The sequence below is a fragment of the Vulpes vulpes genome, chromosome 2, assembly GCF_048418805.1.
Source record: "Vulpes vulpes isolate BD-2025 chromosome 2, VulVul3, whole genome shotgun sequence".
Classification (NCBI taxonomy): domain Eukaryota; kingdom Metazoa; phylum Chordata; class Mammalia; order Carnivora; family Canidae; genus Vulpes; species Vulpes vulpes.
This window is the reverse complement of record NC_132781.1, coordinates 146666074-147650943: the sequence shown is the minus strand read 5'-3', so window position 1 is coordinate 147650943 and position 984870 is coordinate 146666074. Positions and strand designations below refer to the sequence as shown.

Below are 984870 nucleotides of genomic sequence, written 5' to 3'. Positions count from 1 at the left end.
GCACCTCCTCACAATTCCAGGTATACCGAGCGGCGGAGAAAAGATCCTCTTGCAAACTTTGTGCCGTGCTTTAGTGCTCCTTTACAATGACCTTTGAGGTTTAGTAGGCAGACAGGCATGCCCGTATTGCGGATGAGAAGAAATGAGGCTCAGAGAGGTGCAAGACCTGCCTCAGGTCAAACAGCTTTTAAAAGCTAGTATTTGGGATCTCTGGGTGGCGCAGCGGTTTGGCGCCTGCCTTTGGCCCAGGGCGCGATCCTGGAGACCCGAGATCGAATCCCACGTCGGGTTCCCGGTGCATGGAGCCTGCTTCTCCCTCTGCCTTTGTCTCTCCCTCTCTCTCTGTATGACTATCATAAATAAAGAAAAATTAAAAAAATATATTAAAAAAATAAACAAATAAAAGCTAGTACTTAAGTACTATGACTTATACTCAATACTTTACAAACTTTTTCATTCAGTCTTCTCAAAAGTGGTGTTGCTATGACCATTTTACAGATGTAAAAAACTGAGGCTTTCAGAAATTAAGCAAATTTCCAAGGGCTACATAGCTAGTAAGTAACAGATTTAGGTTCAAATCTAGATTTATCACCTCCAAAGCTAGACTCATGAAATCTCTTTGTACCAGGTTCATTTAATTTAGGCTTGGACTTGGACATCTGTAACAGAACTTTCCCGCCTCCCTTCTTAAAATGTGACTATGCTCTTAGTCCAGCAAAAAACATCATGTGACAGGTGGTATGTGTTAAGGTCACAGAGGCTAAATAGTAAAAGAATAGAGTCACCTCTGTAGGTGGGTAAGACCTCTCTACAATTTTCTGCCTCTTGATTCTTACCCCTAGTGATTTGATAATTTGCCTAAAAAGCAGAGTAGTTTAAAAGTGTAAACATCTGCATATGGGCTTACCTTCTGCTCCTTCCTTTAAGTTAGCTCAGTGGTTTTCTGATTACTGGACAAGGCCATATGCCTCAGATTAAATATGCTAAACTTTATGGACATTTTAAGGGATTATCAAAGGTAATTTTGAATGTATTGTACATTTCACTTTATTGGGCTGATTTAAAAGCCAATTTCCTCCTAAATTGTGACTGGGGTTCAAAAACCCAACTGTGCCAGGGCACCTGGGTGGCTCAGTCGGTTAAGTGTCTGCCTTCAGCTCAGGTCACGATCCCAGGCTCCTGGGATGAAGCCCCACATCAGGCTCCCTGCTCAGTGGAGAGCCTGCTTCTCCCTCTCTCTCTGCTGCTCGCCCTGCTTGTGTGCTCACTCTCTCTGTCAAATAAACAAATATAATCTTAAAAAGGCCCAACTGTGAAGGCAGACTTTTTTGGGATAAAAGCTACTCACTAATGTGTGACTTTGGGTAAGTTGCTTAACCTCCCTGTGCCTCAATTTCCTCATTTGTAAAATAGGATGGGAACAGCCATGAGAATTAAACGAATTAACATATAAAAAGCATTTAGTACAAGTCCTGGCTCAGGATAAAACTTCCATAATTGTTAGCTGTTATTGCCTCAGGAGCTTTCCTAGGAACAGACAACCCACGTGTACAGAATCTCTCAAGGTTTCCAAGCTGGCTTTGGAATTTTGAAGCTGCTCCCCATCCCTTGTGGCATATTAAACAGCCTGTTGTGCTGCTGAACCCTTGTTATCTCTCCAATGACATTCCCTCTTCTTAGGATCATAAATAATTCCCAGACTCAAAGGAGCTGGTTTCCCCTGCACATCTCCTAGCACCAAATTACCAGAGTGGCTCCTTGCAGAAGGGGATCTTGACAAACAGCGGAGCCATAAGTCAGGCTCCTTTGAAACACTTTTATGAGCGCCTTAATGAGGGAGATGAGCTGTCATCAGGAACTTGCCTGTCCTTCCTGGCCACAGGAAATGAGCTCTTTGTGCTCAAAGGATTTCCAAAGCTGAGGAGCAAAGAGTTTTCAGGAAGTGGGGCAGGGATGAAAAGCTGTTGACTCAAGAGAAATCCAGGGCTAAACAGCCCCCATCCTGCCATTCACCTTATAGGGTCAAATGACTCCCGATCTTATTGCAGCAATAGCACCAAAGGGTGGCTTGTGTGGAGGGTGTTAATTCCCCTTTTCCCCCCTCCACCCCCCCCACCAAAGTACATGCTCAGACAGCTAAACTACCGCCAGCCCAAAAGATAAGGCAGTATGGAACAGTGGTTAAGAGCAAGGTTTCTTGGAGCTAAAGAAGCAAGTGTGAATCCTGCTTCCATTACCTTGGAATGGTTGCTTAACCTCTCCGTGTCTGGAAATAATACAGTGCCCACCTTCTAGGCTCCTGTGAAGATAAACGAGTTACTAACATAAAGCACACCCTATAGGAAGCACTAGAGGCGTATTTGTAATTAAGCGGAATAAACTTGTAAGTCCAATACAGGCCCTCTCCATCTCCCTCAACCATATGCTGCCCCACCCACTCCCATCCTGACTTGCAAATGAAGGTTGCCCAGGAATAAGAATATGAGCTTGGGAACTCTAGTTGGAATCCTGACTCGGCCACTTTCCTTGTTCTGTGAACTTGACTAAGTGTTTACATCCCTAAACCACAGTTATTTGTAAATTGAGACTAACTTCCTCCCAGAGCTACTCTGAGCATTTGATCAGATAGTGTCAAGCAAGAGGTGATGGGTTATTGTTTGATCATAATCATCTTGCTCTTGTACTGAGCTGTTTCTGGTGAACATCTTTGCTCTCCTATGATGAAAATAACATTTACTGAGGACTTAACTCTGGCCTTATTCTATAAACATCATCTTATCTAATACTTACACTAAGACAAAGGCCCAGAGGGATTAAGTAATTCAACCAAGATCACAATGGAAGTCGGTGGGAGGCCAGTATTCAAGCAGGACTGTCTGATTCCCAAGTCCATTCTGGCAACCCACCATGACCTGGTCTCCCACTCCAGTATGGCTCATATAACTCACGGAATGTGTGCTCTATTTCAGTAGCATTCCTCCCCCATCCACACGCACATGTTTTCCACCCAGCAGCACCCGGCACCATAAGTGCTCCACCCAATACTTACTGAGGGAGCGAAAGTAAATGACTGTGACATTTAATAGTGAAGATAGTCCCCTTTTTTGGGCTGCCCCAGTGGGGAAGAAAAGCAGCTGGCAACCCCCCACCCCTCCAGCATCCTCTTCCTGCTAATCGCGTGGAAAGCCTCCTTCCTTCCCCCATGGGGGACTCAGGCTTCTTGGTTTCAGAGATCCACAATAGGCCCAGTGATGACTCATCTGCAATGAACATTTGGAGAGCTGTCAGGGCCACTGGTGCTTTTTAGGGCTCTGTTAACATGCATCAGTGGGGTGATTTCCAGTTAATGGCCTTGGATCTGTATATTTGTTTCCTAGGGCTGCCATAACAAAATGCCACAATCTAGGTGGCTTAAAACAACACAAACTTATTCTCTCACCTTTCAGGAGCCAGAAATCCAAAATCAAGGCGTCAGCATGGTTGGTTTCTTCTCTGAGGGATTCAAAAAGAAAATATATTAAATGCCTCTCTCATGGCTTCTGGTGGCTGCTGGCAATCTTTGGCATTCCTTGGCTTATAGATGCATTCGGTACTCCCATCTCTGCCCTCATCCTCACGTGACACTTTCCCTGGGTGTCTGTGTCCCTATTCCCCTCTTCTTGTAAGGACACCAGTTCTATTGGAGTAGAGCTCACTCTAATCCAATGTAAACTCATCCTAATTTGATTACATCTACAGAACCTATTTCCTTTTTTTTTTTTTAAGATTTTATTTATTTATTCATGAGAGACACAGAGAAAGAGGCAGAAGCATAGGTAGAGGGAGAAGCAGGCTCCCTGTGGGGGATCCCAGTGTGGGACTTGATCCCAGGACCCCAGGATCATGACCTGAGCCGAAAGCAGATGCTTAACCACTAAGCCACCCTGGTGCCCCTACAGATCTTATTTCCAAAAAAAGGTCACATTCATCAGTACCGGGGGTTAGGATTTGAACATATCTTTTCACCTTTTCTGGGGTGTACAATTCAACCCGCTACAATAAGTACAGAGGAGATGGAAAATGAAGGAAAGGGATGGAGAGAAAGGAGCGGTTGTCTATAAGGAGCAGATCATACTTACATAAGGGAGTGTGACCCAAGGTCCCTTAGGAATAAGACTAAACTTTTTCCTCTTGGCCAATTTCATTCTTTCCTTTTTTTTTTTTTTTTTCTTTCCTTTTTTTAAAGTAATCTCTACACCCAATGTGGGGCTTGAACTCACGACCCTGAGATCAAGAGTCATGTGCTCCACTGACTGAGCCGGCTTGGCGCCCCTAAGATTCTTTCTTAAAGATGTCTCCAGCTCATAGACTCATAGTATCAGAGCTAGCAGGGACCTCAGAGGTTCATTCATTCATTCAACAAACATTTATCAAATAGTCTTTGAAGGGCAGGGCATTCAAACAGAAAAGAAATGGTCTGACGGAACTGAGGCCCAGGGAGGGAGTGTGAATTGTCTAGGATTACAACAAAGTAGAGTATAGCCAAGAACAGAATGGGGGAGCCCAAGGCTTAATCCTGAGCCCTTCTGATGCCTATCAAGAAGGCTACCTGCCCCCTGGGCTTAAACCTCTGGTGCACAGACAGATATCAGTTTGTTTTTTTGTTTTCATTTTTTTAAAGATTCTATTATATTTTATTTGACAGAGAGAGACAGAGAGAGCAGGGGAAGCAGCAGAAGAGGGAGAAGCAGGCTCCTAGCTGAGGGGGGAGCCTGACTCAGGGCTCAATCCCAGGACCCCAAGATCATGACCTGAGCTGAAGGCAGACACTTAACCGACTGAGCCACCTGAGCGCACCCAGATCTTGATTTTTAAAGCTGTTTGTGTTCTGAGGCTCATTATTCGCTCCCCCAAAACTTCCACAGGCAGTTCCTGTCATTGAGGGACTTTGCAGCCTTGGACAAAGCTAGAAACCATCCCTTATGTGAAAGTGCAATCCTGCAGGCTTTTCTTCTTTTAAGACCAAGTCTTTGGCTAATCTTTGAGGCATCATCTTTTCTGGATGCCACAGCAGAATCAGGCATACAGAAACTCCTCGATGGCAGAGACGATGTCTGGTTCATCTTTTTGGTCCCCAGTGCTGACACAGAAACCGTCCTGGAATCAGCTCCCAACAGCCATATGCTCAGTGAATAAAAGAACATTGCTCCAGTGAAGATCAAGGGCAGCTCACTTCTCACTATTTCAACATCCCACGCTCAGTGATGGTTGCAGAGTTGGTGAAAGATACCCGAATTCCGCTCTGAAAGTCACAGTTCTCCTGACATGAAGATTCCATTTGTCACTACATCATTAGAAGACACGGCATCTTGCTCCCATTACTGGTGGCCGATACGAATGTTGTACTGCCCCGAGCTGTCATCCTGTGGGCTGTCAGCCTGGGGCAGTGAGCCTGAAAACTGGGGCGGGCTGGGGTCAGAGGTGGGGTCAACCCAGCAGGAGTCCTCAGATCAGAGCAGGGGTGAGAAGGAGGTCAGACTGGAGATTAAAGTCCAGGAACTAGGCAGGTACAGGGTTAGTCCCGGCTCTTCTGAGGACGGTGGCCAGTGCCCGGAGACCCTGCGGAGAAGTGTCTCGAAGGCAGGTCTCCCGAGTTGGCCTTCTACTCACAGGTCTCCAGAGAGGTCTTTGTGATTGATCTGGGTTTGGGTTCCCCTCACAGGGGCCTCTCCTCTCCTTGGCTGGCCTCATGTTCACAGGATCAAACTCAAAAATCCTGGCAGCAGCCTTATTTGTTCTGGTCACGTGGCCCCAGGCTTGAGGCCGCTTGTTAGAGCCACCGTGTTAGGTCTGACTCTGGCTGTGCATTAGAATCACCTGTGAAACTCAGTCAAATGCAGATTCCTAGGTCTCACCCTCATAGAGTTTGATTCTCTGGGTCAGGGGCAGGCTGCTGACATCTTGAGAGGCTCAGGAGCCAGGCTGCTTAGATTTGTAACGGTTCTGCTACTAACCCAGTGAACTTGGGGTGAAATTCTTCACCTTTTTGTGCCCCAATATCTTGTCTCTAAAAGGTGACAATAATATTCAGCTCATTGATTTGACATGAAGATTATTTAATACATGCCAAGTCTCAAAATTGCTAGCTGCTCATTAAGTGTTGCTCACTATGGTAATCTTTCTTTTTACCAAACTACGAGTGATTTAGGAGCACAGTCCTCCCCTCCGTCCCTTCTTTCCTTCTTTGCTCCCTTTATTAATTACTGAGTACACCTACCTGCCAAGACTCTTGCTAGACACACACAGTCCTCCCCAGTTTACATGCCAACAGGGAAGCCAGGACTGGGAAGCACTGTTCTACTTACTGCCTTCCAAACCCTCACTGGAGTCTGCAGCTCTGGGCTCCCTCCTTGAAACAGAGCAAAATGGAAAGAACATAGAAGTCATTTGGAACTGGTGTGTCATTTTCGAGCTAAGTGACATCAGACAAATTACATGTAGAAGGTACCTGTGTCTACTGCTTGCTTGGTATTCCTGTTCTAGGAAGAGTCTGCCTCTCCTGTAACCACACGGCTGGGAAAAGAGCAGCTAAATACACCTATGATTCCGCCCCTCACCTTAGGCCACAAGATTATTGGTCAGGGCAGGCGACAGACCCAAGCTGAACCAATCACATTCCACCTCCAAAACCCTGGAATGGAGCTGAAGCCTGGCTGCTTGCCTTTGGCTGCTCTCTTGAATGGAGGTGACATTAGGAGCTGCTGGCAGTGAACATTTTCCACCATGCGTATTAGGAAAAAGAACCAATCAGTCTGCAGCAAGAAAAAAGAGCAACAGTGATGGTTGGAGTTTTCAGGATGCTGAGATTCCTGATTGCTTCCCTATGCTGCCCCAGCCTTGGATTCTGTGACACATCTCCTGTCCTTAGAGCAAATTCTTCTTTTGTGTTGAAGTCAGATCTCTCATCTTCACCTGGTGCCTGGTGGGCAGGCTGCACCCCCCAGCAACTGGGTCTTCCATGTTCAAGCAGGCAGGCTGTACCCCCCAGCATCTGGGTCTTCCATGTTCCCTTCTCAAGGGCTACTCAGGGGGAGAAGAAAATTCAAGACTGGAGTCTCCGGACCAAATGGACTCTGCTCCTACTTTGAATGAGTTTTTAGGGCAGAGAACTTTAGGAGCACAGGGCTTAGGGTTTTGAACGCTAGAGGGGGGCCTGGCCAGGCCTTTCCAGGGGGAGAGAGACCCCTATTTCTAACTCTCTTTAGTTAAGGAGGGTTCTCCTGAGAGCCACAGTCTCTCCTGCCACCTGGTCCTGTTCTGTTCTTTTATATTTGCAATTCCCAGACACTGACACCTTTTCCAGATTGAGGTGGATTTCCCCCACACCTGGAACTGGTTATTAGGGCTTGTCTATCTCTCTTAGGGATGGGGGTTGGGGCGAGAGCCAGAAGGTGAAGTGCAGCCATTCCTGTTCTAATGTGTTCTAAGCTTCTAGTGTTTTCTTTATGTTAGGCCTGCTTCTCCTAGTGTGTCACAGGGCTGATTGATGTTACCTTCCCCAGCACCCCTTTCGATCAGCTGGGTATCAGTCCCTCCATTTTATAGCCAGGGATGACATTTAGCTGGTTTGCACCAGTACAGCCTCAAATGCTTGCTAATTTAGTAAAATATTTTTTTATCAGTTTTTGCTCCAAGTCCCCTTGCTTGCCCAAGGTCACCAAGCGACTGGGCCAGGTTCTGGGTTCCGACTCTGAAGGCTGCATTCTTTCTTTCCTACCACATTGCCTTGCTGGAGAGATACTCATCTAGCCACCTTTCCTAGGTCCTTGGATGTGGATCTCAGGTCTCCTGCAAATCACTGCCGTCCTGTCTATACCCCAAATTGCTGCCCTTGTGGCCTAGGGCACAGCTATGCCTCCCTGCCATCTCAGCAAGGGCCTCTTTCACCAAACCGGGCCATCTAATCACAGAGGTACAAAAGGAATATCAGAGATGTGGAGATGCATGATAATGTTCCACAGCATTGCAAACGTATTTGCTATCACTACACAATACACTTAAAAATGGCTTAAGAAAGTAAATTTTATGTTATGTGTATTTTACCACAATAAAAAGGAATATTCGATGAACTACACAAGGATGGTCTCCTACAACTTAAACTTTGTGGTAAGGACAGGGAAAGAACTTTCCCTCCTCAGCTGCACACAGTGTCTGCCTCTGGGGTCAGTTCTGCCCACAACTCCTCGGAAGACAGCTTTGGGCATGATGCCCATCCAGCCCTTCTACCCCTGGACATAGCTGAGGAGCCCCAGTGTCGGCATCTGGCCCAGAGCAGTCAATCTACAGCAAGAAAGAGGTAAGAAAGATGAGCTGCACTCACAAATTTGAACCAAGGAGGACTTCTTGTGGAGCAGAAGGTGAGGAAGCTGCTCAGGAGGGAGAGAATACAATAGAGACACCAAGAAAAAGTAGCTCAACTGTGGCTGAGGGTGCTAATTGTCTATCAGGACCTGCTACCCTCTGTGCTGGCAAAGGTCTAACAGCAGGCTCTCTGGCAGACTGGAGTGGTGAAAGGGAAGTCCAGATTTGTAGTGTTTGCCAATTCCTGTGGTATAATTATTCCCACTAAGGCCAATTTCAAGTCATGCCAACCAACATGGAATTGGGGGGGCAATACATGTGATTGGCTCTCATGAGCTTATGTAAGCTAGCTCCAAACACCACTATATTGTACCCCCCCCCCACTTTTTTTTTTTTACTAATAGAAAGTCCCCTTTGTGCTTCATTAAGGCTCATGGTCACCTGGTCAGAAACTGGCTGTGAAATACAGCTGCACCCTATGTTACACAGCTATGGCCATATAAAGAAGGTCTGGTCAGTGGCCTGTGAGCAGAAGTGCTGTGGGCAGTTTCTCTGTACACCCTTAAAAGGGGCCCTGGTCGTCCCTGCTCTCTCCCTCCTCCTTGCTGCAGGTGGGAATGTGGATGGTGCAGATGAGGAGAGCACCCTGGAAGGTAGCAGGGACAGCAGGTTGGAAGGAGCCTGGATCTTTGGGCAGCCTAACAGAGCTGAGCTGCCTAACCACCCTGGACCAGCCACTTACATCTTCTGTTTCAAAAGAGAAGTAAATGTGTACCTTATTAAGACTTTTGTCTTGGAGTCTCTCACTACAGCAGCTCATCTGACTACTAATACTGGCTCCGGAACTACCTGGGATTTGGTGCATTCTGTGGTTATCATTACCACAAAGCCTATCTGTTTTAAGATGTCCCAAATGAGTCTGTCTCTATTAGAAGCGAAAGGTTATTAGTCAGCATTTGCTAGGCTACACAGCAGAAACCACCCCGTGATCTCAACGGCTGACAATAACAAAAGTTTATTTCTTATTTATGCTACATGACAGCTGCAGGTCATTTGAGGTTCTGTTCTATACGTGTTCACATTCTGTGTCTCAGACTGAAGGAGCGGCCCCTATATCAGTCCAGAGACAGAAGGAAAAATGCCATAGCTGAATCTTGCAATGACTCTTAAAGCTTCTGCTGGGATGTGGCCTCTGTCCCACCTATTCATGTTCCATTGGCCAAAAGAAGCAAATGGCCTAGGCTGACACCCGGGGGGCCGTGAGGTATAGTTCCCCCCACAGAGAAGCACCGCAAGTCTCATTGGTATGGGCAGAGATGGATAATCTTCTTACTGAGAGTGCAGCAAATAGTTGGGAATAATAATACAATCTACTGCAAGAGCCTAAAGTGAAAAACATACATTATACCAGGACAGATGCCATTCTTATTCCCATTTTGCAGGTAAGGAAACTGAGGCTCAGTGAAGATAAGGGCCACACTGTCATATAGTCTTAGCCTCAGAACTGCGACTTCTGAGAAGCTCATTTCAATTTTTCTGCTATAGATCATGTTGTTGTTAATAAAACCTTGTAGGTAGTCTGGAAGACCTGAGCTTGATCTCACGACCCTGAGGTCAGGACCTGAGCAGAAACCAAGAGTCAGATGCTTAACCAACTGCACCATCCAGGCACCCCAAGACCCTTGCCTTCTATAGTGCATTTCTGGAAGCCAAGCTCTGGAGTTTGTGAAGAGCTCACTTAAGCTCAGCATGCAGAAAGAAAGGAAGAAGCTGCAGACAGTAGAGGCAGGAGGTTTGGGGGCTGGTTCAGGGGTTTTGTCACTAAATCGCTGTTCACCTTCGGGAAGTTAACTTCTCTGGGTCTCTGTCATTTGTACATGGAAGAGCTCCGAGTATAGCTCAGAGTATGCAATTAATAAGGTTAATCTGGCTCGAAGATGCTAATATCTAACTTCACTCTTCCCGGTGGAACTTTGGGGTTCCTCTTAAAAAGTCTTGTTCTTTATTTGAAAACTGTCTTGAAAGATACCCTTCTATGCTCCTTCATTCAGCCATCCATCTACCTATCCATCCATTTCCTCCTTCAGTCATCAAAAGTTTGTGGCTTGTTCTCTGATCAGCCTCTATGCTAGGTCCTGGGGGTGCAGAGATGAATGAGATGTGGTCTCTTGCCACTAGGACTTCACAGTCTATTGGAGGGGACAGAGTGAAACATAATGGTGACGCCTGCAATAAGTTGTTCTCATCACAAAATGGCGGTCAGAGCTATAAAGAAGTCTGTACAAAGATGCTACACCAGACCAGGAAATAAGCAGCCTCCTTGGCCCAGGTGTGGTGCCATCCAGGAGAGAAGAGTCAGCAGAGAGGTGAACACAATGAGTTCAGAGCAGGGCCTGTGGACGTCCAAGAAGAGGTATTCAGTGGGCCACTGACATCTGAGTCTGAAGCTGCGGGGAGCTGCAGGTTCAGGATGTGGATTGAGCATATTTCACTGGAGATGGTCATGGAAGCCATGAAAGTATATAAGACTGTGATTTCCCTTCTATACACTGTCCCTGAACTCCCAGTGGCCTGGCCGCACAGCGTGGCCACACACACCAACCTTTCCTAGGGAGGGCCCTGCAGAGGATTGACCTAAGGTGGGTGCAACAGCGTACAAGTCAGACCTGATAGGAACAAACGCGCAACACCAATTCCGTTTTATGGCCTTGTCTGATGCTAGAACACGTAGAGAGGTCACCAGGTCATCCTCGGTGCAGCAGGGACATAAATCAGGCAGCGCCCTGCTTCCTGAGGCCCCAACTGAGGAGGACAGGGCCTGTCCACCTCTAACTGGGATCAATTACAGTCCATTCCTCTGTGGCCCAAGCTTCCTTCCACAGATCCATGCAGGCCTGGCCCCAGGAGGCCCAGCAAAGAAGCAGCTCTTAGGCTGTGTCTGTGACAAGACGCAGAGCTCTAACCTGGACAGGGCTAAGGAGAGAGCTACTTGTCTCGGTGAAGATGGTAATAATGATGATAAGGAAATGGTATCTGCCTTCACCGAATGCTCTGGGCCAGGCATGACTCCAAGTGCCTTACACGCATTCTTTCATTTTAATGTTGCAGTAACTTTCTGAGGTAGGTTCTGTTGCCAACCTCATTTTCCAGATGAGGAAAACTGAGGCTCAGTGAGATTGAGTGACTTGCTCAAGGCCAACCACTCAGAAAGCAGCAGAACCCTGAATCCAAACCCAAGCCTGTCTGCCTCCAGAAGCTGAGCTCGAAAGAGTGGCAAAGAGATGACTGCTGGCCTAGACAGCGTATCCTTTGGAGTCAAAAAGACTCGGATTCAAATGTTGGCTCTGCCCCTTCTTAAATGATCTGAAGCAAGTAACTAAGCTCCTGAAGCCTCAGTTTCCACATCTGTAAAATGAGGAAAACAGAATGTACATCATGATGAAGGTTAAGAAGGATATATATAAAGTACATACAAGTGCTCGGGTGGTAGTATTATTTTATCCTCGTCACCATCCTTATCCTCGCCTCATGTCTTTGCTTACCACACTCAGGTACATGGAAGAATATGTGCAAAAACTTGCATGTATGAGAGTGCTGGCACCCTGGGGGACCTGATCTGGTGGCAGTGGAGGGACAGGTAAAGTAACAGAATGGAGATTCAAATGATAGACAGAGGCTGTTTCACGTAAGGATGCCTGTAAAACCACAAGGACTGAGGGCTTTATTCTGAAGACAATTAGAAACCATTGAAGAGGGGATCCCTGGGTGGCGCAGCGGTTTGACGCCTGCCTTTGGCCCAGGGCACGATCCTGGAGACCCGGGATCGAATCCCACGTCGGGCTCCCGGTGCATGGAGCCTGCTTCTCCCTCTGCCTATGTCTTTGCCCCTCCCTCTCTCTCTCTCTCTCTCTCTGTGTGACTATCATAAATAAATAAAAATAAATAAATAAATAAATCTATATTTAAAAAAAAAAAGAAAGAAACCATTGAAGAATTAAAAGCAGGTAGAGGACGGTAGTTGACTTTGCTTCTCAGAGAGATGTTTTAGGCAGCCCACCTTGTTCTCCCTAAGTACTCAAGTGCATAACAGCAGTGCCTAGAACATAGTAGGTGTTCAAAAATATTTGTTAAATAAATTTGGCCAAAGTTACTGCTTTATACAGGCCTGTTTGATTCTGAGAAACAAGTGTGCACTCTTTTTAGCCCAGGGAAAGAGTATATTTTAGGGGTAATTGTAGATGCTTTCTGTGAAGACCAAGAACAGAGACTGGAACTGGGACATAATCCTGAATCCAGGTGGCTGCAGATCCTCAGCAGACATGATGCACAGGTCATCATGAGCACAGTCTGCCTGCACCTCATGTACCTGCTTCTTTATTACCTGCCTGTCACTCTCATTCCTAGCTTTGGTTTGCACATGATCCACTACAACCCCACTGGCTCCCTCTACACTGTGAATTTTCCATCTTAGACCCTTTTGATAAGTGGCTTATTATTTATTTCTAACTTCAAAATCTAGGAGAGACAATCTATGGGCTTACACTCATCTTTTCATGGAGCAGGAATTAGAATGAGGAAGCTATGAATTCCTAAATCACATCAGGATTCTGTGAGATAAAAGGAGGGAGGGTAGATACTGTGGGGGAAGCAGTCAATAGTGAACACTACATTACCCAAATAATTATTTAATTGCAAGTTGTGATACGTGCTTTGAAGGTAAGTACAGGATGCTACAAGAAAGTGTAAGAGGATCTAAATTAGGTTGGGGTTGAGGTAGGGTTTAAAAGGCCTACAGATTGACTGCTCTTGAGTCAACACTATATTACTTCGGGTACAGGTTAAGCTACTATAATAACACCCCAAAGTACAATAACTTAAATGATATGTATTTATTTTTCTCATGTAAGAAGTCCAGATGGGAATAGTCCATGGCTGGCAGGTCCAGCTCTGTTCCAAAGAGTCATCTGGGACCGAGGTTGGTGGCTTAAGGCTATTATCCTTTAAATGCAGCTCCCATTTCTGGGTCCACAGCACCAAGGGTAAGGCCAGGAGATTGCCACATCACTTCTGCTTACCTCCTTACAGGGTGACAACAAGTCATAGTGGCATGCTTAGCTGCAGGAAATCTGGGAAATGTAGATTTGAGCAGGACAGCTGTGTTCTCTGTTACAAGGAGGGGGGGTGGGGCAGGGTGTGAAAAAAAAGAAGAGGGAAAGAAACCCGTGTCTAGAAGTTCAAAGTCTCTGCTACGAGGACCCCGCCTTTGGTGGGGGTGGGGGGAAATGGAAGACTCTGGGGTCCATATAGTTAAATGCAGTGGGGGAAATCCTATAAGATGAGGATGAAAGGTATCCATTGGGCTTGACATCTAAGAAGTTCCTTGGCTACAGAAGGGCAGGAGTGAAACTGCAGTGGGTCGATGATGAGAAATGAGGATATGGAGTTAGAAGTGTGAGGTAGCTCTTTTGGGTAACTTGGAGAAGAGAAGGAGAGGCAGAAATAGCCAACTCTAGAACAAAAGAGGGTGTTGCCTCCCCCTCTTCCTCCTCCTCCTTCTTCCTCTTCTTCACACTGAGAAAACATTGAGAACAGTTGCAGGCAAACCAGAGTATTTCTATAGAGGAGAGTTCAAAGATGTAGAAAGAGGAATTAGCTCCCTGTGCTAGATAGATAGAGACAGCTGTCAGAGCAGACAGGAGGGCGTGGGGCCAAGAGCAAAAATGTAGGGATGAGCCTTGAACAGAAAGAGAAACACGTCTTCTGAGATGAGGAAGGTGGTGAAGATGAATGGTGAAGTGGTTATACTTACGGATGTGGGATGGGGTTGTGCCCCCCTCCCCCACAATTCCTGCCCAACGGCTCCATTTTCTCAGTAAACCAGCTCTTGGCACAGGAGAGGTTTTGGCAAATAGTTGATCAGGAAAGAAGGTATGCATGCACATGTCTATATTAAGTCAGATTTAGAGTCACATGGCTTTGACTTGCATATCCACAGCCTACCCAAACCACCTCAATGTGGCTTAGAGAAAAGTACTGAGGTCTCAGGAAGAGCCTGGATCCCAACAGAATTAGAAACTCCATTCTGTCCATAAAGGGCCTAGGACCATAGCATGAGCAGAGGAGGCATGGAGGGAATGTAAGGAGTGACCAGTTGTGAGCAATCCCTGGGGACTCAAGAATTCAAGGAGGTTATAAGGGAACTGAATTTGTTCAGTGACTAGGTGTGGAGTTACTGAGCTGCCAACACTCAGATCTAAATTATATCACAAGATCATTCATTGAGGCCCGGGAAGCTTGGCAGACGTCTGAGTTACATTTTGGAGAACGTAACAGTCAGAATCCCATCAGAAAATAGTCGACACTCTCAATTTGGATAATTTGAGAAAAGTTTAATGAAGGGTCTGTACAAAGGGTGGACAGAGTTTGAGGAACCCACAAGAGATTGTGTGAAATCTGGGGCTATCTCTACAGCCTGGATGCCTGTGGGGAAAGAACAGTTGCCTGAACCCACAGCGGCCAACAGGAGCTGAGGCCTTCAGGGAAGAATATAGCAGTCCTGGGCCACCCCACAGGAAGGCAGTCAGGGGAAGGCAAACCCTGCCCACACTCTTCTCCACCCTCTCATCTCTGGCTGGAGTTCCCATTGGCTGAACCGGACAGGAATCCAGAAGACAAGAGTGCTCACTGATGTGGTTTGTGGAGGTCAATCACCTGGTATAGAGAACAGGGTGGAGGTGAGTGGAGAGTGGCCTGGACAGGCAAGCGGAAGTGATAGGAAATTCACCCAGGATTATATGTGGATAGATGCATGTGTACCATGGACTCAATAGTCTCACCGGAAAACACACACACACACACACACACACACACACACACGTACACATACATACACACACACACACACACACACAAATAGTCTCACCGGAATATCTGAGTTCTCTCTGTGACACTAACAGGAGAGCCAGAGGCCTTAACCTCTAAGGATGGAATGGGCTCCCCAGGAAGGGGAAATCTATCTATTCTGATTTACAGGGGGGCTGAAGAGGAAGCTCTTGAGAAAAGAACTTGGACTTGGCTCACAATTAGGGTTCAGGTATGAACAAGGGTGTTTGGCAAACTGGGAGGGGAAAGGTGAGTGCTAGAGGATAAATTACAGGAAAGGAGTATGCATCCATCAAATAGACTCCATTCAACTGGATACTCAGTGTGATAGGCAGAATGACATCTCCCCATGTTTTTAATCCCCCAAATCTCAGAATATATTGCCTTTCTTATGTGGCAAAAGGCACTTTGCAGATGTGATTCAGCTGATTTAGAGATGGGGGAGGTTATTCTGGATTATCCAGGCAGAGCCAATGTGATCATAAGGATCCCTGTAAGAGGAAGCCAGGAGGGTCAGAGTCAGGGAAGGAGACGTGATGAGAGAAGCAGAGGTTGGAATGATATAGGGCCACGAGCCAAAGAACATGGGTGGCCTCTAAGAGCTGGAAAAGGCATGGAAATGGATTCTCCCTCATGGCCTCCAGACGGGTCTGCATACCTATTGCAGTCTTCTGACCTCCAATACTGTGAATGTGTGTATGTTGTGTTAAACCACTAAGACTGCAGTAATCTGTAGAACAGCAGTACAAAATTAATATGCCAAGTTATTGCCATAAATTAAACACAGGCCCTTGGTAGCTAGTAGCTGAATGCACAAAGGAAACTGAAATGAAGAATGAGCCTCAACTCAGAGTCTGAATGACATGGATAGGTCATGGCTCTGGCTCCAGCATCTGTGTATCCATAGATGTAAACAAAACAAAACAACAGTCTAAATAAAAGTGCCACCTTGGGACTTAGCTGTGATTCCTGGCTAAGGGAGTGGCATGATGGAAGGAGACTCGTTTCTCTATCATCCTAGGAGTGAAAAGGCAAGAGTAGTATGAGGGGAACAGGCACTGACCAGCAGTCCAGCAGAATCTTAAGAGGCATTCAGAGGTAAGCCCTGCCAGGCGAGCATCTGCCTGAGTGATGTCAAGGGTAGAGCGGAGGAGGCAGCATGAGCAGCATGTGGAAGCATGCACGAGACAACTCTGGGACTCCCACAGATGCCAAGGGCAGAGTGAGCTCGTGATGATTCTGAGCCCAGCCGTTACCTGGGTTAGGATGGTGCAGTACTGAGCTAGCAACATGTTTGTCCCAAGTGATATCAAGGCCTCTTTCATCCCTGCAGGCTGACAAAGTCTGTGAGTACCCAAGTTATCCCTGTAACACAAAGGGAAGGAGCCTCCTGCTACTACACATCACCTAGGGGGGTCAGAGTGCTACTGGGCCTGGGAGGTTATGGGGAGGAAGATCCAGGCACCAGATCAAAATCTAGGAAGACTTTCACGAAGTACAGTTGTAGTTTTTACTTATTCTCCCAACAAATGATCCCCTACTGTGTGTGCTGTGCCTAGCAATGAAGCAGGGGCAGTGCCATTGCCCAGGCCCTCTGGCAGCATGGCTGCAGGCATGGCCCACACCAGCTGTGCCCGGCAGGAGCGGCTATGGAAATCAGGCTCTGAAGGATGGGTCAGCTCAGCAGGAGTGTGTAGAGGGCTGAGGGTCAGCAAAATGGCTGGGCTGCTGTGGGAAAGGACTTGTCCTTGAACATAAGTGAGGTGTGCTTGGGAACCAATAAAAGTTGGTGGGTATACTTTACAGGGAGCTGGAGACCATCTGATCACTCAAAATCACAGCCCCAAACTCACACAGATTATTCCAATTTCTCTCCTCTCTTCCCTCTCCATTGGCGGGTGGTGGTGGCTCCCTTCCACCTCATTCCTCCATCCACTGCTGAGAGGCATTGGGCATTGGGTCCTGCATATTTTTAGCAAGCAATTCTCAGATCTCAATAGAGAAATGGGAAAAAGTTCTCTCCCACAGGAAGGTTTGGTGTCCTGCCTTGGATAAGATTGATTGAAGTAAGTCCCTGCGGCCCCAGGAGAAAAAGGTTTTTCAGCCAGAAAAAAAAGTATGAGAAAAAGCACAGAGACATAGCTGGATAATGTATGTGGAAGGAGTTCTGTGGGGAGGTAGCAAAGGGGGCGCCTGATAGAGGGGGAGGGTGCTTGAGAGTTGAGAGGAGGCCTGGAACCAGATTATGGTTGTGAGGTGTCACAGGTAACGCTACCTGCTGCTGCAAGGAGTCAGAGCCTGGCCTGAGATGACAGCCAGCTCAGAAAAACTTGTAGCTGGAGTCATGAGATGAGCTCAGGATGTCTATCGACTAACGATCCATTTCTGTAGATGGCTTTCCGGTGTACAAAATGCTTTCACAACTTCCTACTGCTTTAGCTCTCTATCACTGCATAACACACCAACCCCAAACAACCACATTCATTTTGCTGGCAGACCTGCCACGTGGGCAACACTTGGCAGGAACAGCTCATCTCTGCTCCACTCGGCATCAGCAAGGACAGCTGGACTCATCTGAAGGCCCTGTCACTCACACGTCTGGCACTGGATGCTGGGACATTAGAAGAGGCTGTGACTTGGAATACCTATGGCCTCTACTCGTAGCCTGGGCTTTTTCACAGCAGAGTGGCTAGGTTCCAAGGGTGAGTGTCTGCGGAGTGAGAACAAGGCAAAAGCTTTTCTAACTTAGCCTTGGAAGTTAGAAATACATTGCAACACTAGGGCATTTGCTCTTTCTTTTGTCTTGAGTGCTCTTCTCCAGAGACCAGTGTGGATCTCTCTCTCATTCTTCAGGCTTCAGTTCAAATGTCACCTCATTAGAGGTGGTCTTCCTGAACCATGCTATTTAAAATTGCAACCCCAACCCTCCCCTGGTTCTCTCCCCAACTCCCTTGATTACTTTATCTTTCTCCATAGAACTCATTATTACAAAACATATTGTATATTTACTTCAAATTGTCTTTTCTCATCCATTAGAAGTGAGCTCCACAGCTCAGAGGTGTCATATATTTTGTTCACTGCTTATTCCCTACCACTCAGGACAGTGCCTGGAACATAGCAGTCTACCATTTGCAGGGCAAATAATTGAAAATTACAATTTTGCTTCTATTAACTTCTCCTTATCTTTCTAAAAGCCATGGTTTATATGTTTTGTTACTCTAGTAATATAGCTTTTATTATTTCAATATGATCCTTTTTAATCTCACATAATGATTTGGTCTTAGTCTATTTCTTCTTCCTCCTCCAGCTGCTGCTGTGGCTTCTGCTTCTTCTTCTTCTTCTTCTTCTTCTTCTTCTTCTTCTTCTTCTTCTTATTCCCAAATTATGGCTTCTTTTTTATTATTATTGGAAAGACTTCAAAGTGTTTTGCTCTGTTTTGCTCAAAGGCATGTGATCTGCTAAGAAAATATGACGGGAGAACAGAACCTCCTAATGGCCTAGGAGAATTGTTTTGTCTCAGGCAGAAAATTCCAAAAGTGGTAAAGCATATGCAAAGCCATTCGTTTTGTAGGATTAACTCATGATTAGTAAGAAGACACACATGCACGCACACACGGGCTCTCAAAGGCGAGGTAGAGCTCACCAGACAAAGAGAGTGGCTTTTGCAAAGATCCTTTGGTGGAGGTAGGCCTGGTCCTTCTGATGAACAGAGAGAAGATGAAGTGTGGCTGTAAGAGAGAAGGGGAGAACAAGAGAGAGGGGAGACTTGGAGAGCAGGAGCTGTTTGGACAGTATTCAGTGGTGGCAGAGAGGCAGGCAGGAGGCCATTGTCATCAGAGCAAGAAACTGAGTTTTTATTCTAAATGTAATGAGAAGGGTGCCTGGGTGGCTCAGTCAGTTAAGTGTCTGACTCTTTTTTTTTTTCTTTTTATTTATTTATTTATTTATTTATTTATTTATTTATTTATTTATTTATGATAGTCACACACAGAGAGAGAGAGAGGCAGAGACACAGGCAGAGGGAGAAGCAGGCTCCATGCAGGGAGCCCGATGTAGGATTCGATCCCGGGTCTCCAGGATCGCGCCCTGGGCCAAATGCAGGCGCAAAACCGCTGTGCCACCCAGGGATCCCAGGTGTCTGACTCTTGATTTTGGCTTAGGTCCTGATCTCAGGGACCTGAGATCAAGCCCCACATTGGAGTCCACACTGGCATGGAGCCTGCTTAAGATTCTCTCTCCCTCTCCCTCTTCCCCTCCCCTGTTCTCTCTCCCCATCTCTATAAAAATGTGATGAGAAGCCATTTAAGGATTTTTTTTTCATTGAAGGATTTTTTTAAAAGATTTTATTTATTCATGAGAGACACAGAAAGAGAGGCAGAGACACAGGCAGAGGGAGGAGAAGCAGGCTCCATGCAAGGAGCCCGATGTGGGACTTGATCCCAGGACCCAGGGATCACGTCCTGAGCCAAAGGCAGACGCTCAACCACTGAGCCACCCACTCATCCCACCATTGAAGGACTTAATCAGGAGAGTGATATGATATGGTTTATGATTTTAGAAGCTTACTCTGGATGCTGTGTGGAAGATGTGTTGCAGAGGGCAGGAGTGAAAGCAGAGGGAGTCGGGATACCATTGCCATCATTTAGACGAGAGATGGAAAAAAGTGGGCAGATGCAGAATAGGTTCTGAGGTGGCATCAACAGAGTTAGCTGCTGGGAGTCAGCAAAGGGAAGAATGAGGAATGACTTTCAGATTTGTAGGTCCAGCAACTAAGTGGATGGTGTCACACTATGTACTGAGATGTCCCTGAAATGGAGACACTTGGAGGGGACCAAGTTGGGGCAGGCATGGCAGGTCAGGAAATTTGGAATTTGTGCTGTTTAAATTGAGTTCCAATTGGCTAGTTGACTTCCAAGTAAAGGTGACAAATAGATAGTTGTATGTAAGAGTCTGGAGCTCAGGGGAAAAGTCACTGGTGGTGATAACAGATTTGTAAAGTCATTGGCAAATATGACAGATGGTATTTAAAAGCCATGGGACCGGATGAGATCACCCAGGGAGAGACAGCAGAGGTGATGAGGGAGCTTGGAGTTTCCCTGAGAATAGTCCCATGTTAGGCAAAGTTGTATGGGAAGTTGGGGCCTGAGGAGGGAGCCTGCCCTGCCAGTGTTCAGACACAGGGTCCAGTGACAAGTGACAATCACAATGAATAAGTGGAATATGTGAGAATTCTCAGAGATCCTTGGAAAAGGGAACCTAGAAGAGACCAGATTTCCTAAAGTCTTTGCAGATTGAGAGCTCGAATTGTTGCTGCTTACTCATTAAAAGGAAGTGTGGACTGAAAACAGGAGAAACAAGAGAACATCTGGGTCACTCCTTTTTTCATGGATTTGTTACCTCCATGAGCCTCTCAAGGGCAGAAACTCTGCCCCCTTGGCCTCTGTACCCATGCCTGGCTTACAATAGGTGTGAACATAAGTGGGAAATTCGGTGACTGTCTAACAATGCTTGCACACTTCGTCAACAAAGAAGACTGTCTAAATAATGAAATCTGCAGGCTCAAAGGAAAGAGAACATTGAAAAACCAGAACCCAATGGCCCTTTACAGCCCAAACTGTAAGCTCTCTTTGGGAATGGAACAATGGTTTGCTTTGCTGCTCTCCTGAGCAAGGAAATGTTTGCTTCTCTTCCCAGAGCTGTGTAGAAAGCCATTCATCCCCAAGCAGAGCATCCCAACAAGCTCACAACACAGACTGGGAGCCATATGGAGAGGGATTTCTCGGTGGTCTCCAAGGAAGGAGAATGCTGGCTTCTCTTCTCTCAGGGCTCTCGCAGTAGATCTGGTGGGAGGAGTAGGGCAAGTGGGCTCAGGGAGAAGGTATCAAAATCAGTAGCTGGGAGGCCTCAGGCAGACAGGGTGGGTGGTGGAAATGTTTGGGATGGGTAAACATGACTGGAGCAAGGAGGGATGGGGCTTCTGCACCCTCCAAAGCTGGCCTTGGGTTTAGCTCAGCCTGGTGGTCCTTTGGGATGGGTTGGCCATTGTCAGCCATGAAAGCACCGAAGCAGAGATGGCTGTTCAGGAGAGAATGGAAAGTTGAAGCAGAGATGGGAGAGAAACTACTGGAAGGTGCCTGACTGCCCCACTCCCTGGCTTCAGTCCTTTCCCAGGTGTGGCTGATTTAGGATTCCATGAGATACCTCCACATCTTCCAAAAAATTGTGCCTGGGAAAGTCTGACTTGATTTCTGTTCCTGAACACCAAAGGAGCCTCAACTAAGACAAAAGAGTAGCCCAGGCTGCTCTGGGGTGGCCTCCTTCCCCTCCCTACAGGGGCTATCACTGCTGTGGGCCCATGGGGAGCTCTTCCTCTCAGGTTCTCCCCAGCTACTCTGGCTGGGTTCCCATTTGTTCTATGTATCAACGCATCTATCTTCCCTCTGTAGCCCTTGTTTTGACCCCTCTGTCTGTCCTTGTGATGTCTGAAATAACAGGAAACAAGGCCATTCTTCCCCAGGGCTGCTGGGAATTACACCTGAAAACACGAAAGCCACAAAGATAGTGACAACAAAGGAACTCACAGTCAAACCCCAACGGTCCATGAAAACCCAAATGGGAAGTAGTAACTGGGACATTCTCATCTCTCTCTTTTTTTAAATTATTGCCACATTTTTAAAAATATTTTATTTCTTTATTCATGAGAGACACACACATACACACAGAGGCAGAGACACAGGCAGAGGGAGAAGCAGGCTCCATGCAGGGAGCCTGACGTGGGACTCGATCCTGGGACTCCAGGATCACTCCCTGAGCCAAAGGCAGGCGTTCAACTGCTAAGCCACCCAGGCATCCCCATTGCCACATTTTTAAAAAGATTTTATTTATTCATGAGAGACACGGAGAGAGAGGCAGAGACATAGTCAGAGGGAGAGGCAGGCTCCCCCCAGGTTGCTTGATGCAGGACTCCATCCCAGGATCCTGGGATCATGACCTGAGCCAAAGGCAGACACTCAACCACTGAGCCACTTAAAAAAAAAAAAAAAAGATTTTATTTATTTATTTGAGAGGACAAGAGAGAGACAGCTTAAGTGTGAATGGGGGAGGGGCAAGGAGAGAGAAAGAAGAGAGGGGGAGGGAGGAGGTAAGGGACGGGGAGAGAAGCAGACTCTCCTCGGAGCAGGGACCCTGATGTGGACCTCCATCCCAGGACCCTAGGATCATGACCTGAGTCGAAGGCTGACTGAGCCACCCAACCACCCCCACATTCTTACCTTTATCCAGAGGAGGAAACTAACCATGTCAGGATAGGCCTTGGATAGGCCACTGCAGTTCCTTGGACCATATTTCTTCACCTAGAGAATGTGAGTGAAAAGTATACACAAACTGGGTCATGAGAGCATCGTGTTTGGCACAGTACATTCTCAACAAATGTTGGTTATTTTTATTATCAAAAGGGATTCTAGGTAGCCCAAAAAAGGGGCGATTCTGGGAAATAAAATATTTCTGGGCTGATATTGTTTAATGTGCCTCTCAGGATGCCTGGCACATAGGAAAGTGTAAGAATTGTGGTTATGGGAAAAGTATTTAAAGCTGGGACAGGAACCGAAGTGAACTCATGCAAGTAAAAGCCATTTGATCTGGTGATGGCAGAGCTGTCTATCATACGACTTTTCTTTTTATTTAGAATTTCAATGATGTTACCTGAATTGCTTATGCAGTGAAATCACTAAGAACTGGTTATGATTCGAAATTATATTGGTTGCCAAGTTAACAGCTCAGAGAAGACCGTCACTTGGGTGCCTCAGAAGTCTGTCCTCTGAGGGGACAGGAGCGCCTAGGCAGGGTTGTGGGGTTGGCCGGGAGGAGGAGGTAGAGACAGGGGATGGACAGAAAGTAGGGGGGAAAGGATGTACTGGGCATGGAGGCGAGAAAGATAGATGGACGGAGAGAGAAAGCACCACCAGAAAGTGACCCCTGCCCAAAGCAAAGGCATCTGTTTCTTTTTATTTTATATATTTTGTTATTCCACTTCATTTCTTTTCCAACCTGGTATCTCCATTCCCCTTCTTCCCAGAGCAGTTCTCTGGACAACTCTGGCAGGACCACAACATGAGAACTGGTCTGACTTCAGCATCCTTCCATAAACTCCTCACATCACATCCCAAGGAGGAGATGGTGAGACCTCTGTTTTCTGAATGTGTGTGGGGTACAGTGGGCCAGGAGGATGGTGGGAGGGGTCATCTGGGCTCTGAGAGTCTCATTTCATTTCCCATGTTCAGGAGTGGAGGCCTCTTGCTGCCACCAATACTCCCTCTGTCCCATCACCTTCCCCTGACCTGATCATGATTCTGGGTTCTGATCCCAGCTCTATCACCTGCTCTTTGCTTGATCCTCATGAACCCAGAGTGCCTTTCCAGCTCAGGCAAGTCTCAAGTAAGTCTCTTGAGATCCCTGAACGACTGAGGAAGGAAAGGATTCCAGAGTTTTCCATCAAATGCTGGCCCCCTCAGCTCCTAGGTGGGGAATTAGTCTAAAGCAAATCAATCTCCTGGTAACCATAACAAAGGGAAACTAAGTCAGAATCCCTTTTTGGTAATGGGGCAGAAGGGACAGCAGCTCCAGCATCTAACTTCTGAGGGATCAACAGGGCAAGGTAGCCCCAGCAGCAGCAAGTGGGACCAAGAGCAGTGAAACCTCAACTTTAAATCTTAGGACTCTGATAGATCAGACATGCAATGGTGAAGCAGTCAATTGAATGAAAAGTTTCAGTCACCTGGAATGAAGTGTCTATTGAAAGCAAAGCTCTAGAGGCTGAGCAGCCATGCCATAGAGCAGTATGAGGGGCACAGAGACTTCAAGCTCCTATCCTAACTACTCAGCTCAATTGTCCACCTAAAAGCTAAGAGTGTTTTATGACTGTGATTGAAGAATCTCAAATTTCTTACAGAGGCAGGAAGAAGGGGAAGAGGTAGTATTACTGGAACCCGGGTCCCAGAGTCAACCAGTGGAAGCTGGAACTATGGCAGGCCTGCCCTGCCCTGCAGCTGGAACTATGGCCGTTTCTGCCCATGCAGGAACTATGCATATGCACAGGCCTTCCAACCGGTGGAAGTTGGGACTATGGAAGAAGAATCATAACTGATGTTGAAGATGCCACCAACAGAGAAGGAGGAGAAAACATCTCTACCTCTTCTCCTGCCCTCCAACCTCTTACTGCCAGAGAGTCAGAAAATATACCTTGCAGGCGTTGGCTTGCCAGTGATGTGGAGCAGAGGGGGGGAAGGAGAGGAATGGATCTGAGAAGCAGGCCTGGAATGCAACATGATTTTAGATTATACTGAATGTATTGCTATGGATGCATTTATCAGAGGTTTTTTTTTTTTTTTTTTTTTTTTTTTTTTATCAGAGGTTTTTATTTCAATAGACTAGTTTGAGTAACCAGAAGTGTTGTAATTTGTTCACTTTGTTGGTTGACTGGATCTTGGACTAACCAGTGATCTAATAAACAAGGTTAAGATGCCTTGAATTCCTTGGTATACAATAGAAGAGGGGAGGTTGAATTACTGAGTACATTGCCATATGCACTATGTGCCCCACTCACTAACTGTATCCCCAGAATGGGCTCAGAAGACAATCCCTCTCTGAAAGCATTAAGAAATGCATTAGTGAGCATTAATACTGTCATCTTTGAAAAACTCTACTGTGATTGTTCTTTGTAAGACTGGGAATAGTTGTAGGAAGCTGCAGTTGACATGGACACCTGATTTCAGTAATGCTTTCAGGATCCTAGAGCAGTAGATCCCAATCAGTAGCATTTAACCACTAGAGGCAAGGTGGACATGGTTACTTACAGGCATAAAGGAAGGGAATTTGGATGCTAAATGAATAACAAACGCTCACTCTGTCTACCTCTTGGCTTGCCCATTGACATAACCCCTTTACCCAATACTTACACTTCAAAATAAAGCTTCCAAAAACTATACTACAACCAATCATCTTTTGAACAATTGATAATATATTTTCTCATCCCCAAGGAATCAACCTAAATCTTGGAGTAATTATATCCAGCTGCCAGTCCATGTGCTGTGGGATAGGGTGCCTCCTCTGATGACTACTATCTTATTTCAAAATTCTACAATCTGAGCAATACATTGTAAAATTCACCACCACCAATACACTATTAAAAAATAAATGGTGGAGAGGAAAGAAGAGAAAAATTAGTTTAAAACAGTTAAATTACTGCATTTGATTGACTCTAAGAATCAGTTGTAGAACAAACCATTATTTTACATACCATTAAGGAAAATGATCCAGTTACATGATGACACAATGATTTCTCATCACTTATAACTTAGAGCTATTTTGTACGTATTTAGACATAGATTTTTACCTTGCATAACTTTTGCACACACAAAAAATTAAAATATAAGAAATTGATTGATTATGGTATTCCTCAAACGCCTTCATATTTATAGTCCTCCTCTGAGTTCCTCTCATGTTACTTCTCCAACAGAGAATATGCGCCCCTTTTGCTCTCTTTCCATGCTCTTCTTGCACATACAATAACATTTCATTTCAATGTGGAATTACAGTGTAATATTTTAGACATTGTAAAGCACAATCAAATAAAAATGGGTAGTATCAACAATATCCATAACTCAGCTGAAGTGCTAATAATATGAACAGCTATGACCAAGTATGCATATACACAGGCAACAGTGATCATATTATGAATGCTGCCTGGTTACCAGCAATAGCAAGGTGTCATTAATTGTAGGACACAGCTCTGTCTCAAAGGTGTTAAAAAATATGGGGAAAAAATGAGCATCTTAGATCTGATGAAATGCAATCACCTTCAGTTCTAGGCATGAGGACAGCTCCTGTGTTTGCCAGTTCCGGGTCCCTTGTGGTACCCATAAGCCCCGCTTGTGATTAGTCTCTTTACACACAAACCCTTAGAAAAAATGTGATTTGAATGTGCTGTTTTCTGTTGAGACTCTCAGTGGTGCACTGGTGTATAAGAAAGGTTTTTGTAGTTATTGTTTTTATTTAAGGATCTAGTATCCAGCACCTTTGCTAAACATTCTTTAGTTTTAAGTTTGTTTCTAGAAGTTCTTGGAATGCCTATGTAGGCAGTCACAGCATCTTATAAATGATGACCCTTCTGTTTTTTAAAATACTTATAATTTTGGGCAGCCCCAGTGGCGCAGCGGTTTGGTGCCGCCTACAGCCTGGGGTGTGATCCTGGAGACCTGGGATCGAGTCCCACGTCGGCCTCCCTGTATGGAGCCTGCTTCTCCCTCTCCGACTCTGCCTGTGTCTCTGCCTCTCTCTCTCTCTGTGTCTATGAATGAATGAATAAATAAATAAAATATTTTTTAAAAAAACACTAAAAAATACTTATAATTTTAATTTCTGTTCTTTTTCTTATTCTCTTGGCTAAGGCCTGCATCCCTCGTTCCTGGCTTTAAATTGAATGCAATAGATGGTTCGCCATTGAGAATTATATGTATTGTAGGGACACCTGGGTGGCTTGGTGGTTGAGCATCTACCTTTCTACCTCCAACAGCTTCGGCTCAGAGACCCGGGATCGAGTCCTGCGTCGGGCTCCCTGCATGGAGCCTGCTTCTCCCTCTGCCTGTGTCTCTGCCTCTCTCTCTCTGTCTCTCATGAATAGTAAATAAAATCTTTTAAAAAAAATTTATATGTATTGTAAACTTGGGGTAAAGTCAGGCATCTTTCTTCTCTCTGAGTTTATTATTTTTTAAAAATCATGATCAGATTGAATTCTATTGAATAGTTTATTGCATTGTTTGAGATCATCATAAAGCATCACTTTTTCTTTCTGCTTTCCCCTGGAGTCCTGACTCCATCCTGGTAGGGCATGTCAAGATCAAAGCCTAGAAGACCCTTCTTCCTAGCCCCAGATTGGAAGGGCAGGAACGGACCCCTATAGTCTTCTTGGATAAATCTTGGGTTTTTTTGGAATCTTCTACGTGGAGCATTACAAGATGTTCATGAAGGCATCATTTTGATGTATTACCTTGCTTATAAAATATCTGCATTTTAAAAACCCTGACTTACTCAAGACTTTCTACTAAAGAAAGGAGAGGAAGTAGCATAAGGGAATGTTGAGGAGAGAAACTCTGTCCTGCACCCATAAGTCATTTACAGCAAATCCTGTGAAGCAGGTAACAGTACACTTGGGGTGAGGAGGAAACTAAAGCTTGCGGAGCTACGTGCCCTGCACTGAAGGACAATGGTGGAGTGAGATTCTGGACCTTGAGCCCCAAATCCTGTGCTCAGAAACACTGCTTGCTTGTTCACAGCAGAGCGAGAGCTGGGTCTCTCCTCCCACTAGTGGACTTCTGCCTCTCCCTGCCCCTTGGATCCTGGGCTCCAAGCATCTCCGAAGCTAGTCCCACCCTTCCAGTGATTGTACAGTTTGGAAGCGTTGTGGCCCTCTGGCCCTCCTTCCAGAGCCTCATGGGTACCCTGGGGGCTGTGCACCCTGTCAGGACTGTGACTACTGAATGAGTATGTATGGAGGGAGGGGATGGGGTCTGGGATCCCCCTCTGGTAAAGGGAAGAGGGCAGAGAGTGAGGTCCTGATTCTGCCTCTGTGTCGACCAGGCTTGGTGCTGAGATGGGTGAGCACTCCTATCTCTTCCTCTGAGTGCAGGCTGGGCTGCTCCTAGCCGCCCCTCCTTGCAGCGGCCTCCTCGGTGACCAACCTGATGCAGGCCTTGGAGGCTGTACAACAGAGTGTGGAGGGGCTCTGTCTCAATGGTTCCACTTCTGTCCTGTCCCCGATGCCTTCTGCTACTTTGCTGCTACTTTGCTGCTACTTTGCTGAAGGTCCTAGGGCTGAGTCTGCATCTCACCCAGCTTCAGCCAGGAGCTTTCAGGGGCTTGGGCTTGCTAGCAGTGTCTTCACTGGCTCCTGAGCCTATTACCTCTTTCCACCCCCAACAGCTTGGGCAACCTGAGCTTCCTCAGTACATTGCTTTCCTAGGCCTCTGCCTAGATGGGAGCTGGGATGTTCAGTTTTCTTCCAGTCATGCAGCTGGCTGCCAGGTATAGTTGCTTTCAGAATGTGGGGGAGCTGGCCAACATCGTCCTAGACCTGGTGCTTGGCCACTTCTCTGGTGATGCCTGGACGCTGGGCATGTTGGACCTATCATTCACCACCTGGCTGAAGGTGGCCAGTTCTGGGGTCCTTCAGGGCCTCCAGCTGGGGACTCCATGTCTGGATCACGAGGGAGGCAGCCTGTGGTGGTAGGGCTGGGACTGCAGAGACTGGACACCCTGACTGTGATAAACACCAACATGGCTGGGGTACTTGCCCATTTTGAGCTGTAGGAACTGAATTTAGGATCCACTCCAAGGGGCACATAGCTCTGGAGGCCCTAGTTTCCTGCTACAGCCTGAAGAGTTGGGTCTTAACAGTGGTTTAACCAGGTTTAACAGGGTCTGACCAGGTTCTTGGCTGCCACATCCAGGCTTCAGAGACTGTACCTGAGTGGCAACAGACTGTGGAGTGCCGTGCTGTGCACAAATGGAACAGGGGCTGTGTCAGGACTGCAGGCCCTGGATCTGTACAATAAAAGGGTGAGTACCTGGCCCCTAGCCGCTTTCTCTCGGGGAGCTGTTGCTTCAGGGAAACCAGCTGATTTGTCTGGGGGGCCAGATATTCCAGGGTCTAAAGGGCTGGAGATGTCAGAGTTGGCAGGAATCCACTGGCAGCCCCAGGCCAGGGCTGGTTGGCTCCTCTGCTCACACTGATCACCGTAAACCTGCTGGGTACTCACATGGTGCTCAGCCTGGCCTTGAACTTCTATGGCTCAGAGAATCTGCATACCTTGAGACTGCAGTTCCCCTCTGGTTCTTCCGGGTAGAATTGTCCCTGCTGACCAGCTTGGAGCTTTCTGCAGTCTCAGATAGGGAGTTTTGGAAGCTGACTTCTCTCGCCTTTTCAGTCTTGCAAACCCTGACTGCCAAAGGCGAGGCACTGCAGCTGGAGACGCGGAATGTCGCCAAGATCTTCCTCACCCTTTGCCAACTCTCCCTGCTTGGCAATACTTAGAGGCTCTATGCTCCCAGGGTGCCTCTAGTTTCTTCCTCTGGCAGCTCTCCAGGCCCCAGTAGCTGCGGTATGGGCGGGCAGACGTAGCCTAGGGCCCACTGCATCTCGGGGCTGCCCAGCCTACGGGAGCTGAAGCTGTGGGCACTGTGGTCCTGAGCCTGGCCCTGCCCAGGGTGGCTTGAGGAGCTGTCAGTGAGCTGCCCAGCCTTGAGGTGCTGTATCTGGTCACAGTGGGGCTGGAGACACTGCCTGCTGCTGCTTCCAGGGCCCAGGCAGTCTCCAGGTCTTGGTGCTAGGTTGGGAGACAGGCCTCATGCTTCATGGCAGCCTCCAGGAGCACAGTCCCCAGATAACCCAGTATGTGTATATTCTGGGTGCTTCCTTGGCCTGCCAGTGTGCCAGTGCCTGGGTGGAGCCCTGGCTTGAGAGGTTCCCCCAAAACATACAAGCACATAGTATCACACCAGCTGTGCTTGGCCAGAAGCTGGGGGCCTCTCCAAGAATCCTACTTTTCTCCTTTCTCTGGCACCACTGTCCCAAAACTTTGGGGGTTGGAACTCTTTTGGGGTCACTCTGCCTGAACCTTCTGCTAATCTGGCCACCTTCCTCTGGCTGGCTGCTCCCCCATCCCCCAGTGTTGCTGCTGGTCTTCCTGGAGCCTGTCTCCCACCACCACCTCCCTGGCTACTGTGGACTGGCCTGGCTACTCTGCAGAGGGGACTTTTCCTTGTGACCCAGGGAAGATGAAAGAAAGGATGGCTTCTGGGCTTGGCTGGGGAGCAGGTTAGGGCAGCCTGGGTTTAGCTGGAGTGGGTGCATGCATGTTGGAGTTGGGGATAGGAAAAGCAAACCAGCCTGGCAGGGAGATAGTGGGTAAATGTGGGCGCATGAGACTGAACCCAGATTCTGGTGGGAGGTGGGGGTGCTGCATGTGTTGGAAGGATCAGCTGGTGATTTTGGGAACACAGGCTTTGGGAAAGCTCTGGATGAGCCTCTGAATGAGAAAATTGGGAGATGGCAGGTGGCTGTGTGGTATGTGATGTGATCTCAAGATCTCCAAATCCTTAGTAAATTTACTAAATCCATGAAACGCTTGGCTTAATTGGACTTTTTGTTTTAGATGGAAGTCCACATGAGGCAGGAGGCGTAGGGGTTGAGGTCACAGAAGCTGTAGCTCTGAGGAAATAAAGTTGGAAATTCATAGAGGGCATGGGGAAGGAGAGAGGGCTGTGACAACTGTGGAATGGGGTCCAGGCCAATTCAATCAGATCTTCAAGGGGGCAGAGAGGCCCCTTTTGCCATCTGGGTTATAGAGGAATTGGCAGCTGAGAACCAAAAAGCTGGGATGCTGCCCAGGAGTCAGCAGACTGATTGCTTGTTCCCTCAGCAAAAACACAAAGGCGTGGCCATACCTATGGTCTTATTTGAGCCTCATAACAACACTGGGAGGAGAGATCCACCCCCTGGGCACTCTGTGTCTAGCTATCCTAAACTACTTAGCGCTCCCGGAACACCATACACTCTTGACCCTGGGCCTTTGCACGCACTGCTCCTTCACCCAGAAACACTTTCCCCCAATTTCTTTCCTCCAGGGGAACTACTACATATCTTTTAAGATTTAGCTTAGCTATCACTTTCTCCAGAAGCCCTCCCTGACCTCCCAGGCTAGATAAGCTGCTGCCTCTGGGTTCCATAGCCTCCTGCACTTCCCTTTCTCAAAGTACTGGTCACATTGTACTGGCCCACACAGGTCTGGGGGCTCCTCAAGCACTGGCCTTCAAAGAGGTGCGCACAAGATGACTCCTGGGGGTTTAGGAAAAATGTTAAAACTTATATTTCTATTTTTCAATTTCATTTTATTCTGAAGCTAGACTGCCTGCTTTTTAACCATATGGTTTTATGTTACTTAACCTCTGTACCTTTAGTTTCCTCTTTTGTGATATGGGATAGTATTAGACTCTTGCTCAGAGGGTTTTGTGAGGGTTAAGTGAATAAATATGCATAGAGCACGGAGAGAAGGACCTAGTAGTAGTGCATTTTAAGTGCTCAATAAAAGTTAGTTTTTTATGTAATTACATATGTACTACATATATGTATAGCATTTATAGGTAAATAGATACACATATGTTGGAAGTATGGGTTTAAGAATATTTTACTAATAGGAAGCATTACTAATTTACTAAAAGGAAATTCGCTCTGGAAAAATTGGAGATCAGGTCCTGGGGACAGGGACCAGTTTGATTCACCTGTGCATCCTTAGATGCCTAGTGTTGGCCCAGCACAGAGGGGGTCTTGCAGACAACTGTGCACAGAAAAAAGCTTGGTGGATGGTGAAGCAGCGAAATGGGAGCTGGTCCAGGCTCTGTTGATTATTTCTATATAACATTGGGCAGGGCACTTGGCCTCTTAGGGCCTTAATTTTCCTCTTCCCTAAAATGCCAGGCTTTAATTAGAAAAAAAGCAAAGGGAAACCGTCAAACAATATCAGGCTGGATTTAGGGTGTGGGGCGCCCTCTTGTGTCCTAATGGTGTTTATCTCACCACAGTCTTCCGGCAGATATCCTGAAGCTGCCATCCTTCGCCTGGCAAATCTTCCTTTCCAGCTTCAGACCCTGACACTCTTTCAAATGTCTGGCACACTGTCTCTCTCTCTCTACTCAACCCCCACTCTACTCCAACCGTGACCTTTTCCCTATGCACTATGGGAACCAGAAGAAGCCTTTGGAATCACCGCCAGCAGTTTAAATTCCAGCTTGACGCTTACCATGTGATCTTAAGCAGGTCACTTCATCTGTGTAAGTCCCCATTTCCTCCTTGGAAGTTGGAGGTAATAATGCCAGCCTCATGGGGCTGTTGTAGGACTTCAATAGCAAGGAGTGGTATACAGGTCACTATTATGATCACTGAGCACAATCACTTGAGTTGTCAACAATGAATAAATTGGAACATGTTTCACTTTGAATGTGAGGAGGAACTGGGCCTTTAAAACTAAAATATAGGGATCCCTGGGTGGCTCAGCGGTTTAGCGCCTGCCTTCAGCCCAGGGCGTGATCCTGGAGTTCCAGGATGGAGTCCCACGTCAGGCTTCCTGCATGGAGCCTGCTTCTCCCTCTGCCTATGTCTCTGCCTCTCTCTCTCTCTCTTTCTCTCTCTCTCTCTCCCCCTATCTCTCTCTCTCATGAATAAATAAAATCTAAAACAAAAAACAAAAAACAAAAAAACCCCTAAAATATAGAATTCCCCAAATTTCTAACAAGAGCCAACATATATTGATCACTTGCCATATGCTGAGTACTATTACTTTCCCTAAAGTCTCATACCTACTAGTAAAAATAATAATAGCGAATGATTATTAACCTCCTGCCAGGCATGGGCCAAGTCCTTTACAAACTTTCCTAGGCATTCCTCACACAAATGCTATTAGATAGATGCCATTATGAAAATTCCCATTTTACAGATAAGGAAACTGAAGCACAAAGAGGTTAAGTGATTTGCCAGAGGTTTAACAACTAGTGAGAGGCAAACCCTACATCCTGCATTTGAAAGACATTTCAGACACAGGCAGCTTGATTCCAGAGATCATGCTTTACCCGAGTTACCTCATTTCATCTCCACAACATCCTGTGATGTGAGTTCTATTACATCACCTGCATTTTACAGACGCGAAAACCTAACACAAAAGAGATGCGGTAATACATTTGAGGCCACACAGCTAGAGGAGTAGTTGGGCTGGGATCTGGATCCATGCCTGACTGCAAACCCCACATGTTCAACCCCATATGAGATTGCTCATATCCCGAAGTATTCATAATGGTACAAAGCAACTGCATTTATATTGAAATTATTCTGATTATTATTATTATTCAAATAATGATGAACATTTTTCCAACACCCACGAAATGCCAAGCTCTGTACTAACTGATTTACATAATAATGGCTAACAGTTGCTGTGTATTATTAGGACGGCGGCCCTGATTTAATCGTTTTAGGTGTATTTTCTCATTGAAGCCTCACAAAACCCCGGGGAACGGATGCTGTTATTATCCTCACTTGACAGGTGAAGAATGCGAGGTTCACCATCGATCCAAAATCACGTAGCTTAACAGTGAGCTGGAAATCGAACCTACAATTGCCCAACTCTCTCCTCTCCAGCAGTCCCCCTCTCTTTATTTCTCCCTATTTCTGCTGTGACGTCTCCCCGGCCCACCTCTCCCGCCTCTTTCCTGAAGCCGGCCCCGCCCCCTTCAGCCTGAGTGCCCGCCCACTGGGCGGTGCCATAATCTCGGAGCCTGTGGAAAGGACCGGGGTCGCGATAGGCTCCGCCCCCAAGAATAGATCCTGTTCCGACTTGTTCCGGTGCCCAAGACCGGGAGAAGATGACACACCTATTGGCTGACGGCATCTGACTGGCAGCAAACGGAGGGAGCCGCCCACTGGTTCTCGCGCAGTTCCTTCTGGGAGTTGTAGTCTCAGACGCTCTCGTCCCGGGGTGGCACGGTTCGGACTGCGCGTCCCAGCATTCCCTGCGCGAACCCCGGAGCACTTCCGCCCTGTCGTGAAGTGGGTGTCTCGGTGGGTGAGTCTGGGTGGCGGGGCGGGGGCAGCTGAGACTCTAGGCTCTGGGCTGGAGGCTTAGGAGGTGGTGGTGTCCCAGGGGGCCAGGGAAGGTGAGAGGGGAGAACGAAGCTTTTCTGCGGGGGCGGGGGTGAGGGGCGGCCAGGGGATGAAGCGTCCGGAGATGGGAAGGGTCATAGAGGGGTCGGGGATGAGCGGGGAGATAGAAGGCCCTGAGAGTGAGGAGGGTCGTGGAGAGGTCAGTAGGTGAGGAGACTGCGAGAGGTCCTGGAGGTGGGAGAGTCCTGGGAGGCTCTGGAGACCACAGAGGGAAGGCTAGAGGGTTCTCGGTGTCTGGCAAGAAGTGAAGAGAAAAGGGCCTGAGCTGGAAGCCCGACCTTAAAAATAGTGTTCCAGCCGCTACCTGCTCGCCTTGAGGAACACAGCTGATTTGATCCCCCTTACACTTCCTCTAGTGGTTGTGACCTCTGGAACCAAGTAGGTGGGACTGGCTTGTGGCCCCAAACAGCGCCCCTCTTCTTCTGCCTGATGGAGGAGAATGGCACCAACATCCACTTTAGCCAGACCCTCTGATTCCTCTTGCCCTCTCCTGCATCCAGGATCTTCAGGTTGTTCTGTTTCCTTAATGTGTCCTGAATCTGCCCCTTTCTGGTCAGGGTTTTTGCTGAAGTCTCCCACCTTTTCGCTTCCCCAGCTCGGACAGACACATCGTCATCTATTTAACCACACAGATCTTACTGTTCCCTCTGCTTAAAAACCATCTTGGCTCCCATCACCTGTAGAATGAAGTCCAAACACCTTAGCCTGATTGTCAGGACCCTTCATAAACTCCCTCTGCAGCCTAAGGCTGTTTGGTTTTCCACTGTTCTGTATGCTGTTCTCTTAGCTTGAGTACACTTTCTTGCCCCATGGCCAGCCAAGCAAACGATTTTCCCAAGAATCAACTCAAATGTTACCTTGTTCAGTTCCCTTAAGCAGATTAGGCCATGTCCCAACCCCAGTTCCCACAGACCTCTTTTACTGCATTTACCACCTTTGACCATAAATATCTGTGACTTTTGGAGGTGGGGCAGTCTCTTCCGCTAGACTGTAAGCGTCTCTGGGACAAGGACAGTTTCTGAGTCCCTTCCACTTCCTCATTGCCCAGCCCTGGGTAGTAAATACTTGATGTAAATCAAGTAAATCGGTCAATACTTGATGCATGTGTGAATGATGACAGTCCAGGGTAAACTTTGCTTTTTCAGTCTTGAAGACTATTACTTCCAGTGGATTTCTAGGGGCATGAGATGTCAGGGCTATCCTTGTTGGGTGCTGATTTATTACCTATGAGAGTTTAATCCAGGGGAGGCAAATACATAGGATGTGTGCTGCCACTTCTCCTCCCTGTGTCTGGTGGTCATAACTAATTAGTGACAACACATACTGACATGGGGTTCCAAGTCCTTAGTGCAGTTGACTGAAGTTGATGCTTTACGTGAAGCCCATTTGCTCTCTGTGGTTTAAGCCCTTAAATGGGAGGTCAAGTTACTTTAAGCAGTAGCCTGGACCATCAGCCCAGTAAGCTTAACAGCCTTTGGGGACTCCTGGTTTCTTCTTTGGAGGTCACAGACCAGTTTTGGCCTTTCCCATGGGATTGGGGCAGAGCTCTTACCACCCCACTGTTAAGTGGGTGGGCTCCTTATGTTCACATCCATGCTGAAAACCCTAGGAGCCAGCATGCCCCTCAGCTGCCCTGTATTTGTAAAGGGATCCTGACCCCAGTCAACACCAATCCCTCATTGCTTAGGAGATTTGTATTTGTACCCTTTCTGCTCTTCCTAGATACTGGAAGAGACCTTTGAGATCAATTAGCTGAAAGATGGTCAAGTGATGACAGCCCATGCTGAAAGAAGCCTATCATTATCCTCTATTTAGTCCTGGTGTTTGAAACAATTTCGAGTTGGTTGCCAATATTTAAAAATCCAGAATTAGCTTCTCTTGGAAAAAATAGAAGGCCTGGGAACTGGGCCAGTGTTCTCTGTAGTGCTCTATAGTTAGCCACAGCCCCCAGTCCACTCATGTACCCATTTACATTGCCTGGCCCCTATAGCCATTTAAATGTGTAGCCACTGATTCTAGGCTTCCTTCTCCTTTGCTCTGCTCCCATCATATTAGTTGGGGAATCTGGGGCAAGCATTGAGTAGGGTCAAGCTGTAAGGTGCAGAGGCCACATGACTTGTCATCCAGGGTCCAACAGCTGATAATGGCAGGAGTGGAACTGGAACCCTGGTTTGCTCCCTCCTGCCTTAATGTTCTTTCCACTCTTGTACCATCTTCTCAAGGAGTTTGAATGATTGGCAGACCTAGAGGAAGCTGAATACTGTGATTAAGAAAAATGACTAGATAGAACAAATCTTGACTGAGTCTCAACTCTGCTGCTTGCTAGTTCTGTGAACTTAAGCAAGTCTGCTTCATAGAAGTTCAATTCCCTGTATGTAAATTGAGGATATGGACTCATGCTTTACAGGATAATTCTATTCTAGTCAGCACAGAAGGTGGAAATCACATTTAGCCAAAAATCACAGTCCTCTTGAAAATCCTTTGGCAAGGATCCACTTAGAAACCAACACATTGTCTTTCAATAAGCTAACCAGCACAGCTGGGTTTTCTTGTTTGAATGTCAGATGAAAGAGTTGGCCTGTGTTTAGGGACCCTGATGGATGAAAGATACACACACTGGAAAGGAAGGCTTGAGATACTTAGATCAACCTGGAGACCAGGAAAGTCATGCTTGTTCTGGAATAGACACATAGTGAATGGAACTGACTGCACCATTTAAATTATGTCTTTCTTATGCTTTCTGGTGTTTCATGCAGTTTAATATGTATAAGTTACAGATCAGTGTAGTGCACCTCCATGCTAATGACAGTGGGGTGGTCAGAGATCTGCCCCTAATGCCTGCCTGGAGGATACAATGAAATTATGAATGTAGGACACTTAGTGTCAGGCCTAGCTCCTCATGGGCACTCAGTAGGTGGGTACTCTTTGAGATTGCTGATCCTGGTGTGGCCTGGATACTCCTGGGTGTCTAGGACTGAGCTATTTTTTCTGTCAGCTCTGTGTAGAGTCACCTTGCTATCTGCCGACTGTATTGACCTCTGTCTGTGAATAGGCAGCTTTTCATATCTAAGAGAGTAACAGAAAAAGCTTTCAGATTTCTATTTGAAACTAATCTTTGGGACTTTCAAGTCTTCCCAGAAGAAAATACCTATTACCTGAGACTCTGGGCTTTGGGCCTTGCAGAACTACTAGTTGCCTGTTTTGTTGTAGTGTTGTTCTCTCTCTGCAGGAGCACTTCTTTGCTTGCTTATTGACTGTCTTTCTCATGAGAGTGTAACTTTCGTGAAGGTCCTAGGTACTGTTGGCTCACCAGCTACCAGTACAGGGCAGGTACATGGTAGGAGTCTGTAAATGACTGGTGGTGAATTAGTCTTTGTGTGAGAGAGTGACACAAACATTTTTTGGACTAGTGCATGATTCAGGCTGTGGCTAAAAAAATTCATGAAAAGTGAGTTCTTTAGTTTAATATAAATGATGGACCTCCCATAGCGCATTAGGCTTTTGATATACCAGACCTGCCATTTTAATAAAAAGCAACAAAAAACAAAAAATAAGAGGCAGTGGCCCTGGTATTTATCAGGCACTGTGGATACAGAAATGAGTAACAGAGTCCTGGCCCTGATAATCCAATTCAATGGGGCTGTCAGAGGTAGGAACAGATAATTACAGTGTTGTAGGATAACACCTATGTTGGAGGTATGTGCCAACTGCTTTGGGAACTTAGGAGGGAGGAGGCAATTCTGGGAGAGCAGGGATGGGGGCAGGGCACAACAAGGGCATGTTAAGGAACTCTTGACAGGTGGGGTGACATTGACATGGTAGCCGAAGGACAGACAGGAAGTCGCCAGGTGCTTACAAGTTGTGTACCTAGCCTCCTTGTGTATGTGGCGGTCTTCAGGCAGGATAAGGCTTTATTTTACATCACCCTGGCCTTGTTTCTGGACAGTCCAGATGGCCTAAAATCTGAATACCACGCCCCTCCATTCTCATTTGAGCTCTGTCATTCCTGCTTGGAGGCAGCTGATAGCTGCCTTTGAGTGGGGTTTTTTATGTCATCCAAATGTGCTGGGAATGACACAAAGAGCTCGTTTTTCCAGATAAGCCAGCATAAGTGTTGTCAGAGTCTTCATTGTGTAAAAGAAGCAACCCCCGATGTCCATTCAACAAGCATTTACTGAGAGCCTCCTGTGCGTGGTGCGCCGTGTTTATTGGGGCGGAGGAGGGAAGGGGTAAGCTATATTCCTTGTCCTTAGGCTGTAATCTCTCTGGGGCTGCACATTCAGACAACGCTGTAATACAACAGAGAATGTGGCATGTGTGACATAGATGGAAGTGGAGAAAAGCATTCCTTCTGGCATGAGCAAGAAGGTCATTTAAAAAAAAGCTAGTGTGTGCAGAAGGGGATTAATTATAACCCTTGTTGTATGACACATCACCATCGTGAGCTGACCATTGTCTCACTGTTTATTAAGTGCTTCCTGCGTGTGCTGAGCATGGTGCTGGTAAGCTTATGATCTAGTGGGTTAGATAACTCCACTAGAGCATAATCAGGGTGATGACAGAGAAAATGTAGGTGGCGTGGAAGTTTGTGCCATAGGAAGGACTGAATCTCGTTTCAGGGCACAGGAAGGGTCTCTTGGAAAAAGTACAGTTGAAGCTGAGACTTAGCTGGGTGAAGAAAGGGAGGACCCTTCCTAAAGGAGACTGCCTGCTGCCTGTGGGAGGGTTCAGAGGGCAGCAAACTATGCAGCTGGAACTTCCTGACCAGCGGAAGTGGGCAAAGAGATAAGATGGGCCCGTGGGCAAGATTCACACTTGATCCTGAGGGTCGTAGGAAGTCACTCGAAGGTGTTTAGCAAGAAGTGACCTGGTCAGGCTTGGAGCTAGTCTGGTTGTGGTGTGAAGAACCCTGGTTGGGGTGAGGGGAGAGCAGCCAAGGACATGAGTTAGGAGGCTGATCCAGTGATAAGCATGGCTACTCCCTGACTCAAGGTGATGGCATTGAGGTGTAGATGCCTAGAAGTCCAGGAGGGCACAGCTTGGTTATGAATTGGATGTTGGGGATGTTGGAGAGAGATGATAACCAGGTTTCTGGCATGGGTAACTTGATAGAAGGTGGTGCCTGGGTGGCTCAGTCAGTTAAGTGTCTGTCTTCAGCTCAGGCCATGATCCTAGGGTCCTGGAATCCAGCCTGCATCAGACTCCCTGCTGAGTTTCTCTCTCTCCCTCTGCTCCTCCCCTCAGCTTATGCACTTACTCTCTCTCACTTTCTTTGTCTCAAAATCTGAGGGGAAAAAAGGGTGGTGGTGGCTTGGCTGGGTGGAAAGCTCCAGCCAAAGGACAAGTTTGCAGGAGAAAATAACAAATTAAGTTTGTGGCCCACTGAGTTTGAGGCGCCTCATAGACAAAGTGGAACCATCCTGTAGATGGTTGGATTTGGGGTCTGGAGGTCTGGAGGCAGGTCCTGGTGGAAGTTTTGAGAGTCATCAGTTTCGAGATGGAAAATAACAAATTAAGTTTGTGGCCCACTGAGTTTGAGGCGCCTCATAGACAAAGTGGAACCATCCTGTAGATGGTTGGATTTGGGGTCTGGAGGCCTGGAGGTCTGGAGGCAGGTCCTGGTGGAAGTTTTGAGAGTCATCAGTTTCGAGATGGTAAAAAATGCCAAATGGATGGGTTGGCCAAGAGGGAGTGAAGGGATTTTTGTAAGGAGAGCACCGTTAGAAGAAAGCTGAAGGTCTGGGGGGAAAAGGCCTGATAGAGCGAGGGGGTAACATTTGGAACCCACTTGGAGGAAAGATCAGACTTGGGCATGTGTAGAGGAAGGAAGGCATGTTGGATCGTGAAGGCCTTGATGCCAGAAGGTAGCGTTCAGGCACATCCCAGAGGATTTCATACTGTGCTGCCCTCCAAGGTGTGCTGGTTTGGGTGCCAGGTTGTGGTTTGTCTTCCCACTTATACCTATTCCTCTCTTCACACCCCCACCCCATGAGAAGGCAGTGGAAGATACGGGGGTCCTCTTACACTGTTCCTTGTCTCTCTGCCTCAGAGCCTTGGGGAGCATTGCCTCTCCTAGGAGCCCCTTGAAGGACACGCCTTAGATGCAGGACAACGTTGAACAACGACAGCCCAGCTGAAGCGAGGTGTCCAGGACCAACTATGGCTGTAGCCCTGGAACCCCAGGCCCAGGCCTCTCCTCGACCAGAACCTGAAGATCTCCTGATTGTGAAACGGGAGGGGGACTCGTGGAGATCAGAATCCAAACTCCGAGAGGAGGACCATCACCCTGTCCCTGGCCCCGAGGCCTCCCGCCAGCGCTTCAGGCAGTTCCAGTACAGGGATGCAGCTGGACCCCACGAGGCCTTCAGCCAGCTCTGGGCACTCTGCTGTCACTGGCTGCGGCCAGAGATCCGCCTCAAAGAGCAGATCCTGGAGCTGCTGGTCCTGGAGCAGTTCCTGACTATCTTACCCAGGGAGATCCAGGCCTGGGTGCAAGCGCACCACCCTGAGAGTGGTGAGGAGGCAGTGGCCCTGGTGGAAGATTGGCACCGAGAGGTCCGGGCTACAGGACAGAGGGTGAGGCAAACAATCTGTTCTCCAAGGAGCAGGTCAGACAAGGTGGTGGGGCTGTGAATAGGTTAATAATTGCCCAAAACCACAGTGGTAATAATAATTATTGTTATTGACCAACTGACATTTATTGAGCACTGCTGTGTACCACTGTTCTCAGTGCTTTGCATGTATTAGCTCATCTAGTCCTGTCAAAGTTTAATGAGATAAGTACTGTTAACCCTGATTTTACCAATGAGGAAACTGAGGCAAAGGGAAGATAGGTGGTTGGCTCGAGGTCACACAGCCCCAGACAACAGAGCCAGGATGTGTGTCTGGGCAGCCTGACACAGAAACCCATGTTTAGAACCACCCAGACGGCCTCCTGGGTCCGTATTCATAGTGTGGGTAATTTGTATTATGTTTCACATGTGATGAAATCTTTGGGTGCTTATAGCAGAAATTTGGGTGGACAGATGTAGCATTACCATCCTCATTATTTAGCTTAAACTAAGGCCCTAGAAGTCAGGTGGCTTGCAAAGCTCTGCCAGTAGGAAACCAGAGCTTAAACCTAGATCCTCAGGTTCCAAGTTTACTGTCATTTCTATGACATGACAGATGCCTCATCTGCAAACCGTGGGAACTAAAATATCTCTGAGGCATGAGACTCAAAGGAGATAGTAACTGACATGAGCGCTCACTGTGTGTCAGACACTCTTCTCGGCTCTATTTGTATTGCTCATCTAATCAACACAGCAGCCCAATAAGGTAGGTGCTGTCGTGCCACCATTTTGCAGATGTGGAAACAGACTCAGAGATGTAAGTAACTTGTCTAGATTTGGATAACTCAGTGGTAGAGCCGAGGTAAAGGAAGTGAAAGCACTGTGGATTTAACATGCACAGTTTCAATAGTTTGCAAGAGACCGAAGGCCCATGGTATCATTTCTGATTTTTCTGTGGCACACTCTTTTTGAATCCTGTTTTTGGAGCTGGCATGTGTACAACAAAGTCCTTGAGCTGGCTGCAGCCTGAGCCAGCCACCCAGAACCTTCATCTCAGCATAAGCCAGTTGCTTCCCCTTCCATAGTCAGTAGTTTTTGTGATGTTCTAGTTAATCACACTTTGTTGGGGGAAGCTATAGGTTTGAGAACATCCCTTGCAAATGGCTGGGGTTTTCTGTATGTCATAAGGGGTAAAGCTCTGGACAGGTGTGAGATTAGGGGAAGGAAGGTTTATGGTCTGTGGCTTGGCTTTTTTTATTCTTTTACAAACTGAAGACACAGAAAGCTACTATTTGAAGTTATAGAACAAAGTGTGAGAGAGTGTACCTTATTTTAATATACCACACTGCCTTCCCAGATTATTTCTTTTAAAGAAACCAGCTATTCATCTTAAGTGGCAGTGAAAAAAACGAATGGAAGTCTTAGGACTTCAGAGCTGAAAGATAACTTGAGATGAGAATCAATCGATTTAAATCAAGGTCTTCATAACTCTTTATGTGTAAAATGAGAGGGTTGGGCTAGGCCAAAAGTTCTCAAATTATATCCCTGTGAACTGAGCAGAGGTTGAACTGCTTCTAAAATTGGGGGGGGAAAAAGTAAGGTAATTGAATGTTCTCTATGATGTATTACTTTCCTATGAGTATTGTTTTTATTTTTTAACTTTCTCCCTCCTCCTTAGTGCTCCCAAATGTCAAAACAAATGGGTAGGGGGCAGCCCCAGTGGCGCAGCGGTTTAGCGCCGCCTGCAGCCCAGGGCATGATCCTGGAGACCCTGGATTGAGTCCCACATCGGGCTCTTTGCATGGAGCCTGCTTCTCCCTCTGCCTGTGTCTCTGCTTCTCTCTCTCTCTCTCTGTCTCTATGAATAAATAAATAAAATCTTTAAAAACAAATAAACAAACAAACAAACAAAAAAACACACACACACACACAAAACAAATGGGTAGGTAGTAGAGGAGCTTCCCTGCCCTCACATATGTTATAGCTTGTGATCTTCCATTGCAGGGGACCTGACTCAGTTATAGTTTTTGGCAAGTGAAATTTTTCCAGGTCTTAATAGCTAACTAGGGTCCTTAAGAGAGAACCACTTGGAAAAGGTGGCACTTTTGGGCTTAATAATCCTCCAAGATATTTTCCTTAAAGAGACCTTTCAGCTCTGCTATTGGGTGGGTTTTGGTTTGTTGATTCTTTTATCATCTCTTCCAGAACCCCTCTTCCCATCAGGTGCATAGGCATTAAAAAAAACCAACAATACGGGCAGCCCGGGTGCCTCATCGGTTTAGCGCCGCCTTCAGCCCAAGGCGTGATCCTGGAGACCCAGGATCGAATCCCACGTCGGGCTCCCTGCATGGAGTCTGCTTCTCCTTCTGCCTGTGTCTCTGCCTCTGTGTGTGTGTGTGTGTCTCTCATGAATAAATACATAAAATCTTAAAAAAAAAAAAAAAGATTAAAACAACAACGACACTATTTTTTAGAGCAGTTTTAAGTTTACAGCCAAACTAAACAGAAAAGGGGCACCTGGGTGGCTCAGTTGGTTAAGCATCTGCCTTTAGCTTAGGTCTTGATCCCAGGGGTGTGCCCTACCTCTCCTCCTGCCCTGCCTCCACATTTGTACTTTCCCTGTCTGTCTCAAATAAGTAAATAAAATCTTTAAAAAAACAAACCAAAAATACCAAACTGAGCAGAAAGTACGGAGATTTCTTATATGCCTCCTGCCTCCCAACCCCATGAACATCATTCCCCACCAGTGCGGTGCACCTGTCATCATTGGACACATCATTATCATCCAAAATCCAGAGTTTATATAGGATCTCACTCTTGGTGTTGTGCATTCTGTGGATTTTGACAAATGTGTAACGACATGCATCCACCATTACGGTATCATACAAGGTAGTTTCACTGCCCTAAAATTCCTCTGTGCTCTGCATACTTACCCTTCCTATCTCCAAACCCCTAGCAACTACTGATCTTTTTACTGTCTTCATAGTTTGGCCTTTCCCAATGTGTCACATAGTTGGAATCATACAGGATGTATGATTGGCTTCAGATTGGCTTCTTTCACTTAGTAGTATTCATTAAAGTTCCTTCATGCATAGGCATTTTTGATGGATTCTTTATTTATCCCTACCCCAGCCAGTTGTCTATTTTTTCCCCCTTTTTGTCACTTGAATCCCTCCTCTGTGTCTACAATTGTCATCCATGGCATCAGTGTCTTTACTTAGGCATGGCAGTAGTTGGAGGCACTTGGGCTGGAAGTGAGGATTGTTATGGAGTCTAATCACATAGTTACTCTGTAGATTGTAAGATTATAGCTATAACAAAGAGAAGTTCATTTGTTTTTTCCTTAAACAACCATGGGAAAAGGTTGTAAGCAGATGTTTTCTCCCTGTAAACCACACAGGACATTGCGGATGGCCTCTTTTGGAATGGCTTTTTATGCTCATGGCCCACTCCATATATCTTAAGGATAAACATCCCTGTCTTTGAGAGAGGACTGGAGTTTTTAGATCAGCCAAAAGATTTTTGGAGTTATATATTTCACAAACCCATTAAGTCGATGAAGGTGAGGATATTACTATTGTGAATAAAAAAATAAGGTTCAGAGCAATGTATATAATTGCTATGTTTTGTACAAAAATAGGGAAGTCTGTATTCATAGATGCTTGTATATAAAGAAACAAAAGGGTGCAGAACAGTGGTTTCCTGTGGGGAAGAATGGGGTAAAGGAATACACTGGGCAGATGGGATGGGCACAGGGGAAGGGATAGGGTATTTTCACTAACTAAACCCTTATAGTTTCTATTTTTGAACCACCTGAGTATTGAAAATACTTATTGAAAACATTGAAACATATTTCTTAAAGTCTCTACAAGGCAATGAGATTATTACGTCGTTAGGGTTTTAGAGCCAGGAGATAATCTCTCTGCCTCCATCTCTGAATTTGGAACCAACTAACAGATAAGAAATGAGCTTTATGATTGATAATGCTGAATTTGGTACTGTCCTCTCTTAATTGATTATTCTCCTGTGTTTTATATATTTGCTCTTTGTCTCTGAATGCTTTTCTGCCTGAACTTCTGCATTGAAATCGAATTGCCACTTCTGTTTTCCTTTTGAGTTACAGTGCCTTGTCTCTGCTTCTCCTTCTGTTTTGAGAGTAGATGGACCTCTCTAAAACAGCACACACTTTCATTCCATTTTAAAATTCCATCTGTAATTGTTTGCCTATCCTTTCTCTTATATTTATTTTTGAATTTTCTTTGCCTTGCAGCAGGAATATTTAGAGCAATTATATTTAGAATTATTGTTATATCTGTTATATCTGTTTTTATCTTCTGACATATACCCAGTCAACTTTTATCTTTTTTTGATAACTTAAAAATGAAACCACCTATTTTTGATATTTAGAGATTATGTTTCAATCATAAAATCATGTTTTATGATTCAAAAATGTTTGAAACAGTAGTGACCTCACTGAGACACTTGCATAGCCTCCCTGTGTCAAACAAAACAGTAGTCATTTGGTGGTATCAGTGCTGGTCTGTTTACTAATGTCAGTCTCATGGTTTTGTTGTTACACTTTGAGGCATCTTTGAATCTTAAAAAGAGCTTGTTAACCCTTGGACCACAGCTGTACTCAAAAGAACACTCCCTGCCCTAGCAAAATTGGTCCTATTGAACTGACAATTGGGAATTTTGACTGTGTGTGTGTGTAGGAACTGGGCTTGTGTGCAGAAGAGACCAGGTCCTTAAAGGCAATGCAGGAATCTCAGCCTTGCCAGCTGCAGCCAGCAAATCACTGGGCTGAGGCCCAGTGCCAGAAGCAGTGGGTGAAGAATTCATGCCCTGACCTTCCAAAACATCTAGACACCAAGATGGTGCCACAGCCCTTGAAAGAGAGTGGTGAGTATCAAGAATCAGAGAACATGAGGGAAGAGAGGAGAGGGTTAGAGGGGATAAGGAAGGAAGCACAGGGAGGAGGGATGTGAAGAATTCAAGGAAGGGGTAGAAATAGTGTCTGATGGACATGCCGAGAAGGAAGGCGAGTGAGTAAGCATTGTACAAGAAGATGAAGCTCCCAGCGATGTTGGTAACCCCACTGAGCTTAGTGCCGCAGCATGTTCAGATAAGGTTGGGGGCCAGGTGGTGATCATAGGAGTTTGAGTTGGCATCTTATACACAGCGCATCTCTCAGCTTCAGAGCCACACTCCAGAAGGAAAGTAAAAGGGGAAATCTGCCGTGGCTATCAGGACAGTCTCCACTTGAGGCAAGCATGGCACTTGGAAAGCTGGACTTGGGAGGGCGTGGTTTTTTGGGAACCAGAGCTTGGGTTTTAGAGACTTTTCTTCTCCTCAGCTGTTCTCACTCCCCGAGTCCCTACTCTCCCAAAGATGGGGAGTGTTGGAGATTGGGAGGTGACAGCGGAGTCCCAGGTAAGCTGCGGTTTGTCCATTCTTTCCTGTCCTGATTTCTGGGCTCTTACCCCCATGCCCCTCTCCTCTCTCTGTAACCTGCCCTCAGCAGAAGGGCATATGTCACAGGGCATCAGCCTCTGGCCCTGGTTCCCAATCTACTGGGCCTTTTCCGTCATGTTGCTTCTTATGACACTGGCCTCACACATGGTATCCCTGTGTCCGTTACCTTTCCTGGGGCCTGGCAGAGTTCCCAGGCTGTTTTCAGTTGTGGTCCTTGTCTTGTACATCTCACAGGAAGCCCTGGGACCTGGCAAACATGCTGAGAAGGAATTCTGCAAGGATCCCCCAGGAGATGGGTGTGGGAACGGCATGCCCCTAGGTAAGGAAACAGTGCCCTCTCAGGAATATTGTCTGGTTTCTGTTATACTCAGTTCCCAAAGAATTGTTTTGTCACTCCCTTAAGACTCGTGGCTCTGGAAGTCTGGAACTTGAGACACAAGAAGACAAGAAGATGACATGCTCTTTATGGCCAGCACTGGTGGCAGAAATGGAGTGTAGGATGTGGGGTCTGCCTGGATATAGGGTGGTGGCTTCTGAAAGCCTGCCCTCTTGGGACTCGCTTCCTCAAGACATTCATCATGGCTGTCCTAGGCTATCTCAGAAATCCAGTCCTTTCAGCATCAAACAGGGTCCATCTCTCAGGGACAGACTCCAGTGAGCTGAGCCCCTGAGACTGATGTACTAAACACAGTAGAAGTAAACGTCACAGGGCTCAAAGCACTTGAAGCTCACATCGCCCACACTAACTCCTGTCTCTATAGTTGCATCTCCACAGGAGCCAAACAAAAATGAACTATTTCCCTGTGGAGCCTGGGGTTAGTGTGAGGGATTAGACATGAGGGGAATAAAGTGGCAGACAGTGATAGGTGTGCCTCCTAAGGGGAGGTAAGAGGAGACATGAGAAGTCTTGTTGGCACCTTTCTTGACAGTAGAACTCTTTTTATTTTATTTATTTTTTACCTCAACCATGATATCTGGGGGAGATAGTGTTCACAGGAGCAAACTTTGGTAGGCCTAAAGTTTTTTAGTTCTCAGTTCTTTCTGATCTGGTTTTCTTCAAATTTTTATTTTAATTAAAGGCTTCCTGTTTTGTGAGGGCTGGGAGCTGTTGGGACAGCAGTCCTTTACACAGAGCTGCTAAGTGTTTTAAAAAATAAGGAAATGTATTTTCTCACATTTTTGGAAGTCGAGAGGAGGACATGCTCCAGCCACAGTATAAAGTGGCTCAGCGAGGTCACAGCGGACTTAGGTTCTTTTTCTCTGCTCTGCCATCCTCACTGTCAGCTTCCCACCAGCACTGTCATGTGTCATAATCAAAAGATAGATGACAGTTGGGCTCACAAGTTTCCTAGCAAAACACTTGTGTGTGGGTGTGCACATGCACACACACGTGCGCGCGCGTGCACACACACACACACACACACACACACACACACACAGTGAATGAGTGAGAGAGGGAAATCTTTTCTCCAGCCATTAAATTCGTCCTGATTGGGCCAGTTCAGGCCACATTCCCATCAGTAACAGTTACTCTTTGTGTGATATATTTCATAAGTGCAACAAAGGAAGCAAGTGAACAAAGAAAACAGGTCAGTTAAGGTGGGGAATCAGCATAGGAATTTCTCATTGACCTCACACAGGGAAATCATCTGTGTCAGGGCATTTTGGATAAATGCTATGCTCAGTGTATCATTTCTACTTAATCATTCCTCTTCTTTCTTTTGTTTAGGAGTTCCAGTTTCAAAACCAAGTATCAACTGCCAGCCAGAGCAAGGACCAGAATTTTGGCATCCAAACTTCATAAACTCTGGAAAAAGGAACACTGTAGATTACAACCTGGGTAATGAGCAAATGAGACCAGCTCAGGCATCGGCCTGGAGAGACTCCAAGGCCTGGGAGGAACAATGTCAGTGGGACACAGAGGACATGAAGGTGTCAGGTGTGCACTGGGGCTACGAGGAGACCAAGACTTTTCTAGCAATTCTGAGTGAGTCTCCTTTCTCTGAAAAGCTCCGGACTTGTCATCAGAACCGCCAGGTGTACCGGGCCATTGCAGAGCGGCTGAGGGCCCGGGGCTTCCTGCGGACACTGGAGCAGTGTCGCTACAGGGTCAAAAATCTCCTACGGAATTACCGGAAAGCCAAGAGCAGCCACCCACCAGGAACGTGCCCCTTCTACGAGGAGCTGGAGGCCCTGGTGAGGGCTCGGACGGCCAACAGAGCCACAGAGGGCCCAGGAGAGGCCATGGCACTCCCCAGGCTGGGGGATAGCGATGCAGAGATGGATGAGCAGGAAGAAGGGGTCTGGGAGCCTGAAGAAGTAGCAGAAGACTGTAATGGTGATGAGCTGGCCACTGACGAGTCCGTCCAGGAGCCCAGAATTCCAGAGGGCCCAACTCTCTTCCAGAGTCGTATCGGTAAGAACGAGGGGGTATCATGGATCCAGATTCTAGCTCTCCAGCCCATGAGACTTCTGCTTGCTGCATTCAGGACATAGACTGGATTGCCAGTCTAGATTTTTTTTTTTAAGATTTATTTATTTAGTCATGAGAGACACAGAGAGAGGCAGAGACATAGGCAGAGGGAGATGCAGGCTCTTAGCAGGGAGCCCGATGTGGGACTCGATTCCGGATCCCGGGATCACGACCTGAGCTGAAGGCAGCTGCCCAGCCACTGAGCCACCCACATGTCCCACAAGTTTAGATTGATGCCACTGGAGTAAGGTGTTCAGTTCCTTAGGTTATCCTCAACCTTTCTTTTCCTCTATGATTAGTTTCCTAGAGTGAATTTTCTTAGTTATAGAAGCAAACTTTCAAAGCCTTAAATAACTTTAGAGAGCTAATTCAGTATCAGTTGACCCTTGAACAATGCAAGAGTTAACGTACTGATCCTCTGCTCAGTCAAAAATACATGTATAGCTCTTTGACTCCCCCCAAGTTTAACTATTAGTGGCGTACTGTGGGCCACACGCCTTACCAGTACTATAAATAACTTACGTGTATTTTATATTTTTTATATGTATTATATACTGTATTCTTACAATAAAGTAAACTAGGAAAAATGTCACTGAAATCATAAGGAAGAGAAAATATATTTACAGTACTATATATTTAAAAAAATAAATCTGTATATTAGTGGATCTGCAGTTCGAACCTGTGTTGTTCAAATTCCACCTATATTTGCCAAAGTGTGTCACTAGAAGTATGGGGATGGTTATAGTGTTACATGAGTGAACTTTTAATTTTACTGTGGATGAGCATATCAACCTGTAATTTCACAGACAGTAAATTTAGGTAAAGAAAGATACTGAGTGAAATATTTAACATATAACAGAAATCATGATGGTGTATGTTTGAACACATGACGTTTGGAGAAACATCAGTCATTGTATAAGTGGAAACACTGAAGCCCAAGAGATGTCTTATCTAAATATAGACAGTGAGGTAGGGGCAGAGTCAAAGTCAGAGCCCAGAGCTTCTGCCTCCAGTTTTGTGTGGTTTTCCTCTCCACAATCCTGCCTCCCTGGGCTGCATCATTTACCTGCAGAGGACCTGAGAACAGACTGCCTCCTTTCATTCCTCCACAAAAGAGGAAAGCGCTTCCTCAGTTGGATGCTATTGTAAAGTTATTTGAAGTCCACTTATGTTTAGAGATTCTCAATTCCCACATTTGTTAAGAGGAAAGTTCATAAAATAAATAGAGGATATGTATGGAATAGATAAAGAGAAAGTCTCTCGGATCCAACTACAGGTCTTTCCCCACACTAGTCAATGGAAACCAGGGGAGTAGGATCACCTAGTATAACGTGGCCACCTGAGTCCTCTTTTTTTTTTTTTTTTTTTAATTTTTATTTATACCTGAGTCCTCTTCAGCTAAGACTCAAGAGCTAGTGGAGACTCTTAGAAGGGGGCGGGAGGCTCTGGCGCACTCCTGAGAGGCAAGGGAGTAGTCTTTCCTGGGGCCCCAGGTGCCTGGAAGATTTTGAGGTGCCTGTGTTCTAGGCATTTGGTGGGTTGGGGGACCCTGATCCCTGATGACTTAGGCAAGTCTCATTATACCTCACAGTTCTGAACTCTTCACTCCTGACAGCAGGTGTGCACTGGGGCTACGAGGAGACCAAGGCCTTCCTGACCATTCTCAGTGAATCCCCGTTCTCTGAAAAGCTTCGCACCTGTCACCAGAACAGCCAGGTGTACCGTGCCATTGCAGAGCGGCTGTGCGCACAGGGCTTCCTGCGGACGCTGGAGCAGTGTCGCTACAGATTCAAAAACCTCCTTCGAAGCTACCGGAAAGCCAAGAGCAGCCACCCACCAGGGACGTGCCCCTTCTATGAGGAGCTGGACTCACTGATGAGGGCACGGACTGCGGTCAGAGCCATGGGAACCCTCAGGGAGGCAGCAGGTCTTCCAAGGCCTGGGCAGAGCAGTACTGAGGCTGATGACCAGCAGGCTTGGGATGAGATGGCAGATGAAGATGCTATCAAATCTCCAGCCCCATGTCCTCAAACCCCAGACACTGGTAAGCCCAGAGTAATTCGATGCCCACAAAATCCAGGAGCATGCAGAGAGAGCAAGGGGCCAACTCATTATTGTTTGTCTCTGAGCTACAAGAGAGAATGGACATGAATAGGAAAAGCATTGGTGATTTGCTCAGATGATTCAGTCTCTAGCTTTGTGTAATCCCCCAAATGAGATAAGCAGCCAAGTCTCAGTTTTACTGGGTTTTATCTGGGAAATTGTAGAGTTTATTCAATTTCACACAGCACAGGCTATTTGGAATATGCCAGAAGAAGGAGGTGTTTATTATTGAGTAGGGCAATAGGGAAATTGACCAAAGAGACTGACTAGCTGGCCACGTGGCCTCGGCCTCATGACTCTGTTGGTGAGGTCACCATGTTCCAGGCTCTGTTCTCTGCTTTGCAGCTCAGAAATTTACATATGTACCAAAACTTGACCAATTTCATGTTAGTCACATTATAAGATATGAATAGAAAATATATGATACAAATTCACATTAGTTAAATTCACAAGACACAAGATCTGTAAAATAGATGTTAACTAATGAATGAAGAAAAACTGCATTTCTATTTCAGGGTTTGAGATGAGGCATAAGGGTGAAGACCAGATTTCAGAGCAGGACATCTTTGAGGATTTGCCTGGAGCCTTATCAAAATGTACTAGAGAGGATGTTTGCCACCCTTCTGACTGGGGGCAAGACAGTGATGGTGAAGGTGAAGGGCAGTGGGGAAACTGCCCCCAGGAGCAGTGGGAAGAATGTTCTTCTGAGGAGGACTTAGAAAAACTTATCGACCATCAGGGCCTGTACTTGGCAGAGAAACCCTACAAGTGTGATACATGTGTGAAAAGCTTCAGTAGGAGCTCCCACTTCATCGCCCACCAGCGGATTCACACAGGTGAGAAGCCCTACAAATGCCTCGAATGTGGAAAAAGCTTTAGTGACCGCTCTAATCTTAATACCCATCAGAGAATCCACACTGGAGAGAAGCCCTACAAATGCCTTGAATGCGGGAAAAGCTTTAGTGATCACTCCAATCTTGTCACCCACCAGAGAATCCACACAGGGGAAAAACCCTACAAATGTGGGGAATGTTGGAAAAGTTTCAACCAGAGCTCAAACTTGCTGAAACATCAGAGAGTCCACTTGGGAGGCAATCCTGACCATTGTAGTGAGCCTGGGGCAAACTTTGGTCCAAGCCCATCCTTTAGTGCTCACTGGAGGAACTCTACAGAAGAGGCATCTCTTGAACAACCTCATAGTGCCAGTAGGAACTTGAATTCTGGCCCACACAGTACCAACTCAGGGGAAAAGCTTTATCAGTGTTCTGAATGTGGAAGGACCTTTTCTAAGAGCTCTGCCCTCATTAGTCACCAAAGAATCCATACAGGAGAGAAACCATACGAATGTGCTGAATGTGGGAAAAGCTTCAGTAAGAGCTCCACACTGGCTAACCACCAACGAACCCACACGGGGGAGAAACCGTACAAGTGTGTGGACTGTGGGAAGTGCTTCAGTGAGCGCTCTAAGCTCATCACACACCAGAGAGTGCACACAGGAGAGAAGCCCTACAAATGCCTTGAGTGTGGAAAGTTCTTTCGTGATCGTTCCAACCTCATTACTCACCAGAGGATTCATACGGGAGAGAAGCCTTATAAGTGCAGAGAATGTGGGAAATGTTTTAACCAGAGCTCTAGTCTTATTATTCACCAGAGAATCCACACTGGGGAGAAACCCTACAAGTGCATGGAGTGTGGGAGAGACTTCAACAATAGTTCCCACTTCAGCGCCCACCGGAGAACGCATGCAGGGGGGAAGGCAGCGTAGGAGACACCCTTCCCCCAGCAAAAGAGATAAATGTATATTTAAATCTCCTGAGATCATAAGATGTGTGCTAGAAACTTACCTAATGTTTAGGCTTGGTATATACCCAGGGAAGTTAGCTTGGTATAATCCAGATTAATTGGAAGTGAATTACAAATGCTAAGGAGCCAGATTTGAAGGCACTTTTCTTTTTTTCTTTTTTTTTAATTTAATTTTTTTAATTTTTAATTTAAATTCAGTTTAGTTAACATATACCATATTATTTGCTTCAGGGGTGGAATTCAGTGATTGTTGTAAATAACACCTAGTGCTCATTACATCACATGCCCTCCTTAATGCCCATCACCCAGTTACCCCATCCCCCCCCTCCAGAAACCCTCAGTTTGTTTCCTATGGTTAAGGGTCCCTTATAGTTATGGTTTGAAGGCACTTTTCTTAAATGTAATTTGTTTTTCTCCTATAAAAATCCCAGTCCTTGGGCTCTCTTTACATTTGCTGCCATGTGAGGACTTTATCTGTTTGAGCCAGACTGATAACATAGGTGGTTTAGGGGTAAATCAGTGGTCCTGAGCAGTGATTCCAGACCTCACAGGGCCTTTACACTGTCCATAGGTATACATGGTCCGTTGGCACATATCAGCAAATTATCATACATGGTGGGTTTCAGGTGGGGTGTATCCATACTGAAGAATTTTGAGACTGGTTAGAGAGGGCATAATTGGGAATCAGTGGCCGGAAGCAGACCACCATGACCTTAGCAAAGAGGAGGAACATCAGCGATGTCATTACTAAATAATTATTAGGGCAGCCCGGGTGGCTCAGCGGTTTAGCACCGCCTTCAGCCCAGGGCATGATCCTGGAGACCCAGGATCGAGTCCCACGTCGGGCTCCCTGCATGGAGCCTGCTTCTCCCTCTGCCTGTGTCTCTGCCTCTCTCTCTCTCTCTCTCTCTCTGTGTTTTCATGAGTAAATAAATAAAATCTTTAAAAAAAAAACCTAATAATTATTAATTATAGCAAAAATAGCCATTATTTATTGAGCATTTGCTCTTTGGCAGGCTCTGTGCTAAGCACTTTGTAAACATCCTCTGATTCCCCATGGCAGCCAGACGGTCCTAATCTATCCATTTCCCAGAGGAGAAAACTGAGGCTAAGTGACATGTTTGGGTGGCATGTCTGCAGGTGGCAGAGGCAGAGGCAGGCTTTAACGAGATCTGTCTCTGGAGCCTGAGGTGTTCCTAACTGTTGTACTGAATCCCCTTCCACAGTAGAGCAGGTAACTCAGGTGCAAGGATCTCAAAGCACTTTGTGGGCCATGTCTCCTACTAAAATTCTCTTATGAATTCTCCTTTTAGCAAATACAGAAACTGAGAATCCCTAAAGAGGAAAAGGTCTGGGTTGGGCAGAACTGCCAATGCTTAGAGCAAGGCTGAGCTAGTATTAAAGTACTTGGTGTGGACTTCCTTCTCTGCAACAGTATGTGTGAGAGATATAGTGGGGGGCAGGGGGTTTGAGACTGGGGAGGACATGCAGCCACGGCATACCTCTTCCCATGGGATACCACTTCTACACAGGAAATGGGGTTTAAGAATGTCCCCTTTCCCAAGGAGTCAGTCCTCGAGTTAGATGTGTCTGAATGGGGTATTAGGCCTCACGGGAACCCAGGCCTGCATTTTTTGCATCCCCCACCCCTTTCCCCTTGGTGGAAGCCTTATTCCTGATGGCCATGCCACAGCTGAGCAGGGGGGAGGCAGGGGGGAGGCAGGGGGGAGTCGGTGTGTGCCTGCTGAGAGGACTTTGAACGCTGTCCTGCGTCCCAGATGTGTGGCACAATTTTATCCCGAACCTGCTCGTCCCTGGCTTGTCACAGGCAGAGATGTCAGAATTTCAAGGAAAAATCCTCTGGTCGATATTTTTAAACCCTCCTAAGGAGAAACTCTGAAGACCAAGGTACCGCAAATTAGCAAGCCATCCTGTGTGAGCCAGTCCAATTTGGCCTGTGTAGGAGGGTCAACATTTAGGAAGCATTTAGGAACCTTCACCGTGGAAGCCAGCTGAGCCTTCTTCCCCTTTAGGTGTCCCCGGCACCCCTGCTCTTGGAGGTGTGCTAGTGTCTCACGCTCCCAGTGAATGATATCCATTACCCCCTTGATCCTTTGTCCCAACTTGTAACGGCAGGTTCAGCCTGAGAGCACAGGCGGCATTGGCCAGGAGGGAAGACAGGGCCCAGGTGGACCCTCCTCTGCATACTCGACCCTTCCTTTGGAGGAAGTTCTCATTCAGGTGGCTTCTGTGTTTGGGTCCTGCCCCATTGCTTTGCTGGGGCACCCAGACCTCCTCCAGCAGGGCTTTGCTGCTCCAATAAACAGACATTTGGGTCTGCACATCCTGAGCTTTGTTAACGTGAGGCTGCCCTTGGGAAGCAGATTCTGCAGCCTGGGCCTCAGCCTGTGTGCCCACAGGTCAGACTCTGGTGATGGGAAACCGAGGCAGCGAATGCGACGCTGGAAGGGTGCTGCACGTGAGCTGCACCCCTTACTTGACTTCTGTAGCCTCTCCCAAGAAGGGCATCCGCTCCTCGGAGGTAACTTGAAGACACCGAGGGGACTCTCCATGTACTTCTCAGGAGGCAGTATACCAGATGGTGAGGGCAGGGACCAGGGGCTGAGGCTGCCGTTAGGGACCCACTTTCTTGTAGGCCTTGGCACCGGCAGTGATTTCCCAGTCATGGCAGCCTCAGCCTCACTGTACCCCATAGCCTCCTTCGAGAAGTGTATAACATAGCTTGGGTTCTGACTGACCTCTGAGGGTCCTGAGTCCTCCCTGCCTCATCCTGCTCTGGGGCCCCCAGTGAGGGATAGCTCTCTGCCTCCAAGCTGCAAATAGGAGCTTATGTTTAGTCACTTTGTGGAGAAGGGGAACACCCTTTGGGGAGGAGGGTATGGAAGCTTTGTGGTCGAGGCTGCATTCCCCAGGCTTGCTGGTGCACTGGCTCCCCTCACTGTTCCATTTGCATTTTTTTTTGGCTGTGTGTGAGCCCAGGACTTCCAGGTCTGGCTCCTGCCCTGGGCTCCCCTCTTAGCAGCCCAGTCTACCGCGTGCCGGCCCCACCTGAGTGGCTCCTGGACTCCCCCAAATCCCCCCCACTCAGGTCTCCCTACAGGGCCCACCCATTGGGCATGCACAGTGTATATATATACACTTTGGCCCACGGACAAGCCTCCTTCACACACCTCCAGCGAGGCGTGCACTTTCAGACTCCTATAGACTTAGTCCCCCAGACACATCCTCCCTCCTAAGAGCATTATTGTCCAGAGGGCTGCAGTTCCCCGGCTGCTTGGGGAGCCTTCTGAATGGAGCCAGTGCCCACAGTCAGAATTATTCACGGGAAGCATCCCTTATCCCAGTTTTGACCCCACCTCTCCTTTTGATCCTCCCCTTAGTGCCCCCTCTGTTTAGCAGCAGACACCAATGTCAGGCCCTGCCCCAGCTGCTCCTAGAGGTTGGTGCTACATGTAGTGGGAGGTCAGGGAAGGCCTGCAGGAGAGTGGGTTCAAGTTGTGCCGTTGAGTCCGGGGTGGCAGCCACTTCCCACAGCTCTTGGCTGGTGTCTCCCAACATCAGTACTAATGCTACCCTGTCTTTAGCATCGTTTTTTCCCTTCCTTTGACTGTAGGCAAGTCTGGAATCACCTCTTGATGTAGTGGCCTTCACTATATTTCCACGCCCCATGCTGGGGGCCTCATTGCCCTCTGACACACCTCTCACTTGGTCCCTGTCAGGAACCCTAGAAGGAGCCTGTGCCCAGTGACCCTGCCCTCTTCTCAGTGTGGGTCTGTTCACCCACATCTCAAGGCTGAGAGCTGCTTTGGTTGAAAAGCCACTAGTTAAGTCAAGAGAATCAGAATGGTCAAGGGTAGGATCCAGTTGAACAATTTTGCCTAAACACTACAGATAGAATAAGGATGCATACAGACATCAATTTTCGTATCAGGGCATCTAATCTCTTTGTATGTGCAGGTGATTTTGATCCTGTCTGCCATTACATGATACTTCCTGAAATCACATTCGATTTTCACTTTTTTGTTGCTGGAAAATACCCTATAATCATGCCACCTACAGGATGAGGGCCACAGGAAGAAAGAGTAAGAAAACACATGTACCTGTAAGGGTGGTTCTGGATTGGCATTACAGGTTCATGTGAGCCCAAGCAGGAGAGGAGCCATGGGCAGCAGCTGACAGGGCCACTGTCACTAGAATCTCTGGAGAGTCATTGACTCCACTCGTGCCAGGTGACAAATATGACACCCAGGTGAAAAGACTCCTTCCTTCCATGTAGAAGATGGCTTAGCTTCAGTACTTCAGGGAATTCACAGGGCACAGAATAGCTGCTACACATTTAGAGGCAGTGGAGATGAGCATAAGGGGCAAGGGTGGGCCCTGGTGGTGATGGTGGTGGTGGTGATGGTGATAATGGTGGTGGTGGTGGTGGTGGTGATGGTGGTGTGGTGGTGGTGGTGGTGGCAAGCCGCTTCTTTGAAACCCTCACTGCAAACTTCACCGAGAAGGGGGGTGGGCAAGACAGGAAAATGCCCTCACAGACAGCACCCGGTAAGGAACAACTTGTTCATGACTATGTATGCGGCCCCTAACCCAACCCTACTCCTGAAGTTGCGCAGAAATAGATGGAGGAGGTGAGGCTGTCTAGACAGGCTGGAAGTCATGCTAAACTGTTCTGGCATATTCTGGGCATGTTATCTCCAGGGAATTTCTTTTAGCAACTAATTTCTTACAAAAACCCAACATTTGTGATTGATCTTAGTGACTCTGAAATGAAAATAGGATGAATTTTGGCCACCGAGAGGCTCAGAGATTCAAGATCCAATTCTAAAACCGAACAGGCCCTTTTTGGTTAGCAATTTGTGCATCAGTTCCTGACTTCGTTTTGTCTGGTTTTGTTTTTACTTCTTTATCTTTTATTATTTTCATTTTTCATTTAATTTCATTATTTTCATACTTTGGCTAGTGTTTCAGTTTTTGGCTAGTTAAACCCTACTTTGGGATGAAGTGACCTGATAAATAAATAAATTATATCAATTAAACTGAAAGAGAAAAAAAAACTTGTTTTGGGCTCTTCTGGCATCTCTCTCATTACCCTCAAAGCGTGGAGGAAAGGGCAACAGGGAATCAGGAATGTCCAGTGAGGCTGTATGATCTCATGCCCTTTGTGCTGGCCTGACCTCTTTCTTTCACTGTTCTCCATGGTTCTTCACACGTGGGTGGATGTACAAACTCATGAGTCATCGCCTTTGGTCCCTAACAGGTGGCTCCTTGGGCTGCTGGCCTTCTCCAGATATCTGCTTTGATTTTCCCCTGGGATCTCTGTGCTAGAAATCCGAGGTATCTGGGCCCAAATAACACAAGGATGATTATGGATAAAAAGAAAGGAAGGTTTCCCAGAGGCTGAATTTTACCTGGCTCTTCTGATTTGCCTCCCTGTTCAGGAACAGAGCTGACACACTTTGTACTCAAGGAGAGGAGAGCTCTCTGGAGGGTCTTTATGGGGATTCTTTCTTTCCTTCTCCCACTCACCTCTTTGGTAATGTCCAGGAGTCTGTGGCTCAAGAATGAAATTTCCTTTTTTTATTTTTTTAAAAAGATTTTATTTATTCATGAGAGACACAGAGGGGGGGAGGAGGAGAGAGAAAGAGAGAGAGAGAGAGGCAGACATAGGCAGAGGGAGAAGCAGGCTCCATGCACCAGGAGCCTGATGTGGGATTCAATCCCGGGTCTCCAGGATCGCGCCCTGGGCCAAAGGCAGGCGCCAAACCGCTGTGCCACCCAGGGATCCCAAAGAATGAAATTTCCTAATCAACTTTCACTCTTTATTTTTGCTGAGTGGGGCATTGGCAACTTTTTTGCCTTTTCAACTGCTGTCCTTCAATGCTGGTTGTAAACTGGTAGAGGGGAAGAGAGAGAGATTTCAGGCATTGAGATGGCTTTAATCAGAATCCATTGGAAACCGTTTCTTCCTGTAGGAGTCAGAATCTCAAGTGTTAGGTTGTAGTAGTGGTTGGTATGCACTAATGTTCTGCACATCTTGGGACAAAGGTGAGATCTGGGAGAAAATTAGTCATTGTCTCCCTGGAAGAGACGTTCCAGGTCTTGTTGACATGTTTTCATGTGACTTTTTTCTTGCAAGTGCTCTGACAGTGACCAGATCCACAGGGCTTGCCTTCCTAGAAGACAGGACAGTGCCACAGACATCTCATTGCCATGCTCTTGCTATTAGCAGGGCCCAGAGATCTGTTACAAATGTTGAGATCCACTAAAGCTGACTGGCCAACCCAGGCAGGAACAAGAATTATGCTATCAGTCTAGATAGTCATTGCTGGACATGACTAGTATGACTAGTACACCTGAGAAAGCAATCCTAACTGCGGGAGATGCCTCCTGGATTGGGGCTGGCCTAGGGCTGGCTCTCTGTTGGCCATGTCAATAGGCTGCTGGGTGTTCATGTTGCCACAAGTTCTGGGCTGAACCAGGAATCTAGGTGAGATCGGGGCTCCTTGGGGTTGAGGTCTGAAGAGGAGGTGTGAGGGACTCCATGGTTCCAGGGCTCAGGCAGCCTGAGGAAGGAGGCAGATCAAGACCAAAGGAAGGATTGAGAGAAGAAAGAGTGGCAAGTCAGAAAAGATGGTGGGTGGATGGGGAGTGCAAGAAACAGGTAAGGGAAGAGAAGGAGCAAAGGGACAGACAGGGAGAAAGCAATGGACGTTGAGAGACGGGAAGAGTAAGAGGTAGAAACACAGACAACCCGGGTGGCTCAGCGGTTTAGTGCCACCGTCAGCCCAGGGTGTGATCTGGGAGACCCAGATTCGAGTGCTGCGTTAGGCTCCCTGCGTGGAGCCTGCTTCTCCCTCTGCCTCTGCCTCTCCTCTGTCTCTGCCTCTCTCTCTCTCTCTCTTTCTCTCTCTCTCTGTATGTCTCTCATGAATTTAAAAAAAAAAAAAGAAGAAGAAGAAGTAGAAACAGGGGTCAGCTGTCCTGGGTCCAGGACATGTCCAGGGCATGAGGAAAGCAGTCAGCCAGGAGAGGTGGGTTTGGGGCAGGCAGAGCTGAATGGGGAGAGCAGGGATTGGAGCAGGTGGAGGGGAAAGAGAAGCCTAGAAACAGTAGGCAGCTTCTTCACTGTTGCTTGGGTCAACGCTCTATATCCTTCCCCGTTCCACCCACACTCCATCACAGCCATGATCAAGAACGATGTCCAAGACTTTACTGCCAATGTTTTCTTCTAGGAGTTTTATGGCTAAAGAGGATTAAAAGCAAGGCCACTGACCACAGGTGGGCATCTTTCCCACTCTCCTGGCAAAGGAAGAGAAAGGGACAGAAAGCCTTCTTTCTGGTCAGGACTTTCTGATGTTGATTCACTGTTGGTCTGTGAGGGATTCTAGGGTCTGGAAGGTGAATTTCATTTCCGGCCACAGACACACAGACAGGAGCTCTTCCTCCTCTCTGATCTGTGTACCAAGTCAGGGCCAAGTCCACCAGCACCGCCCGTCCCAGTGTGCTGAGTGGCCTGACTCGGTTCTCTTGGCCTTTGCCCATTGCTTGTGTGTGTTTCTGCAGGAAGGTGATGCTCTACGCCCTCTTCTGGGCCTTCCCTTGCTGTCCAGAGATAAAGCCCACAGCTGAACTCCTTCTCAGTGTCAGGACGACCTCACATGTCAATGTTAATGACCAGCCCTCAGTGCCCTGGCCTGCTGTTTCCTTGAGCCAGCCTCTTTGAAACCCTCTTGTTCCTCTCCAGGCCTGTCCAATGCCCCTGAGAAGTCCTGCTGCACACTGACCAGCCTCTAGTGCCTCCCTCTCTTTGCCTAACCTGTGCAGTATCATCCGGTCCTGCTGGAGTCTGCTTTTATCCTAATGACCATGACCCCCAGCAGTTCCCTTAGACGAGCTGCTCACCTGCTCCCCATCTAGGTTCCTCCTAGGGGAGGCAGGGTTGCTGTCTTTCTCATATCTTGCTGCTGTCTCCAGATCATTCCTTTCTTTCCTCCCTTATTTCTGTGACCAATGATTGGGAGCTAATAGCTGTCAAGGCTCCCATGTATGAAGGACCTGAGGGCCAGGCGCTCTGCTAAGGACCACGGATGACATTGTTTTAGTCTCACCTCAACTGTCTATGAAGGCATGTTTTTATCAGCCCTGGTGGGAGGCACAGAGGCTCAGGTTCATGATTCATCCCAGATCCATGGGAAAGCCTAGATTCCAGTCCAGCAGTTTGGCTCCAGGGCTTGCACTCTTGACCATGCTCCACCAGTAGGTCCTTTGAAACCCTGCCCCTATGGTTCACCTGTATCATCTCATAGCCCTTCCCTGCCTGCTTCAGTCCCCACCTCCTGGACTTGCCCCTACAATCACTGAAGACCTCCTCCCCTGGCTTGAAGTCTTGTCATCACCCAGGGTGGCCCAGACAATAACAGGATAGCCATGCAGTCTTTGACCACGCCAGCTCAGCCACGTTTGTCCTTGAACCCCTCACCTCTGGCATCACTAGTGCTGCTAGTCCTGCTGCTAATCTCTCTCCTGAGCTCAGATTTGTACAACTAGTTACTTGGCATCTCCTCTGGGAGTCGGCAGGTCCACAATGATTCCCCTGAGCTTCCTCCTAGCCCACCAATCTCTTCTTTTTTTCATTTCAGTAAAGATAGCATCATCCATCCAAGTTGCTCAAGTCAGACATTAGAGTCACCTCTGAATCTTCTCCCTCTTGCCTCTACAACCAATCACCAGATGATGTGGAATAAATCTCCAAAAGATGTCTTGAACCCACTCATTGCTCTCCATTCCCATGGCTACTGCCTTTGTCCTAGCTACCATCACCCTACCTGGTCAACTGCAGCCACCTCCTTTTTTTTTTTTTATTTTTTTTATTTATGATAGTCGCACACAGAGAGAGAGAGAGGCAGAGACACAGGCAGAGGGAGAAGCAGGCTCCATGCACCGGGAGCCCGATGTGGGATTCGATCCCGGGTCTCCAGGATCGCGCCCTGGGCCAAAGGCAGGCGCCAAACTGCTGCACCACCCAGGGATCCCCTGCAGTTACCTCCTAACTAGCATTCCTACTTCTACTTTTGGCCTTCTTCAACCTGAGCTCCAGAAGTTGCACATTATTTTCATACAACATATATCAGGTCATGTCACTCAGCTTCCCACCCTAGCTTTGTGATTTCGCACTTGCCTTCTGTCACACACTGTTCCCCTACTTTACCACACTTCAGTCATGGCAACCCCCTTTCTGTGAGCTCTTCCCAACCTCTGCACAGGCAGTTCCAACTTCATGGATTCTTCTTCCCTGCATTCATCCCCTGGCTAATGCCCACTCATCTTTCAGGTCTCAATTTATTTGAGATTTTTCTTGCTCCTTGTGGTAGGCCTGTATTGCTCTAACTTCCCTCTTAGAGCCACTTTTGCTACATCCTAAAGATTTGAAGCCATTGTGTTTTCATTTTCATTTGTCTTGATGTATTTTTTATTTCCTCTTTGATTTCTTTGTCGACCCATTCATTGTTTAGCAGCATGTTATTTAACCTCCATGTATTTGTGTTCATTCTAGATGTCTTCTTGTGGTCAATTTCCTAGTTTCACAGCATCATGGTGGGAAAATATGCATGATATGACTTCAATGTTTTTGAATTTGTTGAGACTTGTTTTGTAGCCAATAGGTGATCTATTTTGGAGAATGTTCCATGAGCACTTGAAAAGAATGTGTATTCTGCTGTTTTAGGATGGAATATTCTGAATATATCTGTTAGAGCCACCTGGTCCAATGTGTCATTCAAAGCCACTGTTTCCTTATTGATTTTCTGTTTGGATGATCTATCCATTGATGTAAGTGGGATGCTAAAGTCCAAGTCCCCTACTATTATTGTATTAGTCTCAGTTACCTCCTCTGTGTTTGTTATCAGCTGCTTTATGTATTTGGGTGCTTCTATGTTGGGGGCATAAATATATATAATTGTTATAGAACTTATTAGATTGTTCCATTTATAATTATATAGTGTCCTTCTTTGTCTCTTGTTACAGTCTTTGTTTTAAAGCCTATTTTGTCCAATATAAGAATTGCTACCCTGGCTTTCTTTTCACTTCCATTTGCATGATAAATACTTTTCTGTCTCTCTCACTGTCCATCTGCATGTGTCTTTAGGTATGAAATGAGTCTCTTGTAGGCAGCATATAAATGGGTCTTGCTTTTTATCTGTTCTGTCACCCTATGTCTTTTAATTGGAGCATTTAGTCCATTTACAAAGTAATTATATGTATGTATTTACTGCTATTTTATTTCTTGTTTTATGGTTGTTTATAATTCTTTACTTTTTCTTCTTTTGCTCTCTTTTCCAGTTTGCTGGCTTTCTTAGTGAGATACTTGGATTTCTTGCTCTTTATTTTTTGTGTATCTATTACTGGTTTTTGATTTGTGGTTACCTTTAGGTTTGCATATAACATCTTATGCATATAGTGGTCGATATTATGTTGATGGTTACTTAAGTTTGAACCCATTCTTTACTCCTCTTCCCCCTATGTTTTAGGTAAATACATCCTTTTATTTTGTGAATCCTTTGATTGATTTTTATAAAGATACTTAATTTTACTGGTTTTGTGCTTTCTACTTTTCTTACTCCTACTTATGGTTTTTCCTTTCCACTTAGAGAGTCCCCTTTAATATTTCTTGTAGGGCTGGTTTAGTGATCATGAATTCCTTTAAATTTTATCTGGGAAACTCTTTATGTCTCCTATTCTGAATGATAGTCTTGACAGAGACAGTATTTATGGCTTCAGGTTTTTATCTTTCAGTATTTTGAATATATCATGCCACTTTCTTCTGGCCTACAAAGTTTCTGCTGAAAAAAATCAGCTGATGGCCTTTTGGGTTTCCTTTGTATGTAACTCTTATCTTTTCTCTTGCTGCTTTTAAGATTCTCTCGTTATCACTTTTTTTTTTTTTTTTTTTTTGCCATTTTAATTACTGTGTGTCTTGGTGTGGACCTCTGTTGGTTGATTTTGTCTGGGGCTCTCTGCACCTCCTTAATCTAGACATCTGTTTCCTTTCCCAGATTAGGGACGTTTTCAGATATTACTTCTTCATATAAATTTTCTGCCCCCTTTTCTCTCTCTTCTCCTTCTGGTATTCATATAAGGTGAATGTTATTAGACTTGATGGTATCACTGAGTTCTCGATTTTCATTTATTATTATTATTTTTATCCCTTTTGTTCAGCTTGATTGCTGCTTCTATGCTGTATCTCCATGGGCTCTTTGCTGTATAGTCTCTTTAAGGGGTGGGACTCAGTTTCCTCTCACCCTCCTGGCTTTCCCAGAGATTTTTAAAGTTACAGATGTTAAGTCCTGCTGATTGTAAGAACTTGTGAAATTTGGCTCCTCTGGTTTTCAAAGCCCAATGTTATGGGGATTCAGTTTCCCTGTGTGGTCTCCCCAGTGTGACTGTCTGGTCCTTTCTCCTCTCCATGCCTTCAGGTCCCTCCTGAAGGACTGTCCCTTGGACAGTCCTGGGTCCATTTAGCTTCTTAGTGCATATCTACCTCTCCTACCCTCTTTGATATGGCCTCTTCTCTACATTTAGCTGTAAAGAGTCTGTTCTGTCAGTCTTTGTGTCATTTTCTGGGTTATTTACTAGTGATGTGTTTTCTAGCTGTACCCATGGGCCAGGATCCCCTACTCCAACCATCTTCTCTGGAAGTCCTCTCTCAGGTCTCAATTTAAAAGCTACAAACTCCTACCGCACTTCTCATAACATTTATCCCAGTCTGTTATTACATATTTATTTCTTAGTGTCTGTGGTGGACACTGATGGTTGCTTCCCTCCTTCTTAAGAGTACTAGAATTTTTGTTTAAGTAAATTATCTTTCTATGAAGCCCACATGCCTCAGGGCTTCCCCTACTCTAGGTTCCAGACAGGGCCTGCTTTGTCTGAGGATAATCCCATTCTCCTTGGCCTGTTCTTCATCTAGAAACACAACTAGCTATGCAGTGATAACATTCCCATGATGATAAGAAGTGGATGATCAGAAATGGGTGACCCAATTTGTGCCAGTGAAATAGCAGGTAGAGAAGTGGTACTAGAAAATTAGTTTCTGAACTTCACTGCTTTGAGAAGGCCTGCCTGGAACCACAAGCACACAGCCTAGGGAATTCCAGAGAAATGGAGCTGTAGATACTAGCTGAGCCAAAACCCACTCAGCTGCTGGACTTTGTCACATGAGCCAATGCATTTTTTTTTTTTTTTGTTAAGTTAGTTTGAGCTGGGTTCCCTCTTTCTGAGGTGAAGAGAAATGCATCTAAGGATCTTCAGTCTCTAGGCCCCCCTCTTGTCTCTGTCACCTCCTTCCTGTCTTGATATTCCTTCCTATCCAGTTTAGGTGCCATATTCAGAATTTCAAACACTCTTACCAATAACTTTGCACTCTTACTGCTGTCTTCTGTTACGTCTGCCTGGCATAATGTCAATCATTTAAAAATACAAAATGCAACCTATTACCTGCATTCATACTATTAACTTTTACTGTAAGAAAGTAAAAGAATCATCAGAAAGATTGGTGCCACAATAAATTCATGGTCAATCAGGACCTAAATAATGTCCAACAATCATCCTATGAGGTTGTTCATGGTAGCAGTATAATGACAAAACCTTTTATAATCAAAATATCCAATAAAGGATTATATGGCATAAATTATAAACCAGCAGGCCACAGAAAACTAAGGAGTCATTTAAAATGTGACAAAAAATACACATACACAACTGCATATAAAAATGCCCACAAAGAACTATTAGTAACAAGTGTAATATTACAAAAGTGGGTATAGGCACAAAAACACTCTGAAAAGATCTATTAGCAAAGTGTCACCATGGTAATCTCAGGGTGCTGGAATTATAGACTTTTATGGTCTTCTTTTGTGATTTTTATGCAATGTTCAGTATTAATTTACCATGAAGTTTTACGTCATTTACACTGCCATGAGATAAATGCAAAGGCAAGAGGGACGCCTGGGTGGCTCAGCAGGTGAGTGTCTGCCTTTGGCTCAAGGCATGATTCTGAAGTCCCAGGATCGAGTCCTACATCAGGCTCTCTACATGGAGCCTGCTTCTCCTCCCTCTTCCTATGTCTCTGCCTCTCTTTCTGTGTTTCTCATGAATAAGTAAATAAATTCTTAAAAAAAAAAAAGGAAGGGCCAGAGAAGTCTAGGGAATTTGTCAGGCTTCTAAATTCCATCCCTCCCCAATTTTGTTCTTAGGATAGATTTCACCAGAGATGTACAGACAGGGTACTGTGTGACAGTAATTTGAAATAATTATTTACCAGTTTTTATATATCATTAAATTCATTTATTTCATTTGGCTTCCAGTGTTGAGGATTTCTTTATTTTTATCATACTTAAGGGTTTGAGAGAGTTTCCTTCTTCTCCTGTTTTTTGGAATAATTTGTTTAAGGCGGGACTATATATTCTTTGAAGGTTTGTTGAAATTCTTCTGTAAAATAGCACCTGATTTTTTCCTTCCAACTTTTTATTCTGAAAGCTTTCTAACAGTTGACATATGGGTTTGAGCATGATATCATCTAATAATTGATCTACAGTCTTTGAGTACTAAGGAAGAAAAAAAAAAAACAACGAAAGAAAGAAAAGAAACCAAGAGCTAGGCGTTTAGTGTGCTCATTGCTGCTACTGAGTTGTTATTGCTTCTGGACACTTTCAAGGGACAGAATTAGGAAATATATATGTATTTTAAATTTCATTAATTCCTGTTAATATTCTAATTTAATATTACATGATTTTTATTCAGCCATTTTGCTGCTTATATCTCCTTTACAAGATTACAGCGTGGTGCTAATTAACAGTAATGCATTATTTAATTAATCACATATGTTCATAAAATTATTTCAAAATTGTGATATCCATATCACTATTAACAATAAACTAAGTCATGCTGAAGATTTCTCTGCAATCCTTCCTATCCTTAGAGTAAATATCAGTAAGACAGAGTTCTGTGTTCAAAAATGATTTAAAATAATTATTTTCTCCCTGTGACTATGATACCAATTTTATTTTATGTTGTTTGTCTCTGTTTCAATTGTAAAATAATTGAATATGTAAATTTGCTTGGTATAAAATTTGAAAACTATCGAGATATACTCAAGAGTTTTTTTCTCCGTTGCTAGATTTTCATCCCATTCCCATCCATCCTGTGTAGGTAATGATGGTTAGTTAATTTGTCCTGCATTTTTTGGCAAGAAAAGCAAACTATATACATATACTGTATTGTAGATAGTATATAGTATATATATAGTGTATATAGTATATGTATATATGTATATATTATTATATATAATATATATTACTATATTATATACATGACATATAGTATACATAGACAAATTATTACTTGCTCTTCTTTATTTTTCTAAAAAAGACATTTTATTATAGAAAAATTATAAACATCTACAAAAGTAGAAAGCATAATGAATGTCCAGCTTCAATAATTATCCACTCAGGCTATTCTTGTTTTATGTATGTTGTCACCCTTTCCCTCCAAAGATTACTTGGAAGCAAATCCCAGATGTTGTATCATTCCATCCATAAATAATTTGAGTATGTATCTCCAGAAGATAATGATGGCTTTAATAACAAACGTATGCATAAAATCCTCATTACACCTAAAAGTTAAAAACTACTTATTAATATAATAAAATTATTCATTTAGTGTTCACATTTTATGGATTGTCCCACAAATTTTAAGAAGAGCTTGTTTGAATCAAGATTCAGATAAGGTTATACCTTACAACTCAATTTAGAGTTAGGTCATTTTTGCTGAGTTTTCCAGACTCTGCATATTGTCAGTTGTATCCTTATTGTATCATTAAACTTGTTTCTTGTCTTCTACATAATCTGTAAACTAGTTCTTAGACCTAGATACTTGATCAAATTTAGATTTGACTTTAAACTTTTCCCTAAGAATTCTTTTTTTTTTTAATATTTTATTTCTAAGTAATCTCTACCCAGGTGTCCCCAGGATTTATTTTCATAGGGGCTTCAAAATGTGATATTTCAATTCTATCCTTCTTCATTTATTAGCTAGAATACTTTTCTAAAGAGAAACTTTATATCATGTTTCCCCTCCTTAACTATTGGGTTTTCCTGAAATACATTTCATACAAGAAAAGCAGGCTAAATGCTTGCTTTTTTCCCCTTGCATTTACGGTTATCAAAATAATAAGTTGGTTCCTTGGCATTTTTCATAAGGTAACTAAATGAACTTAAAAAGTTGTTATGGGGACGCTTGGGTAGCTCAGCGGTTGAGCGTCTGCCTTCAGCTCAGGGTGTGATCCCGGGGTCTGGGGATTGAGTTCCACATCGGGTTCCCTGCAAGGAGCCTGCTTCTCCTTCTGCCTGTGTCTCTGCCTCTCTGTGATTCTCATGAATAAATAACTAAAATATATTTAAAAAATTTTTAAGTTATTATGAATTCTTAGATTAACACATATTTACTATGTTTCCATCCATTGCTATTACTATTAGTGGTAGTAATGCTCAAATTGTCTGTATTTGTGGAGTGCGAGCCTTTTGAAGCTGGCTTTTGAGTCCCCTTGACATGACATGAGTTGGTCTTTGGTAGCTTTCATTTTCTGGGATGACAAGATTTTCCACGTTTATCTTGTAAATTTCCTGCTCTGGGCCTGGAATCAGCTCTTTCTCCAAAGAGCCCTCCTGGTTCATTTTATTGGAAAGTAATATTTAGAGACCACACCCTGGGGGTTAAGCATGCACATTCCAAATAGATTGTTCATTGTCTTTAGGCCTTTTCGGCAGACAGAGCTAGAAAATACATACATACACATATACATTTTAATGATAAAGTAAGATCTTGGTGATATTTCCAATCAAATTCAGGACTGCTGGGTTTTACTTAACTTCCTTTATCTAACATGAATTTCCTTTCTTCCCAGAGAAAAAACCTGTTCTCAATTACACCAACAAAATTATTCATTTGTTTTTTCCCATAACACACAAACAGTATCCAAATAAAATACCAACACTATTACCACCATGACTTTTGAAAATAGTTCATTTTCTTGCAGTTCTTTTTTCATACAATTCATGAAACTTCCTTACAATTATTTTAAGTCTTCTGCAATCTTCCTCTTTTTGGTTACCCCAATCTATGGTGGACTCAGGGTAGTGATTAAAGCTCCTATTATTGGTATGTTTCTATTTCTCTTTGCATCTCTTTGTTTCTGCTTTAAGGAAGTGGCTGTTTCTTACGCAGTGAATAGTTAACATATATTACATCTTCCTTGTGAGTTGTGCCCTTTAGCATGGTAAAATGTCCTTCTTTGTCTTGTTTGATGCCTTTGGGCCTGAATTCTGACTTGTCTGATGCCAAAATAATCCCTGGGTTCTTGTTTGCATATGTCTGCAGTTCCTTTGCTCATTCATTTGTTGTTTTTCCTGATTCTCCCTTTAAAACACTAACAGTAAAAACTGTAGCAACTGTGTTTCTTTACTTTAGCTCCAAGTCGTGGATCCATGTGCTCTAGGACCTCCAGCATACCCATATCTGACACCCCCATGTGGCTGTAAGAACTCATTCCCCATCCCTGCTCTACTAAAAGTCCAGCTTATGGAATGTATAATTGTCTTGAATCATGCAGAAGACCTTTGGTTTTAGCTGTTTTGATTTATTTTATTTTAGGTATACCTCTTGTTACAGCACAGAGTTGAGTTCTACCTTGTGAACCAATCTGAAACCTTTTAACAAGTGAAGTAGACCTAATTACTTTTAGTGATACAACGTGTTTGTTTTCAGATCTGTCATAATATTTTATATTGTGTTTGCTTTGTGTATTTGTCATATCTACTGGTTCTTTCACAATGTGATATTTTGGGTCCTTTTAAGATGTGTATTAATATTTAGCAAAATTTGTACTTTTTATTCTAATGATTTCCTTTATACTAATGGGTTTATATATGACCTTAGTTCTCCCTTTCACTACTTAGGTTCTTCTTATTTTATTAGCTTTATATTTGTGGTTCTCAATGGAGGGAGGGTGTGTGTGTGTGTGTGTGATCAGTTTTGTTTCCCAGAAGACATGTGGCAATATCTGGAAATATTTTTGGTTGTCACTACTGGAGGAGGAGGGCTACTGGCATCCAGTGGGTAGAAGCCAGGGATGCTTCTAAACATTCTACAATGCACAGCACAGCCAAGTGGTACAGCAAAAAATATCCAGCCCTAAATGTCAATGGTACTGAGTTAGAGAAATCTTTCTTCAGGTGATCTTTTGACTCCCACTCATTCTCTCTGTGGCTCCCATTTATTCTTTATGTGGCCATAATGGGTTCATTTTACTTCTCCGTTTCCTCTCATTTCTCTTCCCATTAAAAAATTATTTCCTCTTTGTCCCTCTTTGTCAGACACATGACATTTACATACTATTCTTTCATCTTTGTCTTCATCTTCAAGAGGCATTCTTTTCATTCAACAAATATTTATTTAGATTCCACTATGTGCCAGTGTTGTATGTATTAGGACTTTAACTTTGTAGTCTGTGCTTTGTATACAAATGCACAAATTTATTTATGAAGTTATTATCCATCTGATTGTTTGTAATAAGAAATAATTGGAACCAATCCAAGTATCTATTGTGAAAATTAATGAAGGGAAACTTCATTGAGAGTGGAGTCTGGGAAGGATACCTGGCTGGCTCAGTTGAAAGATCAAGCACCTCTTGATCTCAGGATTGTGAGTTCAAGCCCCATGGTGGGTATAGAGGTTACTTAAAAGTAAGTAAACAAACCTAAAAAAAAAAAAAAAAAACAGAATGGAGTTGGGAAACCCTGAAGGGAGAGCTCTCACACACAAGCTTCTGTCACAGCTTACTTTACATTCCTGAACAAGTTCACTTTACTACCTCAGCAAGAGGGAGGAAGATTTTCTCCCTGCCCAGCAACAGCCCAACTAGTGAGAGACTGTCCCAACTCAGCCAATGATTATCATCACCACCCTGAACTCTTGCTTTTCTCCAATACTTTCTTTCAAAGCAACCCCTCCTGGCTTCCTCATTTTTCTCTATAAAGCAAAATTTCTCTCCTTTATTCTCCAGACTTGCCTGTGGTTTGCCATAACTTACATGTCCTGAATTGCAGTTCCTCTACTATTTCCCAGATAAGCTTAATTTGTTGGTAAAATAACTGCCCATTTTATTTTTAAGGTCAATCTTACCAATAGAAGATTGGATGAAGGTTCATCCAAATATCAGACCTGTAAGATCATTAAAAAGAAGACATCATTAAAAAGAGACATCTCTCCTCTCTCTCTCTCATAAATAAATAAATAAAATCTTTAAAAAAATGTTTTATTTATTTATTCATGAGACACAGAGAGAGGCAGAGACATAGGCAGAGAGAGAAGCAGGCTCCCTATGGGGAGCGCAATGTGGGACTCGATCCCAGGACCCCAGATTACGACCTGAGCCAAAGGCAGATGCTCAACTGCTGAGCCACCCAGGTGTCCCTAGGGAGGCTTGGTTCTATATGCATTAAAAAAAATCTTGAATAAAGACCAATCTGTTTGTACTGATAGTCTCATTAGTATGGGATTTGAGGAGAAGTGGATTATTCATTTCTTTCAAATCTCATTTTTTTTCAAAAGATTTTATTTATCTATTCGCGAGAGACACAGAGAGAAAGAGAGAGGCAGAGACACAGGCAGAGGGAGAAGCAGGCTCCATGCAGGGAGCCTGACACGGGACTCCATCCCGGGTCTCCAGGATCACACCCTGGGCTGAAGGCGGTGCTAAACCGCTGAGCCACCAGGGCTGCCCTCAAATCTCATTTTTTAATGATCATGTGATGCCTTCCTAACAGAAAATAATTTATAGATCACAAGAGGATGATTAGTTGTTCACACATAGACTGGTAAAATATCATTAATGAAAGTCCTCAACCTGCCACAGTGAAAGAGCTTCTTCAGGTTCTTTTCTTTAGCCTGACATTCAGTGGTACTGGCAATTGTTTCATTCTGACCAGTGATATAACTGAACTTTCAGAAATTAAAAACAAGAATTACACTAAATATTCTGTAGAAGTCTGCGCTAGACTATGTGGGCTTCAGAATTTTATCAAATCCCTTGTAACTGGGGATGAATTAATCATAAGACTCTTGGAATAATTATTAGATTACATCCATCTCTTTATAATCAAACCCCAGCTATTTATATTAATATAAAATGTGTTTACTTGACACTGGAAGAACATAAGACTTGCAAAATAGAGAGTCAAAAAAGGAAGTCTCGGTTTATGGATCTAACTTACTCTGTGTGGCATAAGTAAATGGATTGGCAAGAAAATGAGTCAGTATAATTAGTACTTTCAGCCAAATAGGTAAGACCTAACTGATACCATTGTTAACAGTAACTTCACGTGGGCTTCCCAAGTAAAAGTTACCAGGTAGGATCCACAATGTCCTTCCTATGCCCCAGAACCATCCTCAGTGTTACACATTTTAGTTAAAATTCTTTATGTCACACCAAAAGCACAAGTAAACAAAAGAAAAAAAATAAGTTGGACTTAAAGATTAAGAATCTTTGTGCTAAAAAAAAAAAAAAGAATCTTTGTGCTTCAAAGGACACCATCTTTGTGCTTCAAAGGACACCATCTTTGTGCTTCAAAGGACACCATGAAGAAAGTGAAGAGAACCCACGAGGTGGCAAAAAAATTTTGCAAATGGAATATCTTGATAAAAGATAAATAGCGGCACATCATACAATAGAATCTTAGTCAGCAACGAGAAGAAATGAGTTACCAAGCTATGAAAAGATATAGATGAATCTTAAATGCATATTGCTAGGTGAAAGCCAGTCTGAAAAGGCTGTATACTAACTGTATCACTCTAATTATATGCAATTCTAGAAAAGTGAGAAAGTGTAAGAAGTTGCCATGGGTTCAGGAGTGGGGAGAGGGGAGTTGAACGGGTGAAGCACAGGGTTTCCTTAGGGTGTGACACTGTAACAGTAGATACATGACACAATGCATTTGTCAAAACACAGTGAACTGGGATCCCTGGGTGGCACAGCGGTTTGGCGCCTGCCTTTGGCCCAGGGCGCGATCCTGGAGACCCAGGATCGAATCCCACGTCGGGCTCCCGGTGCATGGAGCCTGCTTCTCCCTCTGCCTGTGTCTCTGCCTCTCTCTCTCTCTGTGACTATCATAAATAAATAAAAATTAAAAAAAATAATAAAGATGGTCTTTAAAAAAAGAAAAAAAAAAACACAGTGAACTTTATAGCACGGTGACCCTCAATGTATGCAGATTTAAAAACACCACTTAGGAGGTGGTGGGGGTTGTTCCTAGAATGAAATGCAGAACACAAAAACACAATCTAACTATATTACAACATATTAAACAATCTCCCTGGAGTGAGGTTGCTGACCCGTCACTCTGGAAATCTGTAAAAGAAACTATTCTTAGCGTTGTACACTAGTTGGTAAACTTGTTTCCCATGTGGGCAAAGGTTTACAATTCTGCTAGGTCACTGTACATGCAGAGTGGAACCCAACAACTAAGCAAATGGTAGGCAGATGGCAGGGCAAGCTTTCTCGATTCAGTGAAATAACAGTCTAGACTGATGAGTGCAAGGAGGCTGTTTGAAACCTGTGTTATACGTGTGCCTTGACAGAGCTTTAATGTGCAGCAGTGTGTGCTGAGGGGTTTCACTGAGATAACACTGTTTCTTAGCAGACTAAGAAATACACGTTTGGTCTCTATTCCTGGTTCCCAGAACAGAACTCTTTAAAACCCTTAGCACTCCCTGTAGCGGTGGGAGGAGTCTTTTTTAATCAAAACAAGACCCTTTCAACCAAACGTGAGTTTATGCTAATGAGATGACTCTAGAAGGATGGAAGCTGGTTACCAGAGGAACCAACCATATGACTAGAGGGTTGGAACTTTCAGCCCTACCCCAGACCTCCCTCCAGCAGGGGGAGAGAGGCTGAGATTAAGTTCAATCAAAAATGGCCAATGACACCAATTGTTCTGAGACTGGCCATTCTACCACTGATTAAGACTGCGGTGGCAGGTATTGGGCATAATATATATTTTTAAAGATTTTATTTATTTATTCATGAGACACAGAGAGGCAGAGAGAGAAGCAGGCTCCATGCAGGGAGCCCGACGTGGGACTCGATCTGGGGCCACCAGGATTGGGTCCTGGGCTGAAGGCAGTACTAAACTGCTGAGCCACCTGGGCTGCCCAGTTTTTTTGAGTTCTGTGAGCCATTCTAGTAAATTATTGAACCTGAGGAGGGGGCTGTAGGCACCGCTGATTAGCAGTTGGTCAGAAGTGTAGGCAACCACCTGGGACTTGTGATTGACCCTTGAAGTCAGGGCAGGCTTGTGTGACTGAGCCCTTAACCTGGGGGGTCTGCGCTAACTCCAGGTAGTGTCAGAAGTGTTATGAGCAGAGTAAACAGGTTTTTCAACATTATACTAGATTCATTCCTGCAACCAGTGCGGTGAGAAACAACTTTACACATATAATCAAGGGACGTTCTGCAAAATAGCTGACCGGTATTCCTCAAAATTGTGTAGGTCATCAAAAAGCAAGTCTGAGGAGTGTCATAGGAAAGAGGAGCCTATGCAGGTATGACTAAATATAACAGGACGTTCTGGAACAGAAGATAAAAACTAAGAAAATCTGAATAAAGTATGAGGGGAAAGAAGGATTTGAATACAATTCTCCAAAGATATACAAAATAGCCAGTAAACACATGAAAAGATGCCTAACATTAGACATTTGGCAAATGCAAATAAACCACTTCCTTACCCACTAGGATGACAGGTATTAACAAACGTTGGCAGTTAATGCGGAAAAATTGAAATCTCATACATTGCTGGTAGGACTGTAAAATGGTGCACTTTCTGAAGAAGTTTGGCAGTTTTTCAAAAGATTAAACACTATGTGACCCAGCAATTCCACTCTTAGGTATAGATCTAAAATTATAAATATGTCTACACAATTTTTTTTTTAAATTTTTTAAGATTTATTTATGATAGAGAGAGAGAGAGAGAGGCAGAGACACAGGCAGACGGAGAAGCAGGCTCCATGCTCCGGGAGGCCGATGTGGGACTCCATCCCGGGTCTCCAGGATCATGCCCTGGGCTGAAGGCAGGCGCCAAACCGCTGCGCTACCCAGGGATCCCTACACAAAAATTTATACATGTGTTCATAGCATTATTCAAATGGAAAAAAACCCAAATGTCCATCAAGTGATGGATGGGTAAACAAACGCCATTGGTGTATTGCTAGCTACATAATAGGTTACTTGGCAATAAAAACGAAGTACTGATGCATTCTATGACAGGGATAAATCTTGAAAACATACAGCTTAAAGAAATGATCAGCTTAAAAAAGGCCAAATGTTGTTGACTCCCATGTATTCAAAATTAAACTAAGTTAGTGACTGTACACCAGGGGCTGGTGAATGGAAAGGGGAGTGAATGCTAATGGGTTTGGGGTTTTTCTTCTGGGGTGATGAAAATGTTCTGGAATTAGTGGTGATGGTTGCAAACTTAATATACTGGAGACCACTGACTTTCCACCTTTTATTAAAAGGTAGATTTAATGGCATAGGAGTTATTGTTTCAATAAAGTTGTTAAAAAAGATTCTTTGTGCTGTTGATACTATATATGCTTATTCTGTATACAGGTGAAATAACAGATCTTAACAAGGTTTTATCCTCTTTCCTTATGGTTTTGCTATGGCCAAAAAGTCTGGGTAGAAGAATTAAAACAAAGACTACACTGAACAACTCTAATGTTTTATAAACCTTTATTGGAAAGGCTACAAACTTTATATTGCCACTTCATTTCTTACCCTTAAAGTGGTTGTGGGGAAGTAACCTTGGATACAAAACTACTATGCTGTTGAATCTTGCCCAGGCTGGTTGTAAAATATTTCTTGTACAATGGAGGTAGAGCGGATAGGGCAATAATTTAAACCTCACAGGCCTTGATTAAAGCCAGGACACTTCCCCCCGCCCCCCATTCAGGTTCTGGTAGACCCAGAAAGAAACTACAAGTACTGTGTTTAGGCTCAGGGATGGCATAATACATTTTTAGTTCTCAGTTTCCCCCATTTGTTCTTTTACAAATGTAAAATGTACAACTGATGTCTTTTCCCTAAAATTAAAGTGTGTTCTAAAAATATCTACTCTGGGAATGAAAAGGTAATAGAAGATGGAAAGAAGAGTGACACATCCTCTTCATAGTAGTTTTACCTGATTTTTCTCATACCAGCCTACTAGTCTTACTTTTCTAAAAAAACATTAGTAATCAATGCTTCCCCCAATCTCAAATATTCAACTTAATGGAGACAGAGAATCTTTAACTTAACATTTAATGAAAACAGAGCATTTTAACAGGTTCTATGCAGACATGGTTCTAATATTGATTTGCTGTTACCTTATTTTTAAAAGGGGATAGTGGTGGGGAGATACAGAGGCTAGGTTAACCTGGCCCCAACACTCAGGATCATAACTTATGAGTTACAGAACTCAGATGTCCTTGACTGTACAAGCATCAATTGAAGCCAATAAAGCCTGTTTCTACCAACATATCAAACTTTCTTTATGCCTTTTAAGACTATAAAATGGGCACATACCTGAGGCATAAGCTTCAGGCCAATGGGTTTTTAAGGGCTGCTTAAGAACCAGAATGAAGGATACATTCTCCAGTTTAAGGATACATTTTACAGTTCAAAGTATGTTCTTCCTTCTAAAAATGTGACACAAAGAATAATTTATACCAACTGCTTTTTATTATCGAGTTTCAGAAACCTTTCACAAGATGGTAAAAAAAAAGGGGGGGGGGGGACTTTACAACCACAGCTAATGTTATATTTTTTTTCCATTGTTCCCAGTCAGCTCCAAACCCATTGTGTGCAAAGCCCATTTTTCCATGCATCTAAATGATAGATACAGGCTATGAAATTCTTTATTCTATTTGTAGCAGCTTACGCAGGTGCAGCCAAACACAAAGCTTCAGGACAAATTGTACACAAACTTTACAATGTGGGATTTGGATTTAAAATATGAAACATAAAATCTACACAAAACTGATAAAAATCAAGCACAGATACCAGGACTGAAACTTATAACCCATGTGTGAAAGGGAGTCTTGTTTCCTTTCAAGTGCTTTATTCTGCTACAGAACAGTCAAAATGAAGATGTAAAGCTTTGTGGTTAGTTTAAATTATACACTCTGTAGATACTATACCAATTTTAAAAGTTACACATAGACCAACAAATGTCCATCAGTTCTTCTGGATTGACCAGACACTCCAGCTGGATCGCTGAAAGCAAACCGGGCAAATGTGGAAAAGAAAATCCACCTGTGCAATTTGTTTGCAGAGTTTACTGATGGGCACATTGCACTCCTGGTCCATGATGGCTGCTGCTTTCTTCATCAGAACTATCATTATAGGCTTCACGCCTCTGACCACCTCCCGAGCCCCGAGTGCTATCAAATTCTTGAAGCTCTACCTCTTCTGTGTCTCCAATTATGTTTGGAACTTCTGGTCTAGATGGCAGAAGATCTTCTAGTTCCTTTATTAAAATCAAAACAAAACAAAAAAGTGAGTTTGTGAGCTATCTTCAATGTTCCTTTGGATACAATCCACGGTATATACTTCTTTGAGAGGTAAAATAGGTTAAGTCTAGTGCACTTTAAGCCAGAGATCACAAATTGATGACCCACAGGTCAAATCTGCAGATAATCTTTTGCACAACCCAACTATTGCTTAGAAAACAAAGAAACAATTGCTTTACATCCAGTCTGATTTAATTATTTATGTATTTCCTGCTTGGCACCATGAACATTTACACCAGCAACACTTGTATTTCTTTTTTTAAGAGATAAAGAGTGTGGGGGTGGAGGAGAGGGAGAGGGATACTCTTTTTTTTAATTCAATTTTTAAAAAAAGATTTTACTATTATGGGGGGGGTAGGGAAGAGAGAGAGAGAGAGGGGCAGAGACACAGCCAGAGGGAGAAGCAGGCTCCATGTAGGGAGCCTGATGTGGGACTCAATCCTGGGACTCCAGGATCATGCCCTGGCCTGAAGGTGGCACCAAACTGCTGAGCCACCTGGGCTGCACACCCCACCGCACCCCACCGCCCACCCCCCGCTTTTTGTTTTTGTTTTTTTTTTTTTTTTTTAAAGAGAGAGGGAAAAAAAAAATAAGAGAGGGAGACTCTTAAGCAGGCTTTGGAGCCTCACATAGGACTTGTCTCACCACTTTGAGATCAAGACCTGAGATGAAATAAGAGTTGGATGCTTAACTGACTCAGTCACTCAAGCGACCCAAGCCTCGCCTTTAATAATCACCAGCATGGGGCAGTCCAGGCGGCTCAGTAGTTTAGCACTGCCTTCAGCCCAGGGTGTAATCCTGGAGTCCCAGGATCAAGTCCCACATCGGACGCCCTGCATGGAGCCTGCTTCTTGCTCTGCCTGTGTCTCTGCCTCTCTGTCTCTCTCGTGAATAAATAAAATTAAAAAAAAAAAAAAAATCACCAGCATGGCCCAACTAATGGTAAAAAAGCAAAATTTTCTAAATTACATGTTCAAATCTAAGTACCAAAAATAAATCAAAAGTGACCAAGAAACATTACTATTATTGAACTTTGCTTATACTTAGAACACTTACAGAAAGCTTGTCTGGGTTGATCCAGTTGTTTTCAGGAAACTGCACATCAAACTTTATGTAAAGATCACCTTTTTCAAAGGGATTACGATACTGTGGCATTCCTTCACCTCGAACTACACGGACACATCCTATTATTTGAGTAAGTAAAAAGAAACTATTAAGAATGTTACCAAAGAAGAAAGGTATTCAGTAGTTCTTTTGAATCATCTACTATAAAAAATTACAAATTGTAAACAAACAAACAAACAAAAAAAAACAACAACAACAAAAAACAAAACCACATGGAACCCTGGATCAGACAGAAATCAAGATTTACCTGGTTCAATTACTTTTCCGGGGGGGTATTTCACCACAATCTGACGTCCATCAAGGTGCTTAAATGTGAACTGAAATCCACATAGAGCTTCAACAAGTCCTATCTTATATGTCATGTGCAAATCATTCCCATCTCTCTGGAACACCTACAAATAAAGCACACACACACACACACACACACACACACACAAATTAAAAAATTATGGAGCCATACCCTATTGTGCTGTGTTCCTCAAAATGATTTCAAAGCCTTAATTTTACCATTCGTTATAAAAGCCAAACTGTCATCATCTGTAATTCCCTAAATTTATAAAAGGAAACTTAGCTATTCTCACTAATATGCTAGAAATTTCTATCAGAAAAGCATTAGAACTGAGAAAACAATGGTTCATAAGGCATAGTTATGGCTCAAAAAAATAGAACCAGATATATTCTCCAATTGGGGCTCATTTCCTGACCCTGCCCCTGAGCAAAAAAAGGTGTAGACTGTCCAGCAGGATTCTGTAGATCAGGTTCAACTTGGGGAGTACTCCTCAGACATGATCCTAACAGGGGAAGGGGAGAGCCCAAGTTCATCTTTTATGTTGAATATTTCTCAACCAGTAATGCTCGGCCACAAAAAGGGCTCAGTATCATACTTTACACATTTATGAGTTTTATCTCACCTAAAATTCAAATTTTGAATTTAAATGAATATAAATCAAGATAGCAAATGCTAACAGTAACTAATTAGCTTATGGACTAGATAATGCAAAGATTATTCAATAATGTTTCTGAGCTGATTTTTTTTTTTTTAATTTATGATAGGCACACAGTGAGAGAGAGAGAGAGAGGCAGAGACACAGGCAGAGGGAGAAGCAGGCTCCATGCACCCGGAGCCCGACGTGGGATTCGATCCCGGGTCTCCAGGATCGCGCCCTGGGCCAAAGGCAGGCGCCATACCGCTGCACCACCCAGGGATCCCCCTGAGCTGATTTCAATGTGCAGGAAAAATACATCCAATTTCACACACACCTGACTTAAAGATGGAAACAGAGAGAGACAAATCACAAGAGACTCAACAATACAGAACAAATTGAGGATTGCTGGAGGGGAGGTGGGTGGAGTAAAGCGATAAATGGGGGATGGGCATTAAGCAGGGCACTTGATGGAATGAGCACTGGGTTCTATATGCATCTGATGAATCACTAAAATCTACCCTTGAAACTAATAATACAGTATATGGTAACTACATTGAATCTAAATTAAAAAATGTTTAAATCCTGGCCAGTTCAGTTAGGTAAAACTGAAAATCTGAATTTCACTTGAATTTCCTAAATTTACCAATAAAGGAAAGTTAATCTCAAACCATTATCTTGATCAGTGGTCCTGGACCAACAGCCTCAGCAGCACCAGGAAACTTGTTAGGAATGCACATTCTTGGGCCACACCCCATACCTACTGCATCAGAAACCAAGGAGGTGGGGCCCAGCAACCTGTAGTGATCCTGATTTTAACCCCAGTGATTTTAATGTAAGCTAAAGTTGGGAACCACTGAATGTATTACCTCTGTGTATTTACTCAAGTGTTTCTCACAGTGGGTGGAAAAATTAAATTCAGTAAGAATTCTTTAACACAAGATGTTTTAAATTTTTTTAAATTAATTTATTTATTCATGAGAGACACAGAGAGGCAAAGACACAGGCTGAGGGAGAAGCAGGCTCCTCAGAAGGAGCCTGATGCAGGACCCAATCCCAGGAACATGCCCTGAGCCGAAGGCAGACACCCAACCACTGAGCCACCCAGGCATCCCTATTTTAATGTTTTTATAACTGTAAAATGCTAGTGTTTCTGAACATCTTCATAATATTATTGTTCTAAGAACCATCTATAACCAAATATCCTTTGGTTAACGCTACATCAGAAGTAGAGAACAAGACACCATGTTCTTGGAAGGGAGTTCAACTTAAAGCGATTCCATTTAAAGATGGTATCAGGATTGTTTCGGGGTACGGGGAACTAACTGGTGGAAGGGTGAGTACACTGGAAAATTTGTTTTTTGTTTTTTTTTTTTTACACTGGAAAATTTGATGCGAAAATTCGAACAGAGAATAAACAAGCAAGGACATTCAGGGAATCTGAAAAATCAGATTAATAAAGAGGGACCAACCTAAGAACTAGATAGTGAAAGACTTAAAGATATAATAATTTCTGGAAAACAAAGTATAGAACATTAGAGAAGAGACTAATATCACCAGATATAGTGGTTCTTTGCTGGGCAAATGCACAATGGTGGCTATTATCACCAAAACAGACACACACCTGTACTGAAAGACAAATACCCATTATATATAGCACTCTCAAAATTGAATTTTTTTTTTTATCAGATTTATACTGTTTCAGCTACAGCACCCACCCTGACCTCATGGCCTGACAATTCCTTCAGCACAAGAGTTGGGAGTGAAAAAAAAAAAAAGCCCCAAACAAAATAGCTACAAGCTTTTTCACGAACTAGTTGAGATTAGCCAAATTTTCTTAGAAGATGAACATTTTCAGGGCACTTGGGTGGCTCAGTCAGTTGAGCATCCAACTCTTAGTTTCGTTCTCAGGTCAGATCATGATCCCAAGGTCATGGGATTGGCTTGCGTTGGGCTCTGTGCTCAACATGGAGTCTGCTTGAGATTCTCTCTCTCCTTTTCTCCCTCCTGCCCCCACCCCCAAAGCAAGTAAATTCTTAAAAAAACAAAAAGATTAATATTTTCAGTGGTATTAATTAAGTAAGATGCCTAAATCTCATCTTGGGCTCCAATTTACTTTACTGGTCATAAAAAAACATGAAGTAACCACTTTTGACCTCTCACTAGTTGAACTTCCACTCTAACCTCTACCAGCTCCTATTTTCTACCTCAGACAGTTACCTCTATCTGTTGGAAATTCCATGCAACTCCACCAGTTCCAACAAGAGATGGACCTTCTTCCAAAAGCCTCTCCACAACCCCAAGAAAGAAAAGGAGCTTACTCATGATCTCATCTGATTCTACAATATCCTACCTTTGTATTTAGAAAGCAAAGCCAAGCCCAGGGAGCCCAAAACTAGTAGTTAATAGGGAGTCAGAATTTAAGTCCTTGTCTCCAAATCCAGTAATCCGTATTTTAAAAACCCTAATTTAATCATGTAGCAACACTAAAGGCTGAAAATAGGGATAGAAAAAGGTTTCACGGGATCCCTGGGTGGCGCAGCGGTTTGGCGCCTGCCTTTGGCCCAGGGCACGATCCTGGAGACCCGGGATCGAATCCCACATCAGGCTCCCGGTGCATGGAGCCTGCTTCTCCCTCCGCCTGTGTCTCTGCCTCTCTCTCTCTCTCTGTGACTATCATAAATAAATTTAAAAAAAAAAATTAAAAAAAAAAAAAAAAAAGATTTGAAAAAGGTTTCACCAGTCTGACAAACCAAAAACTCTCCTCCAAATAACCATTACTTCTTAACTTCTCCGTTACCCTCCTGCTGCTGCATTGCCCAACATCATTTGGTAACTGGCCTCAAACTATTCCAATGATAGATCAACAAAAATACCCACGTTATCTGTACCATCTCACAATACAGTTTATACTCAAATATACGGTAAACGTCTCAATTACTTGGCTATCTTTCTGCCTTTATGCCTTGCTATGGTGTTGCGCAAGAAAGGCATGATTGCACAAATGAGGAAATGGCTACAATACCAGTTAACAGAGAACCTTTTAGAAGAGTTACAAATACTTCACCTAAAAGATCCTAAGGCAGAATTCTAAGAATTACTATTTTTTAGCAAGCAAGAAGCCCTTGCTAGTTGTAGGTTTGGCAATATCCTAAAAGGGCCTAGATATATATATATAGTAATTTACAGCTTTGTTGAGGTAAGAAATTTACCGAGAAACACTTGTGTAAGAAAGCAAGCCACATTCTAGTGAGGGAATTAATCTAATCAAATTCCCATAATCTGCATCTCAATAATAGCTTTATTCTCTATTGGATTTTTTAAAAGATTTTATTTATTTATTCATGATAGACATAGACAGAGAGAGGCAGAGACACAGACAGAGGGAGAAGCTGGCTCCATGCTGGGCCAGGGTGCGATCCTCAGGATCGCACCCTGGGCCAAAGGCAGGCGCTAAACCTCTGAGCCACCCAGGGATCCCCTCTCTATTAGATTCTTTACATGATTTTCAAAATTTACTTTATTTGTAAAAATCACTATCAAATGGGAGAAAATTTTATTACAAACTAAAAAGATGATTTGACTTATGATGTAAAGGCCTTTAGAGAAACTCAAGTCGGGCAGCCCAGTGCTCAGCAGTTTAGCGCTGCCTTCAGCCCAGGGTGTGATCCTAGAGACCCGGATCGAGTCCCACATCAGGCTCCCTGCCTGGAGCCTGCTTCTTCCTCTGCCTGTGTCTCTGCCTCTCTCTCTGTGTCTCTCATGAATAAAGAAAACCTTTAAAAAAAAAGAAAGAAAGGAAAGAAAAGAAAGAAGAAAAAGAAAGAAAGAAAGAAAGAAAGAAAGAAAGAAAGGAAGGAAGAAAGAAAGAAAAAGGAAAAGAAAGGAAAAGAAAGGAAAAGAAAGGAAAAGAAAGGAAAAGAAAGGAAAAGAAAGGAAAAGAAAGGAAAAGAAAGGAAAAGAAAGGAAAAGAAAGGAAAAGAAAGGAAAAGAAAGGAAAAGAAAGGAAAAGAAAAGAAAAGAAAAGAAAAGAAAAGAAAAGAAAAGAAAACTCAAGTCAATGTGATCAAGTATGATGCCAGAACCCTGTCAAAGGCTTCTGTACTCAAGGATCTGGGTGATCACTAAAGGGGTTTCCTGAATAGCTCCAGATATAGTCTTCAAGAATAAAGGTCCACAGTATATTCTATAGCACTTTAAAAAATATATGTACAGGGATGCCTGGGTGGCTCAGCGGTTGAGCTTCTGCCTTTGGCTCAGGATGTGATCCCATAGTCCTGGGATCATGTCCTACATCGGATTCTCTGCATGAAGCCTGTTTCTCCCTCTACCTAGGTCTCTGCCTCTCTGTGTCTCTCATGAATAAATCAATAAAATCTTAAAAAAAACAAAACAAAACGTGCAATGGTATAATTAAAATATACACTAGACCACATCGTTGGACCAGTTAATTATGCCTTGTACATGACATACAATATATATCCAAAATTATTTATTTAAAAAAAGATTTTATTTATTTGAGAGAACGTGCAGGTGCACCTATGAGCACACGCAGAGGGGAGGGGCAGTGGGAGAAGCAGACTCCCAATTGAGCAGGTAATCTGATGGGGGCCTTGATCCCAGGATCCCAAGATCATAACCTGAACCACCCAGGCGCCCCCAAGATGATTTTTTTAAGCTGCAGAACCTTTTCTTTCAAGAAAAGCTTACCTGGTTAACCCAATATGTAAAACAAATCAGGAGACCAGCACTGAGGACTGAAGCCCTATCCACCCACCATTCACCACCCTTCAAAGGAGTTTCACAATGAAAAATAAGCTGCCTTAGATCATCTGGTCCAATACCCTTATTTTCATAAACAAGGAAACGGGTACAGAGACAACAGGATTATTTAAGATTATGGTGCTAGTCAATGGCTGAGCTGGAACCAAAACTGACTCCTTTTCAGTGCTTTGACTACACCTGCCTTGTTCACCTACTAAACAAGTTAGTTCTTAGGAACTCAGCCCAACCACTTAACAATTTATGTTCAATGTTGTTCTACGAATCCAAAAAGATCTAACCTGTATCTTGACCACAAGACCCATTTCTGAATAAAAAGAAAATCAAACAAGCAAAAAGGAAATTACCTCATGTTCCTTCTCTTGTAGCAAAAGAACAATGTCTCCTGGTTCCACTCCTGGGGCTTGATCTGCTTCCCCAGTAAATGTAATTCTCTGTCCATGTTTCATGCCTTTGTCTACGTGGACTTCAAGAATCTTGACTTCTTTAATCACCTTCTTCCCTTCACATTTTTTACAGCGGTCCTTTTCATTAATTACCTCTCCTAGAAAGAAAGAGTATTCAAACTTCCAGCAAGTATATTATACTGCATTCTTAAATATGTCTTGATAGTCTTTTTATTCATTAAATAAATGTTCTGGACTTAACTGCTATCTAAAGTTTTATTTAATGTTATCATTCCTAATAACAGAGATTCACATCTTACTTTGGGCTACCTGAAAGACTCAACTACCTGGTTCCCACCATTTTAGAGAAGAAACATATGAAAAATGCAATACATCTTAAACAACACTTTCTTGGCTCCTGACTCTACTTCCTAAAGTTAAAACAAAGACTAAGGATCAAGGAAACAAAATGGGTGGTTTGATGCTAAAACTTCTAGAAGCACTACTTCATTTTTTGTTTTCTTAGTTTCATGTAAGTTTAACCCTGCTGACAGAGACCACCCAAATAAAAATTTAAAAATCCTTTATGGCTCGTTACTACATTGTATAGTTGGTACAGAATCTTATTTATTTCCGAGACTAACCCCTGCTCAGGTGTCCTATTATAGATCTTCCTTTATTTAGGTATACTATTACTGAGAAATTTCCAAAACCAATTAAGAAATGGCTAAATTTTAGCTGACACTGAGTATCTCCACATCATGTTTAAGACAACATGGCTTCTTCTCTCTTTGTATTCTTCTGAAACATTTAATTAATGGTATAATAAAGTAAAACTAAAGCTCTACATAGTATATTGTGAAAAAATAGCATTGACTTCTACTGGCTGATTACTGGCATACTTTAATGCTTAGGTAACATGTATAATTAATGACTTTAGGGACTATTTCTAGAATGCTGCTTTCAAAAAGTATGTACTGCAAAATACCAATTCCTCATAATGGTAATGGTACAGGGGACAAGATTTCACTAAACTTTGGTTTTCTGATAGCAGGAACTATTAGAAGCCTTAATAAGGTATAGTGCACTGAGACTTTCCAGGAGGGGAATATAATATGCCGTTTCTCCATTATCTCATCACTTCCTGGAGAAATTTGGAAAAAGATGCTCTAGAATTTTGCTGTCCAATATGGTAGCCACCAGCCATCTGTAACTATTTAAAGTTTAAATTAATTAAAATTAAAAATTCAGTTCTTTAGGTACATTAGGTACACTTCAAGTACCGAATAGTGACAGGTGACTAGTGGTTACCATACTTGACACTGCATATACATAACATTTCCATCACTGCAGAAAAATTTTATTAGATAGCACTGCTTTAGAATAAAATCTGGCAAACTAAAACCCATAGGCCAAATAGGGTATGTCCTTGTTTTTCTAAAAAATGTTTAACTGGAAGTTAGTCATGCCCATTTGGTTATATATTGTCTACGGCTATAAAAGTACTACAAGGACAGAGTTGAGGAGTAGTTTCAGAAATCATTCTGAGCCTAAGTATTTCAAAGGTATCCACAGCCTAAAGTATTTACTTCTGTGAGAAATGCTTGAATCCCCATATCTAATTAATCTGGGATCCCTGGGTGGCGCAACGGTTTGGCGCCTGCCTTTGGCCCAGGGCGCGATCCTGGAGACCCGGGATCGAATCCCACGTCGGGCTCCCGGTGCATGGAGCCTGCTTCTCCCTCTGCCTATGTCTCTGCCTCTCTCTCTCTCTCTCTCTCTCCTCTCTCTGTGTGTGACTATCATAAATGAATAAAAAAATTAGAAACCAATCCCCGTATCTATCCTTAAAAGTTAGCTAAAACTTACAGTAAAATCCTCCACTTATCAGAATGATAACTAAACAATTTGCTGTCTCCCTCTTTATCGAATATAATCTAAAAGGACAAAAAATATAAAGGGACAAAAAACTTTACCTATCCTTTCATTTCAATGAAAGGGAATGTAATACAAATGTAATACAAATTTACTGCTTGTGTTCTAAGCATAATGGAATAATTATTTTCACATTTTTCTTTTAAAACTCTATCTTAAAAAAAATAATAAAACTCTGTATCTTTTCTTTAATAAGATGAATACAACACGTATTAGAGAAAAACTGTAAGCGTCTCCAACTCCTTCATTCCCAATCCATTTCCACATAAAAGCAGAAGTAATGGCATGCATACCTTCTCCATTACAGTCAGAACACACAGACTGCATCTGTTGTACCATTCCTGGAGCCAGCTGTCTGATCATGATGCGTACACCTCGACCCCGACAAGCACTACATTTCTGAACAGCTCCAGACTTTCCACCTTGGCTAAAGCAAGCAAAAATATAAATCAGATTTTTTGCTCACAGACCATTCCAATAGGCCATGACAAATAGGAAATGTGCTTTTCACCTTTATCTTTAACCCCCAATGACTAGTATTTAAACTGACTTTCATAGGTATCAGAAAATGTTCTGTATTGGGTGGTTTAAATCATGAACAACTTTTACCTGGTATAGACTAAACATGCCACTGAAAGAACAGATGAAAATTTATCTCATAAACCAGAACACACTTACCCACTGCATGCACTACAGAGTACATTCTTGCTAAGTTGTAGTTTGGTTGTCTTGCCATTATACAGATCTTCTAAAGACACTCTGGGGAGAAAAGCATTAGGTTTAATCAAATTTTGCCCAAGTTCTTCTAAATATAATATATAAATAACAGCTGATACAGCAAATTCCACTATAACCTTTTAAAGAATTAAAAATCACCTACATTAAGTCAAACGATGGAAGTTTTATTTTTGACTCAAATTAGCAGAATTTTATGACTATGGACAGTCTATGTGGTGCTCAAAGCCACAACCTACAGGATCAGGCCAACAATTTGCTATGCTGCATTTTCTGATAAAGCTGGTAACTACATAAACTCAAGCATCATAACCTTCCTCTGGACTCAGTCAGGAGCCCTCCAGCTAACCCAATCCTGTGAATGAGGTTAAATTATTATCCTCCTCTTAAAAGACAAAACTGAGCATGGAAAGGTTAACTTGCCTTACTGGATTACATAGGCAGCTTGACTCCAGAACCCATGCTCTACTAAAGGTGCTGCTCCCCTCAAAGGACAATTTTTAGAAAGGTGACAAAGTTATATGACAACTTATGGGAGTTATATGCAACTGCACTGCATATGTCCCAAAAACAAAACAAAGAAAGGGACCTTATCAGTAGTGTGACAGAGCAGAGGAAAAGAACAGGTTTTCAATACAGAGCCCAGAATTTTAGGCTTCTTAAGGAGGTCTTAAGGACCCACGGACTTATAAACAAAATTATATATTTGAACAACTTTTACCAAATTTCCAAAAGGGTTTATAATTAAAAAAAAAAAAAAAGAGTTTAAAAGCTCATGAAGAATATATAACTGATAAAAGCCAATTCATCTTTATATAGCATATTTGAATGACAGGACCATTCATTTCCAAACGAACTCAAAATCTATGTATATCAAGTCTCAAAAATACTATTCATTTAGGATCTGAAAACAATGCTTTTAATGTGGTTTTACCCTTCTCATGGTCTTTTCAAGTCTCCTTTAGCAGTGAAGCTTTACTTTAAAACAGAATAACAGGGGCGGTTTAGCGCCGCCTTCAGCCCAGGGCATGATCCTGGAGACCCAGGATCGAGTCCCACATGGGGCTCCTGCGTTGAGCCTGCTTCTCCCTCTGCCTGTGTCTCTGCCTCTCTCGCTCTGTGTCTCTCATGAATAAATAAATAAAATCTTTAAAAAAAATAAAATAAAATAGAACAATAGTTAAGAGTATTTTGAAAAGCACCTATACTATTTATTTCGTGGTATTCAAACTTTCTCAAAATCATTACTTCGAGCTAAAACTGTTATACATTCTAGGCGGTATAAGAATAAAAACGCTTATGGAACATTACCAACACTTCCAAATAATGACATAGCCACAGCTTAATCAGACAAAAGCAATTGGCTGCATCTGTCTTTTATACTCATAACAATCTTTAACCAAATCATCTAAAAAAACAAACAGGCAGGTCTTTTCCTCCTTATACATTAAATTACATTTAGTATGCAAAACCACTACCCAAGAGACCAGAAAAATATGCACTTGAACAAACATGGCCAATGAAGGAAAAATGTGGGTAATGGTCTGGGCTAAGCTGGCACTCTCCACCAATGGTGTTAAACTGGTACAATCTTTTTACAAGGCAATTTAGTTGTATTTATCAGCCTCAAAACACTGATGCCTGCCTGGGAATCTCTGCCAAGAAAAGACAAAGCTGTATAATAAAGATACTCAAAAACTGCTATTTATTACAGCAAAAAATTGGCAACATCCTCTACAAAAGGTGAATGATTAAATAAATCATGGGATGGAATATTATAAAGCCACCCAAAATTAAATGTTTAACAACAGATAAATTTTAAATAATGTTAAAAAGAAAACAGCAGTTACGGTATACAATGAAAAAAATTTCAGGTGAATATTAAGAATTTATTAAGGTACAGTAAGTACTCTCTTGATCCTATTTACTTCTTAAATCACTTCTATATCAAAGAAAAAAGAACTAACCCACACTGTACAACTATTACTCTTGAAATAATATCCAAATGATAATTTATTTGAGGATAAATTCTTTCAAAATACAAAAAGTTAAAGAATGACATTCAAATAATGTAGTTTATATTTCCTCTAATCTACTCAAAAGTATAAATTAGGTAATATGAAATATTTTAAATAAACACTTGAAACTCAGTCTCCAGCATTTGCTAGTAAAACCATTATTAGTTCACGAAAAAGAAGATAAAATACCTCACAAACTTTGCAAAGTAAAATAGCTATTTTCATACTGTAGAGGGCTCATGGATTCAGTCTAAGACCAAGGTCAGACACCATTCATATGTTGGCAGGTTAAAGTCAGGCTAGAAGCCAACGAGCTCCATGGAAACCAATTTAGGAGAGTTCACACTGAGGATCAAGTAATGAGTGACTGTAACATGTAAACAAACTAGTCAGCCACTTACTTTGTAAGTTTTTGAATAAAAAGTAACTTGGAAAATTTAAATACTTAAAAGAAAATAATCTTCAAAATTGAAATTTTAAATCATATAGTAACAAGTGGCTTCAGATCAGTATTAACAAAACCAGCTGCCTACTCAGTAGAAATATCAACCACCCTTTAAGATCTGTAGCAAAATACAAACACCCAGGTTATCAAATTCAATTTAGTCATCCAATGAGAACAGTAAGGAAATGAAGATTTTTTTTTCTGACAACGGATGGAACATTTTTGATGCCTTTCTCATTACTAAGCATTACTACTTGAAAAAATTGTACTTAATTTAAAAAAAGAGAAAAAAAGATATTCACTTAAGTGGATGCATCATGTCTTCTCCTCTTCTTCTGCCATTTCGACTTCTACTCTGATTGCCCATGAAGCCGAACAATCCTCCACCAAAAATGTGAGAGAAAATATCATCCATGCCACCACCTCCACCGCTACCTTCCCGAAGACCTTGTTCTCCATATCTGTCATATAATTCACGCTTCTCAGGATTTGACAGTACTTCATATGCAAAACTGATTTCTTTGAACTATAAAAAAAAAAAAAAAGTAACAAGGAAAACAATTGGGTTTTCAAGTAGAGGAGTGGGGGAAAGGCTACAGGAATCTGGAATTTAGTTATTCTAACAAAAGCTATAAATTACCTTTGGTTTGATTCTGGTCCTACCTCCCACCCACCACTGCCTGGAATGTTAGCATTCCCATTACAAAACCAAAATACTCTTTATGTAAAAATTTGGCTGTATGGGAACAGATGGGACTTTTCTTTACAAAACATTCCTCTTTTTTCCAAGGAGGGCAATTTAAAACTGAAACCTCATTGGGGGGGAGGGGGGGTCCTCAAATAACTTACTTTGTCACCAGCATTTGGATTCTTATCAGGATGGTATTCCTTGGCTAACTTTCTGTATGCCTTCAATAAAAAATAAAAAACAAACAAAAAAGGTTACATACAAAATCTAATTTAAAGATTTAGGAGTACTAAATATCCCATTTTTTTCTGAGAGGCAATGTTTTAAAACCATAACTTTCCAAAAACATCTTTTATTCACTGAGATTGACAATCTGAATTCGTAAGCTGAAAAAAATAGCTCGATACTGTTTACTAATTCATCCACCTCAATACTGTTTACTCGCTAACTTGATCCAGAAAAGCTGAAACTATACTAGAACAATGTCAGAGAAAAACAAAATATTGGAAAATTCCCTATTTTCACTATTGTCAAATGCCTTTGAAGGTTAGTAACCAGACGAAGAAGAGGAGTCCAATGTACGCTAAAGGAATGATCCTTAAGTTTGTTAAAACTACAAAATCAAGCCAAAGTAAGAACCTCTGGTCAGGATGGCTCCCGCCTTCCCTGTAATTGAAACATTAGGACAAAGTCAAGAGAGGCTCCTTTTAGCTTTCCATACGGTGGATTAATTAGGGTCTTACTTAATTGGAGGGAGCTCGGTCCTCGCGAAGTCGCATACATTTAGGTGGCCAGGACGTGCAGCACTTAACTCTTCATTCACAGACACACCAATTATATAATACAGACTAGCATTTCCGGTAAGGTAACAGGAAGTCCATTTTACTCTCAACTCTACCCCGTCCCAGTGCCTAAGGAGCATTCTCATTTTCTCAGCTTACGAATCTGTGCGCTCTCAGCTCCGTGAAGACGGCGTAGCGCTTAATCAAATGCCGCAGGAGCTTTGAAATCCCGAGATCAAAGATTCGCAGCACTGCAGACAGCAATAATAAGACCTTATGTTTATTTTTAGTCGGTGTACACTCAGGTGTTTGGCTGGGACCCACGGCTTGCTTATTCCTGAAGCGGGTACAGAACAGCTAGGTTACCTGCCCACAGAACAATACACCCAAACAGAGAGCCGGGGGTCAGTGGGAGGAGGCGGCGGACAGGGAGCTGCTGCTGCTGCGGCACCCACGAAACATTCCCCAACTGCCCGGAGGCCTCGGCGGAGGCGGCCGCGACCCTCCCGCCAGGCCCTAACCCCAGCCGGGACTCGGCTCCGAAGCCCACGACCGCGGCGTGGGCAACTTCTCTCCCCAGCGGCCGGGGATGCGCTGCGCGCCACTGTCCAACCTGTTTTTCCAGGGTGATGACCTCCGCGCGGGGAGGGCCGCGCAGGCTGCAGCCTCCCGGGAGCGCCCGGCCTCCGGCGCCCGCCGCCCGCCGGGGGAGGGAGGAAGGAAGCGTTCCCGTCGTGTTTGCGCAGGGGTGGGTTTTATTTGCTGCATTTGCAGGCGGGCGGGGCCGGCGGCCCAAGGTCAGCCGAGGCCGGTCCCGCTGCCGCTGCCGCCGCCGCCCCCCAGCCTGCGCCCGCCGCGGCCGGCGCCGGCTCGTGGGCAGCCCCGTAGCGCGGCCTGGCCGCCTCAGCCGAGCAGGCCCGTGCCCCTCACACCCTGCCCGGCCGTCCCGCTCCCCACTACCTTCTTCAGCTCGTTCTCGCTGGCGCCGGGAGGGACGCCGAGAATGTCGTACAGCTTGGTGTCGGCCACGTTCGCCATGGCGGCCGGCCGGGCAGCGCTCAGGGGGGAAGGCGACCGAGCGGACGGAGCGCAGCCAGGCCCACAGCGGCGTCGGCGGCAGCGCAGGCCGAGGAAGACAGCGAGGGGGAAGAGGGGCGGGGCTGAACTTTGACCCGACGCACGGCGCGCCGTGACGTCGCTGCGCGGAGCCCGCCCCCGAGCCCCGGGCCGCGGCCGTTGGGGGTCGCGGTGGTGAAGCGATCGGGGCTGGGCTCGCTTCTCCTCAGGGTCCTGCCGGTGGGGCGAGGTCCGGCGTAGAAACTGAGGGAACTGTGACGCGCGCTTTCCAAGAATTCGGCTCTCTGCGAAAGGAGTTTATGGAGGGTGCGGAGGGGATGAGGAGGCCGCCCCCTCGGCCAGCTTCGGCCCGGCGGGCGAGAAAACCGGGCCGGGTCCCCGCCGTGCTCCGAATCCGAGATGCCGCCGGTGGACCCTCTGCGTCTGGTTCCCTCCGGGCCTAAGATGAAAACAGCACCCGGGTGTGTGTCTGTCTGTCGTGTGTGTCTTGTATTAAGGAATTTTTAAACATTCACCGAAAGCAGTGTGTTGCACCGACGAGAACAGCTAACTGCTGCTAGCTGTGTTTTTCCGGTTTTGTCTCATTTATCTCCTCCCGCCCATACCCCCTAATCTCGGGTGTTTTAAGAGAAACCGTCTTATTCATAAGTATAAGGTATATACCTAACCTGACTTTTTAAGGCCAAATCAACATTCAATGAAATTAAATCCGTCATCTAATTCCTAAGGCCACGTTCGGATTCTCACAGTTGCCTTAACGACCTTTCACAGTAGGTTTGTGGCCTCCGAATCCTAATTAAGGCCGAGGGGGTTGCGTTTGGATCACGTGTCGATAGCTTTAAAATTAGCCAACACCGGAGCTCTTGAGGGTGTAAGGCAGCCGGGCTGGACACACGGTCACCTGCTGATTGATCCCCGCTGATTTACGTTCGTTTCAGAAGATGTTTGCAGGGCGCCTACCACGTGCTGTGATGTGCAGACACTGGGACTGGGGGAGGGGAGTGTTACAAGAGAATAAGCCCAAGGGCCTGCCCTCAACCCTCAACTCCCTGACGGGGGTGGGGGTGGGGGGATGCGGTGTTCTGATCCTTTGGAACCTGAACTGGTAGTAAAGACTGCAGCATAATCATCTCACTCAGAATAGGTCTTCCTTGGCGGCCCTTCCAGCCTAGTTGTGGAGGGCCTTGAGTACCGTGCCAAGATGCGTATCCTGAAACCCTGGGAAGTAATCCATGGGAAGTCCTGGTACTCCCGCCACCCAACTCTTCCCTCTCCTTCAAACCCTATCCAAAATGCTGTTTCTTTCAGTAATGTCTTTTTTGATTCCATAACCTGGTGGAAACCATTTTCTCAACTGAGTTTCCACTACCCTTTGGGTTGTGCCTCTTCTAGATGTGTCTGACGTTCAATCTGAATAGTAAGTATTATCGGTGTGAGTCTGAACTCCATTAATAGGCTGTAGATTACTCAGAGGGAAATTCATTCTTTTGTATCCCTCAAGATCTGCGTTTGAATGCAGTAAAGGCCTCAGTAATTTTCAATTTCCCCACTTCCTTTTCACACTTTGAGACATTCATAAAAATCAGTATAAAGTCGTGGTGGACTTAGATCATGGGGGTTGGTAGCCTGCATCTGCCACTCATTAACATGTGACCTTGAACAAGTTACTTAATTTTTAAAGGCTATTTTCTCACGCGTAAAGTTAGATTTAATAGTATTTATGTCGTTGGCTTCTTTAGAGAACTAAACGAGTTCCTAACATACTTAGGACAGGAGCTAAAGCCGAGTATTAGCACTTGGGTTTTGCCCATGAGTTGCCTATAGGTTGTTTCTATATGTCTGTTCATTGTCTTTATTCATTTAAATACCTGGTTTCCTGAGCGGGATTCCCCAGCTTCCTCCATTGTCTATGTGGAATGCCCCTCAGTCCTTTTTCATGATCTCACCTCTCCACATCTCCCTGCTTGCCAGTTACCATATTTTCTTCTTCATTCATTAGTTACTGCTCCACCTGAGAATGTGAACTGAAAACTGTCTTTATGGCAGCCTTTTTGTAGTTTATTTTCATCTTTCTTTCTGCTCATAAAGAGTCCAAAAGAGCTGGACTTTTCGGTTTCTTTCGGTTTTACTCAACTTTTTTTTTTTTTTAACAAGAGGAAAAAAATTCTCACTTGTTCAATTTTAGCTTCCGATAGTCCATTGAAGAATAGTAGGATAAATTCCCTCCTTAGCTGTAAGTTATTTTTTACCTGTCTCTAAACCAGCACCATAGTTCATATTTTAATTTTGTTTTCATTTATGTATATTTTCTCCCTTTCTGAGTGTTAGTTGCAATCCATATTATTTGCTAGTTTTATAGGTCAATGGGTTATTTTAGAACAGTTCTGTGTGTTTCAGTTGACATATACTCTCTTCCCTGTCATCACATATTGAGTCAAACCTGTGTCAGTATGAGCACTGTAACACTTCAGCCACTGACTTTTGTTTTTAAGGTAGCTCTTTCATTTTAGCTCCATATTTAGCTAATGCCATGAAGGGAACAAGACCTTTATCTCATTTCATGTCTCAGGCACCATAAAATGCTGAGTCACAGTCATCTGAGGGCTGTTCTCAACAGGCAAATGATTTAAAGTTTGAGCCTGGAGTGATTTCAGATTTCTGCCAGACTTATATTGTTGTTCAATTCCTTTAAAAAATTTTTTTTAAATTTGGTGCACTGATGGAATTGTGAGGGATTAAGGTGGGGAGAAGGTGGATAAGGACTAGGAAGGAGATATATGAACTGTAATAGTTTTAAGGCCTTTTATACTGTTCACAACCAACATAGTATAAACAATGTAATCCATTACTTTATAGACAGCCTTGTATATATGGTTTAGTCAGTTCAGACAGTTTTGTTTTTAGCCTTTTAAAAAAGTATTTAAGTGAGAGAGTGTGGATGTGCAGGTGTGCATATGTAAGTGGGAGTGGGGTTAGGAGGAGCAGAGGGGGAGGGAGAGGAAAAGAATCTCAAGCAGACTCGGTGCTGATCACGAATCCTGTGGCAGGGCTAGATCTCATGACCCTGAGATCATGATCTGAGCTGACACCAAGAATTTGATGCTTAACTGACTAAGCCACCAAGGTGCCTCTTTCAGCCTTTTATCTAATTAGTTTTGAATGTATAGGGCAGATGATCCCAGTTAAAGTATTTTTCAGGGGATACACAAGAAGGTACTCTGGCTCTTGTCATGAAGATATTCGGACTTCAGAATTGATGATGCTACTCTGGGAAGAAAAAATTGTGAGGGTTAGATCACTAAATTCCTTGCGGTTCCCAAACTAGATTGTTTAGTGATGGGGCAACTTGGTGGTATATGATGTATACATATATACATACATATATACACATATGTGTATATGATTATATAGGGTGTATAGCCCCACTGCTAACTTGTCAAACCCTATCTTGTCAGACCTTTCCATGTCAGCACATTGTAAAAAGTCCAGGTTGCTTATAAATTAAAAGTGGATGTTTAGAGGCACCTGGGTGGCTCAGTCAGTTAAGGGTCTGACTCTTGATTTTGGCTCAGGGTGTGAAATTGAGCCCCACATTGGGCTACACACTGGGTGCAGTGCCTGCTTAAGATATCTCTCCCTCTCTCTCTGCCCCTCCCTGCCATTCATCATCAAATATGTATTATGGACCCATTGTATAACAAACACTATTCAGGGTTAGGAATACGGCTATAAATAAAATCTCTGGGGATGCCTGGGTGGCTCAGTGGTTGAGCGTCTGCCTTTGCCTCAGGGCCTGCTCCCGGGATCCGGGATCGAGTCCCACATCCGGCTCCCTGCATGGAGCCTGCTTCTCCCTCTGCCTATGTCTCTCCCTCTCTCTCTCTGTATGTATCTCATGAATAAATAAATCTTTAAAAACAAAACAAAATCCCTGCCCTCACAGAACTTACATCTAGTAGGGAAGATAGACAATAACCAGGTATATAGTAGATTAGATGGTAATATATATTCTGGAGAAAAGGAAAGGGATAAAGAATATAAAAAGTATTGGGATTAGGTACTATTTTTATTTAGGATATTTGGGGAAGATGTAATTGATAAGATGACATTTGAATTTCAGTCCAAAAGAAGTGAGGATAATTGAGAAAACTTTCCAGGCAGTGGGCCTGCAAAGCCCTGACTTATTAGAGGAAGGCCAATATGGCTGGGTACAGCAATTTATGAAGATAGTAGAAGGAGAGGTTGTGAAATCACAGAAGTTGTGGGAGACCCAGTCAGGTCCATTATGACTTTGGCTTTTATTCTGTATCCTTAAAAGGTTTTGAGCAGAGGAAAGCCTAAACTAAGTTGCATTTTAAATGTATCATTCTGATAGCTGTGTTGAAAAGCTTATAATAAAACCCAGGCTGAGAGATGACTTGGAGAAGGGGGGTTGGTGAGGATTGGTTGGATTCTGGATATATTTTGAACGTTGAGCTGATAGAATTAAAAGTTGGATGGAATGAAAGTGTAAAAATAAAAGTTCATGTTAAATTAGAGGTGCTTATTAGACATTCAAGGAGCAATGTAAAACAAGTAGTTTTTTTTTTTTTTTTTTTAAGAGTTTGTTTATTCATGAGAGACAGAGAAAGAGGCAGAGAGACACAGGCAGAGGGAGAAGCAGGCTCCATGCAGGGAGCCCAACCTGGGACTTGATCCCGGGACTCCAAGATCACACACTGGACCAAAGGCAGGTGCTAAGCCACTGAGCCACCCAGGGATCACCAGCAGTTGGGTTTTTAAGAGTGGAGTTAGAATAGGTGATCGTCCAGGCTAAAGATGTAAATTTGGAACTCTTTCAACATATTGAGGGTGTATAGAAAGATAAGACTAAGTAAATTCACCTAGGATAGTTTGCTTGTAACTGCATATTAGAACCCCTGGAGAAGATTTGCAAAAATGGCAGTCGTTGAGTCTCTCCTCCCATATCAGAAAGAAGGCAGGGTGTTGTACCATTTTATTTATTTATTTATTTTTGGAGAGAGTGGAGGGTATGGAGGTAGAGGGAGAAAGAGAATCTTAAGTAGGCTCCATGTCCAGCATGAGTGCAAGACAGGGCTCCATCTCATGACCCCGAGATCATGACCTGAGACGAAATTAGGAGTCAGAAGCAGAAGCTTAACTGAGCCACCCAGGTGCCCCAAGGGCACTGTATTTTTTTTTTTTTTTTAAGATTTTTTATTTACTTGAGCAAGGGGAAGAGCAGAGGGAGAGGGAGAAGCACACTCCATGCTGAACAAGGAGCCTGCCATGGGGCTTGATCCCAGGACCCTGGAATCATGACCTGAGCCAAAGGCAGATGCTTAACTGACTGAGCCAGGCACCCCGAGGACACTTGTATTTTTAAAAATAGTCTAACATGATTCTATTTTTTTTACATGATTCTATTTTTTTTTTTTAAAGATTTTTTATTTATTTATGACAGAGACAACAGACACAAAGAGAAAGAGAGAGGCAGAGGGAGAAGCAGGCTCCATGCAGGGAGCCTGACATGGAACTCGATCCCCGGTCTCCAGGATCACACCCTGGGCTGAAGGCAGCACTAAACCACTAGGCCACCAGGGCTGCCCTGATTGTATTTTTGAACACAGATATTATTTACACTTTTTTTTTTAAAACAATGTAAACAGTAAATCCTGGAGGTAAGATGGATGATCCTCATAGCTGTTTCCAGATATTTCTGTTTCCTGAATTCTTAAAAACATAAGGCTTTTACTCTCTTATTAGACCATATTACCTACTACCCCATATTGCATTGACAATTTATTGGCCCCTAGAGTCACTCCCCTTATATCTTAAAATTTTTACCTCACCCAACTCTACTATCTTAACTCTTGGCTTGAGGGACACCTGAGTGGCTCAGCGGTTGAGCATCTCCCTTCGGCTCAAGGTGTGATTCTGGAGTCCTGGGAACAAGTTCCCCATTGGGCTTCTGCTTCTTCCCTCTGCCTATGTCTCTCTGCCTCTCTCTCTCTCATGAATAAATAAAAAATAAAATCTAAAAAAAAAAAATTATTGGCTTGAAATTTACATGTAAATGATCCAACACCTTGGCCTTTCAGTTACTTGAACTCACATCCAATGATCTTGTCCTCCACTCCTTTGGAACTACTCATTCCCATAGTTTTATAATTTTGTCATTGCTAAACTTTTCTTAATTCCATTCACTGACTGTCATTCCATTCCTTCTATTACTCTGACTCCAATTATCTTTTAACCACACCAGGATTGGATTTAGCAAAGTGGAGACCATAAGTGAGAATGGAACAAGGACTTTGAGAGTATGCTCAGGGAGAGATAATAAATTTTGACAGTGAGATTTTAGCAAGAATGTAGTACTATCAATGGATTATGGATGCTGGCCCTATAGGACTTGCTGAAGGTTTTGATGTGGATATTGAAAAGACAAGATGACTTCTAGATTTTTGACTTGAGGCTAAGCTGGGGGTAGAGTCATTTACAGAGACGAAAAAGACTAAGGGGAGAAGCAGATGTGGTTATGTGAATCAAATATTCTATTTTGGCATAGCTAAATTTGAAATTCTAATTTAACTAGAGATGTAGGCTAAGGAATTACTTGGAACTTGGAAGAAGTCAAAGCTGGGATACTTTTAAGACAGAGAAAGGCAGAGACAGGCAAAGGGAAGAGAAGCAGTCTCCATGCAGGAGCCTGATGCGGGACTCGATCCTGGAACTCCAGGATCATATCCTGAGCCAAAGCCAGACACTCAACTGCTGAGCCACCCAGGTATCCCTAGAGCTGGGATACTTTTGCCACAGTTGTCCTCTGGCAGCATTCAAAGTCTAGGGACCAAGGGGTAAGGAGGAGAAAACAGCCACAGTTAGAGTGGCCTGTAGGTTTTTATTTGAACAGGAAGGCAAAGTAAGTTCAGAGAATGGGATGAACTTATGGGAACTTTGATAGTGAATTCCAGAAGAAGAATTCCAACCTTATGATAATTTTGGACCTAATCCACAGGAATTTAAACTTCTAGTACCAGCCAATATTACTTTGAAACCATTTCAAATCTGGTGTGATATGCTTCATAAACCCTAGGATGATTTATTATAGAACTTTAATTATATTAAAAGATATCAGACATTTTTCCAATTCTAGCCTAATCAAGAGTCCTAATGTTTTCTTTTTGTTTTGTTTTGTTTTTTTTTTTAAGATTTTTATTTATTTATCCATGAGAGACACACACACAGAGAGAGACAGAGATACAGGCAGAGGGAGAGGGAGAAGCAGGCTCCATGCAGGGAGCCTAACGTGGGAAGAGTCCTAATGTTTTGAGTTTCTGGATCTGAGGGATTAACTGATTTCTCAAATGAAAAAGGAGAAAACTCAATCTAGCAAAAAAATTTCATTAAGTGACTTTCAGAATCAGCTATTTTTCATTTTTATCTCAACTTGAATATTTTTTAGACATAATGAGTTCATGAAGGTAGATATCTTGCTAACAAGGAAATTAAGATTATTTATTTATTTATTTATTTATTTATTTATTTATTTATTTATTTATTTATAAAGATTTTATTCATGAGAGACACACACACACAGAGAGGCAGAGACATAGGCAGAGGGAGAAGCAGGCTCCATGCAAGGGAGCCCAGTGTAGGACTTGATCCTGAGATTCCAGGATCACGCCCTAAGCTAAAGGCAGGTATTCAACTGCTGAGCCACCCAGGCATCCCAGAAATTAAGATTTAAAATTTTAATACCTTTATGTAATTCTAAAGTCTAAACTATATAAAAATTATACAAAAAGAAATCTTGCTTCCATTCCTGTCCTTTCTATCCCATTTCTCTCACTCTGCATTGCCTGAAATTCTTTTCTTTTCGTTGCCTGTAATTCTTAACTTAGCCTTCCATCATGTCTTGATACAAGTCAAATACAAATTTATATTCTATCTCCTTTAACTTGAAAAGTAGAATACTATACGCACTGCTCTGCATTGGCTTTGATCACCTAATGAATCCTGAAAATTCTTCTATGTCAGTACATACAGATTTCATTTTTTTCTCATATTTTTGTAGGAACATACATCGTGAAGGCTGTACCATGATTCATTTAATTCTTTGTTAATGGGCACTTGCCTTATTATCTGGTAATTAAGATATGTGTATGTACCACAGATGAAAGTGCCTTAGAAGTTATTCTTTATTTCCCAACTTTTAGAAAAAAAGATCCGATTCTTCAGGGGCATTCTATAAGACTCAATCACGTTTTGAATTTATTTTTGATAGTTTAATTTTTAAAGGAAGTTGCTTTAATCAAAAGATTTTCAAATTTTCTTTAGAACAGAAAGCATTAATTTCAAATATAGTGGAATTAAAGAGCTCCCAGGGGACTATATAAAGCCATCAGCATCAGCTTTTGCCATTTGAGCTTGAAGTCATTAGCTTTCTCCTATGATTCAGGGAAAGATACCTTGAAATTGAAAGAGCACTAGCTTTGAATTACAGTTTCTAGGTCAACGTAATGGAGACTACTTGAGCTGTGGTTTAGCTGTGAACCTGGCTAGCAGATTTTCCCTACTAAAGAAATAAGCTACTCAGGTCAAACTGGAAAATACGTAGAAGAAATCTAGAGGAAATTGGTCTTGGCAATGGAAGCCCTCTTTTCCTCTAAAAGAAACTATGCTAAAATACTTTTTCCTTGGAAAGAAGAACCCATTCTGAATTTTTATTTCAGCAAACCAAAGATAAGCTATTTAAATGTTTTTTACCAGGCAGCCTGGTGGTTTTAGCTTTGCCTTCAGTCTAGGGCCTGATCCCGGGGACCCAGAATCAAGTCCCACATCAGGCTCCCTGCATGGAGCCTGCTTCTCCCTCTGCCTCTCTCTGTGTGTCTCTCATGAATAAATAAATTTTAAAAATCTAAAAAAAAAAAAAAAAAAAATGTTTTTTACCTACCAGATTAGTGAACTAGCAGACTAAGAAGGGTCATGACTGAATAGCCCACCTTATCTAGAAAGCCATCATTTCAATGGTGACCTGGAGTGGAGTGTCACACCCTAACTCCTGCAAGAAATTTCTTAAGAATTCTTTTGTCTCTTTTCTCAGCAAGATTAATGAAGCTCTAAATGTTAGTTGTAACCACTCCCCTAAAAGTTGCTCTGGAAATCACTATAAGTTATGGCTGCTCTCCTTTGCTGAGATGGTCATCAGTAATGACAACTAACATTTATTGAATACTCACTCTTGCCAGGTGCTGTTGAATGGGCATAGCCTCTTTTCTCAAAGACCATGCCCTATGAAGCTTCAACGCTGCCTGTTCTCCAGCAATTGGATTCCTGAATTGGACGGACATTGAGAAGTGAATGTGGTTTACCCATTGATATGAAGGATTCCATTGCTTTTTGCAGATGGGAGATAAGCAATCATTGTTAGGTTCCAGAATGCTCTATAAGGATAAGGGAAATGCCATCTGTAGATATCTGCAGACCAAAGACCATAGTTCTTCTGTTGTGCAATAAATGTTGTTACAAGATTTCTTTTCCTTTAGTGCCCGTGGTTCTTGGTCACACCACTTTGAAGAATGAAGAGGTAGACCAGTTGAAGAGTGGTGGGCAGCAAAGCAAAATTTATTGAGCAATAGTACAAAGCTCCTAAAAAGGAAGGGGACCCTAGAGGGTTGCCACTGGAGTTTCTAAGTCTAGGGCTTTTCATGGGCTTGTTGGCTGGCTGTCTTAATCTGATTAACCCCTCAGATTAGCCTGTCATCCAATCAGGTTTTTGTCATTTACCTATCACATGGGAAAGGGTGGTGGGCTCCTTTCAGGGCAGTTTAGAACTCTTTTTAAGGGTGGTTTCCTCTCAGGGCAGGGCCCCTTGTCCCTGCTTGCCTTTCTTTTAACTATTCTCCATTATTCTGAGTGTGAAAGTAATTTAACGATTCCTTCCCATTTTTCTTTAAGTTTCATGGGAGCAAGAATTGTATCTCTCTTGCTTGTCAGCGCTTGATAAGGAAGACTTTTATTTAGGGTGGAGGAAGGGGACTATTGTGTGTAATAGGTGTAGGGACCACTGAGCTAGAATTTTGCCACGTGAGAGATTAGGTTCAACTCTGAATAGAGCATGAACAAGTAGGAATTTATAGTCAAGGAGCAGGGTGGGGTCAGTGGAATGAAAATTACTAAGAGGATGCATCTGAGGTCAGGGAAGATTCTGGCTAAACTGATCTAACAGGATTCTTGCTGAAGGCAGGCCAGGATGATCAGACATCATCTGGGGTTTAGTGGAGGATGAGGAACCTGATTACATGTTGAGGGTGATCACATATGGAAGATGGGGGATTCTGGTTAACCAATTTATCAGGATTCTTGTTTAAATTGGACAAAACAGATGAATTAGAAGTAAAAAGGCCTCATTGAAAAAGAGTTCAGGAGAGACCGAGTTTGCATTGAAATACCATTCACATGTGTATAAAGCAAAAATATAAAACTCCCCGAAGAAAGGTAATGCATGCCCTAATTTAACATTAGTGTGTGTGCATGCTAGCATTTACTGGATTATGTGCAACTTATGTCTAACTAGTAGGCTTTAGGCTCTCAATGAGTAGAGTTTGTGTTTTTTGTCTTTTTCTATTTCCTAGCAAAATACCTGGCCTAGAGACTGAATACATGTTTACAGAGTGACTGTGTTTTTCTGAATGTATTATGTTCCCAAGCGTTTTCCATAAAGTTTTTGTTTTGTTTTGAAAGAGAGAGCAAGCAAGCGCGTGCACAGGAGTTTGGGGGGGGGGGGGGGCGGCGGGAGGTGAGAAGGGGTCCCGCAACCCTGAAATCATGACCTGAGTTGAAATCAAGAGTTAGACATTAAACACAAAGTTTTTTACGTGTTAAAAAATAAACACATTACAAATGGGACTGGGGCTCTGCACAGAAGCATCTATCTACTCTTGTGCTTTTTCTGTGTATGTTACAATTCAATAAAAATTTCTCTAGATTCCTAGTGACTTTGTATTATGAATATGTTCCCTATCAGTTATAAGTTGTGCACTTGAGGATTTACTTTATAATTTTGATTTCTCTTGACAAAGAGCTTTCATGTTCTATTTGTTTTAAGAAGTGTGTAAAGCATAAAAATGGCCCTGAACACACTCAGCTCTCTACCTCCTTATTGCCCCAGTACTTCCCAGTACCTCATACCTATAAGACCCTCATCCTTCCAGTTGCTCCCATCACAAACAACTCGATTATTTCACCCTGAACTCCAGCTTTCCATTTCCATCCACTCATGTTATCTAATGCCTCTGACTCTTAACCCAGCAGATGAAGTGGCTTCTATTCTACTTTTCAGATCTAACTTGGTGACTGGTTATCAGAGATACCAATTTTTTTTTTTTTTTTAAGATACCAATTTTGAAGGAAAATAAAATTCAATCTTTCTGGACCTCTTTCATTTCCCACCTCTCCTACAATACCTGATAATGGAAAGGCAAAGGAAAACTTTCCCTCACTGTCCATCCCCAGCAATTATTCAAATTCTCCTACTGAAAGTACTAAACTCTACCTAGCAGATATTTTTCTTTCTAAATATTTCTAATCTTTTGAACTATTTGTCACCTCAGGAAATAAGTGGAATATTTAAAAAACAGGTTATTCTGAGGAGACATTTAACATTTTACATATATTAATTTTTACAATATCAGTCATGCTGTAAAGAATATCAACCACTTTATTTTAAAAGGCTAATAAGAGGGGGACCTGGGTGACTCAGTTGCTTAAGCGTCTGCCTTCAGCTTGGGTCATGATCCCAGGGTTCTGGCTTGAGCCCCACATTGGGCACCCTGCTCAGCTGGGAGCCTGCTTCTCCCTCTGTGACTCCCCCTGCTTGCTCTCTCTGTGTCAGATAAATAATTTTTTTTAAAGATTTTATTTATTCATGAGAGACACAGAGAGAGAGGCAGAAACACAGGCAGAGGGAGAAGAAGCAGGCTCAATGCAGGGAGCCTGATGTGGGACTCAATCTCCGGTCTCCAGGAGCACACCCTGGGCTGAAAGCGGTGCTAAACCGCTGAGCCAGGGATCCCTGGGTGGCACAGCGGTTTGGCGCCTGCCTTTGGCCCAGGGCGCGATCCTGGAGACCCGGGATCGAATCCCACGTCGGGCTCCCGGTGCATGGAGCCTGCTTCTCCCTCTGCCTGTGTCTCTGCCTCTCTCTCTCTGTGTGACTATCATAAATAAATAAAAAATAAAAAAATAAACCGCTGAGCCACCGGGCTGCCCTAAATAAAATCTTTAAAAAAAGGAAAAAAAGGCTAAATAAAATACATGCCCCAAATCACTCAACACGTAGAAGATTCAAATTTGGGCTAAGACCAGAGTTTTTGAGACATTAACTTCTCATACCTGTAGACATGGTTGGTGTATATAAGGGTAAAAGCAATGCCTGCCAAGCATAGTATCCCTCCTAATGTACAGCCACTTGATTTGCCTATGTAAGTATCATCTATATAGCACAAGGATTTATCTCAGATGCGTAGGAAGGAGTATGTATGGAGATTTTCTGGCAATTTTGTACAACCCATTTGTGTATCCTTTCAACATCCACAAATTTTTGTTGAGCACTTAGTCTGTGTTAGCCACTGCTGGAATCTAGAGATGCATTTTGTGCTTTCATGAATAAAACAGCAAATTCTTTGCTCTCATAGAGCTTGTATTTCAGTTAGGACTGGGGAAAGAAATACAAAAAACATAGAATATCTAATAGTGTCAAATGCTAAGGAAAAGGCACACTTGGGTGGCTTAGTGGATTAAGCATCTGCCTTTGGCTCAGGTCATGATCCCAGGGTCCTGGAATTGAGCCCCACATTGGGCTCCCTGCTGAGCAGGGAGTCCGCTTCTCACTTTCTCTCTACCCCTCCACCGTGATTTTAGTTAGGGCTCTTTGCGTGGCAAGGAACACTTTGAGTGGCAAAGGTCCCTTTGAGGTTACTCAAATAAAGTCTTATTATAAGGACTTACAAGTTTTGACCCCTGGGATTAGGAACCACTACCAGGAACCACATGTGCAATTAAGGGAGCTGCATGCCCTCATTTCTGGTGTCCTGCTCTGCCTTGCTCTCCTTGCTCACTAGCTTCCTTTACTTATTCTCTAATAAATAGCGGTAACTTACCAATGGCTTTGACTTTTTATTTTGGCTAATTGCTGATTTTGCTTTAATTATTTTTTTTAAAGATTTTATTTGAGAGCACACCTGAGCGGTGGCGGGGAGGGGCAGAGGGAGAGAAAGAAGCAGACTCCCCACTGAGCAGAGAGAGCCTACGCTAGGCTCCATCCTAGGACCTTGAAATCATGACCTGGGCTGAAGGCAGGTACTTAACCAAATGGGCCACCTAGGCACTCCAATGTTGCTTTTAAAATTAAAGTAATACATTTGGGGCGCCTGAGTAGTTCAGTCATTTGAGTGTCCAACTCTTGATTTTGGCTCAGGTCACCAGATCAGGGTCATGAGATCAAGCCCCAAATCGGGCTCCGTGCTCAGTGTAGAGTCTGCTTAAGATTACCTCTCTCTTTCCCTCTGCCCCTCCCCCCACTCATGCTCATGCTCTTTTTCTCAAATAAAATCTTTAAAATTTTTAAAAATTAAAGTAATACATTCATAAGTAAAGAATTCTTTCTTTCTCACCCCAGACCCTTAGCCTTCTCACCCAGGAGGCAATTTCTGTTAACAGCCTTTTATGTATCATCTCAGATATTTCCTATGTACAGATAAGTACATATATCCTTATTTTATATATAAATAAAGGTTTAGAATGCAGTTTCCCATTTTTACCAAATTTTAATGAAAATTACACCCAAATTTTAGCAAAAATTACTAATATAATTTGCTTGGATAAAACAAAGTTCAGGGATGCCTGGGTGGCTCAGAGGTTTGGCACCTACCTTCAGCCCAGGGCGTGATTCTAGAGTCCCAGGATTGAGTCCCGCTTCGGGCTCCCTGCATGGAGCCTGCTTCTCTCTCTGCCTCTCTCTGTGTCTCTCATGAATAAATAAATAAATACAACTTTTAAAAAATAAAAAATAAATAAAACAAAGTTCATGTTAGAAAAAATTCAGTGAAACAGTTTCTGCTTTCTCTGTATTCTTACTCATTCTTCAATTTTGCTTCTTATGTTTCCAAATCAGGTGACCTCCCCACCCAGGATCACATATTAAAGCGTTTAAATTTTAGATCATAAAATAAATCATTCATTCCCAATAAGCAGTACAACACCATGTATCATTATTAATTTCAGACACTTTGACCACAGCTGTGTGTGGCCAGGAATGTCTTAAGATTTCAGCTTCATAGTGCTATAGGCTTTGGCAAAAACCATATCAATTTCCATTTGGTACTGGGCACACAATTGAGGTGTGCAAGAAAAAGAACTTTTTCTTGGTCCTTAGATGATTCAGTTGATTAAGCATCCCACTCTTGGTTTCAGCTCAGGTCATGATCTCAGGGTTGTGAGATTGAGCCCCCATCTGGTTCCATGCTCAGCTGGTAGTCTCCTTGAGATTCTTTCCCTCTGCTCCTCCTCCTGCTTGCATGCTTTCTATCTCAAATAAACGAATCTTTAAAAGGAAAAAAAAAAAAAAACCCAACAACTAACTTTTTCTGTTGTTCAGTAACTCATTTCTACCAAGACCTCTATTTGACTCAGGTTATGGAAATGTGCAGTTCCTGTGGTTGTGTCTAGGCTCTTAGGGGCTTTTGTCATACCAGGAAGTTGAAGTGTGTTGCCTACCAGGTGTCCATGGAGCCATCCTTCCCCCGCATCTGCCTGGTCCTGTTGGTGGTATAATGCAGTCCACACTATTAGTGAATAGTATCAGGGCCATTCTGCTGCTATCCACTGCTGTGCTTGGGCTTAGGAAGTAACTGTGTCTCTCCACAGCCACATCCTCTCAGATGGCTGCTTTACAAGCTTAAATAGCATATAAAAAAAACTCCATTAGAAAGGCTCCACTTGGTCTGCGTTATTCTCTAAAGGGCTCAATTTACTAAAGTTTGGTGATCTTTTTTTCTATCTCACTTCATAGGGTTAAAAAGGGCAGGGTACTTTGTAAGCCTGAACCAGAGGGCAGTAGAGTCTGTTCTTAGGCAGGAGGCTGAGTTGCTAGGCCCAGAAAGTGGCCTCGATCAAGTCTTTGATACCAGGAAATGAACGAATTTGGGGCGGGGAGGTGGTGTGGGCTGTGGAGGGGTGGTGTCTACCTATGTCTCCCCAGGTCATACTGGTCCTCTTTACTTTCTGGACAATTGACTTTTGTGATTTCCTGCCTTCAAACCAACTTTCCAGATACATCTCCACCAACTCCTGCTGACTTTAGACAGAGGGATATAAAAAATCATGAGTCTAATACATAGTGTATATGACTCTTGATTCAGGGCTCTAAGATGTGGTGGATAATTTTAGAAATACTTAAGACAAAATGAATTTTATTATAAGTAGAGAAAAAGCAGAATATACATCCTATTAGTCCAAAAACAATCAGTTCCTTTTTTGTTGTTGTATAGTATTGTTATAGATTAAGCTTTCAGAAAAATGTGAAAAAACACACATCATGACTAGTGTCCAAAGGTGCCTGGGTGGCTCAATTAAGCGCCTGACTCTTGATTTTGGTTCAAGTCATGATATGATTTCAGAGTTGTGAGATGTCTCTCCCTTTGCCCCTCCTCCCCTCTCTCCCTACCCCTCTAAAAAAAAGAAAAGGTCAATGTCCACCATAGTCTTAAGAAATTGGGATGAGAATATGCCTGTCTGTTGGTGCTGTTCTGCTTGGGCAGTCTCTGTCTTCTTAGCAGCAAAGTCTCACATCTAACTATGCTGTCACTATGGTGAAGGATGTAGAAAAGTCTTTTTTCCTCTTTCAGTGCTATTGATCATGCTACATCATCTGAAAACTGAGAACTGATATGTTCCAGTCACAATTACACTTCAAAATTAGGAAGACAGCTCAGCTTGTAATCTGAAGTCACTAGAACTGCCTAGTATCCCATGGCAACCGCAAAGGTAGGTGCTGATTAGTAAGTGGCCTTACTTCTTGCCATGAGTACCAAGAAACCCCCCCTTTTGGTTGGCAGCTTCAAGATTATTATTCCAAAGGTAGCATACTTACTCCAAAATGATATTAATTTCTGTGTAGAGTGACAACTTTAAGCTGGTTTTACAGAAGGTTTGCACAAGGTTCATTTTGCTTCATAGCTTAGTTATTTTCTCTTATTGACACTTCAAAGAAAATCATTTAGACCAAGAGAGTATTTGATATTCTAGATCAGGACTTGGAAATTCAATTAGCTGCAGAGAAATATGAATGCGGTAAAGTGAATATATTACAATTCGGATTGTGGCGTTCTGGAGGACCTGTATGTCAACTAGATGAGGAAGCCCCTTTTCAGGTTAGGTTAATTGTAGCCAGATGGAAATGTGAATCCTGGGAATCCCTGGGTGGCTCAGCGGTTTGGTGCCTGCCTTTGGCCCAGGGCATGATCCTGGAGACCTGGGATCGAGTCCCACATCAGGCTCCCTGCATAGAGCCTGCTTCTCCCTCTGCCTGTGTCTCTGCCTCTTTCTCTCTGTGTCTCTCATGAATAAATAAATAAAATCTTAAAAAAAAAAAAAAAAGGAAATGTGAATCCCGTATTGTCAGAAGTGCTGTTTTAAGAGAATATGAAAATCTAGATTTTCATGTGAAAAAAATTGTTAAGTTATATGGGACCTATCAAAACAAATCTGTGTGGAACATTTTGTCTGTGGGTCACCAGGTTGCAACTTCTATTTTAGACTTCTGGTTTGCACTCCTTTTGTTATAAAAACAAAACCATGAGACTCTCTAGGCAAGTTTCAGTAGCATATATCAAATCAATACAGACAGCAAAGGAATCATTTTTAATCCAGGAAAGAGTGAGAAAATTCCTTCCAAGGGCACATGAGTGTCTCAGTCTTTTGGGTGTCTACCTTAGGCGGAGGTCCTGATCTTGGAGTCCTGGGATTGAGCCTCATGGCTCCCTGCTCAGCAAGGAGTCTGTTTCTCCCTGTCCCTCTGCCCCTCCCTCTGCTTTCTCTCTCTTTCTCAAATAAATAAGTTAATTAAATAAATTTTAAACTTCCAAATGGTGGCAATATTGACACTTTTCTTCAGAGAATAAGAATAGAGGAAAAATTTTCATTAAAAAAAAACCTGCAAAAAAAAAAAAAAAACCTGCACATCTTTTAGAAATGGACATGACAAAAGCTGCTTAAGGTACTCCTGGAAAATCTGAATGCATTTTAGCTGCTAAATGCAGAGGAAATGTGTTTGAGGATACTAATGGGATTTAAAAATTATTTTTATAATTTCCATTTAACTAAAAAAATCCACTCCAAATCTTAGCAAATTAGCAAATGTAGTATTGATTTATTATTAGTCTTTCCATCAGACCTCAGACTTAGAGTTGCTTTGCATTTCCAGTGTTCTTCAAGAACTGATAAATGAGGGATTATGAGGGATTATGGATTCCACTTTCTGTTTTTTACAAATTAAATAATAAATCAAGTGCCAAAGTCTAGAAGACAATGGGATCATGAATAACCAATATTAGAACTATATGGCCTCAAACCACTTGAGAACAATGATACAGTTTTTTCCATTAGAATTACAAAATATACGTATGAAGGAAAAAGGTATTTGTACCCAAGCACATAATAGATGTTTCAGTTATTTTATGAATTATTTTAATATAACTTGGATAAAAATACAGGGATTGAAAAATGTCTCTAAGAGCATAAGGGCATAAATGGAAAGACACTGATAAATGACAAGTAATGGGAGTTCTTGATCCTGATCAATCCTACCATAGTGTTTGTTAAAGACCTAAATGCTCAAATAAGGAATAGACCATGCTGAGTCTCTAATTGAGCAGAGACCCAGAAGGAAACAAATATTTGGCCATCCTTTTTGGAGGGAAGGTGGGGTTAATAAACTTATTTTAGAATAATTTTAGATTTAGAGAAAAGTTGCAAAGGTAGCACAGAGTTTCCATAAACCCCTCACCCAGTCTTTTTTTTTTTTTTTTTTTAAGATTTTATCTGTGTCTCATGAGAGACACAGAGAGAGAGACAGAAACACAGGCAGAGGGAGAAGCAGGCTCCATGTAGGGAGCCTGATGCAGGATGTGATCCCTGGGCCCTGGGATCACGCCCTGAGCTGAAGACAGATGCTCAACCACTGAGCCACCCAGGCATCCCTACCCAGTCTTCCCTAAGATCTTACATTGCCATGGTATATCTGTCAGTTAAGAAACCAACTTGGTACATTACTATTTACTAACCTCCAGATTTTATTCTGCTTTTACTTATTTTTCTACTAATGTCCTTTTTCTGTTCCAAAGTAACACCCAGAATATCACATTACATTTAGTCGTCTGACTTCCTTACTCTCCTTTGGTCTATGACAGTTTCTCAATCTTTCCTTGTTTTTCCTAACTGTGACAGTTTTGAGAATTACTGATTATGTATTTTGTAGATTGCCCCTCAATTTGGATTTGTCTGATGTTTTTCTGAGACACAGAATCATGTGTTTTTAGGAAGAACATCACAGAAGTGAAATACCCTTTTCATCACATTCTATCAGGGTACATGCTATCAACATGACTTCTCATTGGTGATGTTAACCTTGATTACCTGGTTCAAGTAGTGTTTGCCAGGTTTCTTCACTGTAAAGTTACTCTCCTGTGCCCCCATATTCTATTCTTTGGAAGAAAATCACTAAATGCAGCCCATTCTGGGGGCTCTTAACCCCATGGGGTTTCAGAATATGACATAGTGAAAAAAAATGTGAACTTCCCTCTTGATGTAAACAGTAGATTAAAATATTTTTTAAAAAAGTTCAAATCCAAAGCCAAGCTAAAAATAATTTCCCCAAGTGCCAATGATGAAGGAAAACTCCTACAAGAGTAGTGCCCATGCAAGTTGGTGCCATGATGGCCCAGGAGACAATGGATCTGGATATTAGCCCAAACACTATATTGGCTACATTGGGTAGGAGACAAGTCCTCCAGTCACAAGTGGTGAGGCATTGAACCTGACCCCTGGATAAAACCCGAGGTCTGGAATGACTGCATATCTGTGACTAGGGAACCAAAAACATTGCCCACCTACCCAAGCATGGGAGTTTATCTTGTCAGGACTCTGGGTGACAAAAAAAAAGACCAACTTGAGAAGTTCAGCCCTCAAATTCCAACATACGGAACCCAAATTTATTCCTGCTTGTTGTAGTAATAGAGTGATACATTAATAAAAAAAACTAATCACCAACAGTTGAAATATTTGGGTATTCAGCAGACACAAACTCGGCCCTGCTCAGGGGCGGGGTTTGTTTTCACATGTCAGAGCTTATAGGACACATGCCTATTCACATACACACACACACAGACACACACACACACACACACACACACACCTGGAAACTATGAGCTCACAGGGAATTGATACACCTTTAGAGACTATCAGCAGACACAGCATTCAAAGAATGAGTGCTTTGGAGAACTTGAGATAGTTAAGCAATGTTGAGAAATGACTCTGAGGAAAAATAATGGACTTGATGAAATACAATTCCCCAGGTTGAAGAAGGACCCTGGATGCTGAGCAGGATGAACAAACCTGATGCACCCTTGAGGTGTATACTTTGTCAGCTCAGGTTTTCATAAGTTGAGTGTTCTTAGGGTAAAGCCCACCATACACAGAGTGCCATCTGGAAGGATTTGGGAATGCCTTTGGGCAGCCCTGGAAGAAGAAGCCACCCCTTTCTAGATGCCTAGACAAAGGCTCATACCACAGAAACTCTTATCACCTGGAGGAATCCTCCATAACACCCGTCCCCCCAGGGCTTGGCAGACCCCTGGCTGCCTGCACAGGACACTGGATTTAACGGTTGTGGGTTGACATAGGAGGAAATGTGAAAAGAACTAAAAATGAGTACTGGGTGCAGTGACATAGCTGAGCTGACCAGACGGCTGCCCACTTAGTCCTGTGCTACATGGAGCAGTCCACTGGGTTAGCAAAGGCAGTCTCAGAAACTGAGGACAGGAAGTTAAGGATGTGTTCTTGTAGCATTTTCCTCAAGATGTTTGTAAGGAGAGAAGACTCAACATTACACGAGCTCTGTTATATATAATGTAGTGACTGTGTATCAGCTGGTTAATCTGGTCTCTGAGACAGTATGATCTGCCACTTGTTTTCCATTTATTTATTTATTTATTTATTTATTTATTTATTTATTTATTTATTCATGAGAGATACACAGAGAGGCAGAGACACAGGCAGAGGGAGAAGCAGGCTCCATGCAGGGACTCAATCTCGGGACACCAGGATCACACTCTGGGCTGAAGGGAGGCACTAAATGGCTGAGCGACCCAGGTGTCCCTGCCACTTGTTTTCTTATTCATCCTCCAAGACATGGCTGCAAAGTCCCCTCTTGGAGAACCTCTCTGTGCCCCCATCCCAGGTTTGGTTGTGCCCCCTCTTTCATGTGCCTTTGGTTCATGTCCATATAGCGTCTGTAGTAACCCTAACAAGAGGTATGCAGTGGCTAAATCCTTGGGCAGTGACTTGGCATGACTTTGGCTCATGGGTTCAAGCAATAGGATGTCCAGACAAGCAAGGATCCCATGCTCCACACATTATTCACTTGGTGCCATACAGGCAGGGGTTAAGTCAGTTGGGCTAATAGAAGTTGATACACATACAGTCCACGCCAATCAGGCAAATTGAATCAATTAAGAAAAATCAAAGTTGGTGGGAAGAGATCAAACAAGTTTCTTACCATGGTAAGAAACAATAACAATAGTTAATCAACGAAGTTCTCTTCATTAACATGTTTTGGCATCACTTAAACTGTTGTAATCATTTTATCTGCCGTTCCCAGCAGGGTTTTTTTTTTTAAGTTGGTTCTGTGGGACATTTTTGTTTCTTTTCTGGCCAGCTCTGAAGAAAAAAGACAAATCAGGAGAGCCGGCAATTTATTTTTAATGTTTGTATACAGCTATGGTATTATTATTTTTAATACAGGATTTAAACATTTATTTTAGCTATTAAGTTAGTTATTGTTCCTAAAGGCTTTCTGTGGATGTTGGTGGAACACAAGAGGGTTATGCTCTTTGAATAGAGATGAATACAGTCTGTATGAAATAAACCACTACTTAAATAGATTTTTTGACTTATTAAAAGTGGTTCTTATTATAAGCCCAAGTTTTGAATTGGGAAAGCCATTTGTTAGAAGCATAATCTGGCATGCTCCAGTGCTGAAATCAGAAGCAGGGCAAGAAATTCATAAAAAATCCATTTATAAGCTCAGTGACTTTCCTCTTCATAAGCAGCAGCTTCTCTCCCGAATTGGTTTAGACTCACAGCTCTTAACTGCAGAGATGGTTCTGCTCTAGAAAGTGCCAACAAGATTCCAGTCTATTAATGCCTTGGGGGGCATAGAACTGTATCTCTAATGCTGCTCTTGGTCTCATCTTCCTGCCAGAAAGAAGCCTACAATTCTGCACGAGCCAAAGTGGTTGCTGTAAAATTGGAGGACAAGGCCATCTTTCCCTAACAAGCCACATGTGCGGGGCTGAGGCACATGTTAAGTGTCTCTCTGTGCAGATGAGATGATACATGCTCAATTTCTAGTTCTGGGAGGTGATGATATGAGAGGGAGCACAGGGTTAGAGAGGTCTACAGTGCATGTAGTCACAGAATAAATGCTGTCTTGAGGCAGAGATTTAGTCAATAAACAAAGGACTTTCTAGATTGAGAAGGTAAAAGGTTTAATTTGAAATAAGACAGTCATGGTCTAAAACTCATTTGTTTAAAAGCAAGCAGTGAAATTGGACCAAAGACTCAAACTGAGGCTTTGGGGGCCATTTTTTATTTTGGATTTGGGGGAATACAGTGTCTCTTGTACATGATTCTCAAACCTAGCTGATCTTCAGTCACTCAGGAAACTTTTAAAATACATATTCTTAGACATGTGCCTAGATTTACTGAATTAAGAGTGGGAGAATGGGGCCCAGGAATCTTGAATTTGGGACACACTGGACCTTGGAGAAAGAATTCAAGCTTAGGACTAGGCCGATTTCTGATCTGGATTTGAATCTTGCCTGTGTGACCTTGAGCACATTTTGAGTCTTCTAAAGCCTCAGAACCTCTAAAAAGAGCAACTTTGGGGTGAATCCATGAGATGCCAAAGATCTCAGGGGGTTGGCACAGAGGCTGGACTTTATTGGGTATTTTGTAACCGTCAGTCCATTTGGGCCGCCATAACAAAAATACCGTAGACTTAAACAACAAACATTTACTTCTCACAGTTCCAGAGGCTGGGAAGTCCAAGGTCAAGGTGCGGGCAGATTCCTGGTTCATAGATAGCAATCTTCTTGCTGCATCCTCACATTAGCCAAAGCGGCAAGGGAGCTCTCTCTGCAGCCTCTTTTATAAGGGCACTAATCCTGGATGCCTGGGTGGCTCAGCAGCGTCTGCCTTTGGCTCAGGATGTGATCTCGTGGTCCCAGTGTCGAGTCCCACATCCGGCTCCCTTCATGGAGCCTGCTTCTCCCTCTGCCTATGTCTCTACCTCTCTCTCTTTGTCTCTCATGAATAGATGAATAAAATCTTTAAAAAATGAGGGCTCCACCTTTATGACCTAACCACCTCCCAAAGGCCCTGTTTTCTTATACCATCACTTTGGGTCTTAGTATCTCAGCGTATGAATTTTGTGGGGACACATTTAGTCTATAACAGTAACCATGGGCTGCCTTCTTCCTAACTCCAGCACATGACGGCCTTTGGGATTTTCATGGACATGATGATACTCAAAGTGTAATTAGATGACAATATAGTAGGTCAAGAAGCTGGTTGAATCACAAAGAGGAAATGTTTGACATCCCAGTGAGTTATGATAACCTCAGGGTGAACCTGCTTAAATATGTGGCCACCCAGCCAGCTGAGCAGGCTGGCATAAGCCTCAAGGCTTCTGATTCACTGAGGGACATCTGTTGTCTTGGGTTCCCCAAGCATTTGCTGATTGTTCTTCATGCTTATAGACCCTCAATATCACCAAGGTTCACTTGATTCTCACCATAATTGGGTGGAGGGTGGCCTGCAGCTACTGTCCCCTCCCACAGCACCTTGCTGGCCAAGGATTTTCTTCAGAGTGTAGAAACTGAAGGAACTTATCTGTAGCCACAGAATAAACATGGCCTCATGCATTGTAAATTTTATTAAAATTCTAGAGAAAGCAGCATTATGTTTATGTTAATAATAGCTGGTGTTTATTGAGTGTTTGCTTTGTGCCAGGCACTTTTGTCCTAATAACAATTTATGAGGAAACCCTGTGTGGGTTATCATTTTCGTTTTAAAGATAAGGAAAAACTGCAAAACAGGTTAAACAGGTTAATAACCAGGCAAAGAAGTATTGAAGTGGAGTGAGGAATATGAAGAGAAAAGGCATTCCTGGCAAAGGGTACTGTATGTGCAAAGGCCCTGAGGCAAAAAAGAAACAGTGCATCTGAGGAAAAGAAAGGCCAGGATAGCTGATGTGCAGAGAACAAGAAAACAAAAGTTGCTGGCTCTGCAGGGCCTTGTAGACCACAGTGATTTTGTTTATCATCATAAAAGCAATGGGAAGCAATTGAGATTTGTTTTTAATTTAACTTTTAATGTGGAAATTTAAAAATATAAACAGAAGCAGAAGGAAATAACAGATCCTTAGTGCATCACCTAGCTTCAACAATTAGCCATTTAAATGTTTCAAGTAGGGAAGTGACATAATTAGCCAGCTTTATGTTCAGACCAACCAATGAACCAACCCTCTGGCTACTGTGGAGAAAAAATTGGAGGGAGCAAAATGGACATAGAGAGAATGGTTGGGAGGCTGCCACGGTGGTCCATGCAACAGGGAGGGTTGTGGCAAGGTGAGGATAAACATGGGGCAGCAGACTCAGGAGATATAGGAATGTGAGGGTCATGGGTTGGCTTCCCCCAGAAGCAAATTCTGTTACAAGAATTTGGGTTCATTAAAAAAAAAAAAAAGAATTTGAGTTCAAGTAGAGTCTTTGAGGGGGTCAGGAAATACAGGGAAGTAGTGAAGAGAGATAGGGAAGGAAGGAAGGCAGCCAGCCAGTGCCTTCTCAAGCCAGCTAACCCCTGCACAGGACTAGTGCAACATGAAAATGTGAGGCCTGTTGCTCATAAATCATTAAGAATTTTAAAATGATGGCAGCAGAATATTTGGCCAAGCACAAGCCCTTTTAGCATCAGTGCCCTAGGCGGCTGTACGTGTTGCATACCCATGAAAGCCCACATTCTACCTTTGGGCGTAATTTCACCAGGAAACTGGTGAAATGATATAAAACATACATCTCAGAGAGATGAGGGAGCCATCGGCCATTGCTTGAAGGATACTCCTGGAGAGGTCTAACTTCCTGGCACTTCCAGCCTGCCTTGCCTAGGAAGGGTGGCTTTCCCTGGCTGCTTCATGTAGATCCTGGCAGTTGGAAGATGAGTGCCATAGCCACTGAACAGAGGTAGTGAGTCCTAGGGGACACGGGCCAGACACCAACAGCATCTGCTCTGGGGGCTGAGGTTGAAAGGGGTGCCTCTAAAGAGACATGAGGTGACTTCTAGGTTTCCAGCTTCTGCATTGGAAGGTCAGAGGGTCCTTCACTGAAACAGGGAGCACCAGAAGGGAAGCAGGTGGGGAAAGGTCAGGGAAGCAACTGAATTTGGTTTGAATGTGGTGAGCTTGACTCATTCACATGGAGCTGTCATGAAGGCAGTTGGAGTTCTGGCTGTTAAACTCAGAGGCAATGCTGGCTGTGGGTGTGGACAAAAGTGCTGTGGAGATGCTTGGTATCCGCAGTCCACAGGCCAGCACTGGGGGCACTTAGTTAACTAAAACCAAAATTTACTCCCTCAGCCCCTGCTCCTCGGGCTGACCTCTGGGCCCAGGCAGTGATGTGGACACCTGCAGTGATGGCCCTCCAGGTCTATGCCACCTCTCCAGGGAGCAGCTGGGGCCACTGCCCTCCCCAGGCTCCTGAAGTAACCTCTTGTCCCAGCCGTGGTAGAAAGAGAAAGCAGATCCTCTAAAACCATCAATGTCAGGCTGACCTTTTGCTGCCCCCCCTTCCCCATACGCACTTCCCAAACCAGGCCAAGGGCGGATGGAGAGGGAGAAGGAAGTTCTAAAATCACCTGTACAAACACTGAGATTGTTCTCCATCCTTATCTCCAGTTTCATGGGTTTTCTCTCCATCCTTATCTCCAGTTTCATGGGTTTTCTCTGTGCAAATAAAACCCTAAGTTTACCAGTGGATATTAAAACAATTTTTCTCCCCAAATGGTGACATTGCACTGGCTGGAGTTTTACATAATCTAATTATCAGGAGCAGTTAACTATTCAAAACTTAGTGCGTGGGCGTCCAGAGATGACATAGGTATTCTTGGGTATTTCAGTGTCTATTTAAAGAAAGGGTGCCCAGGCTCCATTTGTGTCAAGAGAAGCTCCTGGAAGTCACTTTATCTCTCACCATTAAAATCAGTCTGGGGCAGCCCGGGTGGCTCAGCGGTTTAGCACTGCCTTCAGCCCAGGGCCTGATCCTGGAGACCCGGGATGGAGTCCCATGTCTGACTCCCTGCATGGAGCCTGCTTCTCCCTCTGCCTGTGTCTCTGCCCCCCCCCCCCCCCCGCCCCGTCTGAATGAATAAATAAATAAAATCTTAAAAAAATAAATAAATAAAATAAAATCAATCTGAGTTTCCAAATAAAGAGGAGGATAAATGAATTGGACCTGCCAGGCCCAGGTAGCCCTGGGCTCCTGGGCCCAGTAATTGCTTCCTTATTGTTCTTTGTCATTAAAACAAAGGTCAAATCACATCACCCAGTGTTCTCCCTTCAAGGGAAAGAAATCTCTCCAGGGGGTCCTGGGGGTGGTGAGGGATCCAAGGAGACTGCCTGGGGGCCAGCTCAGGAATAGGCTGGGGCCTCAATCTTGCATGCTTCTCTGGTCTTCCTGGTCACAATCTACTTTTCTTGTGCTTCAAAGACTACAAATAGGAACCTACCTCCTAGGGTTTGGTGTGGGCCAGTTGAAGTGATTTGAAAAAGAGCCAGAGTGCACATCTACATTGAAACATTAAGATAGAAAGCGCCAAAAATGCAGATGAGTGTATTCTAGTGTTATTGTAGAAAATTAAGCATCTAACTGTTCATGAACTTTTTACTTTTTAATCCAGCTATTTTGGCGTGGCAAAAACACAGCCCAAGAGATTCTTCTTTATTATAATTTCATGCCTGTTTTATTCAGGGGTGATATTCAAATCTTGAGCATCAGGTCCAGCATGGAGGCCAGCCCATAATTGCCAGTATATGGTGTTGGTGTGTGCTGGTCCACAGCAGTCCCGGGGTCCTGGGTGTGGACAAAAGTGGAAGGTGAGGGTAAAGGAAGTAAAGGGTGAAGAAAGGACATCAAGGCAGGACTTTAGGTGGCATTCCCATTTGTCCTGCTATCTTCTTGTAAACCAGAGGTGGCTTGATGCTGGGGAAAAGACTGAGCATCCCCTGGGAACTCAACTCCCGGAGGCTGGTGTTTGCCTGGCTGCCCGCTCCCAGGGCAGACCTGCCACCTCTGTCTGTCCTCCTGATACCAGAGCAGGAGAACACAGATACCAAGGACTCGGAATCTGAAGATGAATAATCTGTGATATCAAAAATGACACTTTAAATTGGTTCCAAATACAAGGATGTTTCGTAATGGTGCTGGCGCTCATTGTCTCCTGCAGCTTCACGCTTCAAATGTTTTTCAGCCAAATAGAGAGGCCTAATAGCCATCAAACTCTTGTCCAGTCTAATTACCATAAATCATTATAAATGGGATCTAATATTGCTAGAAACATTGATGTGCAGCCGTGGTCACGGGGAAATGGGGCCAGGAGATTGTTTCGCTGAGGGAGTATGATACCACATGGTGTTCACTGGGACTAGCCTAAACCCTTGCTCAGGAAGTGAAGGAAATCTCCCCACAGTGTTTCGTGGTTGTTAACAGGTGCCATTGAATGTGAGAAAGAACTAGAATGCAGTACCATTCCAGGAGAAAAATCAGTGCTAGTAACTTTTCAGTAGGTAGTCTTCCAGCAGTAGTCATAAAGGTAAGAGCTAATATTTCTCGAGCACTGGCTTTGTTGCCAGGCCCCATTCTAGGAACTTTAAATCAGTTAACTAATAAGTAGGCATGGCTATTATTCCCATATTAGCAGTGAAGGAATAGCTGGCACATGGCACAAGTAGGCACTACTGGGTTACAACTTTCTTTAATCCATTTCACAGATATTGACACCTAGATGCCTTGGGGCAAACACAGTACGAGACCCAACTTCAGCCCTTAGGGATGTCCTGTCTGTGTCCTGCAGACACAAGTTTGAAGGCAATGGATGTAGGGCCCCAGGGAAGACTGGGGACTGAGGATATTTGATCAGAGCCTTGAGAACAGGTAAAGCTATCCTTGTTTTCAACCCCTCATATCCCCATGATGTGGATGTAAATTCAGGTAAAAGTGTGAAGTTTGCATTACTATATTCTCTCTGGATGCAAACTGGATTTCCACCAGCTTTTCTGGGACTTGCTTGCCAGGCCTTCCTCACCCCACCCCCTGCCTTGCCCAGATGGGCTCCTTCCGGCCTTTACTAGAGAGTCAATAGTGTTGCCAGACTTAGCAAATAAAAATACAGGACATTGGTTAAACTCCAGACAAATTTTAGTTCAATTATGTACCCTGCAATATTTGGGACATACTTATACTAAAAGAAATTTCCATTTGCTGTTTATCTGACATTCCAGTTGAACTGGGCTGTCCAGTGTTTTCATCTGAGAACCTAATGTCCAGCCTCTGGGAGATCACCCTCAGCACCCTCAGGCCTTGAACTCAGACCCTCCCAGGGACCCCTTCTCTGTCTACCTCAAACTCATTCATCCATTTTTCAGAAACGGCCTGAGCACCCGCCCTGGAGAGAGCCCCATGCCAGCAGTTTGGGGGTGAGCTGAGCTGGCAGGGTCAGTGGGAGAGAGGGGACACAGCCATTTGCAACATGGTTCCAGGTTGGGAAGTACCAAGTACAGGGACTGGATTGTGGGCTGTGGGACTGGGGATATGGACGCTTCTGGGAGAAAGTGGTCTTGGACGGGGGGCTCTGAGGGAGGGGCTGCATCTGGAGGTCAGAAAGAGTGAGGGCCGGATTCAGGCGCCTTACCACAGCCTGGGGAGCACATTCCAGGGCACAGTCTCTGCAGGGAAGCTTTTGGGAGTAGAAATAAACACAGTTGGTCCCCAGCTCTGGCCACCAGAGGGCGGGCTGGCTTATGAAATGATTTTCCTCCACCTTTGGGAGGACCACTGATGGAGCTTCGCTGGGCAGAGCTTCCCTTTTTCTTTGCTCTGAAACCACGTCAAAGAGGAGAGAAAACCAAGGGTGCAGCCCCTTTTCCTTGACATGGAAGCAAGGACTGCACCTTCTCAGGTCAGAGGAGAATCCCAGCACCTAGTACAAGGCCTGCCAATTCGAGGGTGCTCAGGAAATGTGGGAGGAGAGGGAGGAGGAAAGGGAAATAGAGGAAGGGAGGGAGGGAGGGAAGGGAGGGAGAGGGAGAGAGAAGAAGGAGGAAGAGGTGAGGAAGAAGGGGAGGGGAGGAACAGAAGGAGGGAGGGAGGGAAGGGAGAAGGATGGGGGGGGGGGGATGGAGGAAGACTTCCCTGCTGGGCCAGGGGAACAATCTCAGGTGATTTAAGTGTCTCCAGCCCAGGACTCATAAACATAAAGGACACATAAAGGACTCTTGATGAAACTGTGTTTGAAAAAGAGAATGAATGGCCCCTAAGAAGGGAAATACTCAGCACCATTTCCTTCCAAACATTCAGGTATCAGGTGTGGTCAGGAGTGAAACCTGGGAAGAAGTGGAGGGGACAAGAAGGAAGAGGCTGGGTGGTGGAAGAGGGGACAGAATGGTGCTGTGTGGCTTTGCAGAGACTATGTAACTTATTTTAGGCCACAGTTTCCACATCTGTATAACGGTTATACTTCCCACCTGGAGCCATGGTGCAAATAGCTATGTCCCCTCTCTTCCACTGACCCTGCCAGCTCAGCTCACCCCCAAATTACTGGCATGGGACTCTCTTCAGGGCGGGTGCTCGGGCCATTTCTGAAGAATGGATGAATGAGTTTGAGGTGGACCAGAGAAGGGGTCCCTGGGAGGACCTGGGTGAGGGGCAGGGGCCAAAGGAGGTCTCCCAGAGGCTGCATATTAGGCTGTCGGATGAAACACATGATGGCCCAGTTCAGTTAGAATTTAAAGGGTCAAGTGAGAAAATAGATGTGATCATGGGCCAGTGCTTTGTAAACTGTGAAGTGTGTACAAAAATGAGCTGTTGTCAGTGTCACTGTAACTCTCTCTCTTCCCCCTAAGAAATTAGGAACAGAGTCTGTGTCGAATATAAGAGGAAGGAAGGATGGAAGGAAGGAAGGAAGGAAGCAAGCAAGGAAGAAAAGGAGGACAGACAGAAGGAGGGAGGAAGGAAAGAGATGAGAAGACAAGAGAGGACACACTTGGCGTCATTCCTCTTCCCTCCTCTTCCCTTGTTAAACATTCTAAAAACCCTCAGGCCTTAATTTTCTTATTTTCAGGAGGGAAGTTTCATTCATTATTCAGCAAGCATTTCCTGAGCCTATGGTCTCTGCCATCCCAGGAGGAATATTCTAGTAAGGCCACAGCATGTACGCCACAGGATTCCCTCCGGAGTCTCTATAGGGCTTCAGAGTTTATAAAGCATTTTAATGGGAACTTTCTTATTTGTCCCCTAGGCAACCGAGGGCAGGTGCAGAGACAGGATTAATTTTTTTCTGACTTAGAAACAGGAAGCAAGGTCAGAGATCCCACATGCTGCCCAAGGTGAATCAGTAGTGAGTGTATCCATTTGGCCTCTTTTTCTTTTTTTAAAGATTTTATTTATTTATTTATTTATTTATTTATTTATTTATTTATAGAGACAGAGAGAGAGAGCAGGCACCATGCAGGGAGCCTGATGTGGGACTCGATCCAGGGTCGACAGGATCACGCCCTTAAGCTGTAGGCGGCGCTAAACCGGTGCGCCACCGGGGCTGCCCATTTGGGCTCTTTTTCAAACAAATACTTCAAATGTAGTGCTTTGAAAAAAAACACGAGGAGAAAGTGATCATGTCTGTGGACTAAATGAATGAATGGAGGAAGAGCTGGAAACAAGCTGATGTTGGCTGGGGTGAAGATGCTCGCCACCTCTGGACCACAGAAGGCTGTAGCACTGTTCTCATGGCTTTGTTGGGTTTTGAGATCATCGTAGTGGCTTCCATAATTTGGGGCCCTCGGAGTGCTGGGCACTCTGCCAGACATTAATCCTCACGCAGCATTAGGGGGCAGAACTCAGGGAGATCCCTGACCCTCCCAGGTCTTGCAGCCTGGCAGTGGTGAGTTCCTGTGACTCGGAGCCCTGCCTTCTCTTGGTCACCACGATGTGTTCGAGGATGTTTGTAGGAAGGCTGATGGGTCCTTACCCTGCCTCGTCATCTTACGCTGACTTGTTGAGTGAGCGAGTAAAAGAAGGAAGTTACAGAACACCGCAGACTGGTGTTTTGAAAACCCAAATTTCACATGGGCTTATATTTCTGCCTGTGTGAAGAATAACTCCGAGGACACTGACTGAGCTATTTTCAGTGGTCACCTCTGCATCGAGGGGAATTGGAGCGGAGGCCGGAGAAGGATGAATGTCGGACATTGTTCTACAATCTTGGCTACTGTCTGGGTTTCTTATACTATAAAGACTTTGGAAATGTATTGTCTGTCTTTTTTTTTTTTAAGATTTATTTATTTATTCATGATAGAGAGAGAGAGAGAGAGAGAGGCAGAGACACAGGCAGAGGGAGAAGCAGGCTCCATGCCGGGAGCCTGATGCGGGACTCGATCCTGCGACTCCAGGATCACACCCTGGGCCAAAGGCAGGCACCAAACTGCTGAGCCACCCAGGGATCCCCTGTCTGTCTTTTTTTTTTTTTTTTTTTTTTTAAGGATTTTATGTATTTATTTGTGATAGCCAGAGAGCATGAGCAGGACTGGGGGACAGGGAGAAGCAGGCTCCCCACTGAGCAGGGAGCCTGAAGCAGCACTTGATCCCAGGACCCTGGGATCATGACCTGAGCTGAAAGCAGATGGCCAACTGACTGAGCCACCCAGGCACCCCACATTGTCTGTATTATGAGAGTTTGTAAACACCTAAATATCTCCCACCAACCCCATGGGTCCTCCCAGTTCATCTGGTCAGGCTGCCCTTCCAGCTCAGTATGGGGTGGGATTGAAGGTTGAGGCACATCCGAGGATGGGAATCCATCCAGATTCCAGGTAAAGGAAAGACAATTTGTGCATGTGGCAGTGCCCCCACAGTGGCTGCTGGGAGTGGCACTGGAAGTCTGGGTGAGTGCATGCACACACATATACACCTACACAAACACACACACACACACACACACACACACACACAGCCTTTAATCTGAACTCTGCTCCATAATCCAGAGACTTCTCTGTGCCTGAAGGCTATGCCTCCTCCTGGAAGCCTGCTCAGAGCTGGGGATGCACATGTGTTCTCTGCCATGGGCCCAGTCCCTGAGGACTCTCACAACTAAGCTCTCCTCTGACAGCAGTGGGTTAGCAAAGGGGCCCCAGGATCATCTGGTGTCCTAGAAGATTAAGGCCCATGGCAGCCAGCAATGATCCCAGGTTGGCTCTTGTTCCCTTTCTCAAGGGGGAGAGAAACTCTTTCTCCTCTGGATTCTCCACAGGCCTTCCCTTCTCTGGAGTTATCTGTGAGCATCATCTACATAGGATTCCAGCTTATTGGGAAGGATGTAGATATACATGCACATATGTGTAGAGAAAACTCTGGGGGGTGTTGCCCAGATGTTCACTGTGGTTATCTCTGGGTGGGGGATTGTGGATGAGCCTCGCTCCTTTCCTTCTTCACTTTTATGGCTCGTATTTGTTTAATTTGTTTTTAAAACTTTGCTTACAGTCCCAGAAATAAAAATCATCAAGAGAGGAAGAAATAAAGTAGGAGAGATACACAAAAACCAAGAAGAAGCAATGAAAGGAGGATAAAATAAAATGAGAGAGGAGTACAGAAGAGTAAAGAATAAGATTGGGGAGGCAAAGAGCAGAGGACAGTGGTTGGTAGGTGGTCCTCTGGTGCTTTGGGTGCCCAGGGTCTCTGCTGATGACGGAGGCAGCAGATGCTGGGAGGGGCAGAGCAGCTGAGCATAAGGACACAATCCACCATGGGCCTCTAAAATTTCTGCACATCTCCTGGGCAAGGCACTGACTGCCTTTGTTCTAGACCATCTTTCATAGGATGTTTGTGCAGGTAAACCTTGTTTTTTGTGCTTCACTTTATTGCACTTTGTAGATACTGTGTTTTTTTTTACAAATTGAAGATTTGCGGCAACCTTCGTCAAGCAAGTCTATTGGTACCATTTTTCCAATAGCATTTGCTCACTTCATGTCTCTGTGTCACATTTTGGTAATTCTTGTAATATTTCAAGCTTTTTCATTATTATTATATTTATTATGGTGATTTGTGATCTGTGATCTTTGATGTTACAACTATAATTGTTTTGGGGCACCACCGACCGCTCGCATGTAAGACAGCAAATTTCATCGATAAATGTGTATATTCTGACTGCTTCACTGACCAGCCATTCCTCCCATCTCTCTCCCTAGTCCTGAGACACAATTATATTGAAATTAGGCCAATTAATAGCCTACAATGGCCTCTAAGTGTTCAAGAGTGGTTGTGATTTGCATTTCCCTGATGTTGATATCGAGCATCTTTTATGTGTCTGTTAGTCATCTGTGTGTCTTCTTTAGAAAAATGTCTTTTCCGTTCTCTGCATATTTTAATTGGATTGTTTGTGTTTTGTTTATATTGAGTTATATGAGTTTTTATATATTTTGGATATTAACCACTTATTGGATATATCATTTGCGAATATCTTCTCACAGTAGATTGCCTTTTCATTTTGTTGACGGTTTTCTTTGCTATGCAAAAGCTTTTAGTTTGATGAAGAGACATCTCATTTGTTTATTTTTGCTTCTGTTGTCTAAAGATCAGTGTGAAAGATCTTACTGCCTATGTTTTTTTTCTAGGAGTTTTATAGTTTCAGGTCTTACAATTAGATCTTTAATCCATTTGGAGTTTGTTTTTATGTACGATGTAAGAAACTGGTCCAGTTTCATTCTTTTACATGTAGCTGTCCAGTTTTCCCAGCACCATTTATGGAGGATACTGTCCTTCCCCTTTGTATATTCTTGACTCCTTTGTCATAGATTAATTGGCCATATAAGTGTAGGTACACCTCTGGATTCTATTCTGTTACCTTATCTGTTTTTGTGCCAGTACCATACTCTTTTGGTCACTATTGCTTTGTATTATGATTTGAAATTGGGATATGATACCTGCAGCTGTGTTCCTTCTCTAGATTTCTTTGGCTATTTGAGGCCTTTTGTAGATTCATACAAACCTAGGATTATTTGTTCTATTTCTGTGAAAAGTGCCTTTGCTATTTTGATTGGGATTGTGTTGAATCTGTAGATTGTTTGGTTAGTATGGAATTTTAACAATGTTACTTCTTCCAATCCATGAGTATATTATATTTTTCCTTTATTTGTGTTGTCTTCAATTTTTTCATCAATGTTTTAGAGTTTTCAGAATACATGTCTTTCACCTCCTTGGTTAAATTTATTCCTGGGCATTTTATCCTTTTTGATGCAACCGGAAATGGGATGGTTTTCTTAATTTTTCTTTCTGATATTTGGTTATTAGTGTATAGAAACCAACAGATTTTTGCATATTGATTTTGCATGCTTCGGCTTTACTGAATTCATTTATTAGTTCAGCAGTTTTGGATGGAGTCTTTAGGATTTTCTCTGTATAATATCATGTCATCTATAAATAGTGTTAGTTTTACTTAATCCTTGCCAATTGAGATGCCTTTTGTTTCTTTTTTCTTGCCTAATTGCTGTGTCTAGGACTTCTAATACTATGTTGAAAAAAAAAGTGGTGGATTGCCTGGGTGGCTCAGTAGTTGAGCTTCTGCCTTGGGCTCAGGTTGTGATCCCAGAGTCCTGGGATCAAGGCCTGCATTGGGGTCCCCGCAGGGAACCTGCTTCTCCCTCTGCCTATGTCTCTGCCTCTCTCTCTGTGTCTCTCATAAATAAATAAATAAATAAATAAATAAATAAATAAATAAATAAAATCTTTTAAAAAAAGTGGTGAGAGTGGTATTCTTGTCTTGTTCTTGATCTTAAAGGAAAGCTTTCAGCTTTTCACCACTGAATTTGTAGTTAGCTGTGGGAGAAGATTCTTTTATAAAATGGTTTGGAGGTAGAAGGTAATATCCTGTTTTAGAAGGTGACAATGAAGCAAAGAGATCATTCATTGCTCTATATAAGAAATTCCAGGAGATTTTGGGTGGGGGTGGGGTAGTGTAGAGAAGAAAGGAGGTACTGTGGGCAATATGGGACAAAATGGCAGGAAGGTCATTTCTTGGTAATAACCAGTAACCCTTACACACACTTACAACCTTACACACTCTTACTCTGTACTGGTCACCATCCTAAATTCTCTCACAAGTGCACACACACCCCTTAGAAACTATTTAATCCACATATGGTTATTGTGATGGGCACTGTAACCCTCCTTTTCCCCCACCTCCATTTCAGTAGAGATTGCCTGGTGGGAGTGTTTGTGGAGGGGCTGAGTTCCATTTTGGGGTCAGCACTTAGCAGAGACAACACAAACAGACCTGGGAGCAAGGCATGAGTTTCACTCGAACTGCAGATGCCAGGAGGGGAAGGAGGCGGCCTTGTGTGCAATCATCTATCTCCAAGGAGTCACAGATTGTGGGAGTAAATATCAGAGTTCTCATTGACAAGAGATCTGAGGCCCCCACAAACAATTTAAATTTCAAAGAATAGCATGGCCTCAACTGGCATCTGGGTTATAGGAAGGCTTTGTGATCCCTATTTTACAGAACAAATTAACCCAGAGAGATTAAGAAACTTGTCCAAGGTCACACAGTGAGTACCATGGGATTTGAACTATTAGGCCTAAAAAACACCTGGAGAAGATTGGTGCCCTAAGAATACAGTGTTTGTCACCTGGATCCCCAGGTTGTTCCAAAGGAAAAGGTTTTAGCCCTTTATCTATAAGCTGCCTAGATCTTTTGGGTAAATTACCTTCTTTGGCCTGGAAAAGCCAAAGTTAGCTTGCCATGAGGTACTATAAGTAACAGATGGCTATGGGCCCTGCCCTGTGCCCAGGCGTGGCCTGGCCTAGGACATGCAGCCCTAGCCCCTGTCCTGGGGGAGCTCATAGTCAGGAGGGGAAGAAGCAGCTGTCCTCAGAAGGAAGCTAATGAGAGGGTGTGGGCACGTGAGCTCCAGTGCCCAAAGCCTCACCGAGCTTCCCCAATGACTGTCATCCTCCAGGAGCTGGGGCAGGAGCAGTGAGGATGGGGGAGGAGGCAAGTGTCCCTCATTTGCAATGATGGGATTTGGATCTATAAATAGTCATCAGAAATAGAGCAGAGAGAAGTCATTTGCAAGCTTACATTAATTCAATAGTGGCCTTTTTCTTCCTTATGAGACAAGCTATTTGATTATATCCAAACCAAAAATAAATCTATTCTGCCCCCCTTGATGCCTCTCAGCGTGGGGAGTCACATCTTCCGAGGCCCTTGTCCAGGGGGCGTGTGCAGGCCTACGGCTGAAGGGTGTGGAGGAGGGACCATGAACACCAGGGCTCCTTCCCTCCTTCTCCCTCCAACAAGGCACCAGAAAAAACTAATCAGCATCAGCAGCCAGAGGGGAGAAATTCATTAGCAGATCTGGTTTTGCATAATTTAGTAGTTGGCATTAGCAAATTAAGCCCGCTTGGCTTTCCTCGTTGTAACGGTCATTAGAGAAAACGTGAAGAAAACACAGGCTCATAATCCCAGCAGTTTTCTAGAGATGATAATTAATAACAACAATAATAAACTGCTAATAAGACTTTGCAATTTCCCTTCCACTCACATCCTGCTTGTTCCCCACAGCTGCTGCAGAGGAGAGCGAGTCCGGGTTATTGTCCTGTTTGATGGACGGTGAGACTGAGGCCGGGAGGTGTGTGCAGCTAGGGGGGGGCCTCCTTGCCTGCCTCGGGCTTGTCCAGGGGCGTGAAGTCAGGGCCAGGGCGTGGGCTCAGGAGACCCAGGACCAACAGCCTTCTCAGGGGGAGGAACCTCAGTTCTCCCTTGGCCACAGCTAATCCTATTAACAGCAACAGCAGCAATCATAAAGCTGACATTTGTTGAGTACTTCCAGGCGCCCAACACTTTACATACATACTATCTCAACAATAACTCACAGCCACCCACTAGGCGCTGACATCAGCCTCATTCAGGCTGGGGAAAATTGAGGAAATTGTCTCAGAGAGGTGTGACAGGCTTCCTGGTTCCTAGCGAATCTCCTTCTCCGGGAATGATCTAGACACACAGGTGGCCAGTGGCTCTGCCTTTGTCATGTGGCCCTTGGCAAACCCAAGTGGGCCAGGAGTGGGCAACTGGCCTGAGCTTGGCCAATCAAAGCCACGCTCTCTGGGACTTGTCAGACTGGAACAAAGGCAGGGGAAAGGTCCCCCTCTGGTGATGGCTGGCACCATGGTGGCCCCATTCTTCTTCCTGGAAGAAGTCAGGAAGGCAGAGGCAGGGATGGGACAGGGGTAGCGTGGGGCAGGCAGTACTCTGTGGTTCATTCTAACTTTCCCTGAGGCACATGGGTGATAAGGAGCTCCCATGTCCTCCCAGAAGAACCCCTTTTCTTTGAGCTGGCTGGATTTGGGTTTCTGTCTCTTGAAACCACAAGACCTAAGTTAGGACCTTGCCTGGGGTCCCCCAGGAAGTATGTGGTATGGTAGAGATTGCAGTCTTGTTCCCTCTTCACTATGGTGTCTAGGGGCTCCTGGGCCTCCCCTTTGTAGCCATGTCTGGGAGGATGGGGGACAGCAGGGCAGACCTCTCATTTGATGGCCCCTGGCAGTGGGGCTCTGTAGGTCCCATGTCCTGCTGAGGAACCATAGTGAAGGGAAAGTGCATTGTAGTCGAATCTTCAGCTGAACCCCCAATCAGTGCGCTAGTGTGCGTGGGGCTCAGTTGTGCTACCCCTGTGCTCTGGACAGGGTTGGCAGAAATGGCCATTGGAACTTTGAATTTTTGAGAAAGAGGAAGCCATGGCCATCTTGGATTTGGAGGGAAGGGGAAAGTGAAGGTGTCCATGAAGCTGCCCCTGGCCTTTGCTCTAGACCCCAGCCTGAGGCCCTGCCTCTGGGGGCTCTGATTCCATGAATCCCCATGGACAGACTGCCCTGCCTTCTCCCCCTACTCCCAGGCCTCCCTGAATGTCGGGAGTCTAGCAGATGCTCTTCAGGATCTCTCTCCTCCCCACTTCCCAAGTCCTTTGTGAAAAGCTGCTCCCAGACTCCTGCTGGGCCACAGAATCCCCCAGTCCAGCCTCCTGAGTGAGCAGCCCCAGGCGGGTACGCAGGGGGTTGGTCCACAGGGGCTGCCGTTAGGCTGCTGAGGCTCAAACTGTGGCTCTGCCATTGCTTGTCTCGTGATCTGTAGGTACAGTCTTCGACCCCTCCATGCCTTGGGTTTCCAAATCCAACAGAAAAAGGGCCAGTAATAGGAAGTACCTACCTTACAGAAGGAGTGTTAGGACTCAAAAACCTATTACAGAAAAACCAAAAAACCCATTATAAGTCAAGCTCGGCACTCAGCGGATTCAGTCTGTTGGTTAGTAAAAATGGAGAAACTGAGGTAAAAACAGAGAAAGCGATTCCTCCAAGGTCACATTCAGGTCACAGTCAGGTCAGGGCCGGTGCCAAAAGCCAGTCCCCACCACCAGTTAGCCAACTCCTAGAAAGCTCCAGAGAATGCTGCACTCACCTCCACCCTCCATACCCACCCTGCTCTGTCAGATGCTCTCACTGGGGTTTTCTATTTAGCGACTGTCATGGGGAGGCATGACGTTAGGTAGGGAGTTGTGTTTCTTGGGTTTGGAGTTCATGAAGTGACTGGGTCCATCCTGGTGAATCAGGCAGAGATTTGTGATTTATTGACATTTCAGAAAAGGCCGTCGAGCCACCCCGGTCAGCTCCTTTGCTCAGAGGCCCAGCAGCCAGGAGCCCCCAACCCACCTCAATGGCCAGGTGGGAAAACACAGGCAACAGCCCCAGGCGCCCAGCAAGTGAGTTCAGACTCATCTTGGGGCCCACAGATGACCAAGGGAGGGTCTGCCGTTCCATGTTGACTTGTGTGCACTCTGTGTGTTCACTGAGGGGTGTGCGCAAGCTGATTTCTGTGAGCACAACACGGTGGGGGCATGAAGCCAGGAGCTGGCTTGTGGGAGGGTGAGACTGAGGGGCTTCGGGAAGAGAGACCTCTCCCTTTTGTCTTCTGCATCAGAGCTGTTTGAATTTTCTTTAACCAGTTAAAAAAAATTTTTTAACAATGATTTTAAACAATCAATAAAAAAAATTTAACAACAACCTGAGAAGAGGTCTTAAAGGAGAAATAAAAGGATTGGGGGGGGGGGTCCCAAAGCCCTGCCAAGTTGGATGTGGCCACAGGGTGTGGCCTCAGAGAGCCTTGAGGGAGCGCCTCCTCACATGGCCAAAGTCTCTCTAGTTCACAAAGTACTGTCAGGCCACGTGTGTCACCGACTCACACCTGCCAGGTAGAACAAATGTCACTATTAGCCTTATTTTACAGCAGAGAAAACCAAGGCTCTGAGAAGTTGCCATGACTTTCCCGAGCTCAACAGCTGAGGAACAGCAGGGCCTTGACTGGGTCTCCTATTAGCCCTCACAGAACCTTTGGGTGAATTCAGTCCTGGAGGCACCCAGCTGGAAACAGAACCCCACCGGTCAAGTGTTTTGGGGAACAGGGCACACAACCAGGCCCAGCAGCCCTGGCTGGACTTGAGCCATGGTCTCTGACTCCAAAGGCCCTCCCATCCCTGCCACACTGTGCAAAGCAGCCTAGAAACAGTGACCGGGCAGTGGGAAGGGTCGGGACACTATGATGGGATGTCCTTTGAGTCCTGTGGTACCAGGATCACGTGTTGTCCCAAGTAGTGCAGGGCCCCATTGCTTTTGTGGGGAGGCTGAGAAAAATTAAGGCCATCCCACCTAAAGTTTAGCATTAGCACAAGTACAGCCATCTTAGGCCCCTGTGAATAAGAGCTGAACTTTATGGGAAAAACTGCAGAATGTCCTCAATGTCCTCGGCAGGTAATCCCATATCAGAAAGACAACAGAGCCCACGCCCCTGGTAGAAAGTCCCATCTTAGAATTCTTCCATCCCTTCTGGAAATCCCCTAGACCAGCCTATAAAAAACCCAGCTGTAACCCACTTCGGGGTCCAAGTCCCTGCTCCGCTGTGTTTGGGCACCCTTGGACCCAAGCTCGAAGTTGCTAATAAACCCTCGTGCCCTTCTTGCACCGGTGTCAGCTCCTTGGTGGTTTCTCGGATTCGCAATCTTGGGCACAACATTTGTACCCTAACTCCATCTATACTCAGCCTGGAATGTTTTAGGGATGGAAAAGGGGGTTACTGTGTGCATTTTAGGAGGCTTTTTTTTTATTTTATAGATTTTGTATTTATTCATGAGAGACACATAGAGAGAGGCAGAGACACAGGCAGAGGGAGAAGCAGGCTCCATGCAGGGGGCCTGATGCTGGACTCGATCCCAGGACCCTGAGATCACACCCTGAGCTGAAGGCAGGCGCTCAACCACTGAGCCATCCAGGCGTCCCAAGAGGCTGCTTTTGATGAGTTTGGTCTTAAGTGAAGCAATGAGTCCTAATAGTGGAGTTTCAGGCACAAGTGGGCACACTTAGCCCTTCTTAGAGCTTCCGAAATCTCAACAGGATGTAGACCTTCTCTCTCAATGGTGGGACCTGGGGCAGACCATTAACCATTTACCCCATCTGAGCTTCAGTTCCTTTGTCTGTAAGAGGGAATGGTAAACACCAGAACCTACCTGACAGGGTGGTTGTGAGGGCTACATGAGGTGACACGCTTGTAAGCCAGGACTCAAGAGACATCAGCTCTTCTTATTATGATGGCGTGGCCTGAGTTGACTGGGTAAGGGACATCTCTCTTTGCTTCTCTGGCCCTCTGGCTGCCCCTCTATCATTCATTCTTCCCCCTCCTGAACCCTGGCCCATTCCTCAGAAAGTGCGGCACTCCAGAAGGGAAGTGGCCACAGAGGGTTTGGGAATCTCACTTTCTGGGGCGTTGAGGTCAACTCGGGTAGTGACACCCCAGCCCAGAGAAGGCCCCACGTTCTTCTTTTAATTAACTGCAATCTCTGCCTCCTGATGCATTCTTGTCAAGAAAATTGCTCTTAGGGCAGCCCAGGTGGCTCAGCGGTTTAGTGCCACTTTTGGCTCAGGGCATGATCCTAGAGACCCAGGATCGAGTCCCACGTCGGGCTCCCTGCATGGAGCCTGCTTCTCCCTCTGCCTGTGTCTCTGCCTCTCTCTCTCTCTCTCTCTCTATCTGTCTCTCGTGGATAAATAAAATCTTTTTTAAAAATTGCTCTTAATCACTTATGGTTATTTTCCTTTCCAAAGAATGTCTAATTCCTGAAATGCTGCTCTAATTGTATTGTGGCCACTGAGGCAGTGATGATGGGCTGGTATGAGGGAGTGTGTGTGTGTATGTGTGTGTGTGTGTGTGTGTGTTTGCTGGAGGCGGTTCTGGAACCAGGAGTGGGTAACTCCTGTTGACTCCTTCTGGGCAGTGCACAGGGTAGAAGCAGGCCCTTCCTGCCCCCTCCATCCCCCTTAGCCTCTGTGCCATGTCTGACGTGGTGCCTGAGAGACCTGGCCGCTCTCTTTGAGCTGCATAAGCTGATGTGAGACATGGGCTAGGAAATAGGCCCGGGGGCCAGGTCACCAGGTGTGGCCAGGAATGAGGTAGAGGTGGACTTGAAGAAGAGGTCTTGTTTTCATCAAGTGCCCAGGGAAGGTAGAGTTAGGGATGCTCTACCCCTGGGCTCATGCCCAGAAGAGCCACAGGGGCACATCTGGGTTCCACAGAGCATTTTCCTTTCTAGTATCCTGGCCTTTACTCAGCCCTCACAGCCAACTATTGTGGTCTAACCTGAAACAGTGTCTGTAAAACCATGTACTTGAAGAACTAGTTGTATATATGTATATATAAATATAAATTTTTTAAAAATATTTTATTTATTTATTTATTTATTTATTTACTTACTTACTTACTTACTTATTTAAGAGAAGAGAACTTGAAAAAAGAGAACAAAAGCAATGGGGAGCAGCCGAGGTGGAGGGAGAAGACTCCCTGCTGAGCGGGGCACCTGATGTGGGGCTGATCCCAGGACCTTGAGATCATGACCTGAGTTGAAGGCAGACACTTAACCAGGTGAGCCACCCAGGCACCCCAGCTGTATTTTTATATTAAATTCATAACTATTGCAACAAAATAGTTCATGTTGCCTTTTACCTAAAATCATCCCATGTCCCACCCATGGTAGCTGCCACTCTTTGAAAAAATCTTAGCTTGAGTTTCAGGTGAGAGAAAAGGGGCAAGAGTTGATGCCACGTGCACTTGCTGAAATCCCCCCTTGCCAGGCTGGGAGCAGGGTGAGGACAGATGCTGTGTCTAGTCCTCTGCTCAGTACATAGGAAGTGCTCATGGGTGTGGGTACAGGAAAGAACACAGCTTTGCATTCGAATTTGGGTTCAAAAACTAGCTTGTGCTGTATTTTCTATCCAGGTCATGGTAAGCTAATTTATTTTGATTTTCCAGCCTGTGCAATGGGGAGAACCTCTGTCTTAGGGTGGTGTTGGCAAGGCCAACTGGGATCAGATATCCAGTATTCATAGGGAAAACACTTAACAGATGCTAATTTCCTTCCTCTCTCTCTTCTGATGTTTGATTACTCAGTTTGTACCAAGCTGTTAGTGAGGTAATGTACTTCCTCCTTTCCCAAGGAGTTTGCATTTACCCTCAAGGACAGACCTCTGGCAGTGGGACCACAGGCAGCAGGAGAGCGGACACCAGGATCTCAGTTCTCACACTCAGGCCACAGCTCCTGTGTGCCTGGGAGGCAAGAGTTAAAATGGACAGCACTGGGGTTGCAATGCCTCTGGGGTTGCAATCACAAGTCCTTCAGGGACTGGGCAGGTCCCACGTACAGCTGGCAGGTGGTAAAGCTGAGCATGGGACCACACTGGAGAAAGCCTAAGGGCAACAATACTTTACTGGCCCAATGAAACAGGTTTGACAAAACAAACACAGAAACAAAAGCAGAAACAGACCCATAAATGCAGAGAACAAGCTGATGGCCCCCAGAGGGAATGGGCAAATAGGAGTGAAGGGGAGTGGGACATACAGGCTTCCAGATATGGAATAAGACAAAAAATTAACAAGCAAACAAAAAACCCAGGGGGCTAGTTTACAACCTCTCCAAGGGCTAGTCCAGGCAGGAATAATAATCACCATACTTAACCACCAGAAGGCCTGGTTATGAGACACAAGCAGCTCCCCATTTCAAGCCTGTCCATCCCTACAGCCCTGGGTAGAGGGAGGAATGAACTTCCCTCAAGGCCTGAGCTGCAGTCTCCTGTCAGTCATTTTACACCCAGTCTATAAAGAGTCACTGTCCGCCCGGGCTCTGGCTGGGCTCCTTTCTGGGCCTCCTCGCCTGGGGGCAGAGCGGCTTGGCACTGGTTGCTTCCAGGCTGTGTGGGATCCTAGGCATGTGTAGGCTGCTCCAGCTGACCCTGGGGGGGCGGGCGGGGGGCTTCCATCCCAAGATAGCCTGGCCTGACTGCAAATCCAGCCCACTCTGCCAGTGGCAATTAGTAGCTGAGTTTCTGGAGCTCAGCGCTGGGGGATCTGAAGCCTCTTTCTTCTTGCCTTCCGGGCTTGTACCTCTTACTGAAGGAACATTGAGTTGGGCAGGTGTGGCTGGTTTATGAGACTTCTCTGAGACTTGGCTTCCCATATCCCAGGGGTGGACTGGATAAGACTCGATCTGCTTTAGACAGTGAAAATCATGAAGGTCAGGTACAGGGGTGTATGTGTGGCTTATAGATCCCCTGACCTGGCTGTTGCTGGTCAATAATGCCCTGTGACTGGTGACTGCCCCAGGTCCAATGACCACATCATGGCAGTTATCTGGTCCCCGTCTGACCCTCCTGGTGTGAAGAGTCCCTCACACCTTATGTGCTCCAGTTTGCAAAGCACTTCTACATCTACACTCCACGAGAGCCTGTTCATTGTCACCAATCTAGGCAGGGCAGGGAACATTATATTTGTGGTTTTGGTATGAGAGGAGAGGTCGGGGGCTAACCTAAAGCAATATAGAAAATCAAGGCTGGAGTCAGGATAAGAGCACAGGTCTGCCTTCAGAGGCTTTCTTCACTATCATTTATCCCTCTTTCCATGTCTGATGCCCCCTGGATATGGGGTTTGAATGGACACATTCCCCTCTTTTTTTGGAGGGGTAGGGGCAGAGGGAGAAGAGAGAGAATCTTACGCAGGCTCCATTTGATCTCACAACCCCAAGATCATGACCTGATCCAAAATCAAGAGTTGGACACAACCGATTGAGCCGCCCTGGCGCTCCAAATGTAATTTAAAGAAGATGCACAAGCTAGTCCAACCATGATCCTTGATTAGATCCAGATTTTAAAGGAAAAAAAAAAAATAAAAGAAAGGAAGCCTAGCTCTGGAAGATATGGATGTATGCCACCCAGACCTCCCCTCAAGACTTGCTGCTCAGCTGCTGAGAGAGTAGCTGGCACACTCCTTTGGACCTGCTTCAGCTGGAGAGCTACTCTGGCCCAGATCATGCCCTTCCAGGGTGGTCCTAGGAAGTGACTGATCCAGCAGGGACCATAAAGCCCATTCCGGCTCCACAGAGGACCACCCCACGAGCAATACTTGGTCCAGAGCATCTCCACTGGGTAGACTGAGGCTTCATCAGGTCTTGTGTGGCAGTTCAATTCTTCCTCTACCCAATCCTGTTTCCTCCTGCTTCCTTACACAGGCATAGATCCTTAATAAACATCTTGCACCCCAAACTCTATCTCAGTGTGTGCATCCAAAGAACCCAACCTGTAACACCAACTATTAAGGACAACATTGGGCAATTGGAAATTTTGACTGAGGGCTGTATGTTAGTTAATAGCATTGTTACTGGGGGCGCCTGGGTGGTACAGTCAGTTAAGTGTCCCACTCTTGGTTTGGGCTCAGGTCATGATCTTAGGGTCATAGGATTGAGACCCGAGTTGGGCTCTGAGCTCAGTGTGGAGTCTGCTTGAGCTTCTCTCTCCCTCTTCCTCTGACCCTCCTGCTCATGTTATCCCCCCACCCCTACCCTGCCTCTCTCTTTCAAATAAATATATCTTTAAAAAAGTAGTATTGTTTCCTGCTAACATTGTTGAGTATGGCGGTTGTTTGGTGGTAGTGTAAGGTGACTGTCCTTGTTCTTAGGAAATGGCTTATTTAGTGGGGAAAGGCCAACTCACTCTCAAATGGTATTTATCTATGTATCTGTGTTGATGTAGTATCTATACAGTACCTGGATATCGACACAAAGATCTTTACATCTGGCTATAGATGCTTACATATCCCTATAGAAACCCACACATACTGACGATGGAGAGAGACAGGGACAAAACAAGTGTGGCAAAATGGTACCAGTTCGTGAATCTAGGTGAAGTGTTTCGAGATGCTCCTTGTACTAGTTCTTCAACTTACTGTAGGCTTGAAATTTTTCAAAATAAGAGTTGAGAGGAAAAAAAAATCAATTGCTGTAGTATGACTTCGTTTTGGTAAAAACAGTACCTGTTGGCGTTGACACTCAGAACAGATCAGGAAGGATGTACGTAAGGAGCCTCCGTCATCATCTCTGAGTGCTTGGAAATGTGTTCTTTTCATCTCACTTGCCAGCATTTTCTCATTTTCTGCAATTCCAGGTAATGAACGATTATCAGAATAATTCACCGAGGCCAACAGCAGAGGAAAAGTCGGGCCTCCCTGTGGCCCAGGAGGGCAGTGGTCTGGAAAAGGGGGGCAGCTCCTTTACTCCCTGGCCTCCAGCGCGTGAGGTGAAAACCCCAGTAATGCCACCTCCTCTACTGGCTGTTCCAGCCTTGGGCTGATGTAGCGCTGCCTTGAGAAAATGAAGTCATGGTGCAGGAGATGACGGGTGAGCGATGGGGCTGGCCCACTGGTGGGGTGCGGGCTGCTCGCTGCTAGGGCGCCCAGAGCTCTCTCTAGGGCCACCAGCCGCCCGCTATGTTTGTTTCCCAGCTGTGTTGTGTGAGAAAACTCAAAGTATTCTTCGAGTTATTCTAAAATTGAATTTTTTTAGCCTTCTGGAGTGTCATTTTCTGCAACTATCAGTTCTGACTCTTTTTTGAGAGAGAGGGACAGAGCACAAGCAACGTGTGGGGGGGAGGGGAAGAGGGAGGGGGAGAGATTCCTAAGCCCACCCCCAGGGCTCCCCAGGGAGCTTGATCTCATGATCCTGACATCATGCCTGAGCCGAAACCCAGTCAGACGCTTAACCGACTGCACCCCCCAGGTGCCCCTAATCAGTTCTGATATTTTCGTAACCTTGTTAAAATAAACCTTTTCCCCTTCACTACCTTGCTTTCCGTCTAGACAAGTTTTATCAGTGATATGAGTCTAAAGGGGAGATAATATTTAAATGCTCCAGTGAGAGACTTAGCACTGCTGAGGCCCCCCTGGTTGGGGCCCCAGTCCCCCCCCCCCCCCCCCCCCGCCCTGGGCGGGGGAGGCTCAGGGGAGCATAGAGGCAGCACCACCCCCAGGGAAGGAAGGACTCAGCTTGGGTTTAGGGCTGGGTCTTTCTTCTAGGGAGCCAGGACCATGGGGGACACATCAGCCTCCTCCTCAGAGGAGAAAAGGCTGTGCCCTGAGGGAGGGGGGTGGAAAGAAGCAGAGCAAATTGGCCGCTTGAGAGCGAAAACCAGGCCCCAGGCCGGGGAAGGGCTGGAGGCAGCGAATGTCTGAGCAGATTTCCCCGCCAGGGTTTCCCAGCTTCTGCCCTCACTCGGGCTTCTCACCCTTTCTGTGGCCCCGGGCGGCCTTGGGCTCTCCATCCTGTGTAAAGCCTGCCTCTGTTAAGATACCTTCTGATTTGGGGGGATCCCTGGGTGACTCAGCGGTTTAGCACCGCTTTCAGCCCAGGGCGTGATCCTGGGGTCCTGGGATCAAGTCCTGCCTGCATCAGGCTCCCTGCATGGAGCCTGCGTCTCCCTCTGTCTGTGTCTCTGCCTCTCTCTCTCTCTCATGAATAAATAGATAAAATCTTAAAAAAAAAAAAAAAAAAGATACCTTCTGATTTTGTGGTCCAGCCCTGAGAACAAGCATCAATCAGCAAATATTTACCACTCCTTTTTTATTTGTGAGGTGCTGGAGGAAGCTTTGACCCCCACTCCGACCTTTCTCTGATACCGGGCCCCACACGCACCGCCAAGCCTAGCAAGCCTTTACTGGCCTTTGATAAGGGGCTTCTGTTCAGCGGAGGCCACTGTCATGTCTTTAGCCGGCCTGGGGCATCCAGGATGACAAACTTGTATGTGTCTGTTTCAGGTTCAAGGTGAACTTAATGCGGATGGGGCCCTCAGGTCTGTGTGGCTGGGATCCTGGGCCCTGGGCTGGGTCTGGGTGGGAGAAGCCCACACAACCCGAAGTGCAGGGCAGTCGCCTGGATGTCTCCGAGGTCCTGCAAACTCACAATGTGCTGCCTTGAAGTCATCATATGTTCAAATCACTTCTGTGCACGGAGGCCTTTCCCAAGCTCTCGACTAGGCTTAGGGCCTGGCCTGGGCTCCTTCTGGTCCTTCTAATTCCTCTTCATCACTCATCACATTTTAAAAAATTGCTTGTTTAACATCAGCCTTCTCTAAGAGCTTCTATGTTCACGAGGACAGGGACCTTGTCTGTCTAATTTATGCCTGGCACTTGGCAACTCGATATTTGTTGAATGATGGCAGAATGAAAATTCGAGTCACTGGTGGAGAGGAAGCCAGAAGGCCACCCAGGAAAAGCAGCAGCCTCAAGCACAGGTATGAGATCAAAAGCTAAACAGAAAATGAGGGACAAGGAGCCACAGTCAGATACAGGATGGGAGGTGGTCCCAGAAAACTATGGTTTGGGCCCTAAACTGTGGTCCAGCCAGGATGCTGGGATGTGACCATAGCAGGGACAAGGTAAGCTGACCCTTAGTCTGGGACTCTTGCTGGATTGGGTGTTAGCTTCCCTGTTGTCAGGCACCCCGTCGGACACCCAGGAGCTACTCGATACTGGATCCCAGGTCTGACTCTGCACCTACGGATATTCTCTCTTGATATGTATGGAAGGACTCAGCACAGATCTTGGCACTTAGTGGGACTCAGTAAATGATTATCGACCCTAAAATTGGCAAAGTTAAATCATCCACACAAAGAGAGACAGCTGCATCTATTAGAGTTCTCTGGCCACGAGCAAGGGAAAGTGACCTTGGCTGACTTACACAAACACTTAACTGGAGGGGAAGTGGAAGAAGCAGTCTTTGGGCCTGACAGGAACTGATACAGCTTTGGGAACGTGATGTCAGAAACAGTGAGGTGTCCTGGTAAGGATTTGCTTCATTCGTCCTCAGTTCTCCTAACACTCGGCCCAGGAGAGATGGGCTCCTGGACAGTCCCATCAAGTCTGTGTGCAGTGGGAAGGGGGTTCCCCAAATGAAAGGGGTGTCTGTGTTCACACTCTCAGCCTCTGTATTGACTCCTTGGGCGTCTCTCCAGGCACTGGCTGAGTTATCTTGCCTGGCCTCTTGTCACCTCATCCTTCACATTGGGTTGTTGCCCTTTCCCCATGCATTGGACTATATACCTGAAACTTTTTGGCTTCCTGAGCTCCCCGGACCTGATTTTCCCTTGTTTTACATTTTGTATCCATGGGTCCAGCCTTCCAACCCTGAGTTCCAGAGACTGATCCCCTCCCTTGCCTGGAAGGGGAGGTCAGACAAATTCCCAGCAACCATAGATGGGACCTGATAGTTGGGGGCCTTCGGGTGGGGGGGGGGGGAATAAATGCTGTCAGTGTCGATGAATGACTTTAGGGAAGATTCACAGCCATGGCCTAGGCTTCTCTGTTTCCCGGACAATACATTTTTGTTTTTAATTATAGAAGTAACATATGTTCATGAAAGAAAATCTAGAAAGTATGTGAAAGTGAAAAGTACCCACCCCAATACACCCACCCGTTTATATTTTAGATCCAAGCCTTTCGCCATCTAGCTTAGCTGGGGAGGCAATGCAGCCAACTGTTTGAGAGAACGGGCTCTGGGGCTGCAGCCCTGCCAGCTGCGAGCTCTGTGACCTTTCAACATCAATCAGCCTCCCTAAACGTCACCTAGTGTGAAGAAAAGGCAGAGTGATGTTTGTTATATAGTAAGTACTTAATAAATCTTGGTAAGTGCTCAATAAACCTTTAATTTTATTAACATTTTATGCCACGTCTGTGCTGCCATGCTGCCTGGCCCAATTATTTCCCTGAATTCCTTAGGCAACTCAGTCTCAATCCTGGCCTTCCAGGGTACCATCCATTTGTCTTGGGGAATAATTTTTTTTTTAAAGCCACTCCATGGCCTAAAAGCAAAGCTAGCACCCAGGAGATCATATGGAGCTATTTGGTCAGGAAGTGTGGGGAAGATAAAGGCCAAGTGCATGGAAGAGCCAACTGAGCGTTATGTTGGCCCACAGCAGCTCTCCCTTTCTTACCCCTCCCCCCTCCCGTTCCTTCAGGGAAGTCTTCTCCCATTCTAGGTGCTCTGAAGGGAGCTGGATCACGTTTTCTGGTCTCACCTCTCCCAACCCATAGGGTTGGCAAAGGATCCAGGCCCGGTCAAACAGAGGATTCCAATCCACTGCCTTCAGGAAGTGCTTCAGTAATTGTCAAGTGATCTCAGGCCCATTAGATTCTTCTTGGGACTTTGTCTTTGGAATCAAGGTGCTAGAAGGATATAAACATGCTCTTGCCAAGTGAAGGGAGCCTGCTTGCAGGGAGAGAGAATGGGATCAATACCAAGAAATGTCGATGCATAGATGAAATTCAGGTTCCAGTCCCTGAATCCCTGGTTCTTATAGAACTTTGGAATTATGGGAGTTTTCCCAGGATTCTTCTCAGCCATGTGAGCCATGTAAATTCCACCTCCCCCTTTTTTTTCCCTTAACTGAATTTTTTTTGCTTAACTGACTTGTATTAGGCTGTTGTTATTTCCAAGTCAAAGACTCCTGACTGATACAAATGCTTTGTTTGTAAAGGTGGGAAAGGGATTGTGTAATCATTTGTAATTTTGTCCACTGCCTCCAGTGAGAAGAAACATTCTCCCCAAGTGAGTAGTACTCCCAGCACACTGACCAAGATCAAGAGAACCCCAATCTTTTGGGACTAGGGCTTGTTGATTACTTATTCAAGGCTCTCTGGAGTTGCACTATGTCTTATTGATTGCTGATGGGCTCTGCAGCATTCACTCCATCAAGCGGAATTTGAGTCTCTCAAGTCTTTGGAGTTATTTGAAGAAACTGTGATCCTTTCATCTCTTCTGGTTTCCTTGGAGCTTGTTCTATTCCCTTTCATCTCCAGCTCAGCATTATGAAAAGGTGTAATGGTGAGATCCTGAAGTCTGGATGTGAATGAAAGCATATAGGCATATTCTGAGCAATCAGAATTAATAATGTGGCATCCATATCTTACTTGCTTTATCATCACAGGCTTCTTCTTCTTCTTTTTTTTTTAAAGCATGCCTGGGTGAATGAGACACCCCAGGGGAGGCTTGTGTAGTCCTCCCTGTCTGGTGGAGGTGCAGGAGCAGGGCTAGTCATATGTAATCAGGGACACAACGGGCTCCCAGTTTATTGCCAGTTTGAGGATTCCCCTGCAGTCTGAGTCTGTCTTCTCATTGTCTGGGAAGTCTGCCCACCTTCTCATCAGGTTGTTCCTCTTCTTCAGGAAAGTGTTCAGAACACTTCAGAAAGCCGTCTGGCTTAATTCCTTTCAGCGCCAGTAAATCCAGCATTTGTTGTTTTTTACGTGTGCTTTTTAATTTCTTTGAGTCTTCGATATATTACTCAGGGACAAGAACAGTGTATCCTTAGATTTCTTTTAAGAACATCATAGAAAAAACAAGGGATAAGGGACTTAAGGCCAGTTTAATGGGTTCTGGGGTATGTCTAGATTCCACCATCGAGCTGAGGATATAGGACTGGAAGGAATATACTAAGTGCTGTTGTATTTTCTGGGATAGAAATCCTGAGAGAGCTGTGACCAATTTAGGGTTTTAAGTTTCATAAAATTCATAAGAATAAAAAGGATGTTGTTCCCACTCTCTATTGCATTTATCTCTGCTTTAACCTTTATTATTTTCTTTTTGCTAACTTTGGGTTTAGTTTGTTCTTTTCCTAGTTCCTTGAAATGTGAAGTTAGGTACTTGATTTAAGATCTTTCCTTTTTAAAAAAATTTAAAAAAAAAGATTTTATTTATGTACTCATGAGAGGCACAGAGAGAGGCAGAGACATAGGCAGAGAGAGAAGCAGGCTCCATGCAGGGAGCCTGATGTGGGACTACATTCTGGGACTCCAGGATTATGACGTGGGCTGAAAGCAGATGCCCAACCGCTGAGCCACCCAGGCATCCCTGAAATCTTCTTCTTTATTTTTTATTTTATTTTTTAAATTATTTTTTTAGATATTCTTTTTTTAATGTAAGCATTTATAGCTATAAACTTTTCTCTTTGCACTGCTTTCACTGAAGTCTGTAAGTTTTGGTGAGTTGTGTTGTCATTTCCATTTTACAATTTCCTTTGTGAGTTCTTCTTTGACCCATAGTTGTTTGTATGTTGTTTAATTTCCACATTTCTCTGGATTTTCTAGTTTTCCTGCCGCTATTCATTTTAGCTTCATTCTGTTGTGGTTGAAAAAGATTGTGTGATTTCAGTCTTCTTAAATTTGTCAGGAACTGTTTTATGGCTAACACGTGGCCTATCCTGGGGAGTGCTTCATTGCACTTGAGGAGAGGTATGTTCTGTTGCTCTGGGTGACAGTCTATCTTCTCAACTAATCTGTAGTCGGGTTCCTCTCAGGTTGCTAGGCCTTAACCTTAGTGGTTGTCCTCCCTGGGTCTGCCTCACCCAGTTGTAGCAATAATCTTGTGAAGCCAGTTTAGAGAGAATCTCCCCACACTTGACATCTGATCACCTTCAATCTGATCGACTCCTTCCTCCCCTTCATCACCCGCAGGGGAGGTCTGATCACCTTGGCTGGCCTTCACTACGAGTCCTGTTTCAGTCTGTTTACTGGACTCTCTCCTTCCTTCTGATGTGTTGTCTTAGTAGTTTTCCATCCTCTGACCTCTGCCCTGCTCCTTGGCTGTAGATTTTCACTTGCCTATGCTGTATTTGGAGTCAAACCCCGTTCAATACTGAAGTCTCTTCTTGATCTCAACGGTACATGAGTAAAATTTGTTTTTACTTCTTTAGCCATTGGTAGGCTTTGTTTTCCTTTAACATTGGGAAGGGGATTTTTTGAATATTCACAATATAAATGTGCAAGTGACATTTTGGCTTGATTTGTCAGCATTTGCAAATATAAACTTCACTGTGATAACTTCATTGCAACCAGTCAACCAGTCATTTCTGAACAAAAAAGCAACTACAACTTCCAACCAATGCTCTACTGGGGCTCTCTAGAGTTCTAAGAGGTCAGCAGAAGTTGTGGATGCCACCAGGATGCAGTGATAAAGTGATAAAGAGAAAATCTTAAAAGCAGTCAGAAAAAGAGGCTCATTATATATAGAAACAACAAATGGCCATAGACTTCCTGCCAGAAATGATGCAAGCCAGAAGACAATAATAATCCATCTTTAAAATGCTGAAAGACAAGAAAAATCTGTCACCTTAGAATTATATAACCAGCAAATATATTTTCCAAAAATACTTTTCAGACAAACCCCATGAGACCTATACTACAACTTATACAGGAAGTTCTTCAGACAGAAAGAAAATGATACCACATAGACACTTGAAACTTCACAAAGAAAGAGTGCAGGAAATAGTAAATATGTGGGTAAAAGTAAGAAATCTCCTTTCATTAATATTTTAAAAAAGATAATTAAATACCTAAAGCAAGTAGTAACAATATATTGTGGGCTTTTAGCCTAAGTAGAAGTAATATGTGTAACGAGAGTGGAAAGGGTGGAAGGGAGAAAAGGAATGTTACGGTATAAGGTTCATATATTACATGTGAAGGGAAATAAAATTATTTGAAGGTAGATGGTATAAGTTAAAAATGTGTATTAAGGGCAGCCCGGGTGGCCCAGCAGTTTGGCACCGCCTTCGGCCCGGGGTGTGATCCTGGAGAGCCGGATCGAGCCCTACATCAGGCTCCCTGCGTGGAGCCTGCTTCTCTCTCTGCCTCTCTCTCTCTGTCTGTCATGAATAAATAAATAAAAAATAAATATTTTATTTATTTATTCATGAGAGACACAGAGAGAGAGAGAGAGAGAGAGAGGCAGACACACAGGCAGAGGGAGGAGCAGGCTCCACGCAGGGAGCCTGACGTGGGACTCATCCTGGGTCTCCAGGATCACGCCCTGGGCTGAAGGCAGGCGCCAAACTGCTGAGCCACCCGGGCATCCCCAATAAAAGCTTAAAAAAAAATTTTTTTTTAAAAAATATGTATTGAAAACCTTAGAACTACCACTTAAAAAAAGAAGAAAACTGTAATAACTAATAAGCCCTTAAGTGAAAATAAAATGGAAAAATGAAAAAAAAGTCTAATACAAAAGAAGGCAGAAAAAGAAAAAAGAATAAAGAGCAGATGGGACAAATGGGATACATAGAAAATGGATAGGAAGATTGTAAATTAAAACCTAACCATATCAACAATTACATTAAATGTAAATGGCCTGAATTATGTGCAGGTCTATAATCATTACATTGTCAAGGATAAAATGGATAATTTCATAATGATAAAGGGGTCAATTCAAGAACAAGGTAATCTTATATGAGTTATGCATATAAAAAAACTTCAAAATACATGAAATAGAAACTGACAGAAGTGAAAGAAAAAACAGGCAAATGTACAGTTATAGGTTGAGATTTCAAAACACTTCCTTAATAATTGACTAAAAAGCAATAGCTATAAGAGCACCTGGGTGGCTTGGTTGGTTAAATGACTGACTCTGGATTTTGATCTCAGGGTCATGATCTCAGGGTCATGAAATTGAGCCCAGCATTGGGCTCCATGCTCAACAGGAAGTTTGTTCCAGATTCTCTCTCCCTTTGCCCCTCCCCCCACCTCAAATAAATAAACAAATCTTTTTTAAAAAAGCAATAGATATATAGAAAATTGAAATAATGCAATGAAGACTATCAATCTACTATACTAAATGATATTTATGGAACACTACACTCAATAACTACAGAACACGCATTCTTTTTTTTTTTTTTTTTTTTAGAGATTTTATTTATTTATTCATTAGAGACACACACAGAGAGAGGCAGAGACATAGGCAGAGGGAGAAGCAAGCTCCATGCAGGGAGCTCGATGTGAGACTCGATCCCTGGACTCCAGGATCACGCCCTGGGCCAAAGGCAGGCACTCAACTGCTGAGTCACCCGGACATCCTGAACACACATTCTTTTAAATTTCAAATGAAATGTTTACCAAGAGAGACCATATGCTGGGCTATAAAATGCATTTTATTTTTATTTTTATTTTATTGATTTATTTTATTTGTTTATTATTTTTAAAAGATTTTATTTATTTATTCATTAGAGACACACAGAGAGAGAGAGAGAGGTAGAGACACAGGCAGAGGGAGAAGCAGGCTCCATGCAGGGAGCTGGACGTGGGACTTGATCCCAGAAATCCAGAATCATGCCCTGGGCTGAAGGCAGCAGTAAACCACTGAGCCACCCAGGGATCCCTATAAAATGCACTTTAATAAGTTAAAATGACAGAGATCATACAAAGTATGTTTTTTAACACACAAGAATTAACCTAGAAATCAGTAATGGAAACATTGCTAATAACAGAAAAGTCTAAAGCCAATGATCAAAGCTTCCACCCTAAGAAACTAGAACAATAAGAAATTAAACTGAAATCAAGAAGAAATAAGAGGGACACCAGGGTGGCTCTGTGGTTGGATGTCTGTCTTTTTGTGTCATGATTCCAGGGTCCTGGGATTGGGTCCCACATCAGGCTCCCACAGGGATATTGCTTCTTGCTCTGCCTAGGTCTTTGCCTCTCTCTGCGTCTCTCATGAGTAAATAAAATCTTTAAAAAGAAGAAAGAAGAAAAAACTATAGGAGTGAAAATCAAGACATAGAAAATAGACAATAGAGAAAATCAAATCAAAGGCTGGACGTTGGTTAAAAATCAATAAAGTTGCAATCTAGCTGGACTGATAAAGAAAAAAGGCGAGAAGATACAAATTGCTAATATCAAGAACAAAGGAGGAATCAACAAAATTAAAGATTTTTTTTTTTTTTTTTTATTCATTCATGAGACAGAGAGAGAGGCAGAGACACAGGCAGAGGGAGAAGCAGGCCCCATGCAAGGAGCCCAGCGGGGACCCAATCCCAGGACCCAAGGATCATGCCCTGGGCAGAAGGCAGGCGCCAAGCCGCTGCCACGCGGGGATCCCCCAGGAATCAACAAAATTAAAAGGCAAAATATACTGAATTGGAGAATATATTTGCAAATGGCATACCTGATAAAGGGTTAGTTTCCAAAATATATAAAGAACTGACTGATACAACTCAGTACTCAAAAAACAAATAATCCTTGGGAAGGCTGGGTGCTCAGCAGTTGAGCGTTTTGGCCCAGGGCGTGATCCTGGAGACCCGATATTGAGTCCCGCATCCAGCTTCCTGCCTGGAGCCTGCTTCTCTCTCTGCTTCTCTCTCTCTGTATCTCTCATGAATAAATAAATAAAATCTTAAAAACAAAAACAAAAACAAAAACAGGGCAGCCGTGGTGGTTTAGCGGTTTAACGCTGCCTTCAGCCCAGGGCGTGATCCTGGAGACCTGGGATCGGGTCCCACGTCGGGCTCCCTGCATGGAGCCTGCTTGTGTCTCTGCCTCTCTCTCTCTCTCTCTCTCTGTGTGTGTGTGTCTCCATGAATAAATAAATAAAATCTTAAAAAAACAAAGAAACAAATAATCCAATTTAAAAATGGGCAGAAGACAAGATCAGACATTTCTCTAAAGAAAACATCTAGATAGCCAACAGATACATGAAAAGATGCTCAATATCACTTCCATCAGGGACATGCAAATCAAAACTACAATGAGATGTCACCTCACATCTGTCAGAATGGTCAAAATTAAAAAAAAAAAAAAGAAACAAGTGTTGATGAGGATGTGGAGAAAAAGGGCCCTCTTTCACTGTTAGTGGGAATGCAAACTGGTGCAGCCACTGTGGAAAACAGTATTGAGTTTCCTCAAAAAATGAAAACCAGAACTACTCTATGGGTATCTACCCCAAAATAGAAAAACATGAATTCAAAGGGCTACATGCCCCCCTATATTTATAGCAGCAATATTTACAATAGCCAAATTATAGGAGCAGCTCAGTGTCCATCAATAGATGAATGGATAAAGAAGGTGTGGTGTATATACACAACGTAATATTATTCGGCCATTAAAAAGAATGAAATCTTGCCATTCCTACATGAATGTAGCAAGAGAGTAGAATGCAAAGCAAAATAAGTCTGTGAGGAAAGACAAATACCATATGATTGGAGTCATATGTGGCATTTAAGAAACAAAACAAATGAGCAAAAGAAAATAGAGAGACAAACCAAGAAACAGATTCTTGACTATAGAGAACAAACTAACAGTTACCAGAGAGGAGATGGTGCAGGAATGGGTGAAATAGGTGATGGGGATTACGGAGAGCCCTTGTCGTGATGAACGCTGGGTAATGTATAGAATTGTTGAGTCACTATATTGTACACCTGAAAGTAGCATAACACTGTATGTTAACTTTACTGATATTAAAAAAAAAAAGAACAAAGGAAGAGTGCTTGCTTTGGCAGCGCATTACACTAAGAACAAAAGAGAGCTACAGAAATCTAAAGGGTAAAAAAGAGATATTATGACTAACTTCATGCCAATAAAATAAAAAAACTTAAATGAAATGCCCAAATTTTTTGAATTCCAGAACAAACTCAGAAAGAAAGAAACAAACAAACAAAAAAGAATTTCCTATTAAAAGTCTTTGAATAGGTTTAGTCATGGCTTCACTGGTGAATTTTATCAAATATTTAAGGATGAAATAATACCAATTCTACACAAAATCAGAAAATGCAGGAGGAAGTAAAATACTTCCCAACTCATTTCATGAGGCTAGCATCTCCCTTACATCAAAAATCAAAGACATCACAAAAAAACTTATAATCCAATATTCCTCATCAACATAGATGCAAAAAAAAAATCCTTAACAAAATATTAGAAGTCAAATCTAGCAGTATATACAAAATATAATACACTATGACAAATGAATTCATCCCAGGAATGCAAGTTTGGTTTAACATTTGAAAAATCAATCTATGTAATTTACTATATAAAACAGGAAAACCATATGATCATCTCAATAGATGCCAGGAAAGCACTGGATGAAATTCAACACCTCCGTGTAATAAAATATCTTAGTAAACTAGGAATAGAAAGGAACTTCCTCAACCTGATAGAAAGCATCATGAAAAATGTATATCGAAATACTACTAAATGGTGAAAGACTGAATGCTTTCCCTCCAAGATCATTAAAAGGATATGCACTCTCACCGTTTCTAATCAAATCTTACTGAGAGTCCTAGCCAGTGTAAAAGGCAAGAAAAAGAGATAAAATGCATATATAATATAAAACTGCTTTTACTAACAGATGTTATGTTGTATATATAGAAAATCTAAAGGAATCTATAAAATGCTACTAGAATAAGCGAGTTTAGCAAGCTTGTGTATCAAGTCAGTATATAAAAATCAAGTGCATTTCTATGTATCAGCAACAAAGAATTGGAAATTCAGATGACGAATTGTTGAACATAGAATGTGATTATATTTCAATGCTTAGGGATGCCTGGGTGGAGCATGCCAGCAGTGGAGCACCTGCCTTTGGCTCAGGGTGTGATCCCGCAGTCCCAGGATCGAGTCCCACATTGGGCCTCTCGTGGGGAGTCTGCTTCTCCCTCTGCCTGTGTGTCTGCCTCTCTCTCTGTGTCTCTCATGAGACACAATATTTATTTAGTCATGAGAGACACAGAGAAAGGCAGACACACAGGCAGAGAGAGAAGCAGGCTCCTCGAGGCAGCCTGATGTGGGACCCAATCCCAGGACCCTGGGACCATGCCCTGAGCTGAAGGCAGACGCTCTGCCGCTGAGCCACCCAGGCATCCCTGAATAAATAAATAAAATCTTTAAAAAAATGTTTAAAGAACAAAAAGAGAATAAAAACCAGGAGGAAAAGCTCACAATGTATATATCTAAGATTTGTATTCAGTATACGTATATTATTGCACCATAATAAGAACACAACCCAATCTAAAAAAAATTGGCAAAATATTTATATAAAAGCCTGACCAAAGAAGATATATAAATACATGTAAAGAAGTGCAACATCACTAGTCATTGGAGAAACACAAATTAAAACAACGTGGTGTCATACTCATTAGCATGGTTAAAATAAAAAGACTAATCATACTAAGTATCCTTGTGCAGTAGAACAATTAGAATTCTCATAATTGCTGATGGAGTTGTAAAATGGTACAACAACTTTGGGAATTTCTTAAAATGTTCAACATGTACTTATACATGATCTAGCAATCCTACTCTCTGATATTGATATGAGATACAAACATATATAAGTCCACAGAAAGACTTGTATGTGAATATATATGGAAACATTCTTCATAATAGGCAAAAATTGAAAACATACCATATGTTCAACAAAAGAATAAATTGGAGCATACTCAACTATGGAATACTATGCAATCAAAAGTTACACACTCTTGATACACTCAATAACATAGATTAATGGGAACATTATCTTGAGTGAAAAAGCCAGACACAAAAGAGTACATAGCATACAATTCTATTTACATAAAACTCTTGGAAATAAGAATCTATACTATGGTGACAGAAAGCAAATAAGTGGTGCTAGGAGTTAGGGGGTTAGGTGCTCAAGGGAATCTTTTGTGGGTGATGAAAAGGTTTTATATTTTGATTGGTATAGTGCCTAGATGTACATATAATTATCAAACCTCATCCCACTAGACCCTTAAATTACATGTATTTATTTTATCTAATTTCAATTATAACTTTAATAACATTAATATAGAATTTCATAATACTTGTGGTATTTTAAAATCCCAATATGAGAAATTAATCTAAAGTTATCCTGGGTTGAAAATACCCTGGAGGCATCACACAGAAGCAAATAACAAATCCTTTGGGGAGGGAGTATACTCACACCAGGCATCATCAGATTCCCACAGATATAAAGCCTTTTCACAGATGCATTCACAATAACAAGAAAGTTAGTAGACAAGCCACCCACGAAAACCAACTACCATGTGTGTAAATCAACAGAAAGAAAAAATAACTACAACCCTCAAGAAATTTTGGTAATGAAATTATGGAGTACAGAATATAAAACATGTGTAAAACTGTTTAAAACAGAATAAAAACACAAGACAATAAAAAGATATGTAGAAAGAAGATCAGGGATCCCTGGGTGGCTCAGCGGTTTAGCGCCTGCCTTCGGCCCAGGGCACGATCCTGGAGTCCCCAGATCGAGTCCCTCGTCGGGCTCCTGTGTGGAGCCTGCTTCTCCCTCTGCCTGTGTCTCTGCCTCTCTCTCTCTCTCTCTCTCTCTCTATCATGAATAAATAAATAAAATCTTAAAAAAAAAAGTCTTTAGGTAAAGTAAAAAAAAAAAAAAAAAAAGAGGAAGATCAGATAGATTTGGAAAAGAACTAAATAGAATTTCCAGAAATAGCCAATATAATCGTTCAAGATAAGTACTCATTGGAATCCAAGAAAATCAACTACCATGAGATAAACAGAAGTTAGATATAGCTAAAGAGAGTATGTAGCACATGGAAAATATGAAGAGATGGAAATACTGAGAGATTAAGAGATATAAAAGAATTTTCTACAATTGAAGCATATGGAACCATAAGGATAATATAAAATATATCCATATGTAGACATATTATAGTGAAATGACACAATAGCAAAGAATATTGTATAGTCATTAAAGGAGAAAAGAGATTCTAAATAAAGGAATTTAGATTTACTTTTATTTTTTTTAAAGATTTTATTTATTTATTCATGAGAGACACACAGAGAGGCAGAGATACAGGCAGAGGGAGAAGCAGGCTCCCTGTGGGGAGCCCAGTGTGGGACTTGATCCCAAGACCCCAGGATCATGACCTGAGCCAAAGGCATGCATTCAACCACTGAGCCACTCAGGCACCCAGGAATTTAGATTTATAAAAGAAGTCAGATCATCTTGAAACAAACACTGAGAGAAAATAACTGTCAATATGACTTTTATAACCCAGATAACCTATCATGCAATAATGAGGAAGAAATAAAGTTTCAGAAAAGCAAGAATTGGACAGATCACTAGGCAGAGTGTCCATAAATAGCCTCCAAACAAAGGGAGAAGGAAAGTGAGCCAGATGTAAGGTCTGGGAGTCAAGAATATATGAAGAGCAAATGAACTGAAAAACAGAGAAAAGTCTAAATATTCACCATATTGACCATTTGCTGGATATATATATGTATACAACAAATTAGAACTAAAGTAATATGTTAGATGGAAGGGGGTGACTGGAAATAAGGCCTTATATGATTCTTGTTCTGTTCAGAAAGAAAGCATATTAATTTTAGACTTGATGCATGCATGAGAAAACATGAAGATCAGCCACAAAAGTAAGAAGTAGATATATAACTTCTAACCAATATAGACATAGGAATGATGAAAACCAAATTTGGGACCTCTGAGGAGTGAGGCTGGAAGGATGGGGATGAAATTGGGAGATCTGGGTATGTGGGTGCTCACTCTTCTTTATACCTTTCCAGAAGTCTGAAGTATTTCTTTGAAATAGAATTCAACAGCTTCTGGTTATTATTTGTTAAATCCTTTAAACTCTCTACAGCGGTGGTTCTCAGCCAAAGTTGATTTGAGCCCTCCACACGTGGCTATATCTGGAGGCATTTTTGGTTTTCACAAATGGGGGTATGCTCCTGGGAGCCAGTGGGCAGAGGCCAGGAATGCTAGTCAACATCCGATAGTGCACAGAACATTCCCCCTCATAACCAATAATTATTTGGCCCCAAATGTTAATGCTGCCAGGTTTAAGAACTACCATTGTTGGGCACCTGGGTGGCTCAGTGGTTGAGTGTCTGCCTTCGGCTCAGATCATGATCCCAGGGTCCTGGGATCGAGTACCACATCAGGCTTCTTACAGGAAGCCTGCTTTTCCCTCTACCTATGTCTCTGCCTCTCTCTGTGTGTCTCTCATGAATAAATAATACAATCTTAAAAAAAAAAAAAAGAAGAAATACCATTCTTTTAGGATAAGAAATTTTCTCCCTCTCCCTTCTATTTAAAAGGAAATGAAGCTCCATTTTGAAAATCATACAAAGCAGATATAAGATGGTGACTCCATTCACAATACATTTCATGTACATAATTATTTTCAGAGAGTAAAAATGTTTGATAAAGTCTTCAGGAAAAACATGAACTTTGTAACTAGGCAGTGTTAAAAACATTTTTTTTTTGGCAGTGTTAAAAATTAATTTACCTTTGGTTGATTGATAAAGTGCCACGACCACAGCAGTAACTACTATGGGTTGCTTTTGACTGGAATTTATGAGATTTTTTAAAAAAGATTTTATTTATTTATTCATGAGAGACACACACACACACACACACACACACAGAGGTAGAGACACAGGCAGGGGGAAAAGCAGGTTCCATGCAGGGAGCCCGACGTGGGACTCGATCCAAGGTCTCTGGGATCACACCTTGGGCCAAAGGCAGCGCTAAACCTTTGAGCCACCCAGGCTGCCTTAAGATGGGATTTCTATGAAATAGTTAATTGCTTTCATTTTCTCCATCACCAAGAAAGGGACAAAAAAGGTAACTGAGAAAAAGCTGTTCTTTTGTTTTCTTGTTAGTGGCACATTAGTATTCGACAGTGGTACTGTACTAAATTCTGGGGCTGCTACTGAAATGTCGTCATTAAATTCTGACTTTACACATCTGGCATGCTGCCTAAATGCAGCTCAGTGTGTTAAAGTGTAGATTACAGTCCAACAAATCAATGCTCTTGAATTGTGGGTTTATGTAAACCTACAATTAAAAACAGTGTGCAATCACTTTCTTTGCCTACCTGATGAGGGGAAGAGAAGCAAGCTATTTTTCCAGGGTGAAGAGGTGAGAATGCCAGCTTAAAATAGAAGCATTCTCTTGCACATCCTTTAAGACATGGTTTTTGATAGAGGCAGTTTCTCTGTATACTTAGTCTACTACTACCCATACCATACTGTTTAGGGAAGTTCCTTTCTTTTCACTGACAGACTTGGGAGTTTCTTTAGAGAACCTGGTTTGGTGTGTTAGTATTTCCTTAAAAAAATCTGTGTGCATTTGTGGGTAACAAAACAAGAGCTGTGAGGCTCCTAGTAGAAAGGTAGGTACTTCAAATCCCACAGAAAATGAAAAGCTTCAAGCATCGTAGTCCCTAGCTACCATCTAGCAATTAAAAATGGCAGGATGGGGATCACCAAGATTCATCCGATGCCTCTTTTGCAGAGATCAGAGTACAAGGAACAGGTACTATCCTATTTCTAGAGGCTAAGGTTTCATGGATTCATATTAGAAAAGGATTTAGGACACAATTATACCCACAGGGCAAAACAATGTCAGTAATAGCTGGCTTCAAATTCAAACAAAAAATTTATACACAGATACAATGAAAGATACAGTTTTATCTTTATAGCAGGTAGTGGTGGCTGACAGCCAGCTATTGAAAACAATTTCAGAAAGAAAAACTTTCTAGGGTTGGTTTTTCAATCATTTTTTTTTTTTTTTGGTTTTTCAATCATTTTGACTAAAACAAAGGAAAAAAAAAGATCATTCTTCTAGGAAATCTTTTTTACACAGGAAAATCTCTATATAAAAATGTTTTTGCCACATTTCATATTTTGGGAGTAGGGAGGTTCGGGACGTGAAAGGCTTGTACTTCTTTTCTCAGTGACCGTTCCCTCCACCTTTTTTTGGAGGGGCGGGGGTTCCATTCCTTTCTAAATCAGTTGTCCCAAGAATCACCTTTTCATGTAATGATAGAGTTGTAATCAGCCCTGCTGTCTAGAAACTGTTAATGTGATTGGAAATGTGAAAGATGTTGACTAAATTATGGGAATACCATATAGAATCTGAATAGAATTTTATCCTTTATTCATTTTTAGATAATTTCATTTTACTCAAAGGAGACTTGATGAGTCAGGGGCACTATTGAAGAGTTAGCATTTAATTTGATTTTCGTTTCAAATATAGAATCAAATTTTGGTATTTTGCCATATTTGGGAGAGATGGGTCAAAGATAGGTGTTTTTATCTGTGGCTAGGGAAACTAGTTGGCTGATAGGTATTCATGTTGGAGGAAGACGCTCTCTCCTTATTTCCTTCTGCTAGATTTAAGACGATATGACCATTGCTTTGAGGTTTTTGTTTTTCAAACCAAAACATCATGTTAAATTTCATCAATGACTTCCCCCCCCTCCAAGGGGTTAAGTTGGGATATGCCATTGTCCTTTTCTAGCTTTGCATTAGTTAGTTATCAATGGTTGTGTAACATATTATCCCCAAATCCAGCAACTTGAAATAGCACATATCTTGGATTTCTGCCATCAGTGATCTCAGTGGTACTCAAGGTCTTTCCCAAGATGCAATCCAGGTGTTGTGTGTGGTCATCTCAAGGCTCTAGCATGGGGGGGATCCTCTTCTAGGCATGTTGCTGGCAGGACTCAGTTCTTTGCTGGAGGTTGTCTTGATGGCCTCTATGCTGTGTTAACTGTTGGCTCAAAACCCCCATTTCCTGTCACGTGGGCCTCTCCATAGAGCATCTCAGCACATGGCACTTAGCTTCCATCTGAACAGGAAATCACAAAACTAATGGGTGAGCAAGACAGAAGCCAGCCTGTCACCAAATCTCAGAAGTGACAAGGCATTATTGGCATGTTCACTGGAAGCAGGTCCCCAGGTCCAACTCACATTCAAGAGCAGGGAATGATACAAGATTGTGAACAGCAGGAGGCAGGGATCACTGGGAGTCGTCCTAGAAGCCTCCTATCACAAGCTTTATTCGTTTTTTTATTACAAATAAATGACCAAGGAAGTATGATTGCCTTTAGACTATGCATGTAAGAAACAGAGGCAGTTGCAGCAAGTTCACTACTGTTACTTGTGCACATTTTCAGAGCTGAACTGTCTTCTCAGGGTCTAGCAAGAAGTTCCCTACAATTCATGCAGCTATTTTTTGGTTCAAAAGTTGTGAATACTTCTCTGAAACACTGCTTAATACAATAGGACAAAGTCATCAGTGGAAGAAAAGAGCATTTGAAAAGCATGGTTCAATACCTAGACTTCTGATGAAAATTCCTTTAGCAATCAGCAGTTACTCATAATGTTTCAATAAAGTATGTACCGGCTCAGTGGCCCGCTGGCACCAGATGTTACAGAGTATGACAAAACTTGGCAGGTAAGAGCACTTTCAGATAAAAGCTGTTTCTTGATCCTAAATAACACAGAAAATAAAATTTCTCTGTGACTATTGGCAGAGACAGACCAGTGGTAACTACCTTTCTTTCGTCTTTCTTCACTCCTTGATCTAGGTCTGTATGATTGTAAAGCTGTTTTTGCCTTTCTTTGCTTTCTCTTCATCGTGCGCCTTTTGTGAAATCTACTCATACATCCTTGCTAAGCTGTGGCTGTGACTGATGCATTCTGTGCCTCAAAAGGACAGCGTGCTCTGACAACCCACTCTGAAAGTCCTCACTTTAGTGACTGGATGTCGCACACTGGATCTGCAGGCAATCTAACACTAAATTCACCTTTAAACATTTGTTTGGTTAACTTTACTTGAAGATTAATTTGAAAACTCATGGTGTAATAGCTTGAGCTTTTTTTCTTTCTTTTTATCCTAAGATTATTTTACTTTGGAAGCTATTGGGTAGGAAATGCCAACTTCGTCCTGCAAAGACGTAAGTATTCTTTGCCCCTTCTGGAGACGTGGCCATTGAGACAGGCAAGGAAATTAACACACAAGTTTTATTTCCAGTTCAAGGATCATATTCCTTACTGTGAAGTGTCAATCAGGATTAAACATATCAGACTTCTTGTGTGGTCTGGACATTCATCTCTAAAAAGTCATTGGTTTAAAAAAAACATTTACTCAAGGGGTGCCTTGGTGGCTCAGTTGGTTAAGCATCTGACTCTTGGTTTTGGCTCAGGCCATGATCTCAGGGTGTGAGATCAAGCCCTGCGTTGGGCACCACGCTCCGCATGGAGTCTGCTTGAGATTTTCCCTCTCCCTTTCACTCAGACCTTCCCCTCTCTGAAATAAAATCTTAAAAAAAAATGTACTCAAGACAGTACCCACTAAACATGCACCCCAGTCATGAGCTTCTTGGGCTTTTGTAGTCATTAAACCAATCACAGAAATATATGAAAGAATTACTAAAAGAAGCAAATTCAGAATTTTTAATTTGTTGAGGCATATAAAACATGGAAAATTGATTTTGTAGGGACCTAAAAAAGATATCTGAGGTCAACTTGTCATCATGGCTCAGAACTCAAATCATTCTCCAAACTCAAGAGATATAGCACACAAATCTTTAATTTCTAGAGTATACATTGTTTCCGTTAGATTTTAAAAAGATCACAAAACCAAAACACCAAAGCTCTTTTTATCTAATGCCAAGCCTATAAATTGTTAACATTGTTTATTAAGAATTCACAGTAATTGTCTTGCCGTTTGCAGATGCCAAGAAGTCATGGCAATAAAATTGTAGAATAGCGTTACATAGATTAAAAAAAAAGAGGTAAAGTGCTTTGAAAAAAATTTATAGAATAAATTACACTTTAAATCAGAATGACTGACGAGCTTACATGGAACATCTGGGCTTCTGTTTAGAACTGCTTGACCTTTAAAACTTCTAGCCAGCGAAGGCAGGGAAAAAACAGCCAAGAGCATGGGACTGGTTCTGAGATGCGAGTACTCACTCCTTTTCTCTGGGCCTCAGAATTCTCATTAATGAATTTAGAACAGATCATCTTTCTTGGATCTTAAAAAGCCCCCAACTCATGGTCCCTTCTAATCATGAACAACACAGCCGACACCATTTTGTGAGAGGGCATAACCCCCTTTGAAATTACTCCTGGAATCACGAGGCCTTCCTTCTGTCTTGTCTCATCAAGAGACGAGGTGACACACCTCTGAAACCAGAAAGCGCACTGCTCATCAGATAATAGCAGAACTATAAAAATGTTCAGAAGCAGACATTTAGGAGGTTCTTTTAATGCCTAATAATTACATGAAACATGACAAAGACAGACATAAAAGCTGTTAACAAGTCAAAGGAGACTTTTAAATCTTTTGTGATGTGAAATGTGGAAAATCTTTTGCTTTTTGTCAAAACTTTAGGTTGAACATTTCCCCCCATAAAAGGTACATCACACTTTATATGTACATACTTTAGATGTTGGGATTCATAGGTTTCCTGCAATCCGTGGGCACTTGAGTGTTGATAACTTGTGGCTGAACTTGGGCTCGCAGGTGAGAGGTCACGACAGTATTGCAGAGATGTCCTAGGCGCTGCTCCTGACTTGCAGATACTCTTACCTCCACATTTGCATTTTCTACTCTATGTTTAACAACTGGCTTCAACATTCTCTGTGAAGGGTGTAATAGCTTCCACAAGATGGCTAAAGTTCATCTTCCATTACTAAAATTTATTATGGCTTTTACTTTAGTAAACAATTTGTAAAGTTTCCCACTAAGCTCAAAGATGAAAGACTCTACCTACAGCAATTAGCATTTTGACGGTAATAATGCCTGAAAAATAGTTCCATCCTCTTCCCATAGTGTACTGCCAAATAAGTATTTGACTAAAAAACAAATGAGGCCTAATACCCATCTATACTTCAGTGAAGGCATACAGTATATGGCAGTTGAAGGCTGGCTTAACTAATACTGATCATCTGACTCTTTAGTTCTACCCCTGCAGAGACTGATCAAAAACCAATGATCCTAGACCATACTGAGACGTGCCTTCACTAGATAAAGATTTACCATTCTGACTTTTCTCTGCATTTTGCAACTTTTTTAAATTCTGAGGAAATGTTGTTCTATATAAAGATCCTCTTTCTTTAGTTGAAGAGAAAACTAGCCTCTGCAGATAAGTTTGGGTTCTCGACTGTGAAAAACAAAAACTATTTCATTCGTTTTAGCAGCCTGAACATTTAGAACCAAATTTGTTGTCCAAGCTTCACTTGCTATGTGGAGTTGCCTGAAGCTACGTAGTTCTGTGCTGTTTTAATGTTAAACGTCTTCTCTAAAGGCTCTATTTTGTAGGCCTCTTCATGCCCTTTTAAAAGAATATAGAATACAAATTTCAAAAACAAAAATATAGTTACAAGTGATTATAGTTAATGTAGTTAAGCATACTGTATTAGTTTCTACTATAATGTAGGTGTTAAAGATGGATTTAATAGCTGTTTTTATAACGGATATAATTTTACATAGAAAATATGCTATTTTCGTTCACCATCATGAAGAATGAGATCACAGTTATTATATTAAATATTTACTACGCTGTTCAAGTGTTGGCTGGCTACTAACTACTAGAAAGCCTATTCAACATAGCTACTGAAAGAATGTCTATCTAATCTGGCTCTGATTCTTTAGTTCAATGAATACTACATTCATTAAGTCTTTCTACCTTCCAAATTGTATTTTTAAAATAGGAAATTATGCTGACTTTAAAAAAATTAAATCATGAATATACTATCTACAGGTTTACATATCTCCTGGATATTATTATATACTTTAAAAAAATAAAAAATGTGATATAAGAAACATTTTGAAGGGGTAATTTTATAAGTATCATATTTAAAGGTCTCAGTTTTCACTAACCTGAGAAAACCCATAGATGTGAGATCTTAAAAAAAAATCAATGAAATTCAGTGAAACTTCAATTTCTCATTTCATGAGAATTTACTACAAAAAATCAGAATGAGAATTTATCTTTTTTTAAATGGCATGTCTGTATTAGTTTTAATTTGTTAAACAGATTCCTTTCCATATATATCTTAAGTTCCAAAAGCTCAGTGCAATAACATGATTGAAGAATCATGTAACAATGTATATTTTAATATAAGACTTGTGTAGTGATTTAGAACAATAAATAACACATAGTGAAAAATTCATCATAAACTAAATGCAACAACAAAAGGAAACAAAAGCTTAAGTACACATTACCAAGGTCTTTACAATAAGTTATAATGCGTAGTTCCATCACAGCATATTTGTATACAAAGCCACTAAGGTGAACACTGAAAGAAATCTGTCATGTAGGTCTTTAATTTTGATTTAATAAAGTTTGTACAGTATCAAATAATATCAAAAGTCTAAAAAAACACAATGAGTTTTCATATCATGTTTATAAATTATTGTTTATATACCATAAAAAAAACATAAGGTCAAAAGTGCAGTTTAAAAAAAAGTGGAAGTTGTTATTCTTGGTAAGAACTAGAAAAATGTATTGTCCCAAGTAAGAAGCAATCTGAGGGCTTTTACAGTTTCTTAGGAATTCTTCTTTAACTCTCATACAACCTTGGCTACCATATTCCATAACATAAACCAATACAAAGGGAGCAAAATCATCTTCTTATAAAAATAACAGGAAACACAAATCTGGTGATGAGAAATGCTGTAACGAAACAGGCCTCCCCCAAAGTGAATGAATGGGCTACCACTGCATCTGACCAAATTTGGGAAATTTCAAAGGATTTCTAGAAGTTCTAATATTTTTCAAGTTTTTAGTCATAACTGGCAAGGGTGCATACATCCTAGGATTATGAAATCTTCTAGTATAAGACAAAATATGACTTAAAGGTGATAAATCATATCATCCACTGTTCACAAAAAATAAAGACTAAGGATCCAGTAATTAAAAGGCAGCATATAGAAATTAGTCAAGAAGAAACAGATGGGTGAAACAGAACTCTGGGTCTTCACTGGCACGTACCACAGTAATGAGTTATATTTTGACAAATTCTAGAACAAACGCCTGTATTGAAATATGTGTGGTACATTAACCATTTATATTTATGTAAGAAACCAAAATGGTAAAATCATGGACTTATAAAACAAATTAAATTTAGAGAAAAGAAAAACAAAAGGAATGCAGAGACAAATCTTATTTTTAAACTTGTGGGATCAAAATGTTGACAAGCTGTATGAATCCAGAGCAGTATTCGTTGCTAAGCCTAACAGGCAGCCTGCGCCTGGCTCAGCACCAGCACACCCCTCTTCAAATGCTCTTTCACTGGAACTCTGTGTGTGTGACACCAAGCAATAAGTGACTATCATTTTGTTCGTGAACTGGAGTAGGTCCCTTGGTTGGTTTAACATACAGGCTGCCTGAGACAATAAAAGCGTCACCATTACAGAGGGTTAGTGGGAATGAAGGTCTTCCTGGTTCTGACAGAAGAGTATGGGTGCTCTGTAGGCTGCGTACGTACACACTTAGTAATTCATGTCCCCTCTAGTAGAAGATTAAAAATCGATGGATATGGATGCTTGTGCAGAATCCTCTCGCCCCCTGACGTAAATTTCACAAGGAATCTCCTCCATTACTCTGTCTTCGAGGGCCTGTTCGGGGCACTCGTGTGCCTGTTTGAAAGTGTAGCTACTCTTTTTGAAGGTGCTGTTAAACGTTTTCATTGGCTGTGGTTGTGCAAAGTCATTTCGGAAAGGCAGTTCCATGGAACTCAGGTTGGTCCTGCTCTGTTTGACACTGGATGCTTGCGACCCACAGTGATGGTCGTGAATGCACCGGGAGGCAGTGGAAGAGCGCCGCATCTTCTGGTAGCTGTCCAGTTCTTCTGACAAGTCGGCTAGGTCTGCAGAAATCTCTTTGTCCCTTAGTGAGAACAGTTCATAATGAGGAGGATCAAACACTTCCTGAAATCCAGTTTTATTAAACGCAGTTTTGCAAGCCATGACCTTTTTTCGAGGCTGTTTCACTTGTACTAAAATAGAAATAATGAGGAGGACCAAGACAATCCCTGATGTGATGCCAATAATTGTTCCATGGGTTTTAGTGACTTGTTCAAACAGTCCTGCTTTTTTCTTTTCTGCAGAAAGAGAAACAACAAGGCTTTCAAAATTCATTAATGAGTCCTGTCATGAATTGGTAAGGGATTTTTAGGTAAAGCAGGACATGTGGGTCAAATACACTACAGATGATACCATTAAAATGTGTTTTTTTTTTTTTAAAGATTTTATTTATTTATTCATGAGAGACACAGACAGAGACATAGGCAGAGGGAGAAGCAGGCTCCCTGCAGGGAGCTCGACACAGGACTTGATCCCAGGACCCCGGAATCATGACCCGAGCCAAAGGCAGATGCTCAACCAATGAGCCACCCAGGTGTCCCAAAAATTCGGTTTTTATTATTTATTTATTTATTTATTTTTAAAGATTTTTATTTATTTATTAATGAGAGACAGAGAGAGAGAGAGAGAGAGAGAGAGAGAGAGAGAGGGGCAGAGATACAGGCAGAGGGAGAGGCAGGCTGCATGCAGGGAGCCCGATGTGGGACTCGATCCTGGGACTCCAGGATCAGGCCCTGGGCTGAAGGCGATGCTAAACCACTGAGCCACCCAGGCTGCCCAAAAATTCAGTTTTTAAACAAATAAAACAATCTTATGATGATTTCCAGTTTAACTAACCAATCACAATATAGTTAGATTACATAAAAGAAAAAAGACTTGGTTCTTTACTCAGAAGGTACATGAAGGCCTACAATTTGCAAACCAAACTAAAAACACGAATCTAGGGGTGCCTGGGTGGCTCAATCAGTTAAGCGTCTGCCTTCAGCTCAGGTCATGACCTCAGGGTCCTGGGATGGAGCCCAAGGTCGGGCTCCCTGCTCAGTGGGGAGTCTGCTTGTTCCCCTCCTTTTGACCCTCCACTCACTCATGCTTACTCATTCTTTCAAATAGGCAAAATCTTATAAAAAATAAAAACAAAATAAAAACATGAATGTAAAGAAAATGCTGAAAGAAACACTTTTGTTCTAACAAGTTAGCTTTCTGCTCTGTGGTATGTTTGGCCACCTTTAAGTACATCCACGGTATTTCTATTGATGGCCGTCAGCAAGAGGGGACTAATGTAATCAGGCTAACCCATCGAGGTATTCATCGCAACCTACCATTTGAATGATTACCTGAAAATACTTCATGTCAAGTACTTAAGACAGTTCTATCAGATCACATTAATTTTTCATAGTAAGATATTTACTCAACTCTCAGGGAATAGAAGGCAGGTAAACTGTAGGATTGAGACAGTGATTTGATAATGTCTGTAGATATTCAACTATTACCACAAGTCATATTTACCTTAGACAGACACTGGAAATAAAGTAGAGGAAATTTTATAAAATTAAACAAAGCAGTTCTTTTTTTTTTTTTTTAAGATTTTATTTATGTATTCATGAGAGACACAGAGAGAGGTAGACACAGGCAGAGGGAGAGGCAGGCTCCCTATGGGGAGCCCAATGTGGGACTCGATCCTGGGACTCCAGGATCACGCCCTGAGCCACCTAGGCATCCCAGCAGTTCTTTTAAGTCTGCTTTTACTGCTTTTTAAGATTGAATCCATCAATGTTTATTAAATATTATTTCTATATAATTTTTAAAATACTACTACTCTAGGTTAATTTTTTTTTTGTTTTTTTTTTTAAAGGTGACCAGAGCTTCTATTTATTTATTTATTAATTTATTTATGATAGTCACAGAAAGAGAGAGAGAGGCAGAGACACAGGCAGAGGGAGAAGCAGGCTCCATGCACCGGGAGCCTGATGTGGGATTTGATCCTGGGTCTCCAGGATCACGCCCTGGGCCAAAGGCAGGCACCAAACCGCTGCGCCACCCAGGGATCCCTCTAGGTTAATTTCTAAATTATTCTGAGAATAAAATATCTTTACAATATGAATAAGAAAATAATGCAGGAAATACTATGGCAGACTTCTGAACAATTTAAGATAAAAAACATAGTTTGTAAAAAAAAAAAAAGAATGCTTTCATTGAGAATAAGTATTTTTCCTTGCATTCACCACATTCTAGAAGTCTATGATCCATTTAAAAGAACATTTATATTATGTGTTTCCATTTCTGCTGAAGCAGCTATGCTGAGCACAGTTACAGAAAAGGATATTTTAAGTCTTTCTTAATGAAGGGCAATGGCCACTCTTCTCTCAGAAAGGTTGGACTTTGCCAGCGCACTTACCTTTACAGTGATTTTCATCCCAAGGGTACGCACAGTTCTGAACACCATTACAGACTAAAGAATTATTGATGCACATGTTGCTGTGGCAAAAGAAAGTGCTACCTGTGCAGGGAGCTGCAGGAAAGAAGAAAAGTTTGTCACTAAGAACTCATTCCAGTGCATTTATGTTTAAACTTGTTCCACAAATACACCCCATACTGTAGAAATAGTAAGACAAAGGCCAAAGCTGTCTGATATGGTCTCATGTGAAAACTTTTTTTTTTTATCATGTAAAAACTTGACTTAAGCGGGGTGCCAAATGTCATTTCTAATATAATGAGAATATGAATATAGTTACCATGGTGCTTATGGAGCTAGTACATAGCCTGGTAAATTTTTTTCAACATGTTAAAAGAGAATGTTGGGGAGGGTGAGGAGACACTGGGACCCTTGGTGCACTGCTGGGGGAAATGTCAAATGAATGGTACAGCTGCTCTGGTAAACAGTACAGAGTTTCCTCAGAAATGCACACAGATTACCATATGTTTCAGCACTTCCCCTTCTAGGTTCATACCCAAACAACTGGAAGCAGGAACTCAAACACTTAGCACACCAATGTTCATGGCAGCATTATTCAGAGCTCACAGCAGTATTATTCCACCAAAAGGTGGAGACAACCTAAATAAATGTCGTTGATGGATGAATGGATAACCTTTGATATGTATATACCTCACTGTGGTATATACATATCAAATGGAATATTATTCAGGGTTAAAATTCAGAAGGAAATTCTGACAAATGCTACAACAAGGAAGAATCTTGAAGACAGTATGCTTGAAAGCAGCCAGACACAAAAGAACAAATATTCTATGATTTCAGGCATATGAGGTACCTGAAGCAGTCAAATCATTGAGAGAAAAAAGAGAACATTAACTACCAGGGCCCTGTGGGAGAGGGGATTGGGGGTGTCTAATGGGACAGAGTTTCAGTCAGGGATGATAAAAAAGTTCTGGAGTTGGATAGTGGTGATGGTTGCACAAAGATATGAATGTACACAATGCCACTGAACTATGCACTTAAAATTGGTTAAAATGGCAAATTTCATGTTATGTAGATTTTTACCAGAAAAAAAAAATCACTTCCTAGGATTTCAAAATTAAAAGTTTTTAAAACAATAAAGATATATGGAATGTATACTATGTAACTTTGTATTTTGTATAAACTGTTCTTTCAGCCTGAAATGTCTCTTCCTTTCCCTTCCCCGGTCAACATTTGGTCATCTTTCAAGATCATCCAAAATGCGGCCCTCTGACTCCTGTGTTCCTGTCATACTCTAGATGTGCTTCTTTGTAACACTTCTCCTTGTATATGTAAATATTTGTTACACTAGATTATGACTTGGTATGTTTACTTCTGTTAAGAAGTAAAGTCCTAGACTGGATATAAAAGTACCAACATACTAATAATACGTATTTCGTGGTAAAGATACACACACAAGAATCTGAAAGTCAAGAAGCATGACAGCTTTTCTCTCTCATTGACAGAAGCACCTAAAAAAATCAACTAATCATGTGACTTCCAAAAATATAATCGAGCAAAATGTACTTCCTGTCTAAAATATTCTACATTTAAGATACATGTCTCATCAAGGAAGGAAAACTGAGTGCCACTCTCTACTATACTAACAGACCTCAAATATTTTTTATATTTTCTTTTTAAAAGTTTCTTTTCAAGATGAAAAGAAAAATATAAAATTTTACAGGACTAATAACTGGATTTTCTCTTCTAAATATTATCTTTAAAAAATAAACATACAATGAATCTTATCAAATCAATTAATTTAGTATTTTTTTTCCCTCTAAAGAGAAAGCTCTCTCTTGAGGTTACAATCACAGGAAGCTTTAGAATACCTAACCACACTGTCCAATTGCATTATCAGTAATAAAACTGACAGTTTGGTCAACAAACAGTTTAGTATCCACTTGTTTGACCCCCTTTGTCTATTTCTCAATTTGGCTCTGAAAATGGGCTGTAAAAATAGGTGTTTACTGGGACCCCAGGAAACCCTAAAACACAATGTGATATTTATCAAATATTTATTAGTCTTATAATATAGGTCAATGGACAACATGCACAATACCATTGGTCATCAGGGAAATGCAAATCAAAATCACAATGAGGTATCACTTTACCTGTCAGAATGGCTATTATCAAAAGGACAAGAAATAAGTGTCCGTGGAGACACGGAAAAAAGAGAACCCTTGTGCACTGTTGGCGGGAATGCAAACTGGTGCAGCTACTGTGGAAATATTATGGAGGTTCCTTAAAAAGTTAAAAATAGAATTACCATATAATTCAGCAATTTCACTCTTTACCTGAAGAAAATGAAAACACTAATTAAAAAGATATACACACCCCTCTGTTCATTACAGCATTATTTACAATAGCCAAGATAAGGTAGCAGCCTAAGTGTTCGTCTGTGGATGAATGGATAAAGATGTGGCACATATGTAAAATGGAATATTACTGAGCCACAAAAATGAATGAAATCTTGCCATTTGCGACAACATGGATGGACCTAAGGTGTGCTGTTAGGTGAAATAAGGTAGAGAAAGACAAATATGTATGATTTCACTTATATATGGAATCTAAAAACAAAACAAATGTACAAACAAAACAGAAAGACTCACAGATACAGAGAATAAACTGATGGTTGCCAGAGGGAAAGGGGTGGGGGGGAGACTGGACAAAGTAGGGGAAGGGGAGTAAGAGGAACAGTCTTCCAGTTATAAAATAGATAAGTCCTCGGGATGTAGTGTACAGCACAGGGAATATAGTCGACAATACTGTAACAACTCTGGATAGTGACAGATAGAACCTAGACTTTCTGCGGTGGTCATTTCATAATATACGTAAATATCAAATCACTAAAACTAATACCATACTGAGTATCAATTATTCTTCAATTACAACAAAATAAAAAAAAAATCCAAGATTGCTTTGCAATGAGAGAGCAAACGTAATCTTTCCTTAAGGCGGAATACCCAAAAAGCAATATTCACCTGAGTTCCAGTTCAGTAGGCTAATAACCTGTGGTCAATCACTATGAACTAGGATTTGTCCATCCCTTCTTCCTCCCCACTGTAAACTGAGTTCAGGCATGAGTTTTTTTCTATATACAATTAAATATTCTCTTGCACAAAACTTGTAGGCTTGCTAATTTGCTGATTACTTAACCCACTCCAGTTCAAGTATAATAACCCCTAGGTGGCTCTCATGACTCAAGAATCTAAAATAAAATAGCTAAGAACTGTAACTTGGGAAATAGTGCTATGAAGCAGAGAGAAGAAAAAAAAAAGGACTATAATTAATAAAAATTGTTTCTGTTATTAGTTAACCTTCTACTTTAAGGTTTTAACTAACTTCCTGGGTCTCTACTTCCTCTTTTTAAACGAATGGGATGGACTACAGGGTACTTCAGACTTCTAAAACCAATGAGACTATGAAATTAGTGGTCTCAATCATGTTGATGCTTCTATTCTCAGAAGAATCAAGTATATAACCAGTAAGGAATTTACCCAGAGACTGAGCCCCTTATGTGGTATCATTTAAACCATTAAGTATTTCATGGTTCTTAAGAAATGCTTGATGGTTTCAAAGCTTATTGTAAGGATGAAAGGTATCAGTTACATAAAGAAGCCGTCAGATTGAGGACAGAAAAGCCAATGAAAAGGTATGGTGGTATCTTATTTAAGTACAAAATTAGCTAGTGTATCCACCTCAGTTTTGTCATACAGATCATAAAATTCTATCACCCCCCTGTGTGCACTATAATAGAACCAATGGCCTAGAGAACACACAGCATTCTTTAATTCTTCACTTTGAAAACTGGAGTTTCCTCTTTGGTTTCCATATTACAGCATGGTTCTATCATATCCTCTATCACATTACCTGTTGGCCTCTAATTTGAGCAGTCCTATCCAGTTCACAGATGAGGAGACAGGGAACAGAAGCTATTTTCACGGCAGGCTGGGTGAAGTTTTAAGCAGCACTGTGGCTTCTAGGTATTCGGATTTTGAGTCGAACTATCATTAGCTCTTAAGTTTATCTACAGAACATTGTGTGACCACATTCTGATGTCTCTTTATGGCTTCAAAGGGGCAAAAAAGACAGGTTTTTCTGGCAAGTTTTTCACTGATTGAACAGTGAATAGAAAGCAGCCTCAGTTTTTATTACAGAATTCTTTACAACTGCTCACCACATTGTTTAAGGCAATCAGAAAGCAGCACTGAGGGATCCCTGGGTGGCTCAGTGGTTTGGCGCCTGCCTTTGGCCCAGGGTGTAATCCTGGAGTTCCGGGATTGAGTCCCACGTCAGGCTCCCTGCATGGAGCCTGCTTCTCCCTCTGCCTGTGTCTTTGCCTCTCTCTCTCTGTGTCTCTCATGAATAAATAAATAAAATCTTAAAAAAAAAAAAAGAAAGCAACACTGACGACAAAGTCAGATACTGTTTTGTAGAAATGTATGATATTCATAATTACAGTTGTATTAAGCTCTATGGATTTTCAGTGGATAAGCACAGCTGTTTATAAAGAGAATCCAAGTATCAGTTACTGACATGGGATATTAACGACATACTTCAGTTAAAAACTATAAAAATGGCTGAATTATAGGAATTTATGAGTAAAGGACAAAGAGTATTGCAAAGATAGTGCCAGTTATGAACTGTTTTCTACTTAAAGCCTGAGGATTTTCTACTTTCCCCCTTTCCTCCCTACTGGGTCATAGCATGAGAAAGAAGAAGGGTTAGGATTTCAGTTTCCCTCCCCTTCTCATGAGATATGGCAATGATGCTGAAAGATGGCCTATTCTTCAACGAGGCCTGCAGGGGCCCCGTAGGCAGTGTGTCACTGAGAATCACATTATGGATTTATTCTAACAAAAATAACTTCTGCTGCTTTCACAGCTGTAGTCCTAGAAATTATTTTCCTAAAACCATATCCTGTCTTAAAGAGTGAGACATATACTAGTACTCAGTGCTTGGGAAGAAGTCAAACAAACTGACTGCTATTCTAGATCATTCATTTTAGCCAACTTACGTTATTTTAGTTCTGGCATCTATGATGGGTAGGTATTGAGTGTCTCATGCAGAATTAGTCCACCTTTATAAGTCTTTTCTAAAATGTTGATTGTTTTCATGAATGGATCATAACAGTTACAAATCATTAATACCTTAGAGAAAAACAAAAGAGTTTCAATAGTTTGATTTAATGATGAGCATGTAAAAATGTACTGTTTAGAGCTCTCTAATGTGCCTATTATAAGGAGACTTCCAAACTGGGACTTTTGTTTCATAAAAACTTACAAAATCCTTTATTTTGATCATATACATGTGTATATATGTATATATATGTATACACACATAGATATATGACTTTTTATTTGGAAGGATGGTTTTCTTGTTCTTCGTGGATAATAAAGCCAAATTAAGGATATGGAGCTAAGTCTACTGCAACTTTTAACTCAGCCTTGTATTTAGTGATTATTGTAAAGACATCACTTGAGGGAGGCTTTTCATCTGTTTACTTCTCATATCTGTACTGATGGAGAAATCATTAATGTATATAGAGAAATACCTTAACTAAGACACATTAGAGAAGAATTTTGCATTTAAGGTTTAGATCAGTGCTGCCCAAAATAAATATAATGTGAGCCAAAATGTGAGGAAGTAGCTGCATTAAAAAGCAACAGGAGGAATTAATTTTACTAATAGCTTATTTAACCCAATATATCTGTGCAGAGAAGTGTTACTATAGCAGGACTGAGGTCGCTCCCTTTAGAAGGGTCTGTGTGCAAGGTCTGCCCTTAGCTTTGGCAACTGGGAACTTGGCTTTCCTCCATTCCCAGATGATAAGGTTCACAGGGCCTAGAGTTGCGTGAACAATGTCATTTATGTCAAATACCTTCTTTCCTGCTATGAGTCTACAATTTTGGTACAGGCAAGGCTGAGAGTGCCTATGGGACCGGCTCCCAATAAAAATCTTGGGTGCTGAGCTCTAACGGGCTTCTCTCCACAAAACACTGTGCATGCTTCTGCATTTTTTCGTTGTTGGAGAAATGCACATGCATAGTGTGCCCTTCATGGGAGGGAGTGAGTGTTAAGGAAGCCCAAGCGAGGATTTCTCCAGAATCAGACAGTAATTCTCCTTTGTTGATCCCATATCCTTTCAGTCTCAAAAATCTTAGCATAAGTATTCAAATACATGCTGATTCCTGTGACTCTTTCTAACAAATCACCTAACATTAGGGTGCTGTTCAGGAGCCTTGAAACAATACCCAAAATATTCTCATTTAACACATATGAAATATTATTCATGAGATATTTTACATTATTTCATTCCACTTCTTTCAAACCCAGGATCTATCTTTATAATTATCGCACATGTCAGTTGAGATGGGCCACATTATGAGTGTTCAGCAGCTACCCGTGGGTGATGCGCACTCCTGGAAAGCACAGATGTAAGATGCTGGGAAGAAGTAAACCAAGGAGAAAGGAAGACCGCTGAAACGCTTTCTTGCTAACCGAAACTCTATCTTTGTATCAAGCACTGCTTTGTAGTCATTTGAAATAGTGAAGCAGCCTTACATAGCTGTTTTAAGTGTGAAAAGTTGATAAAATCTTTTTTGAAACTGCTTAGATTCATAGGGCAACAAGAAGCAGCAACACAGTTTACTCACGGTAAATATCACTGCTGAGCTCTTGACATTTCCAGCTACTTGAGAAACTCACTAAATCCAAAATAACTGGATTAAAAATCCAAATTACTTTTCCCTCTTATCTCTCCAATTTTCATTTTCCAAGTCAGACGGCAGCTATAGGTATCTTTGACCCATTCTGTTACTTTTGTCTGCTCAGTCACCAAATCCTGTTGATGCTACGTCCACAAGTCTCTCTTCTGTCACTGCTTGGGTTCAGACTGTCCTGGTCCCCCCATACCCCCAGGGCTCCCCACTATGGAAGTCAGCCTCTCTCCTACAAAGCCTCTACACCACAACCGAAGCATGGCTCTGATTGTCATTCTGTAGTATGAAACCCTTCAAAACTCCCCAATGCCTTTAATATGAACTCTAATTTTAGCCTTTAATTTAAAGGCCTTCTAACTCTAGTTTTAATCTCTCTTTCTTGACTCATTTTTCTCTCTTCTTTCTTCTACTACTTCTTGTGATCCAGATAAGCCTGGGCTCTATGCATTTTATTCACTCTGTAGCCTCTGTTTGGAATAATAACTTCAATTATTCAACATTTCTACCTTCTAAAACCTACCTGTCCTCAAGAATAAACCCAAGTCCCTACCTTAACTACTTGCTCCATAATCAATGCTGCCTGCTAGAAGTAACCTGCATATTTAATCAGGAAGCACTTCATTTTCTGTCTCATTCTTTGTCATAGTCATTCCTGCAACTGCCTCATTTGCATATAAGTTACCTCACCTAAGTGACTATAATAAGATCTTTTAGAGCAGGGACTGTTTCATCCATTTTTGTGTCTTCATAGCAAATACAGCATCTTGTAAGATAAATGTTAAATAAATGAATGGAAGGAAGGTAGGAAGGGTGGTTGGCTAAATAGGTTTCATAACCCAGCTAGTCATTTAGCAATTCATCAAGTCTTTTAAAATTATAGATAGAAGAGTTCAGCTATAGCAAAAGCTTGTATAGGTCACATACCATTCATGAATTTAACATAGAATCCATGGAATAGTAATATAATATCTTGAAATTATAAGTAAAGGGAAAAATTACTAATTCCTAAATTTCTTTTTAAATTTAATTTAATTTTTTTTAAAGATTTTATTTTTTATTTATTCATGAGAGACAGAGAGAGAGAGAGAGAGAGAGAGAGAGAGAGGCAGAGACACAGGCAGAGGGAGAAGCAGGCCCCATGCAAGGAGCCCAATGTGGGACTCAATCCTGGGTCTCCAGGATCACACCCCGGCCTGCAGGCGGCACTAAACCGCTGCGCCACCAGGGCTGCCCCTAAATTTATTTTTTTTTTTAAATATTTATTTATTCATGAGAGATACAGAGAGACACAGGCAGAGGGAGAAACAGGCTCCATGCAGGGAGCACAATGTGCTCCCGGGTCTCCAGGATCACACCCTAGGCTGAAGGTAGTGCTAAACCGCTGAGCCACCTGGGCTGCCCCTAAGTCCTAAATTTCTTAAGAAAATATCTGATAGTATCTTACTCTTACACCTTTATATTTACAGATTTTGATTTGCAAAAATCATAGTTTACCATGTTACTGTATTCATTAGTCAGTATATAAAAGTGAAAATATTTCCTTATGAGGATAATATAGAAGATCTACCATTTATTTTTAAAATATATGTGATGTGAACATATACCTTCAACTACACTGGGGCAGTTTGGATGAGTCTTTAAATGGTAATTTTCTTTGAACAGAAGTGGCCATGAGGAAAGGGACTAGTTGAGAGAGACTAATCATTCAGCACTATCCAAATGCAGATTAAAATTAAATCAAGCCAAAAACATGATGGTATTTTTGAAGGTCATTTTTAAAAAAAATCAAAGCTAATGTAATATGATTTGCACTTATGACAAATAAAATCAACAAAACAGTCATTTGGACTTTTATAGGAGATGGGCAATAGAACCAATTTTTTCCTAGAATTTGTTCATGTGAATTATCAGAAGTTTAAGGGAAGGATCCTAAAATCTGTCCTCAAGAGTGTCTCCACTTTTAAGCTAGGTCAGGATCTATACATGAGCTACCCCATTCTTTAATATGAAAAGGTTCTCACATGCCCACAAAATAGTAAAAATGACTTTTATTTTTTTAATTTTAATTTTTTAAAGATTTTATTTATTCACAAGAGACAGAGAGAGAGAGAGAGAGAGAGAGAGAGGCAGAGACACAGGCAGAGGGAGAAGTAGGCTCCATGGAGGGAGCCCAATGTGGAACTCGATCCTGGGACTCCGGCGGAAGGGAGGTGCTCAGCCACTAAGCCACCCAGGCATCCTGTAAAGATGACTTTTTTTTTTTTTTTTTTAATTTTTTATTTATTTATGATAGTCACAGAGAGAGAGAGAGAGGCAGAGACACAGGCGGAGGGAGAAGCAGGCCCCATGCACCGGGAGCCCGACATGGGATTCGATCCCGGGTCTCCAGGATCGCGCCCTGGGCCAAAGGCAGGCGCCAAACCACTGCGCCACCCAGGGATCCCTAAAGATGACTTTTAAAGACATAACTAACTCATAAAAAGACAAAACCCCATTATAACTACAAAGAAAATATCTAAAGAATATACACAAATGGAAATTCAAATGTGTTGCCACAAAAAAATCGATTAACCACAAAAGAAAGTAATAATGAAGGAAATGAGGGACAAAAAGCTTTAAGACATTTAGAAAACAAACAGCCAAAGGGCAGAAGTCCTTCCTTCTTACTAATTACTAAAAATCTAAATGAGTTAAACCCTCTATTCAAAAAGCAGAGATTGACAGAATAGATAATAAAACCCTCCTACAAGGTCCAATTATACACTGTTCTACAAAAGACTCACTTTAGATCTAAAGATAAAAATTGGTTGAACATGAATAAATGGAGAAAGATGTTCCATGCAAATAGTTACCAAAAAGACAGCTGGGGTGGCCATACAAATACTGACAAAAGTAGACTTTAAATCAAAACTGCTGCAAATGACAATGAGGGACACTGTTATTGGTAAAAGAGATTCATCAAGAAGATAGAACAATTATAAAAAAATATAAACCAAAAATCAGAGTCCTAAAGTATAGGAAGCAAACACTATTAGAATTTAAGGGAGAAATTAGATATTCTACAAAAATGGTTGGAGACTTCAATATTCCACTTTCGATAATGGGTAAAACAGCCATACAGAAGATAAATAAGCAAATAAAAGACTAATACTATAAACCAACTGGACCTAATAGATACATACATAAAGTTCCACCCAACAACAGAGAAATACACATTTTTCTCACGTGTATATAGAACTTTCTCCAGGATGGACCAAATGTTCTGCCACAGACACATAAAAATCTTAAAAGACTGACATCATACAAAGTATCTTTTGTATCTTTTTCAAATAAACTGGAAAATTCATAAATATGTGGAAATTAGGGATGCCTGGGTGGCTCAGCGGTTTAGTGCCTGCCTTCAGCCCAGGGTGTGATCCTGGAGTCCTCGGATTGAATCGGACATCAGGCTCCCTGCATGGAGCCTGCTTCTCCCTCTGCCTGTGTCTCTGCCTCTCTCTCATTCTCTCTCTCTCTCTGTCTCATGAATAAATAAAATCTTAAAAAAAAAAAAAAAGAAAATTTGAATAGATCTCTAACTAGTAAGAAGACTGAATCAGTAATCAAACTATCTCCCAACAAAGAAAGGCCCTAAACTGGATGGTTTCACTGGTGAATTCTATCAAATGTTTATAGAATGTCAACTCTCAAGCTCTTCCAAAAAGTTGAAGAGAAGGGGTCACTTCTTACTCATTCTAAAGACCAGCATAACCATCTACTAAAACCAGAAAGATACTATTAGAAAACTACAGACCAATACTCCTCATGCATATTGATGCAAAAATCCTCAACAAAATACTAGCACTGAATTCAGCAACATATTAAAAGGATTATACATCATGACAAAGTGGGACTTATTCCTGGAACATAAAAATGGTTCTACACACAAAAATCAATGTAATATACATTAACAGAATGAAAGGGGGAAAAATGACATGATCATTTCCATTGAATCAGAATTTGACAAAATTCAACATCCTTTCATGATGAAAACACTCAATAAACTAGGACCAGATGAAAACTTCCTCAACGTGATAAAAGCCATATATGAAAACCCCACAGCTAACACCTATTCAAGAGTGAAAGGCTGAAAGCTTTTCTCCGAAGATCAGACACAAGACATGGGTGTCCCTTTTCATTTCTATTCAGTATAGTACTAGAAGTTCTAGCAAGAACAATGAGACAAGAAAAGGAAATGAAAAATAAAATAGCATCCAGGAAAAGTACCTGTTCGCAGACAACATAATCTTATATGTAGAAAACGCTAACAAGATTACACACTAATAAACTAATTCAGCAATGCTGCAGGATACAAACGGCAAACAAAAATCAGGTGCATTTCTACACACTAACAATGTAGATTTGTATACAGAACAAAACATTTTTTTTAAAAGATTCTATTTATTCATGAGAGATACACAGAGAGAGGCAGAGACATAGACAGCCGTCTCTGGGGACCCCGATATGGGACTCTATCCTGGAACTCCAGGATCACGCCCTGAGCCAAAGGCAGACGCTCAACTGCTGAGCCACTCAGGCGTCTCCAGAATAAAACATTCTTGAAAAAATTTAAAAACAACAAACAAACTGGGAGACATTTTGGGTTCATACACTGGAAGATTTAATATTAAGATGACTCTACTATTCAAAAGCAATCTATGGATTCATTATGATTCCTATAAAAAAAACCCTGTAAGCATTTTTAGCAGTGTTTTCTGAGGAGAAGAAAAGGGCTTCTTGGAAATGTGGTTGGTTCTAGGGCTGGGCCGGGGAAAACACAATCAAGCCTGGGCTATCTTGTGGTGATAGAAAGAAAGTGATTTAAACACCCCCCCCCCCCCCCGCCCCCGCCAAAACAACAAAAAACAAAGGATAAAAGAGACAAGTTGAAGGAGCTCCCAATGGCCAAAGCTGGGACTTTGAGCAACAAAATAATGTTAGTATTATACTAATTGTATGTTATATTGTTATATAATTTTATATGTATAATAATAATGGCATAAAATAAAAATCCATAAACTCATACTGATATAAATCACCAAAAGATAAATGAGGGAAAAAACAGTTCTTCCTCACAAAAGAATTACAATTAATAAGTGTAGAAGGAATAATGGAGACAGTAAACTACCATTAGGTAAACACTATGGTATCACCTATTACAGATGAAAACCATTAACAGACACTATAATTATGAGCAAAGGGATATCTGCATAGTCTCAAAGAGCATTATTAACTAGAAATGAAAAAATTAGTAACATTATAGTGGAGAATCTTGACAGCTCCCCAAGGAAGTGAGGGAAGTTAACGAGGGACAAATCTGCATTGCACACACCCACCTCACCGGTGTGATGTGCGGGAAAGGTGTAATGTTCTCTCTGTGATACTGACAGAAATATATAACCTCAAATGAATCCATGAGAAAACATCAGAGAAACTCAAATGGACAACATTCTACCAAATAAATGGCCAGTGCTCTTCAAATGTATCAAGGACACCAAAGACTGAGGCACCATCACAGATTGAGGAGACTAAAGGAGAGATGACAAGTAGATAGATGCAACGTGGATCCTGCATCAGAAAAAGACATTAATGGGAAAACCAGTGATGTGTGGATATGGTCTATGTATCAGTCAATAATACTGTATTATTACTCATTTTCAGTGTTCATTTTCAGTTTTACTACACTATTAGGGGAATCTGAGTAAAGGACATATGAAAATTCTGTCCTATTTAAAAAATTTTAGATCAGCTTAAAATTATTTAAAAAGAAAAAACAGCCTACCTAAATTTTGATGAGCATGGTTTGGCAGGCTCATAATGATTCACCAAGCTGAATTAATACTACTTTTTTTTTTAAATTAATACTACTGATAATTATTTTTAAATCTGAAAATCTTGAAGTTTCCATTCTGCATTTCCTGTCATATGTTTACACCTTTGTAATAAGGCAGTGTTGCAATGTATGTATTAATGTGGTTTTTCACCTAGAACAGATAATTCTTTGAGAACAGGGACTAAAACTTAGTTATTTCTGCCTTCTCTTTGACTTGCAGTCTTTGTCAAGAGGAAATGCGCCATAACTGAATTCTGAATGAATGAAAATTGTGTAAAAAGATCTCAGTGTTGTAGTATTTACTTACGCTCCACAAAGGAAGTAAAGAGCATTCTGAATCTGCTCAGCCGACTGCCCTCATCGGCCCACATTCGGATCACTCCAACTCCTGTTTTCAGCATTACGTCATTGGCCACGGTGCTGCAAAACTTGGCCTTCAGATTTTCAATAGAACTGCTTCCATCATAAACTGCAACAAAGTTTCTCTTGCATTCATTTGAGTGCTCCATTTGATAATCTAGGAACCTCAAATAAATCTGTAACATTAAAACAAAGAAAAATCCTGCTTTTGAAAAGATACATTTGAATGTTGTAGTTTCACTATTTTGTCAACATGGTAGATATGACAGCTGACAGAAACCCAACAGCTAGAAGGCTGGCATCGAAGGAGTTAAAAGAACTAAGGCTGCCGGTCTCCTTTAGTTCTTAGTGGAACTAAGCATTAAGAAACTGAAAGTTATTGTTTTGTCTATAAAGAAACCTTTTGCTCCATGAGGCTCACTGGCTCTGTTACGTGATTTTTTTTTTTTTTTTTTTTTTATGATGGCACCAACCAATTGGGAAAATGAAAGAATCATTCAGCAACTGTTGGGATTTTTTTTTTCCCAGTTTTTTAAGTTTAAACCCAAGTTTAATTGTAATATATATATATATATATAATATCCTGTAACACATCAAAACCATTTTTATCTTATCTATACTCTTCATAACCATACACGTCCCCCATGATCTCCTGTCATTTACCCCCTATTCTATATTGCACATTTACGTAGTTTTAAGGCTTCACCCCATAAATAACAATTTCTACATTTTCAATCAGGAAGATATAAATTGCAGTATCAAAATAAGCACTATCTATTTTGTTTAGCATTCTCTTTCTTGAAATTTTATAGGCAGCTTGCTACCTGGCACTAAGTTCTTAAAATACAGTTGGCCCACTTTTGTTTGAAGATTTCCTTTAGATCATAGGCTTAGAAAGACTGGGAGCATTCATGTTCAGGTTGTGGGCTTAGAAACACATCTGCATAGCTCTAAAGAAGTGAATGCAGTAGCTATTATTCCTTACAGGCAGGGAGAAAATTAAGGTTCAGATGATTAAGAATTTGCCCAAGGTTACTCAGAGTGATGTGACCTAGGTTGGCCTGGCTCCAACACTTGTGTTCTCTCCACTCCCTGGGATGTCTTTTATGCTCACACACACGCACACAGTTCACTTTTTGCTCTAGTTGCCCCTATGTGACTCTATAATTAAAATTTTAGTGAGCAGAGAATAAAGATTTCCTTTGTCATTAAACACATATAATAAGTATTCATTCTGGTTTCTATCTCTGAGGTAGCAGTATGATGCCACCTCCATCTATTTATTTAAAGATTTTATTTTTAAGTAATCTCTATGCACAGCATGAGCTTGAATGCACAACCATAAGATCAGGAGTCACCTGCTCTACTGATTGAGCCAGCCAGTCACATCCCGCCTCTTAATTTAAAAGACTTTATATAAAAACAATGTAATGTCAGGTATCTCTTCCTGCTAAAATACCTTGATGGCACAAACTAAGAGCAAAAAATTAAAAAATACACCTCAAAGGGATATATATGGACCAAGTAATTTTCATTTGGAATGATCATTTATTTGAAATGATCATTGGTTACTTACTTCCCTGAAAATGGTAGAGAAACAGAATTAAATAGGATTACCATTTCAAAACTTCACAAAATCTTCACAATTACATAGAAACAATAGGTTTCCTTAAATATAACACTAGTTCTCAATTTCTCCATTGTTTACATAATCGAAACATTCTGTCCATGGTTCTGTGGTAGTGAGCAAGTATCACCAATACCGTAATTCTCTTCTCTAGTATACTGTGAGGCCTTCCAATGAGAACCATGTGCTAATTATATCTAGTGTAATTTTTGCTCATAGCAAGTAATGAATACATGACTAGGTTTATAAAACTATGAACTGGTAGATCTCAGAAAAATCATCAAGAAGTCTGAAGTACTTACTCTCTGCTTTTTTTTTTTTAATCCAAAGAAACATGGTACTGTACAGGCCATAGTTAATGCTCCTTAAAGATATATTTTTTAAGTCCTATGATCATGACATTCTTTTCTGTTGTGAATGCAGCTAAATATTGAAATGGTTTAGTGCAACTAATTTTCAGGAAATATTTCTAACAAAGGGTGCGTGGGTGGCTCAGCTAGTTAGGCATCTGACTTTGACCTAGGTCATGACCTCAGGGGTCCTGTGATCCAGCCTTACCTCCCTGTCCAGCTCCCCTCTCAGTGGGGAGTCTGTTTCTTCGCCTTTTGTCCCTTCCCCCGCTCATCTTCAATCTAATACACAAATCATCTTAAAAAAAAAATTCTAACAATAAAAACCTGACAAATTGAAATGGCGGGGATGGGGGTGCGGGCACTAACTACTTCTCTTTCTCCCAGGCTGTATGACAGGTCTGCCAATGCTCCTGGTCTCTTTTTCCACTCCTACACCCTCCTCAGGGAAGTGGAGTGAGTTACCTTGAGGATGTGGAGTCTGGTCTCTTTTTCCTTCCTTCTTTCCCTGGACTGGTGAGTAGGAAGCAGTGACCTGAATAAGTGGGTTTTCTCTGCAGATGCAAACTTTCCTGGGGCTGGACTGGTCTAGGCTAGACTTAGGTGGGTGGTAGAACTGATGGGTAGAGAATTAGCAAGTCTAATACAACTCTCTCACTAAGCTGCTTCCTCTAGCCTTTGCTGTAATAAAGGAGCTATTTTGAATCTCCATATTCTCAATGTGAAGGGAAAAAGGAATGCTGTCTATTGGTGCCTCAGAAGACAGCCCCCACCAATGCAATGAAATCTTCTATGGACAATGAAAGGAACTATGGACATTATCATGGAGGTACTGGGTGTTTCCTTCCAGACAAGGAAGGGAATACTGCAATATATAGTGAGTCAAATTAAGTTTTTGGTTTCCCAATGCATAAAACAGTTAGCTTGTACTGTGGTCTGTTAAGCATGCAATAGCATTGTCTACAAAATGTACATTCCTTAATTCAAAAATTCTTATTGCTAAAAAAAAAATGCTGACCAGCATCTAAGTTTTCAGCAAATCAATCCTTCTGCTGGTGGATGGTCTTGCCTCAATGTGGATGGCTGCTGACTGATCAAGGTGGTGGCTGTTGAAGGCTGTGACAATTTCTTAAAAAATGAAGTTTGCTGCACTGATTTGACTCTTCTTTCACAAATAACTTCTCTGCAGATTGTGATGCTGTTTAGTAGCATTTTAACCACAGAATTCATTTTAAAATGGAATCAATCCTCTTAAGCCCTACAGCTGTTTTATCAACTAAACTCATGTAATATTCTGAATCCTCTGTTGTCATTTCAACAGTCTTCACCAGGAGCAGATTCCATCTGAAGAAATCACTTCGTGCTTATCAAAAAGAGCAACTCTCATATGATGTAATGAGCATTGGGTATTATATAAGACTGATGAATCACTGAACTCTACCTCTGAAACTAATAATATATTATGTTAATTGAATTTAAATAAAAAAATAAACATCCATTCTAACTCCAAATAAAAAAAAGGAGCAACTCCTCATCAGTTCACATTTGATCATGAGATTGCAGTGATTCAGTCACATCTCCGGGCTCCAGTTCTAATTCTAGTTCTCTTGATGTTTCATCACATCTGCAGAAGTGAAGTCTTGAATCTTTAATTTGTAAAACATGCAGTATTTGTGAAGCACAGAAAAAGGAGGAATGCTTGTATAGCATTCCAGATCAAAAGGAGACACACAATAATTGGCACTGCAACCGACTACTGACATTAGATCCCTGTCTTACAGGACAGAAAATCAATTCTTAAATGTAAAAACTAATGCATACACATAAAATATAGAAGTATAGTTCTATAACCTTTGGTTAGGAAAGTTTATTAAAAACAAACACAGAAGACACAAGATATAAAGACAAAACTAATCAATTTTATTATGTAAAATAAACTTAACTTCCAGAACCAGCCAAGATTAAATACAGTATGACTTACTTCTCCTATTACAACTAAAAACCGAGGATAAAATATGAAAAGCAACTACATGAGAATTCTGGAAAGTAAAAGATGGGTGTAGGTGGGAAGTCAAACTTGAATGACCCATAAAGAGGGTGAGGTTCAGTTTTTTCTTCTTTGTCTCCTGAGCTGATTCAAGAACTCACGGCAAAAACAGATGCCAGGGACTCCGGGAACTTAGAGAGAGCCCCAGCCAGAAGACTGGCAAGAGGGCCCCCTTTCCAAGCTGAAGAGTGGGGTGAAGCAGGGATATCTGGTTTGTTCTTTCCACTCTATCAGCTCTGCCCTGGGTCAGCACCAGTTGTAAAGATCTGTGTGCAGCAGCTATAGCAGCACCTAAACCCCCAAGAGAAATCCCATCTCTCTAACTAGCAGGATTGAGAAAAGGATATGATGTTGGGGGAGTATGGAGGGAATTCCTATTATTTTTTCCCCTTCTCTCTTAGATACTCAAAACTCACAACAGGTTAGGAGGCAGAAATTGAAGAAAACAACTTTCTGGCCACTAGAGGAAACGGGAAAAGGAAACCATGCTATCTGGAGAATGTGAAGGAGGTCTTGGACAAGAACACGGAGCTAAAGAAAAAGCACTAATTCTGGTTTACCACCCCGCACCCCCAGCTGTGTATTCATCAAACAGAACTAAAGAAATATGACAAAGGTGTTGAGAATGAAACTATAGTACAAGCCACTGTCCAAATCCCTGAGTGGCACATGCCCTGGGCAAGACCACAAAGACCCAACCACCATTGGAACCATCACCCACATAAAGTGACATGGTACATGCAATCTGAATCTAACTGGGTAGATTGCCTGACAAAAATAAAATGAGTAACAAAAATCAACATTTTCCAGGTATTTCTAACAGGGTTCACAGTGTCATATACTCAAACTGTCCAGGACATAATAAAAAATTACTCACATATAAAGAACCAGGAAATGTGAATTTTGAAATGAAAAAAAGAGTCAAGAGATCCCAGTCCTAATGAGACCCAGATATTGGAATTGCCAAAGACTTTAAAGACTTTTTGTTTTGTTTCTTAAGAAAGAGAGAGAGAGTGCACACATGAAAGAGGCAAAGGAAGACAGAGACTTTTAAGCATTTTTCATGACCAGTGATGAGCCTGACATGGAACTCGATCCCATGACCCTGAGATCATGACCTGAACTGAAGTCAAGAGTTGGATGCTTAACAGACTGAGTTACCCAGTTGCCTCAGAACTGTCAGAGACTCTGAAGCAACAATATAAACATACTCCATAAGGTAAAGGCAAACATTGAGGGAGTAGGAAAATCACAGTAGAGAAATATAAATTATGAAAAAGAACCAAATGGAAACTTTAGAACTGAAAATGAAAAATACCTGAAACAAAAAATTTGCTGTATGGGCCCAAGAATGGGGAGGATAGAGGAAAGTCAACCAACTAGAAGATGACTCAGGAGAAACTATCTAATATGAGATACTGAGAAAAAAGGATTGAGAACAAATGAATAAAGCCTCAGGGACCTGTGGGACAATTTCAAAAGGCTTAACACATCACTTAAGTTTCAGAAGGAGAAGAGACTCCTACAAAAAAAATATATATATATATTTGAAGAAATAATTGTTAAAAATGTCCCAAGTTTGGTGAAAGGCAAAAATTTAGATTCAAAAAGTTCAGCAAACACCAAACAGGATAGGAACAAACAGAAACAAAGGCCACACACTTCAAAATTGAACTACTTGAAATTGAAGATTTAAAGTCTTGAGATCTGAAAGAGAAAAATGATGTATTCTGTAGAAGCAAACTACCTAAGTGACTGTGGATTGCTCTTCAGAAATCATCAAAGCCAAAGACAGTGCATCAAAAATTTTAAGCCCTGAAAAAGAGAACTTGGGAACATTAGAATTTTATATCCAGCAAACATATTCTTTCAGGAATGAGGGCAACATAAATAAAAACCTTGGTAAAGACTTAAGAGACTTAGAGTTTGTTGTATACAGATCTGCTATGAAAGAAATGCCTAAACAAGTTCTTTAGATAAAAGAGAAAGGATACTGGGGCACCTGGGTGGCTTAGTGGTTGAGGGACAGGTCATGATCCCAGGGTACTGGGATTGAGTCCTGTGTGGGGCTCCCCATAGGGAGCCTGTTTTTCCTTCTGCCAATGTCTCTGCCTCTTTCTGTGTGTCCCTCATCAATAAACAAATAAAATCGTAAAAAAAAGGGGGGGAGAGAAAGGACATTAGAATGAATCTTGGAACTTCATAAATGAAACAGAAATGATAAATATCTGAATAAATATAAACCATCAAGAATAAAAAAGGAGGGCATCACTACAGAACTTACATTAAGAATAAAAAAGGGGCATTTGGCTGGCTCGGTCAGTGGGATGTACGATTCTTGATCTTGGGGTTGTAAATTGAGCTCCATGTTGGGTGTAGAGACTACTTAAAAATAAACTCTTAAAACAAGAAGAATAAAAAAAATACAGTGAACAGCTCTATGACCCCAAATCAGATGACTCAGATGAAATGGACAAATTCCTTAAAAGGAACAAATTGCCCAAACACTTCTAACAAGAAATATGAGGCATTTTTTGGAAATCCCTTAAAAATATGGGCTGGTTACTAGGGGAAACAACTATGAGTTGAAGGTTTAAACTTTCAGTTCCACCACAATTTCTGGGGAGGGGCAGGGGTGTGGCTGAAGGTTAAATCAAGCACCAATGGTCAATGATTTAATCAACCATGCTACAGAAAAAAGCTTCCATAAAAACTCAAAAGGTTTGAAAGCTTCCACCTTGGTGAAACAGAATTTTTCCATTCTGCCATTGTGCTAGGCCCCACACTCCATGGGGATAGGAGTTTCTTTGTTCAGGACCTCCTCACCTATGTCTTTTCATCTAGCTGTTGATTAAAAAAAAATTTTTATTTATTTATTCATGGGGGTGGGGCAGAGACATAGGCAGAGGGAGAAGCAGTCTCCATGAAGGGAGCCCGATGTGGGACTCAATCCGGGATCCCGGGATCACACCCTGAGTCGAAGGCAGACACTCAACCACTGAGCCACCCAGGCACCCCTGATTTTTATCCTTTAATATGCTCTTACTTAAAATTTAAGTAAGTAAATTGGCTTCCTGAGTTCTCTAAGCCTCTCTAGCAAATTAATCAAACTCAAGGAGGGGCTCATAGAAACCTGATTTATAGCCAATTGGTCAAAAGCACAGGTGACAACCTGGACATGAGACTGGCATCTTAAGTGGAGGCCAGACTTGTGAGACTGAGCCCCCAATTCTTGGAATCTGATGCCATCTCCAGGTAGATCAGAACTGAGCTGAATTGTAGGACACCCAGCTAGTGTCTGAGAACTGCTTGGTCTTAAAAAACAAAAACAAAAACAAAAACAAAATAACAAACAAAAACAAAAACAAAAGAAAAACAAAAAAACTCTACAAATTGGAAATGGTATCAGAATCATCACCCCAGGGCAGCCCGGCTGGCTCAGTGGTTTAGTGCCGCCTTCAGCCCAGGGCCTGATCCTGGAGACCTGGGACTGAGTTCCAAATCAGGCTCCCTGCATGGAGCCTGCTTCTCCCTCTGCCTGTGTCTCTGCCTCTCTCTCTCTCTTTTTTAAATAAAATCTTAAAAAAAAAAAAAAATCATTACCCCAGAAAATAGATGCAAAAATCCTCAACAAAATATCAGCCAATCTAATCTAGCAACATATGTAAAAAGTATAATACTTTCATATAATCACAACTAAATGTGGTTTATCTGAGGAATGCAAGGCTGGTTTAAATTTTGAAGAGTAAATGTAAGCCACTATTATAAATAGACTAAAAAAGAAAAGCTACATGATCGATTTGTTAAACAATCAACATCCATTTAATGAAAATCTCAGAGAAACAGATCAGAACTTCTGTTACCTGGTAAACGGCATCTATAAAAACCCAGAGCTGACACCATACTTAATGGTGAAAATCTGAATGCTTTCCCCCTCAAAATCAGTAACAAGGTAATTCCTATTCAGCACCACACTGGAAGCTGTAGAGTGCACAAGTGTAGACTTTAAAGCTCCAATAAACAAGACAATGTGGCACTGACAAAAGGACAGACATCCACAAAACAGAACCGAGCCCAGAAATAGATTCTTACAAATAAAGCTATTCTTATTATTTTTAACAGAGATACAAAGGCAATTCAATGGAGAAAGAAGTCTTCAACAAATGGTGCTAGAAAAATCAGACATCCATAGCCAAAAATAAAAAGAGACAAAGAAAATAAGAATCTTGAGCTATACCTAATACCTTATACAAAAATTAACTCAAAATGGGTCATAAACCTAAGTATAAAATTGTAAAAGTTTCAGAAGGAAATGTAGGAACAAATTCTTAGGACTTTGGGTCAAAGAGCTCTTAGATACATCATAGGAAAATTCATTTAAAAATTCATAATTTGCATGAAAATTAAACTTTTTCTCTGTGAAAGACACTGTTGAATGAAAAGCCACCAACTGGGAGAAAATGTTTGCAAATCACTTGCCAAAAGGCTTAATTCAGAACTCGAAACTGAACAGTAAGAAAACTATCTAATCTTAAAATGGCCATAGCAGACACTTCATCAAAGATTTAGACATTATAAACCTGCAAGTTAAAACTTACAGCATATACCTTCATCAGAGTAACTATAATTAAAAAAAGAACTGATAATACCAAGTGCTGAGAACTATGTAGAGCAATTGAAAATTTGGTAACACTCCTTGTTCCAATGCCAAACAATATAAGCACTTTGGAAAACAGCTTGGTGGTTTCTTATAAAGCTATCATGTGAATCAGTAGTCTCAGGGATGGATATCCAGAAAAATTAAAAACATGTTTACACAAAACAACCTGTACAGAAATGTAACAGTTTTATCCATAATAACCAAAAATTGGAAACAGTCCAAATGTTGTTCAGCTGGTAAGAGTAAACTACAGTAAGCATATCTATATAATAAAATCTGTTCAGCAATAAAACAGATAAAACTACTGGTACATGCACTAACAAGAATCTCAAATGCATCATACTAAATGAAAGAATTCAGACTCAAACTGTGATTCTATTTATATGAAGTTTTGGAAACTGCAAAACTATAGAACAGCAAAAGATCATTAGTTGCCAAGAGTCAAGATTGAAGATTGGTTTTGACTGTAGAGGAACAGCATGAGATAATTTCTTGGGGGTGATGGATTTTTTTTTATAAAGATTTTATTTATTAATGAGAGAGAGAGAGAGAGAGAGAGAGAGAGAGAGAGAGAGAGAGGCAGAGACACGGGCAGAGGGAGAAGCAGGCTCCATGCAGGGAGACTGATGTGGAACTCGATCCTGGGTCTCCAGGATCAGGCCCTGGGCTGAAGGTGGCTCTAAACTGCTGAGCCACCCGGGCCACCCAGAACTGTTCTGGATTATGGCAGCTGTCATAGGGCCATGCCTGGCAAAAAATTTTTACTATATATTACTTGACATGACCAAGTATCCTGACACAACCAAGTGCCAGCAAGGATTGAATAATGAAAATGCTTTTAACTTGCTTTAAAAGAATAAACTGCCACAAACACTTTGTAAAGCCTTTGGCATGCTCTGGTAAAGCTGAAAATGGTCATGTCCTACAATACAAAAACTACACTTCCGGATATATTACTAAACAAAATCATCACACATAGGCATAATAAAAATACAAAAATGTTTAGAGCAGCATTATATTTAATATATTAAAATGTGAAAGCAGTGGCTCCTGGGAGTCTCAGTCGGTTGAGCGACTTGATTTCGGCACAGGTCATGATCTCAGTGTTGTGAGCTCAAGCCTCACAGTGGGCTCTGCACTTAAGGAGTCTGCTTGAGATTCTTTCTCTCCCTCTCTCCTTGCCTTAAATAAATAAATAAATAAAAAAAGCGGAAGCAAATTAAATATCTAAAAGAATGGATAGTGATTTCCACAATTGATACAAATTTTAAAAATATACAGAATAGTATATATTTGCATAGTACATAAATATGAAGATACAAAACTGTATATAGGAATTATAAAACTCAAACTCAGGGTATGTAGAAAAGATAATGGGAACATGGATTTCCTCTATACCTATAATATTAATAGTTTTTCCTTTCTTATTTGATAATATTTACTTATCTAAGTGTTTACGAAATTATTCTTAGTTCTTGCTCTTTCTGAAATACTTCTTGGAGAAATTTTTTTTCATAAATTTTTAGAAATGTTGTTTGTAACACTGGAAAATATAACTTTAATCACTAAATTTTAAAAATTAAAAACCCAAAATATTATACACAATTGACATGGGAATTGGATCAAATTTTTAAAACTGTGTTTAACTAAATGGGCAAACAGATTTAAGAAATTCAAAGGAGGGACGCCTGGGTGGCTCAGTGGTTGACTGTCTGCCTTTGGCTCAGGGCATGATCCTGGGGTCCAGAGATCAAGTCCCACATTGGGCTCCTTGCGTAGAGCCTGCTTCTGCCTCTCTCTCTCTATCTCTCATGAACAAATAAATAACATCTTTAAAAAAAAAAAAGAAATTCAAAGGAAAAAATGTGAAAGATTAAACACTCTAACCAGTTAATATTCAAAATGGAATAAAGCAGTTAATGGGTGATGTTTCAGAAAAATCTACTTATGTATAAAAAAGAAGTCACTGGTGTTTGAGTATGCAAGTAGTTTTCCAGTCCATTGTTCTCAGTGGCCCTTCTGTAAAAATACAAGCATACCTTGTTTTTTGTGCTTCTCAGATACTGCGTTTTTTACATATTGAAAGTCTGTGGCAACACTGTATCCAGCAAATCTATCAGAGCCAGTTTTCCAATAGAATTTGCTCATTTTGTGTCTCTGGGTCACATTTGGTAATTTTCTCAATATTTCAAACTGAAATTACTAGATTTGAATTGCAACAATCTCATGATAAAACTTTAACAGAAGAGGACTTTCTCATGGGTGAGCAAAGAAAGTGATTCTTCAGATGGAAGGTACTCCTGGTGAAGATGGTGTGAAGACTGCTGAAATGACAACAGAGAATTCAGGATATCACACGAACTCAGTTGATAAAGCAGCCACAGGGTTTAAGAGGATTGACTCCATTTTAAAAGTTGTTCTGTGGGTAAAATGCTACCAAACAGTATCATACGGCGCAGAGAAATCATTTGTGAAAGAAGAGTCCATTGATGAGGCAAACTTGATTATTCTCTTATTTTAAGAAATTGTCACAGCCACCCCAGCCTTCAGCAGCCACCACCCTGATTGACAGCAGACATTCATATTGAGGCAGCAAAAAGATTACAGGACTTGCTAAAAGCTCAGATGCTGGTTAGCATTTTTTTTTTTTTTTAGCAATAAAGCATTTTTGAATTAAAGGTATGTACATTATTTTTTAGACATAATGCTATTGCACCCTTAACAGACTACGGTACAGTATAAACATAACTGTTATTATATGCGCTACAAAACAAAAAAATTCATTTGACTCCCTTTATTGCCGTATTCACTTTGTTGTGGTCTGGAACTGAACTGGTAGCATTTCCAAGGTATACCTGTACATTTGTCATATACCAAGTTTCCATACATGTGTAGTTTTCTTTTTACTTTTAAAAAGTTGCAATATAGTTCACATAGTGTTATATTAATTTCAGGAGTACAACACAGTGATCCAACAATCCTACACATTACTCAGTGCTCACCATGTTAAGTGTAGTCACCAAACAACATTATTACAGTATTATTGACTAAATTCCCCATGCTATACTTTTCATGCCTGTGGCTTATTTATTTTATAACTGGAAGTCTATACCTCTTAATTCCCCTTATCTACTTCACCTATCCCCTCACCCACCTGCCCTTTGGCAACCACCATACATGTGTAGTTTTAGATACTTTATTCAATTTTATTAGTTTACATATCCTGCTGACAACTGCATTCTATCCAATGACCACAACTTTATCTTGAAGGGTTGTTTTTACTCAAAATTGTTATGGTTCTTCTGAACATTTTCCTCTTCTGTGTGAATTAGCCTGCCAACTTCCCTGGAAAGCTCTCCTGGGATCTGGACTGGAATTACTTTAAATTGATAAATTAGAGAACAATGAACATTTCTGTGATACTGAATCTTCCCATCCATGAAAATGATCTCTCTCTCCCATTTCTATAGGCTTTCTTTTATGCATTTCCATATAACTTTAACATTTGCTTCCTGGTACTTTCTGATTTGTTCTTAATGTAAACGGTGCTTTAAAAAGTTTTATTTTCCAACTGACTTTGGCTCTAATAAAGAAAAGCAGCTAAAAAAAAAAAAAAAGAAAAAAAAAAGAAAAGCAGCTGATTTCTACAACTGATGAACTGTTCTTTCTTTTCCTCATTCTGTTGCACTGACCAGGATTTCAAAATATTACCAAATAAAACACTGACAACAGACATTCTTGACTTGTCCTGAGCTTACAGGAAATGCTTTTAAGGTTTAACCATTAGTTACGTTTGAATTAGGATTTTAGTAGATACTCTTCATCATGGTTAAGATGCATTCTCCTGTGATGGAATTTCTAATTTTCATCAAGTTTCACTGAGTATTGTTTCTGCATCTACTGATATATCTGGATTTTTTCCTATAATCTGTTTTTTTTTTTTCCTATAATCTGTTAATATGGAAAACTATATCATTCGATTTTCTAATATTAAACTGTCCAAGAATTTCTAGGTCATGATTTCTAAAAATTTTTTATTAGGTTTAGTTATTGCTTAGTTTTTTTGGTCTCCCTCCCCCCTCCTATAAATGATCCTGGTTTATATATAACTCTCACTCATGCTGTTTAGTTTTGATAGAATTGGCTAGGGAATGTTTTTTTCCTTCAATTTTCTGAAACTTTATATAACCTGTTCCCTGAGTACTTGGTAAAATCCAGTCTGATCAACTTTTCTATTTACATAGTTAAGTACAAAATCAATTTTGTTAATTTGGTAAGATTTATTCAGGTTTTCTATTTCTGATTTAGTTTTTGTAAACTTTATGTATATGTATGCAAATATGTACACACATACATCATATATTTCAGGAAATGTCCATTTAGAGCAAATATGTATGTACACACATACATTGTATATTTCCGGAAATGTCCATTTAGACTGTTTACAAATTTATCAGCAAAGAATTACTGTTAGTATTTACTCTAATAGTTGAAATAGTTTGGTTACGGAAAATTTCAAATGTGCAAAAGGAGACAAAGTAATATCCTGAACATCCTGTTCCCATCCTAGCCTTACCAGTTATCAACATCCCTCCCACATCTGCCTCTCACATACTGACACAGATCCCAGAGACTTCACATGTCAACAGTTTTATGTGTATTGCCAAAGAATGCTTAAAAAATTATCTCATACTATTATCAAACTAATCTCTTATCAAATACCAGTGTTCAGACTCTGGTCTTGTAATGTTTCCTACTTTTATAGTTTGAATCCACAAGTTCATTTCATTTTTGTTTTAATCTACAAATGTCGCTTTTTCCCCCTTTGTCATTTATTTATTGAAGGAACCCCCAGGTTTTTTCTTTTGTTCAACAGGTTTTCTTCAGTTTTGAGACTTTTAAAATCTCTGCTATAGTTGATTCATGACCTTTTCCATTTCTTTTTTAAGATCTGAGAGAGCATGCCCCTAAGAGGACAAACAAGGGGAAAGGCAGGGGGAAAAGGAGAGGCCGACACTGCTGAGCAGGGAGCCCAACACAGGGCTGGATCCCAGGACCCAGGGACCCGGAGATCACGACCCCAGCCCAAGGCAGCCGCTTAACCAACTGAGTCACCTAGGTAACCGTATGACCTTTTCCAATTTTAAGTATTATTTAGGTCTTTTATGCTAAATCAACCATGGCAGAAGTAGGCCTATTTTACAAAGGGCCAGCTTTTGGTTTTGCTGATTCTTTTTAAAATATCATTTATTTCTGCTTTCATTATTACTCTTTCTTTGGATTTCTTTGGTTATTCTTTTAACTTCTTCAGTTGAAACTTAGTTCATTAAATCTTTTTCTTCCACTAAAAGAAACATATTAAAACTCCCTTGTAGTACTTTTAGCTGCATCCTACATATTTTGAGGTATAGTATTTTCAATATCATTAAGTATGTTCAAATTTCTATCATGAGTTCTTCTGTGACTTTTAATTGCTGAGTGGTATATACTAAATTACCAAACATACAGATTTTAAAGTTATCTTTTGGTTGTTCGTTCCTGATTTAATTGTATTTTTGTCAGAGGATGTTCTACATAATACTAAGCATATTTGACTTGTTTTTAGTCTACAGTATGGATCAGATTTTATAAATGTTTCGTGCATGCTTGTAGAGAATGCATATCTTCTGGATATTGGGAGTAAGATACCATGTTTCATCAGGCATAATGTGTTGTTTAAATCTTCTGAGCCTTACTATTTTTTTTGGTATGCTTAATTACTGAGAGGTGAAATTAATTACCCACTGTAACTGTGGGTTTGTCAATATTCCTCAGCAACTGTCAATTCATATTTTGTACATTTTGAGACTATATTAACACATAAAACTTGAAACTTTGAATTAACACATAAAACTCATGAATTTGTGACATTTTTATTTCAATAGCTATATTAGATCTCTTTTGGTATTTGTTATATCCTTCCTGTTTTATTTTCAAATTTTCCCATAGTTATCTTAAAACAGAATATACCTGGATTTTAAATGTAGCACTTGGTCCATTTATTATCTTTTCCCAGAAAGATCTTAATTTTGCCCACATTCTAAAATGACAGTTGAGTGCTGATTTTTAGATTGGCAGTTATTTTTTTTTCTCAGCACTTTGAAGACATTATTCTATTGTCTTCTGGCTCCAATTTTATTATTAATGATTCTCATAGCTTTTTTCTCTAGTTGCTTTAAAGATTTCCTCATTGCCTGTCATGGCCAATGTAGCAAGATGTCAATTAGAACTTTTTTCTTGCTTTGGAAGTCACTTTGTGTCAATGCTTTTTGTCAGCTTGAATGTTTTGATTAACTGTCAATACCTACCCCACCACCACCACTTCCCTGAGCTACATTGTGGGTTATTTTCTCATATCTATCCTTTAATAACTATACCTCTTACCTGAGGAAGTTCTACTTGGTTATTTTTAAAGGGTACCTGGTCATTTCTTGTTTGTCTTTTTGATTCCTTCCTGTAAGATATCTAAAACACTTAATTTCTTAGGGATCTAACTTCTTGCTGTTTTGTCTGCTAATTCACTCCTGGTGGGTTGTTTGCTTAAATGTTTTCTAATTTGAGTTGTGAGCTTACCTTCAGCAGGGTTTTACTGATGGCAATCCTGCAGCCTCCGTGGTTATTTTGTATTTATTTCTGCCAGGTGTCTAAAAAATTTTTTTGAGGCCAGGACCATTTTGTTAATTGTAAACAAAAATTAAGTGTTTCCTGGATTGGGCATGGCGTGTAAATTACATACATCCTAAACTCTAATAAAAACAGGTCTCTAGATTAAAGTTTTAGGGGAAACACCAGAGGCTTAGACTGAGCCCAGAAAGATAAGCTTCTTCATTATTAACCTGTATTAGTAGAAGATGCGTCTAATCTACCATTTCACAGCAATTTTATCTCCCTTTGAGGGTTCCAGTTTTCTATGAGGGATCTCACAAAGGTCATGTGAGCCCCAAGCCTTTTCCATCTCACTGTGGATATTAACACCAAGTTGCTGGTAGGTCTGTTGGTAAGTAGTGGGGGGTGGGAGTGGGGAGATTAAATTGGCAAGAGGCACTTTTACCATCAATTTCAGTTTTCAGTTTATTGCTCTGGTTTATAGTTCTCTCTTCATTTCTAGCCCATAAGAATTACCTTTTTTTTTTTTTTTTTTAAGATTTTATTTATTTATTCATGAGAGACACAGGGAGAGAGAGGCAGAGACACAAGCAGAGGGTGAAGTAGGCTCCATGCAGGGAGCCTGATGTGGGGTTCAAACCCGGGACTCCAGGATCACACCCTGGGCCGAAGGCAGACGCCCAACCTCTGAGCCACCCAGGCGTCCCAAGAATTAGCTTCTTTTTAAAAGAAAATCTTACCTATGCTTTTAAAAGGGTATCTGTTATCTTTTACCCAATGTTTCCAGGTGTTTTGTAACAGTCAGATTTTCATGTTATCTAATCCATCCTATTACCATAACTCTAAATTTGATTTTCATAATTCTTTAAAGGTTTGTTCTCTTATCCTCACTTTCTCTTTTCACATATATCCACATTAAATATATTTTTCACTGTGAATATTCCTAGAAGTATAAATTAAAAGCAAAAAGCAAAAGTAGTTAGCAACCAATCTCAATCTGTCAGAGTTATTTAAAAACATCCTTCCCTGTGGTACTTTCCAATAAAAGCTCTACATCGTTAGCAGAGGACAGCGTGGAAAGAACACAGAACCAAGGCTCACTAGATTAATGTTTTGTTTTAGATTTCTAAGTTTTGGTTTTGACACTGCCATGACCAACCTAGAGAACTCTGACAAGACACTTCAATCTCCTGTAGTCTATTTTTCCTTCTCATAGTTTTTTTATGAATTGATGATATGGATCAATACTTGCACTCTCGATTCAGGAATACACATATTTTAAGAGTCTCCACGTTTGTATGCTATTCCTGAAACTACACTGTAGTTAACTATAACAATGCTGAGATCTTAGGTGCCCAATCTGATTGAAATAAAATTTTTAAAAAGTTGTAACAGCTGTTTGTATAACACTATTAAAATAATACATTATGCTCATCACTGTCTTATGTTCTTCTCTAAAGTGACTCAATACATAATAATACCTTGGCTTTTGGAGTAGCTTTAATTGTCCATATACAATCAACTGCTTGGCCAGGTTTTGTTTTTTCTTCTTGTTCTACCTGACTAGAACGCACTATTCCATCAGCTCCCGAGAGCTCAAACTGGCAATCTAGAAAGAATAGATGAATGATGTTCAAAGGAAAATAAGATTGATCAAAATGCCATGAGGAAAAAGAGGTGATATACTAAACCTGGGATGGGATTTAAAATACCTCCTAGGTAAGTAAAGTCTGGATCTGTAATAGAAAAAAGAAGAAAGTAATTGGCATTGAGATAGTTAAGAGTTCATGTCTTAAGTTATGTCTAATGCTTCATTTAACAGCAAAGCAAAAGAAAGATTTCATTGCTGTAGACTACACATCACTTTTTTTTTTCCTGGGCATGAAAATAGTTTATAGGTTCTTGTTTACAGGAACAATGTTTTTTTAAAATGGTAATGTTCATACTTTTGATCCCATCATGAGTAACTTATTTATGCCACCTGGATACATGTAGCCTTCTGTCAATAGCAATTGATGGATGAATAAAGAAAATGTAGTATACATAACACAATGAAATACTATTCAGCCTAACAAAGAAAATTCAGTTACATGGTACAACATAGATAAAGCCTGAAACATAACACTAAGTGAAATAAAGTCAGACACTTAAGGACAAATATTAATATTGTACAATTCCATTTACTGAGGTTCCTAGGTTGATCAAATTCATAGACAGTACCAGAAGCTGCAGGAAAGGGGGGAATGGGTAGTTTGTGTTTAGTGGACACAGGTTTTAGCTTGTGTTAACACAAAAGTTCTGGGAATGAATAGTGGTAATGATTGTGCAACACTGTAAAAAGGTACTTCACAAGTACCTGTACACTTAAAAAGGATTAAAATGGTGAATTTTATGTTGTTTGTAATTCACTACACACATACAAGGTAGTAGCTAGTGAGGAGTGTTTTCAAAATGGCAGGGAAAAAATGATGAGGCGATATACAGAATGCTCTGCTCTGTGAAGTAGTTTATAGAAGATTAAGAACCAACAGCACATATCACAATAACGGATTTCAGTAAATTGATTTGATTTTTATGAACTAAATCAATTAACTGAAATAATGACACTTTAGTATTAAAAAGATTTAAAAAAATCTTATATATGAATCAGCTTAGACTACTTATAGACATCAAAAACAATGCTCTTAATTAAATACTGTTTTTAAGTATTAAAAATCAGGCTTTTTAATACATAAAAAGTCTTACTTGAAGAAAAGGAGCTCTTTTTCTATTAGTTTATGTATCATAAGAGCAACTTTATATGGATTATAGTTAAAATATAGACAAATTATAATAAAACACTTGGGATTTCTAAACTACGTTACATTTCCATTTTATAGTACTTGAGAGTCTCTACATACATCATGCTAATGACAGCAATACCAGGAAAACTATGTAATATCCCATTTTGTAGATGAGGAAACTGAATGAGAGATTATGATTTTCTTAGACTATATTTATAATGGCAAAACTAAGGCTGAACTGCAATTCTCCAGGCAATTTTTCTTACCCTACCATATTGCCTTTATAATGTGGGTGAAGATTCCATAGTTTTACCACTGAAAGAAAAAAATATCAAAATAAGTAGGTAATGCATAATTAGCTAATTATGACTGTGTTTAGTTATTTCAAGTCATATTTACAAACTTGTCTAGGGATCAGTAAATCTAGAAGACTTACTACTACTGAGAAATTAGTGTATTTTAAAGATTTTATTTATATATCTACCTATTTGTGAGAGACAGTGTGTACATGCCCAAGGGAGGAGGCAGAGAGTTAGAGAATCTTAAGCAGACTCCATGCTGAGCATGCAGCCCAATGTGGGGTTCGATCTCAGGATCGAGATCATGACCTGAGCCAAAATCAAGAGTTGGACACTTAGCTGAGACACCTAGGCACCCCAAGAAATTAGTCTATTTTAAATGAAATTCTCTAAGTTATTGGTGGTATCTATTAAGGATAGAGGACTCTTAAAGGACTGCTACTTCCTGGAAGTAATGGATAATTTTGGAAATTTTAGTGCAAGAGGGACAACATCCTAGAATTATTGCCTACACATGAAGAAATTCTGATTCATTTGGCAGGTAGCTCCTATGACTTTTTACTCCATTGCTGTTTATTTATTTTTTAAAGATTTTATTTATTTATTCATGAGAGACACAGAGAGAGAGAGAGAGAGAGGCAGAGGGAGAAGCAGGCTCCATGCAGGAGCCTGATGTGGGACTCAATCCCAGGACTCCAGGATCACACCCTGGGCTGAAGGCAGTGCTAAACCGCTGGGCCACTGGGGCTGCCCTCCATTGCGTTTAATTAAACTTGTCTTTGACATTTCTCCACAAAAGAACTGAAATGTTGTTATCCCCTTTCAGCAAAGTTGGATTTGGTTTATTAGGTTAAAAAAGGAAGTCTCTGAGATGTATTTTCAATTAAGCTAAAAATCCCCCCCCCCCTTTTTAAATAGAACTATGCAGAAAGTATCTGGAATTAAAAAGAGTTTTAACAAGAATTGAGCAGAAAGTTAAATACAATAAACTGTGTATTGAAATAGGTTTTGCAGGCTATTTAAAGATACTGAAATATTTTAAATTAGCAATTTTTTCATTCTGGCAATTTGGTGTATATAAGTCCTATTTGAACTTTCACATTGTTTTGATAATTTGGTAATTAAAAAATTGTATTGTAATAAAAAAATATAACGTACATATACAACCACTATTCACTTAAGCAAAAATTAAAAACAAATTATTCTATGATTCAGCAATTGTGTTCCTTGGTATTTATCCAAATTAGTTACAAACCTGGCAAGAAAAATTCTGCATATAGATGATTATAACAAGTTTATTTGTAATTGCTAAAACTTGGAAGCAACCAAGATACCCTTCAATAGAAGGGATATACTATTGTACATACGAAAATGAAATATTATTCAACACTAAAGAAATGAGTTTCAAACCATGAAAAAACACAGAGGAAACTTAAGTATATATTACTATGTAAAAGAAGCCAGTCTGAAAAGGTTACATACTGTATGATTCCAACTATGTAACATGGAAAGAGCAAAACTACAGAGACGGCAATATCAGTGCTTGCCAAGAATTAGGGGAGAGATGAATAGGTGGAGTCCAGAGGATTTTTAGGGCAGTGGAAATACTTGGTATGATACTGTAGTGGACACATGTCATCATACGTTTGCCCAAATACACAGAACACACAACACCAACAATGAACCCTCAGGTAAACTACGGGGATGGGGACTTTGGGTGATGATGTGTCAGTGCAGGTTCATTCACTTTAACAAATGTACCACACTCTGGAGCAGGAGGCTGATTCTGGAAGGCAGCTATGTTTGGAGATCTATGGTGGTAACTCTCTTTTTTTCTGCTTAGTTTTATTGGAAACCTAAAACTGTTCTAAAAAATAAAGTCTATTAGATAAACTTTACTTCCTAAGATGTTATCCTTTGGCATTGACAACATAAATACTGAAACAATACCTAAAAATTCCCACGTTTAGTGACAAGAAAAAAATGTTGATTATCTTGTTTAGGCAAATAGCAGGTAATATACGTGTACACTGTCAGTTACATAAAACTAATAGACACAGAAAAACATCTGAAGGGATACACACCAAACTGTTAACAGTGGTTTTTTATATGTAGAATGGTAAGATTATGGATATTTTCTTTTCATTTAGATATATATTTTTTAAATTAACAAACTTCTTACATGAAAACAAGTATATGCAAAGAGATGAAATAATTGGTATACCGAGTTACTTTTTCACCTCGTTAGTCTTTAAGTTGTTTGAAGACAGCGGCAATAACTTGTGTATCTTTGTGTTTCTGAGTTACGGATATGCATGGTTTTATACCAGAGAGGCTTTGCGGTTCTCCAACTGTTTGCACATACCACAGGGTAGGGTAAAATAGGTAGAGGGGGCTGAATGAAGACCCTAATCCTAATCCTCAGAACCTGTATTACTTTATATGGTACAAAAGAGTGAATATTACAACACAAGATGGTATGAAGGGCAGGATTTGGAGAAGAAAGAGCAATGTGAAGATGGAGGCAGGGATGGGAGTGATGTGGCCACAGATCCAGGAATGCTGGGCTAGAAGCCATGAGCAATATGGATCCTTCCCTAGAGTTCCCAGAAAAAAATGTGGCCCTGCTGGGTTTTCTGCCCTCAAAAACTCTGAGAGAATTTGTGTTGTTTTCAGCTGCTAAATTTGTAGTTAGCTAATTAAGGCAGCTTCAGCAAAATAATACATCAGGCATTCCCATTTTACCAATAGCAACCCTCAGGTTCTACTGCGCTGAGTAATCTCATAGCTGTCAGGGAGCAGGGAAAGGATTCAAACCCAAATCTTTTGCCTCCAAATGCAGAGCAGTATTTTTTCTATTGCTCAATATTTTCTAGAGATTACTTATTCTTTTTTTTTTGAGATTACTTATTCAAATGAGTAGTTAATTGTCATTCCAATGGAAAAACCTGACAAAATTTTTTATTAAGGATTATGAAAAGATAATTTGCTGAATTATCTTTTAAAATATATTTATCTTGATGTTTCTAGCCTTGATATACATTATAAAACAAAGAAATCTAAGAAAAATGTGATACCATCGATGAAATGCTTCAAAACTCAAGTGATAAAGTTCTATTTCCAATTTTTGGTTTTATTTATTTTCCTTTTGGCCCTGCTCATTTCTTTAACATTTTGATTTGTATAACTTGACTAAATTCTCTCTTTTTCTAGACATAAGATTCTAAAACCATAGTGAGACTCACTGAAAAAAACAACTTCATTACCTGGAATAAATGAATATTTTGCTCGAAATCCCAGTCCTTCAAGTTCTTCATCAGAACTAAACTTAATCCACATGAATCTCCCTGTTGATCTAATTAGTGGAGGGCTTTTCACACCACAGTAACGATCTATAAGTGGAGAGAAACCAAATGGCCCATCTCGAACCTCCAAGTGGTCAAACCGACATTCAAATGATGGTTCTATATAATAATGTTCATCAAAGGTCAACTCTATTCTTTGACGTGGCGCCGCTAGAAAATAAGAGCAAATCAGGGCAACACAAACAAAGGAAAGTATAAACATCCTACACAAGTGGGAAAAGCAAAACAACTGCTGTTATTGTTGCACATAAGACAATCAGAATGAGGACTGTTATATATATATATAAAACTCATAATTAATGTTGCACTATATATCACTAATAACAATGCTGCTTTGGAGAACTATAGTGATCTTCCCCTTTGGAATATGCTATTTATTAAATTAGTTAAATGTACTTAATTAAAATTAGAGTAGAAAAGCTAACAGTTCATGAGATACAATGAATAGAAAAACAAAAGATGACAAGAACTAATGTAACTTTGGACATAAATTTGCATAAAGCATAAGAGATGCTAATAAGTTTGAGTTTCTCTCTTTTTTTTAAAAGGTTCTTACTAGAGAAGTTTCTCATATATACGGATATATTTAGCTGAATTATATTTTAGGGGATTCAAAATTCCTATAAAATTTCAACTATTATTTTGTTAATGTGTTCAATATTCAGAAATATTTATAATTACTAGGGTTTAATTCAAATACATGCTTACATTTTGTTCAAACTGGCTTAAACTGGGCATCTTACCAATGTACTTAGTTTTACAATAAAGTTAAAATTCATCCATTAAAAGAAAATGGTCAAATACCTTCCAAAATGTAGATACACTCCTTGTTTGGCGGATAAGAGTCAGGATAATTTGGTGAAGCAAAATGACCTCCATTGCTAGTTCGAACCCAAATGCCACACTGGGTTGCAGGAATATGCTTGATTCCAATATTTTGTCCATCTTAGGGAAAAATGGCATTAAAATACAAATTATAGCAAAAGAGAATAGCATTCTGCTCTTTTCCCCACAATTTAGCCAAACAATTGCCCACTCTATGTTACACATATAGTGTATATAATTTTGCAAGAGCCACTGCCAAGTTTAGCACAACAAATTGAATACAGCAGAAATGAGAGAAAGGTAAAATTGTATGCTGTGCTGGTGGGAAGAACTTGCTGCCAGAGGACAAGTTTGCCCTGTAGGAGAGTGGGGTAATAAAATGCTTAGATTTTACAAGGGCAAAATCATGTGGAAGAATCTGATAAATCGGTGCAACTCTATAAAATTCAGTTGTGACATAAAAATAAAAGGATCCCAGGGGTTTATCTCTGATGTGGTACCTCTATAATTAGTTTCACACAAAAAAACCAAATAGGATCCAAATATTATAAAGAGATTTTAGTTAAAGACTGTAGATTGAACACATGCATTTAGTTCTCTTTCCTTAAACTTTGGTAACAGTACCGGAAGTTTTTAAGGGCATAAACAAACTCTTAGGCACAACGAGGTAGGTACAATCACAAAAACTGGTAGTACTTGGTGTACTATCCTGCAAGCAGGATAAGGCATGACAGGTGGTGGTGAAACTGTGCTTCCTAAAAACATGAGGCCTGGCTAAAAGTCTATTTAGAATCAATCTGATTTCTAATACCCTCTCCTACTCTACAAATCTAGGTACCTGCTGTTCTGTCATCCTACTAGAAAATGAGATTATTCCTCTGCAGAAGAAGATAAAGCAGGGCTACTAGACTAGGAGACACCAGGCACAGCTGAGGGTGACAGTACCAACCCGCAAACAAGGAGACCAGTGAATGGCATTTCTGGCTTCTTCCCCCACCCAACTTCTTTCAAGGCTCTCGGTGAGATGCAGAACCTCTAAGCAGAATATGGAAAGCTTAAAAAAAAAAAAAAAAAAAAAAAAAAAAAGAATATGGAAAGCTTCCTCTCTGGGGACTCTAAACAGTCCAAAGAAAAAGACCCACCACTGTAGGTTCAGGGATTCCCCACTGTGGGTCACTCACCAATGTAAGCCACAGTAAACAAATCCCTTCTACACTTGGAGACAGCTAATTATCAGATTTTAGTGCTCCTCTCATAAATAAGAGTAGAATTCAAGGGTCACCAGATATTTGAGGAAAGCTTCTAATATGAACAATGAATAAAAACAAGAAGAAAGCAAATCTGAGGAAACAAAGATGATGTAAAAAAAAAAAATCACACACACACACACAAAACAAACAAAAAACAACCTAAACAAAACTGTCATTTAATCTCCTTAGAGAAAATGAGAGTATATCTATAAAATAAGAACAAGGGAAAAAAAAAAAAAGAACAAAGATACTTTAAGAATATTCAGAAAATAAAAATTTTCTAAAAATAGAAGAAATGAAAAATTAGTAGAAAGTTTACAATTGCAGCCCTGGGCCAAATCTGGCCTGTGGCCTGTTACTGTAAATATAAAGTTTACAATGGAACACATCCATGTTCATTCATGTGCCCGCGGTCCACAGCTGGTTTCATACCACAATAGCAAAAGTGAGTAGTTGCTCCTGAAACTGTAAGGCCTGCAAAAATCTTAAATATTTACTGTCTGGCCCTTTACAGAAAAAGTTTTCCAATTCTTGGTAAAATTGGGGAAGTCTCAATAAAGACTGAGAATAAAACAGTAAAAGACAGTTGGAAAATAGAAAAAAACCAATAAAATACCCCATACCCAAATAAAAGTTTCTTAAAGATAGGAACAGAAATAGAGAAAGGGGAATTTAAAAAATTAAGCAAAGAAAAAAGGAAATAAAAATTTCATAAACTGAAAGACAAAATTTTCATGTGGAAAAAGCTCTATGAGTGACTTAATGTAAATTCTGAATACAGATGTGATCAGAATTATGACAGAACTATACTGAAACAGGTGGTATAGAGGGAAAGTACCAATATATAGTCAGGGATGGGAAGTGGGTGCAGGAAAGGGCTAAATGCTCATCTTCCATGGTGGGAAATCATTCTCTAATACAGTAAAGCCCGAAACAATTAAGAAGGAACAGTATAACATATTATTTAGAAATAGGAAGGGAAATACCAAAAGATTCAGCTAAAATTCTGGTTACCTCCATGGGGAAGGGAGTCATGGGGGGTGGAAAACTGCTTTTTCATAATTAACTTTTTAGAATGCTTTGATTTTTGTCATTTGTATGTAGAACTCAGATGAAAATAAAAAGTGAATCGGGAAATGTACTAAGCTCTGACATGAAAATCTCGTTCAAAAAGCAAACTAGTTTATCTTCTTTCATAAACAAGGACAATCAGAACAGGTCCACGGGGCTCTGAATAAGATAATGATGGAAATATTTCATTTGTCTACATTGAAAAAAGGGATTTTTATTTTTGCTGAATGATAAAGCACGAATCTCATTTAATTTTTGGACATAATCCATAGTGTGCTAGGAGCTACTAGTGATGCCAATTTAAAGAATTTATCAGGGCAAGACTTTATGTTGACAATTTACTCCAGTTAACTGCAGTGGAACCCAGTAAAATTGAGGCTGATAGGTTGACAGAAAGCCTTAGGTCACTGCAACACCCCAGAGGGATTATGGAAATAGTATTCAAAAGCTGCAATCCTTTCCAATAAGGCATCCCACTGTCCTGAATATGCGGTAAGTTATCACTGGAAGTACTTTACCTTGGGTCTTTTGGGCCACAGCAATCCCTTCGACTACAAGTACTGTTATTAACAACACTAGAGAAATAATAGAAAAGAAAAGTTAAAAAAATCGAATCTATATTACATTTTACTAAATCTATAAGGAAAATCAGATGATAAAAGATTAATTAAAGCTATTTCTTACTAATGTTCACTCTCAAGATTTTTAAGGGTTAAATGTTATGTTCTGCTTTACCATTTGGCACTTAAGACAACCCAAGAAAAAAATACAATTGATGCTGTACAAGCACTAATAGCATGTGGCATATAAAATATTTTTCAATTTATGATATATTAAAAACACACAGTTTTTTTGCAACAAACTTAGTTGACCTCAGTTATCCTATATCTACTGTACTCCATCTCAAAGAGTTTACATGCATTATTTGGGTAGCTCTACAAGGTATTATGCCAGTAAAAGTTCAATTAGATTATCTGACTTGTGAGAGCATTTATAATAAAGACAGAAGTAAGGGGGCAGCAGTCTCCCAGAAATAAATTCAAGACGTTTTATAGTTGTGCAGTACTATGTGGTGTCCTGCATTACAAAAGCCAGCATGTTTAGAAAATGAAGCTTTTCCCCCAAGTTGAAAATTTCGGAGACCCAGTCAACAACATATTGAATTGTTTTGTGTATGTATTTTGATGATTCTTTTAAACATTTTATTTTTATGAATGGTGCACTGATATCTTTCACTCTCCCTTTCAATGGAAATCACAGTGCCTCAAAGTCCTGTGTGAACTGGAGTTTTTATTATTCATTCAGTCAATAAGCACTTACAGAGTGCCTACTGTACCAAGGGATAGTAGGCACCAAGGATACACAGATGTTTTGGGGTGGGGGGATACAGCAAAATAGTTAAGATTATGGACTTTATGAGTTAGGTGGATCCAAGTTGGGGTTCGAGTTTTGCTGTGTACCAGCTGTGAGGCCTTTTTAACTCAGTTTACTTATTTATAAAATGAAGACATTGCCCTAGTAGCACCAACCTCATAAGGCTGTAGAGAAGATTAAATGAGATGATGCACATAGCAAGGGTTATAAGCTAGGCATTCTGTGAAATAAAGGATGGGAAACTACCATCCTTAAGGAGTCAATCTATTATTGTCAAAGAGAATTTACAATACAAGGTGAAAACAAGTTTAATAGGAGTTATACAGAAAGCATAATGGAAGCAGAGACAGGAACCATTCATTCTGCTGGGGCTTAAGAGGAACAGAGTGAAGATAATTTCAGAAATAAAAGGTATATTCTCTTTGGATATTACAGGCTTCAACCCAGGATACAGAGAAAGAAACAGCTTGGACAAAAACACGGAGGAGCACTGATCTATGGAGGGTCAGCATAAGGAGGGGAATAGAGATATACCAGGTGAGACAGAATGAGGCCTGATCATAAAAAGCTGTCACACTAAAGAGTTTGGACTTTTGACCCTAATGAGAAGTCATTTTGTATTTTTATTTCCAAAAATTTTAATTATTTATCTATTAAGAAGGGGGAGGGGCAGAGGGAGAGAGAATCTTAAGCAGGCTCTTAAAACCCCTAAGATTGTGACCTGAGCCCAAGAGTAGGACACTTAACCGACTGAGCCACCCAGGTGCCTCTCATTTTGAGTTTTTTAAACTAGAGAATGACATATTACATCTGTCTTTTAGACCAATAATCTGATGGTTTCATGGAGTCTAAACTGTTAAGAGAGAGAAGACCATTCAGGAAACAAAAATGGTAAGGTCTTGAAGCAGGGCAGTGGTACTGGAAATTGAAAGGAGAGATTTATAACATGATTCAGATGTAGAGTAACTGCAGATGATTTACAGGATGAAAGCAGTGAGAGAGATGAGGGTAGCTGAGGTTGTGAGAGAGTTGAGGCAGTGAGAGATGAGGCTGAAGAGGTTGCTAGTTAAGTGACTGCTGGATGGTCATACCATTGTTCATGCAATAGCAAGTACTGAGTATCTACTACCCAAATCACCAAAGTAAAAAGTAAATTCTTGCCAGTTGTTTACCTTTTATAATCTAGTCATTGACATCTTCATCTTTAGTTTCCTGTATCCTTGCTGACCTTTGTCTCCTCTGTTTCTCTCAACACCTTTCACTTCCCCTTCCCTTTCTCTGGTTGCTAGTAGTCCTGAAGACCTCATTGTCATACAAGAACAATTCTCCCTTCAAAATCTTCACAACTTTGCACTGGATCAGAGTTTGAGGAATGGAGAACTGAAACATTTTTTTATTTTTTAAAGATTTTCTCTATTCATGAGACAGAGACAGAGAGAGAGAGAGAGAGAGAGAGAGAGAGAGAGACAGACAGACAGAGAGAGAGACAGGCAGAGGGAGAAGCAGGCTTCATGTAGAAGCCTGATGTGAGACTTGATTCCAGGACTCGTGGATCACACCCTGGGCTGAAGGCAGGTGCTCAACCGTTGAGCCACCCAGGGTCCCCATTTTTTTTTTTAAACAGAGTATTTTTGATAAAAAAAAAAAACAAACCTAGAGTAATATTAGGTATCTGGCAATTCAGCAAATAATACATCCGTTCGTATCAATTTATCTTGTTAGAGGACACTATTTCCCAAGGAATATCATTTGGATGATACACAACTGATCAAAATTTTGTGCTCAGTATACTTATCATCCTGAATCACAGGCATAACAATTTACTAGTTTTCACATTTATAATTCACAGTATAGAAGTTAACACAAAGACCGACAGGGCAAGTAACAAATCAACAAACTGAAACCAGGAAAGCAATGGCAGAACTATGGCAAAAGGGTGAACCGTGCCAATAGAATTACATAATGATCAATAAAATCTGACTATGTAAAATATCTGACTTATGAAATTTACAGAGTGTGACTGTGGTAGATCATTTTATTTTATTTTTTAATATTGTATTTATTTCTTCATGGGGGGGGGGGGGGCAGAGACACAGGCAGAGGGAGAAGCAGGCCCCACGCAGGGAGCCCGAAGTGGGATTCGATCTTGGGTCTCCAGGATCACGCCCTGGACTGAAGGTGGCGCCAAACCGCTAAGCCACCGGGGCTGCCCTGGTAAATCATTTTAAAAGTAAAACTGTAAGCCCAAATAAACCTATTATTCTTTTCTACTTTACTTAGAGGGTTGCTCACAATTTTCTTTTTCCCCAAATGTTAAAAAAACTATTCACAACTAAATCAACCAAATGAGCAGTGCTACTGAATATAAAAATGTTATATAAAGAATGGGGTGAATCTGCATGACAATCAGGGATACAAATATTTAGTGATACAGGTGTGACTATTAATCATTCTAAATTCTATATCATAATAAACATAGTTTCCTCCTAGTTGAATAAAATAGGATCTTTGCAAACTGCTTGCTGTAACCAGACTGGGATAATAAAACAAATTCCATTAATGCCAAACACTGGAATTCTTCTGTGTTTAGTTCCAACCACATGTCACTATTCCCTTCTTCCTCTTACCAAAAGGACCAATAATTACTCAAATCCAGAAATACCATACATTTCAAATTCAAAGATAATGTATCCAAGAAGGCCCTTCTTCTTTTCTTTTAAGATTTTCTTCATTTCTTCGTGAGGAACACAGAGAGAGAGGCAGAGACATAGGCAGAAGCACATTTCCTGCGGGAAGCCCAATATGGGACTTGATCACAGGACCCCATTGATCATGACCCGAGTCATAGGCTCAACACTGAGCCACCCGGGTATCCCATGAAGGCACTAATTCTGCAAGGTAGAAATCCATGACAAAATAAAAATTCTAAACTCTGTAAACATACCACTTAGTTATATAGAGAACTGCTTGTGATTTGATGCTTAAAGTGGGAGTGCCCACCATTTCTGCTCATACACCTGCTTCTGGAGTTTAGTCCAGGCCTCGTAATAATGTGTATAGCTGGGTGGCTCAGTCAGTTAAAAGTCAACTCCTATCAGCTCAGGTCATGAACTCAGGGTCAGGAGACTGAATCTGACCATGAGCCCCATGTCAAGCTCCACATTGAGCTTCACCCTGGACTCTCTCTCCTGCTCCCTCTGTCTTCCCTCCACCCCTTCCCCTCTCTTAAAAATTTTTTTTAATGAAGACTTACATGATAAAGAGAGACTCTGTGGAAGGTGCTATATACAGATCCTCAATGCTGCTACTTTTACCTTAAATCACTGTCATATTAGCTTCTCCCCAGGCCTTCTAGTTTAAAGGCCTTACCTTCCACTGGAAAAGTCAAGATCAAGTTTATTCTTTCTATTGTTACTTAATAATGGAAACTGGCCAATGTAGTAAATACTGGACAAGAGATAAATTATTATTTATAGATAATGTTACTCAATGCCTAGAAGTCCCAAGAGAATTACTTGGAAAATTATTACCCTTAGTAAGAGAAGAGAATAAGACTAAAATAAATTAAGTAAACAAGTCAATAAATTTAATACAATGGAGAAACAGTAGGTTTTGGATAATAAAACAATGTAAAGGTAACAATTCTTCCAAGTCATGTATTTAAATATATTTGAATCAAAATCTTAGTTTTCTGGGGACTAAAAACGTTGCTGACGCTCATCTTGAAGACTTTTTTATATTGGCCAAGGAACATTAGAAATAAAGACATAAAATACTTAAAAATAATATATACTTATCATAAAGCTGTAGTAATTCAAAATGTAGCAACAGTATAGAAAGAAATAAATGATTTGTCAACAAACATATCTAGCCCCCACTGTCTGACAAGCCAGTCCTTGAGGCTAAAGCAATGAACCAAGCAGCCTTGGTCCTTATTCTCAAGGAGCTTAAAGACGGGAAAAAAAAAGAAAAAGTTTAAGCAACAGACACATATATTTCAAATTTTATTTTATGTATGGTATTTGAAACTCTCAGTAAAAGGATAGGTTTAATAAATGATTCTCAGATAACTTAATAATTATTTGAAAAAAAAGAAAGCAGATCCTACTTCTAAGCTAAACAGAAAAATAAATACCAATACCAGATTGAAAAAACAAAAAGGTGAATTATGTATGTATCCTTTTGCGTGGAGAACATCTTCATTTACTCAAGACAAAAACTACAAATAACTGAAAAAAAAAAAAAAAAGATTATGCCACTAGGAAAATGTGCCAATAATCGAAACAATACATATATTTAAACTAATATTTAAATAAAGATACCCTGTTGGTCAAGATATAGGAAGCTGACATACATTGTCACTGGACTGCAAAGTGACATAACTTTTTTGGAGGTTAACTGGTAATATATACTGGTGTTCAAAAGTGTACAAATCCCGCTTGGCAAAGTCTACATGCAGGTGGGAGAACTGGATCAATCATTGGGACAGTAGTGTGCACCACAATTACTCAGAGAGCTTACTAAAATACAGATTTTGGTGGACGGGGGTTACTTCCCAAGATTTTGACCTAGTAGGTTTGGGGTAGGGCTTGAGAACTTGCATTTCCCTAGTGATGCTAAAGCTGCTGGGGGGGCCACTTCACAGGCCAACTGCTACAATAAAAGAATGAAAATATACTGCAAGAAATGCAAAGAGGCTGCCCCTTGTCTCCACTGGTGATGGCAGGGGCAAGTTTGGGCCTAGATGGATGGGGCAGGGTAGAGGGCAAGCAGATGAGTTGGTTTTGGAAATATTGGTGAATGCTCTGCTCTGGTACCTAATCTCATAATGTTTCTACAAATATTTCTTATTTCTGAACATCTGTACTTGCCGTGGATCTCCCTTTGCTTCCACCAAATTACCTCGGCACTGTCTAAAACCTGCCTTTTCTAGGCACTTTCAAAATTAATTTTATTTGATAGCATTCAGATTTTTCACTTCTATGACTATTAATGGTTCTGTATGGGTTGTTTTTTACTTTTGCCTTTTCTTTTATGCAGTTTATATCAAATAGAATATATTTGTGTCAAATATATTCTTACTGTGGAAAGAAGTAGTCAAGAGCTAGAGTGAAGGCTATCATTCCTAGGAACCTAAACTTCTTACTGTTCAGCTGTATACGACTTTCCTTCTAAGTTCATCTTAATGGTCCAACATGGATCTACCATGCCTGTGTTAGCGTCAGCAAGAATGAAGAAATGATAGAGGACATTCTTCCTTTAAAAACATTTGCCCTGCCCGGCTGGCTCAGTGGTTTAGCACCGACTTCAGCCCAGGGCCTGATCCTGGAGACCCAGGATCGAGTCCCATGTCAGGCTCCCTGCATGGAGGCTGCTTCTCCCACCTCCTGTGTCTCTGCCTCTCTCTCTCTCTGATGAATAAATAAAATCTTAAAAAAATAAATAAAAAAAATAAAAACATTTGCCCAGAATCCATAATGATCTCAAAATAAAAATTTTAACTGAAAAAACACTACCACTTTCCCAAAGTTGCACACACATCTAATTAGCTAGACTCAGTCACATGATCACACCTAATCCTAAGGAAAGCTGGAAAATCTACTCTTTCTGTTGGGTGGTCATGGGCTTAATTAAAATTCAGAGAATTACTGAAGTGTAAAATGGATGTTGGGAGACAACTGGGTATTTCTGCCATAGTCCCCTACAGTCTATTCTGTACTCAGTAGTCAGTGATCCTTTCAAGACATAAACCAGATCATATCACACAGCCTTTCATAAAATCTTCTAATACAGTCCCATTACATTTAGAGTAAATCCATACCCCTTACTCGGACTTCAGAGGTCCTTAGTGATTTAGCATCTAACCACTTCTCTCACCTCCCAGTTGCTACCTATTGCTACACGGGCCTTCTTCCCATTACTTCAATATACCAAGCTAATTCTTGCCTTAGGGACTAGCTTATTCTTTTTGCCTAGAATCTTTCTGCATGGCTGGTTCCTCCTGTCATTCAGGTCTTGTGAGGCCTTTCTGACTTCTAAAAAAGCTCTACATTTTCTCCTTCATCCTTCTTTATTATATAAATACTGTAATTATTATTTATATCGCTCGATATTTTCTTGCTCATTATTTGTCAATACCTACCAGAAAGAGGAGCCTTGTCTGATTCACTGATGCATCTCTAGAGACTAGAAGACTGCCTGGCCCACAATATCATTCAATAAAAGTTAGATGAATAAGCATGACTAAGCATGACCGTGATTAGGTCTTTTTTGTAACTACAACATACAGTGCAGAGTCCATCCTGCATTAACAAATTAAGAAGCACGCATCTTGGTTAACAGTAGTCACACAGATGATCCCGCTTCTTTTATCTAAGCATAAATCAAGGGATAAATCAAAGAATTGATTTTTATTTTTCTTTTCAGATATCTAGCCACTCCTCTTACTTTTCTCAAGCTGGCTCAATTTACCTCTGTTAGTAATTAAATGCGCCTCTTTCTAATAAGCCTTCCTGTTTTAAGCACCAAACCACTAAATGTAAAGTTTGTAGAATCTATCACGAGGTGCCAGGGTGCAACCACCGCCTAACTGGTCTCCAGCTCTCCACTCTTTGGTATAATGAAAGCAGACTGGAGTTCCATCAGAGTCCCTGTACTACTTGAGGTAGTAGTAACTTGTTTTCAGTAAACTATGTTCCACAGAACAGAGTACTCAAATTTAATCAAATTCAATTTTACTTATTGGTTAAGAAAGAAGATGGACTTGGCAAACTTTGGGATCATTCCAGCCTACATATGCTAATCAGACTGCCAACCATTTTAAGAAAGAGTAACCATAGCAGAAGCATTTTCCTTCCTGCAGAATGTGACAATCTCCTTGCTGGCCAAATGCTCTTAAGAGGGCAATTTTGGATGTTCTCACTTTACAGGAGTCTTCTTTAGACATCGACATCCACAGGAACAAATTTAAAGTGACCAGGTCACATTTTAAAGAGTGTGCGGTATCTTCTCACCCACTAGTGCTGTAATTTCCAACATATTTCTCTAGGCATATTTAAACCAACATGCTTTAATGTCATTTTGCCTAGGAAGAATTGAACTTTCAGATTAGTACACTGCAATTTTGTGAGGGATATAACACACATGTTCAAAAATATCAGTTTTTTGGGGAGGGCTGCTCTGATGAGCCTTTGAGAGGGTGAGATTGCTCACCAACTAGAACCACCTTGCTCTTATCATCTTGATTTAGTTTTTGAGTACCCCCTGAGAAGGGTTCCTTTTGAGGAAGTTCTACTGTTAAGGAAAATTTGGAAACCAATAGACCAGATAACATCTTAGGGTTCCCCTTTCCAACTCAGAGAACATAATAACTGGAATCCCATAGTGACTCAGGGAGACAGACATTTTTTTAATCATCAACAGTTACCCTGCAGGAGCATAAATTTAAAAATGAGACTGAAAAAAAAAAAAAAAAACTACGGGAGACTGTACTAAATGGATAGTAACCAAGAACAGAATTTGAGATTATTTTAAAACTTTAGATATGATTTTTATTTATAGTTTATCTTTTTTTATTTCAAAAATGAAAGTGATTTGACCACACGTGTATTACAGGGCTGCATGTTTTTTCTAACAGGTGAACTTGGTTTCAAAACACAGATGAACTAGATTCTAGTTTAAGGATTTAGTATAATAAAACCAGTGTTTAGCCAGACTTCAGTTTTCAGCATTAAAACATTTCCTCCAAATTCTGGGGGAAAAAGCCAGAAAGTTAATTTTTAACAAGACTGTGCTTAAGAACTTCACTATTAAAGAGGTAGCTTTCTAGTACTGTACTTATTTTTGTATAGTTTACTGATTTTTGAATGAGGTGTGAGAATGAAAGACAGGAGTTAATTTTTGTCAGTCTCGCATAAGATTTTAAAAATATAGTGCTGAGGGATATTCGCGCTTACACAATAAATTTAACAGCAGTTTATACAGATTTAAATATAACTGAGTCTAATGTGATTCTCCTAAAATGTGCAGATGAATAAAACAGTAAAAAATGGGCTCATAATACTGATGCAGTATTTTCGTGTGACTATGATGCTTACTTAACTTTGACAGAAAGTTAAATTTTATAAGACCTGGAGGGATCGTAAACAGTTAAAAGTAAATTTTTCCATTTTAACAACGTATGAAAGATTTAAAAACCTAGTAGAATTATCCTTTTGTTCTCACTGCTGAGTAAAACAAAAAGAATCAATGGCATCTCTTTTTTTTTGTTTGTGAATCGATGGCATCTTAAAGAAAATTACCTATTACTTAAAATCTCACACATTCATTATGGATGATTTGTTTTAGTAGAAACTAACCATAATACTGCAAACAAGGCTTTTGGTAGGTAATATCCATAATTATGCAAATATTAAATAACTGCTTCTGATAAGAACCTCTTCAGTGTTGAAGCAATTCACCTCACAGGACACTTAAGGGCTGTTTTTCATGCCTTGACGCACACAATGAATGGAAACACTAGGAAAATCCAGTGTTTTTCCAAAAGATAATTTTTAAAATTAAAAATAACAATTTTTGTATAGGTAACACGCACATTTGGTCAAAAAAAAAAAAAAAAATCAAGTGCTACAAATGAGGGTGCAGTGAAAGAGAAGTCTTCCCTTCGCTCTGTCCTCTCCCAGATTCCCTTCTCAGAATCAAGTTTTGTTAATTTATTGAATCTCCCCAGACCAATTCCCCATATTGACAAGCACACACACAAACTTTAGAAGACTTAAGAATAGTCTTTCATCTCTAGCTAGCCTACAACTGTAACTTAGCTTGACCCTTAGAATACTCTAGCATGTAAAACTACTGTAAGATTTACTGTACATTAAAAAGAAAAGGCAGATACTACACTGTTTTCACTGTTGGCTCTGCCATCAGCACAGAATCTTTTCCTGAAAGGTGCAACAGCTCAGTGCTTTACCACAGTGGCCAGAGAGGGCAGTGTGCACCAACGACCGAGGCAGAGGCAGAGAAGCTGCAAAACCCCCCTTCATTCAGGAGGATCAGGGAATCTGTCCTACCCAGCTCAGTTGCCTGAAGTTGGGCAGGTAGGGCTCTAGAACAGGGCTGCTTCTCAGGGGCTGCCCGGATGGACTGTCATGATGTTGATGACCTTAAAGCGATCAGGACAACGAGGCACATTCGGATAATGGAGCATCATCAGAAAAAAACTACTGTGCATACACGATTTATTTTGAGAGAATAAAACAACCTTAATTTCCAAGGAATGGCTATATAAATCAGATTTATATATAGGAAAACTAAATGAAATTAACATCCGAGTTTTAAATTTTAATGTAATGAAGGAACCACTAGGAATTCACGGATGAGTGTAGTATGCACTAGGTAACTAGGTTACCTGGATACAAACTGTATCTGTTAAGTGTCCAGTGGGTAGTTAAACATTTTAAGTCGAACTGCTAAAAGCTCAATTAGGAATTCAGGAAAATCTGGAAAGCAGGTAATTTGTCCAGTTAAAATCAAAAGCAAAATTACACTGAATTTTCTAACGAATCTGAGAAAGAAAAAAAAAAAAAAGTGTTAATCTGGAATGGGGGAAAAAAAAAACCCAACATTTGTCACTGTGCAAATACCGGGCTACAAGAAGCTCTATGTAACGCTGCTAATACAGTGCCTTAGCTCCTGACCCAATACCAAAGAACACATTTCGCAGCATGAGCAGCGGAGCTATTCAGTTTTCAATTTCCACCAGCGGGGGGAAAAGGGGAAGCCCCGTTTGGGTGGTGGTTTTCCTCTGACGACCGAGCAAAGGATTTATGCCACCCGAGTTTCGGGAGCAACTTTGTATCACCGTCTTCATTATCTACGTCCAGACATTTCCATCTAAAATAACACCTCCAGGGAGACGCGAGGCCGGTGAGCCGCTGTGTTAATTCCCGGTACGCGGAGCAGAGCGAGCCGGCAGGCGGCCGCGGCGCGGCGCTCCGAGGTCCCGGGAGGAGGCGGCGGCGGGCCGGGCCGGGCCGGGCCGGGTCGCGGCGCCCGCAGTGGTGCCGCAGCCTCCGCGGCCGCAGCAGGTGGGACCCGGCCCGGCGCACAGGCCCTTCGGCCGCCCGCCGCCCGCCGCCCGCCGGCGCGGGGCTTGTCGAGAGCTGCTCCGCGACGCCTCGGCGGGGGCTTTTATTGTCCGCGGGGCAAGACTTTCGGTCATCAAAGGCCGAAGGAGAACGGCCTCGGCCCCACTTACACGAGCCCCACAACTTTGCAAAGCCATGAGCGGAATTGCAAGGAAGGGGCGCGAACGGCTCGGAGGGCCCCGCCGCCGCCGCTCCCCGGCCCCCCGGCCCCCCGGCCCCCCGCGCGCGCCCCGGAGCGCCCCGGAGCCCGCCGGCCCGCAGGAGGCTGGGGCAGCCGCGCCGGGCGGGCAGGTGCACCCGGCGACCCGCGCGGACCAGACAAAGAGGCGCGCGGGCGCCCGGGAGGGACGCGGGGACGCCGGCCTCCGCCCGCAGGGGGCGCCGTCCGGGCCCCGCGCTTACCTTTGAGGACCGCGCACAGCTGCTCCAGGGCCATGTTCCCGGGCGGCCCGGCGCCTCGCGAGGGGCCCAGGCGGCGGCCAGCGGCGGCGGCGGAGGCGGCGGCGGCGCTCACGGCCCGGCCCCCATCGCCGGCCCGCAGGCTGCCTCCCGCGGGGCAGGGCTCAGGTCCGGCCGCCCGCCATGCCCGAGCCCCGCGGCGGGCTCCCGCGCTGCCCGAGCCCCCCGACGGGCGCCGCCTCCAGCTCCGCGGGGCTCCGTCCCATCGGCCGCCCGGGAGCCCAGGCGCGCTGGCGCGAGGGGCAGCGCCCGCACGGGCAGCTCCGAAGTGGCGGGCGCGGGCAGCCCAGGCTCATTTAAGCCGGGAGCGCGAGCGCCGCGTGCCGGCCGCGCCGCCTGCGCGCATGTGCCCGCCCCCGCCCCGCCCGCCCGCCCGCCCGCGTGCCCCCCGCGCCCTCCCGGCCAATCGCCAGGAGGGCCCGCCCGCCCCTCGCGCCCCCGGGGGGCTGCGCGCCCGCGCCCGTTGGGCCGGGGGCGGGGCCGCGAGGGGCGGGGCGGGGGCGGGGGCGGGGGGCGCTGCTCCGAGCCGCGGGCGGGCCGAGCCGGCCCCTCCCCCGCCGGGGGCGCCCGGGGCGCGGGCCGAGCCCTCGAGGCCCCCCGCCAGCCCGTCTCCCCTGCGCCCGCCGGCGGACGGGGACCTGACCCCTCAGCCCCAGGGACCCCAGGTCAAGGTCAAAGCTCGGCCCCGCTTGCCCCTGCTCCCAGCCTGCCGCGGGGGAGGGGCGGGCGGCCCGGGGACCCCGGCGTCGGAGGTCCGCGCCTCCCGCGGCGCCAGGTGAGTTGACGCGAGCCGCGGGGATCCTGCTGCTTCGCTCGGCGGCCGCACAGCTCCAAGTACTTTGCGCGTCGACTCCCGCTAATCCTCACACCCACCCCGTGCGGTAGGTACTGTTAGAGGATGGGGGTGACAGGCCGGAAAGGTCAAGCAGTCGGTCCAGAGACGCCGGCCAGGGAGGAGGCCGCGTGGTGAGTCCGGGAAATCTGCCCCCAGAGACTGGCATCTTGTCCACTAAGCCGCGCTCATGGGGTCGCTTGACTCTGCTGATTAAAAAACGACCAAAAGCCCCAATGAGCCCAAACTGGCAAACTGCATAACGTTAATTACCCCGTCTTATTTTTCTCACAGTAATGATCGTGCTCTGAAATCATCTGGCTCACCTTTGTTCGTCACCTATATCCCATTTACCCCTACACCGCTAAAATAAGAGCTGCCTGACAGCAGGAGGCTACATTCATACAGTCACTCAACACGTACTGAGTGTGAACTATGTGCAGAAAACAGTAATAGGTGCTGGTGATTAAGGCTCTACCATAATGGAACGTTTGTGCCTGTATCTGACCCGTAATAGGAACTCCATAAATACTCGTTAACGAGTTACATAGTTAAGGACAATGTTGGGCAACTGAACAGATTCTAGGGATGTCAACCTCTTCCCTCTTTCCTTCTGTCCCTCTAAGAAAGGCACAAAAGTATTCACAACGTTTGAAAGTGAAAACACACTTAACAGCAATTAAATAGCAAGATAGTTAGCCCTTCATCATGTGCTATGGGCGGTGTAAAAGACGTGTACGTGCTGGTTCCCAAGACAAATCACCTACAAATCACAAGTCGCTTGTGAGATTGCACACAAAAACCAGCTGCTAAATAAAACATTTAAGATCCTTTCCCACAGATATAAAGTGACATATGGGAAGAGTAGGACAGTAGTAAGAGTGTTAAATGTAAGTCACAGGTAATGTGGACAGAAAGAATTAGGAGGAAGGAGCCCTCTCAACTTCTGGAACGGAATAGATTCTTAATGCATAATTGTTGACTGAAGAATCAGAGTGTGATGTCATCAGGGAATGCTTCATGAAGGAGGAGACAGAATGAAAAGTCTGTGGATGGCGAATGTAGAGGAGAGGAGGAAGGAGAACTTTCAAGTCAGGCAAGGAGCAAGGGTTGGCATTGCATTTGGGGCAAGTGTTGTGTCTGGTGGTAAAGATAAAATAGAATATGGTGGGCTTTGATTGTGGAGATCCTTGTTCAAATGCTAAGCAGAGGGGTTTGGGCTTGATTCAGGAGGCCAGAGGCATAGATTTTAATAGTGGAGTAATGCAGCTCTGGGAAGACCAATCTGGCAGTTCAGTTGAGGATACAGTGAAGGGGGTGCGGGTGTTTAGGGCAATTCATTTAAAAAGTACATACACAGGACTCTCATTTGGCCTAGTAGCTCTTATTGGTAGAACCATTTTGATGAAGCCTAAAAAGCTTTTTTTCCTCTAGGGTCTTGGCTGAGATGTAGATTCCCAAGGAGTAGATTGGGAATGCTCAGTTTTTGCTTCCTTTTAAGACACCTGTCTTTTGGCCGCGCTAGTGTAATTGTCTGTAGTGGATTTTTTCAAGGAACGTGATAAAGCACAGATCATAGCTGGGACTACTGTGTGGCCATATGTTAACTAAATCAAAATGAAAGCACTTTGCATATCTCTCAGTTGGAGAGTTCTGTATTTGAATTATTATTTCCCTGGAAGACCACCCAGTAGTGCTCAAGTCTGTTCCCAGATTACCTTCCAGTTCCCAGGTGATTGGGAACTCTGCTTTCATTGCATCCCTCCTGAGCTTCAAGGCATAGGAATAGCCTCTCCACCTCCTCACAGAATCATAGTTTAAACTTGCTTTTCTCCGACTAAAATCCCTTCTAGCACTTGAATGGTATGTAGCATTTACTTACTATGAAATGAGTCATTTAAAACATATAGCATTTTATCTCAATGCTTATATACAGCTTTTTGTTGTCTCTCTTTTCCACTAGAGTTTGGGAGCTCTAACATTTTATTAAATGATAGCCTAGGAAGGCAGGTTGTTATGTTTAGAGATTTTTATGAACTGGATGTTTGTTTCCCTTAGAATTCATGCATTGAAATCCTAACCTCCAATGACTGTTTGGAGATGGGACCTCTAAGGTTAAAGGAGGGTGGGGCACTGATCTAATGGGATTAGTGTCCTTATAAAAAGAGATACCAGAGAGAGCTCCCCTCTCCTTGACACTCCAGCACAAAGGAAATGCCCTGGGTGGACATAGTCAGAAGGTAGCAATCTGTAAGCCAGGAAGAGTTCTCACCCGAAGCTGGAGCCTTGATGTGGGACTTCCAGCCTTCAGAACCGTGACAAAAGAAATGTTGCTTAAGCCACACAGTCTATGGCATTTTGTTATGGAAGCCTGAGCAGACTAATGCAAAGCTATAATGATTAAAGAAGACAGAGGAATTTACATAACCTAGCTGATGTACAGAAAAATCTATTTTTACTGTTATGACAGGGGGGTCTCACACCACTTTTCTTACAGTGTATGGATATGGGAAGGGTGATGGCAAAATATGGTGAAAAGTGATACATTGTTATTATATATCTGTAGGGCTTTTTTAGGGAAAGAAAAGAGGAAAAGAAACATTTTTTTAAAGATTTTATTTATTAGAGAGAGAGAGAGAGAGAGAGAGAGAGAGAAACACACAGGCAGAGGGAGAAGCAGGCTTCATGAGGGAGCCTGACGTGGGACTTGATCCCGGGTCTCCAGGATCAGGCCCTGGGCTGAAGGTGGCGCTAAACCACTGAGCCACCCGGGCTGCCCAGGAAAAAAATTTTAAGTCATAGTATTCTGCTTGGGCTACCATAACAAAATACTACAGACTTAGTGGCTTAAACAATAGAAATGATATTTTCTCACAGTTTTGGAGGCTGGAAGTCCAAGATCAAGGTGCACGTGGGCTTAGTTTCTGGTGAGACTTCTCTTCCTGGCCTGCAGACTGCAGACTTCTTGCTTTCTCTTACATGGCCCTTCCTTTGTGCACTGCCAACTCTTCATTTCTATTCCTGTAATAAGGACACCACTCAGATTGCATTAAGGTCCTACCCTTATGACCTCATTTGACCTTAATTATATGCTCAGAAGCCCAGTCTCCACATTCACTCACACTGAGGATTAGAGCTTCAATATATGAATGTAGGGCATGGGGGACACAATTTAGTCCATATATTCATACAGTCATGAACCAAAACTATTCGTGTTGATGACTTTGAAGAGCTGCTTCCAGGGAGTCAACACGAGTTCTTTCAGTAACACTGTCACCTCTACTTGTTTCCAAATTTCTGCTTAGTGTAATTGCAAAGCAAGAAGTTTTTATTTTTATTTTTAAGGTTTTATTTATTTATTGAGACACAGAGAGAGAGGCAGAGACACAGGCAGAGGGAGAAGCAGGCTCCACGCTGGGAGCCCGACGTGGGACCCGATCCCGGGTCTCCAGGATCACACCCCTGGCTGCAGGTGGTGCTAAACTGCTGCGCCACCGGGGCTGCCCCGTATCTCAGCTTTGTCAAGAGAATTTCTGATCAGGTACTTTCATTTGATTGTGAAAAACCAAGAAAGATCCTAATGATATTTCTTAGAACAATATTGCTAACATATATGGTATCATTTTCTTTTTCTTTTTCTTTTTGAAGGGGAGGGTGGAGAGAGAGAGAGAGAGAGAGAGAGAGAGAATGTATATGTGTCTTAAGCAGGCTACACACCCAGCACGCAGCCCAACTCAGGGCTTTGATCTCATGACCCTGACTGAGATCATGACCTGAACTGCAATCAAGAGTCAGCACTTAACCAACTGAGCCACCCAGGCACCCCTGGTGTCATTTTCTTAAAAGCCAAAATCCCATTTTGAAATATCTGTTTACTTTATGCTTAAACCTGGTTACTGCAAACTGAAATGAATGCTTTTTTTATTCATAAAACATGAAACCATAATATTAAAGTGTAAAATTCTTCATATAGTTATTTGGTAATGTTTCCTAAATAGAGTAACTCTCATATGTTCAACTTAAGGCCTTGATGCACTGAATATTTGTGCTGCTTGCTATGTACTCCTATGCTATTAATGCTAGTGTGATTAGAATGCAAATATATTCAACTATATATTGGTGTTATTCAATTTTCATTTTTAAAGGAAGTTGTGTCTAAATTATTGCAATTATTAGCAGCAAATCTCTATTTTTTATGATATATATAAGGTTTATAATGAAACCCTTTCTAGAGATGTGATCTATGAAAGATTCTTTGGGAAACTTTTGTAAGATTTTTAAAAAATTGTGGAATACAATACATGGAAAAGTATCTAAAACAAACATGTATGTATAGTTTAATTATAAAGCTAAGTGCCATGTAAACAACACCCAGATCAAGAAATAAAACTTCAGGATGCCTGGGTGGCTCAGCAGTTCAGTTGAGCGTCTGCCTTCTGCTCAGGGCGTGGCCCTGGGTCCGGGGATCGAGTCCCACATCAGGCTCCCTAGGAGGAGCCTGCTTCTCTCTCTGCCTGTGTCTCTGTGTGTGTCTCTCTCTAATGAATAAATAAATCTTAAAACACACACACACACACACACACACACACACACACACACACAAAAGAAATAAAACTTCACTTATACCCTGAAGCTCCCCATGTGCTTGTGCCTGATTATAATCTTCTCCCAATTTCTTAGTTTATCACTATTATCATTTCCTTCCTTTAGTTTTCTTTTTGTTCTTCCTCAAGGAACATAACTGTTTTTCTCTTTTTGAAAAATGAAGTATAGTTGACATACAATCTTCTATTCATTACAGGTGTACAACATAATGATTTGGCAACTGTACGCATTACAAAATGTTTACCACGGTAAATGTAGTTACCCTCTGTTGCCGTATGAAGTTTACACTCTTACTATATTCCCTCTGCTGTACTTTTCATCTTGTGACATATTTATTGTGGAACCGAAATTTGGTACTTCTTAATCCCCTTTACCTATTTTGCCCATCCCTTCACTCCTCTCTGGGAACCACCAATTTGTTCTCTATATTTATGAGTCTGTATCTGATGATTTGTTTACTTAATTTCCATTTCCCAAACTTGAACACCTTTTTACATGTTTCTTGGCTACTTGTTTCCTTTTCTTAGTGAATGACCTTTTCAAAACTTTTGTGCAATTTTTTACTGGGCTGTCTTTTCAAATAATTTTGTAGCCTTTCTCTATTTTGGATAATTAATCAGTTATATGTGTTGAAATATTTCCTTTCATTTTATGGCTTGTCTTCATCCTTTTAATAGTGTCTGTGATGAATAGAAGTTGTTAATTTTAATGTGTTCCTGTACATAGAGAATTTGCCATATAGTGTTTTTATTGACTTGAATAAGAAACCCATCCCTACCTCAGGATCATGAAGTTATTTATGTGTTTTTAGTTATTAAATACTATAAGCTGGTAAATTTGCATTCATGCTTATTTTTTTATTTTTTAAAAGATTTTATTTATTTATTCATAGAGACACAGAGAGAGAGAGAGAGGCGGAGACACAGGCAGAGGGAGAAGCAGGCTCCATGCAGGGAGCCCGACGTGGGACTCGATCCTGCGTCTCCAGGATCACACCCCGGGCTGCAGGTGGCGCTAAACTGCTGCGCCACAGGGACTGCCCTGCATTCATGTTTAGGTCTGGAATCCATCTGTCTCTTCACTAATACTATACTGTATTAATCATTATAACTTTATAATAAGTTTAGATATCTGACGGATCAAGTTCTTTGTTATTTTTCAGGATTCTCTGGGCTATTTTTGGCCCTTTGTATTTCTACATGCATTTTAGAAACAGCTTGTCAAGTTTAGCAGCAGCAACAATAACAACAATGCATTGGGTTCTTGACTAGAGTTTGGGATGATTTGACATCTTTATGATACTTTGTCTTCCTGTCTATGAACATGGTATAGGTGTACTTTTATTGAAGACTCCTTTAATGTTTCTGAAGAAAGTTTTATCATTAACCCCATAGAGATGTGATACATCTTGTGTTATTGATTCATGGATAGTTGACTTTGATGCTTTTGTAAATGTTACCTGTTTTAAAATCCATTTTGTATCTGATTTGCTCATATATAAAAGTGCAGTTGACTTTAGAAACCATCTCAAAAAAAAAAACAAAAAAACCAAAAAACAAAACCCATCTCCAGAGAGTGCTGTATTCTGATCAGGAATATGAGAATTCTAGTTGATACAGTTGTTCCTCATCCATGTCAGCACTTAGAATTCCAATATTTTTTTTGTTTTAGCTGTTATGTGTGTAATGGTATCTTTTCATGATTTTATTTATTTATTTATTTAAATTTTTATTTACTTATGATAGTCACACAGAGAGAGAGAGAGAGAGAGAGGCAGAGACACAGGCAGAGGGAGAAGCAGGCTCCATGCACCGGGAGCCTGATGTGGGATTCGATTCCGGGTCTCCAGGATCGCGCCCTGGGCCAAAGGCAGGTGCCAAACCACTGCGCCACCCAGGGATCCCTCTTTTCATGATTTTAATATTCATTTACCTAGCAGCTAATGATGTGGGGTATCCTATCATGTGATTAGTTGCCAATTGTGTACCTTTTTTTAGTGACATATTCAAGTTCTTGCCCACTTTTAAATTGGATTATGTATTGTTGACTTTTAAGGGTTCTGGATACATTCTGCATATAAGCCCATTGTTGGATATGTGATTTGCAAAAATTTTCTTCCCATGTGCAGCTTGTCTATTCATAGTCTTTTTAAAAAAGATTTTATGATTTATTTGAGAGAGGGCACAAACTGGGGGTAGAGGCAAAGGGAGAAGCAGACTCTGCTGAGCAACAAGCCCCTGTGGGGCTTAATCCCAGGACCCTGGGATCATGGCCTGAGCTGAAGGCAGATGCTTAAACCACTGAGCCACCCAACACCCCAATCATCTATTCATAGTCTTGAAGCTGGTTTTGGCAAAGAAAATGTCTTTAATTTAAAAGTCAAATTTATCAATATTTTCTTTTATGGATCATACTTTTGGTGTCATTTTTAAGGACTTTTTGCCTAACTCCAGTTTGTGAAGATATTCTATGTTTTCTTCTAAAAGCCTATAGTTTTATGTTTTACATTTATGATCCATTTTTAAGATTGATTGATTGATTGTGAGAGTGAGAGAGCTTGGGGAGGAGGGACAGAGGAAGAAGGAGAGAGTCTTAAGCTCCACATTTTCATGACTCTGAGATCATGACCTGAGCCAAAACCAAGGGTTGGATGCTTAACTGACCTCACCACTCAGGTGCTGCAGTTTATGAACCATTCTGAGTTAATTATCATAGAAGGTGTGAGGTTTAGGTTAAGTTCTTTTTTCTTTGCTGTTGTTTGACCAACTGTTCTAACACTATCTGTTGAAAAGACTGCCTTCCATTGAATCACTTTTACACTCTTGTCAAAAATCAAATAGCTCTATTTGTGTAAGTTTCTTTCTGGACCCTTTGTTTTGTTCCATTGCTCTGTGTGTCCATCTTTTTGTCAATACCACACTCTCTCAGTTACTATAACTTTATTACAAGATTTTTAAAAAAGATTTTATTTATTCATGAGTGACACACACACACACACACACACACACAGAGGCAGAGAAATAGGCAGGGGGAGAAGCAGGCTCCATGAAGGGAGCCCGATGTGGGACTCGATCCTGGGACTCTAGGACCACACCTTGGGCTGAAGGCAGGCGCTAAACCGCTGAGCCATCCAGGGATCCCCTATTATAAGATTTAACGGAAGTCTTAAAATCAGATAGTTTGATTCCTCCATTTTTGCCTTCTTTTTCAAAATTATTTTAAGCTGTTCTAGTTCCTTCATTCTTTTATATAAAGTTTATAATGTATAGCTACAAAAAATACTGCTAGGATTTTGATAAGGATAGTATTAAATCTATAGATCACTTTGGGGAGTGTTCATTCGCATCTTTAGTAGGTTGAATCTTCCAATCCATGAACAGTGTCTACTTTTAAATCTTCCTTGATTTCTTTCATTAGCATTTTGTAGTTTTCTGCATACAAATCCCATGAATACTTTGTTATAGGTCTACATAAGAATTTCAGAGGCACCTGGGTGGCTCAGCTGGTTAAAAATCCAACTTTTGATTTTGGCTCAGGTCATGGATCTCAGGGTTTTGGGATTGAACCCAGCATTGGGCTCCCTGCTCAGCAGGGAGTCTGCTGGTATCCCATTCCTTCTGCTCATGTGCTCTAAGTAAATACATCTTTTAAAAAGAATTTCATTATTGTATCTGTTTTAAATAGTACTTAAAAAATGTCAACTTTCAATTGCTCATTGTGTTCACATATAAATGATTGATTGTGTTGACCTTGTGTCCTGCTGAAATTGCTAAATTCACTTAGTTCTAGGAGGTTTTGTGTATGTGTGTGCGTGTGTGTGTATAGATTCCTGGGAATATTCTGGATACTCATGTCATCTACTAATAGGAATATTTTTATTTCTTCCTTTCCAATCTGTATGCCTTTTATTTCCTTTTCTTTATTACTTTCATTAAGATTTCTAGTACTATGTGGAAAAGTATCAATGGGAGAGGACATCCTTGCCTTGTACCTAATCATTGGCAGAAGGCATTCAATCTCACCATGAAGTAGACTGTTAGCTGCATATTTTAAAAAAAAAGCCCTTTAAATTTAAGGAAGTTCTTTCTATTCATAGTTTGCCTAGATTAAAGAAAATCAGGAATGGATGTTAGATTTGTTAAGTTTTCTCTGATTTCTAATTTATTTATTTATTTATTTTAAAAATTTTATTTCTAATTTATTTTTCTCTGATTTTTCTAATTTATTAATATGGTGAGTTATACTGCTTCCCCCCACCTCAAATAGTGAAATTAGTTTTTCATTTTGGATGTAATCCACTTGGTCATTATATATGTACTCGGTTTTGGCATTAAAGAAATATTGACCTTATTAAAGGAGTTTTGAAGTATTCCTTCCTCTTTTCTTTTTTTCTCTTTAACATTTTCTTTGCTTATAACATACTCCTCATAGATCCTGACTCCAAGTGAGTTTTAAAACTCATGCGGTATCAATTGAGAGATACTTAGCTCAATAGTCTTTAGGAGAGTGTGGAATTGTGCCTCGCAGTATTGTTGTCGAGTACTGTAGTCAGGTGATTCCTGTCTTGCATGAACTCACAAGGAGGCAATGGGTGAGTCACTTTACCTCTGTCTTACGGTCCAGATAAATGATTTAGACTTTATACTTAAAAAATACTTACAAACTCATCAAAATACTTTGTTTCAATACACAGTATTTATTAAGGAGACACATTAACATGCTTAGATACACAAAGTAAACCACTTGTACACATGCCATTGTCAATGAACTGTAAAGAAAAAAATAACATGAAGAACAAAATTATTGTTTTTAGATAGGTTTTTGTGTTTTATAGCCATCACATGTCCACTGTGTATTAGAAAATTAATAGCACTGATATATAAACTTTTCCCAGTCTTAGGTGTACGTCTTAAAGTAATATTTTGGTGAAGTGAAGTTCATAAAAATTTGCATTGAAGTCTGAATGTAAATTAGAGATTCCAATATGCTTTTGAGAATAAAAATGTGGTTGAAGATTTGCATTCTTAGATGCTATCTACAGCAGTTCCTTTCAAGAAATCAGACATTCCTCATTATCACATGATAAGGATCAGTGTTGAAATGAAAATTTTTAGTGCACATTAATTCTCGGAGGGTACTATAATTTTTAGTTCATATGAGCAAATAATAAATTGTTATGTGATGCCAACCACTAAGAATTTAGGTCTTCCAAAGAATATGATTTTCTCATGCCTGAAAATAACATTCTATTGAGTCTAAATATTTTGATAATTAGTTGTAGCAATCTGTAAAAAAAAAAACAAAACAAAACCTAAAAATAATAATCATGACAACTACCACTTATTGAGCAGTTAACTAATTTTGTGCTAGGCACCAAGCTAAGCACTCCACATACATCATCCCATCTAATGTTTATAAACCCAAGTGAGTAGTATTACTAGCCCCATTTGTAAACAAGAAAACAAGGCTCACAGAGGTTAACAATTAGCCAAATTCAAACAGCTTGTAAGTGGTGGAACCAGGAATTTAAGGCAAGTCTGTTGGACTGCAATTCCAAAGCCAGAGTACCCTAGCTGTATCCTGTGTGCTATCACCTGCTACAACTTTATCTGTGATACATTCGCAAAGGTATAATTCGTATTGTTAGAATAAGAAGCAAGACCCATTCAAGTGGAACACAAAATCTGCTCATTTTTTTAATTTATACATGTCTTTTTCCATCATCATTATTCTAGTAAGATTATAAATACATAAACACCTGAGTACATGCAACACATTCCACAAAGGAACAAAAATGTACAGCACATTTAAATAGCCCAAATTATTGTATACAAAGTGCTTTAAAAAAAGAGCTTGTGACATGTTCAGACCATATTTATTTGAATACTTTTCAATAATTACCAAAGGATACATCATTTATAAATAATATTCAAAGTCCCTTAATTTCTTCTATCAGCCAAATTTAGTATTCCAGTTAATCAAGTGAGTAGCCGTTCCATTATGTAATATTAAAGGCAAGTCACATAGCATCAAAATGAAACCGATGGGCTTCTTGTCGTTTTTCTCTATCATCTGCTTTCTGAAAAAGAATTTTAGACTAGTTTATAAATGATAGGAAAAGGTCAAGAGAAGACTTATTTCTGAAATAAAAAGTAATGAAAAAAACAAATCTTTAAGCAAATAGATAAAAGATACGATTTTATTATGTAATCATCTTATAAAACTTTTTTTTTTTAATTTTTATTTATTTATGATAGTCACAGAGAGAGAGAGAGGCAGAGACACAGGCGGAGGGAGAAGCAAGCTCCATGCACCGGGAGCCCAATATGGGACTCGATCCCGGGTCTCCAGGATCGCGCCCTGGGCCAAAGGCAGGCGCCAAACCGCTGCGCCACCCAGGGATCCCTTATAAAACTTTTATAGTTTACAGTAGCTATTTTATAATTAATAACCCACTAATTGAATTTAAAAACAATAAGAAATGTTCCTAAAATATTAGTTTGTTATCATTTCTTATTTATTTGAAAGTAGTAGTAAATATTAGAATCTACAATGGTGGAATGACCTATTATACTTTTCCCATTCTTAATACTGATGTTAATAAATGAATCTAAGTAACTTAATTATTTTGGCATTAACCTATTGATTTAGCATATATTCATTGACCTCCACTCCCAGCAAAGTACTGTGCTTGGTATTTTGAGGGATTAAAAAAAATTCTGAGTTTTGTATCATGTTCTCAAGAAACTTAAAGAAAAAAGTGAAACATATTGAATAACTATTTCAGGGAAAAAATATCACTAATATTCTGGGAGAGAGATTACTTGTAGGTTGGAATGAGGAAAGGGAAAGCTTTGGAAAGAAAATATTTATGGAAAATAGAGGAGAAGAGGCATTCCTTCCAAGCTTGGAGTAGAATAGGTGCGCTCACGGGAACTTGGGCAGGAGCAGGGAATATGTGAAACAAACATGGTTGGAAAGGTATATGATGGAGTCACAGGGAAGTTCTATGAAGGCTAGGTTAAGGAGTTGACACATTTTAGGCAGGGATTTTTGAGCCGAGGAGTGATATCATTAAGGCTAAACTTGATGAGTTATAAAGACAGCAGTGTGATCAATGGAGTGAAAAGGGAGAGAATAGATTCAGGGAGACTAGGCAGGACTGAACAGAACAAAGCCCTGAGAGTAAGAATGTAGAAGTGGAGTCAGCTACAGAGATTGTTATGGAAGCAGAATCAGTAGGGCAACTGATCAAATCTTATAAGTAGGTAGGAAAGAAGAGAGACAAAGCTTTAAAGTATTTGTTTTAAGTGGTCTAGGTAGAGATGTCATGAATACAGCTGGAAATGGCTAAGAGAACTTTAGGAACAGATGAGTGTTAGGGATATTTGAGGTGATAGTTTGAGCTATGGTTTTGGATAAAATTGGCAGGAAAAGTGTAGAAAGAAGATGGCTTAGGGCAGACACTGTGTTTAGGAATGGGTAGAAAAGGAGCACCCAGCTAGGTGAAAGAGAAGTGGTCAAAGAGGTAGAGATGAAGCACAGTACCGTAGGAGAGTATACATGGTCAAATCTACATCTGTATTTAAAACTTCAATTTTTTGCCACTGGATCATTATTACTATGTTTATAGTGTAATCAGGTGATCGGAGAAATTAATGAAATTATTTTTCTTCCTTTTATAGGTCTAGAGCTATGTTCTTCAGACTATGTTCTGACACTTCTGGACAAAAGTATGTAGAATTACCCTTTATTTTATGTCTTCAGTTGCAATCTTAAAAGTAAATGAATGTATAAGTTTCTGTTATCCTTTTTAAAGTGTAATGGAGTAATTTTTTAGGAAGAGACAAACCTATGAACATTTATCAGAACAATTAAGATCTCTTCTCCCTAACTTCCCAACAGCTAAAGCACATGGTAAATTTAGTTTACAAAAAATGATTATGATAGGCATGACATTCAAAACAGAGAAGGTACAAAAAAAGTAAACACTTTTATGACAAGAAGAAGCCTTTTTTGGGAAACAATGTAGGAACCTGCTAGTTACATACTTTAACATATATTCATATTAATTCATGTATAATTCATATTCACATTTTCATAGAAATTAGCTTTTTCAATTTATATCTAAACTGCTAGTAAATTTATGTGATAGTCTCCTTTTTCCTCCTCATAAACACTGTATACAAAAATCTACACTTTTTAAAAAAAGATTTTATTTATTTACTCATGAGAGACAGAGAGAGAGAGAGAGAGAGAGAGGCAGAGACATAGGCAGAGGGGGAAGCAGGCTCCATGCAGAGAGCCCGACATGGGACTCCATCCTGGGTCTCCAGGATCAGGCCCTGGGCTGAAGGCAGCGCTAAACCGCTGAGCCACCCAGGCTGCCCAAGACTGTTGTTTTTAAATATTATTTAACCATTATTCTAAAGAATAGGAAAACGTTTAGTTTAGTGCAAAGAATACTTTATAGATGGAAAAGACGTTTATCACTTTAGTTGTTACTTCACACCCATACCTGAGAAAATCATTTAACCTCTCTGTGTTCTAATTCTTTATATAGGCATAGCCATTATTCCTGGAAAAAAGTGTTCATGGCTCTAACAGTAGATAATAAACACAGGCCAGTTAAAAAATGATTATTATTTTTTGGGCTTTTATGACATTACTTCTAATTAAGTTTTTCTATATACCTGGGAATTGTGGGGTGATCATTTTATTACTATTGTATAGCACTGAAGTTTTAAAATAATTTCCTGTGATTTGTATGAGTTGCTAAGAGACACCAGTAACTTAAGGGGATGAAAGAAATTATAATAAAAAAGAAGACATTATGGATAGAATGTGAAAAATCACAAAATCTTAGTCTTTTGAAAAAAGTCTATACTATTTAGTATTTTTAGAGAGCAATATATTACTATTATAAATTAACAAGAGTTAATGTTTCACTTAAATGAACAAACCTTTTCCTGCCAATGTAAAATGCCAATTATTGCCAAGATGAAAACACAGACACCGATGAGAGCTATAGCAGTAAGTAGAACAATGTTACTTGGTGTAAGATACAGTTTGGCACTCCAGCTGCAGATAAAACAGAATCATTAAAATTACACATTTTACTGAAAAATAACAAAATTCTACTGAGTCCCAAAAGCAAATAGCTATTAATTAATGAATCAGATGATTCATCCATTAATTCATTCTCCCATATATCCATTCACTATACATAAAACAACAGCAATAAATTTAGATAGGGTTAAGAATATTGATGATCCTACAGAATTCAGATTTTACTCAGAGAACTGGAAAAGAACAGAATTTCTGATGAGATGCTTCATTATTTTTCTTTGATCCTATGAGAATTATTCTTACGTAAACTTATTAAGGGTACTTAGAACAATTGGAGACTTTTTTTTACATCTCGATTTACTTGCTGAATCTGAAACCTAATTTTGATAAGATCTTGTATCACCTTATTTTTTTATCTCTGTTCACATATGTACCATGGGCAACTAAACCAGCCATATATCTAAGTGGGTGAGAATAGATGGCTTGTGTAAAAACACTTGTATCATTTCTGTAACATGTTGGAGGGTTTATATTACTATAATGATGTTGAGACTTCTTAGAAAATCACTTTTAGTCCCTTAGTGTTAATGGCAATATGTAGACCATAGTATAAATAGAACTAGTTCTTTCTTCTAAAACAGTCCACATAATACAGTACTTGCAAACCCTGAAAAGCTTAAAACTGAGGTCTATATTATCAACATTGTAGGTGGTTATGTACAAAGAATTTTGTTGTCTTTGAAAATAGGTAATGCATAAATTTCATTTTAAAGTCACTATTATTGTATTACTGTCAGTTTCTTCCTTTAGGTCTGTTAATAGTTGTTTTATATATGTAGGTGATCCTGTGTTGGGCACCTAAATATTTCCAATTGTTACACCCTGTTGTTGGATTGACTCCTATATTATTTTATAATGCCCTTCTTTGTCTTTTTTCAGTCTTTGTTTTAAAGTCTGTTTTGTCTGACATAAGTATAGCTACGCAGCTTCTTTTGGTTCCCACTTGTGTGAAACATCTTTCCTCTCCTTTCACCTTCAGTCTGTGTCTTTATGTCTGAGGTGAATCTCCTGTAGGTAGCATAGAGATGGGGCTTGTTTTCTAATCCATTCAGCCTATTTTCATTTTAAAAGTTTAATGAAAGTAAGATCATTCTGATGAATAGCAAGTACGATTGACTTATTTTGAGATAATTAAAATTTATTGATCTGTAAGTTAGCCTCTAGTCAATAAATCTCAAAATACACCTCAAACTAAAATCAATTTAGTTTTTATTATGTACATAAATTTGAAAAGAACAGTTCTTCAGAAAGAGCAAGGGAAACATGAAAAATGTTGAGATTATAAAAGAAAACTATAAAAGAATTTTCCAGAAACTCAAAAGTAAGAAAACTAGGAAAACGATTATTGTTAGTTGAGGTTAGCTATTTTCAGTACCTTACCTCATACTTAAAAAAAGAAAAAGTTCTTTCATGAGACTTTTTTTGGGTAGTTCTTAAGCAGACTTAAAACTGTGAAAATAGGAATCTTGGTAAAAAATTGGACAAAAGGCTAGTCCTTAATTTCTTACTCAGAAGCAGTCATTCTTAACAGTTTTTTGCATATCCTTCCAGAGATATTCTATACAGATAAAGACATATATGCACAGATTCCTTTTTCACATCACAAATGGTTGATTACATACTCTAAATGCATTTTTCTTTTATTGTCTTTTGCTTACCACTCTATTTTAAGAAACTGTTCTATGTGATGATATTATACCACATAGAAATATCAAGACCTTTTCCTACTCATGGTACAGATTTTTTAGTTTTGTTATAAATTTCACGTATAGAAAAATAACAAACACATAATACAGATTCATTAAAAAATATCTGAATGCAGATTAGAACTGTTTCTAGTGATACTATTTTTTTTTAAGATTTTATTTACTTATTCATGAGAGACACAGAAAGAGAGGCAGAGATGTAGGCAGAGGGAGAAGCAGGCTCCATGCAGGAAGCCCAATGTGGGACTCGATCCCGGGACCACGGGATCACACCCTGAGCCAAAGGCAGGCGCTCGCTCAACCGCTGAGTCACCCAGGCGTCCCATCTTTTTTATTTGTTAAGATTTTATTTTTAAGTAATCTCTATATCCTACATGGGGCCCGAACCCATAACCCTGAAATCAAGAGTCATGTGCTCCACTGTCTGAGCCAGTCAGGTGCCCTTCTAGTGATGTTATCTTATTTCAAGCATAATGTTGTAATAAAGTTATTTTCTTAAGTAGTTTGGTTCTAAAGCCCTTTAACCCACATAAGATACATCCTGTGGTATGCTGGTAAATGGGCTCTCTGGGATGGGGAAAAAGCCCTGATTGGCAGTTGTCAATTTTCATGTTGTAAATACTCCCATCATAGCTGACATGTGACCTCACTGAACAGGGTGGGAAAAAGATGCATATAATCAGTTCATGGGGTGGCATGAACTGGTTCTAGCAAACCACTGAATATACTCCACCTAAAAATTTAATAAAGAACAATATACACTCCATTTCGAGAAGGAATGTAACAAAGCCAGACCTTGTTGGTTACATATTCATAGATACATTACACCCTTCCTCCTTGGTTATTTTTTTTCTTTTCTTTTTTAAAGATTTTTATTTACTTATTCATAAGAGACACAGAGAGAGGCAGAGACAGGAGAAGCAGGCTCCATGCAAGGAGCCTGATATGGGACTCGATCCCCGAACTCCAGATCACACCCTGGGCCGAAAGCAGATGCTCAACTGCTGAGCCACCCAGGCATCCCTGGTTATTTTTCTTCCTAGTGAAATTTAAGTGTTAGTGAATATCTTTATCATCTACTTTTAAAAAACAGGGGGGTTTAGATTTAAATGCTATTCCTATATAAGGAATATATTCTTTTTTTTTTTAAGGAATATATTCTGCTAATAAGATAAAAATACCTTTCACTGAAAACTTAATCTATGCTGGGCACTATCTGAAACATATTTTGTCTGCATCCTTTTATGGTAGAAAAAGGTGCAGAAATTGACCCTCAGCAGTGGATCTTAGTTTCCAGCCTAGGTCTGTTTGACTCTAAAACTTGTGCCTAACCACTGTGGGATATATACCACTTCCCAAGCATTTATTAGAAAGATCAGTGCTTGTTATAAAAAAATTCAGCATTCTGGGATGCCTGGGTGGCTCAGTGGTTGGGCGCTTGCTCAGGTCATGATCCTGGGATCTGGGATCGAGTCCCACATCAGGCTCTTCACAGGGAGCCTGCTTCTCTCTCTGACTGTGTCTCTGCCTTTCTCTCTCTCTCTCTCTGTCTGTGTCTCTCATGAATAAATAAATAAATCATTAAAAAAAAATTCAGCATTCTGAAATTTTAGGATTTACAGCTAGTAAACTGAAGATCAGTTTATTCAAGCAGCATATGTATAAATCCCTAATTAGTTAACTGGCTGTTTTTCTAATAAGGCTTAATTTGTTCTTTATAAAAAAAGTCAGAGACTTTTTGTGTAGGAATGTTTAGTCATTTAAGGTTTGCTGTAAGCAAATTAAATGATGGCACTCATGGGAACACAGTAGAACAGAGAGAGTTTTTACAAGATGTAACTGTACCTATGATTCTGAGTTGACAGTATTTTTACCAAAATCAGTTCAAGCAAGGACATTACCTTCGAGGAACATTGTGAGGATATGGAATGACAATTAGCTGGGAATTTGGAATGATGGCAGTCCACTCTTGTTTTCGTATAGACTGGAAAAAGAATTTAAGAACATTTAACATCTAGTATACTTTAAAAACAGAATTATTATTAAATAAGTAAGGAAAAAGCTCAAGTGCTCCTTAATTAATTGAAATTCTAGGTATGGAGTAAGCTAAATATATATATATATATATATATATATATATATATATATATATATATATATATATATTATTCCCCAAACAAGGCTCTGGTGCCCTTTTGGCCAATTTTTTAGATCTTTTCAGGGAAGGATTTTCTTTCTGTCTCATGGATTCATTAATTTACTTGAACAGTGTAGCAGACACTGTTCAAAGTGCTATGTACAAGTGCTGCTTGAAGCTAAAATTCGAGTGGAGGCGAAGTATGACAAGAAACAAAATAAAATATTATGTTAGATATTGAAGATGAAGTTAAAAGCAGGAAAGAGGGAAAGGAGGTCATGAGGTTTATGAGCAGTGGTAGAAACAATATCTTTAAGTTATGATGTGTTCTATGTAAGATAAGCTTAGATGGGTCACTTTCTTTTCCTACATTCTTTTTAAAAAGTTTCAATTATTCGAATTCAAATTCGATTAAATTCAAATTGTTAAATTCAGATATTTGAATAGTGTATATTATGACACAGATTAATTGTAAGCAAAATAAATTTTTACTCACCTTCTCTCCAGATGGACGGGGAATGCCAACATAAAGATGATCAAGGAAATTTGCACTTCGACCTAAACCAAGTACATTGTATGGTAGTTGGAGGGCTAAATGTGCTGATTGGCTGAGTTGTCCAGCTAAATTTATTAAAAAAAAAAAAGGCATCTTTGTAAACACTGCTTTCATCAAATATTAAAATGATAAAATGTTAACAATTCAGGTGCCAAAACTTAATTCTTTATGGATAAAAATGTTAAATGAAATGTCTGGTTCATTACCATCAATGATTCACTTTTCAAAGAAAGTAGCTTTATTGAGATACAATTCACATACCATAGGCATCACCCATTTAAAATGTACAATTAGTGGTTTTGAGTATATTAAAAAAGTTTTTGAGCCATAACCATGGTCAAATTTTAGAATGTTTTCATCACCCAAAAAAAGAAACCCCATTCTCATTAGTAGTTATTCTATTTCTAACCCCTACTCTTTCAGCTATGGGCAACCACAAATCTACTTTATAGAGTTGCTTCTTCTGGAGATTCATATAATCATACAATGTGTGGTCTTTTTATGAAAAATGCTGCTGTGCACATTCACATACAAGTATTTGTGTCAACTTATGTTTTCTAAAATGGTTGCACCATTCTGTATTCCCACCATTATGTATGAAGGTTCTAAGTTTTCCACGTCTTTGCTAACACTTTATCTGTTGTGGTTGTTGTTTTGTTTTTTATCATAGCCATTCCAGTAGTTGTGAAGTGGTATCTCATTGTGGCTTTTTTTGCATTTCCCTAATGACTTATGATGCTGAGTGCCTTTTCAAATGTTATTGGCTATATGTATGTGTAGTTACCTTTTTATTTCTGTGAAGGGTGATAGTAGCATCTTCTTTTATTTTGAATTTTAGTAATATGAGTCTTTTCTTTTTGCTTGTTTTGGTTTTAGTTTGCTAGTTTAGTTGGCTATCTTTTAAGGTGGTTATCAATTTGAGATTGTTCCTATTCCTTAATATAGGCACTTAAAGTACTAAATTTCCTTCCAAAAACCACTTTAGATGCATGCTATATATTGTGTTTTTGCTTTCTTGCATCTCAAATATTTTCTAGTTTCCCTTGTGATTTCTTATTTGACCCATAAGTTTTTTAGGAGTGTGTTAATTACCATATATTTGTGAATGTTCAAATATTAATGATTTTTAATATCATCCCATTATAGTTGGGGAATGTACTTGGGATGATTTCAATCATTTTCCATTATTGAGGCTTGTTTTGTGACCTAGTATATGATCTACTTTGGAGAACTTTCCAGTTGTGCTTGAGAAGAATGCATACCCTGCTCCGGTTGGGTGGAGTGTTCTATAAATGTCAGGTTTTGTTGGTTTACAGTGTCATTTTCTCTTTCTTTTTAGATATTATGCCTCATTTGATCCACTGCTAGAAGTACAGTATTAAAGTCTCCAATAATTTATTTTTGAATTATTGATTTCTCACCTCAATTCTTCGTGTATTTGAGATGCTCTGTTATTAGGTGCCAATATCTTTATAGTTTCCTTATGGACTGCCCTTTTTATTATCATTATGAAGTGTCCTTCTTTGTCTCTAGTAACATTTTTTTATCTTAAAGTCTAGTTTAATCTGATATTAGAATGGCAATTCCAGCTTTCTTTTGGTTACTCTTTGCATGGCATAATTTTCCCTATCTTTTTAATTTCAACTTATTTATATCTTTTTAAAAAAGATTTTATTTTTTTAAAGTAACCTCTATACCCAATGTAGGGCTTGAATTTACAATTCTTAGGTGAAGAGTCACATGCTCCATTGAATGAGCCAGCCAGGCACCCCTCAATTTTTTTGTATCTTTGCGCTTAAAGCGTCTCAAAGATACATAATTGTAGATGGCACATAATTGGGTCATATTATAATTATCAATTGTACCAATCTCTGTCTTTTGATAGGAGTGTTTATTCCAATTACATTTGATGTAATTACTGATAAGGTAGGATTTATGTCTCCCATTTTCTTCTGGTTTTGTACAGGTCTTATGTCATTTATTTATTTATTATTTATTATTTATTTATTTATTTATTTATTTATTTATTTATTTATTTATGATAGACATAGAGAGAGAGAGAGAGAGAGGCAGAGACACAGGAGGAGGGAGAAGCAGGCTCCATGCTGGGAGCCCTACGTGGGACTCGATCCCGGGACTCCAGGATCGTGCCCTGGGCCAAAGGCAGGCGCTAAACCGCTAAGCCACCCCGGGATCCCCGTCTTATGTCTTTTAAATTCTATTTCTTCATTGATGCTTTGTTAAATGTTTTCTAGTATACCATTTTAATTCTCTACTTTCTTTTCTCTTTTTTGAATTATGGTTTTCGTGGTTGCCATGGGGATTACAATTAGCATATTAACTAAAAAATCAACTTTAATTCCTAGTGCATATAACAACTTTGCTCCAAAATGGCTATTGTCTTCCTCTCTCCTTGCTCTTATTATACAAATTATATTTTTATGCATTAATAACCCATCAACACAGATTTATTTATTTATTAATTAATTAAAAGATTTTATTTATTTATTCATGAAAGACACAGAGAGAGAGAGAGAGAGGCAGAGACACAGGCAGAGGGAGAAGCAGGCTCCATGCAGAGAGCCCGGTGCGGGACTTGATCCCACGTCTCCAGGATCACGCCATGGGCTGAAGGCAGGTGCTAAACTGATGAGCCACCCAGGGATCCCCTCAACACAGATTTATAATGATCATTTTATGCAGTTGTCTTTTAAGACAACTTAGGAAATGAGGCATTACCATATTTTATGTTTATCTATAGTCTTATTGGTGTTTTTAACTTAATTGTGTGGATTTGAGTTACTGTCCAGTTGTCCTCTCAGTTTAGCATTTCTTGTAGGGTTGGTCTATTGGAGGTGAATTATCTGTTTTGTTTACCTAAGAATATCTGAATGTCTAAATTTCTTCATTTTTGAAGGATAGCATTGCCACATGCAGAACTCCTTTTTTTTTTTTTTTTTTAAAGATTTTATTTATTTATTCATGAGAGAGAGAGAGAGAGAGAGAGAGGTAGAGACACAGGCAGAGGGAGAAGCAGGCTCCATGCAGGGAGCTTGTCGTGGGACTCAATCCCGGGTCTCCAGGATCATGCCCTGGGCTGAAGGCGGCACTAAGCCACTGAGCCACCCAGGCTGCCCATACATGCAGAATTCCTGATTGAAAGATTGTTTCTTCCTCTCTTTTAGCACTTTGAGTATACTATCCCCTTCTGGCTTCTGTGGTTTTTGGTGAGAAGTCAGCTGTTAATCTTTTTTTTTTTTTTAAGATTTTATTTATTTTTTATTCATGAGAATACACAGAGAGGAGAGAGAGAGAGAGGCAGAGACACAGGCAGAGGGAGAAGCAGGCTCCATGTGGGACTCGATCCTGGGACTCCAGGATCACGCCCTGGGCTGTAGGTGGCGCTAAACCGCTGAGCCACAGGGGTTGCCCCTTAGCTGTTAATCTTATTGAGGCTTTCTTGTATGTAATAAGTAGCAGCTCTCTTTGTTTTTTGACAGTTTGACTATGTGTGGATCTCTTTGAATTTATTCTCCTTGGAATTTGCTGAGGTTCTTAGATATGCTGATTAATGTTCTTCATCAAATTTCTCCCATTATTGCTTCATATATTTATTTTGCCCCCTTTCCTTTTTTCCTTCTAAGAATTCCCTTCTACATATGATAGTGTGCTTGATGGAAGATACATAGGTCTCTGAGGTTTTATGTTTTTAAAAAATATTTATTTTTTATTTTACAAAGAGAGAGAGAGCAAGGGGAGGGGCTCAACCTCACAACCCTGAAATCATGACCTGAGCTGAAACCAAGAGTTGGTCACTTATCTGACTGAACCAACCAGGCACCTCTCTCAGGTTTTTCCTGTAACACAGGCTGTATACTTTCTCTATACAGAGATTTGTATTCAAGTTTGTTTATTCTTTTGTCAACTCAAATCTGTTGTTGAGCCTCTACTGAATTTTTCATTTCAGTTACTATGTTTTCCACCTACAGAATTTCTATTTAATTTTTAAAAATGATCTTTATCTCTTTATTTCCATTTTCTATTTAATAAGACATAGTTGTCATACTTAACCCTAATTCTTCCATCCTGGCTTCTTTTAGTTCTTTGAACATATTTATAATAGCTGATTTATAGTTCCTGTCAACTAAGTCCAGTATCTTTGGGCACATTTTCTGTTGTTTGCTTTTATTTTTTTAAAATGTATTTGTGGCACACATTCCTGTTTCTTTGCATATCTTATAATTTGTTGTTGCAAGTGGACTTCTTAGATACTATAACAACTATAGTATCAACCATCTCCCTTCAGGGCTTTGTCGGTTTTTCTTTGTTGTTGTTGGTGCTCATTTGTTTAATGACTTTCCTGGATGAATTCTATTGATTCTGCATTCCCCGCCACAAAGTTATTTATTTTCTTATTTTTAAAGTGTTTGTCTTAAGCCTGGCTTTCTAGGGGGCATACTTGAGTCATTATAACCAATGACTGGTACACAGGACTTCCTTAAAAATCTTGTCTATATGTGTTCCACACCTTGGGGGAAGTATGTGTGGAAGCATGCCTTCAAACTTCAGGCATTTACAGGACAGCTTTAGCTTTCATTTCTTGCTTGAGCAGGGCCTCAAGGTAGTATACTCAAGCTGACTTTTTTTTTTTTTTAAGATTTAAAAAATTTATTTATGAGAGACACAGAGAGAGAGGCAGAGACACAGGCAGAGGGAGAAGCAGGCAGGGAGCCCAACGTGGGACTCGATCCCAGGTCTCCAGGATCACACCCCAGGCTGAAGGCGGCACTAAACCACTGAGCCAGGGCTGTCCTCAAGCTGACTTTTGAATGAAGGAGTTTCCTTTCTAGGCATCTTCACAGCCTTCTAGATCCCCATGAATATATTGCAAAGTTGTCTACGGTCACCTCATTCCTCAGGACTTCCTTTTATACTTTGGCCAGGCTCTTGTTTCACTACCCCTGAAATCATAGGCTTAGGTTGCTTAGATTTTGCAAACAGAGGATTGTTGTTTTTGGTAATGCCCTGGGGGATAGGGCTTTTTTTTTTAAATTTTATTTTTTTACTGTTGGGCTGAACTCGAACTCAGATCAAATAGCCCCAACATCCTGAGAATGGGGATTTTTCCAGGGAGTTGCTAGTTTAGATATAATTTTGACAATGCTATGGGGATGGGAATTTTAATTCAGTCAGTCCTGTCTACTGTGAGCTACTGGCTTTTCACAGTGCTGCACTGCTACACCACTCAGTACTTGAGAAGGGAGCTTGGGTGGTAATAGCCCCAAATTAAAGCGCTATAGACCCTGCTATCTTATTGAGGGTTAGTAGTTCCTCTTGGATAGACAAATAGTCCATTCTTTGGCTTTGGTTAATTTCTAGAGTTCTGAAATGGTTGATATTAGTTGTTTGGCCAGTATTTTTTTTTCCTTTTTGGGGAGAGTAGGTTCATGTAGTCCTCACACTGGCATTCTAAAAGTCAATCTCTCCCTATGCGTGTATTTGTTAGGTATTTGCTACATAATTAAACTGAATGTTTAAAGAATAAGACTAATTAATATCTAAATATTTTAATATTCATTGGTACTCTGCTAACATCACCAGAGAGACGAAATCATTTGAAAGTATACATGGTTTTTTAATATAGTTCTTATGTTAGAAATAGGTATATATAATGGAAAGAAACAGTGAACTTAGGGGTAGGTATTTAAACAATGTAGTAAAATTATAAAGCAATACCGTGAATTGCAAATTAGTAGAATTAGTCTGCCTTATGGAGTTATGCTGATTGAATGATAATGCTTAAACTCGAGTATCTTGTCCCGCACAGTAAATAATAAGTGTTAGCTGTATTTGTTATCATAAAATTTATTAATACATAGTGAAGTAAAAATAAAATATATACTGATTACATTACACTACCAGCAAAGACTGACTTGAGACATTAAACTAGACATACAAATTATTTTCCTATGATTACCTGACTGTAAAGAACCAAAATAAGAACATTTATCAGTAATACTGTATTAAGACCATACAATATAAATTTCAAATTAAAATAGTATGTTGAATAAGAAAACTTAAAAACTATTAAAAATAAGGAAAATAAAATTATCCAAAATTTCAAAATGAAGACACAAGTATTATATTTTAGCATACTTTTTTTTTTTTTTTTTTCCCGACCCCTATATTTTAGCATACTTTTAATCATGTAAGTGTTTCCCTAGGCATGTGCAGGCACAAACACATTAGCATAGTTTAGTTTTATTGCTTCTCAATTAGTATTATGAGTATTTCTCATGTTATTAAATTCTTTAAAAACAGGTAGGCAGAGAGAAAGATTATTGCAACACTGAAATCCCATTAAGAGAAAACCAAAATAACAGTTAAAAGACATTTATGATTACATACGCCTTTAAAAATTATTTTTCTAAAATCTACACAGACATTATCAAAAACAATTTTATTGCCTACATTAATCCTCTTATATCATCATCAAAAAAATCTATTGTTGGAGGTGATGGATTTCTTCCTATTTTTCACTATTATATTAAACTGATAAGAACAGATACTATACTTAGCCAAAAGGCCAAGAAGTGATAAATCTTTCACCATTTTAAATAATCCTTTGGTGAACATCTCTGCCCATCAATATTTGTCTGTATCCAGATTAGTTTTTTACATTCCTAGATATGGAATACTAGGTTATGAAGTAGGACATTCGCTGGATAAAAAAATAAAGTCTCTTAAACAAATTGTGCTGGAACACTGGATAATGATATAGAAAAGAAAACCTGATTTCTAAAAAGAGGTTGTACTACTTTACATTTCTACTAGTTTTCAATGAAAGCACCTATTACATTCCATTTCCTTATTTTTTTTTAGGTGTGAAATTCACATAATGTACAGTTAACTATTTTAAAGTATAAAAATTAGGTGGCCTTTAAGTGTATTCAGAATGTTGTGCAACCAGTAGCTCTCTCTAGTTTCCAAATATTTCATCACCCCATAAATATACCCATTAAGTAATTACTCCCCCTTCCCTTCTCCCCGGTAACCTCTAACTTGCTCTTAGTTTCTATGAATTTATCTATTCTACATTTATTCTACATGTAAAAGGAATCATACAAACATGTGACCACTTGTGTCTGGATTCTTTCACTTAGTATAACATTTTCAAGGTCTATATAAATTATTGCAGTTATCGTAAGTACTTCACTCCTTTAATGCTGAATAATATTCATTTTATGTATATACTTTGATTGTTTAGCCATTCATTCATTTATAGACATTGGGGCTGATTCCACCTTTTGGCTTTTATGAGTAATGTTGCTGGATGTACAGATATCACTTTGAGACTCTGCTTTCAATTCTTTTGGGTGATATACCCAGAAATAGAACTCATCTCAGTTATGCAACTCAATCTTTCTACTTGCTTGGGCCAGTAACCTTGTAGTTATAGTACTTTCCCCTCCTCATGCCCTATACACAGTCTGCCAAGAGATGAAAGATATGTCCACAATCCAAACACATTTCTACCTTCACTGCTATCATCTTGATCCAAGCCACCATTATCTCTAGCTGAATTATTTTAATGGGTTTCCCTGCTTCAACTGTTGTTCTTCCTATTGTCTGTTGCTTCACTAGGAATAAAAATTTGTCCTACTTAGTTTATATTCCTCAACCCTCATTGAACTCAGTTTCATTTTTAACTCCTTAATTTCCCTTTTGTCTTCTCTAAGACACTGGCTCTTCACTCTTTCTTGAAAATTACACAAATTCTGATACCTTCCAGCCTTGGCAGTGGCTTTCTCCTTTGCCAAGAATATTCTTCAAAAGATAACCATGTGTCCAATTCTCTTACTTCCTTCAAATCTTTATTCAAATGACACTTTCTCACGAAGACCTGCTTTGAACACTCTACAGAAAATTGATGACTATCCACCTGCCCCACAGTTCTTAGCACTTGCTGACAACAAAATAGTATTAAATAATTATGTTTATTGCCTCTTTCCCCCCTACTAGAACGTTATCTCTATAAGGGCTAAGATTTAGGTTAGTTTTATTTACTTCTATATTATAAGAGCCTAGAACAGGCCTGGCATATATTAGGCATTCAGTACATATTTGCTAAACAAATGCATGAATAAAGAAATTTTACCCTCCAAATGAATAAAACCTGAGTCTTGTAACATATTACCAACTTAAAAATACTGTATCAATTTATACTACATAGATGGCAATATAGAAAGATAGTCTACCTAAAGATAAATACATAAAAGGCATTTGTGATACCCCAATTACCAGATTCAAATGCCTGTATGTTCTTTTATGACTGTCATAATCTGATTTTCCAATATAGTTCAAATACACATTTATGTAATTAAAAAAATTACATTTTAAAAAGTTGATTCATTCTTATTCTCCAGGAGAATGTTACACTGACATATAATTCTAACTACTTAAAGCCATTGTAAAATAGGTTATGCTGTAATTTAAAAGTCTAAGTTAATGAAGAAGGCAGGACAGGAGATAAATCCCACTTAAATAATTCCTGTGCCCTCTATTTTGAGGTAAGATATGGAAGTCAACTTTATTAAGAATATTGGATATGAATTTTATCATAACTGTAGCTCTGATATCTATTTGTCAAAAATAAAACTTAAATAATGTATATATGCTGACGTAAGAGGAGGAAGAGTGGAAAGGAAAAATCACTAATTAATTAAAGGGAAAACACTGAAATTTTATCTTCCTTGGTACGTTAATATGTGTGTGCGTGTGTGTTATTTTGAGTCAAAAGGACATTGAAATTTATCTCCCTGCAAGGGTTTAATCGACTGGGAATTTGCATCTAACAGTAATGTCTGTAAGTCCTCTGGCACTGCCCTGGCTTGAGGAAAAATAGCATCTCTATAAAAATGAGATAAAAGAACACATTCAAACAACCAATATTTTATGCAACTTTAGAGAAAAACATGCCTCTTCTTGGGAGAGAAAACTGTTCTGAGAAGTATTCATTATTCCAAAATGGACAGCTCTGAAACAAGAGTACATTGACATCAATTAAAGTGGAGATGAAGAACAGCAAGAGAGGACAAAGTATAAAAATTAAAGAAAATACCCCCTGTAAGCAATATGAATTAACAGCTATTAAATGTGTATGATATGCCAAAAACTACGGCAAGTGCTTCTTGTGTCTTAGTTCAGTTGTTAGTAATAATTACACGTGTCTAGGTACTATTACTATCTCCACTTGATTATGGGGAAAGTAAGAGGTTAAGCAATTTGACGAAAAACCTACAGCTAATAAATATTGGAGCTGGGGCTTTAATTTGGCAGCCTAATTCCAAATCCCACACCCTTCATCATCACCTGTGATCTTACTCTGAATTGAAAAAGAAGTGTGATGTTTGTCTTACCGTTCTATAAAAAGGACTTCTAATGACATTGAATAACCCCATTCAATGGCATTTTATCTTCTACTGTTTGGATCTGTATAGTATTTGTGGTGTCCGAGGATATGATCTGGGAATAACATTTTATATGCAGCCATTCCAGTTAACATGGCTTTTCTTAATTTTTGTAAATCCAGGCTGTAGCTCCTGGGCTTTGTAATATCCTCTTCTATACCTAAAGCCTAGGCTATTTAAGCAGTTCTGGGAGATGAGACTGGTATACGTTGTTGATCTTCTACAACAGGCACCAACTTGCTGAGGAAGAGTTTAATCCAATTTATCCACACAGGATTTGATTATGAAAAAGACAGTGTACTCTGGATATGGACTAGTCTTTGATCTACACTAGAATAGGCTCAGGTTCTCTGGCTCATTCAAGATAGTTAAAAGAGCAGGGTGAAAATTTTGGGACTATTTTCACTGCCCATAGGGGGATTAAAAAAAAAAAGATTTTATTTACTTATTCATGAGAGATACACACACACACACACACACACACACACAGAGGCAGAGGCACAGGCAGAGGGAGAAGCAGGCTCCATGCAGGAAGCCTGATGTGGGACTTGATCCGGTACTCTGGGATCATGCCTTGAGCCAAAGGCAGACACTCAACTGCTAAGCCACCCAGGCATCCCACTAGTGTATTTTAATTGCTGTGTAAGAGCAGGTTTTTGATACAGCTAATACAATCTTTGTAGCTGTAACAATTATCATGTCCCTTGTACCTAAATGCCAACCTGAGGTAATAATTTGTATTATTTCATCTAATAAGTTTCATTGTAAATATTTACCAAATCAGATATCCCAGCCAGAAAATCTAGCAGTTAAACTGGATTTTCTGGTGTATTCTGATAATATAATCCTTTCTCTCATATTTTAAAATGATTTTTAAAAAGCGTTCCAAGTTTCAAACAGCTGACATGCAAAGTTTATAGAAAATGAGTATGATAGATGCTTCATATACCTATTTTAATTATGTGGAAATCAATAAAAAAAATCTAAGGTGGCATTGGTGGCTTCTTATCAAAATATTTGATCTAAGACCCCAATGTCCTGAATATTCTGGATAATACAGAATATTATCCAGCTATTTTAGTAGGATGATTTCTGGTAACATATAACCACTTTTTAAAGAAATTATCAACTAAGAATAATAGCCAAAGACAGCAAGTGATAAAATGGATTAACACACTGATGATTTTTTAATTACTTCTTTGAATCTTTTATTCTTTTTTTAAAAGTTCCAGTATAATTATTTTAGTTTCAGGTTTACAATATAATGATCCAACACTTCCATATAACATCCTGTGCATCATGATAACTGTACTTTTAGTCCTCATCACCTATTTGACTCATCTCCCTATCCACTGCCCTATGGATATGTCCTCTATAATTAAGAGTCAAAACAGTGATGATTTTTAACATTTAAATTTGTTGCTGAAGTGTTTAGCCAGCTACCAGGGGTGGGGAAGAAAGACAGCTAATTCCTAAATATAGAATACAGTTAGTTACAAAAAGGTTACTTGTCAACAGGCTACATTCACCTGTATTTCTTAATACCATATTATAATCTGACACCAGAATTCAAAGTGGTAAAAGAAGAAGACATAATAGATTTGGAAGGTGAGAAGAAATTTTGGAAAGAATTTTGACTGAGAATAATAAAGTATTGATACTTCATTTTAAAATTTGGATACAGGGCAGCCCCCGTGGCCCAGCGGTTTAGCGCTGCCTTCGGCCTGGGGTGTGCTCCTGGAGACCTGGGATTGAGTCCCACGTCGGGCTCCCTGCATGGAGCCTGCTTTTCCCTCTGTCTGCATCTCTGCCTCTCTCTCTGTGTCTCTCAAGAATAAATAACTAAAATTAAAATAAAATAAAATTTGGATACAGCTTAGCCTATTCAAAAAATTTACTAAATTGGAGCTTCCTCTTATTTTGTTTTAAATTTCACTTGATTTTAATGAAATGAAGGAGTTGTTCTTTTCTTGATGGCAAAATCTACTGGCTTATATGAGTAAAGCACATTATTTTACTTGGACTTTGGGAAAATCTAGTTTCCAGTGTAAGTGGATTCTCACTAATCACTAAATATGAGATTAATAAGTTTGTTTGTTCTACAGATGTGAAGCACCTGCTATATATCAGGCACTGTTGACTGGAGGAGCATCTTAATCAATCTATGATCAAATTACAAATGTAAGACGTGTTAATTTAATGTCACTGTATGAATACTCTTGTTTTTTAATAGTCCTTAGTAATCAGGTCAAGAGCAAGAAATAGCCCATCTTCATAGGAAGGCATAAATCCAAGCAGAGAAAGTTGTTAATAACCTTTTAAGAGTATGTGATGTTACTAGTAGCTCTAGAATGTGGATCCAGAAGAGAGATCCTGCATTATCCTAAGAGAACAGTATATGAAGAATTTGTGAGGTTACATGCTCAAATGCTAAATTCCTGAGTTTCAGAATTTTGAAGTATAGCTATTTATGGAAAATTTCTTAAAACAATTGTTGGCCTCTTTTTCTGGTAGTTGATGAGTGACTTACAGTGGAGAGTGAAGGAATCCACTCAGATTTGACTGTCATTCCTTTACAGTATTTTGAGTCATATCTGAACTTTGCTTGTAGATAACTGACAAGGATAAAGTGATAAAATATGTGGGAGAACCTCCTACAATTAGATTGAAAATAGCTCCATGAAAGGAGGGCTTAGGTGCTTCCAGTCCAGTGATATATTCCTTTTTATGACCTATTTCTAGGGTATAGCACAGTGGCTGATACCTAATGGGCACTTGGTAAATATTTGATATATCAACCACAAGATTGGTAGTAAGTAACAAAGTCTAATTTGTGTAATTGTTTAACTTTAGTTTTTCCTGAGGTCTTATATATATAATTTGCCATATCAATAATTACTGTGGAAGACATCTGTTTTATGCCATATCAATAATTACCGTTGAAGACATCCATTTTAATAATAACTTGACATCAACTTAGACTGGAACTTGAACAAATGTATTCCCTAACACAGGAGACTTTTGATGTGGTATTATGGAAAGCACACAGGATACGAATGCCAAAGACGGTATTTTAACACTGCTTTGTTTGATTTTTAGAAAGTCCCTTGTCTTCCCTAAGCCTTAATTTGTCTATTTATTCACTTAAACATATATTTAATGTGTATTATATATGCCTTTTACACAGAGATGAAAAAGAGACAAACTGACTTGGAAATGCTTAAAGAAATAACAGAAAAATAGAACATGAAAGTTTCCTCATCCTTAAAAATAGAACTACAGTACTACTTACTGCATGGATTTTGTGAGGCAATTCCACACTGGTATTTAATTTTCAATGGTATATAGAAGTGTTTTTTTTTTTTTTTAAAGATTTTATTTATTTATTCATGAGAGAGAGAGAAAGAGCGAGAGGGGCAGAGACACAGCCAGAGGGAGAAGCAGGCTGCAGGGAGCCTGATGTGGACCTTGATCCTGGGACTCCGGAATCTGGCCCGGGGCTGAAGGCTACTCTAAAAAGCTGAGCCACTGGGGCTGCCCTATAGAAGTGCTTTGAAAACTGCGAAGCATTATACAAATGTTAGTTAGTTTGATTGTTATATAATCATTCTTCATATTTTCTGAGTTTTTTTTTAGGTTGAATTTCAACTTCATATTCTTGAAAAATAGTGTTAACACCAATTTTTCATGGAAATTTTTCTTTCTCTTTTGTAATAAATCAGGAAGCTTGGAACTCTGGTTCAACTTCATCTGTCACCCTGCTTCCCATTTATAAATTTGGAACATAGTTTTAAATTTCATTTTTGTTGATATAATTCACATGCCACCATGTCTACCATTTGAAGGTATAGCATTTGGTGGTTCTCAGTATAATCAGAAGGTTGTGTAACTGTCACCTTTAATTCTAGAACATTTTCACCAAGCCAACAAAGGAACCCTGTAACTATTAGCAGTCATTTCCTATTTCTTCCTTCTGCCAGTCTCTGGTAACCCTCAGTCCCTTTCTATCTCTAATATTTGCCTACTCTAGACATTTTATATAAATGGAATTGTATAATATGCAGTGTTTTGTGATTGACTTCTTAGAATGTTTTACAAGGTTCATCAATGTTATAGTATGTTTTATGCTTTTATGGCTGGATAATGTTCCACTATATTGATATGCCACATTTTGTTTATCCATTTATGGATAAACATGGGCAGTTAGTTCATTTATACTTTTTAGCTATGATGAATAATGCTGCTATGAATATTCATATATAAGTTTCATGTGACATGTTTTCAATTCTCTTGGGAATATTATCCCTAGGAGTGGAATTAATGGTTCATATGGTAACTCTATATTTAACTGTTTTTGGAACTGAGTAGTTTGATTTTGATAACTGGTTTTCCTTTTTCAAAGATTTTGTTTATTTATTTTGAGAGAGTGAGAGAGCAAGAGAACACATGTGGTGGGAGGGGCAGAGGGAGGAGGAGGGAGAGAATCTCATGCAGACTCCATGGTGAACATGGAGCCCAAAAGGGAGCTCGATCTCACGACCATGAGATCATGACCTGAGCTGAAATCAACGGTCAGATGCTTAACCGAATGAGCCATCCAGGTGCCCTTGATAATTGTTTTTCTACAGCTTAATGGTCAAAGCATCTAATGGAATGATAAAAACCACCGCCAATGCATGTAAAAAATAATGTGAAGGGAAACAATAAAATAAATCCACAACTCTCATAAAGCCAAATTGCACTGGGCATTCATTACTGACTGTGAATATCTGTTTAATTTAATGGTCAATGTTCCTTTACAGAGTTGCATTAGGGAGGTAAACTTTTCTGAGGTTGTGTATAATTATGTTTCAGCTGTCATTCTCTGGATTAGCAAGATAAACTCTGGTTTCCAAAGTGGACACTGTGATATAAATGAGCTAAATGGGAAAGCATGGCTTATGCTTTAGTGCACTTTATTTTTCATGTTGGAGACCTCTGAGAGGCAAACCATTTAGTGATGGCATTTCAGTCAAAACTGTGCTTTTTTTATAGCGACAAAAAGCACATGTGAGTAAAACTGCTTAGTTCTAAAATAGAGATAAAAGATACATAGCTTCTTAATAAACCAAAGGTGAGAAGTTGTTAGTCCCACATTGCAATATAAGGTTTCACTAAAACTAATGTGATTTAAAAATGTTCATTAGACTAGGTAGCTATTATATGTTAGTCAACTGGAGAGACTTAGAGACATTACTTGGCTCTGATACACATACACACAAAAATACCTTATATTTTTTCCTTTACCAAAGTCATTTCTTTTCACATGCACCTTCTTCCTGGAGAACATGATTAAAGTTGTGACTGTCAAGAAACATATTCTCTTAAACTCTTCTAAGTTTTCACCTTCTGCTTCTGTTTATTTCTTTCCCTTTCCTGTCGACTAAACTCCGCACTTCCCAAACACACCTTTTTATTAAAGTTGACAGATCCATCTCTATAAATGTTCACATATGGCTCTTTAGGAAAGCAGAATACACTTCTTTTTTGCAATTATTTATTGTTCTATAATGAACCAACCCGAAGTTTAGTGGCTTATAGCTATAACCATTTTCTCATGACTGTGTAGGTTGGCTGGGCAGTTTCTGCTGGTTTTAACTGGGCTCACTCTTGTGGCTGCAATTCAGCTGGAAGGTCAGCTGGGATGGCTGAATAGGCCTCTCTTCTTTTAGACTTTCATTCTCAAGGAGACTGGACTGGGCTTCTTTACATGCAGTCTCAGGACAGCATCCCAAGAGGGCAAGCGTCAAGTATAAGATCTCAAGGTTCTAGTTGTGTCATATTTGCTGATGTCCCCTTGGTTAAGCACAGTCAATAGGGGAAGGGATGTATTATGAGTTATTGGGGGCCATTGGTGTAGCAGATTACACCTCAATGGTCATTAAGCTAAACTCTATTTTTTCTTTTTCTCTTTGATTTTTAGTTTGGGAAGTTTCTTTTTCTTTTTAAATATTTATTTATTTATTCTATATATATATATATATATATATATATATATATAGAGAGAGAGAGAGAGAGAGAGAGAGAGAGAGAGGGGCAGAGACACAGGAGGAGGGAGAAGCAGGCTCCATGCAGGGAGCCCAATGCGGGACTCGATCCTGGGGTCCAGGATCACGCCCTGGGCCAAAGGCAGGTGCCAAACCGCTGAGCCACCCAGGGATCCCAGTTTGGGAAGTTTCTATTGACATCTTCAAACTTACTGATTCTTTCCTTAGCCATGTCCAAGCTGTTGATGAGCCCATCAAAGGCATTCTTCATTCCTATTATGGTGCTTTTGGTTTCTAGCATTTCCTTTTTTCTGTTTTAGCCCTCAGAATATTAATCATAGTTATTTTAAATTCCCAGTCTTACAATTTCAAATTCTCTGTCATAACTGATTCTGATGCTTGCTTTGTCTATTCATATTGCCTTTTTGCATGCCTTGTAATTTTTTGTTGAAAGCTGGTATGGTATGAGGCTTTAGGTTTTACCTGACTGGGAATTAGGCTGCATTTATTGATTGCTGTAGCTGTGTCAGAGGCTAAAATTTTCCTTAGTGTCCTTTTGTTATCTCCTTAGAGATTCCTTTTTAAAAGGGCTTAGTCCTTGCTCACCTGTAATCCCCTGTTATGCAGGAGACTGATTAATATAGTGGTAAGATGTTGGTAGAAGGGTTAAGTATTCTATAGTTCTACAATTAGGTGTCATTTTTTAGTGAGTCTGTGACCCTGGGCTGTGACCTTTACATGTGCTTCTCAGGTCCTTTCTCCTCAATCCTCATCCATTCCTGATGGTGAGACAGGAAGACTAGAGGGGACTAGAGTTGGATATTTCACTTCCCTCAAATCAGTTAAGCTCTAAAACCGAAGTTGGTTAGGCTGTTGTAAAATAATTTCCCTTGAGATCAGGCCTTTGTTAAAGTGAACAGTAGCTCTGGGAGTCTTTTAAAATGTTCAGTTTTCCCTTCCTCCAACAGGAAGCACAACAGGATTTTTTTCAGATCTCGACTCTGAGAACCTGATGTGGCTCCTACATGTGAAACTCATAAAACTGCAGGGTCTCCTAAGTCTGGGCCTCCAGGAGGTTTTAAATCTCTTAAACTAGTCTCAAACTCAGTCTCCAGCAATTAGTCAGTTACCCTTTAAGTGTTCTTGCTGGCCCCACTGTGATTTCTGCTCTGTTACGCTGTGATTCTATGTATTTGCCTCTTTTTCAGTTTTGGGGGTAGTGGTTTGCCTTGTGCACTCAATTCTCTGATGGGTCTAAGAGGAGTTGTCCACCTTTTCGGGGGGTGAGGATAGGAGTATGAATTCTAAGCCAAGCTCTTTACCTGTTGAACTGGAAACAAAGTCCTAAAGACTGAACTTGGTAAAAGGAGATTTTTCATTCATTTTATTTTAAAATTCATTTCAAGAACTAGGCAACCAGGCCTATTTTAAGATTGTTTATTGATTAAAAAAAACGACAACATAAAATCTTGAAATAAATTAAGTAGAACTGATATTCCCAATTATTACTTATTGTGACTGTGCATAATTAAGTAACATGTATCATAATGGTTAGTAAACTCTCTAAATTAAACTTAGAGCTAACAAATATTTTGTGTAAAGAACAATAACTGTTCTAAATTCCAGGCCACTTACCAAGTTATGCAAAGATACTAGAGCAACTAAATGAAATCAACTGGAACATTTATCCAGAATACTAGAGATTTTCCTCAATGTACTTAAGAAAGTAAAAAGAAAATATTCATAGGTATTCCAACTTTTGTGTGTATATAGATTTTAAAACCAGAACAAGATTTTATTGATTGTCAAATTATTTCCTTTTTGTGTTGCTCCTAATAAAGTCACATTTCTCATATTTTGATTGTTTTTAAAAAAGATTTTATTTATTCAGGAGAGACACAGAGATACAGGCAGAGCTAGAAGCAGGCTCCCTGCAGGGAGCCTGATGTGGCAGTTGATCCCAGGACCCCAGGATCATGCCCTGAGCCAAAGGCAGATGCTCAACCACTGAGCTACCCAAGCGTCCCTCTCATAGTTTGATTTTGATAATGCAGCCTATACCTTTTTTCTTGTTCATTTTTTTCTGATACATACTGTACCAATTCTTCAAATGAAGACTTCCTTCACAAAGTGTTACCTGTCAATCACTCCACAACAGTCTCCTTTCAACTGTTATAGCATTTACTGTTGCCACTAATTTGACACTTACTTATTGCTTTGTAATTATTATTTATGAAGATATTTAAAATATATATATTTAACTTTATATTTCATATAAAGTTCCTCATGGCAGCAACTGCATCTTAATATTTTTACACATTTATAGCACCTGGCAAACTGTCCTGCTCAGTTATCCAGACAAATAAGGCCAAGGGCATCAAATTTCTAGTAAGTCATAAGTAATGATATGAATCCTAGTCTTTCTTAGGACTTTACTCTAGATACCTAAATCTCATAGAAGAAGTGATCAGCTTCCAGAAAGTTACTAGTTTTCTTTTCTTTCTTTCTTTCTTTTTTTTATTTATGATAGTCACACAGAGAGAGAGAGAGAGAGGCAGAGACATAGGTAGAGGGAGAAGCAGGCTCCATGCACTGGGAGCCCGACGTGGGACTTGATCCTGGGTCTCCAGGATCACGCCCTGGGCCAAAGGCAGGTGCCAAACCGCTGCGCCACCCAGGGATCCAAGTTATTAGTTTTCTGATAAATCCTTCATTGGTGGCTTGTTATGTTAGAGCAGCATAATCAACAATAGCCAAATTACAGAAAGACCCCAATGTCCATTGACTGATGAGTGGATAAAGAAGATGTGGTATGTTACTCAGTCATTAAAAAAGGATGAAATCTCTTGCCATTTGCAATGACAGGGATGGAGCTAAAAGAATATTATGCTAAGCAAAATATGTCAGAGAAAGGCAAACACCATATGATTTAATTCATATGTGGAATTTAAGAAACAGAATGAATGATCATAGGGGAAACAGAGAGGAAAACCAGGAAAATGACTCTTGACTATAGAGAACAAATTGATCGGTTAGCAGAGGGAAGGTGGATGGGGGGATAGGTAGAATGGGTGATGGGGATTAAGTAGGGCACTTGTGATGAGTACTGAGTGCTCTGTATGTAACTGCTGAACCACTAAATTGTACACCTGAAACTAATATTACACTGTATGTTAACTGCAATTTAAATAAAAACTAAAAAAAAATCATGTTTTTTTTCTTGTTATCTCTCTAGATAAACTGTAGATTTTTTGAGGATAATGAATTTATTTAATATTTTTCTAAAGATTTTATTTCTTTAATCTCTACACCCCACATGGGATTTGAACTTAGAATCCTGAGATCAAGAGTCACATGCTTTATGTACTGAGCCAGCCAGGCACTCCTATTTCATACTTCTTAAAGTACCTAGGATTATACCTTTACTTAGGTGTTCAATAAGCATTTTTTGAATAATAATAAAATAAATCTTCACAGAGCAAACTATCATTGTGTAGTTTACTATCTAAATGTACAGTCCCAACTCTGAGACAACTCTCATGTTAGAAATCATTGTCAGCTCTTGAACTTTTTACTTGTTAATTTTCAGTTACTCTCTTAGCAGTTTCTATTCTCTTGCTTTTTTCCTTTTTCTTGCTCATACTTATTTTACAGATTTGTCCTTCTGCATGTCCTTCTGATTTACTGTTCCTTACCTTTTATTAACTTCATGACTCAAACATAATTTTGGGGGGAGGGTGTTACAAAGTCACTCATCTTTTTAATTTTTTATTGTTTTAAAGATTTTATTTATTTATTCATGAGAAACAGAGAGAGGCAGAGGTACAGGCAGAGGGAGAAGCAGGCTCCATGCAGGGAGCCTGATGTGGGATTTGATCCCGGGTCTCCAGGATCACGCCCTGGGCTGAAGGCAGCGCTAAACCGCTGAGCCACCCAGGCTGCCCCGTCACTCATCTTTAAAGAAACAGTATATTTAAATTTTATAGCCTACTGTTGTTTCACTGAAAGATTATCGCACAAAGTTAGTGATAAGGAAGGGCTCCTGATTGCCATTTCCAGGAAAGGGCCAATTTGAATAAACAACAGAGTATTCCCAATTCCTCCCACCCATTTCTTATGGTATTGCTGTCATTGGTATTGGTTATCTATATGCTATAATCACCCAGTACATTGTTACTATTATTACTTTAAAAAGTTAATTTTTTAGATCAGCTGAGAAAAATAGGTCTTATTTTATCTTCATTTATTGCTCCTCTGATATTATTCCTTTCTCGGGCAGATATGACTTTATGACCTATCATATTCCTTTTCCTTGAAGAATTTTTTTTTAACATATCTTGTGGGAGAGATCAGCTGCTGGTGATGAATTCCCTCAGTTTTTGTTTGTCTGATAAAGTGTTTATTTCTTCTTCATATTTAAAGGATAATTTTGCTGGATATAGAATTCTAGGTTGGTAGTTTTTTCTTTCAACATTTCAACACTTTAAATATTTTGCTCTCTTCTTGCTTGTATTGCTTTCTAAATTTTTTTTTAATTTTATTTATTTATGATAGTCATACAGAGAGAAAGAGAGAGGCAGAGACACAGGCGGAGGGAGAAGCAGGCTCCATGCGCCGGGAGCCTGATGTGGGATTCGATCCCAGGTCTCCAGGATCGCGCCCTGGGCCAAAGGCAGGCGCCAAACCGCTGCGCCACCCAGGGATCCCGCTTGTATTGCTTTCTGAAAAGAAGTTGGCTGTAATTCTTTATGCTGCTATAGGGAAGGTAAAGTATTTTTTCCCTCTGGCTTATTTCAAGATCTTCTCTTTGTCTTTTGGATTTCTGCAATTTGATTATGATATGCCTAGGTATAGATTTCATATTTATCCTGCATTGTGTTCTCTGAGCTTCCTGGATCTGTGGTTTGGTGTGTCATTAAACTTGGAAATTCCTGGCCATTATTATTTCATTATTTCTTCAGTTCTGTTCTTCTGATATTCCAACTGTACACATATTTCACACTCTGAAATTGTCCTACCGTTCTGGGATGCTTTGTTGTGTTTTTCTTCTCTATTCTTATTTTGTCTTTGCATTTCAATTTGGGGAATTACTACTGACATGTCTTTAGGCTGAGTCTTTCCTTGTCCATGTCCATTCTCATCAAAATCTGTCATGTTTCTGGGCCTGGTTCTGATGTTTGCTTTGTCTACTGAGACTGTATTTTCTTGCCAAGTAATTTTTCACTGGGTGCCAGATATGATATACTTGATATGGGATGTTATAGACCTGAGATCTTTAGTGTAATACGGGAAGGTTGGAGGGACTGGTGTCAAGTAAATGCCATTCCCTCATGAGGTCTTTTTCCTTGAAGAGTAGGAAAAAGACTTTTCCTCAGAGAGTAGGAAAAAGAACATTCTCTTTTGTTACAGAGAATGCTCTTGGGCTGAGGGGTCATTTTTGGCTCTTCATCATGAGAACCTAGTGAAATTCCTGAAAACCCAGGAAGATGTGGGGCCAGTTTTAATAAATACTTAAAATTATTTTCTCTGATTTTACTACAGTATATTTGCTCCATTGATTTTCTACTTTGAGTTAGGGAAAGTCAAGATGTAATAAACTCTGTAGTATAATTTTTTCTTGAAAAACTTTGAGATTATATTTTGGAAGGTAGTAGAATCAGAATGTTGTTACTGATTTAACTTTAAGAAAACATAAAATATTGGTTGTCATATGAATCAAGTCTTTATAAAGAAAATAGCAAAGTTTTTCAGTCATTAACCATAAAACTGTCTCATGTTTTCTATACATTTACTTGAAATAGTTACAGGATGAGTAACTTTGAGCTAAAATACCTGTTTTTCAAATTTATCAGTGCATTAGAATGCCACACTGAATTACTTAAAAGTTTTACATTTACTGTACAAAAAAATTTAAGTGGTATTTCAACCTCAGAGGGGCCATGCTAATTATTCACTTGCATATTTCTACACAATAGAGATTACAAATTAGAAACAAGTAATCTAGGGTTTTTCTCTAGGAAAATGCCTTAAACAGATACAAGAATGATGATGATAATTGTTAGTAACAATGTAAATTTATTTCCTATGTTGTCTTCTTAAATGTCATTACACTTGATATAAAAACTCCCAATTGTGGGGATATGAAGAAGCTGAACGAGTTATTATAGACCATTTAGGTCCCTCAATACCTACTAAATAAACATCCTACCAGAGAAAAAGAGAAAATACAAATTTACACATCAATCTTTGGGAATATTCTCAATTGTAAAATCTCTTATTAATAGTTCTTGGAATGTAGTCCTTGGATACTGGGTCACCAACTGGGGACCTGTTAGACATATGAATTCTCTGGTCCTATGACAGTTCAGTAGAACTGAATTGAAACTTCAGTGGTGGAGCTTAGCAATTTGTGATTTATTTTTTTATTTAGTTATTTATTTTTTAGAGAATGTGAGCATGTGCACAAGTGGAGGGGAAAAGGAGAATCTTAAGCAGGCACCATGCTGTGTGTGGAGCCTAATGTGGGGCTCAATTTCAGGACCTTGAGAACATGACCTGAGCCAAAATCAAGAGTTGGATGCTTAACATACTGAGCAATCCAGGTGCCCCTTAATTAGTTTTCTAGATAACTTGATGTATGAGAACCATTGCTCTAATTAAAGCCAAACACATATAAAAGTGCAATATATACATTAAAAATAAAACATCTATTGAATATGTGACTAATTTATTAAATTCTTTGCTCATATCCCCTATAATATGCTTTAAAAGCCCTATGAGATAGTAGTAATGGACACTGAGATTTTTAAGAGAAGCAAAGTTTGGGAACTGCTGCAATAGGGAGACTATTTTTTCTATTTTTAATGACATCTGTACAAGATACTGGATAGTGGGGCTCCAAGACTTATTTTCAAAATAAATATATCATCTTTCCTAAATTTAATAAAATTTTATGAGAATAGAACTCACATTTCAGAATAAATTTCCATTTGCATACTACTTAAATCTAGGAATATTCTTACTGAATTTATCTTTGTATCAAATCCTTACTCTCACAGTTTATTGATGGTAAAACAACATGAATACAGAGCCAAACCCAGCATGGTGGAATAAGCTGAGGACCTGTGAAATACTCTATCAGTCAAGCTATAAATCAGAAAAAAAAAAAATCCTCTGCATTTATTTCACAGGGGTGCTCAATATATTTTTAAAGTAATCTACACCCAAAGTGGGGCTCAGACCCACAACCCTAAGATCAAGAGTTGCATGCTCTACCACATGAGCCAGCCAGGTGCCTCAAGGGTGCTCAATATATTTTAATTCGTCTTATAAGTGATTGTGTTATTATCTTTTCTGACATGATCATTAGCTCTTCTGTTGTTTACTTTTGCATCTTCATCAAGGGGCTTGGCACAATACTTTGAATGCAATTTTAGTAAATAAAAATATATACAAAACTGAGAAATCAACCTGAAGACTGACAGAACAAACTTCACAACTAAAGGGAGAAAAGAGGCCACATCAAAGAAGGTAGAAAGTGTGGAGATATTTTTTTTTTTAGATTTTATTTATTTATTCATGAGACACACACAGAAAGAGAGGCAGAGACAGGCAGAGAGAGAAGCAGGCTCCATGCAGGGAGCCCAACGTGGGACTTGATTACACCCTTGATCTTGGGACTCTAGGATTACACCCTGGGTTGAAGGCAAATGCTTAACCGCTGACCCACCCAGGCATCCCTTCTACCCATTTTTAAATTGGATTATTATTATTATTCTTTGCAAGTTCAGTTGTGTAAGGTTTTTACGTATTTTGGACACTCTATTGGAGTGGTCATTTGCAAATATCTTCTCCCATTCAGTAGGTTGTCTTTCAGTTTTATTGATTGTTTCCTTTGCTGTGCAGCTTTTTATTTTGATATAGTCCCAACAGTTTATTTTTGCTTTTGTTTCCTTTGCCTCAAGGGAGAGAGCCAGACCAGCTGTCTGCCCCCAGCCCACTGCTGGGGCTGTAGTTGGACTGGTGTGTGTGGTTATCTTTCTTCCCAGGGGTAGGAGTCACTTTAAGATTTATTTATTTATGTTAGAGAGAGAGAGAGAGAGACAGAGAGAGAGAGAGTACATGAGCAGGGGGAGGGACAGAGGAAATGTATCTCAAGCAGATTTTGTAGTAAGTGCATAGCTCCATGTGGGGCTTAATCCCATAACCCTGAGATCATGACTTGAGCCGAAACCAAGAGTCAAATGTCAACCAACTGAACCACCCAGGCATCCACTTCCTTTTTAAGATTTACTTAGTTATTTTGGGATGCCTGGGTGGCTTAGTGGTTGAGTGCCTGCCTTTGGCTCGGGGCGTGATCCTGGAGTTCTGGGATCGAGTCCCACACTGGGACCCTCACATGGAGCCTGCTTCTCCCTCTGCCCATGTCTCTGCCTCTCTCTTTGTGTCTCTCATGAATAAATAAATAAAATCTTTTAAAAAATTTACTTATTTATTTTAGAGAGGAATATAAGGTGTAGGAGCCACTTTAGAGTGGTGCTGGCTCCTGTTGTGGCTGCTTGCACACTGCCAGACTTGCGGCATCACTTTGGATGGATTCTGTGCAAGGGTGTATTGGAGGGGGTGGGTCCACAGGAGAACTTTGGGATGGGGCATGCTTTTAACAATCTAAGTGCAGTATGTTGGTACTTCGCTGTTTGCATGGATGTCCATGTATCTAGGCTGGGGAAATGGTGTCCACCAGCTCTTCTGTCCCTAGAGGAGTCTCCCATCTCCCAATGACCCCTGCCCCTCCAGCTCAAGCTCTGAGATTAGTAAACCTCCCCGCCATTTACCCAAACTTTCTTCTATGATATATGTCATTGGAGTGTTTGTACTCTCTCTTCAAGGGAGACTCAATTTCCCATCACCCTTCTGGCTCTCCTACAGCTGAACTGGCTGATTTTTAAATTTCCAGATGTTAAGTCCTACTGACTATAAGAATTTGTGAAATTATGCCCTTCTGGTTTTCAAAGCCTTATGTTATGGGGATTACTCTTCCCTGTGTGGGTTCACCATGCCTGGGGCGCTCAGTTTGAGGGTCTCTTTCCTTACTGTCTCCAACAGACAGTCTTGCAGTTCTGCTCAGCTCCTGACCATATCTCTGTCCTTCCTGCCCTCTTCAATGTGACTTCTTCTTTACATTTATCTGTGGAGAGTCTGTTCTGCCTGTCTTAGGTTGTCTTTTGGGTTATTTGCTCTGATGTGGGGGTTATCTAGTTGTATCCTTAGGAGGTGTAGAGCCTAGGATCCCCTTTTTCTGCCATCTTCCTCAGAATTCTCCTTCTCTGTGAATGGACACTTGGGTCCTGCTACCTTTTGGCTACTGTGAACATGGATTTAGAAATATATTTTGGAGACCTTACCTTAAATTCTTTTGGGTATATACTGAGAAGTGAGACTGCCGGATCACATAGTAAATTCTATTTAATTTTATGAGAACTGTCTTCTGCATCACATAGTGGCTGTACCATTTACATAACTGCTGTGTATTAGTCTGCTCAGACTGCTATAACAAAACACCATAGGCTGGGTAGCCCATAAACAACAGGAATTTATTTCTTACCATTCTGGAGGCAAGGAAGCCCCAGATTAAGAAGTTTTTTTTAATATTGTAAAGAAAGGGTTTTATCACAGTATTTAATGCAGATGTGCAGCAATGTTAATGCAAAATTCTTTCTCAAGCCCATTGACAGACCTTAAGCCCATTTTCCCCCTTCAAGTTCAGGAAGACACAAGTAAAACATTTTTGAAGGCACAAAAGACAAGAAGTTTCTTGTGAGGGTTATTAGTAGCCCTGGAATCTGCAGCACCCCTTTGGAGGTCATATGACTAAGGCACCAGGCAAGGAGGAGGGACCACACTTCCACAGTTTCATTACTCCATGGAGAAGGTGACCAAGAATTTATCATGCAAATCACGACATGGTTGAGAGTGAGAGGTTGTGTTCTGGTGAGAGACTGCTTCCTGGTTTAGGCCAGAGCTTTCTTGCTGTGTCCTCACATAGAGGGAAGGGGGGGGGGGGGACTCTCCAGGGCCTTTTTTATAAAGGGCACAAATCCCATTCATGAAGACTCTGCCCTTACGAGTTAATCATGTTCCAGAGGCTCCACCTTCTAATACGTTGGACATCAGGAATTCAATTTAGGAGTTTGGGGGGAATATAAATGTTCAGCCTATAGCACATCAGTAGTATACAGGGTTCTAATTTCTCTGTATCCTTGAAAACACTTGTTATTATTATTATTTTTTTTAGTTAGTAGCCATCCCACTAAGTGTGAGTTAGAATCTCATTGTGGTTTTTATTTTTTTTCTGTAGTGATTAGTGATACTGAATATTTTTTCATGTATTTTTAAAAAAATATTTATCTGAGACAGAGTGCGTGTTTGAATCGGGGGGTGGGGAAACAGAGGGAAAGAAAGAGAGAATCTCAAGCAGACTCTGCACTGAGCAGGAAGGCCTGATGTGGGGCTCAATCTCATGACCTGAGCTGAAACCAAGAGTTGTATGCTTAACCGACTGAGCTACTCAGGTGCTCCTTTTTCATGTATTATACTAATCATTGGTATATCTTTTTTTGAGAATTATCTATACTAGTTTTAGTCCACTTTTGAATTGTTTTTGTTTCTGTTGTTGAGTACTGCCACATGATTTAAGATTTCTGCCTGGGGCAATACCTGTATCTAAGTGCTTTCCTATTATATTTCATTTAATAGTTGCAACTGCATAGCAGCCTTTGAAATAATTACCCATTCACAGGGTAGAGTGTGAGAAGAATTAATGCTTGAAGAACATTAAAGAATATCAATTAGCTTGTGAAGCAATACCAGACATTACAAAAAAATCATTACAATGTTTGAATCTGTATCCTTTTTTGTTCTTAATATTTCATTCTTGAATCTGAGAACTAAGCCTGAATCTGCCAATGTTATGGAATAATTTTCTTTCTGTTTTCAATTCTAAAAAGTCCTTAAGACCACAAGCGTCTCCTTCCTGAAAGTACTTGAGTGTATTAAATGATACCTTCTGAAGTGAAAAAGATAATTTAACCTTTAATAATGAACACCCATTCCATCTCATCTATTAAATTATTCAGGTGCCACAAAAAGAAATTCTAAACTATTTATTGATTAAAGAATAAGCACTTCCCCTTACCTACTTTATTATAAAGGAATAACAATAGCCACATAAAAACATTTGGCAGGGCATACTATTTGGTTCTTAGTGTTCAGCCCATGAGTGAGTGTTATGTTTCTAAAGTTCGAATATAACTAAACTGTTATTTCTATTTTGAACAATAAAACTGCCCTTACTATGTATTACTGGAAAACTTTTAAAAGTATTTCTGCTTAAATGGAAAAGATTTAAGAATACCAGGATGGTTGGATGGCTTAGCGGTTGCGTGTGTGCCTTCGGCCCAGGGCGTGATTCTGGGGTCCCAGGATTGAGTCCCACACTGGGCTCCCTGCATGGAGCCTGCTTTTCCTCTGCCTATGTTTCTGCCTCTCTCTCTCTCTTTCTGTATCTCTCATGAATAAATGAAATCTTAAAAAGAAATATTTAAGGATACCAAAAGTAATATAGTCAAAATGATACATTTAATAAAATAATCTGTTCATACATTTTAATTATTTAATTAAAATACTTCAATTTAATTGTAGTCTTAACTGTTCAAAATGTAATTTCTTTGGTCTTAAATGAAGAATGTTAGACTAGAAGTTTTAGGGTATATCTATTATATTCTTCTGAATATATCAGGAAAATGGAAATCTATGTTCATTAAATCATAGAAAAAAAGAAATGCAAGAGTAGAATACCAGGATCATAACTTTTCCTTGCTTTACTAAGAAATTTCCTCTGCTTTATGTATCATTATATGTACTATTATAATAGTAGAGTGCTTTTTAAATTCTCATGTATTTAAATTTCAAAAACTTTATGCAATATGTACAGCTGACAGGAAATTTTACACCTAATACTATAAATGAGGACATCCATGTACATACAATACTCTGCACAGTGCCTGACCAGAGTAAGTACTGATCACTGTTGGCTATTATTATTACTTAGGAGTACCCTCAAGTCCTAAGGACAAAAAAAGAGAATGACGATGTCCCTCAGGAACAAATATCGTGTGTTAGAACCACTGGGTCAGTAGAATCTTTTCTTTCAAAGATTTTATTTATTCATGATAGTCACACAGAGAGAGACAGAGAGGCAGAGACACAGGCAGAGGGAGAAGCAGGCTCCACGCAGGGAGCCCGACGTGGGATTTGATCCCGGGTCTCCAGGATCACGCCCCGGGCCAAAGGCAGGCGCCAAACCGCTGCGCCACCCAGGGATCCCAGTAGAATCTTTTCCTATCACTCAACTAGAGAATAAAGAAAGGGGATCAGCAACCTCCCAGAAAGCTAAGGGTTGTACCCATTATCCAAATGCTGTTTTTGAAATCACTACCAAAAAAAAAAAAAAAATCATTAAGTACAAAAGTCTTAAACCTAAAGGAATAAAAAAGAAACAGAAAAATTTTAAAACAACAATTTGTTAAGTTTAGTCATCATTTCACTTTACACAGGTACCATGTTTTAAATAGAAATGAAACAAGAATTGTTAGGAATAATTTCCTCTTTTTAGGTACCCTAAGCTTTTTACAAGATGACATTTAAACATAGGGTAGTACTATTAAGAATGTATAGGGATCCCTGGGTGGCGCAGCGGTTTAGCGCCTGCCTTTGGCCCAGGGCGCGATCCTGGAGACCTGGGATCGAATCCCACATCAGGCTCCCGATGCATGGAGCCTGCTTCTCCCTCTGCCTATGTCTCTGCCTCTCTCTCTTTCTCTCTCTGTGACTATCATAAATAAATAAAAATTAAAAAAAAAAAAAAAAGAATGTATAGGTTTTAGGGGTGCCTGGCTGGCTCAGTTGGAATAGCACAAAGGCTCTTGATCTTAGGGTTTTGAGTTTTTTGAGTTTGAGCCTCATGTTGGTATAGAGATTATATAAATAAACTTAAAAAAATGTGTAGGTTTTGTAGTTAGAGAGTGTTCTTGAGTTTAAGTTCAGGTCTACAGTTAATAGCTGAATGACATAGCTAAATTACTTGAGCTTTCAGAGCCTTAGTATCTTCTGGTGTAGAATAAGAGCTGCCATTCAAGGGTATTGTGAAATTCAATGAGATAACATGCAGTGAGTCTACAAAAGTGCCCAGCACAAAGCAGGGGCTTTATAATAATAAACATCCACAGACTTATTATTTTTAATTCAGTTATTATGAAGTTTATACTACTTTATATTAGATTAAGAAATCTGTTTACAACCAGTTATGAACTGTCACCATGATCTACTTTTGGTTAGGCTTTTTTGTCTTGTTTCTTTTTTTCTTTTTTTTTTTTTAAAGAAATAGAAATCCTTATTATTGGTCTTAGTAATCATTTCAATCAACACTTGGGTGTCCTAGGATGGACAAAGTACATAAAGACAAAAACTAGATAAAGAACCGGTCTTCAATGAGTCTGTTTTTTCAAGGAGATAAAACAAGAGATATAACTATTGCTACAAGGTAGAGTGTGGTAGGTATCATAAGAGAGGTATATAGGGATCCCTGGGTGGCGCAGCGGTTTGGCGCCTGCCTTTGGCCCAGGGCGCGACCCTAGAGACTGGGGATCGAATCCCACGTCGGGCTCCCGGTGCATGGAGCCTGCTCCTCCCTCTGCCTGTGTCTTTGCCCTCTCTCTCTCTCTCTCTCTCTGTGACTATCATAAAATAAATAAATGATATATTAAAAAAAAAAAGAGAGGTATACAATAAAGTTCTACTGACATTTGGTGGGAAGAAAGTTTATTTCCAGTTTTTGAAGTAGGGTTAGTGAAAGTCTGATGGGACAGTGTCTAAAATATGGAGAAGAGGTGAAGATCGAAAGAGTGAACAAAGGCATTGATATTAGAAGTGGAAAAAGCTATATACTGGACACCAAGCTGAATATGTGTAGGATACATAAAGGGGATAGGGGAAAGAGAAGGCTGGTAGGTAATTTAAGGTTCAGTTATGGAAGTCCTTGATTCTCAGGCAGTAGGAAGGTATTTAGGAATATAAAAAGACTTCTGCTTTAGAAAGATGAATTTCTATAAGATTTCTTAAGAGATTTCAACATTCTATAGAAGTTAATCTCTGATGTTATTGAGAACAAACTGTTGAGATAAGTGTAATCTAAATTTGCAGTGAGTAATGTCAGAGATTATGGAAAGATGAGAAAATATGAATCCATGACTTAGGTCTTTGTGGGAGTAGTATGGGGAGCTATGAGGTATTATGTTAAGTAGGTACAATCTAATTATTGTTCTTTATCACATATTTGTTTTTTTGTAGCCTCTAGTTCTCCTATTGTTTTCATGGTCTAGAAAGTCCAGGTTAATAACAGAAAAAGCACACGACAGAATAACAATTTAGAATTTGTGTCAGATGGAGCTAGTGTAAGGAAGCAAATACCTATGAGTAAATTGCTCTATTTGTATTAAGTCAGTTCATCTCGTCTTTAAGTTCCCTTAATTGATTTTACCTGATACCGTATTTCTAATGAATTTAAGAAATGGTGAAAAATTAAGGAGATGCAAAATCTAGTGTTTTTCAAATAGTACTGTATTATAATTTTAGACTCAACTTATAGTAAATAATGCCTTGCATTGGCAATGTTTTATTTAAGCATGCATAGAAAATCATGTCAAGAATTTTGTTTCATTGAGTTTAATGTGTACTGTTGCCTATATTATGGGCATTGTGTATATAATATATTTGTGAATTTGAACCTTTATTGCAGTACATAGCAGCTTTCTGTGGTTTATGCTATGCACAACTGAGGTGGAGGAAAACATGGATAATGAAAATGGTCAAGTCCTTAAGTAAGACTGAGGCAATGAGGGGCATCTGGGTGGCTCAGTGGTTGAGTGTCTGGCTTTGGCTTAGGGTGTGATCCCAGGGTCCTGGGATTGAGTCCTGCATTGGGCTACCCACAGGGAGCCTGCTTCTACCTCTGCCTATGTTTCTGCCTCTTTCTCTGTGTCTCTCATGAGTAAATAAAATTAAAAAAAAAAATAGGTGAGGCAACGAGAAAGGAATACATCAATGGTATTACTGAGTAATGAATGAGATTTTTTTTTTAAAGATTTATTTATTTATTCATTCAGAGAGAGCGAGAGAGATGCAGAGACACAGGCAGAGGGAGAAGCAGGCTCCATGCAGGAAGCCCGATGTGGGACGCGATCCCGGGTCTCCAGATCACTCCCTGGGCTGCAGGCGGGGAAACCGCTGCGCCACAGGGGCTGTCCATGAATGAGATTTTAATCAAATTCCTTTACAACAACTTGTTGAATGGCAAAACATTTGCTAGCAAAGACCACAGAAGAGACGAATTATATTCCTTCTCCCACTTTCTGTTTCTAAAACTATTATGTGTTTTTTCCCTTGGTATTAGAATCTGTATTGACTGTAATACTGTACTAGAAATCAGTTTGAGAATAGAATTTCAGGAGGCAAATCTTTTGTTTTTGTTGACCCTACAATTTGTGGTTTTCTTTCTTTGGATTCTTGTAGTATATGACTCTGACTCATTTACATTTGCACAGATAGGATTTCTAATAGTTGAACAGCTGAATAATTTGCAAACTTTTTTTTTTTAAGATTTTATTTATTTATTCATGAGAAAGAAAGAGAGGCAGAGACACAGGCAGAGGGAGAAGCAGGCTCCGTGCAGGGAGCCCAATGTGGGACTCGATCCCAGGACTCTGGGATCACGCCCTGAGCCAAAGGCAGAGGCTCAACCGCTGAGCCACCCAGGTGTCCCAAATGTTAACAATTTGATGAACATCCTTCTAGCTTTTTTCCCATGGATTAAGAATTATTTAAATACATAAAAATATATGTATAAAGATCTTTACTGTTATATTGTTATATTGAAAAAAAAAAAAACCCAGCAGCATGTCTAGAGTAATTATTATGTCAATATACAAAGCGATCCCCAAATAAATTACCTATATAAACTGACATGGAAAAATTTGCACAATATATCATTGTATGAAAAAAAGAGAGGAAGATGGGTCTTTAAAAATTTTTGACCTATTGTTATGATAATGAAGAGATTTCCCCCATTTTATTTTATTTTATTTTATTTTTCCCCCATTTTAAACCATCAGTATATTCTGAGATAATCACATATTTGATGCTAAGTAAGCAATTCTTTCAAAATACAGATGAATTAAAATTGTTAATATTTTAATTTAATTTTTTTAAATAAGATTTGATTTATTTGTCAGAGAGAGAGAGCGAGCGAGCACAAACAGAGGGAGCAACAGAGGGAGCTCCCAAGCAGGGAGCCCGATGCAGGACTTGATCCCAGGACCCTGGGATCATGCCCTAGCCAAAGTTAGATGCTTAATCATCTGAGCCACCCACATGCCCAAAATTATTAGTATTTTAGATAGCATTTTTCATTAATAATTGACCAGTGAGCTAAGCTTTTGGTTTTAGGTATGCTGGCCTTGCCTAAGTTATGCTTACTTCATTAAATAAGTAACTTCATCTTTCTTCTCCTGTCTGGAACACCTTACCTAGCACTGAAATTATCTATATCTAAAATTCAAAAGTAATTAATTGATACAAGATAAAACCAGCCAGTCCCAGAACTTTTTTGTAGTTTGATATGTATATGAATTAAAACATAAATAAATAAATTGTTCAAATTGTCTATATATCCTTATTTAAGTTTCTTTGACTAACAATGGTATATTAAAGTATTTGATTTTAGTTGTGTTTGTCAATTTCTCCTTGAATTTAATTAAACTGCTTTTGTTTTATGGAATGTTTCTGTGCTGAAGCAGTATTATGATTGAGTCTTACATGTGTACAAATAGCTAAAAAGGAAACTCACTGTGGCATATTTGATTTATGTAAGGTATTATATAAAACAAGAATGGCCTATAATGAATTCTTTCTTTTTTAGCTTTCTTATGTGCATAAAAATGGAGGAGTAACAGCAATTTTGCTTATATTTCTTCATGGTTAGGACTCTAGGAGTCTCACAGTAGCCTATTAATATGTTAGGGTTCGTTTTCTTACTTAAAGAGTTGAAAGTAGAACAGTTGTATTTACTGTGACTTGGACCGCATTTCAGTCAGCTATCATCTATCAAAAGCAGGCATCCTTTGTTTAGTTTTATTTCTTTTTTGTTTTTATTGCATTTCCTTTTATTATTTATTCAAGTATATAAGAACTACAAGTTTTTCTTTATAATCATTTATTAAAAAACCTCTATGTAACATTTAAGCTACTGTTTCATGTATGAAAAAACTAGAATTTGTCTAGGTTGTAGATTGGATTCCTAATTTTTACTTCTTCTAAGAGTAGCTTTGTTAACTACTTTACCACTTCGCACTTTGCTCAAGATAACTCTGGTAATTTCTCCCAAGCTTTCTGTTACTTCAACTGAAACACAGGATAATGATTTGGCTCCATCACAATAGGGATATATGAGGAATGAATGTTAATATATTTGCCATGAGGACCTTTTTGTAATCTACTAATATGCAAAAGACTATAACAGAAAAAGTGAAGATTTTATAAAGCATGTGAAAACATGATAATTTTTGTCATCCATGACAATATATTGATTAAAGGTGCTTTTGTGCACTACGGATATTTTATCTAGTCTTACCTGAACCATTTTTCAGATATCCATTTGCATCCACAGTTGTATACATGATGTAAGGTCCAGGCTGATTTACTCCAAAGGGCTGCAATGAAAAAGGAATAGTTAAGCCTAGGAATGTAAGCGAATTATTTGAAATTTTAGGCAAATCTATTACAAATAAAGTAAAACATTCTTATATATAATTGTTAATAGATGGCAGTTACTAGAGAACATTTCCATAAATAGAATAACCTGTTAACTATTCAAGAGAAAACCTCTGTTAGTAGAAACACTTTAAATGTATACAATTAGCTTTAAATGGTAAACATTTTAAATGACTTGATAGTTGCATTTATATAGTTCATTAATCTTATATTTCTAAGATCTATTAATCTTCTTTATTATATAAATATTTTAAGCACAATTTTTCTTTACTACTTTTGGTTCTACCCAAAATGGAACTAGAGTTTTATTTATGACATTTCTGTTGATTCTAGCATTGCTTTTCCCTTCTGGGATGGATAGGCATAGTTTATATTTTCCCTGTAAATATCAAAATGAATAAAATCTACCCATAACAATTATAATAGAATGAAAAATATCAATGAGTAGCTCCACCACATTTATTCTCTTGCCCTAGACTTAGAGAGTACATTATTTTCCAGGCAAGGAAAACAGAGTCTAGTTACAATGGTGAAGTTTGTCTCCAATTTATATATTCCTATTTCTGGAACATTCCTCACACCTTGATGCAATGACTTATTCTCTTTAGATATCAAGACTAATTGAATAGGGTATAAAGACCATTGTCTGCAATGGGTATCATAACAAGTAACAAGTAACATATCATAAAAAGATCAAAAAATTCTTTGAACACTTCACAGAATTAAAAATTCTACTGTTCTCCCCGGTGAAGTAGGGAAAAGTTACAAAGACATGTAGATAGTCTAATGATGTGCTAGAAATGATTTTCCTCCAGGATGAAAGGCAAGAAATTAAATTAATTTCATTGATATAATAATTACTTGATTGATATTTTAAGAACATTAGAAGTCCATTGGCTTTGAGTGACCATGATAAGACATATTGTTCTTTTTTTTTTTAAGATTTTATTTATTTATTCATGAGAGACACAGAAAGAGAGAGAGAGAGAGAGAGAGAGAGAGAGACAGGCAGAGGGAAAAGCAGGCTCCATGTAGGGAGCCTGACATGGGACTTGATCCTGGCGCTAAACCGCTGAGCCACCCAGGCTTGCCCTGTTTTTTTTTTTTTTTTTAAGGTTTTATATATTTATTCATGAGAGACACACAGAGAGAGGCAGAGACATAGGCAGAGAGAGAAGCAGGCTCTTCGCAGGAACCCGATGTGGGACTTGGTCCCAGATTCTGGGATCACACCCTGAGTCAAAGGCAGACGCTCAACTGCTGAACCACCCAGGCGTCCCAAAACATATTGTTCTAAGAATGGAATTACTCAAGATATAACTGAATAAAGATTCATGAAGAATATCACACAAATTTATAACAAAAATTTATCAATGAAGTATTTTTATGTAGAAAAAAGATTATTATATTTTGTACAACATACTACTTCAGTGAAAGAATTACCAAGGTTCTTTATCTATATCCCTATTTTGTAGATGGGCAAGAGAGAATATTGATCTTTTTTTTTTTTTTTTATTTTTTTTTTTTGAGAATATTGATCTTTAGATATGCATAGTTTTAAAGGAAACCACAGATAAATTACATAGGAGTTATGATGTGGAATTATCTTCTTCATAAAATTATTCCTTTTTTCCTTTATTGTTTTGTCATTTATGCAAATATGTTAAAACATATTTGGTAATGCCTATTTTAACTTTTATGTAAATGAAACCATACTGTATGTATCTTTCTATGACTTGCTTTTTTTTTTTCAAAGATTTTATTTATTTATTCATGAGAGAGAGAGAGAGAGAGAGGGAGAGAAAGGCAGAGGCACAGAAGGGAGAAGCACAGAGGGAGAAGCAGGCTCCATGCAGGGAGCCTGATGTGGGACTTGATCCTGGGTCTCCAGGATCACGCCCTGGGCTGGAGGTGGTGCTAAACTGCTGACCCACCCAGGCTGCCCTATGACTTGCTTTTTAAAATAGATTTTTTTGAGACACATCCATGATTAAGTATGAAGCTGTATAATTGATTTTCTTTTTTTTAATTTTTTAAATATTATTTATTTATTTATTTATTCATAGAGATGCAGAGAGAGAGAGAGAGACAGAGACACAGGCAGAGGAAGAAGCAGGCTCCATGCAGAGAGCCCGATGTGGGACTCGATCCAGGGTCTCCAGGATCACGCCCTGGGCTGCAGGCGGTGCTAAATCACTGCGCCACCAGGGCTGCCCTGTATAGTTGATTTTCATTGCTACAGAGTATGCTATTGTATGATTATAGCATAAATATTTTTCATTCTTTTGACTGACACAAAAAAAATACATTTTTTTTGCCACGATAAACATGGCATCCTAATGCACAAGTGCTAATGTTTATTAGCATTAATAAGCATCCTCTGGGAGTTACGTACCCAGAGGTAGAACTATAGTCAAAGGGTATATTCATGCATCTTTAAGTGTACTACATAGTGTCAATTTTTAAAAAGTTTTTATTTAAATTCCAGTTAGTTAACATATAGTGTAGAATTAGTTTTCAGTGTACAATATAGTAACTCAACACTTCCATACATCACCTAGTGCTTATCACAAGTATACTCCTGGGATCCCTGGGTGGCGCAGCGGTTTGGCGCCTGCCTTTGGCCCGGGGCGCGATCCTGGAGACCCGGGATCGAATCCCACATCGGGCTCCCGGTGCATGGGGCCTGCTTCTCCCTCTGCCTGTGTCTCTGCCTCTCTCTCTCTCTCTGTGACTATCATAAATAAATAAAAAAAAAAAAAAAAGGAAAAAAAAAAAAATTTGAAAAAAAAAAAAAAAAAAAAAAAAAACAAGTATACTCCTTAATTCCCCATCACCTATTTCACCCATCCCTTGATCCACCTCCCGTCTGGCCACCATCAGTTTGTTCTCTGCAGTTAAGAGTCTGATTCTTGGGATCCCTGGGTGGCGCAGCAGTTTGGCGCCTGCCTTTGGCCCAGGCCTCGATCCTGGAGACCCGGGATCGAGTCCCACGTCGGGCTCCCTGCATGGAGCCTGTCTCTGCCTCTCTCTCTCTCTCTCTCTCTGTGACTATCATAAATAAAAAATAAAAAAAAAAAGTTTAAAAAAAAAGAGTCTGATTCTTGGTTTGCCTTTCTCATTCTCTTCCCCACCCTCTGCTCCTTTGTTTTATTTTTAAGTTCCACATATGAAATCATGGTATTTGTCTTTTTCTGACTCACTTATTTCTCTTACCATAATACTCTCTAGCTCTATCCATGTCATTGCAAATGGCAAGATTATGATTTTTTAATGGCAGAGTAACATTCCCTATAATACACACACACACACACACACACCCCATACCAACTCCCCTCCACCTACAATATAGGGTTAGAGTTAGGGCCAGGGTTAGGGTATGTTCCTGATGTCTTGCAGTTCAGAGACTTCCACATAGGGCTAGGTTTAGGGGTTAGGGGTTAGGTATTAGGGTTAGGACTTGCATGAGGCTAGGTCCCTGGTTCTGTAGTTCAGCTACCTTTCCAGGGAATAAAACCCCAGACTTCTGCTGGGGTGAGAATCGACATGGGAGTCATCTACCCAGCTGAGGCAACCAGGGGATCTGAGGCTCTAAATACTCTTTTTAAAAAAAAAAAAAGATTTTATTTATTTATGCATGAGAGACAGAGAGAGAGAGAGAGAGAGAGAGGCAGAGGGAGAAGCAGGCTCCATGCAGTGAGCCTGATGTGGGAGTCGATCCCGGGACTCCAGGATCACGCCCTGGACCAATGGCAGGCGCTAAACCATTGAGCCACCCAGAGATCCCCTAAATACTCTTTAAAAATATATTCAGTTGTTCCTTTTTTTTTCTTTTCCCCCATGTTGAAAGGTAGCAATTTCATTATTATTATTAAGTTTAATTTAAATTCCAGTTAACATGCCATGTATAACGTACATTGTTCCATACAACACCAGGTGCTCACACAAGTAGTGCTAATTTTTTTCTTAAGTGGTAATACCAGTTTATACTCCTACTAGCTAAATGTTGCTTCATATGCTTAGCAACAAACATTGCTAATGTGGTATACAGTTCTTAATATAAATTATTTCATCTCTCCTAGGTTTGTTTCTTTGGAATAGGGTATGACCTTTAATACTTTAAACTTGTTTGATTCCAGTGACGCTTGAAGTAATATTTATGAGGCTACATTTATCACTGTGTTACAACCTCAAATTTACTTTATTATCCACAATCTAGTCTATGTACTAGATGATTGGTATCGTGAACTATAAGCAGTGTTTTCAGTGAACTTTCCCAAATGTATTCTTGACTATTTTTTTGTATTTCACACTTGAAGAATTTCATACTATTGTCCACTTTTTCTTATTTTACAGATTTATTTAGGCAAGTTTTTCTCTCTTGCCCTATATTCATTTAAAAAATAAGTTGCCAGCCTGTCTTGATTATGAGTCTTAAAGCTAAAGTTCACTTCTCACCATGGACCAGTCACTTGGATATTTAAAGACAATGTCTATAAATCCAGATTTGATTCTTCCACACAGTAGTTCTCAAGAGTGTGGTGCAAGGACCCTTGGGGGTCCCAAAATACTACTGTAAAAAGCATGGGTAGTCAGCAGTGGCACTAAAACTATGGTTATTCAGACTTGGCTATTTCAATTTAGCCAACATTTTCTTGAAAATAAAGTGGTTTTATCACTTTTAGGAAAATGATTGATAGTATTTGTGGCTAATGATAAAATTTCAGCTTCTAAATGAAAATTGGAACTTTAGAAGACTTGTAAGACTGTGAGCCTGACAAACTAAAAACTTAAAAACTTTTTTGGTGATATTAACAAGTATGATTAAAAAAACCTGTATAATGAAGTTTGTTAATATTGGGAAGATCTGCATAATCCGGTAAACCAGTATTTTCCAGATGATCAATGCATGTTACTAAACCATGCATGAATAAAAGAACATTCAAAGTATAGGATAGACCATTGGATTTTAAAGTAATAGAGTAGGGAAGAATCATTTCTAGATTAGAAATGATACAGTTAGATGGTACAGTAAGGACCTCAAAAATCTCCTTCATAAAAATCAGACAATACTGGCAAAAATCTTGTCAAAATAAACTTTTTCAGGACTCTGGAAATCAACCAAAGGCAAGAATCTGAGAGTATCTCTTCAAGAAAAGAACTGAATATCAGTAAGAATAATGTACTTTGCTGTGTTTTAATTTGCCCTATTCCTATAATCCTTTCCCTAGCCTTGAAATAGTCTTGACAACCAAGAGCTGTGCAAGTAGGTTAGCTGTGAAAATGTAAAGCCTAGCAGCTAGTGGATGGGCTGGCAGAACAGGTTGGGAGCTCCCCAAAGCCTCATCCCCAGAGAACTGTCACTATTTGATGTGTTTGGCAGCTTCCTGACAAGCTCTATTCTCCGTATTTATCTTTATTTGGCAAGACTGAGAGCTTATTCTGTATGGACAGCCTTATCAAACTGGAACATTTGTTAAAAACAATCATTAGCAATTCTTTATATCAGTTTGGGCTAGTGAGAAGTTGAACAAATTTTAAAAGGAAAAATGTGAACGAGATGTTCAAAGATGAGCTTTGAAAAACTCTGACACATTCCTGGAGATTTGGAAGGCCATACACATGTGAAACACTGTTTCCAGACCAAAGACCCGAAAAGACCCTAATCTCTAATGTCTCATTAAGGAAACATCTATGCAATCACATCTGACCATAAGGCTAACTTGAGTAGGGACTTCAATGGCTACGCACAATAGAGAATAGAGACTTTAGAGTATTAATCCAGGAAAATCACTGAAAAAACAGCATTAACAACACAACAACAAACAGCAACAACAAGCCTAGAGGAGAGAATTCCAAGATTAACACATTATTATTATAAAATGTCTTTTTTTAAATGAAAAATTATGATACAAACAGGAATGTTTGGTTCATAAATAGGGAAAAAAAAAAAGAAGCAGGCAAAAGAAATTGTCCCCAAGGAAGCCTAGATATTTGACTTACTAGGCAGAGATTTTAAATCAGCTCTTATAAATACATTCAAAGAACTAAGGAAGTCATGTCTAAAGAGCTAAACAGAGCTATGAAAACAGTGTTTTGCCAAAAGAGTATCAATAAAGAGATAGAAATCACACAAATTCTAGAGTACAGTAACTGAAATGAAAAATCACTAGGGAGGCTCAATAACAGACTTAAATTGGCAGAAAAAAGAATCAAACTTGAAGCTATGTCAATTCAGATTATCCAGTCTGAGGGAGAAAAAGAAAAATGAGGAAGGAACATTAAAAAAAAAAAAAAAAAGGAACAGAACCCTCAGTGACATATTGAATATTGAAGCACCACCAAGAATACCAACAATAATAGGGGTTCCAAACTAGAGGAGAGAGAGAAACTGGCAAAAAAGAATGTGTTGCATGAAACTGCCTAAATTAAACACACTAACCTGCACATCCAAAAGCTCAACAAATTCCAAATAGGATGAACTTGAAGAGATCTACACTAGGATGCATCCTAGTCAAACTGATAAAAGTCAAAGAATTTTAAATTCAGCAAGAGATAACCCATCATATACAAGGGAATCTCAATAAAATAACAGCTGATTTTTCATGAGAAACCAAGGAGGCAAGAAGACAGTAGGATGATATATTCCAAATGTGAAAGAAAAAAGACTGTCAGCCAAGAAGTTTAAAATTCAGCAAAAAATATCCTTCAAGAATGAAAGGGAAATTAACACATTGCGAGGTAAAAACTGAGAGAATTAGTTATTAACACACCTAACAGGAAATACTAAAGGGAGTTTTTCTGGCTGAACTGAAAGTCCATTAGACAGAAACTCAAATCCACACAAGAAGTACTAGTAAAGGTAACTCCAAGTAAATATACTAGATGGCATAAATATATTTTTGTGTGTGGCTTTTTTCCTTCTATCTAATCGTATATAATTGCATAAATCAATTAAGAGAACATGTTGTCAGGATCATAATGCATGAAGATGTAATTTGTATGACAATAGAAATGCAAAAGGGGGGTATAAACTGAGGGAGGAATATTGGAGTAAAGTTTTTTTATGCTATTGACATTAAGTTGGTATTAATGTGAACTAGATTGTTTCTAAAATAGAAAGTAATTCTGAGGGATCCCTGGGTGGCGCAGCGGTTTGGCGTCTGCCTTTGGCCCAAGGCGTGATCCTGGAGACCCGGGATTGAATCCCATGTTAGGCTCCTGGTGCATGGAGCCTGCTTCTCCTTCTGCCTATGTCTCTGCCTCTCTCTCTCTCTCTCTCTCTCTCTCTCTGTGTGACTATCATAAATAAATAAAAAAATAAATAAAAAAAAAGAAAGTAATTCTGAGAGAAACCTCTAAGAAAATAATTTTTTAAAAAAAGATTTTATTTATTCATTCATGAGAGACACAGAAAGAGAGGGAGGCAGAGACACAACACAGGAAGAGGGAGAAGCAGGCTCCATACAGAGAACCCAATGTGGGACTCGATCCCGGGTCTCCAGGATCACGCCGGCTGAAGGTGGCGCTAAACCGCTGAGCTACCTGGGCTGCCCAGAAAGTAACTTTTAAAAAGAGTGTAAGAAACAAAGGAATTGAAATCATATCCTAGAAAACATGTAACATAAAAGAAAGCAGTAATGGTGCAACAGAGGAAAGAGAAAAGACATAAGACATACAGAAAAAAATAACAGATATAAATCATCCTTTATCAAGTTATATTAAATGTAAATGGATTAAAACCCTGCTATCACAAGGCAGAAATTAGCAGAATGGATAGAACAATATGATTCAACCAAATGCTATCTACAAAAGACATGCTTTAAATTCAAAGACAACAAATAGGTTGAAAGTAAAAGCATGGAAAAGATATACCATTAAAATAGTAACCTAATAAGAGCTGGAGTGGCCATACTAACATCAGACAAAAATTGTTACATTAACTTTAAGACAAAAATTGTTACTAGAGACAAAAAGGACATTTTGTAATGTTAAAAGTGTCAATCCATCAAGAAACTGCAACAATTATAAATGCACCTAAAAACAGAGTTCTACAATACATGAAGAATTGATGGAAGAAAGAAATAACAACAATGGTTGGATACTGTTATAATTATTATATACCAGTTTCATTAACGTATAGAACAATGAGGCAGAAGATCAACAAGGAAATAGATGACAATGCTATAAATCAATTAGACCTACCAGATATGTTTAGAACACTGCACCCACCTCTGGCAGAATGCATATACTTGTCAAGCGCACATCAAACATTCTCCAGGGAGACCCATATAATAGACCATAAAGCAAGCCCGAATAAATCTAAGTTCACAAATGTGTGGAAGTTAAACAACAGACTTCTAAATAACCAGGGGGCAATGTAACAGTAGGAAAAATTCATTGATATGGTTTCAAATTCCACATTACAAGTAACCTTTAAATAACTGCCACTTGTTCAGTTTTGGTATAGCATTATTATCTGAACAGGAAATGAAGCATTCCTGTTTTCTACTATATATCTGTGAGAGGTTAAATTTTTTTTCATGTATTTCAACCAAAACAAAAAACTGAATGCAAAAAGAGAATCTTCTATCTTCTATTATTCCAGATACTAGAGATCTGAATTAAATGTAAAACAGTGCCACTCTTCACTAATTTTTTAATTTGGAAAGTATAGTTATTTTTCATAAAATACAGGTTATATTAACATATAATAGGTTTTTATTTTTAAATGAATTAATTAGAAACATTAACAATTATTTGTCTTAATTTCAAATAGAGTAATATTGATAGACATAAAGAAAAAAACTCTTTGGGCCTCAGACCAAGAAGTTTAAGAGCCACTGCTCTATACTATACACATAACGAGTATATATTTTCAAATCCTACTTTGCCTTCCTCAATTGAAATGATATGACTGATACCAACGCCTATAAGTCTTCTTGGTGTCTTACTCCATGTCATACCATTACATGTTTCAGAATTTTTTTCCTCAAGATAGTGCCATTTAGCATTTGTATGAATGTTCATAACAAAATGTACTAAAAATGACCATGCTTACACTGACTGCCAAGACAGCTGGAATAACTTTTAACCTGTGTTTCTTCTAATACAATAGAGGTGCTAGGATTATTGCTATATCTTTAATATCTTTTACATACCTGGTTTATATTAATGCTGGTCCAAAGAAAAATTTCAATTTTTATAAATTTATAATTTGGGGAGTGCTTATTTGTATTATAAAGGAATTTTCAATTTAAGAGGATTAAGAATTTCTGAAATAATGCCAGTTCACAAAAGTATTTATGCACATATTGTAAATTCCTTTATGTGAGATCTGAAAAGCTAATATGCCAGGAGTCCAAACTATGGGAATATTAACCAGCAATGATGACGATAACACAGCTGTGAGTTTCCTATTAATTTCTTTCTCACACTTCCTCTGAAATAGATTTTTGCTGTGTTATGGACTGTTTGTCCACCCAAAATCTGTACGTAGAAGGACCAACCCCTAATCTGATGATATCTGGAAAGTAATTAGGGTTAGAGAGGTCATGAGTATGGAACCTTTGAGACACCACAGAGCTGATATCTCACTCTCTCCATGTGCTTGAACCTAGGAAAGGCCATCTGAGAACAAGGCAAGAACGTGACCCTTGACAAGCCAGGAAAAGAGCCTTCATCGGAACCTGACCATACTGGTGAGTAAAATTATTTTGGTTAAAACCAAAAATATTTATCAAGTTTGCCTTCTGGTATTCTTTACTGCATTGTAGGATTCTAAAACTATATGAATAGTTCATTTGCAAGCATATAAATGTTTGGAATGAAATTCCACTTTTGAATATATGTATGTAATTGTTGTGTGAGACAAAGTTGGCCTTTAGTAAATCCCTTTTCTAAAAGTCCAGTGCTGTGGTTCTCCAGCTTTAGAAAGTATTGGAATAATTTGCATTGAAAATACAGATTCATTGGCTGCATCCCCACATGTTCTTATTTCATATATATGGGTGAGGCCTGGGGATGTACATTTCTTAAAATTCCCAGAGATGCTGATGCCAGGAGGTTAGGGACCTCTTACTAAGACCCTACATTTTATATACTTTATATAAATTGGCAGCTAATGAGAGTATGTTGTGTAACCTAAACCTTTGTTTAATGATTGCATTTGATTGAATACGAGAGAATAAAACCATTGATTCAGCTGGATGCACAAAAAACAATGTTAGAAACACGTCTTATTCCTTTCAATAGCTTGTAGTGGTGCAGAAAATTGTTTTCTTTAGTAGCAATGCACCTTTCTTAACCAATACAAGTTTTGCAAAGGAGTAAAATGAGGGTTCACAGAATGGAAATTTCACAGACTTGAAAGGCGGTTGGAGAGGCTCAAGTTGGGAATCATTAAACTTTCTGAATTTGTGATACAATCTGCAATATTTAGATTTACGTTAAGTTATTTAGCTCTAAGAAGTATCACCTGAAAGTAAAATAGCATGACCTTTTCCTTTTAAAGGCAAACTTAAGGCTGTCTATCAGATAGGTATATAAGTGAAGTGTAGGATCCTGTTGGAATACCTGTGGGAGTAGAATTCCCTTGACAAGCAAAGAAGCAAGTGGAATATGTCAGCAAATATGGATATTTTAGCATTAAATAACCTTTATTAAATTTGCAAATTTTATTTTGCAAATGATTTAAATTCAGAGAAAGAGAATAATCATGAAGAGGGGAGTACTTTTACCTTGAGCAATAAATACAGAGTATTTCAAATGAGAAAAGTCTGTAGTTTATGTCGTGTTACAGAAGACAGTTTAAAATGATTTGGAGGGAACATCTCTGAAAAGGCAAATATTTGATCAAATGGATATTTAGGGTGCTAGCTTAAAAAGTTTAGGTGTATTGGTCAGAACATTTAGCAAATCAGAGAAAGAAGTATCTTTTACTTTCTATTGTTGTTATTCTAGCTTAGGGGTCCACAAACTTTTCAATTACATTGAACATAATTTTTGTTCAATTCTAATGTTTAGAATGTTTTTCTTTCTTTTTTTTTTTTTAAATATATATATATTTTTAATTTTTTTATTTATTTATGATAGTCACAGAGAGAGAGAGAGAGAGAGGCAGAGACACAGGCAGAGGGAGAAGCAGGCTCCATGCACCGGGAGCCTGATGTGGGATTCGATCCCGGGTCTCCAGGATCGCGCCCTGGGCCAAAGGCAGGCGCCAAACCGCTGCGCCACCCAGGGATCCCTAGAATGTTTTTCATATACATATGATAAGAAAAAGGTACTTACTATTAATGGGAATATGTTTAGTAATGTATGAAGTAAGCAGTCTCTTTAAAATTCCTATATTAAATGAATAATTATGGAGTTCTTCACCATTTCATGAGAGTTTCTTCCTTTTCATAGTGAAACATCTAAGCTCTTGAGTCAAACAGAAAAGGGTATAGGTTTTTGTGGGGTTTTTTTCCCCTGGTTTCGAAGTGGTGGAAGCAGGCTGAGTCAGGATCTAGGAATGGATCTGCTGATGCTTTTGTAGGTCCTTGGTTTCATTTGAATTTTCCAGGTACACTTTTAAGGATGTAACCTGAGGTAGGTGGTACAGTAATCTTAGTTGTCTAAGTGCAAAGAGTTCTTGCTTAATGAAATAAATGCATACTAGAGATTCTATGAAATGAACTGTTTCTCTGATTTTTTTCCCCCACAGAATGTACACTGAAGTCAACGATCCCCATGACACATTCCCAGGGAGACCCAATATCCAGGATTAGCAAGAATACAGTGTATTAAATGTCTTTTTTTTGGGGATCCCTGGGTGGTGCAGCGGTTTGGTGCCTGCCTTTGGCCCAGGGTGCGATCCTGGAGACCCGGGATCGAATCCCACATCGGGCTCCCGGTGCATGGAGCCTGCTTCTCCCTCTGCCTATGTCTCTGCCTCTCTCTCTCTCACTGTTTGCCTATCATAAATAAATTAAAAAAAAAATTAAAAAAAAAATGTCTTTTTTTGAGTTGCCTACTTTCTTCAAAGATGCTCCTGATTTGTTTTTGCTATAGATATTTGATTTCCTAAATAATTCAAATCCATTCTCCTCTCTCATTTACTCTATCAGTCTCTCTCCCATCCCCACAGTTTTTAATTATTTGAAGTAGGCATGTTCTCCTAGTTATAAGGGCTCCTAACATTGGGTACTTTAATTTTGAAGTGCTCATCATTCTTGTAATTATTCATATGTCCTTGGATTGTGAATTCCATGAAGTTGGGCACAATTTCTGATTTGTTCACTGCTACATGCCCCTGTGTTACAGCAGAACCTGGATCATGAAGGAGTGATGTGGTTTTATAATGCAAGTCACAAGAACTTACCTCTTAGCAGCCCCAGGGTCTAGAGTCATGTCAACAGTAGGCATTAAATAAATGATGGTTGATACCTTTGCACATACTATTTTCCTCTATTTGGACTGCCCTCTTTCTGTTTCTGTACCTACTAAAATCCTAGTACTTCAAGACTCAAGTCATGGTCACCATGGCAGATTCTACAGGTTGTCCATTTTACCACTCCAGGGGTGCCACTGACATAGACTGTGATGTGAATGGTAGCCTCTAGAGTTGTGCAATATAAAGGCCCCTCCCAGCTCAAATGTCTCCTCCTAGTAGGCTTTGCTGAATATAGACTGTGATCTCCATGAGGGCAGTGATTTTTGTCTCATCTAGCCCCTAGAGCAGAAAGTGAATATTTACTCAATACATGGATATCTCCTCAGTCGTAAAGAATTATTTGTCCTCTATGTCCTTCTCCTTGCTTCCAGTTTGGCAACTTTTTTGTGTGGAGTGCCTCATGATATGACCTAGTTCCAGTGATTCTGAACCTTCTGTTTTATACTGGAATGTGAGGGTTTTAGACAGCCTGTAATTCTAAGACTGAAGGTATTATGCCACATCCACACATAGGCAGATCAGTTCTCTGTATAAATTTCTGGAAATTGGGGTGCCTGGGTGGCTCAGCTGGTTAAGCATCTGATTCTTGATTTTGGCTCAGGTCATGATCTCAGGGTTGGGCTGAGCTCTGTGCTGAGTGTGGAGCCTGTGTAAGATTCTCTTTCCATCTCCTTCTGCTCCTTTCTCTCCTTCCTCTCTAATAAAAAAAAATTCTGGAAATTGTGCATAACCATGTTTTAATATGGCCTGAAAGTTTCACTTTAGGGTGTGGTACATGCAGTTTTGGTCACAAACCATAGTTTGAGTACTTTTTTGAAAGTAAAGGCTCTGGAAACATGGATAGGAAAGAAGCCCTAATGGAGGACAGTTATACTCAGAGGCTGCCAGCTCAGCCCCAAACATAAGGTACACCATGAAGCATTGATGGCTTGAATTGTATGAAAGGGTGGTGCCCCAGGTTCTGAAGATTTGGGTGAAGGAAAGGACTAGGCCATATGCTTGTGTGACCAAACTTTGTGTTTTCAGTAGAGGTATACGGGAATGTGATTTTATGTTCTGTGTATTTTGGGGTGTCAGTTCATACAGGAGCATTTGTTCTCTTACGTTCACTGCAAAGCCCAAGGATCTACCCATACTTTCCTAGACACACCTCACTTAATAGGAAATTTATACAATGATGTTCTGTGTTGGGGTGAAAAAGTGGTCAAGCAATCATCCAGTGTAGAACCCAGGGTAAGCATCGCCAAAAGATGGTCCCTGTAGCCAATATGGCCTGCATCCTGTTTATATAGTTTTACTAGAACACAGCTATATTCATTGTTTACATATTATCTATGGCTGCTCTCACTCTAGAGCTGAGTAGATGAGATAAGGACCATGTGACCCAAAGAGATGAAACTATTTACTCTGACCTTTTACAGTTTGCCATCTTCTAACTTAGGAGATGAAGCCTCCCTCTCATTAGAAGTCATGTTGTATCTGCCTGTTTTTGTGTTTAAATTTAAGTATATTTAACATACAATTTTACAATAGTTTCAGTTTTAGTTTTTATTTTTAAGGCAGAAATATTTTTGTGGAAAACACTTCATAAATTAATTTCATAAATTTTGGTAAGAATAAATTAAGACATTAGCTATTCCTATGGAATGCCGAGTTCTGTACTCCATCATCTAGTAGATCTAGAGTTCACTCTCTGTGAGAAAATCTTAGTACAAATCTCTCACATTGCCCCACTTTTCCTTTTAAATGTCATGTCTCATATTTGAAAGAATTCAGAGGAGTTAATTTAAAAAATATTAGTGATCTTTTAATTTTTCCATACTATATATATAGCTAAGGACTATATTTGGGTCATTTTTCTTGTTCTATAATGTGTCTTATCGATGCAGTGCAGTTTAGGTGTTGTATTATACAGTACCTTATGCCTTGTCGACTTACATAAAATCAGGTTTCAAATACACCATTTTTCTTTGTAGATTATCTTTTTCAGTAGCCTAGACAAACCTTGGGTTTTTATGTCAGTGTTAAGTACCTGATTATCTAAGGATTTGTTTCAAGGTCTTGGTTCCTACAATGGAGACCTAGTATATTCTACATCATTGGCTCTGGATAGTAAAACTGGAAGAAGTTATAAAACATATTATGTTACATGAAAATCAATATTTGGCTTATGCAATAAAATTTATGATTCTAAAATATTAGAAAAGGGGCTGACTTACAGTATGAACTTTATTTTTTCTCAAAGGCAATTGTTTACCTTGTTTGTGTTCTTTACAAACATGGATTTTTTTCCTTATCTTCATTAGTATTAACTGTATTGCCCAATTTAGTCAATATTGAATTTTTATATTGTTTCTTATTCATTTCTTCATATTAAATTCAATAAATTATTTTCTTTGTTTATTTTCCTGTTAAAACTGCAAGGTATTTTCCCTTTGTAAAGGACCATAAAGGGACATTAAATGCAGAAAATGTTTATGTCATTTTTTTTCTGTCTTTGGTACCAGAACATGATATCACCAATGTCAAGTGTAATAAGAAAAAGGTGAATACTTAGAATTAAGGGTAGAATAATATTTTAACGATATTAAATAAATAAATCTGTTGTGATACCTAATATTCATTGTAGCAAAGGCTAGATAGGTAAAATAGTACCAAGTCAGGTAAGTTGCTTAATCAAAATAAAGGCAAAAGAGAAACTTACTTGCCTTATACCTTCTCAGACTATTCCTATACAGAACAAAGAAAAGCCTGAGAATATTTCTGATTGAAAAGATGAAAAAAATGTTAAAGACATCTTGTTCTGCTACATATATTATAAATCTGTTTGTAGTAACAATTGGAACATCTGTGTCTCATAATGAGGTATCTCTGAGAACATAAATAAGAGATGTTTTCCCTTTATATCAGGCCTTTGCAGAATGCATTTCTCTTGTGAATAGCTTGTAATTTATTCTGCAAATGTTCAAACTTAACAATGAATATGTGATTGTGGTTAAGAGGTGGTATGGTAGATTTATCAATGAAGGACCATTAAAAAAAGGAAACCAAATTTTGGAAAAGCTCATTTACTCATACATAAATATTTATTGTGCTACTATGTGCAGGCTACCGTGTGTGTTAGGGAGTAAGGACAGAATAATAAATAAGATCCAGTGTCTCTTCTTCAAGAACTGAACACAGAATTCACTAGCTTCTAAGTAGCAGGACAATGATGCTTAGAGGAAATGCTGTCTGGAAGCTGATCTAGGGTCACGTTAAGGACTTTAGGAGATGGTGGAGACGAGGGGACAGCACGGCAGAGCACTGCAATTCTGTGTGGCTGACAGAGTTGGGAGCGGGTGTGAGGGGAATGGCAAGGAATAAGGCTGAAGAAGTAAACAAGAGCTCTGTTCCAACAAACTGGGTATGGACCATTTTTCAAGGACAAAGAAAAGCCACTGAAGGTTTGTATTTTAAAAAGATCACTGTGGTACCTTTTTGAAGGATGGCTCAGATCCTCCAGCTGTCAGGCAAGAAAGGATGGTGGCCTGGATTAAATAATGGTGGGATAGAGAAAAGGGACAGTTAAGGGTTGAGAACAATAATCTAGTAGATCTGGGGGTAAGAGAAAAGAAAAAGTAACCAAGATAGGAAACATGGGAGGTGGAATGAGGTTTTGTAAGACACTTAGATATAAAAGTCGGAAGCTCAGGAGAGTATCCAAATGGCAAAAAGCCGCACAAAACAAAACACACCAAACAGGGGAGAAGTTGAGGAAACTTAGAGTATAATGTAGAGGGAGAAGAAAACTTAGAATGAAAGCCTGAGAAGCACCAACATTTAAAAAGTGGGCAAAGGAAATGTCCAAAAGGGAACTGAGAGAATGGCCAAAGAGGTGGAAGAGGAGCTAGGAAGGGTGAATGTAAAGGAGGCTGAGGAAAGGGGAGTATCAGGAGATCAAATGCAGGTCAAATGCTAGATTAAAACAGTGGGTTAAGGATATGGAAGTAAGTGATTGGAAAGAGCCAATGGTGCACAATTTATGTTTGGCTGGGAAGAGAAAACAGAGATTGGGCAGTAGCTGGAGAGGATGTAGGGTTTTAGAAGGAATGCATATATGCTCTTATGGATAAGAGATTTGGACACTCCTTAAATGCTGAAGAGAAGGCAGCAACAGAGAGGCAGAGGTTGAATACACAGGCCAAGCAGAATAAACAATGGAATGAAGTCCCTAAGAAGGATGTGGGACCCACAGCATAAATGGTACATTGATTAGTAAAAAGAAATAGCAAAAGGGATGGGTGTGGATAAAGATATTACATTTAGTGCTATAGAAGACAACTGACATTGTTAAGCACAAGGCCCTCTGCTATGTTCTAGGACATACTGGCAGGCAAAACAGATCCTGTTGCCCTCATGGAGCTACTTAAAAGGAATATGCATAGAGGATTAAAGGACTATTTCCAAACCCTTTGTTCAGGGAGAAGAGTATTCATACGCCTGCTTATAGACTCATAATCTATAAAGTGGAAAAGTCACCACCAGGCTTTGGGTAAAAGAATTACCAGGTGACAGAGAAAGAAGCCATCTAATCTCCACTAACACAGAATATATTATACTAAGGTTTAAAGACTAAAAAAAAATTAGTTTGGTATTTTAAGAGAAAAAGCAGGAAGTAATATAAATATTCTTTTGATTTGCAGATGCTTATAGTAGCTTTTACTAAAAATATTGATCTCTTTCATAACCACAGTTCATAAATTTGTGATATATGATACGAAAAAGTCAAAAAGTCAAGTAGACCACTAGTCTTGAAGGCAAATAGAACACCAGCATTTCTTAAATATTTAGAATTCACTATCCTTACTAATACAGGGACATTACAGAGGCAGAGAAATAACCATTACCATTGACAAATAGCGGATATATTTTTTTGAGTACTTATTGTGTATTAGACCTCTATTATGATTTGCCTACATTAATTCTTCTATTAAAAACCTTACGAGGGAATGTGGCAGGCAGAATAATGGTCCCCTATGATGGTCACATCCTAATTCCCAAAACCCACTGATAATCTTATATAGCAAAAGGGAATTTGCAGATGTGATTAAGGGATTTTTTTTTTTTCTCTCTCTTAAGAATGTGGAATGCTTCACGAATTTGCATGTCATCCTTGCCCAGGAGCCATGCTAATCTTCTCTATATCATTCCAACTTTAATATATATGCTGCTAAAGTTAGCACATGTGAGCAAGCTCTTGAGATGGAGAGATTATATTGGATTACCTAAATGGGCCCAATGTAATCACTTAGGGTCCTTATTAAGTGAAAGTGGAAGGCAAGATGGGTAGGGGTCAGTGATTTGAAGAAACTACATGGCTGGATTAGGAGATGGATAGACCAATAGCCAAGGAATGTAGCTGGCCTTGAGAAGTGAAAGGCAAGGGAATGGATTCTCCTTAAAGCTTCCAGAGGGAGTCCTACTTAGTGAAGCATATTTGGGCTTTTGACCTCCAGAACTGTAAAAGAATATATTTGCATTGTTTTAAGCCACTAAATTATGATAATTTGTTATAGCAGCAATAGGAAGCTAACATAAATGGGTATAATTAGTTTCCCCTTTATAGAGATGTGGAGAATGAAGCTTAACAAGAGTTATATAACTTTCCCAAAGTTACTTAAGGTAGTTGAAGAGATTCTGATTTTATATTCTTTTTCTCTTTGAAGTGAGAAGCAAGGTCAATTGCTGAGAACTAGAAGTTGGGGATGGATGTAAGAGGAGACTAGAAAAGGATATAAAATAGTTCTTATGAAAAATGGGAGTTTCTAATATGTACAAAGTCCTTATTTTAGAGATACACATGAAAGTATTTACGGAATATAGGATTTAATGGATTTGCCTTAAAATAACCTAAGGGGTGCTGTGAATGGAATTAGTAGGTGGGGATATATGATGATAGTGTTGAAACTGGGTAGTAGTATGGGCACAAGGAGTTTTATTATATTAATCTATACTTTTATAGATGTTTAAAATTTTTCCAAAAAATGTAAAAAAAAAAAGTCAAAGTAAAGAGTAATAAATGACACAGAGAAAGATATATTGATTAAAAACCAGGAAGTAAAATGGGCAAGAACAACTTTTACAATAAAGCAACAGAGAACCTATCAGTGGTGACTGAGAAAAAGTGGGATAGGGAAGGAGGGTCAGAAGAGAAGGATAGCCAAAGGGCACAAAAATTATCCATATATGTTTCATTATATATATATATCCATTTAAATAGTGTACGTATATACAATATATACATAACATTGAATATATTCATTATGTACAGTTTATTGCATGTCAATTACACTGCAATAAAGCTGTGAGAAATAAAGATAAGGCAATACTGATAAATGATGCTGATAAAAATGCAAGGAGAGTTTCTGGCCTGATATGTAAAGAGCTTTGGAAGTTGTGGCTCCTAGTCCTCACAAAAGCAACAAAAAAAGCTGAAGAAAGTAAAAACCAACTCTCCTTAGATCCAGAGAACTGAGATCACAGGGCAAACTGCTACTCTGAAAACTGGAGAGAGGGGTGGGTACAGAGAATCAATCATAGCTGACTGGGAGCAGAGACCTTAGAAGCAGGAGACTGAAAGGAGCCAGTCCCACAGACATTTAAATTTTAACCGAGAAACTGCTGGAAGCCCAATATGATCTAGTTTGAGAATGTAAAACTCTGGGGGAGGAAGGAAAACAAAAGTTTTATCTCTAGAGTCCCAGTAGATTCTCGGGGTAAGACTGGAACACTAAAACAACTCTCAGGGAGGGGAAGTAGAGCATTCTGAAATATGCCCAGACCTCTTTTGTTCTTAACATTTTGCCCTCAAGGGAAAACTATTTTATCAGAGCTTAAGTGACTTGGATTCTACTAAAACCTTTCCAACCTTGGGGAAAGGAACCGAACTTTAGCCCTCTCTCGCCTTCCTGTCTTGTCTAAGGGGAAGGGGGAGCTAAGAAGCACTTGTGAAAGTCACATCCCAGGGATACAGGCTCATTAAAAGTCTGAGACCTAATCACTGGATTATAGGATGCATTTTCTCCATCTGTTCTTTATCACCACATCAATGGGCTCCTGTCTAATAATGGGATTACAGCTAAAAGCACTGCAAGACTCCGACCCTCTTTAAATATAAGTCTGTATAGGGAAACAAAAAGACAACAGGGGAGACAAAAAGGCAATACAGAAAAATGCTACATAGAGTTGTTAGTTATCCTAGCCATATAGACATAAAGATCTGCCTCAGTTCTGGCTTTCAACAAAAGATTTCAAGGCATGCTAAAAGGCAGAAAACAAAGTTTGACTAGATGAAGCAAGCATCAGTACCAGACTCAGAATATGGCAGGAATGTTGGAATTATCAAACCTGAACTTTAAAATAACTATGACTAATATGTTAAGAGCTCTCCTGGAAAAAGTAGACAACATGCAAACATAGATTAATATAAGCAGAGAGATGGAAACTCTTAAGGATCAAATAGAAATGGTAGAAATAAAATACTAAAATAGAAATGAATGCCTGAACACAGCTGAACAAAGAATCAGTGAGCTTGAGGATCAAAAGAAATTTCTAAAACTGAAACACAGAGAAAAACTAATGAAAAAGATGGAACAGAATATCCAACAACTGCGTGACAGTTACCAAAGGTGTAACATATGTGTCAGGGGATTACTGGAAGGAAAAAGAGAGAAAGGGACAGAAGAAATCTTTGAAATAATAACATGAGAATTTTCCAAAATTAGTGACAGACACCAAACCAGATATCCAGGAAGCTTAAGAATACCAAACAGGAAAAATAACTAAAAATCTATACCTATGCATATCATATTCAATCAGCAGAAAGCCAAAGACAAAGAAAAAATCCTGAAAGTAATCAGAGAAAAAGAATGGGAGAAAAGAGGACGAGGAATCCATATAAGACTGATACAATTAAGAATGCTCATTTCAGGTTGAAGACTATGAACCAGTTGTGGTACCAATATGCAAGGCTGTTTATTTTTCTTCAGAAATGCCCAGGAGCCTAGGTCTAGTACTGAACAGACAGCTGGACTAACCTGGGGCTGTAATTCTGCTAGGCAGGTACAGTAGAAGGAGAGTGCTTTATAGGAGTTAAAAGTAATGGCAGGAGTGAGTTTGTGTGTGGCAGCTAAAGGAGGAAGGTAAAGGCAAGAGATTGGGAAACTAATGGTCTTAAAGATGAAGAGGAATAGTAATGGGAGAGGGCTGGAAAAATAGACTGTGGTCAGATTGCTGAATGGATGGCATTAAAATTTCAAAAGTAAAATAGTTCTGAGAGATAAGGTCTCCAGTATTGCCTGGGGTTTCCAAAATGGAGATAAAGGAATTTGAGTGGGATTGGTTTCTGATTTGGATAATTCTTTCCTCTCTCATGTATCAGATAGGTTGCCAGTATCAGGTGGGAGCACAGTGGCAGCAGAAGAGCTATTCAACTCATAAATTAACTCAAGTGGTAAAGAATATCAGATGGTAGATGCATCTTTCTTCTTAGGCTTACACAGGGTCATACCTAATATAACACTTTCTCCTATGATCAAGTGGATCTAATGTCAAAGCATTAGGAAAAAGGCCCACTTTTTCATGAAATAATAATTTTACAAGTGGGTACACATTTGATATATGGAAAACTGGAGAAGTATAGTGTGCATTTATTTCTTTCAGGTTGTCATAAAATTGTGATCTATGATATCAGTGGAGAAGGAAATGATCTATGGGAAGGCAGTTCAACAGGATCTGAATTTCAAAGAAAGTAATAAATGGACAAATAGGAGGCAGAAAAGCCCAAAGGCTCTGGACTTAGTGTTATCATTGTAAGAACAGCTCTGCATGCTGAATTTTACTTACATAGCTTTCGAATGATTCTGTCCTCCCTACAATTAAAGTTGCTTTTATTTCAAGACAAAGAGAATGGGAGCATTTTTGCACCCTGCCTTAATCATGCAGCCTTTTCCTATCACCTTTTCTGCCAGAACTTGTGGGTAAAATAAGTGGGTTCCATTTCGATGTTTTCAAGTTCTTTGACCATGTAATGAATATGGTCAATGAGAGAAAGGAAGAGGAACAAAGGCTCTGAACATTTCACAGCCTGGGTAGACAATACCTGAATAACCAAACTAATCTTTAGCCTCTGATTAATTACATCTACACTTAAATTTTTTTTAAAAAACAGACTACTCTTTAGAGAAGTTTTAGATTCACAGCAAATTAAGTTGGAAAGTACAGAGATTTCCCCTACATGTCCTGCATTCCCTATCCCATAGCCTCTCCCACTATACATCTACATTGTTATAATGATATGAAAACAGATGAATTTGACCAGGCACTCACATACATTTATAATGGATGTGGTGATGCATTGTCCAGATGTTCTCTTCAGGCTGGAGACGCTAATTCTCTGAGCTGCTCCTAGTGTTGGCTGCTGATAGCTCACAGTGGGGTTCCTACCTGGAAACAGTTTTCCAGCCAAACGGAGCTGGCTCCTACCAATTAGAAGCCTTTCTGGGGGACTACATGTACACAGTATCTGATTGATATAGGGATACAAAGGCCTGGCTCCTCTGCCTCTCCTTGGGCCATCTGAGGGGCCATCCTAGCTTCACAGCTCCCCATGCATCACAGACCAATTTCTTCTGCCAATCCTCCTTTCCTTACTACTTCATAGCTGTTGCTCTTGAGTCTAAATTAAATCTCTGCATGCAAATCTCTGGGTCAGGGTGTGTTTCCATATGTCTTAAATATGTAATTTCCCAACCATACACAAAATGTTGGTCATGTAGTACTTAAGTGGTAGTAAAAGTATGAGGCTATTATCAGAACATGTAGCTTTATGTTCTAGTTCCACTACTTAATAGCTCTATGACTTTGGGCAAATTAGTTTCTCTGAGCCTCAGGTTCCTCAGCTTTACATGGAAGTAATTCCTTATGAAACAAGGGTTACAATGAGGACCCAAGTAGGCATATACCAACACACACACACACACACACACACCCCACATATAATGTTATATATATATATATTTAAAGATTTTATTTATTTATTCATGAGATACACAGAGGGAGAGAGAGGCAGAGACACAGGCAGAGGGAGAAGCAGGCTCCATGCAGGAAGCCCGATGTGGGACTTGATCCTGGGACTCCAGGATCACGCCCTGGGCCAAAGGCAGATGTTCAACTGCTGAGCCACCCAGGCGTCCCATAATGTTATATTTTTATGATTGACATGAACTGGCAATTTAAAAAAGTAAGCCTAATTATTTTTAAACTTAGTTATTTCATTGAAACATTCCATTAGACAGCAAAAGTCAATATTAAGACTATACAAAAAAAATTTAATATTGTCTACTATATGCTTGACCCTGTGCTATGTACTATGTATACAAAGATGAGAGCTTTCTTGACCTCCAGGGATTCCAGACTAGTGTAGAGAGACATTTAAAACAAACAGAGAAGGGAGTTCAAGTATTATATATGCCAAAATGGCAGTAGTACGCCCAGAAAGAATGGGAGGGGTGCTTATTTTTCCAAGGTATCAGAAAAGGCTTCATTAAGGAGTGAACTTTGAGGTGAGAATTTTTTAGGCAAATAATCTTATTCCCAGTAAAGTTTTTTTGAGCACTGAGCTTAAAGGATACTTTAAGCACTTCTAAATAATAACAATTTTAGTGTAGCCTATTATAACAACTATTTTGTGTATATCTATTATGCAGAGAATTTTCACAGAAAATTTTACAACTGAGAATTAAGTTTACTTACTGTTATCTTACGAGGACAGTCATTAGAACAGAGACCACTAAGAACTGTGGAAAAATAAGAAGAGGCCATTATTACTGATATAACCTAAGCTCATATTTAAAATGAACTCTAATTTTCCCCCTATAATCTATTAATATGCTCTACTGAGTCATAATCACAAGCAGAAACCAATTCAATTCCTTTTGGATTTGAGTAAATCAAGTTTCTGTTGTTCACTTTCTACCGATATTTTAAAAGCCTTTATTAAGCAGTTAAGATGCTGTTTTGTGAAATATATAGTGAGATAATTAATTATAGTTATATCATACCATACTTGACTCTATTTTCCAAGCTGTTAGCTAAATTCCAAGGATGACTTAGAATCTGATATAGAAGTGCCAAATGCAAACCAATTAAATTGTTTATGGAGAAAAACACATTTAGCATTTTATATCTCAAATTAGATTTTTTCCACTTATCTAGTCAAAGTTTCTGGGTCAAAGATTTTGGGCACTCTTGATTACTATTATGGAGAGAATACAACTATAGAAGAATTGATGAGTCTACAACAAATATCCAAAAGTAATTTAATGACATGTTTATTCTATAATCACCAAGAAAGAAAAGGTTAGAATGTCTGAATATTCTTTGTATAAGTAACATGAGTTTTGAAACATAATTATATTACCACCCCTTCATGTGAAGTGACATCTTTGTAAGAAAGTGGACATTAAAATAAATAAATAAATAAATAAATAAAAGAGCTCACAAAAAATGATACGGGGGTAAACGTCCTTTTATTTTTTATTTTTATTTATTTTATTATTATTTTTAATAATAAATTTATTTTTTATTGGTGTTCAATTTGCCAACATACAGAGTAACACCCAGTGCTCATCCCGTCAAGTGCCCCCCTTAGTGTCTGTCACCCATTCACCCCCACCCTTACCCCTCCCCTTCCACCACCCCTAGTTCGTTTCCCAGAGTTAGGAGTCTTCCATGTTCTATCTCCCTCTCTGATATTTCCTACCCATTTCTTCTCCCTTCCCTTCTATTCCCTTTCACTATTATTTATATTCCCCAAATGAATGAGAACATATAGTGTAAACGTCATTTTAAACATACATTACAAAGCCATACCATTGGTCATATACAAAGACCTTCTAGGTATGTGTTCAAAGATGATGATCCAATAGAAAACAAAGGATATCAAGAAGCAATATCCAGAAGAGAAGATGTAAATAATCAAAGCCATAAACGAAAACACTCAACCTCACCAGTCAGGGGAAAAAAAAGTCATTTTATACCTAACAGGCAAAAAATAAAAGACCAAGTAAAATATCTGTAGGAAAAACAATAAAATCAAAGATAAATGACAAACTAGGAAAAATATTTACAACACATATAACAAAGGATTAACTTCCCTAATATATACTACAGTGCATTTATAAGTAAGATAATGAAAAAGGACAAGGACGGTTTGTAAAAATAAAAATACAAATGACTCTTAGACCTATGAAAAGATACCGAATTTATTTAGTATAAAAAAAATGCAAAATAACATAGACAATAAATTCCTTTCACTTATGTCACTGGCAAAAATCAAAGAGTTTAATAACGCATTGGTTGGTGAGGGTGTTAGGAAATACATATTCTTATATACTGTAGATGAAAGTGTAAATTGATACAATTTCTATGAAGGGACATCTGTTAAAATAAAAACTTATAAAGTTCAAAACTAGGCAGAATTAATTTGTGGTGCTGGAAATTAAATAGTAGTTACTTTAAAAAAAATAGTAGTTACTTTTAGGCAAAGTGGGTTAGTAACTAATAGAGCAGCATGAGGAAGCTTCTGGTTGCTGGTTATATGTTTCTTGATCTGGGTATAATTACATGGGTATGTTTTATTTTGTGAAAATTTACAGGCCTGTGTACTTAGATATACTTTTCTGTATGTATTTTCAATAATTATTTATTTAAAACATTCACTTTTTTAAAAAAGATTTTTTTATTTACTTGACAGAGAGAGCACAAGTAAGGGAAGTAACAGGCAGAAGAAGAGGGAGAAGCAGACTCCCCACTGAGCAAAGAGCCTGATGTGGAACTCGATCCTAGGATCATGATTTGAGCTGAAGGCAAATGCTTAACTGACTGGGCCACCAAGGCACCCCTCACATATTGTTTTTTTAATAATTCCATTTTTGGAAATTTATCCTATAGGATGTTCTCTGTGCATTATTTACAATAATAAGGGACTGAGATAGCCTGATTTCTATTTTAAAATAACTCATTAAATTATGTTGTATCCATACTATGTGATACTATTCAGTAGTTAAAATATTGAGGCAGCTCTATATTATATTGCTGTGGTATAGTCTCTAAGATATCTTGTTAAGTGGAGAAAGCAAAGCCTAGAACAACCATTTATGTAAAATAGAAGTATATACATAAACTATCTTGGAGAGACACAAAGCTGTCTTTGGGAAAGGAATTGCACCACTGGGAGACAGGTGAAAGGGAGATGACTATTCACCATATACTCTTATACTTTTTTTTTTCTTCATATTTGCATCTATTACTTACCTTAAAAAACCAAATTTATTACCGAAATAAAAATTTAGACCTCTCAGATGAATATATGCTAAATTGGATAGTGTCATATGCTGGTGGGTATGTAAATGCCTGTATCTTTTGGGAATGGTAATTTGGTATTACCTATTAACATTAGAAGCACAGCCCTTCAACTTACTGATTTCATGTCTGTGAAATAATGGAAACCACCTACATATCCACTGAGAGAAAATACTGGGTAAATTTTGGAACATGTACAGTATTATGGAATGACATGGAGTTATTAAAGAATGAAGGACATCTGGACTCTTTCCATATCCTGGCTATTGTGGACATTGTTGCTATAAACATTAGGATGCATGTGCTCCTTTGAATCACTATGTTTGTATCCTTTGGATAAAAAAAAAAAAAAAGAATGACATCTTGCCATTTGCAATGACATGGATGGAACTAGAAGGTATTATGCTAAGTGAAGTAAGTCAGAGAAAGAAAAACACCATATGATTTCATTCATATGTGGAATTTAAGATACAAAACATGAACATAGGGGAAGGGAAGGAAAAATTAAAAAAAGATAATTATCAGAGAGGGAGACAAACTATAAGAGACTCTTAACTCTAGGAAACAAACTGAGGGTTGCTGGGGGAGGATGGTGGAGGGATGGGGTAATTGGGTGATGGGCATTAAGGAGGGCATTTGATACAATGAGCACTGGGTGTTATAAGCAACTGATGAATCACTAAATTCTACCTCTGAAACAACAACTACTACTACTACTACTACTACTACTACTACTTACTAAAACAGCTGCTCCTTCATTCTCCCCAAACTCTACTACTACTCCTACTCCTACTACTACTACTACTTACTAAAACAGCTGCTCCTTCATTCTCCCCAAACTCTACTACTACTACTACTACTACTACTACTACTACTACTACTACTTACTAAAACAGCTGCTCCTTCATTCTCCCCAAACTCCCAATTAAGAATGAAGGAGACCTATACGTGCTGACTTGAAAGAGTGTTTATACTCTTTTGCTGAGAAAAAAAAAAAAAAAAGAAAAACAAGATGCAGGTAAACATGTTTAGTAAGATTCTATTTACAAATTATGTGTTGGATGAATCTCACAGACATAATGCTGAGTGAAGAAACCAGAGGCAGGGCACCTGGGTGCCTCAGTGGTTGAGCATTTGCCTTTGGCCCAGTAGTGATCCTGGGGTCCTGGGATCGCGTTTCACATCAGGCTCCTCACAGGGAACCTGCTCTTCCCTCTGCCTCTCTCTCTCTGTGTCTCTCATGCATAAATAAATAAAATCTTAAAAAAAAAAAAAAAAAAAGAGAAAAAGAAACCAGAGGCAAAGACTACAGTTCTGTATACTTGCTTTTATATGACATTCAAAAAAGGGAAAATGAATCTGTGGTGACTGAGATCAGAACAGTGGATGCACTTTTGCGGGGAGTACTGCCTAGGTTGGGAGACCTCCTGTGGTACCGCAAATATTTTATCTTGATCTGAGTGGGCTATAAGAGGGTATACCTATGTAAAATTTCACTAAGCTGTAGACTTTTACCATTTTTCTTAACCCCATTTCTCCCACAAGCTTACAACAGTGTATTATTTTATTTTTTAAAGATTATATATAAAATATATATAAAGATTACATAATCGCTTATATAAACTAACTTCTCTCTCTCTTCTCTCTCATCTATTGGTTTTGTGTCTCTGGAGAATCCAGACTAATAATACAATAAGTTTCTGTTTTTAGTGGTCATTGACAATCTCTTCTCTTTGCCATATCTGTCCACTCATCAATGGATACTATCAATATTCTCCCTGAAGGTGATTTAATTTCTACTTCTTACTATCTGCTCAATCTCTATTCCTATCAACATGGCCTTCTACCTGAAATGCTGTGCCACTATCCATTTTGATTGTTCCACCTTTTTGGAACTTCTTGCCTATCATTTTCACAGAAACCTTCTTTGATCTTAATAATCTTATAGAACATATAATTCAAATATAAAGCAGTTTTCACTGGTTTTTAGTTATAGTACATGCATAAATCTTCCTCTTTCAAGTAGACAGATTCCTGTTAGCAATAAATACTAGTTACATAAATGGATAGATCTTTACTGAATAAAACTGAGTAGTAGTAAAAAGCCAAGACAATAATGCACTTTGTGGAAGAACATACTATGTATGGTGACTCAAAGTGCTAATAAACAGATTTATTTCTAAAACCACCTTCAAACACACACACACATGTTTGAGATATAATTCACATTTTGAGATAGCTTTCACTTATTTATAGTGTTCTATTCAGTAGTTTTTAGTGTATTCCCAGAGCTGTACAATCATTACCACAATCACTCTTCATCACTTCTAAAAAGAAACCCTGTATCCTTTAGCTATCATGCTCCAGTCCTCCTATTCTCACCCTCAGTCCAAAGCAACCACCATAATCTTCTGTGTCTACATACTTTTCTGAATGTTTTGAGAATATTATAGAAGAAATTCAAAAATGTAGAGAAGAAAATAAAAGTCACTTGTGATCCAACCATCCAGATATCGTTACCAATTTGTTGTAAGATATCACACTGTCATAGACTAAATGTGTCTCCACAAAGTCCTTATGTTGAAGTTCTAATGTTTGGTGCTGCCATATTTGGAGATGGAGCCTCTATGGAAAAAATGTTAAATGAGTTTATAAGGCGGCATCTGAGTGGTTCAGACGGGTAAGCACCACCTGCCTTTGCTCAGGTCATAATCCCAGGTCCTGGAATTGAGCCCCACATTGGACTCTCTGCTCAGAGGAAAGCCGGCTTCTCCCTCCCCCTCTGCCTGCTGCTGTCCCTGCTTGTACTCTTTCCCTCTGTGTGTGTGTGTGTGTGTGTGTGTGTGTGTATGTGTCACATAAATAAAAGTCTTTTTAAAAAATAAAAGAGTTCATAAGGGTGAAGTACGAATCTGATGGATTAGTGTTCTTATAAGAAGAGACATGAGAGAGCTTACTCTCTCTCACTCACTGCACGTACAAAGTGGAGATCATGTGAGCACCCAAGGAGATGGAGGCCACCTATAAACCAAGAGGCCTCACAATGAAACCTACTTTGCTGGCACCTTTATCTTGGAATTCCCAGTCTCTAGACTACGAGAACCAAATTTCTGTTGTTTAAGCTGCCCAGCCCGTATATGACACTTTGTTATGGCAGCCTGAGATTAACATGCAAATAAAAAAATTTACATATGTGAAATCATGCTTCACATAATTTTGTAATCTTTTTGGTTAACATAATCCAGTCTTTTCCTACATTATTAAATATGTTTCTATCACATAACTTCAGTATTCCACTGCATGTATGGATAAATATATGCATAAAAATACATACCCATTCTTATTAGTACATTTAGGTTCTCCACTCTATAATCCATCTTTTTCTCCTCTTATCAATACCACCGGAAAGATCATCTTTACAGACATGGTACATTATACACAAATCTCTGGCAAATCTCTGATAATTTTCTTGGGATAACTGATAACCCAAAATTCTTTCTGGGTTTAATCTTAAAGTTTTTGGTGTGTATACTGAAATCATCCTACAGAAAGGTTATCAAGCATCTTTTTAGTAAACATTCATTGATCTTCTGGTAAGTGCCAAACTCTGAACAGGAATTTGCTTTCATATATGCTCTTGCTCACAGAAAGATTATGAGTTACCTTTCGTTGCTCCCCCGCCCCCAAGTTTCTTTTTTTAGAAAAGGAAACTGAAGCTTGGGCTAGTATATCCACTCAAGGTCACAAAACAAATGGAGCTCTTATGAAAGAACATGTGGCCACTAGTCACTAACTCATTTAAAAAACACATTATCCTACTTTTACAGGAGATGGAAAAATCGATGAACCAGTAGATTATTTTATTTTCTGTATAGGATAAATTGTCTGTGTCTTGGTTAGCATAGTTGAGAGTATTTACTCAAAATTATATAATACTATGTTTCATTTTGTATAGAGCAAGCCAAAACCTACCTGGGTTCCTGTATCTATTTTTGTTTTTTACAAGATCTCTCTGTCAAACTTGAAGTTTGATACTATAGCAATAGGATCAAGATACATATCACACATATATATTATACATACAGATGTCTTTTAAAAGGAGATGTCTACATAATACAGATAGAATATGCATTTCCTTGTTTTACAGGCATAATGTAAGAAGAAGAAATGGTAATAATCCTTGAGCCTAATCAATACTCTGGTTGATAATATTATTTAGTTAGGAATTCAGGACTCCTAAACACTGTTTTAAAGGCTAACCTATTCTTAGCCTGAAATTATTACTTCATCTACAGAACAACTTGACTTTTTTCCAGTGACATCGACCTAATAACTGCAGCAGGTATGGCAGACTTAGACTGTATGGTTTCTGGGCTCTACTAGCTCTATATATGTGACACGAAGCAGAAAAAAAAATGTCTTTAGCTAGTTTCAGTAATTATACTGCTTTCTCAAAGTAGAATTTTACTTTTAGCTTTGGCTTTACCACTAAATCCTTTGTTTTCCCTTTAGATTTCCAATCAGAAAAAAGGGACATGCCTACTCACATACACACTTTTATCTTCTCCTCTTGAGTTAATAAAATAATAGTTTAAAAAAGTCTGAAAAGCATTAAGTTTCTTCAAATGTGCAGGCTGAATTAGGAAAAATTTTATTTTTATTTCTCTACTATATTTTTCTGTATAAAATGTGACAGACTCATCAATTCAGTTTAAACTATAGCTTATTAAAATTACACACAACTGCAAAAAGAAAGGGAGAACTGAATTGAATGGTGCTGAGAAACACAATATAGCATATACTTTATGCTTGTGTTAGTAGTTCATCTTATTAATAAGGGTTTGTTTTTTTAGTATATCAGATTAATTATACCAAGTTTACAGGTCATGAACGTCAAGAATAAATCTGAAAGCGACTATTTGATACTAAGACTGGCTAAAATCCATAATATCAGCTCCTTTCAGGTACCCTATTCATACAGGACAATAAATTGCATCAAGTGTGAGCCAGGGTAAAATGTGGGTATGGGCAAAATACTTCACTTCTCTGTTTCACAGTTTTAGAAAAATCTTTAAAATAATATGGTTGGATAAAATCATTTATAAGGTTTATAAAAACTCCCATATCCTATGATTCCAAACTGGGTTTTATCTTGCTAGTAGATAGTTTCAGGTGCTGACCACTCTGCCCCAGCACAGAAGAAGTGGTCTGGTTTTAAAGAGTGCTTTAAGTTTGTTCACGTATGTCAGAAATGCAGAGCAAAACCAGGAATATAACTTATTTTATAATCTAATTTTCTGCCTTCTCTTTCCCTAATATGCAAGATTATAGTATTTTAAAAAGTTATACATTCTAATGTGTTTTTACTAAAAGTGATCATATGTAGGTACTATTATATGAGACAATCCATGTAAAACACTTGGTGGAGGGCCTGGTACATGATAAACAACAAATATTAGCTACTGTAGCTTTTTTTTTTTTTTAAATGAATCGATTCTGTGATTCTGGATTATAGTATTTAGAAGTATCAGTTTTTACTGCCACAGCTTCTTTCGGTATGCCTGAAACTTTGGTAACCACCAGAAGCTAGCAGAGAATGCTCAGGGCTCATAGTATTTATATCTAATAAGTGGCAAAGGGCATAACTTTTTAAAAATACCTTTCCAGATTTTCCAAATGTTTTATAATTGGCTGCCTTATTTGTAATCAGAAAATAAGCGTTAAGTCAAAACTTTACCACTAAAAAAAGGATAATGCCTTAAAATTCTCTTGCATACTCAAGGAAATAAAAGGGAGGACTCTGATGGTGTTTTTACAAATGTCACCCAGAAATTATAATTTTAAGACTCCATAATGTCAAGCTTAAGAACAAGTAAAAAGTACCAGTAACCTATTAATCCAATGTAAGAATGTAATTTCCCCAGGGACATCAGAATAAAAACTCCATCTACTGTGCTTTAGTCAGGGGGAAAAAAAACCCCCAACAAACCAAAAATCTACTCCTAAATGCTTCAAGGCATCATTTATTATCATTTCAGCAAAAGCTCACTTCCTAGAAGGGAGACAGTTATACTGTTTATATAAAACTATACTGTTTTAAGTAAAGCATTGTTCTTAAGCAACTGTAACAATTGGAAAGGTGTGCTAAAATAAAGAGCCCCTATGAAAAATGAAATTTCACAGGGCAGATACTGGTATACAATTCCAGCCTTCCACTATTTGTGTTTTTCACTACTGTGAGCCTGTTGAAGTATCTGTGTTGCTCATTTTAAGTGTCAATAAATGGTTTCCTACTAACTAGCTGATCTTTGCTAAACCACAGTCTAATTTTTAGAAGTTTAAGAATTTTGTCCATTTCATAAACTTTTGTAAATTACTAGTATGTATTTCTGACCATATTATAAAATCCTATATAGATTTATTGTAACATTTTATAATACCTTTTTATTTATTATTTTTTTATAATACCTTTTTAAATAAACTGTTTTAAAAAGTAATTTATAATACCCTTAGACTTTTAAAACTATAGTTGTTATAAAAAGATTAATGGAGTTTGGAAGATAGCCTATTCACAGAATTAAATGAAAACCTGTAATTAAAATACTTAATGAGCTATTTGAAATACTGGATACTAGTAGATTAGTTTAAAACATGACTAATGGGATGTAGAATTCCTAAATTTTCTTTAAAATGACAATGCCTAGGGTCTTTCTTCTTCTTCTTCTTTTTTTTTTTTTTTTTTTAAAGATTTTTAAAAGTATCCTCTCCACCTATTGTGGGGCTTCAACTCACAACCCCAAAACCAAGAGTTGCATGCTCAACAGACTAAGCTAGCTAGGTGCCCTGACAATGCTTAGGATCTTAAGATTTCATGTTAAAACACATTATATGTTATAGCTCATGTATTCTTAAAGATATTTAAAGTATAGCTTTGTGATTCAGTTTATATTAGCTACTTCACACAAATGTCAAAAACAAAAAATAGCAATAATCATGCATAAGTACTGTAACACTAAACCATGGTGTAGGTTGGGAGAAGGATGAGTAGAATAAAGTCAAAGCTATAAAGGTCAGTATTGTATAATGGTTTCAGTAGCATTTAAAATGAAAAATCCAGTGCTGTGAGGCTCTCCTCTGGGGAGGGTAGCAAGTCCAGTCTTGCTGGGTCCTTTAAGATTTGGACTTTTAAATCCCAGCCATATGCCAGAGATAAAACACAGGAGAACTGTGTTGCTAAGTATACCCATGCCCTGGCACAGACCGGTTGAGGGCGGGGGGATCTGTAAGAGGCCTGGGCCACAGGAGGGGAGATTGCTCGCTTTTCTGTGGGGGCTTCCTGAGCAGAGGCAGCTGAGAGTTCCCCTCTCTGGGGACGAGAGGGTTAGATGATACCATCTTCCATGCCCCCTGCTCTGCCCCGCCCACCAGCATGGTGGGACTTCAGTGAGCAATACAGAGCCCCTAGTGGGTGCTGGAGCCAGTCACACCAAACCCAGGTCTCCTGTTGCCCTGCAGAAGCATCACTACTAGGGCAAGTCTGACTGAGCCAACGTGGCAGGCCGCATCTCCTTTAGAGGATCAATACAGCACCCCTGTACTCCCCATATGTGTCAAAGATACATGATCATAGAGTGCTCCTAAGGGTCAGCTTCAGCTCTAGGGGAACAGGACCAGGCTTCCCCCCATTTTTTTCTTTGGAATCAGGCTTATAGTTTCTCATTTTTTGGATCAGGCTTTCTTTCTTTCTTTCTTTCTTTCTTTCTTTCTTTCTTTCTTTCTTCTTTCTTTCTTTCTTTCTTTCTTTCTTTCTTTCTTTTCTTTTCTTTTCTTTCTTTTCCTTCTCAATCAGGTTATAATTTTTTATCTGTTTGCTTTTTTTGGGGGTCCCTTTTCCTTTTCTCTTTTTTTGGACCAGGTTTGTGTCCAGGTTTCTATTTTAATCAGGCTTATCTGAACAAACAGATCAGAACACACCTACTTAAAGGCCAAAACACTCCCCACTGCAAGCAAAGAGGAACCCTGTAGAGGACTGATGTGGGAAAGAACAGCCATAACACAGCAGCAGAATGCACACAGCATATACCAGAAACACTTCCTGAAGTTCCTGGGCAGTGCCTTCTTTTTAATACAGCATTACTCTCAGGAGCAGGAAATGTAACAAGCTTTCATAATATTCAAAAGACAGAAATTTAGCCAAGATGACAAGATAGAGGAATTCTCCCCCTCCAAAAAAGATCAAGAAGAAAACATAGACATGGACTTGCTCAAAACAGATATAAGCAATATATCTAAACAAGAATTTAGAACAATAGTTGTAAGAATACTAGCTGGGTTTTGAAAAAATGTAGAAGACACCAGAAACTCTTGCTGCAGAGATAAAAGACCTAAAAACTTGTGAGGCTGAAATAAAAAATTCTGTAACTGAGATGCATAACCCATAGGATATAATTACAACAAGATGGGAGAAGCAGAGGAATGAATAGGTGACATGAAGATAAAATTATGGAAAATAATGAACCAGAAAGGAGAGGAAAAGAAAACTATTAAATCACAAATATAGATTTAGGGAAGTCAGCAATTCCATAAAGTGAAATAATACCTATATCATAGAAGTCCCACAAGAAGAGTAAGAAAAAGGGGCAGAAGATTTATTTGAACAAAATATAGCTGCGACCTTCCCTAATATGGGGAAGGAAACAAGCATCCAAATTCAAGATGCACAGAGAACTCCCCTTAAAATGAACAAAAAGACGCAAACACCAATATATATCACAGTGAAACTTGTAAGACACTAAGATAAAGAGAGAATTCTGAAAGCAGTTAGGGATTAAAGATCCTTAACCAAAAAAGGTAGACACATAGGTTTAGCAGTAGACCTACCCACAGAAACTTGGCAGGCCAGAAGAAAGTGGCAATGTGCTAAATGGAAAAAATATGCAACTAAGGCTGTCATTCATAACAGAAGGAGATAAAGAGCTTCTAAGACAAGCAAAAACTAAGGGAGTTCATGAACACTAAATTAGCTCTGCAAGAAATATTAAACTGAACTCTTTGAGCAGGAGAGAGAGACCCAAAGCAACAAAGACTAGAAAGGAACAGAGACAATATACGGTAACAGTGACTTTACAGGTAATACAATGCCACTACATTCATATCTATCAATAATCACTCAGAATGTAAATGGACTCAATGCTCCAATCAAAACACAGAGGGTATCAGAATGGATTAAAAAAAACAAGACCATATGCTTGCTGCTTATAAGAGACTCATTTTAGATCCAAAGATACCTCCAGATTGAAAGTGAGGGGTGGAGAACAATCTATCATGCTAAGGGACATCAAAAGAAAGCTGGAGTAGCCCTCCTTGTATCAGACAAACCAGATTTTAAACCAAAGACTGTAATAAGAGATGAAGAAAGGTATCTTATAATAAAGAGGTGTATCCAATAAGAAGATCTAACAATTGTAAATATTTATGCTCCCAATTTGGGAGCAGCCAAATATACGAATCAATTAATAACAAACTTAAAGAAACTCATTGATAATAACCCAATAATAGTAGGAGATTTTAACACTCCACTTGAAACAACAGACATACTATCTAAGCAGCAAACCAGTAAGGAAACAATGGCTTTGAATGATACATTGGACCAGATGCACTTAACAGATATATTCAGAGCATTTCATCCTAAAGCAGCAGAATATACATTCTTTTTGAGTGCACACAGAACACTCTCCAGAATAGATCACATACTGGATCACAAATCAGACCTCAACCGGTACAAAAAGATCGAGATCATACCATGCATATTTTTAGACCACAATGTATCTAGAAGTCAATCACAAGAAAAAATTTGGAAAGACCACAAATACATGGAGGTTAAACATCCTACTAAGACTGAATGGGGGTCAGCCAGGAAATTAAGGAAGAAATAAAAAAAAATACATAGAAGCAAATGAAAGTGAAAACATAACTGGTCCAAAACCTTTGGGATGCAGCAAAGGCAGTCCTAAGAGGCAAGTATATTGCAATACAGGCCTTCTTCAAGAAGCAAGAAAAGTTTCAAATTCACAATCTAACCTTACAACTAACAGAACTGGAAAAAGAACAGTCAATAAGGCCCAAACTGAGGAGGAGGAGGAGGAGGAGGAGGAGGAGAAAGAGGAAGAGGAGGAGGAAGAAGAATAATAAAGGAGGGAAATAATAAATATTAGAGCAGAAATCAATAGCATAGAAATAAAAAAATAAAAACCCAACAGAAGAACAGATCAATGAAACTAGGACCTGGTATACTGAAAGAATTAACAAAATTGATAAACCCCTGGCCAGACTTATTTTTTTAAAAAAATATTTTATTTATTTATTTGAGACATGGAGAGAGAGGCAGAGACACAAGCAGGCTCCTCACAGGAAGCCCTATGCGGGACTCGATCCCGAGACCCCGGGATCATGTCCTGAGCCAAAGGCAGATGCTCAACCTCCTGAGCCAGCCAGGCACCCCTAGCCACACTTATCAAAAAGAGAAAGGACCCAAATAAATAAGCCCATGAATGAAAGAGGTGAGATCACAACCAACACTGCAAAAATACAAACAATTCTAAGAGAATATCGTGAGCAATTATATGCCAACAAATTGGGCAATATGGAGGAAATGGATAAAATCCTAGAAATATATAAACTACCAAAATTAAAACAGGAAAAAATAGAAAATCTGAACAGACTCATAACCAGCAAAGAAACTGAATCAGTAATAAAAATCTCCCAGCAAACAAGAGTCCAGGGCAAGATGGCTTCCCAGGGGAATTCTACTAAACAATTAAAGAATTAATACCTATTCTTCTCAAATTGTTCCAAAAAATAGAAATGGAAGGAAATCTTCCAAACTCATTCTATGAGCCAGCATTACCTTGATTCCAAAAACAAAGACCCCACCAAAAGGAGAATTATAGACGAATGTCCTGATGCAACCATCTCAACAAGATATAAGCTAATCCAATCCAACAATACATTAAAAGGATTATTCACTACCACCTAGTGGGATTTATTCCTGGGCTGCAGGGGTGGTTCATTATCTGCAAATCAATGTGATACACCACATTAATAAAAGATGGATAAGAACCATATGATCCTCTAATAGATTCAGAAAAAGCATTTCACAAAGTACAACATCTTTTCTTGATAAAAACCCTCCACAAGGAGGGCACATGATGAGATGAACACTGGGTGTTATACTACATGTTGGCGAATTGAACTTAAATTAAAAAAAAAAAAAAAACCCTCCACAAGGTAGGGATAGAGGAAACATTTGAAAACATCAAAAGGCCATGTATGAAAGACCCACAGGTAATACAATGCTCAATGGGGAAAAACTGAGAGCTTTTCCCCTAAGATCTGGAACATAACAGGAACGCTCATTCTTAGCACTGCTGTTCAATATAGTACCAGAAGTCCTAGTCTCAGCAATCAGACAACAAAAAGAATTAAAAGGTATTGAAATCATCAAGAAAGAAGTCAAACTCTCATTTTTCGCAGATGATATGATACTCTTTAGAAAACCTGAAAGACTCCACCAAAAAACTGCTATAACTGATAAATGAATTTAGCAGAGTCTCATGATATATAATCAACATACATAAGTCTGTTGCATTTCTATACACCAGTAATGAAGTAACAGAAAGAGAAATCAAAGAATCAATCCTTTTTACGATTGTAGCAAACCCCATAAAATATCTTGGAATCAACCTAACCAAAGAGGTAGAAGATCTGAAAACTATACAATACTTATGAAAGAAATGAAGACCCAAAGAAATGGAAAATTATTCCATGCTCATGGATTGGAAGGAAAAATATTCTTAAAATGTCTGTACTAACCAAGGCAATCTACACATTCAATGCAAGCCCTATTAAAATAATACTAGCATTTCTCAGAGTTAGAACAAATAATTCTCAAATTTGTAGGGAATGAGAAACACCCCAAATAGCCAAAGCAAATTAAAAGAAAACCAAGCCTGGATGTATCATAATTCTGGTTTTCAAGCTGTATTACAAAGCTGTAATTACCTAGACAGTATGGTACTGGCATAAAAACAGACACATAGATCAATGAAACTGAAGAGACAACCCAGAAATGGACCCATAGCTATATGGTCAACCACTCTTCAACAAAACAGGAATGAATATCCAATGGAAAGAAGAGTCTCTCCAACAATGGGTGTTGGGAAAATTGGACAGTGACATGCAGAATGAAACTGGACATTTTCTTACACCATACATAAAAATAGACTCAAAATGGATGAAAAATCTAAATTTGAGACAGGAATCCATCAAAATCGTATTGGAGAACATAGGCAGCAATTTCTTTGACCTTGGCTGTAGAAACTTCTTACTAGACATATCTTAGGGGGCAAGGGAAACAACAACATAAGTGAACTATTGGAACTTCACTGAGATAAAAAAAACTTCTGCACAGCAAAGGACAAAAATCAACAAAACTGAAAGGCAATGTAAGGAATGGGAGAAGATATATGCACATGACATCAGATAAAGGGCTAGTATCCAAAACCTATAAAAAATTTATTAAACTCAATATTCAAAAAATAAATCCAGTTAAGAAATGGGCAGAAAACATGAACAGATATTTCTTGAAAGAAGACATACACATGGGTGTAACAGACATTTGAAAAACTGCTCAACATCACTCATCAGGGAAATACAAATCAAAACTACAATGAGATACCATCTTATACCTGTCAGAATGGCTAAAAGTCAGTCAGAGAAAGACAAATACCATGTGATTTCACCCATATGTGGGATTTAAGAAACAAAAATAGATTGGATATGGGGAAAGGGAAGGAAAAATAAAATGAGATAAAGACAGAGATGGAAGCAAACCACAAGAGACTCTTAACTATAGAGAAGAAACTGAGGGTCAATGGAGGGACGTGGGTGGGGGGTGGGGGATGGCTAAAATGGGTGATGCGCATTAAGGAGTGCAGTTGTGGTGTGCAGTGGGTGTTGTATTTAAGTAACGAATCACTAAATTCCACTCCTGAAACTAACAGTACATTAAATGTTAAAGAATTTAAATAAAATCTTGGAAGAAGAAAAATGAAAGATCCTTGTCTGAATTATAGGTGTCTCCTTGTATTCATTCTCTGAAAATGTCTTTTGTTTTGGTTTAAGACATGTGAATATAAGGCAAATACCATAATCAAATATCATATGGGAAATAAAAGCCCCTGTCCCATCTATTCCTGCCATTCAGACATTATTTAGACACTTTGTGGAAACCTTTTTATGTCTGTTGATTACCTATCTTTAATTACTTTAATTAAAAAAAATACACTCATCAAAAAGAACTTAGACACAGAAACTTATAAAGAGTCATCTTTCATGTAATTTTTAAAAAAGATTATTTATTTATTTATTCATGAGAGACACACACAGAGAGAGAGGCAGAGACCCAGGCAGAGGGAGAAGCAGGCTCCATGCAGGGAGCCTGACGTGGGACTCGATCCTGGATCTCCAGGATCACACCCTGGGCTGAAGGTGGCGCTAAACCGCTGAGCCACTTGGGCTGCCCTCTTTCACATAATTTTGATCCTGTTCTCTACCTGTGCAAACTAATATTAAATGTGGTAGGCATATGTTTTATACACATATACGTTTTTATACACATATGTACATTTTTATACACCATGTAAAGTTGTTAAAATTTATTCTAAATTCAGAGATGTCTTACCTCTAAAAGCATATTTGATTCTAGGTAAATGTTTAAAAAACTTTTAGCAAATAATTTAAAATGCAAAACATATATTTATCTTCCTTAATCCCTAAATATTACTACAATGATTAAAGAAATCTGAAAATAAGTGTGTGATTAATGGCAGCTATTTGAGGAATTTCTAATGGGTATTAAATAGGTAAATAATATTGAGAAAATAGCCAATTAATGCTGACAAGGTCAGAGAATCAATGGGGCAATGTGGATGGACCCCCTAGGAGACCAGTGAGAAACCCTGAATCTCAAGGTGACGGCTAAGAACAAGGGCAAGCCTGATGGGGCCAAGGGAGCAAGGAGGACATGAAGGACTCCTGGAACTGTGTGAAAGATCACACAGGGAACAGATGTATTTGTCAGTTGGAGGTCCCAGCTAGCTAAGTAAAATGGGGGACTTGCTGGTGCTCCTAGACAGTGTTCTAAATAACTTTAGAGTGTTGCCAAAAACCAACACTCTGAATCCACATGGTGAAATAACACAAAAAGGCCCAGCAAAGCAGTGAGATCGTGTAATAAGTTGTATCTCCCTGTGATGCCCCTTCTCTTCTTCCCATTGGAAAGCACAACTCTGTTCAGACTTAAGAGAGTCTGATGATTCCTCCACGTTGAGGCCAGAGGAGTAAGTCAGAGACTCCTGTAGGGTCCCTTGCTAGTGATTCTCACAGAGGTGGGTACAGTTCACCACCAAGGCATCACTTGAGCAGTGTTATCTGAGAACCCTGAAAGCCACCGTCTTGTTCAAATACTTCTTCCACCTCTGGTCAGTTCCCAGCTTTCGAGCCCCAGTGGTTCCCACCGTGACTTAGGCTAGGAAGTCACAGGCTACAGATTCTCAAGAGACTCGTATGTTTTTAAACTTCTTACATGGAATTTTTCCAATTATACAAAATTAGAGATAGAAAGCGCCCCCCTCACACTTCACATAATTTCAGTTGTCAACAACACATGGCCAATCTTGTTACACCTACATTCCATTTCCTACTTCCCTGGATTACTTTAAAGAAACACCTTGAACATGTCATTTCATTTTCACATAGTCTGTTGTCTTCATTATTTAATTCTTTAAATAAGTTTACTTTTTCCTGAGGAGGACCATTATGTATTTATGTATTCTGTTACCATAGTTATAATTTGTGGTCTATTGTAAGGACAAAAACTGCAATAATCTTAGTAGGACTAATTGTTTTGTCATTCAGTAGATATTAATCAAAGACCTGCTAAATACCAGACTTTAGTATCAATGGACAGAAGTTACTCAATATGCATATTTGACTTCATACAAAATAAATGTTCTAAAAGCTAAATTGACTCATAAAAGAAGCGTGTGTTGCTTTATGAGGAGATGAGTTTTATTGCAAGGCATTTAAGCAGAAGCTGGCTGAGATGCTGCATTAGGGTGCACTTGGGCAAGATGCCTTCTGAGGCCTTTCCCATCTCTAAATTCCCTGATCTTTCTGTAATTTGTAAAAATGTAAATGAATAAAATACCAAGGAAGGATTGAGGATTCTAAATTATATGTAAACATTTTCCACATGGACAATTTCCAAATGACCAATATAAAAAAAATGTGAGACTGGCTTCTGCTTCATACTGAGAAATTGTCTTTTCTCTTTAGCATTATTATTATTATTATTATTACTATTATTGCAACTGAGGATCTGAGTTCCATATCAGTGCAGGAAAATTTTATGCCCTGATTTACTTCTATTTCACATGACTGACAACCTTTGCTCTAGGGGAGTCTACAGGTGCACACATGGGAAATAACAGCATCACACACATTCATATTAACTAACAAATTTGGGAGTGTAATACAAAAGCTCAATTATGTTTTTTAAGAGCACAAAACAAATAATTTTAAGTGTAAAAGCAGTTTTAAGGCTTGAATAAAAGAGCTTGTTGAGTGCAGGGTGAACTTGATTTGTCCTAACTGTATACAACTTATCTCTTTCACTGGAACTTTTCCTTACTACTCAATGAGTAACATCTATACTAGAAAGCATTAATTTTCAATTTATACAGCCATACACATAAACACTTCAAATTCAGATGAACTAAACAAGAAGTCTGGTTTTCAGAAAGCTTTAAACTTGAGAAAATAGTTTCTTTGAAGTATACGGGCAAAACTCAAATCAAGGACACAAATCCTATACCTATCTCATTAAACTGAAAAAAAAAAGTATTTTGAAAGAGAAGTATTAATTTGAGTTTCAATATAAATTTTTGAAACAAATAATATTTATTCTAGGTTGGAACAAAAAGGTTATTTTTCACAGCATCCTATAAGGTCATGAGAGATAGCTCCTCTCTTACGTCATGATATTTTTTCTGTACATTTTTGGCTTATAAGACTGGGAAATTAAGTTAGTTTTTTTTTCTTAAAGATCTTATTTATTTCAGTGAGAGAGAGAAAAAGAGAGAGTAAGAGTGCATGCACAAGAAGGCAGAGAAGGGCAGAGGGAGATGGAGAAACCAGCTCCCCATTGAGCAGGGAGCCTGATGTGGGGCTCAATCCCAGGACCCTGGGATCATGACCTGAACCAAAGGCAGATGCTTAACTGCCTGAGCCACCCAGGTGCCCCAAGTAAGTTACTTTCTAGTCATAGAGAATCCTAAAGATAGGTGGACTTGAGAACTTAAGCAGGCAGGTAACTCACTCACTAAGGCTCAATCTTCTTTTTTCAAGAAATGAACTACTGACTAACCATAGCTCTGAGATCAGAAAACAGCTAATGGTGGGAATATGTCCTTGATTTGGATTTTCGTATTTTGGTGGAATGCTTCCTAGAAACAGAAAATGGGGTCTGAAGCATCAAATGTTGCCTGGGTACTAGAGGTAATACTTTTAAATTGAGATAGCCAATCCATGCCTTGGAAAGTACCTGGCCATTTGTTTAACATAAATTTCCCGAATGCCTCCTATATGTCAGGCCCTGTGTTAGGCACTGGGGAATCAAAGACAAATAAGACACAGACATTTCTCTCAAGTTGCTTAGACTACCACTGTATACTATAGGAGAAAGATGTTAAGCAAGTGGTCTAAGTAAGTCAGTCTATATTTCAGAGTGCTTCTCAAATATCCTGGAATGGATGGAGTTAGGGGTAAAGAGGAGATTATGTGTTACATATTAAAATCAACGGGGACTAGGAGTGTGCTGTCATTCACAAAGGATGATTCTAATGATCCAAGGGAATAGAATAGATATTTTGAGATGTATGCATTTGTTGAATCTCCCCTTGGCAACCAAAGTTTGCATTAGTCAATGGGTATACTAGACTTATTTACCTGTAGGTGACCAAATTCCAAACTCTTACTTCAACAGTGCTTGTTTCAATTCAGTGAATTGAACCAGGTTATTCTAATTACACATACATTTAGGATTAACAAAAATTTTAAGGATTCTTTGTCTTTCAGATAAAAAGAGGATTAAAGTTGAAAGAAAACTACTTGGAAAAAAATACACTTTAAAGTAGGTATACAGCAAATATACAGCAAAATTTAAATTTTTTTTAAAGCTCTAAATTAGCCAAATCATACCTCCTTCAAAATGGGAAAGGAGAACATACAATCATATGCATAAAAAGTGTAGAAATGCAGGAGGCCCAGGTGGCTCAGTGGTTTAGCACCGCCGTCAGCCCAGGGCCTGATCCTGGAGACCCAGGATCAAGTCCCACATCAGGCTCCCTGCACATGGAGCCTACTTCTCTCTCCGCCCGTGTTTCTGCCTCTCTCTCTCTCTGTTTCTCATGAATAGATAAATAAAATCTTAAAAAAAAAAAGTGTAGAAATGGGTAAACTCATAATATCCATATTCTTAGACTAGAACAGTAATGAAGATGGGAGTTACCTTTAGTTTACAGTTTTAATATGCTGGTTAGAAAAGACAATTACATTTTCTGTCATTTATAAATATGTGCCATTTCGTTAACAAATGAACTGTCTTGATGGCTGTCTTGGTGTCAAGTGTACTAATAGTAATACACAAACACAGTTACCTTCCAAGAACAGTTCATGATAAAATTCAGCAAATTAGAGATAGGGTAAACTTACTTAACACAATACAGAGGGTAAACTTACTTAACACAATACAGAGCATCTACAAAAACCCACAGCTAATAATATCATACTGAAGGGTGAGAGATGGAATACTTCCCCCAAGATCAGAAACAAGGCAAGGATGTCCCTTGGCATCAATCTTATTCAACATGGTAATGGAAATTTTAGGCAGAACAAGAAGAAAAGAGGTATAGATTGGAAAGAAGAAATAAAACTGTCTTTTTGAAGATAACATAATTGTCTATACAGAAAATCCTATTGAATCTTAAAAGACCCTCAGGAATCAATAAGTAAGTTGAGCAAGGTTGCAGTATACAAGATTAACACGCAAAAATCAATTGTATTTCTATTTACTAAAAACAAATGCATGGAAACCAAACTTAAAAACACAACATTTGTAATAACTTCAAAGAAAATAAAATATCTAGCCATATACTTAACAAAAAATGTACAGGATCTCGATGTGAACATGGGTGTCAGGTGGAGGAGACAGCATGATTGGGAAGAGGTAACAATGAGCAAACTGAAGCCTATCTACTGAGGAAAGTGAGACCTGAGTTTCTCACTGCTAAAGATCTCTATAGACAGAAAGGATTAGAAAGAACCCTTGAAATGCTGTGTTGGATTAGAAAAGGGGGTAATGGCATAAATTCATGGTTTTAGAGTAAGTAAATATCTGTATACATATATACAAACATAGAGTTAGATGGGTATATTTGTATGTTGTGTATATAAAGCCATTTCTATATTTCCTAGCTCTGCCTATTGAGGGAAACCAGAGGAGATGACAACTCAGTAACAATCAAGCACACCGGGAATCTAGAACTTGGTTTTTAAATACCACCCACTACAAAAGGAAAATAGAAACAAGGCTCCTTGGAGAGAGGTCAGATTCAAAAATTAGGGCAAGGGAGGTATAAGATGAACCTGGAATATCTTTCTATCTCAGATAACGTGTTAAAAAGATACAGGAGCCAGCCTGAAGGAGCTCCTACCTGGTTCTACTGGGACTACCTTGAGCATTAAGAGATATTATTTTATTTATTGAATGTAATATGAATACATCCATCTACACTAATAAGTGAATACATAAATACATGGGAGAGAAGCAAAAGATCTTCCTTATAGTAGAATGCCAACTAATAAATGTAGAAGGAATGTTGAGAATAGAGAATCACTCTTTGACAACTATCTTAGAGATGGCGATTACAAAGAGGGAAACAATGAACTTAAGATGGACAGACCTGGTGGTCAATAAGATGACCAGAAGGTGAAGATGAACATTATGGTGGTGAGACAGGTCAACACCATGTGCTTCCTGATATAACAACTGAGAAGTGAAGAGCATCAGTTCTGCCATTCCATGCAGTGAAATTTCTACAGAGAATGTATGATCTGAGTGGAAAAAGAAGAAACAGGGTTATACTACAGAATGAAGCCTGTATTTTAAAAAATTGATAAAGACTTGAAAAAGGAATTCTAGACTGAATAAGTTTGCAAAGATGTGACCACTAAATGCAGTAGCAATTCCTGGATAGAATCCTGGAACAGGAAAAAAAAAAAAAAAAAAAGAATCCTGGAACAGAAAAAAATCATTATTGGGACAGCTGAAAAATTTGAACAGGGTCTATGTAGAAGATGGCAGTGTTGCAACAAAGTTGATTTCCTGATTTGGAGAGTTATATATAGGTTATGTAGGAGTGTCTCTTTATTCTTTGGAATATTTGCATTGATAGAATACAAAAATTAAATGTTAATAATTGATAATAAAACATATAAAATAAATACTCACCAATGACTTTAACAAAATAAGCATCTGCTTCAAAATTATTTTTTAGTGTATGGATGGCAAAATCATTCTTTGTATATCCTTTACTTAGTACTACAATGTCCAAGATTCCCTGGAAAAAAAAACATACACAAAAGTTCTAAGAACAAATCAGTAACTGAAAAAATAACGAAAATACCTGCATGTTTATCATATAAATATAAACCTTACTCAACTTGATGTTTAAAATAAAAATACTATTAAAAATATAAAACCTTAAAAGAGAGAGAGAGAGAGGCAAATCAAGAAATAGATTCTTTTCTCTAGAGAACAAACTGATGAGTTACCAGAGCGGAAGTGGGAGGGGTGGGGGAAAGATATGATAGGGATAAAGAGTGCATTTGTCACAAGTATCAAGTGTTGTAAGGAATTGTTGAATTACTAAATTGTACACCTGAAACTAATATTAAGCTGGAATTTACATAAAAACTTAAAAAAAACCTCACAAAACCCTAAACCCTCAGAATAGTAAACAATAAACAAAATGAAAAACAAAACAAAACAAAATCTGTAATTTTAATCTCTGGAGGTAACTGTTATATATTTTCTTTCAGTCATAATTGCAAGAATTTTTACTTTACTTAATTTTATTTATTTTTTTAAAAAGCTTTACTTATTTATTTTAGAGAAAGGGAGAGTGTGCCAGTAAGGGGAGGGGCGTAAGGAGAAGGGGAATCTGAGGCCGACTCCCCACTGAGCTCAGACTCCCACAACCCTCAGGTCATGACCTGAGCCAAAATCAAGAGTTGGAAGCTTGACCAAGTGAGCCACCCAGGAGCTCCTGCGTGAATTTTTTAAGGCCTATGAAATGGACCACTAAACTGTCTTCAACCATTAGAGAAACAGAGCACCTTTTTATCTGTCCTGATAACCATAGCATATTAACATTATTTTTCCCTAAAAAAGAGGGAAGTTTTGTTGATTTTATTGGGGAAAAAAGGTATGATCATTTAAATTTCCATTTTGTTGATTACTTTATTTACTTATAAAATTGTTTTGAATATACTTGACATATAATACGACATTAGTTTCAGGGCTACAACACAGTGACTCAACTGTATACCTTGTGCTATGCTCACCACAAGGGTAATCCATTCCACTGATTCTTAATGGTATGGATCATTTACCATATTTTTTTAATATACTGGCCACATGTGTTTTTTCTGTAAATTGATTATGTTCTGTTTTTTCCAGTGGGACTTTCTGGTGACTTATGTTAGTTTGTATAAACTCTCTTTTTATATTAAAGATACTATTTGGTTCTTTCATATTAAGTTTATTTTCCAGAATATAAATTTCACTTGACTATGTACAGAAATTAAAAACTTTGTAGGGGTTCCTAGGTGGCTCAGGTGGTTAAGCCTCCAACTCTTGATTTTGGCTCAGGTTATGATCTCAGGGTTGTGAGATCTAGCCCCACGTTGGGCTCTGCACCGGCTGTGGAATCTTGCATAGGATTATCTCTCTCCCTGTCCCTTTGCCCCTCTTCAGTCCTCTTGACTTTTCCCTTATGGTATTTTTGCTAATTACTTTTATGCTTGTTAACTGTTAATAAAAAGTGAAATAACGTTGAGATTTGGTAGCAGAAAGAAGAAAACAAGAACCTGGACAGTGCATATAATTGAGAATCAGCCTGTTAAAAAAAAACAAAACAAAACCAAAAATGGGATTAGGAGGAGACATAAATATCCTGATGGACTTTGAATTTTTTAAAATAATCAGGTTATTTTACAAGGATATATTGTGATATATTAACTCTAGAATTTAACACATTTTTATCACAATGTATTATTTTTCTGAGTGGTAAACTGGCTTTTCACATTAGAACGGAGGAAACCAGAGCCCTGAGGGCCTTTCCTTGTCACCTGGCAACTGAAGACAGAGTCACAGGAATCTCTGGCAATAGATGCTACTTCTAGTTCACAGATTTAAAAGGGAGTACTGCATTCATTCTTCTATGATCTTGTACAGATTAAGAATCTGTTGGCTATGCTTTTGTCTACTGATGCACATGCACACTTGCCAGCTTCAGAGCATGAATCTCTAGGGGTTTAATCTAAATAGCACAAAATGAGATAAAGGCGTTTTCATATTTCACTGTACTGATCAGCTAGTAGTGTCAATAAATTTGTTCCCTGTGCCATTTAACATTAAAAGGGGCTTTCTTTAATTAACTCATTTGCTTTCATTATCTCATCTACATTTTCTGGTTAAACAGGGTGAAGCGAAAGCGAGACGAAGTGGATGGCAATTAGACTCCAAATACAGAGGAGAGCTCTGAACTCACATCTTCATAAATGTCAAAGAAGGTGGCAACCATGGCATCTCTGATTTGATTTAGGTCCATGAGCTCCCAGTAGACTCTAAACATACGATGTGCCCCCTCACAGCTTGCATTATTACAAGGAACATTCTCCAGTAAAAAGGCCTGCTGATTGCTGTAAGATAAAGGAAAGGCATTTAGTTAATATAACACATCAGTGCTGTATAGTATCAGCTGTGCTGTATTTCCTAGAATCAAAGAGATGATAAATAGTATATAGTGAACTGATATGAAAAAACCCTCACATTTTATTGATAATTGTACTGTGTCATAAAAAAATTAAATTGTTGGCTATCCTCTGTGAGCCTTTGGCAAAAATTCTCAGGGGCTACCTTGTTGCTGGCCTCTCTCCTCTTATGTGGAGTTGCCAGGTCCATCCCTTCTTCCTCCCTTGGTTCTAGTACACAGATTTTTCTGCAACTTATTTCTTTACATCAATAAGACAGCATTCATGGGGGAAAGGGATATCACCTGAATAAGGACTTTTGATATCTATTCTGAAAAGTTCCCTCAGAGAAGTTGTGGTTTATATCTCCTAGGAGCAGCCCATCATATTGCTGGTTTCTCCATATGTGCATTTTTTTCAGGGGGTACTCCACAATATGGCTAAGCCATCACTTGTTTCAACACCCTGCTGTTGATAGGTAGTCTTCAATTGTTCTCCATTATAGCATATCACATTTTCACACTCATATAAATGTTATTTTCCCTTGGGAGTTTGTACTAAGATTTACAAACTCAGTTATCTGGTCTAAGAATATGCATATTTTTAAAAAAGATTTTATTTATTTATTTATTTATTTATGAGAGACACACAGAGAGAGAGACAAAGGCAGAGGGAGAAGCAGGCTCCACACAGGGAGCCTGACGTGGGACTCAATCCCTAGTCTCCAGGATCATGCCCTGGACTGAAGGCAGTGCTAAACCGCTGAGCCACCGAGGCTGCCCAGAATATGCATATTTTAAATGTCCCTTGCTAAAGCCAAATGTACCAAGGTACCAATTAGTACTTCTAGTAGTATATGAGTATATCCTTCTCCGTATCTTGCCAATATTAGCCTCACTGCTTTTTATGTTTGCCAATTGGGTAGCTTAAAAAACGTACCAATTTGTACTTCTAAAATGTACCAATTTGTACTTCTAGTAGTATATGAGTATATCCTTCTTCATATCTTGCCAATATTAGCCTCACTGCTTTTTATGTTTGCCAATTGGGTAGCTTAAAAAATGTACCAATTTGTACTTCTAAAATGTACCAATTTGTACTTCTAGTAGTATATGAGTATATCCTTTTTCATATCTTGCCAATATTAGCCTCACTGCTTTTTATGTTTGCCAATTGGGTAGCTTAAAATCTTATTCTCCTGAGTGTAAGAGCAGCTAAATCATTGCTTTAAATTTTTTTTTTTTAAAAAGGATTTTATTTCTTTATTAGAGAGAGAGAGAGTGTGTGTGTAAGTGGGAGGAGGGGCAGAGGGGGAGGGAGAAGAAGAGGGAAAGAATCCCAAGCAGACTCCAAGCACAGGGCTTGATCTCACAGCCCTGAGATCACAACCTAAGCTGAAACCAAGAATACGATGCTTAAACGAGCCACCTAGGAGCCCCTGAGGATTATTTTTGTATTTATCAACTATTTGTGTTTCTTCTGGGAATTGGCACTTAGTATATTTTTAAATTATTAATTTTTAGGACATCTCGGATTGTTAGGGCATTAACACCTTACCTGTTACTTTGATACCATTATTTGTAACATAAGGGCAAAAATAGTATGTTAATTCAAATGGCTGTTGAAAGGATTAAATGAGAAAGTACACAGTAAAGAGTTCTGTAAAGTGCCTGAGACACTGCACAGCACACATTCAATATATGCTGTTATTATTATTATATATGGCTATTGTTATTGATATGTTGCAAACATTTTGCTCCAGCCTTTTATTTTGTTTTAAAAATTTATGATGTTCTTCACGGAAAAGTTTATAATATCATATAGTCATTTATATCAATATTTTTCTTCATGGAAATGTGAGAAATGTTAAAGCGAGTCCATCATGTTGATGGAAAATGAAACCAAATGAAAACTACACTTACACAAAGGAATGAAGAACAGTGAAAATGTTAAATATGTGGGCAAATAAAAAATATTTTTTCTTATTATTGAAGTCTCTTTAAAGATAATTGATAATTAAATAAGTGTGATGTGAACGACATAAGGAGACATAGAACATGTCAAATAGGAGCACTATGGCCAGGAGGGAAAATGAAAATGTGTCTTCAGTTGTAAATGAAGTGGTACAATATTGTTGGAAGACAGACTGGAGTAAGTTAAGATGCATCCACTAAAATGACAAGATTTATAGTTTATAATTTAACAACAAAAAAGACAAAATGGAATCATAAAAAATGCTCACCTAATTTAAATAAAGGCAGAAAAGGGAAAAGACAACACTGCTGTTGGGAGTATACACAGGTATAGCAACCATAGCAAGGAATATGGAGGCACCTCAGAAAAATTAAGCACAGAGCTATTATGATACAGCAATTCCATGTTTTGGGTATATATTGAAAGGAACTGAAATCAGGATTTCAAAGATATATTTGAAGTCCCATATTCACTGCAGTTATATTTACAATAGCTAAAATAAGGAAACAATCTAAATGTCCGTCAACTGATGAATGGAGAATGGGGCATGCACAGGCATGTATGCTGGATTATTATTCAGCCTTAAATAAGAAAGACATTTAAACAATATGGATGAATCTGGAGAATATTATGCTAAATGAAATAAGCCAGACACAGAAAGACAAATACTGTATAATCTTATATGTATAATCTAAAAACACTGAGCTTATAGAAACAGAGTAGCACAGTGGTTGCCAGGGGTAGGGGAAATGGGAGATGTTGGTTAAAGAATGCAAATTTTCACTTGTAAAATGATTATATTCAGAGGCTAATGTACAACATGGTGACTAGAGTTAACAATACTGTATGTATGTTGAAAGCTGTTATGAGAATAAAGCTTTAATGTTCTTCCTATAACAACATGAATAAGAAAATGGTCATTACGTGAAATGAAGAATATTAACTAACCTTAATGCAGGAAACATTTTGCAATATACGTGCATGATGATATGTTTATCATCACACTGTACATCTTAAATTTATACAATGTTATATATAAGTTATATCTCATAAGGCTGGGAAAATAGAAAAAAGATTAGTAACAGTGACATCCAAAAATATCTCCAATATAATTGGATATTAAATGAAGTGCTACTACTAAAAATCTATGAGTAAAAGAAGGAATCAAAAAGGAAATTACAAAGTACTTGATGAAAATGAAGATACAACATATTAAGAATTTATACTATGTCACTAAAATAGTATTTAGAGGCAAATTTATAGCTTTATTACTACTTTATTAGAAAAGGAGAAAAGTCTCAAAACACTCACCACAGTCAGTTTCTTTCCTAAGAAAGTAGAAATAGAACAGCAAATGAAATAGGAAATATGCAGAAGAAAGGAAACACAGAGGAAATCAACGAAGTAGAAAACAAAAACAATATAAAGAAAATCAATGAAACAAAAAAATGGTTTTGGGAAGAAAATTTTAAAACTGATAAACTTCCAACTGAAATGGGGGAAGACACAAAGTACAGCTATTGTGAATGAGAGAGGTAATACCACTACAGAGTTTACCAGTATTAAAAGATAATAAAGGAATGTACCAAACAAAAACTTTGTACCAATATAATTGACAAATTGGATGAAATGAACAAATTCCTTGGAACTCACAAGTTACCAAAAGTGCACTGAAGATGAAATGGATAAAGAAATTGAAATTATAGTTTTATATCTTCTAAAAAAATCTGAAAAAGTCCAAGTCCAGGATGGCTTCACTTATGAATTATACTGATTATTTATTTATTTGTTTATTTATTTATTTATTTATTTATGATAGACATGGACAGAGAGAGAGAGAGAGAGAGAGAGAGGCAGAGACACAGGAGGAGGGAGAAGCAGGCTCCATGCCGGGAGCCCGATGTGGCACTTGATCCCGGGACTCCAGGATCACGCCCTGGGCCAAAGGCAGGCACTAAACTGCTGAGCCACTCAGGGATCCCCTATACTGCATATTTAAATATAATACCAATTCTACACAAACTCCTAAAGAAACAATGGAGACATGCTTCCCAACTCATTCTCTGATACTGAATTTTATATGAAAATTAGACAGATATCACAAGAAAACTATAGACTAATATTACAAATGAACACAGTCACAAGTATTTTAACAAAATTAAATAAAATCTAACAGTACATTCAGATTTGCTTTATACAGTACAATGTTCACGGATACTTGTGCATTTTGGAACCATGTCTCTGCTTCATGATTTACCAGAGAACCATGCAAAGAGAGGATATGGTTCTGATATGGACATGTTTCAGAGAACAAGTGACATGAAAACTGTGGATACATAAAAAAGATAAAAATTATGACCAATTAAGGGTTTGTTGCAGGAATGCAAAGTTGGTTAAATATTTTAAAATGAATCAGTGATTCGGTAGATTAGTAGCAGGAAATCCACACAATCATTTCAATAAGAACAGAAAAAATATTTGACAAAACCCAATATCCATTTCAGATCTAAACTCTGCAAACTAGGAATGGAAGGAACTTTCTCAACATGACAAAGGGTATCTACAGATAACTTATAACAAACAGCATACTAATTTTGAAAGACTGTCCTTCTAAGATCCTTATTTCTACAAGGCAAGGATGTCTGCCTTCACCACTTCCATTCAACAGTGTACTATAAGTTCTAGCCATTGTAAATGACAAGAAAAACAATAAAAGGCATCAAGATTAGTAAGAAGTGAAACTGTCTTTATTTATAAATTATCTGACCACCTATTTAGAAAACCCTATCATATCTAGAAGAAAACCTAGTATAGAACTAATAAGTTGAGCTAGGTAGCAGAACACAAAATTAATATACAAAAGTCAACTGTATTTCTATATATTAGCAAACAACAATTAGGAATTGAAATAAAAAAGCACCAGTGATAAAATCACAAAAATGAAACATGTAGGTATCTGACAAAAGAAGTACAAAGAAAGCTATAACGTGGTAAAAAGACAAATTGACACAAAGACACAAACACACAGAGTTCATGGGTTCAGAAACTCAATTTTGTTAAGATATCAACTATTTTCACATTGATTTACAGAGTCAATGTACAGGAGTAGCCCCTTATCAACAGTTTCACTTTTAATGGTTTTGGTTACTCCCAATCAACTGTGGTCCAGAAGGAGACAACCCTACTTCTGACATATATTAAAAGGTCCAATTGTAGCCTAATACTACATAACAATGTCTACATCATTCACTTCACTTCAACTTATCATGCAGGGATTTTATTATCTTACATTATCACAAGAAAGGTGAGTACAGTACAATAAAACATTTTGTGAGACAAAGATCACATTCACTTAACTTTTATTATAGTATATTATAATTCTATTTTATTATCAATTATTGTTAATCTACTATGCTTACTTTAGAAATTAAACTTTATCAGTTATGTATTATAATTCTTTTTATTATTAATCTACTATGCTTAATTTAGAAATTAAACTTTATCATAGTTATGTATTATAATTCTATTTTGTTATTATGTTAATGTAATATGCTTAATTTAGAAATTAAACTTCATCATAGTTATGTATTATATAATTCTATTTTGTTATTAATTATTGTTAATCTACTATGCTTAATTCAGAAATTATACTTCATCATAGTTATGTATATATAGGAAAAAAATATGGTTCAGTACATCTGCAGTTTCAGGTATCCACTGGTAGTCTTGGAACATACTCCCCATGGATAAAGGGAGAGGGTTACTATAATACCAATCCAAATCTCTGCAGACTTAAAAATATTTTTTTTTGCAAAAATTACAAATAGCCTAAAATTCATAGAAAATACCAAATATGTAAAATAGCCAAAATAGCTCTGAAAAAGAATAAAGCTGGAGGACTTACACTATCTGAATTTACTACTCATTATAAGTAAACAACTGTCAAACCATTGTAGTATTTCTGCAAAGATGAACAACAGATCATTGGAACAGAATAAAGTGAAGAAATATACCTACTGACACACATATGGCCAACTGATTTTCATCAAAGTTCAAAAGCAATTGAATAGAAAAAAGGAATTACCTTCTTTTTTCCCCCCATATCTTGTACCATATAGAAAGATTAACTTAAAATGGATCATAGACCTAAATGTAAAATGAAGGACTTTAAAAAAATTCTAGAAGGCATAACTCATTGTGACTGAGTTAGGTAAAGATTTCTTAGATATAACACTAAAAATCAAAATCCATAAAAGAAAAATTTATAGACTTTTAAAAAATTAAGCACTTATTGCCCTGTGGAAGACAGTGTTCAGAGTACAAAGAGTTAAGCCAGAGATGAAAAAAAAAATTGCAAATAATAGTAATAAAGGATTTGTATATGAAAAACTTACAAAACTCAATTAAGAAAACAAATATCCTAAATAAAATATGGGCAAAAGATTTGGACACGTCATCAAAGATCTATGAAAAGCAAATAATTATATGAAAAAATCTTAAAAAATCATCAGTTATTAGAGGAACTGAAATTAACACTACGAAGAGCTACACTACAAATAAAATAGCCAAAATTAAAAAGACTGATCATACCAATGTTGAAAAGGTGAACCAACTGAACTGTTTGGCATTTTCTCAAAAAGTTAAACACACATCTTCCCAAAGGCCAGATATTCCATTCCTTGGTATTTGCCCAAGACAAATAAAAGCTTACATCTATACAATGACTTTTACAAGAATGATCATGGCAGATTATTTGTAATAACCTGATAAAAACCTAATGTCCAGCAACATGTAAATGGATATAATAAGCAAACTGTGATATATCTGTACAATGGAATACTCTTCTGCCATAAGCAACCATGAACTAAGATATGTTTAACAGTATAGATGAATCTCAGTATTATAATGGTGAGTGAAAGAACCCAGGCATAAAGAACATAAAGCCCATGACTTCATTAATATAAAATAAGAGAAAATGCAATCTAATTTACAGTGACAAAAGGAAAACTAGTGGTTGCCTGTGGGATGAAGGAAGGGTTAAAGGGGTAGAAGGAGTGGAAGGGTAGATTGCCAAGGGGTAAAAAGAAACTTTTGTGAGTTCTGTATATGCTCTTTAATTGATTGTAGTGATATTTGCATAGGTGGTATATGCAAAAACTTATCAATGTAAATACTTTAAAGATGTGTACTTTACTTTGTGTCAATTAAACCTCAATAAAGCTTTTAAACCTCAATAAAGCTTTTAAAATGTTACTCCTTCATGAGAAAAACCAAAAACACAAGCAACAAAAGAAAAACTAAACTTGACATCATCAAATGAAAAACATTTATGCTTCAAATGACACCAAGAAAGTGAAAAGATGACTCAGCATGAGAGATGACTTTTGCAAATCATGTATCTGACAAGGGACTTGTATGTAGAATATATAAAGACTTCTTGTATCTCAATAATACAAAAGCAAATAACTCAATTTTAAATGTGGGCAAAGGATCTAAATGAACAATCATGGAAGAAAGATACACAGTGGCCAATAAGCACATGAGAAGCTCAAAATCATTAGTCCTTTAGGAAACAGCAAAACAGAATGAGATAACATTTCATATTCATTAGGATGGCTACAATAAGAAAGATAAATGCTGGTGAGGATGTGGGAAAACTGGAACCCTCATACACAGCTGGTGAGAAAGAAAATGGCACAGCTGCTTTAGAAAGCAGCCTGGTAGTTCCTCAAATGGCTCCGTTCTTAAGTATATTCCACTCCTAGGTATATATCAGAGAAATGAAACCACATCTCCAAAAAAGCTTTTATATGAATGTTCATAGTAGTATTATTCATAATAGCCCAAAAGTAGAAACAACCCACATATCATGTTCATTCACATGATGAATGAATAAAATGTGGTATATCCATACTACGGAATATATTCAACAGCAGAAAGAAATGAGGTACTGGTACATGCTACCAAATGGATGAACCCTGAAAACATTACGCTAAGTCAAACAAGTTAGTCTAGAATATCATGCATTGTTTGATTGTATTTACATAAAATGTCCAGAATAGGCAAAACTAGAGAGACTTATGTGTGATTTCCTAGGGCTGGTGAGATTGGAGACTGATGACTAAGGCAAGTGGGATTTCTTTCCAGTGTAATGAAAATGTTCTAATACTGACTGTGGTGATGGAGGCACAACTATATGAATATACTAAAAGCCACTGAATAGTATATAGTGAATGGGTGAATTGTATGGTGTGTACATTCTATCTCAATAAAGCTGTTAATAAAAAAAGATAATTGCAGAAAATGTGAACCCATTAAAAACCCCAGGGGGAATATTTAAAAGACATAACATGTAAAATGCACATATCAAATGCCTCTTCTCTGAACAGGCTGGTATTTATACATTTAAGCATGCAGCCTTTTGAGGCTCGTTTTAATTTCTCTTTCAAGATTATAAAGTTACTGTTGTTTCTTGATACCATTGACAAAGCTTGGTTTATCCTAGGTTGTTAATATACTGTGTGCATCTGTCTTATTTCTCATTAAGAAAGGTAGCTGATGGATCATTTAACTTGAAGTTTGATTTTCTCCCTGGCTGCTCTTAGAGCTTGTGTGTCCACTTTAGTCATTTCTATCTCCAGTGAGTTCTGCTCTTCTAGACTGTCCTTAACTCTTCCTTTGAATTCCCCAATTTCATTATCAGCCTACGCTCATATGCAAGGAAACGAACTTCAATTTGAGGATATGCCTATCTTTCCATATAAGCCTTAAGAAAGACAGCTCTACACACACAGAAGAAAAACAAATTAAGAAGAAACCCAAATACGTCCATTAGGAATCTTCTGAAAATAAAACAATTTTTCTATTTTTAAATTGCTGCTCTGAAACTATGCTGCCAGCTATTGGTAAATGTAGAATCCTCAGCTAAGCTAATATAACAAAGTAAAACTTTCCTTTGAAATACTAAAAATTATTGAAGTATTTCTGTAACACAGACTGACAATTGGAGATGTTCAAAAGGGGTGATAAATTTGGTATCCAGAATAAAGTTCACTTGAGCTCTGGGTAAAAGCAATACATTTATTCGCCAAACAGCATCCAGGATGTAAGATTCAGTGGGCAGGTAGTAAAGCTTCTTGAATGAAAGGAGGAAACAAGCATGTTTTGTAGAGCAAGGCCAAGTGAAAGGCAAAGCTTAATAGGATGTAAGACTGACTGCTACAAGTTCTTGTTAAGTAAGTGGTTAGAAAAAATGTTGTCATGTTCTAATATGTCTTTATTCAAAGATGTCCTGCATATTGGCAAATTTGGTAGCCACTACATCTTCTTCCAGGTATTACGATATTTGTGTTTTTTATTATGAAAAATGGAATATAATGCTAATTTTATTTGTTAGCTGGGCAAAGGTATAAACAGGATATTCAGATTCAAGAGCAAGAAATTCATGGACATGCCACAACTTATAAAGTACACATGCAAAAGGAACAAAAAGATGGTTAGGAAATTATAGTTCTGGTTTAGTTGTTGATACTGTAGGATGCAGTGATGAGTTGGATAAGGGGAGAGGGGAAATGAGGAAAGAGACAGGGAAATGAAGGACAACCTTCACCTTTCTGACTTGAATAATGGAGTAAGCCATCACCTGAGATAAACAATACACTAAGAACAGGTTTAGGGGAGAAAGGATACTTTCAGTTTGGGGTGCCATAGGTAGAGCATTCAGGGGAATATCCAACAGGCACAAACAAACACAAGTATAAGGTTGAAATAAAAGGATTTAGAAGTCCTAAGCTTCTAAGTATTAAAATGACCAAAGTAGATAATGAACATACAGAAAAGAACAAAGGGCTGAGAACGAAACCCTAAAAAACACCAATACTTAACGTGGCTAAGATGGGGAGTTCTCAGAAGAGATGGTATAGGAAGTTATAGAGAGAACCAGCAGAGCTTTAAGAGTAAATCATCAACAACCAAATGTAGGCAAGAATCTGGTGACTTAGGGACTGTGAAGTGTCCACTGGATTTGTCAACTAGAAGTCACTGAGGCTAAATGAAAAGTTTAGTATAGTGGAGTGGGCTGAAGCTAAAATGACAGGTTATGGGTAAATTTGAGGTAACAGAGCAGGTGATAAATTTGTCCTGAGTCACAAATCTTTAATTTTTTTTTTTTTAAGTTTGGAGAGACTTGCACCTATTTATGTAAAATATGGGGAAAAAGAAGGTAGAATGAAAAGACTTTGAAAGCAAAGGAGAGGGGATACTTATGCATCAGAGGATGCAGATGGAATTGAAATGGAGAGGGTAGCCCATAGGGACAGAGAAATCACTGAGGAAACTTACAATAAATCAGGGTAAGGAGAAAGTGACTTGATCTAAGGAGGTGGCAGTGATGATGAAAAGAAACAAAGCCTGAAATCACATTGTCAAAGAGGACTATACCTTCTTGGAGGGCATTCAGAGGTAATTTAACCTTTATAGGCTAAAATGATTGGGGCCATGATAGAATCTTTGCAGTAAACAGAGAATTATGAGGAAGGGTTGGACGTAAAGAGAAGGGGAGGTATGATTATGGTTGGATATCCATAGGATAGAGAAAACAAAGTGTGAGGTACTCATCTGGGAGTTACTCACCTAGAAGTTAAGATGACTTGTGCTATATATCTGAATGAAGTAGCCCAGTAGAGAAATGTAGGAAGTATCAATAGCTGAAGATTCCAACTTGTGGAATGTCCTCGGGGCAGGTAAGAGAGTAAAACAAAAAAACCCAACAATCTAGTGACGGAGAGAAACTTGTCATTCAACATTAGAAATGACTTTTCTAGGATGCCTGGGTGGCTCATTGATTAAGCATCTGCCTTCGGCTCTGGTCATGATCCCGGGGTCCTGGGATCGAGTTCCTTCCTGTAGGGAGCCTGCTTCTCCCTCTGCCTATGTCTCTGCTTCTCTCTCTGTGTCTCTCATGAATAAATGAATGATATCTTTTTAAAATAATGACTTTTCTGAATACATGAACTTTAGCTAAATATGACAAAGCATGTGGTTATTTTTAAGTTATGCTATAAGACAGTGCAAGCATTCAATAACTATAAGTTGGTTAAATTAACATAATGGAATATTTTACAGTTATTAAAATATTATAAAAGTAGTAATTTTTGCCATAAAATTGTGCATTATATGTAAAGGGAGAAAAGCATGTCACAAGACAGTAAATGATATGATCTTGTTTTGTAATACAAACAAAACATCATGTACATACTCATACACATACTCATGAGCACAAAGAGGCTAGAGCAGGTTTTGGAAGGATGTATACCCAAGACTAATGGTGGCTGTCTCTTAGTAGGCAGGGTTTTAGGTATGTTTTACTTTATTTCTTTTGATGTGAAAATGTTTATTTTTGTAATAAGCAGAAAATGTTTTCCTATAGTCACCACTCACTCTCTCACATTACATACTTTATTTTAACTCACTGCATAATCTTAGCACTACCTTACATTTTCCTATTTTTGATTTGCTTGTTTATTGCCTACCTTTTCCAAATTTATCTCTTATTCGCACTATATTTCAACATTCAAGGTTTGCCTCAATAGGCACTCCATAAATACTAAAGTAAAATTTAATAAGTAACACTTTTGTAATAAACACTAAAAGCTTAATTTATTGTTAAGCACTGATTCTCCTAAGTTCTTCTATTTTAGAAGTGATCAAATAAGTTGTAAGGAAAATGGTGGAGATAAAGTCTGCTTAATAGGGACTTTATCTCCAATAATACTGTGAATCTGAGGACAAATACTTCTCTGGGCTGCCTAGTGAGATACCTCACAAGGCCCTGAGTAGTCCTGGACTGTTGCAGAAGAAAAGACTGGGCCTGACAAGTTGACAGAACTCATCTTTATAAAAGAATAATCTCAGAACACATACAAATCTTGCATCCTCCATGTAAGCTAACTTGTGATGCTTTATACTAATTTCAATGTCATTGCTTACAGTGTTTTTGTGATTCCTCTTTGGGGGACGCCTTTAAACATTGTAGAGTTTTCTGTCATTCTCAGTTATGGTAAATCTTTAATGTGAGCAGTAAATGTGAACTTAAGTGCTATAGTTAAGGTCAGTAAATAGGTTGGTTAATATGTATACAAAATCAAAGCATGTAATGAAGCAGTGAGACTTATAGAAGTCTGACTCTTTAATGGGCTTATTTTTATTGTGATATATACAACTCACATACCATAAAGTTCACCATTTTAAAGTGTTCAATTTAGCCATTTTTGGTATATTCACAAGGTTATGCAACCATTGCTACTATCAAATTCCAGATTATTTTCATCACCCTCATAAAATCCCATACCATTGGAAGTCAATCCCTATACAAGTAATTCTTATAGAAGAATTTCTGAAGTGTTTTAAACATTATTAAAGAAATGTCTATTCTACTAAGGTGACTTCTATGGGCAACTGATTCATCTGTATCTATTGTTTTTAGATAAATCCCAGTCATATTCATTTATATTTGGGGATATCAATAAAATTCAGTCAAGGAAAACAAACTGTTCTGTCACCAGCCATATTTTCTTTTTACACCATGTTCTAAAACCAATTTCTCTGAAATATCCATTAGTTTGTGAAAGGTAAGAAATCTATTGTATTTTACCTATGAGACAAAAGAACTAACTACATTTAAGTTCAATTTTATCTTCTTGGGAAAGCTTGATAACATGCTGAGTTAAGATAATTATATATCTTTAAAAAAAGAGCATTGTCCTATCAATGAGAATGCATTAAAATAAGATTAAATCAGGAATGTATACATAATCACCTATTAAACCCTTTATTAAGCAGAGGACAAAACATTTAGATAATTAGCTAAAGCTCTGAAAGAAAAAGCAAATGTAACACAATTAGTGCTTCTACAAAACTGAAAACTTTCTAGTCAGGTCTTTCTTGGCCTTGAGTGATCCTAAGTGACGCAACTTAAGACTTAGGCTCATCATCCTAAATTACTTTTTACCATTACTCAAAGGTAAGAGAAAATCCTCTGTTCTTGGGATAATAGTGGCTTTAAAACTGCCAAGTAATGACATACTTGTGATAATGAAAATTTATAGAAACTATACTAAATAAACTATGACTCCTGTGTTAGGACTGGTGGTAACAAATAATAAACTGTTGAAAACGAAGTATCTGGCACTACTGTGGGAATGACCATGAGTTCACCATATGTTCTATGGGAAAAAACCTAAGTAAATGTGTTTAAATACCCTACTTATGATGCAACATAAGCCTAAATTCCTTCAGTCCATGATTTCTCCTTTGCTCTTTAGAAACTACAGCATATGAAAAATAATAATTAGGTACCATTCTCACTTTGACAACCTACTTGGTTTCTGATGTTCACTTATTCAGAAAGGAGGGAAGGAGTTTCTAATACCTCTGAACATTTTAAAAAGCATTTTAAAAGCTTGGTTAACATGGGTTTTATATACCAGATTTCTGTTATTCCAATAGTTTCCCTTACCTGGATTCATGTTCCTAAAATCTTTTGATATATTTCCCACATGCACTCGTGCATGTACTAATATGTTATTCTCCTCTGTTTAGTTGACATCAGTTGTCCACCTCCTGAAAAGACTAAGACTGAATAATGTATTTTCTTGGAAAGTGAGAATCCCAGGCCTCTACTTTGCTATTAAATTTCTTCAGTCTAGCTGTTTTTGTATTAAAAAGGGCACCATTTCTGAAATGCTAATCATGAGCCTAAACCAAAATACTAGCAAGTAAATATACTAGAATAGATATTTATAAAATATGGTACATTTTATATGATGGAGTTGTACCTTACACAAGCATAGGTGCTCAACTCAGTGAAGTGAATATCATATTGGAGTTGATCCACATACATTTAATGTCCTGAATTCTGCTTTATGTGTAATGCTTGGCAGACTGAGAGAATTATATATAATCTGTTGTTCAAGAATTCCAGAAATACAGTAAAAAGGCTCGAGAAATGTATTTTCACATGTATTTTCTATTTCATCTTATAAGTATACATTATGTGTAGGGAGGATTACACAAATTCATATGTAAATACACACATACATAAATATTCATGGGTGATTTAATGAATTTTTAAGAGTAATTTTGCCATTTTTAGATTGATTTCAAAGCCTAAATTATGACTCTGCTATATACCAAAATGCAAATAGTGATCATCTGCGGATGATGATTATGGGTGATTTTAATTTATTTTTTTATTTGTACTTTCTAAATTTCTATAATTTGAATATGTAAAATAAAAATACTATACTATATTTATATTTAATTGTTAAATCATGCCAGTTTCTGTTACATATTAAAAAATAAACTACTCTTTTGAATAGAAACATAATGTATGGTCATGAACAAATAAATGGTGCCAGAAAATACCATTACCATTCAACATTGTAATGAAAGTCCTGGCCAGTACAATAAGACCAGAAAAAGAAATGACAGTTATAACAATTCTATAGCAAGAGAACTAACACCCTTATTTTCAAACGAAACGTCTATATAAATGGAAAATCCAACAGGATATATAAACTATTGGAATAAAAGAATAAGGAAAGATTGGTGAATAATAAGATTCATATATCAAAATCAGTATTTTCACATACCAATAATAATCATTAAAAAATTAATAGAAAAATCTCATTCATAGTAACAACAAAATCTTTAAGCTATCAAGGGGCAGTTTAATGAAAGATGTGTGGGAGTCTTATGAAAATATCTTCAAAACATTACTACAGAATAATCAAAGAAAATATGAGTATTATGAATCAAAAGATTCCAAATCACAAATATGCCAACAAATTGATCAGCAAATATAATGTAATCAAATCAATAAAGGGCCCAATATAAGTTTTCTTTGGTCAAATAAAAAATAATTAAAAAATTTATGTGGGATGAACAAACAGACAAGAATAATAAAGATAATTCTGAAGAAAAAAATTACACAGGAATATTCTCTATCACATATCAAAACGCATTTCATAAAAGATTTTATTTATTTATTTAAAGATTATTTATTTATTTATTTGAGATAGAGCAAGAAACAGAGCATAAGTGGTAGGGGCAGAGGGAGAGGAAGAAGCAGACTCCCCACTAAGCAGGTAGCCCAACACGAGGCTCAATCCCAGGATCCTGGGATCATGACTTTAGCTGAAGGTAGATGCTTCATTGACTGAGCCCCCCAGGTACCCCTATTATTTATTTTAGAGAGAGAGCACAAATGAGTGGGGGGAAGAGGCAGAGGGAGAGGGAGAGAGAATCTCAAGCAGACTCCTTCCTGACCATAGAGCCAGACCAGGGCTTGATTCCTCAACCATGAGACCATGACCTGAGCCAAAAACCAAGAGTCAGACACCTAACTAAGCCACCCAGGCACCCCTCAAAACTTATTTTAGAGCTGCAATAATTAACACAATGTGGAATCCATACAGAGATTGACAAACAAGACAAGGCACCAGTACAGAAGGCACAGAAATAGAACCATGTATATAGAGAAACTTGATATACAACAAAAGTGTCATTAAAATCAGTGGGGGTAAAAGAGATTGCTCAGTAAATATGGGAACAATTAGTTATCCAAGAGGAGAAGAATATAATTAGATCCCTTTAATGCATGCAATACACAAAAATACATTTTTGGTAGATTAAAAGCCTTTATGTGAAAAAGGAAAAATGTTAAAGTATTATGATAAAATACCAGAATATACCTTTATGGCCATAGGATATATCAGTACTACTGAATTAGATCAAGTAAGCTTAGACTGCATATAAAATAACCTAGATTTATTCTACATAAACATTTCTAATATTACACAGGATTTAATTACCCTGTTCCCTGTAATTTCCTGTCATGTAAGAAGAGGCTATTGAGTGCTACTGGTTATCATTAATATTGTGATAACTTACACATAACAATATATAAAAAATATTTTGATTATATATTCAATTGAACTACATAGGTCATAAGGGATAATAAAATATATTAAAACCAGTTTGCTTATTTATTAGAAATATAATCTATGCATTTTTATTTCTCAATTATAAAAATTGAATATAAAAATACAGTTACAATGAGCATAATACCTGAAAATTTAAAAAGGAAATTAGGTATGGCCATTTTAATATGCAATTTTCAGTGGCAATAACAAATGAAATTTGGCTTATAATTACATATTTGTAACTACAAATTTGAATTTTCGGGCTGTTAAGAACGAAATGACTTAGTCCAAAACTGTGCTACCTCATATGGCAGCCAGGAGGCCACCAATGGTTACAGAGCAACTGAATTGTGGCTAGACTAAATTCTACAATGTAAAATACACAGTGGATTTGGAAGAATTAGTACACACGTGTAAAATACAAACTACAATAACAAAGCCTGTGTTTTAAAGTGTATGTAATTTGCATTTCTTAATCTGTAAAGAGATGACTATGTGTGATGTCCAAGCATATTTATTTTAGCTCTAAGATTTGGGAGGAAGCTTATGTTTCCAGTTCAGGTTCGGAATTGTCTATAATCAATAAGAGTAACCTAGACAAAAGGGTCATTTTAAAGTTTACCACGAAATTATATATATATAATAACTAAGGCAGAAGAAATTTGTTTCAACTTTCTATCAAATATTTATTCAAATACCTTCTTTTCCCTGTTTCCTGATCCTCCCACTGTCTAAAGAGACTGAAAGTTTATATCCATTCATTTCTGGGTCCTGAGTATTGTTTCTAGGTTTGTTTAAAGCAAACAATATTTAGAGAAATTACCCTTTCACCTACAACACATTTCACTATTTTTTTTATATCATCCATATGAATGAAACTATATAATGTTTGTCCTTCTCTGATTGACTTACTTCACTCAGCATAATACCCTCCAGGTCTATTCATGTTAAAGCAAATGGTGGGTATTCGTCTTTTCTGATGGCTGAGTAATATTCCATTGTATATATATGCACTACAATCTTCTTTATCTGTTCATCCTTTGATGCACACCGAGGCTCCTTCCAGTTTGGCTATTGTGGACATTGCTGCTATAAACATTGGGGTGCAGGTGTCCTGGCATTTCCCTGCATCTGTATCTTTGGGGTAAATCCCCAGTAGCGCAATTGTTGGGTTGTAGGGTAGCTCCATTTTTAGCACTTTGAGGAACCTCCACACAGTTTTCCAGAGGGGCTGCACCAGTTCACATTTCCACCAACAGTGCAAGAGGGTGTCCCTTTCTCCACATCCTCTCCAACATTTGTTGTTTCCTGTCCTGTTTATTTTCACCATCCTCACTGGTGTGAGGTGGTATCTCATTGTGGTTTTGGTTTGCCCTGATAGCAAGTAACACGGAGCATTTTCTTATGTGCTTGTTGGCCAGGTGTATGTCTTCTTTGGTGAAATTTCTGTCCATGTCTTTTGCCCATTTCATGATTGGATTGCTTGTTTCTTGGGTGTTAAGTTTAATAAGTTATTTATAGATCTTGGATACTAGCCCTTTATTTGATATATCATTTGGAAATATCTTCCATTTTGTAGGTTGTCTTTTAGTTTTATTGACTGTTTCTTTTGCTGTGTATCTTGAATAAGCCCCAATAGTTCATTTTTTGCTTTTGTTTCCTTTGCCTTCATAGATGTATCTTGCAAGAAGTTGCTGTGGCTAAGTGCAAAAAGGGTGTTGCCTGTGTTCTCCTCTAGGATTTTGATGGATTTTGTCTCATATTTAGATCTTTCATCCATTTTGAGTTTATTTTTGTGTATGGTGAAAGAGAATGGTCTAGTTTCATTCTTCTGCACATGGTTGTCCAATTTTCCCAGCACCATTTATTGAAGAGACTGTCCTTTTTCCAGTGGATAGTCTTTCCTGCTTTGTCGAATATTAGTTGACCATAGAGTTGAGGGCCCATTTCTGGGTTCTCTATTATGTTCCATTGATCTATGTGCCTGTTTTTGTGCCAGTAACACACTGTCTTGATGATCACAGCTTTGTAGTACAACTTAATTCCGGCATTGTGATGCCCCTGGCTCTGGTATTCTTTTTCAATATTCCCCTGGCTCTTCGGGGTCTTTTCTGATTCCACACAAATCTGAAGATTACTTGCTCCAACTCTCTGAAGGAAGTCCATGGTATTTTGATAGGGATTGCACTGAATGTGTAAATTGCCCTGGGTAGAATAGACATTTTCACAATATTAATTCTTCCAGTCCATGAGCATGGAAGATTTTTCCATCTCTTTGCCTCTTCCTCAATTTCTTTCAGAAGTTTTCTGTAGTTTTTAGGGTATAGATCCTTTCTCTCTTTGGTTAGGTTTATTCCTACGTATCTTATGCTTCTGGGTTCAACTGTAAATGGGATTGACTCCTTAATTTCTCTTTCTTCAGTCTCATTGTTAGTGTATAGAAATGTCATTGATTTCTGGGCATTGATTTTATATCCTGCCATTGTTAGTGTATAGAAATGCCACTGATTTCTGGGCATTGATTTTGTATCCTGCCAATTTCTGGTGTCAGAAATTTCACCAAAGAAGACATACACCTGCCATACTGCTGAATTGCTGTATGAGTTCTAGCAATCCTGGGGTGGAGTCTTTTGGGTTTTCTATGCACAGTATCATGTCATCTGCAAAGAGGGAGGGTTTGACTCCTTCTTTGCCAATTTGAATGCCTTTTATTTCTTTTTGTTGTCTGATTGCTGAGGCTAGGACTTCTGGTACTATGTTGAATAGCAGTGGTGAGAGTGGGCATCCCTGTTGTGTTCCCTTATCTTAGAGGAAAGGCTCTCAGCATTTCCCCATTGAGAATGTTACTTGCTGTGGGCTTTTTTCATAGATGGCTTTTAAGATGCTGAGGACTGTTCCCTCTATCCCTACACTCTGAAGAGTTTTCATCAGGAATGGATGCTGTATTTTGTCAAATGCTTTTTCTGCATCTATTGAGAGGATCATATGGTTCTTGTTTTTTTCTCTTGTTGATGTGATCTGTTACGTTGATTCTTTTATGAGTGTTGAACCAACCTTGCATCCCGGGGATAAATCCCACTTGGTCTTGGTGAATAATCTTCTTAGTGTAATGTTGGATCTTACTGGCTAGTATCTTGTTGAAAATTTTTGCATCTGTGTTCATCAGGGATATTGGTCTATAATTCTCCTTTTTGGTGGGGTCTTTGTCTGGTTTTGGAATTAAGGTGATGCTGGCTTCAAAATGAGTTTGGAAGTATTTGGTCCCTTTATATCCTTCAGAACAGCTTTTAATAGAATAGGTATTGTTTTTTCTTTAAATGTTTGATAGAATTCCCCTGGGAAGCCATCTGGCCATGGACTTTTGTGACCTGGGAGCTTTTTGGTGACTGCTTCAGTTTCCTTGCTGGTTATTGGTCTGTTCAGGTTTTCTATTTCTTCCTATCCCAGTTTTGGTAGTTTGTGGTTTTCCAGAAATGCATCCATTTCTTCTAGATTGCCTAATTTATTGGCATATAGCTGCTTATAATACGTTTTTAGAATCGTTTGTATTTCCTTGGTATTGGTTGTGACCTCTCCTTTTTCATTCATGATTTTATTAATTTCAGTCATTTTTCTTTTCAGTAAGGCTGGCTAATGGTTTATCTATCTTATTAATTCTCTCAAAGAACCAACTCCTGGTTTGTTGATCTGTTCTACAGTTCTTCTGGTCTCTATTTCATTGAGTTCTGCTTGAATCTTTATTAACTCTCTTCTTCTGCTGGGTGTAGGTTTTATTGCTGTTCTGTCTCCAGTTCCTTTAGGTGCAAGGTAGCTTATGTATTTGAGTTTTTTCCAATTTTTTGAGGGAGGTTTGTATTGTGATGTATTTCCCTCTTAGGACTGCTTCTGCTGTATCACAAAGATTTTGAATGGTTGTATCTTCATTTTCATTAATTTCCAGGAAGCTTTTTAATTCTTCTCTAATTTCCTGGTTGACCCATTCATCTTTTTTTTTTTTTTTTTTTAAGATTTTATTTATTTATTCGAGAGAGAGAGAGAGAGAGAGAGAGAGAGAGACACACACACAGGCAGAGGGAGAAGCAGGCTCTATGCAGGGAGCCCGATGTGGGACTTGATCCCAGGACTCCAGGATCTCCCCCTGAGCCAAAGGCAGGTGCTCAACCGCTGAGTCACCCAGGCATCCCAACCCATTCATCTTTTAGCAGGATGTTCTTTAACCTCCATGTGTTTGAGTTTCTTCCAAATTTCTTCTTGTGATTGACTTCAAGTTTCAAAGCATTGTGGTCTGAAAATATTCAGGGGACAATCCCAATCTTTTGGTATTGGTTGAGACCTGATTTGTGACCCAGTATGTGGTCTATTCTGGAGAAAGTTCCATGTGCATTTGAGAAGAATGTGTATTCAGTTGCATTCAGATGCAAAGTTCTGTATATATCTGTGAACTCCATTTGGCCCAGTGTATCATTTAAAGCTCTTTCTTTGGTGATGCTGTGCTTAGAAAATCTGTCATTTGCAGAAAGTGCCATGTTGAAGTCTCCTACTATTAGTATATTATTATCTAAGTATATCTTTACTTTGGTTATTAATTGATATACTTGGCAGCTCCTACATTAGGGGCATAAATATCCATGATTGTTAGGTCCTCTTGTTGGATAGATCCTTAAGTATGATACAGTGTCCCTCTTTATCTCTCACTACAGTCTTTGGGATAAACTTAAATTTATCTGATATGATGATTGCTACCCCAGCTTTCTTTTGAGGAACAATTGAATGGTAAATGGTTCTCCACCCTTTCATTTTCAGGCTGTAGGTTTCCTTAGGTCTAAAATGAGTCTCTTGTAGACAGCAAATAGATGGGTCTTGCTTTTTTTTTTTTTTTTTTTTTTATGTAGTCTGAAACCCTGCATCTTTTGATGGGATTATTTAGCCCATTCATGTTCAGAGTAACTACTGAAAGATATGAATTCAGTGTCATTGTAATACCTATTCAGTCTCTGTGTTTGTGGATTATTTCTTTGGGCTTCCTCTTTCTTTTATAGGGTCCCCATTAATATTTCTTACAGAGCTGGTTTGGTGGTCACATATTCTTTCAGTTTCTGCCTATCTTGGAAGCTCTTTATCTCTCCTTCTATCCTGAATGATAGCCTTGCTGGATATAGTATTCTTGGCTGCAGGTTCTTCTAATTTAGTACCCTGAATATATCCTGCCAGCCGTTCCTGGCCTGCCAGGTCTCTGTGGAGAGGTCTGCTGTTAATCTAATATTTCTCCCCATATAAATTAGGAATCTCTGGTCTCTTGCTGCTTTAAGGATTTTCTATTTATCTTTGGAATTTGCAAGTTCACTATTAAATGCTGAGCTGTTGAATGGTTTTTATTGATTTTGGTGAGGGACCTCCCTATCTCCTGATCTGAATGCCTGTTTCCTTCCCCAAATTAGGGAAGTTTTCAGCTATGATTTGTTCAAATATGCTTTCTGGCCCTCTGTCTCTTTTGGCACTCTCTGGAACCCCAATTATATGTAGATTTTTCCTTCTGAGACTATCATTTATTTCCTTTAACCTTTCCTCATGGTCTTTTGTTTTGCTTTTTTCCTCAGCTTCCTTCCTTGCCATCAACTGGTCTTTTATGTTGCTCACCCTTTCTTCCACCTCATCAACCCTCGACGTTAGAACCTCCAGTTAGGATTGCATCTCATTTAATTGCTTTTTAATTTTTGCCTGATTAGATCTAAATTGTGCAGTCATGAAGTGTCTTGAATCCTTTATGGTTTCTTCCAGAGCCACCAGCAGCTTTATAATTGTGCTTCTGAATTGGCTTTCTGACATCGAATTGTAATCCAAATTCTGTAACTCTGTGGCAGAGAGTAGTGTTTCTGAGTCTTTCTTTTGAGGTGAGTTCTTCCTTCTAGTCATTTTGCTCAGTGCAGAGTGGCTGTATGAGCTGGCTGAGTGAAGAATATCAACCACCACCTAAGTAAAATTTCACCCTAGATGATTCTGACAAGGTCAGAGACCAGGTATTGAAAACAAAGATCAGAATGAAATAAAACAAAAGCATCACTAAAGCGAAAAACAAATTTTAAAACAAAGTAGTAAAAAATAAAAGGCCCAGAATCCCAAAGAAGAAAAAAAAGGGAAAAAAAAAAGAAAAAAAGCAAAAGAGGAAAAAAATGAAAAAAGAAAAAAAAAAAAGGAGAAGAAAAATGGGGGGGGGGGTACTGGGAGATGGCGGTTGTGATGAAGTTGTAGTGGAGGGAGAATGTAGTTTACCTGACGGGTCCTAGAGGGTGATCCTCTTGGTTCTGAGTATATTAAGTTCTGTATGTTAGAAGATGCTCAGTCCCAAATTTATATAAACCAGAAATACTTGTAGAGATGATTTAGGTATTCTAGTTCTTTTGTCTTTTCACATAAATTGTCTTTTTTATTGGACTTTGGCTTACGTACCTCTTCTATAGCTATTCGTTTCTATGTGGAAACTAATAGTAAATTTAACAATTGAATGAGTTCTGTGAGTGGTTCTAACAAATTATCAATCCTGGAAGTCATGGATGTTGAAGAAATCCTTAATTTGTAGCCAAGTTAGATAGAAGTGCCTAGAGACTGGGAGTTGAAGCTGGCATCAAAGTGAGGGTATTCCTTTGAGACTGAACCTTTAAGCCTGTGGAGTCTGACACTAAACTCTGGCAGTTAAGTGTCAGAATAGGATTGAATAGTTGGGGACACTCAACTGGTACTGGAGAATCAAAGAGATTTAATTTGCTAATATGTTGCTGGGCAGTTTTGTATTTCTGTTCATGAAGGAAATTAATCTATAGTTTTCTTTTTATTGGATTCTGTGACTTGATTTCAAGGTAATATAGGTCTCTTAAAATGAGTTGACTCTGTTAGTGAAACCACCTGGATATGAAGGTTTCTTTTTCAAGAGGAATCTACCAAAAAAAAAAAAAAAAAAAAAAAAAGATAAAAAAAATCGTTATACAACAGTTTATAACATTTAACTTTGGGTGAGTTTTAGTAGTTTGCAGTCTTCAAAGAATTGATCCATTATGTTAAGGTTAATTTGTGCATGTAGAGTTGTTAACAGTAGTCCCTTATTATTCTTTAAAAGTCTGTGAGGTCTGTAGTGATAGCCTCTTTTCCATTTGTTATTGGTACTTTCTATTTCTTTTCTTCTTTATGCAATCAGTTTTGCTTGGGGTTTAAATGTTAGTGATCTTTTGAAAGAATCAGCTTTTGATTTGACTATGTCTACAGTTTTTCTCTTTTAAATTTTATTGAATTCTTCTCTTAGCTGTATTGTTTCCTTCTTTCTGACTCCTTTGAGTTCATTTTGCTTTTTTTCTAGTTTCTTTTTCTAGATTGTTGACTTAATACAGCTGTTCTTTTTTAATGTATTTAGTGCTTTAAATTTTCTCATAAGACCAGCTTTATTTGTACAGATTTTTGACATTTTGTACTTTCATTTTCATTTACTTCAGTATCTTTAAATTTTTTTCCTTCAGACTTCCTCCTTTACCAACATACTATTTAGAAGTGTGTTGTTGAATTTCTAAGTGTTTACAGGCTTTCCTGTTATCTTTAATTAACTTTTAGTTTAATTCCGTCCTGGTCATACAATACAGGTAAATTTGCAAGGTTTGTTTTATCTCAGCAAGTGCTCCATGTGTTTACATGAAAAGATTGTGCATTTTCCCACGTTTGTATGGAGTCCACTGTAATTGGGAATTAGATCTTAATACATTGTTTAGTCCTTTTTATATCTTGCTGACTTTGTGTTTGGTGGTTCTACTGATTGAGAGTACTGTTTTTCTACTATATTTGTTGATTTGTCTGTTTCTCTTCTCAATCCTATTAGTTTTTGATTCATGTATTTGCAGCTCTGTTCCTTGGAGTATACACATTTAGGATGTCAGTTTCTTCTTGGTGAATTAACACTTTTATAATCATGTAATATTCTGTCCCTGCTAAATTTTTTTGGTCTGAAGTCTACTGATCCTAAAATAGCTACTTGAGTTTTCATTTAATTATTGTTGGCATGGTAGTCTTTTCCCATATCTTTATATTTGAAGTGCATTTCTTACAGACAGTATATTATTTGCTCATGATTTTTTATCTATTCTGTCAGTCTCTGTCTTTTAATTAGTATGTTTCAACCATTTACCTCTAATGTAAGTATTGGCTATATTATTAATTTCTGTTTTTCATTCTTATCATCTTTTTTGCCTCCCAGTGGTTATTTGAATATTTTAAAAATATTACATTTTATTTATTGTTTTTGAGTATATGTACCTATAGTTTTTTGTTTTGTTTTTCCTTTGCTGGTTGCTCTAGTGATCACATTCATATACAACACACTGAGAGCCCTTTCAGGAAAATGATACATTATTTGCATTCAACCATCAAACATAGTTTAAATAATAATCTATTATGTTTACCCAGATAGTTACCCTTTCTTTCCTCATTATTGATATTCTGGGTTTCCTTTCAATATTACTTTTATTATTATTTTTAAAGATTTTGTTTATTTATTGGTAGAGCAAGAAGTGGGTTCTTGCAGGGAGCCTGATGTGGGGCTTGATCCTAGGACCCCAGGATCACAACCTGAGTCAAAGGCAGATGCTCAACCACTGAGCCACTCAGGTGCCCTCCTTTTAATATTATTATAGCAAGTTTTATGACTACAAATTTTCAGGCTTTCTTCCATTGAGAATATATCTTTTATTGAGGATATAAATTTAATTTTCATTCCTGATAATTTTGCTAGGCTCATAATTATTCAGGGCTTATAATTCTTTTTCAGCCCTTGAAAAATGTTGTGTCAGTGCTACTGGTCTCCATGGTCCCTGATAGAAATATGTAGTCATTTGGATCAATGTTCTCTTAAAGGCAATGCTTCCTTTTTTTTGGATTACTTTAAAGATTTTTTTCATCTTTGTTTTCACAAATTTGATTATGATTTGTGGATTTCTTCTCCCTCTTCTCATTCTCTTCCTTCTCTTTCAGAGACGGAGGGCAGGGGCAGCAGGAGAGTGAGAGAAAGAATCTTAAGAGGCTCTGCATTGGACATGGGCTCAATATCACAACCCTGAGATCATGACCTGAGCGGAGACTGTGTTGGAGGGTTAACTGACTGAGCCCACCCCTGGATTTCTTCTGAATCTGTTTGCTCAAAAAAAAAAAAAAAAAAAAATCTCTTTGGCATTCTTTATTCTGTAGGTTTTCATCTTACACTAAATTTGGGATGTTTTCTTCCATTATTTCTTCAAATGTTTTTCAGCCCTGCATTGCTTAACTTGTTGGTTTCCAGAGAAATGAATACTAGATTTTTTTTTGAATACTAGATTTTTTATTACTGTATCACAAAATCCTAAATTCTGTTCATTTTGTCCTCCATCTATATATTCTCTAATATGAGGCTGGATAATTTCTATTAATCAAAGATAAAGTTCAATGAGTCTCTCTTTTGTGATCTCTATTTTGCTTCTGAGACATTCTGTGAGTTTTAAATTTTAGTTATTGTAATTTTCAGTTTTAAAATTTCCATTTTGGTATACTTTATTTTGGGGGGCATTTTTCTGTTTATTTCACTAGGGTGAAATTGCTGTTGGAGCATTTTTATGGTAGCGGTTTAAACTTTTTGGACAATTCCAATATCTGTGTTATCTTGTTGCAGGCACCTGCCAATTGTCTTTTCTCATTTGAGTTTCTGATTTTCCTTGTTCTTTGTATGACTAACTGTGGATTGTATCTTTGACATTTTCTAACACCCTAGTTCTCTGGACTCTTCTATTTTAGAGGAGTCAATCAGAATGCATCTCCCAATTTACTTTTGGGGACTTCAAGTTGAAGTCCCCAAGTGGCATAGGCCACCTAGGGGCATACCTAGGATTTCAAAAAGGTTTAAGCATCTCTTTCTCCAGCTCCCTCCTCTCCTTAATCTTCTCTGCACAGTCTTGTTGGTAGGTGGCAGAGCATGCGCTCTTTGCTAATATTTGGTTACATTAGGGTGGGATGGTCAAGAGTGTCCCATTCCCATAGTCTGCAAACCACAGTGAGAGACAGGGTAGATGGTCAATTGACCATTATGGTCAATGGTCAATAGGGTTTTTCTTCAGTCTCTTAACCAGGTGAGAAGGGGAAGAATGCTGCTTTTGCCTGTAAATGCACAGTGCTATATTCCACAAGGCTCCACTCTGTCTTCATGGCACCCCATGAAGAGGTTGTGGAGTCTGTCTGGTACTCATTTGGTGTAGAGTAGGTGCCATGTGCTGAATCATGTCCCCTCAAAATTCATAGGTTGAACCCCCTAACCTCCAATGTGACTGTATTTGAAGATAGGGCCTTTAGGATAATTAGGGTTAAATGAGTGGGGTGCTAATCTGATAGAAGACTGGTTTCTTTATAAAAAGAGGAAGAGATATCAGAGACAGAGGAAAGGCCATGTAAGAACACAGTGAGCAAATGGCTGTCTATAAGCAATGAAGAAAGGTATCACTAGAAGCCAACTTTGATGGCACATTGATCCTGGACTTCCAGCCTCCCAAACTGTGAGAAATAACAGCAGGTTTGCCAAAAGGATTTCTATTGTACAATACTTCTCCATTTCCCCAATCCTTTGGCTTGAGAATCTTTTCTTGGGCCTTTTTGTTGTGTCTTTGCCCACTGTCATTTCTGAGCTGCAAGCTACTCTAGTAAGCAGGTCAGGGTACATGAGAAGCAACAAACAAAACCCTCAACTAAATACGAAAATAATACAACACCCAAACTAGGGGACTCATTACTGGGTTGCTCCTGTAGTCCTGGAGGATCCTAGCCAGTCTACCTCCCCTGCCTCACTTTTCAGAGTCTTATTATAATTCTTTTATGTATTTTTAGTAATAATCAGAAGGGATAAGGTGCATTTTTATTATTCTTCTCTGAAACTGGAAGCTCCCATTTACTTTTGAATCTACTCCACTGGACTTCAATCCTTTGAAAACAATTTTGTTCAAGTTACCAAGAGCTTTTCATTGCTAAATCTAATGGTGAATTCTCAGACTTTCAGTTTATCCAGACTCAGCAACATTTAACACAGCTGATTACTTCCTACTCTTTGAAACTCTTTCTTCTGGAAATCAGACTATGATGATTTTCCTCACTGGCCAGACCTCCTCAGTCTCATTTGCTAGTTATTTCTTGTTCCCAACTTGTAAATATCAGAGAGTCCCATAGCTCAGTTATGAGACTACTTCTCTATCAATACCAATTCTCTATCTCATTCAATCTTAAATTTTAAATATTATATATAGGCTGATAATGCCCCTCTTTTTTTTTTCTTTTTAATTCAGCCTTATATTATCTTCCCTGAGCTTCGTGTTTATATATCTACTGTTCTATATAACTCTTCTGGGGTGGCTAATGAGTATCTCAACCAAAATATATCCAAAACAGATCTACATAATCCTTTCTCTAGTGCTCAAAGTGCTTCTCCCTTAGTGCTCCCCATCTCAGGAAATAGCACCCCCATCTATCCACCCAGCTAGTCAGGGCAAAAACTATGGATTCATCTTTCACTCCTCACATTCTCTTAGACTTCATATCCAATTCATAAGAAAAGTGTTGGTTCTTCCTTCAAATATATTAGCAAAACATATCACTTTCTCACACCTTCCCTGTTATCAACTTAAGTCACTATTATCTCTTGCCTACAGTTGTGCAGTAGCCTCCTAATTGGCCTCCCTTAGTCAAATCTTGCTCAGTCTCTACCCAAACCCATTCTCCAAACAGCAGCAAGAATAATTATAAATAATTTTAAAAATTTAAATCCTGCATCTGTTCACATCTATGTTCTGTGATACTTCAAGTAAAATCCAAAGTCTGACTATTGCCCATAAAGCTGTAAATCATCTGGCCCCTTGCTACTTCTCTAGCCTCATTTCCAACTATTTTCTGGATCACTCACTCTAGCCACACTCATTTTCCTGGAATATTCTAACATATTTCGGGACCTTTTTCCTCTGCTTAGAATGTTCTTTAACTAGAGAGTCCCATGACTTCTTGCTCATTAAATTCAGGTTTCTCCTAAAAAGTTACTTCTACAAAAAGACTTCACCTGATTTCTAGCCCCAAATTATCTACCATCTCTTTGCTGCCTACTCCCACTCTGTCACATATTACCTTGCTTAATTTTGTCTTTCTTGGCATTTTTTTTTTACATTTTATATTTACATATATTTGTTTGCAAACTGTTCTTCCAATTATAAGGTCAATCTTAGGAAATTAGGGACTTTATTCATTCCATGTTATTATTTTCCAAGTATAGAAGAGAGCCAGGAACATGGTACATCCTCAACAAAATTTGTTTAATGTGTAAATTTCTAATCAAGTTTTACAATGCAGTAGTTCTTATGTGACTATGACTATATCCTCATAATTTTAGCTTAATCTCAAACATTATTACTTTGGCATTTGGCAATTCCATATTTGACAAGTATGAGTTAAAAGTAAACATCCTGGCCTCAGCCCCAACCACTAGAATGTAAAACTGAATGATAAACAAGGGCTTTGTCTTTTCTTGTTCCTGCTCTAAGACCTGAAAAAAATGCGCAGCACTATTTGTTTTCTAGGTGAATGAAAACACAAACAAGTATAATCTGCATAAGAGAAAAGATACCTTCACAAACCAAAATAACACAAAGTTAAAACAGAAGAGAAAGAAAACATATATATCAGTTTAGTTGATTAAAAGTATGTTTTAGGTGTTTTCGAGGTTATTATGTAAGGAAATACTAAGTTGTTTCTTTCCCCCTCTCTCTTAGATAACATATAATGCCTCCATTTTTGCAGACGTAGACAAACTCCCTTAATATTCTTTATGTTGAGGAAAATATACGTAATTTATCACTTTAACAGTTTTAATGTACACAGTTCAGTTGCATTATGTACGTCCATAGTCTTGTGCAATCATCACCACTAACCTACTCCAGCACTTTTTTAATCTTCAAAAACTGAAATCCTCTGCTCATTAAGCATTGTTCCCTCATTCCCTTCTTCCTTCAGCTCCTGGTAATCACCATTCTACTTTCTGTTTCTATGAATCTGACTACTCTGGTATTTGTCCTTTTGTGACTGGTGTTTCACTTAGCATAATGTCTTCAGGGCTCATGCATATTGTAACATGTGTCAGAATTTCCTTCCTTTTTAAGTCTGATAATATTCCATTTTGTCCACCACATTTGTTATCTATTCATTTGTTGACAATCACATGGATTTCTTTCTCCTTGGCTATTGTGCATAGTGCTGCTGTGAATGTGGCATACAAATATTTATTGGAGTCCAGTTCTTTTGGATATATACCCAGAAGAATTGCTGGATCATATGGTAATTCTATCTTTAATTTTCTGAGGAACCACCATATTGTTTTCCATAGTAGCTGCAGCAATTTACATTCTCACCAGAAATGTACAAGTGTTCCAATTTCTCCACCTCCTCAACAAAATTTGTCCTGTTCTAGTAAAATAATAGTCACCCTAACTCATGTGAAGTGGTATCTTATATTATAATGGTTTTGATTCACAGTTCCCTAGTATTCATGTGCTTTATCTTTGCATGTGCTTTTTGGCCATCTGTATATTTTCCTTGGAGAAATGTTTATCCAAGTCCTTTGTCTGTTTTATGTTTTTGTTATTGTGTTGATGATATGTTGGGAGGTCTTTTTATATTACAGATGCTAACCTGTTATTTGATTTATGAGTTATAAATATTTTTTCATATTTTATGGGTTGCCTTTTTACTCTGTTGATAGTGTCCTTCAACATACAAAAGTCTGTAATTTTGATGTAGCTCCATTAGTCTGTTTTTGCTTTTGTTGCCTGTGCTTTTGGTGTCATATCCAAGAAGTTATTGCCAAATTGAAAGTTGTGAAGATTTTCTCCTATATTTTCATCTAGTTTATAGTTTTAGCTCTTATCTTTAGGTTTTGATTAATTTTGAGTTAGCTTTTGAATACAGTACAAGGTAAGGGGCCAATTTCTTTCTTTCTTTGCATGTGGTTACTGTTTTCCCAACAGTATGTATTAAAAAAAACTGGTCCTTTCCCTTGAATGATCTTGGCATCTTTGTTAAAAATTGTTTGACCATATATGTGAAGGTTTATTTCTAGACTTTCTCTTCTACCCTGTTGTCTGTCATTATGCCACAGTACCACACTGTTCTGATTGCTATGGTTTCTACGTTTTGAAATCAGAAGTCTTAGACCTCCAACTTTGTTCTTCTTTTTCAAGATTGTTTTGGCTATTCCACTTGGTTTTAAAAATTTAGTATTTTATTTTACTTTATTATTTTTAAAAATATTTTTAAAATTTATTATAAAGACAGAGTGAGAGCATGGTGGGGGAGGGTTGGAGGGAGTCTCAAGAAGACCCCGCACTGAACATGGAGCCCAAGGTGAGATCTCAATCTCACGACCTCCAGATCATGACCTGAACCAAAACCAAGAGTCTGATGCTCAACTGAGTGTGCCACTCAGGCAACCCAAAATCTAGTATTTTTTTTAAAGATTTTATTTATTTATTTATGAGAGACACAGATTGAGAGTGAGGCAGAGACACAGGCAGAGGGAGAAGCAGGCTCCATGCAGGGAGCCTGACGTGGGACTCAATCCCGGGTCTCCAGGATCACACCCTGGGCCGAAGGTGGTGCTAAACCGCTGAGCCACCTGGGCTGCCCCCAAAATCTAGTATTTTAAATACTATCCACCATCTCATATATGCTGTCATTTGTGTTCAGTTCATTTTATGGTAATCTCAGTTTGCTCATCTATAAAATGGGGTAATAATGAGTAGCTTACCGGGATAGTAGTGAAGATTAAATGAAATACCGTATTTAAATCTCTTATCAGAGCACTTAGGACACATCATCAATGCTCAGTAAAATTAACAAATATGAGAAAAATTACCAATATACAACTTGTGGCAGACAGAATTCTGGCCACCCAAAAATGCCCACATTGTAATCCCCAGGATTTCTAAATCTGTCAGCTTATACAGCAAAAACAAAAAAAACAAAAACAAAAACAAAAACAAAAAAACAAAAAACCTTTCAGAGGGATCAAGTTAAGGATCTTGAGGTGTGAAAATTATTCTGTCTTATCTGGGTGGGCCCAGTGTAATCACAAGGGTCCTCATAAGAGGGAGGAAAGAGATCTGAGTTAGAGCTAGAAGGCCATGTGAGATCAGAAGCAGAGAGGAAGAAGGTGGTATGATGTGGGAGGTGGTATGATATGGGAGCAGTAGAACTGGTAATGTGGGCCTTGATAGAATGAGAATAGTTTCTAGAAGCTGAAGTGCATGCAAAGGTTGAATTCTCCCCTTGAGAATCCAGAAGACACCAGCTCTTTTAACAGCAGGTTTTAGCTTTAAAAGACTCATACAGAAATTCTGACCTCCAGAATTGGTGTAGAATAAATTTGGGTTGTTTTAGGCTACTAAGTTTGCGGTAATTTGCCAATAAATTAGTAGCAATAAGAGACTAATACATATTTTGATACCAGAAGTAGGGTGGTACTGTAACAAATATCTAAAAATGTGAAAAGTGGGGATCCCTGGGTGGCGCAGCGGTTTGGCGCCTGCCTTTGGCCGAGGGCACGATCCTGGAGACTCGGGATCGAATCCCACGTCAGGCTCCCGGTCCATGGAGCCTGCTTCTCCCTCTGGCTGTGTCTCTGCCTCTCTCTCTCTCTCACTGTGTGCCTATCATAAATAAATAAAATAAATTAAAAAAAAAATAAAAATGTGAAAAGTGGGGCACCTGGGTGGCTCAGTAGGTTGAGTGTTTGCCTTTGGCTCAGGTTCTGATACTGGAGTCCCAGGATGGAGCCCTGTGTCAGGCTCCCTACTCAGCAGGGAGTCTGCTTCTCTCTGCCCCTCATCCTGCTTGTGCTCTCTCTCAAATAAATAAGTAAAATAATTTAAAAAAATGTGAAAGTGGCTTTAAAATTGGTAACTTGTAGAGGCTGGAACATGATAAAAAAGGCCTACTTTGCCTTGAACAGTCTGCTATTTGTAAAAATATGGATTTTAAAGACTGATGGTGAAGGCTGAGAATGATGTGAGGAATATAATAAAGAAAATCTGTATCTTTGTTGAAAATACCTAATCTTCATGAACAGACTTTTGGTAGGAATATGGACATTACAAGCTCTGTTGATAAGGGCTCAGAAAGAAGTAAGGAGCATATTATTAGAAAATGGAGGGAAGCTTAGCTGAGTTGTGTCCTACTATTACATGAAAAGCAGAATAGCAACTGATGAATGTGGACATTTAACTGAGAAGATTCTGAAGAAAAATTTTGAAGGTAAAACCTGGTATTAGTGCTTAATAGTAAACTGTGAGAGGAAAGAGATAAAGTGAGGGAAGAACTGTTAAATCTCAGAACTTGATGATTCGGGAAATTTTCAGTCTAGGCAGGTTACAAAAGACACATAAATTAAGATTTACTGTTAGGAAAAGATACTCTGGAGAGAATGTCAAAAAGGTGTCTGAATAACAACAACAACAACAACAAAATAAAAAAAATAAAGTGACAGTGACAGAACAATATATTGTTAGTCTCTGGAAGGAGCAAAAGAGCCCTATTTAGTCACAAATCAGGCTCTCTGAAGAGATTAGGGGTGTGACTTGTTTCTTCAGCCATCTTAGAAGCCAAAAATAGTGATGAGCTTGTCCAAGAAAGATTAATGGCCCCCTCAAAGACAGTAACATTCCTTATAAAAGGTAAGAAGGAGGGTGGGAGTGTGGGGGAGAAGATACGTAAACAGAAGTATAGGTTAGAAAGGAAAGAAGCTCGTGATAGTTAAATTTTAGATATCAACATGACTAAGAGAAGGTGTGCCCAGATATTTGGTTAAAGATTATTCTGGGTGTGTCAGTGAGAATCTTTCTAGCTGAGATTAACATTCATTTCGGCAGAATGCATAAGTAGATTGCCCTCTCTAATGTATGTGGGTCTTATCCTAACATTTGAAGAACCTGAATAAGAAAGGCTGAGAAAGAGGGAACTCCTCCTAAGACAGTGGTCTTTTCTGGCTTTTGGATATGGACTGAAACATTGGCTCTTCTTGGGTCTTGAGCATGCAATTTTTTTTTTTTTTTACGATTTTATTTTTAAGTATCTCTAAACCCAATGTGGGGCTTGAACTGAGCACTTCAAGAGTTGAGCACACTGGAATTTGAACTGGAACTTACACTGACCTTCCTAGTACTCAGGCCTTCAAACTAGGCCTGAAAAACTATGCAAAGCTCTCTGGGTCTTGAGCTTGTTTAACTGCCAGTCTTAGTACTTGTTAGCCTCCATTATCATGTGAGCCAATTATTTACAATTAATCTCTGTCTCATCATCTATATATCTATATATACCCTATTGGTTCCATTTGTCTGGAGAACCCTGACTAATACAAAGATACTACTCTGTTGGCTCAGACAACGGAGGAAGGAGCCATGACCCAAGGAATGTTGGCAACCTTGAGAATTTGGAGAAGGTAAGGATCAGATTTTTCCCTAGAGCCTCCAGATAGAACTAGCATTGCTAATTCTCTGATTTTAGATTTCTTTTCCTTTTTTATTTTTAAGATTTTATTTATTTATTTGACAGAGAGAAAGACAAAGAAGCAGGATCCATTCGATGTAGGGCTCCACCCCAGGACCCTGGGATCATGACCTGAGATGAAGGCAGCTGCTTAACTGACTGAGCCACCCAGGTGCCCCTGATTTTAGATTTCTGATCTCCAGAACTGTAACAGAATAAATGTGTTTTTATAAGATACTTTATTTGTGGTATTACACTAATACATAATACAATGTCATTCTTGGTATCCTTCTAGAATATTGTGTCAGCCAGCACTTGAAGCTTGGATAAATAAAATGTGGTATATCTCTATGCTGTGGAAAATTATTTGGCGATAAAAAGAAAGAAGTACTGATACATGCTACAACATGGGTAAACCTTGAGAAAACTATGGCAAGTGAAAGCAGCCAGAAAGAAGCATATATTGTATAAATCCATTTATGTCAAATGCCCAGAACAGGCAAACCAATAGAGACAGAACGTACATTTGTGGTTGCCTGCTGTTCCCTTGGATTGGGGCTTGGGGAGTGGTAATGGCTTAGAGGCACTGGGGTTTCTCTGTGGGGAAATAAAAATGCTCTCAAGTTGACTGTGGTGATGGATACACAACTCTGTGGTTTATCTAAAGCCATTAAACTATACTTTAAAAGGGTCAATTTTACAGTATGTGTATTAATAAGAGTAGGAAACAATTATACATTTATAAAAAATGATGTATTATAGAAGTATCCTAAAATCCTAGCAAAAAACAGAGTACCTATAAAATATACATTTTTCTAGTCACAGAATATGCAACTTATTTAAACAGACACTGTGTTATTACATAGTAGCTTTAGAAAACATTATTCTTTTCTCACACAATGGTTCAATGCTGATAGAAGTAACAAAATTTTAATTTCTCTGATACTTTTTCAGCTGCAATGTACAATGTAGCCATGATCTAAACAAATGATAAACATTTTCATAATAATTATTTCTTCTTGGGGTACCTGGGTGGCTCAGATGGTTAAACATTTGCCTTTGGCTCAGGTCATGATCCCAGGGTTCTGGGATGGAGCTCCTTTTCAGGCTCCCTGCTCAGTGGGGAGTTTGTTTCTCCCCCACCCTCTCCCCTGCTCATTCTTCTCATATAAATAAAATCTTTAAAAAAATAACTTTTTCTTCAAACAAATAAAAACCCAATACCTATTTTAAATCTTTTTAAAAAATGTTTTATTTATTTATGATAGTCACACACAGAGAGAGAGAGAGAGAGAGGCAGAGACATAGGCAGAGGGAGAAGCAGGCTCCATGTACCGGGAGTCCGACGTGGGATTTGATCCCGGGTCTCCAGGATCGCGCCCTGGGCCAAAGGCAGGCGCTAAACCGCTGCGCCACCCAGGGATCCCCAATACCTATTTTATTATATTCTTTAACCACTTGTCAGATCATTTCATAAGGGGGCAGATAAACTATGCCCACTTTCTCTATGGCCACTCTAATTAGAATTATTCTCCTTGTTCCTTAGCGAACAAGAGAAATGTATATTTTTTGACACATATCTTTGAAAAAAATTTATATGAATGGCATAATCCATGGATGTAACTCACATATATAAAATTTGCCATTTTAAATATATAATTAAGTGGTTTTAAGTATAGTCAGTCTGGTGTACAATTATCACCACTATCTAATTCCAGAATATATCCATTACCCCAAAAAAGAAACCCCACCCTATTAGCATTCAGCCTCAATTCCTGTCTGCCCCCATCTCCTGATAACTACTAATCTTTTTTCTGTATCACAGATTTGTCTATTCTAGAAATTTTAAATAAATTGAAAGATAACTTAGCATGTTTTTAAGATCACCCACACAGTAGTATGTATCAGTACTTCTTTCCTGTTTTTGAAAGTGCAGTATTTCACTGTATATTTATCCATTCATCTGGTGATGGACATTTGGGTTATTTCTACTTTTCATTCTTGTGAATAACTTCTGAATATTCACATGCACATTTTGCATAAGCATGTTTTCAATTCTGTTGCATACATATCTAGGATTAGGCCCGCTGGATTCCATGGTAATTCCTAATTCCTCAAAATGCTCACTTTTTGAGGAATTGCTAGTGTTTTCCAAATCAGCTGCATCATTTTACATTTCCACCAGTACTGTATCAGAGTCTCAATTTATCCACATCCTTGCCACCTTTGTTACCAAGTTTTGATTTTAGCTGTGTTAGTGGGTATCAAGTAGTATTTCATTATGGTTTTGATTTATATTTTATTAACGACAGATGATGTTTAGCATCTTTTCAAGTGTTTTTTGGCCATTTGTATAAGATTCACAGTTCATTGTTAAGATGAAAAGTAAGCATTAACTTCTGTTACAACTCATGGATAGGGTAAATGTCTCAACCTAACTTCTATCTTATACAGTGCCATATATACATAACAACAACTATTGACATCACATTGAATCCTTCTAGAAGTCTTCACATTGAATCCTTCTAGAATAGAAGAAATGGCCCTGTGGTACATTTTCATTATTTCTTGCCCTATTCAATCACAGCACTTAACTTTTTTTTTTTTTATTTAAGATTTTGTTTATTAGAGAGAGAGAGAGAGAGAGAGAGAGAGAGAGAGAGAGAGAAAGAGTGCACCAGCAGGGGTGGGGGTGTGGGAGAGGGAGTAGCAGACTCCCTGCTGGGCAGTGAGCCTAGGGCTTGATTTTAGGACCCTGGGATCATAACTTGATCCACAGGCAGATGTTTAACTGACTGAGATACCCAGGGGCACCAGTAAGTACTCAACTTTTGAAAAGAATTGTGCAGTTAGCCAGATTGAAACATCATGAGAATAAGGATATGTGTATGTCTTGCTCAGTTCTGTATCATCAGATCCTAGCATAAATGCTCCTTTCCAAATGTAGGAAAGATCCCAGTTCAAATATTAATAGGTCTCATTTTATTGGCTGACCAGAATCAGCTAGATTTTATCATCAGATTACAGCATTTGACAAGCTCAGAACTGCCCTCTCAAATCACTCCATTATGTATTTTTATCTGGATGAAAGGTACTGAGGAGGGAGCCAACCATATGAATGTGATCACATCTAGTTTCCCCAAGTGTTTTTTTCAAAATGAAAATAGGTGCCCCTCTAGTAGTTCATTTAAGAATAAAATTTAAATATACATACTAAACATTTAAGTGTAACCACTAAAACAGAAATAAAATTTATAATGTACAAACTGTGCTAGGAACTACAGAAGAAATATTTGAATGATCCAACAGAAGAGAGAAAAGAAGGGGAAAAAACAAGAAAAAAACCATAATGAATACAAAACATAAATGGCAGGAATAAATCAAAACATATGTGACCACATATTATTAAATAATTAAAACAATAGCAGATACACATAGAACTTACATTGTGCCATGCAGTGTTTAAGTCCTTTACATATATTAATTCATTTGATCCTCAGAATAATCTTAGGTAGATACCATTATTATTCTCAGTAACAGATATTAAAACTAAGACACAGGTTGGTAGTTGCTATGATCACACAGCTAAAAAAATTGTAGAGCCAGAATTTGAATCTGGATTTTTAACTACTAAATTATATTGCTTTAAATGGATTAAATTCTTAGCATAATACACTCTAGCTCTAACCATGTCATTGCAAATAGCAATATTTCATTCTTTTTGAAGGCTGAGTAATACTCCATTGGTATATATATGGTTTACATATCAGATCTTCTTTATCCATCAATCAGTCAATGGGCATTTGGGTTCTTTCCATAATTTGGCTATTGTTGATATGCTGCTATAAACACTGGGGGGCATGTGTCCCTTCGAATCAGTAGCTTTGTATCCTTTGGGTAAATACCTAGTAGTACAATGTTAAACGAACAAGTCAGAGAAATATAAATCCCATATGATTTCACTCATATGCAGAATTTAAGAAACAAAAGCACCTGAATATAAGGGAAGGGGGAAGAAAAAAGAGAGGGAGGCAAACTATAAGAGACTCTTAACTACAGAGAACAAAATGAGGGGTTGATGGAGGGGAGCTGGGTGAGGAAAGGGACAGATGGGTGATGGGTATTAAGGAGGACACTTGTGATGAGCACTGGGTGTTGTATGTAAGTGATGAACCACTAAATTCTACACCCGAAACCAATATTATACTATTTATTAACTACCTAGAATTTAAATAAAAACTTGAAACAAAAATAAATGAAAAAATATGAGTGTTTCAGTTGTTCTATATTCTTCCAACATTTGGTATTACCAGTAGTTTTAATGGCAACTACTCTAACTAGTGTGAAAAATATATCATGATGGCTTTAATTTTATTTCCCTAATTACCAGTGATGTTGAACACCTTTTCATATACTTATTGGCCATTCATATATGTTCCTCAATGAACTGCCTAGGCATCTATGTAAAAAAAAATGAGTTGATCATAATATGTATAGCACTATTTCTGGACTCTCTGTTCTGTTGCACTGATCTCTATCAGCATACTTATGTAAATACACAAGGTCTTGAATACTGCAGTTTCACAGCAAGTCTTAAAGTTGTAGGAGTCTTCCATCTTTGTTGTTGCCTTCAAGATAATTTTGGCTAGGGGCGCCTAGGTGGCATAGTTAGCAAAGTGTCCAACTCTTTGTTTTGGCTCAGGTCGTGAGATTAAGCTTTATGCTCAGCACACAGTCTGCTTGAGACTCTCTCCCTCTCCCTCTGTGCCTCCCCTTACCCTCACACTCAGTCTTTAAAATAAATAAATAAATCATAAAAAAGATAATTTTGGCTAATCTGGCTTTTAGTTTTAATTTTCAAATCCAACTAATCTTTTTTTCCCCACACAACTATTAGAATGAGCATATACATTTCTACAAAATACTATATGGGAATTTGATTGGAACTGCATTCAATCTATAGATCAAGGCAGAAAGACCTGACTTTGTAGCAATACTGAGTATTCTGATGCACAAATATTTTCTCTCTCCACTTTTTCTTAGGTTGTCTTTAATTACTCTCTACAGTATTCTGGGGCTCAAGAATGGGGAAAGCCAACCTACATTTTTAAAAATCAAAACACTGGTTACTTATGAGGCTGGGATTAACCAGAAGGGAAGCATGAGAGAATTTTCTGGGGTGATGAAAGTTTTATATCTTGGATGGAGTACTAGTTTTACATGTTATCAAAACTTATCTAGTTATACTTTTAAGGGCTAGAGATACATGCCTGGTAAATGCTAAGGAAAAATAGCATAGAAATTTGATATTACAAAAAAGAATTCAAAGTAAAAACAATTAAATGGAAAAACAGGATATTTAATGATTAATAAAAGTGAAGAAGACAGAATAGTCATAAAGCCTTACACACCTAATAATTGACAATTGTATGTATTCCTAGTGAAGGATTAACATACTTTTAAAAGGACATAAAATATGTAAGGATATATAGAAGACTTTAGTAATGCAATTAACATGAATGATATTTCAAATAATCATTCACTGGGCTATCCAACTACCAGAAAAATCTCAGAAAGTTACAGAAAGTATCACTTAAGACAAATTTGTTTGCATTGCAACACTTTTAAGAATAAACAATAAAAATATAGGGATCCCTGGGTGGCGCAGCGGTTTAGCTCCTGCCTTTGGGCCAGGGCGCAATCCTGGAGACCCGGGATCGAATCCCATGTCAGGCTCCCTGCATGGAGCCTGCTTCTCCCTCTGCCTGTGTCTCTGCCCCCCGCCCCCCCTCTCTCTATCATGAATAAATAAATAAAATCTTAAAAAAAAAAAACAATAAAAATATAGATTCAAACCTCAATGCCTATGTCTCTGCCTCTGTGTCTCTCATGAATAAATAAATAAATAAATAAATTCCTGAATTTTGTCCAGGACCATGTCCATCACCCTGCTTGAAAACATCATTGTATGCCCTTATTTAAAATACAGACAGGATGCAGAACTCAACTTTATAAAGTCATAGATAGTCTCTTGAACGAGCCTGTAAAATATTAACTTTATCTAATATGTTTGAGATCAGTATTCCAAAGACCAAAGAATAGAATTCAGAAGTCACATATGCACACTTATTGGAATTCTGAAATTAGCTTCTCATTTTAGCAGCACCTAATTGTGCTTTTTTCTCCCCTTTCATCTCTATCCCATTTACTCAGCATGGCTGCATAAAGCTAAAAGGTCCCCTAGAGATGGGGACCTGATTGTTTTCAATGTCTGGTAATACAGAGATGTGTTACCTGTCCTTAATTCTGTGTGAAACATGCACAAACCATCCATACTTATAACCATTTATAACCACATTATTTTATTTCCATCCTCTACTCTACTGAATTGGAGGAAACAGTCAGTTGGATCCCGGGTATCATCAACTCTAGTGAGAGCAAGGGCAGGCTCCTTTCATCAATGAGGTTTCTTTAGAATCAACACATCAAAAAACTTATGAATAATAAAATATGAGTTAATTTGAATAATAAAAAATAAATAAAATAACGCTTAGATTAATAGAAACTTACAATTAAAGAACAATAAAGGTACCAATTATCAAAATATGTAGTCTAAAATCAAATACACAGGAAATATTTAGTTTTAAAAATACTTATTAGGAAATGAGGGTAAAAATCTATTAAAAATATTCAATGAAATAAACTTTATTTTTAAAAATTTTTTTTGAAATAAACTTTAAAAAGCAAAAAAGAAAAATAAACCTAAAGAAAGCAAAACAAACTAAATATAAAAACAAAATATTTATGGAAAAATTTCATCTTATTGAAAATAAAAGTGATTCTTTGGATAACTACACCAATAATAAAAACAGAGACATGAATAAAGTAATAAAATAGACAAGACAATTAAAAAAATAAAATAAAATAGACAAGACTTTATCAAGTCTGATTAATGAAATAAAGAAGGCAAATAACATTAGAAACACGAAAGGGGCTATTCCTATGGAGAAAGAAATACTTGAGACCTCTCCTCTCTCTCTCAGTGAATCTAGGTGAGATTTATCAATTTTTTCTCTTTTCAAAGAACGAGCTCTCAATTTCATTAATCCTTTCTATTATCTTTTTAGTTTGTTATATTTACTTCTACTCTATTTTTCACTATTTCCTTCCTCAAACTAACCTTGGAATTTGTTTATTCTTCTTTTTGTAGTTCCTTTAGGTACAAAGTTAGATTACTGAATTGAGATTTTTCCTTGTTTTTTTAAAAAATATTTTATTTATTTATTCATGAGAAACACAGAGATTGAGAGAGAGAGAGAGAGAGGGAGGCAGAGACACAGGCAGAGGGAGAAGCAGGCTCCATGCAGGGAGCCGGACGTGGGACTCGATCCTGGGTCTCCAGGATCAGGCCCTGGACCGAAGTCGGCGTTAAACCGCTGAGCCACCCAGGCTGCCCTTGTTTTGTTTTTGAAGTAGTCTTACCTACTACAAACTTCTCTTTTAGAAGAACATCTTAAAGCTGATATTTCCATATTGATTTTCTGTCTGGCTGCTCTATGCACTGATGTTACTGGGATATTAGAGTCCCCTGCTATAATTGTATTGCTGCTGGTTTCTACCTTTAGGACTATTAGTATTTACTTTATATATTTAGTAGCTCCTATGTTGGGTGCATAAATGTCTACAAATGGTGCATCTTCTTCTTGGATTGACTCACTCATCTTGTCATGCCCATACTGTCCTTTCTCACAGTCTTTGCTTTGAAGCCTATTTTGTTTGCTATATGTGTAGCTGCCTCTGGTTTTCTTGGTTTCCATTTGCATGAAACATCTTTTGCCTTCCCTTTACTTTCAATCCATGTGTATCCTTACATCTGAGGTGAGTCTCTTATATATCGTATATGAAGGGGTATTTTTAAATCTATTCAGCCATTCTGTGTCTTTTGATTGGAGAATTTACTGCATTTATGTTTAAAGCAATTATAGGTAGATATGTACTTACTGCCATTTTGTTGTTTTCCAGCTGTTTTGTACTGTGTACTTTTCTTCTTCTCTTGCTTTCTCCTATTGTGTTTTGATGACTACAGTAATATGTTTAGATTCCTTTCTCATTATCTTGTGTATGTACTCAAGGTTTTGCTTTTTGTTTAACATGTGGCTGACATATATTAGCTTATATATATACCACTCTGTTTTCAGTTGACAGCAAGTTTGAATTCTGAAATATATTTTTTATTTAATATCTTCTATGCTCTGTTTTTGATGTCACATTTTACATGTTTTTGTATATCCCTTAATTGATTGTTGTAATTATTTTTACTTTTGTCTTACCTTCATGTTAGTTTTAAAACTGATTAATCCACTACCTTTACTATGTCTTTTCAGTGAGATCTTTTCTTTCATATGTTTTCTTATTACTAATTAGTGCCCTCTTTTTTTCAGCTTAAAGAAGTCCCTTTAACATTTCTGATAAGGCCGATTTAATGGTGGTTAACTCCTTTAGTTTTTGCTTGTCTGGAAAACTCTTTATTCCTTCTACTTGAAGTATAACTTTGCCAGATAGAGTATCCTTGCTTGGAAACTTTTTGCCCTCAACATTTTAAAAAAATTAATGAATTATTAAAATATTTTATTTATTTATTCATGAGAGACACAAAAAATGAGGCAGAGACACAGGCAGAGGGAGGGGACACAGGCTCCATGCAAGGAGCTCGATGTGGGACTTGATCCCAGGAATCCGGGATCAGGTGCTGAGCCAAAGACAACTCTAAACTGCTAAGCCACCCAGGTGTCCCAACACGTTTTTTTTTTAAAGATTTTATTTATTCATGAGGGACACAGAATGAGAGGCAAACACATAGGCAGAGGGAGAAGCAGGCTCCCTACAAAAGCCTGATATGAGACTCAATCCCAGGACGCTGGGATCACACCCTGAGCTGAAAGCAGATGCTCAACCACTGGGCCCAGGCTTTCTAACTTCAGCACTTGGAATATATCATGCCATTCTCTCTGGCCTGCAAAGTTTCTGCTGAAAAATCTGCTCATAGTCTTATGGAGGTTCCCCTGTATGTAATGATGTTTTTCTCTTGCTGCTTTTAAGTTAAATATTTGATGGTTTAAAAGAGTAAATATTGATAAAAACTTTGTGACAATACATACTCAGTGGAATATTATTCAGCCATAAAAAAGAATGAAATCTTGCCATTTACAATGTTATGTATGGAGCTAGAGAGTATAATGTTAAGTGAAGTAAGAGAAAGACAAATACCGTATAATTTCACTCATATGTGGCATTTAAGAAACAAAACAAATAAGCTAAGAAAATGAGGGAGAGAGACAGAGAGACAGAGAGAGAGAATATGGCCAAGAAAAAGACTCTTAATTACAGAGAACAAACTGATGGTTATCAGAGAGGAGGCAGGTGGGAGGATGGGTGAAATAGGTGATGGGGGTTAAGGAGGGTACCTATGATGAGCATCAGATGATGTATGGAATTACTGAATCACTATATTGTGATATAGTGAAACGAATATAACACTGTATGTCAACTATAGCGGGACTTAAAATTTTAAAAAACAATAACAAAAAGTAACTCACTAGTTTAAAAATAAAAAAAAAAAAAACAAAAAACCCTTATGACTAAAACATTAAATTGTTTGGCTAGTCTTCTAAGGATGAGTAATCATAGACCTGAATGAGTCTGAGATGCAATTTCTTACTCTTTTGAATAGAATTAATGTCCAGAATAAAGCAATTTTACATTTCTTTGTTGTTATATGCCACTATATCTTTTCTTTTCTTTTCTTTTTTTTTTTTAAAGATTTTGTTTATCCATGAGAGACACACAGAGAGAGAGGCAGAGATGCAGACAGGGAGAAGCAGGCTTCATGCAGGGAGCCTGACATGGGACTTGATCCCGGGACTCCATGATCATGGCTTGGGCTGGAGGCAGGCGCTAAACTGCTGAGTTACCCAGGGATCCCTATTCCATTATAGTCCTTTAAAAGGAATAATAATCACTGTCAGTTCAGAGACTTTTTTACATTAAATTGCTTCACACACATAGGTTCTGAGTGTATGTACTTTGTATTATGAAGCATGATGATCATGTCCACAAAAAGCTTTGTAAACATAACTTAAAGCAATTGTAATTTCAAATCAAATCCTAAGAAAAGTTTAAGTACAAACTGTCTATAATTTTCTACAAATATTTAGGAATACTCATTAATAATATATCTTTCTCTAAAAATCAGATTTCTAGATTTTATTGTTTAGTGTTAAAAACAATAAATGTGATTTTTTTTTTTTTTTATCAGGGAAGTTGTTTTGCATCATGAGCCTGGTAGGAAATGTGAAGCTGAATTATCACTAATTCCAGAGTCAACAAATGAATTGATGAACAGAGGAAAAATTGTGGATAGATATGATGCAGGAGGTGATAAAGAATAAGGGCCAAGAAATACAATTAATTGCAATAGGAAGAAAACAAAAGGTATTAAAATTAAGGAAGAGTCATATTCATGGAATCTGCAAAGATTTAGGCTAATTACAAATTTAACTATATTGGTTTATCTACTGGTTCCTCTACTTTCAGGAGAAAAAAAGGAGCTGCAGTACTAAAGATCACTGGTAATGTAATAAATATACATTTTATGTGTACAAATAAGACAAATAATTATGTCTGAATTTTCAATGCAATTGTAAACAAGCAATAGTAAGGCAATATTCACTGAAAGTCTGGATGTGCTAGGTACTTACTAATTGCTTCACTTATTTTTACCTCGTTTAATCTTCCCTACAACTGCATGACACAGATACAATTGTTATTCTTGTCTTACAGATGAATTTAGGTAATCTGCCTAATGTCACACAGGTGGTAATTGGCTGGACTGAAATTGAAGCCTAGGTTCAGCTCTTAACCACGATGCTTTTTGGTCTCAAAATGTAACTGGGTCATTTGTTTTTAAAAATTTTGGCCTTAGGGGTGAAAGGGAGTGAGAGATATGAGGCTTCCTTTCATGGAAAGAATAAGTCACAGAATTAAAGGCACTGTATTAAGTAATACTGGTCAATGGTATTGTAATAGTGTTGTATGGTGACAGATGGTAGTTACACTAAACTTGTCAAATCGCTAGGTGTACATCTAAAACTAATGTAACATTGTGTGTCAACTATACTCAAATACAGAAATTAAACCAAGAAGGAAATAAAATTTCAAGTATTTCTAGGAAAAAGCCCACCAAAAATAAGGAGGAAAGCACTCTGTCCTCTGTATCTGCCTCTATTATGGAATGTAATATACCATATTGCAGTTATTTGCTTTCCAGCCTATCTCTGTCTCCAGAAAGAAAGCATTCTGCCTATAGGGCTCATGTGTAATTGTACAAAAAAAAGGCTCAGTTAATATTTATCATATTGAATTGATTCAATTACACTCATTAAAAAGAAACAAATTTGGCCTTTTAAAAATAAAGTTTTGTTGAATGAAAAATGAGCTTTGTATTTTAGATTAGATGTTTATTTCTATTCTATAGAAAATAAATCGGGAAAGAATTAGGTATTCTAGGCCACTGGAAGTTCAAGTACAGTGTAAAGAAATAGGAATTATAAGCTCATCATTTCCTTATTTAAGGTACTCTACCATATTTAGTTGCTATTCAGTTAACAAAGTATCAAAACAAAGATATTTTTAGAAATATTTCTCACTTGACTTAATTTCCATACCTTCCAGATGTATTCTTCAGTATGGCAAGAGCGTCTGGATAGCCATCCATGTTGTAGTCTCCAATATGAAGAGTAATTGGAAGTGGTATTTCAGTTGGCCGTTGTTCATGCACAAATGGCACAAAGCCCCAGAGTGTGCCCTTGTTGCTGAACTCCTGGAGAACTGGAATCCACTATGGAATAAGAGGAAGAAGAGGAGATTTTATAGTTACTTTAGGAAAAAGAATTTCACCATTTACAAAACAAATGATCTATTAAAAGTCCTCAGGAGGGTAGCCTTGGTGGTGCAGCGGTTTAGTGCCGCCTGCAGCCCGGGGTGTGATCCTGGAGACCCGGGATCGAGTCCCACATCGGGCTTCCTGCATGGAGCCTGCTTGTGTCTCTGCCTGTGTCTCTGCCTCTCTCTCGCTCTCTCTGAATGAATAAATAAATAAATCTTAAAAAAAAAAAAAAGTTCTCAGGGTAAGCCTCATCTCACTTAAACTTCTTTATCTCTACAATATACAAAGGGTATTACAATTTACTTTGACTAACAGATAACTGACACTCTGGAAAAAATAAAGTCCCCTTTAGATTTCATCACTAGTCATTTTTCCTTGGACTGGCACATAGAGCCTTTGAAGTTTTTCACAAAATCACAAATATTAGCTTTGAATTGATGTTGCTTCCTATAGTTGAATCCCCCATTTTAAACCTGTGTTGAGTGGAAATGTAATTTCAAGTGACTAGTTTTTAAAGATTCACTTATTTATTTTAGACAAGGAGTGAGAGAGCAAGCAAGAGGGAGGGGAAGAGGGAAAAGAGAGAATCTCAATTAGACTCCCTCTGAAAATGGAGCCCAACTGGAAGCTCTACCTCACAACCCTGAGATCATGACCTGAGCCAAAACCCACAGTTGGATGCTTAACTGACTGAGCCACCTTGGCACTCTGCAAATGAGTATTTTAAGTTAGAGCAAATTGTAATATCATCTAATACTGATGTCCTTTCAGGAGGATCAGCTTAGGAAGAAAGAAGATGACAGAGTCTTCCTTGTTCCCCTGCTTTTTGCCTTTTATACATGATGATGACTTTAGTTATCATCTTCAGAGCCAAGAGTTTTGAGGCTTTCCTAACAACATGGGCCCTGAAAAAGCTCTGCCTGTCCAGGGGGATGAACTTTGTCATCAACATAGCTGTAATCTACTTTTAGTAAATTCTTTGTTTTTATATTGATTATAATGAAGAGAACAGAGAGAATAAGTTGATTTCAAGAAGAGCTTTGGAAATCCATTCCTCTTTTTAATGCCTTAACCTTTACTTCTAAAAACCTAATGCAAACTAAAAATCTGAGGAGTGGAAACCATACCACTAAAATTATAAATATGCCCATAATTAGTTAAGAGTATGGATACTGGAACACTCCTTAGAGATGTTCACACAGGTACAGCTGTCTGGAAATGGCAGCAGGCCAAATGTGCCTATATATGTTTATTTTCTTTTACGCAGGTGACACCTTATATGGCTCCAAGTCAAATTTCATTAAAAATGGCTTCTTAAAAAGGGTTTAGTACAAAGGATATCCCAAACATTTTCTAGGTTTTCCAAAGAAAGCATAATTTGCCAAGGCAAAAGAGAAAAAATAGCTAATGATAAGGACACATTTATAGTAAATAAGCTATTATAAAAAAACTTGTTTACATCTTAGATCAATTTTTCAATCTTTCTTAAAGCAAAAAGAATTATATATTATCAAAATGATTTACCCGACTTTGAAAAAAATAGTTGGTTTTGTTTTGGAAGAAGATGGGAAGTTTCGCAAAATGTTATCACAAACTTCTGAAAAGCTTGACAGTTTATTAATGAGGATAAAGTATTCTTATTAATGTAAATGTATTAAGGTCTAAAAAGTAAAAAGATTTTATATTCATATGACATCCTTAACAGTCACCAAAGAACTGTGACATTTATTTTTCCAGAGAGATGAGGATAATTTGAAAATATTCTTAGAGTAGTCTGTCACTTAAGCCAGGCTATAATTACTATGTTTACTTATATCCATGAAACAATGATTAGGTGTTACTTGACCTCATGTTTTCAGTGATTCCATACTTAAAAAGGCTTAAGTTAATAAAATTTATGAGTATAGAAGTTAAATGTTTTTAGACTGTTGATTGGAAGTTTTTAGACTGTTGATATGGAAGTTTTTCTTTAGTGTCTGAGTATAAATGTGGTTTTTCCTTATATAAGGGCAATAAAAGTCAGTATGTTATTTTCTCATTTCTTACCCTAAGATAGAAAACAGAACTGATTAATTCTAGTACTATAATACTGGCTTTCTCTGTCTGGTGCTATCAATATGGAAAAATTCTCAGTGTTACAACCTATCATTGCCACATAATCTGCTTTGACTATTGGATTCTAAATTGTTTACCTACAAGCTACAGGCAAAACATCGGCATAAGTGAATGAAACAGATATAGATAGCACAAATAAAGAAAGATTAGCTTCGACAATTGTTGTGTTCTTCTCCATAACCTTTTATTATAGTTAGTGTGCATTTTACCTTATTCCTAGAATATAAAATGCTAATGGATCATTTAATTACGGGACCAAGAATTGGTCTTCTTCACCAGAAATGATTATAACAGTGCCTTCCCCTCAAAAAACAAACATGAAAAGATTTAAATGCATTTCATTAAAACGAGGAAGTCAATAATTTATATAGGGTTTCTCTGTGTTCTGCTTTAGATGCTTTTACTAATCTCTGAAGATTTTCTTCAAGAAGGTAACTCTATTGACATTAAAAAACAAGCTGATATACCTGCTTTGTTCCAGATCTTGCTAAGTAAATGATGCTTTTCTGGCAGTTTTTATCTTCACAGCCTGGCAATAAGTGATCCATGTGTCCATCTCCATCTGCCAAAAGAAACTTCAAGAGTCCATTAAGAGCTACAAAATAAAGTGTTCCTGTATGGCAGATTACATTTCTTATTTGTTCAAAGTCTGCATCAATCTGGAGAAATGCAAGAAATTGACGTAGGACTTTGTGATAAATGCGATTCAATTAAAACAATTATTCTGGCCCTTGCCACCTATTACCTGGATTGTGTCTTATTTTAAATTGCTCACTTTTTGTAGTTAAATATTTACCCAATATTGGGAGAAAAAACCCATTTCAGGCTTTAATGATAAAATCATCAATTTTTAAACAATGTGGCTTTTGACTTACTTACACAATTATCATTGCTGCCACAGGAGAAAAAGAAGCCTGTCAATAGCAATTATTTTATCTTACTTTAAATGTGTCTTTACAAATAATTTATTTAAACACATGCTCTTAAGTATCTTCTATATAGTATGAGATTTAATTCAGGAAGGAGTTCTAAAGCTCTCAGCATCCTGGCTTCTAAGCACCAATAATTTTTTATCAGTAAAAAGGCATATGAAAAGAATGCAGATGTCCTTTCCAGCTGACTGCTTTTAAAAAGCTGCACAATGGGGGTACCTGGGTGGCTCGGTTAAATATCTGATTTCAGCTCTGGTCATGATCTCAGAGTCTTGGGATGGAGTCCTGAGTCTGGCTCTGCCATCAATGTGGAGTCTGCTTTGTCCCTCTGCCTTCCCTTCCCCACCCATGTGCCCACACATGCTCACACATTCTTTTTCTCTCTCAAATAAATAAATACAAACTTTTAAAGAAAAGCTGCACAATGCTTTGCAAAGACCTTCAGAAGTGAGGTTACTGAGGAACGTGGAATCTGTTCCTCTAGTGGTCTCTCCTACCCACTGCCTCTTATCTGATGGGGTTTATGGATTTTGATGTCCTAGAGTTAAATCTCTACAGTGACATGCACAGTGGAATAGTCATTTAGATTTTACATTCTGTGCTGCTTTAGTCACTGATTTATTTGCTATGGTTTAATATATAATGTGTGTCTGAGGTAAGTGCCTTCACAGTTTGAAGGAAATAATAAGGATTAGCAATAAATAAATATTCTTCCATGTGCAGGCTTACATATTAAGAAAATACAGAATTCTAACAAACCTATCAAGTCTTCAGTAATATATTCGAAAGGGAAAAAATAATTTTAAGTGGGCTGAAAACATAGCCAATGGAAGCTGACCTCAGCAAGGAAAAATAAAAGGCACAGCATAGTGAAAAATAAATTTCTTTCATTTAATTTCATGGTTTAATTACTTATGTTCCTTATGATTAATATCATTTGTGATTATAAACCCTTAAGTAGAGGAGTAAAACATTAAATAAAATAGTTGAATTAATAATGGAAAGTATGGAGAACATCTGTATTTGACAGTATATATACATTTGGATTACTGAGAGAGAAGTTGAGAGAAACATGCAACTCTAGGCAGGAATACTTGGAAAGGAAAAGGGTTTCCAAGGACATAAACATATATCATGGTTAAAGATAAATAAAAAAGAGCTAGCCAAGTAAGAATGAATTAAATGCAAAATGTGATTTATAAGCAGGCTCTAGGAATATTATAGACCTCATTAAAAGCCAAACCATTTTATTGCAAATTAATGGAGGACCAATTAGAAGACCATTACTAAGTCTCTGCCCTTCATTTTTACCCAATGGCAAAATACTCAGATTAGATTCTGATTTACACTTTTATTTTCTTCTAGTTTTTCTTCCCAGTAGCTTCCTATTTCCTACGAGTATTTCAACTATGACTTAGCAAATAACCATCTAATAAACATACAACAAACTCATGTGATAATTTATAATCATGCCTTTTAGTATAAATTATCAGCAGTATTTTACGGATATAGTCATAGAAATGGAGAACTTTATCAGAGAATGTCTTCCTTGTGCCCCTTCTAAGTGCTATTTTTTGATATTTAGAGGAAGCAAGAGAAAAGCTTTCTGAGAGTCCAACTTCATGCCCAAAGGAAATTTTCTTTCTTAAAGGCAACTAACATTTAAATCTCACAGATTTCACTTTTCTGCAGGTTTTTTAAAAAAAATTATTTGAAAATAACTTAAACTTAAATGTTCAATAAAAGTAGTACATAGAATGTCTGTAAACACCATTTAACCAGATGTGCCTATTGTTAACATTTTACCCCATTTGTTTTATCATTTGTGTGCTCTATGAAATCAAGTTTTTGCTGAACCATGTACATAATTATATAGATCATGGCCCCTTACCCTTGAATTCTTGAGTATGTGTTTCCTAGGAATAGGGATATTCTTTTACTTAACCATAGTTGTCATCAGTTCAGCAATTCAGACAAATACTTCTATCTAATGTACTATTTAAATTCCAAATTTATCCATTGACCTAACAATATTCTTCATAGCATTTTTGCCTCTCTAACACAGAATCCAATCTAGGGTTAGGAATTGCATGTTTAGCATCCTTGAATCTAGCATATTTTCATAGCCTCTGTCTTTTATAATATCTGTATCTTTTTTTTTAAAGACTGCATGAATCTTCTACTTCTGAAAAATACTTCAATAATACTTAAACTTTTATGCCTAGAAAAAAATAATTTCAGAAAAGTAAATTTCACATGAACCAAAGGCCCAAGGCTAGAACTAATATTCATTTAAGCATATTCTATAAGAAATAATGTGACTTTGAGCAGACTATGAAGAAGTCATGCTGACAGAGGTACCAGTCTTTGAACTTGGACACATTCCTTAAAGAAGTCCCAGGAATTAATAACTTTGTATCTTCTTCTCCTTAGGATTTCAGGGCACTATATATCTCAAGTTTTCTTGAAGGCTAACATAACTTCTCAAAGACTCAACAGAAAACGTAACAGAAGGAATGGTATTCTAATTATTTTAGAAATTGCAGTGTAAAAATTGACCTTTGGAATGGCTGATCACTACAATGCACACTGAACACATGCTAATTTTCATCTGATGTTGACTTTACAATTTTCTGATGAAACTCTTCCCTAAAAACATATAAAGAACTTATTGAAATACATTTAATGATTTAAACAAATTTTCTGAAAAATTTTAATCTTAATACCAAGAAGGCACCGAAATTAAGTTACTGTTTTCATAAAAATGGATAATCAATTTTTATATAATGGTTTTTGTTTTTAATTAAGCAGGGGCAAAAAAGAAGCTACACATATAACAAAGGATCACATAGGAGTGGTTGGGTGGCTCAGCCAGTTAAGCAACCAACTCTTGATTTCAGCTCAGGTTGTGATATCAGGGTCCTGGGATCAAGCCCCAATTCAGGCTTAGTGGAGAGCCTGCCTATGGACTCTCTTTCTTCCCTTTTCTCTCCCCCTCCCCCCATTCATGCATGCATTCTCTCTCTAAAATAAAAAAATAAGTCTTAAAAAAAAAGGAGTCACATAAATATTACTTATCCTCTTAAACATACATGATTTCGTGAAATTAACTGACCTTTAGTATCATTTAAACAAATTACAACTCTGTTCTGGCCCCAGATTACATATTACCTATCCAACTTCCTACAACAATTTCTCTAATGCAGGGATTCTCAAATTGTGGTCCCAGTCCACAGCCTAAGCATCACCTTGGGAACTTAAGCCCCTGTCGAGATCTAATGAAAGAGAACAACTGAGAGTAGGGCCCAGCAATCTGTATCTGGCTGGATGCATGGTAAGGTACAGGAACCACTGACCTAAGGTATTTATACTGGTCTTCCAGGAACATCAGGGGTATATATAGGGATCCTTACTCCTGTCCTGATCATGATTCTCCATTTAGAATAAACTTCTCTTGCTAATCAAATTCCATTACCGATTTAGGACTAAGTCTGTATCCTTTCCTTAGGAGCTATGTTCCATTCAGCCTGACTCCAGGTCATCTTGTATAAATTAGGTCTCTTGGGCAGTCAACTCATTATGGCAACAAAACAATTACTACTCCATAAAACAATTGTTTTCTGTGAATGTCTTGCCACTCCATGAGAGTGTGTGGAGATTTTAGCATAATGGAAAGCAGGTAGAACAAGGATCAGACATATTTGGGTTTTTAACCTGATTTAACTCTGAATAAAGTAATTAGTCATATAATTTTGAGAAAGAAACTGAAAAATAATTTTAAAAATATTATGACTTTTTGGGAACAAGTGCAGCATTTTTTTAAGTATTTTTTATAACTGCTCAAGATGTATTCAGTTTTTTTTTTTTAAATTCCTAATGAATTTTTTATTTATTTATGATAGTCACACAGAGAGAGAGAGGCAGAGACACAAGCAGAGGAAGAAGCAGGCTCCATGCACCGGGAGCCCGACGTGGGATTCGATCCCGGGTCTCCAGGATCGCGCCCTGGGCCAAAGGCAGGCGCTAAACCGCTGCGCCACCCAGGGATCCCCGTATTCAGTTTTTTAGAAATGTCTTCGTCCTACTCTTGTTGCTAGCTCCCCTCCAGAGTAGCAGCCACTAGCAGTTTCTTATATATCGTTCAACACATAATCTATGCATATACATAAACTATATATAATTGTGCACAAATGTTAATATGGTTACATCATTTTGGCACCTTGAAATTTTCATTTAATATATTTTTGAGATCACTGCACATCAGTTGATTTGTATATGCCTCATATGTAACACAGCATTACAAAGATATATCTCAATATAATCAATCCTCTATTGATGTGCAAATACCAGGGTTGTTTCATCTCTTATAATTCAAGAAATCCAACAATGAGTAACTTTGTACAGGTATTATGTCATCTTTTGAGATGATATCTGTAGTATAAATTGTTAAAATGGAAATTATTGTTTTGATGGTTATAATGAACTTAAAGCTTTTATTTTAATCTCCACAGAGTAGTTATCAAACGTTTTAGTCTCAAAAGTCCTTTATAGTTTTTTTTTTAAAAAGATTTAAAAATTTTTAAGTAATCACTATGCCCAACATGGAGCTCGAACTTACAACCCTGAGATCTAGAGTCACATGCTCTACTGAGCCAGCCAGGGGTTCTAGTCTTAAAAACTGAGGATCTCAACAAGCTTTGTTTATGTGGGTTATACGGATAGGTATTTATATCAGAAATTAAGACTGAGAAATATTTAGTAAGTCAAAAATATAATCATAAATTTATATACAGTACAAATCACATTTTCATGAAAAATAACTATTTTCCAAAGCAAAAATGTTTTGCAAGAAGAGTGGCATTATCTGGCTGAACAGAAAAAAGTTGGATTTTCATGCTGCTTTTGTACTCAATCTGTTGTTTTGGATGACAAATGTGAAAATATATAGTTGCAGGAAGTATTTTAATAGTTTCTTCAGATAACTCTGGAACTTCTTTCATACTACCACAGTAACTCAGAAAGTGATAATTTCTTAAAGATTAGTCCAATGAAGAATACAGAGCCAAGCAGTGAAGTTTTCTTACTGTTAAATAAAATCTAGTAGTCTATTTTGCATTTTGAATGGATTTTACTATTGCATGACTTTGTAAAACCACATGTCAAACATTTAGAAGATAGTGGTTATGTGGTTATGAAACTGAGTTATGTAGATATTCCAAGTGTTGAAATAATTCATTATACAATATCAAAAACTCCCATGTGTTAATATCAACACCTATCTTATTTCAAAAAGGTTTTTAAGCATTGGGAAGCTGTCAGTTCATGGTAGCAGGTTATGGTTTTCTAAAATCCCAATTTTTGCTCGAGACATTAAATTTTATCATTGGCACCTTCCCATTAGTTGTTATCTCGAAGGGACAAGTTAGTTTTGTTCATTTTAGAGAAGAAGTCTACCAAACCCCAAGTGAGAATGACTGTTTTCTGTTTGTCAGTTGTTCTTTCAAGTAAAAAAATGGTGCTACACTAAAAAAAAAAAAAAGTGGTTAGTTCAGATTACAACGTAATCGCCCTAGAGCTTTTCATCAAGACAACCATGATGCTCAGTTTTATGCACATATTTCCTGACATAGAGTATTAAAAGGGTGTGTACTTGAGTCAAGATCTAATAAAATTATTTTTCACTGCTTCATTGAAAACATTCTTGAGTCAAACTGTTTTTCTTATTTCTCCTTTAACACTGTGAATGTATAATGGTGAAGAATGCATGGTAATGCATTGCATGCTAATAATAAGTGGTGCTACTGCTTTGGTTTGTGCTAAATGGCAAGCAGCTTTACTCACTATTGCTTTTACATTATCAGAGCTAATGTCAACACTATGAAAAAGGCCAATTGCATCTTAATACTACTATGCAGATAGTTTTGGCCTTATGGACACCCTGAAAGAGTTGCGGGAAGCCTCCCTCCACTCCTAATCCCAGGTCTATACTTTAGACTATACTTTGAGCATCTTCACTAGAGAGGTTGCACTCTCTAGTGATTCCAATAAGTGATTCACCAAATACTCTGTTGCCACGCTGATAAGTGAAAATGGTATTTCACTGTAGTCTTAATTTTTAGTTTTCTTATTAAAATGTTGGTCTTTTTCCTGTTAATTTACAAGAGTGTATTCTACATTAAGAATATTGGTCTTTTGTCTGTGATTTATTAATGCTTTTCTTTGTAGCATCTAGGTTTTCCTTTTAAGTTATAAGGCCTTTGAAATTCACAGTACTTGGGGACATTATTGTTGCTTTTAGGTCTTTGATTCATCTAGAGTTTATTCTGACTTAAGCTGTGAGTTATGATCCTACTGCACTTTTACAGAGATGGATATATCCAGTTGTCCCATACCACTTACTGAATGATCTAGTTTTCGGGAAACTCATTATCTCTGAATTATGTCTTTATCTCTAAAATGATCAAAAGGAACATAATTTGGCTACTGCAAAGGATCATTATGAAGATTGAATGGGGAAAGAATTTGGGAAATACTATAAAAGAGTAAACAACTATAACAGAATACATTATTTCTATATATCCCCCTTATCACAATGTGCACTTAGGACAGTGGTATACTGTGCTTAGTAGGTGGACAAGAGAGTAAAAAAAAAATGTGTAACTCCTAAAAGAACAGACTGGTTTTTTGCACAGGACCCACTTAATGCTTATAGTAGTAAACACTGAAACATTTGGTCATGAAAAATTAAAGTAACAATTTAGGATTTGATGAATGTCACTCCATAGATGGAAAAAAAAATTAAGTAAAATGGCTGAATATTTAGATCTATAACCTGGAACTCTTGAGTTCAATAACAAAAATAAATCAGTAATTTCTGAATTACAGAGTAGAACAAGTTATGACAGCTCAAACGGGGAATAAGTCAAAATGATTCCTTCCACCATCTGGAAAATTTACTCATGGATGGCTATAGCATACGCAAGATATAAATACCACAAGTCACACAACTAATTAATGTTAGAAGGTTCTATCTAAATAGAATTCAAGGCTTTAACTTTTAACATGGGCAACACAAGGCTGAAAGATTTCTGTACTGGACTTTTAAAATGGAATTTCTTGCTAAAATAGACCCAGAATATAAGTAGAAGTAACAGCTTTCCCATCACATTTGTCAAGAGGCATGTGAGACATATGACAGATAATGTATTCATATATTAAACTACATTTTTTGGTGATTATTAATATAAAGCTAGAAATACACATGCTAAAATAAAAAACCATTTACCAAAAATCCATTTCCTTATTTCCATTTTAAGATATGAAGTATATCACTTTATATTTTTCAGAATATGGAAATAAGCGAGATTACTGACGCAGAAATAAGTTGAATCTGATACAAAAACTATTAAAATAGCCAAATTAGACCTTTAAAGAAAATAAAACTCATATTTTTAAAATGATAAACTATATAAAAAAGAGAGCATGAATGAAACTATTAAATTTCTTTAGCTTTTTAAAAAATGCTCATAAACCTAACTATGAGAAATAGTTGCTATATTACTTTTAAAAAGAGAAAAAAGAATAATGTATTATCACATTATCATGTGAAAGTCAATTTTTTTCAAAATATTCATTTTTAAATGACATAAATGACAGAATTATGAATATGTACATCAGTTTACTTAATTTTGTTTCAGATGTTGAATAGCATATAGGTTGATTTTTAATTATGCTCATATAAGCATAGTATTAATGTATGTATGTGACTGAAGACAAGTCTACAAAGTACCAGGGTCTTAACAATTTCACTGAGAGAAACACATATTGTCAAAGAATATGAATGTGATCAAGATAGAGAAATTATAATTCTTTAAGATGCTGCTTGTTACTATCAGACATGGTAATGCTGGAAAGCATTAGGCAGGACGAAGAATATACAAAATGACCAAATTTGCTTTAACATATGTTCAGGCTTTGTGAGTAGATAGTCATGAAATAGGACTTTCATAATGACTGAGATTTCTCTGGTCAATTCTATTATTTCTTCTTCTTGAAATGATAAAATATTTTTCCTTGTCATTTGAATACCTAAATATCCATTAGGCTTTAATGTCTCCTGATACTTATCTGCTGATGATTCTCTCTGTTTTGCTGAATAAGCTGATTCTTTGACCACGATGTCTTAGTAATTTTCTTTCCTTATTAGGAATTTTAGAAAAGTCATGGCATATTTCACTTTTTGTTCTGCATTTTCCTTGCTCTATTATCTGAACAACGGTAAAAATTACTTGTTTTAGTGAGAAGGAAGTAACAGGGTAAAGAGGCCTAATTCCAGCCTAGTCATCAGCAGGTACATGATAGTGGAAATGTCTCCTACTAAACATTCTGCATGGCGATGGCCTTGTTTATTTTACATCTGAAACTGGGAGGTGGGTGAATGGAGGAAGGCTTAAACAGATTATTCTTAAGATTCTTATGATTAAATCTGTAACTCTGTACCTATTATTTTATATTAGTTATCAAATATGCTGTGCCACTATAATTCTTACCTTGTTACCAAAAATGAACACAGTATGTTTATTTAACTATGTACAGTGAAATTCTTCCATAATGTTCATGTATCATATAAAATGAAGACAAATATTCATATGAATAATGCTTTAAATATCTTGAATATATCTTTACATAGCAACCAAATATAATTCAAAACCAATTTGATAACACAGAAAAAAATCTATTCTACTTGTTATGTAATTGATTAGCATACTTTAACATCCTCCTTATTTTCCACTATGTTGAGTAATATTTAAAGAGTATTACTTTATTTGTTTACTTCAGAGTGCTCTCAACATAACATGAAATGATTTAAACATAAAAACCCACACTTGCAAAAACGGCAGCAAAATGACTCAAACTCTTGTTTTGATAAGGAAGCAAACAATGACAGTATAAGTAAAATTAGTTTATTTAATAAAATCTTTAAACTCAAGAGCTTTAAATAAATCTAACAATCTAGTATTTACATTTGGGGAGAGATCAGAATCAAAATATGTATGATGTTGTCCCAGATAATTCTTGGGATACAGACATGTTTGGGTGTAGTAGAAACGACAATGAAATATTGTAGAAATATTTTGCTTTTAAGTCTGTTTAGTTAGGGGATCCCTGGGTGGCACAGCGGTTTGGCGCCTGCCTTTGGCTCAGGGCGCGATCCTGGAGACCCTGGATCGAATCCCACGTCAGGCTCCTGGTGCATGGAGCCTGCTTCTCCCTTTGCCTATGTCTCTGCCTCTCTCTCTCTCTCTGTGACTATCATAAATAAATAAAAATTTAAAAAAAAAGTCTGTTTAGTTAGTAAGATGCTTGGCTAATTCAGTTTTTTCATCCATAATATGAAAAGGCTAGATTCCGTGACATTCTAAAATGCTATCCATAGAAGTTAAGATGGTGGAGAAGCAGGAGGACCCTGATCTTTCCTCGTCTCTTGAACACAGCTGCATTGAGGTCAGATCACTTGGAACACCCAGGAAATTGATCTGAGAAGGAAGAAGGATCACCATGGTTGGAGGGAGATAATGTGGCAGGTGTGAGGTGTGTGGAAGTGAATTGAGGGAGAGAAAAACTGCATGTGGCAGAGGGGAATGAACTCTTTCCTGGGAAGAAAAAGAAAGAGGGTTTGACAGAGTGTGGCATTGGTTCACACAAGAAGAAAACCTCTCTGGCCATAGACTGGGGAGCCAGAGGAACTGAGTGTTGCCGGATTTTTTTTTTTTTTTTTTTTTTTTGCAAACAGTGTGTATGGAACTCAATCTCTGAGGTTTTAGAAGTGTGCAACTTTTACTGGAGCTTTGGTTCACACTTCTGAGGAGAAAGGAGGGCTCTGGTCTGGGAGTACACATGAAATGGTGTAGGGATCTCCGGGAGTTGCACTGGGAGGGATTGTTCCCCTTCCTGGAGTACACTTGGAAAAGGGTATATTGCTCCTGTAAGTACAAAAGACCCTGCAGGCACCAGTATATGGGTTTTCATTGGCAGGGGGCAAAAGCATGCAAGAAGGTGGGTAATCAGGATACTGCTTTTCCTGGTGCTACACCATAGATTCTGGGCATTGAGGAGGCGTGGGACTGTTTTTCTGGGACAAAGGTCACTAATCACAGCAAAGCAAGGCTCTAATCCTGAGGAGGAAGCAGATCCTATCTGTGCCAACTCCATTAAGATCTGGAGTTTTGAATCCCAGTTGTGTCAAAGATAGAACCCAGGAGACTTGTGGCATCGAAGAGCCGTCACTTTTCTGTGAGGGTTTCCTGAACAATGGGGCAGGTGTGAGATCCTCTCACCCCTTTCCTGGGATAAGAGGGTGGTATGTTGCCATTTTACCCTCACTACCAACAAGGTGGGACATTGGAGAGCAACACAGAGGCCATCAGTGGAAGCCACTTACATCAAACACTGCACTTCCTATGCTTGGCAAATGCATTTTTACTAGGACAGGACTGACTCTGGGCCAGCACAGCAGGCCTCTTCCTCAGAAGATCAGCAAATCTACTGATCATACAGTGCTTCAAAATGTCCCCTTCAATTCTGGTGGAAATAGGACCAGGCTGTACTTCTCCCCCCATTCCTTTTTTTTCCCTTTGGAATCAGGCTTACAGTGTTTTGTTAGCATGTTTTTAGTTTTCTTTTCTCTGTCTCTCTTTTTGATCAAGCTTCTGTTTTTCTTTTTTCTTTCTTTTTTTTTTTTTGGAATCAGGCTTACAGTTTTTTGATTGTCTGTTTTTTTTGTTTGTACCTTTCCCTTTACTCTCTTTTTTTTGGGGGAGGGACCAGGCTTTCCTCCCTCACCTCGCAGGCCTGTTTTCACAAACAGATCAAAGCACACCTAGATAAAGGTCCAAACACTTCCCACTGCCAGCAAGGAGGAACTCTGTAGAGGACTGACATGTGGGAAAGAGCAGCCAAAATACAACAGCACCACAAACACTTTCTGAAGTTCCAGGCTGTGGAGAGTGTATGACTTCTTTTAAATATAGGTGCAGGAAACATAACAGGCTTCCACAACACATGAAAGACAGAAACTTAGCCAAAATGACAAGACAGAGGAATCCTTCTCAAAAGAAAGGTCAGGAGGATATCAAAGCCAGGGACTTGTGCAAAACAATAGAAGCAATATATCTGAAGAAGAATTTATAACAACAGTCATAAGAATATTAGCTGGACCTGAAAAAAAGCACAGAAGACACCAGAGAAGCCCTTACTGCAGAGATAAAAGACCTAAAAAATAGCCAAAGTAAAAAATGCTACAACTGAGATGAAAAACAGATTGGATATAATCACAATGAGGACCGAAGAAGCAGAAGAGAGAATAGGCAGTAAAGAAGATAAAATTATGGAAAATAATGAACCAGAAAAGAAGATGGAAAGGAAACTGTTAGATCACAAATACAGATGTAGGGCACTCAGCAATTCATTAAAGTGGATCATATCATATCACAGGAGTCCCAGAAGAAGAGCGAGAAAAACGGGCAGAAGGTTTATTTGAACAAATTATAGCTGAGAACTTCCCTAATCTGGAGAAGGAAAACAGGAATTCAAGTCCAAGAGACAGAAAGAATTTTTTTCCAAAAAAAAAAAAGTCAATGCCTATTGGCATATCAGAGTGAAACCTGCAAAATACAAAGATAAAGAGAGAATTCTTAAAGCAGCTAGGGGAAAAGGTCCTTAGCCTACAAAGGAGAACACATAAAGTTAAGAGCACACCTGTCCACAAAAACTTGGCAGGCCAAAAGAAAGTGGCATGATATATTCAACATACTAAATGGGAAAAATATGAAGCCAAGAATACTCTATCCAGCAAGGCTGCCATTCAGAATAGAAGGAAAAAGAGCTTCTAAGACAAGCAAAAACTAACAGAGTTCATGAACACTAACCCAGCTCTGCAAGAAATATTAAAGGAGACCCTTTGAGCAGGAGAGACCAAAAGTAAAGAAGACTAGAAAGGAACAGAAAAACATACAGCAACAGCGACTTTACAGGTAAATAATGCCGCTAAATTCACATCTTTCAATAATTACTCTGAATGTAAATGGACTCCGTGCTTCAATCAAAAGACACAGGGTATCAGAATGGATATGTAGCTCACAAGAAATTCATTTTAGACACAAAGACACCTCCAGATTGAAAACGAGGGGGTAGAGAATCATTTATCATGCTAATGGAATCAAACGGAAGGTGGAGTAGCAATATTTATATTAGACAAACTAGATTTTAAACCAAAGACTGTAATGAGATAAAGAAGGACACTATATCATGATAGAAGTCTATCTGTCAAGAAGATCTAACACTTGTAAATATTTATACCACTAATGTGGGAGTAGCCAAACATATTCATCAAAGAAACTAAAAGGAACTCATTGATAACAATACAATAATAGTAGGGGACTTTAAGACCCGACTCACAGCAATGGACAGATGATGCAAGAAGAAGATGGATTTAACAGATATATTCAGAGCCTTTCAGCCTAAAGTAACAGAATATACATTTTTTTTTCAAATGCACTTGGTATATTCTCCTGGTAGATTACATACTGGGTCACAAATAATGACTCAACCAGTACAAAAAGACTGAGATCATACCATGCATATTTTCAGAACAAAATTATATGAAACTTCAAGATAAGGACAAGAGAAACTTGGAAGAACCACAAGTAGGAGGAGGGGCAAGATGGTGGAAGAGTAGGGTCCCCAAATCACCTGTCCCCACCAAATTACCTAGATAACCTTCAAATCATCCTGAAAATCTACGAATTCGGCCTGAGATTTAAAGAGAGAACAGCTGGAACTACAGTGAGAAGAGTTCGCGCTTCTATCGTGGTAGGAAGACGGGGAAAAAGAAAAAAGAAACAAAAGGCCTCCAAGGGGGAGGGGCCCCACGAGGAGCCAGGCTGAGGCCGGGGCGAGTGTCCCCAGGACAGGAGAGCCCCGTCCCGGAGAAGCAGGAGCTGCACCAACCTTCCCGGGCAGAAAGGGGCTCCCCGGGAATTGGAGCAGGATCCCCAGAAAGGCGGGGATGCCCTCGGGCTCCCTGGGACAGTAACAGAGGAACTGCGCCCCGGGGAGATGCGCCGAGCTCCCTAAGGGCTGCAGCGCGCACAGCGGGACCCGGAGCAGCTCGGAGGGGCTCGGGCGGCGGCTCCGCGGAGGGGGCTGTGGGGCGGGAGCGCGAATCCAACAGTGCAGGCACCGGAGCACAGGGCGCCGGGACACAGCCCAGGATCCGGCCTCCCCCGGGACAGACAGAGGCCGGGAGGGCGCAGGACAGCAAGGACGCTCCTGCTCCGAGCTGAACAGATAAGCGGCTGCGCCCCCTGAGCATCCAGGCCCTGCGGACGGAGAGCTCCGTAGTTCCTGCGGGGGCTGAAGCCAGGGCTCCAGAGCTGGCTCCACCACTGCGGTTTTTCCTCCTGGGGCCTCACGGGGAAACAACCCCCACTGAGCCCTGCACCAGGCAGGGGGCAGAGCAGCTCCCCCAAGTGCTAACACCTGAAAATCAGCACAACGGGCCCCACCCCCAGAAGACCAGCTAGACGGACAAGTTCCAAGGGAAGCCATGGGACTTAAAGTATACAGAATCAGAAGATACTCCCCCGTGTTTTTTTTTTTTTTGCTTTTTGCTTTTTGCTTTGTTTGCTTCCCCCACCCTTTTTTGCCTCTTTCTTTTTCTTTCCCTTTTTCTTCTCTTTTTTCTTTTTTTATTCCTTTTTTCTTTTTCTCTTTTCTTTCCTTCTTTCTCTCCTCTCTTTTTCTCCTTTTCCCAATACAACTTGTTTTTGGCCACTCTGCACTGAGCAAAATGACTAGAAGGAAAACCTCACTTCAAAAGAAAGAATCAGAAATAGTCCTCTCTCCCACAGAGTTACAAAATCTGGATTACAATTCAATGTCAGAAAGCCAATTCAGAAGCACTATTATACAGCTACTGGTGGCTCTAGAAAAAACCATAAAGGACTCAAGAGACTTCATGACTGCAGAATTTAGATCTAATCAGGGAGAAATTAAAAATCAATTGAATGAGATGCAATCCAAACTAGAAGTCCTAATGACGAGGGTTAACGAGGTGGAAGAATGAGTGAGTGACATAGAAGACAAGTTGATGGCAAAGAGGGAAACTGAGGAAAAAAGAGACAGACAATTAAAAGACCATGAAGACAGATTAAGGGAAATAAACGACAGCCTGAGGAAGAAAAACCTACGTTTAATTGGGGTTCCTGAGGGCGCCGAAAGGGCCAGAGGGCCAGAATATGTATTTGAACAAATCATAGTTAAAACTTTCCTAATCTGGGAAGGGAAACAGGCATTCAGATCCAGAAAATAGAGAGATCCCCCCCTAAAATCAATAAAAACTGTTCAACACCTCGACAACTAATAGTTAAGCTTGCAAATTCCAAAGATAAAGAGAAGATCCTTAAAGCAGCAAGAGACAAGAAATCCCTGACTTTTATGGGGAGGAGTATTAGGGTAACAGCAGACCTCTCCACAGAGACCTGGCAGGCCAGAAAGGGCTGGCAGGATATATTCAGGGTCCTAAATGAGAAGAACATGCAACCAAGAATACGTTATCCAGCAAGGCTCTCATTCAAAATGGAAGGAGAGATAAAGAGCTTCCAAGACAGGCAGCAACTGAAAGAATATGTGACCTCCAAACCAGCTGCAAGAAATTTTAAGGGGGACTCTTAAAATTTCCCTTTAAGAAGAAGTTCAGTGGAACAATCCACAAAAACAAGAACTGAATAGATATCATGATGACACTAAACTCATATCTTTTAGTAGTAACTCTGAACGTGAACGGGCTTAATGACCCCATCAAAAGGCGCAGTGTTTCAGAATGAATAAAAAAGCAGGACCCATCTATTTGCTGTCTACAAGAGACTCATTTTAGGCAGAAGGACACCACAGCCTGAAAATAAAAGGTTGAAGAACCATTTACCATTCAAATGGTCCTCAAAAGAAAGCAGGGGTAGCCATCCTTATATCAGATAAACTAAAATTTACCCCGAAGACTGTAGTGAGAGATGAAGTGGGACACTATATCATACTTAAAGGATCTGTCCAACAAGAGGACTTAACAGTCCTCAATATATATGCCCTGAATGTGGGAGCTCCCAAATATTTAAATCAATTAATAACCAAAGTGAAGAAATACTTAGATAATAATACACTTATACTTGGTGACTTCAATCTAGCTCTTTTTATACTAGATAGGTCTTCTAAGCACAACATATCCAAAGAAACGAGAGCTTTAAATGATACACTGGACCAGATGGATTGCACAGATATCTACAGAACTTTACATCCAAACTCAACTGAATACACATTCTTCTCAAGTGCACATGGAACTTTCTCCAGAATAGACCACATACTGGGTCACAAATCGGGTCTGAACCGATACCAAAAGATTGGGATGGTCCCCTGCATATTCTCACACCATAATACCTTGAAATTAGAACTAAGTCACAACAAGAAGTTTGGAAGGACCTCAAACATGTGGAGGTTAAGGACCATCCTGCTAAAAGATGAAAGGGTAAACCAGGAAATTAAGGAAGAATTAAAAAGATTCATGGAAACTAATGAGAATGAAGATACAACCTTTCAAAATCTTTGGGATGCAGCAAAAGCAGTCCTAAGGGGGAAATACATCGCAATACAAGCATCCATTCAAAAACTGGAAAGAACTCAAATACAAAAGCTCACCTTACACATAAAGAAGCTAGAGAAAAAACAGCAAATAGATCCTACACCCAGCAGAAGAAGAGAGTTAATTAAGATTCGAGCAGAACTCAACGAAATCGAGACCAGAAGAACTGTGGAACATATCAACAAAACCAGGAGATGGTTCTTTGAAAGAATTAATAAGATAGATAAACCATTAGCCAACCATATTAAAAAGAAGAGAGAGAAGACTCAAATTAATATAATCATGAATGAGAAAGGAGAGATCACTACCAACACCAAGGAAATACAAACGATTTTAAAAACATATTTTGAACAGCTCTACGCCAATAAATTAGGCAATCTAGAAAAAATGGACGCATTCCTGGAAAGCCACAAACTACCAAAACTGGAACAGGAAGAAACAGAAAACCTGAACAGGCCAATAACCAGGGAGGAAATTGAAGCAGTCATCAAAAACCTCCCAAGACACAAAAGTCCAGGGCCAGATGGCTTCCCAGGGGAATTCTATCAAACGTTTAAAGAAGAAACCATACCTATTCTACTAAAGCTGTTTGGAAAGATAGAAAGAGATGGAGTACTTCCAAATTCATTCTATGAGGCCAGCATCACCTTAATTCCAAAACCAGACAAAGACCCCACCAAAAAGGAGAATTACAGACCAATATGAATTACATCCTGATGAACATGGATCCAAAAATTCCCAACAAGATACTAGCCAATAGGATCCAACAGTACATTAAGAAAATTATTCACCATGACCAAGTACGATTTATCCCCGGGACACAAGGCTGGTTCAACACTCTTAAAACAATCAATGTGATTCATCATATCAGCAAGAGAAAAACCAAGAACCATATGATCCTCTCATTAGATGCAGAAAAAGCATTTGACAAAATACAGCATCCATTCCTGATAAAAACTCTTCAGGGTGTAGGGATAGAGGGAACATTCCTCAACATCTTAAAAGCTATCTACGAAAAGCCCACAGCAAATATCATTCTCAATGGGGAAGCACTGGGAGCCTTTCCCCTAAGATCAGGAACAAGACAGGGATGTCCACTCTCACCACTGCTGTTCAACATAGTATTGGAAGTCCTCGCCTCAGCAATCAGACAACAAAAAGACATTAAAGGCATTCAAATTGGCAAAGAAGAAGTCAAACTCTCCCTCTTCGCCGATGAAATGATACTCTGCATAAAAAACCCAAAAGCCTCCACCCCAAGATTGCTAGAACTCATACAGCAATTTGGTAGCGTGGCAGGATACAAAATCAATGCCCAGAAATCAATGGCATTTCTATACACTAACAATGAGACTGTAGAAAGAGAAATTAAGGAGTCAATCCCATTTACAATTGCACCCAAAAGCATAAGATACCTAGAAATAAACCTAACCAAAGAGGTTAAGGATCTATACCCTAAAAACTATTGAACACTTCTGAAAGAAATTGAGGAAGACACAAAGAGATGGAAAAATATTCCATGCTCATGGATTGGCAGAATTAATATTGTGAAAGTGTCAATGTTACCCAGGGCAATTTACACGTTTAATGCAATCCCTATCAAAATACCATGGACTTTCTTCAGAGAATTGGAACAAATTATTTTAAGATTTGTGTGGAATCAGAAATGACCCCGAAGAGCCAGGGGAATTTTAAAAAAGAAAACCATAGCTGGGGGCATCACAATGCCAGATTTCAGTTGTACTACAAAGCTGTGGTCATCAAGACAGTGTGGTACTGGCACAAAAACAGACACATAGATCAATGGAACAGAATAGAGAACCCAGAAGTGGACCCTCAACTTTCTGGTCAACTAATATTCGATAAAGGAGGAAAGACTATCCACTGGAAGAAAGACAGTCTCTTCAATAAATGGTGCTGGGAAAATTGGACATCCACATGCAGAAGAATGAAACTGGACCACTCTCTTTCACCATACACAAAGATAAACTCAAAATGGATGAAAGATCTAAATGTGAGACAAGATTCCATCAAAATCCTAGAGGAGAACACAGGCAACACCCTTTTTGAACTTGGCCACAGTAACTTCTTGCAAGATACATCCACAAAGGCAAAAGAAACAAAAGCAAAAATGAACTACTGGGACTTCATCAAGATAAGAAGCTCTTGCACAGCAAAGGATACAGTCAACAAAACTAAAAGACAACCTACAGAATGGGAGAAGATATTTGCAAATGACATATCAGATAAAGGGCTAGTTTCCAAGATCTATAAAGAACTTATTAAACTCAACACCAAAGAAACAAACAATCCAATCATGAAATGGGCAAAAGACATGAAGAGAAATCTCACAGAGGAAGACATGGACATGGCCAACATGCACATGAGAAAATGCTCTGCATCACTTGCCATCAGGGAAATACAAATCAAAACCACAATGAAATACCACCTCACACCAGTCAGAATGGGGAAAATTAACAAGGCAGGAAACAACAAATGTTGGAGAGGATGCGGAGAAAAGGGAACCCTCTTACACTGTTGGTGGGAATGTGAACTGGTGCAGCCACTCTGGAAAACTGTGTGGAGGTTCCTCAAAGAGTTAAAAATAGACCTGCCCTACGACCCAGCAATTGCACTGTTGGGGATTTACCCCAAAGATTCAGAGGCAATGAAACGCCGGGACACCTGCAGCCCGATGTTTATAGCAGCAATGTCCACAATAGCCAAACTGTGGAAGGAGCCTCGGTGTCCATCGAAAGATGAATGGATAAAGAAGATGTGGTTTATGTATACAATGGAATATTACTCAGCCATTAGAAACGACAAATACCCACCATTTGCTTCAATGTGGATGGAACTGGAAGGTATTATGCTGAATGAAATAAGTCAATCGGAGAAGGACAAACATTGTATGTTCTCATTCATTTGGGGACTATAAATAATAGTGAAAGGAAATATAAGGGAAGGGAGAAGAAATGTTGGGAAATATCAGAAAGGGAGACAGAACATAAAGACTCCTAACTCTGGGAAATGAACTAGGGGTGATGGAAGGGGAGGAGGGCGGGGGGTGGGGGTGAATGGGTGACAGGCACTGAGGGGGGCACTTGACAGGATGGGCACTGGGTGTTATGCTGTATGTTGGTAAATTGAACATCAATAAAAAATAAATTTGTTATATAAAAAAAAAGAACCACAAGTAAATGGAACTTAAAGAACATCCTACTGAATAATTAATGGGTTAACCAGGAGATTAAAGAAGGTTTTAAAAAATACATGGAAGCAAATGAAAATGGAAACACATTCCAAAACCTCTGGAATGCAGCAAAGGCAGTCATAAGAGAGACGTATATAGCAATACAGGCCTTCCTCAAGAAGCAAGAAAAGTCTCAAATACTCAACCTAACCTTACATATAAAGGAGCTGGAAAAAGAACAGCCAATAAAGCCTAAAACCAGTCGAAGAAGGAAAATAACAAAGATTAAAGCAGAAATTAATGATATAGAAATAAAAAACATGGTAGAAGAGAACAATGAAAGTAGGAGCAGATTCTTTCAAAGAATTAAAGATTGGTACATCCCTGGACAGAATTACCAATCATGAATGAAAAAGGTGAGATCACAACAAACACCACAGAAATACAATTATAATTACATTTTATTACAATTATGCCAACAAATTGGGCAATTTGGAGGAAATGGATAAATTCCTAGAAACATAAAAACTACCAAAACTGAAACAGGAAGAAATAGAAAATCTAAATAGACTCATAACCAGCTAAAGCACTGAATTAGTAATAAAAAAAATCTCCAAGCAAACAAGAGCCCAGGGCCAGATGGCTTCCCAGGGGAATTCTGCCAAACATTTAAAGAAGAATTAATACCTATTCTTCTCAAATTGTTCCAAAAAATAGAAATGGAAGGAAATCTTCCAAACACATTCTATGAGCCAGCATTACCTTGATTCCAAAACCAGACAAGGACCCCACCAAAAAGGAGAATCACAGACCAATATCCCTAATGAACATGGATGCAACTATTGTCAACAAGATACAAGTTAATCCAATCCAACAGTACGTTAAAAGGATTATTCACTATCATCAAGTGGAATTTATTCCAGGGCTGCAAAGGCAGTTCAATATCTGCAAATCAATCAACATGATACACCATGTTAAGGATAAGGAAAGGATTAAGAACCAAATGATCCTCTTAATAGATTCAGAAAAAGCATTTGACAAAGTATAGCATTCTTTCTTGAGAAAAACCCTCCACAAGGTAGGGATAGAGGGAACATATGAAAACATCATAAAGGCATGTATGAAAGACCTACAGCTAACACAATGCTCAGTGAAGAAAAACTGACAGCTTTTAACCTAAGGTCAAGAACACAAGAGGGATGCCCACTCTCAGCACTGTTGTGAAATACAGTGCTGGAAGTCCTAGCCTCAGCAATCAGACAATAAAAAGAAGTAAAAGGCACTGAAACCACTAAGGAAGAAGTCAAACTTTCATTCCTCACAGATGATGTAGAGAACCTGAAAGACTCCATTAAAAAATTGCTACAACTAATACATAAAATCAGCAGAGTCTCAGGATATAAAATCATTATACGTAAGTCTGTTGCATTTCTATACACCAATAATGAAGCAAAAGAAAGAGAAATCAAGGAATCAATCCTATTTATGATTGTACCAAAACCCATAAAATATCTCGGAATCAACCTAACTAAAGAGGTAGAAGATCTGAAAACTATACAACACTTATTTTTTAAAAAAGATTTTATTTATTCATGAGAGAAATAGAGAGTGAGAGGCAGAGACAGAGGCAGAGGGAGAAGCAGGTTCCATGCAGGAAGCCTGATGTGGGACTCGATCCTGGGACTCTGGGATCATTCCCTGGGCCAAAGGTAGACGCTCAACCATTGAGCCACCTTGGGATCCCCAGACCAGATTTTAAACACATCCTGAAGCCATAGGAATCTAAGTGGTGTGGAACAGATGAGTGGCACGGGAAAGAGCAGAAAGGGATGTGAAATAGAGCCTGAAATTCAGTGTATGAGAGAGGTGTTACTGCACGTCCATGGAGGACCGATGGATCACTCAGTAACTGGAGTTGGGGTGATGTGGTAACCATCCTGGAGAAAGGAAATTGGATCCCTGTCCTCCTAAAGCCAGGTGTCCCCATATAGCATTTAAGAAAGAAATGGAAGAAAACTCAATGAAATGGAGAAGAACAAATATTGTTAAATATCTATACTACCTAAAGCAATCTACACATTCATTGTAAACCCTATCAATATAACACCAGCATTTTCAGAGGTCTAAAGTAAACAATCCTAAGAACTGTATAGAACCACAGAAGACCCCAAATAGCTAAAGTGCTATTTTGGAGGCAGCACAATTCCAGATTCCAAGCTGTATTACAAAGCTGTAATCACCAAGATAGTATGGTAATGGTACAAAAATAAGACACATAGGAATAAACAAAATCTTTTTAAAAAAAAAAATAAGACACATAGATCAACAGAACTGAATAGAGGACCCAAAAATGGACCCTCAACTCTATGGTTGTTAATCTTCAACAAAACAGGAAAGAATATTCAATATAAAAAAGACAGTTTCAGGCAGCCTGGGTGGCTCAGCGGTTTAGCGCCGCCTTCAGTCCAGGGTGTGATCCTGTAGACCTGGGACTGAGTCCCACATCAGGCTCCCTGCATGGAGCCTGCTTCTCCCTCTGCCTGTGTCTCTGCCTCTCTGTCTCTCTCTATGTCTCTCATGAATAAATAAATAAAATTAAAAAACAGTTGCTTCAACAAATGGTGCTGCGAAAATTGGACCAGAACATGCTGAAGAATGAAACCAGACCACTTTTCTAGATCATACACAAAAGTAAACTCAAAATGGATGAAAAAGACTGAAATCCATCAAATTCTTAGAGGAGTCAATAGGCAACAACCTCTGTGACCTTGGCCATAGCAACTTCTTACTAGACGCATCTCCTTAGGCAAAAGAAACAAAAGCAAAAATGATCTACTGGGACTTCATCAAGATAAAACGGTTCTGCACAGGAAAGATAATAATCAATAAAACTAAAAGGTAACCTAGAGAATGGGAGAAGATATTTGCAAATGACATATCAAATAAAGTGCTAATAAACAAAATCGATAATGAACTTATCAAACTCAACACAGAAAAAACAAAAAATCCAGTCAAGAAATAGGCAGAAGTCATGAACAGACATTTGTTTGAAGAAGACATACAAATAGCTAATAGGCACATGAAAAAATGCTCAACATCTTCAGCATCAGGGAAATACAAATTGAAACCACAATGACTTACCACTTCACACCATCAGAATGGCTAAAATTAACAAGTCAACAGACTTCATGAGGATCTAGAGAAAGTGGAACCCTTACACTGTGGTGGGAATGTAAACTGGTACAGCCACTGTGGAACACAGTATGGCTGGTTCTTTAAAAAATGAAATATAAAACTACCCTACAACCCAGTAATCGCACTCCTAGGTATTTATCCAAAGGATACAAAAATATTGATTTGAAGGAGCCACATACACCACTGTTTATAGCAGCAATGTCCACAAAAATCCAAAATAAGCCGAGATGTCTATGAATGAAGATGTGAATATGCACACACACACACACACACACACAGGAATGTTACTTGGTCATTTAAAATCGTGCCGTTTGCAAGGATGTGGATGGAACTACAGGGTATCATGTTAAGTGAAATAAATCAGTCAGAGAATGACAAATATTGCATGATTTTACTCACGTGGAATTTAAGAAACAAAACAGATGAACATAGGGAAAAGAAAAGAAAAATAAAATAAGATAAAGACAGAGAAGGAGGAAAACATAAGAGACTTTTAAATAAAGGGAACAAACTGAGAGTTGCTGTAAGGAAGGTGGGTGGGGGAATGGGACAATTGGGGGATGGGCATTAATGAAGGCACTTGATGTAATAAGCACTGGGTGTTATGCCTAACTGGTGAATCACTAAATTCTACTGCTGAAAGTAATAATATGCTCTATGTTAACTAAAATAAATTTAAGTAAATCTAAAATAAAGAAAGATGCTTTCTACACAATGTTGTTTCACAGAAACAAAAAATTAAAATAAAATGCCATCTACAGTGCACTTTCACTGAGGTCACAGTATAGTTTAACAGCATAGACTCAAGCGTCACAGAGACCTGGGTTCAAAATTAGTTATCACTTAGTAGCAGTGCGACAGTGGGCAAGTTACTCACCATTCTTAGCCTTAATTTATTTGTTTTGGTTTGTTAAAAAATATTTTAATATTTATTTATTCATGTGAGACACACAGAGAGAGGCAGAGACACAGGCAGAGGGAGAAGCAGGCTCCATGCAGGGAACCCGACATCGGACTTGACCCTGGGACCCCGGGATCAGGTCCTGAGCCGAAGGCAGACGCTCAACCGCTGAGTCATGTAGGCATCCCTACTTCCTTTATTTGTAAAATGCATATTTCCTGAACCTTTCCTTGTAATATTAAATGATGAAAATCATGACATCAGTTATAAATTTTATACATATATTATTTCCATTAATGTTCATTACAAATCCTATTGTGGTGCTATCCTATACTGTTACTTTCATTTAAGAGAAGAAACAAAGGTATCAAGATTAAGTAACTTGCCCATAAACAATGAGGTAATAAGAGCCAAAGTTAAACTGAGTCTAGAACCCCTATTTCTAGTTACTGACCTTTGCAAAATGGTTAGCACACAGAAGCTTAATACGAGATAGTTATTGTCAGTATAATGAATAGTCAAAGGGGTAAAATGTTGATACTAAAATGTCAAAACTATTGCTTTTATATAAACCAAGAATCCCCAATCTCCAAAAACAGGGAAGGACTATGGCTATATAATTTCTTCTGGAGAGCATGAACGAGGGTGTTACCTTCACAGTACCTTCTGAAGTCTCCTGTCTAAATGGTTGTTGATAATAACCACTAATTAAGGTTATCTTACAGCTTCTGGCTAGACTTATCTTTCTTTGAAATATGTATCTTTGGGAGATTCACATTTGAGATCCTTTTATAACTGGCAATATCTTAAATAAACATGAATAGTTTAGAAGTATTAATGAAGGATAAATTTCAGAAATATATAAATTCATATAATTTATATGAATTTAAATTTTTTTTAAATTTCAGATGTTTTTAGATTCATATTCTTTTGAAAAACTAGTCATGCTAACTTTGAAATTTTCATAAAAAAAGTATTTTAGAGGATTTTTGTCATTTGGTTGTATAATCAATGAGCTAATTAGCACTTTTCTCAGAAGATAAACATCTTTAATTCTCTTCATAACTATGGAGGAGTTCTAATTTCCATTGAGGACCAGAATTTATTTAGGACAGCTATTAAACAACCACGTACACATCTTTATTAATACCAAAGAAGTTATTTATTAGGACATCAAGCTTTCAAGTCTTGACTCCCTATCTTTGAGAAGTTCCTTTTCCTACCTTATAATATTTTTTATAGTTTTATTTATTTTATTTTTAAAAGATTTTATTTATTTATTCATGAGAGACAATAGACACAGAGAGGCAGAGACACAGACAGAGGGAGAATCAGGCTCCATGAAGGAAGTCCAATGTGGGACTCGATTCTGGGACTCCAGGATCACGCCCTGAGCTGATGGCAGATGCTTAACCGCTGAGCCACCGAGGCATCCCCCACCTTATAATGTTAATAAAAGATTCTTCAGTATAGAACGCCTTAAACATTGCTGTTTTTTTCTCGTTTTGGTTGAATTTTGTTTCACTGGTTGGCTGTGAACTTCTTGTCAGAAGGATGGGGATAGATGAAATAAACATTGATAACAGTGATAATACCATTACTCTCACAAAATACTCATTTTTGAGATTAAAATCTTTATTATCCATCCTTTTCAAAGGAGGAATAGTAAAACAAACTTTATGAAGTTGGTAAGTTCATAAGTGAACTGAACAATGACGTCTATAGTAATTGTGATCTCTAATTATTTCCTGTGCATTAATTAAAATATTCTACCTAATAAGAGGTATAAAGTTAGCTCTCATAACACTGTTTTTTTGCACATATTTTCCAAATTATTGATTCCTTTATTTTAAATAATCAGTCAATAGAATGTATCAGCTTGAGTAGATTAATTTCTCACTGATTTAAAATGATATAATGTTAGAAATACAAAGGGCAATAAAAATTATACTCTTTACCTCTATCATTTACAGATGGGAAAATGAAGTATCAGAAAGATTAAATTATTTTTCCAGTATTACATGGAAAGGAAGAGTCAAGACCTGACTCCAGTCACATGTTCCTTCAACCATGCAGGAAATAGAGCCAGCTAATTACACAACTTGTTAGGCATAACTCACTGTACAACATCAGAATATTGATGTCATCTTTCCAACTATATTCTCCATTAGAACAGCCTTTGTTTAAAGGTGCCAGAGTTATCTGAAGAGTTATTTACCTGTGAAACAGCTGAATCATCATTTACTATATCATTTATAAATACAGTTATTTTAATTATGTTCATAAACACTGAAAAAAATAAAAACTAAGCCAAAAGCTGTAGTTCTCAACTTTTTTTCCCACTCTGTTACAAAGGAAGGGTATTCTCTGGGATGGATGGGGAAAGAGAACAAATAATTCCTTAATATCTCTTAAGTCCCAGTAGAGGTTGTTTTTATAATATACTATCACATTTAATTCTAAAAAAACAAAAAAAGATTAAAAAAAAAACCCCAATATTATCCTCATTTTACGGTTGAGGACAATGATCCTTGGTGATATTAACCACCCAGGCAAAAAGCCAGTGAGTAGCAGGTAAACTTGGGATTTGAAATTAAGTCTAAGTTCATTACTCAAGACTGTCTCCTTCCCTTCCTGAAACTGACATTTTCAAAGGTTCAACCTCAGAAACAGCTGAGGAACACTGTTTTTCTCTGGATTTTAAGGGAGTGGACCATAATGAATACATTCTCAAATATGATTTTATCTTATTCTGAGTTCATCAGTTCAGGTGTAAGAAATATGAACATGTGTTCTAAAATATTTCACTTAGCAAAGCATATTAACAGTGCATTTATTAAGCACAATATAAAGTGGTTAAGTATCTTTCCTAAGTTTATATAGTTACAGGTGGAGCAGAGATTCATACCAAAAACTGTCTGACTTTAGGCCCAAAGGCAAATTACTTTAGTTCTTATAACTCAATATTCTGATCCACAAAACAAGCTGAGTGGACATGAGAGCTCCTTAATACTTTAAGGGACTGGGCCTCTTTATCTTGCACCTAGAACAGGAAAATAAATGTATTCTTCATCACTGACTGGGTATTTACTAAGCAATATTAACCCTTAAAAACCCCAATGGCTCAAATTTAGAGTTTAAAAGTCATCAATTATAAAACACACATCTGCATTATTTCACTGCAAACAGTATCTTATTAGATATTCCTAGTAGTATTTAAGACCTAGTATTCACAGCAATTTGGTAGTGTGGCAGGATACAAAATCAATGCCCAGAAATCAATGGCATTTCTATACACTAACAATGAGACTGAAGAAAGAGAAATTAAGGAGTCAATCCCATTTACAATTGCACCCAAAAGCATAAGATACCTAGAAATAAACCTAACCAAAGAGGTAAAAGATCTATACTCTAAAAACTATAGAACACTTCTGAAAGAAATTGAGGAAGACACAAAGAGATGGAAAAATATTCCATGCTCATGGATTGGCAGAATTAATATTGTAAAAATGTCAATGTTACCCAGGGCAATTTATACGTTTAATGCAATCCCTATTAAAATACCATGGACTTTCTTCAGAGAGTTAGAACAAATTATTTTAAGATTTGTGTGGAATCAGAAAAGACCCCGAATAGCCAGGGGAATTTTAAAAAAGAAAACCATAGCTGGGGGCATCACAATGCCAGATTTCAGGTTGTACTACAAAGCTGTGGTCATCAAGACAGTGTGGTACTGGCACAAAAACAGACACATAGATCAATGGAACAGAATAGAGAACCCAGAAGTGGACCCTGAACTTTATGGTCATCTAATATTCGATAAAGGAGGAAAGACTATCCATTGGAAGAAAGACAGTATCTTCAATAAATGGTGCTGGGAAAATTGGACATCCACATGCAGAAGAATGAAACTGGACCACTCTCTTTCACCATACACAAAGATAAACTCAAAATGGATGAGAGATCTAAATGTTGAGACAAGAGTCCATCAAAATCATAGAAGAGAACACAGGCAACACCCTTTTTGAACTTGGCCACAGTAACTTCTTGCAAGATACATCCACAAAGGCAAAAGAAACAAAAGCAAAAATGAACTATTGGGATTTCATCAAGATAAGAAGCTTTTGCACAGCAAAGGATACAGTCAACAAAACTAAAAGACAACCTACAGAATGGGAGAAGATATCTGCAAATGACATATCAGATAAAGGGCTAGTTTCCAAAATCTATAAAGAACTTATTAAACTCAACACCAAAGAAACAAACAATCCAATCATGAAATGGGCAAAAGACATGAAGAGAAATCTCACAGAGGAAGACATGGACATGGCCAACATGCACATGAGAAAATGCTCTGCATCACTTGCCATCAGGGAAATACAAATCAAAACCACAATGAAATACCACCTCACACCAGTCAGAATGGGGAAAATTAACAAGGCAGGAAACAACAAATGTTGGAGAGGATGCGGAGAAAAGGGAACCCTCTTACACTGTTGGTGGGAATGTGAACTGGTGCAGCCACTCTGGAAAACTGTGTGGAGGTTCCTCAAAGAGTTAAAAATAGACCTGCCCTACGACCCAGCAATTGCACTGTTGGGGATTTACCCCAAAGATTCAGAGGCAATGAAACGCCGGGACACCTGCAGCCCGATGTTTATAGCAGCAATGTCCACAATAGCCAAACTGTGGAAGGAGCCTCGGTGTCCATCGAAAGATGAATGGATAAAGAAGATGTGGTTTATGTATACAATGGAATATTACTCAGCCATTAGAAACGACAAATACCCACCATTTGCTTCAATGTGGATGGAACTGGAGGGTATTATGCTGAGTGAAATAAGTCAATCGGAGAAGGACAAACAGTGTATGTTCTCATTCATTTGGGGAATATGAATAATAGTGAAAGGGAATATAAAGGAAGGGAAAAGAAATGTTGGGAAAGATCAGGAAGGGAGACAGAACCTAAAGACTCCTAACTCGGGGAAACGAACTAGGGGTGGTGGAAGGGGAGGAGGGCGGGTGTTGGAGGGGAATGGGTGACGGGCACTGAGGTGGACACTTGACGGGATGAGCACTGGGTGTTTTTCTGTATGTTGATAAATTGAACACCAATAAAAATTGATTAAAAAAAAAAAAAAGACCTAGTATTCACCATATTGTTAAGTTGTCCCACCAGCAGGTACTGTGAAAGAACAGTGTTAGTATATGAAGAGGATTTCAATTGTGTTTCACTTAATTTGGTGAATTATTGGTTTTGCTAAGACAATGAAACCTACTAATGCTACTCCCATCCAAAGACCCTCTCTTAACAGAGGAGTGTATTTTTTCTTAGTTTCTTGATAAATGATGTTATTTCCCTGATGAGGAGTTATGGTTACAGGATATACACTTTATTCTATATTAAATAAACGACTGAGTCTAGGGGCAATGAATTTAAAAAAAAAAAACAGACCAAGTAATTTCAGAAACTTAAACTAAATTTTTTAGTATAGGATTCATTTCTTGAAAACATGTTTCCAGCCAAATTATCTATCTTTAATATGGGTGAAGAACTGTCAGGTAGATTATAATGCTGACACTTGGGTCTATACAATTTCAACTCTGACAACCAAGAACTTTGCAGCTTCTTCTTCACCCTGAACTATAACAAATAATCATCAGTCAATATTACTATTGTCTCTCAAACAGGTTAAATTTTATACTACTCTCTTTACACACAAATATTATGATTAGAAAAATATTCTAAATAATCCACTGTTCTGAGATGAGAGAAAAAACATACTGATTACATATAACACTCAGGAACTTATTCAAAATTAACTTGAAATGAATCATAGTCCTACATGCAACAGGTAAAATTAGAAAATTTACAGAAAACAGGAGAAAATATTTTTGTCCTTGGTTTAGGCAAAGATTTCTTAGATATGGCACTAAAAGCATGATGAGTAAAAGGAAAATCTGATACACTGGACTTCAGAATATTTTAAAACTTTTGCTCTTCAAAGGAATCTATAAGAAAATGAAAAGATAAGCCACAGACTGAGAGAAAAGTTTTTCAAATCATGCATCTGAAATAAGATTCATATTGATAATATACGAAGTCCTACAACTGAATAAAACAACCAGGTTTTAAAAAAATGGACAAAGAATTGGAATAGATATTCCACTAGAGAAAATACTCATACGGCATAAACACACAAAAAAATGCTCAGCATCTTTAATCATATTGGAAATGCAAATAAAAGGCAAAATAATATACTACTATACACTCAACAGAATGATTATAACAGAAAAAACCCACAATATTAAATGCTGACAAGGATGTGGAGAAATTGGAACCCCCATATACTGTTGGTAATAACTTAAAAAGATATAGCCACTTTGGAGAGCAGTTTGGCAACTTCATAAAAGCTAAGCATAAAAAAAAAAAAAAGCTAAGCATATATTTACCATACAGACCTAGTAATTTTACTCCTGGTAATAGTAATGGAAAACCGAACTCATATGTCTATACAGTCTTTTAACCAAATTTTCATAGCAGGATTATTCATAATAGCTCCAAACTAAAACCATTCTAAAATGTTCATCAATGGGTGACAAAGGATAGTATACTCAATGGAATCCCACTAAGTAATAAAAAGGATCAAGTTACTGATACATACTACACCATGAACAAACTTCAGAAACATGATGCTAACTGTAAAAAGCCAGAAATACTTTATGATTCCATTTACATACAATTTCTAAAATAGGCAAAACTATTTAGACAAAGTAGATAAGTGACATGAGCAAGATGGCAGGCTAGGCACCTCCAGGCTTTTATTCCCTCAAAGACATACTTAAAAAACAAACAAAAAACTCCAACCAACCAACCAACCAAACAAAATAACCACAAGCAGAAACTTACAGAAACAACTCTGACAGAAGTCTGAAAACAGTCAAAGGTGACAGCAACCAGAAGTCTGACTTTATTTATTATTTTAGAGAGATGGGGAGGGGGTGAAATAGAGAATCCCAAGCAGGCTTCATGCCCAGGGTGGAGCCCAGCTTCGGATCCAATCTCATGATCCTGAGATCATGACCTAAGCCAAAATCAAGAGTCAGATGCTTAAACAGCTGAACCACCAAAGTGCCTTGCAAATTCTGATTTAAAAAAAAAGACAAGTTGAAAATGGTAGGAAAAGTTTGTGGTACTTCTACTTGTCCATGACCTACCCCTCTCAGTGTGACAGAAGTGCTGAAACAGTGATGGTTTTAATTCCCAGTGTGAGATCCTGAATCCAGAGTCAGGAACCGATCTTATTTGCAAATTATTGTATATATCTATTTTAACCTGTCTAGGGGTTCCCTGAAAGACAGATGAAAGAAAGGTCCTTGTGGGTTTTTGTTTAAAATGAAACTCAGGTCAGAAAAGCAGTGGGCACTGCTCAAAAACACTGCAAGGCCCACAGATGTGTTGGGCAAGACACAATTGGCTGCTTAAGTCCTGGAACAAAAATCTGAAGGACATTCTTTGTAAAATTTAAAAGTATCTGAGGTAAGGGATGGGAAAAGTGATTGATTTAGAAAGCCGCATACCTTAGAAAGATCTGAAATAATCCAAAGTTTTCACCTTGGGCTGTTCCATAGACTAAGTAGAAGCCTGGCTATGTTTTATGTTTTGAAGGAAAGACCAGCATAGGGCCAATATGCAAAGAGCTTGTTGTTTTTATTTAAAAAAATTTTTTTTAAAGCTCCTGGTATTCAAGGACATGTCTGTCAAACATTAGAAGAACGTGAGCTAAAGATATAGAGACTTCATTGAGTGTACAAGACAAGGAATACAGTATTTGTGAAAAGTTTGGGAAAGTACCTAAATAAATGGGAGTCCTTCAGACTAGAACTTTGGGATAGGGTAAGAATCTGATTTCCAGTTACCACATTATAATATTTAAATATCCAGCTTACAGCCAAAAAATCACAAGGTATACAAAGAATTAGGAAAGGACAGCCCATTCCAAGAAACAAAAGTACTGGATGGAAACCATTCTGAAGGAAGCTCAGACAGACTCAGTAGACAAACACTTTAAATGTCTTAAATATGCTCAAAGGGCTAAAAAACAAAACCAAAAATGGAAAAAAAAAACCAACAAAAGACTAAAAGAAAGCAGAAAAATGACATAAAAATAAGTTGAGAATATCAATAAAAAGATTACAGAAAGGAACCAAATAGGCATTTTGGAACTGAAAAGGAAAATAACTGAAAAGTTCACTAGAGGAACTCAACATTAGGTGCAATAAGGAAGAAGAGTATTTTATTAAAAAGGTTTTATTTATTTATTCATGAGAGACACACAGAGAGAGGCAGAGATGTTGGTAGAGGGAGAAGCAGGTTCCCCATGGGGAGCCCAGTATGGGACTCAACCCCCAGACCCAGGATCACACTCTGAGCCAAAGACAGATGCTCAACTACTGAGTCACCCAGGCATTCCAATGAAGAAATAGTTAACTTCAAGACAGAAAAAGTGACATCAAAGTCCAAGAAACAGAAAAATAAAAGATGAGAAAAAGTGAACAGAGCTGAAGGCACAAGAGGGAAATCATCTGTGGATTATATTGGTATTATGGAAGTGTCAGGAGAGAGAGATAGGGAAGAACAGAAGGAAATATTTGAAGAAATAATGGCTAAATACTTCCCAAATTTGAGGAAAGATATGAATCTGAAAATTAAAGAGCCTAGTTTTAAACAACCAATAGGTCAAAGGAGAATCACTAGGGAAATTAGAAAATACTTAAGATATGAATGAAAATGAAAACACAACAAAACCAAACCTATAGGATACAGTGAAGGCAGTGTGCAGAGGTAATTTATATCCATAAGTAAAATGTCTACCTTAAAAACAAAGATCTCAAATCAATAGCTTAAGTATATGCTTTGAGGAATAAGAAAAAAAGAAAACTATCCCCAAATTAAGAAAAACAAAGAAAATAACTAAAGGCTATTTTGTAGATAAAGAAACTAGAGGTCAGAAAATAAAATCAAAACTAAAAGTTGCTTTTTAAAAGGATAAAAGAATAGAGAAAACTTTAGTGAGACAAAAAAAGAAAGGAAGATGTAAATCACTAAAATCAGATATGAAAGTGAGTGCATTACTTCTGCCTTCAGAGAAATAAAAAGGAGGTATAAGAGAACAGTTTGAACTTTTGGCAAAAAATCTGATAATCTAGATGAAATGAACAAATTCTGAGAAATACACAAATCACCTAAACTGACTCAAGAACAAACAGACCATATCATTAAACCTATAATAAGTATAGTGATTGTATCATTAATCAAATACTTTACAACTAAAAAGAGTCAAAGCAGATGGCTTGTAAATTTTACTAATATTTACAGAGTTAACACCAAATTCTAAAACTCATCAAAACAATAAAAGAAGAGGGAACACTTTATAGCTCAGGCCAGAATTACCCTCATATCAAAGTCAGATAAAGAAATCAAAGGAACATTACAGATCAGTATTCCTTATGATTTTTTGTGTAAAATTCCTCAACAAAACACCAAGAAACAAAATCCAACAGCATATTAAAATGATTATACAACACGAATAAGTGGGCATTATGGCAGGAATGCAAGGGAGACACAACACAAGAAAATCAATTAAGGTTAAATACATCATAGTGACAAAACAAAGAAAAAAAGACCCACATGATCATCTCATGTGACACAGAAAAGGCACTTCATAAAATCCAACACTCTTTATAAAATATTTCAAAAACTTATGAATAAAAGGGAACTTTCTTGATAAAGGGCATCTAAGAAAACCCAGAGCTAACATAACGGTGAAAACTATCCCCCCCCCAAGTTCAAGAACAAGATACCCACTTTCATCACTGTTATTCAACACTGTACAGAAGTTCTAGCCAGAGCAATTAGATAAGAAAAGAAATTAATGGCATTCAAATTCAAAAGGAAGAAATTAAACGATCTCTATTCTAGATACGAAGTTATAATGGAGGATACCCCAAAGGATTCTCAAGAAAGCTACTGGATGTAATAATGAATGAATTTAAGGGAGTTGCAAGGCACAAGATTGACTCAGAAAAACTGGTTGTGTTTCTATATACTAACAATCAATAATAATCAGAATAATAATTTTGACACCAAAAGCAAAGGCAAAAAAAAAATTAGAAATAAGCAGGGAGGATACATCAAATTAAGAAGCTTCTGTGCAGCAAAGGAACAATCATCAAAATGAAACCATAGCAGATAGAAAAAAACATTTTTAAGTCATTGTAACCACAATTAACAAAATAGATTATGGCTGTCTGTGGCTAGGGGTATGGATACAGACTGCTGCCTACGGGCATGAGGAAACTTTTTGGGTTAGTGGAAGTATTCCAAAATTAGGATTGTGGTCATGACTGCACAACAGTATCATACTTTATTAAAACTCACTGAACTCTACACTTTTAAAAAAAGATTTTATCTATTTATTCATGAGAGACACAGATAGAGAGGCAGAGGGAGAAGCAGGCTCCTCCCCAAGGAGCCCAATGTGGGACTCGATCCTGGACTCCGGGATCATGCCCTGAGCCAAAGGCAGACATTCAACTGCTGAGCCACCCAGGCGTCCCTGAACTCTACACATTTAATTAAAATGGAAACTTTCATGTCATGCAAGTTATATTGCAATAAAATTGTTAAAAATTTAAAAGACTTTATATAAGCAGACTCCTCTCAAAGGAATTCTTCATTAAACATTTACTAAGTGTTTACTGTGTGGCAACCACTATCCTAAACACTGAAGTATAAATATGAAAAGTTATTCTGGGTAAAGTGGGGGAAACAACTCAATAAATAATTGCAAGGGTACAGCAGGTGCTAAAACAGAGAAGGTATAGCAGGAACAACCCGGAATTGGCAAGTCACTCTAACTTGAAACTCCATCTGATATAATCACCGCCTCAATCAAATATAAATAAGTACCTTATTTATCCATCCAGCAAACACTTTCAGAGAGTCTATTATGTGTCAGGTACGGTGATTAGTTTGTTAAGAATAACTATTAAGACCTGAAAAGTGAGTAGGGTATTAGGAGGGCAAAAGAGGAGGAAGGTGATGCCAGGCAAAGGAATGTCCACAAGGCTTGGAAATGAAATAGGAAAAGGAGTATGATATATTTGGGCAATTGTACACAGATTAGTGTGTATGTAAAGTTTTTGTGTAGTTAAGAGAAACTAGACCTAAAAGAACCTGCTGTGCCAGTGAACACTGGACCTTATCCTAAGGGCACGGGGAACTTTTTAAGAATTTTAGTCTTACTTATTTATTTTGGGGCACCTGCTAGCTCAGTCAGTTAAGCATCTGACTCGATTTTGGCTCAGGTCATGATCTCATGGTTGTGAGATCGCCTGCATCAGGCTCCTGTTTGAGAGTCTCTTCCTCTCTCTCTGACCCCTTGCCTCCCTGCTTGCACATGTTCTCTCTTCAATAAATAAATACATATTTAATTTTGTGTAGAAGTAGCATTACAAAGTGGAGAATGGTTTGGAGAGGCACAAGAATAGGGTTGAAAGATCAGTAATCTTTTAGTAAGCTAGGAGAAAGAAGAGATAAAGAAGTGTATCTGTTTAAAAGGACAGTTTAAAGAAATATGAAGGAAGTAAGATCCATGTATTTTGGTGGTTTGAAGACTATGGGACAGTGAAAAGAAAGTAAAATATTAGGAAGATATTCTAGGAGGAGAGGAGAAAAGAGAAAGGCTGTATTTATTTATTTTAAAGATTTTATTTATTTATTCATTCATAAGAGACAGAGAGAGAGAGAGAGAGAGAGAGGCAGAGACACAGGCAGAGGGAGAAGCAGGCTCCACGCAGGGAGCCCGACGTGTGACTCGATCCCGGGACTCCAGGATCATGCCTGGGCCGAAGGCAGGTGCTAAACTGCTGAGCCACCCAGGGATCCCCAAGAGAAAGGCTTTAAAGAATGAATTTGTATTAGGAACTCCTCTCTTATATCTTTTGGAGAATATATTGAATAAAGAGAATATTAAACTATAAGTAAATGATCTAAAATATTATTATTGCAGCTCACATTTATTCAGCCTGAACCATGTGCAAGGCACTAAAGCAACTAAAATATCATTTTATTTTATGTTTCTCACAAATGTAGTTAAAATCCCATATTATACGTGAGACAATAGTTGGTTAAAGGGTTTGAGTAACTTACCCAGAACTGAAGTTTGAATCTAGATCCATTTGAATCTAAAGCCTAAGACAAATCTTTAATAGCAAAATAATACTGTTATAAGTGATTTGTAATAGAATTAAGATAAAATACAAATTATACTTTATAAGTCCTCAATTACTTTTAATAGGATTTTGATTGATTTCCAAGTGTCTTACATACAATGCACTATGTTCCTATTTTCTGTTGCTCCCACTAATCATAAAATATACCAGTTTTAGAACTTGCAGCTTATATTGCCTATAATAGATTCACTTCAGTCCTAAAGACATATGGACTGAAAGTAAAGGGATAGAAAAAATTTTCCACACAAATGGTATGAAAAAAAAAAAAAAAAAGCCAGGGTAATAATACTTATATCAGACAAAACAGACTTGAAAACAAAGACAGTAGCAAGAGATAAAGGGCCCTACATAATGATAAAGGGAACAATCCAACAGCAGGATAGAACATTATAAGTATTATGTACCCAAAAGTGGAGCACCTAAATACATAAAGCAAATACTAACAGAGCTAATGGGAGAAACTGACAGTAATATAATAGAAACAGGGGACTTTAATAACTTACTTACATCAATGGATAGATTAACCAGACAGAAAATCAACAAGGAAAGAGTGTCTTTGAATGAATGACACATAAGGCTAGATGAACCTAAAGCTATATATAGAACAGTGCATCCAAAACCAGCATAATACACATTTTTAAAAAGTGTGCATGGAACAATCTCTAGGATAGATCAGACTATATTAGAACACAAAACAAGTCTCAATAAATTTAAGAATGAAATCAAAACAAGCATCTTTTCTGACCACGACAATATGAAAACTAGAAATCAATCACAAGAAAAAAATCTAAAAAAACACAAACACATGGAGGCTAAATAACATGCTACTAAACAATGTATGGGTCAAAGATAAAATAAAAAAGGAATAAAAAAATTCATAGAGACAAATCAAAATAAAAATACAATGGTCCAAAGTCTTTGAGACTAGGCAAAAGTAGTTCTACGAGGGATGTTTATAGCCAATAAAGGGTTTCCTCAAGAAACAAAAATCTCAAACTATCTAAACCTTATACCTAAAGGAGCTAGAAAAAGAACATTAAAGCTAAAGCTAGGGCAAGCCCAGGTGGCTCAGTGGTTTACACTGCCTTCAGCCCAGGGCGTGATCCTGGAGACCTGGGATCAAGTCCCACGTCAGGCTCCCTGCATGGAGCCTGCTTCTCCTCTGCCTCTCTCTCTCTCTCTGTCTCTCATGAATAAATATATAAAATCTTAAAAAAAAAAAAAAGCCAAAGCTAGTTAGAAGGGAGAAAATAATGAAAATTAGAGCAGAAATAAATGAAATAGAGACTAAAAAAGCAATAGAAAAGATCAGTGAGACCAAGAAAAGGCTTTTTGAAAAGATAAAATTGAGAAACCTTTAGTCAGATTCATTAAGAAAAGAGAGGACTCAAATAAATAAGAAATGAAGGAGAAGAAAGAAGAACCAACACTACAGAAATATAAAGAATTATAAAAGAAAATTATGAAAAATTATATGCCAACAAATTGGACAACAAAGAACTAAATTTCTAGAAACATAGCTTTCCAAAATTGAATCAGGAAGAAAAAGAAAATTGTTAAGATAGATTACTAGTAATGAAATTGAATCACTAATCACAAAACTCCCAACAAAGAAAAGTCCAGGTGAATTATACCAAACATTGAAAGAAAAATTATACTTTTTTCTCAAACGACTGCAAAAAATAGAAAAGGAAGGAAAACTTATGAGTCCAGCATTGCCTTGATACCAAAACCAGACAAAGACACTAGAAAAGGAAAGAAGTATAGGCCAGGATCTCTGATGAACATAGATACAAAAATTTTCAACAAAATATTAGCAACTGAATTCCGTAATACATTAAAAAAAAATCATGCAGCACAATCAATTGGGATTTATTCCAGGGATGTAAGAGTGGCTCAATATTTGCAAATCATTGAATGTGATATATTACATTAACAAGAGCAAAAATAAAAACCATATGATTAAGTCAATAGATGCATAAAATGCATGTGACAAAATATAAAACACATTTATGATAAAAACCCTCAACAAAGTGGGTTTAGAGGGAACGTTCCTCAACACAGTAAAGGCCATGTATAAAAATGCCACAGCTAACATCATATTCAATGGTGAAAAACTGAAGGCTTTTCCTCTAAGATTAGGAAAAAGATAAGGATGTGCATTCTCACCACTTTTACTCAACATAGTGCTGGAAGTCCTAGCTGCAGCAATCAGACAAGATATAAAAGGCATCTGAATTGATAAAGAAGAAGGAAAACTGTCACTATTTGCAAATGACATTATACTATGCATCGAAAATCCTAAAGACCTCACCAATAAACTATTAGAACTGATAATTCAGCAAAGTTGCAGAATAAAAATTAAAATATAGAAACATGTTATATTTCTATATACTAATAATAAAGTAGCAAAAGCAGCTATTAAGAAATTAATCCCATTTACAAATGCAGTGAAAGAATAAAATATCTAGGAACAAAGTTAAACCAAAGAAGTGAATGATCTATACTGTGAAAACTATAAGACCCTGATGAAAGAAATTGAAGACGACAGAAATAATTGGAAAGATACTCCATACCCATGGATTTGAAAAATTAGTGTCATTAAAATGTTAACACTACCCAAAGAAACTTACAGATTCAATGCAATCCCTATCAAAATACAAACAACATTTTTCACAGAACTAGAACAAACAATCCTAAAATTTGTAAGGAACCCCAAGACTCCAAATAGCCAAAGCAATCTTGAGAAAGAAGAACAAACCGGGAGTCACCATAATCTCAGATTTCAAGATATAATAGAAAGCACAATCTCAGATTTCAAGATATATTACTCAAAACAGTATGGTAATGGCACAAAAACAGACACAAATCAATGGAACAGGATTAAGAATCCAGAAATTAACCCACATCTATGTGATCAATTAATCTATGACAAAAGAGGCAAGAATATGTAATGGAAAAAAGACAGTCTTTTCAATAAATGGTATTGGGAAAATCTGATGGCTACATACAAGTAAATGAAAATAACCATTTTCTTGCAACATACATACGCAAAAAGAATAAACTCAAAATGGATCAAAGACCTAAATGTGAAACTTGAAACCATAAATCTAAAAGAAAACATTGGCAGTAATCTCTTTGGACATTGTGTAGATATGTCCCCACAGGAACATAGGGAACAAAGGCAAACATAAACTATTGGGACTATATCAAAATAAAAAGCTTTTGCACAACAATGGAAACCATCAGTAAAACAAAAGGGCAACCACTTTAAAGGGAGAAGATATTTGCAAATGATAAATCCGATAAGGGATCAGTATCCAAAATATATAAGTAACTTATGCAACTCAACATCATATAATAATCCAGTTAAAAATGGGTAGAGGACCTGAAAGGACATTTTCCAAAAAAGATATCCAGATGGCCAAGAGACACATGAAAAGAGGCTCAACATCACTATCAGGCAAATCAAAACAACAATAAGATATCACCTTATACCAGTCAGAAAGGCTAGTATTAAAAGAACAAGAAATAACAAGTATTGACAAGGATGCGGAGAAAAAGGAACCCTTGTTGGTGGTAATGTAAATTGGTGCAACCATGTGGAAAATAGTATGGGGATTCCTCAAAAAATTAAAAATAGAAATACTATATGATCCATTAATTCCAGTACTGGTTATACACCCAAAGGAAATAAAAACAATATTTTAAAAAGATATGTACACCCTTATGTTTATTACAGTATATTTACAGTAGCCAATATGTGGAAGTAACCCAGGTGTCCAAGAGATGTGGTGTACATACACATACTACACATACAAAGCAATATTACTCATCCATAAAGAAGAGTGAGATCTTACCATATGTGTATAGACGGACCTCGAGAGTATGGTGCTAAGGGAAGTCAGATAAAGACAAACAGTGTAGGATTTCACTGATATGTAGAATCTAATGAACAAACCAATAGAAAAACCCAGACTCTTTAATATAGAGAATAGGGGTGCATGGATGGCTTAGTAGGTTTAAGTGTCTGACTCTTGATATCATCTCATGTCTTGATCTTAGGGGGTCATAAGTTAAAGCCCCACATTGGGCTCCATGCTGAGCATGGAGCCCACTTAAAAAAAATAAAACGAAAAACATTATGGGGGGAAGGGGTGGGACAGGGAGGAGGAAGAGAGAATAAATTGGCTCCCAGAAGGGAGGTGAGTGGGAGTATGGTGAAATAGATAAAAGGGATTAAGAGGTACAAACTCCCAGTTACAATGTAAATAAATCACAGAGATGAAAAGTACAGCACAGGGAATACAGTCAATAATACTGTAATAATGTACAATGACAGATGGCGTCTATACTTATCATGGCAAGTATTCAATAATATATAGAATTTTTGAATCTATGTTGTATACCTGAAGCTAATATAACATTGTATGTCAATTATGCTTCAATAAAAACAAAAGCAACATATTCCCTCTAATGGGGACCTGCAACTGTAAAAATAATTAATTAAAATAATAAATAATGAATTTAGTTTTTAAAAGCGGCAGCTTATTTTGAAAAGATTATATGAGATGTAGAGTTAATAAAGATTTTTAAAAAGATTTTATTTATTTATTCATGAGAGACACAGAGAGAGAGAGGCAGAGACATAGGCAGAGGGAGAAGCAGGCTCCACGTAGGAAGCCTGATGTGGGACTCGATCCTGGGACTCCAGGATCATGCCCTGAGCTGAAGGCAGATGCTTAACCACTGAGCCACCCAGGCGTCCCGTTAATAAACATTCTTAATGCAGGACACATATAAGCCAATGATTCAAATGAAGACTACCAAATCAAAGGAGAACAGAAAAAGAAATCATTTGTATGATATGAAGCAAAAAATTCTTGATTTAAAAAATATGAACTAGGGGTGCCTAAGTAGCTCAGTTGGTTAAGTGTCTGCCTTCAGTTCAGGTCATGATCCTGATGTCCCGGGATCGAGCCCCACATCAGGCCCTCTGCTCACTGGGGAATCTGCTTCTCCCTCTCCCTCTGCCCCTGCTCTCTTCCCCCTCCTTCATGTGTGCTCTCTCTCTCTGATAAATAAAAAAAATCTTAAAAAATATGAAGAGAGAACATAAAGAATTTATATAAGAAGAATGTGTTTGAATAAACTTAGAGAAATCTTGCTATCAAAGGATGAGTCACAATTTAGAAGTGAGTCAGTTTCAAACACTAAGTAATATGGACATGTGGCTGAAAATCATAAACAAGTAAGGGGGAACAATCAAATCAAAGGGAGAGCAAGGAACTTATTTCTAGGAAATGATCTCCCACAAGTACTCAGAAAATTAATATTGAAATGACTTTATATCACTAATAACTAGAAATTTATTATACTTGATAAAGATATCTGAAAAGCTGTGTTATTTCAGGAGATATTAATATATGGTGAGGGTTGTTTGTTTGTTTATTTATTTATTTTTAGATTTTATTTATTTATTCATGAGACACACAGAGAGAGGCAGAGACACAGGCAGAGGGAGAAGCAGGCTCCCCACAGGGAGCCTGATGCAGGACTTGATCCCAGGACCCCAGGATCACGGCCTGAGCTGAAGGCAGACACTCAACTGCTGAGCCACCCAGGCTTCCCTATGGTGAGTTTTTAAATCAAAACCACCAATCTTTATGTTGATTTTTTTCTGGAATCCGTAAGCATCATATATTGTAGAATCACTGATTATGTGTGTGTGTGTGTGTGTGTGTGTGTGTGTGTGTTGGGTTCTGCACTGGGTGTGGAGCCTACTTAAGATTTTCCCTCTCCTTCTTCCTTTCCCCCCACCCCTCCCTCAAAAAAACACAAAACAACAACAATAAAAAAAACAGCTTGTGAGACAGAGCCAAGGACTGTGTGTCCCAGCTTGGCCATTTACTAGTGCTGTGCCCTTGGGCAAGTTTTTTTAACATCTCTGAACCGCTGTTACTACATCTGTATAAAGAAGATAAATAAAACTGTTCACCTCAGTAGGGTTGGGGAGAATTGTTGTCAATGTAAAAGAGTTCCTGCCAAATAATAAGTACTTTTAAGTACTATGAAAAAGTAAACAAACATTTGGAAAATACTAAACTCTTAAATCCTTAGATGTTGCTGAGTAACAAAAATTTGAAACTTTCCTATGATTAAATTAAGAATACATTAGTTATATGAGGTAATATGATGATAGGCAGGGGCAGGTTAAGTACACATAATGTCCATTCATCTCTGCATGTAACAGGGAATGAAAAAGAACTGACTTGCTATTTTGTTCCACAGGAAGAGAACAAGAAAATGGGATTGCATTTTGAGAGCCACTATGGGAATGGATTGCTTCAGACAAAGGATAACTAGCAAAAGGCACTTTCATCCATCCACTACCCATCCACCATCTACCTAACTATCAATCCATTCGTCCAATCCATAAGTCAACTCTTTAGTGCGTAAGAGTTAATTAAGCAAAGGAGAGCGGTCTGTGTACCTACCTACATCCAAAAAGTACATGTTTGCTTGTATCAGCAGATAGGGCATTTAAACAGAATGAAAAGGCAGTATTGCAGATGGAAGAAAATGGGGTTGAAATGAAAACCTAAGTTGTTTGAAAATGGAATAGGACATTTAGAAAAGGGGTGGCACTGGGACCTTCATAATTTATTCTCATGCTTCTTTATTGCTCTGATAGTAGGGGATTCCCCTCAAGTATAATATACCAAAGAGGAATAAATTTCAATGTCTTTCCTCTTTTCTAGGCTGTATTTATCTAGAAGCCCTAAGAACAGGCAAGATCCTGCAATAATCACTTTCCTTGTGCTATGGCAATCAAATAAGGAAGACAGAAATGCCTGGTGAACATCACAGGGCAGTTATATGGGTTGCTCCACTTATCACTAGGGCAAGATTAGAGAGACAAGTGCTCCAATTAAGTTGTGGGTTATGTTAGATAAAGTAATAAGAATATTGCTTGTTAAATTACAAAATAGCAATGTAATAATGTAAAAATAATTATCCTACAGAATTTTTAAGTACTTTAAATTTAATATCCAAAGAGTCAATTATACATTCTAATACCTTGAGTCATTAAAAAAAAAAAAAAAAAAAAGGAACAGTGTAGTTTTGAGAATATAGAACATCATCAGAGGTATAGCTTTACTAAAAAACAACAACAACAACAAAATCAGAACGAAACAGAACTCTTACCTAGAAAGGCAAGAATCTAATATATATACAAACTTGTACATAAAGGCTCCAGGAATTTAGGGTCCTAATTTTTCCTCATGCTTGTATATCTTAAAAGAAATGAATACATTTAGTGCTGCTTTAAATGCTGAGTATGTATAAAATCAGGACTCTGAAGCAACAATTTTATAATTTGTGTATAAATTACCATTTCCAATCAAAAAGCATTCAAAATATTTTATCAGAATCACATCTGGCATCCATGACTCACCAAGATAGATGCCTCAGTCTTTGCTAGAAAGTAGAAACTCAGAGAGTAATCGCTTTTGCTATGGCAACCACTGCAGTGCAATTGCCACAGTGACATGGAATGGAACAAACTGGACTCAGAATATTCTAAGAACATCTAATTACTTTATGTTCCACATGGCAATGTGTGCATATATTTCAGTTTTACCAAAAATTTATAACAATATTGTCTTTAGTGGGGTAGGGGCAGGTCAAGCGGAGGGAAACAAAGGTCTAGCAGGTTAGAGAGAAAACTGTTTAAATTAGCTGCTTTTACTTTGACCATGTCCGAATAAATTGGCACTAGAAAGACCCCCAAAATATTGAGAAGCTATACAAATACTGTAGTTTGTTCCAATGTTAAATAAAATAAATACTACAGATAATATATATTGTCAGAATTCAGGAATTAGAAAAACAGACATATGAGGATTAAGAATAAAAATTTATAAGGACCCAGAATGTATCCTAGAATCAGCACCCATCTATTTTAGAGATTCAGAACACATTTTAGTTGAAGCACTTAACTTTAATCAAAATGAGCAAAAGTAAGTTAGATCAGTCCTCATCATGTAAGTGACACTTAGAAGTTCTGTTTAGTAGGATTATGGTTAAAGATACTTAAGGCCTTGCTGAAATTTGGGTTCAATTCTTAAAAAGCAATTAGTTAAATAAATTAGAATATATTTTCATTTAATTAAATTATTGATTATTCACAATGCGACTGGCACTGCTCCAGGCACGAAATATAGTAGTGAACAAAACACATCACTGGACTATATTCTAGTGAGAGTATATGAGTAAAATGCACAGTATGTCAGATAGTGATAAATGCCATGGAGTAAAATAAAGAGGGAAAGAAGATAAGCGTGCTGCAGGGGAGGGGGTAGAACTTACATGGAGTGATCAGGGAAGGTCTCCTGGATAGGGCGATATTTTAACAAGACTAGAAGATTATTAGGGAATGACTCATGAGAAATAGTTGGAGGAAGAGCATTTTACAGAAAGGAATGAACAAAGGCAGGAGCAGCCCTCAGAGGAAACTATGCCGGGCCTGTTTGAGAAACACAGAGGCCAGTGTGGTTAGAATATAGTTCTATCTCAGTGAACGGTGTCATCATCCAGACAGTTATTCAAGTCCCAAACCCAGAAGTCATCCTTTCTTCTTCTCTTCCTTCCAACATCCAATCCATTAGCAAGTCCTATCAACTTTGTCTCCCATATCTAAATATGACCGCTTCTCTTATCTTCTATGATTGCTTTGGTTATTCTTTTGCCTGGTTAACTGCATATCCTCTTAACAAGTCACCTTGAAGTTTTCAATTACATCTAGAATTAAATCTAAACTCTTTACATATCTAGGTCCTCAAGGCTCCAAAGACCTAGTCAAGTGCCAGTCTTCTTTTTGTTCCTTTCAACATTCACTTAGGTGTTATCTTTACATGGAACACTTTCCAAAGACCTCTTGTGACTTCATTCAAGTCTTGGGTTAAATATGATCTCCAATCAGCTATGGAAAATAGCCCTTCTTACCCCCATTACAGTACTTTATTTTCATAAAGCTCTTACTACTTTCTAAAAATGGCTTAGTAATTTAATTATCTTTTCCCCCCTCAATTGAATTTAAACATCAGAGCAGGGTTCGTGTATCCTTCACTTGTGTATATGCCAGGCAGCTAGGATAGAGCAGTCCAAATAGTAGGCACTCAAAAAAATATTTTTTGAATAGATTAACATCTTGTACATCTTTCAGCATAAAAGAGGAAGAAAATTGAATGGAAAAACTAATTACCATACAATTTTAAAGAATAAACTATTTGAACTAAAATGTCTATACCATAAAATTCAAAGACATACAAGTATTATATATTTCAAATTCCTTGAATCCAGGAATTATATCTAATTTGTCCATACTCCATATATTAAAGTATTCTGTATTTGTATCTACTTAATAATTTTCACTGGTGATGAAGGGGCTATGGTAGTATATTTAAGAGAGAGTTTCTGAAACCTGAAGCATTTCTCTGAATTCAATTGTCAGTGTCACCTTCTTGATGAAAATACAAATAAAGCTACTTAAAAGAGCAGCCAATTTCCAAGTATAAGAAACAAATAAACTCTACTATTAAGTCTTTGGAACAAAAGATAGCTTTAAATGACTCATAATGAGACCAAGCCCAGAAAACATAACACTCAGAACTTTTCCCTATCCAGTCTCTCTTGTAATAATAATTGTCATCTATTTGAAGGCATTTGATTTCCAAATTTTTTTATAAAAGGTAATATGAAAATTCAATTCTCCATTAGCATTCAGGCTAAATATGAAATTCAAATTTCTAAACATGGCTCATCTGATTTACTTTTATTATAAGAGAAAGCACTAACAAGAAACTTTTAATTTGACAGACTGTTATTGAGTATACCTAATTGTGAAACAAGAGAAAGTATAAATACCATGTTATCTTGAACTAAGCATTTCAGTTCTACCATGGTAGAATTTAATTTGGAATTAAAATCTAAATTTTTTCCAAGTAGCATATAGACTTCATAAAATAATTTGATTTGGTGGTTTCCCCTTTTTTCTCCTTCACTTTAAAAGACATCATTGATTATTTACTGGGTTAGGCAATGGGGATACTCAATTGAACATGATGGGGTCTCAACCATCAGTGACACCATCTATGTTAATAACTTTGAAGGCTGATCAAATTTTATATTTTCATCAGCCTCCTTCTTTTTTTTTTTTTTAGCCTCTTTATTTCTTATAAAATTATTTAGATGACCTGACTGACAATTCCCAGGCTTCACTAACATGCTAGGCATTTTTCCTTCGCTTCAAGAATAAATGTCATCTCCTTATGATAATCTGATATATATGAAATAGCATCAGGTTTAGATACATAAATTTATCTATTATGAGATTTAAAATGATTCAATCTATAGAAAATGCTAACACTCTATTAAAGCTTTCAATTTAACTTTTAGTTTTGTGGCTCTTTATTGATTTCTACTACATCTGTTATTGCATACAAAATTAATGTTTTAATGTTTTTTCTTTAAGTCTGGTTATAATACTTTTTGATAGATAAAAAGTACCTTATTTTTCTTGACTTTTTGTCTTATGTAATTTAATAGAGAGACACCACTTTATCTGTAGAAATTCTAGAATATGGTATTTTGACCTAAAATACAGTTTAAAAGAACTATACAGTAGAAGACACAAAATGTGTTTTCCAGAAGAGGACTGCTTAACCACTGGAGGCATCTATGGGTTGGAGATCTAAGCACCTCATCTGACAGTAACCAGTAGCAGCCACTATTTATGAGCTGATTTCTAAGGCTCAGAGATTGCTAAAGAGTTCTGCAAGTTACATCTTTTGGGTCACTAGTGCCCTTTTAACCTGTAAATGCAAACACTTTTTCTTGTCATAATATTGTCAGTGGCTTTGAACCACCTTTTGGCCCTTTTTATCTTATTTTTCTATCAAGCTATTTATATTCTCTTCCTTGGAGGTCTCATTTGGGTCTTGACATCTTAGCTTTTGGAGGATTTTTAAGCTTGTTTTGTTTTATTCCTGAAGCTAGGCTTCCTAAATGTTTCAGGAATGTTCCAGCTTTGTTGTCTTACTAGTATAATTAATGTGATGACTCTAAAGTATCTCTAAAGTATTCAAACAAGCTTTCTCTTCTAATTACCTATCTCTATGAAGCATGGTAGAGAAAATAATTCTTTTAGTCACTCAGAGGCTTTTTTTAAACCTCTCTAATGTCAAATCAATGACTAAATTTACTGATTCTTTCTTTGCAATGTTTCTCACACTCGTCCCTCCCATTTATTGATGTAGTTAGTACATGCTTTTACCTCTTCATGACCTGCCCTATCTCCTGACTAGTTTCTATCTCTAGAAAATCCAGTACTTTTTAAAACTTTAAATCTGCTCCTCTTTTGATATAAAAATCTCAGGCGTATCAGAGATTCTAATAATTTTCCTCTGAATTCCTATTCCATGTCCAAGAAGCAATATCTTCTGCATATCCTACCAGACCAGAAGATTTTTACTTTCTGAAGTTAATTTAAGAAGGTATTAACAAAAAGATGTTCAAAATTGTTCTGTCTTCCCATTGCTTTCAGAGAATAAAATTAACATCTGCTCATCTGCTATCATTTGGTAATCCAGTGTGTTCCAGCCGATTTTTGTATGTTTTTATATTTTTACAGAAACTCTATTCAAGCCTTAAGTGGTTTATTCACTAGTCACAAATTACACCCTGTTTTCATACCTCTACATATTTTTTTTAAAAGATTTTATTTATTTATTCATGAGAGAGAGAGAGGCAGAGACACAGGCACAGGCTCCATGCAGGGAGCCTAACGTGGGACTCGATCCCAGGTCTCCAGGATCACACCCTGGGCTAAAGGCAGCGCTAAACCACTGAGCCACCGGGGCTGCCCACCCTGTTTTCATACCTCTACATATTTTTTTTAAAAAGATTTTATTTATTTATTCATGAGAGAGAGAGAGGCAGAGACACAGGCACAGGCTCCATGCAGGGAGCCTAACGTGGGACTCGATCCCAGGTCTCCAGGATCACACCCTGGGCTAAAGGCAGCGCTCAACCGCTGAGCCACCGGGGCTGCCCACCTCTACATATTTTTAACCAAACCTCAGAGTTGTTTCAAAGTCTAGTCCAATACTCACCTCTTCTGTGAGCCTTCCTACCCTTTCGCGGCCTAAAGTGATTCAACTTGGCACAATACTTTGCATCATGTCTATGGCATTAGTTCCATAACTAATAGTGAAATACAGCCTAGTTTCTCTTATATTGTGGCAGTTGTTTCTTTATTCTTGTGTTTTTTTTTTTTTTTTTTTTTTTTTTACAAATTTTGCGCTTTTGTTTTCCCCATTAGACCATACAATTCTTAAAGGGAAGGATCTTACCTTAAAAATCTGTGCTTTCTTACATGGCATTCAGTACAATACTTAAAACATGGCAGGTCTAACTTTTGTATTTTATCTGTAGGAGTTAAAGATCTTCTTAAAGTACATTATGTTCTCTAAAGAAGTTCACCCAACTCAGAGGATAGGTTCAATTATATACGAAGTTAGAAGTACTATGCCAAAAAAATCTAATGACACTTTAGGTACATACTTTTGTTTCTTTCTTGCTCACTATTATGCTTCCATAATTTACTATTTCATTATTAAATCAATATATTAATCTAACCACATAACAGAAAATCTGAAGAACATGGAATAATATGATAACCTGCTTTCACATAACCATCATTATCAGTTTCATCTATTTTTTTCTAATCTGTTTTTTTTAGATGATTACATTGTGTAACATATTGTTTTTTAGATGTTACATTGTGTAACATATTGTTCTGCTCTTTTCTTCTAATAGAATCTTTACAACTATCACTTTCATGGGCTGTATAATATTCCATGGAGTTTTATTTAGCTGATTTCTCAAAGAGTATTTCTTTGTCTTATTAAAGAAATAAGTAACATAATTATATTTAGCTTGGATAATTATTCTGCTGCTTTTTTGGTAAAGGCTCCTGATATGTGAGATTTTCAACCATCCTACCTACCTCCCTTTGGCTATAACTAGAATAGCCTAAATTTGAAGTAGATTTTTAAAAATCTTTAGTAAAATATTTTATGTTAGCAGCTAAATATTTCATCATAGCTGTAAAGCAGCTTCTGTTCCTAGGCAATTTAAGTGAGCTGGGGGCCATTTAAACCCTCCTTCCTGGTACAAGATTGTTCCCGTAAGTTCTATTATTTATTCAAGCATGTGCTTTTTTTTTTTTTTAAACCCAATTTTACCCATTTGGTAAATAGCGAATTTCTGAAATCATGCTGCCTTCCTGGCTGTCAGTCCCTTCCCCTGACTTGGTTCTAACAGTGTGTGTGTGTGCATGTGTGTAGGGAAGGGGAGTTGAGGGTGAAGGATAGGATGCAATTCACAGATGTATTCAAATGTATAGAAACATAATGAGTTACCACCTCACACCAGTGAGAATGGGGAAAATTAACAAGGCAGGAAACCACAAATGTTGGAGAGGATGTGGAGAAAGGGGAACCCTCCTGCACTGCTGGTCGGAATGTGAACTGGTGCAGCCACTCTGGAAAACTGTGTGGAGGTTCCTCAAAGACTTAAAAATAGATCTGCCCTACGACCCAGCAATTGCACTCCTGGGGATTTACCCCAAAGATACAGATGCTATGAAACGCCGGGACACCTGTACCCCAATGTTTATAGCAGCAATGTCCACAATAGCTAAACTGTGGAAGGGGCCTCGGTGTCCATCAAAAGATGAATGGATAAAGAAGATGTGGTTTATGTATACAATGGAATATTACTCAGCCATTAGAAACGACAAATACCCACCATTTGCTTCAACGTGGATGGAACTGGAGAGTATTATGCTGAGTGAAATAAGTCAATTGGAGGACAAACATTATATGGTCTCATTCATTTGGGGAATATAAAAAATAGTGACAGGGAATAAAGGGGAAAGGAGAAAAAATGAGTGGGAAGTATCAGAAAGGGAGATAGAACATGAGAGACTCCTAACTCTGGGAAATGAACTGGGGGGGGAGGGGAGGTGGGCAGGGGGGTGACTGGGTGATGGGGACTGAGGGGGGCACTTGATGGGATGAGCACTGGGTGTTATTCTATATGTTGGCAAATTGAACACCAATAAAAAATAAATTTACAAAAAAAAACCAAATGTATAGAAAATGTGCATTTTGTATATATTAATATTCATAACCTTATTAAATGTCATCTGCTTTTTTGGACTCATTAGCAGTCTTGTTTTTTGATAATACCCAACTAAAAATACATGGACTTTAACAATTTTGTTAAAAACAAGGCACTTTATCATACAAAACCACAATTATAAGACAAGTAACTTCAATTTCAAGGTTCTTAACCAGAGGTTAGGGGAGGTATATGTGCCCTCTGAGAATTACATAATGCATATATACTTTTTTTTCTAGAGAGAGACTTATAAAAGGATTTGTCATTAATCCAGCTAATTATGTCAGTCAGCAAATTAAAAGAAATATTTTCATATATTCTATACTTATTTATTTATTAAAGACACCAGAAATCTGCTCAAAATCAAAGTAACATTCAACATAATGAAACTAAAATACAGTACAACACAGAGATGTGTGTGGATGTTTCCATCAAATAACACTATTAAACCTGCTTTAGATGCCTTAGGATTTATTTTATCTCTATGACACTGAATGATGGGTTGATTTTGATTTAATCAACTGAGCAAAGAGCAGTAACAACAATAAAGCCAGGTAAGTCTGATGAAAAGATTCATATTTCTTGTGATCTTACTCTGTGCCCAACACTGTGCTCTACTCACATTCTGTCATTCACTGTAGTCTTGTGAGGTGCATATGATCATCACTGTCATTTTATGGATGAGGAAACAGGCCTCTGGACATGGTGACATGTCATCTGAATTCTGTGGAACAGGCTGAGGTGTTTATTGGCAGAATGAAGGAAAAGTAGGAGGGGAGTGAACTTTAAACTCTTCAGTGTTGGTCATCTAGACTACCTTCCCATCTAATACCAAAATCCTTTTTAATAATAATTGACAAATGGTGAAAGAGCCATACATGTTTTGGAAGTTCCTAACCAATGTGAACTTATAGTATGGAATTTTATGGCAAACAGATTCCTGTGTCCTCATGTGGCAAATTCCTTGATGTTACTTTACTGCTCTTTGGGATTAAGAGGTAAATAAAAAAATGTTCTTAGTATTGAAGTTTCAAGAGGTCAGGTTAACTCCAATTTTTCTTTTTGGTTCCATAATCTAGATGTATATGAAAACTTCACAACTACTTGGTATTCTCTAGAAAAGCCTCATTAGACTTCCTTGTTTTGCATGTTACTCCTGCAAACAGGAATCTTTTAGGTTCTAATTATACTTTAAACATAAATGTCATAAATTGCTCCTGGTATTAAGGAACTGACCACCTACCACATATAATATTAGGAAAGGCATCTTTTAAATCTTTAATAGTTCTGAAGATAATAAAATTATATTCAAGTAGAGGAAATTAAGATGACTAGGTTAGAGACAGGGGTAGAATTTGAAAGATGAAAAGAATCTTACCAAAATCTGCAAATGCTGACTGTCCAACCACCATCATATTTTGAGGTTTTTCAAATATAGTACTGACAGAGAAATTTCCATCCTGTTAATGGCAGAAAATTTTGGGTTAGACTATCATAAACCATTCATTTGTCAAGTGTGCAAGAAAGCATTTAAACTGAAGCAGGGAAATAAATAATTTAAGGCTTTTGTTTTACTGCACAAAAATTATTCCACTTTCTTATAATACCTTTATCACGAAAAAAAAAGAAGCTCTAAGCTCTAAGTTGATAAAGATTGCCTGGAGTGCTTTCCTTGGTGTCCCTTCTAGTTTTATATTATTTACTAAATCTTCATTACAATTTCAGGCATAATGAGTGTCTTCTACTTTCAAGTACCATGAAAATGGTAGTATATTTGGTATATTCTTTATATTTGGAAATATAAATAAGTATAAAAAGATCATTCCTACCTTGAGGGAGCTTATAGTCCAGTTGGGACATAAGATATGTCAGGAAAACAGAATTTCTGAACGTAATATATATAAATGGTACAAGTAAGTGGCAAAGATACTATATCTTACAGATTTCAAAGAAAGAAGACCTCTGTTGGGCATAATTAAGAAAAAAATTAAGATTCAAATGAGATAAGAATTCCACTCTTCCTTAAAGAGCCAATTTCTTAGGAACTCAAGTTGAAGTATCATTGAGAAAAGGGAGCAAAGAAGACAACTGGCAGGTATTAATGAGAGGTGGCTAAGCTAAATAAGAAAAAAAATCCACTAGAGATCCTTGATTTCAATTACTCTTTTCAAAATGGAGAGGTACACATCTTACTTATAAAAATATGCATTTCTTTAAATTATTATTTCCTTTCTATAATTTTAGACCATGACACCAGAAAAATCAACCAACACATTGAATTTGGGATTTGGAGCACTTAGTTCTATACAGAGCTCTCTTCTTATCACTGACATCTCTATTCACTATTTGACGTACTGACCCTGATTATGACATACTTTATACAGATATCTATCTATATGTTGAAAAATATTTTTAAAATTAATTTTTTCCCCTAAGGATATTCAGATTTGCATGTTAATTTAATTTCATGTGAACAAATCCCTTCTGATATTTACATAGAAAGGCACTGCTGCCTTGAAAACATGAAGACCAAATGCTTGGAAAATGAGTAAGTGGGTAAGATTTGTTTTGTGATGGGCAATTTTCCAAACATTTTAACACTCCATTATCTACATTCAGAAACATGTTTCCCCTATAATTATTAAAGTATCTGATATGCTTTTTGAATGATCTTTCTATAGAAATCTTATTTACATAGTATCTTAAACCTTATGAATCCCCTCCAGTGTGAGTACCTGAAATTACATTACAGATATATCAAAGGTGCCAAATTTCTGACTAAAGTGTCAAGTGTTTTTGCATTTTAGAAAGATCATAGCATTGGGTGTACAGTGGACATAATGGTTCTAGAATGAATGGAAAAAAAATCTCTTCTAAAATACATCAGCTTTATGTACTAAAGTGGAGTATCAACCCATTATACTGATTCATGTGAACAAATTACCCCAATGAAGTTCTGTTAAACTTAATATTTCTAGATATAACCTCATGATGTATCTCCATCAAGAAACACTGAGTACTTTCCAGGTGATGGCCTCCCATGTCTAAGATGTCATATAAATTCTGAACCCCAATAGAAGGAAATCAATACTTCCTTCCAACCACTGGAGAAAGAGAATATATTTTTGCTATGGTGAGAATATGCAGAATACATTCTACAAACAACATAATGGGGGAAAGACAATACCTTATCAAATTTAACTTCCCTTTATTATTATTATTATTTGTTCTCTACTCCCATTTGGTAGTAAAACACTATATATAATTCAATCTCCATTCAAATTAGTGTCATTTACATATGTAATAAAAATGATTCAACAAACTTCATCAATATGTTTATGAGGTAACACATTTTAACATGATATATAAGTACACTTATTTTCAAACATGAAACTTTTATGTACTTGTTTAATGTAGAAAATACAAGTACAGCATCAAGACTTTTAATACTGAGAGAGTAGAATAGTCTGGTAGAAAGCACTAGACATAGAATTAGATGACAGGGATTCTAGTCTTGCTTTCATTGGCAAGTTGTACTGCTTTGGAACATCGACTTACTGTTCTGAGTCCTAGTTCTTAACTGTTAGTAAGGGATAAATGTACTGCCTACTTGAGGGTTCTAGAAAGGATCGACGCAATGATAGATTAGAAAGTATTCTTCAAAATGTGAAGTTATCAGGCACTTACATGGTATATTTATAATGGCAGTCCTGAGCTCATGAGCTGCAAGTACTTTCTTCATGGGCTATTTGACACTAATACAAGGCATTCTGTCCCATTCTTTACCATGCTGTTCTTACTGGCTTTCACTGTATCCCTGCAAACCAAAGCTGGGCTAAGTTACTAGTGGTTCTGCTGCAGTTATGTCTTTTGTCTTTCCTTTTGCCTATCTGGTTTCTGAAATGATTGTACAATGAATGACTTAAAGGTAGAAATTTTAGAGACAGATTTCCTAGTTCAACTTTTAGCTCCATTGTTTACTGGTGTTCAGATCTGTATGTTAGTTCTTTCCCATCTTTATTTTTTATTATTTTTAAAGATTTTATTTACTCACAAGAGACACAGAGAGAGAGAGAGAGAGAGAGAGAGAGAGAGAGAGGCAGAGACACAGGCAGAGGGAGAAGCAGGCTCCATGCAAGGATCCTGACGTGTGACTTGATCCTGGGACTCCAGGATCACACCTGGGCCAAAGGCAGGTGCTAAACCGCTGAGCCACCAAGGGATCCCCTGAATATGTTAGTTCTAATCTAAGCATCTGTTTACTTATCTTGAAAATGTATTTTTACAAAATTTCTGTGAGGATTAGTGAAATAATCCATATAAAGTGGTTAGTAGAATATATGTACATAGTATCACTTAGTTAACATTAACTATTATTGCTAGTAGGAACACTAATAGTAATATCAGTATTTCTGTCACCAAAACTACCACCTACCACTGAAATAGCTAACCCACTGCCATTGACAGAGGAAAAAAACCTGCCATTTTCTGCTTTAATTTCAACCACAAATGCAATGTTTTAACAAGTACCTCTCTGTAGATGACTACCTATACTTTGGCCTGCACATTTTTTTTGGCTGTTATTTTTTTTAGAGAGAGAGAGAGAGAGCGTGAGTGCACCAAAGGGGAGGGTAGAGGGAGAGAAAATCTTAAGAAGGCTCCATGCCCAGTGTGGAGCCTAATGTGGGGCTCAATCTCACAATCCTGAGACTGTGACCTGAGCTGAAATCAAGAGTTGGATGCTTAACCAACTGAGCCAGGTGTCCCCAGTCTGCATGTTTTAATATTTAATGTTAAAACTGTCAAATTTACAATGTTTGAAAAAAATGATAAAGAAGCAATAGCTGATAGCTGTTTTGTGTCTACATCTTTATTCATATAAAGCAATGATTCTCAACAGGGGTGATTTTGTTCTCCAGGGGATATGGAACAATGACTGGAGACCTATATGATTGTCACAATTGAGTCAGGCACTAGCATCTAAGTGAGTAAAAGTCAGAGATACTGATCAACAACCTATAGGACACAGGACAGAACTCTACAATAAAGAATTATCTGGACCCAAATGGTAATAGTGCCAAGATGAAAAATTTCTGACATAAAGGGTGGTAGGTAAAGTCCAATGACTTTGCCATTCTTGTCCTAGTTGTTCCCCTTTGTGACACTTACCTAGTCTCTTCTCTGAGTTCTAGCATTACATTTCTTCCTTTTTTATTCTTTTTCAAACTTTTTTTAAAAGATTTTATTTATTTATTTATTCATTCATTCATTCATTCATTCATTCATTCATTCATTCATGAGAGACACAGAAAGAAAGAGAGGCAGAGACACAGGCAGAGAGAGAAGCAGGCTCCATGCGGGGAACCCAATGTGGGACTCGATCTCGGGACTCCAGGACCACACCCCGAGCTAAAGGCAGATGCCTAACCGCTAAGCCACCCAGGCGTCCCATTTTTAAAGATTTTATTTATTTGAGAGAGAGAGAGAGACAGAGACAGAGACAGAGAACGCATATGAGCGGAGAAGGGGCAGAGGGAGACGTGGACTCTGGAATCATGACCTAAGCCAAAGGCAGCTGCTTAACCGACTGAGCCACCCAGTTGCCCCTAAGTCTTATATTTCTAACCATCTCCTTGATATGTTTCTTAGCTGAAATAAGTTTTTTCCTGTCTAAAATTAGATATTTCATTTGTCTTTTCTCTTACTGGTCATTAGTAGAAAACACAAGTTAAACTTGCAATAATGGTCTTTCTCTCTTGCCACATTTGTCCCTTCTAGGCCTTTCCCAAATTAATCATTCACCTCTTTACCAGGTTATAGTAAATTCCACCTAAGTGATCTCCCCATCTCCAGATCTTCCATGCAAACTTATCTGATAGCAAGATAACTGCAATAATGAAAGCTCTTATTCATCTTACCTTCAGTCCTAAATTGTTTTAAAGCTTCTCAATAAATATTTAAAAGATCAAATTAGTTTAGAAGTGAAAGCTTTTGCTGATCTTATCTGAACTAATTCTTAAAATCTTACCTTCTAGTATCTTCTCATGTTCTGGCCCAAACCAGCCACATTTTACACACTGAATATGTCCTGGGTTTCCTGTGCCCTCCCTTGCCCATCTCTCTCTTTTTTGTCACTTCCTATCACTAGGTAGGAACCTCCTACCACTTGTACAAGTGAACATCCTGCTCACTTGTACTGGCCGTTTTAAATACCATATTTTTCTTAAAGTCTTCCCTGATGATCGTGGATGGATCAAATGGAAGCAACTACTCTGTCTTTGAGCTACCTGCAGCATGAGGTTTGTATATCTCATCAAACCAGCCAGAGTTGCCCATACTCACATCTTACCCCTTTTGACTTATAAGCTCCTTTAAATTTCATGCTTCCTAGAGCACCTATCTGGGACTTTGTGCACACTGACATTCTAACAAGATTTGCTGAAGTTCTAGTTCTTCTATGTAATATGATTTCAAGGTTTTTTTTTTTTTTTTTTTTTTTTTTGGCCAATAGTGAATACTACAAATTGCCTAATCTCTAACTGAAAATACTCATCCATTTTACAAAACCTACACTTTGATGTTTTATAAAACCTAAACTAATTGATATTGAGTCTACATTTCCCTTAATTTGTACCAGTGATTTATTAATTGTTAACATGGGGACCTTACTCATTCAGTGTTTTACAGCAAGAACAACCACTAGTCTCCATTGTCCAACAGTCAATTTATTAACTTTCTTTAAAGACAACAATAATGAAAATGATAAAATCAAAGTCTAGTCTCTTCTTGACAATTTTTCTACTACATTGCTTTACTAGGTTATATTCAGCAGGCTGCCACTCCTGAAAGATCAAAAGACATACCCAACTTTCCTAATATATAACATAGAGTTATACAAACTGAGAAAACAGAGGAATATTTTTCAAATGAAAGAACAAAACAAAACCACAGCAAAATAATTAAATGAAATAGAGATAAGGAAAATAATTAAATGAAATAGAGATAAGCAGTATGTATGAAGAATTCAAAGTAATGACCACAAAGATACTATTGGACTTGAGAAAAGAGAGTAGAATCTCAGTGAGATAAGAGATTGAAAATATAAAAAGACACCTATAAGAAAGGAAGAACTCAATAACAAATTTAAAAAACCCTAAAGGGAATCAGTAGATTAGAAGAGGGAGAAGAACAGACTAGCAACCTGGAAGACAGATAATAGAAGCAACCAAATTGTACAGCAAAGAGGAAAAAAATAAGAAAAATTAGAATAGACTTAGGGAAGTCAGTGACATCATCAAGCATAATAACATTTGCATTATAGGGATCCCAGAAGGAGGAGAGACAAAGAGGCAGAAAATTTATTTGAAAAAATAACAGCTGACAACATCCTTAATTCAGGGAAGAAAACAGACATCCAGATTCAGCAGGCCCAGAGAATCCCAAACAAAATCAACCCAAGGAGGTCCACACCAAGACACATAATTAAAATGGCAAAAAGTAATGATAAAGAGAGAATTTTAAAAGCAGCGAGAGAGATTAAAAACAAACAAAAACAACAGTTACATTCAAGGAAAACCACATAAGGCTATCAGCTGATTTTTCAGCAGAAAGTTTGCAGGTCAGAAGGGGGCAGAATAATATATTCAAAGTACTGAAACGAAAAACTGCAACAACAAAGTTATTATTCAGAAGGCAAGGAGAGATTAAAAGTTTCTCACAAACAAGTTAAAGGGAGTTTATGATCACTAATCCAGTCTTTCAATAAATGTTAAAAGGGAATTCTATGAGTGGAGAGAAAAGGCAGTAATTAGGAGTAAGAACATTATGAGAGTAAAAGATTTCACAGGTAAACACAAACATAATAAAAGCAGTAGATTAATCACTTATAACACCAGTTCAAAGGATAAAGGAAAAAAACCCACTAAAATCAATTATATCTATAAAAATCAGTCAAGGGATTCATAAAATAAAAGGATATAATATGACATCATATACAGAAAACATGTCAGGGGGGCAGAGTAAAAATTTAATGTTTTTAGAATGGGTTCAAACTTAAGAGACCATCAACTTAATGCAGATTACTGCATGCATAGGATGTTATATATGAATTTAATGGTAGCCATGTCATCAAAAATTTGTAACATACAGAAAAAATAAAGAGGAATTAATCTAAGCATATCACTAAAAGAAAAAAAAACCCCATCAAACCAAAAGGGATGACAACAAAAGAAGAAAACAGAGAAGAAAAAGAACCATAAAACAAGTAACTTAATGATAATAAGTACATATCTATCAATAATTACACTGAATGTAATTGTAAATGGACCAACTAAATACTCCAGCTAAAAGACAAAAGGTGACAGAATGGATAGAAAGGGAAGATGCATCTATTATATGTTGCCTACAGGATTCATTTCAGACCTAAAAACACGTGTAGACGGAAAGCGAAGGGACAGAAAAACATTTACCATGCAAATTCAAATGAAAAGTTGAGGTAGCAATCAATATTTATATCCAATAAAAGACATTAAAACAAAGACAGTAACAAGAGACAAAGAATAATACCACATAATGATAAAAGAAACAATCCAACAAGAGGATCCAACAATTGTAAATATTTATACAACTAATATGGTAGCATCTAAATATGTAAAGCAAATATTAACAGACATAAAGGAAAAATCAATAGGAATACAATAATAGAAAGCTTTAATACTCCACTTCCATCAATGGATAGATCATTCAGACAGAAAATCAACAAAGAAATAATAGCTTTGAATGACATATTGAACCAGATATACTCAGAACAATTTACCCAAAAGCAGTGGAATACTCATTCTTTTCAAGAGCACATGGAACACTGTATAGATTAGATCACATATTGTGTCATTAAACAAGTCTCAATAAATTCAAATTGACTGAAGTCATATCATGTATCTCTTCTGACCACAGTATGAAACTAGAAATAAATCATAGGAAAGAATCTAGAAAGGACACAAATACATGGAGGCTAAATAACATGTCATTAAACAATGAATGGGTCAAGGAAGAAAACAAAGTGAAAAGAAAAAATACGTGTAGACAAATGAACGTGAAAAAAAATTATCCAGACTCTTTGGGATGTTTGCAAAAGCAGTTTTAAGAGGGCAGTTTATTGCAAGAGAAGCCTCAAGGAACAAGACAAAAATCTCAAACAATCTAACCTTATACCTCAAGGAACTAGAAAAGAACAACTAGAGCTCAAAACTAGTAGAAAGAAAAAAAACCCCAACAGATTAGAACAGAAATATCAGAAATAGAGTAAAAAACAAAAGAACAGATTAAAGACTCAAAAGCCGGATCTTTGAAAAGATCAATAAAAAGTGATAAACCCTTATCCAGACTCATCCAAAAAGCAAAACCAGAAAAAAAAAAAGAGCGAGAAGACTCAAACAAAAACAAAATCAGAAACGAAAGAGGGGAAATAACAACCAATACCACAAAATACAAAGGGTTATAAGAGAATATTGTGAAAAATTATATGCTAATAAATTGGACAACCTAGAACAAATGGAAAAATTCCTAGAAACCTGTAACATCCAAAACTGAATTGGGAATAGAAAAATTGACTAGATTGATTACTAGTAGTAAAATTTAATCAGTATTTAAAAAACTCCCAACAAATAAAAGTCCAGGATCAGATGGCTTTACAAGTGAATTCTACCAAACATTAAAAGAAGAGTTAATATCTATTCTTCTCAAACTATTCTAAAAATAGAAGAGTAAAGAAAGCCACTCAATTCATTCTATGAAGACAGCATTATCCTGATACCAAAACCAGACAAAGACACTACAAAAAATGAAAATTACAGGACAATAACTCTGATGAACACAGATGGAAAATCCTCCACAAAATATTAGCAAACTGAATCCAATAACACATAAAAAGAAATCATCCACCATGACTGCAGGGATTTATTCCAGGGATACAAGGGTGGTTCAATATTTGCAAATCAATCAGTATGATAATATGACATTAACAAGAGAAAGGATAAAAACCATGTGATCCTATCAGCAAATGCCTAAAGAGCATTTAAGAATATACACACATCATCTGTTCATGATAAAAACTCTCAACAAAGTAGTTTTAGAGGGAACATAATAAAGGCCATATATAAAAAAACCCACAGCTAATATCACATGCAATGGTGAAACACTGAGCTTTTTTTCTAAGATCAGGAATAAGGCAAGAGTGTCCACTCACCACTTTTATTAACATAGTATTGGAAATCCTAGCCATAGTAATAAAATAAGAAAAATAAATAAAAGGCATCCACTGTTAAGAAAGAAGAAAAACTTTCAATTTGCAGATGACATTATACTATGTATAGAAAGAAAAAACTACTAAAAACATATCAAAAAACTACTAGAACTGATAAATGAAAGTCACAGGACACAAAAGAAGTATATAGAAATCTGTTGCATTTCTATATTCTAAAATGAAGTAGCAGCAGGAGAAGTTAAGAAAATAATCCCAATTACAACTGCACCAAAAATAATAAAATGCCTAGGAATATACTTACCCAAGGAGGTAAGTGACTCATACTCCAAAAACTATAAAATGCTGATGAAAATATCTGATGGTGACACAAACAAATGGTAAGATATTCTGTGCTCATGGACCAGAAGAGTCAATATTGTCATTATGTCCATTCTACTCAAAGAAATCTAACAATGTAATGAAATGTCTATCAAAATACAAACATCATTTTTCACAGAACTAGAACAATCCTAAAATTCATATGGAACCACAAAAGACCCCAAATAGCCAAAGCAATCTTGAGAAAGAAAAAAGAAGCTGGAGGTATCATAACTGCATATTTCAAGATATAGTACAAAGCTACAGCAATCAAAACAGTAAGATACTGGTACAAAAATAGTCATATAGATCATTGGGACAGAATACAGTCCAGAAATAAACCCACACTTACATGGTCAATTAATCTTTGAAAAAGGAGGCAAGAATATACAAGGGGATAAAGTTTCCTCAACAAATGGTATTGTATAAACTGGACAGCTACATGCAAAAGAGTGAAACTGAACCACTTTCTAATACAGAAGAATAAACTCAAAATAGATTAAAGACCTAAATGTGAGATCAGAAACCATAAAGCTCCTGAAAAGAAAATAGGCAGTAATTGCTTTGACATTGGCTGTAGCAACATTTTTTAAATATGTCTAAAGAAAAAGCAAGAGAAAGACAAGAGAGACAAAAGCAAAATTAAACTGTTGAGACTCTCCCAAAGTAAAAAGTTTTGCACTGTAAAGGAAACCATCAGCAAAACAAAATGCAACCTACAGAATGGGAGAAGTTATTGGCAAATTATATCCAATAAAGGGTTAATATCCAAAATATATAAATAATTTATATAACTCAACACCAAAAGAACAAATAATTTGACTGAGAAATAGGCAGAGGGACTGAATGAACATTTTTCCAAAGAAGACATAGATGGCCAACAGACACTTGGTGAGATGTTCAACATTACTAACCATCAAAGAAATTAAAACTATTAGATACCACTATATACCTGTCAGAATGGCTAAAATAAAAAACATAAAAAATAACAAGTGGCAAGGATGTGGAATAAAAGGAATCCTCTGTGTTGATTATAATGCCAACTGGTGCAGCCTCTGTGGAAAACAGTACGGAAGTTGCTCAAATTATTAAAAATAGAATCACCATATCAACCCAAAGAAAACAAAACTATTAACTTGAAAAGATATAGGAAACCCTATGTTTATTGCAACGTTATTTAAACAGTCAAGATATGGAAGCAAACCAAGTGTCCATTCATAAAGATGCGTGGTGTATATATACATAATGGAAGTACTCAGCCATAAAAATGAATGAGATATTACCATTTGCAATGACATGGATGACTCTAGAAGGTATAATGCTAAGTGAAATAAGCCAGAGAAAGACAAATGTCATATGATTTTACTCATATGTGGAATTTAAGAAACAAAATGAACAAATACACAAAGAGAATTGAGACAAATAAGATATAGCCTCTTCAATATAGAGAAGAAACTAATATTTGCCAGAAGGGAGATGGTGAGGGGATGGGCGAAATAGATAAAGGGGCTTAAGAGTACAAGGATCCTGATGAGTACTTAGAAGTGCACAAAGCTGCTGATTCATTATATTATATACCTGAATTTAACATAACACTTTGCTAGTTATACTTTAATGAAAAGAATAATAATTTAATGTAGGGAAAAAGAAAATCAGGCTAAGAAGACATCATACACTAAAAAGTACTTAATAATTTTATATACACCTTATATTTATGTGTAATAGGCTTTTTATCCTCCAGATGGATAGTTTAATCAAAATGACTGATTTCCTCATTTCTAATACCTCAAGATTCGCTTTAGGTATGTTTCCAAGGCCACCTAAAAACAAATGCCCCCCAGCATTGGGAGATATAATTTACAGTAATCATTATGTATATAACAATTATATTTCTATCATCAGTAAAACAAATATAATTATATTTTTAAAAAAGTAAACAAAAATAAATTTTTCTGGTTTCACAGCCTTTCTCCCTTTTCTCATGGTAAAAAAAAAATGATAAAATTGCTTACTGTAGAAGTCCCATATAGAAGCTCTGGTCTTGTCTACACATAGCTTCTCCATTCATCCTAGTTTCTTTCTATGAAAAAATCTGAGTCATGATCAACACCACTGACCATGCCTTAAGACATGGCTGATTATGAATTTCCTTCCACAAACTTGTATGGTACAGTTTTTAAGATCTGCTTATTTCTCATCTGTATTTTAATAAAAATATAAAAATGTTATAGGTTTAATTTGGATTGAATAAAATATAATCATTAGTAAATAGGAAATCAAGAGATCTAAAATTAAAATTTGTTAAGTGTCTACTGTGTGCTTGGCACTTTACACACATTATTTCATTCAATCTTCACTAACATTATATGAAGCACTCTTATTCCTGTTTTGCATATGAGGAAAGTAAAATTTAAAACCTGACTATTGCTTGATGGATGCCACTCAGTTGGCCAATTTGGCCTATCCTCAAATCCTATCCTCTATTATGTAGCCTGAAATTCAACTTTAAGATTTGGAGTGGTCTAATTCTTCATTAATTAATATTTCATATAATCTATATCAGGCTAAAAGTAAAATAAAATCATGACATCAATTTTGGAATCTTCAACTTGCAATTAAAAAAATACATATATTGAGATGCCTGGGTAGCTCAGCAGGTTTGGCGCCTGCCTTCAGCCCGGGGTGTGATCCTGGAGACCCGGGATCGAGTCCCATATCAGGCTCCCTGCATGAAGCCTGCTTCTCCCTCTGCCTGTGTCTCTGCCTCTCTTCTCTCTCTCATGAATAAATAAGTAAAATCTTAAAAAAAAAATAAAATAAATAAAAAATATAAAAAATACATATATTGGGAAAGACTCCTTAATCTTGGTCAAGTTGGCAATAAGTTTAGTGTGTGTTGTTCTTACTTTTTTTATATAAGCCTGAAGGCAATGAGGAAAAAATTAGTTTTTTAAAAAGGGGTTTCTTCAGTAAACCATCATGCTGACAAATTAAATGACAGTAACCTCTCTCAACAGCTGACAGCCTAGCAGGGGCCCTGTTAACATTCGCATTAGGGCAGACTGATTGGTTTAATTGGCAGTCATGCCTAAAAACCTGCAGTGGAATTGATGCTGAATGAATCATTTCCTTCAGCAATATTCAGCAGTTTGAATGCAGCAATGCAACCAAAGGCTCTTAAAGTTGTTCTATTTATTGTTGAAACCAACCGACCAAGTGATTACTTTCATTTTATTTTCTAAAATTGTGTGCTTTTACTGAAAGCCATCATTTAAAAATGCTTCAAAGAAGAGATTTCTTACCACATTTTCCCATATCTCAAACTGGAAGGTACTAGAGGCAGACAATGTCGTGAGGAACAAATCTAGAAGGAAAATAAGAGAATTGTAAGTTTTGTTACTAATGTGTACATTTAAAACAAGAAATGCATTATGTAAGAATAGTTATTAACAGAGTTGTAACTTAAACATAATTTAAATTATATTTTCAGAAGCTTGATCCCAACCAAGAAAAGAAAACAGATGATCATGTACTAGTACAATTAATAAAAATGTATTTAAAGGGAGCATCTGGTATAAGTCCTTCAAGAGCATTCTTTATTTTTAAGAACAGTTATGTGTACTAACTAACCTTTTTATCTTACACATTTTTATTTTAAGGCAGACTCACAAAATATCTGAATCAGAATCACATTGTGCTTTTTCACCTAAAAGCTACGCTTCACTATATATCATAGTTGGGTTTAAGAATTATTTTAAATCATATAATTATAGCATCCAAAGTCTTTAGTACTCATGTTAAGTGAAGAATAAATTGTATTTTAAAATTTGTTGTTGTTTTTTAAAGATTTTATTTATTTATTCATGAGAGACACACACAGAGAGAGAGGCACAGACACAGGCAGACGGAGAAGCAGGCTTCATGCAAGGAGCCCAATGTGGGACATCTCGGGTCTCCAGGATCACACCCTGGGTCGAAGGCGGCGCTAAACCGCTTAGCCGCCTGGGATGCCCTGTATTTCAAATTTTGAATAGAACAATTGTCTTCATATAGTCCAACTAAACAAAGTCTGTTTTACTGAAAAGTACAAGATTTTTAATAAAATTTGTTGAAAAATAATAGGTTGACAGTCAAATCTAACATCTTATTAATGCAAAGGCCAGGTGAACTGCAAATCTATTCTAGTAGCAGTATTTATTATGTTTGCATAATGGCAATTTTACTTAGTGAATATATAAAATTTCAAAATGATGAGTTGACTCATAAGAATATTAAAATAACATTATTCTTTTGTGCTTTAAAAAATGGGACTTACTCAGAGTGATATGCAGACCATCTCTATTTTAAAGAAAAGCCTTTTTTTTTGCCCCATGAAATATGTTTAGGAAAACTATCCTTCGCATTTTAATGTGTTTTCTGTAGAGCTTTCATATGAGGTTAAATGATGCTGATTTATGTAATAATTATAACAATAATTTTCATGGAATCTCCAGAAAGCTAAGTAATTTCTTCACTGTTATAATTAATAATACTCAAACTCCTGATTCCAAGCAAGTGGAACTATTCTTTCTGTCAATGTATCAAATATCTCTGCATTTATTTTTACCACACTAAGGATGCTTTGCCTGTGGATATACAAATGTAGTCTTTTATGAAGGTAATTTCTTTACTTGGTCAAAATACACTCCCAATGAAGTGTTTACTTCCATACTCATCTAGGAAAACTCCCTAACAATACCTGAGATTTGTGAGATGATGTATCTACAGCCAACATCCTCTCCTTCTAACATTGCCAGCAGCATGATGAAAAAACATAAGTGCATATTTCATCTCATTCCTTCCCTTCCAGGATCTCTTTTTCCCGTGTGAAGGAGGTATACTTACCTAAGTTTCCATGCTCATTTCCTGCTACTTCCTCATAAGAAACTAACTCTCTGGAGTATCCTTTTATGTCACAGCCATCTGGTGTCCTCACTGTTCCTGAGGCCCTTCCTCTCCCTATGCATAGCTTTCCCTCCATTGCTATTTGACTATTATATCTCAATGGGTATGGTTATTACAAAATTCCATTATATTCCAGTTTCACATGTCTTGCCTGAGCTGCTTCTTTTTCTATTTTTAAGATTTTATTCAGGAATGCCTGGGTGGCTCAGTGGTTGAGCATCTGCCTTTGACTCAGGTTGTGATCCTGGGGTCCTGGGATTGAGTTCCGCATGGGCTCTCCGGAGAGAGCCTGCTTCTCCCTCTGCCTATGTCTCTGCCCCCGCCCCCTCTCTCTCTGTGTCTCATGAATAAATAAATAAAATCTTAAAAAAAAAGTGTCTTGGGAAGAGAAGGGTTTTATGTTAAAGCATTTCATTAAAAATAAGTATGACTGACTACAGTGACTCCTGTCTTAGGAATGCTTAAAAGCTGTTTTTATCTGAAAATGTGGGTAATCAGTGTAAGAACGTGATTAGGGATTAATAGCCACAGAGATCTCTAAGAACCACTTATAGCCATGTCAGTGCATGCTCTGAGCTATTTGAAAGAAGACAGACAATTACACTATTATTATATAAAACAGGTGAATTTGTTCAAACTGAAAACATTACACTGTTGAAACTCTGGACGCATTTGAGAAGAAATGAGGAGGCATCTTTCCAATAAGGGATCACAGGCTTGTTGCCCTGATTAGCCAATTAGCTTTGTAGGATTGGAAGAGCTATTTTGTTACCACGAATGACCAAGCAGGGATAGTGAGAAGAGAGGGGTAGCTGGTTACCAGCAATCTATCACCATTCCTGGAAAAATGACACAAAATGTTTTTTTCTGTTGGTGTTGCTCTAGTCTCAGTACATTTGTGTAAAAGGTGATAAATTATGAGTTTTCAGCTCTCCCATTCATAATTAGAAAATTTAACAACTATAACTAAAATGACTGTTGATTCTATTTTCATAGCTTCATGAGTTGTTTATTAAAATTTTGAAATATAGTAAAGTGAGAAAAGGCATTGGAAGTACCTTGTAAAACATTAAAAAATTCATTTCACTATTCAATTATACAAAAAGGTTAGAGAAAAAAAATAAATGATTCATTATGTGGAGAAATAGAGATAATTAATAATTAACAATTCAAGATGAAATCAAGCCTCTTACTTTCAATGAAATGATAGCTAGAAAAAAAATTAGTCAATAAAGCAACCAAGTTCTCACCCTCCTACATGGGTAAAAAGTAATTCACACAATCTCATGAAAAGAAATGTACCAATGAAACTGTAACAGATGCTGTAACATGCCACCCAGATCCCCTCTGCATGAAAGACTTATTCCTTCAGCCTCTGGAAATGCTGCTGGCAGACAACCCTATGCAGTTGCCCTTTCTGGAACAGCTTTGGGTGAAAAGCTGCTACCCTGCCAAAAGCTGCATCCCTTTCTGCACTAGCCTACATTCAGTAACTGGTCAGATCAGAGAAATAAAGGCTACATCCCACCACCATCACTCAGGACAACTCTGCAGGGCCACAGCACATTCAGAAGCCCAAGGTCAGATGAGGCTTTTATTGGCACTAAATCATAGCCCAGCTCTGCTTCCTTCCCATTTCCTCCAGCAGTACTGACTATAAGAGCACTCCCTAAAATTAAACGTCTTGCACACTAGTTTTCATTTCAGAGTCTCCTTCCCAGGAAACGCCATCTACAACCGTTGATACCAAAAGTGATCTGAGAAAGCAAATACTAAGTACGATTTTAGAGTTGGATCACCTAAAAAGCTATGCTAATAAGGATTCTTTCAGTGGCACAGATAGCCATACTATCTTTTACTGGGATGGTATTCTGGTAGAAGGCAATGCACTAGTCAGTGTGGTACTTCAGGCTTTTTGGGAAGTGTGGGGGTAAACACTAACTATAAGGATAGTGAAATTAGATGGCTATTGCCAAGCTTACTTGAGGAAATAGTGGAGAGACACAAAGGCTAAGCATGATTGATGAGAAAATAAAAGCTATGTGTGAAAGCCAGAGGGCCTCTTAGGTAGCATCTAAAAAGGTTCTCATTTCCTGCAGTAGGAGGGCAAAAACTAAGACCAGAATTTAATGGTAAGAGTAGAAGATCTCCCAAGAAGGTTGAATTCTCAACCCAAGCCAGTCTGCTATGGTAAGGTTTGGGTCCTAGCTGGGAAAGAATGATACTAGACTCATGAATTAGGATCATCTGGGTGATGAACCTGAAAGTCTTTAACCCTCGGATTCACTTGAGCCTACAAAGCTAGCATAAAGTGATTGAATCTTCACTGTTCAAAGCCGGTATTTGCTCCTGTTTGAATAATGATGTTCTCCCTAAAGGCTAATGTTCTTTCTTGTTTAAAGATGATGAAGACGATTCTGCTCCCACTGGGGAAACTCCCAATTTCTTACAGTTTGTCTCATCCTCTCTCCTGGCCACTAGGCCACAAAGTGGGATTAACCCTGACCAGGAATGTGATGTACATGTAAGGGAAAAAGGAACTATAGCCTGAATTAAGTCCATGACTTATCTAATGTGTAGTGGCAGGAGCCAGGAGAGTATGTATGAGACTATATTCTGAGAGTGCTCGACCAAGGTAGGGGTAAGGGGTGGAGAAAGGAAGATGAGGTGTGGGATGCAGTAGAATAAAAATTTGGGGTTGGCGCAAGATGATTACACTGGATCCTTTCCATCCTAGAGAAGGCAGCAACTTACTTTACAGGAATAGACCACATTCTGGATGATTTTTCCTGTCTTGGAAACTAATTTCTAAAGTGCTAATAAAAACAGTATGATGATAGCTGACATCACTGGCATTCACTTGAAGAAATAATCCTTAACAAAAGATCACATCATGAATTAGTGAAAAATTCAGGATATAAGCCCCAAACTCAGTTAAATCCTCTTTCATTAGAATCTTGTATCAAGTAAAATAGTGAAACTATTCAACACACATGCACTTTCTTCCCCAGAAAATACAGACACATAGTTGAGTAAGTGTATATTAACATTAAATGGTATTGCTTCAATTATCTCCATTCATAGCTTGAAAGGATTAAGCTACTGCAGTTTTAAATGCTGCCAAATGCTGCACAGCCTTCCCTTCAAATGAAAAGCCTTGTTAAAGTTGGCATCAAAAGGAAGCCCACTTAGGAGTTTTAAAAACTAAAATTGGAAGTTTGACTATGTAAACTAAACCACGTTAGGAAAAATCCAAACAAAGCTTTATGATTGTGACCAAAGTTTAAAGTTAGATGGTAGTGGGCACCTAACACCCTTTAGATATACTATAGTAGGAAAGAAGAGGTTAAAGATTGTAATTTCCAGCACTGTATCCTTTCAGTGTGAAATCTTCATGTTTTAAATGTTGTGATGGTAATTTTGTTTTGTAAAGATATTGAGAGACAGAGTGAGTGAGAGAGAGAGTGAGAGAGCGCACAAGCCAAGGGCAGAGGCAGAGGGGGACAGGGAGGGAGAGGAGAAAGCAGACTCCCCACTGAGCAGGGAACCAGTGCAGGGCTTGATCCCAGGACCCTGGGATCATACAATGAACAGAAGGCAGACAATCGCTTGAGCCACCCAGCTGCCCCTTGATGGAGATTTTAAAATATCATTTAGAGTTCCTGAAGAAATTCTCCCTGAATGATGAAAGTCACTATATTTCCAAGGGAGTAAATATTATGGTTCATTTGGAAAAAAAAAAAACAGTTAATAAAACATTTTTAGTATTTTCTGGAAGCTTCAGGTATTTCCACAAAGAATGGTTCAAAGCAGGATCACAGTTTGCACTGTTTCAATGCTTGAGCCAGGAGGACATGCCAAGTTCCTGTTTACATCTGTTTGATAGTATCTGGTTGTATTAGGGAAGATAAGCATAAGTGTGTAGAATAAAAATATCTTTCTCCTGCTTCCCTTGTTCATAGAAAAGCACACTGAAGTCCACATGACAGCTGAAATACTAAAGACAAATGAGCTCTTCCTCCTTCCAGCATCAGTTTAACTGAACTGTGGTTCAGAGGTCATCAACTCACATGTTATAAGGCATAAGCCCCCAATGTAAGTGAGTTAATAGGTCCTGGTACAACCAAGATGATCAGACAGTAAAAAGTCACAGAGCACAAAGAGCTGACTACGATCTCAGGATGGATGCGACAGTGGGAAGTAGTGGACTTAGAGGAAGCAACAAGAACCAATCAATGCCCAAAGGTGACACCAACTAATTAGCTCCAGGCAATGACGGTTATGGAAATATGATTTTTTAAATATGAGAAATTTTATTTTAAAAACATTGAAATCTAATTCAAAATATGTTAAGCAGTAAGGGCAAGAAACCAAAAACATTTCTGCAGGCTCCAGGTTTGATTGGAACCTTTGATACATTACTGCTTTGCTTACGTATCTTAGGGCATAGAACCAGCCCTACCTCCTATATTCCTATGTCAAATATTACTGCCAAATCATATTCTGTACAGATGCACTACATTTAATAAGATGATATGAGGAACCTGTTTAAATGGATCTCCACTCACAAAACAATGTTTAAAGAAGAAGTATAAGTTTCTAGGAATCATTTTTCAATTTCATTTTTAAAAATATTTTACTTATTTGGGAGAGAGAGAGAGCATGTGTGTACATGAGAGAGCACAGCAGGGGGAGGAGTAGAGGGAGAAGGATAAGCAGACTCTATGCTGAGTGTATCAAGCTCAACACAGAGCTTGATCCCATGACCCTGAGATCATGACATGAGCTGAAATCAAGAGTCAGACACTCAACAAACTGGGTCACCCAGGTGCCCCTCAATTTCATTTTTTAAGTTCATAACCTTCTATCTAGAATTCACTTCCCTATCTTTTTCTTATCCTGAAGTACTGGGCCCCAAATGAAGATTCACTATACTTAGCAGAGAGCTCTAACTACCTCCAACTTAAGTAAATGTGCACAAGACGCAGAGAGACTTAGACACCATACTCTGGAACACAGGCACACATTACAAGCCCTCAACCCTGGGCAAACAATGAACAGCCCCTCCCTCTTCCCTCATTAGTCAAATCATTTTTAGAAGTTCTTTTGTTGTAAGAAAATAAAAAGACTGGATTTATTTCTTTCAGATTGTGCAGGAACATGAGAGTATCAGGTGAAAACAAGACACTCTAATAGGCTGCTGGCAGCACATGATGAGGGGGCCCAATAAGCACCCTAAAATAAAATGATTAAGGGGGTTTTAATTTCCATTTGATGAGGATTATTGACAAATGAAGAGTGGATATATATTATCTATATTTTTACTATAGGAAATTTATTTTTCAGAACTTGAATGTTGAATTTTTTAAGAGAATTGTAATCAAGATAGTTATAAGTTAATGATCTTCAAAGTCTTAGCAATATTTTTAATTCTAGTGTTTTATATATCTATCTTTTTTTTTTTTTTATATATCTATCTTTTAATTGAAGTCACATATTTCCTCTACTCAGAGGTCAGAGTATTAAGGAACCAGGAGGATTTTTCAGTTTTAATGTTCTTAATCTTGTGATGTTTCTATTATGATTATGATTCAAAATTCCAATATGAGAAGACACTTCATCTTCTAGAAGAATCCTCTGTGTTCTGAAGGTAAAAAGTTCATTAGAGATGATAATACTTAATGATGGAAAGAACTGGAGAACTTGGCATTAATTACCACTAAGATTTTCATATTTTCCATCAACTCTCAGTAAAGTAAATTTACTTGAATGAGGTTTTATAAGACAAATTTTAGAACTGCATTTGGCCTGCTGTTTTTTCTCAGGGCAGTGAAGTCAGTCTGTATCCATTTGGCTTATCTAATAAGGCTACCTATCCATTAGTTTTCCTTTCATTCCAAAATTATGATCCTTTAATATCATGTTCACTTATGTCTTATTTACAAATTTATAAAAACAGCATATTGCCAACTGTTCAACAGCTGCCTACACAGCACTAACATGGCATCTTGGATTTGAGTACTTATTGCCTCTGGATAAAAAGACTGTGGAAACAACAGGTGTTGGCAAGGATTCAGAGAAAGGGGAACCCTCTTATACCTGGTGGGAATGCAAGCTGATGCAACCACTCTGAAAACAGTATGGAAGGTCCTCAGAAAGTTAAAAATAGAACGACCCTACCATCCAGCAATTGCACTACCAGGTATTTACTCAAAGGATACAAAAATACTGATTCAAAGGGGCACATGCACCCTGATATTTATAGCAGTATTATCAACAATAGCCAAAATATGGAGTGAGCTTACATGTCCATTGTCTAATGAATGGATAATGAAATTATGGTGTACACACACACACACACACGGGAATATTATTCATCCATAAAAAAGAATGAAATCTTGCCATTTGCAATGATGTGGATGGAGCTAGAATATATTGTGCTAAGCAAAATAAGTCAGTCAGAAAAATACCATATAATTTCACTCATCTGTGGAATTTAAGAAACAAAACAGATGAACATAGGAGGAAAAAAAAAAGAGGCAAACCAGGAAACAGGCTCTTAACTATAGAGAATAAATTGAGGATTACTGGAGGAAGGTGGGTGGGGAATGGGCTAGATGGGTGATGGGGATTAATGAGGGCACTTGTGATGAGCACTGGGTGTTGTATGTAAGTAACGAATCACTAAATTCTGCTCCTGAAACCAATATTACGCTGTACATTAACTAAGTGTAATTTAAATAAAAACTTAAAAAAAATCCCAACCTTATATGTAGATTTATACGTAAAAGCATAAATAAAGATTGTGTGTCACTCTATACTGATGTTAAAGGACTGTTAAGGGGCCTCAACTGTATCTTTTACTCATTTCTGTCTCCTGAGTTGTTTAATTTTTAACACAAGTCTTAATTTTCATTACATGATGGCTCCTACTCAGGGGGTTTGCAAGAAACCTCAATTTTGCTCACAAAAATAGTGGCTAGACATTTAGAGTCGAATTCAACCTGAAAGTAATTTATTTCTCAAGTGGCATGATTCAATCAAGGTGATGAATGCTCTAAAATTTATGAGTAGAAGCTGTTGGTCTCTCTGACAATGCCTATGTCAGACTGAAATACAAAATGCAATACATATGGTTGGAAAAGTTTAGCAGATTATTCCTCTTGTAAATCCAGGGGCAGGACAGTTTACCATACAAAATAAGTTATTTAAAATGACTTAAACTCACAGTCACTCAAAAGCAAACTTCTAATAGGATAGTATTCTAATAGTACTTCTAATTATATGGTTTCTATGCTTCGCATTTCTGGAACATAATGGAAGGGCAATCTTGAGCAATGCAGTAACAAAATGCTTCAAATGTAAATAAATTCCAGTAAGCTGGAAAAAGTAAAGCACAGCATTCACCTCTCCGGGCTTCATTTCCTTGCCTATAAAATGATGTGGTTAAACTAAATGATCTTTAAGATTTCTTTCATATCATATCCACCTATTTGCTCAACATCTTTTGAACACTTCCTATGTTCCTGTTTTTGGCACTTAATTAGGTATTAGAGAAACACAAATGAGGCATGCTCCTTAGATTTGAGGAACTTTGTGAGCAAGACAGATGTGGAGATGGACAAATACCATGTGGCACAAAGGTCTGCTAGAATTATGAATGTGTGCAATGGGAACTGAGTTGACAGAGATACTCACTGCTTAGATGAATTTGGGGAGGGCTTCAACAAAAAGGTGACGTTTGTGTGGTCAGAAATGTAACGGGTAATTACTTTCAGAAGTTATTATACTCTTATCAGGGACTTGCTAATACTACCAATACATGATATTTTGTAGCATATAAAACTCCACCTATACAGAATAAGTTAAAGCCAAACAATCAGATCATTAGGAAACTTCAAATTAAAGCAACTCACTCAAAAAAATGAAACACATTCATGGCTTCTCCCTTATTCAGAAACAAGTATTAGGTAAAGCTTATCTTACTAATGTAATATATACACCAAGTACACTTGACAATTATAAAAACTGCTCATATACCCATTCCTGCTATACAAAATCTGAAGTTAATGATAATTCTGTAGAAGGAAATAATTTCCTCAATAAGGAATTGATTAAAATAATCCCCAAATATCACGTGATATTATAAATGTATTTCTCATGAAGCAAAACAAGTCCAGTATGATTAAACATAAAAGTTAAATGTATATTAGATGCATTAAAGCTTTCAAGTAGTTACATGAAATAATTTTAAAAAATCTAATGTTAACTCCAAAAATACAGCTTTAATGATATGGAAAGTGGACAGCTGTAATGCAAATAGTAAACCTTATAGTGTCTATTAAACCTCTAATTAACCTTCTTTTAAATCTGTCTTCTTTGCCTGTTATAATAGCAAAATGTTATTTATAGGTCATGTTAAGAGTGCTCACATCAATGAGAAGAGATTTAACCTTTCTTTTTTAATGTCAAAGGGCCTTGTATGAGAATCAGAACTTCATCATTTAAAATTGAAAACCTAATTAAAACACTGTGTCAAAAATAAGAAAAGGAAAGGCTTGTTAAGCCAGATGCAGAAGTTCTAATGATGCTTTGTAAATCTGCCATATTTACTTACAGAATAATTTCTAACATGCCAGAATAAGCCCATATAGCATCCATTATAAATCTTCATCCTGGGATGCCTGCGTGGCTCAGCAGTTGAGTGTCTGCTTTTGGCTCAGGGCATAATCCTGGAGTCTCAGGATCAGGTCCCATATCGGGCTTCCTGCATGGAGCCTGCTTCTCTCTCTCTGTCTATGTCTCTGCCTCTCTCTGTGTGTGTCTCTCATGAATAAATAAATAAATCTTTAAAAAAAACCCAAAAACTTCAGCCTAAAAAGCTCCACCAGAAAAAGTGAACAACTAAATTCAAGCCCGTCGGCTCAAAGAAGAATCACAATTTGGCATTAGGATGGACTCCTCTTAAGTTGGTAAATACCTACTAAGAGGTGGATGTTCCATCTCTGGATGGCAGCATGAGAAGCTCGTGCCACAGACCTGCTCCCTAGCAAAACAAGCATAACTGTGAAAAATCATTTAAGAAAACCCATTTTAAGTCTCTAGACATTGTTGTAAAAGCCTATAGCAGATGGAGAAACATCTCTTCAAAACAAAACAAAACAAAACAAAACAAAACAAAACAAAACAAAACTCAGTATTCTTACTGAGTGAGAATCTGTGGCATATGAACCACAACCAGCTCTCTTCCTTTCCCTCCTAGCTCAGTGTGATAGAATCTCTGCCCTAGGCAGGTACAGCCAAAACAGAGGGTTCCCTTCTCCCCAGCTACCCATCAAACTATTTTTTGATACCAATCTATTCTTCTAGGGTAACAAAGGATTATGGCATGTTCTTAGGAGGGGCAGGTGCCAGGATTTTACATCTCTCACAGCAATGTGTGAGAGTAGCTGAGATATCAGGGAAATCTCTTCTTCAACTCAGTCCCCATTATAGGATGGAGGATCTTCCTTAGGCATGGCATATTTAAAATAGTGGTGTTCTGATCATCTGCATCCCAGCTCACTTGTAGGCTGTTGGTTCTGTGTTAGAGAGGTAAGCCAAGAAGATCAGAAGTTACCACTCTCAATCTGTGCTCTCCTAAAGCAGGTGTGTCACTCAAAGAAGTATATCACTGTCCTGGCTCCCAGATTTACAGCTATGGCTCAAGAATTTTACCCAAGAGGAGAGGCAGGCTGTATACAGACTTGACTCTTGTCAAAAGAACTGACTCTATTTGAAACAGAAAGTTGGGAAGCTCAAGCTTAAGGGCAAACTCAAAACCAATGAAAACAAGCAATTAGAGGAGGCTGTCAGCCTCATGAAAGAAACTTCCTAAGCCACATACTGGATAGCTTAGCAGAGAGAACTAAGGAAAGAAGAAATATGGACCTGCCTGAGTTCCTAAACGCTAACCTAAAACACTGACCTAAAAAACTAACCTGCAAAGGAGTCCAAATTTATTATATCAGACTATGGAGCAATTTATGCCCAAGGTATTGTTGAAAATAATAAGAGTGATCAACTGTAGTCTAATAGTTGAGTGTGATTAGTGAAAGAGACAAAGAAAGCCCTACGAAAACTACTGTCATACCAAGGTGACTGTGCACACATCCAAAGCTGCAGCCTTTGAGGAACATCAGTTGACCAGCAGATGAAAGTGAAACAAAACAATATATATAGAGAAGCAGAGCTATAAAAGTAGTGGAACTGTCATTTTAGGAAAACTGGAGCTTAGGTAATCAGGAAGTAATACGGAAGTTCACCTAGTCCCCAGAACTTCCCGGATTTCTAACAACAGCCAAGGACACATCCGCCTAATGTATTTACTCCTTTTCTTTTTAAGATTCTATTTATTTATTCATGAGAGACAGAGAGACAGAGAGAGAGAGAGAGAGAGGCAGAGACACAGGCAGAGGGAGAAGCAGGCTCCATGCAGGGAGACCGATGTAGGACTTGATCCCGGGACTCCAGGATCATGCCCTGAGCTGAAGGCAGATGCTTAACCACTGAGCTACCCAGGCATCCCTGTATCTGCTCCTTTTCTGACTATGTCATACTTCAGATTGAGCCTTTTATTCTTCTAGCAAATTAGATAATCAGTAGTATAATGATATGTAGCACACACAATACACTATCCAAAAGGCTGTGCTCATGTTGAAATGTTCTGAGAGTTCAAGAGAAGGTCCTTGGTAGATTGGAGAGATCCTGCAAGAATAAGTGGTACAGAGGAAACAGGCAAGTTTTATTTATTATAATGCACACAGGAATGATCTTTTCAAGTTTATTCACAGTTAAGAGTGACTATAGATGAGAAGATTCTGGGAAGATGGTGGAGTAGAAAGCTCCAAGAATCTGTCTTCCCACCAAGATAACAATTGCATTGGCAGAATCTGTCTCGTACTTATTTTGGAATTCTGTAGCCTATCAAAGCTTGCAATTTCCAGGGAAACGCATGGATGGTAAACTACAGTTAATTTTGGTCTATTTCAGCTCCTAGCCCAGTATCAGCCACCTACCCGTCATTCCCAGCTTCATGGCAGGCAGTGTGTACCTGTTACTGAAGCAATATCAACACAGTGTGCAGAAGCTAGGGTGGGCAAAGAAGACTTTGCCCTCCAAATACTGAGGATCTGTCCTCTGATCACTGACTGCTGTGTCTGATTGGCAGAGGTGCAGGCAAAGAGGAGGATGGCCATTGTTGTTGCACCCCCTGCTCCCTTACTTCCAGCTGATGTGACTTCCAAGGGATTTTAAGGGCTGGTCCTCTAATTGCCATTTTTCTCTTTTTCTCAATTTAGGAATTAGACATTAAAGACTAGGATATTAAAGAGCAACTGAATATATGTGAAAAATTAGAAAGTGACCACACATGCTCAGGGAAAGGCACAGTCCCACAAAAGACCTAAGAAGATCTTAAGTTTAAACCTCAGGTTGATTTTTGGCACTGAGAGAGCCTACAATAATAAAAAAAAAAAATAAACAACAAAACCTAGTAAGCTATGGGGAAGGGAGAGATCTGATTTCCAGATTAAAACATTATTAGATTCAAATGTTCTGTGTTCAATAAGAAATCACAATGCATACAACGAAAAAATGAAGTGCAGCCCATTCAAAGAAAATAAAATCAACAACAACTGTCCCTGAAAAAAAACCTGGTGGTAGATCTAGTACATAAGAACTTTAAAACAATCATCTTAAAGATGATCAAAGAACTATATTGGAAGTTGTGCATAAAGTCAATAAAACAATGTTTGAACAAAATGGATATTATCAACAAAGAGAAAACCTGAAAAGAAAACACAATGAAATTTTAGAGCTAAAAAGTGCAGTAATGAATGAAACATCTACCAGAGGAAATTAAAGGCAGATTTGAGCAGGCAGAAGGGGGGTGGGGGTGGGGGAAGCAGTGAACTTAGAAGGACACTGGAAATTACTGAGTGAGGAACAGAGAGATAAAAGGTTGAAGAAAAAGGCACAGTCCCTAAGGGGCCTGTGGGACACAGTGGGAATCTCAAAAGGAGAGGGAAGAGAGGGATAGAGACAAAATCTGAAGAACTAATGGCTGAAAACTCCCTTAATTAAACAAGATACATGGATATAAACATCCAAGAAGTTCAACAAACTCCAAAAAAAGATGAATTCAAAAAGCGCCACACCAAAACACTATAATCAAAACTTTCAAGACAGAGTCAAAGAGTGAATCTTGAAAGCAATTAATCACATACAAAGGATCATAAATAAAATTAAGAGCTTTTAATCAGAAACACTGGAGTCCAGAAGGCAGTGCACAGATAAATTCAAAATGCTAGAAGAAAAAAAAAACCTGTCAATCAAGAATCCTATATCCAGCAAAATTGTCCTTCAATGATCAGGTAGGATTTAAGACATTCAGATAAACAGAAGCTGAGGAGATTCATGACCACTACATCTGCTCTGAAAAACTGCTCAATAGAGTCCTGGGGGGCAGGGGGGTGGTGGGGATGAAAGGACACTAGAAAGTGACCTGAAGTCATATACTGAAATAAAGATATTAGTAAAACAAATACACAAGTAATTATATACAAGTGAGTATTTAATTTTTTAACATTTTAAAATTATTTTTTATAGGCTAATGTTTTTTATTTTTTTATTTTTATTTTATTTTTTAAAGATTTTATTTATTTATTCATGAGTGACAGAGAGAGAGAGAGAGAGAGAGGCAGAGACAAAGGCAGAGGGAGAAGCAGGCTCCATGAAGGGAGCCTGACGTGGGACTCGACCCCAGGTCTTCAGGATCAGGCCCTGGGCAGAAGGTGTCGCTAAACCACTGAGCCACCCGGGCTGCCCTAGGCTAATGTTATTTTATTATTTTATTTTATTTTATTTTATTTTATTTTATTTTATTTTATTTTATTTTACTTATTTTATATTTTATTTTATTTCATTTTTTATTTATTTTTTAGGCTAATGTTTTAAACAATGGTTTCTAACTCCACTTTTTTGTCTTCTACATGATATAAAAGAATACATTGTTAAAAAATCAACTAAGAGCTAGTATCATCATAACTCTGGTTTATATCAATATATTTTGTTTTCTCTATAATTTTAGAGACTAACGCATTTACAAGAATTATTCATTTATTTTTTTGGTCACATAATAAATAACAATGCAATTTTGTGACATCAACAACATAAAGGCATGAGAAGAGAGCAGTAAAGGAGCAGGGTTTTCTATGTTTTTGAAGTTAAACTGATATAAATTCAAATTAGAGGATTATAATTTAGGATGTTAAATGTAATCATTTTGGTAACCACAACAAAACAGATACAAACTATATACAAAAAGAAATGAATTTAAATATTCCATAACAGAATAAAAACTGAACACAAAAGATAGTAATTTAGGATATGAGAGGCAAAAAACACCGTAACTCATGTAGAAAACAAAAAGAAAAATGATGGAAGTAACAAGCTCCTTTTTATCAGCAATTACTTTAAATGTCAATATATTAAACTCTCCAATAAAAAAGGCAGAAATTCATAGAACAAATAAAAACACATGCACATTTATATATTGTACAAGAGACTCACTTTAGCTCTAACATCACAAAAGGACTAAAAGTAAAAAGACAGAAAAACATATTCAACACAAATAATCAAAACTGAGCAGGGGTGGTTATATTAATATTAGACAAAATAGACTTAAATCAAAAAAGGTTTGAGAAGATAAAAATGGACATTATCTATCATTAAAATGTGCAATACAGCACAAAGATACAGCAGTAACATTTACACATCTCATTTACATGGACCAGTAAAATGTGAAATGAAGTATGAAGTATACCATATTTCAAAACACGAAGTAAAAACTGACAGAACTGAAGAGAGAAATAGATAGTTCTAGCAGAGTAGTTGGAGACTTCAATAACATATTCCTGGATTGGAAAATAATAATGAGAATAATATTGACAACAACAACAAAATAATAGACATATTGGACTTTGTAAAAATTTTAAAAACATTTTTGCTTCTGACGGTATCAACAGAGTATAAAGGCATCCCACAGAATGGGAGAAAATGTTTGCAAATCAGGTATTGGTGAGGGAGAATATCTCAAACATATAAAAAAAACTCTTAAAACTCAATAATAGCAACAAGAAAAACAACCTGATTAAACCAGGGCAAAGGAATTGAAGGGATGTTTCTCCAAAGAAAATATGCAAATCACCAATAAGTACATAAAAAGATGCTTAACATCAATAAACATTAGGGAAATACAAATCAAAACTACAGTGAGATATCTTTACACCCATTAGATGGCTATCATGGGGAAAAACAGAAAATAACAAATGTCAGCAAGCATGTGGAGAAACTGGAACCCTTGTGCACTACTGGTGGGAATGTAAAATGGTAAAGCTGCTGTGATGGCAGTTCCTCAAAAAATTAAAAATAGAATTACCACAGAATCCAGCAATTCCACTTCTAGGTATATACCTAAAAGAATTAAAAACAAGATCTCCAAGAGATGTTTGTACACTCATGTTCATAAATAGCATTTTTCATTATAACTAAAACACTGAAGCAACCCAAGCATCATCTATCAACAGATAAATGTGTTATATACAGACAATGGAATAGTCAACCTGAAAAAGAAAGGAATTTCTTTGATAATATGAATGAAAAGTGCAATTAAACTTAAATGGTAAATTTTAGTTATATGTATAAATAAAAACAAAGATTTAAAAACTCTCATAAAAAAGTGACTTCATGTTCCAATAAATATAAAGTTAGTTATTAAATACAAGACTGTGAACAAAAAAAAAAAACAAGACTGTGGAATTATAACAAACTTCATCAAACATTTGGCTATTCTATGTTTGAGGGATTAATAAAACCATAGGCAACCATAATACATTAACAGTTCAGTGTCATTTAATATATATAGCTTTTAATTTAAATCTCTTTAGGTAAACAGTTCTCAATTATCAAAATGGATTAGGATTCATCCTTTGGGATATTAAACATTTTATATAGTTTAGTATAAATGCTGGAAATTAGCATCTATTCTAGTACTAATAGTAGAAATGCTTCTGTGAGCAATAGGAAAGAATTTACTCAGCAGCAGGCTTTAAGAACTCATTATTTTATGTTAGTTCATACACTAAATGTTTTTTGTAAAAGAACCCATTATTTCTTTCATCTGCATTATATTTTTAGTGATCACAAAAAATTAACATTGGCTTTAGAGGACAGAAATGTTTAAATGTTAGATCTAACCGAGCTGTTTTACAGATGTATTTTTAAGGAAACAAAGTGTGTGTGTGTTTGGCATACTGATCATTTTTTTTTTTTTTTAAAGATTTATTTTAGAGAGAGTGATGTGCAAGCTGGGGAAAGGGCAGAGGCAGAGGGAGAGAGGATCATCAAATAGACTCCCCACTGAGTGTGGAGCCTGATGGGAGTCTTGATCCCAGAACCCTGAGATCATGACCTGAGGCAAATCAAGAGCCAGCACTTAACCAACTGAGTCACCCAGGGGCCCCATACTGATCATCATTTTAAATTGACTGTAAATACTATATACTTTAAAGTCAGCTGATAGCTTGCAACTCTCAGGAGTCAAAAGTACCTCTATCTCAGCTTGCTCTGCCTTCCTGATAGCTTTGTTTTAAATCTGTCATGACTCATTGACATAGACTAATTCTAAAGTTGATTTCAGAAATAAAAGTTCTATTTTACCTTAGATAAAGGTCATAGGAGGGGGGAAAAATCCCCACATATAACAGTGTCTGACAAATTTGACAGGATGCCATGTCCCAGGCACAATGTGTTTTCCTACAGTTGAAGAGTTAACGTCCTATTGTTTGCCAGAAGCATTACAGTGAAAATTCTTTCAAAAATTAAAAGTCTCTTACTTTGTAAAAAGTCATTCTACATATTTTTAGCTCATTTTACTGCACATTTTAGTTACTTTATGTTTCTAAATATAGATACTGAAAGCATTCTCAAATATTCTCAAAAAACCCCAATGGCATGACTGATAACCGAGATCCTTGGTGCTAAAAGACTGCAATGGATTCTTTAGCCAGTAAAAAATATAGTTTCTTATTACTCCTGTAATTTCAGCCAGCCTTCCAAAAAACAATGCAAAACTGGTTCTTTCGATTTTGTGGGAAAGGCAGGCATGGTCCATCTAAGTATTTCTTTTCAGATGTTTTTGCTTTGCATGATAATATACAATATGAAGAGCCTATTATGATTATAGATCATTTCTACCAATATACGTCTTGGTCAAAACATTTTTATATGACTTAATTTCAATGTTAATCTTATAACTTATTTATTTATTTATTTAATCTTATAATTTAAAAAGAATTCTTTAAATAATTTTCCTGGGATCTCTGGGTGGCGCAGCGGTTTGGCGCCTGCCTTTGGCCCAGGGCGCGATCCTGGAGACCCGGGATCGAATCCCACATCGGGCTCCCGGTGCATGGAGCCTGCTTCTCCCTCTGCCTGTGTCTCTGCCTCTCTCTCTCTCTCTCTCTCTCTGTGACTATCATAAATAAAAATTTAAAAAATAAAAAAAAAAAAATAAATAATTTTCCTTACTGTACCAATGTAACAGTTTCAAGGTCCAGTCCATATTACCATATAGCCCTATGAAAAGTTAACTAGTTAAGAGTTAAAATGTCAGCACGATTCTGTTAATAACTGACAAAACTAAAAGAAATCTTCAGGTGATTAAGAATCATTGTTTAGGGTACCTAAATACATGGAAAACATGTATAATGGAAGCAAAACACATAATTTTATTTTCATTAGTGTATAGTCTTAAGAGTTGAGTATCTAAGGTTACCAAATACTGCTTTAGAAATTTCTGAAGTTCTATTAATAACAAAATGCCCAGTTTAATAATTTTGTCAAAAAAGCTGAGTTACATTTATGTAGATAATACAATATTATTGCCTTGTGTCTATCGTCAGCAGTATGTGATCCTGGATATCAGATTAAGAACACATCTATATTCAGAAAGCAAGTCTGAAGAAATATCAAACCATGCAACATAATCTGCTACTAAATGTCATATCAGTATCTTGGTAAAAAACTGCCTAATGTTTTAGATATCTGATGACCCAATTATGTCTATGCAGTTATCCACAGGATATTTTGTTACTTTAGTCTGCTCGATAGTGGTAGAGAACATTCAACTGCCCTTTTTATTTTCTTAAGAATATGCGTGAGGGGGAGGTCATTTGTCTCTGAAGCCATTCGGAGCAAACAGATTCCTACATGCCAAAATGGAACACGTAGAGCTGTTAGTGGTTGTTGAAATGCACACATGGCTTTCTCCCCTAGGGGTAGTTGGAGGTAGGGAGGAGGGAGAGGAAGGGAACAGGAGAGACCACCTGATATACATCAGAATGAGAAAAGACTTCAATTTCTAACTACTGTGACAAAGGGAACAAAAAGTTTAGAAAATATGAGAGAATAAAATGAGGCCTTGACTTGAGAACATTGACTGAGATCAGGAAAACTCCCAACTCAATGATTTTATTAATGTTTTTCTTGGAGTTTAGCTAGGTTTAGAGTGTCAGCTAGAACTGGGTTTAGCTAGGGTTAGAGTGTCAGAGTGTTGGAGAATGAGAGAAGTTAAAAGTGTTCGCAAGAAACTGTTTTTATTGATGCACCGTGGCCAGGGAGGGTTAGTGAAGGTGGGAGGGGGATGGGTAGACATAAAGCAGTAGGGTCAGTCAGTGGACTGGAGGTTTCAGTAAGGTCCAAGAAATGTCGCAGGGAAGGCACTTAAGGCAGACAGCCTAGAAAGACAGGAGGTAGTAAGTAGCAGGAGAGTGCGACATCTGATTAGTGATTTTTGAGACAGAGTGTTTTCTGGAACCTACAAGGTACACAGAATTAACTGAAGCAGCTGAGGTGGGAAGGTTATGATGCTGGGTTGGGGTCATCTCTGTGGACAATGAAATCATCTAAAATGATGGCAGCAGTTAGACAGTCATCTGGGAGGCATTTTATCTCTAGTAAACTGACCAACTGGTAGGTGTTAGTAATGAAAAATGGAAGACAGCTGGTATAGCTGGGTGGCAGAAGCCCCAAAGGAGTAGATGTGCAGAAACTTAGGGCAGAAATAATCTGTAAGTGTAATTTGCTTCACAGGGGATACATGGTGATGTCTGGAGACCTTTTTGGTTACTACTGGTATTCAGAGGTTAGAGGCCAAGAATACTGATAAACCTCCTACAATGCACAGGACAGCTCCTCACAACAAAGAATTATTCAGCTCAATATGTCAATGATGCTATGCTTGAGAAACCGTGAGATAGAGCAAAGAGCATAAGCAAAGGCATAGCAACAAGGAAAACTAGGGCATGCTCGGTTCTGTACTGCTGAAGTGCAGCATACCAGGCAGCAAATTCTGGAATGAAAGGCGGGAAAGGAGGCTAGGGCCACAAAATGTGCAGGACTAGGAACCAGCATACTCTAACTTAGAGTATAAAGAGGAGCTACTGCAGGTCTCTGAGAAAAGAAATTACACAACATCTCTGATTTGGGAAGCTTTACATATGATTGGAACCTTATCAGAAACTCTTTTCAGTCTACAAGCACTTAAAAAAAAAAAAAAAAAAAAGTAGGCCCCACGTACTCAACGTGGGGTGGGGTCAGATCAAGACCTGAGCTGAAAACAAAAGACCTGAGCAGAGCTCAAGAGTCTGACGCTTAACCCACTGAGTCACCCAGGGGCCTCTGTTTGCAAGCATGCCTTTAATCTTTAACACTTCCCTGTGGTCTCCTCTCTAAGACAGAAGAGTAGGCCCTGGAGGAGAGACATGGTGTCCCACAGGTGATCTGGCACACAGTAGGCTAGCCTGAAGTTTAGACTTTAAGCTACACTGCTTTTAACAGCACTGCCATGTACCCCCTTCAATTACTCAACAGAGAAAACATGATAAACCTTTATTTATTTATTCTCTCTTCATTTCCAGTGTTTATTTAGAGGTGGTGAGGAACAAAGAAATGGCAGGAAGCATGATGCAGGAAAAGAAAAAAAGGCCTGAATTAGTACAAAAAGTATGGAAATACTTCTTGAAAAATCGACTCAAATTGTACTGCTCGATTTTAGAAATACTCATGAAAGCTAAAACACGGGTCACTAGATTTCTTCATTTTAACTCCTCCTCTTCAAGAAGAAAATCTTTTTTTTTTTTTTTTAAGAAGAAAATCTTTAACTCAAGCTTCCAAATTTGTAGCATTTTTTTAAGCTGTTCTGTAAATTTGTTTTGCTCACTTCAGTTAACATTTATTTTTTCTATAATGATAGGAATTTATAAAAGGCTGAATATAACTGAGGCAATCTGTTTCCAAGAAGAAAATATTACCTTGATACAGGTTGCCTTTTCTATTCCTCTCCCTGAAAATAAGTTAGATACCAAACAAGGTCATCGAGGCAATAATGCCCACAAATAAATCAGATCCTTCCTGACAGGTAAAGAATTTAATCCACGGGCAGGCATTCTTTTCAGAATGATAACCACAACGCCAAAGTGTCACTTATTTCTACTTCAGGGTACCAATGGAGCCTTAGTGACACTAAAGAGCTAATATGATTTCAATGGTGCTCTTTCCGTACTTGTTCACCAGACAATGTTTTAGTGAACATTAATCAGAGATAGAAGTGCAATTCTTCAAAACACATGTGTGGATCAGACTAGATAAAACCCACAATGGAAAGAACTTTCTATGTCAGGAAGAAGAGAACCGCTCTCCATGTACTTCTAATCAGCTCAGGCAAGTGGTTCCCTCTCTGCACAGATGACATTTTGAGGGCTAGGGCTACTCTGACAGATGGCAGGGAGCATAAGACATGTTACCAAGGTGCAAGTAAATGAATTTGTTTCAAATAATAAGTTCAGTGAACATGAAATAAAAGGTAAATGGAATAATACTAGTAAGTGGATTTTAACAGAGAGCCACAATTGACTTTTTGTCTTTAAGAAAAAAACATTTTAAGAGATATTCCTTAGTAGACAGTAGTTTCCATGAGAAAAAGTTTAGAAACCTCACCTTCTTTCCACCTTTTACTAGATACGATAAAGTTTCCCTTCTGTTTCATGCAGCACACTGTTATAAAGGACATTTTTAATATACTGTAATTACTGCTCACATTTCCCTATAACAAGTAAAGATTTTGTTTTACTTATATTATAATTAAACTTTTTTCTAATATTTTCAGGACTTGAAGACCACATATAACAGTATGTCTCATGTCTCTCGATATTAATTAAGTAATTTCTGTCAGTGGGGTCATGTAGTTCCCTAGGTATGTGTGCTTTTATCAACAAAAACACGATAGTGATAATCAGATGGCTTTTTAGTTCAATCTGTTCATATATCAGAATGCAATGAAAGAACACTTGTTCTTTCACTTGTTATGCCACAGGTACTGTGCTAGATTCTCCATGTGTATTCTCTGATTTTATCCCTTGCCCTGGAACACTAGAACTAATAACATCATCATTTTTACAGATGGGGAGTTTGAAGCTTAGGTGAAATAATGTTCAGCTAGTCAGTGGTGGACTCCCCTTTAGAATCCTGGACTCCAAAGCCTGTATTATTAACCACAATGGTACAATTCCTTTGCAACTAGCATTCTTTCCTTTGTCACTCAAATAGTATGGCTAGGCACCAGCACTGTCAGGAGCTCAAGCTAAAACTATGAACAGAGCAGACAACTCTCTTTAAGAGCTGACAAACTCCTAGAGGAAAAAGACAAGTAAACAAGCAATTACAACAGTATAGTAGCCATTACACCAGGGATCAGAGAAAGTTTCCCAGAAAAAAAGACAGAACTCAGCTGAGAGCTGAAGGATATGTAAAAGTCAGCCAGTTGAAAGGTAGGAGCACATAAGTTCCATTTGGCAAGAGTACAAAGAGGTGGGGTTTAGAGAAAGGAAGGGCTTTAGATGCTGTGATAAGGAGTGTAAAATTCTTCCCATTGGCTATGAAGTGCCACTAAGATTTTAATAAGGGTTTGATAAGATTAAATCTCTACTTTAGACTTTAGGATGTCACCTGGACACGAGACTTGAAGAGAAGAACACTAGTGGCTATGAGACCAGTCAGGAGACTGTTAAGTACAGTAAAGTAAGATACAAGGTGGTCTAAACCTGAGTAGTGAAATAGTGGTTTCCAAAGGTTGTTATGAGGCAAAATCATGAAGATTTGGTAACTTCATGAGTGAGAAAGAGAGGAATATGAATGACTCTTATAAATGGCTTGATGGCTGGGGAGATGATGTTGCCACCCAACAAAACAGAAAGCAAACGATAAAGTTTCGTTGTTAAGATAATATGTTCTGTTTTGGCCATGTTGAGTTTAAGATGCCTGTGGATTGCAGGAATGGTAAATTTGTAAGAGAGATCTGGATAGAAGATATAAATTTGAGAGGTGATGGCATAGCTAATGCAACTGATTTAGGCCACGGAAGTGAACAAAGAAATCAATAAAGTGCCCAGGAAGAGTAGTGTAAAAAGGGAAGAGGGGTTGAGGACAAAATCTTGAGATTTACCTCTCTTCATGAGTCAAAGGGACAAAGAGAGAGTTCTAAAAAGAAAGAAAATCAGGTTTCAAAGTGGGTAAAAAAAGTAAGGGTTATCAGGACACAAAAATTGTGTCAGATACTGCCTAGAGGTTAAATTAGACACGACTCCTATGGGATTGTCATAGGAGTTCTGGGATAAGCACTGGTATGACCAGGGAACTGGTGCCTGAATGAGCTGGAGGTGTTGGCCCGTGGGGATGATTATTAAAACAGACTGTTAAAGATTAAAATCATTTGGGAAAGTGTTTTGTGTATTATTATGTGGTTAATTACAATAGGATCATTTACAAAAAATCAGTGACCTCAGGAGACACGGTTGAAAGCACAATTTTCCAACTTGTCAAGACAAGTTTCAAAAGCCCCACTGAAGCTTTCTCTCATTCTTGCTCTACTTCTTTCATCCTTTCCCTCTGCAGCCTCCCATGCCCAATATGAGGCAGATCCTTTCTAGTATTCTCTCACATGCCCATGCGAACACCTTGCCCAGGTGTTTCTTTGTGGCTTAGTTGACAATTCACAATGACACATTTTCTTATATATTTTTTTCTCTTCCCCAAGGGGATACAAATAAGAAAAGGCTAGGGACTGCTAGTTCTGTTCGCGGGTACATGATAGTTGCTCAATAAACATTTGCTAATCGAATGACCAGAGGAGTAGAATCATTTTGGTAGTAGAATCTGAAACTAATTGAATCATTATACAGTGTTTCCAACCAAGGGCCACTACCTTTTTATTGGGTCATGAAATCAATTTCATCAACATTTTAATATAAAGTGTACCAGACACTGAGTAAGCCTTGTTATATAAAAATGTTAATGTTTATATAGGTATAGACCTATAAATATGCATAGTATAACTATGTATGTATAGGTTATGGTGCAAAATATTTTATTTCTCTCAGTCAGAAATGCTCTAAAGACACTTCATCAAGCTATGCGATACCATCTCTGTTTTATCAAATGAGAATACAGTCTCAAAAAACAAAAAAGACTTGATCAAAACCCAAACGTGAGGGGAAGAACTCAAAGACCAACCTTGTTGGGTGTCACAGTCACAGTTCCCTACAGAACCTTTACTCTGGCCCACAGAGCCAGTATGCATGGTGTTAAAAAATGTTCATTTAACCTTCTGTGAGTATAAGTATCTGGAATATATTTCTATTTGGTACCAAATGGCCAAGTGACTTCAACTATGTTGTCTAATCTTAACAGTTTATAATTTATAGGCTAAATTTACTGGTAAGTGATTTTATTTACTTATTTATTTATTTTAAGATATTTTATTTATTCATTCATGAGAGACACAGGGAGTGAGAGAGGCAGAGAGAGACAGGCAGAGGGAGAAGCAGGCTCCATGCAGGGAGCCCAAGGTGGGACTCGATCCCGGGTCTCCAGGGTCACACCCTGAGCCAAAGGCAGGTGCTAAACTGCTGAGCCACCCTGGCTGCCTCTGGTAAGTGATTTAAATGAACAAATTGATCATACATATAAAGAGATTATGTTTTTAATTTTAGAACCACAAAATATGAGGGTCAAATACATTTATATAGAATCAAAGAAAACATATCTCACATATTGAAATACAGCTGTATTTAATGGAGGGGAAAAATCATACTCCATGCAATAAATACCAAAAACCATTCGAATCAAAGAAAAAATTTCTATGTTGCTATTTCTATACAATAAATAACACACTGCACTAACATAATAAGAAAAAAAGGAACTTAAAAGTGTTTGATTTTTTTTTTTTAAATTGCAAAGAGACTTTATACACTGCTTATGGCCAACACATTGCTCCCTCTGTGGAAATACAATGAATATAATAAACACTCATTATATTTGATCCTCGTCCTCTTTTTTTTTTTTTAAATCACATTTGTGCTATTTGTAGCATTTGCCCCTTTCCCTTCTTCATAATGAAAAGAAAAAAAAAGTTCATCTTTGTCAAAACACCCTGAGCCAACAACACTGAGCTTACTGGATTACCTTCCATTTTTTCACTGTAAGAAGTTGGTGTCCAAAAGTTAAATACCATGTGGAAACAACCAGGTAAATTCAGAATGTGGGGCATTCTATATTTCAAGTGTCTTAGACTCTTTAAAAAGTTAGTATCATTAAAAAAAAAAAGGCAAGGTGATTACTAGATTAAGAGAGATTAGAGAAATAACTATATAGATGAGCTTTGACTGGGTTCTAAACAGGAAAGAAAGGTAGTTATGAAGGGTATTTTGGGAACAATTTTAAAATGTGAATACAAACGGATTATTAAATGATATAATGGATGAACTACTAATTATCTTAGATCTAATAACAGTATTATGGTTGTGTAAGAGAACATCACTTTCAAATAGTTCAGGAAAAATCTTCATGTACATATGTGTGCACAGATGTATATATGTGAAAATATAGCAAAATGTTAAAAATTGTTCAATGTAGGTTAAGGGTATTTTAATTCTAATAGTCTTTTAAATACGTGTGAGTACTTGAAAATTTTCAGACTAAAAAACTGGGAAAAGAAAAATGAGAAGTCAGTGCTAAATGTAGAACGCTATGTTAAGTAAGCTAAAAGCAGATTTAGTGCTACATATAACAGCACACTGGCATTACAGCATGTGTTTACTTAAAGTTTAAATAAACTTTAACAAAATTTATTTTATTTTTTAAAAAGATTATTTATTTATTTATTCATGAGAGACACAGAGAGAGAGAGAGAGAGAGAGAGAAAGAAAGAGAGGCAGAGACGCAGGCAGAGGGGGAAGCAGGCTCCCAACAGGGACCCTAGCTGAAGGCAAATGCTCAACCACTGAGCCACCCAGGTGTCCCTAAACCAACAAAATTTAAATTTTAAATCAACAAAGTAAAAGCCTTAAATCCACTGGACGATAGTGGTATCTTATAGATAATATGCAAAATCCACGTGAACGCAGAGAATGTCTTCACAAGCCAGAACATGGTAAGTAGCATTTATTACTGGGGTACTTCCCAAACTGTGTTTAGTGGCAAGACTTAATATGTTAAAAGAGATACATATTCACTTAAAAATAATTCAGCTATGATATAGATGAAGTAGAACTAAAATACCAGAATAGAAGTGTTTCTAAGAAATTAAGTGAAGAAAGGAAGTGTCAAAATAGTATATACCCTCATTTCTCGCAATCATTTTTAAAATTGTGAAATAACTCATACAAACAAAATCTATCAAAGATATAGAGAATAATAAACACTCAAGTATACTCTGCTTCCTTAAATAGATCTCCTCTTTGTCACTCAAATCCAGAGACTCTCTGCTGAATCTTTTTATCTTCCTCCTCCATTAGGTTACTTTCTGATTATTTCTCCACTCTTCTTTATAGTTTTATTATACACACCCATATATATGCAATGTGTATTATTTAGTTCTGCCTATTTTTGAACTCTACCTAAAATCACTTCTGTGACTTTTATTTTTTGTTCAACATTGTTTCTGAGATTCATTCACGTTAATATGTATAATAGTTTTTTCACTGTGTAGAAGTCTCAATAATTTTTGCAGATCAGATGACTGTAAAATGTTACCTTGTGGATTTCACTTAATTTCTCTGATTTCTTTCTTTCTTTCTTTTTTTAAAAAGTGAATGAGCAAGTGAATGAGCAAGGGACATCACAGAGGGAGAGGGAGAAGCAGACTTGCCGTCACACAGGGAGCCTGATGTGGGGCTCGATCCTAGGATCCTGAGATCATAATGTGAGGCAGAGATGCTTAAACTGACTGAGCCACCGAGGTGTCCCTCTTCGATTTCTTATAGATATAGGTTAACTGGCTGTTCTTTTGTGATATGCCTGTCCATATTTTTTGTCCATTTTTTTAGTAAGCTGTTTTTTCCCTTGATTTATGTGTTCATTAGTTAGTTTGGAATTCAATTCATGCTTGGTTATATACTTGCAAATATCTTCTCCCAATCTGTGGCTTTTCTTCTTGTTTTATTTTAATGATATTTTCTGATGAATAGAGGTCTTACTTTCAAAATCATTAAAAAAGCAAAACACAAAACAAATCACATATGTTTTCTTTTGTGCAGAGAATATGCTTAGAAAACAATCTGATGAACATAGACCAAAGCAATAACAATGTTAATATCTAGGGTTTCAGGTAATGTGGGACTTATTTTTTTGTATCAATTGTCTGTAATGTTTGAGTATTTAAAAATGAGCTGTATTGAAATGCCTGGGTAGCTCAGTGGCTGAGCAGCTCAGGGCATGATCCCGGGATTCCGAGATCGAGTCTTGAATCAGGTTCCCCACGAGGAACCTGCTTCTCTCTCTGCCTCTCTCTGTGTCTCTCAGCCTCTCATGAATAAATAAATGAAATCTTAAAAAAAAAAAAAAAAAAAGAGAGAGAGAGAGAGAGAGCTGTATTATTTCATTCTTCACTGGGGGGACCTTCTAGAGAGTTTATATATAGGTTTCAGGGTGTTCGTGAATAAAATATTTTATTTTTATGGGTAACATTTTTCTTTAGAGAGGTTCCATAGTTTTCGCCAGATTCTCAAAAGGATTTAGTATCACAACAATGTTAAGAATACAGCTCTATACAGTTATATAAATGTGTAATAAACTGAAAATTTAGAGGCAGAGGATCTCTTCCTCAGGTCCTATGGTGCGACTTTGGGTAAGTTACTTAACCTTTCTATGTTGGTTTCACAATATAGAAATGAGTTTAATAATAGAGTTTGTTCTATAAGGTTGTCGTGAGGATCAAATAATTAAATACTTACTAAATAAATTATAATTAAACTGCTTGTAATAGGGTCAGGCTCACGTAAGTGCTCAATAAATGGTAGTGATTCTTATTAATTCCTGACTCTACTTCAGGTAAAAACTAAAATACATATATATATATATATATATATATATATATATATATATAGCAGATTCAATACTTTAATAGACGTTTTTGGGGGGGAAGGGTTGAGGAAAGGATAGACATCCCTTTATTAAGCCTACCTACTAATAATTGGTACTAACAGTTATGAAATAAACAAGTGTAACAGTGCTACTACAGACTAATATTTCTGTAAAGTCTCTCTCAGAAGTATTTAAGAATGAACTGTGTAAGTACCAGAGAAGTTACAGGATGCTTACAAAAAAACATATCCTATTACTTTGTCTCCCTAGCGCCCTATCCTTATCAGAGACCAAAACGATAACATCAGAAACAACTGCAATTTTTAGTAAACAGGTCTCTTCATCTTTGCTGATAAATATCAACTATTGTTTAGAACAGAATTTGAATCAGTTCAAACTGAATGCATTTAGAAGGGACTTACATGATAACCTTATGGTATCTTAAGGGTTGAAATGGCTTAATTTGTATTTTTTTTTTTTAATGGACAGAACTCTTGACAAATGTCTCCATTATTTTCTACATCTGCTTAGATAAAACTTCCACAGCTAAAGTTCCTAAGCTTTGTATATAGTTCTGAGAAAACTCCTGTGGAGTTTTAAAAGAGAACCCCTCTAATAATATATTTGAACTGTAAACAAATACCATTTTCGTCAAGAGCTTTCTTTCTTTCTTTTTTTTTTTAAACATTATTTATTTATTTATTCATAGAGACACACACACACAGAGAGGCAGAGACACAGGCAGAGGGAGAAGCAGGCTCCATGCAGGGAGCCCGACGTGGGACTCGATCCTGGGTTTCCGGGATCACGCCCTGGGCTGGAGGTGGCGCTAAACCCACTGAGTCACCAGGGCTGCCCCAAGAGCTTTCTTTGTTAGCTGTTAAATCTTTAGCTGAGAGGCCTACCAATTAGGACAGTTCAAGCACTTAAAAATATGCTAGCTGTTTGAAGGTTCTGTTCTGCTGCCAAACTTGGGACTGTTTATTCAACAGATATTCTTAAGTCCCTTTGGTGCTAGGCACTGTTCTAGGTACCAGAGAAATGACCGTGAACAGAACAAAAAATAATCCCCGCCCTCATGGAGTTTATGTTATAGTAGGAGAAGACATAAAAAAAAAAAAAAAAGAAGTATAGAATATTTTAGCAAGGGAAAGGGATTTGGAGAAAAACTAAAGCAGAGCAAAAGCAAAGGGGAGTGCTTGTGAGTTGCAATTCTGAATCCAGCAGGACTCAATGAGAAATAAGATGACATCTGAATGAATGTGTGAAGGAAATGAAGTACATTTGGAGAAATAACTTCAAAGAGGTGATACAGGTATCTGGAAGGATAATATTCTAGGCAGAGATAATAGCTACTTGACCCAAGCCCTGCAATTGGACCTTGCTTTGTAGTGTTTAAGGAACATCAAGGAAGTTAGTGTGGCTGGTGCAATGCATCAAAGGGAAAAGAAAATAGAAGCCTAGAAAGGAGATAGTGGGTAAAATTATGGGGGGCCCAGTTGGCCATTTTAAAGGCATTGGCTGGACCTCTAAACCTAATGAAGAAGCCACTGGGAAACTTTTGAGAGCAGTGACATGACCTGAGTTATATTTTTAAAGATCACAACAACTCATGTGTTAAACACAGATGACAGAGGGACAAAACCAGAAGCAGAAGCAGGGGAATAGTAACTGGAATAATTCAGGTGAGAAATGATATCTTGTATCAGGGTAGCTACAGTGAAGGTCTTGAGAAGTGGTCAGGTTGTGGATATATTTAGAAAGCAGAATGAACAGTACCTGTTCATTACTTGACAGATCTGATGTTGGGGATGACAGAAAGAAGTGGCAAGGATGACTCCTAACATTTTGACAGAGTACCTGGAAAAATGGGGATAACCATTAAGATGGAAGATTTTGGGGTGAGGAGGTCTGAAAGGAAAGATCAGGGATACAGTTTTGGAAATATTGTCTGAAATATCCAATCAGACAGAGATTTGGATGTAGAGATGGCTGGCAGGCAGCTGGATATGTGACTTTGGAGCTCAGAGGGAGATCCAGCCTGGAGATACATAAACTTGGCAGTCATTACATGTACATGATGCTGGAAACCATGAGATCACCAAGGTTGTGCAAGGAAAGAAAGGTAAAAGGAATCTTGTGTAGCTCCACCAAATGTACTATAAACAATTGCTCTTCAGCATTAACATGCACCTGGTTCTGAAATTCTGCTGCATTTTAAAACATTTAAGATGTAAATCAGTCAGTGTATTTAAAACTCAAATTTAAACTTCTGAATCCAACATGAATAAAGGGATATCTTGCTATTATAACATCCTTAAGGTTCGTGCTAAGATAGCATTTTAGTCTAGCGATCTTGCTTTTCATCTTTAAAGCTTTGGTTTCCAGCATAATGCCTCACAGAGAAGAAAGTCCAGTAACTTTTTAAAAAAGATTTTATTTATTTGAGAGATAGCGGGAGAGAGAACACGAGCAGGGGGGCGGAATAGTGGGAAAAGAAGGAGCAGACTCTCCACTGAGCAGGGAGTCCAATTTGAGCTCTATCCCAGGACCCTGAAATCATGACCTGACCCAGAGGTAGATGCTTAACCGACTGAGCCACCTAGGTGCCTGAAAATCAGTAATTATTGAGACTGAGAAATGAGTGAAAATGTATTTATGATAGCAAAGAAATTTTTAGGTCATGTTGAAATGCAAATCAACACCATGCGTTATCACCTCATGCCTATTAGAAAGGCTATTATCAAAAAGACAAGAGATAAATGCTAGAATGGATGCGGAGAGAAGAGAATCTTTATGTACTGTTGGTAGGACTGTAAATTGGTACAGCCACTATGGAAATGATCTGGAGATTCCTCAAAAAAGTTAAAACTAGAGTTAGTATACATGATCCAGCAAGTCTATTCCTGGGAATACATCTGAAGGAAACGAAAACTCTGTGCTGAAGAGATATCTGTGTCTCCATGTTCATTGCAGCATTATTTACAATAGCTAATAAATGGAAACAATCTATGTGTCCACTCCTGGATGAAATTATATGTATATAATTATACACACACACACACACACACACAATGAAGTATTATTCAGCCATAAAAAATGATGAAATCCTAACATTTGCAACAATATGGATAGAACCTTGAGGGCATAATTCCAAGTGAAACAGGACAGACAGAGTAAGACAAATTTCATTTATATGTGAAACCTAAAACAACAAGAGAATAAACCAAACTTGGAAAGAAAGATCAGATCTGTGGTTATCAGAGGTGGCCAGAAGGGGCAGCGGGAATTGTAGTAAGGTTATAAATAAACACTAGGATGTATTATACAACATGATGACTATAGATAACACTGCTGTATGATATATAGGAAAGTTATTAGAGTAATCCTAAGAGCTCTCATCAGAAGGAAAAAGACATTTTGCACGTGTGCTTTTTTTTTTATTTGCTTAGTTTTTATATCTCTATAGATGATAACTGTTAACTAAACTTATTGCGGTAATCACTTCACAATGTATGTAAATCAAATCATTATACTGTAAACCCTAAACTTATATAGTGCTATATGTCAATAGATCTCAATAAAATAGGGGAAAGACAAAGAAATATTCAGGTCATGATTCCCAATAATACAACACTTGCCCCTTTAAATGCCTAGCAGGCCCCATCCACCCTGCTCAAGGAAATAACTAGGGAGGTATTCTAACTGTGAACTTTCAAGTTCTAAAAGTAAACACATGGCTAGCGGCCATGTAATGGGATATCTTTCCAGTTTTGTAATAAGCAGACAAATGACCTAACAAAGAAAATGGTAGGGTCCCTGGGGCCAACAGTTGCATATTTTATATTGCTCACCAAAAGACCAGCCTCTAAGTTCCTTCATTTGGTTCCCTTTCAGGGCTAGATGACAGAACCATGGCAACTATTTGGCAGGAACAAGGTGGTGGTTGGTGGGGGGAGGGTTGCTTAGAGAGACTGTTATAATCTATCTGACTTTTCACAGCCAAGGTCTTATCTTTGGTTGATAAATATATTACATGACTCTTTTTCATTACTTTGTACAGTGACCCCAGTCAGTCAGAGACATCCATTTGCCTAGGGCAGCAGTTCTCAAGCTTTTTGGTTTCAGGATCTCTTCGCACTCTTATTGAGGATCCCTGAGAGCTTTTGTTTATGCGAGCTGTATCTATCATAATAGATATAATATTGCTATAACCTATCAAATTAAAAATGAAAGCAGATACTTTTTTTTAGAAGGAAGTCTTAATTAAAATAATTAGCATTTAAAAAATAGGATTACAAAAAAAATAGGATTACTAAAGTTACAATTATGTGAAAAGCATATTTTATATGGTCAAGAGTCCAGGGCAGACTCTGTCAAATTTATGTTGGAGATTTACTCAACAAGCATTTACTGAACTTGGGTATTTGGCCACACACCATTAAAGTAGACATTTTAAAAACACAAGAATACATAAGCACACAAACACAAGTGTCAGAGCAATGAACACACTATATGTTTTAACGTTTCTGGGAAACTCCACTGTGTAGTTGAGAGAATGAGAGCAAAGAGAATGACAGTGAAAAGAATGTGAGAGAATGAGGGTGAAAAAGGCAAGTAATGTCTTATGGTTTTTATAAAAATTACTTTGAGGGGATCCCTGGGTGGCGCAGCGGTTTGGCGCCTGCCTTTGGCCCAGGGCGCGATCCTGGAGACCCGGGATCGAATCCCACATCGGGCTCCCGGTGCATGGAGCCTGCTTCTCCCTCTGCCTATGTCTCTGCCTCTCTCTCTCTCTCTCTCTGTGACTATCATAAATAAATAAATAAAAATTTAAAAAAAAATTACTTTGACCTCAAGGACCCTACCCCCCAAAGGGTTTTTGCCATCCTCAGGGATACCCACACCACACTTTAAGAACTGTTTGGTCTAGGGGAAAGTTAAGGTTACCACAGCAGAAATCACAAAATGAGTCAATTATTTAGCTTTTGATCTCCAAAATAGCATTTTTTGAGTCTCCAGCCAGAAAAAAGTACCGAAAGTCAGGATCTGTTGAGAATGAAAAAAGATTCTTAAATCCCTGTAATTCTATTTACATATTAAAAGCAAAACCTGGGGATCTGAACAAATTTTATTTAAATCACAGGTAGAAAAAAAACTGAAGTCTGAATGTGAGGAAGCAAGAAGGCAGCTGGGGGCAAAGAGGAGTCAGAGATTAGAGAAAGAGGAGATTCAAGGCCTGTTTCCTTGACTGCCTTTCCTGGCCTCAGCGTCAAGGTTCAACCTGGAGGAGGAAAACACTGAGAATACAGAAAGTGATGAAGCTGAAGGGAAAGCAGAGTACAGAACTGCACACTGCTTCCTGTTGGAACTCAGGGAGAAGCCTGGTTTGTGAAATGACAGCTATGCACAGGGGTTTATCCTTAGTGACATAAAAGACAGCACAGAATGTCTAACCTAGCATTCTCATACTTCCCTTGACTTTCATTTGTAGAGAAAGACTTAAGATCAAAAAGGTAGACAGTTGAGGGTCAAAGGACCTGCAAGGGTTAATACGGTACAAGTCAAATGAATCCCATGGTAGAGGACAGATTCAGTCAGAGGGCTGAATAGAAGAGGTGGAGCTTCAGAGGAATCCATTAAAACAGCGAGATTCAAGGTAGAATTAAGTTAGGGCAGACTACGAAGCTCTTATTGAGTCAGAAAAGATCAGTAGGTCCCCAGCTGCCTACTTCAGCAGCAAATGCCAGCAGGGTATCTAGTGTACAAGGGCCATCAGTGTGGTGGTACAAGGACCTCAAAGCAGATATAAAGATCTCTCCTTCCAATTCTTTGAGGACTTATGAGCCTATGTTTAGGCTCACCCAGTTGTCATTCATGCTAGAAGGAAAAATGGGGTAGGGTCTAAAAAAACTGAAAATTTAACCAACAAATTAAAATCCTAAGGAGATCATTTTAATTGAGAAACTTAAATTCCCTTTCTCCCATACCTACCCAAGGCATAGGGCCTTGATTTTAGAAAATAAATAGGCTGTTCACTGTGTATACCTATGTTGTAATGTTATAATTTTAATGGCACTATTAATGATATTCCTTTTAAAGTGAATATGCTCTATAAGGGAGGACACAGATAAACAGTTAAGTACAGGAATTAATTCCTCAGTAGCAAGGAAGCCTGTGTTGCTGAAGAAGGAATCCTCAGGGGCCACAGATACAGAAAGATGTGAATCTAAAGATATAATAAAAATATCAACAAAATATGCAACTCAATCAAAGATTTAAACGCAATATAAAAGCACCAAAAATATTTTTAAAATTTGTTTAAAAAAATCTTACATACAAATGGTATTATCCAAGCATGACATAAAACTTAAAAACCATGAAAGAAAAATTTCATTCGTAAACATTTAACAATTCTATATTGTCCAAAAAATGCTAAATATAAAGTAGGAAATTATACAGCAAGCTGGAGATATATATAGCATGTATCACAAAGTAAGAATAATTTCCTTAAGGTAGAAGATCTTTTTATGTAGATGAACTAGAGGATATTATGCTAAGTGAAACAAGTCAGTCAGAGAAAGACAAATACTATATGATTTCATTCATATGTAGAATTTAAAAAATACAGATGAAGACAGGGGAAGGGAAGGAAAATAAAATAAGACGAAAACACAAAGGGAGGCAAATCATAGAGATGCTGAACTCTAGAAAACAAACTGAGGGTTAATTCAGGTGAGGTGGGTAGGAGGGGGGGTAATTAGGTGAAGGGCATTTAGGAGGACATTATATACAATCCATGTACACTAAATTCTACCTCACTAATAATACAGTATGTAACTAAATTGAATTTACATAAAGAATTAGAAAAAGATATCAGAAAAGGAATAACTTTTATAAATTTTAAAGAACTGCAAATGGGTAATAATTATATGAAAAGCTGTTTAACATTAATAACATTTCAAGGGATGCAAATCAAAATAAGGTGTGATTTTGTATCTGTTAGATTAGCAAAAAATGTGAACATTTAAAGTAACAAATGTTATATTTACTTTTTCTTTTTTAAAAAATATTATTTATTTATTTATTCATGAAAGACACAGGTAGAGAGAGAAGAAGAGACACAGGTAGAGGGAGAAGTAGGCTCCAATCAGGGAGCTGGATGTGGGACTTGATCCCAGGTCTCCAGGATCACGCCCTGGGCTGAAGGCAGCGCTACACCGCTGAGCCACATGGGCTGCCCATATTTACTTTTTCTGTATGCCTGAAATAATCCATAATTAATATATACACATTTAGGAAAATAAAAGAAAATATCCGACATTGGCTAGAATGAGCACTTTCATATACTTTTTGTGGGAGTGCAAATCAGTATAGTCTCTGAATAGAAACTGCAATATGTATGAGAATCAAAAATAAAAGTTTTCTGTGTTCATTCTAGTTTATCCTTTGTTCTCCTCAGTATTTAAAATATTCTAAGATAAAAGCTATTTAAGGGAAAGTAAAGCACATGCACAATCTTAATTAAAGTGCTGGGAATATGAGATATTCCTATGTTTGCACATGAATACAAAGATGTATGAACAAAAAGGTTTAATGGAGTACTGTTGCAAACAAAAAGGAAAAGGATACAAATGTCCATCAAGAGATGGATATTTAGTCAAATTAGAGTATTTGTCTATAAAGGAAAAACCATTAATTCGTTAAAAAAACCAGGTAGATCTATATGTGCTGGTATGTTAATATATACGAATTAAGAGAGATTCACAATTACATACAAAATTTACTTTGGTAAAAAAGGAAAGTGTGAATCTGTGCAAAACAATTCAGAAAGAGCACGGAGGAAACTGAAAATAGTGGTTGCCTCTCTTTACACACTTTTGAATTGTTTGAGTTTTTTTTACCATAATCACGTTACTTTTAAATAATTTTTAAGATATATAAATACTCACATGAATAACTGATCAAACAAAAACCAAATGTAAGGGCGCCTGGGTGGGTAAGGGGTTGAGCCTTTGGCTCAGGGCATTATCCGTTGGTCCTGAAATCAAATCTTGTGTTGGGTTCCCTGGAGGGACCCTGCTTCTGTTTCTTTGTCTCTAGTGTTGCTCATGAATAGATAAATAAAATCTTAAAAAAAACAAAACAAAACAAAAAAAACCCAAATACCGAATTCATAGCCCTCTGTTCTTAGAACTCTAATCTCACTTTTTCAGGGCTCTGCCGCTTCCACAGCTTTGACAACGTAGAACACCCAAATTAAAGTTCTCACCTTGCACTCATGCTCTCAAGTTCTAGGGTAAAACTGACAATGGCTGCTTGCATGTAGGTGTCCCCCACCCACCTCGGCCTCAAATACCTTTTGTCTAAACTCAAATTCTCCCATATCAAATGTGCTTCCTAAATTCTCCACTCTGGATTAAAATTCTGTTATTCTATCAACCAAGGAACTTCTACAACCACTGGCAACTGACTCACTTGGGCTACCATTTTCTAAATAGTCTTCAAGTTTTCCAGTTCTTTACTACCCCAAAACATTCTGTATTTCTTAACATGTTCTTCTAATCATCTCATTTTTTCCAATAATCCACCTTAAGAAAAAAATCTTAGTGTCTTAGCCCACCTTTCTATACACAGCAGAAATTATTGCACATCACCTAGAGTAGACTCTGTTGCATTCCTTTATTCCTACAGAAGAAAAACCATTTTATCATCAATTTACCCCATTTGGTAACTAAGGAAAACATACTTGTCTTCAAAAATAAAAACATATACTAGAACCCAGGTATTGTTATAAAATAGAACTTGTATCAAAAGTCCAATTGAGAAAGAAGATATTTACAGGTGAATGACTTGGGACATGTGGACCATTTCACCTCTTCTAACAATCCAAGAACTGGTTCTTGGTATGGACATATCATATTTTTTTTTCATCTATCAAAATAGTAGTAAATTTTAAAAAAGTAATATCAAATTTTGGCAAAGGTAGGAGAAATAAGCACTTTCATTGTTTTCTGGAGGGCAGTGTAGCAATGTCTTACCTTAAAAATCTTTATACTTATTTAACTAGGTATTTTACTTCCAGGACCTGTCTTTGAGGAACTTTTGAGAGATATACACAAAATAAGGTACCAGAGGTCTAATTAGGATAAAAAACAAAACAAAAAACTAGAAACTACTGTTCAAGAAAAAAAAAAGGAAAAAGGATTAGTTACCATACAATGGATAAAAGTCATTAAAAGCCACAGTTTTGGTAATTACAAAAAAAAAATCTAATAAACAATGTTTAAAAAAATATGCTATGGCCAACTCAATTACTACATTACATATCTTTTTCTCATAGAAGTTCCATCTATGACAATAATTTCTTCTAGAACTAATCATTCAGAAAAGCTTTAGATTTTCTAAAGAATGAGCATAGAGCATATGATGGATAATGAGAAACATATAACTCACTTTTTCATCTGGCCAATTCTTAGCTCAATTGCATCAGGACTCCAGTCCCAAGAACAGCAGGGGTATCTCTCTTCCTACTACCTCTGTTGTTATTGTAAAGCAGTTTGTAATTAATATGTGCTTATTTTATTCTGCTACATAACATAGCTAGACTTGTAAGCCTCTTCTACACTAAATTCTCTTTGATGACTGCAAATATTTCTTGTCATCTTTGTATTTCACATAACAAAAGAGCAGAGGGCTTTGCATGCAGCAAGTATTCAATAACTTTGCTGAAATTATTTTATTTAATTTTTTTAAAAAAAGATTTTATTTATTTATTCATGAAAGACATGGGGGGGGGGGGGCGCGCAGAGACACAGGCAGAGGGAGAAGCAGGCTCTATGCAGGGAGCCTAATGTGGGACGTGATCCCGGGTCTCCAGGATTATGCCCTGGGCTGAAGGTGGTGCTAAACCGCTGAGCCCCTGTGCTGCCCTGCTGAAATGATTTTAAAGGCAGAAATAAGGTTTTGAAAAACATCACACTAACAATGATAATTTTTAATATTTCCCCATGTTTTTAAGTTAACTTTAGAAAGATTACTCAAAGAGAATCTCTTTACTGGTAAAAATGGAATGAAGAGGAAAAAGAAATACAAAGTAAACAATTAGAAAAGAGGGAAGCAAAATGATCTCTGCTTATAGACAATATGAATTAATTTGTAGACAACCCTAAAGATTCCACAAAAAAGTGTCAGAACTAGTAAGTGAAGTCAGCAAAATAGCAGGATGCAAAATTAACACACAAAAATTGGGTGCATTTCTACATATTAACAATGAAAAATCTAAAAAGGAACTTAAGAAAACAACTTTATTAACAACAGAATCAAAAGAATTAAAATAGGAATTAACCAAGGAGGTGAATGATTTGTATAGTGAGAACTATAAACACTGTTGATATAAATCATTAAATCATTAAAACATTTAAATAAATGGAAACATGTTTCATGTTCGATTGCCAGACAATATTGTTATGACGTCAGTATCGCCCAAAATGATCTACAGATTCAGGAAAATCCTTATCAAAACCCCAACATTTTTGGAAGAAACAGAAAAATCCATCCTTAAATTCATGGAATCTCAAAGGACCCCAAATAGCCAAAACAATTTTGAAAAAGAACAAAGTTGAAGAACTCACACTTTCTGATTTCAAAATTTACTGAAGAGCTATCATAATAAAAACAGTGTGGTATTAGCATAAAGGCAAATGTATAGGTCAGTAGAACAGATAAAGAGCCCAGAAATAAATCCTCCTATATACTGTCAAATGACTTTTGACAAGGGTGCCAAGATTATTTAGTGAGGAAATGATAAGTCTTTTCAACAAATGGTGCTGGGAAAATTGGTCCATGCAAAAGAATGAGGCTGGACTCTTATCTAACACTGAATACAAAAGTTAACACAAAATAGATTAAAGCCCAGAAGTAAGGGATAAAAGTATAAAACTCTTATGAGAAAATATGGGGCAAAAGCTTCACAATACTGGACTTGGCAATGATTTCTTGGATAGACACCAAAGGCACAGGTAACAAAGAAACAACAGACAAAATGGACTTAATGAAAATTAAAAACATCGCTGCATCCAAAAACACTATCAACAGAGCAAAAAAGCATCCCCAAAGTGAGAGAAAATATTTTCCAATCATATAACTGATGAGGAAGTAATATTCTGGATAGAGAATAACTCAAACTCAACAACACCAAAAAAAAAATCCAATTAAAAAATGGGCAAAGACTTGAATAAACATTCTTACTAAGGAAATATGCAAATGGCCAAAAACCACACAAAAAGATGTTTGACATTATTTCTTTTCTTTAAGATTTATTTGAAAGAGAGAGAATCCTTGAGCAGACTCCCTGCTGAGTGGGGAGCCCAATGCAAGGTTCCATTCCAGGACTCTAAGACCAAAAGTCAGATGCTTAACTGCCTGACATACTCAGGTGCCCCAAGATGTTCAACATTATTAATCATTAGGGAAATGCAAATCAAAAGTATGAGATACCACCTTACACACATTAGGAGGACTACTATGAAAAAACCAAAAAAACCAAAAACAGAAAATAACAAATGTTGCCAAGTATGTGGAGAAATTGGAACCCTTGTGAACTGTTGGTGGGAATGGAAAATGGTGTAGCTGCCGTGATGGCGGTTCCTTAACATATATATAAAAGAATTACCATATGATCCAGAAATCCCACTTCCAAGGCAATTGAAAGCAGGATTTCTGAGATGTTTGTGCATCCATGTTCATAGCAATATTATTCACAACAGCTAAAAATCAGAAGTAAACTAAATGTTCATGAACAGATGAATGGATAAGCAAAATGTGGGACATGTACAATGAAGTATTATTTAGCTTAAAAGAGGAAGGAGGGATGCCTGGGTGGCTCAGCGGTTTGGCACCTGCCTTTGGTCCAGGGTGTGATCCTGGAAACTTGGGATCAACTCCCACATTGGGCTCCCTGCCATGGAGCCTGTTTCTCTCTGCCTGTGTCTCTGCCTTTCTCTCTGTATCTATCTCTCATGAATAAATAAATAAAATCTTAAAAAAAAAAAGAGGAAGAGAGATTGATATATGTAATATGTATGAACCTTGAGGACATTATGCTAAGTGAAGTCAGTCACAAAATAACAAATACTGTCAGGATGTTGTTTATTTGAAGTACTTAAAGTAGTCAAAAGCAGAGCTGGAACATAGAATAGAAGTTGCTAGAGGCTGGAGAAAGGGAATGAGGAGTTACTGTTTAAGGGTGTACAGTTTCAGGTTTATAAAATGAAAGAGTTACACGGTGGGACAACATTATGAGTGTCTTTAATACAACTGTACTATATACTTAAAAATGGTTAAGATGGCAACTTTTATGAGTATTTGACCACATTAAAAATAACTGGAAAAAAACATAGGAGGAAGCAAACATCCAGCACTTAACCTGCCTCTCTCAACTGTAGTTTATAAACAGATAGCAGTATCTAGGAGGTATTCTTGACCAAAAACCCCCCAAAGTCTTATTCTGATCAAGGCTTCAAATTTAACTACTGATTAGGAAGAAATACAGGGGATAGATTCACATGCTAAGACTGTGGAGACAGAATTGGCAAAACCCAGTTTGAAACATTTTATAATATAGATAATGTTTTCTTAATACATGTATGTACCCAGTTTAGCTCCTGATTTGATAAAAATACTTAGGACATAACTGGGGCATTTTCAATAGTGAATAAATATTTGATGATATTAAAAAACCACTGTTAAATTTTTTTTTAGCTATCAAAATGATCTTATGGTTGTTAAAAATAAAAAAGTCCTTATCATTTAGAAATATAGATTAAAATATTGACAAATGGGGGCCTCTGGGTGGCTCAGTGGTTGAGCATCTATCTGCCTTTGGCTCAGCGTGTGATCCTGGGGTCCTGGGATTGAGTCCCACATTGGGCTCCCTGCAGGTAGCCTGCTTTTCTCTCTGCCTATGTCTTTGTCTCTCTCTGTGTGTGTCTCTCATAAATCAATCAATCAATCAATCAAATCTTAGAGAGAGAAATATTTACAAATTAAATGATACAATATTTGGGATTTCAAATTATTTGGGGCAGGAGGGATTGTGAATGGTTGTACCAATGAAATAAGATTGACCATATACTGATCATTGTTGAAGCTAACTGATAATTTAAAAGTGCTTATATCATCCTATTCTACTTTTCTATGTTTAGGATTTTTCATTATAAAAAGTTGTAAAAAGTCTTTGAAAATTTTAAATTATAAGCTAAGTATTTTTCTTATAATTAAATTTACAGCATTTATTAGTCGCAATAATTTTTAAACGAAAAGGGAAAGAAACATCAGGCAACAGGTGTCTCAATTATCTAAGTTCACGTTAAGTGGAGAATACAAATGCTGATGTGGTTAACAAACAACAAAAGCAACAACTAAAGGTTTATTTATTACATCCAGTACTTTTTGTAAAAAAAGATTTAATTAGTTGAGTGAAAGAAAGAGAGTGAGCATGAACAGAGGTGAGTGTAGAGGAAGAAGTAGGCTCCCTGCTAAGCAGGGAGCCAGAGTTTGGGCTCTATTCCAGGACCCTGGGATCATGACCTGAGTTGAAGATAGTTAACCAGCTGAGCTACTCAGGTGCCCCAATATCCAGTATTTTTAGTATCTATCTAATATCACTGACTTCCTTATAACCTTTTAAAATTTTGGTTTTAACATTCAACTCAGTAAGAATAATTACTAAGATAAGAATAAGTAAAACATTATAATTCTTTGGCAGTTTGAAAGAAATATTTTATATTTACGTGCAACTTACCTGCTGTAAAATCTGCAGTGAGATCAATAAATGCGTGAGAATGTGGAATTCGCATTTTACTTTTAGTGGTCAATGCAGGATGCCATGATAAATTCCTAAAAAATAAAAATTAAAAAAAAAATAATTTTCTTAAGGGAAATATCAAATAAGCATTGTTTTCAAACAGAAAAATCCCTGCCTGCAAGATATTTTAAAAATTTATTGATTTTTGTTGAGATATTTCTCATACCATAAAATTCACTCTTTTAGAGTATATAATTTAATGATTTTAGTATAGTCACAGTTTGTAAACATCACCATCACGGACTTGGAAAAAATTTTCTTTACCTCAAAAAGAAACCCTGTATCCATTAGTTACTTCTCTTCTCCCCTTCCTATAGCCCTTAGCAAATACTAATTTGCTTTTTATAACTATGATTTTCCCTGCTCTGGACATTACTTATAAATGGAATCTGGTTTTTCCATATAGAATAATAATTTTAGGTTCATTCATGTAGCATATGTCAGTACTTCAGTCCTTTTAATGAATGGCTGAATGATATTTCACTGTATAGTTGTATTTTTTGTTTATTCATTTATCTGTTGATAGACATTTGGCTTGTTTTCACTCTTGGCTATTATAAATAATGGTACTATGAATATTCATGTGAAAATTTTTATAAAATCCAAGTTCATCTAGATTTACTCCTATGCTTTCTCCTGAGAATTTTTTTTTCTCCTGAGAATTTTATAGTTTTAGCTCTCATATTTGTCTTTGATTCTTTTTTTAAGAAAAAATGATTTAATGATTTAATATTATCATAGATGTTTTTTCTAAGACAATAAAGAATGATGATGATTATCTCTTATGAATATTAATTCCAACATTTTGAGCTAAGGAAAAGAATAAATTTAGACCCTTACCTTAGACCATATATCAAAAAGTAACTAAAAATGGATCAAAGGGTTAAAACTATAAATCTTTTGAATGAAAACATATGGGAAAATCTTCATGACTTTGGATTTAGAAATGGATTTTCAGGTATAACACCAAAAGAAGAAGCAACAAAAGAAAAAAATAGATGAATTAGGTTCATTAAAATTAGAAACTTGTACATTACAGGATACTATCAAGGAAGTAAAAAGACAATTTCATAGAATGGGAAGAAAATACTTGCAAATATCTCTGATAAAGGCCTAGTATCTAGAGTACATACAAAACTTTTATAACTCAACAATAAAAACAATCTGATTTAAAAATGGGCAAAGGACTAGATATTTCTCCTAAGAATATCACAAATGGCTACTAAGCACATCAAAAGATGGTCACATTTTAGTCATAAAGGAATTTTTATTTTTATTTATTTTTATTTATTTTTAGTCATGAAGGAATTGTAATAGAAGACCATGATGAGAAGCTATTTCACAACCACTAGGATGGCAATAATCAAAAGCCAAAAAATAGTAAGTGTTGGGGAGGAGGTAAAGAAATAGGAAATCTTGTACACTGCTGGTAGGAATATAAAATGGTGCACTGGTTGTAGAAAACAGTTTGGCAATTCTTCAAAAAATTGAACATAGAATTACCACATGACTCTGCATTTCTATACTTAGGTATATACCCATAACAACTGAAAACACATATTCAAACAAATAATTGTACATGAATACTCTCAGCAGCACTACTCACAACAGCCCAAAACTGGAAATGACCCAAATGTCCACCAACAGATGAATGTAATAACAAAATGCCATTCATAAAATAAAAATATTATACAGCTAAAAAAAAAAAACCACCTAAATTACTGATACATGGTATAACATGGATGAACACTAAAACATTGTGCTGGGCAACCTGGGTGGCTCGGCAGTTTAGCATCGCCTTTAGCCCAGGGAGTGATCCTGGAGACCCAGGATAGAGTCCCATGTCGGACTCCCCGCGTGGAGCCTGCTTCTCCCTCTGCCTGTGTCTCTGCCTCTCTCTCTCCTTCTCTCTCGTGAATAAATAAATAAAATATTTTAAAAACCCCAAAAAAACATTGTGCTATAAGAAAGAAGCCAGACACTAAAAGTCATATCCTCTATGATTTCATTTCGATGAAATATAAGCAATAGGCAAATCCACAGAGAGAGAAAGCAGATTAGTGGTTGCCAAGGACTGGGAGTAGGGGTAAAGGGAAAATGATTGTTTAATAGGTACAGGGTTCCCTTTAGGAATGATGAAAAGCTACTTGAAGTACATGATGGTTGTAAAACATTGTGAATATATGAAATATCATTAAATTGTACACTTTATATGGTTAATTATATATAATTTTATTTCATTATAAAAAACAACAATATATGCCTCATTCAGTTTCCTCTAATGTTAACATCTAATATAACCATAGTACAATTATCAAAACCAAGAAGGTCACTCTGGTAAACTATTATGAACTATAGAAGAAAGAGCAAGCTTAAATAAAATAATTTCTCAATTCCTCATCAGAATACACTCCAGTGTCAAAGTCATTTTCATTTATCAAGGCCCTGCTTTGCATTTCTTACTGGTACCTGAGTATACTTTTCTCTACTAATAGCAGTTTTTAAGATGTAAGCTCCTCTGAGGGGCTTCTGGGTGGCTTAATAGATTTACCATCTGACTCTTGATATTGAGTCTGGTCATGATCTCAGGGTTGTGGGATTCTCTTTCTGCTTCTCCATCTGCCCTTCCTCCCATTCTCTCTCTCTTTCTCTTTCTCTTTCTCTTTCTCTCTCTCTCTCTCTTCCTCGTCCTCCTCCTCCACCTCCACTTCCTGGAGAAAAAAAAAAAAGCTGTAAGCTCCTCTGGATACCCCGATTCATGTATTTATCTATTTACATTGACTAACCAGGACATGGATCCCAAATAGTGGCTGAAATGAATCATGGTCTATAGTCAGCAAATATTTGCTGGATTATGTCATAGTATCAAGTAGCATTTCCTATTCTTCTCTACCTCTAGTGAGAACATGCAATTTTTCCCCTTGCAATACTATGTATGTTCGAGTGAAATATGGAAGCCTAGGTATGCCATCTCCAAAGAGAACTTTAAGGTTAATTAATAAGTCCAACTGAATTATCAATATAGCATCTAAGTGACTGGGTAGCAAATAAGATTTATTTGGACTTGGTTTTGATGTATTGGGAAAGCAGAGAGAAACAAATGACTAATATGCTCTAGGCAGGTGAATCTTGGGAAAAAGAATAAGCATTCAGCAGGAGAATTTTCCCTCCACCAGGGGTCCATGTTCTACAAATATTAACTTCTTCCCAAAATCCTTATGCATACTTTTTAGCATACAATAGGCCTCATCTGTTGCCAAAATAAGACTGTAGAAACAAAATTAAGCAAATGCTCGAATAACCTGATTTTATTATTTTAATCAAAATTCCATAATATAAGGTTATGGCAGTAAGATATAAAAGTGAGAAATTGTATTCAGCATTTGGTGTAAGGTAATTCAATGCCAAGCATTCATGTCATGTTATTCTTTCATACTACACAAGGTTAGAAATGCCTAAAATAATTTCAATCAAGTCCAATTTAAAAATGGCTGGTTCACTTCTTTTTTTCTTTTTCTTTCTTCTTTTTTTTTTTTTGATAGTCACACAGAGAGAGAGAAAGAGAGGCAGAGACACAGGCAGAGGGAGAAGCAGGCTCCATGCACCGGGAACCCGACGTGGGACTTGATCCTGGGTCTCCAGGATCGCGCCCTGGGCCAAAGGCAGGCGCCAAACCGCTGCGCCACCCAGGGATCCCTTCACTTCTTTTTAAGATAGACCATTTATTGATAGGCTCTTTAAATTCTAAGCATTAAATTATTTTTAATTACTAACAAAATAATCAGATGTAGGCTAGAGAGATTCTACAACAAGTTTAACCCAAAGTCATTTCAGAAGAGCTTCCTAATGTTCCCAAGAAATTTGTAATTATAGGTCAAAAGTGAATTAAAAAATATAAGCTTCTACAGAATAGAGCTCAACGAGGTTAATTATGTGGTTGTCTTTAATTACTGCCTGAGAAATTATAGATCTTATTCCTTAAAGAATTTTTTATAGATTTGCTTTGAAATAAGTTAGAGTTTTGGAAAACTTCAACTAACTCTAGACAAAAATGTACACTTCAAAAAAAGAATTTAAAAGAGCAATAAAACAAAAATGATAAAGTAGCAGACTATGGGCCAAATTCAGCATGAAGATTTTTTTTAAATACTTTGAATTCACTGGTAAAATTCATTTATTTATTAAAGATTTTATTTATTTATTCATGAGAGACACGCACACACAGAGAGGTAGAGACACAGGCAGAGAGAGAAGCAGGCTCCATGCAGGGAGCCTGATGTAGGACTTGATCCTGGATTAAGCCCTGGACCGAAGGCAGGCGCTAAACCGCTGAGCCACCCAGGGATCCCCTCACTGGTAAAATTTAAATACAAAATCGGATTTTACATAAAAATCTGATTTCCAGCTTCTCTTGAAATTACCAGGTCTGATAACAAACTGGCCTTTTCCAGACAAGGGCTATACTGCCTATGGTCAGCCAATGTCCCCACCTTCCCAAATTGCTTCACTCATTTTGGTTTCTTTTTGGGTTCATCTAGACATTCGAGTTTGCAACTCCTAACAAAATATTAATTATAATATTCCTTTCCAGAACACTTCAAATCAATATTTAAGGTCTTCACAGTATTTTAACTTTTATATTTGTTACCTATACTCTGTTAATTTACAATAATATCTCTTAAAAGGCAGTTAATATCTCTTAAAAGGCAGGTATAAGTTTATCCTTATACTTTATTAGCTTATGGGGGCAGGGAGAAAGGAAGAGCTATTATTTATTTTTGTGATGCATTTTAAGATAGCTGAAAATTAAATGTATATGCAGTTGTATACTAAAATTCAATTGTCTAAAAATTTAGAGTTGAAAATAAAATTCATTTCTCCTTCTACCTTTACCTTTGTTCTCTGTAAAATCAGTTTTTTGCTAAGAAGCAACAGACACCATCTTTATAAGCAACTGTATTCATATAAACTATAATCTTCTCATATATATGCTCAACTCCATTTGAAGACCATGGTCACAAATACAAACTGTTCTGATTACAAAGGAAGAAACAGCAGAGATGAAAAAATGGGCAGTTCTGAGCCATGTCGAGTATATTCATTAACATTTCTTGACTTCTGTAGAACATTACAATTATTAGCTACCCACCACCCCACCCTACAGGGAACATAATTATATCAAGGTGTTCTAATTTGTGGGCACTATTACCCTTAATCTCAAAGAATAGCATTTATCAAAGAATGAATTTCAATGTAATTAATGTCACCTGTAGCTTTTAGCTGCTTATGGTAACTGCTCTTTGAAATGACTTTTTGACTCAAATGACTTTGAAATGACTGCTAATCCTCCCACTTTTCAGTGACCAGTCTACCATGAATTATCATTATTTTAGATATACAGATAAAAGCAATTACCAGGAGATGGGTATAGCATGCTTTTCCAAGCTCTCTAGTTTAGTCTAGTGGTCTTCAATCATTTTTGCTCAGATAGGCTCTAAAGGAATCTTTGAAAACTATGTATCCTTTAACACATTAAGTTCACTTCTAAAAAAAAAAAAGTAGTAATCTAAATATTTTCATCAGTTTAAACAGCTACAAAATAGGTAATTTTCAAATCTACCAGAATTCTTAAGATGTTATAATAAAATACTCATTAAAAAGTATATCCAGTGGAATATAAATATCATGTTGAATTTTTACCCATCATTCTCCATACAAAAACTGCATCAAAAAGATTGCTGGAAAAGATGGGGGAACAGGAGGACCCCTAAGCTCATCTCATCCTATATATACAACTAGATAACACTCACAGTGTAATTAAATAACCCATAAAAAGACCCAAAGATTGGTAGAACCAATTCCCAAACTAAATATAGAGAACAGGTCACATCTAAGAGGACAGGAAGGGCAAGACAAAGTGGGGAGCCAAAAGGTGGGGAGCTAAACAGACCAGCAGGCAGGAGGGAGGGATACTATAGGGAGAGAAATAGACTCTCACAACAGGCAACCTCACAGGGAGACAAATCCCCCTAACATTGGGCTTTGAAAACCAAATGGACCAAATTTCAGGAGTTCTTAAAACCGGCACAACTTAAAACTTGAAACTTTAAAAATCACTGGGCTCCACACTCTGGAGGAACCATAAGGTGAGAGAACATGGAGTCACTGCCCTGAAAGAGCACAATAAACAGCTTGAAGAGATACAGCATAGAAGCAGCAGTCTGAAAAGTGCCAGGGTCATACTTCTCAGAGCGTGTGCTGGAGGGGCAGGCTTCCATAGGAGACTTTTTTAGGAACAAAGAGGTTGGCAGGTGGTACTCCCCACACCAGCCTCCCAGCATACATACATGTCCATCTGCAGGAAGCAGTGCAGTGCCAACACTCCCAACCTTACTTGCTTATATTGCAAGTCCTGCCCCAGCAAAACCCTTCCCCCAGAGGACCCACACAAACCTTGCTAACGCTGTGCACTGAAACCCACATACTTTGTGGACCTATTCCTTCCAAACCAGCTGGCCTTAGTAATGGTGACTGCAGTTTCCCTCCTGCAAAGACCTGTTTGCAAACCTTGCAAAAACTGCAGGTCTGATCTGACAAACTATGTGGATCCACAGCCTCAAATATGCTCTTGGCTAGAGCACATTCAAAACAGTGCCAAAGCCTGGCAATATGCAAGCAGCCCCAACAAGTCCCAGAACAACCACAAAGTAACTCCTGCCTCAAAGAGAGGGAAAGATAACCACATACACTAGTCAGACCATGGACACAGCAGTGGACTAGGAGCAGATAGCTGGTCTGTCTGCAGACTACACCCACCAATCAAAGTTTCTCAGAGGATGACACAGGGTCTCTGCAGTTTGGTGCTACTGCATCTCTGACAAACACCTGGTCTGACTCAACTCAAGCCCAATGTGGCCTCAGACTGGCCTACTAGCGAGACAGGGACCAAATAAAGCCCACAACAGGCAAAGAGAGCCATTGAGGATGACTGGACTGAGGGCAAAAGCAGCTCAGCCACAAAAGTAGGGCACAGGCAATACACATAGGAGATAGTCCTTAAATGCCAGGTTCTGGTAAACAGGTAACACTGCACTGCAAGGCACTATATGACCTTTTCTTCAAAAAGCCATAATTTTCAAGAGCAGGAGATGTAGTTACTTTGTTAGTACACAGAAACAGACCAAAGAGTTAGACAGAATGAGGAGACAGAGGAATATATCCTGAATGAAAGACCAGGGCAAATCACAGCAAGAGACAAAAACAAAACAAAGATAAATAATATGCCCAATAGTGAATTTAAACTAATGATCATAAAGATACTCACTGGGTTTGAGAAAGAGTTGAGGACTTTGGTGAGACCCTTAACAATGAGACAGAAATTATACACAAGAATCAATCAGAGATGAAGAATCAGCAACTGAAATTAAATATATACTAGAAGGAATCAATAGTTGACTAGAGGAAGCAGAAGAATGGATTAGCAACTTGAGGACCCAGTAATGAAAAGGAATCAAGATGAACAGGAGAGAGAGAAAAAAATACAAAATGAGAATAGACTTTTGGAACTCAGCAACAACATCAAATTTACTAACATTTTCATTATAGCAATCTTAGAAGGAGAAGAGAAAGAAAAGAGGGCAGAAGTTTTATTTGCATAAATAATAGCTGAAAACTTCCTGAACGTAAGGAAGGAAACATATCCAGACCCAGGAGATGGCAGAGATCTCCCAACAAAATCAACCCAAGGAGGTCCACATCAAGATACATAACATTAAAACGGCAAAAAGTAGTGACAGAGGGAGAATTTTAAAAGCAGAAAGAGAAAACAGTTACAAACAAAGGAAACCCCAAAAGGCTATCAGCTGATTTTCAACAGGAACTCTGGAGGCCAGATTGAGTGGCAGGATATAGTCAAAGTGCTGAAAGAAAGAATATTCAGCAAGGCTATCATTTAGAATAGAAGGAGATATAAAGAGTTCTGAGACAAATAAAAGTTAAAGGAATTCATGACCACTAAAGAAGTCCCATAATAAATCTTAAAGGAGACTCTGTGTGAAAATGGCAGAACATAAGAATAGCATGAAAAGTAGGAAGCCTGAGAGCAGAAAAATAAGTATATTGTAAAAATCAGTCAAGGGATTCACAAAATAAAAGGATGTAAAGTATAACACTATATATCTGGGGAGGTGGAGGAGAGTAGCAAAGAAAGGGTTCAAACTTAAGTGATCATCAACTTAACATAGACTACTCTATGCAGAAGATGTTACATACAAATCAAATGGTAACCACAAACCAAAAACCAGTAGCAGATATAAAAAAAATAAAGGGAAAGGAATCTAAATATATCACTAAAGAATGACAACAAACCATGAGAAAAGAGAGCAAGAGAAGAACGGACTACAAACAACTAAAACAAGTAATAAAATGGCAACTACGTACATAACTATCAATAATTACTTTGGAAATAAGTGGACCAAATGTTCCAATCAAAAGACATAGGGTGACAGAATGCATAAAATGCAAGGTGCATTGCTGCCTACAAGAGACTGATTTAAGACCTAAAGATTCATGCAAACTGAAAGTGAAGGGATGGTGAAGCATTTATGAAGCATATGGAAGCAAAAAGAAAGCCAGGATAGCAATACTTACAGCAAACAAAATAAAGTTTAAAACAAAGACTGAAACAAGAGAAAGACACCATATAATCATAAAAGAATCAATCCAACAAGGTAATATAGTAATTGTAAATATTTATGCACCTGACATAGGGGCACCCAAGTACATAAAAAAGTTAATAACAAACATAAAGGGACTAAGTGATAGTAATATAAGAGTAGTATTGGACTTTAACATCCTACTTACATCAATGGACAGATCACCCAAGGAGAAAATCAACAAGAAAACAGTGGCTTTGAATGACACATTGGACCACATGGATTTACTAGATATATTCAAAAATTCCAACCTAAAACAATAGAATACATTTTGTTTTCAAGTGCACATGGGTCATTATCCAGAATAAATCACACATTAGGTTACAAAACAAGTCTTAACAAATTGAAAAAGATAGAAGTCATACCATGGATCTTTTCTGACCACAACACTATGAAATTAGAAATCAACCACAAGAGAAAAATATAGAAAGAGCACAAATACATGAAGGTTAAATAACATGCTTCTAATAATGGATTGGTCAACCAAAAAATCAAAGAGAAAATTAAAAAAAAAACATGGAGACAGAATGCTTGAGTTGATTTCAGCTCAGGTCATGATTTTAGGGTTATGAGATTGAGCCCAGTATCGGGCTCCATGCTGGGTGTGGAGCCTGCTTAAGATTCTCTCTCTCCTCTCCCTCTGTTCCTTCCCCTCACCCCCCAAATACATAGAGACAAATGAAAATGAAAACACAATGCTCCAAAATCTGCATGATACAGCAAAGATTCTCTAAGAATAAGTTTATAGCAAAATGGACCTACCTCAAGAGCAAGAAAAATATACAACCTAACCTTACACCTAAAGGAACTCAGAAAAGAACAAACAAAACCCCAAACCAGTAGCAGAAAAAATGTAATAAAGATTAGACCAGAAATAAACAAAATAAAAACTAAAAAAAAACCAACAGAACATAGACACTCAACCGCTGAGCCACCCAGGCATCCCAATGAATAATTACATACCAACAAATTGGACATACTAGAAGGAGTGGATAAATTTCTAGAAACCTACAACCTTCTAAAACCAAATAAGGAAGAAATAGAAAATTTCAACAGATTACAAGCAGTGAAATGGAATCTCTACTCAATTCAATCAAATCCCAAAAAACAAAAGTCTAGGACCAGACGGCTTTAGATGAAACCAAACATTTGAAATCAGACATTTAAAGAGGTAATACCTATTCTTCTTAAACTATTAAAAAAATAAACAGGAAAGAAAACTTCAAAATTTATTCTATGAGCCCAGCATTACCCTGATACCAAAACCCCATAAAGATACCACCAGTAAAAATAAATAAAAAACAAAAAGATACCACTAGTAAAGATAGCTAGAGGCCAATATTCCTGATGAACATAGATGCCAAAATTCTCAATAAAATACAAACTGAGTCCAACAGTACATGGAAAGAAATCATTCACCATGATCATATAAGATTTTTTTTTAAAGATTTAATTTATTCATGAGAGACAGAGAGAGAGGCAGAGACATAGACAGAGGGAGAAGCAAAGCAGGCTCCTTGCAGGGAGCCCGATGTGGGACTCGATCCCAGGACAGGGATCACGTCCTGAGCCAAAGGCAGACGCTCAACCACTGAGCCACCCACACGTCCCCGATCATGTAAGATTTATTCTTGGGTTGCAAGTGTGGCTCAATATCTATAAAATCAATCAACATGATACATTATATCGATAAAAGAAAGGATAAAACCATATGATTATTTCAATAGATGTAGAAAGAGCATTTGACAAAGTACAACATTCATTCATGATTACAATTGTGGACAAGGTAGGTTTACGGGGAACATATCTCAACATAATAAAGGCTTTATATGAAAAACCACAGCTACTATCATCTTAAATAGAGAAAAACTGAGAGCTTTTCCTCTGTAGTCAGGAACAAGACATGGATGTCCACTCTCATCACTTTTATTCAACATAGTACTGGCCATAGTACTAGCCACAGCAATCAAACAACAAAAAGAAATAGACGACATCCAAATCAGCAAAGAAAAAGTAAAACTTTCACTATTTGTGGGTGACATGACACTATCTATATATGTATAGGAAACCTGAAAAACCCCACCAAAAAACTGCTAGAACTGATAAACAAATTCAATATAGTGATACAGCACTTCCATACATCACCTAGGGCTCATCACAATTGTAAAGTTGAAGGATACAAAGCTAATGTACCAAAGAGGTGAAAGACCTATATTCTGAAAACTGTTAAACATGTATGAAAGAAACTGAAGGTAACACAAAGAAGTGGAAAGACATTCTATGCTCATGAAATCAGAAACACTAATACTGTTAAAATATCTGCACTACTCAAAGCAATCTACACATTTAATGCAATCCCTATCAAAACACCAACAGTTTTCACAGAGGTAGAACAATCTTAAAATTTGGATGGAAACACACAAGACAATGGATTAGCCAAAGCAACCTTGAAAAGAAAAACAATGCTGGAAGCATCACAATTCCGAACTTCAAGTTATATTACAAAGCTGTAGTGATCAAAATAGTAGCTACTGGCACAAAAACAGACACATAGATGAGTAGAACAGAATAGAAAACATAGAAATGAGTGCACAACTGTATGGTCAATTAACCTTCAACAAAACAGGAAACCAAATACAATGGGGAAAAGACAGTTTCTTCAACAAATGATGTTGGGAAAACTGGACAACAACATGCAAAAGAATGAAACTGGATCACTTTCTTACACAAAAATAAACTCAAACTGGATTAAGGACCTAAATGTAAGACCTGAAATCATAAAAATCTTAGAAGAAAGCACAGGAAGTAATTTCTTTGACATCAGGTATAGCAATATTTTTCTTGATGTTTCTTGATGCAAGGGAAACAAAAGCAAAAATAAGCTATTGGGACTATATTAAAATAAAAAGCCTCTGCCAGCAAAGGAAACAATCAGCAAAACTGAAAGAGAACCTACTGAATGGGAGAAGATACTTGCAAATGACAATTCTATAAAGGGTTAATATCCAAAAATATATAAAGAAGTTATACAACTCCACACCCCAAAATGAATAATTGAAAAAGGCCAGAAGACATGAATATACATATTTCCAAAGACATACAGATGGCCAACAGATACAAGGAAAAGGTGCTCCACATCACTGATCATCAGGGAAACACAAATAAAAGCCACAATAAGATATCATCTCCTACATGTCAGAATGGCGAAAATCGACAACACAAAAAACAACAGGTGTTGACAAAGATGTGGAAAAAGAAGAACCCTCTTGCATTGTTGGTGGGAGTGAAAACTGGTGCAGCCATTGTGGAAAACACTATGGAAGATCCTCAAAAAGTTAAAAATAGAAGCATTCCATGATCCAGCAATTGCACAACTAAATATTTACCCAAAGTATACAAAAATAGTAATTCAAAGGGATACACACACTCTGATGTTTATAGCAGCATTACCTACAATAGCAAATTATGGAACCAACCCAAATGCCGATTGATGATTAATGGATAAAGAATATATGGTAAATATATACAATGGAATGTCTCTCCTCTATAAAGAAGAATGAAATCTTGCCATTTGCAACAACATGGAGAGAAGACGAGAAAAAACACAAATACCATTATGATTTCAATCATAAGTGGCATTTAAGAAACAAAACAAATCAGCAAAGGGGAAAAAAGGAGGCAAACCAAGAAACAGACTCTTAAGTATAGAAAACAAACTGAGGGATGCCTGGGTGGCTCAGTGGTTGAGCATCTGCCTTTGGCTCAGGGTGAGATCCCAGGGTCCTGGGATCAAGTCCCTTATTGGGCTCCCCAAAGGGAGCCTGCTTCTCCTTCCGCCTATGTCTCTGCCTTTCTCTGTGTGTCTCTCATCAATAAATAAATAAAACCTAAAAAAAAAAAAAAAAAAAAAAAAAGAAAAACTGATGGTTACCAAGAGGTATGTGGTTGAGGGGATGGGTTAAATAGCAAATAAGGAGTACAGTTGTGATGAGCACTAGGTGATGTATGGAAATGCTGTATCACTATACCGCACACCTGAAACTAGTATTACACAATACGTAAATTAACTGGAATTTAAATAAAAATGTAAAAAAAGAGAAAGAACTACAGGCCAATATCTCTGTTGAATACACATGCAAAAATCCTCAACAAATTATTAATACACTGAATCAAAGAACATATTAAAAAAATCATTCACCACAATCAACTGTGATTTTTCCTGGGATGCAAGGGTGGCTCAATATTCATAAATCAAAGTGATATGTTGCATTAATAAGAGAAAGGATAGAGGTGCCTGGGTGGTTCAGTCAGTTATATATCTGACTTGCAACTCAGGTCATGATCTCAGGGTTCTGGGATCAAGCTCTTAATAGGGCTTCATACTTAGAGTGGGGAGTCTGTCCCTCTCCTTCTCCCTCTACTCCTCCTCCTACTTATGCTCTCTCTCTCTCAAATAAATAAAATCTTAAAACAAAAAAAGAGAAAGGATAAAAACCATACGATCATTTCAATAAATGAAGAGAAAGCATTTGACAATGTACAGCATTCATTCATGATAAAATCCCTCAACAAAGGAGGTTTAGAGGAAACATAGCTTAACATAATAAAGACCATATATGGAAAACCCACAGCCAACATCATATTCAATGGTAAAAAGAAACAGAGCTTTTCCCCTGTGGTCAGGAATAAGACAAGGATGTCTACTCTCACCACTTTATTCAAAATACTACTAGATGTCTTCACCACAGCAATCAAACCACATATAGGAAAAAAGGGCATCCAGTTGGAGAACCATTTACCATTCAAATGGTCCTCAAAAGAAGCAGAAGTAGCAATCATCATATCAGATAAATTAAACTTTATCCAAAGACTGTAGTAAGAGATGAAGAGGGACACTATATCATACGTAAAAGGGTCTATCCAACAAAAGGACCTAACAATCATGAATATTTATGCCCCTAATGTGAGAGCTGCCAAGTATATCAATCAATTAATAACCAAAGTTAAGACATACTTAGATAAGAATACCCTAATACTGGGAGACTTTAACACAGCGCTTTCTGTAAATGACAGATCTTCTAAGCACAACATCTCCAAAGAAACGAGAGTTTTAAATGATACACTGGACCAGATGGATTTCACAAATATTTACAGAACTTTACATCCAAATGCAGCTAAATACACATTCTTTTCAAGTACACATGGAACTTTCTCCAGAATAGACCATACTGGGTCACAAATCAGGTCTTAACAGATGCCAAAAGATTGGGATCATCCTCTGCATATTTTTAGACCATAATACTTTGAAACTAGAACTCAATCCCAAGAAGAAATTTGAAGAAACTCAAACACGTGGAGGTTAAAGACCATCCTGCTAAAAGATGAAAGGGTCAACCAGGAAATTAAGGAACAATTAAAGAGATTCATGGAAACTAAAGATTCATGGAGAATGAAGATACAACCGTTCAAAATCTTTGGGACACAGCAAAAACAGGCCTGAGGGGGAAATACATCACAATACAAGCATCCATCAAAAAACTGGAAAGAACTCAAATACAAAACCTAACCTTTTACCTAAAGGAACTGTAGAAAGAACAGCAAATAAAACCTACACCCATCAGAAGAAGAGAGTTAATAAAGATTCAAGCAGAACTCAATGAAATAGAGACCAGAAGAACTGTGGAACAGATAAAAAAAAACCAGGAGTTGGTTCTCTGAAAGAATTAATAAGATAGATAAACCATTAGCCAGCCTTATTAAAAACAAAAGAAAAAAGACTCAAATTAATAAAATTACAAATGAAAAAGGAGAGATCACAACCAATACCAAGGAAATACAAATGATTTTAAAAATGTATTATGAGCAGCTATATGCCAATAAATTGGGCAATCTAGAAGAAATGGATGCATGTCTGGAATACCACAAACTACCAAAACTGGAACAGGAAGAAATAGAAACCTGAACAGGCCAATAACCAGGGAGGAAATTGAAGCAGTCATCAAAAACCTCCCAAGACACAAAAGTCCAGGGCCAGATGGCTTCCCAGGGGAATTCTATCAAACGTTTATAGAAGAAACAATACCTATTCTACTAAAACTGTTCAGAAAGATAGAAAGAGATGGAATACTTCCAAACTCGTTTTATGAGGCCAGTGTCACCTTAATTCCAGAACCAGACAAAGACCCCACCAAAAAGGAGAATTATAGACCAATATCCCTGATGAACACAGATGCAAAAATTCTCAACAAGATACTAGCCAAAAGGATCCAACAGTACATTAAGATTATTCACCATGACCAAGTGGGATTTATCCCTGGGGTGCAAGGCTGGTTCAACACTTGTAACACATTCAATGTGATAGAACATATCAACAAGAGAAAAAACAAGAACCATATGATCCTCTCAATAGATGCAGAGAAAACATTTGACAAAATACAGCATCCATTCCTGATCAAAACTCTTGAGAGTGTAGGGATAGAGGGAACATTCTCAGCATCTTAAAAGCCGTGTACAAAAAGCCCACAGCAAATATCATTCTCAATGGGGAAACACTGGGAGCCTTTCTCCTAAGGTCAGAACACGACAGGGATGTCCACTCTCACCACTGCTATTCAACATAGTACTAGAAGTCCCAGACTCAGCAATCAGGCAACAAAAAGAAATAAAAGGCATTCAAATTGGCAAAGAAGAAGTCAAACTCTCCTCTTCACAGATGATATGATACTGTACATAGAAAACCCAAAAGACTACACCCCAAGATTGCCAGAACTCATACAGCAATTCGGCAGTGTGGCAGGATACAAAATCAATGCCCAGAAATCAATGGCATTTCTATACACTAACAATGAGACTGAAGAAAGAGAAATTAAGGTGTCAATCCCATTTACAATTGCACCCAAAAGCATAAGATACCTAGGAATAAACCTAACCAAAAGAGGTAAAGGATCTATACCCTAAAAACTACAGAACACTTCTGAAAGAAATTGAGGAAGAGGCAAAGAGATGGAAAAATATTCCATGCTCATGGATTGGAAGAATTAGTATTGTGAAAATGTTTATGCTACCCAGGGCCAATTACACATTTAATGCAATCCCTATCAAAATACCATGTGGACTTTCTTCAGAGAGTTGGAACAAATCATCTTAAGATTTGTATGGAATCAGAAAAGACCCCGAATAGCCAGGGGAATGTTAAAAAGAAAACCAGAGCCTGGGGGCATCACAATGCCAGATTTCAGGTTGTACTACAAAGCTGTGATCATCAAGACAGTGTGTTACTGGCACAAAAACAGACACATAGATCAATGGAACAGAATAGAGAACCCAGAAAAGGGCCCTCAACTCTATGGTCAACTAATAGTCTTTCCTGCTTTCACAAAGCAGGAAAGACTATACACTGGAAAAAGGACAGTCTCCTCAATAAATGTGCTGGGAAAATTGGACATCCACACGCAGAAGAATGAAACTGGACCATTCTCTTACACCATACACAAAGATAAACTAAAAATGTATGAAACATCTAAATGTGAGACAAGAATCCATCAAAATCCTAGAGGAAAACACAGGCAACACCCTTTTTGAACTTGGCCACAGCAACTTCTTGCAAGATACATCTATGAAGGCAAGGGAAACAAAAGCAAAAATGAATTATTGGGACTTAATCAAGATAAAAAGCTTCTGCATAGCAAAAGAAACAGTCAACAAAACTAAAAGACAACTTACAGAAATGGAGAAGACATTTGCAAATGACATATCAGATAAAGGGCTAGTATCCAAGATCTATAAAGAACTTCTTAAACTCAACAGCAAAGAAACAAACAATCCAGTCATGAAATAGGCAGAAGACATGAACAGAAATTTCACAGAGGAAGACATACACATGGCCAACAAGCACATGAGTAAATGTTCTGCATCACTTGCCATCAGGGAAACACAAATCAAAACCACAATGAGATACTACATCACACCAGTGAGAATGGTGAAAATTAATAAGACAGGAAACAACAAATGTTGGAGAGGATGTGGACAAAGGGGAACTCTTTGCATTGTTGGAAATGTCAACTGGTACAGCCACTCTGGAAAACTGTATGGAGGTTCCTCAAAGACTTAAAAATAGATCTGCCCTACAACCCAGCAATTGCACTCCTGGGGCTTTACCCCAAAGATACAGATGCAGGGAAACCCCAGAACACCTGCACCCCAATGTTTATAGCAGTAATGTCCACAATAGCCAAACTATGGTAGGAGCCTCAGAGTCCACTGAAAGATGAATGGATAAAGAAGATGTGGCATATGTACACAATGGAATATTACTCAGCCATTAGAAACGACAAATACCCACCATTTGCTTTGACGTGGATGGAACTGGAGGGTATTATGCTGAGTGAAATAAGTCAATCAGATAAGGACAAACATTATGTGGTCTCATTCATTTGGAGAACATAAAAAATAGTAAAAGGGAATAAAGAGGAAAGGAGAGAAAATGAGTGAAAATACCAGTGAGGATGACTGAACATGAGAGACTCCTAACTCTGAGAAACGAACAAGGGTTAGTGGAAAGGGAGGTGGGCGGGGGGTTGGGGTGACTGGGTGATGGGCACTGAGGGGGCACTTGACAGAATGAGCACTGGGTGATATGCTATATGTTGGCAAACTGAACTCCAATAAAATAAAATAAAAAAAGGAATAAAGGGCATCCAAACTCATAGGGAAAAAGTAAAATTTTCACTATTTGCAAATGACATACCATATATAGAAACCCTAGACTCCAGCAAAAATTACTAGAACTGACAATTAAATTCAGTAAAGTTGTAGGATACAAAATACAGCATGTACAGAATGTAATGTACAGAAATCTGTTGCATTTCTATATACTAATAAAGAGAAATTAGGAAAACAATCCAAATTACTATTGCACCAAAAATAATAAAAATACCTAGGACTAAACTCAACCAAGGAGGTGAAAGATCTGTACTCTGAAAACTATTAAACACTGATGAAAGAAAGAAATTAAAGACAACACAAATGGGAAGATAGCCCAGGTTCATGGATAAGAAGAACCAATATTCTTATAATGTCTATATTACCCAGACCAATCTACACATTTAATGCAATTCCTATCAAAATACCAACAGCATTTTTCACAAACTAGAACAATCCTAAAGTTTGTATGGAACCACAAAAGACCACAAATAGCCAAAATAATCTTGAAAAAGAAAAACAAAGCTGGAGGCAGCACAATTCTAGATTTCAGATTATACCAGAAAGTTGTAGTAATCAAAACAGTATGATAGTGGCACTAAAATAGACACATTGATTAATAGAACAGAATAGAAAGTCTAGAAATAAGCCCATGATTAAAGGGTCAATTGATCCTTGACAGTGCAGGAAATAATATCCAATGGAAAAAAGAGTCTCTTCAACAAATGGTTCTGGGAAAACTGATAATTACATGCAAAAAAATGAAACTGTACCACTTACATCATACACAAAAATAATCTTAAATGGATTGAGGGCCTAAATGTGAGACCTGTTTATTCAGCTTTAAAAAAAGAATGAAATTGCATTTTGCAATATGCAAATTGCATATTGCATCAATATGGGTGAATCAAGTATAACGTTAAGCAAAATAAATCAGAGAAAGACAAATACCCTGACTTTATTCATATGTGGAATGTAAGAAAGAAATCAAAAAACAAAGGAAAGAAAAAGGTGATAAACCAAAAGAACCCAGACTCTTGGGATCCCTGGGTGGCTCAGCGGTTTGGCGCCTGCCTTTGGCCCAGGTTGTGATCCTGGAGCCCCAGGATCGAGTCCCATGTCAGGCTCCCGGCATGGAGCCTGCTTCTCCTTCCGCCTGTGTTTCTGCCTCTCTCTCTCTCTTCCTATGTCTATCATGAATAAATAAAATCCTTTAAAAAAAAAAAAAAAAAAAAAAAAGAACCCAGACTCTTAAGTATGGAGAACTGACGATTACCAGAGGGCAGGTGGGTAGGGGATGGGTAAAGTAGGTTAAAGGGATTACACTTATCTTGATGAGCACAGAGTAAGGTATAGAATTATCTAATGATTATATTGTACACCTGAAACTACTAAAACACTGTATATTAACTCTAGTAGACTTAAAGATAGGCATGAATAAGGTCTTCTCTAATTAAACATCTTTCCCTTTTTACCCACCTTGTACTTATATTCCATTTATCTTACAGAACTTTATCTTGATATAAAATGTTTTTACCGGGCTCCCTGCTTGGAGCCTGCTTTTCCCTCTGCCTGTGTCTCTGCCTCTCTCTCTCTCTCTCTCTCTCTCTCTGTCTCTCATGAATAAATAAATAAAATCTTAAAAAAAAAAAAAAAAAGAGGCAGCCCCGGTGGCTCAGCGGTTTAGTGTCGCCTTCAGCCCAGGGTGTGATCCTGGAGACCTGGGATCAAGTCCTACATCGGGCTCCCTGCTTGGAGCCTGCTTCTCCCTCTGCCTGTGTCTTTACCTCTCTCTCTGTGTGTGTTTCTCATGAATAAATAAATAAAATCTTAAAAAAAAAAAAGGGGATCCCTGGGTGGCACAGGGGTTTAGCGCCTGCCTTTGGCCCAGGGCGCGATCCTGGAGACCCCGGATCGAGTCCCACATCAGGCTCCCTGCATGGAGCCTGCTTCTCCCTCAGCCTGTGTCTCTGCCTCTCTCTCTCTCTCTCTCTGTGTGACTATCATAAATAAATAAAAAAATTAAAAAAAATGTTTTTACATTTGAAATTTGGTTAGTGGTTGTAGTGGTCACTCTATCATATGTCTCCAAGAAATGTATGTCTACAAATTGATACATGAATTAAATTTAGCATTTGGGCAGCCCCGGTGGTGCAGCGGTTTGGCGCCGCCTGCAGCCTGGGGTGTGATCCTGGAGACCCAGGATCGAGTCCCACATCGGGCTTCCTGCATGGAGCGTGCTTCTCCCTCTGCCTGTGTCTCTGCCTCTCTCTTCGCTCTCTCTGAATGAATAGATAAGCAAATCTTTAAAAAAAAAATAAATAAATAAAAAATAAACAGCATTTAAGTTGGTTTTGTTTATATATTCAAATATTAAAATAAATCTCTTTGAAGTTGCATTATTTTATTTTACTATTATTTTTAAAGATTTCATTTATTCATGAGAAACAGAGAGGCAGAGACATAGGCAGAAGGAGAATCAGGCTCCTCAAAAGGAGCCCGATGCGGAACTCAATCTGATAACCCCGGGTCTGCGCTCAGGCCTGAAGTTGCATTATTTTAACTCTTAGTGTACAACTGATGAAAACACATAGTTTGATAATTTATTAAAATGGAATTTAAATTTTATTGAAATGCATTTTTTGAAGTAATGACCAGAGCTTTAAAATATATTATTTTTCCTCCTAACATCATGACATTGCCAGAATGAGACAGGATTCAGCAAAAAGTCTATTCATGGCCTCCGTCTTTATAGGTAAAAATGCTAAGAAATCTTGTTCATATATTTAAATTAAAATCTCCCTGGAAATGATTCTTAGATATTTAGATAAATATATCAAATATATGTATGATAAATACATCATGATAAATATATCATGGTTATGTATTTTTAAAATCTTTATTAGAAGTATTTTAGAAACACGTATTGAAATATAGATTAAAAATATATTGGGTGTGGGCCAGAAGAGAAAAATGAGGGGAAGATGTGAAAGAAATAAGACTGGTAAGAGTGGACAAGTACGTTATATGGAATTTAAATGTCTCATTCTATGTACCTTTGCATACCTTTATATTTTTTAAAAATAAAAGTAAAAAATATTAGAGCTGCTGATTTAACTCAATGTATGAAAAATGTCTGCCATATAATCCAATTAGCAAAGCCAGTTCTTTTCATCAAACCAATTTCCAAATGAATGTCATTTTCTGTCAAAGTTTGACTTAAGTTTCTCAATTCAAATATATGCATTAATGTGTCTTTCAAAGAATAGTATAAAAACTGTTGAGAAAATTGTAGAATATATATTGTGGGATAGATTACTAAAAGCAGTCAAGATTAAAATAACATAGTTCTTATGAAATTGATTTACTTATTTTTATAAAATAGGTTATAAAAAGAAGGTAGTAAAGCAAAATGCTGTTTATCAGTTAACTTATAGCAATGCAATACAGCTAAAATAATTTATAATACAAGAAATATGATAAAGTATAATAGTTCTTCATTAAATGTGCATGAATATTGACCTCTGCTATCTGGTTTTTGGAGTAATTCAATAAAAATAGAGTATAAACATTTTTTTAAAGGGTATATAAAAATGAGAACACTTGTTTTACATTTCTTTATACAGAACAAACTTTTCCTATGACTGTAATAAATGAGAAAGGCATATACTATAAAAAATCATCTGGCTTAGGAGCCAGCACTAAATTTATTTTTTATTAATAAGAGAAAGAAAACAAATATTCCATAATACATAATAAAATCCTTGACTTGAAATGGAATTTTTTTGGTATGATGTGATAAAATAGTTTTCAGCTATAGGATAGAAAAATACATATCGAATATGAAGGAAATTATGTAAAAGTTTTATTTGTAGGTTTGGTAGTCCTAGAGAACATTCTAGTCACATATATAACAATCATTGTCATCATCCAAAACTACATTGGGATGAAAGGTGCCTTCTTTCCAGTTAATGTTGTTTCCTAGGGATAGAGTACTAAGAAAAGCTGAAAGGTCTGCTTACTGGGATAGGGTGTTTGTTATGGATGCCTTTTGCTTTATTCTCGCAGGGCCCTCTCTCAACAGTTAACAGAGTATTGACAACAGTCAGGGAATGGAAGGGGCAAAGTCATTAAAACAAAACTGTCATTACTCTCACACTCTCACAATCCTACTCTACCACATCTGAATTCAGAATATCTCACTGTGGATCAAAATGTTCCCTTTTGCAGTCAACCTTCATCTTAAGAGACATGGGTATTAAGAAACAGAAATATTGGAAATAGTGTAGTATATCTATGTTTGGTGCCATTGGGTTTTTACTTTCCAGGAAGCACATGAATAAAATTTAGGAAGGGTAAGGGATATGGCATTCTCATATGAAGGAGGAGAAAATTATAGTGAAAACAGGTACATTCTCAGGCACATCAACTTTAGGTAGGAGTACCTATGAAACCTGAGGATATAGAAAGTGATTTACTTAAATGATCTGTTTGCATATTCCTTGGCAGGTCTTCATTCATGGTAAAGTAAATAAACACAAATATACTGTGTTGTGTTTCCAAAGATGGCCACATTATTTCCCATCCCACATACTCTTTCACATTTCAATTCTGCCATGTTCACATCTACAGGGAGAGCTTATAATCCTCCAATTCCCTTGAGTCTTAGCTAGTTCTTTGATCTGTTTTGATCAACAGAGTGTAACAGAAGTGATGCAGTTGAACTTCCAGGATTGGGCCTGGAAGAGATCTACAGCTTCTACCTACACCTCTTAGAAAGCTCCTTCTTGGCAAGTAGCCACTACGCTATGAGGAAGTCCAAGCTAGCCATGTAGCAGCACCACCAAAGGTCCTCTGTGATTACAAGAATGGTAATGGCTATACAGAAATGAAGACAAGAGTACAGGCTGTAGAATTTGGAAGACCAGGATTCAAATCCCAGATCTACCATTTATTTCTGAATCCCGAGCTTGTAGTGGTCACTTCACCTTTGAATTAGCCTCTCTAAGCAACCTCCTTCCGAGAGCCTCTTTAGCCACATGAGCTATCTGTTGTGAGAAAAAATATAAGACAAGTAATGTAACGTGCCAAGCCCCAGAGTTACTCAGTAGATAATTAAAAAACCAGCTTTGTTTAAGATATTATTTCTTCTCTTCTCTCTCCATCCAACCCTAAGCCTCACAGAACACAGAAAAGAGGGACACCTGGGTGGCTCAGTGGTTGAGCATCTGCCTTTGGCTCAGGGCATGATCCTGGGTCTGGGGATCGAGTCCCACATCCGGGTCCCTGAGAGAAGCCCGCTTCTCCCTCTGCCTATGTCTCTGCTTCTCTCTGTGTCTCTCACAAATAAAAAATAAAATCTTAAAAAAAAAATATATATATATATATACTTTAAAAAAAACACAGATAAGCTGTGCAACTCCATGGTATGCCTCTTTTGGAGGGGCACAGTGAGGAGCAAGATCTAGGGGAGAACCTAGGGGAGGATCTAGGGACGAAGAAAAGCATCACTGGAGGACAAAGTTACCCTGGTGATACTTGATGAGTCATACACTCACTATGGGTGTCTCTAAGAACTCAAAGGTGTGGAATGGAGCACATAAATCTTAAGGACTTCACAGAAATAACATCTTATGTTCACAGAAGAAAATGTGGAGATTTCTTTCCACCATATCCTTATTTTGTCCCAGTATTCCTATCTCCATTGAGTGTGCATTGTAATATTATACCTGGGAGATGTGCTCTAGTTCCTAGAGCAGGCAAGTACAACTTAAGAGAAGCACAGGCCCTCATAGCTGGACTATCTAACTCAGGACCACTGTGGAACCCAAGAACTGTAGCTTAGAGCTTAGGCGTCCAGACTGGTAAATATCAAGTACTTGTATGGCATTTTCAATAGCAAATGCATTAAAAAAAAAGTAATAGAAATCTAATGAAAGAGATTTACCTGTATTTTCCAAATTACAAACTATTATAAACTATTTTGAATCATTTTACCTTAAATTGAAATAATATATACTGATCTTGCTTGGTGTGCTGTAAACACAGCTTCTCTATGATTTTCTTTTTCCAATTATGTTTACTTTTATAAGATACATATAACACCAAAGTTACCATCTCCATCATTTTTAAATGTACAGTTCAGTGTATACTATGCTTCGTTTAAAATAGACTTTCTTCAGTACATATGCAAATAGTAATGAAGTAAAAAATAGTTTACCCTCAAAGAAGGAAACAAAAACTTGACATATGCTAATAGGAATAGGCTGAATCCAAGACATTTTAAATCATCAATATTCATGATGAAATGTTACTATCAAATTTCTTTACACAGAAACTATAAAACTATGCTTTTCTTAAAAAAGCTGATCTCCTTCCACATGATTACTACAAAGAATAGCTAAAAATTGTAATATTTAACTAAAGGCAAAGTGACTAAATTTTAAGGATAACATCTTACATCATTTACTTACAAACAAACAAAAATTCACTTACAAACAATACTGCCAGACAATACCTGAAACAAAGCAGTATGATCAATTACCAGGGAATGTGGATCATATGACCCTTCAAAAGTTCCTGGTGGAAATCCAGAAAATCAAATTAGAGATCCTTGAGTAACATGCCATTTGAAATAATCGTATCATATTCGATTTTGTCATCTGTTAAAGCTTTTCACTATTTCTGTGGCTTAGTTTTGAAAAGAAAAGGTTTAGATAAGAAACAATAGAAAAACAAAAGAATTTATCTCCAACAGGAATATTTCTTTAGGAAAATAGAAAAGTTAGAATGTTGCACTGTTTCTATGGAAATACTAATAAAAATTAATTCCTCAAGTTCTAATAGATTCCTTTAAACAACAATGTTCCAAATATAAACCGTGTATAAAAGTGAGAGGGGAGAAGGCTGCTAGGGGAATTCTAGTATTTTTATATCAGAAAATATGAATCATCTCAAGCTACCTGTTTTGTTAAGATTATGAATGATTACAAAGTTAAAAGCTGCTGTGATAATTATTTGATTCCTTTTGTGTTATAAATCATTAATTTTTGTGTTTTTTCTTTCTTTTTTTTTTTAAATTTTTTTTTAAATTTATTTATGATAGTCACAGAGAGAGAGAGAGGGGCAGAGACACAGGCAGAGGGAGAAGCAGGCTCCATGCACCAGGAGCCTGACGTGGGACTCGATCCCCAGTCGCCAGGATCGTGCCCTGGGCCAAAGGCAGGCGCCAAACCGCTGTGCCACCCAGGGATCCCAATTTTTGTGTTTTTTCTAAACAACAGATTTAAGTGACATAATATCAGATTATTTCTTTAAGACCAATATTTGCAGTATTTTCTGTAATGCATCAGCAAACCAATAAAATAAGCAGTAAAAATGAAGCGTGATTAAATAAATCAGTCATTGGTATAAAGTGAGAAAAGAGGGCATTATGTAGAAAAATAGGGATTTACATCTCTTGGATTGAGAGTGGCTAACTATATTTAGATAGAAGATACAGTTTTTTGCTGGCAGTGGAGAAAAAGATCCATCCTTATAACTAATAGTTAAAAATGGCTGCTTTCTGTGATATTAATATTCATTCAAAATTTTTATGCAATCACTTGTGAAGTGAACAAAGTACATGGCAAAGCAGCAGTTATCTATGACACATCTACATTAATATTCCCAAGTATACAACTTGGGCCTGACCCAGAAATGTGTTTGAACTCAGTATATGAGTCACAGAAATTTGAACAGACCAATGTTATATTTGGCTTTGATTAAAATTACAGGTACAAATGTTTTCATTTCAATACTAAATATTCTGAATGCTTATGCAACATCAGTTTCAAATTCCCTTTTAAAGAAAATGCTCATTAATGATAACCTCACATCACTGTGAAAGCTGCTCTAATACTTAATGGCTAGGTGTTATTTCTAAGTAATATGGCACACAATTACATTATTTCAAGTCATTATAAAGTCAGGTTGAGACAAACTGAAGCATCACCTTTGATCATTTAATATAGTTCAATTATCGCTGGCATCTAAGTAGATTTAGCATCCTTCCTGTCCTTGTTATATAGCCCCCACATTATCAATTAAAAAGGATCCTTCTGCCTATTACCATTGCCTGCTTAGACTGACTATGTATGTGTATCTTTAGCCAAATCAGTCATGCTAGTTTCACTTGTGGGAAATCTCCTATTTCCATGTCTGCACTAGACCAGGTTACAGCTGGGCTTTTCAGCACAATCCTATGGGAGCATTCAGTACTCTATTTAAAGATCATTGCAAATTTCCCATAAAATTAAGATGTTGGTAAAATTTAATTAAATTTAAGATAATCTTGGGTCTGCCATGACCATAAAGCACATTTAAGTTGCAAAAGGTAGGTTGGGTTTCTTGATAAATCAGATTGGGCTGCCAATCAAGGTCACATGAATAGTCTAAAATGTCATTGCTGATGGCTTTTTTACTTATTTACCTGTACATATATCTGTAACTTCTAAAAGCGATACAGCCTAAGTATATTTCCTTATTTTATTTTATTTATTTATTTTTTAAGGATTTTATTTATTTATTCATGAGAGATGGAGAGAGAGACAGAGAGGCAGAGACACAGGCAGAGGGAGAAGCAGGCTCCATGCAGGGAGCCCGATGTGGGACTTGATCACAGGTCTCCAAGATCACGCCCTGGGCCAAAGGCGGCGCTAAACCGCTGAGCTACCGGGCTGCCCTATTTTCTTATTTTAGTAACACATTAATGTTTGCTCCTTTTGAGACAAATTCAGCTTTCTGTTGTCTGGAATCATAATTATCGCTAGGCTATAGTTATCCCAACGATGCTATTGACAGGAATTCTTTTCTGCCAATTTATATAATTTGATTTTTTAAACTGGCATCAGAATAAATCTTGGATACAAATTTATTACTTATAATATGGTTAGTTATTATTGTTTAATCTGTAAATGAAAGTTTAAATGAGAATAAAACACCAGGAATACTATTCCAGTATACTGAATACTCTGGTATACAGTATACATAATATTCTGGTATATTATGTCTAAAAAATAAAATATGTCTCTAGCCAGAATAAGTTTTTAAAGGTACTGTTTTTCAGTAAGCATCAGAGAAAAAAATCTAATGCAAAATTATGAATAACCTATGACACAATCACATGATACTCTAGTTTTTTTGTAGATTAAGTAGAAAAACCATAAAGATATTAGAAAGTTTACTTTCTGAATTAAAAACAATAGCTATTTCAAAAGTTTTAATTTCTAAAGGTCAAATTACATATGAAAGGTATTTATTCCAAGTATTTCTTTGACTAAAACGGAAGTTACCGTGAAATAGAGCAGGCCAGAAGTCATCATCACGTTCTCAATCATATGTATGCCTTTATTCATTTACCTATTTATTTTTTATTTTTTAAAAGGATTATTTGAGTGAGTGAGAGAGAGAGCATGTGTGGGCACATGTGCAGGTGAACATGAGGTGGGGGGTGGTACAGAGGGAGTGGCAGAAGGAGAATCTCACGCCCATGCCCTGCTCAGCATGAGCTTAACCCCATGACCCAGTGAGCCTGAGATTATGACCTAAGCAGAAATCAAGAATCAGCTGCTCAACTGACTGAGCTACTAAGCACCGCAACTTCTTATTTATTTAAGTAATCTCTACACCTAACATGGTGCTTGAACTTATGCCCTGCAAGATCAAGAGTTGCTTCTTCCAAATGAGTCAGCCAGGTACCCCCGACATGTAGAAAAGAAACAAAAAGACAGTTTCCTGAGTAGTCCCAGCCCAAGGCAAATAAGCAGAACATGGCAGTGGCAGGAATGAACTGTGCCTTCCCCTCCGACCCCACCCACACTCAGTTCCCTGGAGGGCTACAAAGGCAAAGCAAGATCTCCATCTAATTGGTCTCTAGAGCAGGGCTCTCTTCCAGGTATTTTTCAAAGATTGGGGAAAAAAACCCACAAGTTTCTCATTCAAGATTCATAGTTAAGTCCCTCAAAGATCACTATCACTAGTATCAAAACATCCATATTATTTATTGAAAACCTTCAGAAAAAGTGATAAGAAATGTGACAGTGTCTTCTCATAATACCTTAAATTTAGACAATTTATTCATCTATGGGCTGTAAATCACATTTCAAAAGGTAAATATAAAAATATATGACTTTTCCAAAACACAGAAAGGAAATCCATTAGATTTTCAAACACCTGGAGAAGACAGATTAATAAAGGTACTTCTTTGCACTTGCTGGAAAGTCAAACAAGTAAATTCATTCTGTACTATATATTTTTTAACACTTATTTATTTGAGAGCAAGAGAGAAAGGGAGAGTGAGCGAGAGAGAAGCAGAGTGTGCTCGCACACATGCAGGTGGGAGGAGGGGCAGAGGGAGAGGGAGAGGGAGAATTTCCACCAGAGTCCCTGCTGAGCGCAGAGCCTGATATGGGTCTTGATCCCATCACTCGCAAGATCATGACCTCACTGAAATCAGGAACTGGACACTTAACCAACTGAGCCACCCAGGTGCCCAATGTTGAACTAAATTTTTGCCTTATCAGACCAAGAATAAATTAACCAAGCTAAAGGTATCTCATGAAAAGTATTGTACTATAAATATTAGGAGACCAGTTCTATTTAAGTCTAGAGGAACTATATCATTGAACACAAGATTCCAAATAGATTTTTGAAACATGGCACAAATGGATGGTAAGAGAATTTTAGCACATACTGGTCAAGCATAAAGTACATGCAGAAAAGTTTCCAGAGCCCAGAGAAGGCGTGTTTACATTCTCAAGCAATTACTGATTGCTCTCTGAACAAATAAAACGGAGAAGGAACGGGCTTATCAGTAAAAGCCTCAGAGAACTAAGGTGGAGAACTCATTCAAGACTGCAGTTATCCATTCTATTTAAGTTAAATCTTTCCTAAAAAACATCTAATGAACCAAATTCAAATGGGCACTTGTAAAGTCTGTATTTCTAATTTCCAGAGGGATAAATGGATTAAGATGGTTCTTCCTAGAGAGCAGTTGCAGATCAAATCCCAAACTATTTGAGAAAGCTTCTATGTCAACCAAATGCCCATTTAAAAATCTTTAAGAGCAAGGATTTTCAGTAAGCTGGGTTTTTTCCTAATGGTTAAAGTAATCAATTCACATAGACACACAGATCCTGTAGCAGCAATAAGTACAATTAATGACATAGTTATAATCATATTTACTTACCCTCCCAACAGTATCTGTGGCTGGTTGGATTCATTTGTAATACCAAATACATCAGGAATTAAATCACCATTGAAGCTGAAAGGAAAACATTAAAAACATTAAGTAGCTGTTTCATAAAATTGTCATGTTCTAGCTTTAAAAGGAAAATAACTTTTGGTAGGTGTAGTTGCCATCACAATGCTCACCAGTTTCTGCTGTAGTCAACAAAATGTCAGCCCAAGTGTCAGACATGTGTCATTTCTAGGCCAAAGGGTTTATTAATATTTATTACTGGACCCTCCAGCCCTCATTAAGCTTGTGGTGGCCATGAGAAGAACATGTGTTTCAAATGGTCCTGCTCCACAGATGATGTGGCTGGCCTCTAAGTGATGGCACAGAGCTTAGCCTACCACTGACCCACACAGGACACGCATGTAAGCAAGAAATGAACTTTCGTTGTGAAATTTTAGGGTTGTCTGTAGTTTCTGCATAACCTTGCCCATCCCTGGCAAGAAGACAGCACTTATTTCAGACCCAACTTATGTAGTTAGATGGACTTAGGAGAAATAACCCACAAAAGTAATCCCCAGTTGGTGTAAAAATTCGTACTGGCCATTAAATATTGCAACAACAATGAAAAATACACAACTATGAAAGAAATCAAACTGAAGGCCCTTAACATGATTAATCTACAGGTTTATAGTTCAGACTTCTAATGTTCACTGACCTACTGATACATGACTGTTTTTAATAATTGTACGAAAGGCAGTAATGGAAACAAGAAAAGTCTGTACATTGCTTATAATCTCCAAATGATCTCTACATGACTACCAAAATTCCTGACAGGAATTTGAATTGCACTTGGGTCTATTTTGAAAAATAAATAACACTAAAGAAGAGCTTTAAAAAAAGTAAGTTTCTCCTTAATATAGACATCTTTCTAAATCTCTGGAGGAAATCTCATACCATTCATATCTGTCCATCAAACACCAATAGTTTTACCCTGAAATAGATACCTTAATTATTTGAAAACTGACATGGCTACCATTAACCTAGATCCATTATGGACACATTCAAAGCTATTGAAGCAGAAACAAAAACACAAATTTTTTCCTCTTTCCAAAATATTGAATTTCACTTTCCTTTTCTATCATGGCAAATAAATACCATATAATCAAGGGTATAAGCCTCTATCAGTGTCAAAGGGCGAATGAATATAGTGTCAATGCTACTTCACAAAATAGTCTTTTATATGAGAAACCTTATGTTGTTAAGTTTAAATTCATTCAAAGGGAAACAAGCACATACTTACTCCATAATTAGTGGTTCATCTTGAAAAGTCCTATTGAGTACGGTCATATTGTTAGGATCTGTGTAGAAAGAAAATATATAAGTCAGCAGGCACTTTATATTACTTTTGATATCTACACTTGGGGTAAGATATCTTTATTCTTTTCAAGATTCATCTATAATTAATTCCAACTACTACTATTAACAAGACACTGTAAATCTAACTTAAATAGACATCAGCACAAAATACTGGTGTTTATTATATAGTTAAGACCATCATTATAATAACTTTCTTTAGAGGTTTCAATCTAAAAATCTCTTAGGTGAGTCTTCTTTAAATATAATTTAGCACTAGAGCAGTTGACAATATGCACAAAACCACCTGACTCTAAAATGTCCATGCTTAAATATATGAAATGCTTATATTTATCTAGCAATAACAGGTTTATTTTTCCCTTTAATATCCAATGATAAGTATTAAAAACTCTTAAAACAAATTTACCTAATGTTTGATTTTGTCCCCAGAAGATAACAGCTCCCAAATCACTGTTGGCATGATTTTTTGGAAAATACGTCAGAAGGACATCCATTTGTGAATCTCCATCATAATCCCCTGGGACTACACTTGTTATTAATGCACTGTGATTCCTAAAAGAAACATAGGTATCTAGTCAAGCTATAATAGAAAAGGACACTTCTGTATTTGTACTAAACACAAATATTTTCAATAAAAAATTTAAAATCACAGAACTAATTCATTTCATTCTCTTAATTTATCATCCTTCATGTATGTAGTATTCTTTGGTCTATAAAACAATTCAGGATTATTGTCTTGTCTTAAGAAATAAGACAAATTTGAAATATTTCAAAAGAAGTAGTTTTATGTTCTTATGCTGGCTTATATAGTCCTTGTATTTAATTCTTTAATTCTTTTGTCAAGGACACCAATGCATTTGTCTGATTTATAAGAAATGGAGGCTTATAATCAATTGTTAAGGCAGCAAAGATTATCACTGTCGTCAAAGGTATTATTTGTGAAATATTTAATTTTGGATTTTAATGTAGATGTGAAGATTAAGTAATCATTTGATTTCTGAAAAATATTCAAGATTTACAATTGTAGGTAAGTTTTTTACCAATCCTGGTAATACACTATCAAAACATACATACCTAATTTAATATTTTAATAATGAAATAATTCTGAAATTATATTAACATTGAAAACTTAAAACATGTCTTGTCATAATGTCTGAATGACCCAATCAAAAAAAGAGGCCTTGAGTTCAATCTTTATTTAATTCCACTTAGAGCAATAGCAAGACAACAAGTTTTCCAAAAGACTATAATTGTTTTATAAATAGCATCAAGAATCTAAAAATATATACAACAGGTTTAAGGTGGAAATGAGAAAAATACTGAAAAGGTTAAGCAAGGTTAAGCAGAGTGAATAAAAACAATAGTTTTATCATAATGCATCTACCTACTATGTTCCACATGTTACATCAATGCTTAATACCTATTAACTGGTAGTTCATCACATCATAGGTATTATCATTCTCATTGAACTGACCAGGAAACTGAGGTTTGGAGTGATTAAATAGCTAAAGCTAAAAGCTAATAACTAACCAGCTACCTAGCTAGTAGCTAGTTAAATGGAATAGCTGAAGTTCAAATTGTGTTAGCCTTTAAAATTGATCTTCATTATGATAAAGTCATTTTGGTAATGCCAGTTTCCTCAAATAATTCCAATAATACTTTAACTTTTCCATGAAAAATACCTGGTCTTTAGAAATGATCATATAACAGCTATATATGCTACTATGTAGCCAATTCTATCTAATTGTGGAGACCTCCTCATGTGCATGTGGGTAGAGATGCATACCCAGTAACATATACTGCATCTACTTATTTATTTACTGTGTAAATAAATTCACAATGTTGGGGGGGAAAGTACTCTGGAATAAATGGGAATATATTACAAAAGCATTAGGTGCAAATTTAACCTAATTGCCACAAATGCCCAGCTTCTTTATGGTTGTAAAAGTAAGTAGAATGCTTAAAGATACCATATTGACATGCATTTATTTTTTCTTCTCTCAAAGAACTCACTAACATGATACAGAATGAAAAAAAATTTTTTTAAACCTAACTCTCAAAAACATAGAGATCATGAAGGGAGATAGGGAATGGAAGGGAGGGACTGCTAACTGATTTACGAGGGCAAAGCAACTGGCTATAAGCTAGAATGTCTAAAGAAAAAGGCTTAACAAGGAAAGTTTTTTGCCCAGAAGAATACCCAAGAGGCTCAGAATTTGTAGTCATCAGAAATTGTGAAGGACAAGAGGTGAGGCAGAAGGCTGAAAACAGGTTTAAGTGAAAATCTGTATTGTGAGTGATGGTCCCATGTCCCTCTTTCTCAGCAAGGAAAGAACTATGCAGTTTATTAATCAGGCATTAGGGATTTAAGATACAAGCAGAGGGTAAGGTTTTAGACTTAAGTTAAAAAACAGAGTTAATGGAAAATATACAGAAGTAACATTTTGACCCTTGCCCTCAGCTCTACCCTATTTCTGGATGCCAGTCAGCCAGGAACATACATGCAGGGCAACGGACAGGAGATAGTCCTACCATGCAAAGTCAGAGTTTCCAATTAGCTCTCTAGTGCCATATTCTTAAATATGATACCCCTGCTTTTTGAAGAAAACTATGACTATTAAAGAGAGCCAAAATAAATAGCAGTAAGGGATCTGAAGAAAAGAGATAATAAGGGGAACAATGAAACTTCAAAACTACACTTGAAGACATAAGAAAGTAGTTCCATAAAACAAAAATAGAAAATAATAATTTCCTAAGAGAAAATAATAATAGAACAAAGAAAACTTCTTGGAGATAAAAAATATGACAGCTGGGGCACACGGGTACTCAGTAGTTGAGCAGACATCTGCCTTCGGCTCAAGTTGCGATCCCAGGGTCCTGGGATTGAGTCCTGTATCAGGCTCCTGTAGGGAGCCTGCTTCTCCTTCTGCCTATGTCTCTGCCTCTCTCTGTCTCTCACGAATACATAAGTAAAATCTTAAAAAAAAAAAATATGACAACTAACAAAAAATTCAATAGAGGCTTCAAATAGAGAAAATCCCCTGGAAAGGAAAACAAAGTGAAATGACAAAAACACAAATATAAGAGATAAAGGGTGTACCCAGGCAGTCCAATAACTAACTGATAAGAATTCCTAAGAGAATTAAAAAAAATCACTAAAGAAAAAAACCTTTTAAAAAGCCCCCACAGATAGAAGCCTGCAGTTTGAAGGGGCCCTCTACTTTGATGTTACAAGACTATAGGCCAAACAAAGTATTAAAAGTAAAAAAAAAAATTTGGACATGGAAGGACATAGCATATACTTTTTCTCAGGAATTTCCTGAAGGATGTACTCCAGTAAAGTAAGTGAAGCAGCTAATAAAATGGCACAGGATCCAAGAAAGAACAACAAAGTCCCCAAATACTAACCTTGCAGAAGGCATAGAGAATGAATCCAGATTGGTTACAAGTGTAGAGGACTAAGGACACCTGGGTGGCTCAGTGGTTGAGCGTTTGCCTTTGGCTCATGGCATGATCCCCAGGTCCTGGGGTCAAGTCCCACATCGGGCTCCTCTCGGGGAGCCTACTTCTTCCTCTGCCTATGTTTCTGCCTCTCTCTCTGTATCTCTCACGAATAAATAAATAAATAATAAAATCTTAAAAAAAAAAAAAGAAGTGTAGAGGACTTGATGGGGAAAATTAAAGTGTACAATAAGTATCTGGCCAATATGATGGAACATCTACCAAGAAATTAAGGATATACACAAAGAAAGCTACATAACTGATTTTTTAAAAAGCATCCATATATTCTAGGAGGAAAAACTCTACAGAAATGAAATTACTATGTACTAGTTTGTTCTGAAGTGCACAGAATCTACATGGTCAAAATGTAAATAATATTTACCGATTTAACTAAAAATATGATATGATAGAGATAAATTAAAGATGGCAAACCCTCATCTATGCTAACAAAAATCCAAGAGAGGAAGATACTTACTCAAGAAATTACACTGTAAATGCTTATTTTAAAATATGGAAATAAACAGCAGACAAAATAACTGAAGGTTCTAAAAGTGGTTGTATGTGAGAGAAGAACAGGGAAGTGGGGGAAGAAAAGAGTGAAGAAGAGTTATTTTTCCTTTGAAAAATATTCTAAACAAAATAAAAACAAGTCTAAAATTTAATAGTATATCAAACAACACTGCATTAATCAAAACCAGAAAATGAAACAAATTGGGTTTTAAAAACTTGGTGGAACTCTAGTTCTTTGTTCAAACTGAAATTTGTTCAAACATTTCTTTCCAAGAAAAATTACTTCTAAGCAGGTCATTTCTTGTATATAATATTTATCAACTTATGTTCTCTGCCCACTCCATGCATGTATACTAGACATCCAGTACTAGGAAATTTTTAAAGAGGGATAAGTTCCTGTTTGTCCATTTAAAGCTTTCCTCTCGATGTTCTAACTTAAGCCCAATTTGTCTTTTTTTTAACGTATGTCTGAGTTTAAATATTGTAGAGTCTGAGTAGTCATTAGCCCAAAAAGGGACTTAAATATTTTTTTAAACCATTTCCCAAGTAATTTCTGGTCTTTCTACAAATCAATGCATCCTGTACATGGCTAAGAAAATCAACCTAAAATCAACTTATCTCATTTTCTTCAGCTCTCCTTTAAACAAGAACCTATAGATTCCCCACTTTTCATGGGATTGAGTTCAAACTGTAGTATTTATGAAGGTTCCTAGTCTGCCCTGATCTCATCTTCTTGGTCCATAACTCTCCAAGTATATCATCCACGTCTGTTAAGTAAATCTTTCCACCTCCTCTTCACAACATGTTTACTGTCACTCCTGTTAACGTTGTGCTCTCAAATCTGAAAGCCCTCACCTATATTTTACTGAAGGTCACTGAAATCCTATAACTTTCTAGAAGCTTCCACTTTAGTCTGCACTAACTCATTTCTTCTTCCTTGAACCATCCAGCAATGAAACCTTGTTTTTTGATGTTTCAAAACTGTGCTGGTTCACTACTGATGATGATCACTGAGTTTCAGACAGTGCTGGTCATATAAAAGAAAAATAAGAACTACTATTTGAACATTTACAAATGTTTGATTTAAATTCCTTTAAAATAAACCTTAAAAAACCCAGCACTTACCCATCAAACAAAAATTAGAAGAGGTCATTGACCTTTTCCCAGTGCAAATGAAGCCCACCCACCCCCTCAACACATGGTTGACCTGCTGAGCTCGGTGCTCCCACATGCACACTCAGAATGAGTGACAGTCCTCAACACATTCAAGAAGGGATACTAGATTGCAAGAGAATGAAAGGTGTTTATGGAGAACAGACCTGATTTACTCAAATTTATTCATTTTTTAAAAAAAGTAAATAATTTTTAAACTTTGGTATATTTATTATTTTTCCTAATAAATTACTTGCTACTGACACCTTATAACCAGTGGTTTTGTGTCAACAAAGTTGAGTAAAGTTGATTTGAAAGACAATCCAACTAGGTATTGCATATCAATCATTACAATAATGATTGTTTTTACAGGAACAGATACACTTGTACTTACTTCAAGGATACTTTTACTTTGGGTTTAAAATAGGGTGCGTTCTGGTCTGCCAAAAAGACGATTAAATCATTTCCTAAAAAAAGCGAATATACATTATTAGAGAAATATTTCCAAATAACTTCCAATCAGGGGTTACAAAAAGCGTTCTGGGTACTATTCTTAACAAAAGAAGTTTTATTTTACTCCAGTTCCTCTTCCCTCTCACAGTGAGTCCTACTTGTCTGAATGAATGGGGATACCTAACAGTGTATCACAAATTCAGTGTTAAGTGATACAGAAACAGGAAGGATGAACACGGAAAATGCAGTTGGCCAAAACAAACTGAGGCCAATGGCTTTTGCCAGGAATCAGATTAGGTGACTTAAAAGAACCATATAAAGAACGTGCCTTTTAACTATAGTCTACGTCAAGCCTTGTCTCCCCAAACCCAACAACATGATCTCTTCAAGGTTTTTTTTTTTAGTTTATCACACAGATGCATGGCACCAGGAAATAGGAACTCTTACTGTAGGTATCTGACTGGTAACAAGGATATGATTACATATTTATGAAAAAGTCGAATCCTCCAAGACCCTCCCTCCTCTTGTGGCTCCTATGGAACCATCTCCCAAGTTAGGGAGACTCATTGGCTGCATTCATGAGAACTCATCGCAACAGACTTTTGAAATTGTTTAATTAAACCCAAATCATCTTTAGAGTTAAGAGGAGAGTCTCTGTATCCAGTTTGGATGGAGTAGCTACTGGTTTGGCAGGATGCACCCTTCTTGCAATAAATACATAGTCATAAAAAGATAGGAAAATTATCCAGAGTCCAGAGCCACCTGGACCAAGATCCTGTGAAGCTCTGTATAAACCTGCTTCACTTTCTTCCTTAGTGGCCTTCATCTACCCAAGTTTGTGGGTACTCAAAATGCTAAGATCCTTTATTACCCACTGTTAGCATCAAGGTTGACAATACAGTTTGTTTAGTGATGGTTAAAGCAAATAACTCCTAAGAACCTCAAGTTGACAAGGAGAGCAGAGATTTGGAAGACTAGGGTGGTGACCAAAGTGAGGAAAAGGTCAGGTGCATAAAATAGCTCAGCAGGGAGAAGAATCTGCAGTTTGAGAATCCTTTCCCAAGGAGGCACTGGGTTTATCCATGGTCCCTGCAAAATGCTCGTGTGGGCTGTGGACTGTTCAGGGCATGGGGTGGGGGCAGGGCACAGTAGCTTCAAAGAAAGCTGGGACCTGACAAAGGGAGGGGCGGGTGAGTGAGGCAAATGAGAAGGTAGGTACGAGAAGAAATGGTCAAGCTGAAATCTTTTCCAGGTTCATTACAGGATAAGGAAGATTGAAGGAAGTAAAGCAGAAAGGAATAAAGGGGCTTTGGGAGGGAACAGAAGCAAGCTACAAAGTCTTTGGAATTAGGAAGGACTTTGGAAGGCAGGTGATTCCATGGGGGAGGAGAGGGTACGTGGGTGAAGGCCGCAGGCTTTTTAGTAACAACAACAAAAAATGTGGGGTGTTTCCAGGGCTTTGGTGGACAGATCAAACTGTGTGGGTGGCCGGGCCAGCACCCGGGGCTGGAGAAGATGGAGAAAACGGGCAAGCTGCAAAGGATGCTGGAGATAAAGGGAGAGACAGGGTTGGGAGAGAAGGGCTGGGAAATGCAGGAGGACCGGCCATCCGGGCGAGGGGTGTGGGGACACCGGGAGGGGCACAGGGACAGCGGACAGAGGGAGGGCCGGGCAAGCACTGACTTTCCCGCAGCACGAAGAGGTCCGTCTGCTTGTCGGAGTTGAGGTCTCCGAAGGCCGCCAGGGTGCCCCAGGCCTCGGCCCCAAAGAGCTCGGCCGTGACGTTGTGCAGCGCCCGCACCGGGACCGGCCCGACTCCCAGCAGCGCGAGCCCCCCGAGCAGCGGCGCCAGCAGCGCCCAGGAGCTAGGCAGCCGGCCCGCCGCCGCCATGGCAGCCCCTCGGCCCCCGCCCGCCGGCCCACTGCCGCGCTTGACGGCAGTCGGAAAGCACCGTGCGGCCGGCCGAGAGAAAAGGCGCACAGCCCCGACGCTCGTGGCTGTCGCCGCCGGTCCGTATCTCACTCTCTCCTAGGGCTACCCCTCTGACGCCTCGGAGGCCGCGGAGCTGGGTTGAAGACCGCCCTTGCGCTCACTTCCGGCCGGCGCGCCTCCCGACAGTGTCGCGCGGGGGGGGCGGGGCCTGCCGGGCGGAGCTGACAGGCGGCCCTGGGGGCGGTGGCCAAGACGGCCGGAGTGCGGTGGTGGGGGCGGCGGGGCTCATGGCTGAAGTGAACTGGAAGGTGTTGGAGCGGAGAGCCCGGGCCAAGCGCTCAGGTTTGGCTGGCTGGAGCGCCACCCCCTCCCCCCGGCACCCGGGTGGTGCACCCCCTCTAGCGCCTTGGGCGGGAGTCGGGGGGGGTGCTGGAGTTGAACTTGTGCCCGCGTGTTTCCCCTTGGAAAGCAGAAGGCGGCCCTGGCCTTGCTCCCCTGGTCTACGTCGACCTCCACCAGTGGGCGGTGGCCCCAACTTTACTACATAAATGTGTATTCCCCCCAGTGCTGTTTCGTGTGTGTTCCCGACCCCCGCCCCCACCTTGGAAAGTTAGGTGGTGGAGTCGGCTACGCCTGGAGAAATCCGGCGGCTGCCAGGGGCCGCGCAGCCCGCGCCCTCCCTCAAAAGTCAGATAGCTTCATCCTTAGGATGGGACTATGACATGGTCCTAGAAAACTGGCAGCGGGAAAGCGTTGCCTTGTTTCGTATCTCCCTTTTACGTTCTCGGCAAGTTCGGAGCCATAGCCGGTGGTCTCCGTGTCCCAAGCTGAGGGAGGACAGGGCCTGAGGCTGTGCAGGTGGCGGCGGGGGGGGGGGGGGCGGGGGGGGGGTCCCTCGAGCATGCTCAGGGCCCAGAAGGAAGTGGGCTTGTTCACCTGGGCAGGTGGCCCCAGGATTCGGATCCCTCTTGCGCGTCCCAGATGCAGAGCCGCGGAGGCCCGGAGCCGCGGCTGCGCAGGCGGTCAGCACCGCTGGAAGCCAGCCCCTCCACTGACTCGTCCAGACTGCAGAGTCACGACTTGCAAGTTAGCGCTCGGGGCTCATCACTCCTCTAGATGGAATTGAAACTTCCCTTATTTCTGGTTGGCTGGATAGAATCGTGAGCGAAAAGTGTGCCTCTAAAACAGGAAGGACGGGTGGAACGACAAGTGTTCCCTTAAGAATCTCCCCCTTTTACAGGATTGACGTTACTATGTGTCAATGTTGAGAGATGCTGATGTTGGACGAGGAAAGGCATAGCCCTGGGAACATCAGTTCAGCCTTTGCCTTGATACTGGGAGGGCTTTTTTGTTTTGTTTTGTTTTCTCAGCTAATATACCCCATTATGTTTGGGGTTTTTCCAGTTTGTGAAGTTCTTAGTTGTCTGTGGTGTAGTTTGCCTTTTTTCTTTTTTTTTAATTTATTTAAAGAAAGCATCTAATTTCATAAATCCTACAGGAGAAATTCATTCAGTCTTTGCTGATTTCATTATGTTTTTAGACCTTATTTTAAAAGTTCTGCGCTATTTACTTAGGTTATAGCAAAACTACCCCAAAAGTATGAGAAATTTTTTGACAAGTAAGTCCTTAGTACATTTCAGAGTCAGTATAGTTCCTTGGAGTAATCACATATATTTTTGTTTCACGCTTCTTAAATTTTTTGTGTCATATTGAAATATTGACTAACAATGTGTCTACCTGGGCTATAAAAAGTGTTAATTGGATTGCTAATAACCTGGTCAAAGAGAGTAACATGAGTTTTCTTACAGGGAACTGAGCTCTGCCCTCAACGTCTATATTACAGCATTTCTCTTTTCTCTTAATAAGCATACAGCGTTTATTCTCCAGTCTTTATTTTCTCTGAATTGCATGTCTTAACAGTAAGCTTTGAAGACCTACCTTCTCTTTCTTAGGTGAGGGGGGGAAAAAAAAAGCCTGATTGTATTTAACTTTTGTTGAATGCAGTCAGTTAAGTCCAGTTTCATGTGCAAGGTAGTTAAGTGCGTAGTATAAATGTTGGATGTTACTGTATATATCATCGTAGTAAAAGAGTTACCATTTGAAGTCATTCCTCCAAATTAGTTGAGGTTTCAGGTTCTAACTCTGTAAGGTGTTACTAAGTTTATCGAATGAATCATTGATTTCCTGTGTCATTAAAAATAATCATTGATTCCTGTGTCTTTTAGAATAACGTATAAACTGAGCTTAGTTTAAAACTTGGGCTAACCTGATTCTGAGATAGATACCACTGCAAAGTTCTGAGCATTGTTACATAGTCACATAATCACTTCATTGCTCAATAGAGTATGTTACACTTATGTAATGTTTAATAAGTAGATATTATATATTTCCTGCCTCATCCATATAAGCAAACGTAATTTATCAAAGCAAAGAAAATCAGATTTTCAAGTCATTAAAAAGAAAATAAAATTATAATGAACCTCAATTATTGCCTTTGTTGCACACTGCATCATGTTAATAACTGCTCACACTGCTTTCAATTAATCTAACGCTGATTGCTTCTAACCTTCACTAAACAGTTTTGAAAATTGCTGTAGTTTAGCCTGCGACACTTATGATTAGAGTCAACAATTTGAAATGGCCAGCTCACCTGATGCCGTCATCTCTTCTCCTCCAGCTTTCTTAAGGTCTGGTAAGTGTGTAGACCCCAAACGGGTCACTTGGTAATTTTAAATACCTTTATTTCTGAAGATTGATGTCAACCATGTTGGTATAATTTTTTAAAAATTTCTTCTTTGGTGGACCCAAGCCTTAGTATCATTTCTGCTGTTGTTAGGTTCAACTTTTTACTTAACTGTATGTTGAGTGTGGCCTGTGGTGTGTTTTATAAGGCATGAGAAGGGTAAGAATGGAGATCCTGTCCTTATACCAGCTCTGTGTGACCCGAGCCTAGGAGCCACAATGCCTGGGAGCCTCAATTGTAAAATGGGTAACCTATAAAGCTTCTTAAGTGACTATCATCTCCTTGCATAATGGAAATAACTTCTATAAATGAGAAATTCTTGGTTAGTGTTAGAATTATTTCCTTGCCATCAACTACCTGCAAAGTAGGTTTTTCTTTTTTTAAGAGGGAGAGATGGGAGGAGGGGTGGGGAGAGAGAGAAAGAGAGAGAGAGAATTTTAAGCAGCCTCCATGTTCAGCATGGAGCCTGATTCGGGGCTCAATCTCATGAGCCTGAGATCATGACCTGAGCGGAGATCAAGAGTCAGACACTTAACTGACTGAGCCATCCAGGTGCTCCTGTGAAGTAGGTATTTTTATATACAGTTTTATAGATAGGAAGCTCACGAAGGTAAAGCATCTTGCCCCAAATCTTAGACTATTATGTTTCAAGGCTGTGTGCTTTGCCTTCCACCTCAGGCATCCTAGTATAAGGGCTAGAGGAGACATTGGCACAGTAGCTCTTAGACTGTCACGTTGAGACCCTTTGCAAGCTTGATGAAAGCTGATTGTTTCCCTGATGAGTGCCCAGGATTTGGAAGACATTTTCAAGGAAGTTCATGCATCTAAGAGAGACCACCTTTGTATTCTCATTAGGAATTCAGGTCTTTGGATGTAATCATTCTTCCTTTACAGAGGAAGAAAAGGCCTTTGTTTAGTGGCCATAGAGGTAAAATGAAGACTAAACACTTTACAGCTTTTTCCTGTAGGTAGTTACCCATCTTGGCCATTTAAAGCCTGTTCATTGTATGAACACTCTGGGAGAAGCCTGTTGGCAAGAGGCTGCTTTTTGTCTCAAAAATGTCTTAAGCAGAATATTCAACCTCAAGGCTCATTAATAGGTAAATGTGGGATGAGGCAGCCCAAGCCCTGACAGTGATTCCCCCTTTATTTCCTTTTAGACTTTAAATCCTATACTGGCAAGATTGAGGAGGAAACTCTTGAAATAGGAAGGAGCTTAAGGAAAAATCACAGATAAGAAAGCTCTGATTAAGGAATGAAAATGATCCTTGTCTTCAGTTGTCATCTGCTAAATAACAAAATAGCATATACTATATGATATTACAATTGATTTCGAATTTAATCTTTGAACTAAGAGAACAAGAAGACATGTATCTTTGGACTGTGCTTTCTGTAATTTAAGCACTCGGCTCTGTTTTCCATCTTGGCTTTCCTAATATTAAGGGCTTGGTGGGTTTCCAGCACTAGTAAAGTCATTCAGCAGTTATGCGGAAAGAGAATACTAAAGATACGCTTTTATGCATCAATAGTCCTGAAAATTTCAAGACATAAGGACTTAACATTATGTAGAGTGTTTTAACATTATATAGAGTGTCTGAAGGCATATACAAGAAACATTTCCAGTACTATGTTAAATTGAAATAAAATGCACCAAGAAACAAAATAGAAATATACCAAACCTCACAGTTTTAAAGAGTCTTAAGGAACCAATTCCTTGTGACTTATTTTCAACATTTACACTTTTTTTTTTGGGGGGGGGGGCTCTTCTAACCAAAACTTAATAATGACTTTAAAAACTCCTTAAATCTTTTATCTGTTTAAAAATACTCAGAGTATTTTTAAGAGAGAGATTTGCATTTATAATTTATTTACTAATTGAGAAATACTGCATTGGAAATGATTTGTTTTCTCCTTTGTGTCATTCTTTGGACATTATCATTGTACGAGAGTGTTTTAAGGAATAATTTCAGGGGGCCTGGGTGGCTCAGTCAGTTGAGTACCTGGCTTTTGATTTGGGCTCAGGTCATGATTTTGGGGTCCTGGGATCAAGTCCTGTGTCAGGCTCTGCACTCTGTAGGGAGTGTGCTTGAGGATTCTCTCTCCCACTGCCCCTCCCCTGTTCATTTGCTTGCTTTCTCTCTCTCTCACTCTCACTCTCTCTAAAATCGATCAATCAATCAATCCTAAGAAAAAGGAATAATTTTATTTAACAATTATTTTAAAGCATGTCCTTGGTTGACACCTGAGCTTTTCCCTGGTGCTTTTGGCTAGACACTATCCAATGTTACAAAAAATGAAAACCTTGATTGTACCTTTAATGAGTACCTTGATTTTGGAAAATTAATGTCCAATGTACCTAGATTGTTTTATTCATTGTTAACCCTCTTTATTTCTCCTGAATTTATTTCTATTTTGTCTTTGTTCTACCCTATGCTGAATTTGTTGTGTGCCCTGCATTTCTGTGTGTGCATGCTTAAGTTGTGCTCTGACTGCTAATGTGTCCATATGTGCTGTGGTTGAATATGATTTATTTGGTTTCCACTGCTTAAATCCAAAGAGATACCTGGAGGTCCCAGTTTTTCTTTAAAGAACCTTGGAGTAAAATGTACAAGACCATGAATTTATAGGCAAACTCCACCAGCAAAATAAGGTATGGAGTTAGGAAAGGAGTGTAGCATTCAGTACCTCATATTGCCTCCATTTTTCATGTGACTAGTACAGTTATGCAATATGTTAGGTTAACAGAGCTGGTCAGCAATAGCAGTCACGGTGGTGGTATTGCGGTTGAATTGTTTGTGGTAATTGTTATAGCATTTTGTAATGAGATAAGAAATGTCATGGTATTTTTAGTTTTATTCTTAGATAATAGTTTTAGAAGTTACTCTTTCCTAAAATGAAGTATCTCTATCTTAGCTCCCTAAGCTTATCACCATCTAAGTGAGTTTATCAGCTTAAGACTTGCATTTTTTCCTGATGTCTTTTTAGGTTCTTTGATTAATTTCCTTTTTTAATTTCATTTTATGGGCATATCAGTACTTGGTAAAATTTTATTATATATTCTGGGCATAACTCAACTCTTTATTTTACATATCTGACACCCTTCTTTTTTAGCCATTATTTGATAGCCCTGTCTTCAGCCTAATTTAACAATTAATCAAAAAGTTTCTTGTGGTTTTAAGAGATCACATACCTCGGCTTTTAGGCCACTGTGGGCCCCTTTAAAAAGCCTAAGAAAAGTATACATTTTGTATTCAACTAAAACTAAATCTTATCCTGGCTTTGTTCTTTACTATCTGTTTGATCTTGAACAAATTACTTTACATCTGGTGCCTGGCTCTTGATTTGGGCTCAGGTCATGATTTTCGGGTCCTGGGATCAAGTCCTGTGTCAGGCTCTGCACTGTGTAGGGAGTACAGGTAATACCTCAGGTAATACCTGAGAATTGGCTTCTTTTTCTATAAAAATAAGGGTAATAAAACCTACCTGGAAGGATTATTGTGAGAATTAAATAAGGTGTTACACACAAAACACTTGATATTTAGTAGCTGCCCAATAAATTTTAGTTCTTATCTTTCCTAACATGGTCTTTTACAATATTGCTGATAAGGTATTTAAGAATAGGACTTCTGCAAAAACAGATAAGGTTGCTTATCTCTCTTATTTTGATATCTATGATCTAGGTATCCATTTGATTAAGAAAACTTGTCATACTAAAACGCAATTAGCTTAAATTTGATTACCCATTATCTAGTTCTCATTTGACTCCAGTTCCATTTCATTTTTGTCAATAATCAGAAGTCTAAAGAAATTCTTTATGACAGTTTCCATGGAAACTCCTGTCAGAGAGTAGGGAGAGCAGTCATTGTTTTATGTACAGTTAGAGGTTATTTTTATCTTCTATTGGGTATGCAATGGGTTCCCTTCAAGTAGGATGGAATTTTCAGAAACACTTGTAAACTGTATCCTGCTGGGAGCTCTGATCTCTTCTTAGGAGGTCCCGCCCTATAATCTTAAAAGATTTAAGAAATAGAGGCCATATGATGTGGCTTAACTCTCCTGGCATGAATCTCATTGACCTTAAAGCTTGCTTTCTTTTTGTATCATTATCCTCAGCAGACATGATGCTTTAGATTCTATAAGTGAAATAGTTTCATGAGGAGTACAATGTCTTATTCTCACTGTTTCAGATTGTTACAGAATACTCACATTGCGCATCCCAAAATCTGTTTTCCTCTTCATGTTTTCTTTATCTTCAGTCGTCTGTGAGGCAAGAGAAAGGATAGGAGGAACTTTCACAATTCCTAATTCTGATCCAGGTGCCTAGTGAACATTTCCAAATGGGTGTATGATGGGCATCTCAAATGAAACCTGGCCAAAACCGAACTCTTGTATCTAATTCCTGTTCCTACCCCAAACATGCACCTCCTTAATCTTCATCTCAGTAAACTAAACCATTATTCTTCCAGCTGTTCAAGCTAAAGATACAGAGGTTATTCCATTTTTCTTCATCTTTTTTTATTCAATTCATTTGTAAATCCTTTCTACTTCATCTCCAAAAATGTATACCAAAATCTGTCTATTTTTCTCCATCTGTACTCCTGCCTCTCTAGATTAAGCCACTTTCATCTCTGATCTAAACTACTGAGATAGCCTGGAAAGAACTCACGTTCTTGCCTGAGTACAATCTGTTCTCCACCCAGCAGTGAGAAGATTCTTTTAAACATGTATGTCAGATCATGTCACTTTCCTGTGATCATTTATTATCTTTAAGCATAAAATCCACAGTCCCTTCCCTTGGGTGACCCAAGGCACTTGGCTGTTGCCTATCTCTGTAATCTTCTCATGGAACACTCCATTCCTCACCCATTGCTCTTCAGCTATGCTGACTTGTTTTGGTTGCTTAAGACTCAATTTTGTTTCACTTAGGCTCCCTGTGATAGCTAGTTCCTCTGCCTATGAAGCTCTCTATCCTGGTGTTTGATAGCATGTGCTTGTCCCTTTTGGTTGTCTTTTAGGTTCTCATCTTAAACTTAAGTATCCTTTAATGTCTATCTAATCTCAATGACCCCAAGACACATCACTCTTAATTCTAATGCTCTGTAGTATACTTCTCACTATTTGATATTTTTCTCTTGCCTGTCACATATGAGAGAACAGATTTCATCTGTTTTGTCCTTTCCTGTATCCCTAGAGCCTAGAAGAGGTCTTGGAGCATAATATATGTTCAGTAAATCATATTGTTTAGAAAATTGTATCACTTATCACACCTGAGTCCCTCCTGCCCCTTTTGAGAGACTGTCATCATGTGTTTACTATACAGACTTTAGACTCATACTACTAGGCTCAGATTCCAGTATGATACTTATAAACTATTTGAATTGTTTTTCTATCTACTTTCCCTCATTGGGTAGTAGAGATAATAGTATTTCCTTCATAAGTTATTTCGTGAAGGTAAAATAATGCCTGTGAAGTACCTGGTGGTTGTAGTAGTGGTACTAATAATAACAATAAAGATTATAATGTTGATGATGACAGCAGTGACTAATGTAGTAGTTAATTTTTATTAAGTATTTAATATGTGAAAAGCAGTGTTGTTTTCAGTGCGTTTCATTTAAATCTCACAGCAATTCTTTGCCGTAGGTACTATTACTTCTCTCTTGAAAAAAAAAAAAAAGAAGTAAATTCACATAAAGTCATGAAGCTGTGATACAGACTCTGGCAGAACCACTGCTAACCACTGCTGCCTTCCTCTTCTTCATTATGTATAATGCCTAAGTGTTCCACAGATGAATGGCAGTGATTATTGTTTATATCTTGGTTATGTTCACGGCTCTTCTCTCACTCATTTCAGATTAACTAATGTTTATGGGGTTCTCTAATGTCATAGGAAGTTTGTAATATATAATACTGGTTTTAGAGAGCTCATAGCCTAATGGAATTTTATGTAGAGCTAAAGGTGACTTTAGTGCTCTTGTATACATAGAATCTCTGTCTCTCTCTTGGACTATTTCCTACTTAACTTTGCTGCCTAGGCCCTCATCTACCCTCATACCACCTCCAGCAAGCAACGTTCTACAAGCTCCTATCTGGATGATTTTTCTAAAACAAAAACTGACCTGTTACTTTCTTACTTAATACCACTCATCAGCTCCCCGTCTCTTGCAGCATTAGTGTGGGACTTTAGTAAAATCTTCTCTGGAAGTAACATTTGAACCAAAGGAGGAAATAGAAGTCAAATGAAAATTTAGGGTGAAGAGGGTTCTAGGCTATGATCATGGATAGATAGAGCTGGACATTTGAGGAGCATTGAAAAGGCCAAAGAACAAAGCATTGTGAATGACAGGAATAGGAGAGAGAAGATGACTGAGATGGGCTGGCCATTGGAAGCCTTGAAGATACTTCGGTTTTATTGTAAATGAGAGGGAAAGCCATTGAAAATTTGAGGTAATACAGTGATAAGACCAAGTAACATTTTATGAAGATCCTCTGGCTACTAAGTGAAAAATAGTTTGGAGAGTGGGAGAAGATAGGGAGTAGCTGATGGCAGACACCATGTGTAATATGTCTGTTTCTGACACTTAACACAGGAACACAGGGTACAATGTCAGACATGTAGGTCACTCAGTCCATGTTGGGTGATGAATGTCTATGAAAGGGCAGATATTGGCTCTGTCATCAGTCCAGATTCAGAAAATGTGATCACCTAGGGCAGCTCTGGTGGCTCAGTGGTTTAGCGCCGCCTTCAGCCCAGGGCATGATCTTGGAGACCCGGGTTCAAGTCCCACATCAGGCTCCCTGCATGGAACCTGCTTCTTCCTCTGCCTGTGTCTCTGCCTCTCTCTCTGTGTATCTCATGAAAAATAAATAAAATCTTAAAAAAAAAAATGTGATCACCTTGATTATGCATTAGAATCCATTTAGCATTTATCACATAATTTTTGACTCAACAGACTTTTAGAATTCAACAGATTTCCTGTGTGTGTGTGTGTGTGTGTATATATATATACACATATACATATATATAGTAAATTCTTATAAATCTTATTCTTATGTCATTATAATTTTTGTCCATATTTTAAAATGACAGATTGGCCATTCTATTCCCGAAAAATAATCTGCAAAATTTTGCTAGGTTCTGCTGTATCTTTTCTTGGTTCAGACTGAAAGATGCATATAGCATTTGATTTACCTGTTAATAGATACTGGGTTTGTGACAGATATAAATATTTTATTTTTACTAGTAAACACATAATAGAATATGTCTTTTAAGATTTTGAGGGAGGTTTATTTTTAAATCTCTAGGTAGAAAACAGAAATTGTAACTGTTGATATAAACCTGGTTTTGAAAAATTAGTAAATGCTTTTTGATCGTTCATTATAGTTTTCTGTGATGTGTTTTTAATAAATTCATACTTGTTCTCATTTTTGTCACATTAGGGTTTGGCTGCATTGGTTAGAGGTAGTTTTTAAAAGATGAAAAAACTTGTTCCTGTTTTCTATTTTGTTCCTTTTTTTCTTACAGATTTTATTAGTTACTTTTTACCAACAATGATATGACTATACCTTCATCCTTTAAAGCCAATTATTCATTTTTAATTTTTTGATTTCATAGCTTTCTTCTCTTGCAGTTCATATTTCACGAATTTCTTGAGGAAGTTGCTTTTTATAGATGAATGGTGATTTCCAGAAACCAGTGTGAATCTTCTTATGTGTATAATTGAAATAGGCCATTTTTATAGGTTCTGATATATGTCTCGTGTTCTTGGTTGTCTTTCAAATATACAGCATTAGTTTTTAACTTGTTACATAAAAATTTTAAAGCTTATTGTTGTATTTGCTAATAAAGCAATAATAAATCCGTAACCTCACACCATATCCATGGCCTGCCTTTTTGGCATTTAAGATTCAAGTCTTATAGCTCAGGACTGAATTTTTGCAAATATATAGATCCTGCTCATGGAGATGAACAGCCATGATGTTGTTATTTGGTAACAGACTGAGTCTTATTGCTAAAGCTGTGCAGGTATTCTGACAAGTACAAGCCCAGGGTTTGGGATTGGACAGTTGAGCTTTGGACAGTATTTTATCACATACGTTTCTGGTATATTTTGAACATACTCGTATCATGTGCTTAACTTGTTATTTTCTGTTACATTTCTATCTTCGCTTTGCAGGTGAACCAGTGAAGAATTTTTTGTGTATTTGAATTCTTTTTCTTTATGTGGTTCAATTAATTTTAAACTTGGTCATAAATATCTGATAATTTCTTCTAGTTGTAGAAAATCAGTTTGTCATAAACATGACCTTGGCTTGCTGTGGCTTTAATCAGTGTACTGTTTTTTTCTGTGAAGTTTTCAGCTTTATGGACAGATGTTTGTTAGTTTTTGAAATTTACATCTGAACTTTTAACAGTTTCTAATTTATAGTGATTTCAGTCTCATCTTTTTTTTTTCTTTCTTCTAAATATATTCTTTCATGAATTTGCATCTGTAACCAAATGGCAGTTGTACAGATTTAATTCTTCAGAAATTAATGATTAGGGAATAAACCTCTAAACTTACTGTGATCTTTTGTTTTAAATATTTTGATATAAGCATTTACTGATCATATGATAATGGAAATTTTGGCATGTCTCAAGTAACTCTTATGTGTGAATGAGAGAGTATGTGTGGGTATAATTTGACCATAGACCTTGCTATCTTAATGTAGGTTGTATTACTATGTCCTCTCTCCTCTAGTAAAAACTTTTTATCTAGTAAGTTTTTTTTGTTTTGTTTTGTTTTTTTGAACAACAGAACATCCTATGGCCAAGAGATTTCAAGGTCGGCAGCACTGTTGGGCTTTTGTTTTTTGTTGTTCTGTTTTGTTTTTCATTTTTTCCCCAAAATTTTATTTATTTATTTAATTTTATTTAATTTTATTATTTTATTATTTTATTATTTTTTGTTTGTTTATTTTAGAGAGCAGGTAGGGGTGAAAATATTGGTGGAAGAATCCAGCCACCTGATGACTCCAAAATTTATTTAAATATAGTATCCATGACCCATGTTTCCAGGGAATTTAAAACATTGGTTTCCATTGACCACACAATCCAATTCCAAAGAATCACATACTTAAATGTTCTTTTTTTTTTTTTTTTAATTATATCTTTTTTTTATGGACTTGACACAGAAGAAGGAGGAGGAGAGAGGAAGGACAAAAATAGTTCAGAGTGATGATGTAAATAGGCTTGTTGTGTGTGTGTGTGTGTGTGTGTGTGTGTGTGTCTGCACTGAGAAAACGAGTCAGAGGCCTAACTAGCTGAGCCACCCAGGTGCCCCAGCACTCAATAGTTTTTGACTAGATTGGTATTATAGATTTGGTTAGGTAACTTCATCTGGAAATTCATACTAAGAAATCTGGAGCTCTAGAGAAAATGTAGTAAACATCAATGAGGCTTTGCTCATGATGTGGTATAGGAAATAAAGCCATGCTCTACTAGGTGACCTTTTAGACTTCAAACTTTCATACTTCTAAGTACATTTTAAAACATAACTTATTTAAGAATAATTTTTTTTAAGAATAATTATTTAAAAATGTTCTCTAAACATAATTTTATTTGATATTATGCTGTTCTTTGGTAGAGTGTATTAGCATTTCAGTTGATACATTTCTGCTTGGATGAGAGTTTTCCTGTTCAATTGTATTTCTTTTAAATGGTCTACTGATGACAATGAAGTTTTCATGTTAAATATTTGTAATATTTAATATATTTATATAATTCTTATATCAAGAGCTTATTTTCTTAATTTACATATTTCTGAGTGATTATCTTTGCTTGATGGACTCTTTTATTAGTATTTATTTTATTGTGGTATAATTGATATATAACATCTTAGTTTCAGGTGTATAACATAATGATTAAGTATTTGTATACACTGCCAATTTATCACCACAATAAATTATTATTCATTACCATAGAAAATAACAATTTTTTTTTTGTTGTTGTTACTGGGATTTCTAGATTTATTCTCTTAGCAACTCTCAAATACAAATACAGTATTGACCGTAGTCACCATGCTGTGTAATACACCACCATGACTCTTTTGTTGTAGGATGTTTTTATCTTCACCCATTTTGCTTGCCCCCATACTCCTTCTCCCCTTTGGCAGCCACTGACCTGTTCTCTGTATCTATGACTTTTTGTTTTTTCGTTTGTTTTTTAGATTCCACATACAAGTGAAATCATACAGTATTTGACTTTGACATTTCACTAAGCATAATACCCTCAAGGTCCAACCGTGTTGTTGCAAAAGGCAAGATTTCATTCTTTTTTATGACTGAATTAAAAACTCCATACAAGTACAACTCCTTTGAATAATACATCTCCATTGTGTGTGTATGTGTGTGTGTGTGTGTGTGTGTACCACAATTTATGCATTCATCTGTGATGAACTCTTAGGTTGTTTCTAGATCTTGGTTTTTATAAATAATTCTGCAGTGCACATGGTAATACATTTATCTTGTTGAATTAGTGTTTTTGTTTTCTTTGTATTAATATCCAGAAGTGGAATTGCTGGATCATATGGTAGTTCTTTTTTTTTATTTTCGAGGAATCTGCATACTGTTTTCTATTGTAGAAAACAGTATGCAGAACCAATTTAATTCCCATCAGCAGTGCACAAGTGTTTCCTCTTCTCAGCATCCTCGCTAACACTTGTTTTGTCTTGCCTTTTCAATAATAGTTATTTTAATATATGTGAGATGATATCTCATTATAGTTTTGATTTGCATTTCCCTGATAATTAGTGATATTGAGCATCTTTTCATGTGTCTGTTAGCCATGTGGATGTCTTCTTTGGAAAAATGTGTATACAGATCCTCTGCCCATTTTTTAAATTGGATTGGTTTTTTTGGTGTGAATTGTAGGAGTTCTTTATGCATTCTAGGTACTAGCCCTTTATTGGATATTATTTGCAAATATTTTCTTTCACTGAGCAGGTTTCCTTTTCATTTGATCTCCTTTGCTGTACAGAAGCTTTTTAGTCTGTTGTAGTTCCACTTATTTGTTTCTTCTTTGTTGCTTTTGCTTTAGGAGTCCGATTCAAAATATTGTCATTGTGACTGATGTCAGGCTTATTGCCTGTGTTTTCTTCTAGGAATTTCATGTTTTCAGGCCTTAAATTCAAGTCTTTAATCCCTTTTGAGCTAATTTTTGTATATAGTATAAGATAGTTTAGTTTGTTTATTTGTTTCTTCCTTTCTTTCTGTTTTTTTTAAACATGTGGCTGTCCAGGTGTCCCAACACCATTTATTGAAGAGACTGCCCTTTTCCCATTGTATAGTCTTGGCTTTCTTGTCATAAATTAATTGACCATATATGTATGATATTATTTCTGGGCTCTCTATTCTGTTCCATTGATCTGTGTTTCTTTTCTTATGAAAATACAATACTGTTTTGATTACCATAACTTTGTAATATAGTTTGCAATCAGAAATCATGATACATCTAGTTTCATTGTTCTTTCTGAAGATTGTATTTTCTATTTATGTTTTTTTGTGTTACTATACAAATTATAGGATTGTTTTTTTCTTTTTTGTGAAAAATGTCATTGGAATTTTTATAGGGATTGTATTGAATCTGTAGATTACTTTAGGTAATATGGATATTTTAAAATATTCTTCTCATGAGCGCAGAATATCTTTCCACTTATTTGTGTCTTCTTTGATTTCTTTCATTTAATGTCTTGTAGTTTTTATAGTGTTCACATCTTTCACCTCCTCAGTTAAATTATTTGTAGGCATTTTCTCCTTTTTGATGCAACTGTAAATGGCATTGTTTTCTTAATTTCTTTTTCTAACTCATTATTAGGTACGAAAACACAACTGATTTTAGGATATGGATCTTATGATAATTTTTGGTGATGTCTTCAGGGTTTTCTGTGTATAAAATCATGTCATCCACAGATAATGACAGTTTTACTTCTTTTCCAGTTTAGTTTCCTCTTATTTCTTTTAATTGCTTAATTGCTCTGGTTAAGACTTCTAATACTATGTTGAATTAAAGTACCAAGACTGGGGATCCCTGGGTGGCGCAGCGGTTTAGCACCTGCCTTTGGCCCAGGGCGCGATCCTGGAGACCCGGGATTGAATCCCACGTCGGGCTCCCGGTGCACGGAGCCTGCTTCTCCCTCTGCCTGTGTCTCTGCCTCTCTCTCTCTGTGTGACTATCATAAATTAAAAAAAAAAAAAAGTGCCAAGACTGGGTATCCTTGTTTTATTCTGGTCTTACAGGAGGAGGTTTTAGCTTTTCACAATTGAATATGATGTTGGCTGTGGGCTTGTCAAATGGACCTTTATTATTTTGAAGTACATTTCCTCTATATCCATTTTGTTAAGTTTTTATCATAAATGGGTATTGAATTTATAAAATGCTTTTTCTGCATCTGTTGATATGATCATCTGATGTTTATCCTTCCTCTTATTAATGTGATGTATCGCGCTGATTGATTTGTGAATATCGAACTGTTCTGGCATTCATTTGATTGTGGTGAATGACTTTGTTGTTGAGGTGCTTTGTTAATATTTTGTTGAGGATTTTGTATCTTTGTTCTTTGGAAATATTGGCCTATAGTTTTCTTTTGTTTTTGTTGTGTCTTTGGTTTTGATATTAGGGTAATACTTACTTCTTAGAATGAATTTTGATGCTTTCCTTTATCTTCAATTTTTTGGAATGGTTTAGGAAGAAGAGATATTAACTCTTTTTAAATGTTTGATAGGATTTACCTATGAAGCCATCTGGTCCTGGACATTTTTCTTTGGGAGGATTTTGATTAGCGATTCAATCTTCATACCAGTATTCATTGTATTCAAATTTTCTGTTTCTTCAATGATTCCATCTTGAAGATTGTGTTTCTAGGAATTTATCTGTTTCTTCTAGGTTGTCTAATTTGTTGGCATGAAATTGGTCATAGTAGGCTCTTAGGATTCTTTTGTAATTTTCTGATTTATTTGAGCCCCCTGTTTTTCCTTAGTGGGTCTAGCTAAAGGTTTGTTAATTTTATTTTTTTGAAAGAGACCACTTAGTTTCATTCATGTTTTCTATTTTCTTTTAAAACCTTTATTTTATTTATTTAAAGTCTTATCTTTATTATGGGCTTCCTTCTACTAACTTTTGGTTTTGTTTATTCTTCTTTTTCTAATTCCTTTAGGTTTAAAGTTAGAGTGTTTATTTGAGATTTTTCTTTTTTTTTTTTTTTTGAGGCAAGCCTTAATCATTATGAACTTTTTTCTTTTTAAAGATTTTATTTTATTTTTTTATTCATGGGAGACACACACACACACACACACACACACAGAGAGAGAGAGAGAGAGAGAGGCAGAGACACAGGCAGAGGGAGAAGCAGGCTCCATGCAGGGAGCCTTACATTGGACTCGATCCCGGGTCTCCAGGATCAGGCCCTGAGCTGAAGGTGGTGCTAAACCGCTGAGCCACCTGGGCTGCCCTACATTATGTACTTTTTATTTAAAACTACTTTTGCTACCTCTATTGACTTTGGTATGTTGTATTCCCATTTTCATTTGTTTCAAGGTAATTTTTGATTCGTTCTTTCTGTGTTGACTCCTTTGTTGTTGAATAGCATGTTGTTTATTATTCACGTATTTGTGATTTTTCCAGTTTTCTTCTTGTTATGTTATTGTAGTTTGATGTCATTATGTTTATAAGAGATGCTTGATATTATTTCAGTCTTCTTAAATTTATTGAGACTCGTATTGCGGCCTAACATATAATCTAGCCTGGAGAATGTTCCATGGGACACATGTGCCCTTGAGAAGAATGTTTATTCTGCTGCTTTTGAATGGAATGTTCTGTATATAGCCATTAAGTCCATCTGGTCTAATGTGTCATTTAAAGCCAGTGTTTCTTGTTTTTTTATCTGGAGGATCTATTCATTGATGTAAGGGGGTATTAATATTCTTTGATATTGTATTGCTATCAATTTTTTTCACTTGGGTGTGATAATATCTGTTTTATATTTTTAGGTATTCCTGTGTTGGTTGCATAAATATTTACAAAAGTTTTTTCCTTTTGTTACATTGACCCTTTTTATTATATAATGTGCATCTTTGTCTATTATTACATTCTTACTGTATTTTTTTCAGATATAAGTATAACTACCTCATCTTTTGTTTTCATTTTCATGAAATATCTTTTTCCATTCCTTCACTTCTGGTCTGTGTATCCTTACATCTGAGGTTAGTCTGTTGTACACAGCATAAAGATGAGTCTTGTTTTTTTACCCATTCAGTCACATCTGTGTCTTTTGATTGGCATATTTAGGCCATTGATATTTATTTATTTGTTTGTTTGTTTAAGATTTTATTTATTTAGTCATGAGAGACAGAGAGAGAGAGAGAGAGAGACACAGGCAGAGGAAGAAGCAGGCTCCATGCAGGGAGTCCGATGTGGGACTCGATCCTGGGTCTCCAGGATCAGGCCCTGGGCTGAGGCAGACGCTCAACTGCTGAGCCACCCAGGGATCCCGGCCATTAATATTTAAAGCAATTATTGATAGATGTGTACTAAATGCCATTGTGTTAATTGTTTTCTGGGTGTTTTGTAGTTCCTTTCTTCTTCTTTTGTAGTTTCCTTCTTCTCTTGCTTTCTTCATTTGTGGTATGATATTTTTCTTTAGTGTTATGTTTATATTCCCTTCTCATTGTTTTATATATTTACCATAGTTTTTACATTTTGTGTTGACTATTAGGCTTACATACAATATCCTGTATATATAACAATATTTTGGAGTAATAGCAAGTTACATTTAAATGCATTCTAAAACTACGTATGTACTCCCCTCATACTTTTTAATAATTTTGATGTCACATTTTACATCTTTTTGTTTTGTATACTTCCTAATTATTGTAGTTATTGTCATTTTTACTACTTTTGACTTTTAACATTCATACTAGCTTTATAAATGATTAACCCATTATTTTTTACCATTTTTAAATATTTACCAATAAGTTTTTTTACTTTCATTTTTCTTGTTCCTAATTAGTGCCCTTTCTTTTAAGTTTAAGGTAGTCTCTTTAACATTGCTTGTCAGGTCAGTTTAGTAGTGATGAACTCCTTTAGCTTTTGCTTGTCTAGAATACTTTTTTTATTTCTCTTTGAATTCTGAATGTTAAGCTTGCCAGGTAGAGTAATTTTCATTGCAAATTTCTTCCTTCCAGCCACCCCTTTCTGGCCTACAGCATTTCTGTTGACAGTCTTCTGGGTGTTGCATTGTATGTCAGAAGTCCCTATAGTTTGCTTAAAGATTTTATCTAAAATTCTTTTTTTCTTTAAAGATTTTATTTATTTGAGAGAGAGCAAGAAAGAGAAAACACAAGTGGGGTGAGGGGCAGCAGGAGAAGCAGAGTCCACCCCACTGAGCAGGGAACCTGATATGGGGCTTGATTCTGGGACTCTGATATCATTACCTGAACTGAAGGCAGATTCTTTTTTTTTTTTTTTTTATAATAATTATTTTTTTAAAATTTTTTTTTATTTATTTATGATAGTCACAGAGAGAGAGAGAGAGAGAGAGAGAGAGACATAGGCAGAGGGAGAAGCAGGCTCCATGCACCGGGAGCCTGATGTGGGATTCGATCCCCGGTCTCCCGGATCATGCCCTGGGCCAAAGGCAGGCGCTAAACCGCTGCGCCACCCAGGGATCCCTGAAGGCAGATTCTTAACTGACTAAGCCACCTAGGTGCCTCAAAGATTTTATTTTTAAGTAATCTCTACACCCACTGTGGGACTCAACCCTAAGATCAAAAGTTAGTGTGCTTTATTGACTGATTCAGCCAGGTTCATTTAAGATTCTCTATCTTTAATTTTTGACATTTTAATTATAATGTGTTTTGGTGTGGTCTCTTTGGGTTCATCTTAATTGCAGCTCTCTAGGCTTCCTGGAGCGTGATGTCTGTTTATTTCTCTAGGTTAGGTAAGTTTTTTTGCCGTTATTTCTTTAAGTTTTTAGTCCTTTTCCTGCTTCTCTTTCTGGCACTTCTATAATAATATTATTACATTTGATGTTGTCCCATAGGTCCCTTAAGCTGTCTGTACTTTTTAAAATAATTCTTTTTCTGTTTTTTTTTTTTGGGGGGGGGGTTAATTCCAGTGCCTGTCTTTTATCTCACTGATCCTTTCTTCTAGTTTATCTAGTCTGATTTGAATCCCTCTAGTGTGTTTTTTAATTCATTTATTATATTTTTTGGCTTTGTGACTTTTGTTGGGTATTTTTTTTTCTCTCCTCCACCTCCCCTCCCCCGGCCCCTCTCTTTATCTCTCTTTTTCTTTCTTCTTATTTGGTACTTTTAATATTCCCTGTCTGTTTAAGTTCTCTCTATATATGTGCATTCTTGCCTCGAGTTCAGCTTTATGATAATTACTATGCACTCTTTGTTAGATTAATTACCTATCTTTGCTTCATTAAGGTTTTTTTCCAAGGTTTCATTTTGTTTTGTTTGGAACATACTCTTTTATTCTCTCATTTTATTGATTCTGTTTGTTTCTATGTATTAGATAAGTAGCTACCTCTCCCAGTCTTGGCCTAGTTGCCTCATGTAGGAGAGGAACCTTATGGTTCAACCTTTCCCCAGCTCTTAGTTGTCACTCAATCCTTTGTGATCGTCTAAGCAGTTTGATTTATTCTTTATAATAAATAAATAAATAATTCTCTAAATAAATCAGTTTGATTTATTTAACAACTGGTCCCAGTTGTTGAGGACTGTCAAGACCTGTCAGTATTCCAAAGGGAGGGATCTCAGTCAGCACCTAGGTTTAGGCTGAATGGGTGCCAGACCTTCAGGCAGCAACCTTTAAAGCATTCAAATATATATAGTCTTGTGGGAATGCAGTTATAAACCTTGGTAGCTTCCTGTCCTGGACATCTGGAGGTGTCTCTGGGCAACACTTGCAAAAATTGGGGCCCCAGACAAATGTCTGAGCTCCTTTCTGGTAGGTGTCAGTAAGCTGTAGTGAAGCTAAGGGAGTAAGCAAAAATAGTTTTCCCCAGTCTGTGCCTCCTGGGATCACTTCCATAGTCTCTATAAGTGTGGGAAACCTGACACTTTTCCCTCAGGCTTAAGCTCCAAGACCAGTAAATAGGCCCTTTTCACAGAAACACCTGGGATGTGTTTCAGTCAGCTGTCTGTGCAGTGCCCTTTGGGTGATAGGCTGATAAGAATTATGTTTCCAATCGTTTTGGTCCCATGAGGCCCAGAAATGCAAGTCTCCTTGGCCTCCAGAGCCAAGTGATCTAGGGGCATCCCCTATGTGGACTGTGTGTGTTTGCTGCCTTTGGCAAGGTAGCAGAATCTTCCAGGGCTGTGATGCAACTTCCAACTGTAGTGAGACAGCACAAAAGTGCAGGGCTAGGGTGGCTCCTGTGAATTGTAGCAAGGGAACAAGAGATGTAGGGCCAGCACATACTTGCCAGCTTTAGCAAGGCAGTGTGAGAATACATGGTCAGGGCACACCTACTCACTTTAGAAAGGGAGGTGTAGACTTCAGGGGGAGGGGCATGCTGCCCAAGGTGATTGGAACACTGGGAGAGTGCTGTTACTGTGCAGGTCCTCCAGCTCTAAGGAGATAGAGGGAGAGCTTAAGAATGGGACTTGGTAGAACTGGCACTAGCAACGTAAAGTGGGAGTGTTGAGAGAGCTTCCCACCATTGTCTCTATCCCGAGAGTCTCAACGGGCCCCACTCCTTCATCACATACTAAGATTAGCAAATCTCCACACATAGTGTAGGCATTTTTCAAACTTGATTTTGTTCTGAGTCATAGGGTGATTGAGTCTGAGGGACTCCTTCTGACTGGAATCTCATTTCCCTGCAGCCCTTTGAGTCTCTTGGACATAAACTCTTTTGGTTTGGTTTTCAAAGCAATTTGGAGAACTTATGTCTCTGATGCAGGTCCTCAGGGTTGAGGTCCTGATGTGAGACACAAATGCTTCACTACTCAGGAGAAGCTTTGTATGTTTGAGATCCCTTCTGATTTGGGGTCACTGCACTGTGGGTGAGGTTTTTGGTGAGACCATGTCTCTGCCCTTTCCATCTACCTTGATGTGGACCTTTTATTCTTTTTTTTTTTTTTTTTTTTTTTTTTAGGGGCTTCTCAGCTAGTTTTGGGGGAAATTATTCCGTATGCAGTTATAGATTTGGTATGTCCATGATTGGAAGTGAGTTCAGGATCCTTCTGTGCTGCCATCTTTTAGTCCTCACCCCACCCCACCCCCTTCCCCCTTGCAATGTGGAATCTACCAGTTTCTGTCATTGTTTTTGTCAGTTCAGAGATCCTTGTGTTTGGTTGTGTTATCTTGTTTTCATGGAAGTACATAATGAAGCTCAGTTAATTTGTTATACCCACGTAATCCCAATTCTCAATAGGCTTGTAGCTTTGATAATAATCACTTGCACAATAACTACAAGGATTAAAAAATCCTAGCAGAATGTAAAGTTAATTACCATAATTTGAAGGAATAAAAACCATTTAGGGATTAGGAATTATCACTGGACTCCTTCTACTGTGTATTAAACTATACAGTATTGATACTTTACCTAACACCTGTATCAAATTTAAGCTTTTCCATAGTCTTTTTATTTTATGTGTTAAATATTTCTTGAATTTTTCCTCCCCTCTGCCTTCTTGCTGTCACTATCTTAATTAAAGGCTCTAGAATGAGTATTTTAACCAAAACATTGGTTAAAATGGACTTTTAACCAATAGACCTGTTCCAAGGACTCACCACTTATGCAGTCCTTCACAGTGCCAAAAGAGTTATATTTTTAAAGGTTTGATTATATAATGCTCTTGCTTAACCGCCCCCCGCCCCCGCAGCAGCTCTCCATTATCCAAAAGATAAAATGCAAACCTAGAACCTATTGTTTAGTATTCTCCACTGTTAGATTTCTAGATACCTTTCCACTCTCCTCTCCATCTTGCAGACTCTTTTGTAGTGCTGTTAATCTGCAACTCCCATATGGGACACTTTCTTGCTTCTGCACCTTTATAGTGAGGTTCTTCCTGTTTTCAGCAGTCTTTCTCTATAAACTTGATATACTCCTATAATCTTTTATTTGGTTCCAGTGATTATTATCTTTACATATTTTCTGATTACACTCTTTTCTGCATCTCAGTTTTCACTGAATTGTGCAGCTTGTACTTTGGCACTTTATGCATGCTTCTTTTAGCTCTTATGTCCCTGAATTGCCATAATTACATACCCATCTCTTTTCTGGGTTATGAATCGTTTTAGGTCAGACTGAATTGGTTGTATTTTGTATCAGTAGCCCCTGATAAAGCCTTGGAGCTGGGGACTTAAACTTGAATGAATCATACTGGAAAGAATTAGTTCAGTTTGAGTACAGAATAAACTTGTCAGTGCTCTATGTTGTCTAATCATTTCGCTTTTATGCTTGGTAAATAGAATTTGATGACTTGATTTTCTAGCTGTTTTTGAATAATACATTTTCATACTAAATAGATTTTCCTTACGGTCAAATCCAAAAAGATTCAAAGTTCAAATTCAAAAAAGAAATCTAGTAAGTGAAGCAAAATAGAATCTTAGAGTGTAGTATCTTCATGAGTTGGGCACTCTTGATTGTTCTCTTCACTTGTGGACAGCATCTCCAGAGCCAGTCCTGTCTGGCTCTAACTGACTTTGTCCCAATGCCTAAAAAACTTGAGCAATCTCTGTACTGAATTTTGCTTTCTCAGAAGGGAAAATGTAAGAAATCATATAGATTTTTTTATCTATATTGTTTTCAAAATATCAGTCATCAGTAGCATGTCTATTTTTTCACACATAGAGAAAGTCAGTGCTGTTTAATAGGCCTTGTCTATCATAATATCTTTACCCAAGATACCAAAAAAAAATTTGAACAGTGGCATCTAAATTTCAGGAATATGAAAATGAAGGACAATAAAATGATACCCCTTTATTTTTTTTTAAATGACACTCTTTTAAATGAAATGAGAAGAAATTGGCTTCCTAAACATTGCTATTGAGAATAAGTACAAAATTTTTCAGAATAAAAAATGATATAAAATTATTTCTAATAATACACTAGAGAAAGATCTCCTTTCTTGGTAGATTTCTTCAAATCAAACCTATCCGTTGTTATGTATATAACTTATAGAAGAGAGTGCTTTTTATTCTTATGTACAGCAGATGTCTTGAACTAATAGAAGTAAAGGGAAATGAAATCTAGGTAAAGGACAGGTGTGTTAAGTATAATGTCTGCAACAGATCATTTCCATGGCTAACATGGACAGAGTGCAGTGATCAACACTAGAATTGCTTGGAAAATAGCTTAGTGCTTTGGTGGAAAAACGTTAAAGCAGTATTTCTCATTAAATATTACTTCGGGGGGATCCCTGGGTGGCTCAGCGGTTAGCGCCTGGAGTTCCGGGATCGAGTTCCACGTCGGGCTCCCGATATGGAGCCTGCTTCTCCCTCTGCCTGTGTCTCTGCCTCTCTCTCTCTCTCTCTCTCTCTCTCTCTGTCTATCATGAATAAATAAATAAGATCTCTTAAAAAAAAAAAACTAAAAATAAATAAATAAATAAATAAATAAATAAATAAATAAATGTATGTATGTTACTTGGGGGCAGCTCCAGTGGCTCAGCAGTTTAGCGCCGCTTCAGTCCAGGGGATGATCCTGGGGGACCAGAATCGAATCCCACGTCGGGCTTCCTGCGTGGAGCCTGCTCTTCCCTCTGCCTGTGTGTCTGCCTCTCTCTCTCTCTCTCTCTCTCTCTGTGTCTCATGAATAAATAAATAAAATCTTAAAAAAAAAAAAAAGCAAAGAACCACAGAATTAAAAAAAAAATGTTGCTTGGAAGCAGGTTCTGTATTGCTGTGAACATGTGTTATTTTCATAATTAGAAATGAAATTTTTAAGAGAAGACATTAATAAGTATATACTCATCTTTGTTTGTTTTACCTGAAATAAATAAGGAAAAACACCAGTCCTGGCTCTTCCACTTATTAGCAGTGTGACATTTGAAAAGTTACTTAACCTCAGTATCTGTAAAATGGAAATAATAATACTACCTACATAATAGGGTTGTGAGGATTGAATGAAACCATGCATGTAAGGTTCTTAACACAGTACATTGCACATGATAAATGCCCTAATAATGTTAACTGTTTGTTTTTTTAAGGTTTTATTTATTTATTCGTGAGAGGTACACAGAGAGAGGCAGAGACATAGGCAGGGGGAGAAGCAGGATCCCTCAGGGAGCCTGATGTGGGACTCATCCCAGGACTCCGGGATCATGATGTGAGCCAAAAGCAGACGCTCAACCACTGAGCCATCCAGGCATCCCAATGTTAACTGCTTCCTTATGATGTTAGTAATAATGAGATTATATTATTCTTTACCTTTTTGATCTCTTTAAGTTGGTAGTAGATTTATAGTATTTATATTTAGTCTGGCATGTTGCCTGTGGCATGTAGCTCACATTAAGCATGGTGTTTGGGTATACTGGTAGGTTATATTAACATTAAGCAATGTCCTTCTTCAGGACATAGAGGTGAAAATAATTAATGTAAAAAAAAATCAGACCTCTGAGGAGGTTTTCAGAAGTTCTTGTTTCTGGTGTAAGTTCTCCTCTTAACTAGCTCTGTATTCTTGAGCAAATTGTAAGTTTCTTCCATAAAATAAGAGGCTTAGACTAGATACTTTTCATATTCCTTTCTGCTTCTAAATGTTATGTCTTGGGGTGCCTGGATGACACAGTTGGTTAAGCATCTACCTTTTGGTTGGGTCATGATCCCAGGGTCCTGAGATCAGACCCCACATTGGGCTCCATGCTCAGTGAGGAGTCTGCTTCTCACTCTTCCTCTGCCCCTCGCCCCTGCTTGTGCATATGTGCGCATGCTCACTCCTTCAAATGAATAAATCTTTTAAAAAATATATCTCAAGACTAGAGATTGGGACGCCTGGGTGGTTCAGTGGTTGAGCGTCTACCTTTGTTTCAGGGCTTGATCCTGGTCCCAGGATCGAGTCCTGTGTTGGGCTCCCTGTGAGGAGCCTGCTTCTCTCTCCCTGTGTCTCTGCCTCTCTCTCTCTCATAAATAAATAAATAAAATATTTTAAAAATATATATCTTGCTCATTAACTTCAGTGTAGTCAAGGGAGAATATTTTTAGGGTTTCAGAACCTAGGCTGAGTGCTTTTCAGGCAGATCTTAGAAGATGGGGAACTGGTTGTGATTGGGCAGAATTGATGACATGATAGCTTTGGATTGGTTATTACAGTGATTGAAGATCTTGAAGCACAACTCAGCGAGTAAGACATTATCTTGATATTAAACTGTTTTAATTGGATCGTAGTCTTAACCTCCTAGGGGTTGTAGAATTATATTTTCCTAAGATAACAAAGCTGCTAGTTGATTTTGATCCCCTATTCTTCCCTCTCTTTTCCTCCCCTATCTTGTGTTTTGCAAGATGGAATTATTATCTCTGTAGATTCTTGGATCTCCTTAAAATGGAGACTCTAATTCAGCAGGTCTGAGATGGGGCCTGAAAGTCTGCAGTTCTAGCAAGTTCCCAGGTGAGATCCTGTTGCTGGTGGTTGGATTACCATTTAAAGAGCAAAAGTCTACTAAGCACCATGCTTATTGGGCAGCAGGTCTTTGTTACATCTTCGTCTCTTCTTGGCCTTGCATTGTAGACTCTAGATTTTGGGCTCTGAATTAAGCATCCTTATATTCCCAATTTTGAACTTAGTCTTTAGATGAATATGTCATTTTCAGCATCTCTGATTCCCATTAGGCACAACTCCATAGTTGTTCCTATATGTGACTCTGGCTTGTTTCTGCAGCTTTCTTTCACTAATATAGCTCTCGGCCTTTACCAGTTTTGTGGCCTGCTCCAGGCTCTGACTTTTGCCTGGAATTACCTGGAGCACATCCTTTTATTCAGCTGAGTTGGGGCATTTGAATTGCCAGTTCAGGGCTCCCATTTTGAAGCTATTGCTGTACATTAAGAACATAAGTTAAATTTTCCAACAGATGTTATTGAAAATGACTGTTAATCACTTTTCCTTCTAGTCTTTTTGCCATTTGATTTCAGTAACTATATTTCGTGATCCTTCTGTGTCCAGAGGACCATGTAGTTTCCATTTCAATAGACAGCTCTGTTTATGATGCAGTGAACCCCTCCGTTTTTAGAGAGTTGCCTAGCCAATTGAATGGAAATGAGAGACATGATTGGTCAGCACTGGAAGTAAAGCTGAATTTTTTCCCCCACAGTCCAGTTTATTTTTCCCATGTATTTCTTTGAGAAACTGAAGTGATGATTGTTTTAAGATCTTTGTGGAGGTCCCTGATGGTGGTGGTCATTTTGCAGGCAGGCGCGGGGAGTGGGGAGGACTTGGCTTTTTTCATATCTCACAGAGCTTATCATTTAAAGCAGAATGATGTCCGTTAACACTGACTTTAGAATTTTTTTCCTAGGCATCCTAAGATAATATTCAACAGTCTTAAAGAATGAACATAAAAACGAGGGTAGGTGCTTCAAATAATAGAATATAATTTTGTTTGAAGAGGAGAGGAAACAGCAGGCAGTCTTCAAATTAACTACAGAACCCATCAACTTCAGGGCTGATTTCCATTATGGTTTCATGTTACAGTAGTAGTTTAGTTTCATTTGCAATAGTATAAGCTGAATACCTTAAATATCCATTGTCATGACTCCAGTTTTCATTTCAATTTTTTGCTACAATAAAATCCTTATAACTAAATTATAATGCAAATTAAAGTACAGCAAAATTTTAATAGTCTTAGTGTTCACCCAGAGTTACACTCTTTCAGTTTTGTATTACATAAAAAACTAACAGTCCATAAAACATATGGTAAAGTTAAGCTGCACTTAGAATAGACATGAAAAATTTTAAGCCAAAGTAGATGGTTTGAAAAGTGTATTGCTAAATGAATATACTTAGAACTTAAGGAATGCCTGTTCTGGTATTCTAGTTCTATAATGTTAAACATATGTATTTTAAAGATTAATTTACTTATTAATATTTTCATTATTGCATGGATACAGCAGCCTAATACTCATCATATACTTCTGGGTGAGGGAAAGAAATCCTCAAGTAGCCTCCCTAGTGAATGTAGGGCCCTGTGTGGGGCTAGATCTCAGAACCCTGAGGTCATGACCTGAGCTGAAATCAGGAATTAGACATTTAACCTACTGAGCTACCCAGGCACCCCACTCATCCTACACTTCTTACTGAGAGATATGATTTCACTTCCAAGGGTCTTAAGTTTGCTTTGTCTCTCTGCAGAGAGTATGCTTTCCTGGGGCATTTGACAATTGGCTCTGATCAGACTTGGAGGTTGGTAGTGATTTATGAGTGAAGTTAAGATTAGCTCTGAATAGTCATGCTTCAGAAATAATTATTCATTTTGGTTATAAAATTTTATTAAAGATTTGTTAGCATCACTCCTGTGTAGCAGAGGGTCTTATTTCAGTGGAGCATTTCTCCCTCTTACACCCTAAGTAATACTTTTTCCTCTGGTTAGATAAAGTGATAATCTTGGTTTCCTATGGCTCCTGCACATAGGCACTAAAAAATGCAGAGCAACCCAGGGGTACTTTAATATCACAGTTCAAATTCCACTCAGTTGTTTTTTTTTTGCTATTTCTTAAAAGTTACTGGTTATGTGAATTGCTGATTTAAAATCACTCTGTGGAGCATCCATCCTTGCATCAGTCAAGATACTAAACTGACAAAGCCAGTTAATCAAGCATTCCTTGATTTCTTCTTTTGTGACCAATCCTATGTTAAGTGCTGGAGAAGATTCATAAAGTTTAAGGATGGGAAAGGAAAGATAATTGGTATTTAATATACACTGTGCTAGTTGCTTTATTCAAAATATTTCCTTTAAATCTCAAAATAACTGTGGGAGGTTATATAATTCTTCCCACATCACAGATAGAAGACCTAGCTCAGAGAGAGTCCAAGTCCTAAAAGTTGCAAAGTGAGATAGCTGTGATTGTAGTCTGGATCTCTCTGTTTTCAAAACCCATGTTCTTTAGACAGCCTCTTAGATATTAAAACATTCTCCATTCACGAGTTTCCTTACACTTTGGGGATTTGAGAAGGAGAAGTGGTGGAGAGCAGAGAGACTTCTCTTTTATTTGATTGAACTTTGGGATTTAACTTTATTCTCTAATGAGTGAAAGTTGCCTTTTAAAAGATATGGCTTGGATTCCATAAAAGAAAGTTTGGTCAGTTAATGATTTTATTGCAGGTGGATCTTTTTTTTTTTTTTTCTTTTTTTAACGATTTTATTCATTCATGAGAGACAGAGAGGCAGAGACATTGGCAGAGGGAGAAGCAGGCTAGGATCATGCCCTGAGCCAAAGGCAGACACTCAACCACTGAGCCACCCAGGTACCCCTGCAGGTGGATCTTAACAGAAGGCAATTCATTGACAAAGACCCTTAGGACAGGCTTGAAGCAGACCACCAAAGTCTGAGCGTATAGCATAAGAAATGGCAGTGCCGTCTCTGCCCTGTTTGACTTAGTGATCTAAACTTCACTGCATTTTTTAAAAAATATTTTATTTATTTATTCATGAGAGACACAGAGAGAGAGAGGCAGAGACACAGGCAGAGGGAGAAGCAGGTTCCATGCAGGGAGCCTGATGTGGGACTTGATCCCCGGTCTCCAGGATCAGGCCCTGGGCTAAAGGTGGCGCTAAACCGTTGAGCCAACCGGGCTGCCCCATTTTTTTTTTTTTTTTAACTTCACTGCATTTTGATGAGAAAATTAACTAGCTTTCATTATCTACAAACTGTATACTAGTTTTTAGTAGTATTTCCAGTTTTATTCTGGTAGTATGTTTTTGTTAACCATGGTAAACTTACTTTGCTAATTCATAGTTTATAGTTTTTTTTTTTTTTATTAACATTCAAGACTTACTCAATTTATGCCTATTGTACAAAGTATTATCAGGAAATTTTTAATTAGTAGTGATGACGTTCATATTAAATGCATTTCTGAACTTTACCAAGACTAGAGATACAGACCAGGCTTCATCAAAATTTAAATGATAAAGGGAAATGGTTCAGTTCCACTTTTCAAAGTGCTGAATGACTTTGAAAGTATCATTTCTTTCAGACTTGTATATAATAACTTGTGACATGTTTTTATCACTATAATAGCAGAAGATGTTAATAAAGTTAAATATTTCTTGTAAAGATTAGGAATGGTGTAGAGTGAAGTTCTTTTAACCCCCCTCTATAATTCAATTAATATTGAACTAAAACTTTATCATTTAAGTCTTAGATGTTTGGAATTTATAATTTTTACTTGTAGTATAAGTGTGAAATAATGACTCTGGGTTTCTTTGGAGAAATCTTATGTGTCCAGTGTCCAGATTAGCATTATCTTTTAGAAAGTGACCCACTTGTAAGGCTATATATATTTACTCTTGTGATCAAATCATTTTTTAATCATATCATTTTATGATTTCATTCAGATCCACCTTTATGAGCACAGAATAGGATATGAGTAGAGTAGAACAAGTTAAATTACTTTATGGTCACAACTTAGGTTATTAATTAGTAGTCTTAATTTCATCTTTCCTAATGAATCATCTTATTCATTGCAGCTAATTATGAGTAAATTTTGGCAAATTTTAGATATCAGAAGATACTAATTTCATTTGTTCAATAAATATTTGAGTACTTACTGTATGCCAAGCACTGCTGGCACTAGAATTAAAACAGTGAATGAAACAACCATTCTCGACAAAATTTAACAACTTGTGCCACTTCTGAATGCATTTTTTTTTTTTCTATATAGAGAGGAGTTCCAAAAACTTTTTAAAGATTGGAATTATTGGAATATAGCTCTGACCTCACAGAAATCATACAAATTCATGGAACATTATGACAAGGTATTCTACTAGACTATAAATAAAAAAGGAAAATGAAATAGCTAATTGAGTGATTGGTATTCATAAGGTCAACATATGAAACATCAACTGGATTTAATATCCTTAAATAGATTTTATAGGCTGTGCTCCTTTTATAAAGGTCACTGGAAGAACTTAATATCTTTTTATTAAAAATAAAATGAGAATAGTGGAATGGCCTTTTCACATCTTATTTGGATAAGTTGAACAGGCAAATTTTATTTCATTTTTATAACGTGTTATTTCATATTTGCTATTTCATATTTTACATTTAAAATATGTTTCTTACCTAACTTACCATGAGAAACATACAGACTTAAAAAGTTGAGGGTTCAGATGAACTGTGAAAATAAATTGGTTAAAAATATACATGTATGCATATATGCACATATTTTGGAACAACCTTGTAATTTTGAGGTCTCAGAGGATAGGGAAAAGACTACGCACAGATTGTCTTCAAAAAGCCCTGTGTTCAAATTCAGACTGCCATTTATTGACTTCTTTGTGTCTCACTTTAATGCCAGCCTCAGAACTTTGTGAAATGATGAAATGGAACAATATGTATAAAATATCTTGTACAATGCATAGTAGTAGGTATTCAGAATTTCCATTTATCATTTTTTTAAAGATTTTATTTATTCATGAGAGACAGAGAGAGAGAGAGAAAGGCAGAGACACAGGCAGAGGGAGAAGGCAGGCTCCATGCAGGGAGCCCGACGCGGGACTCAATCCCAGGTCTCCAGGATCGCACCCTGGGCTGCAGGCAGTGCTAAACCGCTGTGCCACTGAGGCTGCCCTCCATTTATCATTTTAAAAAATTCTATAAGTAGTAAATGAATACCATCTTTTTTTCTGAGAGAAAGAGAGCATGATCAAGCACAAGTGGGAGCGGGACACGGGGAGAGAAAGAATCTTAAGTAGGCTCCACAATCAGTGTGGAGCCTGATACGGGGCTCTATCTCACAACCCTGAGACCATGATGTAAGCTAAAAATAAGAGTCAGAAGCTTAACCAACTGGCCTGCCCAGGTGCCCCTAAATGAATACTATCTTATATAAATCAGAAATATAGAGAGTAAAAATCACAATCCCCTCTTGAGTAGTAACATTTTGAACAGTTTGGTGTGTATCCTTTTTGAGCATTTTAAAGTTCTTAGTTATATATATGTATATACATTTGTAAACATCACATATGTTTAGTTATTTTTGCATAGTATTGCAACACGTAGTATCATACTGTAAATCTTATTCTACGAGGTTACTTTTACACACAATTTTTTTGTTTTTTTCATGATTTTACAAGAGATCTACCTCATTTCTTTAAACTGTTTAAAGGTACTTCATTGAATGGAGGTCTCATAATTTATTCATTCTTCTACTGGGGGGACATTTATTCCTTAATATTTTAAATTTCAGTGCATGAAGGAACTCAACAGTAAAGAAAATCATGGTTTAAGTATTGTTTTTTTTGTTTTGCAAGGAGATATTGGCGATCTTGAAGATATTGCCATCTTGAATGGCAAATATTACTGCCATTTACTACGTATAAGGCATGGCCCCTATCATTGATCAGCTTCTGATATAGTATAACACATTAATGAAATAGTGAAAATAAAATTTATTGTGACAAGAGCTATAATTAATCTATTTACAAAGTGTCATAAGAATGCAGAAGATGAAACAATTAACTCTGTTGGAATTCAAGAAGGCTTTTTCTTTTTTTAAGATTTTATTTATTCATGAGAGACACAAACAGAAAGGCAGAGACATAGGCAGAAGGAGAAGCAGGCTCCCTGTGAGGAGCCCAAAGTGGGACTCGATCCAGGTCCCTGGGATCATGACTGGAGCCAAAAGATACTCACCCACTGAGCCACCCAGGCACCAAGAAGACTTCTTCTGATCATGTGATCATCCAGTTCAATTCAGGATACTTATTGAGAACCTCTTAGTACTAGCATCAGGGATATAGAATTGAGAATGTCTTGAAATAACTTGTCCCTTCTATAGTGGTATCCTGGTTTTTATCAGTGAGGAGTGAAAGGGAATTTTACCATGAAGAAATTATCATCTCACATTAATGATATAACTTAAATTTTAAAGTTGTTTGAAAAAACATTATATCATATAGAGACTTATATGTAAGATATACAGATTATTGTATTCTAAGAACTCTTGCTATCTTAGCCCCAAAATTAATGTTTAAGTAATCAACTGATAAACCATAGATTTTTATCAGTAATTCACTGATAAACCACAAAGGTTTGCATATATTTTGTATATTCATATATAAGGCTGTCTGTTTGCTCTCCTATGCCTATCTGCTCTAGCCCTTCCTGTCCTTCTCACCTTTTCTACACGCATGTGAGAGTACAAGGAATATGTAGATCTCATGAAACTATGGGGCTATTTGACCTTCTAAAATACAAGGTCTTCACATTCTGCTTAGTTCTTAATGGTCTTTGGAACATGTTAGCTCAGAGATTTTGGTTATTTACTGTTTCTTTGTATATACTTCTTTTAAAGATTTTATTTAATTATTCATGAGAGACAGAGAGAAAGGCAGAGACATAGGCAGAGGGAGAAGTAGGTTCCCTTCGGGGAGCCGATGTGGGACTCCATCCAGGACCCCAGGATCACAACCTGAGCCAAAGGCAGAGGCTCAACCACTAAGCCACCCACGTGACCCTATATATACTTTCTTATTAGTTTATTAGTGTCTGTACCTTAGAGTCTTCAAAAACTACTCTTTAGGCTTTCGGAGACTTGTTCCTGACTGAAAAGTCACAAGTTTTAACATGTTCTCTATCTATCAAATTAGCTGCTTACTCTGACTAAAGCAGGAGAGGATTCTAAAGTTGCAATCATTAGGATGAGTGAACTTCAATTTGCTCTATTTCCAAAGCAGGACAATCATTAATAAAATGTAGATGGAAGATACTGATTGATTCTTTCCTTGGGCTAAGATTTTACTTTCCTGAATTTTGTATATTTTCTGCTAGAACCCAAGACCCATAGAAAAATGAACGTATACTGTTTATGTTTTAATTTTGTGTCAATATTCAGTATTGAGTGCTGTATAAATTACTTTTTTAAAAAAATCAATGTATGTTGCCAGAAACAATAATATTTTTAGAGACATTAATGTGACTACACATAAAGCTGACTGTTTAAGCTATTGTAAACATCATATATTCCAGATAGGCTTGAAATCTAGCATAAAATTGTTATATCTATGAGAAAATATAAGTAGACCAAATGCTACATTATTAGAAATTATTTATATAGCTTCTGAAAATTAAGTTATATTATTTCAAGAGAAAATGTTCTATTTGAATCCCATAACTTGGGATGGTGTCTGCTATTAATTTAGGATAAATGGATCTTTCTATTCAGTATTCTGTAATCTAAAATAAAAAGTGGATCAATTTAATCCTTTTTAAAAGTCTGGACCTCACTATTTACTTTAAAAACAATTTTAGGGCACTTGGGTGGCTCGGTAGGTGAAGTGTCCAACTCTTGGTTTCAGCTTAGGTCATGATCTTGGGGTTGTGAGATCGAGCCCAATATAGGGCTCTGCTTTCAGTGAGGAGTCTGCTTCCTTCTCTCTTCCTTTCTTCCTTTGCCCGACCCCTTACTCCCTCTGTAAAATAAATTAAAATATAAATAAACCAGTTTAGAAAACAAATTTTCAATGGATTGAATACCTAAATGGAAAAATTTTCTTGACATAGTAAAAAGCTTAGCAGAAAATTGAGGTGACTGTGTATAACCTAGGAGTTGTCAAAAACCTCTGTATTTTGGTATTTTTAAAGTTTTTATTTAAGCTCTAGTTAGTTACCATACAGTGTAATATTAATTTCAGATGTACAGTATAGTAATTCAACACTTCATACAATAACTGCTGCTCCATCACAAGTGCACTTTTTCATCCCCATCTCCAGTTTCGCCCATCCCCCCACTCACCTCCCCTCTGGTAACCATCAGTTTGTTTTTTAGAGTTAAGAGTCTGTTTCTTGCTTTGCCCTTCTATCTTTTTTCCCATTTGCTCATTTTGTCTAAAACCTTTTTTTAAAAAAAAATAAAAATAAAACTAAAACCAAATGAACAAAGATAGATATATTCAACTCTTGAAAGTTTTTATGTTGTAGTATTGGTATACTAATGAAAATTCATGGGAAAATATTTAAAATGAAATATTAAATAGCAAATAATATATACAAAGAGCTTTTAGATATTGATGATAAAAACAAAAACAATAACAAAACAGTAACAAATCACAATCTGATGTAGACAATTCACAGAAGAGCAAATCCAAATGTTGAGTTTGCAAAGATTTTCAGACTCACTAAGTATATGATAAACGAAGAACAAAAGTTAGATACTATCAGATAGGAAAACTTTTGAGAGAGATCACAAGCGGAGGAGCAGAGGGAGAAGAGGAGAGAGAATCCCAAGCAGGCTCCATACCCAGCACAGAGCGCAACACTGAGCTCAATCTCATGATCCTGAGACTATGGCCTGAGCCAAAATCAGGAGTCGAACACTCAACCAACTGAGCCACCTAGGTACCCCTGGAAAAACTTTTAAAAAGATGGAGCACTTATATCTAGTAGGAATGTGAATTGTTTTAACCTTTTAAAAAATCCAGTTTGCCATTATTTTATAAAACGTACATTTATTACTGAATTTTATACTATTGAGTAGTTAGATTAGAGGCAGGCAAACTTCAGAAAAGCCCTTAGTATGTAGTGCCTTGTTTTATAAGACGTGTATAAACTTTGGAGCTATGATAATATGTCTGCTGGTATGCATATGTGTTTATGACTTCATATTCACCTAGATTTCAGTTGTTATCTTCATATTCAGGTAGTAGTTCATTATTTGAAATTGCAATTATTTTCAGAGTTTGCAATACAGGAGTTGTTTCCTGTTATCTCAGTCCCGCAAAGGGACTGAAATTTCCTATCCTTTGTCTTTTAAGAAACTCAGCACTCTAACTTGTGTTACTTTTATTCAAAACCTTACCTTACCTTTCCTACTAATCTGTGAGTCCTGGTAGCCTACTAGATGTATGGTCCAGAGTTTTATGCATATACTACATGTATTAATTGAATAAACAAATAATGGTATTTATCTTAGTCTATCTCCATATGTGGAAATATAATTAAGCTACTTAAGGGTTCATCAAAGTCTTGATTAATAACATTTTTGTATGTACCCTATTAAAGGACTTTCAATCATATAATGAAAAATTGTATGCTCTAATAATAGACTATTGATACTGTTTTTGGTTTGCTGATCTATTTTCCATCTTGACTTCCCTTTGAAGTCCTCATTTTCTTTTAGTGGTTGCTATTTGAATTACCAGTGCTATTTTGTGATTGCTTAAAAGCCTCCCCATAACACTAAGTGTTTTATAGTGCCAAGTTCAGGAAGTTTGTACTTTGGTTATGCTCTTTCTTGTTTTTGCTTCATGGATAATTCTTAGGAAATTCTTTGTTTAATCTCCTAAAAGTAACATTTTCCTCTTTCATGCTAAAGCTATAATATTACTCTTCAAGGAACAGCTTCTGCCTCTTTTTGTATTGATCTTTGTCAATGAATGTCTTTGGCAGTATTGTGTTCTGAAATGAAGAGTAGATTGATTGTATTTTTCTAAAAGCAAGAGAATTGACAAGGAAAAAAATCAAATCAACATGTTTAAACTCATTTTTACAAACTGGGAAAAGATAATTTTTATTTTACTTTTATTTACTTTGATGTTTGAATATAGGCATAATTCAACTGGGAAAAACATGAAAAGGAAATATATTTAAAAACTTGATTTCATTTTGAACTCTGATCATTTATTAGTATTTTCTGTAATTTTAAATCTTTTTCATTGTCTGGAAATTCATGCTCTACTGATTGCTTTCTCTTCCACATTTCTTTTTTTTGGTATTGATTCTTTTCAGATGTCTAATTCTTGTTTAAAATGTTACCATTGATCACTTTTCCTTTGACTTCAGATTTGTGGTACTGTTTGCCATAAGTTGTGTGGAACATACTTGTTTAATTTTATGCAGTTACTTCAGAAACAATACAGTGGTGATCACTAAAATGTTAACATTTATCTAGGCAAGCTGTTCTTAATTCACCATGGGCTTTCTTTCAAGATATAAGAAGGTATAAGAAAATATTGATTCTTAGGTGATTTTACTTTTGTACTTTTCTGCTGTGCTTTGAACATCTTCTCTTCTAGCTCTTACTGCATAGGTATTTATTTTCCTGAAAAGACTGGTTTTCCTTCTGTTTATTTATTGTTGCTTTCGAGAAACTCCATTGGTAACTTAATTGAGAAACATTAGATAACAGAATCATTTTAGTTTTTTTGGGAGGTGTGGGTCACCTTAGATGTAATAGCACTTTTAAAAATAAATATTTTTTACCCTAAAAATCATGATACAAGATCATTAAAACAATCTTTCAAAATAAACTCACCTACAATTATTATGGTAGATATAAAAGTGGATTTCAGTTTTGCATATTCCATTTCAGTTTTATTCATATGCACATGTATTGTTTTACCTTTATGTAATGAAAGTATATGCAGGGATCCCTGGGTGGCGCAGCGGTTTGGCGCCTGCCTTTGGCCCAGGGCGCGATCCTGGAGACCCCGGATCGAATCCCACGTCGGCCTCCCGGTGCATGGAGCCTGCTTCTCCCTCTGCCTGTGTCTCTGCCTCTCTCTCTGTGTGACTATCATAAAAAAAAAAAAAAAGTATATGCAAATTCCAGTGGTTTTTCCTTATATAAAGCAAGATATTAGGTTTTCTAACAAAAGAACTCTAAATAAAAAATAGAAATATCAGTCATTCACAGTCCTTTCACCCCAGCAAAGGTGTCTCCTTTAATCTTTGTGTGTGTGTGTGTGTGTGTGTGTATGTGTGTGTGTGTATATATATGTATATATATATATACATATATATTCACAATTTAAAATTTGTGATGATTTGTACCTGATTTTATTTTATTAATTCTTGAATGAGCTTCATGGGGAGTGTGTAGACTCCCAGAGCTTAGCACCTGACATGTAAGCGTTGGCCATATTCTTTTTTCTGAACTGCCAGACTGCCCATTTCTTATGCCTACCCAGAGTTGTTGAATGCAGGGAGACAGAGTACATGACCGGGCCTTTGCCTATTTTGCAGGATTCCTGATGCTTTCCTGGCTATGTTGATAGGTCTCCCCATTCTTCACTACAGGGTGATTTTGGTGGGTGTCATTGCAAAGACTCCTTTTCAGAAAACCTCTTCACTCAGGTCACTTCGTATTCCTGCTTTCGTGTGTAAATCATCTCTCTTTCCAACAGAAGATAATGAGATTATTGCCTCAATGTATAGGTCTTTTCCTTTCTTCCTTCATAATGTTTACTATCTCTCTAAACATAAAGGGATTCCAAATACCTTGGCTTTATACTAGCATACTGGACATTGCACTTTTATGAACAAAATGCTTTAATTTTTTTTAGAAAAAGATTCTTAATGCATGCCAACACATTCCCCTCCTATAACCTCAGGTAAATTTTAGGGCCAGTCTTGTGCTATTTGTTAGACTATATAATGTATATTATCTGAATCCAGAGGTGGATTAGTTGTGACCTTGAGATGTTTATAATTTCTGAGTGCTTTTAAGAAGAATGAGAGACAGTACTTAGTCTGATGGCTGAAGGTTCAGATGTCTTCCTTTCAGTCAGTAGTTGAGAATATGCACTAGTCAAGTGAACAATTTTCTGTATCCATTTTGTGGGAAATTATCATAATTATTGTGTGTTCTGTAGCTTTTGAGCAGTATGCTTTCCTAATACCTTGGTGTAGTTTTCGTGGCTGAGAAGTCGAAATGGCTTCTGCTTTAGTCCAGATAATAAGGTATGAGTTTTATCTACCTAGGAAAAAGTAGAGGCTTCAGAATTTCAGTTTGAAAACTATCTGAATATTCATAGAGTGGATGACTTTGGAACATGTCAGCATTATCTTTTTCTTTGAAGTTTTTGGGGTATGATCATTTGACAGAAAATTGCCTGATCATATGCATAAAGAATAAGGTTCAGGTTTCAGGGCATTTAAGTGTAGATATTTCTCAAAGGGAACTGAAGTTATTGAACTAGTGACTAGAATGTAAGTACTAATGGTATTTTAATTGTTGGGACCGGTACACATATATGAGTCAGTTAGATTAGCTACCAGGGGTGAGGGTGGGGGTTCCCATAACATATAGAATCTTTCTATACTTCTTACAAGGGCGATTTCTTCTCTCTCCTTTCCCCACCAAAAATTTGACCAGTAATATATGTGGTAGTTCACATATAAAAATGAAAATTAGATTCCTAAGTAGTACTTTTTCATTTACTTAGAAGTTTTCTTTGTTTATCTTAGTGAAAATGACTGAATTTGATGGGTTTTCATTTTTCTTTTAGGCTCAGTTTATGAACCTCTTAAAAGCATTAATCTTCCGAGACCTGATAATGCAACTCTGTGGGATAAATTGGATCATTATTACAGAATTGGTAAGCAAAACAGGGCGAAGAAAACATGTCCTTACGTAGTTATGATTAGTATTTATTTTGCCTTATATTGCATATATTATGTGCATGATGGTATTCTCTCATTTGGATGTTGGGGTAGTTTCATTGCTTAGGCAGCTATATATTCCAATTGCATATTGATAGTGGGACTATAAAAGAACTCTAGCAAGTCATCTGTCCCTTAAATAATTTTAAAACTGTCACCAATGTCCTCTGTGTCCTTTTAGTCCTCCTAATTAATACCAGATTTGAGAACTAGAGTGTTTCTTGATTACTGCTTACATAAAGATTTTGTAGAAGTATTCCTTACTCATTTACCTATACATGGTTCCTAAGCAGTCCTAAGCCTTTTATATCTATTTCTAATTCACAAATAATCTTAGGTTATTATTACAAATAACAGGTCACTATTTTATTTGTTGTTGTTTTGTTTTGCCAAGAGCAGCCTGGAAGATTTTGTTTTTTAATATGAGGAATCAACTCTGAGATACATATGCATGGGACTCCTCTTTGTTCATCAGACTGTAAGCTAGAAAAGCCTGTTAATTTTTGCCATTTTGTTTCTTGTGCCATTTACATGGTATTATATGGCAAATAATATAAAATTTAATTTATTTATTCCCCCTAAGATAAGATTTTTTTTGTTATTTGTGTTAACTTCAGGTAAAACCTTAATTCATCTTATTTTGCTGACAATTCTGAAATATATTCTTATGTAGCCCTTTTATGATCATTGTAGTCATAACTAGATAAAAAAAATTTAGTACCTTTTTAAAGAAATGTCAGTTTACTTTAGACTGTAAGGAGCAATTCTTTACTCTGGGAAAAATGATAAATACCCTGGTATTCTGAAAAAGATGGTAATGATAACATCAATTTGTCTGAGAAAAAGAAATTTAATTTTTTAATCTTTTGGAAGGAGCAGAGTGCTTTAGAACTTTAAAAAAAAAAAAAAACTATCCTAAAAGAAGTTGACAATGTTAATCTAGATTAGAGTAATTTAATGTATTTTGTGGAAAAACATTTATAATTAGGAATAAAGTGGCTTTTAGGAAATGTAGTTTTGGTGGGTATATTTTTATATCTTAGGACTCTTGTATAAAAGGTAGTAAAACATTAATTTCAGGCTTCTTTTCTTTAAGTAAAATCTTCTCCAAATATTTATTACTTGTTTTCATGTCATATAAGGATGGGATTTGGTTAGAAATGTTAAACATGTCTCTAGCCTGTATAATACGATATGTAAAGTAAAACATTCCTCTGAACACCAGACAAGTTAGTCATCAGGGGAAAACAAGATTTGGGTTTCTCTAGCAGTTGAGTTGGCTTTGGATTTAGTGACTAATAGCACTCTTTGTTGTACATTTGCTTTGTTGAACTTATTGTTCAAAATATACTTACTTTTGATTGATTATTTTTTCTTGTACCTATTGTTGCCTTACAACAATTACTGACATTAGATAGGATATGCTAAAAGCTTTTGTTTTTTAATTTAATTTAATTTAATTGATTTATTTGAGAGAACATGTGATAAAGGGGAAGGGGAGGTGGGAGAGGGAGAAGCAGACTCCCCACTGAGCAGGGACCCTGGGATCATTACCTGAGCTAAAGGCAGACCCTTTACCAACTGAGCCATCTAGAGGGCCCTGCTTAAAGCTTTTTAATTGCTAATTAGCTGAGTCCTTTCCTCAGATGTGGAAACACCCTTCCTTCTGGGTAGATTCCCACTTAAGCTGGAATGACTTACATGAAGAGTTTCTGCATCCTAAAAAGTTGCATATTATAGTTAAGTTTAGGAACACCACCATTGTCAGAAGTAGGATGAAGAACTGAAGATTAAGATCTTCAGCCCAACGAAAATGGATGGCTGTATAATTCATTTTTTTCTTGTGTTCCATTCCAGTCAAGTCAACATTGCTACTGTATCAAAGTCCAACCACAGGTCTCTTTCCCACTAAAACATGTGGAGATGATCAGAAGGCAAAAATCCATGACAGTCTGTATTGCGCTGCTGGGGCCTGGGCTTTGGCTCTTGCATACAGGTAAGCTGGTGTGTGCTCTTCTAGTGACTTTATGTATGCATAATAGGGTTTTGTTGGCCTAAGACAGACTGGGCAGCTATGTTTTTGCTCTGCTGCTCATTCACTATGTGATCTATGACTGCTCACATCTCTTTTTAGGCCTCTAAACATTTCAGTTTTCCTAAGGATTTACACAAGACTAGTTCTAACATTTTATGACTGTCACCAAAATTTTTTTATCTCAAGGTTTTTAAATAATCATTCATCTTTGGCAGAATGAGCTTCTCATTCTCCTTGAGTTGGTTGCTTTCAGAGGGACTTGATGGCTGATCAAATTTTGCAAATTATAAAACTGGGGCTCAGGCAGTTAACAGATTTATCCAACATTACATAACTAATTAATGATTGAGCAGATCTAAGACCCTCCCCCATCCCACCCCACCTGACCCCAGTTTAGTGTTTTTCCCCCTGCAGTTTCTTTGTGGTATCACTTATTAAATCAGGGTGTGTGTAATAATTATTTTACAAAGTAAACAAAAAAATCCCTTCAAACTACAAAATATCTTCTTTATTTTGTTATATATGGAAAACATCCAACATGTGTCCTGACTTATAGTCTATAGTAATACATTTTAACCATTACTAAGATTAGGTTTCTGAATATTAATTTTCTGAAGTGAGACAAAAAAATATTACAGTTAGAAAATTGTATCTTTAACATGAACATGATTTCTCTGTCTTAAATTATTGATGTGTTGGGATCCCTGGGTGGCGCAGTAGTTTAGCACCTGCCTTTGGCCCAGGGCGCGATCCTGGAGACCCGGGATCGAATCCCACGTCCGGCTCCCGGTGCATGGAGCCTGCTTCTCCCTCTGCCTGTGTCTCTGCCTCTCTCTCTCTCTCTCTCACTGTGTGCCTATCATAAATAAATAAAATAAAATAAAAAGTTTAAAAAAATTATTGATGTGTTGCATTTGTAAAAGAAAATTAAATACTGATATAATATGAAACAATCACCTTTAGCACACTGGTTTGCTTATCTACAGGCATTTCTTTACATACTGTGTGAGCACAGTTTAGCTTCATTGAATGTCAAGCTACTACTGGTCTTAAGAGTATAAAGAGCACCAGTAGTACCTTAACCAAGTGGTCAAGCTAATAATGGGACAGTAGGTGCTTCACTGTGACATAGTGGTGAGTGGATATCATGAATGTTGACTTCTTACCAAAATGATAAAACAGATCTACCTGTGAATAAACAGACAAAGCCATATTGTGGCTACTTATAAGACAACTTGCCTAGACTTTTAAAAAATGTGACTATCATAGAAGTTACATACATATCATATGTATGAATATAACTAGAGTAAAATTGACTTAAAAAAGATATGACAACCAGGAAGATGGCAGAGTAGAAGGATCCTGAGGTCACTTTGTCCCACAGACATTCCAAGATAACAGCCACATCAATGTAACTAACTCTAAAAATGACCTGATGATTGACAGAACAGACTTTTACACAGTTAATTGTAGAGAGGAGGCCACATCCAAAAGAGTGGGAGGGGCAGAGACATGGTTGAGAGCCAAATCCCCTGTGAGACTAACTACAAAGGAGAGGGGTACCATGAGCCCAGAGAAGTCAGAGGATCAGACTCCACACCAGGCACCCCAGGCACAAGGCACACACTGGGAAGGTGAATCCCTATTACACTGAGCTTTGAAAACCAGTGGGGCTTAACATCAATAGTTTTTACAATCAGTAGGGTTTAATTCTTTAAAAATTCCTAATTTTGTTTTGAAAGAGCTGGAGGGTGATAGGAAACCTTGTTCCTGCCTTTAAAAAGCCAACATAAGGAGTCATGTGGTTGGGGGACCCCTGAGTGGCTCAGCGGTTGAGTGTCTGTGGTTGAGTGTCTGCCTTTGGCTCAGGGTGTGATCCTGGGGTTCCGGGATTGAGTCCCACATAAGGCTCCCTGCATGGAGCCTACTTTCCCCTCTACCTGTGTCTCTGCCTCTCTCTGTCTCTGTCTCTCATGAAGAAATAAAATCTTAAAAAAAAAAAGTAGTGTGGTCGACATACAGCATAGGAGGAACAGTTTGAAAAGTGTGTGGGGTCTTCATAAAGGAGATTTATTTATTGTTATCAGAACAGGTATTGGAGGAGGAGGGATCTTTAGGAGACTTCTCCAAGAACAAAAGAGGTGGCAGGTGACATTTCTTTCCCCCTACACAGCCTAGAAAGCAAGACAGTTGCAGAATTAGCACAAACACTCTCCACTTATCTTGTTGACACCAAGGGCCCTGCTCTTGTGTTCTCCTGGGGATCTATCCCATTCAACCAGCTCCATTCAGCAAGCATGTCTCCCCATAGCATCTCCTTTGCCAACACACTTTGCATGTATTCCTGCCAGGAATTGGCATTATTTTACAGTGACTCCTTTCCTAGGGAGTGGAGAAGATAACCACATAACCTAGTGAGTCCACAGTTCCAGCAGCTGAACTTTATAGCTAGCCGTGCAGAGACAGTACCTTACCAATCGGTGTGACAGCAACCATGGCAGTCAGACTAGGGCCAGGCATCTGGTTTGACTGCCAGCCCCAACCACTAATGACAACTTGTCAGGGGATAGGAAAGGATACCACTCTGCATGTCAGTGCAGTCAGCCCCAGCAAGTGGACTGAAGGCAGGCATCTGATCTGATTGATGATACTACTCAAATACAACTCTGATACCCCTGCAAACTGGCTTCTTAACGATATGGAGGTAAAACCCTACTTGGTACATCAACAACAGGCAAAGTGGGCCATTGCAGCCAATAGGACTGAAGGCAAATACAACTCAGCCATAATACTAGGGTGTATGCAACCCACATAGGAGACACCTCTAAATAAAGCATCTGGTTTTGGTGAATAGGGGGCATTGTACTATAGGGCATGACAAAACCTCTTCTTCATAAGGCCACTATTTTTTAAGAACAGGAGATGTACCTGACTTTTCTAATACATAGAACAAACAGAATTAGACAAAATTAGGAGCAAGAGAAATATGACCCAAATGAAAGAACAGAACAAAACCACAACAAAAAAGCTAAATGAAATGGAAATAAGCAGTATGTCTAATAAAGAATTTAATGTAATGGTCATAAAGATCCTCACTGTACTTGAGAAAAGAATGGAGGATTTCAGTGAGGCCTTCAACCAAAAGAAGATGTAAAAAAGAACTAGTCAGAAATGAATAATTTGAATAATTGAGACAAAAAATACACCAAGAGAAATCAATAGAAGATTAGAGGAGGCAGAAGAATGGATTAGCAACCTGGAATATAGGGTAAAGGAAAGCAATGTGGTTGAACAGAAAAAAGGATAATAAAAAATGAGAATGAAGAGATTTCAGCAACACAATCAGCTGTAATAATGTTCACATTATAGGGATCCTAGGAGGAGAAAAGAGAGAGAAGGGGCAGAAAATTTATTTGAAGAAATAAGACCAAAATCTCCCCAAATCTGGGGAAGGAAACACATCCAGATTCAGAAATGAAAAAGAGCCCCCAATGAAATTAACCTGAGGAGTTCCACACCAAGCCACATAATTAAAATGGCAAAAATTAGTGACAGAGAATTTCAAAGACAGCAAGAGAAAATAATAAGAGACATAAAGGAAACCTTATAAGGGTATTAGCTGATTTTTTCAAAAGAAATTTTACAGGACAGAGGGATATATTCAAATTATTGAAAGGAAAAACCTGCAACCAAGAATACTTTACCCAATAAAGTTATAATTTAGTATACAAGGAGAGTTTCCAGAAAAAAGTTAACGGAGTTTATCACCACTATACCAGCTTTCTAAGAGTAGTTAAGGGAATTCTTTGAATGGAGAGAAAAGGCGATAGTCAAGAGTAAGAAAATTATGAAAGGAAAAGAATTCACAGAAAAATGCAAACATAATAAAAGCAGATTACTTATTAAACTAGTATCAAGGTTGAAGGAAGAAAACAGTAAAATTAATTATGTCTATAAAAATCAAAGGATTCACAAAATAAAAGAATATAATTTATGACATCATATATATAAAATGTGGGGAGGAGGGAGTAAAAATTTAGTGCTTTTCAAATGAGTTCAAGCATAAGTGACCATCAACTTAATATAGACTTGTATGCATAGGATGTTGTATATGAACCCAATGGTAACCACAAATCAAAAACTTATAATTGATACACAGAAAATAAAGAGGAAAAAATCCAAGCATAAAACTAAAGAGCATGAAGAGAAGAAAGGAATAGAGGAGAACTATAAAAACAAGCATAACTCAAGTAACAAAATGGCGATAAGTACATATCTGTCAATAAATTACTTTAAATGTAATTGGACTAAATGCTTCCATCAAAAGACATAGTGTGACTGAATGGATAAAAAAGCAGGACCATCATCTATATGCTACCTACAAAAGACTCACATCAGAGCCAAAGACACATGTAAATTGAAAGTGTAGGAATGGAAAAACAGTTATCATGCAAATTGAAGCAAAAAAAAAAAAAAGCTCAGATAGCAATACTTGTATCAGACAAAATAGACTTTAAAACAAAGTCTTTAACAAGAGAAAAGGGTACATTGTAATGAGAATAATATGCTAACAAGAGGGTATAATAATTGTAATTATTAATGCACCCAGTTTGGGAGCACCTAAAATACATAAAACAACTATTAACAGACAAAAATAAACTGACAGGAATACAATAATAGTGGGGGACTTTAACACCCCACTTACATCAATGGATAGATAAATTGGACAGGAAGTCAACAAGGAAACAGTGGCCTTGGATGACACAATGGATCAGATGGACCTAACATATATTCAGAATATTCCACCCAAAATAAGTAGAATACACATTCCTTTCAACTGCACATGGAATAGTCTCCAGGAGACTTGGTCACCAAAGAAGTCTCTATAGATTCAAAAAGACTGAAATAATATGCATCTATTATAACCAAAACAGTATGAAACTAGAATGTAATCATAAAAACAAAGTTTGGAATGGGCACAAATACACAGAAACTAAATAACATTCTACTAGGGATCCCTGGGTGGTGCAGCGGTTTGGCGTCTGCCTTTGGCCCAGGGCGCGATCCTGGAGACCCAGGATCGAATCCCACATCAGGCTCCCGGTGCATGGAGCCTGCTTCTCCCTCTGCCTGTGTCTCTGCCTCTCTCTCTCTGTGACTATCATAAATAAATAAAAATTAAAAAAAAATAACATTCTACTAAACAATGAATGTGTCAACAAACAAAAAAACTACATGCAGGCAAATGAATATGAAAACATGAGATGTCTGGGTGGCTCAATCAGTTAAGCATCTGACTCTTGTTTTCAACTCAGGTCCTGAATCAGGGTTGTGAGATCAAGCCCTGTATTGGGCTCTGCACCCAGTGTGGTGTTTGCTTAAAATTCTCTCTCTGTCTCCTTCTACCCTTCCTGTTTGTGCTCTCTCTTTCTCTCTGTCTCTCAAATAAATGAATAAATCTTAAAAAGAAAAGAAAAGAAAAAAAAGAAAAACACAATGATCCAAAATTTGGGGGATAAAGCAAAACCTGTTTTAAGAGGGGCCATTATAGCAATGCAGACCTCCTTCAAGAAAAATTTATCTTACAACCAAAAGATCTAGTAAACGAAGAATGAGCAATGCCAGTAGAAGAAAGGTAATAGTAAAGATTAGAATAGAAATAAATAAAATAGAGACAAAAAAAGATTAATGAGGTGATTCTTTGTAAATCTCAACAAAGTAATTACACCTTTAGCCAGGACAAAAAAAAAAAAAAGACTCCAAACCAGAAAACTGGAAATGAGGGAGTAATAACAACCAATACCACAGAAAAGAAAGCATCAATAATTATTAGGGAAATGAAAATTAAAACCACAGTGAAATATCACTTTATACCTCTCAAAATGGCTAAAATAAAAAACACCAGAAATTACAAGTATTACAGAGGATGGAGATAAAAGAACTCTTGTGCACTGTTGATGGGAATAAAATTGGTACAGCCACTGAAAAAACACTATGAAGCTTCTTCAAAAATGTAAAATAGAATTACCATATCATTCAGTAATTCCTCTACTTGCTATTTACCCAAAGAATATGACAACACTAATTCAACAAGATTTATGCACCCCAATGTTTGTTGTAACATTATTGACAATGCCATAGATACAAAACCATTGTTTCCGTACCTAGAAATGTTCCAAATGTTCATTCATTGGTGAATGTATAAGGAAAATATGGATGCCACACAAACACACACAGAGAGGAATATTACTCAGACATAAAAAAGAATGAAATCTTTCTATTTACAGCAACATGGAGGGATGTAGGGGGTATAATGCCAAGAAAAATAAGTCAGAGAAAGACACATTCCATATGGTTTTGCTCATGGAATTTAAGAAAACAAATGAACAAAGGAAAAAAGAAGCAAACAAAAAAGCATACTTTTAAATGCAGAGAACAAACTGGTGGTTGCTAGATGGGTGGAATAGATAAAGGAGATCCAGAGTACACTTATGTTGATGAGCACTAACTAACATTTGTTGTTGAATCATTATATTGTATACCTGAAACTAATGTAACACTATGTTAATTATACTTCATCTAAAAAAAGGAAAAAATCTAAAATGTTAAATCACTCAACAGAAAATAAACATGGCACTAAATTCCAATACTTGATTGGATCATAAATTAGAAATAAATTCTGGGATGCCTGGGTGGCTCAGTGGTTAAGCGTCTGCCTTCGGCTCAGGGCGTATTCCTTGGGTCCAGGGATTGAGTCCTGCATTGGGCTCCCAGCATGGAGCCTGCTTCTCCCTCTGCCTATGTCTATGTCTCTGTCTCTCTCTGTGTCTCTCATGAATAAATAAAATATTTTAAAAAATAAATCCTAAAAGTTATATTTTGGGTATGATTGGATAAATTTGTTATAGCATATATATATTAGATAATTTAGTAACAATATTAAATTCCTTGGATGTAATAATAATATTATAGGTATGTAGGTGAATGTCCTTGTTTTTAAGACACATTTTTGAAGTGTGTAAGGGTGGTAATTTTTGGTTTCCTTTCAAGAGTACAGAAAATAATTATAGAGAATACAAGCTAATTTTAGTAAATGGGGAATCCAATTGAAGATTAAGATTTTTATTCCTTGTAATGTCCTTTTAATTTTTATATAGTCCTGAACATTTCCTAAATAAAATTTTTGGGGAATAGGGAATATTGCTTTAAAAAATAGAAGTGTATATGACTTTCCTCAGAAAGCTTTAAACATTTGATAGAGAATTTCACATCCTTTCTTTGTGGGCACACTGTGTATGTACCAACTCCCTGGATAATTTGTTTTCTTTTGTATATAAAGCATTACATTTTTTATATTACTAGCAAGGAAATTGATTCCCTTTTGGAGAATTGCAGGGGTACTTAGAATTATTAAAGTCCTTTTTACTTTTTTTTTAAGATTTTATTTATTTATTCATGATAGTCACACACACAGAGAGAGAGAGAGAGAGAGGCAGAGACACAGGCAGAGGGAGAGGCAGGCTCCATATAGGGAGCCCGACGTGGGACTCGATCCCCGGTCTCCAGGATCGTGCCCTCAGCCAAAGGCAGGCGCCAAACTGCTGCGCTACCCAGGGATCCCAAAGTCCTTTTCACTTTTGCAATATTAAGTCGTGATGATTTGTTTAGAGAATTTCCATGTAAAATCAATAGAAGATTTGTTTCCAATTCTACTTGTTTCTTTTTTTTTTTTTTTAAGATTTTATTTATTTATTCATGAGAGACCCAGACAGAGAAACAGAGACACAGGCAGAGGGAAAAGCAGGCTCCACGTGGGGAGCCTGACGTGGGACTCGATCCCGGGTCTCCAGGATCACACCCTGGGCTGAAGGCGGCACTAAACCGCTGAGCCACTCTGGCTGCCCTCTAGTTCTACTTGTTAATGGCAATGAAGTCATACAGAAGATTACATTAGGAAGAATTCCTGAAAAATTAAGCTGTGAATATTTTCTTTTTAGAAACTTATATGTATTTCTATTAATGTATGATATAAAATTATTAATTTTTAAAAATTGTGAGTAATTTGATTATTCTCATTGCATTGGTTCTCAGTCTTATTAACAATCTCATGAAACCTCATACTTGTTTGGATTTGTGTGTGTGTGTACTGAGGGCTTAAAAAGATTTTATGCACATTTATATTTTATACTCATGTAAGAGTATAATTTGGTGTTGTTTACTTAATTAGATAGTTTATTATTAGAAACAGTGAGGTGATTTCTTTGCAAAAATACACTTTGAAATAGTTTTTTTGAATATAGTATTATGGTTGCACTTTATTTTAGAGGAGGGAAGAAAAACTAGTATGTTTGACTTTTTATTTTTTATTTTTAAAAATATTTTATTTATTTGACAGAGAGAGAGCGAGAGCATGTGTTGAGGGAGAGGGAGAAAGAGAAACAGACTCCCTGCTAAGTAGAGAGCCCTATGTGGGGCTTGATTCCATGACCCTGAGATCATGACCTGAACTGAAGGCAGAGGCTTAACTGACTCAGCCACCCAGTGGCCTTATGTTTGACTTTTTGCTTATTTGTTTGTTTGTTTATTTATTTATTTTTAAGGATTTTATTTATTTATTCATGAGAGACATACACAGAGAGAGAGAGAGGCAGAGATATAGGCAGAGGGAGAAGCGAGCTCCACACAGAGAGCCTAATGTGGGACTCAATCCTGGGATTCCGGGGTCAAGCCCTGAGACGGAGGCAGACGCTCAACCGCTGAGCCACCCAGGTGTCCCTTAAAGTATCATTTATATGGGTGCCTGGGTGGTGCAGTCGGTTAAGTGTCTGACTGTTGGTTTTAGCTTGGGTCATTATCTCAGGGTCCTGTGATTGAGCCCTGTGTCCAGCTCTGCGCTTAGTATGGAGTATGCTTGGGATTCTCTTTTCCTTTCCTTTTCTACTTGTGCGTGCTCTTTCTCTCTCTCTCTCTCTCAAAATAAATAAATTTTTAAAAATTTAAAATATAGTGAAATATCATATGTCATGTTGCAGTTCTCAATGTACTGCTGTTTAAAATTAAATTATATATAACTATATATTATAACTAATATAATTATTTTATTATATAGTTATAATTAATTTCATTATGTATACTTATTTTTGTTAACATGGCTCAGTTTAAAACTTTCTGAACCTACTCAATTACACAAAATCTGTTAAATGAATCTTGATTCTATACTTTATGCTATTTTAAAAGGTATTATGTAATGTTTTTTCATTTTTTGTTTCTAATGATTTCTAGTGAAAAACATGACTTTACATTAGGCTTCAAATATGGAATTTAGTTCTTTTTTTATATTTGAGAGGAGTGATTTTTTGAAGAGTATTGACTTCAAAGAGTATGTGTAGATGGTCTAAATGTGTGTATATATATATATGTGTGTGTATATATATATATATACACACACATATATATATATATAAATGAGAATACACAGCCAACATTGAGGATATACCTTTGAAGCACTATCCAAGAGAGAGAGAGAGGTAGACTTCTGCATGAAATCAGCATATTTCCTCCCAGTTATCAGATTTATAACTGTTTTAGGAGTTGAGTATAATAGGTGGCCCTAGTTACTATCGGTAAACAATCAGATCATATGACAATTTCTACCAAACAGTATTGATTTTATTTTCCTTTAAGCTTGCTTGTAGGGACATAATGCACTAACAATAGGATTCAAGTGTTCAGTTTCTTCACTGGATATATATTTATAAATATAAAATTCTAGTTCAGATATAATTGCAGGATTTCATATATTAGAAATATCAACACTCATACATAGCTTGTAATCAGTAAATGCACAGATTAAAGTTCTTTCATTTATTCAAAGTGTTCTTTAGATCATATTAAAACTTGAGTTTACACCCACAGAGTTTGTTAAAGAGGTAGAATATTGCCAGAGCCTGGTGGAAAATGTAGGAATTATTTTGGGTCATCAGATTCACTTTAAATCTTTGAAAAGGTAATAAAATATAGATTGGTGGCCTAAATGTTTTTACTCACATGCAACTATTCTTCTACTTTCTCAGAAGAGAAATACTCTTCTGGTTTCTATTTTATTTGCAGAAGAATTGAGAAATAAGAGAACTTCATTAAAATAGAACTCTATAGTGGATGATTTATTCTGAAATATTTTTGTTTTGGTTAAATGCTTATTGAAATTAGGGGCAGAGAATTATTTTAAAGACAATTTTAGAAGTACTTCATTTTTTTGTTTTTGTTTTTGCTTTTGTTTTTAGATGAAGTAGGAGTTGGAAACAAATTTGAACTCATTTTTAACCCAAAGCGTACTGTTTCCTTCATGTATTAATGCCTGGTCCATTGTTACCTATGCCTTAATTTGCCTCTATTAAAACACTGGTGGGGATCCCTGGGTGGCTTAGCAGTTTAGTGCCTGCCTTCAGCCCAAGGCATGATCCTGGAGTCCCAGGATTGAGTCCCACGTCGGGCTCCCTGCATGGAGCCTGCTTCTCCCTCTGCCTGTGTCTCTGCCTCTCTCTCTGTGTGTGTGTCTCTCATGAATAAATAAATAAAATCTTAAAAAAAAAAAAACACTTGTGTAGGACATTAGACAAAAAAATACAGCACAGAGCAAAATCATGGTAGTTTTATTGTAGTTCCTGCATATGAAGGGAGGAATAATGTTCTAATGACAACTTACTTTTGTCTGACATTGACAATGCTATGTTAAAATGATCATTATTCCTTCTAACACTGGTATATGAGATCTGCAGTTGGAAGAGGAGATAATTGTAATATGCTTTTTAAGGAGACTGGTGATGCTTTTTATCAAGTGAGGATGATTGCCAGATATTTTTGTTAAGATTTAGTGAAATAGTGAATAAGTTCCTTTGATTTGCAATAGTGGGTAGCTCTCATTACCTTTTGATCCATGGTAAAAAAAGGAACTTAAGAACAGAAGAACATCTTAACTTCACTTAATAGTTAGATTTTAGCTGTTTTTTTCTTTTTAAAAACAAATAGTATGAACAGTGGACAATTGATTTTAAACTAAGACCCAAGAATGTAAAACTGTACCCACATACATCATGTATCGTACTGGATGTGTATTTATTTGAAGGCGTCCTTGACTAAAGTGCCCACCCTGACATTATTAAACATATGGCAGAACAAAGAAGGCATGTGTCTACTTCAATCTGTGTTTCTTTGAATCCAAATGGCCATTGCATAAAGGGATTGATAACTAAAAATTGCCTTTATTCTGTAACAGCAAATTAAAAAAAAAATCTTTGGTAGATTTTTTCCAATATAGAATATCCCTTAAAGTTTTAGCCAAGTCAATGTAGAAATATTGTATGCTATTTTTGAAGCAATTGGCTTACTTCCTTAAAAGAAGGATAAATCAACACAAGTTTCATCATAGGATTTTTTTTTTTTTATTGCAGCATTTCTACATCTGCTGGGAAAATGGAGTTTCACTGTTACAGAATTAGTAGATGTCGCCAGAACATAGGATTAGTCAGATAGTTAAATACTTAATTACCGAAAGCTCTGCTTCCTTTTCAAATGCATTTCCAATTTACTTCATGAGTTATCTCTCTCACCCAGGCGCATTGATGATGACAAGGGAAGAACCCATGAGCTGGAGCACTCTGCTATAAAATGTATGAGAGGAATTCTCTACTGCTATATGCGTCAGGCCGATAAGGTAAAACACTAGTGTGGACTGGAATTCTCACATCATTCTGAAGGATTAATTTAACCAGTATAGCAGTAGCATCTTCTGAAGAAGAATGTACTTTCAAAAGGTAAAGCCATATCCTGGGGCTGTCTAGATGGGTTAAAACAGCCTCTGCCTTCCCAGTCCAGGGTTTGAAATACTGAAATTGAAGAAACATCTTAAGCATAAGGTGATTGAGAATTGTTACTTAGGCTTGAATTTGTTTGTATTTTGCATTTGGTGTTCGCTTGATAAAGACAGTTTCTCAGGAACCTTACAATATCTATAATTCTAACAAATATTATATTACTTAAGAAAATCCTTATCAAAATTCCTTTTGCTCATGTGATTGTCCTAGCTTAACTGAACTTCAGTTTAAAAATACTTCATCATTTACATGTAGAGAGGACAGGAATTAATGGCTTAGAAAATAGCATATTTTATAGGGTTATTGTGGAAATTAAAATAATATAGTCAGTAATTATTATTAAAATAATATACATAATAAATACTGTAAAGTTCTATACAAATATAATGTGATATTTCTCCTACTTAACTACATCTCTGTGTCACCAGGTCCTAATATATTAAGTATTCATATACATTAGTGAGTATATCATAGTTCCCTAAGACTACCCTCAGGTTCGATGATTCATGGGCAAAGATGCACATCACTAATTATGCAGTCAGTTCTGATCAATTAACATTTTTGTAGGTTTTTATCTTGTGATTATTACATTAAGTTTTTGTGACTGCACATTTTCTTCTTAAGATCTGTATCTGAAGTCGAAGCTAAAAAAATTATATTCTGCCATTAGGATGTGGCAACAAGAAAATGTTAGTTGGCAGAAAAAGTAAATTTGTTCACCCAATGATAATAAAGATATGTAAAAAACCTGTAGTTGTCTGCTAAGATTTCACTTTGCAAATCATTATAAAGGTTTTTCAGTAGTTAAAATAATGTCATATTGGTATACTTGAATTAAACTAGTATGTCATATATTTTAAAGTAATTCTGATTAAATTTTTTTCCTAAGTGTGAATAATTTACTGTTATTTTACATTTATCATTTCATGAATGCCTCATGTCTGTAAATTAACTTTACTCTCAAGGAAACATTGTGAGAGCCATGGATTTCATGTTTACTTAACAAGCTGACAGATTGAAATTAGTATTGTTTATCAAAAGGAAATGATGATACAAAAAGTTCCTTGTGGCTTATTTAACCAGTCTTCACAATTTTTTTTAATTTAAATTTTGTTAGTTAACATACTGTGCAGTATTGGTTTCTGGAGTGTAATTCAGTGATTCATCACTTATATACAATACTAAGTGCTCATCACAACTTGTGCCCTCCTTAATACTCATCATGCTTCTAGCCCATCCCCACCTGCCTTCCTCCATCAATCCTCAGTTTGTTCTTTGTCATTAAGAGTCACTTATGGCTTGTTTCCCCTCTCTCCTTTATTCTTTTTCCCCTTTCCATATGCTCATCTGTTTTTTTCTTAAATTCCACATGAATGAAATCATATGGTATTTGTCTTTTTCTGACTAGTCTTCTCAATTATATTTTCTTTTGAATACGACTTGAATGGAACCTAAGAGGTCTTAAATTTTTTAAGTTATAAAGAATTAGCATTTCTTTTCTTTATGTAGTTATGATGTTAGACAATCAGAATAATATATAAGAAGGTATGGAGCACGTTAGGATTAGGTATTTATGCATACCACAAAATATAGGGTTTTACAGATTTTAAAGCATTTATTATTGTTGTAAATTTCTTTTTCCTTAAGTGCATGCACATGCATGTGGAGGGGGAGCAGTGTGCAGACGGAGGGAGAGGGAAAGAGAATCTTAAGCAGGCTGCCTATCTCAGAGCCTGACAGAGCTTGATTTTATCTCATTAACCCTGAGATAATGACCCTGAGCTGAAATCAAGAGTCAAGACACTTGACCGACTGAGCCACCGAGGCGCCCCTGTAATCTTTCTTGATCCACATAACTTTGTAGAGTGAATGAAGGATATATCATAATTCACATGTGACTATGAGGGAGTGATTCTGAGAGATTTAACCACACATGTCCGGCTCACTGCCTCCTACCAAACCTTCACCTCACTGATGCTCACAATTTCCTTCATGAGCCTGCAGCAGTAGGGAATGTTACCATATTTTAAAATGTGAAATATATATATCTTTTGACCTCTTCCTAAAACTAAAGTGGAACATATTTGTAGTGATCATTTGCTGTTTGACCTTAAGGTTCATCTTTGCCTTCTGAAGTAAAATCATGACATGCTTCCGGACACAAAATACTATCTAAAAGAGATATTTTAATTCATTATGCATTTTGAATGAATAGAGTTGTCCTTGATTTGCAGAGTGTAGAGCAATCTGATTTCTGTAATGTATTACCTCTTAATGCCTACTTATTCATATTAGATATTTTTTAACCTCTAAATGTTCATATACGTATTCTCTCATTTACTTTATTTTCTAATACTCCCTAAAGAGAAGCATTCAGAATTTTTTAAAATAAATTCAGTTTGCATTTAGTAGTTAAGAAGGCACAGATTTCCTGTATAATGGGCTATGAATGTTGCTGTTCCTAACTATCTACATAAATAATTTGTTCATCTAAAATGTTACTGAGTAGCTTCTAGTTTGTGAAAAATCACTAAAATTTTATAAAATTTGTTCTTCCAGCATTCCCGTATGAGATAAGTTTTTGCACCTAAATGCTGAGTTAGATTATAAATTAAGAGTGGATGACAAAATATTCACCTTTTCCTAAATGACAAACTGTTTATTCACAATGATTTAAGTTTCCAGGAAAAATCTAAATAAAATACAAGTAGAGAAAACATTATTCTGGATTTTTTTTGGTCTATGAAATTTTTTGTTTAGTCATTTATTTTACTTGGCAGGTGCCAGATATATATATAAAAAAGATTAATGTCCCCATATTTTTTGACTGATTTCAAGAATAGTTGCTCTCTATAATTCACATATAATACGCTCTATTAATATTCGGAGCATCTATAGTTTGGATCATATTTTTCCTGAAATTTTAAATTATTTGTCTTTTAACAGCTCTAAGACTCAAAGCATAGTTACATAATTTCCCATTTGAGTATCTTTAATCATTTAAGAGTTGCTTTTCCCCTGGCACAGTGATCAAATACAAATTCTCATGCTGGATATTTGTATGTCTTGAAGACAAATGACGAACACTACATTGTCAACTGTAGCAATAACTTTATTAATCTAATAAAATCTCATCTTTTTAGATCTTTATCAAGTAGGTATAATTTTAATTTAGCCACATTTTTGTCTAAGAGCCCCGAGTAATATTCAGCATCTTGAGATAATAATGTAAAAAGAGTGACCACATTGATTTCTATTTGTGTAGTCTAAGACTGTGGCCAGCAGTTTCAGATACTGAGAAGAAATAGACTTTTCACCTTCTCTGAGTTTATGCTAGATGGCTTGGTCACTGTATACATAGAAGATATAAATCCTGGGGACACCTGGATGGCTCAGTGGTTGAGCGTCTGCCTTCAGCTCAGGTCGTGATCCTGGGTCTAGGGATTGAGTCCTGCATCAGGCTCGCTATGAGGAGCCTGCTTCTCCCTCTGTCGATGTCTCTGCCTCTCCCCCCCCCCCCCCCGCCCTCTCTCTCATGAATAAATAAATAAAATCTTAAAAAAAAAAAAAAGATATATAGCCCTACCTTCATCCTCATCCTCTCATTCCTGATTATCTACTGGTAGGGCCTAGCTTTTATTGTTGACTTGAATGAGAAGGAGGGCTGTGTATTTGTTTGTGGGGTATTTGCAGGCCTCTTGGGGTTTGGGGTATCAAAGGGTATTAGCCCTCTAGCACAGCACTGTTCAGTGAACTTTCTGTGATAATAGAATGTTCTGCATTAATGTGTTGAACAATGCAGAAGCCACTAGTCATATATGGATACTAAGTATTTGATATGTAGTCAAGTGTGACTGAGGGACTGAATTTCTAAATTTTCTTTAATTGTAATTTATTTAGTTGTCTGTAGTTAGTGGCTACTGATGAAATTTTAGAATATAGGTGAGTTTTGGTATGGTGAGGTACAGAGCCAATGACCAAGAAAGAATTCTTGAGACATTTTTGGTGCAAAGTGGTGGTTTTATTAATGCATGGAGACAGGACCCGTGGTTCGGAAGAGCTGCCTGGGAGTCCAGAGAAGTGGCCCATCATTTATTTTCAAGTTGGGAGGGGTTTGGGGATAGTGTACTCTCTAAGGAACTTTGGAAGCCAGGTTTTCAGGACTTTGAGGGGCTGGCTATTGGAAAAAGGTCATTTATTACCATCTAGTAAAACTTTAGTCATGAGATCCTTCAGATGTAAATTCGTGGGCCATAGCCTGGGGGATGATTGCCAATTCATATCTTGGGAGGTTTAGAAATAAAGGAAATTTCTAAAGAAACTTTTATAGGGTAAAGGAGCCTTACAGGATCCTGGGGATTGGGCTAAGATTGCCTTTTGCCCTTAGCAAAGTATTAAAACATCAAGGCAGTTGAGTTCCTAGAGGTATGTCCCTCTGCCTATTTCAAGGACTCCTCAAGTGCTGCTTTGGCCTTCTGAGGAGTGGCTGATTATATACCTGGGAGTTGGTTGAGGTAGGGAAAAGATTTCAAAAGCATTTTCATATGGTCAGGAGGACCTGCTAGATACTGGAAACCTTGCCTTGGTCAGGTTAAAGATTGTTTTTCCCTTCAGCAAGACATTAACATTAAGACAATTAGAAACTTCCTGAGGAATGTCACACATATCCCACTCTAGGAGCAGGTCCTTTGTGGGACCTGTGCTTTGTCCCAGTTAGCCCTCTGTTCCCCATCAGCTACCATATTGGATAATGTAACTGCTAGAAAGTTATAAGATAGTGAAAGTCACAGACAACTAATAGAAAAGAGGAGAAATTATTGAAGGATAAGCACCTTGATATGGAGTCCAAAGGAAGAAATGTGAGAAACAGTTCAGAAGGGACTTTATAAAAGAAGATATTTTGGGGGGATAGAATTTTAAGGATGAGAAGGATTTTGAAGGTGAGGAAAATAATATGGTTCTATGTGCTTCATTAGCCAAGTGAAGCAATGCAAGATCATGGCATCACAGATATATATTATAACCACTTATATATTTTCGAAGGAAGAAAAAAATCATTCCCTTTACATATAACTATGCGTTAATTGATTCATCCTCTGTTTTTATGCATCTCATACTTCCAGGGACTAGCACAGTACTTGACTATGATTGGTATCAGGAAATATTCACCAAATTGAATTGAACAGGCTGTAAAAAAGAAGATGGATTTCATTTTTGATCCTTGGAGTTTGTTGTATCATTTAATATTTACTTAGTACTCTAAAATGGTTAAACTTTTTTTTTAAATGGTTAAACTTTATGTGCAGTTAATAGTGCGGGTATATCCTATGTTCTCTTGGAATTGGTACCTTAGTAAAGAGAGTATATGTGGCAAAGGAAGTCAAAACAAGTTGATAGGTACGAAGGTTACAATTTTTGATCCTTAGAAAAGGAAACAGTATTTGAAGTTTTGAACACTTAACTGAATTAGCATGAGGTCTGAACCACCTTTTCATTGAGTGTCATGGAAGCATTTCCAAATAGCAATACAGTGGGATGTAATCCCCGAAATACTGTCCCACAGAGTAAACTATTATTTAACTCTAAAATAAAATGAATACAAAACAAACTGCAAACTCTGCTGCTACCATATTCACAAGCTCCCTATTACACTTGATTTGCTGTTTTTGAAATATCATTTAAATATTCTACAGTCATGTTAAGTATTACCTTAGTACTTACGAGTTTTGTCAGTGTTTTGTTTCTTTAGAAAAAATAACATGTCTACTTTGCTCTGTACTCTGCCTTTAGACTACAGCTTTCCTTATTGAAAGGTTTCATGAAAAATAATTTATAATCTCTAAATTTGGGTGATAGTGTGAGTTATTAGTACTATTTGAATTTTGTATTTGATTTTAGGTCCAGCAGTTTAAGCAGGACCCACGCCCAGCAACCTGTCTTCACTCTGTTTTCAATGTGCACACGGGAGATGAGGTCCTTTCCTATGAAGAATACGGTCATCTTCAGGTAAGAGGAGAGTACTGTATGTTTTCTTCTTCTCTCTGCATACTCTACATCATAGAAGATTTGGAGCTATTTACAAATTGGATGAAGTAGATTTCTTAAATTGTTCAAAACAGAAGCAGAAAACCAACCCTAAAATGAGGTAGTGAAATAGGAGCCACCAGGGCTGAGTTAGTTACTGTGACTGAGCATTATTAAGTCAGATTGTGGTCTTGGTCAGCAAGCAGAAAAGGGCAAGTGGATGGCTTATAATATTGTTCCCTATCTCAAAGAAAGAATCCCACAGTTTTTTCTGTGACAAAAGCTTATACTTATTATCAAATTTAGAAGAATGCCAACACTTAGGAACTATGGAATAAAAGACAGTAGGCAGTGATAGAACAGTAAATCAGAAATTTTTGTTACATGACACTTCATTTTTGTTATATCAACCTTCAACAAAGCTATAAGCATAACATTGAAATGTAATCCCAAAAGGCATTTCTGGAGTCTATAAATTTTGTCTCGTATATTAAATTTTATACCTGGGCTAAGAACATACTATGGTATTTTATGTTTTGCTTTCATTTCTTTTTCTCTTATATCTGTGTACTGCTTTTAGCTGGACATCCTGTTGCCTTGTTTTTAGGATATAGATATTATATATGCTTTTTAATGAGTTGTCTTCCTGCTCATCATTTGGTTCTGCTGTCTTTAAGACAGAATACTTATTATTCATATATTCTTTACTAAAATAAGAATATGTCCTTTTTATAGTCCCTCTGTCTCTCTAGAGATCTGAAATGTCTTACTTTAGTATGACTCCTCCAGTCATGGAAAGCAGTGTCCCCATTTCTATGCAGCAGAAATTCTTAACACTTTTTTGTAATCAGTACCTTGGAGAATTAGTATTATATGAATATGTAGTTGCTTGACCTTCTTATAATTATAATCTAATTAGATTTTATGTATTTTTTTGCTTTGACAAATATGTTTACTATTTGAAATACGATTTTCAGAAGATACCAGCTCATTTATTTTTTATCCCAGAATTCAGGCTTAGTACCTGCCTCATGGTAGATTTTAAATAAATACTGGTTGACCTGTTATTTGGCTGTTTCCGTACAATTTGCCACTTAATGATATTTTCTCACAGAGGCATTCTGCAAGTCAGAGCAGAGAGCTCTTGGAGGTGTAGCTATAATGGCTGCAATGACATTTCTTTGAAGTCATTTCTGATAGACCAGTGTCAGTGCTATAAGAAAATATTTGGGTGAGCCTGGCAATGGTTTGAAGCTCTTCTCTACCATGTTTACCATGTTTTAAGAGGGGTCACTCAAAAATTAATGTCAGTCTAAAAACCCTAAAACGAGACTCCTGTATCATTGTGTCTTGCTAACTTGAACCCATGACAAGATCCTGACAACCCCTGGATTTTGGTTTTGTTTTGTTTTGTTTTTTAACCTCTGGATTTTGAATGCTGAAAAGTCAGGCAGTGTCCAAGACAGTTCTGCTTCCTGAAAGAGCCATCAGCACTGCCAGGCCCTGGTGGCAGTGTTAAGTAGTTTTTTTTAACCTCTGGATTTTGAATGCTGAAAAGTCAGGCAGTGTCCAAGACAGTTCTGCTTCCTGAAAGAGCCATCAGCACTGCCAGGCCCTGGCGGCAGTGTTAAGTAGTTTTGCAGTTCACATCTTTGCTGCCACAATTTTCATTGCATGTATTTTCACCGCATAACTAATTGGCTGTAAGGCAGTTTTACTTTGAAAGATAAAATCACAAAAAATAAAAGAGGAACGTTAAAAAGGACATAATATAACATGAAAAATGAATGACAAAACTAAAACCTTATTGCAGAATATACAACACTAAATACATTTAAAATATGTGTAGAGCAGCCCGGTGGCACAGCGGTTTAGTGCCACCTTCAGCCCAGGACGTGATCCTGGTGACCTGGGATTGAGTCCCATGTTGTCCTGCATGGAGCCTGCTTCTCCCTCTGCCTGTGTCTCTGCCTCTCTCTCTCTCTCTCTCTCTCTCTCTCTCTCTCTGTCTGTCATGAATAAATAAATAAAATCTTAAAAAAATATATGTGTAAATTCATGGCACTATTGTGCAAATAACTGAATTTATTATTTGGATAGTACCTAAGCATTTGTTTTCAAAGTCTTTTGTTTAGAGTAATACTTTTTTTTTGCTTGTTGATTTGCCTCCTCATCTGGCATTACACTTTTTTCTTTTTTCACTAAAATTTCTTCCTTCATTAAGAGGGGTAGCACTTTCATATTTGTAACAAAGCTTTGCATTGCTTTGTGAACACCATCTACACTATATGTTTGTTTTTGGCATATTGTCACATGCTGTTCATAGGCACTCCATACTCGTGTGGGAAATGTGAGTTCAAACATCTGAATCACTGTAGAGAGACCATTATGAGGGCTAAGATTTATATAATATAGAAAGTATGGAATACAAAGAATAATTATAAAACTATAAGATTTATATAATATAAAAGTGGGAGTTTCACATCAATGGAGAAATGAAACTAAACTGTCGAATCTGTCAACCAGTTTTTTTTTTTTTTTAAATCTTTTATGGCAAAATTGCTTTATGGCCAGGTGGTGATGTGGAGAAAATGTACACACTGAGAATGTTTGGGATGAAGTGCTTGTGGCAAAGATGTCTAAGGCAGAAATGATTAGGCAGCACTACCCAACACACCTGCTAGCATAAGGCCACTTTGCCAAGGCCTCTGGGACACAAATAACTTTCTGCCCTGACTTTCTGTCAGTTACTCAGTAAGGACTGAAAGTGAGTCAAGGAAGACATGAGCCACCAAGGCTGTTAGAAGGTAATAAATACTCTTCTGGGTTAGAATCACACCAGCACTAAATTAAATTGTGCTTTTTCTTTGATTTTAACTTACCATTTTCCTAGCTAAATGAAAGTTCTTTTACTGATTCCTATGTGTTTATTATAGAACAGCTTTATTGAGATATAGCTCACAGAACATACAATTCACCTATTTAAAGTGTACAATTCAATGGTTATTATTATATTCACAGTTGTGCAATCACTATCACAGTTAATTTCAGAACATTTTCATTACTCCATAAAGAAATCTGTGCTCTTTAGCAGTTACTTCCTATCTATCCAAAACCCCCTTGCCCTAGGCGATCACCAATCTACTTCCTATCTTTTTGAATATTCCTTTCTATGATTTTTATGTACATGGAATCATACAATATATGGTCTTTTATGACTGGCTTGTTTCATTTAGCATATTCAAGGTTTGTAGTATTTGTCTTTCACTACTTACTTACTTGACACAATTTACACACCCATTCAGGCTTCTGCGAGAATCTGGTTTTGTTAAAATGGACATTTTTTTTGTTTATATCATATAATGTCTATCTTGAATAGATTAAAAGAAAAAAGTGGCTCATTTGTTTATAAAACTCATTTGTTCACAAATATATTTTATATGCTATACCATTGATTAAAATTAATATGTCCCTGCAGTTGTTTACATAAATTCTGTATTGTCTGAGAATAAGACTGTTTTCAAGATGCACTGCCTATTGTTTATGGTGTACTGGCAAAGTCCTAATATCTTACTTGCCAAATAACTTTTTCATTTACATACATTTGAGATGAATTAACATTACATAGCTGCCTGTGGGGCAAAATGACTTCAAAATAGAGTACTTTAAACCCAAAATTTGAAAGTAAATCTTAGAGAACAAATGTTATAGAAACAGTTGCTAACAGTTCTATTTGCAGCCATTTCCCTAATCAGGTATTAACCATCACAATGAATTTGAGGATTTTAGAGTTTTATATTCAAAGCTAGGATTTTATGATGAGCTAAACACTCAGCTCCTTTATTTCACAATAGGAAAGGAAATAGTTTTTATTTGCTACTATTAGAGGAAATGACTTATAATTTTAGCTCTTACATATAATTTCATAACATAGTCTTTTTGTTATTTCCTTTAACCTTTTAATGTTGTTTGTTTTCAGATAAATACAGTGTCACTCTATCTCCTTTACCTTGTGGAAATGATTTCTTCAGGACTCCAGATTATCTATAACACTGATGAGGTATGAATTGCCCAAATTTTCTAGTACTCAATTTCATCTCTGAGAATATCTTTTTTTCTTTTAGTTATTTAAAGATTAGTTTTAGTTTTATAAAAATGCCTTATGTATAATCAGATACTGGATTTTGGATGTTGGATCAAGAATATTTTTAATGCAAAGCACTTCAAAAATGAATGAAATATGTGACAGGCTGTAAAGCTTTACCCTTATAATAAGCTGTGCTTCAGGTGATCTGAATGAAATGAAAACTTGAAACTTTCAGAAAATTTTATAACAAAGAAAGTAAAATAGCATTTGCAGATTTTCTTAGAGTTATTGTCTTTTTGCATATTGTTCCCTTTTTTAACCCATCCTTTTAAAAAAAGATACTTTTATCATATTATTATTATTTTTTAAAGATTTTATTTATTTATTCATGAGAGACACAGAGAGGGAGAGGCAGAGACATAGGCAGCCGGAGAAGCAGGCTCCATGCAGGAAGCCTGATGTGGGATTCGAACCAGGGACTCCAGGATCATGCCCCGAGCTGAAGGCAGGCACTTAACTGCTGAGCCACCCAGGCGTCCCTATCATGTTATTTTTATTGTGAGACCTCAGTAAGGTTCTTGATGTTTTTGAAACTTGGAAAGAATTTATATCCCAAAGATGAGAAGCATTCATTTCATAGGTACTAATGCTTGAAAAGACATAACAGACACACATGCTGACACATTTTCAGGTATGCCACAGTGAAAGCAAAAGTTTTTATTATTGCACTGGTACAGTGAGACTTCATCAGAGTAGATGTGCTACGTATGCTTGTTATTATTTCTTTCCTATGATCTGTACAGGGAGAACAACTGTATCATGTAATTAACACGCAAATCATCACTGGACTGCAGTATGATATTAGTATATATAGTCCTGTCCTCTAGTAGTTTATAGTCTCTTATATCCTTACAGTTATGCTTTTTTAATAGTAAGTAAAGTCTATTTATTTATTTATTCATTTATTTTTAAGATTTTTTTATTTGGGCAGCCCGGTGGCTCAGTGGTTTACCTCTGCCTTCAGCCCAGGGCGTGATCCTGAAGTCCTGGAATTGAGTCCCACATCGGGCTCCCTGCATGGAACCTACTTCTCCCTCTGCCTGTGTCTCTGCCTCTCTCTCTGTCTCTCATGAATAAATAAATAAAATCTTTAAAAAAAAAAAAAACTTTTTTACTTATTTGAGAGGGGGCACATACAAGTGGGAGGAGGGGCAGAGGGAGAGGAAAAGGTGGACTTCTTGCTGAGCAGGGAGCCTGCTGTAGGGCTTAATTCTAGGACCCAAGAATCATGACCTGAGCTGAAGGCAGATGCTTAACTGACTGAGCCACCCAGGCAGGTGCCCAGGTGAAGTCTATTTAGTTGTACAGATAAACAGTAAAGAAGAAATTATTAATACCCACTAATGTTTTGTGATTCCTCAAAGAACTACGTTTTTATTTCATCCAAAAAGTTCTGTTTTTATAATATTGTGAAATAGTGGTATTCAAAGATTTTGTATTCAAAGATTTTGATTAGGGAAGGGTCTTTCCTTAAGCAGCATCCTGAATCACAAAACATCCTCTGACCTAGTAGAGGAAGGCTCCCAAAACCAGCCCACTTAGCTTCTCTTAGAAACTCCAAAGCACTGAGACATGTATCCAGCACAACACAGTATGATTACCATTGTATTAAGCAACAGCTGGGATGCCTGGTGGCTCTGCGGTTGAGCACCTGCCTTTGGCTCAGAGCATGATCCTGATTCCTGGGTTCGAGTCCCACATCAGGCTCCTTGAGTGGAGCCTGCTTCTCTCTCTCTGTCTGTGTCTCTGCCTCTCTCTGTGTCTCTCATGAATAAATAAATAAAATCTTAAAAAAAAAATGACAGCTAACATTGATGGTTCCAAGTGACTTCCCATTAACCTTACTGATGGCAGTGGTGAAAATACCCTGGTTAGTGGTAGCATTGTTTTGTTTGGTATTTTATTTTCATTTTTCACATTTTATTTTTTGCTTTTTCAGTATCTACCATAGTTCATTTTAAATCTTCAGTTGTCAATTGACAGTTTTCAAAAATATGATACAGCTTTAACCTTTCTATCTTTTTTTATATGATTTGAATATACTTGAGCATATTTGGTATCTTCTTCTTAAGCTTTATTTTCTATTTTTTTTCTTGTTGATGTTTTTTCCTTACCCTTAGAAGTTTTTGATAGATACGATATTTTTATGTAGCTAATTTCAATAGGCCTTTAACATATACACTTAAAATCCTAGAATAATAAAATGTGTTATTGGGGCTTACTGTCTTTTTCCTTGATTTTTTATATACTGTGTCAGGAATTATGTAGAGAAGCAGTAATTGGGCCTGCATCAAATCTTTCAGGGAATGAAATTCCTTTTATCTAGATATTTCAGAGAAATCCTTTGAAAGATAGTATGACTTGGGACCATTTCATTTTTTAATTGTACCTTATACCCTTGAATGGCAAGTTTCATAGTCCTGTCTCTTTTCTTCATTCCCAACCACATTATATCTCAAGGCAACCCAAGGACCTGGGAAGGAAGTGGGAATACCACTCATTTCTTTCTCTATTTACTGGTGAATATTTCATTTGCCCCAATCCTTATCTTTTTAGGATTGGAGAATAGAGAGCTTACATACACAACACACACACATAATATACATATTATATTGTCAGCAACTTTTTTTTTTTTAATAAATTATTTTCCTTAATTTAATAGCTAATCATCATATCTTTACTGATTCTCTTGTTTTTATAAACTTTGTATCCACATTGTATTTCCTTTAGGAGAAGGCCATTGTCTTAAGGGTATCCCTTCTAAGATGCTGTGAAAATATTGAGTACCAGTGTTTGAGCTCATGGGCCTTGCTGGGGAATATATTTCTTAAAGGCAGGAATAGTAATGGATGCTCATTTTCTAATGTCTTTCATTGCCCACACAAGTGTCATATTTTGTGGCTACCTAGGCTAAATTGGTGTCTATAGAAGTATTGCTGTGTACATTTACAATATTGGATTTTTATTAAAAATGAAAACTGTAAAAGAGGCAAACTTTTTATTTCTTTCCTGGCACTCTTACTTGCTTTCTCTTCTTTATCTGGAGAGAAATGTTTAAGTTACATATTTTAGTAGTAGCTTATATATATCTTATAAATATAAATATAAATATATATATATCACCTAAGTGTGTGTATATATACATATCACCTAAGTGATATATATGTGTGTGTATATATATATTTATATATATATATCACCTAAGTATAAAGTTTACCTAAATCTGACCCCCTCTCTATTAATGGAGGTAACTCACGTCTGTTGGAGGGAGGCAAAGTGAAGAACTAGTACTGCATGGTATTCTATGTTATGTTCCATGCCATAAATAAATTTCCTAAGGGTAGATTAAAAGAAATAGGAAAGAAATCAATCAGAAATGGATCCATAGAAACTTACTTTATTTAAAATAAAAGAACCCCACACATCCCACAAATCTGTGTAACAAATAAGTTTTTGCTTTGTGTTTTAGATAATTATTCTTTCTTTTTGTTGAAAGCCTCATCATATAAAAAGACTTACAATTCTTTAATAAAGAAGGGATTTTATTTTAGACTTTGGTGACCCCACAACTTTATGTTTTAAAGAGTACTTTGAAAGTGAAGATATACAAAGTTAAAATATTGTCTTCCCTTCCTACATTTTGGATTTGCTTTTATTTTTAGTTGAGGTATTAAAATCTATTAATTGTATGTCTTCACACATGGAAATAGACAAACTGTATGGTTTCTAAGGTCCTTTCTCCAATGTCATGCTGTTACATGACTAATTTTGGTGTTATTTAATAATGGATCAGAAGTCATAGTGTTACATCATTTTATTAAAAAAACTGACCTCAGATACTCTTCTTACAATCTTAAAATATGAGTAGAAATAAGCATTAATTGGTGAAAAACCTGGAATGTTGGTAAATCTAGAGTTTGGTAGATGTGGAAGTTCTCTTTTGATTGCTACTATTATCATGATGAAATGGAAAGCAGGAATGTCAGCTGAATATGAAAAGGGGCAAAGTAGATTAAGAGTTCAAAAGGAAGAAGGAGTGAAATAGATACATGGGTTTGTGACTTTAAATGAGAAAAAAATTCTAAGAACCATTCTAATTAATTTCCATTATATGACTTCATGTGATTGAAGGTTGGCCTTGTGTTTCTAACTCTTGAAATTTATGTCAGAAACCGTTTAACAAAAACCAATTTTAAGGATTTGGGAATGCTTTTATATCTAGAAGGATTATAATAATTTGAGATGTTGCTTAGAAGGAGTCAATGCATGACCTCTTTGAACCAAGTCAATTATAGTCAATTATATTGTATTGTAGATTTTTAGCCCTCTTTTGAAATTTTACGTCAATGTCACTTAAAAATAAATGAGGGGTACTGTCTCAGGGGTCCCAAAGGCCATCCCTAAGGTTTGATGTTTCTCTGGGAGAACTCACAGGACCTGGCATGTTGTCAGAGTCATGGATAAGATTTATTACAGTGAAAGAATAGAAAGCAAACTTAGCCAAAGGAAAAGGCACATGAAACAAAGCCTAGAACAAAACAGATGCAAGCTGCTAGTAGTCCTTTCCTGATGTAGTCATACAGAACATGCTTCATTCCTCCAGCGTTCAATTATGACAACATGTGTGAAATGTTGTCTCTACCATGAAAACTTATTAGGAAGTTATTGCCCAAGGTGTTTATTGGGTTCTGGTCACGTAAACACCTTCCTAGCAGGTACCAGATTTTCAAGTCTCAGCAAAGCAGGTGTTCAGTGCAACATCTGGTTAGGGGAAAAAAAACCTTGTTTGTATTAACAGTTTGGGCACAGTAAACCACAACTGTGGCTTAATAAATTATTCCTTGTTGTGCCTATCTACAAAAGAATATTTCATCATGTATTATTCATCTTAATTACAGGAATTTATAGCTTATATGTAAGTGATAAAAACTATTTTAGATGCTAGAATATTTAGAGCTCTTTGTATTAAATTAATGAGCAAGAGTAATAGTTGCTAACAAATCAGAGTATATATTATCATTTTTTGTTTATTCCAACCCAAATGGGAAAATTATATGTGAAAATTGAAAATGATAGCCCCTTATGTATGAGAAATGTTAGAGATTTGTAAGTACTCCAAATGAACTCAAATGAGAGTTCAGTGTGAACATCAAATGAGAAAATAAAACTATGTCATGTTTGCTGTAATGCAGCCTAGTTTTCCAGATGCTTTTATTTCTTCTTAGGTCCTCTTTTTCTGAGGTGTCAGGCATCTTATGACCTTCATAGGTGTTGTTAGTGGCATCACTAAAATCTGGTGATGCCAGTTTACTTAACTACACATAAGTCAGTCAGAGAAAGACAATTATAGGATTTCACTCATATGTGGAATTTAAGAAACAGAACAGGAGCATAGAGGAAAGGAGGGAAAAATAAAACAAGACATTATCAGAGAGAGAGACAAACCATTAGAGACTCTTAACCATAGGAAAGAAACTGACGGTTGCTGGAGGAGAGAGGGTGGGAATGGGGTAACTGGGTGATGAACAGTAAGGAGGGCATGTGATGTAATGAGCCCTGGGTATTATATATAGAATCAACGGAGCTCTACCTCTGAAACTAATAATACAGTATATGTTAATTAATTTAATTTAAATAAGAAATTTTCTTTAAAGCCCATTATTAAAATCAAGTATAACTTTTCCTTACTTTGTTTCTTTGACCTTTATTCAGCATATATTTTAAGAAAACTCAGATGTTAAATCACAGTTCTTAATTCATATGGTGATTTGAAGGAATAAAAAGTTCCAAGTATGATTAAGTACTCATTTTACTAATCTCAACTCCCACTTATTACTGACCCATTATTGCGGGGGTTTTTTAGTTGCAGTGAATTGTATTTTACAAGAAAATTTTCTCTCAGTCTAAATCCTCATGCATGTCGGCATAAATTTTTTCATAATGTCCTTTTTTTAAAGACCAAATATAGATCTATAAATATATTTTTATTATGCCACAGTAGGGATTATTTGAATAAAATCATTATTCATATATTAAATATATGTGTGTATGTAATGTACACTTACATATATATAGATAAAAATATAAAAAGAAAAAGAAAAATATGACCACTTTTGGGTTTTTTTTTTCTTCAAAGGGAGCAATTTAATCAACCAGACTTGCTTTGCTTTTTAAAAGATTTTATTTATTTATTTGAGCGAGAGAGAGAGAGAGAGAGAGAGAGAGAGAGAGAACAAGTAGGGTGAGGGCAGAGGGAGAAGCAGACTCCTGCTGAGCAGGAATCCTGATGCTGGACACCATCCTGGAACTCTAAGGATCATGACCTGAGCTGAAGGCAGATGCTTAACCCACGGAGCCACCCAGGCGCCCAACCTGACTTCCTTTGAACACAAGAATCATGTGTAACAGTTTTATAAAATTTAACTTATTGCCTTTGTCTTAGGTCTGCCGTGTCTGCAGATAGGGGAGAAATCCTTCCCTTCTTGGAAGACTGAAATTGATATAAGGAGCAAAATATGCTTACTCATTTGGGGTTTGAAAGAGCTCAATTAAAACACTACTCTTCTCCACCAAAGTGCTGGACCAACTCATAAGAAAATAAGAATAAAGCAGATAGGAGACCAGCATATCACCTTTCTTTCTGATAAAATTCGTAACAGAGAGTGGAACATATGTCTACAGCAAATGAGCTTTGCCTTTGTGAGCTCCAGATTTAGGCAAAGTTACCCTCAGTCACAAACAGAGCTTTAAGGAGGCAAGGTAGAGCTCCCTAAGATATAATTTCAAGTTTGAGGACCAGAGCAGATCAGGTGTTCCTCAAAAGCTGAGCCTTAATAGGAAGGGGGCTGCCCTATACATACCAATATGTCCTTTCAAACTCAATCCAATTAAATTCCTCCTCTTCTCCTGGGAAGTAGTGAGGGGGAGGGAGCAAGAGAGAGGCCAAGTGTATTACACTAACAACTGCTTGCACACAAAAGACTTGTATCTGCCATTTGGGGGTGGAGGGTATGAATTTGAATACTTTGGAACCAACAACAATTTTACTAACCCAAAGTTCTATCTTAAAAATGGATTTTACATTTATATCTAAATGAATAAGTTCAACTATGCTTAGTAATAGTCCAATTTGTCTAGGGAACATGTAAATCATGTTCCATTTCTTGCAAACTTTAAAACAAAATAATGCAAAATATGTAATGCAAAATAATGTAATACAAAATAATGTAATGCAAAATAATGATTTAGGAATTTTGAAATATTTGGGAGCAGTCCCTAAAGTTTTTGTAGCTTTATATCTTTTTCACCAAATGATTATTACTTTATATGAGATTATGTATTATTTCTACTATGTAATGAACACTTAACAGCATTTTTTTCTGTTATTATCTTTTTTTTTATTGCAGCATTATTTTTACAAAATCCTCATCATTTTAACAACTGTTGGTTCTGTAATGATGTACTATTTTCTGTTCTGCATTTTGATAATTTGTGACATCTCTCTTTTCTGATTGATCTTGCTTGTAGTTTTTCAGTTTTATTTTTAAAGAACCAATTTTCAGAAAATAAAAACTAAAAAATAACAGTTTTCAGTCTTTTTGAGTTTCTCTTCTGCATATTTTTTGCTTAATTCATTTCTACTGAACCTTTATTTCTTTTGTTCTACTTTCTTTATGTCTAATTTATCCCTTTTCAAATTCTTTCTTTATATAGAAGCTTCGATCATTGAATTTTAGGGGTTTTTTTCTGCCTAATGTACACATTTAGGGCTTTAACTATTCCCTGCTTAGCTTCATTCTAAAAGTTTATGTTACAATTTTATTATCAGTCAGTAAAAATATTTTCCAGTCACTATTATATTTTCTTTTACCAGCGAGGTGTTTAAAAATGTATTTCTTAATTTCCAAACATTTGAAGATTTTCTGTCTTTCTAATATGACTTCTGGTTTAAATCTGCAGTGGTCAGAAAACATATTCCATACAGTTCCAATCCTTTAAAATTTGTTGAGATTTGCTTATAACCCAGCATATGGTTGTTATTGATTAGTATTTCATAGAAACATGACAGAAATGCTCTTGGCTTCAATGTTCATTATGTTAATTAGGTACACTGTGTTAATCAGATATGTTATTTATACCTTATATGTATTGTGCAATTTTCTTTTTCTTTTTTTTTTTTTTTTTAGATTTTATTTATTTATTCATGAGAGACACAAAGAAAGAGAGGCAGAGACATAAGTAGAGGGAGAAGCAGGCTCCATACAAGGAGCCTAATGTGGGACTTGATCCCAGGACTCCAGGATCACACCCTGAGCCAAGGCAGATGCTTAACCGCCTAGCCACCCAGGGGTTCCATATTGTGCAATTTTCTGTTATGTTCATTCAGTATCTATGATTGAAATTTTTCTTCATTTAATTCTGTAACTTTTTGATTTATGTGTCTATATGTCTATATAGACATGTGATATAAAGTTGTTATAATTTTTTATGTTCCCAATGTCCCATTTCAACTCATAAAATTTTTCTTACAATCTCCTTTTCTAACTAAACAAGTTTCTTTTTAACTAGACAAATTTCTTTTGATTAGTATTTGTATACTGTATCTTTTGTATCATATAATTATTGCTGTTTTTAAAATCTAGTCTGCAGTCTTTTCCTTTTAATTGGAGTACTTAGTTCATTTACAATTTAATGTAAATTTTAATGTATCTTGGTTTCAGTCTTTTATATTTCTGTTTGTTGTTGATTCCATCTGTTCTTTGTATTTTTTTGGATTGATTAAGCATTTGTTACTGTAACATCCCTCCTTCCATAAACTCATTAGGCCTTCTATTATTCTATTATTTAGTGTTAACTGTAGAAATCATAGTATCTTCAACTTATTAGGGTCTACTCAGTATTTGTATTTTGACTCTTTTCTCGACCATTTAAGACTCTTAGCATGTTTTAGCTTTATATAATATTGTTAACATTTAATTCTACATATATTTTTAAGAATTTTTTAAAATTTAAATTCAATTAGCCAACATATAGCACATCCTTAGTTTCAGATGTAGTGTTCAATAATTGATTAGTTGTGTGTAACACCCAGTGCTCATCACATCATGTACCTTCCTGAATGCTCATCACCCAATTACATTATCCTCCCACCTACATGCCCTCTAGCAACTCTGTTTCTTTCCTATAGTTAAGAGTCTCTCATGGTTTTTCTCCCTTTCTGATAACTTCCCATGCAGTTTTCTCACCCTTCCCCTATGATCTTCTGCACTGTTTCTTATATTCCACATATGAGCAAACTGTATGATAATTGTCTTTCTCTAATTGACTTATTTCACTCAGCATAATACCCTCTAGTTCCATCCACATCAATATAAATGATAAGTATTCATCCTTTCTGATGGCTGAGTAATATTCCATTGTATAGATATACCACATCTTCTTTATCTATTCATCTGTCAGTGGACATCTTTGCTCTTTCCACAGTTTGGCTATTGTGGACTTTGCTGTTTTCAACATTGAGGTGCAAGTGCCCCTTTGGATCACTACATTTGTGTGGTTCAATTGCAGGGTTGTAGGGTAGCTCTATTTTTAACTTCTTGAGGAACTTCTTGCCAGACATGTCTCCAAAGGCAAGAGAATAATTTCTTTTTTAAAAAAAAGAGAGAGAGGGGATGCCTGGGTGGCTCAGCAGTTACGTGCCTGCCTTCAGCTCAGGGCATGATCCTGCGGTCTTGGGATCAAGTTCCATATCGGGCTCCTTGCATGGAGACTGCTTCTCCCTCTGCCTATGTCTCTATGTGTCTCTCTCTCTGTGTCTCTCATGAATAAATAAAAATCTTAAAAAAAAAAAAAAGGCTTTGAACAAATAAGTCTCTCTTAGCTTTTTCCAAGGCCTTCTGTGTGTTTTGAGGCATAGCATGAAAACTTTCACTGGCAGTGTATCTCCTTTAGCTTTTATTTTCTCCTTTGCAGAGCCTCAATGATATTAATTACGTCTCAGGGCTTCTTTGGTTATAGGCATAACCCTATAAATGTGCATTGCCTCCTATCTTTCCAGGAATATTTTGGAGATTTTCTAATCCTCCTACGTATATATCATTTTCTGTCTATTAAGAAAAAAATTGTTTCAGGCAGCTGTAGTGCTCAGTAGTTCCCACTGATTGTTTTTGTTATATGCCTAGGGAAAAAGCTATGCATATTGTGCAAGCTCTGAGTCAGGTCATTTAAACATAAGCTTTGTGCTAGTTTTTAAGAAGCTGTCAAACAGTTAAAATAGTGACAATTCACTGAGGTGGTGATTTGGGGGAGTTCTAAACCCCTCTGTCCTTTCTGGTGGCTGTTAGTCTGCTGGTTTTCATGGCTGATTGTGTGGCCTAGGCGACAACAAAATGGGAGATGCAGGAGGAATAGGACAATTTAATACATTTCAAGGCTCACTCAACTGAGATTTCAGTCCTTTTATCTTGATTAAATGTTCTTTGCATTGTTGCAAGCTCTTGTTTAATTTCTAGATTCCTAAAAAAGTTGATTTTGTTCATTTTTGTCAGTATTCTTATTGGTTTTATGGATGACTAGATTTTCTGAGTTCTGTGAGCTGAATTCCCACTATATTTTTGATGTAACTTTCTATTTATACCCTTTTTCCCCAACTGCCTTTTATCTTGCAGTGTAGTCATTCTATAAAATCAATTGACCCAGGAGTCCTAATGTATTTTTACCTGTATTTTTTTAAAAAACCTTCGATATTCTACAACTGTTTTGTTGCATTGGAACGTCTATATAATAACACATTTAATGGCTGTCTGAGATTCTGTACCCTCTGTCAGAAATATGCAACTAAGTGCTTACTCTCCACTCATTCTCAAATGTATAACAAACACCTGTTGTGTGTTTTGATGACTGTTGTGACACCTCTTGTTCCCTTGGACATTATGTTTCTTTTATAACAGTAAAACTGTTGTAGATGATTTTTTGCTGAATGTACCTATTTTATGAAGAATTGTTAGAATTTAGCTATTGCCTTGAGATTTTTTTGTCACTTTACTGATTTCACAATTAAGCAGTGAATTTTTACTTATGTCCATCCAAACTGGTATCTTTGAATTTTTAGAAACTAAATTAGAATTCCCAAGTAATTATATAGAAATGCTTTTGTAATTTTTGTTGCATATATGACTGTCATCAGATAAATTTAGGATTGTTGTATTTAATAAATCTTGTCTTATGAATAATATTTATCTTTCATCCTTGCCTTTTTAAAATTATAGTTCTTTATGAAATGTCATACTAATTCATCCTATATATCTGTTGGGAATTACTATAGTAGTGTAAATGAAAAGGTGCTTAGTTTTTCTCATAAATATGATACCTGGAGATAGCCGGCTGCGTGGTCTTGTCAGTTTCTGTTTATCTCAAAATGGCTGCTCTAATTACTGGCATAATGGCAAAAAGAAGGGGGATGGTTGATAGAAGTGTTGTGTTAGCTACTTTTTATCATAAGTAGCCTTTTTTCTTTTTTTTATCAGCTTTCCCAAAAGTCCTCAGCAGACTCCTGCTTATGCCTTATATAAGGTACTTCTAGCTAAGGAGGCAGGCTGGGAAAGCATATATGTTTTTTCCAAACTCCATAGTTGGTTTGTTTAATAGAAATACAATGTGAGCCACTTATTTAAATAAGTGGTAATTTAAAATTTCCAATAGCTACATTAAAAACAGCAGTTGAAATTAGTTTTTATAAAGTATTTTATTTAATGCAATAAATATACTTAGAACATCTTTATTTCAACATGTAATAAATATAGATGATTATTAAGGAGGTATTTTTTAATTTTTGCTGTCTTCAAAATTGGAATGTATTTTACACTGAAAGTCCATTTTAATTTGGCCTAGTACATGGCAAGTACTTAGTAGACACCGGTGGCTCATGTCTTACCTTGCCTGTCAATTGCAGTATATTTAATTTTCATAACATTATCAAATGATTTTGTACAAGAATCAGGAAACTATTTTCCTTTAGATAATCTCCCATCTCCTTACCCCACTCTGACACTCAGCTTTTCCTGATGAAAGAAAGCTTATTGTACCTCATTTTTAAATTTTGCTGGTAGAGTCTCATAAAAGATTTAGTGTCTCTTAAGCCAACCATGGACGTGCCATGATATATGGACACAATGTTAATCTGCTTTTTTAATAGATAAAATGTTAAGTTGTTGCAAAAAGATTGTTCTTTAGAGCACCAATCCAGTCATCAGACTCATTGTCTGACCATTGCTGCCATTCTGTGTCCCCATGCTGGGTCTCTTGAAATGTTCACATTCCTAAAAACTCTCCTCATATCTCAAATGGTAATTTGTGATATGTAATCCTTCCTTTGTGATACTTTACATATAATTCAGACTGTATTACAGTGTTACTTAAGAGGTATCTTGGTTATGGTGTGTTACAGAAAGAAACACAAATCATCATCATCCATGGTACAGATATACTTTCCAGTATTGCATCTAAGTTGTGGTGCTATAATCTAAGTGGAATTTACAGATCCTGGAGAGGATTCAGGTCTGTTACTGTTAGAAAAATAGGGCCTTGTAGTGCTTACATCATTTTAAATAATTTAGAATAGATGCCAGAAGTCTTTCCAGGACACACCTAGAAAGATATGGTTGGTATAGATGATCTTGAGTTCTTTTCCAATTCAGTCTCCAAATATTTTAAAATAACAATTTTGTTCTATTTTTGTCAACCAAATAAAAATATTTCCCGAACATGAAAATTTGTCCCTCATTCCCTAATACATGCTTTGAAATTTGTGACTTGAATTTTGTTTGTTTGTCTCAGTGTGTGTGTAGTGTTGATAGGAGATAAGAGAGATGGGGCAATTTTTAAAGTGTTCAATAGAATTAAAGTGGATTTGTAATTGTTACTACAGTAATTTCCCATTTCAGGTTTTTTTCCTGTTTGTTTGTTTTTTTAAGATTTTATTTATTTATTCATGAGAGACACACAGAGAGAGGCAGAGAAAGGCAGAGGGAGGAGCTGGCTTTGCTACGGGACTCAGTCCCAGTACCCCAGGATCACGACCTGGGCTAAAGGCAGATGCTACACCACTGGAAGCCATCCATCCAGGGATTCCCCCCCTTTTTAAAAATGTGTTTTTTCCCATTTCAAGTTAATGTTATATCTTGAAGAATTAAAAAAAAAATTAGGCCTACAGTATTTTGGTATAGATTTCTTTACCTAATTAAAGAATCGTGTCACCAAAAGATTTATTCCAAAATGTTAGTTATTACTGAAATAAAACTGATAGGTTAAAAAATATTGATAATAGCTGGAATAGCCACTTCTCTTATTGCAGAAATTTATACAAATTATCCAAACTGTATAAAATGGTCATTATAATATGGATTCACTTTTCTATATTGCATGCAGTTTTTTTTGTAATTTTTTAAAAAAGATTTTATTTATTTATTCATGAGAGACACAGAGAGAGAGGCAGAGACAAAGACAGAGGGAGAAGTAGGCTCCCCACATGGAGTCCAACGTGGACTTGATCCTCAGACCTGGATCATGTTCTGAGCTGAAGGCAGGTGCTCAACCACTGAACCACCCAGGCATGTTACAGGAAAAGAATATAGCATTAGTAATTGTTCATAGTAATGCATTTACTTTTCAAATATGTTTAATAAACAAAGAGTTAAAACTTTTAGTGTTTTTTAAAAAAAACTTTTAGTGTTACAAGTTAAATTTACATATAGTCAGAGTCTTTTTTTCTATTTCATTAGGAAATGCTAGTATTTAGTTTAGTGAATGGCAAATTGTCTAAAAGTTTTAAATCTGCTGTGTGGTATAATGGTTACTTTAGAATTAGATACAAGGAATTTCTTGGGAAAATATCATTTGTGACAAATATATCTAATTGGGCAATGAAATGACTTCTTGTAAAGTAAAATTCATTTGTTTTGGTCAAACTAAAATATATCATGTTTAGCTACAAAGCAACTTTTGAATAATCATTCTTGAATTATAGCATAAATTTCAACTTTCAGAATTATTCCAAATTTAAGAGAAAGGCAGGAACTTCTGAAAGTTATTGAAATTTTGAACAATTCTCTTCTCGTGTAATTAAGTAGCACTTATGATATATAATCTTCCTATAATTTTTGTCAAGATTTATAAGAGTCATTAATATCCCCTAGTGTGACCTATTTTTAATTGTTTTTTTAATTGTTTTTTTAGGCCTTTCTTTGCAACATTAGTACATTTTGATTTTGTTACTATTAGTTGCAGGTTCTCGACTACCATGATAATGAAGTCACTGATGATAAGATGAGGTGCTAAAGTTAGGATTTAAATATTTGATCTGTGAATAACATTCTTTAAAGATCTTATTGTACAGTTTTGAAATTCCTTTATTGTTATTTAGTATCCTGTGATACCTAATTGGTAATTCTTAAGACTTTAGTATTTTCCTTTTTACTATTTCAAAATTCCACTTGGCTCACTTAAAAATTTACAAAGGGTTTTTACGGGAATTTTATTTTAGTTGTGGGATTTTTTTGTTTTTTTTTTCTTTAGGTTTTTATTTATTTGCAAGAGAGAGAGAGAGTGCGCACAAGTAGAGGAGAGGCCAGAAGGAGATAGAGAAGCAGACTTCCTGCTGAGCAGGTAGCCTATTGTGTGCTCTGTCCCAGGACCCTAGGATCATGACCTCAACAGAAGACAGACACAATCCACTGAGCCACCCAGGCGGCTGTTTATGGGAATTTTAGATCAAGTTATATTATTTGGTATTTAATGGTATTTTATTTCATTGCAGTATTCTGAATCTGGCAAAGGTTATGTGGTTTTGGGTTTTTTTTTTTCTTTTTTCTTTTTTTTAAGATTTTATTTATTCATGAGAGACTTAGAGAGAGAGAGAGAGATGCAGATACACAGGCAGAGGGAGAAGCCGGCTCCACGCAGGGAACCTGACACAGGACTTGATCCCGGGACTCCAGGATCACGCCCTGGGCTGAAGGCAAGCACTAAACCACTGAGCCACCTAGGGATCCCCTGGGGTTTTTTTTCAATAGAATTTTTATTAGGATGACAAAAGTTTTGTTTTTTGAAATCCTTGGATGAAAGTTCTTTAGAATTTAATGCACCTGCACTTGTCACCTATAACAGTATAACAGAGTCAGAAGAGGAAGCCCTCATCAATGACAAACTATATTAATATTTTGGGAGGATGCAAGGTGTAGTTCAGTCAGGAAAAAACTAATTTTTTAATTTTAATATTCCTGGGATTTATATATACAAATGATCACTGTTTTAGGGTAGAGAGGGCTTTTTCTTGAATAAGGCTAAAGGATTTGGGGCACCTGGGTGGCTTAGTTGGTTAAGCATCTGCTTTGGGCTCAGGTTATATGGGATCAAGCCCCTCACTATCTCTCTGGTAGCGAGGAGCCTACTTCTCCCTCTTTTTTCTGCCCCTCTCCTCATGTTCACTCTCTCTCAAATAAATAAATAAAATCTTTTTAAAAAATAATGCCAAAGCACTGAAAGGATAATTGGCTTTTCTTTTGATGTTTACAGATGTGTAAATATATGCTTTTTTCAACAAATATTTCTTGTGGACCTCTCATGTATAAGAAACTATGACACATAATGGGATAAAATGGTGAAAAGATAGCTCATCTAAACTTGTCAAATCAGAGTTTTTCTCTTTTAGGAAATTTCCTCATCCGGTTAATACCTGAAGACAGTGTAGGAATTATATGTGGGTGAAGCAGTAGAAAAAGGTGAAGCAGTAATACGTAGAAATCACCAAACTTGAGAAAGAACATAGATTATTTTAGGAACTGGAGGAAGGTTCACTTCCAAGTTTTGGGGAACAACCAGAAAGAGAATAGAGCACCTGTCTGGAAAGGTATTTGCTTATGTTTATGTAAATGTGATCATACAATTGAATAAGCTCATTGTTTAGCCTCACTCCAAATATATGATATGTAATATAGGTAAACTTATAACAAAATTTATTTATAAAAAAAACCAACCAAGTAACCAAGCACAAATGAAAGAAAAGGAGATTCCTAGATGCCGGAAATGAAGAGAAAATGAGCAGATTAGCATTGATCTGATGATACGGGTAAGCTCATGGACCTAATAGATTCAGATATATTCTATCACTTAGCTGTTATAGTTTCTTAACAAAGTACCCCCAAATTTAGTGTCTTATTTATAACTTTTATTCCCTACTGGTCTACAGAAGGGCTAGTCAATTCTGCTGATTAGCCGGTTTTGCTTGGTCAGCCAAGACCAGCTGAGCTCACTCATGTACTTTATGGCTAGTTGACAGATTGACTTTTTTTTTTTTTTTTAAGATTTTATTTATTTATTCATGAGAGAGAGACAGGCAGAGGGAGCAGCAGGCCCCATGCAGGGAGCCTGATGCGGGACCTGATCCAGGGACTATAGGACCATGCCTGGGCTGAAGGCAGGCACTCAACCACTGAGCCACCCAGGCTCCCTGACAGGTTCACTTCTGATTTAAGATGGCATCTTAAGCCGTCTCTGCTCCACATGGTCTATCATTGTCCAGAAAGGAGCTAGGATTATTCTCAAGGGAAAATTAGAAATCTGAGAGACCAGGCAGCCCAGGTGGTTCAGCGGTTAAGTGTCTGCCTTCCGCTCAGGGCGTGTTCCTGGAATTCCAGGATCAAGTCCCACGTCGGGCTCCCTGCATGGAGCCTGCTTCTCCCTCTGCCTGTGTCTCTGCCTCTCTCTCTCTCTCCTCTCTCTGTGTGTGTCTCTCATGAATAAATAAATAAAATATTAAAAAAGAATCAGAGAGCAGATGCATATGAGGCCTCTTGAGGCCGGCTCAGAATGGGCAACCCCTCACTTCTGCCACATTGTGCTGACCAAAGTAAGTCATGTGTCTGACCTCTTGTTGGAAGGAACTATTTCAAAAGGTCTAGATAAAGAGATGGATAGAGGATTAAGTCCATTTTTGTAATTGCTGTACCATAGATCCTGTGGGCCAAGGTTGGAGTTTTTAAAATAAGGTCACATTGGAACAAGAGATGTTGCCCTGGTCTCATTCAAGATGAAATGTTACATGTGAATTCTATGCATGAACTTATAAAGAACTGTCCTGTCTGGAAGGAGAACCAAAAAACCTCAGTTCTGGGCCAGAGAATAGAAAGCTACTGTTGTCTAGGACCCTAGATTGAAACCTTAAGCCTGTGCCATATGCTGATATGGGATCTGAAACAAAGATAAAATTGCTTTTTAGGTATGTATTCACAAATGAAAACCTTTCCTGAAATGAATTAAATAATAAAAATAATAATTACAAGTGATCACAAATTACATAGGAAATTATTCAAAACAACCATGTACAGCAGATAGGAAAGCTTGCACTCCACGAATTTAGGTAAGAGAACTATTTGAAAATGACTCTAAAATAAAAATGTTTTAATTGTTAAATATTAATATTATAGAGATAAAATAAGAATATAAAAGAATGAAAAAAATATAAAAGAATGTATGAAAAAGAACCAAAAGTGTTTACTAGAAATAATGATTACAAACCACTAAAAGGTTAGTGATAAAGAGCAGATGGGACAATGTTGAAGAAGGAATTTATGAACCGTAAGATAGTTTTGGGAGAAGAGATGTAAAAACATAGAAAATAGGATAGCAGGTTTAAGAGTAATAGAGGATAGAATGAGAAGGTCTCAAGTATGCTTCATAAGAATAAAGAGTAAAGAAAATTGAGGAAAGGCAATATTTGAATAAGTAGTGACTTGTTCATCAGAATTGAAGAAAACATGAGTCTTGCACAGAATAGATAATAAATTCTCCCCTCCTCTGCACCCTTTCCCCAACCAGAAAGGCCCTCGGGAATTATAGAACAAGTGATAAAGGAAGACTGGGTCTCTAAATGACATTGTAGAACTAAGCTGCAACTCTAATCTGTGTCTTAGAAGATTTAAAAGTTGTTTTTTTTTATGACTTGAAACAAAATAATAACACTCATATGGTTAAAATGCACAACTCTTTTGTTTATAACTCTAACTGAGAGAAAGCCCCTATGTAGTGCCACGCTGGGGGGTTGTAGCTGAGGACAGGGTAATGAGCTGTGACTATAGGGGATAGCTTATATATAACAAGCAGGGTGGAGTTAACAAGGTTTTGTAGTCTCCCTGTGTACTGGCTAATTTGAATAATCATGAGGGCCCCGGGATCTGTGTCTCTATTTTTATGGTATCTAGTCCTAAAGTACTTACATTAAGTGCATAATACACAGAGTATAAGAACCCAGTAAGCAAAATGGCTGGGATAGGAACTTAATCAGTACTTAATCTTCTATCATATACAAGAAGAAGAAGTGACCAGTCTCTATCCAGAGCCTCAAAACTGAGATAAGACCACATTAAAACAAACAAATGAATAAACAAGACTATATCACACATAGAAAAAATATACCGTACAAGAAATCAGTTACAGCTTAAAATGACATCATCATATTGCAGGGGTGGGGGGGTCTTTTTACAGCAGTCTTTTTTTTACCCCATGTACTTAAGGTAAAGTTATAAAAAGGGTTATTACTTAATGATTAAGGGAACATTTCACTGGGAAGATAAAATAGTACTGCACAAACCTAACAGTATATCCTCAAAATATATAAAACAAAAATTTAATAGAATAGGTAGGAGATTTTTAACTCATTTCCCTTAGAATATGATGAACCATGGAGACAAAAAATAAAAGTTATGATATAGATTATTTGAATAGCACAATTAGTCTTATCAAAACAATATAAAGACTAAATGAACAACACAAACAAGTGGATATCTTCTCTGACCATGTTAAAATTTAAAAGTCGATAGGTAAAAGATGTCCACTAAATAGCCTGTGTTTGGAAACTAAAAATATACACTTCTGTTTTATGATTTTGAAGAGTAATGAAAATGGAAATTGAGAAATAACATAATTGACAATGAAAACACTATGCACCAGTACTTGTGGAATGTAGCTGTGAAGTGTTGTTAGTAGGCAATTTTTAGCTTTGAATGCACATATTAGAAAAGAGTTAAATGATGAAAAACTAGCAAGTTAAGTATCTTGTTTTTACATTAAAAAAAATACTGTAATAAACATAAAGCAAGTAGAAGGAAGAAAGTAATAAAGATAAAAATAGAAAAGAAAGTAATAATGCCAAAAGAAAGAATTATATAAAATATGAAGTTAGAATAGGGATTGTCAACAAAAGCAAGAACTGTATTTTTTTATTTTTTATTTATTATTTTTAAAGATTTATTTATTTATTCATTCATGATAGACACAGAGATTGAGAGAGAGGCAGAGACACAGGAGGAGGGAGAAGTGGGCTCCATGCTGGGAGCCCGACGTGGGACTCGATCCCGGGACTCCAGGATCGCGCCCTGAGCCAAAGGCAGGTGCCAAACCACTGAGCCACCCAGGGATCCCCAAGAACTGTATTTTTTTAAAGGTTAATAAGTTAAACCAATCTCTTAGCAAATCTTGCCCAACAGAAAAGGAATATTTAAACAGATGAACAATATTAGGAATGAAAAAGAGAATATACCTACAAATAAGTAGATATTTAAAGAGAGAGAATATACCATAAGAAATTATTTGGCATAAATATCAAAATGATCACAAATGGAATGTGTTCTAGGAAAATCATAAGTTACTGCTATAAGATGATTTGTGTCCCCTTTCCACTTCCTACAAATTTATATGTTAAAACCCAAAGGCCCCCTGTACCTGAAAGTGTGGTCTTATATTGAAATAGGATTGTTGCAGATGTATTTGGAGGTAAGGCCTTTAAAGAGGAAAAGTTTAAGTCAGGCCCACAGGGTGAGCCTTAATACAATCTGACTAGTGTTCTTATAAGAGGAAGAAATTGGAACATGCAAAGAGACACCAGGGGATCAGAGGGAAAACCATGTGAGGACAAAGCAGCAAGAGTGTGGCCCACCCGTAGGTCAAAGAAAGAGGCCTTAGAAGAAACCAAACCTCTGACACCCTGATCTTAGTATAGGGCCTCTATAACTGTGAGAAAATAAACCAATACCAGTCTTAGGTATATTGCTATGATAGCCCTAGCAAACTAATACAGTCACTAACCTAAGAAATAGAAAAATAAAATAGACCTATATTATGGTGTTTCTTAATCTTTTTATTATTGTTGTTGTTACCCTCAAGATGGGGGGAGAATAAGTTTTCTGTAATGTGAAAAGTTAGGGAATAAGATTTTTGTCAAGGTAGAGTTGAGTATTCCAGGGCCACACCCTATTGTAATATCTAAGACTTTTTCTTTTGCTTCCGAGAAGTAGTTCTCACCTCAGGAATGCATGATCCATAGTCTTTGACAAAAATAATTGTCCAAAATCTTTCCATTCCCCCTTAACTTCTTCAGAAAAAGAACTGTTTGGCTAGTTTTATAGGCAGATCTTACCAAAGCTTAAAGGAAGAGGTAATTCCTAAATGATAAAACAAGGAAAACTCCCCAGTAAGTTTTATAAGGTTGCTATAGTTTTATACAACTTGACAGAGGTAGTATGAAAAATCAAATTCTTTTAAAAACATTTGTAGGTCATTTAACCATTCATTCAACAAATTGATTGGGTTGCTGTTATGTAGAAATTACCATTCTAGGCACTAGGCATACTGAGTGATGAAGACAGACAAGGCACCTCCTGCCTTGTAGAAATTACATTTTAGTTGTGAAAATCAGCAAAATAGAAAAAAGATAAGGTTCAATGTAGCAAATTCAAATGGCATGGTCTGATAGAGAATGACAAATATACTACCTTTGATTGAGTGGGCAGGGAAGTTTTAAAATCCTAAATTTCAAACCAACTCCAGTTGGCAGGGGGAGAGCAGAAAAAGAGGAAAGGTGGAAAAATGAAAATGTGAAATGAGTCATGGTTAACATATAAGTTACATTTGGCAACAACTATTAGAAAACCCAGCAAAGAGTGGTTTCAACAGATACAAGTTTTATTTCATGTACCAACATTTTTAGAGATTGTAAGGCCGGGGCTTTAAAATAACTGATCAATGTCATCAAGGATATAGATTTCTTTTTCTCCAATTCTACCGTTTTTAACATGGGACATTTATCCAAATAATCATAATAAAGGCGCTATTCTTCTAGATATCATGTTTACACTAGTAAGTGAGAATTGGGAAAGAAGAAGGGACTTTAAAAAGTTTCTAGAAGACTGACCTTGTGACTTTGGCCTAATCTTATTGGCCAGAACTTGGTCATGAGTTTTTTTTAAATATGGAGGGCACTTTGACAACATCTAGTGAAGTTGAAAGTGCACTTAGTCTACAATTTAGCAATTCAACTTTCAGATATGTATCCTAGATCAGAGCCTTCCTGCTATGATACCACAGGCAGCTTACAGATAGGCCCAAGAACTGAGTCCTTCATTCCAAAGGCGTGTATGCCACCTTCCAGGATAGTTACTTAAGTGTGTTGTACAGATACTAGATCTGTGTGTGCTATGTTGTCAAAATGGTTGGGAAGCTCTTTTTTAGAAACATACTAAGATGTTCATTGCAACAGTGTCACATAAAACATTTATTACAGTAGAATTCCAATTAATAAAAGTATAAATAGGGAAATAGAAAATAACCTTTAGGCAAGAACTATGATAATAATTACTGTAAACAAGATTTACTGACAGAAGCTAAAATTATTGGGTGAAATCTGAAAAACAATTTATGTAGTCTTAAAGCATTGCCGTTAATATATTTATTAACTACAAATATTATTAAGGTGGAATCTTAAATTATTGTTTTTAGATCTCTTTTTAAAATATCCATTCAGTGCTTTACATTTCCTTGCACACATGGTTTTCATTGTGTCCTACAAATTTTTAAAAGTTGTGTTTTCATTTCAAAATATTTTTAAATTTCTCTTGAGATTTTTTTCTTTAGTTTTTGTTTTTTAGCAGTATGGTGTTTAATCTCCACATGTTTGGGGATTTTCCTGTTACCTTTTTGTTATGGATTTCAGGTTTAATTCAATTGTGGTCTAGGAGAAGACATTGTATGATATATATTCTTTTGCATTTGTTAAAGTGTATTTTTTGGCCCAGAATGTGTTCTTTCATGGTGAATATTCCATGTAAACTTGAGAAGAATGTGTATTTTTATGTTGTTGGGTGGACTAGTCTATAGGTGTCAATTGTTTCCAAGTGACTGATGGTGTTGTTGAGTTCAACTATGTCCTTACTAATTTTCTGGCTGTTGGATCTACCTACTTCTGATAGAAGAGTGTTTAAATCTCTAACCCTGATAGCAAATTAATCTATTTCTCTTTCCAATTTTACTAATTTTTGCTTGACATAGTTTGATGCTCTGTTAATTGCATACACATTAAAAATTCTTATGTGTTCTTGGAGAATTAACTCCTTTGGAATTCTGTAATTCCCTTCTTTGCCCTTGGTAACTTTACCCTTGGTAACTTACCTTGAGTTCTGTTCTATCTGAAATTGTTGGGCAACCCTCTTGGGTCCCCTCCCTCATCAGGAGCTTTGTACTATCACTTTACTATCGCTCAATAAATTTTGCTTTGCTGCCCATCAACAAACAAACAAACAAACAAAAAAACCAAAAATGAAATTATGTAGCTATTCCAACTTTCTTTTGATTAGTGTTATCATGGTATATTTTCCTCCATTCATTTACTTGGTAATCTGTTTGTGTCTTTATATTTAAAGTTGGTTTCTTATAGCCAACATATATAGTTAGGTCATGTTTTTTTGATCCACTCTTGAAATTTCTGTCTTTTAATTGGTGCATTTAAACCATTGACATTTAAAGTGATTCTTGGGGAAAAAAATATAAAGTGATTCTTGATATAGTTGGATTACTCTCTACCATAGTTGTTACTGTTTTCTATTTGTTGCCCTGTTGTTTATTTTTGTATTCCAGTCTTTTTTGCCTTTTGTGGTTTTAATTGAGACTTTATGATTCTGTTTTCTCTCCTTTCTTAGCATATCAGTTATACCTCTTTTTATTTTTTTAACTTGTTACCCTGGAGTTTGCAATATATATTTACAGTTAATCCATGTCCACTTTCAAATAACACTGTACTACTTTGTGTACGGTGTTTTATAATAACAACCCTAATTCCTTCCTCTCAGCTCTTGTATCTTTGCTGTCATTAAAGTAAAGCACTACTCATTTTTTACCCATCTTCACTTATGTATAAACGTACACATAGATATAAATGTACATAATCAATTACATTGTTGCTGTTTATTATTTTGAACAAACTATTATCTGTTAGATCAATTAAGAGTAATAAAAATACATTTTTTTAATTCACCTTCATTTATTTATTTATTTATTTATTTTTAAAGATCTATTCATTCATGAGAGAGAGACCAAGACACAGGCACAGGGAGAAGTAGGCTCCCCACAGGGAGTTCAATGAGGGACTTGGTCCGGGACCCTGGGATCATGCCCTGAGCAAAAGGCAGAGGCTCAACTGCTGAGCCACCCAGGCATCCCCACCTTCACTTATTTAGATCTGAGTTTGTCATATTATTTTCCTTCTCTCTAAAGAACTTTGAACATTTCTTTCAAGACAGGCCTACTTGCAACAAATTCCTCAACTTGTTTACCGGAAAACATTTTTATTTCTCATTCATTCTTGGAGGATAATTTCCCAGGGTACAGGATTCTAGGTTGATAGTTTTATTTTTGTCTCAACACTGATTTCAGTATTTCATTCTCTTCTCACTTGGATGTTTCTGAGAAGAAGTTGAATATAATTCTTAGCCTTGTTGTGCTGTAGGTAAGGTGATTGTTTACTCTGACTTTTTCTGGATGGTTTCTTTATCTTTGATATTTTATTATTTGAAAAGGATGTGCTGAGGTATAGTTTTTTCAGGCATTTATCCTACTTAGTTTTCTCTGAGCTTCCTGTATGTGTGGTTTGGTATCTGACTTAATTTGAGGGAATTCTCAGTTGTTATTGTTTGAAATATTTCTTTTGTTCCTTTTTTTGTCTTTCTTCTCATTCTGGTATGCCTATTATATGCCTATTTAATATTACATTGAATATTCTGTTCTGTGTTTCTTCATCTTTGTTTCTTTGCTTTTCAGTTTTCAAGGATTCTGTATATATAGCCTCTACCTGAGATTCTTTCCTCAGTTGTGTTGAGTCTCTGATAAGTCCATCAAAGTCATTTTACATTTCTATTTATAGTATTTTTTTGTATTAGCATTTTTGAGGAGTTTGTTCTTAGGATTTCCATCTCTCTGATTACATTGCTTACTACTACTTGATTCAACAGATTCCATATCATATTAGTCATAGTTCTTTTAAATCTAGTCTGGTAGTTCCAACATCCCCGTTACGTGTAGGTCCGATGTTTACTGTGTCTCTTTAAATTGTGTGAGGTTTTTTTTCTTTTTGATATGACCTGTAATTCTTTCTTGATAGCTGGACATGATGTTAAAGGAATGGTTATAAATAGGCCTTCAGTAATGTGGTGAGATACCAGGGGAGGGAAGCAAGACATTCTGTAATCCTATGGTTAGGTCTAGTCTTTTAGTTAGCCTATGCCTCTGGACTGTGAACTTCACAAGTATATCTCATTTTTTTTCTTCTCCCCTTAGGCAAGATAAGATAGTTCTAGTAGGCTGGAGTTGAGTATTTCTCATCCTCATGTGAAAGGCTAGAGCTGGCTGGAATTAGGTATTTCCCTTCCCCAGGTCAGTTAGGGTCTAATACCCCAGTAGGTCAAGATCTGGTTAACTGTTTCCCACAGTTAACCAGAGGTGGGAGGCCATAATAGAGGTGAGGCCTTGTTATAAAAAACAAAGTGTTTCAATGTAGAGACTTCCCCCACAATCTGAAAGTGGAGTGTTCCTATGAGACCTTTTATTATCCCGACTTTCTGGAAGTTTGAATTATATCATTTTGCCTTTACAAAAAACCTGCATTAGTACAGTAACAGCTTTTTTTTTTTTTTTTTTTTAAGTGAAAATCCTCTTTGAATTTCTTTCAGGTAGTGAAATCAGGTAGTAATGTAGGTCTTCTGTAAAAGTGAACTAGCATAACATGAACTCTAGAAAGCATGGATACTTTTTATTTCAAAATGGTTTCTTTTCTACTTCCCTTGCTGAAAGCCATGGGGGATTTTCCTAAGACATTTTTTATGGGAACCTGGTGGAGTTTTTGCCAATAAATCTCAATATTGTGGGGAGCTCCTTATGACTAGGTCCTCCTAGAGATGTTAACTCTCAGAGTTTTAACTCAATTTTTAATGGAGCCTCTAGCAGTTCAATCACAGTTCAGGTTTTACCACCCCAGCACTGGTTCCCAAGGTAACTTCTGCTCAGGAGTCTCTGTTCCAGGAAGCCACTGGCCTGTATTCACCTGTGGGTCTCTCTAGTCTTAGGGGAGCAGTATGCTCTGTGTTCCCCCCACCACCACTTATGAATACAAGAAAAGTTGTTAATTTTTCAGTCTGTTTAGCTTTTTATTTGTTAGGATGGAATGGAATGGCAATTTCCAGGGTCCTTATTTGTGAAACTAGAATGTAAATGGTATTTTAGGTTTCCTCACAGGGCCTGTTAGCCAAAAATGCCTTTCCACCCACCTTTTATTATACCATTTAGGCATTCTGAGTAGACTGCCTTACTTGGGCCTAGCACTGTCCTAAAATCCTCCTAAGAGGAGGAAAAAACAGGAATATGGATCATATACTTAAGAAGTTTGTTATGAAAGGAAGGAGGACTTAGAAGTTTTCAAATCTTTAAACTTAAAGAATTGACAATGTGTGAAGTATTTTCTGTATGTATTATAGAATCTAAATAACTCTAAAGACAATAGAAAAGCTGAGGATCCTGGATTTTGTGAAGATGGACCAAGATTTTTCTACAGGCACATTTCCTTAGGGTATATAAGCAAGTTAGCAAGAAATTGACAAAGCTGGGGAGACCCTCACTAATATTCAAAGTAAAAAGAAAGTTTACTGTAGTTATATGATGGTTCACTCTTGGGTAGGGAAGTTATGGGTTATTTGTTATTTGCTTTCTATATTTACTTTTGAGAGTTTAAATTTCATCAGTTGTCTGAAATATATATAAGGAAACTGTGACTCTTGGGCTGTTGGTTGGAATCCATCTCTTATCATAAGCTTTGAGTTTGTAAGAATGGATATCGATAACTGTAGGAAAGACCAGAAGGACATTAGATTCCAGGATTAGTAGACTTAAGACTCCAGGTTAATCTAATGAGTGAGTTAATGGGCTGACTCATTTCAGAACTGTTAAATACCTCTTTATCTCCAAGGTTTTAGACTTATTTAACATTTCATATGAATACTTCAGATAACAAATATTATCTAGTATAAAACAATATATTTTTCTTAATTCTCAGGATACCCAGTTTCCATGAACAGTAATAGATACATCGCTGAAAAATTATAGTTGGAGCATTGACAGGAATTAAATTTTATTTTTGTATTATATGTTAGGTTCTCACTTTAGGCTTTATATTAGAAAATCCAGGTATGACAGTATTCATAGTAATATAATAATCATAGGAAATTGAACATGTTAAGAAAGTGTTGGTAGCAAGTGTGTAATTGGAATTCAAATGATAATCTAATTGCTCTTATCAGTATCTAAAGATCCTGTTATTCTGCATGTCCTTATGTTCTTTTCTTTTAGGTCTCTTTTATTCAGAACCTTGTATTTTGTGTAGAAAGAGTTTACCGTGTACCTGATTTTGGTGTCTGGGAAAGAGGAAGCAAATATAATAATGGCAGCACAGAGCTACATTCAAGGTAATTGGCTGATTTCTGAGTGGTTTTTTTTTTTTTTTTAATTTTTAAAATTTAAATGTGTGGAATTTGTATTAGGTTGCAACTGTGATTTCTATGTTAGTTTTCATCTCTTTTTTTCTTATGTATGATACAGATGAAATTTGCCTAAAATTAAAGCAAGAGGCTACTCTCAGTGCCCCAAAAACTGATGGAAGAAAAAAAGCAGGGTATCTTTCCCAACTTCCCGTGGTATCAGTACATGTATATAAGCCTCCAGTCCAAGGCTTGGCCTTCCTGCTCAACCAACTTTTTCTCTTTCTCCTTTTTGAAATGACATCATTTGGAAGATCAAATACATTAAAATTGCCTGACACTAAATGTATGTACATTGCACATAAAATTTCTTTCCATGTTGTAGAGCTTTTTTATCCTAACCAGGTATTCACACTCTTCGTATAAAACCTAACTTATTGTTTCCTGTAGGAAGTGTGATAAACATCTTGCATTCTGGTTTAGTGGGGTTGCTAAAGAAAAATAAGCTGATGACTGATGTTAGTCGTGTATGGATTTCCTTTACTCCTTAAGGTTAGGGAAATAGCTTTAGTGACTGACTGCACCTTTCAAATATCCAAATTTTATGCCTGGGAGGTTATTTTTTAATTGAAAAGTATAGCTCAATTACACCTAAATAAAATACCTAAGAATAAACTTAACCAAGGAAACGAAAAGACCTATGTTCCAAAAACTATAAAACACTGATGAAAGAAATTGAAAATGACACAAACAAATGGAAAGATATCCATGATCATGGATTGGAAGAACCAAAATTGTTATACTGTTCCTACTACCCAAAACAATCTGCAGATTTAATTCAATTTCTATCAAAATTCCAATGACATTTTTCACAGAACTAGAACATTAATCCTAAAATTCGTATGGAACTACAGAAGACCCCAAATAGCCAAAACAATCTTAAGAAAGATGAACAAAGCTAGTGGTATCACAATTGCATATTTCAAGATATACTATAAAGCTATAGTAATCAGAACAGTATATGGTACTGGCACAAAAATAGAGCTCAATAGAACAGAATAGAGAGCCTAGAAATAAACCCACACTTATGTGATCAATTAACCTGCAACAAAGGAGGCAAAAACATACTAATGGAGAAAAGACAGTCTCTTTAACAAATGGTGTTGGGAAAACTGGACAACTACATGCAAAAGAATGAAATTGGACCAATTTCTTATACTGTACACAAAAATAAACTCAAAATGGATTAAAGACCTGAATATGAGGCACCTGGCAGTAGCATATGCCTTTGGCTCAGATCATGATCCAGGGGTCCTGGAATCGAGTCCCGTATCAAGCTCCCCGTGAGGAGCCTGCTTCTCCCTCTGCCTGTGTCTCTGCCTCTCTCTGTGTCTCTCAGGAATCAATAAATAAAATCTTAAAAAAAAAAAAAGACCTTAATGTGAGTCTTGAAACCATAAAATTCCTAGAAGATAACCCAGACAGTATTTTTTTTTTAAGATTTTATTTATTTTTTCATGAGAGACACAGAGAGGCAGAGACAGGCAGAGGGAGAAAGCACAGTGAAGGAAACCACCAACAGAAAGGCAACCTATAGAATGGGAGAAGATATTGCAAATGGCCTATCTGATGAGGGGTTAATATCCAAAATATATAAATAATTTATACAGTTCAACATCAAGAAAACAAAGAATGTGATTAAAAAATGGGCAGAGGACTAGAAAGGACATTTTCCAAAGAAGACCTGTAGAGGCCAATAGGCACATGAAAAGATGGTCAACATCACTCACTATCAGGGAAATGCAAATTAAAACCACAATGAGATATCATTCTACACCTATCAGAAAGGCTAAAATCAAAAATACAAATAAGTGATGAGGATGTGAAAAGAAATAACCATCATGTGCTGTTGGTGGGAATGCAAACTGAGCTCTATAGTGAGCCATTATAGAGAATAGATAAAGGTTCCTCCAGAAATTACCCAATGGGTAATTCCACTATTAGATATTTCCCAAAGAAAATGAAAACACTAATTTGAAAAGATATGTACACCCCTGTGTTTATTGCTGCATTGTGTACAATAGCTAAACTATGGAAGCAACTCAAGTGTCCCATCGATAGATGAATGAATAAAGCAGATATAGTGTGTGTATATTTTATATATATATATGTATTCCATTACGTATATTATATCTGTATGTATTTCATTATGTATATTATATATGTATGTATTCCATTACATATATGTTATATATGTATACACATGGAATATATATAATGGAATAATATATATTATATATACACACATATATAATGGAATAATACTCAGCCATAAAACAGAATGAGATCTTGCAATCTATAACAACATGAATGGAGCTAGAAGGTATAGTGCTAAGTGAAATAAGTCAGGCAGAGAAAGACAAATGCCATATGAGGAATTTACCAAACAAAATAAATATAAAAAGAGAAAAAGAAAACAACAAACAACCTAAACTCGTAAATACAGAGAACAAACTGGTGGTTGCCAGAGGAAAGGTGGTTGGGGGATGGATCAAATAAAGGGAATTAAAAGTTCACATATCTTTTAATTTTTTTAATTTTTAATTTTTGTTTTGAGTAGGCTCCCTACCCAACATGGCACTTAAATTAATGCCCCTGAGTATAGGAGTTGCATGCTCTACTAACTGAGCCAGCCATGTGTCCCAAGAGTATACATATCTTTTTTATTTTATTTTTTTAGAGAAGGAGAGGGGAGGGGAGGAGGAAAAGAGAGAGAGAATATTAAGCAGACTTGATGTCCAGCATGGAGCCTGATGCAAGGCTGGATTTCACAACCCTGGGATCATGACTTGAGCCACAATCAAGAGTCAGATCTTTAACTGACTGAGCCACCTAGGTGCCCCAAGAGTATCTTGATGAGTACTGAGTAATATATAAATTGTTGAGTCATTGTATTGTACACCTGAAACTAATATTACACTGTATGTTAATTATACTTGAATTAAAATGAAAAGTATAACTCAGTTAACTAGTCTTACCCATTTCAAACTAAAAGATTTAAGATTTAAAGGCTATCATCTATAGGTCAACTTAGATCATTGGGACTTAAATGAACTAGAGAAACAGTTTAGGAAATACTGGTTAAGAGGATGTACTTTTTTGAATAGAAGGACTAAACATACACAAAAAATTAAGCCAATATAAGATACTCAGTAAGCTGAAAACTGGCCCTAGATCACTAGCTATATAATATCCCCATGCCTCAGTTTCCTCATCTACAAAATGAAGACAATAATTATTTCTACTTTATAAAGTTGTAATGATAGAGCTAATATATACAAATCATTTGAATACCTGGGCAGAAGTAAGCACTAGAATGCAAGTGTACTCACACATTTCAGAATATGTTAACAATTATTGAAACAAAGAGGATTTTTCTCTTAACTCTGGGAAACTAATTTATGCACATTTTCCCATAAGTTTTATGATTTATATGAGACATTTTGAAATATAGAGTGGAATAGTAGCAATCAGGGAAGAAGTCCGTGAAATAGAGAAATGATTTGTAGGTAAGTTCAATTCAGGCATTAAATTCTGACAATACTAAAAATAGGAAAATAAATAGGAAGTTATTTTTCAGCCATCATTCAAATTGAATTCTTAACACTCCGGATTATCAGTCAAATTATAAGAAAGTGGATCTAATTAGAAAAGATGATTTTTGAAAATGTACTTTTTCTGTATTTATGATTTATCAGCCCCTTCTCTGATTTTAATAACCATTTAGTATATTCCATTGTGAACCACTGACATTTTCATTACAAAATATTTGCAGTAGGGGTTTTTCTCTTTACAAAAACTGTAGTCAACTCAGGAAGAACCTTGGGTAAAAGTTACCATTAACCCTAGAAAGGGTTTAGAGGGTCTAGAGGGTATTAGAATGTCCCCAGTGAACAAACACAGAGGCTCCAAGATGTTTTTCATGTACCTAAGGTGTCATTCTTTACGTTGAATCACTAAATATTTTCTTTCAGAACTCAGAAGATCATTATGTGGTGTTCTTTGCTATTTTTTACATGGAAAATCAATCTTAATTTGTGGTGGTCAGTTTTATTCAAATGGTTAGGAAATGAAGTTTGCCATTTAAATTTGGATGATGGGTTTTACACATTTAACATTGATTTCCTAATTTTCTTTTTTTTTTTTTTTGGTTTTTTTTTTTTTTTTATTTCCTAATTTTCTATGGTGTATCACTTTACAGTTCCTCTAAAGAACTTTAAACTTTTTTTCCCCCAAACATTTCTGAACTCAGATCTCCACAAGCATGTTTTGGATGTATCATGTCAGGTGTCAAAAGGGTCTGTTTTGAAACTACAGGAGAACTGAGCCTCATGGTACTCATGGACTCAGTGATGACAACAGTGGTAGGAGGCTGGTAGCCTAGCCTCTATGTACGCGTGGGCAGTAGGATGTAGGCCTGCCACTAACCAGGGACTCTCTATCCCAGAACTATCTGTTCCTAGTTGGATGTGATCTTTACTACTTAATACATTTTCCTTGTTCTATCCTTAAACAGTTCTCATAATTTCAGACATAGACATACTGAAATAGTATATGATAAGTCCTCCTGTGAGTATGCATTTGTTCTTTGTCTTCTAATTTTTTTTTTCCCCTCTCTTCAGCTCTGGGCTATACAGCTTTCTTAGCAGGGGTCAGAAAAAGAGCACAGTCTAACAAGTTCGTTGGTGCTTACTAGGCCTTGGCCAAAGTGGCTAGCTTGATAAATATTTCTTCCTTTCCTTGCCACACTGCACACATCCCTTCTAAGCTATACCTTGATCAAAGAAGGTTACCACCTCTGGACCCCCAGTACACATGCATGTAGTATTCTGAGGTCAGAGACTCCCTCTTCAGCATCCAAGCTCAGCTGTTCTTTAATAATTGCAATCCGTGGCTCTGTACAGTTACAGAATATTTTTTATTTAAGCCACATGGGGAACATATTACTGCCTTTTATACAGGAAAAAGTTAAAGTTTAGAAGTTTTTGTGATTCTCCCCACACACACACACCTTAAATAATACAAATCGCTAAATGGTAGAGCTAGAACTGGATTCCAGGTGGTTGGCCTCCAAATGGAAAGTTGTTTCAACTGTTTCATGCTGTAATTTAAGTCTTAAAAAGTTTCCTAAAGTTTGAAATAACAGCAGGATGTACAATCTTGGTGAAATTTTGGTAAGTTTTTAAGGATATCTTTAAGTAATCGCTAAAGTTTGATTCAGCTTAATGCTTTGGTCAGTCCCTTTCCCATCTGCCCTTTTCAGCCCCAGGTTTGCTGGTATCTCTTGCAATTCAAATTCTTTAATTATTTAATATTTCTTAGATAAACTCCAAAAGTTTTTTGTAAAAAGTGATCTCATTACATTTATCTGAACCCCATTCTAGCAGCAGCCTCACCTTTTTCAGGGCTTTAGTAAAAGGGTCTATTGCTCTAAGCTTACAGTGATTCTCTTAAAGTGTTTCCTAACCATTCCTAGTTCTCCTGTTTTTTTTCTGTTGACCCTATTTTCCACAAGCAACATGCTTTCAGTTTCTGCTAGGGTGTTTGGAACTATATTAGATAGTTTTATTTTCTCCTGTCAGTCTCTAAGTCTTTTAGTAAGTTCCTATATATTTAAAAATCCTATTATTTGATTTAATTGCATTTTACTGCATATATAATTTGGTACATATTTATTGTAGCACTAATGCTTAACTCCCAGAGTTAGATATCCAAGTAGTCTTCTCAGCCTCTCTAAGTTTAATTTAGGTATTTTAATCTTAATATATTAATATATTTCTTCTCATGAATAGATAAATAAAATCTTTAAAACATATATATATATATATATATATATATATATATATATATATATAAATAAAGAGCTTTGGTTTAAAGAGATTAAAGGAAGCCCTAAGGAGTAGGAATATCCCTACATTAATGAAGAGGAGGAAATTTATATATATATATATATATATACATATATATATATAAATGAAGAGGAGGGAATATATATATATAAATGAAGAGGAGGAAATATATATATATATATTTCCTCCTCTTCATTTATGTAGGGATATTCCTACTCCTCAGGGCTTCCTTTAATCTCTTTAAACCAAAGCTCTATATTTTGGAGAACAGAGGTGTCTTATAAGATATGATTGAATCTCAAACCTAACCTTGAATTGTTTTGGTTATTGGGAATCAAAAAGGAAAAATTATTATGTAATAACTTAGTAATATAGATACATGCCCAAATGGAAAGATAAGTTTTTGAAACATTGACTCCTAAATAGAACTTTACACCTAACAGCATAATTTCTTTTTTTTTTAACTTTGTTAAGTCTTATATTTGCAATATAAAAAAGATCATAGAAGCAAAAAATTTAAACCTTTTTCAAGATTTTTTTTATGGTTTTATGTTCTATTCTCTTGGCTTTTCCAATAAGGAAAGCTATCACACAAATATAAGACAAGTAACCATCAAAATGCCACTTTACTCAGTTTAAGATGCTTTTAGTGTCCTTTTTTTTTTTTTCATATAGTTCTTGTTATTTAAAGTAACTACTTACCCTTTTTAAATCATCTCTGATGGACTGGTCATTAGGTTATGATAGAAGCAACTATCCATCCATTGTGCTTCATTATATGAAATTTTATCACTAAACAATTCATGAACATCCATTACAACCATAGTAAAATCCTTTTTTTTTCAGGAAGTATGTCATTGGGTAACTCAGTGAGTTAGAGCATAGTGTTAATGAGTAGGAGATTGTGAATTTAGTTCCTGTGCTTGCCAGTTCCTTTTTGGATTCCATGGTGTATTATAAATCACTTAGTCCCAACCCATCCTTTTTTCTAGTAAAGCTTGATTTATGTAACAAATCATGTTTCTACAAGTTATATCTCAGGAAATGTTGCTTTTAGCTCTTTCAAATGAATGTTGAGATAACACCTTCAAGAATCATATTGGTGTATGTTCTATTGATAATAGTCCCCTAATATTAATATATTAATTAGCTAATCATAGAATAATTTAATTTTCTGAGAGTGTCTTGTGCCAGTAAAATGTTTTTAATTCTTACAATATAATGTATTCTATTTGCCAATAAAATGTAGATCACAATAGGGATAAGTTTGAGTTTCTAAATAGCTTGCTGTTGCCAGAGATTCAAATAACCAGTGGGTAATAAATTAGCATATTTGTGAATTTCAGTTAGGTCTAATTATTTAACCAGTTGCATTGGGAAAGCAGGTTAAAATGCAAAGAATTCAATATTTGCTGTATTTCAGGTACAATGTTTGATTTTTTTGTAATGGTTTATTAAGACAATTTCCAAATTCATCTCTTAACTGTCTTTATGTACCATTGTTAAAGACAGAGCCTTGGACTGGCTACATTATGTATTTACCTGAGTACAGACTTTCTTATGTATTTGCCTTTTGAATAAGTTATTTTCTCTCATTTCTCAAAATACTGTAAAAAGTTATAATAACACATAAAGACCATGCTGTGAGGGGAAGTTTTCTGGCATTACTAAGGTTAGATGCATGTAAGTTCTGTGCATTAAACCACCACATATTCCTCACTTGGATTTTATTCCTTTGGGTCTCAGGCCTAGTCATTTCTCTAAAATGGCTTTGGATGTGAAAAGAGATCACTGTCCTTGTCTTGAGTATACTAGCAGTGCCATGTGAAATGTTTAACTTGTAGACGCATCAATTACTTACTTCACTGGCAGTGAAATGCTAGACTACAGATTTGAGTTAGTAGGACAGTATCTAAAACCCAGATTATTGGCTCGATTGTTCTTGAAAACCAGGGTAGAATGGTCACCATAGATTCTAGTGAAGACATAGAAAAATGTAAAGATATCTTGTGTTCAATGTGATCTATATAAAAAATCCAGCTGTCTTTTTGCAGAAATTGACAAGCTAATCCTAAAATTCATATGAAAATGCAAGGGATTCAGAATAGCTAAAACAGCCTTGAGAAAGAACAAAGTTCTTTCATACTTTCCATTTTTCAAAATTTACTACAGTACTATACTTATTATATGTACAGTAGTATGCTATAAGAATTAGTATGATATTGATTTAAGAACATATATAGAGATCAGTAGACTAGAATTGACAATCCAGAATTAAATCTTTACATCTATGGTAGTTGATTTTGATGAAGGTGCAAAGACAACTCAATAGAGAAAGGATAGTCTTTTCAACAAATGATGCTGGGGCAACTAGATATCTACATGTAAGAGAATGAATTTAGATTTCTACTTCATACTGTATACAAAAATAATTAGAAATGAATCAAAGACCTGTAAGAGCTAAAACTATAAAACTCTTAGAATAAAACATAATTGTAAATCATTGTGACCTTGGATTAGAGAAGATTACACTTTAGATCACACTAAAGCACAAACAACAACAACAGCAAAAAGGTTCCCTACAGGTTTTTGTGTGAACACAAGTTTTCATTTATCTGGATGAATGCCCAGTAGTAGATGGTAGATAGTTGCATGTTTAGATTTCAAAGAAATGGCAAGACTTTGCCAGAAACCTATATCATTTACTTTCCTACCAGCAATGTGTGAGCGATAGTTTCTCTGCATCTTTGCCAGCATTTGGTGTTACTGTTATTTTTTTATTTTAGTTACTCTGATTGGTTTATAGTATCTCATTATGGTTTTAATTTGCATTTCCTTGTGGATAATGTTGTTGGATTTTTTCATGTGCTTATTTGCTATTTGTAGATTCTCTTTGGTGAAATCTCTCTTCATGTTTTTTGCTCATTTTTGTTTTTATTATCGATTTGATAGTTTTTTCAGATTTTATTTATTTATTCCTGAGAGACACAGAGAGAGAGGCAGTGACACAGAGGGAGAAGCAGGCTTCTCGCAGGGATCTGGATGTGGGACTCAATCCTGGGACTCCAGGATCATCACGCCCTGAGCCAAAGGCAGATGCCCAACCACTGAGCCACCCAGGTGTCCCTCTTGATAGTTTTTAATGTAATTCTAGATACTAGTCCTTTGTCAGATATGTGTTTTGCAAATATATTTCCGAGTGTATAGCTTGTCTTTATATTCTCTTAACAGAGTCTTTCACAGAGTAAAAATTTTTAATTTTAATGGAATTCAATTTATCAATTTTTCCTTTTATGGGTTGTACCTTTGGTATAAAGTCTTATAAACTCTTTGCCTAACCCTTGATCTTTAAGAATTTCTTCAACAACTTGTTTTCTAAAAGTTGTACAATTTTATGTCTTATATGTAGGTTTATGATCCATTCTGAGTTTTGTGTAAGGTTTGATGAGACTAATGTTGAGATTATTTTCCTTTTTTTCTTTTTTACCTAAGAATGTCCAATTGTTCCAGAATTATTTGCATTTGTTTAAAAGACTATAATTCCATGGGACACCTGGGTGGCTCAGCAGTTGCATGTCTGCCTTTGGCTCAGGGTGTGATCCCAGAGTCCTGGGATCGAGTCCCACATGAGGCTCCCTGCATGGAGTCTGCTGCTCTTCTGCCTATGTCTCTGCCTCTCTCTGTGTGTGTCTCTCATGAATAAATAAATAAAATCTTAAAAAAAAAAAAAGACTATCATTCCTCCATTTAAATGCCTTTGTGCTCTTGTTAAAAATAGTGGGCGCATTTGTATCAGTTTCTGGGTTCTGTGTGTCTATCCCGGCAATGATATCACAAGACATGATAAGATCATGTGAGTCTTCTTCTTTAGCCTGTTAATATTATCTTGGATTATATTGATTGATTTTTGATTATTGAACCTGACTTGTGTCCCTGGAATCAACTCCAGTTGGTCACTTATGGTGATAATTCATTTTTTATGTTGCTTAATTCTGTTTCGTAGTTTTTAAAAACGATTTATATATATATATATATATATATATATAAATATATAATATATTTATATATTTATATATATTTATAATATAAATATATATAAATATATATATGAATGAGGGATATTGGTGCATAGTTGTTTTTCTGTGTACTGTCTTTGTCTGGTTTTGGTATCAGGGTAACACTAGCTTCATAAAATAAACCCCAAAGTACTTTCTTTCCTGTTTTCTGGAAGACAGTATGTATGTGTTAACTTTTTAATTTTTTTTTAATGTTTGATAGAATTCTCAAATCATCTAGGCTTGGAGATTTCTTTTTTTTTTTTTTTTTTGGCTATTTTGAAATTATGGATTAAATATCCTTAAAAGTTATAGGGCTATTCAAATGATTTATCTCATATTGGGCAACTAGTAGTAGGTAGTCCTTTTCTAGGAATTGATTCATTTTTTCTAAGTTGTCAAATTTATATATGTAGAATTATTTGTAGTGTTCTCTTCTTATCCTTTTGAGATTACTATGTCTGTAATGATATTAGGAAAAAATTAAAATATTGGTCATTTCTGTCTTTTGTCTTTTTTTGTCAGCCCTGCTAGAGGTTTGTCAATTTTCATTAGCTTTTCAAAGAATCAGTTGTTTCATTGATTTTTTTCTCTTATTTTTGTTTTTAATGTCATTGATTTCTGCTCTTACCTATATATATTTTTCTGTTTGCTTTAGGTTTATTTGGCTCTTTTTCCAGGTTATGTTGAAGCTTAGATAATTGATTTGAGGCTTTTTTCTCTTTTTTCTAGGGTATGCATTTAATGTTATACATTTTCCTTTTAGCATTGCTTTATCTGTGCTACACAAATTTTTATGTTATATTTTCATTTTCATGTTGAAATGAATGTTGAGTATTTTTTTAATTTCACTTAAGACTTCTTTGACCCATGTGAATTGTATAGATGGGCATTGTTATTCTGTTTACAAATGTTGGTAGATTTTCCTGAGGTCTTTATGTTGTTGATTCTAGTTTGATGTCTTTGTAGTCAGAGAACATATTAAAGTTTCAGTTGTTTTATATTTTTAAGGTTTTATTTATGGCTAAGATATGATCTATCTTGGTATCTGTTGGTTGGCACTTGCAAAAAAAAAAATGTACTCAACTCTTATGTAGATTTTTATTAGCTTGAGCTATCATAAAATACCACAGAGTGGGTAGCTTAAATACTAGGAATTTATTTCTTACAGTTCTAGAGGCTAGAAAGTCCAAGAGCAAGACCAAAGTGCCAGCCAATTTGATTCTCTGGTGAAGACTGTCTTCCTGGTTTGCAGATAGTCACCTTCTTATTCTGTCCTCTCAGGGCAGAGAGAGAAAGAGAAAGCAAGATCTCTAGTATCTCTTCTTATAGTGACACTAATGTTATGAAGGCCACACTGTAATAACGTAATGTAAACCAGATTACCTTCTAAAGGACTCATTTTCAAATATATGAAACGGGAGGTTGGGGCTTCAATGTATGTATATTTGGGGGACATAATTCAGTTTGTATCAAGAGTGTTATAAAAATATGCATTAGATTGTTTTGGCTAATGGTTCTTCTGTGTCCTTGCTTATTTTATGTCTAGTTGTTCTACTAATTGTTGAGAAAGGAGTGTTAAGTCTCAACTATAATTGTGGTTTTGTCTATTTGTCCTTTTAGTTCTATTGATTTTGCTTCACATATTGTGTAGCTCTTTTATTTGGTGCATGCACATTTAAGATTGTTCTGTCTTCTTGGTAAATTGATCTTTTCAGCATTATATAATATTCCTCTGTGTCCCCAGTAATTTTGCTCTACTGTCTACTTTATCTGATACTAATATAATCACTCTTGCTTTTTTTTAAATTAATGTTTGCATAATATTTCTTTTTTTATCCTTTTACTTTCAGTCTGCCTATATTGTTACATTTGAAGTGAGTTTCTTATAGACGATGTATAATTGGGTGACAGTTATTTTTGGTTTTTCTGGTTTTTTTTTTTAAGGTTTTATTTATTTATTTGAGAGAGAGAGAGTGCATGAGTGAGCACAGGCTGGGGTAGAGACAAAAGTGAGAGGGAGAAGCAGACTTCCCACTGAGAAGGGAGCCTGAGGAAGGGCTCGATCCCAGGACCCTGAGCTGAAGGCAGACACTTAACTGAGCGACCCAGACACCCCAGGTTGTATTTTTAGATCAGTTCTGCCAATCTTTCCTTTAATTGATACAGTTAATGTAATTATTGATATGTTTGAGGTTGAGTCTGCCGTTTTATTTTGTGTTTATTCTGTTTTTCATTTCTCTATTGTTCTTTTCCTACCTTCCTGTGGATTCTTGAACATGTTTTAGAATTCCATTTTGATTTATGTGTATTGGATTTGAATGTATCTTTTTGTGTAGCTTTTTAGTGGTTGCTGTAGTTATTACATTATTTATACATAATAACTCAGCTTTTTGATGTCATCATTGTACCAGTTGGAGGGAAATATAGAATTACCCTTGCCCATCTGTAATACAGTTATCTTAAACATTTCCTCCCCATACATTTAGAACCACGCAGTTTTACTTTTGCTGTAACTATCACACATTAAGAGGAGAAGAAAAGCCTGTTGTATTGACCCATATTTTTGCTTACCATATTCTTTTTTCCTTTTTAATTGTTCCAAGGTTATTGTTTTCTTTGCCTCTTTCTTTCTATCATTTCCTTTCTGTTTTGAGAACTTATTTTAGTCACACTTTTAGAGTAGTTCTGCTGGTGACAGATCTCTGTTTTATCAGAGAATGTCTCACTCAGACAGATAGATAAATAGATAAAAGGATGTATTTACTGGTATAAGATTCTGGGTTGATAGTTCTTTTCTTTTAGTGCTTGAAAAGTTTTGTGCCACATTCTTTTAGCTTTCATGGTTTCTGATAAAGAAGTCGCTATAGTTGAGTTGTTTTTCCTCCTATAGGTAAGGTATTTTCTCTGGGTGTTTTCAAGATTTTATTTTTTTAAAGATTTATTTATTTAGTTATTTATGAGGGACACACAGAGAGAGGCAGAGACACAGGCAGAGGGAAAAGCAGGCTCCATGCAGGAGCCCGATGTGGGACTCGATCCCTGGACTCCAGGATCAGGCCCTAGGCCGAAGGCAGGCACTAAACCGCTGAGCCACCCAGTGATCCCCAGATTTTTTATTTTTAAGTAATCTCCACACCCATTCTGGGGCTCAAACTCAACAACCCTGAGATTAAGAGTTGCTCATTTGACCAAGTCAGCCAGGTGTCCCTTAAGATTTTTACTTTGTGTTTTCAAAATTTACAATGTGTCCTAGCATGAATATTTTTTATTCTGTTTGAGTTAGCTGTTTGAATCTGTAACTTTTATCTTTTGCTGAAGTTTTCTGCCATCATTTCAAGTACTTGTTTTAGCCCTGCCCTTTTTCTCCTGTCTTTCAGGGAGTTCAATGACATGAATGTTAGATGTCCCACGGGTCCCTGAGGCTCTCTTCATTTTTTTTTTTCAGTTTTGTTTTCTCTCTTTTGTTCAGATTGGATTATTTCTATTGTTTTATCTTCTAATTTAGTTATTTTTCTTCTGTCTTCTCTATTTTACCATCGTCCTGTTTACTGAGTTTTTTTTTCTTTGATTATTTTATTTTTCAATTCTAACAGTTTTGCTGACACTGTGTCTTAGCTGAGGCTTTCTATCTTTTCATTTTTTTTCACTCATATTCATAATTGCTCAGTGAATCATTTTATCATGGCTGCTTTAAAATTTTGTCCCATAATTCTAACATCTCTTTCATCCCAATATTACCATTAATTGATTGTCTTTTTCTTCCAGTTTGAAATCTTTCTGTTTTTAGATATGATGAGTGATTTTTTTTTTATTGAGACATGAACATTCGGGTGTTATAGGACCCTGAGCCTTTTTTTAACCTCTTACTTTAGCTGTATTTTTTTTTTCTACCACCCTGGTAGGGGAAGGGGACAGGAACATCACTGTATTATTGCCAGGTGAGAATGTATTGCCAGATTTTTTTGTTGATACCCAAGATGAGGATTCCTCATTACTTCTGGGCTAGGTGGGATGTATAGCTCCCCAGTAGGCCTACACTGATACTTCCCCAGATGGAAAGGATAGGAATGCTTCATTACTTATTCCCAGTTGGCCTCCACCTACATGATAGGAAAAGGGTGTAAGTCTCCTTACAGCTGGGCATTAGTGAAAGTACTGACTCTCTTCATTGGACCTCTTCTGGTGCCGTCACAGCAGGATAGGTTCATTTCATTAACGATGGGTAGGGGTGGAAATCTAGGCTCTTTGTATGATTTTCACAGTATGAGGAGGGGAGACTTCTTACTACCCATTGGGAATGAAAAGTCTTGGCTTCCTCCTTGGACTTTCTTGATACCATCACAATTGAGAGGATTGGTAAATGGATGTGGTTCCTTATTATAGACTCTGGTATGTAGAAGTTTGGGTTTCCCACTCAGCCTTTATAGGACTAAGTTGGGGTAAGGCCACAGTTTTTTTTCTGAATGGTTATTGTCTAAATGTTTTCTGTTTTGCTAGACTACCCTTTTCCTGGTCCTTTGTCAGGCTTTTGTTGAGGTTTTTCTTGTATGCACCTACTGGCACTTCCTACTTGTTGGCTTCTTTAAGTCTGTTGCATTTGAGGCAAAAAGGAAACTTAGAGTATTTACCACAGTGTTGTTTCTGGAATCTTGAGGTTCTTGAAGCCAGTTTGCCTTATTCCATTGTCTGAGCTTTTTATGTTTGCTTATATAGTGTCCAAGGTTTTTAGTCATATTTAGTGAGAAGAATTAGGGAAAGTTATGTCTGTTCCACCTTTCCATCCATGTATTTCAAAATAAGTTTCCCACCTCTTTCTCTTCTTCCAAAGTAAGTTTCCCTATCCTATAATAAAAGTAGTGCTTACTTGAGAACATTTCATGTAAACAACCCATAGAAAATCTGGATCACGATGATATGAACAGCTTAGAACAATGATTCTCAAATTTAAAGCACATTCAAGCACCTAGAGGGCTTCTTAACATTGATTATTGGATCCCACTCACAGAGAGGTGTGAGAACTGGCATTTCTAATAAGTTCCCAGGAATGCTGCTGCTCTGGGGACCATACTTATGTACATATCACTGCTTTAAAGAAACGCTTAGATGATGATAGACCATTATTTTTGAAAATATTAATGGCATATGCAGTTGCTTTAAATAAAAAAATATAAGTAAAGTAAACTAGATACTTGATCTAAAATATTTAAGGTTGATATTTATAAGATGACAATGCCACACTTAATGAAATTAGGATCTTCCCATTTTTCAGCACTATTATAATATTGGCATTTTAGAGGCCAAAAGGATACACATTTTATGCAAAGAAGAATATGACAAAAAATGAGATGTGTGGTGATCATTTGTTCTTTGAGTAATAAAATAATGCCTATTTTATTGGACACTAAGCAAAGAATGTTTGAATGGGTATATTAAGCTCTAGTAAGTATATGACACTCAAGATCTTTTTTAAGGCTCAGTATTGATGCCAGGAAAGCTCTGTTAAATTGATCTGAACTAATGATGCCCAACCTGGTTATTATTGAGTACATTTCATCATAATACACCTTCCTCTAAAGTTCATCTTTTTTTTTTCCCTTGAGTTAGTGAATATAAATGATACTGGGATTAAAACTACTCCCATCAATAGTATGACCATTTATCTAGATCAAGGTGAACTTAGAAATATTTTTCCCATAAGATCACTAACCATAAAAAAGAAAAATTAAAATAGTGAAATGTCAGATTAAAGTCTTTTAGACATTATTTTTCTCCTGGAAGTTGTTATAAGTGTTAATAAAGAAACTTGCTTGTGAATATTCATTAGATAATGGTTCTTATTTTGTAGCCAGACATCAGAATTCTAAAGTATTTCTTTTCTCTTTTAGCTCTGTTGGCTTAGCAAAAGCAGCACTAGAAGCGATTAATGGATTCAACCTCTTTGGCAACCAGGTAAAAAACAAAACAAAACAAAAAACAGGAGTATTAACAACAAACTTTGATTATTTTGTTGAATTACATTATTAATTAATTTGGCCATTGATTTACCAAGTCATTTCTTATGATCAAAGAATTGCCTGAAATTTATGTAGCAAACTCATGGTTGAACATCCTTTCCTTTGAATGTGATTTGCTAGTTAAATTATATTTTTCTAACTAAAAATATTGCTTAATTTAAAAAATATCTTTTGATAAAGAATTCTCATTTTCTTTGTTCAATAATTTTTCCCTCAAGTCTCTTCTTGAGCTTTCAAATTTTGATTTCTCTTTTTCTTTTTTTAAAGTAAGTTCTGTGCCCAACATGGGACTTGAACCCACAATCCCGAGATCAAGAGTCACATGCTCTACCAACTTAGCCAGCCAAGCACCCCCAGTTTTCACGTTTTTAAATATTCCTCACATTATAAACCACTTATATTCTATGTCAGTTTCCATGTTGATTTTAATTTAATGTGTATCAATATATATCTTATGCTGAGGGGAATTTGTGTAATGTGTGGAGCCAAAGAATTGGAATCTTTGATCCTAGTTTAACCCTCAGCTGGCTGTAATTTTATGTCTAAATCTCATTTTCTTTGGGATTAAAAGGAAACTCTGAGGGTTGCCCTAAATTTTCATGATTTGTTTAACCAGTTTCTCTGTACCTAATCATTGAACTACCCAAGTGACCATGAACTGAGTTGTCAATGAAAGGCAATACTATGTAAGAATACAGGTTACTTTTCTGAATCAAGGAGTAGACTAATTTTCTTTTTTTTTTTTTTAAGATTTTATTTATTCATGAGAGATACAGAGAGAGAGAGGCAGATACACAGGCAAAGGGAGAAGCAGGCTCCATGCAGGGAGCCCGACGTGGGACTTGATCCTAGGTCTCCAGGATCACACCCTGGGCTGAAGGTGGCACTAAACCGCTAAGCCATCAGACCTGCCCCTAGACTAATTTTCTTTAGCAATTTTTGTAGATTTCTAAGATGAGAGGGTAAAGGAAGTTTCCAACTGATACTATAATTAACCCTAAGCTATTAAAATGCTAAGTCAGTGCAGATACATTTTAGGAACTTAACACAGACGTGCAAAATGTGACTTGGTTTCTGTTTTGGCAGTTATAATACTATGCACCTCAAGTCTTGAATTTAAGAATATTTCAAGTTGGAGTATGGTAGCAAACTGCCTCTTTTCTCCTCCCTATATATACAAACTGTCTTTTCCTCTCACTCCGATTTCCTCTGGAGGATGGTTTCTGGTTATATCCAGGACATGAAGAATGAAGAATGAGCACAGACATGAAAAGATTGGGAAGAGGGGAGCAGCAATTCATTCTGGTTCCCAAGAGGTGACTCTTAATCACCCACTCCCATACCGTTTTTCCTCTCTCAAGACCTGTGGCTGGAGAAATGGAGGGATCAGAGCTTTGTGAGCTCTGATAGAGGAGTGTTATGAACCTATTGAAAATCATGAGTATTAATAGTTTACCTCTCCTTGAGATTCTCAGTTCCTCTAGCACTAATCCCTTAGCTTGTATCAACATTTCCGTCTCTCTCAAAGAGTCACCATACTTATGGAAGTCCCACATGTATCTTTCAATGCTTTTCTTTTTTTTTTTTTAAGGTTTTTTTTATTTATTCACGAGAGACAGAGAGAGAGAGAGAGAGGCAGAAACACAGGCAAAGGGAGAAGCAGGCTTCATGCAGGGAGCCTGATGTGGGACTCGATCCCAGGTCTCCAGGATCACACCTGGGCTGAAGGCAGCACTAAACCGCTGAGCCACCTGGGCTTCCCCAGTGCTTTTCATTTCCTTTTACCCCTTCCTTACTCAATACATTCATTTAAATGTGTACATATGTATGAATGTGTGTGTGTAAATACAAATATGTAGAGAATATATATATATATAATAAATAGAGATAGACAGATAAATAGAGGTAGATAGGATGAAAGGGAAGAGTAATATGGCATAAAGAAATGACATTGTTACATTGTTTTCGGAGTCAAGAAACAGGATCACTGTATGCTCTGTACTCCCACCAATGAGCTCTGTAACTTTGGCTGTTTACCTATGTCTCAGTTTCTTTGTTCTAAAAAGGTAGACATAATGATACTAGGGCCTAACTGAGAAGGTTTTCATACAATTAAAAACAATTAGCATAGTGCTTGGCCAAGATTAAACCCTCATTAGGTGTTATCTCTTGTTACTATTAATGAATTTTTGGTAATACTGATAATCCTAAAGAAAGGAAATGAAGGGATTGGACTGAAAAACCTCTAGAGAGTATCTCAAGGAGATAGAGAAGAGTCATGGACTAAACCAGTAGTGTTACAGTAACAGCCTAGAAAAATGCAGGTCTTGCTCTTCTGTTCTCCATGGCCTACCAAATGGTGGCCGTGTGCAGTTCTGTGTGTTTAGGTTGGATGTTCTTAAGTGGTGGTCAGCTCTTTTTTGCAACTGTGTCATCTCCTTTGATGTGCTTGAACATTAACATATGCAGCTTATGTATCTGGTATATACCTGCTCCACCTACTTACATACCCACACATAGAATGGCACTTTTCCCAACTGCCTATCTCTCAGGGCTCTGCCTTTAGTCAGCTCTTCCCAAGAAGCTCTCATAAATCTCTTAGCCAGAACTCTAAAAGCACTGAATTGCTTTTTTATACATTCTGATTTTTAATTACAAATATACTGCCAATATTGTTACCCAGCCATAATTTCTAATCTTGGCTACACATTGGAATTATTTGAAGAACTTAAAGAACAATAATGATGACTGGATTCTACCCCTAGAGATTCTGATTGAATTGGTCTGGGGGAGACCTTGATGTTGAAGTTTTCATGTACTGCCTGGGAATTCTAATGTGCAGCCAAGGATGAGAACAACTGCTCTAAGCAGAGTTCATTCTTGACCTTGTTTAGCTTGTGTCTGTTTCCAGCTGAGCTATACACCAAATTTCACTGACTTGACTATTCCTTGATTATTTCAGATAGAATTTAGACAAATAATGTCTTATTCCTGTAGCCACACAGATGTTACCTATTGCAAGTAGAACCCCTCTTTGTCTTCCTTTTTTTTTTTTATACTATCAGAGAGAATCCTAGTTTTGCAAATTCCCACCACTAGAACAGTTTAAAAAGAGGTACCTGCTAAACAGTAGTACATTTAAAAGTGCATGTGATTTTTTTTTTTAGTGTTTAATCATCTTATAATATTGCTTCATGTACTTAAAAGAGTTGTGGTCTCATTAAAGGCAAGCAGCTAGAAAAAGAACTAATATAAAAAAGAAATGTTTTTGTTCAGATGAAAACCCAAAGAAACCTCTTCAAGACTTGAGGGATTTCAGGTCACATGGGTATTATCATTAATATTATCAGTTATTTCTAACAACTGTTGGTACAGTGTTTTGGAAGACCTGCTCAAGTGTTTTAAAGACTTCTTTAAATTAATTTAGAGCTTTCAAAAAATGCTTCTCCTGTTGGTGGCAACTCAGAGAGTCATAGATCTTTGGAGTTAGAAGGGTCCTTCTCTCAAAATGAATGGTCAGAGAGTTGAGATGACTTTTCACAGGTCATGAAACAGAGGCAAAACCAGAAATTAAACCAAAGCCACTTGGTAATGAATCTGGAATATCAGCTATTAGTACAGGAAATCTTGAATCTTGAATGCTTTCCACCTTTAGAGGTGACGGCTGTACTTTTTCTTTCCTTTTTTTTTTTCTTTAAGATTTATTTATTTATTCATGAGAGACACAGAGAAAGAGACAGAGACATAGGCAGAAGGAGAAGCAGGCTCCATGCCGAGAGCCAGATGCGGAATTCGATCCCAGGGTCCTGGGATCACGCCCTGAGCCGAAAGCAGATGCTTAACTGCTGAGCCACCCAGGCATCCCAGCTGTGCTTTTTCTTGAGAAACTCTTAAGGCATTTTCTTCTTTTTTTTTTTTGAATGAAATTAAAATTTTTATTGAGATAGAATTGATATATAACATTCAGATGTATGACAATGACTGGATATTTGTATATATTGCAAAGTGATCACCACATTAAGTCTAATTAACATCCATATATAGTTAGAGTTTTTTTTTTCTTGTGATGGGAACTTTTAAGATCTACTCCCCTTAGCAACACTCAAATATACAAATACAGTATTATTAACTATAGTCACCATGCAGTACATTACAGCCCCAAGATTTATTTTATAATGGAGAGTTCATACCTTTGACCACACCATTTTCTCCTTAATTATTTTTTAAAATTTTTTATTTAAATTCAGTTTGCCAACATATAGCGTAACACCCAGTGCTCATCCTATCAAGTGCCCTCCTTAGTGCCCATCACCCAGTCACCCCATCCCCATTTTACTGAACTTTTGAAGGAGGTATCAACTCACCGAACAATGTGAAAGACTTGCATTTTACCCTTTGTGTACTGTATATGGCAAATGTTTTTAGTTTTATGGAAATTATTGGGTGGAAAAAACTTTTAGCTTTCATTATGACTAGCATGTGTTTCTACTTCCTTTCTTTTTTTTTTTAAATATTAAACTTATTTTATTATTCAGGAAGAAAACCCATTACTTAAATACTTACTCTGAAACTATTTTCAAAATTTATTTTCCTTTGTGAGAGACTAAGAAGAAAAAATGATAAAATGCCTTAATTTCTTTACTGAGAAGTTTATAAAAAAGGCTAATTTGTAGCATTTAGAAACATAACTCATATAAGCCTCAGTGTGACAATTATATATTGATCATGGTTTCAATATATATTCTGTATAAATATAAATTTCTATATATTGTCAATATTCTGTGACAATATATAGAAATATTATTATTAGAAATAATGTTTAAGTAAATCATAATTTACACTCAGCAAATTGTCATCGACATTGTTAGCATCAGCTTTGTGATTCCTGGATCTGAGTCTTTTTTTTTTTTTTTTGAAGATTTTATTTATTTATTCATGAGAAACAGAGAGAGAGAGAGAGAGAGGGAGAGAGGCAAAGACACAGGCAGAGGGAGAAGCAGGCTCCATGCAGGGAGCCTGACATGGGACTCAATTCTGGGTTTCCTGGGTCTCCAGGATCATGCCCTCAGCTGAAGGCGGCGCTAAACCAGAGCCACCCAGGCTGTCCCCTTGGGTCTGAGTCTTAGCTCTGCTCTTCTGAAACCTGAGAACCCTTAGGTTCATCTCTTTCTGTAGTTTGAAAAACTCACATCCTTTATGTGAATAGGATCTTCTGTAAAGAAAAGAAGCATGGTTTGTGGGAGGAGCTACTGGAGACTATTTGGTTAATTTGTAAAAGTTGGATATTTACACACCTGTTGCCACCCATAGCCATGGTGCAGAGGGGTAATGCCCAACAGTAAATATCCTTTCTGTAAGAATACAACTTTCCAGGATCTGCCACAAAGCTAAGAGACAGCCTGTTGCTGAGCTAGGAGGAATATGTGTCATCAGAGTGGTGTGGTTTTATTCTGAGAATAGAGAAGGTATCATATAAGTAGATATACTGACCAGTTTCATTGTTTGATTCTTTGCTGATAGATGAGGACAGCAAGCCAATAGCTCAGGTTCAGAGAAGTGATTAATGGGGAAAAGAAAGACCCAGACAATCCATCAAATAATTTCACTTTGAATTGAAATTAAAGAGATCAGCAGTACCTAATGGTCATAGATGTCACCCTTGCTACTATCTCAGAAAGATTTATTGTGGGCATGAAGCCTGGCGTAGATGGTTCATTGCAGCTCTTACCCACCACTGAAACTGAAGTCCCCAAGACAGTAGTCAGTTTGAATCAAATTCTAGTGTATTTACTAGGACACAATTACAGAAACTCAATTTGGGGGTTAAAGTTTGATCTACCACTCTTAAAATATGCTCTTTAACTGGAGTTGGGCTATTATGACAGAGTTGTGATGATTTCAGAAATGGAAGATGAAAATAAAATATCCAAAGCTAATCAGTTAATTTACAGTGATATATACATATAAAACATCCTTTCATATTTGTGCCTTTAATTGGAGAAATCAAGATACTAACAGATGAGCTGAGGTCAGAAGGTAAAAGGTGATGACTGGAGAGATTGCTCATATTATGAAAAGTGTTCAAAGCAATAGAGACATATGTAGCTTCCTTTGAAATTTACAGTCCTAAAATTAATGTGTCTGATCATTTAAAGAAGGTGATAATTAATTCCATATGTAAGTTTTCCTTGATGACTTTTAGAAAAAGTTGCTTCTGATTAGGAATAGTGGCCCATGGCTTTGGATGAATTTTATTCTCCTGTAAATATGGGTTATATACCTAAAGCATAGTGTATTTTTCAAGAGATTGCCCAAACAATACAGTTAACTAACTTTTGATCTTTATCTCAGGGTTAAAATATGGTAATATTATGAGATTATTTTTCCTTTTGGGTATATTTGTTAGAGGCTGGCAAAGGAAGAGACCTGAACAAATACTTTGAATTTAGGTAAATAAGCCATTTATTTTGGCCAGAAAATAGAAGTTGGCTGTTTATATTAATTAGGTAATGTCAGGAATTGCCAGATTTGCCATTTCACTTTATTATTTCTCTACTTAGATTGTATCTTTTAAAAATTCAATTCAAGGCAGACTGATTTGACATGCAGTTAACTTTATTAATTATCAGCCTAAGGATAAACCGTGAGTCTGATTTTCTATACTCAGAGATTCCCAACATCTCATACCCTTTTATTTCTCTGCTACCTTATTCTAATCACCTTATTTGCCCCCCTCTCCCCCAAAATTCATAACTTAGTTTACCTTCTCCAGAAAGTCCCCAAGTGCCCTATTGTTTTTCTCCTATTAACTTAAGAAGTTTATTATCATTAGTATTCTTTCATCTAAGCTAATCATTTGGTATGTAGCTGTGTATTGCTATGTGCAGTCTTTTTGTTTTGCTTGTTATTCATCTTGTTTAGGGACTATATATCACCTGGGTCAGTTCCTTGAGAGAGGAGATCAGGTCCTATCTTGTTTATTTTTCTCAAAGGATAGAGCATTTGACTCTTGACAATGGCAGCTACTGTGTGGTAAGCTTTTGTTGGGCTCAGATTTATGGCTGGAGATGAGGAGTTGAGACTTTCAAATCGTAGGAAGGACACTTTAGCATTAATCTCATTGTTGAGAGGTAGCTTCACTCATTTTTATTTATGATCAGAGTTAATAGAGATTTAAGAAATGATACCATGAATGAAAAATTATTTTATTTCATGAGCTAATATTCATGTATGAACAGGTTAACAGGAAAAATATACATATAGTGAGTCTAATATTTGGAGGTAGGGCCTACTAGTACTAGATTTGGAATGTCAGTTTAGGTGATTGATTGATTCAAGGTATTTTAGTTTCAGGGTTAAATACATCTTTGAAGTTGGTGTAAGTTTGGATGAGACTTAGAGGGTAATATTAAAGTAACATGAAAGTTATAAGAGTTCTCTTTTTCCTTTCTCCATGTATTTTTCTGAGTGTTCTCTTATTATGGAAGTAGTCTTTGTATTCCAATTTCATCTCTTATGTTTTCAAAATATTTAGCTTCCCAGTAAAAAGAACAAAGCCGTATTTACTTATGACTATGCTCTTGGATATGGAAAGTACTAATGGCTATATAGTAAATTTTTAAAAATATTGTTATCAGACCAATTGCCATTTTTAAGTTTTTTGCCATTTTTTATCTTTTTAAGTTTTTAGTTCTTATGTGAAAGATATTTTTTAATGTGGTAAGTTGTATAACTCAGTGGTTATGATGTGAGCTTCTATGTCAAAGACCTGATTTTTGAACCCTTGCTCTGTTAAACTAGGAGTAAGGATCCTCTTCATTAAAATGGAGATAATAATATCTACGTATTGGGGATTAAGTGATCCATGTGAAGCATGAAGAACAGTGCTTGACCTCATGAATATTAGCTAGCATTATGTGCATTATTATTATTAGAGATGCTTCTATCTCATTTTTTCCTTAAAAGATTTTTATTTATTTATTCATGAGAGACACAGAGAGAGAGAGGCAGAGACACAGGCAGAGGGAGAAGCAGGCTCCATGCAGGGAGCCCGACATGAGACTTGATCCCGGGTTTCCAGGATCCCACCCTGGGCTTAAGGTGGCACTAAACCACTGAGCCACCAGGGCTGCCCCTATCTTCATATTTTAATCAAGTAGTTCTTTACAGCTTTAATTCTAGATTGTATCTAAATTTGTATAGTTTGATCATATAATCACAGTTCTTTTTAGGACTGTATAATTCAGATTTTGTGCATCCTAATTCTTGCTTTATTCCTTGCCAAAATGCTAGCTAAACTATTTTTATCTTTATAAACCAAATATCCTTAATTGATTAGTTATCTTTTAATCACTACATTTTGAATTGTAAGATGACTAAGGAGAAATAAGGAAATTGTAAAAATAACATTTATTTCTTATAATTATAAAATTAATGTTTATTGCAAGAAATTTGAGGAACACTGGAAATATAAAAAAGAAAATTAAAATCTTCTGTAATGCCACTCTCAAATGTAACCAATGTTAATATTTTTGTGAAATTTCTTACAGCCAAAATGTCCAGCATTCTATAATTTCTTTTTTCTTGATTCAGGAAATGTGTTTTTCTTTCTCGTTCCAGGGCTGTTCTTGGTCGGTTATATTTGTGGATCTCGATGCTCACAATCGCAATAGGCAAACTTTGTGTTCACTGTTACCCAGAGAATCAAGATCTCATGTGAGATATATTTATAATAAATTAATATGTACTACTATTTATGATTGCTTTCCCAAGAAAATGCTTAAAATTGTTACAGATTGCCAGAAGAGATGAAAAGAGAAAATAAATGTTGCCTCTCGCTCCACCATCCTGTGGAGATTTAGTTCAGGAAGTGAGCAGAACTGTGGACAAAGCTACTTTGTCCTTGGGTCTTTTGTAGAACTATAGAAAACTAGACCTTTTTTTTGAGGGTGGGGTCGAGAGTAGCAACATTATACCAAAATGAAATTTTTAGTCATAGAGTATTAGAAAAATATTTTTCATGATTTATATTTCTTTTAAATAAAATTACCTTATTTCTTTATTCTCATGTGACTCACTTTCAAACTTGTATATGCCTGTAGTACCAGATTACAGATTTTTCTAGGGGTTATTTGTGGGTCTATTCTTAGAAAATACTCCAAATAAAATAATTTAATTATTTAAAGAGTATGATTTAAAGAAATAATACAAGATCATGATTTTAAAAAAAACAGAACCCACAAATAAGCAAATAATAATAGAATATCCACTCATTATTTCACCACTCAGTAGTTTCAGAGTGGCAACATTAGAGTTTATATGTTTCCACACATTTTTATATACATATGTAACATTTTTATTTTACAAAACTGGAAGAATATTGTTCATAATGCTTGATAGTCTAATTCTGTGTGGACATATTTCCATATCTATAAACATTTCTACAATATAAATTTTTATGGCTGCTAATTTACTCAGCTAATTGTTGGACATTCAGATTGTTTTCTGTTTTCACCATTGTAAACCAATGTTATGACAGACTAAGTTATAAGTAGTAATTATCTGTGTTAAATTTATGCACATTGCTGTTATTAATGTCCTCGAGTTTGAGTCATGTTGAATATTGAAAATACTCCTTATCAATGGATAAAGTTTTATCTCCTCTGTTAGGTTCATCAAACTATGTCATATAAATGTCTGTCTGTCCCTTGGAACACAGCAGTCTCACTGTCAGTTAGATAACCTTACTGACTTTTCATCTCCCTGATTCTCCTTGGTCTGTGCTGATCATTATCCTGTAGACACTAACATTCCCTTCTTTTTTCTTATTGCCCCCAGAACACAGATGCTGCCCTCCTACCCTGCATCACTTATCCAGCATTTGCCCTAGATGATGAAGCTTTGTTTAGCCAAACACTTGATAAAGTGGTTAGAAAACTAAAAGGAAAATATGGATTTAAGCGTTTCTTGAGAGATGGATACAGAACATCATTGGAAGATCCCAACAGACGCTACTACAAACCAGCTGAAATTAAGGTATCAAAAAATATTTCATATCATAACAGAGTAGTCAAAAGCACTGATTCAGGAAACAGACTTCTTGGGTTTGAACTCTGGCACTGCCACTTACTATCTGGCCTTGGGCAAGTTAACTTCAGTATGTTTAATATTTTTCATTGGTAAAATAGTAATAGTATCTACTATTATTTGTCCTGTTATTGAAATTTTTATGAGGATTAAATGAGTTAACATATCTTTAAAGGTGATTCATATGGTTCTGGACACAGGAGTAAGCTATTGGTAAATGTTAGCCTTACTAGCTAGTGAGGCCCATTTGCTCATATTGGGCCATGGTGATTCACTGGATGAATAATTTTTTAACTGAACTTTCAGTACTTTGTCTACTTGCTCCGTATCATTTGCCTTATATAATAGAAAATATTTATTTGGGTTTTTTTTAAGATTTTATTTATTCATGAGAGAGAGAGAGAGAGGCAGAGACACAGGCAGAGGAAGAAGCAGGCTCCATGCAGGGAGCCCCATGTGGGACTCGATCCTGGGTCTCCAGGATCACGCCCTAGGCTGAAGGTGGCGCTAAACCGCTGAGCCACCACGGCTGCCCAAAAATATTTATTTGTGATTTACTTTCAATCTTTTAAGCAAATGCTCTTTTTTCTGTTTTACTTAGACATTCCCCTTTGAAATATAGTCCTGTAAATATTTAGTTTTAAATCATTTATTTCAAATGCACATACATACCACTTTATCTAGGTTTATTCTAGCTATTTTTAATCTGTCCAGAAAACTATAACACCCAAAAAAGGGTAAGCATCCATCTACATTGGTGAAGACTTTTCTTTAGTGGTGTAGATTGAAAAATAATTTTGCAAGCATGGTCATAACTTTGAAGATAGGTAAGGGCCCATGAATCTGTATATAGAAAATGTTTAGGCAACATTGTGCCTTATAACTTGTTAGGCAGTTAAATACCACTCTTTTAATATTTAATACACACTTAGGTTTGCTGGACAACTAGACAAGCTATTTTATATATTTTTTTTTAATTTCATAACTCATCAGAAAGCATTAGGAGCCATATTATTGTGTACATATTTGAAACTATAATTTATAGCAGTCTATAAATGGTCAAAGGATCCATTTATCTCTTAAATACCTTCAGATATTTCTCCTCTATTTAATACATTTTCTGAGCTGATTTATATCACTTACATTTGAATCGTACCACCTTGCAAATTTTCAGCTTTGGATCGGTCAAGTAGAGGTTCTTTGTCTCTGTACCTGCTGCTGAGCACCAGTATGGACAGCCATAGCAGTACGGACAGACGCCATCCCAGATTCAGAACACCTGTGTTGGTTCAGTCCTCACTGTTGTCCCTACTGCTGTGTGACTCTGCAGGAACTCCCCTTACAAGCTTTTCCAGCTTTTTTTTCCTATTTGTATTCAAGTTCCCAGACATGACTTCTTACTTCATAGGTTTCATTTCTGTTTGACTTTGCTACTGTAGCTCTCCTGCATCCATCCCTACCTCCTTCTCTCTTTGTTTCACTGAAGGTGATGTCTGCCCTTCATCCCAGGGCTATCCTTCCGTATGTACACCCCCTTCTGGTCTCTTTTACTTCCTTGGGTTTATTACTATCATTTGTTTTCTTCTCTGATAGAAGCATGTCTGCCTCTGCTTCTTTCTTTTTTCCTCTTCCTCTTCCTCACTTCTCCCTTCCTTCTGTCTTGTACTCCCCCAACTCCAGTCAGCTTCTTTTCCTCAGCATAAACACAGTGATGTTCATCATTTAAAACAAAAACAAAAACCTTTACTCCTCTCTGCCTCCAGTCATCTCTGTCTTTGTAGCCATACTTCTGAAAAGTATAGTCTGTTCTTGGTGTGTCTCCTTGTTTGTCTCCTACTCACTCTTTCATGTTATATTCCAGCTCTGCTTCAACACTTCGCAGGAGCCGTGTTGGTGTCTGGGTTTAGGTAACTGGGTAGTGGATGATTTTCTGATCTTGTTTCACCGAACCTCTCTCCTTGGCATTTGAATGTTTTAACTGAGTCTTCTTTCATGGAACATTCTCCACTTTCTCTGGGCCCATTCTCTTCCTAATGCTCTTCTTTGTCTTTCTTAGTCTCCTTTTCGGGCTCTTCTTCTGCCACTTCTTAAACGTTGCCCTTTACGGGACACCTGCGTGGCTCAGCGGTTGAGCACCTGCCTCTGGCTCAGGGCGTGATCTGCGGTCTCAGGATTGAGTCCCACCTCAGGTTCCCTGCCTGGAGCCCGCTTCTCCCTCTGCCTGTCTCTCTCTGTGTCTTTCATGAATAAATAAATAAAATCTTAAAAAAAAAATTGCCCTTTTCCTGAGTTTCATCCTTAGTCCTATTCTCTTTTCATGCTATCCATGCAATCATAACTTCAGCTATCACTCTTAGCTTCAGATCTCCTTTATCCCCTGAGTATGCTGCCATGTATCCAGCTGCCTTTTGAACATCCTTACTTGGATGTCCTTCAGTCTGCTTATGCTCAAGCCCCAAACCTGAAGGTCATTTTAGGCTTTTCCATCTCATTCAGCTTTCTTTGTCATTCCCCAGGCCTAGGAGATTTAATCTCCTTTAAATCTTAACATCTGTCCCTTCCTCTCTGTTAACTCCTTGGTTTAGGTTAATGATTCATAAGCAAATGATTTTATGACCCAGGAGACAAGCAGACATTTTTCATTGTCACAACTAGTGGGTTCTACTGACATTTGGAAGGTAGAGGCCAGAGAGGGTACTGAAAATTCTATTTTGCATAGAACAGCCTCTACAGCAAAGAATTGTTTGCCCAAAATGTCAATAGTGCTGAAGTGGAGAAACCTCAGTTTAGGTTATCATATTTTCTCTTTGGATTGCTTCCAAGTAGCCTTCCAGCTGATCTCCTTATTTCTTGCCCCTAAAACTGTTCAATACTGCCAGCTGACCAACTAGTAAGTAAATCTAATGAGTAAATCTGTTTCCGCTCAGTATTCACCAGTTGTTCCCTGTCACTTCCAGATCAAAGTCTCAGTCTTTTAACATAATTTCCCACCTCCTTCTTGATGTGGCTGGCCTGGCCTCAGCCCACCTCTTGGGTATTAACTTTCATGATTTCTTGCTTGCTTGTTCCAAAAATACTGAATTGCTGGTAGTTTCTTTATCAAACTTTGTTCTCCTGTGCATCAGTAGTTTGTACTATTCTTTTCTCTTCTACATGGAGTTCCCTTAGCTCATCTCTCCAGAGAAATCCATCAAGCCTTAATTGAAGCATTTCCTTTCCTATTTTCCCTTCCCAATCCCTGGGCAGACTCAGGTCCTATGTTCCTGATGTACTGTGTATAGACATCTCATATAATACTATAGTTGTTTATTTACATGCCTGACTCACCATTAGGCTAGGAGCCCTTGACGGCAGGTTCTTTCTTTCTTTTCGCCATAGCCCTCTGTCTAGTTGATGCCAGGCATTACTAAGTACTTAGTAAACACTTATTGAATGAATGATCACTGTGTGATGGATTAAATGAATGAGATTTTGAATAAGAGTTCTAAGAATTTTTTTAAAAGAACAACAAAACTACTTACATTAGTCCAGTTTTGTTATTACTATATAAATCTTCTATGTATATCCTAACTATAATGTTCTAACAATCATTCTATAAATGTAATTAACATATTTGTTCTAATTAATATAATTGTTCTAACAAAATTGCTCTAATTAACTTCATTGAAATTTTTAATATTTTATTTTCTGTTTTAGCTGTTTGATGGCATTGAGTGTGAATTTCCCATATTTTTCCTTTACATGATGATTGATGGTAAGTGAGTTTTTCTCCTAAAATTTAAGCTATAGAATATAAATGGTTTAAAGTAAAGCAGATGAAATATGATCCTTGTAGCTAGCAAAATAGACTACATTTCAGTGATGTTAACTCCTCTGCATTTTTATAAGCTGCTCTTCTGCTTTCAGAGTGAATGTTAAGTCATTTAAAGAATTAAAAAAACACTTTGAAGAATTTAAGAAATGATACAAATATATTTTCATATTTGCAAAGAAAAATTTTTTATGAAGAGTAATAATGGGTATTATAATCTGTGACATTGTGAATATAACATTTACAGTTCAGAATTGAGAAATTTCTATTGAAATTCAATTTTCAGTTCTAAATGCTAACATGTCCTTCTAAAATCAGTTTCCTGGAATAATATAATACATATTTGCATGACCTTTTTTCAATTTTATTTATATCATTTATGTACAGAATTACCAAAATAAACATAACTGGGCTAGTAGTTTTTTGTTTTTTGTTTTTAGAGGGAGAGAATGGAGAGGGAGGGACAAAGAGAAAGGAAGGGAAAGAATCTTAAGCAGGTTTCTCGCCCAGCATGGAGCCCAACCACCAGGCTCCATCTCACTGAGATCATGACCTGAGCTGAAATCTAGAGTTGAATGCTTAACTGACTGAAGCACCTAGGTGCCCCCAGTAGAGTTTTCTAAGTTTTCTGTGGTACTTACTGAGCTCAAATGCTGTTGGATTTTATATTTTAAATTTTAGGAGTTTTTAGAGGCAATCCCCAACAAGTAAAGGAATATCAGGATCTTCTGACTCCAGTACTTCATCATACCACAGAAGGTATAGTTGGATTGTTTTTCAAGAAATTCTTCCTCGTATTTTCTTAATGTTGCTTTGAAATGTATAAATGATTCCTTTTTAAATATAGCAATTTATATTACATTGTAAAAAGTGAATTGAGCCTTCAATGAATTATAAAGAATAATGTATTAATTTGTTATTATAAATGTGTGTTTATAAAAGGAGTTCATTTAGCAAGGCAAGGATGGAGAATAAACTTAGGGGGTTATGGCTATAGTAATTACAAAATAGTTTACCAGGTGGGCACAGGTTCTTTTCCTGCTATCTACTATGAAACTCCTCCACTCTGTGTAGAGTGACCACTTTTTCTCCAGATCATCAGAAATGACACGTTCAGGTGAACCCTACAGAGGGTTACGTTAAAAGACTCTGTCCTAGCCTAAGATCATTTTGGCCTCCTCTTTAGAGTTGCTTCTGGGCCTTTAGTATATCATTTTGAATGTCTGCCTTCTGCTAACGTCTCATCCTTTTGAGGGGTTGAGGATGGGTTTTATAATAGAAATGGCTAAAAGACTCTTATGAGTATAGTATATTGGTTTTAGTTAAACACCAGCAGGGCCCATAAAAGAAGATAACTAATTTTTCAGTATGACTAGAAAACTAATTCTCAAAAAATTACAAAGAAGAAGTTCCAGATACTTTGGGGATTGGAAGTATTAATAAATAAGAACATATTCTCTTGAGTAAATAGTTTTATAAACATATTTATCTGAAAGTGAAAAATCATGATGTGGGTGGGTAAAAAAATGGATGGTCTTATGGACATAGTATGCAAATTTGCAGTTATGGGCCCTGTTCCTCATGTGATGTTTGTGATATTCTTTATGGTTTTCCACAAGTCTTTTCAAGTAAAAACTTCACAATGTGTGTTCACCCTTTAAAATCTTTGTAATATTAAAGTAGTGAAACATTTGTGGATAAACATTGAATTCCAAATAAATTTAATTATTAAAAGCAGTTATTTATATTTTCAGCTCCAAATAAGTTTTCCAATATGAGAAATAATGTAATGTATGCTGTAATGAATATAATATTTGAAATTCCTTGAATCAGATCTGTTAGTATTCAGTAGTAGATCTTTGATGCATTGAGGGGGTAGTTTAGTGTATCACAGTTTAACCTTTATCATGTTCAGAGAGTGATGTTTAGAGTATTCTTTGTGTACCATAGACCTTATTACTGGTTTTAGACACAAATATAACTGTTGATTGATGTATGAAGGAGGCAAATTTTAGGAATATCTGTGCAATTTTTTAGGAAAAATAAGTTTACTATGGGCTGACAGTGCAAAGTCTTCTGTAACATTCTACAAGAATGTTGGCTTTTTTCCTTTTGTGTTATCCACCAAGTTTTTAGTCTTTTTTTAAAATACATTTTATTTATTTATTCATGAGAGACACAGAGAGAGAAAGAGGCAGAGACACAGGCAGAGAGAGAAGCAGGCTCCATGCAGGGAACCCGATGTGGGACTCGATCCTGGGTCTCCAAGATCATGCCCTGAACTGAAGGCAGACGCCCAACTGCTGAGCCACCCAGGGATCCCAGATTTTAGTCTTTGAATAATAAATTTTAGTTTCTATCAGGGAATGTATATATTTATTTATTTCCTCCAAGATTTTACTTAAATTCAAGTTAGTTAATATATTAGGTATAGTAGGTTTCAGGAGTAGAATTTAGTGATTCATCACTTACATATGGCAGTACTCATCACAACACACACGCTTCAAGAAATGTTTTAAATGAGTTAGTCACAGGGGGCAATGGATTTTTTTTTTCTCTTCAATGATATTGAATAGTAGATAATGGGCTAAATGTTTAAAATGGGGATTTCTTTGCTTTAAACTATGGTTCAGGGTTATAATTCTTCATTTGAGATTATACAGTATCTCATTTGTAATGCTTCTACAGACTAATCCTATTAGAGATAACTTCTATGGCTCTAAATGTTTGCATACTGTATTTTTATTGATTCATTTAAAAGTGTTAAAATTAAATGTTGTTAAAGGAGATTATGTACACATTATTGGCTAAAGCATATCATATGCTGTCAAATTAGTGTTTTAAAGTCAAGGGGCTTTTTCCATGTTTTTCACTGGCAGTTTCTGAAAGCCAATATATCCGATTTTCTGTAGCCTATCAAATCTGTTACTTCCTTTACAACCTCTCTCTCTCTCTCTCTCTCTCTCTGCTTTCTAACATTGTAATTTCTTGAAAAATTTGGGGAGGACACTGTTTTTTATATTTCAGATATTTATTTTTTAACTCCGTAGGTTATCCTGTCATACCAAAGTACTATTATGTGCCAGCTGATTTTGTAGAAAATGAGAAAAGAAAGCCTGGTAGTCAAAAGCGATTTCCTAGCAACTGTGGCCGTGATGGAAAACTCTTTCTTTGGGGACAAGCTCTTTATATCATTGCAAAACTCCTGGGTAAGTGGAGAAGGTTGGGTACATTTTTTCCCTTGGTATCAAGCTGTTAGAAATAAGTATACTTTGGTTACATCTTTCTTGGATTTGGGTGGTGTTTCATACTGTTTAAGAGGTCTTGGGGGAGTTTGTTACTATGTAAAAGTATAATGTGTCTTTTTCTCTGAATGACGATGGACAGTTTCTGGGAAGAATGTCAAGTAGGTGTGGGTACCTTTATGGTCGTTTAGGGGCTGCATTCAGCCTAGTGGATAGGTTTCTAACAGGAGGTTGTGGGAACTTTGAGTTACATTTATATAATGTGAAAAAAATTCTGATTTTATGCTTGGTCATAGCTTTAATAAACCAGTTGCCAAAAGGAATTGGTTATCTCAAAGTTTTCCTCTTTCCCAAAAATATACATTGGCAATTTACTCAGTTAGCTTAGAGGCTTAATGGGACCATTATTCGTTTTTTGTTTTGTTTTGTTTTGTTTTTTGAAGAATTTTCAGGGTATCCTAAAACTTCTGCTGAATATGAGTACTCTTTGGATACATTGAGATGAAGGCTAATTTAATGAACATACACACAAAAGCATTATTATGCATTTTTCTGCATCATTGCTTACTAAAATTTCAAATATTATTAGCTTTTGCATCAAAAAGACTATCATATTAGAGTCAATTCCTTAATGGCAAACAAATTATGAAACAGGTTGATTGTAAATACTGTATGTACCTGCACTAGAAGAACTGCTTACTGTGTGAAGAATTGTTACTGTCTTTGTTTTTCCCAGTATTATTGCATAAATGCTAAAATTGTTTGTGTTGTAAGAGTAATCATCTTTAGTTTCTTTTTTTTTACATTCCATTAGGGAAGAATATTTCAGATTTCCAATTCAAGCTTTTTACAAATGACATATAAGAGCACACAGAAGCTAACCAAAGAAGAGAAAATTAAGTTAATGCAGTTTTCAATTTGCTTGTTTCCTAACTGCTTTTTTGAGTCCATATATACTTAATGCTAATTTAAGAACCAGTAGAAAAATTTTCATCTTTTAAAGGGACAGCTTCTTGATAAGGAGTTGATATTATTTGTACAGGTTTTGCTTTTAGATTTTCTGAAAGAAAAAATATATATACATGAAGTAGTTTTCTTAGAATCAAGCCAGGTTGGCAAGGTTATCTCTGATTAGAATGTTATTTCCGTCTTAATAGCATGAATACAAAGAAGCCTTCTGGTGACACAACTAAACAAAACATGTTGTAGCAGAGGAGTAGTTAACTGATCTAAGGACAAGAATTTTAACATCAGAATCATAAATTCCTATATAAATTCGTTACAATTGAACATGATGAAATTTTTCTGATGTTGAAAACTAGAACTTGGGATGGATATCGGATTTGAGATCTAAATCTTTATCATCCTGTTTTTTGCTCTATATCCAGTCTAGGGTTGAGTGCTAGAAAGAGTGCTATTTGAGCAAAGCCTCTGGATAAAATTGGGAAGGCTAATGAATTGGGAATGCAGAATTTACTATACATAAGCAAATTGGGCTTTTAAAAAGGAGAAGTTTGAAAATGTTATCAATCGGTAAAAAAGCATTGGCCCTTCCTTACTCTAAAATAAATGTATTGAATATAGACAGATTTTGAGTGTAGATAGCATTTCCTTATGTTAAGATGAGTGTGAACAAAAAATAGTCCAGACGATGCCGTCTCATCTGTTTCATGACCAAAAAGAAGAAAAACTTCATAAAGAGTCAATTTCTCTTTTCCTGCTGAGCTCCTAAAAAGGCAATAGAGAACATACAGAAGGTGTGTTGCAAACTATGAAACCACATACTTTCTTTCCCTCTGAAAAAAGAGATGCTACATATTCATTAGCTCTCTGACCTAACTGTGTGTCATCTGGTTAACAGACTCACTGGTTAAAATGAATAAAATCTCAGAAGACTAAATCATTTAGTTGCTCTTAACTATTGTATACTCATCCCAAGAACATCAGACTTCTGTGGATGTTATTTAGATTCCAGATACCACATTTACTAACAAAGTCTTATTTATTCATTAAAGGAGGCTTGGTTGGATATCTTCTTGACAGCATTTTGTGGGCAGTTAATTGGAGTTATCTGAAAATAATAAAACAGTAAATTTTTGAAATTATTCTATAATATATGACTTTCACTAATTCTGCCAGTTTTTTATCCAGTGAAGTCTAATGAGAATATTTAGCTTTTATATGTACATATATATGTACATATACATATATATGTATGTTATATACATATATAAGCAAAATATTCTTATATATACATATATATACACACACACACAATAATGAATAATTATGCAACAAAACCATGTGACTTTTATTACATTGTTAGAGCAAAAAGACTCAATATGCTATTTCCTGGCTTGAGGCCTGAACTGCCCAGTGTATTCTTAGACAATAGTTAATTATCACAGTATTTTTTTCTTTAAAAAATTAAGATATTCAAGATTATCACCTTCACTTAGGCACCACTATAAGATTCCCAAATCATTAAAGATTAGAGCATTATAGAACTTAAGATAGGTGGATAGAAGAATTTTTTTAGGATGGATACTTTGAAAACATTAATAATAAGTATCAATACTTAAAACAAGGCATGTTCTCTAATTAAACTTGAAAATATTGAACAATTTTTAAAAGATTTATTTATTTATTTTAGAGAGAGAAGGGGGCACAAGTTGGGGGAGTGGCAGAGAGAGAATCTGCAAGCAGACTCCTCACTGAGCACAGAGCCTGATATGGGGCTTGATCTCATGACCCATCAGATCAGATCGTGACCTGAGCTGAAACCAAGAGTTGGACATTCAATCAACTGGGCAACCCAGGTGCCCTGAACATTTTGACCAATTTTAGTTAACTACAACTTTCCCTCCAACACACACACACTCCCAAAACAGTCAGATGAATGAAAATTTTCTTGAATTTCGCAAGGATTTTTTTTTTCTTGTCAAGATGAGTGTTACTGAATTTTCTAGGAGGGTTAGGAAGTTTTTAAAGTGATAAAATAGATATAGAGGTACTTTAAAATATCCAAAATGCTATGTACATATAAAGTTCCCAAATTAATTTCTTAGGTGTCTAATGTTCTTTGGTAAGTCATTATTTGGAATCTATTTTCCAGTAGAAACTATATTTTAAATGATTATTAACAGCCAGCACACTTGGAACTAACCATGTGATATAGATTATTTCTCTGATATAATCATCTTTATCCTTCACTTTCTTCTCTGTTAGTTTCTTCTTTTTTTTCTTCATGTTTTTCTTCAACTGTGGCAGGAAGATGAAGAGTTTTGGGATCATGAACTTAAGGAACTAGACAGTTCAGGATTTCAATACAATTTCTACTACTTACCACTTATATGACTTGAAGAATTTTCTTAACTTCTTTGATTGTCAGTTTCTTTATTTTTTAAAGGATTAATTGATGAAGAAATAGACATAAAGCATTTACTGTGGGACAGATACATAGTTACATGGTTCTACTTCCTGTACTTCCTTCTACCCTCCCTCCCTCTCTCAGCCACCATTTAGGAGATAGTATTTGTTAAAATGTATTTCATAGTTCTTATTAATTAGGCAACTCAGGATGCTCACAGGCCCTCCTTGTAGGTACCCCCATAGCCACAAAACATCACAAGAAGAAAATGCTTCCCTAGTTGCTACTTAACCATTCATCTTCTCCATGATTTAGCAATTTGTAGAAGCCTACTGTATGCTAGTTACTGACATCCAGTAGCTCTACAGTAAGAATTGAATGTGACAACCTAGGAAATATTTCTGTCTCTCTGAGGGCAGCTTAGTTTCTAATTACAATGTTTGTAACTAAGGTAAATCCATTTGTATTTGATTTCATTCACGGTATTTTTTGCCCAATTGACGTCAGATATAAAAGCAACTTACTAAGCCTGGAAATCTAATGTTTTTTAAAGTTAAAGTTAATGATCAAGTGCCCCCTAGTGTGCATGAGGACATAAGAAACTGAAGTCTTGATTTTCATTGGTCTCTTGACTTCAAATGCAGTTGACGCCTTATTCAGTATAGCACATGGTTTTGTTACTGATCAGTTAAAGATAAAATGAACAGATAAGAGTACATGGATATATTTCTGCATTGTGGTTGCTAAGAGATTTCCCAGCTGTTACACTTCAGGAAACTTCAAGCAGAAAGACATTGATTTCTAAGCACTGTTGTTATCTTTTTCATGGTATCTTTGTGATTGCTAGTGCCCTAAAGTGGGATTTCTGTGCAGTAGGCATTATTAACAACTTGAGAGCACATGTAATACAGTATAATTTTAAAAGCCTCATCTAAGAAGATTTTCTTCCTTTAGCTTATTAGATAAATTTCTGGCTTTCTTAAATCTAAACTGTTTAGTTGAATTGCTACTAGGGCTAGAAAACTTGCATAAAAATGTATGATCCTACCCTTAAATATATTAATAAAATTGAATATAAAAGCAGTGATACCTAGGGTCTGAGAAGACTGCAAACATACTATCAGACTGTTTCCCAGAAATACTAATAATACCTGCCTTAAAATGTATCCGATTCTGTGCTCTCTCCTTTTTAAGTATTATCTTAAGTAATCTTCCTAGCTTATTTATGAGATGGATACTGTATGTCATAACTGAGGCTTAGAAGAATTTAGCAACTCACACAAGGTCATATAGCCCATGACTAACACTTACTGATTTATTCAGGAGTCTGCAGGGTGATTGTGTCACTTGTAACCTTTGTGGCATTAAATATGCTCATTAAAAATAAAAAGTTTGCTAACTTAATAAGATATTAATTTGTATCCTGTTTTCATTTATATGCTTATTGTTAAAAACGTATTTGTCATTTTTTGCCCTCTACAAATTGTCTAGTTTGCTTTGCCCATTTACCCTTGATATTTATGGGTTTCCTTATCAGTATGCATGAATGTTTTATATATTAGATATACTAAACCTCCTTGGTATTTTCCTCTTTTGTTTGCCTCTGAATTTTTTTGCATTCTTTTTTGATGAATGAAATTTAAAATCTTTACATAATTAGATATATCATTATTTTTTAATTTAATTCTGGCCATGGAACTTAACATTTAATTTTGAGAAGCCCATTCCTGTTAGTCAATTGAGTTAAAAATATTAATAATTTTGAATTATTTTGGTATAGTATATGAAGTTGAGGATCTATATTTTCTTTTTCTCTGTAGCTTATTTCTTAATACATGTGTTACTAATATATGTCATCGCAACTGAGAATCAGTTAGGCTTTGAAGCACATAATTTTTACCCCATAAATTATCTGCTGAGCCTATTTTAGTATGTCCTATGTAATTTTGGTGTCATGATAAAAGTACTTGCTCTGTTAAATTTCCTTTGAATTGTCATTTTATTAAAGAAACAAAAATTCTTGGTATTTTCTTTTTACCCTTAATAATGACTGTTTGAAGTAAACCTGGTATGTTTTTCATAAAATTTTTATGAATAAAAAATACAAATATTAATGGGCATAATCTGTCATGTAAAGATTTAAAGACAGCTGTCCCTAAATATAGAAATGCTTGATTATCTGTGAGGTTTGGTACCATATTATGAGATGTAGAAAGCCATTACTCTTTTATCCTTTTTCTCTTATTTTCATTTTAAATATTCTGCAGTTGGTCAGGCACAAGTTCTTTCAGGCTTGCCACTCTTCAGCAGAAAGCCAATGCCATGGAATCAGCGCATTGAGGAACTCTGTTTTGCCTCCTGAATGTTAAAAATCAATTCAGTGAGAAGACTATGTCTATTAACCTGATCTTTTGAGGCATTAGTCACTTTTACCATTATGGAAATGAAAGCAATGATTACAGCGATTGATGTTTCCTAATTTGTTAATCCACCAATTTATTATTTTGTTTAATAAGTCTCTTGAGCACCTACTATATGGCAGATGCTGTGCTAGAAAGCAGGGAATAGAGGCATATAGCCCGTGGGATTATAGATGAGCACATGGTGTAGATTGGAATATCAAGCTAGATATATAGATGCAGTACAAATTGAGAAATGAGAAGGAAATGCAAAGAAAGAAGCTTTTTCAAGAGACTTGGTTAACTGTTTGATCCATATCATTTTAATAGATTAGCATTTATGGTTTCCAAGGATATAAGATCTCTTAATTTTTCTGTCATCATTTATAAATAACAAAATAATAAAGATAGAATTCCATTTCTGTAAAAGACAGTGAAACATTAATTATGTAAAATGCTTGTTGGTAGTGGAAATTTTTTCACATCTCAATGATCAGACAAATGAGATAGGGAAATAATTTGGTGTTATTTAGAATATCACTGTACTAATCAACCCTGCATCATGAGTTCAACTGATATTAATAGAAATTATATGGCGATATTTGCCATTAATTAAGCCTATATTGTTTTCATTTAAATTTTGTAAAAGTTTATTTTTTTTCAGAAATAAAAGAATGTTTTGTGATTTGAATAGGAAAAATATATCAAGGACCAAATTATTTGTTTAATGTTTTCTCCTCTTGGTATTTTTTTCGTCTGTGTTTGTACAGTATCAGTATTCTTAAGGGATAAGATTAGTCTGGAACCCAAAATCGAGAGAGAGACTGCCTGTTTGAACCCAAGCTCTGTCATTTACCTGCTGTGTGCACTTTGCTTAGCCCCTCCACTTCTCCATTTTGTCATCTGTAAAATGAAGGTTGTAATGAGGATTAATGATTTAGCATATATGAAATGCTCAAACGAGGCCAGGAATGTAGTAAGCACTGTGGAAATGTTGCCCTGGTTCCTGTGGCAGAGATAGCAGTAGCTGTGGTATCTTCGGTGCAGCAGCTTCTATAGGTGCTACAGTCGCTGTTCCTCCTTTTTCTTGTCATACTATCATTAATATCACTTTTATTATTATTAAAAACATCTTCCAAGAGTTACTGAAAACACTGTCAGATAGCATTGTATACATACCCTGAAATTGCCGTAGAATAGAAATACCAGTATAATGAGAAACAGTACCCCAGCTGCATAGAAGTTTACAAGCATGTCTGTGGTTGACTCTCTGCTCTGTTTTTCAGAATTATTCACTGACTAAAAGAAGCTATGGAAAATGAAGGTTTGGGGTTTTTGTTTGTTTTTTTTTACTACTAAATATTATATGCAGGTGAATTTATACAAAACTCTGCATGGTGTTGTTTTTAATGTAATCAGTAAAGAACTGAAGATCAAATATGAAAAGAAGACATTTTCATAGCTGAGTACAGCAGAAATTGTACTGATTCACTTTGGGAGAAGTTAAATTCTTTTTTTTTTTATGTTATCCAATTAGCTTTACATATCTGGGCATAACTAAGATAACCTTATAGATGTGCAGTTGCTGGGACAGAGTACCTGCTGTAATTTGCATAAATACCACCACTTGCACTCCAGCAAAGGTTATGCAGAATTACATTTGAAAGTTTTCTTCCCAGCATAGTCCTCTCCATGTCCATGGAGAATCCCTGCTACGTTGAGCCTTAGGTACTGAATCTCTCTGAGGTGTGTTACAGCAGTAGACACAGAGAACTCCTGACTAGATACCTTCTCCTTACTCTCTTCTTTCAGACACTCTAAATACCTTCCTTGTTATGTCCTTGGATTTTATCCAAAGTTGCCACAAGGAACTACCACATGAAAAGGGCTTCCAGTGCAACAGTACAACACCAGTCCAAGCTATTGCCTTATTTTTTTTTTCAAGATTTTCTTCATTTATTCATGAGAGACACAGAGAGAGAGGCAGAGACACAAGCAGAGGGAGAAGCAGGCTCCATGCAGGGAGCCCGATGTGGGACTCGATCCCAGGACCCCAGGATCACACCCTGGGCCGAAGGCAGGCGCTAAACCGCTAAGCCACCCAGGGATCCCCGAAGCCATTGCTTTCATGCTGGCTAGTGCCCCATAAAAAATACCCTGTCTCAGAAATCTCTTTTGGAATTTAGTATTAGGAAATACTTTGCTCTTCATGAACTGGTTTCCTTTCTTGAGAGAATGCAAATACATTATTCTTAGAACAGCTTTATTGAGGTATAATTTATATACCATATCTTAGCCTATTCAAAGTTTCTTAGCCTATTCAAATTTATTTACAGAGATTTGTACAACCATCACCACAATCAATTTTAGAATATTTTCATCACCATTCAAAAAAACTCATATCCAGTCACTCCCCACTCATCCTCTTTTTTTTTTTTTTTTAAGATTTTATTTATTCATGAGAGACCTAGAGAGAGGGAGAAGCAGGCTTTCCATGGGGAGCCTGTTGAGGGACTCAATCCCAGGACCCTGGGATCATGACCCAAACCAAAGATAGATACTCATCCACTGAGCCACCCAGGTGTCCCCCCCAACTCACCCCTTATCACTTCATCCTTTCCCCCAACACTGGACACTCATTAATCTTTCTATTCCATAGATTTGTCCATACTGGACATTTCATACACCTTGAATCATATAATGCATGGCATTTGTGACTGACTTTTTTCACTTAGTCTGTTTTCAGGGTTCACTGATGTATCAGCACTTAATTCCTTTTATGGTCAAATAACATTCCCTTGTATATATACTGCATTTGATTTATCCATTCATCTAGTGATGGACATTTGGGTTGTTCCCACTATTTTGCTTTTATGAATAATGCTTCTGTAAACTTTTATGTACAAGTTATTGTTTGACATATGTTTTCATTTCTCTTGGGTATATACGTAGGATTAGAATTGCTGAGTCTATGGTAAACTGTGTGTTTAACATTTTGAGCAATTCCAAACTGTTTTCCAAAGTAACTGTACCATAATGCATTCTCTCCAACCATTGTTCTTATCTGTTTTTTTGATAATAGCCATCCTAATGGATATGAAGTGGTGTCTCATTATGATTTTGATAATCATTTCCCAAACGACTTAATGTTGTTGAGCATCTTTTTGTGGGCTTATTAGTAATTTGTGTATGTTCTTTGGAGAAGTGTCTATTCGGGTACCATGACCATTTTTTAATTGTGTTGTCTTTTTTTTATTGAGTCATAAGATTTTTTTTAATGTATTCAAAACAGAAGTCACTTACAAGATACATGATTTGCAGATGTTTTCTCTCATTCTGTGGGTTGTGATTTCACTTTTTAATCATTACCCTTGAGGTCCAAAGGTTATAATTTGACAAAGTTCAATTTATCTCATCTCTTCTTTATCACTTAATGTTTTGATTTTATAGTTTTATCTAAGCCAAAGTCACAAAAATTTACTCTTTTATTTTCTTTGAACAGTTTTAAAGTTTTAGGTCTTATGTTTAACTTTTGATCTATTTTGAGTTACTTTTTGTAGATGATTTGAGGAAGAGGTCCAACTTTATTCATTTGCATTTAAATATACTCAAGTTGTCCCTGCACTATTTGTGAATAAACCTATTCTTTCCCCCAATGAATTAGCCTGCTTTCAGGGTTCATTGATTTAGCCTCATCCATAAGTTTTGGTATGTTGTCTTTTCATTTTCAATCATCTTATCAGAATATGTATTAGAAAGTATTTTCTAATTTCCCATTTAACCCATTGGTTATTTAGGAGTGTGTTAATTTCCATGTATTTGTGAATTTCTAAAATTTCTTCCTGTTGATTGATTTCTAATTTCATTCTATTGTCAGAATAATACATTGTATACTTTTAATTCTTTAAATTTATTGAGGATTGTTTTATGGCCTAGTATATGGAAAATGTTCTGTTAGGTCTAGTTGGCTTATAGTGTTGTACAGATGCATTTTTGATAATGTCCTTTCCCTTCTCTTTTTTTTTCAGCTGATGAATTAATCAGTCCTAAAGACATTGATCCTGTCCAGCGCTATGTCCCACTACAGAATCAGCGTAACGTGAGCATGAGGTTTTCCAATCAAGTAAAGAGATTTTTTTTTCTTAATTTAGACTTGTCTAAAGACATTTAAATGTTAATTTAAAAAAATTTATTCTGAATAGGTTTTTATTGATTTTTCTGAGGGCAAGGCTTTTTTCTGGTTAGTTAAGATTTACTTGTGGTAAAAGATTATTTATTAATGAAGAAATATGAGTCAGATGTATCCAACAGGATGTCTTCCAGACAAATGTTTTCATCTTCACAGTGCTTGAGTTTAAGGTGTTAAATGCCTTCAGGAGGAAACAGTATGTATGTGTGGGCAAGGGAATATATGAGGTAGAAATGGAGTCTCATTGAAAGGCCGTGTGCTTAATTTCTATTTCTGTGTCTCGGTGACAGAACTGAGTGATTGACAGAGTGTTCTTCGTACTTAGTGACATGTTGGGTGAAGGAATAATTTAAAATTTTTCACATTTACTAGCTATGGATTCAGACTGTGTTGTGTCAACAAAATAAGTGTTTGCAGGATCAGCAAGATTGATGTTGATTTGAGCAAACCCTCAAGTATTAAATGATACCAGTAATGAGGACTGTTAAAATGAAAATGTTGTGGATTATGGAAACTGCCTGAGGAGAAAGGGAATGAACCTGAGTGTGTGCCTGGGATTCCAAGCAGTTAACATTTATTTAATAAGAGTAACAGTACTTCCAGGAGATACGCTTATAAAATCAAAATGCCCTTTTTGAGGTGCCTGAGTGGCTCAGTTGTTTAAGTTTTCAACTCTTCATCTCAACTAAGGTCGTGATCTCACAGTCATGAGTTTGAGCCCCATGTTAGGCTCCACCCTGGGCATGGAGCCTAATTAAAACAAACACAAAAAAAACTCCTTTTATTAAAAAAAAAATGCATATACATATAATACACACATATACATTCACACACACAAATAAATACTTGTTTTAGTGAGAGAAAGGGAGAACCAACCACGTCCATTAGATTGTGTCACACTATTTCTCTGATTCTTTTGCTGGTCTTCAACAAAACATGTAATTACTCACAGTGGTTTATATATGAGAAGCTATTTCGGAGACTTGTAAATAAATGTTAAGATTTTTCTCAAGAGCGTGAAATCCCTATATTAATATGTGTTAGAAATTTTTCACTGGACTGTTGACTCCTGTGTAAGGTGAGGATTTGGGCTTTATCTTAGTTGCACTTGTATCAGTGCAGTACAAGTATATATTCTGTACAAATTTGAGATATGCAATTTCACTTGATGAAATGGTAAAATAGGGGATACATTTAACTTCATATTACCCATTGCTGTGACTCTGAGCCATTTTAAGACCAGTATGTATCATTTACATAGCATTTCACATGTGTTACACACTTTTATAGGGTAATGAAATCTCAAAGCCTTTTATTAGAAAATAAATAGGTCACAGATTTGAGTTGTGGGAATAGGAGCCAGAGAGCACGAAAGCACATAACTAACAAAATCAACAATTCAAACAGTTATTTCATGCTTGATACATATAAGGAAGGCTGTGGATTATGTGTAATTTTTGACATGCAGTATACTTCCTACTCTTTCTCTCCCATTCAAGAAAAGCCAATTAGAGTACAAGTGAGAGAGAATTTTATAGAGAACTCACTCTAGGTGTGTTTTTTATATTGAAATCATTTTTTAAAAAATTGCTACTAAATTATTTGTGCTGTGCCTCCCAGGTGAAGCCACATCCTACGTAAGAGCCTTGCTGTAGGGTAAGGACAAAGACTTCTCTCCTGCAGCTTCATGGGGATTATATCTATACAGACTTGCATACAGTTTCTGAGAAGGAGATGATGGAAGGATTGACAGCAGAAAATTCCCGGGAGCCATTATGCCCCACCCTGTTGGCAACTTGGTTGTAATGATATATAAAATGACGAGATGCCATTTGCCACTTTCTTGGCAGTAGCATGACCTTGTCCATTGCTGGGACTGGGTGGCATGGACTAATGAAATAGAGATCAGACATAGCCCTCTGCTTGAAATGTTGATGTCACAGACCTCTTAATCATTATTGACCAGGTCGGACTTTGCAATTAACTGATAGCCAGGGATTGTCCAGGTGCTTTAAACCCTACTAAATGATGGGCAGAGTAAAGAAGGAGTAGTAAAGTTCAGGCAATTTCTGGAAATGAAAGAAGTCCCTGACTTTGAAGGAAGCTATATCAGAGGTCCTTTGCCTTAGTGATTCACTAGATGAACTCGCGGGATTTAGAAACTCTGTTGCTTACACTTATGATTTATTACAGTGAAAGCATGCAGGATAAAATAAGCAGAGGCACTCGGGGCAAGTCTTGAGGAGACCGGGCACAAGCTTCCCAGTGTCCATTCCCAGTGGAGTCATGTGAGACACAGTTACGCAGCAATGATGTGTGAAAACACATACAAAGTGTTGCCAACCAATATTTGCTCAAGCTTGAGTGTCCAGGGTTTTTATCTAGGGTCATTCATGTAAGCACATAGCACCTGCATGATTGACCTTGGTTATTCAAGTTCTAGTTCCCCAGAGAGCGGGGGGGGGGGGGGGGAAACAGATGTTCACCATAAATCACATTGTTAGTGTAAACCATCTGGACAAACTGATACAGTATGGCCAAAGGCCTTAATTAAGAATGCAAAAACGCTCTTATCTGACAGAACATTCCAAGAAGCCAGCCAAGGACCCATCCTGCAAATATTCTTTCTTGGGAATGTTCAGAGTTTGAACAGCCCAGGCCTGCTGAATTAATTCTTTCCTTCACAAAAAGGTTATGGCAGAAGGAAGTTTCCAGAATCCAGAAAGGAGAAAGTGTGCCAGAACTGTGGCATTGTCCACTCCTATGTATAGCCCTATGTATAGGGCTATTGATGAATTACAGACCTAAAACATTGAGGACTAAATTGAGAGCTATTGATTTCCTTAACAATACCCATAGCGAATTAATTTCATGTGAAAGGAAGTCCTTTTATACCTGGGTTTAAGACGGCTGTTGGAAAAGTATGCTATCATCTGGGATGACCTTCCTCACTACTCTCTCACTAGTCAGAAATTGCTCTTTTCTTTTGAAGAATAGAGAATAAAACAAATCCCCTTTTATAGGTAAATTTAGAGGAGTAAAAAGAAAGGTATTGTGAACAACAGCAGATATGCTTTGTAGTATTGTGAGATTTTGACTCCCCCCCAAAAAAACCCCTCCAGAAACCCACCTTTTGGAGATCTTAGAATGTAAGTTCCCAGAGATCAGAGAAAATGTTTCATTTATTTTCGTAGCTTCAATACCTGTGATAGAATCATCATGTTTAACTTGAATGTTTGAGTATACTTGAAGGTATGTGTGGGAGGAAGGTATAGTGGACTTCTCAAGCAAATGTCTCTAAATTTGTACCTCTAATCCTCTTTCCTAATATTTAAACTTGAATTTCCAACTACTTGGTGATCATCTCTCCACAGATCTAGTATCTAAGATCCATCATTTCTGGATGTATACTTATCTCCAACTTATTCAGTTGTAGACATTAAATATGCACAGCTTTTTCATGTCAATCATATCTCAGTAACATTGTTCAATATATTAAACTTTTTATGAATTAAAATTTTCTTTAATTTGTTTTTTAATTCTAGTTGACATACAGTGTTATATTAGCTTCAGGTGTACAATATGGCAACTCAACAGTTCTATACATCACCCTGTGCTCATCACAGTAAGTGCACTCCTTAATTTCCATCACCAATTTAGCCCATCCCCCCACCTTCCCTCTAGTAGCTGTCAGATTGTTCTCTATAATTAAGTCTGTTTCTTGCTTTGACTATCTCTTTTTTTCTTTCTCATTTTTTTCTTTGCTTGTGTGTTTTGTTTCTTAAGTTCCATATATAGTATTTGTCTTCCTCTTACTTCTTTTACTTAGCATTATATTCTCTAGCTTCATCCATGTCATTGCAAATGGCAAGATTTCATTCTTTTTTTATGGCTGATAATATTCGTGTGTGTGTGTGTATATATATGTATATACCACAGCTTCTTTTTCCATTCATCAATCACTTGGACACTTGGGCTGCTTCCATAATTTGGCTCCTATAAATAATGCTGCTATATACATAGGGGTATGTGTATCCCTTTGAATTAGTGTTTTTGTGTTCTTTGGGTAAATACTGTGCAATTGCTGGGCTATAAGGCAGTTCTATTTTTAACCTTTTGAGGACACTCCACACTGTTTTCCAGAGTGACTACACCAGTTTGCATTCCCACCAACAGTGCATGAGTGTTCCCTTTTCTCCACATCTTTGCTAACATTTGTTATTGTGTTTTTGATTTTATCCATTCTGACAGGTATGTGGTGATATCTCATTGTAGTTTTGATTTGCATGTCCCTGATGATAAGTGATGATGAGCAAAAATACATTTCTAATACCAAATGTGTTAGCTTCTCTCTTCAGATCTGCCCTTCCTTCCATTGTGCTTGTCTTGGATAAGGACATTGCCTTCAGTAGTCCCTTCTTTTGCCAGTAGTTCTTCTGTCCAGATGGTTCTCATATTGGCTCTGCCTTCACAGTAGCATTGATATTTGTCTCTTCATACTCATCCCCATTGCCATGTACCACTTAGACTTCATTACTACTCAGTGGCATGGTTTTAATAATATCTCTCTGTCTCTAGTCTCTCTGTTTATTCCTTGTGCTTGAGAACACATGATCTTATAAAGCCTGGGTCCATTAATGGAATTTCTTGCTTAAAACCTTCCATGATGGGGCACTGGGGTGACACAGTCAGTTAAACATCTGACTCTTGGTTTTGGCTCAGGGTTGTGAGATCAAGCCCGTGTTGGGCTCTGCATTCTGTGTGGAGTCTGCTTAAGATTCACTCTCCTCCTCCCTACCTCTCCCACTAGTGCACTTTCTGTATGTGTGTGTGTGTGTGTCTCTCTCTAAAATAAATAAATATATCTTAAAAAAAGAAAAACCCTTCCATGATTCCCTACTCTCCCCAGAATAGATTGTAAACTCCATATCCTAACATTTGAGGTCCTACACAGCACCTCAGTTTCTTATTTTTCACCTGTATCTTGCAGTTTCTCCAGATTTCTTCCAATCCTCCTAATATATATATATATATTTTTTAATTTTTATTTATTTATGATAGTCACAGAGAGATAGAGAGAGGCAGAGACACAGGCAGAGGGAGAAGCAGGCTCCATGCACCCGGAGCCTGACGTGGGATTCGATCCCGGGTCTCCAGGATCGCGCCCTGGGCCAAAGGCAGGCGCCAAACCGCTGCGCCACCCAGGGATCCCTCTTCCAATCCTCCTGTACTACAGTTTGAGCAGGCTTGCTGATCTTATATAGCACCCTGCCCTCACCCATACTCCTAGGCTTCCACATCAATCTTCATCCCAAAACCCAGGCCTCTTTGTAGGCAGAATACTTAAAATCCACGTCCCAAATAGTGCCTCTTTTTTTTTTTTTTTTAATTTGTTATTTATTTATGATAGTCACAGAGAGAGAGAGAGAGGCAGAGACACAGGCGGAGGGAGAAGCAGGCTCCATGCACCGGGAGCCCGATGTGGGATTCGATCCCGGGTCTCCAGGATCGCGCCCTGGGCCAAAGGCAGGCGCCAAACCGCTGCACCACCCAGGGATCCCAGTGCCTCTTTTTTTTTAAAGATTGTTTTTATTTATTCATGGCATACAGAGAGAGAGAGAGAGAGAGAGAGAGAGAGAGATAGAGGCAGAGACAGGCAGAGGGAGAAGCAGGCTCCATGCAGGGAGCCCGATGTGGGACTCGATCTTGGGTCACCAGGATCACACCCTGGGCTGAAGGCAACGCTAAACCGCTGGGCCACCGGGACTGCCCATCTTTTTTTGAATAGGGTATAAAAATTGTATAAATGCCTATTGTAAAAAGTGAAATAATATAGTTGAGATTACAGTGCAATTACATTATATTACACTGGGAATATTGGGTATTCCATTTCCCTATCTCCAGAAAGTCTTTTTTAAAAAACAATACCTATTTTCACCTGTCTCCAAATTCCTGAATAATGTAAAGTTTTTTTGCTTCATTTCTTACCTTTGCAATTTCTGTTGTTTGTTTGAAAAGGTCATTTGTATACCTCAGCCTCCCTTCCATCTTAATCTCCTGATATTTAGTAGTTATTTTTAATTATTTTATTTATCATCTTTGTTACTCTACACATTGTAGTAAAACTACATTTTTGAGGTCATATCCTTTTAGGAACTTGTTTTTATCTTTGGTATCCTAAAATTTCATGGGAACCTGTTTTTCTGTGGGTCTTGTTTTCATTTATTCTGCTTAGCACTTGAGCCTTTTCAGTTTGTGACTTTCTTCAGCTGTGAGAGATTCTCATTAATTATTGCTTTTCTATTCTTTCTAGTAGGGCTCTTTTATTAGATCTTAGTCCTCCAGGAATGATCCCCTGAATCTCTTCCTTTTTTTTTTTTTTTTTTCCCTCAAATGGTTTCTGTTTCTTTGGGTTAAAAAACCCAAAACAAAAGTTCTGGGGTTTGGTTTTTGAGTTTTCCCCCCTATATTTAGACACTCTTCCTCAACTTTTTGTTACAGCTCTTCTGTTGAATTGTTTTTCAAAGCCATATTTTAAATTTCTAGTAGCTTATCTTTTAAATTTCTAGTAGCTTATCTTTGTTCTCTTATTATACCTTTTATAGCTTCATGGCTTTTTATTTAAGGTAATTATCAATTTAGACAACCAAAACTTTTGAGGTGTCAATTTAATAAAAATGTTTAACTTTTAATTTTGAAATAAGTATAGGTACATAAGAAATTGCAAAGAAATATCCAGAGAGGGCCTGTGAACCCTTCACTAGCATTCCACAACATTAACATCTTATGTAACTGTAGTGCAATATGAAAAACAGAAAATTGATGATATAATTCACAGAGCTTATTCACATTTTATCAGTTACACATACACTCATTTGTGTTTGTGTGTGTGGCTTTTTTTTTATTACATGTATAGCTTTGTGTAACTGCCTCTATAGTCAAGATACTGAAATGTACCATCACCGTATCATCCTAAAACTTCCTTACTCCCTCACTGCTCTCCTTAACCCCAGGCAACCACTAATTTGTTTTCCATTTTATAGTTTTGTCACTTCACAAGTGTTATATAAATGGAACTATATGGCGTATAACCTTCTAGATTGGCTTTCTTCACTCAGCCTAATTCCGAAGAGAGAGATCCAAGTTACTGCATGTATCAGGTTTGTTCCTGTGTTTTGCTGAGTACTTTTTCACAGTATGACCATACCACTGTCTAACCATTCACCTGTTGAAGGCCATCTTGTGGGTTATTTGACCTTTTTTTAGAATTCCATTTTGATTTACTTTTCATATTTTTTAGTATATTGATTTTGTAAATTTTCTTAGAGGTTCCTCCAGAAATTACCATATACATAGTTATCAAAAATCCTGCTGGTATCAGTGTTTTCCTTGCACAGAAGTATACAAGTATAGAAACCTTACTTCCATTTAGTGTTTTTTTTCCTTTTTTACCTTTTAAACATATTTTTAAAGTATTTCCTCTGCATTTATTGAGCAGCATATCAGACTGTGTGAAAAGTTCTGATTTAATTGTGAAATTTGATTGAAGAAATTCATGAGGTAAAAGTCTATTGTGCTTATCTCAACTTTTACCATTCCCTTGTTCTTTCCTTTCTGAACATCCCAGCCTTCTTCTGTTGTTTTCTTTCTGCTTAATAGCTTTTTATAGACATTATTTTTGAGTAGGTCTGCTAGCAACATAATTCGTTGTCTTCCTTTGTCTGATAATGTCATTATTTCCCCTTCATTCTTAAAGGATACTTTTGTTAGTCACAGAATTTTTTGATTGACAGTTGTTTTCTTATAGCACTGAGAATTATTGTACTACTTTCTCTGGCTTCCTAGTGTCAGGTGATAAATCCTTCGTCAGTTCAAATTTGTGTTTTATAGGTAATACACCATTTCTATCTGGCCTGCATCTCCTCTGAGTGGAAGGCTAGGAGACACTGAGCTCGGCTGTTGTGGGTGGATCACTCCACTCAACTGGTATCGCAAGTGAGGATCAGGGTAGGCTTGTCATGCTGTGAAGCTGCTGCAGTAGGTAGATCAGACGGCTGGTGCACTGGTTGTGGAGTGGGGTTGAGATGGCCTTCAGAGCTTTGCTGCTGCTATTACAGGTGAATTGGACTGCCCACTGAAGCCCAGTTTACAAAGCAGATATCAGGACAGCTCACTGGGGCTTCTTAGCTGATGCCACAGCCCTATCGGCCCTCCAGTACCTTGTGTGAAGCAGAGGTTGGGTGGACCCATTATAGCTTTGAAGCTTCTGCTAAAGGCACATTAGGCAACTAATTGGTTGGGAGCTCAGCTGAAGAGCTAGGGTTGGATTCCCCCAACTCAGTCTCTGTTGTGCTTCCTGTTTCCTAGTCCTTTAGCCAGACAGAATAGACTTTAATTGTTTTTGTGCTTATTTTTTAGTTTATTCCTGTTGGTTATTTTAGGCCATAGCCCTCTCTGGTGCTCAGCCCAGCATTTGTGAGATCTCAGGAATGTGACCACGTTGCCTCAAGTCCTGACGTAGCCAGTCCAGTCTGCCTTCTTCTTTCCAGCTCCCAGAGTCATCATTATCCATTGAATTATTTTCACAGTGAATAATTGGATTAAGAGGAGGAGGGAAAACTGAGTCTAGGCCATTGTGTTCCCACCTTCCTTTCTTTTAATAAATAGTTTATCTTCATGAGTCTTTCTATAAGTAGAAATTAGAATTAAGATTTCTTCTGTTCCTTGAATTGTCTTTTTTCCCCTTAATTAAAATTTTATTGAGATATAATTAATCCTATCCAATTCACTGAAGTGCCTAATATTTCTCATTTTACCATTCATAAGTGTATAGTTTAGTGGCATTAAATACATTTACAGTGTTGTGTAACCATCACTGCTATCTGTACTCAAAACTTTATATCATCCCCGACAAAACTCTGTACTCATTAAGTGAGTCTCCTCTCCCTCCAGCTCCTGGTAATCTCTATTCTAGTTTCTGTCTCTATGAATTTACCTATTCTTGGTACCTCATATGAGTAGAATCATGCAATATGTGCCTTTCTATGTCTGGTTTATTTCACTAAGTATAACCTCTGAGGTAATTTTTGTATTTCATTAACATGGTATTTGTCTCTCATTCTGTTGGTTATTTTGTCGCAGACCTGGTAATTCCTCGTTTATCTAATTATATATTAATGTGATAGACGGTCTGGTTATTTTAGTATATTAAGTAGTTTCTTCCCCCCACCACCTCAACAAGAGGTGAAGAAGATGTGTTTGGGACCTTTGTCTCACAGGGATCTGATGGGAAGCAAACTAGACTTCACTACCTTTGCCAAATGCCAGAATATGAAGGCCTTTACTTTGAGGAAACCATTGCCTATACTAGAAGTATTAACATATCACAGCCAATTTGTTCAATACATTAAGAGAAAACCCTGTTTTATTGATGACTGTGGTTCCCTATATTGGGCATGGAGCTGGCTCCTATGGCCTTTAGTCAGTTCTGTGTCATGCCCCTCTTCTTATATCTGTCCTCCATTTTACCTGCAAACTAAGTGCCCCTCTAGAGCCCCTCTTTTTGGTGGATCAGGTCCTACACCTGTGGCAGTATTTTGGTAATGCTCTGGGATGGTGGTGTACTTTGGAATATACCTGTATCTATATCTATATCTCTATATTGGTTTTCACTGCTCTACTTTATTCCTTAATCCACGTCCATGTGCCGTCTTTTGTACTAAAAGTGTGCTGACATATCTTCTTTGATGGCCCTCTTTCTTTCTATTCATTGCTATGACTTTAGTCTTTTATGTTTATTTTAAATATCTATGTGGTCACTTCTGTGGGGCTGAAGAGGATCAGAATTGAGTCCATACACTCACTTTTTTATCTAGAACCAGAAGCCTAGGCCTCACCTTCTATGCTTGAGTCTTACCTTGTTGTTGTTAAGTATCTTTTTCTCCATCTGCACTCTATGCTACTTCAGGTCTTGGTTGATGACCCTAACACTGGTATTTGGGCAGAGTTGATGTTCATTAAGCAGTTGTGATGGCCACAAGTAGATGCAAACCAAGTAAATTAAATGTGAAAATTATTCAAGTTGTCTGATTAAGAAATATTTAAAGGAAAATAATTTACCCCAATTGTTAGTCCTTTATTCTTGTAAATATGGTAACACTGTCTGTTTCACTTACCCCTGCTTTCCTATGTCACATTTGATTTGGAATAGACAAATTATACAAAAGACCATATTACCCAATCATCCCATAGATTACTCCTTGAAAACAAGTCTTGTGGATTTGGAAAATATGCCATTAAATCTGGTTTCCTATAGTCCTTTTCATACTCCATGTTACAACACTTGCCACACTACTGTAGTTGTTGATCTATGTGCCTGCCTCTCTGGCAGTGGTCCTCAGCACAGAAAATGCATCATATACTTTGTCTTCTAGGGCAAGAGAAAGGAAGTGAGAAAAATGAGAATAACCATTATTTATTGTGCTCCTGTTTATAGGCACTGTTCAAATTATTTTATATGTATTATGTATGGTTTCAACAGTTTTCTGAAATAAATATTATACCAATTTTGCATATAGGTGTTTCAAAGAGGTTTAATATTTTTCCAAGGTCACACTTTTGTCAATATGTGTGCAGAACCAATATGAAGGTGTTAACTGAAGAAGGAAAGGAGGAAGAGCTGTCAGGCATTTGGAAGCAATGATTTTCATAATGGTGTGAAGGAGTTAACAGAGGAGATAGCTTGTTTCTCTAGCAGCCTGCCTCAATATCACATCACAGAAAAATAGTTGCAGCTGTGCCTTTAGAACACTGAGAGTCCTGTGGAAATGATCTGAAAATTAAGTGCAAGGATGTCACACTAGTAAAATGTAGACTGAGATACATTACATATAAGATTTATCATATGAAGGGGGTCTAATTTTTACTTTCTTCTTCCCTGTTAGCATTAGGATGAGACCAAGTGCACAAGTCTAACCATTAGTGATTTTACTAGGGATTTCCCTCTTCCTTATCTAAAGGAAAGTACATTCAGGAGGCTAGCAAGCTTCTTTGAGTGGGTAGTCCTCTCTCCTTTCTCCCCAACTTGTTTCCCATTAGGAGCCCATCATTTTCTGTTGCCTAGGCAATTCTGGTGCTGGCAACCTACTGATTATCTGTGAATAAGATTTTCATTGTTCACATTGCAGCACCTCTGCCATGTTAATGTGAGAAAATGGTCCTTGAAGATGGTGTTTGTTTCCAGCCTTTGCTGCTCCTTGATATTTGGAAGAGGTCTAATTATTGCAGAAACTAACCAGCTGACCGTGTACATTTCACTAAGTCATTGTATTCTATATTATTGTTGTCTACTGGGAATAAGGTAATTCTGTAGAGGACATCCCTTATAGCAACTGGGGAGTGGGTTTCTGTAGAAATATAGCAAATGGACTTTATTTTGAAATGTGTGTTATACTAATTAGAATACAGAAAATTTCTGGTTAAATACAAAAACACACTTAATTCCTTTTGGCAGGATTTGCAGGATTCTATCTGAAATAAACACATATAACAGGTAATAGCGTAAGACCAGCCAAATTTTTTTTTTCCTTTATATTTAAGCCAATTTGAGAAAAATTGATCTTGTTTCTTGAAATAGATGTTGAATGGAACAGAATTTTTACATAAATAAGCCATTCTAATATCAAAGGAAGAGTCACAGAAAGCAGCACTCTGATATGAAATGTTATTATAATATTCAAGATTATAAATAGATTTCTTATTGCCGGACACTCTGCCTAACAAAATAGTTAAGAGCACAGCTTCTGGAAACACAATATATGTGTTTGAATCCAAGCTTGGACAAGTTGATTAGCCTCTGTGTACCTTATATTCTTTACATATAAAATCAGAAAAGTATCCCATAAAGTTATTTTAAGCATTAAAAGAGTTAATACAGGTAAAGAGCTCAGAACAGTTCCTGGTTTTTAGTTAAACAGTCAACAAATGTTAGCGCTTTTATTTGCATTTTCATAGTTCCAATACAGACATGATAGTTAATTGAGGTGCCCAATAGTTAATTAAAAGAAAAGGGACAAGGTTGAACAAGAACATGAAACTGAAACTGTGAGAGCAGACAATTCTTGGAAGGCCAGGCCTGAGGCTTAGTTCTTTAACAGAATATGGGGAGTAGCAGATGTTGGAGAAAGGGATATTCAAAAGAAGGGCAGAACAAAGGAATCTAGCAAGAAGGTAAAACAATGTCAGTGGGTAAGAAAATGTGGAGGAGATTGACTTTGAGACAGTGGTTCAAGAAGGCAAACCTACCTAGTTGGCTGGGAGGAACAGCACAGCACTGGCAGAAATTCAGGTGTGAGTCTTCAGACCTTGCATGGTTCACCTGAAGTGTAATCTGGGGAAGGTCTCCTAATATGTCTGGGGTAAAGTTCTCTAATCTATAAAATTATTTGGCTGGGTTTGATTTGTAAATCTCCGTCTAGCAGTTCTGTTGCTGGCTTCCATGATCCTAGGTTATTGGTAACCTTCGAGTGCTTTCAGTGGATAGTGTGCCCAGAAGCCAGATTGTAGGGAGTTAAAGAGTGATTAAATGGTACAAGACCATCTGTTCAGGAACTGAGTTTGCTCCAATCGAAGAAAGGTTATAAGCCTCTCTTAATTTAGTACATTTGTACTCCTACAATATGGACTTATATACCTGCTTCCCTTTCTATTCCTGTTTCAAATCTGTTCACAGTTTTTAAAGGTTTATTAATCTTAGGTGATTTAAAGAAATTTTGCATGAGGCTCAATTTTATTCAGTTCAATTCATTCTAATGCTCCCAAATAGTTTAGTCAGTTCAAAACATAATTTCTACTTAAAGGATTAAAAAAAAAAAAAAACTCCACTTCATTAGCTTAGCAAGGAAAGAAAGTGTTTGTGTGGGACCAAAAAGCCAAATTTATCTACAAGCATAGGAATAAATTTGAATACTCAACAGAAGTTCTTGTGATTATCATAATAAAGCAGAATAAAATAGTCAAAGCATCAAAAATGCTCCTGAAAACCTAACCTGCATATGCCACAGCTACACAGAGGTTCTGTTCAGGTAATACTATCTGTAGTCTTAAAGGGAAATGAGAGTTTCCTATCAGCTAATATTTATACCGCGGGCAATGAAAATTAAATGCCTTGATCAAAAGTATCCAGAACTGAAAAATATTAAATTGAAAGGTTAAAAAAAATCATCATTCTAATTAACCCACTGAACTTATTAAAATTAAAAGTTCCATTAATAGACATGAAATGTAATATTTCATCAACAAGATGAAGACTTCTTTTAGTTATGGTGAAATGTAAAAGAAAAATAGATCCAAGTAAAAAAAGCAAGGCTTTTGATCCATCATAAAGGTGTACAGGAACATTATGATCTAGTATTATTTTAATGAATCTACTGCAGGTCTCAATTTATGCCCCTGCTCTGGTCCAACCCCCTTGGCTTACTTATATTCCTGGCATTTTACTCTGAGAAAAAGAAAATCCTATTTTTTCAAAACAACAAATAAATTTATGAACTTACTTTTTACTTTCCTATTCGTCTCTTTTTAAATTATTTTGAATCTATTAACAGCTTTTAAATGTCTACTGATTTTTGAAGAAAAACTGTACCCTTTAGTCCTATTCTAACCCCCTCTTATTTAATGAGCCATATTACAAGGAGCTGATTCTTCTAAACTAGAGGACTGCGCTTTAGGAGCCCCTGTCTCCCCAAGGAGTGATGTTCCCTCATGAGGTCCTTGGAGAGTTCCAGGTATTTTTGTCATCATACAGTGAATAAAATATGAGTATTTTTGGTCAGCTGCTTGAAGCAGTATTTTACATTTATGGCATAATTATCATGATAGAGCAGATCATGTGTGTTGAAGCACCCTTGAGAGAATTCAGTTTCACATTCATCATTTTCAGTGACACCCAAGCTTTGAATCTGAGAAGTAGACTAGCACATTTAATATGCCAATTAAAATGGATTGATCTACTTTGACAGTCTTTGGAGAAAAGGCTAATATGAAAGGAATGCTTTTTAGTCATAATAAGAGCTTATTTTCCAAGCTGCAGAAGTTCTAAATTTAGGATGAAAATCAGTACTTATTTACTAAATCATGTACATATTTATACAGAACTCAGTCACAAACATGTACACTTGTTGGTCTCTCATTTTTCAAATTAATGAAGAAAAGAGGGGGCTCATATTTGTTTTCTAAAAATGCAGGTGCATAAAATTTTGCACAAAGTATTTTCCAAAAGATTAAAGAATATCACATATGTGTGTGATAAATTTATATTTTTAAGATGACATAGTATACTGGCTTTGCATCATACAGGCCCAACTGTATAACCAGTCTCATCTACTGATTAACTGTGTGATCTTGGAATGCGTGGGTGGCTCAGTGGTTGAGGGTTTGCCGTTGGCACAGGGCATGATCACAGAGTTCCAGGATCGAGTCCTGCATCAGGTTCCCTGCACGGAACCTGCTCCTCCCTCTGCCCATGTCTCTGCCCCTCTCTCTCTCTCTCTCTGTGTCCCTCATGAATAGGTAAATAAAATCTTTAAGGAAAAAAAAACTGTGACCTTGGAGAGTTTAATTAATCTCTCTAGACTCACTTTTCCCATCTATTTAATGGTGATAACCATTTCTTTTTATTTATAATATATTTTTATTTATTGAAGTTTGATTTGCCAACATATAACATCCAGTGCTCATCCTGTCAAGTACCCTCCTTGGTGCCCGTCACCCAGTCACCATATCCCCCCGCCCACGTCCCTTTCCACCACTGCTTGTTCTATTCCCAGATTAGGAGTATCTGATGTTCTGTTACCCTCTCTATTTTTTCCCACTTGTTTTCCCTCCTTTCCCCTATAATCCCTAATTCTTATATTCTCCGTATGAGTGAAACCATGTAATGATTGTGCTTCTCCAATTGACCTACTTCACTCAGCATATAATACCCTTCAGTTCCATCTATGTCGAAGCAAAAGGTGGGTATTCATCTTTTCTGATGGCTGAGTAATATTCCATTGTATATATACACCACATCTTTGTTATCCATTCATCCTTTGATGGACACCGAGGCTCCTTCCACAGTTTGGCTGTTGTGGACATTGCTGCTATAAACATTGGGGTGCAGATGTCCTGGCATCCCACTGCATCCGTATCGTTGGGGTAAATCCCCGGCAGTGCAATTTCTGGGTCATAGGGTAGCTCTATTTTTAGCACTTTGAGGAACCTCCGCACAGTTTTCCAGAGTGGCTGTACCAGTTCTCATTCCCACCAACAGTGCAAGAGGGTTCCCCTTTCTCCACATCTTCTCCAACATTTGTTGTTTCCTGTCTTAATTTTCACCATTCTCACTGGTGTGAGGTGCTATCTCATTGTGGTTTTGATTTGAATTTCCCTGATGGCCAGTGATGCGAAGCATTTTCTCATGTGCTTGTTGGCCACGTGTATGTCTTCTTTGGAGAAATTTCTGTTCATGTCTTTTGCCCATTTCATGATTGGATTGTTTATTTCTTGGGTGTTGAGTTTAATAAGTTCTTTATAGATCTTGGATACTACCCTTTATCTGATATATCATTTGCAAAAGTCTTCTCCCATTCTGTAGGTTGTCTTTTAGTTTTGTTGACTGTTTCTTTTGCTGTGCAGAAGCTTTTTATCTTAAGTCCTAATAGTTCATTTTTTGTTTCCCTTGCCTTCATAGATATATCTTACAAGAAGTTGCTGTGGCCAAGTTCAAAAAGGGTGTAGCCTGTGTTCTCCTCTAGGATTTTGATGGATTCTTGTCTCACAGATCTTTCATCCATTTTGAGTTTATCTTTGTGTATGGTGTAAGAGAATGGTCTAGTTTCATTCTTCTGCACGTGGCTGTCCAATTTTCCCAGCACCATTTATTGAAGAGACTATCTTTTTTCCAGTGGTTAGTCTTTCCTGCTTTGTCGAATATTAGTTGACCATAGAGTTGAGGGCCCATTTCTGGGTTCTCTATTTGTTCCATTGATCTGTGTGTCTTATTTTTGTGCCAGTACCACACTGTCTTGATGATCACAGCTTTGTAGTACAACTTAAATCTGGCATTGTGATGCCACTGGCTCTGGTTTTCTTTTTCAATATTCCCCTGGCTATTTGGGGTCTTTCCTGATTCCATACAAATCTTAAGATGATTTGTTCCAACTCTCTGAAGAAAGTCCATGGAATTTTGATAGGGATTGCATTGAATATATAAATTGCCATGGGTAGCATAGACATTTTCACAATATTAATTATTTTAATCCATGAGCATGGAAGATTTTTCCATCTCTTTGCCTCTTCCTCAATTTCTTTCAGAAGTGTTCTGTAGTTTTTAGGGTATAGATCCTTTACCTCTTTAGTTAGGCTTATTCCTAGGTATCTTATGCTTTTTGGATACAATTGTAAATGGGATTGACTCCTTAATCTCTCTTTATTCAGTCTCATTGTTAGTGTATAGAAATGCCACTGATTTCTGGGTATTGATTTTGTATCCTGCCACTCTGCTGAATTGCTGTATGAGTTCTGGCAATCTTGGGGTGGAGTCTTTTGGGTTTTCTATATACAGTATCATGTCATCTGTGAAGAGGAAGAATTTGACTTCTTCTTTGCCAATTTGAATGCCTTTTATTTCTTATTGTTGCCTGATTGCTGAGGCTAGGACTTCTAGTACTATATTGAATAGCAGTGGTGAGAGTGGACATCCCTGTGGTGTTCCTGATCTTAGGGGAAAGGCTCTCAGTTTTTTTTCCATTGAGAATGTTATTTGCTCCTTTTCATAGATGGCTTTTAAGATGCTGAGGAATGTTTCCTCTATCCCTACACTCTGAAGAGTTTTGATCAGGAATGGATCTGTATTTTGTCAAATGCTTTCTCTGCATCTATTGAGAGGATCAAATGGTTCTTGTTTTTTCTCTTGTTAATGTGATCTATCACATTGATTGTTTTATGAATGTTGAACCAACCTCGCATCCTGGGGATAAATTCCACTTGGTCATGGTGAATAATCTTCTTAATGTACTGTTGGATCCTGTTGGCTAGTGTCTTGCTGAGAATTTTTGCATCCATGTTCATCAGGAATATTGGCTATAATTCTCCTTTTTTGTCTGGTTTTGGAATCAAGATGATGCTGGCCTTATAAAACAAGTTTGGAGTATTCTGTCCCTTTCTATCCTTCAGAACAGCTTTTAGAAGAATAGTTATTATTTCTTCTTTAAACGTTTGATAGAATTTCCCTGGGAAGCCATCTGGCCCTGGACTTTTGTGTCTTGAAAGTTTTTTGATGACTGCTTCAATTTCCTCCCTGGTTATTGGCCTTTCAGGTTTTCTATTCCTGTTCTGGTTTTGGTAATTTGTGGTATTCCAGAAATGCATCCATTTCTTCTAGATTGCCTAATTTGTTGGCATATAGCTGCTCATAAATACGTTTTTAAAATCGTTTATGCTTCCTTGGTATTGGTTGTGATCTCTCCTGTTTCACTCATGATTTTGAGTCTTTTTTCTCTTCTTTTTAAAATAAGTCTGGCTAATGGTTTATCTATCTTATTCATTCTTTCAAAGAACCAATTCCTGGTTTTGTTGATCTGTTCTGCAGTTCTTCTAGTCTCTGTTTCATTGAGTTCTGCGTGAATCTTTATTATCTCTCTTCTTCTGGTTGTAGGTTTTACTTGCTGTTCTTTCTACAGTTCCTTTAGGTGTGAGGTTAGCTTGTGTATTTGAGTTTTTTTCCAATTTTTTTGAGGGAGGCTTATATTGCGATGTATTTTCCTCTCAGGACTGCTTTTGCTGTATCCCAAAGATTTTGAACAGTTGTATCTTCATTTTCATTAGTTTCCATGAATCTTTAGTTCTTCTCTAATTTCCTGGTTGACCCAGTCATCTTTTAGCAGGATGGTCTTTAACCTCCACGTGTTTGAGTTTCTTCCAAGTTTCTTCTTGTGATTGAGCTCTAGTTTCAAAGCATTGTGGTCTGAAAATATGCAAGGGACAATCCCAATCCTTTGCTATCGGTTGAGAACTGATTTATGACCCAGTATGTGGTCTATTCTGGAGAAAGTTCCATGTGCACTTGAGAAGGATGTGTATTCACTTGCCTTTGGATGCAAAGTTCTGTATATATCTGTGAAATCCATCTGGTCTAGTGTATAATTTAAGTCCCTTGTTTCTTTGGTGATGTTGTGCTTAGAACATCTGTCATTTGCAGAAAGTGCCATGTTGAAGTCTCCTACTTTTAGCGTATTATTATCTAAATATGTCTTTACTTTGGTTATTAATTGATATCCTTGGCAGCTCCTACATTAGGGGCATAAATATTCATGATTGTTAGGTCTTCTTGTTGGATAGACCCTTTAAGTAGGATATAGTGTCACTCTTCATCTCCCAAGTCTTTGGGATAAACTTTAATTTATCTGATATGAGGATTGCTACCTAAGCTTTGTTTTGAGGACCATTTGAATGGTAAATGGTACTCCAACCTTTCATTTCAGGCTGGAGGTGTCCTTAGGTCTAAAATGAGTCTCTTGTAGACAGCAAATAGATGGGTCTTGCTTTTTTATCCAGTCTGAAACCCTGCATCTTTTGATGGGATCATTTAGCACATTCACGCTCAGAGTAACTATTGAAAGATATGAATTTAGTGTCATCGTAATACCTATTTAGTCCCTGTGCTTGTGGATTATTTCTTTGGGCTTCCTCTTTCTTTTACAGGATCCCCCTTAATATTTCTTTAAGAGCTGGTTTTATGGTCACATATTCTTTCAGTTTCTGCCCATCTTGGAAGCTCTTTATCTCTCCTTCTATTCTGAATGACAGCTTTACTGGATAAAGTGTTCTTGGCTGCATGTTCTTCTCGTTTAGTACCTGAATATATCATGCCAGCCCTTTCTGGTTTGACAGATCTCTGTGGAGAGGTCTGCTATTAATCTGATATTTCTCACCATATAAGTTAGGGATCTCTTGTCTCTTGCTACTTTAAGGTTTTTCTATTTATCTTTGGAATTTGCAAGTTTCACTATTAAATGTCGAAGTGTTGAATGGTTTTTATTGATTTTGGTGGGGGACCTCTCTATCTCCTGGATCTGAATGCCTGTTTCCCTCTTCAGATTAGGGAAGTTCTCAGCTATGATTTGTTCAAATCTATTTTTGGCCGTCTCTCCTTCTCTGTGTCTTCTGGAACCCCAATTAGACATAGATTCTTCCTTCTCAGGCTATCATTTATTCCCCTTAGCCTTTCTTCATGGTCTCTTGTTTTTTCTCTTTTATCCTCAGCTTTCTTCCTTACCATCACCTTGTCTTCTATTTCGCTCACTCTTTCTTCCACCTCATTAACCCTAGCCGTTAGGACATCCAGTTTGGATTGCATGTCGTTTATTTTTAATTTTGGCCTGATTAGATCTAAATTCTGCAGTAACAAAGTCTCTAGAGTCCTTTTTATGCTTTTTTTCCAGAGCCACTAGTTGGCTTTCTGACATCGGAATTGTAGCCATATTCTGTAACTCTGTTGCAGAGAGTACTGTTTCTGATTCTTTCTTTTGTGGTGAATTCTTCCGTCTAGTCATTTTGCTCAGTGCAGAGTGGCTGTATGAGCCCGTTGAGTCAAGAATATCAACCATGGCCTAGTAAATTTCACCCTAGATGATTCTTGCTAGAAGCCAAAACTTTTCTCTCTGTAGCATTCCACCTATTCTCTCTTTAAATCTCAGGTCTATTTCGTTGGTGTTCAGGATGTTTTGAAAGTTTTCTAGGTAAGTTGCTGGGACCAGGTGAGTTGAGGACTTCTACTCTTCTGCCATCTTGCCCCACCCTTTTGATAACCATTTCTAACTCATGGTGGTCATATGTGATGAAATGATGTGTGTAAAGCTCCTGACACAGTGTCTGACACATTATAAGAGCTTAATAAGTATTATTGCTATTTATATTTTATTCCAAATAGTTTATTTTATAAGTAATATTACTTTATCTTTAGTGAGAATGAGAAAAATATTGAAAAGTCTGGAGGAAAGCATTATATTTTTAACAGTTTGGCTATTGCTATGCATAGGCTATCTTATGTGTTTGCAGCTTTGTTTGATATTCAGTTCTGCAGTTACACTTATTTATACTATCAGTTATTTTTCACACTACTTCAATAAAATATTATCTTAAATTTCTGTAAATGGGACACCTGGGTGGCTCAGTGGTTGAGCATCTGCCTTTGGCTCAGAGCATGATGCCAGAGTCCCAAGATTGAGTCCCATATCGGGCTCCTTGCATGGAGCCTACTTCTCCTGTCTCTGCCTCTCTCTGTGTCTCTTGTGAATAAATAAGTAAAATCTTTAGATGTCTATACAGTGTTTTTTCATTTGACTATATCAAAGTCCTTTACCAAATACCTAATCATTTCTATTCTAGAAGTTTCTCCAGTAAGAGTTGATTAAGTTTTGTTGTTTAGGGGCACCTGAGTGGCTCAGTCCCTTAAGCATCTGCCTTTGGCTCAGGTCATGATCTCAGGGTCCTAGAATTGAGCTCTGTGTCTCTGAGTTGGGCTCCCTGTTCAGCAGGTAGTCTGCTTCTCCTTCTCCCTCTGCCTCTCCCCCTACTCATGTTTGCTGTTTCTCTCTCGCTCACTCTGTCTCTCTCAAATATTAAAATTTTTTTTTAAAAGATTTGATGTTTAATGCAGCATCATAGCATTTTTTAGACAATTGGTATGGCTAAATTGCTATTCATTAAAAGGTCTCTACTTAATGCTTTTCTGTCACTACATGAAATATCTTATATTTCATAGTGTTCATTAGCTACTGAAAATAAGGCAAGAGATTATAAAACAATTTAAGTTTACACTTAAATAAAAATCATAAAAATGAAAATCACTTTGCAAAAATTTTCCTTCCCTAAGACATGCTTGATCCAAATATATCATCTTAAACCTTTGCCCAGATTTGGGAATGTTTTATTTATTAATCAAATATGTCTGTATAAACCATAAAACTACCCATAACTCTGTAACAGAGAGGAGTTGATTTCTTCTTGTTTCACTGATAAAGTTCAAAAATCTTTGATTTCATATATTATATTTATACTTGTATTTATTGCCTGTACCTCACATACATGGTAGAATATAAAGAGCATAGTATTAGAAGTGTCATCAACAGTGTCTTCTTTAACTCCCTCATTTTATAGAGCAGGAAGCAATTCAAAGAGAAGTGACATATCTAAGGTCACATCGGTACAAATCCAAAGCTGGGACCCAGAGGTACTGAAGTGTGGCCAAGTGAGCCATGTACACCAAGGTTACATGACGGTGTACATGGTTATATGGTAGTATACGTGGTGGGTACAGTGTGGTGAAAATTTTACATTTACTGCATGATATTAAAAAATAAAACTACTTCAGGGGCACTTGGGTGGCTCAGTCAGTTAAGCGTCTGCCTTCAGCTCAGGTCATGATCCTAGGGTCCTGGAATCAAGCCCCAAGCCAGTGTGGGACTCCCTGCTCAGCGAGGACTCTGCTTCTCCCTCTCTTTCTGCCTCTCCCTCTGCCGTTCTCTCTCAAAAATCAATCAATCAATCAACCTCAGTGACACTTATTAAAGATGATACAGCAGACTTGATTCTGAACCATCACAGTAGGTATAGGGACAGTTGCAATGGGATTTTACAATAAGAGAGAGACTAGGCTCAATTCTAAATACAGCTTGAGCAAGTGGAAATTTATAGCTAAGGATCAGAGCAGGGGTCAGTGGATGATGGAAAATTACTAAGAGGAAACATCATAGGGAAGGAGGATTCTGGCTAAACCAACCTAACAAGCAGGCCAGCGTTATCAGACATCGTTACCTGAAGAATGGAGGAAGATGAGGTGCCTGAGCTCAGGATGATCAGATATCATTAGCAGGATTCTTGCTAAAACTGAATTTTACAAAGAAGCACACAGATGAGCTGAGGAGAAGTTTCAGGAGCCTGAGTGAAATTTGTTCAAACAAAGAATCATTGTCAATGGGGCTTTTATTACTAATGCCATTTTTTGTATTCTCATTGTTCCTTAATTATGACTTAGCTAGATTAGTTGGAAGCAGCATGTCTTATATTATTGCATCTCCCACACCAACAACTCGCATTTGGCTAGGCCAACATATAATCATTTATCAGCCAATTACTTATCCGTAGGAATGTAAAACCACTATGTAGTTTCTGCCATTCCTTTGCTTTTTCCTAAGTTGGAATATTTTTCATTTATTTTTTTTTAAGATTTTATTTATTCATAGAGACACAGAAAGAGAGGCAGAGACACAAGCAGAGGGAGAAGTAGGCTCCACACAGGGAGCCCGACGTGGGACTCCATCCTGGGTCTCCAAGATCACACCCTGGGCTGCAGGTGGTACTAAACCACTGCACTACTGGGGCTGCCCCCATTAATTTTTGTTTTTTGAGTAGTCAGAGAGTTTGACCTTGTTGATCATCATATATTAAAATACTTCTTGTGTGAACTTTTATATTTCGTATTGATTAAATATTATTGTTGGGTTATTTTGCAGAAGATAAAATTTGAATTTGTGGAGAATTGGTAAGGATGTAAAGGAAGCATTGGCCTCATTAAGTAAGAACCCTTTTGAATATATTTTTTAGATTATAATTATTTTAGAAAAACTTAATTTGAGTATTTGATGTGTTAAATTCCTTTTATCTCTGTGTATGTCTCTGATTGAGACTGTCCCTATACATATGCAAGCCAGTGTTTTAATCTGGACAGGTTCTTTTCTTAAATTTGGAATATAGTTCCACTTTAAAAATTAGCCATATCTTGATAGTTTTGATTTGATATAGTTACAACTTAATTGTCAATTGCCTTTTATCAGATTGCACTATCCTGTTGTATACCATACTTCTTAAGAATAATATTGCATTAGAAATCTCAGAATAAAAAAAAAAAAAAGAAAGAAATCTCAGAATATAAAGCCTAAGAAATATAAAGCCTAAGAAATGGCAGAAGAGGAGGCCATATCCTATCATGCATATAATTTCCTTATAATTTAATCAATTTTCATAAATCTCATGTGCATTCATGAGAAAGTCTTTATATTTTATTGTTCTCTGTATTTATTTTTGTGACCATCTTATTATTTTCACCAATCTTATTTAAAACGTCTTCCATTGTGGGAGCCTACAGTCAGGAGAGCCGGATGGTTTATGAAGATGAATTTTGAGGGACACTATGGCATAGTCAGATAATTGAACACTGATAATGACTCTTCTAATCATATCATTAATTAGAGACTAAAGAAGCTAATAAAGTTAGCTCAAGAATATGAGTTAAATGTGGCAATGAAGAATGAATAATCCTCTGTAGGAGAGCATGAGCCTTCCTTGTTGTACTAGGTCAAAACTATTAAAAGTGGAGATAGAGTTTTAAGTTCTCAGAAGGGTCTATAAACATAAAGATTAAGGCCAGACTAATGGATTCTAGTACATGCTGACATCCTTGCCTCTAATTATGATTTAGTCTTTTCTTCTGAATCCCAGAAATCTAAGGAAAACCCCATTAACTCAACTTTTCCCTTCAACCTTTAACATGTTTTATATTGATATCCATTCTTTCTTGTAGATTTCAATCTTTTTTTCTCTGCTTATTTCTTCTCCCTGAATCCATAAACATGTTTAATTATCTCCTGACCTAAAACCCCTTCCCTCCAAAAAAAATATTTACTCAACTGGGCCTCTCTCTTAAAGGCTTCTCATTACTTCATTGTCTCCTTCCCTTTCAGACATTGTGGAAGAGTACTTGCCACTATCTCCCATTTCCTCAAATCCCAGTCACTGCTTACTGTACATAGTTCAGCTGCCTCTACCACCACTCCACTAAAACCACATGAAAAGGTTACTAATGATCTTCTCATTGATATATATCCAGTGATCTCTTTTCAGATTTAAGTTTGGCCTCCAAGATATTCAGCACCTATGAACATGTCCCCTTCCTTTTAAATTCTGTAAAAAGGGAAGAACCAAAGAAAGTTGGCTTGCTGTGTTTGCTTCTTTTTCTTCCATGATTCTAAAGAGGTGGTTTACTTTTGTCTACCATTTAGAGGCCTTTAATGGTGGTAATCCAGGTCCAGAAGCCCTTTGAAATGACAAAATCCCTGAGAGAGAAATGATTAGAGTTTTGGAAACTATGCTTCCCTCTTTCTGCCTCTGCCTCCCCTTTCTCACCTCATTTTGCCAGTCTTTCCTGATGTTGTGTTTCTATAAGTTTCCCATAATTTGTTCTTCCCTCTGGTTTTGATTAAAGCTGTATGAACACCATGAGTCAGGCTTTCTCCACCTGGGCCCATATCGTCATTTTAGCGTTGTTGCCAAGAAGTAGCAAGATCTTTAACACTGTCATTTCTTTAAGATAAAAATACAGAAACATCTAGTTACAGCAAGTGCTTAGAAAGGAGTGAAAACAGTTTTACAAATCAATTCCTTGTGACAAAGTGATGATCAGTATTCTCTTCCAAGATAATTGCAGTCATTGAAAGGCCTGCTGTCAAGACATTGCCTGATTTATTCATTCCGGTATTTGAACCTATGTGTCTGAGGTCTGGGAATACTTTTTAAAATTCATTTGTTTTGCTCTTAAGTAGAAAGCTATATTATCATTAATTTGGCATATAAATACAGGGATCCTACAGGGCCATTTTCTCTCTGGCCGGCTCCACTCTTGAATGAGTTTAGTTCTTTAACCTGCTTGATGTTGTCATTCCTCAGGTATTTCTCCTTACCTTTTCTCTGCTTCCCTATTAATTTTCTCCATGTTGCTGCTTTGGCTTGGTTGGAAATGTCAGAACAAGATGCCAATGTGTTCCAGTCAGGACGAGCCTGTGTTCAAACTGCTGTATCCTGTTACTTGGCTCTTACAGGAAAAATACTGCGGGTGCAGTGTCTCCAGTTGGAATTGAGATGTATAAAGCATCTGCTTGGTTTCTTCAGCTAATGAGGTTTTGCTGAAAAATGAGTGTAATGAAAAAATTCTGGCTGTTGGCAGGACCTACTGATGAAGGCTAATGAGCATAAATGAGTTTCTGTAAGGCCCCAAAAGCAGAGGCATAGAATGTTTCAAATGCACTACCCTTGAGGCGAGACCAGCCTTGGATGAGGTGTGACCCATTTATTTGTTGGCTTCTTTTTTTATTTCCTTCTTCCCACCCATTCAAGCCAGCCCCAATAGATTTTATGCAGCGTACGGCATTTTAAAAATAAAGCTACATAGACTAAGGTTCAATACAATTTTCCAAAAGTAAGAATAATGAACTCTACATACTTGTGTACATTATTTATTAGAAGAGGTAATTTTTAAATTTAATTGCCAAGAACTAAAGAATTACATTCTATCAAAAAGCAGATAGAAAATAGGTATTTTGTAGACAACCCTTAGGGTTGAGTTTTCTTAAAACCTGATCTGAAGTGGATGAAGAGTGGACTGTTGGTGGATCACAAGGGCTTTTGCTCACTGCTCTGCTCCCCATGATAGTAATATGTTACTGCAACCATGTGATTTTTAATTTTCTATGTCAACTTGACTGAGACACACAGTGCCAAATATTTGATCAGATATTCTGGGTCTGAGGGTAAGGGCATTTGGGAATAAGACTAACATTTAAATCAGTAGATTGAGGAACTCAGATTGCCTTTCCTAATGTGGATGGGCTTCATCCATGAAAGTCTGAGTAGAACAGAGAGGTTGACTCTTTCCTGAGTAAGAGGATTGAGGATTTTCCTGGCCTAATGGCCTTCAAACTGGACATCAGCTTTTTTTCCTGCCTCTGGATTTGAACTGGGTATTGAGCTTCCTGGCTTTCAGATAAACTATATCATCAATTCTCCTGGGTCTTCCACCTGCTGATTCAACCTGTGGATCTGGAAACTTACCAGACACCATAATTGCCTGAACCAATTCTTTATAATAAATCTTTTTCTGCCCTTTATTCTCACATACACACACATACACAAAACACATTCGCGCACATGCACACGCATCCCATCAATTCTGCTTCTCTGCAGAACCCTGACTAATAGAAACCACAAGAGCAGTCAGCATATAATCTGTGAAATACATCCTATGACATGCTCCATATTGACTTTGTGACTTTGGACTTAGACATACCTACATTCAGGTTTAAGCTCTATCACTGGCTAGATGTATGACCTTTGACAAATTATTTCATCTTTCTCCATATTGGTTTCCTGATCTTTAAATATGGTAATTCTAGTGACACTGTATAACATAGAGCTTAAATAATACATCTTGACAGCAGACTATCAAGATATATTAATTTTTTGACATTCTAAACTAGGCTGCAAAACAAATATAATCAATAAAATGATAATGTAAATCTTACTAATAAACTCTCTGTTGTTTCCATGAATAAGTTGTGTAGTCATACCTTGTAGATATTATGGGTTTGGCTTCAGACCGTTGCAATAAACCAAGTATCTCAATAAAGCAGGTCAAATGAGGTTTTGGTTTCCCACTGCATATAAAAGTTATGTTTATACTATGCTATAGTCTATCAGTTGTGTAATATAGCATTCTGTCTAAAGCAACAATGAACATACCTTAATTAAAAAATACTTTATTGCTAAAAAAAAAAAAGATAACCAGTATCTGAATTTTAAGCGAGTCATATTCTTTTTTTTTTTTTTTTTTTTAAGATTTTATCCATTCATTCATGAGAGACACAGGCAGAGGGAGAAGCAGGCTCCCTGTGGGGGAGCCCGACGTGAGACTTGATCCCGGGTCTCCAGGATCAGGCCCTGGGCCGAAGGCAGCGCTAAACCGCTGAGCCACCCGAGCTGCCCCGAATCATATTCTTTTTGCTGAAAGATGGTCTTGCCTTTATCTTGATGACTGCTATCTGGTCAGGATGGTGGTTGCTGAAGGTTGGGGTGACTGTGGCAATTTCTTAAACTAAGACAAAAATGAAGCTTGCCACATTGATTGACTCTTTTCATAAATGATTTCTCTATAACATATGATGCTGTTTGGTGACATTTTACCAATTAGAACTTCCTTCAGAATTAGGATCAGTCCTCTCAAACCCTGCTGGTGCTTTATCAGTTAAGTTTATGTAATATTTTAAATTTCTTGTTGTCATTTCAATAATCTTCACAACATCTTAACCAAGAGTAGATTTCATCTCAAAAAGCCACATTTTTTGTTCATCCATAAGAAGCAAGCCCTCATCCGTTAAAGTTTTGTCATGAAATTACAGCAATTCAGTCACATCTCTAGACTCCACTTCTAGTTCTAGTTCTCTTTGCTGTTTTACCGCATCTGCAGATACTTCCTCCACTGAAGTCTTGAACCCTCCAAGTTATCTGTGAAGATTGGAATCAGCTTTTTCCAAACTCCTGTTAATGTTGATATTTTGACCTCTTCCCATGAATCACAAATGTTCTTGATGGCATCTAGAATAGTGAATTTTTTCCAGAAGGTTTTCAATTTACTTTGCACAGACCCATCAGAGGAATCACTATCTATGACATATATAGCCTTAAGAAGTGTATTTTTTTTAAATAGGAAGACTTTTTTAAAAAAAATTTTATTTATTTATTCATGAGAGACACAGAGAGAGAGAGAGAGAGAGAGAGAGGCAGAGACACAGGCAGAGGGAGAAGCAGGCCCGACGTGGGACTCGGTCACGCAGGGAGCCCGATGTGGGACTCGATCCCAGGACTCCAGGATCACGCCCTGGGCTGAAGGCAGCACTAAACCGCTAGGCCACCAGGGCTGCCTTAAATAGTAAGACTTGAAAGTCAAAATTACTCTTTGATCCATGGGCTGCAGAATGGATATTGTGTTAGCAGGTATGAACATATTAATCTCATTGTATATCTCCATCAGAGATCTTGGATGACCAGGTGCACAGTCAGTGAGCAGTTATATTTTGAAAGGAATCCTTTTTTCTGTACAGTAGATCTCAACAGTGGGCTTAAAATATTCAGTAAAGTATGTTGTAAACAGATGGGCTGTTATCCAGCTTTTGTTGTTCCATTTATAGAGCACAAGTAAAGTAGATTTAGCATAATTCTTAAGGACCCTAAGATTTTTCAGAATGGTAGATGAACATAGGCTTCAATTTAAAGTCACCAGCTATATTAGCCTCTGACAGATCCTTTGATCTTTGAAGCCAGGCATTGACTTTTTAGCTTTGAAAGTCCTAGATGGCATTATCTTCCAATAGAAGGCTGTTTCATCTACATTGAAAATCTGTTTTTTTTTTGTTGTTGTTGTTGTAGTCACCTTTATTAATTATCTTAGCTAGGTCTTCTAGAAAACTAGTTACAGCTTTTACATCACTTGCTGTTCACTTTGCACTTTGATATATTAAAGATGGCTTCTTCCCTTAAACCTATGAACCAGCCTCTGGTACCTTCAGACTTTTCTTCTGCAGCTTCCTCATCTCTCTGTCCCTTCATAGAATTGACGAGAGTTAGGGCCTTGCTCTGTTAAGTTTTGGCTTAATGAATGTTGTGACTGGTTTGGTGTATACGGACCACTAAATCTTTTTTCATTATCAGCAATAAGGCTGTTTCCCTTTCAGGTCATTTTTTTGTTCACTGGCATAGCACTTTTATTTCCTTCAAGAACTTTTCCTTTGCTTTCACAACTTGACTAACTGGTGCAAGAGGCCCAGCTCTCAACCTCTCTCAGTTTTTGATAAGCCTTCCTCACAAAACTTAAATCATTTCTAACTTTTGGTATAAAATGAGAAACATGAGACTTCTTTTCACTTGCACACTTAGAGGCCATTGTAGGGTTATTAATAGGCTTAATTTCAACATTGTTGTGTCTTAGGAAATAGGAAGCCTGAGGAGAGGGAAAGAGATGGGCTGGTCAAGTGGAACAATGAGAACACACACAGCATTTATCAGTTAAGTTTGCTGTCTTTTATGGACACTGTTTGTGGCACCCTAAGACAATCACAATCATAAAATCAAAGATCATTGATCACAGATCACCATAACAGCTATAATAATAATGAAAAAGTTTAAAATATTGTGAGAATTACCAAAATGTGACACAGAGACATGAAGTAAGCAAATACTGTTGAAATAATAGTGCTGATAGACTTGTTTGATGTAGGGTTGCCACAAACCTTCAGTTTGTAAAAAGCTTAATTATCTGCAAAATGCAGTAAAGTGAAGTGAGGTAAAATGAGGTATTCCTATAAATGTGCCTTCTTCTAGAAAATATTCAAACTCTTCTTACTGCTCCCTCCCAAAATCCAGTCCTATTGATCTTTTCTAGTAACAGTCTTCTAGTGACCCAAATAATCCAATGATAGAAATGCCTCAGAATGATTTAGGTTTAGTGCCTGTTCCACTCTTATAAACAAAATTAAAACCTGATGTTTACTGATTCCACTGTGTAACTATAACCCTTTCCAGGGATTTGATGCAAAAGGTTGACTAGCTTTAAATGATAAAAGATGTGTAAAGATAACATTAAGAAGGTATATGCATAAAAGGGAATACTAAGCAGTTATAACAAAAATGAGGATGTGTTCTATATGCAAATATATGAAAAGCATCATATATAATTAGTGGAAAAAGTAGCTGATAGTATGCTGCCTTTTATCTAAAACTGTGAGAAAATAAGAATGTAAATTCTTGTTTGCTTTTCTAGTAAAAGGAAATTCTGGAAATGGGTATAAATAATCCCAGCAATTACCTGGTTGGTAGACAGTGGGGAACTATGTAATAGGGACCACAGGTAAGGAGAGACACTTCACTGAAAACTTTAATAATTTTGAAATTTTGAACCATATGAATTAATTATCTATTGAAAAAAATTAAATTGAAAAAAAGAACAAGGAGAAGGAAACCATTAGAGCATATTCACATTAAAGTTTCTCTGTATACCCTTTGAAAGTTGTATTACACTGTTTTATTTATAGCTCCCAGCTGCAAATTTCCTAGCTTTGCTGCTTTGACCTGATTTGGGTAATTTAAAAACTAGACTCTAGACAGATGTACATGCAGTGTTTTAATTATCATAGTTTAAAATTTTTAGAAAGAGTTACACAGTTAATACAGGTAGTACCTATCTTATGGGCAATTATACTATAAAAATTCTTTTTCTGCTGTACACTTAAGCATGGCTAAGATGCTAAATTTTGTGTTTTGGGATTTTTATCACAGTAAAAACATTTTTTAAACGTCTTGATTCATTTGTGAAAATGAAAGTTTTAAATAAGAATATTTCTAACCACAGGTTATTGGTCCTCAGTCATGTGATTAAAATGACCTGTGTACATTCCTTGATAGTTTATATAAATATGTGTGCTACAAGGTATAATTATTTCCCTTTGTTGAAAATATCCTATTTATATTTGCAAATACTCGTGTATATTCAAGAGATGATTTGTGTATTGTTAATAAATATAAACAGCAATACTTTAAAAAAAATTCGTCATACAGACCACCAAATGAACCGTCTTTCTTTTAATATAAGGTGCTGTATACAAACTAGATAAAAAAGTGAGCATGGGGAGCCCCTCAAGGGATTCTCTCTGTTCTTATATAGACTACTCATAAGCATACAAAAAGCCTTTCAATGAGACAATAAGAGTATTGTCAAGTGACTCATACAAACATTACCTGCTCTTGCTGATAGGTTACAGAAGGTATCTGGACACCCTGATGTTTGCGGAGTTTATGGAGGAGACTGTATTGAAAGAGTGGGTCAGGATCTGGATAAATAGGAACAAAGGAGCAGTTCAAATGTAGAAGGACAGTAGGCAGAAACTTGAGATGGACAAGAATGAACTGTTTTTAGTGGAGTACTCTTAGGCAAACAGATGGGAGGTAAACAGGGAACCATAGGTAGCAGTGGCATCGTAAAGATCTTCTGGAAGTTGGACCTTTATTTAGAAGCACTACTTTTAGAGTATAGAAGTGATATTCTAAACATTACATAAATATATGTTTACTCACCTATCTTTCCTCCCTTTTCTTCATTCAAGAAGTATTTTTTTGACCACTTCTTTTATATAAATCACTGACATAAGAAAATTAACCTGACAATAAAATACAGAAGATGGGCAGAGCCAAGTATGAAGCAAAATATTAAGGAAGCATATTACAATAATTTGGAATTGTGATTGCATTTCTGGAGTTGATAAGAAAGCTACTGTTTTTTGAATGCTTAAGACGATATGTCAGACACTGTCAGACATTTATTTAAATGCTTATATGTACTCTGTATTATCCTCATAATCCTATTAATTATTTCAGTTTACCAATGTCAGCAAGGTAAACTGACATAGAGAATACAGAACAAATACGGTACATATCATGTGTTTTAACAGATCAGTTTGTGAATATATTACATGCCCTCTTTTGTTTGATTCTCCCCTTGTGTGGTAGGCAGCCTAGATATCATCGTTCCCATTTTACAGATAAACACAAAATTGAGAAGCTTGCTTGAGTGGTCGGTCATTCATCAAACAGTAGACACCAGCTATATGCTCAGGTACTCTTCTAGGCAATGGGGACATAGCAATAACCAAGATAGATCAAGGTTCCTGTCTTCAGGGAATTACTTTCTAGTAGGAATGAATAACATTGAACACTTACATAATAATGCAATATAATTTCTGGAGCTGGTAAGTACTATGAAGTAGACAAAATAAGGTAAAATGATAGAGAGGGGCTGGCTGTGGTAGAGAGAGAAGACCTTTTTGAGGAACAGGATAAGGTTGAAACCTGCATAACAAGAAGGCATTCACAATACAATTGGAAAGGAAAAACATTCCAAACATATTTGAAAGCTTATCTGCTATCCATCTTTCCCAGGACACTCTAAGCTCCTCACAAAGGGACACTAGGTTGTATTTATCTTGTAACGCCAGGGTCTACCATGGGGCTTATGTATTAGAATGTCATAACTGTTGGTCAAATGAATGAGTACATAAATACATGTGAAATGGAGAGCACCAGTACCATACAGGCCTTGAGTATGTATATGCATACATACATGAGTGCATAGTTTATGAACCTAAAAGAAAATATTACAGTAATATTAAGGGCAATACAATTCAAAAATAGAAGACATTAATTACTATTAGGAAGTTTTCAGAGAGATTTCAAAGACAAAATGTTGGTGCTTTGAAGAAAATTCTGAAAATAGAGAAAAGATGGTTCCAACTTTGACAGAGAAAGGGTGAGACTTACGCCTACCGAATTCTTTCTGGGGTAGAAATAGAGTGCAGGGTCCCACTTGGGCTGTGGTGAGGGCCTATGACCATCATGAAGGTTTGTGAATTGGAACTTTCTGAAATTCTGAGTTTTTACAATCAAAGAATTCTTCAGCCATCTAATAGTCCCCTAACCAAATACTTATGATTCAACATGTGTTGTGGGCATCTTAGATCTGAGTATTCTGTCATACAAATGGAAACAGCATTATCTTAAACAGGTCTATGATTCAAAAAGAAGATACCACTTTGCCACCTAGGATCTGTAAGCTGCCTTATTGTCATTGAAATTATCATCTTTGTTCTTGTATATATATTCACTTGCTTTTTACTTAAGAATTGCTAATTATCCTGAAGATTGTGGATAGTGGATAACTTGCCCACTCTAAGGTTACTTCTTTTGATGAAGTAAATACTAGACTTCATCTGACAGAAATAGCCTTAATCTGTTCATTTGGTGTTAGAAATCTTGATGAGACTCTGAATAATTAATCTTTTCTCACCCTTCTGAGTAACATTAACTTTTAAGGTCTTTATCAAATAAAAATAGAATTTATGGTATTTTTAATGTGTATTTATTTTTGTTGGGTTGTTATATCAGATTTTCTCTTATGTATTCATTTAAATCACATGGAAGTCTGCCTGAAATGGCATTTTCATGATAATTCTGGGAACCATCCTTTTGATTGTATGATATTTACTGCTGATTACATGTATTCTGGTGTTTCTTGCTTTCCATCATACATAAATTCTAGTGACATATTGAATACCATAGAGGGGAACTGACTGATGGTAAATCAGACATTTTATAGCATACTATTGGGAATGTTGTATTCATTACTATAAAGAAATTATATTTGATCAGTATTTTTCAGAGCTTCCTAGTACTGTAATTTATTGATGCTTCTTAATGTTCTCTGCTAATTAATACCGGCTCAAAATTGGATCCATTTTAACAATGTATAATATATGCTATAGTGAATCTTTTCCACACACACACAAAAAGAATAGCAAATATCCAACAGTATCTTTGATTAGCACTGTTAAGCCCAACAACTTGTATTTCATGAATACAGTGTTAATTACATAGTCAGCTGGGTAGTTCATTCTCTACTATAGGAACTATATATTAGAATAAAGCTATTTTGATGTATATGGTGCCAAAGGAAAATTGGCTAGCAAGGAAGGGAATAGCCTAATACGTGGTTGTCAAAAAAAATAATTTTCACTCACAATCATTTTTTTTACAGAGAATATATAAGTTGAGTTTTTTAGTTCCTTCTCTTCCTTCAGAGTTAAATGATGGAAAATTACTCTCAGTCCCCAAATCATTCAAAATAGGCCTAACAGGGTAGCCCCTCTGGTAGGGGTGAGATTTATGGCTTTCTGTTCCTTGGTATTCCATTACTCTGTCTACACTATCAAATTGATTAGTAGGCAGTGGAGAGCAAGGAAAGAGAGGTGACTGCATGGAGCCAGTAGATGTCCATCATTTTAATGAACTGCTTAGAGATGGTTAATATCATCCTTGATTCTCATTGTAGCTGATGATGACCAGATCTTTTTAAATGTTCCCTCCCCCTCCCCCCATTTTATCTTACAGGGTCCACTGGAAAATGATCTCGTAGTTCACGTAGCACTTGTAGCAGAAAGCCAACGGTATGAGATCCAGATGGATAGTGTGTTCCTTTGGGAGGAAGGGTGGAGGGTCTACTGCTTTATGTTGCAATATTGAGTATAGTGGCAGAGATGAATTTCACAGACTCCTTAACAGAGTTTCAAGGATGTTGAATGTTGAATGTTACTTTAAGTGCCAGAACAACTCTTTCATATCTGAAAATAATTTTGTTTTAATTGGTGTGAATATTCAATCCTATGACCTAAGCCAGTGTTGCCTGGGCTGTATTTTTGAGAAGTTAGTGCAACAGATACTAGGAATTCCCCAAAACAGTGCTTATTCTATCTGCCAGCCCCCAGAGCTCCCACCTGATGCCTTGTGAAGAACTCAAGAAGGCTCTGGATCCCAATGCAGATGGTATATTGCTCATGTTAATAAATTAAAACGATCAGCAAGCTAGCTCCCTCCCCTCCTTCTCCACCATTCTCCACACTCTACATGCATTGCCTAAAAATGTCTCTTGCTTTTTCCCTGTGTTCTTTAGCCTTCAGGTTTTCCTCAACACGTATGGTATTCAGACTCAAACTCCTCAACAGGTAGAACCCATTCAGATTTGGGCTCAGCAGGAGCTGGTGAAAGTAAGTGATTCTGCTTCTTTATTGTCAACTTTATGAAGGTGCTAGAGCATGATGATTAGCTTAATTTACAGTCAGGTAGCACAGTTAAAATCCGATTCTGAGATAGGTCATTAATCCAAAAGTCATTCTAATTAAGTTGAAAAACCTGCCTTATCAGGCAGTGTTACTAAAAAAAACCCTGCATTGTGTGTGTATACATTATATTCATGGGTCTTATTGATTCTTACTTCTAAAGTCTATTATTCACCTAGACTGAGCACTTAAATAACAAATTAACCTTAATTTTAGTACCTTGTGTATAAAATTAACCTTTACATTGGATTTGATAATTTTCCCTTACATTACCTATTAAGGAAACCTTCTCATCTAAATATTTATTGGTAATAACTACTTCTCTTTTTCTTTTGCCTTACTATTTGGAGTCTGAAGTAATTCCCACCCTTTGGTTTGCTAGGTGTCAAAGTAATTATAAAGTAACATCTGAGTTTATCTTTGATGAAGTTACATACTTCTTTGAATTGGATTAAAAGGTGACTTTTGAGGCCTTTTGCCTGTACTACTCTGCAGATGGATTCAGAAATGCCTGTTTAGGAATATTCCTGCCCATTAGGGACAGGAAATTGTGGACTTCCACTATAGACTATAAATAACTAGTTCCACTAGTTATTTAATAACCACCACTTCGACTTAGTAATTGATAAAAAATAATACAGGAACAAACTCTGAAGTGTTTGATATAAATGTTTTCTCTATCAAATGATCAAGATTAGCTCAATTCAGCTGATAAAAATGTTTGTGATCAAAGCCTTGATGCTATAAGAAGGAATAAAAGCTTAGAGACAGGGGCAGCCCAGGTTGGTCAGCGGATTAGTGTCACCTTCAGCCCAGAGCCTGATCCTGGGGATCCAGGATCAAGTCCCACGTTGGGCTCCCAGCATGGAACCTGCTTCTCCCTCTGCCTGTGTCTCTGTTCTCGTTCTCTCTCTCTCTCTCTCTCTCTCTCGCTCTCTCGCTCTCTCTCTCCCTCTCTCCCTCTCTCCCTCTTTCTCTCTCTCTCTCTCTCTCTCTCTGTCTCTCATGAATAAATAAATAAAATTAAAAAAAAAAAAGCTTAGAGACATGAGGTGCACATTCATGGGAGAAAGCAGGGCTTCAAAGTGTCACTGCTCATTGGCCTAGACTCTCTCCATTGGCGACGAACCCAGATCTGGGTGTCAGATCACCCAGAGTACCAGCTCTTTGAGAGCTTTTAAACTCCCTCTATCAAATTTAGAGCTCTCTTCCCCTCTGCTTAGAGATAAGGCTAAAAATATAAGGATCCCTAGAGTAGGTAACATTTTGAAATCACACGAAGATGTAAATGGGTTTTGTGGCAGAAGAGGAGAGGAAACTGAGGATTCACAAGGCAAGGAGAGGAGGCAGCATGAGAGTGAAGAAAATCTAAGGCTCTAACACTGCATTTATTATTACTGGCTATTTTTGCTGGTACACTTTTTATGGTCCTTCACTGAAAGCTCCAGAGAATAGTAACAAAGATTATTATTCTTTGATAAACATGTGTTCAGTGCAAATAAACCTGACTCTGTTTTTTTCAGGCCTAATTTATATTGCAACTTTTTTTTTATGTTAGGTAAATCTGTACTCCACCAGATAACATGCAGTCAAGATTTAAAAGACCAGCATGGCTCCAGATGACTTAAATGTGACATTTCATTCATTCATTCATTAGTGAATACCTGCTATGTGCAGAATTTTGTGTGGGGCACTCAGATAAAATGGCTCTGTGCTCTGTCCGTGTTCTCAGTGAATTCTGAGTCTACTGGTATGACAGGAAAAATATTTAATTACAATCCACCTTGATTAGTGCTATAATAGATGTTTATACAAGGTGCTATGGAGGTGGTAGGAAGCATTCCTTTAAGAGTAAGGTGAAGACTTGGGTACCTGGGTGGCTCAGTTGGTTAAGCATCCAATTCTTGAGATCATGTCTTGCATCAGGCTCTGCACTGGATGCCTGCTTAAGATTCCTCCTTCTCCTCCTCCTCCTCCTCCTCCTCTTTCTTCTCCTCCCTTTTTCTCTCCCTCTATCCCTCTCCCTCCTCCTCCCTCTTTTCCTCCCTCCCCCCTCTGCCCTGCACAGAATGATACAAATGCACCACTCTCTATCCCCCCGCTCCCCCCCAAATAAATAAATAAATTGAAAGAGTGAGGGGAAGATTTCTAACAGGACCTGACTTATTTTATGTTTTGTTGTTTTAAAGATGGTGTAAACAAATGGTTTAGAGTTTGAGTATGTGGTATGGGTAAAATGAGATTTGGAGCCAAGAGTCCAACTTCTCTAAGCATGTGTTAAGATAAGATAGAAGATTCTCTGTGTTCCAAGCTAGTTGCTGTTTGGGATTCATCCTCTAAGATATACTGCCTAGTATATTGCTTCTTATAAACCCATATTTAAAAAATTTTTAGTTCTTGTGTAGTTAACATACAGTGTTATATTACTTTCAGGTATACAATACAGTGATTCTACAGTTCTATATATTTACTCAGTGATAAGCCCACCTTTTAAAAGTAAAAGTATTCTCTCATCTTTTAATACTTTACTATACTTAATCTTTTTATATTTTTATAAAAATATATATTTTTATGCCAATGACTAATCTCTCTGTTCTGAGGAGCTGTACCCTACTTCAGCCCACTTAAGAATATGAGAGCAGACAGCTGAGAGCAGGGCTTATACTGTGTGTAGCTAATGTTTCATGATGTGGTGACTGTGGTGAGACTTGACTCGTGGGGGAGATGAATATAATGTGATCTAGAATGTAGTACTTCTGTACTTTGGGGTGGTTTAGCCATTACTATATACCATTCAGTGGATTAAATAGTGTGCATGTGTACTGTCTGTACCCTGGAATTTAGGAAGCACTCCAAATCTGTCTACATAATTGTCATAGACCTGCTGTATCTAGGTTCAGAAAGTTAAGGATATTTATTTTACTGTAAATAGACTAGTATTTAAAGGAAACCTAGATCAGTACATTTTAACTTGCACATGGTTGATTAATCACTTGTCTAAGAGAAGAAATCAAATAGTTTTAGACATACATTTATTTCTGAAAATTTGAAAATATTTGAGAGAAAGGGGGCTCTATCTAGTGTAGTATGCGATAGTTTTAGTGCAGCTATAAATCCTAATGCTTATAGGGTACTTTTTCTGGCCAACTGACTTTGTCTAAAACCAGAATCATTATTCCAGTCAGTATTCACAACACAGCTCAGAAGGACATCCAGTTGCTCCTTCATTCATCCTTCAGGTATTTCCTGAGCAACAGCTATATGCCAGGCACAGTGCCAACCAACCAAAGGGATGTTATTCTCTAGGAACATAGCGATACAGAATGAGAAAGAGACAGAGCTAATTTTGACAGGGAGTGTACACCGTAACAGAATGAACAGATACCTCTGGTGATGATGACATTAATTTTGTGTACAGTGAGGTTGATATTTGAAGTCAGTTCAAATCGTAATCAGTAGATTATGTAGAGACAGTTGGTGTGATTTTCCATTTAGGAAAACAGATTTCTACCTCTTGTCAAATAGAAAAATAAATTCCAGACAGATTAAAGATTTAAATTTTTTTTAAATAATATAAAAAAGTCACTAGAAGAAAAATAGAAGAGCAGTTTACAACTGTTTGGAGTGAAAGTCCATTCTTAGAATAATGCCAGTGCTAAAAAAGCCATTAAGGAAATGATTGACAAGTTTAACTAAATACAGCTGAAGATGGGATAAACAACCTGGCACATCAGAGGTGCTTGTGAAATTCCCTAGTAGAAAAATGTTTAGATTAAAATATCACATGCTGAAATGATGTTTGACTTACTATGCAGTCGTTTTCACATTTCATAATAATATTGAAGATGAGCAAACTGGGTAAAATATTTATACAAAGGGTAATATTATTAATATACCAAGATCTCTTACAAATCAAAAAGAATGAAAAACATCCAATAGAAAGAGGAACAATGGAAAAATGTGTAGAACATGCAAGTAGCTATTAAATATATGGGAAAATGTTCATAAAATATTTGAATACAGTAATTTAAAACAGAACTATCATTTTGACCCAAGAGAGTAACAAAAAAGGCCTATTCAGTATAAATGCCAATATAAATTAATCCACTGTTTCTACAGGGTGACCAACCTGTCATTATGTTTCAAAGAAAACATATTTTCTGTAATCCAGCAAGTCTAGGAAATTATTCTGCAGAAATAATAGTACACTGTCCATAGATGTTTATTGACTTGGATTAGAAATAACAAAAAGTTGGAAACTACCATCATCAAGGGAGAGGTATCAAATAGGGTAAGGAGGGCAGCCCAGGTGGCTCAGCAGTTTAGCGCCACCTTCAGCTGGGGATGTGCTCCTGGAGACCCGGGATCGAGTCCCGCCTAAGGTTCCCTCCGTGGGGCCTGCTTCTCCCTCTGCCTATGTCTCTGCCTCTCTCTCTGTGTCTCTCATGAATAATTAAATAAAATCTTTAAAAAAAAATAGGGTAAGGAGGCATCTTATTGGATTAAGTGCTCAGCTCTGGTGCTGATTACCTTCTAATTCATTCCAAGTCCATCTGTTTTTACTTTGTAGAAATTCTAGAAGTTTCTTCTCCACTGTGGCACCCTTTTCTGTTTTCCAGTAGTGAATGCTACGCATATTTTGTGGGGTCTTTATATTTATTCATTTCACTATTGAAATGTAGAGTACATGTATAGACTCAGTTTACCATCTTGAAACTGGAACACCACAGTACTAAGTTTTAACAACTAAGACACCAAAAAGACATATATAGTTTATAAATCTGTTTATGGAAATGTATGCACATATTGATATATGTGTGTAAATGGTTATATATTCGTCTATATACTTTTAAAAATCTGTAACCCTGGGATGCCTGGGTGGCTCAGCGGTTGAGTATTTGCCTTCAGCTCAGGGCATGATCCCCGAGTACCAGGATCGGGTCCCACATCAGGCTCCCTGCATGGACCCTCTGCCTATTTCTTGCCTCTCTCTCTATCTGTGTCTCTCATGAATAAATAAATAAAATATCTTAAAAAAATCTGTAACCCTATCTACACTTCAGGTGTTTTTTAGGGCTTACACAATAAATTATCCTTCCTTCAGTATATACCAAAATGCAAGAGTGATGAGATTATGAGAGTAAACAGGATCATTCACTTGGAGCACGTGGCTTAAATTTTTCATAAAATTCATATAACCAGAAGGATCAATACAGACATTTCCATTTTGGTGGGAAATACTTGAAGGTGGGAATCTGGTAGGAGATGTGAGGTCCTGAATTTTAAAACTTTAGCCTTTTTTTTTTTTTAATCACACAGGAAGCATTTGCCTCTTTGTGTTCTTTTATGAATTGGCAGAGCCATGCAAGTTGTACACTTGACAGCACAAGAACAATGTCAAATTTTAGAATATTGTTAAGCAGATCTGCAAAGATTTGCTCTCAAATCTCTCGGTACCCCCAAATCTAAGTTGACATCATTGGCTAGCTTGTTTACAAGTCTATTGAGTAAGGTTTCCCTGGCCACTTTTCCTCAGGAAAATTCAGAAATTAGCAGGGCTTTAGTCAGGGGGAGTAAAAGGACCAAAAAAGAAAGCATAGATTCTTCCTGCCTGACTGATTTATAAATTTATGTCTTACAGGCTTATTTCCACCTGGGTATCAATGAAAAATTAGGACTCTCCGGAAGGCCAGATAGGCCCATTGGCTGCCTCGGTACATCAAAGGTGCTCATAAAATTTCCTTGTGGAGCAATGTTCAGATTATAATACCACAGAATGAAATGATGTTTGACCTGCTATGCATCCATTCTCACATTTCATTATATACTTGGGCTGGTTATCTGAATTATTATTTTCTACAAGGAAATCTTACTGTTTGTTTTATGTAATATCACAGAAGTCTTGGAAGAGAGAATAAGCATCTTACTGCTATATTATTTCTGAACATTGTAAGGTACCTGATTATGACAGTATTTATTTAAACAGAGGCTTTTTCTATCACAGTAGAGGTGGACTACTCTTTAATATACTGATATTACTGTTCCAGTCAAGAAACTTTAAAATTTCTTGATCAATTTTAACTGTTTTATAACTTAAGCTACTGTTCCTTTGCCTTTGGTCCTGTTTTGTATTTTTTTTTTAATTGTCTCTTACAGATTTATCGCATTCTAGGAAAGACTGTGGTTTGTTACCCTATCATCTTTGACCTAAGTGATTTCTACATGTCTCAAGATGTTTTACTGCTGATAGATGACATAAAGGTAGTTTCAAAACCCCTTTTCATTGAAATTGGATGACTGTATTTCTACTGATTTTATCATGTTATTAAATTGAGTGCTCCTGGGTGTCTGTGACACTGGGTTAACACAGTGTAAAACATGAAAGTAAAACAATATCTGTATGGCTATGAGGAAAGAGTTAAATTGCTTGCAGCGTTAGGATAATAGATGGAGTATGTCTTATATAAAGTTGTATGACTTTGCTTGATAGACCATTCTACAAATGGAATGAAAAGATACAGTTTATAAAGCAGGGGGAAACCATTTGAAAACCATGTTCATATAACAGCAGTAGTTTATCTCTTTTTGAACAAAAGTTGAGTTAGCAAAATAATTTTATTTATGAAGAATGTCAGGTAAAACCCCAGCTAACTCATAACACCTAGTCAGTTAAAATCTCAACTCCCTTTTCTATTTGCAGAGTAGAGAAGCTTAGAGTCCTGGTTTAGAGCATGAAATCTGGAGACACATGACGTTTGTTAAGATCTTAGCTCTACTGTTTATTTACCAGCTGTGTGATCTTGGGCCAGTTACTTAACTTCTTGGGTCTCTCTTTTCCTATCTGTATAACTGAATAATAATAGAAATATTCTGAGAATTAAATGAGTTAATGTATATAAAGCACTCAGGATAGTACCTGACATATGGTGAAGTGTTATGTAAGCCTTTGATATGCTGATGACATGATGATAATAGAAGTTGAGTCAAAAAACTCTCTCCACATTTCTGATGGTCTGTAGAGATTCAGTCTAGTTTCTTCTACCTCCTATAATACATGCATAGTAATGTGGAATGAGGATTAATCTTCCAGATGACAGTCCTGGTTTGGTTTTTCCTCCCTGGGACCATTTTTTTTCAAGTATTTATTTTAATTCCAGTATAGTTAACATACAATGTTATATTAGTTTCAGATGTACAATATAGAATTTAACAGTTCTGTGCATCACCTGGTGCTCATCACAACAAATGTACTCCTTAATGCTTATCACCCATTTCATCCTCCCACCCACCACCCCTCTGGTAACCATCAGTTTGTTCACTGTAGTTAATGTTTCTTGGTTTGTATCTCTCTCTTTTTTTTTCTCTCTCTCCTGGGACTATTCTTAAACTGTATTCTTTAGGCCACAAAAAAAGAAGCAGACTTAAAATGCATGTGATATGATTACTTTTAAGAACAAAATTTAAAGTCAATAAACTTTCAACTTAAAATCAGTGAAGTTTCAAACTTAGCAAACAATAATATATTCATTTCTACTCCTAGTAGTCTATATTATCCAGAGTTTGACGGTGAATTGTCTTGATATATCGGAGTTTTGTTGGCTCTTTGCCACAAATGGTTAAACATCCTGATCCGCTCAGATATAATGCCATTACATTCTGCCTCATTCTTTTGTTTGGATAGAATGCACTACAGTTCATTAAGCAATACTGGAAAATGCACGGACGTCCACTTTTCCTTGTCCTCATCCGGGAAGACAATATACGGTAGGTTGAAGAAAGAAGTGAGGTGCACCTGTCTCATCCCCTTTAACACTGTGAACCCTTTGGAAGCAGGGCCTTCTATTGTTTTTATGTCTCTGTCAGAATGTGGCAGAGAGACTTACATATGTGAAGGATACTTAGTATTATATTTTTTATTTCTTGTTATTAATAATGCATCTTTTGTTTGTTTATATTTTTTAGAGGTAGCCGATTCAACCCCATATTAGATATGTTGGCAGCCTTTAAAAAAGGAATAGTTGGAGGAGTCAAAGTTCATGTTGATCGTCTACAGGTAGTCTTCTGAATTTCATGTTTCTGTTTTCAGGACAATTAATGCACCGATATAGCTGTATTTCCTAATATATGTTCTGTTTAAGGTTTTGTCTTAAGGTTTTTTTTCTGTGCCTGTCTTCCTATTCCTTTTGTAACCATTCTGTTATTTTGTCCTTCCAATCTCATACTTGAACAATTGCAGTGGTTTCCCAACCAGGATTTTAGACTTTAATAGCTCATCTCCACCCTCTATTTCGCGATTGAGGAAGCTGTGGTCCAGAGTGATGAAGTGACCTGCTGTACAGTCCTATACCTGTAGGCACAGGTATAAGTTGCCTTACTCCTTGGCCCAGTGTTCTTTTCCCTATTCCACAGTAACATCCAACCGGGAAATAATCCTTGTTCACCTCACAGCATTATCTTCAGAACTCCTAAATAACAGAAGCCCCTTGTGGTTCCCTGTTAGCCAGAACAGCCTCCCTGCCCACATTTATCTTCTACTAAACACTCTTTGTGCTTCAGCCAATACAAGTTAATTACTGTGTTCTGACTTGGTGAGGTTCTTCCCCTCTGATCATGCCATTTCCTCTGCCTGGAATATCCTTCATTCTTTCAAGACGCCTACACTTTAAGATCTTATAGAACTTTAGGGCCAGTTCTGCAAAATCACCTAGACCAAAAATAACATCCTTTTGTTATTCTTCTTGAACATCCTTTTATGACCTTTAATATGAACTACTCAGATTGTAGTCTATAGTGGACTTAGGTGCCTTATTTCCTATAAAGAAATGTGATTATCTCAGAGTCTTTCCTGTAGCAGGTTCTCAGTATTGAGAAAGAAAGAGGAAATTTTACAGAGAAACCTATACCTATGTAGGTAAAATGTTTACATACTCATTCCCCTAGCACTTGTGTTTTGTATACTTGATTGGTTTTTATCTAAATTTTTAATCTTTTTCTCCTTATTTTTTATTTCTTTCTATTGCTATTCTATTATCTTTTTGTCATGCTTCCTGGAAAAATTTCTTTCATATTTATCATGAAGCTTCCCTGTTAAGTTTTATATTTTGGCTATCATGTTTTTAATTCTCCCTTTTCACAGTATCATGTTCTGGTTTTCTGGATATTATATTTTATCTTTCTGAGGTTATTTACTAGAGAGTTTTTGAAATTTTCTTCTCTGCTTGATCTCTTTCAGGTTCCTTTTCTCTTTTTTTTTTTTTTTTTTTTTGTGCTCAGTCTTTTATGTTAGAGGCACTTGCCAGATGTGTGGTAATCTTTAGCTTTACATTCATTTTTAAGAGTGAAAGAATAATAAGTTTAAGGGAGGCTCTATGCTTGGAAACAAGGATTCGTGAAGCCATTTATCAGGTAGTCTGGTGGCAAGGGTCCTTTTTGTTGGGGGAAACCCCAGGTGCCAATATCTGGAGAATTTTTTCTCCTAGGCTTTTCACTTTCCAAAATAAACATCCAACCTCCTGCCCAAAGAACATACATTTTGCTTTCATATCCTAATAACAGGGTTGGAGAAGGACCCTTGAGTACAGGGTCTTTCATCAGAGAATAAACTTTTCATCTTGGAAAACTGAAACTGTATACTTACTAACCAACAATCTCTCATCCCCCCACCCTAGCCTTCATCTTCTCTAATATAATAAATGGAAATGGCATCTATATGCTTCTCATTTTATTTCAAGCCCAAATTCTACAGTCTCTCTTGTCACTGGGCCTCAACCTCCCTTCCCACCTCATCACCCAGGATCTTTCCATGAAGCTCATTCCCAGCCCGGCTTTCCACTCCCTAGGTATACTAGGTAGTTTCAAAATCCTTGAATGTAATTGGGTTTTTTTTTTCCTGCTCATACTGTTATTCTATTCTAGAGTTGCCTTTTTCTTTTTTTTTTTTTTCTTAAAAACTTTAATTTTATAACTTAGGTCATTGTCACCTTTTTAGTAAAGTCTCCAGGGTTGGAATTAATTTCTCATTCCAGTGTGTTTCTGTGGCACTTTGCTTGAAACTTTGCTATAGCTCTTAATTTAGGTGTACTAGTTTCTTGTGTCTGCTTCTCTTGGTAGATTGAAAACTCTTTCAGGCCAAGCTTGAGTCATCTCTGAATTCCCAAAGTGCTCTGCTCACTACTATTCTGTCTTAAAAAATGTATAAATATTGGTTCATTAATTCAGCATGTATTGATTGAGCTCCCTCTCTAGGCACTGGGGATAAAATGGTGAAAAAAAAAAAAAATACAAGATCTCATGGGATTTATTCTAGTGGAGGAGCCAAACCAAAAACAAAGCCAGGAAGGGGTGCAGGATGATAGGATGGCATGCAATCTTAGGTAGGATGTTCAGCTGGAAAGGACCTTGGTGGGATATAATTAAGTACTGCAGAGCAGGATACCTTTTTGAATATTATATTTAATTTGGCATATATATAATAATGTTATTTACTTACCATCCAAACTAAAGTAGTAATGCCCAGTAAATTAATCATAAGTGTAATGTTTTTTATAAAACTAATTTAGGAGCCTCTGTTCACCAAATGAATTTTTTTTATCAAAAGCTCTAGAGGTGGGAAGCCCGGCTGGCTCAGTGGTTTGGTGCCTGCCTTCAGTCCAGGGTGTGATCCTGGGGATCCGGGATCGAGTCTCATGTCGGGCTCCCAGCATGGAGCCTGCTTCTCCCTCTGCCTGTGTCTCTGAATCTCTCTCTCTCTCTCTCTCTCTCTCTCAAGAATAAATGAATAAAATCTTAAAAAAAAAAAGCTCTAGAGGCTATTAATGAAATTTAGCATTTGCCTATTAACACTTAACTTTATGGGCTTATTCAGTATATAGAGTGGGTAGGCTAATAATAGAAAATATTAAGTCAAAATTATTTTTCTTATGCTTTCAATATTATTAGCTTTGAATATCAAATAATTTTTGACTCTTCTCTTTCTTTCATACCCCACATTATTACAATCCATTATCAAATCTGGTTTTCCCTACCCTCAGATTATACCCAAAATCTAACCACTTCCCATCACTTCTAACACTAATATCGTAGCTCAAGTTACCATCATGCCTTACCTAGATTTCCTGCTGGCCATAAGACAGTTAGCATCTTCATACTCCTCCTGATCATAAGGCAGTTAGATTATGTCACGTATCATAAGACTCAATGACTTACTCTGTCTTACAAAATGAAAACCAAAGTCCTTGTAATGGTTTTTGCACTGTCTATGATCTGGACCTTTTCTTCTGACCTCATCACCTACCATTCTGTCCTGTCTACTGTACTCCATCTACACTCTCCTCCTTACTGCTCTTAAAACACACCAAACATGCTTCTGTCTCAGGACCTTTGCACTTGCTGTTTCCTCAGCCCTGCACACTCTTCCTTAATATCCATATTGTTGACTATAGTCCTTCCTTCAGTCTCTGCTTACATGTCACCCTATGAGGGAAGTCTTTTCTGATCACCTGTATAAAATGGCAATCACCTGCCACCTCCTATTCCCCTTCCCCAACACTTCTCATCCTCTACCTTTCTTTTTTTTTTTAATAAATTAATTTTTTATTGGTGTTCAATTTACCAACATACAGAATAACACCCAGTGCTCATCCTGTCAAGTGTCCCCCTCAGTGCCCGTCACCCATTCACCCCTACCCCCCGCCCTCCTCCCCTTCCACCACCCCTAGTTCATTTCCCAGAGTTAGGAGTCTTTACGTTCTGTCTCCCTTTCTGATATTTCACACACATTTCTTCTCCCTTCCCTTATATTCCCTTTCACTATTATTTATATTCCCCAAATGAATGAGAACATACACTGTTTGTCCTTCTCCGATTGACTTACTTCACTCAGCATCCTCTACCTTTCTTATTTCTACTTTGTACTTAATATCATCTAAAATAATATATTTAGTTTGTTGTTTGTTTAAATTGTCTACTTCCTACACAGAGCTAAAGTCAATTTCCAGAGGGCAGGAATTTTGTATTTTATTCTTGCTATATCATTAATACCTAGCAGAGTGCCTGGGATATGGTGGGTGTTCAATAAATATTTGTCTAACAAATTAGTCAACCAGACAGCAAGATGTATAGATCTGAGCCCAAGTCTTAGGAAATACGCTCAGAGGACTTTTAATTATGCTCAACACTGCTCTCTGCCTAGGCACAGACTGCTCTCAGACCCTGACTGCCACTGCCACATGAAAATGTGCAAATCAGTTGCATATTTGGCCTTCCTCACTCAAACTTTGCAAGAAGGCTTTGGTATGGTTGCTGGTAATATATCTATCCTGACATTTTTAATGGGTATTTGTTGATGACCTACTTTGTTTATGAGTTTCCACTAGAGAAGAAGGCAGTACAACCCTGGATGGTTAGCCAATGAGTGCAACATTTCCTGTGTGTCATGTTGTTTCATATTTGAAAAGAACAGTGAGAAAATAGAGGAAGTAATACATGTAATACAGTTTTGATTGAAGAATTGCCTTATTTTTAAAATAATTTATGGCTTGTTTTTTATGTAGTACATTTCTCAATTTTATCTGACAATTCACCAGATAATTAGTAGTGACACATATTACTAAAAAATCCATCGTGGGTTATCATTCATTTATGCTCTTCACTGTGAACCACTGACAAACAAAAACTGTATTTGAGTGTGGCCTTATTTAGTTTGCTAACCTATAATCAGGAACTAATGAAAAATAAAATGACCAGATATGGGTTGCGAGAATGTAGAGAAGTACTGGCCTCAATAATCAACAACTTCATGATCCTGAAAAATGAAAACTTGGCAGTATCCCATCATTGGATAGCTCTGAAGTATAATACAGTAACAGAATCCAAAGTGCAATTTCATATCATCTTTTCTCAAAGCAATTTTAGTATTTGATTTTTTATTTTAAACTATTTTTAAGATGTTAATAGGTACTGAATTTTAATTCCAGCTTTAAAAAATGCCCACAATTCTAAGAACAGAGGGAAAATACAGTTAATCTCATGTTGACTTTCCTATTTATTATGACCCATGAACTTATAACTTGATTTATATGTTCTTTTTAAGATTTTATTTATTCATGAGAGACACAGGGAGAGAGAGGCAGAGACATAGGCAGAGGGAGAAGCAGGCTTCATGCAGGGGGCCTGATGTGGGACTTGATCCTGGGACTCCAGGATTATACCCTGAGCTGAAGGCAGACGCTCAACCGCTGAGCCACCCAGGGACCCTATATGTTATTTAAGAAGGTTTTGTTGTATGTGAAAACCTATCTCATTTTAGAATGCTCTCTTAAGAAATGACTTAAGAATTGTGTATACCTTTTTTTAAGTAAATTTTTTTTAGTATTTCAAACTTACAGAAATGTATATGCACAGATCATAAGGGTATGGGTTTGTGAATTTAAGAGTTGTGAATTTTTTCTCAATCACATTTCAGACACTAATATCTGGAGCTGTAGTAGAACAACTTGACTTCCTACGAATCAGTGGCACAGAAGAGTAAGTCCCTTTGGGTTATTATTAGAAAAGCAGGAAATTAGAAATGCAGGAAATCTGAAACTTTTTATTTTAATTTCTAGGCTTCCAGAATTTAAGAGTTTTGAGGAACTAGAACTTCCCAAACACTCAAAAGTCAAACGACAAAGCAGTACCTCAAGTGCTCCTGAACTAGAACAGCAACCAGATGTCGCCATTGCTGAATGGAAGCACAAGCCCACCCATGAAATTCTTCAAAAACTGAATGTGAGGAAGATGTAATTCCCACATGGCTCTGAGTGAGGTTGACTGAGCAAGAATTCTCAGGGCCAGCCCATATTTCTTTTGTCCTCTCAGAGGAAGTAGATGGAAGTGCCTAGAGGTAGATGGCCTCTGTATAGTAGAGAAGCAGTAATGAGAGGCTGTTCTCGTGATCTAACATTTTAGCATGGTTGTCTTAGATATGCTTAAGGAGTGGGGATGAATTGGGTAGCCTTGGATATGAAGGTATTATATGAGCCATTAAAGAATATGTCAGGAATAGTTGCCTTTGGGATATCCAGACTTCTCTTTTAGTATCCTCTCCTCCTTGGATCTTCCTCGTCCCTGTGTTTAGGTCTTAATAGCTTGTTTTAAGTCTCTCCAGTCACTGAGGAAAGCAATCCTATGACCACATTCATATGAATATTATGTTAGCAACCTAATATTTTATCTACCCTAAGATTATTTGCATTTTAAAAGAGGTGAGGTGAGAGTGAGTATAGTACTTACCAAGGAAATGAAATTCTAATGATAGAACTAAAACATTATGACATCTTACTGGGCCATATCACAAATATGAGCATGTAGGTTAAATATATATCCTATTAGACATCATTTGTCCTTATTATTGATTGATATTATCTATAGATCTCTATTAGATAAATATGGTATGGTAAACATAAAGCACATAGCACAGTGCCATAATACATAAAAAGCACTCTGTACATGTCCTCTCCTTTTATCCATCTCCTCACGACAGGTTGATAGCCACATGGTCTCTTATTTATGAATAAGCAAGGTCAAAAAGGGAGTAGTGGAATGACTTGGTCAAATTTCTCAGAGAGTGGCAGAATCAAGTATTAATCAAGTATTAATGCTTGTAGACAATATATTTTCTATTCATTGCTTACTTTATTTCCTGGAAAATTTGATTACTAAATACTACTACATCAGGAAGCCAACTTGTCTATGCTCTGTCTCCAAGATACCTAAGATTAATAGTTGTTTAATGTCATCTAATGCATAGTAGTCTATCAGTAATATTTGATATTTATTTAATTTCATAGATTTCCTCTTTGCATCATGTGACTGCCTGATTATTTACTCCCTATGGTAACTTTTGTACCCATTTTATTCCAGTTATTCACAATGATTTGTGTTGTTAGGACTGCAGTTGTCTGGCTAGCCAAGCCATCCTGCTGGGTATACTACTCAAAAGAGAAGGCCCCAACTTCATCACCAGGGAAGGTAAGTATACAGTCCAAAGAAAATTTTTAAATAATGAGACCTCTCTATCCTTGAGCATATATAAAATATAGATAATGAATATATACTAAAATATTATGGTATTTTATCATCCATTAAACCTTTTTATTTGGAAACCTTTAAATGGAAAGTGTTTATTCATACCTCCTTGAGTGGAATAGACTGATTTATGAACTCCTAAATTGCTTTCATGCAGTGATGCTTGATTGTTTCTCTGATTGTCTGAATGGTGTTAGAGCCTGATTCTGCCTATGACTATTAACCTCTGATGACTCTTTCATAGTTGTGTATTGACAGTTTCTGTTTCCAGTTTTATTACCTGTATATTTTTAAGAAGAGTATTGAATCATTATAACTATAAAAATTAGCTCCCTCATGGGCTGCAGCAGCCACTTGAAATGGAACATGGCATTTAATAGAATTGTGCTCTAAACATTGTTAACAAAAATAAATCATTTCTAATCATGTCCTCTCTGCATTAAGGATGTATCCCAATTACCCCTGAAATCCACACTTGTATATTGAGGCACTCTAAGGAATTCTTGAATTTTCCATCATAGTCTGCTTCTAACAATTTGTTATATAGAATAATATGAAATACATTTCAAGATAACATGTAGTTTTTGGCTCATTGGGAAGTCCTCCTCTATTAGAGGGGCATGTTGATTTATTTAGGATTAGAAATTGAGTCAGAAAAAAAAAAAGAAATTGAGTCAGGATTCTAAACAGCAATGTAATTAATAAAATGTATGCTTTTGGTAGTGAACTAAACAATTGTTTATTCAGGTTAGGTCTACTTAGTTTTTACATTACTGTAGCTAAGAGATAAACTTCTTGAATATTACGTATGTCAACTGAATAGTCTTAATTTTCTTAACTGATTAAAGGCAGAAAAACTTTAAGCAAATTTCATGCAGAATCTCCCAGGTTTCTAATTAGTCTTGAAACTGTAAGCAGAATTCCAATTATTTGAGGACATTCATTAAATTTATACTTTAACTAAAACAATAGGATTTTTAAAAAGCAAACATTTTATTAGGATCCTAGAAGCAGAATGGGTTTTTTAGTAGTGCTTTAAAACAAAGTTTATATAAAGTAGTTTATAATGAAAATACTGAATTACTTTTTTTCAACTATTTTTATGAACTTGGGAATAATACTCATGTTTTGTTATTTAAAAGACTAAGTTTTTAAATCTGTAAAATCTTGTGATACATTGAAAATCATAAGCATCTATAGAATCTGAATATAATTTTATCCAATTTGTTATAAAGCTATAACAAAAAAATTCATGGTAAGATGATAAAGATCTTGTTCTCTACCCTCGTTTCCTTTTTACTATTCTGTCCTGTCACCATCATTAATTTATTGACAAGCCAGTCATGAAGCCAGATCACATGTAAATTGTGGCAAAAGAATGAAGTCCGGTGGTGTCTTTTGAGGGCTAGTATGTGTTGGAATAATCATGCACATAACAGAGCCTTCATAAACTTTCCTGGGAGAAGTAAATGAAGAATCATATATTCAGAGTCTACAGCACTTGTTCACTTTTGCTGTATTCTGATTATTTTCTGTAGTAAATTAAAATAACTTATTTTTTATTTGTTAAAAACTCAGATTATATATTAAGTAAGAAAACAAATTTCAAGAAATAAAGTACTCACTGAAATCATATACTCAAACCAAATAGTAACTATGACCAGGACATTCCCAATATGTATTTGGGTTACATGTTTAAATATATCAGGTAGTTCAGAATACTAATGGATGTGGATATATTAACTCTAGTGGAACAAAATGAAATTCAAGGGTAGTTTTTAAAAAGAGAATAAATATTATGCATTTAATTTAAAGGGTATTTTTTTTCAACAAAGACTATTATTCAATGTCTAGGTACCGTTTCTGATCACATTGAAAGAATCTATAGAAGAGCTGGCAGCAAAAAGCTTTGGTTCGTATTAGTGTCTTTGTCATTATGTTTTTTTTGCGTTGTCATATTTAAAGGCATAAAGATTATGGGCCAGTCTTTTTTTTTTTTTTTTTTTTTTTTGGGCCAGTCTTAAAGATGGTTATTTATCCTAATTTTTACTTTTAAACTCCAAAGTTATGGCCCTGATTCTATTTTCTAAGGATCTGCATGCATTCCACTGTATTGGCTCTCCCAAGATACTAAATATAATGTCTATGAATAAAGACCTCCATAGGAATAGAACCTGGAGAGAGTATTTACTGGAATGATATGCTAATGACTCTTTCCTACACTGCACCTCCTCTGTCCCACCAAGGTGCTTTAGGTTCTACTTTGTATTCAGGAAATTTGTTCTGTTATCATAGAAGGCCATGAAAAGAGACCAATGGTTCATTTAATCATAACCAAAAATAATAGAAGGCAGTTCTCTCATCACTTAAGTCGAATGAATCCCAGTGATTATAGTTGCTTCATGTAGAATAACTAATATATTTTGCAGAAGTAGTCTCCCAGGGATTGAAAAAAAATTAGGTAAATTGAGATAAAATTGTTTCAATTCACAGTGGGGTAGGTATGCCTAAATGCATAGTCCTTTGTATTTTGAAGCAATTCTAGCCATTTTACTAGCAGAATTTAAGTAAGAGTACACATAACGACCTATTATTATCTCATTTTGAAAAAAAAATCTCAAGCAGTGCCCTAAGAAACTCTCTTAACCTCAATGAGCCTTGGGTTTCTAATCTGTAAAACAAGGGGATTTGACAAAACAATCCCTTAGCAGTATTTCAGTTCTGTGATTTATAGTAAATTAACCATCCTGACCCAGAAGAAATAATATAATAATCCTCTGGCTAAATCTCAAATTTGCACTGTAAATTCTCAGCACAGTAAGGCATGCAAACCAATAGATACTGCTTTTCAGCCAGTAAGTTTCAAATGTGGTCTCTATAGTCTTATAGAGATTTTTGCTAAGCAAACCTGTTTTTTTGCTTTTATGTTATTATACTTGCATTTTAGATAGACCATTAGCTAGCAGATATTTATAGTGCTGTTAGGTTTAAAAGAAGAAGCTCCTAGAAGTTTATTTATTGTATTTTTCCTTTTATGGCTTTGCACTGACACACCCAGGTTGGCGGTACGCTACGGGGCTGCCTTTACCCAGAAATTTTCTTCCTCTATAGCTCCACACATTACTACTTTTCTGGTCCATGGGAAACAGGTAACATACACAGAATGTGGAAAAACTCAAGCTGCTTGAAACGTGTGGCCCTATTTGCATTATGAGGGTTAAGTATGTCTTTTGGCCTTAAAGTGTGTGGGTTAAAGCTTCTCTAAGTGTTTGTTTCACTAACTATATCAGTTATTGACTTAATTTCTACTGGTCCATGTATGTTGAGATTAAGGAATATAAATATGTTTTCTAAGCTTCCATGGACATTCTGAAATGTAGGAAAACAGCTTTAAGCCTACATTTATTTCCATTTTATTTTCTTCCTCTAAAAGTTCCACATGAATTTTACTTTTGAGGGAAAAAAATGTCTTATGTATTGCATGTGCCATGCTTTTAAAAAAATCTGTTCTCTCTAGAGTCTGAGACTTTTTCAGAAATGTAAAAATAGCAGTGTGAATTCCTTTCTCCAACATTCTGGCTTTATGAAGAAAAAAAATGCTGGTATTTCATTGTATCACTTCCTAAAATTGACTACTAAGTGAGGCTCCAAATGCAGAGATTTGGTTATCTATGCACCAAAAGAAACATGATTTAAAGTGGTTGTAAGAATAGATGATGTTTACCAGTGACAGACTTAATAATGATTTTTTAATGCAAAATCAGAATACTCAGTTAATTCCTCCCCCTACTCTACTCCCTATCAAAGGAATGGTTAAGCTCCTTTTTCTTTCTTTTAAAATTGATAATGGCATGAATAATGCTGGTAACAGAGGTGAGGATGAGGGATCCCTTCCTAATTCTGGAGAGTCCTCTACAATCTGGGAGACTTCAGATATTAGGTCCAGTGTCAGGTTCAGTATTTCCTCCAAATTATTATGTGAGGAACTAATTGTGTACATGTTGAATCTCCCCCATCAGGGGCTCCATTCATTTATCATCTTTTAGGTTTGTCAACCTCTGGCGTGCTCTCTTCTTTGCCCCCAGGTCGGTTGTGCGCCGTGCAGCAAGTCTATTAAGTAAAGTAGTGGACAGCCTGGCCCCATCCATTACTAATGTTTTAGTACAGGGCAAACAGGTAAGTATCTGATTTTCAGACTCTCCCTTGATCACAATCAGAAAAGCTTCTGGATCGGACTCTTCCTTTTAAATCTGGCAAGCTTCAGTGTCCTAGGCCTCTCAATCACATTAACAGTGGCTCAGGTATTTCTACAGAAGACTCCTGCAGAAGCAAAACCGTGTCTTAAAGATGCAGTTACTAAGTAGACCAACCCTTTTTCTTGCTGAACTTAGAGCTGTGATTTTCAACTCCTGTGTTGAGGTCAGTGAAGATGCTGACCCAGAAAATGGAATAATCCCAACTAACGTACTCCAGACAGATTTAGGATGGGCAGGGCAAAGACAGGTGAATAGTGAAGGGCACATTTTTCCTTCTACTCCATTTGAAATTCTTCTCACTCTTAGAAATGCATTGGCTCCCCAGATCCCAAACCTTTTGGGCCACCTCTCCCTAGAGCTCCTCCCCTCCCACAAGGGCCAGCTTCTGTTAGTTCCTCCTTACAGAGCCATCTCCAGTTAGCAGTGGTCCCTCTCTCCACTAGGTTTTCATGACAGGCCTGTGACATTTCTCACAGTCTGCCCTGCATCCCAGTTCATTTCAGTGTGTGTCTCTTCACCCAGAGTAGGCTGTGAACTCCTGGAAGTCAGGGCCCAGGTCTTGTCCAGCACCTGTCCCAGCATGGGGTCTGGCTTGGAGAAGGCACTTGATGGTTGTGGCTTGAATTGAGCTTGTGCATGTGGGTATGCAGAGTGGGATGTGGCTGCTCATTTTTTGTTTTGTTTTCCAGAGCTCTAATTACCTGGCTGAATCATCATCTAGTTGGAATGAAAACCTGTTTGCTTTCTTTTTCTTCTTTGGGAATATGTGTGCTTTATGATATTTTCCTGACAGTTGACCTAGGGATATAATAAGCTTTAATAATATAAATACATTAACCTTCCTTAATAGAATCAGTCCATTGCTCATATTTCAGGGCTCTTAATTCATTAAAATTGAAATAATTTCATCTTGACATCCAGCTTGAAATGTTAGAATATTAAGTTATTTTATCCTATAATATTTATTAACAATGAAGAAATGATTGTACTAATTAAAAACTCCTGAGGAAAAGTTAAATCACTTTTCACATATGTTATTTTCTCTATTTTCTCCAAATTACTAAGAGGTAGAATTTTCATCCTCATTCATCAGCTACACAGACCAAGGTACAAGGAAGTACCTTATCCATTGCCCTTCCTCACCACAGCCCTCACCTCCAACCACAGTCTCGTATTGTTGCCCTGGACTTAGCCACCTCTGAAAGAAAGTAAATGGGCTTTGGGATACTATTTTTCCTTGAATTTTAGGCCACTGTAGTATATCTGAAAATATAGTTAATTCTACTACATATGAGTATCTGAGAAGGTTTTGGGGATCTTTGAGTTCACAGCATCTGACACTTGGATAGGGGTAGGTTACAGTTAGTCATGTCCATTCTGTGCATTCTCTGATGAGAGCTTGCAGCTTATGATCCTGAAACTCTGCTCCCCATATCCCAAAAGCCTTGGAGCCTGTTCTGAGGCTGTGTCTGGACCATTGCCTTTCCAGGGAAACAGTCACAGAGCTGAGTAAGCCTGGGAAGCTGACAGCTCCGCTTCAGGTGCATGAAGTCTATTCACTGACTGCACCTTACCCCTTTACAAAAGAGAAAGAGGATGGAGCATTCAGTTTGCATTCTCTCATTTATGAAATGCTGCCCTGAGAACTGAAGTTAATACTGTTTCTACAAAGCACTTTCAGATCACCTCAAGCTCTCTAGAATGAAATAGTGGTACATTTCATACTTCTAGAAGCAGTCATGTGCCTTCTGTTTTCTTTACACACTGACATTTTAATAAAAGTAATTGCACTTGGACTAACTGGTTGGTACCACTTAGGACATAATAAACCCAGTTTATGATGTTCTCAGTTTTCATTTCATCACAAAGTTGGGGCAAATGTCCTCTTCTCTCCCCTCATGTCAGAAAACACAAGGCCCCTTTCATCTGCTCTTCATTTTCCATCCCTTATAATTGTGCACTGTCCATGGAAGAGGGGTAATCAGGAGGAAGGAGGGGTTGCAGACTCTTCTGGGAGGCAAGATGCCAAGGGTAGAGAAGAGAGAGAAAGAGACCAGAGAATTCCTCTTGCCAGCTTCAGCAGCATTCTCTGCTTTGAATTTTTGTTGTCCTTTCCCTCTGTGCTTTCTCATTTCCTAGGCCTGTGGGCAGCCTTGTTTATTCCCCTCAATAGGTGAGAGATAAATCAACAAGTACTTTAATACCGGGTGCCTAGCCCTAGCCCTATGCCGAGATAAGTGGGGTCTATGCTAGAGCTATATGACCTTGCATCTACCTTTTTAAAGGTTATAGTGTTATTAAAGAGCAAAAGTTCCACATGAGAAATATAAAAGAAGTGAAAAATATACTCTCAAATACTAAATTGTGTAGACTGGGAAGTAAAGTAAAACTATCCAATGTATTTTGGTTTCTCTGGGGAGTTTCTAGTACTAAAGTCATTCAGAATAATTTTCTCATAATAGTTATTTATATTCCTTTCCTGCTTTTATCTACTCACCTTCACTCCCCTAACTGGGACCCTTACCTGCCCTTATATTTCAGACCAGACTGTGAACCATCATGAACTCCAGTGGGAGTCATGCTTTGAAAGCCATTTTAATAAATAGCAGGAACAGTTATTCTACCTAATTCCCTAGCTCGTGTAGAGTAATTTCAGCCTGCCAGTCATCCTGAGCCTTGAATATTTTTCTTTTATCTTTTAGTAGCTAGGAAATTTTTGCAATAAAATTCTGCCACTTATAGGTAACTTTGGGTGCCTTTGGGCATGAAGAAGAGGTTATCTCTAATCCTTTGTCTCCAAGAGTGATTAAGAACATCATCTATTACAAGTGTAATACCCACGATGAGAGAGAGGCGGTCATTCAGCAAGAACTGGTCATCCATATTGGCTGGATCATCTCCAATAACCCTGAGTTATTCAGTGGCATGCTGAAAATACGAATTGGGTGAGTAAAGTGCTTTGCATTTGCATAAAGAGAGTTGTTCAAGTTGTCCTCCAATAGGCATGGCCTACCCCAGGCCTCGTGGGTATCTAGGAGAGCGCATCTTTCCCTAAAGTAATAGAGGCAGCATCTGGTGGTGTGAAGAAATAAATACCTGTGACCTGACCTGAAAGACCCTTCTTGCTTTTTTTAATTCACATGTTACACATAATGAAGTAACACTGTTCTCTGATAAAATCAAACTCCAGGGATTTAAAGAGCTATATCATGTTTAAAAAACAAAAAACAAAACAAAACGAACACACCAAACATAAAACCCATAAAAATTCCTGTAAATAAAATGGATAAACCTTAAGCGAAGTATGATTTTCAGTAAAACTGAATGTCAGGAAAACACACTGAAGTAAAAAATTTTTGTCCTTTTCAGAATATTCTACTACCTCCATTTTTCTACCAGAATCTGATTTTTAATCATTAAAATCTTACATGTTCTATTTGGAGGAGAAATTAAAAGTAAGGGTCTGGTGATCTTCAGTCTTCTTAATCAAGAATTTTGGGAGGCAATGTGGTCAGGCAGGCTGACCAGGCTTTGGCATTCAGCAGAATGGAGTGTAAGTCCTGGCTGCCACTTACCCCTTTAGTGACTTGGGATAAGTGACTGAGCCTCTCCAGCCTCATGTTTATACCAGGCTCATTGTTTTATGGGAGATGGAATGACAGGATATGTTTTAAAAACCTACCACAACCAAATAAAGTATAAATGTTTCTTTTCTTTACTATTTTTTTGATTATCACATACATGAATAGAATCAAACAATAAAGAAGGAAACTAATGTAGAGGAATCTAATATATGGCCAGTTTGAGACGGTGTTCCTCAAGTGTCTGAAAAGAACACAGTCTGTCAGGCACAAATATATATGAATGTGCAAATATGAATAAGTGTAGAGGTGGCTGGTAATAAAATTGGATCATTAGTATCTTTACTGTTTCTGTTCTATCCAATCTTTGGTTTTTGGTAAAAAGTCATAAAAATTTCTCATTTTAATCATGGATTTGTCTCCTTCTCCTTGCATTTTTTTTTTTTAGTTTTGCTTTGTGTATTTTAAAGTTTTTTTGTCTGTGTCACTTTGAATTTAAACAATATATCTTCCTTTGTGCCATTTATTTTCTACTTGAATTCTTTTAAAGATTTGTTTTAATTTCAATCATTTTTAAAATTATGGAGACTAGTATAAGAAAGCCTCTGTGCCCATACTTTCACTCAGCTTCAACAGTATCATCACGTGGCCAGTCTTATTTCACTCATACCCTCCCTATTACTCATCCCATTCATTCCCCCTCCCAGGCTTAGAGCACATCCATCATATCATTTCATCTGTAAATACTTGAGTGTGTATCTCTATGAGATAGGGACTTTTTATTTTACTTTTTTTTTTAAAGATTTTATTTATTTATTTATTCATTCATTCATTCATTCATTCATTCATGAGAGACACAGGCAGAGGGAGAAGAAGCAGGCTTCATGCAGGGAGCTCAATGCAGGACTTGATCCCGGGTCTCCAGGATCAGCCCTGGGCCGAAGGTGGTGTTAAACTGGGCTGCCAGAGATAAGGACTTTTAAAAAACATAACCATGATACCATTACAATGCATAAAATATAACAAATTATTTTCTGTCTGATACTACTCCTGTGCCTGCTTTCGCTTAATGTCATTATTAGCTTAATATACTGTCTTCTCTTTACCTTTAATGTTCTTTTTTCATTTAATATAGATATATCTTTTATATTCAACATATATGCTGTATTTTTAATTCAATCTGAGATTATCTTTTCATAGAAATCTGTATTTCATATTTGTGACATTTCTATTTTGACTTATTTGTTCCTACCGTTTTGTTTTCTGTTTACCATGCTTTTTGTTATTTTTTCCTTTTTTTATGTTGGATTGATTTCCCTTTCATTTCTTAGTTTACTTTGTTTGTTTTTTAAAGATTTTATATATGTAACACGAACAGAGCATACAGGCAGGGGGCAGAGCAGGAGAGGGAGAAGCCCGATGTGGGGGCCCAATCCCAGGACCCTGGAATCATGACCTGAGCCGAAGGCAGACACTCAACCACCTGAACCACCCAGGCACTCCCCATTCCTTAGTTTTAATTTTGCACATGTGTATGAAGCACTTTGTGAAAAATGATTACCCAGCTTTTCATTCAAAATTACATATAAAAAAACTAGTTGCTTATTTAGCAGTATCTGCATACCTCTTGTTTCAACAATTCTCATCCTAGGAATTTAGACATGTTTTATAGCAGTCTTCATTTCAGCAGTGTTTGAAATAGTGAAACCTTGGGGACAACCTAGATTTCCATCAGTAGAAATTAGTTTAAATAAATTATTATAGCCAGATAATAAAATGCTGATCAGCCATTACAAGTAACAAGAGAAAGTCTGTACTGACATTTATAAATGTCTAAGATAAATTAAGTGAAAAAATAACTAAGTTACGAATGTATTGTTCTATTTTTAAATAAAAGAGCAATAATAATACTGTACATACATATAACATGTGGGGGGAAATACCTGAAAAATATAAAATCATTGTCAGTTATTTTCTCTAGGAGATTTCTACTTCTAGGTTATATTTTTCAGCTTTATTTAAAGATTTTCATTTGACGTTATTATTTTTAAACTGTTGGCCTTACTTCAATTATAGCATATTTCAGGTGAATTTCCCAACCTTTATCTCCCCTTTCTGTTGATCAAAGAGGGAATTCACTCAGCATAGAACTTGACCTTAATTTTTATTCTTTAAAGTTGTTCCTTTCAAAGATTTAGAGGTATTCCAAATCAATTATAAGAACTTTCAATCATACCCTGATTTGTTCAATCTGTTTGCTCTAATATTTTTAACTCTAATGTCTTGACTACATATAAGGTTACAGAAATGGATCTTTCATGTAAGTTGTCTCTAAATGAAAGGAAATGTGATTCTCTGTATCCATACTGGATATTAAACGTACTCTTTTGCCCCAGACTCAGGCATTTCTCTGAACCTGACTGAGAAGCAAAGGTTATAACTCTTCCAAAGCACATTCCTTGTAATAAATGTTCTATTCAGGAGAGCCACTTTAAGTGATAGTCATCCTTGCAGAGGTTTAAACAGAGCCTTAGAGTAGAAGTTAACAGTTTCCCAGAATTTTACTTCCAGTGCTGTGTTTTTCAACCTGTAGTTTTTCCTTCACTGCTTATTCAGCATTTTAGGCTAATTTATGTTCTTCCAAAAACCTATTGGAATTTTCTTTCTTGAATTCAAATCTGACCTGAAACTTCACTTGATGGAAATGAAATAGGTTTAATTTATTCTAAAAATAGTTTTCTTCCAGTTTTTGTATCTGCTACTCTATATGCTCAGTGCCTTCCATGAGAAATAATATACCCTTTTTTCCTTAAACTGTGCCACCCAAAATAAAAATGTCAGGATAGCAGCATGTGACTTAGTATTTAATGATAGCAGAAAACCTTCTAATGAAGATTTGCCATGAAACTTTAATTATTCATTGTCCTGAAACTCATTCTGGAATTAACTGTGGCATTGTATTTCCATTGTGAATATTAACAATGTCCCTGCCCAACTCACTGCTGTGTATTTCCCTCTCACTTGGGTCTCACAGGTTTAGCTCCAAATAGTGTTGCATTTTCAATTGGAGAGAAATCTTTTTTTTAATAAGGTATAATTTATTTGAGAAATTTACTTCTGCTAATGATAGGGACTATATCTTATTCTCCTGTCTATGTCGGGGTCTAGCTCACAGGAGATGCTTAATAAAATTTGATTGTTTAATATATAGGTAGGTTATAAGTAGGTTCAGAAAGCTTGCTTTGAGCCAGCAATGAGGAATTTAGGGAAAACAAAAGATAGCCTGCCTCTGCTCATTAGATAAAGAAATAAAGGACTCTTTTACTTTTGATAAATGTTATTTGATTTGTATAAGTCATGTCCTTCAGGAATTTACCAAGTCAAATAGGGCCTTATTTATATGAAAATCCAGCTATACATGTAATGGGTAAAAGGATATAGCACTTTTCTCCATTTATTAATGGAGTGGTACAATTAATCACATCAGAGTATGGTACAAGTTGCCTTATAATGGTACCTCTCTAAAATAGCATTCCCAATTAGGATCTAAGGGGATATGCATATGAGTAGCATGTGGTTAGCGCACTGAGAAGTTCACTATGATAAACATTGTGTTCTTCCATATATTCTTCCAACATAACCACAAATATTACTTATTTATATATACTATAAACTATATACTATGCAAAATGCTAAAATACTTCACATATATTATCTGATATAATAGATTCAACAACTTTGAGGTAGGCACTAGTACCCCAAATCAGCAAACCAAGATTCAGAAAGCCTAGATGACCTGTCTTTGTTAAACCAGACTGTCAAAGTGGGATTCATACCCAGATCTGCCGGATTCCACAGTTCTTTATCTGATTATAAGTGCTTTATATATGTTTTCACTTATGTAGACTGTTGCTGTTTTCTCAGGGAAATACACATTGCTGTTTTCCTAAAATCTTATGACCTTTAGGGTGTCTTCTACATGATTTCAACTTCTGACTCATTTTGTATTCAAGTATTCATATAGCAACTATGATGTACATTAGCTCTAGATGGTTTTCATCTTCTGTTTGTCATTCCTCTAATACAGCATCAGTACTGTCTGGCACTGCACAGTGCAAGGCACACCAAGGAGCCTGAAGCATTAGAAGTTAACATAAGAAATTAAATTTTGCCACTTTATTCATCATGGCACCAAACAAATGGGGATGATTTGGAACTGATTCTGAATTAGCTCTTTGTACGCTGCAAGAAATGTATTAAAATACTGTGAAAATTTAGCAAAGTAACTTGCCCAAGGTCACAACACCACAAACTAGGATTTGAACCTAGAGTGAATGTCTCCTGTGTTCATGTTTCCCAACCACCTATTCCAGCTCCCCTGTATATAAAATAGGGAAGCTATCATTGGCTTTGCTTCCTCATTGGATTGTGGGGATTCTCAGTAAGGAATGTGAAGTTGTTTTATAAAGCTTCAACAGTGTTGCTGTGACATTCAGTAATTTGAGGTCATGTATCATATGGCTTTTGGAGTATAGATACGTCTAGGCATACCTTTATACACACCAGAAGTCCCAAGAAGCAGGACACTCTCCCTTCCAACACACATTCCTCCCCCCATCTTCCAGTCCTAGGCTTTCAAAGACCCTCTACTCCCATAAAATATGTTCAGCTTTGAAGTATCCCTTTTTGCTGTAGTTATTTCTACTTGAGAATCTAGTGCAGTAATCCTTAAGCCTTTCATACAGAAACCTTAACTCAGAATCCCGTCTGTATTCCCTACTGCCATCTGACCTGGTCTCTCCCCTCCATCACTTGATCATCCCTCATGAGATACTTGCCAAACCCTCTAAAATCCCCTTATACCTGTGCCCATAGTGCTCTCCTACCACATTAACAGAAAGGTTTTTGGAACCTTATTTCTATTCTAGGGATATCAGACAACTTTAGAGAAGTACAATTATCCTGTCTCTGGGACTTGGAATAGTGTCCCTCTAAAAAAGAAAAAGGTATTTTTGTATCTTTTAAATATATTTGTATTGCACTTTATCCTTAGTCAATTTTACTCGGACGTCAGCTCTCTAAGTGAATGGCTTGCTTGCATGTTAGTTTACTGCCAGCTGCGGAAATATATATGTTTCTTACAAGAATTTACTTGAATTAGTCCCTAGAAAGTTTTAGTTTGTTTAGTGATGAGCAAATTATTCATTTATAGGGTCCTTGAATGTCAAATTTCTTATAAATTGTTGAACTTATTATTCCTCTAAGTCACCCCTTTGTGTATTATGGTGATAGCAGCATGATTTTAAAAGAAGTCGGGGGGTGTTCTGGAAAACATTAATTTTTTACTTCCTTAAAGGTTAATTAAAGCATTTCAGACTCATTCATATCTAACCTTTTACTATTGTTTCTCTTGTTGATTACAAATAAAGAGATTGATAGTTTAGTCACTTTTTAACACCATATTCCCCCTGAAATGCCAACATTCACTAGGCTGAATGGATATAAGAAATAAGAACATTCATCTTAGTCATGGTCCATTTACCTAGAGTTCCTCTGCACTATGTATACTTTTATCTCTCTGTTTTAACCTTTCTCTATGAGGTTTGGAGGCTTTTAAAATTTATTTATTTATATCACCCACTGCCTCAGTTGCTTTAAATCAGTGCTACCTATGTTTCTTTCCTCTTTTTTCCAAAGTTAATCCTGCCAGTGCAATTTCTCAACATTACTGCTATCAGGTACTCCTGTGAACGAAATTAACCTACTCACAGGAATGGTATTCTAGTCTGATAATGATTTGATTTGCTGTCTCATTATTGATTTGTGCTCCAGCTTTCTTGTTGAAATAGATCAAGTTCCTGACAGGCCCATTACTGTAAAGACCTCCAATCAACTGCTTTCTGCTCTCGGTCTGTCAGTCAGGCTTTAGTGGGAGATAACCCTTGAGGATATATGTTATCAAGCCTTTTTCATCTCTGCTTTTCATACTGCCAGGACATCATCTGTAAGCAATTATGATTCAGGCATGTCTTCTCTTCTGATGCCCACTGCTGGGCCATTGATGTCATCGGTACTAGACTGTAACATTGCTTATGCAATAAAGGAAAGAGGAGATAATTAGAAGTCTGAGTACATTAGCACGTCTTTATGCTCATTCAAAGGTCTTTATTTTTGACACTTGATATGAGGAAGTGAGATGATAGAGCTCTCCTACCTCTATTCTGATTATTTCAGGGGTAGAGTAAGTGAGTCATTGTTCTCCAGTTACCGGACAGGAAGCTCAGTTTGCCTTTTCAAATTATCACCCTTTCTGTATTAAGATGAATCAAGCAAAAAAGTCCTTTCCTGCAATTTTACCATCTCCTCTTACATGACTTAGTAAATGCTTGCAGAGAGTTATTCATTCCCTGTTTAACAGCAAACTTGGCAAACACTTCTTAATATCTTCAAATTGGCTCAAAATGATTATTTTTAAAATTGTTTCTTGCTATGAATCAGAGGCATGTTTTCAGAAAATGTTAGCTGTCCTGGTTTACCAATGATGTCAGATTTCCATGTACTTTACTGTATATTGCACTCCTTGATTGGGGCATGTTGGAAAGAAAAATACCAATATGTGGACAGTATGCTTACTAACCTCACAAGATAGTTTTTAGAAGGATAAGGTTGTCCCTAGGACTATATAGGAATACTAGTCCACCTTTTCATACTTTTGCAGCAGTGCTGAGGAATTCATTGTCCTCAACTCAAACCTTGATACACATGAAGGTTGATCTGGTCAGTCGTGTGTATCTGCCACTTTCTCATTTGCTTATTGGCAAGTAGAGCATGTCCCTGGTTCTTTAGACAGACTGAATTTATATGGATGTGATCCAAGGATAACCTTCATTCTTTTGACCTTCCACATTTGCTCACTTGCTTTCTTTCCCCATTTGCATTAACTGCTTTTACATTGGAATTGTCAACTCAGATTTGATGATTTTGTCAGCAGGAATAAGGATAAGAAGTGAGATATTCTCATGCAAAGGAATTAATTCCCTTTCATATTAGTAGTTCTAAAAATGGATTAAAACTTTGAATTTTTTAACTGGGGGTGTTTCTCCCTAGGTAATTTACATTCTCTGTCTTTGCAGTGTAGTAGTTTATGTCTAAGACTTGCTGTTTTTTAGTCCTTTGAAGAATTCTAAGCTAAAAAGATTGGTTTGGCCAGTATTTTTGAATGAATAAATGTATTTTTAGTAATATGGCAGATAAATTATATTCATTTGTGCTAGAATGAATGGAAAACAGTCACCTTTCTTTGGTGACTATTGAGTACAATGTTTTCTATAATTTGGCTCACAGAACTGCTGAGATTTTGTGAACAGAAGGTAGAAACCTGAGGGGAAATTTTTAGATCTCCAACTATCTTGTTATTGTCACAAAAGATTATAAAAGGTAAATGTGATAAATAATGCTCAGTTTTAATAACTCAAGTTTTAGAAAATTAGAAACTTAGTGTTTTTAAAATTTTAAAGTTATTTCTTTTAGAAGGGGACACCTCCTGAAACTTCAAGACTTCAGTATAAACATTGTATTATCTTTCTCCAACCTGAGTATCAGAGGTCAAATAAAAGGAGTTTTCTAACTTTTTTTATGACTCTATAATTTCAAAAGCTTTTTAACATACATTGTCTTTTTGTTCCTGAAAATAATTCCATAAAATGAGCTGAACAAGTAAGAATAATATTCCCATTTGAAAAATAATTTGCCAGTGGGACACAGTTGGTAAGTGACAGAATTGGTATTTAAGCCTATCTTTATTGCTTTTGCTTTTCATTATAAAAAAAATTTAAATGTTTAATAATAGAATAATTTGGTAAATACCCATGTGCCCATTATTTAAATTATTAGCAATTTACATTTGTCATATTTGCTTCATCTTTTTTTTTTTTTTTTTGGCTGTAGCTTATAAAGCAAATCTCAGACTCTTTTACTTTTACTTCTCAATATTTTAATTTTGTATATCTTTAAAAGAACATTTTCTCAATAAACACAATACTGTTATCACACCCAACAAAATGTATCAGTAATTCCTTAATATCATCTAATGCCCAGTTCTTATTCAGATTTCTCTGGTTGTCCTCAAAATAACTTTTAAAAAAAAGTCAGGATCCCAAACAGGACCCACCTGTGGCATTTGTTGTTATAGCTCTTCAGTCACTTTTAATCTGGTAAAGGACCTCCAAACCCCACTTTACTTTTCATTCCTTTGACTTGTTGAGACCAAAAGACAGGTGTTTAGATTTTTAATTTGATGCTCTTCCTTTTATACTAAGTTACCTCAAATGTAAATGTTAAATATTAAAGAAAAGAAGAAAATAATAGAGGATAATTATAACCTGTAAAATTAAAAACAATTTTTTATTTAAACAGAGGCCCATGGAGCAGTTTATTACTTTAACAGCTAATTTCATAGGCAACTTTAACATCAAAGCATCCAAAGTAACTATATCTTTGTGGCTTTTAAACTGATATAGCATTTTGACTAAATACAATTCATAATAATGAGAATGAAAAATTAAAGACATTCTAGTCTTTGACAATAATATAGTTTTAGTCCAGCTCTTCTTTTCAACCTATTAGAGAAATATAAATGGTAAATCTTAATTCTGTCACATGTTCTGTTGTTTTGTTTATTTTGTTGTTTGCACATGCTTTGTCATCATTATTGTTCTTACCAGTGAGCAACTATTAAATATTTATCATGTACCATCAACAGTAATAATAGTAATAATATATATATTTTAAATTATCATGTTCCATCCTTGTGTATCTTTCATACATCTCAGTGCAATTAACTGGTAAACTAGTTAAATTCCTAACTTCCAGAAATAACAACAACAGAATATATGGGAAAGGGTAGGAAAAGGAATTGGGTCGCCTCAGCAGAAGGCAGTGAGATTGGAGCAGTCAGAGAACAAGGACATTTGCCTTGTGGCCTGTGGCCTGGCCCAGCAGGCAGGGACATATGCCTGGCTGATATCACCTGGGCTCAACTGGGAAGGCTTCACGCTTTTCTTATTTTTTTCCTATGAGAGACATTAAAAGTATCCCATGGGGATGCATCAGTGTTGTTTTGCAAAGCAGCCTTAGAGAAAGAAGGACTTTAATCTTTTGATTATTTCCACCCAGCTTTTTCATCCTCTGTACCTGCAATAGCCTTGTGGGTTGTCTTTCGATAAAGTGTATCAGGAAAAAGATAATGACATATTTGAGTGCAGTAACTTAACCACTTTAAACTCTTCACTGCTGTAAACAGACATTTCTCCCAGTGGGTTGGTTATACTGCTCCCCTTTGGGAGACAAAGTAATATGGGTGGTGAAGGCACATTCTTTCTAGTTGCTGAGCTGCACTGTCTGTGATTGTTATTCAGTGTTCATCGAAGGATTTAAGGATAAAGCTTGGAAATCTGCTATATAAAACTAATTCCCTAGCTCTTCCTAATGGTGTGTAGAGTTCTGATTCCCTAAGGCACAGTATTATTTCCATGGTTTTCTTTGTTTTGCATAACTAGTCTATCTGAGTTCTTTCCTCAGAATACAGTAAATGAAAAAAATGAGATGAAACTGTAAAAATACATATTAAAAGCTTCTTAAAAAGTGAAATAACATATATGTAAAATAATTCAGTATTTTACCTTGGAAAATGCAAGACACATAAATAGCAATCCAGTTGCCTAAGTAATTACATTAAAGCCTCCTCTGCAATAAAAAAAAATATTTTATAAACAGCATTTAAATATCTATTAAAGAATAGATTCTTTAAGAATAGGTACATGAACAGCATTTAAATATCTGTAAAGAAGATTCTTCTGAAATCTGTTAAAGTATGTTCTCTAATATACTCCTATAATTGAGCTATAACTGTGTCCTTATATTTCAAAGGCAGATACTTCCCTGTCTTTTCCAAACACAAGAGAATGACTGCAAAGTAAAGGAAATAGGTATAAGTGCTTGTCCTTCCTGGGAAAGGAACACTTATGTAATAGCATATCTTAGCCCATTTCCAATTCCAATGAATTGTTTTTATCCTACTTGGATATATCTAGTACTATGAAAATAATAGTGTAGCAGCTATTGTACGCAGTATACTTTTGTACCAAACTGATAGAATCTCATTTAGTAAGAACCTCAGTCCTTACCTATTTTCATGTTTACTACCTAAGCACATATGCAAGAGCAGACCTGACCTCTTTTTTTAAGAATCTGATGATGTCATATAATCTTGATGGAAGGAATTATATCAATGGTTCAGAAAATTCCAATGACTTTTTCTTCATTCCCCTTTGAATGGGTCAGTGCTGTCGAGGGGACTGCTGTGAGAAGCACGAGGTGATTTACTGATTCATGCTTCTCTTTGTTTCAGGTGGATCATCCATGCTATGGAGTATGAACTACAGATCCGTGGCGGAGACAAACCAGCTAGAGACTTGTATCAGCTGTCACCTAGTGAAGTTAAACAGCTTCTGTTGGATATTCTCCAGCCTCAACAGAATGGAGGGTAATGAGGACCCTTTATTACCTACAGAACACTCTGGATTTATAGTAACATCATACTCTGATATATATGCCATATATATATTTCATTCATCTATGAAATTAATAAGATAGTAATAAATAAAATACAACAGTATCAGAGGTCACCTTACTAGGTAGACAATGTACACAAAGATACTAATCAAAATGTTTATCTTCAGCTGTGATTTTGTATTAAATTTAATTTTATACTGTTTTCTGGTATAGTTTATCAGTGTATCTTAATTTTTATTTTATACAGAGTGTAAGACTTTTTACCACTTTGGTCAATTCCTTTTCTGAACCTTTGTAGCACTTACCATCTCTTCCCAACATTTTGGCATAAAGATTTGAGTTAGGTAACATTATTTAAATACGTTGCCTGTAACTCTGTCTCCCTAAGTAGACTATAAACTTATTCAGAGCTAAATCATTTCATAGACTTAACTTGTGTTAAGCTTAGAATAAACAACAACAACAAAAATACTTCTGGAATGCATTGAAGACTGTTTTCTTACAGTAAGAGTTTTAATATAATTATTTAGGCAAGCATTTATTAGCACTATTTGTATGCCTGATATTTTCTAAGATGATATAGTTATATGCCTAGAAAAGAAGTCCTCTACAAAAATAGATTTGAGCAAATGGGAAAACATCTTTGTTCTTACAGAGGAGCACTTAACATTATAAAGATATCAGATATAAATTTAATGCAATTCCAAAAAAATTCCAACAAGCTGTTTATGGAGATAGACAAGTTAATACTAAACTTCATATGGAGAAGCAAGCATGCAAGAATAACCAGAACAACATGAAAGAAGGGCTTGCCCTAACAGTGAAACATACTATGGAGCCTCTATGATAAAAACAGTGTGCTGATGGCACATGAACACATAAATAGGCCAGCTGAACAGAATGGAAAGCCCAGAAACAGACCTTAAGCACATAGGAAATTTAATGTGTGATGAAGGTGCATCTCATATCACTGGATCAAAGATGGACATTATTTTTTTAAATAAGTAGTGATGGGACAACTGAACAGTCATTTAGGAAAAGAGAAAGTCAAATCCATACTTTATATCATACACAAGAATAAACTCTGAATAGAGTTTGCTGTCTAAATATAAAAAATGAAACCACACTAGAGCTAAAAGAAGACATGGGTAAATTCTGCTTTAACCTCGGTATGAGAAAGACTTTCTAACTATGGCTCAAATCTAGGGGTATTAAAAGATTAATAAGACTATATAAAAATTTAAAACATCATTTTGCATGGCAGAAAATAGACAATCTCAGAAGACAGCTGAGAAACTGGAACAAAAAATAGGCTACAAATGGCTAATTTCCAAGAATTCTTAAAAACTGAGAGACAAAGAACCAAAAACCCAAGAGAAAAAGAGGGGAAAATATGATTAATTAAATTCATTTAAAACATAAAAAATGGACTTTAGATATTTAAAAAATATGTTTGAACCAACTCATAGAGAAGTATAAATTAAAACATATTGGGATGCTATTTCTCATCTATCAGACTGGCAAAAGTTAAACATTATGATAAACATTTGCTGTGGCTATAGGGAAACAAGACTCTTGTGTAGCTGGTGGGTACAGCCCTTTTGTATGGGAATTTGGCAACATCTAAAACAAGTCTACATGTGCACTTAACCCCTTGACTTTTAGGAATTTATTCTAGAGATGTGTTTCCAACAATATTGCATCATTGTGTATAAATTTTAGAGTGCCCATTACCTAAATCCTTGTGCATAGGAGAAAATTTGAATAAGCTGTGGTGCATCCACAGATGGAGTGTGATGAAGCTGTGAAAACAGAAGGAGCATTGTCTCTGAACTGATATGGAATCATTTCTATAATATATTGTTAAATGAAAATAACTGTACAAAAGAGCATCTGTAGCATGCTACTTGTGTAAGAAAGGAAATATTTGCTCATTTGTGCAGAAGAAATACAGGAAGGTTAAACTAGTAACTAAGGAGATTGGTTACCTTCAGGGAGTGGGTGAGAACAGGGTGGAACAGCTGGGTACAGCGTAATAGGGTTGAATGGGAAAGCAGTATTTTCCTGAATATCACCATTTTGTGTAGCACTGACTCTTAAACTGCCATAATATTTTATATACCCAAAATGTAGTAACTAATTAAAATTAATCCAGATGTGGAAGGAATACAAAACAATACAAATAGTAACAAATGAACCTAACTGTATGCCAAATGAATAATATTCCCACACTGAAGGGAGTTGGGAAGAAAAGAATTAACCCAAAAACCTTTGGAAAACATTTCTAGATACTGTAAAGCTAAAGAAAAAAAAAAGGGCTATACACAAATAGTATACTTATAGTATATTAATAAGGTTTTTAAAAATCTCACAAAGGTAGAGATTAACAATTTTGAAATTGATATATATATATATATATATATATATATATATATATATACAGTGTAAATATATTGTGGGTAATGAAAGCCACATTTGGCTCTGTTAGAGAAAGTAGTTACAAATAAGGCAAGGGGAAGGGCTAGAATATAACCTGTGGTGGTAGATTGAAATTGCAGGTGTCAGTATGAATTCATGGTTTTCACACAGATGGAGACAAATAAATGTGGATGTGTATATATGACAAATAAATGTGTGTGCATATAAGAGTATATATCCATATCTTTCTTGGCTCTGTCCATTGGGAAGACCCAGAAGCAGTGAAACCCCCACAGCAATGAGCTAACTTAGTGCCCAAACACTGGTTTCTAAATAATATCTTTTAATAGAAGGAGCCAACATTCCATGGAAAAATGGTTGATTCTAGGGCCAGGATAGGAAAAATATAAGATACAAGCCTAGAGTATATTGTGGTACCAGAAAGTAAGATAGTACTCCAGAAAATTATAGAGGTGTGTTAGAAGGATATTGGAGACAAATTGAAGGAGGCTCAGTGGCCAAAGATGTGACAATTTGAGCAACAAAATAAATAATAATAATATTGAATTATAACCCATAGAATAAAAGTGCTTGAGTCCATGCTGATATAAATAGATATATGGGACAGAAGGGATTCTTTCTGACAGTAGAATTCCAATTAATAAGTGTAGATGGAATAATGGAAATAGAAAATCATCATTAGACGAATACAATAGTAACCATTATTGCGGCAGGAACCATCAATGGATGCTAAATTTAGTGGGTGGAAGTATGATGAGAATAAAAAAATTTGCATAATTTAAAAGTATTCCTACTCAAGATACTTTTTAATTGCAAAAGGAAAAATGCTAACTTTACAACGAAGGAACCCAGTAGACACTACCTTAATCAAATGATCAAAGTTAGCATCCTAGGAACAAGACACATCAGTATCATGTACTCCATGATATGCTATACTAAAAAGGCACAACCACTTCTGGATACTCTTGCCAGAAATGCATAATTTAAGTCTAATCATGAGAAAGCATCAGATAGACCCAAATTGAGGTGGATTGAGGTGCAAAATAACTGACATTTCTAAAATGTTAAATTCATGAAAGATGAAAGAAGATTGAGGAACTGCTACAGATTGGAAGAACCTACCTTAGGAGACGGGGGTACCAAAGGCAGTGTGATGTCCTGCATTGGACCCACAATCAGAGCAAGGACATTACTGGTAAAATGGCATAAGTTGAATAAGGTCCATAACTAATAGTATTGGGTCAGCGTTCATTTCCTGGTTTTGACAAGTGTTAGTGTAAGATAATGGAAGTAGGAGACGCTGAGTATATAGGAACCTTGTGAATTAATTTTTTGACTTCTCTGTAAATCAAATATTTCAAAGTAAAAAGCCAAAAAATAAAAAATAAAAGAGAGGTCCTCAAAAGTAATTCATCTCCATTGTGAGTATTCACACATTTCTACTTTCTTTGTTGTTCTAAACAAACCTCTCCTTTTTATAATACTAACCATGCCTTTAGAACTCTGAAAACACCTTTTTTTTTTTCTTATTGTCTCACAAAGGGAATATCAAAAAAATCAGATGCAGAATACTGGGTATTCAGTTTTGCATCCTCATTATCCAAAGTAAAACATCAGCAAGAAACCCCTACACTGGGACACCTGAGTGGCTTAGTGGTTGGGTGTCTGCCTTTGGCTCAGGATGTCCCAGGATCAAGTCCCGCATTGGACTCCTTGCATGGAGCCTGCTTTTCCTCCTCTGCCTGTGTCTCTGCCTCTCTTTTTCCCTCTCTCTCTGTGTCTCTCATGAATAAATAAGTAAATTCTTAGAAAAAAAAAAAGGTGGGGGGGGGGGGGGAGGAAAAGGGGAAGGAGAAGAAACCCCTGCACATTTGAGCTTCTTCTCTTTAGCCAGACCCTGAACCCAGCCACACAAGTCTGGGTCTAACAAAAAAAATGTGCATCCAAAAAAGATGCCTCACTCGTTTTATGCAGTTTTAAAACTTAATTGGTCCTCTTTCATCAGAACAAAAATGTCTTTTTCAGTATATGTCTCCTGCATAGCTATTTTCCTACCTAACAATATTGTTGGTCATATGCTTTACCTTGTGGTTGAGGGCACATTTCACTCAATGCGGGGATCCCTGGGTGGCTCAGTGGTTTGGCACCTGCCTTCAGCCCAGGGCATGATCCCGCAATCCCGGGATCGAGTCCCACATTGGGTTCCCTGCACAGAACCTGCCTCTCTCTCTCTCTCTCTCTGTGTCTCTCATGAATAAATAAATAAAATCTTAAAAAAAAAAAATTTCATTCAATACCTATTTTAATACCAAGTATAAAAGATGTATATATTTGTTCCTATCTGCAGCTTTTTGGAAGAATATACTACTGTGTCTTTGTGTGTTCTTTTTCAAATTATGCAAATTCTGCATCTTTAGCAGTTTGTGAATGAGTAAGTATTATATCTTTAAGATGTAATACTTAATCCATGGAAATAAGAGATCTAGAATTTTGGCTTATCACTATAGTGTGATTACTATGATGTGTAAGATCATGTAACTGATTTTTCAGCACTGGTACTTTTGCCATATTTAAATAGAAAAAAATAAATATAAGGTCTAAAAAATAAAATATAAGGTTTAAAAGAAGGTAATTTCGTTAGATGCATCATAATACTTTTTTGAGCCTTCGTTACTTACCAAATGTTTATTAAGCATCTTTCTGGGAGAGTGGATAGGAGTGATCAAGCCATATGATAGCCATGCTTTTATGAAGTTGTATATTTTATTGTATATAAGGACTACATGAAATTATTTTGAAATTCCCTGCTTCTGTGTTTTTAAATAGAGTTTCTTCACATATTAGGAAGTCATTTGATGCCATAGTGAGCAATATAACTTACTAGAGAATATCATTTTGCCTATTAAATTTTTTAAAATCTTGGGTATTTTCTCCTTTCCTGCAAGCTCTGTATTCACTATGAAATATTTAGTAACCTCTGTAACACATGGTAGATATGCATCATTGATGGATTTTGGCTTTTATTGCTCACCCTATTGGAGCAATTAATTCATATTGAAAACCCTGCTGTCTATGAGAACAAGCTTGCTTTTCAACTCTGAGGCATTTTCTTTTGGTCTACAGATGTTGGCTGAACAGGCGTCAGATTGATGGGTCTTTGAATAGAACTCCTGCTGGGTTCTATGACCGAGTATGGCAGATCCTGGAGCGTACACCCAATGGTATCATTGTAGCTGGGAAGCATTTGCCACAGGTACAGCCCCACTGTATTTATGTCACTTAAGGGGACCTAAGGGAGTAGGGAAATCTTTCCCCTTCTGCAGTGCAAATAGTCTTTCTGCTTATTCCATTTTCTAAGAGTATTTAAAGAAAGGATATCCAGATACCTGAAGGGAGGGAATACTAGAAAATAAGATACCTAATCAATTAGATTGGAAATTTTTTTCCCCAGTCTGAGTTACTTTAATTTTTTAAAATTAGTGCCTCTCTATACAAAAGCCTTGCTTTACCAAATGGATATTTTCCTTAAAAGTTGTATTTAATCAAAAATCTTTTTGTGTTATTTTATTTCAAATGTTTCAAGGAAGCTCTGTGTTTAAAGGAACCATATGACCAAACCTTTTGCCAAGCAGCTGTCCTTCCTTTGTTTATTTATTAGTGAAGTTAGGGTTTCTTATGTTAGCATTACTATGAATGTTGGTATTTCTTTACACCAAGTGATAGTGGGCCAGTGTTGGAGGACCTCGCAAACAATAAAACATACATTCAAAAGACAGAACCAAATCTGACCTAAGAAGCAAAGTGACTTAGTAGTGCTGTGAATAAGGAAATGACGGAATTTCAGTGAATGTGAAAAATGTAATAACTTTTTAGATCATAGATAATCACTTAATTTACTCAAGATATAACTTAGCTTTGGTCCAAATGAATTAGGGCTCCCTCCTTCGGATGGTTCCACAAGTTGTATAAACTGGCTTGCTTCTTTGATTTGGTTATTTTATTTAATACTGACATCTGACTCATTCTGCTTATATACACACAAGAATAATTAGGCCTTTTGGAAATGTAGTACCATATTTGTTTTTGGTAATGAAAAGTCAGCCAAATTATTTCCGATGAAGGTCCTTATACAAATATAGTATTCTTAAATACACATACCCACACTTATTTTGTTTATATGTACACAGTATTTCTGGAAGGACTCACAAGATGCTGGTAGCATTATTTTCTTTGCCTTGGGGAAGGGAACTGTGGTTTGAGGGCACAGGGTAGGCTTTTCACTAAAAACCTTTTTAACCATTCAAATATGAACTGTGTGCATTGATTACTTATTTTTAAAAATGAATAATCACTGTTAAAAGAATTCTTTATACTATTCACGAACTGTTGAGTAGTTATATTTGGTTGTCAATATAGGTGCTCCATCCCTCTCCCCAGATACTCTGTGACCATCATATGGGGCAGCACTGTCATGAGCAGAGAACAGGCCTCCATTATTCCTGCTCTGCTTCTGCTAGGCCTCATGTCTGCATACATTGGACTATGGCGACCTTTTGCTAGCTGCTCGCTCAGGCCCCTCTAATACCTACTAGATTTGCATATAATTCTCTGATTGCCTAGGCCACTTACATTTTATAGTCTCTCTTTGCTAACAAAAATAACAGCAGATGCATACTAAATATTTTTATGTGCCAGGCACTTTTCTTTTTTTTTCTTTTTTTTTTCTAAGTGCTCCTTTAATCCTCACAACAATCTTTTGAGGTAGGTGCTCTATTATTCCCACTTTACAGATGAGGAAACTGAGGTACAGCTAAGTGTTTTTTCCCAAGGTTATACATCTAGGAAGTAGTTGACCCAGAGTGTAACACCTATCCCCTACCCTACCCCTAGTAATTTGACTTCTAAACCTTTTGTCTTAACTTCTATGCTAAAAAAAAACAAAAAAACAAAAAAACTTCTATGCTATAGTTTGAGAGAGTAGGAAATAAAGCAAGCTTGATGTCTCTTCTCTAGGTTTGTCATGGTTGCACAGTAGCCAGGTTGACTTTTCAAATGAGATACATTAATATGAAATTGATATGAAACCATGACAGGACCTTTCTTTCCTTCTGTAGCCCTACTAATCTCATTGCTAGACATCTAAAGAATTATTATTACTGTGTTTAACAACTGGGCTTCACTTTCCCCAAACTAGGTACCATCTGTAAACATTAATAATATGTTAGATTATACTGAATATAGAATACAATAGGTAAACCATATTGAATTATAGGGCTGATGCATTATTATACCAAGTCAAACAACTTTGCTGTCATTTGATTTCAAGGGGATATTCCTGCAGGGTCCCATTTGAAGTAGTAAGTAGACACACTTTGTTCTGAGGCTGTGATTAAGTTCACTGTAAATCATCATTGAGGTGGGAGCAAATAAATATGACTCACCATCTCTGCATCTCTGGTAATAAGTCTGGTAACTCCATCTGCTTTCCACCACACAAACCTAACAGAGTCTTCTTTTCAATCCTTTGAGGGTTAGCCATCATGCCCAGAATTGGATTTGCATTTGGATTTGAGTTTATTTGCTGTTTTCATTTCATTTGTAAAAAGTAAATGGAAGACTATGTAATACTCTTGTTTTAAAAGAAATATAAAGGGTAGGGTGAATTCTTTTAGTTTTAGTTTTTTCCCTCTGTTTTCCTGCCATTTCTACGTGCAGTGTTGTTTTTGCTTATTTGTATGCATTTTTATGCTGCCAGCTCAGAAGGGACCTGCCACAGAAATGATGTAAATTCAATATCAAGTGACTTACATGATAAAGTCTGACAGCAAGCATAACTTGTTGTGTTAATTCTGAAAGCAATATGTACTCTATTTGTTGTCTCAATTTTTGGCTGTTTCTTTTGTGTGTTGAAGTGGATTTCCAATATAGTCCCTTTCCTTTAACATTTGTATAGTGAAGATAACTACTAAAAACAGAAGGTTTAATTTATCACAATAGTCAGCTGGTTGGCTTCAGTAGTTTGACATATATAAAATGCTTAAAATGCTCCCTAAGGTTTTTAGGAGCTGAAAAAGGTTATTGATTAGAAAATGAAATTCCTCTATTAAGTGGGAACCACAGTATAACAATGCAGCATGTTAATATTGAGTTATTTTTTTCAGCAACCAACCCTGTCAGATATGACCATGTATGAGATGAATTTCTCTCTCCTTGTTGAAGACATGTTGGGAAATATTGACCAGCCAAAGTACAGACAGATTGTTGTGGAGGTTTGTATTTAGAAATGTAGATTGCTGAAAAGTGCTTTCTATCTGCTCCCTGAAAATTAACCTAAAGGAAACTGCTCAAGAGACCAGGAATTCTACTCCTTACCTAACCTGGATCTCCTCTGTTTGAGTCTTGGAGAATATAGCCATCCTTGACCCAAGTCAAGGTACATAAACAAATCAGAGAGGATGACAAAACATGAGAGACTCCTAACTCTGGGAAACGAACAAGGGGTAGTGGAAGGGGAGGTGGGCGAGGGGATGGAGTGACTGAGTGACGGGCACTGAGGGGGCACTGGACGGGATGAGCACTGGGTGTTTTAATCTACATTGGAAATTGGGCTCCAATAAAAAAAATATACAAAAAAAAAATCTTAAATCCTTCAGTGTGGAAAGACTGCCCAGCTTTTTTAGACACATACTCACTTCTCAAAAGCAAGTGCATTAAAAAAAAAAAAAAAAAAAAAAGCAAGTGCATTAACACTACTAAAAAGCAGAGGAAGTGACCTTTTCTTATTTGCTTTAATTTCAGGTTTTTTTTTTTCTGTTTACAGAAATAGTGCATGACTATTGTAGAAAGTTGTAATAGTTGAGAAAATTATAGAAAAGAAAGCAAAAAAAAAAAAAAAAATCCCCCCATCCACTACATCCACTAGCAATAGGTCATCAGTGTTGGTATTTTGAGGGACATCTTTCTAAACATCTCTCTATGAACAGAGAAGACATGCAATTTTGTGCTGTATTATTTTATAAAAGGTTAAATGCTAAAATACACACATGTACATGGTGTATACATGTGCTCTTTTGCCATTTTAAAACATTATGCCAAATATGGAGAGAATCCCCATAATGAATGGATTTAGCATATAGTACATCTTCACTTTGTCTCTTTCTCTGGGAATGTCTCCATCAGATTTTGTGTCTCTTGTGGTTGGGTAATATGTCTGAGTGAGGGAGAAGCTCTCAGTAAGTCCTGAATCTGGCATCTAAAATCCAATCAGAGTTGAGTGAGATTCAGTCTTACCTCAGATGTGCCAAGATTCCCTGACACTATCAGCCAATCAGTTTTGTAGCATGTGGGAATGAGGCAAACTGAGGTCAGGAAGAGATGGGGTTATTGGAGGGGTGGATGCCTTCCTTGTGCTGTCAGCCTTTCAGTGTTTAGTGCCTATCATGTGGGACCTACAACAGACATGGAGGTCCTTCTTGTTGACCAAATGAGGGTCCCTTTGCAGAAGAATTTCTCTTGAACTAGAACAAAATTTCACATTCTCCTGGCTAAAGTCCTGCCCTACCACATTGTAACACCTGGATTTTTCTGAAAGTGTTTCATTTGGTTCTTTTAGGTTCTGTTTTGGAAGCATTTAGATAAAGTATAATCAGGAAGATTCCCAAATTAGGAATTATGAGGTCTTTTTTCCTGTTCCATGTACAAAGTCAGAGCCATAATCATCATCCTAAATTCTTTACCAAGCAAGCATTGTATACTCAGACACAATCTTTGTGTCTAATAGTTTGTCATCTAAAATGAATGTTACTACTTAGGATGAATGTATGAGATAGCTAAACAATAGGGTGATGCATTAAACTAAGATATGCAGACCCAATAGTACTCAGACCAGAAAGAGGTAAAAATTAGATGTGTTTTTTAAAGCATAACCATCCCCTGAGAAACACTATGATGTCACAGAATTATACCCATTTGGGGATGTTGGGCTCCAGGTCATTTGATCATGAGCCTAGATCCAGAGTCTCCACTGAACTCATCTGCCTTCTTTGGCATTGTGGCCTACTTACCTTTTCTAGGGCAGCCTCTGTCCCACTGGACACTGATTTTGGTGTCTTGCCAATAAGGATTAATGCCCAGAGGCCAGAAAGTTCAGACACTTTGGGTGAACAGGGCACTATGTACTGTTGACTGTGATTGGGAAAATCGTTGTTCTTACTAGTTTCATTGAAATGACTAAGCTACAAAGTTATATACATAATGACAGCTACAAAGATATATATATTGAAAAAAAATATGCAGTTTCCAAACAGAACTTAACGCTGCTAATTTGCCAGATTAGAAAGATTCCACTCACAATGGTCCTACAATCAGTCATTGTACAGAACACACTGTGAGATTCAAGGGTCATCCATCAATCTGAGTAAAGAATGAAAACATGTACAGATTATGTTGCTTTTATGGTTTTCATATAATTGTCTTTCAACCTCTGTCTCTTCTAGTTACTAATGGTTGTATCCATTGTATTGGAAAGAAACCCTGAGCTAGAATTTCAAGACAAAGTTGATCTAGACAAACTAGTGAAAGATGCATTTCATGAATTTCAAAAAGATGAGAGTCGACTAAAGGAAGTTGAAAAACAAGTAAGTAGAGAAAACAGTTTTTTGTAGAATTTTTTCATTGTCTCGACTCTTCAAAATATCCCTAATCTCTCATCACTTAACTTCCAAAACAGATTTATAGAGTGTAAAATAGAGTACTTGCGGGGCAGGGAGAAGTCTGACTTATTTGAGAAATTAGTAGTGCTTTTTAGTTAATTACTAGTCAGCTCAGCTATGAAGCTCTGACTAAAAAAAAACTGGGAAGACATAAATTTCCTTTATATAGTTAGCAGTTAAAATGTGTTTTACCAGAAAGGAACCATAGATTCCAGAAGGCTATAAAATTAAGTTCTGGGGAGGATGGGAATGCATAACAGGCTGCATTGGTCTGTGTATACTAATATAGTCCCTTCCAGGCTCTCCGTTTAATATTTTATGCTCATCTGTAAAAAGGTTCCCTAAGTAAATAAAAATTATCAGCAAAGAAGAGAATACTAAAAATGTCTCTCTTTGTTTTATATGCTGAGAAGATGCCTTAGGAAAATGAAAGAAAAGCTCAAGAAGTTTCTATTTTCCATGAGGAAATCTTTCTGTGAATTTATTTTTCCCCCTAGGCTGACACTGATTTTACCTGTCAACTCTTTACAAACAAAAATCAAATGACTTACTTACTGTTTTCCTTTGTAGGATGACATGACTTCCTTTTACAACACTCCCCCACTGGGAAAAAGAGGAACATGCAGCTATTTGACAAAGGTTGTGATGAATTTGCTGCTAGAAGGAGAAGTCAAGCCAAGCAATGATGACCCATGTCTGGTTAGCTAGTGAGGAAGGTGTAAAAGGCTCTGTTGAAATACGTTTTCTGGAAGTGTGTTAAGTTTTGTGTTGAAGCTTAATTCAGGCCGCCATGAATGTAAGGACTTATTATGTTGGTGAGGTGGTTGCCACACCCTTGACAGAGTTAGTGAATCTCTTGCACGCCATAGTCAATCTAATGGTAAAAAATGCTTTAACTACATGGAAAAAAGTCCTCATGATTATAATGCCAACCACAATAATAATCTTTACTGAGTGATACAAATAGTTAATGAATTGAAAGTTCACCACTGCATGTTTTATGATCAGATAACTCATTGAAATGAGTCTTTGCTCTTTAGACTAAATTCCCACCTAGCACTGCCATTAAAATGAATTTGCCAGCTGGTGTGCATACTGGAAATGAAAAGATACTGAAAGAATGGAACAAATGGTGAGCTTAACTTAGTGGCATTGTCATACTGGAAAAATACGTTAAAATCATAAAAGCAGATCTGCCAGCTGATGTTTTTATTCTCAGAAACAGCATTGTTGATAATATTTTAGTATACAGAGCTACTGTACAATTTTTACCTTGTAAACATGACTGTGGTTTTGTATTTGTGTTGACTTTAGGGGTTGGGATAAAATACAGTATAATATATACCTGATCAAACATTTTCTTTGAGCTCTTACTAAAAATATGGCATGCATAAGATTGTTCAGAAGAGTAGACTGTTAACCTAGTTTGTACTAGTGAAAAGAAAACTGAAAATCATTAAACTTTATTTCTGAATTAATGAATATATCTGGACACATTTTTGGTTCTCCTGTTCACACTATTAAGTCTATTACTCCTGAATATTCTCAGTTTAATTGATCTGGAGACAGAGTGGAAGAAAATTTATGGTACCTACCATTTCACATATTTTACTACCAAATTTATTTAAGCAAACTTTAATAAAAACAGAAAATAGATTAAACATTTAAGTTTTATGAATTTATATCCTTATTGAATGTTATACAGCACAGCCCATTAATTTTAGCCATAGATCCAAAGAAAGTCATTTTTCTGACCAATCATATTAGAAGTATCACCTGAGAAGTCAAACTTGTTACATAAAGGATGCAGCCCATTTGTAGATCTAAGAAACATAGGACAGGTGGCTTCAGTAACAAGTCAAATTGATATCAAATACATGGATGGGTGAATTCATGGAAAAATCTGCAGAGTCAGGCACATTTCTCCTAACTTTGCGGTGTATTGCGTGGGTCTTGTATAAGAAATCATATATGCACTTTGGCAAAATTGAGGAGAATGAGGTAAAATCTGACCTTAGAGAATATCTTAAGGAGAGGGATATGACAAAGAAGATAATTATTTGATATATTAAGACAGTTTATGAAAAGATAGTAATGGGGTGCCTGGGTGGCTCAGTTGGTTAAGCTTCTGCCTTCAGCTCATCTCATGACCTGAGGGCCCTGAGATCGAGCCCCACGTCAGGCTCCCTTCCCTGTGATCTCTCTCTCACTCTCTCTCAAATAAATAAAATCTTTAAAAAAGAAAAAAAAAAAAAAAAGGAAAGAGAGTGATGAACTTAGATTATAAAACAAGCATAAAAAAACCTTAAACTTGAAGCCCATGGAGAATCAAGGACTGATACTTCATAGCTAAAGAAACTGAATATAAAGAGAAAAACCCCTTGATGTATTTAATTTTTGCTGAAATCTAGAGGAAACTAAACTGTTGTATTTTTTAACAAATTATTTTAAAGTCTGATAAGCTAAACAAAGTTGCCAGAAACCTGTCATCTTTATTGAAATCAAACATCAAATGCAAATGTATATTTCCTTAATGAGTTTTAGTTTCCTGCTTAAAAGCTACATATGCAAGATTCTGGTTTTCCCATGCTGCTGCAGGCTTTCAGGGTCTGTGACATATGTACCGACTTTGTGTTTTGATGAAATTCAAAATTTATTGTACTGAAAGATATGTTGGGATCAGTAAACCTTGATGTACACCTCTACAGAAGCCAATGTCTGTTTTCTAAGTAGAAAAGCAAAACATAATAAGAATTAGAACACAGAACTCATATGAATTTTAGAAGTCCCATTTGGCCCACAGAGCCAAAATGTTTTAACAGCTGTACTAGAGGCTGACTGAAAATATTAGCACATTTATCCAGGCATGACAAGATTTAAATCTGATTTAAAGCTTCCTTTATCACAATGGCAGATTCACTGTGTAAGTTTATTGTACAAGCAACGTCTGTTGGAAACTCCTGACTGAATATCAAATTCAACTACATTTCCAGAGCTATCATTTTAAGAAACATGGTGTTTTCCAGATTTCCTAACATTTTATTTAAGTCTGAAGGAGCCATATTTCAATTTAAAAAAATCAGAGTGTGGGATCATCTTGATGTCATCTTCAATATGTGATAAACTGGTGATGCCTTATGGACACCAAATAGCATTTATGGAACACCTGAATAAATTTAACTTTTCGCCAGAACTCTAAAGAGTAGGTTCAGATGTGCTTGTAGCCCTTCGTGAGCATGCATATTAAATAGATGGCATATAAAAGTAGAGGAGTCAACAGTGTGACCACACAGTTATAGCAGCACAGAGAGACCACATTTAAATCAGGGAGAGGCTGGAAGTAGCATGGTAGTATGCAGCCAGATCATAAAACTACTCTATTTCAGGAACTAAAAACATGAATGAAAAATGAGAGAGGCAGGATCAGCAAAACAAAACCAGCAGCATTCAAACAGAAGAAGCAATACAACCTCCTACCATAAACTCTATAAAGCAGCAGGAAGACAAAAGACTCACTGGGATTTGTATTTGGCTCACTCCTATACTTTGGCCTCCCAGAAGCTATACAGGGTGAGGACAAGGTCAGTAGATAAATTATGAAAAACCTAATGCATTTGGAGGGAATTGGATGAGTGTTGAGTCAGCGTCTAGGGGAAAAAGATAGAAAATGTCCTTTCAGGGTAGAAGTCCTTTCCCTACCACATATTCTCCAGCAATTCTCCCTGCCCACATGACATCTGTGTGAGTTAGGAAAAGGCACCCTTTCTGGGCACACTCAGTCCCGTGGGCACAGGGTTAGGTATTGTTGTGCAAACAAAAAGGTTCTTTTGCTAAACAGATACAACCCCATACCAGAACATGTGGCTCAGCCAGGTGTAAACTGTTTCAGCCCCCTGTTGCCCTTTTAACTGGGCACCTTTGTGCAGTTCACTAACTACATGACTGCCACAGTCATGCTCCGCAGGGAAGGAACTTGCTATCAGGAGTGGCCGTTTTGATTTTTCATCTGGGAAGGAGGCAGATGAGCAAAGGTGACCACAACCCCCTAGAACCAGTTGTCTACAATGATAGCCTGAGAACAGTTACTGTAGACCTATGTCCTATTGCCTTAGAGAGACCTTATGGGCAATGGTGATTGGATTTGATGACTACTTTTTTTTTTTCTGGAGTTTTGTTTTAATACTAGGAGACCTGAATTCACTCTGCCTAATTAAGGGCATCTTGTTTCCAAGGACAGGGCCTTAGAGTATGAGATTGTTCCTCCAAACAGGGTAAACTTTGGCATTTACTTATTATTGCCTGAGAAGGGACTCAGCTGGAAACAGCTGGGAGAGAACAAAAAAGTTCAGATTGGGAAGAGGCTCAGAAGACCATCCACATTGTATCTGGGTACCCACAGAATTGCTGTGCCAATCGTGAGAAAGTTGGAAAGAAGCTGCCTCTAAACTATGTAAAAATACTATAGGAAAAAACGAATAAAGAAATTCTGAATATACATCCTCCACAACAAATGCCCTATATTCTAAAAGAAATTAAAGAGAAAAGGAATTTATGAAAGAAGAAATCAAAGCAAAATAAGAATACAATAAGAAAGAAAAATAGAGGTGCACCTGGATGGTTCTGTGGTTGAGCATCTGCCTTTGGCTCAGGATATGATCCTGGGGTTCTGGGATTGAGTCCCACATCAGGCTCCCTGCAGGGAGACTGCTTCTCCCTCTGCCTGTGTCCCTGCCTCTCTTTCTGTATCTCTCATGAATAAATAAATAAAATCTTTAAAAAAGAGAGAAAAATAGAGCTGAGGCAACAAGTTTCATAAATTAGAAACTGAACAAAATATACATAGCTGACAACAATTGCTGACAGGGAAAGCTTGAGATAATTCAGTCAAATATTTATTGAGTATCAACTATATGCTGGACACTGTTCTGGCATGGTAATGGAAAAAAAAGACAATTTTCCTCTCCATGGAGCTAATGTTCTAGTTGGCGTTGGGGACATAGTGATGTATGGTAATAAATGCTATGAAGAGAAATAAGACAGGAGGGGGAGGGAGAGAGTGACAAACATCATTAGTTTTTCCATGGTTGTGGAAAGGTTTCTGATATGGTGACATTTCATGAGAGAGATAGAGTAAATGCTGATGGAAAAGGATAGAGATAGGGGTGGACAAGGTTGATCAACATAAAGAAAAATGGTATTTATAGGTAGAGAAGGCTATGTTGGCATAGAAGAAAAAAAAATCAAAGACACAAAGTTTTCCCTAAATAAGAAAGAACTAAATCTGCAGGTAAAGAGAACACATCATGTTCCAAAAAAAAAAAAAAAAAAAAAAATTGATACAAAATGAGCAACACTGAAAAACATCTTGGAGAAGACCAAAATTCCATCATCTTCTAGGGCTCAACTTGTCCACATCAGTTCAATGTCACACAATAAGCGTGACCTAAGACTTTTTTTCCAACTAGTTATAAAGGCAAAAAATTCTTCAATACATAATAACTCAGGAAGGAATCATAACACTGTGAATCTTTCTTGAAAATAATACTTGACTAAATCCAGTCAACCAAGGGAATCAATGTGAATAGTGCAGTAATGGAGAAAACATAATAAATACATAAGAACTACTCATAAATGATTAATCCATTAAAATATTAATAGTAACAACAATGCAATTTGCAGTGACAGAAAAAAATGTAAAGGTGACTTGAAAGAAAAACTTGGCAATTTAAAATAATATAGTTAGCCCCGCATTGGGCTCCCTGCTCAGCGGAGAGCCTGCTTCTCGCTCTCTGCTGTTCCCCTTACTTGTGCAGTCACTGTCTTTCTCTCTCTCTCTCTCTCTCTCTATCTCTCTCTATCTCTCTCTCTGTCAAATAAGTAAAATCTTTAAAAAATAAATAAAATGATATAATTAATGAGCAGGGACAAAAATCCTAGAGCTGGCTGATAAAAGTAGGGACTGAGAAGGGGGTATAAGTGAGCTAATTTCCTTGTTTTCCACAGAAAGAAGTATTATTCACTTCAGTTTTTAAAGTTAAAAATCAAGAAATAAAGCTTTTCTTAAAGTTTATCTTTTGAAATACAAGTAAGTTTAAATTATCAGAAGGTGCCAGGTAGGAGAGGTGGTGTTCAGAAAATTGACCATATAGCACAAGACAGAAAAAAATGACAGTCTCCAGATCCCTTATAACTATGGCTCTCCACTTTAATGTCAGACAACATTTTTTTACGTAAAAAAAAAAAAAAAGCATTAAATCTGTAACTAGAATACAAATGGCCTATATCTATATACAAAACAAAATAACATCATGGCAGAAATTGCTAGATGTCCATCATAATCTATTCTCTTTTTCCATAGTAACAGAATTACAGCTGGGCCTATATGTCTGCTCAGATGCACCACACATTTTATTATTTCTGTGACTTCAGTGGAATGTTCTCCAACGGGATGTGAGCAGAACTAGTGAATGCCACTACTAGGCCTGGCCTATAAACCTCCCTGCTTACCTGCCCTGTTCACTTCCCTCATTCCTGTGGGTAGGGAGGACAATGAGCAAGGTGAATGTGGTAGCCCAAGTGCCTCTGTGTCAGTTCCTGACTAGTGGTGAGACACCCCACTCTGCTTGCTTTAACATCTGTCATGGACCACTGAGCCAGCATTCATTCTGTCAGGACACAGAAACTATCCCAGTTATTTAGGCAGAAAGAATGTAATGTAAAGAATTGTTTAACCAGATAAAAAGTGTGAAACTGAGTGTGTATGTGAGCTGTTCTATTTATTCTAGTAGTTCACTCTAACCAGCAGCAGCAAGAAACATAAAGCAAGTGTCTGAAAATGCAAGAAGAAACTAAAACACAATCAGTAACTTACCTGTGACAAATGAAATCTACAAACAAATGATAGCATGAGAATAACCACTAAGATATAAATATTTAATTCTATATCCAAACTACTAAGATTATACCTTCTAGTTCCCCTGAAACATTTTAAAGCTGACCTTATTTTGGGTGCCAAAGAAAATCCCCATGCATTTCAAAATTAGAAATAGTGGAGGGATGCCTGGGTGGCTCAGTTGGTTAAATGTCCAACTCTTGATCTTGGCTCAGGCTTTGATCTCAGGGTTGTGAGTTTGGGCCACACATTGAGCTCCATGCCCAAGAATAGTGAAGACTGCATTCTCTTATGTCCAGCAAGACGGGGGAAAAAAAGCCACAGTTTAATGACCAAAATAGAAAAGAAAAAAAGCCAGCCTCTTGTAAATTTTGAAATGCTGTATTGAAACCAAGACTGAAATTTCAGAATACCTAAACTGTGATCAAATTACTACATAAACGATGGCTCTGACCATATTCAAACAAAAATTATAGTTCGAAACATAGCACTAAACAAGATCAAATGGAAAATAAATACTCACTGCAAGAAATTTTAAAATCACAACAAAATAAGGAAAGCATAAGAAAGAAAATGATCAAGTGAAACTAATTCAAAAACAGAAAAAGAATAAATCCAAGAGCTGGGTTTTTTAAAGAAAATTTTAGATAGCTATACCACTAGTTAGCCTACTTATTTTAATAACAGAGGCTGACAATGGTTTACTGAGCACTTCATATATTTAGTTCTTTATATTAAAGTGCAGTATGTACACATGGCAGATAGTGCTCTATGTATATTGTGAAGTAGGAGCTATTTTTCTATTTTTTCCCTATTTTTCCTCATTTCACATAGGAGGAAACTGAGGAACAGTTTAAGCCTCTTCTCCAAGGTCCCACAGTGACTGAACAGTCAGATTCCAGATCACAAAATTAGAACTTAGATCATTATCTCTCAAATGTGGAGGAATTTTTAAAAATGTTTAATGATATGCTATGAACATTGGAAAATTCTTAAACTTGTAATATGACTGGTTCAAGGGTGCTGTATTAAGAACCAAGCTCATCTATTTTTGTCCCCAACCCCTGCCTGTTTTTTAAAGATTTTATTTATTTATTCATGAGAGACAGAGAGAGGCAGAGACACAGGCGGAGAGAGAGGCAGGCTCCATGCAGGGAGCCCGATGTGAGACTCGATCCCAGGACTCTAGGATCATGCCCTGGCCTGAAGGCAGGTGCTCAACCACTGAGCCACCCAGGTGTCCCGACCCCTGCCTGTTTTACAACAGCATTGGTCCCTCTGTGACATGGGACGTATGGGAACAGTTTCCCCGAAGCGCTGGACGCCCTGCAGCACACTGGCTCTGGAATCTGGCTTAATCCTCCTTCCTTGCAAAAAGATCATCTGAGGCATATCCATCCGGCAGGAAAGGCAGGTCCCAATTCCATCTTGCTGAAAGCATTGAAGGTACTAAAGTACAAAAGTTCTCAGCATGAGTGGATTTCACTTCCTTTTTGAGCCCAAGATCAAATGAGAAAGAAGAAACTCAATAATATCCCTCACCATCAAGTGCCCAGCCTGCCGTGTCCCTGTTTTTGGTAGAGAAGTACAGCTCGAGGTGGGTAATTAATTCTCCCATCTTGTGCACTCAGTACCCTGAACTACAGGGGAGGTTTAAGTGGCAATTTTTGGTTCAAACACTGGCCGAGCCACCGGTCAAGATGATAAGTTCATAAGGGGTTTGAATCATTTAGGAGAAGTGTTTGTTTTCTGAGCTGAGAGAGGGTGCTGTAATCAGAAATCTTTCATGCAGCACACGTTTCCAGCTCTTCAGATTCAATTGTTTTTTGATGGAGATATTGCAAATTACAGAAGCACAGCTCACGACCTAGAAGTTTGGCGGCGCAATCAAGTTTTTCTTCTGGTCCACTTCATGTGGGAGTCTGGGCTGAACAGCAGCAGGATGAACCCATCAGAAATGAAGTGTTTGAATCTGATTTTTCCTACTGCTTCCTTGTACTGAAAAAAAAGGTGGGGGGTGGGGGATGACTTTCCAGCCTTTGAAATCATTAATCTGCCCTCAATTAAAGAGATTCTGTTTCATTTAAGCCTTTTTTTCTGGTTTTGCTTTTGTTGGTGTTTCTTATTGACCTGTGTTAGAGGACAAAGAATAGTAGTCGTTGTGAAAATTCCTTGACTCATGCTTATTTTACTCCAATGTAGAAGCTCACGATTGCCAATTTCATCCTGGTGGTCAATATTAATTAGCATTCACCCGGCACACAGCCAGTTCCTGGGCTCCAGGTTAGAAGTGTGAGAAAGGATAAAAACTGGGCATCTGAGAGCTTGGTCTCCTGCCACAGATCTCCCATTTTCTGCATGTTGTGAACCGTTTGATAAATCACTGATGCTCTCTGAACCTCATTTCTTTATCCTTATAGCGACCGAGTTGGGCTAGATTTTTGCAAAGTCCTCTCACCTCTTACCATTTTATCAAACCATCCTCCACTTAAGTAACTGTGCGCTTTTGCTGCCTGTGTTGCTAGGTGCTGTTTTTCAAAAAACACCCTCATTCTCTTGTCTTAAATACACCTTAATCCTCACAACTCTCTCTCTCTTATATATATATCTCTATTTGCCCACTGGCAATTTCCCCTTATCCGTCCTACCGTTTTTCATCAAACGCCGTGCATGGTTTGCCTCATTCAACCCCAACACTGAATCTATGAATAAGGCACTGCTATTACTCCCATTTTACAGATGAGGAGACTGAGCTAAGAGGCTAAAGAGTCTGTGCAAAGTCAGTGGCAGAGCGAGGGTTGGAATCAAGATCTGCATGATTTCAGGTCTGAGCTCTTATCTCACTACACTTATTTGCCTCACTTTCATAAACAGCTGATTTTGGTTTATTTTATTTATTTATTTATTTTTTATTTATTTATTTTTTTTAAATTTTCATTTATTTATGATAGTCACACAGAGAGAGAGAGAGGCAGAGACACAGGCAGAGGGAGAAGCGGGCTCCATGCACCGGGAGCCTGATGTGGGATTCGATCCCGGGTCTCCAGGATCGCGCCCTGGGCCAAAGGCAGGCGCCAAACCGCTGCGCCACCCAGGGATCCCGGTTTATTTTATTTATTTTTTAACCATTTATCTTTTCTAATGACAATAATGGCTAAGAAAAAGTAAATCTGAAATAGTGTCCTCAGTTGGAGGGAGAATCATCCTTGTTGTAAATGCACAAGGAAGGGAACTTTCTTACATTTCTGCTGATTTGGCTTCTGCTCCACTGCATCCTTCCTCCTTACATTAATGGAGGCCCTCAGCCCAATTAAAGACGGCTCTCCTTAGAATCCCGGACACAGGCTTGTCTCTTGGGCAGGTACTTCCCTAGGCCAGAATTCCCATAGCTTGGCACATTTGATTGACGGGAACAGTAGGGCTTGTAAACATCTCTTCCTATCCAAATCTTAACAACTTTTAAGATCCGTGGCCTCAAAACCCACCCCCAACTTTGATTTAACTATGGCCTTTGTATGCCATGAGCAGGAGGTCTTCCTGCCTAAGCTCCTTCTCCTGTCCTGGTGAGGCCCCACCTGGAGTTGAGACTCCGGCTAAGCACTCTCATAAGTGTCCCTTCAGGTTCTTTTGTTCCTCCTGGGTTCCTCCCCTGAGGGGATGTGGAATCACTTTCTTTCCCTAGAACTCTAGGCCACTGCCAAAGTGACTATGTCCGCCACTCACCCAGTTGGAGGTGTCAAGTCAGAGTTCCCTGCTAGCCATTGCAAAACTGAATGTGAACACTTTGTTCATCTTGTAAATAAACCTTCAGTGACTTCCTATTGTCAGACTTTTTGTTCAGTCCAGGCTACTTATGGTCTTCAAAACATACACAAATGTGGTTTCCTTGCCTGAAATGTATTTCCTATCCTCCTCTCTTACTTCTTCCATGCTCATGACTCCTCCTCCTCCTAATAGTCTCTATCTCAGCATGCCCCAGGATGCCACAGGTTCCACACAGTTATAGAATATAGACTCCCAACTAGTGCATTTACTATTTTGTGAGGCCAATGCTTTCTTTAGATGAAATATAAGCCTTCTGCAGCCTAGCACTCAACAAAGGCTAAATGAATTGAGAGTCTCCACCCATGCCAACCTCAGTGTTAAGGATATAGTAGAAGGTGAGCAAATGCCTATTGATTGACAGGAAAGAGACTGGATAATAAATTTTTATTATAAATGGGATTTTTCCAAAGGGGAACATTACTGTCTGATTGTCTGAGAGATTCAGGGCTATTTTGGAAGTTTTATATATAATTGTGCAGTGTGAGAGAAATTCAGTTAACCTGTACATGTTTATCTCATCTAGAAAATGAAAGGTAAAAAAATTGTAAGCTCCATCCATGTTTATGAGAACTGCTGATGAATGACTATAGTCCTCTGAGAGCAAAAAGCTGAGAATTCCAACTTTGCTTTGTAAAAATAGCTTTAGAGTCACATTCTGAAACTGGAAGATTTTACGCAAATTAATAATACAAGTGATTTTTCAACTTCTATTGAGCAGGGAAGTAAATAACTAGAACTAGCAGAGTCAGCAGTTAGTTAAGTGGTTCTCTCAAATGCATCAAGGGCAGTGCCATTAATTTTCTCTGTTGTGGAGTGGAGGATTATCCCAACACAATTCCTTCTACTTTTGGCCCAGTGCCCCGCATCCTTGACAAGAATTTAGTTGGCAACTGTTTGGTTAAAATACCTGATGCCAGTGAACTTTTCCTTAGATTCTTGGACTAAGAGGCAATTCAAGGCAGCGATACAAAGTAGTAGCTGGAAAAAACACTTGCCTTTGGTCACCATGCTTTACTATTAAATGGAGGAAGCACATAGGTCCTTCTTGGCTCCCCTTTCATCCTCAAATGCATGAGGGAAACATCAGAGGGTCATTGTGAAGAAAGAGTGGAGTGATAAATGAGAAAGTGCGCCAAAAAAGATAACCCTGTAGTATATAGCATGTCATTATGGAAATTTGCTTTGTATAAAACAACAGGTCTGCGTAGTAGTTATTCTACTACTATCACGTAATTTATAGAATGAAATCTCAACTGTGTACAGGCATTGTATTGTTGTACATATGGGAGAGTGACTTTTATATGCCCGTTTGGTACTAGAGTAGTGACCACATAGGCCCTCAGCCCAGATCTCCCAGGCAGGCCAAGTCTCCATATGAATCTCTGTCAAATCCTTCCAATGTTAATGATTCATGACAATATTAACCACCTGTTCAAGGACCTTTCCCAACTATCATCCCCTTTCACCCTCACAATCACGGGGCCTCAGGAGGTGGTTCCCCTCCTCCTAAAGCAGTGGTCCAACAGACAGCCTAATCCTCACCCCGACACAACCGTGCAGGAGCTGTGTCAAAGGCCATTCCACCTAAACTCTGTGACCAGAGAAAGAGGGCAGCTGCCTCTCTCATAGTTCAGGTCTGAGGCTTTGCAAATTTTATAGATGCTGGGGGCAGAGAATCAGGCAGTGGCTGTTCTCCTCTGACGCCACTGTTCTGCTGAGCACCTATCTTGTTGTCTTTGGGAAAATGATGTCTTGCAGTGACCCAAACACCACTCTCTGGAGTGATATGCTCCTGACCTTCCTTCTGCAGCTAATTATGTCTCAGTTTGTCTGTCCATGGGACTTGGCCATTTGTCATTATCCCGAGAAGGTGGAGGATAGACAACATGAACTCTAAGAGGAGGAGGAAAGGAAAAAGCGTTTTTCGATGCACCAAGTATATACTGAGGTCTCAGTTGTGCAAGGAGAAAGCCTTTGATCAGGAAATAGGAGTAGTGTCTCCTATGTGGTTCCTGTTTCCAAAACACATGTTTGATGAGTGCACATGCATGAACGTGTGTGTGTGTGTGTGTGTGTGTGTGTGTGTGTCAGCAGGGAAAGGGATGGCAGGCAAGGAGAAACTCTCACCCCACACCCAGTGCATGGTGAAGAGCAACTGATACCCAATGAGGCTTTTTTTTAGAATATTGTTCTTGCTGCCAGTATGACGCGGCTCCATCTCTGGCCATTGCTGAAACCAGTTTACCTCAGGCTCCTCAGGACAGAAGCAGGCTTCTCTCCTAACTGTGGCCAGCCCCTGCAACTGTGCTGGGTTCTCATCCCTCTGGTGTTCTCAGGCACTTTACCCATTAGCCCTCTCCTCTCTGCTCCACTCTTCACTGAATCCTTCTTATTAGCATTGACCTTTGCTTATATCTTTCCCATCTTAAAAAAAACCTTCCTCCCTCACTCCGCATGTCCCTTCATCCACACCACCTTTCTCTTCTCCCACCCACAGGCAAATTTCTCAAAACAGTCTCCAAATGTTCTATTTTTTTTCACTTTCCTGTCTATCTCAGAAATTACTCTTATTAAGGTCACAAATAATTTTCATGTCACCAAGTCCAAAGGACATTTTCTTTAGGCTTCATCTCTTTAGCAGTGTGTAAATGACTTCTGCCTTAAAGCACCATCTTCCCTTGGTTTCCAGGTCACTACATTCTACTGGTTTACCTCCTCCTCCCTGGAAACTCTCAGCTGCTTTAACCAGCTTATCCTCTTGTATCCACCACTAAAAAGTTGCCATTCCCCCTTGGCTTCACCCAAGAACCCCTTCTCTACTCCATTGTCTCTCCCTCGGTGGTCTTACCTGCTTGCAGTATGTCAGTGTCAACGGTGACTTCTGTGTTTGTATCTTTAACCCAGATCTCACCTTTGACATCAGACCCATATTCAACTACCTACCTGACAGCTCTCTGGACACTTCACTGTCCATATATGCAGTATCGAACCTATAATGCTCTCTCTCCCAACTCCTAAAGTCCTGGTTTTCTTTCAGTTTCCTTCCATAATCCATAAATTCAGGCATGAAGGCATCATATTTGGGCTTCATCACTTCCACAGTTGGTCAATTACTAAGGTCTTTCCATTCAGGTCCTAACAGACTTTGAGTTAACTCACTTCTCTTGTTCCTACTGAGTTAAGCCATCATCATCTCATAGCTGAATTTCTATGAAGGACTCCTAACTAGTCTTCCTGATTTCTCTCTTGCCTCCCTCCAATCCATTCTCCAGCCATCAGCAGGAGATGTACTTTTGAAATGAAAACTTATAGGGGGCTTGGGCATTGAAGGGAGAGCAGGGAGACCTGAAACACTTAAAAAATAGAAAATCAATTGTTCTAAAATTCAAAATTATTTTCTCCATTTCTCAGATTCACCACAAAGTCTGCCTGTGTTCCTGTTTTCTCTGCTGCCTCCTCACTTTGCTCCTTTAGCCAGGCTCTCTGCTACTCATCCATCAGCCTGCAATTCAGTTGTCACTTTGCGGGAAGCCTTCTTGGAGCCCCAAGACCAAAAAACCCCTGGTGTTTCATGCTTCATTCTTTCAAAGAGGTAGAAGCCATGATCACAGTTGTAACCCAATAATTGATGAAGGGATTAGCTCCTTAAAACCTTACACTACTTTTTTAAAAAATCAATTGTAATGATGGCTGAACAGCTCTATGAATATATGAAAAGCCGTTAAATTATACACCTAAAATGGGAGAATTGTACAATATATGAATTATATCTCAATAAAGCTGTCATATATTTTTAAAAGCCTTATATGCAAATAAGAAGCTCTAGAAGAAGTAGAGAACTTGTCTATCTTGTTTGTCATTGAGAAGCTGGCACATAATGGGGTGCCTTGCACATGGTGTGTGCCCAGATATTGGCTGAATGGTGGTGAAGAGTGAGTACATAACAGGGCTGCTCTCCTGACTACTAAATGCTTGGTTTTTTCTTAGATTTGGGAAAGAAAGGTTTGCTTTGATCTATTCTAGCCTGATTTTAAAAATATTCTTTATGTAAATGCCCTCAGACCTTGGTCACACCACAAGGGGAGGCAGTGACCCTGAGCTTAAAAGCTGGAAGCCCATCAGAACAAGGAGTTTTTGCATTTCCCCTCTGATAGCCTGACTCTGGCAGTACCAGGCCAGCTCTACACCTACAGACACGGCAGCATGAAGGCAAGGGTCTCAGTCTCTACACAGTAATCTTACCTACAATTCCTAGGGAAATACAGCTGAATTATTACTCTCATTACCATTATTGTTTTACATCTCCTGAATAGTTTCTTTGTTGTTTGGTATGGCTTCATGGAGGTATCATTCACATTCAGGTCCTCACTGAGAAACTCCTGTGACCAATAGAAATCAGCTAGTCATGGAGGCAGCCGTCTCAGAAAGAATTCAGACTGACCATACACCCTTCTTCCTACGAAGCGTTAACCTTTATTTATTTTAGGATTACTCTAGAGGGAACCAAACACAATCAATGACTCTGACCTCATTTGGTTCCATTTCTTTCTACTTTCCTTTCTGGATCACTGACTCAAGATGAAGCAAAGCATGCTCCAGTGAGCATGCTCACAGTTTGCATCATAACTGGAAAAACTGCCTTATTTGTGTTCCCTGAGTGTGCATGTGGCAGCATGGACCAACATCTGAATGGATGTGAAAGAAGAATAGGTAGGTAAGTGTACTTCAGAAGGAGATTCCAATTACAATTTTTCTTTTCATCACAGACTCTGTCCCAAGCAGTGCATCACTCTGAAACTATCGCCTGTGCACAGACTGCTTGAAACATTATTTTAAAGACTTTCCAACTGAAGCCCCTTGTCCCTTGTTTATGTAAGATATTAATGGGCCTGAGTGCAGGATGCATTTCTGGGTAAAAATACTCACCAATGAATGTTATGGTTCTGGGGAGTGAAAACTAGAACCTTTGGTTTTTAGTATAAAGTTACTTCCTACAAATTACTTCTGTCTTCTATCAGATGCCAGCCGGGAGCACAGGGGTGGTGGGAGCTGCAGCAGTGATTCTGATCAAGGCATGTGCAGAATTCTCTGTAAAGCATTGCCAGACTGGCATATTTCCACATGCACTCGCCCAGTTGCCTAGATCTTTACAAGATTCAATTCTAGATTTTAATGATTGTAAGTCTCCTAACAAATTCATCTGTCCATTCATTCAAAAATATTGATTGAGCATGTTATAGGCACTAGGGATCTAGTGGCAAACAAGACAAGTGAGGTCTCTGTCTTCAAGGAGCTTATATTCTAGTATGGGGAAACAGCAGTAAGCAAGAAATATAGTAATGTCAGAGATTGATCATAAAAAGAAACAAAACCAGGACAGTGATTAGAGTTACGGAGGGAACAAGGATACTTTAGGGAACATCAGAAAGACTTCTATGAGCACGTAGCATTTGAACTGAATGATGGGAAGAAACCAGCCATGTGAAAATTAGAAGAGCAATTCAGGAGGAGGGAACTGCAAGTGCCAATGTCCTGGGGCAGGAACAAATTAATTGTGTGCATAGAACAGAAGGAAGTCCGGGGTAGCTGGACTGGAATGAACAAACAGGAATGGGGATTTGTGAGTTTGGAACAGGGTTGGAGCTGAATCTGCTGGGAACCCTGCAGGCCTTCGCTAGTCTAAGTGCAGTGGGAAAACATTGGAAGGTTTTAAGCAGTGAGTGTTGGGGTGACACGAACGACTTGGAGTGAAGAAGAATCTGGGGGACTCATTGCTGGGTTAAGAACACAGGGACAGCCCCTGGTAAGGCCGAGGCCAGTTGCTATCTGTGCAGTGCCTAAGCCAAGAGCCAGAGACCCTTGATCTCACCAAACTGCCTCCCTTGGCCCTGGTTAGCCACTAAGCCTTTAGCCTGAGACTAGGCTTTAAGAAAAGGCAACTAAAAATCATATGTGCCTTTAGCTGTATATTCAATCAGCACCCTCCATCCTTTCCAATTTGTTGTGGCAACTTATATTGGATTCCCGAACTCAAGTGCTATTTCGTTTAATGAAGAGGCTCTGGCCTTAATTAAGATGACTGGGCTGCATTTGCAGAGTTAACAATTCTACCTTTAAATTGCTGTCGCCAAATTGCTGGGTGCTTGAAGCTAGCCAGCCACCTCCAAAAGCTGCTTTCCTTGTGCCTCCCTATCAGGAGCCAGGTAGGCTTCTAAGGACTTCCGGAGACCTCTTGCTGAAGTGCTGGACAAGGCTCCTCTGTGACACTGTCACAGCTCTTAAAAGCGGAGAATTGCCAATTAGCCATGTAGTCTGCTTTTGGAATCCAGTTCAAACATCATTTCCTCAAAGTGAACTAAATTATAAATTTTTTTCTGCTGATTATAGATAAGAGATCAGAGCATTTTAAAATATATTGCTCTTTTCCAGGAGAGGAATAAAAATCTTGACACTTAAAAAATAGCAGCAACCAACCATCATGATGTTTTTCCTATGATGTGCAGGAGCAAATCTTTATGTTCTTCACAAATGAGGGTACTATCTGGGTCAGAGTGGAGTGTGGGAGGTGAAAATGACTTCGTGATGAATTTTGGTCCTTCCCCCCTTTATTCTCTGCTTACTTGTGATTTCAACTCCCACTAGTGTTTTCTAGTAAGCTAATACTGAATTATGGCATTCTTTTCTTTAGAAAGGTCTCTTGACAGTTAGAACTAGGGTAATAATAATGGGAGGCAGGAGGAGGAAATGGATCTTTAACCAGCTTTTATGTCTGTGATAGATGGAGAAAGGAGGGCACGTGGTTAGCTTTGAGTGAAGCTGAGGGACAGGACCCAGTAATTGGTCTGACAATTTTAAAATCTATTCTTCACATTAAAAAAGTTAATCATCAAATTGCTTTCATAATAGTCCCTCAGAAGCAAGACATGATTTTGCCTGTTTCTCAGGAAAGCAGCAAGGAGACTTTCGTTAGGTAAACTCCATCACTGGGTTGGAAGATGGGCACAAGGAGATAGGACAGGGACTCAACAAAAAACATCTCTTTCTGCATTAGCCAGGAGTTGACGTGGGTGGAAGAGGTGTTCTCTGGGGAACAGTGTCTCCCAGCTAAGGAATGCAAGAGATGCTCATAGCAGGGCTTGTGAGACTTCACTGCCCCCTTTCCAGACAGATTTTCTCACCCAGCTGCGCCCTGGGGTTCATTTTCCACCTTTGGGTTGAAAGCCATCATCTCCAGGAGATTCTTGCTACATGCATGCTCTAGGCTAGTGGGAGCAAATCATATACCATGTCGACATGGATTCATCATGTAGGCTGCCTAATGCCAGGGCCCAGACGTAATTGCCACTCATTTACTCTTTTCATTTTCATCTCGTCTTTGTCACCTCTCCCCTCCACTCCTCCAAGTACCTCTTCCCACCAGCTTTGCAAGCCTGAGTTTTGTCCTTCAGGTCCAGCTGGCCGGCAAGCATCATATCCAACCAGGTTCACTCCTTCTCAGAAACCTCTCGAGTCTCCACTGTTTAGACTCCTGAAACTGTGTTGGCAAAAGCCCCAAAGCTGTAGGGACTCTGCGACTGGCTAACTCTCTGCTCTGCGGAGAGTCACGCAGCCCCTTTGGTCCAGAAGTGGAGCAAAGGGGCTGTCAACACTGTGTCTATGGCTATGGGTGCAGACGCCAGAGAATGTTCATCTCTTTTTTCCATGTTACAGTCTTTAGATTTGTTGAAACATCAGCCTCATTAATTCGTCTGGGTTTGTCTATGTATCTACCCATTTCTAGCTAAATTCTGAAGATGCATAGGGAGAGAATGCACAAGCTCTCATTCTTTCTTGCCACTGCTTGAGGCTCCTCTCTGTGAAATAGGAAAAACAGTACTTAGCTCATGGCTCGTACATGAAAGTGACACTCTGTTGTATCTGGTCCCAACACTGCATTTTATTTCCCTCCCTGCCCCTCTCTCAGCAGTGCCTAGAAGGGTGCCTGGACTGTTGGAGATTCTCTGCAAAAGGTCAGCCCCAGCCTGTGTTCTCCAGCAACACGTCCAGCTACCTTACAGTCATACAGCCGTGTCGGCTGTCTCATTCTGCCCACCTGGCTCTCTCTGTCCCTTAGTCGTTTTTTCCATTTTGTTTTTCTGTATTCGTGGATTCTCAGGCATGGGAGGAACTTTGATTTTCGTGAGCTTTTGTGACTGTAAGAAAATCAGTCCTATTTTCCATGCCTTCAGGAAAGAGATTCCCACTAATCCAGGCACCCTTCAGTTTTAACTTCCTAACAACAAGGAGTTTCATTCCTCGAAAGCTCTGTAATTCTTGCCCTAGTTCTACCTCTGACCTTGTTGTGTAATCTTGCAGAAATCAGCCTTCTCAAGCCGTGGTTGGCTCCCTTGTTAAATGATGGAGGAACAGGATGAAATGCTCCCCTAGCCTGAGTTTATTAGTTCTCTTGTCTGAACCTCACCAGAGATGAACAACACACTGACAACATCCTTTCTTTAAAAGCTCTAAATGAATCTGCTTCATGACTTTGCAGAGGCAAAGCGGGCAGCAGCACCCCCAGCCGGTTGCTAAAAATGGATCTCTGAGTTCCGTAGTCAGTTCATGGTCAGTGTGCCACAGCTGCACGCAGGCAGGACGCCCGGGGGCTAGCCTGGCACTGGGGCTTGTGCGAAGGGGCGGCAGCAAGCCCATGCCACCTTTGGACTATTTTCTCTGTGGGTCTTGTGGTCTAACTTTCACACCTAGACAGGCCCTATGATGTGAATGTAAAATGTGGACAAAAAAAAAAAAAAAAAAAAAAAACGAACAAAAACAAAACAATGAGCAAATGCCCCTTTGTAGAGCACGTCAGCCCTTCTGCTTCTACATAGGACCAGAACTGAGGATCCTTTGCTCCTGGCCTAGGTGTGCTTTATGGGATGGGCGCTATGTCCCAACCTGACCCTTTCATCTCCACATTGGGGGTGAATTGCAGTGCTTTTACATTTTAGCAGTGGTCTCATGCATTAGTCCTTTTTCTTATTTCCAGCTGTCCTTGCAACGCTCTTCAAAGTTTTCCGTGCTCCTCTGGTCTGGGAAACCTTGAACTGACAGAGATGTCACCATACTAACATGGTTCTGGTTTCTTTTGCTCACTCTGCTGTGGGATGTTGTCTTTCCTTGAGGTCTCTCCATGAAAAAACAGAAAATGCATCTCCCCCAGTTTTGCTGTCCTGCTTGTTTCTGCTCCATTAACGCAGAATGGTCTGCCCTATGAGCGGCCACAGCGGCCAGCCTGCCATCCTTCAGTGGGTTTCTTAGGGAGTGTGGAATAATGCCGCAGCAACTTAATTTCATCTCTGCTCCCCAATCCAATGTGGCAGATGGCCGGCCCTGGGAGCCAGCAGATCCAAATTGAGTCTCTTGCAGCACACCCTGTGTTCAAGGTTCATCTTGTTCAAGGGTACAGAACAAAGGATGGAGTCTTAATCAAAGTGAAAGCCATAGGTGATGAGGGCTTCCGCTTCCTCCAGCTCCACAATTCTCTGCCTCCAGCTCCAGCATTACTGGGAACACAGTTCTGCCTCTGATAAAACAACAACAAAAATTTTAAAAACCCAATAGACCAGATTTCCTACCCAATCCCTCCTGCCTGTGTTGAATTTGGGTGGTAATTCCCATTTAATTACTGCTTTATCACCATCATGGCAAATGATCTCCCAGTTGCTTCTCGCATCCATCTGTTGGAAGTTGCTTTAGCTAAAGCTCCCATCTTTAGCTTCTCCAATAAGGGATTGAAAGGAGATCAAACCGAGGAAAATAATGTAATACAAAAAAATAATGTCATACATAATAATAATCAGCACTGACTGAATATGTTGAGTGTCAGGTAATGTGCTAAGTACTGTGCATGGATTATTACTTCATTTATTCCGCATTGAAACTTTGTAAGGTAGAGGAGAGTATCTCCATCTCAGTGATGAAGAAACCAAGTTTCAGTGGGGTTCAACAGCTTTGTCAAGGTTATACAGCTATAGAATGGTAAAATTAGAATTCAAGCCCAAGTTGGCTTGCCACCAGAATTCATGCTCCTAATCATGTCTCAGTTTTCTGGGAAGAGCTGAAACCCAGACTTGTTTTCTCGAATTGTCCAGTGGCATTTTCTTATCCTGCATCATAGCTCTTGCCTGTCTGTAAGGAAATTAGTGACCCACTCTGAACTTCAAGGTCCCCATGTAGATGGTTAAGAGTAAAGGTATCACCTGCACTGAACACTTTATCAACGTGTCATCCACAGAGCAGAGATTCAGAAAATGCTAGTTACATTTCTTAAGAGGAGTCTCCACACGGACACTTGGTTTCTACTTGGAAAGAGACATTGGATGTACACATTCTGTGAAAGATCTCTTGAAATTCACTTTATCAAATGTAAAGAATAGTCTTGCTGGTGAATGATATAGTCAGTGAGGTAAGCTGTTTCTTCTCAAAGATTTGTATTTTAGTAGCCAAGGTAAACCTACCCAGCTCGGTCAGCCTAGTGGGTGAGAAAAAAAGAGAAGTCAGGTGTCTCTTCACAATGAGGCATTCATGAGCATTTTCACATTTACCTTCTTGAAACACATCCTCTGCCCGTTGAAGACCATATAAGAGAAGAATCTTGTTTCACTTTGACCCTTATATACCTAGGAGCCAATTGAACCCTTTGTGGTTTGAGCCTTTTGAAATCCTGGGGCTTCCTTCTTTAGTTTGATTTCTCCTCCTGGTTTTCTAGGGGCTTGTTTCAAGAGAGGCTTGAGAAATCGTGCAGTGTAATTGGATGATTGGTATACTTTAATTAAGGCAGCAAGATACAACGTGCAGCACATTTCAGGTTGCTTGTAGGAAGGCTAGGTGGTTGTCTGCTAGATAAAGCTCAAAGAGGCTTATTTTAATAACTGCAAGGTGAAATTGCCATCTGTAGGTTGGTCTGTGCTGTTAAGACTATGGGTTGCATTTGTATGTAAAAACTAGTGAGACCTTTGAATGATCACCCCTTAATCTAGCTCCATGTGGGTCACGTCTTAATGAATAATGATGACTGGTTCCCTGGTAGTTGGGAAATGCTCATTGCATGGAATTAAATGATCTCTTGATAAATTTTAAATCAGTCTGGTTTCCTTCCAGCCCTCATAGCTATCCTCCCTAATCATGCAGTTTGTGCCTAGTTGAATATTTAACTAATTTTGCTACTAGATTAGAGCACAATTCAGAAAGTTAAGAAGGAAAGTATCCTTAAAATTCAACATATTCCTAGCTCAGATGTAAATTGCTTTTAGATTACTTGGCATTTTGGAAAATGTGCTACAATTGTATTGAAAACCAAATGTGCAAAGATAAAGTTTCCCTTAATTTTAAAAATAAATGCTCAGAAAACTTGAGAGTATAGATAATTATAAGATATGTGCATGGCTAGAGTGGAAGCAAGTGCTATTTTATCATGGTGATACTTATGCATCCAGATGGCATCCCATAGAAAGCTTTCTAAGAATTGCTATTCAGGGGAACTTATCAAAAGATGCTTTTGTTGTGTATTCACTTGTCTGGGTTGCTCTTGTCTCATTGGTAACACTTGGGACTATTTCTTTCTCTGGGAGTTCACCTGTCCCAGATTATGTCAGCTCAAGCTAATGTGAAGAAATGACAACAATGACCTACTACAAGCTATCTCTCAGGAGACAGGGATGATTCCGTGAGACAAATATAGTATTGTCACTGTGTATGTGTGTGTGAATAGAGAGACAGATTTTGAGGGCATACCTCTAAAGGAGTATTTAATAAACAGGATCCTGCATACAAATGGCCAACAGATACATGAAAAGATGTTCAACATAATGAGATATCACCTCACACATGTTTGGATACCTCTTATCAAAAAGATGAAAGATAGGAAGTGTTGGTGAGGATGTGGAGAAAAGAGAGCCCTTGCACACTGTTGGTGAGAATGTATACTGGTACAGCCATGTAGAAAACAATATGGAAGTTCTATTAAAAAATTAAAACTAGAATTACTGACACAATGATTCAACAATTTTATAGATTACGTCAATGTTCACCTTAAGTGTAGCCACCATACTATGTTATTACAATATTACTGACTATATTCTCTATGTTACACTTTTCATCTCTTTGACTTAATTATAATTGCAAGTTTGTATCTCTTAACCCCTTAAACTGTTTTGCACCTTCTCCCCCTCTCCTTTCTGGCAACTACCAGATGTTTTCTGTTAAGAGTCTGTTTTGGGGGGCACCTCAGTGGTTCAATTAAGCATCTGACTTTGGCTCAGGTCATGATCTCAGGGTCCTGGGATCAAGCCCTTCATGGAGCAGGAAGCCTGCTTCTCCCTCTCCCTCTGCCCCTCCCCCTGCCTGTGTTTTCTACCTCTTTCCCATATGAATAAAATCTTTACATAGACCACATCTTCTTTATCCATTCATCTTTCGATGGACACCGAGGCTCATTCCACAGTTTGGCTATTGTGGACATTGCTGCTAGAAACATCGGGGTGCAGGTGTTCTGGCATTTCATTGCATCTGCATCTTTGGGGTAAATCCCCAACAGTGCAATTGCTGGGTCCTAGGGCAGGTCTATTCTTAACTCTTTGAGGAACCTCCACACAGTTTTCCAGAGTGGCTGCACCAGTTCACATTCCCACCAACAGTGCAGGAGGGTTCCCCTTTCTCCACATCCTCTCCAACATTTGTGGTTTCCTGCCTTGTTAATTTTCCCCATTCTCACTGGTGTGAGGTGGTATCTCATTGCGGTTTTGATTTGTATTTCCCTGACGGCAAGTGATGCAGAGCATTTTCTCATGTGCTTGTTGGCCATGTCTATGTCTTCCTCTGTGAGATGGGTTCATGTCTTTTGCCCATTTCATGATTGGATTGTTTGTTTCTTTGCTGTTGAGTTTAATAAGTTCTTTATAGATCTTGGAAACTAGCCCTTTATCTGATACGTCATTTGCAAATATCTTCTCCCATTCTGTAGGTTGTCTTTTAATGTCTGATTTTTGTTTGCTTTGTTTTCTAATTCAAGTATAATTAATATATGGTGTTGTATTAGTTTCAGGGGTACAATATAATGATTCAATAGTTCTATATATTATTCAGTATATTATTCAATTATTCAGTATATTATTCAGTGCTCATCATGGTAAGTGTACTCTTAATCCCTTAATCCCCTTCACCGATTTCACCCATCCCCTCTGGAAACCACAAGTTTGTTCTCTATATTTAAGAGTCTGATTTTTTTTTTGTCTTTTTTTCCTTTGTTAATTTTTTTTCTTACATTCCACAGATCAGTGAATGATATGATGGATGAACCTGGAGGACACTAAGTGAAATGAAACAGACGCAGAAAGACAGAATCCTCATGATCTCACTTATATTTAGAATCTAAAATACTCCTAGAAGCTGAGAGTAGAATGGTGGTTTCCAGGAGCTTGGGGGGAGGAAGACATGGGGAGAGGCAGTTCAAGGGGTACAGAATTTTAGTGATGTAAGATGAGCAAGATCTAGAGAGCTAATATACAGCATGGCGACTATAATTAACAATACTGTATTATATACTTGAGATTTGCTATGAGGGAAAACTTAAGTGTTCTTATCACACACACAAGAAAATGATAACTATGTGAGGTGATGGATGTTATTTTTGATTGTGGTGATCATTTCACAATATTTATAGTAAATATCAAAACAGCAACTTATACACCTTAAATATATACATTTTTATTTTTTAATTATATCTTAATCATGCTGTTATAAACACACAGGGTCCTTTGAAGACTACTTGATTTCTCCCATGGCCTTTCCTGACCTGCCCAGTTCACTGTGGCTTAGCTGTCCCCTACCTCTGGTAACTCTGCTACCATTCTCCTTCTGAACCACACCTCCTGACAGCATTGATCTACACACTACTGCTCTCAGGTATGTCCATCTTGTCTCCTTAGCTAGTCTATTAGTTCCTTGACAGCAGTAACTACTCTGGCTTCTCTACTCCTCATAATACCCTAGGACAAAGATCCATACACATGTCATGTACCTAGTTTGCTGGCCTCATTATTAGGAGAAAAAAAAGGAACTTCCTCAGTCTTCTATTTACATGAAAGTGAGACTGATGTAGATCTGGCTTCTCAGTATGAATCTTGCTCATCTTTGGGCCGCTTCTTATTATAAGCAGCCCCTAATCTTCTTCAAAAGTCATGGATGGCCTTACATTGGGATTATGTGGCTGGTTTTATCCCCTTCTTAACAAACTGAAGTTAGCTATGAAGGCTAGGAGGAACTTGCAGAAATCTGGTGTTCATCCTGTATGACAGGGAGCTAGCTACATGCAGAATAATTTTCTTTTCTACAAAGCTGTCTACTGTTAGATGATTGAACACTACTCATAATTTGCTAGAGAAGGGGGAGGACCAAGTCTATTGTGTATGTGGTATCTTTTAAATGCTGACTCTCTTTTTCTATTCTCTTGCCATTTGAGCTCAATTTTAAAATGATTTTCAGACCTAGCAAGAATATTGAAAGTAGTTTATTTTCTGAAACAGCTCAGTTTTCTTAGGCCGTTTGTAGAAAACCTTAAGATATGTAATGCTGCTATAATTTGGGAAATCATACTAATTTTACAAGATGGACATACCTGAGAACAATGATGTGTAGATCAGTACTGCCAACAGGTATGGTTCAGATGGTAATTCTGAGTCATAGAAGTTATCTAAGTGTGAATCAGTATACTTAGTGATATTCAGAATATGAGCCAGTGCTCACATTTAAATTTAGTCTCCAAATTAAGATGCTCAATAACATGGGGGTGGAAATATAAAAGAAGCCATGGTGGTGATAGAATTAGGAAGTAGATAGAAATCAGTATTAGATGCTGGTTGCTAGGGACATCCTTTGAATATGCACCACCTCCAAATAGCTGGCTCTATTTCTGCTCAGCTTCTTGACCTACCTAAGTAATTCAACATTGCCAATATGGCCTAATGGAGGAATGAAGTTGATAAGACCTTGTAATCCTTTCCTTAGTCTTTCTAGTTTAGCTCAACCATTTTCTAATTATTTCTATAGATTCCAGTTCTTTAGAAATTTAATAGTTATGTTGAAATTCCCTGGGCTAGGTATGTCAGTTAGATATTGCTGTGTAAGAAATCACTCCAAAACAAATCAAGCATTTATGTAACTTATGATTCTGTGGGCTGGTTGGGTAATTCCTTTGTTCTCCTCTGGGCTTGCTCATGCACTTTTGGTCAACTATGGGTTAGATAGGTGACTACAGATACTGGCTGGGACTTCTCAAATGTTGGGAGTCAGCTGACTGCCAGCTAGTTTAGGAAGGCCTTGGGTCCTTATCCCAAGTTCAGATAATCCAGCTTATTCACACTGCAGTAGCAGGCAAAGAGAAGCAGTGAGCAAGGTCTCTTGATGCTTAGGTTCAGAACTGGCACAATGTCATTTCTGCCCATTCTGTTGGGCAAAGGAAGTCACCAGGCCAGCCCAGATTCAAAGTGTGAGGTATTAGACTCTAACTCTGGAGGGGAAGAGCCACAAGTCACACTGCAAAAGCATAGATACAGGGAGGGTAAATAATTGTGGGTTTTTTTTAAATCTATTTATTCATTCATGAAAGACAGAGAGAGAGAGAGAGAGAGAGAGACGCAGGCAGAGACACAGGCAGAGGGAGAAGCAGACTTCATGCCGGGAGCCTGACATGGGACTCGATCTCGGGTCTCCAGGATCACGCCCTGGACCAAAGGCAGGCACCAAACCACTGAGCCACCCCGGGATCCCCTGGGTTTGTTTTTTGTTTGTAGTTTACATATTGGGAGAATTTTATACATACACGGATACAAATAAAAAAAAAGTTTGTTTTGAGAGGGAAAAAAAGCTTATTTTAGCTACTGAAATGTAGGAGCAGTGATCAGAGTGCAACATTAGGTGTCAGAATGTAAAATAAGATGTTTTTCCTGTACTCTAATTTTAGGTGTCCATTCTCTCAGGGTTTGACCTTGGTGATTTTGCTATTGTTGTTCTCTCTTCTCATTTGGCTACATTTTCAAAGGACTGGGATTTTCAGATGCCTGAGATCATTTAAGATGCAGGTCTTAAATGTGTGTTCAGAACCTTTGTACTGTGTAATTGATTATTTTGGGCTATAATAGTTTATTTTTCTAAGATATTTATACTCAATGTTTCTTTACAGGATTTAACAAGGTCTTGTCTTCTTATTTAGTACCAACAAATTTAAAATATTTGTGAAACAGTGTTGTGGGCAGAAAAAAAAGATCTGGTGATATTTGTGGGCCTTCGATTTCCACCTCCTATTCAAGTCTTTTTAATTTAATTTAATAAATTCCTGTACAGTTGAAGTGTAATATTAGTTTCAGGTAAAAAAAAAAAATTAGTTTCAGGTGCACAATATAGTGATTCAACACTTCTATACAACACCCAGTGCTCAACCCCAACACCTACCCCCCGAGATTGTGCCTGCCACTCTGTGCCGCAGCAGACCTGAGACTGGCAGGCCACGGCCCAAAGGTCTGGAGGGAGAGCGACCTGCAAGACTGACACGAGGGGAAGCTGACAGAGACACACCTACAGACGAAGCGCTGTGCCCCCTGGTGCCTACAAGAAAGCTGAGGCTGGGGCTGGGTCAGCAACTGAGTTCCAGTTTAGAGGCGGATTTGGTCGTGGACGTGGTCAGCCACCTCTGTAAAATTGGAGATTGTTTTGTGTTGAATAAATCTATAGCCAGAAAAACATTAAAAACAAAACAAAACAAAACAAAAAAAAAGAAAAAAGAAAAACCCACCTCCACTCTGGTAATCATCTGTTTGTTCTCTAGAGTTAAGAGTCTGTTTCTTGGTTTGTCTCTCTCTCCCCTTTTCCCCCTTCACTCCTTTGTTTTGTTTCTTAAATTCTACATGTGAGTGAAGTCATATGGTATTTGTCTTTCTCTGACTGACTTATTTCACTCAGCTCCATCCATGTTGTGTGTCGTGAGACTGCAGGCCAGGGATTGCCAATTCACAGACCAAGGCAGATAAGGTCTGAGTGAAATGCTGGGTGTATTATCTCAGAGGCAATAGGAAGTGAGGGGGGTGGGTGGAATCCTGTGGTAGACCAGCAGTCCCTGACATTTGCTGCATGTTAAAATCACCTGGGGAGCTTTGAAAAAATGTCCAGGCTGTATTCCAAGTTCACTAAAAAGAATCTCTGGGAATGGGAAACAGATATCAGTGTTTTTTAAGCCTCCTTAGGTAATCTCAATGTGTAGCCTGGTTTATGGATAAAGAATTAAGCCAGGATGTCTTAGTCGTTAATGTGCAGACAAATGACCTGGAGATTTGGTTCCGATTCAGATTCATCAGGTCTAGGGAGGGACTCAGTTTCTGCATTTTTAGTTTGTTCCCGAGTGATGCCAGTACTGTTGGTTTTTAGACCATATTATGAATAGCAAGGCTCTAAAGTAAAGATCTCAGGCAGCCCACAGATAGTTTTGTGGGTTTCTTTCCCCTTTTGGTTGGTCTATTGCATATTTAAACAAATTGAGACAACACTTCAAAATTGAGAGATTTCTCATAGAAATTCATATTGCTGACTTCTCATGAAAAAAGTGAAAGATCTCACAACACTGGCTCTGCATTTCCACCTGGAATAGTGCTGAAGAGGGATGCCCCTGTTAAGGCGATGGAAGTGAATCACCAAGGGAGGCTTTGAAGTGCTTTCCCCCGTGCTTGAGAATAGGATAAATGTATCTTTTTCTATATGGACTGGCAGATCTGTATATAACACACAAGTGCACATGTGCATGTTCAGCAAAAACCATAAAGGCAAAAGCCAAGCAATTAAGTGGGAAAAGGTAGAAGGAAAGGAGAAGAGGAATAATTCCTTAAAACTTAGAAATGTTTATTTGTAAAAACCTTATTGGTTGCATCAGAAGCCTACTGGAGCTGCTTAAGGGGGGAAAATAAGTGAGAGGGGAATTTATTATATATGGGTAGCTCATGGATCATGATACAGCAGGGTTTCAGAAAATAAATCCAAGGACATGGATGTCACTGAAGCAGATCTTCTCTTTGCCTTCATCTTGGCTCCCCTCTACATATCTTCCTCATTCCATGTCCTTGCTGCTTCAGTTCAATAGTTCACCTGGTGTAAGACATGGCCACCAGCAATACTTGGGTTTACATGCTGGAGATATTGCTATGAGTCCCAACCCATATTCCCAAGGAAGGGATTATGACTGGCTTAGTATGGAGGATGACCTGAGAGGCTTCTGCTCCGCTGAGGAAACTCACCACAATTGAGCAGGAAGTTGAACCCTCCCACACAGTGAGGGAGGACTAATGCTCTGGAAATCCAGAGTGACCCCAGCTCATCCTAGAGGCAGGGAGACAGACATGAAGGTCTATGGACTCCTTCACTCATGAGGCATCTTTGCCCTTGACAGAAGGAAATTCCCATTGCAACCTCAACTGTAACAATAGCAATAATACCTGAGGGGGAAGTAAGGGTAGCATTTACTAGCTTCACTGACTTTTCCCCTCTGCAAAACACACTGTAAAGTCAGAAAATGACATAAAGATGTCAACTCCTGACAGCCCACTACAGGTACACTTTTGTTATGAGTGTGAGAGTGTGGGTGGCACTAAGTAAATAACCCACAGAAATCATTTCCAGAAATGAAGTCAGGGGAACTCAGTCCAAAGTACACAAGGCAGAGATGCTCCTGATCAATTTTAGAAGGTGAGGAAACTAGGTGAAGTGTGAAAATGGGAAAAGAGAAGAGAAAAATGTTAATAAGCCAGGTTATTGAGGAATCTAAAAAGTGGCTCATAAGAGTATGCGTTTACTCCTCTATAATGAGATCTGGGATTATCTGTAAAAACATTTAGCTCTGATTGTTTTAAAGAGAAGAGATAAAATGTTTAATATGTGGCACCCTGGAGTGTGCCGTTTTTCCTTATTTCAAATGATAATCCTAATGAAACACCTATAATGTGTAAGAGATCAAGTCGTATAGCTTCCCATCAGAGAGTGCAATTGAGAACAACGGCACAGATGTTGTATATTCAAATGATGAGGTGAGAGCAGATTTGAGGATAGAGGAACTAAAGTGCCTAATATAAGACTATATGAATACTCCCAGCTGGTCCTAGGGCTCACCTATCTGACTTTGATCAAGATGTTTCATAATGGGACCAAGTGCTGAGTCTACCTTATAAGTAAAAATATACCTTAAGGCTCTTTCTTAAGATCTGAAAAAATGTGATTGTGCTAACAATTGTAATGAGTCACTGGGCCCAGACTAGTGGTCTCAGACCTCTGCCTACAAGACTAAGAGAACACACATCAATATGTAGGGAGGAAACATTGAAATCCTATTTGTCCTGGGATAAAATCTTCCGTTAAATTTGTCGGGAGACCTCAAGTTTATCTGTTTGTCTTTGGCTACAGGTACTGACCATTCTCTCCGGAAAACTAAAAGTAGTAACTACTCCCAAATAATCTCAAGTTAGGTTTGATTCCTACAAAGGCCTAGCAGATTCACATGGAGACAGACATGAAAACTTCTCCCTGGCTCCTTATTTCTTTTCCTCTTTCTTCCCTTCCTTTACTTAGAATCAGGCCCTTGTAACAATGCATTAAAATAAATCTGAGTGGAATTAGAACAAAATTCATTTTCACAGAGGCATGGCTTCTTTCAACAAAGGAGGCTATTCAGACGACTAAATCCTTCTTGGTGAGGTTTCTGAAATGAGAGCAGGAAAAGGGCTACCTACCTATCTATCTCTTACTACCTGGGCTGGCTTGGTTGGCTCTATTCCCTTAGCCAGCGCGTGGGACTCTGCTCTATTTGGCTTAAACACTCCTTTTCCGACAGCCCAAAATGCCCTTTCATTTTTGCCAATTACACTAACATTTACACAAATACTTTCTGACTGTTCCAAGCAGGTAAATTCTAGCAGCCTCCAGCTTCTGCCTTCACAGGTGGTGATTTTTAAGAGTCTTTCATGGAGGAGGAAACCTCTACCTTTCTCTGACAGGAAATAGGTCTTTGCACCCTTCTGAAGAAATTAACAGATGGAGAGACAGTTTGAATCACTCTCTTCATTAATGACTTCTTAAATTGTCCATAAACTCAGGATCTGTGTGACTTCTGAAGTAGCGAATGGTTTCAAAGATGGATCTAAAAATATTTCTTTTTATGCTTCAGCTAAAGAATAAGGAAATGACTGACTACAAAAAAAGAATAGAGAAAAACCAGAAAAAATTAGGTGAATAACAGAATATCTATAAGTAGATATAGATGGATTGATGTTGTATGGTAAGGGAGAACAGTAGGGGTATGGTGGGGGGGATTTCTAATAAATGCTCAATAAATTTGAGTGGGAGGCCACAGGTGAAGAAAAAGTTCCAGAAGTCTTAAAGTGAGGTTGTCTATGAAATAAACTATGGAGAAGAGGGAACAAAGGTGAGAAGTTAAAGCAAAGATCCCACTTTACTGTGGTCATGTAGAAAACATGTGTATCACAGGGCCACTGCAATGGCTCAGTTAAAATTAAAGTGGGATTTAAGGGTGAAAGCATTAAACAGGATAAAAAAAGGAATATTACATAATGACAAAATCAAATATGTTGTTTAATCTCCACTTTTTTGGGACACCTGGGTGGCTCAGTGGTTGAGCATCTGCCTTTGGCTCAGAGTGTGATCCCGGGGTTCTGGGATGGAGTCCTGCATCAGGCTCCTTGCAAGGAGCCTGCTTCTCCCCCTGCCTGTGTCTCTGCATCTCTTTATATATCTCATGAATAAATAAAATCTGTTTTTAAAAAAATCTCCACTTTTTGTTGTTTATCCAGTTTTCTTCTTGTAATTGATTTCTGGTTTCATATCATTGTAGACAGAAATTTTTTTAATGTCATTTCAATCTTCTCGAATTTATTGAGACTTGTTTTATGGCTTAACATGTGATCTATCTTGGGGCATGTGGTATATGGACTTGAGAAGAACATGTATTCTGCTGGTTTTGGATGGAATATTCAGTGTAATTTAATTATATCTATCTGGCTTAATGTATCATTTAAGGTAGATATTTCCTTATTGACTTTTTGTCTAGGTGATCTATCCATTGATGTGAGTGTTAAAGTCCTCTACTATTATTGTGTCATTGTCAGTTTCTTTTAATGTCAGGTCTTTTAATAGCTACTTTATATATTTTGGTGCTCTTATGTTGGGTGCTTACATATTTATAAATATCATGTCTTCTTGCTGGATTGATCTCTTTACCATTATGTAATGCCCTTCTTGTCTTTTACTACAGTCTTTGCTTTAAAGTCTATTTTAACTAATATGAGTATAGCTACACCTAGATTCCATCCAGGATACCATATCATATTTAGTCACCATGTGTCTTTAAGCATCTCTTAGCCGTGATAGTTTCTCAGAGTTTTCTTGTTTTTGATCACTTAGACCAATGTTTATTTACTTTCTTTATTTTGGTAACAGCTTTGCCGAGATAAAATCATGTACCATGCAATTTACATACCATTTGAAGTGTACCATTCAATGCCTTTTAGTATGTCCACAGAGTTGTATAACCATTACTAGAATCAATCATCACATTTAAGTGGCCCTTAAAAGAAACTCTTTTTTTTTATCACCCCCCCCCCCACTCCAAATTTCCTATCCTTCAGCCCATGCAGCCATGAACTACTTTCTATCTCTATAGATTTGTCTAATCTGGACATTTCACATAGATGAAATGTAATGTGTGGACTTCGTTGCTGGCTTTTTTTCTTAGCAAAATGTTTTCAAGATCCATTTATTTTTATTTTTATTTTATTTTTTTATAGTGATCTTTTTTTTTTATTAATTTTTATTGGTGTTCAATTTACCAACATACAGAAAAACACCCAGTGCTCATCCCGTCAAGTGTCCACCTCAGTGCCCGTCACCCATTCCCCTCCAACACCCGCCCTCCTCCCCCCTTCCACCACCCCTAGTTCGTTTCCCCGAGTTAGGAGTCTTTATGTTCTGTCTCCCTTCCTGATATTTCCCAACATTTCTTCTCCCTTCCTTTATATTCCCTTTCACTATTATTTATATTCCCCAAATGAATGAGAACATACACTGCTTGTCCTTCTCCGATTGACTTATTTCTCTACATAGAAAACCCAAAAGCCTCCACCCCAAGATTGCTAGAACTCATACAGCAATTTGGTAGCGTGGCAGGATACAAAATCAATGCCCAGAAATCAATGGCATTTCTATACACTAACAATGAGACTGAAGAAAGAGAAATTAAGGAGTCAATCCCATTTACAATTGCACCCAAAAGCATAAGATACCTAGGAATAAACCTTACCAAGGAGGTGAAGGATCTATACCCTAAAAACTATAGAACACTTCTGAAAGAAATTGAGGATCAAGATCCATTTATGTTGTAGCATATATCAGCACTTCATTCCTTTCTATGGCCAAATAGTTCATTCTATGTACATATCACATTTTGTTTATCCACTCATCAGTTGATGGACATTGGGGTAGTTTCTACTTTTTTTTTTTTTTTAAGATTTTATTTTATTTTTTTTTTAATTAATTTTTATTGGTGTTCAATTTACCAACATACAGAAAAACACCCAGTGCTCATCCCGTCAAGTGTCCACCTCAGTGCCCGTCACCCATTCCCCTCCAACACCCGCCCTCCTCCCCCCTTCCACCACCCCTAGTTCGTTTCCCCGAGTTAGGAGTCTTTATGTTCTGTCTCCCTTCCTGATATTTCCCAACATTTCTTCTCCCTTCCTTTATATTCCCTTTCACTATTATTTATATTCCCCAAATGAATGAGAACATACACTGCTTGTCCTTCTCCGATTGACTTATTTCTCTACATAGAAAACCCAAAAGCCTCCACCCCAAGATTGCTAGAACTCATACAGCAATTTGGTAGCGTGGCAGGATACAAAATCAATGCCCAGAAATCAATGGCATTTCTATACACTAACAATGAGACTGAAGAAAGAGAAATTAAGGAGTCAATCCCATTTACAATTGCACCCAAAAGCATAAGATACCTAGGAATAAACCTTACCAAGGAGGTGAAGGATCTATACCCTAAAAACTATAGAACACTTCTGAAAGAAATTGAGGATCAAGATCCATTTATGTTGTAGCATATATCAGCACTTCATTCCTTTCTATGGCCAAATAGTTCATTCTATGTACATATCACATTTTGTTTATCCACTCATCAGTTGATGGACATTGGGGTAGTTTCTACTTTTTTTTTTTTTTTAAGATTTTATTTATTTTAGAGAGAGAGAGAGAGGGAGAGAGGGAGAGAGAGAGAGAGAGAGAATGAACAGGTGGGAGGGGCAAAGGGAGAAGGAGAAGCAAACTCCCCATTGAACAGGGAGCCCAATGTGGGGCTTTATCCTAGGACCCTGGGGTCATGAGTTGAGCTGAAGGCAGACGCTTAACCAACTGAGCCACCCAGGTGCCCAGGTGACTACTATGAATATGATTACTAATTTCCTTCAACATTGTATACTTTCCAGTGTGCAAGTCTTGCATATTTTTTGTTAAATTATTTCTAAGCATCTTTATGCTATTGTAAATAGAATTGTTTTTCTTAATTTCATTTTCAGATTGTTCATTGAAAGTACAGTTGACCCTTGAACAATATGGGGCTTAAGTATGCTAAGCCTGTCATCCACATTGAAAAATCTATGTATAAATTGTGACTCCCCCAAAATTTAAGTACTAATAAATAGCCTACTGTTGACTGGAAGCACTACCAATGACGTAAATAGCACTAAATGTATTGCATATGATATTTTTACAATAAAATAAGCCTTAGAAAAGAAAATGGTATTAAGAAAAATCATAAGGAAGAGAAAATACATTTACAGTATTTATTTTTAAAAATCTGTATATAAATGAACCCATGCAGCTCAAACTTATGTTGTGCAAGAGTCAATAGTATACAGAAATACAACTGTTTTTGCATACTGATCTTGTATCCTGCAACCCTGCTGAACACACTTATTAGCTCTACTAGTTTTTGTGTGCATGAATTCCTTAGAGTTTTCTATAAGATCATATTATCTGTGTGTAGTAATAGTTTTACTTCTTCCTTTGCAATGCATACATTTTTTTCTTACTTTGTCAAAACTAGTTGTTCTGGCTAGAACCTCTAGTAAATGTTGAATAGAAGTGGTGAGAATATCCAAGTTTTGTTCCTGATCTTTGGGAAAGCATTCACTTTTTCACCATTAAATATTAGTTTAGCTGTGTCTTTTTCGTAGATGGTCTTTATCAAGTTGCGGAAGGTCTCTCTTAATCATGAAGGAATGCATCTATTAAGGTGATTGTGTGGACCTTAAAAAATTATTCTATTGGTATCACGTGTTATATTGAGTAATGTTCAGATGTTGAGCCAATCTTAAATTCCTGGGATAAAGTCTACTTGGTTATGATGTATAATCCTTTTTATATGCTGCTGGATTCTGTTTGCTAGTACTTTGTTGAGGACTTTTGTGTCAATTTTCATGTAGTTTTCATGTGAGATCTGTCTGGTTTTGGTATCAAAGTAATATTCCTTCTGTCCTATTTTGTGAAAGAGTTTGAGGAAGATTAGTGCTAAATATTCTTTACATGTTTTATTAACCAGTGAAGTTATCTGGTTCTGGGCTTTTCTTTTGGGAAGTGTTTTGATTACTAACTTAAACTCTACTTATTATTCAGAATTTCTATTTCTTCTTGAGTCAGTATGGTAATTAGTCTCTTTCTAGAAATGTGTCCACTTCACCTAAGTTATATAATTGTTGGTATATATACAGTTATTCATAGTATTCCATTATCATCCTTTTATTTCTGTAAGGTTGATAGTAATGTGCTCTCTTTCATTCCTAAATTTAGTAATTTTAAACTTACCTTTTTATTGGGCAGGCTGGCTAGAGTTTCAATTTTTGTTGATCTTTTCAAAATTCATTGATGTTCTCTATTTTTCCAGTCTTATTTCATTTATTTTTATGCTTATCTATATTATTTCCTTCCTTCTGCTCACTTTGGATTTAATTTGGTCTCTTTCTTCTAGTTCCTTAAGATGGAATTTTAGTTACTGATTTGAGTCATTTTTCTTTTTTAATAGGTTAAGTTTTAGTGTGTTGTATTTTTGTATTCATTCAACTCAAAGTATTTATCAATTTTTCTTGTGATTTCTTTTTTTGTATATTTTTATTGGAATTCGATTTGCCAACATATAGTATAACACCCAGTGCTCATCCCATCAAGTGCCCCCCTCAGGGCCTGTCACCCAGTCACCCCATAGCTCCGCCCACCTCCCCTTCCACTACCTCTTGTTCCTTTCCCAGAGTTAGGAGTCTCCCATGTTCTGTCTCCCTCCTGATATTTCCCATTCATTGTCTCTCTTTCCCCTTTAATCTCTTTACTATTTTTTATATTCCCTGAATGAATGAAACCATACAATGTTTGTCCTTCTCCGATTGGCTTACTTCACTCAGCATAATACCCTCCAGTTCCATCCATATTGAAGCAAATGGTGGGTATTCATCGTTTCTAAAGGCTGAGTAATATTCCATTGTATACATAGACCACAGCTTCTTTATCCATTCATCCTTCGATGGACACTGAGGCTCCTTCCACAGTTTGGCTATTGTGAACATTGCTGCTATAAACATTGGGGTGCAGGTGTCTTGGTTTTTCACTGTATCTGTATCTTTGGAGTAAATCCCCAATAGTGCAATTGCTGGGTCATAGGGTAGCTCTATTTTTAACTCTTTGAGAGTGGCTGTACCAGTTCACATTCCCAACAACAGTGCAAGAGGGTTTCCCTTTCTCCACATCCTCTCCAACATTTGTTGTTTCCTGTCTTATTAATTTTCACCATTCTCACTGGTGTGAGGTGGTATTTCTCTGATGGCCAGTGATGCGGAGCATCTTCTCATGTGCTTGTTGGCTATGTGTATGTCTTCTTTGGAGAAATTTCTGTTCATGTTTTTGCCTATTTCATGATTGGATTGTTTGTTTCTTGGGTGTTGAGTTTAATAAGTTCTTTATAGATCTTGGATACTAGCCCTTTATCTGATATGTCACTTGGAAATATCTTCTCCCATTTTATTGGTTATCTTTTAGTTTTGTTGACTGTTTCCTTTGCTGTGCAGAAGCTTTCTATCTTGATTAAGCCCCAATAATACATTTTTGCTTTTGTTTCCCTTGCCTTCATAGATGTCTCTTGCAAGAAGTTGCTGTGGCCAAGTTCAAAAATGGTGTTGCCTGTGTTCTCCTCTAGGATTTTGATGGATTCTTGTCTCACAGTTAGATCTTTCATCCATTTTGAGTTTATCTTTGTGTATGGTGTAAAAGAATGGTATAGTTTCATTCTTCTGCATGTGGCTGTCCAATATTCCCAGCACCATTTATTGAACAGACTGTCCTTTTTCCAGTGGATAGTCTTTCCTGCTTTGTCGAATATTAGTTGACCATAGAGTTGAGGGCCCATTTCTGGATCCCCTATTCTGTTCCATTGATCTATGTGCCTGTTTTTGTGACAGGACCACATTGTCTTCATGATCACAACTTTGTAGTGCAACTTGAAATCCGGCATTGTGATGCCCCTGGCTCTGGTATTCTTTTTCAATATTCCCCTGGCTATTCGGGGTCTTTTCTGATTCCACACAAATCTTAAGATTATTTGTTCCAGGGATCCCTGGGTGGCTCAGCGGTTTAGCACCTGCCTTTGGCCCAGGGCCTGGTGCTGGAGACTCTGGATCAAGTCCCATGTTGGGGTCCCTGCATGGAGCCTGCTTTCCCTCTGCCTGTGTCTTTGCCTCTCTCTCTCGGTCTCTCATAAATAAATAAATAAATAAATAAATAAATAAATAAATAAAATCTTAAAAAAAAAAAAAAGAATATTTGTTCCAACTCTCTGAAGAAAGTCCATGGTATTTTGATAGGTATTGCACTGAATGTGTAAATTGCCCTGGGTAACACTGACATTTCACAATATTAATTCTTCCAATCCATGAGCATGGAATATTTTTCCATCTCTTTGCCTCTTCCTCAATTTCTTTCAGAAGTGTTCTGTAGTTTTTAGGGTATAGATCCTTTACCTTTTTAGTTAGGTTTATTCCTAGGTATCTCATGCTTTTGGTTGCAAGTGTAAATGGGACTGACTCTTTAATCTCTCTTTCTTCAGTCTCATTGTTAGTGTATAGAAATGCCACTGATTTCTGGGTATTGATTTTTATCTTGCCACACTGCCGAATTGCTGTATGAGTTCTAGCAATCTTGGGGTGGGGTCTTTTGGGTTTTCTATGTACAGTATCATGTCATCTGTGAAGAGGAGAGTTTGACTTCTTCTTTGCCAATTTGAATGCCTTTTATTTCTTATTGTTGCCTGATTGCTGAGGCTAGGACTTCTAGTACTATGTTGAATAGCAGTGGTGAGGGTGGACATCCCTGTCATGTTCCTGACCTTAGGGGAAAGGCTCTCAGCATTTCTTCATTGAGAATGATATTTGCTGTGGGCTTTTCATAGATGCCTTTAAGATGCTGAGGAATGTAAAAAAAAAAAATAAAAAATGATGCTGAGGAATGTTTCCTCTATCCCTACACTCTGAAGAGTTTTGATCAGGAATGGATGTTGTCAAATGCTTTCTCTGCATCTATTGAGAGGATCATATAGTTCTTGTTTTTTCTCTAGTTGATACGATCTATCATGTTGATTGTTTTATGAGTGTTGAATCAATCTTGCATCCCAGGGATAAAACCCAATTGGTCATGGAAAATAATCTTTTTAATGTACTGTTGGATCCTATTGTTGAGAATTTTTGCATCTGTGTTCATCAGGAATATTGATCTATAATTTTCCTCTTTGGTGGGGTCTTTGGTTTTGGAATCAAGGTGATGCTGGCCTCATAATATGAGTTTGGAATTATTCCATCCCTTTCTACCTTTTGGAACAGCTTTAGTAGAATAGGTATTGTTTCTTCTTTAAATGTTTGATATTCCCCTGGGAAGCCATCTGGCCCTGGACTTTTGTGTCTTGGAAGCTTTTTGATGACTGCTTCAATTTCCTCCCTGGTTATTGGCCTGTTCAGGTTTTCTATTTCTTCCTGTTCTGATTTTGGTAGTTTCTGGTTTTCCAGAAATGCATCCATTTCTTCTAGATTGGCTAATTTATTGGCATATAGCTGCTCATAATACGTTTTTAAAATCGTTTGTATTTCCTTGGTATTGTTGTGATCTCTCCTTTTTCATTCGTGATTTTATTAATTTGAGTCTTTTCCCTTTTCTTTTGAATAAGGCTGGCTAATGGTTTATCTATCTTATTCATTCTTTCAAAGAACCAACTCCTGGTTTTGTTTATCTGTTCTATAGTTCTTCTAGTCTCTATTTCATTGAGTTCTGTGTGAATCTTTATTATCTCTCTTCTGGTTGGTGTAGGTTTTACTTGCTGTTCTTTCTCCAGTTCCTTTAGGTGTGAGGTTAGCTTGTGTATTTGAGTTTTTTCCAATTTTTTGAGGGAGGCTTGTATTGCTATGTATTTCCCTCTTAGGACTGCTTTTGCTGTATCCCAAAGATTTTGAACAGTTGTATCTTCATTTTCATTAGTTTCCATGAATCTTTTTAGTTCTTCTCTAATTTCCTGGTTGACCCATTCATCTTTCAGTAGTATGCTCTTTAACCTCCACGTGTTTAAGTTTCTTCAAATTTCTTCTTGTGATTGAGTTCTAGTTTCAAAGCATTGTGGTCTGAAAATATGCAGGGGGTAATCCCAATCTTTTTGTGTCAGTTGAGACCTGATTTGTGACCCAGTATGTGGTCTATTCTGGAGAAAGTTCCATGCGTGCTTGAGAAGAATGTGTATTCAATTGCATTCTGATGCAAACTTCTGTATATAAAAATGAAGAGGTGGTAAAATATTGTAAGTTAAGGTGGGAAAAGAGAAAAACAATGGAAATTTATAGTCTGATATAAAAACGAGGTATACTGGAAAAAGGAAGAAAAAAAATAGGAGGTGTACCCTCTGGTTTTATATACTGTAAATCCCTCGACTTCCCCTGGAGCTTTCCAGCGCTGCTAGGTCAAGAACTTGCTCTGCCCCTGTCCTTCCAGCTGGTCTTCTGGGGTAGGGGTCTGCTGTGCTGATTATCAGGTGCGGGCACCTGGGGGAGCTGCTCTGCCCCCTGCCCAATGGGGGGCTCAGTGGGAGCTGTTTACTTCGTGAGGCCTCTGTTCCCTGGTGATCCTTGCCCCTCCCAGGCACACGGTGCCACCAGGAGGAACAACCACACGGGCAGCAGCCAGGTCTCCAGCCCTGGAGTCAGCTCCCACAGTAACTACCGCAGTCTCCCAGTTCACAATGGCCTGGATGCTCCCGGGGGTGGGGGGGGTGCTGATCTGCACAGCTTGAGGGCACCCGGTGGCAGGAGAGTCCTTGCTGTCCTGTGCCCTCCCGGCCTCCACCTGTCCTGGGGGAGTGCATGATCCTGGGTTGTGTCCCCAGGCGCCCTGGGATCCAGGGCCTACGCTGCTGGAATCCCACTCCCAGGCCGCAGCTACCGAAGGCAGCAGGGCACAGCCCCCTCTGACCAGAGCCCATGCCTGACCAACCAGCTTCTCCCCAGACCCCCCCTGGTGCGCTCCAGTCCTTTAGCAAGATTGACCCGAGGTGTGTGGGGCGCTCTCCCGGGATGCACTTCCTCTGATAGTGACTCCAGGAAACTGGAAGCTCCACTGCCCCCACAGAAGTGATCCTGCCCGATTTCCCTGCTGAGTCCCTTTCCACTGGGGAAGAATCAAGCGCGGATTTTTTAAAGTTCCTGCTTCTCCGGGGCTGGGCTTTCCTGTCCTGAGGCTCTCCCTGCAGGCCTTAGCCTGGCTCCTCGTGGGGCCCCTTCCCCACTTGATTCTTTTTTATTTTTTTCCTGCCTTCCTACCTTGTTAGAGGTGAAAACCCTTCTCTCTGAAGTGTTCCAGCTGTTCTCTCTTTCAATCTCAGGTTGAATTTGTAGGTTTTCAGGATGGTTTGAAAGTTATCTAGGTAAGTTGGTGGGGCCAGGTGAGTTGAGGATCCCTATTCCTCCCTAGATTTATAATACTTGCTTTATTAGTTGTTTTTTCTTAAATCAGACAAGAGAAAGAAGGACTTACAAACACAAAATACATTCGTAATGTCATTTATATTTAACTATGTAGTTAATTTTATTGATGCTTTTTATTTCTTCATAAGGACTCAAGTTATTATCTAGTATCAGTTCATTTTAACCTGAAGAACTCTCTTCAGGATTTCTTGCAGAATAATTCTGCAGGTGATAAATTCTCAGTTTTTGCTTTTCTGAGAATGTCTAAAATTCCCTTTCATTTTTTGAAGAATAGATTTGCTGAATATAGAATTCTTGGTTGACAATTTTTTTGTTTCAGCACTTTCAATATGTTATGCCATTACCTTCTGGCCTCCAGGGTTTCTTTTCTTTTTCAAGATTTTATTTTTAAGTAATCTCTATACCCAGCATGGGGCTCAAACTTACAACCCTGAGATTAAGAGTTGAAGACTGAGCCAACCAGGTGCCCCTGGCCTCCAGGGTTTCTGATGAGAAATCAGCTATTGAGAGTCACGTTTTTTGAATAGACTTGCTATTTTGCATATTCTTTTTGTCTTTAGTTTTCCACTATTGATGATGATGTCTAGATGTGGATCTCTTTGAATTTATTTTACTTGGAATTTATCAAGCTTTTTGATATGTAGATTCATTTCTTTCACCAATATTTGGTAAGTTTCCACTCATTATTTCTTTGAATACTCTTTCTGCCCTTTTTTCTCACTCTTCTCTCTATATGGGATTTTCATTATTCTTGGGATGGTGTGCTTGATGGTGTCACCAAAGACTCTTATAGGTCTTTGAGTTTCTGTTTATTTTTCTTCATTAAAATTTTTTTTTCAGACTGAATAAAATCAATTAATCTATGTTCATCTTCACTGATTTTTTTCCTGATTACATCTGTGTTACATCTTGTATTGAGCTCATCTAGTGAATTTTTAATTTCAGTTAATATTCTTTAATCCAAGTCTTCTATAATTTCTATCTTTTTATTGACATTTTCTACTTGATGACACATTGTTCTCCTGATTCCTTAAGTGCCTAGAACCTATAATCTATGGGTATTTGCCAAGGGATTCTGTGTGTATGTTTGGGAATACCTTCAACACTCAGTGAGTTACAACTTTGTCTCGGACTTTATTTGCTGCTTACACATATTCTCAAAGTCAGTCAGTGGTGAGAATTTAGGATTTCCCTTTAGTTTCTGGTGTTTCCTGAACATGTGTAGAGCCCTACAAGTGTGCATGACCATTTAGCACCTATGAACATTTTATTCCCCACTTTTTCTTTCAAGCTTTTTGGTTAGTCTATAGTTTGCCCCCACTGCTATTCATTGCTCCAGGAAGCCAAGATTTTAAGATGTTTGACAAGTGTCTTCCAAGGAGAAGCTTTATCACTAAACTAATTTTATTGACATCAAATGAAGACAAGACTTTGGAGGCAGGTCTTCCAGAAAACTACCAGATTGGTCAAATAATGACTTCTCCTTGGTTATGAGACTTTGAGACAGAGCTCCAGCCCCATTTTGCTCCCTCTTATACTAGTAACACAGGCTATTATATTTGAAGGTCTTCACAAGGGCTGAGGAGTGGGAAATGGGAAGTTAAAATACCACAAAGCTTGCTATTCTTGCTGAGATTGTGTTTCATTTTTTTTGTTCTGTTTTTTTAAAATTTTTTTTGTTGTTTTTTGGCCAAATTATCTTAAAGTTACAGCAAGTGCTCATTTAGTTTCCAGAGTTTGAAGAAAGTGTATTCTGACCATTTTTGCCAGTTTTTTCCCCATTGCTTTTATGGAGGGAGAGCTTTGGTATAGTTGGTCCTTATTCTGCCATTTTAATTGATATCTCAATCCTGACAGCTTTGAGTACTAGTCAGAAATTTTGTAGCATGTCCTTAAGTGGGATTTGCCTGATATTTTTTCTCATGAGTAGACTGGACTTATGATTTTTTTTGGGAGAAATACTACAGAGGTAAAATGACATCTCTTATTAGATCATGTCAAGAGGACATGCTATCAGAGTGAAAGACCATGTAGATGCCACTTTGGTTACCTAGATAAATGCTTCTCTACTGTAAGGTTACTTTCCCTTCCTTCCATACTGTACTCTGTGGAAGAAAGTCATCACACACAGCCCACACTTCAGAAGTGGGAGTTATTCTCCATGTCCTTGTAACTAGAGTTGTTACATAAATTATTTGGAATTCTGCTGGGAGATTTGTCTGTTCTTCTCCAATTATTTATTTATTCATTTATTTATATCTATATGGACTCATGAAAATTTATTTTATATTATGGGCTATAACTTCTCACTATTTAATTTATTTTGTTGCTAAATTTTTTTATAGCTTTGGCTAGTGAATATTCCTTTAATTGGCTCCTAGTCTCCCTTTTAGGTTTTTTTTGTTTTGTTTTGTTTTGTTTTTTTAGAAAGTTTTTTAAAAGAAATTATATAGTGGAAGTTGATCACACTCAAACTTGATTTGATAACTGTAGATAGAACTTTAGATCCTTCAAATACAAAATGGAGTTTTTCTATGTTCATGCACATGTTTAAAAATGGACTTGGCTATGAAGAAAATTTTTCTGACCACATTCTCTGTTTGTAACCCAATAAATGTGGAAATAAATAAGGAAAGAGTGATTCTGAAAGTCTTGATTACTTGGAAATTAAGAAACACACTTTTAGGAAGCACTTAAATTGGGGGAAAAAAAATTCAAAAATCACTAATAAAATAAAATGACCCAATACAACAGAATTCTCTAGAACTTTAAATGTCTTAATTTTTTAAAACAGAAAGGCAAATCTATTAAAGGAACAAAATACTCATCATATAAAGTTATAAAAAATAATCAAGTAAACAAAGTAAGAAACGGGAATTGATAGAGATAAAGGTTGAAACAATGAAATAGAAAAAAAAAAGGTAAATAAATCCAGAAAGTGGTTCCTTTGAAAAAAACCCCCAAAAACAGTAAAGCAGAAACATTTGCAAGCATAAATGAGACAGCAAAAATAGCCAAGAATGGGAATAAGTGAGGGGGCTATAACAATTTAAAAGTTACAGAAGAATACTGCCTGTAACTCTGTGATATCTAAATTTAGAACTTAAAGGAAATAGATCATTCATAGCAAAATAAGTATCACTAAATTTTACTCAGAAATTGGAAAACTTGAGTAAACTAGTACTCTTAGGAAAAGCCAGACTTTTATGCAAGTTCTATCATTGGTAAGAGCACCACGGTGAAGATTAAGTTTAACCTTTGGAGAAGAGATTATTCCAGTATTATTTACATAGTTTAGGCCAAGGAAAAATGTGAACCTCTTATATATTTATTTTATGAAAACAATATAATTTTAACACCTAATTATGTAATTCTCATGTAAAATACACTGACAGCCAATATTGCTTATGAATATAGAACCACTGCTAAATTATATTTGCTATTTTTAAAGCATTTTTGCATCAAAACAATAGCTCTAAGTATGATTTACTCCAGGAATGGAAGGTCAATATTCTAATCTATCAATGTAGTCCATTATAATAATAGAATAAAGAGAAAGCTATATTACAGCAATAGACACAGAAAAGAAATTTGATAAAATTCAATAGCTATTATAATTGTAAGCAAAATAGCAATAAAAAGAAACCACTTGAATTATGACTACAAAACATGGTTCAAAAATGCTGACAGCAAAAAAGAACTTAATAGCAAATAAACTGATTTCATTAGCGAATAAACTGATTTCATTCAATATAACAATAGATAAGGAATTTTGCTATGGCTAGTATTTAGTACTGAGTTTCCAAAACCTGGAACAATATAAAGCATGAAATAAAACTTAGGGGAGTGGTGGAAAGAACAACAATGCTTTTGTTAATGGTATCTCTACACTTGGAAAATTAAAAGTTTGGGTTTTGGGAGGGGGTTTGTTTGCTTTTTAGAAGCTATCAGAATTTGTTTTTTGTTTGTTTTGTTTTGCTTTTTGTTTTCATTTAAATTCCAGCTAATTAACATACAGTGTAATATTAGTTTCAAGTGTGCACTATCGCTACTCAACCATTCTATACATCACCTAGTGCTCATCACAAGTGCACTCCTTAATCCTCATCTCCTATTTAACCCATCCCCCCACCCGCCTCCTCTCTGGTTATCATCAGTTTGTTCTCTACAGTTAAAAGTCTGTTTCTTGGGCAGCCTGGGTGGTTCAGCAGTTTAGTGCCACCTTCAGCCCAGGGCCTGATTCTGGAGTCTTGGGATAGAGTCCCACATCAGGCTCCCTGCATGGAGCCTGCTTCTGTCTCTGCCTGTGTCTCTGCCTCTCTCTCTCTCTCTGTGTCTCTCATGAATAAATAAATAAAATCTTTAAAAAAAAGTCTGTTTCTTGGTTTGCCTCTCTCTTTTTTCCCTCTATGATCATTTGTTTCATTTCTTAAATTCCATATATGTGTAAAATATTATGGTATCTAATATTCCATTAAATAGATAGATAGATGCACCACATTTTTTAATCCATTCATCAGTTAATGGACATTTGGTTAGGTGGCTAGATATGAATAAAATAAAATGAACTATATTATTCTTAAAATCAGTATGTAGAAATGTGAAAACATTGTTTATAAACAACAGATTATACAGTGTTTAGAATACACTTAAAAGAAATACATTGGACCTATTTGAAGATAATTATAAATCTTACTGATACTAGAAAGATGTCCCCAAGAAACTTGTTCTTGAATATAAAGACTTATTGTTAGTGTTACATTCTAATTGAATATATAAACTCCATGCAATTTCAATTAGTAATACAAATACTTTTAAAAATATGGATGAATAATTCTAGAATATATATTAAAGAATAAAGGTTTAGGAATAACCTAGAAACCCCTGAAGAATAACCATGAAGAAGAATTTGCTTTTTAATATTATGCCACAAGGGCAGCCCGGGTGGCTCAGCGGTTTAGCGCTGCCTTCAGCCGGGGCATGATCCTGGAGTCCGAGGGTCGAGTCCCACGTCGGGCTCCCTGCATGGGGCCTGCTTCTCCTTCTGCCTGTGTCTCTGCCTCTCTCTCTCTCTCTCTCTATCTCTCATAAATAAATTTAAAAAATCTTTAAAAAAATATTATGCCACAAAATCACTGTATTTAAATCAATGCAATAGTTGTATGGGAATGGATAGATCAGGGAAATAGAAGAGCCTTTCAAGTAAATACTAATGCTTGAGAATTTAACATATGATAAAAATGGTAAGTTCTATGGGAAAGGATGGGTTTTAAAATTAACCATCCAGCTAAATTAACTCTTATCTGATACCATATGCTAAGATAAATTTGTTACAGGCTCTCCCATGGACTAAGGCCATACTGGGTAACCTGCCCACCCTCCATTGCAGAAAACAATTATGAAATATGGACTTAATACAAGAAGTAATTATCTGAAAGTATGGAAGGGTGAAGAGAAGCTGACAGATTCTAGCGGGAAGTGTACATTTACTTGGAGTGGGGAAAATGAGAAGCTCCCCTTGTTCTCTGTGCCTCCACACCATGGTGCACACAGCTGCTCTGGGGTACATGTGAGAAAACTTGCCTTCTTTCTGAGGAACCAGAAGATTGAAGCTGGAGTCCTGTGAACTCTGAAGAGATTTGGGAGTGATGATATATCCACATCTCTGATTCTCACCTTACATATTTGCATAAGACTCAAAGCAACTCAGCTGAAGACAAAAGATCTGAACTGAGAATATACCCATTGCTCAAAAGATAGAGTTGAAGCTTAAGAACTAAGCAAGAACATTATCTGCTAAAAATATTCATAAGAGGAAAATAATGGAATCCAGAATTTTCACAATTTAACATTCATTATCCCCAGGATATAATCCCAAATTATCTAACATAATTTAAAAAATGGAACATATTCTCAGGAGAAAAAAAATCAGTCAAGCATGACACTCAAGATGAGCCGCATGTTGCAAATAACAAACAAGGTAATTTTAGTGACTATTATAACTGTCTTACATGAAGTAAAATAAAACATATTTTCAATTAATGAAAATGTTAACATAGAAAAGGAAATCTCAGCAGAGGAAAAATAAACAGTAAAAAGGAAGCAAATAGAAATTCTAGAAATGAAAATTACAACTTCTGAAGTTAAAAATTCACTGGATGGATTTAAAATCCAAATGGATATATAGAGGAAAATGTAGATGAATTTGAAGATACAGTGATAAATATTATCCAAGGAGAAGAGCAGAAAAAGGATTGAAAAGAAAAACCAGTTTGATGTATTGTTGTTATTTTGAAATAACATGTCTCTGCATACCTTGTTCAGTCTTCCTATAACTTTTTGCTTGTATGGAATGCATTATAATGACTATTTTAATGTCCTTGTCTCCTAACTCTATCATCTGTGTCTTTTTGATCAATTTGATTGATCCACTTTTCTCCTTTTTATGGGTTACATTTTTTTCTACTTCTTTCCATGCTTTAAGATTTCTTTTTAAAAAAATATGTTGGCAAATCGAACTCCAATAAAAAAAATACAAAAAATATTTTTATTTAGTCATCACACACACACACACACACACACACACACAGGCAGAGACATAGGCAGAGGGTCCATGCAGGGAGCCCGACCTGGGACTCGATCTAGGGACTCCAGGATCATGCCCTGAGCCAAAGGCAGATGCTCAACCTCTAAGCCACCCAGGCATCCCTGCTTTACAATTTCGAAATGTATGCCAGACTTTGTGAAATTTTCCTCGTTGAGTGCTGTACGTTGTTGTATTCCTATGAATATACTTGAGCTTCATTTGGGATGCAGTTAAGTTACTTGGAAACAATTCAATCCTTTTAGGTCCAGCGCTAAGCTTTGTTAAGAGGGAACAAAGCAACTTTTAGCTTAGGGTAAAATTTTCTCTACTACTGGGGCAAAACTCTTCAGCATTCTACCAATCCTAAAATGTAAGGATTATCCACTTCCTTCCTTCCAGATGGTGTGAACAGGCACTATTCTGGCCCTAATCCTCAAGGACCTTCCCCACTAATCCTTTTGGTATTTTTCTCACACGTGTGCACGTGTGAAGAATACTGGGACTCTCATAGATCTCTAGAGTTCTCTTTCCTTGTAGCTCTCGCTTATTCAACAACCTGCCCTGCTAATTCTAGCTGCCTTAGTATCCCTGAATCCCCATGCCTTTTTAACTTAGGAATACAGTTGTGCTCCATGTGAGTTGTTCCTTCCTGAGCTGCTGCCTGGAAATTCTCTCCAGACCTTTGCTAGAGCAATTATAGAGCAATTATTTCATTTATTTCTAATCTTTCAGGGATCAGTGTCCTTCTTTACTTGATGTTCAATGTCTTGAGAAACTTTCTTTTATATATTTTGTCCAATTTGTTAGTTGTTTCAGGCAGAAAAGCAGATCAGTTTCTTGTTACTTCACCTATTCTGGGCCTTCTCAGTGGCCACATCTTCCCAGTTCTGGGCTCTACATCTGGGATGCTCCAGTATCTGGAGATGAAAATAAGTATGCTTTTTAAAGAAATTGATAAGCAGATTTAAAAGTTTATATAGAAAGGCAGTGGACAGGGATGCCTGGGTGGCTCAGTGGTTGAGCATCTGCCATTGGCTCAGGTCATAATCACGGGATCCTGGGATTGAGTCCCACATCGGGCTCACTGTGGGGAGCCTGCTTCTCCCTCTGCCTATGTCTCTGCCTCTCTCTCTCTGTGTCTCTAATGAATAAATAAATAAAATCTGTTTTTTTAAATAAAGGCAGTGGACATATAATAGCTAAAACAATTTTGAAAAAGAAGAATCATGGGCACCTTCAGCTCAGGTAGTGATCCTAGGGTCCTGGGATCCAGTACCACGTTGGGTTCCCTGTGGGCAGCCTGCCTCTCTCTCTGTGTCTCTCATGAATAAATAAATATTTTTTTAAAAAAAGAAAGAAAAAGAAAAATCAACTTGGAAGACTTAACCTGATTTCAAAACTTACCATAAATCTGTAGCAATCACGATTGGCATAGGGATAATTATATAGTTCAATGGAACAGAACAAAATCCAGAACTAGACCACACATATCTGGTCATTTGAGTACCAAGGCAAGTCAATGGAGATAAGTTGATCTTTTTTTAAACAAATGTACTGGAATATTTGTATATTCACGTGCAAAAAAAAAAAAAAAAAGGAACTTATACCTTTACCTAACATTAAACAAAAAATTAATTCTTAGTGGATTACAGACCTAAATGTAAGAATTAAATCTATAAAACTTCAGGAAGAAAACATAGGAGAAATCTTTGTGACCTTTGGTTACACTAAGGTTTCTTAAACAGTATACAAAAAGCATAAAATACAAATGAAACTTTGATAAAATAGACTTCATTCAAATGAAAAGCTTTTGGATTCTAAGAGACACAGTTAAAGAAAAATCAAAGTGCAAGCCAAAGACTGGTAAAAATGTGCATCAGACAAAGGGCTTATACCTAGAATACATAAAGAACTCTTATAACTCAAACATGAGAAGTAAAACATCCCAGTAAAAAAGAAGGTATTTCTAAAACAAGGACCAAATTTGTGAACAGATATTTTACAAATGAGGATATATATTGATATACTTATTCAGCCATAAGCATATCAAGAGATTCTCCACATCTGTAGTTGTCGCAAAAATATTAATTAAAAACCACAATGACGTGCATACTAGAATGGCTGAATTGAAAAATACTGACAATAACAAATGTCTGTGAAGATATGGAACAATTGTAAGTCTTATTCATTCTGGTTTAAATACTAAATGGCATAATCCCTTTGAAAAACAGTCTAGTAGTATCCCTAACTGTATGACACACGCTTACCATATGACCCATATGTTCTACTTCTAGATAGTCACCCAAGAGAAAGAAAAATTTATATATACAAAGACATGTGTGCCAATGTTCATAGCAGGACAATCTATGTTAGACAAAAACTGGCTAGTGGATTAATAAATTGTGATATATCTGTACTATGAAATTCTGCACTTCAATAAAAAGTACAAAAGATTAATGCATTCAACATCATCTTTGAATCTCAAAAACATTATGGTAAATGAAAGAAGTCAAACACAGAAGTCTACATTAGATTATTTCCATTTATACACAATTTTAGAAAAAGACAAAACAGAGAACAGACCAGTGGTTTCCTGGGACGGGGGAGGGGAGGTAAAAAGGGCCATAAGAAAACATTTTATGGTGATGAAACTGTTCTGTATCTTGATTGTGATTACTTTACCACATACCATTAACTATAATTTATCAAACTATATACTTAAAATGCATTTTATCTTATATAAATTATGCCTTAACTTTTAAAAATGAAGAAAAGAAAAATAGGTTCCTCACGATTTATATATTTTATTTTTTTAAGATTTTATTTATTTATTCATGAGATACACAGAGAAGGGCAGAGACATAGGCAGAGGAAGAAGCAAGCTTCCAGCAGGGAGCCTGATGCGGGACTCAATCCTAGGGCCCTGGGATCAAGACCTGAGCCAAAGGCAGATGCTCAACCACTGAGACCCCCAGTATAAAAAGCCAAAAACAAAAAATAACTCTTGCAAGAAAATCTTGCAATGTAGGAATCAGACAGAACTTCTTAACTAGGAGCAGAAACGTGGTGCCATAGAAGGGATGATAATAACCTTGTGTGGCTAAAGAAGCAATTAAAATCAATGGATAAATAGATCAGGAAAAAATAGTGTAATGTAAATGCAAACAAGTTGTAAGTTGTTCATATTATTCAAAGTGTTGCTCCAAATGGAAAAGAAAAATACAGCACTATTAGATAATTGACTAAGGGAAAGTCATAAAGGAGCAAATGTAAAATGGTCACAGATATATGAAAAGATGCTTAAATTCCCTGGTAACCGAGAGAATGCAAATTTAAAGAGCAATGAGATAGCAGTTTACATTCATTAGAAAGAGCTACACACTTAATACTCCTGGTGATTTAAAGAAAATAATACTCTCATATTCCTAGTGGAAATGTGCAGTGTTATAGCCTTTGGCAGAAGCAAATAGCAGCATTTATTAAAAATAAAAACACATATATCATTTAACCTTACTAGGCTTCTCCCAAGAATGCCAATAGAAATAAAAGCAGATGTATTAAGGGGCATGGGCACTAAAGTGTTTATTGCAGCATTGTTTCTAATGGCACAGTACTAGTTTAAAGTGGATGCTGGTCAAGAAGGGACTGGTTGATAAATCCTGCTGCATGTGTACTACATTCTATTGAACAATCAATAAAATGAGTGAATTAGAACTATAGTAGGTGACTTTATTTCACTACTTTTTGTTAAGTAAGAAATACAAGATACAGAGCACTTTCTTTTTCTATAAAACAAAGACTAAAATCCCACTTTACATATATACTTGCATTCCTATGTATGCATATGTGTATATTTGTATAGTCTTGTGAGCATGAAGAAAAATATGGAAGGACACACACCAGATTTTTAAATCTTTCTATTAAGGTGACCCAGGTTGTGTGTGCTGATATATATGAAGGTAGGGGTAGAGCCAAGCAATAAGGAAACAAGCCAAAAGACAAAGACTGCATTGGGAAAGCATGTATATAATCAATGCGGATTTTGTTAGCCAGGATAGGTTAGGTTATTTTTCAGTAGTAAACAGTCCAACAGATCAGTGCATTAATATAAAAAAATCATTTACTTCTTGCTCACACCAAGTCTGAGGTTTTGGGAGACTCTCCAGAGTAATTTTCTCAACAGGTTAGCTTAGACCTCCAGGCTGTTTAGAGTTTATGAAATCTTCCTATCAACTTGTGTTTTTATTATTGCCGCAGCTGGGGAAGAAAGAACACGGAGAATTGTGCACCAGCAATTAAAGGTTTTTGCCTGGATTTGATGCATGTCATTTCCTCTTCCTTCTTTTTTTCAAATCAAGGCACATAGCCATATATAAATTCATGGAGTCAAGAAAATCTATTACTCCTGTGCTCCCCCAGAAGGGGAGGAGAAATTGAAATATTAGTGAATAGAAATAGTATCTACTATACATACATTTATGGAATTATTGTTTATATAGTATAAAGAAACTAAGTTTTAAGATGCCTTTGAAATAACTTTATGAACAAGCAATTTATAAAATATAAGAAGATGGTCAATAAAAATGAAATTTGGCTTATTTTAGCAGATTAGTTAAGATTATAAAGATTTATATGGTCCAGTGATGATGAAATTGTGGGAAAAAGAGAAATTCTCATATTTCCTGGTGTAAGAATAAATTTTTACATTTCTGAAATATCATCAGGCTGGATATCAAAATGTAATTTTTGAATTACCTTCTGGTCCAGTAATATGACTTATAAGAATTCACCCTTAAAAACAATCAGATGGGTGCATTGGTAAAGAAATGTTCACTACAGAATTATTTATGATTAATAAAAGGGAAAACAGTCTTAAAGTACATTTATTAGGGATGAGTTAACATATGGTAAATGCATAGAGTTGAATGCTATGAGAGCCACTAAAAGAAACAAGGTGGATTTGTTTTAACATAAAAAATATTCAAAGAATATGTTTTGGTTATCTAATTGGTTTGTTATACTCAACCTTGAAACTTCAGAGTTTAAAACAACGATTTTACTATGTTTATGATTTTGTACCTGGAATAAAGAAGGGTTCAGCTGGGTAGTTTGTTGCATGTATTCAGCTTCATCCCAATTCAGGGTCATTTGGGATGGAAGTTTCCACTTCCAGGATAGCTTCTTAATTTACATGTCTGGTGCCTTGGTGAACTTCAGTTTCTTGACCTCTCAACATGGAATCTCATCTTCCAGGCTTTCTTGGACTTTCTCACAGCATGGTGGTCTCAGTGTGTAGTCTTAGCTCTTACACAGTGGCCAGCTTCCAAGAAGTAGAAAGTGGAAGTTATCAGTCCAGTTAAGGGCTATGTGCAGAATTAGTATGACATGGTGGCTTTATTAGATTGATTGATTGATCAAAGTAGTCCAAAGTAGTCTGAAGTAGCTTGCTCAGATTCCAAGAGGTGGAAAACAGCATTTCTTGTTGAGAAAGTGGTGAGGACACTTCCAGAAAAGCATACAGGATGGGGATACGATTGTGATTCTCTTTGGAAAATACAGTCTGCCACCATATCCTATGATTTAATATATGTAAATATTGATGTTTCTTTATATTCAAAAATCTAGAAAAAATATAAATACAAAACAATGTTTCTCTGGGGTGTAGCAATTTTGAGTAGACACTGCTATTTTAGATTCTTCAGTGTTTGATTTTTTTTATAGTGAGCACAGATTACTTTTATAATCAGCAAAATTTTTAATTTTTAAAATTCCCAATTTTGGTATGATAAAGAAATAGGTTGTTTAAAGTTGTTTGCTCACAGAATTTGCAAAATGTGCTCAAAGTGTGCATTTAAAAAGATGACTTTTTTTTTCTCTGTGGAAAATTTCAGGAGGAACTTCTACATTTAAGTTTCCATATTTGCAGATAGAGTAGGAGTGATATCTTCTTGGCAAAATTGAATTTAAATAATAGATTTAAATAATAGAAGCCATTATCCAGGTTGAGCTTAATGCAGTTCCTACCCAGCTGAAAGGTTCAAGCAATGAAATGGAGCACATAAAAGCTTGACAGTTGCCTCATGCAAATTATGTTGTATTAAAAACTTAACAAAAAAATTGAAAATTAGCAGAATAAAAATTTCAAGAAGGAGGGGCTGAGGGGGTTAAGCGACCTTTTCAGCAGTCAGAAAAATGATCTCAGCCTTCAATGGGCATCTGTCTGGTTCCTACTCTCTATTTTCAGCATCATCATTCATGTAGCTGTGAGTTATCAGAATAACAACAAATGTGTATATTCGAAGATTTTTTTCATTGCCTTCAACCATCTTCTCAAACATACCCAGAAGTCATAATGCTAGAATTACACTGACACAATCATCCCCATGGAAACAGAGCCTGGTGTCATAAACATGGCATTATGACTTCTCAGCAGGAGGAAGCAGATGGAATTTTGGCACTGAATCTGTAAGATTTATTTAAAAACACAAATGTCTTAGAGAATAACATCAAGGCAAAAAACAGAGGGGGGCATGGAGTTGCCCCTCTAACATGCATGGCTTGGTGGTTTTTTTTTATCTTTTTTTTTTTAATGTATCCCAAGGATTTGTTCACCTCTGACAGGACTTGATGACTTGATTTTGCCTATTCTTTTTCATTGTTGTGTTTAGCACAACATGTTCTCTGTTTATTCATTAACCGTCCATCTTGGCAGGGGTTGCATTTTCAGATGGAGAAGTTGAGGCTCAGAGAAGGGAACTGAACTTGCTTGTTAGCAGACCTGTTGAAGCCAGAGCCACTAGCCTGACTTCCAATCCACACAGTTTAGTTTCCCTTTCACTGTCTCACTTTTGCTTTGAGCACAAAATTTATGCATCAGGTAGGACATTGCTCTGGTCACTCTAATGAGATTCCCTCTCATATAAAAGTGTTTTAAACAGGGTTTAAAGTTTTTCTCTCTCTCAAAGCAGGTGTTAGGGACTTAGTCCCAGGTGTCAGGGACTATGGGGTCAGGAACCCAGGCTGTTTCTATGTCATTTTTTTGCTCTTTCTACTAGTTGGCCTCATCTGCTAGCACAGCATGTCACGCACCAGATCTGCATTCCAGGCAGAGGAAGGAGAGAGCATTCCCTCACATTTGAAGAGCACAATCTGAAAGTTGTAGATATTGCTTCTGTTTATATGTCATTGACAAGAACTTAGTCTTATAGCTGTACCTATAGTTCTATGGCTACGATCAGCTACAAGAGGGTAACCTACTATAGGAAAGGAGGAGAACATATACTGGCAATGACCAGTGATGTCTGCCAGAACTTGCATTCCTTCCAACAGAGTGTTTTCAGGGGGCTGTCAAATAATTTCTTTTTACCTAATGTAATGGCTGGAGACTGATTATGGTATTTATTTTCCTGAGGATATTTAAAATTGTAATTACTAGATTATTTATAGAGATCACAGAATTGACAGAAAGACTGAACAACAGACCTGAGATCAAGGCATATTAACTATTAGAGATGTGTTAGGATCATAACAGAGACCCTGTAATTCAGTAGCTATAAAAACAAATACATTTCTTTTTTCCCTAATAATCTAAGATGTATGGTTACAATGTTGGTGAAGCTTTGTTTGGGTTTATGATAGTGCTTCTGTTTCAACATATGGCTTCTAAGGTCCCTCTGCTCACTGCCATTCCAGTGTCAGGAGGGGAGAAAGAGCAGTTCAGGATTGGGGACTTTTTTTCAATATATGAGGCAGGAATTGTTCTGCTTATTCTATTTATGAGAACTTAGTCACTGGCACCGTGGGAACTGGGAAATATGGTTCCTACCTGGTTTGCTACATCCCATATTCAATTCCATTACTATGGAAGATGGTCAGGTAGATATTAATGGACAGTTAGTGGTTTCCTCTGTAGGGTGGCACAGCTGGAATGACTGAGCTCCAGCAACTTCTTTCAAGTATCTTTTCACTAAAAAATGAGACAGGTAGAAATTTTTGATTTCTTAGACCATGTGTACAGTGTACCTATTGGTAGCTACTGGGGAGGCTGGAGGAAGGATCATGGAATCTCTTTGCATACCTGGATTTATATGCTTACCAAGACTATTCAGAGTTCAGCAGTATTGCTTAGGAGTTTCCTTCAAGGATCCCTTGGTTCTAGAAATTTTCCTTCTTGTTCCTATTGTGTAGAACATTCCTATTTCCTCTTGACAGGATCAATGACCCCAACCAACACAATTGCTTTTTGGTTGTTTTTCCAGTGGCATGAGCAGTTCAAAATAATAATGTGGAATTTTTAACTTTCAGTTTAATGTAAGCATAATTTCAATCTCCAGGTAAAATCCTTTTTCTCTTAAATTCTAAAACCTCTAACTTTAACAGAGTCCAAAGCTACAGAGACGGGAAGAAAATTTAGTAAGTCCGCATTCTGACCAATGGATCTCCAGGGCTCCAAGAAATTGCTGGCCCACAGCTGGAGTCCAGCAATTTCTGAATGATCCCAGTATTTCATTTCCTTAATGATCAGTTATGCTGGTCTCTAGTCCCATTGGCCATGGCAAGGAGGGAGATTTCCAGTACACAATTGTGCTATATCAATATTCTTAATGTTTCCTCATCTTCCGTTTATTCTGGGGGCTCTAGATGCATAAATTGATTCAGGAACTATAGGTACAGTTATAAGACCTTGGAATTAAGTAATGGGCTGTGATTCTTTTCATAATGACTCACGTGAGTCTTGTTTGCCTTGAGCAGGTAGGACCACAGAGCTGCTCAGACTCCAGTGATCAATCGTCTTCCATTGAATATTATTTCACATGTTTCTAATCACTACTTGGGCTCTGTTGCCTGTTACTATGCTCAGCTAGCAGCAATGTCTAACTGCAGCCAGCTTTGTTCTGTCACCCCTGGATAGCATCCTCCTCCTGGAAAAAGGATCTCCTTTGGACGGTGGCCTTTCCCAACTTAATCAATTGCCTGCGAAAGATAACTTCTACATCCTTTTCAAAAGTAAATATATTCCTGTGCCAGAAATGCAAAGCTTATTGACCATTTGAAAATAAACAATGTATGATTTATTAAAGGACTAAGAAAGAAAGAAAACACCCACATTTTAGTAGATGTATAACAAAGCATTTGACAGAATCCATCATCTAGTTATGATTAAAAAAAAAAAAAGAAAGAAAAGAAAGGAAAAGCCTCTCAGCAAATTTGTAATAAAGGGAATTTTCTTATCCTGATAGAGGGCAACTACAAAAATCCCCACATAACAAATGTCATATTTAATAGTGAAAAACCAAATATTTTCTTCCTAAAATCTCATCAATTTTATTAAATATTTTATTGGAGGTCTTAGCACAAGAAGGCAAGAAAAAGAAATAAAAGGCATCCAGATTAAAAAAGAAGAGGTAAGCTGTCTTTATTGGCAGATGGCATGATCATCTATGCAAATAATCCTATAGAATCTATTAGAACAAATAAGCAAGTTTAGTTAAATTGCAGGAAACAAGATCAATATAGAATAATCAATTGTATTTCTACATACTTATAATAAAAAATAAAATTATATATTTAAAAAATGATACCACTTACAATAGTAAAATATATGAAAAAAGAGACAAGGGGATCCCTGAGTGGCTCAGCGGTTTAGCGCTTGCCTTTGGCCCAGGGCGGGATCCTGGAGTCCCAGGATCAAGTCCCACATTGGGCTCCTTGCATGGAGCCTGCTTCTCCCTCTGCCTGTGTCTCTGCCTCTCTCTCTCTCTCTCTCTCTGTGTGTCTCTCATGAATAAATAAATAAAATCTTTTAAAAAAATACCAAAATTGACAAAGTATGTGTAAGACCTGTGCACCGAAAACTACAAAACATTGCTGACAGAAATTAATAGAATGATATACCATGCTCACACATTGGAAGACTCAATTTATTAAGATATCAGTTCTTCCCTAAAGGATCTATAGATTCAATTCAACCACAATCAAAACCTACAGGCGTTATTTGTAGAAATGGAGAAACTTATTTAAAATGTTATGGCAAAATGTGAAGAACCTAAAATAACCAAAATTATCTTGAAGAAAAAAAAAAACAAAAAGAGAGGACTTCATTACCTGATTTCTAAATTTATTATAAATTTTCAAGGATCAAAATGGTATGGTAATGACCCACAGACAGATATGGAGAATAGTGGAACAGAATACAGTCCAGAAATAGACCCACACATATATGACCATTCAACTTCTCACAAATGGTGCTGGAAGAATTAGATAACCTCACAGGGCAGAGGAAACCCTTGACCTTTACCTCAAATCACATATAAATACACAAATATGGATAATAACACAAAATGGAGTATAGGCCTAAATATAAAACCTATAATGATAACAGTTCTAGAAGAAAATATTAACAATCTTAGTTACTGTGTACTTGGGAAAGCTTCTAATATATGACACACAAAACACTCTAAATTATAAATTGTTTTCTAAAGATACTCTTAATAAAACACTTTAGAAAGTAAGCCACAGACTGAAAGAAAAAAATTTTGCAATAAAAAAATGAAAAGAAGATGCTTATCCAGAAAATATAAGGAATTCTTACAATTCAATAAGAAGACAAAACCAATTTTTAAAAATAGACAAAAGTGGTTCTTTCACTTCTGAGAAGATAGATGTACTTTTCTCTATCTCCTTTCAAAGTACAACTAAATCAATGATCATATATAAAACAAACATAAGACTCAGACATAGAAAGAAAGAAGACCTCTGGACCTAATAAACAACATGATGATGAGTTCCCTGAGTTTTCTTTTGGACTCAAATGTCTCAGATTTGATGCTGAAGAAGTCAGCAATCTGGAAATAATAAGGGATGCAGATCAAAAAAAGTCCAACAAAGGTCCAGGAAAGGGGTGGTCTAGCAAGATAGAAAGCATGTGGCTTTCCTCCAGCCAAATACTATGGCAAAAATTATGGCTCTTATCCCCACTTGTGCCATCAAATCCCATGGGATACTAGTGGGGAACCTATACTTCTACTATTGTGAGGCACCCCAACACCCCCCCCAATGAAGTGGTGTCAGGCAAGGCTAAGTAGGAATGTGGGACTTCATACCTGCTGGCAACTAATGATGCCTAATTCCTGTGGTATCAGTAGACCACCTGTATATTCACTCCACCCAGCAGTTATAAGGTATTTGGTGTCAAAGCAGAACTGGTGAAGAGTCAGGACTTTCACTCTAGCCCAGTAATAATGATACTATCCTCCCAGAGTGTCAGTGAAGACCACATGGGAAGCTGGAACTCCCACTGCTACTCTGCAGTACTGAGGAACTGTCAGTGTGCAGGTGTCAGTGGAGGCTGAGTAGGGAACCTAGACTTCTACTCCCATTTGGTAGTAACAAGGCAGTGTGCCTGTTTCACCTGACAGAGCAGTGTCAAAAAAAAAAATCCAACCAAAAAAATTTTTAATCCTGTTTTTTTTAAAATTTTTAATCCTGTTAATAATATCCTGTTTCATAACACAATATGAAAATATCCAATTTTCAATTTAAAAAAATCACTCATCATACCAGGAAGAACAGAAAGATTTCAAATTGAATGAAAATTTCATAAATTCATGTCAACACCAAGATGACAGAAATATTAGAATTAACTGACAAAGATTTGAAAGCAGCCATGATAAAAATGTTCTATGAGTAATTATGAACATGTTTGTAATAAGGGAAAAAATAGAAAGCACCAGAAAAGAAATAGAAAATATAAAAAACAATGAAATGCATATTTTAGAGCTGAAAAGAGCAATAATTGAAAAAAATCAGTTGACAAGATCAACAGTAGAATGATGAAAACAGAGGAAAGAATAAGTGAAGACAGAACAATACAAAGTACTCAATCTAAACAACAGATTTAGATCTCTCTCTATTTTGGAAAAAAATAGAGTGAAAACAATTGAACAGAGCTTCAGGGATCTATGGGACTATAACAAAAGATCTAACTTTTGTGTCATCAGAGTCTCTGAAGGAGGGGGAAAGAGAGTATGACTGAAGAAGTGCCTAAAGAAATAACTGCTGGAAAACTCTGTAGGTGTAAACCTACAGATTCAACAAACTGAACAAACTCCAAATGGGATAATTTCAAAGAAATCTATGTGAAGACACACTAGAATTAAGCTGAAAGTGAAAGACAAATGCTTGAAAGTCAGAGAAAAATATGACACCTTAACCATAATGAAAAAAAATTAGAATGACAGCAGATTTCTAAAAGAAATAATGAAGGTCAGAAAAAAGTGGCACAATATTTTCTAAGAGCTGAAAGAAGTATCAATCCAGAATCCTATATCCCATGAAAATATTTTTCAAGAATGAAGAGGAAATCAATATATTCTCAGCTAAAGTACCTCAGAGAATTTGTTGCCTGCAGACTTATCCTAAAAGAATGACTAAAGGAAATCCTTTAAATAGAAAGGAAATGATTAAAAGCAAGAATCCGAGAACATCAGGAAGGAAAAATATGGGTAGAAAAAACAGAATTTCCTCTCCTCTTGAGTTTTCAAAATGATGTTTAACTTTTGAAGCAAAATTATAACACTGTCTGGTGTGGATGTAAATGTACATAGGACAAATATTTAAGACAATTATATTACAAATAGGGAGGCTTAAAGGAAGTAAAAGGAGTGAGGTTTCTATGTCATTCAAACTGGTAAAATGATGTCACAGTCACGAGGGGACTGTGACAAATTGTGTATACAAAATGTAGCATCTAGAGCAACCACTAAAGAAGCTACACTAAGAATATACTTATAAACTTAAATCACTATAGATTAAAGTGGATTTCTAAACAAAACGATGTAACCTATAGGAAAGCAGGGAAAAGAAACCAGAGAAATAAAAAATGGAAAAAACAAACAGAAAACAAAACAAAAAATAAACTGAAACTCTAACGCATACATAATTACATTAAATATAAATATTCTTAATAATCCAATTAAAAGAGATTGGCAGACTGGATAAAAAACACAACCTAACCATATGATGTTTACTAGAAACTGACTTATTTTTTTTTAATTTTACTCAGTTTTATTGAGATATGATTGAAATACAACACTATATAAGTTTAAGGGGTCTGCACCCCTTAAGCCCATAGTGAACTGACATGTATGTACACTGCAAAATGATCACCACAATAAGTTAACATCCATCACTGCATATACTTACAGAACATAATTTTCCTTGTGATTTATTCTCCTAGCAACTTTCAAATGTATCACAGGGCATTGTAAACTATGCTGTACATTATATCCCAGGACTTATTTATTTTATTGCTGGAAGTTTTTACCTTTTGGTCACTTTTATCCAATTCATTCCCTCCACCCCTCCCCACTTCTGTTAACCACTACTCTGTTCTCTGTTATCTATGCATTTGGGATTTTTTTTTTTTTTGGTGCCACATATAAATAAAATCATACGTTGTTTGTCTTTGACTTACTTCAGTCGGGATAAGACCCTCAAGGTCCACCTATGTTGTTGCAAATGGCAGCTTTCCCTTTCTTGTGTCTGAATAATACTTTTATGAATATAGATAGACCGCATTTTCTTTGTTTCTTTGTTTTCTATATCTTGGCTAATGTAAATAATGCTGCAGTGAACATGTAGGTGCAGATAACTTTACAAGTTAGTGTTTTTGTTCCCTTCAGATATATACTAGAAGTGGAATTACTGGATTATATGATGGTTCTATTTTTAATAGAACTTTTTGAAGAACTTCCATACTATTTTTCATAGTGCCGGCACCAATTTACATTCTCACCAACCATGCATGAGGGTTCCCTTTAGAAACTCCCTTCTGATAAAATGATATAGGTTGGTTGAAAGAAAAAAGATAAAGAATGATATATTATGTAAAAATTAATCAAAGAATGCTAAAGCAGCTATAGTAATGCAGATTAAGTAGACTTCAGGACAAAGAAAATTACCAGAGACAAAGAGGGACATTGTATAATGATAAAAGGGTTAATTTACCAAGAGAACATAGCAATCTTAACTGTGTATGAACCAAACAACAGAATTTCAAAATATGTGAAGCAAAAACTGAGAGAACTGAAAGGAGAAATCCACAATTATGGCTAGAGATTTAATACACTTTTTTAAAGTGCTAGAACAACTAGACGGAAAATATGTCAGTATATAGAAGAACTGAACAACATCATCAAGCACCAGGAAGGAATAGATATTTATAGGAGATTCTACCCACAATAGCAGAATTCATATTCTTTTCAAGTGCCTGTGGAACATAAACCAAGATAGATCAAACCTGAACCATAAAACAAACTCCAACAAATTTTTAAAAATTGAAGTCATACACAGTATGTGTACAACCACAAAAGAATCAAACTAGAAATCAATAAAAGAAAGAAAATAGGAAAATCTCCAGACTTTTGGCAACTAAACAAGTACTTCTAAATAATCAACTTGCCAAACCATCAATTGGTTATTATTAGAAACAAGTACTTAAGCAGATCAAAAAATACATTGAACTGAATGAAGATAAAAGTATAACAACAAAATTTGTGTAACATAGCTAAAGAAGTGTAGAAATGGAAATTTATAGTACTGTATGTATGCATTAAAAAAGAGGAAAAATCTCTAACCAACAATCTAAGCTCCCACTTTAAGAGCCTTGAAAAGAAAATAGAAAAATAAACCCAAATCAAGCAGAAGGGAGGACAATTAAAGATATGTCAATAGCAAATACCATATGATTTCACTAGTATGTGGAATTTAAGAAACAAAAAAGATGAACGTAGAGGAAGGGAAAGAAAAATGAAATAAGATGAGAACAGAAAGGGAGGTAAACCATAAGAGATTCTTAACTCTAGGGAACAAACAGGGTTATTGGGGAGGGGGGTGCTGGGATGGGGTAATTGGGAATGGGAATTAAGGAGGGCACTTCATGTAATGAGTACTGGGTGTTATATACAACTGGTGAATCACCAAATTCTACCCCTGAAACTAATACAGTATTTATTACCTAAATCGAATTTAAATTAAAAAAAAAGATACATCAATAGAAATTCCAAAAACTGAGATGTAAAGACAAAATAAGAATGAATAAGATGGAGCAGACTACCCAAAACTATGAGACATTTATAAATAGTGTAACATATATTTCTTGTGAATACTATAAGGAAAAGAGAGAAAGGAACGAAGAAATATTTGAAACAATAATATTTGAGAATTTTCAAAAATTAATGACAGATGTCAAACCATAGAGCCAGAAAGCTCAGGCAGGATAAATACAAAAAAAAAAAAAAAAAAAAAAAAAAAAAAAAAATACCCCAGTATATCATGTACAGACTATATAAAAATAAAGACAAAGATAAAATCTGGAAAGAGGCTAGTGGACAAAAATACTTAACCTATAGAGAAACAGGAATAAGAATTACATTGAACTTCTCTTCAGAAGCTGTGCAAGCAAGAAGGGAGTGGGATGAGATATTCAAAGTGTTAAAAGAAAAACCCCACCAACCTACAGTTCCGTACAAGAAAATTATTCTCTAAAAGTGGAGAAATAAACACTTTCTTAGACAACAGAAACTGAGGGAATTTGTTGCTAGTAGACCTGCCTTGCAAACAAAAATATTAAAAGATGTTCTTTAGAGAGAAGGAATATGATATAAATCTACACAAAGAGAGGATGGACAATACAAAAGGAATAAATGAAGGTAAAATTAAACCTTTTATTTTTATAATTCTTAATTGATCTGACAACAATTTGTTCAAAATAATCATAGCAACACTGCATTTGGTGATTATTGTGATAGATAAGTGAAATGAATAACAGAAGTATTATAAGTGCTGAGAAAGAGAATTTGGGGGATGCCTGGGTGGCTCAGCAGTTGAGCGTCTGCGTTTGGCTCAGGGTATGATCCTGGAGTCCTTGCGTTGAGTCCCACATCGGGCTTCCTACATGGAGCCTGCTTCTCCCTCCCTATGTTTCTGCCTCTCTCTTTCTGTGTCTCTCATGAATAAATAAATAAAATCATAAAATAAAAAAAAAGAGAATTTGGGAATACTCTATTTATTAAGTACTTGTACTACCCATGAAGTAGTATGGTGTTATTTGAAAGTGGACTTGGATTAGTAAAAATTGTATACTGCAAACATTAGAGCAACCACTAAAAATATGTAAAAAGAAGTATAACCAATATGCTAGTAGAGGAAATAAAGTGGAATCATATAAAATGGTCAGTTAAAACCACAAACGGCAGGAAAAAATGGAAGACAAAAAAGAGCAAGGGTAACAAATAGAAAACAGTTATAAATATAGTAGAAAGTCACCCAATGATATAAACAATTACTCTAAATGTGAATAGTCTAAATATACCAATTAAAAGAGACTAAGAGAGTGGATAGTAACCTCCAGGCTTACCTTACCACTGTCCCCCACTTCTGGGGAAGTAGTGGGGCTGGAGATTAAGCTCATTCACCAATGGCCAATGACTTAATAAATCATGCTTACATAATGAAACATTTATTAAAACTCTAAGCTAGAGGAGCTTCCAGGTTGGTGATCACTCTAATGTGCTAAGAAGGTAGAGTATCTGGAGAGAGCATGGAAGCTCTGTGCTCCACCCCCACGCCCCCATACCTTGCCCTGTGCATCTCTTCCATATAGCTGCTCCTAAATGGTACCCCTTACAATAAAATTATGTTAGTAAATATTGTGCTTTCCTGAGTTTTATGTTTCATTCTAATTTAAATTCCAATTATCAGACCTGCGAAGGGTGATTGGGTTGTGAGAACCCTTGAATTTGGGGTTGGTTGGGCAGAAGTGCAGATAGTCTGAAAATCCTGTCTGTAGATGGCTTCTGAAGTGGGGACAGTCTTGTGGGGTCTTGGTGGTTAATGTCCTAGTTGAATAGAATTATAGGACACCTAGTGGTGTCAGAAAATTGGACAATTAGTTGTTGTTAGAAAAAAGACTCAGAATGATTTGACTTTGGCTATTTGGAAGACAGCATGAAGGGGCCAACAGTGGAAGAATCAGGAAACCAATCAGGAGCCCAGTGTAGTAATCCAGGAAAGACACAGCAGTGGCTGTGATGAGATGTGTTTGGATTATGGATGTATTTTGAAGGCAAAGGCAGCATAATTTCCAGATGGGTTAAATGTGGGATAAGACAGAAAGAAGAGATGAGCTTGATTCAAGGTCTGGGCATGTGGAACTGTAATGTATTTCATACATGTACATTGTATGCCTTAGTGAAGGAAGGTTCCTCTGGGCCCTTTCAAAAAAATATACTTAAAGATTGGGTGAGCTGGTCACATGGAATAAATCTATTCCAACATTCCCATCCTTATGTTTGTGGTTCTTCTGCTATATTATACCAAGAAGTTTCTGGCATTTATACCACATTCAATGCAGGTCACCACTTAATCCAGTTTTACTTAACCAAATAAGCAACACTTAACAACCACGATTAGCTGTAGTCAACACACTGAATCCAGAGTCTCTGGTAAGAATATCCACATAGATAGATGCAGTCTGAACTAAAATTTCTTCTGCCTTCTGTGCTTAGCACCTTCAGAATCTATTTTGTACATTTCCCCCAGGTTTTTGCTGGTAAATTTGCAAATCCGGCAATCATTTTTAGTGTTTTGGCCTTCTCCTGGGTTTGACTGTGAATTTGATTTGATAGGTCTGGGGTTCAGCCTAAACACAATGGGAAGTGTTGGGTGTGGGATTTAAGGAGGATTAAGATCCTCCTGCAATGGAACCACCTCAGATGAGGTCATTAGGGGCTCTTCAACTGAGGCATCACAACCTTCAGATGGAGTCAGAACAGCTGTTTCTGCTGCAAAAGAGGTATCAGTGGGGTTTAGGGGTTTAGAATATTCAAAGCCAACTAAGTCTTCCCAAATATTGCAGATTCAATTCTCAAGGTGCCATTTTCCTCCATTCAATGCCATAATTGTCAAATAAGGATTAAAAAAGAGTATGAATTCAACAGCCCACAGAGTTAAACTCTGCTTCTCATTTTTGCTTATATATACCCTATAGATATATAAAAAGATTCTTTTGTAGCAGTTATAAAAACTCTCTTATCGTGCCTTGAGCTAAAAATGTATAGCTCAGAGCCTATAATTTTTTTCTCTTTAAGTTTTCTAATACAATGAGAAATACCTTGCATTCTTTGTAAGTGTATGGTGATGTATCCTATCAGCCATTTGGTTCACCTAAGTACTGATTTCAATAGGCTCTTGATTCCAAGTGACCACATAACTTTTGTCATTGGAGCCAAGGGCCATTAGGTACAGCCTTCTAATGGTCACTAGATCTTCTCTGTCTTCAAAACCAACCGCATCAGTTAGCTACTTCTGTATTTTCATACCCTTAAGGATTTTTTTGGTCTTGAAGCAACCACTTTTGTGGTTTAGGCTAATGGTTGAAATTCTTAGTCTCACTAAGGTAGTTTAAGGAAAAGACAATTTATTAAGAGCTGTAGGTAGGTTATAGAATCATATATATATATGTATATATATGTATATATACTCTCTGGAGAACCCTAACTAAGACAATAATACAAAAGTCTAGGCTGATCTTATAGGCATAACTCGGAAAACTAAATTGTAGCGCTGGCCAACCAAGGAACCGCTACTCCTGCTCAATCAGGAAGCTACCACCAAAGGTGCAGCCTCCTTTGCAGCACACCATGCCAATAAAATGAACAGTTTGCGCTTTTAAACTCATTCCATCTCCACGTTAAACACTGTTCTAAACTGGCCTCAAGTGAATGCATCTAACTGATAGAACCTGAGCCATGTCTAGAACTTTAGGAGTAGATTTGATCTCTCCAATCTTTGCAGTACAGAAAGGTGTGTTCTGTTGCAGTTAGAATGTTTGAGCTAAATCACAATGTCCTGAAAGACAGTTGTAGGCTATGGGAAAGAGATTGATCCTTGATATCCCAAAACACAATACATGTCCAACGTAGTTACTTGCTATTTAAGTTGCAGAAAGAATTCTCAAATACCTGCTAATAAAAAAAAATTCAAACATGAATAGTTAAGGAAGAAAAATCTATCTTCACCTCCTATTCCAATAAAATCTTACCAACCTTCTCATAGTTAACCAGTGTTTTTAAATCTTCCAAATAATTTTCTATGCATTTGTACATGTGTGTATATACTAGCTTTTTACATGAATGTTATGCTACCAAATTGTGGCAACCAGCCAAGGTGACATGCAGAGACTGAGTAAACACACTGACCTCCCTTCTGCTCTCTTGCTGATCTGCTGGGGGCCCCCATTTGCGGAGAGGATTGGGAAGCCTGTGGATGTGGCACTCACAGGTCAGCCTCCTAGCACAGAGCACAATGTGGAGAGGAGACCTGGAGGAGCAAAAGAGAATCTCTAGTCCACAGAGACTGGGGAGAGGAGAGAACGTTCCTAACCGGCCCTGTGTAAAGAATAGTCATGGATGGCGCGAATCCCATGATCACTTCCTCCAGCTTGGTCAGGGTAGTTTGATGGAGCAGTTTTCTGTTATCCTCCTGCCCCATCACTTCTGTAGGAAAGGGGTAAAAGCTTTCCAAAACCTACGGTGACCTGTGACCTACCCCTTGCAGTCAGGAATCAGGTGCACTATCCCTGCCCTTGCCTGAAGGCTGGGCTAAGTGGAATGTTGTCTTTTCAATGACATCTCTCAGCTGTCTAATCCCTGCTCCGTGGCCACCCCTCCTTCTGTCCAAGCCAGTCCAGTCATCTGGAGGGGCACAGAAAGGCCATATTTCCCTGTGGAAGGATTTAACTGGCTTCTCATTCTCTGTGGGATAAAAGCAGCTGGTGAGATGGATAAAATCCACCTTTATTTTCCTGACTCAGACCATAGGGACTAACACTCTGGCTGGACTGCTGTCTGGCACAGGGTGTGAGTCAGGCATTGGAATGATTTTCCAAACCAAATGTGTCTCAAAACCTTCTATCCCATGCCCATGAGAGCACTAATGTCCTGAAAAGCCCCTGTCGCCTTAAAAACATTCTGTGTTAATTAGGCAACAGCAGGTTTCAGTGAAAGCTTTCTTACCTTTACTCTTAGTTAGCTCTTTTGGCCAAATGCCTTGCAGGTTTCTGTTTCAGTTCTATTTCCTTGGCCAAACATAGTTTTTCCCCATCCATCTAAAGCTTCCTGCAGCCTCATTTTTTATGACAAGCTTCCTTGGGCATCCTAAGTCCTACTTCTTTTCTGGCACAGTGTACATCCAAACCCAGTGTTCTGTTGTTCCTCTTCTATGAACATAAGAGCGGTGTTGTGGAAGAGAGTGTCGTAGAAAGATCCCCACCTGGCTGTGGGAGGGTCCAGGTGTGGTGTGGCCCCAGATGGCTCTGGGGCTTTAGACAAGTCCTGTCTCTTGTTGACTGGGGTGTCTGCACACTGGACCAATGGGCCAGATCTGGCCCAAGATCTGGCCTTTTTGTCCTAAAAAGTGCTGTTACCATATGCATCTTTAAATGCAAATGTGCTTTCCAGCTCACCGTATCCCTTTCACCTCTTCACCTGGTCTGCTTCATACAGTTATACTGTCTTTGTGGTCCTTATGGATATGTGCCCTTGATTCCTGATTCTTAGTCTTTATTCTTGGTATTTGGGGGGATATGGATCTTCTTGAGAATCAGTGAAAACTCTCTACTCTCTTCCTAAAATGACTCACATATTGCACAAAGATAAAATTTCATATATAATTTCAGGGTACTTAGAAAACACTCGGGATCTGTCCATGGATGAGCTCCTCCCAGAGAGGCATGAAGCCCTTCTTTTAAATGGCCTCGAAGGCCTCTTGGTGGCTTGGAGCAGGAAGGTTCTTGACAATCCTCTGCTTCTCTGGGGTGGAGCATGCACAATCACAGTTGTCCACAGATGACTAGCCCATGTGGTTGTTGTGCTGTCACAGCCTAAGCAGAGCAAGCATAAGGGCAGATGGGGAGAAGGTCCTGGTACTTCTTCTCAGAGACCCAGGAAAAGACCGACTTCTGCCAGAATCTGGATGAACACTGAACACAGGCATCGCTACTGAACTATTTCCTGTCCTTGTAAAGAAAAAAAGACATTTCCTAAGGGACAAGCCTCTTTGCAACCACATTCAGTGTCAGAAGGGGAAGACGGTTCTTTCAGGAGGCCAGAATCAGCAGATGGCTGCTTACCTCTACAAGCTTTTGATTCTTTTCATTAAAAATCACCACTGTGACTAGGGGAAGAAGTTCTCTTGGTGACTCCCTCCCAGGGGGAAGATGAAGAGCTAGCTTTTGCTGGAACTACCCCACACCTTCCAGTGAGGTGGGTAAGGAGCAACATGGAGTCAAGAAGAACAGCAAGCCTGTTTGCTAAGAGATCTGAATTCTGGTCCTGTACAATCACAGTGACGGCTGACATCTGTCTACTGCTTATCTCATGTAAAATAGAAGCCGATGAGATAGGTTTTATTATTCCTGCTGATGAATATAGACACTTAAGCTCAGAAAGGTAAGGTGATTTGTCCTGGGTCACACAGCTCAGAGGCAGTGGATCAGACCAACCTGACTGTCCTGTAAGTTCTTATCTGTGATGCTGAGAGTTGCTGGGTGTGTGAGTGGGCGAGTGACTCAGGCTCCCCACCCCATGGTGAGTCAGACTTGATTGTGGAGAGAGGAGGAGGGGAGGCTATGACGCCAGCCAACTCCTGCAACATCTCCCCCACAAAGCCAGCACCACAAAAAAAACAAAAAACAAAAAACAAAACAAAAAACAAAAAAATTAAAACGACTGAGGCTGGGAGGAGGAAGAAACCAGTCCCCTCACTACTACCAATCATCCCTGACAACCCCTCTTGACCTCCTTAGCCATGAGTCCCCACTGAAGCCTAACTCAGGAGTCACAGGAGTCCCCTAGGAGAGCCCAGAAGGGACTTAGTAAATAATGGGAAGCAGACACTCAATCTAGACTCTTCCTCTGAAGGTGTGAAAACACTTGGCTCTGACTCAGTAAACAGTTAAATTAGCACTTATAACTCTCCAGATCTCTTCCCTGGCATTATTTCATTTTCCCCTGAAATAACCCTGGGGCAAAAATAAAATAACCCTGGGGCATTGTACATTTATTTCACCCACTTTTCAGTTTGTAGTTATATTTCATACACAAAAAATGTAAGAGACTACCTATCTACAATTCCAGCAGGGCAGCTGGAATTCTTCCCTTTTTGCAGCTGGGGAAATAGAGGCACAGAAGTTACATGATTTGACTGAACAGATTTGCCACATCCAATTGTGTAGGTTTTTCACTATATAAGGAACTTAGCAGAGAAGTAAATAGAACTGAAATATAGCCTATGCCAGATAGCCAAGCTGCCCATGGGCTGCATCTATCTGGGAGCAGGGGCACCTTTTTCTGTTTTACAAGAAACAGAAGTCTAGATGCAGCCTAGCGCCCAGGATGGGGAGGTGGTCAGTGGTATTGCTGGAAAGAGAGGCCAGGTCTCCAAACTCTTGCAGTTCATTTATCATATTCACCGTCCATGCTCTCTGTCTCTATGCACCTTCAGTTATCCGTAGTCTCTGCCTACTACCTTCCCACCTTGCCTTCTAAATTCAATAGCCTTGGGTAGAGAGAAAAATAATAATGCAAATTGAGGTCAAGTGGAAGTGAAAACAGAAATGTAATGGACTTTAGAAAAGCATCTGTGGTTTACACACGTAGGGTACGCCTAGAAAGGTATGACTATAGAGGAAGATGGGATTCTCTCTTCCTGAGGCTCTTCAGGAGCCAGGTGAGGGGGGGGGGGGTGAGTGCTGCTTGCTTCTCTGTATTGATGCCATTGGGCTCCTGGAACCTTGCCAGATGCAGCTAAAAGGTCTTGCTTTAATGGGTAATATGGTGATTTCTTTTTACCTCTCTGTTTCCCTGGAAGAGATTTATTCACTCCATCTTGGTGAACTTTCCTTGAGGTTCCTTCTCACCTTTCTGTTTCTTCCTAGAGTCTCCCTGGCCCTCACTTCCATTCCCTCCAGACTTCTGCCCCCTGGATGGACAACGGTGCCCCTGGATGGTGGGATTTCCTGTGGACTCAGAGGCTCTGGGGTCTGGAAGTGGGACGGCAGTACTTCCCTAATGGACTAGACAAGGGGGGATGGTGCTAACCTTTGCTGCAGACTTTCTTAGCTCAGGTTCATTCACATCTCATATCTAAGTGTGTGTTCTTACTTCTGCCCACCAGAATTCACCTCCCTACCCAGCAGCACCCAGATTCCTTCGGAGGGTTTCTTCTCTCCCAGCATTTACTGCCTTAAGGGGAGGCTAGTTTCAGGTCTTGCATCCATTGCAGAACCTGAAGACAAAAACTTTCTCTGCCCACCCTGGTTTGTTGGGGACTGACCAATGGAACATGACCTCTTGGGAGTTAGACTTAGAGCAGAGGAGACACCGAGAGGATGACTGGTGTCCCAGACAGGCTGTTCAGACGTGAGAAACTACTGTGCTTCTGATGCCCATTTCCTGGCATTGTGTCACCCTCTTGTTTCCTGCCCTTCCCAAGTCTGCTGTTCCACAGATTCCACAAGTGTCCTGAAATCCTCGGCAGATTCCCTCTGTTTCTGTTGCTCACAGCCAAGAACCCTGTCTTAGTCAGCTTGGGCTGCCATAACGAAATACCACAGACAGGGTGGTTTAAACAACAGACATTTATTTCTCACAGTTCTGGAGGCTGGGAAGTCTAAGGTCAAGGTGCTGGCTGATTCAGTTCTTGGTGAGAGCTCTCTTCTTGGCTTGCAGATGGCTTTCTACTTGGTGTGTTCACATGATCTCTTCTTTATTTGCATGTGGAGAGAGAGAGAGAGAGAGAGAGCTCTCTTGTCTCTTTCTCTTCTTCTAAGGGTGCTAATCCCATCCTGGGGACTCCATTCTTGTGATCTAATCTAAAGTTATTTACCTTCAAAGACCCCACCTCCTAAGACCATCACATGGTGGGAGAGAATTAGGGCTTCGCCATATGAATTTTGGGAACACAAAAACATCAGCTCAAAACAGACCAGGACTGATCCAACCACCAAAATTTAGGGTTTAGTATGTTATAGCAGCCCAGTAGTAAACACTTTGCCATTTTACTGAAGACTTACTCTGAGAAAAGGAGATTGTGAACACAGCTTCTAGACAACACAACCATTTCTCCCGCCCCTGAGTCTCTGCCCCGTGCTTTCCTTGCCCTCATGAAGGGAATACTTCTTTCCCCAGAACTGGCTACCTGAAGACAGCTCCCACCTTCTGGTTTCCTTTTTATTTTTATTTTTTCACCTCGTTTCTTAAGACAGACATCCATGCACTTGTATTATTAGAAGGAACTCAGCAGGAAGTGACAATGATAATAAGTTTAAGTAATCTTTGTAAGGATTAAAACTCCAGTTCTTTTTGATCCTGTAGGATCAAACCCCTGTCTGGGAATTTCCTAACTGTTTTGCTGTGGGCAAGTTACTGATTGTCCATCAAAAATAAAGAATAATAATATCTATATATCAGGAATTTTATGACAGTCAAATGAGATAACAAATGTATGTAAGGTGCCTAATATATTTCTTCATATGTAAGTGCTTCAATTGAACTACTATATGATCGTTATTATTATTAGATTAGTGTTTGTAGTTATAGGGTCTTTTCGTTCCCCCATACTCATGAACTTTGATGGTTCAGGAAGGTCTCTTTCCATCCCTTTGGCCCTCCTTCCTGTGACTCTTAGTAGTAAAACATTCAAACTTTTGCCTGTCCTTTGGGAATAATCTTCCACCCTTGCACTGAGTGTCTCCTCTGTGCACCCAGCCTGGTCACACACACACACACACACACACACACACACGCACATGCACACTCACACACAGCACCCCATGTGAGCCTATGTGCCTCAGTGCCCTGCACTGGGTGTAGGACATGCTGACCATCAGGGGCCACTCTCTACAGCTGATGTTTATTCTCCTAGCCCCTCTACTTCTGTGGAGAAAGTCTCACCCCTTTAAACTCTGAGAGCTTCAGGCTTCTCAGTGACTTCTTGGCTTTTACATTCACTCTTACTGAAAGTTCTTTAGCTGCCTGCTCCTGAAACCCACCTCCTCCAGGAAATGTTCTCTGAGTAGCTGACAGCACAGATTCTCCCCAGAGATGCAGCCTACTCCACCTGTCAGGAGAAGAAGGAGGAAGCTCCCAGGCATCTTCCTACTGTAGTGCTATAGGGTCCTAATGCAAATTCATAGACTCCTAGAACTCATAATTTCAAGGAACATCAAGCAATAACCTACTTTCACTAAAGATAGACTCATATTATTGTTGAGGTTGTGTGGGTATCACGAGGTCACATGGGTGGAGCAAAAAGGGGACCTAGAATTGGGTCTTCCTTCTCCTAGTCAGAAGTATGCTAGAGGAGTCATTCTCTCCCCAAGCAAGCCCCTTCTCTAAAAGCAGTGTGGTTTTCATCCACACCCCTCCAAACTATGAGAACAAGGGCCAGTCTCTTCAATATACAAAATGCAATTGGAGCATTAACAGGATGATGGAAGAATCTAGAAAAGGTTGTGGGTGTGAGAGATAGTGATGGGGAGTATTTCTTGACTTCCTTCCCCACAACCCACTGTGCTCACTGGCTGCTAAAACCTGGCTCTGCCCTCTCCTTGCAGCATTTCGAGTGCCTTTCCCAGCATCCTGGTGCTTCTTTATGAGGCAGGTTAGCCTCCCATTGGCATCACTGCTTCCATGATTATAATTGGCCTGAAGATTTTGAGCCTCAGTCTATCTGTTTGATTTCTCTCTGAGTCTCACAACATGCTTAGGACTTAAACGATTGATTTTAAGGGTACAAATTCACAGTGTATAGATGCTATTAGGGGAAGCCAAGCTTTTCTTGTCTCCCTGAATGCAAGGAGAATACTTATTCAGGACCCAGGACATTTCTTGCTGATTTTTCTCCATTTAGAGCGTTTACATACAGGTTGAACATTTTTCAGATGTTGGGTTTTCATTCTTTTGTGAATTAAGGCAAGATGTTAACTTGGTTTGGAGTCCCTGGTGTGTAAAAGGGCCACATTTTAAAGTGTTAACAGACTCTTTAATAAAAGATGAGAGAAAGCAAGTGGCAGTGAAAACGTTCTTTTTCTTCCAGTTAAGGAACTTGGAATTCTGAACATTTACATGTAAAATTCAGCTGCAGCATATCTGGATATAAATAATACATTGAAATTTTTATGTAGTTAAGCATTACAGGAGTCGGACAAGCTCTGTAAGGATTTGCATTTAATTCTGTTTTTAAAAAAATGTGTTAACTAAAAATAAACTAATTTCAGGCATAAAAAGTAACTAAGACAGTAGGAGAATTCACAATAGAAAATGATCTGTTTAATTTAGTGCCTGTATCTTAAACCATTCATGGGATTAATTAACCATTCAGAGGGAGAAGGTCACCCTAGGGGTGGGAGGAGGAGGCTGTTCTGAATTACAATTCAGGACATTGGTTTTGGCCTTCAGATATGTCCCATCTTACTCCTCCCTGCTCTTCACAAAGCCAGCTCTCCTTTTGCTAAGCAATGCTAGAGAAATGTTCCTGCAGCCAGAGAGGCCACAGATGTGGGCAAAGACAGGATGTGAAAGGATCTGGAGACTCTACTCCCTTTGCATTCACCTTCACATTGATCCATCATTTGGGGCTTCTTCCTTCTAGGGGTGGGATACTTCTGAGCAGGCATTTTACAACTTCTTGGTGACTGAATTAGCCCAAGCTGCCATAACCAATGCCACAAACTGGGTGGCTTAAACAGCAGACATTTATTTCCCACAATCCTGGATGTTGTAAGCCCAAGATCAGGGTGTTAGAAGGTAGACTTCTCCTGAGGCCTCTTCCTTGGCTTGCCTCTTCCCATTGTATCCTTACTTGGCCTTTTCTCTGTGAGCACACATTTTGGTGTCTCTTCCTCTTCTTATAAAGACACAAATTATATTGGATTAGGGCCCTACCTATGACTGACTTTAATCTTAATGACCTTTTTAAATGCCCTCTCTCCAAATACAGTCACATTAGGGGTTAGGGCTTTAATATGGGAATTTTGCAGAGACACCATTCAATCCAAAACCTATAGTAATGTTCTATAGGTGCTAAGTGTGTGTGTATATGTGGGGAGTGGTCCCAGAAAGGTATCTTGGATCCATCCTCTCTTTTCATCCCCCATGTGGCCTGAGTAAGTGTATTTTTTAAAGACTTCATTTCATTTATTTATTTGAGAGAGAGAGAGATAGCACAGAGGGAGAGTGAGAAGGAGAAGCTGAGTAGAGAGCCCGAGGCAGGGCTTTAGATCCCAGGGCCCTGAGATCATGACCTGAGCTGAAGACAGACCTTAACCAACTAAGCCACCCAGATGCCCCCTGAGTGAATATATTATATCACCTTTTGGGTCTTGGTTTATTCCTGTAGCAAAAGGTGAGATTACAAAGTAAAAGGTGAGATTACAGTTATAATTCCAACTGATCCTTTGGATTCCTATTCACTAGACATGTATATTCCTAGAGTTTAGACCCAGCTTCACTCTCAATTATTCTCTAATCTTACCCAATAGTAAATGTGTACTCCAGACTCTATGTTGGGCACCAGGGACACATAGCTGACTATAACCCAGCCCTTCTCATAAGGAGCCCCCACACCGGTAAAACAAGGTCTGCTATACATATAAGTGCTGGGTTATAGAGGATAGTAAAGGGTCTTTCAAAGGCCACAGCCTCTTCTTAGTGAGAAGGGGGTAGCACTCACCCCATGCCATCCCCCATGTCAGGTGCCCTGTTAGCTTGGCACAAGGCCAACCATACCTTGTGCTCCAGATACACAGTTCTCACTATGGTATGGGTACTCTTTTTTATGGAGGTAAATTTTGTGTAACATGCAATTCACTGTTTCAAGCATTTTATCATATTCAGCTCCCTGGACATTCACAATATTGTGCAACCATAACCACTATTAAGTTCCAAACATTTTAATCACCCCAAAACAAACTCTGTCACTCCCTATTCCTCCTACCCACAGCCTCTGGCAACCAGTAATCTCTGATTTCTTTCTCTATGAAATTACCTATTCTGGACATTTCATATATGTGCAATCATACAACATGTGGCTTTTAATGTCTGACTACTTTCACTTAGCATAATGTTTTTAAGAATCATCCATGTTGTAGCATAAAGAACTTTAGTTCTTTTTATGCCAGAATAATATTCCCATTTTGTCGATATACCAAATTTTGGTTATCCATTCAATCGTTGATGGACATCTGAGTTGTTTCCACTTTTTGGCTATTGTAAATAATACTGCCATGAATGTTCATGTACAAGTTTTTGTTTGAAAGTGTGTTTTTAATTCTCTTGGATTTATGGCTAGGAGTGGAATTTCTGGGTCATACCGTAACTCCATGTTTAATGTTTTGAGGAACCACTACTTTTATTTTCACATAATAGGTGAGGAAGTTGTAGAGCTGGGAATCCTGCCCAGGACCTCTCACTCTGGAGTCCATGCACCAACCTCCTCATGACACTGCTGTAGAGATGATGCTAGAGCTGGATTCTGAAGGACCAGAAGGTATCTCAGTTGATGGGGGCAGAAAGAGTGTTCTGGGCACATGTGTTAAGTTCTAGAGGTATGAGAGAACTTTTTGCATTTATGTAGGGAGAGATCATTGAGGACACCTACCTTGCATTTTTGTGGGATGAATTGCCAGGGAGAAGTGGAAGGAGCCAAACCCCAAAGGGTCTTACATACATGCTCAGCAGTTGCATGCAGAAAGATCTTAAACAAAAGAATAGGTCTGAAAAAATATATGTATATAAAACAAAAATGAAACCCACAACTCAAATGAGAAGGCAAACACACTGAGAAAAATATGTGCAAGCCATAGGACATTGGGTTAATAGCTTTGTTATATAAAGAACTCCTAAAACTGATTATGAAAACATTTAAACTGAATTAGATAAATGGGCAAAGGACAGGAACAGATGATTCACAAAATAAGAAATGCAAAGCAGTAAACAAACATATGGAAAAATGTGCAACTTCCAGTATAATCAAAGACATGCAAATTTAAACAACAGTAAGAGAGCCATTCTTTGCCTATCAGATTAGAAAATGTTTGTCAAAATGATAATAGCTGATTCTGGCAAGAGTGAGCTACAAGAGGAATTCCTGCACATGAATAGGTTCAAATCCTTGATGCCAAATGCTCCTTTCCCTCTAATTCTGTAATTCCAGTTCTGGCAATCAATTCTCTGTGAAGCTGCATTTATATATTGTTTGCAATAAAGAAAAAAATGGAAACGAAGAAAGAGGGTACAGGTAACCAAAATTCAGAACATCACTTCCATGTGGACACCAGAAACATTGCTCCAGCCCTCACTTCGTTTTGGATTTCCAGAACTACCCTAAGCTGAACTCTTTATTGTTTTCTCCAAATCTAGTTTGTCACATCTGCTTTCATGTTTCACTAATGGTATCACAGGCTAAATTGTAATCCAAGCTAAAAACTTGGAAATTACCCTTTCCTCCTTGCCATGGTCTAAATATTTATGTCCCCCATTCCCCCCAGTTCATGTACTGAAATCCTAACTCCCACAGATGATGGCATTTGGAGGTAGACCCTTGGAAAGCATTTACATCAGAGGGGTGGAGGCCTCATGAATGGGATTAAGATTTTATGAAAGAGACCCCACAGAAATCCCTAGCCCTCTCTACCATGTGAGGACACAGTGAGAAGGCTTTGTTTATGAACCAGAAAGTGGGCCCTTGCCAAACACCAAATCTGGTGGCACAACCATCCTGAGCTTCCAGCCTCTGGAACTGCAAGAAAGAAATTCTGTTGTTTATAAGCTACTAGTCTACAGTATTCTGTTATAGGAGCTTGAAAGGACTAAGACAAATCTCCTCTCCTTCATTTAATCTATTTACTTCAAATTCTGTCAATTATATCTCAGGAAGCTTCTTTGTGGCTTTTCCCCATTATTTTATTTTATTATTTTAATTCCAGTATAGTGAACATATGGTGTTATATTAGTTTCAGGTGTACAATGTAGATGCCTCTTGAATTCATGCTCTCATCTTCTTTCCAGTTGCTATTGCCTTAAACTACGCCTTATATTTTCACTCTGAATTGTTTCTAGTCTCCTATCACAAGCCATTCACCTGGGAGGGGGTGCGGTATAAGAGGGGAGGGCCATATTGAGGAGAGAGATAGAATGAGGGCTCCAACAGTATCTCTGAGTTTTTTCTTATTTTTTAGAAGACCTGAAGCAAATATCCCAAAAGATTAAGGTTTATTGAATCTGGTATGGACAAGATGTTCATTACATTCTCTGTGTTTTTCTCTGAATATTGAATATCTAATAATAATGTTTCAAGTCTCTTGTCTCATCACCTTTCTGGAAGTTCCCCTATATTCATATCCTTTCTTCACAATTCCATTAAATATTTTAAGAATAAGAAAATCTAATTTTGTCATTCCCTACTTGAAAATTTCCATTACATTACTTTCCCATTTCTTACAGAATTATTTCTTACAGAATTTATTAGCTTGACACAACAGGCCCTCCATACCTTCCTATGCCCAAGCCATGAGGAACTTTATAGGTCTCTAAACCTTAACCTAAATGACCCTAGACCCCACTCATACCTCTGCATTTACCCTGCCTTGCATGTCCACTTTCATCTCCCCATCTGGCAGATCAATTCACTTTTCACATCCAAGATCCAACATCCCCTCTAAGCAGAAGTTGGTCATTCCTTCTCCAAAAACTTTCTTCATGACATTTATCACTACTCTTATCACATTGTTCTGAAATTTTTTTTTACTGATTCTTCTAACAGACCATAGACGCCTCAGGGAAAGGGCTGGTGTCCTTTTCATCTTTGCAAGTCCCAGCCTGAGTGCAGTGCCAAGAACATCAGGACACCTTCTACTGCTGTTAGAATGGAGGAATGAGGATAAGGAAAAAGCCAACATAGACTGGATCATGAGACCTTTGCGTCTACAAGAGAAACTTGAGAAAGTGAGGACTGAAATGTGTGTAGGAGATGCAGTTTGGATGACACATAGCGTCAGTGATCAGAGACTACTGCTGGAAGAGAATCTCATCCAAGGAAAGAAGGCAGAATGGAAATCAAATGTTTGAAGGCAATCTGTGGGGACAGATTCCCAGCCTGGACTAACCAGGCATGCCACTGGCCCTCAGTGATATAATGAATGCCATGGCTTGCAGCCCAGATCTGCACTTTAGGTTTGAGGCAACCATTCCCCCAGCTGTTGGAGTGTGACAGCCATTAGCTCTCAGTTGAGTCACTCTCTGGGAATTGTCATCTTCCAGGCCATGCCCCTTCCTGAGGGCACCCTCCACATAATGACTGGTCAATGAGGGAATATAAATGTCCAGCCCACTTGCCTCCAGACTGTACAACACTAAAGAGCCCTCTTAGCACCAGGGCTCCACATGGAGCCAGCTGAGGGCTTTTTTGGTATCCACAACTAAATTCAGCTTCTTCCCTTACTCATTCCCATTTCCTTCACTCCCAAACAGGTCTCAATTCCTCAAGTCACTATCCAATAAATACATTTCCAGCATGCAACTCTCCGTCTCAGGGTCTGTTTCCCAGAGAAATGATCTAAGAAAAATCATCCCAGGCTTACATTTCCATCCCAATGTTTTCACTAGATTGGAAGATCCTTCCTCGGATATAGCTGCCAAGATCAACTCCACAGATTCTGGAAGATTCTTTTGTCATTTTTGGGAATTTTGTTAGTTGCCCCAGGGCCACTGCCAAATGGTCACACCTACTCACCTATGACCTGATTGATTTTTTTGATAACGATGATAAGCTGTCACTCATTTGAGTCATGTTTTATTTTGTCGTATAAGAATCTGAAATTAAAATAGATTCAGTGACATTTTGGTCTCCTCTATTAGCTAACTTTTAAAGGAAAACAAAAGCTTTAAAGGAAAATTCCAACTTTCCTTTAAAGGAAAGATGGCTACAGCCAGACATGTTTTTGTCCTCATTAGCTGAGTGAGAAGTGTGTTTACTTCAGATCAGTGAAAGTCACTGAGGACAAGGCTGTGGTTGGGAAAGGGGACCAAAGTATGTTTGAGATTTTTAATACATGGACCAGATGCCAACTATTTATCTGAAATAACAAATATGAAATTGGTCAGATATCCAACCATTGTGGTGTTGGCCCCTGAATTTTCCATCCCAACAACAGGTTTCCCTTGCTCTGAGGTTGTGGATGGGTGTGGCAGGCATTGGAAGGCAGGTGGAGTCTGTGGGAGAGTTCTTGTTAGAAGGACAGCCCCACCCCCTCCTGCCTTCCCTTCATTTTTTCTTTAAAATTAACATGACTTCCTCTGTCTCTCATCCTTCCTGGGACTTGCTTCTTACTTTTGATCCTCAACTCCAGCAGAGTCCCTTCTCTATAGCTTCTGCCTTCTCATCTACGTTCCTGTTCATGTGGTGGCAAATTTTCTCCGGGTTTTTCAATTCATTGTTTCATAGAATTGTTTTTTAATATTTCTGAATTCATTTGGCAGGCAGACATTGCAATTATGGACAAGATTGACTATTAGGAGACATTCTCTCCCTTCCCACCTCCCCAGGAGCAATTGAATAGCACATCGCGTATTAAATCAAATGAACAGACATTAGCATCAGTTGTAAACAATTTACACTGCAGAACTCCTGCCATCTTGCCAAAAGCCCTAAGAATTAGATGTGGATTCCAACTCACCTTGCTAATTAATTCAGAACTAGAAGATATCCCAAAAAGCAGTACTCTTTTCATACTGGTGTAGAGTAACGCAGACATTTAAAAATGCTTGGAATATCCACCCTGTTATTTTTAGCTTAAGAAGATTTCTTTGCCAAAACATGCTTCTAAAATTTCATAGCTTTCTGAGAAAAATAGTGTGCATGGAAGTATGTGGCTATTATTGCTGTCTCATTCATTTTTGAAACCCCATAACCTAGCATAGTTCTGGGCATATTGTAAACACTCGGTTGTTATGATATTGAATTAAATCATAGAGTGCTCCTCTAGTGCAGTAGTCAATTCAGGAATTCATAGGGATAACCTAGATAAATACCAGTACATTTCCAAGTGCTAGTCAATTGAGGCTGCTATAACAGAATAGCATAAACTGGGTGGCTTATAAACAAAGACATATATTTCTTATTGTGATGGAGACTGAAAGTCCCAGATCAGGGTGCCAGCACAGTCAGGTTCTGGTGCGAGCTCTCTTCTGGGTTGCAGCCTGGTGACTTCTCACTGTATCCTCCTGTGATGGACAACAGAGAGGGGAAGCAAGCTCTCTGATGACTCTTATAAGGACGCCAATCCCATTAGGAGGGCTCTACCCCCATGATGTCATCTAATCCTGATAACCTCCCAAAGGCCCCACTTATACCATCTCATTGAAGGTGGGATTTTCAACATATAGGTTTTGAGAGGAATACAAACACTCAGTTTATAGCGCCTAGTGATGCCCATTCTATGTGCTTTTGTAACCAATTTTCTAAGGATGGAGTTTGTCCAACGTTAGTGGATAGGGGACTGAAGAGCCAGATTTTGAATTTAATACTGTTTGATTCCCAAGGTTACTATTTTTCTCTCTTACCATGCTAGAGGTTTCAAGGTTTGCCCTTAGCAATTTTGTTTGGTCTCAGGTGCACATGTGTTTTTGCCTTTTGAAACACTTCTTCCTGCATTCAGAACTTCAGACATCTACTGCTTTGATCCTTCCTGGACTGCAATGGGAATGGGAAGAGGAATATTATCAGTAGATTCCAATTAAGATGCTACCTCCATCAAGGGTATTTGCATGAACATTTAAGTCACTGAAGTATGTTCACTCAATAGCCTAAGTGTCACTCCCTATCTTAACCTCCCAATTGGCCTCCCATTGCATATGGAATACAATTCAACTTCTACACCATAGTTTACAAGAATCCACATGATCTGACCTTTGCCAGCTTCCCTGGCTCCATCTCATTCCACTGTCTCCTTGATTACTGAACTCTGGTTCCTGGAGCACGCTGGACTTCTTCACAACTCAGAGCCTCACACTCACCATTCCCTCTGCCTGGGATGTTTTTCCCTCAAATATTTTCCATGGCTGTGTCCTTCCTATTTCTCAGGTCTCCTTTGAGAAACCTTCTTTTACCACCTAATCCAAAGCTGCTTCCCATTCCCAGTCATTCTCTAGTTTCTGATCTCCTTTTCATTGATTTATAATGCTTATTTTTGTCTTATTTGTGTGCTGCCTGTCACCCCCACTAGGGTGTAAAACTCTCTGTGGGTACCTTATCTTCTTACTTCATTGCTGGTATCTCTCATCCCAGAATACTGACTGGCACATAGCAAGTGCTCGTTAAATATCTGTACAATGAAAGAATGTATTCAAAGGTGAAGTCCAGATCTTTATAGAAGCAGAAAAGGGGAGGAGGAATTTGGAAGTCAGAGAATATCTCTGAAGGTAGCCCACCACCTCTCCCTCATCTGTAGATGTGCAGTCTTAGCTCTGGTACTAGATCCCTTGCTGACCTGGAGCTGTGGTTAGAATCTGAGAGCTGATAGATGTGTGTGGCTTTCCCTGTCTGGGGGCTCCTCAGTGGGTGTGATGTACAACATCAGTAACAGCACTGTACTCTAGAACCCATTGTGTTCACATAAAGCAATAAACTAAATTCTGTCAAGGAGGTAAAGTTTGAAAAGGCAAGAAGGGTAGTAGTTGTTGCTACTGTCGAGCAAACAAATTGCTTTGTGAGCATCCTGTCCTCTTTCTTATGAGGCTCTCAGAGAGCCCTACATAGTAGGATTTTTTTGTCAGCTGTTACCCATGCACACCAGAGGTAGGAGTAGCAGATGCTTATGGAGAGCAGTGACTGAATGGATTGACTAATCACTCTGCAACCACTTAATTTATGATTTTAAAAATATTTTATTTATTTATTGATGAGAGATACACAGAGAGAGAGGCAGAGACACAAGCAGAGGGAGAAGCAGGCTCCATGCAGGGAGCCACCTGATGCGGAACTCGATCCTAGGACCCCGGGAATCATGCCCTGAGCCAAAGGCAGACCCTCAACTGCTGAGCCACCCAGGTGTCCCTCTGCAACCACTTTAATGAAATACTTTCTTGAATTACACAACACACACCTGTACTTAAAAGCTGTTTTAACACTTCCTTTACTTGCTTTAGTATGGCCAGTTTTTCAATGAAACTAAGTAGCTTCACTGTTTGTGGTTCTAAAATGATTTTTCTTACAGCAGGCAACTGAGAAGAAATAATGCTTCTGCCATCTTCCATTTTGGTGCTACAGAGAGATTTATGGGTTTCAAAACTCTTTTCACACATATCTTAGTTTTCTTCCTGAGAGTTTTGTAAACTTTGTAAGGAAGGTGGTTCCTTCTTTCCACATTTTATAGATTGGGAATCCTTGGCTTGAATCTAAAAAGCTCTACTTAAAAAAAAAAAAAAGCTCTGCTTTTCTAGGACTTCTTTCATTTGATAGATACCACTTAACCATTTTTACATATGTAAAAAAAGTTAATTGTGGAAATTTCAGAAAGACAGGTAAGAAAATGAAAATACTTATGGTCCCACATCCATAGAGAACTACTGTCAACATTTTGATAAATATTCCTTGATATAGATATATAAATATATAGAGGGAAAGAAGATATATGATCTAATATTGTGTATCCTGTTTCACAACCATATTTTTCACTGAGAAAGTTATTCGATACCTTTTCTATGTTAGTAAATGTATTTCCACAGCTTTTCAAAATAGGTGAATAGTAAATATATAATTGTGGGTTTGTACCATAATTTGAACCAATTTTTGTGGCACCTTTAGATAATTTCTATTGTCTTTGTGATTACAAGCAATATTGTAATAAAAACTCTTATAGCTAAGTGTTTATCCATATTCTTATTTATTTCTTCAAGAAAACTTCTGAAATGGAAAATTTGGGTCACACGATTTAAGGTCTTTTGACCCAAGAGTCCAGTTTGTACAACCATTGACACCTCATTTTCAATAGTCATAAACTCTGAGTATTGCTATTTAAAAATATTTTTTCATTTATAAGGTGGAAATGGCATCTTGCCATAGTAATTTGCTTTTCTTATATTATTGGTAAGATTGGATATTTTTAAAGTATTTTAGGCCATTTAAATCTTTCTTTCCTTAACTTCCTTCTCATAATCTTTGCCTACTTTCTTATTTGAGAGTTTTGAAATCTAAGTCTACTGATTCTAAATTCAATGCTCTCTCTGAACTACAAGGTAGCTGTTACGAAAATATGTATGTGTCCAGGACTGGTCCCTAGGTTGTAAAGTGGTTCTTGACCTTTAGGCCCTTCTACCTCAGTGCTTTCCAATTCCAGGTGTGATGACTCATTAGAGTCTATGTTACTTTATTACTTATACATTATCTCATTCATTTCTGACAAGTGTCCTGAGAGGCAGATGGGGCAAACCATGGTGTCTGTATAACAGATGAAACCGAGGCACATTGAGGCTAGTGAACTAACCAAGACCACAAATTAGTACCTAAGTCAGGGTGAATCTTGAACCAGGGTCTCTTAGGAATCTAGTGGAGGAAGTGATCTGCTAAGCTAATCACACTAAGGCTTAATGACTATCATAATATATTATCTTTTCCAGAGTTACTAGCATTTAAATAGAGAGGAATGTGAGGCAATCACTAGTTAATGTGCCCTGTCAAGCCTGGGGAAGAACTATTTTAGGGTCTGGAGGTTGCCCACCCCTTAAGTCACCCTTTGTAGATATCCACCTACTTCTATGTGTGGTCCTGGCTCTTATGTCTCAATGTAGATTGACTTGAAACATCAACAATGACAATCTGAATATATACAATACAATATCCAAAACATAAAGAAAATAGAGGCTGTTTCTCTCTTGCCCTCTCTCTCTCTTTCTTCTACTCCCTCCCTCTGTGGTCCCACATTTTAAAACTATCTTTGTTTTTTTAAATTGCCCAATTCTTAGGGAAGTGGATTTTTTTTTAAATATTTTATTTATTTATTCATGATAGAGAGAGAGACAGAGAAGCAGAGATATAGACAGAGGGAGAAGCAGGCTCCATGCAGGGAGCCTGATGCAGGACTTGATCCCTGGACTTGGGATCACACCCTGAGCTGAAGGCAGACCCTCAACTGCTGAGCTACCCTGGCATCCCTAAAACAGTCTTTTTTTTTTTTTTAAGATTTTATTTATTTATTCATGATAGACATAGAGAGAGAGAGAGAGAGAGAGAGAGAGAGAGAGGCAGAGACACAGGCAAAGGGAGAAGCAGGCTCCATGCAGGGAGCCCGATGTAGGACTCGATCGGGGTCCCCGGGATCACGCCCTGGGCCAAAGACAGGCGCTGAACCACCGAGCCACCCAGGGATCCCTAAAACTGTCTTTTCTGAGCAGAAAACTGTTTTTCCATTTTCTTCACAACATTACTCAGGGCCTGTTTTCCTTTTCTTTTGAAGCTAGCAAGTTACTAAGTGCCTCTCAGAAATGGTCTCTAGGCACCCAGAAGAACAATAACCAGTAAGCTAGAAAGTCATAGAACACTGAGCAGCAGGGACAGCTCCTCTCTGCTGACCCACTATCTGATGATTTCAGGTCTCAGTTTGTCACAGCTTCCTTGGCCCACTGACATTAAGTGGTAGACCCACCAGGGGCCCTTAGTGGACACCATGCTTCATCAGACCAGGTGGGGATGTCTCTGAATACCACTCCTCTAGGACTCTTAATTATGTGATGACATTTCACATTGTGCAAAAACCACAACGATGTATCAAGACCTCTCAGGTCTATTCCTTCCTCACCATGGATGCTGGCCTTCCACTGCCATCTCTGCCTTTGTTTTCTCCTTGATAGATTTCATCATATGACTTTAAACATTTTATGAGAGGAGACCTTGCAATATTTTTGGGTAATAAGTTTTGGTAAAATTTTTGGTAATATTTTGCTGGTGTTCTTTTAATAATAATTGAAAGAATTGTTCTTTTTCAGTGACCTTCTAGTGCCGTGTCTATATATTTTTTGCTTATCTCTATGCCATCTTTAGAAGAATTTTCTAAAGGTCTTTGTTGGTATTTTAAGTTTTGTGGAATTAACACACCAATGCTAGGAATTTTGAAGCTCGAAGTAGACTGGCAGAGCATAGCGTCATGAATTTTTTCTTCTTACAAAGATGCGAAGATTGACATAATTTATAGTCAACTCTAAACTGGCTGGTGATTATAGGAAGGAAGGGGATCACAGATGGATTAAAAATACTTTGATTATTACAGTTAAATTTTTTATTCAGTGGATGATTCACCATGGTCAAGAGAAGTTAGGACTGGGAATGATCTCCTATCTCCAGGGGAAAATAATCAGGCAGCAGATAATTACTACTAATTGATACCTCCCACAATGTGTGTGTGTGTGTGTGTGTGTGTGTGTGTGTGTGTGTGTGTGTATGTGTACAGCAATAGGGAGGTCATATTCTCTATATGAGTTAAGATCCATCCTAACTCATCCAGGACCTTTTCGTGGTTCACAGGTTTCTTCTCTATCAAATGGTGATAATAACTCCTGACTTATAAACCAAATAGGGTAGAACTCGAGTTTAAAATGGAAGGAGTTTGAGAAGAAGACCATGCTATGAAAATGCAAAGGATTTGATTTCCTGCTGTTTATTGGAGCAAAGGGGCTCACATAGCGATCCAACCTGCATGGTTGGCAGGGCTGCCAGAGCTGAATAACTAAGACATAAGGATGTGTAGCTGTGAGGCTCCATACTGAAGTGCTTATATCTTTGAAGAAAACATTTCAGAAGCTAGAGTGACAGATGCCTGAGAATCAATTTTTTGAAACACAACCTTTTTCAAGAATGAAAGGATCCCACATAATTTGTTTCAGAGAAAGACATGTCCCAGCTACAAAAGTCAGGTCTCAGAGTGTCTTGGGCGGTTTCACATCTGTGCACATGGGTGGTAGAGCTGCCCAGATGAGCAAAAAGGGCACTAGCCTCATGGCAGGCAGCTGTGCCTGCTGGAGCCAGAACTATACTTTCCTCTCATTTTGTCAGAAACAGTGTTATTTTGGTAACTCTTTATTTTCCACACTGCAGCTTCCCATGTAATTATTGAATACAATTAGATATTCCATGTTGCATAATTACTCAGCTGCCTGTGTCTCTGAAAGATATGAAAATAAATATCACGAATGTCCATAGTCAAAAGCCTCCACCCAAAGAATAAGACTGGGCTTTCTACCTACCTGACAATGTATCTGATTCTGAAAACATAAAATTTAAACATTTGAGGTTTTCTTCCATCTGCTATATGTGTGAACATAATTTTGGACTAGTAAGCAGAACAAACTGGCTTGGTTGACTTTTCTTTGTCATATTAAGCTATGGCTTCCTATTCTGGTTTGTGTAGACATCTAAATAAAACTTCTATATAGCATGAAAAAAAAAGGAGTAACATATCAGAGTCCAAAGATGATCCATAAATCCAGCTTAACTAACAAATACGCAGTGTAGCTGAAAGGTCCTGCTATCTCTACATCAAATTCATTTTTTTTTTTTTTTGCACAGGGAAGAAAAGAATAGCAAAGCATATTAAAGTAGAGAGAGGGCTTTTCCTTTTGTAGACATCTATATTAATCAGGATTCTTTTGATTGCAAGTGACAGAAACCCAATTCAGCCAGCTTACGCAAAGAGGGGATTTAGTAACATGATACTGGAACATCTCAAAAAATAAAATGCTGCAGGAATACATGAAGCTCAGACTGGAACTGAGGACTTGGTACCAAGACCTTGTCTTCCTCTATCAATCTCTTTGTTTTCCTCTTTGTCTTGGCTTTGTTCTTTTGTATAACAGAAAAGTTTTCGTTATTTGGCAATGATCATGCTAATAGAAACTCTAGGATCACATCTCTGAAACTTCTATCTGGGAGAAAAAAGGAATCTTTCATGTTCTGTTAAGAAAAAAAACAACAGTGGGCAGCCCAGGTGGCTCAGAGGTTTAGCGCCGCCTTCAGCCCAAGGTGTGATCCTGGAGACCTGGGATGGAGTCTCACGTCGGGCTCCCTGCATGGAGCCTGCTTCTCCCTCTGCCTGTGTCTCTGCCTTTCTCTCTTTCTCTGTCTCTCATGAATAAATAAATAAATTCTTTTTTTTTTAATAAATAAATTCTTAAAAAAAAAAGTAAAAACAACAGTGAAGTACTCTGATTGACCTAGATTGGGTCAAGCACCTTTTCCTGGCTTGAGGACTAGGTTAAGGCACTAAGACTGGTCCAGCCTGAGTCATATACCCAACCCTGTGCAGGGAGCAAGGTTGATAATCAGAAGAAGGTGGGGGCTGGGACAAGAGAACACATACTGGGGATACAAAAGAACAATAGCATCAATCCACACAAATATGCATTTGTGTAAACTGGAGAGCATTTTCAGGGTCCAAGTTAATGACCCAAAGTATACTGAAGTGAGGTCATTTTGTGTACAATCTTAGAATTCAGGTTTCTAATGGAACTTGTACTTTCTCTTATGACTTGGACCCTAGTGAGGCTACATAGAAATACATAAGAATTTTAGGCAGAATTATTTTCAGAAGACAGCCAACTATAAAACCCTAGATATGGTGGCAGTAAATGGTGATGGTGAGAATAGGCAAAGTCTCAGGGAGCCATGGGTAAGAGTTATTGTTTTATTGGGTTCAAGCCAAGCAAGGCAGAAGTGAAAAAAGAATTTTGACTATCTTCCCCCACTCAGATAGAAGTCTCAGTGATGGTGAAGTCCATGTCCTACCTTTTCTTGCCTCACTTAAAAATTTCTGAAAGGAATTTATCTCTTTCTCTAGGCGAATAAACAAAAATAATTGCCCAAAGATACTCTACTTTCTAAAATAATCAATCAAGTAGAGAACATTGGATGTTTCTACTGGACCATAAATTTCACACTGATTTGATCCATGAATATTCCTAGTATTTTGCTCAGTTTCCCCTGAGCAGATCCTGAGGCAAAGCTCACGGGCTAGCTCTTTATTAGAGAGTAAAATCCCAGGAAGCAGGTATGAGGAACAAAGGGAATGAAGCAGAAAAGGAGAGAAAGGCAGGATGAGGGTGTCTTGATAAACTGGCCACCACTTGTTAAGGGTAACTCATTGTTTTATCTCATAGGAACATCTTCTACGATGCCAGCTAAAAAGATGCTTCTTACAATAATCTGTCTGGTTGAGTGAGGGAGAATTTCTGTAAGATCCCATCTCCTATCAGTCAGTGTTTGACCAACAGGGCTTGAACACCCTCAGACTTTCAGCTTGGGTGTTCCTACCTCAGTGCCAAGTGGGGTAATCCCATGACAAGAGGGTGGTGGGCAGTGCATGCTTGAGGCCAGGCGCTGTCAGGTTCCAGCAATGTGAGGCTGAGGCTGAGTCCAGCTGAGTTGGTCATCACAGTGTTGACTGGCTAGGACTAGAACAAGTGGCCCAAAGCACTGTGGCCTATGAGGTCCAGAGGAGAAGCCTCTTTATCCCCCAGAATCAGAATTTCAGAATCAGAAACCTAAAAGAAACCTTAGGGATATGTTCCCAATTAACAAATTAAAACAGAGAGTTTAAGAGACTTGCTAAATAAACTCACAACCAATTGCTCTAGTTACTGACAGAGCTTAGAACGTGCCCCACTCCTAATTCTTTCTACTCATTGCTTCTCCATGGCTCTCTAACAGCAGATTCCCATTTGTGGCAAAATATCCCAAATGCCTTATGAGGTGAGAAGCAAGTCAACACTTTCTAAATATTCATGAGCTGTTTAACGGTTCAATTTTGGTGGGTAGCAATATGTCTATCAGGATCTATTTATTCTCATTACTTCAGTGCTGTTCTGGTGCAATGCATTATAAACAATTTATGATGTGTTGACAGGACAGATGAATGCTAGGATAATAGGCTGAAGAGGAGAAAATCTCACCATTGCAAACAGAATGCAGAGATGTGACTCAGAAGACTGATGAGAAAGATTTTGATGGTTTGTGTGCTTGGCCTATTTATGTGCCAGCCTGCAGTCCTCTTAGTTTTGTGCCACAGCAGGTGTGGGTCTACCTTGGCCTCTATTTGCATAGGGTGTATTCATGGAACCTGTAGGATCTTGGCTTCTCGAAAGGAGAGTGCCATGGCTGGGGAGGTGCAGTTCTCTACAGCCTGTGAGCATGAATATCCTTGAATTCCTAATGGCTTAGTAACTTTCCAATGGAGATACCTTACTCAGCCAACCCAAAAGTCATTGGGCTCAAGTTTTGGGTGAAGATTAAGTTTTCCAAAAGTCAAGGCTAGTAGCTCCGCAGTCTAATCATTTAGAACTGCTGTTTTGAAAAGAACAGAACAGAGAGCATTTTCTTAAAGGCTGAATATTTCTCTGCCATTCAAAGTGGTCTCTACATTTACTACTTATGCAGAGTTAGGACTGGACTCTACTTTCATGTCACCCCTACATACTTCTCCTATAAAAAGCCCCAAACACAAAAACAGTAATCACATTGAGCTTTTTCCCCCCAGGATACACATTGTGGGAAAAAGTATTTGTTAAGTACCTATTAGCTATTATCCACATTTTTCAAAGGAGAGAAAAGTGGTGAAAAAGGGGTTAAGAAATTTGTTCCAGGAGACAGAGATTGCACGTGTTAGAGCCAGAAATCTAGGTCCAACTGGCGAGGTCCCGCAGTCTGTGCTGTGAACATGATCATGCCTTCAAGTGGCCTTGAGAAATGACATTTATTTCTCAGTGCCTTGTATTTCTCATTTATAAAGTGTGGGTTTAGATAAATTGCCTACATGCCTTAAAGGCAGGTTCTGAGGGTAAAATAAATGGATAAAACTAAAAGCACATAAAAAAGTTGGAAGAGATGGGGAAACCAAAGGATTTTTCTCCCTTTGTTTTATTGTTGTTAGTTTATTTCATTCCAAATTCTTGAGTATCTTTTAGATGGTCTCAACAAGTTATCCTTCATATCTACCATGTAGGCAAACTATAGTGCTCTAAAAAGCACATTTATGCATATCCTTCCCAACTGATCCTCCAAATTTTGAAGGTGGGGATGATGACCTTTTATTTCTGGCAAACTGAGTCTCCCATGGACTGATTTGCCCAGAACTGGTGAATGACGTGTCCAAATTTGCACAGCACACCAGCAGCAAAGCAGAGCCCTCCTCTGCTGGCTGTGTGTTCTATTAACCTACCCCACCATCTCGTGCCGACACTAAGTGTTGGTATAAGGACATCTTGACATCAGTGCTGGCAGTGTGTGCTGTGCAAGCAGGCTCCTAGGGCTAATGGGGTGAGGGAGGAGAAGATTCTGGAAATTTCCTTGTCAGCATTTGGGTCTTCCTTCCCTTCTAAGCTGCCACACACCTTTCTGAAGCACCTTTATATCTACTCAGCCCTGGGTTCTGTTCCTCTCTCATTTCCTCAGTGCCAAGTCCAGAGGGACGCAGGTCAAGAAGGGCAGGAGGATTGACAGCAAGACCGGCCATGTTGTTATCTAAACCTCTACTTGATTTAGTTATCATGCCTATAGTTGTAACTATTTTTGACTCTTGATGTTTATTTTGTATAAATCTTTGAGTGCTTCTCATGCAGCACAAAGAGAGCCTTAACGCAATACAGCTTACGTGCTTGTGTATGCCTCTCCTGCCTTGCTAATTGCTGGAGCCAAGTGATGGATATATGGGGTTCATTAGATCAGGGGCCTGTACAGTTTTATACAAAGGGCCTGATAGTAAATATTTCAGGCTTTCAAGCCGTATTGTCTTGGTTACAACTACCCAGCTGTGCCATTGTATGGAAGCAATCACAGACAATGTGTAAATGCAGAAATGTGGCTGTGTTCCAGTAAAACTTTACAAAAACAGGTGGCAAGCCAGATTTGGCCTATGGGATAAAATTTGCCTTTCCATGCTTTATTCTATCTAGTTTAGTGGATGTTTTTAAATTTTCCATCACAAAACAGTAAAATATTTGTTCCTGAAGTTAGAGGTGATAATTTCTTAAGAAGTGAAACCATAAGTATAAAATTCTTATCTTCTGTTGCTATGCACAGAACACTGGTCACTTAATCGTAATCACATTTTGGTCAAAGTAAGCTTTTTTCTATGAACGAAGTAGAACATCATCAATTATCTTAAAAACGTTGATGACAACTACATAGTCTCTCTGCAAACTTTGGATTCAAAAGAAATCTAATTTTGCCTAAATTATTTAGGCTGACTTCCGAGGCTCAGCAGGGGAGTTGGGTGTCAAATATGGCAGCACTCTTCTTTTTACTTTCCAAAGTCAATAATCTACAAACTCCAGCTGTGTGGCTTTGCCGCGGGCTGGGCAGGTGCAATTTAGGAAGTGACAGTCCTGCTCTCAGGCAGCAATTGTTTCTGACGCTCACCAAAGCCAATTCTCACTCTTCTGCTGCTATCACTCTGTTTCCATGGAAATGGACACCAGCTCAACTAAAACAAGGTAACTGAGGTTTTAAAACAGTGATTATTTGGACTCTCAGTTTCTATGGAAATCACAGTTAGCAGTCAAGGATCACTAGATAGTTTTTTTTTTTTCATTCCTGAAGTGGGATACCAAACTCTGTGCAACAGTCTTTTCTGTAAAATGGAGATGATCATTGTACCTACTTAATAGGAATTCTCCAGGTAACTAACGGCAAATAGCAAACTATAATATATAGTGCAGCTATTAAAAATGGTGCTAGGATGAATGATGAATGGCAGGTAAAATGCTTACATTAAAAAGTTAAGTTAAAAAAAGCAAGAAAAATTGTCTAAATGTTATTATCCCAATAAATTAAAAATGTGCATAGTGGAAAACTGGAAATATTGTGAATAGTATTTTCAAGACTAAACTCATAAATTATTTTCATCTTTCCAAAGTGGGTCTGTGTTCAGTGCTTTATACTAGCTTCTAGAGTTAGGAATTGTTTTATGTGACTTCATTTTATGTATGTTTGATTTTCATATGATTCGAAAGTTTCAAAAAGAACCTATAAGGAAGTAGAATGGTGGTTGCTAGGGGCTGGGGGATGAGGAGGGAGGAAGTTGTTCAGTGGATACGGAATTCCAGTTTTGCAGGATAAATAAGATCGAGAGATCTGTTGTACAACCCTGTGTATATGGTTAACACTACTGTACTGTACACTTAAAATGGTTAAGATGGTTAATTTCATGTTGTGTGTTTTTTACCTCAATATAAAAATTTGCTTCTAAATAAAGCAATGAGAACTCTCTGTATATACTGCTATGGAGTAATCGCTAACATATATTATTACCTGAAAAAAGCAAAGTGCAAACAACAACAACAATTGTGAGGGCGTTTCCCAAGGCCAAAAAGCTGTTTTTTGTTTATACAATATAAAATGATGTTTTGAATTCAACCACTTGATAAAAGCACTTCTCAAGGGATTTAAAATGCCTTGTTGTAGAATAAAATGAGCGTTCTGTGTTATTTGGAGTAAAAGTTAGTTCTGCCATTCAGGACTGGAGTTCCAGTTTCTTCCACTCTCCTGCAGGATTGGGCAAGTGGACTTTGTTCAGATGCTATTACCAATAATAGCTGTTGTCTTGCCTACATATGGCTGGGGTTTAGGGAGTGGTTTTAGATTAAGAGAAGTAACATGACAACTGAAGTAATATGTAGTTGAAAAACAAAGCTTTCTACAAAGAAGAAAGTTAATTTTGTTCTATTTGCCCTTCCTGGGAGCTGATTCACTCAGGATTTGCCCATTGGCATTATTTTAGCTGGGAGGAAAGTGCTATTTCTCTTTTCTGTGTCTCTCTGTCTCTGTCTCTCTCTCACACACACATTACTTCTTCTTTCTATAGTGAAGTTATATCTTAGATAAGCTAAAGAATTGTTTTATGGATTTTCTTTCTGAGAAACTTAAAAAAGAAATTAGAGAATTGTTAAAAAGTGAAACTTCCAATCCTAGCGATCTGCTCTCATGTGCTGCTGGTTGAAGTGACCCAACCTTTCTGAAAATAATAAGACAGACTACATCAAGAGCCTTAGCAATGTCCGTATGCTTCAATACATTAATTCCTCTTCTGGGAATTTAACTTACGGAAATTATCCAGTATGTTGACAAAGATGTCCTTTGAAGTGTTATTTTCCCTCCAAGGAGGAAAAATTGAGACTAACTCCAATCCCTTTAAGGGGTGAATGGTTAGTAAATTATGACATACATATACAGATGGACCATTAAGATGTCTACAAAAGCAAATACTTAGGCATAAATTTAACAAAGGAAGCAAAATACGTATACAATGAAAACTGTGAGACTGATGAAAGAACTTAAAGAAGACACAATTGGAAAATATCCTGTGTTTATGAGTAAGAAGAATTAATATTGTTAAAATGTTTATACTGTCCAAAGTCATCTATAGATTCATTGTAATCCCTATCAAAATTCTAATATTATTTTTCACAGAAATAGAAAAAAAATCTAAAATTTCTATGGAGCCATAAAGATTCTGAATAGTTAAAGCAATCCTGAGAAAGAAGAACAAAGCCAGAAGTATCATACTTCCTAATTTCAAACTACAATTCAATGCTATAATAATTAAAGCAGTGTGGTGCTGGGAAACAATAGACAAATAGACCAATGGAACAGAACAGAGGTTCTGTTTAACCAGAATTAAACCTTTCCATTTTTGGTCAACCACTATTTAACAAGGAAGCAAAAAATATTCAATAAGGAAAGAATAGTTTCTTCAATAAATGGTGAGAAAACTGAATGAGCACACACAGAAGAATAAAATTGGATCCCCATCTTATACCATTCACAAAGTTAACACAAAATGGACTAAAGATTTAAACATAAGATCTGAAACCATAAAACTCCTAGAAAAAAACATAAGGTCTTGGCAACAATTTTTTGGATATGATACCAAAAGCACAAGAAAAGAAAAGCAAAAATAAATAGATGGTACTACATCAAACTAAAAAGGTTTTACACAGCAAAAGAAACAATCAACAATATGAAAAGGCAACCTATGGAATGGTAGAAAATACTTGTAAAATACATATTAGATAAGAGGTTAGTATCAAAATATACATAGAATATGTACAACTCAGTGACAACAGTAAAAAGCCCCAAATAATCCAATTTAAAAATGAGCAGAGAAAATGAATAGACATATTTCCAAAGAAGATACAGATACATGAAAGGATACATGAAAAGATGTTGAACATCACTAATCATCAAGAAAAATGTCAATCAAAATCACAATGAGATGTCACCTCATACCTGTTAGGAGAGTTATCACCTAAAAGACAGGAGATAATGAGCGTTGGTGAAGATGTGAAGAAAAAGGAAACTTCGGGCACTGTTGATGGGAGTGTAAATTGCTACAGCCATTAAGGAAAACAGTATGGAGGTTCCTCAAAAAAAAAAAAATAAAATAGAACTGCCATATGATCCAGCAATCCCACTTCTGAGTACATACCCAAAGGAAATGAAATCAGTATCTCAAAGAGATATCTGAACTCCCATGTTTATTGTAGCATTAATCACATTTGACAAGATATGGAAACAACCCAAGTGTTTGTTAACGGATGAACAGATAAAGAAGATGACTCACAGATACACACACCACACACACCCAGAAATATTATTCAGCCATGGGAAAGAAAGAAATTCTACCATTTGAGACAATATAGATGGATCTTGAGGGTATCATGCTGAGTGAGGTAAGTCAGGCAGATAAAGACAAATACTGTATGATTTCACTTACATGGGAGTCATAGAAACAGAAATGGAGGTGAGGGAATTGGGGAGATGTTGGTCAAAGTGTTAGAAGATAAATAAGTTCTGGAGATCTGGAGATAAACAAGGCCTGCACAGCATTGCAATTACAGTTAACCACTGTATATTACATTCTTTAAAGCTGCTAAGGGAGTAGACTTAAATGTTCTCACCACAAAAAAAGACATGATGATTATGTGATGTGATAGAAGTGCTAGTAATACTTCGGTGGTGATCATATTGCAATATATAAATGTAGCAAATCAACACATTGTATACCTTAAACTTATACAATACTATATGTCAATTATGTCTCAAATTTAAAAATAAAGCTCCTATGAGCAGATTTTTTTAAATGCTTACAAAATTTTTAAAAAAATAAAATATTATGCCATGGTTACTGAAACCCAAGATTTTAAGTTGCAACTATAGGGTTTTATTTAGTATCTAGGAATAACATATAATGTATAAACATATGATAACATATTAAATGGAAAGATAATGAAACAAAATAATCATGATTTATTTTTGAATTAATTTAAAAAATTGAGATATAGTTAATATATAATATTATATTAGTTTAAGGTATACAACATAATGATTTGATATTTGTATATATCACTAAATGAGCACCACAAAATCTAGTTTACATATATCATTACATGTAAATAAATTTTGGATTATAAGAAATGAATGAATACATTTTTTATCTAAAAAAAAAAGCTAAATCCCCTTTGACTATGGTGTTTATTCCTAACCACCTGTCCTCTCTCTCTAAGATAATCACTTGTATTAGTTTGGTGTACTGGATTTTAAAAAACCTTCTTTATACTTTTCTCTCAAGTGTTCTATATTAGGTATATTACTTTTATAGTGTATATATGTACTTCTGCGGTCACAAAATCTAAAAGAGAAATACAAAATAAATTAATCATAAGATAGCATTTCACACCCATAAGGTTGGAAAATATTTTATTAATTTAATAACACTATTTGTTTGCAAGGATGTGGGGAAAGAGTAAAGAATGCCTATACATTGTCAGCAAGAGTATTTATCGATACATCTATTTTAGAGAATATTTTATAATATACAGCATGTATCTTTTTACTCAACAGTGACACTTCTAGGCATATGTTCTAGAAAAACTCTTAAAACACACACAAGAGAACATGTATTAAAATGTTCGTTACAACATTGTTTACAATCATTAAAAGTTAGAAACAAACTAAACATTTATTAGTAAGGATATACATATAGCAGTGAACACATATGTGTATATGACATAATATGGTAATATAAAATTAAAATGTTGAGTGAATGATGAGGTCTGATTCTATTTATAAAAAAATTTAGAAATACACAAAAGGGGGATCCCTGGATGGCTCAGCGGTTTAGTGCCTGCCTTTGGCCCAGGGAGTGGTTCTGGAGTCCTGGGATCGAGTCCCACATCGGGTTCCCTGCATGGAGCCTGCTTCTCTCTCTGCCTATGTTTCTGCCTCTCTCTCTCTCTTTGTCTCTCATGAATAAATAAATAAAATCTAAAAAAGAAAAGAAAAGAAATACACAAAAGGATGACTGGGTGACGGGCACTAAGGGGGGGACTTGATGGGATGAGCACTGGGTTTTATGCTATATGTTGGCAAATCAAACTCCAATAAAAAAATATATACAAAAAAATCACATCTATTAAAAAAAAGAAATATACAAAATACTTATAGTTAAAATGGGATAAACATGCTCTATACTGTTTCTCCCACTGAATATAACTAAAAGATCTGGACAGAATATATGGAATGACTATCTGAGGACTTCAAAATTAGATAATATCAGCCTGACTGAGGAAGAAAATATGAACTTGATTTTCCTTCCTTTTCCCTCATCTGTATATTCTGGTACAAATTCCAAGGCACCAGAATCCTGGAGAAGCTCACTGAATGTGGACAGAAAGCACTCTAAGAGAAGAATTCCCATTCTTGTCTGAAGGGTAGGAAGAGGAGCCTATTACACAGAGCACTGGGGAAATGTCCTGTACTTTTTCTCTTTCTCTGGAGTCGAGTCCCGAAAGTGAAATCTGGTGGAGGCAATGGTGGCATCAGTGGCCAGGAAGGCATCTAAAATTCTGGGGAAGATGAATCCTTCTTCCATTGCTTCTCTCTCTCTCTCCTCCCACCGTTTGTCCCTGGTGGCAAACTCAAGGGTGAGAAATGTATAGTACTCTAGGGAGACAAAGACACTGTCTAGCCAAAGGACAGAAAGGGGCTCCCGGAAAGAATGTGGAAGTTGTGGAGGGAAGGAAGCTTGACAGAGGGATCCTAGGAAGTTGTGGGTGAGCTCCTGAGCCCAACCTCCAAGTTGCACATGTGTGGATTTGATTCTAAACAGCATACTGACTACTTTGAGGAATGAACTTTGGTGGTGGACCACCATCCAAGTCCCTAGCTCTCCCCGGGTAGCACATTCAAAATATTCAAAATTTGAATAACACTGCAAAACTTGAAAAGCAGAACTTGAGGTTCCAGTCACACCTCAGGTGCCCTCAGGCTGTACCTATAACCAACTGAGGTACTCCAGGTTTGAGGGCTCCACGAACCTCTCAGGTTTGATAATTCACTAGAAGGACTCATGGAACTCAGGAAAGTGCTATTACTTAAAATTACAACTCTATTATAAAGGATTCATGGAGGGCGAGCTCTAGGGGGGTTCTGAATGCAGACCTTCCATGCCCTCTTCCTGTGGAGTTAGGTCATGTCACCCTCCTGGAATACCAATGTGTTCACCAATCAAGAAGCTTCACTGTGCTCTGGTATCCAGAGTTGATTAAATCCTTGGCCACGTCATTGAATTCAATCATCCCCAGAGATTGCTCTGGCCCAACTGTCACAACCATTTAATCACCTGGTTGGTCTTTCTATTGACCAAGTTCCATTCTAAAGTTATTTAAGCACCCACCATTAGTCACCTTATTAGCATAACAAAGACACTCCTGTCACTTAAGAAATTCCAAGGGTTTTGGAAACTCCCCTCCAGGAACCTGGGACCCAGAACACACACATTCTTTATTATACCACAGCATCTAATAAGTACTCTTTGATTAGGATGAGAGATTCTATTCTCCCAGAAGATAAAAGACACATTCCAAAGCCAGAAGGCATGCTATAGTAAAAGATAGAAGTCAAGCATTTTTTTAAAAGTACATTTTTCTCCTGAACTTAATTCAACTCAAGGTACAATTCAGTGAATGCCTTTTCAAAATAAGAGTTATGAAGCAGAATTTTCTTTGACTTCCAGTGTGAGTTTTGTAAATGTTGGTAGCGTGTGTACTAGACATTCTTTTCTATTAACCAAAGATAATAGTTTTGGGATCTTTGCTTTACAAAATGCTCTGCTCTGCAAAGCAGGTTCCCAGCTGAAATGTGTTTTAGACACTTTCCAATATTATCAAATTACTTTTCTGTAAGGAAGTGTTAAGAGTGAAAAAAGAGATAGCATTGAATCCTAGGGTTAGTCAAGTTTTCATAGGTCTTCTAGTTCAATTCTGTATATGATACCAAATTACTTCACAGTATTTCCAATAAGGGCACCCAGCTTTTGCCTGACTATTTCCTTTGATGGGGAATTCACTACCTCTAGAGGCTGTCTTTCTCATATTTAGACTGTCTTATTTCTGAGAAAGTTCTTCTGTTATACTGAGCTGAATCTAGCCTCTGCATATTTTTCCAACTGATGTTTCTAGCTCTGGTCCTTGGAATCTATGAATGAAAGATCCAGGGGACCTGACAAAAAGACAAAAAGACAAAAAGAGGGACATTCTTTCAAAGATGTGTGAGAACAGACATTACTGCAGGCAGAAGATGGGCCCTGATGGCCTATGAGTATTTCAGTTTCAGGAAAGATGGCACTTAAGAACCTATCCTGTGGATTTTTAGCTAACAACCAGGAATTTTTAGCACATGGAACATTACTAATAATAATGATAAAACAGATAAAATAATATCTAACTTTTTGTTTTTAAGATTTTATTTATTTATTCATGAGAGACACACAGAGAGGCAGAGACATAGACAGAAGGAGAAGCAGGCTTCTTGTGGGGAGTCTGATGTGGGACTCGATCCCCAGACTCAGGATCATGTCCTGAGCTGAAGGCAGATGCTCAAACACTGAGCCACCCATGCATTACTAATATCTAACATTTTTGATGCCATTATGTGTCAGGTACTGTGCTAATAACTTCCCTTGCATGATCTCATTTAATTTTGAAAACAATCCTATATGGTAAACACTATTGGTGTCATCACTTTACAGATAAGTTCACCAAGGCTCCAAGAGGTCAGAGAACTTTCTCAAGGTCCCTCATCTAAAGGAGATAGTTCCAAACCTTAAACCTTAACTCTAGAATACATAGATTTAGTGGTTAACACAATACTGAAATTTTAATTTCACTTTAATTTAATTTTAATTTTAATGATGCATATGGGTTGTTGATTAGTTTTGCCGGAAGCTAACAGTCTTTTTTAAAGATTGTATTTATTTATCTGAGAGAGAGAGAGAATGAGCAAGAGGAGGGGCAGAGGAAGAGGGACAAGCAGACTCTCTGAACAGAGAACCCCACAGGGGGCTGGATCCCAGGACCCTGAGATCATGACCTGAACTGAAGGCAGACATGAAGCTAAGAGTCTTCTGTCTTCAGATCTTGTATGCAATATACTCCCGGGAGGTTGACTATCACTTTAGACAGGAGTAGGGTTGGGTAGCTGGAGTCCTGGGGAAAGTTGGCGGCAGGCGCACAGGCAAAAGAAACAAAACAAAGCAAAACCTCCCAAATGGTCCCTGGTACCAGAATCTAATTCTATAACTGGTGGTTTCAGAGTCTATTTTTTAATCTAGACAACTTTCTTGGGAACATCCCACTTCAGGGCATGTTACCAGCTGGATGTCACTTCACAATAACTTTTCCAGATGATTAGTGCCACCAAGAATGTTGGCCTGAAATTGCCTGACAGATTAGCAACTGTCCAGGGTCATGGTAATTTAATAAGTGAAAGTTCTTCTGGGTTGAGGATGACAAATAGACTTCACAGTGAAAGGCTCAGGGCTAGGGCAATGAAAATAAGGTTTTAGGGAGTGCCATCAGAGAATGAACCCAGGGTCTCTCTCCATTTATTTACCCATTTATTTACCTTCCTGTGGTATCTGACTGTACTTGTTCAAGGTGCTACGGTTAATAAAATACACAGTTTCTGCCGTGTGAATTGTCTTCAAGAAATCCATCCAGGCTAGGCATCATGGGACTACAGGGATAAATCATCTGTCACTTCTACCTTGGAAATCAAGAGATAAAAATGAAAGGTAAGATGGATGCACAAATCACAGTAACACAAGGCAGGACATGTAACAAGTGGCCTGAGAGGGAGAGAAGAAAAATGCTGAGGTGTCCAAAGGAGAGAGTGGTCATCTTCTCTCATTGGGAACCAAAGAAGGCTTCACCAAAAAGGTGACCTTTTAATCTAGAGATCACAAATTGGAGGACAACATCTGAATCTAGCTCATAGATGTGGGCAAGGTAAAGGATACAGCCTACATGACACAGCACATCAGACAAGCATAGAAATTGTACAGAAAAACTGCCCCAGGCTTGTTGCAATAGAAACCGAACAGAGAAAAAATAAATAAATAAATAAATAAATAAATAAAATAAAATAAAAAAAATAAGAAAAAGAAACCGAACAGAGAACTGAAAGATTGAATTCTAAAAAGGGGCCAGAACTAGATTAGGGAGAGCCTTGTAAAGAATTGGAAGTTTCCTTCTTAATGAGTATATGCCAGAAAAGGGTCCTCACAAGGTAGCATTGTCCTCTAACTCTCTAGCCCTTCTCTCCAAGAGAACACTTAGAAATGATGGAGATAAAAATTATCAAAAGACTTGAATCATTCCTGCTTATTTGGTAATAGTATGATGTGCCAAAAGGGGTTACCATTATGGGACTGGAAATGCCCAGGAGGATTGGCAGATGTGATATTTTTGTGATTAAACCAAGAAATAAGCATATTTTAAATTGCATGTTACCGGGAATAAAATGTATTTTGTCTGAACTTCACGTTTAATATAATACACAAATAAAGATTCCCAGTGGAGCCAACTCTGAATCATGGTCCCTTTGGAATAAATCACCCCTTGGAATAAATCACATCCTTCTCCGTGCTCTCTTCCAACTAGTCAGTCTCTGTTTGCTCTGGGTATTTCAGGTTGGAAGAACTCCACCTTTAGCCTCACTTTATTTTCATTTGATTTGCCTATTATGGGTCTTGCTGATCTCCCCAGAGGCAGTTTTCCAGAAGACCTGTCTCACTTTGTGTAGATCAAATCAATTATGCTAATTTAATTCCATTGGCAGCACATATGGGATAGTTATTACCAGGTCCTCTACTTCTCATTCCTGATTTAGATCTGCACCTTGTTTTGATCACCTCTCTACTTCTTGCACCTCATCTCTGGACTCAGGTCCTGGGGTGACTTTCTCTTTGCCTGAGGAATGTTGAGTTTAGCATTGCCACTCCAGAATCAGCACAGAATTATTTGAATGCAAAGCTCTATTGGCCATGTGGTTACGTCTTGATGCCACAGAACCTTAGCTGGCTTTTCCAGAATGTGATGACACCATTAAACAGAGCCGGGAGACCTGGCATGTAACCCTGACTTTGCCAGTAGCTTTCTCTGGTGGACAACTGTGGATTGTATCCCCATGATCCATTTTCTCTCCTCACAATAGCATCCAATATTTCTTAGGTTTGAGTGAACTGATCCCACCTCCAGCTCTAGGACTAGGCCCTGTTTGCTTCAAACAAGTCTGCATATCCCATGGTAGTGGCCACAATGATGAGTTCAGCGGAATACCACATACCAAGCCATGTAAAGGCCAAGTACAGCCAAGAAAACCAACTTCTGGAGCACTGGTTGAATTACTGGGGAGATGGAGTCCAGGGTGGAAATATGTAGTTGTATTCTGGGGTGTCTTAGGGCCTATTCTGTTGCCACAACAGGAGAGCCAGGGGGCTGGGGGTGGGGTGGGGGTGGGGGTGGAGAGGGGAGGAGAGAGGGAAGGAAAGAGAGAGAGACTTAATCCCAATCCCAATCTTATCATTGGAGTTCAAGATCAAGTCTTATATAAAGGTAGATATACCTCTAGACTATTCAATTATATGCACCAATAACTTCTCTTTTTGTGTAAGGCAGTTTGGATTGAGATTTGTATTTCTTGCATCCAAAAGCATCTGATCTGCCATTTGGTATTTGGAAAATTATTTCCCCTGTCTGGACCTCAGTTTCTTCATCTGCCACACAAGGAGCTGGGCTGGCTAAGCTCCATTCCAGCTTTGAGATTCTGAGATTTTTTTTGATCTTTTGCTTCCAATTCTTTATAACACACCTGGCCATTTTCCCTGATGAGAAAGAAAAGCGTGAATGTAGATCTCATTTATCATACTGTAGTTGGTGGCAGGGGTGGATCAGGAAAGGCTACTCTGAGGGAAGTATTTATTTTTAGTTGAGGCATGAAGAATAAGGGATGGTGAAGATGGTATATATAGTATGTACTTTCCAGGCAGTGGGAGCAGCCAGTTGTAAATGGGAGATTTGGGGACAGGTTGGTTTGATGTTTTTGCACCACAATTGTAAAAGTAAGCATCTGTCCAGTCTTGAGTCCATATGCCCACTCCTCTCCCACATCCGCCTTCATAAAGATCTTCTTCCTTATATATATCTATTGTGACTGCAAATTCCTTGAGGACACAGGTCATGGTTTAATTAATTCAATGCGTCTAGAGTGCCTAACACAAAGCTTTCTATAGACAGGATGATGTGAATTTCAACCCACAAGATAAAGTCTCAAAAATGAGAAAAAGCAAGACAAGCTTTGACAATGAAAAGGACACAGGGTTGGCTGAAATGAGGTCTTAGGAAAAGAAAGGAAATGGGGCTACAGAATTATATTTAGAGAGAGTCTCAAATGCCAAGATAAGATATTGAGGCCACAAGTTGCCTTTATATAGGAAACTAAATAACAAGGTTATCAAAGGACACATTTGTGCAACTGAAATGCATTCCATCTCTTTAACCATCCAGGCCATTGACAGATCATTTGGCAACAGGGGATTTGTGTGAGCTGAAAATACATTATGCTCTGGAGACAGCTTGGGGAGTTTCTGGCTTTAGCTTTTACTCTTGGCAAACTTCCAAGAATAATCAGTTATATATTTAGGCTCATTCCTCACAGGTGTGGACAATCAGGGTCCTGGGAAAGAGGATAACTCATGTAGGAATGCAGCACATTCAGACAGTTATTTGAGGTGGACCCAGAACAAGCCAAGCCTGCATTGATCTGCCCTGCTCCAACACACACATATTGTGTTTAGCATCTGCTCTTTATCCAAATCCTCAGAGGAACCTGGAGTCTGAACAGGCTGTGAACTACTCTTTCAACTCAACATGTCCAAAATACCCAAAACGCAAATTCATTCTTGTCCTCACTCAACCCTAATCTTCTGCCCAACTTACACATTTCTACTTCACCAATATCTTCTCAATCATCCAGGTCTGAAAACTGACAGTCATTTTATTCTCCACCTGCTATTGCTGCCCCCTCATCTCAATAGTCTCCCGGTCTTGCCAGTTTCACCCTCCTCATCTTATTCTTTCTCTGGGAAGGGCTCTGATGGCTCCATGCTCATATTTTCATTGAGGCTTATCTGAACAACTGTTACAATCAGCCTTCATTTTTGAAACTCAAACTTACAGGAAGTTGTAAAAACAATATAAACCATCTGAGAATATGTTGCTAATATGACGCTACATTATCCTTGAATATTTTAGTAACTGCAAAAACCATAATACAACCGTCAAATTCAGGAAATTAAAATTGAGACATCTCTGCAATCTAATTGTCAGACTCCAAGTTTTCCCAGTTGTTCCCATATCCTTTTCAGTAAAAAGATGCAGTTCAGGATTACATGTATTTAGTTGTTATGTATATTTAGGTCTTCTTCACACTGTAATAGTGCCTATCTTTCCTTGATTTTTAAGACTTTGACACCTTTGAAGATTATAGATCAATCATTTTGTAAAATGTCCCTTGATTTGGATTTGTTTCATGTTTCCTTATGATTAAACAGGTTATGCATCTTTGGCAGAAATATGATAGAACTCATAAAAATGTGCTTCTTATTGCATCTTATTAGGTGGCACACAATGACTTGTCTCATTACTTGTGATGTTAACTTTAATCATTTAATAAGTGCTATCTATTAGGATTTATAAAGTTATTCTTGTTCCCTGAGTAACTTACAAGTTTTTCTTGGGAGGGATTTGCTTTGAGACTATGTTGATATTTTATTTCTCCTTAAACTTTCAATTTATTGTGTCCATTGATATGGATTCATCAATTTCTTATTTAGTGAATTAGTTATAGCCTTGTTACTATCACTCATTTTGTTGCACAAATTATCCTAGATTTGAGTAATGGAAGCCTCTTTGAGATGGCTTCTGTGACCCTTTGGGATGTCCCCATCAATTTGAACACCTAGACTTATAATGTACTTGTCCTTCCCTAGCCCTAAAATAAATAATTTCTTCAATGAACCATGGCCCTTTTATAGAAGAACAGCATTTAGAAACCTAGATCTGGTGTGACTATTGTTACTAGGGTGTCACTGCTTGTAGGCTCTCATAGTGGTGAGTTAGGAAATTTATATTTACACATTTATATCTATATTTATTCCATATCTATTTATATAAATTTAAAACCTTAGGTTCACACCAATATAAATCCATTCTAATTTACACAAAACTTACCATCTGAAATGTTTTTTGTTTTTAACAGAATCTTTTGAAGAGCAGAGGTTTTAAATTTTGATGAAGTTTATTAGATTTTTTTTATGGATCATGCTTTTTGTATCATATCAAAAAACCTTTGTCTAACCCAAAGACACAAAAATTTTCTTCCTTCTTCTAGAAATTTTATAGTTTTAGGTTTTATGATTTTGCCTCTAATTCAATTTGTAAATTTGTATACATGGTGTGAAGTATGGGTGAAGAGTCATTCTGTTGCATGTGTATATCCAATTAGCCCAGACCATTTAATGCAAAGACTATGATTTCTCCATTAAATTGCCTTTTCACCTTTATGCAAAAAACAGTAGATGGGGTAATGTCAGCAAGATGGTGTAATAAGAAGCTTCTGGCCATGATTCCTTCCCAGAGATACCAAATTAACAGCAATATCATGAGTATTCCAGAAATCAGTTGGGTAGCTGAAGAACCCAGGAGAACATATAGCCAGAAATAAATGACTTAAAATGTTAGGAAAATTTGTGGCGTTTTGCACACTCCAGTCCCCCCCTCCCCCCCCCCCCTCCCCAATGCAGTGCATCCCTTCATCCCAAACCTCTGAAGTCCTGGGTCCTCCCTTGGGAGAGAAAGGAAAGAGTGGAATTTGTGTTCAACATTCTGGCTTCAGTCATTTAGGTGGCTGCCTGAAGAATTGGTTTCTGTTGTCTGACTTGAAGCATTGATGGCAACAGTGGCATTGTTTAAATACCAGTTCGGAGTACGTCCATGCTAAAAACAGAGGCAAGCACTGTATCATGTTAAAGCAGCAGGAGGTCTGAAATTCCACAGGCAATTATCAGAGGAGCAAAAGATTATAGTCAAAGGAATACAATAGAAGCAGAAAAAAAAAAAAACTCCTGAGAAGAATCAGGGCTGAGCCTTTTAGAGAAATTAAGAAAGTTAAAAGCAGTCATATGTACTGAAATAAAGGCACAAACACACAAGTCCATAGAATATAAAAGCTCAGAAAAGTTTTGAGAGGTCCCAGAACCTCTAGAAAGGCTGATTAGTAAAGGTCTTCCCTTGCACAAAGTCAGTCTATAAAGATTGAGAAAGTGGCTGTTTAGTCAAATGCTCAAACCTGAACAAAAGATCAAGGCATATACAGAAACAGGTATACTCATCCCAATGAAAAAAAATAAAATAAATCATCAGAATCTGGCCCTAAAAATACACAGATCTCTGAATCATCGATAAAGAATTTAAAACAACTGTCTTGAAAGTGCTGCATGAGATAAAAGAGAACATACATGGGCAACTAAACAGAATCAGGACAAAGGTGCACGAACAGAATGAGAATATCAACGAAAAAGAAACTATAAAAGAGAACCAAAATTTCTGGAGCTGAAAAATATATATAATAATTGAATTTAAAAATTACTAGAGGTGGTCAACAGTAGACTTGATCAGGCAAAAGAAAAAAATCAATAAACTTGAGGACAGTTCACTTGATATTATTGAGTCAGAGAAGCAATAAAAGAAAAGAATGGAGAAAAGTGGAGAGAGCCTAAAGGACTTCTGCAATACCACCAAACAGATAAATATGGGGGTCCCAGCAGGGGAAGAGAAAGAGAAAGGGACAGAAAGTTTATTTGAAGATATAATGCCTGAAAACTCCTCAAGTTTGAGGAGAAATAAACAGACATGAAAATTCAATAGATTCAAAGAATTTTAAGTAGGATAAACCCAAAGGTTCCCACACTAAGACACATTATAATCAAACTGTCAAATTCAACAACAAAGAGAGAATCTTGAAATCAGCAAGAGAAAAGTGACTTATCATATACAAGAGAGCCTCTGCAAGATTATCAGTGGATTTCTCAGCAGAAATTTTATAAGCCAGAAGGCAGTGGGATGATATATTCAAAGTGCTGAAAAAAAAAAAAAAACCTGTCGACCATGAATACTATATCCAGAAACTGTCCTTCAAAAATAAAAGAGAAACTAAGACTTTTCCAGATAAACAAAAGTTGAGGAAGTTCATTACCACTAGGCTTGTCCCACAAGAAATGCTAAAAGGAATCCTTCAAGCGGAAATGAAAAGATAAGATACTAGACATTAACATGAAACTATATAAGAATGTAAAGTTCTCTAGTAAAGGTAAATATATAGGAAAATAGAGAAACCTGTAGCATTTTAATTGGGTGCATAAATCTACTGTTAGTTATTGTTTCTAATTTTCTAAAAAACATAAAAATAATTATATATCAATGTTAATGGGCACACAATATATAAAGATGTAGTTTGTGACATTAATACCATGATATGGGGTAAGAGTAGAGCTGCAAAAGAACAGAGCTTTTGTGTTTGAAGTTAAACTGTTATTAGTTTAAAATAGATTGTTATAATTTTAAGATGTCTTATGTAATTACAATGGTAACCACCAAAAAATACCTATAAAATATACACAAAAGGAAATGAGAAGAGAGTCAAAGCAATCACCACAAGAAAATCAATGAAACACAAAAGAAGGCAGTAAGAGAGGAAAGAAGGGATAGGGAAGCTAGAAGGCATACCAAAAACAATTAAAATGGCAACAGAAGTCCTTCTTTATCAGTGATTACTTTAAATATATGTGGATTAAATTTCCTAATCAAAAGACATAGGCGGAGTGGATAGAAAAATAGGCTCCAATTAAATGCCATCTATAAGAGACTCACTTTAGATCTAAGGATATGCATAAGCAAAAAAAAAAAAAATGAAAGGATAGAAAAATATTCCTTGCAAATATTAACCAAAGGAGAGCAGGAGTAGCTGTCTCAATATCAGACTTTATGTCAAAAACTGTTGCAAGAGACAAGTAGGGCATTATATAATAATAAAAAAAGGTCAATTTACCAGGAAGGTATAACATACTATGAAACTATATGCACCAAACATCAGAGCTCCTAAAGATATGAAGCAAACTTGGCACAATTGAGTGAGAAATAGACATTTCTACAGTAATAGCAGGAAATTTTCTATAATAGATAGAACAACCTGACAGAAGATCAATTTGGAAACAGATGACTTGAATAACATTATGGACCAATTAGACCTAAGAGAAATACAGAACACACTCCCAAACCTGCAGAATATATATTCTTCTTAAGTGGGCATGGAACATCCTTCAGATTAAGGATTGGTTAGGCCACAAAACAACCTTAAGAAAGAGGTTTTTTGAGAGAGAGTGTTCATACATAGGCAAGTGGCAAGTGGGGAGGTGGTGGGGTGGTAGGGAGGGACAGAGGGAGACAGAGAATCCCAAGCGGACTCCATGACCAGTGAGGAGCCCAGCCTGGGGCTTGATCTCATGATCTTGCGATCATGACCTGAGCTGAAGTCAAGAGTTGGGCACTTAACCAACTGAGCCACGTAGGTGCCCCATGACTCTTAAATTTTTAATTAACATTGTAATATCTTAAATTTTTTAAAACAACGGAAACCATGCAGAGTATCTTTTTCCAATCACAATGGAATGAAATTAGAAATCAGTAGCAGAAGGAAAGCTGGGAAATCCACAAATACGTGGAAACTGAACAATACACTCAAACAATCAATGAGCCAAAGAAGAAATGACAGGAGAGATTAGAAAATCTTGATACAAATGAAAATGAAAGCACAATATACCAAATCTTATGGATTCTGTGAAAGCAATTTTGAAAGGGAAGTTTGTAGCTATATATGCTTACAGTAAAAAAAAAAAAAAATGGAATGGATCTCAAATCAACAACCTAACCTTATACCTCAAAAAACTAGAATAAGAAACAAACTAAACCCAAGTCCAGTGGAAGAGAGAAAATATTAAAGATTAGAATAGATAAATAGGGCAGCTCGAGTGGCTCAGGGTTTTAGCGCTGCCTTCGGCCCAGGGCATGATCCTAGAGTCCAGGGATCGAGTCCCGCATTGGGCTCCCTGCATGGAGCCTGCTTCTCTCTCTGCCTATGTCTCTGCCTCTCTCTCTCTGTGTCTCTCATGAATAAATAAATAAAATCTTTAAAAAAAAGAATTGAGATAAATAGAAAATAAAAAGAGAAAAAATCAATGAAGCTAAGAATATTTTGAAAAGATCAACAAAACTGATAACCTTTCTCTGGTTAACTAATATGAGATAAAAGACTCAAATAAAAAAATCAGTAATTAAAGAGAGGACATAACAAGTGATACCACAGAAATAAAAATGAGACTAATATGAAAAGTTAAAGGCAACAAATTGGGTAACCTAGAAGAAATGGACAAATCACTGGAAAAACATAACCTACCAAGATTGAATCAGGAAGAAATAGAAAATTGGCATACACCTATAATTAGTGAGATTAAAGCACTAATCAAAGACGTCCCAACAAAGACACCCAGAATCACACGACTTCACTGGAGAATTCTATCAGATATTTAAAGAAGAACGAGTACCAATTCTCCTCAAACTCCTACAAAAAACTGAGGAGAAGGACAGCTTCCAAATTCATTCTATGGGGCTAGCACTACCCTGATGCCTACGCCAGACATGATACTATAAGACAAAATAAACAAAAAGTAAACAAAAACAAGACAAAACTTCCCTAAACACCATAAAAAAACTTATGAAAAATATCATTCATGAATATTAATGCAAAAATCCTCAACAAACATAGCCAAAAGATGGAAACAACCCAAATGTCCACTGACAAATGAATAAACAAAATGTGATGTATACATACCTATTAATTTGCTTGGGCTGTCATAACAAAATACCACAAACGGGGTGGCTTCAACAACAGAAATTTATTTTCCCACAGTTCTGGGGGCTGGAAGTTGAAGACGAAGGTGCCAATAGGGCTGATATCTCTTGAGGCTTCTCTGACTTACAGGAGGCTGCCCACTACCGTGTCCTCACAACTCCTCTTCTCTTTGCCTGTGCCACCCTACTGTCTCTTCTTCCTTTTTAAGGACACTAGTGCCCTCGGATCAGAGCTCCACCTTCATAATCTCATTTCATCTTAACTACCTCTTTTAAAGCCCTATATCCAAATACGGTCATATGGAAGTTAGAGCTTCAACATAAGAATTTTGTGGAGACACAATTCAGTTCACAACAACCCGTAAGGAAATATTATGCAGCCTTTAAAAGGGAGGAAATCCTGGCATATACTACCACATGGGTGAACCTTGAGGTTCCACACAGAAGACCTCTGATTTGGTCTTAGAACCTGCCCCCTCTCCTGCACCCAGAACTCTCACCCCTCCTAACCATATACAGTCCTGTCACATGCCTTTGCACACATCTCTTCTTCTCTCCTTGAGTACCTTTCCTTCATTTCTCCCATCAGAAAGAGTCACATCCATTCTTACCAAGCCCACCCAAAATGTTCTCTTCAAGGCTCCTTCTCCTCAGGGAGAGTTCACTTCTCTTTTTTGTGTGTGTCCCACTAGTTCTTTGTACAACACACTATATTATGACTCTGTTTTTCCAGCCCATTCCTTCCAGTAATTGTAAGGTCCTAAAGGCACAAGGCTCTTCCTCTTGCCACCCATCCCTAGCACAGAGCCCATGTAGGGTAGATACTCAGTGATGCCTGTTGAATGATGCGGCACAAACATGCAAACAGTGGGAAGAGAACTGACTCAATCAGACTTGGTGGGGCCACTCAGTCCAGTCTTGGCAAAGCATGGTATGCATATCAGTAATGATCCACAGGATGACTTTTAGGTGGCATCTTGGATGGATCCTTTTTTAAAAATAGTTATAGATTGATTTTAATGTGTCCAAAAAATACAACTACACCTTAAACCTGTGCATTCATGAATCTCATTGTTTCCCATGGGGCCAGGTAAAAAGCAGTGAGTCAATTTAACTAAAATTATCTAGTAAATAATACTGCAGGGGTGGTACGTGGACATGGTAAAAATCCCAAAGAGCTAAAAACTGAGAAACCTTGAGCTAGTCTTTGGCCTCACCCTTGGGCAAAATTATGGATGATATTCCCAATGACACTCAGAGCGTGGTATTTTGCATGATTCATTCTATTTTTCAGTCTTCACCAGCAGGTTTGGGAAGACCTGGGGAGGGGATATAAGGGCGTCTTCACCATGTCTCCACCTGTTTTCCTTGGTGCTGTCTTCAGTTTTGTCCCGAGTGAGGAATGATGAGGCATTCTTGCAGAGAACATCAGCTAGTTCCTTTCATAGCCAAGCTCATCAGCATTTCTGGTGATTGTGCATTGTGGTATCTGCAAACAAGTGATATATATTCTGCAGGCCTCTTTATTGGGATGCTTGTAAGATACATGTTAAAAAGATGGGTCTTTGGTTCGCTTCCAAGTCACAAAGACATAAGTCCTCTTTTAAAAATGTTATTTATGCCTAAAGCTGACCTTACAGAATAGAATGTGTAGGGGCAGGTGGCCACCAGGACGGAGAGTGGGGAGAAAGAGCAAGATGGGGGCAGGTGGTTGTGGTGTTTTTATATTACAGAAAGATTCTTTGCCTTACAAAAGGATTAATCACAGGGTTCCTTTTAAACAGAAAGTTTCATGCATTTTAAAAGAGGATTTGATTTACAAGAAACTTTTCAGGAACACAGCTGCTGGGCAAGCAAGCTATTTACACTGACTTGAAATCCATTTTATGAGCCAGGAGTCTGGGGTGCCGGGGGAGGGATAAAACTCCTTTAGTTTTTAATTGACGAGTGATATTGACTAGCACAGTTAGGGGCCCAGGTACTGGGCCTGAGCCAGCGGGCTTCTGTAGTAAATACGTGTGAATGTGCTGAGCGCTTGAGTATTGATTCATTTATGTACCTGTTTGGCTTTTGCTGTGACGGGCTTTGTACTTTGCCGCTTTAGAGCCAAGCTGGCTTTCACAGAAGCCTGTGTCAGAATGTACCGGGTTGTACAGCATGAATCATCTGGCTCGATGGCCTCTGGGGAGGGGACTGGCCTTGGACAGCGCTGCAATGAGTAGACTCAAACACATCAGTGGAGGGATTGGGCACTGGGGGTGAGGGGGCCTGACGAGTGGGGAGCTGAGATCTTTGCCTTGGAAACAAACCTCAGGGTTCCTTTTAATCCCTTTTCCCCCTTCCACCCAGACTGCTAATCGTATTCTCCCTTGCAATTGTCCCACTCCACTGAGTTTTTATTATCACTTCTGTCTTGTGGAAATTCCACACGAGCCCCTGGGGTCCTGAAATGATTCCCTCTTTCCCCGCTCCCTGCTGCAGTGGTACAATAGCGGAGTGTCAGGTTGAGAGCTTCCAGAAAGAGAGACAGTCCTACTGCTGAGCCTCTAATCTCAACCAGGCAAAGAAAGGCATGCAGGGCCTTTGTTCCACAGGTTCTAAGACCCATCTTTGTCACGGTCCATGGGATTTCATCCTGGAGCTGGCAAAACAAGGGTATCGCATGCAAAGAAGACCTGCTTTTCTCAGAGGGTATAAAGCCATCAGAAATTCACTCTCTGTTGATGGCAGATGTTCACTGGGTGTGTCAGAGAGGTGGGAACCTTTTAGACAGAGTTTGCATAATTAGGGGAATAAACCCAATGGCGACTGACTTCAGGGAGCTTACAATCTAAAAGGAGAGAGAGGACAAAAAGCAAGTACATTACTCTGCCAAAAGGTCTGTATGACAATGCAGAAGACCTGCTCCCCTCCCTCGGTCATGAGACTCCAGGCAACTTGCTGTAGCTGATGAAATGTGAAGAAGCCTAAGAGGCCTTGGTGCTTTGCTGGACTTTTCTTCTTTCCCTTGGGCAAGTACAGAGGTTCTCTGTCACCTGGGCCCTGAGTGAGAGCAACAAAGATGACAATGTTGGTGGTGATGCTGGAGCAAAGCCCCCAGCTAACCTGCAGTGAACATGAGCAAGAGAGAAACCTCTGTAGTTGTAAAGCCCTGAGCCTTTAGTGCCATTCACGAGCACGGCATAAGCTAGTCCCTGACTGATAGACTTTGGCTGTATTCTGAATAGCTGCAAAACTTAATCTTAAATGGATCTTCTCTGACCAATGCCAATTAATCTTCATTTTATAGTGAGTATCTGATGAGTGCTTAGGAAATCAATATAAAAGCAGAATTTGGGGAAATAAAAGGAGCATTGAGATTTGTCCAATCCAGGCATTTTACCATTGATATTCTGCTGTATTTGCTCGTTCACAGCTCTCTCTCTCTCTCTATCATTCCTTTGTCCAGCCGTCAAGCCACTTAGGACTGGCACATTTCAAGTAAACTTCTACTCTGTCATTTTTAGATGATTATCATTTATAGTACTGTTTTTAGCCTAATAGTACTTCGTGTTGACTTCATGTAGTTGTGAACTTCAATTGAGATAAGGAATTTTTGGAAAGTTAAAAAAGTAGCATTCAAATTGCCTATTTGATCAATGTTTATTGAGAATATCAGTGATAGACGTAGTTGCGTATGAAGTCTTGGGAACACAAAGATCAATCAGTGTCCCTGTGTTGGAGAAATGTGGAGGTTTTACCATCAGAACAAAGTTTAGGCTTCATTTTAGCGTGTTGATATCTGTAATTTTAATTTAGCCTCAGGATCACCAATGACCTTCTTTGTAATAGGCACATACACAGACATTTGAACTTGTTAATTTTCTTCTTTGTTTCCTCTCTTCAGACTGCCAGGGCATTTAATCTTCAACTATGGTAGAAATAACATAGAGACATACTTTCTGAAAGCACACTGTACTCACATGCACAAGTTCACGTTGATGTGAATGCACCTAACATCACGACAGTTTGAAAGAAGTCAGTGATTAAAAAGAAGACATGGAACAGAATGAGCTCTTCCAGCTCTGAGTTGTCAAATCCTTCCACATTTGGGACCAGCTTTGGGGAGGAGGGGAGAAAAATCCTCCCTGTGCCAGCATGAGTCAGGGCTGAAGAGCAAAGCAGTTTCAGGACCAAGGGGCAGAAGCATCATGCTGGGCTGGTGGTATCCATGGCAACTCGGGTGTCTGCTGGAGTTAATAACCCTGTTTTTCAGATCTCAGCTGCTCTCCTCTGGAGGGGAGAGAAGGACCAGGCACGGCCCCTTTTAAAATTTTTATGAATTTCCCAGTTGGTGCATCGTGTCAGAGGCACCAGTCCCTTCCTGTTACATAACCAGCGGGGCTGACTCACTCAATGGGGCAGAGTGGGCTGAATGAGACCTGGCAGCTGTGAAGGCGTTGGGCAGCCTTTGGGGTTCCCTGCAGGACACAGAGCAGTGTTTGTTGCAAACTGCCCCCTCCTAACAGATGAAAAAAAAATGGATTCCTTTGCTACACCCCAAAGTCAAGTTCGCCTTGGTGCCATGTCGTCTCCTCAGCCCTGTCTTGTTTCCTGGCATATGAATTCAGGGCTGCTGAATGTCCCACAGTGTTTTAGCCTCAAGTTGTAGCACCTTGGTTCACATCCCAGCTTGGCGACTCACAATTTACGTGGCCTTCCTGTGCCTCAGTTTCATCTTTAAAATCATAAGGATGTTGACTAGGTGAAATAATCCGTGTCCAGCGTCTAGAGCAGTGCCTAGCATATGTTGCAATAGTGTTCTTATCCGTGCTGCTGGGGGAGTTCACCGAGGGCTGAGGCATGCCTGGGAGTAAAGTAGGGTGGGAGTGGAGGCTGTGATTGCAGCCCAGCAAGCAGGTGGGTGAGGCTGACACAGGAAGATGAGCTAATGATTCTGTGACTGAAAATAACTCAAGCCTGTCAGTTCCTCCCCGCCTGCATACCCACCCACAAAACCTGCCCATCTTCCAGTCTTCTCCATCTTAGCAAATGACACTTTCACCCACCCCATTGCCATAGCCAGTCGTCTAGTGCCATCTGTAACTCTTCTTTGCCTCCTTCACCAACCAATCACCAAGTCCTGTCACTGCCTGGATTACTGAGCTAATTCCCTCCGCAAATTTGAATTCGGCTTCTACTGTGTATTACACACTGTTCTAGGCCCTTGGATATATCAGTTAAAGAACATCCTTACCTTCATGAAACTAGAAGAGAAGACAAAATGAACAGAACAAGCAAGTAATTCTTTTGTACTGTCAACGTCCACCAGGCAAAGGCCACTGGAAACACAGGTGTAGTTGAGCAAGTTGGATTTATTGCTCGTTGCACCGAAGGAGATTCCCAACAGTTGCCCTGGTATATCATGTCTGTCATTGCAACAGTAATAAACGGAGCATGTCCCAGAGCAGCCTCCTGGCCTTTGGCCAGAAGGCATTGACAGTTAGGAGGGAAGTACTGTAGAGAAAGCAAAGCAAGGTATAAAAGGGGGTATTAGAGGTACCCTGGAGGCAAACTGCAGTATTAAATAGGTGGTCAAGATGAGCTTCACTGGGAAGGTGAGATTTGTGCAGAGAGATGAAGGTGATGAGGGGAAGAGCAAGGGCATCCCAGATGGAGGCAACAGCCAGAGAGAAAGTCCTCCAGTGAAGTGAGCATGGGGGGCCTCGTGAGGACTTTGGCTTTCATGCAGAGGAAAATGGGGAGTCATTGCAGGGTACTGAGCAGAGACATGACATGATCCTACTGACGTTTTATTTATTTATTTTTTTTTTATTTTTTTATTTTTTTCCTACTGACGTTTTAAAGAGATTGCTTTGCCTGCGGAGTTGAGGTGAACTGCAGTGGGCCAAAGGACCAGGTGGAAGGTTATTACATGGAACCCCCACTTCTCTTCATTCCCCCCCCCCCCAACACACTTAAACAACATGCTAGGGGCTCTAGAATAAAGTACAACTCCCTGAATACATGTCTAAGGCTCTGTCTCCCCTCCCCTCTGCTGGAGCCTATGCTCCTCCCATTCTCCTGTCTTATCTCCTTCTCTCCCAGGCACATTTTTGCTCCAGTTACACTGACTTTCTCTGTTTTATAAACCTGCTGTTGAAATGGCATATCCTCCCTGCATCCCCAAATCCAGAATTATTATCCTTGAACACTCCTTTCAATGGTCACTTATGCACTGTATCAGAGGTTGTCACTCACTCTCCCCACCACAACACATTCACATACACACACATGCACACACGCACACACACACACACACACACACACACTGACTATAACTCCCTATAGGCAGGAACTGTGTCTGTCTTACTGAGTGTTGTAACTCTGTGCCTGGGGTATAAGACATTTCCTAATTATTTGAAACAAATGAATGCATCAGAGCAGCACTTGATACACTATTTCTAAATTTCACACACACACACACACACACACACACACACACACACCCTGGGAGATTTGTAAATTATCCTCATTATATGGAAAATGAAATGGAAGCTGAGAGGCTTTGCCCAGTCATTAACCATTCCAAGCTCCAGTTTCCTCCTTTGTAAACTTGGGATCATTTTACCAACTCTCCAGGGGCACTGGATAAAAGCACCCAGCCATGCAGGGCACCTTGTTACCTGTTGCCCTGCCCTCCCTTCATCCACCTCAGGGGCCCTTGGCCCCCCACCTGATGATGCAAAATCCTGGGGACCCAGATTCAGCTGGGGTACTTCTCTATCTTCTGAGAGGAGGCTGTGGTGTGGCTGAGGTGTCTGAGCCTTAGGGGTTCAGAAACAGCTAGGGCAGACAGAAAAGAAGTTGGGAGAGGAAGCAAAAGGTCCTGATCCTAGCAGGATGTGGGTCAAGATGCTCATCAGGCTTGCTGAGGAAACAGTCACCTTTATAGAGATAATGGGATGATTCTGAGGGATGATTCTGAGTTTGGAGCAATGCTCTTTACTCTGGTCCACAGGGTGGGCTGGCCAGCTGGACTCAATTGCATCTCTGCAACCATGAGCAACTTTTTTCTTTTTCTTTTTCTTTTTTCTTTCTTTCTTTCTTTGTTTTTGTTTTGTTTTGTTTTATTTTGTTTTTGGAGAGAGAGCAACAGAGTGCAAGTGGAGGGGGAGTGCGAGGAGAACCAGAGTGAGAAAGACAATCTTAAGCAAGCCTCATGTCCAGTGAGGAACCTGACATGAGGTTTGATCTTATGACCCTGAAATCATGACCTGAGCTGAAGTCAAGAGTTGGTTGCTTAACTGACTGAGCTACCCAGGTGCCTTCTCTCACAACTATACTGATGCTCCTGAGAGGCTGGGTAGGCATGCTGCAAAATTCAGTTCAGTTAGTCTCCACCTTGCTTGGACTCCATAGTTTGGCCTCCTAAAATACTGTCTCTGCAGGCAGGTCTCCCCCAAATCTCAGTTGGGCATTCTGCCTAGATCTTTCCCCATGCCCTTCACTCACTTATGCCACCCCCTTTCCCACACCACCACATCATTCCACTCTCAAGATAACAATTTATTTTACCTATGACAAAGACTTTCATATTTAAAATCCTATTGGTCCTTTAAGGGTGGGCTCAACCTTAACCACTTCCTGGAAAATCTTTTTGATTTCTCCTTCTTTTCCAACCAGAAGAATCCATTGCTTCTTTCTCAGCATGCCCATAGGCTCTTGTTTGTACCCTTGAGCATCTAATTCATTCTGCTCACTTAACAGGGAAATGAGTAAAGTAGCTTAGATGGAAGGCAAAAGGGAATGAAGGGGACTAGGGCAAACTAGGGAGCCCATGCCCCACCCAAAATCAGCAACCAGTGCTCTGGTTATTTCTCATTGAATGTCATCATGCGGGAGTGTGGGCATATTATTGCTGCATCTAATGTGTTTAGAAGCTATAAATGTGGTATTGAATGTAAGATGTCCTGTCTTTTTAATGTTGGCAACAAACCTGTTTAGAAAAGAATACCATGTAGGATGAGAAAAATATAGCTGATATCAAACATTTTGTGACCCTTTTTTCACTTCTATCTTCCCTAAGATGCTGAGCCCCTTGAGGGCAAATCAAATAGAGCAGAAGTTGAGAACTGTGATTTAGCCTTCTTTGGGCAAGTTCTACCACCCAGGAGTACTTGATGAGCCTTGTCCCATCCTAGCACTACCAGGTCATTTCCCAGAAAGGGCCCGTGTGAGGTTTAAGGATGGTGGTTCTTGGAGTGCTGAAATGCTTTCATGATTTTCCAGTCATAACTGGTGTTTTAGCCCAGTGCCTGGCACAGAGTAGGTGCCTCATAATCATTTGTGGAATAGATGCATGTTCTATGAGCAAGTTCACTTATTCCAGAGCAGCAAAGATGTCAGTACTCCAAGGAGTTCAGAAGAACTGGGTCAAATTTTGGTTTCTCTATCTTTAGAATGTGATATTGGGAAAGTTATCTAATCCCCTTAATTATATTTCATCAACTGAAAGTAGGCTGATAAAGAGAAAATGTGGTTCAAGTCTTGGTACACTGTAGACAATTAATAGCAGCTATCAAAATGGGGTTTGTGTGAGAATATTACGTGCCTCTAGCCATAGTTGGGTTAGCATGTCACCCAGATAGAGCCAATCAGAGCCTTGGCCATCCTTTGCTGGGAGTCTTGATGGAAATATTGGCGAAGAAAACCTCTCTCAGGGCAGCTCTACCAGCAAGATGCAAGCTTGAGAAGGGGAACTGTTGAAATTCATCCTTGTAGCATGGAATAAATAGAGAAATCAATGTCTGGGAGTAGTTTTTGGATATTTTGATCCAGCTATGCCTAAAGCTGGATCCAGCTATGCCACTAAGCTTCTAGTCACAGAGACCACAATTGTCTCCTTCCTTGTTTAACTCAATTTTATTTGGGTTTGTTATCTGCATCCAAGAGTCCTGACCAATATATAAGCCTGTCTAAGTGAGGAAGGGGACCTCCTCCAGGAAGACAATGAGTTACTTCCAAATGTACATACTTGCTGGAAATTTGAATGAGTGGTTTCTGTTTCAACCACAGGTCTACATTTGTGTAGCTGATAATTTATGGATAGAATACAGTGGTTTTTAGAGGTTTTTAGAGGTTTGATTCATGTGGAAAGTTAACCTATGAGGGCCTAGCCTTCCTGGTCAGAGCAGAAGTCCAGAGGCCATGGAAATGGTGTGTTTGTATGAGCTTGAGGTGAAATTGGTTTTACAGATTCTTGACTCTGAGACCTTAGGCAGCAGGAGGGTGTCTGTTTTATAGGACTCACGTCACAATCAGAAGTGACAAAGAAGCTATGATGATGTGACAACAAGGTTTGGCAGCCAAGTGCTGCCCCTGACAACACTTATCACCCTGGAAGACCTATTCCAAAGTGGACAGGTATCCTTGTCTGTCCTTAGTTGCTCTGATTCCCCATTAACATGCAAGGTTTCACAAGCTGTGACTCCAAGGCAGCCTCAAGGGTACAGCATCATAACCTTTGCCTCCAGCTCCCTGATGCAGCCAAATCATAGGCATTTCTGTTCTCACATGCCTCTACTCATGCGCCTTCTCCACACACTACCCTGTGCTCTGCCAATGGAGCTAAAATAAACCCTTGTTTTACCAGCCCTCTCATACACGGCTGACACAATGTGCTGCGGCAGAAGAATTGGGTTGAGTGGAGGTGGGGGTAGTGCAGGGAGAAAGGAAGGATTGAATGCTAACTCTCTCCCACTCAAAGAGGACTTGGCATGAAGCCCGTGTTTCAGGCTTATTTTGACAGTTCCAGGCCAGAAGTCATAGGGACTGTAGCCGTAGAAGTCTTAAGAAACACACTTTTTGTTATCCCATCAAAATATTCCAGGGGAGCCAGGTTGTTGGGGCAAGTTTTATGTCATCCTTGGCATCAAAGAAGAAAAAAGAAATAAATGGTCTGGCTCACATGCTGAAGCTCTCATCACAGGAGGGAAAATTAACCTTTGCTGAGCCCCATCAAAAACAACAACAAATATTTGTTGAACACTTTGCATGTGTCAGGTGCTGTTCTCAACACTTGATGGGTATGAATCAGTGATCCCTGGGCTCATCCTCTGAGGAAGGCTACTGTTATTATCCCATTTTAAGGATGAGGCAATGGAGGCTCAGAGGGGCCAGGTGATATGCCCAGAGTTCATCACAATAAGTGGTGGAGGTGGAATTTCAACTGGTTTGTCTGGCCTCATGTTCTGTAAGGAGCAGGGATCCGTCCTCCTAGTCCTAGGACCTGTGCTGAGTGAGACACATTCATTATCTCATTTAATCTTTGCAATAACTCTGAGGCATAGGGAATATTAGCTCTGCCCTACAGAAGAAAAAACAGGTCCAAGGAGGTTGAGTGACGCCCAAGATCACCATTCAAAAATAGCAGGGTCAAGGCACCTTGCTGAGTTTCCTGGCTCCAAGTCCAATGACTTTTCCACTGATTTTTACCAACATGGAAGGCAGAAAAGACCAATTGCTCAGATCAGAGCTGAATTCAATATAGAGACAAGCATAATAGTATGTATCTTTTCTGCTTCTTTCTGGTTTTGATCCTTTTTCTTAGAAAAATATAACAGGTTTTCTTTTGGGGCCATGGTGCTCAGTGCAGTGCACTCTCTCAGCTGGACTGCTTTGCTTGCAAGAAACAGTGACGGACTTGGGCTAGATTGAATTAAAAGGGGTTCATTGGAAGGATATGTGCTTTGTTATCTTATTCATTAAAAAACTATGAGTACCTAATACATGCCAGGCATTATTCTAGGTGTTGAGATGTTTCAGAGAAAAAAAAAAAAAAAACAGACAAAGATCCCTGAACTTGTAGAACTTAGTGTCTCGCTGGGGAAGGGAAAGGGCTGTTGGGCAGACAGACAGTAAACAATAAGGAAAAATAAGCAAGTTACAGGATATACGAGAAGCGATAAGTTATATAAAATAAATAGAAGTAGAGCAAGGCAAGAGTGCCAGAGGTGACACTTATAGCAGGTTGATCAGAACAGGCCACGTTGAAGAAGGGAAGCTTGAAGCTAGTGAGGGGCCATGCCAGTCAGAGCTCTCAAAGGCAGACACATGCTTGGTATGTTCCAGTAGCAGAAAGTAGGGCCATGTGCTAGAGCAGAGCAAGTTGGGAGAAAGTGACATGGAGGAAGTTGGAGAGATAAAAAGGAGCCTCCAACTATGTGGGCTCTTACTGGCCATGGCAGGGACTTTGGATTTTACTCTGAGTTAAATGGCGAGCCTGGAGGGTCTGCACAGAGGAGTGATATGCTCTGGATTTCATTTTGGAAGATATACTTTGGTAGAGTAGACTGCAGAAGCAAGAAGCCCAATTATGAGGCAGTTGCAGTACATCCTTGCAAGAGGTGATGGTGGCCAGGAGGTGGTGAGGAGCTGGATTCTGAATATACTTTACATATACTTCAGGATGTCTTCATACATTGCATGTGGAATGTGAGAGAAAGACCCGAGTCCGAGATAGCTCCAAGGTTTTGGCCTGGGTAACTCATTGCTATCCAATAATATGAGAAAGGCTATGGCTATAGCAAGTGTAGCGGGGAGATTAGGAGTTAGATTGGAGTTTGGGGTGCCTGCTAACTATTTAAGTGCAGGTTTTGGATATATGAGTAGAGTTCGAGAGAGAAGCCTGGGTGGGAGATGTAAATAGTTCACAGAATCTAAGGTAATTATGAAAAAATGATTTGGAAAAGACAGTAACTATGGCAATTTCTCAGGAGCAAGAACAAGAGGAATTTTCCCCAAAGGAAAATAAGAGTGTTCTGAACATGTAAGGTGGACATGAGATAGGGCATAAGAAGCACTCAGAGATGTCCACTGCAGGGCCATGTTCTGAACATCACTGGCGTTTCTTTCCAAGTCTTCTGCTATTGTCAAATGAGGCTAAGTGATGTTCCTGACAGCCTGCTTTCCCATCTGCTCAGAAAAATCTCCATGTCTGGGTGGAGAGTGATGGCATGTTTAGGCTATCTTATTAAACACTGTTTATCTCCTAAAAGCAGTCAGCAGCATGTTTAATCAAAGTCAGGGCAGATGTGATTTGCAACCTCCAAAAGCCACTTTTCATTCTGCTTTCTCTCCCTTAGAGAGAAACAACCCCTCACCCTCACCCTGAATCCTGGAGGAAAGAGATATACTAATATCAGGTATCTCCATCATGGGGAACAGATTGAAAGGGGTCACCCCTCACCCATCCCTGAGAACTTTACCCTTTGTCCTCAGCCTCCTGGTACTTTGGGAATGGAAAGGAAAAATGAATCCATAATAGAAATCCAACTAAGTCTGAATGATCTTATTCCTACTCTGATGGGGCGGGGGAAATTTAAACCACAGGAACATCTTTTTGTTTGTGAAAAACTTGTTTGTGAAAAAACAAGCTTTTTCCACCTTGGGATTTCTCACTAGAGATCATATGTTGAGTGGACAGATTTCATTTCCCTTTTCACCCATGAAGAAATATAGCCATGAGTCCATGCTGCTATGTCTTCCATTTCTGCCCACAAATATCCCAGGAAATAATTCTATCCTGATGTTATGGGCTGAATTGTGTCTTCCCACCCCCTCCCATTCATATGTTGAAATTCTAACCTTTAGTATCTCAGAAAGTGACTATATTTGAACATAGTGTCTTTTAAAAAGTTACTTAAGTTAAAATGAGGTCATTAGGGTGGTTTCTATTCCAATATGACTGATATCCTTATAAGAAGAGAAAAATTGGATGCAATCATGCACAGAGGGAAGACTATGTGAAGACTCAGGGGAAAGGTGGCCACCTGCAAGGTGAGGAGAGAGACTTCAGAAGAAATCATCCTGTTGACACCTTGGTCTCAGACTTCTAGCATCCACCATCTTGAAGAAATAGATTTCCCCTGTTTAAGCCACCCAGTGTGTGGTCCTTTGTTATGGCAAGCCCTAGCGAAGTAATATACAAAGTAATACACCTCATTTAAGGGGTGAAGATTGTTTTGACCAAACTCTAAAGCTTAACTGTTTAAGTTTCCCCTTTCTTAAGAGAAATGGTAAGGAAGGCTGAAGATTTTCAATGTAGTCCTGAAATGAAGGACACCCAACTATGTTGAAGGGAGAGTAAAGTAGGGCAATGAATTATTAGAAAACACTTGTGACTTAATGTTTAGAAGACGTTTTCAAGATAATTTTGTCTTAATAGCCTAACCAAGGAAAATATTTATAGATATTCCCTAAGTGGGCAAACTCATGGGACATTGTTGGCAATGTTTGGATGTCTGCACACTCCATGGTAACGTTTCGTTTTCTTCCAACAGTCACCTCATCTGTTTTTCTTTAGAAAATGTTTGCTGAGGAAGAAAAAAAAATTTCCTCCTGGAACTAAATGATTTAGTGTTTGGGATGCTGGCCAATTAAATGTGACTCCAGGAATATATTTAACCTTGAAAATGCTTTCATTTCAAACAGAAATGCAGCCCCAGGGTGAGAGGGTGACTTAATGCCACCAGAAATGCTGTGCTAGTCTATACCTTGTTCATTCATTCAAGAAATATTTATTGAGTTCTTAGCATGGACCAGGCACTGTGTCAGGTGAACAATATTCAATGCCATGGACATAGAGTCTATGGGGAAAAGACAGAGGACTAAATGGGCAATTATATCCAAGTGTGATAGGTGCTACAATAGAAGTAGTCATGAGACCTGGGATATTAAGGGAGAATTCTTGGAGCAAGTGACATCTCAGCTGACCTTAAAGACTGGTAGGAGTTAGCAGGTTAAGAGGCAATGGGAGATCATGGCAGAGAGAGACACACAAACAAGCGGGTTTGTTCAGAGAACTCAAGGTAGAGCAGTGTGGCCAAGTGTCTGGATGCCTAGTGGTGAGAATCTGTTTGTGTTCTAGGTCAAGTTTGAATTCCTACTAAGTATCTAAGAAATGGCTGAAGCACTTATTTTTCTTTCTTCCAATTTTTAAAAAGTCTTCCTTCTCTCCAGTCATTTTCTGTCTAGAGCCCAAGGTTCCATGCTGCTTTCACTGTAGCTTTGGGTACAAATTGTTGCAAGTCACCAAGCAGGTAACAGTAATTGAGTCCATCTCAGGAAGAAATAATTTTCTGAGATGAATTTGAGCTTTATTTCATTGTCTCCTATTCACTCTTCACCTTGTAAGATTCTTAAATAAGGATTTTCCTTGCCAAGGAACAAACTGTGGTTAAAAATTCTCATTGTTTTCCTTCTTTTCTATGCCTCAGGCAGCTTCCTATGAAAGAGTGTACACAAAGGAAAATGGACATTTTTCAGCCTCACTTAGAGGCATGGGTTTTATTCCTAACATTCAAAAAGAACCATGCACAGCAGGGTCCCGAGAGCCATCCCATGAATCTCCAAATGCATCCAAGGGTAGAGGTGCCTTGTGTTAATATTAATAGGCTTCAGTTGGCTCTCTAGAGGAATTTTCAAAGGGCTCATTTTCCTGCCTCCTTTCTCCTCCCTAGCCCTCATTGATTTTTTTTAAAGTTTGGGTTGCTTAAATCAAATATAGAAAAAGTAAATTTGTCTCTTGGAGGACAGTTTGTATTTCTCAATTCTTTCAAGTCCTCTTGGATTGGTGTGGCCGCTAGGGCAAGTTTCAGCATTTCGTTTTTCTGCTCCTTCTCTGTGGAAGGAGTCTGTGTGTGAAAGAGCATGTGGAGACAAAAGGTTAGTCTGTGCTTTCTGGCAGGAGACAGGGCATTTTTCCATAATGTCCTTTTGCAATGAGGAAGAATAGAGATACTCTCACTTTTGATGCTCAGATATGATGTAGAAGGTCTTTCAGAAATATGAGAGTATTCATCACTGAGGCCCTAATATTTGTGAGAATGCTCTATGAATTCTTTACATTCTGATTCTTCTAAATTATTTAAGACCAGAGAATAGCTTGTGTAATGTGGTAAAATAAATCACAGAGGTACAAAGAATTTGTGGAGAAAATTTAGAGTGTATTCAGAAAAGTTGAAAGATTCCTATAGGGCAAAGTTCTTAAAGGACATCCAAGTTGCATGAGATTTTCTATACCTCTTGGAAGACAAGCTCAGAAAGTCAACAAGAGTTCATTCAACAAATATTCATTGAACACTTATTTTGAGCAATAGTTTGCAGATAGTTTGATTGTCTTTTCTCTGGCAGAAAATGCAGGAGGATAAACCAAGTAACTATTAATTCTCAAATGTGTTTAGTAATATGGTCAAATACAAACATCTCCAAAATTGCTAGTTATCCTTGCATCATTAATAACCAATTAGAAAACATAAAAAGGAAAAGATCCCATCCATAATAGCAAGAACAAACCAAAGATGCCTAAGACTTATGCTAAATTCACTGATGGGCACAAAAGATGATCTAGCTAGACAAGTGGAGATGATACCATGTTCTTAGGAAATCTAATACGAATTCTCCCCAATTAAACTAAAAACTCTCAATGATGAAATCTCAATTAAAATTATAATAAGAAACTTAAAATGTCTTGTCTATTGCATATGTGGAATAGAAAAATATCCAACAATAGCCAAAAAACAATGAGAAATGATTTTCCATATAATATAGCCAGATTGTTTATAAGCCATTTCTAATGAATGACAGTAAAAGCACTACAAGTCAAAACCAATGGGAGAAGGTCAATATGGTATTCATAGGAAAATATGTAGCTTCAAGAGCATACACTGGAAGCTGAGAAATATTGAAAATTAATTAACGCATCTTTAACATAAGAAGCTAGAAAAAATATCAAATAAACCAAAAAGTTAAAATGCTAAATAAAACTGATAAAAATTAATTTCTATTAATAAGATAGAAAATAACTAAGCTTTATTAATAAAATCAAATTGAGTCATTTTGAAAAACACCCAAGAGGACCAATAATCATGCAAGAAATTAGAAAGACAATGAAAGATATAACCCTAAAAGTATGTTAGGTCCAACTAATTTTTAAGTGAATTCTACTAAACCATTAAGGAATGGGTAATTTCTGTTATCCATTTTTATGCAAATATAGTGACCATTATCCATATACATACACTTTCAGGATTGTAGAGATGACCCGAAGGGTTCTAACCTATTGTTTGAGTTTATCAAAGAATTATAAAAATATTTCATGTAATATTATGTAATCCTATAAGAATGAATGACATAAGTCAATATCAGCCATGAACATAGATGGAAAAAGTCTGAGTTGGAGATATTGGCTGGGAGAAATCGATGCGGGAATGACAACAAAACCCACAATTCCATGAAATTAAGCATTGAGTTAAAGGACACTACATCATGACCAAATATGGTTGATGAATGTCTCAGAACACTTACTTCAGTAACTGATTAAAGAATAAACACTGTGTAATCATTTAATTAATTTAGGGGAAAAAAACCTTATAAAATCAGCACCCATGTCTTTAAAAAAAAAAAACTCATAGTAAGCTAAGAATAGAGGGAAAATTCCTCAATTTGATAAACTATAGCCATCAGAAATCTTTAACAACCAGAAACAATGTAAAAATGCCCACCACTATTAACTAAAAAATTGCCCACAATGTAAAAATGTCACCACTGTGACAATTTGCAGTGGAAAGAGGTGTGAAAAGTCAGGAGCAAATTTGGGGGATAAAGATGTGTACTTAAAAAAACTTCATCCTCTATTGGATGTGGATTGGATGAGAAGTAAGTAACTGAGATGAGGTTCAGACTTATGGCCTGGGCCCCTGGCAGGGGTGTTTATTGGTTGAGATCAGAGGCATAATAAGAGTAGATTTAAGGGGACTGAGTAAGAAAGCTTAGGACATGTTGACTCTGAAAGCCCCAATAGGATGGCAGTTGGAGAAAGGATCCTGAAGCTTGGGAGAAGTCTGAGTTGGAGATGTATCTTAGGAGAAGGCAGCACAAGATGTCATATGACTAGCTGAGATTGCCCAGAGAAATGGATGAAAAGGTCCTACAGTCTATGCTCCAACTGAAGCAAAGAATGGGTGTGTTTCAAGCCTGACGGATTCCCTCCTTTCAGTGCATTTGCTGCCTCCACCAGGAATCTCTCCCTCACCCTCATTCCACTTTCCCTTGACCAGCTCTTACTTGTACATCTTAGTTATCAACACTTCCTTCCCTGATCAGCCACAATAAGGTTGAGTCCCACCCTCTGTGCTCCCATCAGGTCAGTGATTTCACACAGGGAGCCAGGTTTCTGCTACAAGGATATGTAACAAACTGCCAAATCTCAGTAGCTCACAATAATATTTTATTTCCTTGCTCATGGGTAGAGGTGTTATCTAGGGCAGTTTTGCTACAGGCTGCTGTTGGCAAGGTTTATTCCTTGTGTATCTCATTCTAGGACAGTTTATCATTGCAGATGGCAAAAGTGCAAGAAGCCAAACCAAGAAATGTGAGCACATTTAAAGCCTCTACCTCTTCACATCTGCTCACATTCCATTGGCCAAACCAAGCCACATGGCCACGCCCAAAGTTAGAGGGGCAGGAAATACCCACAGCACATATTCACAAGGCAGGGGGCAAGGGCCTACATACAGTTCCATCATAGGAAGGAAGTGAAGAGTGAGGGACAACAATCCGATTTGCCACATCCATGTCAAAAGTTATGACATTGGCGTGTTTACTGGTCTTCCCACTAAATTCTTAGTGCCTTTAGGGCAGGACTCTGAGTATCCTGCTTATTACTGAGTCTCCAGATTCAACCTCAATGCTTGCTCTGGTGTGCAGTCACTCAGTGAAGAACTGGATGAAGGTGCTGTGGAGCCAAGGTGGAAGAGTGTTTCAGGAAAACAGAGTGATCAACACCTGGGAGACATCAAGACTGGAAAGTGCTCCTTTGACTGAGTAACCTGAAGTTCATCCCTTTGGAAAGTAGTTTCAGGGAAGTGCCAGCGTGGAAGAGACAGAAGTCTGACTGCAGTGGGACGATCAGTAAGTGGGTGGGCGGAAGTGTAGGTGCTGAGTGAATGGCTTTCCGCTCTTGTTTGGAAAAGATTAGGTGATAATAGACTATAAGCAGCGAATGGGTAAAGGAAGTTTTTAATAATGAGAGAGATTCAAACATGTTTATAGGCTAAAGGAAAGGGGCCAGAAGAGGGAGAGATTAAATGTAGCTGAGAGAGAGAGAGTGGTTGAGAGAAGGAGAACTTTAGGAGGTGGGACCGAGATGAGATGCAGAGCATAGGCAAGTGTGTGTGCGTTTGTGTATGTGTGTGTTTATGAACATTTGCTGTGTTTGGAGTGTTAGGCTTCTACTCATCCCTCCCGTGCTGAAGGAGGTCCTCACTGAGTACAGTCTTGGAGGAGGCAGTGCCATTGCCTCAGTTTCCATAGCAGAAGACAATGCTTTCCCTCTTCCTTCCCGCTGGCAGCCAGCACACTGGCTTGTGACTTGGACTTAATCATTTAGACCCCTCACCAGCATATGAATCTTGAGAGAGGGACACACAGATGGGTGGTTCATTGAGACTCTTTCATGGCAGTAATGGATTCATACTGTCAGAAACTCTTGTGCTTCCCTTTTTTGGTCCCCAGGGGCTGCCTTAACTAGAAGCTACCTTTTGTGGGACGCCTGGATGGCTCAGCGGTTGAGTGTCTGCCTTCAGCTCCGGGAGTGATCCTGGGGTCCTGGGATTGAGTCCCACATCGGGCTCCCTGCATGGAGCCTGCTTCTCCCTCTGCCTGTGTCTCTGCCTCTCTCTCTGTGTCTGTCATGAATAGATAAATAAGTAAATCTTTTTTTTTTTTAAAGAAGCTACCTCTTGCTTCTGTGAGACCCCAATCTCCTGCCAGTATATTTGTTTTGTCTCTCTGTTTATTTGTCTTTTGTTGCTGTTGTTGGTTGTTTCTGTCATCTGCACCCTAACTATTTCCTAAGAGAAGAGTCAGTGAGGTGTTGGAACTGGAAAGAGAGTCTAGATGATGAAGGAGTGGATTGGGAAGCCAGAAAAAGTTAGTGCTAAGTTCTAACTCCTGCTCATCCTGGTTAACCTCTGTCATGTGAAGATGAACAGATTAATCATGCTCACAAAAAAAGCTTGACAGTGTTTTCTAAATTCAGTCCTTGATATACCTACCACCTTCCCAAAATTTACTATGTCCATATGGCACCTTATGTATAAATGCATTGCTACGTGCTACCACATATTTTCTTTAAATCAATTACATTTTTGTTTAAATACATTGATTTAAAAATCATGATTCCAAGTGAAAAAGCAAAATAACTTTAATTAAAAACAGATACAATAAAACCAAAATAATTTCATTAAATTCTGGATGGATATTAATGCATGACAAAGGGTCTCATCTAGAACTCCCTCTCTGTTTAAAAGAGAGATTAGCAAATATTGTTAAAGACATGTTAGTACCAACTGAGATTCTCTTCTTGACTTAATCAGAAGCACTGGCATAAAAAACAAAAAAGAAGTGACTTTCTCACTCTCTGATTTAATGTTATTTTTAAGGTTGTGTCAGTTTACCCTTAAATACCCTTAAATGCATCTCCCATACATCATCAGTGGTGTGTATTTCTTGCTGGGGAAAAGCAGGCTGGGTTGAAGCAATAGTGGTAAGTGCATGGAAAATGCCAAAGGGAAGCACCAAAATATTTGTGATATTTGTAATGATTGGAAAGGTGATCCTTCAAGGAGAAGGTAGACCATGAGCTCCATAAGACAGAGGGGAGAAAAGAGGTCATTTCTGGTAGGAAAATGTATAGGGATGAAAGTTAATACCATGGTTATGGGAGACTGCTAGACCAGCCTGGTTAGAGGACAGAGTTTGTGTTGGACACAAGCTCACAAAAAGTTGGGTATCCATTCTTTTCTCTTACTGTACCTGCCCCACTCCACCTTTGTGGGCAGGAGCTTTGACTTTGCTATCTCGTCTTGTGGCTTGTGTCTTTAGCTTGTCCTTGCTCTGGCCCGTGCAATGGCAGGTTATGAATGCTCACATGGTGGCCACTGCTTCACAGTGGCTTGGTCGGGGACTCCCAATGGGCCTCTGCGGCCTGCTGGGCAGTCCACTAGCTTCCATGCCAGTGCTGAGCTGGCTTCACCAACGGTCAGCACAGCAAGTCCCCCACTGCTGCATGCTTTTTGCCATCTCCATGTCTAACACATAGTATTACTTAATAATTACTGAATAATGAAAGCAACTTACTTTTAAAGAGTATAAATAAACTGACTTTAAAAAGACATTTTGTATCATTATCATAAATGCAAAACCAGTGTCGGTTGCTATAAGCATGAGATGCCACTTTAAAATAAATGCATAATTGTTAAACAGCACTTCCCAAGTACCACGTAAAATCCCTGGTAATACATTAATTCCCAACTCAGGAAAACATCAGGTTGGAGAATGAAGCAGACCCATTTTTGCTGAAAAGGGGAGAATCTTAAAACCTCAGATCTGGAAAAGGTCTTAGTAAGGATATAGGCAGTGGTTTGCAAGCTATTGTTTTTCCTCATTTTGGTAGACACCATCTTGTCATCCCCCTACCGTTCATTTTCTTAGCTGAAGATGGTACACAAAGCAGCAAAAAGCAAGGTTGCTCTGGCTAAACCCTTTCATGGATTCTTCCTTGCTTTTCTGGGGAAGCCAAATCTCCCCAGAGACTGGAGTCCTCTCCCTAATCCCTTCCTCCCTCTGCCCCATGCTCACTCCAAGCTTGCCTCTTCCACAGAGAAGCAGCAAAAGTGTCCTCCGCTGCTGGCATCAGCAGCCAGGGGGATGCAGAAGCATGTCAAAGGCCAAGCTGTGGGGTGGGCTGTGGAAAGCCTACACTCTTTTGTGACACTAGTGTACCCCAACATTGGCTAGCACCCCAGGCCTTCATCAAGCATGGACTGCTATGACTGCAAGGCCTGCAAATAATACCCCCATGAGCTGCCAGCTTCCTTTCAGAAGCACATGAGCCAGGGTCTCTGTTCTCTGATGCCAGAGAAGCACCAGGGAGATTTGAAAGAGCAGGCTATTGCCTTTCTCTGCCTGTGCATTCATGCCTTGCTCCATCTTACCCTCCCTGTGGTTTCCCTGACACTCTTTTCCCGAATATCATTTCTTTCCCTTTCTTTGGCTACACAAAAGCTCAACACGAGTTTATTTTGTGAGCTTGACCTTTTGCTTCCCCCGCTTGGCTGGCTCAAACGCCACTTGCAAAAAATGTAAATCTCAGCTCTGCTGAGTGCAGTGTAGTGCTTTGCTCTATAGTATTGTCCAATTCTGCACTGAGGGCTCAGAGCAGCATCAGGCCTGAGAGGATATACTGGATGGGCTAATACTCATTGCCTGGGCAAAGACTTTAGAGACAGCCCTAGCCTGGTCCAGTGGAAAGTAAGACTCCAATTCTGGTCCTGCCACTTTCTGTGAGATCACTCCTAACTTGGGTTTGTCTCCATTATAAAGATAAGAGACGATCTCTCTTGCCAAGCTTACTGGATTATGGGGAGGACCGAATGGGAACTGGATACGAGATACTTGTGGACCTGAAATGCTGTAAAAGTGAGGACATTCTTTTTGTTAGCCGCCTGTAAGCCCTTCCCCAGGGGTCAAGTGGTTTCCTGAGGAAAAATGTTTTGCAAATTGACTGAATTCTACTTTCTCCCCAGACCTCCAATGCCAGTAAATGATTTTGTGGAGGTGGGAGGTAGAGGAATGTTTATGCAAATTGCATCCTGATTAGATGAAAAAAAAAAGAATAATAATTGTTGACTGCTTTTTGAGGGTTCATTTTTATCTGAGGGTTTGTTTGCACATTAGATGCACACAATGTGATTTACATCATTGGCCTCACCCTGTCTTATTTGCCTTAATGTAATTGTCTGTTCAGATCCACTGATGGTGAAAATTGCATTTGTCCTTATCAGTGGAGATATTCTAAAAATGAGAAGTTCAAAGAAGGCAGAGGCTTTAATATAGGAAAAGTGTGTTTATTTTCTTAGCTCCTTTGAAATAGTCTTTTTCCCTAAAATGGGATAATCTCTTTGCAGAACACTAAAAAGGATGGCTCTCAGGAACCCCTAATTAGGGAAGTTGCTAAAAAAGTGGCCTGATTCGGGGGCACCTGGGTGGCTCAGTTGGTTAAATGTTGGCCTTCGGCTCAGGTCAGGACCCTGAGCCTGAGCCCTGCAGGAGCCTGCTTCTCCCTCTCCTTCTGTCTCTCTCCCTGCTTGTACTCTTTCTCTCTCAAATAAATAAATAAAATCTTTTTTTTAAGTGGCCTGATTCAGAGCATCTCTGTCAGTTCAACAGTGTTCTTGGGTAACCTTGAAAGATTTGAGGATTTTCTGAGAAGATCATAATGTATGCCTTGCCTTGAATGCAAAGGTAATTCCAAATGCTTCCTTCACTGGAATGCTTGTGCTAGGTAGCATCCCTAAGTTGGGGGATACATAGGAAGGCTGGTGGTTAGATGTGGAGAAGGGAAGGGCAGTTTTCACAACGTGGAATACATTCTCTTTGTTCAGTATTGAAAGTATAAAGCTCTTAGCATTTCTTTTCATAGTACAAAATATTTGGTTTGTTGGACCCTGGCTCATGGGTGCCAACGTGTCCCGGTGGACGCCCCAGAGACTCAGACCCCAGACAGGCAGATGCAATTAGCAAGAGGGTTTATTGGACGTTTGCGCAAACGGGCTCTCCGCCTCAGAGGTGGCAGATTACAGGCATTAGCAATTACAGATTAGCAATTACAGGCATCTTTTAAAGGCAAAAAGACCGCTTAAAGGCAAAGAAACCGGGGGAGTAGCATAGCATCCAGGTTATTGATTTCTCAACATGAACCTGTTCAGGGACATTTCAGTCAGGGCGTGGGGGGGGAATGGTTTTCTTATCTCAGACAACCAGAATATTTTTTGTTGCTTAAATTCCAGGAAGGCGCAGGGATGGGCTGCCTCTGGATTAGGGCTGGTCCTACTCAGGGGGGAGGGGGGGTGTTCTTCAGGTTACATGCTTTCTTCCAACATTATTGATCTAAATTACACCAAGGAACCGTAGCTTCACGTGGAGTTTTAGACTACCGAGTAAGTGTAGATTTGCCAGACTATATAAAATAAAACAATAGCTAACATTCATCATGTGCCCATGTGCTGAATACTATGCTAAGGGCTCAACATGAACCGTCTAACTTAATCCCCACAAGAGCCCTCAGAGAGAAGTTCCATTGCCATTCTCCTTGTGGTTTGCAGCAGAGAAGTGCCTTTGCCCCACGTGACACGACCAGTAACTGGGGAGCTGGGATTTGAATCCAGGTGTGTGGCCTCTGTAGCAGTGGTCTCACCCATGATGTCAGGAGTTCCCAGGTACATGATGTGGATCAGGCTTCCCCAGGAAAGCTTTTGAAATAAAATGAAATGATTATGAACTGGAGGGGTTCCCAGGGATGTGTGCTCTAAGACGGTCATGCTCAGCTTGGAGAGGAACCATGCTCCAAGCCAGTCAGGTTGGTATTGCTGCTTTCCTGGCTTGCAGAGTAACTCAGGGGCACTTGTTATAAACACAGGTGCCCACTTTGAAACTCCTGAATTAAAATCCCAGCAAAAGCAACTGGGAAACTTATTATCCAAGGAACTTGCATTGAAAAGGGCTCAGTAGGAATGTACTGAACGAGTCAGACAGACTCACATGGAAGGCCATTTTTGTGATTTGTTGTCAAGAGTGTTCTGGACAAAGTCCTGGTCCTGTTCTGTTCTCACCAGATAGGCAGCCTCTGACAAGTCAGGTCCTCTCTCCAGACCTCAATTTTCCAAGCTATAAAAATGGAGAGTGGCCAAGATGATGTTTCCAGACTCTCCCATCTTTGAATACTATTAAGATTCACTAACTCCACTTTTATAAGAAACATCCAAACACAAGGCTATATAGGCTTTGGTTTAAATTCCCCAAAACAAATTTTTAGGGTTAAATACATTAATTTTCTATGAAAGAGTGAATCTTTATGGATGGGAATGATTTTCTTGTGAACTCCAAATACTCATATGAGAAGTTGTCAAGTCCAGGTGTAACTTCTGGGTAAACACTAGAGATGTTACCTAACCAATTCCTCCTGTGTGACTAAAAGATACAGCTCTTCTCCACCTGGGAGAGACTGGGGCTGGGTGGGGGGGATGGACCAGGTGAGTGATGAACATGCATTCACTGTCTTCAGTTTCCCAACTCCTACACTCATGGCTTCACCTGCCCCAGACACAGATGTAGGTGGTGCTCAGTAGGGTGGGCAGATTAGGGGGTATTGCTCTCCTCTGGTCAAGGAGGTCTCATAGGTAATTAATGGGGATGTTTTCTCAACTTTTCCAATGTGGATGTGCATTTCCTTGAATAGGATATAAATGCCATATGAGATGAGAGCTTGTCCATCTCTTGTTGAGCCTGGAACAGTGCTGGCACACAGTGGGCACTAGTAATTATCTGTTGAATGAGTAAATAAGTCTGGCTCTCATTCCCTGACCACGACCTCTCTAGAAGTTTAAAGAGGTATATGGTGTGTGTGTGTGTGTGTGATTGGAAAATAATTTTTATTATCACTGTCTATGGTGACTGTTGCCCCCCCCCTTTTTTTAAGAATGGTGTTGAATGGCTATGAAAGCAGATTTCCTGGTATACAAACTGGAAGAGGTACCAATTGATGGTACCATTGCCCTTAAAAATTCCCATCTTTGATAGTGGGAAAAATGAATAGGAAAACTTCATTCCTCCAGAACCTCCTACCTAAGGCTGCCACCCCTGATGATGGCTTATCCACAAGGGCTGATAGAGTCACAAAACAATTTGTTGGCTTAGGGGAAAAGACAGCCAAAGCTGGCAGAACTTTGTCTCAACAGATTAGACAACTCTGAGATATGCTCTATGCAGGAAAACTGTCTCAAGATGGGCTTTTTCCTGGGATGTGATAAAGGCCTTATGAGGTGACAGGTACCCATTGTGTCAGAAGCTATAAACTGAGACTAGTAGATGAGCTTTCTTTAGCTTGCATAGTGTTTTAATTATCAATGCATTTGAAAATCAAAAGATTTCCAATAAAACTTAGATCTGTAGTTTCTCTTGAACCCAGATCCATATTCTTGCATGAAAAACAATTAGTTGGAGCAAGTAGCTGCTACTTAGCTTCTTGTTGATGTGCAGACTGTTGCCTTTTGCACAGCAGAGAACTAGTATTCTGTACATGTGACAGGCATTGTTGGCACCTGGGCCACTTCCTCTGAGCCTGTTCCATTCCCACACACCCCAGCCAGACAGCTTTGGACTGCTCTTACCTATCCTTTTATCCCTTGGGTCTTTCTTTGGCCACTTGAGCATTCTCAGCATAACCACAGGGTGGCCAGAAATGTCAGACAGCTGCCCCTGGGAGTAGCTCTCAAAAGATATTGGACAGTAGTTGGTAGATAAATACCCTGAGTCTGAGGCATAATCTAAATGATCCCTGAGGTCCTCAGCAAGATTGAACCCCAATGGGACCTGCTTGTAAACACTCTGCATTGGTGCCCTTCCCTTTCCTTCCCTTCCCTTTCCTCCTGGTTTTCATGAGATCACCTCCCAAATAAGTGACTTGTACTAAATAATCAACTTAGGATTTGTTTCTGGGGGATCCTAATTGGAGAAAATATGCTTGAATTTATCCCAAAAAGAAAATGAAAGGAGGACTCCGTAGCTGACCTTGAGCTGCCTGGTGTTTCCTATTTCAGTGTCCTCTAAGATCACATCTCTGGTGATGCTCAAGAAATCAGTTGACAAACCATTTTTCCCAGTGCAGAAGTGGCCTGGGCATCACTGAGCAGCATGGAGCTCGTCTTTAGGGTTATCGTGTTGTGAAATGGATCCTCCCATACCTAGGACTATAAGGATATCATCATATCTGGGTGGTGTCCCTTGACTATTCTTCACGTATCCATGACACGTATAAATGACAACTGCTGGAATTGGTCTGTCGCTTCTTCCAACTTTGCCTATTCTGGTGCAAGAGCCCACCTCTTCATTCTGAGGAGCCATTTCTCATCTGGCCTCATTCTCTGACATGTGGGAGTGGGATTTGAAATGAACTAAAGTTACAACAAAAGGGTTCTTAACTATGGCATGGTTGACAATTCAGATTCTTCAGCGAGGTCTGCCACAGTGCACATCTCAGCTGCACCTGTTACCAGCTGTAAGGTGGGATTAGTCTTGATCACCTTTTTGGGCCCCAATTTCTTCACCTCTTCCGTGGGATTATGAGAATTTAAATGATATAATAATCAGAAAGCACTTAGCATAGTTCTGGGCTCATGAAAGTGCTCAACAAATAACTATTAATATTTAAGTTATTAAGGATCTAGTTGGCTGAAGAAGAGTGACATGAATACAGACACAAAGTCTGAGCTATAGTCTCTGAGTTGCGTGCTGGGTGCTACTAGAAAGCTCAAACTTTTTATTTTTTTCCGTTCTATCTCTCTACCCTCCTCCTGTGTGTCTGTGTGTGTAATCACAACCCATTGAAGCTTCCTGAAGCTTCGCTAAGGAAGCTCCCTGCCAGGAACTTATGTGTGGCCAGCCAGGAATTGAGATCAAATAATATTTAATTTTACTTCTCCCTAAATATTACTGAATTCTATACCCACTAACTTTTCTTTTTGACTTGCTCTTTTTGCAGCAGTTCATGCAGAAAAAGAAATCTCTTAGATGCAAGTAAAAGAACCTCATTAAAAAAAAAGTTTTCAGCTAAATGCAAGAGACTGGGTGATTTTTGTTTTTTGTTTTTGTCATGTATGTTATTTAGCATAATGATTATCCTACATGTCTGTTTTTTTTATTTTGGGGACTGCTTTTTCCATTCCCCTTGGGAGAGAATTTTTAGCTCCATGGAGCATGAATTTTTTCACTTATCTAGTAATTATTAGCTATAAAAATACCCTTTGGTAAGAGATTGCACCTTTAATGGTTTCTTCAATGAGCAATTTCTGTAAATATTTCAGGGAAAAGTAATGCTCCAGTTTCTGGGTCCTTTGTAGCCCTCCTCTGACAGCAACTGCTGAGTCCTTGTGGATCTGTTGAGCTGAATCAGATTCCAGTCCTGAACGCCTCTCTTCTTTGGGGTTCCATTTTTTGTTGTTGTTTAAATGGCATTTCTACATGACCTTGGAGCCAGACTCTGACATTTATCTTGAATGTGTGACCATGAACAAGTTCCTTCTCTCTGGCTCATTTTCCTGTTTTGTAAAATGGAGATCATATCAGGAGCTACTTTATAAGACTATGGTGAGGATTAAAAGAATTAATTATGTGCAATGTAATGTAGTGTGCTCAGTTAAGTACCCAACACATAGTGAGTACTTTATATGTCAGCTTATCATCACCATCATCACTCAGTTCAAGTAGTTTCTTTACTTTCAACACACATGGGTTACTAATGGGATGATCCTAAATATAATTCTGTTTGGCAGGCAATGCCTGAGTTAGTTTGCTTCCCTATTAAAGGGGTACAATAGAATCTCTTTCATAAAGTTGTTGTGATGATTGGATGTGCTAATGAGTGTAGGGTGACTAACCCAGGGCCTCACATAGAGTAGGTATTTGAGAAATGCTAACTACAAGTCCTTTGAGAGCTCTGGCTTTCACCTTAGTTCTTTAAGGAGATTAAATACACAAGGCAAAAATGCAAAAAATTGATTCCTTTAGTCCTTAAAGTTACTAGTGCCTTCTGTGTATCAGGCACCTTCTAGCCTTGAGTGAAGGTTAAGTATTGAATGTGATTGTCAAGCGATATTCCATCTATTCTCACGTGACGTAACTCACAACAGGCAAACAAATATTTACATCATGTGGTACTAAGTGCTATGAAAAGAACATAAGGCAGTGTAGGGGTATGGAGAGTAAAGGAGGTCAGGATGGAGAAGGAAGGAGAGGGAATGTTAAAATAGATAGGGTGACCTGGGAAAGTCTCTCTGTTGGGATGACATTTGAGCAGGGACCAGAGGGAAGTGAAGAAATAAGGGAAGGCTTAGACTGCTGTAGGCAGAACCTTCTAAGCAGAAGGAATGCAAAGGCCCTGAGGCAGGCAAGATTTTCTTGGGGGCTATAATATTCCTTCTTTTCTCCCCATTATTTTCTTTTTTTCCCCCATTATTTTCTTTCTAGCCTTGGAGCTAAATAAAGGTTCACAGAGGAACTTCAAGAACAGATGGACTTTAGGGAATCCAGGGTTCAAATACTTAAGAACATTTAATGCCTTTAACAAACTCCCCGCATTACTTCCTGCTCAAGACTTCTAGAATCAAGCTCCCTGTCTAGTTCTGAGTAGTCAATTGCAGTCTCTAAACTGCTGATATGGCATATCAGCTAATTAAATTACTGTACAATGCTGGTTACAAGGCTAAAGTCAGTGGAGTGATTTGTTATTATCCTCTTGAAGAACAATCCGTGGGCAAAATATTACTAGATTTGATTTTTCTAAAAAGCTGGAAGTGAGGTTATTTAATTAAGATTGTGTCAAAGTATGGCTCTATTTTTCCCTTTGGCCTTTTAAAACATTCATTTCAAATATAAAATGATTCCTTTGGAAAGATATAAAAATTATTTGTTTCCATTATTGCTAAAGAACAACTTTTATTTAATCAATCTATCATCTACCCACATTGTAAACTTGCTATAAGGGCTCTTTTATGCAGGAAGAGTCTAATCAAATATAATCCATACTAGCCAAGGTGTAGCCAAACCTCATTATATGCCAAGAATCCCAAGGAGGGATCATAACCCAGATAGGGACTTTGAGTATAGCTCCTCATTCATCTCATTCATCATTCATTCACTGCATATCAGTTGAGATCCTAATTTGTGCAAGATACTGTGCTAGGTATTAGGTGCATAGTTAAAGAAAAGGCAGGTTATAGTGTCTCCTACTGAAAGCCCTTGAACAGAGGAAAACTACCAGTAAAAGAGAAATGACTTGGTGGCAAACAAATTTCATTTGTTACTTCCTAGAAATAGCCCTTCCTCCCCACTTGCCCAAGCCTAATCTGTCTTTAAACTCTTGTTCGGGTTAGGTCTCTTCTGTAAGGCTTTCCCTGAATATTCCATTCTTTATTTGGAATTCTTTTTTGCACTTACCACCTGAGTTTTCTCTGAACAGTTTGTACCACATAATTTTGCATTTAATCAAAAGCATATTGTAGTTTGTGTACTGTCTTATTTCTGAATTAGACTGCAACTTTTTTTGAGGGCTGAGAGCATATCTTCTATATATTGTCTCAAAATATCCACCCACCTGTATGTTTTGCATAAAGCAGGGACTCATTTGACTGACAATGAACAAACTGAATAATAATGTTCCTCAAATTATCTGATTTGATAAGAAGAGTGAGCTTAGATTCACCATGCAACCATTCATTCATCCATCCATCCACTTATCCATTCTCATCTATCTACTATCCAGCTAGGCAGCCAGCCATCTACTCAACATACATCCATCTACCTACCATTCATCTACTCAAACATCACTCATCAATTCATTCACTCATCCAGTAATGTTTATTAAAAGTTAGTTCAGGGATTCCTGGGTGGCTCAGGGGTTTAGTGCCTGCCTTCAGCTCGGGGCGTGATCTTGGGATCGAGTCCCACATCGGGCTCCCTGCATGGAGCCTGCTTCTCCCTCTGCCTGTGTCTCTGCCATTCTCTCTCTCTGTGTCTCTCATGAATAAATAAATGAAATCTTTAAAAAATAATAAAAAAATAAAAGTTCAAATACGGCAAGATCTTTAGTTTTAAAAAACCTTTTATCTTATGACTGATATTAATTGCTATATCAAAAATGTTAAGAGAGAGAACCAACACAGAAATATCAAAAATGATAACAAGTGCACATGATTGGCCTTAATAGTATTTGCTATTTCTTCCCACCCCGATATTCTTGTGTTCTTAGAAGGTAGAGGAAGTCATCTTATGAACATGTAGGTAACAGAAATAGTGCCACAGTTTGGGCTGAGAATTACTAGTCTTTATTTTCTAATGGTTTAGTAGTCAATGGACATCTATAATTTAAGCCACTTAACTTGCTTTCAAATGTTTTGTTTTAGAAGCAATTTACGCTAATATAATTGTTATATTAAAAATGGCACTAACTTAAGCTTTCTAAGAATAAAAATATATAGCTCATAACTGTTCTGTTATCATTAGTCACACACAAGAGAACATGGCACAAAGTAGGTATTTTGTCTCTTGGAAACAAAAACAGCTTGGAAGAACAAATGATTGCACACCAATTTCCCTGGGGGAAAATGCCAACCAAATGGAGTGTATTCTATAAAACATTAGTGACAAAAGCAAGGTGGGAAAGAGGACAGAGATTAAGGAGGTGGAGAGGGGAGAAAAAGGGGAGAAGGGAGTGAAGGAAAAGATTCTCTGAATGGCTGAGGAAACAAAAGAAAAAGAAAGGCCCAGAGGAGAGAGTGTACCATGATTTCATGAAGGAAGCACTGAGCTGCTGGCTGGAAGGGAAAACCCCACGGAGCCAGGGCTGCTCATTCTGGCTGGCCTGCCTTTTCCCCGTCACCATTCAATTCACACCTGGGCCAATTGGGCAGTGGGCTGTCTTTCAGAACTTTCCCCAGAAAACCACCTAATCCTCTTTCCCCCTCTCTGAGTTCCTTTTCTCTCAGCCAAGCAATCCTCTGTTGGCTCACAGAATACAAGATCCACAGCATCCAAGCACAATTAATTGACTTAATGCCCTCCTTCACTGCCAAGCAGGTCTGCATAACAAAAGAGCCATAAAAAAAAAAAAGGCAATGTGGCTACCAAGTACAGAGAAAATGGGATCATTGGCATCTACTGGTGGAAGCTCTTGGCCTGGACTGTGTCAACAATCACTCCAAACCTTCTCTCTAGGATAAAACATGAAAATAGTCTTGTGTTATTTAGGAAGATAATTTGATTCATATATTTCTTGGGATGAAAAAGAAGATATTGGTGGTATAAAAATGCAAGCAAAAAGGAAAGAAAAAAAGTTCTGTTTATTCTTGAAGGGTCTGATTATGAGCCTTCACAATGTTTGAGGAAATATTTCAGGAGACACTGATAATTTGCTGAGAAGAGTATGACATGGACTTGAGAGGCATTTGTGCAGCTTTTCTGAAATAGAAAAGAAATAAAAGGAGACAATGGTTTGTTATTCTAAGAAGTAAAAACGCAAAAGGAGTCAGAGTATCTTGAAAAAAAAGAGGATATTTTGGCTTTTTGCCTTGTTGTTGTGCAATTATTTAAAAATATTTCAAATGATTGCTTTGCTGAATTTCTTTTTCCTATAGGAGCTTGAGAAAAACATGTATAAGTAATACTTCTGTCTCTTGCTTTCCGATTTATATTTATTTTGCTAAATATAACTGTGTTTAGAGAAAAACCCAGGATTCTCTTTGAAGTTGCAGCCAGAAGCTTGAAGCCTCTGCAATGGCATTGAAGGGAAAGGAAATAGCTTTTGTGATGGTCATGACCCAAACAATGTCGATCTTCTCTCTTCCCATTAGCATTTCACTTTTTTCCCCCCAGAAAACAGTTTGCTTGGGTGAAGCTATCAAACTATTTCTTCCTTGTTCTTGTGTGAATATCAGTTAGTTCTTCCAATATTCCCTTTTTTCTGAGCCAAATGAATAAGAAATTATAAAAAGTAGATTCAAATAGCAACAGCTCTGGGACTGAGACAGGAATCCCAGCTCCGATTTGCTGCACAACCTTGGATAAGATAGTTGAACTGTCTGTGGCACAGTTTCCTCATCTAAAGAACAGGGATAATAATCTGTATACTTCACAGGGCTTGTTGAATGTTCAAAAAAGCCTGGGCAGCCAGGGTGGCTCAGCGGTTTAGTGCCGCCTTCAGCCCAGGGTGTGATCCTGGAGACCCGGGATCGAGTCCCACATCGGGCTCCCTCCATGGAGCCTGCTTGTGTCTCTGCCTCTCTTTCTGTCTCTCATGAATAAATAAATAAACTCTTTAAAAAAAAAAGCTTCACAAAGGTACCTCTTTGTAGTGAACACCTGACAAACACTAACAATTATTGACTCCCAAATAGCAGTCCTCCACCCCAGAAGCAATGCCCCTTCCAGGATGCAGATTTTGTACTAAACTCTGTAAATTCCCTATTCCAAAGTTGTTTTTATATTTTCTCTATAATTCACATCACAATTTTTTGCAGCCATTGCTTTAGTGCGAGTCAATTTATTTTGATAATCTTATTTGATGTAATTCTTCTCAGTAGTCCCTGACAAAATCAAATTTAAAAAAAAGTTTCAACATTTATAGATGCCTTATGTTGGATTTACTTGCATTCGTTATTTAGATCATTCTCTCTAGCTTGGCATTTGGCACCTTTTGCTTAACTATTTTTCATCCCAGGAGACTGACATCTTTGCATCGTTCTATGGTGCTTTGAATCTTGTTTTTCACACGGATGCCTACCCCGAGTCAGCAATGAGATATTGATTCTTTTCTTGTCATTTAACATTCTCATGGAGATCCTGGCAGACCAATTTACAAATGATTGCAAAAATGCTTTGGCAAATTGAGAGTGTTTTTGACTGAGAAAGAAAAACACAGTCTATGAAAATTTTGCACCTTTCAATTGGGCTCACTTAATGCACACAGGCTCTCCCCTAATGAGCATTTTCAATCACTGCTAAAAATCTTCCATTCTGTGATTCATAGAGCTCCCTCATTCAGGCAGGATGTCTCATCCCTGCACTTTGTGGGCTGGAGTTGATCCTTTCATGCCCAGGAGGCCTTGCCTCCAGGCCTGCTCCTCTAGTAGGGGTTAGTTTTTGCCTAAGCAGGCCAACTTGCTCTGAAAGCACCACCATGGGGTTAATTTTCAGGTCCTCAACCCACCAGGCAGACACCACTTTTCTGACCCTTCTGTCAGGCCCTGCAATTCATGGTCCTCCCTAGGGCAGAAGCCATGAGCTACAGAGCAAAGCTGCAGTCAGATTGTATATTTCAGGGTTATTTATTAGTCCTTGGCTTGGAAGTCTAGCCAGGAGGTTTTCACTCGGGGTCTGTTTGCCTTACGCAGTCTGTCTCCAAAGTGCAATTTAGAGATATAAAGACATCAGGGTAATTTTCCATCCTCTGGTGACAGTGTTATTATGGAGAAGGAAGGATGAGAGCTGCTTGCTGTGCTAATGACTGCTTCTCATTTCATCCAGGAGCCCCAGGAAGTAAACTATTCACCACGGCCAGGTTCCCCCAAGAGCCTCACCTGGAGTTCCTCTCCCCGGGGAGGTGATGTTAATGGCATTCTTTGCAAATTCCTCTTCACCCCCTGTCTCCTTATAGGATTGGAAAACTACTATGTCTCGACACCCCAGGGGCTTTTAGGATTTCCTGGGCCTGTTTTTGCTTGTTTATTGTGCTGTCTCACCTGGAGGTTACGTCAACAATCAGTATGGTGAGAATCAGAGGCAAAGGCAATGCAGAAATCAGGCCCTGAAAGTCCATGCCTCCTTCAGAAAGTCCTCTTGTGCTCTTTCTAGGCTCTAGTCAATAGCCCTCTTCATGTCCTCCAGCATCCCTTGATTCTGCCCTTTACAGAGCTCCAAGAAAGCTCCTAGCTTGAATTGTTCCCCCTTTCTCCTCTTCATCTTCTTAATGCCTGCCCATCCTCTGTGAGTCACTCATCAGAGAACCCTCTGTGCCTTCATCCTAGATTAGGTGACGGCCCTCCTGGAAGCTCTTAGAATTTCTGGTTTGTTTCTTTTGGTGCCTTTCCACATTTCCATTTAATATTTGTGTGAGAATGTCTTTGGCCTTATGCCCCAGACAAACCTACAGGTTCCTGAGATCAAGGACAGCCTGGCTTAGCTCACTAGCATTCCAGCACCAAGGACAGTTCCTAACCCTAGGTGTCACTTTCCTTGTTAATCTTTATTGCATAAACGACTATAAGGGACTAGCCTTGGGGTGTTCAGGTGGGTTTGAGTCAGAGATAGGGTGCATAATGTGTATTCACTCACCTGAAAATGGTCTTTTCTTTTTCAGGTACCCCTGGGAAAAGGATGGAAAAGTGCCACTCCATGGTAGGCTATATGGATGTAATAAGAGAAAAGAAAAGCAAATAAATAAATAAATTAAAAATAAGAGAAAGGGCACACCATCCAGTCATGGTTTACTCATCTTGATGTGATAGCCATTAGGAGCAAACTCAAATCTTAATGGATGTCATTTCCAGTAGCCCCCTGGACTGAACAGCAAGTGATCATCATTTTCAAAGTTGATATGTGTGTGCATGCAGAACTATATGTAGAAGACAAAAATTTTAAATATCAGATGAAGTAAGCACTGAAGCACTGAAAAAAAATCATGTTTTTCCATGGACTAATAGTGCCTGAAATAGAGCACAGATCAAAGCATCTTAATTTTTTTCATTCTCTTTTTGATGATAAAAATCCCTTTATTCTCCATATCTACCTCCTCAATAGCCCAAACACCCAGCTGTCCCAGGAATTTGGCAGTTTGAATCTCCTGAATTCATTTAGGGAATACCTACCAGGTAGTGGCTGCATGCTGGGTGCTGTGGCCATGTTTCAAAATCACGCAGGACACAGGTGGCATAGGAAGGTGTGGAAAGCCTTACATTGGGAACCCTGAGTTGGAATTGCAAATCTACCATTTGCAAGCAACACCAACTTGTGCAAGATATTGAATCTTCCCATCTCCATCCTACCTCTATAAACTGAGGCTAATACTACTTCTTTCTTAAGGTTATTTTGAGGATTAAATGACACACAACCATGTAAAAAGTAAATCAGATCATGGTATGCCCTCACTCAAAAACCTTCCAATAATGTTGTTGTGAAGTTTGGGATAGAGTTCAAAGCCCTTAGCGTGGCAACATGATTTGACCTTTGTCCACATCCCTTGATCCTTATTGTCTTGTTTCTTGGGCTCTCATATGTTGGCCCACCTTCCTTTTTCTCCAGCAACCCAAACATATTCCCACCTCAGGACCTCTGTGCTGGCTGCTTTCTCCAACTAGAATATTCTTCGTCCCAGTAGTCATGAACCTTCTCATTCACAGCATTCAGGTTGCTCTTCCAGGGCTACCTCCTCAAAAAGCCACTAAACCAAAAATCTTTCCCATTACTCTTATGTCTTCCATCTACTTTATTTCTCTACATAGAAAGAATTCTTATTTGACATCATGTGGTCTTTTCCTTTGCTCACTTTTGTCTCCCCTCACTGGCCTGGAAACTCAGGGGTGGCAGGGACTTTATTTTTTTCATTGCTGACTCCCCAGCTCCTAGGACAGTGCCCATACTCAAATATTTGTCAAGTTATCATTCATGCTGAACAATCATGATGAACACTCTCTCACCTAGTGCTTGGCATGTAGTAGGAACTCAATAAATGTCTGTTCTCCTCCCCTGCCCTTCTCAGCAAGGAGCTTAAACTTTACAGCTGAAGATAAGACAGTAGGAGATGGATTTTTTTTTTTTTTTTGGATTTAGTTAAGCCACTTGGATCTTTTTACATCCCAGTAACTACACACAGCAAAGCCTAACAGAAAGAGAATCCTCGTTTTATGTTTTAATCAATTTGTTCCACATAAAGTATGTCTGGGGTGATAAGAGCAAGTGTTAGAAAAAAAATAAAGCACTAGAACAATTGATGGAATTTGCTTATTAGTTCTTGTTCTCTTTAGCACTGCTTGCCTTGAAAGAAGGAACTGGTTAGGGAGAAAAAGCCACATTGACTCTTGGGGAAGGAACATCACAATTAACAGTCTCCTTTAATGAATCCTGTGTGAACCTTGCTATTGAAAGATGCATCAATGGAAACTATTTCTGTCTGTTCCTTTATGAATGAGTTATATGGAGATATTTCTTTGCTGTAGTAAAGCATCCCACGTGGAGCACATGCTCTCTGTTTCCTGCTCCTTAATTGACTGGTATGTTTATGGAGTACAGATTACCAGCCCTGTGTGGTGGGTAGAGAATGGGGAATTGAGGAAGGAACACACTGGCAGGTGCTATGAGAGTATGTTAACAGGAACTGGATCAAGTGGTGGGGGAAAATCAGAGAATACTTGCTAGAAGAAGGGATGTTTGAACTGAGATTTTAAAATTAATAGGCATTAACTAGGCAAGAGGGTGGTATGGGAAGAGGGGTGCAGAATGAGAAGCATTCAAGGCAGAAGGAATGGCATTTGGAAAACTGGATCCTAGGTTCTCACTCTACCTCTGCCCCATGGAGACCCATCCCTGTCCCGTGCCTCAGTTTCCCCCAATGTAATGTGAGCAGTTAGATTAGATGATTTCTTAAGTTCTAGGCAGAAAGGAATTTTCCCTGCTCCTGTGGAACCCTCTTTTTCTTTCCCTCCCCATTCTGTGCACTGCCCTCCTCTGAAGTTCATTTCCCTTTCCCTTTCTCCCTTAACCATATCCCATGGTTTTTTTGGTTTGTCAAGTCACCAAGGGCAAGAGAGGATATTAATATAATGTCTTTGGGAATACATGGGGCATGAGGAATGGCAGATTGCTGCTCTAGTGTTTATTCTCGACTTTTATAGGCAGAATAGTGAGTGAGTATGCTAAATCCCATGGCGGCAAAAAAGAAAAATGAGTTCTGTAGAAGCAACATTTGGGTAAAGAGGGTTTTTTTTTTTCTAATGAAATGGGTAGTCACTCTATATTTAATAATAATTGACACTGATTGGACCCTTGCCATATTTCTTTTTTTTCAGATTTTATTTATTTATTCCTAAGAGACACACAGAGAGAGGCAGAGACATAGGCAAAGGGAGAAGCAGACCTCCTACAAGGATCCTGATGCAGTACTCAGTCCCGGATCCTGGGATCATGACCTGAGCCAAAGGCAGAGGCTTAACCGCTGAGCCACCCAGGCATCCCTCCTTGCTATATTCCTATGTTATACCACAAAACTCTCACAGCAGGCACATATCAATTACTATCTCCAATTTATGGGTGAAGAAGCTGAGACTTCAAGAGGGCACTCAGCTAGCAAGTGGTAGAACCAGGCTTGGACCTCTGGTAGCTGGATCCCAGAGCTAATGCATCCCTACCGATGCTGGCATGTCTGCCCCAGGTCATGCTGGCCATGTGACCCTGGCCCAATTGCTTCCCCTCTGGGCTTCAGTTTTTCTGGGTGATTTCCTTTTTTTAAAAAAATACTTAAAAAAAATTCTATTTATTTATTCACGAGAGACACAGAGAGAGAGAGGCAGAGACACAGGCAGAGGGAGAAGTAGGCTCCATGCAGGGAACTCGATGTGGGACTCAATCCCGGGACTTCAGGATCACACCCTGGGCTGAAGCAGGCACTCAACCACTAAGCCACCCAGGCATCCTGGTCCCTGAGTGATTTCTCCAAAGCTTCTTCCAGTTCTAGCTTTCTGATTTGGTCACAAGCCCCTGTTCTTTCCCTGTGTCTGAAGTCTCTATGAGACAGAGAAGGAAAAAACTGCAGGAGACTTGCTAGCTCTGTGGGAAATGCTCCGAACTATTTCAATGACTGGGAATGTATTTAACTCAAGGACATAGTGAAGGACAGGTTGAATTTTGGTATACTGGGATGGAGAAGAGAGTAAATTTAGAGCATATGACAATTTCTAGGACTGCAAAGAGAACAATAAAAATCAGATTTTGCAGTAGGGAAAAGAAACCTCTCATTCCATCTGGGCCACATTTATACCCAGGGAGTAGTTTTGGCAAGTGGAGAGCTGTGGTTTGTTAAATATTAAACAAAAAATATTAATAATCTGGCTCACTCTTCATGTCTGTCTCTGGTGGTACAACAACCCCTAATTCACTTTTCCTCTTCATTCTCTCTTAGTTAAGCTGATATTTGATTCTAAAACAATTTATTTTATAGCTAGTGGTAAGCCTCCAAAAGGTTTGCCACAGGGTACACTCATGAAAACCATGGCTCCTTTCCTCAAGAATGCAAGACCTGGGGATGGGAAAGGGTACAAGAGACTCTTAAGTATTGCTTGGCCATAAGAGAAGAAACAGCATACAGCCCATCTCTTTCCTTGGCATTGGTCCTTTCTCGCATGAAAAGGGACATGCTCTCAGAAGGCACACAATGGACTGGATTCGAGAGTATAATTGTATGTATCAAACCCAAATATTTCAGAGCTGTCTCTTCAGAGGAAGGAGAAATAGGCTCCATTACCCTCAAGTCCTACAAGATCAAAGTGATGGAATGGAGGAGGTAATGAGAAGTGTCAGACTCTGCCTGGAGACACAAAGGGATGAGAAAGATCACTAGGGAAGCAGATATGAAAGTGAATGAAGTTTAGCTTGAATTATCACATAAGAGTGTGGCTAGAAGTTCCTGAAAGCATGAGATTAGGGCATTATAAATAATATATAAAGATATTAGTGCCTGTCTTACTTATTTCCCATCATATTTAAAATATACCAACCGCCTCTGCTGTTTGATATAGTGCCATTTATAAAATAGGTAGAGCCACAGACCCAGAGTTCAATGTCCCTCCAGATGTAATTTTACTAAATTAGCAGCCATATCATGTTCTCCATTGCCTATCGGAATGCTTGAAAAATATCCCTAAAAAAAGAAATACTTAACTGACATTTAAAAACAAAAACCACATGCTAAATAAAATAGCAGGATGTTAAGAGCTCTTTAATAAATACACACACTTTAAAGGCCTAAATGTACACACTCATTTCAAGTACATTTTATGAAATAATTTACTCTCAGTTTGTTTTGAATAATTGTATGAAAATAGTTTATAAGCATAATAAATCTTTAACATACCCTCTTCTTGCATGCTGTTCCTGAAAGTCTCAATTTGAAGATTATACTTAATGGAATTGTCTGTCAATATCCGTCACTATCATCTGGGGCAGATGGCTCTTTGATTGTGCATTTAATATGCAGAAAAATCCCATGCCTCTTCAGCTTTTGAGTTAGCTGTCCGACAACTCACATGATGGGTAGCTTTCCTTTTAGAAAATGGTTTCCCTGAAATATCAGACTTCATGTATCATCACAAATAAATATATTCAGATGAGTTTTTTCATCTCTTTTATTTTGTTCACCTCACATATTAGCATTTGAAATGATACTCATTTGGGGTTTGTTACAAAGATGCTCATTTTGAGAGGAATATGTGCAGAGCTTCCACCAAAGCCAGAACCACAAAGGCAGCTGGATGCCTTGTGGGAGCAAGATTTGTCTGATGCAGGGACAAGTGCATACAGCCTAAGTCTGAGAAGCCACCTCATATCTTATGCCTTGCTCTTATGATACTGGATTCTCTCTGGCAATCCAGTGTCCCCAGTGGGTCAAACTTTTGGTATATACCCTCGGCTCATGTGTATTGGGCTTTTTCTCTCAGAATTCTGCCTTAATTTTTATCCAGTATGCCTCCAGGATGAGTGGAACAAAGAGACATAACATGTCGTCGGAACTCTCGCTTGTGATGGGTCTTCACCCAAACAGATGACTTCAATTGTGAAAATGGTGGCTATGGGCACCTGGGTGGCTCAATTGGGCAGATGGTTAGGTGTCCAGCTCTTGATTTTGGTTCAGGCTTTGATCTCATGGTTATGAGATAGAGTCTGGCTTCAGGCTCTGCATTCAGCATGGATTCAGCTTGAGATTCTCTCTCCCTCTGGCCCTCCCTCTCCTTCTCTCTCTCTCAAATCAATCAATCAATCAATCAATCAATCTTTTAAAAAATGACTATCGTTTTAATATGTTCCAAGCATCTGCTAATGCAGCCACAACTGTATACTTAGTATAAACAGATCTAAGTGCAAAATATCATTTGTGAATTTTATGTCACGGTGTGACATCGTAGCAAAATCATAGCTTGGAAGTAGAAGGCTCACGTTTGAATTTTAGTTCCTCCCCTTGGAAGGGAGTTTAGAGTTTAGGCAGAGAAGGTGTCTCTGGGGTCTAACGTGGCTGGGTTTAAATCCTAGCTCTTCAGCTACTAGCTATGTGACTTTGTGAACTTAATCTCTTTATATCTTTTTCCTCATCTGTAAAGTGGGGATATGAGTAGGAATTATTGTGAGAATTCATGAAATAGGGCATGAGACAATTAAGAGCTACCCTAAAGAATGCTAGTCAGAGGTGACAGTTATATACCAGTACCTGGCATTGCATAATTGTTCAAGAAATATTTATTCACCCAAAAATGGACACAGGTTGTTTCTGTATCTTGGCTATTATTAATAATGCTGCAAGGAGTATAAAGAATTATTGTTTTTATTTTCTTTGGATAGATACCCAGTAGGAATTGCCAAATGATTTTTTTTGAGAAACCTCCATGCTGTTTTCCACAGTGGCTGCACCAATATGCATTCATACCAACAGTACACAAGAGCTCCTTTTCTCCATATGCCTGCCAATTTTTGTTATTTCTTGTCTTTTTGATAATAGCGATTCCTACAGGTATAAAGTGATACTAATTGTGGTTTTGATTTACATTTCCCTGAAGATTGGTGATGTTGAGCATCTTTTAATATCCTTTTCAGCCATTTGTATGTCTTCTTTGGAGTCATGTCCATTCAGCTCCTCTGCTTATTTTTAAGTAGGATTATTGTGGGGATTTTTGTTATTGAATTGTATGAGCTTTTAAATATATTTTGGATATTAACCCCTTGTCAGATATATGATTTGAGAGTATCTTCTCCCATTTAGTAGGTTGCCTTTTCGTTTTGTTGATGATTTCTTTCAAGCTTTTTAGTCTGATGTACTCCACTTATTTATTTTTACTTTTGTTTCCCTTGCTTTTGGAGTCAGAGCCAAAAAGAAGAAAGAGAAGAAGAAGAAGAAGAAGAAGAAGAAGAAGAAGAAGAACCACTAAGAGCAATGAGGAGATTACTACCTACATTTTTTTGTTTTTGTTTTTGGTAGGAGTTTTATGGTTTCAGATCTTACATACAACCTGTGATACATTTGAGTTAGTTTTTGTATATTATGTAAGAAAGTGGTCCAGTTTCATTCTTTTGCATGTAGCTGTCCAGGTTTCCCAACATCAATTATTGAAGGGACTGTTCTTTTCCCATTTTATATTCTTACCTCCTTTGTCATAAATGAATTGACCACATATGTATAGGTTTATTTATGGACCCTCTTTACCATTCCATTGATCAACGTATCTGTTTTTATGCCAATATGATACTGCTTCAATTACTATATCAGACTTGACAAAGGCGCTCTCCCCTTTTGCACGTTTTTCCTTATGGGTATCAGCCAAATGGCAATGAGGAAAGGGACAGCATGAGAGAGATCCTCCACTCAGGCCCCCCCTTGTTAGAAACTATGATTCTTAAACAATCATATGAATCAAGAAGAGAGCAATATTTGATTCACAAAAATTTAATTAGCATCCTTATTCCACAGAGCCGTCTGCATGCTCCCCATCTGAGCAGTCATGCCCTGTGTGTGAACCACACATTATGCCACAGATGCATCTTCATTAGTGACCAGAGTGGCATTAGAAATGGGTAAATTGGATCATTTAATATCATTGCTTTTACCTCCAGAAAAAAAGAGAGTGAGGTATTTTTTTCCCATTATAGTTAATAAGACTTGAAAGGCTAAATATTCATTAGGAATGGAAAAACATTCTTATAAATTCTCTCTCTATGAAGAAGGGTTGAAGATGGAAAAGCATGAAACCTGGCAGCTATGGTTACCATCTTCCCAGAGTAAAGTAAAAAACCTTGTGGTCTGTGTGGACTCACTTCTCCGCCCTTTGCTGTTAAGTCTTTGGGAATTGAATCCCTGCCGCCCAAAAGGGGCTTTTTTTTTTTTGATTTGCCAATCCACATTTCTCTTCTCTTCTCTAAAATTAAAGAGGTCACTTCCTCCAGGAAGCCCTCTTTGGTTACCTACCACATCCTGGTCATGCTCTGTGTGCTTCAAGTGTGAGCTTAAAGCCACTTTTAGACTCAAAGTCAGGTATTTTCCCCAAAACAGAGCCTGAGACAAGTACTTGGAAGTGGGTGCTTTATTTAGGAGGTGATCCCAGGAAGCAGATGTGAGGGGCTGGAGTGAGTAAGACAAGAGAAGAGGAAAAGCCAGTATAAGGATGTGTTACTGAGGTCACTGTCATGTGCACTAGGGCTGGATTCCACTGGGTCCTCCCAAGTAGCCTGCAGAATACCTTCCATGTCTGCCTGAAGTGTGAGGTGACAAGAGCAGTGAAGGCTCCTGCCTTTCTTAGTTGGACATTGCCCTGGGGGCATTAATCTCACACCATGGTCAATACTTGTGTTCTGATCCTGCGAAATCCCACAGCATCACAGAAGACCATGGGGCAGAATGAAAATCTGTGAATGCTTGAGGCGAGACTCAGCAAGAGACAAGTCAGGGCTGCCATAAGACCATCCACCAGCTGTGGCTGAAACCAGAGGTGGTGGGCAATGGGTAGTGGAACAGCCAACATGGAGTTGACACTCATTGAGTACCTACATACCATTTATTTACTCATTCATTAACAAACACTTATCAAGAGCCTGTTTGTCAGGTACTCTTCTAGACTCTAAGGATACTATAGTGAATAGCACAAAATAAACAATATAATTTCAGGTAAGGATATGCTATGAAAAAAGAAGCATGGTAAGGGGGATAGAATGTCAGGGATGGTATGTTTTTATTTTAGATGAAGTTATCAGGGAAGAGGTAGCACTGAAAAAAGTTAAGGGACAAGCCAAGAATGGGAGGGAGGGGACAGTGAGCAATATAGATGAAGAACAGCCAAGCAAGGGCCTGGAGGTGGAAGGAAGTCTCTGTATTTGAGTAGCTAGAAGGCCAGTGTGCCTGAGGCTGACAGAACAGGGAGATTGGGGGACACTGAGGCTAGAGAGATAGCAGAGTGAGGTGTACAGGGCCTGCAGTTGTGAGGCATGACTGGATCTTATTCCCTCTGTGGTAGGAAGCTGGTGGGGGTAGGATGTGAAATGATTAAGCTTTTCAGCAAGAATTTTTAGTCAAGTTAGTACCAAATATTATACATGTTCTAATTTTTAGTCCTTAGAACCTCATGAAGTTTTACCTGTGGAAGGCGACTTCCCAAGTCATGCAATTATCATGCACACATAGGATCCAAACCCATGGAGTCTGACTCCAGAGCCCTAGATCTCATGCTGCATTGTTTTCTGCAGCCTCAAGTCATTTTCCATAGGACTATGCTCTTGATTTCCACCTGACAGCACCCTCTTCCAGGTCAAAGGCATGCTTTTATCTTTTTTCTTCCTCTCACAGCACCCAGTGCTGTTCACACCTGCTACTGCTGATAGATGGAGCTGGACTGCCGAGGGCACAGCCTGGGGGCAGAGAGGCACAGGTGCTGGTGGGAGGTGACTGTGATGTTGATCCGGTCTTAGTTGCTGCTCCCTGCCTTCTGGGGCTGACGTTTTTGCCAGCATATGGCTTTGCTGGATCAGTGTGGCCAGACCATGCCTGAGTAGAGGGGTTGGTGAAGGCAGGCTCATCCTGGGGGATTCTGAGGCCAACACACAGTCACTTGATGGATGAGTGAGAGACCTTAGCAGAGGGAGGAGGGAAGTAGAAGGACTGACATTTTGCAATTTTTCTATCTCTAAAAATAAACTCAAACAACTTCAACAATTTGATTTGAGCTAGTGTTCTGACCTACACATGGCTTCTTTCATCCAGTGAGTGAAAAGGAAGGTGTTAATTTTTCCTCTGCATTTAGAAGTTTCCTTGACCAGCAAGGACGTTGGGTCAGCTCACCCTTTAAAGGTGGCAACTCCAATTTAGAAGATTTAAGTTTGAGAAAATGTGCTCTCCTAAGAGCCTAGGAACAGAGTCATAAAAAACTCAGTTGCCAGTCCAGGAAGCAGTGGTTTATGTGGGTTCATCCTAGAAGCTTTCGATGGCATAATAAAGTTGATAGTGACTCTGCTCTTCCCTGACTGCAGGGGCAACTGGCCTCAGAGGTCAGAGGGCAGTTTGCTCTGCCCCTGCTTTGAGGAAGAACAGCGCCTGGCCAGAGAGGTATCTTGCTTCAGGCACAAGACAGGTAGCAACTACACGGTTCCAAGAAAGCTCATTAATCAGGGCTGCAACATCAGGGCTGCTGCAGCTTGGTTCTTCAGGGGTCAGTGATGGGTCTCCCAGAGTCAATTAGAATGAAAGGCCAGAGGCAGGGTCGGCTTCCCTGTGATCCAGGTCCTCAATTCACAAAGAGAGGTGAACAGATCTTGTTTGCCGATTTTCAGAATGCCAGTAGCAGACTTCCTGCACCTGTGCTTAAAGCTTTGATACAAAAAGAAAAGGAAGATCAGCCTCAGTGTTATCAGCCTGAGAAATGCAATGACCCAAGATAGAGGTTCTGAGCAGAACCATAAGGTTTTGGAGGAGGATTGAAATAAGTTACTCTCTAAGTAGCTTTCTTTGGGATTTGGCTTCTTCAAGGATGATTCCATCATAACACTTGAATCTCCCTCAGTAACCCTATCAGAGGACACCTCCTCATTTGGACGGACTGTGGCGCTGACCCAAGAGAGAAATGCTGGTTTCTTTCATGTTTGGTGTAAGTTGCTGTGACTTTAGTTATAGGTTGACTTTAGTTCTAAATCTTTGGGTGCAGCAGTGAGTGCGCAGGCACAAGTTGGGGTCAAATTCCAGAGACCTGAAGGTTTCCTTGGATAGTAACAGAGTCATAATGGCTGTCATAGTTGTGACAGCCAATATTTATTGAGCGCTCATGTACCAGATACTATGCTGAGTGTGTTTCATACTTTCTTACATCTACTTTTTAAAGAAAGATTTATTTACTTATTTATTATTTTAGAGAGAGAGTATGAGGGGGAAGAGGGGCAGAGAGAGAAGGAGAGAAAGAATCTCAGGCAGTTTCTGTATGGAGCACAGAGCCAGACTGGGGCTCGATCCCACAGCCCTGATATTATGACCTGAGCCAGAATCAAGAGTCAGACGCTTAACTGACTGAGTGACCTAAGCACTTCTCTATCTACTCTTCACAATAATTATATAAAGTAGATCTGAATCATTAGCCCTAGAATACAAGTGACGAAACTGAGATATAAAGTAACTTGACCAGGTTCACCCTAGTAGATGGGCAGAACTGGGATTTGTCTTTGAGTCACTGCAAACCTCTAAGCACTGGTTTACAATCTTTTCATTACTGTCTCTGAAGTTTGAACTTTCCTTGAAAGAACTTGTATGCACATTACATTTATTTTGGAGGGGAAAAATGCATTGGTTGAGGAAGAGTAGGAAATTAGTGCTCTGGCTAATAGTGAGCTAACCAAGGTCAAGACCTGGCTATCTGAGGAAGGTGACTCTCATCTCCTCTTCCCCAGGTCAAGTCAACCAAGTCAAGAGTTGGTCCCAATCCTTTGAAGAATCTGTCCTTCAAGTCAGTCACATCTGTTTTGGGAAACAGAAGACCTAGATAATTTCTTAACATTTGAGAGAAATTATAATTTGATTAAGATATTTCATATGCCTGGTAGCAGCAGTTCATCTGTAGAATAATTTAAGGTCTAGGGAAAAATAGCTACATTGAAAGAGTTTCTGAGCTGTTGAAAAGGACAATGTGAACGAAACTTAATTAGGAGTACGGGCTAATGGAATTGAGAGGGAGGCAAGATGAATTCATTATATTAATAATAAACCTGAACTTAGGGAAGGGAAAGCAGATGGAAAGAAAAGAACGCATAATTCGTTATGTTTCATTTCTTCTGAATAAAGTGTAGTGTGCTGAAATGTAACGAGATTATCCATCCTCTCCATCTGCTTTTGTCTAAATAAATTCAGGTTTTTCACAAATGTAATGAATTTGCAGCTTGTAATTTGCTGTCTCTGGTGTGTGCAGTGCTGAGAAAACCCAAGATGCTCTCTCTGAAGCCCATTTGCTTCATGCCCCAAAGGCCTGGGTCTTCCATTAAGCCCCAGGGCCTCACATAGCATCAGGGCAAAGGTTCAAAGCCATCCCACTTGCAGCATGGGTGGTATGTTCTGCACAACAGCCACCTGGGGGTTTGCACGACACAGGTTGGCAGAGAATAGTGGTCTGGCTACGGTAACAGGATGGGTCTTTTCTATAAACTCTGGGAGTAAGATGAGAATTCATGAAACTCTGCTTCCTCCTCATTTCTCATTCACTTACATCTTTATTTATGAAGTCTTCTCCACCAGGAATTCCATCTCTTCCATATTCCTATTCTTCAAATCCTATTACTTTTTAAAACTCATTTATTTCTAAGTGTCTTCTTCACCTGCATTAGAACACACAGATTTATTCTTTTTGACCTGAACTCTTGTCGCCTTTTTACTTGAATTCAACCCTGCATTCAGTTATTTAATACCTTGTACTGTTTCCCCTGAACAAGATTATAAGGTCCTCCTCTTTCTTTCCTTTTTTTTAAAAAATATATTTATTTATTTATTCATGAGAGACACAGAAAGAGAGAGAGAGAGGCAGAGACACAGGCAGAAGGAGAAGTAGGCTCCATGCAGGGAGCCCGATGTGGGACTCCATCCCCGGTCCCCAGGATCAGGCCCTGGGCTGAAGGCGTGGCTAAACCGCTGAGCCACCCAGGCTGCCCCTCTTTCCTTCTTTTAGCAAATATTTGCTGAATACCTTCTATTTGATAGTTACTACGCTTCATAGTTATTGGGGTTTCGATGGTGAGCAAAATACACATGGATCTTGGCCTCACAGAGCTTGAGAGCTAAAAAGGAAGATGTGTCAAATGCTATTCCCCCAAATAAACAGATGTGATGGTTAATTTTATGTGTTAACTTGATTAGTCTAAGAGTTTCCCAGGTAGCTGGTGAAATGTTATTTTTGGGTGCATCTGCAAGAGTGTTTCCAGAAGAGATTAGCCTTTGAATTGGTGAACTTAGTATAGCAGAAGGCCCTCCCCAATGTGAGTGGGATTTATCCTATCCATTAATAGCCTGAAAGGAACAAAAAGGTGGAGGAAGGGTGAATTCACTCTCTCTGCTTGAGCTGAGACATCTGTCTTCTGCCCTTGGACTGCAGCACACACAGTTCTTAGGCTTTCAGATTCAGACTGGGACTTACACCAACTGCTCCCATTCTCAAGATTTCAGATTCTGGCTTTCCCCATTCTCCAGCTTGCAGATGGCAGATAATGGAACTGGTCAGTCTTCATAACCTTATGAGACAATTCCCATATTAAATCTCACATATACATCTCTCTGTATATATCCTATTGGTTCTGTTTCTCTAGAAAACTCTGAATAATACAATTACAAAATTTAGTAAGTATCAGAAAAAATTTAGTAAGTGTCAAATTTAAGTCAATGTTATTGAGATATAATTTTACATAATAAAAGTCACACATTTTAAATATACAAGTCAATGACTTAACAAATGTAACCATTCATGGAACCACCATCCCAATTAAAATGTAGAAAATGTAGAACATTTCTATCTTCCACCAAATTTCCTCATACCTCTTCGGAATCTCCTGTTGCCCAAATCCTATCAGTCTATCTACCATCACCGATCTGATTTCTGTTACTATAGGTTTTTTTTTTTACCTTTTCTAGAATTTCACATAAATGAAATAATATAGTATTTACTCTTTTGTGTCTGGTTTCTTTCACTCAATCTAACTATAAGATTCTTCAGTATTGTATTTAAAAGTAATTTGTTCCTTTATATTGTTGAATATATACAAGAGGATATAATAAATAACTTATTTATCAATTCACTTACTGCTGGACATTTGAGTTGTTGATAGCTTTTGGCTCTTATGAACAAAACTGCTGTGAATATTTCTATTCAAGTCTTTCTGTGGCACATATTTTCATTATTCTTGAATAACAGGAGTAGAATTGCTGGGTTATGTGGAAAGTATATATTTGAATTTATAAGAAACTACCAAAGTGTTTTCCAAATGGATCAGAGACTTAAACATAAGAGCTACAATTATGAAAATTCTATTAAAAAACACAGGAGAAAGTTTTCACAACCTCAGGGTTGACAAAGATTTCTTAGGCATGTTCTGTTTTTACACAAAAATTTTTTTAAAAAAACTTTGGATTTCATCAAAATTAAAAATCTGTGCTTTTCAAAAAAAAAGTTAGGAATTTAAAAAGGCAAGTCACAGATTGGGATAAAATGTATGTAAAATGTATTTGGCAAAGTGGTGGCATCCAGAATATATAAGGAACTCTTACAACTCAATAATGAGACACAACTGAAAAAAAGGCAAAATATTTGAATGAATACTATATAGGAATGACCAAAAAGCATATGAAAATATGCTCAATACCATTAGTCTCCAAAGAAATGCAATTTAAAACTACAGAGATATACCTCTTTATACCTACTTGGAGGTATAAATGAAATGCAAAAAAAATAAAAAGAAAAAAAAAAGAAATGCAAATCCTAAGGGGTAAGGGATATATAGAAACACAAAGTAAATGCAAACATGTTGGAAATGAGTTGGGTAATATTTTGTGAAGTTAAACATGCCCTTACAATGTAACCCAAAAATTCCACTAAGATAACTGCCCAAGAGAAATGAAAACACACTTCCTCACAAAGAGTTGTACACAAATGCTCATAGCTTTAATGATAACAATTCAAGTTGGAAACATTCCAAATCTCCATCACCTACTGAACAGATAAACAAACTGTGATACATCCATGCAACGTAGGGGTACTACTAGCAATAAAGGGAACAAACGTCACAGGTATTATACTGAGTGAAGAAGACAGAGACAAAGGAATAGTGTGACATGATTTCATTTATATGAAACTATAAAAAAGGGAAATCTAATTTATAGCAATGGAAACAGATCAGTGATTTTCTGGGGCTATCTTGTAAGAGGGTTAACTGCAAAGAGTTAGAGGGGAATATTTGGGGGTTATGGTAATACCCTATGTTTTGATAGTGTGGTTATGTGGGTATATACATTTATCAGTTATTGACCTGAACACTTAAAATGGATGTAATCTTTTGAAATGTACATTATACCTTAATAATGCTGATCAAAACAAACAGGCACAGACCTATTAGTGATGACTGTCTGTAAGTGACTCTTCTCATTCCTTCTGCTATATTACCAGTGAGAAAATGGTCTTTATACACAGAGGCATTCATCCTTCTGTAGAGACACTATTCATCCTGTGGGAACATGTTAGCAGTCTACCAAGGTGCTGGTGCTTTAGTTCTACATTATGCTGCAGAAAATGAAACAAAAAGTGGATTCCATGTGACACTTGCATTTATTAGCAGTGAAACAAAGGATCTGCTAAGAAGAGTGACATTCTATTGTGTTGATGTCACTTCTGATTGTCAAGTTGCAGAAAACATTCAGCTAAGTCTTCAGCTTGTTAAACCTGAAAGAGCTGTTTACAGGTTTTGTATTTTTCTCATGAGAACTATTAAGTATTCCATTTAATTTGCAAAGGCAGGACAGGGTTTTTGGGTTTTGTGGGGTGTTTTGTTTTGTTTTGTTTTGTTTTATGGCTTGTCTCCTTTGGAATGAATGCTGGGAACCACACTCAATCTGAGTACCTATGGATCTCATCTGTATTAAGACAGTTTGAGTCTTAAGCTGAGGACACCCAGAGCACCAGGAGTTGCAGCCTAAGTTACTGTGCTATATCCATTCACACAGAAGTCATGATTGGAGTGATATTTGACCCTTACCAGGGCTAGTCATTTGTCCTTTAGCAGGGGGAAAGTCATAAGAGGGCTCAAAATTTTGTTGCTGCTTCTTCAGAGAAAAGATGCTTAATTGTGAGCAAAACTCTGTTTTCCATCACTACTTATGTCTGTAAGCCAGGGTCAGGGGTAACATAGCTGTGTGGATATATGGGAAAAAGAGGGAGAAATCTCAGAGGACTGCAGCTACTGTCACTGATTAAAAGTTGTGTGATACTGTTTGAGCAAGAAAAAAAGAACAGCAATAACCTACTGAATGTCCTGGGTCTCTTGGAATCCAAAAATTTCTGCCCCATAGTTACTTGTAATGAACAAAACAGTAGATGTAGGCTACAGAAGGGTCAACTTCTTGACTTTGGAAGGAATCCAATACATGGAAGCAAAGAGGATTCAAGTGGTCCCACGCTCTAATTGACGTTCAGATACATAAAATAATGTCAGATAAGCCGCTTAACTCTTCTGATGAGGTTTCCTCACCTATGATTATGTTAAAATCCAATACTGATAACCAGCTGGCAGCTACTTTTTTGACTTTGCTTACTAACAAAATGGAAATAAAATCTAAATATCCTGAAAGAACCCACTCACTGAAGAGTATAAATGAGCAATGTCAACTTTGCTGAAGATCTGGTAAGGGGAACTGTAAAGGGGTTTTATTGCACTTCCCACACCTAAGGAATATTCCAAAGGGACTGTGTATGTTTGAATATATGTATGACTATGTGTATGCTGGCGTGTGTGTGTGTGTGTGTGCGTGTGCGTGCTTAAAGCTTCTTGTTCTCCTTCCTGCAGTGGCCAGAATCCTCACCTCCCCTCTTTTTCCTGGTATTCCTCCAAGAATTTTATGCTTCTGTATCTTCCAGCAAGCATAGCAATTCTGTTTATCCTCGAATGTGTACACCCAGACTTACCTGGGTGCCGAGCAAATCAGATGGCTTCCAGTGGACTCTTTCCATTCAGAAGATGGTTTGGTGGTCATCTTCTATAGTTGTGCATAATTTGGTGTTTTTCTTCTTGCATTGTAAATGGCCTATACAAATCTCTATATTTCATTGTTTCTGAGACTAAGCTTTTCTCATATTTTAACATCTCTGAAATTGGGATGCTATTTCAATAAAAAACATTTTACAATTATAAATGACAATATTTTTCTTTCTTAGCATCTTAGATTTGATTAAATATGACATTTTCAGCAACTGAATGCAGGGCTATTTCTCTCTAAGACCAATCATTATTATTATAACTTATTATATAAAATTCAAAACAAAAATATCTCAAAGTTTATGGGGTGCCAAGGTCTGGTTAACAAATTACATACACAGATATGCCCATCCCTGCTTATGACTGATTCATTCTCTCTTACTGGAAAGCATAGAGACAGACAGCTGGGAATAAGGAGAGGAAACTGTGTGTTTATATTAAATAGGATTCCTTTCAGCAGGAAGAGTTCATTAGTGGAATTGGGACTTACCTAGTAATGAGTTGATTTTTAAAGTGTGGTCCAAAGGCTAATTACACCAAAATCTCCTGGCAGGCTTACTATGAAGTGTGACTTTCTGGACCACATTTTATTCAAAACTAGATTACTACTTCTTTGGGAAGCTGAATACCCATCATAGACCAGGAACTTTCATTTCAATTCATTATGATTTTAAAACTCTCAAATACCTTTAAAGATCTGTATAAGTCCTATGTTTGTGGGTAAATGGAGGCACAAAAAACCTGAGTAGCTGTCATTAGCTAGGAAGTGGTGGAGACTGGTTGTGAATCTTGCCTATCTGATTCCAGGGCTTTCTGAACCTCATCTTGTCTGCACTGAATTCAGAACAGAATTTACACAACCTTTTTGGAACACAATTTGACAAAAATCTATTGAATTTAACATGCCTATTGCCTTTCCCAGCAACCCCACTTGAAGGAGTTATACTACAAAAACACTCAAGCATTAAACGATGTGCACACACACACACAAATATTCACTGTAGCACTTATAGTAGTAAAAAATAATCAGGACTTATCTGCATGCGCCTCAATAGGGGGATGGTCAAATTATGATATTGTCATGCTATGAAATACTATGTAGCAGTAAAAACAATAATGTGCATCTGTACATAACAGCAAGAAAAGATCTCTAGGACATGATTAAATGCAAAAAAAAAAGGTGAATTTAGTACAAAAATGTAGGGAAGAATGTTATGTAAAACAAAAAGGCATGTTTAAGTTACAAAGGTGAAGGCATAGAAAAATATCTAGAAAGTTATATGCTAAGTTGCAAATAATGTTCACCTTTTAGGAGGTGAGTGGTATTTGAAGTGCATGCAGGTGGAAATGTAGAGGTGAAGGTCACTCTCAATATTTATTCTTACTTCCATGTTGTATTAATTTTTCACTATGAGAATTCAGGCATTAGGCAAAATTTTTAATTAAGAAAAAGGCAAAACATGTATATAGTAAACTGCTCACACATGCTTTTCAACTTTAAGGTTAGGTGCAAAAGTGGCTGAAGGCTGTAGTTTTGGCAGAATAGCTAATATAAAAGATCTTTGTTGTTACTTGTTATGAATTATATGCTCTGTCTAGTGGGCAGCTTGTTTTTTTTTTATCTCAAATCAGAACTGTAAAGTATAAAAATATAAGTCAGCAAAATCTACGAGTGCAACCTGAGTTAGTGAAATGTTTCCATTATTGGTAATGTTGGGCTTGTTGGAAAGTAGTCATATTTCATTTTATGCTTAGTTGCTCCCAAGTTTTAATAAAGAGACCATAATATCTGGTATTTACCACGGGAATTTAAGAAAGCTCATCAAAATGTATACAAAAGAACAAAGATGAATTGCATGCAATGAACTGCCACACTCTTCTTGGTTTATTAATGAAAAATGACAACTTTACTGAAAATTTCTGTCCCTTGTGTCCTTTTTCTGTTTTGAAAAACCCAAATTGGCTCATAGCAGAATATTTCAATACTTGTGCTATTTGTCTTGAAGAGGTCTTTAAAAGGTGCCTATAATTACAGGTTTTGTGCTATAAATCATTTAATTCTTAATAAAAAATAGACACACTGGACGGAATACTGCAATAATGTCGCTTGAAGTATGGGCTGGGCAGTTTTTCATGATCTATGGTGGGCAAGAAGATAAAATAGAAGTTTTCATCATTCTTTGCACCAATGACTCATCTTGCCTTCCTCGAAGTATTGTCTCATTGATTTTATTCCTTTACTGTGTTGTCTGGTTGGATTAACCCACTGCAAGTGGATGTGTGACTTTGAAAAAGTCACCTAACCTCTGTGAATCTCATTTCCTCATTTATAAAATAACAAAGGAGTTGAGCTAGCCTTCAGGAGGATGAAAGACCATGTGGAGTAGAGATGAGCTGACCTAGCATGACCTACATACGTGAGCTCAACCAGGATAGAAGAACCAACCAGTGGAGCCCATATTAAATGGTCAGCCTTTAGAACTGTGGGTTAAATAAATTAAATAAGAGAATATTGTTTTCAGTCGCTAAGTTAAGAATGGTTTGTCAGACAGCAAAAGCCAACTGGTACAATAGTAGATATAGAGACAAACTGAAATAGTGTTAAGGCTTGTATGATTTTCAGTTCAAAGACTAACGATGCTTTCATGTCAATTCCTAATGTTTTTCACTCAGTAAAAAATAATGTCAGAATAAAAAGAAGACTCCCTAGGGATCAAAAGAATGATTAGATATATTCTTGGTGAGTTGGTGATAAAATACGCTCTCATACATTTAAGTGGCCATTGTTAATTGGTATGACATCTTTGGAGGATAATTTTGGCAATATCCATCAATTTAAATGGATATACCTACTTTCCCAACAATTACTAGGAATTTAACCTTCATAAATGATATATATGTAAAGATGTTCATTGAATCAAAACACTGGAAACCATGAAATATAAAAAGGATCTAGTTAAATAAATCATGCACTATTTACATATTGAACTAATATCCAAAAGTTAAAACAGATACTTGCTGATATTAAGTGATTAAGCTGTCTTACGGACTGAATGTTTGTGTCCCTCTAGAATTCATATGTTAAGCCTAATTCCCAATGTGATAATATTTAGAAGTGGAACCTTTTGGAGGTAATGGAGTCATGAGCATGGAGCCCACATGATGGGATTAATACCCTGACAAGAAAAGATGCAAGAGAGTTTGCTTCTTCTCTGTTTGCATTTTGCCATGTGAAGATACAATGAAAAGAGAGCCATAATCAAACCAGGGAATGGGCTCTCACCAGACACCAAATCACTTTTTTTTTTTTTAAGATTTTATTTATTTATTCATGAGAGACACAGAGAGAGAGGCAGAGACACAGGCAGAGGGAGAAGCAGGCTCCATGCAGGGAGCCTGATGTGGGACTCCATCCCTGGACTCTGGGATCACACCCTGGGCCGAAGGCAGGCGCTAAAACGCTGAGCCACCCAGGGATCCCCACCAGACACCAAATCTGCTCTTGAACTTCCCAACCTCCATCACTGTGAGAAATAAATGTTTGTTATTTAAGCTTGCCAGTCGATGGTATATTGTTATAGCAGCCCAAACTGACTAAAACAATATGTAAGGTATATTGTTGGATTAAAAAAAAGAAGTGGAACACTGTAATTTTCTCCCTTGTAAGTCAGCATTCACATATGCACATACAAGCATAAACATGTACCTACCCATGAAAAAGTGGTGTAGAATCCTAGAATTGGAATTTAATTCTGAAATTTCCTTCAACATCCAAGTCTAAGTCACCTTCTTAGTCACCAAGTCTAAGTCATACTAAGTCTAAGTATGTCTTCTGGTGTAGACATACACATTATAACTTTCTGTCATTCACTCTGGACTTATTGATGGAGAATTCATTATCTGTGTACTTACTGTATCTCAAAGGAGCTTTTCCAGAGTCTTCTTTCAAAACTTAAGAACTCCTGGCATGGGAAAAATGGGATGGAGCTACAGGATGGAAGCAGCAGGAATGGGCTACAGGATGAATCCTAGGAAGGACAGGGTGTCCTCACACTGCTGATGCCCAGTCCTAAAAAAATAACATGATAGAATGCAAAGATCGTGGGTATTGAAGTCAGGTGGCTTGGACACTCTAACATGCTTTTGTGCCTGGCATCATTTTCACTCAGCCCACCTTAGATTTCAGCTGTAGTTGTGGCCATCCATATATTTCTCTCAAAGGCCAGCTGAATCAGCCTATCAGCTTTCCTGCCTCAAGTGTCTCCTCCAAAGCTAGGGACCCTCTGTCAGTTCACATGTGAAACATTCCAGAGGTGCAAGAATTAATGCCCCGCCTCTGATCCTTTGAAAGGAAAATTCTGAAGCACATTCTACACAGTTTCTTAAAGAATCTCCAGTGAGATTGAACCCAGTTGCTGCAGCATGAACCAACTCAGTAACACTTCATGTTGGCACTTTCTTTCCTCTTTGTATCACACTCCCCACTCTCCTCACTCCTGTTTACTGGGATCACTTTGAAGTAAAGTAACTACACTTATATTTTTTCCTCAAGTTCTGATCTGGGGACAAACCAATAAGCTTACTCAACTTTTCTGAGCTCTGATTTTCTTACAAATATATAGATCATAAATAAGTGTGTGTATATATATATATGTATGAATGTATATCTATGTATGTGTATATATATACATACATTTACGTGTATATACATATGTATATATAAATATACATTACTTTGTTAAATTAAATGTCTCTATATATGTCACCATCTATCTATCATCTATCTACTTGGTATATTATAAGTATTCAACAAATAGTAGCTAGTTCCCAGCCAGGGAGCATCCTTCCTCCAGTTCTGATCCAAATTCTTCAGCTCGTCCTGAGCCTGTGAATCTCTGTTCTTTACTCCTGCAGCTTTGTCTCATATATACAGTGACACAGGGGAACATAGAAGTTTAGTTAGTAAAGCGTTGCCTTAGTACTTGGAATTTATCACTTGACCTTCAGCCTTCTGTCTGCTGTGCCTTGCAAGTTTCATTTCTGTTTAGAAGAGCATGCTTTCCAAAAGGATGCTTGGGGAGTAGAGGCAATGTGCCCAGTTTCACCATGTTATCCTGACTTTTAGGGAAAAACCTGCTCAGCTCTTCAATTAGCAGCCCCGCTGGTGGCTCAGGCAATGGCTTTCAGAGACTAGCAGCATGAAATCCAATGAGAAGACACTGTTTATGTAGCAAAATAAAAAAAAAAATACTAGTTGTCTGTTTATAGCCAGTGAGCGTGGCAGCTAGAATTGAATTCATGTTGACCACGCTGTGCTTAATTTAGGATATCTTTTTTCCTTCAGAATGGCCCATGCATCCTAGCATGTTTCTTTTGAGAAAAATTATTAGATTTCTTCAATGGAGAGCCATTTCCTAGGTTGTAATGTATTGTGAGAATAACTGTGTGTGTGTGTGTGTGTGTGTGTGTGAGAGAGAGAGAGAGAGAGAGAGAGTTTAATTAGTGACAGACTTTTCACCTATGGTCCTTTTATTAGGGATTTTTTTTACCATGATTCCAAAACCATATTTTTGAAACTGTAATAATTTTTCACTTTGTATCAGAATTATTTGCAGACTGAATGAGATCTCAGTAAAAAAGTTATTTTGATACTTATTTCCCCATGCCCCAGCCCCTCCTTTCCCCAGTGCCAATGCCTAACTTGATTATCCTAGAGGAGAAAGGAAAAGGAAATGTTTTTTCTTTAGTTATCCTCTGTTTCTAAGCAGGAGAGCAGGTAAATTGCAATCATCCTGTTGGATGCATATGCTGATAGGAAAGAGCCATTTTCCTGCCTTGGGCCTTGCATCAAGTCAGAGTTCTACAGATATAGTAGGAAGGAGTTGGTCCTTGCATTAAAAATGTAATGAGGAAGGAATTTGTGACCAACTGGGGAATCCTAGCCCCTCGCTCACTTGGAACAGAGTATGAGAGAAAGGTCTTGCTGATTTAGGACATGACGCAGGTGTATAGTTTAAAAATGGAGCATCTCTAACTCTGAGTTGATCCAAAGCAAAATTCAAATGTTAGGCCCTCAGGGTGGGTGTGGATTGAAGCTTTCCCTTGACATCTGATGACAGCGTCATGATCATATACACCTTCCCTGTCACTCCTAATGGGGAAACCTTGGTGTGGGAGGCAGTGAAGAAACGTTATGCACAATCAGATTTATTCCCTATTATCTGCTGTTATGGCAATGCTGCCTTAAAGGAGCTCTGGATTGCAAGTATGAACACCTGAGTTCAAGTCCCCTAAGCTTGGGCTTGCTTCTTGGAATGTAAACATATGTGCTTGGACTTAAGGTCTGCTCAGTTCCCTCCAGCTCTGCTGTTTTGTGATGTTAAGTAGGAGACCTATCTCCCATCTCTCTTCTGCCATGGAGGGGGGTGGTACATCTATAAGAGAGACGGTTTGTTTCACTCAACATGCTGTGCAGCAATGGCTCCAATTAGCGCATGCTCTCTCTCTAGGGCAATGACAACTCTCTCTTTTACACAGCAAATGGTCCAGAATATGGGTGTTTCAAGTATTAGATTTCTCCTTGTTTTCCCTTCTTCTTGATATTTTTAGGTTTTTTTTTTAAAACAAGCATTTATTGTAGCCTAATAGCAGAAACAAGGGAGGGGAAAAAAAGTTGATGGCCCAGGAACCACATTTTCTGTGCAATTAACCTCTGTAGTAAGCTACTTAGTTACAAATTTGCCTGTAGAGAAATCAGCCTTCTGGACAGAGAATTACACAATTATAGCCTGGGCAGAAATGTCTCTCAAGAGATCTGCTAATGTGGCTCCAGATATCAGGCAGAGAAAATGTATCCCCATTTCACAGATGAGGAACTAATGCTGAATTATGAAGACAAGAGAATAGAGAAAGTGTCTTTTTTTGGACTTCCTCGGTAGAAAAGACAAGTCTTGAAGACAAGAACTCATGGTTAAGAAGCAATAAAATAGGAAGATGTGTGGAAAATTGTTTCCCTGATTTCTGCTACTGACTCCATACTTAATTACCAAAAAAACGTACAGATTATAGTGTTACGTTGCTATAAATTAACTCTTTTCTTGTTCAGCAAATAATTTGAGTGAATTTATGTGCCAGGCACTGTTATGCAATGGAACTAGAATGGTGAACAAAAAATTAGGGCATCTTTCCTTATAGTTAGGGAGGTAGATATTAAATAAATATAGAGTTAAACATACCACCATTGTGAATATGATGAATGATATGAAAAAAGAAAAGCAGGGTATATACAGTCACCTTAGAAGACTGTTTGGAAGTTTCTTACAAGAGTAAATATACTCTTGCCATACAATCCACAATTATGGTGCTTGGTATTTACCAAAGGAGTTGAGAATTTATGTCTACACAAAAATCTGCATATGGATGGTTTTACAGCAGTTTTATTTGTATTTTCCTAAACTTGGAAGAAACCAAGATGTAGGTGAATGGATACATAAGCTGTGGGCCATCTAGATGTTGAATATGATTCAGCACTGAAAAGAAATGAGCTATCAAGCCATAAAAAGACATGGAGGAATCTTCAATGCATCTGACTAAGTGAAAGAAGCCAATCTGAAGAGGCTACATGCTGTAGGATTCCAATTATACAACATTCTGGAAAAGATAAAACTATGGAGACACTAAAAGATCAGATCTGGGGGATTGGAGCTAGATGAATAGATGAAGCACAGACAATTTCTAGGGCAGGGAAAATACTTTGTATGATATTATAATGGCAGATACATATCATCATACATTTTATATTTGTTTAAACCCATAGAATGTACATCACCAAGAGTGAAGCCTAGGGTAAGCTCCAGACTTTAAAGGATAATTATATGTCTCTGTAGCTTTATCCTTGGTAATAATTGTACCAAGTGGTGTTAAGAATGGAGGAAGGCTATGCAAGTGTTGGGGCAGCAGCATATGGAAAATCTCTGTACCTTCCTCTCAGTTTTGTTGTCAACCTAAAACTGCTCTAAAAAATGTTTCTTGACAATCTACAGTTTCATAAGCCCTGTGGTAATGTTAAATTTAATAGAGAATAAGCAATTTTTTAAAAAGCAGAGTGCAAAAAGTGTATAATAATGGTTAATTATTTAGGTTTAAGAGCTAAGAAAATCTGAAGTATGAGTAGAAGTTAGTGAATGAAAGAATGTTTTAGGCAAGGGAACAGCATAAAAAAAGCCCTGAGGAGCAAATGGCTTACTCCATTTGAGGAAATGAGATGAAGGCCCCTGTGACTGGCGTACGGTGGTTGGTAGGGGGAGAAGCATGAGGAAAGGTTGGGAAAGCGTGCTAAAATCCAGTTAAGAGGGGCATTGTAGACTTCCATGAAAGTTTGAACTTTATCCAAAAGCAGTGGAAAACCTTTGAAGCAGCACTACTCAATTGAATGTTACTATATTCTGTAATCTATGCTATTCAGTATGGCAGTCACTAGACACATGTGGCTACTGAGCATTCAAAATGTTGGTGCAACATAGAACTGAATGTTCACTTTTATTTACTTTTAATTAATTTAAATTTAATAGCCACATATGGCTAGTGTCTATTACATCAGTGCAGCTTTGAAAGACTTTATGGAAGAGAATTATGAGATCAAATTTATCTTTTAAAAAATTCACTCTGGCTGAAGTTTGGAGAATGAATTTGAGAGGGCAGGAGTGGAAGTGGAATGGCCAATCAAGAGTTTGGGTTGGAATGGAGACAGTGAATATGGGGAAACATGGGTGCATCTTTGATATATTCTAGGTAGACTCACAAGGCTCAGTTATGGAGAGGTTCTATAGGGTAGAGAAAAGAGAAGTAAAGAGATGGAAAGAATGATGCCCAAGTTTTCGTTTGAAAAACTGGTGGATGAGGATGTTATTTACTAAGGCAAAGAAAAGGGGAAGTGGAACAGATCTGAGATATGGGAGAAGGATAGGAAAAGGAAATGTTCAGTTTTGAATATTTAAGCATTGTGGTATGGGTAGGATGTATAAGTGAACATGTCAATAAGCTGCTGAATATTGGAGTCTGGGGCTCAGAAAACATTATGTAGATACTCTGGGGCTCAGAGACTGAATATTAAGAGTAGGAGGCTAAACATTACATTGGTTGGGTGTGAAAGAATTAGAGACAGAGTGAAGTCTAGAGTTAATTTAGGGCTTTCTATTAACAGTATTCTTTCTGGCCGTATTTTGAAGCAATAGTTCTTCTTTAATTAAAAAAAGAAGCAGGTTACTCTCATAGATTTACTCAGGTATAAGCATTTATTAAGTATTTATTTGGATCATTGCATTCAGTGTTTCTTAAAAATGTAAACTAAACGCTTCTAGTGGTCTAGGGAATAAGTTTAGGAAAATACAAATAGAGGGTTATATAACATGCAACTTGTCATGAGAAAGCTATTTTCCTTTCTTATTTCTTTCTCTCTTCTATAATAGAAGAAAGTCTCTGTTTATAAGCATGTCCTTAACACTAAACACTTGTTAATTTTCATTTCAAACAGAGAGGAGACTTCAGGATCCCAGCCATTAGCAGGCAACCCAGTGTAGCTATTTAACAACATTTTGTTTCCATTGTATTTATTTTATAGTCACCTTCTTTTCAAAACTAAGATAATATTTATTTTGAACAAATATATGTCCTGAACTATTTGAGAGTAAGTTGTTGACATGATGCCCATCACTCCTGAATATTTGACTGTAAGTCCTACAAACAAGGACATTCTCTTCATAACCACAAATACAACACTCAAAATTGGGAAGTTAATGCTGATATGTAATTACCATATAAGCCATAAGACACCAAGAATGACTTTTCTAGCAAAATAATACGATCCAGGATCACTGTATTTAGTTGTCATTTCTCTTTAGCTTTTTTTTTTTTTCTTTTTTCAGTCTGGAACAGCTTCCCAGGCTTTCCTTGACTTTCATGATCTCAACACTTTTAAAGATCCCAGGTGAGTTATTTTGTAGAGTGTCCTTCAATTTGCATTTGTCTGACATTTCTTCATGATTAGATCTAGATTATGCATCTTTGGCAAAATATCACAGAGATGATGTATCATTCCTCTCTGCATCCTCTCAGAGGGCACATGTGTTGATTTGTCCCATTACTGCTAATGTTAACTCTGATTACTTGATTAAGATGATGTCTGCCAGGTTTCTCCACTGTAAAGAAAGCTGCTCTTTTACCTTTTGTAATTTATAAACATTTCATTGGGAGACACATTGATACCAAGTAGATATCCTGTTCCTTGTTAAATTTTAAGGACTAGTGTTAGCATCCATTGATGTTTCTTGAATGAATTAATCATTACTCTGCTAGCTATCAAACAGTGAATTTCTCATTCTATTATTTTTCTATCAACCCTTCTGCTGAGAGAAAAAGCTTTCTTCTCCCCATGTATTTATTTATGTCTGTAGGTACTCAAAATTCCTGTTTTACTCTATTGGCTCTAATCTCTTACTATCATTATTTATTTTGATATTCAAATTGTCCCAGGTTTATTCAGTAAGAGCCTCTCCAGTCTGTCCTTTCTCCTTTAACATACATGTCCAATCATTCTCTGAGCACTTCCTTGCTTCCTGCCACAAGATTCTTCAGGATCTTCAGGCATAGGCCTGGAATCAGCCATTTCTCTAAGGAATTCTGGTTACTTGTGGACAGTATTTAGAAACGAAGGTCTGGTGTTATTTGTGCTCATTGCTATTGAGATATCATTGTTTCCAAGCCCTCTCAGTTTATTTATTTGTTTGTTTATTTTTAACTCTGCTATCTCTCTCACTACTATCATAAGTTCATACTAAATTCAACCCAACACCTCGGGTTTCATTCCACTTTCTCCCCATTTATACTCATAACTTCCTTCTCCAACAGTGAGAAAACTGGCTTCCATTAGCATCAATCTATTTAGTTTTGGAGCAACTTCCCTTTATATAGCCAGTCTGCAATCATCGTGACTGCCCCATGCACAGATGCCCCTTCACCCTACTTGGGTTTTGTTGTCTTACATGGACTTATACCTCTTCTATCTCCATTGCATGTGTGCTTTTCACCCTGCTCAGACTCCAACATCCCACACTGGCTGCCACCGCCATCACCTCTCAACACACAGTTTCCTTCCTCATCTTTCCTGGACCTGACACTCTACCCCATAGTTGCCCTCTTTACCTGGCTAGAATTCTAAAACTCCTCACTGGGTTACACAGTTAACTTCTTCATCCCACTTGCCACCCAACACCCAATGGTCCTTGCCATTACTGACTTCTTTCCCATGTATGTATACATTGTTCATTCTTTCCAGGCTTCAACACATTGCATTGGGTCGTCACCACCACTGCCCCCACCTCCACACACAGACTCTGGCATTCCACCCCATGTTGCAAGGATGTTATCCTCTTGTGATGCTTGTGACACCTCACAATTGGGCTCCTCCACAACACACACAGACCAACTGAGCTTGGAATCACCTTATGGCTTTTGGACTGAATTTCTCAGGAAAGGAAGGAAGGAAGAAAAGCTAGAGTTATTTTTTTATAGCTAATATTGGTTTTTCATTTACAGAATATATATAATAAGATGCCTTTTTATTTTTTTTTAATTTTTTATTTATGATAGTCACAGAGAGAGAGAGAGAGAGAGAGGCAGAGACGTAGGCAGAGGGAGAAGCAGGCTCCATGCACCGGGAGCCCGACGTGGGACTCGCTTCCTGGGCCAAAGGCAGGTGCTAAACGGCTACGCCATCCAGGGATCCCAAGATGCCTTTTTAAATAGACTTTCTTAAGAGCAGTTTTAGGCTCACAGCAAAATTAAGTGGAAGGAACACAGATTTCTCTCTCTCTCTCTCTCTCTCTCTCTCTCTCTCTCTCTCCCTCTCTCTCTCTCTCTCTCTCTCACACACACACACACAACCTGCCGCCACATACACACAACCTCCCCTAATACCAAAATCCTTCAATGTAGTAGTATTTCTGTTAAACTCAATGAACCTACATTGATAACCTACATTATCACTGCAATTTTAGCATTTATGCTGGGGTTTATTCTTGATGTTGTACATTCTATGGGTTTTGACGAATGTAAAATGACATGTATTCACTATTACAGTATTATCCAGAATAATATGCTGCCCAAAAAATCCTTTGTGTTTCACTTGTTCATCCCTCTCTCCCCCTTTATCCCTGGAAACCACTGATCTTTTTACTGTCTCTATAGTTTTGCCTTTTTTAGAATACCATCTAGATGGAATCATACAGTATGTAGCCTTTCAGATTGGCTTCTTTCACTTAGTAATATGAATTGAAGTTTCCTCGATATCTTTTCGAGAGTTCATAAGATCATTTCTTTTTAGCACTGAGTAATATTCAATTGTTTGAATGTACCACGGTTTATTTACTCATTCACCTACTAAGGGGCATCTGGGTTGCTTCCAAATTTAGGCAATCATGAGTAAAGCTGCTATAAACATTCATGTGCAGGCTGAATTTTCAAGTCATTCAGGTAAATACCAAAAAGCTTGATTGTTGGATCCTATGAAAAGAGTATGTATGGTGATATAAAAGACTTTCAAAATGTCTTCCAAAGTGACCATACCATTCTGTATTTCCACTAGCAATGAATAAAAGTTCTTTTTGCTCCACATCCTCACCTCAGTGTTCTAGATTTGGCTATTCTAATAGATGTGTAGTGGAATTTCACTGTTTTAATTAGCATTTCCCTAATGACATATGATTTAGGGGATTTTTTCATATGCTTATCTACCGTCTGCGTATTTTCTTTGGTGAGGTGTTTCTTTGGGTCTCCTGCCCATTTTTTAATCGGCATGTTCATTTTCTTATCAGTAAGTTTTGAAGAATTCTTTATATTTTGGTTAACAGTTCTTTACCAAATGAGTCTTTTACAAATGTTTTCTCGTAATCTGTGGCTTGTCTTCTCATTCTCCTGGCATTGTCTTTTGCAGAGCAAAAGTTTTTAATTGTAATGAAATCCAGCTTATTATTTCTTTCTTTCACAGATTGTACTTTGGTGTTGTATCTAATTGCCAAACCCAAGGTCATCTAGATTAAGAAAAAAATTATGTTATCCTCTAGGAGTTTTATAGTTTTGAATTTTACATTTAGATCTATGATTCATTTTGAGTTAATTTTTGTGAGGGATGTAAGGTCTGTGTTTAGACTTCTTTGCATGTGGAGGTCTATTTGGCTCAGCACCATTTGTTGAAAAGACCCTTTTTTCTCCAATGCCTTTGTACCATTGTCAAATATTAGTTAACTATATTTATATAGGTCTATTTCTGGACTCTCCATTCTGTTCCATTGATCTATTTGTCTATGTTTTTTTCATTAATGTCACATTGTCTTGATTATGTAGACTTACAGTAAATCTAGAAGTCAGGTAGTGTCAGTTCTCTGACTTTGCTCTTCTCTTTCAATATTGGGTTGGCTATTCTGATTTTGTTTTGGTTTGGTTTGGTTTTCGTTTTGCCTTTCCATATAAACTTTAGAATCAGTTTGTTGATATCCAAAAACTTGATGGAGCTTTGATTAGAATTGTTTTGACTTTATAGATATCAAGTTGGGAAGAATTGACATCTTGACAATATCTGGTTTATCCATGAACCTGTAATATCCTTCCATTTATTTAGTTCTTTTATTTCTATCAGGGTTTGTAGTTTCCTTGTATGGATCTTGCTTATATTTTTTAGAATTATATTTAAATATGTTATTTGAGGGAGAGTTAGAATAAATTGTGATGTGTTTTAACTTCATATTTGTCTTGTTCATTATTAGGACATAGGATAGTAATTGACTTTCAGTATTTTTCAACATTTGAATATTTTTTCAATATTAACTTTGTATCTTGCAACCTTGTTAATCACTTATTAGTTTTGGAAGAATTTCTTTTTGTCAATTATTTTGGATTTTCTACATAGATAATCATGTCATCTGTGGACAAAGAATTTCATTTCTTTCTTCCTAACTAGCGTACATTTTATTTCTATTTCTGGTCTTATTGCATTAACTAGGGCTTCCAATATGATACTGAAAACAAGTGGTGAGATGGGATAATCTTACCTTGCTCTGGATTTTAGTGGAGAAGCTTCTATTTCTCACCATTAAATATAATGTTAGTTGCAGGTTTTTATAGATGTTCTTTATCAAGAGGTTGAGGAAGTTCCTTTTTATTGCTAATTTACCAAGAGTTTTTTTTTTTTTTTTAATCATGAATGGGTATTGGATTTTATCAACTGCTTTCTACATCTGTTGATATAATGATACAATATAATGTGCTATTTCTTCTTTAGGCTGTTGATAGATGAATTACATTAATTGATTTCCAATGTTGAACCAATTTTCATATCTAATATAAATCCCACTTGGTTGTGGTGTATAATTCTTTTTAAAATTGTTGTATCAACTTGCTAATATTTTGTCTAGGATTTTTCCATCTATTTTCATGAAAGATACTGGTCTCTAATTTTCTTTTCTTGTAAAGTCTTTGTCTGGTTTTGGTATTAGGCTGATATTGGCTTCATAGAATAAATTAGGAAATATTTCCTCTGCTTCTATCTTCTGGAAGAGATTATAGAGAACTGGTATAATTTTTTCATTATATGTTTGGCAGAATTCACAAATGAACTCATCTGAGTCTGGTGCATTCTGTGTTAGAATGTTAATAATTATTGATTTGACTTCCTTAATAGATCTAGGCTTATTCAGATTGTCTATTTCCATATGAGTTTTGGAATAGTATATCTTTCAAGGAATTGGTCCATTTCATCTAGCTTATTAAATCTGTGGGTGTAGAATTGTTTCTTCATTACCATTTTAATGTCCAGGGGATCTGTAGTGATATCTCCTCTTTCATTTCTAGTATACGTAGCTTGAATCTTTTTCTTATTTTTAGTTAACCAAAACAAAATCTTATGGATTTTATTAATATTTTCAAAAAATCAATTTTAGTTTTGTTGATGTTCTCTATTGATCTCTTATTTTTAATTTCATTGATTTCTGTTCTAATTTTCATTTTTTAAAATTTTTCTTACTTTGGACTTAATTTGCTCCTTTTTCCCTAATTTCCAAAGGAGGAAACTGAGTTATTGATTTTGATCTTTCCTTTTTTATATATTTTCTTCTTTGACATATTTGTTATTTAGAACTGTATTGCTTAACCTGCAAGTACATTTTCTTTTTTCGGATATCTTTTTGTTATCAATTTCTAGTTTAATTCTGCTGAGGTCTGAGAACAGACATGGTATGATTTATATTCTTTTAAATTTGCTTTTCTTTATGAACAGAATGTGGTCCAGTTTGGTAAATGTTCCATTTGAACTTGAGAAGAATATGTATTCTGCTCTTGTTGAATGAATTAGTCTACGGATGTCAATTATATCTGGTTGGTTGGTGGTGGTGTTGAGTTTTATGTCCTTACTGATTTTATTCTTTCTGGATCTATCCATTTCTGAAAGAGGGGTATTAAAATCTTCATCTCTAATAATGGATTAATCTATTTCTTTTTGCAGTTCTATCAGTTTTTGCCTCATGCGTTTTGATGTTCTGTTGTTAGAGGCATACACATTAAGAATTGTTATGTCTTCTTGGAGAATTGACTCCTTTATCATTGTGCAATACCCTCCTTATGCCTGAAAACGTTCTTTATTGTGAGGTCTGATCTGTCTGAAATCAATATAGATACTCCAGCCTTCTTTTGATTAATATGAGAATGGCATAATCTTTCTCCATTTACTATTAATTTATATGTGTCTTTATATTTAAAGTGGTTTTCTTATAAACAACATATAACTGGGTCTCATTTTTCAGTTCACTCTGACAATCTCTGTCTTTCGATCGATGTATTTAAACCAATGACATTTAATGTGGTAATTGATATAGTTGGATTAATAGCTACCATATTTGTTACTTTTCTTTTTGTTGCCCTTATTCTCAATCCCCATTTCTGTCTTCCACTGTTTCTGCCTGTTATGGTTTTAATTGAGAATTTTATGATTCACTTTTCTTTCTTACCATATTAGTTATACACCTCTATTCTTTTTTTCACTTTTTTAGTGACTTCCTTAGAATATGCAATGTGTATTTGCAACTAATCCAAGCCCACTTTCAAATAAGACTATGCCACATTATGGTAATGCTTATGGTAGCATAAGCATTTATAATAACAAAATAATACTAATTCCTTCCTTCCATCTCTAGTGTCATTACTGTCATTCATTTCACTTAAGCATATATATTCTTATATACACACACATACAAGTATATTATTGCTGTTATTTTGAACAAACTGTTATTTTGCTATCTTTTAAATCAATTAAGAATAAGGAAAAAGTTTTACTTTACTTTCACTTATTCCTTCTCCAATGTTCCTCCTTTCTTTATGTTTAACTGAATCTTTAACTTAGATAATTTTTCGTCTTTCTACAGGGCTTTTTATAACATTTCTTGTAAGCAGATCTACTGGCAACAAATTCTCTCAATTTTTGTGTCTGATAAGGGATAATTTCACATAGTACAAAATTTTAGACTGGTGGTTGTTTTCTCTCACATGGTAAATATTTTTCTCTCAACACCCTAAATATTTCACTTCACTTTGTTCTTGCTTTAATGGTTTCAGGAGAGAAGTCAATCATAAATGTCATTTTGCTCCACTCTAGGTAAGTTTCTTAAAATTTTTCTCTAGCTTCTTTTAAGATTTTTTCCCTTTATCTTTGATTTTTTTTTTTTGAGTTTGAATATGATATTCCTAGGCATAGTGGGTTTTTGCTGTTTGGGTTTTTTATTTGTCATTTATCTTACTTGATGTTTTCTGAGGTTTTATGTATGACATTAATTTTGGGGAAATTCTTAATCATTTCAAATGTTTCTTCTTTTTTTTTTTTTTTTTTTTTTTATTGTTCTACTCTGGTCTTCCCATTATTCATATGTTAACAGCTTTTGGAATTGTTCCACAAAAAAATGTTTTCTTCAGTTTTTTTTCTTTTTCTCTTAGCTTTTAGTTTTGGAAGTTTCCATTGACATATCCTCAAACTCAGAGATTTTATTTCTCCACTATTATCTGTCTACTAATAAGCCCATCAAAGCATTTTTCATTTCTTTCAATATTTTTGATCTCTAGCATTTCTTTTTTTATTCTTTCTTAGAATTTCCATCTCTCTACTTATATTGCCCATCAATTCTTACATGTTGTCTGTTTTCCAGGAAAGCCCTTAGCATATTAGTCATATTTTATTTTAAATTTTTAGTCTGTTTCCAACATCCTTGCCACGCCTGAGTCTGGTTTTGATAGTTGCTCTGTCCCTTCAAACTGTGTTTTTAACCTTTTAGGATGTCTTGTCATTTTTTTTCTCAATAGCCAGACATGCTGTGCTGGATAAAAAGAGCAATTGTAAATAGGCCTCTAGTATTGTAGGGGGAGAGGAAGTAACTGTATTATACTCTTCTGGTCTGGTTTCAGTCTTTTGATGAGCTTGTGCCCTGGTCTTGAAACTTTACAAATGTTTCTCAGTCCCCTTCTTCCTTCTTAGGTGGGACAAGATAGCTAGAGTGGCCTAGATTTGAGTACTTCCTTTCTCCTGGTTGATTAAGCTCTGATAAAACCCTAACAGTTTGGGCTTTGAAAAATGGGATTTTTCGGAGGGGAGATCTTGTTAAAAAGAGTTTTTAAAAAGAGTGCTCTGGTATATTTCAGAATGGTTCTTTTTTCTTCTCCTCCTGTTGGAAGCATGAAGACTTTTTTCTTTGATATTTACTGTGAGAACTTGGTTGAACTCCTAGAGGTAAAACTCACAGAAGTGTGGAGGCCTCCATGACTGAGTCCTCCAAAAGTTTTTAAGACCTGTCCACACTGAGCCACCAGCAATATGTCAATTACAGTTACAGTTCCTAACTGGGTACTGGTTCCCAAGAAGGTTTCTGCTCTAGTAAGCTATGATTTTCTATATTCGCTGACTCTCTACCTTTAGGGACTTCAGTTTGCATATAACCTCACTTCTCTGACAGATCTAAGAAGAGTTATTGCTTTTTCAGTTTGTTTAGCTTTTTACTTGTTATTGGCGCATAGTAACAACATTTGAGCTCTCTACTTGCTAGATATGGAACTGAATGTCTAAAAGGTCATTTAAAAGTATATTTATTTAGACTTTAAAAATGAGTCCAAATAAAATGACAACATTTTAAATTATAGCACAATTCATATTCTAATAGCTTAAATTTGGGAAACACTTCTATAGTTTAATGTGGGTTGGGGCACAAACAATCTCCTTGTTTATTTTAGCTCTCTGGACTAATAACCATTCTAGGATGCACATGCAGTTCCCTAACTACAAAAAATCCACACACATGCTCCAGTGGCCATCTGTCCCTGAAACAAAAGGTGTGCACAGCAGACAGCCCCACCTTGTCAGCTGTGATTTATGAGTTCCTGTGTTTGGAGGAGCTGCTTGGCCAGGCTATGCTGACTCAGCACCCCAAGGACAGCCTGTTCTGGCATTCTAGCCTCTTCTGAGGAGCACGTGACAGGTATTATTGTCCAGACCTGGAACCCCAAGAGTGCTCTGCTTTTCACTCTTTACCCACTTTAGTCCCCTTGTTTCCTCCTTTTTTCTGCTCTCCCTGGGGGAGACACCATCCCTTCCCAGCCCATCTCACTTAGCCTCCCTATCTCCGCTCAGCTAGGCCAGTTTGCTCAATCTTGTGTCTCTCTCTGTACAAATGTGAGGCTTATCTAAACACCATATTCAAAATCCATTTCCTTTTTGGAGCCTCTGCCTACCATTGCTCCCTTCACCTTAAAGGAGTCTGTTCTAGAAGGGTAGAAAAAAGAAGGTCATAAGTCAAAATGCATAAGTTTAAGTCCCCATTTTCTACTAAAGTGTGGGGAGGGGAAGGAGGGAGCAAGAGAGAGAGAGAGAGTTCTTGAGCAAGCCAACAGTGCCAAAATTCCAGTGACCCTCTGGAATTATAGGCTGTTCTGAATCAAATACTCCTTAACCTGTGCATTTGGGAAATATCCCACTATGTACTTTTGATGAAGGGCCATTCCTCTGCCCAGCTTCTGCCATGGAAGCAGAGGTGCCTAGTTTTTTCTCTACCTTCCCTCTATCTCCCATCCCAGCCAGGGGACAGGCAGTTGATATAAGCTTAGTCAGTCAGCTGCTCTCTTCTATGACCTTGCCAGTTGGTAAAAACCAATTGGAGGAACCATCTGGAGGTGTTATCTTTGCCCATGCTGTTACAGAGTATGGGCCAGACAGGTCCTACTGCATGATCCTGGTTCCCAGTCACCCTTCAGCCAGGTCCTGTGACCTCCCAGTGATTCTTTGAATCTCCAATATTCTTTCATTAAATTCCCTTTTTGTCCAAGAAAGTCAATCTATTTGTTTTTTGTTTCGGTGGGGTTTTTTTTTTTCAACTAACCATCTTACTGGCACAGCTTCTGGCTGTAAAACAAGAAAAATAGTATCTACATAACAGAGATTTTGTGGTGATTAAATGAGAAAGTATGCCAACACTCCTAGCTTGGTGCCTGGAATATAAAAGCTAAGTTTACAAAAAGCTTAATATTGTCAAGCCCTGAGAGAAGCAAGATACAACCTTAGCTCATAGCATTCTCACAACAACCCCATGAAGGCATTATCATTTTGCCAAAGCAGAAACTGAGGCATGGGGAAATTAGGTAACCTTTTAAGGTCACCCTGTTATAAGATGCAGAACTAGGTTTTGTTTCCAGGTCTATCCAGTATTAGAAATCTTTATTCACTCTCCCTCTTTCTCATTTCTATGTTCTCCTATCCAACTCAGCTTTAAGGCCTATTAGTATGTGCTTGGAAGTAAAATAAAAGGTAGTTTGTGGGGACCATGAATCCAGGACAGAGCCCTCAGAGTAAGATTCCAGAGGCACCATCTCTACTAACTCAGAGAGTAACACCTCTGATAGGCTAAGTGCTTTCCTCATTCTCCTACCTTGAAATATCTCCTGAGGCAAAATTCAGCCAACATTGCTTTGAGTTCACAGGCTATGAGTTTCTTGAAAATGTAACTCAGGTGAAAGAGCACAGGTCACAATGATTCACACAATGTGGATCAACTGGAGCAAGTATCTTGTGATAGCTTTGAAGGTTGATGGGACATTTCCATGAGGGAGCAGGGGAAGAGGAAGAAGTGGGTGGGGAAGGGAATAAAGAAAAGAATGGGCTCTTTGAGTCTGCAGCCTCTTCAGACCCCAATAACCACAAAACCCCAATAACCGTTGAGACATCCCAGCTCAGTTCTGCAATATCCCTAGGGTCTGTGGAAGCCCCTCTAGAAGGATCAGGGCCCTGGAAATTCTAATACTTTTATGGCATCTGCTTTCATACCAGTCAGAACTTCTTCAGCTACAACAACCAACTTAAAACTACCTTTTAAAAGATGAATTCACAAGCCTGGCAACTAAGCAGAGCAGGAGATCAACTCCATCAGGCCCCCCTAGATGTAGATGCCCAAGTTGTCTATTTTTTGTTTGTCTCTTTTTTTTCTTTGTTCATTTGTTTTGTTTCTTAAATTTCATATATGGGTGAAGTTGTTTGGTATTTGTCTTTCTCTAACAAATTGCTCTAGTCTTCATTTCACTTAGCATTATATTCTCTAGCTCCATCCATGCCGTGTAACACGGTGGCCCAATTTTATTCTTGAAGCCTCTCCATGTGTTCTGAGGGCAGGGCTGTCCTTTATTTCTTTGTATCTCTTCTCTTCTCTCCCAGTGACTTACATATAGTAGATGTTCAGAAAAACTTGTTGAATTTGATAGGAGAATATTGAAAGAAGAAAAAGTAGTAATTCCTAGCAAACAACTCTTCTAGTCAGAGCAAGGTAGACACTCCTCTCTCAGTCCCAGGACAAGACTGTCATCATGGCCACTTTCCCTGCCTGATCCATGTTGTCACATACTATGGAAGAGAGAAGAGCAGGAGACAGAGGAGAGCAGGTGCTGGTCTGTCTGGAGGAACTGAAAGCAGAGGTGATGTGGCATTCAGGGAAGTGGTCAAGTCCAAGGCACTGCCACTCCTTCCCCCCCCATGAGGCCCTGGGCTATAGAGCTGCTGCAAATGTTAATTGGGCACAACTCAACTTTATATGACTGCAATAGCGCTGCTGTAATAATCCATAAAGCACAGAATGTGCATCAGATGCAAGTTTATTGTGTAAAAGCTGTATCTTAATCATATTAATTGAAGTTTCAGAGCAGATGGGTTTCCTTTTCAAGCCACATTTTATTACATTTCATTAGCATCATGTTAACAGCAGCACAATAGCAGAAACTCCAGACATTAAAACAATTTTCTGATGGCTCAACTACATTTTCTGTGCCGTTAATTCAAATGCTAGCCTGGTTAGTCAGGGCTTCTCTGCTGGTTGAAATATGCCTTCTTTCCGTATGTCTACAGAAATTTCTGAAGCAGAGGACAAACACAAGTTATAATATTTGGAATGATTTTTCCCAAGTTGATAGCTTTTTTGGCCTCCAAAGACTCTTGCTCTAGAGATATGGCTGATACTAGATCTCAAATTGTTCCTTCCTTCCTTCCTTCCTTCCTTCCTTCCTTCCTTCCTTCCTTCTTCCTTCCTTCCTTCCTTCTTCCTTCCTTCCTTCCTTCCTTCTTCCTTCCTTCCTTCCTTCCTTCCTTCCTTCCTTCCTTCCTTCCTTCTTCCTTCCTTCCTTCCTTCCTTCCTTCCTTCCTTCCTTCCTTCTTCCTTCCTTCCTTCCTTCTTCCTTCCTTCCTTCCTTCCTTCCTTCCTTCCTTCCTTCCTTTACTGCCTATTCCAAATGTATTGAAGCAGTTTATAAGACATATACAACAGGGTAAAAATAAATAAGATCAGAATAAAGGGATGCTTGATTTCCAACCCTGACTCCATCACTTCCTCATTGAAGGACCTTAGGCAAGTGATTTTGCCTTTCTGAGCCAGTCTCCTCCTCTGTAAAATGATATCAGAGTCTACTCCTTGTACGGCTGGTGAGAAGGTGAAATATAAGGTACTGGGTGGCCTATGCAGCTGTGCAGCTGGTATGAGAGAAGCAGAGAGGGAACCAGAGGTCAGCTCAGGCAAGCCTGTGAGGCTCAAAGTAGGACTAGCTCTGTCCTCAGAGAGGAAAAAGACTAATGGAGGGTTGTGAATAGAATACAGAGGGGGCTCTGGTCTGACTTACATTGTGGAAAATGTGTGTGGTTGTTGCATGGGGAGAGAGTGTAGGGGCAAAGTTGGAAGCAGGGACCAGTGAGGACGCTGTTGTGAAGGATGGCAGTGGCTCAGACTATCAAGAAGGTCATGATGGGAACCATTTGGAAAAAGAAGTCAAGAGGGTTTGCTGAGATGCTGAATGGAATGTGACAGACAGAAAGGAGCCAAGGCGGGTTAGGAAAGGGAAGGGCATGTAAGTGCTCAACTTGCCAGGCCCTACATGGCCCTGTGGGTTCAGACCTTCTGCCCCACCAACTGCTTTGTTACCAGGAAGGATCCAACCTCAGCTCCTGATGAGCAGGGCTGGAATCACACCAACCACGTAAGAGGTTGAATCTCCAATATTCTTTCATTAAATTCCCTTTTTGTCCAAGAAAGTCAATCTATTTGTTTTTTGTTTTGGTGGGGTTTTTTTTTTTTTCAACTAACCATCTTACTGGCACAGCTTCTGGCTGTAAAACAAGAAAAATATATCTACGTAACAGAGATTTTGTGGTGTTTAAATGAGAAAGTATGCCAACACTCCTAGCTTGGTGCCTGGAATATAAAAGCTAAGTTTACTGCTGGGGCTCTCAAATGGACTAAAGGGATCAAACTGACCAGTTCCTTCATTGTGTATATTGCTTTCCAGATTCTACAAAGTGCTTTCTCATAGTTTACCACAGTTTTCCTTTGGCCAATCCCGTGCTTTGGAGCATTAAATTACCCCATCTCATGGATAAGTAAACTGAAACCTGGAGAAGGTAAGTGACATACCCCAGGGCATATGCTTAGCTATTGTTATGTGAAAACAAGTGAAACAAGACCATAAAAACTTCCTAATGAAGAAGAGTGTTGGATAAGTCCAAGATATTCTGATTTTATGAAATATATTTATGTAAAGCTTAGAGTATTTAAGTCTAAAATGTTTAGAGTTTAAACTACTATCAATATTATTCTTCTCTCCCCTTTTGTCTAATGATTTGGGGATACACTTCTCTAGATAAGAAACTGAATGGAGCTATTGTTTGATTTACTTTTGTAAAACCTTATGATGTAGATTTTCTCAGTTAATGCTAGGAAGGACCCCAAGAATAAGCATTCTTACTCTTTTTTACTGCTATGAGGGCATCTATGGCCCTCAAATAGCTTATATTCTGTGTAATGCCTGGGTCTCACACTCAGTGGAATGCCCCTTGTGTAAAGCTGAGCCAGGAAGCAGTTTGCACATCATGTACCTTCCATTCAGAAGGGATATCACATCAGGGCTATTCCTCCAGGAGCCTTCTAACGTCAGCCCTAAATATGGATGTCAAAACACATCACACTCTGGGGAGGCTGAAGCCCTCTCAAGATTCCATGTTTAAATGACTAAAACAGAAAAATATAGCTCTAGTATTTATGACAAAAAGCCAAGAGGCTTCATTTTGGCAGATATGTGTATCAAGCAACCCATGAGGGGCAGGAAAGGGTGGCCAGCACACCTCAGGGCCCCAGAGAACCTGCAGGTAGCAATAGGACTGGCCTGTGGCTGGAAATCTGTCCTGATTGTCAAGTCCCTGTCTTATCATTTGTCAAGCAAACAGACAATGTCACAGTAGATTATGCCGTTGTCAAAGAGAACATCCTGGCTGAAAACACATCTGAGATTGAAAAATATTCCTCCTCAAAAAAATCGAGTAGTTTAAGGAACAAATGTTCTGGAGAGGATTGGTAGACAGGTGTGGATGCAAATTTTCCCACGTTAATGACACAGGGCAGGCATCCTTCAAAGCTGTGCATGTTGGTCACAAGATAGGGCTTCTCCAAAGACACCCTGTGACCCTTCACTAGCAAAACAGTCTAGAAACACCAGTGAACAAGAAGGTAGGCCAAGGAAAAAAATGTTTAAATCAGAAATCGCAAATAAATTTCCCCTGGGTCAAATGTGACCCACAAATGTGTGGACTTTTTTTCTGATTTAGTATTTTAAAAAATATTTAAATTGTGAGCTAAAAAGAAATTGAAAATAAAAATCCAGATTTTTGGCTGTTCTGGAAAGACTGGAAGATCTGGCAATTTGGGCCCCATTTTCCAGCATAAGGAGTTGGCTGCATTGAACAGCAGCTGTCTCCTTTTAGATGGAGGAGGGACTCTCCAGTTGGTCATGATCTTCACTCATTTATCTAGATCACCTGCCTAGCCCTGTCAGCATTAACATTTGCAGACCTGACTGAAATGTGGGGTCCCATCCCAAATTCTTTAAAGCTCTCCCTCAATGACCCCTTCCTGTTGCATTTTCTTTCTTTCTCTTTCTCTCTTTCTTTCTTTCTTTCTTTCTTTCTTTCTTTCTTTCTTTCTTTCTTTCTTTCTTTCTTTCTTTCTTTCTTTCTTTCTTCTTTCTTTCTTTCTTTCTTTCTTCTTTCTTTCTTTATTTCTTTCTTTCTTTTTCTCTTTCTTTCTTTCTTTCTTTTCTTTTTTTTTTTTTAAATTTATTCATGAGAGACACACACACACACACACAGAGACGGAGACAGATACAGAGGAGAAGCAGGCTCCTTGCAGAAAGCCCGACCTGGGACTCCAGGATCACACCCTGGGCCAAAGGCAGGTGCCAAACTGCTGAGCCACCCAGGGATCCCCCTCTGTTGCATTCTCTTATGCCCTACCCCAAGGCAAACCCCTGAGGGGTAACTTTGCATCTGAACAGAAAAAGAATCCCACCTCCCCTGGGGCTTTATAAAGAAGAATAAAAAATTTTTAAAGGTCCCCATAGTACATCAGAGGCTTCCCAACTCTTTCCCTTCCTACCTGGTCCCAAGTGAGAAGAGACATCTCAAAATTTAAAGAGAAACTATTTTATATTTATTTTGAAGTTGCAGATGTGGGAGAAGCCCCCCCTCCCCCTTCCCCTAGTTCCCTAGTTCTAGTTCCCGCCCCCCTTCCCCTAGTTCTTTCTGCCTATTTTTTTCTTCTAATAGCAAGAAAGGGTAGAATTTTAATAATATCTCCCTGGAATGACTTTCTTCATGCATGAATTATTTCTCATTTACAAAGGTTTGGAAGATGCTTTTTTTCCTTCCTTTTTTTTTTTTTTGCTGTGGAAAATGATGACTGTTTTCATTGCTAGACACATTACTGTCAGAACTCATGAAGCTGATGGTCAGGCCTGTTTTCCCACGGAGTCCCTCTCCAGCAGACAGCTCAGCTTGTCTTGTCCCTAAAATAGTGACTCTTGTCAAGGCATGTATAGGAATGTCACAGTCAAGGTAGCTAATGGCAGGTGACTGCTGTGGTTACACCACTGGTATAGAATAAAGGCAGATGAAAGGCTGTCAAGGGCTTGCTCGTTCTCCTTTGATCCTTACAAAAACCTTTTGGAAGTAGGCATAAAAGTAATCATTTTTATAGACAAAGAAACAGGAACTCAGAGAAGTTAAGCCACTTTTCCAAGGTCACCCAGCTACTAAATGGCAGAACTGGTATTTAAATCCAGCCCTGCCAACTTCCAGCATTTTAGCCACTAAATGGGTTACCATTCCTGTATTCTTTTGGAAGAATTTCATCCAGGAGCCTGGTTCACTTTGAGTAATGAGAGATGATTCCTGAGGTTTATACACAAGGTGGTGCCACGATGAGCCAGCTAGGATGGTCTTTCAGAAGCCATGCATACCCTTGAAAGCACCAGTGGGTTTGAGCTCCTGCGGCATGCACAGAGTGCCCAGCACTTCCTAAACTTCACTCCCATTCAGCCTTATAGCACCCCTTTGAGGTGGACATTGTTTATCCCTGCTTTACAAATACAAAAATCTATAATCATTCTGCATTAGATCTCTAGAACATGTACATCTTCTGTTCACAAGTTTGCACCCTTAAACAACAACCTCCCCCAATCCTCAATACCCACCCCTGGTAACCATCATTCTTCTCTCTGATTCTATGAGTTTGGCTTGTTGTTGTTGTTAAGATTTATTTATTTCTTTAGAAAATAAGAGAGAGAACAAGCAGGCAGGGCAGAGGGAAAGAGCGAGAGAGAAGCTCAAGCAGACTCTGTGCTGAGTGCAGAGCCTGATGTGGGCTTGATCTCCTGACCCTGAGATATGATCTCCAGCAAAACCAAGGACACAGGACAGCATCCTTTAAAGGATTAATGAACTGCAGTACTCAGGTGCTGGTGATATAAATACTTGTCTCCCTCTATCTGACTTATGTCCGAATAAGGCCCTCAAGTTCCACCCATGTTTTCGAAAATGGCAAGATTATTCAGAGCTGAATAATATTCCATTGTATATGTACACTGCATATTCTTTATCCATTTATCTGTTGTACTTCAAAGTTGCTAAGAGCCTAGAATTTTTTTTATCTTGTTAAAAGAAATTATAATCATGTGATATGATAGAGACAGTAGCACATTGTACACCTTAGACTTACAGAATGTTATATGTCAATTATAAATCAATTGAAAGGAATTTTTAAATGCAAAAGCTGAGGCTTGCAAAGTCTGTGATTAGCCAAAGATTGAATTGATTAGAAAGCCTAGAGTTTGAATTCAGGTCTGACTGGCTCCAAGAATCACCATCCTCTGCTATCCTTTTTCCTGGGAACTTCTGAGGGCACCAGTCCCAGAGTGCAGTTCTCTTATCATTGTGGGTATGTGAAATCACTTTAAGGTTTTTATGGACAAACCCTTTTTATTTTAGTGGTATGCACTTATTATAATGTATGTGAGAAAAAATATTTTTAAAACGCACCAAACCTAGTTTTTACGACTATTCTTGCTTAGGCCAAGCCAAAATTTACTTAAGTAAATAAAATAAATGAGTTGATTTTTTTAAAATGATGTAGATAACAGGAAAAAAAAAGTGGTACTAGAGATGATAAGAATTTTTGGGATTGTTTGTAGTGGCTGAAGCATGGGAAACAGAATAATCATTGGATGACATTAACAAATGGAATTTTGTATGTTAGGTCTCCACATAGTGAGGCCCCAGTGGACAGCCTTGGGATGTTTCCTAGTTTGCCATATAATTACCCTTTCTCTGGTAACAGTTTCCTCCTCACCCACCCACCCCCAGCTTCTTTTTTTCAGAGACAGAAGTCATGTTCATGTAGCATAGCCACTCTCCTCAGCCTATAGTCGGTAATTGATCCAGGATGGCCATACCAGCTGGCCAGTCGGATCCTCCCCAATAAACAGATTGAAACTGAGACATGGCAAGTTCAGTTGATTGCTCTGTTGAAAGTAAGCCAGGTGAATTCAGGAGCTGTTGGTAACTGCTGTTCTGCCTTGTGGACAGGAAAAGGGAGTTAGCTATTCTGTTGGGTGAAAAAGAATGAAATAGACATGCCAAAAAAGTAGAAATGGGGCCCCCTGAGCTCCCTACAGGCTCCAGTCCCTGAGTCTATGCTGTCCCTGAAACCCAATGGGTTCTATTAAACACTTCTATATTCTTATTATTTCTCCTTTTGGCCAATGCCAGCTCTGAGGAGGATCAGTAATTATAACCAGAAGAGTCGTAACCTATACAAAGGTACTCTAAGATTGGTGTGACTGCTAAGCACTTACCTTTGCCAGCTGCCTACACCATCTTCATGCTCTCCCCTGGGTGTTGCTTTAATACTCCACTGCCAAGAGAGGCAGCTGGGGCACACAGTCCACCTCCCAGCATGGGGCCTTCAAGATGAGACAGATCTGTTCCACTTCTCAAAATGGCAATTAAGCCGGTTGTCACAGCCCCATCTGGAGGTCCCACATCTCGATGTGCGCCTGCCACTGCAGTTAGGAGATGTAGAGGTCTCTGCTTCTCTGGCTGGTGAAGAAAGGCAGCCTCTATAATGAGAGGAGACAAGTCATTAAACTGCTCACAACAGCTCTTCTTTGCATAGAACAGGGTTCTGCAACTGAACCCTGGATTGCTTAGGCTCTCCCTGGTCCTCTTCCTGGGGAAGACATTCTAGGATACACACCCACCCTGCCCCAAGGAACCTGGATCCCAATATTAAAGTATTTCTACTGCATAGACTTGCCTTTGCCTAAAAGATACTGTACATAACCCTCTGGGCCTTTTGCCGGTCAACTTCTGTGATCCAACCCCATCCCCAATTTCTTTCAACACAAAGCCTCTATTCTGATCCAGCTGATCTCCTTAGTGTGGTCTATAATTGACATACATGTGGAGTTTCTCTCTTACCTAGGCCTTCTTTCCAAAAACTGCCCTTCTTCTACCATAGGAGCAGATCCCTGAAACCCTAGATGTCTGCCTTCCCATTCCACACCTGACTGGACCTGGAGAAGGTTTGGGGACTCTCATAGATATTCTAGTTTGTTGTAGAGCTAGACTGGAAGGTCTCATGGACTTGGCGAGGGGACTGTGGGGTGCGATTTGGGGATGGCCAGGCTGGATCATGTGCAAGTGGAATGAATAAAGCTGATCCAAGGGAAGTTAGGTATGGAGAGATAAGATGTATTTTGTCTGTGATCTTTCCAGTATTCCAGGTCTTTATTGTTGTCCACCTTGACAACCAGCCATGTTCCTTCTACTTGTATATCAGGAGATAAGATTATAATAAGCTTAATTTTTGATTGAGTTATAATTTATATATAGTGAACTGCTGAAACTTTGAGGGGGTTGCTGTTTCTAGATACCAAATTATACCATTTTCCCCACATGATGGCTATTTTACTGTCTCCCATTTGATTATGCTGCTCCTGCTTCAGTGATGTCCTCCTGACTGCTCTCTGCTTAACTGAGCATTTTCCATCCTCCTTGAACCCTACTTGTGCTGCCCCCAGTCCAGAAAATTCTCCTTGTGCTTTGATCCTGTATTAATTCAGGCTACTATAATAGAAAACCCATAGACTACGTGGTTTAAACAACAGAAATTCATTCCTTGCAATTCTGAAGACTAGGAAGTCCATGATCAGCCAATTGGTTCCTGGTGAGAACTCTCTTTCTGGTTTGCAAGATGACTGCCTTCTTGTTGTGTCCTCAAAATAGAGAGGTCATTTCTTTTGTGCCTCTTTTTATAAAGGCATTAATCTCCTTCATGAGGGCTCCACCCTTATGACTTAATTGTCCCCCTGTGGTCCCTCCTGCAAATGCCATTGTACTGGGGATTAGGTTTCAATATATAAATTAACGGGGATGCAAACATTCAGCTCATAGCAAAGCTTCAGGACTTGACTCTATAGTGAAGCAATTTAGTTAACAGTCTTGAAATGGTCTTCCTCTCTATGCCATGCCTGCACTGAGCTCTGGGAACACAAAGACTTAGAGACACAGTTTTCCCTCTAGGTGCTTACAGCAGAGGAGACAGACAAGTAAAAAAAAATCAACCATAATGCCATGTGACACATGTTAAAACCACAGGAATCTTTCATTCTGTTAGGGGAGGTGTGGGGTCCTCTGTAGGGGGACGTGGGGGAAAATGGAAAACAAGGTGACATTGAACTTAAGAATAAATGAAACTTTGCCAGGTGTACAAGGGGGCAAAGGACCTTCCACACTCTTGATGTGTAGCTAAAGAAAAAATTATTCTGACACTTGTTAAAATGGTAAGGAAGACATTTGCAGGACTTATTGCAATAGGAGTATTGCAATAGTGGTGAGAGATTAGGCTCAGCTCCAAATAGTGCAAGGACAAGTGGGAGTTTGTAGCCAAGGAGTAGGGTGAGGAGGTCATTGGATGGAAAATTAATAAGAGGAGACATCAAGGGATGAGGATTCTTACTAACCTGACCTCAGAGGATTCTTGCTAAAAGCAGGCATCAAAGGTGGAGGATGAAAGATTGATTGGATATCAGAGGTCAGGGATGACTGAGCAGAATTCTTTGTTTAGACAGGTCTAAGCAGGCCAAAGACAAAACAGCAGCCACGGTGGAGTTCTCATGGAAAAGAGGGCTCAGAGGAGCCTGTCTAAAATTTGGTCAAGGAGAGAGTCTTTGTCATAATCCAGATCCTATAACATTCTTTAATTATTATGTATAAGACAGACTTCTCTCCTTCATTGTCCGAGTCATTTGGTCTGGGATGAGGAACTGTCTGCTCTCTACTATGGGGACCAGCTCTCTTCTCTTCATTCCCCCCACTGACTTCACCCTCTTCCTTATCTTAACTATTTCAAGCTCCAGAGTCCTTTTAGAGCTCCAGGAATCTGAGCATCCAGAAATCTCTCTCTCTCTCTCTCTCTCTCTCTCTCTCTCTCTCTCTCACACACACACACACACACACACTATGATAATGGAACCATCTTGGACATGTATTGAGATGTAAAGAAGGAAAAGGAAAAACCCTACTTACTGCAGTCATCATGGCATAAAGCAGTAGGAATTGAAGCTAACAGGAATGGAGGCAGTCTCCTGGAATAGACAAAAGCTGGTAAATAAGGAAACCCACACACAGGAACAACCTAGCTTTAGGATCAAGGTGCAGAGTCAATGTTGGGCTTATAATTTTGCAGAAAGGAGAAAGCAGGTCTGATTTATTTATATGAAGCACTATAGACTCTGCTCCATTCTTATCTCAGCCATCTCTATGGTCCCTCAGTGCTTTACACAGAATAGTATTGAAGCATTTGTCATATCAAATAAAATTTAATTAAAAGCCACTGCTTAGTTACCCTACTCACAAATGATAGCATGATTTACTGTCAGGACCCAAAGTAAATTGAGTGATGGACCAAAAATATACTGCAAGGTGTTAAAAGGGATTTGGAACAGCCTGCCCTTCTTTTCAAATATCTTTTCTTCCATTCATTTTTCTTGACAAGAATTTTGAAATAATGAGTGCTAGTAGGTGATACATGAGTGCTCTTGATTTCTTAAAGCTATGAAAAATATAAGGAGGTTGGCTACAGAATCCCATCTTTATTATCATCTACCTCTGGTGGTTATGTTAACTGGTACAGCCTTCAGGGAGGAGATTTGCCAATATCTATCAAAATCATAAGAGCACCTTTCCTTCCAACCAGCAATCCTAATTCTAAGCATTCTGTTCTGATTATCTGTTGCTGCATAACAAACCAACCCAAAACTTAGTAGCTTAAAATAACAATTTATTATTATTGCCCACACTTCTGCAGGTTGACTAGGTGAATGTCACTTAGGGTTCTTCATATGGTTGCGATCAGATAGAGACTAGGGCTGTGGTCACATCTGAAAGCTTCGCTGGGCTAGATATGCAAGATGGTACACTCTGTGCCTGGTAGTTGTTGCTGGCTGGCAGCTGAGAGCTCCAATGGGACTGTTGACTGGACCTTGTCACATGGCCTCGCCATGTGAATTCGCTTTTCATAGCGTGGTGGCTTGATTCCAACAGGGAGTATCTCATGAATATGTGTTCCAAAGGGCAAAAAATGGAAGATTCCAGGCCACTTAAGGGCAGTGCCCAGAATTGACATAGCATCACTTCTGCCATGTTTTATTGGTTATAGCAGGCACCTCCCACCAAAGGCCCATATGCCCCCATGTTCCCTTAATATGTTCTTTGAAATGATGTGCCAAATTCTTTCTCCTTTTTGTTTTATAAAATATTAGAACTCTTTTATATGCTAAGTTTTTCTGGTTAGGGTCCTTTGACTGTAAGCAACAGAAACTGGTTGCAAGGAGTAGAGAATTTATTGAATAAGGAGGGGTTAAGGAATCCAGTTTGGAATAGGAAAGAAGTTCTCAGAAGTCTCTCTTGAGTTCCTTTGCTAAAATGAATAAACTCTATGACCGATTCTGTCCTTGCTCCTCAGCTTAGGAGTCAATGTCCCAGGAGAGAGACCCTGGTTGGCCAAGCTTAGGTCATGAGCCAAACCCCTCCAGGGAGTAGAGGAGAGGTCTGGCAGAAGAAGCTTCTGAGGACTCCTATGGCTTCTACAGTGGAGGGTAGCTACGTAGGTTTCCATCCCAACTGGGGAGAGGCGATATCCCAAAAGGGATCACAGGTGCTGGATTAACAGACAGTAATAGCTATCTCCTCCACTGGGTTTACTTCCTAATGCCTCCTTCTGATGTTACATGCTGTATACACAACCAGATAAGAATCTGGGGTGAAGTCCAAGGAGGTCCATTGGAGCCAAACATGGACAATTACTTAATCTTTTCTGGACTCAGTTTACTTATCTTTAGCATGGAGGTGAATAGTGCTTAATATTCAGAGTTCATGTGAGAATAGGAGAGATAACCTGTATAAAGTACTCTTCATGGTCTCTGGTCCGCAGTAATATTAAACAATAAATGGCAGCCATTGTGCCATTCTTCATGATTGAGGAGCAACAAATCTTAGCTCTCTCTCACCACCACCATTGGACCTCTGTTCTTCCTCCATGATGGGTGATGATGGATCTAAAGGGGAGAGGTATTCTTGGGCTTAATCAGTGAGTGAATTGGGTGTGAACTGTAGAGCTTTAGAGCACATTAGGAAGGGAGCATGGCTGATAGAGAGCCCCCTGCACACTGTAGTAGAGTGGTAATTGTCAGCACCCAGAATTTTGGAAGGAGAGCTCAAGCCTAACAACCATGTGACAGCATGTTTGATCACAGATGCTCTCACGGCTGTTGCTCCTTCACAGGACACCAGGCACACTATGTGCTATTTTAAGCTGTGATTCCACATGCGCTCACATTTTTCCTCTTTTATTCCTAGGCTTCTCTGTTCTTTAAACAGAACTTTGTTCTTTTTTTTTTTTTTTAATGTTTCCTGTCCTTCTAAGAGTAATAGGATGGGTTCATGACTCCTGCCATCCTCAGAATTGCCTGGCTTTGAGATTGTATTCACAATCTTTTAATGGTTCTTTAATGTCAGGTGCAAAATGAAGCTTTTCCCAAGTCTTTATAACATGCTTGAAGGGACAAAGTGGTCTTGTCATAGGATGCTGTGATGCTCCCAGAGCTTTGCCACAATTCATCTTGTAACAGATGGACTCTTCATTAGGTGTGCACATTGTATCCACCTGGGAATTCACCACCTTTGGTTGAGAGATTTGATTTCAGCTACAGATAATTACTCCCTTTCTTGTCTTGACCTTTAGTTCAAAGATTATCAGCAAATTCAAATTCTTCTGTCTTTTTTCCTCTTCTGCTGGATTGGAATGCTAGAAATAGGTTGTATGAGACCAGTTTTCTTTCAAACAGCTTGGCTTGGACTCAAATACCAAGACCAAGGTTATTAGTGTTTGGCAGGGATTGCAACGTAGGGTTTCTGGCATTCACATCCATGAAAATCGCTGATGACAACAGATCCCATTTCTATTGCTCTTGGTATCACTCCACTGCAAAGTTCAGGTTAAGGCCTTGATGACCTCCACATTGTGAAATAATCCTTAAGATACTCCCTTCTTATCTTGAATTTATTCCTATCACTGTGAACATATGTCTGTCTTTTTACAAGTTTCTCTTGACTCGTTAAATATTAAGGAAGCCCCCTCATTCTTTAATTTCTTCTTATAAGTTTTGTCTTTGCCCATGACTTTAATAATTATCTCCTATGACTCACAAACTCAAGTTGAAAGAGCTTAAACCAATCCTGTGAATCTCAGACCCACATGCCTAACTGCCTTCCTGACACCTCCATGTGGGTGTGCTAAGGGCTCCTCAGACTTGGCCTGTTAAAACCTGAACCAGTATTTCCCCCTTAGAAACTTGTCTTCTTCCAAGATTCCCATCATCATTAATGGTGGCTCCATCCACCAATCTTCAAACAAAAAAACAAAGTATCTTCCTTTTTCCCATTCTTTCCTATCTACTCTATCATTAATCACCACAATTCTATCATTTGAATATCTCACATTGGTGCTCTTGTTTGCACCTCACCACCATCATCCTGTTCCGCATCATCTTTCTAGTCTACTGGTCTACACTGCGCATGGCCCCAATGTGACTTTCATATTGTAAGCTTTCCAAAACATAAATCATGAAAAAAAAAAAAAAACCATAAATCATGTTACCTTCTGCTTAAAAAGTTTCAGAGATTCACAATTGATTGTAAGACAAGAACTTAAACCCTAAATATGTCCATAAGGTCATTCCGGTCCAACTCTTCTCCACCCACACCTCCTGCATTGTCTTCCCTTTGCCTGTGTATGTGGCCATCATGTCAGGCTTTTGTATATGCTGTTTGCCCTGCATTCTGCACCCCTTCCCTAATTTTAGATAACTTTTACTCTTGTTCAGATCTCTGCTGGATTATCACTCCCTCAAGAAATGCTTTTCCTTACCTCCCAGACAGGTTAAGTCTCAGAGCAGCTCATGCCTCTTAGTCACAGTACTTACCAAATGGATTTGTAGGATTCTTTGATTACTTTGTTCTATTCCTTGAAGGCAAGGACTGTATTTTTGTTCACTCATTATGTTGCAGTACCCAGCACAGTGACCATACACATAGTAATTGCTCAATACATATTTTCAAATGAGTAAATGACTAATGAAAATCCAGAAGAAACTCATATCATTTAAGAGTTAAACCAGATAAGCCCCCATGGGACCTTAGATTCCAGATAGAGATAGAGAGGGAAAGGGGACAACTTACTCAAAGCCTGGCTTGGGGCTGGGGGATGCTGTGGTCTCTGCACTTTATCATGAAGGTTTTTATAGTGTCTTTAGTATCAGTCTGCAACCACCGGGGCTTCTTCAATGGTACATGGTAAGAGTAAACAAAACTGACCACATAGAGTTTGATTTTGACTTTGTTAAGTATTTTTATAATGAGAACAGAATAGTAAATTGCTTGGGATCTATGGCAAATATGTCAGCCCTTGATTTTACAAGCACACAGGTTTTCTTGTCTAGCTATGTGATGATAACAAGATATCTCACCCTCAGTTTTTTTTCTTTTTATTAAACTTCAGGTTTATCATCTTTAAAGTGGAATTAAAGTACTATCCTATCATGAAAAATAGCTTCTATGTACCAGACACTGAAATGTGTTAATAAAGACTCCCATTCATCGAACACTGTCCTATGTGCTTTGCATGAATTTGAAACTCATGACAACCTATTGAGGTAGGATTATTACTATCCCCATTTTACCCGGGAAGCACAGAATTGTTGAGTAAATTGCTTTGGCAGACTCTGGAGCTCATACTCTGACCCAGGAGGCTGGACTGCCCTTATTGCCACCTCCTAGGGTTGCGCTTGGGACACATAGCCCAATGCCTGATTTGTATTAAGCACTCAATACATGTTCATTTTCTCACATGGGATTGTATTTAGCTCAGTAATTTGTCAATACTTTCCTTATTTATTTCAGGTGTTTCTCTTTTCATCCAATAACAATAGTAAGTAAATTTCTTAAAGAAAGGAAAGGTGTTATAACTTCTGTTTCTTTGGCAGCTTTCACAGTGCACCTAGAGGTTCTCAATAGAAATTTCTTAAAATGCATGGAATAAATGCTTACCAGTTGGCTAAATGAAGGATTCAGTAAAAAAGCAAATGTAGAATATGATTGATTGGCTTTTTTAGATTTTGTTTATTTTACTTCACCAAATTCAAAAAAATTGAGGAGAATTATAAAAATATGAAAGACTCAACGGGATAAAAGCAAACAAGTGAGAAAATTGGAATAAAGGGAAAATAAAATATAACCAGGGGTGTTTATTTCTTTGTAATTTCTTGATAGAAATTTATCAGCAAATCTCCAAGATTAAACCGAGAAAATTAGCCAAGAATTGGAATTCATTCCTGGAGGGTGTTTGACTGATGGGACACAGCTTGAATCTCAAAGGAGAAGTTTGGGTGGAAAACTCAGGAAATATGGGGCAACTAAGAAAATGTCAAGTTTTCCTTGAGACCAGTGCGCCTAGATCTCACTTCATCTTAGAGGTAGTTTTCTCAAAGGTAAAGGGAATCATCTACTGGTTCACATTTCCACATCAAACCTTCCTCATTTCTATTTTTTTTAAAGGTAACAAAGGCTTTTTTTAAAAGATTTTATTTATTATTTATTCATGAGAGACAGCTGACATGGGACTCAATCCCGGACTCCAGGATCATGCCCTGGGCTGAAGGTGGCACTAAACTGCTGAGCCACCTGGGCTGCCCCTCTATTTCTACTTCATCTCCAAGATCTATCAATATGTCTGGAAAGCCTGGAAGAGCCTTCTTAATCATCCCAGTCTCTCTGGATTTATAATCCATTAAGAATAGGCATTAAAAAAAAAAAGAATAGGCATAGTAGGGTCCTGTGGAACCAAAGGATGATGGAATAATTTTTAAATGTTTTGAGTCCAACTACCTGCCCCTCCCATCTAACTTGGCCTGTCTGTATAGTAATCTCTTTAAAGCTGTGGTTTGCAGTCTTGGCTGCACATCAGAATCACCTGGTAGCTTTTAAAAATTACCAATGCCTGAACACCATCCGTGGAGCATCTGATTTAATTGATCTGGGTGAGGCCAGGCATTCCTTTTTAAAGTTTCTAAAGTGATTCTAGCATGCAGCCAATGTTGAGAACCACCTAACATGCATCAGAGTCCCCCATAACAATCTGTTAAAACAGATTGCTGAGCTCCACCCTAAAGTTTCTCATCCAGAAGGTTTAGGGTGGGGACTGAGACTTTGCATTGGAACAACTTTATAGGTGACCCTGATGTTGTTGGTCCCATAGCACACTTCTTTAGCTAGAGGATCTCTGCTCACAACAATTTTATTATAATATAAATGTTTCTATATTGATACGGAGGTAATTTTTGTGTGTCTTGATTTTTTGACAATACTAGAAAAAAGAAACACGGAAATTGAACACAAAATCCACAACTTTTACACGTAGGCCATCATATTTCAGAACAAGAGTCACAGCAGCAGTAGATAGCATTTATCACGTGTTTACTGGGTCTCAGGCATGAGCTCAGACTTGCAAGGCATTCTTTCCTTCCATCCCCACTAAACCTCTATGAGGTAACTACTATCCCATTTCATGGATGGGGAATTTATAATGCAAAGAGATTATAATGGATATTTTGCACACTTGTAATCAGAACAAAAAGTCAACTTCTTGACACAATGGCATATTTTCCATGTTGTATGTATTATTCCATTGCAGTCACATATCTCAGTCTTCTTCTCATTGGACATTTAGGTAATTTCCATCTTTCACAATTATAGTTAAGACAGCAATAATCAATTTCATTTAGTGCTTGTCTTAAATTGTTTTCTTAGGATAGAGCCTCAATCAGTCAAAAAGTTAAATTGCCTCGCCTTGATTACAATATACCAGAACAGAAAACTTTTTTTTAAAAACAAATTTTTTTCAAACAAAATCATTCTGTGGATGGGTTTAGATAGTCATACATTTAAAACAGTGGTACTGTAAGATTTAGAGGTATTTCAGATATCTAGACCCATCTCCAAATCACTCCAATGAGTACCACCTTCTAGGCAGCCAGTGCCTCAACAAAACTTCAAGATTTCTGATGGCAAAAAGGTGTTTCTGGCCTCTTCTATTATAATCAACCCAAAACAACAAGGAAACAAGAACTAGAAACACAGCTGCAATTTGGACAACAGCAAAAGATACCTGTAACTCAGAACCTCCATTGTATAAGCAGAGGTGTAGGAGGAAGGTGAAGTCCAAGTGCCTGAAGAAAGGTGCAGGAACCTAAGGCACCAGCCTATTGCTAAAAGTGACCAAAAAGCAGCAGCTACAAATAAGGAATTACATAAAAGTCTGTAAAGGATAGGCAGATCCCCCAGACCTCCCCTCCTACTGCCAAGAAACAGGAGGTAATTCCCTAAAGAAATTGAACAGAGAGCCTCCAGCTACAGGCACAATGGGTCCAGAGGAGGGCAGATGGGCCAGACCAGACCCAGGGGGTTGGGTGGAGGGCCACACCTCAAATGGGGAAACCTCCAACCCCTTACCCAAGTGTCATGTGGTTACCTAACTGACTGGCTGTGAGCCAGTGTGTCCTTGGGGTTGAAAACACTTCATATGGATTAACCCAAAAGTTGTGATATAATCATATTGGAGGTTGAATTGAAGAGACATAGGGTGTGAGAGAGCTTACTTTAATAGGAAATTATATTCAGTATGGAAATATTTGGAAATACTAAGGTAAATAAGGAGTAAATAAAGGATGTGTAGCTAAAATTGTTAAAAGTGGTTGCCTCTATAAACTGGGGTGAGGGAGGAGGTATTATACATGTGGGGAGTGCTATTTTTTCACATGCTTTTAAACACTAATTACTTTTAAATGATGTAAGTGAATTTCTTTGATAAATTAAAATTGAGGGGAAAAAGGGAAAATTGCTTGGGCACTTAGTTGTCTACTATTTAATTTATGTGCCTGATGAGTCGGATTTCCATAAATGGATTTTATTCAAGAAAGCCATGCATAGAAATTGCAGGTCATAAATAAGAATTGATGATATTTGGGAGGTAATTAATTGGTCAGTAGCCAAGGAGAGAACACTGACTCCGCAAGAGCCATCTGGGCTCCACTTGAAGGGTTAGGGTTTCTATCGGCTTCATTCTGGCCAAAATTCTAAGAGAAACCTTTTACTAATCCACCCTTTGCAATGCAATTCATCTGATAAGTCACCCATACTGTTGGCGAGAGTCTAACTAACCATCATTCCAACTAGGAAAGTGCTCATGCCTGCTCTCTGTTGCCATAGAAACAGTGCAGCTCACGTCTCTCTGTTGCTTTGGTAACCCACCCCCATTTCCTCACATCACTACTGCTGGGGTATTTTGCTGCCAAGATAATGGTCTCTATTGTGGATTGAATGTTAATGGAGCAGGACTCTACCCTAGACTACACCCAGACCCCCCTCTGCAGCTCCATATTTTAAGGCTTTGTCTAAGTGGCATCTCAATGAAATGATAATAGACACTCAAATCAGATGGAGAGGCACTGTAGTGGTGGGGGTAGTGGGGGTTCCTAATTATTGTGAAAGGCGGGCTCAGTTCCTAATCTTGAAAAGGGAGGAATGGCATCTAAGAACTCAGAGATCATTCTTAAGAAGGCCTCAGCTGTGTATCAGGGCCTGAAGCCATTTCTCCCAATCAATAAAGAATAATGATCATAAATAAATCTTACTGGGTAATGAATATATGCTAAGCACTGCGTTGAACAATTTATGCCCACTTAATCCCTATTTTACAGAAGAAGGAAAGAGTAAGTAACCTATTCGATATCACACAGATTCAGAATTTAAACTCAAATCTTAATCACTGAACTAAGCTGCCACTCACTTGAGACTGGGGAAAACAAGAGAAGCATCAGAGAGTGTTCTTGCACTAAAAGAGCTTATTCTTCAACTGGAAAAAGAAACTTAACACAAAGGAGAGACGGAGAGAGAGAGAGAGAGAAAGAGAGAGTGGGAAAATAATATCTTACAGGGTACAATTAAATGTGAAGTTCAGGTGCCATGCTCACCAAGAAGATGTAGTGGATATAGAACTCATAGCAGACTTTCCATAGGGGAAAAGCAAGGAAAAGATCCTGCAAACACAAGGAGAAACCCAGGAGACAAATCTTATACAGCAACAATCAGGATCAAGTGCAGGCTCCAATCCAAGGCAGGCATTTAACCTAAGTTACCTCCCACTGATGGGAGCCTTTCTGTTGCCCAGCAAAGGAAACCTTGTGCTCCTCTTGTTGCTTCTATCCTCAAGACTATGAGAGTCAAATTGACTTGATACTATCTGACCCTTTTACTCTGAAACACAAGAAAAATTGAAGTTTCACATAAAATTGTTTTAAATTTTATAGCTCTCAATTTCACAATCCAATAATTCTATTTGCTTTACAAGTAGATTTTTTTTAGCCACCTCAAGTCTTCATAGCATTAAGTGAAGTATAAATCTTCAGAAATAGAATTTTTATGGTGTCTTGATTTTTTTAATCAAATTATAACACTCGGACTTGTCCTTGTGTATCTTCTAATTTGCCCCTACTCTCTTCCCTTTATCACTCCAAGGCATGACAATGGGCTGGAAACCCTATGCAGAGTTGTAATGGAGACACTGAATTCTCCAAGGGGAACTCAAGAGTGAAGCATCCTGTCATCCCTATCTGTGAGATCTTTTTAAGCCCAAAGCTGTGGTTCTCAATCCTCAGTTCTCTCAAGTCATCTCAAAAGGCATTAAAAAAAATGCTCAACTCAATTCAAAGCCAAGTGAATATAAATTTGCTTTTAATTTTTATAATGTGTGTATGTATGTTTTTTTTTAATTAATTTTTATTGGTGTTCAATTTACCAACATACAGAAAAACACCCAGTGCTCATCCCGTCAAGTGTCCACCTCAGTGCCCGTCACCCATTCCCCTCCAACACCCGCCCTCCTCCCCCTCCACCACCCCTAGTTCGTTTCCCCGAGTTAGGAGTCTTTATGTTCTGTCTCCCTTCCTGATATTTCCCAACATTTCTTCTCCCTTCCTTTATATTCCCTTTCACTATTATTCATATTCCCCAAATGAATGAGAACATACACTGTTTGTCCTTCTCCGACTGACTTATTTCACTCAGCATAATACCCTTCAGTTCCATCCACGTTGAAGCAAATGGTGGGTATTTGTCGTTTCTAATTGCTGAGTAATATTCCATTGTGTGTATGTATGTTGTCAGGAAATCTGAGAGGGAATTGAAAGCAAAGATTTATCTGAAAGTAGTATTGATTGTTTGCTAAAATGGTGTTTTATGAGTGACACCAACTAGATTTGATCCACCTAACCCCTGTCTCTCTCTCTCCCCCTCTCCTAGTTCTTTTCCTCTTCTAATAACTGTGTGACATTGGGCCAGTCATTTAATCTCCTTCAGGTTCTTCATCTGCAAAAGGGGGAAATAATGACAAATTATTTTGTGTGGATTAAATGAGACTGTGCATGCAAAGAGTTTACAGTGGTACCAGGCACACGATGCTTAGCAGAGATTATCATTTTTATTCTTGTGAAAAGGAACCCACTGGGGGTTTAAGGTTGTCAGAAAGATTCCTCTCCCTTAGGGGTTGGCTTTTTTCTTTAAGTCTTAGTTGGTTTCAGCATGTGAACTTTGGAATATGGTATTTCCCATCTCTTCCTGAAGCTTCTTTTTCAGACCTCTATCAGGATTTAGTAATTTAACTTGATGTGTCAAGCTTCTGATCCTACTTAATCCTTACATCCACCCACTTCAACCTTCTACATCCTGATTTCTGTGATTCTGCTTCAGGACCCAGGACTAGATCCTAAATTTTAGTTGCTCCCTTGCTCAGTCATAAATTTCTGATATTCTTGATGTTACACTGTATCCTGGATTATAATTGAGAGGATTATGAAAGGGATCTAGAGTCCTTGTAGGAAGATATGAAATGTCTTAGCATCAGGTGAATTGGGAATTGCTGTCTTGGAATGCAAAGGAAAATTTATTAATCAACTACTGTATGCCTCGTGTCAGGGCTTAGACTGTAGGAACTTTCTGGCGACAGTATATAGCTAGTCTTGAATGATTTTGTCTGAATAACAGTCTCCTCATATAAGGAAAATCTTATTCATTTACAGAACATTCAGTCTAGAGTAGTGAGGAGAGAAGAGAGACCCACCTAGCCACTGGAGTAACCGGATCAATTATGGTGATGCATGGGATCACAGGTGGTAGTGCCTCAACACGCTAACATCCCCAGTAATTTATGGCTTGCAAAAGAGGGGAAAGCTTATATATCATGGTCAATAAGGTGATGAAATGGGATGGGCAAATAGAATCTGATAATTATATAGAGAATATGTATACAGTATATATATGTATGTGTGTGACTCTAAGGGTTTGAAAGATACTTGACAAAATGTAACAGAGCTTAAATAGAATGGTTTGGGAATGAGGTGGGATGGCCTTGAAAGTGATTGTTTATGTTTAGTGTTTGAGAGACATCAAAATCTAGAAAGAACATGCCAATTTAGAAGAGATCCGATCTGAGCTCAGCCCTCATCTCGCTGTGTGAATTTGGACTAGTCACTTTACCTCTCATTTGATCAGCATAGGAATTTTGACTTGCTGTTTTCCAACCTGGGCTTTTATACCCCTCCTTATGTAACGTAGTGGTTCCTGGCTTCGGAGAGGTCACCATATGGATGCCGAATTTAGTGTGGGGACCCAATCAGCATAGCGCACTACAGTCCAGAACTCCTGGGTTCAAGCGATGGTCCTGCCTCAGCCTCCTGAAGTAGCTGGGAAGATACATGTGCTACCATGCCCAGCTACCTCTCATGTGATGTATAAATCTCCTGTAGTTGCATAAAAACAAATAATGAATGTGAAAGTGATTTTTAAATATATAATTTCCACAGAGTTTAGTTGATAGGTCAATACTTGTTGGGTGTCTGTCTTGAGTTTCAATATATCTAGGCACTCTTTGTACTTGTTCATGATTTTACTAAGGAAAATTTTACTATCTATTATGCATCAAAGTGGTGCCAGGTGCTGGGCAGTTGTGACTGGTAGGCTGTGGACCTACTTTCAAACCTCCTGTAATTTTGGAGCAATGGAAGATAGTAAGTGTCTGAGGACTGAAACAGGCACTAACTAGTCTCACAACTTCAAGTCATGCTTCCCTCAAATCCATTCTCCGTGCAGGAGCAAGAATGGCCCACTTTCCTCTTAAATATAACATATGATATATTAGATAGTACATATGATAAAGCATAATAAAATAAACACTTAAAGCCAACTATGCAACTTAAGGATTAGAGCACTAACCTGGTAACTAGCTATGTGTCCCCTACACCACCCTCTTTCTTCTTTCTAGAGGTCATCCCTATCCAAATATCATATTTATAGCTCCCTTTAAAAAATAGTCTTTCAAAAAGTAGTCTTTCATTCCATCTATATCCTCAAATAATATATTCTTAGTTTTGCTTGTTTTGAGTTTTATAAAGAGGACATCTTGCAATACGTAGTCTTCTGAGGTTGCTTTTAAAATTCATCATCTTCCTAAGATGCTCCATGTTGTTGTATAGTTTTTGCTCTTTCATTTTTACCACAATATACCCACTCTGACCTTTAAAAAACTGTCAAATAATATTGCTCTTCAACTAAAATGCTTCAGTGCCCTCCCATTAAATTTAGGGTAAATCCCAAATTCCTTACCTCCATTATAAGGCTCTCCATGATTTCTTCAGGTTATTTACAGTCCTCAGGTGGCCTCTTTTGTTCTTGGGATCTGCTTCTCTGTGCCAGTCTTGGCCTATTGTTACCTGTGAATTTTGGAACATGCAATCTCCTACCTTCTCCTATTCCCTCTTTCCTGTTCCCAGTTGGCCTGTGATTCAGAGGCTCCCTCCCACCTCTCTAGGCTCTGCTCTCCCCACTGTCGCCCTTGTCTTAGGTTCCAACCACACTCACTTCTTTCAAGTTTCTATGTTTTCATCTCAGGGGCTTTACACAAAATGTGTCTTCCACTTGGAATGCTACTATTCCTTATTCTTGATCTTGATAGCTCCTATCTGCTGGGATGACCCTGCCTTCTTATCCATTACCCTCTGCTGATTAGATTAAATAGTCCCGTTCAAACCCTTCATCCTGCCCGATTTGTTCCCTTCATTATACTCAACAAAGTGTGAACCTGGATTATATTTGCTTATTTGTATGTTTATTTAGTTACTGTTGATCTTATTTCTGGAAATTCAAGGAGGTCAGGCACTATCCATCTTATTCACCACTGTATACACAGAACCTGGAACAGTGATTGAAAAAAGTAGATTCTCAGTAAATATCTATTGATCAAATATATGCTTGAATACATAAATGAAATAATGAAAAAAATTTATTAATAGATATCTGATTGGAACCAGCATTTGTTTATAAGATCCATTGCTATAGGTAGCGATGGGTCTTAGCCTCTCCCTGTCCTTATTCAAAGAGCTCTGACCTTCCCATATCTCCACTTCCAAATTCCAGATAGCTGCATTTCCATCTGTTGTGTGAGTCCTGTCTCCTATAGAAGCCCATTGTTGTGCCTGTAGTTAAAGTTGGGCTGCAGGACTTCCTTGATATAAGCTACTTAGCTCTTTTTACCTTCCCAGTTTTATGCCTTGAATTGGTTTCCTCTCTCCAAGGTACTGAACCTCCCTATATATTTGTTTCTCCCTCCTTGGAAAAAAGAGGATAGCACATTTATAAGTATATTGAGGGTTAATTTGGCAGAGTTTCTTGCTGGAGCCTGAAATGACATTTTTGCTTTGACCTGTCAAGTCCTTGTGACTTTCCAGAAATGGATTTGGGTAATGACTTGTCATTATGAGTAATTAGCATTTGTGGAAGTCTGAGAAGACATGCCCCCTTTTTTCTTTCTTTTAGCTTTGGAAACTTTACTACCCTTTCGACACTTCTTTTGCGGTTGCTCATTTGGTAAAGGGTGAGATAAAATCATGGAAATAAAAGGTTATCCTATCAATTCCTATAATTAACCCTTCACCATACCAAAACAAATGAAAATGCTTATATTTCTAGAGGTATCTAGATGTATCTTCCAGGCTAGACCAGATTCCTTTTAAATAGTTTAGGTTTTTTAAAAAGTCAGTTCTATGCCCAGTGTGGGGCTTGAACTCATGACCCCAAGATCAAAAATCACATGCTTTACTGACTGAGCCAGCCAGGTGCCCAAAAAACATTTAAGCATAAATTTCATTGTGGTACAAATTTAGCACTTATAAGTTGATATTTAGAAGCAAAGAAGAGAGCCATAGTTCTCATTTCTTTTTCAATATGTTTGATGATGCTCTGTCATCTTTCATATTCAATGTTTGAGGATGTCTGTGACTGCTTACTGCTCCTAAATTCTTGTTGATTTATAAGATGTTAGAACTAGAATGAATCTTAGATTTCAATTTATCCAATCTTCTCATTTTGCAAATGAAGAAACCAAGGCCCCTGAAAGATAAAGTGACTTTGTTTTTTAGTATTTAATTCATGGTTTGGAGATTGGACTAGATGACCTTTAAAGTTTTTTCCAAAAATATAAAATACAAAGCAAAGTATTTGAGACAGTTTCAGCACTTGTAGGGATTCTCTGGGCTCACAATAGCATTGACCTTATTTAGTTCTATTAAAACAAATTCTGGCATATTCACAAATGAATTGTCTCAGTTTAGACATAATAAGTACCTTATCTGTTCTATTATCAGGGCAGCATTGTGCTGGAGTCTCAGTCACTCATTGTGCCTGGAAACTGAATGGCAAAAAACAAATAAACAGTGCTGCTAAACTGTTTTCCAGAATAGAGAGATATTGACCATAAACACATTCATGGGCTCTCACAAGCATCAGGGAAGCCATCAATGAGGGACACTGTTATTTGCTGTCTTACCAAAGCCACTAAGCTGTAAATTGTAATAAGGAAAGTGTGGGAAATAGCCTGATGTTCCTTTGACTAATCCAAAGTTGTTGCTTGCAAGTTAGAATAACAATATCATAAAATGATCCCATGTATGATGCAGTTGGCTTCCCCCCCACCCAAAAAAAAATCTGCGTGTGGCTTCAGAATTCCCTCCCTTCTGCTCTCCTCCTCTCCTTCCTTTCTTTCCTCCTTCTTGCTTTCCTCTTTCCCTTCCTCCATTCATCCTCCCTTACTTCTGTTCTCCTTTCCCTCCCCATCCCTCTTTCCTTCCTCTCTTGCCTCTTTTCTTTCTGCGAATTATTTTGGACTTCCTTCCCCTATTGCCTCCAGGCTACATTTTTCTGTTTTTTTTTTTTTTTAAGATTTTATTTATTTATTCATGAGAGACACACAGATAGAGAGGGCAGAGACACAGGCAGAGGGAGAAGCAGGCTTCTCGCAGGAAGCCCGATGTGGACTTGATCCCTGGACCCGAGATCATGCCTTGAGCTAAACCGCTGAGCTACCCAGGTGTCCCAGGTTTTTCTGTTTTAATTAAGAGTACGGATACAGTCTAGAAGTTCTGGATTAATTGCAAGAGGATCCATTGCTATGCAGAAGTAGAAATTCTGGTTCTATTTATCATATCTACAATATTAAAAACTAGGTTTTACTAATATATCATTATGTTTTTACTTATAGTAGTAAAAGATCAAAGATGTTTGGATTTCTTATGTTTGATCAGAGCAGTAAGAACTTGATATGGAGTGAAAAAAATTATGGTGCTAGTCCTGAATTTAAGCAACTTGCTCTGTGATGTTCACCAAGACACTCAATTTCATTGTTTTAGGTTTCATGCTTTTATTTGCTAGATAGGCATAGGAATGTATCAAGAGTTTAACTTCATTCTTATAATGTGCTTTGTTGCTTTTCTTCAGCTGCTAGATCAACTATGGCTTTATGAAATCTTCTTTCTTAGAGTATTGCAAAAACAGATTTTTATGCCAGACACTTTAGTAGTGCAGATCTAAGACCCCCCCGCCCTTTTCCCATGGGAATACAGTGGGAGATATTTGTGTGTGTGTGTGTGTGTGTGTGTGACTAATGTAGAGTTGGACCTATTCCCACATTTTGGTAAATATTTACTGGGTGTTCCTAGGTAAGGTACTATGAGCCAGGAACTTGGGATGCAAAAATGAATAGGATTGGGCTTGACTCTGGTGGCAGACACAGACAGATAAGCACAATAGAGTGTAATAGATACTTTAACAGAATTCCAATAGGTGCAGCTATGATGCAGTGATTTCTGGAGTGGATGATCAATGTACTCGTTTCCCATATACCAATGATTTTCAAAAAAATGTGGTGCATGAACGCTGGGGAACTTGCTGAACATGTAGATTCCTGGTCACAACCTCAGAACTATAGAATTCTCAAAGGTAGAACCTGAGAATATTCAATTTATAGCAAGCTCCCACATAATTTATAAGTGATTCCAATGGAATATACTATTTAAAATACACCTGAAAATAGGATACAAAATTAACGTACAGAAGTCAGATGCATTTTCATATCCTAATAGCAAACTCTCAGAAAGAGAAACTAAGGAAACAATCCATTTACAGTTGCATCAAAAAGAATACAATGCTTAAGAATAAATTGAACCAATTTACTGTACTCTGAAAACTATGAGACACTGATGAAAGAAACTGAAGATGTCACAAATAAATGGGAAGATATACCTTGCTCATGGATTAGGAGAGTTAATATTGTCAAAATATCCATACTATCCAAAGCAACCTACAGATTCAGTGCAATCCCCATCAAAATACCAATGTCATTTTTCAAAGAACTAAAACAAAGAAATCATAACATTTGTATGGGACCACAAAACAAATAGCCAAAGCAATCTTGAGAAAGAACAACAAAGCAGGAAGCATTACAATCCCAGATTTCAAACAATGCTACAAAGCTATTGTACTCAAAACAGTACGGTACTGCAAGGAAAACAGACATATAGATCAATGGAATAGAATAGAGAATCCAGGAAAAACCTACCACATATGGTCAATTAATCAATAACAAAGGAGGTAAGAATGTACAATGAGAAAATTCTGTTCAATAATTAGTGTTAGGAAAACTGGACATCTGCACGCAAAAGGATGAAACAGGACCACCATCTCACACCAAATATAAAAATAAATTCAAAATGATTGAAGATTTGAATTAAGACCTCAAACTACAAGACTCCTATTAGAAAACATAGGCAGTAAGCTCTATTACTTCGGCTTAGCAACATCTTTTTTTTTTGGAATAGTCTCCTCAGGCAAGGGCAACAAAAGCAAGAATAAACAAATGTGACTACATCAAACTGGAAAGCTTCTGCACAGGGAAGGAAACCATCAACAAAATGAAAAGGCAACCTACTAAATATAGGAGGAGATATTTGCAAGTCATATATCTGATAAAGTATTAATATCCAGAATATATAAATAACTTACATGACTTAACATCTAATAAACAAACAACTGATTAAACAATGGGCAGAGGATTTGAGTAGACATTTTCTCAGTAAATATATACAGATGGCCAACAGGCACATGAAAATATCCTCAACCTCACTCATCTTCAAGGAAATGCAAATCAAAACCACAATGAGATGTCACCTCACACTATCAGATTGGCTATTATCAAAAAGACAAAAAAGAAAAAGTGTTGGTGAGGATGTGGAAAAAATGAAACCTTGTGCAGTGTTGATGAAAATGTGAATTGGAGCAGCTCCTGTGGAAAGGAGTATAAAGGTTCCTCGAGAAATTAAAAATAGAGCTACCATATGATCCACCAATTCCACTTCTGGGTATTTATCTGAAGAAAATTAAAACACCAATTGAAAGAGACATATGCACCCTTATGTTTATTGCAGCATTATTTACAATAGCTAAGATACAGAAGCAGCCCAAATGTCCATTGTTAGATGAATGGATAAAGAAGATGTGGTGTATATATACAATGGATTATCACTCAAACATGAAAAAGAATGAAATTTTGCCATTTGTGACAATGTGGATGGACCCAGTAGGTATTATGCTAAGTGCAATAAATCCTACAGAGAAAGAAAAATACCATATGATTTCCCTTATATGTGTAATCTAAAAACAAAACAAACAAAACAAAATGGAAATATGACTCTAAGATTCAGGGAACAAATTATTATCAGAGGAGGGGGTTGGGGGCAGGTGAAATGGATGAAGGGGATAAAGTGGTGCAAACTTGCAGTTATAAAAAAGAAAAGCAAAAAAAAGCAAAAAATAAAAACAAAAAAAATAAAAATAAAAATAAAAAAGAAAAGCCACGGGGATGTAACACACAGCATAGAGAATATCTTCAATAATATTGTAATAACCTTAAATGGTGACAGATGGTAGCTAGACCATTTTGTAATGTGTAAACATATCAAATCACTATAATGTACACCTAATACTACTTGTATATTGTATGTCAGTTATACCTTAATTAACTATCTATTTAGATGTATCTAAAAATACACCCTGTTTTTAGGTCTTAAAGTCCTTTAGGCTTAATAAATCCCAAATTAAGATGCTAATATGGATCCCTGTTAGGACAGGACATCTTTATGTACATATTCCCCCACACTTGCACCATGCTAAGCATCCTCTATGTACTCTGTGATCAATGACTGCATAGAGAAGACATGTCAAGTATATCAGCTGACCCCTGACTTTTTAAAAATTTTATTTATTTATTCATGAGACACACACACACACACACACACAGAGAGAGAGAGAGAGAGAGAGAGAAGCAGAGACATAGGCCAAGGGAGAAGCAGGCTGGAGAGAAGGATCCTGAAAGGGAAAGTGGGAGCTAGGTAAGGAAAAACTTAATCTGTTGCACAATTCCAATGACATTTATCAGGTGAGACTGGCCACCAATGAGAACAAACTTTGCCTTTAACTTTTATATTCTATCACTACCACCATTTGCTATTAGGATATGGTCAAATTATAAAATATATGCATATTTTAAACTTAAAGATGAGACTTAGCATCCTGTCAGATTTGATATTCTGAGTCCATCACCCAGTAGCTATCTAACTTGGGTAACTCTTTAATTTCTCTCAGATTTTGTTAGCTTGTCTATAAAATTGGAAATCCTTTGCCTGCCTTAGAGGATTTGTACAATGAACAAATGAAATAATACAAACATATCTTAAAACTGTGTTGAGCTATTTCTAAATATCAGCTCCAGGAAAGCAGAGATTTTTGTCCAATGTTCACTGCTGTGTCCCCAGCACCTGGGACATTGCCAGCTCATTGCAGGCTCTCAAGTAATGACTTGAGATGAATGACTTCTGGTGACTCATCTGATGAGGTAGATGGATGCTGTAAAGCAAGTATAAACTTTATACTGAGGCAGAACTCAGTTCAGATTACAAATTCTACCACTGATTTCTCTATGACTTTAGGCAAGTAATTAAGCATCCCTGATCCCCAATTCTCCTTCATAACATGGAATTGATAATACCTACCATATAAAGCTAGACAACACATATAAAGTATTTGGTTCAGTGCCTGGCATTTTGTTGATAGTCAGAAGCTGTATTATTACCCAGAAGCTTAAAACTGACGGTATAAGAAATGCAGAAGGCACAGAATTACATTCTGGAGTCATAAACACTTCTGATAATCTAATGAAAGCATGACACACTTTCCAGGAAAAAATGCAAATACATATTATACATAAAATATTACATATAATTTCAGATTTATCTTGAAGTCATCATGGATCCAAAGTCATTGACTTTTTTTCAAGTCATGATTTTTATAAACATAGTACATGATCATGGTAAAAAATGCAAACATTATGCTAAGTGAAATCGACAGAGAAAGACAAATACCATATGATTTCTCTTAGATGTGGAATGTAAAAAGCCAAACGAAACCAAACAAAAAACCCTGCCCAAGCTCACAGATAAAAAGTACAGATTGATGGTGCCAGAGGTAAAGTGTAGAGGGTGGAATAAACAGATTAAGGGGGTCAAAAAGTAAAAAGAAAAAAAATACAAACAAGACAGAAAGGAAAAATTTTGAAGCAACAAAAAAATTAAACTCCCATTGCCTAGAAATGACTAATATTAACACTTGGTGAACATGTTTCCAGACATCTCTATATGAGTATATAGATGGGGCAAGAGAGAGAAATATGTGAGAATACATGCTTTTTAGAAAATAAAAACATTTGCATTTCATTTTGTACAAATTTAATACAATGCAAAGAAACTGATGCAAAATTGAAGGAATTTCCCAACTTACATTAAACATTTTCTTAATTATAAACACCATTTATTCCCAAAAGATTTTCTATGGCCAAGAAAATATATTATAAAAACTTCATGAGTTAACCCTGTTATTCTATTGTTAGAAATGATTTTTGGTCTTTACTGTGATAGACGAACTAATTACGCTTATATTTTTGTCTGCTTCCTCCCTCACAGCACAATTTTTATTGGCTATATTATTTTTAGTTTATTAGGTATTATATGTTTACATTCTATACTGAAACCACATCCCCTAAATCACTTAATGTTTATTCTATCCTTACCAGAAGTGTTTTATAAAAGTATTTATCCGGTTTCATTGAAAGTCAGTTTGGGATGGGAGTGTCAGGATATAGACACTAATGTTATTTTCAAGTGGTGCAAGGGATGCAAAAAATTCACGGGCCAATGCACAGGAGATTAGGATGTAACTTGACCAAATTATTTGAGGGATACAGGCAAAAGGCTGGAGCACATGCCTACTGGTTGACCACAGCTATGGTAAGTTGGGTCCTGGGAGAAGCCATTGGCTGCCAAATTCCCTGGAGAGGACAATCTGTTAGACCATATCCCCAACATCCTCCCCCAAGCCCCTTGGAAGAGGCTATCCTTCAAGGCTACCTGAGAGGGATCCTTGTGGTATCATATCTAGTCTAATCTCAAACCTATTGCTGGTCTGATGCTTGCCATTCTTTTAATGGTGATATCTCCTCTTTTATACAAATGCCAATAAAATATTTATTTTGCATCTTTGAAAGCCAATAAAATATTTAAAATGAGAAGCGCACAATAAAGGAAACCTAAGATTGGGGGTTACAAACAGTAAAGAAGCTTTTCTTTTTATTTAAAAATTTTTATAAATCGCCCCACATGTTGGGGCTTATTTTTGCATGCTGATGAACTACCCAACTGAATCTAATAGAATTAAAATCAGCTTGCCTACCCATAGTAGAAGCAGGTTCTTGGAAGTCACAATTTAAGGTACCCCCCAAAAAGTTGGAAATAAAACAAATTGAAATAATGAAGCACCCTGAAAAAAATACTTAAAATGAAGTAGTGAACATACCTAACCCAGCCTTTGCCACATACATGCTGAATTAATGTTTACTCAAAATGCAAATTGAAGTAACAACTTAGTGTTTTATCCTGTGTTCAGTCAGCCAACCCTTGTGGATTAAGGCTTGCTGTCAGCTCCTTGTCAGTACATACAGGGGAAAGGATCTGGAGTGTGAAGTGAGGTAAGAGGGACCAGTGGGGAGAGGAGGAAGCCAGAAAGGTAGACTGAGGTCATAGATGATGCAGCTCGTGCTCTGCATTAGAGGGGTGCTGTTTATCATCAACAAGAAGGGAGAAATAGAAGTTGTACACTGAGGTATTTTTGTCGTGCAGCTGCATAAGCAGGCAGCTCATTTTGCATGATTTATAAGAACCTTTCTGGTTTGTTCTTTTTAACCTAGCTGACTGCAAGAAAGAGCTCCATGCCCAGGGGAATCGTTAATTGAGATATCCCTCAAAATAGGAATGTGTCTATGAAAGCACAGCTCTGAAGAGGTCTTTTAGAGATCATCTCATCCAAGGATCTCAGTCCAGGCTGCACCTGGGAATTTCCTGAGGTGTTTTTAACAACACCGGTGCCTGGGCTCTGCCTCTAGGGAATTAAAAGTTATTAACTTACATGTGGAGGGGGCCATGTATATGCATGTTTAAAAGCTCCCCCAGGTAATTCGAATGTGCAGCCAGAGTTGAGAACTTCTGAACAATGTCAATCCTCTCATGGTACAGATGGGGAAAGTGAAGCTCAGAGGGAAGGAACCTGCCCAGTGTCATGATTATATGGGTTCTCCATTTGGGATATCCTGATTCTCATGTCAGAGTTCTCTGGAATGCGGGCATGCCCTATTATAAGCAGACCTTTGGAAATAGTAAGTGATCTCTTTGCTCTTTTGCACAAAGCTCAGAAGTCCTTCAGCTATTGCTACCAGATAACTGTTCTCCAGTCCTACAAGGAATAGTTCAATGAAATTAATTCTCATCTAGAATCCTACTGAGAGTTTACCAAGAAATGACCAGAGGATGTCACAGTTTGGAAAAAAATATTGTAGCCACCTTAAGTTTCATTTAAGGCAGAGACTTTGCTTAACCCAAAACCAAAGTCTTGTTTTGTCTGGCCTTTACTTGGAGTATGATGGGCAGCTGTGGAACGGAGGAAAACTAGTTTCCACACCCTAACATGATGTGCTTTTAAAATCAAATGTTGAAAACTATGCAACTTAACACAGTTCCTTTTTCACCTTGGATGTCAGGAAACTCAAAGTAATATTTTATATATATATTGTAGTATAGCAAAAATATTTTTTGTTTGGTCTCTTTCAATGTTTATCAATGTCTTATCATTTGAGTCTTGTGTTTACAGGATATGTATCTTTTGCTATAAGCGACCTCATGTCTTTTGGAAAATAGTCAGGGGAATAAATAATACATAGCTCATAAGGAGTTTGACCCAGCCATGGTCTGAATACCATCAAGCCCCAACACACAGCATCATAGCACCTGCATAAATGACAGTGCCTTTCCTCAGAGCTCCTTGCTTGTTTGCTTGCTTGCTGTGATGTTACTGTTTGAAGTATTCGTTCTCTTATTGTTCCTTGGACAGATACAGAGCTATTCCTTCCACCAACGAGTTTAAATTCTAGGCACTACAGTCAAACTTTTCAAAGGTGATTTTCCTTAACTTACTTGCATCTCAAACGCCTTCAAAGCAAGTGAAGGGTGAAAATTGGGTTGTAGGGTAGGAGGTTGAGGGGGAAGGAACATAAATACATAGAGGTACTGGGGAGAGCCTGCTCTTGAAGCTCCAAACACTGGTGCTGAGCCCTCTACCTTAGTCACCTGTTTATGAGGAAGCCATTGTCCCCTAAAATGACATTCCCTGACAGCTTCTTTTTTTTTTTTTTTTTTTTTGGAAGTTTTTATGCTGATTAAATCAAAGTCAGCTCCTCTACACATTCTACAGCACTCCCTCCCTATGGATTTAAGAGCAAGGGGCATAGGCCATTTTATATTTATAGTGAAGTCTTGTGAGCAAGCCCAGCCTGAAAGAGTGTCCAGACCAGAGCATCTTTTTTTTCTTTTTCTTTTTTTTTTTGCAGTATCATCATGGCTGGTGATAAAAGATAAGAAGTGATAGAGCAAGGGCAAGCTCTACACTTAAAATTAACACTCAAAGCAGTTGCTGGCTGGTCTTTACCCTCCTGGTTCTATTTATCTTGGATGGCTATTGATACCAGGCTACAGAAGTGTCTGTCATCTGGGAGGTGAAGTTGTCAGTCCAGGTAGCAGCAGGGGAGAAAATAAGACCTGTTGGATAGGTGTTCTTTTGTCTATTGACTTGGTTCTGTAGTGAGACACTCTCTCTGTATTTGTCCCAGGACATTAAGTGGCCAATTCATCTTTAATGAAGTGGGAGCTTTGCCAAGAGCAACTAATGTGACTCCTCTGTCTTCTCTCACAATCCTAGGAACATGAAGGTAGGTACTGTTACATCAATCTCTCTTCCAGTCTGGGGGACAGCAAATTTTTGGTGAGGAAATTACACCCCATTCTCCTTCCTCCTTCCTCATTGTCCATCTCTGTAAAGGGCCCTATAAGCAATTGAAGAATTATTCTCTATGGATGGATTATAAGGATTGTGCTGTTATCTAAAGCCATACCATGCTCTTCTGAAACTTCGTTAGAAGCAATTTTTGTATAACTTAGATGGTCTATTCTTGGGAGTAATGAGAACATAAATTTGGGAATCATATTGATCGAGACTCAGATCTGTGTCCCACTTCCCAAACACACTCTCCTGACTAGATGTGTGGCCTTGGTAAGTGATTTCTCTTTGAGGCTACTTGCTCATGTATAAAATGAAGATAATCATAGCATCAATCTCATGGGGATGTTGTATGGAGATATATATTAAGTGGAACACACATGTACAGATCTTAGCAAAGTGCCTGGCACATAGCAAGTGCTCAAAAAAGAATAGGGGTTGCTACCTAATATGGAGGGTAACAACATCCAAAGACTTATGCAGGGAAGCTCCTGAGAATCAAAGCCATATATTTGGGCAAACCATTTTCTAGGAGATTTTACAAGCTCAGTTCTCATATCTCCAAGTTTGGTAGAATTGCAGCTCTGAAAATTCACATCTGATTTGCTATGTCCATGCAGCTCAGCAAAAGACATAACATGCAGCCTTAAATAGATCTAGAGAAAACTGGGAGTGTATTAAAATTGGCCACAAAAACAAGCAAAAATCAAGCTCTGTAATTAATGTTCAGCCATCCATAGACTGTGAAGTTTAACAAGATGGTCTAAAGGTCAGGAGTGGGACTTACTCAGCTAGACCCAGAGAGAAAGAGCTAGAGAAAGGAAACACATGGCCGTGCGGCCTCTGCTTCTAAGTTCTTTAACTTGGGACCTCGTGTTGGGGAATTAGAGGAATTCCAATTAAGCCCTTTCGTTTTGATTTCTCATTAGATCCTTAGAATATCTGCAGAAAATTAAATCGAACTAGAGACCTCCAGCCGGGAGATTTATCCGATTTAATGTTTTGAAAGAGACTTATTATCTTGTCAGGAATAATTCGAAAATCCAAATAAGAGCAATTGAATCAGCAGAATTTAGGCCTCAAGATAACAATCATTCTGTACAACCAACCATAGCATTTAAACAGCTGAAGTGGCATTTCCAAAGCTGCCGCCCCTGGCAGTTTTGTCCTTCCAACAGCTCAGCCCCTCGTAACTATACGCTCTGCCTTCCTCACCAGCACTTACCAGGTTTTAAAGACCACAATAAAAGACCACAGCAATAGCATTCAAACTGAGCCTATATCTGGGTTCTTCATTCTTGCTTTACTTGTCTTCACTCAATGTCAAGTTCTAATTGCTGTGCAGACAGGCAATGTGCAGAAAGCCTGATGGCCTTTCAAAATGCTTGTCCTTTTCTGCTGGGTGTCTTGGCAGGCTGTGTTCTCCATGTGAAATAACAGCTGGCCACGTCCCTCATCCTCTCCTGGGACAGGGGCTCACCGCTAGAAACAATTAAATGAGTTTCAAAATATGACTGGGCTTGTTTGGTTTTTTGTTTGTTTACAACCTTCCAGCTACAGACAGCATCTACACTACAAGATCTGAGCATGCTATTTCATTAATAAGCAGACCATTAGGGTAAAGTCAGGAAGTGTGCTCTGTCGTGGCTTTCCTCAGAATTCCTGACAGGACCATGTGCATGCTAGGATTTATCCCAACGACCTAGGTCTCAATACTGAAGGATGAAGTCCCTCTAAGTATTGTCAGCTGCCCTTGATGCTACCAGACCCCACAGGTCTCTAGACTTCTCTGCTGAGGGCAGATTAGATAGTGTGGAGGGAGTAGGAGATAGGTAACAAACTTTAAATTTGCCAAATAATGGTTTCTCCAACTTGAGTTATCTAGAGTTGCTTTTAGTTTAGAACAGTCTCTATTGGCTAAATATTTGAGCAATTCAAAGCCATTTCTTCTTTCTTTTTTTCTCCTTCCCTACTTCTGGGTATGGAGAAAGCTTTGAGTCCTTCTGGCATGAAGCTTATGACACCTAGTCTACAAGCTGTCCTCTTTCTCTGATCTTTGCTATAGGATGGCTGAGCTGGTCTGATAGCTGAACTGGTGTTTGCTTAAGGACCACAGTCATAGCCTCTGGTCATTGAGGTCCCACACCTAACAACTTTCTTTTCCTGACTGAGGCCTTTGCTACCTCAATAATCTCTGTACCTTTTGTCTCCTTCACAGGAATATGTATGAACTTCTGGGTCCCCTGCAGCCCATGTACAAACTTGAGCGAGACTGTTATGTCTGACCCCTCGAACAAGATGCTGTATCTTCCTGTACCACATTGGGTGTGGCCATATACATGTAGTTTTTCTCCAGCCAATGCCTACTGAAGTATGCCCATGATGATATTGGCTCCCCCTTGCCTATCAGGTTTTTCTACAACTCTAGCAAAGCTTCCACCCAATAAGGAAAATAGTGGGTGCATGTGTCTAACATCTTCTCTGTATCTTTACCCACACCTCACCATGGTGGAAAGGGTATTTTATCTCACATTTTCTCTTTGGAAAGAACTTATCCTATTTCCCATGGTACTGAGTCTCATGGCTCAGACTTAATAGTAGAAGAGGGAGCATTCTTGCTATACCATGAAAGAAACTATGATCTGAGCTTATCAGGCATAATTCTTGATGTGAGTGTCCATGATGAATAGGGACAAAGGATCATCAAGGACAAAAGATACACTGTTGCGATGTCCCCCAAAATATCCTCACTATATTTACAATTCACCTTGCCTTGTAAGGGAAGCGGATCCCAAGGTAGAGCTTTTGTTATTGAGCAGGGGCTGAGAGTAAGCATGCTCCCAGAAGTTGAGAGAGTGAATCTCACTGCCCTGTCCAAAGAAGGAGTGTCTGGTAGAAAGGGTCTAGCATGGTTGGGAAACTATGGGAATGGCTATTCTGGAGAATAAAGGATAGATCGGCTGTCTAGTAGCTGGAGAAGACTTTGGGGATCAGAGATTTAAAGGAAACATTTATGAAGTTTGGCTACGTGGTATGAAATCTAACCTCCTTTTCTCTCACCTCAACCTCTTGGAAATATTCTTTTACAGAGATCTGATTCTGGAATGTGTGACAGCTGAGCCCTGTTTAAAAGTGGGCATGGAGTGAGAACTGGGGCTGCCCCATTTCTATCCTGCGTTCTGCACCCACATGGATTCAGGAAATCAGTGATGTCTACAAACATCTCTTCTGTCCCTTAGTCATTCCTCTTCCTTCTTGTGGAGAGTTTGTCCATACTTTTTGTTGAGCTTTTTTTATTTGTCACCCTTATTTCAGACAATGAGCTTAAAAACTTTTTAAATTTCTAGAATGCAAACTGGTGCAGCAACTCTGGAAAATAGTATGGCAGTTCCTCAAAAAAGTTAAAAATAGTACTGCCTTTGATCCAGGAATTGCACTAGTAGGTATTTATCCAAAGGACACAAAAATACTGATTCAAAGGGATACATGCACCCAGATTATCAACAAAAAACAAATTATGGAAAGATCCCAAATGTCCATCGATTGATGAATGGATAAAGAAATTGTGGTGGGGATCCCTGGGTGGCTCAGCGGTTTAGTGCCCCCCTTTGGTCCGGGGCGTGATCCTGGAGCTCCGGGATTGAGCCCCATATTGGGCTTCCTGCATGGAGCCTGCTTCTCCCTCTGCCTGTGTCTCTGCCTCTCTCTCTCTCTCTCTCTCTCTCTCTCTCTCTCTCTGTCTCTCATGAATAAATAAATAAAATCTTTAAAAAAAAAAGATGTTGTGGTATATATATATATATAGATGGCTGAGTAATACTCTGTTGTATATGTTACTCAACCATCAAAAAGAATGAAATCTTGCCATTTGGAATCATGTGGATAGAGCTAGAGTGTATTATGCTAAGCAAAATACATCAGTCAGAGAAAGACAAATACCATATGATTTCACTCATATGTGGAATTTAAGACATGAAACAGATGAACATAGGGGTGAAAAAGAGAGAGGCAAACCATAAAACAGACTCTTAATTATAGAGACCAAACAGGGTTGCCGGAGGGGAAGTAGGCGGAGGTGGGGGGAGTATGGGTTAATTGGATGATGAGTATTAAGGGGGCACTTGTGATGAGCACTGGGGGTTTTATGTAAATGATGAATCACTAAATTCTACTCCTGAAACTAGTATTACACTATATGTTAACTAATTGGAATTTAAATAAAAACTCAAAACTACCAAATAATAAATTAAATAAATAAAGTTCTACAGGTCGAAATTTTAATTTCTTTCTCTTTACTAATAAGTCAGTCAGTTTACAAATATGTATTGAGTACCCATTTTATAGCAGGTAAAGTTCTAGGTATTTGGGAGAGAATGATGAACATAACAGGCACATGGCTCACCATACAGTTTTGTGAGGAATACAAACATCAAATAAAGGAATATTAGATAATTTTGTGGATAATCCCATGTGTGTGAAGTGCTGCAGCAGAGGAGGTGTGGGTGGGTACCCCAAGAGAGGGTAATTAGGAGACTCAGCATCCTCCAAGGGGCCAGGAGCAACTCCTCAGAGGAAGGGATATTTGGCTGAGTTGTCCTGAAGGATGAACAGACATGAGCTAGAGAAAAATAGGAGGAAGAAAATTTAGGAAAAAGGACCAATATAAGTTCAAAATTGTGGAGGTAACATCTTCTAGGACTGAGGGTGGCCAATATGGGCTGATCATAGGGAGTGGGAGAGGCAGTGTAAGAAACAAGACTATAGACAGTGCCATGGCCTGTGTTGATGGGGACAATGTGGCATGAAACTAAGTCCATGACAGTTAGAAAGTCTGATTGCCTTGCATCCCAAATGGGTGACTTAAGAATTTACTTAGCCTCTCTAAGATTGTGAAACTAGGATAATGTATCTGGGCCATAGACTTATTTTGGGGGTTAAATGAGATAATTCACAAAAATCACTTAGCACAGTGCCTGGAACATAGTAAACACATGATAAACACTATGTATGGCCATAGGCCACAATGAGAAATTTGGATTATATTTTGCAAGCAATGGGAAACCATCAATGGGTTTTAAAAAGGATTTCATGATCTGTCTTGTGCTTTTAAAAGCATTGTTATGACAGCAGAAAGGAAAAGGGGCTGGAGCAGAAGGTGAACTATGAGGGGGCAATGAGAAGATTGTGGCAGCCATTGGGGAGTTGGCTGGCTCAGTATCCAATTCAGCTTCCCTCAAACACACTTTCTATACTGCAGAAGCTGCAGAAGACCAGGTTATAGCTCAGGTTGCGGAGCAGATAAGATTCCATCATTTACATACATCTCGGAGATTGAGAAGGTGCTCTCAGCTGGCAAGTTTGGTTGTGGCCATTAGCTTTCCCTGAAGCAGCAGTCCAGGGTCAGACACAGCAAAATAGTGACAAGAGGCAGCTTCACTGACTTTATGATACCTGGGTCGCATCTAAGATCAATAGTGTCAGTGATGGCTCCCTGATTTTCCACCTTCCTGTTGGGCTTATTCTGTTGTATTGTTATGGAGGTTATTTCTGGAAGCCTTTATGAGTCTTCCAATCTATCTAGAATTGTTCAAGCTTCTTGTTTTCTACATTAAATCCCTTTATCTTAAAAACTAAAGCAATTTTTATTTCCTGCAACCAATCCCCAATCGATATAGAGATTATAAGTATTGGTATAAAGATTATTGCAATACTTCAGACAAGATATGATGGTTAAAGTAGCATATAGTCATGGGGGAATGCATAGAAGGGGATATATTTGAGAGATATTTAAGAGATTGAACTAATAGGATTCATTTCATTGATTGAAATGCAGTTGGGGGATCCCTGGGTGGCGCAGAGGTTTAGCGTCTGCCTTTGGCCCAGGGCGCGATCCTGGAGACACGGGATCGAATCCCATGTCAGGTTCCCGGTGCATGGAGCCTGCTTCTCCCTCTGCCTATGTCTCTGCCTCTCTCTCTGTGTGTGACTATCATAAATAAATAAAAATTGAAAAAAAATTTTTGAAATGCGGTTGGAGAGGACTAACAACTGACTCATAAATTATTGACTTGAGAAATTATGTGGATGGTTGTGCCACATCTTAAGGTTATCAAGGTTACAATGGAAGAGTTTGGGTAGAAAAACTGTGCATTTAATTCTAGAAATATTCTGTTTAAGGCATTTTTAAGTATTTGCATGGAGATGTGGCAAAAGTCTGTTGAGTATAAGTCTGCAGTTCAGAGGAACAACCTAGGGTTGATATTTGGGCATGTATTGTATGGAGATAGTGATTAAAACCTTGGAACTGCACAACATTGCTTAGGGAACATGCAAAGTGAAAAAAATAAGTTCCAGACAGATTTCTGAGAGATATTATCATTTAATGGATGTTGAAAGGAAGAGGAACTGGAAAAGGAACAAAAGGAATAGCTAGATAGGCAGAAGCAATACAAAGAGAGAGAAAAAGAACAAGGGAAAGAAATCAAGCAGGATAGAAACTGAAAGGTGTCCATTAGATTTAGCAACCGGAGGTCAGAAGGAAAGTGGCAGGGGGAAGAAACCAGATTGGAGTAAGTTGCAAAAAGAGTAGGAGGTGAGGGAATGGAGGAGATAAGTGTAAACAGCTCCATGGGGTAGCATTCACCAGCTCATATGCCAGAAAAGCTCAAAATAACAATTACAGTGGCAGGCACATCCTTAAAGGGCTTTCTTCTGGCCATATCTCGAGTCCTCCAAAATCTCTAATATTTCCATAATGTGAACTCTTTATCTTCTACACATGAGGGAGAAATGTAGCTATGAAAAAAACATTTTAAAAGTCCAACAACTTAATGCTGAAGTTTAGCTATGAAAGGGAAAAGAGGGAGACAGTATCTGGAAAGGTTGAGGGAAGTTTTATTTTTTAAGATAAGAGAGGCTTAAGCTTGTTTCAATCCTGATGGAAAGAAGCCAAGAAAAAGAAAAAGGAATATTGATTGTGCAAAGTTCCTAGGAAGAGAGAACAGCAAGGGGTCCAGAACACAGGAGGAGGCATCAGTCTTGAATAGGAGCAGGGATCACTCAGTTCCAGTAGGAGGAAAGGAGAAAAAAATGTTGATGGTTATCTTTGGTCACATACCTTAGAAGCAGAGCCTGATTTGGGAGTTCCTGTACTCAGGATTCACTGAGGGAGTTTCCTCCAGAAAAATGGGGAAGGGAGTATGGGAAGCAGGATTTTGCAGGGCAAAAGCTAGGCAGAAGTATGGTTTCAGAAATCCAGCCTCAGCTCGATCCCTCAGGGAGCTCTGGCATGTGTACTGTTTCCACTGAATTTATCTTTGAGGCAAGAAGGCTGCATCACTCTGTCATTAGCCATCGGCTACCCTCTTGGAAGTGGAGGAAGTGGAGGAAGTGGGGGTGCAAAACCTCCCAGGTATCTCTGGGTGAGGCCGCTTCCATAATCCAAGGGCACAGGCACAAGTCATTAGCTGCCAACTTCCACAGCAACTGGGGAAAGGGTGCACCTACCTGTAAAGGAGATCTCAATGGGGTCCAAGGACAGATGTTATAGTGCTAGTGCAGGAACATTTGCATATTTGGTTTTGAGGATAAATAGTAAGTGAAGAGGCAAAGGAGTATGAGGTTTAAGATAAAAAATGGTTGAAAATAATAGAAATATGAACTGACCAAGAAAACATAGTAGGCTTCCTGGACAGTTGAGGTTGGTGGTCATGAGTCTCTAGTGGTTACCAATGACCCATTTGTGTAATTTTGTTCCTAGGCGCCTAGCGATCCAAATGCACCATAGAGAAAGCAGTAGTCAAATTCACTGGGGGCTAGAGGCAAGGTGTGCTTTGAAAGGACAGAAAGGAAGGGAAATATAGGCACTAGTTATGATCCTTAGGATCTAGCTGTCATAGGGAGAAGAGGAGACTGATGGAGATGGAGAAAGAAGATAAGATTCAATGGTTAGAGGTTTCCATGAGGTTGGATAATAGGTCTGGTGAGGGATTGTTCAGTGAACCAACCAAATGATAGAATTTCATAGACAGAGAACTTTGTAAACCTTTGATCTGACAGGGTGGACTATGAGAAAAGGATGACTGATTTGAGCCAAATATGAGAGTAATCAATTAACAAGGCTGAACATGACTGAGAAATAGAGGGAGTGGCAAACTGATGCAGAGAGTGTTGCAACTGGAAGGCACATGCCTCGAAAGTGAAGACTGTACAATAAGACTTTCTTTGAAGACTTTGGGGGATCCCTAAATCTTGTAGCAGAATTTGGTCACCAAGGCAACCTCCACCATCTAGCTCAGTCTTTATCTTTCCTGACTTACAACCCTCTTATATACCAGACTTCTTAAATATGCTGTGATCATCTGGGTTTTCATTTCTACTGTTTTCTACAAGTTCTCAAACTCTGTTGTGTTTTTCGCCCTTGAAGTATGGGAGACTATTTTCTATTTTCAGAAGGGGGAGCTATATGCATGGTGGTCTAAGGTGGACCTTTCAGCTTCAGTAGAATCTATTGTCTTCAGGGTCATTACCAAAGTAGCATTGCTTTAGGGCACTGTCAGAGAGAAGACCACTTTTCCCTGGGGGATAATTTGATGTAAACACTATACATTCAGGGGCTTTGGGACAGGTAACATTCTCTTTTCTCTTCACCTTGGGGAAGAGGCAGAATGCTCAGTAATTTCTTGACTGAACAACTTGCCCTGATTTGATCCCCATCTTGGAGTTTCTGGCTCTTCAAGTGTGCTTCCTTCTCTGTAAAATGATGCCAATTGCACTACTTTCTTAACAAGTTTTTTGGTAAGGAAGTGATGCATTACAGCTCTTACCACAATTTCGGGCACATAGAAACAGTCCATCTCCCTTCACAAGTTATGAAGTGTCATGGAAATATTGGTCTTTGGAGTCAATGTGGCTTCTCTGCTTGTTGGCTATGTGGTCTGGACAATTACTTACAACTTGCCTCAGTTTCTTCATATATAAAATGGAGGTAAACTGAAGGAAGCAAAGAATAAAATGGTAGTTGCCAGAGGCTTTGGGGAGGGGGAAAAGGAGAATTATAATCATGGTTATAAGATTCAGACAAAGTATATAAGTTCTAAACCTCTGCTGTACATTGTGCCGTATGTAACAATACCGTATTGGACCCTTAAAAATATGCTAAGATAGGTATCTTGTTAAGTTCTTATAATCAACCAATCAGTTTTGTCAATGCAAAAAATGGGGGTAATAGGAGTTGGTAAGGATTGAATGAAATGCTGTACACAGGAAAGTGAGTGGTCGACTACTGTTCACAGTTTTTATTTCTACTCAGAAATGTAACTGAAAAAATTAACAAGACAGGAAACCACAAATGTTGGAGAGGATGTGGGGAAAGGGGAACCCTCTTGCACTGTTGGTGGGAATATGAACTGGTACAGCCACTCTGGAAAACTGTGTGGAGGTTCCTCAAAGAGTTAAAAATAGATCTGCCCTATGACCCAGCAATTGCACTGCTGGGGATTTACCCCAAAGATACAGATGCAGTGAAATGGCAGGACACCTGCACCCCGATGTTTCTAGCAGCAATGTCCACAATAGCCAAACTGGAAGGAGCCTCAGTGTCCATCGAAAGATGAATGGAGGGATCCCTGGGTGGCGCAGCGGTTTAGCGCCTGCCTTTGGCCCAGGGCGTGATCCTGGAGACCCGGGATTGAATCCCACGTCGCGCTCCCGGTGCATGGAGCCTGCTTCTTCCTCTGCCTATGTCTCTGCCTCTCTCTCTCTCTTTCTCTCTCTGTGACTATCATAAATAAATAAAAAAATTAAAAAAAAAAGATGAATGGATAAAGAAGATGTGGTCTATATATACAATGGAATATTACTCAGCCATTAGAAATGACAAATATCCACCATTTGCTTCAATGTGGATGGAATTAGAGGGTATTATGCTGAGTGGAGTAAGTCAGTCTGAGAAGGACAAACATTATATGGTCTCATTCATTTGGGGAAATATAAAAAATAGTGAAACGGAATAAAGAAGAAAGGAGAGAAAATGAGCAGGAAATATCAGAGAGGGAGACAGAACATGAGAGACTCCTAACTCTGGGAAACAAACAAGGGGTAGTGGAAAGGGAGGTGGGCAGGGGGTTGGGGTGACTGGGTGACGGACACTGAAGGGGGCACTTGACGGGATGAGCACTGGGTGTTATGCTATATGTTGGCAAATTGAACTCCAATTAAAAAATATATGCAAAAAAAAAAAAAAAAAAGAAAAAAAAGAAATGCAACTGAAAAGAACTAGTTAGCTGGTACTTAATCTAACAAAGCCTTTGACCAAAAGGCCTCAAGATTTTTCGACATTTCTAATGGACAGAAGGAAAAGAGCTTGCTATTCATATGTTCAGTCTAATAGGAATTGGATGTGTATACAGGGTGGAGCCTTATTTTTGTTGACTATAAAAGCCTCAGGAGCCATGCAGTCTGTCCAGCTCACCTGTTCTTTGTACTTGGGGAACTTTGGCCTCAGGGGATGGTGGGACTGCCTTAGCATTGAGCTGATATCTACACTATGATAGTCCACAATTTAAAGGTGTATCACAACTTCATAAGCCTTGCAAATAGATTACTGCTAACACAACTATGCAAGAAAAAGAGACAACTTACATCCATTAAAGAGGAAATGACATGTATTTCAATAGGTCAGAAACCAAAGGCCCTGAATATTGAATAATTCAGTTGGCAGGAGAGTTTTAGTGTATTTTCCTTATAGTTTTGTGAGACTGTTTCTCCCACCTGGTAGATGTGCTATAGGCATGATAGTCTCCATATGGAGACTCATGGAGATCTCTGATCCAAGGGGAGGATCTAATTGAATTTTATTCCAGAATACAAGAATGGAAGACACTTCTTCTATGATAATTTCCATTCTCATCTTGAATCCTCCATTGACCCAAGTTGCATCTCAAAGGCTGGAATCACTATAAAAGAAATGTCATATTAAAAAAATCATTTATAGATTTCCTGGCTGGAAATCTCCTTTGTGAAGCCTATGATTGTGTTACTTTTCTTCACCCAGAATGTGCTGTGTCACTCAAATCGGTCCACACAAGCTGTATGTCCAAATCATCTACACACCTCATTGTACTCCATGACCTCGATGTTTTATTCGTCAACACCTGCTTCTCTGAGTATCTGGCATTTGTTTTGCTCAATGTAGCTCCCTTTCAGCCTTTTATCAAATAATTTCCAATCTTCCACTAATAATTTGATGGTAAAAGGCTGGAGGTGGTGTTCTCTGCAGTGTGACAAATATGCCAGTGATTTCATTTGAATTACAGCAATGGAATGTCTACCTTTGTAATCAATGATTTTTCTTCCTTCCTGGGATGATAATAATTTTTTATTATAGTAGTGTTCAACAAACTTGATAACATTCCCTGGTGATTTTCTATAACAGCAGCCATATGGAACTGTAATTTCAAAGTCCCTCTGATCTCATTCAGTTTTATGCTATTGAATTAAATGTCAAAGTTGTCTTTGTGCCATCTGCAAGATTTCTTCTATTTTGAATACTTTTAGTTTGCTCTCAGTTATCTGGTGAATCATTCTGTACATTTACCACTAGTATTAAATATTTAACTTAAAGGAGGCTGTTCAATATAATTTATTTTGCTGCCTCTAGTTTTAATAATATGGTGGTAAAATTGATTTCCAAATGTCAAGAACTACAGAGGTAGATCAACAGGAGAGAAAGCTTGATTTTAAAAAGCATCACACATATCTCTTAGGGTCCTGACTAATGAAAACATCTTATAATGTCTTTAAATACATTGATTTGTGTTTTTTCTTAATCTTCAACAGAACAGAGTTGAAAGTAATATGCCTGAACAGATTTGGGATGAAGAGCATTATTGAAGATAGCAACTATTGGAAACAATTCAAATATCTATCTATAGATATTGGTTAAACAAATATAGTAGCCCATGCTATGAATATATAGTCATTAGTGTAAAAGACATGGGCCAAAAGCATTAAAAGGGACAGAATAATTTTCATTACCAAAAATTATTTTGAATAGTTTTCAAGACGAAAATAAAAGATATGTATCTTTATACAACAAACAACTAAGCAGGGAAATATGATAATAGCTATATTTATAAATATAATAAAGAATTTCATTGAACTGTATTAGTAACAGGAGATTGATCAGGATATTTTGGAATTTGACAGCTCAATTAAATAAGACACAAAAAGGGTATACATAATATGGAATTTATTTATGTTTTCACCTTATTCAGTAAATTTTAGTCTGTTTTATTGTTATTTTCATTTGTCTCAGGATATTTTCTAATTTCCCTTGTTACCTCTTTTTTGGCTCTTGGTTGTTAAAGAGTTTGTTGTTTAATTTCCACATATTCATGATTTTCAAGTCTTTCTGCCACTGATTTCTAATTTCATCCCATTATGATCAGAAATGATACTTTGTGTGATTTCAAGCTTCTGGAATGGTTGTGTGGTCTAACAGGTGATCAATCTTGGAGAATATTCCATGTGCATTGGGGAAAAAATGCATATTCTGCTATTGCTCTGTTCTGTACATGTCTGTTAGGTTCAATTGAACTATAGTGTTGTACACATCCTATTTTCCTTATTGATATTTCTGTCTTGTGTCCTATCCATTATTGAAAGTGGGTTATTGAAGTCTCATACTTTTATTGTGTTCCCTTTAATTCCTTCAAAGTTTTCTTTCTATTACTAGGAGCTCTGAGGTTTAGTGCAAAATGTTTATAACTACTATATCCTCTCAGTGAATTGACCTCTTTATCATGATATAATATCCTTCTTTGTCTCATGTAACAACTTTTTACTAAAAGCCTATTTTGTCTGATATTATTATAGCCACTTCTGCTCTCTTTCCATTACTATTTGTGTGGAATATCTTTTCCCATACTTCAATTTTTCACCCCATGTGTCCTTAGATCTAAAGTTAATCTCCAGCAGGCAATATATTGTTTGATATTGTTTTTTAACCTAGTTAGCCAGTTTATATCTTTTCATTGGTTAGTTTACCCATTTATATTTAAATAAATATACAATAGACTACTGATAGTCTATTGCCATTTTATTAACCATTTTTTTATATCTTTTAACTTGTTTGTCCCTCTTTTCCTCTTTTAGTGCCCTTCTTTGTATTTTATTGATTTTTTTATAGTGACATGCTTTCATTTCCTTCCCATTTCCTTTTGTTTATATTCTATATATATTTTCATTCTGCTTCCCATTGCAATTACATAAAATATCTTAAAGTTCTAACATTCTATTTAAAACTGATAGCTTCATTCACATAAAAAGAACTATCTGCAATAGCTCCATCCCCTCTCCAATTTCATGTTATTAGTGTCACAAAGTATGTCTTTATTTGTTGTATGCTATTAAACTAGATTTATATTTTTTGCTAGGTTTTCATCTCTAATTCTATGCATCAAAATTACAATAATACAGTTTACTACATTTTCCATGTATTTACCTTTACTGAAGAACCTTATATTTTTGTACAGCTTCATGTTGCTGTCCACCATCTTTTTGTTTCAACTCAAAGTACTCCCTTTGACATTTCTTATAGGAAAAGTCTAGTGGTAGTGAACTCTCACCTTATGCTTTTCTGGGAAAATCTTAATTTCTCCTTCATCTTGAAGGACAGTTTTTTCAGATATAGCATCACTGGTTGACAAGTTTTTTTTTCTTTTTCTTTCAGGACTCTGAATATATTAACCCTTCTGGCCTGTAAGTTTTCTTCCAATAAGTCTGCTGGTAATCTTACAGAGGCTACCTTGTACATGATGAGTCAGTTTTGTCCTGCTTCTTTCAAGGTTTTCTCTTCGTTGTTGACTTCTGACAGTCTGATTATAATGTGACTCATTAAATGGTCTCTTTGGGTTTATCCTAGTTAGAGTTTTTGAACTGCTTGAGTATATACATCCATGTCTTTCCCAAAATTTGGGAGTTTTCAGCCATTATTTCTTCAAAAAACTTTCCTGGCCACTTTCTCTCTTTTTCTTCTGAGATTCCCATAATGCATCTCTTGATTTGTCTAGTATCCTGTAAGTCCCTTAGGCTCTCTTCATTTCTCTTTTTTTTTTGCTTGTATAATTGATTTCCAATGACCTATCTTGAAGTTCACTGATTCTTTCTTCTATCTGATAAAGTTTACTAATGAACCTCCAGAAAATTTTCAATTTAGGTATTGTAATTTTCAGCTCCATAATCTGTTCGGTTCTTTTTAATAGTTTCTATCTCTTTGTTGATATTCTCATTTTGTTCATTATTGTTTTCCTGATTTCATTTAGTTGTCTATCAGGTTCTCTTTTAGCTCATTGAACATCTTTATGACAGGTGTTTTATCAGGCAGCTTAGAGATCTGTATTTCCTTAGAGTCTGTTTCTGAAGTTCTACTATGTTCCTTTGGGCCCTGTTTCTCTATTTCTCTGTATTCTTTGTAAGTTTTTATTTTCTTGAGATTTGTGCACTTGAATAAGCAGCCATTTCTCCCAGTTTGTGTAGGAGAACTTGATAATTAACATGAGTAGAAGTTCTAGGACCTTTTGAACCTTTTCTGATCTTTTGTACCCCTTGATGGATGCCTGCAGAACTGTGGCTCTAATGTCCTGCAATGCTTGCCTTTGTTTTCAACAGCTTCCAAATCCTGGAACTAGTCCTGTCACTGCTCCAAGTCAGGCAATGCAGAAGCAAATCCCTCAGGCAGCAGCCCCCAAGACAACCAATCTTCCAGACAACCCATAAAGTTGGATGCATAGTCCACCTTTTTGTTTTAGACCCTGAGAAAGATCTTTGGTATTGGAATGAGGACAGTATTGTGACTTGCTATGCTGGGTAGAGGGAGGTTATGGTGTTGCAAAATTTCATATTTTTTCTACCTCTTTTCTCTAAAACTCTTGATTTTACATTGGCTTGGGTGCCATAGCTTCTCAACTGTCTCTAGAGTTTTCACAGAAGTATTATGGTCCATATATCATCATTAATTCACTGTTTCTGTGGGGGACAGAGGGACAGAAGCTTCTAAGTCTGCCATCATGCTCTAACTCCTGTATACTTAAACAAAAGACTGAGAATCCAGAATGAGAAACTCTTTATTATTTATTATTTTGTACTATTTTAAAATAGTTCAAACTATATTACATTTTAAAAGTTAAGAAATATGATTGAGACAAATGATATTATAAGGTCTATTATGGGAAAGCAGAAAAGAAAGAGATTATGAGGTGGTCCTATATTTCAAAAAAAGTCTAGTCAGGAAAAATGAATCTATATCAGGTAACTAAATAAAGAGAATTTAATATGGAGGACCCATCACAAGGATACAAAGTGGCTTGGAAGATCCGAGAAGACAAACAGGGTTAGTGAGACAGCCCAGAAATTAGGAACAGAAGAGGCTAGAGTTGACCATGGAGGAGATTAGTCATTTCCAGTGGTGCCACTCCTCAAAAATGTCTTCTGGCTTCTTACGTCCTTTTGGATGAACATACCTGGAAACCAGTTAGCACAGTTAGCAAGGGGTCCTGGGAAACAGAGTTTTCAAGGATCAGTTCCCTACATACATAACAGAACAGGCAAAATGTAGCAACAAATTGAAGAATAAAAGGTAAATAACACTTGGTAGTCCTCTACAAATCAGGAATCAAACCAGACTTTACACAATGGATGAGATTTGAGATAAGTTGAAAGCAGGAGATGAGGATGTCAGAGAGGAAAATAGGCATGAAACTTCATAGGATTGGGAGTCAACCTCAGATAGAGTAGTTGGAGATGAGATTGATTTAGGAGAATGGATTCCCATTGTGTATAGTTTTGAGCACCAGGAATTATGGAGAATCATGACAAACTAGTGTTTTAGGCAAATGAGCCTGGCATCTATGCAGAGGATAGATTGAAAGGGTCTTAAGATGGAGTTGAGGATGACTTTTAAGACCTGACTTGAACACTTCCTATTTTGCACAATTAATAGTGGATATAGACAACCTGGGCAAGCCCAATCTGATTTAAAGTCTCTTATTTTTCTTTTAAAATATGAAAACAGAGTATATTTCCCAATAATTCTATATTTACCAATAAGAAATCTATAACTTCTTTCTTTTTGTAAAGTAATTTTCCCCGTTGATGGGGAACAGAAATATGGGCTGTGCTATAAATTCTTTGCCAACAAAGGAAAATTTGGAGGACGCATTCTGGGTGGTCTTGGTCAAAACATTTCTCTTGAACTATTCAGATAATTGAGGATAAAATGAGTGTTTCCCTAAATTACTCATATAATGTCCTTAGTTTTCCACTTTATTTTTTGGACACAGTTTTGGGCTCTATGTCCAAAGTCCCACTGGGTTCTTTCCTAAGGTCATCTCTGTTTTGTCTGCCCCACACCTTCTCTTCTTCTGAAGATATTACACTTTTTTCTTGGGTGATAATTGCTGCTGACCCCAGTTCTCTGCTTTCATGGCCACATGAGTGGATACATAACTCATGACCAATTAGAATCCTTTACTAGGATATTTTTGAACTAAAGCTGGGGCAAAGTTGTGGCCTGTCAATGTGAAATGAGACTCAGTTTCAAGTATGTTGCTTACCATGGGTCAGAGAGAATAAAACCAACACATACAAAGAGGCAGGGTGGAAAAAAAAAACAAAAATAAACCACAAGTCTTGTCCCTGCTTCTGGTCATCCCTTAAGCCTGGCTGCATCTTTGCACTAACCTCAGTTATGTGAATCTTTTTAATGGAACTGATTCAAATTGGATTTTTGTGATCAGAAGAACCTTGTCATTTTAAGTTCATACAAACCTTTTTGGGATCAAATTCTCAAGAGGTCAGGGAGCCATTGTAGATTAAGAATACTTATTCTAGGCTCTCTAGTGGGATAATTGTCTTCTGTCTCCTACATTCATAGTCCTTGCATTTCTTCATCCAGAGATCAGCCCTACTTACCCATGGTGTGCCCCAGAGCCAGAGATCATCATTTCTCGTGGCCCTGGGAGAATGTTCCAGAAAGGGCCTCTTCATGGAAAAAAAGAGCTGTGGGGAGTGTGAAGAGTTCCCTATTGGCTGGTAATGAGAGGTATATGGATTCCATGAGAGGCACCCTAACAGAGCATGTATTCTAGAAGCAGTCTATCAGGATTTGAATCCCAGCTTTTGATCAAGCTGAGTCTATAACCTTAGACAAATTGCTTACTTTTTCTGTGTTCTAGTTCTCTCATCCATAAAATGAGCAAGGATATAACCACCAGACCAGACACTCTGGACCACTATCTTATCAGCTAAATAACAAGCAGAAAGCCCAAGGCTCTTTCCCAACAATTCCAGTAAAAGTCTAAGAAATGAGTCTGATGGGCTAGCCTTGGGTCATATGCCCCAGTATGCACCAAACAAAGAGATGGAGAAACCCGATGGTTAGCCCTGAGTCATGTGACCCTAACATTTGAGAAAGGAGGTGCTAAAAAGCCACACAATCTGAGAGTGAAGTAGGAATGGTTTCTTAAAGGAAATCAGATTTCCTGGAGTGGCAAAATGGACTGCAAGCCTCCTGAGTTTAAAGACCACAGTTCATGCTTTTCTCAGCATAATCTTGGACACTGCGAGTACATAGTATGTGTTCAATAAATAATTTTTCCTTTACGCTGGCAATCATCAAGTCTGATTCATATTGAAAACTCCTGAATTCTCCATGCTATAATCCCATCTTGCTTTCTAGGCAGAAAAGCCTGAGGCAATACTTGTGGCCAGAAACACTTTTAAAAACCTTTCAATGATTTTGTTCAAATTTGTGAGCAGTGATCAACACCTCAAACTGAGCAGCAGACCTTCAAACGTGTATATGGAAACTCTTAGATGAGGATGACGGTCTTTTAAACACATTAAGGGACTGACCAGGCTCAGTAGTGTTACTTTGAATAGGCTTTCATGTAAGCACTATGTAGGGCCTGTGATCTGTCCTGAGATCCTCTCGACAAACCAGTGAGGAGTTTCTCTGGGGATCTCTGTGGGGACACTGCTGCAGCCGATTTATGGCCCTGATCAGCTTGGGGTGGAGGCCTCCCAGGATACAGAGGGCTTTGCTTTTCAGCTAATATGCTATGAAGAAAAAGTGTTTGCCTGCCTGTAAATCTGCTCAACACAAATGCAGAGACATTCTTTAAAGGCAAGGATAATCTGACCAATATAAAAACACAGATGGAGCCTGCCTGTTTAAATGTCACAAAACGAGGAATTAGGATAATAGCAAAAATGAGGAGAAAACCTTTCTGCCAGGAGTTTCGAGGCTGTTCCAACTAGGGAGTACTACTGGGCAGGCTCAGGGAAGGGAAATTAGTGACCAGATGCCTTGATTCCACCATGATGTTTGAATTTGGGGCAATGGGCCATCAGAAGATTTTGGTCTTTAGATTCTTTTTTAAAGTACAACAATATCATTGGGAAGGATCACAGTTTAGGATCCTAACAGGTAATTTTTTGTTAGAGAGAGAGAAAAAGAGAACATTTCTGCATGTGTGCCAGGGACTATGCATATGATTACCTCATTATCTCTTGTTGCTAGTAAGAAAGGTAGATGTAAAGAAAGGGGCTCATCCTAGGAAAAGCTTGTCATGAGTGGGAGGGAGAAAACAGTGGTTAAGTGGCTTTGAAATACATGGAAATCTGGTGGTGAAAGAGGAAGTGAAGAGCATGCTGGTGATTACCTCCTGCTATATCTGCCCAGCACCACTGGCACTTTCTGCTGGGAACTCCATTAGTTCCTCCTTTTTACCTATGGGTTCTGTCCTGACCTTACCTACCCCTCTCCCAGCCATAGTTGATTAGTCAGAGGTAGTCATCTGACCTAAGCTAAGCCAATCATCCTGGCCATAGCTGATTAGTTTAGGGATCAATCTCTGGTCCATTTGATTCAGTAAGTCTCTTTTCTACAAATTTATATTGTCATATTGACATATATTGACATATTGTCAATACAATGTGTCTCTAATAGATGAAGTTAAGATGGAGCCATGTTCTCTGCCATGTAGAGAAAGCACTTCTGCATAGAGTGAGTGATGGAGCTGACATGTAGAAGGAAGCAGGGATACATGAGTTTGGTGGCATTTGAGGCCTGCATTCTATCTGCTCCTGAGGCCCATCCTTAACTTCCTGTGGCTGACTATCCAACACTTCCTTGGATTCTCTTGAGCTTATAAATTTCTTTTATTGCTTTAATGGTTTCCAGTGGCTTCTGTTATGTATGGCTAAAAGAGCCCTAACAGCATAGGCACTTAAAATCCCAAGAAGATGGAAAGTAGAAGGGTAGTTGCCAGGGCCTCGGGGAGGTGGAATGGGTAGTTGTTCAATGAATTCTGGAGATTGGTTGCACAGCATTATGAATGTCCTTAACACTACTGAACTCTACACTTAAAAAATTTTAGAAAGGTAAATTTTGTTATGTATACCTTACCTCAATTTTTTAAAAAATTGTCTTGATAAGTACAAAACAAAAATACACCTCCCTAAAATCTTAGTCAAAGATCAGTCCTGCTGTGGGTTCAGACTACCAATTATTTTCTTGATATCAGCTTTGTAATTGAGCTTGAAACTCTTTTAACCCCGGGGTGATTCTTCCCTGCTTCTTCAGATTCCATCACTGCCCACCCCAGTTTTGTGTGACCTCATTTTAATAACATGGAGTCTATTAGATCAAGTAATCCAGAAAATACATTGGCTTTCTCAAAACCGAGCTCATTCAATTTCTTCCAAAGCCTTGTAGAAATGATATGGGGACAGCAGGGACCCTCAGCCCTGCTGCCACCCTCCATCAGCACAGATAACTAAGAGTTGCCTGAGCAGGTGCACAAGTGTGGGAGGGAGGTCTTCAGTCTGGGCGTGGGTCTCATGAAAAGCAAAAGAAAAAGGCTTTGGTCACAACTCAATCTTAAAATCCCTTCATGTGGCTGAAACTGGGGAGAGTGGCATCTAATGGACACAGTCTGGTCCTCAATCCATGCAATATACTCTCTCCTAGCTGCAGCCTCCTGAACAAATCAGCTAAAGGAGGATGATAACGGAGATAGGGCTGTGTGTCTTCTCGTTTAGGGAGCTTTTCATCAAGGGTTCAGGCAGTGGCAAAGTAATCAACAAAGGCAGGATTTAAGTAAAGAAAACTCAAGAGCTGACTTCCCTTTTTGCCATGTTTAAAAAAACTGTCAAACACAAATGCATAGCTTTGTCCTCCAGATCTCTAAATATTTTGTATTTGTGTGTCTAATATTCTTATCCACAAACTGAGAAATCCCTCTTCAAAATACACTATTGAAATATAAAAATCTTCAAGACTCATTTAAAGGAAACTGACTTGTAGAGATAGAAATCCCCCCCCAAAGTGGTGAAAATAGAAAAAAAAATTATAAAGTATTGTGAAGAAGGTGATTTTGAGATTTGAAAGACATGAAAAAAGCAATGAGAGTGGCTGGGTAATAGATCTGCCTATGAAAACACATTTATTTTTCTGAGCTAAATGCAGAAGATGCTTTAATGTGCAAAGTGAAATTTTATAAAATCCTTTGCTTTAAATCTGTACATGTGTGTATCCATGAGAATGTCCTGACAAGCTAGCTCTGCTGGCTGTGCAATGCATTAACATTCTGGACGGCAGCAAAATGATTTGATTTTACCAAATATGAGAAGCTATTAATAAAAGCAGAATTGAAATAAATCACCGTCGTACGGATGCCGGATGCCGGACTTTGAGGGAAGGCAAGATTCGTGAGACTGTATGGCGTGAAAAACAATTAAGTGTTCTAACTAGATGCTGTAGTAAAACCGCCAGCTCTCTCTGCTGGAAGGAACTGTCCCACTGATGTCACACATGCTGGGCATTCCTTTCAGTGCTATACAGGTCTGGACAAACTCTTACCCTGGCCTTGCTTTCTTTTTCTTTTTCTTTTTCTTTTTCTTTTTCTTTTTCTTTTTCTTTTTCTTTTTCTTTCTTTCTTTCTTTCTTTCTTTCTTTCTTTCTTTCTTTCTTTCTTTTTTCTTTCTTTCTCTTTCTTTTTTTCTTTTCTTCTTCTTCTTCTTCTTCTTCTTCTTCTTCTTCTTCTTCTTCTTATCATCTTCTTCTTCCTTTTCTTCTTTTTCCTATTTCGAAGGGCCTATACATACACTAGATTTCATCTGTAACCACTTTGGGGAAAATGTGATTCATCTATTCAAGAGGGCCAATTGCTCTGGAAGAAGTTTTTAAAGGCTCGAAAGAAATGATAGAAATATATAGTCTGCTTTTAAAAAATCCTAGGAAATGAGCTTGGACAAAATTATGAAATAGGCAAGATATGTCTCAGTCACGAGCCCATAACTCCCTTTGGCATTGCCCTCTCATGAACACCCTGGTATGCTCTCCTAAAGCCCATTCTGTCACCCTTTGACCTCTAGACATTCTCCTAAATGTCCATTCCATTCCTCAGATCCTTCTCTTTTCTCGGGAATAAGAGAAGACATGGTTATTCACCAGATTATGAACCCTACCCTACTCAGTTAACTTTCAAGAGAAGAAATCGGTAAACAATTCCTTGTAGTCCAATTGGTCATATTGGAGGGTATTTAAAACTCAGCAGGTGTCCAGTGAAATAGAGATATTGGGAGGCTGTTCATGTCATGCCACTCTTTTTGTCCCTTGCCTGAAACAAGGTTTAAATCTTGATATTTGAGTAACTTCCTTCTCTCCAGACCATACTGGTTTACTTTCTACTTATGGATTTTCTAAAAACAATATTAAGTACCTGGTATTTAAACAAAGTAAGTATTATTACCTCTAACCAAAATGATAGTATTACAACAGGGACACCATGCCCATTAACCAAGATGGCTTCCAGCTTGTGGGATGTCACTACCATCTTTCCATTTTACCTTTCTAGACTTTTATGATGTTAGCCTACCAAGAGCAAAGCTGAGAAAAAGGAGTCCAGAACCTCTTCTTTGGATGCTGATGTGACATACAACTCTGTATCACTGACCCTGGCAGTTTTCATCCTTTTAAAGGGTGTGAGTTTATATGAAAAACCATAAAGCTGTTGTTCAAAATGACCCCTGATCATTGGTCAGGTAAAACATGTGCTATGATAGTTCTTATAACCATTATTTCCAAGAAGAGGATGATAGAGGTAGCTTTTTTTTTTTTTTTTTTTTGCCTTCAAGTAGCTGAGAAAAATCTGATACTGGCAGCTGACATTGCTACATTACTTGATTGAGCAAAACGATGTCAGGGAGGGGGCGGGGGGAGCAGAGTGTTATATTTAACAAGAACAACAAAACCAAAGGATTATTCCAGGGATTCCATAACTATTGTATTTGTTGAGATAATTCCCCAATATTTCTCTAGACCATGATCCAGGTCTACTCTTGTTTTTTTCCTTTTGGTTACATAGACAGAATGAATGCAGCTGGCAATTTAGGCACTTGAGAGGGGCACATGCTAGGCTTACGTGTGTGCGCACTTACATGTGAGTCTTAAACCTTTGAAACAGACTTCCTGGACCACAAGAAGCACACAAAATGCATTTTAGGTTAGTGCCATCAAGTGTGTTTGTGTGTGCATGATCGTGCATGTGTGCACATAGATGAGTATGTCTACTTGATGCTATATACTAGCAAGACCATTGAAGACAACATGGAAATGCATTGTTCTTCAGCAATGCTGAACCATCTGCTGTTTTTGCAATCATGTCTTCACAAGCTAGAATGTCCTCTCCTATTAGTCATTCAAAGTTCAGCTTAAACGTCTTTCAAAACCTTCCTTGACTGTAAGTAGATAATTAACCATTTCCTCATTGGTGCCCACTGAACCTTGTAGCCTCCTTTGATAGGAGGAGAATAACAAGTTTGATGTTCTAGTTACCAGTACTCATTTACATGTTTCTCTCTCCCACTGGTTCAGTTAGAGCAGGGATTATATCAGACAAGAGATGATCCTGTGGCCACAAGTCTACATTGTGCAGAGCACGAAGGTATTCATCTGTGAGGAAAACACTAACAGTTGCTGCTGACCCAGGCACCCATCTGTGAGGTGCCATTTGAGTGTACTGAATGTTTGACTATAATATCATGACAGAAGGGACCAGGATCATTCTGACATCTTATTAGAACTTCTAAAGACTTCGCAATAAGATCTCAAACCAAGGAGAGAATCAGTTTGTCTCAGATTTTGTTTGAAGAATATTTTGATGTTACAGAAGAGTTTTAGAAAATTAAGATATTCCTTTCCAAGTATAACTGATTTTCTTGATGCCTTTGGCTATGAGACAGCTTTAAATCTGCATGTCATCTTAGTATTTGCCACTTGTTCACTTATTCGGTTAATGTTTATTTGGCATCTGAACTTTAATTCCCAAATTACCTCATGCACCTGAATGTGACATAAAAATATTTTTTCAGTGTAATAATGTGTGATTTAGAAATTTTGGAAATAAAGCTACTGTATTGCCCATCTATAATAGCTGCCTCCTTTCCTCAACTTAATCTGTCCTTGAAGAAGACCAGAGACCCTGTTCATGGGGTTTATAGGAAGCTTACCAGTTCCTTCTGCAAATATTTGTTTCTGTGTGCAATGGGAAAAGCAAAAAACAGCAGGCCCCAGCAAAGGGGAAAAAAATAAGACTATATTTATTGAACATTTACTACATTCTTGAAACAAAGAAGACTCATGGAGAAAACAAATTACTGTCCTCCAGAAACTGTACTCCAAACCTACTAGAATGACTAACCTAACGTGGAGAATAATTGCAGGCAATAGAAGACAGTTCATTCCTTCAATAAACATTTCCTAAGCCCCTTTTATAGGACTTGTGGGAGCCCCCAGAAGTTTGGCACAAAGATTCAGTCCCTGTATTCAAGGGGCTGATGATCTAAGGGCCATAGACACCTAATATACCACAATAAAGTGTGCTAAGCTAGAGTGGTAGAGATTTGTGGTTGCCCAGTGAAGCAGATAATCAACCCACTGGAGATCAGGGCAGCCTTTCAGAGAAAATAACATGAGAGCAGTGAGTTCACTGCGGAGGACTTGGAGCAATTAACTGCTATTGAAACATTTTCATGAAGTATTCCAGTTTTTAAAAAATTCAAATACAATTTGCCAACATATAGTATAACACTCAGTGCTCATCCCATCAAGTACCCTCCTCAGCACACATCACCCAGCTACCCCATCCCCCACCCACCTCCCCTTCTGCAACCCTTTGTTTGTTTCCCAGAGTTAAGAGTTTCTCATGGTTTGTCTCCCTCTCTAATTTTTCCTGCTCAGTTCCCCTCCTTTCCGTTATAATCCCTTTCACTATTTCTTATATTCCACGTATGAGTGAAACCATATGATGATTGTCTTTCTCCTATTGACTTATTTCACTCAGCAAAATACCCTCCAGTTCCATCCACATGGAAGCAAAATGGTGGGTATTTGTCTTTTTTGATGGCTGAGTTATATTTCATTGTATATTTATACCACATCCTCTTTATCCATTCATCTGTCAAAGGACATCATGGCTCCTTCCACAGTTTGACTATTGTGGACATTGCTGCTATGAACATTGGGGTGCAGGTGTCTTGGTGTTTCACTATATCAGTATCTTTGGGGTAAATACTCAGTAGTGCAATCGCTGGGTCGTAGGGTAGCTCTATTTTTAACTTCTTGAGGAACCTCCACACAGTTCTCCAGAGTGGCTGTACCAGTTCACATTCCCACCAACGGTGCAAGAGAGTTCCCCTTTCTCCATCCTCTCCAACATTTGTTGTTTCCTGTCTTGTTAATTTTTACCATTCTCACTGCTGTGAGGTGGTATCTCATTGTGCTTTTGATCTGTATTTCCCTGATGGCAAGTGATGCGGAGCATTTTTTCATGTGCTTGTTGCCATGTGTATGTCTTCTTTGGAGAAGTTTCTGATCATGCCTTCAGCCCATTTCATGATTGGATTGTTTGATTCTTTGCTGTTGAGTTTGATATGTTCTTTATAGTTCTTGAAGACTAGCCCTTTATCTGATATGTCATTTGCAAATATCTTCTCCCATTCTGTAGATTGTCTTTTAGTTTTGTTGACTGTTTTTTTTTTTTTTTTTTTTTTTTTGCTGTGCAGAAGATTTTTATCTTGATGAAGTCCAATAGTTCATTTTTGCTTTTGGAAGTATTCCAGTTTTACTGAGGTCCAATATAAAAATAGTACCTCAGGTTGAAAGAGAGAGAAGAGTTTCAAACTTTGCCAAGCTCTCATTTGTCAAGAAGCATCTTAAGCCAAAATGACTTTTAAGGACATATATATATATAGATATATATATACATAAAGGATTTTTTTTGTTACTTTCTTTCCCACTCACTTATTCATTCATTAAAAAAATTTTATGGAATTTCTGTGCCAGACATGATTCTAAGGACTGAGGATGCAATGGCACAAGATATGGTCCTTTCCTTCAAGGAACTTTTATTCTGGTGGAAAAGCAAATAAACAAGATTATATCAGTTTGACAAGCCCTATGAAGGATGAAGGTATGAAAATACTGGGAGGAGCTTCTTAACACCTTCTGGTTGAGGAGTTGCTCTGAAAAGATGACATTTGAACTAAGACCTGAAAGATAAAAAAAACTAAGCCATGTGAAGAGTTGGTAAGTAGAGAAGAAGATATTTTAGGCTAATGAAGTTGAGAAATATCCATTTAACAACTGTGCCTTCAGGCCTTGATTCACATATAGTCCTCTTGTAATAGGATTTGACCGTCAGATCAGACTGGGTAAGCGACAGTAGTAAGAGACTCCCAATCTCTGTGATGTATAATGACATAGGTTTACATGGCATTTGTGACACATGTCCATGGCAGATTGGAGGAGAGGGAAGTCTGTTTCATGGCTCCTCATCCCAAGACCCAGGCTGACGGAGCAGCCTGGATCTAAATACTGGTTCTTGCGGTAGAGAGAAAGAGAGGAAAAGAGAATATGATCAATCACACACTGACTCTTACAGCGTTTATCTGAAAGAGATGACACATGTTTTATTAACCAAAGAATGTCACATGTGCACACCTAACTCCAAGGGGGTAATGCAGTGCAATTCCTACATTGTATCAGGAGAATGGACAATGTCTAATAAATAGCACTAATGACTACCTTATGTGGGAAAAGTAATAAATTTACATTTCTCTCTCATTCAATACATGAACTCAAAAAATTAAACTGGAAGTTTGTCACTGAGCTCCAAGAAGTTTGGTCATAATCTGAGTTCTCTGAACAAAGGAGCAAGCTAGCTTCTGCTACTAATACTCCTGTCTTAGTCTGCTCAGGCTGCTATAACAAAATACAATACAGGGTATGGGTTAAACAACAGAAACTTATTTCTCCCAGTCTGGAGGCTGGGAAATTCAAGATTCTGGTTTGTAAATGGCTACCTTTTCTTTGTGTGCTCACCAGGCCTTTCCTCAGTGCACTCTCATGGAGAGAGAAAGAGCTCTTCTGTCTCTTCCTTTTCTTATAAGAGGCACTAATCCCATCATGAGAGCACTGCCCTCATGACCTCATCTAAACCTAATGACTTCCCAAAGGACCCACATCTAAATACCATCACGTTTGGGGTTAAGGCCTTAACATAAGAATTTGGGGTGAGAGGCAAACATTCAGTCCATCACAGTCCCCTCTTGTCCTGTGGTCTTTCAGAGCCAGCTTTATTTCTGAATATTCTCTCATTCCCTCAAAATGAAGGATATTGTAGATAATAAAATCTCCAAAGATTCTGCAGCACACAAATGTGCCTTAATTTCCATTATCTTTGGACTCTAGGAGCCACAGAGGGAGATAGGTCCTAGGAGCCAAAGTAACCAAGAGATTGTGTGGGAATTCAGAGAAACAAGGGATAACAAAGAATGAAATTAACTAATTAACTAATTAATTAATTAATTAAAAGAATGAAGTAAATATACACTAAGGGATGGCTTGGCCTGAACCTTAAGGAAGTGCCTACGTGTAAGAGGAAAATCAAACTTGGCTTCCCAGACCTCTTAGCTACCCTCCTTCAGCAACAGAAACCCCAGCAAGAGATGCTTTAGTCCCCAGAATCTCACTTCCCAGAAGCTCATGTTCAAAATGCTCAGAAAGCCACCAAGAAAAACTTCTGGGCTCTCTTGTGCCAGGCTGAGGAAGAGCTCAGAAGGCAGTGGAGAAGCCAAGGCTTTGGTTTTTAATGACAGTGGGAAAATGCCAGGAAAAGGATGGGCAGAAAGAGAAAGTTGAAAAATTTAAAGCATTTCTGATTAAAGAGTACAAGTGAGGTGAATGTGGAAAGGGGCAGAAGAGAAACCCAGAAAGCAAAGGTAATGAGGCAGTGCAAGAGCAGGTGGGGGAGAGCTGGTATCAGAGTGCAGGGTGTCCTCTCAAGTGCAAAGGGGAAATGCCTGGCAGAGACCAGCTTGACACAGCTGCCACTGGCTGGCCACTCGTTTTGGGGAGAGAACAGATTGGTTCATATATGTGCCTTATAAAGCTGGGGAATCAGAGTGGACAGAAGTTGTGGATGCAGGATTTGGTTGCCGAGTGTCTGGTCACCATGCCTCTGTATACACTTGAGAGCAAGGGTTAAGAACAACTGCTGTTTTTGCCAGTCTCATGTCCATCCCCTTTTCTGCTGCCCAGAGCACCTTGATTTTCTACTGGAAACTCGCCTTACAAACACATCACTTCTTCCTACCTTTACACTGTGACAGAGTTGGACACACTCACCCAGGTTTGACCAATGTGAATATAGCATCAACCAAATGATTGGTTTGAAGGTTGGCATGTGACCAATCACATTAACATCGTCAAATCCAAGATTTAGCTAGAATGATGGGGGATAGGTCACTGTTTTATCCATGGCCTCTAAGCTGGCAGGATGTCAATATGTCGATCTGAGGCCACCAACAGCCATCCTTGCCATCACCTGGGGAGTCTGAGAATGAACAAATAGAGAGGAGCCTAGGTTAGGCTAAGGGACTGAACACCTGTTGGATTCATTATACTTGAGGTTTGTGCACCCCAGACATCTTAGTATTCTGATCATCTAAAATTCTTTTGTTCCTTAAGACTCTCTTGAGTGGATTTCTGTCACTGAAAGGGCCCAACTCTGGTTCCCACCTCTTCTGACAGCAAACTCACTTTCTGCCCAGCTTTCAGTGAAAATACTAACTTGGCTTCTTCCCATGGCTACCACCTAAATTCAGGGTCCTAATGTGTGGTTTGAATCCTAGTTCTGCTATTTACTAAGTGTGAGAGCTTGAGTAAGTTCCTCAAACTCTCTATGCTTATTTCCTCATCTGTAAAATGGGGATAATAATACCATTTATCTCACCAGGTTGTTGGGAAAATTAAACGAGTCAATAGATGTCAATTGCTTAGAATGGCGCCTAACACATAGTAAGCTCTTAATAAGCATTAGGGGCTTGTCCCATCATGTATCTCATATGCTGAACCAGGAAGAAATGCAAAACAGTTGGCATTGCCAAATGGTCTCTCCTTGCTGAGCACGCTCTTAGAATACTGGGCTGACACAAATTTGGCTCTCCTCCCACACCTCCTGTTACCTTGAAAGCATGCAAAGGACAAAGTGAGTGTTGATATGTGGCCTGATCTCAGGGTGCAGCTAGCCATGGCCCCAGGGAGGGGAGTGGAGCAGCCCTGCCTTATTGGCAGCAGGAAATATGTAGGCTCTGAAGGGGCTCTGGCAGCCTGCAGGGTGGAGGCTGTCAATCAGTGGCAGGGATTTTCTGCAGCTGGGCATTGAACAGCTTCAAATAGGACAGAGCAGTGATCCCTTCATCCTTTGAAACTTCTCTGAAGGGTTTGGAACCATGTTTAAAAGTTTATTTGTGGGTCTGTTGCCTGCATAGTAATTTAATTATGCACCCCTGAGAATTCACTCTCAGCTACAATTTCCTCCTCTTCATCTTATTTTCTGAACTCTTAAATTGTCCTTATAAAAGCAAAGGGTGAACTTGTAAGGAGAATAAGCTAAGAAACCCTGATATTTCTAATACTCAACTTCTTGGGACCATTCCTGCAGTGATGATGTTGTTTGCCTTTGACATGTGACAGGGTAGCCCTCCAAATGCCCAGGATTCATTTTCAATCCCCCCCGTGTCAGAACACACACAGTCCTTTCTTCATGGACCCTCCATTCAGCTTGTTACCATAGAAACTGCTGCCTGTGTCAGAGCACCTCTGAGAGGGTAGGAAGGAGGCATGAGCTGCTGCCATAGCAACACACATCTCCACAGCAGCAGCCCACACTTGGTGCCATCTTGATTCCAAAGAGAGAGTAATCATTGTAGAGGATACCTGGGTAGTTTTCCTAGGCTGGGAAGTGGGAACTCAAATAACTGATCCTTATCAGTAATTCAGCCAGTTCTGCCTAGAATGGAAGAATCAGAAAAATTTATTTCAAAGTCCTGAGATGACTACATGGCCAGAACCTATTTGAAGCCACAGTACCAATGAGGCCACTGGCCGTTGTTGAAAAGGTTGAAAGACTAATCCTGATGTTTATACTAACATTATGCTTACATGACTAATACACACAGCCTCATGATAAAGAGTGTAAATTTAGGGACCATACTCCCTAGAATCAAATATTGTCTTCATCACTTAGTGGCTCTGAGACCTTGGATAAGTCAAGTTGTCTGGGCCTCAATTTTCTTATTTATAAAATGACAATAATAATCTCTACTTCACAGAGTTGCTATGAGAACTAAGTCACTGAGTTTATGAAAAGCTCTAAATTCCATCTTACAATAATTCCTCAAAACACATTAACTGCTATGATTATTACTAATTAATAATGAGATAGCACTTATTAGTGCTTACTTGGTGCCAAGCATAGTGCTAAGCACATTATTTGTGGTGTGGCCTTCTGTCCTTAAGGCAACCCCATGAGGAGCTACTCTTGTTATCCTGTACTATTACACAGACAAGGAGCTGACACTTCAAAAGCTAGGTCCTACCAACACTATGTCTCTAGAACATTCATTCTCAACTGGGCAAAATCACCCCCAAGGGGCACAGAGATACACACAGCATGTAAATAAATGTTCAGTGTATCTATGGTATTATCATTTTCATGGGTGTCAGGGAGGGTGGAAGAGAAGTAGAGAAAATTGTCTTAAAAGGATCTTTAGGGAGGTGATAATAAAAACAGAGTTGAAAAAGCAGAAATCAGATGAGAAGATTTGGAAAGCTAAGCTATAGTCAAATTCAACCCCAGCCCACACCATCTACTGGTAATCAAGGCCTTTTACCACCCCAGTATCAAGAACTGGCAGCAAAACCACACCTTCCACAATGACCTTGGAAAAAATGAGGCCAACATCCAAGAAATTACTTTAAACTTGTTAGAAGAAAGGCCCTGTGTAAACCCATAGGACGTTGTGATTCTTGGCACTAATGGTGAAGTCTGAGATTGCTTAGGAATCAAGTCCCGAAGCTCTTCTTTGACCTGTGAAAGGACAGCCAGCAAAGATCTTGAGGGCAAGATCAGCAGACTCTTGCCCTAGCTCTCTCCAGAAAGCTGCCAGCCAGCTGCTGGGATGGGTGAATTTAGGCCCTGGTTAGCCCTCCAATGCCTGAGAAAAGGCTTAGAGGGCTAAATCCTCTTGGAAACACTTCCCAAAGGACTTTTCCATCCCTTTCACCTAGGCAACTAACCTCTGGGCTTTGAGCTACTAATTGGAAGAAATGGTACCCCAGCAGGCTACAGTAGCCACAGGGCAGTGAAATGGGAGATTCTCTGGAGCCAGTGATGATAGTCGCAGATGATAGTCCCTATCCCTCACCATCCACTCCCAGATATGTGAACAAAACCACTCAGCAAAAGTAAAAATCAACTTGGAACTTTCTTACGATTTTATGATTTGCTAAGCAATTTCACACCCATCAGAGCCATGAGAAATCATTACTGTTAAAATTATTATATTCAGGAAAGGTAGGGAAGAGAGAGGGCGGGACCTTAAAGAAAATATCTAGCATTTTCCCAGAAGGATTCCAAAGACCAGAGACTTTCAAACTGGTTTTGATTCTGACTAAACTTAGGATATACACTTTACATTGTAAACAAGTACATCCATGTACGTGTAGAACTAAAAAGCATCATGAAATAATGCTTGTCCTTAATGTGGATGATGCACTTTGATAGTTCTTGCTGTAGCCTAGTGTAATCAATTTTAAAGGGTGTGTGATTCACTAAAATGACTTCATGGGTCACAAGCCAAGATTTGAAGATTATCGTCAAAGTCCACGTGTTATTAAGACAGTTAGTAACACATGGAAGTTAAGAATCTGGATTCTGGCATCAGACTTGTATGGTTCAAGTTCAAGATTACTAGTCACTATGAGAGAGTTCAGCCAAGTTAGTTCATTTCTCTAATCCTCATTTCCTTAGCAGCAAGGTGGGAATATTTGTAGTGCCTGGCCTTCAAGGACGCTTTGCAATTCAGTGAATTAATGCACAAAAGGCTTCTAGCACAGTGCTTGCTGTATAGACAGTGGCCACTAACTAAGTATCATCATTATTACCGTTGCTATTGTGGTGATTGTTGATTTAAAGAATGTAGAATTGAGGAAGACACAAAGAGATGGAAAAATATTCCATGCTCATGGATTGGCAGAATTAATATTCTGAAAATGTCAATGTTACCCAGGGCAATTTATACGTTTAATGCAATCCCTATCAAAATACCATGGACTTTCTTCAGAGAGTTGGAACAAATTATTTTAAGACTTGTGTGGAATCAGAAAAGACCCCGAATAGCCAGGGGAATTTTAAAAAAGAAAACCATAGCTGGGGGCATCACAGTGCCAGATTTCAGGTTGTACTACAAAGCTGTGGTCATCAAGACAGTGTGGTACTGGCACAAAAACAGACACATAGATCAATGGAACAGAATAGAGAATCCAGAAGTGGACCCTGAACTTTATGGTCAACTAATATTCGATAAAGGAGGAAAGACTATCCATTGGAAGAAAGACAGTCTCTTCAATAAATGGTGCTGGGAAAATTGGACATCCACATGCAGAAGAATGAAACTGGACCACTCTCTTTCACCATACACAAAGATAAACTCAAAATGGATGAAAGATCTTAATGTGAGACAAGATTCCATCAAAATCCTAGAGGAGAACACAGGCAACACCCTTTTTGAACTCGGCCACAGTAACTTCTTGCAAGATACATCCACAAAGGCAAAAGAAACAAAAGCAAAAATGAACTTTTGGGACTTCATCAAGATAAGAAGCTTTTGCACAGCAAAGGATACAGTCAACAAAACTCAAAGACAACCTACAGAATGGGAGAAGACATTTGCAAATGACGTATCAGATAAAGGGCTAGTTTCCAAGATCTATAAAGAACTTAACTAAACTCAACACCAAAGAAACAAACAATCCAATCATGAAATGGGCAAAAGACATGAAGAGAAATCTCACAGAGGAAGACATAGACATGGCCAACATGCACATGAGAAAATGCTCTGCATCACTTGCCATCAGGGAAATACAAATCAAAACCACAATGAGATACCACCTCACACTAGTGAGAATGGGGAAAATTAATAAGGCAGGAAACCACAAATGTTGGAGAGGATGCGGAGAAAAGGGAACCCTCTTACACTGTTGGTGGGAATGTGAACTGGTGCAGCCACTCTGGGAAACTGTGTGGAGGTTCCTCAAAGACTTAAAAATAGACCTGCCTTACGACCCTGCAATTGCACTGTTGGGGATTTACCCCAAAGATACAGATGCAATGAAACGCCGGGACACCTGCACCCCGATGTTTCTAGCAGCAAAGTCCACAATAGCCAAACTGTGGAAGGAGCCTCGGTGTCCATCGAAAGATGAATGGATAAAGAAGAGGTGGTTTATGTATACAATGGAATATTCCTCAGCCATTAGAAACGACAAATACCCACCATTTGCTTCAATATGGATGGAACTGGAGGGTATTATGCTGAGTGAAGTAAGTCAATCGGAGAAGGACAAACATTGTCCTTCAAATATTCATTTGGGGAATATAAATAATAGTGAAAGGGAATATAAGGGAAGGGAGAAGAAATGTTGGGAAATATCAGAAAGGGAGACAGAACATAAAGACTCCTAACTCTGGGAAATGAACTAAGGGTGGTGGAAGGGGAGGAGGGCGGGGGGTGGGGGTGAATGGGTGACGGGCACTGAGGGGGGCACTTGACGTGATGAGCACTGGGTGTTATTCTTTATGTTGGTAAATTGAACACCAATAAAAAATAAATTTATTATTAAAAATAGATAAATAAATAAATAAATAATGTAGATATTGGTATATGCACAAAAGGATGATCATTTGGGAGTTCAAAGCAATATAAAACAGCGTTGTAAATGAAGCCAGGCCCAAAGGAAGAAGAGGATGTGCCCTAGTGAAGCAAGAAGAGAGGGCACCTTAGTCATAGACGAACAGGGTGGGGAACCCCTAGTGTGGATTGGAAGGGGGCACTATTCCCACAACAAGGCTATATATGCCAGGAGCACAGAGAGGAGGTGCTCAGAAATCCTCACATATAAAATATTTTTTCTTCGTTGCAAATGTCCAGAGTTTGTTTTTAGGCTACAGCCAGTCACAAAACACATTCTAGAAGAGATTGTTGTAGCCTAGACAAACCTGGAAGCTTGCAATGCACTAATCGAAAATTATACACTCGGTTTTCTGACTGCCAACTGCAGTCCAAGGATGATCTTAAATACGGGTCTGAGCACACAGTTTACTCGACTCCTGACTTGGAGGCTGTGTTTAGTCAGCAGCCGAAATTGCTGGTGAACCTGCAGAAATAGCCCAGTTTGGCCTGCAAATCATTGTGTTCAGGCCAGAAGCTACACACCAGCAACTTGCCTTTGCCCTCACCCCACAGGACAGCCAGTCTAGGTGCTCTGAGAGCCAAGTGGTCAAGGGAGGGATGTGTGGATGAGTATACATGAGAGTGTGCATGTGTAAATATGTGTGGGCACATGTTCACATGGAGGGCAGCAAAACAGCTCCCAAGAGCAGTGAAGGAGGAGGCTATGTTCCCAGACTATTTGCTGCTTGCACCTGAGAACCAGGACAGGAGAGGAGGAAATGGTGATGAACATGATGATGAGCACAGCATTCACAAAGTGACTGATATTTGCTGAGCATTTTATTTTGCAATAGGCACGGTACTAAGCACTTTAATTGCAGTGTCACATTTACTCTTCACAATAACTATATGAGACAGCTGTCACTATTATCCCCACTTTACAGAAGAGGAATCTGGGGCTCAGGGATGTCAAGCAGTTGGTCAGTGGCCAAGCAAGGATTTGGACAATTTGGCTTAAAGCATCCTCAGGGAAGAAGCCAACAGATGTATTTTCCATCTGGGAAATGGTAGCCTTCCAAACTAGGTCTGAAACTGTCCCAACTTTCCATCTTGAGATGCAGGGGCGCTGGTGACATCTTCAGACAGGTGCAGGTGTTGGGGAGAAGTGGGGAGGGGCAGGGAGGAGAGCTGGAGGGCTTTGCTTAAAAGCTGTCTTTCCAAGGAGTATAGATTCTAAAATATGTGAGCTTGAATGGGCCTTTAGCTTTGTAGATAGTGAACTTGAGACCCAGAAAGGGGAAATGACCTGCTTAAGGTCACAAAGAAAGTTAGTAACAGAGTCAAGATGAAAATCTGCATGGAAACTCCCAGTCCAGAACCCAACAACAAAAGTAATAGCAATAGCGTGCATGTGAATTGAGCGCCTACTACTCTACCAGAAACCATGCTAGGTATATGATATGTATTAACTAGTTGTGCCTCGTAACAACCTGATAAGATATATACTACTATTATCTCCATGCCACAGCTAAGTGAACAGTGACACAGAGAGGTTAAGCAACTTGCTCAAGATCACACAGCCAAGAAATACTCTATGTCCTTCAAGACCTGATAGAAAGGGTTATTGCCCATCCTGTTTCATTTTCTCAATTTAATTGGCCCAGTTTTCTCCCAATTTCATGTGCCCACATGCTCTCTGCTCTACCCTGCTCCCTTCCCAGAGAACCCAAATGATCTTTTCCTGGCCCTGATCTCAAGGAGGTTAGGCTGAAAAGCCTAAAAGAGGTGGGGAAGAAAATCTGCAGGACCAGGAGCAGGGGTTTTGCTCTTCTGAACAGAGTTTCCTGAACAGCTTGGCTGCTCCCCTTAACACTGAGTAGCATCCAGCCATCCAATCAGCTGCTGGCCTCTGGCTAGGATGTGCCCATTGGGTCTGATGAGCTCATGCTAGAATGTATCTGTGAGTCATGACAAATAGCTTCCCACTCTCCCCCAAAATTCCATTTTGATCAGGTGTCACCTTAGACAGAAATGGCTTTTGTTTAATTTGGGTTATCTGGGTGGCAGTTGTTTTTTTTAACTGCACCTTACCCTTTTTATAGCTATAGATAATCTTTCTTTCCATAGACAGGCCCAGAAATGTAACTGTATTTATGGGTCAGGCCTCGCACACAATCATCACTCAGAGGACGGAGATGGAGCAGTAACTCACTGGAACAGCCGTGCCACCTTCACAAGCTCCATTCTCTCTCCCCAAAGCTAGCTCCTGTGAAGGGCTGGCGAAGGTGACCCCCTCTGGAGTGGAATAGAAGAGGAGATTCCAGCCCAGAAGCAAGGAGACTGAAAACAGTATGGAAGCAGCAGTCCAGAGGCCTGAAGGGGCATGTGTACGGTAGCTATTGACCTATTGTGACCTGCCCGGTGTGGATAGGGCACAGACCCCAGGCCTCCTTTGACCTGCCCAGTACAGGAAACAGAGTCATGGCCTTTGATCTCCCCAGGGCAGGAGTCAGAGCCATGGCCTTTGACCTGCCCAGTACGGGGGACAGTGCGCCAGGTGCTTTGGGCCCCAGGCTCTGGAGGCAGACATAGGAGCTCAAATTCTGACTGGTCCACTGACCCATGAGGTCTCTGAACAGGTTACTTAACCTCTCTAAGCCTAGTTCCTCAGCTGCAAAACAGGGAAAATAACACACTGTGGGATTTTTACAAAAATTGAAAGAATGTAAAGTGCAGAACACAGTGCCTAACAAACCAGGAGGGTTCTAAAACAGGATGTTATTTGCAAGACTGTAGATGAACTTTGAATCATTTTGTTGAATGAAAGAAGCCAGACACAAAAGAGCACGTGCTGTATGATTTCATTGAGATAAAGTTCTAAAAAAAGGCAAAACTAATCTATGATGAGAGAAATCAGAGCAGTAGTTGCCCCTAAGCTGGGAGTTGGGGACAGAAGAAAGGGTCACAAGAGATTTTCCAAGGGTGATGGAATTGTCCTGGTCTTGCTAGGGATATGCATGTATTTGTCAAAACTCATTGAAGTAAACACTGAATATCTGGGTTTTCTGTATGTACATTACACTCTCATTAAAAATTACCAGGAAAAATCACCATTATTATCCTATTTGTGCTTAACATTTTGTAAATCTTAATGAGGAATCCTTCAATGGTGGAGACTAAACTTGATTAAACAAAAAGAGTATTTGCTAACTGTCCTGTCCAGAAAGTCAGGAATTGTTTGGCTTCAGGAACAGCTGGATTCAGGGGCTATGTATATCTCTTCTTCTCTCAACCTGCTTCCTACACACCAACTTCATTCTCAGGGAGCCTGTCCCCACATGCTGGACAGACTTACAAACTACCAGTTTGGAGATCCTTGAATGGGGAGCAAGAATGGTGGCCTCTTTGCTGATGACTCCTGCAAAAGCCTGGAGGTTGATTCTGGGGGTTCTCTTCAATGAAGAACAAGAGAAGGTGCCCCAGAGATTTCAGGCAAAAAGTGGTATCCATTTTAGTCCATGTTTCATTGTTGCTGTTGATCTTGTTATTAAACCCTCTGATGAGGAAATTAAATAAATTGATTCGGTTGAATTGAGAACCAACCCTGACAAAATTAAATAATTTTTAAACCCTCAGTGGTCTCTTCATATGACGCAGTACTTTAACTTCCCTTAGACCCAAGCTGAGAAGACCCCAAGGACATTCGTATCTTACTGATGTCTCCATGACCTTGTTTCTATTTTGTGAAGTCTCTTCCCCCCAACTGTGGGGCCCCTTCAGAGTTGCTATTTGCAGATCCTCATTTGGGGGCCAATAGAACTTTTTTTGTAGATTTGATATCATACAGGCGTCACTCTCTTTTCTTCCTATCAAAAGTACCTGTCAAATAATCTGAGGACATTTTCACCTTTAAAAAGTTGCTCTAGGAAAAGAACACCTTTCAAATGTCCTACTAGTCCTTTCACACAGTTGTTTTTATTTCTGCTGACCTGTGTGTGACCTCAGGCTGTCACTTACCTCTCCTATAAAATGGGGATGATATGGGCTTTCCAGTCTGCATCACGAAGATTTAAGTTCCAGAGAAGCTAATAAAATGAGGTATTTTGAAAATCACAAGCATTTATAAAATCTTGTGAGTTTTAAGAAAAAATTCTTAAATGCTCTGGTAGAGAGTCTTCTTTTCTGCCTCTACAGTCAACTGCAGGTCACCAGTTTCCTTGACCAGGGCCCTGAGACGGAATTTGCTCTCCTTATAAGCTGCAACCCATGCCTGAGCAGAGAGATGTTGATTTAACCCTTTGTCAGAAAGTGGTGAAGGTCTCTCAGACCCTGCAGCCCCATTGGGCCCTCCATCCCGCTGCAGAATATGAACTCTACACCCCCTTTGATCTAGCAGATGCAGTACAGAAATTCTCCCTCACTGAAGCATTCACTCATACAAACTAAGAAACCTGTAAAAGAAGGCTCATTGTATTACATTTGTAATGGAAACCATGCAAAATATCTCAATAAGGAGACAGTTGAACATGTTAAGGTACCTCTGGATTATGGAATGCTTAAGAGTCCCTAAAAAGTGACATAGGTCAATAGCTCTGTTTCTTGGAGGACAAAAAAGTTGCTGAACAGCATTCATTCCTCCAGAATTCCACAAACATGATTGGCCATCTACCTGGGCCCTCTCCTGGGATTGCAACAATGAGCAAGATAGATATAGTTCTGCTTCTCATGGGCCCTATTTTTGGCCAAAGGAAAAAAAAAATGTGGCTCAGAAAATGTCTGCTTATAGCAACTACCCAGCTATCCCCAGAGAGTAGGATTCGGGGATGGGCACAGAGGCATAGGGAAAGGAGGAGGCTGTTTTCACTTCTTCCATTATGCATGTCTGTGCTATTTGAATATTTCACAATGAGTATTTATCACGTTGTAATTTTTATAAAACCAACAGAGGAAACAAAATAAATGAACTCTGTGCACGCATGAGCACACACCATCCATAAAGAGCCAAGCTGGGAGGAGATAAGGAGGAGGTAGGGGGAGTCTGTGTGAGAGACACTTCCCAAGTACCCAGGGAGACAGCTGAGAGGGAGCTGTTTCTGGAGAGAGCAAGTTCCTAAAGTGTTCATTCTCTCAAGTGTTTCTGTGCCGGGGCCTGGGCCAGGACTGAGAATGTGGCTCCTCAGGGTCCTGGGTACAGTAGAGGTGGACAGGCAAGTGCTGTCCCCATTTTGGGATAGGAGGTAGGCTCTGTTCCTGCCTTCACCAGGACTTCATCATCCCTGCTCTGTGCAGCACAGAATAACTCATGCCCTTATATTGTAATATAGAGTTCAAGTCTAGCTGTGTGCTCATGAGCAGTGCAACCCCAAGCAAATCCCTTTACCTCTTTGTGCATCAGCTTTCTTACTTATAAAGTGGAGATGATGATGATGATACGTGCTGAGTATTTAGTAAGTAAATACATGAAAAGCACTTAGAGTAGTACCCAGCACGCAGAAAGAGTTCAGCAAGTGTTAGTTATTTTTAGAGTTGTTGTTATAACTCCTCCCACCATGGTGAGCCTACCATGCACAAAGTAGTACGTGTGTTTTGGCTCTTTCTACTTGGCTCCAGTGACTTGGGATGTGATCCACATCTAGTAAATCAGCCCTCAGAGTTGGACATCTTAAACCCAGAAAGCCTTAGAGATCCTACAGCCCAAACTCCCACCCTATAGATGGAACCACTGAGGCCCAGAGAGGCAAAATCTGAGCTCCTGCAACTCATTGGGATTATAGAGAATGAGGAAGGTGCGTGAGGATGGGTTCATCCCTCTGCCTCTGTGTCAAAGAGCTCTGGGGATGTGCTAACTTGACCTCTTAACCTAAGCAGCCTTGCTGGGACAGTTGGATTTTAAGTATCATAGTCTGCAAGGTGAAAATGAGGCTACTAAAATTTCCCAGTGATTCTCTTGTGGATATGACTAAGTATAAATTCCTTGCTGATACATGTATTTCCATCTTGGATCATTGTCACAGTTAATTTTATGTGCCAACTTGAGTGGATTACAGAGTATCTTGATAGTTGGCTAACCATTATTTCTGGGTGTGTCTGTAAGAGTGTTTCCAGATGAGATTAGCATTTGAATCAGTGGATTCAGTTAAGTAGATTGCCCTCCACAATGTGGTTAGGCATCCTCCATTTTATTGAGGGCCCGAACCGAACAAAAGGAGAAGGAAAAGGGAGTGTGTCCCTTCTCTGCCTGACTGCTTAAGCTGAGACAGCAGTCTTCTGCCTTTGGTCTAGGAATTACACCATCAGCTTCCCTGGTTCTGGGCCCTCCAGACAAAGACTGAATTATACCAATGGCTTCCTTCTCCAGCTTACAAACAGCAGATCATGGGATTGCTTAGCCTCCACTATTGTGTGAGCCAGTGTCCCATAATACCTCTGTCTATATAGATACAGATGATATAAATGACAGATACAAATATAGATGATAGATCTATAGATGGTAGAGGTGAAAGAGATACAGCTATAGATGATACAGCTATAGATCCTAGTGGTTCTGTTTCTCTGGAGAACCACAACTAATACAACCATGTAATTTTTTAAACTTTTTATTTTGAAATAAGTTTAGACTTTTTACTATAGAAAAGCTGCAAGGAGAGCAGAGTTTCCATATACCTTTCATCCAGCCTCCCCCAAATGTTAATGTCCTCATGAGCATGGTACAAGGATCAAAACTAAGAAATTAACATTGATGCAATAATATTGACTGGATTACAGCCTTTATTCAGATTCCCTTTTGCTGTTCCTGGATCCAATCTGGGATACCACTTGGCATTTAGTCATTATGTCTCCTTAATCTCCTCTAATCCTTGTCCTATGTAACCTTGGAACTTTTGACAAGTGCTGGTCAGGTAGTTTGCAGGCTGTCCCTCAATTTGAATTTGACTAACTATTTCTCATGATTAGACTGAGGTTATAGATTTGGGGAAGTATACCACAGAGACAAGAACCCCTTCTCATGCCATCATATTGGGGGGTAGGGGAGAGCCACATTCTTATTGCTGATTATGCTAACTTGCATCGGTAGGTTAAAGTGGTGTCTACTGCAAAGTTAGTTTTCTTTCCTGTACTTGATACATTAGAAGTGAGTCAGGGAGTCAAGCCATATTCAAGGGGAAGGGAGTTAAGCTTTGCCTGCTGGAGGAAGGAGTGTCAAAGAATGTGTAGATACATATTAAAGATACCATAGTAATTAATGTGTATCTGAAGGGAGATACATTGAGGCTATGCAAATATTCTATTTCTCCTTAAACTTTCCCCATTAATTTTAGGATTCATTGATGGATATTGCCTGCAGCAATGATTACTGTGATGCCCTAATGGTGACTTTCTATTTCTCTTCATTCCATCCCATTTATTAATTGGAATTCTTCTGCAAGGAAGAATCAGGTTTTCTCTATTTATTTACTTATTCAATAATTTATTTATGTCAATATGGACTTATGAATATGTATTTTCTTCTTTGGGTGATAATCCAACACTATTGTTATTCTAGTTTGACCCATGGGAGATCTTTCAGGTTGGCTTCTGTGACTTTTTAATGTGTCCCCATCCTTTTTAGGGTTTGTTTTTGGTTTGGCTTGGTTTCTCTTTTTTGGCATGGGCCATGTATTTTTCTTTTTCTTTTTTTTTTTTAAAGATTTATTTATTGGAGATAGAGAGGGAGAGAGAGCAAGGGGGCAGGGGCCGAGGGAGAGAGAAACTTGAGCAGACTCCATGTTCAGCACAGAGCCTGATGCAGTGCTCCATCTCACAACACTGAGATCACAACCTGAGCCAAAACCAAGAGTGTGTTGCTCAGCCAACTGCATCACCCAAGCACCCCAGCCATGTCTTTTTAAAGCATCAATTAGATCATGTTACTCTCCAGCTCAAAACCCTCCTACACATTTCTACCATACTTAGAGTAAGCCCCAGAGCTCTTCCATACTCCCCTGCCCCACACAGGAGCCCCTGGGCACCTCTGATCTCACTCCCCACCCTCACACCTAGCTCTCTTGCCTCTTGCTGAGCTCCAGTCCTTCTGACTTTCTTCTTGTTCCTGTGACACACCTAGTTTGTTCTCTGCAAGTTCTTTGCTCTGCATCCCTTCTGTCTGAATCACCCTTGCACAGATACCACTTTGGCTGACCTTTGTCCTTTGAGCCAAAGCTCAAAGAAGCCTTCCCTGACTAAGCATGAAATGGCAGGAGCACTCAGAGAGGAGATTGAAGGGAATTTAACTAAGGTGCATTTTACAGAGATGCAGATGGATTACAAGAATCAAGATGGAAGAGCTAAGCATGCAGGGATGAGTCAGATAGCGGCCATTACCAATCCCTGGCTTAGAGGGGTGAGAGGAGAAAAAGGTGTAAACAGTTCTGGAAAGAGCTGGAGCCATAGGTAAAGGAACTCAACCACTGCCCCAAACTGTGGAACCAGCTGCAACAAGGATGGGTCCTGGGAGGCATTAACCTTTCCCTCCTTCTCTTCGATCTCCTGTCAGTGTTTCTTATTGGCCATACTCAACAGGGACCTGAAGAACGAGTCTGCTTCTGTGCTCCACATAATTTAGCCTCCTAGGACACAGAGCAGGGTAGAGAAGGTGAAGAGTCAGTCTGAGGAGCAAATGGAGAATACCCAGCTCACCACTAAACCTCACTGTACCCATCAACAATATGTCACTTTACCTGCTTCTTTCCCACCCCATCATGAATTTACCATTACCTGAAAATGTGTTATTTGCTTATTGCTTATTTATTGTCTACCTCTCCAATAAAATGTGGTTTCCGTGGGGAAGGGATCATCTTATTCACCACTATACTTATAGTCTCTGGCACATAGGTGTTCAATAAATATTTGTGCACAAATGAAAAAAAATGAATCAATATTCAGAGACCAAACACATATCCAGGTTCTTGGTACTCCCTTCAGAATGCTTCTTGTGGTTGGGAGGATTTGTGCCACTCCAGACATGAGTTCCTCCAGCACTTCTGATTAGCTCTCTTCTCCTATGTTCCCCCATCAGCCTGGTTGAGCTGCTCCTGGCACAGCACTGATGTCTCATCTGCAGCTGCTTTGGCCATCTCTCCACCTCCCACCCCTAAGGCCCAGCTCTACTTGCCTCCTAAGAGTCCCTCTGCTGTGCCCTTCCCACCCTCTGCACTCCTCTTCACAGACCAGTGCACAAGGCCTCCCACTGCTCACCTATTTCTTTAGACCCTCACTGTTCTATATAGCAGCCGCTAGCCACATATGGCCACTCAGCACTTGAAATGTGGCATCCCAAATCCACATGTGCTACAAAGCACACAGCAGATTTCAAAGAGTATATATAAAAGAAAGTAAAAATCTTTTTTAAACTTTTAAATATTTTTTACTGAAGTGTAATAAACATACAGCATTAGTTTCAAGTATGCAACATAATGATTCAACATTTCTGTGTATCACCCAGTGCTCATCAAGATAAGTGTACTCTTGATCCCCTTTATTTATTTTACTCATCCTCCAACCTCCCCTCTGCCAGCCACCAGTTTGTTCTCTGTGTTTAAAGGTGGTTTTGTTTCTTTTCTTCTTCATTTGTTCATTTCTTTTGTTTCTTAAATTCCACATATAAGTGAAATCATATGGTACTTGTCTTTCCCTGAGTGACTTATTTCACTTCACATAACACCCTCTAGGTCCATCCATGTAGATGTAAATGGCAATATTGCATTCTCTTTATGGTTGAATAATATTCCATTGTGTGTGTGTGTGTGTGTGTGTGTGTGTGTACCACATCTTTATCCATTCATCTATGAATGGGAGCTCAGGTAACTTCCATATTTTGGCTATTGTAAATAATGCTACAATAAATACAGGAGTGCATACATCTTTTCAAATTAGTGTTTTCATTTTCTTTGGATGGAAGTATGCTTATTTATTGTCTACCTCTCCAATATGAGGGGGTGACAAAAAATTAAAAATAGAATTATCATATGATCCAGTAAGAAAGTAAAAATCTTGATTACATGCTGAGATGGTAACATTTTGGGTATATTGAATTAAATAAAATATATCATTAAAATTAACTTCACTGGTTTGTTTTCACTTTTTTAATATAGCTACTAGAAAACTTACAACTATATATATGGTTCACATTATATTTCTGTTGAACAAAGCTGCTCCAGGCTAAATGTCTCCAGAAGAATTGCTTTATTTGCCACAGCATTCCCAGCACCTGGCACAGAGCCTGGTATGTAGCAGGTGCTCAGTAAATAACTGCTGAATAGATGAACACTTCCTACTTGAGGTCTTTTCCCCAGAGGGTTTAGGAGCTCGTGGAGGACAAAGCGGGGAATTTTTTGTCTGCCTTACATGGTGAGAGTTGCCTCTGGCACACATTTTGCTGAATAAAGGTGATTAGTCCAAATCTAACTGAGGCTCTAGGGATGAAACCTGGTGGGGCCTGATGTGTGAATCATGAAGTCAAGTGAAAAGACCAGATTGGAGAATGAGTAGCATTACCTTTCTATGAAAAAATAACTCACTTGAGGGTTTGAAGAACACAGGACTCCTAGAGAAGAACAGGACCCTGGTGACCTGTTTGACTCAGCCAGGGAGATTGTTCTGTGCCAATTTTCTTGACAGGAAGATGCTAACATCTGCTGGCTCTGCACATTTTTACCTGACAGGGGGAAAATATGTAACCTTTTCTGCTGCATGAGGTTGTAAAAGGAAGAGATATCTGCCTCTCCCCAGAGGCAGAACTTGAGCCAGACACTGTCATGAGCACTTTAGAATTGTTATTTCATAAATCCCTTCCATGCCTTGAGAGGCAGGTAGTATTACAAACTCTGTTTTACTGAAGAGGAAAGCAAAGCTCCAAGAGGTGAAGTAACTTAGCCAAAGTCTCAGATATAGTGGCAGAGAGAACCCCAGAACATAATTTTCTTGATTCTTCATCCAGTGTACTGTCAACTGTACCATACTGTCTCCATCTTCAAATTGAAAGAGAGGGAGAGAGGGAGAAAAAGAGAAGGAAAGAGAGAGAGAGAGAAAATGGTGGAGTGGGGGAGACAGAGTTTGGGGGTCTGTAATTCATTGTTTTGCTCATGTAACTCTTCAATGATAGAGATTTTCAAGGCAGTGTAGGTGGACTCTCCATCAGAGAACAGCTGTGTGACAGGAGCCCAGATCTAGAATTCTAGTATCAATACCCATATCTGCCTCTTTCTCTCTGTCTCACTCTGGGGCTTTCTGAGTCCCCAGGGATGATATTTCCCAGCTCCTTGTTCCTCTCTCTCCTTTTAAGATGGAGATCTGATATGCTGTGAATCTTCAAGTTTCCTGGTACACTTATATAGAATGGCACCCACTAGCTGTTTGACGTTGGGTGGGTAAAACCCCTCTATCAATTAGTTATTGTTGCACTATAGAGTACCCCTAAGTGGCTGCTCACTCATATGTATGTAGATCTATGGGGTGTTTCTGTTTCACAGACCTCAGCTCAGGGCCCAGACTGACAGAAGTGGCGTTAGCCACACAGACATTGTCTTCTCATGTCAATGAGGGAAGTAAGTAGTCTCATCTACTAACACCTCATCAGCCAAAGCAAGTCACATGGTCAAGCTCAAAGTCAAGACTCATAGGAGCTTACTATTCCTATAGAGATTGGATGAGGTCAGTGAAAGAAATTTTTTTAAAAGAATAATGTAATTCACCGTATCCTTTTGTCTATCTGGGCCTCAATTACTATCAGTTTCAATGATCATTTGGTCAAGGAATAGAAACACACATCATGTTTAAAGGGTAATATTAGATATATTCTTGATTTGTGAAATAGTGCTACAATAGATTTCTGTTACTGGAATAGTTCGTTACTTCGTTGACTGGAGTATTTCACAGGGGACATTCTATCTCTGAAACTGAACAACTCCATCTGATTTGATGCAGTTGGCCAATATATAAGTTCCATTTCCCATTACCAAGGTGGTAACATTTCCACTGCAATACTATAGAAACTGACCCATAACATTGTCAGTGTTCTGTTCCCCAATTACAGTTTTCTCCCTACATGAGCTATTAATACAAAGGCCCTCCTTATCGATCTACTCGTTTTTTCCCTAGCCCTCCCAGATTTTAGAACTTGCCACTTTTCTAGGAGAGTTTAAGGAAGGTTTCTTGCATTTCATGGCAAATGGGTTGGGTGTGTTTATTAGCCAGGTAACCATAAATATTTAGGTACCAGCTATATGCAGGCATTGCAGCAAGGAAGTGAAGACAGACCTAGTGGTGAGAGACAGTCCCTACCCTCAAGGGGAGTAGTGTCTGGTTGGTTGGGAGATGCTCTCACATGTTGACATAGACCAGGCATGTCAGTACTATAGTGTACATACGGTTCAGGTCAAAGCATCACTGAAAATATCACCTTAAATTTCACAACTGAGGTTATGAAATAGCATGTTTTCTAACATGTTTCTCAAACCTGACATTTGTATCTTGGATTTCGGGAGCAACTTTGACATTTTTTTAAAAATTTCAGTTTTCTGAAATGATGCTTTTAAAGTTCTGATCAGCAATGTTTAAACTTCTCTAGCATTCTTTTCAGCTGAATTTCTCATCTTGTAAAGGGTATTTTTCAATTTAGGAGAGAAGGCTAATTTTGTTTAATAAAAGAAGAATAGAAGCACTAGATGGTATGCATTTATCTTGCTTTCAGTTGATGTTTCATTACAAATTTCCATTGCATCTGACACTCTTGCATTAACAAATCTTTGGATACATCATTTTGGAATTAAGACAATAATTTGCCTGCAAATTTGACAAAAAAATTCAGTAATGCTGGAGATCCATCATACAGATATAATTTGCTACTGCTGTGATCATTTTCAGTAAAATGATCCAATTATACTCCACATAGCTTGTTATTAGTTTCCCTCCCTCGACCAGCTGGAAAAGGGAAAATAGTTTCATATTATTAGTAAATGGCTAAAGTTTGCTTTGTGCACCTTCAAGTCTGATTCTGACAGTGAAATCTGGGGACATCAAGCTCCAAACCCTGTAATCACTGATTTGCTCAACAAATACATGTTAACCTTCTGAACTATTCAAGACATTGTACTGGGTATGAAGAAGAGTAAGAGAAGTTACCCAGAAAGGAATAAGACAAGAGGTTCCAGACTCAGGGCCTATAGTTGCCCGGATGATGACATGAGTTGCTGAAGTGGACATAGGAGAACTTGGCAAACGAGAGACTACATGCCCAGCCTACTCAGCTCTAGTCACCTACAACCAACCTGGCACAAAGGTGAGACTGGTGTGACAACAGCATCCAAATTTTAAAAGAAAGCCAAACATTGGGCATCTGGGTGGTTCAGTCAGTTAAGCATCCAACTCTTGGTTTTGGTTCAGGTCATGATCCTGGAGTCTTGAGATTGAGCCCTGTGTCAGGCTTTATGCTAGCTGTGGAGTCTGCTTGGGATTCTCTCTCTTCCTATCCCTTTGTCCCTTCCCCAACTCCTACCATTAAGAAAAATAGAAGCTAATAACTGGAGCATTTGGTGAAATCTCTTGACTTGAAAAAATGGTCTACTGACCTATAGGCTACTAACTGGGACCCCCATTTGGAGACAGGATTCCTGCCTCTAAGAAGCATAGGCAGCAGTGAACACAGGTCACTTTGACACGGAGCAGAGTGAATTAGTGGTGTGATGCATGCATCTCCAAAGTACTAGAGGAGCAGGAAGGACAGGGAGAGAGTCATCTAGGTGTTGGTTTCAGCAGGAGTCTTCTCTTGTGAGCCATTTGTAAGCCCCAAACACTTTTCTTTTGAAGGCTCCACCCCAAGACATAGTAACCATAATAAAATACATTCAGTTCTCAGATTAAATGTATTCTGTTGTCAAAAATTTGTTTTTAAAATCTTATTTTGATTTTTGGTTTTTCATATTCTGAGGCTCATTACTCTTTTTCCTCATCACTGCAGATCTCATTGTCATAGGCTCCTGAAAACTCTGTAGGGCCTGATGAATAAAATATTCCTGAAGTCAGGAACTGTGTCATAGATCCTGAAAGACAGGAGTATTTCCACTAGCAGTGAGGAAGTGGAAGAGCTTTCCAGAAGAAGGAAACAGTGGGAAGACATTCAGGAACAGTCTGGAAAGGATAAAGTATTCAGGCTTTGTCAGGGGCAGGTTAAAGAGAGACACAGAAAGATAGGTAGAAGACAAATTTTGGAGACACGATATGGATTTTAGACTTTATTCTCCAGGCCATGAGGAGACACTGATGGTTTCTGGGAGAAGTTTGACCTGTCCAGAGTACTTAGATGGGACTGACCTGGAAGGCTTCAAGGAGGTGAATCTAAAACTTGACTTTGAAGAATGACCTCAGGGCAGAGCTTGAGGTAGAATCCAGTGCTATTTGCATTAACTCTGCTCCCTGTTTTCCTTAATGCCTTCTTGCCTTTGCCTTTCAAAACTCTTTACTCCTTTTCCCTACCACCATGTTCCCCATAAAACAGTCTACTCCTGCTTCCTGGTCTAAAGCAATTTCCTGTTGCTGGCTTAGTTCTGTCTGGCCTTCTCAGTCAAATTTCATTGATTACTACATTTGCTTCCCCAAAACACATTTTCATAGAATTTATACTATGGTTTACCTTTCTAGAAAGAACTTATTTCATAGAACTTTAATGCTGAAAAGGAAATTAGAAGCCAACCACTCTTCAACCACTCTTCATTTCTTCAAGTTTATAGTAAAGGAAACTGGCTTAGATAGGAAAAATGACTTGCCTAACATCACTAGAATCAGAGCTAGAGTTGAGATAAGAATCTGTGTCATTTGGTTCAAATAATTTTGCTTCTTTGCACCTGGCTACTTCCCATAGGGCATAGCCTGGAGATTGAACTGACAACTATACGATGGTATAAGCCTTCAGACTCTAAGAGACATGACCGCTTTCTGAATTAAGACTGGTGTTCTCTGAGACGATTTGGAAATACTTTCAGTAATGGGGCCCTTAGCTTTATGCCCAGGCTAAGTTGTTTTGGGACCAATTAGACTGACCCATAAAATACATTCTCCATGGATTCTCCAAGGATTTGGAGATTCTCCAAGGATTTTCTCAGTCTCTGAATCACTTTCTTTTTTCAACCTTTTAAATTTAGAACAAATGAAATAAATGTTGGAGCTGATGATCCATCCTTTTTCTTTTTTTTTTTTTTTTGATCCATCCTTTTTCTGATCCTCTGAGAAGAAATATCTGACCCAGAAATAACCACTTTTTTATTGGAAAAATTTGACATATTGGATAATTTTTACACTAACATTGTGTGTTACTTTGATACATTTATATATTGTGATGTGATTGCCATTGTAGCGATATCAATCACATTACATAGTTATAATACAGTATTGTCTATATTCATTATATTGTGCATCAGATCTCTACGACTTATTTACTACTCATTGCACATTTGTACTCTTAAGTAACATCACTCTTGTCTTCCTCTCCATCTCCTGCTAACCACCATTTTATTCTGTTTTTATGAATATAACTTTTTGAAAAGCCACATATAAGTGATATCATACAGTACTTGCTTTTCTCTATTTGACTTATCTCACTTAGCTTAAGGTGCTCAAGGGCCATCCATGTTGTCACAAATGGCAGGATATACTCTCTCTTATGGCTGAATAATATTCCAGTGCATATGTACCACATCTTTTTTATCCTTTTATCCGTTGATGGCCATTTAGGTGGCAATAATCTTTTTTTTTTTTTAAGGCTGTTATTCATCCTTGGAAAAACAGTGATGACAAACAGAGCCATGAGTTTCAGTGCTCTAACCTACCTTTCCCCACCATTTTAGCAGTGAGGGCTTCCCAGATAACATGAAATTTTCATGAAAGCTTCTTGAGTCTTTAAAAGAGATTTAGTGCTGAAACCTCCCATGACAGTCTGTTAATGTGACTATAACTCATGGTGATAGGTGTGTTAGACAGGCAGTGGAAGTGAGCAAAAGAGCCATAAAATCACCCTAAATGGACCCATCTCCCTCACTTTTCTTGTCTTTGGATGGCTATCACAGTCCTTCCTGAAGATCTTCAAGAGGAGATGCCATACCCTGACTCCATAGCCTCAACCTAATGTTTTATCCTTAGATTTCACAAAGCTGATTTTCCTATCAAAACTGCAATTCCTTTGACATTTGATCTCTTCTTTCCTCAGGTCAGTTCTTAAAACACAGAAATCACTGCCCAACCTTGTTTTTGTCCTTCCTGGTCTTGCAGATGACATTCTTTCTGTTGAGACTAGCACCAAGGGCCCTTGAGGCAACTTGAAAGAAAGGTTTCCTTGGAGACTCATGACCCCAGATTCTCACCCTTGGCTGCATTTCAGATAGGCCCTCTTGAAGATGTTAGTAACTCGCTTCTCTGCTGCCTCTTCATTTCTTCAGGATGCCAATGAACCTACTGCGTGCAAAATGAGAGCTCTTCCCTGTTTGAATCTGTGCTTACAGTTCCTAATTAAATAATAACTTGCATAGCACTATGCTGCTCTAAGCCTGAGCAGCATTTCCATTACCTCTTCTCTGAAGTCAAAATTACAGGCCTGTCATTTCCTGGATTTTCTCATAAATGCAAGCATTAAATTATACCTACACTCACCCATTAGTTACTTCTCTTTGTAGTGGGTGTTTAAATGTCTTATAATGACTCTCCTCTCTCTTCAACTTTCTATCCCTCTCAGAATATTAATGAGTTCCACCTTGCTCTAGAGCTCCTGTCTACTTTGTCTTCTAATTTCTTGATATAACATGAATGTGATTTTATAAAGCTCTTTTTTCCTTCTCTTTGGGAAGGGAGAAGAGAAACATCTTTCTTAGGCATCTTCTTTGAAGGGTGAGAGCCCTATAGGAGGGGAATCACTTTCAGGTTTCAGATTTTTCTTTGAGCAGAAGTGCAGACTGTTGGGTCCAGCTACTGACAGATTGAGTCCCTCTGTCCCTCCAAATAATTTTTGCCACTTGATCACACTGATGATGACACTTATGTTCTGGGTGCTTTATATGTATTGACTCTTTGAATCCTCACCATAACCTACAAGGTAGGTTCTGGTTTTCTTACCATTTTATAGCTGTGGAAACTGAAGCAAAGAGGTCAACAAACTTTCTCATGATCACAGAGCTAGCCAGTCTCAGACACAGTTGGAACCCAAGCAGTCCAGCCCCCGGAGTCCACATAATAGTCACCGTCTTTTGAGTTACAAGTGACAGAAGCTCAACTCAAATAGGTTAGGTGAAAACAAACAAACAAACAAACAAACAAACAAACAAACAAATTGGTTAGGTGAAAAGGGAGAGTTTGTTTCCTCAAAAGCCAATTCTTGAAAATAACAGGAACAGAGCTGCTCTCTGAAACAACAGAGGCTGATAACATGGCTGCCCTCAGGACTCTATCTCTGATATCTGGTGTTTGCATAGTTCCCTCAGACTAGCTTCTTCCACAAGGCTGCACAGTGAAGGCCACCAGTTATTTCCTAGTTGACACCCTCCCAGCTTCACAGGGAAAATAAGGCTGTTTCCCCCAAGCTCCAATGAAAGAAAGAGAAAGGAAGGAAGGAGGAAGGAAGGAAGGAAGGAAGGAAGGAAGGAAGGAAGGAAGGAAGGAAAAGGAAAGAGGAAAAGATAACTGGCCAGCTTGGGTCATGCGACCAACCCCTGGACCAATCACTGTGGCCAGGAAAGTGAGAAAATACAATCGGTTCAGCCTGGGCTAATGCCTGTTCTTGGAGAAGTTTTGGAGAAGTTACTGTGTAGTTATTGTGCAGTCATTGTGCAGCAAAGCTACACAGAAGTAGCTTCTGGTAAATCACATTTTAGAGTCATGGAATAAGAGAAAAAACAGTTCTCTAGAAATGGGGGTGCAGTGAGGGAAGATAGCACAGCTTTGCCATTGGTGCAGTTACTGTAAACTGAACAGCATCCCCCAAAGAAATAAAAATCAGAGAAATAGAAAGGGTAAAATAATTGTTCCTGTAACAATGGAATGGATCTACAGATCTGGCAACACCAGACTTATAGGTCAACAGTTAGCTAGAGCTCAGGACCAAGTTCCCCTTTTTGGTGGGATGAGGACAGTCTACTTTCCAAAGCCACCATCAGGCCTGCTTTGCCATTTATGTTACCTGCCTGGCCCCTGTTAGGCATTTGAGTTTGAGGCCTGTGGCTTAGCATATCACCAAAGAGCACATTCCATCAACGGGACAACCAACTAGAGCATTCTTTTCCTCCATTATATTTGGCCAACAGCCCAAAAAGAAGGTTAATGCTTTGAAGAAAAAAGAGGCGAGGCAAAGGATCTGGCAGTTAAAAAAACAAGAGGTTTCAAAAAAAAAAAAGAGATTTCTTGACAGAATGGCTTATGGCATTTGACAGAATTTTTCAAGGCACAGAAAAACAAATTTGACAGCATGTGTTTTAAGCAAGAATGTGTATATGGTACTTCCAAAGTCAATCATTGCCAGTCTTTGTGTGAGGTGGGAATGGGGAGGGAGGGGGACTTTTTCTCTCTCTTTGCTCCTTCTTTCCACCCAGAGCCTTGATCTGCCCTCTTGAGATGGTTGTGTGAAATAGGCAAACCTATTACTTTCTTGTTCCCACTAATTTCTAGGTCAGCTCTCTGCCTTGACATTCCCTTTGTAATAATGCCCAGTGGCTCCAGGAAAAGCCACGAGCCCCAGGGCATTGTACAACACTGAACTTTTCAAGGTTGGCCCTGGAGGTTCTTTGCTGTGTAAGCCAGGAGTGTTTTCTGGTAAGATGCCTGCAAAAAGCCTTCTAGGACTTAAAGAAAAGATTTTGTTTTCCCTGATAGGCTGGGATGGAGTAGGCTAGTAATGGAAATATAGGATGAAGGGTTTATGTTTCATATTCACTCTTCACTTTTCTCCATTTCCAGATCTGTTGAAATATAAAGAGACTCTGTTGGAGGTGGGAGGGGGCAGTGACCCTGAGCTGGGAATTGGAAAGTGAGTAGGAGGTGATCATTTAGGAAAAAGCATAACTCTGGTCAAGCAAATAAAGGAACTTTCTAGTCTCCTCTCACTGAGTGTCCATGAGAGGATGAGTCTCTCGCTTCCTTTTATGGAATTATTGGTGTCATATTCACATTTGGGGTGGAAAGCAAGCTTGGCTGCCAGTGACTTTCTCCTTCTGCTGTCCCTTTTGGAGTAAAACCCATATTTGTGCAGCAGATCCAGTTTTTCTGACTGCTTTGCTACACCTCTGGGCACTATTGTCCTCTCTGTAACTTGTGTAATAACCCTGCTATGTTCCTAAATGATTTTGGCGTTTATT

General features: G+C 38.1%; 5 protein-coding genes, 4 long non-coding RNA genes and 1 other non-coding gene across 33 annotated transcripts; 4 read left to right on the top strand and 6 right to left on the bottom strand.

Moving 5' to 3' along the window:
- The first annotated feature begins 33670 nt into the window (after positions 1-33670).
- Positions 33671-53341, top strand: ZSCAN20 (zinc finger and SCAN domain containing 20). 13 transcript variants are annotated; one of them, XM_072750302.1, is made up of 9 exons: positions 33772-33880; positions 40032-40558; positions 43934-44095; positions 45249-45435; positions 45890-45966; positions 46243-46327; positions 47738-48424; positions 50100-50525; positions 51100-53341. In XM_072750302.1, the coding sequence occupies exons 2-9, from the start codon at positions 40142-40144 to the stop codon at positions 52347-52349; spliced, it is 3291 nt and encodes a 1096-aa protein (XP_072606403.1). In that variant the 5' UTR covers positions 33772-33880; positions 40032-40141; the 3' UTR covers positions 52350-53341. The 13 variants fall into 13 exon arrangements, with proteins under 13 accessions (XP_072606409.1, XP_072606408.1, XP_072606407.1 ...); XM_072750298.1 differs by having other exon boundaries at positions 50097-50525; XM_072750301.1 differs by having other exon boundaries at positions 33790-33884.
- A 21890-nt stretch (positions 53342-75231) lies between these two features.
- DNAJA2 (DnaJ heat shock protein family (Hsp40) member A2) lies at positions 75232-92111 on the bottom strand. The gene is made up of 9 exons (XM_026014407.2): positions 91845-92111; positions 90264-90323; positions 89717-89940; positions 86895-86975; positions 86510-86643; positions 84243-84439; positions 78438-78582; positions 78122-78249; positions 75232-77022 (listed from the first exon to the last, which is right to left on the bottom strand). Exons 1-9 carry the CDS (start codon positions 91920-91922, stop codon positions 76831-76833), a joined length of 1239 nt encoding a protein of 412 aa, XP_025870192.1. The 5' UTR covers positions 91923-92111; the 3' UTR covers positions 75232-76830.
- Positions 92112-92285: 174 nt separating this feature from the next.
- On the top strand, positions 92286-102958 carry LOC112931780 (uncharacterized). The gene is made up of 2 exons (XR_003237360.2): positions 92286-92422; positions 101213-102958. It is a non-coding gene; the product is annotated as an uncharacterized lncRNA (long non-coding RNA).
- A 54176-nt stretch (positions 102959-157134) lies between these two features.
- Positions 157135-214037, bottom strand: NETO2 (neuropilin and tolloid like 2). Of its 2 annotated transcripts, none has more exons than XM_072750296.1 (9): positions 213689-214037; positions 202286-202342; positions 199426-199566; positions 198523-198771; positions 193866-193910; positions 193656-193783; positions 176793-177021; positions 163832-163945; positions 157135-161675 (listed from the first exon to the last, which is right to left on the bottom strand). In XM_072750296.1, exons 1-9 carry the CDS (start codon positions 213720-213722, stop codon positions 161095-161097), a joined length of 1578 nt encoding a protein of 525 aa, XP_072606397.1. In that variant the 5' UTR covers positions 213723-214037; the 3' UTR covers positions 157135-161094. The 2 variants fall into 2 exon arrangements, with proteins under 2 accessions (XP_072606397.1, XP_072606396.1); XM_072750295.1 differs by having other exon boundaries at positions 193887-193910; positions 213689-213940.
- A 6114-nt stretch (positions 214038-220151) lies between these two features.
- Positions 220152-277909, top strand: LOC112931645 (uncharacterized). Its single transcript, XR_003237346.2, has 4 exons — positions 220152-220239; positions 226868-226915; positions 275710-275790; positions 277797-277909. It is a non-coding gene; the product is annotated as an uncharacterized lncRNA (long non-coding RNA).
- Positions 223859-505811, bottom strand: ITFG1 (integrin alpha FG-GAP repeat containing 1). Its single transcript, XM_026014322.2, has 18 exons — positions 505375-505811; positions 503633-503705; positions 498482-498627; positions 498002-498059; positions 496711-496785; positions 468007-468101; positions 426044-426105; positions 413502-413583; positions 362132-362226; positions 359329-359501; positions 313883-314033; positions 311560-311668; positions 289320-289363; positions 265950-266028; positions 232651-232775; positions 231919-232001; positions 228146-228263; positions 223859-225261 (listed from the first exon to the last, which is right to left on the bottom strand). The coding sequence occupies exons 1-18, from the start codon at positions 505580-505582 to the stop codon at positions 225202-225204; spliced, it is 1836 nt and encodes a 611-aa protein (XP_025870107.1). The 5' UTR covers positions 505583-505811; the 3' UTR covers positions 223859-225201.
- On the bottom strand, positions 283644-283750 carry LOC112931830 (U6 spliceosomal RNA). The gene has a single exon (XR_003237373.1). It is a non-coding gene; the product is annotated as a U6 spliceosomal RNA (small nuclear RNA).
- Positions 490394-492063, bottom strand: LOC140597973 (uncharacterized). Its single transcript, XR_012000070.1, has 2 exons — positions 492001-492063; positions 490394-490531 (listed from the first exon to the last, which is right to left on the bottom strand). It is a non-coding gene; the product is annotated as an uncharacterized lncRNA (long non-coding RNA).
- On the top strand, positions 505808-718638 carry PHKB (phosphorylase kinase regulatory subunit beta). Of its 10 annotated transcripts, none has more exons than XM_072750293.1 (33): positions 505838-505966; positions 508204-508316; positions 518573-518662; positions 543792-543881; positions 545803-545941; positions 557594-557693; positions 563752-563859; positions 567857-567937; positions 594740-594855; positions 610720-610783; positions 619468-619563; positions 620686-620883; positions 624631-624688; positions 625427-625504; positions 627796-627954; positions 637788-637882; positions 671807-671862; positions 672366-672459; positions 678173-678256; positions 678688-678792; positions 680213-680295; positions 680494-680584; positions 685994-686055; positions 686136-686298; positions 687459-687540; positions 689452-689509; positions 691683-691773; positions 694596-694798; positions 705843-705977; positions 711569-711698; positions 714607-714714; positions 716941-717081; positions 717727-718638. In XM_072750293.1, exons 6-33 carry the CDS (start codon positions 557652-557654, stop codon positions 717862-717864), a joined length of 2919 nt encoding a protein of 972 aa, XP_072606394.1. In that variant the 5' UTR covers positions 505838-505966; positions 508204-508316; positions 518573-518662; positions 543792-543881; positions 545803-545941; positions 557594-557651; the 3' UTR covers positions 717865-718638. The 10 variants fall into 10 exon arrangements, with proteins under 10 accessions (XP_072606388.1, XP_025870104.1, XP_072606394.1 ...); XM_072750288.1 differs by lacking the exon at positions 518573-518662 and adding an exon at positions 507433-507576 and having other exon boundaries at positions 505852-505966; XM_026014319.2 differs by lacking the exon at positions 518573-518662 and having other exon boundaries at positions 505824-505966.
- Positions 718639-881643: 163005 nt separating this feature from the next.
- On the bottom strand, positions 881644-921118 carry LOC112931808 (uncharacterized). Of its 2 annotated transcripts, none has more exons than XR_012000068.1 (3): positions 920990-921118; positions 908246-908304; positions 881644-881794 (listed from the first exon to the last, which is right to left on the bottom strand). It is a non-coding gene; the product is annotated as an uncharacterized lncRNA (long non-coding RNA). The 2 variants fall into 2 exon arrangements; XR_003237367.2 differs by lacking the exon at positions 881644-881794 and adding an exon at positions 902459-905775.
- Positions 921119-984870: the final 63752 nt, after the last annotated feature.

What these genes read in the sequence shown, in the direction of transcription:
- ITFG1 (XM_026014322.2), bottom strand. Translation starts at nt 505,582, where the DNA reads ATGGCGGCGGCGGGCCGGCTGCCTAGCTCCTGGGCGCTGCTGGCGCCG. An exon ending in GGGACAAAATCAAACATTAG is followed by an intron (nt 498,060 to 498,481) that starts GTAAATTTGTTT and finishes CTTTCTACACAG; the next exon opens with ATCCTAACAATATGACCGTA. An exon ending in CACTGCAGATTTTACAGCAG is followed by an intron (nt 426,106 to 468,006) that starts GTAAGTTGCACG and finishes TTTTCCTTCTAG; the next exon opens with ATTTGTTCCTCACGACATTG.
- NETO2 (XM_072750296.1), bottom strand. Translation starts at nt 213,722, where the DNA reads ATGGCCCTGGAGCAGCTGTGCGCGGTCCTCAAAG. An exon ending in GTGTATCTACATTTTGGAAG is followed by an intron (nt 198,772 to 199,425) that starts GTATTTGACCAT and finishes CTTATTTTCTAG; the next exon opens with CGGCGCCACGTCAAAGAATA. An exon ending in AAGCTACTCCAAAAGCCAAG is followed by an intron (nt 177,022 to 193,655) that starts GTATTATTATGT and finishes TTAATGTTACAG; the next exon opens with ATTTATTTGAGGTTCCTAGA.
- PHKB (XM_072750287.1), top strand. Translation starts at nt 505,912, where the DNA reads ATGGCTGAAGTGAACTGGAAGGTGTTGGAGCGGAGAGCCCGGGCCAAG. An exon ending in TTATCTATAACACTGATGAG is followed by an intron (nt 567,938 to 594,739) that starts GTATGAATTGCC and finishes CTTTTCTTTTAG; the next exon opens with GTCTCTTTTATTCAGAACCT. An exon ending in TCAACCTCTTTGGCAACCAG is followed by an intron (nt 610,784 to 619,467) that starts GTAAAAAACAAA and finishes TTCTCGTTCCAG; the next exon opens with GGCTGTTCTTGGTCGGTTAT.
- DNAJA2 (XM_026014407.2), bottom strand. Translation starts at nt 91,922, where the DNA reads ATGGCGAACGTGGCCGACACCAAGCTGTACGACATTCTCGGCGTCCCT. An exon ending in ATCCAAATGCTGGTGACAAA is followed by an intron (nt 89,941 to 90,263) that starts GTAAGTTATTTG and finishes TTTTTTTTATAG; the next exon opens with TTCAAAGAAATCAGTTTTGC. An exon ending in TTCTGACTGTAATGGAGAAG is followed by an intron (nt 84,440 to 86,509) that starts GTATGCATGCCA and finishes CTTTCTTTCTAG; the next exon opens with GAGAGGTAATTAATGAAAAG.
- ZSCAN20 (XM_072750298.1), top strand. Translation starts at nt 40,142, where the DNA reads ATGGCTGTAGCCCTGGAACCCCAGGCCCAGGCCTCTCCTCGACCAGAA. An exon ending in AGGTGACAGCGGAGTCCCAG is followed by an intron (nt 45,967 to 46,242) that starts GTAAGCTGCGGT and finishes TACATCTCACAG; the next exon opens with GAAGCCCTGGGACCTGGCAA. An exon ending in TGGGAACGGCATGCCCCTAG is followed by an intron (nt 46,328 to 47,737) that starts GTAAGGAAACAG and finishes TCTTTTGTTTAG; the next exon opens with GAGTTCCAGTTTCAAAACCA.